General features: G+C 48.8%; 3 protein-coding genes across 5 annotated transcripts; 2 read left to right on the top strand and 1 right to left on the bottom strand.

Moving 5' to 3' along the window:
- Positions 1-25,386: 25,386 nt before the first annotated feature.
- DOK1 (docking protein 1) lies at positions 25,387-490,758 on the top strand. Its single transcript, XM_069632520.1, has 5 exons — positions 25,387-25,856; positions 341,054-341,353; positions 416,297-416,402; positions 417,607-417,779; positions 488,507-490,758. Exons 1-5 carry the CDS (start codon positions 25,800-25,802, stop codon positions 489,788-489,790), a joined length of 1,920 nt encoding a protein of 639 aa, XP_069488621.1. The 5' UTR covers positions 25,387-25,799; the 3' UTR covers positions 489,791-490,758.
- Positions 490,759-514,659: 23,901 nt separating this feature from the next.
- M1AP (meiosis 1 associated protein) lies at positions 514,660-1,082,856 on the bottom strand. 3 transcript variants are annotated; one of them, XM_069632517.1, is made up of 10 exons: positions 1,082,609-1,082,856; positions 971,283-971,584; positions 918,549-918,734; positions 864,681-864,861; positions 649,988-650,155; positions 618,798-618,930; positions 613,695-613,836; positions 574,920-575,126; positions 573,729-573,890; positions 514,660-517,464 (listed from the first exon to the last, which is right to left on the bottom strand). In XM_069632517.1, the coding sequence occupies exons 2-10, from the start codon at positions 971,544-971,546 to the stop codon at positions 517,297-517,299; spliced, it is 1,611 nt and encodes a 536-aa protein (XP_069488618.1). In that variant the 5' UTR covers positions 971,547-971,584; positions 1,082,609-1,082,856; the 3' UTR covers positions 514,660-517,296. The 3 variants fall into 3 exon arrangements, with proteins under 3 accessions (XP_069488618.1, XP_069488620.1, XP_069488619.1); XM_069632519.1 differs by lacking the exon at positions 1,082,609-1,082,856 and adding an exon at positions 1,004,877-1,004,997; XM_069632518.1 differs by lacking the exon at positions 1,082,609-1,082,856 and adding an exon at positions 979,768-979,899.
- Positions 1,062,127-1,063,638, top strand: LOC138515425 (uncharacterized protein DDB_G0290685-like). The gene has a single exon (XM_069630270.1). It carries the CDS (start codon positions 1,062,127-1,062,129, stop codon positions 1,063,636-1,063,638), a length of 1,512 nt encoding a protein of 503 aa, XP_069486371.1.
- Positions 1,082,857-1,153,433: the final 70,577 nt, after the last annotated feature.

Here is a 1,153,433-nt window from a genome sequence, read left to right as displayed (position 1 = left end):
AGGTATACAGGTGTGGCCGTGATCAAACACATGGACAATGGAGAATTCCAAGTACTTGTCAGTGCACGAATACCATCCCACTATTCGGCAGAGGCTCCAGAACTAGTGGCATTGATACTCGCCATTGAGAATCACACGGACCAGGAAGTAACAGTGTACAGTGACTCTGCCTATCTGACGTCAACAGTGCACGCAGGACTGGCACGCTGGAAGAGGGGCTACCTCCGAGCGGACGGCACGCCAGTGCAGCACACAGCCTTGCTGGACAGGCTGATAAAAGCACTACAGCTCCCAGTGGGCATAGCGGTCATAAAATACGCCGCTCATACCAAAGGGACAGATTTTGTGTCACGTGGAAACCATGAAGCGGACACGGAAGCCAAGTGCATGGCATCCAAAACTGAAACAATCATGGACATGGATGTGGCACATACCCATCAATGTATGATGGTGGCGCAAACCACACCAGAAGCCTATAGTGATATAGGGCAGTCTCAGTTAATGGAGCTCCAGGGGGAGGCACCTCAGGAGGAGAACAATCTGTGGAAGCGTTGAGGGTGTTCTTTAAACCCCTCAGACGGATTGTGGAGGCAAGACACCACTGGTAAACCAGTAATGCCTGTCGCCCTTCTAAAAGTAGCGTTAGAACAGCTTCATTACCCCATTCACATGACAAGAGAAAGTCTTCCCGCAACGCTTGCCGAAGACTGGTTTACACCGAATTTAGCAGAGCATGTTGCATTCTTTATGGTAAATTGCCTTGTCTGCCAACAATTCACCTCTGGGCACACATTAAAAGTAGTGAGTGGAGTCATCCCCAGACCAAGTGGACCTTTCCGGCACCTGCATATCGATTATGTCGATATGATTCAGGTGTGTAATGGGTACAGGTATTTAATTGTGGTGGTGTGTCCCTTTTCCAGATGGGTGGAAGCAGGTCCCTATACACACCCTGATGCCGCCTGTGCTGCTAAATTCCTGGCGAGGGAGGTCTTCGCTAGATGGGGGGTGTGTGAGGTTATGAGATCAGAGAATGGACCTCATTTCGTGAACGCAGTGTTCGAACAGATTAGCTTGTTGCTTGGTACAAAGCGCAAGTTCTCATCGGCGTATCATCCAGAGCGAAATGGGATATGTGAGCGAATCACGGCTTGCTTAAGGAGAGGATAGCCAAGTTGAAGCTCACATTAAGAAAGAGATTGATGCACTGCCTACCACTGGCATTGTATGCGCTTCGGAACCAACAAGGCTCTGACCATCATCTCACGCTGCACAAAATAGTGATTGGGAGAAGGATGAGGACTCCCCTTATCCCCCGAAACAGAGCTAGATATGATGCCCAGACAACTAGGGAGGTTCTAGGAGAAGAGATGAAAGCTTATGTGGACTGTCTCACATCCAGTGCCACTATCATTACAGGCCAGCTACAGCGACGGAGGAAAGGGGACAGCACAGCACGAACCACTGCAGATAGTGCTGATGCAGGCGCAGCTCTCAGCCTTGGCGCACCTCTTGTCTTCCCTGGAGACAGAGTTCTGGTAATAAACTTTGCGAGAAAGAAATGGGATGAGCTGAGGTTTAACGGCCCCTTCATCGTAGAGGATTGCACCCCGTCCGCTGTCAAGCTTGTGGGCAGAAGAGCCTGGATCTTCCTGAACGACATAAAACCTTTTATAGGAGAGAGCACTCCTACTCCATCTACTGACGGGAAATCCACAGACAACGGGGAAGGACCACAGCACGTGCAGACAAGGTCTATGGCGAGGAAGAAGGAAGCATGAGCAGAAAACATAAACTAAGGAACTTGCTGTGAAAACTGTGGCTGTACACTGAACTTCTCCTCCAAACACTGAATGAGGTACAAGACCTTCAAAAGAACGCAAAGTTCAGCTGAACTCGCAGGGTAAAGGAAAAAGTTGCATACTCTGAACCTGCAGTGACACTGATAGCTTGATCACGTTGAGCCACAAAGCATTGAACACAAACTCTCAGACTGTGATAAACTGTAAAAACAGGACACTCTTGTAAACTAAAACTGATATCCTGAAGCATCCAGTATCAAGACTCTGTTCACAGACATATGGTTCACCCCAGCAGAAGTCTCAAGTGGGATGTACTCACCTATTTTCAGCTAGTAGTACTGTCCTATCCGTCACTCATAGGGAGAGAAACAAGTGTCACAGAACATCCAGAAAATAAGAAGGTAATCAGGCAACTACTGAGTGTCATCGCAGAGGTCTTCGCCGAGTTTCCCGAGCACAGTGAACAAAAGACTAATGCTTCCGCCTCAAGCAGTTATTGACGAAGTTACCTACATTTTATTCTTTTGAATCATTAAGGAGTGCCCAGAACTTGTCTGGAGAACCACAGATACCCTGACTTTCATCAGAGATCCCCGAAATAATCACATCCTGAATCAAATATGGAGTAAACTGAACAATGTGGTAGCAGACCACGCAGTAGGAAAGTGCAAGACCTGTTCACGACAACAAAAAGACTTGTGATCGGGGCCCAGCAAAACAAAGCAAATGTCCCTGTCCCCTGCAGACACGCAGCTAGCCCACAACGTCCTGATCAGGCTAGTCACAGACTATCCAGAAATGATGGGAAGGCCTGCTGATGTCGATGTTGCTACCTTCCTTAGAGATCCAGTCAATTTCCCACACATGAAGACCCTTCTCCATGGCATTATGCTCCAAGTGGAACTGTCCAACTTCCAGCGAGAATTCCTAAGGAAATTCCTATGAGACTATTCGGCGAGGGACAGATTGAGGAGGCGAAGACTGATCACACTGCATGAAAGGCCGGTGACCTAAGAGCCAAAGAATCAGAGCAAATGTCATTAACACCCGAAGACAGACGGTATGCGTTTCGTGTTTTCTTTCATCTCATTGAACATTTTCCAGGACTAGTGAGCAGACCCAACAACTTTGATGTGCCCGCTTTTCTTAATGATCCAGCAAAAAATGCCCAATTGAATCGGCTCCTGAGGGCTATTGCATCACAACTAAGAAGCAATTATGGACATCCACTGCTAAGAAGAGCCTTAGAAGGGGAGAAGCAAGATAAAACTTTCCATCATCCCCCAGCTGGGGACAGAGCAAGGAAACCAAGACACAGTTCTTCATGCTTCCAACGTAGAACGGACCGAAAGGGCGGAAACAAGAACAACGACATCTTGAACTTCTTTTCCTATTTTTCTTATTTTTCCTATTTTTTGCATCATTGTTCCGTAGTGGAGTAAATGGACGAGAGAGAGACTGTTCACCAACTCGACCTCGAAAGACTAAGTGAAAGGAACAGAGACACGAACTTCACTGCCGTGTTTACCTTTTTCAACCTTTTTCTTATTTTTTCCTACCTTCTCATATGTTCACTTCAATTTTTATTTTTATTTTTTCAAAATTGTATTTTGCGTGATTTGTAGCGAATCCTTCCTTTCATGGTGTCACAGCAAACAAGGCCCTGCATGTCCCCAGAGCCAAGGCGAGTTGGAAGAGTGCCCTGGGAATACGCTGGCCATACAAATACAGTATAATTATGATGTGTTGAAAACAATAGTCTAACCTTTTCCCATAGTCTAGCAAAGGAAGTGTACTCCATACTCAGAGACGATCATCATCATCATCACTCGTAAGAGGGGGGACATTGAACTGCACTTGTCACTTTAGTGTTTAGTGAACTTTTGAACGGCGAAAACAGAATAAGAAGAAAAATAAACTATTGACTGTGGACGTATTTGAAATGGGGGCCCAAAACAGTAACTTAGTTGTGCCACCAGCAGAAGGGCGCCCATGGTTCCCTGGAAGGAGATGCTGCAAGCTGTCTTTCAAGGCCGTCATATGTATATGCATTGTGATTATTGTAGTATTTCTATCGTTAACTATTAGAACTGCATTTTTTATTGGTGCACATAGCGTCCCAATATCTGTGCATCCACCAGGTAATGAACATCTGGGGCCCAAAAAAGCACCCAGACCTTATATTGTCATCCATGTACCAAGAAAAACGGATGATAAAGCAAACGATTTACAGTTGAATGTAATTAGCAGTAATACGTATACACTTGAAGTAATGAATGGTGAGGAAGGCTGGAGACAGGGTCAGCACGGAATGGATGATAACATAGCACTGTCCACGGCACGCACCCATACACTGAGTGCACAGGAACAAGGGCAAGTGTCAATGGCTACAAAACCGCAGGCCAAACCAACTGAAAGAGAGAAATCACCTGTGGAACAAGCAGCTCCAGAAAGCAGGGAGCAACATGAGAAACCGAACCGAAGTGAAATAGCGAAATCACTCAATAGAACAGAGGAAGCAACGAAAGAACTCACTGAGAAAACACATGCGGTAGTTGAGTATGTGTTTCCACTCATACTTAGAGCAAAGAAGCTACACGAGGAGCTGAGCAAGACAACCACCACAACTGTGATAGCGAGCACGCCAGCTCCAACGCCAGAAGTAACTACCGAGCCTACGACTCAGCCACGTGTTGGAAGGATGATAAATCCCATGCGGTGGGAGGAGGTCTACAAAAGAATGCAGGGGGGAAGGAAAAGAAGTGCAAAACCTCCCCCTATTACTGCAGGGCAGGAAATGAAACGTGCCCCTCCAAGGATAACACCCGAGAGTCTGCCTGAACGAAAGAGCAGTACAGACGCATTCAGAGACATAGGGCCTCATTACACGGATGGCGGTAGGGATTTACCGGTACCGGTAAAATACCGGTACCGGTAAATCCCTACCGCCTTACTACGAGGTCCCTTTGCGGGTTGGGGGATTTAACGCCTGCTTTTTGCAGGCACTAAAATCTAACCCGCTAAGTGACCTCGGAGCTAATTACGGCACCGCAAAATTGCGGTGCCGTAATTAGCGCCTTCCGCATTCCCATAGAGCCCTATGGGGCAGAAATGGGAATGTGGAAGGGCAATGGCGGAAGGGGGATTTACCGCCCCTCCAACCTTGGAATGGGGCGGTAAATCCCCTTTCCGCCAAGGCGGTGCCGGTATTTTACCGGCATGAGCCATGGCGCTAATAGCGCCATGGCTCACCGCCTACCGTGTAATGAGGCCCATAGTGATAGCCAACCACAGAAAAACCCTAAGGATCAAGAGAAGTCCACATGAAACCGATAACGAGTTAAACGATTACTTGGAAACAACATATGGTACCAGCACATGAAGGAAGTTGGATGAAGACAATCAGCAGGAGAATGTTTCGTCTGTGCACTCCTGCCGTACAGCATGGGCAAGTCCAAAATCTTTGTGGCTGTAGAAATAGATGTCCCCATACACATTGCCACATGTGACATGCAGTGTGCTAACACAAGAGGACAATTCATGGGGAAAGACGCCTTGTTGATATGGGCCAACGAAAAGGACTACCCTGATGAAGACGGATATGTCCAGGACATCAAGACAAGAAACAGGGCGCACACCAAGAATCATGTGATTAGATATGAGAACCCTGATGTCAAAGGATCAGGAATAAGGTGGGAAATAAACTCAAGACTGAACGTCCAAGGGAAAATGGAAGAAGAAGCGCAAATATGGAAGAACCGAGGCCAAATGCAGATCTGGGGATCAGTTGTTTCCCCCGACGGTTGGGAAGAAGGAGTTGTAATCTGCCGAGCTTGGATGGTCCTTGGAGCCTGCCAAGAAGCCATAGAAAACTCTCAAAGGCTATGTAAACCACTCTGGCCAAAATTGGTAAAGCGGTTAACATGGGTCGAAGACAGAGGAGGCCCCCTGCAAACAGTACCGCTGGAAAACCCAAAACTGTACTTTAGAAGTAATGGCACAAGGAAAATGGGGGAGAATCAAAACTGCGGGCGAATATACGAAGCCCCAGGGATGTCGCAATGGACTGCAATCCTGATGGACCACTATTGGGCATGTGGATCCAAAGCCTACATAAGACTACCGAGGAACTGGGGAGGCATATGCACACTGGTAAACGTCCACGTTCCTGCACGAGTGATCCCAAAAAATGAACTGAATTTGGACAGTTTCCCGAAAGCAGACGCTCACCTGAGGAAAAGGAGGTCTGTGGAACTGATGTCAAGGATGAAGAGAGAGAATTACTTCTCCGCCAAATCAGAGGACACATTTAATGCCATTCCCTACGAACACAGGCTGTTTAGCCTAACTTCATCCGTATTTACAACATTACTTTTGCCGCACATCCAGGTTGGTGCAAATACCAAATGGTTGCAGATAACGAGATGGGAGTTACTGCAGACCATCAATACCACCATAAAAGGGTTCAACGCAATCAAGGAAGAACTGAGGGCAGTCAAACTGATGACCCTCCAGAACATGATCACCGCAATGGATGGAGGTGTTTGCGCAAAAATTGGAGAATCATGTTACACATTTACACCATCACACGACGATGAAAATGGAACCCTCACAGAGGCCATAGACATGTTAACAACCCTAAAAAAACAGATGACCGATGAGACAGATGAAGTGGATGACGACAGCTGGTTTGGGAACCTATTCTCATGGGTCCCACAATGGATGGCAGATATATTCAAGTTTCTGGGAGCTTTGCTAGCAGTGGTGCTGCTAGGAGTCTGTGTTATCATGATAATCATCACACAGTGCCAGAAAACAGCAAAGAAGGCCATTGGGATGAAAATTATGGTCGATGTCGAGCCAGGCTGGAAGCCCAGAGACCTGACAGATGAGGAGATAATGGACTTTGTGAAGGCCAGTGAATTTGCACCAGAAGGAACAAAATTCACTTATCCCAAGAAACGAAGAAGGTACGAAGGCAAATGGATTAACTGCAGTCCAAATGGACAATGCCAGTTGATGACCTGGAACAAAGATGAGCATGTGAGAACAGCAGGAAGCTTGAAAGGGGTGATAAAGATATGGACACCAAAATTGCATACTTTCACGCCTTCTTGTGTAAACCCAAGAGACGATGAGCAAGAATCTGAGGAATCAAAGAAACTGAATATAAAGGAGGAAGTAGGAGTGGTCGATGAACCGACCAGAGGGGGGAGTCTAGAGGAGGTCCCAGATATTACCTGCACACCTGCCCCCCATTGCGAGTTGCCAGTAAGGTACTCGCCGGGGTACGTGACGTATGAGGAGCAAATGAACCAAAAGAGAGCCGCACTGGGACTCTGCCCCTTGTACGTAAGGAGACCAATAACGGTTGAAGCAGCCATAACGCGACAACCCTGGGCAGCACGATACCCTATCAGACAGCCATACCAGCCACTGATACGAAATGAGGAATACCTGCACACGGTCCACGAGGAGACCCCCAAAGCCTTAATGGAAGGCCAATGAAAATAAACCAAGGGCCCGAGCAGCCCCGAGAACAAACAGAATTGGCTACTGAAAGCATGAATGCCAGTCCTAGTAACGGCAAGGATAATGATAATGGATGCAGGGGAGAGACACTGCTAAAATGTAAGAGAACGGTGCTATAAGACAAGATGGAAGCAACCTCCCTGTTGAATGTGTGTAAATAAGCTTGAAATGCAATATGCTAAGAAATCGATACTGCTTGCAATGCTTAGTAGAAGAAGTAGAGCGGCAAGCGCTAACCATATACCTACCTCAATACTGCACAATGTACATGTGCGACTCCATTTTGTGAAAGCAGAAATGTACCCAGGCGGCCAAAGGCCTGACAGGCCGAGTTTAGAAACCCGGCAAAGACCAGAGAAGGAGCGGAATCGAAACTCAACAAAGAGAGGCTTATGCCAGGGAGATCGAGGTCAACCAGAGAAGGGGAGGTGAGCATGAGCTCACGAGGCTCCAACTACATAGAATACCAGCCCGCCCGTGAAGGTCAAGATAAGCGAGGCCCATGCAGGTGGCCAAGCGTACACAGAATTAAATGCACAAAAGGTTGGAAACTGAAGCAGATTCACAGTGGACCAGCACGTGACCAGACCCAGACAGGCGCGAAGATGTACCACTGCCTGATGTCATCCAGAACCAGAGGGTGCCACAACTTTTCCTGATAAGAGACTACAGATCCGAGGCCATACCCAGCCAACTAATTGACACATAGCCCTAAAGCACTGATTGATGGAAGGGTGAATCTTGGGACAGCACTGGAGCAGTGCTGCCACCAGCCTGGGAAAGGCTAGAGTTGAAACACCCTGCAGCACAGGACAGCACAACCCACTTTTCTTCATTATCAACCTGAGCAGATTCGAAATCTGCCGGACACCCCACATTTCGTAGGATGCTGAACTGTGCATCGCTACAGTAAAAATCTGCAAAATCCGCTTTAAAAAGTAGGAATCTCGCCGTGGCCACCATCAGCCTCGAGGAGGCTTTTCCATTTCCAAGATGGCCGAGCACCATCATTCTCCAAGCAACACCAGCCTGTTGAAGATCTAGGGCCGCTCCGATTGGCTCACTGCCCCCTCATCAGCCAATCCAAGTCGCCGGCAGGCGAACACCGGCCCACACCCTAAGGCCACACACCAAGGCTTCCTGTCTGGAGCCTGTTGGGAGCCAAAGGAGCCAGGGGCCAGGAACTCTGCCCACTGCGGATCACTTGTACCTACCATCTGCGCTTCGATTCCAGTTAGGGTAAGTGCCCTCATCACGCCCAACTGATCCCGCAATCCACTCATCACTTGCCGACAATTTTGCTGAACTTGCGCGTGCATTTCATATGTGACTTGCCACGCTGCCGCACCTATTGCATCTGCTGGATTCATCTCCGCTAATTATGTTGTAACTTACATGCGCCGCATTTTGTTCTGCCGTTAAGCGCTTATGCACATTAGCTGCCACATGTTTCTGTGACACTGACCAGTGACACTACTGCACAGTTGCTCTACGATCACTGTACTAGGGTACTACTACTAGGTACTACAGATTGCACAAGTCTCTCATCCCTGGTCGTAGATCATTCGATTTGTGCTCCGCGCCTGCTCAGGCAACGCCACACATCTAAATGTAGGTGCCTGAATCCTCTATACCTTGTACGCCCCTCTGCAGCACCTACCATACTTACGAGTGCACTGTGAGGCACTTTACCACTCCTTGTTGGCCTTCTACACTTTTATACGCTCTGTTTAATATTTTTAGTCACCCCACTAATACTGAATATTGTTCCTTGGTCATCGCAGCCGCAGTATGCATTGCTTGCTTAACTTCACCTTCTATTATGCACTGCCTTCATTTACAATCACTTTGCCAAGTCTGTAATTACTGTGTTGGTCAACGTAGCATCAGTATGTATTGCTAAGTATTCACTGCTACTATACCATATCCGAATGTTGCATATCCCTCGCTGATCACTTTAGCATTTGTATGTACTTGATAGGCATTTCTAGTCACTGTGAGACCTATGATGTTGGGCTCTTAAGGGTTGTGGCAACCACCCGACACCCGCTGCCCCGATACGCCCAAGTAGTCACATGCCCAACACAAACCCTTACCCAGGATCTTACCTTAGTCTGCTAAGTTGCTAGTCATCCATTGTGTCACCCTCCACCCTCGAGCTCCCCACAGAACATTGTTCGACACTAATATTAATTATGCTTTGCTCCTGGTTTTCATACATACTATGCCCACTACCGGACATCATTACCCATAAGCCTGTCTTTCTACACTCGCTTCATCTCGTCCTCTACTTACTGTATACCTTCTTGGCCTCAACCACACTACAACCTGTGCCCACTATGGCCACTCACACTAAACCAGCTACCACAACCACTATAACACTACCGTGCTCACTTCCATCCTGCAACACTGTCAATCTGGAAAAGTGAATACCCTTCATTTGAATGATAGACGCATCTTGATGGCCAAAGGCCAACCGTCTTATGCACAGAATTATAGAAATACAGACTGCTATGCTTGACGAACAAGCGGCCATTTTAAACGTAGCAAGAATCGCCATTTTGCTTGTTAACCATTGCTCATTGCTTTCTGTCTAAAACTGCTTTGCAGCTTGCAATTCTTGCGAATTCTGTTTACTCTGCTCTTCTGTTAACATTGTTGTCCGAATATGAAAGGGCAAGGTCGCGGGACTGAGGAGTTTGTTGAAACTCCTCATGAGTATCCCAGAAAAGAATGCCCACGCTCCCTCTCTGTAGCCTTGAGGAAGAGCTGCAGGGCATTTAATCATTTCACAGCTGCCAGACAGTCTTGTACTGTAGTAGAATATGTTAGAATAAAGCAGCTAAAGGCTTGAATTATGCTCTTCTTACGGACCCCCTAACAAAACTCAAGAAAGCATGTCGGCTCCCAGGACACGAAAAGCACCTCATAGATAGCAAAGCTTGGAATGTGGCTCTTCCCCCGTGTGCAGCTTGCTTCCAAGAACAGAAGCACTGTGTTCTGTTCAACAACTAGAAGATGCCTCCGCACTTTCTAAATTGCACATTGTTACTAGAATAGACATCGAAAGTGTCATAATTGTCATACTCGTCGGAAATGTCCATCATCATCCCGGCTTCAAAGAAACTTAATAAAAGGGGGGTGTTAAACATGTCATAGCTGATTGTATGAAATGCATTTTGTATATATGTAACTGATGTACGTAATTCACTCTCTTGCGTCCCTCGAGGTCTAGAAAATACACGTCGCGTGGCGTGAGACCACAGTTGGCCAATTGGGACTATTTTTGCTTGCAATAAACCCTAGCATTGGGAATTTGAACCTCGTGTCTGGCGCATCCTTTCGTGTATGGTTATTGCCTTGTTTCCATATCGCGAGGGACCCCTATGGGCCCCTTTCAACACAATATTGCATAACCCTTACCTAAATGAGCCAGCCCTGTGGCTACAACACTTTACCACCAAACCTATCCCTAACCAACCATGCCAATAGCGCATCAGGAATGCTAGGCTTTACTCTTGTTTCCATCACCCCTCAAGCACACATATGACTCCACGGAATTGCATCCCCTCTCATGGTTACACCTCATCATGGCCTGACACTGCCATGTCCAAACTCACCAAAGATGAACCTTTACCGCTTCACTCACCTAGTTGCCCATCACCAAGCCGACGGAGTACACCTTGTGCCACTCCAGTCCGGAACCAAAGATTAGCAACCAGATGTCACCACTGGTCCTACCACCTGAACACAGACATCAGGGCCAATTCTGCCAACTTAACCAAGAGCAAGACCTCTACCCCAGTTGCCCCATTATCGGTAGAGGCATCCCCAGCCAACATCCCCAACTTCCAAGCCAAACTTAAAGGGGCGCTCATTAACGCCCGCTCTGTCTCCGCTCACGCGTTAGACATCGCTGACTTCATTGTGACTGAAAATCTTGACTTTCTGGCACTCACAGAAACCTGGTTACATGCGGCGTCAGGCCCTGCCCTCACCCTCGCCATTCCCGATAGCTACTCCATCATTAGGTGCGACAGGGACACCAAACAAACTAAGGGGGGTGGATTAGCATTCATATTCAAGAGCTCTCTTAACCTAAGAGTCGCCAACAACCTTCACCTGCCCTCTGCTGAACTACTCTCGTTTAAACTCCCTATCTCACCGAATCACACCTCCTTAGTGTACCTTATCTATTGGCCACCTGGTCCCATCTCCACATTCGTAGAAGATATCTCTTCCATCCTAGCATCCAGCACCAAGCCTAAATCCCAAATTATCATACTTGGTGATCTTAATCTAGGCTTTCTGGACACGAATGACACTAAAGCCTGTGACCTAGCCAGTGTCCTATCCGACTTTGGTCTTACCCAGTGTTAGGGAGAATTCTCTGTTTAGGCTGAATTTCTTAACCTAGTGAGTCCCCCAGCAGCTTTGCTGGATTTTTGGGGTTTATTTTTTTCTCCTGCCAAGAGTGAGACTTTTACCCTCACTCTTGGACATGATTTGAGTGTGTTCCTTTGACTCTAGATGTGTTTAATAGGCTATGGGGTCTTTTACTCCATAGGGCTTCATGTGTTTTTGTGATGTGTGTTACACAGCACCCTCAGTGCAGTAACACAGGGGTGTCATAGTGACACCCCACCCTGGGACTGACTACTGTCTCCCAGGGCATGTAAAGTCATCATTTACTTTACTAGTCTTGAATTCTGAACAGACCCAGTACAAACCATCATATTGTGGACGTACTGGCCGGGGCAATTCGATTGCCCCGGGGTCTTTTAGTCGAGGGGGCACGTCTCCGTCCCCGCTGATCTAGTTTTGGCTGGTGGCAGTGGATACTACTTTTAATATTCAACCGCTATATTTCGCTATGGGATTTTCCCATTGTTCGAGGCTACTGTCTTTATTTATTTAATTACGATAGCCTCGAACATACCGCCGGTTTATTTAATAATTATTAATTCTCCGGTTGGTATCTTTTGCCAAAACTCGGTTCTAAAATGGCGTTTGTGTTCTCTTCTGTGACTCCAACCCAAGTCGAGCCCTTTGTCCTACTTTTTTGGCGGGCTTCTCCACAGAAGCCCTCCAAAGTGGTGCCACTATGTCTGGGGTACTTAGGAGGGGTGGAGGGGGATTTAGGCACCCTGGAATGAGTTGCCAAGAGAACTCAAGTCGCACTCCGTCCTGATTGGCCCAAGTGGTGAGCCGGACGGCTCACCACTTAGCATGTTTGAGTGACAGGTAGGCTGAGTGAATGGGGGTTTTCTGCATAAAAGCAGGGCTTTGGGGACTGGAACTTCAGAAGTCGCCACAGGACCTAAGAATCCGACGAGGGAGAAACTGAGCCGACCTGCTACAACGACACCACCGGTGGAGCCCTGCTGAACCATCTCACCACTTTTCCCAACGACAGCGGAGATCTCCCGCCGGAGAGTCTTTTTCCTTTCACTGGTGGGGATAACCAGTTTCACTGTCTTTTCGCCTTCCCGACACACCTCGTGGCCGCCTTGCCTGTGCCAAGCACCCCGGCAACCGGAATACCACGTTTTACCACGACCGCGAAATAAAGGGTAGTACCTTTAACCGGAAAACTCTGCGGCTGGTTTCTTCCCTAGCAGTGCAACGACCTTCATCTTTCCTCCAAGTCGAGATCTTCTCTTCCCCTGGACGACGACAAGACTTGCACCCACTGCCAGGAACAACTGCCACCGCTGGAGGATCCTTCCCACTTAAGGTACCGTGTTCCGCCTGGCTTCCCTTGCCACCGACTGTACGGGGTAGATTTAGCCCCCGGCTTTCGAACCTGGGTTAGCCTGGGACACCCTGGCTAAACTTTTCTGAGCCTCTCTAAACTCTTTTCGAACTCTCTGCAAGACTTTCAAAGCCGAGTGTAACTGTGTGATCTTGGGCGCATTTGTGCTCTGCTCTCTCTAAGAGTGGGCCCAGCCTATGGACTTTGACTCACAAGTGACTTTTGCTCTTCTGCCTTGCTAAAAGTGTTCCTAAATCTTAGACTGGTGTGTCTTCACATATTCTGCCTTTTTCCCTCCCTTTTTCATGAACCTATTGGAGTGCCATCTATAGTTAAGCGCTCACCTCTGTCTGGAAATAAGTGGTGTTAACTAAGACTTGTCTGATAAGGAATAAGGGTTGTATATATCATAATAGTAACTGTGTGTAGAGTGTTTTACAATAAGAGTGCTGGAGTGTTTCAAACAGTGTGTTTTTAAATAAATAATTATATACTTTGATACCAAAGCTCTGGTCAGTGTTTGCTTGTGCTATTGTGTCTGAGTGCATATTTTGTATACTTTGCATACTGCCTAACTCTTCTTGAGGGAAGTCTGACTGCTCAGCCACAGCTACCAGGTAAATCTTGGTGGTACAGATTGCTACCAAGTGGGTTTACTGCTAACGCCTGTAGTCCTAAATCTTTTGCAGTGTTCCCAAAGGGAACTGCACAGGTTTCTGCCTAACACCCAGCATGTCAATGTACCTACCCATATCAAGAGACGCACAGTGGACTGGGTTTCAGATATGAATTGCGCATTAAACTTAATCTCAGTGTTACCATGTGCATGGTCTGACCATCACAAAATAACATTCTCCATCAACTCTTGCCCACCCGCGGATAAACCTTGTACTGCGCCACCTACACTCACGCGTAACAAGAAGGATATCACAACTGAGAAACTACTTCCTCTCATCCTCCCACTACTAAACTTGGTCCCCACTACTTGTGCTGACCCTACCGTCCTGGTAGACATCTACAGTCGAGCCATGTTATTGGATTCCATTGCCCCACTTAAACAGCGCAAAGAAAAACCATGCAATCACCTTAATTCCTGGTTCCCCCCTCACCTACGAGAACTTCGTAAAGATAAACGTAAAGCTGATCTCTCTGGAGAAACTCACCTACGACAGCAAATAAAATTAACCTCCTTTCCATCACCCTCTCCTACAAAGAAGCCATACTAGCAGCCAAAAAAGAAGTCTATAACAACAGGATCATACAAGCTCAATCCAATACTAAGGAACTCTTTAAAATTCTCAAGGAATTAGAGTCACCAGCTGCCCCACTTGACACATGCACCCCTGACACTGAATGGTGCACTAACATTCAAAAAGCACTCCTAAACAAAATCACTGCACTCCAAACTAAAATCAACACCAAAATAAATCATCTCCTCGACTCTGCAGGTAGCACCCAACCCTCCAACATCCCAACATCCCATCCCCTAATCATTCGTTCAAACCTTTTAGCTTCTCACCCATCACCATTATGGAAGTGGAAATATCATCAAGAAGTTAAAACCATCCAATTGTCAAGGTGACGCCTGCCCAGCACAAATTGTAAAGGAAGCTGCGCCCGAGCTTGCTCCCTTCATCACTTCCTTCATCAACTCCTCCTTTAAATCCGGCATAGTACCAAATAACCTTAAGGATGCCTGGGTTATCCCCTTAATCAAAAAACCTAACTTAGACCCTAGCAACCCCACCAACTATAGGCCTATCACCACAGTACCATACCTCCTAAAAATCCTGGACCGCGCCGCCTACCTCCAAATTCAAGATTATCTTGATAAAAACAACCTATTGGGAATTAGCTAATCTGGTTTCCGGCCGAGACACGGCACAGAGACAGCCCTAATAGATTGTCAAGATTAGTCAGGCGAGTACAAAGGCAGCGAATATGGCAAGGGGAATGTGCACCCAGGAACTACGACTCAGGTATGCTAGAACCCAGGAGTGCAAATAGAGTGTGACATCAAAACCAATATATGAAAAGGGATGTGGGGTAAGCACCTGACCGCTAGGAAAGTCGGCAAGCGCCTTACCCCCAATTGCTGTTACAGGTACTGACAGCGCTAAACCCACGTGGAGGGCAACCAATGACAGGATCTGTGTACTAACACTCTTGATGGTATTACATAAGGGAACTTAAGAACTGTACTCACGAGGACAAGATAAACCTCTTGAATGTCAGCTAGCCCACAAATCCTGTTGAAGAAACTGGGACCCCGAAAGGCTAGAACAGCAATGGAAGGAAAACTAAATACCTAAGTGGGAATAGTGTTTACAAAATAGTGAGGAAAACATAAGCATTCACACAGGAGCTAGCTACTACCGCACACCACACCTAATAATCAAAGGGAAAATAAATGCAGAAGTGCAGTGGAAAACATGGAATGGATCCTCTAGAAAGTAAGGATCAGGAGCAGGGAAAAACGAAATAACCTATGCAAACTTCTCCCTACCCCTCCAAGGAAAAGACAGGAAACTAAACTAAGAGGAAGGCTAAGGCAAATGGGTAACAGCAGCAAAGGACAGAGTCAAAGAAATATAGAACACAGACAAACTGGGCTGCATCTAAAAGGGGAAAGCACTGAGAATTGCTGCCTGCAAACAGAGGAAGACAAAAAGGGAATCAAGGGAGCAGAAATCAATTAGCGCATGAATCCGAAATTCAGGGCGGAGGAAACAAGAAAACAGGAACAAGGAAGTAGGTACAAAGGCAAGAAACCAGGAACCAGGGACTAGTCAAAAACAGGAACACTGCAAACGATGACCAGCGCTGGACTGAAGTAAGACTGAGGCTTTTAAAGCTGCTTAACGAGCACACGCCTCGGGTGTGCTGATTGCTGCACCTGCCGCCACAGCTGTTACCTATCCTCCACCCAACCTTGTGTTGCAAGGGTGGAGGTGGAGCAGTGGGCCAGGCATTCTGGGAAGCATAGTCATTTGGTTAAAGAAGCATGCTGGCTGCCAAAAACCTGGAATGGATCCGGAAGGGAAGTAGCTGGGAAAATAGGGATTTAGCGCTCCCAAATCATCACAGCACTGTAGCATAAAGTTCGGAGGAAAAGTCCAGTAGGGAATAAACCCCAAATCATGCCCCCAAATGGTGGGAACGGGAGCGAAGGGAGCGAGTCGTGACAGTATACCCCCTCCTACGGCCGGCTTCGGGTGCCCGCCACCCGCACGAGACATCTTCTTTCCATGATGGGAGTGCTTTTTCTTTGGAGGTGGCACTGATGGAAATGGTGGCCTGTGGGCAAAGGCAGATGGACTTCCATGATAGGAGTGCTTTGTCTTTGGAGATGGTACTGTTGGAAACGGTGGCTTCTGGTGAGGAAGAGACTCATGGTTCGAAGAAAGGCATGAAGGAATTGCAGGACCAGAAGCAGAGTTGGAAGGTCCAGGAAGCTCAGTCACTGGGAGTGGACCCTTATAAGTCTTTGAGGAGGGAGGCAGACTGGTGCAACATGCCTTAGGCAATGGTAGAAGCTCTGTTAGCCTTTCTGCCGAGAGTGGACATGCGGGAGGTGAGGAAAATGCTGGCTTCAGGAAAGGTTTATGCTCAGCCATTAGAGAAGGTGGTGGCTGAGGTAGAGGTTCAGATTTCCTTCTGTCATCCATCTGGGAAAAGGCTTGTGGTTGAAAGTGACTAAGGTTTGACTGCACATGTTCTACGCCTTGGAGACCTGAAAGTCCAATGGGTTGTACAAGGCTAGTACTCCTGGTGACAGTCGTGTAGCCACTTTGTTTCACGTGGAATACAACAGCAGGGATGTTTGGCATACTGATAGGAGTGATAGACGCAGTACTTGGTATTTCAGGCAGACTCGCAGAAGGAGCAATAACAGACACATCTTGAACTGCAGCAGTCATTCCCTTCCTTTGGCTACTAGCACCCGACTGGTGCTTCTTGGCGGAATTCTGTTGCACAAGTCCTGTAGGTAATACGCCGGTCTGCACCACCCTTTGTGCACACCCAAGTGAGTGGTTCTGACTCACCACTTGGTCCAGCCTGATGACTCTGAAGCGGGAGCTGGCAAAAGTCTCAAACTCTGATGCTGCATCTTTAGGAGGCTCTGATGCTAAAGTGAAGCAGTTGGGAGAATCGTCTTGTGGAAAAGGCAGGCATTCTGGTGCTCCTCCTGAAGCAAAAGAAAGGCAAGCTAGACGTTCATCGACAGTAAATGGTTGGGATTCAGGAGGAATCGCTGGAGCAGAAGAAAATACAGCAGGATCTGATGGTGTAGACAGGTATACCTCTGATATTGGCAGCGAGGCTAAGCAGGATACAGGCGTCTCATGAACTGAAGGCAAATACTCAGTATACTCCGGGACTGAAGACATGCTCTTTTGATGGACTACCGGAGGCTCTAAAGCTGAAGGATGATCTGCAGGATGAGTCACCGTAGCTGAAGACAGGCAGGTCAGGGGAAACCTTGAGGCTGAAGGCATGCAAGCTGGAGCAATCTCGGTTGCTGGATACAAACATGTCCAGGTCTTTGGGACCTTGGCTTGAGTAAATGGCAGACATGGCAGCGGTTCATTGGTTGAAGACAGGTGTGCCAAAGATGGCTGCAGGGCTGTGGATTGAATCATAGAAGAGTCAATGGTTGTAGGAGGACAGACAGAAGTCTCAGAAGTTGACAGACCCATTGGTGGCTCAGGAATGAAGGGCACCTTTAGGGCAGTAGACTCCTTGGCACCAGTAACCAAAGACTGAGCTGTACCCTTGCAGTCCCTTTCTTTAGTGGGTGACACCGAGTCTTTTTCTTTGTAGAAGTCAAAATCAATCAGTGGAATCACCATAGTAAAGTCTCTGTTAATCAGGATTTTGTCTATTGTCCATTCCTCTGTTTTAGCTTCTGAAAGAGGCAGATTATCAATCAACAGTTCAGGAACCGCCTGACGGTTCTTTGGTTCAGTATACTGTGGAATGAGTCCATCAGAACATGAAATCTGTACAGTCTCTGACTGTTCGTATTGATCAGAAGTGGCAGAAGGAAGAGTGAACCCAGAGGTAACATTGTTTTCCACATCAGCTTTAATATCTACTTCAGTCTCAGCAGCTGTATCAAGAGCAGGGCCTAAGCCTACGGTAGTGACTGAATCTGTGTATGCCACCATTGTGGATTGTGTTTGGAAATCAGAAGCTTGTATGTGTGCTAGCTCAGAATTATGGCAAACTGCTACACAGGGTATTTTTGGTAAAGGAGTGGCTTGTAACTCTTCAGCTAACTGCAATCCCTGATAAACAGCAGAACAATGGTTAGAACCTGTGCCTAGATTAAGCGCTGTGCTAGTCGTAAGACCTTCACTCCCAATAGATCTAACATATCGACAAATACCATGGTTTACCAAAGTCTCTGCACTCAGGGGCTGAACAGTGTTCACTTCCTCCACATCAACAGATAAAGTCTGAGGTGTATTCAGTAAAGAGTGTAAGGTTTTATTTTCCTCTTGTGCAGAAATGAGTTCTTGTCTTAACTCCTCAAGTTTAGCTCTTAGCATGCCCTGCATTAACTGTACATCACTATCAGTAGGCACAGGGAGAAGCATAGTGGCATCAGGGCTGGATCCTGCACTAGCAATCTGGATGTGCATCGATTGTACATTGTCCTCTACTGCTTGCAGGTTCTGTGATTTATAGTTTATCTTTCCAACTTGGTCTGTGTTTCCCTTAAACAAACTATTGACATTAGACCTCTTGGCATTAGGGACTACAGTATGTACCTGTGCAACGGAGTATGCGTTAGACTGAGGGTAGAAAACAGAAGTTATGTAAGAAACCCCTCCATTCTTTATGTTTGTATCATGAAACTGTTCTATCTGAGGTGAAGCACAACTGGAATCATGGGGTTCAACAACAGAGGTACTCTCGTATAATAAGTCTAACAGTGTGTTGTTTTCTGCGGCTAAGGCTTGTGCTGACATAGAATCGGGATCAAAACCAAAGATAGAACTAGGATCAGGCCATGTAGGATGTGCCATCCTATGGGAAAAATACTTTGCACGTAAATGCCCATTCGTGACAAGGAGTTCATTGGAGTCAGGACTAGTGATTTGATTGTCACAGGTAAATGTAGGGGAAGCTTTCTGTACAAACTTGTTAGAGGCTTTGCTGCCTTTCTTTCTTAAACTTGCCATATTCAATGGGAATTTTGGGCTGGTCATACTGTCAAGATTAGTCAGGCGAGTACAAAGGCAGCGAATATGGCAAGGGAAATGTGCACCCAGGAACTACGACTCAGGTATGCTAGAACCCAGGAGTGCAAATAGAGTGTGACATCAAAACCAATATATGAAAAGGGATGTGGGGTAAGCACCTGACCGCGAGGAAAGTCGGCAAGCGCCTTACCCCCAATTGCTGTTACAGGTACTGACAGCGCTAAACCCACGTGGAGGGCAAGCAATGACAGGATCTGTGTACTAACACTCTTGATGGTATTACATAAGGGAACTTAAGAACTGTACTCACGAGGACGAGATAAACCTCTTGAATGTCAGCTAGCCCACGAATCCTGTTGAAGAAACTGGGACCCCGAAAGGCTAGAACAGCAATGGAAGGAATACTAAATACCTAAGTGGGAATAGTGTTTACAAAATAGTGAGGAAAACATAAGCATTCACACAGGAGCTAGCTACTACCGCACACCACACCTAATAATCAAAGGGGAAATAAATGCAGAAGTGCAGTGGAAAACATGGAATGGATCCTCTAGAAAGTAAGGATCAGGAGCAGGGAAAAACGAAATAACCTATGCAAACTTCTCCCTACCCCTCCAAGGAAAAGACAGGAAACTAAACTAAGAGGAAGGCTAAGGCAAATGGGTAACCGCAGCAAAGGACAGAGTCAAAAAAATATAGAACACAGACAAACTGGGCTGCATCTAAAAGGGGAAAGCACTGAGAATTGCTGCCTGCAAACAGAGGAAGACAAAAAGGGAAATCAAGGGAGCAGAAATCAATTAGCGCATGAATCCGAAATTCAGGGCGGAGGAAACAAGAAAACAGGAACAAGGAAGTAGGTACAAAGGCAAGGAACCAGGAACCAGGGACTAGTCAAAAACAGGAACACTGCAAACGATGACCAGCGCTGGACTGAAGTAAGACTGAGGCTTTTAAAGCTGCTTAACGAGCACACGCCTCGGGTGTGCTGATTGCTGCACCTGCCGCCACAGCTGTTACCTATCCTCCACCCAACCTTGTGTTGCAAGGGTGGAGGTGGAGCAGTGGGCCAGGCATTCTGGGAAGCATAGTCATTTGGTTAAAGAAGCATGCTGGCTGCCAAAAACCTGGAATGGATCCGGAAGGGAAGTAGCTGGGAAAATAGGGATTTAGCGCTCCCAAATCATCACAGCACTGTAGCATAAAGTTCGGAGGAAAAGTCCAGTAGGGAATAAACCCCAAATCATGCCCCCAAATGGTGGGAATGGGAGCGAAGGGAGCGAGTCGTGACATAGATCTAGAAATGCAAATTGAGGATCTGAAAGACAAGGGCAAACAAGCGCTCCTACTCCTTTTAGACCTATCCGCTGCCTTCGATCTGGTGGACCATCAAATCCTCTGCCAGTATCTCAAAATGGCCGCCCACTTCTCTGAGGCAGCTACCTCCTGGATCAGCTCATTCCTGGCCAATAGATCCATGAGTCTTCTCACCTCTTGCCGCTGCTGACCCAGCGCACGTCCCCTTTGGAGTCCCACAAGGCTTGTGCGTATCACCCACGCTCTATAACATTTTTACTAAACCACTCTTTGATATTCTTGACCATCTGGGTGTCACCTACACAAATTATGCGGATGACACCCAGATACTCATCCCTATCACTGGTGATTATGTAACTGACGTCAAAGCTCTAAATGCAGTCTACACCGTCATCTAGGCGTGGATGGCCCACCACGGTCTCTGCCTAAACGATGAGAAAACTGAGTTACTCATCCTAGGCTCTCAGTCCAAACTTTCAAAACTTGACAGCAAATATGACTCCTCCAACATTGATGGTAACATCATCAAGGTCACTAATGTCACTAAACCCCTTGGAATTTACCTAGATTCCACCCTCTCACCAGACAAACCAACTCAGTAGTCTCGGCATCAGCGTACACGTGCAAACTAATCACGGCTTGCCATCCCTTCTTAACTATGGACAACTGCCTGATCCTTGCTAGAACCCTCATCCTATCCAGAATTGACTACTGTAATGCCCTCTACATGGGAACGAGTCAAAGAAACATTGACAGACTTCGGTAACTCAGAATAACGCCATCAGGGCTGCTCTCAACATACCCAGGCGCGCACACATTTCATCCACTAGACGCAACATACGTTGGCTTCCCATTTCACAGCGTATCGCTCTCAAAACACTTGTTCTAAGCTACAAAGCGCAGAACAATTCAGCACTGGCCTACTTGTCAGCATGCTTCACTGAACACACAGCCTCCAGACCTCTAAGATCTGCACAAGCACACACACTCATCATCCCTAGCTTCAAGCTACAGACTGCCAGAGGCTCGAGCTTCCCAGTCCTGGCAGCGAAGCTCTGGAATTCCCTACCCAATGATCTCAGGAATGTCCCCTCTCCTCAATCCTTCAAAAACAGAGTAAAACAATGGCTCCATGAGCAAGATGAAGCCTCGGCTACTCTTTGGTAACATCTATTGCATGCTGTGACCCCACAATTACCTCTGTATATACTGAAACTACTGACTACCTTGTAAATGTATGTCTATATCCTTGCTCTATGTATATATATTATGTAATATGTAACTGCCTTCTGTAACTTTTCACTGTAACCTTTCCAAACATGCGCCCCCTGATGCCCGCGGACAGGATGCGCAATATAAATAAATAAATACTAATACTAAATACACTAGGCACCAGGGTGTCTACTCTGCATGCTGCTAATTAAAATGGAGATTTATGTTTAGGGGTGTGACTTGCCCAATCACAAGGGACCATGTAATCTAGGGTCCTATAGACACTGTAACCAATGAGACGTCGTACTTGTAGTGACGTCAATCATGTGTGTTGTAGAGGGAATGGTGTAGACGCCCACCCGATAAGAGTTATCCAATCCACATGCGTTATTTCCATATACAGATATAGCACCTATACTTAAGTTACCTTTCCCAACCAATTGTATTGCATGATGATTTTTTGTAGAATTAGACGTCAATGATGACGGATTTTGTCCATAAAAGAGGCTGTTTGACTAATGTTCGAAGAAGTCGGGGTGAGGCAGGTGTTTGTGATGCTGCTGATTTCCATAAGCTGATGTATGTATCATTAAACGGACTTCCCTTTGCCAATTTACTGAGTCCTGATTATTGAACCTTGCCAGAGTATGTGAATCCTGCACTCTGTCTTCGCATGGTGCAGCTATCATGCATTACTAGTTTTCGAGGGTGAGTACTGACCAATGGGCCAGTCAGTAATTTCCTCTCCTCGTCAACAGCTACACTTGCCTGTGTGCGCTGTGGGGAGAGCACAGCACAGGGTGCGAGCTGTGGAGAGAGTGCTACACTTGCTTGTGTGCGCTGTGGAGAGAGCGCTGCATAGTGTGAGAACTGTGGAGAGAGCTACACTTGCCTGCAACCTGTGGAGAGAGCAGTGCACAGGGTGCGAGATGTGGAGAAAGCGCTACAGTTGCTTGTGTGCGTTGTGGGGAAGAGCGCTGCATAGAGTGAGATCTGCGGAGAGAGCTATATTTGCCTGTGTGCGCCATGGGGAGGGCACTGCACAAGGTGCGAGCTGTGGAGAGAGTGTTGCACTTGCTCATGTGCGCTGTGGGGAGAGCGCTACACAGGGTGAGAGCGCTACGGAGAGAGCACTACACTTGCTTGTGTGCGCTGTGGGGAGAGTGCAGCATAGTGTGAGAGCTGTGGGGTGAGCAGTGCACAGGGTACGAGCTGTGGGGAGAGCGCTACACTTGCCTGTGTGCCCTGTGGAGAGAGCACTGCACAGGGTGCGAGCTGTGGAGAGAGCGCTACCCTTGCTTGTGTGCACTGTGGGGAGAGCACTGCACAGGGTGCGAGCTGTGGAGAGAGCGCTACCCTTGCCTGTGTGCGCGGTGGGGAGAGCACTGCACAGGGTGCGAGCTGTGGACAGAGAGCTACCCTTGCTTGTGTGCGCTGTGGGGAGAGCACTGCACAGGTTGCGAGCTGTGGAGAGAGCGCTACCCTTGTTTGTATGCGCTGTGGGGAGTTCACTGCACAGGGTGCGAGCTGTGGAGAGAGCGCTACCCTTGCTTGTGTGCGCTGTGGGGAAAGCACTGCACAGGGTGCGAGCTCTGGAGAGAGCGTTACCCTTGCTTGTGTGCGCTGTGGGGAGAGCGCTGCACAGGGGGAGAGCTGTGGAGAGAGCGCTGCACTTGCTCGTGTGCGCTGTGGGGAGAGCGCTGCATAGGGTGAGAGCTGTGGAGAGAGCTACACTTGCCTGTGTGCGCTGCGGGGAGAGCACTGCACAGGGTGCGAGCTGTGGAGAGAGCGCTACCCTTGCCTGTGTGCGCTGTGGGGAGAGCACTGCGCAGGGTGCGAGCTGTGGAGAGAGCGCTACCCTTGCCTGTGCGCTGTGGGGAGAGCACTGCACAGGGTGCGAGCTGTGGAGAGAGCGCCACCATTGCCTGTGTGTGCTGTGGGGAGAGCACTGCACAGGGGGAGAGCTGTGGAGAGAGCGCTACCCTTGCCTGTGTGCGCTGTGGGGAGAGCACTGCACAGGGGGAGAGCTGTGGAGAGAGCGCTACCCTTGCTTGTGTGTGCTGTGGGGAGAGCACTGCACAGGGGGAGAGCTGTGGAGAGAGCGCTGCACTTGCTCATGTGCGCTGTGGGGTGAGCACTGCACAGGGTGCGAGCTTTGGAGAGAGCGCTACCCTTGCTCGTGTACGCTGTGAGGAGAGCACTGCACAGGGTGCGAGCTGTGCAGAGAGATCTACCCTTGCTCGTGTGCGCTGTGAGGAGAGCACTGCACAGGGTGCGAGCTGTGGAGAGAGCACTACCCTTGCTCGTGTGCGCTGTGGGGAGAGCACTGCACAGGGTGCGAGCTGTGGAGAGAGCGCTACCCTTGCCTGTGTGCGCTGTGGGGAGAGCACTGCACAGGGTTCGAGCTGTGGAGAGAGCGCTAACCTTGCTTGTGTGCGCTGTGGGGAGAGCACTGCACAGGGTGTGAGCTGTGGAGAGAGCGCTACCCTTGCTTGTGTGCGCTGTGGGGAGAGCACTGCACAGGGTGCGAGCTGTGGAGAGAGCGCTACCCTTGCCTGTGTGCGCTGTGGGGAGAGCACTGCACCGGGTGCGAGCTGTGGAGAGAGCGCTACCCTTGCTTGTGTGCTCTGTGGGGAGAGCACGGCACAGGGTGCGAGCTGTGGAGAGAGCGCTACCCTTGCTTGTGTGCGCTGTGGGGAGAGCACTGCATAGTGTGAGAGCTGTGGAGAGAGCTACAATTGCCTGTGTGCACTGGCGGGAGAGCACTGCACAAGGTGCGAGCTGTGGAGAGAGTGCTACACTTGCTGGTGTGCGCTGTGGGGGAGAACACTGCACAGGGGGAGAGCTGTGGAGAGAGCTGCACTTGCTTGTGTGTGCTGTGGGGAGAGCACTGCACAGGGGGAGAGCTGTGGAGAGAGCGCTGCACTTGCTCATGTGCACTGTGGGGAGAGCACTGCACAAGGTGCGAGCTGTGGAGAGAGTGCTACACTTGCTTGTGTGCGCTGTGGGGAGAACACTGCACAGGGGGAGAGCTGTGGAGAGAGCTGCACTTGCTTGTGTGTGCTGTGGGGAGAGCACTGCACAGGGGGAGAGCTGTGGAGAGAGCGCTGCACTTGCTCGTGTGCGCTGTGGGGAGAGCGCTGCATAGAGTGAGAGCTGTGGAGAGAGCTACACTTGCCTGTGTGCGCTGTGGGGAGAGCACTGCACAGGGTGCGAGCTGTGGAGAGAGAACTACCCTTGCCTGTGTGCGCTGTGGGGAGAGCACTGCACAGGGTGCGAGCTGTGGAGAGAGCGCTACCCTTGCTGTGTGCGCTGTGGGGAGAGCACTGCACAGGGTGCGAGCTGTGGAGAGAGCGCTACCCTTGCTGTGTGCGCTGTGGGGAGAGCACTGCACATGGTGCCAGCTGTGGAGAGAGCGCTACCCTTGCTTGTGTGCGCTGTGGGGAGTACACTGCACAGGGCGAGGGCGCTACACTTTGTGCGTTTGTTCGCGCTGCATTGGTGAGCCTGCAGTGCACGGGGGTGTGATTTTGCATGGGTGTGTGCTCGCGGCTGTGCTGTTCCGGGTCCTGCTCTGCTTTTAGAGGAAGCAGCAGCAGAAGAAGGAAGTGGAGTGAGACGTACACACTCCGCGAGTCGGGGAGCGACTGATCCCGTGGAGAGAGAGCGGCTAGCCTGGGGCAGAGGATCCGAACCCGGTGCCGTGACCGCGAACTCCCGAACACCCGAGTCCCGGGCAGAGGATCCGAGGCCAGGCTGGGATCAGAGCCGGGGGCACATCTCCCAGCTCCAGACGGAGTGGATCCCAAGGGAACCCTGTGGCGGTGATTTAGGGGAGCACCCGAACCCGCGGACCCAGCACCCGAACCTGGGCGGGAGGGCACCAGGCCCAGGCAGAGAGCGCTGCAGGGGCCACCGACTAGCAGGGGCGGCCTGAGCCCACGCCCCCACCCCCCCCATGCGAGCAGCATGGACCGGCCGGTGAGGGAGGGGCAGCTCTACGTGCAGCACCAGAAGTTCGGCAAGGTAAGTGCTGAAAAGGGGGGGCAGCCCCCGTATAGTAACACGGGCAGCTCCTGCAGGCAGGGCCGGTCTTAGACCAGATTGCACCCCAGGCAGGTAGCATGGTTGGCGCCCCCGCCCCCCAAAATGTTGGCAGTGGTGCTAACTTCGGAAATGATGGGGGAGGGGCAAATTTACTTGTGTGGGGGGCATCTAACTTCTTTACACATTCTAATGAGACTATTCTAGTGCGGCTTCAATGTTACAATCAGTTAACTCTCTCCTTCACATCTGAAACCAGAGAAACCACACACTTAAGCACTGCTGTGGGAATGAACAGTCTCATGGCCCCTACCCTTCCAATCACTGCCGAGACATGCAAGTACGAACACCCCTCCTCTTTCATTTGCCTAAACATGTATTCATTCGAATGTATGTGCTACCAATGAAACCTTTTACATTAGTAATCACCAGGCATTAGTTAACTGTGCAGCCGCCAGCAGCATTTATTGTCTGTGTCCTGTTCTGTCCGTGTTCGCCTTATAATACAAGCTGGACGGAAGAGGGGGCGGGGGGGTTCGCTGAAGTCTGAAATGTCTTACTAAGGCAATGGGAGGGGTCATGGTGTTTGATGTGTGTTGCTTAAGATTCCAGGTGTCAGAGCTGTATCACTGAAGCTGATATGGGGTATGTGCCTGGCCTCTGCTTCATTCACTTGGTGGGAAGTTGGGGAGGGGGACATGGGTGGGTGGTCTAACCAGTGCCTGTCCCCCCATTACCCCCTCCCTCTCCTTTGTGTCTGATCTGGTGCTTCTCCAGTGCCTCTGTGCGCCTCAGTGTGTGACTGTGTGCAACACAATGATGGGTGCAGCTTTGTGTCTGTGTGTACCCTGTGCAGTCTTTTATCAAACACCAGCATTATGGGGAAGCCTGGCCTGTGGGCACCTTTGTGGCACATTGCAGAGTGCTTGGGAAGCGAGGACGACCCACAAAATATACAAGCATATGTGGGTGCTGTATCAGTTTTCTGCATGGCCCATTTAGCCTGCAGTCATTCATTTTCAAGTTAATTGCATTGTTTCAGTGGCACCATGGATGGCAAGGCAGGAACGGAAACGGTGGACTTCTGATCTAAAGATTGATGCTTCTGTGGTCAGCAACCCCAACCTTACTTTGTGCTATTACAGTGCAATACTACATTCCGAATGCTCTTTTTTTCTCTATAGTGTTTATATTGGTTGAAGAATATTAATCTTAAAAGGAAGCTATTTTAGGTCACTTGATGTATATCAATTGCTGTGCTTGTGCTACACCCAGAGCACAGCAAAGAAAGAGCTTTTCATGTCTGTGTTAAAGTAGCAACCATCATTTTAAAAGTAGGGTATTTCTTAGTATGTGAGTAAAATGTACATTAAAGGCGGTTATTCATTTAATGAAGGGGCTTTGTAGTGCTCCATTACAGTGACAAATGAACGCCTTTGCATCAATAATCCATACAGCCTATGATATGAGCGACTCTGGCATTACTGTGTTACGCTTGTACTGAATGGTCGTGGCACCACTGCCCCACACCCACCTGCGCAGCACTGGCCTCACAGAGCAACAATAATGCAAATACAGGCACACCACTTCTTTGTTTCCAGAGCGTGTGGCCAACGCTTGCACAAAGAGTTGCATGTACCCGAGATATTAACCACTCAAGCACAACTTCGCAAGTGCCGTCTGTATCCTACCAGACCAATCAATAAGCCCCAGCTCTGTACAGCACGTGCGCTGAGGAGGAGGCACGTGTAATCAACCAAGTTTCGGCCTGGGAACTGATGAGCAACACATGTTGCTTTTAAGGTCCGGCCGCAAGGGCTTGCAAAGACCCCAGAGGGGCCTGGCTGTGTATGCACTGCTGACACAGCAGGAATTGGAGAGTCTGATTTAAAAGGTTTCACTTTGTTTTTTGTGTACTGAATGTACTTTTTTTACAATAATTTAAATGATGACAATGGTGTTGTTGAAGTCAGACTGGCGCCCCCCAGAGCCTGGCACCTCAGGCAGCCCCTTGCACTGCCTGATGCAAAGACCGGCCCTGCCTGCAGGCAGCGCTCCCCGAGTATGCGAGGACCAGTCTATATGCAGTCACGCGCCAACACACCCCCCCTCCGCCCCCTCCACACTGGAGATGGTGGATCGGTTCGGGTTTTAATTGTGCATTTAGGTACTTGTAGTCCTGGGTTTATTATGGGGAAATCCAGGACTACACATCCCAGAATGCAAAATGAATGGGTAATGATGGCATGTGTGCAAGAGGAGAAGCAGTCTTCATAAATTGACACAGGAACACCACCCATGTAGTGACAAAGCAGGCACTCTAAAGAGAAACATATCACTGTCATGCAGGGACACAGCAGGCACCCTATAGAGGAACATATACCACCCATGCAGTGACAAAGCAGGCGCCCTATAGAGGAACATATACCACCCATGCAGAGACAAAGCAGGCGCCCTATAGAGGAACACCACCCCATGCAGTGACAAAGCAGGCACCCTATAGAGGAAAATATAGCCCTCATGCAGGGGCATAGCAGGCGCCCTTTAGAGGCCCATATACCCCTCATGCAGTGACAAAGCAGGCACCCTATAGCGGAACACCACCCCATGCAGTGACAAAGCAGGCACCCTAAAGAGAAACATATCACTGTCATGCAGGGACAAAGCAGGCACCCTATAGAGGAACATATACCACCCATGCAGTGACAAAGCAGGCGCCCTATAGAGGAACATATACCCCCATGCAGTGACAAAGCAGGCACCCTATAGAGGAACATATACCACCCAGGTAGTGACAAAGCAGGCGCCCTAAAGAGGAACATATACCACCCATGCAGTGACAAAGCAGGCGCCCTATAGAGGAACATATACCCCCATGCAGTGACAAAGTAGGCGCCCTATAGAGGAACATATACCCAAATGCAGTGACAAAGCAGGCACCCTATAGAGGAACATATACCACCCATGCCGTGACAAGGCAGGCTCCCTAGTGAAAAACATATAACCCTCATGCAGGGACAAAGCAGGTGCCCTATAGAGGAACACCACCCCATGCAGTGACAAAGCAGGCACCCTATAGAGGAACACCACCCCATGCAGTGACAAAGCAGGCACCCTATAGAGGAACATATACCACCCATGCAGAGACAAAGCAGGTGCCCTATAGCAGAACACCACCCCATGCAGTGACAAAGCAGGTGCCCTATAGAGGAACATATACCACCCATGCAGAGACAAAGCAGGCGCCCTATAGAGGAACACCACCCCATGCAGTGACAAAGCAGGCACCCTATAGAGGAACACCACCCCATGCAGTGACAAAGCAGGCACCCTATAGAGGAACATATACCACCCATGCAGAGACAAAGCAGGCGCCCTATAGAGGAACATATACCCCTCATGTGGTGACAAAGCAGGCACCCTATAGAGGAACACCACCCGATGCAACGACACATAAGTTACAAGAGGCATCCCAGAGGGACCAGTCCCTCAGACAGTGAGTCAGGAGGCGCACCAGACCCCCATGAAGAGACAGGAAGCGTCCTATAAGGGAACCAGATATGCAGTGACACAGGAGGTGCACCAAACCCCCATCAAGTGACACAGGAAACGTCCTACATGGGAACCAGATATGCAGTGACACAGGAGGTGCACTGTACCCCCATGAAGTGACATAGGAGGTGTTTTATACAGGAACCAGGTATGCAGTGACAAAGGAGACACACCAGACCCCCATGAAGAGACACAGGAAGCGTCCTACAGGGGAACCAGATATGCATTGACACAGGAGGCACACCAGACCCCCATGAAGAGACACAGGAAGCGTCCTACAGGGGAACCAGATATGCAGTGACACAGGAGGTGCAGCGGACCCCCACGAAGAGACACAGGAAGCGTCCTACAGGGGAACCAGATATGCAGTGACACAGGAGGCGCACCAGACCCCCATGAAGAGACACAGGAAGCGTCCTATAAGGGAATCAGATATGCAGTGACTCGGGAGGCGCACCACAGACTAGAAACCAACCCCCACACAGTCACTCAGGCTGCACCCCAAAGACCAACCAGCTCCCAGGCAGTGACACAGGAGAAACCAGCCCTCACCATGAAGGTACTCGGGGGCAACTCTCCGTGCAGTGGCATAGGCAGGTGACACATAGTGCTGCTTGGATTGCAGTGACACAGTCCGCCCTATACATTAAGACAACTTCCATGCAGTGTCAGATACAGCCCCATACACAGCAGTCTTTGCTCGCCATGCAGTGACAGATGTGCAAGCAGGGATACTGGCATCTCTCTAACACTGGAACAGCTGCCGAGCAGTGGCATTGGTATGACCCTCAGAGTGAACCGTGCCTGATGCAGTGTACCAGGCTGCCCCGACAAGTGTCTCCACTAATGTGACTTAGAATATTTGTGGTTCCTAGTTCTTAGAAGTAAGTGCAAGAGTCATACTTCATCTAGGAGTTCCTAATACGATGGCCGAACAATGATGTCACTCAAGCGAACAGTAACACCCAGCGGTCTTCAGGGCATGGCACTTCAATAGATCCTAGGTAAAGAGTGATCCATCCTGCACCCTACACATCAGTGATATATCCACCATGTTCAATATCCTGAGATCTCTACAGAGCCGCAAGGCTCTAGTCTTTTTCTGGATTACCACTATTGGGCCAGCCAAGGCACTGGAAATCTGATCCCCCGTAGACGACATATCCCGGAATGATGCTTCCAGAATCCTCCATACTGAAAATTGAACAGAGAATGCATTTTGTGGACAAATGCCAGTACTTCCCTGCTTTTGTAGAGAACTCCAGCACTTTCTTACCATCAGGGAGACAGCGGCATGGAACTTTCCCTAGATTCTGGTCATGCCCTGCCTCTGAGCTCGTTCAGCCTAAGGGGCAACCTACATGTTTTCCACAGTTGCTCTCCTAGGAGGTCATGGGCAGTAACACGCACACCGCCTCTGCACTGCCCACTCTCCATGCCCCACTTTCCCTGTTAAGGGAGGATTTAATTGCACCACATGCTCTTAAGTGAGACTTAAGAACCACATATATTACAGCACTCAAACTGTGCAGTGCTTTGAATGTTCCAGTCAATGGGTGGCCAGTACTGAGCTGGACATTTCGGACATTACAATTCAGGCTGGATCCAGGTGCACCAGGACTTGACAAGAGAAGACCTACATTTGACATCTTTCATGGGGTCAGCACGGCGCTCTGTGAATCTGTTGGTTTGAGGCTGATGGCCAGCACTTCATGGGTGGGAAACTGCATTAGAAATCGCATGCATCTTTGTGGTCTGGGTTCTGTGTCTTACCCTACCTACGCATGCCAACCACATGCATGCACCACTGTGAGCAGCAACTTACCACCAAAAGGGTACTGCCTGGGAGAGTGTTTCCTTTGAGTCAGGGTGGCTGCCAGTCACTTCCCCTGGATGCACACAAACATCTTGTCAGTGGTCTAACCCAGGTTCCTTGCCAGAGTGGGCCTACACATTATCCACGAGGGCATAAGGCAGGGGACCTGCAACTCAAGGATATATGCTTACTTTAGCAAAGTGTTGTCTTTAACGATTGAACTATTGTTGTCTATTGTGAGCTTTTAACTAGTTAAGACACAGGTAGCAGTGATGTATTTAGGCTTTCTGCTGAACGAGGCCCAAATAAGTGCATGTGCCCCCCCAACTTTACTCCATCAATGCCAGACGCTGCGCCTTCACCAGATTCCGTCCCTCAACAAACTCTGTCTGCGTTGTCCAAACGACGCCCCTTCACATTTTACCTCTATAATATTATAAGGACGTTTTTAAGGTGGCAGGGATTAGGAAGTTATTGCTTCCTTTCTGTTAATTGAAGCCTGTCATCTTCTGCATTATGTTACTTGAAAGAGCGTTTTTCAGATCTCTGCTGCCCAAGATTTGGAGAAGGCAGCGTGTCCTACAGTTGCGTGCACTAGAGGTAATTGTTATGTCTAATTGTTTGCTTTTGGGTAAGTCCGCAAAACAATCTTTTAGAGGAAGTGGTAAGAACATAAGCAGAGAAGGTTGCGATGATGAATTCTTATTTCAGTGCTAATATCTGGTCCCTCCCACAAATCGCCTGCTGTCACTGTATGAGAAGCTCCTAGACTGGTTCGTAATATTAATGCAACATACTCAATTTCTACATCTGGCCCTTTCAAATGGTAAAGTTTCCATATGAACTATATGCAAGTGGTACAGGCCCATCTTATAAAAATGTTGAATACAAATAACTCAAACCCCTTCTCATGGTTACAGCTCTGGTGTGAGCAGGGGGTAACATGGAAATAAGGCAAGTTACCTGCTGCAGCCGATGTACCTCCAATCCCTTAGCCTGGAACGCCATTAAAATATGGCAAAATCACAAGGGAAGTTTGGAAACTCTCTCTGGGCATAAACACCTCAGTAGAGTGAAGACACTTAGCGAAGGTTCTTGGAATCTTTGGCTGTGCATACCCACGGTGGAGTAACGGATAAGGGCGTCGCCGTACATTCATGTGTGGGAAGCAACAGCACTCCTCGCAGCTGCACAGTGCATAATGCCGGCACCTTTTATAACAGATGAAGTGGTACAAACTGTTTACATCATTGCTGTTTGTGCCATTGTTCAAAATACCCAACACTCTAAGAGTAAAAGTGAGCAATGGATCGGCCGTTCCAGCACAATATTACCCTTGTGGGTGTAGTTTCGGCTGTGGGTCTTGCCAGCTTGCGTTTAAGGCAATTTAAAATGTTTAACTCCGTAGAGTTCGACTGCACAATGCATAGGAACATTTTGAGACGTGTGGGTACAGATATAGATGTCCTGCTGTCGTTTGAAGTACTGTTTCACTGTAAAGGTCCTACCTGGTATTTAAAGCATAATGAATGTTAAGATGACTTATACGCATCACAGTTCTGCATTGTGTGACATACTTTGCAGTTGGTTCTCCTGGTAGTACTGAGCGGGCAGACACATGATAAACCCAGCAGGGACGCCATTTTCCGGCTGAGCACTGAGCAGCTTCTGTAGAGATGGCTGAATGGATATCTTTATGGGACAGTGTCTACCTTTGGCACAGAGCCTTTCTCCTCCCCCTTCTGTGGCCTTTGACATCCTTTCACAGGTTTCTTGATGCACGTGTGCATTCAGATTTACTCTTCTTCATTTTAAATTCTCTATGATCCAGTGGTCGAAGTGAGCGGGAGCGGTCGGGAGCGGTGCTCCTGTACTTTTTTAAATGACCTTTTACAGCTCCTATACTTTTATTTTAAAAAGAAACCGTTCCGGAATGGTTTCGTTTTAAAATAAAAGTCTAGGAAGAAGTTGAAACTTGCACTTTCAGTGCCCTGCACTGAACATTCCCTTAAGCAGCAGGTGCAAGTGTTTGGGGGGGTGTATTGTGTGTTGGAGGGGCGTGGTGATGGGGTTTGTGGGGAGTGGGTGCAGGCCAGCAGGGAACATAGTTCCACTACTTCTTTTCGTACACTTCGACCACTGCTACGATCTATTTCATGCTCGCCACTTTTGGGTGGCCACAGACCTCTGAAACGTGGGGCCGGGGAGGGAAATGAGTGCTTGCTTCTGAGCATCATTTTAGTGCCACCTGTGGGAACTCCGTGCTTGAAGTAAACATGGGAATGCATTTAATATTGTAAAATGATGCATTATTTTTAACATTTACTTTTCTGAAGGGAAAACCCTCATATTTGCAATGGTTTAAAAAATGCATTTTGTATACTTGAATATAAAAGTGATTGCTTAACACGGTGCATGTGTGTATTTAGCAGAAAGAACTCCAAGATAATGTGAAGTGGCGCCAATAAAAGGAATGGTCATACATGTTTGTGAGAGGTGTATGACTGAATCCCTCAATACCTAAAGCTGGGTTTGGTTCACGGATCCTTTTAAAAAAAATAAAAACAAAAGTCCCCCTGATAATGCAGCTTTTGCAAATACCAAGCATATACAAGTTGCCCATCACAGAGTTAAGCTGTCAGAGTGGAATGACTGCTAACAGCTCAACATTAATTGTAGTGTTGTGGAACAGACAGACTCTGAGAAACAAAATTTGCTTTACATTAAAAAAATCAGAACCAGTAAATTGAAAATAAACTGCAATAACCTGCCGCTGCTCTGGCAATCTGCCGCCATAGGCCCGGGCACAGACGGGCTTGTTGTAAATACGTCTATGCACAGGTCAGCCAGATGTCTTCTTCTATTACAACAGAAGACAAAGAGACGTGAGCCTTAAAATAATTCCTGTCACTAATACTACTATACTTCCGAGAAGCATAACAATTTAAACTGTGTGATAAGGGCATCCGTTTGTAGTCATTGTTTGTGACCGCCCCAAAGTTTGCTGTTGTGTGTGATGTGATGAAAGATTTGAAGTGCTACAAAAATCCAAACCATCTATGTATGTCTAGCATACATGTGAATAAACTCAGCAGTTTAGAAAAGAAATGGGGGCCTCTTTGTGATTCGGTGTCTTGCCTTGGAAGATCCGATTTGGTAACTGTTGAGCTAGAAATACTTTTCTCAGGGAAAGGAATAATCTGCAGCTCCTCACATTTAGTACCAGCACTTTCACAATATGTACAATAATTCACGTGAACACCACATACGTAACTGATGATTATGTTATCAACTGCATAAAGAAAAGCGAAAGAGGCGAACCTGTTAGAATGTCAACATACACATGTATTATCTTCTGGTTCACAACAGAAAAGGGCGCGCAAAGTTACTTCTGAACATGAAAACTGAAAAGCCTGCGAGACCTGGCAATGCAGCAACACAGGAACCACTTTCCTTGCTTAACCTCATTACCTCGTGTACACTCCCTTTTCTGAAATATGCCCAAAGAGTGGTGGTAGATCATGGCCTAGAAGGCCTGGTGTGTGCACCACAAGCCATCTTCTAGTCTTGTCCCTTCAATAAATCTAGGACTACATGTAGTCCTGAGGAAGGATAGCTCAGGGGCTAAGTGTTTGTCTTGGAAGCAAGATAACGCAGCGCAACACAGGTTTGAATCCCGAAACCTGCACTTAGAAATCAAGCGTGTTATAAATGAACAATAAAATAAAATGTACTACAATAAAATATCGTGAGAACCTAAAAACCAGGCCGGTTTATTTCTTGACATGGTGCTTCTTCGACTCTCTGCACTGCAAACTAACCTACATATGACTGTACTTCTTTTTGACTTGCACACAACTCAAATGTGTCTGTGTGATAATCACCTGCTTGTCATCAGTGTTAGAGACAGACATGCAGTTCTAGCACGCCTGCTGAATTATCGAGATCGCAATGTGATCCTTCGCAGCGCCCGGGACCTTGGCAATCTCCAGTAGAAAGAGGTTCGAGTCTCGTTCTATCTGGACTTCACTCCCTCAGTCTCCTTCTCGGTGGCGAAACACTCTCTTTGGGAGCGAGGCCTGCAATACGCCAGGCTTTACCCAGCTAGGCTCAGGGTAGTGCATACTAACACGACTCGCCTCTGTACAGATCCCGCGGCAGTGCAGGATTTTTTGGAGGCCTGGCCGAAGGAATGCTGTGCTGATTTGGGAGAGCATTGCGATTGGCCGAGCCGCACCATTGGTTTGGGGTTCTGCTGGGGTCTGGGCAGTTCTGGGACACACATCCCCGGGTCTGTTTCAGCCTATGCAGCCGCAGACAAGCCTGAGGGGAACTCTGTGGTATAATGGCGGTATGGGCATGCGCTGGGATCTGTGGGCGTTAGCTATCTAATGGTACCGTTCAGCTGCTATAATCCTTTGAGAAGATGGCCTCCCCCTGGCGGATGTTGGCCGGACCAGGTCTGTGTGGCCGTGGAGTCTGGTGCCTCTGGGTGGTTACACTTGTTGGTCTATGGGTACGACGTCCTTTCATCGCCTGCATTTTCATCCCCTGGCATTTTAACATGCACATTCCATCGAAAATGCTCTTTGAATTTTTTAGAGGTGGGTGGGAAAGGGCAGATAAGGGTTTGGGCGGGTAGGCAATAGCCAAGAATAAGTGTGGCAGGGGAAGGCGCTCGGCTTTCACTTAGTGGAGAAAGTTATTGGTCCGAGGGCCAGGTTTGTGATCGTTTCAGGTTCCTTGGCTCATGTCCCTGTTACAATTGTGAATGTCTGTAAACCCAATGTGGACGAGCCTGAGGTTTACGAGACGCTTCTTCATCATTGTACCGCCTGGGTACCTCAGTGTGATTCTGGATGGGTCCAATGACAGGTCTGCGGGGAGTGCTCGTCCCCCCTCGTGTGCCTCACGCACAGTCTGGGAGGCTATGGATGACCTGGGTCCGCTGGATGTGTGGACGACGTTGCACCCTGGAGACACGGAATACACCTTTTACTCGTCGGGCCATGATATGTCATCCTGCATTGACTATATCCTGGCGGACCCGGCGCTGCTGCGTATGATAGTGGAGTGCACTCTTCTTCCAAGGACGCTATCGGACCACTCTCCAGTCTTGTGGTCGATAGATTTGGGTTGAGAGGGCGTACCTCAACCTTATTGGCACTTCAAGTCCTCAGCATTAATATAGGGGGTCATCAGGAGTTGGGTGGTATCCCGACGATAAATGCGCTGGGATACCGCCCACTGCAATTAGCATTACTGCAACTCGGTCCGGCACAATTAGCGCCGAATCCCTAGTAGCGGGGGCCAAGTGAGGCGGGAAGTCCCCTTTTCCATTGGGTCCATTGGACCCAATGGAAGATGCTGGACACAATTATCGGTAATAACACAGCAAAGCAGGAGCTAAAGCTGGGTAACTTTCCGCCCAACGCATAGTTGGACAGAGCAGTAATCCAGTAATTCACCGGTAATAGCATTAATACCGCATTTTTTAACGCTTTTCCGAACTTACGATGAGGCCCATAGTGTCCTGCAGTAAGGTGTTAGACACAACTTCAACGTGTTTCAGGGACAACTTGGGGTCAGTTGCTTCTATGGCCACTACTTGGAAGGTCTTTAAGGTGGTTCTGCGAGGCAGCTGTATAATTTGGGGTGTTGAAGGCCATTAGGCGTCAACTATTGGGGTTGAAATTGGAGGTAAAAGTCCTGGAGCTTCGGCTTGGGGAAGCCAGCAATGTTGACACTTTGACGATGTTCAAAATGGCGTTGGACCGGTTCCGCTATGAAGCAGATGGTGAAGTTAAGTATTTGGTGTGGCCTGTACTGGCTACGAAATATGGGGAGGAGTGGAGGCTGGGGCAGCAATGATGAGGCCGGAGGGGGGTACTACTGATCGAGCGGTGCTACGGGATAAGAATGGGCAAGTGGTGGCTGACTCGAGCCTTATTTTGAAGGCCTTTTCGACTAATTTACAAACGGCCCTAGGTGTCGCGGGTTGGCTAGGGGAGTTTCTTTCCGAAGCCCCTTTGGTAAGCGGTCTACATCTCTCGTTCTGGGAGGAGGGACAAGGTAGGGCTGCCCACTATCACTCCTCCTTTTCACTATAGCAATTTGGGAAATATCACTGCGAGAGGGAGGGGGCTGCTTTCTTTGTACGCTGATGATGCGATTCTATATTTTAAGGCGCCTGCTGTTAACCTGGGCAGCACAACTACACTTTGTAACCTATTGGATGCCAGGATCTGCCCCCTAGCCGCATGTGCCCCTTTTCCCTGTAGGGCACTCTGGTGTCCAGGAAGGACCCCGTAGACCTGTACTATTCACGCTTGAAGCGCGGCTCTCAAGCCGCCCCAGCTTTGGAATATCGAATGTTTGGGGCCAACCTGTGATGATGCGATGGTCTCAGAGTGGGGGGAATCGGGGCTCGGCCATATGCTTGATTTATATCCGGACTGTGTTCTTGTATCCAGAGGCAATTCATGGGTAAGGTGTAATTGCAATTGGTTACTTATAAGACGCTTAATACGCAGAGGTTTCTAAGCCCGGACCCGGGGGTGGAACCTGTGTTGCTTCAAGGTGAGCGCGTAGCCCCTGAGCTATCCTCCCGAGAAGGTGGGGAATCATTTTGGTCTAATACTTTTGGATTCAGGCTGCTTTTAAAGTCTGGCCATCCTCTTTCCCGGCAGAGCCTACCTCGCTGCCTTGGCTTCAATCCCTTCAATGTTCAGCTTGGGCAAGGCACATCGTCTCTGCGAGCCCCCCTGAGGGTGGAATAGGAGGGTGCAGGCTCTACATTCACAGAGAAGCAGTGGGGATGGTATGTGATCGCACACATGTTGGTGCAGTTAGTACCAGATTAAGGCTCATTCAACTGGCAACCCTCCATAGGGTGTATTTGGCATCTCTAACGCCCATGGCTGTCCGATCCCACTAGGGAAGACGGGTGCCCATCTTGCCGGGGGAGGCAAGGGCTTGGTCCAGATATTGTGGTCCTGTCCCAGAGTGCGTGAGTTTAGGGGAAGGAGGTGGTGACGACTTTTACAAAGATGCTGGGCCACGGGATTCCTTGTGAGTTGCTGGGCTGTATGTTTGGGTGGCTTTCGGGTTTACCGAAGGGATATGGGAAATGGCAGCTAGCCGCTGGCATGCAGGTGTATTTTTGTGCGATGGACGAGTTCTACTGCCCCGCTCCTATGTCATGGGTGGGAGCAGAGACGTTGCTAGGGGGTGGGGGCTAAGAGGGCTATAGCCCCTGGTCTTTTGGTTGTAGCCCCGGATAGAAGCTCAGGAGCTACAGCCAAAAGGCTAGCTAGCCCCCAGTCCCGACAGTTCCAACATTAGCCTAGCCCCGGGTCTTTTCCAGACATAGCAACACCCCTGGGTGGGAGATATCATTTGGTTTAGTGCCCTTGATAGGGACGATGGAACACTAGACCTGAAGCTATATGGGGCCCCCTGGTGGCTTACCTTCATCTACTGATGAGGGGAAAGTGGGGGGTTTCCCCCCTCGCCCGGGGACGTGGTGGGTGGCCCGCGGCTGCTCGGAGCTGGCCGTCCTGGTGGGGTGGGTGGATGGATGGATGGGCCCAGAGAGCGCTAAGTATGGTAATGGGTGGCTGAGCTTGTTACTGTCAGACTGAGGAGCCATGGGAACTGTATTAAAATGCCAATGGAGGGTGCGTCGCTGATGGGCTACAATGTTGGGCCGCAGCCTTTGTTAACGTTGGATGCATCTGTGACAGATGTGATACGTCATGAATAAAGTTAAACAAATAAAGAGACGCAGTTGGCCGTTGGTACTATGCGGAATGCGCTACTTGTTAGGCCCCTTACAGTCCCCCAAGATACGACATGGGAGCCTCTGAATCGCCTGTCTTATCTCCTTTCTTCTCCGTAGAGCACTGCCCTTCCCTTCCATACTCCTCCCCTCCCTTCCTCCCAGTACTTGTATTCCTTCCCTCTTAAAGCGACTTCGGTCCATTTCCCACTACGCCAGTACTAGTTTGTAGATCTGTAAATGAGCGTTAAACCCTTTTGAACAGATGACCTGTGAAAACCTTCTGCTTGTATCTGAGCCGGCAGCATCAGGTTTTTGTGTGTGTTTTAGCAGCAAAGGTTCTCTGCAGAGGCTCTCTCAGCTTTTCCTGGGCAATTCCTACGCACACTTGAACACTGCAGAAAAGAACCTTGGGACATTTATAGAAGTCACAGGAATAGGTTCATTCCTTAATCTTTTGTAACACGCTTAACACCAGAGAGTCTCTAAGTGCATGTCTGGGATTTCACCCTGTGCTGCTCAGCGTTGTCTTGCCTCCAAGACAAACGCATTGCCCCTGAGCTATCCACCCGGCACTAGGTAAAATCATTGCATTTATTCTAACAGAGGTAAGTAGACTGCGTACATAGCCCCTGTGCCAATATACCTGGGGTAGTGGAAGCTGTTAGGAACATTATCGCTAGGAGCGACTTTTCCTCCATATTCTGTGGACCCCCAAACATGTTGCTTTTGTTTTTACACCTTGTCCAGACTTTTTGCACAGTACTGAAGCCTTCAGCTCCAATCCACTTGCCTTTTGCTCACTTGTTATGGGGAAACTCACTAGTCCTTTGGACGTCAGTACCGGGAAACTGTGTTTCCCTTTTCTTTTCATATGTTCTCTATTTTTGGGTAACTTTTTCACATTGCACAATGCATCTTCCAATGCAGTGCAGAGGGATACGTTTGTATCACCCTAGACTAACACTCAAGGGATTTTTTGGTTGCTTTTAAATGTGCATAAAGACAAGCTGGTGGCCGCAGTTACCCTTTCACTGTTTTCATTTTATTTTTATTTAGCTCTCTTGCGTATACCGTGTTTGGCTACTAACTGTGGCTAGTGTCTAACATGGCCGTGCAAGAAGGGTTTTTTTTCGCTTGTCCTGTTGATCATTGGCCTTCCTCCTGGCTTGCCAGGTCTGGAATTTTCTTATATGGTCATGCACTTGCACGAGAAAGCCACATTTTTTCGTGGGCTACTGCAGAGGATGTGTGTTACCAGCCAGGAAGTGGGATGGGACTGTCTGGAGTGAATGCATGAGTTTCACAAACAGTGGTCCCTCGTCTGACCACTGCTGGGGTATGTGTGAGGGGCAGATCTTACATTGGTTGGACTGAGTTTCTGTGCTCACTTAGACTTTAGGATAAGAAGAAGAGTCCTGCAGCCATTCCCCAGAGATCTGAAGAGGAGCTAAGTATCCACATAGCTGTGACGACATCGGTAGACCCGTGGACCAATCATGAGAACGCCTGGGGACAAACCTTTTCTGCCGTGCTGGTGGAGCCCTATCCTGCTACTTATCTTAGAAGACGCTTGTTGGTGCTTCGACCATTTATGGTGGTGGTAACAACCATTGTCGACTTCTTCTTGGTGCCCTGCATTCTGGAGTCTCCAGAAGTGTTCCTGAGTCATCCATTATACTGACCGACTCCAATTTCGGCTACCATGGTCAAAGCAATGCCGTTCCACGTTTTGACTGAGAACTTCAGGGGTCTTCAGCTTGTTCTGTAAGTCACCTTCCTGCCAGATTTCGGCATCCCAGCACCAACGCGTCATGAGATACAAGGCTTTCTTTGACCACAAGATTTGTGGTGCCTGCTGTCACCATGTATTGGTGGCAGTTGCTGAAACCTGCTTTCCCGCATGTACTCTAGGTTCCCGGGGAGTCCTGCATTGGTGCCCGCTGCATTGTTCCACAAGAAGAGGTTGAACACAGCTCCTATACCCGACTGCAACTCTTCTTGCAGATGCAGCTCGTGGGCTTCTTCTACTGGAAACAATGGTGGGAAAACCTACTTCAAGTGACCGTCCAACGGCCTGCCAAGTCTGAGAACAAATCGGAGTATGGGTGCTAAGTTATAATGATACTTACCGGTACCCCTATCTCCACCCTTTAAAGTTTATGAAGAACTTTGATTTCTTTTGTAGCCTATTGGCTTTGGTAACACTTGTTCTGAAAGCCCTCCAAAAGTGAGAAAAGCATTTTACTTACTTGTAAACTCCTGGGACAACCTTTTGGGCTTTTCTTCACATCCTCATGAACCATCCACTCTCATTTTCCCCAACTCCTAAATCTCTTTGACAACTTAAGTGTGGACTCCATCCGTTAGGGTTGTAATCTCTGTAGACTGTCAGTGCTATATCTAATTACTTACCTGCCCTTTCAGGGATTGTGGGCGTGAATTGATTATTTTACACTGACTAACTGTGACTGTGTCTATTGTACGGGTGCAGAAGGAGGATACTGACACACTAAATACAAACTAGTATTTAATCAAAATAAAGAGGAAGCCTATCTCACCCTAACTCTAAGAGAGGTTTCCCTGCCTCTACTAAAACACTAATGGCTCTGCCAGAATGTCAGTGTAAATGAACAGCCCACCGTCCTGTATCAAAACCTTACTTCTGTCCCTTACACATAAAACTAAATTAGAGATAAAGTAGATCTTCTCCGTCCAGAAGAATGACTCCCTTCTTCTTGGGATAATAGTTCACTTTCAGGGTTTGGCTTCCTCTTAGGGGAATGACTTCCTTGCCCGGGTCAAAATGTGTCCTCCAACACAAATGACAAAGTTCCAGCACTGCTCTCTGTCAGGTAACTGCTTATCTTTTAACACTCTGTATCAGAACGTCTTTTCAGATTTGGTTACCAGGAGAATGACTCTGTTCTTCTGGTATCTGGATTTTACAGTTCAACACAACCAAGGGGATGCCTCCCTTTCTCTGGCCTTGGATACCTGGGAACTGACTCCCTTCTCCTAGTATCTTGACTTCAGATTTTGTCACAACCAGAGGGAATGACCCCCTTCCCCTGGTCTCTTTTCACTTTGGTTTCATAGTTCAACACCACCAGGGTGGATGACTCCCTTCCCCTGGCCTCTCTTTCACTTGGATTTTCCAGGTCAACACCGCCAGGGGGAATGACTCCCTTCCCCGGGCCTCGCTTTCACTTTGGTTTCACAGATCAACACCGCCAGGCGGAATGACTCCCTTCCCCATGCCTCGCTTTCACGTTGGTTTCACAGTTCAACGCCGCCAGGGGGAATGACTCCCTTCCCCATGCCTCACTTTCACGTTGGTTACCCAGGTCAACACCGCCATGGGGGAATGACTCCCTTCCCTATGCCTCGCTTTCACTTTGGTTTCCCAGGTCAACACCGCCATGGGGGAATGACTCCCTTCGCCATGCCTCACTTTCACTTTGGTTTCCCAGGTCAACACCGCCAGGGGGAATGACTCCCTTCCCCATGCCTCGCTTTCACGTTGGTTTCACAGTTCAACACCGCCAGGGGGAATGACTCCCTTCCCCATGCCTCGCTTTCACTTTGGTTTCACAGTTCAACACTGCCAGGGCCTTTCCCGTTTGGATTATGGGAACGCACTTATGCTAGGAGCCAACAAAAAAAACATCCAAGCGTTCCAGATTATCCAAAATAACGCAGTTAGGATAATCAAATGCAAATCTAAATCAGACCACATCAGTGCATCTAGGAAGGAACTACATTGGCTCAAAGTGGAGAGCAGAACCCACTTCAAGGCTCTCACAATAGCCCACAGATGCATCCACGGGAAGGCACCAGGCTATCTAAAATCGAAAATACGTTCTTATGTTCTAAGCCGCGCCTTGAGATCCTCGGATCAAAATAGGATCGGAGTGATGCCACACAAACTTAGATCTGGACTGGGAAAATCCTTCCCAGTCATTACAGCAGGCATCTGGAATAATCTGCCAGCCCACATAAGGAAAGAATCTAACTACTTACGTTTTCGTAAATTAGTGAAAACATATCTTTTCAACTGACCACGTTCATGACCCACTAAATCATTGATTCCAGGAACTGTCCCGTCCATTTCTGTTGTCTTTGTGTCCACGTTTCTGCGCCCCGAAACTCGGGAGTTAACGGCGCAATACAAATAATTAAAAAAAAAAAAAAAAATGACTCCCTTCCCCTGGCCTCGCTTTCACTTGGGGTGCACAGTTCAACGTCGCCAGGGGGAATGACTCTCTTCCCCCTGCCTCTCTTTCACTTTGGTTTCACAGTTCAACACCGCCAGGGGGAATGACTCCCTTCCCCTGGCCTCTCTTTCACTTGGGTTTCACAGTTCAACACCACCAGGGGGAATGGCTCCCTTCCCCTGGCCTCGCTTTCACTTGGGTTTCACAGTTCAACACCACCAGGGGTAACGACTCCCTTCCCCTGGCCTCTCTTTCACTTGGGTTTCACAGTTCAATACTTTAAGTCTTTCACTTTGAGGGTCCCAGACCCAGGGTTCCCCATCTCCAGACTTGGTTCACTCTCCAGCCAAGTACTGCCACAAGGAAGATGATTTGTACTCCTCTTCGCTTGTGGGTGCGGGTCCCAGACCCATATGTCTCTACTGCTTTGATTTGGCAGAACAGATTCACTCTCCTGCCAGGTACTGCCACGAAGAAGGTGACTTGTAGGGATCTTCGTTCGTGGCTGTGGGTTCCAGACCCACATTTCTCTTCTTCTGCTTTGTATTTGGGTACTTGGAGCCCTTTCCTCCTAAGTACTGCCACAAGGAAGATGACTTGTGTTACTCTCTTGCTCATGGGTCCTTGACCCTTCCCTGGTGGTCAGTGCCTTTACACAACCACCAGCCAGAGGGAGATTCCCTGCAATCTTCATAATTCTCTCTTCAGGATCCCAGCCCCTGTTGGCTCCCTCTCCTGGTTGGTCTATGTAACTTTCACAACTTCTCATTGGTTCCCAGACCCTCCTTGGCCTCTTGACCTTTGCGGTATATGGACTAGGCCTAGCCCAGCCAGTCCGACTGTTACTCCTGTTACCTTTAGTGACTCTTTCGTATGGCGGTGGCTCTTCTGGGAATTAGAGTTTGCCGTCCATTCCTCCTCCGCAGTGGTCAGCTTCTTGGATCTGCTTCGGTGACCAGTGACTGCCGGCAATGCAGGTATGGCTCTTGCACCCCGCGGTCCACCTTCTTACGGAGCCTTTACATTTACCTGGCATCACAGGAAAATATCCAACTGACGTCCAGTCCTGGAGAACTGCCTTCTGCAACCTGCCGGCTTCTTCTGCTCTCCAGTCTCCATCGCCTCTCTGCTCCCCCGGCCTAACAGCTTCCATATCTGCTGTTGCTCAGGGGCTGGCTTGACCTGCAGGCTTGACTCCATAGTAAGTCCTTCTTTCGTTTTTATCGTAAGCTGACATAAAAGTCTAGACTGTTCATGTAAGTTCTCAGTATTGCTCTTTTTTGCTCTGCATGTCCTCCTCGTCCCAGTATTTGTTAAAAAAGTCTCCCTTCGGTAGTCGCTGCTCTACCTTGGGCCTCATTACGACCCTGGCGGAAGACCATGGTGCTATTAGCACCATGGTCCATGCCGGTAAATTACCGACTCCGCCATGGAGAAAAGGGGGAATTACCACCCCATTACAAGGTTGGCGGGGCGGTGATTCCTCCTTCCTCCATGGCCCTTACCCATTCCCATTTTTGCCTCATAAGGCTCAATGGGAATGGGGAAGGCGATAAGTACGGTACCGCAAATTGCGGTACCGTACTTAGCACCAAGGTCCCTTTGCGGGTCCCTACTTTAACGGCTGGTCTACACCAGCCGTTAAGGTCGGGTCCCGCAAAGGGACCTCGTAATTAAGCGCTAATAGGTTAACGGCGCCGCAGCCTTTTACGGCGCCATTAACCCATTAGCTCCTGGGTCGTAATGAGGCCCCTTGTCTCAGTTGTTATTATGTTTTTAGACTTAGAGACATATGGGATCTGGAGTTGGGTATAATGGGATATGAAGGTGTACAAGGTGTGTGTAGAGGGTTGTTATACCGCGTTCTTCCGAGATGTTCGCTTTTGTCCCCCTTCCATAGGGGGAGTCTCTCCCCATGAGATCCTTTCACTAATTACCACTCTCAGAGGGACTATCGGATTGTGGCCTCACCAACCGGGCCTCATGACAAGATGCTCCCCCTTGGGGAGATTTGACATCTCGGAAATTGTCACAATATGTTTTATATTATTAGTATTGTGTGATATTATTACCTGTTCTAAGTCATTTTTATAGTGTGTTCTTTGGCAAATATTGAATATAGGTAATTGTGTACTTACCTATCAAAGTGTAATCCGTGATTGCTCACAGTGTGGACTCCTTGTGGGCCCTGACCCAACTCACCTCTCCTGAGACTAAGCCTTGACCACTCTCCATACTACCTTGATTGGTTTGGCTGAGCTCCCAGAGTTTCCCCAGTTCACTATAATAAAGATTACCCCTGCTAGCTGCGCAGGGAGTATTAATTCTATTAAAGACTAGGAGGCGAGCATTATGCTTCAACTTCTTTAATTTACCATTTTTCAGCAGTTTCAACAAACTCAAAACCATAACAAAACATTGAAAACAGTCTAAACAGACTTTTCTTCTTTTGAACTACAACTCCCACCGTCTCTGTAGTACATCTCACTTCTTGCTCAGCTATGACCACATCCTGTCCCTGAGCTCCTCCTCTCTTTTACTCGCTCTGAAAGTCACATTGAGAACTCCACAGGAAGTCCTGCAACTGGCAACGACTTGAACCACTCCAAGCGAATGTCGAACTTCCTCGATCCAAGCGGCTACCTCTGCTAGCCTCCTCCATCAATTGTTCTTCTGCTCCTCTCCTAGGAATAACAGAAAGTAGAAAATCAGGGTGGTGTCCATGTATTGACAATATTATCATATTATTACCACATACGATGATACAATCTAAAGCTCAATACATCCTTGGGTGGGAATTTAATGCTCGCCTCCTAGTCTTTAATAGAATACTCCCAGTGCAGATAGCAGGGGTAATCTTCATTCTATGACAAGACTGGAGGCAAGCATTATGCTTGTTCAAAGCATCCCAACACTGCGACCGCTAAACTCTCGGTCGGCTTGAAATAAAATTCTTTACAAGTTCGATCATTCGACCCATCTGCTGTCAGCATAATATCTCTAAGGGATACCCCTGTCTTAAAGGCCTTGGACGCCATAGCTCCTCTCACAGAGTGCGCTCCATACTTCTCCACATCTACTCCTGCATCACTTCCTTAACCCATCTGCTATAGTAGCTGTGGATACTCTCTTGAATGGCTTTCTGCGCGCAATCAGCAATTGCTTCGTATTTGCTGCTCTGAACTCCTCTGTTCTGCTCTCGCACTCTTTTACGCAGCTCGCTACGCACCATTTAGGTCTAGCTGGGAAATATGGGTAGTGAACCGAGGATGACCCGTCTTGGTTCTTCCTACGATTGTAAAAGTCACGCCTTCTGGCCCAAATGACTTCCTATCTACCTCCAGGGCTCTGACGTCCGATACGCGTTTACAAGAAACTAGGCACAACAGCATCGCTAGCTTCCCTGATAACTGCTTCAGAGTTACATATCTGTTCCCGGGCCAACTCTCCACTAGTTTAAGGACTGTTAGCACATCCCAGACCGTCTTGTATTGAGGTTCATGGGGCACTTTGAATCTGGCTCCTCTAATAAGCCTCACTACTGCTGGGTGTTCACCTGCTGGCACTCCTTCGATAGGGAGATGCCCCGCGGATATGGCAGACCTGTACACCCCTATGGTACGAAAAGCTTTACCGCCTTGTAGTAGTTGAGTTAGAAAATTCAAAATCATCACTACAGGGGCCGAAACGGGATGAAGACCTCTCCCCTTGCACCAGCTAGTCCACTTGGCCCAAGCCGCGTTGTAGCTCCTTCTTGTGGACGGAGCCCAGGAATCTGCAATGAGCTGCGCAGCTTGCGCCGAACTGCCTGGCAGCGCCCAGCGTCTCCTGATATCCTGCACGCGATGAGCGGGAGAGTCCCCCTCACTCTCAGAGGGTGATATGACCTTGCTGGGTCCGTGAGCAGGTGCTCTCCTTCCGGGAGAAGCCTCGGGTAATCTACCACCAGTACCATGAGTGTCGGGAACCATACTTGTGACTTCCAGCATGGCGCTACTAATAACAGCTCCGCTGTCTCCCTCCGACACTTCGCTAGAACTCTGCTCAGCATCATGAATGGCGGGAACGCGTAATGTGGGCCTCCGTTCGAATCTTGCAGGAACGCGTCTGTTCCTCAAGCTCCCGGATCCAGCCTCCAGCTGAAATACTCTGCTGTCTGGGCGTTCAACGCGTGACGCGAAGAGGTCTATGTGCACTGAACCCCATCTCTCGATCATCCTCTGAAAGACTGCTGGATCCAGCTTCCAGTCGCTGGAATCCGTGAGGTACCGAGAGTTCCAGTCCGCTATGACGTTCAGCGTCCCTGGCAGGTATTTCGCCGTGACGGACGTCTCTGACTGTAGGCAGAAGTGCCAAAAGTCCTTCGCTAGTTCGGCTAGCATCCTGGGTTTGGTGCCACCCAGGTGATTTATGTATCGCACTGCTGATATGTTGTCCATCTTCAGAAGGACACAAGATCTCATCTTCTCCTTCGTGAATGCCCTGATCGCGAAGGACCCTGCTAGGAGTTCTAGGCAATTTATGTGTAAGCGGAGCTCCTCCTCGCTCCATTTCCCTCCTGTCTGCATGTTTCCGCACCTTGCGCCCCAGCCTAGCCCGCTGGCATCGGATTGTATGACTAGATCCGGTCTGTCTCCAAAATGGCACGCCCATTCCAGGCGTCCATATTCTGTAACCACCATTCCAGCTCTGTCTTGGATTTGTGATCCAACGGCACTGTCTGGTGGTAACGCAGGCCTTGCTGCAGATGCCGTATCTTTAACCTCTGAGGGGCTCGATAATGAAGTGGTCCTGGAAAAATGGCCTGAATAGAAGCTGCTAACAGCCCTACTATCCTTGCTAGGGTCCGGAGGGATACTAACTGCTTCTGCAGACATCCTCTGAGTTCCCTCTTGATGTCGCGAATCTTCCGAGCCGGCAGCTCTAGGGTCGCTTTCCTAGTATCCAGGATGAAAACTAGAAAAGCTAGCCTTTGCGCCGGTTCGGTATCTGACTTTTCCTTGTTCACTAGGAGTCCTAGGGAAGATAACAGGTCTAGTACCCACTCTGTCTGGTACCTGAGGGTCTCTCGATCCTCGGCTAGTAGTAGTAGATCGTCTAGATAAATGATCAGTCTTATGCCTTTCTCTCTTATGGCCGCCACTACTGGCTTCATTACCTTGGTAAAGGTCCATGGTGCCGAAGCAAGTCCGAAGGGCATAGTCTTGAACTGCCAGAGCTGTCCTTTCCAGCGAAAAGCTAGGAAAATCCTGAACTCCTCTGCTATTGGAATAGTCAGGTATGCATCTTTCAGATCCAGCCTGGTCAACCAATCTCTCTCTCTGAGCGTGTCTCGGAGCTGGTGGATGCCCTCCATCTTGAAATGTCGGTACACAATCCACCCGTTCAACTCTTTTAGGTTTATGACTGGACGCACTTTATCTTTTCTGTGCACCAGAAACATGTTGCTTATGAAAGCGGGGTCCCTCGAACACTTCTCTATGGCATTCTTCGCCATTAATAGGCGTAACTCCTGGTTTAGCAGGCTCTGCTCTGCGCGCTCTAAACGCTGCTGGTGAGGCCTGCGCACTTGCACTGGGGGCTGAACGAACTCTAGGTATAATCCCACTACTGCTTGCAATACCCAGGCATCGCAGGAAAGCTTGCGCCAACTTCTCAAGAACATGCCTGTTCTCCCCCCTACAGGGGGTAATCTGCTGCTCTCACCTTGAGTGAACCCTTGTCCACGCCCGGAGCCTCTTCCTCTGCGACCTCTCAGGAAGCGTCCTCTGGACGGGAAGAAGGAGTCCTGTTGTCTATTCGCCCAGTACTGGGTCCTGGGATTCTGGGGCCTTCTTCCTCTCTGGTTACGACCAGTCGAGCGACCCCTGTGGCGACTGGCCCCTTCAAAAACTCGGCTGGGGAAAATCTTCCTTATGGAAGCTTGCGCCTTCTCCAGAGATGCGTAGGTGCCTACGAAGCGACCCATTTCCTTGCCAAACGTCTCCCCGAAGAGGAGTCCCTGCGCCGCTTCACCGGCTTCATAGGAGGCCAAATCACTCAGCTTTGAATCTATCTTCAATAAGAGTCCCCTCCGGCATTCAAAAGCTATGGCGCAGTTAGCGTTCCCCAGGAGGCATACTGCTCTCTGCGCCCAGCCCGCCAGGGCGTCGGGGTCTACTTCCTCCCCAGTGTCTCTGGCTCTCTCGGCCAGGTCCATTATCTTTGTCATGATGCCTACCTCCAAGGAGCCAGGTCCGACCCAGCAACCCCAGAGGCAGGCATCATTCCCCCAAGGGAAGTGCCAGCGGGCCCAAGCTGGTGCCCTTTGGACACAGTCCTGGCGCCTTAGGCGCCAGGCTCATGTTGGACCCCTGTCCTGGTGCCTTAGGCGACAGGCTCATAAAGCTAGACATGTGTTCAAGTGTTTTAATGTGCACTTACCTGATGCAGACCATGCTGCCACATCCAGGCCCTCTTGAGGCCTGAATGGAACTACTTTACCTGTGGGACTACTTTCCCCTGGGTGTGATCGGTGGAAGGATACATACCTGGAACTTCTTCCAAAGCTATTTAAACCACGCCCGATCAGCAACTCACGCTTCGCGTTGTTCTGCTCCTCGCAGCTGGACGCTCACCGTGTCAGCTCCTGCCTCTGGACTTCAGCCACGCCTGTCAGCATCCTGGGTCACCTGCTAAGAGAGAATTGGAGAGAAAGAAGACCTTACCTGCTAAAGCTGCATCACGGAGACATCACACTGACGATCCTGAAAGGGAAGACATCATTTTTAAAAGCATTTCGCTACAATCGCTGCAGCGCTGCATTTCACTCACCTTTCCTGGACGCCTCCATCTTCAGCAGCGATCACCCGGATCCGCAGCCACTTCCCTGAGCCTAGAGAGAAAAAGACAAGAACAAGGTGAGAGAAGGAAGGGAATAGGAAAAGCTCAGTTTCCTTCTAAGACTTACCTGTTGGGTCATTCCCATTTCATTTCGGGTCCTGCCGCTTCCTGGCATTCCGGACCCCGGCCCCTAAGGGGAAAAAAGACAAAGACATTGAATGAGCGAATGCAAAGACATCACCCGAACGCTCATCCAGAACTTACCTGTCATTTACTGGAACTGCACGTTTCACTTCGGGTCAGCGCCATATCTCCGGCATTCCGAACCCCGGCCCCTAAGGGGAAAAAGACATAAGAGTTAGTGCTTGCTGCAACAAGACAATGAACATTATTATTAAGCTTGAACTTTTGAACTTGCTACAGAACTCTTACAGCGCCTTACCTGAATAGTCAAGCTTATTTGAACTCCCATCAAACCTCAATCCAGTGAAGTAACTGGGTTTCAACGCGCCCCTGCATCAGAAGCAGGATGGAGAACTCATCTTTCCAGACCCTAAGGTGAGACTTCACGGGGGATCGTGGAAGGGTATCGCGGAGGGTTGGAAGGTAGTGGGAGGCTTGAGCATTATTCCGTCAGTAGGTAATACTCCCTTTTCACGCACAGGGGAATATTCCTGCGAGCCAGAGAGTCCATCTTCAGAGTCCTGCGCTTCACCATTGAAGAAGCATCAGCACTCGAAGCCAGACCTGCGCCTCCGTGGGAATCAGGTGAGCGTGACAGAACGCGAAGCCTACCCACAATTTCCCACCCGGGCGCTATGGAGACTTCCGAGACAGATCAGCTGGCCCAGCTTTTGGGGGAATTACGGGCGGAGGTGCACTCAGCCCGCCAGGAGACTAACGCTCTCAAAAGAGAACTGATCTTATCTAAGGAAAGAACTGATGACCTAGCCAAAAGGTTATTACAGGCCCAGGCAGGGCACACTCCTTTACCTAATTCCGGAGACATTTCCACATCAATGGGTTTGAGTAAACCCGTACAAATCAATCTACTTGGACACATGCCTTTGGCCCCGCCTGAACGTTTTGCGGGGGATCCCAAGAAATATGCCGTCTTTATGAACCAATGTCGTTTACACTTTCTATGCAGACCCGGGGCCTTCCCTAACGACCAGACTAAGGTAGCCTTTATACTATCGTACCTCAGTGGCAGTGCTGCCGATTGGTCTATTCCTTTGGTAAATCAGGATGATCCCATTCTCCAGGATGTTCAGAGCTTCCAGGCCAGCATGGAAAGATTGTTTGCTCGACACTCTCAAGGACAGGCCCTTGATAACAAACTGCTTTCCTTACGACAAGGTAATCAGGATCTTGTGTCCTACATAGCCACCTTTAACAGACTGGTTGTGGAAACTGGATGGCCAGAAAGCAAAAGGATCACATTGTTTCATCGAGGCCTGCGCGGAGAGTTTAAGGATGTTCTAGCTCAGATAGTAGATCCACCCCAGGTCTGCGCAGACTACATAGACTTGGTGGTTCAACTTGATCACAGACTTCAAAATAGAAAAGCAGATCGGTTCAAGTACGAAACCCGAGTACCGATCAAAACCCACGCTAACTCCAAGAGTACCGACGTATCCGAACCTATGCAAATCGGCAGTGTTAAAGGACCATTAACGCAGAAGGAATGAGAGAGAAGGCGGCAATTGCAACTTTGTCTGTATTGCGGGACTTCCGGTCACTTTCTTAGAAATTGTCCGGTTAAACCACCTAAGAAGGTGGTTGGAGCCACTGATAACGATTTATTGACACCTGATTCGGGAAACGACCTAGCCCGACAAGCGTAGGGGTCTGCTTGCCGAGCTTGAAAACAAACTCTTTGACCTCGCATTTTGTCATGCCAATGGTGCTCATGGACCCAAAACAGCCTCAGCTGTTGCATGCTATAAAAGCATACATCGACAGTGGAGCTATTGGAAATTACATAGACCGTGAATTGGCTTCCAGGATTAAGCTCCCTCTCCGCCCTAAAGTAACCCAAGATGTCATTACTACAGTAGATGGAACCGAAATAGCCTCAGGGCCTGTAACGCATTCCACTGTTGAATTGACACTGGTGGGTCAGGATGGACATCGGGAAGCAATCGTGTTTGATGTGATCAAGGCCCCCCAATTTCAAGTAATTCTTGGAATTCCTTGGTTAGAAACACATAATCCCAGAATTGACTGGCGAGCAAAGAAGATAAGTTTTCCTGATTGTGAACCAACTTGTTACCCAAGAAATCCAGTTATGGGTCTAGCCTCAGCAACTTCCACCCCTGTACAACTACCGTCAGAATACCAAGAATTCCAAGACGTTTTTCAGAAAGAACAGGCTAACACGTTACCTCCCCATCGGTCTTATGATTGCCAAATCGATCTGGTACCCAATGCTCAACTACCTTGTAGTAGGATTTATGCTCTTACGGAACCTGAGAACCTACATTTGCGTCAGTATTTAGATCAGTACCTAGCCAATGGTTTTATTCGCCCGTCCAAGTCTCCTGTCTCCTCAGCTCTGTTCTTCGTGCCACACTGCACTTGCACACCAACACATTCAAGCAGACCCGACACACACCCCACCCCCGCATCTCAACATACACTGCACTTGCACACAAACACATTCAGGCAGACCCGACACCCCCCCGCACCCCTGCATCTCAACATACACTGCAGACATACAAATACAAACACACCCGACACACCACCCCACTTCCGCATCTCAACATACATACAAAAACAAAAAACAAAGTCAAGACGGACCCGAGACAGACACACACACACACACACACACACATACAGCACCCCCCACCATGTACTTACCCAGACGTGCTGGAACGCTGGTGAGGCGTCTGGCACTACGGCTGGCGTGGCAAGCAAGGCTGAAATGCCTTCCGGCATCAAGCCTTACTGGCCACGCCAGCCGTAGTGCTGGCACTCCATTGGTGCAGCACACACGCACTACGTGGCTCGTAGGAGCTGCGTGGTTCGTGTGCACTGAACCAATGAGGGCCAGTGTTTTGTCCGGCCCGAAAGACAACAAAGACTTTCCTAATGGAGGGCGGCCGATGCTGCTTGCGGGCCGCCCTCCATTAGGAAAGTCTTTGTGCCTCGCGGGCCGGACAAAACGGCATCGCGGGCCGCAACTGGCCCGCGGGCCGTATGTTGTGCACCCATGCTCATGAGAATAGCCCGGCGGGTGAGTAATACAAGCCTGCGACTAGAAAAGGCGCTATCAGCGGAGTGGGCGATAAGGCAAGGATCAAGGGCAACACAGATTAAACTGTGAAGTCTTGTACTAACACAGCAGTAGCGAAGGTGCACTTGCTCGATCCCACAACAAGCGCCAGTGCCCTCCCTCCTGCAGTGTGCACTTCGTTAGATACCAAGAAACCACAATCACTGGCACAGGTGCAGGGGAGCTTGGGGAGACGGGACCAATCCACAGACGTTTTCTTTAAACATCAGGGAAGACACACAGGGGAACCCACACCCCGTGTCCAGGAGAAGGGAGAAACGGTTCCCTCTCCTCAGTGGGAAAGGGCAAACATCACAGCTTCTCTCTCTCTGCAAAGAGCTGCTATGCGTTATGTACCCGTACAATGGGCGACACCGGAGATAATGGCCCATTGCCCCAATTAACGGCCGAAGCGAAGCGAGGGCCATTAACTTGGGCCCAGGGCCGTTATCCCCCAGTGTTGCCCATGGAGAGGGTACATAACGCCATTAGCACCCCGGGTTGCCAAAGCAGCAACCCAGCGTGCTAAAAATCCTTAACTGTAATGTATAGGAAGTAGGTGGGCAATGCGAGCTGATACTAAAGGGAATTATTAATGGTTACATGTAGATATAAATGTAAGTTACAGGGAGTAATTGCAAGCCCCACCGGACTCCAGCACTGCTCTTCTCCAACCGCTTCTCTCGTCTCGCACTCCACTCGTCACCGCCTTCCACAGCAATCAGCTGGATGCATTACAACACATCTTCCCTTCTTCGCAAAAGCAGAGTCAAACAAAAGTTCATTGCTTTTTCTTCTACTCGAAATCAGCCAAATGTCGAGGTCTGCGACTAATCCTTCCCCATCTTGACTGGCGTAGGCCTCGTGTGGTAATACTAGGCAAGGAAAACACTGAAACATCCTTCTCTTTTTCCACCAAATGTTTCTTCCTCCTCACCCTAATACCATCTGTACGCACTCCATCTGCCACACCATTATCACCTTTCTCCTTCATTGTCTTCACCACAAACACTCTCTCCCTGTTCCATACTCGTCCATCTTCCACTCTTATGGCGTGCCTAAAAACCTCAATAACTCCCATGGGCTTGGACCATTTGCACGGTGCACCTCTACGAGCAGGAGGATGTTTGAGTCTAACTAACTCTCCCACCACAGGAATTGCATTCCTGCTGCTTCCATATCCGGATTTGTCTTGGGCAGCCTTGTTTCTCAACTGGCTGCTCTTTATATTCTCATAAGCATGTTTGAGTTTATTTTCTACATTAGTGTCTTTTCCTAACCAAGAAGGTACCAATTTTGTGTTTGTCTTACGACCTCAGCTAAACTCAAATGGGGACATTCCGGTTCTAAAGTGTGGATTGAACCGGTGTGCAACAATTGTCTCTCTAGCAGCTCTCTCCCAATCTAACCCATTCGACCACACCCAAGAAATTGCTTCCTTAAGTACTTTATTAAAACGCTCCACCACACCATTCGTTTGAGGGTGATAAATGGCACTCCGTTTAAGCTCAGTGGAATTTTTCTTACAATATTCTTCCATCTCCTTGGAGTGAAAATGAGTACCATTATCGGTGATGATGGTTTTGGGAAACCCCTCTCTCTCACATATTTCATCCAGACATTCTATGACTATCTTTGCAGTGATGCAGGATTTAATCACTTCCTCCACCCATTTGGTTAGCAAATCAATCTCAACCAAACAAAGCTGCTATTTCCCATTGCTCCATATCGGGCCTAGTATATCCATGCCCAATTTATCCCATGGTTTTTCGGGAATTTCTGTCAAAACCATGGGATACTTTGTACTCATACACACTTTATCGCTTCTATTGCTAAGGATACAATCACAAGTTCATCTTTCAATTTGAAGGTCGCATCCTGGCCACCAATAATCGTTTCTTATCCTTTGTTTTGTCTTCACTATTCCTAGATGACGCTCAGGGCCAAGGTCAATCAATCTCTGGCGTACACCCACAGGTGGAATGATTTTGTTGCCTCGCATCACCATCTCTCCTTGCACATTTAGCTCATCCATTATTCTCCAATAATCCATTAGATCTGACTCATCAAGCTGCAACTTCCTTAGAGAACACTGATTTTCAATTTTTTGTCGTAGTTTGTTTATTGAGACATCTCGTGCCATTGCTTCCTCCCATTCTTCACATGGTATAGGCACAGTATCTATGCTGAGGACTACTTCCGAGTCCTTTCCATTGCCATTGTCCACCTTGGAAATATTTGTGAGACGGAACAAACAATCTGCAGCAACATTCTTAATCCCTTGTACATACTTTATCGTACAATTGAACTCTTGAAACAAGGTCGCCCATCTTCTGATTCGACTCAAAACTTTATCAAGTCCTTTAGTCATGATTATCTGGATTAATGGTTTATGATCAGTATGAAACTCTACATCCATTCCCCAGATGAAACTCCTAAATGTATCTGCTGCCCATTTAATAGCTAAAGTCTCTTTTTCTATTGCAGCATAAGATTGTTCAGCCCCTTTCAGCAGCCTTGAAGCAAACGCTATGATCATTTCTTTCCCATCAACTTCCTGAGTGACCACGTCCCCAAAGCCTACATTACTGGCATCAGTGGTAATAACAGTCGTCCGATCACTCCTAAATCTTTTCAATGTCGGAGCTCTGTCTAATGCAGCTTTTATGAATTTGAATTCTTCTTCACATTCTCTGCTCCATTCAAAAGCCCCCTTCATTTGATGAGTTCAGGCAAAGGAACAGTGTGGGAAGCAAAATCACGAATAAACTTAGAATAATATTCTGCCATGCCAAAGAACGTTCGAACCGCTTCTCTTGAAACTGGTTTGGCCATACACTTTATGGCATCAGCCAATTGTTTCCTGGGGCGTATGCCTTCTTCCGAAATGATGTAACCCAAATATTCATTTTCCGATTTATTAATTCTGCATTTTTCCCTGCTCAGGGTTATCCCTGCTTCATGTAATTTCTTGCACACATGTTCTAATCTTTCATTATGAAGTTTCAAATGATCTGCGTATATCAATATATCATCTTGGAAACATATGATGCCTTCATCCCCTTCAAATAACTTGTGCATGATTTTCTGAAATATGGAGGAAGCAGAAACAAGTCCGAACACCATTCTCTTGTATTGGCATAAACCCTCAGGTGTAATAAACGCAGTCAGCATTCTAGAGTCTCTGTGCAATTTGACTTGATGATAAGCCGATGCTGAATCAAATGTAGAGAAATATCTTGCGGGGCCGATCCTGGATACGATTTCCTGTATGTTCGGAAGTGGATGTCTATCCGGAACCATGCATTTATTTAGTTCTCTAATACCTACACATATTCTGAGTTTAGCTGTCTTCTTCCTAAGTACAACTAATGGAGAAACCCACTCACTGGCATCAATGCTTTCTATGATTCCTTGATATTCCAGTGCCTTTATTTCTTTCTTTACCTCTTCCCTCATTGACAAAGGAATGCCACGCAACTTCTGTGCTACAGGATGATGACCTGTCTTCATCTTAATCTTGTGAACAAATTCACAGAGACACTCAATCTCCTCTCAGAATACTTCTTTCATTACATTGTGTATCTCATTGACTTTTCTACTGGTATTCTCCACTGAAAACACTGATTCATCAGCGTTGGGGTCCAACTTTACTTTAAGTTTACTTTGATGTGTCCAACTTAATAATGGTGTCCTCCCTGCTTTAGTGACATATCTTTCCATTTGCAGTTCTGTCTTTAAATTCAAGTGTACCCTAGAACCATACAATTATTTCAGTTTTCACTCCACCATATGCTTTGGGGTTGATATCAACCTCATGTAGATATTCGTGTTTATCTTTGTGGTATAAGAGTATATTTGGCCCCGGAATCTATCATCAAACGCATATCTACACCATCTATGCGTACTGTGGCTTTAGGACTCTCTATCTCTTCTTCATTATCATCACCCATAACCATGAAAACACATTCCTCCCCTTCTTCATCACTGGGACCACTCGCTATTCAATTTGTGGACGTATACCTGATTTCACAACATTAAAAAAAAATACCTTTTCCTTTACATTTGTAGCAAATTATCTTCAAAGCTGGGCAGTCAGGGTCATCTGCCCAATGATTGACACTATCACATCTGAAGCACCTGCCTGGACTTCTCCTTCTCGGGCTGTTTCTTATCTGTCCCCTAAAAGATGTTCTGCTTCTCCTATCATCTCTCCAAGATGATCTGCGTATTCTTCCTGACATCCTTCGTCTCGTAGTTGTACCATTTACTTGAGTAATCGAGTCATTCATGTTGGGCACATTCAAAGGTATTGTATTTGTTTTAGTAACTTCTGTTTTAACATCAAGCGCTGTTTTCCAATAATCTTATGCACTTTTCTGTGTGTTCTACCCCTTTTGCTACGCGTAGGCCAGTATCTAATGGTGGGTCATCTTCTGACCATAATCTCTCTCTTACTTTAGCATTATTACATTCCAACATGAACTGATCCCGTTCATCAAGTTGTTCATTAAAATTGCAGCTTCTTGCTAGTTTTCTCAAACTCGTAATATATTGCTCTGCACTTTCCCCCTCTTCTTGCGCCCTCTTTCAAAATGTATACCGTTCTAGGATGGTACTGAGCTTCTTTTCATAATGTTTGTAAATTTTCCTGATTGTCCATTTATACTCATTTAGATCGATGTCCTCATCTGCAGGAAGGTCCGGTAAATCTTCAAATTGTTCTTGTCCCGCTGGACCCAGACAATGTAATAATAGAGACTTCCTCTTTTCAACACTGCAGTTCTGGCCACAAACAACTCCAGCATAATGCTTAAAGGACCTGATCCATCTCTTCCACGGTATAACTGGCTCACCCACTTCAGGCAGGATAAATGCAGGTGGGAGTACACTGCTGAAAGAAATTGCAAAGTGAAGATTATAATTTCTTTATTCCTCCTTTTATTTATCTATGAATGGGGTCATCACACATTCCTGGAATTCAGTTCACTTTATGTGAGTATTTAAAATTCAATAGGATGCTGTGTTTCTCTTATCAATCTACTGTGTACTCTCTTTCTTCGTATAATTGTTATAAGCATATATTGTATTTGTGCTTTACTTTTTTTGTTGAACAATTTGATACACGCCGAGCATTATACTATGAAAGAAATAGAAAATAATGTGCTTTGTATCTTTTGCGCATGCACGCTTCACAAACGTTGGGGAGCCAGTCAGATAGTTATAGATGCGTGCAAATCCCTTGTATTAATGGTTCATGCGCACGCTTGAATCTCCCGTTGCGCATGCGTCATTCCACATTGTCTCGTAGGAAGTCATTCGTGCATATCCTTTTATTAATGTTTCATGCACTTGTGTATAGGCGCGTTACAAATGCCATATCATATCATATCATGCGCATGCGTGAATCTCCCGTTGCGCATGCGTTATCCAATGTTGTTTTGTAGAAATCAGACAATCGGCATTGCGCAGACGTTGATTTGGGAACAAACACAATTCCGCGCAACTGGTGGGTTTCTTCTTTCTACCAGTACAAACGTTTTATGTTGGATCACGTAAAAGCGGTATTACTTTAACGTTCTATTATTCTACTGGCTTCAAAACATACTTGCCTACTGATGCCCGCTGCAACACCTACTCGTATACGGTGGAGCGGCTTCTGTAATGGCTTCTCAGCGCAGTGATCGGCAGGCCGACGTTGCAAAGAGCTTCTCCTCTCGCTGTGGTTGTTCGATGGCTCGTATCGCACAGCAGCAGAGTGGTGGGGCTCACCGCAGGGTAGGATCCTCGTCCCCACTTGTAATGTATAGGAAGTAGGCAGACATGGCGAGCTGATACTGAAGGGAATTATTAATGATTACATGTATATATAAATGTAAGCTACGGGGAGTAATTGTGAGCCCCACCGGACTCCAACTCTGCTCTTCTCCAACCGCTTCGTTCGTCTCGCACTCCACACATCACCGCCTTCCACAGCACACCATCCTTCATGCGGTGAGCTCCAGGAATCAGCTGCATACATTCCTACACCTTAACCAACATGGCCGCCATGGAAAGGGAAGAGGGGCTTGCTACGGAGCCCCTCTTCCCTTTCCATGGTGAGCTCCAGGAATCAGCTGCATACATTCCTACACCTTAACCAACATGGCCGCCATGGAAAGGGAAGAGGGGCTTGCTACGGAGCCCCTCTTCCCTTTCCATGGTGAGCTCCAGGAATCAGCTGCATACACTCCTACACCTTAACCAACATGGCCGCCATGGAAAGGGAAGAGGGGCTTGCTACGGAGCCCCTCTTCCCTTTCCACGGTGAGCTCCAGGAATCAGCTGCATACACTCCTACACCTTAACCAACATGGCCGCCATGGAAAGGGAAGAGGGGCTTGCTACGGAGCTCCTCTTCCCTTTCCATGGCGGCTGTGGGAAGCTGAAAGGAAGGTGCAGCGGTGAGGGCCGCCACAGCTGAAATAAGGTAAGTGGGGGTGCATGGTTAAACAGCCGTCAGGTTGCTCGGAACGGGGGATTGAATCGTGGAGTTCAGCCTGTGATGCAACAAACGGATTAGTTGCTTCCCCCGCCCTGGTTGCTCATAGAACTGACCTGAGAGCTTCAGGGGTAGGAAAATTCCAGAAGCAGACAGGGAGAGAGAGCTACAGACAGCAAGCAAGCTGGAAGGGGCAGACTAGTGAGAACCAAGATGGCCGTCCGCCTCTTAAAACCTCTTTATCCTTGATCCCACACACAGAGGACCTGTGTAATGGAAACAGGAATCACCAGTTAGCCCACACCTGCCACCCAGCTACAGCTTGTTACCTAGAGAGCCAACCCAGTGAAAGGGATTAGGGACTATTAAAACATAGTTCTCAACGCACACGCTTTTGATGGGTGTCACCCACCTCGCAATTAGCTACCTCACCACCAAGCCCCCTATATTCCCATTCACTTCAATGGGCTCTCACGCACCCCCCAAAAAACTGGGTGTTTTCACCCGCCTTGGCGACACAAAGGTTGAGAGCTATAGAGCAATGTAGAAAAGTCTTCTCTGATCAAAATCAGTCTCTCTGTGTTTGGAGAAGCAGGAAGGGGTGTTGGCGGAGAGCTGCAGAACCTGGAGTGGGTCCTCCCCTAACCCTTCTCCTCCTCCCCCCTCCCTCTCCCTCTCAGTTCTACTGCTAAGTTTCCCCTCTTCCCTCCAGTTTAATTGCTCTTCTCACTGTTTTGTTGGACTGATTCATTACTGTATGTTGCTTCCACTGTTATTGTTTTATGTATCATGTTGTTTTGTTGTACAGCGCTTTGGCGTAAGGCGCTATATAAATAAAATACAAATACAAATATGCTCAGTAAATGAGCAGGGCAGTTTACCTCTGTCTTTGAGCAGGGCATCCGATCTCTAGATGCGGCTGGAGAAGAGCTAGGGAAGATCCAGGCAGGAAGCACAGGAGTTGCTGGAGGGTCTTGGAAAAAGGAGTAAGCTGGAAGGTTGCTGGTGGGGTAGGAAGGACAAGGAGAGACTACAGGGCTTCATGGCGGATGGGAGGCACGTCAAGAAAGAGATTGAGAAGCTAAAAGGGGAAGAAGGAGGTGACGGGACAGCAGGTGGAGTTGAATTGGAGAAAGAGCGAGCGGTGGAATGAGGGTGGCTGGAGAGGAGGTAGGAATCAAGGATGTTATTGGACAGAGGGAGGAGGTTTTGGAAAAGGATTGCTAGGGAGTAAAGAATCAGAAGTCGGAAGAGGTATTTGGTGTGGAGGCCGGGACACCTCAGTTTGGAGGGGAGGAGGTATTTGGCGTGGAAGGCGGGATACCTCAGTTTGGAGGGGAGGAGGTATTTGGCGTGGAAGGCAGGATACCTCCATTTGGAGGGAAGGAGATATTTGGCATGGGGGCCGGGACACCTCAGTTTGGAGGGGACGGGGTATTTGGCGTGGAGGTTGGGACACCTCAGTTTGGAGGGAAGGTGGTATTTGTCGTAGAAGCTGGGAGACCTTAGTTTGGAGGGGAGGTGGTTTAAGAATTGTTGGGGGCAGGGAGGAAGGAAGTTAAGACAGCAAGTTGAACCCCAGAGTAAGGAACAAGGAAGTACGAAGGAGGGCATGAAGGAAGAGATCAGGGCGACAGTGCAAGTGAACACGAGCGCGAGAAGGCGGGTGGAAAGGATCAGGAGTGGGGCGAAGTCTGGACACTTTCAATCCGGGGAGGGGGACAGCATGGACACAAGTGTTCGAAAGAACCGTGCACCCTTTACACTGTCTCCAGTGCCACGACAGGTGTTGGTGTGAAATGTGGGAGGGTGCAGCCAGGATACGCATGGGGCAAGGACGCGGGCCAGTAGCACTCCATGCTCTGGCTGTCTCCTTATCGCCCCCTGCAGGCCCAGAGACTTCCTGCAGGGGTGTCATGCTAGTGACACATTCTCCTGCAGCAATGCTTCTTTAATGCCCCTCTGCTAGAGCTTGGTGTAAGTGGCACAGTGAGATGTGGGCTAGTGGAGGGGGCTCAGTCCCCCGCTTCGAATGATGCCCCTAGGGGAATGGCCTGGTCTGTGGCAGTGCCTTCCTTGCCTCCCAACATTGGAGCTATGGGTCAGTAAGAGGACCAGTCCAGCCTGCTCACTTAAATTCATTGGACAAGCTTTGAATCACCCTGCTGCTCATGCGCCCTCATACCCTCGGGTCTGGTGCGCAATACAAATGAATAAACTAAACTAAACTAAACAACAGGCATTGGCAATGCCAACAGGTTGGGTTTTTGTGTAGGTGTGGGACAGGCATTTACCAGGCACTGATCTAATGGTACCGCATGGCCATAAGTATAAAACCTCTGGAAAAGGAAGTGAGTACCAGCGCATGTGATGGCAGCAGCTGGCAAATACCTATGTAAGACCTATACACAAGTCTCAACATTCTGGCATTGTCTGTGCTTGTTTTTGACAGGGCTCCAGTGCAAGGAAGACACATAAATCAAGTGGCTGAAGGCTCAGTTGGTTAATACATTTGTATCACACCTGTAGCCCTTCGCAGCTGCAATTAAGCAATGACCTCTTGGCAGGCTGCTGAGAAACAACGCTGGCAGGCATGAAGCCCGCACAAAGAGTTCCAAGGAGGATGCTTTTTGCCGTTTACCGCGTCTTTGGCACTGATGTGTAATGCATAATACTCACTACATGTACAACTGAAAGGAATCAGCAGTACATGTAGCGAGCATTGTGCTTTACACACCAGTGCCAGAGCCGCGTAAAAGGCAATGCTGCCCCGCGGGCGTTTTTTTTTCTTTTTCTTTTTTTGGCACAACAAAATGAGCCAGGGCTCATCAAGGGGGTCTGGCCTAACTGCAGGGGTCCTGCGGGTCCGTTATGCCACGCCCCCCTGACGAGCCCCGGCTCAATGGGCTACTGGCACCCCTGCCAGGCAACCTTTTGTAGTGATCAACACCCTCTCCCCTTTGGGGAGAGGGTGTTGATCTCTGCATTTATATTCTATAGGCTTGCCTGGCAGGGGACAGGGCCTCGCCTATTCAGCCTTAATGGTGGCGCTGCCCCTTGCCAGCTGGGTTGGGGCAGCGTCACCATTAAGGCTGAAAGGGTGAGGCCGCTGGAAGCTGAGGCCGTTTTCCTGAAGACTGAAACTCCACGAGTTTCAGTCTCCAGGAAAACGCTCTCAGCTTCCAGTGGCCTCGCGTTTTCTCCATAATAGCGGCGCCGGCCCACGGGCTTCTCCTGCTTAAAGGGATGCCTCGCAGGTGCGGCGCCACCATTACGGCTGAAAGGCATTTTTTTCTGGAGCCTGAAACTTTCGCACACGAGCGAGAGCTTCAGGCTTCAGAAAAAAATCCTTTTCGTGTAGTGGCAGGGGAGATTAGTGGGCCTCACATGGCCCCGCCAGGCCCCGTCCCACTTAAAGCCCTGGCCGGCGGTAAAAGGCAATGTTACCGTTGTGTGCGCTTATATTTATCTGATCGGATGGCCACTACCAACCCCGCCCCCTCTAGACCACACCTCCTCTGCCCCCCCCCAACTCCTCCCCCACCCCGGCACTTGTGGGATCCCCCACCACATTTTTTCCATTTCCACCACTGGTGGCGCTGAAGGACTACATAAATAGCCAAAACTAAACTAAACTAGGAGATTGCAGAGCTCTCAACTCGCCCGCTTTTGGCGGGTGTCACCCGCCTTGCAAAGGGCTGACTCACCCGCCAAGCCTCCTGCACGCCCATTCGTTTCAATGGGCGTCTCACCCGCCAAAAACAAAATCGGGTGATTTCACCCGCCCTTGAAACACAAATGGTTCAGAGCTATGGGAGACTGCCCCCCACATAGAGGCGCACTCAACATGTCTCAATGTTTGTCTCAAAGGCACCTCGGTGCCCAGCTTTCTCCAACAGCAACACTGGACTGGATTGTTGCTTTAAGGCCAGTAGGGGGTGTTAGTCAGGCGCCCCGGCCCGGCCTGCACGTGCTCTTGCAATCATGGCTGCAGGCCTTCCAGACCTGACTCTGCTCCCGGAAGTGGCCTGTGTGGTCATGAAAGCTTCCCGCCCAGGATGTAGATTGACCTCTTGATTTCCTACCGGAAAACGCGTAGCCTTCTGCCCACGCAGCTTCCGCTCTGTGTAGGTTCTCTGCATTTCACGTCCCAGTGCTTCGAAGCATACTGCTACAATTTGGCGCTTTATAAAACTTCATCATGAGTACACAGGGTTTTATTTTCCCTTAAGAAGGTTTAACTTGTTTTTTCTCGCACACATGAATCAGAACCTGGCCAGGCTGATCTGCACAAGGGTTCGGAACTAGTGCCAGTCTTTGCGCCCACTGCTTCATACGCCCTCATGCCAGTGCATGCGTGCCCGCATCGGGGTGTGGTGACACTGCTTAAAATAATTTACAACCGAAAAAATAGCAAAATGGCACCTTTTGCTGCAGCAATGTTTGGTTAAAGTCAGTGATCGAAGTGTACGAAGTAGTGGAGCTATGTTCCCTGCTGGCCTGCCCCTGCTGCCCACAAACCCCTCCCACACACAATACACCCCTCCAAACACTCGCACCTGCTGTTTAGGGGAATGTTCAGTGCAGTGCACTGAAAGTGCAAGTTTCACCTTCTTTCTACACTTTTATTTTAAAACAAAACCATTCCGGAACGGTTTCTTTTTAAAATAAAAGTATAGGAGCTGTAAAAGGTCATTTAAAAAAGTATAGGAGCACTGCTCCCGACCGCTCCCTCTCACTTCGACCACTGGTTAAAGTAAGCATACACAGTTCCTAAACTTCACGTGTGACTTTTGCCATAAACATCACTTGCGACTTTTGCCCTAAACTTCACATGCGACTTTTGCCCTAAACTTCACATCTGACTTTTGCCCTAAACCCCACATGTGACTTTTGCCCTAAACCCCACATGTGACTTTTGCCATAAACTTCACATGCGACTTTTGCCCTAAACTTCACATGCGACTTTTGCCCTAAACTTCACATGTGACTTTTGCCCTAACTTCACATGCAACCTTTGCCCTAAACTTCATATGCGACTTTTGCCCTAAACTTCACATGTGACTTTTGCCCTAAACCCCACGTGACTTTTGCCCTAAACCCCACATGTGACTTTTGCCATAAACTAAACGTGTGACTTTTGCCTTAAACTTCACATGTGACTTTTGCCTTAAACTTCACGTGTGACTTTTGCCTTAAACTTCACGTGTGACTTTCGCACTTTTGCCTTAAACTTCACGTGTGACTTTTTCCATAAACTTCACATGCGACTTTTGCCCTAAACTTCAAATGTGACTTTTGCCCTAAACTTCACGTGAGACTTTTGCCCTAAACTTCACGTGTGACTTTTGCCTTAAACTTCACGTGTGACTTTTGCCATAAACTAAACGCGTGACTTTTGCCATAAACTAAAGTGTGACTTTCGCCTTAAACTTCACATTTGACTTTTGCCATAAACTTCACATGCGACTTTTGCCCTAAACCCCACATGTGACTTTTGCCTTAAACTTCACGTGTGACTTTTGCCCTAAACTTCACGTGTGACTTTTGCCTTAAACTTCACATGTGACTTTTGCCATAAACTAAACGTGTGACTTTTGCCTTAAACTTCACGTGTGACTTTCGCCTTAAATTTCACATGTGACTTTTGCCATAAACTACACGTGTGACTTTTGCCTTAAACTTCACGTGTGACTTTTGCCATAAACTTCACGTGTGACTTTTGCCATAAACTTCACATGCAACTTTTACCATAAACTTCACATGTGACTTTTGCCTTAAACTTCACATGTGACTTTGGCCCTAAACTTCACATTTGACTTTCGTCCTAAACTTCACCTTCGACTTTTGTCATAAACTTCACATGTGACTTTTGCCTTAAACTTCACATGCGACTTTTGCCATAAACTTCACATGCGACTTTTGCCATGCTGGTTGAACTCCATTTGCAGCGAGTTGCAGAAGGAATGCCCTGGTGTACCTTGAGGACGCTGGCACAGTGGCTGTTCGAATTCCAAAATGCCCATGTGGTTCTACCTCCCTCCAATGGACACGAGGACAAGATGGGCCCACAACTGAAACAGGCACTTTCAAGCAGTCAGCTGACGTGTTTGCTGCCATTTTAGGATGCGCGTAAAACTGTAAAGGCAAGCTAAGTGCAGGCGGCACTTCAACCCAAGTGCTACTGCTATTGAGAAGATGTGTGGGGTGGAGCAGCCTCTACAGTAGGTTGTAAGGATATTGCAAGCCATCAAGGGGTGTTGAGTTCCTTCATAAGGCCTCTGAACTCTATGGGAACTTGTAATATCCTTTCTATGTATGGGGGGGGGTGTTTTATTCCGTATAATACCTGGCCACACACTGCCATTACCTTTAGTGCCTCATCTCTTGCTTAAAATAATGTAAGATCCTCCATTTTCTGATCCATAGAATCTCTTTGGATTTAAAAAAGCAAAAATGCAGCTCCTAGTGTATTGCAGAAAATAGCTCAAGCAGTTTAATGAAATGTATCAAAAGTATGTTTTATGCTTTGGAATAAGTGATAACATTTAGATTCTTGGTCACATGGTGAACTCTAGCAGTGCTCCAATTAGACATTCTACCATAAACAGCCCCCTGTCAATTATTGGCTGTAAAGAGACACAGAAAACATGTATAAACCTTTTCACAGCTTTAATTAAGTGCTGCAGTGACAGCTGGAATTCTCTCTGCTGGCGCAAGCAGCGGTGTTGTGATGTCACAACTGAGGTGTAATAACTGATTACAGAGCGGGTGTGAGGTTATTTTCCTATTACAGGTCAGCTGTGATGTCACAACTAGCCTGTAATAAGAACCTTATTGTCAGGCTTTTTCATACAGATGTTGCGAGCTGCCATGTATTATATAGGTGTATTCTAATGCCTTGGGCCTCTACCACACAATCCATTGCCAAGATTACAAATGAAAATGAAACCACTTGCTATGGATTCAATAATGGTTCCAGCAAGCACTGGCTTTAAGGTTTGTGGAGATATGGTATATGCATTTGGCGGTAACTACTCTGAAGATACCACCCGACATAAAATGGCAACATCTGGGGAAGGGTGTGATTACCTGGGCATATTATCGCAGGGACTGGCACATGCCGCTCTAATTCCTATACACAAGCCCACATTGTTGGCTTCAGTGCAAAGAACAGCTATAAGTGACTGCGTGCATCCTTGGTTAAGAAAGTTCTATTAAACCAGTAGCACATTTACGACATCAATTAAGCCAAGCCAAAGTTTGATGGTAAGGCTTGATACCGCCAGCTCAAAGAGATCCCAGGAGGATGTGTTTTGGGTGGGGAGGGACAGGAGGTAGGTTAATAACCAAACGCCCACAAACTGTCTCTCCTCATATGTAATCTCTCTCCTAGCTGTACTCCAATGCAATAGTTTCAGCTTATATATAGGGGGCGCTTCAGCACCACCTATTGGCTAAATATGTTTTGCAGCCAGCTCGTTTCTATAGGAATACTTTCAATGATACACGGTATTTAGAACACTTCATTGAACATATAATTCAAAAAACAATGTTTTAAAAACATTTTACGGTCTTGATAACACAGAGCATTTTCTTCCCCTCAAGGTTGTGATGGCATTTATTAATACAAATGCTTTGTACGGCGTGCACGTGTTTCACTCCATAAAGTGTTTCCTCAGGGCATCATGTCGTGTCCCATTGTTAGGCAGAAACCTGTGCAGTTCCCTTAGGGACCACTGCAAAAAGTTTAAGACTACAGGTGTTAGCAGTAAACCCAATTGGTAACAGTCTGTACCACACAGATGTACCTGGTAGCTGTGGCTGAGCTGTCAGACGTCTCTCAAGAAGAGTTAGGCAGTATATAGAGTATACACATTAGGTACAAAAATACAGTAGCACAAGCAAACACTGACCAGAGCTTTGGTATAAAAGTATATAATTATTTATTTAAAAACACACTTGTAAAAATACACTGGCACTAACATGCCAAGCAAGTTCAAACACAGTCACTAGAAATATATACACCTCCCTTATTAATTATTCGACAAGTCTTAGGAAAAGAACACCACTTATTATCAACACAGAGGTGAGCGCTTAACCAAGATGGCACTCCAATAATTATTTAAAAAGGGAGAGAAAAGGCAGAAATAGGAAAACACACAATACCAACACTTTTAAAGAACCAAAGCAAGTCAAGAAAGCAGAGTCTACTGTAGAGCAAGAAAGTTCATAGGCCAGGCCCACTCTTGGAGAGAGCAAGGCGGAATGTGCCCAAGATCACACAGTTGAAGTACACTTTAAAAGTCTTTGCAGATAGTTCAAAGAGGAGTTAGATCAGTTCAGAAAAGTTAGTTAACAGGTCCAAGGTCACCCCAGAATAGAGAGTCAATGATTTACGGGACACCTTGAACAGTCTGTTGCAAGGGAGACCAGGCGGGACTCAGTACCTGAAAGGGTGAGAAAGCTAGAACGGGACAGTTGTTCCTGGCAGCGGGTTGCAAGTCGGTGCTTCATCCAGGGGAAGAGAAGATCTCGACGTGGAGGAAAGCTGGAGGTCGTTGCACTGCCAGGGAAGAAACCAGCCGCGGAGTTTCCCGGTTAAAAGGTACTACCCTTTTATTCGCGGTAGTGGTGAAGCGTGGCTATCCGGCTGCCGGGGTGCTTGGCACGGGCGATTCGACCACGAGACGATCCAGGGAGGCGAAAAGAGGCCAAACTGGTTATCCCCACCAGCTCAAAGGAATAAGACTCTCCAGGATGAAGATCTTCTCTGTCGTCGGAAAGTGGTGAGGCGGTTCAGCAGGGCTCCACCGGTGGTGTTGTCGTTGCTGCAGGTCGGCTCAGCTTCTCCCTCTTCAGATTCTTTAGGTCCTGTGGCAACTTCTGAAGTTCCAGTCCCCAAAGCCCTGCTTTTATGCAGAAAACCCCCATTCATCAGTCCTAGCTGTCACTCAAACATGCTAAGTGGTGAGCTGGGCGGCTCACCACTGGGCCAATCACACAAGAGTGCGACTTGAGTTGCCTAGGCAACTCACTCCAGGGTGCCTATTCCGCCCTCCCACACATCCTGCAGACCCAGACAGAGTGGCACCACTTTTGGAGGCTTCTGTGCAGAAGCCCGCCAAAAGTGGAACAAAGGGCTCGACTTGGGTTGGAGTTACAGAGGCGAACACAAACGCCATTTTAAAACCGAGTCCGGAAAAAAGACCCAACCGGGGAATAAATATTAAATAAATAACCCGGCGGTATCTTTAACATTGCACCAGAAAAGTGGTGCGTTTAAAATGAATGGGAAAATCCCATAGGAAATATTCCGGTGTAATATTTCGCATGGTATCCACTGCCACCAGCCAGAAACTCGACGAGGGGGGACAACACAGTGCCCCCACGAAAAACAGACCCAGGGGCAATCGAATTGCCCCGACCAGTATGTCCACAATATGATGGTTTGTACTGGTTTCTGTTCATAATTTGGGACTAGTAAAGCCAATGGTGACTTTACATACCCTGGGAGACAGTAGTCAGTCCCAGGGTATGGAGTCTATGGTGGGGTGTCACTATGACACCCCTGTGTCACTGCACTGAGGGTGCTGTGTAACACACATAGTAAAAACACATGAGACCCTATGGAGTAAAGGACCCCATAGCCCATGAAACACATTAACAGTCAAAGGAATACCATAAATCATGTCCAAGAGTGGGAGAAAAAGAGTCTCACTCTTGGCAGGAGAAAAAAAAACAAACTCTAGAAATCCAGCAAAGCTGCTGGCGGACTCACTAGGTTGGAAATTAGCCTTAACAGAGAATTCTCCCTAACCCACACTAGGGGAGATAAGAGACATATGGCAGAGAGCAAAAAGTGGGCGCCACTACTCCCTTATAGAGATGCATATTTGGTGCGAAAGTTATGTGTGCAGCAAATGCGTCTCTGTGTTCATGTCATGCATGTCCCTCATGTGGCATGACGTCGATGCCACAATGGAGACAAGGGTGTGATGCCACTAGGGGACGAGCAACACGTGGATCCAGAGCTCTATCAACTGGAGAGCCCGAGACCCGTGCAAGGTGTAGGCATAACTGATGCCAGCATGGCACAGGGAGTGATGCCCTGTCCGTGGCCCCCGGCATACCTGTGATGTTGTGGGTCAATGGAGCACCCCCATAATAAATGTTCTGGGCACCCAGGGCCCAAGGATCATAAAGGCGTTCCGCGCAGAGATAATCCTGTGGGGAGGGCCATCAGCAGAGGCGTAGCCAGGATTGTCTTACACGTGGGGCCTGAAGCTAATGTAGCTGGGCCCACCGCAGTGACATGAACATCTGTAAATGCCCACACAGTGCTGCACTTCTGCAAGCCGCAGACCCTACCACTCACCGCGGGTATCATGGGTGACAAGACTCGGAGATGCACCAGAAGTGTTGTGACTGGACCTGCTGTCACCCAGGCCGGTCAGTCCACAGCTGGGGGCACACTTGGCATTATCATGGCCACATGAACCAGCTTATGGGACGGTGGGGGCACCCACCATACTTAGTTGCAGGGATCACCCTGATGGGCCGTGATCATACAGATCCAGCCGGCATGCTGGGGGTACCCAGCGACATCAGTTGACCGGGGGCACCCTGCCAGCCTGTGAGTACACTGGCTCTTCCATGGCCTGGGGGCACCCATGCCAACACCAAAGATAGCGCCGGCGTTGCCCAGCAGGGGCACCAGCACCCATTTTGTAGGGTTACCCAGCAGGGGCTCTGTGGGGGCACTACGGACATGGGGGAAGACCATCGGGGACAGCGTTGCCCAGCAGGGGCGCTGTCGAGGTGGAGGGTCCTGTAGCAGCAGGCCCTCCGCCTGCTGCGCAGTCCCACCATCGCGTTGATGCATTCACAGAAACAGCAAGAAGGGCTCCATGGTATTAACTGATGAACCGGAACTGGCTCGTCCCTTTTATTATATTGGTCACATGGTCACCATAGCACGAGCCCTGGGAGATACCATGCTCCCAGGAAGGGGCGACACACCATAAGAAGTCAGTGCAGAGAACAGAGCAGTCGGGCAAGGTGGTGTCTCCAGCGGGCAATGTTACATGTTACCGGGGTAGAGCACATGGACACCTGGCAAGCAGTGCAGGCTGCCCAGGGAGCGAGGGAGAGGAGGTGTCCAACTTGCAGCCAGGTAGGGCACTTTGCAAGCGTATGCAGGCAAGTGGCAGGAAGGCTTCAGGTCACTGTAGAGAAATGGTGCTGAGCACTGTCTCAAGGCCCCTGCAGCACTGTGCAAGCTCAGGATGAGCCTGGTGGAGAGGACCAGAAGAGGGCCGTCAGAAATGGAGTGATGGAACCAGTGGAGGCACCTGTGCCCAGCCGTCCAGGCCCCGCAAGTGGTGTCTCGGGGTGGAGCTGAGCCCGAACACCAAAGCAGCCTGTCACAGAAGCATCAGGCACTCTGAAAATAATACGGTGCTGATGTAGTGCGGCATAAAAGCAGAGTAACATAACCTAGCAGCCTCCCGCTGACAAACATATCAGAGCTGAGCACGTGGAGTGCTTCCCACCAGATGAGAGCCCACAGGCCTCTAAGCGCTTGAGGCTGTTGGGGTACTCCATGGCGCGAGCTTGGCATATGCATTCCAGAGGCAAATGCCAGTCCCCAGGAAGAGTAGAACTGGACTCCAATATTTTGAGCAGTGGCTCTGGAATACAGAAAAACTGAAGAACACAACATACCAGGAAACCAGCGTTGGCAGAGCCAATAGATTGGGTTTTTGTGTAGGCTTGAGAAAGACCCTTGCCAGGGACTGGCATAGTGGTATCAGTGATCCAACAAGAGGTGTATGACTAGATAAAGAGTGAACTGGCGACGCACCAGTCCTCAGACCATGTCACAGAAATCTATGGAGACCACTGCATCAGTGGAAGTCGGTGATATGCCCTGTACAGGGAGGCCACACGAGTACCCACACACACACCGCATCCATGACCAAGACGACGGGGTGCTATTGCATGCTGGGCCTGCATGGGGTCCTCATTCCTCCTCTGGACTTCTTGCCAGGTAAGGCAAGTTTGACCGCAGACGCCCCACAAGCCTTCCGTAACCATTTCAGAGCAACACCACCTTTGCACAGGGTAGGGCTAATAGGGAGTACACACAAAGCGTGGCCAGATGACCCGAACCTTGTTGCTAACCTTCTCCGTTGCATATAAGTGGAGGCATCGCTGCCAAGATGGCGCCATCCCTATGGGTCCACACAGGCTCACCTGGCGTACCAAGCACAAAACTGTGAAATGGGAAGTGGAGAGATGGTACTCATTTACTACTCGTCAATATGGCCTGAAAAACATGTGAGACACAACCAGTGTTCGACAAGGAGGGCGTCCCAACCCAGGTAGTGACTGACAAGAGAGTCCTGTTTCTATCCACGGAGGTGCAGAATTACCTACGTGAGTAGAGCATGCAGCACATCAGGGCAGCACTGTACCACCCCAATGGAAATGGGCAGGTGGAAAGGATGAACAGGTGGAAAAAGGGAATCTGCAAATCTGTGGTGCTTGAAGCTGAAAGCGGAGCTTTGGCAGCCATACCGAACCTAGTGCTGCAGGTGACTCCTTTCTTTCTTAGGAGAGGCAGGTGGGCACAAACTGTAGTGGAGCATACATGGGTCATTCAAAGTATGTCATCTGGACTAGCAACGTGCCAGTAGATCGCCGACCGTGTAAAGCCGCAGGAACAGGAAGGAAGGACATTGACGACAAAGGAAGTCTGTGAGACTTTGCTTCTTCAAAAAAAGGCAATTGGCCGAAAGTCAGACTTGGATACAGGGACAAGAAAACACAATTGGATACAGTGCACAAACTCCAATGTGAAACCCATACTAGAACGCAGCGATAACTCAGGATGAAGAACTTGGAGTCTGGTGAGAATAACACTGCATCGGGTACGACTAGCTCAAGAGCCAGAAGAACCAGCCCCAGGAGTGATGGGAGGGGCCCCCTACCAAACTAAGCTGGACTCTGCCGGGGCATTGCCAAGGGATGTGATCCACAGAGAACCAAGACAGTGCTTCACTTGAGAGAACCTGTGGTGAAAGGCAGAGAAGATCACAAAAGTCAAGGAGACTGCATACTGACCAGCCAACATGATTATCCTCTCTTTGGTGCAAAAACAGGATTTATGTAGTCCACATTAAGAACTCTGGCACCGAAGGATGAACAGACTTGACCCGATTTGCCCAGGGTCACACACTTTAGTTAAGTGGTGAAGCCGTAATTTTAGACCAGTCTGCAATTTATTGACTTGATCGCAAACTTTCTCAGGTCTTGTTGATAGAAATATGTGCAAAGTAAGGGAAGTGGTCGACAGAATGCCCAATGTTGCTGGCCTCACCGCACGTGGCTCTGTATAATAAAGGGGTGGGGTTAGTGGAATAGTGGTGAGAGCAGGAATGGAAAACTGTGGTGCTGATGAGCCCAGCGTTATTCCCACCAGAGTTCCAGTTTGGATTCTTCTGCGTTTGGGGTGCGACACTCTGGGCAGATTAGTCATAGGGTTGAAATGGTAGCGATGGATGTATTGGGGTTCGGTGTTTTTAGCACAGGGAGAGGGTAGGAATCAGTATTTATTATACTAGACCTTGTGGCTCAGCTGATGGGTGATGAAAATGGCGTAATGTTAATTTAGAAGGAGGAGTGTGGGTAGTGCTGAGAAAGGTCTTTGGGTGGGCCTGGAAAGTCCTTCATTTCTTTCATAGACGCTGGCCTTATGTTGAATGTTGTAGGAGAGGAGATGGGCATCTGAACTGGGTGCCCCACACGGCTGGCAGCGACCTGCTAACCCGAGCCTAGGCGGGCCCGAGTGAAGTGGGGGCCTCAGTGAAGGCTCATGGCCGCTACTGGACCTGTAAGCCCCCCTAAGTGTGTGCGATTGCAATTTGTACCCCAGGGTTCATCTGGGATGTGCAATTGTTTTTTGTTTGTTACAGAATTTCGGCTCTGCACATATTGCGTGAGCTCAATCTCCTGTAAAAACAAACAAAACAAGATGGCTACCACCATAGTAAACAGAAAAGGGACAGAGACCCTAAATTGCAGACTGGTCTAAAATTACAGCTTCACCACTTGACTAAAGTGTGTGATCCTGGGCAAATCCCTTCATCCTTCTTTCCCTTATCTGCCACAGTTCTTAATGTGAACTACATAAGGTCTATTGTGGCTGCCACAGGCAGAAAGGAGCGCTGTGGTGGGAGCACAAAGCTCTGGTCCAGTAGATAAGTGGGGTGGGGGAAGGGTGAAGGATGTCTTTGGGGGTCGGGCAGCGGGTAGGGGCATGTGGAGGCAACAGGGAGAGGCTCCCTGGCTCCCTGTTGCCTTCCCACAATCAAGATGGCGGCACCGTGGGAAGGGCCTCCGGTCACAGGAGAAATGCCGGCTCTACACTGTGTTCTCGTCCACGTTTCCAGCCACCTGAAGGGCTGAGCGCTCTTCCCCGGTTGTGAGGAGTCTCCGTGTCTTCCCCTGCTGAAGCTAGCAACTAGGACTATGACGGCCTTATTGGACCTTAGTTTTCTGGATGGAATTTCCCTCTGGAGGGAGCTGGGCTCAGTCCACGGTAAGTGCTGTGAGCTATGCAGAGCGTTCGCAGTGCTGGTGTGATGAATTCAAGCTTTTCATTCCGAGGAGTAACTTGGGCTCTGCATTTGACACTATTTGTAGTCTTTGTATGCAGTGCTGGAAATGGAAAAGATACTCTGGGAACCCTCCCATCCTTGGCGCGAGGATTGAGGGGAGGGTTGAGGAGGGGAGTGAAGGGGGTGTCCTCAGGCCAGGTCACGCAGCACATTATCTCTTAATGGAGCTCAAGCCTTGTGATTTGCATAAAAGCAAAGTGTATTTTGGGAGAATAAGAATGCCTACAATTTCAAATGTGAAACATGGCTGATGGTAATTCTGCAAGCGACTCTTTTGAGCGAGTAATGGAAGTTTGACTCTGCTCTTTCCCTTGGCCACAAATACCCAAACCGAAACACGCCTGTAAATTGCAAGACATATATACCAATTTGGACAACTTCTGAACCAGATGTGAGGCTTTTGCTGTTTCTGCATTCAGTCTCGCTACTGAGTTTCGTAAGTGAGGACTGCTTGTGAGTCCATGAGACTCAACTTGGAAACTGATATGGGAGTTTCCTGGGCCAGCCTCCGGGACTCCCGATGGCGCAGAGCTGCAGCAGCGCTCCAGCAAGGCAAACCTTGCCAGAGTTCCGCTCCCCTTGGCACTTGCAAATGTTCGCTCATTTACTTAATCTAAGAGAAATATGTCTGCGTACATTGCTTATCCTTGTTACCTCCCCTTAGGCCCCTCAGTAGCTTCTTGCTGTGGCATCCTTGATCTCTGGCCAGCAGCTATTCGTTGTTCATGCATGAATTTGTATTTCCAGCCTCTGGCAGCTCTGCAGCTCTTGGTCTCTCTTGTTTGAGCTCTTCGCTTAGCATCATTGAGAACCGGTGTCCATCTTTTCAACATGGCCGCTTCACCCGTCTTATGTTGTCTACTGCAGCAGGCTTCTATGTGGCTCATCTACCTTGCATTTCTGCATATATACGTTCACTACTCATTTGGTTACTTATCTTCTTTGTATATATGGTTTCTTCTTACTTGTACATATGTTTACTCTTGTTTCCTCAGTCTTCATTCCTTGAGTATTCTTATACCGTTTCAGTGCGCCATTACATCTTCTCCTTATGACATCACTTTGCACCTATCAGATATTCTTTACAACTCCTTGATATTCAGTGGTGCCTGAAAAACCCCTGCTACCACTTCAGTACGAGGGTACATTTGATGTGGTCGTCTGAGTGCATAACGTCTCTCATACACTCGATGCAGTATTCGGATGATACTTTGTGGGAGAAACAAAGGGAGGACAAAATAACGATCTTTCTAGGCCTTGTGTTCTTCAGATCATACCAGTGTGGGGAAGAGTTTGCAGAGAAGTGCCAGGAGGGAGGGGAAAGGGGAAGTGCAATTTACTCATAAGTGCAGCCAGCGGGTGGCTCATAAGTGCAGAGGGAAGGAACTGTATGGTTGCAGATACAGAACCTAAAGTGCTGGGGAACCCGGAGGCAGTGCAAGGTCAACTGGACATGCAGGAGCATCGGCCTGAGTTCAGAGGGTAACCAGGTGACCAGTACGCAGAGCAGTCGGGTGCATCAGCAGGGGAGTGGAAGAGAGAAATCGGAAGCGAATAGGAAGGTCTTGAATTGCTTCCGGAACCAGAGGTGGTTCTGCTCAAGCAGGGTCAGACTGGGACAAGAAATAGGCCCCGTCACTCCAAAAAAAGTAGCCCACCCCTCGCCTCACGACCCTTGACCTCTGATGACATCACGGGAAGTGATGTCATTTGACCCCACCCCAAAGGGACATCCCAGGAAGCGACGAAACGCGACATTTCACCCATTGACAAAATAGGAAGTGGCATCAAATAGCATTGTTCCTAAGTACATTAAATTACTGTGAATCCAAGCAGACTCCCAAGGCCAAATGATGTTATTGTATAGCACTTGCGCTTAAGCTTTTTTATAGAACAAATATGCATACAATATCACCCAACCTGTGTTGCTACTCATTTATCGACCAAAGAAGAATGAAGGCTTTTTTAAAAGAAAAAAAGAAAATTGAAACAAAAAATATTTATTTTTTTTTCAATTTCTTTTCTCCAAACTGGCCCAGGCATGGCCAGAAACCGGCCCCCACACCCCAGGAACGATTTCGGCCCGGCCACGGCCAAAAGGCCGATCGGCCAATCCAACCCTGTGCTCAAGTTTGAGAGAGGCAGGGAGTCTGTTCCAGAGAGAAGCACCAGCCAAGGACATAGATATGCCCCCCAACTCTCTGCTTGGAGAAGTGGTTGAGTTTTCGTACATGGCATAAACGTGAGTAAAATCTATTTTTAAAGGTTTGCTGAATGTAAGGTAATTGTTTAGCAGTCAAAAAATCGATATTCAAATATCTATATATTTATAAAAGTCAAAATATGTTTGGGGGTTTGTGGCTTGGTGAAGCGTTCCTTATACAAATCCACACCGATTCAAAAATCTGCACCAAATTTTGCATAGTTGCCTGCTAGGTCCCTCCGGACAGTACTGGTTACATGACATCTGAACAGCCCACCCCTTTCCCTGCATTTTGGCACCTTCACACATGAGACGGTTGCCTGAAACCAGCAAAACATCAATGTGGTTGTGGAAGGACCGGTCTCGACATGAGCAACAAAACCACGTTTCAAGGCCCTCGGATGCGCGTTTTCTGAAATATTTGCACCGCAACGCACTGCAATGAACTGCACCACGGCAGGGTGAGGCGACACGTGGGGAGAGAGCACAGAAGGTCCCAGTATACAGCAGCACACCAACTGTCGCCTCCCCCCAACACCTACTCCAGGGTACGTTAGCCAGCCATGCACGCCCATTCTCAGTGCTGTTTACTTCAGAGTGCAAAGCAGGGCATCTTAAGCACTTTTGGGGCCCTGGACATGGACATCTTTGGGGCCCCTCTCCCCCAAACCGAAGAAATTAAGTGATTCAAAATAAGCATGTTTACTCCCTTGAAGTCCCCTTACCCTCTTCATTCTTGCTCTAATCAGAATGATAAACAAGTAGCATTTGAAGGCCAACATTAGCAGTCTACGAAGAGGTTACTTCTGCTCTAGTATAACATCCAGGAAGGTATGCAGCCTGTAGTGTTAATGCAGGACCGTATGTAAAAGGTACATTTAACCCAGAATAGAGAACTCGCATTATCTGCCTCAGAGAATGCCAAAGTGCTGAAGCATGGATAGAGGAGACCAATTGGAGGGAAGGAGAAAGCTACACATACCATGGCATGGATAGTGAATGCCGATTAGAAGCTACCAGGGAGGGGTCTGTATCCAGACAGAATGAGATTAGAAGTGGGACATTGTTTTCAAATAGTGTTGTCATTAGACATCAAAGGAACATATGCCTGTAGTGTGCAATTATCAATGCTCACTATCATAGTGGAAGCAACACTGTAGCCAGTGAAACCCTGAGTGCAGCTTTTTTGAAGATCATATCCTGAAAAGGAAGTCACTCTGCAGGGCTCACAGTTTTGAAAGGTTTAGGGACTGGCAATGTTGAGAGGTAAGGCAATACAAGATTAAATGAGATGCCCAGGATCACACATTGGTTAAGGGGTGAGTGAAGCTGTGATGTGCGCCAACTCTGCAATTTCTGCATTTGAACACTTTCTTTCCCGGTTCTTACCATGAACTAAAAGAATCTAATTTTATTATTATTTTCTTTATTTTTTTATTAAAATGATTTAGATTTTTTTACAGAGAAAAAAAACTTTTCATTTATTCATAAGAACAAATATTCTTTCCTTCATTTACATAGTATAATCTATTTAAGTTAATTCTTCCCTTTATCTGTTCATCTTCATTCTTCATTAATGCAATGTACCTTCCAGCTATAAGATCAGATTGCCCTCTGCCCCCAAAGTTTGTATGGAGACGATATGGTTCCAAAATTGAACGATGGTTGTTGTCAGACTCCTGTTGTTCCCTGGCAGGATGAGGTTCCATCTATCACTGCTATCTAGCTCAGGCCCCTTCGTATATATCATTTCTCGGAACCAATTTCTCTTATCCGTAAGCGCAGGGCAGGTCATAATGATATGATGTAGATTCTCCACCGTCAGTTTGTTCTCACAAAATCTACAGAAAGCTGCTTCTTTAGAAATGTGTCTGTTTTTTGCCATGAGTTCTCGTGTGGGTAATTGATTCAATCGTAATCTTAAAAATTGGTCCCTGATTTTCCTATCCGGAAATTGTTTGAGATAAGAGGGGAGTTCATTCATTGCACGAATATCTATCTCGCATGACAAATTCATCTGGTATTGGGATTTTCCAGCCATAGTACGAATCCAATCATTTTGCTGTATACTTTTTTTTACGCATTGCGGTCGCTTCATTAACATCTCATGAGATATAATCTAATTTTATAAAACTGACTTGGAAAGTACACAAATCACATCACCATACATGACACATTTTTTAAAACTAAATATTATAGAAGAGTGTGAAATGGGAATGATTCTAGCTTCATTCCCTCCATCATCAAGGGAAGTTTATAAGTACCAGCATACCAATTGATGCGATTTAACAGATTTAATCTGGGTCGTCCTTTGTATTCTAAAGCATTAAATACTTCCAAAACACTGATTTGTGAAATTGTAATTTATAAATCTGCATTAAAATCTTTGACTTTTATTAAAAAGCAAACCGTTTTTTGTGTCAAACAAGCAGACCTTACATATGCTTACCTGAGGCCTGCAACATCTGGTCCACTCCCTTCTGTCTACCACCCCTTCCACTCAAATGGCCAACATAAGAAGAAAGATCAACTAATGGCCAGTGGTCAAAGTGAGCAGGAGCAGTTGGGAGCGCTGTTCCTTTACTTTTTAAAAATTAAGAGTTACTGTTCCCATACTTTTATTTTAAAAAGAAACAATTCCAGAATGGAAGTGTAGGAAGAAGTTGGAGCTTGCACTGCAGTGCACTGAACGTTCCCCTAAACAGCAGGTGCATTTTTTGGGGGGTTATATTGAGCGTGGGACGGAGCTTGGTGATGGTGTTTGCGGGGTTTGGGGGCAGGCTAGCAGGGAACATAGTTCCACTATTTCTTTTCATACTCTACGACCACTGTTAATGGGCTAAACCTCACAGAAGACAGCACAGTAATGTAAGAGATATTACATGATTTGACCAGGATCACTGTATCGTCTGCTGGCAAAGCCGGGATACAAGCAGGAACGCTTTGGTACCACAGTCTTGAATATGGAGACTTAATCACCACTTGGTCTAAACGTTTATACTCATCATTGGAGGTGATTGCCTAGGTTTTATAACACCCCATCTGAACAAACCAATTTCTAGACCTTCACCATACGGATGACATGTTTGTTTTTATAGCAACCCCTATCTGGCGCAGGTACATTGCTGACAATAGCACCTGTTGTGCTGCAAGATCAAGTACTTATGCAGGCAGGTTTATACAATTCAGACATTGGAACAGCTCAGCCAGCCTTGCTGGAATTTGCTATTCTAATCTTGCATATGAACACATATCTCTGCAATGAGTGCTTAACACACTGAGCTAACTTCTGAAGCATTACGGCACTCAATATGACCATGCCGGTCAAGTGGCACAGCGAGTAGAACGCTCGCTTTGACATCTGTGCAGAGCCTGTTAACGCAGGTTCGAATCCCGGCAGGGCCAAACTCAGCCTTTTATCCTTCCGAGGTCGATAAATGAGCACCACACACCGTGGGTAAAAATAAGCAGCGCTCAGATATCTGAGGGTTTGTAGCGCTATATAAATGCCTAATTATTATTATTAATATTATTATTATTAATTATTATTAATATGCATTTCAACTTTGGCTATTGCACATGATCAGCATAATTCCCTCGGGAAGGAAGGAAGGAATACTACAGGAGTTGTGCCAAAGGAACACACAAACTACGTATACCGCAGTGAACACAGAAAGCATAACATGATGAATTGATCATGGCAGAAAGTACTTAATAACAACAGACAGGGTTCAGAGCCTCAACAACACCCCATAAAATATCCGACGTGTGCTGTTTAAGTCTGATGAACAATGGAATCGTACTTCTTTAGATCAGGCAGCGTTGTGCCCCCCGCCCCCAAGGTGGGGGCGCTGGGCGAGTGCCCCTTTTGCCCTCCCATAAAACCGTCTCTGGTGCACAGCACACAAGTGATAAGCAAATCAGAACAGCGACCTACAGGATCATTAATTTTCAACAATTGATGAGAGTGTTGCCATGTGTGTCTACACAACCTGTTCAGAGAACGAGGACTTTTTGCTAGTAAAATATAAAAACGAAATTGCATGAAAATAGGCCCGTTCTTTTGAAGGAACTCCATAAATTGTGTGTCTTAAGAGGGCATCCTGATGGCAAAACACCTAGAGACAATGCAGCTGCCCGGGAAGGTGGCAGGCAAGGTATGGTGGACCAGAATCACTTCACATCTACAAATTGGCCAGGAGATGCCAAGTAACAGAACAAAATCCAATAACTTCACTCTCTCCAGCAAGCAAAATAGATTGCCTGCGCTAGTCGCGTCCTCTCCCCTTCCTCCACAGCCGTGCGCCCCTCAGAGACCAGAGAAACATGCGTTCAGGAGAGCAATGCGAGTACTCATGGACGCATGGCTAGCGGGCGAGGAGGAAAGGCTTGTGAAATCAGGCGCTTCCATCGCTCTGGGAAAACAGTCATGTTGCAGCATGACCAGGGCTGGACTGGGCACCCAAAGAGGCTCTGGATCAGGACCAGCACAAAGAGGCCCTGGCAATAATGTTCAGAGGGGCCTCCTATGACACATTTTCAGCAAGCCCGACCCTTTTCCTATGAGAACATTTGGAAATAAAATAAGTTACCACGCAAAAGAGACCCAGGGTGCTGAGGGCTACCGGGAACTCTCCAGAGTTCCCTATAGGCCAGTCCACCGGTGCCCAGTTTGCAGAGGCCTACTGGGAAATCTCCAGAGTTCCCTAAAGGCCAGTCCACCCCTACACAGGGTTCAGCGATCTACCAGGAAATCTCCAGAGTTCCCTATAGGCCAGTCCACCGGTGCCCAGGGTGCAGAGATCTACTGGGAAATCTCCAGAGTTCCCTATAGACCACTCCACTGTATCAGGCCCTCTTGTCCTGGCCTCCCCCCTCATGCCCTCTTTCTATTCTGTAACTTAGTGTTTCTGGTTCGCACTACTGGAATAGTAGGGTAGGCGGCAGTATGGCGTGACACGTGTGTCATGGGTTTGCAGCAAGGTCAGGCTGGCACCCAAGTGGGTGAACTGGTAACAGATGAGCCTGGGTCACATGTCTTTCTCTGCTGGCCCTCAGCTGCGTCACTTATAGGCCACCTTTCGGAGAGAGCAGTGGCTCCAGCCTGGGTCTAAAGACTTTATGTCTTTGACCCTCACGGCTCCGATAGTCCCAGGAGTGGTTACTCTCTGATAATCCATAAAGCAAAGGTTCCGTCCTGGGATCTACCCCCTGAGGCTGGCGGATCTCTTCACTCTGCTGCCGCCTTCAGGGAAGCGCGAGCAGCCATTGGCGGATCTCCACTCTGCTGCCGCCTTCGGGGAAGCGCAAGCAGCCATTGGCGGATCTCTCCTCTCTGCTGCCGCCTTCGGAGAAACGTGAGTAGCCATTGGCAGATTGCTGCCGCCTTCGGGGAAGCGCAAGCAGCCATCAGCGGATTGCTGCCGCTTTCGGGGAAGCGCAAGCAGCCATTTGTGGATTGCTGCCGCCTTCAGGGAAGCGCGAGCAGTCATTGGCGGATCCCTCCACTCTGCTGCCGCCTTCGGGGCAGCGCTAGCAGCCATTGGCGGATCTCTCCTCTCTGCTGCCGCCTTCAGGCCGCCTTCGGGGAAAAGTGAGCAGCCATTGGCAGATTGCTGCCGCTTTCGGGGAAGCGCGAGCAGCCATTGGCGGATTGCTGCCACCTTTGGGGAAGCGTGAGCAGCCATTGGCGGATTGCTGCCGCTTTCGGGGAAGCGCAAGCAGCCATTGGTGGATTGCTGCCGCCTTCAGGGAAGCGCGAGCAGCCAGTGGCGGATTGCTGCCACCTTTGGGGAAGCGTGAGCACTCATTGCCGGATTGCTTCCGCTTTCGGGGAAGCGCGAGCAGCCATTGGCGGATTGCTGCCACCTTCTGGGAAGCGCGAGCAGCCATTGGCGAATTGCTGCCACTTTCGGAAAGCGCGAGCAGCCATTGGCAGATTGCTGCCAACTTCGGGGAAGCGCGAGCAGCCATTGGCGGATTGCTGCCGCTTTCGGGGAAGCGCGAGGAGCCATTGGCGGATTGCTGCCGCCTTCGGGGAAGCGCGAGCACTCCGCCTGCTCGTGCTTCCCTGAAGAAGGCCTGAAGGCGGCAGCAGAGTGGAGACATCCGCCAATGCTTTACATGACGCGACCCAGAGGGGGCGCAGGTGTTCTTATACCACTAGCTTCCTGTGGATTGCACTGCTCCATTCTGCCTCCATGGTATTATTGGTGGTGAAAATACAGATTTAAATCCCCCAACATCAAAAAGTGTTCCTCTACTTTGGATTCCAAGCACCCAGTCTTTAGAGACAGAAGTTACTTTGTTTTCTCAGATTAAACGCATCAGCATTACAGCCTATGGGATAGAGCTGCTGCTATCCACAGGGAATGCTGATAGGATAAGGATTGCTGATAGGATAGAGCTGTTGCTATCCACAAGGAATGCTGATAGGATAGAGCTGCTGGCTATCCACAGGGAATGCTGACAGGATAGCGAATGCTGATAGGATAGAGCTGCTGGCTATCCACAGGGAATGCTGATATGATAGGGAATGCTGATAGTTTAGAGCTGCTGGCTATCCACAGGGAATGCTGATAGGATAGAGCTACTGGCTATCCACAGAGAATGCTGATAGGATAGAGCTGCTGGTTATCTACAGGCAATGCTGACAGGATAGAGCTGCTGGCTATCCTCAGAGAATGCTGATAGGATAGAACTGCTGCCTATCCACAGGGAAGGCTGACAGGATAGAGCTGCTGGCTATCCACAGGGATTTCTGATAGGAAAGAACTGCTGCTATCCACACGGAATGTTGATAGGATAGAGCTTCTGGCTATTCACAGGGAATGCTGATAGGATAGAGCTGCTGGCTATCCACAGGCTATGTTGATAGGATAGAGCTGATGCTATCCACACGGTATGCTGATAGGATAGAGCTGCTGGGTATCCACAAGGAATGCTGATAGGATAGAGCTGCGGGCTATCCACAGGGAATGCTGATAGGATTGAGCTGCTGGCCATCCACATGGAATGCTGATGGGATAGAGCTGCTGGCTATCCACAGGGATTGCTGATAGGATAGAGCTACTGGCTATCCACAGAGAATGCTGATAGGAGAGAGCTGCTGGTTATCTACAGGCAATGCTGACAGGATAGAGCTGCTGGCTATCCACAGGGATTGCTGATCGGATAGAGCTGCTGCTATCCACACGGAATGCTGATAGGATAGAGCTGCTGGCTATCCACAGGGATTGCTGATAGGATAGAGCTACTGGCTATCCACAGAGAATGCTGATAGGATAGAGCTGCTGGTTATCTACAGGCAATGCTGACAGGATAGAGCTGCTGGCTATCCTCAGAGAATGCTGATAGGATAGAGCTGCTGCCTATCCACAGGGAATGCTGATAGGATAGGGAATGCTGATAGTATCGAGCTGCTGGCTATCCACATGGAATGCTGATAGAATAGAGCTGCTGCCTATCCAAAGGGAATGCTGACAGGATAGAGCTGCTGGCTATCAACAGGGATTGCTAATAGGGTTGAGCTGCTGGCAATCCACATGGAATGCTGATGGGATAGAGCTGTTGGCTATCCACAGGGATTGCTGATAGTATAGAGCTACTGGCTATCCACAGAGAATGCTGATAGGAGAGAGCTGCTGGTTATCTACAGGCAATGCTGACAGGATAGAGCTGCTGGCTATCCACAGGGATTGCTGATCGGATAGAGCTGCTGCTATCCACACGGAATGCTGATAGGATAGAGCTGCTGGCTATCCACAGGGGATGCTGATAGGATAGGGAATGCTGATAGTATAGAGCTGCTGGCTATCCACAGGGAATGCTGATAGAATAGAGCTGCTGCCTATCCAAAGGGAATGCTGACAGGATAGAGCTGCTGGCTATCCACAGGGATTGCTGATCGGATAGAGCTGCTGCTATCCACACGGAATGCTGATAGGATAGAGCTGCTGGCTATCCACAGGGGATGCTGATAGGATAGAGCTGCTGGCTATCTACAGGGATTGCTGATAGGATGGAGCTGCTGGCTATCCACAAGGAATGCTGATAGGATGGAGCTGCTGGCTATCCACAAGTAATGCTGATAGTATAGAGCTGCTGGATATCCACAGGGAATGTTGATAGGATAGAGCTGCTGGCTATCCAAATGGAATGCTGATAGGATACAGCTTCTGGCTATCCGTGGGGATTGCTGATAGGATAGAGCTACTAGCTATCCACATGGAATGCTGATAGGATAGAGCTGCTAGCTATCCACAGAGAATGCTGATAGGATAGAGTTGCTGACTATCTACAGGCAATGCTGACAGGATATAGCTTCTGGCTATCCACAGAGAATGCTGATAGGATAGAGCTGCTGGCTTGGCACAGGCAATGCTGATAGGATAGAGCTGCTGGCTATCCACAGGGAATGCTGATAGGATAGGGCTGCTGCCTATCCACAGGGAATGCTGACAGGATAGAGCTGCTGGCTATCCACAGGGAATGCTGACAGGATAGAGCTGCTGGCTATCCACAGGGATTGCTGTTAGGAAAGAACTGCTGCTATCCACACGGAATGTTGATAGGATAGAGCTGCAGCTATCCACACGGAATGTTGATAGGATAGAGCTGCTGGCTATTCACAGGGAATGCTGATAGGATAGAACTGCTGGCTATCCACAGGCTATGATGATAGGATGGAGCTGCTGGCTATCCACAGGCTATGTTGATAAGATGGAGCTGCTGGCTATCACAGGGATTGCTGAAAGGATAGAGCTGCTGCTATCCACACGGAATGCTGATAGGATAGAGCTACTGGCTATCCACAGAGAATGCTGATAGGATGGAGCTGCTGGTTATCTACAGGCAATGCTGACAGGATAGAGCTGCTGGCTATCCTCAGAGAATGCTGATAGGATAGAGCGGCTGCCTATCCACAGGGAATGCTGATAGGATAGGGCATGCTGATAGTATAGAGCTGTTGGCTATCCAGAGGGAATGCTGATAGAATAGAGCTGCTGCCTATCCAAAGGGAATGCTGACAGGATAGAGCTGCTGACTATCCACAGGGATTGCTGATCGGAAAGAGCTGCTGTTATCCACACGGAATGCTGATAGGATAGAGCTGCTGGCTATCCACAGGGAATGCTGATAGGATAGGGAATGCTGATAGTATAGAGCTGCTGGCTATCTACAGGGAAGGCTGACAGGATAGAGCTGCTGGCTATCCACAAGGAATGCTGATAGGATAGAGCTGCCGGCTATCCACAGGCTATGTTGATAGGATGGAGCTGCTAGATATCCACAGGGATTGCTGATAGGATAGAGCTGCCGGCTATCCACAGGCTATGTTGATAGGATGGAGCTGCTAGCTATCCATAGGGATTGCTGATAGGATAGAGCTGCTGCTATCCACAAGGAATGCTGATAGGATAGGGCTGCTGGCTATCCACAAGTAATGCTGATAGGATACAGCTGCTGGCTATCCACATGGAATGCTGATAGGATACAGCTGCTGGCTATCCACAGGGATTGCTGATAGGATAGAGCTACTAGCTATCCACAGGGAATGCTGATAGGATAGAGCTGCTGGCTATCCACAGAGAATGTTGATAGGATAGAGTTGCTGGCTATCTACAGGCAATGCTGACAAGACATAGCTTCTGGCTATCCGCAGAGAATGCTGATAGGATAGAGCTGCTGGCTTGGCACAGGCAATGCTGATAGGATAGAGCTGCTGGCTTGGCACAGGCAATGCTGATAGGATAGAGCTGCTGGCTATCCACAGGGAATGCTGATAGGATAGGGCTGCTGCCTATCCACAGGGAATGCTGACAGGATAGAGCTGCTGGCTATCCACAGGGATTGGTGATAGGATAGAGCTGCTGCTATCCACACGGAATGCTGATAGGATAGGGAAATGCTGATAGAATAGAGCTGCTGGCTATCCACAGGGAATACTGATAGGATAAAGCTGCTGCCTATCTACAGGGAATGCTGACAGGATAGAGCTGCTTGCTATCCACAGGAATTGCTGATAGGATAGAGCTGCTGCTATCCACACGGAATGCTGATAGGATCGAGCTGCTGGCTATCCACAGGGAATGCTGATAGGATATAGATGCTGGCTATCCACAAGGAATGTTGATAGGATAGAGCTGCCAGCTATCCACAGGCTGTGCTGATAGGATAGAGCTGCTGGCTATCCACAGGGATTGCTGATAGGATAGAGCTGCTGCTATCCACACGGAATGCTGATAGGATAGATCTGCTGGCTATCCACAAGGAATGCTGATAGGATAGAGCTGGTGGCTATCCACAGGGAATGCTGATGGGATAGAGCTGCTGGCTATTCACATGGAATGCTGATAGGATAGAGCTGCTGGCTATCCACAGGGATTGCTGATAGGATAGAGCTGCTGGCTATCCACAGGGAATGCTGATAGGATAGAGCTGCTGGCTATCCACAGAGAATGCTGATATGATAGATCTGCTGGCTAGCCACAGGCAATGCTGGCAGGATAGCACTGCTGGATATCCACAGAGAATGCTGATAGGACAGAGCTGCTGGCTAGCCACAGGGAATGCTGATAGGATAGAGCTGCTGGCTATCCACAGGGAAAGCTGATAGGATAGAGCTGCTGCCTATCCACAGGGAATGCTGACAGGATAGAGCTGCTGGCTATCCACAGGGATTGCCGATAGGATAGAGCTGCTGGCTATCCACACGGAATGCTGATAGGATAGAGCTACTGGCTATCCACAGAGAATGCTGATAGGATGGAGCTGCTGGTTATCTACAGGCAATGCTGACAGGATAGAGCTGCTGGCTATCCTCAGAGAATGCTGATAGGATAGAGCGGCTGCCTATCCACAGGGAATGCTGATAGGATAGGGCATGCTGATAGTATAGAGCTGTTGGCTATCCACAGGGAATGCGGATAGAATAGAGCTGCTGCCTATCCAAAGGGAATGCTGACAGGATAGAGCTGCTGGCTATCCACAGGGATTGCTGATCGGAAAGAGCTGCTGTTATCCACACGGAATGCTGATAGGATAGAGCTGCTGGCTATTCACAGGGAATGCTGATAGGATAGGGAATGCTGATAGGATAGAGCTGCTGGCTAGCCACATGGATTGCTGATAGGATAGAACTGCTGCTATCCACACGGAATGCTGATAGGATAGAGCTGCTGACTATCCACAGGGAATGCTGATACGATAGAGCTGCTAGCTATCCACAAGGAATGCTGATAGGATAGAGCTGCTGGCTATCCACAAGGAATGCTGATAGGATAGAGCTGCTGGCTATCCACAGGGATTTCTGATATCATAGAGCTGCTGCTATCCACACAGAATGCTGATAGGATAGAGCTGCTGGCTATCCACAAGGAATGCTGATAGGATAGAGCTGCTCGCGATCCACATGGATTGCTGATAGGATAGAGCTGCTCGCGATCCACATGGAATCCTGATAGGATAGAGCTGCTGGCTATTGTTGGGTGTCCTGACCCACGTTTAAGCTATCATGCCACAACATTTGGTGCTGTGGGCTTAGAAAATTCAAGATGGCAGAAAACCCACATGTGCGCCGAAATCCAGGAAAGCTGCGCAGTTTGTGCGCACACCAAAATGGTTGCCTCACTTGTCACCCACCAGTGCGAGAATGAAAGGCCGGGTTGCCATGAGGGAAATGGGTTGCCAAAGGAAAAACAGTAGCGCCGGTTAGCTTCAAAGCGCCTAAAACCACCATTGGACTACCCGCACAGTAGTCTGAAACCATTGGGAATGGCAATGCTGATTGCCAAATGCAACCTAGAATTGTTGGGAATTCATTTTCTTAAATCCCAAAAATGGGTGCAGTACCAGTACTCACCACTATCCAAAAGCCGGCAGTTTAAAACCACCCTGTGTTTCTCTGAAGGCAGGCTCAAACTGTCTATTTTAAACATTGCAACACATCTAAAAACTCACTGGACACCAGCAGACATTTGGTAGAATGGAGTGTTGTGTGCCTACAAAATCTGGGAAATGAAGAGCCCAGAACAATGCTTATAACAAAACTGGCTGAGCTATGGAGTCAGCAGTTTAAGTTGCACTGGATTTAAAGACACTAAAATCGAAAATGTTTAGATTAAATGAGTGACCTATGTTTGGTGTCACATGCCTTTGTAACTGTTGAAATGCCATAGTTTTGCACTTAGAATCAGCCTTCTAGCTGCATATGTGAAAATGTTTAGTTTATTTGAAGGCAGAAACTGGGGAACAAAAAGTGACATTTTATCTGAAACCCGGCTTAAGGAACTGAATTCTGCCTGGCAACTACCCCCATCAGGAGTGAAACTTGAGTCACAGCTGTGTTCCCAGGCCTAGCTGCCCTTTTGCTGCTCACACTAAGGATATGCCATCTTTCTGATAATTGAATTACCTGTGCTCTGCAGGAGAGTGAACAATGCAACTCTCTTCACCCAGGCAGAGGGTTTATTGAGAGGATCATAAATGGCTTCCTCTTGAACAATGAGCCTCTCCTGACTCAGGCAAAGGTTTTATTACAGCAGTCGTAAAATGTAGCTTCCTCTTGGCAGAAGCTGGGAGGAGCACTGCCTGTGAGAGAAGCTGGCTTGGCAGAACTGGATAAACCAGTATTTCTACCTTGTGCTGAGGGGAAACTACACCCCTTTGGAGCCAGAACATAACTTTAAAAAGATGGATCATTCATAGAGCGGACATGTGAAAATTTTATAAATGATACCATAATTCTTGTGATTTTTCTGCCCACATTTTAAGAGGTTTTTCGACCCGGTGGCATGTTCAGGGGGGGTTTAGCGGAAAGGTGGATATTACTCTAAATGTATGCATGTTAAAAATCTGAAACTTCATCAGTTAATGTCCATACTCCCTGCGCACATGTATGTAAAGTTGGGTCAATGTCAGAAATTGAAAAATCAGTTAAAAAGTCAATTATGTGCCATTTCTGAATGCAAGCTCTTAGAAACAGCAGATTTGGACAGAGACCTGGCTAAATTCAGCCACACCATGTATATGTAATTTCAAGCAACTGTGTAACTGTGAAATATGTCTTTTATTATCAAATATAGAATGTGTGCAATCTGACAGAGGAGTGTCCTATCTGCAAGCCATAAAATGACATCCCTCTGACTCACAGTTCATTCCCCAATCAAATGATAAATGGAAGTTTGACCAATTAGAAGCTGAGAGAGAGGTAGGGTCAGTGATGCTAGAACACACCCACATTCTAAACACATAAAAGCAGACAGACAGGACAGATAGGGACCTTCAATTCCATCTGCAGCGGGACGCTCTGCCGGAAAAATCCATACTTTACCTCCATCAAACCTCCAGAGAGCCAAACTAGAGACTTCAATCTATCCAGAACTAGAGACCCAGACCAGAGAACCAGAGAGAGCTGACCCAGATCACTGTGAAGTGCAGAGACCAGAGGCGAGTTTAAAACCTGACCAGATCCATGGCGAGGCCCATTTCACTCAAGAATATAGTGTGAGTACCTAGAAAACTGTGCAGAACCAATCTCCTAGTTAAAATAATATAATTCAATCTATTTAATCTAAGTAGAACTGCCTCCTAACTGTCACCTGTCATTTGTAAAGCTGTCACTTGTCATTTCCTAGTTGCAAGCTGCACTTGTCTTTTTGAACTTTAAAATTTCAAATCTGAAAAACGACCTTCACAGAATCGCTCATATCTCCGCAACCGTTTGTGCTAGAGACTTGCAATAACTTTCATCTGAAAGGTTAGGATCGTGGCTTTCCTACGAACCTAGAACCGCATTCCTACCCCTTATAGTTTTACCGCAATCGCGGAACACGCATTCGCGAATTTTACCGCGATTTGCAAATTTCTTCACATGTAAAAACTGCTGCTGCTTGCCTTCCATTTGCCAGAAATTCGTTTAACCTGCTAACTATCCCTGCATCATTGCCAGTGTGAGCCTGGACTAATATTAACTAGATACCACTCACCCTGAACCTCTGAAAGGGAATTAAAAGCATTTCCAGCATATTTCTCATCCATTGCTAGCACATATCAAAGCATTTTGCCTGTGTTTTCAAAACTCCTATCTGTTTTCTGTAGTGTAAGCTTGCTGGGGTGAACTGATTACATTGAATTGCATTTCTGAGAATTGTGTGCCTTCCTTCCACTTCCTTGCATTGCATAAAAGGGGGGAGGGGATTGCCAGAGAAAAGTGATTACATTGTTTTGTTGAAATCATATTGAGTATTTTCTGTACTGCATTTCATTCCACATTGCATCCATTTGAAACCATAAAAGTATTGTTGCTACCTTATCCATTTCATGTCAACTCCTTAGTGATTATCAAGAAGCGTGTTAGTGCCAGATTCTCCGTTGTTAATATTTATCATATTAGATTAAGTGTGATATTCAATTATTAATTTATTATAAAGTGTGATCTATATATCTATTGTTAAATTATCAAATAAACCTTTTATCTTGCAAAACAGAACTACTTCTTGGCTCAGTGGGGTCAGGGGGATTCCAAGAGAGGGGTGTTATATAGGGGTAGTCATCCAGAACGCATGAACTGGACCTAAAGATATATCAATAAGGGTTTTCATTCAGTATTCTAGACTAGGCGTTAACTTAGCTGTAGTGCTGAATTGAATCCTCTTACACTATCCACAGGGATTGCTGATAGGATAGAGCTGCTGGCTATCCACAGGGAATGCTGATAGGATAGAGCTGCTGGTTATCCACAGAGAATGCTGATATGATAGATCTGCTGGCTAGCCACAGGCAATGCTGGCAGGATAGAGCTGCTGGCTATCCACAGAGAATGCTGATATGACAGAGCTGCTGGCTATCCACAGGGAAAGCTGATGGGATAGAGCTGCTGCCTATCCCCAAGGAATGCTGACAGGATAGAGCTGCTGGCTATCCACAGGGATTGCTGATAGGATAGAGCTGCTACTATCCACACGGAATGCTGATAGGATAGAGATGCTGGCTATCCAGAGGGAATGCTGATACAATAGAGCTGCTGGCTATCCACAGGGAATGCTGATAGGATAGAGCTGCTTGCTATCCGCGTGGAATGCTGATGGGATAGAGCTGCTGGCTATCCACAAGGAATGCTGATAGGATAGAGCTGCTGGCTATCCACAAGGAATGCTGATAGGATAGAGCTGCTGGCTAGCCACAGGAATTGCTGATAGGATAGAGCTGCTTGCAATCCACAGGGATTGCTGATAGGATAGAGCTGCTGGCTATCCACAGGGATTGCTGATAGGATAGAGCTGCTGGCTATCCACAGGCAATGCTGATAGGATAGAGCTGCTGGCTATTCACATGGAATGCTGATAGGATAGAGCTGCTGGCTATCCACAAGGAATGCTGATAGGATAGAGCTGCTGGCTATCCACAGATAGAGCTGCTGGCTATTCACATGGAATGCTGATAGGATAGAGCTGCTGGCTATCCACAAGGAATGCTGATAGGATAGAGCTGCTGGCTATCCACAAGGAATGCTGATAGGATAGAGCTACTGGCTATCCACAAGGAATGCTGATAGGATAGAGCTGCTGGCTATCCACAAGGAATGCTGATAGGATAGAGCTACTGGCTATCCACAGGGAATGCTGATAGGATAGAGCTGCTGGCTATCCACAAGGAATGCTGATAGGATAGAGCTGCTGGCTAGCCACAGGAATTGCTGATAGGATAGAGCTGCTCGCGATCCACAGGGATTGCTGATAGGATAGAGCTGCTGGCTATCCACAGGCAATGCTGATAGGATAGAGCTGCTGGCTATCCACAGATAGAGCTGCTGGCTATTCACATGGAATGCTGATAGGATAGAGCTGCTGGCTATCCACAAGGAATGCTGATAGGATAGAGCTGCTGGCTATCCACAAGGAATGCTGATAGGATAGAGCTACTGGCTATCCACAGGGAATGCTGATAGGATAGAGCTGCTGGCTAGCCACAGGAATTGCTGATAGGATAGAGCTGCTGGCTATCCACAGGCAATGCTGATAGGATAGAGCTGCTGGCTATCCACAGGGATTGCTGATAGGATAGAGCTGCTGGCTATCCACAGGCAATGCTGATAGGATAGAGCTGCTGGCTATCCACAGGCAATGCTGATAGGATAGAGCTGCTGGCTATCCACAGGCAATGCTGATAGGATAGAGTTTCTGGCTATCCACAGGGATTGCTGATAGCATAGAGCTGCTGGCTATCCACAGGCAATGCTGATAGGATAGAGCTGCTGGCTATCCACAGATAGAGCTGCTGGCTATTCACATGGAATGCTGATAGGATAGAGCTGCTGGCTATCCACAAGGAATGCTGATAGGATAGAGCTGCTGGCTATCCACAAGGAATGCTGATAGGATAGAGCTGCTGGCTATCCACAGGCAATGCTGATAGGATAGAGCTGCTGGCTATCCACAGATAGAGCTGCTGGCTATTCACATGGAATGCTGATAGGATAGAGCTACTGGCTATCCACAGGGAATGCTGATAGGATAGAGCTGCTGGCTAGCCACAGGAATTGCTGATAGGATAGAGCTGCTGGCTATCCACAGGCAATGCTGATAGGATAGAGCTGCTGGCTATCCACAGGGATTGCTGATAGGATAGAGCTGCTGGCTATCCACAGGGAATGCTGATAGGATAGAGCTGCTGGCTATCCACAGGGATTGCTGATAGGATAGAGCTGCTGGCTATCCACAGGGATTGCTGATAGGATAGAGCTGCTGGCTATCCACAGGCAATGCTGATAGGATAGAGCTGCTGGCTATCCACAGATAGATCTGCTGGCTAGCCACAGGGATTGCTGATAGGATAGAGCTGCTCGCGATCCACAGGGATTGCTGATAGGATATAGCTGCTGGCGATCCACAGGGATTGCTGATAGGATATAGCTGCTGGCGATCCACAGGGATTGCTGATAGGATATAGCTGCTGGCGATCCACAGGGAATGCTGATATGATAGATCTGCTGGCTATCCACAGGGAATGCTGATAGGATAGAGCTGCTCGCGATCCACAGGGAATGCTGATAGGATAGAGCTGCTGGCTATCCACAGGGAATGCTGATAGGATAGAGCTGCTCGCGATCCACAGGAAATGCTGATAGGATAGAGCTGCTCGCGATCCACAGGGATTGCTGATAGGATAGAGCTGCTGGCTATCCACAGGGAATGCTGATAGGATAGAGCTGCTGGCTATCCACTGGGAATGCTGATAGGATAGAGCTGCTGGCTATCCACAGGCAATGCTGATAGGATAGAGCTGCTGGCTATCCACAGGGAATGCTGATAGGATAGAGCTGCTGGCTATCCACTGGGAATGCTGATAGGATAGAGCTGCTGGCTATCCACAAGGAATGCTGATAGGATAGAGCTACTGGCTATCCACAGGGAATGCTGATAGGATAGAGCTGCTGGCTATCCACAGGGAATGCTGATAGGATAGAGCTGCTGGCTATCCACAGGGATTGCTGATAGGATAGAGCTGCTGGCTATCCACAGGGAATGCTGATAGGATAGAGCTGCTGGCTATCTACAGGGAAGGCTGACAGGATAGAGCTGCTGGCTATCCACAGGGATTGCTGATAGGATAGAGCTGCTGGCTATCCACAGGGATTGCTGATAGGATAGAGCTGCTGGCTATCCACAAGGAATGCTGATAGGATAGAGCTGCTGGCTATCCACAGGGAATGCTACTGGAATATCAGGTGGCTATGTGGGGTTTGACTCTGTATGTATTTTTTTTAAAACACTTGTGTACGAGCGTGATATAAATAAAATATCATTTCATTTCATTTATTAGTAGTTTTTATACAGCGCAAAAAAATCCAAAGCTTCAGAGCGCTGTACATCAAACACTTATAATAATCACAAAATAGCCCAAACAACAGTAAAATGATGACATGTAAAGCCTAGCCAGCAGAATAAAAGAAGATGGAGCCGAACCCCGAGTTCCAGAGCCATGATATGATATTTAGAACGCGCCTGTACACGAGTGTTTCATGCACTAAGCGCTTCCACATCTCAAGTGCTCAGAAACTCTCCGCATATGAACAGGCGACGCTTCACAGCTGCAGCACAGAGGGGTCTTTAATAAACCCATGGACCCCCATACAAGGGTAATCAGAATTACGAAGCTTGCGAGACCCCCCACCAGAGATCTTCGGCTCACCTGACATGTAGGAAGGGGCTTCCAAATGCACTGAGTTTCAAAATAATCCTCTCCTTGAAAGACAACCAGTGAAGATGAAGTAAAATAGGGTTGAGATGGACGGGCTGCAGCATTAAAACTGGCTTTCAAAGGAGCAGAGAGGAACTAGGAAGTCCTGGCCTAGCAGAATTGCCAAATCAGTGCCAGATAACACAAGAGCTTTGCCAGGTTACACAAATGGGAGCAGAGAGGAACTAGGAAATCCAGGCCTAGCAGAATTGCCAACTCAATGCCAGTTAACACAAGAGCTGTGCCAGGGTACACAAATGGGAGCAGAGAGGAATTGGGAAGTCCTGGCCTACCAGAATTGCCAAATCAGTGCCAGATAACACAAGAGCTTTGCCAGGTTACACAAATGGGAGCAGAGAGGAACTAGGAAATCCAGGCCTAGCAGAATTGCCAACTCAATGCCAGATAACACAAGAGCTGTGCTAGGGTACACAAGTGAGAGCAGAGAGGAATTGGGAAGTCCTGGCCTACCAGAATTGTCAAATCAGTGCCAGATAACACAAGAGCTTTGCCAGGTTACACAAATGGGAGCAGAGAGGAACTAGGAAATCCAGGCCTAGCAGAATTGCCAACTCAATGCCAGATAACACAAGAGCTGTGCTAGGGTACACAAGTGAGAGCAGAGAGGAATTAGGAAGTCCAGCCACATTAGAATTGCCAAATCAATGCCAGATAACACAGGGGCTGTGTTAGGGTAGAAAAGTGAGAAGAAACTAAAGATGTTGCCGCTCTTAGAGAGAGCAGCTGATATTGGACGGCTTTAGCCCAGGCATTAATATGAAGCATTAGGGACAAGCTGGCATCACTTGGAAAGCCTGCCGATTAGAGTGGGGGCGCCCCTGAGGTGCCCGAGAACCGAACATTGTTAAGCCAGTATGGGAAGGAGAGGAACATGTGCCACTGGGGAGGTGGTGCCTTAGTGACCAGCCCTTATAATGCACCCCTGGGGTAGGTCAGTGGAATCCATTAGCAAACTCCAGGTCTCTGGAGAAGTGTTGGGTGATCCTGTCCCAGCGGCTGCGGCTTCCAGCAGAGTAGAGGGATCCGCTCGCACTTCCCTGAAGGTGGCAGCAGAGTGGAGCGATCCGGCAATGACTGCTCGCACTTCTTTGAAGGCAGCAGCAGTGTCGAGCAATCCGGCAATGGCTGCTCACGCTTCCCTGAAGGTGGCAGCAGAGTGTAGAGATCCGCCAATGGCTGCTCACGCTTCACTGAAGGTGGCAGCAGAGTGGAGAGATCCGCCAATGGCTGCTCACGCTTCCCTGAAGGCGGCAGCAGAGTCGAGCGATCCGGCAATGGCTGCTCGCGCTTCCCTGAAGGTGGCAGTAGAGTGGATAGATACGCCAATGGCTGCTCGCGCTTCCCTGAAGGTGACAGCAGAGTGGAGAGATTCACCAATGGCTGCTCACGCTTCCCTGAAGGCGGCAGCATAGTGGAGCGATCCGGCAATGGCTGCTCACGCTTCCCTGAAGGCGGCAGCAGAGTGGAGCGATCCAGCAATGGCTGCTCGTGCTCGCACTTCCCTGAAGGTGGCAACAGATTGGAGAGATCCGCCAATGGCTGCTCATGCTTCCCTGAAGGTGGCAGCAGAGTGGAGAGATCCGCCAATGGCTGCTCACGCTTCCCTGAAGGCGGCAGCAGAGTGGAGCGATCCGCCAATGGCTGCTCACGCTTCCCTGAAGGCGGCAGCAGAGTGGAGCGATCCGGCAATGGCTGCTCGTGCTCGCACTTCCCTAAAGGTGGCAACAGATTGGAGAGATCCGCCAATGGCAGCTCATGCTTCCCTGAAGGTAGCAGCAGAGTGGAGAGATACGCCAATGGCTGCTTGCACTTCCCTGAAGGCGGCAGCAGAGTGGAGAGATCCGCCAATGGCTGCTCACGCTTCCCTGAAGGCGGCAGCAGAGTGGAGAGATCCGGCAATGGCTGCTCGCACTTCCCTGAAGGTGGAAGCAGAGTGGAGCGATCCGGCAATGGCTGCTCGCACTTCTTTGAAGGCGGCAGCGGAGTGGAGAGATCTGCCAATGGCTGCTCACGCTTCCCAGAAGGCGGCAGCAGAGAGGAGCGATCCGGCAATGGCTGCTCGCACTTCTTTGAAGGCGGCAGCAGAGTCGAGCGATCCAACAATGACTGCTTGCGCTTCCCTGAAGGTGGCAGCAGAGTTGAGAGATACGCCAATGGCTGCTCGCGCTTTCCTGAAGGCGGCAGCAGAGTGGAGCGATCCGCCAATGGCTGCTCGCACTTCCCTGAAGGTGGAAGCAAAGTGGAGCGATCCGGCAATGGCTGCTCGCACTTCTTTGAAGGCGGCAGCAGAGTGGAGAGATCTGCCAATGGCTGCTCACGCTTCCCTGAAGGCGGCAGCAGAGAGGAGCGATCCGGCAATGGCTGCTCGCACTTCCCTGAAGGCGGCAGCAGAGTGGAGAGATCTGCCAATGGCTGCTCACGCTTCCCTGAAGGCGGCAGCAGAGAGGAGCGATCCGGCAATGGCTGCTCGCACTTCCCTGAAGGCGGCAGCAGAGTGGAGAGATTCGCCAATGGCTGCTCACGCTTCCCTTAAGGCGGCAGCAGAGTGGAGAGATTCGCCAATGGCTGCTCACGCTTCCCTTAAGGTGGCAGCAGAGTGGAGAGATTCGCCAATGGCTGCTCACGCTTCCCTGAAGGCGGCAGCAGAGTGGAGCGATCTGGCAATGGCTGCTCACGCTTCCCTGAAGGCGGCAGCAGAGTGGAGCGATCCAGCAATGGCTGCTTGCACTTCCCTGAAGGCGGCAGCAGAGTGGAGAGATCCGCCAATGGCTGCTCACGCTTCCCTGAAGGCGGCAGCAGAGCGGAGCGATCCACCAATGGCTGCTTGCACTTCCCTGAAGGCGGCAGCAGAGTGGAGAGATCCGCCAATGGCTGCTCACGCTTCCCTGAAGGCGGCAGCAGAGTGGAGCGATCCAGCAATGGCTGCTTGCACTTCCCTGAAGGCAGCAGCAGAGTGGAGAGATCCGCCAATGGCTGCTCACGCTTCCCTGAAGGCGGCAGCAGAGTGGAGAGATCCACCAATGGCTGCTTGCACTTCCCTGAAGGCGGCAGCAGAGTGGAGAGATCCGCCAATGGCTGCTCACGCTACCCTGAAGGCGGCAGCAGAGTGGAGCGATGCAGCAATGGCTGCTCGCACTTCCCTGAAGGTGGAACCAGAGTGGAGCGATCTGGCAATGGCTGCTCGCACTTCTTTGAAGGCGGCAGCAGAGTGGAGAGATCTGCCTATGGCTGCTCATGCTTCCCTGAAGGCGGCAGCAGAGAGGAGCGATCCGGCAATGGCTGCTCGCACTTCTTTGAAGGCGGCAGCAGAGTCGAGCGATCCAGCAATGGCTGCTCACGCTTCCCTGAAGGTGGCAGCAGAGTGGAGAGATACGCCAATGGCTGCTCGCGCTTTCCTGAAGGCGGCATCAGAGTGGAAAGATTCGCCAATGGCTGCTCACACGTCCCTGAAGGCGGCAGCAATGCTGCTCGTGCAATGGCTGCTCATGCTCCGGCAATGGCTGCTTGTGCTCGCGCTTCCCTAAAGGTGGCAACAGATTGAAGAGATCCGCCAATGGCTGCTCATGCTTCCCTGAAGGTGGCAACAGATTGAAGAGATACGCCAATGGCTGCTCGCACTTCCCTGAAGGCGGCAGCAGAGTGGAGAGATCCGCCAATGGCTGCTCACGCTTCCCTGAAGGCGGCAGCAGAGTGGAGCGATCCGGCAATGGCTGCTCACGCTTCCCTGAAGGTGGAAGCAGAGTGGAGAGATCTGCCAATGGCTGCTCATGCTTCTTTGAAGGCAGCCTGAAGGCGGCAGCAGAGTGGAGAGATACGCCAATTGCTGCTCACACTTACTTGAAGGCGGCAGCAGAGTGGAGAGATCCGCCAATGGCTGCTCATGCTTCCCCCCTGAAGGCGACAGCAGAGTGGAGAGATCCGCCAATGGCTGCTCACGCTTCCCTGAAGGCGGCACCAGAGTGGAGAGATCCGCCAATGGCTGCTCGCTCCTCACTGAAGGCGGCCTCAAGGCGGCAGCAGAGTGGAGATCTGCCAATGGCTGCTTGTGCTTCCCTGAAGGTGGCAGGAGAGTGGATGGATCCGCCAATGGTGCTCACGCTTCCCTGAAGGCAGCAGCAGAGTGGAGAGATCCAGCAATGGCTGCTCACGCTTCCCTGAAGGCGGCAGCAGAGTGGAGCGATCTGGCAATGGCTGCTCACGCTTCCCTGAAGGCGGCAGCAGAGTGGAGCGATCCAGCAATGGCTGCTTGCACTTCCCTGAAGGCGGCAGCAGAGTGGAGAGATCCGCCAATGGCTGCTCACGCTTCCCTGAAGGCGGCAGCAGAGCGGAGCGATCCACCAATGGCTGCTTGCACTTCCCTGAAGGCGGCAGCAGAGTGGAGAGATCCGCCAATGGCTGCTCACGCTTCCCTGAAGGCGGCAGCAGAGTGGAGCGATCCAGCAATGGCTGCTTGCACTTCCCTGAAGGCAGCAGCAGAGTGGAGAGATCCGCCAATGGCTGCTCACGCTTCCCTGAAGGCGGCAGCAGAGTGGAGAGATCCACCAATGGCTGCTTGCACTTCCCTGAAGGCGGCAGCAGAGTGGAGAGATCCGCCAATGGCTGCTCACGCTACCCTGAAGGCGGCAGCAGAGTGGAGCGATGCAGCAATGGCTGCTCGCACTTCCCTGAAGGTGGAACCAGAGTGGAGCGATCTGGCAATGGCTGCTCGCACTTCTTTGAAGGCGGCAGCAGAGTGGAGAGATCTGCCTATGGCTGCTCATGCTTCCCTGAAGGCGGCAGCAGAGAGGAGCGATCCGGCAATGGCTGCTCGCACTTCTTTGAAGGCGGCAGCAGAGTCGAGCGATCCAGCAATGGCTGCTCACGCTTCCCTGAAGGTGGCAGCAGAGTGGAGAGATACGCCAATGGCTGCTCGCGCTTTCCTGAAGGCGGCATCAGAGTGGAAAGATTCGCCAATGGCTGCTCACACGTCCCTGAAGGCGGCAGCAATGCTGCTCGTGCAATGGCTGCTCATGCTCCGGCAATGGCTGCTTGTGCTCGCGCTTCCCTAAAGGTGGCAACAGATTGAAGAGATCCGCCAATGGCTGCTCATGCTTCCCTGAAGGTGGCAACAGATTGAAGAGATACGCCAATGGCTGCTCGCACTTCCCTGAAGGCGGCAGCAGAGTGGAGAGATCCGCCAATGGCTGCTCACGCTTCCCTGAAGGCGGCAGCAGAGTGGAGCGATCCGGCAATGGCTGCTCACGCTTCCCTGAAGGTGGAAGCAGAGTGGAGAGATCTGCCAATGGCTGCTCATGCTTCTTTGAAGGCAGCCTGAAGGCGGCAGCAGAGTGGAGAGATACGCCAATTGCTGCTCACACTTACTTGAAGGCGGCAGCAGAGTGGAGAGATCCGCCAATGGCTGCTCATGCTTCCCCCCTGAAGGCGACAGCAGAGTGGAGAGATCCGCCAATGGCTGCTCACGCTTCCCTGAAGGCGGCAACAGAGTGGAGAGATCCGCCAATGGCAGCTCATGCTTCCCTGAAGGTGGCAACAGATTGAAGAGATACGCCAATGGCTGCTCGCACTTCCCTGAAGGCGGCAGCAGAGTGGAGAGATCCGCCAATGGCTGCTCACGCTTCCCTGAAGGCGGCAGCAGAGTGGAGAGATCCGCCAATGGCTGCTCACGCTTCCCTGAAGGCGGCAGCAGAGTGGAGCGATCCGGCAATGGCTGCTCACGCTTCCCTGAAGGTGGAAGCAGAGTGGAGAGATCTGCCAATGGCTGCTCATGCTTCTTTGAAGGCAGCCTGAAGGCGGCAGCAGAGTGGAGAGATACGCCAATTGCTGCTCACACTTACTTGAAGGCGGCAGCAGAGTGGAGAGATCCGCCAATGGCTGCTCATGCTTCCCCCCTGAAGGCGACAGCAGAGTGGAGAGATCCGCCAATGGCTGCTCACGCTTCCCTGAAGGCGGCACCAGAGTGGAGAGATCCGCCAATGGCTGCTCGCTCCTCACTGAAGGCGGCCTCAAGGCGGCAGCAGAGTGGAGATCTGCCAATGGCTGCTTGTGCTTCCCTGAAGGTGGCAGGAGAGTGGATGGATCCGCCAATGGTGCTCACGCTTCCCTGAAGGCAGCAGCAGAGTGGAGAGATCCAGCAATGGCTGCTCACGCTTCCCTGAAGGCGGCAGCAGAGTGGAGCGATCTGGCAATGGCTGCTCACGCTTCCCTGAAGGCGGCAGCAGAGTGGAGCGATCCAGCAATGGCTGCTTGCACTTCCCTGAAGGCGGCAGCAGAGTGGAGAGATCCGCCAATGGCTGCTCACGCTTCCCTGAAGGCGGCAGCAGAGCGGAGCGATCCACCAATGGCTGCTTGCACTTCCCTGAAGGCGGCAGCAGAGTGGAGAGATCCGCCAATGGCTGCTCACGCTTCCCTGAAGGCGGCAGCAGAGTGGAGCGATCCAGCAATGGCTGCTTGCACTTCCCTGAAGGCAGCAGCAGAGTGGAGAGATCCGCCAATGGCTGCTCACGCTTCCCTGAAGGCGGCAGCAGAGTGGAGAGATCCACCAATGGCTGCTTGCACTTCCCTGAAGGCGGCAGCAGAGTGGAGAGATCCGCCAATGGCTGCTCACGCTACCCTGAAGGCGGCAGCAGAGTGGAGCGATGCAGCAATGGCTGCTCGCACTTCCCTGAAGGTGGAACCAGAGTGGAGCGATCTGGCAATGGCTGCTCGCACTTCTTTGAAGGCGGCAGCAGAGTGGAGAGATCTGCCTATGGCTGCTCATGCTTCCCTGAAGGCGGCAGCAGAGAGGAGCGATCCGGCAATGGCTGCTCGCACTTCTTTGAAGGCGGCAGCAGAGTCGAGCGATCCAGCAATGGCTGCTCACGCTTCCCTGAAGGTGGCAGCAGAGTGGAGAGATACGCCAATGGCTGCTCGCGCTTTCCTGAAGGCGGCATCAGAGTGGAAAGATTCGCCAATGGCTGCTCACACGTCCCTGAAGGCGGCAGCAATGCTGCTCGTGCAATGGCTGCTCATGCTCCGGCAATGGCTGCTTGTGCTCGCGCTTCCCTAAAGGTGGCAACAGATTGAAGAGATCCGCCAATGGCTGCTCATGCTTCCCTGAAGGTGGCAACAGATTGAAGAGATACGCCAATGGCTGCTCGCACTTCCCTGAAGGCGGCAGCAGAGTGGAGAGATCCGCCAATGGCTGCTCACGCTTCCCTGAAGGCGGCAGCAGAGTGGAGCGATCCGGCAATGGCTGCTCACGCTTCCCTGAAGGTGGAAGCAGAGTGGAGAGATCTGCCAATGGCTGCTCATGCTTCTTTGAAGGCAGCCTGAAGGCGGCAGCAGAGTGGAGAGATACGCCAATTGCTGCTCACACTTACTTGAAGGCGGCAGCAGAGTGGAGAGATCCGCCAATGGCTGCTCATGCTTCCCCCCTGAAGGCGACAGCAGAGTGGAGAGATCCGCCAATGGCTGCTCACGCTTCCCTGAAGGCGGCAACAGAGTGGAGAGATCCGCCAATGGCAGCTCATGCTTCCCTGAAGGTGGCAACAGATTGAAGAGATACGCCAATGGCTGCTCGCACTTCCCTGAAGGCGGCAGCAGAGTGGAGAGATCCGCCAATGGCTGCTCACGCTTCCCTGAAGGCGGCAGCAGAGTGGAGAGATCCGCCAATGGCTGCTCACGCTTCCCTGAAGGCGGCAGCAGAGTGGAGCGATCCGGCAATGGCTGCTCACGCTTCCCTGAAGGTGGAAGCAGAGTGGAGAGATCTGCCAATGGCTGCTCATGCTTCTTTGAAGGCAGCCTGAAGGCGGCAGCAGAGTGGAGAGATACGCCAATTGCTGCTCACACTTACTTGAAGGCGGCAGCAGAGTGGAGAGATCCGCCAATGGCTGCTCATGCTTCCCCCCTGAAGGCGACAGCAGAGTGGAGAGATCCGCCAATGGCTGCTCACGCTTCCCTGAAGGCGGCACCAGAGTGGAGAGATCCGCCAATGGCTGCTCGCTCCTCACTGAAGGCGGCCTCAAGGCGGCAGCAGAGTGGAGATCTGCCAATGGCTGCTTGTGCTTCCCTGAAGGTGGCAGGAGAGTGGATGGATCCGCCAATGGTGCTCACGCTTCCCTGAAGGCAGCAGCAGAGTGGAGAGATCCAGCAATGGCTGCTCACGCTTCCCTGAAGGCGGCAGCAGAGTGGAGGGAATAGGCAATGGCTGCTATCGCTTCTCTGAAGGCGGCATCAGAGTAGAGGGATCCGCCAATGGCTGCTCGCGTTTCTCCGAAGGCGGCAGCAGAGTGGAGAGATCCGCCAATGGCTGCTCACGCCTCCCTGAAGGCGGCAGCAGAGTGGGGAGATCCGCCAATGGCTGCTCACGCCTCCCTGAAGGCGGCAGCAGAGTGTAGAGATCCACCAATGGCCGTGCTTCCCTGAAGGCGGCAGCAGAGTGTAGAGATCCACCAATGGCTGCTCACGCCTCCCTGAAGGCGGCAGCAGAGTGGAGAGATCCGCCAATGGCTGCTCACGCCTCCCTGAAGGCGGCAGCAGAGTGGAGAGATACGCCAATGGCTGCTCGCACTTCCCTGAAGGCGGCAGCATAGTGGAGAGATCCGCCAATGGCTGCTCACGCTTCCCTGAAGGCGGCAGCAGAGTGGAGCGATCCGGCAATGGCTGCTCACGCTTCCCAGAAGGTGGAAGCAGAGTGGAGAGATCCGCCAATGGCTGCTCACGCCTCCCTGAAGGCGGCAGCAGAGTGGAGCGATCCAGCAATGGCTGCTTGCACTTCCCTGAAGGCGGCAGCAGAGTGGAGAGATCCGCCAATGGCTGCTCACGCTTCCCTGAAGGCGGCAGCAGAGCGGAGCGATCCACCAATGGCTGCTTGCACTTCCCTGAAGGCGGCAGCAGAGTGGAGAGATCCGCCAATGGCTGCTCACGCTTCCCTGAAGGCGGCAGCAGAGTGGAGCGATCCAGCAATGGCTGCTTGCACTTCCCTGAAGGCAGCAGCAGAGTGGAGAGATCCGCCAATGGCTGCTCACGCTTCCCTGAAGGCGGCAGCAGAGTGGAGAGATCCACCAATGGCTGCTTGCACTTCCCTGAAGGCGGCAGCAGAGTGGAGAGATCCGCCAATGGCTGCTCACGCTACCCTGAAGGCGGCAGCAGAGTGGAGCGATGCAGCAATGGCTGCTCGCACTTCCCTGAAGGTGGAACCAGAGTGGAGCGATCTGGCAATGGCTGCTCGCACTTCTTTGAAGGCGGCAGCAGAGTGGAGAGATCTGCCTATGGCTGCTCATGCTTCCCTGAAGGCGGCAGCAGAGAGGAGCGATCCGGCAATGGCTGCTCGCACTTCTTTGAAGGCGGCAGCAGAGTCGAGCGATCCAGCAATGGCTGCTCACGCTTCCCTGAAGGTGGCAGCAGAGTGGAGAGATACGCCAATGGCTGCTCGCGCTTTCCTGAAGGCGGCATCAGAGTGGAAAGATTCGCCAATGGCTGCTCACACGTCCCTGAAGGCGGCAGCAATGCTGCTCGTGCAATGGCTGCTCATGCTCCGGCAATGGCTGCTTGTGCTCGCGCTTCCCTAAAGGTGGCAACAGATTGAAGAGATCCGCCAATGGCTGCTCATGCTTCCCTGAAGGTGGCAACAGATTGAAGAGATACGCCAATGGCTGCTCGCACTTCCCTGAAGGCGGCAGCAGAGTGGAGAGATCCGCCAATGGCTGCTCACGCTTCCCTGAAGGCGGCAGCAGAGTGGAGCGATCCGGCAATGGCTGCTCACGCTTCCCTGAAGGTGGAAGCAGAGTGGAGAGATCTGCCAATGGCTGCTCATGCTTCTTTGAAGGCAGCCTGAAGGCGGCAGCAGAGTGGAGAGATACGCCAATTGCTGCTCACACTTACTTGAAGGCGGCAGCAGAGTGGAGAGATCCGCCAATGGCTGCTCATGCTTCCCCCCTGAAGGCGACAGCAGAGTGGAGAGATCCGCCAATGGCTGCTCACGCTTCCCTGAAGGCGGCAACAGAGTGGAGAGATCCGCCAATGGCAGCTCATGCTTCCCTGAAGGTGGCAACAGATTGAAGAGATACGCCAATGGCTGCTCGCACTTCCCTGAAGGCGGCAGCAGAGTGGAGAGATCCGCCAATGGCTGCTCACGCTTCCCTGAAGGCGGCAGCAGAGTGGAGAGATCCGCCAATGGCTGCTCACGCTTCCCTGAAGGCGGCAGCAGAGTGGAGCGATCCGGCAATGGCTGCTCACGCTTCCCTGAAGGTGGAAGCAGAGTGGAGAGATCTGCCAATGGCTGCTCATGCTTCTTTGAAGGCAGCCTGAAGGCGGCAGCAGAGTGGAGAGATACGCCAATTGCTGCTCACACTTACTTGAAGGCGGCAGCAGAGTGGAGAGATCCGCCAATGGCTGCTCATGCTTCCCCCCTGAAGGCGACAGCAGAGTGGAGAGATCCGCCAATGGCTGCTCACGCTTCCCTGAAGGCGGCACCAGAGTGGAGAGATCCGCCAATGGCTGCTCGCTCCTCACTGAAGGCGGCCTCAAGGCGGCAGCAGAGTGGAGATCTGCCAATGGCTGCTTGTGCTTCCCTGAAGGTGGCAGGAGAGTGGATGGATCCGCCAATGGTGCTCACGCTTCCCTGAAGGCAGCAGCAGAGTGGAGAGATCCAGCAATGGCTGCTCACGCTTCCCTGAAGGCGGCAGCAGAGTGGAGGGAATAGGCAATGGCTGCTATCGCTTCTCTGAAGGCGGCATCAGAGTAGAGGGATCCGCCAATGGCTGCTCGCGTTTCTCCGAAGGCGGCAGCAGAGTGGAGAGATCCGCCAATGGCTGCTCACGCCTCCCTGAAGGCGGCAGCAGAGTGGGGAGATCCGCCAATGGCTGCTCACGCCTCCCTGAAGGCGGCAGCAGAGTGTAGAGATCCACCAATGGCCGTGCTTCCCTGAAGGCGGCAGCAGAGTGTAGAGATCCACCAATGGCTGCTCACGCCTCCCTGAAGGCGGCAGCAGAGTGGAGAGATCCGCCAATGGCTGCTCACGCCTCCCTGAAGGCGGCAGCAGAGTGGAGAGATACGCCAATGGCTGCTCGCACTTCCCTGAAGGCGGCAGCATAGTGGAGAGATCCGCCAATGGCTGCTCACGCTTCCCTGAAGGCGGCAGCAGAGTGGAGCGATCCGGCAATGGCTGCTCACGCTTCCCAGAAGGTGGAAGCAGAGTGGAGAGATCCGCCAATGGCTGCTCACGCCTCCCTGAAGGCGGCAGCAGAGTGGAAAGATCTGCCAATGGCTGCTCACACTTCCTTGAAGGCGGCAGCAGAGTGGAGAGATCCGCCAATGGCAGCTCATGCTTCCCTGAAGGCGGCACAGGGAATGTTGATAAGATAGAGCTGCTGGCTATCCACAGGGATTGCTGATAGGATAGAGCTGCTGGCTATCCACAGGCAATGCTGATAGGATAGAGCTGCTGGCTATCCACAGATAGAGCTGCTGGCTATTCACAGGGATTGCTGATAGGATAGAGCTGCTGGCTATCCACAGGGATTGCTGATAGGATAGAGCTGCTGGCTATCCACAGGGATTGCTGATAGGATAGAGCTGCTGGCTATCCACAGGGAATGTTGATAGGATAGAGCTGCTGGCTATCCACAGGGAATGTTGATAGGATAGAGCTGCTGGCTATCCACAGGCAATGCTGATAGGATAGAGCTGCTGGCTATCCACAGACAATGCTGATAGGATAGAGCTGCTGGCTATCCACAGATAGAGCTGCTGGCTATTCACATGGAATGCTGATAGGATAGAGCTGCTGGCTATCCACAAGGAATGCTGATAGGATAGAGCTGCTGGCTATCCACAAGGAATGCTGATAGGATAGAGCTACTGGCTATCCACAGGGAATGCTGATAGGATAGAGCTGCTGGCTATCCACAGGGAATGCTGATAGGATAGAGCTGCTGGCTATCCACAAGGAATGCTGATGGGATAGAGCTGCTGGCTATCCACAGGGAATGCTACTGGAATATCAGGTGGCTATGTGGGGTTTGACTCTGTATGTATTTTTTTTTAAAACACTTGTGTACGAGCGTGATATAAATAAAATATCATTTCATTTCATTTATTAGTAGTTTTTATACAGCGCAAAAAAATCCAAAGCTTCAGAGCGCTGTACATCAAACACTTATAATAATCACAAAATAGCCCAAACAACAGTAAAATGATGACATGTAAAGCCTAGCCAGCAGAATAAAAGAAGATGGAGCCGAACCCCGAGTTCCAGAGCCATGATATGATATTTAGAACGCGCCTGTACACGAGTGTTTCATGCACTAAGCGCTTCCACATCTCAAGTGCTCAGAAACTCTCCGCATATGAACAGGCGACGCTTCACAGCTGCAGCACAGAGGGGTCTTTAATAAACCCATGGACCCCCATACAAGGGTAATCAGAATTACGAAGCCTGCGAGACCCCCCACCAGAGATCTTCGGCTCGCCTGACATGTAGGAAGGGGCTTCCAAATGCACTGAGTTTCAAAATAATCCTCTCCTTGAAAGACAACCAGTGAAGATGAAGTAAAACAGGGTTGAGATGGACGGGCTGCAGCATTAAAACTGGCTTTCAAAGGAGCAGAGAGGAACTAGGAAGTCCTGGCCTAGCAGAATTGCCAAATCAGTGCCAGATAACACAAGAGCTTTGCCAGGTTACACAAATGGGAGCAGAGAGGAACTAGGAAATCCAGGCCTAGCAGAATTGCCAACTCAATGCCAGATAACACAAGAGCTGTGCTAGGGTACACAAGTGAGAGCAGAGAGGAATTAGGAAGTCCAGCCACAGTAGAATTGCCAAATCAATGCCAGATAACACAGGGGGCTGTGTTAGGGTAGAAAAGTGAGAAGAAACTAAAGATGTTGCCGCTCTTAGAGAGAGCAGCTGATATTGGACGGCTTTAGCCCAGGCATTAATATGAAGCATTAGGGACAAGCTGGCATCACTTGGAAAGCCTGCCGATTAGACTGAAGGTGGGGGCGCCCCTGAGGTGCCCGAGAACCGAACATTGTTAAGCCAGTATGGGAAGGAGAGGAACATGTGCCACTGGGGAGGTGGTGCCTTAGTGACCAGCCCTTATAATGCACCCCTGGGGTAGGTCAGTGGAATCCATTAGCAAACTCCAGGTCTCTGGAGAAGTGTTGGGTGATCCTGTCCCAGCGGCTGCGGCTTCCAGCAGAGTAGAGGGATCCGCTCGCACTTCCCTGAAGGTGGCAGCAGTGTCGAGCAATCCGGCAATGGCTGCTCACGCTTCCCTGAAGGTGGCAGCAGAGTGTAGAGATCCGCCAATGGCTGCTCACGCTTCCCTGAAGGTGGCAGCAGAGTGGAGAGATCCACCAATGGCTGCTCACGCTTCCCTGAAGGCAGCAGCAGAGTCAAGCGATCCGGCAATGGCTGCTCGCACTTCTTTGAAGGCAGCAGCAGTGTCGAGCAATCCGGCAATGGCTGCTCACGCTTCCCTGAAGGTGGCAGCAGAGTGTAGAGATCCGCCAATGGCTGCTCACGCTTCCCTGAAGGTGGCAGCAGAGTGGAGAGATCCACCAATGGCTGCTCACGCTTCCCTGAAGGCAGCAGCAGAGTCAAGCGATCCGGCAATGGCTGCTCGCGCTTCCCTGAAGGTGGCAGCAGAGTGGAGAGATACGCCAATGGCTGCTCGCGCTTCCCTGAAGGCGGCAGCAGAGTGGAGAGATTCACCAATGGCTGCTCACGCTTCCCTGAAGGCGGCAGCAAAGTGGAGCGATCCGGCAATGGCTGCTCACACTTCCCTGAAGGCGGCAGCAGAGTGGAGCGATCCGGCAATGGCTGCTCGTGCTCGCACTTCCCTAAAGGTGGCAACAGATTGGAGAGATCCGCCAATGGCTGCTCATGCTTCCCTGAAGGTGGCAGCAGAGTGGAGAGATACGCCAATGGCTGCTTGCACTTCCCTGAAGGCGGCAGCAGAGCGGAGAGATCCGCCAATGGCTGCTCACGCTTCCCTGAAGGCGGCAGCAGAGTGGAGCGATCCGCCAATGGCTGCTTGCACTTCCCTGAAGGTGGAAGCAAAGTGGAGCGATCCGGCAATGGCTGCTCGCACTTCTTTGAAGGCGGCAGCAGAGTGGAGAGATCTGCCAATGGCTGCTCACGCTTCCCTGAAGGCGGCAGCAGAGAGGAGCGATCCGGCAATGGCTGCTCGCACTTCCCTGAAGGCGGCAGCAGAGTGGAGAGATCTGCCAATGGCTGCTCACGCTTCCCTGAAGGCGGCAGCAGAGAGGAGCGATCCGGCAATGGCTGCTCGCACTTCCCTGAAGGCGGCAGCAGAGTGGAGAGATTCGCCAATGGCTGCTCACGCTTCCCTTAAGGCTGCAGCAGAGTGGAGAGATTCGCCAATGGCTGCTCACGCTTCCCTTAAGGTGGCAGCAGAGTGGAGAGATTCGCCAATGGCTGCTCACGCTTCCCTGAAGGCGGCAGCAGAGTGGAGCGATCTGGCAATGGCTGCTCACGCTTCCCTGAAGGCGGCAGCAGAGTGGAGCGATCCAGCAATGGCTGCTTGCACTTCCCTGAAGGCGGCAGCAGAGTGGAGAGATCCGCCAATGGCTGCTCACGCTTCCCTGAAGGCGGCAGCAGAGCGGAGCGATCCACCAATGGCTGCTTGCACTTCCCTGAAGGCGGCAGCAGAGTGGAGAGATCCGCCAATGGCTGCTCACGCTTCCCTGAAGGCGGCAGCAGAGTGGAGCGATCCAGCAATGGCTGCTTGCACTTCCCTGAAGGCAGCAGCAGAGTGGAGAGATCCGCCAATGGCTGCTCACGCTTCCCTGAAGGCGGCAGCAGAGTGGAGAGATCCACCAATGGCTGCTTGCACTTCCCTGAAGGCGGCAGCAGAGTGGAGAGATCCGCCAATGGCTGCTCACGCTACCCTGAAGGCGGCAGCAGAGTGGAGCGATGCAGCAATGGCTGCTCGCACTTCCCTGAAGGTGGAACCAGAGTGGAGCGATCTGGCAATGGCTGCTCGCACTTCTTTGAAGGCGGCAGCAGAGTGGAGAGATCTGCCTATGGCTGCTCACGCTTCCCTGAAGGCGGCAGCAGAGAGGAGCGATCCGGCAATGGCTGCTCGCACTTCTTTGAAGGCGGCAGCAGAGTCGAGCGATCCAGCAATGGCTGCTCACGCTTCCCTGAAGGTGGCAACAGATTGAAGAGATACGCCAATGGCTGCTCGCACTTCCCTGAAGGCGGCAACAGAGTGGAGAGATCCGCCAATGGCTGCTCACGCTTCCCTGAAGGCGGCAGCAGAGTGGAGCGATCCGGCAATGGCTGCTCACGCTTCCCTGAAGGTGGAAGCAGAGTGGAGAGATCTGCCAATGGCTGCTCATGCTTCTGTGAAGGCAGCCTGAAGGCGGCAGCAGAGTGGAGAGATACGCCAATTGCTGCTCACACTTACTTGAAGGCGGCAGCAGAGTGGAGAGATCCGCCAATGGCTGCTCATGCTTCCCCCCTGAAGGTGGAAGCAGAGTGGAGAGATCTGCCAATGGCTGCTCATGCTTCTGTGAAGGCAGCCTGAAGGCGGCAGCAGAGTGGAGAGATCCGCCAATGGCTGCTCACGCTTCCCTGAAGGCGGCAACAGAGTGGAGAGATCCGCCAATGGCAGCTCATGCTTCCCTGAAGGCGGCACCAGAGTGGAGAGATCCGCCAATGGCTGCTCGCTCCTCACTGAAGGCGGCCTCAAGGCGGCAGCAGAGTGGAGATCTGCCAATGGCTGCTTGTGCTTCCCTGAAGGTGGCAGGAGAGTGGATGGATCCGCCAATGGTGCTCACGCTTCCCTGAAGGCAGCAGCAGAGTGGAGAGATCCAGCAATGGCTGCTCACGCTTCCCTGAAGGCGGCAGCAGAGTGGAGGGAATAGGCAATGGCTGCTCACGCTTCTCTGAAGGCGGCATCAGAGTAGAGGGATCCGCCAATGGCTGCTCGCGTTTCTCCGAAGGCGGCAGCAGAGTGGAGAGATCCGCCAATGGCTGCTCACGCCTCCCTGAAGGCGGCAGCAGAGTGGGGAGATCCGCCAATGGCTGCTCACGCCTCCCTGAAGGCGGCAGCAGAGTGTAGAGATCCACCAATGGCCGTGCTTCCTTGAAGGCGGCAGCAGAGTGTAGAGATCCACCAATGGCTGCTCACGCCTCCCTGAAGGCGGCAGCAGAGTGGAGAGATCCGCCAATGGCTGCTCACGCCTCCCTGAAGGCGGCAGCAGAGTGGGGAGATCCGCCAATGGCTGCTCACGCCTCCCTGAAGGCGGCAGCAGAGTGGAGAGATCCGCCAATGGCTGCTCACGCCTCCCTGAAGGTGGCAGCGGAGTGGAGAGATCCGCCAATGGCTGCTCACGCTTCCCTGAAGGCAGCAGCGGAGTGGAGGGATCTGCTAATTAAAATAAGTGTATGGTGGAAGAGAGAGGAAGAAGAGAAAACACAAACCACAGGATGCCTGCTGAAAACATTCATTAGAAACATTCATTCATTAGAAACAAGTACACAGTCTTCCTCTGACACGTTTATCAGCCGAATATATTCAGAAACCCCAATCATCAATGCGGAAGGAGTTGGCGGAGTTCCATGGATGTAGGATTGTTCTTCTCGCAAGCATGCAGCCACGCAACGGCCAAATCCTGTTTGCGAAAGACAGGTCTTTCATCGAATGGACATCACCAAGGATCACCAAGGATCAAGAGGGAAGTACTTCTGGGAATGGTACACCCCAACACTGGGCCCTAGTCTAGCTGAACCGGTGGTGCAGCGCCTCCTTCGTCTGTCTACCCAGAAGAGGGGGCGCAGCGTCTCCTTTGCCTGTCTACCCAGAGGAGGGGGCGCAGCGTCTCCTTCGCCTGCCTACCCAGAGGAGGTGGCGCAGTGTCTCCTTCGCCTGCCTACCCAGAGGAGGTGGCTCAGGGTCTCCTTCGCCTGTCTACCCGGAGGAGGTGGCTCAGGGTCTCTTTCGCCTGTCTACCCAGAGGAGGTGACTCAGCGTCTCCTTCGCCTGTCTACCCAGAGGAGGTGGCTCAGCGTCTCCTTCGCCTGTCTACCCAGAGGAGGAGGCTCAGCGTTTCCTTCTCCTGTCTACCCAGAGGAGGAGGCTTAGCGTCTCCTTCTCCTGTCTACCCAGAGGAAGTGGCTCAGCGTCTCCTTCACCTGTCTACCCAGAGGAAGTGGCTCAGCGTCTCCTTTGCCTGTCTACCCAGAGGAGGAGGCTCAGCATCTCCTTCTCCTGTCTACCCAGAGGAGGAGGCTCAGCGTCTCCTTCTCCTGTCTACCCAGAGGAGGTGGCTTAGCGTCTCCTTCGCCTGTCTACAGAGAGGAGGTGGCTCAGCGTCTCTTTCGTCTGTCTACCCAGAGGAGGTAGCTCAGCGTCTCTTTGGCCTGTCTACCCAAAGGAGGAGGCTCAGCGTGTCCTTCTCCTGTCTACCAAGAGGAGGTGGCTCAGCGTCTCTTTCGCCGGTCTACCCAGAGGTGGTGGCGCAGCGTCTCCTTCTCCTGTCTACCCAGAGGAGGAGGCTCAGCGTCTCCTTCTCCTGTCTACCCAGAGGAGGTGGCTTAGCGTCTCCTTCGCCTGTCTACAGAGAGGAGGTGGCTCAGCGTCTCTTTCGTCTGTCTACCCAGAGGAGGTAGCTCAGCGTCTCTTTGGCCTGTCTACCCAAAGGAGGAGGCTCAGCGTGTCCTTCTCCTGTCTACCAAGAGGAGGTGGCTCAGCGTCTCTTTCGCCGGTCTACCCAGAGGTGGTGGCGCAGCGTCTCCTTCTCCTGTCTACCCAGAGGAGGCGGCTCAGCGTCTCTTTCGCATGTCTACCCAGTGGAGGTGGATCAGCGTCTCCTTGGCCTGTCTACCTAGAGGAAGTGGCTCAGCGTCTCTTTGGCCTGTCTACCCAAAGGAGGAGGCTCAGCGTGTCCTTCTCCTGTCTACCAAGAGGAGGTGGCTCAGCGTCTCTTTCGCCGGTCTACCCAGAGGTGGTGGCGCAGCGTCTCCTTCTCCTGTCTACCCAGAGGAGGCGGCTCAGCGTCTCTTTCGCATGTCTACCCAGTGGAGGTGGATCAGCGTCTCCTTGGCCTGTCTACCCAGAGGAGGTGGCTCAGCATTTCCTTTGTTTGTCTACCCAGAGGAGGTGGAGCAGCATCTCCTTCGCCTGTCTAACCAGAGGAGGTGGCGCAGCATCTCCTTCGCATGCCTACTCAGGAGGTGGTGCAGCGTCTCCTTCTCCTGTCTACCCAGAGGAGGTGGCACAGCATCTCCTTTGTTTGTCTACCCAGAGGAGGTGGTGCAGCATCTCCTTAGCCTGTCTAACCAGAGGAGGTGGCTCAGCGTCTCCTCCGCCTGTCTACCCAGAAGAGGTGGCTCAGCGTCTCCTTCGCCAGTCTACATTTCCAACATGGTCCACTCTCTAAAAGGTGTCTTTTAAGCACTTGTTCTGGTGTCCAATATGTCCTGAAGAGTAGTTTAGTATGAGAGGCCCTCAGGCACCAGTCCATGCTTGTCAGGCGAACATTGCTACAACATCCTAGTCAGCAGCCAGGGCCGATTTCCTCATCCAGTTCTCTGGCGCAAATGTTGGCGCATTCTTCGTCCCCTTTGCGAGCGGACACAAGGACATTGCACAAGGCGGTGGCCGGAGGGACGGCGCGTGCACAGAGTTCCAGCAGAGCCCAAGCCGCACTCCGCAGGGGTTCTGGTGGTACGCATCCGAGCCTTGCAGCAGTGGTCTATCGCAGTTGTCTGTATTCCACGTAAGTGCAGTCTCATACGCCACAATCTGTGCTAAAGGTATCCACTCTGCTTTAAATTGGACAGAGCAGATTGAAAGTAGTCGAGAAACACTATCGCTGTATGTTTGAACCACTGGTGAATGTGGCAAGCGCTGCAGTGCGGCGTGCCGGATATGGCAAGCGCTGCAGTGCGGCGTGCCGGATATGGCAAGCGCTGCAGTGTGGCGTGCCGGATATGGCAAGCGCTGCAGTGCGGCGTGCCGGATATGGCAAGCGCTGCAGTGTGGCGTGCCGGATACGGCAAGCGCTGCAGTGTGGCGTGCCGGATATGGCAAGCGCTGCAGTGCGGCGTGCCGGATATGGCAAGCGCTGCAGTGAGGCGTGCCGGATATGGCAAGCGCTGCAGTGAGGCCTGCCAGATATGGCAAGCGCTGCAGTGCGGCGTGCCGGATATGGCAAGCGCTGCAGTGCGGCGTGCCGGATACGGCAAGCGCTGCAGTGTGGCGTGCCGGATATGGCAAGCGCTGCAGTGCACCGTGCCGGATATGGCAAGCGCTGCAGTGAGGCGTGCCGGATATGGCAAGCGCTGCAGTGTGGCGTGCCGGCTGGCGATTCCTCTGTCTGGGAGAAACACACTGGCCCTGGCCTATGTAGTTCCTCCGTTGGTCTGTCTGGCGACTAAGCTTTCATGGGTTGTCGACTTCCTGGGGCAGAAGGTGTGAGACACTCCACAGACAGCTCGGCAGTGGGGGGATGTTGTGGGCTGCAGGGCCGAGCCGATGCCAGGCGATAGGGTTTGTCAAATGTGTGAAGATACGAAAATGTGTCAACTCTGATTTGCATCAGTGGTTTGAGAATTAGCAGCAGGCTGTAGACCCATTGCAGCCTTGTCTAGACAAGTGCTGACGTCACTGCATTCTGTCCATAAGAAAAGATGGTGACATGGTGGTCAATGACACTGGCAATCCATGCAGAAAGGGCTTCTGATTGGCTGTTTGCATCACTGCTCCCTTCCACTTTGACATGTCATTGGCCATCGCATCACAGACATGGGCAGTCAAATCTGGTGTCTGTAATCCCAGACACTGGATAAGGCGAGGACACAGACCCAGGTGCCTGAGTCCTTCCAGTACTGAGTAGGCACGGAGAGTCTCTGTCAATAATGTTGTGTGGCACCGTGCTGGTCCGAGAGCGCATGCTCTCTGGTGAGCGTTGCGATACCTCCGACATTGGATTGGTTGGTTCACTAAGGGGTATCTCGACTGTTGTTGTAAAAAATGTCTTTTAAAGCCCAATCCATTTCCTCGCACAGCGGGCATAGACCTTAGGTACCAAGCCCAATCCATGTCCTGGTATGGAGGGCATGGACCTTCTGTACCAACCCCAATCCATTTCCTGGATCAGCGGGCATAGACCTTCTGTACCAACCCCAATCCATATCCTGGCACAGCGGGCATGGACCTTCTGAACCAAGCCCAATCCATATCCTGGCACAGAGGACATGGACATTCTGAACCAAGCCCAATTCATATCCTGGCTCAGCGGGCATGGACTTTATGAGCCAAGCCCAATCCATATCCTGGCACAGAGGGCATGTACCTTCTGAACCAAGCCCAATCCATAACCTGGCACAGTGGGCATGGACCTTCTGAACCAAGTCCAATCCATATACTGGCACAGCGGGCATGGACCTTCTGAACCAAGCCCAATCCATATCCTGGCACAGCGGGCAGGGACCTTCTGAACCAAGCCCAATCCATATCCTGGCACAGCGAGCAGGGACCTTCTGAACCAAGCCCAATCCGTATCCTGGCACAGCAGGCATGCACCTTCTGAACCAAGCCCAATCCATATCCTGGCAAAGCGGGCATGCACCTTCTGAACCAAGCCCAATCCATATACTGGCACAGCGGGCATAGACCTTCTGAACCAAGCCCAATCCATATCCTGCCACAGCGGGCAGGGACCTTCTGAATCAAGCCCAATCCATATCCTGGCTCAGCAGGCATAGACCTTCTGTACCAATCCATATCCTGGAACAGCAGGCATGGACCTTTTGTACCAAACCCAATCCATATCCTGGCACAGAGGGATGGACATCCTGAACCAAGCCGAATCCATATCCTGGCTCAGCAGGCATGGACTTTATGAGCCAAGCCCAATCCATATCCTGGCACACAGGGTATGGACCTTCTGAACCAAGCCCAATCCATATCCTGGCACAGTGGGCATGCACCATCTGAACCAAGCCCAATCCATATACTGGCACAGCGGCCATGGACCTTCTGAACCATGCCCAATCCATATCCTGGCACTGTGGGCATGGACCGTCTGAACCAAGCCCAATCCATATCCTGGCACAGCAGGCATGGACCTTCTGAACCAAGCCCAATCCATATCCTGGCACAGAGGACATGGACATTCTGAACCAAGCCCAATTCATATCCTGGCTCATCGGGCATGGACTTTATGAGCCAAGCCCAATCCATATCCTGGCACAGAGGGCATGGACCTTCTGAACCAAGCCCAATCCATATCCTGGCACAGTGGGCATGGACCTTCTGAACCAAGTCCAATCCATATACTGGCACAGCGGGCATGGACCTTCTGAACCAAGCCCAATCCATATCCTGGCACAGCGGGCAGGGACCTTCTGAACCAAGCCCAATCCATATCCTGGCACAGCGGGCAGGGACCTTCTGAACCAAGCCCAATCCATATCCTGGCACAGTGGGCATGCACCTTCTGAACAGAGCCCAATCCATATACTGGCACAGTGGCCATGGACCTTCTGAACCAAGCCCAATCCATATCCTGGCACTGTGGGCATGGACCTTCTGAACCAAGCACAATCCATATCCTGGCACAGTGGGCATGGACCTTCTGAACCAAGCCCAATCCATATCCTGGCACAGCAGCCATGGACCTTCTGAACCAAGCCCAATCCACATCCAGGCACAGCGGGCATGGACCTTCTGAACCAAGCCCAATCCATATCCTGGCACAGCGGGCAGGGACCTTCTGAACCAAGCCCAATCCATATCCTGGCACAGCAGGCATGGACCTTCTGAGCCAAGCCCAATCCATATCCTGGCACAGCGAGCATGGGCCTTCTGAACCAAGCCCAATCCATATCCTGGCACAGCGGGCATGGACCTTCTGAACCAAGCCCAATCCATATCCTGGCTCAGCGGGCATAGACCTTCTGTACCAACCCCAATCCATATCCTGGCACAGCGGGCATGGACCTTCTGAACCAAGCCCAATCCATATCCTGGCACAGCGGGCATGGACCTTTTGAACCAATCCATATCCTGCACAGCGGGCATGGACCTTCTAAACCAATCCCAATCCATATCCTGGCACAGCAGCCATGGACCTTCTGAACCAAGCCCAATCCATATCCTGGCACAGCGGGCATGGACCTTCTGATATAAACCCAATCCATATCCTGGCACAGCAGGTACAGACCTTCTGAACGAAGCCCAATCCATATCCTGGCACAGCGCGCATGGACCTTCTGATATAAGCCCAATCCATATCCTGCCACAGCGTGCACGGACCTTCTGAATCAAGCCCAATCCATATCCTGGCACAGCGGGCAGGGACCTTCTGAACCAAGCCCAATCCATATCCTGACACAGCGGGCATGGACCTTCTGAACCAAGCCCAATCCATATCCTGACATAGCGACCATGGACCTTCTGAACCAAGCCCAATCCATATCATGGCACAGCGGGCAGGGACCTTCTGAACCAAGCCCAATCCATATCCTGGCACAGCAGGCATGGACCTGAGCCAAGCCCAATCCATATCCTGGCATAGCGAGCATGGACCTTCTGTACCAAGCCCAACCCATATCCTGGCACAGCGGGCATGGACCTTCTGAACCATGCCCAATCCATATCCTGGCTCAGCGGGCATAGACCTTCTGTACCAACCCCAATCCATATCCTGGCAGAGCGGGCATGGACCTTCTGAACCAAGCCCAATCCATATCCTGGCACAGAGAGCATGGACATTCTGTACCAAGCCCAATCCATATCCTGGCACAGCGGGCATGGACTTTATGAGCCAAGCCCAATCCATATCCTGGCACAGAGGGCATGGACCTTCTGAACCAAGCCCAATCCATATCCTGGCACAGTGGGCATGCACCTTCTGAACCAAGCCCAATCCATACACTCGCACAGCGGGCATGGACCTTCTGAACCAAGCCCAATCCATATCCTGGCACAGCAGGCAGGGACCTTCCCAATCCATACACTCGCACAGCAGGCATGGACCTTCTGAACCAAGCCCAATCCATATCCTGGCACAGCGGGCAGGGACCTTCTGAACCAAGCCCAATCCATATCCTGGCACAGCAGGCATGGACCTTCTGAACCAAGCCCAATCCATATACTGGCACAGCGGGCATGGACCTTCTGAACCAAGCCCAATCCATATCCTGGCACAGCGGGCAGGGACCTTCTGAACCAAGCCCAATCCATATCCTGGCTCAGCAGACATAGACTTTCTGTACCAACCCCAATCCATATCCTGGCACAACAGGCATGGACCTTCTGAACCAAACCCAATCCATATCCTGGCACAGAGGGCATGGACATCCTGAACCAAGCCCAATCCATATCCTGGCTCAGCGGGCATGTACTTTTATGAGCCAAGCCCAATCCATATCCTGGCACACAGGGCATGGACCTTCTGAACCAAGCCCAATCCATATCCTGGCACAGTGGGCATGCACCTTCTGAATCAAGCCCAATCCATATCCTGGCTCAGCAGGCATAGACCTTCTGAACCAAGCCCAATCCAAATCCTGGCACAGCGGGCATGGACCTTCTGAACCAAACCCAATCCATATCCTGGCAGAGAGGGCATGGACATTCTGAACCAAGCCCAATCCATATCCTGGCTCAGCGGTTATGGACCTTCTGAACCAAGCCCAATTCATATCCTGGTATGGAGGGCATGGACCTTCTGTACCAACCCCAATCCATTTCCTGGATCAGCGGGCATAGACCTTCTGTACCAACCCCAATCCATATCCTGGCACAGCGGGCATGGACCTTCTGAACCAAGCCCAATCCATATCCTGGCACAGAGGACATGGACATTCTGAACCAAGCCCAATTCATATCCTGGCTCAGCGGGCATGGACTTTATGAGCCAAGCCCAATCCATATCCTGGCACAGAGGGCATGTACCTTCTGAACCAAGCCCAATCCATATCCTGGCACAGTGGGCATGGACCTTCTGAACCAAGTCCAATCCATATACTGGCACAGCGGGCATGGACCTTCTGAACCAAGCCCAATCCATATCCTGGCACAGCGGGCAGGGACCTTCTGAACCAAGCCCAATCCATATCCTGGCACAGCGAGCAGGGACCTTCTGAACCAAGCCCAATCCGTATCCTGGCACAGCAGGCATGCACCTTCTGAACCAAGCCCAATCCATATCCTGGCAAAGCGGGCATGCACCTTCTGAACCAAGCCCAATCCATATACTGGCACAGCGGGCATAGACCTTCTGAACCAAGCCCAATCCATATCCTGCCACAGCGGGCAGGGACCTTCTGAATCAAGCCCAATCCATATCCTGGCTCAGCAGGCATAGACCTTCTGTACCAATCCATATCCTGGAACAGCAGGCATGGACCTTTTGTACCAAACCCAATCCATATCCTGGCACAGAGGGATGGACATCCTGAACCAAGCCGAATCCATATCCTGGCTCAGCAGGCATGGACTTTATGAGCCAAGCCCAATCCATATCCTGGCACACAGGGTATGGACCTTCTGAACCAAGCCCAATCCATATCCTGGCACAGTGGGCATGCACCATCTGAACCAAGCCCAATCCATATACTGGCACAGCGGCCATGGACCTTCTGAACCATGCCCAATCCATATCCTGGCACTGTGGGCATGGACCGTCTGAACCAAGCCCAATCCATATCCTGGCACAGCAGGCATGGACCTTCTGAACCAAGCCCAATCCATATCCTGGCACAGAGGACATGGACATTCTGAACCAAGCCCAATTCATATCCTGGCTCATCGGGCATGGACTTTATGAGCCAAGCCCAATCCATATCCTGGCACAGAGGGCATGGACCTTCTGAACCAAGCCCAATCCATATCCTGGCACAGTGGGCATGGACCTTCTGAACCAAGTCCAATCCATATACTGGCACAGCGGGCATGGACCTTCTGAACCAAGCCCAATCCATATCCTGGCACAGCGGGCAGGGACCTTCTGAACCAAGCCCAATCCATATCCTGGCACAGCGGGCAGGGACCTTCTGAACCAAGCCCAATCCATATCCTGGCACAGTGGGCATGCACCTTCTGAACAGAGCCCAATCCATATACTGGCACAGTGGCCATGGACCTTCTGAACCAAGCCCAATCCATATCCTGGCACTGTGGGCATGGACCTTCTGAACCAAGCACAATCCATATCCTGGCACAGCGGGCATGGACTTTCTGATCCAAGCCCAATCCATATGCTGGCGCAGAGGGGAAGGACCTTCTGAACCAAGCCCAACCCATATCCTGGCACTGTGGGAATGGACCGTCTGAACAAAGCCCAATCCATATCCTGGCACAGAGGGCATGGACATTCTGAAGCAAGCCCAATCCATATCCTGGCTCAGCGGGCATGGACTTTATGAGCCAAGCCCAATCCATATCCTGGCATAGAGGGCATGGACCTTCTGAACCAAGCCCAATCCATATCCTGGCACAGCGGGCATACGCCTTCTGAACCAAGCCCAATCCATATACTGGCACAGCGGGCATGGACCTTCTGAACCAAGCCCAATCCATATCCTGGCACAGCGGGCAGGGACCTTCTGAACCAAGCCCAATCCATGTCCTGGCACAGCAGGCATGGACCTTCTGAACCAAGCCCAATCCATATCCTGGCACAGAGGGCATGGACATTTTGAACCAAGCCCAATCCATATCCTGGCTCAGCGGGCATGGACTTTATGAGCCAAGCCCAATCCATATCCTGGCACACAGTGCATGGACCTTCTGAACCAAGCCCAATCCATATCCTGGCACAGTGGGCATGCACCTTCTGAACCAAGCCCAATCCATATCCTGGCACAGCAGGCATGGACCTTCTGAACCAAGCCCAATTCATATACTGGCACAGCGGGCATGGACCTTCTGAACCAAGCCCAATCCATATCCTGGCACAGCGGGCAGGTACCTTCTGAACCAAGCCCAATCCATATCCTGGCTCAGCAGGCATAGACCTTCTGTACCAACCCCAATCCATATCCTGGCACAGCAGGCATGGACCTTCTGAACCAAACCCAATCCATATCCTGGCACAGAGGGCATGGATATCCTGAACCAAGCCCAATCCATATCCTGGCTCAGCAGGCATGTACTTAATGAGCCAAGCCCAATCCATATACTGGCACAACGGCTAAGGACCTTCTGAACCAAGCCCAATCCATATCCTGGCTCAGCAGGCATAGACCTTCTGAACCAAGCCTAATCCAAATCCTGGCACAGCGGGCATGGACCTTCTGAACCAAACCCAATCCATATCCTGGCACAGAGGGCATGCACATTCTGTACCAAGCCCAATCCATATCCTGGCTCAGCGGGTATGGACCTTCTGAACCAAGCCCAATCCATATCCTGGCACAGAGGGCATGGACCTTCTGTACCAACCCCAATCCAAATCCTGGTACAGCGGGCATGGACCTTCTGAACCAAACCCAATCCATATCCTGGCACAAAGGACATGGACATTCTGAACCAAGCCAAATTCATATCCTGGCTCAGCGGGCATGGACTTTGAGCCAAGCCCAATCCATATCCTGGCACAGAGGGCATGGACCTTCTGAACCAAGCCCAATCCATAACCTGGCACAGTGGTCATGCACCTTCTGAACCAAGCCCAATCCATATACTGGCACAGCGGGCAGGGACCTTCTGAACCAAGCCCAATCCATATCCTGGCACAGAGGGCAGGGACCTTCTGAACCAAGCCCAATCCATAACCTGGCACAGTGGTCATGCACCTTCTGAACCAACCCCAATACTTAACCTGGCACAGCGGGCAGGGACCTTCTGAACCAAGCCCAATCCATATACTGGCACAGCAGGCATGGACGTTCTGAACCAAGCCCAATCCATATACTGGCACAGCGGGCATGGACCTTCTGAACCAAGCCCAATCCATATCCTGGCACAGCGGGCAGGTACCTTCTGAACCAAGCCCAATCCATATCCTGGCACAGCGTGCAGGGACCTTCTGAACCAAGCCAAATCCGTATCCTGGCACAGCAGGCATGGACTTTATGAGCCAAGCCCAATCCATATCCTGGCACAGAGGGCATGGACCTTCTGAACCAAGCCCAATCCATAGCCTGGCACAGCGGGCATGCACCTTCTGAACCAAGCTCAATCCACATACTGGCACAGCGGGCATGGACCTTCTGAACCAAGCCCAATCCATATCCTGGCACAGCGGGCAGGGACCTTCTGAACCAAGCCCAATCCATATCCTGGCACAGCAGGCATGGACCTTCTGAACCAAGACCAATCCATATACTGGCACAGCGGGCATGGACCTTCTGAACCAAGCCCAATCCATATCCTGGCACAGCGGGCAGGGACCTTCTGAACCAAGCCCAATCCATATCCTGGCTCAGCAGGCATAGACCTTCTGTACCAACCCCAATCCATATCCTGGCACAGCAGGCATGGACCTTCTGTAGCAAACCCAATCCATATCCTAGCACAGAGGGATGGACATCCTGAACCAAGCCGAATCCATATCCTGGCTCAGCGGGCATGGACTTTATGAGCCAAGCCCAATCCATATCCTGGCACACAGAGCATGGACCTTCTGAACCAAGCTCAATCTATATCCTGGCACAGCGGCCATGGACCTTCTGAACCATGCCCAATCCATATCCTGGAACTGTGGGCATGGACCGTCTGAACCAAGCCCAATCCATATCCTGGCACAGCGGGCATGGACTTTCTGAACCAAGCCCAATCCATATCCTGGCACAGCCAGCAGGGACCTTCTGAACCAAGCCCAATCCATATCCTGGCACAGCAGGCATGGACCTTCTGACCCAAGCCCAATCCATATACTGGCACAGCGGGCATGGACCTTCTGAACCAAGCCCAATCCATATCCTGGCACAGCGGGCATGGACCTTCTGAACCAAGCCCAATCCATATCCTGGCACAGAGGGCATGGACATTCTGAACCAAGCCCAATCCATATCCTGGCTCAGCGGGCATGGACTTTATGAGCCAAGCCCAATCCATATCCTGGCACACAGGGAATGGACCTTCTGAACCAAGCCCAATCCATATCCTGGCACAGTGGGCATGCACCTTCTGAACCAAGCCCAATCCATATCCTGGCACAGAGGGCATGGACATTCTGAACCAAGCCCAATCCATATCCTGGCTCAGCGGGCATGGACTTTATGAGCCAAGCCCAATCCATATCCTGGCACACAGGGAATGGACCTTCTGAACCAAGCCCAATCCATATCCTGGCACAGTGGGCATGCACCTTCTGAACCAAGATCAATCCATATACTGGCACAGTGGCCATGGACCTTCTGAACCAAGCCCAATCCATATCCTGGCACTGTGGGCATGAACCTTCTGAACCAAGCCCAATCCATATCCTGGCACAGCGGGCATGGACTTTCCGAACCAAGCCCAATCCATATCCTGGCGCAGAGGGGAAGGACCTTCTGAACCAAGCCCAACCCATATCCTGGCACTGTGGGCATGGACCGTCTGAACCAAGCCCAATCCATATCCTGGCACAGAGGGCATGGACATTCTGAACCAAGCCCAATCCATATCCTGGCTCAGCGGGCATGGACTTTATGAGCCAAGCCCAATCCATATCCTGGCATAGAGGGCATGGACCTTCTGAACCAAGCCCAATCCATATCCTTGCACAGCGGGCATACGCCTTCTGAACCAAGCCCAATCCATATACTGGCACAGCGGGCATGGACCTTCTGAACCAAGCCCAATCCATATCCTGGCACAGCGGGCAGGGACCTTCTGAACCAAGCCCAATCCATTTCCTGGCACAGCAGGCATGGACCTTCTGAACCAAGCCCAATCCATATACTGGCACAGCGGGCATACGCCTTCTGAACCAAGCCCAATCCATATACTGGCACAGCGGGCATGGACCTTCTGAACCAAGCCCAATCCATATCCTGGCACACCGGGCAGGGACCTTCTGAACCAAGCCCAATCCATATCCTGGCTCAGCAGGCATAGACCTTCTGTACCAACCCCAATCCATATCCTGGCTCAGCAGGCATAGACCTTCTGTACCAACCCCAATCCATATCCTGGCACAGCAGGCATGTACCTTCTGAACCAAGCCCAATCCATATACTGGCACAGCGGGCATGGACCTTCTGAACCAAGCCCAATCCATATCCTGGCACAGCGGGATGGACCTTCTGAACCAAACCCAATCCATATCCTGGCACAGAGGGCATGGACATTTTGAACCAAGCCCAATCCATATCCTGGCTGAGCGGGCATGGACTTTGAGCCAAGCCCAATCCATATCCTGGCACAGAGGGCATGGAACTTCTGAACCAAGCCCAATCCATATCCTGGCACAGTGGGCATGCACCTTCTGAACCAAGCCCAATCCATATACTGGCACAGCGGCCATGGACCTTCTGAACCAAGCCCAATTCATATCCTGGCACTGTGGGCATGGACCGTCTGAACCAAGCCCAATCCATATCCTGGCACAGCGGGCATGGACCTTCTGAACCAAGCCCAATCCATATCCTGGCGCAGAGGGGAAGGACATTCTGAACCAAGCCCAACCCATATCCTGGCACTGTGGGCATGGACCATCTGAACCAAGCACAATCCATATCCTGGCACAGAGGGCATGGGCCTTCCGAACCAAGCCAAATCCATATCCTGGCACAGAGGGCATGGACCTTCTGAACCAAGCCCAATCCATATCCTGGCACAGCAGGCATGGACCTTCTGAACCAAGCCCAATCCATATCCTGGCACAGAGGACATGGACATTCTGAACCAAGCCCAATTCATATCCTGGCTCAGCGGGCATGGACTTTATGAGCCAAGCCCAATCCATATACTGGTACAGCGGGCATGGACCTTCTGAACCAAGCCCAATCCATATCCTGGCACAGCGGGCAGGGACCTTCTGAACCAAGCCCAATCCATATCCTGGCACAGCGGGCAGGGACCTTCTGAACCAAGCCCAATCCGTATCCTGGCACAGCAGGCATGGACTTTATGAGCCAAGCCCAATCCATATCCTGGCACAGAGGGCATGGACCTTCTGAACCAAGCCCAATCCATATCCTGGCACAGCGGGCATGCACCTTCTGAACCAAGCCCAATCCATATACTGGCACAGCGGGCATGGACCTTCTGAACCAAGCCCAATCCATATCCTGGCACAGCGGGCAGGGACCTTCTGAACCAAGCCCAATCCATATCCTGGCACATCAGGCAGGGACCTTCTGAACCAAGTCCAATCCATATCCTGGCTCAGCGGGCATAGACCTTCTGTACCAATCCATATCCTGGAACAGCAGGCATGGACCTTCTGTACCAAACCCAATCCATATCCTGGCACAGAGGGATGGACATCCTGAACCAAGCCGAATCCATATCCTTGCACAGCAGGCATGGACTTTATGAGCCAAGCCCAATCCATATCCTGGCACACAGGGTATGGACCTTCTGAACCAAGCCCAATCCATATCCTGGCACAGTGGGCATGCACCTTCTGAACCAAGCCCAATCCATATACTGGCACAGCGGCCATGGACCTTCTGAACCATGCCCAATCCATATCCTGGCACTGTGGGCATGGACCGTCTGAACCAAGCCCAATCCATATCCTGGCACAGCGGGCATGGACTTTCTAAACCAAGCCCAATCCATATCCTGGCACAGCTGGCAGGGACCTTCTGAACCAAGCCCAATCCATATCCTGGCACAGCAGGCATGGACCTTCTGAACCAAGCCCAATCCATATACTGGCACAGCGGGCATGGACCTTCTGAACCAAGCCCAATCCATATCCTGCCACAGCGGGCATGGACCTTCTGAACCAAGCCCAATCCATATCCTGGCACAGAGGGCATGGACATTCTGAACCAAGCCCAATCCATATCCTGGCTCAGCGGGCATGGACTTTCTGATCCAAGCCCAATCCATATGCTGGCGCAGAGGGGAAGGACCTTCTGAACCAAGCCCAACCCATATCCTGGCACTGTGGGCATGGACCGTCTGAACAAAGCCCAATCCATATCCTGGCACAGAGGGCATGGACATTCTGAACCAAGCCCAATCCATATCCTGGCACACAGGGCATGGACCTTCTGAACCAAGCCGAATCCATATCCTGGCACAGTGGGCATGCACCTTCTGAACCAAGCCCAATCCATATACTGGCACAGTGGCCATGGACCTTCTGAACCAAGCCCAATCCATATCCTGGCATAGAGGGCATGGACCTTCTGAACCAAGCCCAATCCATATCCTGGCACAGCGCGCATACGCCTTCTGAACAAAGCCCAATCCATATACTGGCACAGCGTGCATGGACCTTCTGAACCAAGCCCAATCCATATCCTGGCACAGCAGGCATGGACCTTCTGAACCAAGCCCAATCCATATACTGGCACAGCAGGCATGGACCTGCTGAACCAAGCCCAATCCATATCCTGGCTCAGCAGGCATAGACCTTCTGTACCAACCCCAATCCATATCCTGGCACACCAGGCATGGACCTTCTGAACCAAGCCCAATCCATATCCTGGCTCAGCGGGCATGGACTTTATGAGCCAAGCCCAATCCATATCCTGGCACACAGGGCATGGACCTTCTGAACCAAGCCCAATCCATATCCTGGCACAGTGGGCATGCACCTTCTGAACCAAGCCCAATCCATATCCTGGCACAGCAGGCATGGACCTTCTGAACCAAGCCCAATTCATATACTGGGACAGCGGGCATGGACCTTCTGAACCAAGCCCAATCCATATCCTGGCACAGCGGGCAGGGACCTTCTGAACCAAGCCCAATCCATATCCTGGCTCAGCAGGCATAGACCTTCTGTACCAACCCCAATCCATATCCTGGCACAGCAGGCATGGACCTTCTGAACCAAACCCAATCCATATCCTGGCACAGTGGGCATGCACCTTCTGAACCAAGCCCAATCCATATACTGGCACAACGGCCAAGGACCTTCTGAACCAAGCCCAATCCATATCCTGGCTCAGCAGGCATAGACCTTCTGAACCAAGCCTAATCCAAATCCTGGCACAGCGGGCATGGACCTTCTGAACCAAACCCAATCCATATCCTGGCACAGAGGGCATGCACATTCTGTACCAAGCCCAATCCATATCCTGGCTCAGCGGGTATGGACCTTCTGAACCAAGCCCAATCCATATCCTGGCACAGAGGGCATGGACCTTCTGTACCAACCCCAATCCAAATCCTGGCACAGCGGGCATGGACCTTCTGAACCAAACCCAATCCATATCCTGGCACAGAGGACATGGACATTCTGAACCAAGCCCAATTCATATCCTGGCTCAGCGGGCATGGACTTTATGAGCCAAGCCCAATCCATATCCTGGCACAGAGGGCATGGACCTTCTGAACCAAGCCCAATCTGGCACAGTGGTCATGCACCTTCTGAACCAAGCCCAATCCATATACTGGCACAGCGTGCATTGACCTTCTGAACCAAGCCCAATCCTTAACCTGGCACAGCGGGCAGGGACCTTCTGAACCAAGCCCAATCCATATACTGGCACAGCAGACATGGACCTTCTGAACCAAGCCCAATCCATATACTGGCACAGCGGGCATGGACCTTCTGAACCAAGCCCAATCCATATCCTGGCACAGCGGGCAGGTACCTTCTGAACCAAGCCCAATCCATATCCTGGCACAGGGTGCAGGGACCTTCTGAACCAAGCCAAATCTGTATCCTGGCACAGCAGGCATGGACTTTATGAGCCAAGCCCAATCCATATCCTGGCACAGAGGACATGGACCTTCTGAACCAAGCCCAATCCATAGCCTGGCACAGCGGGCATGCACCTTCTGAACCAAGCTCAATCCATATACTGGCACAGCGGGCATGGACCTTCTGAACCAAGCCCAATCCATATCCTGGCACAGCGGGCAGGGACCTTCTGAACCAAGCCCAATCCATATCCTGGCACAGCAGGCATGGACCTTCTGAACCAAGACCAATCCATATACTGGCACAGCGGGCATGGACCTTCTGAACCAAGCCCAATCCATATCCTGGCACAGCGGGCAGGGACCTTCTGAACCAAGCCCAATCCATATCCTGGCTCAGCAGGCATAGACCTTCTGTACCAACCCCAATCCATATCCTGGCACAGCAGGCATGTACCTTCTGAACCAAGCCCAATCCATATACTGGCACAGCGGGCATGGACCTTCTGAACCAAGCCCAATCCATATCCTGGCACAGCGGGATGGACCTTCTGAACCAAACCCAATCCATATCCTGGCACAGAGGGCATGGACATTTTGAACCAAGCCCAATCCATATCCTGGCTGAGCGGGCATGGACTTTGAGCCAAGCCCAATCCATATCCTGGCACAGAGGGCATGGAACTTCTGAACCAAGCCCAATCCATATCCTGGCACAGTGGGCATGCACCTTCTGAACCAAGCCCAATCCATATACTGGCACAGCGGCCATGGACCTTCTGAACCAAGCCCAATTCATATCCTGGCACTGTGGGCATGGACCGTCTGAACCAAGCCCAATCCATATCCTGGCACAGCGGGCATGGACCTTCTGAACCAAGCCCAATCCATATCCTGGCGCAGAGGGGAAGGACATTCTGAACCAAGCCCAACCCATATCCTGGCACTGTGGGCATGGACCATCTGAACCAAGCACAATCCATATCCTGGCACAGAGGGCATGGGCCTTCCGAACCAAGCCAAATCCATATCCTGGCACAGAGGGCATGGACCTTCTGAACCAAGCCCAATCCATATCCTGGCACAGCGGGCATGGACTTTCTGAACCAAGCCCAATCCATATCCTGGCACAGCTGGCAGGGACCTTCTGAACCAAGCCCAATCCATATCCTGGCACAGCAGGCATGGACCTTCTGAACCAAGCCCAATCCATATCCTGGCACAGAGGACATGGACATTCTGAACCAAGCCCAATTCATATCCTGGCTCAGCGGGCATGGACTTTATGAGCCAAGCCCAATCCATATACTGGCACAGCGGGCATGGACCTTCTGAACCAAGCCCAATCCATATCCTGGCACAGCGGGCAGGGACCTTCTGAACCAAGCCCAATCCATATCCTGGCACAGCGGGCAGGGACCTTCTGAACCAAGCCCAATCCGTATCCTGGCACAGCAGGCATGGACTTTATGAGCCAAGCCCAATCCATATCCTGGCACAGAGGGCATGGACCTTCTGAACCAAGCCCAATCCATATCCTGGCACAGCGGGCATGCACCTTCTGAACCAAGCCCAATCCATCTACTGGCACAGCGGGCATGGACCTTCTGAACCAAGCCCAATCCATATCCTGGCACAGCGGGCAGGGACCTTCTGAACCAAGCCCAATCCATATCCTGGCACATCAGGCAGGGACCTTCTGAACCAAGCCCAATCCATATCCTGGCTCAGCGGGCATAGACCTTCTGTACCAATCCATATCCTGGAACAGCAGGCATGGACCTTCTGTACCAAACCCAATCCATATCCTGGCACAGAGGGATGGACATCCTGAACCAAGCCGAATCCATATCCTTGCACAGCAGGCATGGACTTTATGAGCCAAGCCCAATCCATATCCTGGCACACAGGGTATGGACCTTCTGAACCAAGCCCAATCCATATCCTGGCACAATGGGCATGGACCTTCTGAACCAAGCCCAATCCATATACTGGCACAGCGGCCATGGACCTTCTGAACCATGCCCAATCCATATCCTGGCACTGTGGGCATGGACCGTCTGAACCAAGCCCAATCCATATCCTGGCACAGCGGGCATGGACTTTCTGAACCAAGCCCAATCCATATCCTGGCACAGCTGGCAGGGACCTTCTGAACCAAGCCCAATCCATATCTTGGCACAGCAGGCATGGACCTTCTGAACCAAGCCCAATCCATATACTGGCACAGCGGGCATGGACCTTCTGAACCAAGCCCAATCCATATCCTGCCACAGCGGGCATGGACCTTCTGAACCAAGCCCAATCCATATCCTGGCACAGAGGGCATGGACATTCTGAACCAAGCCCAATCCATATCCTGGCTCAGCGGGCATGGACTTTCTGATCCAAGCCCAATCCATATGCTGGCGCAGAGGGGAAGGACCTTCTGAACCAAGCCCAATCCATATCCTGGCACAGTGGGCATGCACCTTCTGAACCAAGCCCAATCCATATCCTGGCACAGCAGGCATGGACCTTCTGAACCAAGCCCAATTCATATACTGGGACAGCGGGCATGGACCTTCTGAACCAAGCCCAATCCATATCCTGGCACAGCGGGCAGGGACCTTCTGAACCAAGCCCAATCCATATCCTGGCTCAGCAGGCATAGACCTTCTGTACCAACCCCAATCCATATCCTGGCACAGCAGGCATGGACCTTCTGAACCAAACCCAATCCATATCCTGGCACAGTGGGCATGCACCTTCTGAACCAAGCCCAATCCATATACTGGCACAACGGCCAAGGACCTTCTGAACCAAGCCCAATCCATATCCTGGCTCAGCAGGCATAGACCTTCTGAACCAAGCCTAATCCAAATCCTGGCACAGCGGGCATGGACCTTCTGAACCAAACCCAATCCATATCCTGGCACAGAGGGCATGCACATTCTGTACCAAGCCCAATCCATATCCTGGCTCAGCGGGTATGGACCTTCTGAACCAAGCCCAATCCATATCCTGGCACAGAGGGCATGGACCTTCTGTACCAACCCCAATCCAAATCCTGGCACAGCGGGCATGGACCTTCTGAACCAAACCCAATCCATATCCTGGCACAGAGGACATGGACATTCTGAACCAAGCCCAATTCATATCCTGGCTCAGCGGGCATGGACTTTATGAGCCAAGCCCAATCCATATCCTGGCACAGAGGGCATGGACCTTCTGAACCAAGCCCAATCTGGCACAGTGGTCATGCACCTTCTGAACCAAGCCCAATCCATATACTGGCACAGCGTGCATTGACCTTCTGAACCAAGCCCAATCCTTAACCTGGCACAGCGGGCAGGGACCTTCTGAACCAAGCCCAATCCAAATACTGGCACAGCAGACATGGACCTTCTGAACCAAGCCCAATCCATATACTGGAACAGCGGGCATGGACCTTCTGAACCAAGCCCAATCCATATCCTGGCACAGCGGGCAGGTACCTTCTGAACCAAGCCCAATCCATATCCTGGCACAGGGTGCAGGGACCTTCTGAACCAAGCCAAATCTGTATCCTGGCACAGCAGGCATGGACTTTATGAGCCAAGCCCAATCCATATCCTGGCACAGAGGACATGGACCTTCTGAACCAAGCCCAATCCATAGCCTGGCACAGCGGGCATGCACCTTCTGAACCAAGCTCAATCCATATACTGGCACAGCGGGCATGGACCTTCTGAACCAAGCCCAATCCATATCCTGGCACAGCGGGCAGGGACCTTCTGAACCAAGCCCAATCCATATCCTGGCACAGCAGGCATGGACCTTCTGAACCAAGACCAATCCATATACTGGCACAGCGGGCATGGACCTTCTGAACCAAGCCCAATCCATATCCTGGCACAGCGGGCAGGGACCTTCTGAACCAAGCCCAATCCATATCCTGGCTCAGCAGGCATAGACCTTCTGTACCAACCCCAATCCATATCCTGGCACAGCAGGCATGTACCTTCTGAACCAAGCCCAATCCATATACTGGCACAGCGGGCATGGACCTTCTGAACCAAGCCCAATCCATATCCTGGCACAGCGGGATGGACCTTCTGAACCAAACCCAATCCATATCCTGGCACAGAGGGCATGGACATTTTGAACCAAGCCCAATCCATATCCTGGCTGAGCGGGCATGGACTTTGAGCCAAGCCCAATCCATATCCTGGCACAGAGGGCATGGAACTTCTGAACCAAGCCCAATCCATATCCTGGCACAGTGGGCATGCACCTTCTGAACCAAGCCCAATCCATATACTGGCACAGCGGCCATGGACCTTCTGAACCAAGCCCAATTCATATCCTGGCACTGTGGGCATGGACCGTCTGAACCAAGCCCAATCCATATCCTGGCACAGCGGGCATGGACCTTCTGAACCAAGCCCAATCCATATCCTGGCGCAGAGGGGAAGGACATTCTGAACCAAGCCCAACCCATATCCTGGCACTGTGGGCATGGACCATCTGAACCAAGCACAATCCATATCCTGGCACAGAGGGCATGGGCCTTCCGAACCAAGCCAAATCCATATCCTGGCACAGAGGGCATGGACCTTCTGAACCAAGCCCAATCCATATCCTGGCACAGCGGGCATGGACTTTCTGAACCAAGCCCAATCCATATCCTGGCACAGCTGGCAGGGACCTTCTGAACCAAGCCCAATCCATATCCTGGCACAGCAGGCATGGACCTTCTGAACCAAGCCCAATCCATATCCTGGCACAGAGGACATGGACATTCTGAACCAAGCCCAATTCATATCCTGGCTCAGCGGGCATGGACTTTATGAGCCAAGCCCAATCCATATACTGGCACAGCGGGCATGGACCTTCTGAACCAAGCCCAATCCATATCCTGGCACAGCGGGCAGGGACCTTCTGAACCAAGCCCAATCCATATCCTGGCACAGCGGGCAGGGACCTTCTGAACCAAGCCCAATCCGTATCCTGGCACAGCAGGCATGGACTTTATGAGCCAAGCCCAATCCATATCCTGGCACAGAGGGCATGGACCTTCTGAACCAAGCCCAATCCATATCCTGGCACAGCGGGCATGCACCTTCTGAACCAAGCCCAATCCATCTACTGGCACAGCGGGCATGGACCTTCTGAACCAAGCCCAATCCATATCCTGGCACAGCGGGCAGGGACCTTCTGAACCAAGCCCAATCCATATCCTGGCACATCAGGCAGGGACCTTCTGAACCAAGCCCAATCCATATCCTGGCTCAGCGGGCATAGACCTTCTGTACCAATCCATATCCTGGAACAGCAGGCATGGACTTTCTGTACCAAACCCAATCCATATCCTGGCACAGAGGGATGGACATCCTGAACCAAGCCGAATCCATATCCTTGCACAGCAGGCATGGACTTTATGAGCCAAGCCCAATCCATATCCTGGCACACAGGGTATGGACCTTCTGAACCAAGCCCAATCCATATCCTGGCACAATGGGCATGGACCTTCTGAACCAAGCCCAATCCATATACTGGCACAGCGGCCATGGACCTTCTGAACCATGCCCAATCCATATCCTGGCACTGTGGGCATGGACCGTCTGAACCAAGCCCAATCCATATCCTGGCACAGCGGGCAGGGACCTTCTGAACCAAGCCCAATCCATATCTTGGCACAGCAGGCATGGACCTTCTGAACCAAGCCCAATCCATATACTGGCACAGCGGGCATGGACCTTCTGAACCAAGCCCAATCCATATCCTGCCACAGCGGGCATGGACCTTCTGAACCAAGCCCAATCCATATCCTGGCACAGAGGGCATGGACATTCTGAACCAAGCCCAATCCATATCCTGGCTCAGCGGGCATGGACTTTCTGATCCAAGCCCAATCCATATGCTGGCGCAGAGGGGAAGGACCTTCTGAACCAAGCCCAACCCATATCCTGGCACTGTGGGCATGGACCGTCTGAACAAAGCCCAATCCATATCCTGGCACAGAGGGCATGGACATTCTGAACCAAGCCCAATCCATATCCTGGCTCAGCGGGCATGGACTTTATGAGCCAAGCCCAATCCATATCCTGGCACACAGGGCATGGACCTTCTGAACCAAGCCGAATCCATATCCTGGCACAGTGGGCATGCACCTTCTGAACCAAGCCCAATCCATATCCTGGCATAGAGGGCATGGACCTTCTGAACCAAGCCCAATCCATATCCTGGCACAGCGCGCATACGCCTTCTGAACCAAGCCCTATCCATATACTGGCACAGCGTGCATGGACCTTCTGAACCAAGCCCAATCCATATCCTGGCACAGCAGGCATGGACCTTCTGAACCAAGCCCAATCCATATACTGGCACAGCAGGCATGGACCTGCTGAACCAAGCCCAATCCATATCCTGGCTCAGCAGGCATAGACCTTCTGTACCAACCCCAATCCATATCCTGGCACACCAGGCATGGACCTTCTGAACCAAGCCCAATCCATATCCTGGCTCAGCGGGCATGGACTTTATGAGCCAAGCCCAATCCATATCCTGGCACACAGGGCATGGACCTTCTGAACCAAGCCCAATCCATATCCTGGCACAGTGGGCATGCACCTTCTGAACCAAGCCCAATCCATATCCTGGCACAGCAGGCATGGACCTTCTGAACCAAGCCCAATTCATATACTGGGACAGCGGGCATGGACCTTCTGAACCAAGCCCAATCCATATCCTGGCACAGCGGGCAGGGACCTTCTGAACCAAGCCCAATCCATATCCTGGCTCAGCAGGCATAGACCTTCTGTACCAACCCCAATCCATATCCTGGCACAGCAGGCATGGACCTTCTGAACCAAACCCAATCCATATCCTGGCACAGAGGGCATGGACATCCTGACCCAAGCCCAATCCATATCCTGGCTCAGCGGGCATGGACCTTCTGAACCAAGCCCAATCCATATCCTGGCACAGAGGGCATGGACCTTCTGTACCAACCCCAATCCAAATCCTGGCACAGCGGGCATGGACCTTCTGAACCAAACCCAATCCATATCCTGGCACAGAGGACATGGACATTCTGAGCCAAGCCCAATTCATATCCTGGCTCAGCGGGCATGGACCTTCTGAACCAAGCCCAATCCATATGCTGGCACAGTGGTCATGCACCTTCTGAACCAAGCCCAATCCATATACTGGCACAGCGTGCATTGACCTTCTGAACCAAGCCCAATCCTTAACCTGGCACAGCGGGCAGGGACCTTCTGAACCAAGCCCAATCCATATACTGGCACAGCAGACATGGACCTTCTGAACCAAGCCCAATCCATATACTGGCACAGCGGGCATGGACCTTCTGAACCAAGCCCAATCCATATCCTGGCACAGCGGGCAGGTACCTTCTGAACCAAGCCCAATCCATATCCTGGCACAGGGTGCAGGGACCTTCTGAACCAAGCCAAATCTATATCCTGGCACAGCAGGCATGGACTTTATGAGCCAAGCCCAATCCATATCCTGGCACAGAGGGCATGGACCTTCTGAACCAAGCCCAATCCATAGCCTGGCACAGCGGGCATGCACCTTCTGAACCAAGCTCAATCCATATACTGGCACAGCGGGCATGGACCTTCTGAACCAAGCCCAATCCATATCCTGGCACAGCGGGCAGGGACCTTCTGAACCAAGCCCAATCCATATCCTGGCACAGCAGGCATGGACCTTCTGAACCAAGACCAATCCATATACTGGCACAGCGGGCATGGACCTTCTGAACCAAGCCCAATCCATATCTTGGCACAGCGGGCAGGGACCTTCTGAACCAAGCCCAATCCATATCCTGGCTCAGCAGGCATAGACCTTCTGTACCAACCCCAATCCATATCCTGGCACAGCAGGCATGGACATTCTGTAGCAAACCCAATCCATATCCTAGCACAGAGGGATGGACATCCTGAACCAAGCCGAATCCATATCCTGGCTCAGCGGGCATGGACTTTATGAGCCAAGCCCAATCCATATCCTGGCACACAGAGCATGGACCTTCTGAACCAAGCCCAATCTATATCCTGGCACAGCGGCCATGGACCTTCTGAACCATGCCCAATCCATATCCTGGCACAGCGGGCATGGACTTTCTGAACCAAGCCCAATCCATATCCTGGCACAGCCAGCAGGGACCTTCTGAACCAAGCCAAATCCATATCCTGGCACAGCAGGCATGGACCTTCTGACCCAAGCCCAATCCATATACTGGCACAGCGGGCATGGACCTTCTGAACCAAGCCCAATCCATATCCTGGCACAGCGGGCATGGACCTTCTGAATCAAGCCCAATCCATATCCTGGCACAGAGGGCATGGACATTCTGAACCAAGCCCAATCCATATCCTGGCTCAGCGGGCTTGGACTTTATGAGCCTAGCCCAATCCATATCCTGGCACACAGGGAATGGACCTTCTGAACCAAGCCCAATCCATATCCTGGCACAGTGGGCATGCACCTTCTGAACCAAGCCCAATCCATATCCTGGCACAGAGGGCATGGACATTCTGAACCAAGCCCAATCCATATCCTGGCTCAGCGGGCATGGACTTTATGAGCCAAGCCCAATCCATATCCTGGCACACAGGGAATGGACCTTCTGAACCAAGCCCAAACCATATCCTGACACAGTGGGCATGCACCTTCTGAACCAAGCCTAATCCATATACTGGCACAGCAGCCATGGACCTTCTGAACCAAGCCCAATCCATATCCTGGCACTGTGGGCATGAACCTTCTGAACCAAGCCCAATCCATATCCTGGCACAGCGGGCATGGACTTTCTGAACCAAGCCCAATCCATATCCTGGTGCAGAGGGGAAGGACCTTCTGAACCAAGCCCAACCCATATCCTGGCACTGTGGGCATGGACCGTCTGAACCAAGCCCAATCCATATCCTGGCACAGAGGGCATGGACATTCTGAACCAAGCCCAATCCATATCCTGGCTCAGCGGGCATGGACCTTCTGAACCAAGCCCAATCCATATCCTGGCACAGCGGGCATACGCCTTCTGAACCAAGCCCAATCCATATACTGGCACAGCAGGCATGGACCTTCTGAACCAAGCCCAATCCATATCCTGGCACAGCGGGCAGGGACCTTCTGAACCAAGCCCAATCCATTTCCTGGCACAGCAGGCATGGAGCTTCTGAACCAAGCCCAATCCATATACTGGCACAGCGGGCATACGCCTTCTGAACCAAGCCCAATCCATATACTGGCACAGCGGGCATGGACCTTCTGAACCAAGCCCAATCCATATCCTGGCACAGCGGGCAGGGACCTTCTGAACCAAGCCCAATCCATATCCTGGCACAGCAGGCATGTACCTTCTGATCCAAGCCCAATCCATATACTGGCACAGCGGGCATGGACCTTCTGAACCAAGCCCAATCCATATCCTGGCACAGCGGGCAGGGACCTTCTGAACCAAGCCCAATCCATATCCTGGCTCAGCAGGCATAGACCTTCTGTACCAACCCCAATCCATATCCTGGCACAGCAGGCATGGACCTTCTGAACCAAGCCCAATCCATATCCTGGCACAGCGGGATGGACCTTCTGAACCAAACCCAATCCATATCCTGGCACAGAGGGCATGGACATTTTGAACCAAGCCCAATCCATATCCTGGCTGAGCGGGCATGGACTTTATGAGCCAAGCCCAATCCATATCCTGGCACACAGGGAATGGACCTTCTGAACCAAGCCCAATCCATATCCTGGCACAGTGGGCATGCACCTTCTGAACCAAGTCCAATCCATATACTGGCACAGCGGCCATGGACCTTCTGAACCAAGCCCAATTCATATCCTGGCACTGTGGGCATGGACCGTCTGAACCAAGCCCAATCCATATCCTGGCACAGCGGGCATGGACCTTCTGAACCAAGCCCAATCCATATCCTGGCGCAGAGGGGAAGGACCTTCTGAACCAAGCCCAACCCATATCCTGGCACTGTGGGCATGGACCGTCTGAACCAAGCCCAATCCATATCCTGGCACAGAGGGCATGGGCCTTCCGAACCAAGCCAAATCCATATCCTGCCACAGAGGGCATGGACCTTCTGAACCAAGCCCAATCCATATCCTGGCTCAGCGGGCATGGACTTTCTGTACCAACCCCAATCCATATCCTGGCACAGAGCGCATGGACCTTCAGAACAAAGCCCAATCCATATCCTGGTACAGCGGGCATGGACCTTCTGAACCAAGCCTAATCCATATCCTGGCACACCGGGCATGGACCTTCTGAATCAAGCCCAATCCATATACCGGCACAGAGGGCATGGACCTTCTGAACCAAGCCCAATCCATATCCTGGCTCAGCGGGCATGGACCTTATGAACAAAGTCCAATCCATATCCTGGCACCGCAGGCATGGACCTTCTGAACCAAGCCCAATCCATATCCTGGCACATTGGGCATGGACCTTCTGAACCAAGCCCAATCCATATCCTAGCACCGCAGCCATGGATCTTATGTACCAAGCCCAATCCATATCCTGGCACAGCGGGCATGGACCTTCTGAACCAAGCTCAATCCATATCCTGGCACAGTGGACATGGACCTAATGAACCAAGCCTAATCCATATCCTGGCAGAGCGGGCATGGACCTTCTGATATAAACCCAATACATATCCTGGCACAGCGGGCATGGACCTTCTGAACCAAGCACAATCCATATCCTGGCACAGAGGGCATGGACCTTCTGAACCAAGCCCAATCCATATCCTGGCTCAGCAGGCATGGACTTTCTGTACCAACCTCAATCCATATCCTGGCACAGCGGGCATGGACCTTCTGAACCAAGTCCAATCCATATCCTGGCACAGCGGGCATGGACCTTCTGAACCAAGCCCAATCCATATCCAGGCACAGAGGACATGGACATTCTGAACCAAGCTCAATCCATATCCTGGCTCAGCGGACATGGACTTTATGAGCCAAGCCCAATCCATATCCTGGCACAGCGGACATTGACTTTCTGAACCAAGCCCAATCCATATCCTGGCACAGAGGGCAGGGACCTTCTGAACCAAGCTCAATCCATATCCTGGCTCAGCGGACATGGACTTTATGAGCAAAACCCAATCCATATCCTGGCACAGAGAACATGGACATTCTGAACCAAGCCCAAGCCATATCCTGGCTCAGCGGGCATGCACCTTCTGAACTAAGCGCAATCCACTAAAGGAATGCCAGGCGGCATTGAAAGCGGCCGTACCGGTGGTTACGCATGTTGCAGTGTGGCTTGACACTTTCCGGCCCACTCCGACGGGTGCTTCCCTCTAAACGGTCTTCGTTGCTCTGTGCTGATCCGCCCTTGCAACCGCGGTCGAAGAATCCGGCCAGAGCTGTAGCTGTGACAGTTGTGGCTGCAGCATCCTGTTGCTTTTGGCTGCTGAAAACTGGTCTGCAAGGTTGGTTTGTGTGGGGCTAAAGTGCTATTTAGAGGAAAACACTGATAAGCAGGAATGCTTCGTCCATAGTAGAGCACCACTCTTTGCTACCGCCGGCTACAGCCGGAGTTTGTCTCCTATAGTAGCCGTGCTCCCAACTTATTAATGCTCGCATCCAGCACCCCTGTGTCACAGCAGTTTTTAAACATCTCATGCAGCGTCTCCCACACTACAACGCTGTTGAAATCCTATGACACATTTTCTAACTCCCCGTTAACTTGGCCTTCCCATAAGTGGGACCGTCTTTCTGAAGTTCTGGCCTTAAGTTCTCATAGGAGGCAGCAGATTAGCGCCAAGAGTACCGAGATGCCCTCAGCTCTCAGTGGCTTCTTTGACAAGGCCACTGTTACCCCAATAAAATGCACAGAGCTGGCAGAACAATCCATGAGCCCCGTAACTAATGCCCAACAAGAAAAACCACCAACCGCCCATAGGGCGGCCATATCTGAAAACCACCCTGAAAGCTGTGGGGATCTGTCAACTCCTACTTCGCTGGTAACTTCTTCTCAGGAGGAAGTTTTTTTTTTTCCTCCCTTATACTCTCTGTCCGGCCTTGAGAGAAACACTATTTCTGAGTCTTGGAGGCGTCCCAAGACTACACTTATCGAAGAGTTAAATAGTTGTGACACCTTGCATGGTTTTGACGCATGGCTGGCGTCCCAAGATATATTTCTTAAGAAACATCACTCTCACAATACTGAAAAAAGTCTTCAAACAGCCACTCATCCCTCATGTTCCACTTATGAGACCCTTGGCCATCAATAAAGGGAAGTGCTCCTCTCAAACAGATTTACTTTCCAAGGAAGTAGATAACCACTCACAGACCACAGGGGTGTTCCAAGCTGCTCTGAACCCTGAGTCCACGCCTCTTCCTCTTCTCGAGGAAACAAGCAACGACAGAACTATAGCTGTGCACCCTCCCCACCCCCTGGCTCCTTGATGGTACTGCTAAATTATGTCCGGATGGCTCCCATGAGTCTACGAAGCCTGCGATTAAGAGAAACTGAGGTGACAAAGCCTAAAGATGAAGCCACTCGAGCACTGCTTTTGGACCACAGGAATCTTATTATTACTAACATTACGAAACCTTCTCTGAGGGAACCAAGAGATGCTCTTGGAAATAAAGTTCTCGCCGAGCTTTGTGCAAGATCTGGGCCTGGGGTAGTCCTGTGCTCTGATCTGAAGTTCCTGCGCAGGATAGAACTTGATGACTGGTGCACCCAGAGGAATAGGGGCTGTATATTGGTGGAGTGGGGAGTCAGTACTTTGCCCCATTTCCGGAGATTGTGTAAAGATCTGCCCACGCGCTGTAGGATTCTCGGTCTTGTAGTTTGACTCTGCTGTGTTTCTTGTAACCTCGAATTTGATTGGAGTTACCATCTTCTGTTTCGTCCCATTGCCCTTTTTTTGTGTATTCTCTGTTATTGTATGTATGTACTATTTGTTGAGTTATGTTTTCTTTGTAGCGCTCTGATGCCTGTGGGCAAATAGCGCTTTATAAGAATGAAATAAATTAATATCCTGGCACATTAGTCATGGACGTTCTGAACCAAGCCCAATCCATATCCTGGCACAGCGGGCATGGACCTTATGTACCAAGCCCAATCCATATCCTGGCACAGAGGGGAAGGACCTTCTGAACCAAGCCCAATCCATATCCTGGCACAGAGGGGAAGGACCTCGTGAACCAAGCCCAATCCATATCTTGGCACAGCGGGCATGGACCTTATGTACCAAGCCCAATCCATATCTTGGCACAGCTGGCATGGATCTTATGTACCAAGCCCAATCCGTTTCCTGGCACAGTGCGCATGGACCTTCTGAACCAAGCCCAATCCATATCCTGGCACAGTGGGCATGGACCTTCTGAACCAAGCCCAGTCCATATCCTGGCACAGTGGGCATGGACCTTCTGAACCAAGCCCAGTCCATATCCTGGCACAGTGGGCATGGACCTTCTGAACCAAGCCCAATCCATATCCTGGCACAGAGGGGAAGGACCTTCTGAACCAAGCCCAATCCATATCCTGGCACAGAGGGGAAGGACCTCGTGAACCAAGCCCAATCCATATCTTGGCACAGCTGGCATGCATCTTATGCACCAAGCCCAATCCGTTTCCTGGCACAGTGCGCATGGACCTTCTGAACCAAGCCCAATCCATATCCTGGCACAGTGGGCATGGACCTTCTGAACCAAGCCCAATCCATATCCTGGCACAGTGGGCATGGACCTTCTGAACCAAGCCCAGTCCATATCCTGGCAAGCTTGTGTACAGTGTAGAAATGCTTGACCATAGCACATAAAGTGGCCATGGATTTCATTGTGCCATGTCTCTATGGCATATTGTTCAGAATGTTTGTTTGCATGTAGGAGGTAGCGAGTGCCCAGAGTATGCGATGCCGTGTGAGTGCACGGCTTTCCCTGTACTACTTTAAATTCTTTATACACAGTTATGAACCCTCTCATTGTTAGGCATTTTGCCAACCTCTGAGGCCTGATAAGAAGATCCATGCAGGCTTGCATGAGGCTAACTTGGCGCCAGACCTGCAGATGAACTGGCCTGCTGTTAAATCTCTGTTACCGGTTTAATGGTATCCACTACAGAGTGTAATTTGCTTTCTGACCTTGGAGAACATTCAGACATGTAAATGCTTATTTTACTATAGCCGGTGAACAGGAAGTCTGGGGTGCTTACAGGAAGTGCGAGTGTGCGTACCGGAAGTCCAGGAGTGCGTACAGGAAGTCCAGGAGTGCGTACAAGAAGTCGGGAGTCCTTACAGGAAGTGCGTGGAGGAAGTGCGGGAGTGCGCACGTGCAGGAAGTGCGGAAGTGCGCGCAGGAAGTGCGGGAGTGCGCGAGTGCGCACAGAAAGTGCGGGAGTGCGTACAGGAAGTGCGGGAGTGCGTACAGGAAGTGCAGTAGTGCGTACAGGAAGTGTGGAAGTGCATACAAGAAGTGTGGAAGTGGGTGCAGTTAGTGCGGGAGTGTGCACAGGGAGTGCGTGCGGAAGTGCATACAGGAAGTGCGGGAGTGCACACAGGAAGTGCAGGAGTGTGCACAGAAAGTGCGGAAGTGTGCACAGAAAGTGCAGAAGTATGTGCAGTAAGTGCGGGAGTGCATACAGGAAGTGCAGAAGTGGGTGCATAAAGTGCAGGAGGGCGTACAGGGAGTGCGTGGAGGAAGTGTGTACAGGGAGTGCGTGGAGGAAGTGCGGGAGTGCGTACAGGCAGTGCGTGGATGAAGTGCACGAGTGCGTACAGGGAGTGCGCACGTACAGGAAATGCAGAAGTGTGTGCAGGAAGTGCGGGAGTGCGCACAGGAAGTGCGGGAGTGCGTACAGGAAGTGCAGAAGAGTGGGAGTGTGCTCAGAAAGTGCGGAAGTGCGTGCAGGAAGTGCGGGAGTGCATGCAGGAAGTGCGGGAGAGTGTACAGGAAGTACAGAAGTGGGTGCAGGAAGTGCAGGAGGGTGTACAGGTAGTGTATGCAGGAAGTGCGTACAGGAAGTGCGGGAGTGCGTGCAGGAAGTGCGGGAGTGCGCGCAGGAAGTCAGGAGTGCGTACAATAAGTTTGGGAGTGAGCACAAGAAATGCGGGAGTGCGTACAGGAAGTGGGTGCAGGAAGTGCGGGAGTGTGCACGGGGAGTGCGTGCGGGAGTGCATACAGGAAGTGCAGGAGTGCGCACAGGAAGTGCCTGTCTGCCGGGCTCAGGGAGAGCTTCTGCCTCCCCGCACCCCCACACCCTGGGTTTTCCTGGTTATCGCAATGCTGCCGGGTTAGTTGCTCTGCAGCCCGGCACTGACTGAGCTGCCGTGATGACTCCTTCATTTCTAGGTTTCGCTTCTGCTTTCCTCGCCAGGCTGCTAATGCCTGACCCTGAAGTCTTGCCAGAAGCCGCTCTCCTATTCTCTTCCCTGTCTGCCCAAAGTCGTAAATGCTACCTGTGCTGTTCCATGTGATTCGTTTTCCTCATATTTTTGGAATCCAAACTCTTTTCAGTGAGACCTTTAACACTGAAAATCATGACCAAAATCGGTGTTGTGATTTAAATAGCTCTCACACGCTGCCTTCCTTCTTCTTGGCGCTCTCGGCCACTGTAAGCAGGCTGACATGCCAATGCAAGGCGGGACAGGCGGTGTGCCAGCGTGGCAACTGTTCGGCAGTGGTTTTCTGGGTTCTCAGGGTCTCCAGCTCCCTAAAGGGAGTGGAACCCAGAGTAATGCATATGGCCCTGAGGTCACAGGGCTGCTCAGGGGCAGAGGGCAACCCAGAGGAATGTATAGGGCCCTGTGGTCACGGGGCTGCTCACGGGCAGGGGGGTTGAACCCAGAGTAATGCACAGGGCCCTGAGGTCACAGGGCTGCTCAGGGACAGGGAGTGGAACCCAGAGTAATGCATAGGGCCCTGAGGTCACAGGGCTGCTCAGGGACAGGGAGTGGAACCCAGAGTAATGCATATGGCCCTGAGGTCACAGGGCTGCTCAGGGACAGGGAGTGGAACCCAGAGGAATGCATAGGGCCCTGAGGTCACAGGGCTGCTCAGGGGCAGGGGGGAACCCAGAGGAATGTATAGGGCCCTGTGGTCACAGGACTGCTCAAGGGAAGGGGGTTGAACCTAGAGTAATGCATATGGCCCTGAGGTCACAGGGCTGCTCAAGGGCAGGGGGTTTAACCCAGAGTAATGCACAGGGCCCTGGGGTCACAGGGCTTCTCGGGGACAGGGAGTGGAACCCAGAGGAATGCATAGGGCCCTGAGGTCACAGGGCTGCTCAAGGGCAGGGGGTTGAACCCAGAGTAATGTACAGGGCCCTGAGGTCATAGGACTGCTCAGGGACAGGGAGTGGAACCCAGAGTAATGCACAGGGCCCTGGGGTCACAGGGCTGCTCAAGGGCAGGGGGTTGAACCCAGAGTAATGTACAGGGCCCTGAGGTCATAGGACTGCTCAGGGACAGGGAGTGGAACCCAGAGTAATGCACAGGGCCCTGGGGTCACAGGGCTGCTCAGGGACAGGGAGTGGAACCCAGAGTAATGTACAGGGTCCTGGGGTCACAGGGCTGCTCAAGGGCAGGGGGGTTGAACCCAGAGTAATGCACAGGGCCCTGAGGTAACAGGGCTACTCAGGAGCTGCGGGTTGAACCCAGAGTAATGCACAGGGTCCTGGGGTCACAGGGCTGCTCAGGGGCAGGGGGTTGAACCCAGAGTTCCTCATAGGGCTCCGAGGTCCTGGGGCTGCTCAGGGGCAGGGATTGAACCCAGAGTAATGCACAGGGCCCTGGGGTCACAGGGCTGCTCAGGGGCAGGGGGTTGAACCCAGAGTAATGCACAGGGTCCTGGGGTCACAGGGCTGCTCAGGGGCAGGGGGTTGAACCCAGAGTTCCTCATAGGGCTCCGAGGTCCCGGGCCTGCTCAGGGGCAGGGATTGAACCCAGAGTAATGCACAGGGCTCTGGGGTCACAGGGCTGCTCAGGGGCAGGGGGTTGAACCCAGAGTAATGCACAGGGTCCTGGGGTCACAGGGCTGCTCAGGGGGTTGAACCCAGAGTTCCTCATAGGGCTCTAGGGTCACAGGGCTGCTCAGGGGCAGGGATTGAACCCAGAGGAATGTATAGGGCCCTGGGGTCACAGGGCTGCTCAGGGGCAGGGGGTTGAACCCAGAGTAATTCATAGGGCCCCGAGGTCCTGGGGCTGCTCTGGGGCAGGGGGTTGAACCCAGAGTAATGCACAGGGCCCTGGGGTCATAGGGCTGCTCAAGGGCAGGGGGTTGAACCCAGAGTAATGCACATGGCCCTGAGGTAACATGGCTGCTCAGGGGCAGGGGGGTTGAACCCAGAGTAATGCATAGGGGCCTGAGGTCACAGTGATGCTAAGGGGCATGTGTTGATCACCCTAGAAACCGTTTTGATAGGTCGGAAGGGAACAGATGGTGAGACATGCTGGCACTGTCCAAAAATTGGCCAGTGCGGGTATTAGACTGGAATTGGGAATGCTCTCTCTGTACCCACTGGCTATGATTGCAGAAGTGACATGTACTTAAGATAGGAACATGTTCTTATCACCCTGTATGGGTTTCAATAGGAAAAGTAGTTATCCTACCGACAATATATGTGGATTAAAACATATATTGAACGAGTCATTTGATTAATAGACATCATTGATTGGACCTTTAGTTACAAGCAACTGATCAGCCAACCAAAAACCAGGGCCAGTAGCTGGGATAATATGTACAATCGCGAAATGGTCCTTTCTAATATGTTGTGGGTAAGAGGCAGCCTTACTTATTAAAATATCCTTGTCCTTTAATCCAGCGCCGGTTGCTGGCATTTCGCTTTGATCAACTTCCATGACTGGCTATGATGAGTCAAAGACTGGGTAAGAGGATAGCATCTGCAGATACTGTGGCTAAGGGGCACAGCAAGAAACCTGCAGACCTCTGGTAGTGCAATGTGTGGTATGGGGGAGGTCTAGGTCTCCCTACTTAGACAGATTTGTGCACTGCCGCCCCTCCTAAACACAGATGGTTTCTGGGTACAATGTCTCTCTGGCCGTCCAGTATCCTTGGCGATAGCCATTATGAAAATCTGGATCATTGTTGAAGCTGCTCTCAACAAGAATGGATGTGCTGTGAGTATTATACAGCGAGGAGGTCTTTAGTTACCTTAGAAAGCAGGTGTTTTGAATAATGTATGAGATAGCTGCCGCTGTATTTTTATCTTGTCATTAGTAATTGGCTATAAAGTAAATTTGTTATAATTGATTCTAGAATTCTAATATTTGTATATTGTTTGCACGTTCTAAATTAGAAACTGTTTTCACACTTTTCTAATAAAGAATATGGGGGAGAGGATAGTGAATGAAGCCGTGGAATGGACCAGAAGCCTCTAGTAACAGAATGGGAAGGTTTAGGAAGATGGGGGCAGACAAGGTGCCGCCAAGCAGAGCGTTATTCAGGATTGGTACTGCTTTGAATTTAATCTTTACAGCAATAGAATGCATGAATAATCTTGTTCTGTGTCTGGACCGATAGAGATTTCGTTTAGTTTATTTGTTTATTTTTTCCTTTGTTATGTGTAAAATGTTTATTATTTAATATAGTTAGAAGAAATTAATGTAGGTGTATATTATATTTGCTTAAATCTAATTTTCCCAAAATAAATACCCCGATTCACCAGCACAGGACGTAGAATATGTCATCAGGGCTCGAGTTCTGCGCTAGCGCAGTGTGCGAGTCTATCTTAGGAAATTGGCCTCATTAGAGACCCTCATAGGAATATTTACCCTCCCATCACAATTGCCCCTCCTTAACACCCTTCTGGGATACAGACCTTTTCTGGGGTCTCTGTGCTAGCATGAGGGGCTGCATCCCTGCTTAATGGTCTTAAACCGTCTTACTACATAGTATTTATAGTGGCCGTGGACCTGGACGTCGGTCCGTGGGCCCCACCGCCTCTTATACACACACACATCTCTTTTTTTTACACCACTGTTTTCAGGGGGAGGGGTGCCAAGGTCTGTTTTTAGTTTTGCCTATGCGTCACCCATGAGCTGAAGCTATTGCACTGGAGTAACGCCAGAAGGGGGTGGTATGTGGTGAGGGACACATAGCTTCTGGGTGTTGTTTGGGTATTTCACCACCAATGTATTGCCAATGGCCATGCTACTCCCTATTGCCACCCCCTTCCACTACCGGCCCCACTCCACCCAAAACACACCCACGTGAGATCACTTCAAGCTCACACTATCAAGCAGTTACACCAAACTTTGGCCTGCCAGTGTTATTTCCAGGCAAACGACTGATAGCTAGTGGCTTAAATTTGCAGTTTTACATGGCTACTGTTGTAATAAAAATGTCTTAACCAGGTGTGCCATGAACCACTTGACTTAACTCTGTTTCCTGCATTGAGGTCCTTTTAAAACAAGCATTAACAAAGCCAACAGTTGCACATACTTATTGAACCAGCAATAACCAGCCAGTACTATCATATTTCCAGTAAATCATGCAATGTTCCTGCTGATGCCACCTTATGGCCAGATAGTACCGTTGTGGCAGTGCCTGGCAAATACCTACGCAGAAGCCAAAACGGCTGGCTTTGCCAATGCTTGAATGTCCTCGTGCCCGCCTAGTACACAGGGTCCTGCAGTTCAACCACTTACCTACGTCCATCAGTTCGAGAGTGGCCGCCACATGGGCGTCATTTTATGACCACGAGCTAAAGGTCCTCATTTTACTGCCTGGCTTTCATTGCCAGAGATGTGTCTGAGGTGTGTGTCCTCAGAGTGGCTGCCTCTCTGTGGCTGTGGCAGTGGGTGCCAATTTCTAATCCGTGGCTGAAGGTCCTACACTCGGTGCTAGGACCTTCAGCCACGGATCCTAGGACCCTTAAAAAGAACATCTGTTCTCGAGGCCTCTGGGGACATCTTCGTCCAATGAGCAGATGTATTAATGGGGCCCTGCAGGGCCTGCTCGTGGCGGACGCAGCTTGTGAGGCCCCTCTTCATGGGGGCTTCTTTTCATGGGGCCTCTGTTCACATAGTTGCCAACATGATCCATTCCAGTCTGCAGGTGCTTATCCAGTTTTTTCTTTGTATTCTGTGGCTTGTAGTCTGAGTTTTGTGATGGGAACTGCAGAACTACAAGTCCCAGAATACAAAGGAAAAAATGACTGTATAAGACCTTACAAATTGGATTGGATCATGTTGGTAACTATGCATTCACGGAGTCACTGGTGGTGGGGCCTCTCTTTGTGGGGCCCTGTTGGTGGGTTCTCTCGTTCTGGGGCGCTGTTGGTGGGGTGCTCTCTTTCTGGGGCTCTGTTGGTGGGTTCTCTCTTTCTGGGGCTCCATGGTGGGGTACACTCTTTGTGGGGCTCTGTTAGTGGGGTTCTCTCTTTCTGGGGCTCAGTTGGTGGGGTTCTCTCTTTTTGGGGTGCTGTTGGTGGATTCTCTCTTTCTGGGGCTCTATTGGTGGGGTTTTCTTTTTGTGGGGCTCCATTGGTGGGGTCCTCTCTTTCTAGGGTGCTGTTGGCTGGTTCTCTCTTTTTGGGGCACTGTTGGTGGGTTCTCTCTTTTTGGGGCTCTGTTGATGGGTTCTCTCTTTCTGGGGCTCTGTTGGTGGGGCCTCTCTTTCTGGCTGGGGCTCTATTGGTGGGTTCTATTTCTGCGGCTCTGTTGGTGGGGTTTCCTCTTTCTGGGGATCTATTGGTGGGTTCTCTCTTTCTGGGGCTCTGTTGGAGGGTTTTCTCTTTCTGGGGCTCTGTTGGTGGGGTTCTCTCTTTTTGGGGCACTGTTGGCGGGTTCTCTCTTTCTGGGGCTCTGTTGGTGGGGTTTCCTCTTTCTGGGGCTCCGTTGGTGGGGTTTCCTCTTTCTGGGGCTCCGTTGGTGGGGTTCTCTCTTTCTGGGTCTCTGTTGGTGGGTTTTCTCTTTCTGGGGCGCTGTTGGTGGGGTTCTCTCTTTTTGGGGCACTGTTGGCGGGTTCTCTCTTTCTGGGGCTCTGTTGGTGGGGTTTCCTCTTTCTGGGGCTCCGTTGGTGGGGTTCTCTCTTTGTGGGGCGCTGTTGGTGGGTTCTCTCTTTCTGGGAATCTGTTGGTGTAGTTCTCTCATTTTGGGGTACTGTTGGTGGGGCCTCTCCTTTGGGCTCTATTGGTGAGTTCTCTCTTTCTGGGGCTCAGTTGGTGGGGTTTCCTATTTCTGGGGCTCTATTGGTGGGTTCTCTCTTTCTGGAGCTCTGTTGGTGGGGTTTTCTCTTTGTGGGGCTCTGTTGGTGGGGCCTCTCTTTTTGGGCTCTATTGGTGGGTTCTCTATTTCTGGGGCTCAGTTGGTGGGGTTTCCTATTTCTGGGGCTCTATTGGTGGGTTCTCTCTTTCTGGAGCTCTGTTGGTGGGGTTTTCTCTTTGTGGGGCTCTGTTGGTGCGGTTCTCTCTTTGTTGGGTGCTGTTGGTGGGTTCTCTCTTTCTGGGGCTCAGTTGGTGGGGTTTCCTATTTCTGGGGGCTCTATTGGTGGGTTCTCTCTTTCTGGAGCTCTGTTGGTGAGGTTTTCTCTTTGTGGGGCTCTGTTGGTGGGGTTCTCTCTTTTTGGGGTGCTGTTGGTGGGTTCTCTCTTTCTGGGGCTCTGTTGGGGTTCTCTCTTTTTGGGGCACTGTTGGTGGGGTACACTCTTTGTGGGGCTCTGTTGCTGGGGCCTCTCTTTCTGGGGCTTTATTGGTGGGGTTTTCTTTTTGTGGGGCTCCGTTGGTAGGGTTCTCTCTTTGTGGGGTGCTGTTGGTGGGACCTCTCTTTTTGGTGTGCTGTTGGTGGGTTCTCTCTTTCTGGGGCTCTGTTGGTGGGGTTCTCTCTTTTTGGGGCACTGTTGGTGGGGCCTCTCTTTCTGGGGTTCTGTTGGTGGGGTTCTCTCTTTTTGGGGTGCTGTTGGCGGGTTCTCTCTTTCTGGGGCTCTGTTGGTGGAGTTCTCTCTTTTTGGGGCGTTGTTGGTGGGGCCTCTTTCTGGGGCTTTGTTGGTGGGGTTCTCTCTTTTTGGGGTGCTGTTGGCGGGTTCTCTCTTTCTGGGGCTCTGTTGGTGGGGTTTCCTCTTTGTGGGACTCTGTTGGTGGGATTCTCTTTTTCTGGGGCCTTTCTTTCTGGAGCTCTGTTGGTGGGGTTTTCTCTTTTTGGACCTCCGTTGGTGGGGTACACTCTTTGTGGGGCTTTGTTGGTGGGACCTCTCTTTCTGGGGCTCTGTTGATGGGGTTTTCTCTTTTTGGGCCGCCGTTGGTGGGTTCTCTCTTTCTGGGGCACTGTTGGTGGGGTTTCCTATTTCTGCGGCTCTGTTGGTGGGTTTTCTCTTTTTGGGGCACTGTTGGCGGGTTCTCTCTTTCTGGGGCTCTGTTGGGGTTTCCTCTTTCTGGGGCTCTATTGGTGGGTTCTCTCTTTCTGGGGCTCTGTTGGTGGGTTTTCTCTTTCTGGGGCTCTGTTGGTGGGGTTCTCTCTTTTTGGGGCACTGTTGGCGGGTTCTCTCTTTCTGGGGCTCTGTTGGTGGGGTTTCCTCTTTCTGGGGCTCCGTTGGTGGGGTTCTCTCTTCCTGGGGCTCTGTTGGTGGGTTTTCTCTTTCTGGGGCTCTGTTGGTGGGGTTCTCTCTTTTTGGGGCACTGTTGGCGGGTTCTCTCTTTCTGGGGCCCTGTTGGTGGGGTTTCCTCTTTCTGGGGCTCTGTTGGTGGGGTTTCCTCTTTCTGGGGCTCCGTTGGTGGGGTTCTCTCTTTGTGGGGCGCTGTTGGTGGGTTCTCTCTTTCTGGGGATCTATTGGTGTAGTTCTCTCTTTTTGGGGCACTGTTGGTGGGGCCTCTCTTTTTGGGCTCTATTGGTGGGTTCTCTCTTTCTGGGGCTCAGTTGGTGTAGTTCTCTCTTTTTGGGGCACTGTTGGTGGGGCCTCTCTTTTGGGCTCTATTGGTGAGTTCTCTCTTTCTGGGGCTCAGTTGGTGGGGTTTCCTATTTCCGGGGCTCCGTTGGTGGGGTACACTCTTTGTGGGGCTCTGTTGGTGGGGCCTCTCTTTTTGGGCTCTATTGGTGGGTTCTCTCTTTCTGGGGCTCAGTTGGTGGGGTTTCCTATTTCTGGGGCTCTATTGGTGGGTTCTTTCTTTCTGGAGCTCTGTTGGTGGGGTTTTCTCTTTGTGGGGCTCTGTTGGTGGGGTTCTCTCTTTTTGGGGTGCTGTTGGTGGGTTCTCTCTTTCTGGGGCTCTGTTGGTGTGGGTTCTCTCTTTTTGGGGCACTGTTGGTGGGGCCTCTATTTTTGGGGTTTCCTCTTTCTGGGGCTCTATTGGTGGGTTCTCTCTTTCTGGGGCTCTGTTGGTGGGGTACACTCTTTGTGGGGCTCTGTTGGTGGGGCCTCTCTTTCTGGGGCTTTATTGGTGGGGTTTTCTTTTTGTGGGGCTCCATTGGTGGGGTTCTCTCTTTGTTGGGTGCTGTTGGTGGGTGCTCTCTTTCTGGGGCTGAGTTGGTGGGGTTTCCTATTTCTGGGGCTCTATTGGTGGGTTCTCTCTTTCTGGAGCTCTGTCGGTGGGGTTTTCTCTTTGTGGGGCTCTGTTGGTGGGGTTCTCTCTTTTTGGGGTGCTGTTGGTGGGTTCTCTCTTTCTGGGGCTCTGTTGGTGGGGTTCTCTCTTTTTGGGGCACTGTTGGTGGGTCCTCTCTTTTTGGGGTTTCCTCTTTCTGGGGCTCTATTGGTGGGTGCTCTCTTTCTGGGGCTCTGTTGGTGGGGTACACTGTTTGTGTGGCTCTGTTGCTGGGGCCTCTCTTTCTGGGGCTTTATTGGTGGGGTTTTCTTTTTGTGGGGCTCCGTTGGTGGGGTTCTCTCTTTGCAGGGTGCTGTTGGTGGGACCTCTCTTTTTGGTGTGCTGTTGGTGGGTTCTCTCTTTCTGGGGCTCTGTTGGTGGGGTTCTCTCTTTTTGGGGCACTATTGGTGGGGCCTCTCTTTCTGGGGTTCTGTTGGTGGGGTTCTCTCTTTTTGGGGTGCTGTTGGTGGGGCCTCTTTCTGGGGCTCTGTTGGTGGGGTTCTCTCTTTTTGGGGTGCTGTCGGCGGGTTCTCTCTTTCTGGGGCTCTGTTGGTGGGGTTTCCTCTTTCTGGGGCACTATTAGTGGGGTTTTCTTTTTGTGGGGCTCCGTTGGTGGGGTTCTCCCTTTTTGGGGTGCTGTTGGGGGGTTCTCTCTTTCTGGGGGTCTGTTGGTGGAGTTCTCTCTTTTTGGGGCGTTGTTGGTGGGGCCTCTTTCTGGGGCTCTGTTGGTGGGGTTCTCTCTTTTTGGGGTGCTGTTGGCGGGTTCTCTCTTTCTGGGGCTCTGTTGGTGGGGTTTCCTCTTTGTGGGACTCTGTTGGTGGGATTCTCTTTTTCTGGGGCCTTTCTTTCTGGAGCTCTGTTGGTGGGGTTTTCTCTTTTTGGACCTCCGTTGGTGGGGTACACTCTTTGTGGGGCTTTGTTGGTGGGGCCTCTCTTTCTGGGGCTCTGTTGATGGGGTTTTCTCTTTTTGGGCCGCCGTTGGTGGGTTCTCTCTTTCTGGGGCACTGTTGGTGGGGTTTCCTATTTATGGGGCTCTGTTGGTGGGGTTCTCTCTTTGTGGGGTGCTGTTGGTGGGACCTCTCTTTGGGGCACTGTTGGTGGGTTCTCTCTTTCTGGGGCTCTGTTGGTGTAGTTCTCTCTTTTTGGGGCACTGTTGGTGGGGCCTCTCTTTTTGGGCTCTATTGGTGAGTTCTCTCTTTCTGGGGCTCAGTTGGTGGGGTTTCCTATTTCTGGGGCTCCGTTGGTGGGGTACACTCTTTGTGGGGCTCTGCTGGTGGGGCCTCTCTTTCTGGGGCTCTATTGGTGGGGTTTTCTTTTTGTGGGGCTCTGTTGGTGGGGTTCTATCTTTTTGGGGCGCTGTTGGTGGGGCCTCTCTGGGGCTCTGTTGGTGGGGTTCTCTCTTTTTGGGGTGCTGTTGGTGGGTTCTCTCTTTCTGGGGCTCTGTTGGTGGGGTTCTCTCTTTTTGGGGTGCTGTTGGCGGGTTCTCTCTTTTTGGGGCTCTGTTGGTGGGGTTTCCTCTTTGTGGGACTCTGTGGGTGGGATTCTCTTTTTCTGGGGCCTTTCTTTCTGGAGCTCTGTTGGTGGGGTTTTCTCTTTTTGGACCTCCGTTGGTGAAGTGTACTCTTTGTGGGGCTCTGTTAGTGGGGTTCTCTCTTTGTGGGGCTCCGTTGGTGGGGTACACTCTTTGTGGGGCTCTGTTGGTGGGGTTCTCTGTTTCTGGGGCACGGTTGGTGGGTTCTCTGTTTCTGGGGCTCTGTTGGTGGGGTTCTCTTTTTGGGGTGCTGTTGGCGGGTTCTCTCTTTTTGGGGCTCTGTTGGTGGGGTTTCCTCTTTGTGGGACTCTGTGGGTGGGATTCTCTTTTTCTGGGGCCTTTCTTTCTGGAGCTCTGTTGGTGGGGTTTTCTCTTTTTGGACCTCCGTTGGTGGAGTGTACTCTTTGTGGGGCTCTGTTAGTGGGGTTCTCTCTTTGTGGGGCTCCGTTGGTGGGGTACACTCTTTGTGGGGCTCTGTTGGTGGAGTTCTCTCTTTCTGGGGCTCTGTTGGTGGGACCTCTGTTTATGGGGCTCAGTTGGTGGGGTTCTCTCTTTCTGGAGCTCAGTTGGTGGGACCTCTGTTTATGGGGCTCAGTTGGTGGGGATCTCTCTTTCTGGGGCTCAGTTGGTGGGATCTCTCTTTCTGGGGCTCAGTTGGTGGGGTTCTCTCTTTCTGGGGCTCTGTTGGTGGGATCTCTCTTTCTGGGGCTCAGTTGGTGGGGATCTCTCTTTCTGGGGCTCAGTTGGTGGGGTTCTCTCTTTCTTGGGCTCAGTTGGTGGGACCTCTGTTTATGGGGCTCAGTTGGTGGGGTTCTCTCTTTCTGGGGCTCTGTTGGTGGGATCTCTCTTTCTGGGGCTCAGTTGGTGGGGATCTCTCTTTCTGGGGCTCAGTTGTTGGGGGTCTCTCTTTCTGGGGCTCAGTTGGTGGGACCTCTGTTTATGGTGCTCAGTTGGTGGGGTTATCTCTTTCTGGGGCTCAGTTGGTGGGGATCTCTCTTTCTGGGGTCAGTTGGTGGGGACCTCTGTTTCTGGGGCTCTGTTGGTGGGGGGCTCTCTTTCTGGGGATCTGTTGGTGGGGTTCTCTATTTCTGGGGCTCTGTTGGTGGGGTTCTCTCTTTGTGGGGCTCTGCTGGTGGGACCTCTGTTTCTGGGGCCCAGTTGGTGGGGCCTCTCTTTCTGGGGCTCAGTTGGTGGGGCCTCTCTTTCTGGGGTCAGTTGGTGGGGATCTCTCTTTCTGGGGCTCAGTTGGTAGGGATCTCTCTTTCTGGGGCTCTGTTGGTGGGGTTTCCTCTTTCTGGGGATCTGTTGGTGGGGTTTTCCATTTCTGGGGCTCTGTTGGTGGGGTTCTCTCTTTGTGGGGCTCTGTTGGTGGGACCTCTGTTTCTGGGGCCCAGTTGGTGGGGCCTCTCTTTCTGGGGCCCAGTTGGTGGGGCCTCTCTTTCTGGGGCCCAGTTGGTGGGGCCTCTCTTTCTGGGGCTCAGTTGGTGGGGATCTCTCTTTCTGGGGCTCTGTTGGTGGGGTGTGTGGCAGCCAAACAGGTAAGCAGCACACCAGCCACGTTTAATCACTCAAGCAACTGCCCTAAAAAAAATAAATAATAATAAATGGTGGTAGAAAATATTCCCACCGCCCCCCCCCCCAAAAAGGTAAACCACTGACACATAAGCTTAAGTAGTAATTGCATATGCACATAACTAAACTTACCTAGAGGAGAGCCCTGCACCTGAGCTCAGTGGATGATTGCAAGCAACTTAAAGGTCAAGATGTGGGACGTGTGTTTCCCAAAACTGCCCAGTGAGTTCAGGGAGCGAAGAGGAGGACGACGATTACTCCAGGGCTCTGGGCCTAGAAAGCGGCCCTTGAGAGCAGTCAGGAGATGTGGGGCGATGGGAGCAGTCAGGAGATGTAGGGGGACACAGTGGCTCTTGGGAGCAGTCAGGAGATGTGGGGTGATGGGAGCAGTCAGGAGATGTGGGCTGACCCAGTGGCTCTTGGGAGCAGTCAGGAGATGTGGGGTGATGGGAGCAGTCAGGAGATGTGGGCTGACCCAGTGGCTCTTGGGAGCAGTCAGGAGATGTGGGGCGATGGGAGCAGTCAGGAGATGTAGGGGGACACAGTGGCTCTTGGGAGCAGTCAGGAGATGTGGGGTGATGGGAGCAGTCAGGAGATGTGGGCTGACACAGTGGCTCTTGGGAACAGTCAGTGGATGTGGGGTGATGGGAGCAGTCAGGAGATGTGGGGCGATGGGAGCAGTCAGGAGATGTAGGGGGACACAGTGGCACTTTGGAGCAGTCGGGAGATGTGGGGTGATGGGAGCAGTCAGGCGATGTAGGGGGACACAGTGGCTCTTGGGAGCAGTCAGGAGATGTGGGGTGATGGGAGCAGTCAGGAGATGTGGGCTGACACAGTGGCTATTGGGAACAGTCAGTGGATGTGGGGTGATGGGAGCAGTCAGGAGATGTGGGGCGATGGGAGCAGTCAGGAGATGTAGGGGGACACAGTGGCTCTTTGGAGCAGTCGGGAGATGTGGGGTGATGGGAGCAGTCAGGCGATGTAGGGGGACACAGTGGCTCTTGGGAGCAGTCAGGAGATGTGGAGTGATGGGAGCAGTCAAGAGATGTGGGGTGATGGGAGCAGTCAGGAGATGTAGGGGGCACATTGGCTCTTGGGAGCAGTCAGGAGATGGGGTGATTGGAGCACTCAGGAGATGTGGGCAGACACAGTGGCTCTTGGGAGCAGTCGGGAGATGTGGGTGATGGGAGCACTCAGGAGATGTGGGGTGATGGGAGCAGTCAGAAGATGTGGGGTGTCGCAGTGAAATGTGGGGTTTCCCGATGGCTCTTGGGAACAGTCAGGACATGTGGGGTGTCACAGCGGCTCTCGGGAGCAGTCAGGAGGTGTGGGGTGATGGGAGCACTCAAGAGATGTGGGACGATGAGAGCAGTCAGGAAATGTGGGGTGATAGGAGCAGTCGGGAGATGTAGGGGGAGACAGTGGCTCATGGGAGCAGTCAAGAGATGGGGTGATGGGAGTACTCAGGAGATGTGGGGTGATGGGAGCAGTCAGGAGATCGTGGGTGATGGGAGCAGTCAGAAGATGTGGGGTGATGGGAGCAGTCAGGAGATGGGGATGATGGGAGCAGTCAGGAGAGGTGGGGTGATGGGAGCAGTCAGGAGATGTAGGGGGACACAGTGGCTCTGGGGAGCAGTCAGGAGATGGGGGTGATGGGAGCAGTCAGGAGATCTGGGGTGATGGGAGCAGTCAGAAGATGTGGGGTTGTTAGAGTGAAATGTGGGGTGTCATGGCGGCCTTTGGGAGCAGTCAGACGATGTGGGGTTGTTACAGTGAAATGTGGGGTGTCACAGCGGCTCCTGTGAGCAGTCAGGAGATGTGGGGTGTCACAGTGAAATGTGGGGTGTCACAGTGGCTCTTGGGAGCAGTCAGGAGTTGTGGAGTGATGGGAGCAGTCAAGGGATGTGGGGTGTCGCAGTGAAATGTGGGGTGTCATGGCGGCTCTTGGGAGCAGTCAGGAGATATGGGCTGATGGGAGCAGTCAGGATATGTGGGGTGTCAAAGTGAAATGTGGGGTGTCACTGCAGCTTTTTGGAGCAGTCAGGAGATGTGGGCTGATGGGAGCAGTCAGGAGATGTGGGGTGATGGGAGCGGTCAGGAGATGTGGGGTGATGGGAGCAGTCAGGAGATGTGGGGTGATGGGAGCAGTCAGGAGATGTAGGGGGACACAGTGTCTCTTGGTAGCAGTCAGGAGATGTGGGGTGATGGAAGCAGTCAGGAGATCTGGGGTGATGGGAGCAGTCAGAAGATGTGGGGTGATGGGAGCAGTCAGGAGATGTCGGGGGAGACTGTGGCTCTTCGGAGCAGTCAGGAGATATGGGCTGATGGGAGCAGTCAGAAGATGTGGAGTTGTTAGAGTGAAATGTGGGGTGTCATGGCGGCCTTTGGGAGCAGTCAGAAGATGTGGGGTTGTTACAGTGAAATGTGGGGTGTCACAGCGGCTCCTGTGAGCATTCAGGAGATGTGGGGTGTCACAGTGAAATGTGGGGTGTCACAGTGGCTCTTGGGAGCAGTCAGGAGTTGTGGAGTGATGGGAGCAGTCAAGGGATGTGGGGTGTCACAGTGAAATGTGGGGTGTCATGGCGGCTCTTGGGAGCAGTCAGGAGATATGGGCTGATGGGAGCAGTCAGGATATGTGGGGTGTCAAAGTGAAATGTGGGGTGTCACTGCAGCTTTTTGGAGCAGTCAGGAGATGTGGGCTGATGGGAGCAGTCAGGAGATGTGGGGTGATGGGAGCGGTCAGGAGATGTGGGGTGATGGGAGCAGTCAGGAGATGTGGGGTGATGGGAGCAGTCAGGAGATGTAGGGGGACACAGTGTCTCTTGGTAGCAGTCAGGAGATGTGGGGTGATGGAAGCAGTCAGGAGATCTGGGGTGATGGGAGCAGTCAGAAGATGTGGGGTGATGGGAGCAGTCAGGAGATGTCGGGGGAGACTGTGGCTCTTCGGAGCAGTCAGGAGATATGGGCTGATGGGAGCAGTCAGGAGATGTGGGGTGTCAAAGTGAAATGTGGGGTGTCACTGCAGCTTTTTGGAGCAGTCAGGAGATGCGGGCTGATGGGAGCAGTCAGGAGATGTGGGGTGATGGGAGCGGTCAGGAGATGTGGGGTGATAGGAGCAGTCAGGAGATGTGGGGTGATGGGAGCAGTCAGGAGATGTAGGGGGACACAGTGGCTCTTGGGAGCAGTCAGGAGTTGTGGGGTGATGGGAGCAGTCAGGAGATGTAGGGGGATACAGTGGCTCTTGGGAGCAGTCAGGAGGTGTGGGGTGATGAGAGCAGTCAAGAGATGTGGGATGATGAGAGCAGTCAGTAGATGTGGGGTGATGGGAGCAGTCCTAAGATGTGGGGTGATGGGAGCAGTCGAGAGATGTGGGGTGATGGGAGCAGTCAGTCGATGTAGGGGGACACAGTGGCTCTTGGGAGCAGTCAGGAGATGTGGGGTAATGGGAGCAGTCAAGAGATGTGGGGTGATGGGAGCAGTCAGGAGATGTAGGGGGCACATTGGCCCTTGGGAGCAGTCAGGAGATGGGGTGATGGGAGCACTCAGGAGATGTGGGCAGACACAGTGGCTCTTGGGAGCAGTCAGGAGATGTGGGTGATGGGAGCACACAGGAGATGTGGGGTGATGGGAGCAGTCAGAAGATGTGGGGTGTCGCAGTGAAATGTGGGGTTTCCCGATGGCTCTTGGGAACAGTCAGGACATGTGCGGTGATACAGTGGCTCTCGGGAGCAGTCAGGAGGTGTGGGGTGATGGGAGCACTCAAGAGATGTGGGACGATGAGAGCAGTCAGGAAATGTGGGGTGATAGGAGCAGTCGGGAGATGTAGGGGGAGACAGTGGCTCATGGGAGCAGTCAAGAGATGGGGTGATGGGAGTACTCAGGAGATGTGGGGTGATGGGAGCAGTCAGGAGATCGTGGGTGATGGGAGCAGTCAGAAGATGTGGGGTGATGGGAGTAGTCAGGAAATGTAGGGGGACACAGTGGCTCTGGGGAGCAGTCAGGAGATGGGGGTGATGGGAGCAGTCAGGAGATGTGGGGTGATGGGAGCAGTCAGGAGATGTGGGGTGATGGGAGCAGTCAGGAAATGTAGGGGGACACAGTGGCTCTGGGGAGCAGTCAGGAGATGGGGGTGATGGGAGCAGTCAGGAGATGTGGGGTGATGGGAGCAGTCAGGAGATGTGGGGTGATGGGAGCAGTCAGGAGATCTGGGGTTGTTACAGTGAAATGTGGGGTGTCATGGCGGCCTTTGGGAGCAGTCAGAAGATGTGGGGTTGTTACAGTGAAATGTGGGGTGTCACAGCGGCTCCTGTGAGCAGTCAGGAGATGTGGGGTGTCACAGTGAAATGTGGGGTGTCACAGCGGCTCTTGGGAGCAGTCAGGAGTTGTGGAGTGATGGGAGCACTCAAGAGATGTGGGACGATGAGAGCAGTCAGGAAATGTGGGGTGATAGGAGCAGTCGAAAGATGTAGGGGGAGACAGTGGCTCATGGGAGCAGTCAAGAGATGGGGTGATGGGAGTACTCAGGAGATGTGGGTGATGGGAGCAGTCAGGAGATCGTGGGTGATGGGAGCAGTCAGAAGATGTGGGGTGATGGGAGCAGTCAGGAGATGTGGGGTGATGGGAGCAGTCAGGAGATGTAGGGGGACACAGTGGCTCTGGGGAGCAGTCAGGAGATGGGGGTGATGGGAGCAGTCAGGAGATGTGGGGTGATGGGAGCAGTCAGGAGATGTGGGGTGATGGGAGCAGTCAGGAGATCTGGGGTGATGGGAGCAGTCAGAAGATGTGGGGTTGTTACAGTGAAATGTGGGGTGTCACAGCGGCTCCTGTGAGCAGTCAGGAGATGTGGGATGTCACAGTGAAATGTGGGGTGTCACAGCGGCTCTTGGGAGCAGTCAGGAGTTGTGGAGTGATGGGAGCAGTCAAGGGATGTGGGGTGTCACAGTGAAATGTGGGGTGTCATGGCGGCTCTTGGGAGCAGTCAGGAGATATGGGCTGATGGGAGCAGTCAGGATATGTGGGGTGATGGAAGCAGTCAGGAGATGTGGGGTGTCACAGTGAAATGTGGGGTGTCACTGCAGCCTTTTGGAGCAGTCAGGAGATGTGGGCTGATGGGAGCAGTCAGGAGATGTGGGCTGATGGGAGCAGTCAGGAGATGTGGACTGATGGGAGCAGTCAGGAGATGTGGGGTGATGGGAGCGGTCAGGAGATGTGGGGTGATAGGAGCAGTCAGGAGATGTGGGGTGATGGGAGCAGTCAGGAGATGTGGGGTGATGGAAGCAGTCAGGAGATGTGGGGTGATGGAAGCAGTCAGGAGATCTGGGGTGATGGGAGCAGTCAGAAGATGTGGGGTGATGGGAGCAGTCAGGAGATGTCGGGGGAGACTGTGGCTCTTCGGAGCAGTAAGGAGATGTGGGGTGATGGGAGCAGTTAGGAGATGTAGGGGGACACAGTGGCTCTTTTGGAGCAGTCAGGAGTTGTGGGGTGATGGGAGCAGTCAGGAGATGTAGGGGGATACAGTGGCTCTTGGGAGCAGTCAGGAGGTGTGGGGTGATGAGAGCAGTCAAGAGATGTGGGATGATGAGAGCAGTCAGAAGATGTGGGGTGATGGAAGCAGTCAGGAGATGTGGGGTGATGGGAGCAGTCAGAAGATGTGGGGTGATGGGAGCAGTCAGGAGATGTGGGCTGATGGGAGCAGTCAGAAGATGTGGGGTGTCGCAGTGAAATGTGGTGTTTCCGGGTGGCTCTTGGGTACAGTCAGGAGAAGTGGGCTGACACAGTGGCTCTTGGGAGCAGTCAGGAGGTGTGGGGTGATGGGAGCAGTCAGGAGATGTAGGGTGACACAGTGGCTCTAGGGAGCAGTCAGGAGAAGTGGGGGGATGGGAGCAGTCAGGAGACGTGTCTAGGGAGAGCGCAGGCAACCAGCAGGCTCGCTTCTTTCTTCTTCTTGCTAACATCCATCAGCAGTGGTTATTGGATACCGATGCTTGAGCCGATTACTCCATCTTCTCGTGTTGAGTATGTAGTCGTGGGTTGGATTTCTTGATGGTCTGTGTGGACTTGTCACAGTAAGGCTGCTTTCACAGGGTCTTCGCCGTGATGGGCCGCGGGTAGCGGTCAACAGGGTTTACAGTGGGGGCAGTGAGTCTTCTGATCAGAGTGTTGGGGTTCTCATCCAGTCCTTGGCAGAAGTTGTTGGTCAGCTGCGCTAGATGTTCGTCCAACATCTCGATGTCCAGTTCTCTCTGAAGGGCAGCTATCCCTGTGAAGAGTGGAGCTCCAGACGATATCCGCAGGGCCTTGTTCTGAAATATCTGAAGACTCTCTTCCGGTGTCGCTCATGGCAGGTCATCCACGCTGGGGAGGCATACATCAGGGTAGGTCTGATGATCACATTGTAGACGTTGATCATTGTCCGGAGGGGCATGAACTTGGTCTTCAGGAGTGGGTACAGCACCACCATCTTTCCTGATGCCTTCTTCTGAGCCTTCTTGATATGGCTTTGCCAGTTGAGTTTGCTGTCCAGGCTCCACCCAGGTAGCGGCTGCTGCTCTCCCACTTGATGGTCTTCCCGTTGAGTCTGATGTGCAGGTGCTCCTTGATCATCTCCAGCAGGTTGACATTGTCGGGTTTTGTGTGGCGATCCCATGCACACATTTGAAGACCAGACACAGGATCTTGAAGGTGAAGTGGACATTCCTGGGTAGCCAATGTAGGCTCTGTCTAGCGGAGGATGTCAGGGAGCCTCTACGAAGCCTTTTAGTGCTGCCAGAAGGCGAAGAAGCAGAGTGAGTCCTGCATAAAGGGCATTTCCTTAGTCCTACCACCCTGTTTTCTGCCTCCACCCACACAAATCAGATGTTGGCTAGAATGCTGGTAATGCAGGAACAACAGGGGTCACCCGTTACCCTCGCTCATCCACCTGGATAGGCGCAGCTAGGCCGGTCATGTTGAAACCTATGGCCCCCAGGTTCCAGTCAGACTCCTGCTGCGGGCACATAATCCCCATGAGCACTCTCTAGTATTTGGCTTCAGAGAGACTATCTGGGCCTGCCTCTGTCCTGTCCACTGATGGTTCCTGGTAGATTTTGGCATGAGAGAGACTATCTGGGCCTGCCCCTGTCCTGTCCGCTGATGGTTCCTGGTAGGCTTTGGCTTGAGAGAGACTATCTGGGCCTGCCTTTGTCCTGTCCGCTGACGGTTCCTGGTAGGTTTTAGCTTGAGAGAGACTATCTGGGCCTGCCTCTGTCCTGTCCGCTGATGGTTCCTGGTAGGCTTTGGCTTGAGAGAGACTATCTGGGCCTGCATCTGTCCTGTCCGCTGATGTTTCCTGGTGGGTTTTGGCATGTGAGAGACTATCTGGGCCTGCCTCTGTCCTGTCCGCTGATGGTTCCTGGTAGGTTTTGGCTTGAGAGAGACTATCTGGGCTTGCTTCTGTCCGCTGATGGTTCCTGGTAGGTTTTGGCATGAGAGAGACTATCTGGGCCTGCCTCTGTCCTGTCCGCTGATGGTTCCTGGTAGGTTTTGGCTTGAGAGAGACTATCTGGGCCTGCCTCTGTCCTGTCCGCTGATGGTTCCTGGTAGGTTTTGGCTTGAGGGAGACTATCTGGGCTTGACTCTGTCCGCTGACGGTTTCTGGTAGGTTTTGGCTTGAGAGAGACTATCTCGGCCTGCTTCTGTCCTGTCCGCTGATGGTTCCTGGTAGGTTTTGGCTTGAGGGAGACTATCTGGGCTTGTCTCTGTCCGCTGATGGCTGATGGTTCCTGGTAGGTTTTGGCATGAGAGAGACTATCTGGGCCTGCCTCTGTCCTGTCCGCTGACGGTTCCTGGTAGGTTTTGGCTTGAGAGAGACTATATGGGCCTGCCTCTGTCCTGTCAGCTGACAGTTCCTGGTAGGTTTTGGCTTGAGAGAGGCTATCTGGGCCTGCATCTGTCCTGTCCGCTGACAGTTCCTGGTAGGTTTTGGCTTGAGAGAGACTATCTGGGCCTGCATCTGTCCTGTCCGCTGACGGTTCCTGGTAGGTTTTGGCTTGAGAGAGACTATCTGGGCCTGCCTCTGTCCTGTCCGCTGATGGTTCCTGGTAGGTTTTGGCATGAGGGAGACTATCTGGGCCTGCCTCAGTCCTGTCCGCTGATGGTTCCTGGTAGGTTTTGGCATGAGAGAGACTATCTGGGCCTGCCTCTGTCCTGTCCGCTGATGGTTCCTGGTAGGTTTTGGCATGAGGGAGACTATCTGGGCCTGCCTCTGTCCTGTCCGCTGATGGTTCCTGGTAGGTTTTGGCATGAGAGAGACTATCTGGGCCTGCCTCTGTCCTGTCCGCTGATGGTTCCTGGTAGGTTTTGGCATGAGAGAGACTATTGGGGGCCTAGCCTCTGTCCTGTCCGCTGATGGTTCCTGGTAGGTTTTGGCATGAGAGAGACTATCTGGGCCTGCCTCTGTCCTGTCCGCTGATGGTTCCTGGTAGGTTTTGGCATGAGAGAGACTATCTGGGCCTGCCTATGTCCTGTCAGGTGACGGTTCCTGGTAGGTTTTGGCTTGAGAGAGACTATCTTGGCCTGCCTCTGTCCTGTCCGCTGATGGTTCCTGGTAGGTTTTGGCTTGGGAGAGACTATCTGGGCCTGCCTCTGTCCTGTCTGCTGATGGTTCCTGGCAGGTTTTGGCTTGAGAGAGACTATCTGGACTTGTCTGTGTCCTGTCCGCTGATGGTTCCTGGTAGGTTTTCGCTTGAGTGACTATTTGGGCCTGCCTCTGTCCTGTCCACTGATGGTTCCTGGTAGGTTTTCGCTTGAGAGAGACTATCTGGGCCTGCTTCTGTCCTGTCCGCTGATGGTTCCTGGTAGGTTTTGGCATGAGGGAGACTATCTGGGCCTGCCTCTGTCCTGCCCGCTGATGGTTCCTGGTAGGCTTTGGCATGAGAGAGACTATCTGGGCCTGCCTCTGTCCTGTCCGCTGATGTTTCCTGGTAGGTTTTCGCTTGAGAGACTATCTGGGCCTGCCTCTGTCCTGTCCGCTGATGGTTCTGGGTAGGTTCTGGCTTGTGGGAGACTATCTGGGACTGCATCTGTCCTGTCCGCTGATGGTTCCTGGTAGGTTTTGGCATGAGAGAGACTATCTTGGCCTGCCTCTGTCCTGTCCGCTGATGGTTCCTGGTAGGTTTTGGCTTGAGAGAGACTATCTGGGCCTGCCTCTGTCCTGTCTGCTGATGGTTCCTGGCATGTTTTAGCTTGAGAGAGACTATCTGGGCTTGTCTGTGTCCTGCCCGCTGATGGTTCCTGGTAGGTTTTCGCTTGAGAGACTATTTGGGCCTGCCTCTGTCCTGTCCACTGATGGTTCCTGGTATGTTTTCGCTTGAGAGAGACTATCTGGGCCTGCCTCTGTCCTGCCCGCTGATGGTTCTTGGTAGGTTTTGGCATGAAAGAGACTATCTGGGCCTGCCTCTGTCCTGTATGCTGACGGTTCCTGGTAGGTTTTGGCTTGAGAGAGACTATCTGGGCCTGCCTCTGTCCTGTCCGCTGAAGGTTCCTGGCAGGTTTTGGCTTGAGAGACTATCTGGGCCTGCCTCTGTCCTGTCCGCTGACTGTTCCTGGTAGGTTTTGGCTTGAGAGAGACTATCTGGGCCTGCCTCTGTCCTGTCCGCTGATGGTTCCTGGTAGGTTTTCGCTTGAGAGACTATCTCGGCCTGCCTCTGTCCTGTCCGCTGATGGTTCCTGGTAGGTTTTGGCTTGAGGGAGACTATCTGGGCTTATCTCTGTCCTGTCCGCTGATGGTTCCTGGTAAATTGTGGCTTGAGAGAGATTATCTGGGGCTGCCTCTGTCCTGTCCGCTGACGGTTCCTGGTAGGTTTTGGCTTGAGGGAGACTATCTGGGCTTGTCTCTGTCCTGTCCGCTGATGGTTCCTAGTAGGTTTTGGCTTGAGAGAGATTATCTGGGGCTGCCTCTGTCCTGTCCGCTGATGGTTCCTGGTAGGTTTTGGCTTGAGGGAGACTATCTGGGCTTGTCTCTGTCCTGTCCGCTGATGGTTCCTGGTAAGTTTTGGCTTGAGAGAGACTATCTGGGCCTGCCTCTGTCCTGTCCGCTGATGGTTCCTGGCAGGTTTTGGCTTGTGGGCGGCCAAGGGTCCTTTACTTTGCACAGAACTTAGGGGTGAACAGTCATTGTTATGTCCCAACTCATTGGTACTCCTTTTATCAACCTCCAAAGGATGGCAGGCTGAGTTGGCGAAACCTCTGATCCGGTCCCCCAGAATGATGAAGCCTTCCTTGAGCAGGAGCAGGAATCTGGGAGCAAAGCATGATCGTGCAGAGCTCACTCCCTGAATGACTTTCACTCCACCGTCCAACAAATTCTGCAGTTGTTTACAAGGGTCCTAAAGGGGACTCTTTCCAAGGAGCTTTCACATTTTAGACCAGCCTACACCCCTCTAGCTCTGCTCTGGAAGAGCGAGGTGGAGTTACTACCTGCACAGGGACAATTCAGTGACTACTCAAACTCCCCGCTTCTGCTGAATCCTAGACGAGATCTTGAACTAATCCATTTGGTCTGACCATAAGGTTACACAACCCTGCACTTCCACATTGCTACAATGGGTGAATTAACCTATGGAGCTATCTCACCGGCGGTATAGAGCCGCTAGCAGGTGGTGTGTTGCAGACCCTAATGTCAACTGTGCCTGTAGGGAACCTGGTGTTAAGATAGGTCCAAATGTACCATAAAGAGAAAAAACTCAATAACGGAGTAACTCCAAGTGTACGAAAAAACCCTGCTTTATTCCAATACAAATGGCCTCTGGGAGAGTGCCCAAAAGACATTTTTAAAATGGCTTTATGAACAAGTTTTAAACAAAGAAATCATCATTGCTGACATAATAGTTAATAATCATCATAAAATCTCACGCACAGAGGATAGAACAAATAGTTATGGATAAGTGAACCTGTTACTATTGGTTCTTTTACAACTAATAACTCCTCCTACATTTTAATCTAACGTGCTATTGGTTGGCACTCTACTACACTAGTCGATAAGAAGGACAGGGTTTGATTGGCCAGTTATATGATCATCTGGCCTCAGCACTTTTATGCAGTGCCAAGTTGCGTGGTCAGGAACGAGAAATGGGCGAACTGCTATGATAAAGTTTAATGAAGCTACTCCCCTCTCTTTCCAGGCGTGAGGCCTTATCTGCCAGTATGTCCGTGGCCATGGGGGCTCGTCTCTGTCTGAATTCACTAAGAAAATAGAAGGTGCACTATTTAATTGGGTCTGGAATAACTGACTAATGTTCGGGTAACGTGGTAGAGGACCACTCAACTTCATCTATTTCTTATTTTTTCTGCTATCCTAGGGTGTGTGTGCTTTTCTTGGGCAGCTGCTCGGGGCGCTGTGTATTCAATCGTTCTGGAATCAATTGGCACGGTAGCGAGTTGCACCTGGCATTCAAGGATATCTCCATTTCTCACTGCTACCAATTGAAACTGATTAACTTTAATAATTGCATGCTGTGTACCCTGGGAAACGTTATCTGGTGCGGTTTCAGCTTCTAAGTAGAACTCCCCTCTGCAGACTCACCTGGGGCTCGTCTGAGCATTGTGAGGCCTGGACGTGTTAAGCAATTGTATGCTAGGCTGCAGTATTTCAGAATGGAGGCCTTTCAGGGTTTAGTCTGAGTAATGGCGGTACTTCTGCTCCTTCTTTGCCATGTTAGTGTTCTTCGTGTCCTGCATGTCACCATTCATCATTCCCTGCTCGTGTATGCTGCAGCCTCTCCCTACCTGTCCATCTCTATACATAACCCTGTCTGGGCATTCTGCAACCTTCCCTGCTTTTGTGAGTGCACACTACTTCTTGCCCTACGTGTGTCGCACAAACTTTTCTACTCTTAATGGCGGCTGCCACAAGTGTTTTATTAACAGTTTACTGACCCTTCCTCAGTTTATACTTTCGTTCATGATTAGGATCAGTCGGGGCTTTGGCCATTACTGGTGCAACTCTGATCTCCATTATTACACTTGGTTTCTGCATAGTGAGTGCAAGGGCGTACTTACTGCAATAAAGCCCTGTGGTGATTCCACAGCGGGCAATATCCGGAACCCCCTGTCACTACAGGCTATGCTAGAAGCCTCGTGGAAAAACAATTTTTCTTATGAAGGTTTAAGGTCATCTTACTTAGCAACTGCAACCCTATATTTAAACCTTCATGAAAAGGTCAAACAACCCATACGGTACATATATACCCCCCTTACCCCGTTACTTAACATTTGGTGGCACACCTTGATGTGTGCCGCTGACGCTCATGAATCCCTGCAACACAGATTCCCTGCACCTATGTGCTTGGGAACCGGCGCTGCAGCGTCCTTTTTTTGTTGTAATTTTATTTCCCCAAGCGGGGGACATCCACAAAACCCCTGTTCCCATTATAGCGAGCAAGATGAGTGGGGGACACCCCTGCAACCCTGTTTCCAGTGTTTGCTATAATTGATTTGAATGGCATATTTGATTGAATTTTTGGTTGTACGAGATTTTCGTACAGCCTAAATTCGGTCAAATATGCCATTTGTGCTTTTACATTCGGTCATTTGGGGGTATTTCCATCTAGGAGCTTGTTACAGAAAGTGCATAGTACATTTGTGAAGTGCACGATCGATATGCAAATGGTTACAGACAAAGTTGGCGTGTGTAAGACTGGCAAAGCCTCACCTCATGCTACGAGGGGCTACATCAGGCATGCCGACACGCATACGAGACAAAATAGGTGCGAGTAAAGAGAAGGGCAAAGCCTCACCTCATGCTACGAGGGGCTACATCAGGCATGCCGACACGCATACGAGACAAAATAGGTGCGAGTAAAGAGAAAGGCAAAGCCTCACCTCATGGTACGGGGGCTACATCAGGCATGCAGACACGCATACGAGACAAAATAGGTGCGAGTAAACAGACTGGCAAAGCCTCACCGCATGGTACAAGGTGCTACATCAGGAATGCCAACAAGCATATGAGACAAAATAGGTGCGAGTAAACAGACAGGCAAACCCTCAACTGATGGTACTGTGGCTACATCAGGCATGCAGACATGCATACGAGACAAAATAGGTACGAGTAAACAGACTGGCAAAGCCTCACCTCATTGGTACGAGGGGCTACATCAGGCATGCAAACACGCATACGAGACAAAATAGGTGTGAGTAAACCGTCTGGCAAAGCCTCACCTCATGGTGCGAGGGGCTACATCAGGGATGCAGCACGCATATGAGACAAAATAGGTGCGCGTAAACAGACTGGCAATGCCTCACCAAATGGTACGAGAGCTACATCAGGCAAGCAGACACGCATACGAGACAAAATAGGTGTGAGTAAACAGACTGGCAAAGCCTCACCTCATGGTACAGGGGGGGCTACATCAGGGATGTAGATACGCATACGAGACAAAATAGGTGCGACGAAACAGACTGGTAAAGCCTCACCTCATTCTACGAGGGGCTACATCAGGCATGCAGCACGCATATGAGACAAAATAGGTGTGAGTAAACAGACTGGCAAAGCCCCGGTTCATGGTACGGGGGTACTTTTAAATCTTGCTTACTTGTTTTCAAAAACAAAGATCAATCTAAGTAGTGTCACCAATAAAGAGAATAATTAACATTTTGTTTACAAACAAGCAACAGCCTTAAATACTGAAAGCCTTGAGGAAGCACACTTGCGCGAAACATGGGCTCACGTGTCGGCTACTATTTCTTGCAAGAATATTTCAAGTGAAAATCTGTTCATATGTGTTGTGATGAATCCTCACAGAGTGTCCCTACCTGAAGTCTCCTCCCAGGTGGCCATGGGATCGCAGCTGCTACCTGATCCGAACCCTGGGGGTGGTATTAGCCGGGTGGATCATCTGGGAGGAGAAGGGCCCCCAAAAGGACAGGAGAAGACTGTGTTAGGAGAGACGCGGTATTTATCTTCTTTAGAGATGGACATTCCTAAGGTGCCCGAATATTTAATGGCTTGTTGCAAGAGTAAGACTTCCCTTTACAAATCTACACACATTGATGGTAGTGAAAACCCTTGTAATCTACAAGGGATCAATATATGTCGAAATCAGAACCTTAATACGCTGACTTCTAATGAATGTAATTCTCCCTCATAAATGGACCAACCATTAACCCCTTTGAAACGCTTCTTGGAAGATCTATTCACTACCCAGAGTAAATCCAATACAGTTGAGGTTTGTATTCATGGAAGAAAAGGTTATCAGAACATTGGGGACTTCAAGTCCCACAATGTGCTAAGTACTGGGACGAGGAAGAGGGACTCAGAGGCACTAGACTGCAAGGTGCAGTCTAGGGGTTCTAAGGACCCACACCTGAACAGGACATTATAAGGTCCCCTCAGGTGCAAGCCATTAGAAATAGTATGAGGTGGAGTAGTTGCCGAGACAGTCAGCTGCAGTTGCAGTGTAAGGAGAAAGGAGGCGACGGAGCCACCACTACCTCTGATGCAGATGTCGGTCCTGAGAGCATCTTCAGGTTTGATGGCCTTATTTGCAGAGGCTGCGCAGCGGGAAGCGGTGTAGTAGCAGTCTAACCGGTTCTCCTTATTGTGCCTGTTGTCCTGGTGACTGATGAGCACTGGAGTGCACTGGCGTGCTGTTTACCGGTGGCTGCCGAGCACTGTAGGCCACTGGGAGCAAGAGAAGCTCTGTTCAAGGTCGACGCAGCAAATCCAAAGTAGACTGTCGTGCAAGAGGCAGCAGCAGAAGCAGAATGAAGAGTGGCAGGGGATCGAGCCAACGCATTTGCAGACATTCGTGAGTTTACCATTTCTTCGTAATCGACCTCTGGCCACTAAATGTTTTGAATACCGAACTAACTTAAAGAAATCCCATTGGCGGCATGAGAACATTATACAGAAAGGTTATAATCATTACCATCAAAGCCCATATTGTTGCCAAGACAAAGAGGGGACAATACTGGAACAAGCTGGCCGTAACCACCATTGGCAAAGTCAAGATGAGGCAATATTCTACAAAGCATATAAATCTTATTGGCCAAATAACAAGAGAATATTGTCACAGAAAGATTATAGCCATTATTGCCAGAGTGAGGAAGAGGCAATGGTTGAACAAGATATCAACAAGCATTGCCAAAGCCAAAAAGGGGCAAGTGTGATAAAGGAACATGGCAGCAGGCTCTTGATGTGAAGATAGAAGGTAGACGATGCCCAGGAGGAGAGGAGCATAACCTGCATTGCCTAGGGCAAATACAACAGTGGCAAAAACAGCACCAATGTGAATCATGTCTTCCCAGAAGAAGTTGTGAATGTTGATGTTAGTTAAAGGGCCTGATCACGGGGTGGGTGGTAGCCCTTAAAAGTGGCAGTAATGCTATATCCACCTCATTTAAGGGTGCACCCAATCACGTGTATGGTCACATTTACCTGCAGTTCAGAGCTGGAGGTAAATGCACAGGCGGAATGGAATATTTTAGCGCTATTAGTGCTCCCAACCCCATTGGGTTGAAATTACCCAATGTGGAATGGGCAATAACCATCACCCCGCTACTCGTGCTCCAGCGCTAATAGAACCAGACTCAGTAGCGGTAACGCTATTTGCCATGGCTGTTGGACAGCAGTATTACTGCCAGAATACAGCCAGATGTGTGATCAGGCTCAAAGTCTTTTCCTACAGAATACATGTAGTAGTGTTAGGAGCATTTAGTTGTGGCAGGCGAGCATACCAGAACAGGGACTTTCTCGTGGTAGTACTGGCATGTTAGTGGACCAGGAAGAAACCATTGTTGATACAGAATTGTGTTTGAAGGTTGTGAAGAAGAAGAAGTGGCAAGAGCACTAAAGAGTTCACTAAATTGTTGTGGAATCATGCTGACAAAATATTGCTGTTGATGCAGAATAATGGTGAAAGTTTTTTGTTTTCCTAAGGAAAAGAAGTTGTGTTTAACGTTTGTCGCTATATGTGAAGAGAAAAATACTTTCTATTTGGCTGAACCTTTGTTAAAGTCAAAGTGAAAGACTTTTGGAGTAAGAAGGACTTAAGAATCAAAATCTGTCTACAACAAAGAACTTTCTTATTTGAACTTTTGATTGAAAATCCTGTTTTGAATCTGGGGAAGGGGATCTGACCCTTGTTAAAAGGATACACAGTTATTAGGTTTATGTTAAACATAACTGTTATTTCTGTTTCATATGAGTTGCCATGTATTACCTTCATGAGTTTGATGTATGTATACGTGTGAGGAACACGGGTCTTTTATTACAGTGTTTTCTTTTAGTTTATTTTCAGGCAGGGAAATCCTCATTAGTTTGGGGACAGTGAGGCGTTTGCCAATCCCCTATGAGTTAATAAAATGGCTTGTTGTGAAAAACCTTTACCGAGTTGTCCGCCTCACATTTCTGTCCCCTCACAGCGTCTAGTAATGATGATGATGTAATATTTATATGTCCCTTTTGCCAAAGTGCTTTACATAGAACATACTTACATACAATATCAACTTGGAAGGATGAAAGGCTGAGTTGGCCTTGCCAGGATTCGAACCTGAGACCTGCAGATCACTCACAGATCACAGCAGCAAGCGCTCAACCCGCTGAGCCATCTTACTGGCTATTATTACTTTTTGTGCAACAGTTGTACATAGTGGGAATATTAATTTTATTCCAAGTGTGATTTATATTTGTGTAACTCAATATTCACGATGCAGAAACAAATACACAAGCACCTGAAACTGATCTGCTGATCATGATCTTCTATAGAAATTGAAGAGGCACCTGAATGGTTGGGCGCAGAGGAAAAGGCTTATTTGCTAACTTTCAGTCCGGTGAGAGGCGCCTTCCTACAGCTTGAGAGAAAGAACGGCCCTGATGATCGCACCTTTGGTGATCAGGCCCTTGGGGGGCATGATCATTGGTGATCGCGCCCTTGGTGATCGCGCCCTTGGGAGGCACGATCATTGGTGATTGCGCCCTTGGTGATTGCGTCCTTGGGGAGGCACGATCATTGGTGATCGTGTCCTTGGTGATTGCACCCTCTGGGGGGCACGATCATTGGTGATCGCACCCTTGGTGATCACGCACTTGGGGGCACGATCATTGGTGTTCATGGCTTTGGTGATCGCGCCCTCGGGGGGACACGATCATTGCTGATCGTGCCCTTGGTGACCGTGTCCTTGGTGATCATGCCCCTAGGGGGGCATGATCATTGGTGATTGCATCCTTGGTGAACACGTCCTTCGGGGGGCACGATCATTGGTGATCATGCCCTTGGTGATAACACACTTGGGGGGCATGATCATTGGTGATCATGGCCTTGGTGATTGCGCCCTTGGGGGGCACGATCATTGGTGATTGCACCCTTGGTGATTGCGTCCTTGGGGAGCATGATCATTGGTGATCGCGCCCTTGGTGATCGCGTCCTTGGGAGGCATGATCATTGGTGATCGTGTCCTTGGTGATCGCGCCCTTGGGAGGCACGATCATTGGTGATTGCGCCCTTGGTGAACACGTCCTTCGGGGGGCACGATCATTGGTGATCATGCCCTTGGTGATAACACACTTGGGGGCATGATCATTGGTGATCATGGCCTTGGTGATTGCGCCCTTGGGGGGCACGATCATTGGTGATTGCACCCTTGGTGATTGCGTCCTTGGGGGGCATGATCATTGGTGATCGCACCCTTGCTGATCACGCCCTCGGGGGGGGCACAATTATTGGTGATCACATCCTTGCTGATCACGCCCTCGGGGGGGGACACGATCATTGGTGATCGTGTCCTTGGTGATCATGCCCCTGGGGGGCATAATCATTGGTGATCATGCCCTTGGTGATCACGCCCTTGGGGGGCACGATCATTGGTGATCGCGCCCTTGGTGATCATGCCCTTGGGGGCACGATCATTGGTGATCGCACCCTTGGTGATCATGCCCTTGGGGGCACGATCATTGGTGATCATGCCCTTGGTGATAACACACTTGGGGGGCATGATCATTGGTGATCATGGCCTTGGTGATTGCGCCCTTGGGAGGCACGATCATTGGTGATTGCGCCCTTGGTGATTGCGTCCTTGGGGAGGCACGATCATTGGTGATTGCACCCTTGGTGAACACGTCCTTGGGGGGGGCACGATCATTGGTGATCATGCCCTTGGTGATAACACACTTGGGGTGCATGATCATTGGTGATCATGGCCTTGGTGATTGCGCCCTTGGGGGGCACGATCATTGTAATTGCGCCCTTGGTGATCACGCCCTTGGGAGGCACGATCATTGGTGATTGCGCCCTTGGTGATTGCGTCCTTGGGGGGCATGATCATTGGTGATCGCACCCTTGCTGATCACGCCCTTGGGGGGGGGGCACAATTATTGGTGATCACATCCTTGCTGATCACGCCCTCGGGGGGGACATGATCATTGGTGATCGTGCCCTTGGGGGGCATGATCATTGGTGATCGTGCCCTTGGTGATCACGCCCTTGGGGGGCACGATCATTGTAATCGCGCCCTTGGTGATCACGCCCTTGGGAGGCACGATCATTGGTTATTGCGTCCTTGGTGATTGCGCCCTTGGGGGGCACGATCATTGGTGATCGTGTCCTTGGTGATCACACCCTTGGGGAGGCACGATCATTGGTGATCGTGTCCTTGGTGATCATGCCCCTGGGGGGCATAATCATTGGTGATCGCGCCCTTGGTTATCATGCCCTTGGGGGCACGATCATTGGTGATCGCACCCTTGGTGATCACATCCTTTGGGGGGGCACGATCATTGGTGATCATCCTCTTGGTGATAACGCACTTGGGGGGCATGATCATTGGTGATCATGGCCTTGGTGATCATGCCCTTGGGGGCACGATCATTGGTGATCGCACCCTTGGTGATCACGCCCTTGGGGGGTACGATCATTGGTGATCGTGCCCTTAGGGGGCATGATCATTGGTGATCGTGCCCTTGGTGATCACGCCCTTGGGGGGCACGATCATTGGTGATCGTGCCCTTGGTGATCATGCCCTTGGGGGCACGATCATTGGTGATCGCACCCTTGGTGATCATGCCCTTGGGGGCACGATCATTGGTGATCATGCCCTTGGTGATAACACACTTGGGGGGCATGATCATTGGTGATCATGGCCTTGGTGATTGCGCCCTTGGGAGGCACGATCATTGGTGATTGCGCCCTTGGTGATTGCGTCCTTGGGGAGGCACGATCATTGGTGATTGCACCCTTGGTGAACACGTCCTTGGGGGGGGCACGATCATTGGTGATCATGCCCTTGGTGATAACACACTTGGGGTGCATGATCATTGGTGATCATGGCCTTGGTGATTGCGCCCTTGGGGGGCACGATCATTGTAATTGCGCCCTTGGTGATCACGCCCTTGGGAGGCACGATCATTGGTGATTGCGCCCTTGGTGATTGCGTCCTTGGGGGGCATGATCATTGGTGATCGCACCCTTGCTGATCACGCCCTTGGGGGGGGGGCACAATTATTGGTGATCACATCCTTGCTGATCACGCCCTCGGGGGGGACATGATCATTGGTGATCGTGCCCTTGGGGGGCATGATCATTGGTGATCGTGCCCTTGGTGATCACGCCCTTGGGGGGCACGATCATTGTAATCGCGCCCTTGGTGATCACGCCCTTGGGAGGCACGATCATTGGTTATTGCGTCCTTGGTGATTGCGCCCTTGGGGGGCACGATCATTGGTGATCGTGTCCTTGGTGATCACACCCTTGGGGAGGCACGATCATTGGTGATCGTGTCCTTGGTGATCATGCCCCTGGGGGGCATAATCATTGGTGATCGCGCCCTTGGTTATCATGCCCTTGGGGGCACGATCATTGGTGATCGCACCCTTGGTGATCACATCCTTTGGGGGGGCACGATCATTGGTGATCATCCTCTTGGTGATAACGCACTTGGGGGGCATGATCATTGGTGATCATGGCCTTGGTGATCATGCCCTTGGGGGCACGATCATTGGTGATCGCACCCTTGGTGATCACGCCCTTGGGGGGTACGATCATTGGTGATCGTGCCCTTAGGGGGCATGATCATTGGTGATCGTGCCCTTGGTGATCACGCCCTCGGGGGGACACGATCATTGCTGATCGTGCCCTTGGGGGGGCATGATCATTGGTGATCGCGCCCTTGGTGATCATGCCCTTGGGGGCACGATCATTGGTGATTGCGCCCTTGGTGATAGCGCCCTTGGGGGGCATGATCATTGGTGATCGCGCCCTTGGTGATCATGCCCGAGGGGGCACGATCATTGGTGATTGCGCCCTTGGTGATAGCTCCCTTGGGGGGCATGATCATTGGTGATCGCGCCCTTGGTGATCATGCCCGAGGGGGCACGATCATTGGTGATTGCGCCCTTGGTGATAGCGCCCTGGTGCATCTGAATCTGCTGTGTTCCATTCTGTGATAAGTTCTTTCCGGAAGCCTGAAGATTCTGAACTTGTTCCGTCTTTGCTCCTGTTCCTGGGTGTGTGTAAGAAGGTTAGGATACAGAGTTCGGGCGGATATCTTGCACTCTGACCATATGTTTTTTTTAAATTTAGTTTCAGAAATTATTATTTTTATAAGTCCATCCCTTTTATCCATAGATTATTTCCAAGTCAATCCAAAAAACCGCTGGCATAATATTTCTCCAAAATGAGTGATTTTATTCTTCGAGCAAACACACAGCCGACACACAGCCAACACACAGCCAACACGTGTTTCGACCTCTGGTCGTTTTCACACATTTTTGACAGTGTGTAAGAAGGTGTTTCTCTTGCAAACAGACTTGTATTTGTTTTTTGTGTGTTTTTAATGAGGCACATTATGTCATCAGTAAGTGTGAAGGATAGTCAATTAGCTTAAGCCCTCCCCTGATATCTGTGCGCAACCTGCGCGCATAGATTGAGGACTCTGCGTGGCCACCTCTGCCTTTTATCCTTCTGACTATGATATATTGAGTCCTGCTGGGTTGGTGAGGTGTAACACCTATTATTCTAGCGCTTTGAAGAGGCAGAAATGAGGGCATGAAGCGATAACTATTGTCATGATGGTTTCTATTTTGATCCCTCTGTAATGTGGCCGAGATCCAACTCCCCGCCCCCCCCCCCCCCCCCCCCGGCCCCCTTGCTAGGCCCTTCTTCCTGCTACTAGCAGGCATCACAAGCACAAAATTGTGCTCTTATGAGTAACTCTGTAACTATTTCCAAAGGCGAAAGAAGGAAGTTTGCTTTTGTCACTTCTTCCTAATTGTGGCCTTGATGCTTGCTTACGTTTCGAGAAGCTGAGCTTGCCAAAAAAAATGAAACTGCCAAACCTTGACCTACCAGTTGTGTAAGGAAGGTATAGACTTCCTCAAAATGGCGGAAGGGCATTCAGTGAGAAGTGGAACTTGGTGCTGAGATGTGCCGTCCTCGCATCCTGTGCCCCTTTATAAGGGGGGCCTCGCTGATCGTACCTAGAATCTTGCTTCTCTGCCGGCATGACAAGCAACTTCTCATTCTCTGCACAGACCCTAATGAAGAGGTCAAAGAGCGCAACACCTCTGTCCCGTGCGCCCCTGGATCCAGAGCACGTCCATACCAGGGAAGAACTACAGCTAACAGTCACTTCCAAACACCAGCCCACGACATTTGCCCTCCCACACTACCACCATCAAGTGACAACACATTTCTGCAAAGTACCAGGTCAACATTGCAGCAAGAACTTGCACTGATAGTCACATCCTAACTCATAGGCGACATCAAATCCACAACCGACCCCTCCTGCTGGAATCCCACCCAACCGTTACTACACCAGGCTACTAAGACACCGCCTCCAGTCTACCCTGCCGGAATCCCACCCAGCCGTTACTACAACAGGCTACTAAGAGGCCGCCTCCAGTCTATCCTGCCGGAATCCCACCCAACCGTTACTACACCAGGCTACTAAGACACCGCCTCCAGTCTACCTTGCCGGAATCCCACCCAACAGTTACTACACCAGGCTACTAAGACACCGCCTCCAGTCTACCCTGCCGGAATCCCACCCAGCCGTTACTACACCAGGCTACTAAGAGGCTGCCTCCAGTCTATCCTGCCGGAATCCCACCCAACCGTTACTACACCAGGCTACTAAGAGGCCGCCTCCAGTATAACCTGCCAGAATCCCACCCAACCGTTACTACACCAGACTACTAAAATACTGCCTCCAGTATAACGTGCCAGAATCCCACCCAACCGTTACTACACCAGACTACTAAGACACTGCCTCCAGTCTACCCTTTCGGAATCCCATCCAACCGTTACCACACCCGGCTACTAAGACACCGCCTCCAGTCCACCCTGCCGGAATCCCACCCAACCGTTACTACACCAGGCTACTAAGACACCGCCTCCAGTCTACCCTGCCGGAATCCCACCCAGCCGTTACTACACCAGGCTACTAAGACACTGCCTCCAGTCTACCCTGCCGGAATCCCACCCAACCGTTACTACACCAGGCTACTAAGACACCGCCTCCAGTCTACCCTGCCGGAATCCCACCCAACCGTTCCTACACCAGGCTACTAAGACACCGCCTCCAGTCTACCCTGCCGAAATCCCACCGAGCCGTTACTACACCAGGCTACTAGGAGGCCGCCTCCAGTCTATCCTTCCAGAATCCCACCCAACCGTTACGACACCAGACTACTAAAATACTGCCTCCAGTATAACGTGCCAGAATCCCACCCAACCGTTACTACACCAGACTACTAAGACACTGCCTCCAGTCTACCCTTTCGGAATCCCATCCAACCGTTACCACACCCGGCTACTAAGACACCGCCTCCAGTCCACCCTGCCGGAATCCCACCCAACCGTTACTACACCAGGCTACTAAGACACCGCCTCCAGTGTACCCTGCCGGAATCCCACCCAGCCGTTACTACACCAGGCTACTAAGACACTGCCTCCAGTCTACCCTGCCGGAATCCCACCCAACCGTTACTACACCAGGCTACTAAGACACCGCCTCCAGTCTACCCTGCCGGAATCCCACCCAACCGTTACTACACCAGGCTACTAAGACGCCGCCTCCAGTCTACCCTGCCGGAATCCCACCCAGCCGTTACTACACCAGGCTACTAAGACATCGCCTCCAGTCTACCCTGCCGGAATCCCACCCAGCCGTTACTACACCAGGCTACTAAGAGTCCGCCTCCAGTCTATCCTGCCGGAATCCCACCCAACCGTTACTACACCAGACTACTAAAATACTGCCTCCAGTATAACCTGCCAGAATCCCACCCAACCGTTACTACGCCAGGCTACTAAGACACTGCGTCCAGTCTACCCTGCCGGAATCCCACCCAGCCGTTTCTACACCAGGCTACTAAGACACTGCCTCCAGTCTACCGTGCCGGAATCCCACCCAGCCGTTACTACACCAGGCTACTAAGAGGCTGCCTCCAGTCTATCCTGCCGGAATCCCACCCAACCGTTACTACACCAGACTACTAAAATACTGCCTCCAGTATAACCTGCCAGAATCCCACCCAACCGTTACTACGCCAGGCTACTAAGACACTGCCTCCAGTCTACCCTGCCGGAATCCCACCCAAACGTTACTACACCAGGCTAAGACACCGCCTCCAGTCTACCCTGCCGGAATCCCACACAACCGTTACTACACCAGGCTACTAAGACACCGCCTCCAGTCTACCCTGCCGGAATCCTACCCAACCGTTGCTACACCAGGCTACTAAGACACTGCCTCCAGTCTACCCTGCCAGAATCCCACCCAACCGTTACTACACCAGGCTACTAAGACACCGCCTCCAGTCTACCCTGCCGGAATCCCACCCAGCCGTTACTACACCAGGCTACTAAGAGGCCGCCTCCAGTCTATCCTGCCGGAATCCCACCCAACCGTTACTACACCAGACTACTAAAATACTGCCTCCAGTATAACCTGCCAGAATCCCACCCAACCGTTACTACGCCAGGCTACTAAGACACTGCCTCCAGTCTACCCTGCCGGAATCCCACCCAACCGTTACTACACCAGGCTACTAAAACACTGCCTCCAGTCTACCCTGCCGGAATCCCACCCAGCTGTTACTACACCAGGTTACTAAGAGGCCGCCTCCAGTCTATCCTGCTGGAATCCCACCCAACCGTTACTACACCAGACTACTAAAATACTGCCTCCAGTATAACCTGCCAGAATCCCACCCAACCGTTACTACGCCAGGCTACTAAGACATCATCTGCAGTCTACCCTGCTGGAATCCCACCCAACCGTTGCTACCCCAGGCTACTAAGACACCGCATCCAGTCCACCCTGCCGGAATCCCACCAAACCGTTACTACACCAGGCTACTAAGACACCGCCTCCAGTCCACCCTGCTGGAATCTCACCCAGCCGTTACTTCACCCGGCTACTAAGACACCGCCTCCAGTCTACCCTGCTGGAATCCCACCCAGCCGTTACTACACCAGGCTACTAAGACACCGCCTCCAGTCTACCCTGCCAGAATCCCACCCAACCGTTACTACACCAGGCTACTAAGACACTGCCTCCAGTCTACCCTGCCAGAATCCCACCCAACCGTTACTACACCAGGCTACTAAGAGGCCGCCTCCAGTCTATCCTGCCAGAATCCCACCCAACCGTTACTACGCCAGGCTACTAAGACATCATCTGCAGTCTACCCTGCTGGAATCCCACCCAACCTTTGCTACCCCAGGCTACTAAGACACTGCCTCCAGTCTAACCTGCCGGAATCCCACCCAACCGTTGCTACCCCAGGCTACTAAGACTCTGCCTCCAGTATATCCTGCCGGAATCCCACCCAACGGTTACTACACCAGACTACTAAAATACTGCCTCCAGTCTAACCTGCCAGAATCCCATCCGACCGTTACTACACCTGGCTACTAAGATGCTGCCTCCAGTCTACCCTGCCAGAATCCCACCCAACCGTTACTACACAAGGCTAATAAGACACTGCCTCGAGTTTATCCTGCCAGAATCCCACCCAACGGTTACTACACCAGGCTACTAAGACATTGCATCGAGTCTACCCTGCTGGGATCCCAACCAACCATTACTACACCAGGCTACTAAGACACTGCCGCCAGTCTATGTTGCCAGAATCCCACCCAACTGTTACAATACCACGCTACTAAGACACCACCTCCAGTCTACCATGATGGAACCCCACCCAATGGTTACTGCACCAGGCTACTAAGACATTGCCTCCAGTCGACCCTTCCGCAATCCAACCCAACCTTTACCACACCCGGCTACTAAGACACTGCCTCCAGTCTACCCTGCCAGAATCTCACCCAACCATTTCTACACCAGCCTATTAAGACTCTGCCTCCAATTTATCCTGCCGGAATTCCACCCAACCGTTATTACACCAGACTACTAAAATACTGCTTCCAGTCTAACCTGCCGGAGTCCCACCCAACTGTTACTACACCTAAGACATCATCTGCAGTCTACCCTGCTGGAATCCCACCCAACTGTTGCTACCCCAGGCTACTAAAACACTGCCTCGAGTCTATCCTGCCAGAATCCCACACAACCATTTCTACATCAGCCTATTAAGACACTGCCTCCAGTCTAACCTGCTGGAATCCCACCCAACCGTTTCTACACCAGCCTATTAAGACTCTGCCTCCAGTCTATCCTGCCGGAATCCCACCCAACCGTTACTACACCAGACTACTAAAATACTGCCTCCAGTATAACCTGCCAGAATCCCACCCAACCGTTACTACGCCAGGCTACTAAGACACTGCCTCCAGTCTACCCTGCCGGAATCCCACCCAAACGTTACTACACCAGGCTACTAAGACACCGCCTCCAGTCTACCCTGCCGGAATCCCACCCAACCGTTACTACACCAGGCTACTAAGACACCGCCTCCAGTCTACCCTGCCGGAATCCTACCCAACCGTTACTACACCAGGCTACTTAGACACCGCCTCCAGTCTACCCTGCCGGAATCCCACCCAACCGTTACTACACCAGGCTACTAAGACACCGCCTCCAGTCTACCCTGCCGGAATCCCACCCAGCCGTTACTACACCAGGCTACTAAGAGGCCGCCTCCAGTCTATCCTGCCGGAATCCCACCCAACCGTTACTACACCAGACTACTAAAATACTGCCTCCAGTATAACCTGCCAGAATCCCACCCAACCGTTACTACGCCAGGCTACTAAGACACTGCCTCCAGTCTACCCTGCCGGAATCCCACCCAACCGTTACTACGCCAGGCTACTAAGACATCATCTGCAGTCTACCCTGCTGGAATCCCACCCAACCGTTGCTACCCCAGGCTACTAAGACACCGCCTCCAGTCCACCCTGCCGGAATCCCACCAAACCGTTACTACACCAGGCTACTAAGACACCGCCTCCAGTCCAACCTGCCGGAATCTCACCCAGCCGTTACTTCACCCGGCTACTAAGACACCGCCTCCAGTCTACCCTGCTGGAATCCCACCCAGCCGTTACTACACCAGGCTACTAAGACACCGCCTCCAGTCTACCCTGCCGGAATCCTACCCAACCGTTACTACACCAGACTACTAAGACACCGCCTCCAATCTACCCTGCCGGAATCCCACCAAACTGTTACTAAACCAGGCTACTAAGACACCGCCTCCAGTCTACCCTGCCGGAATCCCACCCAGCCGTTACTACACCAGGCTACTAAGAGGCCGCCTCCAGTCTATCCTGCCGGAATCCCACCCAACCGTTACTACACCAGCCTACTAAGACACCGCCTCCAGTCTACCCTGCCAGAATCCCACCCAACCGTTACTACACCAGGCTACTAAGACACCGCCTCCAGTCTACCCTGCCAGAATCCCACCCAACCGTTACTACACCAGGCTACTAAGAGGCCGCCTCCAGTCTATCCTGCCAGAATCCCACCCAACCGTTACTATGCCAGGCTACTAAGACATCATCTGCAGTCTACCCTGCTGGAATCCCACCCAACCTTTGCTACCCCAGGCTACTAAGACACTGCCTCCAGTCTAACCTGCCGGAATCCCACCCAACCGTTGCTACCCCAGGCTACTAAGACTCTGCCTCCAGTATATCCTGCCGGAATCCCACCCAACGGTTACTACACCAGACTACTAAAATACTGCCTCCAGTCTAACCTGCCAGAATCCCATCCGACCGTTACTACATCTGGCTACTAAGATGCTGCCTCCAGTCTACCCTGCCAGAATCCCACCCAACCGTTACTACACAAGGCTAATAAGACACTGCCTCGAGTTTATCCTGCCAGAATCCTACCCAACGGTTACTACACCAGGCTACTAAGACATTGCATCGAGTCTACCCTGCTGGGATCCCAACCAACCGTTACTACACCAGGCTACTAAGACACTGCCGCCAGTCTATGTTGCCGGAATCCCACCCAACTGTTACAATACCACGCTACTAAGACACCACCTCCAGTCTACCATGATGGAACCCCACCCAATGGTTACTGCACCAGGCTACTAAGACATTGCCTCCAGTCGACCCTTCCGCAATCCAACCCAACCTTTACCACACCCGGCTACTAAGACTCTGCCTCCAATTTATCCTGCCGGAATTCCACCCAACCGTTACTACACCAGACTACTAAAATACTGCTTCCAGTCTAACCTGCCGGAGTCCCACCCAAATGTTACTACACCTAAGACATCATCTGCAGTCTACCCTGCTGGAATCCCACCCAACTGTTGCTACCCCAGGCTACTAAAACACTGCCTCCAGTCTATCCTGCCAGAATCCCACACAACCATTTCTACATCAGCCTATTAAGACACTGCCTCCAGTCTAACCTGCTGGAATCCCACCCAACCGTTTCTACACCAGCCTATTAAGACTCTGCCTCCAGTCTATCTTGCCGGAATCCCACCCTACCGTTACTACACCAGACTACTAAAATACTGCCTCCAGTCTAACCTGCCGGAATCCCACCCAACCGTTACTACACCAGGCTACTAAGACATCATCTGCAGTCTACCCTGCCGGAATCCTGCCCAACCGTTACTACACTAGGCTACTAAGACACTGCCTCCAGTCTATCCTGCCAGAATCCCACCCAACCATTTCTACACCAGCTTATTAAGACTCTGCCTCCAGTATATCCTGCCGGAATCCCACCCAACCGTTACTACACCAGACTACTAAAATTCTGCCTCCAGTCTAAACTGCCGGAATCCCACCCAAACATTACTACACCTGGCTACTAAGACGCTGCCTACAGTCTACACTGCCAGAATCCCTCCCAACCATTAGTACACCAGGCTATTAAGACATCACCTCGAGTCTACCCTGCCGGAATCCCACCCAACCGTTACTACACCAGGCTACTAAGACACTGCCTTGAATTTACCCTGCCGGAATCCCACCCAACCGTTACTACACCAGGCTACTAAGACACTGCCTTGAATTTACCCTGCCGGAATCCCACCCAACCGTTGCTACCCCAGGCTACTAAGATGCTGCCTCCAGTCTATCCTGCGGAATCCCACCCAACCATTGCTACCCCAGTCTACAAAGATGCTGCCGCCAGTCTATCTTGCCGGAATCCCACCCAGCTGTTGCTACATTAGGCTACTAAGACACTGCCTCAAGTCTATACTGTCAGAATACCAGCCAAATGTTACTACCCCAGGCTACTAAGACACTGCCTCCAGTATAACCTGCCGGAATCCCACCCAACCGTTACTACCCAGGCTACTAAGACACTGCCTCGAGTCTACCTTGCCAGAATACCACCTAACCGTTACTACACCAGGCTACTAAAGCACTGCCTAAAGTCGATCTTGCCGGAATCCCACCCAACTGTTACTGTACCAGGCTACTAAGACACTGCCTCCAGTCTACCCTGCAAAAATACCACCAAACCATTACTATACCAGGCTACTAAAATACTGCCTACAGTCTACTCTACCAGAATCCAACCCAACGGTTACTACACCAGGCTACTAAGACATTGCCTCCAGTCTACCCTGCTGGGATCCCGCCCAACCGTTACTACACCAGGCTACTAAGACACTGCCGCCAGACTACCCTGCCAGAATCCCACCCAACCAATACTACCCCAGGCTACTAAGACATCACCTCCAGTCTACCCTGCCGGAATCCCACCCAACCGTTGCTACTCCAGGCTACTAAGATGCTGCCTCCAGTCTATCCTGCCGGAATCCCACCCAACCGTTGCTACCCAATCTACTAAGATGCTGCCTCCAGTCTATCTTGCCGGAATCCCAGCCAGCTGTTGCTACACCACGCTACTAAGACACTTCATCAAGTCTATACTGCCGGAATCCCACCCAACCATTACTCCACCAGGCTACTAAGACACCGCCTCCAGTCTACACTGCCAGAATCCCACCCAATCATTACTACATCAGTTTACTAAAACGGTGCCTCCAGTCTCTCCTGCGGGAATCCCACCCAAACGTTACTACACCAGGCTACTAAAGCTCTGCCTCCAGTCTATCCTGCCAGAATTCCACCCAACCATTACTACACCAAGCTATTAAGACACCACCTCCAGTCTACCCTGCCAGAATCCCACCTAACTGTTACTCCACCAGGCTACTAAGACACTGTCATAATTCCTCCCAACCATTACTACACCAGGCTATTAAGACATTGCGCTCATAAACACTTGTATCCTCGCGCGATATAAATAAAATATATCCTATATCATATCGCCTCCAGTCTACCTTGCCGGAAACCCACCCAACCGTTACTACACCAGGCTATTAAGACACTGCCTCGAGCCTATCCTGCCGGAATCCCACCCAAACGTTACTACACCAAGCTACTGAGACACTACATCCAGCCCATCCTGTCTGAAACCCACCTGGTCATCATGAAACTAAGGTCAGAAGACACCACACTAACCTCTTCCTGCCTTAAACTCCTCTACACCAGGCTACTAAAACTCATCCAGTCTTCCTACCCGACTCACACTAGACCACTGCCACACCAAGCTTCTGAGAAATCCCCATCCATCCCTCTCTGCCTCACAACCACTCACTACTGCAACAGGCTACGAAGACTCTACACCAAGCCCATCCTGCCTGAAAGCCACCCAACCACTACTACACCTGTCTTCTAAGATATCTCAGTCCCTACCGAGCTGCTTGTGTAGGCCTGACCTTTTGATGTAATCGTCCAACACCTTCATGTCCTTCAGAGCCTTTGTCCGGTCATAGCTACAGAGCCACTAAATTCCCCTATAGCTCTGCTCTGCTGCCGTCAAGTAGCCACGTAGGACCTGCCGACAGCAATCAGGTCCCCGTTTTCCTTTTTTTGAAATGAACGTGTTTGTTATTTTAGGCGTGATTTTGAGGTTCAAGCGAGGACTTTTTTGGTAACCCGTAAGGACTATTCAACAGTGTCGTCATTTCTACCAGGTCCTCAACGTGACACACAAGTGGCAGGTACAAAAGTGACCTCCTTTTCAAGGTCCAGTTGCAGCTCAGGCACCACTGACAATTCATGGAGCATTGACCCACATCGGCCGCTCAGAAAGAGTGGGAATTTGCGGACCTTACTTGGGTGAGGTCTTTTCTATTGACCATGTTCAACCAGCCAGGGTGAGTACTTTTTCACCTGAGCCGAAACCTATGACTAGTGGCCCTCTCTGCCACCCAGAGCTCATCTTCTCTTCATTGTTATTTCACTTCTATATCCGCCCCTTACTAGTCCTAATTCAACGGGTTGGTTCCTTTGTTTTGAACTACGCTGATGATAAGCAAAACCTACGTAAGACTCTCTGGAGAGACGCGAGGATCAGCAAAGCAATGAAGAAAGCACCTAATGTCAACCAAAGCATGGGTCTTTAAAACGCATTGGAAAACAATTCCTGGCAAACACCGAAACCCTAGCCGTCAAGCAATATATAATCCCTGGGATCAGATGTTCTGGCCCAAACATATCATCAAATACTCTGCACTATCGGCAGTGGGGAGAAATCTAGCGATATCGATCTCTCCCTGGACTCGCTCCAAATGTGAAGTCCTGCTTCCTTCATTCAAATCCAATAGAACATCTTATTCAACTTATGGCACTTAAGACCTTCATATTATTAAGTCTGGATTTTGTTAATAGGAATTATTTAATCTTTCTCAACAAATACCTGAGCTATTTGGAGAGAATATAGAATTCAGCTGCCAGCTTGCTGCTTAATCCTCAGAATTGTGTTCCTGCATTGATCACTGGTTAGGAATCTTATTTTGTTCAAGATATTATGTCGGACACATTAAGCCGTCTATGGAAATAATATGACTATTTTCTCTCATCAGCTGAAATGCCCTATAGTGAAAAGACGTCTCCGATCTCAATCAGCCTGTGCTTGAATGATCCCAAGAATTAATACAATCTCTGTTCATGGATGTGCCTTTTCAGTGCTAGCCTCACACAATCTTTCCTTCTCATCCTCTGCTCGTAACCTTGGCCTCTACTTCGACTCATCAGCTGAAATGCCCTATAGTGAAAAGACGTCTCCGATCTCAATCAGCCTGTGCTTGAATGATCCCAAGAATGAATACAATCTCTGTTCATGGATGTGCCTTTTCAGTGCTAGCCTCACACAATCTTTCCTTCTCATCCTCTGCTCGTAACCTTGGCCTCTACTTCGACTCTAACCTCTCATTTACTCTCCACATTTCTCTAACCTCACGAGCCTGCCGCTATCACCTCTTCAATGTTCGTAAAATCTGTTCGAGGGGATTGGGTCCTCTGACGTATTCCATATCTATGACATGTAATCACCACAGCTGTGCTGCTTCGGAAAATCTTCGGTGTCTGCGTCCTGCGTCGATGACGTCGATACGCCGCCCTCGAGGACCTCCTTCGATGGCCGACGTCACTGGATGTTATAAGTAGGACACACGACGCCCGTAGCCTCAGTTCCATTATTTCCGCGAACGTGTTCGCTTTGGAGATCTCGGTGCGCCTCAACTCTTTGGAGTTTCTGTTCTTTCTCAGTTCTTTGAACCTGTTCGTATTGTGAAGTATATTCTTTGTGAAGATGTCTACATCATCTTCCACCCCGCGTCCAGGCTTTAAGAAGTGCGGGGACTGTGGGTCCAGGATATCGTTGACGGACTCGCACAACGCCTGCCTCTGGTGCCTCGGGGAGGCCCATGACACCGGTGACTGTGTCGACTGCCAGTCGCTCACGTCCAGAGCCTTGCGGGAGCGCAATAAGAAGTTGTCGGTAGGTAAGGTGTCCAAGCCACGGAAGTCGAGGTCTGCGGGGCTTTCGACGGACGATTCGAGGGGTGACTCTCAGCATCGTTGTCGGAAGTCCAGTGGGTCTCGGTCCCGGAGTCGGTCCCGCCACTCCTCTGCCTCTTCGAGGCACTCCCAGAAGCGCCGTCATCGGTCGCCTTCCCCGTCCTCATCCGAGGACTCCGCCCGTCGGCTGGTCGCTTATCCCACCAAGCATGCGACGCCGGAGGAATGGGCTTCCTTCGGGAAGAAAATGTTAGCGATTCTCGTATCGCAGGGCACTGTTCCGTTCACGCCTCCGAGTGGGGTCGGTTGTGATCGGTCGAGAGACACTGCTCGCACGCCTTCGGGTTTGGGTGGTCGGCACGATTCACGGGAGAGGTCCCGCTCGGACAAGGGGAATTATTCTCGTGATGCCCGGTCCAGGTCCCGGTCCGCGACACGCTCGAGACCGTGTGCACCTGTGGTGTCTTCGAGGAAGACGTCGACGCCGGTGGTGCCCAGGTCGTCGTCGGACTCTTTCGAGGTCCCGCCTCCAAAGAAGTCGTCAACGCCATCGGCGCCCAGGCTCTCGAAGGACACGCTCGGGGCTCCGGCCTCGAAGCCTGTGTCGACGCCATTGATGCTGTCGGTGCTGCGTTCGGCATCAATGCCGATTCACTCGATGCCTTTCGAGGCTGTTTCAACGGGGGGGTAACCCGGGGCTCGGTGGAACCCCCTAGAAAGGCTCTGGCCAAGGTCAAGCATGGCTTTGTTCCACATTCTGTGCCTTCTTACTGCCATCTTGAGTTTATTTCAGAGGTGAATGAGGGCTCTGATGATGGCATGGTTCCTGATACGGTGCCAGACGAGATTCTCTCGGGCCATAGCCAAATAGAAGACCTGCGGCAGTCCCTGCACGATGCCAGTGGGCTGGACACCTCTCAGGAGGTGGAGTTTTGTAGGCCTGAGCCTGGCACTCATGCCAACTCCTCGTACCGGCGCCTTATGTCTAGGGTCATCGAGTACTGGGATGGTCTGCTCCCCCAGGGGATTTTCTTCAGGATGACCTTATGGATATCCTCGACCAAGGTCCATCAACTGACCCGGTACTGCCGTTCCATATGGCTCTACAGAGGAGGGTGGCGGCGGCTTGGACTGCTCCGGAGAGTCTCCAGGCAGTGGGCAAGTCTTTGCCGTGAAAATACCGCCCAGCCAGTAGTGACCCCTACTACTTGACCAAGCACCCCACTCCGGAGAGTTTGGTGGTGCAGGTGGCTACGGCCCCGGCAAAGCAGGCGTCGTATCCTACCATCCCTCCTGATAGGGATGACAAGCGTTTTGACAGCTGGACGAAGAAAGTGTTTTCTTCAGGGGGTATGGCGCTTCAGGCGGCCAACTTCGTATGTGCCTTGTCACGTTTCACGCAAACTCAGTGGATCTGTGTTTCCTTAGCGGCTGAACATATTCCCGAAGGGGACGAACGGGATGGTTTCCTTGCCATGGTTCAGGATGGCAAGGATGCCATGTGTGAGGCCGTTCAGTCGGGTTTGGACATGGCAGATTGCGTCAGCCGGTCCATGGCGGCGAGCACCGTGATACGCAGGTTTGCGTGGTTGCGGAAGTCGGGGTTTGCTCCTGATGTGCAGGCCCGGCTCCTCAACATGCCCTTTGTCGAGGAACATCATTTTGGCAGCAAGGCTGACGAGAGCCCTGAGAGGTTGCAGACCTCCAAAGCTGTAACGAAGTCATTGGGCGCTGCAGTTCGCCAACCTCTGCTTTTCGTCCTAGGGGACAACAATGGAAGGGAGGTTCCTTTCGTTATTACTCATCCTTTGGTAAAGCGAGAGAAGCTGCCAGTCAAATGGGCCACCGTAGGAGTGCCAGAGGTGGAAAACAAGGTACTGGAGGTGCCAAGGCCGCTCGGGCTGTTGCCTCTTTGCCCTCAGGCAACGCCGCAGCCGCTTCAGCTCAGTCATGAGGCCATGTCCCATGGTTCGCCGGTTGGGGGAAGGCTGGCGCAGCATCTTGCAGAATGGCGTGCCATTACTTCAGATGTGTGGGTTCTGGAGATCATAACCCACGGCTACTGTCTTCCCTTCCGGCAGAGGCCTCAAGACAATCCACCGGGGAATCTCTCTTTGAAGAGTCTGGATCCGCTCCTTGCGCAGGAAATTCAATCCCTGCTGGAGGAAGGCGCCATAGAGCTGGTGCCTGTAGTGGAGAGGAACAACGGTTGGTATTCCCTTTATTTTTCGATTTCCAAGAAAGACGGGCGATTGAGACCCATCATGGACTTGCGCGGTTTGATCAAACTCCTCAGGAAGGACAAGTTCAAGATGGGTACTCTCTCCACAAGCTGGGCTTCTTCCTCAACTTAAAGAAGTCCCATTTGACACCAACTCAGAGGCTCCAGTACATCAGAGCTGTGCTCGACACGTCCCTGGTGCAGTGTTTTCCTCCCCAGGTGAGGGCTCATCACATTCAGCAGATGGTGCACAAGTTTCAGCTTGCCCAGAGTCTCACAGCGTTCGAGTTCTTGAGATTGCTCGGCCTCATGGCATCCTGCATTCTTCTGGTGCCAGAGGCCAGGTTGCGGATGAGATCTTTGCAATGGGCACTCAAGCTCCAGTGGTCTCAGTCCTCCGGCAGGTTGTCGGACCCTGTTCAGGTGCCGTCCTCGGTCGCCCAGGACCTTCTGTGGTGGGCCGTCGAAGACAATCTGATGAAGGGGGCTCCATTTTGGCATCCCCGGCCGGAGGTGACAATCGTGACGGACGCATCCCTCATGGGATGAGGAGCTCATGCCAACGAGTTGACAGTCAGCGGTCGTTGGTCTCCGTCGGAGTCCAGACTCCATATCAATCTGTTGGAGCTGCGGGCCGTCAGCAGGATAGCCCTGAAGGCTTTTCTGCTGACTGTGCGGGGGAAGAATGTCCTGATTCTGACGGACAACACAGTGGCCATGCACTACCTCAACAAAAAGGGGGGGGGCAGGGTCACTTCCTCTGTGCAGGGAGGCGATGCAGCTCTGGTTCCGGGCCATCCAGCAGGAAGTTTCGATCTCGGCAGTTCATCTGGCCGGAGACGAGACAGCGGACGCTCTGAGCAGGCAGAGAACGATCTCTCACGAGTGGGAGCTGGCTCAGGAGATTCTTATGGAGATCTTCGCCCTTTGGGGGACCCCTCAAGTGGATCTCTTCGCCTCCAGTGTCAACCGGAAATGCGAGAGGTTCTGCTCGCAGGAATTTCCTCCAAAAGGAGCCTTAGGAGACGCGTTCATGGTGGAGTGGTCATTCCCACTGCTGTACGCGTTTCCTCCAGTCCCTGTCATCCCGCAAGTACTGGAGAGGTTACAGAGGTTCGGTTTCCGGATGATCCTCATTGCTCCGGCGTGGTCCCAGAGGACGTGGTACCCGGACATTCTCGACTTATCCATCTGCCCTCCACGTCGTCTTCCCTACCAAGACAATCTGCTCTCATGGGAGGGGGGTCAGTTTCTCCATCCAGAGGTCAGATCCCTCAACTTTCACGCTTGGTTTCTGAAAGGTTGAGGTATCAGGATTGGGACCTCCCTGAAGACGTGATGGAGGTGTTGCTCTTAGCTAGACAGCCAGCAACAAAGTCCCTGTACCGTTGCCAGTAGCGTAAGTTCAGCGACTCGTGCAGGGTTAAGAATGTGGATCCTTTTTCATGTGACATTCCTGTAGTTCTGTCGTTTTTGCTTTCTTTGGCCCACAGGGGCCTGCAAGTTGGTACGGTTAAAGGTGACCTGGCATCGCTGTCCATATTTAAGCGCTCGTCTGAAGAGTGTTCCTATTTTACAATTCCTTTAATTTCTCAGTTTCTGAAAGGGCTCACTAATCTGTTCCCTCCGTCACCTTTCCAGGTGTCCAGTTGGGATTTGAACCTTGTTCTCAAGTTTCTGATGGGTGCTCCATTTGAGTCTTTGCATTCATGCCCTTTGAGACTGTTAACTCTGAAAACTGTATTTTTAGTTGCAGTCACTTTCGCTCGCAGAGTGAGTGAGTTACAGGCACTTTCAGTTAAGCCTCCCTTCACTGTGTTTCATAAGGACAGGGTTGTCCTTAGAGTTCGTCCTTCTTTTCTTCCGAAGGTGGTGTCGGAATTTCATTTAGGCCAGAAGGTTGTTCTTCCGGCATTTTATCCTCCTCCACATCCTGGTAAGGAAGAGGAGAGGCTCCATAGGCTTGATCCCAGGAGAGCGTTAAGCTTTTATATTTCACGCATGTCCCGGGTCAGAGTGGACGATCAACTCTTCATTGGTTACGCTGGAAAGCGTTTGGGACAAGCTGTGACGAAACAGACTTTGTCTCGCTGGATTATTCTGGCTATTTCTGAGTGTTACCGCTTGGCGGGTAAGGACCCACCGGTTGGCTTGTGGGCCCTTTCTACCAGGGGTATGGCTGCCTCTACTGCCCTACAGAGGGGTGTTCCTATTCGTAACATCTGTGATGCAGCCACCTGGGCTTCGGTACATACTTTTGTACGTCACTACTCCCTCGATTCCATCCGTGGGCAGGATCTGGCCTTTGGCAAGGCGGTCCTTTACTCTGCAATTTGATTGGGCATTCTAAATTTCTGTTTTGTAAATTCTTTTCCCACTTCCATACGTTGGTACTGCTTTGGGAGTCTGTCATAGATATGGAATACGTCGGAGGACCCAATCCCCTCAAAGAACAAGTTACTCTCTTACCTGGTAACGTTCTTTCGATGGGATGGTCCGACGACGTATTCCATATCGCTCCCTCCCTGCCTTCCCCCCTACAGAATTTCTTATGCGATTGCTGCTTACGTTTCCGCAAGGCTTTGTGTGTCAGACTGGCAGAAGACTGGTGCCACACGTTCTGGGAAAAAACTACAACTGAGTGTCGTGCGTCCTACTTATAACATCCAGTGACGTCGGCCGTCGGAGGAGGTCGGTGGCGTATCAACGTCATCGACGCAGGACGCAGACGCCGAAGATTTTCCGAAGCAGTACCGCTGTGGTGATTACATGTCATAGATATGGAATACGTCGTCGGACCATCCCTATCGAAAGAACGTTACCAGGTAAGAGAGTAACTTGTTCATCTTCCCTCACCTTCCACGCTACCAAACTCTTAATCTCATCCCTCATCTTTTCCCATCTGTTCTACTGTTCTGCTCTCCTCTTCCGCCTCCCTGCCTCTTATCTTGCTCCCCTCAAATCTCTCTATCACTCTGCTATCCGTACTCTTTGCTTTCTCTCCCCTCTTGATTCCATCTCCTCTTTGCTCTCTTCTCTTGGCTGGCTTCCCCTCTCATTCCCAACTTAAATTCAACTTTCTCTGCCTTGTCTTTAAATCTCTTCACAACCTTGCCCCTCCCTACCTCTCCACCCTCCTCTCTTTCTATACTCCCTCTAGTCCTCTCCGTTCTGCTGCCCTATTCCTCCTCTGTTCCTCCACCACCCTGTGCCCCTCTCCGCTTCCGTTCCTTTCAGCTCCTCGCCCCCCTACATTGGAACTCCCTACCTCTCCATATCCGTTCTATCTCCTCCTACACCTCCTTACAATCTCATCTTCTTCATCCTCCTTCCTGACCCTCATTTCACTCCATTCTTACTTTCCTCCATTCCTCTCATTCCTTGTCCTCAGCTAATTGTTGTGCATAATGTTACTGATTGTTTGAATCTAGTTTGATATTCATTCTTCGATTGTAATTTTGTTGTTGTAATGTAAAGTGCTTTGGTGTAAAGCGCTATATAAAAATTAATAAATACAAATACAAATACAAATGTAGGTTTGTGTTCACAGATGAATTCTCTTACATTTAGGAAGAAGAGTTTAGTTTGTGTGCATGTGTTCTACGTTCTCACCACAGCTCTAGTGCCACCAGGATATCAACAGCTGTGTAATAGAAAACTCCCAAAATAAACATACATCAAGCACCCAACATTTCCTGAGCCGCACATGCATTCTGCATTCACCCACATTCTACAGGCACAGGACATAACCGACTCTTTATTTATAAAATAATGTGTTGTGCTCTAAATAACCAAATCATTCTTAAAGAGTTGAATAAAGTTGTATTTCTAAGCTAGAGCCATTGTTCTCTACAGGTACAACCTTCATAAAGGCCAACTGTTGATATCAAGCAAGATCCTGAAGAAAGATATTCCAATACTTTTTGAATCAGGCGAAACATGTGTCAACAGCATGATTGAATGTATAGACATGAAAGAGACCTACAGGACAACAATACACTTTTCATGCTCACCAGCCATTTACATATTTCAATCAGACAATGGGGTGCTCTAGCACCTCTTTTTAAATTTTTTTTACATTAGTTTACACTTTGAAGCTTTTTTTATGTCTGTGTGTCTACTAGTAAATCATTTGTAAATACATGCACGTAACTGTCAATAGACATTTTTGTAACAGGCTGTCAAGACTGGATGATGTCTCTCCCCACTCCTCCTCACCTGTATCTTCAAGAGAACTATTTGGTTCTTCCAACTTCTTCCTTCGTCTGGTAGACTTAGCCGACTTGTCCTTTCTTTCTTTTTTATGATGCAAATAGAGGCGAGCTCCCTCAGCAGCCACCGTGACCTGATAAGGATCCAGGCCACGGGACAGTCAAGGAGCAAGCCCCCTATCAGGAACAAAGCCTTTGGCAGAAAAAACCCTGAATTGAAAGGTGGTGGAACTCGGATCTCCGTTGATGGATCTTGAATTATAACAATGTAGATGAAAAATTCTTCAAAAGAACCATTGGAGTACGTAGACACGTCTGTAAGGGTCAGTATGGGCACAGATGATGACAGGCAGTTGGTACCAGAGTACAGGATCAGCGGAACTCAACCCGTACTAGGATCTGTGGCTATGATACTGCTAGGAAGAGCAAAGTAGCTCAGGGAGCTAATAAGGAGGAAAAGGAACAGAAGAAAAGTAAAAAAGGTAAAGTCGGCACTGGTAGGTATTGATGGCAAGGTCTGACTCAAGAAAGAGTGAGAGTGACCAGCGAAGCAGGAAAAAGGGAAAACAGGAGAGATAGCGCGAGGGCGTACAGAGATGTACAGAAGTGTTGCAGGAAGACGATAAGCAGGAAAGGAAATATGAAAAGGTAGAGGCAGAATCCCCAAAGACGGAGAAAGAAGCCAACTACAGAACGAGAACTGGAAGGATATGAACAGGAAAGATACCGAGTAGAATGCGAAAATAGGAATGAATACCCGAGACGGTGACAGGAAAAATAGACAGAATTCTAAATGTACCTTAACAGCAAGGAATTCCCAGAGTGACTAGAGACAGGAAAAACCACAACAGCTGGAATCAAAGGGAGGTAGAAAGGGGATAGCACTAGAAGCGGGTGACTGGGGTAAACTCAGGAACTGGCAGTGAAGTGAATCAAAGACAATACAGCGCGCTGACTCATTAGAGGAAAAGACCTAAATAAGGTTCGGCGGCCATATTGGGAATGCATAGACCGTCAATGTGTAACATACACAACCACGTTAGGAGAATCTCCACCTACTCCAATACTTCCCAGCCTGATGCATGACACAGGCTTAACTAATTAACCAATGCAATAGTACACCCCAAGAAATCTCATTAAAACTTGTTTTATTAAAACAACTAGTTTTTGATTATTCGTTAAAGAATTTGTTTGCACACAAAAATAATAGACCAGGCTCATATTTTTCTTTTGCATATATTATTTTGTTGTTTGAGGGCGCGGCGGGAGCGCAACGTGCTGTTTTTGATATAATAATGCTCAGCATGCATCCTAACTGTTTGAACACCACCCCATCCGTGCCACCTTGTGACTGTCTTTTTTTAATATAATGGTTTTGTAGCTTTTTTGTAGGTTTTGTTCATTCGAGGTGCAATTTCATGATGTTAATGTGGCACTTCTTAGTTCTTTGACTGTATTTTCTTTAATCTGTCAGGGTAGGCATGATTGTATAGCTTGTGGGTTACATTTGATGGTTTAAGGAAGCGTGGTGTAATTTCCAGGAAAATAGGACATTTCACAAAGTATTGCGTTTTACTGTCCAAATGCCATGATAGATTCCCTGGAGAGACTGTTTCACTAACTGATGGCTCTGTAGCAGCCTTCCAAACATATATTTTCGTTCTGAATCCAAAGCCACAAGAGGAACTATTCTTCAGACCTACATTTTAAAAGAAGGCAAAAAAGAAAGCACAAACTGTGCTTCAGTTTGTCTCTGGTGATTGCCAAGGCTCCCCAGATCTTCTCCCACACCCCAGGAGACACTTCTAAGCACATCTGGAAGCAGGGTTGAACTGTATGAATCATCAAAAGGTGTTGCTTCCATGTTGTTTGAGCTGGACAGTTGATATCCCCAACCAAGCGTCTCACCAAAGCGAGAGAATTGAAATAGATCAGATCCGCTTCAAGTCTAATATAAGATTTTACATTTTTTATTGCAAGGGCTAGTCGGCAGAGCTCTGCAGAAGTCGGTAACCTACAAAAGCACTTGAATTTGTCGACCTCACCGGCTTCTTCTGGAAAATCTATCCAACAGGAATGTGCAGTGGAGAATCGTTACTCAAGTCTTGAGGGCCAGGTGATCTCCAAGCTCAGCTGCTCTTCCTGCTGATCCAGAGCAGATCACGTGGGCTGCTCCCTTCAGCCGTGGGATGGCGCTTCCCATATTTCCTGGACGGATCTACTCAATGGAATCCAATAATCGAGGGAATCTGCGATAGTGCTTCACCCTCTAAGCGCTATTGGGGAAGGTACCCGGGGCTTATTATACTTTTACACTTATGACCTCCCCTTTATGAATCCACTGCAAATTACTAAATATGAAAATACATGTTTACATTTTGCTGAAATTCACTTTTGTCGTCTCAATAAACCCAAATTCAAAACTTGCCAGTACCCCAGTGTGAAATCCCCTACTGAGGAATGGTCCCTACACATCCTCCTAGCATCCACCTGTGTGCAGTGCTATAAGTCATTTCTGCACTTCCATAGTCCTCCTTGTTGTTATTACGATCGCCTTTAAACACAGCCCAACCTGTTTCTTTCTTCTTTGTGAGTAATAGACATTCTTCAGGAGTAATTCCATGTAAAGCCACAAGTACAAAAGAAGCAGCAAGTTTTTGAAAATTCTATGGAACGTGTTGTTGTTTTATTCTTGAATGACCTGTAACGTAAACAATAACCAAAGGTGTTCTGTCATCGTCTTTAAATAAAGCACGAACCAGTATATTGTTCATCACCAAAAGATTGCTTTACTTGGCACACGGGATTATTTCCTCCCTTAACTTTAAACCACCACATTTTCTTCTCACTGCCTTTTTTCCTCCTGATAAGTCCTTATAATGTAAGAGACAAATAAGGAGATTATGCTCGAGATTTCACGCTCAACTTTGCCTTAATTTTGAATGTTGTTGGAACAAAACAGAAAATGTACCTTCAAAATCAAATCGAATTAAGTGTATTTGTGGCAAAGACAATTACACTCCACAATACAAACAAAAACATACATCTAATACAACCGCGGGAATATGAAAACATATGTCCGTTTCATCCTTGGTCAAAGACCAGAATCCTACAAGCAGAACATTTCCATCCACTGGTTACAAGACCCGGTCGATTAAAGAGTGACGGGCATTTAGCCAAATACCAAGTGCCACGTGGCAAGGATGTTCTTCCAAAATGAGTTCCTGCAAACACAAGGTGTCTATGGGTAGAAGACAGCCTCCTTCACACTCCTTACACTCCTTACACCAAGGCTCCTTACACGCGGCCTCAGCGGCACACCCATGCGATTTAACATGAGTAACTAGGAAGTTCACCCCGGAGCTCCTGAGCTTCCATGCCCCAGTAAGCTCAGCCATGGACGGGTCCATCAGCGTAGTTTAAGTTCTCATCAGTAAAGGGCAGAACATCGCCCAAGCCATTGTTTAGACTAGAAGTGGTTTTATATCAAACCTTCTTTCCAGAGGTTTCCATTCCCCACTCTTGTGCCAGGGTGTATCCATCTCATTTTGGCCATTTGCATCTCTAGTGTGTCAAAGGGGCAATCCCCCTGCCCCAACTAAGCTGCTATGAGCTAGAAAAACAAACAAAAAAAGGGAGAAAGGCAAAAGAACTATTGTTTAAATAAAAGTTGAAATGTGTCAAATAGGATTTATAAATCCCATTAGATAAATAGATTTTTCGCGTCTGCCTCTTTTTTAGGTTAACCTCCCGCCGCCCCTGCCGTGACCCTTCCTTCCTTTACCTTCATTTGTTGGTCTTTAATCACCCGGACAAGCCTGTGATCACCAGGGCAGTCCTGTGATCACGGACCATGCTCTGTTGATTATCAGGGCAGTCCTGTGATCACCGGCCATGATCTGTTGATCACCAGGGCAGGCCTGTGATCACCGGCCATGATCTGTTGATCACCAGGGCAGGCCTGTGCTTACCGGCCATGCACTGTTGATCACCAGGGCAGGCCTGTGCTTACCGACCATGCTCTGTTGATCACCAGGGCAGGCCTGTGCTTACCGACCATGCTCTGTTGATCACCAGGGCAGGTCTGTGATCACGGACCATGGTCTGTGATCACAGGCCATGATCACCGGCCATGATCTGTTGATCACCAGGGCAGGCCTGTGCTTACCGGCCATGCACTGTTGATCACCAAGGCAGGCCTGTGATCACCGGCCATGCTCTGTTGATCACCAGGGCAGGCCTGTGCTTACCGACCATGCTCTGTTGATCACCAGGGCAGGTCTGTGATCACGGACCATGCTCTGTTGATCACCAGGGCAGGCCTGTGATCACAGACCATGCTCTGTTGATCACCAGGGCAGGCCTGTGATCACAGACCATGCTCTGTTGATCACCAGGGCAGGCCTGTGATCACGGACCATGCTCTGTTGATTATCAGGGCAGTCCTGTGATCACCGGCCATGATCTGTTGATCACCAGGGCAGGCCTGTGCTTACCGGCCATGCACTGTTGATCACCAGGGCAGGCCTGTGCTTACCGACCATGCTCTGTTGATCACCAGGGCAGGTCTGTGATCACGGACCATGCTCTGTTGATCACCAGGGCAGGCCTGTGATCACCGGCCATGCTCTGTTGATCACCAGGGCAGGCCTGTGCTTACCGACCATGCTCTGTTGATCACCAGGGCAGGCCTGTGATCACAGACCATGCTCTGTTGATCACCAGGGCAGGCCTGTGATTACCGACCATGCTCTGTTGATCACCAGGGCAGGTCTGTGATCACGGACCATGCTCTGTTGATCACCAGGGCAGGCCTGTGATCACGGACCATGCTCTGTTGATCACCAGGGCAGTCCTGTGATCACGGACCATGCTCTGTTGATTATCAGGGCAGTCCTGTGATCACCGGCCATGATCTGTTGATCACCAGGGCAGGCCTGTGCTTACCGGCCATGCACTGTTGATCACCAGGGCAGGCCTGTGATTACCGACCATGCTCTGTTGATCACCAGGGCAGGCCTGTGCTTACCGACCATGCTCTGTTGATCACCAGGGCAGGTCTGTGATCACGGACCATGCTCTGTTGATCACCAGGGCAGGCCTGTGATCACAGACCATGGTCTGTGATCACAGGCCATGATCACCGGCCATGATCTGTTGATCACCAGGGCAGGCCTGTGCTTACCGGCCATGCACTGTTGATCACCAAGGCAGGCCTGTGATCACCGGCCATGCTCTGTTGATCACCAGGGCAGGCCTGTGCTTACCGACCATGCTCTGTTGATCACCAGGGCAGGTCTGTGATCACGGACCATGCTCTGTTGATCACCAGGGCAGGCCTGTGATCACAGACCATGCTCTGTTGATCACCAGGGCAGGCCTGTGATCACGGACCATGCTCTGTTGATTATCAGGGCAGTCCTGTGATCACCGGCCATGATCTGTTGATCACCAGGGCAGGCCTGTGCTTACCGGCCATGCACTGTTGATCACCAAGGCAGGCCTGTGATCACCGGCCATGCTCTGTTGATCACCAGGGCAGGCCTGTGCTTACCGACCATGCTCTGTTGATCACCAGGGCAGGTCTGTGATCACGGACCATGCTCTGTTGATCACCAGGGCAGGCCTGTGATCACCGGCCATGCTCTGTTGATCACCAGGGCAGGCCTGTGCTTACCGACCATGCTCTGTTGATCACCAGGGCAGGCCTGTGATCACAGACCATGCTCTGTTGATCACCAGGGCAGGCCTGTGATTACCGACCATGCTCTGTTGATCACCAGGGCAGGTCTGTGATCACGGACCATGCTCTGTTGATCACCAGGGCAGGCCTGTGCTTACCGGCCATGCACTGTTGATCACCAGGGCAGGCTTGTGATCACCGGCCATGCTCTGTTGATCACCAGGGCAGGCCTGTGATTACCGACCATGCTCTGTTGATCACCAGGGCAGGCCTGTGATCACGGACCATGCTCTGTTGATCACCAGGGCAGGCCTGTGATCACGGACCATGCTCTGTTGATCACCAGGGCAGTCCTGTGATCACGGACCATGCTCTGTTGATTATCAGGGCAGTCCTGTGATCACCGGCCATGATCTGTTGATCACCAGGGCAGTCCTGTGATCACGGACCATGCTCTGTTGATTATCAGGGTTGTGATCACGGACCATGCTCTGTTGATCACCAGGGCAGGCCTGTGATCACGGACCATGCTCTGTTGATCACCAGGGCAGGCCTGTGATCACCGACCATGCTCTGTTGATCACCAGGGCAGGTCTGTGATCACGGACCATGCTCTGTTGATCACCAGGGCAGGCCTGTGCTTACCGGCCATGCACTGTTGATCACCAGGGCAGGCCTGTGATCACCGGCCATGCTCTGTTGATCACCAGGGCAGGCCTGTGATTACCGACCATGCTCTGTTGATCACCAGGGCAGGCCTGTGATCACAGACCATGCTCTGTTGATCACCAGGGCAGGCCTGTGATCACGGACCATGCTCTGTTGATCACCAGGGCAGTCCTGTGATCACGGACCATGCTCTGTTGATCATCAGGGCAGGCCTGTGATCACCGGCCATGCTCTGTTGATCACCAGGGCAGGCCTGTGATTACCGACCATACTCTGTTGATCACCAGGGCAGGCCTGTGATCACCGACCATGCTCTGTTGATCACCAGGGCAGGTCTGTGATCACGGACCATGCTCTGTTGATCACCAGGGCAGGCCTGTGCTTACCGGCCATGCACTGTTGATCACCAGGGCAGGCCTGTGATCACCGGCCATGCTCTGTTGATCACCAGGGCAGGCCTGTGATTACCGACCATACTCTGTTGATCACCAGGGCAGGCCTGTGATCACAGACCATGCTCTGTTGATCACCAGGGCAGGCCTGTGATCACGGACCATGCTCTGTTGATCACCAGGGCAGTCCTGTGATCACGGACCATGCTCTGTTGATCATCAGGGCAGGCCTGTGATCACCGGCCATGCTCTGTTGATCACCAGGGCAGGCCTGTGATTACCGACCATACTCTGTTGATCACCAGGGCAGGCCTGTGATCACAGACCATGCTCTGTTGATCACTAGGGCATGCCTGTGATCACCAGGGCAGGCCTGTGATCACCGGCCATGCTCTGTTGATCACCAGGGCAGGCCTGTGATTACCGACCATGCTCTGTTGATCACCAGGGCAGGTCTGTGATTACCGACCATACTCTGTTGATCACCAGGGCAGGCCTGTGATCACCGGCCATGCTCTGTTGATCACCAGGGCAGGTCTGTGATCACAGACCATGCTCTGTTGATCACCAGGGCAGGCCTGTTATCACGGACCATGCTCTGTTGATTATCAGGGCAGTCCTGTGATCACCGGCCATGATCTGTTGATTATCAGGGCAGTCGTGTGATCACCGGCCATGATCTGTTGATCACCAGGGCAGGCCTGTGCTTACCGGCCATGCACAGTTGATCACCAAGGCAGGCCTGTGATCACCGGCCATGCTCTGTTGATCACCAGGGCAGGCCTGTGATTACCGACCATGCTCTGTTGATCACCAGGGCAGGTCTGTGATCACGGACCATGCTCTGTTGATCACCAGGGCAGGCCTGTGCTTACCGGCCATGCACTGTTGATCACCAGGACAGGCCTGTGATCACCGGCCATGCTCTGTTGATCACCAGGGCAGGCCTGTGATTACCGACCATACTCTGTTGATCACCAGGGCAGGCCTGTGATCACAGACCATGCTCTGTTGATCACCAGGGCAGGCCTGTGCTTACCGGCCATGCACTGTTGATCACCAGGGCAGGCCTGTGATCACCGGCCATGCTCTGTTGATCACCAGGGCAGGCCTGTGATTACCGACCATACTCTGTTGATCACCAGGGCAGGCCTGTGATCACAGACCATGCTCTGTTGATCACCAGGGCAGGCCTGTGATCACGGACCATGCTCTGTTGATCACCAGGGCAGTCCTGTGATCACCGGCCATGGTCTGTTGATCACCAGGGCAGGCCTGTGCTTACCGGCCATGCACTGTTGATCACCAGGGCAGGCCTGTGCTTACCGGCCATGCACTGTTGATCACCAGGGCAGGCCTGTGATCACCGGCCATGCTCTGTTGATCACCAGGGCAGGCCTGTGATCACAGACCATGCTCTGTTGATCACCAGGGCAGGCCTGTGATCACGGACCATGCTCTGTTGATTATCAGGGCAGTCCTGTGATCACCGGCCATGATCTGTTGATTATCAGGGCAGTCGTGTGATCACCGGCCATGATCTGTTGATCACCAGGGCAGGCCTGTGCTTACCGTCCATGCACTGTTGATCACCAAGGCAGGCCTGTGATCACCGGCCATGCTCTGTTGATCACCAGGGCAGGCCTGTGATCACCGGCCATGCTCTGTTGATCACCAGGGCAGGCCTGTGATTGCCAGCCGTGCTTTGATCACCAGGGCAGGCCTTAAAACTTCAATAAAAAAAGGATGACCTCTGCAAGGAAAGGGATCCCACAAAAATGTGGAGGACCGGAAATGGCAGGCAGGCATGCTATTGGTGGGGTTACAGGTTTGAGGTGTTAGCAGGCAGGTGGCATAGATCAGGAGACACAGATTGTAGGGGGGTATGAGAGACACTAGAGAGAAAGCAAGTGGAGTTCAAGGAGGGCTAGGAGGAAACAGAGACCAGAGGGACGGGACAGAAGGAGTAGAATCTACAGCCTTTAACGGTCTTACAAACAAGAGCCCCTCTGGAGCATACTATCACAACAAGAACCCCTCTGGAGCATACTATCACAACAAGAACCCCTCTGGAGCACACGCTATCACAACAAGAGCCCCTCTGGAGCACACGCTATCACAACAAGAGCCCCTCTGGAGCACACGCTATCACAACAAGAGTCCCTCTGCAGCACACGCTATCACAACAAGAGTCCCTCTGGAGCACACGCTATCACAACAAGAGTCCCTCTGGAGCATACTATCACAACAAGAGCCCCTCTGGAGCACACGCTATCACAACAAGAGTCCCTCTGGAGCACACGCTATCACAACAAGAGTCCCTCTGGAGCATACAGTGAGCATACTATCACAGCAAGAGTCCCTCTGGAGCATACAGTGAGCATACTATCACAACAAGAGCCCCTCTGGAGCACACGCTATCACAGCAAGAGCCCCTCTGGAGCACACGCTATCACAACAAGAGTCCCTCTGGAGCACAAGCTATCACAACAAGAGCCCCTCTGGAGCACACGCTATCACAACAAGAGTCCCTCTGGAGCATACAGTGAGCATACTATCACAACAAGAACCCCTCTGGAGCACGCGCTATCACAACAAGAGTCCCTCTGGAGCATACTATCACAACAAGAGCCCCTCTGGAGCATACTATCACAGCAAGAGCCCCTCTGGAGCACACGCTATCACAACAAGAGCCCCTCTGGAGCACACGCTATCACAACAAGAGTCCCTCTGGAGCATACAGTGAGCATACTATCACAGCAAGAGTCCCTCTGGAGCATACTCTATCCTAACAAGAGCCCCTCTGGAGCATACTCTGAGCATATTATCACAACAAGAACCCCTCTGGAGCACACGCTATCACAACAAGAGTCCCTCTGGAGCATACTATCACAACAAGAGTCCCTCTGGAGCATACAGTGAGCATTCTATCACAGCAAGAGTCCCTCTGGAGCATACAGTGAGCATACTATCACAACAAGAACCCCTCTGGAGCATACTATCACAACAAGAGTCCCTCTGGAGCATACAGTGAGCATACTATCACAACAAGAGTCCCTCTGGAGCATACAGTGAGCATACTATCACAACAAGAGTCCCTCTGGAGCATACAGTTAGCATACTATCACAGCAAGAGTCCCTCTGGAGCATACAGTGAGCATACTATGACAACAAGAGCCCCTTTGGAGCAAGAGTCCCTCTGGAGCATACTCTGAGCATACTATCACAACAAAAGTCCCTCTGGAGCATACAGGGAGCATACTATCACAGCAAGAGCCCCTCTGGAGCACATGCTATCACAACAAGAGCCCCTCTGGAGCACACGCTATCACAACAAGAGTCCCTCTGGAGCATACAGTGAGCATACTATCACAGCAAGAGTCCCTCTGGAGAATACTCTATCCTAACAAGAGCCCCTCTGGAGCATACTCTGAGCATACTATCACAACAAGAACCCCTCTGGAGCACACGCTATCACAACAAGAGCCCCTCTGGAGCATACTATCACAACAAGAGTCCCTCTGGAGCATACAGTGAGCATACTATCACAACAAGAGTCCCTCTGGAGCATACAGTGAGCATACTATCACAGCAAAAGTCCCTCTGGAGCATACAGTGAGCATACTATGACAACAAGAGCCCCTTTGGAGCAAGAGTCCCTCTGGAGCATACTATCACAACAAGAGTCCCTCTGGAGCATACAGTGAACATTCTATCACAGCAAGAGTCCCTCTGGAGCATACAGTGAGCATACTATCACAACAAGAACCCCTCTGGAGCATACTATCACAACAAGAGTCCCTCTGGAGCATACAGTGAGCATACTATCACAACATGAGTCCCTCTGGAGCATACAGTGAGCATACTATCACAACAAGAGCCCATCTGGAGCATACTATCACAACAAGAGTCCCTCTGGAGCATACAGTGAGCATACTATCACAGCAAGAGTCCCTCTGGAGCATACAGTGAGCATACTATCACAGCAAGAGTCCCTCTGGAGCATACAGTGAGCATACTATCACAACAAAAGTCCTTCAGGAGCATACAGTGAGCATACTATCACAACAAGAGCCCCTCTGGAGCAAGAGTCCCTCTGGAGCATACAGTGAGCATACTATCACAGCAAGAGTCCCTCTGGAGCATACAGTGAGCATACTATCACAAGAGCCCCTCTGGAGCATACTATCACAACAAGAGTCCCTCTGGAGCATACTATCACAGCAAGAGTCACTCTGGAGCATACTATCACAACAAGAGTCCCTCTGGAGCATACAGTGAGCATACTATCACAACAAAAGTCCCTCAGGAGCATACAGTTAGCATACTCTCACAACAAGAGTCCCTCTGGAGCATACTGTCACAACAAGAGTCCCTCTGGAGCATTCGGTGAGCATACTATCACAACAAAAGTCCCTCAGGAGCATACAGTGAGCATACTATCACAACAAGAGCCCCTCTGGAGCAATAGTCCCTCTGGAGCATACTCTGAGCATACTATCACAACAAAAGTCCCTCAGGAGCATACAGTGAGCATGCACTCACAACAAGAGTCCCTCTGGAGCATACTATCACATGAGTCCCTCTGGAGCATACAGTGAGCATACTATCACAACAAAAGCCCCTCAGGAGCATACAGTGAGCATACTATCACAACAAGAGCCCATCTGGAGCATACAGTGAGCATACTATCACAGCAAGAGTCCCTCTGGAGCATACAGTGAGCAAACTATCACATGAGCCCCTCTGGAGCATACTATCACAACAAGAGTCCCTCTGGAGCATACTATCACAACAAGAGTCCCTCTGGAGCATACTATAACAGCAAGAGTCCCTCTGGAGCATACAGTGAGCATACTATCACAACAAGAGTCCCTCAGGAGCATACAGTGAGCATACTATCACAACATGAGCCCCACTGGAGCATACTATCACAACAAGAGTCCCCCTGGAGCATACAGTGAGCATTCTATCACAGCAAGAGTCCCTCTGGAGCATACAGTGAGCATACTATCACAACAACAACCCCTCTGGAGCATACTATCACAACAAGAGTCCCTCTGGAGCATACAGTGAGCATACTATCACAACAAGAGCCCATCTGGAGCATACTATCACAACAAGAGTCCCTCTGGAGCATACAGTGAGCATACTATCACAACAAGAGTCCCTCTGGAGCATACCGTGAGCATACTATCACAGCAAGAGTCCCTCTGGAGCATACAGTGAGCATACTATCACAACAAGAGCCCCTCTGGAGCATACTATCACAACAAGAGTCCCCCTGGAGCATACAGTGAGCATACTATCACAGCAAGAGTCCCTCTGGAGCATACAGTGAGCATACTATCACAGCAAGAGTCCCTCTGGAGCATACAGTGAGCATACTATCACAACAAAAGTCCTTCAGGAGCATACAGTGAGCATACTATCACAACAAGAGCCCCTCTGGAGCAAGAGTCCCTCTGGAGCATACAGTGAGCATACTATCACAGCAAGAGTCCCTCTGGAGCATACAGTGAGCATACTATCACAACAAGAGCCCCTCTGGAGCATACTATCACAACAAGAGTCCCTCTGGAGCATACTATCACAACAAGAGTCCCTCTGGAGCATACAGTGAGCATACTATCACAACAAAAGTCTCTCAGGAGCATACAGTGAGCATACTATCACAACAAGAGCCCCTCTGGAGCAAGAGTCCCTCTGGAGCACACTCTATCACAACATGAGTCCCTCTGGAGCATACAGTGAGCAGACTATCACAACAAGAGTCCCTCTGGAGCATACAGTGAGCATACTATCACAAGAGCCCCTCTGGAGCATACTATCACAACAAGAGTCCCTCTGGAGCATACTATCACAACAAGAGTCGCTCTGGAGCATACTATCACAACAAGAGTCCCTCTGGAGCATACAGTGAGCATACTATCACAAGAGCCCCTCTGGAGCATACTATCACAACAAGAGTCCCTCTGGAGCATACTATCACAACAAGAGTCGCTCTGGAGCATACTATCACAACAAAAGTCCCTCAGGAGCATACAGTGAGCATGCTCTCACAACAAGAGTCCCTCTGGAGCATACTATCACAAGAGTCCCTCTGGAGCATACAGTGAGCATACTATCACAACAAAAGCCCCTCAGGAGCATACAGTGAGCATACTATCACAACAAGAGCCCCTCTGGAGCAAGGGTCCCTCTGGAGCACACTCTATCACAACAAGAGTCCCTCTGGAGCATACAGTGAGCATGCTATCACAGCAAGAGTCCTTCTGGAGCATACAGTGAGCATACTATCACAAGAGCCCCTCTGGAGCAAGAGTCCCTCTGGAGAATACTCTGAGCATACTATCACAACAAAAGTCCCTCAGGAGCATACAGTGAGCATACTCTCACAACAAGAGCCCCTCTGAAGCAAGAGTCCCTCTGGAGCATACTCTGAGCATACTATCACAACAAGAGTCCCTCTGGAGCATACTCTATAACAACAAGAGTCCCTCTGGAGCATACAGTGAGCATACTATCACAACAAAAGTCCCTCAGGAGCATACAGTGAGCATGCTCTCACAACAAGAGTCCCTCTGGAGCATACTATCACAAGAGTCCCTCTGGAGCATACAGTGAGCATACTATCACAACAAAAGCCCCTCAGGAGCATACAGTGAGCATACTATCACAACAAGAGCCCCTCTGGAGCAAGGGTCCCTCTGGAGCACACTCTATCACAACAAGAGTCCCTCTGGAGCATACAGTGAGCATGCTATCACAGCAAGAGTCCTTCTGGAGCATACAGTGAGCATACTATCACAAGAGCCCCTCTGGAGCATACTATCACAACAAGAGTCCCTCTGGAGCATACTATCACAACAAGAGTCCCTCTGGAGCATACAGTGAGCATACTATCACAACAAAAGTCCCTCAGGAGCATACAGTGAGCATACTATCACAAGAGCCCCTCTGGAGCAAGAGTCCCTCTGGAGAATACTCTGAGCATACTATCACAACAAAAGTCCCTAAGGAGCATACAGTGAGCATACTCTCACAACAAGAGCCCCTCTGAAGCAAGAGTCCCTCTGGAGCATACTCTGAGCATACTATCACAACAAGAGTCCCTCTGGAGCATACTCTATAACAACAAGAGTCCCTCTGGAGCATACGGTGAGCATACTATCACAACAAAAGTCCCTCAGGAGCATACAGTGAGCATACTATCACAACAAGAGCCCCTCAGGAGCATACAGTTAGCATACTCTCACAACAAGAGTCCCTCAGGAGCATACAGTGAGCATACTATCACAAGAGCCCCTCTGGAGCAAGAGTCCCTCTGGAGAATACTCTGAGCATACTATCACAACAAAAGTCCCTAAGGAGCATACAGTGAGCATACTCTCACAACAAGAGCCCCTCTGAAGCAAGAGTCCCTCTGGAGCATACTCTGAGCATACTATCACAACAAGAGTCCCTCTGGAGCATACTCTATAACAACAAGAGTCCCTCTGGAGCATACGGTGAGCATACTATCACAACAAGAGCCCCTCAGGAGCATACAGTGAGCATACTATCACAACAAGAGCCCCTCTGGAGCAAGGGTCCCTCTGGAGCACACTCTATCACAACAAGAGTCCCTCTGGAGCATACAGTGAGCATGCTATCACAGCAAGAGTCCTTCTGGAGCATACAGTGAGCATACTATCACAAGAGCCCCTCTGGAGCATACTATCACAACAAGAGTCCCTCTGGAGCATACTATCACAACAAGAGTCCCTCTGGAGCATACAGTGAGCATACTATCACAACAAAAGTCCCTCAGGAGCATACAGTGAGCATACTATCACAAGAGCCCCTCTGGAGCAAGAGTCCCTCTGGAGAATACTCTGAGCATACTATCACAACAAAAGTCCCTAAGGAGCATACAGTGAGCATACTCTCACAACAAGAGCCCCTCTGAAGCAAGAGTCCCTCTGGAGCATACTCTGAGCATACTATCACAACAAGAGTCCCTCTGGAGCATACTCTATAACAACAAGAGTCCCTCTGGAGCATACGGTGAGCATACTATCACAACAAGAGCCCCTCAGGAGCATACAGTGAGCATACTATCACAACAAGAGCCCCCCTGAAGCAAGAGTCCCTCTGGAGCATACTCTGAGCATACTATCACAACAAGAGTCCCTCTGGAGCATACTCTATAACAACAAGAGTCCCTCTGGAGCATACAGTGAGCATACTATCACAACAAGAGCCCCTCAGGAGCATACAGTGAGCATACTATCACAACAAGAGCCCCTCTGAAGCAAGAGTCCCTCTGGAGCATACTCTGAGCATACTATCACAACAAGAGTCCCTCTGGAGCATACTCTATAACAACAAGAGTCCCTCTGGAGCATACAGTGAGCATACTATCACAACAAGAGTCCCTCGGGAGCATACAGTGAGCATACTATCACAACATGAGCCCCTCTGGAGCATACTATCACAAGAAGTGTCCCTCTGGAGCATACTCTAGAAGGGGGGAAATTAGACCTGTCACCCGGTTTATGGACTTAGCTTGCATCCTCGCTAAACGCTACATTGCCATGTCCTGGAAACAAAGATGGGGTCCACATGACCAACTGTGGTATCATGAACCTGAGACTACTCTCAACACCCCTCTGCCCCCCACTGATCCCCCATTTGCTTTCCTGACTTTGACTCCTTGGTTGCCCTTTCCTATGTGCCCACGCCGCCATCCCACCCCACACAATGCCGATCTCCCCAGGGCACCTTGTATAAGAGCCTAGTTGTTACGCCCAGAGAGTTACATCTGTTGCTTGGTTCTGTTCTGTTCCTGTTTATTTTTTGTTTTGGTTTATCGCACACCTACCAGGTTATTAAGCCATCTTTGCTTTATATGTACATTGCACCGTGTATTTGCTGATGTGACCTACCAATGCTACGTGATTGTTTGCAAAATACCAATAAACATATTTAAAAATAAAACAAGAGTCTCTCAGCCTCTCCTGCGTGCATCAGCCAGCGGCCAGTCTCTTCTCTATTGAAGTACTTGTTGGGAGAAGAGGAGCTGAAGAGTAGCCCGAGCTGGAAATAGCACGGAACGTTACTTTTGGAGCTCTCTTTAGTTTATGGCTGACATCCCAACATATTGTTCTATTTTAGATGTCAGGTCAAGTGTAGGTTTTGGAGACAGATTTTGGAGTTGAATATATTGACAAAGACTTTCCCTAGTTTCTTTAGTTAGGGAAATCCCACCATAGTATAGGGCGAGCTAGACTTGAATTAAGGCATCCAGTTTTCCGTTTTCATTGATTTTTACACATAAACACGGACGGAAATCAGTCTGCTTTCTGTCTGTATTTATTTATACTGGAAGAAAAAAACGGAAAAATAGGTCTTTCTGTCTGTTCTCTATGATTTATTTATTTGGATTTATAAAGCGCCCAGCGGCTCGGAGGCATCGTGGCGTTGTTACAGAATGTTCACTTAACGACATTACAAGGCAGTAATATAGAATCAATGACATTGTTACAAGGCGTTCCGAGGTTACAGAGGAACGGAGTAGGAAACAATATGTTTAAGCGTTCTAGTTGAAATGTTCAGTCTTTAGCATTTTTCTGAACACTTTGAGGGATTTTTTGTTTCTTAAGGTGTGCGGGAGGGCGTTCCAGGCTTTTGGAGCTAGAACTTCATAGCTAGTGCCGCCAGCTTTGGCTCTGTTAAAAGCTGGGACTGTGAGTAGGTGTCAGTTTTGGTCTCGATGTCACTCATACGTCGAAGGCCAATCACGTTGCATATTTACACTCTCCATGCTGCCAAAGTTGTATAAAAACAGCGTTCAAGTTCTTCAAATTGCTGACAGCCTATTTCCTAAGGCAATAGCAGTCACGGGAGCAACCATTTGTTGTTATGGAAAAAAATGAGCTAGCGTTTCTTTCCTATTTGGCTGCATTTTTTTAATTGGAATAAATGCAGAAAAATACTGGTTGCGAATTGTCTTTTTATATGACAAAAAATAAATGTGGATACACACAGGAAAAAAGGCCAAAAAATAAATATGGATAAATACAGGCGTAAGTGGCAGAAAAATAAATACCATAAAACCGGACACCTTAGCCTTAATCCATCCCAACTTCATTAATAAAAGCTTTTTGTTACATTGAATCTGTTGTCTGTCTCCTTCCATGATGCCAACCTCACACTCTGCACTTTCTCCTCCTCGTTCCAGTACTTACTAAGGAAGCTCCTGTCAGGTCATCCCTACTCTTCCTCGTCACAGTAGGTGTGTAGCTCTTAGTCGCACAGGCATACATGGAGGCGTGTAACGTGGAGGTGGGATACAAGGTATATGAGGATGTATGGGAGGTGGGATACAAGGTATATGAGGATGCATGGGAGGTGTGATATAAAGGATATGCTACTCCATACAAATACCACTGTACAGTTACGTCTTGACACTGCGGGCAATTTAACGCCTCCAGTTATACAGCGTAGGGGTGTCAAACAGGGCTGCGTCACTGCACCCCTGCTGTACAATCTCTTCGTCTCAGACATACCCGAATATTTTCGAGGTGTATGGAATTGCCCCCCGAAAGTTGCTAAGACCCGGTGTATGATCTTGGCATACGCCGACGATGCCGTGATATTTGACCATACATTTAGTGGACTTCAGAGGTCAGCTGTCAGGTTGTAGCAGTATGCAAAGGCCAATGAATTGACCATTAATCAGAACAAAACTGAAGTAATCTTGTTTACATCTGGTAGAGTAGCACGTCCTTCTATTTATGTAGGTATTCTTGAAATTAAATCCACACACTCATATAAATATCTAGGAGTAGAGTTTGATAGTAGGGGGAATTATACACTCTGCATCCAGGCACGAAAGGTTAAAGCAGCCCAGGTCACAGCTTTGATATGCAGATTTACCCAGGAGCAGAGTGCTTATTCTATTTGGGGCACAAGACAACTCTACGTGCAGTGCTTTATACCTATGGTCATATACGGTCTTGAAGCATTGGACAACATGAATTTAGATTGGCTTCAGCTACTGGAGGGGAAATTTTGGAGACGTATACTAGGCCTCCCCCAATGTATTCCGATGGCAATATTGCGACTTGAATTGGGGCTTCTATTTCCCTCAACTCTATAGTGCTGCGCAAGAGAGCCGAGTTATTCATCAAGATTAAGAACAACCCTACTAATCCACTCTTGAAATGCGTAAATGAGGCGATGAGGAGCAGTAAGCAATCTAAATTGAAGAAAGATATGCTAATGCTTAGTGAGGTAAGCGGTTGGTCCCCTAGCTGGGACCAAGATAACCAAACAATGTTTTACCATCTCCGGAAGTCTATCCCGCTCTGGGATTGGCAGGAGAACTTCGGGCACTTGGCTACATTAAGTAGCTATAGTTTTGTGACTTATGTCCTTTACACCTTTAAGAAGAGTCAACTGTATCTTAACCTCTGTCCTTGTCCTGCGTTGAGACGTTTCATTCTGTTGATGCGTATTAATGTGGTATTGTATCTAATCTTGAAACCGAAAGACTTGTGCTAACTTAGTGCCCGTTAATGATCCATTATTATTCCAAGTATCTCGGAATCTATGTACATAATATGGATTATATGAGATCTAACGAGTTTTGGTACTATTGTATTAACACACTTAACCCGAAGCTCCATATTGCACTTTTTAACGTTTGGAACATTGCAAGAAAACGAATGAGCAGCAGAGATTAGTAGGAGGTATAATGCCCCTTTTTGAACCTACTGATCTATTTTAGGTGTGGATTGTTAAGATGTGGTATTTTCTTTGTTTTATGTATTCTTAGACAGGGTGATTTGCTGATTAATCTATTTTTTTCCTCACTCACCATTGTATTCATGAAGTATTATATAATTGCACTAGTAAGCTTGCTGAACTGATTATTCGACATCTAACCAATTGATGTGGTAATTATTAAGCAAGAAGTGTAATTAATATCTTGTACCAAGATTAATTGTCAAATGTGTAAAGTTTTAAAACATATTTTTAAACTGTATCACATTACAATAAATAAAATAAAGGATATGAGGATGTATGGCAGGTGGGATATAAGGGATGTGAGGATGTGTGGGAGGTGGGATATAAGGGATATGAGGATGTATGGGAGTGGGATAAAAGGGATATGAGGATGTATGGGGGTGGGATCTAAGGGATATGAGAATGTATGGGAGGTGGGATATAAGGGATGTGAGGATGTTTGGGAGGTGGGATATAAGGGATATGAGGATGTATGGGAGGTGGGATATGAGGATGTATGGGAGGTGGGATGTAAGGGATATAAGTATTTATGGGAGGTGGGATATGAGGATGTATGGCAGGTGGGATATAAGGGATATGCTATGATCAGGAATTTTTGGCTTGTGTCGGAGGCGGCCTTTATGCAACGGTGACCAATACGCGCTGCATTCACAGAGGTGCGGCTTGACACGGCTTAACGGCTGGATGCGCGTATGCACGCCGTAGGGTCCTTTCCTTGACCCTTTCTTCGATCATGGTGTGTCGGCTTGAGCGGCCTGTGAGCCAGCACCAGAATACCGGCGTGCAAGGGAGATCGAGGAAGATCCCTGCAGACGCCGGGTGCGAGAACCTGGTCCCCGCTGGGGGTGTGGGGCACATACACAGCATTTTTGAGGCGGTGGTGTGCTGAAGAGGGCTCAATAAACGGAGCCCAGGTAGAAGGATCGCCTGTGACTTGGCGTCCCCATCTCGCACTCTGGCAAGTAAGGAGCAGGAAAAGTGGAAGGATAAGATCTATACCCTACGAGAGATTAAAGGGCCCGCCATTGGCCTCCCGGGCTTTGTTGCTTGGGTGGGTGATCTGAGTGGCAGCAGGTGCGGAAATAGCCGGTTTCTTCTCCCTCCTCCCGTCTTACCCTGTGTATTTCTTTCTAAACTTTCCTCCCTGGCCTTCCCCCCCCTGCTGTGCCCTCTTTCTCCCCCACCTGCTGACTCCCACCCCGATATCTAGCGATTAGAGGTGGTCATGGAAGCGGTCAGCATAACTAGGAGGGGGCAACAGGTTTGAGACTATACATCTGTGGAACTAGCAGGTATTATAAAAACGTCAGGAGACTGCGGGCTTGTGCCTTTGATCCTGACGTGGAACAATAACGGTGTGTAGTAAAGTGAGCACTGCCGATAGAATCCTGCATATTGAGATTCGTTTGGGAAATTAGATCATCCCACTGCAGGGGTACTTTTAGCAGTCCCCCCAATGCAATTAGGAAAGGACCAGAATCACTCCATATACAATTTAAGGAAAACCAAGTCAATTACCCAGGGCCTTGCTAACAAGAAGGATCTAATGGAAAAATCGAAATCTAAAATAAAAGCAAAGAAAACTTCTCCTGTCAATCAAGGTGCGATCACTACATTTTTTCCTCCTCAGGAAATAAATTCCACCACGATTGAAGAAGACATACCTGATCAACGTGAAAATGCCCTATGAGTGTGTCAAAGTTTGAAGACATTGATAATAACTCACTATTAGACCTATGTTTAAGTATTCAAAGAAGCATGACACCGCAACCTGAAGCAAGGCTGAGTAACAACAGTGGAATACAGGCAGACAGACCGTCGACCACACCTCCAGGGACATCTACGGCGGGAGGAGGTTTGGATAGATTATCTATCTCACCAAACCTAGCAATGGTCTCAATGGAAGACGACCCCGACGTTTAGATAAATCATACACAGGGGCAGCCGAGATTGCTGAGATCCAGTCATCTATAGCTTCGCTACAATTTGCGCTCAAGATCTTGCTTAAAATGTCGGGGTAAATCCTGGCCAACACGGATGTTCTAATTATGGAAAAAAGGGGAGATTGATATCTGCAGAAGACGCAGAAGCAAACCTCTCTGAAGCTATCCATATAGCAAGTGAAACCGAAGAGCAACAAAATTTGGAGATCGATCAGGAGGTGGGCAGTCCTGATCCATTTTTCTCCAAAAAACAGAAGAGACTAGCAAGAAAAGCAAGCAAGGGCAAAAGAGCCAGCACCATACTACCAACAACGTCAGAGCAGAGTGCGACGGGAATGCCCACCAAGAAGAGTAGGAAAAGATTAGCGAGAGCTAAGAAAAGGAAGGCAGCCAGCGATGGCTACCTCACCAGCTGGCTGCTACCTGAACAAGCCGCTGAACACGAACTGGAAGAGGAAGCAGAGATCGTGGAAGTGGAAGAGGTGTGCAACAGTGTCACCGCTGACATGGCTATGGCATTAGGTCAACCTATAGTGCTGGAAGATTCAGCAACTAAAGCAGCGGCCACCACGGTCAATAAAAGCGAGACGAAACGCAGCCGTATATGTCTGATCAAGAATCGATATCAGAGTAAGGACAAGAAATGGCTATCACGCTGATTTTACTCTGTTCCACAACTGCGGGTGCTAAAATCAGATGACTTTCAATTTGTGGAACCCCTGAAAGGCCCTAATCCTAATGTCTCTGCATTACACTGTAAGTCTTTAGCTACTACTGAACTATTAAGAAGCTATAAAGAGGAATTAAAAACAGTGGACGTTGAAGTGGATTCAGACCTAAATGAAATAGATCTAAGTTGCCCGGAGGAAGAGGCAGCTACTCCCCTGGAAACAGCAGCCTGTCCAAATATATCTAAGGACAACCAGATAGAAGCATCTGATGTCCAACAAGTACTGAAATGGTTGGTCGATGCTCTTCCTGAGATTCTGTTGAAACAATGAGATCTATCTATTCTATCTTGGAATTGTCGGGGCTTCTCGCACCTCCTCTCATCCGAGGGCTCCACCAAATTGCTTGATAAATGCAGCTGTTTCTGTTTACAAGAGACATTGGCCATAGACCCCCTAATTTTAGACGGTTACATGTTGTACCACTCGGCTGCGAAAAAAGAGGTGACAAAGGCAGGCCTTTTGGTGGATTGGCTATAGGGGTTACCAATACTTTGGGCTCGGGGCAGATTGACTGCAATCTTGAAAGCAATATGCTTGCCGGTGAAGTGATCCTTGATGTTAAGGACTCCATGGGCTCATTCCTGGTGGTGAGCCTTTATGTTCCACCTGGGACAATGTTAAGTGAACAATTGCAAGACTCGCTTCAGGACTTGCTGGCAAATTGGCTGCCTATAACCACTGATCCAGGGGTAATCGTTGTTGGAGACTTTAACTGCCATATGACAGGGCGGGAGTGTAAAATGTTGAATCCTAAACTGAAAGAAAAGGGAATTATGGTTCACAACAAAAACTCCCTGAGGGAGGTACATGGGAATACCTGTTTGAATCTTGGGAAATGGTAATGCTTAACGGCAGAACTATCAGTGACCATCCTGGGCAACATACATGGTCAAATGGTACCTCTTGTAGTACGCTGGATTATGTATTTGTATGCCCTAGGTTCCAAGAGCAGATTGAAGACATGACAGTTATTCCCAACGAATGGAGTGCCCATGCAGTTCTAAAATGTGTGATGGGTATTCCCAGAAAACAATCTCAATCCAGTAATGTAGGTATGGTAAAAACCAATAAAGCGGGTACCAGGATTTCCTGGTCGGACAAAAAAATATTACTCGCTGCTGAAGCTCTGGGGACAGCAGAATCCAACGAGTTGCCTAATTTTAATGTGATGTCTATCAACTCCATAGAGGATTGGATCTATGCTTTCGTAGGTAAACATGCAGTAGCACCTATGGGGTTGATGTTGGGCCGTGATGGGAAAAAATTGCCATTTGATAAAACGATCAGAGACATGAAACGTAACCACAGAGCTGAGCTACGAAAGGCCAAGAAAATTATGGCCCGTGGAAAAGCATATTTCCAAAAAATCAGGGAGATCAAAAATAGGTACAGGTCGGCCATTAAGGCAAAAAAAAGGGTGGACAAGGTACTTTCCTGGCAAAGATTGGTTAAGACCATGTGCGAAGGAAAGACCCATAATATCTGGTCCCTCTTGGGTGAGGCATGAGGTGTGCAGAGGGGGGCTTTAGTCTACCCCATTGAAGCTAGAGTGTGGGTAAAATTCCTGGAAAATAGAAACACAGAGGACGAGGAAGTAACAATATTGGGTAGACCCCCATTAGAGGCCCCATTTTTCATATCACATGAACTCATTCTGAATAAAATTAAAGAGACAAAATCCTCACGAGCACCGGGACCCAACGGACTGGCCAATATTGTTATGAAATCGTACCCTGAGTTCTGGGCGAATTTGTTGGGCATACTATTTGAGAAAGTTTTAAAATCAGGTTAAATACCATGCTCTTGGCAAACGGCAATATTAATCCCTGTGTTCAAAAAGGGAAACAGACTTGATCCAAGCAACTATAGGTTGCTTTCAATGCTAGACGTCACAGGAAAGATATTTGCCTCATTTCTGCTCAATGAGTTACAATCATGGGCTGAGGGCGCAGGGATACTGTCTAAATTTCAAAGTGGGTTCAGACAGGGTTATTCTATCTCTCTTAATATCATGGTAATGGACATTCTACGAACCAGAGCACTAAGAGGAGGAGTGGCCCCCCTTTACGCCGTATATATAGATTTCTCTGCGGCATTTTATTCCATACCTAGAAGCCGTTTGTGGAGAAAATTACAACTAATGGGATGTCCGGAAGGTTTGATATATTACCTAAGACTTTTACACCTAAATAACTCAGTCAAATTGAAGTTAGATCAGGAAGGTCACACTACTGACAACGTTGCCCAAAATAGGGGAGTCAAACAAGGTTGCGTAACAGCACCTCTAATTTATAATCTGTATGTTTATGACATTCCCGATGCAATAAATGCTGCTAGCAACTGTGCTCCTAAAATCGGTAAAGCCAGTTGTCCAGTATTCGCGTACGCAGACGACCTGTTGATATTTGATTATTCCATCAGTGGGATGCGTAGATCGACGGTTGCATTGTGGGAGCAGGCAGAGGAGAATGGCCTTAGTATCAACCTAGGAAAAACAAAGATCATGAGATACACTAAAAAGAAGGTATCTCGTGTGCAACTTACAGCAGGTTTAGTGAACATCTGCTACGTCCCCCAGTATCGTTATTTGGGCACAGACTTTGAAGTCTCCGGAGATTATGTGGCCTGTAAACAATCACGCTGCATTAGAGCGGTACAATTGACTGCTTTGTTCTATAGGTTTACTGTTAAACAGGGCGGCTTAACTTTGTGGGGTACTCGCCAACTCTATGTCCAAGCTTTTGGCCCGGCCGTAATTTGTGGACTGGAAGCCCTTCTTGAGTCTGATCTAAAGTGGTTACAGGTGATAGAAGGTACATTCTGGCGTCATATTCTTGGCTTACCTCCCTGTGTCCCTATGGCCATTATTAGATTAGAACTTGGCCTGACTTCTTTAAAGGCATTAGTATTGAAGAAGCAGGCTTTGTTATATCTAAGAATGACCCGTGACGCAAGCAATGGATTACTAACAGCGGTCCATCAGGAAATGGATAAGGAACATACAGTATGCTCAACTATTGATCAGATGATCAATCTGTTTCGTGAAATAGGTTGGAAATCCAGAGATGGCTGCTACTCAGAGGAAGTAAATAGAGCGCTGAGCAAACGTATAGACCTCTGGGACTGGTTAGAGAATTTTGAACATCTTAAGAGCCTGAGAAGTTATCAATTTGTGCAATACAGATTGTTTGAGTTCAGGAAACCCCAGAGATACTTGAACATCTGTCCATCAGCCAGACTCAGCGGTTTATCCTATTGCTCAGATTGGCGCAACTACCCACAATCATGATCACGGGGAGAAAAGACAAGATTGCTGTCGAGCTGCGAATATGTTGCCTATGTAAAATTCTGGAGACGGCAAAGCATCTGTTGACCGAATGCTCTGAAATGGCCAGTACATTTCCCCGCCTCCTTGGCAGCTATGTTCATGAAACCACGTATATTGGGAATGCCCTGTTCTGGCACCATTGTTTGAATTCTAACAGTATACGCTTGTTGACAGCACTATGTACCATCTGGCTGAGAGTTGAAGTTAGATTGGGTATAACTCTTTGGGTGATTACTCCAATTTTGTATAGGCAACTGTTAAGCTGATTGTATGAAATGTATGTGTATAGATTTTACATGTTAGTTCTGTTTTTTTTTGCTTTTACTTATTTTGTAGGATATGAATTTTCTGTATTTGTATCTAAATTCGTACTTGGATTATGTATTAACTTTATATGTTATTTTAAAATTTGTGTAAAGTTTATAATCTAAACTATAACACAATAAATATTATTATTATTAAGGGATATGAGGATGTGTGGGAGGTGGGGATATAAGGAATATGAGGATGTATGGGAGGTGGATATAAGGGACATGAGAATGTATGGGTGGGGATATAAGGGATGTGAGGGTGTATGGGAGTTGGGATATAAGGGATCTGAGGATGTATGGAAGGTTGTATATAAGGGATATGAGGATGTATGGGAGGTGATACATAAGGGATATGAGGAAGTATGGGAGTTGGGATATAAGGGCTATGAATGTGTATGGGAGGTGGTATATAAGGGATATGAGGATGTATGGGAGGTGGGATATAAGGGATATGAGGGTGTATGGGAGGTGGGATATGAGGATGTTTGGGAGGTGGGATATAAGGGATATGAGGATGTATGGGAGGTGGGATATGAGGATGTTTGGGAGGTGGGATATAAGGGATATGAGGATGTTTGGGAGGTGGGATATAAGGGATATGAAGATGTATGGGAGGTGGGATATAAGGGATATGAGGATGTATGCGAGGTGGGATATAAGGAATGTGAGGATGTATGGGAGGTGGGATATAAGGGATGTGAGGATGTATGGGATGTGGGATAGAAGGGATATGAGGATGTATGGCAGGTGGAAGATAAGGGATGTGAGGATGTATGGGGGTGAGATATAAAGGATATGATGATGTATGGGAGGTGGGATATAAGGGATATGAGGATGTATGGGAGGTGGGATATAAGGGATATGAGGATGTATTGGAGGTGGGATATAAGGGATGTGAAGACGTATGGGAGGTGCGATATAATGGATATGAGGATGTATGGGAGGTGGGATATACCGGATATGAGGATGTATGGGGGTGGGATATAAGGGATATGAGGATGTATGGGAGGTGGGATATAAGGGATATGAGGATGTATTGGAGGTGGGATATAAGGGATGTGAAGACGTATGGGAGGTGCGATATAAGGGATATGAGGATGTATGGGATGTGAGATATAAGGGATATGAGGATGTATGGGAGGTGGGATATAAGGGATATGAGGATGTATGGGAGGTGGGATATAAGGGATATGAGGATGTATGGGAGGTGGGATATGAGGATGTATGGGAGGTGAGATATAAGGGATATGATGATTGTATGGGTGGCGGGATATAAGGGATGTGAGGATGTATGGGAGGTGGGATATAAGGGATATGATGATTGTATGGGAGGTGGGATATAAGGGATATGAGGATGTATGGGAGGTGGGATATAAGGGATATGAGGATGTATGGGAGGTGGGATATAAGGGATATGAGGAGGTATGGGAGGTGGGATACAAGGGATATGAGGATGTATGGGATGTGAGATATAAGGGATATGATGATTGTATGGGAGGTGGGATATAAGGGATATGAGGATGTATGGGAGGTGGGATATGAGGGATATGAGGATGTATGGGAGGTGGGATATGAGGATGTATGGCAGGTGGGATATAAGGAATATGAGCGTGTATGGGAGGTGGGATATGAGGATGTTTGGGAGGTGGGATATAAGGGGTATGAGGATGTATGGGAGGTGGGATATAAGGGGTATGAGGATGTATGGGAGGTGGGATATAAGGGATGTGAGGGTGTATGGGAGTTGGGATATAAGGGATATGAGGATGTATGGGAGGTGGGATATAAGGGATGTGAAGATGTATGGGAGGTGGGATAAAAGGGATATGAGGATGTAAGGGAGGTGGGATATGAGGATGTATGGGGGTGGGATATAAGAGATGTGGTGATGTATGGGAGTGGTATATAAGTGATATGAGGATGTATGGGAGGTGGGATATAAGGGATGTGAGGATGTATGGGAGGTGGGATATAAGGGATATGAGGATGTATGGGTGGTGGGATATGAGGATGTATGGGAGTTGGGATATCAGGGATGTGAGGATGTATGGGAGGCGGGATAAAAGGGATATGAGGATGTAAGGGAGGTGGGATATGAGGGATATGAGGATGTATGGGGTGTGGGGATATAAGAGATGTGAGGATGTATGGGAGTGGTATACAAGTGATATGAGGATGTATGGGAGTTGGGATATAAGGGATGTGAGGATGTATGGGAGGTGGGATATAAGGGATGTGAGGGTGTATGGGAGTTGGGATATAAGGGATATGAGGGTGTATGGGAGGTGGGATATGAGGATGTATGGGAGTTGGGATATAAGGGATGTGAGGATGTATGGGAGGTGGGATATAAGGGATGTGAGGATGTATGGGAGGTGGGATATAAGGGATATGAGGATGTATGGGTGGTGGGATATAAGGGATATGAGGATGTATGGGAGGTGTGGATATAAGGGATATGAGGGTCTATGGGAGGTGGGATATGAGGATGTATGGGAGTTGGGATATCAGGGATGTGAGGATGTATGGGAGGTGGGATATAAGGGATGTGAGGGTGTATGGGAGGTGGGATATGAGGATGTATGGGAGGTGTGGATATAAGGGATATGAGGGTGTATGGGAGGTGGGATATAAGGGATATGAGGATGTATGGGTGGTGGGATATAAGGGATATGAGGATGTATGGGAGGTGTGGATATAAGGGATATGAGGGTCTATGGGAGGTGGGATATGAGGATGTATGGGAGTTGAGATATAAGGGATGTGAGGATGTATGGGAGGTGGGATATAAGGGATATGAGGATGTATGGGAGGGGGGATATAAGAGACATGAGGATGTATGGGAGGTAGGATATAAGGGATACGAGGATGTATGGGAGTTGGGATATAAGGGATATGAGGATGTATGGGAGTTGGGATATAAGGGATGTGAGGATGTATGGGTGGTGGGATATAAGGGATATGAGGATGTATGGGTGGTGGGATATAAGGGATATGAGGATGTATGGGAGGTGGGGATATAAGGGATATGAGGGTGTGTGGGTGGTGGGATATAAGGGATGTGAGGATGTATGGGAGGTGGGATATAAGGGATATGAGGATGTATGGGTGGTGGGATATAAGGGATATGAGGATGTATGGGAGGTGGGGATATAAGGGATATGAGGGTGTATGGGAGGTGGGATATGAGGATATATGGGGGTTGGGATATAAGGGATGTGAGGATTTATGGGAGGTGGGATATAAGGGATATGAGGATGTATGGGTGGTGCGATATAAGGGATGTGAGGATTTATGGGAGGAGCGATATAAGGAATATGAGGGTGTATGGGAGGTGGGATATGAGGATGTATGGGAGTTGGGATATAAGGGATATGAGGGTGTATGGGTGGTGGGATATAAGGGATGTGAGGATGTATGGGAGGTGTGATATAAGGGATATGAGGATGTATGGGTGGTGGGATATAAGGGATCTGAGGATGTATGGGAGGTGGGGATATAAGGGATATGAGGGTGTATGGGAGTTGGGATATGAGGATGTATGGGAGTTGGGATATAAGGGATGTGAGGGTGTATGGGAGGTGGGATATAAGGGATGTGAGGGTGTATGGGAGATGGGATATAAGGGATATGAGGATGTATGGGTGGTGGGATATAAGGGATATGAGGATGTATGGGAGGTGGGGATATAAGGGATATGAGGGTGTATGGAGTTGGGATATGAGGATGTATGGGAGTTGGGATATAAGGGATGTGAGGATGTATGGGAGGTGGGATATAAGGGATGTGAGGGTTTATGGGAGGTGGGATATAAGGGATGTGAGGGTGTATGGGAGGTGAGATATAAAGGATATGAGGATGTTTGGGAGGTGGGATATAAGGGATATGAGGATGTACGGGAGTTGGGATATCAGGGATATGAGGATGTATGGGAGGGGCGATATAAGGGATATCAGGATGTATGGGAGGGGAGATATAAGGGATATGAGGATGTATGGGAGGGGGGATATAAAGGATATGAGGATGTATTGGAGGTGGGATATATGGGATATGAGGATGTATGGGAGGTGGGATATAAAGGATATGAGGAAGTATGGGAGTTGGGATATAAGGGCTATGAATGTGTATGGGAGGTGGGATATAAGGGATATGAGGATGTATGGGAGGTGGGATATAAGGGCTATGAGGATGTATGGGAGGTGGGATATATTGGATATGAGGGTGTATGGGAGGTGGGATATGAGAATTAACGGGAGGTGGATATAAGGGCCATGAGGATGTATGGGTGGGGATATAAGGGATATGAGGATGTATGGGAGTTGGGATGTAAGGGATATGAGGGTGTATGGGAGTTGGGATGTAAGGGATATGAGTATGTGTGGGAAGTGGGATATAAGGGATGTGAGGATGTATGCAAGGTGGGATATAAGGGATATGTGGATGTATGCAAGGTGGGATATAAGGGATATGAGGATGTATGGGATGTGGTATATAAGGGATATGAGGATGTATGGGAGTTGGGATATAAGGGATATGAGGGTGTATGGGAGTTGGGATGTAAGGGATATGAGTATGTGTGGGAAGTGGGATATAAGGGATGTGAGGATGTATGGGAGGTGTGATATAAGGGATGTGAGGATGTATGGAAGGTGGGATATAAGGGTTATGAGGATTGCATGGGAGGTGGGATATAAGTGATATGAGGATGTATGGCGGGTGGGATATAAGGGGTATGAGGGTGTATGGGGAGGTGGGATATGAGGATATATGGCAGGTGGGATATGAGGATGTATGGCAGGTGGGATATAAGGGATATGAGGGTGTATGGGAGGTGGGATATGAGGATGTTTGGGAGGTGGGATATAAGGGATATGAGGATGTATGAGAGGTGGGATATAAGGGATATGAGGATGTATGGGAGGTGATTGTGGGGTCAGAATACTGCGTTCTCTCGAGATGTTCTCCCTGATTCCCAGAGGGTGAGTCTCTCCCCATGAGTTCCTCCCACTGAGTACCACCTCCAGGAGGACTATCGGGTAGTGGCCTCAACTCCCTGGCCTCATAGGAAGGGACTCCCCTTGGGGAGAAGTGACCACATCTAAGGATTTGTCATAGTATGCTTGGCATAACTCTTATGCGCTGAAGAGAGAGTTGACTTTTACATAGTGCTTGAAAGTATGCTGAGCATAGCTCAAAGGCGCTGCAGAGAAAGTTGACTTTTGCATAGCGCTTGAAGGTATGCTGAGCACAACTCTTAGGCGCTGCAGAGAAAGTTGACTTTTCCATAGCGCTTGAATGTATGCTGAGCATAGTTTTTAGGCGCTGCATAGAAAGTTGACTTTTCCATAGCGCTTGAATGTATGCTGAGCATAGCTCAAAGGCGCTGCAGAGAAAGTTGACTTTTCCATAGCGCTTGAAGGTATGCTGAGCACAACTCTTAGGCGCTGCAGAGAAAGTTGACTTTTCCATAGCGCTTGAATGTATGCTGAGCATAGTTTTTAGGCGCTGCATAGAAAGTTGACTTTTCCATAGCGCTTGAATGTATGCTGAGCATAGTTCTAAGGCGCTGCAGAGAAAGTTGACTTTTCCATAGCGCTTGAAGGTATGCTGAGCACAACTCTTAGGCGCTGCAGAGAAAGTTGACTTTTCCATAGCGCTTGAATGTATGCTGAGCATAGTTTTTAGGCGCTGCATAGAAAGTTGACTTTTCCATAGCGCTTGAATGTATTCTGAGCATAGTTCTAAGGCGCTGCAGAGAAAGTTGACTTTTCCATAGCGCTTGAATGTATGCTGAGCATAGTTCTAAGGCGCTGCAGAGAAAGTTGACTTTTGCATAGCGCTTGAATGTATGTTTAGCATAACTCTTAGACACTGCATGGAAAGCTGATTTTTGCATAGTGCTTCAAGGTATGCTTAGCAGAACTCTTAGGCGCTGCATAGAAAGTTGATTTTTGCGTAGCGCTTGAATATATGCTTAGCATAACTCTTAGACACTGCATGAAAGTTGATGATTTTTCCATAGCGCTTCAAGATTTGCTTAGCAGAACTCTTAGGCGCTGCATAGAAAGATGATTTTTGCACAGAGCGTGCACTGTACACATAATGAATTTGCTGCTAGGGAAAGGGTTCACATTAAGGGCATTGGGGCCTAAGCCTCTACACTAAAGCATCACCCCGCTGCACTGCCTCTCAGTGTGTGTTACACCTGTTCTGGGTAGGGGAAGGGGACTCCAGCGGCCACTAACACTCAGTCATTGGCCACTCTGCTGACACTGCCTATGTCTGTGTTTTTGCAACAAGAGAACAGTACACAGAAGGTAAAATAGAAAACTTTGAGGGGTGGTCTAAGATGCATGAAATATTTGTGGCTTCTGGGGTTGACACTCAAATTGTACCAAGACTCAGTGGGCCTCATCACGAGTTGAGCAGCATACCGGCTGTAATACCGCCCAACTGTAATAGTGTTAGTGCCAACCGGTTTGGCGGTATTACAGATAAGATAAGATCACAGGTTGGGCGTTAATGGTAATTCTCCATTCCCCATGTCCATAATTTTCGGTGCAAATACTGCGTGCTAATACAGCCGGCTGTAATACCGCCGCAAACGGGGCGCTAAGTGAGATTTTCACCTCCAGGAAAAAGCTGCAGGTAAAATAGGCCATTTAGCGTCCAACTCGTGATAGGACCAGGACCAGCCCTTAAATGCGGCGGTAATACCGTTACCGCCGCATTTAAGGGCTACCGCCCAACTCGTGATGAGGCCCAGAGTAACACGAAAATAATTCAAAAGAGAATTGCTTTTAATCTGTCGATAGCGAGACGCTGAGGCGCGACCACTTATTTGTATTCTTTCTTTAGTACACCTCACCTTGTGAGATCGAATTTCCAGCGGCCGTTGTAGCCTGGGTTTGTTCTCATGGCACCCATTTTTGGGTTATAGCACCGATGCCAAGACATGCACTTAAAAGAAATGGGCTCACAAATCTCCCCAACTAATGCAGCTCTGCACTTGCGCCTACAAAATGGCTTCTGCAATAACCGATGCTTCAGTGGCGTGCACTCGCTCCGCCGCACAGAGCAGCTGCTGCCCCGGGTCCCCTCTCCAGTATGTATCTTCGTGAGCTCTGTCAGAGAGCCAGAGCTGTGTCCTGCCAGACATTAGAAGGATGTGTGAAATTCAGAACCTGGTGAGACATCAAATGCTCTGTGTCCTACGAACTCAAGTAAAAGGGATGTGTGCCTGGGTCCAGAATGACCTCTCCTAGCCAGCTGCCTCAGTGAGCCCCTGTAACTCCTGGGTGCACTCCCTTGCACAGCACCCCCTTACTCATCTCAGATCCTCTGCTACCAATGAACCCCTGTAACTCCTGGGTGCACTCCCTTGCACAGCGCCCCCTTACTCATCTCAGATCCTCTGCTACCAATGAACCCCTGTAACTCCTGGGTGCACTCCCTTGCACAGCGCCCCCTTACTCATCTCAGATCCTCACCTACCAATGAACGCCTGTAACTCCTGGGTGCACTCCCTTGCACAGCGCCCCCTTCCTCATCTCAGATCCTCTGCTACCTTTGAACCCCTGTAACTCCTGGGTGCACTCCCTTGCACAGCGCCCCCTTACTCATCTCAGATCCTCTGCTACCAATGAACCCCTGTAACTCCTGGGTGCACTCCCTTGCACAGCGCCCCCTTACTCATCTCAGATCCTCTGCTACCAATGAACCCCTGTAACTCCTGGGTGCACTCCCTTGCACAGCGCCCCCTTACTCATCTCAGATCCTCTGCTATCGCTGAACCCCTGTAACTCCTGGGTGCACCTAACTCCTGGGTGCACTCCCTTGCACAGCGCCCCCTTCCTCATCTCAGATCCTCTGCTACCAATGAACCCCTGTAACTCCTGGGTGCACTCCCTTGCACAGCGCCCCCTTTCTCATCTCAGATCCTCTGCTACCGCTGAACCCCTGTAACTCCTGGGTGCACTCCCTTGCACAGCGCCCCTTAATCATCTCAGATCCTCTGCTACCAATGAACCCCTGTAACTCCTGGGTGCACCTAACTCCTGCGTGCACTCCCTTGCACAGCGCCCCCTTCCTCATCTCAGATCCTCTGCTACCAATGAACCCCTGTAACTCCTGGGTGCATCCCTTGCACAGCGCCCCCTTCCTCATCTCAGATCATCTGCTACCGCTGAACCCCTGTAACTCCTGGGTGCACCCCCTTGCACAGCGCCCCCTTACTCATCTCAGATCCTCTGCTACCGCTGAACCCCTGTAACTCCTTGGTGCACTCCCTTGCACAGCGCCCCCTTACTCATCTCAGATCCTCTGCTACCGCTGAACCCCTGTAACTCCTGGGTGCACTCCCTTGCACAGAGCCCCTTACTCATCTCAGATCCCCTGCTACCGCTGAACCCCTGTAAGTCCTGGGTACACTCCCTTGCACAGCGCCCCCTTCCTCATCTAAGATCCTCTGCTACCGCTGAACCCCTGTAACTCCTGGGTGCTCCCCCTTGCACAGCACCCCCTTACTCATCTCAGATCCTCTGCTACCGCTGAACCCCTGTAACTCCTGGGTGCTCCCCCTTGCACAGCGCCCCCTTACTCATCTCAGATCCTCTGCTACCGCTGAACCCCTGTAACTCGTGGGTGCACCCCCTTGCACAGCGCCCCCTTCCTCATCTCAGATCCTCTGCTACCGCTGAACCCCTGTAACTCCTGGGTGCACCCCCTTGCACAGCACCCCCTTACTCATCTCAGATCCTCTGCTACCAATGAACCCCTGTAACTCCTGGGTGCACCCCCTTGCACAGCGTCCCCTTACTCATCTAAGATCCTCTGCTACCGCTGGACCCCTGTAACTCCTAGGTGCACTCCCTTGCACAGCACCCCCTTACTCATCTCAGATCCTCTGCTACCAATGAACCCCTGTAACTCCTGGGTGCACTCCCTTGCACAGCGCCCCCTTCCTCATCTCAGATCCTCTGCTACTGCTGAACCCCTGTAACTCCTGGGTGCACCTAACTCCTGCGTGCACTCCCTTGCACAGCGCCCCCTTCCTCATCTCAGATCCTCTGCTACCAATGAACCCCTGTAACTCCTGGGTGTACTCCCTTGCACAGCGCCCCCTTAATCATCTCAGATCCTCTGCTACCGCTGAACCCCTGTAACTCCTGGGTGCATCCCTTGCACAGCGCCCCCTTCCTCATCTCAGATCCTCTGCTACCGCTGAACCCCTGTAACTCCTGGGTGCACCCCCTTGCACAGCGCCCCCTTACTCATCTCAGATCCTCTGCTACCGCTGAACCCCTGTAACTCTTGGGTGCTCCCCCTTGCACGGCGCCCCCTTACTCATCTCAGATCCTCTGCTACCGCTGAACCCCTGTAACTCCTGGGTGCACTCCCTTGCACAGCATCCCTTACTCATTTCAGATCCTCTGCTACTGCTGAACCCCTGTAACTCCTGGGTGCACTCCCTTGCACAGCGCCCCCTTCCTCATCTCAGATCCTCTGCTACCAATGAAACCCTGTAACTCCTGAGTGCACCCCCTTGCACAGCGCCCCCTTACTCATCTCAGATCCTCTGCTACCGCTGAACCCCTGTAACTCCTGGGTGCACCTAACTCCTGGGTGCACTACCTTGCACAGCGCCCCTTTCCTCATCTCAGATCCTCTGCTACCGCTGAACCCATGTAACTCCTGGGTGCACTCCCTTGCACAGCGCCCCCTTCCTCATCTCAGATCCTCTGCTACCAATGAACCCCTGTAACTCCCGGGTGCACCCCCTTGCACAGCGCCCCCTTACTCATCTAAGATCCACTGCTACCGCTGAACCCCTGTAACTCCCGGGGGCACCCCCTTGCACAGCGCCCCCTTACTCATCTCAGATCCTCTGCTACCGCTGAACCCCTGTAACTCCTGGGTGCACCCCCTTGCACAGCGCTCCCTTACCCATCTAAGATCCTCTGCTACCGCTGAACCCCTGTAACTCCTGGGTGCACTCCCTTGCACAGCGCCCCCTTACTCATTTCAGATCCTCTGCTACCGCTGAACCCCTGTAACTCCTGGGGGCACCCCCTTGCACAGCGCCCCCTTACTCATCTCAGATCCTCTGCTACCGCTGAACCCCTGTAACTCCTGGGTGCACCCCCTTGCACAGCGCTCCCTTACCCATCTAAGATCCTCTGCTACCGCTGAACCCCTGTAACTCCTGGGTGCACTCCCTTGCACAGCGCCCCCTTACTCATCTCAGATCCTCTGCTACCGCTGAACCCCTGTAACTCCTGGGGGCACTCCCTTGCACAGCGCCCCTTTACTCATCTCAGATCCTCTGCTACCGCTGAACCCCTGTAACTCCTGGGTGCACCTAACTCCTGGGTGCACCCCCTTGCACAGCGCCCCCTTCCTCATCTCAGATCCTCTGCTACCGTTGAACCCCTGTAACTCCTGGGTGCACCCCCTTGCACAGCGCCCCCTTCCTCGTCTCAGATCCTCTGCTACCGCTGAACCCCTGTAACTCCTGGGTGCACCCCCTTGCACAGCGAGCCCTGTTAATTCCCGCGTAGGTTCACGCTTAATTCATGAATATACCCCTATAACGTCCAGGTTCAGTCCTTATATTTGGAATCTATATTTGTCTACCACGTGCTTGAAGGAAGATGGGACTTGAGGCCCAGCAAATCTGATTAAAGGCCCCCAACATGTGTCGCTGGGGGGTTCCCATATGTGACTGTAGTGAGGGCGAGAGCCCGGCACTTCCCCTTGGGCTTCAGTTAGCTCTCGCTTTACTGGAAGGATGAGAATAGTGGAAGCACACAAAGGCCATGGACTGTTGGACAAATTGGCAGGAGTTTCCAGAACTTGTTCCTTTTTGCTGGTTTCATTCCATGCACAACAAGCTACATGCCAGCACCCATGACTAATAAAAGCAGGTGTCTTATCAGCAGGGCCTGGAGCATTCGCTCTACCTCTTGGATAACAGTAGTTTTACGGGTCTCTGACAGTCGATATGGTTTGAGATGTACTACCTGAGCTGCAGGGGTGCGGATATGATGGTATATTCCGTTCACCCTGCCAGGTTCTTCATGAAACACATCTGAGAATTGATCTATCTCCCTAAAATCTTGTTGTTGAGTGTTAGTAATATCAGAGGGAATTAAAATGTTATTATTCACCTCTTCTGGTATTAAACAAGAACCACTGTCGAATGAGGCTCAGAGATGTTTTGCGTCCACGCCTTCTACAAGTTTACATGGTAGACCTGTATCTTCTGGCGGCGGTCTGGTTGGGTGATTTTATAATTACAGGGTCCTGTCTTTTCCAATTCCTCATATGACCATGCCATTTAGAAATAAATGTGTTGTCTGAGGTAGGGAGAAGCACACGGACGATGCAAAATGAACTAAGGGAGACTGTTTTGTCATATGATGCCTTTTGTTGACCAAGGTGGTCCTGAACCAGGGATCGGACAGCTGTCATATGTTCATTTTAACCTGGAGGCGGTCTGTAAGAGTGGTAATAGAGCTTCCTCCCATGTTTCTCGGAGCATACCCAGAACATCTCTGGCTTGTCGCTCATAAGGTACTTCAAAGGGTGAGAAACCAGTGGATGCTTGAGGGGTTTTTCTTAGGGCAAACAAGCCTCACAGAATCATCTGATCCCAGTTGGTTCTGTCCTTATCGACTAGCTTCCTAAGGATGGTTTTAAGGGTTTTGTTAAACCGTGCAACTAATCCAGTCCGTTTGGGATGAGATGTGCTTATACATAAAGGTGGTGCCCTGGTCCGTTAATATTTCTTTAGGAACGCCCACCTGAGAGAAGATGGGAAGCAAATGCTTTAGTATCTGCTAGGTGGTAATATTGCACAGAGGAAATGCCTCTGGGTATCAGGTGGCATAGTCAAGTATTACTAGCACAAATGTATTGCCCAATTTGGATTTTTCAAGATGCCCAACAATATTCATCCCGATCCTCGAAAATGGTACCTCGATGATGGGTAATGGATTTAAAGGGGCTGGAGGTGGTGAGTGCTGGTACGCTGACATATTTCACAGGTCTGAATGAAATTCTTGGTGTCAATATGTATCCCTGGTCAGTAGAATTTGCTGGTTAGATGACCCCGAGTTTTGTCCTGGGCCAGGTATCCTCCTGTAAGGTGTGAGTGGGTGATCTCAAGCGCTATCTGTTTGTGATTTTGGGGTAACACTAGTTGGGTTTTTGGTAACCCCTCTGAAGTAACATCCCCTCTGTACAGGAGTGCCTTCTTTAGAAAGGAAAATGCCCCCCCTCCCCTTCTGACCCCCAAACACAGTTACAACTTGTAGGATGGCTTCAGCTAGCAAAGGATCATTTCGCTGAGCAAAGGTCAAATCAGGGAGTGTGTCAGAATTGTCATCACTGATTGGAGTAGGTCGGGAAGAACTAGGTTGGATATCGGCTTTCCCAAAGCCTGAGGCACCTTTCTCAGTGGTATCTTTCTCAGCCTCTCCTTTGAGGATAGGTAGCATCCTCCCCTCAAGTATCCATTGAGCTATTTGATCTCTTGCGGTTATCAGAAAGGACTCTTCTCTGTGATTATGGAGTAGTACCTTCACATCCCCTCTAAAATCCGGATCAATTGCCCCTGCCAGGACATCGATACCAAACTTTCAGGCGAGTCCTGACTTGGGTGTCAACCAGATGTAAATTCCTGGAGGTGGTATAAGGGCAAGATCAGTAGGGATGAAACGTCTTTCTTTTGGCGGGATGGTTTTTGATTGGCTACTACAAAGGTCAAACCCAACAGAGCCTTTAGTGGCCACTGTGGAGTTGGAGGCACTGCTACTTAGTTTTTCGTATTTCAGGGTTCCCACAGCCTGTTCTGGTTCAGTTGCCATACACGAGGTAGGCATGGATTCAAGAGAGACACGCAGACTCAAAGTTAACAGTTTAAGAACCTTATTTGAAGAACTTGGTTGGGTTGGTGTAATGCCCAACTGGCCCTAGCACTAAGGGGATTGTTTCTTCAACTGATGTTTCTAAGGGCCATTGATGCCTGTAAGTCCAAATTCTGTCTGTGTCACAACCTATGCTTGCCCTCACTTTTAGATAAAATGTGATCGGGGGTCTTCGTAAAGAATAAACAGTGGCTCAAAGGAAAAATGCAAACAAATAATGGTTTCAAGTAGTCTTGGGATCAGGTGCAGTTCTGCCAGTTTTAGCAAGAGTTAAAATTAAAAGGGATGCCCTTGGAATCTCCCACATAGGGCTCTTGCAGTATGTCAATAAAGTTTCCAATGTCTCTGGGTCTCTCGGGAGTTCCTTCCCCAGGCTTAGGCTCCTCTTGTCTCAAATAAAAGTTCACATTGTCAGGATGTACCTTTCAACACATAGTTCTTTCATGGCGCAGTGTTAGAGACTTTCGAAAATGCCAGGCTTTTTGCTCCTCCCCTGCACCACCACTCTGACTTCTGGCCCGTCTCTTTGCACTTTGAATCTCTCTACTGGCATCCTTTTCCTCAGGTGCTTTTTCACTCAGTTCTTGTCTCTCTTCCACATTGCTTTATTTTTGCTTGAGCACCCTTGCACCTTCTTTCACTCTTTCCGCTTTGCTGTGCACACTTGCACCTACTTTTTCCTTCTCTCAGGTCACTCATACCCCCTTTGCTGTTTTGGGTTCCCTGCACACTTTTCTTGCTTTTGGGTGACTCGCACCCTTTTCATTCATTCTTCCCTTCTTTCTTGGCTTTCGCGCCACCAGCGCACTGTTTCTCTGGATCTTCTTTCTTTCTGCTTTCCGATTAACATGCTGCTCGCATCTTTCTTTCACCACCTACCCCTCAGATAACCCTGGGACCGGCGCACATCCCAGGAGAATGAGCACTGGCCTGGAGACGGCCAACAGCCAGCAGCAGGCCTCACTCCGGCTCCCTGGAGAAATGGCTTCCTCGCCACGCTGCAACCCCTCTGACACACCGGGTCAGTGTCTTGGCATCCCGCGCTCCTCCGGCTCTTCTAGGCTTCTCTGGCTGCACTTTTCTGCTCCCTGGCTTCCACCTTCCAACCAGCAACCCCAGCTTGCTCATATTCCTTGGCAGGACCACTCCTTTTATATCTGAATTGAGAGTCAAGTGGATTCAGGGGTGTGTGATTAAGGTGGAGTACCTGACTCCATTAGTGGGCCAGCCTAATGGAAAAGTGTAGTAAGCCTCTTCCTACCTTCCAATGTTATTCCTATGGGTAATCCTCACTACTCTTGGTTGCCTCTTCCTCGTCCCAGTACATGCTGGAAATGGAGAGGGGAATGGGACTGAAAATATCCCATGAAAGCTGAGGGAGAGGGTTTTGAGGTGTATTGGTAAGAGGGGGAATACTGCATCTCATACTATGGAGTTCTCCTCCCAATCCCTCATGACCCTCCACTCAGGTGATCCTCCCTTGCTTTTCCTCCCCTAGGGTCAGGATCCAAAAACGATGGACCTTCCCTGCCCACCTGAATAGAGGATCCCTGGGGAGTGGGGGGGAACACTGTCAGGTTTCTCACAGTACTCTGACCTGGGTATAGTCAGACCTGGTGGAACTCTGAGCTGAGAGTACTCTGACTTAGTGTTACTGGTGGTACTTTGGCGGTACTCTGAGCATGTGGTACTGTGGCCTGGCATACACTGAGGGACAATCTGGATTAGTGCTTTACCCAGCATTTAATCTTCTGATGGCTGTTTGGATCAGTGGTTGAACGCACAAAAAGAATTAGTGCTACCCTCCCTGAAATAAAATAAAAAGGCGGAGGGGGTGAGGGGTGGGGCCTCTTGTATGGGGGCTTTAACAGATGTGTCCGTGCCCGTGTCCATTGATAAAGGAATAACATGGTAACGGTCTCATAACATGTTCACACGTTACATGCCCAACAATGATTTCTGTATCCCGGGGTCCCCACCTTGGCTCCACACCCTCCCCGAGTTCTGTTGGTGAATGTGATCAGGTAAGCTCTACATAGCCAAATTGGCAATGCTATACTAGTGGCATGTATTCCTCTGACAACAATAACGACTATTTCCTGTGCTTTTCAGCTAATTTGCATACCCACAGTGCATTGCTCATGTGGCTCTGCACTGGAGGTTGACTTCTAGTGATGGCTACTGGGATGTGATATTGTGCATGTGACTTAGCTAAAACGGCTTATGTTACATTTCATGTGGGGTTTTTCTTCAGTCCTGTATACACCCACCATAACAATGCTGGTGTGGTATAACAGCAACAGTCAATCACATCTCAACCCAACGACAAATGGAAACCAGCCAGCAATGCATGCCATTCAACCCTCCCCCCATATTATCCCTTCTTCTGGCCCTTTCCAGAGACTTCAACCTCCCAATCCCCTCCAACCTCTCTCTTCCCATGAAGCCCCTGGAGCTTTGCTTATTTACAGCCCAGACACTGGATAGGGCAAGGAACAGGCAGGTATGTGAAGCAGCCAATCATCTAACAGAAGCAATGAGCAGCAGCCAATCATCCAACAGAAGCAATGAGCAGCGGCCAATCATCCAACAGAAGCAATGAGCAGCAGCCACTCATAGCAGCCAATCATCTCATAGAAGCAATGAGCAGCAGCCACTCATAGCAGCCAATCATCTCACAGAAGCAATGAGCAGCAGCCAATCATCTCACAGAAGCAATGAGCAGCAGCCACTCATAGCAGCCAATCATCCAACGGAAGCAATGAGCAGCAGCCACTCATAGCAGCCAATCATCTCACAGAAGCAATGAGCAGCAGCCAATCATCTCACAGAAGCAATGAGCAGAAGTCATCTCCCCTATCTCCATTCTCATGGTGGCCCCCCAGACTTGCCCCAGGGAAGCTCCCTGACGATCCATCCACGAGGATCTATCGTCAGGAGGGCAGAGGACGGGGTGGGGGTGGATAAAGATAGTAGAAACCCACAAGGGGCGAGTGCACGCAAAGCAATAGTAGGATTGTTATGCACCTGCATAACCTATGCCACCGACCGGTTTGATTTCTCTCGTAGGCCAGTTCTAGTATTTGAGGCCCTGTGTAACAAGGTGTGGCCCCCTTAATTTGCATATGTCCCGAGGGCGTTCAACCTACCAGCACTTTGAGATCATACCAATTATATAAGAGCGCTATGTAAATGCCAAATAACATAACATGTATTTACTTCATCGGAAGCGATGGCACAAAAATGTGACATTTCTGGATATTGAAGGCGATCATGGTTGCGATTTGTAAGACAAGAGAAATAAATATGTGTGGCAGTCGCTGTAGGTGATTATAGTACAACACTATATTCTAGTAAACTGCGAATGCAGCTTTTTTACTAGGATACAATGCAAACTGCATGACTTCCAGTGACTCTTGAGAGATAAGGTACAAAAAGATGCAACAATGTGCCCAGGATCACACACTTTAATTAAGTGGTGAAGCCAGGGTTTGATCTCAACTGTATGTTTTGTTATGGGAAAGTGGTCCCCTGGCGCTCTGCCAGATCTGAAAAGCAAGAGGGTAGGATAAGTTAGTAGGACTGAGCGGGAAAATCACAAGAGAGATGTGGTGTGCTGTTGGCGGCTTCAGTTCGGTTTACACCGTTCGCTGAGCGTGGGTGTGATTTTTTCAGTCTGTAGTTGTCATGTGCTGTTGTGCGGGGCTATGTGTGGTTTGTTTTGTTGTTGTTAAGTCTGTGTGGTTTGTTTTTCTGTATAGGTACGGATGCGTTTTGTCTATAGTTTGAGAGATGTAAGCAGAGGGATGTGTTTTTTAGTGGGTTGGTTAGTGGTGGAACTCCATCATACCTCCTCTGCTTAGGCTACCTGTGGTATGCGTCCCTGCCAGTGTTGTGTATTGTGGTGTGCTGGGGGTGGGTCTCCCTCATATATTCTGTGCCACGTTGTAGGTTATCTGTAGGGCTATTTAGTGGTGATGATTTCTCCGCCCCCTGCCCCTGTGTTCAGACTAATAGGTGCCTACACCGCTTTGGCCCCTTGTATATCCTGGTGTGCAGCCGCCATCACCTCCCTGGGGCCCATTGATGGGCATGGGGGAGGACCTCTTGCCTGTGCCCTTGAGCTACCCGTGTCCCGTAGTTTAGCTGTTCTGTCGCCACTCTTTCCCCTTCAACTCTTATGCCCTCTGACTGTGGTTCAACCTAGGATGCTCTCATCTATTACGTTAGCCTCCAGTAGAGCCCTCCCTGGTAATGGGTGCACCCGGGTCTCCATCCCACTTGGTGGTCTCTCCATCTGCCTGCACTTGTCGTGGTACGGTCTAGTCCTCCATCCTGCGATATGTGTGCTCATTCCGAGTGGTGTGGCTGTTGCTCATTCATTTAGGAGTTTTTAGGAGCTTTCTGAATTTGTGGAGGGTCCTTCATGTTTTGTATTTCTCTCGGGAGGGAGTTACACATTTGTGCGGCTAGGCAAGAGAATGCTGATCCACCAAGTGTTTGCCACGTGTATGGTTTAGGTTCCAGGCGGATGTCCTCGCAGGATCTGAGTGTTCAGGCCGGCTGGTGAACCGTGATTTTCTTTTGTAAGAATTCCTCTCCTAGGCCATGAATTGCTCTGTGTGTTATGCACATTGTTTTGAAGGTGATTCGTTGTTATCACTGGAGTGATGTTGTGCCTTTGTGACAGCTTGAGGAGAAGTCTGGCAGTTGCATTCTGTATTCGTTGCAGCTTCCTCAGCAAGTAGTCCGGTATTCTGAGGTATACGCTGTTGGCGTAATCTATCCTGTACATGATGCGGGAGATGACGGCCAGTGCTTTGTGCATGAAGGAGAGGAATGGTAGGATATTTTTGATTGTGTGTAGATGGAAGAAGCATTTCTAGATTTTTGCATTTATTTGCACTTCCGGGGTTAGCTCCTTGCACATTAGGATTCCACGTTTTTTTAACTATTTTTGATGGCGTGGGCGCTGTTCGTAGTTCTGTGGGACATTGGATGTATTGGTTGTTTTCCTGGCTTTTGGATATAATCATGCTTGCGGTCTTGCGCGGGTTGAGGTTGAGGCTGTTTCTGTTCATTCAATCCTGGAGCTCTTTCAGACAGTCATCTAGCGGTGTGTTCTCCTCTTGTACATCTCCTGGTTTATAGATGATTTGGGCGTCATCTGCGTAGTTGTAGCAGGTGAGGCCGTGCCTTTTCATGAGGATGATTTAAGGAGCCAAGTAGATGTTGAAGAGGAGTGGGGATAAGGAAGATCCTTGCAGTACTCTACGGCACGGATTTGAATGGTTTTATCCATACTATTTCTGCTCTTTCAGAGAGGAACGATTTAATCCAGAGCAGCGCTGTGCCGATGATCCCTATTTCTTCCAGTCTCTTGATGAGGATGTTGTGGGTGACTGTGGTTGAGTAGCATCAGTGCCAATTTTGTGTTGGAAACTGCATTGGCCTTTAGGTCGTTCCAGATAGAGAGACGTACCATCTCTGTCCCTCTCATGGGTCTGAAGACGACTTGTGCCTGGTCCAATATTTGGTCGTTTTCTACGTGTTCCAGTGTTTGTATGTAGACATAGGTCTCCAGCAGTTTTGCCGGGTAGGGAATGTTTGCTATCGGTCTGTAGTTAGAGAAGTCTTCCACATCGCCCGTAGTATCCTTGTGGATTGATTTGATGTGTGCAGATATGAAAGCCTGCGGTACTCTCCCCATTGAGAGCGACTGGTGGAAGAGGTTTCTGTGCTATCCAATGGCATTCCCGGTGTAAGGGTTGATGTATACATGTCAGGCGGGCAGGAGACCATTGGGGAGCCTGCTTTGTTTCCATGGCAAGCCCTGTGTAAGGGTTGATGTATACATGTCAGGTGGGCAGGAGACCATTGGGGAGCCTGCTTTGTTTTACCAGCTTGACGAATCTCTCTCCTGATTTTTGGGTGAAGCTTTGCAGCTTGTTCTGTGGTTCCAGGGTTGGGGGGGGGGCATGGTGCACAGTCTGGTTGATTGGTCTGTTTGTATGATCCGATGTATGTCGGTGGTTTTGTTTTGACGTGGTGCCCGTGTGCTGTTGCATGCAGGTGGGTTTCTCATCTCATTTATGATGTTGAATAGTTCTTTTTAGTACTTACTTCGACATTGAAATCTATTGAACAAAAAAAAACATGATTTTAGCTTTGTTGTCCCCATTGTGACTGTCAGCCTACAAGTTCCAGCGTGATCATTAAACTGAGCACAAAAACGCCTTCTCTGAATTTCACAGCTGTACTTTCATGACATAGAGGCAAAGTGAAGGAAAGGGCGGCCACGTGCTCTTGTTCATTGCGTCACACAGGATGCAGTTCGTTATGCGCCGCACTCATTTTAAATCATCCAACATTTGCGCGTCTAAGAGATTTCCCGCAGACAATAGTCACTCCCAATTTCCACTCACTGCCGCCTCTGCAGCCATGCGCCACTATTCACTTCCCATGTTACATGAAGTGCCAATAAACGTGTTAAGAAGCTATTGGACAGGCCATTGCGCGGCCCTGTTTCTGGCTTAAAGGAATTAAGCCAAGGGGCGCGCAGACCCGAATTCCAGCCTCTTGCCAGGGGGTGCCTCCGAGCTCTGGCAGCAGCTGGCCCATCGCCCTCACATCAGTGACTTAGGGCCGGGAAAGAGAACTAAAGATGTGGCAGCAGTGATTAACATTTCCCTCCCACCTCTGGTTCTGAGTTCGGTTCCTGTAGTTTTAGCCTCCAATATCTCCAGAGTCCCTACCGCATGAGGCGTGGCCGGATGATGGGCACAGGGTGGACCCTTATCTGAGTGCACTCTGGCGCACTCACTGTCCCTCACACGGCATAGAGTGAGTGCCAAACCCTAAATCAGCGCAGAGTGCCCGCGGAAACAGTTTACTTTTTATATAGTGCCTCCTGCACCATATAAGCACTTCCTACTACTGTAAATAATGGTACTGTTTTTCCCGACCTCTGAAGGGTGAAAGGCTGAGCATGCTCTTACGATCATCAAACGTGTTGCCTGTAGCACGTGCATTAACCCACTGAGTTATTTCGCTGGCTATTTAAAGGTCCCAGTTCACCTTTGACCTTCGTCGATGAATGGGTCTCGGTGCGCAGTCTCGGCTGGTGTGGCAGCGGGGCCCAGTCTCGGATGGGGTGGCAGCGGGGCCCCGTCTCGGATGGGGTGGCAGCGGGGCCCAGTCTCACTGCTGGCAACACTCTTAGGACACTCTCTGGCACTCTCATGTCTGGGGAGACAGAACACTGACCTGCTGGGCTGTTATGCTTGTCTCCTGCTGCACCCCATGAAATGACAGTCTCCCCAAGCGAGACTGTCTCCCCCACACTCTGTCCCTTCTCAGGTCACTGCCCCACCCCCACTTGCCAGCCACCCTCTCACTTCCTCTTCTGCTCGCCCTCCCTAGATAGGTTCTGCTTTGGCCCCCACCCCCAGCGCGCCCTCCCATGGAAAGTAGCGGCTTATCTTTTCCAACCTAGTCTCTTTTACCCAAATAGGCGGCCCCTCCCCCTCCGCTTCTTGCCCTTCTATGTTACCTGGTAGCAGTGCTTTAAGTGGGGTAAGAAATTGAGAGGGTTGGGGGGGGGGGCGTTTGGGGGCGTGGCTTCCATTGTGGGCGTGGCCTAAAACGTGCACCAATCATAGTAAGGTGTGCAAATATATCAATGTATGTGAGCATTTATATGTTTGTATGCGCACTACTACGGTGTGTGCAGTTTTCAAGCCACCTTTTATAAGCATAGACATTTATAACGGCTTGAAACGTAAACCATCAGATCACAGAGCCCGGGCGCCTTTCAGCCTCTGCGAACCCGCGGCCTGAGGGCTCCCTGATCTAATCTGCATATTAGTTCACGGAGCCCAAGAGGGTCAGTGACCTGGGAGGGGCAAACAAAGGGACAGTAACTTCCTCTGGTGACCCCTCACATGAGGGGTCAGCAGAGGAAGTTACAGTGACTGACAGAAGTGCCTGCCAGTCTCAGCGACGCTGTCAGCTTCTGTCAGTTTGCCGGCCCATTTAAAGCACTGCCTGGTTGGCAGAGGGGGCAGAGCAGATTAGGGCCTTTGCCCAACAACTCAAAATCGGACCCGCGTGCTGGGGCCACGCTTCTGGGGGAGTCTGGACCAATAACAACAAATGTCACTTGTATGCTGCAATTGTCACCAGCTGCTGTCACTATACCAGTGGTAGAAGTGAGCCCAAACCGCTAGTGGAACTGCGACTCCGGCGGGAGACTGGAAATGCGGGTGAGGGACTGGCAGACGGGGAGGGCACTGGCAAGACGGGTGGGGCTCTGGCAAGATGGGTGGGGGCACGGTGCAACAAGTTTCAAGGGTTGGTGGATGGGGCAGGCGACGGCCAAGTCGGCAGAACGGACAAAAGAAGGAGGTCCTCTGTATTATTTTACATTAGTACCCGGCAGGGGACAATCAGATTGTTACAAACAATCTGATTGGCTCTCGCCGGGTCGTTACCTTGCCGGGAAAGACTCACCTGAAGCACTGATTTCAGAGCACCGAGTCCTGCAGCATTTTCCTTTCTTCTCTGGCCGCTATAGAAAGAGAGAAGGGACTACGTGTAGTCCCATCACCCTGTTCCATGGTAGCTATTTTGTTTGTTTACTTTTTTTCTTATTTTTGTAATGGCTGCCATGGAAAGGTCAAAGGGACTACGTGTACTCGCTTCTCCCCAATCCCTGGCAGCCATTTTGTTTTTCTTCATTTTCTCGAGTTGAGAAACGGTTTCAACGCCGTTATTCATCTGGAGAAAAAATGCTATCAGTACCGCTGTCTGACGTACTGGGGTAATAACAGCAATAGAACACTCCGAGGGCGGGCATTACCGGTCTGGAGTACTCAGGGCTACGTTAAAGTCCTTGCTTCGCTCAGGCTTGTAACTATCACCCCGGGTACACTATCAGACCGGTAATGCCCCCCATTCCTTGGGTTCTATTGCTTCATTAATTTCTTTCAGTGGGTCGGTCAGTTGGAACGTCTATATATGGCTTTGTGAAGTCAATCACTTTTATTCGCTGATCTGAAGTCTGCTGGAATCCATCCTTAACACCTACCTGAATATAGCTGCTTCAACGGGGACGTGCCGCTAGAGAACGGAGGGCTGTCACAAATAGAATGTGACCTGCCGCTAGAGAACGGAGGGCTGTCACAAATAGAATGTGGTCATTGATTACAAAGCCTGGACCCCGAGACTGAAAATCGGATAGCTACTCTGGTCTGACAGAGTCCGGGGGTGAATAGTCTGTGCTCCAGAAGTTTCCCACAGGAGGGCTTATAGACGCCCAAGCAGCTATTCACCTAGACTCCTACTATACCTGCCCAGTGACACAAAGGGGCAACCGCATGCAGCCAAACCTGTGCCAACGTCCTAGACCTTCATCAACTGCTCATGGCAAGCATTTAACCGGAGATAACAACTTCACAAGTTTTCCAAAAATCAGGGGCGACGGGGCGTTGCAAGAGATAATTTGCTAGAGTTGGCAGCACCTCTGCCAGATTCCATTAGTCAAGAAGCCAGAGAGAGTTCCTCCAGGCTGAGATGTTCCTCCAGGCTGAGATGTTCCTCCGGGCTGAGATGTTCCTCCGGGCTGAGATCTTCCTCCAGGCTGAGATGTTCCTCCGGGCTGAGATGTTGTCACGCCCTGGGGGAGATGGCGTATTTGGAACCGCTAGAATAGAGGTCGCCATTGACCGTTCCATCACGCTTCCCTTTACGTCGCATGCAGGTCTAGTCATTTTCTGCCTCGCGTCCATCACCGGTAGTTAAATCCAGTTACTTCCAGGATACGGACGCGTTGCAACGTTCCTAGGTTATCTCCTGTTGTTGCTATCGCTTACTGCGTCCTTCTTGCGGTTTCGCCCGCTAGCCTGTTTTACGCTACCCCTGCTGTTTCCTTATTTTTCTCCTACTATTCCCCGTTTTTCTGCTTCCGCTCCCTCTTGCCCGTTCCTCCCACTTCCCTTCCTCCTCTGGTCCTGTTCTGTCCTTTCCCTCCGTTCCTCCCTGCTATTTTGCTTACCTGTGTACCGCATACCCTTGCCTGCCCTCGGACTTCTGTTTTCTCTCGTTTTTGGTGTCAAGTGGTCTGCCCGTGTGTCGTAGGCTGCCCGTCTCCAGCCCTTGGAAGCTTCATTTGGTTTTTTTTGTGCCTCAGGCTTTTTCCCCATATTTGACGACCACAGAGGATTGTCAACAGCCCACCTATACGGTGGCACTGTGGCGTCCTTCCGTGGACGTCCTTATCTACATTAAAAAAAGGAGAGACCCGGAAGTAAGGGGAGAACGAAGCCAGAACCTAAGTGGAAGATTAAAGGTGAGGAGGAAGGGGAGGGAGGTGAGACGGAGTCCTCTTTTGAGGAAGAGGATATTTCTGACCCTTGTGACAGATGTTCCTACAGGCTGAGATGTTCCTTCAGACTGAGATGTTCCTCCAGGCTGAGATGTTCCTCCGGGCTGAGATGTTCCTCCGGGCTGAGATGTTCCTCTGGGCTGAGATGTTCCTCGGGGCTGAGATGTTCCTCGGGGCTGAGATTTTCCTCTGGGCTGAGATGTTCCTCTGGGCTGAGATGTTCCTCGGGGCTGAGATGTTCCTCGGGGCTGAGATGTTCCTCCAGGCTGAGATGTTCTTTCAGACTGAGATGTTCCTTCAGACTGAGATGTTCCTCCGGGCTGAGATGTTCCTTCAGACTGAGATGTTCCCCCGGGCTGAGATGTTCCTCCAGGCTGAGATGTTCCTCCAGGCTGAGATGTCACTCAGGTTTTCTGAATGCAGTAACTTAAAAAAATAAAAGTAGTGGTATTCCATTCCGGACCGTTCCCGCTCACTTCAACCACTGTCATGGAATTCTAGCCTTAGAGTCTAAAATCTGCCTTGAAGCACGGTGCTGCAGGGGTCAGTGAATAGGGTGGCCAACTTTACAAGATAGTTTTGCAGGATACTTAAGATATGGCGGTGCGCCTGAAGCGGCCTGCGGTGCGCGCGGTCCATACAGTGTCATCTGTATTCACCCCAGCGCCATCCACCTTTCTGTAACATTAGTGGTAGACATTTTAACTCCTTCATAGCACCACAAAATAAAACTAGGATTGTTAGGCATACAGGGCACTGGCATGTCGGCGACCTGTCCTGGCCCCTGTAAACACATGCAAACCTCCTAATTTGCATATGCCTCCAAACAAGCAGAAGTCACTTCAAAGACAATGGCTTTGCAAGGGGCCTCACCCGTCTTTGAGACTTGGTGGCGCTATGGACGTGACCTCATCAGAAGTCGCCACGCGTGGTGTGAATTGAAATACACGAATGGACACTATTATCATACATGAAGCATCTCTATATTCAAGTACACAATGCGCGAGGCTATTTTGGGTAATAATAGCTTATGATAACATACGCTGTTAACTGAATCCTTTACTGGCTTATGGTCTCCAGGTAAAACAGCTTGAGATTAAATGATTTGCCCAGGAACACACACTTCGGCTAAGCAGTGACACCGGGATGTGTGAAATTTAAGCACTTGACCACATAGCTTCCCAGGTCAACTTAATTGATGTAAATATTAATGTTTTGTTTTGATGTATTTATAGGAACGCATGGAAAAGAACGCACATTACATGAGAAACTTGCAGGTCATAAGAAATGAACCTTCTACTTTATAAATGGTCATAGAACAGGTGGAGCAAAGGCTTTGCTTCAATTTTCCCCGGCTTGCTTTGAAGGTCACAGAAGCAGCCAAAGCCATCTTATCTGGGCTTTAGAACCGTAGTTGTGTTTTAACGTTTTTTTAATTGATTTAGCTGAATACAATCAACCTTTCAATATGGAAATACAAAAGATACAAATAAATGTTTAAGATGGATTATCAGAAAACAGAAGAAAGTTTTCGACCATAATTTAATCATAAACAAGTTGACACAATTTAAATTAAAACAAATACATTGGGGGTCATTACGACCCAGGCATTAATATTAGCGCCATGGTTGACGCCAGAATCCGCCATGGTGAATGGCGGAATTACCGCCCCCCTCACAAGCTTGGCGGGGCGGTAATTCCACATTCACCATTGGCCCTTTTCCAATCCCATTTTTACTCCATAGGGCTCAATGGGAATGGGGAAGGCGGTAATTACGGTACCGCAAATTGCGGTACCGTAATTGCCTCCAAGGTCCCTTTGCGGGCCCGTTCCTTAACGGCTGGTAACAGCAGCCGTTAAGGTAGGGACCCGCAAAGGGACCTCGTAATTAGGCGGTAAGGGGTTAACGGCACCGCCACCTTTTACGGTGCCATTAACCCCTTACCGCCTGGGTCGTAATGAGGCCAACTGTGACATATAAAAACACTTGGACTACTGCAATGCCCTCTTTATCGGAACCTTGCAAAAAAACCTGGCCAAACTCCAGATTGCCCAAAATAATGCCTTAAGGGCCGCAACAGGCATCTCACGTAGGGAGCACATCTCTGGGGTCAGGAGGCAGGTACACTGGCTTCCCATCAAGTAAAGGGTTGTCTTTAAAACATTGGCCCTAACACATAAATGTCTTGACAGTCAGGAACCTATGTACCTAGCGCAGAGGGTCACCAAACAAACAGCATCCAGACCTTTGAGGTCTGCCTACGCCAACCGTATCACGGTTCCTCACACGCGCAGAGTGCGTGCGGTAGGCGCTAGCTTCCCAACAATTGCAGCAACCTTGTGGAACAACCTCCCAGCACAGATCAGATCTATCGACTCTCACGCAGCCTTCCGCAAGGCCTTAAAAACTAGGCTCTTTGGCTAAAGAGCTTATCCCTATGAGTTCTTTATTGCATATGTAACTATGTATAAGAATCCTGTGAACAACTGTAACCTAACAAACTGTATCTAAGCACTATTCTTGGGCCGCTTATTGTAACCCTCAAGCAAGCCTTCTTAAGTGTCCTTAAAGCGCCTCAATGCCTGTGCGATGTAGAGCGCTCTACAAATTCAAAACTAAATAAATAAATAAATAAAACATCCAGATTTCATCCCTGATTCGGCTCTAGCGCCCTCTTCACAACACCTCCATCCTCTTTCTCCCATTGGTTCAGTTTTAAGGCACAATGTCCGCATTTGCAGAGCCCTGTTTCATTTAAGCAAGTCATTCATTCAGCATTCACGTAGAAAGGGCTAGAAGGCCATGTTATGTTCCTAAACAGTTTTCCTTCCTAAACATTTTCTCAAGGAAAAGGATGTTTTTTCACAGAGCATGAGACATTGAGTAAGTGAGTGAGTGCTGCAAGGACTCAATCTGGTTGACGTTTTTGCAATGTGGACACGTGTTTTCCCTTTTACTAATGTTTTCTCGCGGTAGGCCGCAGATTAGTCCTTATGCCCATGAAGGCTGATCTATGCCAGGGTGAGGGGCATTTTGTTAAATAGGGTTCCATGGTACGATATTTTTTTTTAGTTAAAGGGATTATTCTTGAAATCACTATAAGACTGGCATTGTTTTCGCGTCTTTATCCAATCAAATTGGTATAGTTTCTGCTTCGCGCGAGTTGCGTTGGGCAACAGGACTGGCGAAAGCCAGTATGTTTGTGATGGTAGCGTCCACTTGGTGCTGAATATGTTGCTTGAGGTGAGCATCTACATGGCTAACATGCTTAGTAGCGTGGCTGACTTCGGGGCTGGAATGCATTTTCTAAATGGAACACATAGGGCCTCATTACATGGTAGGCGGTAACCATGGCGCTAGTAGCGTCATGGTTGCCGCCGGTATTTTACCGTGCCCGCCTTGGTGGATGGCGGAATTACCGCCCTACTCCAAGGTTGGCGGGGCGGTAATTCCCCATTCCCATTTTTGCCCCCATAGGGCATCATGGGAATGGGGAAGGCGCTTATTACGGTACCGCAAATTGCGGTACTGTAATTAGCACCAAGGTCCCTTTGCGGCACCCTACTTTAACGGCTGGTAAAAACAGCCGTTAAGGTCGGTTCCCGCAAAGGGACCTCATAGTAAGGCGGTAAGGGTTTACCAGTACCAGTGCCCTTACCGGTACCGGTAAACCCTTATCACCTACCGTGTAATGAGGCCCATAGTTTCCATAAATATATGCTCTGCCTGGGGATCAGCCATGACCCACATCTCATCCTAACCACCCGCAGACCTTGTGGGAGGCCCAGAATGGTCCTTCGATTCTTCGCCAGAAGCTTTCAGGAAAAAAACCCTAGTTTCTGACCCATATAGCATCGCTGGAACAACTTTTTGATTAAAGCCCGTTGTCGCTGGCACACAAGAGAACTTGCCATCCTTGGCAAGTATAAGTCTGGCTGGCGACATAGTTGTGGGCAGTTTGTTCTCCAGGGCAGATAGGTGCGGAGTATCGTGACCTTGGTCATTCATATTTTTGCCCAGGTAAGAGTAGTGATGGACCAAATCGAGTTTCCTGTCATGTAGGGTCCAACTACACGATTATTTTGCTCCTTGTAGTCCTTTTTAAAACCGTAGTACTTATTTCACACCTCTCGATTCCGAACGCCCACAGCCCATAGCCCCCTCCCTCCATTAGTATCTAATTGCTCCCTTTGTAATGCTCTATTAATGCAGAGCAACGTGTGAAGGGCATTCACAGGTCCCTTAGAGGGGAGTGGGTGGAGGTCTAGGGGTTTATAGCTGATGACCCAACTGTGCCAACAGGGCATTCTGAGGTGCTAGAGTCAAAACCTCTGGAGAGGTTTCGGGCAATATGTGTACTGCAAAGAAGGGATTTCCCCATAATGGCCTATTTCCCCGCTTATCATACAATATGATGAAAGGCCAGATGTATGTTTGTCCAATGCAGTCATGCGCAGTAGAGACTGCCCACTTTGCCTGTTTTCACTGCCAGGGGGAGTTGTTGCCTTTAGTATATTTTTTTATATTTATATTTTATATTTTATATTTTTAACATTTATAAAGTTCTCACACAGCCCACAGGCATCGAGGCGCTGTTACAGGAATTGTTTGTTTTTCTTAGTTGCGTTTTTTTTTTTGTCTTAGTTACGTATTTATAACGCGCTTACTTAAATACCCAGAGGTTTCTAAGCATGGACCCGGGGATCGAACCTGTGTTGCTTCGTGTCGTCTTGCTTCCAAGACGCGCACGCTGCCACTGAGCTATCCTCCCGCTATCCTCCCGGGACGAGTAGTAAATAAGCTGTTCCCTTAGGAAATCTATCTGGCCAGAGCTACGTTTGTTGATGCAGTCATGCGCAGTAGAGACTGCCCACTCTGCCTGTTAACACTGCTAGAGGGAGCTGTTGCCTCAGTAAATAAGCTGTTCCCTAAGGACATCTATCAGGCCAGCTGTAAGTTTGTCCACTCCTCACGCACTGTGGCCTGTGTACATAGCTTTTCACACTAGTTCTCAATATATTGCCTTTGTAGCAGATCTGTGTCCTTCTAGCTGTGTGTTCACCTTGTTGTGGGCATGATGTGTGTGTTGTACAGTTGTTCAAGAGCGCAGGCAGGCGGTGTCCAAGGCAAGCAGCATAGCTTTCTCCCAGCACAGACCCCGCTCTACAAACTGTCACCGCCTACCACTGGGTTCTCCCCTCTGGAACCTCAAACCATTCAACTTCAGATGGCAGGTAACCCAACCCTCTGGTTATTCATTTTTTAATGTTGTCGACTCTGCCCATCCAAATCTACTCCAGTGCATGTTGGCACGCCTGATCCTTGGGAAAGGGAGAGTGGGGGTGGAAATGGACCTCTCTATTGGGCTGGACGGGCATCCTTACAGTGACATCATGCTTATTACTTGACCTTTACTAACCCCCATACTAGACACCCCTTCCAGTTTTCACACGGTTCTCACGGTACTGATTTTTCCCCCTCTCCGCAGCCTCTCTACTCCTCCACTACCTTGGATGCTCCTCTATGTCACACCACAAGCTCGTTGCTCCTCCCATAACAGGTAACCCGCTCACCTCGAGGTCCCATCTCTACCCATGCCTTGGCTCACCCATACCCTATTGTTCAACCCCCATAGTTTCCTGCACTTTCTCCAGATTCCTCACCCCCATATCCCCCTGATGTTCTAGTCCAACTTCCTCCTGATGCTTCCTGACACCAACCTGATGTTCTACACCAACCTCTTCATGATGTTACAATCCCTCCTCCTCTGGATATTCTGCACCAGCCTCCTCCTGATGTTTCCCGACACCAACCTGATGTTCTACACCATCCTCTTCATGATGTTACAATCCCTCCTCCTCTGGGTATTCTGCACCAGCCTCCTCCTGAGCCTTCCTGACACCAACCTCTTCATGATGTTACAATCCCTCCTCCTCTGGATATTCTGCACCAGCCTCCTCCTGATGCTTACTGACACCAACCTGATGTTCTACACCATCCTCTTCATGATGTTACAATCCCTCCTCCTCTGGATATTCTGCACCAGCCTCCTCCTGATGCTTCCCGACACCAACCTGATTTTCTACACCACCCTCTTCATGATGTTACAATCCCTCCTCCTCTGGATATTCTGCACCAGCCTCCTCCTGATGCTTACTGACACCAACCTGATGTTCTACACCATCCTCTTCATGATGTTACAATCCCTCCTCCTCTAGATATTCTGCACCAGCCTCCTCCTGATGCTTCCTGACAACAACCTGATGTTCTACACCACCCTCTTCATGATGTTACAATCCCTCCTCCTCTGGATATTCTGCACCAGCCTCCTCCTGATGCTTCCCGACACCAACCTGATGTTCTACACCATCCTCTTCATGATGTTACAATCCCTCCTCCTCTGGATATTCTGCACCAGCCTCCTCCTGATGCTTCCCGACACCAACCTGATGTTCTACACCATCCTCTTCATGATGTTACAATCCCTCCTCCTCTGGATATTCTGCACCAGCCTCCTCCTGATGCTTCCCGACACCAACCTGATGTTCTACACCATCCTCTTCATGATGTTACAATCCCTCCTCCTCTGGATATTCTGCACCAGCCTCCTCCTGATGCTTCCTGACACCAACCTGATGTTCTACACCATCCTCTTCATGATGTTACAATCCCTCATCCTCTTGATATTCTGCACCAGCCTCCTCCTGATGCTTCCCGACACCAACCTGATGTTCTACACCATCCTCTTCATGATGTTACAATCCCTCCTCCTCTGCATATTCTGCACCAGCCTCCTCCTGATGCTTCCTGACACCAACCTGATGTTCTACACCATCCTCTTCATGATGTTACAATCCCTCCTCCTCTGGATATTCTGCACCAACCTCCTCCTGATGCTTCCTGACACCAACCTGATGTTCTACACCATCCTCTTCATGATGTCACAATCCCTCCTCCTCTGGATATTCTGCACCAGCCTCCTCCTGATGCTTCCTGACACCAACCTGATGTTCTACACCATCCTCTTCATGATGTTACAATCCCTCCTCCTCTGGATATTCTGCACCAGCCTCCTCCTGATGCTTCCTGACACCAACCTGATGTTCTACACCACCCTCTTCATGATGTTACAATCCCTCCTCCTCTGGATATTCTGCACCAGCCTCCTCCTGATGCTTCCTCACACCAACCTGATGTTCTACACCATCCTCTTCATGATGTTACAATCCCTCCTCCTCTGGATATTCTGCACCAGCCTCCTCCTGATGCTTCCCGACATCAACCTGATGTTCTACACCATCCTCTTCATGATGTTACAATCCCTCCTCCTCTGGATATTCTGCACCAGCCTCCTCCTGATGCTTCCTGACACCAACCTGATGTTCTACACCACCCTCTTCATGATGTTACAATCCCTCCTCCTCTGGATATTCTGCACCAGCCTCCTCCTGATGCTTCCTGACACCAACCTGATGTTCTACACCATCCTCTTCATGATGTTACAATCCCTCCTCCTCTGGATATTCTGCCTCCTCCTGATGCTTCCTGACATCAACCTGATGTTCTACACCATCCTCTTCATGATGTTACAATCCCCCCTCCTCTGGATATTCTGCACCAGCCTCCTCCTGATGCTTCCTGACACCAACCTGATGTTCTACACCATCCTCTTCATGATGTTACAATCCCTCCTCCTCTGGATATTCTGCACCAGCCTCCTCCTGATGCTTCCTGACACCAACCTGATGTTCTACACCATCCTCTTCATGATGTTACAATCCCTCCTCCTCTGGATATTCTGCACCAGCCTCCTCCTGATGCTTCCTGACACCAACCTGATGTTCTACACCACCCTCTTCATGATGTTACAATCCCTCCTCCTCTGGATATTCTGCACCAGCCTCCTCCTGATGCTTCCTGACACCAACCTGATGTTCTACACCATCCTCTTCATGATGTTACAATCCCTCCTCCTCTGGATATTCTGCACCAGCCTCCTCCTGATGCTTCCTGACACAACCTGATGTTCTACACCATCCTCTTCATGATGTTACAATCCCTCCTCCTCTGGATATTCTGCACCAGCCTCCTCCTGATGCTTCCTGACACCAACCTGATGTTCTACACCATCCTCTTCATGATGTTAAATCCCTCCTCCTCTGGATATTCTGCACCAGCCTCCTCCTGATGCTTCCCGACACCAACCTGATGTTCTACACCATCCTCTTCATGATGTTACAATCCCTCCTCCTCTGGATATTCTGCACCAGCCTCCTCCTGATGCTTCCTGACACCAACCTGATGTTCTACACCATCCTCTTCATGATGTTACAATCCCTCCTCCTCTGGATATTCTTCACCAGCCTCCTCCTGATGCTTCCTGACACCAACCTGATGTTCTACACCACCCTCTTCATGATGTTACAATCCCTCCTCCTCTGGATATTCTGCCTCCTCCTGATGCTTCCAGACATCAACCTGATGTTCTACACCATCCTCTTCATGATGTTACAATCCCTCCTCCTCTGGATATTCTGCACCAGCCTCCTCCTGATGCTTCCTGACACCAACCTGATGTTCTACACCATTCTCTTCATGATGTTACAATCCCTCCTCCTCTGGATATTCTGCACCAGCCTCCTCCTGATGCTTCCCGACATCAACCTGATGTTCTACACCATCCTCTTCATGATGTTATAATCCCTCCTCCTCTGGATATGCTTCCCGACACCAACCTGATGTTCTACACCATCCTCTTCATGATGTTACAATCCCTCCTCCTCTGGATATTCTGCACCAGCTTCCTCCTGATGCTTCCTGACACCAACCTGATGTTCTACACCATCCTCTTCATGATGTTACAATCCCTCCTCCTCTGGATATTCTGCACCAGCCTCCTCCTGATGCTTCCTGACACCAACCTGATGTTCTACACCATCCTCTTCATGATGTTAGAATCCCTCATCCTCTTGATATTCTGCACCAGCCTCCTCCTGATGCTTCCCGACACCATCCTGATGTTCTACACCATCCTCTTCATGATGTTACAATCCCTCCTCCTCTGGATATTCTGCACCAGCCTCCTCCTGATGCTTCCTGACACCAACCTGATGTTCTACACCATCCTCTTCATGATGTTACAATCCCTCCTCCTCTGGATATTCTGCACCAGCCTCCTCCTGATGCTTCCTGACACCAACATGATGTTCTACACCATCCTCTTCATGATGTTACAATCCCTCCTCCTCTGGATATTCTGCACCAGCCTCCTCCTGATGCTTCCTGACACCAACCTGATGTTCTACACCATCCTCTTCATGATGTTACAATCCCTCCTCCTCTGGATATTCTGCACCAGCCTCCTCCTGATGCTTCCCGACATCAACCTGATGTTCTACACCATCCTCTTCATGATGTTACAATCCCTCCTCCTCTGGATATTCTGCACCAGCCTCCTCCTGATGCTTCCCGACACCAACCTGATGTTCTACACCATCCTCTTCATGATGTTACAATCCCTCCTCCTCTGGATATTCTGCACCAGCCTCCTCCTGATGCTTCCCGACACCAACCTGATATTCTACACCATCCTCTTCATGATGTTACAATCCCTCCTCCTCTGGATATTCTGCACCAGCCTCCTCCTGATGCTTCCTGACACCAACCTGATGTTCTACACCATCCTCTTCATGATGTTACAATCCCTCCTCCTCTGGATATTCTGCACCAGCCTCCTCCTGATGCTTCCCTACATCAACCTGATGTTCTACACCATCCTCTTCATGATGTTACAATCCCTCCTCCTCTGGATATTCTGCACCAGCCTCCTCCTGATGCTTCCTGACACCAACCTGATGTTCTACACCATCCTCTTCATGATGTTACAATCCCTCCTCCTCTGGATATTCTGCACCAGCCTCCTCCTGATGCTTCCTGACACCAACCTGATGTTCTACACCATCCTCTTCATGATGTTACAATCCCTCCTCCTCTGGATATTCTGCACCAGCCTCCTCCTGATGCTTCCTGACACCAACCTGATGTTCTACACCATCCTCTTCATGATGTTACAATCCCTCCTCCTCTGGATATTCTGCACCAGCCTCCTCCTGATGCTTCCTGACACCAACCTGATGTTCTACACCATCCTCTTCATGATGTTACAATCCCTCCTCCTCTGGATATTATGCACCAGCCTCCTCCTGATGCTCCCTGACACCAACCTGATGTTCTACACCATCCTCTTCATGATGTTACAATCCCTCCTCCTCTGGATATTCTGCACCAGCCTCCTCCTGATGCTTCCCGACATCAACCTGATGTTCTACACCATCCTCTTCATGATGTTACAATCCCTCCTCCTCTGGATATTCTGCACCAGCCTCCTCCTGATGCTTCCCGACACCAACCTGATGTTCTACACCACCCTCTTCATGATGCTCCAGTCCCTCCTCCTCTTCATATTCTGGAGCAACCACCTCGTGAACCTTCCTGACACCAACCTGATGTTCTACACCATCCTCTTCATGATGTTACAATCCCTCCTCCTCTGGATATTCTGCACCAGCCTCCTCCTGATGCTCCCTGACACCAACCTGATGTTCTACACCATCCTCTTCATGATGTTACAATCCCTCCTCCTCTGGATATTCTGCACCAGCCTCCTCCTGGTGCTTCCCGACATCAACCTGATGTTCTACACCATCCTCTTCATGATGTTACAATCCCTCCTCCTCTGGATATTCTGCACCAGCCTCCTCTTGATGCTTCCCGACATCAACCTGATGTTCTACACCCTCCTCTTCATGATGTTACAATCCCTCCTCCTCTGGATATTCTGCACCAGCCTCCTCCTGATGCTTCCCGACACCAACCTGATGTTCTACACCATCCTCTTCATGATGTTACAATCCCTCCTCCTCTGGATATTCTGCACCAGCCTCCTCCTGATGCTTCCCGACACCAACCTGATGTTCTACACCATCCTCTTCATGATGTAACAATCCCTCCTCCTCTGGATATTCTGCACCAGCCTCCTCCTGATGCTTCCTGACACCAACCTGATGTTCTACACCACCCTCTTCATGATGTTACAATCCCTCCTCCTCTGGATATTCTGCACCAGCCTCCTCCTGATGCTTCCTGACACCAACCTGATGTTCTACACCATCCTCTTCATGATGTTACAATCCCTCCTCCTCTGGATATTCTGCACCAGCCTCCTCCTGATGCTTCCCGACACCAACCTGATGTTCTACACCACCCTCTTCATGATGTTACAATCCCTCCTCCTCTGGATATTCTGCACCAGCCTCCTCCTGATGCTTCCTGACACCAACCTGATGTTCTACACCATCCTCTTCATGATGTCCCAATCCCACCTCTTCATGATGGTCTACATCATCCTCTTCATGCTGGTCTACACCATCCTCCTCTTGATGGTCTGATTCTCTGCAGTAACCTTCGCGTGATGACTCCCAGCCTCATTGTGATGTTCTCCACACACCCCCTCGTTCCTCTCCTTAGCGTCATGTCTCAGATGATTCCTCTCCCCATCTTGTCTTCAGCCTCTTCCTGTCCCTTCCTTGTCTCTCCAAACTCCTTCCACCGCCTCCTTCCTGAACACGCCCACACCTCTCTGTTTTAAACCAGTGTTTTTGTGCTCTGTTGGCCACTACGCATGTGGGCCATCATGTTTTTGCATTGCCTCCTCTGTGCAATATTTATTGGTTCCTGTGATTGGTTCTGCTTGATTTCTGTATCCAGATTGGTAACAGTCCCCTCCTGACCTGGTGCTGGCACAAGATGATGGGGGCCCTTGGGTCTGTGGATGGACCCGTGCCTGCCCTCAGTGGTGGTCCAGCAGAAGGGGCAGCTCTTGCATTCGATGCCTCGCTCAGGTGCAGGAACCCCACATAAACCTGAACTAGGCCGGGAACTCAAGATGCTCTCAGCCAGTCATCACACAAGTCCTCCACTCTCACACACTTAGAGCAGATAGGCTAGGGGAGTCCACCCTGAGGGAAGGTCTAGGGTGTGCCAGCCACAGAGGGGGCCACCCAAAGGGAGGGATTAGCCAGCACATAGTCCCACAGCAGAACTGGAAGCCAACCTCAGGGGTGCGGGCCCATCGGCCAATCCCTACATCAGCAACCTGGAGGGCCACACCTGGGTTCCCTTTCCCCAGAGGGAGGCTGGAAGGCAGAGAAGTGGAGATGTGCCTATCCGAAGGCCCACATCAAGGCTGTGAGCCATCCCTAAAGGCAGAGAGCCCATCCCCACCCCACTTAACATATCGAGTACCCTTATACCACAGAGCCAGTGCAAAGCGGGACAACATCTTTATAAAAGGCAGGGGCAGGGCTAGAAGTCTGAGGGTGGTTTGTGGAAGCGTTCATTCAAAGCTGGCTGGGGAGGGGACCCCAAAGGGTGGAGAAGGAGCTGGAGAGTGGAGGCAAAACCTCTGCAGAACAGGAGGCAGAGGATAGACAGAACCTGGATGTGTGGAATTAACAGATCCAGTGGGTTACATGAAGAAAGACCAATGGAGTTGGATAGAGAAAGATCCAGAAGGATGGGAGAAGAAAGACCCAGCGGCTAGGAAGGAGGACCGTGCCCAAGGGGGTCAAGAGAGTAAGAGAGCTAGTAGAGGATTGGGTGTGTAAGAGCTGGATGAAGGGCGAGACAGGGCAGAGTAGGAGAACAAGGCGGGTGCACGGGAGGTGCCCACAGGGGTGAAGCATTTGAGAATGGACGTTACCAGCTGGAATAAGAGAACGGTGATGAGAGGTGGAAAAGAACGGGGAAGAATAAAAAGGTGGCTGAAGGGTTGCTGAAAGAGGGGGAGGAGTTGAGAAACATTTGGGAAGAGGAGTCTGGGAAGGAAGCAAAGAGAAGTGAAGGGACGTCCAAGAGGTGAAGACGGAGGCGATGGAGAGAAGTGCGGAAAAGGAGCAGAATATTGTTGAGGAGGTGGGAAGACATTCTGCCAAAAGTTAAGCGAGAATATGCAGTGAGGGGGAGAAGCAGATACACAAGAGTACACCTTGCAGGGATGGAGGGGAGAGACTGGAGGCGAGACAATGAGGGAGAGACACAAGAGTACACCTTGCAGGGATGGAGGGAGAGTCTGGAGGCGAGATAATGAGGGAGAGAGATACACAAGAGTACACCTTGCAGGGATGGAGGGGAGAGACTGGAGGCGAGATAATGAGGGAGAGAGATACACAAGAGTACACCTTGCAGGGATGGAGGGGAGAGACTGGAGGCGAGACAACGAGGGAGAGACACAAGAGTACACCTTGCAGGGATGGAGGGGAGAGACTGGAGGCGAGATAATGAGGGAGAGAGATACACAAGAGTACACCTTGCAGGGATGGAGGGGAGAGACTGGAGGCGAGATAATGAGGGAGAGAGATACACAAGAGTACACCTTGCAGGGATGGAGGGGAGAGACTGGAGGCGAGACAACGAGGGAGAGACACAAGAGTACACCTTGCAGGGATGGAGGGGAGAGACTGGAGGCGAGATAATGAGGGAGAGAGATACACAAGAGTACACCTTGCAGGGATGGAGGGGAGAGACTGGAGGCGAGATAATGAGGGAGAGAGATACACAAGAGTACACCTTGCAGGGATGGAGGGGAGAGACTGGAGGCGAGACAATGAGGGAGAGACACAAGAGTACACCTTGCAGGGATGGAGGGGAGAGACTGGAGGCGAGATAATGAGGGAGAGAGATACACAAGAGTACACCTTGCAGGGATGGAGGGGAGAGACTGGAGGCGAGACAATGAGGGAGAGACACAAGAGTACACCTTGCAGGGATGGAGGGGAGAGACTGGAGGCGAGATAATGAGGGAGAGAGATACACAAGAGTACACCTTGCAGGGATGGAGGGGAGAGACTGGAGGCGAGACAACGAGGGAGAGACACAAGAGTACACCTTGCAGGGATGGAGGGGAGAGACTGGAGGCGAGATAATGAGGGAGAGAGATACACAAGAGTACACCTTGCAGGGATGGAGGGGAGAGACTGGAGGCGAGATAATGAGGGAGAGAGATACACAAGAGTACACCTTGCAGGGATGGAGGGGAGAGACTGGAGGCGAGACAATGAGGGAGAGACACAAGAGTACACCTTGCAGGGATGGAGGGGAGAGACTGGAGGCGAGATAATGAGGGAGAGAGATACACAAGAGTACACCTTGCAGGGATGGAGGGGAGAGACTGGAGGCGAGACAACGAGGGAGAGACACAAGAGTACACCTTGCAGGGATGGAGGGAGAGACTGGAGGGGAGACAATGAGGGAGAGACACAAGAGTACACCTTGCAGGGATGGAGGGGAGAGACTGGAGGCGAGACAATGAGGGAGAGACACAAGAGTACATCTTGCAGGGATGGAGGGAGAGTCTGGAGGCGAGACAATGAGGGAGACACAAGAGTACACCTTGCAGGGATGGAGGGGAGAGACTGGAGGCGAGACGCACTGGAGCAAGTGGCTGGAGAGCCAGAGGCATGAGAGGAGAGAGAGATAGTGGGGGGGAGGGATAGTGAGTACCCTGCCAGGAATTTAGGGAAGCTGTCACGACTCGCTCCCTTCGCTCCCGTTCCCACCATTTGGGGGCATGATTTGGGGTTTATTCCCTACTGGACTTTTCCTCCGAACCTTATACTACAGTGCTGTGATGAATTGGGAGCGCTAAATCCCTATTTTCACAGCTACTTCCCTTCCGGATCCATTCCAGGTTTTTGGCAGCCAGCATGCTTCTTTAACCAAATGACTATGCTTCCCAGAATGCCTGGCCCACTGCTCCACCTCCACCCTTGCAACACAAGGTTGGGTGGAGGATAGGTAACAGCTGTGGCGGCAGGTGCAGCAATCAGCACACCCGAGGCGTGTGCTCGTTAAGCAGCTTTAAAAGCCTCAGTCTTACTTCAGTCCAGCGCTGGTCATCGTTTGCAGTGTTCCTGTTATTGACTAGTCCCTGGTTCCTTGCCTTTGTACCTACTTCCTTGTTCCTGTTTTCTTGTTTCCTCCGCCCTGAATTTCGGATTCATGCGCTAATTGATTTCTGCTCCCTTGATTTCCCTTTTTGTCTTTCTCTGTTTGCAGTCAGCAATTCTCAGTGCTTTCCCCTTTTAGATGCAGCCCAGTTTGTCTGTGTTCTATATTTCTTTGACTCTGTCCTTTGCTGCTGTTACCCATTTGCCTTAGCCTTCCTCTTAGTTTAGTTTCCTGTCTTTTCCTTGGAGGGGTAGGGAGGAGTTTGCATAGGTTATTTAGTTTTTCCCTGCTCCTGATCCTTACTTTCTAGAGGATCCATTCCATGTTTTCCACTGCACTTCTGCATTTATTTTCCCTTTGATTATTAGGTGTGGTGCGCGGTTGTAGCTAGCTCCTGTGTGAATGCTTATGTTTTCCTCACTATTTTGTAAACACTATTCCCACTTAGGTATTTAGTTTTCCTTCCATTGCTGTTCTAGCCTTTCGGGGTCCCAGTTTCTTCAACAGGATTCGAGGGCTAGCTGGCATTCAAGAGGTTTATCTCGTCCTCGTGAGTACAGTTCTTAAGTTCCCTTATGTAATACCATCAAGAGTGTTAGTACACAGATCCTGTCATTGCTTGCCCTCCACGTGGGTTTAGCGCTGTCAGTACCTGTAACAGCAATTGGGGGTAAGGCGCTTGCCGACTTTCCTCGCGGTCAGGTGCTTACCCCACATCCCTTTTCATATATTGGTTTTGATGTCATACTCTATTTGCACTCCTGGGTTCTAGCATACCTGAGTCGTAGTTCCTGGGTGCACATTTCCCTTGCCATATTCGCTGCCTTTGTACTCGCCTGACTAATCTTGACAGAAGCGTCTTGTCACCATGTGGCCATGCGGCCCTGCCACTCATGACCCCACCTCTAGAGTCCACCCACACGCTCCAGTCCTGGAGCAGACACTCGGGAGTAGGTTCCATCTAGTGGAGGCTAGGAGGAGGATGCGGGAACCCCTTAATTCCAGGATTGGGAACCAAGCAGAAAAAGGGGTTTGGAACCCCGTATCCCAGGCGCTTGGTGCTCACTGGTTTTTGTGTTCATTTGGATTTAGAGTACTTTTTCTTGCAAACACTCTTACTTCTCTGAGGGTCACTCCCACCTTTGGTATGCTGTCCCAGAACTGCCCACCCCCTGGAGAATAGCCACCCTGATAACTTTAGTTTAATAATTCAGACATCACCAGTTTGTTATTTTGGTCCAATTTGTACAAGATCCCACATAGCATTTTTTGATGAGCAAGCTTATTTGTTTGGCGTCTGTGGCAATCAATGTCCACCTCATGACATTGGATTCGGCGTAGGGCGAACCGTGGCTTTATAAAGCCTGAGCGGTGTCTTGGGTTTCCTAGTCCCACCCGGCCACACTTGCTCAGCGGCATCGCCTGAACGCAGCGGAGCCGTGTCTTCAGCGGGACAACGCACGAGTGTCTAAAGTACTTTGTCGTGATCGTAACAGTTTTGGGGAAAGAGGGGTGTACATTCCGAAACCTGCCACGGCAAGGTTGAACACTTTACCCAGGTCCGTTTGGTATTCGGTCAAAGGGCCTGTTGTATCGTTCTGCGGCCTGTGGCTGGCACCTGCCTAATGACAGGTGCTAATTAGTGGTGCCAAGGGGTTCCTCCCCCTAAAACCTACACAACCACCATCTATTAGCTCGGTGGGTTCTTAGCCCCCTTGGTTAAACCACTAGGTGTCCCCAGAGAAAGGCAGGAGACTTCCCCACAGACCCCACTCTATTTAAGACCAATACGTAGTTACAAAAAATTGATTAAATGATATAAAAAACATATTTAGCCAATTGTCTTCCTACTAGTTCTAATGGCAGTAGGAAAATGTTAAACATGTTACGTGAGTTACGTACAGCACAAGCCATCGCTGCCACTACCATATCCTCTCAACCTTTTGGTGATGAGTTGGCTGAATTCTTTGAGTCTAAGATCTTGAATATTAGGGACCAATTGAAGAAGCCAGCCCCAGCTTGTGACACTTTGATCATGCCTGGTTCAGGTGGTCCAGATCAGGCAAAGATTTTTGATACTTTCGCTGAGCTGACGAGAAATCTGCGCCCCAACTTATGGCTGAACGAAGACCTTCAGTGTCTCCTCTCGAACCCCGTCCCGCTTATCTCCATATAGAATTCTGGGCTGGGCTTTTGTCAGATATTTGTAGTATCATTAATGAATCTTTGTCTTCTGTCTTTATAACCAAGCCATTAAAAAATCTGTAGTGGTTCCTTTAATTAAAAAGCCATACTGGGACACCTCCTGCCCTGAAAACTATCGCCCTATTTCCCAACTGCCCTATATTGCTAAGCTGTTGGAGGCTGAAGTGGTAGCTCAAATCCAGATTGAAGCTCAAGCGAGCTTTCGTCGAACCCATAACACAGACTCGACTCAGTAGACCTAACCGTGCTGGTGGCGGGTTGCCTTGATCTTCCCTGAGTGGGTTACTTCCTCCCTCATACCTCTAACTTTGAGAGCCTGGTTTGCAAGTTGGCGATCTCTCCCTCCTCCTCTCTGACCATTGCCACCATCTACAGTCCCCCTGGCACTATCATCCTGTTTGTCTGTGAATGGGCTGACTTCTGACCCTCACCTGCTGCCTCCAAACTCCTTCTCTTGGGCGACTTCAACATCCACTTGGACTCCTCCATCACAGCATCACCCTCTTCCTTGACCTCTGCACCTCGTTCTCCATTCTCCCTTCTGGTCCAACCCACTTAGGACACACTCTTCATGCCCCCATCCACTGATCACCCCTCTCTCCTGGTCAGATCAGCCTGTCCACTCCTCCTACCTGGGTGCCCTCGGCCTTCTGACTGCACCTTCTCCAGCCCTGCCAACCTCGTTCACGTACATCCGCCCGATTAAATGAGTGTCAGCTGCTGCCTTCACATCCACCTTCATCGCCTCCTCTCCTCCCACCCCAGACTCTACCTCTGTCTTTGCGCTCAGCAACTCCATCTGGCAATTACTAACACTCTGGACATTCTTGCCCTAGTCATGAGGATCCACCTGAAAACCTCCCTCTAAGCGTTATACCTGATACGACTCCAAACTTGTAGCCCTGAAATGCAAGTGCGGAATGTAAGTGATAGACCTCAGGTTCACCCTTCAACAAACTGGCCCACCGCCTGCTCCAAAGACAATACAGACTCTCTATCCGTGCCACGAAAAGGGCCCACATCTAGGCACGGGTATCTGGTGCATTCAACAACACGGATGACCTCTTTAAAATCTGCAGGGAACTCGCCAGCCTGTCTGCAGTCTCTTTCTTCCCTCTTCCTTAACAGGCGTTCTGCAACGCACTGGCCATACACTTCACCATTAAAGCTCTAAACATCCTGAGCACCCTTGCCACCCTATTTCCCCACGCCTCCCCCACTCCCTTGCCTCCTATGTGCTCCCACCCTCCTTCTTCCTCTCTCCTCACCTTCTCCCCTATCACACCTGATGAGGTCACCAGAGTTGTACGTTCTATGAAGATCTCCTCCAAACAGGTTTCCCCCTGCTCCTCCAGAACCATTATTCTCTCTCTTGCCCCTGCACTTGCTGATTTTTGCAACCACTCTTTTGCTACTGGGTCTTTTCCCCTCCTCCCTCAAGATCTCCCTTGTGCACCCCATCCTGAAAAAACCTTCAGCAAACCCTACTTGTCTAGCCAACTACCGCCCTATTTCTTTCACTCCCTTCCTTGGGAAACCCCTGGAGAAGGTGGTCTTCTCCCAACTTACCTCACACACTAAACTTGTAGGCGGTCTCCACGACCATCAATCTGGATGATACCGAGCATCCCCAGACACGGGAACTACTCTTCTGAACACCCGTGAAGGACTGCTTGCATCTCTTGATTTCAACTCTCCAGCTGTCCTCATTCTACTTGATCTCTCGTCTTCATTTGACACAGTCAACTACCCCGTCCTCATAAAACGGCTCCATGATAACCTAGGTATCTCGGAGCGGGCACTGGACTGGCTGACCTCCTTCCTAACTGACCGTCCCTCCCAGGTTATCCTGGGCAACATCTCCTCTCTACCTCTTTCTCCACATGTGGTGTCCCCCAGTGCTCCAACCTGTCCCTCTGGCTCTTTAACACTTAACTTGCTCCGCTGGCACTCCTCATTTCCTCCTTCTCCCCTAAATTCAAGTGCTACGCAGATTACATACAACTCTTCTTCAAACTTCCTGCTGACCCTCTTGCTTCTTCCACCATACCGGACTGCCTATCTGCTAACCAGTCCTGGCGCACCTCCAATGATCTCTGCCTCAATGCCAGCAAGACTGAGATCTTTCCTATTGGGACCTCTGCTCCCTCCTTTCTCCCCTAACTCTGGCCATCCTCTCTGGGCTCTTCCCTTTCTCCTTCTTCTGAAGCCAGAAACCTTGGAGTCATCTTCGACCCCTCTCTTTCCTTCCTCCCTCAGATTCAGGACATTCCCAAGAAGTCCCACTTTCAGCTCTTCCTTCTCAAAGGAATTCTTCCTTTTCTCACTTTCCCCCAGAGGCTCAATGTTACCAGAGTCCTGGATCTCTCTAGGCTTGACTATTGCAATAGCCTTCTCTTGAATCTACCATCCTACTCTGTACGACCCCTCCAGCTAATCCAGAATAGGGCAGCAAGACTTATCCTGGGCTCAAGCCCAGGGACCACATTTTGCCTGCCCTAAAAACTCTTGCCTGACTCCCAGTTGCTGCAAGGATCAAGTTCAAATCCCTCTGCATCATCCATAAGGCTGTCTGGGGCCAAGGACCTTGCTATTTGCAATTTGGTCTCACTAAATGATCTCCCTCTCGACCTCTACGGTCCTCTGATACCAACTCTGTGTGTCAAGCGTTTAGCTAAAGAGAGAGCAGGAGGCCGCTCGCTTTCCTCAGCAGGCTCCCTCCTAAACCCTCCCCCTTCGTCTTGAGCCGGATCTTCTCAAATTCCAGAAGCTCCTCAAGACTTTCCTTTTCACCTTCTCCTTCCCTTCTTCACTCCTCTGCTAACCCTACAGCTGCTGAGATTGGCGACCAGGGCCCGTATGTGTCTTTCCCAGCCCTGGCCTTCCACTCCCAATCGCCTTCACACTTCGCCCACCTACTGCACTTGCCTTGGCCCTCACTGGCCTTGGCCACTGCAAGCCTGCACTTTCCCATTTATTTATTACAGCTTCCCCTCTCCTCTCTCTGCACTTGCACGCTCTGAATGCTGGTAGGTCCGGCTCTATCCTTCATTGTATTAATTGTTTTCAATCCCATGTTCCCTTCCTGTTGCCTTGCGGGTGCTTTGAAAATGACTTGTTGTATAAGCGCCTAACAAATGCACAGTAAATAAATAAATTAATAATGCAGCCCCTGTTGATTTTAAAAGATGGATCGACTCTGGTGGCTCCGAAGTCTTAATTCTGTTGGATCTCTCTGCAGCATTCGACACCGTCGGCCGCGGCCTTCTTCTGGGTCGTCTATATAGAGCGGCCTGAGAGGAACATCTTGGATCTTGGGTTAAATCGTTTCTGACTGTGCAAAGCCATCTCATATCTCAGTCTCCTTTTCAGTCCTCTCTAAAATCTATTATTTGCGATGACCCCCGGGGTTAATCTTTCAGTCCGCATCTTTTTAGTTGTTACATGAAACCTTTGGCAGATCTCATTTTTGCCACAGGACTGCGTTTTTATATGTACACTTATGACACTCAACTTGCTGTATGTTTGGATGGCATTGAGCCAGACCCTATGGAAGGTATTGAACAAGTGGGGTCCTGTATGTCGTTAAGCCGACTGTTACTCAACACACAAAAAGCAGAGGTCCTGCTTTGCCATCATAATCCTATTAGGTCTCTGTGCACGTCTACTTCCACATTTCTGGGAGAAACAGATAGGCTTAGTACCTAGCCCTCTTGGCTGGGTGCCCGCCCTCTACTCCCACAATTCTGGGAGAAACAGATAGGCTTAGTATCTAGCGCTCTTGGCTGGGTGCCCGCCCTCTACTCCCACAATTCTGGGAGAAACAGATAGGCTTAGTATCTAGCGCTCTTGGCTGGGTGCCTGCCCTCTCACAATTCTGGGAGAAACAGATAGGCTTAGTATCTAGCCCTCTTGGCTGGGTGCCCGCCCTCTACTCCCACAATTCTGTGAGAAACAGATAGGCTTAGTACCTACCCCTCTTGGCTGTGTGTCCGCCACCTACTCCCACATTTCTGGGAGAAAGAGAGAGGCTTAGTATCTATCGCTCTTGGCTGGGTGCCCGCCCTCTACTCCCACAATTCTGGGAGAAACAGATAGGCTTAGTATCTAGCGCGCTGGCTGGCTGCCTGCCCCCCCACAATTCTGGGAGAAACAGATAGGCTTAGTACCTAGCCCTCTTGGCTGGGTGTCCGCCACCTACTCCCACATTTCTGGGAGAAACAGATAGGCTTAGTATCTATCGCTCTTGGCTGTGTGCCCGCCCTCTACTCCCACAATTCTGGGAGAAACAGATAGGCTTAGTATCTAGCGCTCTTGGCTGGGTGCCCCCCCTCTACTCCCACAATTCTGGGAGAAACAGCTAGGCTTAGTACCTAGCCCTCATGGCTGGGTGCCCACCCTCCCACAATTCTGGGAGAAACAGATAGGCTTAGTATCTGGTGCTCTTGGCTGGGTGCCCGCCCTCCCACAATTCTGGGAGAAACAGGTAGGATTTTTACCTAGCGCTCTTGAATGGGTGCCCGCCCTCTACTCCCACAATTCTGGGAGAAACAGATAGGCTTAGTACCTAGCCCTCTCGGCTGGGTGCCTGCCACCTTCTCCCACATTTCTGGGCGAAACAGATAGGCTTAGTATCTATCGCTCTTGGCTGGGTGTCCACCCTCTACTCCCACAATTCTGGGAGAAACAGCTAGGCTTAGTACCTAGCCCTTATGGCTGGGTGCCCACCCTCCCACAATTCTGGGAGAAACAGATAGGCTTAGTATCTGGTGCTCTTGGCTGGGTGCCCGCCCTCCCACAATTCTGGGAGAAACAGGTAGGATTTGTACCTAGCGCTCTTGAATGGGTGCCCGCCCTCTACTCCCACAATTCTGGGAGAAACAGATAGGCTTAGTACCTAGCCCTCTCGGCTGGGTGCCTGCCACCTTCTCCCACATTTCTGGGCGAAACAGATAGGCTTAGTATCTAGCGCTCTTGGCTGGGTGCCCGCCCTCCCACAATACTGGGAGAAACAGATAGGCTTAATATCTAGCGCTCTTGGCTGGGTGCCCACCCTCTACTCCCACAATTCTGGGAGAAACAGATAGGCTTAGTATCTAGACCTCTTGGCTGGGTGCCCGCCCTCCCACAATTCTGGGAGAAACAGATAGGCTTAGTACCTTGCCCTCTCGGCTGGGTGCCCACCACCTTCTCCCACATTTCTGGGAGAAACAGATAGGCTTAGTATCTATCGCTCTTGGCTGGGTACCCACCCTCTACTCCCACAATTCTGGGATAAACAGATAGGCTTAGTATCTAGCGCTCTTGGCTGGGTGTCTGCCCTCCCACAATTCTGGGAGAAACAGATAAGCTTTGTATCTAGACCTCTTGGCTGGGTGCCTGTCCTCCCACAATTCTGGGAGAAACAGATAGGCTTAGTATCTAGCGCTCTTGGCTGGGTGTCCACCCTCTACTCCCACAATTCTGTGAGAAACAGATAGGCTTAGTATCTAGACCTCTTGGCTGGGTGCCCGCCCTCCCACAATTCTGGGAGAAACAAATAGGCTTAGTACCTAGCCCTCTCGGCTGGGTGCCCGCCACCTTCTCCCACATTTCTGGGAGAAACAGATAGGCTTAGTATCTAGACCTGTTGGCTGGGTGCCCGCCCTCTACTCCCACAATTCTGGGATAAACAGATAGGCTTAGTATCTAGCGCTCTTGGCTGGGTCTCTGCCCTCCCACAATTCTGGAAGAAACAGATAAGCTAAGTATCTAGACCTCTTGGCTGGGTGCCTGTCCTCCCACAATTCTGGGAGAAACAGATAGGCTTAGTATCTAGCGCTCTTGGCTGGGTGCCCACCCTCTACTCCCACAATTCTGTGAAAAACAGATAGGCTTAGTATCTAGACCTCTTGGCTGGGTGCCCGCCCTCCCACAATTTTGGGAGAAACAGATAGGCTTAGTATCTAGCGCTCTTGGCTGGGTGCCCACCCTCTACTCCCACAATTCTGTGAGAAACAGATAAGCTTAGTATCTAGACCTCTTGGCTGGGTGCCCGCCCTCCCACAATTCTGGGAGCAACAGATAGGCTTAGTATCTAGCGTTCTTGACTGGGTGCCCACCCTCTACTCCCACAATTCTGTGAGAAACAGATAAGCTTAGTATCTAGACCTGTTGGCTGGGTCCCCACCCTCTACTCCCACAATTCTGGGAGAAACAGATATGCTTAGTATCTAGCGTTCTTGACTGGGTGCCCGCCCTCCCACCATTCTGGGAGAAACAAATAGGCTTAGTACCTAGCCCTCTCGGCTGGGTGCCCGCCACCTTCTCCCACATTTCTGGGAGAAACAGATAGGCTTAGTATCTAGACCTGTTGGCTGGGTGCCCGCCCTCTACTCCCACAATTCTGGGATAAACAGATAGGCTTAGTATCTAGCGCTCTTGGCTGGGTCTCTGCCCTCCCACAATTCTGGAAGAAACAGATAAGCTTAGTATCTAGACCTCTTGGCTGGGTGCCTGTCCTCCCACAATTCTGGGAGAAACAGATAGGCTTAGTATCTAGCGCTCTTGGCTGGGTGCCCACCCTCTACTCCCACAATTCTGTGAGAAACAGATAGGCTTAGTATCTAGACCTCTTGGCTGGGTGCCCGCCCTCCCACAATTTTGGGAGAAACAGATAGGCTTAGTATCTAGCGCTCTTGGCTGGGTGCCCACCCTCTACTCCCACAATTCTGTGAGAAACAGATAAGCTTAGTATCTAGAGCTCTTGGCTGGGTGCCCGCCCTCCCACAATTCTGGGAGCAACAGATAGGCTTAGTATCTAGCGTTCTTGACTGGGTGCCCACCCTCTACTCCCACAATTCTGTGAGAAACAGATAAGCTTAGTATCTAGACCTGTTGGCTGGGTCCCCACCCTCTACTCCCACAATTCTGGGAGAAACAGATATGCTTAGTATCTAGCGTTCTTGACTGGGTGCCCGCCCTCCCACCATTCTGGGAGAAACAGATAGGCTTAGTATCTAGACCTGTTGGCTGGGTGCCCGCCCCCCCACAATTCTGGGAGAAACAGATAGGCTTAGTACCTAGCCCTCTTGGCTGGGTGTCCGCCACCTACTCCCACATTTCTGGGAGAAACAGATAGGCTTAGTATCTATCGCTCTTGGCTGTGTGCCCGCCCTCTACTCCCACAATTCTGGGAGAAACAGATAGGCTTAGTATCTAGCGCTCTTGGCTGGGTGCCCACCCTCTACTCCCACAATTCTGGGAGAAACAGCTAGGCTTAGTACCTAGCCCTCTTGGCTGGGTGCCCACCCTCCCACAATTCTGGGAGAAACAGATAGGCTTAGTATCTAGCGCTCTTGGCTGGCTGCCTGCCCCCCCACAATTCTGGGAGAAACAGATAGGCTTAGTACCTAGCCCTCTTGGCTGGGTGTCCGCCACCTACTCCCACATTTCTGGGAGAAACAGATAGGCTTAGTATCTATCGCTCTTGGCTGGGTGCCCACCCTCTACTCCCACAATTCTTGGAGAAACAGATAGGCTTAGTATCTAGACCTGTTGGCTGGGTGCCCGCCCTCTACTCCCACAATTCTGGGATAAACAGGCTTAGTATCTAGCGCTCTTGGCTGGGTACCTGCCCTCCCACAATTCTGGGAGAAACAGATAGGCTTAGTATCTATCGCTCTTGGCTGGGTGCCCGCCCTCTACTCCCACAATTTTGGGAGAAACAGATAGGCTTAATATCTAGCGCTCTTGGCTGGGTGCCCACCCTCTACTCCCATAATTCTGGGAGAAACAGATAGGCTTAGTATCTAGACCTCTTGGCTGGGTGCCCGCCCTCCCACAATTCTGGGAGAAACAGATAGGCTTAGTACCTTGCCCTCTCGGCTGGGTGCCCACCACCTTCTCCCACATTTCTGGGAGAAACAGATAGGCTTAGTATCTATCGCTCTTGGCTGGGTACCCGCCCCCTACTCCCACAATTCTGGGATAAACAGATAGGCTCAGTATCTAGCGCTCTTGGCTGGGTGTCTGCCCTCCCACAATTCTGGGAGAAACAGATAAGCTTTGTATCTAGACCTCTTGGCTGGGTGCCTGTCCTCCCACAATTCTGGGAGAAACAGATAGGCTTAGTATCTAGCGCTCTTGGCTGGGTGTCCACCCTCTACTCCCACAATTCTGTGAGAAACAGATAGGCTTAGTATCTAGACCTCTTGGCTGGGTGCCCGCCCTCCCACAATTCTGGGAGAAACAGATAGGCTTAGTATCTAGACCTCTTGGCTGCGTGCCCGCCCTCCCACAATTCTGGGAGAAACAAATAGGCTTAGTACCTAGCCCTCTCGGCTGGGTGCCCGCCACCTTCTCCCACATTTCTGGGAGAAACAGATAGGCTTAGTATCTAGACCTGTTGGCTGGGTGCCCGCCCTCTACTCCCACAATTCTGGGATAAACAGATAGGCTTAGTATCTAGCGCTCTTGGCTGGGTGTCTGCCCTCCCACAATACTGGGAGAAACAGATAAGCTTAGTATCTAGACCTCTTGGCTTGGTACCTGTCCTCCCACAATTCTGGGAGAAACAGATAGGCTTAGTATCTAGCGCTCTTGGCTGGGTGCCCACCCTCTACTCCCACAATTCTGTGAGAAACAGATAGGCTTAGTATCTAGACCTCTTGGCTGGGTGCCCGCCCTCCCACAATTCTGGGAGAAACAGATAGGCTTAGTATCTAGCGCTCTTGGCTGGGTGCCCACCCTCTACTCCCACAATTCTGTGAGAAACAGATAGGCTTAGTATCTAGACCTCTTGGCTGGGTGCCCGCCCTCCCACAATTCTGGGAGAAACAAATAGGCTTAGTACCTAGCCCTCTCGGCTGTGTGCCCGCCACCTTCTCCCACATTTCTGGGAGAAACAGATAGGCTTAGTATCTAGACCTGTTGGCTGGGTGCCCGCCCTCTACTCCCACAATTCTGGGATAAACAGATAGGCTTAGTATCTAGCGCTCTTGGCTGGGTGTCTGCCCTCCCACAATTCTGGGAGAAACAGATAAGCTTAGTATCTAGACCTCTTGGCTTGGTGCCTGTCCTCCCACAATTCTGGGAGAAACAGATAGGCTTAGTATCTAGCGCTCTTGGCTGGGTGCCCACCCTCTACTCCCACAATTCTGTGAGAAACAGATAGGCTTAGTATCTAGACCTCTTGGCTGGGTGCCCACCCTCCCACAATTCTGGGAGAAACAGATAGGCTTAGTATCTAGCGCTCTTGGCTGGGTGCCCACCCTCTACTCCCACAATTCTGTGAGAAACAGATAGGCTTAGTATCTAGACCTCTTGGCTGGGTGCCCGCCCTCCCACAACTCTGGGAGAAACAGATAGGCTTAGTATCTAGACCTGTTGGCTGGGTCCCCGCCCTCTACTCCCACAATTCTGGGAGAAACAGATATGCTTAGTATCTAGCGTTCTTGACTGGGTGCCTGCCCTCCCACCATTCTGGGAGAAACAGATAGGCTTAGTATCTAGACCTGTTGGCTGGGTGCCCGCCCTCTACTCCCATAATTCTGGAATAAACAGATAGGCTTAGTACCTAGCACTCTTGGCTGGGTGCCCGCCCTCTACTCCCACAATTCTGGGAGAAACAGATAGGCTTAGTATCTAGCGCTCTTGGCTGGGTGCCCACCCTCTACTCCCAAAATTCTGGGAGAAACAGATAGGCTTAGTACCTAGCCCTCTCAATTGGGTGCCCGCCCTGCCCCAGTTTCATCCGTGTCTGGTTTGATTATGATCTTTCTTTTTCAACCTAGATTAATAGTTACCAGTAGCTGCTTTTTCCAGCTAAAATCCTTCATTACCTTCAGCTTTCCAGCGCGGATCCAACTTTTATTATTATTATTATTGTTTTTTCATAACGCGCTTAATACCAAAGAGGCTTCTAAGCGCTGACCCGGTTTTCGAACCCATGTTGCTCTGCGTCGTCTTGCTTCCAAGACGAGCGCATTGCCACTGAGCTATACTACCCGTGTCACTGATGAACACTTTCAGCTCAAGCCGCCTCGGTTAGTGTAACACTGTATACCTTGGCCTTCCTAAGAAACAAATCTCAACAGCTCATTCAGAACGCTGCTGCGTGTCTTCTTTTCCATCTAAACAGATGAACCCATATCTCTTAAGTCCTTCAAGATTTGCACTGGCAACCAATGGGCAGTAGGATTGAATTGAAGATGCAGTTTATGGTTTGCAAAGCTCTCTACCACTGCAGACCAGCTTTTATTCATGATCACCCGATCCGTTATATCCCAGGCAGACAGTTACGATCATCCCTGGCAAATTTGCTAGGAGTGCCGAAGATCAAATATCAGCAGTGTGAAGTACATCTTTTCGCTCCCTCGCTCCCAAATTATGGAACCAGCCTCGGCCCCCTCACCCCCAGTCCTATGGAATGTTGTCGTAAACTGAAGACCCTGCTGTTCCCGAGATAGGTGCCCGATAGTTGGTGTTGTCCCCCGATGTATTAGCACCCTGATGCCTCCTCCAAAAACAACTCTACAGATTTTAATAGTTGGAGCAAGTGAGACCGGGCCAGCTAAAGATCCAAACAAAGGCCGATCAGGATTTCCAAACAAAGGCCGATCAGGATTTCCAAACAAAGGCCGGCCAGGATTTCCAAACAAAGGCCGGTCAGGATTTCCAAACAAAGGCCGATCAGGATTTTCAAACAAAGGCCGGCCAGGATTTCCAAACCAAACAAAGGCCGATCAGGATTTCCAAACAAAGGCCGGCCAGGATTTCCAAACAAAGGCCGGCCAGGATTTCCAAACAAAGGCCGGCCAGGCTTTCCAAACCAAACAAAGGCCGATCAGGATTTCCAAACAAAGGCCGATCAGGATTTCCAAACCAAACAAAGGCCGGCCAGGATTTCCAAACAAAGGCCGGCCAGGATTTGCAAACAAAGGCCGGCCAGGATTTCCAAACAAAGACCGGCCAGGATTTCCAAACCAAACAAAGGCCGATCAGGATTTCCAAACAAAGGCCGGCCAGGATTTCCAAACAAAGGCCGGCCAGGATTTCCAAACAAAGGCCGGCCAGGCTTTCCAAACCAAACAAAGGCCGATCAGGATTTCCAAACAAAGGCCGATCAGGATTTCCAAACCAAACAAAGGCCGGCCAGGATTTCCAAACAAAGGCCGGCCAGGATTTGCAAACAAAGGCCGATCAGGATTTCCAAACAAAGGCCGGCCAGGCTTTCCAAACAAAGGCCGGCCAGGATTTCCAAACAAAGGCCGGCCAGGCTTTCCAAACCAAACAAAGGCCGATCAGGATTTCCAAACCAAACAAAGGCCGATCAGGATTTCTTGAAGAAGGATTGGAGAGACCTAAAATACGTATAATATTAGTAGTAAAAGAAGAGGAGGGTCGCTGCTGCACTCCTTGGGATCTGTCGAGCAATAAAACATTTTATGAATCATAAGGGATATTGAAAATATTTCTCCATTGAATTTAATGTTCTTTTCCCGTGGGTGAAAATGAGAAGAATGGGTAAACATTCATAAGAGCACATATGTATGATGCCATGTACAAAATGCAAGAGTATTATATTTACTAAAGATATTCGTTATTAGGAACCATTCCTTTACATTAAAGTAAAATATTGAGTAGAGGAGAGAGATATATGGAGTGGTGTTTTATTCCTGGAAGAAAGGGTTAACTCCCAGTAGGAGTGTGTCAGGGGATACCAAGGAGGGCGCGTGGGGGATAGTTCTATACTGCCCCCCCCCCCGCACCCTCCCCATGGCCTCAGCAGCTATCTGCACGCCTCTACCTGCAGCGTTACCTTACACTGCGACAGCTGATAAGGAGTGGCCAGAGGCACTGTCTGCATGAACACTTTAAGGAATGTGGCAGCTGCTCACACATTCCTGAGAAGCAGGAATAGCTCGTTTTAGAAAAATAATCCTGGTAAGGGTTTGAGGACGCCTCGATTTTCCTAGAGAAGTCAAGTGTCTATAAGAGCCAAGGCCAAGCACAAAGGCCCTCCAGCCCTGCCTGGCCAGGCTTAGTCACCATGGCAATACAGCATCTTCCTCCTACAATCTGCCTACAGGCGACCTACCATGCCATTTACCAGGTAAGCCTCGTTGGGCTGTTGGTTCCGATTTCAGAACGTTATGTGTAGCTGGCTGATGTGAATATGGTAACCCTGAGGAGCTTCTACAACGAAACCTAGAGCTGCTCAAGAATTTCAACATGGCCACTGCCATGAGGACTGCAGGCCGTCATCAGAGTGGGCTGCCTTCAGGCCCTCCTACGACCCTCGCTGACTGGCCCATGACCGCCAAACTGCCCAATGCAGAGAGGAGCCGGCAGGCGATGCCGGCCCCTCACCAAGGCCCCAAACTAAGGCCCTCCACCCCTGTCTGGCCCTGTCCCTCCCTACAGCTATTTCCAGCCTCACAAGTCCAAATCCAATGACAACAGAAAGTGCCTCATTTACGCTGCTCATTTCGAGTGGTTAGAAAGTCCATTGCCTTCTATCTCCATTTACCCACCTCCTCCTTGCCATTACTTTCCCCGCCATATGCTCACCTCCTCCTGCCTGGCATGGGGGCGGATAGCTACACTAGCTCTACCACTGGTGCGCGCATTTGCCTCCCGGCACTCGCCGCGTACATCGCCTCGCTCACAGATTGAGGCGGTCATATATGCGACTCCGCAAACTATCACAGTCACCATCTCAGTCTAAGCTGCGCCCCTGAGGAGGCGCATACCGGAAGTGGCCCCCTCTGTTCCAGGCGTGGCTTTACCAGTAGGTGGAGTCTCAACTGTCTACAGTCATGACTCTTTTCACTACTAATACCAGAGTGCCTACTGTTGTGCACTGGTTCTCCAAGCTTGCAGCTGGATCCTTCTCTGTATGATATGGTATGATATGATTGTTTATTTATATAGCGCCTATAAACAATGTGTTTCAAAGCGCTTCAAGGCAAGGGACGGGAACAAGGGAAAATACAATGACATTCCTACAGGCCATGAACAACAAGAATGTGAAATTAACTATCGTACTCGGCCTGACGACATTTCAGATAGTGCAAGAGCTAAGACATAGATAACGAAGGGAGGGGGAGAGTGGAAAGGAAATGGAGGTGTGGCTCTACCAGATTGCAAACTGACTCTATTTTATTCTATTGCGTGTCTCTACACCTGATGTAGCCCCTCGTGCCATGAGGTGTGGCTTTACCAGACTGCACACCTACTCTACATTATTCTATTGCGTGTCTGTACACCTGATGTAGCCCCCCGCAACATGACGTGTGATTTTACCAGACTGCACACCTACTCTATTTTATCCTATTGCGTGTCTGCACACCTGATGTAGCCCCCCACAACATGATGTGCGGCTTTGCCAGACTGCACACCAACTCTATTCTATTGCATATCTGTACACCTGAAGTAGCCCCCCGCAACACGAGGTGCGTCTCTACCAGACTGCACAGTGACTCTATTTTATTCTATTGCGTGTCTGTACACCTGATGTAGCCCCCCACAGCACGAGGTGTGGCTCTACCAGAATGCACACTGACTATTTTATTCTATTGCGTGTCTGTACACCTGATGTAGCCCCCCACAGCACGAGGTGTGGCTCTACCAGACTGCACACTGACTCTATTTGATTCTATCGCGTGTCTGTACACCTGATGTAGCCCTCCACAGCACGAGGTGTGGCTCCACCAGACTGCACACTGACTCTATTTGATTCTATCGCGTGTCCGTACACCTGATGTAGCCCCCCACAGCATGAGGTGTGGCTCTACCAGACTGCATACTGACTCTATTTGATTCTATTGCGTGTCTGTACACCTGATGTAGCCCCCCACAGCACGAGGTGTGGCTCTACCAGACTGCACAGTGACTCTATTTTATTCTATTGCGTGTCTGTACACCTGATGTAGCCCCCCACAGCACGAGGTGTGGCTCTACCAGACTGCACACTGACTCTATTTGATTCTATCGCGTGTCTGTACACCTGATGTAGCCCCCCACAGCACGAGGTGTGGCTCTACCAGACTGCACACTGACTCTATTTGATTCTATCGCGTGTCTGTACACCTGATGTAGCCCTCCACAGCACGAGGTGTGGCTCCACCAGACTGCACACTGACTCTATTTGATTCTATCGCGTGTCTGTACACCTGATGTAGCCCCCCACAGCATGAGGTGTGGCTCTACCAGACTGCATACTGACTCTATTTGATTCTATTGCGTGTCTGTACACCTGATGTAGCCCCCCACAGCACGAGGTGTGGCTCTACCAGACTGCACAGTGACTCTATTTTATTCTATTGCGTGTCTCTACACCTGATGTAGCCCCCCACAGCACGAGGTGTGGCTCTACCAGACTGCACACTGACTATTTTATTCTATTGCGTGTATGTACACCTGATGTAGCCCCCCACAGCACGAGGTGTGGCTCTACCAGAATGCACACTGACTCTATTTGGTTCTATCGCGTGTCTGTACACCTGATGTAGCCCCGCCTGCCATGACGTACCTCTGCCAGATTATGCTTTCATGATCCACCCGTATGTTGTAACCCTTATTCGTGGTCTTGCGCTGTGCAGAATGTCACATAGCACTTACTGTAACGCTGCGCCTCGATGCCCGAGGGCTTTGTGCGCTGCTATACGTGCAAACATTTATAAATAAATACGAACAGTGCTTTTAAAAAAAACAATACTGAAACATTGGGCCCACGGACCGAATTAGGTCCTGACGCGTCTTCATTCGTCCCTCAACACATAACATAGTAACGTGCTCTGACAGGAGAGCACATAACACAGTAACGAGCTCTGACAGGAGAGCACATAACACAGTAACGAGCTCTGACAGGAGAGCACATTGCATAGTAACGAGCTCTGACAAGAGAGCACATAACATAGTAACGTGCTCTGACAGGAGAGCACATAGCGCATAACATAGTAACGTGCTCTGACAGGAGAGCACATAGCATAGTAACGTGCTCTGACAGGAGAGCGCATAACATAGTAACGTGCTGTGACAGGAGAGCACATAACATAGTAACGTGAGCACATGACATAGTAACGTGCTCTGACAGGAGAGCACATTGCATAGTAACGAGCTCTGACAAGAGAGCACATAACATAGTAACGTGCTCTGACAGGAGAGCACATAGCGCATAACATAGTAACGTGCTCTGACAGGAGAGCACATAGCATAGTAACGTGCTCTGACAGGAGAGCGCATAACATAGTAACGTGCTGTGACAGGAGAGCACATAACATAGTAACGTGAGCACATGACATAGTAACGTGCTCTGACAGGAGAGCACATTACATAGTAACGTGCTCTGACAGGAGAGCGCATGACATAGTAACGTGCTCTGACAGGAGAGCACATAACATAGTAACGTGCTCTGACAGGAGAGCGCATAACACAGTAACGAGCTCTGACAAGAGAGCGCATAACATAGTAACGTGCTCTGACAGGAGAGCACATAGCGCATAACATAGTAACGTACTCTGACAGGAGAGCGCATAACATAGTAACGTGCTGTGACAGGAGAGCGCATAACATAGTAACGTGCTCTGACAGGAGAGCGCATAACACAGTAACGAGCTCTGACAAGAGAGCGCATAACATAGTAACGTGCTCTGACAGGAGAGCGCATAACATAGTAACGTGCTCTGACAGGAGAGCACATAGCGCATAACATAGTAACGTGCTCTGACAGGAGAGCGCATAACATAGTAACGTGCTGTGACAGGAGAGCGCATAACACAGTAACGAGCTCTGACAAGAGAGCGCATAACATAGTAACGTGCTCTGACAGGAGAGCGCATAACATAGTAACGTGCTCTGACAGGAGAGCACATTACATAGTAACGTGCTCTGACAGGAGAGCGCATGACATAGTAACGTGCTCTGACAGGAGAGCACATAGCGCATAACATAGTAACGTGCTGTGACAGGAGAGCGCATAACATAGTAACGTGCTCTGACAGGAGAGCGCATAATATAGTAACGGACTCTGACAGGAGAGCACATAGTAACGTGCTCTGACAGGAGAGCACATAACATAGTAACATGCTCTGACAGGAGAGCGCATTACATAGTAACGTGCTCTAACAGGAGAGCACTTTACATAGTAACGTGCTCTGACAGGAGAGCGCATAATATAGTAACGTGCTCTGACAGGAGAGCACATAGTAACGTGCTCTGACAGGAGAGCACATAACATAGTAACGTGCTCTGACAGGAGAGCACATAACACAGTAACGTGCTCTGACAGGAGAGCGCATAACATAGTAACGTGCTCTGATAGGAGAGCGCATAACATAGTAACGTGCTCTGACAGGAGAGCGCATTACATAGTAACGTGCTCTGACAGGAGAGCGCATAACATAGTAACGTGCTCTGACAGGAGAGCGCATAACATAGTAACGTGCTCTGACAAGAGAGCGCATAACATAGTAACGTGCTCTGACAGGAGAGCACATTACATAGTAACGTGCTCTGACAGGAGAGCGCATAACATAGTAACGTGCTCTGACAGGAGAGCGCATAACATAGTAACGTGCTCTGAAAGGAGAGCACATAACATAGTAACGTGAGCACATGACATAGTAACGTGCTCTGACAGGAGAGCACATTACATAGTAACGTGCTCTGACAGGAGAGCACATAACATAGTAACGTGCTCTGAAAGGAGAGCACATAACATAGTAACGTGAGCACATGACATAGTAACGTGCTCTGACAGGAGAGCACATTACATAGTAACGTGCTCTGACAGGAGAGCACATAACATAGTAACGTGCTCTGACAGGAGAGCGCATAACATAGTAACGTGCTCTGACAGGAGAGCACATTACATAGTAACGTGCTCTGACAGGAGAGCGCATGACAGTAACGTGCTCTGACAGGAGAGCACATAGCGCATAACATAGTAACGTGCTCTGACAGGAGAGCGCATAACATAGTAACGTGCTCTGACAGGAGAGCACATTACATAGTAACGTGCTCTGACAGGAGAGCGCATGACATAGTAACGTGCTCTGACAGGAGAGCACATAGCGCATAACATAGTAACGTGCTCTGACAGGAGAGCGCATAACATAGTAACGTGCTCTGACAGGAGAGCGCATAACATAGTAACGTGCTCTGACAGGAGAGCGCATTACATAGTAACGTGCTCTGACAGGAGAGCGCATAACATAGTAACGTGCTCTGACAAGAGAGCGCATAACATAGTAACGTGCTCTGACAGGAGAGCACATTACATAGTAACGTGCTCTGACAGGAGAGCGCATAACATAGTAACGTGCTCTGACAGGAGAGCGCATAACATAGTAACGTGCTCTGAAAGGAGAGCACATAACATAGTAACGTGCTCTGACAGGAGAGCGCATAACACAGTAACGAGCTCTGACAGGAGAGCACATTACATAGTAACGTGCTCTGACAGGAGAGCACATAGCGCATAACATAGTAACGTGCTCTGACAAGAGAGCACATAACATAGTAACGTGTTCTGACAGGAGAGCGCATAACACAGTAACGAGTTCTGACAGGAGAGCACATTACATAGTAACGTGCTCTGACAGGAGAGCACATAGCGCATAACATAGTAACGTGCTCTGACAGGAGAGCGCATAACATAGTAACGTGCTGTGACAGGAGAGCGCATAACATAGTAACGGGCTCTGACAAGAGAGCGCATAACATAGTAACGTGCTCTGACAGGAGAGCGCATAACATAGTAACGTGCTGTGACAGCAGAGCGCATAACATAGTAACGTGCTCTGACAGGAGAGCGCATAACATAGTAACGTGCTCTGACAGGAGAGCGCCTAATATAGTAACGTGCTCTGACAGGAGAGCACATAGTAACGTGCTCTGACAGGAGAGCACATAACATAGTAACATGCTCTGACAGGAGAGCGCATTACATAGTAACGTGCTCTAACAGGAGAGCACTTTACATAGTAACGTGCTCTGACAGGAGAGCGCATAATATAGTAACGTGCTCTGACAGGAGAGCACATAACATAGTAACGTGCTCTGACAGGAGAGCACATAACACAGTAACGTGCTCTGACAGGAGAGCACATAGTAACGTGCTCTGATAGGAGAGCACATAACATAGTAATGCGCTCTGACAGGAGAGCGCATTACATAGTAACGTGCTCTGACAGGAGAGCGCATAACATAGTAACGTGCTCTGACAGGAGAGCGCATTACATAGTAACGTGCTCTGACAGGAGAGCGCATAACATAGTAACGTGCTCTGACAAGAGAGCGCATAACATAGTAACGTGCTCTGAAAGGAGAGCACATAACATAGTAACGTGAGCACATGACATAGTAACGTGCTCTGACAGGAGAGCACATTACATAGTAACGTGCTCTGACAGGAGAGCGCATGACATAGTAACGTGCTCTGACAGGAGAGCACATAACATAGTAACGTGCTCTGACAGGAGAGCGCATAACATAGTAACGTGCTCTGACAGGAGAGCACATTACATAGTAACGTGCTCTGACAGGAGAGCGCATGACATAGTAACGTGCTCTGACAGGAGAGCACATAGCGCATAACATAGTAACGTGCTCTGACACGAGAGCGCATAACATAGTAACGTGCTCTGACAGGAGAGCACATTACATAGTAACGTGCTCTGACAGGAGAGCGCATGACATAGTAACGTGCTCTGACAGGAGAGCACATAGCGCATAACATAGTAACGTGCTCTGACAGGAGAGCGCATAACATAGTAACGTGCTCTGACAGGAGAGCGCATAACATAGTAATGTGCTCTGACAGGAGAGCACATAACATAGTAACGTGCTCTGGCAGGAGAGCACATAACATAGCAACGTGCTCTGACAGGAGAGCACATAACATAGTAACGTGCTCTGACAGGAGAACACATAACATAGTAACGTGCTCTGACAGGAGAGCACATAACATAGTAACATGCTCTGACAGGAGAACACATAACATAGTAACGTGATCTGACAGGAGAGCACATAGTAACATGCTCTGACAGGAGAGCACATTACATAGTAACGTGCTCTGACAGGAGAACACATAACATAGTAACGTGCTCTGACAGGAGAGCACATAGTAACGTGCTCTGACAGGAGAGCACATTACATAGTAACGTGCTCTGACAGGAGAGCACATAACATAGTAACTCTGGTCTCGTTGCCTTTCTTCTTGTGTCAAACTGCCATCTTGGAACTGCTGTTTCCTCATGTACTTTTCCTCGCTCAGAGTGTGCTTTCATGTTCCGCTTTTATCCATGTGGGGAAGTGTGATGGGAGTCAGGTGTGTGTAATGATCAGTAATTTCCTGACCTTGCCTGACCATGGTGTTGGGACATGTCAGGGATACGGCTCTGGTGTTAGTCCATTGTCGCTCACAATGAACTGTCTGTAAGAAAGTGTTTGTGTCGGGAAAGGGGGCTTGGGGTTGAGCAACTAGGTATACTACCTGGTAGGATGGGGAAACGGTGTTACAGGGAAGGGGATACCGTGTCTCACCCTTCGTTGTCCCACTTCCACTCCCCAAAGACCCCTCATCCAGGTGATCCTCCCACACTGGTCCACCCCCAGGAACTGGATTCAATAGCGATGGCCATGTCCTGGCCACCTGGATGACAGATCTCCGGGGACTAGCGGGTGAGACACCTCCAGGTTTCTCACAGTTGGCATCAGGGGTCTTCCTCTCCCGGCTACAATTGGCTTTTCACGTTTTGCCATTTCAACCTGCAAACACTGCTGTTGCCTCTTTCTGCTACCCTCTTTCGGGGTTCCTTTGAACTCTTTGTGTTTACAGATGCAGTTCGGTTTTTGGGGGTTTCCCCCTCATCTGATCGGCTCATCTCATGCCCTACTCTCCTCCTTATTCGATAAGATTATCCTCGGCTCACCTCCTTACCACCGCTTGAGCCCACTGTGCTCCCTCTCATTTCTGCTCTCTCCATCTCTTCGCTCCACTACTCTGGAATGCTCTCCCTCTCCTTACTACTCCAACTCTACCACTATTTAAAGAGACCTCAACGCTCTCCTTTTTTCTGAAGAACATCTTTCCTAGTGCTCTACATTTCTGTGTCACCCTGTTTTCCCACGTCCTCTGCTCTGTTATCAATGGTAAATGCTGGAAGTGTTTTTGTGCCAAAAATGTATTGCATTTTCTGTGATTTTTATAAACACATTAAAAAAAATCTGTGGTTTTTCCTCTGACCCACAGGTGCGGAGGAATAGGTTTGTTGTTGTTGGTCCAGTACGTGCCCCAGAGGTCCTCTATCTTTTAGGTTTTCATTTTATGTAGCTGGGTAAGGGGCGGGCGGGTAGCTCAGTCAGGTAAGGCCGGCCCGTCCTACTCAAAGAACAGCTGCCTAACAACCATAAGAGCAGCAGAAGAGGGGGTCTTGAGCATTCTTCTGAACTTGAGGAAGTCAGGTTCGAAGAAGAGAGGTAACAAAAGAGACATTTCAAGCTTAAGTGCCGGCCTTGGAAGCCTGCCCTGTCTGCTCCTTCCTGTGAGATCGGCACAGTGACCCCCTACAAATGGATATAGTGTTCACAGAGAACGGGCTTAATGACCACTGTGAATGGGAACGCTGAACCCTGAAAATAGACACAGCTACTCCAGAGAGTGGGCACTCCGAGACTCCTGGGAACATCAATACAGTAATGATATAATGCACTCAATCCAGCATTGCCAAAGCTGTATTAAATTAGTTTTATCATGTATTTGGTGAATATCTTTCAAGTAACCTGGGTTACAGTCTGATTGTATATTACTTTGTTGCTGTATTTGACTAAAGTCTCAGTATCCGCTTATTGTTAGGTTGTGCGTGGTGTTGGATTTTCTGTTTACCTTTTACATTTGGGAACTGTGGGGTCTTCACAAGGTGTTCAAAATAGTGCCTTCTTGTGTCTCTGCATTTGGTGCAATGAAAGGGAAGTGGGTTTGGTCTTCGATGGCTTCCGCGTGGCCCCGGTCACAGATCCGGTCTTCGGCAGGCTTGCAGGTGCCTCTGTCCATATCCAGTCTGTGGTCCCTCGCCCGGTATATGCTCATTCATTATGTGTCTGTGTATGAGGTTTTGAACTGTTAATAAGTATTTCTGAGACCATTCTTTTTCTGCTATGCCCCTATCTGGTTTGCCAGTGGATTCTGTAGTGTTTTTTAGCCGTAGGTTCCAGAAGTTCTTTTTTCGGGTATTTGCATTATTTGCTTTAAATTGATCGGATCTGACATCGCTATTTTGAGCTGTGTCCAGAATTGAATGGATTATTTTTAATGTCTAGTAGTAGGGGTACGTAACCTCCCCAATTATGATCCCCGTGCATTGTAGGGTGGGTTTCTGTGAATCTTAAGTCTTCCATTGGCCCTCGAAGATTGCTTCCATACGGGAGAATTGGTTAATGGCAGAATCAAATAATGTTATACAGGGCCTTATGGGTGGGTTCAATGTAAGCAGTGTGGGTTTTATGGCATAATACAATTTCTGAGGCTTGTGGATTCTGCTTAGATCACATGCTGTGCATAGGCCGACATCTAGTGGAAGCTGCGGAGTATTACAGTTTGTTTTTCGAAACTCGAAAATGGGCGTCGACACAGGGCGTGCCAGTAATACTATCCCTAGTGTGACGTCCACTGTACCCATGATCCCTCACGCGTCTAGGACCCTCAGATTGTTTTTTTCCGCCATGCTGGTCGGAAGCATCCCGCGGAGTTCCCTGGCCTTAGCCATAATTTTGCAAAATATCTTAATATTTCCCCATTTTCTCCATCCCAACGTCGAGTCACCGAACTTCGACACTCGACGCCGACCCAGAGAAGAAAACAACCGTTGAGAGCTGCACGACGGACTTGGGCCTCGGAAGGCCTCTGGCCTCGGCCCGGGCCTTGGAAGGCCTCTGGCCTCAGCCCTGCAAGTAGGGAGAGTGGGGGGTGGTACATACTCTACACTATATATATATATATATATATATATATATATATATATATATATATATATATATATATATATATATATAGGTACATTTTCTTATATATTCCTACACACACTAGCCCGTTGCCACAGGGTGCTTATGGAGGGTACCCCTTTCCAATTTTGCCCCAAGTGCAACTGCAAGTACCCTTGGGTTGACAGACACGCCACGTGTAACCTCTGCTTGCCGAGGGACCACCCCGAGGTGAACTGAAGAGCGTGTAGTCGGTTTAAACCGAAGACCCTAAAGGACTGTTCTATCAAATGTTGGGCCCACCACGCCAGGCGACAAGAGGCCATGGCAGCGGAGGGCGCCTTCAGTAATGGCAGCAACGGCGTGCTTTCGGACGGCGAGGGCAATGTGGCGTCGAGAGACAGCCAAGCGCAAGTCCCCAACCTCGGAAGGTTGTTCGGCAGGGCAGCTATGGGGAAAACCCCCCAGTGACACAAGCGCTACCCACAGCACTTCCACTAAACACGCGAAGTCCAACCGAGACTCGACGCGCACGTCGAGTTCTCGGAAAGAGGCACACAGAGAACGGTCCAACGAATCGGTGTCCTCTGGGCGTTCTCGATCAAGATCACTGCATGACACCAGGCAACCATCCACTGTTGCCAAAAGTGCCTCGCTCACTAAGGTAACGGAGGTTCGATCGTCGGAAGACGAAGCCGACCTCTATCCTCAGGCCGCACTCCAGGAGTCGGCATCAGCAGACCACGTGATGGCTGCTCCCGAGTCCCGACCTCCACACTCTAGAGATAGGGACACTACCCCTGAATCTCGACGCCAGACGTCGAAAAGCTCAGAAAGAGTGAAAACACCGGGGAAACACTCTTCCACTCACGGGGAGGGGGGAAAACAGCAGAAGAAGCACTCTCAACCTTCTTCTACACCACAGAAACAGACAGACAAGTCACAGTCTTCTGTCAATTTACCCAAGACCCCTGCACGAGGCCATAGGTCCAGTCAGGATAGAACAGGGAAACTCTCCCAGGAAAGAGTAATCCCCAGCTCTAAGGAAGGGTCTAGTGATGATATAGACAGAGTTATGTCTAGGATGTCATCCCTGGCAGACTTCTCTGCCAAGAATCCTGAGCACTTCCTCTCCTATACCCCTGACGGGGCTACACCCTCAGGGTCTAGGGACCCGCAACCCCCAAGTAAGAAATCCCAGGTTGAGGAACCAACACAAGGCCGGTCTTCGGACCCCTTCTGTATACAGCCATACTCTCAATATAATGAGGATCCACTTTTGATTGAGGATCCAGATTTGGCCACGTTGGGAGACCAAACTGGGATGGGCTACCATGGGGATGACAAGGACCAAGAGGAAGATGAGGAAGATCCAGAAACCTACAGAGTAGACTCCCCAGTAGACAAAGAACCTCCGGTTACTGACTTCCCTGTCGACAACCAACCTCGCCTGAAGGAGGTGTTGTCCAGAGCGGCAGAACACTTCCGCATAGATACCCAGGGAGCACAGGAAGAGAGGGATTTTGCCGAGGAACTAGTTGGAGTAAGGAGACCTGTTGCCCAGGCCATCCCTATTCTCAAATCTATACAAAGGAGAATAGACCCTTCCCTTCTAAATCCCAACCTCACCAGGGCAGTAAACCCCAGGATCGAAAAACTATTCAGGGCATCCCAGTCAGACCCGCTGTACATAAGGGGGCAACTGAAACCGCACTCCCTGGTAGTGACAAACACTAGAAAGAGGGCGGGAACGCCCCTATCATCGTCTGAAGCTCACCCCTACAAGGAGAGCAAAATTATCTATGGTTTGGATAGAAAGGTAGCCTCCACTTCCGCCTACCAGGCAAGGATTGCCAACTCCACCACCCTACTGGCGAGTTACAACTGCCACCAGTGGGAACAGGTCGCGGCACTCATCGACTCCGCCCCGGAACCTTTAAAAGGTCAGTTGGCACAGGTTGCGTCGGAGGGAAGAGCCGTATTCGGTTGCATCCTTAAAGCAAACTTTGATGCCGCGGATAACGCCGGCAGACTGATAGCAGAGAGCACTGTTATCAAAAGACATGCTTGGTTAAGGCAATCTGGGTTCAAACCCGAGACCCAAGCATCTTTAATAGACAAACCGGTGGAGCCTGATCTACTGTTTGGCAAGGCGGTAGAGGACGTGCTAAAAAATGCCAAGGATGAGTACGAGACTCTCAAATCCCTGGGCCAGTTAACCAACAAACCCCCGAATCAAAGAGGGAATGGCAATTTTCGTTGCCCACGCGGTCAAAATTCCCAAAGAGGCTCCAACTATTCCCAAGGGCAGGGTACACCATGGAACAACAACAACCAGCAGTCTACCCAGGGTTATGGCAGGGGTAACAAGAGAGGACGTGGTAAGGGTAGAGGCAGCCCCAGTAGAGGCGGTGGCACGCCTTCCCCCAATACAGTGAGATTCCGTTCAGAGTCCCTTCTCACGCATCCCCAGTAGGGGGACACATTTCCAACTTCACCCAAGCTTGGGAAGGGATCACATCAGACAGATGGGTGCTGTCTACAGTGTCCGCAGGATACTGCATAGAACTGTTAGAGCGTCCCCGAAACCACCCTCCACGACAAAAAATACACTCATTAGACCACCAGAAGATCCTCCTCGAAGAGATCGCCAATCTTCTAGCAAAGGACGCGATAGAACTCGTCCTGGGACACCAGGTAAACAATGGTATTTATTCAACTTACTTCCTTGTGCCAAAAAAAGATTTGACAATGCGCCCAGTATTGGACTTACGGCCTGCAAACAAGTATGTCAAGCCCCAAACATTTTGCATGACTACTCTCCAAGAGGTAATCCCCCTCCTAAAAAAGGGGGATTACATGGCAACATTGGACATGAAAGATGCCTATTTTCATATTTCCATGTTCCCAGCGCACAGAAGATACTTGTGCTTCAAGGTGGACAGTCAGCACTACCAGTTCAAGGTGCTGCCCTTCGGAATAGCCTCGGCTCCCAGGGTATTCACCAAGGTACTGGCGGTGGCGGCGGCACACCTACGCAGGGAGGCAATCCCAGTGTATCCTTACCTGGACGACTGGCTCATCACGGGGGAGACCCCAGTAATTTGCAGAACAAACATTCAAAGAACGATCGACCTCCTCTTCGAATTAGGTTTCTCCATAGTTGAGAAAAAGTCAAGTCTGGTGCCAAGCACCTCCAAACAGTTCCTAGGAGCTGTCCTAAACACACAAGAGGGGTTGGCCTTTCCATCAGAGGAAAGAATTCGGTACATATTGCTGCAAATTCCGCAATATCAGGCCGGTCGCCAGATAACGGTACGCAAAGCAATGCGTTTGCTGGGCATGATGGCGTCATGTATTTACCTGGTCCCCCAGGCGCGCCATGCGTCCCATGCAAGAATGGTTGGTGAAACAGTGGTCTCAGGCAAGTGGTCAGTGGGACAATCTAGTGGTGGTTTCGCCAAAACACTTGTACAAAGCCTTCACTGTTGGACAAGAGAAAATCTGTCCAAGGGGAAACCCTTTTACGATCCCGAGAGACAGGCAGTAGTCACAACGGACGCATGCCTGTCAGGGTGGGGAGCACACCATCTCCACCACACAGCTCAGGGTCTCTGGTCTCACTCAGTGGCCAAGAATCATATCAATCTGCTAGAGCTTCTGGCAGTATTCAGAGCACTTCAAGCGTTGGAGCCCTACCTGTTAAACCTGTCAGTGCAGATCCTGACGGACAGCACAACAACCATGTTTTACTTGAACAAGCAAGGAGGGACTCATTCGCCAAATCTGTCCAAGCTTGCTCAGAAAATGTGGATATGGGCACTCAGACAGAACATCTTCCTGTCATCTCAACATGTTCCAGGGGATCTCAATTCTCTGGCGGACGCTCTGAGCAGAGATCCCCTCCCAGAGGAACACGAATGGTGTCTACACAGAGAAGTCATGGAAGATCTCTTCTCTCAGTGGGGTTTCCCCACTATAGACCTATTCGCCACAAGCGAAAACAGACAGTGCCCAGGATTCGCATCCAGGGTTCCCCAGCCAGACTCCCAGGAGAACGCCCTGTGGATGAACTTGTCAGGGATGTTTGCGTATGCTTTTCCACCAACACCTCTCATCAGGAAGGTGGTGAACAAGATGAACAGAGAATCGATGACGCTCGTCCTAGTTGCTCCCATGTGGGCGAGACAACGCCCACTTACGCAGACTAGTGGTGTGCAAACCCGTCAAACTCCCAGGCTGGTACAACCTACTGTCCCAGCACCAAGGTCAGAAAGTGCATCCTCAACCCACCTCAATGAACCTGGCAGCAATGCTCCTGAGGTCATAGAGTTTGGACATCTCAATTTACCGCAGAGATGTATGGACATCTTAAGAGAATCTAGGAAGCCAAACACAAGGCACTGCTACTTTGACAAATGGAAAAGATTTGTTATCTGGTGCCAGAATAAATAAATCAACCCGGTTGATTGCACTCCTTCCACAATTGTCACATACATGCTCCACCTGCTGGATGCAGGGTTGGTTTTTAATTCACTGAAGGTACACCTGGCAGCGCTGTCAGCATACACCACATCCATAACAAGGTGTTGTGGTGGAAAGTACCAGTAGTTGAAGCCTTCATGGAAGTAGTAAAGAGACTTCACCCTCCAATTTCAAACCCACCACCAGGATGGGACCTTAATGTGGTGATATCTAAAATCATGGGCCCCCCATTCAAGCCCATGCATAAAAGCAGTCTCAAACACCTGACTTATAAGACAGCCTTCTTAGTAGCAATTACATATATAAGAAAGGTCAGTGAAATTCAGGCTCTATCAGTGCAGGATCCTTTCTTTACGGTTCATAAAGATAAACTGGTTTTACGTACACACCCTAGGTTCTCACCTAAGTTTATTTCTAAATTCCACGTGAACCAGTCCATCGAGATTCCGGCTTTCTTCGAAGACCCACAAAGCTCGGCCGAGGTGAAACTACACACTCTAGATGTGCATAGGGCGGTCCTATACTATGTAAACAAAACCAGCCCGCTAAGGAAAACAGACCAACTGTTTGTCTCCGTAGCTACAGGCAAAGAGGGAGCTCGCGTCTCTAAAGGTGCCATCTCTAAGTGGATTGTTAACTGTATCCAGCTGTGTTATTCCCTTTCTGAAAAAACTCTTCCTTTCACGCGAAGAGCCCACTCTACTAGAGGCATTGGGGCCACTCTGGCTTTCATTGCAAATGTACCCCCTGACACCATTTGCAAAGCAGCTACTTGGAGCTCTATTCACACTTTTACTCAGCACTACTGCATTGACACCCATTCCAAGACAGATACTCAAGTGGGACCAGCGGTTCTAAGACATTTATTTGCTCATGACCCTTCTCACATCCCACCTCCTTCTTCTAACACTGCTCGCTAATCTATGCACAGCATGTGATCTAAGCAGATTCCACAAGCCTCAGAAGGGATACATTACTCACCGTAATCTTATTTCTGATGCTTGTATCTGCTTAGATTAACATGCGACCCACCCTTCCTCCCCTCTGAGAGAAGGCGCATGGATGCTTGTAGTCTTATCTATCTATCTCTCTGCCTGGATTATCTGTACTCATGATACTCCTCATGCTACCTCATGTCAGAAAAAATACAATCTGAGGGTCCTAGACGCATGAGGGATCATGGGTACAGTGGACGTCACACTAGGGATAGTATTACTGGCACACCCTGTGTCGATGCCCATTTTGGAGTTTCGAAAAACAAACTGTAATACTCCGCAGCTTCCACTAGATGTCGGCCTATGCACAGCATATGAATCTAAGCAGATACAAGCATCAGAAATATGATTATGGTGAGTAATGTATCCCATACTACTTGTATGAGTAGGATACCCGAACACTCTTGTTTTTTTAATCTTAAATCATTTTTATTCTGCAGTCATTAAATAAATTCAGAACATCTATGAACTGGTCTCTAGCTCTATATTTCATATAATAATAATTATTATATTATGATGATACCCAGGTCGTGACACTTCAAAGCAAAATTTCTAGCAAAAAAGCTGCCCTAAAAGACACGCTCCCATCCAAAAGTCCGGATAAGTGCACAACCACAGATCCTACCCGCTTCAAGTTCTCTAAAGTCAATACTCTGACGTGGAAAACATTATCCTGTCTTTGAAACCCTCCAATTGCCAGGGAGACCTGTGCCCAGCACAGCTCATTAAAGATGCCGCCCGCGACCTTTCACCCTTCATCACTAAACTGATCAATGCTTCCTTTACCACTGGCTCCATCCCCACCAATCTAAAACAATCCTGGGTACTTCCATTACTAAAAAATCCTACTCTTGACCCAGCCATACCCACAAATTACCGACCCATAACGACTGTTCCCTTCCTACTAAAAATTCTGGACAAGGTCGCCTATGTACAAATACAGAAGCAATTGGAAGAACACCACCTCTTAGGATCCAGACAATCCGGGTTCCGTCCTCAACATGGGACTGAAACTGCACTCATCGACTTGAAAGCTCAGAGTGATACACTCAGGGACAAAGGGCAAGTTGCCCTGCTCCTCCTCCTTGACCTATCTGCAGCTTTTGACTTGGATGACTACTCTGTCCTATGCTCACACCTCCACACAGCAGCACACTTCTCTCCCGAGGCCATTACATGGATCACCTCATTCCTTAACGGAAGAACTCTGAGGGTCTTCTCTCCCACTGCTGCAGCAGACCCTATACCCATCACCTGTGGTGTCCCACAGGGCTCCTGTGTCTCCCCTACACTGTACAACATATTTACCAAGCCCCTTTTCGATGATCTGGACCATCTCGGTATCACCTACACTATCTACGCAGATGATACCCAGATCCCCCTTCGGCTTTCTGGGGATTATGAAAAGGATTTGGCCTTGGTGAACAGAGTGTACATCATCATCCAGGCATGGATGGCCACACATGGTCTATGCCTGAATGATGAGAAAACGGAGCTTATCATCCTGGTTACTATGTCCAGTTTAAAGAAACTTAGCCCAGCCTACAATTCCTTCACGATCAATGGGAACAATATCAAAGTTGGATAGGAGGTCAAAACACTAGGATTTTACTTGGATTCCAACCTTTCCTTCAAAAGACAACTGTGTTCCCTGGCATCCTCATCTGCATACACGTGCAAATTAATCCGCGCAGCCAAACCATTTCTGTCAGACACCAGCTGCCTCACACTCGCTAGAGCCCTTATACTATCCCGCCTTGACTACTGTAACGCCCTCTACCTGGGAACCTCCAAGGCTACCACCAGCAAGTTACAAACCCTCCAGAACAACGCCCTGAGAGCAGCCCTAGGCATCCCCAGAAGAGAGCATATCTCAGGACTCAGCCAACAGAATAACTGTCTCTCTACTAGAGACAAAATTCTCCTAAAAACGCCATCACTTACCTACAAATCTCTTAACAATGCCGCCCCGATCTACTTGATTAACAGATTCCATAGACAAGCCTCCGCGAGAACCCTCAGAACTGCATACAAAGACTGCCTCTCTGTCCCAAACGTCAAACTTGCTACTATTGGAGGTAACAGCTTCCCGGTAAAAGCAGCCAAACTATGGAATTCCTTGCCTCCCAACCTGAGAGTAGACATGCCCTACCTGAACTTCCGTTCCAAGGTAGTTTCATGGCTGAAATTGAAGGACCACCAAGATAGCTAAGTGCCAAGGCTACCATCATGCTATCCGCACACTGTAACCACGTGTGCCATACTGTATATATATTTTGCCTGTTCTCCTTACTATGCTTTGTATATACTCCCTTTTGCCAATATGTACATTCTATATTTCGCAACTAAGCTTCGCATATTCTTGTAAATGCTGCGCCCTGATACCCCTGGGTATATTTGCGCATTATAAATAATAAAACAAACAAACAAACAATAATTTAGCATTTATATAGCACTACGAACCATCAGGTATCTAAGCGCTGCTTATATTAGCCACGGTGTGTGGTGCTCATTTATCGACATCGGAAAGGATGAATGGCTGAGTTTGGCCCTGCTGGGATTCGAACCTGCATCAGCAGGCTCTGCACAGATGTCAAAGCGAGCGCTCTACTCACTGTGCTATCAGACCGGCATGATATATAACCACTTTCTAAAACAAGGAAGAATGATATGGAAATTAACACAAATCTATTGCCATTCCCTTATTTCCACGACATTGGGCCTCATTAACTGGACGGCGGTAAGGGTTAACGGTCACCGTTAATGGTATCGGTGACCGTTAACCCTTACCGCCTTACTACGAGGTCCCTTTGCGGGTTGGAGACTTTAACACCTGCTTTTTACAGATGTTAAAAACCAACCCGCAAAGGGACCAGGGAGCTAATTACGGTACCGTAATTTGCGGTGCCGTAATTAGCACCTTCCCCTTTCCCATTATGCCCTAATGGGCAAAAATGGGTATGGGGAAGGGCAATGGGGGAAGGGGGAATTACCGCCCCACCAACCTTGGAATAGGGCGGTAATTCCCCTTTCCTCCAAGGTGGTGCCGGTATTTTACCAGCATGGACCAAGGTGCTTTTAGCACCTTGGTCCACCGCCGTCCGTGTAATGAGGCCCATTATATCATATGTTGAGTTCTATAATCCTCAGATAAACACAGGAGAGAAAGAGAACAAAAGCACTACCCTACCACCAAAGTGAAATGCATAGGATCGGTGATGACAACATACTAAATATGCATCCTAAAACATACATATATTTTCTAAAAATTGTAATAGGTGACACTGTTCATATATCTTATCATAAATCCAACATGTTTCTGTCTCAATCTTCATGGTGTGGACATTCTTCTGGGCACATCACTTAATTCTTTGGAATATGTAATTTTCTATCCCAGTTGACATTTTAATTTACAATCCAAATGCTCATATGAATTTATACAGATATATTATATTGCTCCTTCATTTCACAAACAATCTGGAGATATAATGTGATCATCAACCCCATAATAGTTTATCTAAAAGGAATCAACTAAAGTCCTAATTAATTTCACTTCTAAAAAGGCTGGTGCCGTGATTCTGTAATGCATGGCCAAGAAAAGTACAAATACCATATCATTGTGGAGTGGGGCCAGCAGCGTAAGTGTGGTTGATCTCTGCAATTTAAGTTGCCATTCTTCCAGTCTACCTGTCAATTCAAAAGGTGCAGATTCACCTTTCTATCTTGAAACAATCAAATATCTGTTATATATGATTTTCCATTGTATTGTTAAGGTTTAGGGGGATTCTGACTTCGAGGCGTTCAGTCATAATCCCCCAGATGGTGACTACGCCCCATTGGCTTCTCAGCCAAACACATATGCTATATACCTGAGCCTGCGGTTCCTCTCGTACTGAGCAAGATTACTATTGTAAGAATACATCAACAGTAGGATAAAATACCCTGTCTCGCAATACTCTAAACATAATATAATATATTAATGAATGACCAGTGTCTTTCAATACGAGGTAGGTGGGACCATCAATGAGTCACATAAGGAGACTCCAAGAAAGTACCGAGCACACACAGAAAGGATTCCCGAAAACCGCATGACAGGCCCTGCACTCTGCTGAAAAGACAATCAACTATGACTCATGTGTACCTATCGCACTTCATCTAAATGGAAGATGGCTGTGTCAGCCCAAGGCACGCCCCCCCACCCACACTCCTCTGCAACCATCTGCTGATGATCTCGTATCGCACATCACCTCTGACACTAGAATGCAGCAACACTCTGCGACAAAAAGTCAGTCTCCTGGACACATAATCAGTCTCCTTGACTTGTATACTCCCCTGTCAGCCTTCACAGCAGCCATCCACTAGTCAGTTCTACATGGGTCACTAGCAGGGACCTAGCCATCCCTACTTACCTTTCTACTGGCTAAAATGCACACATGCATTCTAAACTCCTCTGGACAATTTCTCATACCTCGGACTTCTGTCCTCCAAAGGCATTCACCTACAGTGCTTTCAAGCCATACAAATGGCAGTAGGGCACTATATAAATGGCAGGTTTCGGTAGGATAGCTTAGGGGCAACGCGCTCGCCTTGGAAACAAGACGACACGGAGCAACATAGGTTCGATCCCCGGGTCGGCTCTTATAAACCTCTGGGTATTAAGCGCATTATAAATAACCAATTATAATTATAATTACATTACATTTCTACACAGGATGTTTTAGGAATTAGAGAAATGTTATACCTTCTCATCAAACTTTATTACATTGGATTACTATATTAACAAATAATAAAAATAAAAAATTAAACAAACATGACACAAGGGAAAAATGGCATGAAAAACACGACAAAGCTACACAGATTTAAAACTGAACACAGGGCAATAGATGTAGCTAAATTGGCAAACTTTCCTTAAGAGTGGAAATGTTTAAAACTGGACAGAGTGCCAGACATGCGACCGTCTCAAGAGAGCCTCCTTCTCAAATTCATATAAACTATACATAACGTTTATGTTATTACAATTCATAATAAAAAATAGCGCATCTGATAAAACCTAATGTCAAATCTCCTAAAATAAGGGTTTAAACATTTTCTGAATAGGTCTGAAAGGTTCCATGTCATTTAATCGCCGGAATTTTCAAAGCTTGGCATTTCAACGTGGAAATGTACATCAAATTTATTTTGGGGGGGCCCAAACACCCCCCCTGCCAACTATTTTACCTATTCCCTAACCCCCCAAATCCTTATCTGCCCATTCCCACCCCCTAATAAATTAGATGAACATTAGTGCACGTTGAAGTGGTAGGCTTTGAAAAATCCAGCGATAAAAGGACGTCCTACCGCAGAGGTGTTGCAAGGGGGGAGGCCTGAGGAGGCTATAGCCCCAGATCTTTTTGTTGTAGCCATGGATAGAAGCTCAGGGGTTACAACCAAAAAGGCTAGCTAGCCCCCAGTCCCAGCAGCCCCAATATTGGCATAGCCCCGGATCTTTTCCAGACCTAGCAACACCCCTGTCGTACAGTCTGAACATGTTGCTGAGCAATAGAACATGGCAGACGTTCTCACCAGCTCCAGTGATGCTATTCTAGGAATCACCAAATCGAAGCAGATCGCACAGCTGGGGGCACTTTGCGGGTGGCTTAGCAGTTTTTTAAAATAGTTTTATCTTGAGTCACAAGTCGCAAGCAGTTGGAGAACCCCTAAATCTCGCTCCCCTAAAGAAAGGTGGTGCCTAACTTGGCCCTGTAGACACTGAGGCATTTGTCAATCATGCAGGCACCACACATATGAAAAGACTCGCTAAGCCAGCCGTGGCTTCCATAGCAGCCATTTTAATGTCCCTTAACCATTTCCCATCTTTGGGAAAGAGGACAACCGGATAGGAATAACACTCAACCTCCTCGATGTTCAACCCCTTTAAAAACCATGAGACATGATTTCTCTGTTTTCCAAACACCACCACTTTGGATTTAGCCATGTTCAGCTTTAGGCCGTGGGCACTGTTATGTAGTCATGTGACAATGCAGCAGCAGCGCCGTCGCACGTTAAACAATAAAAGGGGCTTTCCCGCGCACAGAGTCGGTGCACGCCTGGAGGCCAACGGCAATAGACCCGTGTCCGAGTGGTTCTTCTCCAAGGGGGAAAGACCTACATCCCGGAGCTGCACATGCCGACGCAATACCCTTAACGCGTGCTAAAATATTCTTCTGTATAAATGAGGCCTTGCTGTAATCCCCCAGTGGTAAGGTCTAGTAGAGCAGTGTCAACAGTGTATAAAAGTGCCCCAAAACTAGTGAAACCTTTATTTGACATTTACTGTAAACAAACCGTGTTCGCAGTAAGCAGCAATTAAGTTTCACTCACTGTGCGTGGCTGGCTTCTGGGTTGCAGCCTCGAGCCAAATCTGTAGTGCACTTATGCTGACATGCACCATTTTACAGAACGCATTGGTACATTTTTGTCACCAGTCACCATGGTGCAAGTCCATTTCTCTAGAAGAATGCAAACTAAGGAACTGACCATGCAGGTGTAGTGTGATGTGTGAGAATGTGTGAGGCATGCAGTCATTACACCACTATTGCACACTACCTTTAAGTCACAAAGTGTAACATATGTGTCTACCAATTGCTGAGAACATTTTACTTTCTCTCCAAATCAATTCGCTATTCATGAGCTGTTTCTTCACACTAAGGAACATGAGCTGTTTCTTCATACTAGGGAACATGAGCTGTTTCTCCACACTAAGGTACATGAGCTGATTGTTCGCACTAGGGAACATGAGCTGTTTCTTCACACTAAGGAACATGAGCTGTTCCTTCACACTAGGGAACATGAGCTGTTTCTCCACACTAGGGAACATGAGCTGTTTCTCCACACTAGGGAACATGAGCTGTTTCTCCACACTAAGGAACATGAGTGGTTGTTTCTCCACACTAAGGGACATGAGCTGTTTCTCCAAACTAAGGAACATGAGCTGTTTCTTCACACTAAGGAACATGAGCTGTTTTTCCACACTAGGGAACATGAGCTGCTTCTCCACACTAAGGAACATGAGCTGTTTCTCCACACTAAGGAACATGAGCTGTTTCTTCACACTAAGGAGCATGGCTTCTTTTCTTTCCTTGTTGGATCAGAAACGTGTGGTTGGTTCCTTAATCAATGGCAGGCTGGTCTGCTGCAATACCCTTCATCCAGGCCTTCCCCAGTCTGCTAGCACAACACCCCACATAGTACAAAGCGCCCCCACCCATCTCCTCCGGGCCTTGGACCAGTGGATCATGTCTCATCAGCTGTCAGACCTTGGCTCCACTGCCACAGCTTGGCATTTGCATGTATTTGCCTTCAGGCGTGCATGCAAGTCAAAGAGCTCCTGAGCGCCAAATAAGGTACTGGATGCAGTCCTTCCTTCCCATTGAGTTCCAGGGTAGTCCAAGTATTTCCATCCAGGCAGAGAAACCTGGAATTCTCCACCCTTTGCAATGCCCTCTATGGAGTCACCGCAATTGCTCAGGTTTCAAACTACCTATGCAACGTGGCAGGTCAAGTCTAGCGCCGAGAGACCTTTGGGTATTAGTGCGCTGTAGAAAGGTACTAAATCAGTCAATCCTATATGATTAAACGCCAAGGCACTCAGACCCATGTCAGGTTTTGACACTGAAGATCCCAAAACCCCGTTACCGGCCGGGTATTGTGAGGCGGGGGTGGGGGGCAGGTGAAGCATTGCTTAGCAGCAGCAGCAACGCACCCCCACAACTTGCACTGGAAGGGCACTCCCTGCGCTCACTCCTGCCTTGCGGAGCATTACATTGCAATGCCCTACTTTGCATGCGGAATGATACACTGAGTCTTGCCAAGCTCCTCTGCCCCGCACCCTGCATATGGCATCTGTTGCCAGCTGCCGGCTGGGCTACCACTCAGCCAAGGCTACAGTACACCAGTGATAGTTTGATTAGTTTAAAGTGTTCGAATTAGAAGCTGGATATCAGTGGTGCACTTCCCTATGGGGCTGCCTTTGGCACATTTCAGGGCTAATACCGCAAGTGTCCATGGGAATTATGCAAAGTCCCAAGAGTGAATGGATGAATGATTTGAGCCCTGCTTTAAGGTGCTCGAGGGAATATGCTGTGTCTGTTGGTTGTGACATCGGTACACGCAGACCAGTGTTTGGTGGGGGGCAGGAAAGGAAGTGGGTGATGGGAAGTTACTTGTATCTAGGAGAGCAAGAAGTAAAGACGTGTTTCCTCTTGCTCCATGTACGCGTCTTTATTAATTAAAGCGCTGTGAGAGGTGACCAGGTATTTGCCTAGGGGCAGACCCCCCCTACTCCGAGACACAACATCACCCATGGTAATTCTCTGCTGCTCCGGGTAGTACACAGATTAAAGTCTACACAGGCATTGACCTCTAGACTTTGTTGGGAACGAGAGAGGGCCTTCCCACCCCTATAAGCGATTCTGAATGAGAAACAAACTGTAAATGGCACATCGTGGGAGCAGGACGAAGGGTGGTGTACACACAGGACAGTGTATGATTGCATAGTGCATGCATTAGGAGCTATATAGTAGAGGCGAGTGTAAACGCCATCTTGGTTACTGGCAGCCATTTCTGTACGTAGGCCCAAGCACGGCGAAAAGCACCAAACATGTTAGTAGAAGATTTAGACGGCCTACACAGACAGAAACCCCACCACGAGTAAGCTTTGGCGAGTTACACGCCATTCATTGTTTCAGAGGCTGTAGGCCTTCGCGCCACGGAATGAATGTGCTCTGCATGGCCACGAGAAGGTGGCAGTGCACCTCTGGGCAGTTACTCTTTCCACGATCCCTCAGCACCAAAACCCCAGACACCAGAGTTACAGCCCTCCTGTGCTTTGATTGCAAGAACCCTTGCTGTAACACCCCTGTAACACCCCTGAGCGATCAGAAAGCAAGGATATCTTGCCTTCACATTTGGGTCGTGTGATTTGTGCTGCGAGGTGCCAGTGAGGGATGAAATTGTAGCTCAAAGCGAGGGTGAGGGCCCTTGGAGGCTGCTGGCGCATCTGGGAGCGAGTGAAGTATGCAAGTTGGTATGACCTTGGCTCTCCCCTGGGCCCATCTCTGTGCCTGCCAGGTGCATCATTGATAGAGTAGTGAAGTAAGGAATTGCTTGTTAGTTTTATTGCGGATGAGGGGCTTAGCAGCACCCGCGTGGACTGAGATGGACAAGAAGGCTGGGGCCAATAGCCTAGTATCACCAATGGAGTGGGCCGCCCATGTATAGGGTCACTCCAACCAGCTTTGCAGGTTTTTAGTGTATGTAATAACGAGAGTGATGACGCCTGGCTTCCTTTTAACTTACTGCACATCCCCAATTTGGCAGAACGTTCGGCAGCAGCAGAGTGCTTTGCTGAAGCATTTAAATGTTGTAGAAATAAATACTTGTTATCCTTGCAAGCAGTGACATGCGTTCTTTTTCCCTCGTGGGTTGTATTTTTTGGTTTGAGCATGCAGGGGCACGCGAGGCGTGCAGGGCGGTGCCTTCAACTGTTGTAATCATTGCTTTGTCGCTCCACTATAAAGACTGAGTGCTCGGCTAAGGGAGCTCCCATGTTGGGTTTCCATTACTGCAGTACTGTTTCTTGCCTCCTAGAAACCCTGCCACTCGCCTGTGTGAGTCCGCAGTCTCCATTCCCCCCGTTCTGAGCTAATACCTTACTGAGTTCCTGTCATTTTGTAGGTTCCGGCTTCGTGTCCCTTCAGTCACCTCCCACCCGTCAGCGCTCACACTCCAGGACATAATACAGGAAACACAAGCCCTTCCTTCTCAAAATCCTATTTCGAAACCACTGGCACGTGCCAGCCTTGAGGGAGGGTAAGGAAATCCAGGTGGCAAGGGGAGGTCACGCATGAAGCATGTGGGTGAAGTGGGAGTGGCATTGAGGGGGCACAGACAAGGACTCTGAAGCCAAGGCCCGGAACTGATGTGTCATTTCACCAAAATCACAGACATTGGGCCTCATTACGAGTACGGCGGTAGGGGGTTAACGGCACCGATAAGGATGCCGGTGCCGTAATCCCCTACCGCCGCATTCCGAGGTCCCTTAGCAGGTCCCGCTAAGGGCGGCTGGTTTTAACAGCCGCCCTTAGTGGGAGCCGTTAAGGGACCAAGGAGCTAATAACAGGCCCGCTATTTGTGGGCCCGATATTAGCTCCTTCCCCATTCCACTGAGCCCTATGGGGGCTCAAATGGGAATGGGGAATGGTATTCAGAATGGGGACTTACCGGGTCCGCCAAGGTCGGAATGTCCCGGTAAATCCCCATTCCGACACCACGGACCCGGACATGGGTTTGGAGGAAGCCATGGTGCTATTAGCACCATGGCTACCTCCAAACTCGTAATGACCCCAATTGTCAAGAGTCTTCCAGTAATTTACCAATGCCACAGTGTGGGTCATCCGTGTGGGAGTGATGCCCCCTCCCACCAGCAGGGAAATTCATGAACAAAATAGTGCCAAACGGTGCATTTTAAAGCACATATATAATTTCTAAAAAAGGCAAACATTTTAGAGTAAAAGCAGTCAAGGTAGGTAATTGCTGATAAAACTCTCCCCCTCCCTTCTTTATCTCTGTCTTAGCTCTTGCTATCCGTCCTTTCGGGTTGAAATGTCGTCAGGCCGAGTACGATAGTTAATTTCACATCCTTTCTGTTCATGGCCTGTAAGAAGGTCATTGGGCCTCATTACGACCCAGGCGGTAAGTTACCGCCTGGGCCGTGACTTTACCACCATGGCGTAAACTATGTTTACGCCATGGTGGTAGGCGGACTTACCGCCCCATTCCGAGGTCGGCGGGGCGGTAAGTCCCCAATCCCCATTTACCCTTCCCCATTCCCATTTTTGCCCCATAGGGCATAATGGGAGTGGGGAAGGCGTTAATAACGCCACCGTAAATTACGGTGGCGTAATTAACTCCATGGTCCCTTAGCGCCATGGATTTTAGGTGTTAAAACCTCCATGGCGCTAAGGGACCTCGTACTCAGGCGGTAAGGGTCGGCGCTGTTTACGCCGCCGTAAACCCCTTACCGCCTGAGTCGTAATGAGGCCCATTATATTTTCCTTTATTCCCGTCCCTTGCCTTGAAGCGCTTTGAAACACATTGTGTATAGGTGCTATATAAATAAACATATCATATCATATATCAAAGACCCAGGGACTCGGCAAGTGTTCAGTTTTGAAGGTCAGACAATGATATCCTCTACAGGACCACAGCTGTGGATCCACCAGCGCATTAAAGAATGCTGCATCCACATTTCCCGCCCTAATCTGTACCGCTTTGTACCCACTCGCTCCGTGTCCTCAAAGTATACCCAAAATGGTCGATTCTTCTCAGAGCTATACAACATGCAGCACTCCAGCTATTTTGCACTACAAAGCCTATGATCCCTCTCTGTTGACAATGCTTCTCTGGGGGTGATGAGTTTTACTCCAAAACATCTGGAGAGCCAAATTGTCCTACATGCGTCCATATTTTTGGACCGTCGCTGTTGGGATGCTCCCCTAATGCGGGGCTGTTTTCAATAGGAGGGGCCTCCCTCTATCTTAGTGATGACACTGACACGGGCATACGTCTATTCAATCTACTCTATTCTCCAGACGGAGGAGCCCGCCTCCTCCTGCGTCGATTCCCCATCCGGCATCCCGCCCACATCCCCGCCTCTAACCTCTCCCAATCCACTCCATTCCTACCTTTTCCTCATTCTGCACCTCCCTCAAATCTCTCCTTCTCCATTCTCTGCCTTGATACCCCTCCCCTTATCACTCCCCCTCTCCCACCCTCTCCCTCCTCCCCTTAATTACCTCCCTCCTCACCGCCTTTGCCCCTCCCGTTCCCCTTCTCCTCCCCCTCCCCATCCCTCCCCCTCCCAGATCTACTCCTCAACTCGCCCCTCCCCCCTCTCTAATTGCTCTACATACTGTTTTGCTAGTCTGATTCCAAATTGCTATTTGCTTCCACTGTTACTGTTAATTTGTTATCGTTAAATATGTACCCTGTTGTTAAAATGTACAGCGCTTTGGTGTAAAGCGCTATATAAACATAATAAATACTAAATACTAAACATAATGGGCCGACAGGGTGGCTGCCGACATGACATCCCCTCCCCCCCCTTTCTTAGCTATTGACTTCTTACTAACCCACCTCTTCAATTAGTCTTATGGGTTTTATCTTTGCTCTGACTGGCTGCTGTTCTCTCTGCCATTCTGGGCTTCTTTGAGGTGCGGTGTGCACTGGCTCCTAACACTCTTGTTCTGATGCTTCACTACCTTCTTGATATGAGTCTTCTGACTCCCACTCACACCTGCTTCTTCGTGAATGTCTCCATGACCCATTGTTCCTCCTTCTACACTCTTTGAAGTGTGATACATTTCAGGTAATTGTCCTTCCTTCCTCATCTCCTGCCATAACCATGGTGCCCTTTCTCTGGCTGACCGTTAACACTTCTGGCATGAAAGTGGAGTCTTCTGTTTTGTTTGTTTGACCACCACTTGGTCACCTACTTCAATGGATCCCTCACAGGCCCTTCTCTTGGCGTCTACAGTTCCTTTCATCCTTCTCTTTTCTTGCATGCCATTTTCCCAGATCTGCTGGTCCTGGTCACTCCTACCCTCTGGTCCCTGACCTTGTGGAAGTCTGGTACGCGTTTGTCTTCCAAACATTAGCTCCACTGAACACATCCCAGTGGTGCTATGGGGAGTGTGACGGTAGTCCCTTAGAAGCTTGTAGAGCACTTGTTCAAACGGCTTACCCAGGAATCTTGCCACTTCTAGAGTCTACTTGCTGTTCCCCATGAACCGTTCCACTGTGCCGTTGGCCAGACAGGTGTGATTTTCCGATGTTTAAATACCATGTATTGGGTAAAATGAGCAAAGTCCTGACTCGTAAACGGCAGACCATTGTCTGATTTGATCATCTTTGGAACGCCATTTGCCTTGAGGATGCAGTTGGAATAACTGATGCAGCTGCCGTGGAAGGCCCTATCTGAACTCAGAGAATCTAGAGTATTATTCTACGACGACTAATACATATGACCCATCCCTCACTGGGCCAAAAAAGTTAATTGTCAGCTCTTCCCATCCCACTCCAGCAGGGGTGACATTTTTAATGGAGGAGGTCACGGAGCCAGAGCCTCAACTGCGCATGTAGCGTACTTCTCCAATGTCTCGTCAACTCTGCTGGCCAATTTGGGAACCTATATTTTGTGTCTCAGTGGCCTCTTAGTGGACGCTATCCCGCGATGTCAAACACAGCACGGTCTCATTCTCAGGAAGGGGGGCGGGGTATGCAGCTGCTCCTGTACATTCCCCCCTCTGCTTAAGTCCTTGACCACCTCCACTACAGGATGCTATCTCTTGATGTCCATCAAGTGCCAGGTCTATTAATTGCTGTCATAGTAACATGGGCGACACAATCTTATACCCTTTCATGATTATGTTGTCTTTCGTAACTGTGAGTTTTTCTTGAACCAGGACCATGTCCTTTACGTCTTCCTTTGCGTCTTGATCGTGGGTTTACACCATGTCCTTTGCATGTTTGATCTTTCCTTGTCTGATGCACATTTTGATGATGATAAATGTCTGGCCTACCTTTTATTCTTGTTGAACCTTTGCCCATGCAATTGAAAATGGCTTCATTTGGTGCGCTACGTAGATCATGTGCGCATCCGCAATATAGTGTTCTGGTCTAGCAGATCCTGTGGGGTGACTGGACGAGTAGTCTGCTGGATTTTTGTCTTTTCCTGGACTGTGACAAATCGTAAATGTATCATCTTGAAGCCGCAACACCCACATCGCAATTCTCGGTGGAATACGTGCTTTCGGGTTGCCATGGATCGTGAGAAGGGCCTGATGATCCATGAAGACGGTGAATTCCTTCCCATAGAGAAACAGGTGGCAATGTTCTAGGCTCAGACCACCGGCAAGCTCTCTTTCTCCGCATGTGAGTACGTCTGCTCCGTTGTTGATAGGCTGCGTCTCCCAAATGGCACTATCAGTTTGTTATGTGGAGTCTTTTTGTCATATTCAGACAAGATGGTGCCCAGGACTACTGGGCTATCGTTAACCGTCACTTCCGTTTCTCTCGAGGAATTAAAATAAGAAAAGTCTTCTCCTGATGTGATGTTGGTTCAAATGGTTTCAAACCTTTTCTGATATTCAGGCGTCCACTGAAATATCTGAAGTTCCCTGGTGAGTTCTTACAGTGGGGCACTCACTGTGGCATAGTGTTCTAGGCAGCATAAACAAGAGCTTGCCAGACCTAGGAATGATCGTAGGTCCATAACGTTGTTTGGTCTTGGAGTTCCGCTGAGCGTCGCCACCCTATATGGACCTGGTGTCATGCCTTGCTCTGAAAATATGTTCCCAAGAAATGTGAGGGTCCGTTTCCGGAAATTCACATTAGCTTTGTTTCGTGTCAATCTTGCTTCTTCCAGTGCTATGCAGACACGATGTAATGTGTCATCATGATCTTCCATTGATTTGCCAAACGCCAGTATATCCCGGCTATAATCTAAGCAGTTTGGTGCTTGTTTGATGACTTGATGAATCTCTCCTTGAAGGATTTCCACCCCAGAGTATATCCCAAAACAGAGGCATTTAAACTGTGAAATCCCATGTGAGTTACACATATGGTGAAATACCGTGGTTCAGTGGCCAGTTCCAGTTGGTGGTAACCCTTGTTAAGGTCTAGCTTTGAGAAAACAGTTGCCCCATTTAGTAGATGGGTCATGACCGTTATCCTGGGTGCTTGCTGTTTTCCCTTCGTATAGCTATGTTTGGCCTGCACATGTCCACGCACAATCTTATGGACCCATCCGCTGATTTCTTTGGGACAGGTACTATAGGAGAAACCCAGGATGTTGAGATCTAAAAGGCGTCATATTTCCTCCTCCTACTTGTTTCTGAATGCTGATCGGTCTCCCCCTGTAATGTTGGGCCACAGGTTTGACTGACTGATCTATGTGCAGATGTACTTTGCATTTCCGCAGTTTACCCAGGCCTTTGAATTATCTTGGGAATACCTTTTCTACATCGCCATCACGCGCAATATATTTATGCGCCACGATGTTCTATAGAATGTGCACTAACCCCATGTCAACCGCCATCTTGAACAAGCTTAAAATGAACCCGCTGTTCACCTGAGTGAAGAGCACGTGCAGCTGGATACGTGCCGAGTGTGATTTCGGTGTGCACACCGGTGAAGGCATTCCTTTGCTGGGTCGTGGGGTGCTTGACCCATAAGGAAACATATAGACATTGGACGGTTACAGTATGCCTCTTCACTTAGCACATTTACCGTCGCGCCTGTGTCAATCAAGAATTTGGTGGCCGTATGCATTATCAACATAGGACTATGCGCTTTGGCGGCTTCGTTGACCAGTGCACACCCCTAGTGAGATCGTACCTCTAGTATCTAAGATTTTTTCTCATTCGATGGGAACTCTTCCTCTCTGGGGAATGGTGTCCTCTCATTGACTGGTATCTGCTGCTCTCACTAACTGACAGTCAGTATTTCCGGTGTTCCGGTGTTCTCGGCTCGGCCTGCGGTCCTCTGGTCTCTGTTTAATGTATCGTCATCTGCCTCTGGCTGATCTGATTTGTGGAATTATCACAGGAGCATTCCTACACACTTCTCTGAAGTGATCGTCCCCCCACATGCCGCACATTTTTGACCCATCGATGGGCATGTTCCTTCGTGTGGAAATTCATAGCCACATCTAAAACAGTGCTTGTCTATCTGTCTGATGACGTCCACTGGCACTGGCGTTCGTTTTTAAGTGTGTCCTGTTCTTTCTTCCCAGGTGTCAGTTTGGCTTTGTTCGTGTTTATATCACCTGCTGCACAATAGCTGATTCCGTTCTTGCCTTTGCCAAGATGTCTTCTAGGGACCTTTGTTCCTGTAAAAGATTCTTTCTGAAGTCACAGGACTCACATCTTGATATGACTTGCGACCATGTCTCACGTTATCCTGTGTGGTTGTATGTAACACGTGTCTTTCATAATCTCCATTCGTGTGGGGGGCAATGTATGTGGCTAGTGCTTTCTGTATCTCATTAACATTACCTTTTCTTCATCCACCAGCTCGTATAAAATGTCCTGCACCGCGGTGCTTACTGCTAGTGTTAGCCTATTCTTTATCCTGTCGTCATCTAATAACCCCATTGCCCCCACATATACCTTGAAGTGCTTGATCCAGCAATGCCTCCGCCCTGTACCATTTGAAACGCCCTGATGAGCACCCAAACACCGTCGCTGGGATGTCCTCTTCCGACATCTTGATGTATTTGTTTTCTCTATTGGGAAGTGGGTATTGTTTCACTGCCTTCTTAGCTGTCTCCCAATATGGCCTGAACCACTGGTGCAGCTTCCGCGGCCCTTGGCTTCATTGTTCCTTATTCAGGCCACGTGCACGCCCTTCCTGTTGGGCCTTGTCATGCTCCGTTGAACCAAAACATACCCTTTATTCCAGGGCTGCTCTACTGTTCCTTCAGGAGCACGGGCACTTGCCTTGCTGCTCCGGTCCGCTCCCGGCTTAACGTGGGCCGCTGCCTATTCTGCGTGCCAGAATACTCACACCGCCGCAGGCCGCCTGGGTTTGTGATCTGTGCGCCACCGGATTGTGTTTCGCAGCAGTAATCACTGCGCTGCGAAGGTGTGGATATTTCCCATTCTTGCCATTGTGATGTTCTCCACACGCGGGGCCGTCAGCAATATGAGGCGGGCCTCCCTCTATCTTAAGGATGACGGGCATACGTCTATTCAATCTACTTGATTCTCCAGACTGAGGAGCTCCCCTCCTCCTGCGTCACTTCCCCTTCCGGGATCCCGCCCACATTCCGCCTAAAACATAATGTGGCTGACAGGCTGGCTGGCTGCCGGCATGGCAGTTGTATCCCTTTGTTTCTCAGCGCTCTGCGGCTCACAGCTATATGGATGCTATATAAAACCTTGGCATTTACACAAATAGCACAGAGCTCAAGGTCTGGCAGGCAGCGCATAAATAGGTAACCATGGGCGCTATTTGTTTCGAACTGTACACAGCGGTATCCGGATGGTGCTACGGTAGAAATGGCACCCACTGCACTGTGCCGGCTTGGTTGTCTAGGCTGAGGCCCAGCTTTGGCCACTATGTGAGGCGTAACACTGGTCAGGGTAGGCGGAATATTCAAGAAAGGGAAGGTAAAGGCCCATGTCTGTATAAACCCACTCTGCGATGTGAGTAATATGTGGGGGAAAAGTACAGTCAACAATATTACAAATAAGAATGAATTTCCATTTCCAATGTAATTATTGTCTCAATAATGGGCACTCTCTGAAGACGTCCAATGCTTCTGCTGTAGTATATTTTTCCAGCACATGTTCCTCGCAATGGAAAGCTGTAGCCAGAGGCAATAGCTCCATCCGGGGAGTTGCTAGGTCTGAAAAAGACCCGGGGCTATGCTAATGTTGGAACTGTCGGGTCTGGGGGCTAGCTAGCCTTTTGGCTGTAGCTCCTGAGATTCTATCCGGGGCTACAACCAAAAGGCCAGGGGCTATAGCCCCCTTAGCCCCCCCCCCCCAGCAACGCTTCTGAGCTCCATCCAGTTGGTGAAAACAGCGCTCGGAGGCCGTTTCCAAATGCTCCAGAGAAAGAGTGGAAGCAGGGTGTGAAAGCAAGAGATTCAGACAGTGGGAAAAAAGGGGGCCATTCCCAGGTATATTAAGTATGGTTATGTCACGTTATATTGAGACCACCCTTAACCTGGGCAGTTCCTTCCCAACCCCCAATCAAGGAGCCCTTCAATACTCGCTTACGTTTTTTAGCGCTGGCCTTGCTGAAGACTCATATCGAGTCACACAAATCTCTCTCCCTGTGCCCCCAGTGAGCCAAGAACCAGACCGGGTATAGGAAATAAATGTGTATTTATTTTAATTATAGGTAATCAAAATCACACTAAACTACACAAGCCACCTTCTTTGTGGCTCACAATTAACTTCTTGTTACACAAATGAATCACACCAATGGGTTAGGAAAAACACAAACTAGAATACTTTTCTTTCTACAAATTTCAAATTAAATGATCATCAACACCGGTCCATGCATAAAATCACTTTACATTTGCAAAGCTGTACAATTTCGATTTTCCTGTGCGTTTAAAAGGCTAGCAGTTGGGTTACAGATTTGTACCAACCTTTGCTCAAAATAAGCACAGGGGGATTTAGCAGTGCGTTTTTCAGACCCAACCTAGACCCAGCCTGTGTTGAGGAAGCTGCACAGGAATAATTAGGATCATTTCAGAATTTGGGATTTAAGACCCACCTCCAATTAAAAGCCTGTATTTGGGAAGCTGGCAGTGTAGGGATTTTGTTTTGTTTAGGGACAAAGGCACCCCTCTTCCTAAAGAAGTCGGGGTCCAATGGACAAGCAGAATAACCCAATTAAATTACAGTCTATAGTTTTCCGTGCACTGTGTTAATTTTGAATTTTAACAAAAATCACATTGTGGTTTTCCGCCAAGGGAAGTTAACTAAATTAATATTTAGTTAATCAGACTATGGCTCGCACAGTTTTGCCCCCACCGCTACCCACTATAAAGGGAAAGGATTTACGGCAAACAGACCCCCACCACCTTTTGGTTTACCAGGGCTCAGTTCGATTTACATAGAAAGCCTCTGCTTAAAGTTCAGGAAAGCTAGCTGCATTTCAGGACACTCTTGGAGGAAAGGGCATGGGTCGGTCAATCCACTCTCAAGGAGGGCCCCCAGCAGACCACCATACGACCCAGCCTTTAGACCTTCCCAGAAAAAAACAGCTCCACCCAGACGCAATTCTCCCTCATGGTGCATTCCACTTTATATAGTAGCAATGACACCATCAAGTTTACAATCTTGGGGAGTAGCTTGCAAGACATCTCGCAAATAGGATCGGGCAGTTACCCTTCTCTCTCCTCCCAACTCCAGCCCATCTCTATGGATTGGTTTAGTGGTCTGGACCAGACATATGGTAATTCCCATTTGTAATCGCCATTTGTTCTCATATCAAACTTTTGGCAAAAACTAGTTATGTATCAAAAATGTTGTGATTTACTAGCAACTGTCATAAGATTACATCTTCCAAAGGCAGACAGGAAGGAAGCTTTGTGGATCAGCCCCCCATCCCTTGACCACCTCCACACCCTGCAGGAGCAGCGCAACCACTACCACCGGCAATTTAACCCCTAATGGCTTTTTGATATCAATATGCGCAAAAATTGAAATCCATGAAACGAGAGCTCCACTCCAACAGTACTTATTGAAATCAGCCCCTTTAATCTGAGCAGTGGAAGCACACATGTGAGGCAGTATTCTTGAAGGAGTTTCACTTTGATTCAGCCAGTTTGGCTATCTCTTTATTTCCGAAAATCACTCCAAGATGCCTGCTGCAGAGGAGTTGATGCATCACCAGGCAGGCCCCCTCTGTGATTGGCCATCACCATCATAAATACACCAATCCTGAGCGCCGGCAGGCGAAAGCCAGCCCTTGCAGCAAAGCCCTGCAGTAAGGATCCTGTCTTAGCCTGTCCGGGCCGTGGGAGGGTGCAGCAGGCCCCCACTCTTTCCTGCATCTCTGCATCACCTCTTGGCATAACCACCAGGCATGCATCCTGTCACCCCACGAACTTGGTCCTTGGAACTCTGTGCACCTCTCAAGATCAGCTGTGAGTCATGGCTGGACATTGTTACCACATTTTGTTTTCACTAACCTAATCAAATGTTGAACCAAGGTGCGCCTATGCCCGCCTATGCCTTTCCGCTGTCCTTGCCTTACTTAATCCTTTCTTTTCAATGCATTCTGTGCCTCCTGTGTAAATTCAAATCTTGGTGTGTTTCTTTAACATCTCTGTCCCTTTCTTTACATTGCATTCGGTGCCTCCTGTGTAAACTCAAATTTCTGTGTTTTTCATTTAACATTTCTGCACAAGTGTGCACATTGCATCTGTTTTTCTTGCTTCACTTGGCTACTAGACTGCCAGTGAATTTGTGCTCCTACTGTGCTGTGCACCCCCTCCTCTATCTTCCTCCTATCCTCCATCTCTCCTATCTTTTCTAACTGCTATACTATCACCTATCCTCCCTCTCCTCACAAAGTCTGGAAGGGAAAAAACTCAAAAAAGACATCCAGACCACTAACCCTGGCCTACCTATCACAGACACCTATGTCAGCGCAACTTCCAGACAGATTTCCACTGATATCCGCTTTTCTGTCCCCTCCACTGATCTATGGACTCCTCACATCTTATCTCGAATCACTCTCCTCACACATCTTCACCCATTAATGGTGGCACTAGATGGGAAGTTCTCTTGGCGGGTTTCTCATCATTCAGGTGTGTATTAATGTCTATCACACTGGCACTATCTTGGTTCAGGGTCCTCTACCCAACCTCCTCCTCTTCGACCAGTGATTCCCGTCCCTCATTAAACTCCTTCCCACACCTGCTACTCCTTCCTCCACTCTCTCTGTACCCCTCCTCAGAAAACCTTCAAAGGCAGTGACCTCTTGTATCTAGCTGCGCTTAACGCGCGTTCTGCTATCAAACACTCTGGTGATATCTGTCTCCTCCTTGAAGACCTTGATCTCGATATCCTCGCTCTTTCTGAGACGTGGTTCAATGCCAGTTCTGTTACTGCTTTTGACTCCCTTCTCCCTGAGGGCTATAATATCAGCTCCAAGCCTCAACGTAACCGTGCTGGCAGTGGGGTTGCCCTGATCTTCCCTGAATGGGTCCCTTCTTTCATCACAGCCTTGCTCTTCCTTTGAGAACCTGGTTTGCAAGCTGGTCACGTCTCCCAATTCCTCCCTGACCATTGCCACTATCTACATGCCACCTGGCTCTACCACCATGTTCCTCTCTGAATGGGCTGATTTCTCTCTCTACCTCCTCACAACCACCTCTAAAGTCCTTCTCCTGGGTGACTTCTACATCCACACCGATGCCTCAATCACAGCATCCTCTCTCTTCCGTGACCTATGCACCTCGCTCTCCCTCTTCATTCTCCCCTCTGGCCCTACTCACTCAGCTGGACACACTCTCGAGGCCTTCATCTACACTGATCTTTTGCTCTCCCCCCCACTCATCACCCCACTTTCCTGGTCAGACCATTCTCTCCTCTCACCTTGGCCCTCTCTGCCATCTGATCGCACCCCCCCAGCCCTGCCAATTCCGTTCACGAACATCCATCCATAAAACAAGTGTCTACTGCTGCCTTCGCATCTACCTTCACCCCCTGCCTCTCCCCACTACAGACTCTACCTTTGAGTGGGTTCTCACCAACCTCTATCTTGCCATCACTAATACTCTTGTCCCAGTCATGAGGATCCACCTGAAACCTGCCTCCAAGCGTAACACCTGGTATGACTATGAACTTGCAGCCCTGAATCGCAAGTGCAGAGCTGCGGAATGGCAGTGGTAGATCACATGATCACCCTCTGACAAACGGGCCTGTCGCCTGCTCCAAAGGCAATACCAACACTCCATTCGCACCAAAAAAAGGGCCCACATCCAGGCTAGTCTCTATGGTGCATCCAAAACAACAAAACAACAAAACAACTGAACTCTTAAAATCTGCAAGGAACTAGCCAACCCTTCTGCAGTCTCCACCTGACCTCTTCCCTCCCAGGCCCTCTGCAATGCACTGGCCACACACTTCACTGCTCAAACTCAGGACATCCTGATCACTCTCGCTTCCCTTTTCCCCTCAACTTCCCCCACACCCCTGATTCCTATGGCCTCCCATCCCTCCTCTGCCTTTCTCTCCTCCTTCTCTCCTATCACACCTGATGAGGTCACCAGAGTTGTTCCGCTCCCTCAAGGTCTCCTCCAAACAGGTCTCCCCATGTTCCTCCAGAATGATTAAGGACAATATTGGCTCTCCGGCCCCTACACTTGCCGATTTCTGCAATCGCTCTTTTGCTACAGGATCTTTCCCCTCCTCCCTCAAGCACCCCCTTGTGCGCCACCTCCTGAAAATACCTTCTGCAGACATGTCTTGTCTGGCTAACTACCGCCCCATCTCTATCACCCCCTCCCCTGGGAAACTCTTGGAGAATCTAGTCTTGCCCCAACTGACCCAGCACACTGAACTTGTTAGTTGCATACATGACCATCAACCTGGATTCCGAAAATTCAGAAGCACGGAAACTGCTCTTCTGAACACATGTGAGGAACTGCTCGCATCTCTTGATTCCTACTCTCCAGCTGTACTCATTCTACTTGGTCCCTCCTCCGCATTTGACACAGTCAACCACTTCATCCTCATAAAACGGCTCCACAATACCGTAGGTATCGCGGAGTGGGCACTGGACTGGCTGACCTCCTTCCTCAATGACCGTCCATCCCAGGTCTTTCTGGGCTCGTTACCTCCCCCATCTCTATCTCTACCTGCAGCGTCCCCCAAGGCTTCAACCTTTCTCCCTGGCTCTTTAACATCTATCTTGCTCTGCTTGCACACCTAATTTCCACCATTTCTCCTAACTACCAGTGTTATGCAGATGACACACAACTCTTCTTCAAACTTCCCTCTGATCCTCTCCTTACTTTCTCCTTCATTCCTGTCAGCCATCCAGTCCTGGTGTGCATCAAATGACTTCTTCCTCAATGGCAGCAAAATTGAGATCCTTCCCATTGGTACCCCTGCTCCCTCTTTCTTCCCTTCACTCTGGCCACCCTCTATGGGCTCTCCCACTTCTACTTTTTCTGAAGCTAGAAACCTTGGAGTCATCTTCAACTCCTCTCTTTCCTTCCTCCCTCACATTCAGGACCTTGCCAAGAAGGCCCACTTTCAACTCCACCTCCTCAAAGGAATACTTCCTTTCTGCGCTTTCCCCCAGAAGCTCAATGTCTCTAGAGCTCTGGTTCTCTCTAAGCTAGACTACTGCAATAGCCTCTTGCTTAATCTACCCTCTTCTTCTCTACGACTCCTCCAGCTAATCCTAAACAGAGCTGCAAGAATTATCCTTGGCCTCAAGCCCATGGACCGCATCTCTCCAGCCCTAAAATCTCTCCTCTGGCTCCCGGTTGTGGCAAGTATCAAATTCAAATCCCTCTGCATCACCCATAAGGCTGTCTGGGGCCGGGGCCATGCTATCTACAACTGACTCACTGAATACTTTCCCTCCAGATCTTTACGTTCCTCCGACACCAATTCTCTGTGTGTCAAGTGCTTCGCTAAACATCAAGCTGGGGGCCAATCTCTCCCTCCTATGGGACAGCCTGCCCCTTCCTCTACATCTTGAGCCGGATCTCCTCAAATTCCTGAAACTCCTCAAGACCTTCCTTTTCACCTCCTCCTTCCCTCCCTCCCTCTCTACTCTGCTAAATCCCACAGTTGCTGAGATTGGCGACCAGGGTCCTACTTAGTCTACCTGAGTCCTGGCCCCACGCACCCAACCGCCTTAAGCCTCCGCCCGCTCCCAGCACTTGCCTTGGCACCCACTGAACTGTCCTAGCTCAGGCCTGCACTTATTTATTGGCAGCTGACCCCTCTCACCAAGTCACTTAACAGCTGCTTACCCCCTAGTACTAACCCCAGAGGTATTCCCAGCACTTACCCCCCATTTACCCTTGTAGTATCCCAGCACTTACACCCTCCTCCCCACCCCTTCTCCTCTCCCTCTGCACTTGAATGTTCTGAATGCTCACAAGGCCTAGTAGGAACACCTTTATCTTTAATTGTTATATTTGCATTTCATTCCCATGCTCCCACCATGTTCCATGTGTGCGCTTTGAAACACAATTTACTTGCTCTATAAGCACCTCCCAAATGCACAATAAATAAAATAAATCAGGAGGAATTTAATAAAACAACAGCCAGGCCTGCACCATGTTGAATGGCTGTTTAGCAATTTTCGGCCGTTTTACGAAAAGCATAGTCGTTAAGAACATGTAATTTATTATCCATATTCCTAATTTTACATTTCAACCGTTCACCAACTCTCAAATTTGAAACATTTTCAGATCAGCTAGAAATCCATCTTAGATGGCCATTGCAGTTCCCCGAGTCGCTGGTGGATGTATTTTATATCACCAAAATCACCCGGAAATTATCTAAAAAAAGAACATAAATGTAGTCAGTACATTTTATGGTTGCTGAGAAAAATGCCTAAGTTATAATAATCCTTTTAAATTAATTGCAAACCTTCATGTTGAGCAAATGGTAGCTCTCCTGCCTCCAGGCCATTTGTCTCTTTGGGACAGTCTGCAATCAGAGTTTGTACTAGCCTCTTTGTGTTTGAAGTTTTGCTGTTTGAAGTTGGTGGCTACAGATTGGAAATGGGGGATGTATTTGCTATGCAGAGTTCCACCAGTGTAGATAATGAGCCAGGCCAGCCCTGTGATTTCACGAGGCATGTGGCTTATCCGAAGGGGCCACCATTTCGATCTGAAAGGCATCCATTTCTTGCATTTTGTTCAAAGTTCCGCTGCTCTTAATTGCAGCCCCTGTTTTTCACACCTCACCTCTACATTCCAGACAAGCACCAGCCAGGGCCATTTGTCTCTGCACAGAGCCCAGCCGTCAGGGACAGGCCACGTTTTATTGCAGTTGTAAACAACTGGGATGCAGGCCAGGCTTTCAGTGGGGGAAGTCCTTTGTGAAGGTTGCCCATTGTCCCACCATGTGTACTTGGCTGAAAGGAAGTTACAGATTGCAATTTCTAAACTCAGCCTTTATTCTTTGACATATGGTGTGTTTTACTGATCAGGGTTCACTCTGCTTTTGCGCTGAAAGTTCAGGGCTATTTCTTTCAGTCATTAATAAAATACACTTTTTATTATCTGCTGTTTGTTTTTCCGCTGATAAGTGGGTCTGAATTGTCACAGTGCCCCACTTTTTGATGGATAGCAGTTTCAGTGGAAATGCTGCATTTATTCCTCAACCAGTAATGTGATTAGCTTTTGCAATCTGCTCTTTGATTACATTTTTGTAATCCATTTTTGTTGTGCTCTGTGACTAGTACAGCGCTCCGTTGCTGTCCAGATTTTATTATAAAGCAGTAGGCGAGACTTCCATTTGAAGTTGTGCCGCACTATAGAGAGTTTGAGTACTGAGAACCAAGAGGGCGGAGAAAACTAGTGTTTGAGGAGAGATGCTGAGTACCCTGGGGCCCAGACAAATCCCCCCCCACCAGACCTTCCGAACCAAATAAAGGAAAGGATCCAAGAATCTCGGGTCACTCCCAACCTTTATCTCAGTCCCAACACATCAAAATAAGCCTGTGAGCTTCTGGTAACACCCAGTGGCCCCTTCATCTGTGCTGCAATCAGAATAATGTTAATGTTAAAGGTATTTGTACCGCGCACCGTCACCAACGGAATTGGTCCCCAGGCACTCTGGCGGATCTGCAAACAAGAAGGTGGAGTGGGTTAGTCGGGTGAAGAGGGAATAGGAGAGTGAGAAGGTGGAGAAGGTGGTGTGCTGTTGGCAGCTTCAGTTCGGTTTTCACTGTGCGCTGAGCTTTGGTGTGAATATCGGACCGATGCGAGACCTTGTGTGCTGTTGGTGTGGTTTATGTGTTGTTTGTTTGTTGTTGCGGTGTGGTCAAGAGCGTGCGGTTTGCTGCGCTAGGTGGTATTTCAAGGGCAGCATTAACCGCTCACAGTGTGGGTACTGGTTTGCCATTTAAGGTGCTGGACACATGCTAATAGGCGCAGGTACGGTATCGTGCTGTAGTAACCACGCAGCGCACAGATCAGTAGCTGGGTAAAACAGGCAAGCCATGGTGTTTCATTGGTGTTGTTCTAAATAAGCAAAGACATGAATAGCTTTGTGGGGTGCAATATTTCAGTGAGCACTAGTGTTGTACATGAAGGACCACTAAAGCTTGGATAAACAACGAGTGGGGCTTTTTTGAAGAGGCTATCCTGCGAACTAAATCACTCTTATGGTCTGACAACCTTGACATATTACAACACTGGCAGTTTTGACAGGTTGATAAACTATGAGATTACATTAATTGCCGAGGATCACACACTACGGTTAAGTGGTGAAGCTGGGCTTTGAATGTGGTCTACAATGTTTTCATTTCTCAAGATTGTTTACTAGGTCTTGTCATGCAGCAAGGTGCAATTGTTTGTGAACGTTTGACTTTCATTATCTAAATGAGCACCCTATTTGGCGATGTTTCTTCGAAAGTGCACAAATCACAAGATAACAAGATGCTTTATAGCAATCCCTATAGACGCAGGTTATGTAAACGGAGCATAATTGCAGCATTACTTTATCATAAAGAAAAGGACCCGGACAGTAATTATTGATGTGAGCTTAACACAATCTCATCTGGCTTTAGTACTATGGTTTAAAGCTTTAAATACTTTCAGCAAAAGAAGCTGTGTGATGAATTCACGTGCTTGCTGTCATTGCTTTTGTGTCAAATAGGTTTGGGAATAAGCTGACCAGCTGTGTCAGTCTAGAAATACAGATACCTCTACTTTGAAACCGCAAACGCATTTTGGTGGCCGTGGGTCAACCGTCTCATGCACGATATGACAAAATATAGGTTTTCGAGTTTGCCAATGAACGGCCATTTTGATGTAACAAGAATCACCATTTTGTTTTCTAACCATTGCTCAGTGCTTTCTGTTCCTATTGCTTCGCAGTATATTTTCCGCTTACACTGCTCGACTGTGAAACAGTGTTGTCTGTATGTGAAAAGGACAAGGTCGCAGGGCCGTGAGGATAACAAGAGTTCGCTGAAACACAAACGTAGGCAGCGCCAGGAAGAATGCCCGGCTCCCTCCGGAATGTAGCCTTGAAGCAGAGCTGCAGGGCATTTAATCATTTCACAGCTGCCAGTCAGTCTCGTTATATGGTAGAATATGTTAGAATAATACCGCTAAAGGCTTGAATTATGCTTTTCTTACGGCCCCCCTTTGCTGAGCCCGCTAGAGCATGTCGGCTCCCAGGACACGAATAGCACCTGATAGATAGCAAGGTCCAGAATGCAACTCCCCCCGTATGTAGTTCGCTTCCAAGAACAGAAGCGCCGTGTTCTATTCAATAACCGAAAGATGCCTTTGCACTCACAAATTGCAAATTGTTACTAGAATAGATGTTTGAAGGTGTCATAGTGGTCGGAGATGTCTATCATCACACCAAGTTGAAAGAAACCCAATAAAGGGGGGTGTTAAACATGTCATAGCTGATACGCATTTTGTATATATGTAACTGATGTACGTAATTCACTCTCCTGCGTCCCTCGAGGTCTAGAGATACACGTCTCGGGGCGTGAGACCGACTTGGCCAACTGAGACTTTTGCTTTGCAATAAAACCCTAGCTTTGGGAATACAACCTCGTGTCTGGCGTCTCTATCGTGTGTGGTGACTCGCCTTGTTTCCATAGATGTCAGGGTCCCCTAGGGATCCTTTCAGCTGCCTGGGGTGTGTGATAGTTTCCTTCTTGCCTAGGACCCTTTAGTCAGAAGGCCTCCATGGAAAGAGCGAGTAGACAACGTGCCCCCAGCACTTGAGAAGGGGCGCCTTTTCACAGAAGACATCCATCATAAAATGGTTTCCCATAAGCCTTCAATGGACCGGGAGCCGAGCCAGTTCCGAGTCCCAACACTTTAGTTCCACAGCCCTGTAGGCGGCTCCCTAATCGCCTCTCCATCCAGGGAGCCTGTCCAGTTTTCACTACTCTCATTTGGAGCTCTAGAATTTCACCACAATGAGGCCATGTTCAGTTCTATGCCTCATGCTTTCTGGTGCGGCTATGCTGTTTTGTAGAGAAGGAAAGAACGGACACTGAATTCTGGGAACTGTAGTACCAAAGGTGGCCCATGAAGATGTTGTGAGAAAGAAAGAGTCCAGCGATGATTCGCTGTGAGCAGGTGAAAGGAGAGACACAGTATTGATTAATCTTTCCCAATGGCTGTGAAAGAAACATACAAAATAAGACAGAGAGTAATCCTCGTGCTTCCAGTGGTGAAATAAAAAAAAATATTGTCTGGTCTGGGGTGGGAGCGAAGTTTATACAAAATGCAGGTTTAAATGACATTTAATAAAAGTCACAAACTGCGCTAAAAATGTAAGATGTTGATGAAATACCAATGGCCACTCGGCCACCTGTGGAATGCAATTAGACATTCTGCATTGCTTAGTAAAAACTGGAGGAATGAAGAATTGGGATTTGTTAAACAAATGGGATTTTCTGAAGTGAATGTACCTGAGAGCTGGCAGTGAATACAGCAAGGCAAGACCGATGAGAAAGCAGGAGGGTGTGCGCAGCTGGGAGAGCCAGCGACTGAAGCGCGCCGGAGAGACATAACCACTATTATTAATAGTGATGATGATCAGGAGTAAGAGGGAATTGTACGCACTGGAACAGCGTGGCAGCCCTTATCTGCTCAACATACTGTTTATAGTTTGGTTTCTTGCGCTTTTTCTGGGTTCCCCCTGTCATACTGGATGCAGAGATTGGCCTATCAGGACCTTGTAGAGAGGCAGATGCATACGTCATTAGACCCCACCCCCTCACCTCTGTCATATTGGAAGAACAACAAGAAGACACTGTGCCTAATACTGGGTATCATCCCAATACCACATCGAAGATATGAGAGACGTTATGCACTCAGTACTCCAGAAATGACGCGGTAGAACGAAGCCTGCATACACCACTGGACATAGAAGAAAGCCTGACAGGTGTAAAGTAACATCATAAAGAGAAGACACGAGGACACACTGAAGCGATATACGAATACTTAAAGAATGAAGATGTGACTGAAGTGCCAAAGTGAACATATATGCGGATACGAAGAAATCCCATACACTGAGAAGATAAGTGAGAAGCGATGCAGTACATGCACATACGCAGAAACACAAGGTAGATGAGAAATATAGAAGCTTGCTAAACGTAGGACATATGACACGGGTAAAGCAGCCATGTTGAGAAGATGGACGTCGGCTTCGTATAATAGTGAGAAGCCTGAAGGAGAGAGACCAAGGCTTCAGAGCTCACAGGCGCTGGAATACAAATTAGTTCAAGAACAAAGACTGTTTGGCTCAGGATCAAGGATGCTGCAACAAGACGCAACTGCAAGGCACGAAGGGACTCGAAGAGGATAAGCCATATACGTAGGACATTTTTCTCTTAGATTAAGCAAAGGAGCGAATAATTGTGAGTGCCAAGTATTGCAGAAAGCACATGCAAGACAGAGCAACCAAGTCTCCAGAGGCCGAGGAGAGTAATAGCTTCCAATATAATTGAATCAAATAACATTTAATAGAAGGACAGAATGGACAAAATAATGATCTCCTCACACGTCGTGCAAGACCAGAAAACAAGGCCTATTCAGGAAGCTCCAGACAAAGATAGCAATGTACCTTCACTCCCTTTAAAGTTCTGAGGAAGAGAACAGCCAGCAAGGTCCACTACAAAGAAGAAGCTTTGGTTTACGGCCTACCTGATGAAAGATGGTAGGCTAATTAGCCAATTTGGCAGTTGTGTGACGTTGCTCCCCACACCTAAGTTTCGCTTTGTTTACGTACTGTTAACGAGCCGAATGTCCATGGTTTGACGAGACTGCCAACAAATCATGAGGGCCTATGCAATGGTAGATATGCACTGTTGCAGAAGCCAATCTGCTGCGTTTATCTGTATTATACGTAGTTAGAGGTTGTTCCAGGTGTGCCTACCAGATAAGGAGTAGCCAATGATGTTACTAACACCTGAACAATCTATAGGTATATATGTTCCCTTAACCAATCCTTCCGCCCGGTTTTTACTGTTCTCCATGTAGGATGACGTCATAGCTGACGTACATCGAGGTATGAAGCCCGTTGTGCAATGGAAATGCGAGGAGAGAGAGTGAACTGCGCCAGGTTTCCCTACTTTATTGAGCTGATAATAAAGTATTATTTTGTCATATTCTTTCAGTCTGTCCAGTTATTTGGGCCTGAGATGAGTTACTGTGATAATCCCATCCAGCACATGGAACGCTCCAGGTCCTACTGCACAGCCTCTTTCCCTGTCACCCTGGCTGAAAAGCCCAGCCTATCAGGGCCTCTCCCTTTCACCATGGATGCAGAGCTTGGCCTATCAGGAACTCCCCCTTACACCCTGGCTGCAGAACATGGCCTATCTCCTGGTCACTCTGGCTGCAAAGCCCAGCCTATTGGGGCCTCTCCCTTTCACCATGGATGCAGAGCTTAGCCTATCAGGGCCTCCTCCTTACGCCTTGGCTGCAGACCTTGGCCTATCACGGCCTCTCTCCCTATCACACTTACTGCAAGGCCTATCCTATCGGGGCCTCTCCTTTTCACCATGGATGCAGAGATTGGCCTATCTCCCGGTCACTCTGGCTGCAAAGCCCAGCCTATCAGGACCTCTCCCTTTCACCATGGATGCAGAGCTTGGTCTATCAGGAACTTCCCCACCCTGGCTGCACAGCATGGCCTATCTCCCGATCACTCTGGCTGCAAAGCCCAGCCTATCGGGCCTCCCCCTTTCACCATGGATGCAGAGCTTGGCCTATCAGGGCCTCCCCCTTACACCCTGAATGCAGAACTTGGCCTATCTCCTGGTCACTCTGGTTGCAAAGCCTATCCTATCGGGGCCTCTCCTTTTCACCATGGCTGTAGAGATTGGCCTATCAGGGCCTCTCCTTTCACCCTCGATGCAGATTTGGCCTATCTCCCGGTCACTCTGGCTGCAAAGCCTATCCTATCGGGGCCTCTCCTTTTCATCCTGGATGCTGAGCTTGGCCTATTGGCATCACTCCCGTTGACCCTGGCTGCAGAGCTTAGCCTATTGGGGCCTCTCCTTTTCACCCTGGCTGCAGAGCTTGGCCTATCTCCCAGTCACTCTGGCTGCAAAGCCTATCCTACCGGGGCCTCTCCTTTTCACCCTGGATGCAGAGCTTGGCCTATCTCCCAGTCACTCTGGCTGCAAAGCCTATCCTACCGGGGCCTCTCCATTTCACCCTGGATGCAGAGCTTGGACTATTGGCATCACTCCAGCTCACCCGGGCTGCAGAACTTAGCCTATCGAGGCCTCTCCTTTTCACCCTGGCTGCAGAGCTTGGCCTATCTCCCGGTCACTCTGGCTGCAAAGCCCAGACTATCGGGGCCTCTCCTTTTCACCCTGGCTGCAGAGCATGGCCTATCTCTCGGTCACTCTGGCTGCAGAGCTTAGCCTATTGGGGCCTCTCCTTTTCACCCCAGCTGCAGAGCTTAGCCTATCGGGGCCTCTTCTTTTCACCCTGGATACAGAGCTTGGCCTATTGGCATCACTCCCGCTCACCCCGTCTGCAGAGTTTAGCCTATCAGGGCCTCTCTTTTTCACCCTGGCTGCAGAGCTTAGCCTATCTCCCGGTCATCCTGGTTACAGAGCCTAGCCTTTCCCTACTCTGTCAGACTGACTGGAGAGCCTGCTTTTGTTGGAACGATCCGTCACACTGACTGCAGAGTCGGTCCTTCTGGACCAATCCACATCACACTGGCTGCAGAGCCGGTCCTTCTGGACCTCTCTATGGACCTCTCCACGTCACACTGGCTGCAGAGCTGGTCCTTCTGGACCTCTCCACGTCACACTGGCTGCAGAGCCAGTCCTTCTGGACTTCTCACACTGGCTGCAGAGCCAGCCCTTCTGGACCTCTCCATGTCACACTGGCTGCAGAGCCAATCCTTCTGGACCTCTCCACATCACACTGGCTGTAGAGCCGGTCCTTCTGAACCTCTCTATGGACCTCTCCAATGGCTGCAGAGCCGGTCCTTCAGGACCTCTCCACGTCACACTGGCTGCAGAGCTGGTCCTTCTGGACCTCTCCACGTCACACTGGCTGCAGAGCCGGTCCTTCTGGACCTCTCTATGGACCTCTCCACGTCACACTGGCTGCAGATCTGGTCCTTCTGGACCTCTCCACGTCACACTGGCTGCAGAGCCAGTCCTTCTGGACCTCTCACACTGGCTGCAGAGCCAGCCCTTCTAGACCTCTCCACGTCAGCCCTTCTGGACCTCTCCACGTTACACTGGCTGCAGAGCCAATCCTTCTGGACCTCTCCACGTCACACTGGCTGTAGAGCCGGTCCTTCTGAACCTCTCTATGGACCTCTCCAATGGCTGCAGAGCCGGTCCTTCTGGACCTCTCCACGTCACACTGGCTGCAGAGCCGGTCCTTCTGGACCTCTCCACGTCACACTGGCTGCAGAGCTGGTCCTTCTGGACCTCTCCACGTCACACTGGCTGCAGAGCCAGTCCTTCTGGACCTCTCTACTGCAGAGCCGGTCCTTCTGGACCTCTCCACATCACACTGCTGCAGAACCGGTCCTTCTGGACATCTCATACTGGCTGCAGAGCCGCTCCTTCTGGACCTCTCCACGTCACGCTGGCTGCAGAGCCGGTCCTTTTGGATCTCTCTATGGACCTCTCCAAGTCACACTGCCTGCAGAGCTGGTCCTTCTGGAGATCTCTACTGCAGAGCCGGTCCTTCTGGATCTCTCCACATCACACTGGCTGCAGAGCCGGTCCTTCTGGACCCCTCCTCGTCACGCTGGCTGCAGAGCCGGTCCTTCTGGACCTCTCTAGGGACCTCTCCACAACACACTGGCCGCAGAGCCGGCCCTTCTGGACCTCTCTACTGCAGAGCCGGTCCTTCTGGACCTCTCCACATCAGACTGGCTGCAGAGCCGGTCCCTCTGGACCTCTCCATGTCAGACTGGCTGCAGAGCCGGTCCTTCTGGACCTCTCCAGGTCACACTGGCTGCAGAGCCAGTCCTTCTGGACCTCTCCAGGTCACACTGGCTGCAGAGCCCGTCTTTCAGGACCTCCCTATGTACCTCTCCACGTCACACTGGCTGCAGAGCAGGTCCTTCTGGACCTCTCACACTGGCTGCAGAACTGGCCCTTCTGGACCTCTCCATGTCAGCCCTTCTGGATTTCTCCACATCACACTGGCTGCAGAGCTGGTCCTTCTGGACCTCTCCACATCACACTGACTGCAGAACCGGTCCTTCTGGACCTCTCTTCTGCAGAGCCGGTCCTTCTGGACCTCTCCACATCACGCTGGCTGCAGAACCGGTCCTTCTGGACCTCTCCACATCACATTTGCTGCAGAACTGGTCCTTCTGGACTTCTCATACTGGCTGCAGAGCCGCCCTTCTGGACCTCTCTACTGCAGAGCCGGTCCTTCTGGACCTCTCCACATCAGACTGGCTGCAGAGCCGGTCCCTCTGGACCTCTCCATGTCAGACTGGCTGCAGAGCCGGTCCTTCTGGACCTCTCCAGGTCACCCTGGATACAGAGCTTGGCCTATTGGCATCACTCCCGCTCACCCCGTCTGCAGAGTTTAGCCTATCAGGGCCTCTCTTTTTCACCCTGGCTGCAGAGCTTAGCCTATCTCCCGGTCATCCTGGTTACAGAGCCTAGCCTTTCCCTACTCTGTCAGACTGACTGGAGAGCCTGCTTTTGTTGGAACGATCCGTCACACTGACTGCAGAGTCGGTCCTTCTGGACCAATCCACATCACACTGGCTGCAGAGCCGGTCCTTCTGGACCTCTCTATGGACCTCTCCACGTCACACTGGCTGCAGAGCTGGTCCTTCTGGACCTCTCCACGTCACACTGGCTGCAGAGCCAGTCCTTCTGGACTTCTCACACTGGCTGCAGAGCCAGCCCTTCTGGACCTCTCCATGTCACACTGGCTGCAGAGCCAATCCTTCTGGACCTCTCCACATCACACTGGCTGTAGAGCCGGTCCTTCTGAACCTCTCTATGGACCTCTCCAATGGCTGCAGAGCCGGTCCTTCAGGACCTCTCCACGTCACACTGGCTGCAGAGCTGGTCCTTCTGGACCTCTCCACGTCACACTGGCTGCAGAGCCGGTCCTTCTGGACCTCTCTATGGACCTCTCCACGTCACACTGGCTGCAGATCTGGTCCTTCTGGACCTCTCCACGTCACACTGGCTGCAGAGCCAGTCCTTCTGGACCTCTCACACTGGCTGCAGAGCCAGCCCTTCTAGACCTCTCCACGTCAGCCCTTCTGGACCTCTCCACGTTACACTGGCTGCAGAGCCAATCCTTCTGGACCTCTCCACGTCACACTGGCTGTAGAGCCGGTCCTTCTGAACCTCTCTATGGACCTCTCCAATGGCTGCAGAGCCGGTCCTTCTGGACCTCTCCACGTCACACTGGCTGCAGAGCCGGTCCTTCTGGACCTCTCCACGTCACACTGGCTGCAGAGCTGGTCCTTCTGGACCTCTCCACGTCACACTGGCTGCAGAGCCAGTCCTTCTGGACCTCTCTACTGCAGAGCCGGTCCTTCTGGACCTCTCCACATCACACTGCTGCAGAACCGGTCCTTCTGGACATCTCATACTGGCTGCAGAGCCGCTCCTTCTGGACCTCTCCACGTCACGCTGGCTGCAGAGCCGGTCCTTTTGGATCTCTCTATGGACCTCTCCAAGTCACACTGCCTGCAGAGCTGGTCCTTCTGGAGATCTCTACTGCAGAGCCGGTCCTTCTGGATCTCTCCACATCACACTGGCTGCAGAGCCGGTCCTTCTGGACCCCTCCTCGTCACGCTGGCTGCAGAGCCGGTCCTTCTGGACCTCTCTAGGGACCTCTCCACAACACACTGGCCGCAGAGCCGGCCCTTCTGGACCTCTCTACTGCAGAGCCGGTCCTTCTGGACCTCTCCACATCAGACTGGCTGCAGAGCCGGTCCCTCTGGACCTCTCCATGTCAGACTGGCTGCAGAGCCGGTCCTTCTGGACCTCTCCAGGTCACACTGGCTGCAGAGCCAGTCCTTCTGGACCTCTCCAGGTCACACTGGCTGCAGAGCCCGTCTTTCAGGACCTCCCTATGTACCTCTCCACGTCACACTGGCTGCAGAGCAGGTCCTTCTGGACCTCTCACACTGGCTGCAGAACTGGCCCTTCTGGACCTCTCCATGTCAGCCCTTCTGGATTTCTCCACATCACACTGGCTGCAGAGCTGGTCCTTCTGGACCTCTCCACATCACACTGACTGCAGAACCGGTCCTTCTGGACCTCTCTTCTGCAGAGCCGGTCCTTCTGGACCTCTCCACATCACGCTGGCTGCAGAGCCGGTCCTTCTGGACCTCTCCACATCACATTTGCTGCAGAACTGGTCCTTCTGGACTTCTCATACTGGCTGCAGAGCCGCTCCTTCTGGACCTCTCCACATCACGCTGGCTGCAGAGCCGTCCCTTCTGGACCTCTCTACTGCAGAGCCGGTCCTTCTGGACCTCTCCACATCACACTGACAGCAGAACCGGTCATTATGGACCTCTCTATGGACCTCTCCATGTCACACTGGCTGCAGAGCCGGCCATTCCGGACCTCTCTACTGCAGAGCCGGTCTTTCTGGACCTCTCCACATCACACTGGCTGCAGAGCCGGTCCTTCTGGACCTCTCCATGTCACACTGGCTGCAGAGCCGGCCATTCCGGACCTCTCTACTGCAGAGCCGGTCTTTCTGGACCTCTCCACATCACACTGGCTGCAGAGCCGGTCCTTCTGGACCTCTCCACGTCATACTGGCTGCAGAGCCAGTCCTTATGGACCTCTCTACTGCAGAGCCGGTCCTTCTGGACCTCTCTACAGCAGAGCCGGCCCTTCTGGACCTCTCCAGGTCACGCTGGCTGCAGAGCCAGTCCTTATGGACCTCTCTACTGCAGAGCCTGTCCTTCTGGACCTCTCCACGTCACACTGGCTACAGAACCGGTCCTTCTGGACCTCTCGCACTGGCTGCAGAGCCGGTCCTTTTCGACCTCTCTATGGACCTCTCCACGTCACGCTGGCTGCAGAGCAGGTCCTTCTGGACCTCTCCACGTCACACTGGCTGCAGAGCCGGTCCTTCTGGACCTCTCCACGTCACGCTGGCTGCAGAGCCGGTCCTTCTGGACCTCTCTATGGACCTCTCCATGTCACATTGGCCGCAGAGCCGGCCCTTCTGGACCTCTACTGCAGAGCCAGTCCTTCTGGACCTCTCCACGTCACACTGGCTGCAGAGCTGGTCCCTCTGGACCTCTCCACATCACACTGGCTGCAGAGCCGGTCCTTCTGGACCTCTCTGTGTCACACTGGCTGCAGAGCGGGTCCTTCTGGACCTCTCACACTTGCTGCAGAGCCGGTCCTTCTGGACCTCTCTATGGACCTCTCCACGTCACACTGGCCGCAGAGCCGGCCCTTCTGGACCTCTCTACTGCAGAGCCGGTCCTTCTGGACCTCTCTATGGACCTCTCCAGGTCACACTTGCCTCAGAGCCGGTCCTTCAGGGCCTCTCCAGGATACGCAGTCTGCAGAGCCGGTCCTTCAGGACCTCTCCAAGTCACATTGGCTGCAGAGCCGGTCCCTCTGGACCTCTCCACTTCATACTGGCTGCAGAGTTTAGCCTATCAGGGCCTCTCTTTTTCACCCTGGCTGCAGAGCTTAGCCTATCTCCCGGTCATCCTGGTTACAGAGCCTAGCCTTTCCCTACTCTGTCAGACTGACTGGAGAGCCTGCTTTTGTTGGAACGATCCGTCACACTGACTGCAGAGTCGGTCCTTCTGGACCAATCCACATCACACTGGCTGCAGAGCCGGTCCTTCTGGACCTCTCTATGGACCTCTCCACGTCACACTGGCTGCAGAGCTGGTCCTTCTGGACCTCTCCACGTCACACTGGCTGCAGAGCCAGTCCTTCTGGACTTCTCACACTGGCTGCAGAGCCAGCCCTTCTGGACCTCTCCATGTCACACTGGCTGCAGAGCCAATCCTTCTGGACCTCTCCACATCACACTGGCTGTAGAGCCGGTCCTTCTGGACCTCTCTATGGACCTCTCCACGTCACACTGGCTGCAGATCTGGTCCTTCTGGACCTCTCCACGTCACACTGGCTGCAGAGCCAGTCCTTCTGGACCTCTCACACTGGCTGCAGAGCCAGCCCTTCTAGACCTCTCCACGTCAGCCCTTCTGGACCTCTCCACGTTACACTGGCTGCAGAGCCAATCCTTCTGGACCTCTCCACGTCACACTGGCTGTAGAGCCGGTCCTTCTGAACCTCTCTATGGACCTCTCCAATGGCTGCAGAGCCGGTCCTTCTGGACCTCTCCACGTCACACTGGCTGCAGAGCCGGTCCTTCTGGACCTCTCCACGTCACACTGGCTGCAGAGCTGGTCCTTCTGGACCTCTCCACGTCACACTGGCTGCAGAGCCAGTCCTTCTGGACCTCTCTACTGCAGAGCCGGTCCTTCTGGACCTCTCCACATCACACTGCTGCAGAACCGGTCCTTCTGGACATCTCATACTGGCTGCAGAGCCGCTCCTTCTGGACCTCTCCACGTCACGCTGGCTGCAGAGCCGGTCCTTTTGGATCTCTCTATGGACCTCTCCAAGTCACACTGCCTGCAGAGCTGGTCCTTCTGGAGATCTCTACTGCAGAGCCGGTCCTTCTGGATCTCTCCACATCACACTGGCTGCAGAGCCGGTCCTTCTGGACCCCTCCTCGTCACGCTGGCTGCAGAGCCGGTCCTTCTGGACCTCTCTAGGGACCTCTCCACAACACACTGGCCGCAGAGCCGGCCCTTCTGGACCTCTCTACTGCAGAGCCGGTCCTTCTGGACCTCTCCACATCAGACTGGCTGCAGAGCCGGTCCCTCTGGACCTCTCCATGTCAGACTGGCTGCAGAGCCGGTCCTTCTGGACCTCTCCAGGTCACACTGGCTGCAGAGCCAGTCCTTCTGGACCTCTCCAGGTCACACTGGCTGCAGAGCCCGTCTTTCAGGACCTCCCTATGTACCTCTCCACGTCACACTGGCTGCAGAGCAGGTCCTTCTGGACCTCTCACACTGGCTGCAGAACTGGCCCTTCTGGACCTCTCCATGTCAGCCCTTCTGGATTTCTCCACATCACACTGGCTGCAGAGCTGGTCCTTCTGGACCTCTCCACATCACACTGACTGCAGAACCGGTCCTTCTGGACCTCTCTTCTGCAGAGCCGGTCCTTCTGGACCTCTCCACATCACGCTGGCTGCAGAGCCGGTCCTTCTGGACCTCTCCACATCACATTTGCTGCAGAACTGGTCCTTCTGGACTTCTCATACTGGCTGCAGAGCCGCTCCTTCTGGACCTCTCCACATCACGCTGGCTGCAGAGCCGTCCCTTCTGGACCTCTCTACTGCAGAGCCGGTCCTTCTGGACCTCTCCACATCACACTGACAGCAGAACCGGTCATTATGGACCTCTCTATGGACCTCTCCATGTCACACTGGCTGCAGAGCCGGCCATTCCGGACCTCTCTACTGCAGAGCCGGTCTTTCTGGACCTCTCCACATCACACTGGCTGCAGAGCCGGTCCTTCTGGACCTCTCCATGTCACACTGGCTGCAGAGCCGGCCATTCCGGACCTCTCTACTGCAGAGCCGGTCTTTCTGGACCTCTCCACATCACACTGGCTGCAGAGCCGGTCCTTCTGGACCTCTCCACGTCATACTGGCTGCAGAGCCAGTCCTTATGGACCTCTCTACTGCAGAGCCGGTCCTTCTGGACCTCTCTACTGCAGAGCCGGCCCTTCTGGACCTCTCCAGGTCACGCTGGCTGCAGAGCCAGTCCTTATGGACCTCTCTACTGCAGAGCCTGTCCTTCTGGACCTCTCCACGTCACACTGGCTACAGAACCGGTCCTTCTGGACCTCTCGCACTGGCTGCAGAGCCGGTCCTTTTCGACCTCTCTATGGACCTCTCCACGTCACGCTGGCTGCAGAGCAGGTCCTTCTGGACCTCTCCACGTCACACTGGCTGCAGAGCCGGTCCTTCTGGACCTCTCCACGTCACGCTGGCTGCAGAGCCGGTCCTTCTGGACCTCTCTATGGACCTCTCCATGTCACATTGGCCGCAGAGCCGGCCCTTCTGGACCTCTACTGCAGAGCCAGTCCTTCTGGACCTCTCCACGTCACACTGGCTGCAGAGCTGGTCCCTCTGGACCTCTCCACATCACACTGGCTGCAGAGCCGGTCCTTCTGGACCTCTCTGTGTCACACTGGCTGCAGAGCGGGTCCTTCTGGACCTCTCACACTTGCTGCAGAGCCGGTCCTTCTGGACCTCTCTATGGACCTCTCCACGTCACACTGGCCGCAGAGCCGGCCCTTCTGGACCTCTCTACTGCAGAGCCGGTCCTTCTGGACCTCTCTATGGACCTCTCCAGGTCACACTTGCCTCAGAGCCGGTCCTTCAGGGCCTCTCCAGGATACGCAGTCTGCAGAGCCGGTCCTTCAGGACCTCTCCAAGTCACATTGGCTGCAGAGCCGGTCCCTCTGGACCTCTCCACTTCATACTGGCTGCAGAGCCAGTCCTTCTGGACCTCTCTACGTCACACTGGCTGCAGAGCCACACCTTCTGGACCTCTCCACGTCGCACTGGCTGCAGAGCCGGTCCTTCTGGACCTCTCTGCGTCACACTGGCTGCAGAGCGGGTCCTGAAGGACCTCTCACACTGGCTGCAGAGCCGACCCTTCTGGACCTCTCTATGGACCTCTCCAGGTCACACTGGCTGCAGAGCCGGTCCTTCTCCACGTCACACTGGTTGAAGAGCCGGTCCTTCTCCACGTCACGCTGGCTGAAGAGCCACTGGTTTGCGCCTGGAATGTAACTGTAGCCTGTCACTGGGGAATTGAGAGACAGCTGTCTGGCATTCAGGAGATGTCCATTTTCTCTGGAAAGCTGCTGTATGCAAACCTGGCACCACAACATGATTTGCATTACCAATCACAGTGCAGTCTGTAGCGCCCTGGGGGTAAAGGCCCAGGCGGGATCCCCTTACCTTTATGCTCCCTAAGGACCAACAGTCACGTCCAAAAGGTGAAAGGTCAACGCAAAGTCAAATTGCAGATTCGGCTCCCATGTATGTTTAAAAGGACAACAGTGGGTCAGGTTAAAGATCCCAGTCAGGAGACTGCCTCGGTCCTCTCTGCTCGCTTCTGGTGACCTCTCCTTTCCTCTCCCTACTCCTCCTTTCTTCCTTTGCTCCTTGTTTCTCTAGACTCCTTCCTCTGCTCTCTCCCCATCCTGGCCTCCTTGTTGCACCAGCAAGTTCTCTCTTCTCATTCTTCTTCTTTGTGTCACCTTCTCGCCATCACAATGCACTCTTCTTTCTCCCGCTCCTCTCTTTTCTAACCTTCTCTGTCGGGCCCTGTTGATATCTGTTCCACTTGGTGGCATCTGGGACGGGCTAATGGACATGGTACCAGAGTACAGGACGTGGGCCCTGTTGGCACCTGGAACTACATCCGTTCCGCGTGGTCGCATCTGTGGGGGGTTCTTGGACATGGCAGAGGAGTGGGCGTGGGCCCTGTTGGCACCTGGAACTACATCCGTTCCGCGTGGTCGCATCTGTGGGGGGTTCTTGGCATGGCAGAGGAGTGGGCGTGGGCCCTGTTGGCACCTGGCACTACATCCGTTCCGCGTGGTCGCATCTGTGGGGGGTTCTTGGACATGGCAGAGGAGTGGGCGTGGGCCCTGTTGGCACCTGGAACTACATCCGTTCCGCGTGGTCGCATCTGTGGGGGGTTCTTGGACATGGCAGAGGGGTGGGCGTGGGCCCTGTTGGCACCTGGCACTACATCCGTTCCGCGTGGTCGCATCTGTGGGGGGTTCTTGGACATGGCAGAGGAGTGGGCGTGGGCCCTGTTGGCACCTGGAACTACATCCGTTCCGCGTGGTCGCATCTGTGGGGGGTTCTTGGACATGGCAGAGGAGTGGGCGTGGGCCCTGTTGGCACCTGGCACTACATCCGTTCCGCGTGGTCGCATCTGTGGGGGGTTCTTGGACATGGCAGAGGAGTGGGCGTGGGCCCTGTTGGCACCTGGCACTACATCCGTTCCGCGTGGTCGCATCTGTGGGGGGTTCTTGGACATGGCAGAGGAGTGGGCGTGGGCCCTGTTGCCACCTGGCACTACATCCGTTCCGCGTGGTCGCATCTGTGGGGGGTTCTTGGACATGGCAGAGGAGTGGGCGTGGGCCCTGTTGGCACCTGGCACTACATCCGTTCCGCGTGGTCGCATCTGTGGGGGGTTCTTGGACATGGCAGAGGAGTGGGCGTGGGCCCTGTTGCCACCTGGCACTACATCCGTTCCGCGTGGTCGCATCTGTGGGGGGTTCTTGGACATGGCAGAGGAGTGGGCGTGGGCCCTGTTGGCACCTGGAACTACATCCGTTCCGCGTGGTCGCATCTGTGGGGGGTTCTTGGACATGGCAGAGGAGTGGGCGTGGGCCCTGTTGGCACCTGGCACTACATCCGTTCCGCGTGGTCGCATCTGTGGGGGGTTCTTGGACATGGCAGAGGAGTGGGCGTGGGCCCTGTTGGCACCTGGAACTACATCCGTTCCGCGTGGTCGCATCTGTGGGGGGTTCTTGGACATGGCAGAGGAGTGGGCGTGGGCCCTGTTGGCACCTGGAACTACATCCGTTCCGCGTGGTCGCATCTGTGGGGGGTTCTTGGACATGGCAGAGGAGTGGGCGTGGGCCCTGTTGGCACCTGGCACTACATCCGTTCCGCGTGGTCGCATCTGTGGGGGGTACTTGGACATGGCAGAGGAGTGGGCGTGGGCCCTGTTGGCACCTGGAACTACATCGCATCTGTGGGGGGTTCTTGGACATGGCAGAGGAGTGGGCGTGGGCCCTGTTGGCACCTGGAACTACATCCGTTCCGCGTGGTCGCATCTGTGGGGGGTTCTTGGACATGGCAGAGGAGTGGGCGTGGGCCCTGTTGGCACCTGGCACTACATCCGTTCCGCGTGGTCGCATCTGTGGGGGGTTCTTGGACATGGCAGAGGAGTGGGCGTGGGCCCTGTTGGCACCTGGAACTACATCCGTTCCGCGTGGTCGCATCTGTGGGGGGTTCTTGGACATGGCAGAGGAGTGGGCGTGGGCCCTGTTGGCACCTGGAACTACATCCGTTCCGCGTGGTCGCATCTGTGGGGGGTTCTTGGACATGGCAGAGGAGTGGGCGTGGGCCCTGTTGGCACCTGGCACTACATCCGTTCCGCGTGGTCGCATCTGTGGGGGGTACTTGGACATGGCAGAGGAGTGGGCGTGGGCCCTGTTGGCACCTGGAACTACATCGCATCTGTGGGGGGTTCTTGGACATGGCAGAGGAGTGGGCGTGGGCCCTGTTGGCACCTGGCACTACATCCGTTCCGCGTGGTCGCATCTGTGGGGGGTTCTTGGACATGGCAGAGGAGTGGGCGTGGGCCCTGTTGGCACCTGGAACTACATCCGTTCCGCGTGGTCGCATCTGTGGGGGGTTCTTGGACATGGCAGAGGAGTGGGCGTGGGCCCTGTTGGCACCTGGAACTACATCCGTTCCGCGTGGTCGCATCTGTGGGGGGTTCTTGGACATGGCAGAGGAGTGGGCGTGGGCCCTGTTGGCACCTGGCACTACATCCGTTCCGCGTGGTCGCATCTGTGGGGGGTACTTGGACATGGCAGAGGAGTGGGCGTGGGCCCTGTTGGCACCTGGAACTACATCGCATCTGTGGGGGGTTCTTGGACATGGCAGAGGAGTGGGCGTGGGCCCTGTTGGCACCTGGCACTACATCCGTTCCGCGTGGTCGCATCTGTGGGGGGTTCTTGTACATGGCAGAGGAGTGGGCGTGGGCCCTGTTGGCACCTGGAACTACATCCGTTCCGCGTGGTCGCATCTGTGGGGGGTTCTTGGACATGGCAGAGGAGTGGGCGTGGGCCCTGTTGGCACCTGGAACTACATCCGTTCCGCGTGGTCGCATCTGTGGGGGGTTCTTGGACATGGCAGAGGAGTGGGCGTGGGCCCTGTTGGCACCTGGCACTACATCCGTTCCGCGTGGTCGCATCTGTGGGGGGTACTTGGACATGGCAGAGGAGTGGGCGTGGGCCCTGTTGGCACCTGGAACTACATCGCATCTGTGGGGGGTTCTTGGACATGGCAGAGGAGTGGGCGTGGGCCCTGTTGGCACCTGGCACTACATCCGTTCCGCGTGGTCGCATCTGTGGGGGGTTCTTGGACATGGCAGAGGAGTGGGCGTGGGCCCTGTTGGCACCTGGAACTACATCCGTTCCGCGTGGTCGCATCTGTGGGGGGTTCTTGGACATGGCAGAGGAGTGGGCGTGGGCCCTGTTGGCACCTGGAACTACATCCGTTCCGCGTGGTCGCATCTGTGGGGGGTTCTTGGACATGGCAGAGGAGTGGGCGTGGGCCCTGTTGGCACCTGGCACTACATCCGTTCCGCGTGGTCGCATCTGTGGGGGGTACTTGGACATGGCAGAGGAGTGGGCGTGGGCCCTGTTGGCACCTGGAACTACATCGCATCTGTGGGGGGTTCTTGGACATGGCAGAGGAGTGGGCGTGGGCCCTGTTGGCACCTGGCACTACATCCGTTCCGCGTGGTCGCATCTGTGGGGGGTTCTTGGACATGGCAGAGGAGTGGGCGTGGGCCCTGTTGGCACCTGGCACTACATCCGTTCCGCGTGGTCGCATCTGTGGGGGGTTCTTGGACATGGCAGAGGAGTGGGCGTGGGCCCTGTTGGCACCTGGCACTACATCCGTTCCGCGTGGTCGCATCTGTGGGGGGTTCTTGGACATGGCAGAGGAGTGGGCGTGGGCCCTGTTGGCACCTGGCACTACATCCGTTCCGCGTGGTCGCATCTGTGGGGGGTTCTTGTACATGGCAGAGGAGTGGGCGTGGGCCCTGTTGGCACCTGGAACTACATCGCATCTGTGGGGGGTTCTTGGACATGGCAGAGGAGTGGGCGTGGGCCCTGTTGGCACCTGGCACTACATCCGTTCCGCGTGGTCGCATCTGTGGGGGGTTCTTGGACATGGCAGAGGAGTGGGCGTGGGCCCTGTTGGCACCTGGCACTACATCCGTTCCGCGTGGTCGCATCTGTGGGGGGTTCTTGGACATGGCAGAGGAGTGGGCGTGGGCCCTGTTGGCACCTGGCACTACATCCGTTCCGCGTGGTCGCATCTGTGGGGGGTTCTTGGACATGGCAGAGGAGTGGGCGTGGGCCCTGTTGGCACCTGGCACTACATCCGTTCCGCGTGGTCGCATCTGTGGGGGGTTCTTGGACATGGCAGAGGAGTGGGCGTGGGCCCTGTTGGCACCTGGCACTACATCCGTTCCGCGTGGTCGCATCTGTGGGGGGTTCTTGGACATGGCAGAGGAGTGGGCGTGGGCCCTGTTGGCACCTGGCACTACATCCGTTCCGCGTGGTCGCATCTGTGGGGGGTTCTTGGACATGGCAGAGGAGTGGGCGTGGGCCCTGTTGGCACCTGGCACTACATCCGTTCCGCGTGGTCGCATCTGTGGGGGGTTCTTGGACACAGCGCAGGAGTGCACGATGCAGGCTCTGTCAGATTTCCCCAGTGCACAGCACAGAGTTATGTGTGGGGGAGGGGATGTCACAGGTGGGGGGTGCTAGAGTGAAGATGGTGGTGGTGAACCATTAACCCCCAAAAGTGGACCTTATGCAATAGGAGTTCAAAAGACAAATCCTGGACCCGTCCTTCAGGGTGCACCATTGCTCTGCCTAGGATTCTGGACTCACACTTCACGTGGCTTTATTTATCTATTTATTTGCATTTATAAAGCGAACAAGCGGCCCTGAGGCATCGTGGCGCTGTTACAGAGTGCTTAACTTAACAAATGAAACAATTAAACGGTGACAAAGCTTGGAATAAAACAGATCCAGAAGGAGACATGTATTTTTGCTGTTGGTGGGTTACAGAGAAGCAGCAAGTCTATTCAGGCAGATACATACGCAGTAGATACACTTAGCAGAACAGGAGGGTTTTTAGTGTTTTGCGGAAGGTGGAGTAGGATCGTTCATTTCTTAGTGGGGTGGGCAGGGCATTCCAGTTTTTGGGGGCAAGGTGCTGAAAACTGGACCCCCCCTGCTTTTATTCTTTTGAGCGTGGGAACATAAATCTGATTGGAAAGGTGGGTTCTGGTAGGTCTGTTAGAGGAGTTGAGTGAGATTCTTTCAGATAGGTAGGGTGGGGCGTCTGATGAGAGGCATCTGTGAGGGATGGCCAAGGATTTGAATAGTATGCAATCCTTAACCGGTAGCCAGTGGGCATCTTTCCTAGCTTGTGAGATATATTCCCTTTCGGGAATGCTCAGTGCTGCCCTGAGGGCATTGTTTGGAGTAATTTGAAGTTTGTTCAAGTTTTTTGCAGAGGTGCCCAGGAGTATGGCATTACAGTAGTCCAGCTTTGTACCTACTGTGGCTCTGGCGATGGTGAGGCAGTTTTTGGTGGAAAGAAAAGAATTAACTGCATTGATCATTTTAGTGGTGAGTACGGCTGAGGAGGCTATGGCGTTGACCTGGATAGCAAGGAGTCAAGATGGACACCTAAAGTTTTAACAGTCGAGGAGACTGTGATGGTGGTGTTGTCAGTTTTGAAGGTTTTGTATTGAGGGGGGAGCTTGTTGAGAGTTTTGCTGGTACCTACTAGGAGGATCTTAGTTGTATCCCCGTTTAGACAAAGGCCGTTTGCGGCCATCCAGGTCTGGATGGCTGAGTAGATTTTCGTTAGTGCTGCTGCGTCTTCTACATAGATCCCAGTAAGTGGGAGTAGTACCTGTGCTTCATCAGCGTAGTAGGTGTACGCTATGTTGCGACAGTCGTGATCTTTTAATAGCGGGAGGGTGAATATGTTGTAGAGTGTAGGGGCGGTGCAAGAGCCCTGAGGGACGCCACAGTGTATGGTGGTGGGGGTGGCAGATGCAGTGTCCGAGAAGACTTTCATAAGTTTACCATTTAGGAAGGAGGCCACCCAGGCGATGGCTTCAGGTGAGAAATGTGCTTCATTTTTTAGGCCCATGCCTAGGATATAATGGTTGACAAGGTCAAAGGCAGCTGACAAGTCCAGAAGGAGGAGAAGTGCTGGTTTGCCTTTGTCCATTATATCGCTAAGTTGAATTTTAAGATCACGTAGGGCCGACTCAGTCCCATGTCCTGGTTGGAAGCCTGACTGTCTTTTGCCCAGGATGTGGTTTGCCTCAAGATATTGCTGTATTTGCGTGTAGGCAACTTCATCCAGGATCTTGAGCAAGAATGGCACGGTGGTGATGGGCCTATAGTTGATGGCGCTTCCTGGGTCCAGAGGTTTTTTTTTTAGAAGGGGCGCACCCAGGCTTCTTTTAGACTCTCTGGAACAGTGTTGGATTTGAAGGATGCGTTGATGAAGGATTTGAGGAAAGGGGCAAGAGCTTCTGTGCCGTCTTTAATTCGTTTTGCTGGCAGGCACCTCCTTTGCAGTTGGATGGTTTGATTTTGTTCATTATCTCAATTACTTCAAGTTCATTTATTTTCCTAAATTTGAACAGAGTTATGGGGTCTTTAGTGGTAGGAGGTGCTACGCTGGGGGCTGGACTTGTGCTTGGAGCTGGTGGTTGATTCAGTATGCTGTGATAGGTTTTTGTGGTGCTCTTTGAGTTTTTCTTGCAACAGTAGGATTTTGTTAAGTAGGGCAGATTGCATTGAGTTGCACCAGGACTGGTCTTTAATGACATCTTGGGATTTGGTGGCTGGGGTGGTGAGTTCTTTGAAAATGGCAAAGAGCTCTTTAGATTCAGAAGTAGCATTTGTGATTCTGTCATTGAATGAAGCTGATTTGGCTGTGATTATGGCTTTTTTTGTATTGAGAGGTGACTTTTTTATAGGAGGGTGGCTTCAGATGGTGTTCTCTGCCAGGTGTTCAGCGCTTTGCGCTTCAGAGTGCGGAGTTCTTTTAGTTCTGAAGTGAGCCAGCGGTTAGAATGTTTCATCATTTTAGCTTTTTTCTTTTGTAGTGGGGCGATAGTGTCTATAGCATCGCTGATGGTGTGTTTGTAGATATCTGCTAGCACGGATGGGTCAGTGGTTGCAAGATCAGTGGTGAGGGTGTTGAGATGAGATATGATCTTTTCTTTAGTAAGATTTTTTTTGCGCTTCTTGCCAGTGCTGGGGGGATAGGGTTAGGTTTGTGCAACTTGGTGGTGATAGTGGGGATGAAGCAGTGAATGAGGTGATGGTCGGACCAAGGTGTGGGGGTGACGGAACTGATGTCAATACCACAGTTGTGGTCGGATATCCAGTCAAGGATACGTCCTTTGTTGTGCATGGGCGTGTTTATTTTTTGGTCGAAGCCTAGTTCTTGTAAGGCTAGTCAGAGGGTTTAGGCTGGTTTGTCCTTTTTATCGTTGTAGCCGAGGTTGAGGTCACCTAGAAGGATGCTTTTGTAAGTGGTTTTAAGGTTTTCTGCGAGTAGGTGAGTGAGGTTGTCCTGGAAGTCCATTAGTGGGCCAGGGGGGGCGATAGACCAGGTTGATGGTGATGGTAGTGTTGGGGGAGAGTGAGACTTTTATGGCAAGGGAGTCAGAATTTCCACCCAGGTTGGATGGGATTTGTCTGGACTCGAGATGATCTTTCATGATAAATGCTACGCCACCGCCTATGGTAGTGAGCCGGTCTTGCCTGATGATGGAGTAGCCTTGTGGTGACAGCATGCCCTGAGGCACTTTGTAACCAGGTCTCGGTAACAGCGAGGATATCGAGGTCAAGATTGGTTATAAGTTTATTGATTTCAATGGTGTGTGCAGGAATGGATCTGGCATTGATCAGGGCACATTGCAGGTGGTTGGATGTATGGGTTAGAGCGAGGAAGGTGGTGTCGGGTGGTAAGGCAGGGTTCGGGGTGTTGTGTCTGGTGTGCGTGCTGCTTGCCCAGATGTATCAGTAGGTGGAGCTGTTATCCTGGGTAGGTCAGGAGGTGCATAAACTGGGATGCTGGTATGTCAAACTTTGTATGTTGTGAGTACCCCTTTTGTAATAGTCAATGGAGCCCTAATGAGAAAGAATTGCACTGGAGGCACCGGAGAAAATGCAGTCGTAGTTTATTTTTCTCTCAATGCATAAAAGTGTAGGGGGTCAGGATGGATCTCCCCTTCACTCCAGCATTCACCCAGTGTGCCATGCATTGGAACACTCATGACATCACACTCTCATCACTCTCCCATTATTATTATTATTATTATTATTATTATTATTTAATAGATGTATTGTGCAACACGCCCGAAGGCCTAAGTGCACAGGAAGACAAAACCTGGTCAGAGAGAAAAAGAGGTCAGAACCAAGGGATAAACGGACAGAAAGAGGGGAGTAATCATTAGTATTAAAAATATATGTTTTTAGGGCTCTCTTAAAACTAGGGAGACTCTAAAGTTTCTCTAAGTCGGGGGGGAATGGAGCTCCATGACTGCAGGGCATATTCCTGAACACAGGTGCCACCAAAGTTCTTCAAATTGTGTCTTGGTACAAAAAGTTTATTGGCCCTACTGGAACGACGAATGGGGCCCGTAGTCGCCTTACACAGCCGATTCTTACACAGCCGATTCTTGAGGTACACTGGAGCCTTGTCAATCGTGCATTTGTATGTTAGAGTGAGCATTTTGTGACAGATGCGTTGACTAGCTGGAAGCCAATGCAGCTCTCTCCTTGAGTCTGAGCCATGGTCCCGTGGGCCGAGATTACGTACAGCTCGTACAAGCAACGTGTTAACATAAGCACAGGGTGTTTCACGACATGGTTCACGTGCTGCATCATTGTCAGTGCCGAGTCCAGAATAACCCCTAATGTTTTCACATCTAATGTTTTCATATCTGGAAGGACACATCCAGATATTGTGAAGTGGCTGTATCTCGGATCTAGCTTTTTTAGCCTTTCACTGGAACCAACAATCACAGCCTCTGTTTTTTCTTTGCTCAATGCCTATGAGTTGACTGACATCCAGTCCTTCATCAAGTTAAAGTGTCATTAATAAGAATGGAATCCATCTCGAAGTCACCGGAAGACCAGCTGGGTATCGTCGGCATAGTTGGTATATTTGATGGCGATGCTGCCCAGCTAGTCAGAGAGGGTGCATATACACATTAAACAACAGTGGCGACAAACAGGCGCTCTGTGGTACGCCGCAGTGTAATAGCTCTGGATGATCCTGAAAACCACTCACTGCCGCTCTTGCTGATCTGGGGCCTAGGAATGAAGCAAACCATTCGATGGTTGGCTCCGAGCGGTTAACGATCTTACACAGCCTCTCTAGAAATAAAGCATGGTCCTCCATGTCGAATGCGGCGGAATGGTCAAGCAGCATAAGGGGTGCAACCCTACCATTGTCAACCATTTCTGTCAAATTCGCCCACAGTTCCAACATTGCTGTCTCCGTCCCATGCATCGCACGGTATCCCGGCTGACATGTTCCAAGCAAATCGTTCTTTTCCATATGCTCTTGAAGCTGTAAGCAACTATGGACTGTTGTTAGCTTATGACTGGCGATGGTGGATTGGTGGATCTTTAGCTTGGTGCAAAATCTGTCTTGAATTTCCTGACACCAAGAATTACTGAGAGGGACTTTGCCGGTATTGCTTTTTTTCCATCCAATTCACGCAGAATGGATAACAATTCATTTTTGGCCGATTTGACTTTGCTGATTTTCTTTGTAGAGTTTTCCTTTTTTGCAAGCAGAAACGCCTTTTCAGCAGCTGCCAATCGGTCAGAAGCAAGAGATTCAGGGGTTGGATCCTTCCTCCGTTGTTTTTAAGCTGTTTTTTTTGTTTTCTGTGCTTAATAACATCGATAGAAAACCATGAGCTCCCTGCAGTTTTAGTTTTTATTTTCTTGACGATGATGGGTGCTAATTTCCAAGCAGTGTCAGTAGTTGGTCTTCAAATAAATGCAGTGTTATTGTCAATTAAAACTTTGACAACCAGATGTTTGCATCTATCAAGATTACTAGTGATGTGATCTTTTAAAATAAGTGCAACGCCACCACCTGGGCCCTTTTCACGGTCAGACCTACCTCATCCTCGTGCAGCCTGCTGCTGCTGGTGGTGCGAAGCGTGCAGCACGGTCGCTTGCGGCACTTGGCCAGGTTTCGGTGAGGCAGATAAGATCAGGGTTGTGTACAGTCAGTAGCTTGACAGTACTGGGGCGGGCGCTACCTAAACATCTGAGAGGCAGATCTGGCGGGAGGGATATCAGCCCTATCTGACACAGTAATGGTCGTGTCTACTCATATCATGACTTCCCTGTGGGACTACATGACACGTGACATGACAGGACCTGAGCTGGCCTGCAAGAAGAGGGGAGGGGGGTTGTTGTATTTTTAGGAATGCTGCTCTCTTCTAGAGCTCCTTGGCCTCATCTTGACTATATTTCCATTTAAGGCAGGAGTAGCACGGGGCATGTGCCCTACATGTCCGGGCCAGCGTGTCTGCAAAACGCCACGTGACTCTGTTATGCGGGCCAGGCGGAGCGTTGAATGGGTGTCGCTGCAGCTATGGCTCGAGCATGTAGAGGGCGCATTTATTTAAGAAGTAGATAAGGTACCCGCACACTCTGCAGCACCAACTGCCCTTACACACACACACACACACACGCAAGTACACATTTCTTGCTTTGCTACTTGTGTGTATCATAAACATTGGCAATTAAAGGGTTAAACGGCCCCCCTTTTGGGCTCTCGCACATTAGACTGGGCCTTGGTGCATGCCACCTGCATGCCTGTCTGTCTCTCACACACACACACACACACACACACACCCACACTGCACCTCCACCTCTCCCTCAGAATGTGCACATTTCCATGGCCACTGTTCCCTGGGCAGTGACTGGGCAGGGCCCTGGGAGCAGCCCCGGCCTCCTTTGCTGCCAGAGGTCTCGGTTACCTGCCTCTTCTCCGGTTCCCGGCGCTCCTTTGTCACTGGCATTTCATGGTCTCTGCCCACAATGGCCACTAAAGCTCCAGGGAGTTCTTGTCGCAGGGAAGAGCCTCATTGGCTGGCTGTGCTGTTAGTGGTGTCACGTGCCTGGGCTGTGTGTTCCAGACCCTACCCACAGAGAGCAGGATGTCCATGTATTAAATATCCTGCAGCTATCTCGGTGCTAAGCCTTGGATATACAACGTGACTCCTCCCCTAAAATGGACAGCTATATTCGGGACTTAAAATGTCTCCATCTGCGCCACTTACATACATTAAGTGAATGTCTGCAAGTTATGATAGCCAGTGCGTACTTGCCAACATGAACCATTCGGCAGCCGCTAGACCAGGCCTTTTTAACTTTGCATTTTGGGACTTGTAGTCCGGGATGTCCACATTATAGACACAGGACTACAAGTACCAGAATGCAAACTCAACACTAGGAATTGACTGATGTCTCCCGAATGGAATGAATGATATTTTCCATATATGCTAATGTCCCTGTGGGCCAGACTTTGATTGTTGTACTGTGGCCAGGGCTTTAAGTGTGCCGGGGCTTACCAGGGTGGAGCCCTGGCAGTCCCAGAAAAACAGTATTTCTGAGGCGAGGCGCTGCTGGGGTTCTCTAAAGTACTGGGGTAACCCCAGCCAATCAGGCCACTAGAAGCCAAGGCCTGTTTTTCTAAAGCTTGAAGCTCTCAAATAAAAAGGCTTTGGCTTCTAGCTGCCTCGCCTAGGCTTCCTTAATTGTTGGGCAGCCCTTTGCCAGGCATCCCTTTAACTAAAAGATGCATCAATCATCACCCTCTCACCCAAGAACGGCTGAAGATATGTGGGTCCCCATTTCAACATGATGGTTTGGGGCGCCCTGCTTAGGCTGAGGCACCTCTGGGATGCATTCGTTGCAATGGTGACAAATGAAAGGTTAATAGCCGCCTGTTATCACGAGATGAACAACAAGCAAGGAGCTTAAACATTACATGCCCACTGAAGAGCTCTAAACCCTTCTTTGTCAGCAAGTGGCTGATGTGGAGGAACCAGTGCTAGAATCAATGAGGTGATAACACTTCTGTATATCCTGTGTGAAGAGAAAACGCAGCTTGTAATGCGAGTGCTGCAAAGCGCACATTTTAATTCCCAGAATGAAAATGGAGAAAGGAATATATTGCCATGTTACAAGATTGCTGACTGGCAGCATGGGGGCAGATGCTGTGGTCTTCCTCCCCCACCCCCGAGGATCGAGGCCCCTTTCATTTGAAAAGGTTGAAAAGCCCTGACGCACAAAGGTGTTATTTTAACACTGTTTTATGGGCAGTTTAAGCACTTTTGCTTCGCACATGTTAATGAAGACGACCATTCATGTGATAGGCCATTGAAAGTGGTCGACACACACAGTCTGTGAACAGCTGTTCAATGATATAGGCCAGGCTGCCTTTTGGTGGAGAGAACATGTGCTCTCCTTTCATTGTGTCTTCACGTGTGACTGTGCACTCAATCTAATATCTGATGGGTAGCACATTCGTTTTTTCAATACTGTGGTATGGCCCAGGGGGAATAAAATGGATGAATAATCAGTCCTGGAACATTCACACATGTGGTCATCCCACTTGTTTTTAAAGGAACAGAGCTTTGTTTGTCGTATGGCCCTGATTTCAAGGCCAAGACAGGTATAGATTATAACACCTTGAATGTGTGACCTTGCACTATATGGACCAGGACGAGGTAACAGCTCTCTGTTACTCTACTGACAACAACGTTTTTTCTCTCCTCTTATTCACGGTCAACCATGCCATTCTGCTCAACCGTCTCCGTGATAACCTGGGTATCACCGATCAGGCCCTGGCTTGGCTGACTTCCTTCCTCTCTGACCGACCCTCCCAGGTCCAACTTGTGGTCCTTCCTCTCCTCTATCTCTCTCTCTGCACCTGTGGTGTTCCCCAGGGGTCTAACCTCTTTCCCTGGCTGTTCAACCAATACCTGGCAACCCTTGCCCACCACATTGCCGCTCTCTGCTCCATCTTTCAGTGCTATGCGGATGACACTCAACTCATTTTCAGGCTCCCTTCTGCCGCCTCTTCTCCTTCTCTCATCCTGGATAGTCTGTCTGCAATCCAGGAGTGGTGTGCTGCCAATGATCTCTGCCTGAATGCCAGTAAGACAGAGATCCTCCTCATCGGCACACCTGCACCTTTCTTTCCTGCCACTCTCTTACCTGCCTCCCTTGGCCCTCTTACTGCTCCCACCTGTGAGGCTAAGAATCTCAGGGTCATCTTCCACTCCACACTTTCCGTCTCTCCTCACATCTCTGACGTCTTCAAGAAGTCAAACTACCAACTGCACCTCCTCAGAGGTATTCTTCCTTTCCTCTCCATCTCCCAGAGGCTCTCTATCTCCAGAGCTCTCGTTCTCTCTAGGCTGGACTACTGCAACAGCCTCTTTTTAAATCTTCCTGCCTCTACTCTCCGTCCTCTGCAACTCATCCAGAACAGGACTGCAAGACTTGTCCTTGGCCTCAAGCCCAAGGATAGTATCTCTCCAGCCCTGAAATCTCTCCATTGGCTCCAAGTGGCTTCAAGGATCAAGTTCAAGACCCTCTGCATCGTCCACAAGGCTCTGGCCTGGGACCACAATAACTCCAACTCTCTGTTCAGAAGTATCTTCCTACTCGAGCTCTTCGCTCTTCCATCTCCAACTCCCTCAGGATCAGTCGCTTTTACAAGCAACGGGTTGGGGGCAAATCCCTCTCTTTGGCTGGCACCACCCTCTGGAACAGCCTCCCTACCTCTCTCAAACTTGAGCAGAACCATCTCCGGTTCCGGAAGTGTCTCAAGACTTTCCTCTTTGATTCTGCCATCTCTCTTCCCTGCTGATCTCCTGTCTGATACTGAACTGGTCACCTGACTACCCTCTGAACCACGGACCCAGGTTCCTGCCCCCCAAATTGCACACCGGCACTGCTTCCTGCCAACCTTGCACTTGGGTCTGTATCTTCATCCCTACAGTCATCCCTACCCGCACTTATCAGACACTTGTCTGCACCTAACCTTGCACTGCCACCTGCTGGCCGCACTACGAGTTCTTTGATGTTTGATCTTGTGTCTTGTACTTACGCCTCCTCCCCTGGCACTTTTCCCCTTCCCTCTCCCCTGCATTTGCCCAATCTCAATGACACCTGGCCTAGTCAGATCAGTGTCTTGTCCTCCCTTTGTTTCCCCTCTCTTGCCTCGTCGCGCCTTGAAACACTTCTATAGGCGCGTTATAAATACCATATCATACCGTATTCTATGGTTTCGTAGATAAGTGGCGCCCCACCGGCTCCTAGGATTAGGGGTGGGGTGCAGGGACAGATAGAGGTGTGTTCTGGCCCTTTTTGTTGCACCCGCAAATTGGGATTGGCAGTCCTGGTCCAGTGTAGGAGTTATGAATGCACTTTGTGTGACTATTGTATAGTGTATAGTGTGTAGATTTGTCTGTCCCCGTTGGTTGTTATACAATGAAAGGGGGGTCCCAGGAGGTCAAATTGGTGCACTGACCAGGGGCATGCGGGGTCAGGCAAAAGCAGAGGTGAGCGCGATGTGGGGTTGAGCCCCGAAGTCTCCAAAGACACACAGAGCAGGGCGCTTTGGGTGGTTTAGTTCGAGACCTTACTCTTTCATGGCAGCAACTGGCACTGAACTGCCGGGCTTTCTTACTGTTAGGCGGGGCCTCTGGAAATCTGGAGTAGAGCCAGTCACAGGCCGCGTCCCTTTCCCTTCAGGGTTTCACTTCCGGTTCCTCTCAGAAGTGACGCAGCTGTTTATTTGGTTGGTTTGGGGTCTGGCTCCACCCTTTTGCTGCCCTTAAATCACTTTGCCTGTGCAAAAACACCCTCCAGTCCATTTGGCAGTGATCCTTTCCTTTTCGACTTCTCTCCCGGCCGCCCTCTGCGCATCGGATTGGTAAAGGGTATGTGAGGTTTGTTTGTAACCTCATCCATTGCAAAGAAAACCACATGAATCTGCGAGGTCCTCTCCCAGAAAACGAACACCATTAGTGAAATGGAAAACTCACTGACATTTGAAAAGAAAAAGTTTAAAAGATGAAAATTAACATGTTTAACCATACAGGGAAATGCAGCCTAACGAAAATAGGAAAACTAGGATTTTAAAAACAATCAACAGCCCCTTTAAAAGAGTGAAGTGGCGGTGATAGGGGCAGCCAGTCCTGTAATGCAGGCAGAGGGTGCTGAGGTCCTATGCTTATAGGGTTAAGCAGGGGGGAATATAAACTTGTAAGCTAGTTCAGCAAGTGGTTGCAGCTGAAATGGCCCAACTGCATGCACCTGGCAGTGCAGTGTGATGTCATCCATCTGTGGGCGTGTTCTCAGAAAGGCTGGGCGTGCAGCTCTGGCATGGGGAGAGCTGTCTCTGGGTGACATGCAGGGAGCTCACACATGTGGCTACTAGTGCTTGGATCCAAGGTGAAGAGGAACTCCAAGTCAGATGCTCACTCTGCTCTCTTTCTCTTCTAGAAATGGAAGAAAAATTGGGTCGTCCTCTACCCTGCCAGCCAGTTTGGGGTGGCGCGCCTCGAGTTCTTCGACACCAAGGAATCCAGTGCCCAGATGGAGCGGCCGAACACCAAGCGCCTGGACCGGAAGATCGTGCGCCTGGCAGAGTGTCTCAGCATCTTGCCTCTGCCCACTGAGACATGCCCCAAGATCAACATGGCCGCCTTCTACGTAGAGACCAACGACAAGAGCTACATCTTTGCTGCAGAAAAGCAGGACAGCACTGAGTGGATCTCGAAGCTCTGCGAGATCGCCTTCCCGGTAAGAAGTTGGCATCACCATGCTCTACACTTGGTGAAGGAGAGAGAGAGATCTTCCTTTTAATTGTGAAATGAGTAGTTTTGATGTGTAGAATGTCAAATGGTCTTGTATAGCGCAACAGCTGCCATTTTGGCAGCTTCTTGTAGTTTAGCTGGCTCAACAATATGTAGAGGCGTTAACAGTCCTTCAAAGCGAATGGATAACTGCAGTGGCAATACTGTTATTTTATGTTACTTGTTCTTGTACCCCGCACTGCTGCCACTTATGTGGTCTCTTAGCGCCCTGGTGGATCTGAAATGGAAGGAGGGCTGGAGGGGTGGGGGACTTCGTTAGTGGGAATGAGAGGGGACAGCACAAGAGCTGTGATGTGCTGTTGATAGCTTCAGTTCAGATAAAACTGTCATTCTGTGCTGTTTTGTGATATTTGTTGACTGTTGTGTTGTGCTTGATGTGTGGGAGTGTGTGTAGTTTGTGTGGTTGGCTTAGTTTCTTGTTTGGTGTTGTGTGGGGTGTGTAGTTCGCTGTAGTTTGTGATGGTCTTATGTTTTGTTGCGGTAGAGGTATGTCATATATTGCTCTGTGTTTCAGGGTGAGTAGGCAAAATATTTGAGAGCCGTTAGTGGGTTTGTGGACAGTTGTATCACGTTCTTCTAAATTAAATACATTGGTTAACAATCACAATTCTTCCAAGTGGAATACATTGGCTAACCTTCACGATTATTCCAAGTGCAAGACATTGCCTAACCTTCACAATTCTTCTACGAGTAAGACATTGGCTATCCTTCATGAATGTTCTAAGTGCGAGACATTAGCTAACCCTTACAATTCTTTTAAGTGCAAAACATTGGCCAACTCTCACAGTTCGTCTGAGTGCAATACATTGGCTAACCTTCACAATTCTTCTAAGAGCAAGACATTCGCTAACCTTCACAATTCGTCTAAGAGCAAGACATTACCCTTACAATTTTTCCAAGTGCAAGACATTGGGCCTCATTACGACCCTGACGTTAAGGGTTTAGCGGCGCTGTAAAAGGTGTCGGCGCCGTTAAACCCTTAACGCCTCATTACGAGTTCCCTTTGCGGGACCCGACCTTAACGCCTGCTTTTAGCAGGCGTTAAAGTAGGGTGCCGCAAAGGGACCTTGGTGCTAAGTACGGTACCGCAATTTGCGGCACCGTACTTAGCGCCTTCCCCATTCCCATTGAGCCCTATGGGGCAAAAATGGGAATGGGGAAGGGCCCATGGTGAATGGTGAATTACCGCCCCGCCAACCTTGGAATGGGGCGGTAATTCTGCCATTCACCATGGCGGACCCCGGCATGGACCATGGTGCTAATAGCACCATGGTTTAGCGCCGGGGTCGTAATGAGGCCCATTGACTAGCCCTCACAATTCCTTTAAGAGCAAGACGTTGGCTAACCTTCACAGTTTTTCTACGAGCAAGACATTGGCTATCCTTCATGAATGTTCTAAGTGCAAGACATTAGCTAACCCTCACAATTCTTTTAAGTGCAAAACATTGGCCAACTCTCACAGTTCGTCTGAGTGCAATACTTTGGCTAACCTTCACAATTCTTCTAAGAGCAAGACATTTGTTCACCTTCACAATTCTTCTAAGAGCAAGACATTACCCTTCCAATTTTTCCAAGTACAAGACATTGGCTAGCCCTCACAATTCCTCTAAGAGCAAGACGTTGGATAACCTTCACAGTTCTTCTGAGTGTAAGACGTTCGAGGAACCGTCTTAGTAAAATAACCCCCTCACCACTTGAAATCACAGTCCTGGGGTCAAAAACAGAAGCAACTCTTCATTGAGGAAGTTGTTGCACCGGCCAAGATTGAGGAAGTACCCTGCACACACAGCATCTCTGTAACTCGGGGTGACCACTTGAGCTCCATGTCCAAGGCTAAAGGCAAAACAGCGTCAGGAAGCCTGAAATCCCTTCTGAAGCGCCCAGAGGGCTGTTTGGCAAAATTGAGGGCCTGCGGCTCAGACGTAAGAAGTCCTGGGCGAGGTTGACACCCAGAGAAAGAGGGAAGAAAACTTAGGGGAATCTAATATGTCGGTCCATAAAGAAAATATGCAACATTAGTCCGAAGAGTTCCAGGACCAATTTATGTCCTCTTTTCAAACCCAATTTACCCAATTGAAGGCAGAGATGAAGCAGTCCATTCAGGAATTAAAGGCTGATGTAGTTAAACTTGAAGAGAGAGTGGACACAACTGAGCGAGCCCAACAGGAACTGTCGGAATATGCGAAAAAGTCAGAAGTTCTAGAACAGGTCGCTAGATTAACTTCACAACTTAGAACTGCAGTGCGAGGACTTGGAGAACAGGTCCAGGCGATCAAACATTTGGATTAAGAACCTGGCGGAATCAGTGAAAGATAAGGATTTAAAATCTAGGCTGCACCAGGTTTTTACTGACCTTGTGACAAGTGGGTGAGACGGCTTAATTAACTTTGATCACATACATAGAGTGGGCCCATGACGCGAGGACCCCGGGGCGAGGCCGAGAGACATACTGGTGGCAGTGACTTCCTACGCACAAAAAGGGAAGATACTTATGGCAGCACGAGCCTCAGGCCCTATAACGATCAATGGCCAGGAAATGCAGTTATTTCAAGGTTTGGTGCAAAGTACCTTACAAAAGAGGAGGGTGATGGGCTCAGTGGTCAGATTCATGGCGCAGAACAAGTAAGGTATAAGTGGCCATTTTCATTTGGTCTACTCTTCACATAGGATGACCGACAGCATAGGATAACAAGGTGCGACGAGGAAATGCAAATATTGAACCATATGGAGGAGACTGAGGATTATGGCGACAAGAGCAAAATGATGGCCAGGCCTATTCGCAAGCTGTAGGGATGGAAAACGGTGTTTCCCAATTGGTAGGGCTCCGAAGAAGGTATACGGTTACAGGGGGTCAAGGGGATGGGAACTGAGACTTGGAGAGTGCTGCAGGTTGATAGGAGGAGCGGCGGATGGGTGGCGCAGTGGGAAGTCATCTTTGGAATCCTTAGTGGGGTGTAGGACTCCCTGAAAGATGTCCTGGGTTAGGTTGAGGGCCAAGAGCAACGGGCACTACACCCTAGCACCCTTAGGGTCTTGTGTATTGGCACGTTATAAATGCCATATCTTATCATGTCATATCATTTGTCTCTTCTCAGGGAAGGGGAGGAATTGAGGGGAGGGAAGGAGGAGGAATATGGGAATCAGATAGATAGGAACTCTTCAGGTACATGATACTCAGGTAGACCGAGAAGGGAGATTTCTCTCTTTAAATGCGTGCATGGATGCTTGCCCCTGCACATTAGCTACAATGTGTGCTCCAAATATGGGTCAAGATGGTTTCTTGAGGAATATGCTATTACATCTGGAAGGTTTGCAAAGGGGGAAGTAGTATTTACAGGGGATTTTAATATAGCCTAGGCGCCCCAGGACGATAGAAGCTTGCAAGCGACCCACCATATACAAGCTCCCTCGAAAGTGCTTAAGCTATGAATCACAACTTTGGTGTTACCTGACACATGGAGAGTAATAAAGGGCCAAAAGAGAGGATTCACATATTATTCACATGTTCATTCCTCACTGTCGAGGATAGACTACATGTGGGTCTCCACGCGGCTACTAGGGAGAATAAGAGCTTGAGCTGGGGACCATTGCATTATCAGATCACACGCCACTGAAGGTAGCTGTTGAAGTGGAAGGAAAGCAGGTGGGCTTTGGAAATGGAGATTTTCAACAGAATTTCTGCAGGACTCCCCGGTGGTGAACTCGATAAAGGAGAATATGGCAATGGCATCAATCTGGAACACCTTTAAAACAGTGATACAGGGGCATCTTATAGCGATGAAGGCAGGGAGGGATAAGCAAAAAGGCCAGTTGAGAAGGGAACTTGAGACCCAGGTGTCGGCCATCTTGCAGGAACTAGAGAAGGGTTCAAATAGGAGGGTTCAGAGATCCCTGAGACAAGCCCAGGGCCAGCTGGACTTGTTACATACTAAAAGCATGGGAAGAGTTCTACTGTTTACAAAAAAAAAAGATTTGATATGTGTGCAAAGAATGTGGATGGGCTGTTGGCTAGATAGTTGATGAATAAGACTCTGTCCCGTACTATTCTGAAATTGAAGGATAAGGAAGGGGGCTCTATCACGACTACGGAGTCGATTGTGGCAGTATTAGAAGATTCCTTTGCCAATCCTTATGCCTCAGAGGGACCGAGCAGGACAGGCAAAGAGCTTAACTAGATACAGTTCCATTTACAAAAGTGTCACCCTTAGAGAGGGATGGGCTTGTGGGGGAAATTCAGGAAAGCAAAGTGTTAGCAGTGATTAAAGGTCGTACTGCTAACAAAGCTCCAGGCCCGGATGGTTACACGGCGAAACTTTTATAAAACCTTTCAGGGCACGCTGGTGTCGCGGCTTCCTAAGCTTTATAATTCCTTTGAAGAAACACGTAACCTCACGGTTCTATGAACGAGGCTAAGGTGGTGGTACTTCCTAAGGAGGGTAAAGATCTGACCCTCATGCGCTCCTACAGACCTATTGCACTGATCAATTCAGATGATAAGGTTTACACGAAAGTTCTGGCGAATAGGCTCCTCTATCATCTGCCCAAATCTAATAGGACCTGACCAGTCCGGTTTTAGACCGTTAAGACAAACGCACAATAATGTATGTACAGTTTGTCATTTAATTGAAAAACAGAAATAAAACAACGGCCAGCACTCCACATTGCCTTGGGTGCAGAGAAGGCCTTCGACAGGGTCGAATTGGCCTTCCTGTTTCATACTTTGAAAAAAATGGGGTTTGGGTCAAAACTATTTGAGAGTATGAGCTAATTATCAGACCCCCTCGATTCAGCTGGCGATAAATGGCTGTTTATCTAGTGGAATTAACATACAACAAGTTACCAAACAGGGTTGTCCGCTCTCCCCATTACTGTATGCCATATACTTAGAGCCCTTGTTGCTTGGACTTCGTTCTCTGGAGGGTATTCAAGGCATTGAGATGGCAGGGAAAATCCTAAGGTGATAACTTTTGCCGATGACATGTTAGCAGTGTCAGACCCGGAGAGGTTGAACCCAGCGCTAATGGTGAGTTGGAAGAATTTGGGGTGGTAGCAGGATTAAAAATTAACACACAAAAGTCAGAAATCTTAAACCTAACTGCCCACTCTGACATCATAGACCGGGTCAAGGGATCCACTCAGCTAAGGGAAGCAAATTCAGGAATCACTTCTCAAGAGGTTGTATTAACTAAGACTATAGGGGCACGTACGAGGCTAACTACCCCCCCTCTTTGGCGGAAAATACAATCAGATCTACAAAGGTATAGCCCCTTATCGATCTCGTGGTTGGGGAGGATCACAGGCGTAAAAACTGTGGTTTTGCCAAAGGTTTTATATTATTTTCAAGCTCTCCCCATCCCAGTCCCAAAGTCCTTTTTTAGGTCTCTTCACAAAATGGTCTCCTCTTATATATGGCAGAAAAAAACCTCCCTGGGTGGCCATGAATATTTTGACGGCGTCCAGAAATAGAGGTGGTTTTGGGCTTCCCCATTTACAGACGTGTTATGAAGCCACGCAGCTTAAAGTAACGAGGGATTGGTTCTTGGCGATATGCAGAAAACGTGGGTGAGACAGGATAGGGCTGTAGCCGGTTCTCTCCTGTCGGGTCTACTGTGGATGAAGAAGCAGCACAGGCCACGGAATCAAGGCAGAAGTGTGATAGTGGGTCTGGCAGTGAAGGTATGGAATAGTCCTGTCACTAGAGGCATGCTTTCAACCTCCTCCTCCCCATTTATGCAGCTGTTCCAGAATTCTGGAAGTATCAATGGCACTACACCCCGGCCAGACTTCATACAATGTACCCCTCGACTCAACCAACCTGCTGGAGGGCCTGTCATTCTAAGGGAGATTGAAGGCATATTTGGTGGTGGTGTCCGGTCCTCCAGTTGTTTTTGGGAAGGTGTAAAATAGCACTTGAATGGTATGTTTCGAGGGGTGGACATCTCGGACGGGAAGGTGGGGCTGTGTGGCGTCTCGGACCAAAGATGCGAAAGGCTAAATAAGAGTAATTTGAGGGGCTTTATGATGCTCCTGGAAGCTGTGTGCTTGACGATAGCGCAGGATTGGAAAAAAAAGTCAGCCTCCTTCGAATTTAGACTGGCTGCGGAAAGTATGGCATTCTGTGGCATTGGAGTGGGCAACCTATACAGCCCAAGGGGATCAGGAGTTTATCAGACAAAATTGGGGCAATGTTATGCCGTTTTTTCAAGGGGAATATACGCAGCAGTGGTGTCTGCATAACTTGAGACTTTTGGACCTATTTTGAAGGCTTTGTTAGAAAATCAATAAAAACAAAACTAAAACATTGTTAAAGTGCATTTCAGCGAAAGTTGTACGTTCTAAAGGTTCTTGTGCCACTTCCTGTCAAATTTATGCCGGAACAGAGACCCTTCTCTCAGGAACCCGGGCTCCCTACAGATGACAGAGACTCTTTTCCCGCTTGTTACACCATGTGAGCTCTCACAGTCATTCCTTGGTAGTTTGGAAGGGGACTTGAACCCGTTCCTAGCTACTAGCCTTTTTCCTCTTAATCAGACATCAGGATTAAAGGGCAGCCACGAACCTGTCAGGACAACAATTGTTTCCCAGACCCGGAACCAAAATCATTGGCTGAACGAACAACGCCAGGCAATGCGTAAGCAACACAGCTTGATGGGGGCTACAACGGGGGCAATCAGCAGAGCTTGGATATCTTGACCAGCAGAGTCAAGCCAATAAAGATTGCCCACGCTTACAGCTCAGGAAGTCTTCATTCTATTAAAGACAAGGAGGCGAGCATTATGCTATACTTTCTTTATTACTGCCATATCAGCATTTCAATAAAACTTTAAAACTGCAACATTTGCACTTTTTTTCTCTGTGGTTATGAAAAATTCCAAATATGAGAGGTTTAAAGTTTCCAAAATCCATGTATCCTCTTAGACTACGACCCCCATGATCCTCTGGGGTGTGGTAGTCTTGACCTCTCATCTTCCACCTATCCGAGTCCAGTCCACAGTATAAGAACCCCTTAGACTAGGTCCATTCCTCTTTCTTCTTCCCATGACCTTGCCATGAACTCCAATTGTCCTTTGACTGATCAACAATAACCATGAACAAACTGGAACTGTGCATGTAATTTGCAACTGCTTAGGTCCTGTTGGACAACTTTGGAGCGCTCCTTGGCCTCATTCATCCTCTTTCATAATCAAGTCGCCTTCTGATAGTCTCCCACGAGAGAAGGATACAATTCATGAGGGTGGGCAAATATAATCTGAACATTAAATACATTACATATAGGTTCAGAATTTGACATTTTAAAAGCAACTGAGTGACTCCTCGCGGTCTGAGCTGTGCTCTGATATTCTCGTAATCCATAATACATTGAGTGACACACAACTTCTTATTTTCTGCAAAGTACGGGTATGAGATAACCCGAGAATCTGTTTTCGTTTGTTTAGCTATATTGAAGGCTACTCCTTCTGGGTAAAAGATATTTCTATCAATCTCCAGTGCTTTCACGTCGGATACTCTCCGGTATGCTGTAAGGCCCAATAACATTGCTAGCTTGCCTGATAATTGAGAGCGCGAAAGATTCTCGTTCGCTGGCCATCTAAGAAAAAGTTCAAAGACTTCTCTAACATCCCACAATACTGCGTATTTCGGTTTTGGAGGCTTCCTTAACTTTATGCCTCTCAGTAGGCGCAGAACAGCGGGGTGTTTGCCTACTGTGCCTCCTTCTACCTTGTCATGACCTGCCGAGATTGCCGATCTGTACACTCCTATAGTTCTAAAAGTGGAGCCTTCTTGGAACTTAACCACTAGGAAGCTAAGAACTTGTACTAAAGGGGCTGAAATGTGATCCACACTCTGCTCTGAGCACCACTGGGCCTAGGCTCTCTATGCGCCACTATAGCTCCTAATGGTGGAAGGGGCCCAGGAGTCCTTGATGCAGTCTGCAGTGAATCGCAAAAAATCCCTGGCAACTCACACTTTCTCCTGAAATCCTGCAGACCATCAACTGCAGCTTGCCTGCTGTTATCAGCAGGTGTATCTGCCCAGCTGGTCCCAGCAGAAGGTCTGGCTGGTGAGGAACTATCCTCGGAAAATCCATAGAAAGTTCTATCGCTACTGGAAACCAGGGCTGTGATTTCCAGACGGGTAGCACCATCACGAGATCGGCTCGCTCCCTGCGAGCTTTCACTAGCGCTCTCGTGATCATAATAATTGGCGGGAACGCATAACGGAGCTTCCCGTCCCAGCGTTCTGTGTCTGAGCGTTCAGTCTGGATGCAAATAGATCTATGTGCACTGGGCCCCAGCACTGGAATCTACAAGATACCGCGAGTTCCAGTCCGCTACATCGTTGAGGGTCCCCGGTAGATAATCTGCTGCTACTGCAATCTGATTCTGAAGGCAATAATGCCAGAAATCTTTTGCCAATTCCGCTAGTAATCTGTATTTCGTTCCCCCCTAGCTTGTTTATATACCGTACTGCAGAGATATAGTCCATTTTGAGCAGTACACCGCATTTTACCTTGTCTTGCGTGAAGGCCCGCACTGCAAAGGAACCTGCCAGAAGTTTTAGACAGTTGATGTGCAGTCCCAATTCTTGATCTGACCATTTCCCTTCTGTCTCTATTTGCTCGCATCTGGCTCCCCAGCCTGACCTGCTAGCATCCGACTCTATGGGACGTCCCCAAATATTGCTTGGCCATTCCAAGCCTCCATATTTTGAAGCCACCAGTGCAGTTCTGTGATCGCCTCGCAATCTAAGTTCACGAGTTGATGGTATCCTACACCCCCTTGCAGGTGTCTGATTTTGTGGCGCTGGAGGGCTCTGTAGTGGAGCGGCACCAGGAAATATCACAAGGCTGCTAGCAGACCCACTACTCTGGCCAGATTCCGAAGCGAAATAACTCCTTTTGCTATCACTGCTCTGAGCTCCTTCTTTATTGCTCTCACCTTGTGCTGTGGGAGCTCGAGCGTTGCCCTGACCGTATCTATTGAAAACCCTAGAAATTCCAGCTTCTGAACTGGCGCCAGTTGGGACTTGTCCAAATTCACTAAGAATCCGAGCGAGGACAAGAGCGTGAAGACCCATTGAACGTTCTCGGTGGGCGTCTTCTTGTCTGGGGCTAGCACGAGGATATCGTCTAGATATATAATGATACGTATCCCTCTTTCTCTCATGGCGGCTGCCACTGGCTTCATCACTTTGGTGAAAGCCCAAGGAGCCGGAGGCTAGGCCGAATGGCAGACATGTGACACGCCATGTCTCCCCGTTCCACTGAAAGCGTAGAAACCTCTGAAATTCCTGCGCTGTCGGAATCGTGAGGTAAGCGTCCTTGAGATCTAGACGCGCCAACCAGGCCGTACCTTGTCTCCCCTGTGAATTTAAACATGTTGCTGAGGAAACCTGGTCCTCCTTGGACATCTTGCTCTACTGCGTTCTTGTTTACCAGATTGAGGAGCTCGCTGTGCAATAACGCGGCCTCCTCGCCAGCCATGTGTATAGGGCGAGGTTCTATGTCTTGGACGGGGTTCCCCACAAACTCTAATCGCAGCCCCGCCACTGCCTACAGCACCCATGCATCGCATGACAAAGCTTGCCATTTGCTTAAAAATTGGAGGGTTCTTCCTCCTACCTTCGTGCTTAATGTACTCACCACCAGTTGGCATTGGGTTGACGGTATGGTCCTTTCCCACTACGACCTCTGGGAAACCTGGACCTGGTTGGGAAGAAGGTATCCTGTTGTTTGCCTTCCCAATATTGGGCATGCGGTCCCTGGGGTTCTCGGTGGTAGTTGAATCGACCGGACGCGTGACCCCTGTATCGCCCGGTCCCGGAAAAAACATGACCTGGAAAGATCTTTTTTATTGAGCTCTGGGCCTTCTCTAGTGCTGAGTACGTGCCCACGAACTGAGACATTTCGTTCGCGAACGCCTCGCCGAACAACAGGCCTTTGGCACTCTCTTGCGTCTTAAGAGGCTCGATCACTTAACTTTCCGTCAATCTTTAACAAGACGCCTCTTCTTCTCTCTGAAGAGAGCGCGCAGTTCGCGTTGCCCAGGAGGCACACTGCTCTCTGAGCCCAGTTCCCCAGAGCAAGGGCGTCCACCGGGTTACCGGTGACCTTCGCTTTCTCTGCCAGGTCCATTATTTTCCATAATGGACCTGCTATGTCCAGAAGCTTGTCCTGGCATCCCCTCCAGGCACAGTCCACTCCCTTCCTGATGTCCCGTGTGGACTTTGTCACAAATGTGACCATCTTGGGGTCGAGATCAGGTGTCCCTTCCAACTTCCCCGGCAAATCTGGTCTTGGGCATTCCAAGTTCATGCGCGACCACACTCTGTCCAGCGGCTTTCTTATGTGCTGAGACATGTACACCCCTACCCTTCATCCTGATCCCCTGCATTGTTCACCCCTGGGGTGGGGGTCTGTCCCTGCAATCTTTTTTCTTGTCTAGGAAGGCTCAATTTAGCCTAGCGACAGGGTTGCTTTGATCTTGGGGAGCAGTATCCTCCCTTCCACTTGTGCTAGGGGGGGTCAAGGAGTGCTTGCTCTTCCGAGCTGCCTTACGCCCCTTGGTGTCAACCCCTTCTGTGGGGTGTTTGGCTGACGGCAAGTCAGGCTCCAATTGGGAGGGATCCTCCTCCCACTCCTCTGCGCTCCATTCTGGAGATGTTGAAGGAGTTCCCACAGGGCTTGTGTATTGAGCCATCCTTTTTATGTTGGCAGTGCCAACTTCTAGGCTGTCAGCACTGAGGGGTGAGGTAGCCTGTATTAGGTACTCAATGGGCCTCATTACGAGTCACCCGGTCTGGAAATAACAGTGGCGGTAAACCCGCCGCCACTGTTGTTTCCGGACCGGGTGATCTCGAGTTCTGCAGGTGGGAGGTGTCATTCCCGCCAGGTCTGACCTGGTGGGTTTAACACCACCCGCCTGCAGGCGGACGTGGAAACACCGGCACCATCACGAGAATTCCTGGGTCACCGGGGTCGTAATGCCCTGGTAATTCCGGGAATCACGGAGGCGGAATGGTAATACGAGTCCGGCGGTAAACTGCTGGAATTTCAGGCACGGTTACCGCCAGACTCGTAATGCGGCCCAATGTCTCTTGCCTGCAGGCTTTTTGTTCAAGGCTCCTCTTCACAGGAAAGGATAATCCTGTTTCCCCTTCTAATAACAAAAAATTTTTTTTTTAATACTAAATATGTAACTGGAGGCCCTCCGTTACTCTCCGCTCCGCGCTGTTAAACAATGCACGCGAGCGTCAGAGTGTCTCCCAGGGGACGACGAGAAGGCTAACGCCTCCCGCTCTCCTGGGTCCTACTGCGCGCCGTGTTCTGCGGCGTGGCTATTACGAGTAGTCCGGCCGGCTGCCTAAGGCGAGCGCGTTCGCTCGTGGCTCCGCCCTCCGCTCCTCCCACTTAATCAGAATTCAAAAAAGGTTTACTCACCCCGTGCAACCCGCCGGCATTCACGCCAAACTATCTGCTTCCTACGTGGCCGCTCGCCTGACTAACGCTGCAACTGAGGTAATTACCTCATCTCTACATACTCATTATTTTCTACAAACAGCCATTAACTTGCTCATTTAGTACGCGCGTCTACGTTTTAGCGCTCTTTAGGCTGAACTATGTACACAATAATGTGCTAAAGTCATAAATATCAGGTACTTAACTCATGTAAGGCAGCAAAAAAAAGAGGAATGGACCTAGTCTAAGGGGTTCTAATACTGTGGACTGGACTCCGATAGGTGGAAGATGAGAGGTCAAGACCACCACACCCCAGAGGATCATGGGGGTCGTAGTCTAAGAGGATATATGGATTTTGGAAACTTTAAACCGCTCAGATTTGGGATTTTTTCATAACCACGGAGAAAAAAAGCGCAAATGTTGCAGTTTTAAAGTTTTGTTGAAATGCTGATATGGCAATAATAAAGAAAGTATAGCATAATGAGAACCTCCTGCCTTGTCATAGAATTGCGGATCACTGAAGTACTTTATGCTTGTAACCGAGGGACTCTTTGTTTACACAAGGGTTGCCTTGTTCCCACTGTTCATGCAGACAGGCACAGCTCTGGTCTGTGTGCCAGTGGAATCTTGTGATGCTGGAAATGCATCGGAGGGGCAGGGCCTCCATATCCTTGTCCTTTACTGCCTTTTTATTGTGTGTTCTGTCATATTTTCCGCACAGGAGTTCATTTGGGACTCCTGGCGGTGCAGCTCTCTCTCTTTTGGTTTGGTGAACACACCCGTGGGATACTCTTACGGCACCCAGGGGTGGGGGTACAACCCTGTGCCCCTAGTGTATGTTTTTGGGCCCCTGTGGGTGGCAGAGCAGGGTATGGGCTGGTGGCCGCTCAATGCTGAATTTACCAGGTGCTCTGGGTGTCCTCCATTTTGGGATACCCAGGCCCTGCCATTGGAATCAGTTGATTCCTGATAGGAAACAAGATGGCCCATGTGGCCTCTTGCTTTCTTTTGCCTGTTACCTTGTTTTTCCAAAGTCCCAAAGTCCTGGGAAGCCCTGACTCTGTCCCTTCCCCCTGACTGGCTGTTGGGCGGATGTGCCATATATGGTGTTCTTGTGAAGGCCCGGCCAGACTAGCTGGAGCCTTCCCAGTGACTGTATGTTGTGGGTACCTCCTGTGGGTGGGACCTGGGTGAATGGAGTGTGTGACCAATATGCACTTCTTGTTGTGGTTGTCTGGTTTCTGGCATGAGAGACAAAGACTGAGACAGCCCTGCCCGAAACTGGCCTGAATGGAGTGTGTAGTGTTGAATGGCTGGGTACTTGTCCCAATCCAAATTCCTTGTTATGAGTGTCTGAAAGGGAGGAGGATGGCCTGAATGCACTGTGTGCCTGATTGGCCGACTGACTGCATGAATGCCCTTCTGTATGATTGGCTGTTGAGAGTGACCCAGCAGTGTGGATGAGAGACAGAATAGTATATCTGGGGACCTCTCACCACTGGAAATTGTTCAGAAGTGTTCAGAAGCTGTGTCTACACGTTAAGAGTAACTGGAACTGCTGATCCTTGATGCCCAGCTGGAAGAAGAAGACTTGCTGTTGCATTTGCTTCGACCGATCTGAAAGCTGCCGAATCCGTCGAAGACTGATCCGAGAGAGGACCTGGTAAGGCGCCCTCTTCCTGTGCTCCGAGGGACCAACGAGCACTGCTAAAACCTTCGCCGAAACTCCTTAGAAGTCAGATTCTCGAAAGGCTGCCGACCCGAGATGGGACCGCCGAGGAGAGCGAAGTGAAGCACCCGGACTTCGCCGCCGTCGAAGTCCATTGCCGTCGACCAGGGTTCGCAGGTTTGTGTAACTACTGGAGGCCCGTCGAAGTTGTGTTGCCCAGCCGTGGGGACCGCTTGACGCCGTGCCGCCAACAACCGGAGCCGCCCGCTCCTTTGCCTAAGAACATTCGAATCGAAGGACTCCCTTGTCCGCACCGTCGACCACTTTATCCCACCGGAGAAAGTCGAGGACGACCAAAGTGCCGAGGAGAATCCGCCGGTGGGTTTGCCGCCACCTCACGACCACAAAGACTTCGACGACTCGACGCCCTTGCTGGGCCACAGTTCTTTACACTCTTTGCGCTCCAGAACTATCGTCACTGAGGTGCCCCGCACGCCTCTTCCTTGCAGGACGCCAACGCTCTGTCGTCGACGAGCACCGCTCGGATCGAAGCTGCCGCCTCATCGACGGCGTTCTACCCTGTTCACCGTCGGACGTTCGACAACCCGTGACTCCTGCTTTAAAATGAGGGCACTCAAGAACGGTCGTCGATTCCCCGACGCCGAACGCCAAGTTCGCCTTCCTCGACGCCTCTCGACGATCCGTGACTCCTGCTTTAAAGGGGGTCACTCAAGAAGGATCTGTCGACGCCTCTTCGAAGAACTCTACTCCACCAGGTACATTGGGGGGGTAAAACATTATAGGAGGGAAGAAGACTATTGAACAATATATGGACTGGGCTTGTGCTATATATCTTTGTTTTACAGGTTGCCCAGGTGGGCGGATCTCCACACAGAACTGTGCCTAGTGGTAGGGGCCAGTATTCTGCCTATTTTTTCAACCATCTTGCGTTCTTTCCTATCTCTATTGCTGGTGTCCTTGTTATTGATCTGTGTGACATTTTAACCGTACAGTTGATGCACTTTAATGAGATTTGATAACATTGGTGGTACCACTTTAGAATTGTATATATTTATCATTGTTGATTTCTGAGTACAAAGTGCGTTATTGTGATTGTGTACCTACCTTTGAATATTAATTATATAAAGACTGTGTTTTCAGTAATACAGTGTGTGGACATTCCTTTGTGGGGGTTCGGGGACTACACTGTACTTAAGAACCAGCCTGCATCACCTCCTGAGAAGCGAGGCCTTGATTGCTCGTCCATTGCTACCGTAATAGAGAATCTTGGCTGGGGTCCTCTGTGCCTCTCCTCTACCATATAGAGAGCAGAAGTACAGACACCCCCCTCCAGTCTTTCCACTGGTGGCAGCGGTGGGAAGCTTATGGTTTTAAGAATCAGTGTATAACAGTGCCACTTACAAAATATCTGCACTTTATTAAATTAAGGTTTGGTTGTGTACAAAATAACTGCATTACAAGCAAAGGAGTCTATTGCAAATGGTAAATTGACTAGGATGAGCTTAGAGGCTCTCCAGAGTGCTTGTGAAGCCAGGTAGTTAGACTTTGTGGATATGTCCAGGGCTGAGCTGATAGCTGCCCTGATGGACTACCAGACTGATGGTGAAACTCTTGATGAGGGGGAGAATGCAACCAATGAGGACTCTGCCCCTGGGGGTTCTACTGAATCTGTTTCTGGGAATGCCACCATTCCTGCTGCCTCTGTTCCGAACCCCAGCAATTCCTTGGAGCTTGAGTTATTAAGGATGAAATTGGCCTTTGAATATCGCAAGTCGGAAATAGATGCTGAGCTTAAGAAGGAGGAGTTGGCTCAACAAGTGGAGCTCAAGAATAGGGATCTTGAACTCAAAAATAAGGACCTTGAACTCAAGAACCAGGACACTGAATGTCAGAGAATCCAGCTAGCGAAAGCTCGAGTGGAGACTGCAACGAAACCCAGTGAGTGTGTCAGGTCCCCAGCAACTAAATTTATGAAAGATTTGGTTGGTGTGTTTGTGGAGGGTTCAGATATCCTCCAATGGATTGAAGCGTTTGAAATGGCTTGTGCAATTCATGATGTTGACAAAAGAGATTGGGCTAAGTGTTTGTTAAGCAGAGTGCCTCAGACTGGGTATGACTGTATTCTGAAGCTGAGTGTGGAAGAAAGGGGTCAGTATGAGTGTATGAAATCTGCTTTGATTGCCAAGTTTGGAAGACACCTACCCAATACCTTAAAAGGTTCAGGGATTTTAAGAAAAGAGAGAATGTGTCTTGGGTTGACTGGGTGAGTGCTGCGCACATGAACATGATGAGGTGGATTGATGGTTACAAGGTGAAAACTTTTGTTGAATTGTCCCACCTGTTGTTTTTTGAGCATTTGTCTGAAGCCTGTTCACCGGAGCTGCGTGAATATGTTGCTGACCAGAACATTTTGGATCCCTTTAAGCTGGCTAGGCTGGCTGACAAGTGGGTCTCACACCGGATGTCCCCTAAGGAGTCCTGTGGGAAGGACAAGGACAAAGAAAAGGGGGCCTCTCAGAAAGCTGAGGAGTCCCAACAGCAGTCATAGTCAGGTAAACCTAAACCTTCCTCTCCTAAAACCCTAAGACCTAGTGGGGATAAGTCATCTGTGGGTGGGAATAAGACTAGTAGTCCACCTGCTGCAAAGCAGGTTCCCAGTGGTTCCAGTACCGTACCCCGCACTCCCGGCACTTGTTGGGATTGTGGGGCCCTGGATCACAAGAGGGGTGACTCCAAGTGTAAAGGTAAGGCACTTGGAGTACAGGCTGTCAGCCTGACCTACCCTTACCCCATGCCTGAGGTGGAGGCCACTGTCTTCCCCTCCTCTACAAGGATCACATTTGGTGCTCCTGTAGAGATTTCCTTAGTGTCTCTTGGGGCCTGGGACCAGTACGCGGAAGTACTGGCGACTATCCCACAGAACACCCGTAGATTTTTGAGAAGTGTCCTCCTGAATGGCCGGCCTTCTACTGGTTTGAGAGACACTGGGGCAAGCATGACAGTGGTGGACAGGACCCTGCTCAAGCCAGAGGACTATGTAGGTGCTCCTCTGAGACCCACCAGGTTAGCTGGTAGGCCTCCCAAATTATCGCCTGTAGCCTTAGTCACACTCGTAATTGGAGACAAGACAGCAAAGCTTCCTGTCCTGGTTCAGGACAATGTCCCTGCTAACATTCTGTTAGGTAATGATCTAGTAGAGTTGGGATTGATCTCGGATGGTCTTCCCATGACTGCTGCTGCGGTCACTAGGTCACAGGTGACCCCGGGTCTGGCTGTGAGTCAGGTACCCGAGCCAAAGGCGCAGTCTAAGGCAAGACAAAGGGAGAACAAGAAGGCCACCTCTGTGGAGGGAGCTCCTTCTCTTCCTGCTGTTCCTACAGCACCCATTGGGATCCATGCTCCGGACGGGCTGGGTCCAGTGGTGAACCCCGTCTCAACTCCTGTGGGAGAAGAGCCAGAAGACTCTCCTGTGGGAGAGGTTCTCAACCCAGAGGATCATCCGGATCTTCAATGCGTGTTAGCTGAAGGGGGACCCTCCCGGGCAGACTTCTGTAAAGGACAGAGAGAGTGCCACTCTCTTGAGGGTCTGAGGAAACAGGCCCTGTCCCAGGCACAAGGAGAAGTGCCTAGGACATTCCGGATATATTGGGAGTGTGAGCTCCTTGTTAGTGAGCCCACTAAGCCTGAACCTGGTGCCCTCAAGAGGTTGGTGGTACCCCAGGTTTACAGGCCCTTCCTACTGCAGTTGGCGCATGAGGTGCCCTTGGCTGGTCATCTTGGTACGAAGAAGACTAAGCAGAGGCTCTCTGCCCATTTCTACTGGCCCCGGATGGGAGTAGAAGTGGAGTCCCACTGCAGGACCTGCCCAACTTGTCAGTTGTCTGGCAAGACTGGAGGCAGTGGCATTGCCCCACTACAGCCATTGCCAGTGGTTGGCACACCATTTGAAAGGGTGGGCATCGACATTGTCGGCCCCTGGACCCTCCCACTTCAGGTGGACATCGGTTCATCCTGGTTTTGGTAGATCATGTCACCAGGTACCCTGAGGCTATACCCCTTCGGACTGTAACTGCCAAGGTGGTTGCCAGGGCTCGCCTGGGCATTTTCACCCATGTTGGATTCCCCAAGCACGTTGTCTCTGACAGAGAATCCAACTTCATGTCTAGTTACATGAAAACCATGTGGAAAGAGTGCGGGGTAACCTACAAGTTCTCCACCTCTTACCACCCCCATACCAATGGTTTGGTTGAGATATTTAATAAAACTCTCAAGGGCATGCTAGGTGCTTTGGAAGAGCCCCTAAGGAGGAAATGGGATCTCCTCCTGCCATGCCTGCTGTTTGCTTACAGAGAGGTACCTCAAGAACTGTGCCTAGTGGTAGGGGCCAGTATTCTGCCTATTGTTTCAACCATCTTGCGTTCTTTCCTATCTCTATTGCTGGTGTCCTTGTTATTGATCTGTGTGACATTTTAACCGTACAGTTGATGCACTTTAATGAGATTTGATAACATTGGTGGTACCACTTTAGAATTGTATATATTTATCATTGTTGATTTCCGAGTACACAGTGTGTTATTGTGATCGTGTACATACCTTTGAATATTAATTATATAAAGACTGTGTTTTCAGTAATACAGTGTGTGGACATTCCTTTGTGGGGGTTCAGGGACTACACTGTACTTAAGAACCAGCCTGCATCACCTCCTGAGAAGCTAGGCCTTGATTGCTCGTCCATTGCTACCGTAATGGAGAATTTTGGCTGGGGTCCTCTGTTCCTCTCCTCTACCAGAGCAGAAGTACAGACACCCCCCTCCAGTCTTTACACATCCCATTGCCACTCTAGTCATTTTCAAAGCAAGTGCCCGTTTATACAGACTCCCAGTTGGGTCACCTGACAGCCGATCCCAATTGCTGGGGTGCTCATGAGGCATAACTGTACAGCTGGGGTGATCTCACTGGGGACCAGATGCTTCTCTGTATGACTGTGGTACCCCAACTGGGGACCAAATGCACCTCTTCAAGGCTGGGGAATCTCATTGGTGACCAAATGCTTCTCTATATGGCTGCGGCCCTCCATCTGGGACCAGATGCATTCTCTCCAGCTGGGGCAACCCACTGGGGACCTGAGGCGACCCTCTATGGCCCGGCTACCCACTGGGTCGGGATTTGTCTCTCTGTGGCTAGGTTCCCCTTCATGAGGACCAGATGCATTCGCTCCAGCTGGGGTAACCCACTGGGAACCAGAGGCGACTCTCTATGGCTGGTGTACACACTGGGGTCTAGATTTGTCTCTCTGTGGCTAGGTTTCCCTTCCTGAGGACCAGATGATCTCTCTCCAGCTGGGATAGCCCATTGGGGACCAGAGGCGACTCTTTGGACGAGGTACCCACTGGAGTCTAGATTTGTCTCTCTGTGGCTAGGTTTCCCTTCCTAAGGACCCTGAGAACCAGATCTTGCTCCAGCTGGGGCAGCCCACTGGGGACCAGAGGCCACCCTCTGTAGCCGGGGTACCCAGTGGGGTCTAGATTTGTCTCTCTGTGGCTAGGGTTCCCTTCCTGAGGACCAGATGATCTCTCTCCAGGTGGGGCAACCCACTGGGGACCAGAGTCGACTCTCTATAGCCAGGGTACCCACTGGGGACTAGATTTGTCTCTCTGTGGCTAGGTTTCTTTACCTGAGGACCAGATGTATTCTCTCCAGCTGGTGCAACCCACTGGGGACCGGAGGCGACTCTCTATGGCTGGGGTACCCACTGGCATCTAGATGTGTCTCTCTGTGGCAAGGTTTCCCTTCCTGAGGACCAGATGATCTCCCTCCAGCTGGGGCAACCCACTGGGGACCAGAGGCAACTCTGTATGGCTATGGCCGGGGTACCCACTGGGGTCTATATTTGTCTCTCTGTGGCTAGGTGTCCCTTCCTGAAGACTAGGTGCATTGTCTCCAGCTGGGGCAATGCACTGGGGAGCAGAGGCGATCCTCTGTGGCCAGGGTACTCACTGGGGTCTAGATTTGTCTCTCTGTGGCTCGGTTTCCCTTCCTGAAGACCAGATGATCTCTCTCCAGCTGGGGCAACCCACTGGGGACCAGAGGTATGATGCTGTATGGCCAGGGTACCCACTGGGGTCTAGATTTGTTTCTCTGTGGCTAGGTTTCCCTTCCTGAGGACTAGATGCATTTGCTCCATCTGGGGCAACCCACTGGGGACCAGAGGCGACCCTCTATGGCCCGGCTACCCACTGTGTCTAGATTTGTCTCTCTGTGACTAGGTTTCCCTTCCTGAGGACCAGATGCATTCTCTCCAGCTGGGGTAACCCACTGGGAATCAGAGGCCACTCTCTATGGCTGGGGTTCCCACTGGGGTCTAGATTTCTCGCTGTGGCTAGGTTTCCCTTCCTGAGGACGAGATGCATTCTCTCCAGCTGGGGCAACCCACTGGGGACCAGAGGCGACTCTCTATGGCCAGGGTAACCACTGGGGTCTAGATTTGTCTCGCTGTGCCTAGGTTTCCCTTCCTGAGGACCAGATGATCTCTCTAAAGCTGGGATAACCCTCCGGGGACTAGAGGCAACTCTCTTTGGACGGGGTACCCACTGGAGTCTAGATTTGTCTCTCTGTGGCTAAGTTTCCCTTCCTGAGGGCCAGATGCATTCTCTCCTGCTGCGGTAACTCACTGGGTACCAGAGGCGACTCTCTATGGCCGGTTTTCCTGCTGGGGTCTAGATTTGTCTCTCTGTGGCTAGGATTCCATTCCTAAGTACCCTGAGGATCAGATGATCTCTCTCCAGCTGGGGTAACCCCCTGGGGACCGGAGGTGACTCTCTATTGCCAGGGTACCCACTGGGGACTAGCTATGTCTCTCTGTGGCTAGGTTTCCCTTCTTGAGGACCCGAACATCTCTCTCCAGCTGGGGAAACCGATTGGGCATCAGAGTCGACCCTCTATGGCCGGGGTACTCACTGGGATTTAGATGTGTCCCTCTGTGGCTCGGTTTCCCTTCCTGAGGACCAGATGATCTCTCTCCAGCTGGGGCAACCCGCTGGGGACCAGAGACGACTCTCTCTGGCCGGGGTACCTGCTGGGGTCTAGATTTGTCTCTCTGTGGCTAGGTTTCCCTTCCTGAGGACCAGATGATCTCTCTCCAGCTGGGGCAACCCACTGGGACCAGAGGTGACTCTCTATGGCCGGGGTACCCACTGGGGTCTAGATGTGTCTCTCTGTGGCAAGGTTTCCCTTCCTAAGGACCAGATGATCTTTCTCCAGCTGGGACAACCCACTGGGGACCAGAGGCAACTCTGTATGGCTATGGCCGGGGTACCCACTGGGGTCTAGATTTGTCTCTCTGTGGCTAGGTGTCCCTTCCTGAAGACCAGATGCATTCTCTCCAGCTGGGGCAATGCACTGGGGAGCAGAAGCAACCCCCTGTGGCCGGGGTACACATTGGGGACTAGATTTGTCTCTCTGTGGCTAAGTTTCCCTTCCTGAGGACCAGATGATCTCTCTACAGCTGGGATAACCCATTGGGGACCAGAGTGGACTCTCTATGGCTGGGGTACACACTGGGGTCTAGATGTGTCTCTCTGTGGCTAGGTTTCCCTTCATGAGGACAAGATGATCTCTCTCCAGCTGGGATAGCCCATTGGGGACCAGAGGCGACTCTTTGGACGAGGTACCCACTGGAGTCTAGATTTGTCTCTTTGTGGCTAGGTTTCCCTTCCTAAGGACCCTGAGGACCAGATGATCTTTCTCCAGCTGGGGCAACCCACTGGGACCAGAGGCCACCCTCTGTAGCCGGAGTCTCCACTGGGGTCTAGATTTGTCTCTCTGTGGCTTGGGTTCCCTTCCTGAGGACCAGATAATCTCTCTCCAGCTGGGGCAACCCAATGGGGACCAGAGTCGACTCTCTATAGCCGGGTTAACCACTGGGGACTAGATATGTCTCTCTCTGGCTAGGTTTCTCTACCTGAGGACCACATGTATTCTCTCCAGCTGGTGCAACCCACTGGGGACCGGAGGCGACTCTCTTTGGCCGGGCTACCCACTGGGGCCTAGATGTGTCTCTCTGTGGCAAGGTTTCCCTTTCTAAGGACCAGATGATCTCTCTCCAGCTGGGACAACCAACTGGGGACCAGAGGTGACTCTGTATGGCTATGGCCGGGGTACCCACTGGGGTCTAGATTTGTCTCTCTGTGGCTAGGTGTCCCTTCCTGAAGACCAGATGCATTCTCTCCAGCTGTGGCAATGCACTGGGGAGCAGAAGCAACCCTCTGTGGCCAGGGTACTCACTGGGGTCTAGATTTGTCTCTCTGTGGTTAGGTTTCCCTTCCTGAGGACCAGGTGCATTCTCTCCAGCTGGGGTAACACACTGGGAACCAGAGGCGACTCTCTATGGCTGGGGTACACACTGGGGTCGAGATTTGTCTCTCTGTGGCTAGGTTTCCCTTCCTAAGGACCAGATGATCTCTCTCCAGCTGGGATAGCCCATTGGGGACCAGAGGCGACTCTCTTTGGACGAGGTACCCACTGGAGTCTATATTTGTCTCTCTGTGGCTAGGTTTCCCTTCCTAAGTACCCTGCGGACCAGATGATCTTTCTCCAGTTGGGGCAACCCACTGGGACCAGAGGCCACCCTCTGTAGCCGGAGTCTCCACTGGGGTCTAGATTTGTCTCTCTGTGGCTTGGGTTCCCTTCCTGAGGACCAGATAATCTCTCTCCAGCTGGGGCAACCCAATGGGGACCAGAGTCGACTCTCTATGGCCGGGGTAACTACTGTGGTCTAGATTTGTCTCTCAGTGGCTAGGTTTCCCTTCTGTGGACCAGATGATCTCTCTCCAGCTGGAGCAACCCACTGGGGACTAGAGGTCACTCTCTATGCCCGGGGTACCCACTGGGGTCTTGATTTGTCTCGCTGTGGCTAGGTTTCCCTTCCTCAGGACCAGATGAACTCTCTCCCGCTGGGGTAACCCACTGGAGACCAGAGGCGACTCTTTTTTTTAATGCTATGGCCGGGGTACCCACTGGGGTCTAGATTTGTCTCTATGTGGCTAGTTTTCCCTTTATGAGGCCAGATGAACTCTCTCCAGCTGGGGCCCCCCACGGGGCATCAGAGGCAACCCTCTATGGCCGGGGTAACTACTGGAGTCTAAATTTGTCTCACTGTGGCTCGGTTTCCCTTCCGTGGACCAAATGATCTCTCTCCAGCTGCGGCAACCCACTGGGGACCAGAGGTGACTCTCTATGGCCGTGGTGCCCACTGGGTTCTAGATTTGTCTCGCTGTGGCTAGGTTTCCGTTCCCGAAGACCAGATGATCTCTCGCCAACTGGGGCAAATCACTAGGGACAAGAGGCGATTCTCTATGGCCGGGTTACCCACTGAGGTCTAGATTTGTCTCTCTGTGGCTAAGTCTCCCTTCCTAAGGACCCTGAGGACCAGATGATCTTTCTCCAGCTGGGGCAACCCACTGGGGACCAGAGGCCACCCTCTGTAGCCGAGGTACCCACTGGGGTCTAGATTTGTCTCTCTGTGGCTAGGGTTCCCTTCCTGAGGGCCAGATGATCTCTCTCCAGCTGGGGCATCCCACTAGGGACCAGAGTCGACTCTCTATAGCCGGGGTACCCATTGGGGACTAGATATGTCTCTCTGTGGCTAGGTTTCTCTACCTGAGGACCAGACGTATTCTCTCCAGCAGGGGCAACCCACTGGGGACCAGAGGCAACTCTGTATGGCTATGGCCGGGGTACCCACTGGGGTCTATATTTGTCTCTCTGTGGTTAGATGTCCCCTCCTGAAGACCAGATGCATTCTCTCCAGCTGGGGCAATGCACTGGGGAGCAGAGGCGACCCTCTGTGCCCGGGGTACTCATTGGGGTCTAGATTTGTCTCTCTGTGGCTCAGTTTCCCTTCCTGAGATCCAGATGATCTCTCTCCAGCTGGGGCAACCCACTGGGGACCAGAGGCGATGCTCTATGGCCAGGGTACCCACTGGGGTCTAGATTTGTCTCTCTGTGGCTACGTTTCCCTTCCTGTGGACCAGGTGCATTCTCTCCAGCTGGGGCAACCCACTGGGGATCAGAGGCGACCCTCTATGGCCAAAGTACCCACTGGGGTCTAGATTTGTCTGTCTGTGGCTAGGTTTCCCTTCCTGAAAACCAGATGCATTCTCTTCAGCTGGGGCAACCCACTGGGGACCAGAGGCGAGGCTGTATGGCCAGGGTACCCACTGGGGTCTAGATTTGTCTCTCTGTGGCTAGGTTTCCCTTCATGAGGACCAGATGCATTCTCTCCAGCTTGGGCAACCCACTGGGGACCAGAGTCGACTCTCTATAGCCGGGATACCCACTGGGTCTAGATTTGTCTCTCTCTGTGGCTAGGTTTCCCTTCCTGATGGTCAGATGATCTCTATCCAGCTGGGATAACCCATTGGGGACCAGATGCAACTCTCCATGGCCAGGGTACCCACTGGGGTCTGGATTTGTCCCTCTGTGGCTAGGTTTCCCCTCCTGATGACCCGATGATCTCTCTCCAGCTGGGGCAACCCTCTGGAGACAAGAGGCGACTCTCTATGGCCAGGGTACCCACTGGGGTCTAGATTTGTCTCTCTGTGGCTAGGTTTCCCTCCCTGAGGACCAGATGATCTCTCTCCAGCTGGGGCAACCCTCTGGGATCAGAGGCGACTCTCTAAGGCCAGGGTACCCACTGGGGTCTAGATTTGTCTCTCTGTGGCTAGGTTTCCCTTCCTGAGGGCCAAATGCTCTTTCTCCAGCTGGGGTAGACATGTTGATGTTTTGGGGAACTGACTCTTGGACTAGAAATTATTCAATCCCTTGAACCCCAATGGAAGTGAGTCCTGGTTTGTCCCTGCAACACAACCTCATAGAATGCAGTGAGGCAGAACACTGACTTTATTGAAGAAGGGCCCAGGTCTAAGGGAGGTCTCCAAATAGACCTCAATTCAGATTAGATCTCCTCTAGAGACACTTATGTGCTTAAGGGGGGGAGTGAGAAAATGCAGCCTTCTTCTTATTTATTTATTTATTTATTTATTTGTTTACTTATTTATTTCATTTGTTACACGCCCAGACCCTGGGGTATGACGACGTGGTTACAGAGAGCTTAGAAAGTAGTCATACAATAGTCAAGTGTGCATAAAACATTATTACAACAAACAGAAGATTATACAAGACAATCATGGACATTATTTACAGAGAGGTCACGTGTGCTTCGTGCTAATATTGGTTGAATAACCAAGTTTTCAGCAGTTTTTTTAAGCTGGGGAACGAAGTCTCTTTTTTGATAATGATGGGGAGGGAGTTCCAGTGTTTGGGTTCTAGGACCTGGAAGCTGCTACCCCCCCGCTCTGGTATTTTTATACCGGGGAGTCACTAAGAGTCAATTATCGTTAGACCTTAGAATTCTAGTCGATTCTTTTTTCTGAAGGGCATTGTTGAGGTAGATCGGGGCTTTTTTGGCAAGGCCTTTGTGGGTGATGCAGTGAGTTTTAAAAATAATTCTGGCTTTGATTGGTAACCAGTGGGCCTCCTTCCTTATCTTGATAATGTGCTCAAACATGTTTATCCCCAAGGCTGCTCTTAAGGCTTTGTTTTGAATCAATTGCAGTTTGCTGAGATTGGTGTTAGAGGTCCCTAGTAATAACACATTGCAGTAATCCAACTCGGATAGTACCAACGCCCCGGCCAGGGTGAGGCAGTTGGTCGGAGTCAGAAATTGTCTACTTAATGCTATGAGTTTGGATGTGTACGCTGAAGTGGAGGAGAGCATACTAATATGTTTAGACGTGGTGAGGTTGGCACCTAGGTATACACCTAATGTTTTTACTTGCTTGAGTACTGGGATTAGAGTGCCATCGATACTGATCGAAGAATAGTCTCGGTGGAGGGCATCTATTTTGGAAGGGGAGCCCACGATAAAAACTTCAGTCTTTTCATCGTTAAGGCAAAGACTATTTAGCGCCATCCAGTTTTGAATAATGGAGTACATTTTGTTAATGGTCGATGTATCTTGGTCATAGTTTCCTGAGATGGGTATGAGGATCTGGGTGTCATCCGCGAAGTTAGTGTAGATGACACCCATATCGTCTAATGCCGAGAAGAGGAGTTTAGTATAGGCATTATAAAGGGTGGGAGAAAGACATGATCCTTGTGGTACTCCAAGGGGGACTGGGATGGGATCTGCAGCTACTTTGTCTATGGCAACTCTAGAGGTGCTTTCGGCAAGAAAGGATTTCACCCAAATGGTGGCATCGTTAGAGAAGTGGAAATCCTTGGCTAATGAGATGCACAGTTTGTCATGGTCCACAAGGTCAAATGCGGCAGACAGGTCTAACAGCAGGAGGATGCAAAGTTTCCCTGAATCTCTGATGGTGTCCATTTGGATTTTGAGATCCAGGAGGGCCCCTTCCGTACTATTGTTGGGCCTGAAACCTGATTGTCTGATTCCGAGTAGATGGTTCTGTTCCAGATGGGCTTGTACTTGTGTGTACGCTATTTTATCTATACGTCTGAGTAGAAATGGGACTGCTGTTATTGGGCGATAATTGGTGGGAACTGTGGGATCCAGGGATCTTTGTTTTAGAAGTGGGGTGACCCTCGCTTCTTTGATGCTGGTTGGAACTGTATTGGTAATGAAGGAGGAATTGACAAAATTAGTGATGGTGGGGGTGAAGGAGGAAGCACATGCTTTGACTAATTTAGCTGGGACGTTATCCTCTTTACAATTGGATGCTTTTAGCTTGGAAATAGTTTCAAACACTAGTTCTTGAGAGACCGGTGTGAAATGGAATAGCGAATTGGTATTATCATTGGCAGTAGGGGCCGGGGGGTTAGTGTCTAGAACATTTCTGTCTGCTAAAAAGGTTTTTTGGTACTTATTTTATTTTGTAACACGACAATTTTGGAGGCAAGTGCATCTTGAATAGTGGTGCACCACTCTTTGCTGGAGTTGGTGTGGACCGCGGTTGAGATAGGATTTTCTAATTCTCTAAGGATTGAAAACAGTTCTTTGGAATCTGATGCAGCATTGCTGATGTGTGTGTTGTAGGAGTTGGCTTTATGGGAGATGATGGCTGTTTTAAAGCTTCTGCTGGCGTCCTTGAAAGCTTGGGAAGACTCGGGTGTGGGGTGTTTGTTGTGGGCATGTTCAAGAGCGCGTTTGGTTCTTCTTAGGGCGGCTAGTTCATCATCAAACCAGAAATGGGACTTTTTGTTAGCACGTCGCGTTTTAGTTGTGATGGGTGCTACTTCATCGATGGTGAGGGTGAGGCATCTGTGGTAGTAGTCAGCAATGGTCCTAGGGTTGTTACTGGTGACTAAGTTAGATGCTAGGGTTTTGTTAAGGGTAGGGACAAAGTTCTCTATGGTGAGCTTTCTGGGGTTTCTTGCTTCAAAAGTTCCATAGCTGTTGTCTTGGGAGGACAGGGTTTGTCTCGCATGAGGGTGAAGTTAATGCAGAAAGGGTCTGACCAACTAAGTGGGGTAACGGTATCAATAGTTAGGCTGATATTAAGTGACACTAAGTGAGACTCTGGCCTATTGACATTTCCTTTTTGGAGGAGCTGATGGAAGATGTTTGTTTTCCAGCAATTCTCTGTTTCTCGGTCTTATCCAGAGGTTCAAGACTTCTCCCAATCTGACATGATCCTAATTTGCATTCACTAGTTCAAGCCACCATTTTATACCCTGAATTGTCCATGCTTCTCTTGTTCCTTTGTGTTCATTCTGATGCCAGATCATTAGGCAGGAAATACCTTCAGAATGGGGAGTCAGCGGGTCTGGCAGTTAAGCAGTCCTAAAGTGGAATATTTTAAATAGGGGTCCAGCAGCTTTAGGGACATCCCGTACAGGTCATAGAGAAGTAGCCTGGGTACCAGTGGAGCAAGTGAGATCGCAATGCATTATTGTTTGGTGTCCATGTCATGGTGCCCTGTGGAGGGCCATGTGAAATCAAGTCTTCAGTTTTCTTTGGTGCAAATCCATTTGCATAGGATTGCAGCCAATCACATTTGACCTCCTGGAAGATCATTCTGTAAAGTAGAACCCAGTGTCTGTCCCTTCTTCCCAAGCGGGAGCCAACCCCCTTGGCACTAGGGAGGTATGCCCGCTACCTAATACCCTTCCTGGGGGATAGGGCACATGGGATCCCACTGGGACGCGGAATGCCCAAGTAGGGATTCTATCCCACTTCCCCTCACGTCAACAATACCTCCCCACCCCCCATGTTTTTGGGTTATATGGGAGTTGAAGAAGGCAAACACGTACAGGGCCTCTTTAAAGTGCATGGTTTGGTTTCTGACTTGGATTTGTCTCTGCCTCTCTATGCAAAGCGGGGCCAATGGAGTCCCCGTTCCATTCCAGAGAGGCACTCCAATGCAGTGGTACATCAAGCCAGAAGGAGAGAACCTTCCGGAGAGCAGGAGGCTCTGGTCTGCGAGGACCTGCAAAATAAGGAGCGGCTCGCCTTCACGAGGAGCTGACAACCATGCCACCCCAGGCTGACAACCAACCAAGCCACTCCAGGCTGACAACCATGCCACTCCAGGGCAATGAAGACTACCAGAAAGCAGAGAGCCGAGTGAAACGAGATGTCTGAAATCCAGAAATGGAAGCGGTACAGCGGAACAGCAGACCTTCTGGAAGAACACCGGCCAGCAGGAGCCATAATGGCTGCCTCCCACTCAGAGGCCTTGCTACTGGGGGCTGAGGGGACTATAGACCTGGGTCTTTTGGTTGTCGCCCCGATAATAGCTCAGGGGCTACAAACAAAAGGCTAGCTAGCCCCGAGTACTGACAGTCCTGACATTAGCATAGTCCCGAATCTTTTCCAGACCTAGCAACACCCCTGCTCCAGCTCAGAGCAGTGCCACCGGCTCACTGCATGTAGCGGTACCCAGGAGCAGCTCGAGGGCGGTGAGGCCGTACCGAAGCCCACACAGGCCCACCAATCCCAATACCATAGGATGGAACCAGCAGGGCGCCGCTGATACTGTTCAAACATGTCCTCCTGTCCGCCTCCTATATCTCGCCACCGCAGGCGTGAACCTCTGCACGGGTTACATGGCAGACTGCATCTGGTTGCAATAGAGCACATTTCACCTCCCTGGAGGTGGAGCTGCTGGCCACGGCTGCATCTGTTGTACCTCTTTAGCCGTGCAGTGTGTCCTTTTCCACAGGAGTCGCCTCTTTCGCAAGGCAGCCGGTAAACCACAGGTTGCGGTTGAGTAATGGAAAGGCAGGAAATGGCATGAGCCGCTTTGGCACATGACTTAGCTTCCTTCCCTGCTGCACCGGAAATACTCTTGGCCTGTGTCTGTGCAGCATCTCCCCCATCAGATCCGCCGCTTTGATGTTGGACTCAGTCTGCATGCAAAACATGAGGCACTGTCAGACCTCCAATGGCGCATAACGATGGCAGTGTCAGACCTCCGATGGTGCATAGCGATGGCACTGTCAGACCTCCAATGACGCATAGCGATGGCAGTGTCAGACCTCCAATGGAGCATAGCGATGACAGTGTCAAACCTTCAATGGCGCATAGAGATGGCAGTGTCAGACCTCCAATGCGCATAGCAATGGCAATGTCAGACCACCAATGGCGCATAACGATGGCAGTGTCAGACCTTCAATGGCGCAATAGAGATGGCAGTGTCAGACCTCCAATGGCGCATAGCAATGGCAGTGTCAGACCTCTGATGTTGCATAGCAATGGCAGTGTCAGACCTCCAATAACGCATAGCGATGGCAGTGTCAGACCTCCAATGGCGCATAGCGATGGCAGTGTCAGACCTTCAATGGCGCATAGAGATGGCAGTGTCAGACCTCCAATGGCGCATAGCAATGGCAGTGTCAGACCTCCGGGCAGTGTCAAACCTCCATTGGTACATAGCGATGGCAGTGTCAGACCTCCAATGGCACATAGCGATGGCAGTGTCAGACCTCCAGGCAGTGTCAAACCTCCATTGGTACTTAGCTATGGCAGTGGCAGACCTCCAATGGCGCATAGTGATCGCATTGTCAGGTCTCCAACTATACATAGCGATGGCAGTAATAGACCTCCAATGGTACATAGCAATGGCAGTGTCAAACCTCCAATGGCGCATAGTGATGGCAGTGTCAGACCTCCAATGACGCATAGCGATGGCAGTGTCAGACCTCCGATGACGCATAGCGATGGCAGTGTCAGACCTCCGATGGCGCATAGCAATGGCAGTGTCAGCGTTGGCAGTGTCAGACCTCCGATGACGCATAGCGATGGCAGTGTCAGACCTCCAATAGTACATAGCAATGGCAGTGTCAAGACCTCCAATGGCGCATAGCGATGGCAGTGTCAGACCTCCAATGGTGCATAGCAATGGCAGTGTGAGACCTCCAATGGCGCATAGCAATTGCAGTGTCAGACCGCCAATGACGCATAGCGATGGCAATGTCAGACCTCCGATGGCGCATAGCGATGGCAGTGTCAGACCTCCAATGGCGCATAGCGATGGCAGTGTCAGACCTCCAATGACGCATAGCGATGGCAGTGTCAGACCTCCGATGGCGCATAGCGATGGCAGTGTCAGACCTCCAATGGTACATAGCAATGGCAGTGTCAGACCCCCAATGGCACATAGCGATGGCAGTGTCAGACCTCCAGGCATTGTGAATCCTCCATTGGTACTTAGCGATGGCAGTGTCAAGACCTCCAATGGCGCATAGCGATGGCAGTGTCAGACCTCCAATGGTGCATAGCGATGTCAGTGTCAGACCTCCAATGACACATAGCAATGGCAGTGTCAGACCTCCAATGGCACATAGCGATGGCAGTGTCAGACCTCCAGGCAGTGTGAATCCTCCATTGGTACTTAGCGATGGTGGTGTCAGACCTCCAATGGTATATAGCCATGGCAGTGTCAGACCTCCAGGCAGTGTGAATCCTCCATTGGTACTTAGCGATGGCAGTGTCAAGACCTCCAATGGCGCATAGCGATGGCAGTGTCAGACCTCCAATGGCGCATAGCGATGGCAGTGGCAGACCTCCAATGGCGCATAGCGATGGCAGTGTCAGACCTCCAATGGCACATGTCAATGGCAGTGTCAGACCTCCAATGGCGCATAGCGATCGCAGTGTCAGACCTCCAACTGTACATAGCGATGGCAGTAATATTTATTTATTTTTTATTTATTTTCACTTATAAAGCGCGCAGAACTGCCCTGAGGCATCGTGGCGCTGTTACAGAAGACTTGAGAGTGACCATAGCATAGGATGTAGCAGTGGTAGAGCTTGCTAGGGTTACAGCGCAAGCATAACTTTGCATATTTATTCTGTGACTTTAACGGAATAGGAGGGTTTTTAGTTTTTTTTTAAAGGTTGTGTATGATGTTTCATTCCTAATTGAGGTAGGCAGTGCATTCCAATTTTTGGGTGCGAGGTGTTGGAAGCTGGACCCCCTGCTCTAGTTCTTTTGAACGTAGGAACATACATCAGGATGGCATGGTGTGCGCTGGTAGGTCTGTTTGAGGTGCTGAGAGGTAGGGGGGGCATCTGAAGTGTTGCATCTGTGTGTTATGGCCATGGCTTTGAAGAGTATGCGTTCCTTTACTGGTAGCCAATGGGCGTTTTTTCTGGCTTCCGAGATGTGTTCCCTTTTGGGAATGGTCAGCGCAGCCCGGAGTGCGTTGTTTTGCATGATTTGACGTTTTTTTAAGTTGTTGGTGGAGGTGCCTAGAAGAAGGGCGTTACAGTAGTTCAGTTTGGTACCTTATTGTGGCCCTGACAATGGATAGGCAGTTTTTAGTGGAGAGGAAGGGCTTGACTGCGTTGATCACCTTGGTGGTGAGGCATGAGGCGAATGCTATGGCGTTGACTTGGCGGGACATGGATAGAGAGGCGTATAGGTGCACACCTAGGGTTTTGACAGTCTTGGAGACTGTGATGATGGAGTTATCGATGTTAAAGGATTTGTATTGAGGGGGGAACTTGTTGAGAATTTCGCTAGTCCCAACTCGAGGATCTCAGTTTTATCCCCGTTTAGGCAGAGGCCATTAGCAGCCATCCATGATTGGATGGCTGTGTAGATTTTGGTTAAGGCTGTCACATCTTCCTCATAGATCCCAGTTAGTGGGAGTAGTACCTGTGTGTCATCAGCGTAATTAGTGTACGCTATATTGCGACAGTCGAGGACACTGAAAAGTGGAAGGGTGAATATGTTGTAAAGAGTCAGGGCGGTGCAGGAGCCCTGGGGGACGCCGCATTGGATGATGGTGGGGGTGGCTGAAGCAGTGTCTGAGAAGACCTTCATGAGTCTGCCATTTAGAAAAGAGGCGACCCACGCTTCATTTTTTAAGTGCATGCCTAGAATATCATGGTTGACAAGGTCGAAGGCGGCGGACAGTTCCAGTAGGAGAAGGAGTGCCGGTTTGCCTTTGTCCATGACGTCCCCAAGTTGTATTTTTAGGTCGAGTAGGGCCGATTCCGTCCCGTGACCTGGTCGGAAGCCTGACTGTCTTTTGCCTAGGATATTGTTAGTTTCAAGGTATTCCTGGATTTGCGTGTAGGCAACTTTATCCAGGATCTTGAGCAAGAAAGGCACGGTAGTGATGGCCCTGTAGTTATTGGCAATTTCTGGGTCGTGCGTGTTTTTTTTTAGAAGTGGGCACACCCAAGCTTCTTTTAAACTATCTGGGACTGTGTTGGCGTTGAAGGAAGCGTTGATGAATGTTAGGCAGAAACCTGTGCAGTTCCCTTAGGGACCACTGCAAAAAGTTTAAGACTACAGGTGTTGGCAGTAAATCCAATTGGTAGCAGTCTGTACCACCCTGATTTACCTGGTAGCTGTGGCTGAGCAGCCAGACTTCTCTCAAGAAGAGTTAGGCAGTATATAGAGTATACACATTAGGTACAAAAATAAAGTAGCACAAGCAAACACTGACCAGAGCTTGGGTATAATAGTATATAATTATTTATTTAAAAACACACTTATAAAAATACACTGGCACTAATATGTCAAGCAAGTTCAAACACAGTCACTAGAAATATATACACCTCCCTGATTAATTATTCGACAAGTCTTAGGAAAAGAACACCACTTATTATCAATACAGGGGTGAGCGCTTAACCAAGATGGCACTCCAATAATTATTTAAAAAGGGAGGGAAAAGGCAGAGTTAGGAAAGCACACAATACCAACACTTTTAAAAGAACCACAGCAAGTCAAGAAAGGCAGAGTCTACTGTAGAGCAAGAAAGTTCATAGGCCAGGCCCACTCTTGGAGTGAGCAAGGCGGAATTCGTCCAAGATCACACAGTTGAATTATACTTTCAGGAGTCTTTGCAGATAGTTCAAAAGGAGTTGGATCAGTTCAGAAAAGTTAGTTAACAGGTCCCAGGTCACCCCAGGATAGAGTCAAGGATTTACGGGACACCTTGAACAGTCTGTTGCAAGGGAGACCAGGCGGGACACAGTACCTGAAATGGTAAGAAAGCTCCAGCGGGGGCAGTTGTTCCTGGCAGAGGTTGCAAGTTAGTGCTTCGTCCAGGGGAAGAGAAGGTCTCGACGTGGAGGAAAGCTGGAGGTCGTTGCACTGCCAGTGAAGAAATCAGCCGCAGGGTTTCTCGGTTAAAAGGTACTACCCTTTTATTCGCGGTAGTGGTGAAGCGTGGCTATCCGGCCGCCGGGGTGCTTGGCACGGGTGATTCGACCACGAGACGATCCAGGAAGGCAAAAAGAGGGCAAACTTGTTAACCCCACCAGTTCAAAGGAAGAAGACTCTCCAGCATGAAGATTTTCTCTGTCGTTGGGAAGTGGTGAGGCGGTTCAGCAGGGCTCCACCGGTGGTGTCGTCGTTGCAGGTCGGCTCAGCTTCTCCCTCTTCGGATTCTTTAGGTCCTGTGGTGACTTCTGAAGTTCCAGTCCCCAAAGCCCTGCTTTTATGCAGAAAACCCCCATTCACCAGTCCTAGCTGTCACTCAAACATGCTAAGTGACCACTGGGCCAATCACACAAGAGTGTGACTTGAGTTGCCGAGGCAACTCAGTCCAGGGTGCCTATTCCCCCCTCCCATACATCGTGTAGACCCAGACAGAGTGGCACCACTTTTGGAGGCTTCTGTGCAGAAGCCCACCAAAAGTGGAACAAAGGGCTCGACTTGGGTTGGAGTTACAGAGGCGAACACAAACGCCATTTTAAAACCGAGTCCTGGCAAAAAGACCCAACCGGGGAATAAATTTTAAATAAATAACCCGGCGGTATCTTTAACATTGCACCAAAAAGTGGTGCATTTAAAATGAATGGGGAAATCCCATAGAAAATATTCCGGTGGAATATTTCGCGTGGTAACCACTGCCACCAGCCAGAAACTCGATGAGGGGGGACTGCACAGAGCCCCCTTGAAAAACAGACCCAGGGGCAATCTAATTACCCCTACCAGTACTTCCACAATATGATGGTTAGTACTGGTTCTGTACACAATTTAAGACTAGTAAAGTCAATTGTGACTTTACATGCCCTGGGTGACAGTAGTCCGTCCCAGGGTATGGAGTCTATGTTTGGGGGTCACTATGACAACCCTGTGTTACTGCACTGAGGGTGCTGTGTAACACACATCCCAAAAACACATGAAGCCCTATGGAGTAAAAGACCCCATAGCCCATAAAACACATTACAAAGTCAAAGGACTTTCTCAAATCATGCCTAAGAGTGGGAGAACAAGAGTCTCACTCTTAGCAGGAGAAAAAAATAAACCCCAATAATCCAGCAAAGCTGCTGGGGGACTCACTAGGTTTGGGAAATTAGCCTATACAGAGAATTCTCCCTAACAATGAAGGATTTGAGAAAGGGGGCGAGTGTTTCAGTGCAATTTATAATAAGGCTGGCTGGACAGGGGTCTCCTTTGCAGTTGGAAGGTTTGATCTTGTTCATTGTCTCAATGATTTCCTGTTCTGTTACTTCCCTGAATTTGAAAGGGGCTATGGGGGCTTTGACTGGGAGGGGCACTGGACTAGGGTGGTGCTGGTGGTCAGATGTGGAGGTAGGATCGGGATACTGTGACAGGTTTTTGTGGTGCTCCTTGATTTTAATTTGTAGGAGTTTGATTTTGTTCAATAGTGCAGATTGTATGGAGTTGCACCATGTTTGGTCTTTGACTATGTCCTGTGACTTGGTAACTGGTGTAGAGAGCTCTTTGAATATGGCAAAGAGTTCTTTGGATTTGGAGCTTGCGTTAGCAATCCTGTCGTTGTAGGGGGCAGATTTAGCTATGATTATGGCATTCTTGTATTGAGAGGTTATATTTTTGTAGGAAGATAGGGTAGTTGGGGAGGGTGTTTTCTGCCAGGTATTCAGTGCTTTCCTTTTTTGAGTGCAGAGTTCTTTGAGTTCAGATGAGAACCAGGTGTTTGCGTGTTTCACTGTTTTGGCTTTTTTATCCTGTAATGGGGCAATATTGTCTATGGCAGTGCTTATGGTGTTCTTATAGATTTCTGCTGGCACTGACGGGTCGGAGGAGTTGAGGTCCGTTCTGAGTGCGCTAAGGTGTGGAATAATTTTATCTTTGGTGAGATTGTCTGCGCATCTGGCACGGGCAGGGGGATTGGGTTAGGCTTGTTGGTCTTGGATGCGGCAGGGATGAAGAAGTGGATGAGGTGGTGGTCAGACCAGGCGGTCGGGGTGATAGAGCTAATGTCGATGTGGCAGTTGTGGTCGGCTACACAATCAAGGGTGCGGCCTTTGTTGTGTGTGGGAGTAGTTATCTTTTGGTCAAAGCCTAGTTCTTTTAGGGCTAGTGCGAGAGATTTTGCTGGCTTATCTTTTGTATCATTGTAACCTAGGTTAAGGTCACCCAAGAGGATGCTTTTGGAGGTGGGTTTTAGGTTTTCTGATAAACGATGTAGGGGGTTCTCGTGGAACTCCAGTAGTGGGCCAAGTGGGCGGTAGACTAGGTTGATGGTTATGGTGGAATTGGGAGAAAGGGCGAGTTTGACGGTAAGGGAGTCTATACTTTCACCTAAGTTGGAAGTGGTTTGTCTGGCCTCTAGGTGATATTTCAAGATTAGTGCTACCCCACCTCCTATTGAGGAGAGGCGGTCTTGCCTGATGATGGAGTATCCCTGTGGGATGGCAAGGTTGAGGGCCGGACCTGAGGCGCTGTGGTGCCATGTTTCCGTGACAGGTAGAATGTCGAGGTCTAGATTGATAAGGAGTTCATAAATTTCGGTGGCATGGGCCGGAATTGATCTAGCGTTGATGAGAGCACACTGAAGAGTTTGGGATGAGGGGGTGGGGTTGTGTGGGGCTGGAGAGACGGGGGTTGTGTGGGGCAGGAGAGGTGGGGTTGTGTGGGGCTGGAGACGCGGGGTTGGAGAGTGCCACAACTGATGTGGGTGTGGATAGTTTGGTCATGGGGGTGGATGCTTCTTTGGTAGTGGGTAGGTTGGGTGGTGTCTGGTGTGTAGTGCTGGGGCGTCTGGAGCAGAGTCCTAGTAGTTGGTTCCTGATGTTGGTAGGTCTGGGGTATGAAGTTTTATTAGGTGGGGTAGCAGTGACGTTGCTTTTAGTGAAGAAGGAGGGTAGGAAGTAAGTGGGGGGAATGTTGGAGGGGAAGGTGGGTCGGGGCGCATGCGGGCTGGTTGCTGACGAGTGAGCTGGTTGCGTGTGGGTGACTCCTAGAGAGCAGGGTTAGTGGGCACTGGGGTAGGAGTGCAGAGTGGCAGACCGTAATATGCAGCAATGTAAGTAGCCTAGATACGAGAGACACAGGTAGGTTCAGATATGCATTGGCTAACAAGGCAGTGGAGGTAACCTAAATACGAGAGACACAGGTAGGTTCAGATATGCATTGGCTAACAAGGCAGTGGAGGTAACCTAAATACGAGAGACACAGGTAGGTTCAGATATGCATTGGCTAACAAAGCAGTGGAGGTAACCTAAATACGAGAGACACAGGTAGGTTCAGATATGCATTGGCTAACAAGGCAGTGGAGGTAACCTAGATACGAGAGACACAGGTAGGTTCAGATATGCATAAGTCTAGTATGGCAGACACAGGCATGTCTAAAGTGCATTTTGGCTAATAGGGCAGTAGAGCTCTCTTAAAATCGCGAGACACAAGTAGGCGCAGGAATGCTGTAGGTTCGTTATATATTGGGGGTTCACCTGAACTATTGGTGACTAGAGAGGTATGTGTGGGCGGTCTGGGCCCAGCTGTATTTGTTGTTCATGAGCGAGGGGCAGTGGTGCCAGAGTTAGCAATGGCGCATAGCGATGGCAGTGTCAGACCTCGAATTGTACATAGCGACGGCAGTGTCAGACCGCCAATGGTACATAGCGATGGCAGTTTCAGACCTCCAATTGTACATAGCGATGGCAGTGTCAGACCGTCAATGGCGCATAGCGATGGCAGTGTCAGACCTCCAATTGTACATAGCGATGGCAATGTCAGACCTCCAATGGTACATAGCAATGGCAGTGTCAGACCTCCAATTCTACATAGCGATGGCAGTGTCAGACCTCCAATGGTACATAGCAATGGCAGTGTCAGACCTTCGATGGCGCAGAGCGGAGGCGGTGTCAGACCTCCAATGACGCATAGTAATGGTAGTGTCAGACTGCCAATGGCACATAGCAATGGCAGTGTCAGACCTCTAATGGCGCATAGCGATGGTAGTGTCAGACCGCCAATGGCACATAGCGATGGCAGTGGTAGACCGCCAATGGCACATAGCGATGGTAGTGTCAGACCGCCAATGGCACATAGCGATGATAGTGTCAGACCGCCAATGGCACATAGCGATGGCAGTGGTAGACCGCCAATGGCACATAGCGATGGCAGTGGTAGACCGCCAATGGCACATAGCGATGGTAGTGTCAGACCTCCAACTGTACATATTGATGGCAGTAATAGACCTCCAACGGTACATAGTGATGGCAGTGTCAGACCTCCGATGGTACATAGCGATGGAAGGGTCAGCCCTCCAATGACTCATAGCGATGGCAGTGTCAGACCTCCAATGGCACATAGCAATGGCAGTGTCAGACCTCCAATGGCGCATAGCGATGGCAGTGTCAGACCTCCAATGGGCATAGCGATGGAAGTGTCAGACCTCCAATTGTACATAGCAATGGCAGTTTCAGACCTCCAATGGTACATAGCGATGGCACTGTCAGACATCCAATGGCGCATCACGATGGCAGTGTCAGACCTCGAATTGTACATAGCGACGGCAGTGTCAGACCTCCAATGGTACATAGCGATGGCAGTTTCAGACCTCCAATTGTACATAGCTATGGCAGTGTCAGACCTCCAATGGCGCATAGCGATGGCAGTGTCAGACCTCCAATGGCGCATAGCGTTGGCAGTGTCAGACCTCCAATGGTGCATAGCGTTGGCAGTGTCAGACCTCCAATTGTACATAGCAATGGCAATGTCAGACCTCCAATGGTACGTAGCGATGGCAGTGTCAGACCTCCTATTCTACATAGCGATGGCAGTTTCAGACCTCCAATGGTACATAGCAATGGCAGTGTCAGACCTTCGATGGTGCAGAGCGAAGGCGGTGTCAGACCTCATATGACGCATAGCAATGGCAGTGTCAGACCTCTAATGGCGCATAGCGATGGTAGTATCAGACCTCCAATGGCGCATAGCGATGGAAGAGAACGTTACCTCTGAGCAAATGGTGAAAATAAACAAGGGGAAAAGAACATTACCCTTGAGCAAATGGTGAAAATAAACAAGGGGAAAAGACCATTAACCTTCAGCAAATGGTGAAAATAAACAAGGTGAAGAGAACGTTACCCTTGAGCAAATAGTGAAAAGAAACAAGGGGAAGAGAATATTGACCTTCATCAAATGGTGAAAAGAAGAAATGGGAAGAGAATGTTGGCTCAGAGCAAATGGTGAAAAGAAGCATAGGGAAGAGAACGTTACCCTTGAGCAAATGGTGAAAAGAAGCAAGGGGAAGAGAACGTTACCTCTGAGCAAATGGTGAGAAGAAACAAAGGGAAGAGAATGTTACCCTTGAGCAAATGGTGAAAAGAAACAAGGGGAAGAGAACGTTACCATTGAGAAAATGCTGAAAAGAAACAAGGTGAAGAGAACTTTACCCTTGAGCAAATAGTGAAAAGAAAGAAGGGGAAGAGAACGTTGCCCTTGAGAAAATGCTGAAAAGAAACAAGGTGAAGAGAACGTTACCCATGAGCAAATGGTGAAAAGAAACAAAGGGAAAAGAACATTACCCTTGAGCAAATGGTGAAAATAAACAAGGGGAAAAGAACATTACCCTTGAGCAAAAGGTGAAAATAAACAAGATGAATAGAATGTTACCATTGAGCAAATGGTGAAAATAAACAAGGGGAAGAGAACGTTACCATTGAGCAAATGGTGAAAAGAAACAAGGGGAAAATAAAGTCAACCTTGATCAAATGGTGAAAAGAAGAAATGGGAAGAGAATGTTGGCTCAGAGCAAATGGTGAGAAGAAACGAGGGGAAGAGATTGTTACCCTTGAGCAATTGGTGAAAAGAAGCAAGGTGAAGAGAACATTACCCTTGAGCAAATGGTGAAAAGAAGAAAGGGGAAGAGAACGTTACCTCTGAGCAAATGGTGAAAAGAAACAAAGGGAAGAGAATGTTACCCTTGAGCAAATGGTGAAAAGAAACAAGGGGAAGAGAACGTTACCCTTGAGAAAATGCTGGAAAGAAACAAGGTGAAGAGAACGTTACCCTTGAGCAAATGGTGAAAAGAAGAAATGGGAAGAGAATGTTGGCTCAGAGCAAATGGTGAGAAGAAACAAGGGGAAGAGAATGTTACCCTTGAGCAATTGGTGAAAAGAAGCAAGGTGAAGAGAACATTACCCTTGAGCAAATGGTGAAAAGAAGCAAGGGGAAGAGAACGTTACCTCTGAGCAAATGGTGAGAAGAAACAAGGGGAAGAGAACATTACCCCTGAGGAAATGGTGAAAAGAATCAATGGGAAGGGAACTTTAAGTTTGAGCAAATGGTGAGAAGAAGCAAGGGGAAGAGACCTCTGAGCAAATGGTGAAAAGAAACAAGGGGTAGTGAATGTTATCCTTGAGCAAATGGTGAAAAGAAGCAAGTGGAAGAGAACGTTACCCTTGAGAAAATGCTGAAAAGAAACAAGGTGAAGAGAACGTTACCCTTGAGCAAATGATGAAAAGAAACAAGGGGAAGCAACGTTACTTTTGAGCAAATGATGAAAAGAAACAAGGTGAAGAGAACAGTACCCTTGAGCAAATGGTGAGAAGACACAAGGGAAAGAGAACGTTACCCTTGAGCAAATGGTGAGAAGAAACAAGGCGAATAGAATGTCACCCTTGAGCAAACGGTGAAAAGAAGAAAGGGGACGAGAACGTTACCGCTGAGCAAATGGTGAGAAGAAACAAGGGAAAGAAAATGTTATCCTTGAGCAAATGGTGAAAATAAACAAAGTGAAGAGAACGTTACCCTTGAGCAAATGGTGAAAAGAAACAAGGGGAAGAGAATATTACCCTTGAGCAAATGGTGAAAATAAACAAGGTGAAGAGAACGTTACCCTTGAGCAAATGGTGAAAAGAAACAAGGGGAAGAGAACATTACCCTTGAGCAAATGGTGAGAAGACACAAGGTGAAGAGAACGTTACCCGTGAGCAAATGGTGAAAAGAAACAAGGGGAAGAGAACATTACCCTTGAGAAAATGGTTAAAATAAAAAAGGTGAAGAGAACGTTACCCTTGAGCAAATGGTGAAAAGAAACAAGGGGAAGATAACATTACCCTTGAGCAAATGGTGAAAATAAACAAGGTGAAGAGAACATTACCCTTGAGCAAATGGTGAAAATAAACAAGGGGAAGAGATCGTTACCTCTGAGCAAATGGTGAAAAGAAGCAAGGGGAAGAGAACGTTAGCTCTGAGCAAATGGTGAAAAGAAACAAGGGGAAGAGAACATTACCCCTGAAAAAATGGTGAAAAGAAGCAAGTGGAAAAGCTGGTTAGCATTGAGCAAATTGTGAAAAGAAGCAAGGGGAAGAGAACGCTACCCTTGAGCAAATGGTGAAAAGACACAAGGTGAAGAGAACACTAACCTTGAGCAAATGGTGAAAAGAAGCAAGCTGAAGAGAAATTAACCTTGAGCAAATGGTGAGAAGACACAAGGGGAAGAGAGCGTTACCTCTGTGAAAATGGTGAAAAGAAGAAAGAGAACGTTGCCTCTGAGTAAATGGTGAAAAGGAGCAAGGGGTAGAGAACATTACCCCTGAGCAAATGGTGAAAAGAAGCAAGTGGAAAAGAACGTTATCCTTGTGCAAATGGTGAGAAGAAGCAAGTGGAAAAGAATGTTACCTTTGTGCAAATGGTGAGAAGAAGCAAGGGAAAAAGAATGTTACCCTTGAGGAAATGGTGAGACGGAGCAAGGGAAAGCGAACATTACCCTTGAGCAAATGGTGAGAAGAAGCAAGTGGAAGAGAACTTTACACATGTCATGCATGCTGGACGCTACGCTCGTAGGACAGCGAGACCGTTCTACTCCAAATGGAGGCTATTCGATACGTTACCGGGAAAACGACGTTTACACTCTTCACGTCGCTAACTTCACGTGACTTTGCTTCGTCACGTGAACTACGGTATTACGTATTTAAGCAGCGTAGAAACTTCACTCGCTGCTTCTGATCGTCTCTATTGGCGTTGTGTAGCTGAACCTCTGATCTACATCCTGGCATAATCCTACAGCTACTTTTGGGCCTTCGATAGCGTGTGTTCCGCCACACGCTGATTCCTGGAACTATCCCTTGCGTGATAACGCACACGCGTTCTCTGTCTTCAATTGCGGCTGGCCAAGGCTGCGTGAATCCGGCCCGCGTGTAAAATCCACACGCGCTCTTTGTCTTCACACGCGGCTGGCCAAGGCTGCGTGAATCCTGCTCGCGTGTAAAATCCACACGCGCTCTTCGTCTTCAAGTGCGGCTGGCCAAGGCTGCGCGAATCCTGCCCGCGTGTAAATCCACACGCGCACGTTGTCTTCACACGCGGCTGGCCCAGGCTGCGCGAATCCTGCCCGCGTGTAAAATCCACACGCGCTCTTCGTCTTCAAGTGCGGCTGGCCAAGGCTGCGCGAATCCTGCCCGCGTGTAAATCCACACGCGCACGTTGTCTTCACACGCGGCTGGCCCAGGCTGCGCGAATCCTGCCCGCGTGTAAAATCCACACGCGCTCTTCGTCTTCAAGTGCGGCTGGCCAAGGCTGCGCGAATCCTGCCCGCGTGTAAATCCACACGCGCACGTTGTCTTCACACGCGGCTGGCCCAGGCTGCGCGAATCCTGCCCGCGTGTAAAATCCACACGCGCTCTTCATCTTCAAGTGCGGCTGACCAAGGCTGCGCGAATCCTGCCCGCGTGTAGAATCCACACGCGCTCTTCATCTTCAAGTGCGGCTGGCCAAGGCTGCGCGAATCCTGCCCGCGTGTAGAATCCACACGCGCTCTTCGTCTTCAAGTGCGGCTGGCCAAGGCTGCGCGAATCCTGCCCGCGTGTAAATCCACACGCTCACGTTGTCTTCAAACGCTATTTTCTTCTAACTCCTGCATCTGTGGAATTAACAGAAGGATTGATCCCTAAAGTGGGAAGGAAGCCTTTCAAGGATCATTGGAAGTGACTTTGAACTGAACTTTGGACGCTATCCTGTGGTGAATTCAACCCGTATCTAGCGTGAGCCTCGTTCCGTTCGGGATAAGTCTCCCTTACTAATTTTCCCTTCCCTGTCGTTTTGTTCTTCATTTCAAATCCATCAAGAGACTTCTGGATTGTTCTACCCAGAGATACAGGTCAGTGTGATCATTCCTGTCATTATCTAATTCATCATACTCAGATTGGAGCAGTTATTCATGACACTTTAATTTGTCCTAGGCTGGATTACTATACCTTACCCACGCCCTTTCCAGTGATCCATCGCTCTGCCTGTTTTATCAGCCAGAGGGTTGTATCATTTGGAAGGTCTTTGTTGACTTCACGACTATCAAGTCGGGTGAACAGGGATCCGGAAGACCCTACCTCCTGTATCCTTTTGAGTATTGTATCCTTTTCAGTTGATACTTTGGTACATTTCTGACAGAATCAGAAGCCATGGAGGGTACGGATCCTTTAACTGTTTTGACACAGTTGATCAACGATTTGAGAAACGAAATGGTTACTGCACAGGACATGTTACGGCACCGTATGGACGTTATGCAAGACGCCCTACATGGTAGTCCTCAGGGAGCACAGGCGCCAATGGCTACCGCATCTGGGACTACGGCACCCCCACAGGAAACTATTAATGTGGTTATGCCCACTCAGTTTCCCTTGGCCCCTCCGGAAAGGTTCATGGGTGATCCCAAAACCTACAGAACCTTTGTAAATCAGTGCCGACTCCATTTTCTTTGCCGTCCTACATCTTTTCCTGATCTAACCACAAAAGCAGCCTTCGTGCTTTCCCATTTAGGGGGCACAGCCGCTGCTTGGGCTAACCCTTTGTTGGAAACTAATAGCCCTTTGTTGTACGATTGTGACGATCTCTTGACTGCTATGAGTAAAGTCTTTGACATGCGTTACTCTACTCAAGCCACAGATCTAGAGTTGCTTAACCTACAACAGGGCAGCCAACCCCTTATGTCTTACGTTGCCCGGTTCAATCAACTGACGGCGGAAACCCAATGGCCTGACAGCAAGAAAACGGCTGTTTTTTACAAGGGTCTTTCTGAAGAACTGAAAGACGCCTTATCTACTGTTCCTGTGGTTCCTACGGGTTTCCCAGAGCTGCTCGATTTGGTTCTACAAATCGACGCCCGAAGGAATGCTCGAAAGGGAGAGAAAAAGCCCTTCATGCCAGTCTCGGGGCGGTCAGAGACACCAGCAGTCGTCTCTAACGACCCTGAACCCATGCAAATAGGCGCCGTGAGAGGCCGATTGTCCAATGCAGAACGGGAGAACCGAAGAAAAAACCACTTATGTATGTACTGTGGTTCTTCCGAGCATTTATTGGCAACATGTCCTAAAAAACCCGTCAAGCGTGCGGGAAACGCCAAAACTCGACATTAGCAGGAGTCCCTATGTCGAGTGTTTCATCGGACTCCAGTACCATTCCTAAACATGCACCTGTAATAGTTCAGGTGACGTTACATTGTGATGAGCGAGAAGTGGCTTCCAAGGCCATGGTTGATTCTGGAGCCACCAGCAATTATATAGACATCACCTATGCCAAGAACCATTCCTTACCCCTTGTAAACAAAAAAAGACCTGAAACGGTGAACACCGTGGACGGATCTGTTTTAGTTTCTGGTATGGTAACCCAGGAGACGGTACCGGTTCAGATGACGTTATCTAATAACCATTCAGAAGAAATCATCTTCGATGTTATTGCTGCTCCGCAGTACGAGATCATACTTGGTCTTGCATGGTTAACCCTTCACAATCCTGCTGTTGACTGGGTTTCGGGATCGCTCCAATATCCTTCGACTCATTGCAATGAACATTGCTTTACCAGTCAGGAGGTGTCAAATAAACAACACATATTGGCCTCTATGGTGGAGGATTCTACTATCAGCGTTGTACGTCGATGCGACAATATAATACCATGCGAATACGCTGATTATGCTGATGTCTTTGATAAAGGCCAGGCAGAACGACTACCTCCTCATCGACAGTACGACTGTCCTATCGAATTGATTCCTGGTGCCAAAATTCCTACAGGCCGTGTTTATTCTTTAACACCTAAAGAAGATGTCGTGTTAAAAGAATACATTGACAAAGCGCTAGCAACGGGCTTTATACGGCCCTCACAATCTCCTGCTGCATCTCCTCTGTTCTTTGTTCCTAAGAAAGAGGGAGACCTCAGACCATGCATTGATTACAGGGCACTTAATGATATCACCATCAAAAACCAATACCCCTTACCACTAATAAACGTTCTGTTGGATCAGTTAGGCACTTCCAGTTACTTCACCAAATTGGACTTGCGAGGTGCATACAATTTGGTTCGCATTCGTGAAGGCGACGAATGGAAGACCGCTTTTAAGACACGGTATGGTCTTTACGAATATCTGGTGATGCCTTTTGGTCTGTGCAACGCTCCCGCCACATTTCAATTCTTCATGAATGACATATTCAGAGACATAATGGACCGATTTGTGGTTGTCTATCTGGACGACATTTTGATCTACTCATCATCTTTATCGGAACACGTCAGACATGTTTCTACAGTCCTACAAAGACTTAGGGAGAACCATCTTTATGTGAAAGCCGAAAAATGTGTCTTTCATTCACAAGAAGTGGAATTCCTGGGTTACGACATTACCAATCTAGGTGCTCGAATGAGTCGTTCCAAGGTAAAGGCCGTCTTGAACTGGCCAATTCCACATAACGTCAAGTCACTACAGTCTTTCTTGGGCTTTGCGAATTTCTATCGCAGATTTATCCATTCCTTTTCCAAAACAGTAGCTCCTTTGACGGCTTTAACTAGTTCCAAAGTACCTTTCTGTTGGAACCAACATGCCCAAGCAGCATTCGAAAAGCTGAAGGAAGCATTTACCACTGCACCCGTGCTTCAACATCCGGATCCTGATCGCCAGTTTGTCGTTGAAGCGGATGCATCCAGTGTCGCTATTGGCGCAGTGCTCTCACAGGTTTGCACGGAAACCAAGGAGGAACACCCAGTAGCTTTCTTCTCTCGTAAACTCACCTCATATGAACGGAACTACACCGTTACTGAGCGGTAACTACTGGCTATCAAAGATGCCTTCCGAGAATGGCGTCATCATCTTCTTGGGGCCAAACAACAGGTGTTGGTGTACTCTGACCATAGAAATCTCCAAGCATTCAAATCCATGAAATGCCTTACGGCCCGTCAGGCCAGATGGCATGTCTTTTTTGCCCAATACGATTTCCAGGTCACCTATCGTCCTGCCCGAGAACATGTTAAGTCAGACGCTTTGTCCCGTATGAGTAAAGAGGCGCAGGAAGAAAAACAAGTACAGACCCAGCTGTTGGCAGATCATGTGATTTGTAGTTGTTCGGTTCAACCATCCTTAAAAACCGAAATACAAGAGTGGGTAGAAAATAATCCACTAGTAGTCCAGGATATGAATCTGGACGTGCAGAACGGTTTACCATTCACACAAGGAGTGCTTTATCTACCAACTCCTTCAATGCGGAATAAAGCCCTCAAATGGAATCATGATTCCTTGATTGCAGCCCATCCTGGACGGAAGAAAACACTGGACCTGCTCAAAAGGTGGTGCTGGTGGCCATCCATGGCAAAAGACGTTATAAACTACGTGTCTTCTTGTTCTGTATGTATCCAATGTAAAAATACACCTGGTAAACCAGTGGGCTTACTCCAATCCCTGCCTGTCCCTACCAAACCATGGGACATGATATCTATGGACTTTGTGGTGGAACTCCCCCCAAATCAGGGATATGATACCCTATGGGTCGTAGTGGATTATTTCACTAAATTGGCCCTATTTATTCCTTGTATTGGTTTACCGACTGCTACTGTTCTGGCTGAACTGTTCATCCAACATATATTTCGTTTCTTTGGTCTACCGTCAGTAATCATTACTGACAGGGGCTCGCAGTTTGCGTCACGCTTTTGGAGAGCTTTAACATCTGCATTGCTAATTGATGATAGAATGTCCAGCGCTTATCATCCTCAAACCGACGGACAGACTGAAAGGGTCAATTGTACTATGGAACAATATCTGCGGTGTCTGTGTTTGCAATACCAATCGGATTGGCTCACGGTACTGCCGGCGGCTGAATTTGCCTATAACAACTCTTATCATAGTGCCATAGGCACTTCACCGTTCTATGCTCTCTACGGACAACACCCCCGATCAATACCTCTGGATTCCGGTCTATCCCTGGACACGCCTGCCGCAGGCCGTACTCTTCGTGATCTGAAGAGATTACAAAGAAAGGTGAAGCAGCAATTGGAGCAGGCTAAACGACGTGACAAGTTCTATGCCGATGCTCATAGGGTATCCGCACCTGTCTATAAGGCTGGGATGAAAGTCTGGCTATCCACTAAGAACTTAAGGATTCCAGGCAAAAAGAAATTGTTGCCTAGATACATCGGTCCGTATGAAGTGCTCCATGTTCTTAATCCTGCTGCTGTACGTCTGGCTTTGCCACAACGATGGCGGGTGCATCCTGTATTCCACGTCTCGCTCATTAAGCCGTTCTCTGACACTACTAGACTGCCTGTACGGCCTGTTGCTATTTCTGTGCGGGGGTCTGATGAATACGAGGTACAGGACATACTGGATATGAAACTCCGTTCTGGTAGACCATATTATCTGGTGGACTGGAAGGGCTATGGTCCCGAAGATAGGTCCTGGGAACCTCTTTCCAACATACATGCTCCTGCTTTATTGAAGCGCTTTCACACAAGAAGGGGAGAGGTTGTCCCTTTGGGGGATGGCACTGTCATGCATGCTGGACGCTACGCTCGTAGGACAGCGAGACCGTTCTACTCCAAATGGAGGCTATTCGATACGTTACCGGGAAAACGACGTTTACACTCTTCACGTCGCTAACTTCACGTGACTTTGCTTCGTCACGTGAACTACGGTATTACGTATTTAAGCAGCGTAGAAACTTCACTCGCTGCTTCTGATCGTCTCTATTGGCGTTGTGTAGCTGAACCTCTGATCTACATCCTGGCATAATCCTACAGCTACTTTTGGGCCTTCGATAGCGTGTGTTCCGCCACACGCTGATTCCTGGAACTATCCCTTGCGTGATAACGCACACGCGTTCTCTGTCTTCAATTGCGGCTGGCCAAGGCTGCGTGAATCCGGCCCGCGTGTAAAATCCACACGCGCTCTTTGTCTTCACACGCGGCTGGCCAAGGCTGCGTGAATCCTGCTCGCGTGTAAAATCCACACGCGCTCTTCGTCTTCAAGTGCGGCTGGCCAAGGCTGCGCGAATCCTGCCCGCGTGTAAATCCACACGCGCACGTTGTCTTCACACGCGGCTGGCCCAGGCTGCGCGAATCCTGCCCGCGTGTAAAATCCACACGCGCTCTTCGTCTTCAAGTGCGGCTGGCCAAGGCTGCGCGAATCCTGCCCGCGTGTAAATCCACACGCGCACGTTGTCTTCACACGCGGCTGGCCCAGGCTGCGCGAATCCTGCCCGCGTGTAAAATCCACACGCGCTCTTCGTCTTCAAGTGCGGCTGGCCAAGGCTGCGCGAATCCTGCCCGCGTGTAAATCCACACGCGCACGTTGTCTTCACACGCGGCTGGCCCAGGCTGCGCGAATCCTGCCCGCGTGTAAAATCCACACGCGCTCTTCATCTTCAAGTGCGGCTGACCAAGGCTGCGCGAATCCTGCCCGCGTGTAGAATCCACACGCGCTCTTCGTCTTCAAGTGCGGCTGGCCAAGGCTGCGCGAATCCTGCCCGCGTGTAGAATCCACACGCGCTCTTCGTCTTCAAGTGCGGCTGGCCAAGGCTGCGCGAATCCTGCCCGCGTGTAAATCCACACGCGCACGTTGTCTTCACACGCGGCTGGCCCAGGCTGCGCGAATCCTGCCCGCGTGTAAATCCACACGCTCACGTTGTCTTCAAACGCTATTTTCTTCTAACTCCTGCATCTGTGGAATTAACAGAAGGATTGATCCCTAAAGTGGGAAGGAAGCCTTTCAAGGATCATTGGAAGTGACTTTGAACTGAACTTTGGACGCTATCCTGTGGTGAATTCAACCCGTATCTAGCGTGAGCCTCGTTCCGTTCGGGATAAGTCTCCCTTACTAATTTTCCCTTCCCTGTCGTTTTGTTCTTCATTTCAAATCCATCAAGAGACTTCTGGATTGTTCTACCCAGAGATACAGGTCAGTGTGATCATTCCTGTCATTATCTAATTCATCATACTCAGATTGGAGCAGTTATTCATGACACTTTAATTTGTCCTAGGCTGGATTACTATACCTTACCCACGCCCTTTCCAGTGATCCATCGCTCTGCCTGTTTTATCAGCCAGAGGGTTGTATCATTTGGAAGGTCTTTGTTGACTTCACGACTATCAAGTCGGGTGAACAGGGATCCGGAAGACCCTACCTCCTGTATCCTTTTGAGTATTGTATCCTTTTCAGTTGATACTTTGGTACATTTCTGACAACACATGAGCAAATGGTGAGAAGAAACAAGGGGAAGAGAACGTTACCATTGAGAAAATGCTGAAAAGAAACAAGGTGAAGAGAACTTTACCCTTGAGCAAATAGTGAAAAGAAAGAAGGGGAAGAGAACGTTGCCCTTGAGAAAATGCTGAAAAGAAACAAGGTGAAGAGAACGTTACCCATGAGCAAATGGTGAAAAGAAACAAAGGGAAAAGAACATTACCCTTGAGCAAATGGTGAAAATAAACAAGGGGAAAATAACATTACCCTTGAGCAAAAGGTGAAAATAAACAAGATGAATAGAATGTTACCATTGAGCAAATGGTGAAAATAAACAAGGGGAAGAGAACGTTACCATTGAGCAAATGGTGAAAAGAAACAAGGGGAAAATAAAGTCAACCTTGATCAAATGGTGAAAAGAAGAAATGGGAAGAGAATGTTGGCTCAGAGCAAATGGTGAGAAGAAACGAGGGGAAGAGATTGTTACCCTTGAGCAATTGGTGAAAAGAAGCAAGGTGAAGAGAACATTACCCTTGAGCAATTGGTGAAAAGAAGCAAGGTGAAGAGAACATTACCCTTGAGCAAATGGTGAAAAGAAGAAAGGGGAAGAGAACGTTACCTCTGAGCAAATGGTGAAAAGAAACAAAGGGAAGAGAATGTTACCCTTGAGCAAATGGTGAAAAGAAACAAGGGGAAGAGAACGTTACCCTTGAGAAAATGCTGGAAAGAAACAAGGTGAAGAGAACGTTACCCTTGAGCAAATGGTGAAAAGAAGAAATGGGAAGAGAATGTTGGCTCAGAGCAAATGGTGAGAAGAAACAAGGGGAAGAGAATGTTACCCTTGAGCAATTGGTGAAAAGAAGCAAGGGGAAGAGAACGTTACCTCTGAGCAAATGGTGAGAAGAAACAAGGGGAAGAGAACATTACCCCTGAGGAAATGGTGAAAAGAATCAATTTGAAGGGAACTTTAAGTTTGAGCAAATGGTGAGAAGAAGCAAGGGGAAGAGACCTCTGAGCAAATGGTGAAAAGAAACAAGGGGTAGTGAATGTTATCCTTGAGCAAATGGTGAAAAGAAGCAAGTGGAAGAGAACGTTACCCTTGAGAAAATGCTGAAAAGAAACAAGGTGAAGAGAACGTTACCCTTGAGCAAATGATGAAAAGAAACAAGGGGAAGCAACGTTACTTTTGAGCAAATGATGAAAAGAAACAAGGTGAAGAGAACAGTACCCTTGAGCAAATGGTGAGAAGACACAAGGGAAAGAGAACGTTACCCTTGAGCAAATGGTGAGAAGAAACAAGGCGAATAGAAATTCACCCTTGAGCAAACGGTGAAAAGAAGAAAGGGGACGAGAACGTTACCGCTGAGCAAATGGTGAGAAGAAACAAGGGAAAGAAAATGTTATCCTTGAGCAAATGGTGAAAATAAACAAAGTGAAGAGAACGTTACCCTTGAGCAAATGGTGAAAAGAAACAAGGGGAAGAGAATATTACCCTTGAGCAAATGGTGAAAATAAACAAGGTGAAGAGAACGTTACCCTTGAGCAAATGGTGAAAAGAAACAAGGGGAAGAGAACATTACCCTTGAGCAAATGGTGAGAAGACACAAGGTGAAGAGAACGTTACCCGTGAGCAAATGGTGAAAAGAAACAAGGGGAAGAGAACATTACCCTTGAGAAAATGGTTAAAATAAAAAAGGTGAAGAGAACGTTACCCTTGAGCAAATGGTGAAAAGAAACAAGGGGAAGATAACATTACCCTTGAGCAAATGGTGAAAATAAACAAGGTGAAGAGAACATTACCCTTGAGCAAATGGTGAAAATAAACAAGGGGAAGAGATCGTTACCTCTGAGCAAATGGTGAAAAGAAGCAAGGGGAAGAGAACGTTAGCTCTGAGCAAATGGTGAAAAGAAACAAGGGGAAGAGAACATTACCCCTGAAAAAATGGTGAAAAGAAGCAAGTGGAAAAGCTGGTTAGCATTGAGCAAATTGTGAAAAGAAGCAAGGGGAAGAGAACGCTACCCTTGAGCAAATGGTGAAAAGACACAAGGTGAAGAGAACACTAACCTTGAGCAAATGGTGAAAAGAAGCAAGCTGAAGAGAAATTAACCTTGAGCAAATGGTGAGAAGACACAAGGGGAAGAGAGCGTTACCTCTGTGAAAATGGTGAAAAGAAGAAAGAGAACGTTGCCTCTGAGTAAATGGTGAAAAGGAGCAAGGGGTAAAGAACGTTACCCCTGAGCAAATGGTGAAAAGAAGCAAGTGGAAAAGAACGTTATCCTTGTGCAAATGGTGAGAAGAAGCAAGTGGAAAAGAATGTTACCTTTGTGCAAATGGTGAGAAGAAGCAAGGGAAAAAGAATGTTACCCTTGAGGAAATGGTGAGACGGAGCAAGGGAAAGCGAACATTACCCTTGAGCAAATGGTGAGAAGAAGCAAGTGGAAGAGAACTTTACACATGAGCAAATGGTGAGAAGAAAAAAGGCGAAGAGAGCGTTAACCTTGAGCAAATGGTGAAAAAAAGCAAGGGGAACGGAACATTACCCTTGAGAAAATGCTGAAATGAAACAAGGTGAAGAGAACGTTACCCTTGAGCAAATAGTGAAAAGAAACAAGGGGAAGAGAACGTTGCCCTTGAGAAAATGCTGAAAAGAAACAAGGTGAAGAGAACGTTACCCTTGAGCAAATGGTGAAAAGAAACAAGGGGAAAAGAACATTACCCTTGAGGAAATGGTGAAAATAAACAAGGGGAAAAGAACATTACCCTTGAGCAAAAGGTGAAAATAAACAAGGTGAATAGAATGTTACCATTGAGCAAATGGTGAAAATAAACAAGGGGAAGAGAACGTTACCATTGAGCAAATGGTAAAAAGAAGCAAGGGGAAAAGAAAGTCAACCTTGATCAAATGGTGAAAAGAAGAAAGGGGACGAGAACGTTACCGCCGAGCAAATGGTGAGAAGAAACAAGGGAAAGAAAATGTTATCCTTGAGCAAATGGTGAAAATAAACAAAGTGAAGAGAACGTTACCCTTGAGCAAATGGTGAAAAGAAACAAGGGGAAGAGAATATTACCCTTGAGCAAATGGTGAAAATAAACAAGGTGAAGAGAACGTTACCCTTGAGCAAATGGTGAAAAGAAACAAGGGGAAGAGAACATTACCCTTGAGCAAATGGTGAGAAGACACAAGGTGAAGAGAACATTACCCTTGAGCAAATGGTTAAAATAAACAAGGTGAAGAGAACGTTACCCTTGAGCAAATGGTGAAAAGAAACAAGGGGAAGATAACATTACCCTTGAGCAAATGGTGAAAATAAACAAGGTGAAGAGAACATTACCCTTGAGCAAATGGTGAAAATAAACAAGGGGAAGAGATTGTTACCTCTGATCAAATGGTGAAAAGAAGCAAGGGGAAGAGAACGTTAGCTCTGAGCAAATGGTGAAAAGAAACGAGGGGAAGAGAACATTACCCCTGAAAAAATGGTGAAAAGAAGCAAGTGGAAAAGCTGGTTAGCATTGAGCAAATTGTGAAAAGAAGCAAGGGGAAGAGAACGCTACCCTTGAGCAAATGGTGAAAAGACACAAGGTGAAGAGAACTCTAACCTTGAGCAAATGGTGAAAAGAAGCAAGCTGAAGAGAAATTAACCTTGAGCAAATGGTGAGAAGACACAAGGGGAAGAGAGCGTTACCTCTGTGCAAATGGTGAAAAGAAGAAAGAGAACGTTGCCTCTGAGTAAATGGTGAAAAGGAGCAAGGGGTAGAGAATGTTACCCCTGAGCAAATGGTGAAAAGAAGCAAGTGGAAAAGAACGTTATCCTTGTGCAAATGGTGAGAAGAAGCAAGTGGAAAAGAATGTTACCTTTGTGCAAATGGTGAGAAGAAGCAAGGGAAAAAGAATGTTCCCCTTGAGGAAATGGTGAGACGGAGCAAGTGGAAGAGAACTTTACACATGAGCAAATGGTGAGAAGAAAAAAGGCGAAGAGAGCGTTAACCTTGAGCAAATGGTGAAAAGAAGCAAGGGGAACGGAATGTTAAGCTTGAGCAAATGGTGAAAAAAAGCAAGGGGAACGGAACATTACCCTTGAGAAAATGCTGAAAAGAAACAAGGTGAAGAGAACGTTACCCTTGAGCAAATAGTGAAAAGAAACAAGGGGAAGAGAATGTTGCCCTTGAGAAAATGCTGAAAAGAAACAAGGTGAAGAGAACGTTACCCTTGAGCAAATGGTGAAAAGAAACAAGGGGAAAAGAACATTACCCTTGAGCAAATGGTGAAAATAAACAAGGGGAAAAGAACATTACCCTTGAGCAAAAGGTGAAAATAAACAAGGTGAATAGAATGTTACCATTGAGCAAATGGTGAAAATAAACAAGGGGAAGAGAATGTTACCATTGAGCAAATGGGAAAAAGAAGCAAGGGGAAAAGAAAGTCAACCTTGATCAAATGGTGAAAAGAAGAAATGGGAAGAGAATGTTGGCTCAGAGCAAATGGTGAGAAGAAACAAGGTGAAGAGAACATTACCCTTGAGCAATTGGTGAAAAGAAGCAAGGTGAAGAGAACATTACCCTTGAGCAAATGGTGAAAATAAGAAAGGGGAAGAGAACGTTACCTCTGAGCAAATGGTGAAAAGAAACAAAGGGAAGAGAATGTTACCCTTGAGCAAATGGTGAAAAGAAACAAGGGGAAGAGAACGTTACCCTTGAGAAAATGCTGGAAAGAAACAAGGTGAAGAGAACGTTACCCTTGAGCAAATGGTGAAAAGAAGAAATGGGAAGAGAATGTTGGCTCAGAGCAAATGGTGAGAAGAAACAAGGGGAAGAGAATGTTACCCTTGAGCAATTGGTGAAAAGAAGCAAGGTGAAGAGAACATTACCCTTGAGCAAATGGTGAAAAGAAGCAAGGGGAAGAGAACGTTACCTCTGAGCAAATGGTGAGAAGAAACAAGGGGAAGAGAACATTACCCCTGAGGAAATGGTGAAAAGAATCAATGGGAAGGGAACTTTAAGTTTGAGCAAATGGTGAGAAGAAGCAAGGGGAAGAGACCTCTGAGCAAATGGTGAAAAGAAACAAGGGGTAGTGAATGTTATCCTTGAGCAAATGGTGAAAAGAAGCAAGTGGAAGAGAACGTTACCCTTGAGAAAATGCTGAAAAGAAACAAGGTGAAGAGAACGTTACTTTTGAGCAAATGATGAAAAGAGACAAGGTAAAGAGAACAGTACCCTTGAGCAAATGGTGAGAAGACACAAGGGAAAGAGAACGTTACCCTTGAGCAAATGGTGAGAAGAAACAAGGCGAATAGAATGTCACCCTTGAGCAAACGGTGAAAAGAAGAAAGGGGACGAGAACGTTACCGCTGAGCAAATGGTGAGAAGAAACAAGGGAAAGAAAATGTTATCCTTGAGCAAATGGTGAAAATAAACAAAGTGAAGAGAACGTTACCCTTGAGAAAATGGTGAAAAGAAACAAGGGGAAGAGAATATTACCCTTGAGCAAATGGTGAAAATAAACAAGGTGAAGAGAACGTTACCCTTGAGCAAATGGTGAAAAGAAACAAGGGGAAGAGAACATTACCCTTGAGCAAATGGTTAAAATAAACAAGGTGAAGAGAACGTTACCCTTGAGCAAATGGTGAAAAGAAACAAGGGGAAGATAACATTACCCTTGAGCAAATGGTGAAAATAAACAAGGTGAAGAGAACATTACCCTTGAGCAAATGGTGAAAATAAACAAGGGGAACAGCTGGTTAGCATTGAGCAAATTGTGAAAAGAAGCAAGGGGAAGAGAATGTTACCCTTGAGCAAATGATGAAAAGACACAAGGTGAAGAGAACACTAACCTTGAGCAAATGGTGAAAAGAAGCAAGCTGAAGAGAACATTAACCTTGAGCAAATGGTGAGAAGACACAAGGAGAAGAGAGCGTTACCTCTGTGCAAATGGTGAAAAGAAGAAAGAGAACGTTGCCTCTGAGTAAATGCTGAAAAGGAGCAAGGGGTAGAGAACGTTACCCCTGAGCAAATGGTGAAAAGAAGCAAGTGGAAAAGAACGTTTTCCTTGTGCAAATGGTGAGAAGAAGCAAGTGGAAAAGAATGTTACCTTTGTGCAAATGGTGAGAAGAAGCAAGGGAAAAAGAACGTTACCCTTGAGGAAAAGGTGAGACGGAGCAAGGGAAAGAGAACATTACCCTTGAGCAAATGGTGAGAAGAAGCAAGTGGAAGAGAACTTTACACATGAGCAAATGGTGAGAAGAAAAAAGGCGAAGAGAGCGTTAACCTTGAGCAAATGGTGAAAAGAAGCAAGGGGAACGGAATGTTAAGCTTGAGCAAATGGTGAAAAAAAGCAAGGGGAACGGAACTTTAAGCTTGAGCAAATGGTGAGAAGAAGCAAGGGGAAGAGAACGTTACACTTGAGCAAATGGTGAAAAGAAGAAAGGGGAAGAGAATGCTACCATTGAGCAAATGGTGAAGAGAATGTTACCCTTGAGAAAATGGTGAAAAGAAGCAAGTGGAAGAGAACGTTACCATTGAGCAAATAGTGAAAAGAAGCAATGGGAAGAGAACATTACCCTTGAGCAAATGGTGAAAATAAACAAGGTGAAGAGAACGTTACCCTTGAGCAAATGGTGAAAAGAAACAAGGGGAACAGAGCATTACCCTTGAGCAAATGGTGAAAATAAACAAGGTGAAGAGAACATTACCCTTGAGCAAATGGTGAAAATAAACAAGGTGAAGAGAACGTTACCCTTGAGCAAATGGTGAAAAGAAACAAGGGGAAGAGAACATTACCCTTGAGCAAATGGTGAAAATAAACAAGGGGAAGAGAATGTTACCTCTGAGCAAATGGTGAAGAGAAGCAAGGGGAAGAGAACGTTACCTCTGAGCAAATGGTGAAAAGAAACAAGGGGAAGAGAACGTTACCCTTGAACAATTGGTGAAAAGAAGAAAGTGGAAAAGCTGGTTACCATTGAGCAAATTGCGAAAAGAAGCAAGGGGAAGAGAACGTTACCCTTGAGCAAATGGTGAAAAGAAACAAGGGGAAGAGAACATTACCCTTGAGCAAATGGTGAAAAGACACAAGGTGAAGAGAACACTAACCTTGAGCAAATGATGAAAAGAAACAAGGTGAAGAGAACATTAACCTTGAGCAAATGGTGAGAAGACACAAGGGGAAGAGAACGTTACCTCTGTGCAAATGGTGAAAAGAAGAAAGAGAACGTTGCCTCTGAGTAAAGGGTGAAAAGGAGCAAGGGGTAGAGAACGTTATCCCTGAGCAAATGGTGAAAAGAAGCAAGTGGAAAAGAACGTTACCCTTGTGCAAATGGTGAGAAGAAGCAAGGGAAAGAGAACGTTAACCTTGAGGAAATGGTGAGACGAAGCAAGGGAAAGAGAACGTTACCCTTGAGCAAATGGTGAGAAGAAAAAAGGGGAAGAAAGCGTTAACCTTGAGCAAATGGTGAAAAGAAGCAAGGGGAACGGAATGTTAAGCTTGAGCAAATGGTGAAAAGAAGCAAGGGGAAGGGAACGTTAAGCTTGAGCAAATGTTGAGAAGAAGCAAGGGGAAGAGAACGTTACACTTGAGCAAATGGTGAAAAGAAGAAAGGGGAAGAGAATGTTACCATTGAGCAAATGGTGAAGAGAATGTTACCCTTGAGAAAATGGTGAAAAGAAGCAAGTGGGAGAGAACGTTACCATTGAGCAAATAGTGAAAAGAAACAAAGGGAAAAGAACATTACCCTTGAGCAAATGGTGAAAGAAACAGTTCAAATTTATCTTCTGGATTCTTTCCTTCCCCTCTTACATATCTGGGAACTGCAAGTAAGTGCAGGCGTTTCTTTTTAACCAATGCTGCAATGGGAGCTAATTTAGCAACATCTGATGGTAGCAATACAGGCTTTATTGCTATTAGAAACAGAGATACAAGACCCCCAACCTACTCTCAAGGCTGCCCTCTCCAACAGTCTCACCAGCAGCTAAACATTCCCTTGCAGAGCCTTGACACCATTCTAACCCCAAGGATCCATTTCTATTTATCCCAAAACCCCAAGTACCACACAACACCCCCCCTCCCTTACCAAACAAAGCAACCCCAAAACTTCACTATGTAACAATAAAAGCAGAACACTAAAACATGAACACTAATAATAAAACAGAAAAGAAAAACACAATCATAGCATGTAGAACAAAATTCATAGCAAATATACATAGCAATTTGCAATAATCAAAAAGAACATTTAAAAGCATGCTCTCCTCTCATCACCTAACCAAATACCCTCCTGCCATTGTATAACATTCAGCTTGCATTCTCTCTTTATCCTAACCACTCTCTACTCACTTGCCACACAAACACGCACACTCACACCACAGTCTCCTTCCAATCAATAAACCATTTCCACACCTTCTCCAATAATATCTTCCACGCTCTACTGCTTTCTCCTCCCTCCAGCTGGTTTCTAGGTGGGTCTCTTTCTCCTCCTATGATCTCACTCGAACAACTCCTTTTCCTGCTCGCTAGCCCCTGTATAAATACCTCACCCCTGGAAGGAATGGTTACCTTTCCCTGGCCAATCTGACCCGGTCTTCCCCACCTGGGGGTGTGTATGTGCGAGGGAAAATTCTGAAAAGGGTGCTAAGTCCTGTCCACTTACTCTACGTGAAGCTGTTGTGGAGTATCGGTTGTGGCCCACGATGCCACTGGTTCCAGTTCAGATTAGAGGGCCTGATACATGGGTTCCCTGAGGCACGTTCATTGGGGTTAGGATCAGTGTCCCTTCCTTTTGGTTCCCGGTGGTCTAGGGGCTGGAGTGGCAACAGCAATGTATGCCTGCTGCTACTGGGGTGCCATGTGTAGCTGAGCTGGCCGGTGTGTAATGAGTGCTCAGCCGGTATGCTCTCCCTACCTCTCTCTTTCCTTCGCCATGTCGCGGTGCCCTGGTTGGTTGCTGTTGCTTTTTCGTATACGGTTCTCACACTGGTTCAGTAATGTGGATGATGCTGGAGGCTTCAGTATTGATCTGACTGCGCTCGCTCTGCAACAGAAAAAGTCTGGTCAGCATTTTGGTAAAGAGGCGTGGTGTGAAACAAAGATGTACTGTACCACATTACTCTTGCATAATCGGATGGGGTGGGAATGGAAGCCTTTTCTAGTGCCACCGACCTTAGGGCTATGACTGGTTGATGTCGTAGCTGTAGTCCTCTGACCACTTTTTGAGAGGGCTTCTTGCTCCCCACCGATGAGGCCAGATCACTGGTCTGATCACATCTGGCAAATGCATAAGAATAGTTGCTGATGCTCCTTGCCAAAGCCGGTCAGGATATCTGTCCATCCTTGTGTCTCTGCCCTGTGTCTCTGTCTGTTGTCCTCAGAATTCCTGTCCATCCCTGTGTCTCTGCCTGCTGTCCTCAGGATTCCTCTCCATCCTGGTGTCTCTGTCTGTTGTCCTCAGGATTCCTGTCCATCCTTGTGTCACTGCCTGTTGTCCTCAAGATTCCTGTCCATCCTTGTGTCTCCGCCTGTTGTCCTCAGGATTCCTGTCCATCCCTCTGTATCTGCCTGTTGTCCTCAGGATTCCTATCTACCCCGTGTCTCTGCCTGTTGTCCTCAGGATTCCTGTCCATCCTTGTGTCACTGCCTGTTGTCCTCAGGATTCCTGTCCATCCTTGTGGCCCTGCCTGTTGTCCTCGGGATTCCTGTCCATCCTTGTGGCTCTGCCTGTTGTCCTCGGGATTCCTGTCCATCCTTGTGGCTCTGCCTGTTGTCCTCAGGATTCCTGTCCATCCATGTGTCTCAGCCTGTTGTCCTCAGGATTCCTGTCCATCCCTCTGTATCTGCCTGTTGTCCTCAGGATTCCTGTCTACCCCCGTGTCTCTGCCTGTTGTCCTCAGGATTCCTGTCCATCCTTGTGTCGCTGCCTGTTGTCCTCAGGATTCCTGTCCATCCTTGTGTCACTGCCTGTTGTCCTCAGGATTCCTGTCTACCCCCGTATCTCTGCCTGTTGTCCTCAGGATTCCTGTCCATCCTTGTGTCACTGCCTGTTGTCCTCAGGATTCCTGTCCATCCTTGTGTCACTGCCTGTTGTCCTCAGGATTCCTGTCCATCCTTGTGTCTCCGCCTGTTGTCCTCAGGATTCCTGTCCATCCCTCTGTATCTGCCTGTTGTCCTCAGGATTCCTGTCCATCCTTGTGTCACTGCCTGTTGTCCTCAGGATTCCTGTCCATCCTTGTGTCGCTGCCTGTTGTCTCTACTGCTGCGCATATGTTCTGCTCACCATATCACTCTGCATAACTGCTCCTATTTGTCGCATTCATCTATTTAGTAAAGTCAAGCCTATCTGAGCCCCATCCATGTCCTAGCAGCCAATACTGAGGCAGGGCATCTGTAGTTTAATGTTAATTCTGAACCTGCTAATCACAGTCCATGTCATCTGGGTCTCTTACCCAAAACTGTAATCTTGGTCTCCCCCAAAACACTTCAAAGCTCAGGCTGCCCACAATCAAAAACTGAAAATAGCAAGCGGGTCATTTTCTTATAGACTTTGCATTGATTTTAAACATTAAACTGCACATGGTCAATCTTGGTGATGCCATCTAGATATAATATAATTTCCTGCCTTATAGACTCCCACAACACCCATAGCCAATTCGCTCCTGCCTCGTAGGAAAAGCGTAGCAAGTAGACCTTTGCAAATGGCTGAAAATCAAATTGAAGTTAATGCATCTTAGAGAGGGAGCATTTTAACTGACTTCATAATTGATTAAAAACTGAAGCTCATCGGTATGCAGTACAATTCTTCCCATTACAAACATTTAATATTGCATCGAATTGTTGATTTGCTTTGTGAATGAGTCAGCTAACAGTTACAGCGGAGCACATTTGCAAAATGATGTGCCTGTCTGACTAACAATTCAAGTGAATAGACAATGGAACTGGGAGTGAAAATGGTGGCGTCTTGCATGTGAAACAAGGACCCAGTTTAGATTGGACTCTTTTGAGAACGTACCCAGGCAAAGACGCAGAAGCAGGGACGGCTGCTCACATTGTATATTGTAACCGTAGTGCACCGTGTCAAGAACACGCTCAAATCAGTGTAAGCTTATTGTCAAATAAATACATTTCTAACTAAATAGAGTTTTCAATAGCGACACACAAAGGTTTGTGTTTGTGGATGTAACATGTTTAACCCAGTAGTAAGAACATTGCAACAGCTCATAGCAATAGTTTGCCTTGGCTTGTAAGGCGTTCAGAGTTGGCTTATATATGCGACAAAGCTGTGAGGGGTACTAGCAGGAAAGTACATCAAAGCATTGCCCTATCTATCCAGCAGCTGAGGGCACTCTATCACTGCGCCACAGAACTCAGCGTTCACCTCAAGAGCCACACCTTCTCCATCACAGCACGACCCGAGGAACGTGTAACTTGAAATGTTCGGATCGTAAAAGAATAACCCATGGTTATACATACACAGGCGGAAGTCCAGGCTCAACATGGCACATGCACAGAAATCATAGGCCATCATAAGTGGTATGCCAGAGACCCCTGATGTGTTAATTGGGTGTGAGTGGTATGTTCATACTAGTGAACCCCAATAATAAATTCCATCATCTATTTGGGAATCAAAACAAGCAAGAGGGACAGGCCATAGGTTCTATGGGCCTCATTACACGGATGGCGGTAAGGGTTTACCGGCCCCGGTAAGGGCACCGGTGCCGATAATCCCTTACCGCCCTACTACGAGGCCCCTTTGCTGGTCCCTACCTTAACGGCTGGTTTTACCAGCCGTTAAGGACGGGACCCGCAAAGGAACCTTGGAGGCAATTACGGTACCGCAATTTGCAGTACCGTAATTGCCGCCTTCCCCATTCCCATTGAGCCCTATGGTGGCTCAAATGGGAATGGGGAAGGGCCAATGGTGAATGGGGAATTACCTCCCCGCAAACCTTGGAATGGGGCGGTAATTCCGCCATTCACCATGGCAGGATCAGTAAATTACCGGCGGCAACCATGGCGCTAATAGCGCCATGGTTACCGCCTTCCGTGTAATGAGGCCCTATGTCTTTATAACGCTGGAAAAATACCTTTCTAATGAAATGTTATGCTATGTCATATGGCATTTGTATAGCACCTAATGCCATTGGTAAGGCCTCAAAGTGCTGTGGGTGAAAGCCCTAGGAGGGCCGAAGGTATGATAATTTATAAGAGGATTCTAGAATGTGTGTGTGCATTTTAGTCAGTACAATAGTACGTAGTGGGTGGCTAGGTCCCTGCTAGCGGCCCATGGATACCTGGCTAGTGGATGGGTGCTGTGATAGACTGTTGGGAGAGTATCTAGCATGAAGGTAGGTAGGGGCGGCTAAGTCCCTGCTAGTGACCCATGGATATCTGGCTGGTTGATGGGTGCTGTAATAGACTATTGGGAGAGTATGCGAGTCAAGGAGCCAGGTAGGGGCAGCTAAATCCCTGCTAGCGACCCATGGATATCTGGCTAGTGGATGGGTGCTGTGATAGACTGTACGGAGAGTATCAGGCATGAAGGTAGGTAAGGGTGGGTAAGTCCCTGCTAGTGACCCATGGATATCTGCCTAGTGGATGGGTGCTGTGATAGACGGTCAGGAGAGTATCTAGCATGAAGGTAGGTAGGGGCGGCTAAGTCCCTGCTAGCGACCCATGGATATCTGGCTAGTGGATGGGTGCTGTGATAGACGGTCAGGAGTGTATCTAGCATGAAGGTAGGTATGGGTGGCTAAGTCCCTGCTAGCGACCCATGGATAGCTGGCTTGTGGATGGGTGCTGTGACAGACGGTCAAGAGAGTATAGGGCCGGCTAAGTCTCTGCTAGTGATCCATGGATATCTGGATAGTGGATGGGTGCTGTGATAGACTGTCAGGAGAGTATAGGGCCGGCTAAGTCACTTCTCGCGACCCATGGATATCTGGCTAGTGGATGGGTGCTGTGATAGACGGTCAGGAGAGTATCTAGCATGAAGGTAGGTAGGGGCGGGTAAGTCCCTGCTAGCGACCCATGGATATCTGGCTAGTGTATGGGTGCTGTGATAGACTGTCAGGAGAGTATAGGGCCGGCTAAGTCACTTCTCGCGACCCATGGATATCTGGCTGGTGGATGGGGGCTGTGATAGACGGTAAGGAGAGTATCTAGCATGAAGGTAGGTAGGGGTGGCTAAGTCCCTGCTAGCGACCCATGGATGTCTGGCTAGTGGATGGGTGCTGTGATAGACGGTCAGTAGAGTATCTAGCATGAAGGTAGGTAGGGGTGGCTAAGTCCCTGCTAGCGACCCATGGATATCTGGCTAGTGGATGGGTGCTCTGATAGACTGTTGGGAGAGTATCTAGCATGAAGGTAGGTAGGGGCGGCTAAGTCCCTTCTAGCGACCCATGGATATCTGGCTGGTGGATGGGTGGTGTGATAGACTGTCAGAAGAGTATAGGGCCGGCTAAGTCACTTCTCGCGACCCATGGATATCTGGCTAGTGGATGGGTGCTGTGATAGACGGTCAGGAGAGTATCTAGCATGAAGGTAGGTAGGGGTGGCTAAGTCCCTGCTAGCGACCCATGGATATCTGGCTAGTGGATGGGTGCTGTGATAGACGGTCAGGAGTGTATCTAGCATATGGTAGGTAGGGGCGGCTAAGTCTCTGCTAGCGACCCATGGATATCTGGCTAGTGGATGGGTGCTGTGATAGACGGTCAGGAGAGTATCTAGCATGAAGGTAGGTAGGGGTGGCTAAGTCCCTGCTAGCGACCCATGGATATCTGGCTAGTGGATGGGTGCTGTGATAGACGGTCAGTAGAGTATCTAGCATGAAGGTAGGTAGGGGTGGCCAAGTCCCTGCTAGCGACCCATGGATATCTGGCTAGTGGATGGGTGCTGTGATAGACGGTCAGGAGAGTATCTAGCATGAAGGTAGGTAGGGGTGGCTACGTCCCTGCTAGCGACCCATGGATATCTGGCTAGTGGATGGGTGCTGTGATAGACTGTCAGGAGAGTATCTAGCATGAAGGTAGGTAGGGGAGGCTAAGTCTCTGCTAGTGACCCATGGATATCTGGCTAGTGGATGGGTGCTGTGATAGACTGTCAGGAGAGTATCTAGCATGAAGGTAGGTAGGGGAGGCTAAGTCTCTGCTAGTGACCCATGGATATCTGGCTAGTGGATGGGTGCTGTGATAGACGGTCAGGAGAGTATGCAAGTCATCAAGACTGATTATGTGCCCTGGCTGGACCGAATTTTACTGTGGGACTCAGCTGCATTCTAATGGCAGAGGTGATGTGCGTTATGAGTTACAGTAGTGAATTATTGCAGATGGATGCGAGTTGGTGGCTGTGCTGAGAGAGGGATATGGTTATGTTCCAATGAGATGGAGTGCTCTATGTACTAGAGAGTCATGGCTGATATCTAGTTCTGATGAGGGTATGATATGGATAAGCTGGATTCTTTCCTGTGCATGCTAGGTATTGACTGCCTTCCAGAAGGCGAGGTGATCTTCTATGCGGTGGATGCTAAAAGGGATTGTATTCCAGATGGTGGGAGCTTGGACGGAGAAGGAGGGTCCCCCTATTCTGGTTCATTTAGTGGCTGCTATGAGAAGGAGGAGAGATGTGCCTGATCTCAGGTTTCTGATGGGCATCTAGGGTGTGAGCTTGTGATCTCAGGTATCTGGTGGGCCTATAGGGTGTGAGCTTGAGATCTCAGGTTTTTGAAGGGCCTGTAGGGTGTGAGCTTGTGATCTCATGTTTCTGCTGGGGCCGGAAGGGTGTGAGCATGTTATCTCAGGTTTCTGGGGGGCCTGTGGGGTGTGAACTTGTGATCTCAGGTTTCTGGTGGGCCTGCAGGGTGTGAGCCTGTGATCTCAGGTTTCTGGTGGGCCTGCAGCATGTGAGTTTGTGATCTCAGGTTTCTGGTGGGCCTGCAGCATGTGAGCTTGTGATCTCAGGTTTCTGGTGGGCCTGTAGGGTGTGAGCATGTGATCTCAGGTTTCTGGTGGGCCTGTAGGGTTTGAGCTTGTGATCTCAGGTTTCTGGTGGGCCTGTAGGGTGTGAGCTTGAGATCTAAGGTTTCTGGTGGGCCTGTAGGGTGTGAGCTTGTGATCTCAGGTTTCTGGTGGGCCTGTAGGATGTCAGGTTTCTGGTGGGCCTATAGGATGTGGGCTTGTGTTGTAGATATTCTGGGCATGTGTTGGGCAGAGCATGGTTGGTGATGCACATTGCCTTGAAGGTGGATTGTCGCCTGATCGGAAGCCAGTGAAGGGCACGTCTGCCGGGTGTGACGTGTTCAACGGGGGCTAGGGCAAGAAGGAGCCTTGCTGCAGGGTTCTGAACCCGTTGGAGTTTTCAAAGATGTGATGCAGGGGTTCCCAGGTAGGGTGTTGGCATAGTCTAGGCGAGAGAGGACGATGGCTGTGATCGCGGCGGCACTGGGAGGGAAGGTCCGGTAGGGGAAGATTTGTTGGAGAATGCGTAGGTCTAGATGTGATCTGATAGTGTCAGATCTGAGTCCATGGTGCATCCAAGGTTCTTTACTGTGTTTGAGGTAGAGGGGGGTGGGCCTCGAGAGGATGACCAAGGGGAGGGTTGGGGGAAGAGGGCAGTCTCGCGACAGATCATGATTTCAGATTTTCCGGGATTGAGAAGGAGGTGGTTAGTAGTCCTCCAGTGGCCCATTTCTGAGAGGCAAGAAGCGACGTCGGGGGAGGTGTTGGAGGGGTCCCTTGGGATCTTGAAGATGATAGCAGGGTGGGGGCTCAGGCAGAGGTTAAAGAGCAGGGGTGAGTAAGAGGTGCCCTGTGGTACTCTGTGTAACTGGGCGGGGAGTCGAGGAGAAGGAAAGCAAGTGTGTTATTTGGGTTATAGGTGATAGGATCTAAAACAAACGGATCGAATGCCTTTTTTTTCGACACCAAAAGGACTGAAAAAAGGGTTGAATTTATATATTTATTTTTATGGGGGGGCTCCCCCCGAACCCCCTGTTTTCTTTTTATTTTTTTTTTTTTTTACATACTAAACTAAAAAATATATAAATATATAAAAAAGCATTCAACCCTTTTTTTTCCGGTCCTTTTGGTTTCGAAAAAAAGGGCATTCGATCCTTTTTTTTAATCCTTTGGCTGGACACCTGTTATTTGGGATCTGTTGGAGAGGAAGGAGGAGATCCAGTTCAACGCTGCATCCCTGATGCTGAGGGAGTGGAGCCTGTCCGGGAGGGTGCTCTGGTCAATGTTATGAACGGCGGCTGAGAGGTCGAGAAGAATTAGTGTGGCACAACCTTCCTAGTCTGAGGTTCTTTTGAGATCATCGCAGATGGAGACTAGGCACGGTTCAGATCCACATAGTGGTCTGAAGCCGGACTGGGCGGGGTCGAGGAAGAGGGCGGTTTCTGTGAAAAGGCATATTCTGGTGTAGGCTGTTCCGTCATTTAGTTTGGCTATGAAATGGTTGTTTGAGATAGGTCTGTAGTTGGCTGGAAGAAGGGGGGCAGGGGTGGGTTTGTTGAGCCGGGGTTTGACGCACAAGGGGCCTCATTACGACCCGGCGGTAAGGGATTACCGGTACCGGTAAGGGTACTGGTGCCGGTAATCCCTTACCGCCCAATTCCGAGGTCCCTTTACGGGTCCTCCCTTAACTGCTGGTTTTACCAGCCGTGTAGTACGGGACCCGCAAAGGGACCTCGGAGGTAATTACAGTACCACAATTTGCGGTACCGTAATTACCGCCTTCCCCATTTCCATTGAGCCCTATGAGGGCAAAAATGGGAATGGGGAAGGGCCAATGGTGACTGGGGATTTACCGCCCGCCAACCTTGGAATGGGGCGGTAATTCTGCCATTCACCATGGCGGAATCGGTAAGGTACCAGCGTCAACCAAGGCGCTGAAAGGATAACAAAAAAGTAACCACCAATTACTATAATGAGTCAACATTTTCATCGATCTTAATACCGGCTTTTGAAAGGTATTTTGCAGCACTATAAACACATAGACCCACTGCCACCCTCTCAATTGCTTGTAGTTCATTTTCGTTCTGGTTGTGTCGCTGACGACGAAAAGACGACCCCAAAACAAAATGGAGGAGGCAGCATTGTAACCGCTGCGGGGTCATGTCACCTACAACCTCTGACCCTCCCCCTGGGAAAGGGAGGGCAGGGGGCGGAACGGCGCCAGGGCGCCAAAACAACACAAAAAGCCTGCAAAGGGCTAACAAAGGAAAGGGGCGGGGCGAGCGCCTTATAAGCTGCAGGGCCAGGCGGCAGAGACATCTCGCTCCTGCAGTGGGACCCCGCTGACTCACCGGATCAGAAGGATTTAGTTTTCCACCCACCCACCCACGAAAGGGCAGGGAAGGAGGGTGATAGCTGGACGTCGCTGTCGCAGGACGGTCAGGACTATTGGGGACAGTGTTGGCGGTGTTTGGGCAACCAAGCACAAATGATAGACTCCGGACGAGCCAGAAGGAAACGGAATGGGTCTTCGCTCTTCCGGACCAGCGCCTCTTGGGGGCCTAAACGGCGGGGGCGTCTGGTGGTAACGAACAAGGATCAGCTTCCCCCAAAACAAACGGCGCTCTCCCCACCCACGGACACCTGCACGGCCAGGACAGGCTCAGGTACAAAGGGTCGGGGAGTTGGGGGCCTACTATACAAAAGTATAGGGGGAAGCAAGGGAAAGCCGGAAAGCAAGCGCCACACTTGCAGACTGAAGGTCACAAATGTGTACAATAATTCTGTTGTTATGCAAATAAAACTGCGGCCAAGTTTGCCATTTGAAATACTGTGTCATGCCAATTGATTGTGTGGAAAGTAGCACAGCGCAGCGGGGTGCATGGGCAAAGGAATAATTGGCAGAAAAGGCAAATGGACAAATGCAGGGGTTATAAACAATATCTGGTTTCCCGGTCATTCTTTGCCATCTAGTGGACGTTTGTGGAATAACATCACAGTTAAACAATATGTTTTCTGAGATTTCCCATGAATGTAATAGCATATATTTCAAAAATGTTGTCTCTTCGGGAAACATCTCTGTGCCCCCCTTACACCAAACCCCCACCATACACGTATACTTTAAAAGCGTAACCTGTCATATATTCGTTATTCTTATACACTACACTACATCCACTCCGCTGCTAAATTCGCCATTGGTAGCCACGAGGCGAAAGCCATTTCAACATGGCTGCCTACTATCTTGCATCACCTTCATTGTTGTGAAGCACCCACCTGGCCACACCGCCCCCTGCCATCGGCCCACAAACCTGTATTAATAGCCAATCATGAGCCGGCCCTCACGAAGGCACCCACTACGGCACAAACCTGTCGAGAGCTCGTCTGGAGCCTATAGCCTTGGGCCCCCGCACGCTGACGCCCCTCTGGCAAGACACCAGCTACTTTCTGCACTACGCGCGACCTTAGAACTTGTACATCTGATTCCTGCAAGCTTTGAAGCAACGCCCCCGTCCAATACTAACTTTAGGAAACTACAAGGCATTATACTAAAATGTCTCTACCTTTCCCGTACGCATAGTACAAGCCTACGGAGTCTATCTAACAATGCCTGCCCCTGTATGCGGGGCACTCCTCCCACGCACTGCGCCAATTTCTGTTATCAAACTCTCCAACACGGCCGGCATCAGACCTTCATGAACCCTCGGTGTCCGCTCCTACATTGTATGTCATATATGCTCTGCCCACCCTACTATTGTATAGGTTTTGCTTATAGCTATGCTACGACCTTACTGATACCATAACCATTGCGCCAGCACTGCTAGGTTTACCCTGAATCTAGATATTTGGGTTTACACTGTCCTTAGCTTGCCTAGACCATGTTGAAAGTTCTATGCCTAGACATATGTGATCACCCTGTAACCATATACTTGTGTTGACTAGATATTTGTGAGCCTCTGCACCCACTTTGTTCCTAAACTTGCAAAAGTATCATTTGCACCTAATTCGAATCTAGATACCTGTGCACACCTCATTCTCAGCTTACTGTGCCTACATTATTCAGAGCCTGTGACCACTGTGAATGGACTATATTTTGATATGGGTAATATCTTGTAACTAGATACTTTTGGTGACTAGATATTTGTGAGCCCCTGCACCCACTCTGTCTCAGCCTAGTGAAAGTACTATCTGTGCCTATATCGAATTTAGATACCTGTGCATACCTCGTTCCTAGCCCTATGCTACACTGTTCATAGCCTGTGACCCGCGCCCACTGTGAAAGTACTACATCTAGACACCTGGACACAGCCATCTACGTACTAACTATGTATATGCCCACTATTTACACTGTCCTGCTAAGGACCATCCTATACATAGCACAATAGCCATCACCATGCTACTCATCCTGCCCTTATCACTATACGCGACTCTCCCCAGCAAACTCCCTAGTCATAATGACCCCACTACAAGACCTTGTAGCTTCCTCCAAAGAAACCTTAAACTTCGTGCTAGACTACCCAAAATCTATGAACCGCTGGCCAAAACCTTATACCTCTCAAATGACATCATCATAAACCCAAGAGGCCTTCAATCTAACTCCAAAACCCACCTGCACAAAACCACCAACACTCAGCACCCACTCCAGCTTAACAGCCGACTCACTCGAGACCACAATACCCACCCAAGACACCACCATAGCACCCAGGCACTACCTATGGAGTCGAAACAGACCGGCATAAAAGGAGCTCTTATAAATGCCGTTCTATGGTTGCCCACGCCACAGAAATAGCTGACCTTCTCCTAACAATAAAAATGGACTTCCTTGCCATTACTGAATCACTCAGCAGCTGGCCCAGCAATCATGTTAACCATCCCCGAGGACTACACCCTTCTAAGAATAGATCGCACCACCTCCCGAGGCGGAGGCCTTGCCATCATTGCAAAATCCAGTCTAGCACTGAGACTCACCCCTCCACTAAATGTAGACTCTTGCGAATCCCTCACTGCCAAGCTGACCATCTCAGACACCCAGACCTTATCCATTCACCTTATTTACAGACCCCCGGGCCCTCTTGGCTCTTTCCAAGAAGATGTGACCAATTTCCTCTCTGATAACCTTAAAAACTCCTCACTATGCCTCCTCTTAGGAGACTTTAACCTCAGATTCAAAGACCCATGAGATCCTAACGCTACACAGGTCAATGATTCCGTCGAGGAATTATGGTTTACCAAAAAGGTAACAGGTGCGACCCATACCAAAGGCATAACCCTTGACTGGATAGCAGAGTACAATTGTCAGACTTCCATCACGTCCATAACACCGCTGCCCTGGTCTGACCACCGCCTAATCTCCTTCTCCTTAGAAGCTACAGCTCCTTCACACGCCGATAACATAGCTCCTGCCATCCACACTAGAAACAAAAAGAACATTACTGCTGATAAACTCATTCCTCTGATACTTCCCACTCTGAACTCTCCTTCTTCCTTTACTAACCCATTTACCCTGGCAGAAGAACATAACAAAGTAATGCTCTCCGCGCTAGATGCCATAGCACCATCGAAAATCAGAAAGAGCAAACCAAAAAAACATGTTAATACATGGTTCTCTCCTCACCTAAAAGTAATCAGACTAGAGAAACGCAAAAGTGAACAAATCTGGAGTCTAGAGCCGTCTGACACTAATAAAAACAACCTCAACAAGCTAGCCTCCCTCTACAAAAAAGAAATCATCCTTGCCAAACAAGAGTCATATAACTTGCGCATCTCCCACGGCAATTCTAACACCAAAGAATTGTTCACAATCCTCAGAGAAAGAGAAACGCCCATCCAAGCCCCTGACACCTGCCTCAAGGACAAAAACTGGTGCACAAGCATACAAAGCACCCTATCTAATAAGATAACGACCCTCCAGACTAAGATCAACAATAAAAAGAAACACTCCTCCTCTCCCATTCCCCTACTAAAATCTTTGCCCATATGATATATGATATGATATGATATGGCATTTGTAACGCGCCTATACACAAGTGTTTCAAGGCGCGACGAGGCAGGGAGGGGGGACAAGGGGAAGATAGACAACGATCCTACTAGGCCAGGTGTCATTCAGATCGCACAAGTGAATGGGTGGAGGGAAGGGAAAAGTGCAAGGGGAAAGGGGGGGAGTGCAGTACAGGGTAAGTAGAGCAACAAATAAATACTAGGGCCAGCTGGTGGCAAGTGAAAGTTAAGTGCAGACAAGTGCTGGGAAGGGGTGCTGTAGGGATACAGAGACAGTCCCGCAGTGCAGGGGGTGCCTGGGAGGCAGTGCAGGGGAAAGTGGCTGGACCAAGGACCGAGATTGGTGAGTGGCCCAGTTGCTGATTCAGTACAGTTTCAGTGATTTAGCAGGGGAGAGGGAGAGAGAAAGCAGAAGCAAAGAGGAAGGTTTTGAGGTGCTTCCGGAACCGGAGATGGTTCTCCTCAAGTTTCAGGGAGGCAGGAAGGCTGTTCCATAGGGAGTCCCCTGCCGCGGAGAGAGATCTACCCCCAACTCGTTGCTTGGAGAAGCGGCTGACACTGAGGGAGTTGGAGGCGGATGAGGGAAGAGCTCGAGAAGGAACATATTTAGGAAGAGAGAGTTGAAGGTATTTTGGCCCCAGGCCCCTAGAAGGTCTTGTGGACAATGCAGAGGGTTTTGAACTTAATCCTCGCAACCACTGGGAGCCAGTGTAGACATTTCAGTCCTGGAGAGATACGGTCTCTGGGCATGAGGCCAAGGACAAGTCTCGCAGTCCTGTTCTGGATAAGTTGCAGAGGGCGGAGAGTAGAGGCAGGCAGATTAAGATAGAGGCTGTTACAGTAGTCCAGCTTTGAAAGAACCAGGGCTCGGGAGACAGTGAGCTTCTGGGGGAAGGAGAGGAAAGGAAGAATACCTCTCAGGAGGTGCAACTGGTAGTGTGACTTCTTGGAGACGTCAGATATGTGAGGAGAGAAGGAGAGTGTGGAGTCGAAGATGACCCTGAGGTTTTTTGCCTTGCAGGTAGGAGCAGGAAGAGGGCCAAGAGAGGCCGGCCAGAGAACTGCAGGGAAGGAGTGAGTGGGTGTGCCGATGAGTAGAATCTCAGTCTTACTGGAATTAAGGCAGAGGTCATTGGTGGCACACCATCCCTGGATAGCAGACAGACAGTCAGAGATGAGGGAAGGAGAGGAGGAGGCAGATGGTAGCCTGAAAATGAGAAGGGTATCATTCGCATAGCACTGAAAGTTGGGGCAGAGAGCGGAGATGTGGTGGGCAAGGAGTGCCAGATACTGGTTGAACAGCCATGGAGAGAGGTTAGATCCCTGGGGGACACCACAGGTAGAGAAAAAGATGTCAGAGAGGAAGGACCCCAGTTGGACCTGGGAGGGTTGATTGGAGAGGAAAGAGATCAGCCATGCCAGAGCCTGATCAGTGATACCCAGGTTATCACGGAGACGATTGAGCAGAATGGCATGGTTGACAGTGTCAAAGGCAGAAGAAAGATCGAGCAAAATGAGAACACACGGAGTGTTGGAGTCAAAGATCTAGAGCAGGTCCTCATGGATGTTCAGGAGAGCAGTTTCCGTGCTTCTGGCAGCTCTGAAGCCAGACTGATGGTCATGAAGACTACCGCATGGACAGTATTCAGCATGGAGATTGAGCTGGGAGATGGCCAGTTTCTCCAGGAGCTTGCCAGGAAGGGAGTGATGGAGATTGGGTGATAGTTAGCCGGGCAGGAAGGGTCGGAGGAGGGTTTCTTAAGAAGAGGGTGCACAAGGGAGTGCTTAAGGGGGGATGGAAAGACTCCAGAGGTGAAGGAGTGGTTTCAAAAGTCAGCCAGGGCAGGAGCCAGGGAGTCGATGTGGTCCTTGATAGTTTTGGAGGAACAGGGGTGAACCTGTTTTGACGAGACTTTCATAGATCGGGCTTGTCTGGAAACCTAGTCAGCGGAGAAAAGGGGAAAGGCAGAGAAGGAGGGAGGAGGGGTGGCTGCAGAAGGGCCAGAGAAAGAGCAGGGAATAGAGGGAGGGAGGTGATGGGAGGAGAGTGAGGACAGGATGTCCTGAGTTTTAGAGATGAAGTGAGAGGCCAGTGCCGTGCAGAGGGCCTGGGAGGTGACAGGAGAGGTAGAAATCGCAGCAGGGTTGGCCAGCTCCTTGCAGATTTGAAAGAGTTCGGCCGAATCGTTAGATGCCACAGAGATGCGGGCTTGGATAAGGGCTCTCTTCTTGGTGAGAACGACAGTCGGTATTGCCTTTGGGGCAGGCGGCAGGCCAGTTTGTCAGAGGATGAACATGAAGCACGGCATTTCCTCTCTACCACCCTACACTTGCATTTTAGGGTGACGAGATCCGAGTCATACCAGGAGTTACATTTGGCTTTGTACTTCAGGTGGACTCTCATGACAGGGGCAAGGATATCCAGAGTATCAGATATAGCAGAGTGGAGCATGGAGAGGGCTGTGTCAGGGTGGGAGTCAGCCGAAGAAGGGGCGAGAAGATGGCAGCGAAGGAGGGTGGCAGTGATGAGGGTGGCTTTGCCTGTGGGGTAGGGAAGGTGAGGTGGGAGGATAGGAGAAAGTGATCACTCCAGGAGAGAGGAGTGGAGAGAGGGACGGAGAGGGGAGATCAGAGCATCAATGGTGTGCCCTGCCGAATGAGTCGGCCCAGACGGGAGAATAGAGTGAGAGAGAGTCACAGAGGTCGCAAAAGAGTCCAGAGGCGGCACAGGAGGCATCCAGGTGGATGTTGAAGTCTCCAAGAAAGAGGAGTTGAGTGGTAGAGGACAGGAGTGAGGAGGAGAGGTCCGCCCACTCGGAGAGGAAGAAAGAAATTTGACCAGGTGGCCGATAGATAGTAGCCATGGTAAGGGAATGGCTAGGAGAGAGAGAGAGAGTCGACAGACAAGGCATTCAAAAGAGGAGTAGGTCTGCATGGGAGTAACAGTGGCAGGAATCCACTCAGGGAAGATAAGGGCCACACCCCCCAGCACGGTTGGGCCTGGGCACGGAGAGGATCTTGTAACCGTCAGGTAGGAGTGTGTCAAAGCTGGTGACAGAGCTGGCGGTGAACCATACTCCAAATAAAATCCTTGCTCCCTCTCGTCTGACCACCCTGCCTCCTACTCCCTTTACTACACCTACTCCCATCTTAAACTTTAAGAAAGTATCTACCTTAGAAGTTGAAAAAGTAATCTTAACCCTCAAACCGTCCAACTGCCACGGCGACCCTTAACCAGCAAAAATTATAAAGGATGCTGCACGTGACCTCTCCCCTTTCATTGCTAAACTCATAAATGCCTCCTTCTCCACAGGCACCATTCCCAACAACCTGACACAGTCGTGGGTCCTCCCACTTCTTAAAAACAAACTCTTGACCCGTCTATACCTACTAATTACCACCCCATTACCACTGTTTCTTTCCTGTTAAAAAATCTTAGATAAGATGGCATACCTCCAAATCCAGCAATTTCAGGAATGCAACCACCTTTTAGGAGTATGTCAGTCAGGTTTCAGACCTCTACACGGTACAGAAATTGCGCTTATCGACCTTAAAGCACAAATAGATACCCTGAGAGACAATGGTAAGACAGCTCTACTACTGCTACTTGATCTCTCAGCGGCGTTCGACTTGGTCGACCACAAGATTCTCTGCAACCACTTGGACTCTGCTGCCCACTTCTCACAAGAAGCCATAGGTTGGAGCCAATCCTTCCTGGACAGCAGAACAATGCAGGTCTTCTCACCTCCAGCAGCTGCTGACTCCATACCCATCACCTGCGGTGTGCCCCAGGGCTCCTGCGTCTCTCACACCTTGTACAATATCTTTACAAAGCCCCTTTTTGATGATTTCGCTGGCCTGGGTATCACCTACACTAACTACGCAGATGATACTCAGATCCTCATCCCGCTGACGGGAGATTATAACAAGGATTTGGCCTTGGTGAACAGAGTGTACCTCATCATCCAGGCGTGGGTGGCATCTCATGGTCTATGCATGAATGATGACAAAACGGAACTCCTCATCCCTGGCACCCCTGCTAACCTTAACAAATTAGGCAACCTCTACTCGAACTTAAAATTGACAATATCATCACAGTAGCCAAGGAAGTCAAAACTCTTGGTTTCTACTTAGACTCCACTCTAACCTTCAAAAAACAAGTCAACTCCATGGCCTCAGCCACTGCTTACACTTGCAAGCTAATTAGGGCAGCCAAACAATTCCTCTCATCCAATAACTGCATCACCCTAGCAAGGGCACTTGTTTTATCCAAACTAGATCAATGCAATGCCTTATATGTAGGGAGTAACAAATACATCACTAATAAGATCCAGATTCTGCAAAATAACGCCCTGAGAGCAGCCCTTAGTATTCCCAAGAAAGCCCATATATGCAACCTCAGGAGATCCTATAACTGGCTCTCTACTAAAGACAAAATTCTCCATAACTGCCTCCCTGACACACAAATGCCTACACCTTAAGGGAAGACTTACCTTATCCACGTTTCAGATCCAACCTCATTCATTGGATCAAGGAACATGACATCTGACTCTCTACCACACTTTCACCACATCATCTGCCCTGTTTGCACATATTGTATATAACTGTCTCTCATCGTACACACTGTATATAACTGTCTCTCAATGCTTTTTGCTATAATGTGTACACAATGTATGTTATTTTACTGTAACGTAACCAAAGCTGAACAACCCTCTTCATGCCTTTAGTGCCCTGATACCCTTGGGTCTGGTGTGCACTATAAATAAATAAATAAACAAACAAACAAACAAACTACAATTCGATTTAAAAAAAAAAATCGGAGTGGATACCGAGAACACCCCCCCTTGTTATTACGCACCACCCAAGCCTCCCAGAATGCAGACAATGCTCAGACCCAAAAACCAGTCCCCAAAGATCTGCATTTCTGTATTTGCCTACAGTCACCAAACAGGGCACAGAAGATAATGAGCAGTTAGCTCCACGAGCAACCACACCTCTCATATAATGAACGTTCTGTCCACGAGCGAAATATGTGTGGGAAGCCTAAACGGCATATTAGCACACAGGTGGGGGTAGCAGCCAGTCGGGTTCCGTGGATGGCAGCCTGAAACCACTAATCTCAGCCCATGTTCCATGGAACCTGCAAGGCGCTTCCTGTTCCCCGCCATCTTCTCCCCACCCTACCTTCTTTTTTTGTGTGTATATCCCCATCCCTCCTCCCCAGCTTTACTTACCTGATCATTGTGGCGGCGATGCCTGCTGCCACTTCTCTCCATCTTCCTTTGCCGGCCACCATGGAAATAGAAGAGGGGCTCCAGTCACAGAAAAGACCCCACTGTCAACACCCTGTATTACTGGATTGGCAACCCAGGGTGCTAATGACGTTACCGGGGAGTAACGTCCCAGTGCCCTTGTTAAATGCCCTTGCTTCTCACTGCCTTTAACTTGGGCAGCCATGCCGTTACCCCCCAGTATAGCCCGTGGAATGGGTTACTAACGCCATATTACAGACCCGGACACTCTAGTGTTTTGCACACACCATTTTGGGGCCATGCACGCTAAAGCATCGCTGGGATTAGACTTTCACAGAAACCTGGATCTCTGATGTTACCAGATTGGCATCACACTTTTCTGTTCTCTCCTGAGTCTTTGTCGTCTTCTTATTTTGCAGAACACCCCCGGCGATCCGAACAAGCCTTCAGAGTCTGAGAGCAGCAGTAAGGATGTGAACTACATGCAAATGGCAGTGAACAGCATCTACTTTTCACGGGATGAAGGTAGGGTAATTCCTCCTTTTCTTGAGAGATTTGACCCGCTACAAAGTCTTAATAGTTCGCATTCCATCAGCACAGGCATCTGAAACAATGAAGTCTTCATAAACAAGAACGCTTTAGGGGTGTGACTGTGGGGATGGCAACTCTGGCTGGAGCTAGTTTAGAAGACACCCAAATGGTTGTTCATATCCAATTCGTCAGCAAATAATTCACCTCAAAAAGCACATCCTGTGCAAGATATGGCTGTCTGCCCCAAGAATTTCCAAAAATTGGGCATGGATGGCTCACTGTGTCTTCATAAAGAAGCCGCAACCTTCCTAGGGCCGGATTCTAAAATGGCCACTGACCGCTTGATTTGTATCCCTCTCTGCGGCATCTTTCGAACGGTGAGATGTATGTCAAGTGCATCAAAGAAATCACCGCCAAAAGTCACTGCCGTGCCCGGGTTACAATCCCGACTCGTCGCCACTGTTGGCACTTTCCATGTGGCCCGTGAGCCCCCCATCTCCGTACACACACACAGACACGGTGTTGGTTGTGCGGGCTCCCCAGTAGCTCAGAGATGGCCGGGAACGCCCTGTTTATTTAATACCCATGCGATGGATTGACACGTCACTCCGTCTCATGCGCGCGCCCTTAAAGGGGCAGCGCCACATGGAGGATCTTGCTGGAAAGCTCAAGCTTGTGGGGCCGGTGGCAAGTGGTGCTTCAGGCCCAGCTCTCGGCAAAGCAGCCCTTTGTCAGCCCAAAGAGCTACTCTGCACCCCTTTGCTCCGTTTCTGCACAGGCCGTGTTGGGACACTTCTGGAAACTCATTAGCTGGCACTAGATCGCATACAGAAACCTTTATAGTGTTAGGATCTGGGTACCAGCACTTGTTCCTTTGAGGGTCTGACACTCCCTTCATGTTTCCTCAGCCATGCGGCCTTCTCCTGTTCCTGTTGAAATGCACAACCGCTTGAGGCGGGGCAGCGGCAATGTGTTTGCCACCTTACAAAGCGGTGTCTTGTCCTACCACTTCATCCACTTGTGTGTTCAAATCAGCTGCTGCTAGGGGTCATGTCTGTCACCATTATCTGCGGGACCTGTCCTTGATGAATAGCTGATATCTTCACAGCAGGTCCTATGTCCCCAGGGCCGACCATTGGCTCGCTCTCTGCAGGTCTCCACCCTCTAACCTGCTGTTGTATGTGTTTCTTCCCATCAGTGAACGAGTTCTGGGTGACGGTACAGAAGACCGAGGCGGCGGAGAGGTGCGGCCTGCATGGACCCTATGCCTTGAAGGCGGGCCAGGATGGCCTGATTCTGAAGGACGCACGGACGAAGCAGGCCCTCTTCAACTGGCCCTACAAACTGCTGCGACGCTATGGCCGAGACAAGGTAAGAGAAGCTGGGTGCAATCACTGAGTGCATGGGTGCCCACAGGAGTGCACCTCTCATCGCTGAAGCGCCCACATAGAGTGCACACGCACTGCCCAAACATTGCGCTGGATTGCAACACATCTGGACAGGTCCTAGGACTTGTGATGCCCTGACCTGCCTAAGACCAATGTGGCCCCTAATTTGCATTTGTATTGACCTCACTGGAAAGGACTATACAGAAAATGACGTCACCTAGAGTGACTACAAGAATTGAATAACAAGAGGGAAATAACCTTGATCCCTTTGTGATGTGCGTGTGAAGGTCACTGTCAATATAAAGTGGGTAATAAGCGCACACCATCATCGGCATCACCCCCAGGGTACAGTAAGTAATAACTGTTGGCTCAAGATCACATCCTTCAACTAAGTGGAGAAGCTAGGATGTCAGACCAGTTTGCAGTTTAGGCCCTTAACTGACTACATATCTCCTCAGCTTTGGTTCGTAAAAATATATGTCAATCTGTAAAATATACAACAAAGGAACTTGGGGCTAATGCTCCATCGCGCAAAGGGCTATTATTATAGAGAGGCCCCACCTAATTCTATTGGCTGGTGTGTCAGCAAGCAATGGCCATAGACAGTGACACTGGCCCAAGGTCACCAAAAAGGAAAAACATATGCTCTTGCTATGAAACCAAAGCGCTACACCCTTCATAAACTGTATTCTTACATTCACGATTAACAATGACTCAACAGCTTCAAGTACAATTGTTGTGTTTAATCAGTAGCCGACACGTGTTTCGACCTGTAAACCGCAGGTCCTCTTCAGGACACGTGTTGGCTACTGATTAAACACAACAATTCATCTTGAAGTTGTTGAGTCATTCATTATTAATAGTGAATGGAACAATAGAGTTTATGAAGGGTGTAGAGGTCTGGTTTCATAGCATAGCATATGTTTTTCCTGTAAAATATATACATTCCCGTAGAAATACATTAAGAAAAAGGAGTATAATTGTAACTTTTGAGGAGATTGGTGCCTCTGACGTATTCCAGATCTATGACAGGTAATCACCACAGCTGTGCTGCTTCGGAAAATGTTCGGCGTCTGCGTCCTGCATCGATGACGTCGATACGCTGTCCTCGAGGGCCTCCGTTGAGCCGAGATCACCGGATGTTATAAGTAGGACACACGACGCCCGTAGCCTCAGTTCCGTTCTTTCTGCGAACATGTTCGCTTCGGAGATCTCGGCGCGCCTCGGTTCTTCTGATTCTTTCGGTTCTTCGAACTTGGTGTTTTGTGAAGATATCATGTCTTCGTCTTCTTCTACACCGCGGTCGGGATTCAAGAAGTGTCGGGACTGCGGTTCCAAGATGTCACTTACAGACCCGCACAACGTCTGCCTCTGGTGCCTCGGTGAGGACCACGCCACTGATGACTGTGACGATTGCCAGTCATTAACATTGAAGGCTTTGCAGGAGCGGAAGAAGAAGCTTACTGTAGGTAGGGTTTCCAAACCCCCGAAAGTCGAAATCCGCGGGGCTTTCGACCGACGATTCGAGGGGCGACTCTCTGCGTCGTCGGCGTAAGTCCAAGGGGTCTCAGTCCCAGAGTGGTTCCCGCCATTCCTCTGCCTCCTCGAGGCACTCGCGGAAGTGCCGTCACTGGTCGCCTTCCCCATCCTCGTCCGAGGGCTCCACCAGACGCCGGGTTGCTTGTCCAAACAAGCATTCCTCTCTTGCAGAATGGGATGCATTTCGTGCGGAGATGATGGCGATTTTCCAATCGCAAGGCTCCGTTCCGTCCGTGCCTTCGAAAGAAGCTGGCAGGGAGCGTGCTAGGGCCAACGCTCGCACGCCTTCGGGCTCGGGTGGTCGGCGCGATCATCGGGAGCCTTCTAGGTCCCGATCGGACAAGGTGGACCTCTCTAGCCATGCTCGCTCCAGGTCCCGGTCCTCGACGCCCTCGAGACCGGTGGAACCTGTGAGGTGGTCTAAGAAGACGTCGACGCCATCAGCGCCATGTCCGTCGAGGGACTCTCTTGAGGCTCTGCCTCCGAGGAAGTCATCGGCGCCGAGGCCCTCGAAGCACACCTTTGGGGCACCACCCTCGAGGCCTGTGTCGAAGCCATCAGTGCCACGGTCGACGTCAACGCCGACGCCCTCAACGCCTTTAATGGAGGCTGTACCAGAGGTTCCCCGTGCATCGGTGGAGACTCCGAGGAAGGCCCTGAAGAAGTCAGTGAGGCCTGTATTTGAAAATGTTCTGTGCCCTCACCCAGTGATTTCTTCCAGCATCTGGATTATATCTCTGAGGTGAATGAAGGGTCTGAGGAAGGTTTGGTACCTGATGAGGTTCCTGACGACCTGGTACCTGGTCATAGCTAGTTGGAAGACCTGTGTCAGTCTTTGCACGATGCCAGTGGTCTTGATACTTCCCCAGAGGTCGAGATTAGCAGGCCTGAGCCTGGTACGCATGCTGAATCTTCGTACAGGTGCCTCATGTCAAGGGTGACGGAGTACTTGGGGTGGTCTGCGCCATCAGTGGATTTTCTGCAGGATGACCTGACAGATATCTTTGACCAAGGTCCACCCACTGACCCGTTGCTGCCATTTCATATGGCTTTACAGAGAAGGGTGGCAGCGGCTTGGACTGCTCCGGAGAGTCTCCCGGCAGTGAGCAAGTCGTTGCCTAAAAAATGCCATCCAGCAAGTAGCAACCCCTGCTACTTGACTATGCACCACACTCCGGAAAGTTTGTTGGTGCAGGCGGCTACGGCCCCGGCAAAGCAGGCATCGTAGCCTACCATCCTTCCTGATAAGGACGACAAAAGTTTTGATGGCTGGGCGAAAAAGTGTTTTCTTCAGGGGGTATGGCTTTACAGGCAGCCATCTCTGTGTGTGCCTTAGCACGTTTCACTCACACTCTGTGGAATTGTGTGTCTTTGGCGGCTGAACATATTCCCGAAGGGGAGGAATGGGATGGTTTTCTTGCCCTCGTTCAGGATGGCAAGGATGCCATATGTGAATCTGTTCAGTAGGGTCTGGACATGGCAGACTGTGTCAGCCGGTCCATGGCGGCGAGCACCGTGATGCGCAGATTTGCGTGGTTGCGGAAGTCGGGGTTTGCTCCTGACGTACAAGCCCGGCTTCTCAACATGCCCTTTGATGGTGTACATCTTTTTGGCAGCAAGGATGACTAGAGCCTTAAGAGGTTGCAGACCTCAAAGGCTGCAGCGAAGTCGTTGAGCGCTGCAGTCCGCCAACCTCCACCTTTTCGTCCTAGGGACAGCGATGGAGGGGAGGTTCCTTTCGATACTACTCGTCTTTGGGTAGCTTGAGGGGAGCTGCAAGTCAAAGGGGCCACCATAGGAGTACCAGAGGTGGAAAAAAAGGTACTGGAGGTGCCAAGGCCACTCAGGAAGTTGCCTCTTTGCCCTCAGGCACTGCCGCAGCCGCTTCCGCTCAGTCATGAGGCCATGTCCCATGGTTCGCCGGTTGGGGGAAGGCTGGAGCAGCATCTTGTAGAATGGCGTGCCATTACTTCAGATGTGTGGGTTCTGGAGATCATAGCCCACGGCTACTGTCTTCCTTTCCGGCAGAGGCCTCACAACAATCCACCAGGGAATCTCTCTCTGAAGAGTCCGGATCCGCTCCGTGTGCAGGAAATCAAATCCCTGCTGGAGAAAGGCGCCATAGAACTGGTGCCTGTAGCAGAGAGGAAAAAGGGATGGTATTCCCCATATTTTTTTATCCTGAAAAAAGACAGGGGATTGAGACCCATCATGGACTTCCGTGGTTTGAACAAGCTCCTCAGGAAGGACAAGTTCAAGATGGTTACTCTTTCTCAAATCCTCCAGGCCCTTCAACTTCAGGATTGGTTGGTGTCTCTCGACCTCAAGAACACTTACTTTCATGTGCCGATTCATCCCAAGCACAAGAAGTACCTGAGTTTCGGGTCCTGCCGTTCGGATTGACCTCCGCCCCAAGGGTTTTCACCAAGCTGATGGTGGTGGTGGCAGCGTATCTCAGGAAAGGGGGGATTCACGTCTACCCCTACCTGGACGATTGGTTGATCAGGGCGCGCTCTCCCCAGCAAGTCCTGGATCATCTGTCATCTGCCACTCCCTTCACAGGCTGGGCTTCTCCCTCGACTTAAAGAAGTCCCACTTGACACCTACCCAGCGGCTCCTGTACATCAGAGCAGTGCTCGACACATCCCTGGGGCTGTGTTTCCCTCCCCAGGTGAGGGCATCTTACATTCTGCAGATGGTGAACAAGTTTCCACATGCCCAGAGTCTCCCGGCGTTCGAGTTCTTGAGGTTGCTTTTCCTCATGGCATCCTGCATTCTCCTGGTGCCAGTGGCCAGGCTGCGGATGAGATCTCTGCAGTGGGCTCTCAAGATGCAGTGGTCACAGTCCTCCGGCAGGATGTCGGATCCCGTTCAGGTGCCGCCCTCGGTCGCCCAGGATCTTCTGTGGTGGGCCGTTGAAGGCAATCTGCTGAAGGGGGCTCCATTTTGTCTACCTTGGCCGAAGTTGACGATCGTGACGGACGCATCTCTCGCGGGATGGGGAGCTCATGCCAACAAGTTGACAGTCGATGGTCGTTGGTCTCCGTCGGAGTCCAGACTCAATATCAATCTGTTGGAGCTGAGGGCCGTCAGGCTTGCCCTGAAGGCTTTTCTGCCGACTGTGCGAGGAAAGAATGTCCTGATTCTGACGGACAACACGGTGGCCATGCACTACCTCAACAAAAAGGGGGGGGCAGGGTCACTTCCTCTGTGCAGAGAGGCATTGCAGCTCTGGTTCTGGGCCATCTAGCAGGAGATTTCGATCTCAGCTTTTCATCTGGCCGGAGATGAGACGGCGGACGCTCTGAGCAGGCAGAGAACGATCTCTCACGAGTGGGAGCTGGCTCAGGAGATTCTCCTGGAGATCTTCGCCCTTTGGGGGACCCCACAAGTAGATCTCTTCGCCACCAGTGTCAACCGGAGGTGCGAAAGATTCTGCTTGTGGGAATTTCCTCCAAGAGGAGCCTTAGGGGACGTGTTCGTAGTAGAGTGGTCCTTCCCACTGCTGTACGCGTTTCCTCCAGTCTCTGTCATTCCGCAAGTGCTGCAAAGTTTATGGAGGTTCGGTTCCCGAATGATCCTCATTGCTCCAGCATGGGCCAGGAGAACGTGGTAGCCGGACCTTCTCGACATGTGCATCTGCCCTCCACGACATCTTCCCTACCGAGACAATCTGCTCTCACGGAAGAGGGTTCGGGTTCTCCATCCAGAGGTCAAGTCCCTCAACCTTCATGCTTGGCTTCTCAAAGGTTGAGGTATAAGGATTGGGACCTCCCTGAAGACGTGATGGAGGTGTGCTTTTGGCCAGAAGGCCTGCAACAAAGTCCCTGTACTGTTGCCGTTGGAGAAAGTTCTGCGACTGGTGCATGGTTAAGAATGTGGATCCTTTTTCATGTGCCATTCCTGTGGTTCTGTCTTTTTTGCTTTTGTTAGCTCATAAGGGCCTGCAAGTGGGTACCATTAAAGGTTACCTGGTGGCGCTGTCCATATTTAAGCGCTCATCTGAGGAGTGTTCTTATTTTAAAAATTCCTTTGATTTCTCAGTTTCTGAAAGGGCTCACTAATGTGTTCCCATCGTCACCTTTCCAGGTGCCCGGTTGGGATTTTAACCTGGTTCTAAAATTCCTAATAGGAGCTCCGTTTGAGCCTTTACATTTTTGTCCTTTGAGACTGTTGACCTTGAAAACTGTATTTTTAGTTGCGGTCACTTCTGCTCGCAGAGTGAGTGAGTTGCAGGCACTTTCCGTTAAGCCACCCTTCACAATGTTCCATAAGGACAGGGTTGTCTTTTGGGTTCGTCCTTCTTTTCTTCTGAAAGTTGTGTCAGAATTTCATTTAAGCCAGAAGGCCATTCTTCCGGGGTTCTATCCTCCTCCGCATCCTGATAAGGAAGAGGAGAGGCTCCATAGGTTGGATCCTAGGAGAGCTTTAAGTTTCTACATCTCACGGATGTCCCGGGTCAGAGTGGATGATCAGCTCTTTGTAGGATATGCTGGAAGGCGTTTGGGACAAGATGTTACTAAAAAGACTTTGTCTAGATGGATTATCTTGACAATTACTGAATGTTACCGCTTGGCGGGTAAGGACCCTCCGGTAGGCTTATGGGCCCATTCTACTAGGGGTGTGGCTGCCTCTAATGCCCTGCAGAGCGGTGTTCCCATTCATAACATTTGTGAAGCAGCCACATGGGCCTCTGTCCATACTTTTGTCAAACACTACTCCTTGGATTCTATCCATGGGCAGGATTTGGCCTTTGGCAAGGCGGTCCTCTATCCAGCAATTTAATTGGGCATTCTAAAAGTCTAAATTCTTTTCCCACCTCCATACGTTGATACTGCTTTGGGAGTCTGTCATAGATGTGGAATACGTCGGAGGAACCAATCCCCTCGAAGACCAAGATACTTTCTTACCTGGAAACGTTCTTTCGATGGGATGTTCCGACGACGTATTGCACATCGTACCCTCCCAGCCTGCCCCCCTACAGAATTTCTTATGCGATTGCAGCTTCCGTTTCTGCAAGGCTTTCTGTAGTCATACTGGCAGAAGATTGGTGCCACACATTCTGGGAAAAAACTACAACTGAGGCTACGAGCGTCGTGCGTCCTCCTTATAACATCCGGTGACGTTGGCTCTACGGAGGCCCTCGAGGACAGCGTATCGACGTCATTGACGCAGGACGCAGATGCCGAAAATTTTCCAAAGCAGCACAGCTGTGGTGATTACCTGTCATAGATGTGGAATACGTCGTCGGAATATCCCATCGAAAGAACGTTACCAGGTAAGAAAGTAACTTTTTCTTATACTCCCCATTCTGGATGGAAGTATATAAGAAAATAGAATTACAAGTAATGTAAGACTTAATCTGTTCCACCCACTTTGGCTACCGTGAAAGGCTTGTAATGGCTGCCACCCTGAGCCTTGGTAGGCCCAAGCAAAGCAAGGGCCTCGGCGAAGGATCCAGGCCGTTACTGACCTTGAATGCCCCATGCCCTCCCAAAAAGGGGTTGTTGGCTATTCCACAACATAGCACGAATAGCTAGAATGGTTTTTTTTTGGGCCAGGAGATGGGCTGAGTGTGTATTCTGCAAGCCCAATCTTCCATTAAAAAATAGGAAATGGTTGCCGTCATAGTTACTAGAAAAGCAACTAAGTCCCTTTTCTATTTCTGTTAGCCAGACAGGGAAGGGGCATGGTAGCTGAAGCTCGGAGCCCCTGGCCAGCCGGTACATTGGGTGTGGACATTAGGGGAATGTTATGTGGGCCAGGGGGAGGCGAGAACAAGGTTCTGGGAAGCCACACAAAAAAACTGGGTTGGATGGCGGCAGTGGGCGGGACACTGGCAGTTTGTGCCCGCATTTCCAGCAGCTGGAATGTCTGAAAGCTCTTCCCAGAGTGTGAATAATCATTCGCCAACTTAATCTGAATCCTTAAAGAAACGCGACCTGCAGCTTGTAATCCTGCACAATTTAAAGAAAATGTGTACTCCCCAAAAAAATAGAAAACGTTTTTTGTCCATGACATGGAAATAAATTCGTCTGTTTAGTGAGGAGGCAATGGGTCATTTTCTGACTCTATTCAAGTGTCTTGAGAGAACATGCCAATTTCGCTAGTCAACTGGCAGGGCTGTATGTGAGCTTCCAGATGCAAAAGCATCATCAGCTCTGACCGCCCAATCGCCAAAGCTGCTAGCAAAGAGTGTGTGCCCTTTCAAATGCACAGAAATGTTAAGGAATTGGTATGGCCCTCATGCCAGGTTTGAGAAAGTGGCATTAGGTACACAGCAGTCTTCGATGTATGGTTTTGCTGCGAGCGAGGCCTGCAGGTCCTCCAGTAGAGCGGGAACCCTGGCAGTCCGTGCCTTCCGTCGGCCCTGCCCCTATCCATGCCCCTTCTGAGCCATTTGTACTCTTGAAGGATTCATGGATCTAAAATGTTCTTGGAATCCAGCAATGAGTATTGGGTAAGAAGGGGAATGGAGGCCAGTGTATTAGGTTTTCTGAACAGAAAGGTACACAAGTCACGGCCATGCACAGAAAAACAACTCGCCCTAGGCTCCCGAGCTACCCTCCACGCACCTGCCCTACGCCTCTCTGCAATGCTGCCTTAACCCTCATCACATCCTGGTCCGTACCCGCAACCTCCCACCACCACCCATATTTCTCCCTTCCCCACCCCAGCCAGCCTCCCCGATGAACTCCCCTCCGTTCGCCTCTAGCCATGTATCCCAGATGTGGGTCTGTTTCTGGGGACAGCCCCCAGCTGGAATCCCTACCCTCACGCCAGGCTGCAATCCTTGTGGCTACCGCCCACCCCATTCCATCGCCACCCCCCTTAAGGCCACCATTAGTGCTGTTTATACCAGACACTGCTCCCTGCGGCACCAGCTTCCCCAATATCCTGGACACTTGGTCTCTGACCGCCCCCCTGAAGGGTTTGATCCTGGGGCAATCCCAGATAGTGTGAAGGAATGCACCCTCCGCCGTCCCACATCTCAAACAGTTCGCGTCCAGCACTCGCCAGTTTCCATGCTGCTCGGCTGTGCGTCTTGCTATAGAGCTGCTTCGCTTCCCGCTGTGGTCGCCGGATGCCAGTGGCTCTGGCCTTCACCAAGCAGAGGCTGTGTCCGCCTCACGATAGTTTTGCTGGAGTGGAGCTAGAGGAGAAGACGTCTACCTCATCGCACCGCACAACAGCCCCCCTCCCCATGGAGGCCAGTTTTGGGTGAATTTGAAATACATACAGACAGAGAAGCTTTAATATGTGGAGGAGTTTTGTGTGTCATTTGGAATGCAGAGTAGCCTTTTAAGAAACAGAAAGTAGGGCAGTTTAGGCCATGATTGAAAATGCAGAGTCTTAGCTGAGACATTGAATGCAGAGTGGTCTGGGTGACTCAGCGAGTGGTTTTGGGCAAGACACAGGGCCTCATTCCGGGGTTGGTGGTAAGGGGTTAACGGCGCCGGTAAAGGTGCCGATGCTGTTAACCCCTAGCCGCTGCATTACGAGGTCCTTTAACGGGTCCCGCTAAGGGCGGCTGGTTTTACCAGGCGCCCTTAGTGGGAGCCGCTGAAGGACCAGGGAGCTAATAACGGGCCTGTTATTAATGGACCCGTTGTTAGCATGGTCCCCATTCCCATTGAGCCCTATGAGGGCTTGAATGGGAATGGGGATGGGTTTCCTGAATGGGGAAATACTGGGTCCTCCAAGGTTGGTATGGCCCAGTATTTCCCCATTCAGGGAACCCGGATCCGGTATGTGGTATGGGGGTAGCCATGCCGCTAACAGCACCATGGCTACCGGCATTCTCGTAATGACCCCCACTGTATTCAGGGCATTCCTGAATTGTTGCAAATTGCTGAATGGTCTTGGGTGGCACACAGGATGCAAATTGGGTGATGCCTAGAATACAGGGCAGTCGGGGTGAGCCATGGATTGCATGGAGAATGTTGGTCAGTTTTGGGCGGAGGTCACATGCATAGGTTTTTCGTGCAAGATGGACAACGCTTAATGGCCTTGGAGGAGATGTAGCCTGCAGAGCAGGCTTGGGGGCCTGTAGAATACTGCATGGAATTTGATGGATAAAGCTGGGTAGGTTTATATATAGCATGTACATAGAATGTTGGGGCAGTTTTAGCGATAGCGTGAATGCACAAGGCTGGGATGAGACACAGAAAGAAGAGCGCTTGCAGTGAGATGTGGGAGAATTAGGGAATAGAGTCGCCCAGTTTCATAGATGGGCGAGAGACAGGCTGGAGGGCGGGGCAGGACTGGGACCCCGAAGCAGATGTGGACAGGTTTTCTGTGCCTGCAGCGTACTGTACCGTGGGAGCAGGAGCAGAGAAGGAACCAAACTATTCCAAGTAGAGTTTGCAGTGGGTTACCTCTGCTACTCTTCAGAAAGCTTGAGCCCAGTGGTGGTCTTTCCAGCGCCCTTCTCAGGACCCATGGATGTCTGCCGCAGTAAATGCATTGAGGAGAACCATCTCTGGTTCCAGAAGCACCTCAAAAACTTTCTCTTTGCTTCGGCTTTTTCTCCTCCTCTCCCCTGCTGACTTCCTGGCTGAATCTGGAACTGCACTGGTTACCTGGCCACCCTCTGATCTCGGGCCCAGATCCCTCCCCCGCCAGTTACACACACCTGCAGTGCCTGCCTGGCAACCCCCGCACTTGGAGACTGTTTATGTATCCCTACAGTCCCACTACCAGCACTTGACACCTGATGTCTGCACTTACCTTTGCACTTGCCACCTACTGGCCGTTACTTTTACTTATTGTTATTATTCTATTCCCATGTAATGCACTGTCCCTTCACCCTCCCCCCGCACATTCCCTCTTCCCCCATCCCCTGCACTTGCGTGATCTGAATGACACCTGGCCTAGTAGGATCGTTGTCTGTCCTCCCTTTGTTCCCCCCTCCCTGCCTCGTCGCGCCTTGAAACACTTGTGTATAGGCGCGTTATAAGTGTCATATATTATATCATAGCATTCATGCGCCCACCTGCAGATCGTGTGGCCAGTAGACAAGTGTTGGCATCAGAAGAGAAATCCTGCCTCATGAGTATTATGTCCTTCTGGGAAAAGTGACCTGGCAAATCCTTGGCAATCAGAAATATCACAAAATGGGCACGATTCCAAGACCACTTTATACGGGATAAGCGCTCCCCCAAGAAGCAGCAGGCAGTGGATTTTACAACACATTTACCCAATATTTGAACTTTGTAGAATATACATTAAAGCGTGTAGAGGTGTGTGGTTAAAGCACTGAAGGATTTACATACTGTGCCTACATCTTTCTGGGATCATGCTGCCTGAGGTGCCAACAACAACAACATCACCAGAGTGAGCACGCTTTGATGGAGGGTAAGCCCTACATTTCTGGCATGCACATCGCGCCGTATGTGACTTTGACAATCTTCACTTTAAAAAATTGAATCGTATGGATGGCGTGCTGCTGATAGCTTGAAAAGCTATCAATTTCACTTTCACACCCTAACAGAGAGTTTTCTGCATTTTCTGCCCTTGTCTTGACTCTGTTCCACTGTTTGTCGACCCTTCCAAGTTCATTTTTCGTGATGGGTCTATGCTTCTTCCTGGCCTGCACTCCCTCCCCACATTGGTTGGCTGGGCCCTGATAGCCCAATCAGCACAACCAGGAGGTGGGAGCCGGCACACCAAATAAGGCCCACAACGAAGGCCCTGTCTGCTCATTGTCCGCTTCGGGGTCACTTCCCACCTCCCTCAGGTCCCCCGTGATGGTCACTGTGTACCCCCCCTCCGGTCCCCCGCGATTGTGTCTGTGTACCACCAGCCCCCTCCGGTCCCCCGTGATGGTCTCTGTGTACCCCCTCAAGTCCCCCATGATGGTCTCTGTGTACACCCACCCCCTCCGGTCCCCTGTATGGTCTCTTTGTACCCCCTCTCTGGACCCCCGTGATGGTCTCTGTGTACCCCCACCCCGCAAGGGTCACCTGTGATGGTCTCTGTGTACTCCCACCCCCCTCTGGTCACCTGTGATGGTCTCTGTGCACCCCCTCCCCCAGTCTGTTTCCCCTTGATGGTTTCCTTGTGCCCCCACACCCCTCTGGTCCCCGTGTTGGTCTCCTTGTGCTCCCACACCCTTCTGTGTACCCCCACCCCTCTCTGGTCCCCCCGTGATGGTCTCTGTGTACACCCAGCCCCCCCTCTCGTCCCCCGTGATGATCTCTGGTACCCCCTCCCCCTCTCTAGTCACCCGCAATGTTGCTGCGTGCCCCCCTTTCATTGCTGGAGTTGTCTTGATTCACTGAGGGTTCACCATCAATGACTTTTGCCAACGCTTGGATTGACTTTCTGGACACATTGACTCTTGGGGCTTCACCCCCTCAACTCTCATGCTGGACCCTCCCTGGTTCTCCCACTCAGGTTGGCCCTGACTCATGCTGTGCCCATTGTGATTGTGAATCCTTGCCTACATTTGTATGTTCCCTTGCAGCATTATGTGTCTCACTGACCTCTGTAACTGTTCTTTGGTCTCCCCTTTGCTTCTTTTCACTGTTTATTCTGTTCTCTTCTCCTCTCCCTTCCCCCTCTCTATCCTCCCCCTCTTACTCTTTTCTATGCACCTAATCTATCTGAATGGTCTCTGGACCTAGTATGGTAGTAATTTTGTTTGTCTCCTCCCCCCTCCTTACTTGTAATTCCCCACCTCCCCCTCCAGCACTATCTGAAATGTTGTCAGGCCTAGTAGGATAGTCGCTTGTTCTTTTTCTCTCCCCCCTTCTATTCCCCTCTCCCTCACTTCTTGTAATTCTCTGGCTCTACCAGAAATGGCATCAGGCCTAGTACGGTAGTCGCCTGTCTCTTTCCCATTTCCTTCCTATCTCTATTTTAGCACTTGCACTATCTGAGAGTTAATTTCACATTCTTCTTGTTCATGGCCTGTAGGAATGTCATTGTAATTTCCCTGGTTCCCTCCCTTGCCTTGAGGTGCTTTGAAACACATTGTGTATAGGCACTATATAAATAAACTATCATATCATAAAACTAGAGGTAATTATTTATGACCCCATCAGGCAGTCTTGGCAATAAGTAGCATTATAATTGACGCATTTCATGACTGCAGCGTTAGTGTCCAATAGAGTGGTCCCTCGCTCTATTCAGTGACCCTTAACCCCCACCCACATGGCTCTGGCTCACATCCTGTGAGGCCGGCACCCATGTCACAGCAGCGTTCACCACCAATCGGTCTCTTGGTGCTCTACTGGGTGTGAAGAGCAGGCGAGTGTAGTGGCTGCTGCTGGAAGACCCTGGTCTTCAGGCTTCCGAGGAAGGGAGGGTCGAGGCTGGAAAAGCCTGATCCCAGAGTGGGGAGGTGTAGTTCCAGAGCTGAGATGTGAGGCTGCAGAAGGTGCGCCACCTCGCCCGAGGTTTGGTGAAGTGGGGGTTAAAGGGAAGGTGGTGTGAGAAAGAGTAGTAGTTACTGGATGGGAAGTGATGTCAGTGTTTGGAGGTGATCAATAGTGAGTCTACGTGGTTGTACGCTCATTCTGCAAAGAAACGAACCTTGCACTTCAGTGGGAGGGGGCAACGGCTGTGTGCTGTGTTCACATTGCCTGAAACCAGGAAGGAGATGGCAGCAGACTTCTGAAGACATTGCTGCCTGCTTACAGGGTAGGAAGAAGGCAAGCAAAGTTATATACACTGTTCCCAAAATCTAATCTGCTGGGGATGAGGGCATTTTCAATAGTCAATTTGTACTAGAACATAAAACAGTTGAGGATATTTTTGAGGGTGCAAATGGAGAAGAATGAGCAGACTTCAGCACTGGCAAGAGAAATATCAGTTTGAGGGTATTGTTGTATTGTACTTAATGCATGCAGGTGATGCCTGCCTGCATCCGATGGCCTCGAATGTCATTGTTGGAATGGTCGGTGGGGTTTGTGGTTGGAATGGGGAGTTGAGCAGAGTGTCAGTTGGAAGAGTGATTTCGCGGAGGGCGGCAGATGCAGGTGGTGCGCCGGGCTATCACTTAAAAAAGCAATCTAAAACTTACCTTTGACTCTCACACAACAAAGCCAGACCAATACTGTTTGCCTTGGTGGACAAAGTGGAACAGGAACTAAACAAACTTGAAGTGGAGGGCGTGATCGAAAAAATTGAGTCATCATTGTGGGTGAGCCCCATCGTTGTTGCAGTGAAGAAAAATGGCAAATTGAGAATTTGTGTACACCTAAGAGACGTGAACAAAACCATTGTGGTGGATATGTACCCATTACCTGTTCTTTCAGAAATGTTAAACTGTGTTGAAGGGGCGGACACGTTCACTACTTTGGATCTATCCAGCGCATATCACCAGATAAGTTTGACAGAGGATTGCAGAGATTTCCCTGCCTTTATCACGCCTTTCAGTCTGTACCGTTACAGAAGGATGCCTTTCGGTCTAGCCTCTGCGGCGACCGTATTTCAGAGGGTCATGGCCCACGTGCTAAAGGGACTGGAAGGAACTTTAGTCTATCTGTTTGACATTATTGTTTTTGGGAAGGGTGAAAGTGAGCATGATGGACGGTTGCGAGAGGTGTTGTCCAGACTGAGTGAGAAGGGACTGAAAGTGGAGCGAGGCAAATGTAAATTTAAGATGGCGGAAGTTGAATATTTGGGTCATGTTGTTAAAGGTTATAAACCGAAATTAGAGGCCATGTGAGCCATTAAGGATTCACCTGACCCCAAAACCAATGAAGAATTTAGGTCATTCCTAGGACTTTGCGAATACTTTTAACAAGTTTGTGGGAAATGTTGCCAGTATGACTGAGCCTTTGAGGAGGTTGTTGAAAAAGGATGTCAAGTTCTTGTGGGATGATGAGTGCAAGAGTTTTGTGGAGTATATTAGGAAGAGTATTTGTGAATCGGTAGAATTAGGTAGTTTTGTGTTTGGTAGACAAACCAGGTTAACTGTGGATGCCAGTGGCTTTGGATTGAGGGCGGTTTTGGCACAATTGTCTGAAAATGGTCATGAGAAAATAATATGCATGCATCTAGGACGGTTACAGACATCGAGAGCAGGTACTCCATGATAGAGAGACGTTGGCTTGTGTTTGGGCGGTAAATTATTTTAGAAAGTATCTGTGGGGGAGTAAGTTCATGGTGTACATGGATCACAAACCTTTGGTGGAGGTACCTTCTTACGTGAAATGTGCAGGGCATCCCCCAGGATAGATCGGTTAAGTCTGAAGCTCCATGATTACCATTTTGAAGTAAAGTATGTTCCAGGCAAGAAAAATCAAGTTGCAGATTTCTTGTCACGTTTGCCTTTGGATGTGTCAGATGTGAGTCAAGTTAATTCTGTAATTGAGGTGACGTCGAGAGAGGAGTGGTTACAGGAGCTCAAGGAGGATCATACGTTAGTTAAAATCATAGAATACACTAGGAGTGGGTGGCCTGATGGAAGGGTAGTTGAAGAGAATTTTTTGCAATTCTGGGAAGTGAAGGATGAATGTTCTCTGGAGGATGGGTTGTTGTTGAGAGGGGATAAGCTAATACCGCCCCAAAGCCTGCAGAAGGTCTAGTAGAAAAGGCTCATCAGGGGCACCCTGGTGCTTCAGGTACTAAGAGAAACGTGCATGCAAAGTATTGCTGCCCTGGGGTTGATATCATGGTGGAAAGGTTTTTAAGGCATTGTTGGCCCTGCCAGAACTCTGACAAAAGTTGTAGGTTTTTAAAAATTCACCTATAAGGATACGTAGGCCTGAACAACCATGGGAGCAGGTCAGCATTGACATTGTGGGTCCGTATGAAAATTTAGCAAATGAGAGGAAGTTTGGAGTTGGCATGGTGGATTATTGCTCCAAATGGCTGGAGATCAAGTTAGTAAACAAAGTAAACACACGTGAGGTCATCAATTTCATGCTGCAGGTTTTCAGGAGAGTGGGTTACCCTAGGGTGATGGTCAGTGACAATGGTGCACAATTCAAGAGCAAGGAGATGAGCAAGGTTGTCAAGCTGTTAGGCAGAATCCTGTGCAGTGCCCTTAGGGACCACTACACACAATTAAGACTACAGGTGGCAATACAAGTTTTACCTTTGGTACAAGCCTGTACTACTTTGTTAAAGTGGTAGCAGTAGCGGAGCAGCCAGGCTTCTCTCAAGAGTATATGAGCAGTAGCAGAGATTACACAAAGGGACCACAATTACTGTGACTCAAGCAAACACTGACTCAAGGTTTCAGGTAAAAAATATAAGTACATTTATTTTTAAACCATTCGTTATAAACACAACACTTCTATTAATTCAAAACCACACATAAAATACACTACAACCAACCAATTCACTTTGGTACTCTCTAACTCAAGGTAAGTACCCTATGTTTTAACAGACCGGTGTTGCGAAACAAAAGATGTTACCGGGAATACACTTGCGATCACTTTTTGACAGTAATGACAGCTCGGTCTTACTAAAGAAACGCATATCCGCGGCAAGATATGTTACCTGGGCAAAAACACACTTAGCACCTGATTTAACCAGAGGGAGTTGGGGGCAGAAAGCATAGGCAATACCTTTTACAAGGCAGACAGAATCAGAGAACACTCATAGACAAAAATTCAAGAGTCAATAGGCGAGAGCCAGTGTCAAGTGGAACCGGGTTCCTGTTGTCGAGGATCACACAGTCGGATAGTTCAAGATTCAATGTTGCCAGGAGTACTTAGATATTGTCAACAGAGGAAGCAAAAGTTATAAGAAGGAGGGAAAACAAGGGCAAGCCTTGGAGGCGAGGAAAAGGGGTTCACCCTACTTCTTCAAGCAGAACACAGTACCTTATTCAAGGAAGAAGCTGGTGCCACAGCAGTTGTTCCTGGTAGTTTCCTGCAGACCCACGGTTCCTGGAGCTTCGATGTGAAGGAGGACGTCTGGAGGGGTCTGCACCACACAGGGATGAGGCCGGCAGCAGCGACGGCGAATGAAAGGGTGCTCTTTAAAAACAGGAGAGGCTCTACAGATGGCTATCCGGACCACTACAGCAGTGTGCAGCCATTTCGAATAAGAAGAGGATCCTCTGGCTGTGGAAGATGAGCTGGTTATCCGCACCAGGCTCAAGGGAAGAAGACTCCGGACTGGATGTACTCTGGTCGTCGAAGGGTAGATAGCTCAGGACTGCAGCATGGCTTGTCGGGGACGGGGTAGTTGCAGCAGCCGGCTTCTTCTCCGCTTCTCTTCGGTTCCTTGTAGTTCCAGTGGCAACTCGCTGACTTCTAGCCCAAGAGACCTGCCTTTTATGCGAAAATCCCCCATTCACACAGCCTGGCTGTCCTTCACGCAGCAGGGAGGTTGTCCAGCCCGGACAACCACCTCAGCCAATCATGGCAAAGTGCGACTTGGGTTTCCTAGGATACCCTGTGCAGGGGGTGACTACACCCCTCTCTCACATTCAGCCCACCTAGACATCCAGGTGCCTAGAGGAGGGCTTCTTGGCAGAAGCCCGCCAAAAGACAGTGAACAAAGGAGGCAAACCTGGTTTGCCACGCAAAGTAAAACACAAGAAGGACTTTAACAAAAAGAAATGGCGAATAAACCCGACCAGAGCCAAAAGAAAAAGTATTTGGTCAAGCGGGTTTAAGTTCGAGGCTAATATAATAGCCTAAAACAATACCACGTTTATATAGTATAATCACAGTCGAAAAGTTAGGGTAGATACCACTGCCACCAGCCAAGTCTAAATGTTAAACAAGTGAAACAATGCTCTAGGAGGTACAGATAAAAAGGGATATGGAGTAACCCTTTCCAGTACTCCATGTAAGATGGGGTGTACTGGATCTGTGGGAAAATGACAACTTTACCCTTTCCTGGGGGACAGTAGTCCACCTCAGAAATGGAGTTGGTGGGAAGTCTAAAAGACAACCCTGTGTCACTGCACTGAAGGTGCTGTGTAACACACAAAAGAAGGGGGTTACTGAAGTGGTGTACTTCAGAGTCCACAATCACAAAAACAGATGAAATGCACATGGCAAAACATGGGTAGGAGTGAGGGAAAAGCTCACACTCTTACCAAGTGAAAAAAATAACTCAGAAATCCAGCAAAGCTGCTGGGGGACTCACTAGGTGAAGGAAATTAGCCATAAAATGAGAATTCTCCCTAACACTGCCCCCTAGCCCCCAGACTAAGGGACAGGAGGATTTAATCCACTCCTGGAGGGATCTCATACCTCTAGTCGGTTAAAAACATCCTAGCGAGACCATCAGCATTTTGGTGGTGACTTCCTGCTCTGTGCTCAATGGAAAAATCAAATAATCGTAGGCAGATTGACCATCTGAGTAACTTTGGGTTTTCCCCTTTCATTTGCATCAGCCATCTCATGGGTTGGTGGTCAGTCTGAATGGTGAAAGTAGATCCATACAAGTATGGTCTAAATATCTTCAGTGACCACAAAATAGCAAAACATTCTCGTTCTATTGTTGCCCACCTTGTCTCAGGATCCTTTAACTTCCTGCTGATGAAACAAATGGGGTGTTCCCTACCTTTCTCATCCAGTTGACTAAGGACTGCACCTATACCTACATTAGAAGCATCAGTGTGTACAACGAAGGGTTGGTGATAGTCAGGAGCTCTTAGGACTGGAGCTTGTCAAAGGGCTTTCTTCAGACCTTCAAAGGCTTGATTGCACTCCTCATTCCACCTGACCTTTTTAGGAAATTTGGGAGAGAAGATGACATTCAAGGGAGAAGCTATGGTCCCATAGTTCTCTATGAAGTTCCTGTAATACCCAGTGAGGCCTAAGAAGGCTATCATTTGGGTTTGAGTAGTAGTGGTGGACCAGTTTTGTACAGCTTGTACTTTGCTAGGCAATGGCCTTATTTTACCTCCTCCTACCTAATGTCCAAGGTAGACCACTGTACTCTGACCAATTTGACATTTGCTTGCCTTTATGGTCAGATGGGCCTGTTTCAGAGCCTGCAATACATATCCTAGGTGGTCAACATGTTGTTTCCATGTAGGGCTGAACACTGCAATGTCATCCAAGTCCTCCATCCCATTCAGAACTTGATTGACCATCCTCTGAAAAGTAGCAGGTGCATTCTTTAGTCCAAAAGGCATTACCTTGAATTGGTAGAGGCCAGCTGGGGTTGAGAATGCAGTTTTCTCCTTGGCATGGTCTGTCAGGGCTATTTGCCAATAGCCTGGCGTTAGGTCAAATGTGCTGAGATACTTGGCTGCACCAAGTTTGTCCACCAGCACATCTGTCCTAGGTAAAGGATGGGCATCAGGTTTTGTGACTGCATTTAGAGAGAGCTCCATAGTCTACACAGAATCTCAATTCCTTGGATCCTGCCTTTGGTACAAGCACAACTGGGCTAGACCATGGGCTAGTAGAGGGCTCTATAACCCCGAGATAAAGGATCTTGTTGACCTCATTCCTTATATGGGATCTTACATTGTCTGACATTCTGTACCCCCTGCTTTTGACAGGCAAACAGTCACTAGTGAGTATGTCATGCTGTGCCCAAGGGATGAAGCCTGGTGAAAGTGAGAACAGGGAGGCAAACTGATTCAACAGTAACTTGCACTCATCCTGCTGGTCGGATGTGAGACTGGAATAGAGATTGACTCCTTCCACTTGCTCATCTAAATGTAAGCCTCTGAGGAGGTCAGGCAGAGGTTCACTCTCCTCCTCCTCTTGAGCTGAAGCTAGAAGCAGAGCTCCTATGTCCGGTCTAGAGACATAAGCCTTTAAACTGTTGGTGTGAAAGACTCTGGGAGCCTCCTTACGATTGCCTAAGTCCATCAGTTCACCTCTCCAAGTGTACCCACAACTTTGAAGGGTCCTATCCATTTTTCCTGTAAGGCCCTCTGCCTTGTGGGGACCATAACAAGAACAGGCTGGTCTTGAGAGAACGCAACCATGTTAGCCTTCTGGTCATGCCAATGTTTGACCAGAGTCTGACCAGCCCTCAAGTTATCACTTGCCTCTGCCATCATGTGTGACAGTCTCCTCCGAGACCTATCACATAATCAGTCACTCTGACTGGCTTGGGGGAAGGAGCACTCTCCAACCCCTCCTTAATCAGGGCCAATGGACCTCTGACTGGATGGCCATAGAGAAGTTCAAAGGGACTGAATCCTACTCCCTCCTGAGGGCCTTCTCTATATGCAAAGAGAAGGCATGGCAGTAGAAGCTCCCACTGGAAAGTATCATAGAAGAGGCAAATGATACTTATAGACATGATCACACAATAATAAAAGGGGATTTCAATGCAATATGCCCAGAGATTGGAAACCAACAAGTGCATTTGTCAAATACATCCCCAATATTGGAAAGAGGAAAGAAGTTGGAGAACATGTTTACGGCCAGAGACTTTCATAACTTTCATTGGCTACGCACAGAAACAAATGGAATGATTCCATCATGGCAAAGGGAATCTCAAACGGGGACAATTAACCATACATATGTGTTGAAAGAACTGTTAGGTCTAATTGTAAGATTTGCAGTAGTAAAGACTACTAATAGTGACCACAACTTACTTTCTACAAGGTAGACAACATTTCAGAAGCAGCATTTTGGCCCCGAACTCGAGCTAGAAGTAAATCCAGGGGGAACTCGCCTAAAACTTTCAGAAAAGGCACTTAAACAAACCTCTGAAAGTTATACAGTACCTTCGGCAAATAATATTAGGTCACAAGAAGACAACATTGAAGGAGTGGACTACACTCCCCTGCTAAAAAACTACACAAAATCAGTACAGACATTTAAACAGTCATCTGTCAATTACCAACACACATAAAATGTCGAAGTAGCCACTAAGCGACGCCTAGTAAATAAACTAAAAAGGATGGCAAGGCGTCGGGATTACCGGTTTATGTAGAACGCTGGAAAACAGCCCAGCAGGAATACAGAAGATGGATTCTGCAAAAGAGGCATCAATTATATCAGACAGACGCTGAATTGATGTTGAAAATAATATGTGGAAAGAAAACTAGTGAATTCTGGTCTTTGATAAGAGGAACTGCATTGGCAAATAACAACGCTCTCCAAAATAACGTATGAGAAGAGGCCTGGCTGGAGCATTTCTCTACTCTATACAAAACAGTGGCCAACGAGACGGGAGTTCAGACTGCGCTGACATACTGTAACATTGGAAATGGGCAGACATGGAAGATGCCATGGGACAAAGACTTTCTGCAGGATAAGATCTCAAAACTGAGCTTGTCCAGGGTTCCAGGGCCCGATGGAATCACCGACAAAGACTCGAAACAGCAGCCATTTCTATGGGCGAGGTTTATCAGCAAAATATTCCAAAACTGCAACCAGGAACAAACCATCCCGCCAACATGGCGCACAGCCACAATGGTCCCAATTTTCAAAAGAGGGGATAGAGCAAATCCAAATCACTATCGGCCAATTTCACTCCTGGACGTGATTGGGAACATTTTTGCAGGATTTGCCCTCAAAGCTTTCCAGGAATGGCTGGCCTCATCTGAACATAGTGATCCTTTTCAGACGGGCTTTGTTAAGAACTCAGGAACTGCAGTTAATATCATAACGTTGGGTACAATAAAAGCCAAGACATTCAAAGAAGGCCAATCGACTTATATGGCTTTTATTGACCTGGTCCAGGCCTTTGATCTGGTCAATAGGGTCCTTTTATGGCAAAAGCTGGATCACATGGGATGCCCAGAGACCATCGTAGCCCCAATACAAGAACTCTATCGGGAAACTTCAATGACTGTAAGATTGAGTCAACAAGGCCTTTTGTCGAAGGCAATCACCACCGAGAGAGGCGTAAAACAGGGGTGCCCACTAGCACCAGCACTGATTACGCAGACACAGAATCCACAGTCAGAATGTTCCCCCCAAAACTAGGTGGAACGGAAAATTCCCGTCTCTTATATGCGGATGACATTATTCTTTTTGCTAGGACTCCTGTAGGGCTCCAGAGGCAGCTGACGAATTTGAGTGAGTATCTTAAGGCAAACAACTTACAACTGAACTCCTCAAAAACAAAAGTAATGGCATGGGAACCCCCTGGCAGCAAGAAATATCCACAGGCAAATTGGTTTGCTGAAGGTCGGAAATTGGAAAAAGTAAGCTCCTTTAAATATCTAGGAGTTTTGATAAGCCAATCCATGAAAGGAACAGAAATGCAAGATCTGCTGTGGTCTAAACTAAAGATCTTGGCAAACCAAGCTAAAGTAGTGGATCGAAAATATGGAAGATTTTCAGTAGTGGCCGTTCTTAACTTCTATAAAGTGAAGGCAGTCCCAGCTGTGTTATATGGGTCCAACGCTTCCAGAGAAATTGTGGACTGACTTGGAGAGCTTTTTCTGGAGAAAGGTACTGAGCTTGGCACAATAATCTCCAATATCGCTCATTAGACGGGAACTATGCCTGATCTCACTGAAGGCGATCCAAGAGAGAAACACACTGAAGTTGTATCGAAAACTCCACTTGGGCACTAAACCAAAAGCATTAGGGCTGGTTAGTAAAGAGATGGAAAGAGGGAATATTCCTGCTTTAGAACTTTGGAAAAACCGAAACATCAAAATTCTAGAATCCATAAATGCATCAGCCGAACTTCTGCTAACAAATCCAGACAAAGTGATGAAAAAACATTTTGAGGCTGATTGGATACGTACAGGAGAAATGGCAAATGAATATAAGCTGACAAAAACTTTTCCAACTACCGAGACGAAAATAAATGATGTAAGAAACTACTTGAAAGAATTTCCGAACAAAAGTTTAAGCAGAATCTTCATGTGCTTTCGTCTGAACCAACGGAAAACAAATGAGATACTGTTTATACGAAATCGTTCATTGACGAACAAGTGCAGATATTGCAACTTGGAGAATATGATAGAAACAAGCAGACATCTTCTCCTTGGATGCAAAGGGACGAACAGTGAGAGGGTAGCTGCTCTGGGAAAACTACTGAATTCCTTTACCACATTAACAGAAGACGAATGGTGGTCAATCCTGACAAGTGGCGATGACACTCGCTGTGTGATTGGAGTAATCACATTCTTTAGATACATTGATCTGGAGCATCGTGGACGTGATGCACTAGAAGGAACGGTGAGGGAGGGGACAAGCACAAACTAAGAGTAATACATGCTGGATGATGCTAAAAAGAACTCCCTATGGCTATTGTTATGAAATGGACTCTTTGAGTGAACTTTCTAAGTGATTGACATTTTGTAAAAATAGTTTTTCAATTTAAATCAATAAAAAAAGAAGGTCACACTTTCTTCTAAGGGGTTCTTCTAAAGCACCTATCATGCTCTTCATAGTTCTGTTAAACCTCTCTACCAATTAATTGGTTTGGGGATGGTAGGCAGTTGAGAACTTGTAGGTGACTCCACAGGTTTTCCACATGGCTTGTATGTAGTGGGACATAACATTTGATCCCCTGTCAGATATCACCTCCTTAGGAAAACCTACTCTGGTAATAAATACAAAGTAGGGCATTACCCACAGCCGGAGCCGTAACAGTCCTTATAGGTATGGCTTCAGGAAATCTAGTGGTATAATCCACTACAACCAGGATAAACATGTTGCCTGAAGATGTGGGAGGGTCAAGAGGACCAACAATGTCAATCCCAACCCTCTCAAAAGGAACTCCCACCACTGGGAGAGGCACCAAGGGTGCCACATTCTTGGCTCCACTTTTGCCAGAGGTTTGACAAGTGTGGCAGCTTCTGCAGAATTTATCTACTTCTGAACCCATTTTAAGCCAGTAGAAGTAAAGAGAGCCTTTCCTTGGTCTTCTTAAAACTTAAGTGACCAGCCAAAGGTACCTCATGGGCTAACTGCAGAAACTGGAGTCGGTTCACTAGAGGTACTACAAGCTTCTTGCAGTCTCCAGGGCTTGACTCAGTTGGTTCACTTTAGAAGAGGCCATCTTCCAAGTGCAACCTATACTTCCCAGGCTCAGTCCCATTGAGCTGAGACGCTGCTTGTAGGCGAAAACCTTCCAGGGTAGGATACTCTCTTTGTCCTTTGCTGAAATCTGCCCTGTTGGGTCTACCTTCTGCCAGTAAAGACTGCAGCTCAGGATAGTCAACAGGGTCAAGATCTCCTACCAGCGTAAGATCTTCTTCTAGATCTGATTCCTCAGTTTCTAGCTGAACCATACAGGGTTGAACCTCACACTCAGCCTCAGCTGGTGGAGGAGTCACAGATGTGACTTTGGACAGTCTTGGAGACATCCTTCTGTGCACAGGAGTGCTTTCTGGTTTCCTGCTGGTAGACTTAATTTTCCCCTTTGTCTCTTTCTGTCCTGCAATAGCAGTAAGTAAGTCCTGTGGACTTGGGGCGATAGTTTCTTCTATCATGTCCCCAGGAGAGCCTCTCAAGGTTTTCTCCCTTGCAGACCTTGTGAGCTCCTGCTTCCTTCTGTGGGAGTTTTAAGGTCATTACCCAACAGAACCCTCCCAGGTACGTCACTTTGTACACTTACAGGTATTCTGACAGTCATGTCATTGCACTGGATGAGAGCTGGTAACTAGGGAACCATTTGCACAGGGCCTCCAGCTAACTTGGTCAGATGTTTGGGTGCCTTAGCAACATCCTCCACCTTGAAAAAACATTCATCAACCACAGTTATGCTGGCTCCAGTGTCTCTGATGGCAGGGTCTCCTGACCATTCACAAGAACACTATCTTTGTAATACTCTTTAGTATTATATGGGATGGAGTTATAGACATCTAAGTTCTGTTGTTCCCAAAGACCCAAGGACACTAAAGAAACTCTACCTGAGACTCTCATGGGCTCATCAGCTAGTAACTTAAAGTTTCCACTGGCTAGAGGTACTTCATCCACCTGGGAGAAGGCTAAGGAGACAGTGTGGACCCCTGAAGGTTTACACTTACATCTGGGATCTCCTTTCACATGGTCAGTTAACCCACAAACAAAGCATTTCCCAAATGCTCTCTGGAATGGGGGCTTGTTCTGACCTCAATCTGGTTTGGGACCAGATGGTACACTAGCCTGATTCGGTTTCTTTTGTGGCTTACCCTGGTTATGTTTGGGGCCCTCTTTTGATTGGAATTATTGAAATTCTCTTTGTTGTCTTTCTTGTGCTGCTTCCACTCATCCTTTTTCTGGGTAGCCCCAGAATCCTTGTGAGTAGCCGTGTTGGCACCCCAGAAGTCAGCAGCCGTAGCTAACTTCTTAGGATCTATCTCCTTTGAATCAGCCAAGTGCTGTCTAAGCTCAGGAGAGCAGACATCAAAAATAGACTCCAACATCACAAGATTCCTCAAACCTTCATAAGTGTTCACTTTGTAACCCTTAACCCAACCATCTAGGTTTTTCAAACATTCACACACCCAGGTAGCCCAAGGGGTACCATCATGCTTTTTGAGGGTTCTAAACCTCTTAAGATACTGGGAAGGGGTCTTTCCAAACCTAGCTATTAATGCTAGTTTCACACACTCATAATCCTGCTTATCCTCCTCCCCCAACTCCATTACAGCATCACTTGCAACCGGGGGAAGCCTACAGAAAAGCCAAGGAATCAACTGATTCCCTGAGATACCGTGAATCCCATGATTGTACTCAAACAGTGCTAACCAATCCAAAACATCAAGTTTAGTCTCATACATACCAATCATTTCCTTTGGCATAGAGGGTCTCTTAGGGCTGGAAGACCTAGAAGACTCTGGGAGAGAAGCATTTTCTAAAGACAATTTCTTCATTTTTAGTTCATGATTAGCTCCATTTCTCTGAGCCTTAACTCTTGATGTTTCATGGCAGTTTTTGCATCAATGCGTTTCACTTTCAATTCACGTCTCATTTTCTCAAGGGCAATAAACTCAGGAGTAAGTGCAGGACCTGTGGGGGTCCCTGTGGACAGAGGTTGTGCTTTCTGCGCCGGCAAAGGAGTGGTAGGGTTTCCTAACAAGGAATCATTTACTTCTTCTAAATTAACACTCTCAGAATCAGAAACATCAGTATCCACATTTGCTGGAGGGGTAGGCCCTTCTGACCCACTCTCCAGACTTTGTTTTCCTATTATCTTTGCAATCAATTTGGATTTCTTTCCTTTACCAGAGAGACTCCTCTCCCTACACATGGTTCTCAAGCAGTGTAGTTTAAAAGACTCTCTTCAGTGTAGCTTTCCATATTTGACATGATTTCTCAGTTAAATAGAATTAGTGGTGTTAACCTTGTGGTTAGTTGAACCCAAGCAATAGCAGTACTCTAAGTGTAATCACTCTACTTCCAAATCCTCACAGCTGTACACTAGTGTTAGGCAGAATCCTGTGCAGTGCCCTTAGGGACCACTACACACAATTAAGACTACAGGTGGCAATACAAGGTTTACCTTTGGTACAAGCCTGTACTACTATGTTAAAGTGGTAGCAGTGGCGGAGCAGCCAGGCTTCTCTCAAGAGTATATGAACAGTAGCAGAGATTACACAAAGGGACCACAATTACTGTGACTCAAGCAAACACTGACTCAAGGTTTCAGGTAAATAATATAAGTACACTTATTTTTAAACCATTTGTTATAAACACAACACTTCTATTAATTCAAAACCACACATAAAATACACTACAACCAACCAATTCACTTTGGTACACTCTAACTCAAGGTAAGTACCCTATGTTTTAACAGACCGGTGTTGCGAAACAAAAGACGTTACTGGGAATACACTTGCGATCACTTTTTGACAGTAATGACAGTTCGGTCTTACTAAAGAAACGCGTATCCGCGGCAAGATATGTTACCGGGCAAAAACACACTTAGCACCTGAGTTAAACAGAGAGAGTTGGGGGCAGAAATCATAGGCAATACTTTTGTCAAGGCAGACAGAATCAGAGAACACTCATAGACAGAAATTCAAGAGTCAATAGGCCGAAGCCAGTGTCAAGTGGAACCGGGTTACTGTTGTCGAGGATCACCCAGTCAGATAGTTCAAGATTCAATGTTGCCAGGAGTACTTAGATACTGTCAACAGAGGAAGCAAAAGTTATAAGAAGGAGGGAAAACAAGGGTAAGCCTTGGAGGCGAAGAAAAGGGGTTCACCCTACTTCTTCAAGCAGAATACAGTACCTTATTCAAGGAAGAAGCTGGTGCCACGGCAGTTGTTCCTGGTAGTTTCCTGCAGACCCCACGGTTCCTGGAGCTTCGATGTGAAGGAGGATGTCTGGAGGGGTCTGCACCACACAGGGATGAGGCCGGCAGCAGCGACGGTGAATAAAAGGTGCTCTCCTTAAAAACAGGAGAGACTCTTCAGATGGCTATCCGGACCACTACAGCAGTGTGCAGCAATTTTGACCAAGAAGAGGATCCTCTGGCTGTGGAAGATGAGCTGGTTATCCCCACCAGGCTCAAGGGAGGAAGACTCCGGACTGGATCTTCTCTGGTCGTCGAAGGGTAGATAGCTCAGGACTGCAGCAGGGCTTAGTCGGGACGGGGTAGTTGCAACAGCCGTCTTCTTCTTCGGTTCCTTGTAGTTCCAGTGGCGACTCTCTGACTTCTAGCCCAAGAGACCTGCCTTTTATACGAAAATCCCCCATTCACACAGCCTGGCTGTCCATCACGCAGCAGGGAGGTTGTCCAGCCCGGACAACCACCTCAGCCAATCATGGCAAAGTGCGACTTGGGTTTCCTAGGATGCCCCGTGCAGGGGGGGGACTACACCCCTCCCTCACATTCAGCTCACCTAGACACCCAGGAGCCTAGAGGAGGGCTTCTTGGCAGACGCCCACCAAAAGACAGTGAACAAAGGAGGCAAACCTGGTTTGCCGCGCAAAGTAAAACACAAGAAGGACTTTAACAAAAAGAAATGGCGAATAAACCCGACCGGAGCCAAAAGAAAAAGTATTTGGTCAAGCGGGTTTAAGTTCGAGGCTAATATAATAGCCTAAAACAATACCACGTTTATATAATATAATCGTGGTCGAAAAGTTAGGGTAGATACCACTGCCACCAGCCAAGTCTACATGTTAAAAGAGCGAAACAATGCTCTAGGAGGTACAGATAAAAAGGGATAGGGAGTAATCTGTGGTAAAATGACTAAGTAAAGTTAATGGCAACTTTACCCTTTTCCTGGGGGACAGTAGTCAGCCTCAGAAATGGAGTCGGTGGGAAGTCTAAAAGACAACCCTGTGTCACTGCACTGAAGGTGCTGTGTAACACACAAAAGAAGGGGGTTACTGAAGTGGTGTACTTCAGAGTCCACAATCACAAAAACAGATGAAATGCACATGGCAAAACATGGGTAAGAGTGGGGGAAAAGCTCACACTCTTACCAAGTGAAAAATAATAATTCCAGAAATCCAGCAAAGCTGCTGGGGGGCTCACTGGGTGAGGGAAAATAGCCATAACATGAGAATTCTCCCTAACACAAGCAAATGGGGATTGAGTGGAGATGCTCTGATTATTATCACCCCCAAACAAATGGCCTGGTGGAAAGATGCAACAGAGTGATTGTGTAGACCATAGAACACGTGTTAAGGAATAATATGCATGTCGAGGAAGCTTTTCGAGAAAAATGATGGAGTAGTAGGATCGCGGTCAGTGTTGACACTGACAAGTCACGTTTTGTGATGATGAGGGGCAGAGAGCCTAACACGGTGTTGAATCCAGAGTGGGTCAATCATAGGAGGGCGAAAGTGAATATTAAAGATTGTGCAGTCTATGATGGAGTCGTTAGATTGAGAATTTTCCCTGGTGATTTTGTCAGGATAAAGAAGGAGAGTTTTGTGAGGTAAGGGGAATCCAAATATTCAGAGCCTGTGAAGGTAGTGGAGGTGTTCAAACGTGCAGTGAGAGTCCAAGATGGATCTATCTGGAACTTGGATCGCGTTAGTAAGTGGAGATGGCAAGGGGATACATCGGAGTTGTGTGCAAGAGGAAAAGGTCTGGCCAGGAATAGGAGAAGAAATGCTGTTGAGTTGTTTGAGGAGGAGGTATGCATGGGTGGAAGTTTGGAGTGGGCTAGGTAGAATGAGAGCTGCTATGAATGTGGTTGGTGTGGATAGTGGTGGTGTCGAGCCAAGGAATAGGACCAGGAAACGTCCAGTATGGTCCAGGGATTATATTATGGATTAGGTTATTGTGTTTTTACAACCAAACCGTGGGTACTCTTGTGGTGTTTTCTTTGCGTTGTTGTTGTTGTGTTTCTTATCCTTAGTTTCCTTTGTTAACCATTCATTGTTCAAGGGGGAGGGATTGTGTTGTATTGTACTTGATGCATGCTAGTGACGCCTGTCTGCATCCGCCGGCCTCGGTTATGGTTGGAATGGCGAGTTGAGCGGAGTGCCAGTTGGAAGAGTGTCTTGGCGAGGGCGGCAGATGCAGGTGGTGCGCTCGGCTATCGCTTAATAAAGCAACCTGAAACGTACCTTTGACTCTCCTCGCGTCGTCCCTTTGAGATACTACAGGTATACTCGGGTTTTTGTCTGATTTACAGAGATGTTGGGTTTTCCGGGAGAGGGAGGTCAAGCCAGGCTGGCCTGTAATGAGGATCTTCTGCGAGAACCCTCGTAGGGGAAAATACCACCGTAATGAGGCTTCTGTCACATAATTACCAGCGCCTGTTTACCCCAGCCAACACATAATTGCCCGTTTCTATAATGTGGCATAGGCATCGGATTGGCACATTCTATCATGGCTCTGAGCGCATTTGCCAGGTTCCATTATTCCCGGCAATCCCTTGACACCGCATGGCCAGTCACAGTAGATCCAGTTTGCAAACCACAGCCATTTTCATTAAACCCAGTTGAAAACAAAGCCAGTTTCCGTGATCCCTGTTAACTCATTATTGGTAGATTATATTTCCCTCAAACCCAGTCAGTACATTATTACCAGTTACTATTAATACCCCGCCCCCTTCCCAGGAGCTCTTATCTTGCTTAATCTGGTTGCTTAAAACAATAAAGCAACAACACATTCACAATAATAAAAACAATGCATTGAAGTACAATTCCTAGACATACTCTCGGTGCAAATGCATGTTCCTAACCAGCGCATGCATTCATGATCGGCAACATGCTACTGTGATTGTGTATGTGCTATTTATTAGTAAAACGATGAACATGAAAGAAAACAGGCTCCAGATTCCCGCAGGTGCCCTAGAACCTCGAGCTTCTAAGCATCGTTACTCTGGTAGCACTCTGGTACGCGAAGTTCTGTGCTGCCATTTTTAGGGCTCGCTCTTCACACCTGCTCTGACTGTATCCTGCACAGAGAGTGTGCAGAAGCAAGCGAGGGGCCTCCCTGGTCTGCTTCTGACTCTGACGCGGGTTGGAGCTGCTTTCCAGACTCTAGGTGAAGCCAGGGACGTCATTTCACCAAAATGCCAGGCGTAGCGGAAGTGACATCACATGACCCTTGATCTCTGATGAGACATCACAGGAAGTGATGCCATTTCACCCCACCCCGAAGTGACATCACGGGAAGTGATGGAACACAACCTTTCAGCCCTTGACAAAACAGCATTGCTCCTAAGTACACTAAGAAAAATAGGATTACAGTATCACTGTGATGCGATATACAGTTCATACAAGAATGGATCGCCATATGTACCGTTAATATCAGCGCGTATAGGCCCATATCGCCAAATTACTGTGAATGCAAGCAGACGTCCAAGGCCACATGATAATGATGTGTTATTATATAGCACTTACGCTTAAGCGCTTTATATACAACAAATATACATACAATATCACCCAACCTGTGTTGGTACTCACTTATCAACCTCAGAAGAATGAAAGGCTGAGTTGCCATTGCTCAGATTCCAACCTCCAACCTGCAGATCACACTAACGAGCCCTGACCCCACTGAGCTATCTTACCGGCTATAACTATCTTACAGGCTATATTAAAATGAGCAATTACATATCTGAATGCTCTCAAAGTCAGAAAGCAAATTACACTCTTTAGTGGATACCATTAAACTGGTAACAGATGTAACAGCAGGCCAGTCCATCTGCAGGTCTGGTGCCAAGATGGCCACATGTCAAGCCTGCGTGGATCTACTTTTCAGGCTTCAGGGGTTCACTCACTCGGCATTCCGTACTCTGGGCACTCTTTACCTCATGCATGTAAGCAAACATCCTGAACAGCATGCCAGGGAGATAGGAAAGATGGACACACTACAACAAAGCATTCATTGTGGCACCATGAAATCAAGGGCCACTTTATGTGCTATGGTCAAACGTGTCCACAATCTTCACAAGCTTTTAGGCAAAAGGATGTTGTCAAGTGACCGAGGACACCAGGATGGAATGTCTTGTGAGGATCGTAGCAGAGACAAGGGCAGAAAAAATACATGCTATATCTGCAACTTGCGAAAAGCAAAATACATAGTCTGAAATGGATGCTTATCCGATTCTAAATGCATTTTGGAAGTTTTTGTCTGCATTGTGAATTTGAGGTGTTTAAGAACAGACTAAATTAGTGACTTGGCCCCTGAAGTGTGCCTGAAATAAACAATGAGTCTAGCAATTATTGTATAGAATTCAAGAAAGACATTATTGGTTTTTCCTATTCTTATTTAGGGTCACTGATCAAAGTTTTTACACTTGCAGAACTCCCACTTTTTTTAAGGGGCCTGAACAAGAAAGCCAGTCACTCCAGAAACAGAGCCACATGGTGCTGGCCGCCACAGCCCAGGAGATTCCATTAAAAAATCTTTTTTTAAGGGTAGCAATGGAGGCCTCAGGGGTAGCAGTGGAGGCCTCCGGGGTAGCAAGGGAGGCCTCAGGGGTAGCAGTGGAGGCCTCCGGGGTAGCAAGGGAGGCCTAGGGGATAGCAAGGGATACCTCAGGGATAGCAAGGGAGGCGTAAAGCAAATGACATACCTGGGTGTAGCCTGTGGGCAGAGCCTGTATATAATCCAGCTGAGGCCATCCATGCTAGCAAAGAAGGGGGTCAGCGGGACAGTTGAGGGAAGAGACCCGAGGCTTAGGTGCTGTATGTGGGGCCTGGAAACCTCACACTCAGCTTGGAGGCGGAGGCAGTAGAAGGGAGTTGCAGAGCAGGGGAGCTTTGGATACTGAAACATTTGTTGCTGGACTGGCGGATGGCCAACCGGCTGGACTTGTCTGCAGTATCCAGATGGCTGGGCTGGTTGAGGCCAGCCGGCCACACTTCTCTGCGGTATCCGGATGGCTGGACTGGCAGATGGCCAACCGGCCGCACTTCTCTGCAGTATCCAGATGGTTGGGCTGGTCGAGGCCAGCCGTCCATACTTCTCTACAGTATCCGGATGGCTGGGCTGGCGGATGCTCAACTGGCCGCACTTCTCTACAGTATCCGGATGGCTGGACTGGTCGAGGCCAGCCGGCCACACTTCTCTACAGTATCCGGATGGCTGGGCTGATCGAGGCCAGCCGGCCGCTCTTCTCTACAGTATCCAGATGGCTGGGCTGGCAAATGGCAAGCCGGCTGCACTTCTCTATGGCTGGTCTGGTCAATGCCAGCCAGCCGCACTTCTCTACAGTATCTGGATGGCAGGTCTGGTCGAAGCCAACCAGCTGTACTTCTCTCCAATATCCAGATGGCTGGGCTGGTCGAGGCCAACCGGCTGCACTTCTCTACAGTATCCAGATGGCTGGTCTGGTCGAGGCCAGCCGGCCACACTTTTCTACTGTTTCCGGATGGCTGGTCTGCTCGAGGCCAGCCGGCCGCACTTCTCTACAGTATCCGGATGGCTGGGCTGGTCGAGGCCAGCCGGCCGCACTTCTCTACACTCCGCCTGTTATCACAGAAAGCAGGCGGATTGCAGACAGTGCATTCCTCTGACACCCACTTCAGAATAGGCGTACCTGGGCGTTGTGCTGTTTAGCATGCTCACTGCACCAAGATAAGAATCGGGCCCTCAGTCTTGCATGCCAGCTGAGTCTTTTAAGCTGTTCATCGTGAGGGCTCAGGTTGGGAATAACCCTGGGAGTTTCCTGGGCTGGTTTCAGGGCTCGGGATAAAGCAGAGTTCCAGCAGCGCTCCGGCAAGACAAACTTTGCTGGATCGCCACTCCATCTTATTCCAGCCCATTTATTATGCTGGCCGTAACCCCAAAGAGCAGGTCACAGATGCAGGGTGGAAAGAAAAAGCTTTTAATAGAGAAAAACACCTGCGCCGCTCACAATATTTATGTTCCTTCCCATGGATTTAGGGTCTGGCAGGCGCAGGTGGCCCACCCACGCATGCCCCAGAACCTACCCCGGCCCCGTCATCATAGAGGACTGTTGCCTATAAGTATGAATGGCAGGGGAAGGGACTCAGGAGTACCTGCTTAGTAAACCTCCTTGCAAGGCTCTTAAGGGCAAGGCCCCAGCCCTGTTGCCTATAAGTATGAAGCACAGGGGACAGGGCTCAAGAGTACTTGCTTAGTAAACCTCCCTGCAAGGCTCTTTAGGGTAAGGCACTGGCCCTGTTGTCTATAAGTATGAAGGACAGGGGAAGGGACTCAGCAGTACTTGCTTAGTAAACCTCCTTGCAAGGCTCTTTAGGGCAAGGCCCCAGCCCTGTTGCCTATAAGTATGAAGCACAGGGGACAGGGCTCAAGAGTACTTGCTTAGTAAACCTCCCTGCAAGGGTCTTTGGGGCAAGGTACCGGCCCTGTTGCCTATAAGTATGAAGGACAGGGGACGGGCTCAGGAGTACTTGCTTAGTAAACCTCCTTGCAAGGCTCTTTAGGGCAAGGCCCTGGCCCTGTTGCCTATAAGTATAAGGACAGGGGAAAGGACTCATGAGTACTTGCTTAGTAAACCTCCCTGCAAGGCTCTTTAGGGCAAGGCCCCGTTGACTATAAGTATGAAGGACAGGGGAAGGGACTCAGGAGTACTTGCTTAGTAAACCTCCTTGCAAGGCTCTTTAGGGCAAGGCCCCGGCCCTGTTGCCTATAAGTATGAAGGACAGGGGACAGGGCTCAGGAGTACTTGCTTAGTAAACCTCCTTGCAAGGCTCTTTAGACCAAGGCCCCGGCCCTGTTGCCTATAAGTATGAAGGACAGTGGACAGGGCTCAGGAGTACTTGCTTAGTAAACCTCCTTGCAAGGCTCTTTAGGGCAAGGCCCCGGCCCTGTTGCCTATAAGTATGAAGGACAGGGGACAGGGCTCAGGAGTACTTGCTTAGTAAACCTCCTTGCAAGGCTCTTTAGGGCAAGGCCCCGGCCCTGTTGCCTATAAGTATAAGGACAGGGGAAGGGACTCATGAGTACTTGCTTAGTAAACCTCCCTGCAAGGCTCTTTAGGGCAAGGCCCCAGCCCTGTTGCCTATAAGTATGAAGGACAGGGGAAGGGACTCATGAGTACTTGCTCAGTAAACCTCCCTGCAGGGCTCTTTAGGGCAAGGCCCTGGCCCTGTTGTCTATAAGTATGAAGGACAGGGGAAGGGACTCAGCAGTACCTGCTTAGTAAACTTCCCTGAAAAGCTCTTTAGGGCAAGGCCCCGGCCCTGTTGCCTATTAGTATGAAGGACAGGGGACAGGAGACAGGCTTCAGGAGTACTTGCTTAGTAAACCTCCCTGCAAGGCTCCTTAGGGCAAGGCCCCGGCGCCTATAAGTATGAAGGACAGGGGAAGGGACTCAGCAGTACTTGCTTAGTAAACCTCCCTGCAAGGCTCTTAGGGGAAAGGTACCGGCCATGTTGCTTATAAGTTTGAAGGACAGGGGACAGGGCTCAGGAGTACTTGCTTAGTAAACCTCCCTGCAGGGCTCTTTAGGGCAAGGCCCTGGCCCTGTTGCCTATAAGTATGAAGGACAGGGGACGGGGCTCAGGAGTACTTGCTTAGTAAACCTCCCTGCAAGACTCTTTAGGGCAAGGCCCCGGACCTGTTGTCTATAAGCATGAAGAACAGGGGACAGGGCTCAGGAGTACTTGCTTAGTAAACCTCCCTGCAAGGCTCTTTGGGGCAAGGTACCGGCCATGTTGCCTATAAGTTTGAAGGACAAGGGTCGGGACAGGGCTCAGGAGTACTTGCTTAGTAAACCTCCCTGCAAGCAAGCCTCTTTGGGGCAAGACTCCAGAGTCCTGGCGGATCTCTTCAAATGATAACTTCCTTAAGGACTTAACATTCTCTGCTGCAAAGAGCTGCTGCCAACTTCTGCCAGGAAGAAGCGCCTAGGAAACGGAAGCGCCGGACTTCCATCACGAAAACAGACTCCCGACCTTTAGGAAACATCCTCCTCAGGTGCTAAGGGCGAGGATGCTCTCCCTGAAGTGTCCTTTAATCTGATCAGAATGTTTAAAGATCCAGTCAGACCCTTACTTCCCCCTTTTTGGAGCGCCACAAAGTAACTTTTTTTGAAGCTGACGCTATTTCTTTTTTCAATGTTTTATGGCTTGAAATTCAAAGCTTTCACAATCCATCATTCAAACCATATAACATTGATATACATGATTCTAAGTTACATCAATGTGTCTCATTTAAAATATCATATCATTATTAAGACGCTGGGAACACGGCCCAGAAAATCTTATGAATTACAAAAAAAATAGCAATTTATTTACTTTCTTTTTTTTTCAAACTCTTTTGATTAGTGGCAACATAGGGATACATGGCACTCTACCGCCTACACCAGACATTTTCAAAACAAATTATAGGCATCATGGTTATGACAGTTACATAGAATTATACAGATTCGTCATCATCAGAGGACAGGTTACATAAATAAGTCCTGAAAGGGCCCCATATATCTTTAGGTCTGCAGGCTGTGGGTCGGGTCATTACATACTGTTCTTCTGATTCATTTACATACGTCACTTCACAAAGAAATTGGTTCATATTGGGTGGGTTCGCATTCTTCCACTTCAATAGGATACACTTTTTTGCAATTGCACATGTAACATTAAACAATCTTCTAGTTTTCTCGGAGCATAAGCCTATGTCCCCAAATACATATTTTTGGGGCTTCAGGTCTGGGGGGGAACCGGGAGATTTCTTCAAGCATTTCAGCAACTTCTTTCCAAAAGTTCATCACCACCCGACACTCCCAATACATATGAAAGTCTCCTGCCTGTGGCATATTACATTTGGGGCATGTATCCGACGCGCTGGGGGTGAATTTCTCTATTTTAATCGGGGTGTAATGTAGCCTGTTCAGTGTCTTGAATTGGATTAACCGCAGGCCAGCATTTAGGGAGACCTTCTTAGTCAACGAACAATATCTATGCCATTTCTCGTCCTCAATGGGTACCTGTAAGTCTCTTTCCCATTTTTTTTACCTGGTTTATAGTGGGGGTTTGGGCTTGCACCTCTGCGTACAGTCTAGATATTCCCAAGCCTCCCGCAGCAGTCACCATCTGTAAACATGGGTGTGGCTGGGGTTCGTCCGGAATTAGCGGCCATTTTTTTTTAAATGCAGACCGCAAGCAGTAATATTGAAGTGTCCTGAGTGGCCCACCTCCAAACGCTCTTAATATTTCCCCCAGGGTCGCAAATTTGCCATTTATGAACATGTCTCCAATTTTCATTTCCATATTGGGGTCCCAGGATTCTTGTATTGCGCTGTCATGCGTGGGGGGTATACCTGGGTAGTTCCAAAGAGGTATCTGTGGATTATATGGTGTTTCTATCTGCAATCTTTTATATATGGCTTCCCACGCTTTAACCGTACAGCTAACTGGGTTGTATTCACACGTGTCCTTGTATTGTGTATCAAATATGACTGACTGAATATTCGTGGGGTGTGTGGTATATTCCTCTATTAGTGCATGGGGTGTCTCCTGCACGGTATCATACCAATGCTTTGCAAATTGAGCTTGAGCCACATGGTAATATAGCTCAAAGTCAGGAGCCGCTATACCGCCCGTGGAGTATGACTCAGTCATCTTTTCCCAACTAATCCTAGCAGGTTTCCCATTCCAAAGGAACGTCACTGCCATGGAACGGAGCTTGGCGAAGAAGGTTCTACCCGGCCATATGGGAATATTAACAAACAGATAGAGCAGCTTGGGCAGGATTATCATTTTAAGGACCGCCACTCTGCCATGTAGAGGTATCGGCAAGCGCTCCCATAACTGGAGCTTCGTGGTGATGGTCTGCAGAGTAGCCTCATGATTGTCCAGGTATAGTGTGTTCCTATCCCTAGACACCAGGATCCCCAGATACCTGATGTGTTGATCTGACCATTTAAGGCCGTGCAGCTCTTCAGGGCACTCAGTAGATGGCGTGAGTGGAAATATTTCAAACTTGGCTCTGTTAACCGTGTACCCCGAGTAGGCATCAAAATTTTGTATTTCCGCCATTATGGGAGCTATATTTGTCTTAGGTTCATGAATATATAGTAAGGTGTCATCGGCGTATAGTGAAATCAATTGGACAGACCCCTTTATATTTATGCCTTTGTCAGCGTGTCTCAGTCTCACCGCAGCTGCCATAGGCTCTATAGTTAATGCAAACAGTAGGGGCGAAAATGGACAGCCCTGCCTGGTGCCTCTGCCCAATAAGAAGAGTTCAGAGATGGACCTATTGGTCAGAACTCGAGCCCCCCAGTTCAGTATATAGTAGCTTAACATACCTAATGAAGCTAGGCCCCATCCCAAATTCCTCTAGTACCTTATGGAGATAGCCCCAGAAAACCGAATCGAAGGTTTTCTCAGCATTTAATGATATAGCGGCTGCGCTTCTCTTGGGGTCTATCTGCGCCATTAGCCCGAAGAGCCTGCGGAGATTCAGGGCTGTGGACTTGGCGGGAATAAACCCATTTTGATCGGGGTGGACCAGCCCGGGGACCGCCGGTAAAAGTCTATTGGCCATCACTTTTACGAATATTTTAGCATCCGTGTTTATGAGTGATAGGGGCCTGTAGGAAGACACATCTTGTGGTGGTCATCTTGGCTTGGGGAGCACTGTGATCACTGCCTCCCTCATAGTTGTAGGTAGTATATTGCATTCGAGAGATTCCTCCCACAACTGGAGGAGTACCGGGACAAGTTCTTCCCGGAATTCTTTATAAAATTCCGCCCCTATCCCATCAGACCCTGGTGCCTTACCCAATGATAATCTTTTGATAGCTTCTATAACCTCTTCTGCCGATATCGGCTGACCCAGCGCTAAACGATCAGCCTCTGAGAGTTGGGGAAGGTTGAGGGCTGCAAGATCATTTTAAATGTCTGCGGGCAATTTTTTATCTTGGTTCGAGTATAGCTTGGTATAAAATTTGACAATTTGTTTATCGCCTCTTCCCTTAGGAGTACCTCCCCCTGTGTTGTTTGTATACTAGTTATTTGGTGTGGTTTTTTATCATATTTGATAAGATTAGAGAGTGTCCTGCCAGCCTTGTTACCCTCTCCGTACCTACGTGCGCGCATGGGGGCAGCCATGTAATGCACACTTCTCTAGCGGCCAACTTATCAAATTCCTGTAAGTGTGTATGTATATCCGCTAGTAGTTCCCTATTCTGTGTTCGAGTATATCTTCCCTCTAATACCTCCAGTTTACTTTCAATGTCTGTCAGTTCAGTGCATACGTTCTTTAACATGCCAACTGACTTGGACAGCAGTACCCCCTGATCCAAACTTTAAATGATTCCCACATGGTAGAGTGTTTGCTTACCGTTCCCACATAGTTGGTGAAGAATTCTGCTATCTCAACATGTAGTGTTTCCACCACCGCAGGGTCACCCAACATTCCACTCGGCATTCTCCATCTTTTAGCGGGACAAGGGGTGTCCTGAATCTTCACTTGTATCATCACTGGGGAGTGGTCAGAGAACGTACGGGGCACAATTTCACAATTCTGCAGCGCAGAGGACATGATTGATGCAACAAACCAGTAATCAATCCTGGACTGAGTCATGAACCGAGGAATAATAGGTATATCTCCTGTCCCTAGGGTGTATCATACGCCAGGCGTCTGCCATTGACAACTGTGAAAGAATGCTACTCAGGGTGGAGGCAGTTTTACTAGGGGCTCTAGTAACCTTGGAGGACCTATCCAACACAGGGTCAAGCGCCACGTTGAAGTTGCCACCCCATATCACAATTGACAAACCATAGGCAGTGATCAACTGGTATACATTCACATAGAACGAAGGGTCGTCTATATTAGGCCCATATGTATTAACCAGAAGCATTTGTTGTCCAGCGATTCTGCCCCATACGACCACATATCTTCCCTGTTGATCCGCCTTATGCCCCTCCAGTCCGAACCCCAAGCTTGGGTGGATAAGAGTAATTACCCCACTGGCCTGCGTAGAATAGTCTGTGTAGAAACGATGAGTTCCCCATGTGGGCATTATGTGTAGGTTACTGCTTCCCATTGTGTGCGTCTCTTGCAGCATTAGTACCAGAGGGCCATGTCTAGTAACATAATTAGCAATTTTCTTGACTTTCAGCTGGTTATTCAGTCCGCTTACATTCCAAGTAAGCGGTTTTATTCTCATCCCATCACCAGTATTATGAAATAACAAATCTTTCCAAATCCATGACCATTAAAGTTGTGCCGTATGTACCAGTCGATCAGCGCCACTCCCAATGCAGCCACTTTTTCAACATAAAACAAACTGTTAACCATAGTCAAACTATAACCTGGGCCACTTTTCTCCAGGTGACCAGAACTTCTCCCTTCAGCGAAATCTTTTCCACCAAAGATCGACCAACGCCCCTTACCTTCCCTTGCCCACCCACCTGCATCATCAACCCCAACTCAACGATGTACCCAACAAAACTCTTGGATTATTCCAGGGGTAGCCATGTTGCGTCACATGACCGCCCAATCGTTTCCACAACTCCGTCAACCATAAGGAGTGGAGCCGCCATGTTCGAGGAACCGCTAGGACTGTATCCCCGAGGGTGTAGCAGCGTAGACAGCGTTTTGACTAAAAAATGTACTTTAATCTTCTGGCCTGGGTCTGTTGTTTTGAGCCGGTCTACCTCCCCTGGGTGGGAGGGGTATAGAAGCCTCAATGTATTGCGTGGCCTCAGCTGGGGACTCGAAAAAATGTGCCCTGCCCGCATGCTGAATCCTCATCTTGGTGGGGAACATTAGAGCGTATGGTATTTGCCGTTCTCTTAGGAGTCTTTTGACCGGTTCGTAGGATCTTCTACTTGCTTGAACACCGGCCGAAAAGTCCGGGTATATGTGTATCCGGTTTCCTTCATGTTGTAGTGTTCCAGCCTCTCTAGCAATACGCAGGATTAAGTCTCTGTCTCTATAATTAAGGAGCCTTGCAATTATTGTACGTGGCGTTGCCCCTGGTTTGGGGACCGGGGCCAGCGTGTGATGCGCCCTCTCAATCAAGAAATGTTCGGAAAATCCTTCCTGGCCGAATATCGTTTTAAGAAGCAGTTCAAGTTGTTTTTCCATTTGGCTTTTTCCGAATGTTTCCGAAACGCCTACCACTCGGATGTTGTTGCGTCTTGATCTGGATTCGAGGTCTTCACATTTATTTTGCATTTTAGACATAGCCTCTTTGAGTTGGGTGATATCATGACTATGGTGTGCAATCGTATCTTCGTTGGTACTTATTCAATGTTCTGCTTCAGTTACACGTGCACTCTCTTTGTCAACCCTGGCCTTTAGGGAGTCAATGGTGGAAACTATGTCATCCAACTTCATATTGACAGCCCGAAATCCATCTTGCACTTCTGAGTTTAGTATAAAGTTCCACCGTGTCACCTGGCTCCTGGTGTATCAACTCTGGTGGACTGTGTCCTCCCACATATTACTTCATAAACCTGGTTAAGCGGGAGCACCAACCTCCTTCCTTCCTTCCCACCATCTACAACACAAACCTGGTCGCGGGCCAAGTTTTATATGTTGGCTCAGCACCAGCTCAGACTCTGCCGTAGTGTGCACATGTAGTTGATATTCCGGGCCGCAGAATTGTCAGCAGGGTCCCGTGTGGTTGCGGATGTCTGTCTCTGCATGTGTCGCCTCCCCTACGTCCCGGGAAACCAAGGGTGGCGACAGGCACGATCCGCCAGCGTCTCGGGGCAGGCGAGGGCCACACCCCCCAGCAGGATCGCTGCAAGCGTTATCCCGCAGCAGTTCGGGTGATTTTGTATTGTCGAGCGGCAAACTGATGGGTCTCCTTACCCGCAGCCGCCGTCGTAGTTCTCCTTTCTTAGGTGAGCAGCGGGCCGTGTCCCCGCTCCGCACGGTCCCAGTGCCCTCCGCAGGATCGCTGTTCCACCGCTCCCCAACGGAGTGTCGCAGGGCGTGTATGATCTCTGGGGCTCCACAACAGCAGCGCCGTGATGGTGTCCACGCCGTCTCTTCCTTACAGCCGGGGCGCCTTTCGGAACTCTTTATCCAGCCACAGGGAGCGAACCGCATCCACGGGCCCCGCCCCCTCCCAGCCTGCGTTGGGCTGCGACCGCGGCCTCCAGCTACTTCCTCACGGAGCCCTTAGGCGGATTGCGCCCGTGTCAGGAGCCGGCGAAACTTCTAGTCCCCGAAACTCCAGCGTTTCTCGCCGCAGCACTCCAGAATTTGCAGGGACCAAGGACGGGTCTTTAATGCATCTGTACCTCGATTCTTGAGTCTTCTGGTGGCTCCAAAGAGGATTAGTAATTGCAGGATTTTGAGACGGAGTGGGAGCGCACAAATCAGGCAGCCATCTTTACAGTGCGCAACAGCGCCCCCAATTTATTTATTTTCTTTAACTCTACTGCACAAGATTTCCACATTTAGCTGCTTGAATTACACAACAATTTATGAAAGAAAGCAGCTCTCAAAAGGCACAGGGCACTGGGACGCTATTGAAGTCAACAATATGTAAACTGCGGCGGAGAGGGCGGCAAATCTAATAATGGACAGCTTGAGAAGTGAGAAAAGGAGCTTGAACTAGAAGAAAGGCCTGAAAGAGGGCCCTTTAGACAGACTTTTAAAAAACCACGGGCTGCGAGACCCCCCAGTGCCTTGCAGGCTGTCTCACAAGCACGGCTGGAAACAACTTGTTGCTGGAGGTGCCCTGCAAATCTTACATTCATTTCAAAAATTGAAATCAAGAAGGGGGCCTGTGCTTCTATGGCAACACTGCCATCTTGCGGACTCTTAGGAATACGACATGATACACATGGCGTATGTAAGAGCGCTGGAGCCCCCGTTATTGTAAGGCTCTTATCGGGGTTCACAGTAATGGACGTTTTCATAGAGAGAAAGGAAATGAAGTCTAGGAAGATTTGGCCAAGATCACACAATGTGCCCAAGTTGTAAACACGGGATTGGAATGGTGGTCTCCTGTAAAATATGAAACTAAGCCACTGGACTAGACACATCTCCTAGCCCACAAAACACTTACTAGACCACATTTCTCCCACTAGGCAGTCACTCCTCCACCAAACCACATCTCCTGCGCTAGAACCTTTCACACTTGCAAATCAGGGAGGCTCGCCCTGCTCTTCTTTCTCGCAGTCCTTGCTTATTGCGTGTCAGGACACATGTATCCACCTTCTCCCTTCGAACAGATTGTTCAGCCTCTCCTTTTCATGTTCGATACACCCGCTCCCTCACGACTCCTTTTATTTATTTATTTATTTATTTATTTATTTTATTTCGTTTATTTGTAAAGCGCATAAACACTGGCCTGGAGGCATGATGGCACTGAGACAAGACAAACAACAGGTAACAAAAAAAGAAGCAGCAAATCAGGGTTTCACAGAAACGAAGTAACCAGGAACTCAGACAAACAAAACAGTTTCCAGCCTTCGCTTAAAGGACATGATCTCATATCAAGAGCATTCCAGATCCGCGGAGCTGCGGGAGAGCATTCCAGATCCGTGGAGCTGCGGGAGAGCATTCCAGATCAGTGGAGCTGCCGGAGAGCTTTCCAGATCCGCAGAGCTGCGGGAGAGCATTCCAGATCCGTGGAGCTGCGGGAGAGCATTCCAGATCAGTGGAGCTGCGGCAGAGCATTCCAGATCCGTGGAGCTGCGGGAGAGCATTCCAGATCAGTGGAGCTGCGGGAGAGCATTCCAGATCCGCAGAGCTGCGGGAGAGCTTTCCAGATCCGCAGAGCTGCGGGAGAGCATTCCAGATCCGTGGAGCTGCGGGAGAGCATCCCAGGTCCGTGGAGCTGCGGGAGAGCATTCCAGATCAGTGGAGCTGCGGGAGAGCATTCCAGATCCACGGAGCTGTGGGAGAGCATTCCAGATCCACGGAGCTGTGGGAGAGCATTCCAGATTGTGGAGCCGCGGGAGAGCATTCCAGATCAGTGGAGCTGCGGGACAGCATTCTAGATCCATGGAGCTGCGTGTGGAAAGGATCTCTGGGCCACACAAGAGTGTCTGCTTCTAGGTACCTCGAGAAGGCAGGTACTGCTGGATCTCGATGTTCTGCGAACTGGTGTGGCGAAATGTACAAGTAGATACGTGCGTGATTATCACACGGGCAGCGCTACATTCCTGAAAGATAGGTAAGCGCAGAGCAAACATGGGCAGTCTATTCAACATTGACCGTAATTGTTCTCGTCAGGATAATATTCTGAAAAACCCATAACTTGATATTTTTCAGAACACAGTAATTAGTGATTAATCACACGCGACCAACAGGACAAGGTCTCAACTCAATAGGTGAGTGTCATTATGGCATAGAATGCTACTAATATTCCAAATTAGTTCTTAAAGAATTAAACACTAATTCTATATATTTTTATATAGATGCAACTCATTAAATATATAAGACAACTACGTTGCGAATATAGAGCCAGTCTCAATGTATTAAATACTTGGTGAGTGATCCATTATTCTAGGAGGAAGAGCTCCAGGGGGAACATTACTGGGGCCCATAATATGGGAATGATACAATTAAGATAGAGGCTCACAAGGACGATTAAAACCAACTGCATGTTCTCTGGATTTGTGGGGACTGCCCCTGTGGTGATGCATTTGGTCACTTAGAGGTACCATAACATTATATTATGATTCAATTTCAAAGCATGCCTTGTTTGACAATGTTATTATACGAGGTATTAACAACTTACGCTGCCTGACCTCTCTCTGTTTTTTGTTCTTCGTGCCTTGTCTACTTTTATAACATGCTTTATGATTATGAATTCTTCATGTTATTAATCTGGGTTTTGTAATTTTAATTAACTGCCTTGAATAGTGAGATAGTCTTGATGAAGACCGATGCGTCGAAACACGTGTTGACTACATCTTCCAAGGGCAGAAGAGTAGAATTTGTATCGAATGACTGCTTAAAGTACATGATGCTCTCTAAAATGTGTTAAGACTACAACAAGGTGTACTCAATACTGTCAATAATCAGATTTAGATCAAGCGCAATGAAGTGTGTTGTTGATTTAAAGTTCCTAGATAAATACTTGGGTGCCTGCCCAAAAAGCATTTAAGCTTAATGCTAACACGCAAAAGGTGATTCTGCTACAAACAGGAAGCCAGTGTAAAGTGTTCCTGGCCAAGGAAACATGGTCTGTTCTATGTAAACCTGCAGCAATGCGTACTGTGTTGTTTTGAACAACCTGTAGGCGAGTGAGATCGTGTTTGGAGATTCCGAGCAATAGACTGGAGCAATAGTCTAGTTTAGCTCCTATAATTGCCCGCGCAACAGTAGCACAATTCGTGATGGAAAGGAAGGGGCGCTGGTGAGCAAGCAGTTTCAAGTGATAGCAGGTGCTAGACATGAGACTGTTAACTTATCCATTCATGGTCAGTTCTTGTTCTAGTGTGACCCCAACTGTCTTGACTTTGGACAGGGTGAAGATGCTACAATCTGCAATTTTGAACAATTTGTACTCTGAGCTAAGTTTACGCAACTGTGTCGCGATGCCCAGGGCCAATAAGTTCTGTTTTTGTACTATTGAGAGCAAGCTTATTAGCTTGTCTTGAAGTGTTCATAGGTGGAGCTCACAGTAGTGGAGTCATTGTTCTAGTCCCGAGAGAAGGGAAGAAGGCATTGCGTGTCATCAGCGTAATTCAAATATATAATGCCTACCCTATCTAGTTGCTCAAACAACGGGAGAGTAAAGATGCTAAAAAGAGTTGGTGATACGCACGAGCCCTGCGGGACTCCACAGGTGACAGTGAACTCCTCAGTCAAGGCATCTTTAAAGAAAACCCTAGCCCTACGTTCAGCCAAAAAAGATTTAACCCATTCCGCTGCTGCTGTGGAGAAATACGCTGTGCTACATAGTCTCTCGGCCAAAATGGTGTGATCCACCAGATCGAATGCAGCCGAGAGATCCAGCAGCACAAGCAAGGCAGTATGTCCAACTTCCATGGAGCATGTCTGAATCCAGATTGTGTGTGGCCCAGAATGTCACGTTAGGAGAAGAAGGCCTCAATCTGCAGACGTGCCTCTCTGTCCAGTATTTGAAGCAAATAGGGGACATTAGTAATGGGCCAGTAGTTGCCTGGAAAGCTGGGATCCAGGGAGGTCTTTTTTATTTGGCAATGGAGAAATCCATGCCTGTTTGATGTCTCTAGGGTCGTGGTTTTCCCTGAATGATGCATTCACAAATTTAGTGATGAGGGGAACCAGAAGCGGGGAACAAGACTTCACCGCAATGGCCGGACAGATGTCCCCTTTACAATCTGTTGGCTTTAGCTTACTGAGAATATCAGTGATATCCTGTTCAGATATTAAGTGAAAGTGAAATCCCAGGTAGAAATGTTAATATCGGAAGCTGCCCAATTATTGTGTTCTTTGTGGCCTCAGACATTTTCGCTAACAATATGAGCCTGGATGTTCTTTAATTTGTCCAAAAAAGCTTTTGAATAGCATTGTACCACTGGGGTGTCTTTCTTAACGTGTGATGGAGGTGGACACGGGTCCTTAAGCTCTTTAAGAACTCTAAACAGCTCTTTAGCGCTGGAGGCAGCCCCAAGAATATGTTGGTCGTAATAGTTTTCTTTTGCCAGGGAGATGGCTGTCTTATGCTCCGTAAGTACCTGCAAATAAGTCGATTTATCCTCGTTAGACATGGTTCTTTCCCATTGTCTTAGAGCGTTATTGTTTATCTTTCTTGAGAATCTGCATGTCTGGCAGGTACCACTTTTTGTCGGGTAGCTTTTTCATTGGTTGTGATTTAACAGAATGTAACTTGGCCAAGTTATCGCTAGCAGGGTGATGGGTGAAGGGTGCCATGTTAGCAGTTGTGATTGATTTTTCAATGGTTTCTGTGAGACCCAACACTTTAATTTCATGTTTGAATCCCTTAAGAGCTATTCCTGTCTTCTTTGAAGACTAATGGAAATGGCCCTATCATGTCTGTAGCCAACGTCGGCAATCCTATCAGCATCACTCGCTCAATCACACAATACCTCAGTGTCATTGTAAAAGCGGCTTGATGTCACAAGCTGAGAATAAGTGGGTGCTTCTTGGTAACTTTGTATGCTCCGTGCCATGATTTTGATGCCCTGTCACGAGTATGCTCCCGGTGCCACATTCGTGAATTCAAGTCTCCTTACCAAGATACGGTTCCATAAGTACAATTGAACATGAGTCTTCCATTAGGTCCAGCTTGACCCCTTTCATGATGACGATGAGCAAGACTGATTATTACAGATATGCACCTTTAAAGCACGTCTCCATTACGGCCTCACAGGAACTCCTACACTGAGTCTGTGTCATCTGTGTCTTGCCTTTCTACCATTGCCTACTAAATGAACAAAGAGCAAGACCTAAAGTAACAAACAGAGCGTACTATACTCCAGTTATAGTCATACACCTCCATTCATGAAAATAAAGTATTTTGTTTTTCTTTTTTTCAAATGGTTTACAATATAAAAGACATTGCAAAAATGAAGACACCTCACTTCACTCAACAGAATACATGCATACCATACTAATTATATGCAACCATTCCTTACCATAGAACAAACAACAATCACATCTAATACAAGGCCCTTTCTGTGTACCAGGGCTAAAGACTAACAGCGTCTATTGCTCATTTTGGTACACCGATTGCTAGTTTCACAGTGTGTCTATTTCTTAACAAGTATATAGTCGACACGTGTTTCAGCCAAAATTCGTGAACCTGTGGGTAGTACTCTATGGTACTCCGGCCTTCATCAGGACGAGAATGGATTGCAAAATGTGCACCACCCCTTACAACATATTGTATCCATGGGTGTTTGCAATAAAAACGTTATTTCTGACATTAGAATTTGTGCTCAGTCTTTACTTTTCTATCACTATTGATTGAATCATCACACATAATTTAAAATCAATTAATTCAAAAACAAATGATGCATACCTATAATTGTTATGCTATGAGCATTCGTATCCTCTCTATCAGTCCTTGACTAAGACCAACCTTTTAAAAAGCACCACATAATGAATAAGAAACAAGGGGAAGAGCTATCACTCCTTCTTATCTTCAGTGTCGGCTACAAACATAAGAAAGACCTTCTAAAGTGACTTACCCGCAGCCTACATTGTTATTTCTTCAATTAGACTCCTAATGCTTGGTAGGAATGACGTGTTGATGTAACTGTCACCTCAGCCCCTACTGTGTTTAGTACGGCCAGTTTCAAAAGAAAGTATCTGAAACCCAAACCACAACACCTACTCAATATCCCTGATCAACAAAGACTGTCTACATCTATTAGTATGCTCTTCTCTAACTACGCTCCCAGCCGGAGTTTCCCGATGCAGTACAATACTAGTACTAGTAGATATGGAGCACCAAATCACTGCAGGATTTGATTTTAACATTAGGGGGCTACATGGGATTGGCCCCTTTATGCCACTGAAGTGTGCATTGATAGCAGGAGCCGAAGTGACTAGTCACTTGGACTACTATATTGAACTCCTGTGGGATCAGGACCACAGATTATCCATTGCCCGAACTCTGTCAGACCAGAGGGGATAAACATTTTCAGGCTAGGGATCCAGGCTCTGTAAAGAATAATCGAATTCTAATGATGACAGCATAGTTGCTGGGTTCCAGCAGAGTTATAAACAGTGAGTAGAGGCGATTGATTTCATAGGTCATATGCAAATGTTACAACTGACCGACCAACTGAGAGAAATTGATGAAAAACAATACAGAAGACCTCCTGCTTTTGCCTCTTCCGACCACTTGGCCATCAGCCTGGTCCATCCACAACCCTGTGAAACATGTGTTGCACCTCTCTCCCTCCCATCTATGCAATTCCCCACCAGAGTCACAGGACCACTCCTTTTTTTTGGCACACTTCTACCACTGTCATTAGGCTAAATCTTTACACCCACTCAAGAACCATCAGTATAATTGGGTGGGATCTAAGAGTCTCTTCATCAGAGGCCCAGAATTATGGAATAAAGTCACACATGCCCTCTGCCTGACCACCTCAAATTTCGCAAGCCACTGAAAACACTTATTTTCTGTCAGCCATTCTTGATCTGAAGACCTATCAGACCAGACCTGTTTGTTTTTGTTACTGACTTCGAAAGAACAAATTACTTCTGTATTGTACTTTCTTGTCGACTATGATATTCCTCCCACAGATTCCTCATCTTCTGAAATACACCCCAGAGGTAGTCTGATCTGGCGATAAGTGGCTTTGAACTAGTCCTATAAGTATTCTCTGCTGCGGTCTTGTGTCGGAAGTGGCATCGCCCATGCATATATTTTAAGCACCCGGTGAGAATGCCTTCAGTTCCACCTTTTTATCTTGGGGGGAATGCAAGGAAGAGAGGAACTAACATGTTTGGAATGAGAATTTCAAAAATTCGAATCAATGAACATTCAAGTAACCAGTTTTGATGGATAGGAGGTTGGTCGACGGGGAACCTGTGGGAGCCCCAAGGCCATGACAATAATGTGCAATTAACACATGAAGTTCTGAGGGACTGACCTGCGTATTTCCGCATCTTCACCAGACAGGGCTAGAAGATGTTACTGCTTCGTGAAGGTCTGCAACGAAGCCAAAGTGGCTGTGTCCAAATCTAGGCTCCCCTCAAATCTGGGATTCCCTCAATTCTGGGATCCCCTCAAATCTGGGATTCCCTTTTGCAAGGCAAAGAGGTTGGTCTGATCTCTCGTGGAACGGCTCTCTATCCTTCACGGACCTGCTCGTGACACTTACAGGAAACAATAGGATCCTTCTGGCATGATAGGTGAACGCAGAATCTTTATTTCACAGCGCTGCGGGAGACAGACTCAGAACCATGTACACAAGAGATTAAGTCCCACCCTCAAAATTTATTTAACCAACCGTTATAACTTCTTGAGATCATGCAGTATTCAACTAAGTAAGTTGAACACTTAGGATGGAAGGTGGCAGGAGAAGTACCTACTGGCAACAATAGCCAGTCCTTGCAAAACTATTGAAGCGTTTCCATCAGTTTCGTTAAGCGTGGACCAGCCAGGTGGCGCTGTGGAGCAGCCCAAGATGGCTGCTTTGCTCTTGAGCTCCGTGTGGCTCAGGCGAAAATCCGTCTTCAACTGCGGCTGGCTCCATCCTGAACAGTCCTCGCTGGTCTGATCTGCTCCCTCTACATTTTTGGCTACATCCTGAAAAATTTCCGCCCGAATCGGACCCTGGAAGCCCGTTAACGGCCTCTCTATAGGGGCGCCCTTTGGCCAGCTGGGGCCTTGGCGCGCGCCCGGCTCCCTCCCCCCCGCTCCAGCTCCTGGTGCCTGCAACTGGTGTGGAGGCCCGGGACGGAACGCCCAATTGCTATGTCCCCGCCCCTCCTCCGAGGGCCCTCACTGTGCCGGCCGTGTCTTGCCCGGGGGGCTTGCTCAGTGCACTCGGCCGCGGCGGCCCTCGCCCTGGAGTGCATAGTTGCGCGAACGAGTCCACCGCGGGGACCTGCGCCGGAGCGCATCCCGGCCCCTTCCTGGATGTCGACTACCAGATCCTGCAACATCGAGCTGTGTGGAGCGGCCGAGCCGGGGCCTAGCTGTCGCGCGGGGCTGAGGCTTGCGTCAATCAGGCGAGGAGCAGGCGGGGGCCTACATTGGGGGAACCGCGGCCCCTCCTGGATTATCCATCGGCCCGCTGCCCGGTTGTGCATTGGGCCCGCGGGACCTCTCGTCCTTCTCAACATTGGCCCATAAGACTCCCCCTGCCCAAACTGGAGGGCGCGCCCAGGGGATCTCGTGCTGCTGGCGACTGCCACCCCTCCGCCTCCTATCACTGGGGCCCTGGGCTGCGGCATACCCCACTGGCTGCTGAAAACTCTCAGATTGGAGGCCCCCCCGGGCAGACTGCACTCGGCACCCATTTAATCTCAAATTTACGGTGCCTGGGCTCCTGGGCAGGTGTTCTCTAACGGGCTGATCTCATACAATGCCTCCCAACCATATGAAAAAGAGAATCCTCACGCCATATCTACTACCTGCAACTGTTGGTTGGTGACTTCTCCTACTTGGATTCACGGGTGGCCCAGCGCTCGCTATCCAGCTGCGCCCCCCTACCGCTACCAGAGACTGTCCTTCCGGCTACCACGGGTGTTTTGCCCGCAGTTCTCCGTCATCTTAGGCATTTGGCAGCTCATCCTTCTCCACTGACTGCTCTGGTGGGCCTCCACCACCTCCTGGACTGTGCTGGTAATGCCAAATAGATCTAAAGGGGCCTCTGGGAGGGGAGCCAGGGATAAATTTGCCAAGTCTGTACCGAGGGCGGAGGCGGGGCACACATCATCCGTACAGGAGGATCCTGAAACTGATCCTCACTCTGGTGTGACGACCCCCATCTGACTACACTCCTGGAGTCTATGGCTAAGAATTTTGCCTCCTTCCACGAGAAATTAGACAACATTAATGCTAATGACGCCTCCCTAAAAACCCGAGTGGATCAGGCAGGCACCAGAATTACTGAAGCTGAAAGCAGGATATCAACAAATGAAGATGAGATCCATGTGCTACAGAACACTGTTGCATCCTTGTTGCGCGACATTAAGAGTGTGAGAGCCAAGTGTGACGACCTCGAATGGCGCTCTAGTAGAAACAACCTGCGCATTATTGGGGTCCCTGAGAATGCTCTTAAGGGGCGCATGGAGGACGCCGTCGAGGCCTTACACAAAGATCTGCTGGGCAATCCGGCTCTCTCACCGTACTTTACTGTTGAACGCGCACACAGAGCTTTATCACTGTGCCCCAAGCCGGGGGATATCCCAAGGCCCATCATCGCCAGGATTCTCAGTTACCGGGATAGAGACCTTATCCTCCGACTGTCGCGTGAGAAGGGAGACCTACGCCTCGAGTCCCACACCATCAGGATTTTCCCAGACTTTTCAATAGTGGTGCAACAGGAAAGACGCCAATTCCTTGGGGTTAAGAAACTGCTTACAGAACGCAATTTCCCATACGCCATTCTGTTCCCGGCATGTCTCAAAATGACTCACAACGGCAAACTGTACTTCTTTACTGTCCCGGATGAAGCAGTGAAATTTATCGAGGAACACATACCACTTCACAATCTGGCAGGTGACCGCGCTAACGATGATTAACCGAATACGACTCAGCCCGATGTGGCTCATCTTGTCTAGGAATCCTTCATTCTGTATGTGATGATGGCAATAATCCACTGTTAACCATGCGAGCTGGGACTCCGCTACATGCATCCGGGCTATGGCCCAGCTCTGACACTGTGGACATTGATCTCCTTCTCCCTCCGAGGGAGTGGAGCTGGACTCTGGCCTTGGATACTTCTTCAGTGTCACCTTGCTTCCGATAAATTACTGGCTTTGGGGCCCAACACAGGCTCCGTCTTCCGCAGAAACCAGTCTCTTTGACAGCCCATGCTGTCTTACATGACGTTCAAGTAGCCGTCCACACGGCAACAGCGCACCTCACTGCAATTGCAATGCTTATGTTTTGTTGGATGTTACTGCTTGATGGCCCCAGTTGGGCCTTGGAAGGGGCATATCCCCGTTGGATTTTGCCCTCCGACCTCTACTTCTCAGTGAGTGTCGGTTTATTTGGCGGCACCTGCATCCAGGGTGGGGGGATTTCAACTGTAAGTTGTGGGAGGGCAGTGAGGGTGGGGGGTGGTATTGCTGGGGATCGGGGTAACGGTATTGTAAAAGACGGGGGCAGACTGGCAGAACACACAACATCGGGGCACCCCCACTGGGGCTTGCTTCACTCTGCATGTAAGTTTCAAACACAGTGGTGGGATGTACCCTAGTCGTTTGAAATGCCTACAACATTGATGTCCTGGAATGTCCGGGGTTTAAGTAACTACACCAAGGCCCGCAAAATCATGGCCCACGTCAGTAGGCATGGATGCAAGATATTACTCTTGCAGGAAACGCACTCTACGGGCCCTCTAACCAGGTGCATGGCGCCATCATGGGGTCCCCACGGATATTCCACCTCTTGCTCGACTCGTGCTAGAGGGGTATTGACAATGATCCATAGGTCACTTAAGTTTGTACTCCATAAGAGCTATATAGACCCAGAGGGGAGATATGTTATTCTACACTGCGCAATAGCTAACAGGGAATACTTGCTAGTAGTGAATACTTATGGCCCTAATGTGGACTCTCCCGACTTTGTCGACCAGGTGGTATCCATATTGCTGGGCTATGTGGGGGTGCAGATCATCTGGAGGGGACATGAATTTTATATTAGACAGCACACTGGACAGAACAGGCACAGCCCCCAGACCGCTGTCCAGCGCGGTGCGCAGTTTCCTAGTACACAGCACAACACTTGACATTCGAGACGCATGGCGAGCAACTCCTCTGTGCATGATAGCTCCTCCAAAATTGACATGTTCCTTCTGTCCAGTGCACTGATGGGAAGGGTGGTGGAAACTCAGATACTGGCACGCACCCTATCAGACCATTCGCCGATCCAGATATCCCTAGAATTGGGGGTGCCTGCCCCTACCATTAACTCATGGCGTTTCAAGTCCTTAGCCCTAGAGGATATAGTATTTAAGGGTAGTGTTCTTTCCGACATCCAGCACTATCTTGAGCTTAATAAACCACAGTCCACTTCCTCGGGGGTCCGTTGGGAGGCTTTCAAAGTTTTTATCAGGGGAATGTCCATATCAAGGGAGGCGGGAGTTCTCAAGGCCATAAGAGCGGCCCTTACCCGCTCTGAAGCCAAATTACACAAATTAGAAAGTGCTCATCCTTCATCCGTTGATCCTGTCACCCTCTCCCAGATCAGCAAAGAACTCCAACTCTTTAATGAACAGGCTACCAGGGAAGTTCAATACTTCAGCCGTCCACAGGCGGCCCGGAAATATGGAGAGGGGGATAGACCTGGCAGGACTCTGGCTGCATTGGCTAGGGGTGAGTGGGGCCAAACTCAGATTACTTGCATCAAGGACAACCTGAGGTCGGAATGGTTGTCCGACCAGCAAGTCTTGGAAGTCTTCACGGACTTCTACTCAGAACTGTATTCTCAACCCCCCGAGCACAGTGAGTCCTATATGCGTGATCTCCTCGAGCAGATCTCCACAACTCTCGTCTCCCCCTCAACCAGAGACCAACTGGACTCCCCCATCCTGTTAGATGAAATAGTCAAGGCTATATCCAAATTCCCCAAAGGAAAAGCACTTGGTCCCGACGGGCTGACAGCAGAGTTCTATCAGGAGCACGTGGCCATTCTGGCCCCCAAGCTACTTGAAGTTTGGAACGAGTCACTCCGGCTAGGCACCCATCCCCCAACACTGCGTGAGGCCGTTATTGCGGTCTTACTCAAACCCAGTAAACCCACTGATGAGTGCGGATCATACAGGCCCCTCTCGCTAACGAATTTGGACACCAAAATATTCGCCAAAGTAATTGCCAACCTCTTCCTCCCGGTCATGTCATACATGGTCCACGACGACCAGTCAGGCTTTGTACCTGGGAGATCTATGTCCCACAACATTAGAAGGTTGCTAAATGTAATGTCCCGCATTGACCAAGGCGCGAGCGCAGTCGCGGTCACACTAGATGCCCAGAAGGCGTTCAATATGGTGTCCTGGAAGTATTTGTGGTTGGTGTTGGAAACTATGGGTATAGGGCCTAATATGATCGCATATATTAAGTTGCTGTACACTTCCCCAGTGGCCAGGGTTCGAGTTAACTCCCAGACGCCCGGTCTGTTCCCTCTCTTTAGAGGCACCCGACAGGGATGCCCATTTTCCGCGATCCTGTTCGCCCTGGCAATAGAGCAATGGCTGTCTACGTCAGGGGGCAGCACGCACACAAGGGGGATACGGTTGAAAGACTCCCCTGAGATTATCTCGCTCTACGCGGATGTGTTACTCTTCATAAGAGACCCGGCTGTTCATCTAGACCCAATCTTACGCGATATCACTCGTATAGGCACATACTCTGGGTTCACCATAAACGATACTAAATCTGAGATCTTCCCCCTCACCAGCTCCATGCTGCAACCTGCCACTGAGTACCCGCTCCGCTGGTGCCTGGATGGGATCAGGTACCTGGGAGTCCAGGTGTCCCTGACCAAAGACACACTACTAGCAAGCAACTACCGGGCCATGGCAGAGCAGGCCGAGGCCAAGATTGCGCGCTGGCGCACCCTTCCACTATCACTAGCCGGAAGACTCTCGCTGATTATTTTACTGATGATTTTACTCCCCAAGTTGTTATACATATTTAGTGATGTCCCTGTCTGGTTGGGTAAGAGATACTTCACGAACCTGCATAAGTTGTTCGCTCAATTCTTATGGCACTCCGGCACGGTGCGTAAGAAGTGGTCAGACATGTCACTACCCTATGATAGAGGGGGCTTTACCGCCCCAGACATGCTACGATATTGGACTGCATCACAGGCGCAGTTCGCATCGTACTGGTACCCCGGGCCCCTACCTCGTCCTCACGTCAATCTGGAGGCTCTGCCTGCGGCAGGCACCAACATAATGTCCTTAATTCTAAACCGGCAGTACGAACCAGATTCGCCCATTGACCCTGTCCAAACCACGGTGCAAGCCTGGGGTCTGATGTTCAAAACTTGTGCTGAACAATACCCATACTACAAGTGACTCCCTGCCTGGAGCTTTCCCGGGTTGCAACCCACACATGATACCGCCCTGGCCCGACACTGGGAGGCCCGGGGATACCGCGCCCTCACTGATTTCTATCCAGGGGGGCAGTTTATAACACCGCAGACGTGGAGGCCAGGTCACTCGGGTTCCGTTCTGGAACTTCTGCAGTTCTACAGACTCCACGCTGCTTTCCGGAATGCATGGCCTGACTTCCCCAATGAACCCCTGGACTCCCCTGGGATTGCCTACATCGCCAACTCGGGTGGCGCTCGTGGGGTGGTTTCTTCACTATACAAACTCTTACTGACCACTGCCTCTCCCCAGCCATCCAAGGCCCGGGACGACTGGGCATCCGAGTTGGAGTTGGAACTCACTGATCAACAGTGGGAGAGGATGTGCTCTCATACCAACAGGGTTTCCCTAAACTTCCGCTACCGCACCATACAATATAAACTGCTAAACAGGCTGTATTACACTCCGCGCAGAGTCTACAGGTTTACGCGTTCTGACCCTCGGCTCTGCTCTTGCTGTGGCGCAGAGGATGCGGGTCATTTACACAATTCGCGCCTTGAAACACTTGTGTATAGGCGCGTTACAAATACCATATCATATCATATCATATCATATCATATCATATATCATATCATATGTTCTGGGATTGCCCGGAACTAGCCTCATTCTGGAGTAAGATCATAGAAACGTTGTCTGTAATTACTGATTCTGTTGCTGATCCCAACCCGATGGGGATTCTGTTTGGGTGTGGCAGCCTGGGGGGGCTAAAGATATACTTAAGTTCCTGAATGTGAGTTGTGTAGTGGCTAAGAAATGTGTCTTGCAGAACTGGAAGATCCCCTCCCCCCCCTTCATTTCAGAAATGGTTAAATGTACTCATGTGGTCCCGAAATTGCAAGGAAGAGTTCCTGGGTATGCTCCCAGTCCACTCCCGCCCCCAAAATATATGGTCCGCCTTCAACAGCTACTTGAATAGCTTAAATGACACCTCCTCGGTGGACGAGTCCCCACAGCCCTCTCCATTAACTGTTTGAGAACTTGATTCCCTGTGATTTTTTTGTTACTCAACTACTGTTGTCCTACTGTTGTTTATATGCCCTTGCATTTATCTATACATGTACCAAATCTGTTTTGACTGCTCTGATGTGTGTGTATGCTATATGCCTCTGTCAACAAAAATAAAAGTTAAAAAAAAAAAAGCGTGTACCAGCCAACATGGCTCCCATTTCCGCTCATTCATTTCTATCAGGTATTTGTGTTTCGCACAGGTCCCGGTAAATGAAACTGTATTATACCTTGTAGTACTGATTTTACCTCACACTAGTAACACTCTGTTTAAAGATGGTCTGCTTATCTATCACCTGGCCTTTCTTAGGCCCTGTCAACCACACAAAAAGCCGGTCACCCAGAAAGTATTCATTTCATCCTGAAGAGGTACATTTGATATGCTATTCTTGGATCGAATCTTTGGAACCTTAATTCTGTTTAAGAAGGATGACGGGGTTGGAAAACATCCGGAAGGTGGATTTTCTGTTCGAGATGACATTCGGATACCACTTTGGGTAGACTGAAGGCTTAGATCTTGATGTGACCTTTTCAATCAACAACTCCAGATATCGGGTAGAAACAGAACATTCAAGTGTGATAGCCACCAGAAATGTGACTTTAAAAGACAGGAGACACAAGGGGCATGCATAGTTGGACTCAAATGGAGCCATCATGAAAGATTCCAGGACAGAATGAAGATGGATATAGCACTTTTAGAAACTATAAGACCATGCAAACCAAGAAATAAGAACCATGGTCAGGTGTCCACTTGGAAATGGAGAGGGTGGCCAGGTACCCTTTGACCGTGACAATATTATGACCTGATGTGGCCAAAGATAACAAAATGCCAAAACCATGCCCGTGGATCATGCCATTTCATGAACATGTGCCAACAGCATCCAAAGATGGACATGGTTGATTGCCGCTTCGGGGAGAGCATCATACCAGCAGCCTCTTCAGAAGGATCCCAATCCTTGTACCCCATCTCAACCTCTCATTGGCCACTGATTTAGCCTCAGCATCCAGACATCAGGGGTAAAGCACAGTCTGGAGCAATCAAGATTCTTGTTGTACCCCTCTGCTTCAGCTTCCTCAGCAGCAAAGGAATCTGCAGGAATTGAGGGATCATGTAAACTAAGTTGAACTCCCAAGGAATCGTCAGTGAATCGCTGACAGAGTTCCCACCTGGGAATTCCTTGGAGCAGAAGATCTTGTACTTCCTGTTCAATTGTTTATGAAATGGTCATTCTGGGGAAGCCCGCACATGGACAGGAGTCTGCACCACAATATCCCGGGTCATCTCGTGCACAATGACCATGGGCCAACTCAGCATGTCCGCCGGAGTGTTCAGACTGCTGGTAAAGAGTGCCTCTGTCACTTCGTTCTCATCACCCAAAACCACAGGAGCATGTCCTACCTGCAGAGCATGGGCAACCTCCATACCACGGATCCTGTGGATGTGGTACACAGCAGTGGTGTTGTCCATGAGGTACTGATGATGGCAAGATGTCATGCCTGTGCCACTGGCGCACACATTGGCAACCATCATGGACTATTTGGAACTCATTTATCTTCATAATACTCTTTGAACAACCCCTATTCACACTTTGGTCCTTAATTTCCATTTGCACAACTTTGGTACTTTCTTATTTAATTCAGCTAACTACATGTACCATAATGCACATTGCTACAGTTATCAATTCCTGGCTATTCCCATTCATCAGTATTGGAACCACAATCCCCAGAAGCCCTAGCGAACAGTGCTGCTTCCACCTTCTCAGGACCAGAGAGGGAGGAGGCAAATTACCTTCAGGGTTGCTGCTCCAGGTGCTGCCAATTAGCCTGCCTAAGTACGGGGCAGGGCTGTATTTAAGCAGCTGCCTGCAGGAGCTTAGTCTCTTGCATTTAGAGTTCTCCCAGCAGTTTTTTGCCTTAAGCCACGAATTGTATGCTGTTCCTGTTGCATTATCCTGCTTCTGATCCAGTGTCTCGCTGCCCTGCTCCTCTGGGCTCCCTGCCTTGCAGCCTGCTACACGCCTCTGCCTGCAGCCCTGGTCCTCTGGGCTTCCTGCCTCGCTGCCCTGCTCCTCTGGGCACCCTGCCTTGTAGCCTGCCACACTCCTCTGCCTGCAGCCCTGGTCCTCTGGGCTTCCTGCCTTGCTGCCCTGCTCCGCTGGCCTCCCTGCCTTGCAGCCTGTGCCTGCAGCCCTGGTCCGCTGAGCTCCCTGCCTTGCTGCCCTGCTCCTCTGGGCTCCCTGCCTTGCAGCCTGCTACACTCCTCTGCCTGCGGCCCTGGTCCTCTGGGCTCCCTGCCTCGCTGCCCTGCTCCTCTGGGCTCGCTCCTTGCTGCCCTGCTCCTCTGGGCTCTCTGTCTGCAGCCTACTACAGCTCTCTGTCCTGCTCTTCTGGGCTCCCTGCCTCGCTGCCCTGCTCCTCTGGGCTCGCTCCTTGCTGCCCTGCTCCTCTGGGCTCTCTGTCTGCAGCCTACTACAGCTCTCTGTCCTGCTCTTCTGGGCTCCCTGCCTCGCTGTCCTGCTCCTCTGGACTCCCTGCCTTGCAGCCTACTACAGTCCTCTGCAGTCCTCAACAGTGTGCCTGCACCTTGTGCCATCCGTTACTCCAGCCCTGCTTCCTTGTTTGCAGCCCCCCTGTTTCCTGGTTACTGCACCCTTGCTCTCTTCCTTGTTTGCAATCCCTGTTCTTGATCCCTGTCCTTCCCTTCCTTGAGTCTTCTGTCCTCCCCTTAGGTTATCCATTTCAGTTATACTGTTTCTGTACAGACACCCACAGCTGTTGTTCCCTGCCATGAGCAGACAAAGTCGGCTCCTGTAATAGCAATCTATGCAGAAGGCTGGAGTTTCCAAAGGTCCGTGGAACACTCTTTCCCATTTCTGCATACACCCCAAGAGGGAATCCAGTTTGTTTGTACCTTCCCTGCCCCTTTTTTGTTCACAGCTACTGTTACCTATTCTTCTTTCTTGTTGAGCTTCCTGCTGTGGGTGCTTATCTGTCACCTTCCATCAGCACAGCCACCCAAAACCTACCTGGGTGCCCGGTGCCACTCTTAACACGAGACAAGCTGCCCTGGGTTTCAATAAGTTGATGTTGAGGGACCTCTCTAGAACTTTCCACGAGACAATCACCAAAAGATCTGTAGATGAGCTGCCGGTCCTTGACCACATGCATCCATGACCATGGTGGCTGTCGGCCACGCCTGTCAGTAATGGCTCCCCTGAACCTTGGTCATGGATTGCCACCAAAACAGGTCCTTGCTGGCTTGTGGGAGGACTGGGATAATGTCCCTTTATGTCCTTGTTCACACTGGAAAACTGGATCCACAGGGGCCTCCTTGTTCAGTACATCTGCAGTCTAATCTCTGGGACTATGATGATGCAGGACACCATGAACCCTAACCTCCTCAGAAACGCCCAGCCGTTCGGTTGGATGAGAGCTACTGTAGTCTGGATTCTAGCCACTTTCTAGGGGAGGAAAAGCCCAGCCGTTCGGTTGGATGAGAGCTACTGTAGTCTGGATTCTAGCCACTCTCTAGGGGAGGAAAAGCCCAGCCGTTCGGTTGGATGAGAGCTACTGTCGTCTGTATTCTAGCCACTCTCTAGGGGAGGAAAAGCCCAGCCGTTCGGTTGGATGAGAGCTACTGTCGTCTGGATTCTAGCCACTCACTGGGGGAGGAAAAGCCCAGCCGTTCGGTTGGATGAGAGCTACTGTAGTCTGGATTCGAGCCACTCTCTAGGGGAGGAAAAGCCCAGCCGTTCGGTTGGATGAGAGCTACTGTCGTCTGGATTCTAGCCACTCTCTGGGGGAGGAAAAGCCATGCCGTTCGGTTGGATGAGAGCTACTGTCGTCTGTATTCTAGCCACTCTCTGGGGGAGGAAAAGCCATGCCGTTCGGTTGGATGAGAGCTACTGTCGTCTGGATTCTAGCCACTCTCTGGGGGAGGAAAAGCCCAGCCGTTCGGTTGGATGAGAGCTACTGTAGTCTGGATTCTAGCCACTCTCTGGGGGAGGAAAAGCCCAGCCGTTCGGTTGGATGAGAGCTACTGTAGTCTGGATTCTAGCCACTCTCTGGGGGAGGAAAAGCCCAGCCGTTCGGTTGGATGAGAGCTACTGTAGTCTGGATTCTAGCCACTCTCTAGGGGAGGAAAAGCCCAGCCGTTCGGTTGGATGAGAGCTACTGTCGTCTGGATTCTAGCCACTCTCTGGGGGAGGAAAAGCCCAGCCGTTCGGTTGGATGAGAGCTACTGTCGTCTGGATTCTAGCCACTCTCTGGGGGAGGAAAAGCCCAGCCGTTCGGTTGGATGAGAGCTACTGTCGTCTGGATTCGAGCCACTCTCTAGGGGAGGAAAAGCCCAGCCGTTCGGTTGGATGAGAGCTACTGTCGTCTGGATTCTAGCCACTCTCTAGGGGAGGAAAAGCCATGCCGTTCGGTTGGATGAGAGCTACTGTCTTCTGTATTCTAGCCACTCTCTGGGGGAGGAAAAGCCATGCCGTTCGGTTGGATGAGAGCTACTGTCGTCTGGATTCTAGCCACTCTCTGGGGGAGGAAAAGCCCAGCCGTTCGGTTGGATGAGAGCTACTGTAGTCTGGATTCTAGCCACTCTCTGGGGGAGGAAAAGCCCAGCCGTTCGGTTGGATGAGAGCTACTGTAGTCTGGATTCTAGCCACTCTCTGGGGGAGGAAAAGCCCAGCCGTTCGGTTGGATGAGAGCTACTGTCGTCTGGATTCTAGCCACTCTCTAGGGGAGGAAAAGCCCAGCCGTTCGGTTGGATGAGAGCTACTGTCGTCTGTATTCTAGCCACTCTCTGGGGGAGGAAAAGCCCAGCCGTTCGGTTGGATGAGAGCTACTGTCGTCTGGATTCTAGCCACTCTCTGGGGGAGGAAAAGCCCAGCCGTTCGGTTGGATGAGAGCTACTGTAGTCTGATTCTAGCCACTCTCTGGGGGAGGAAAAGCCCAGCCGTTCGGTTGGATGAGAGCTACTGTAGTCTGGATTCTAGCCACTCTCTAGGGGAGGAAAAGCCCAGCCGTTCGGTTGGATGAGAGCTACTGTAGTCTGGATTCTAGCCACTCTCTAGGGGAGGAAAAGCCCAGCCGTTCGGTTGGATGAGAGCTACTGTCGTCTGTATTCTAGCCACTCTCTAGGGGAGGAAAAGCCCAGCCGTTCGGTTGGATGAGAGCTACTGTCGTCTGGATTCTAGCCACTCTCTGGGGGAGGAAAAGCCCAGCCGTTCGGTTGGATGAGAGCTACTGTAGTCTGATTCTAGCCACTCTCTGGGGGAGGAAAAGCCATGCCGTACTCCGTATCCAGCCTTTGCTCTATAAAATGCAGGTATTTGCAAAAGTTCTGAAATAACGCCTTTAGGTCGGTGGAGAAACATAAGAAAGAGGTTGCATGCCATCTCAGTGTCCTCTAGGGAGCGATGCCTCTTCTGACCTGACCAAAAGAAGCAGTCCTTAGGGTAGGAATAAACAGGCACACTCCTGCACTAATATCAGTGCTCTAGTGTGTTTGTCATGATTCCTGCAGAAGGAGCGACTAGCCCTAGGATGACAATTGCCCACCTTATCACAGCGGGCAAAGAGCCAATGACCGGAGCCATTGTTTGTAGTAAAGCTTCTTCTGAGTTTGGTCAAATTGAAGCTGCGCTGGGAGCTCAGACTCTCTTTAGGAGGAACCCTTGCGGAACCAGAGTGGCCCTGCCGCACCCTTATTATCCATGTCGAAAATGTAAGAAAACCTTTAAATGTGTCTGGCTGTCCTAGCTTAAGTACCTCGAGCCATCATCCTCATCAGGCATGAATTCTAATACATGTTTTTGATACGGCTCGATAGCGCAGAAGCTGGGGGAGATGGCATCCAGAAAGCATGCGCCAATGACTGAGGCGCTGATGTCTCGGGACTAGTGGCATCAACATCCCCTTAGAAGGACAGCACACCTCCAGTTCCAATGACAACGGTCTTTGAATCAGTATGTTGTTAAAACTCTGTGTTTCTCCCAAGAGGAACAAAAGTGTATCTGATAAAACCACGGATCACTTCTAGAGTGTCTGTCTTTCCTTTTCTTCCTTTCATCCCTCTGCTTCTCCAGGGATCGGTGCTTCATTTAAATTTATCCAGAATTGGCTGCCCAGGGCTGGTGCATCCGGGCCATGCTAGAATGCAGTAACTATTTGCCCATGCACTAGCGCACTGTCTTGGCATGCACTGCCGGACAGAACACGCACTCCTTTGTTTCTTGGTCTTTTTTTAATTTTTATTATGTATGGCTCTAAAAAACCTTTACAATACATTTAATCCAAATTTACAAAATGACACCATAAAAGACAGGTCAGAGAAACGATAAAACTACCTTCTCAATCCCTACATTTAAAGGACATGTACATTTCATCCGAGAAAAACAAGAGGATTTCATATTAACATTATTTTAAGATATCTACTAAAAAAAAGTTTCCCCGAGTCCAGATTCTAGGGGAGTTTGAAAGAAAAAATATAATTTAAAAATATAGGGCCTCATTACAAGGTTGGAGGTAGCCTTACCGGTAAATGGGCAATTACCAGGGTATTCCGGCCCCGCCAGAGCCGGTAATTGCCCTTTCGCGGGTGCCGGAGCCGGTACATCCCCATTCCCATTGCAGCCCCATAGGGCTAAATGGGAATGGGGATGCCTGTAGCACCGGCACGGTTCATTACCGTGCCGGTGCTACAGACATGCTGCGCTCGCGGGTGCCTTTCATTCCGCCAGGTCAGACCAGGCGGAATGAAAGGCACCCGCGAGCACGGTCCGGATACAACGGGTAAGCTTACCGGTACTGTTGTATCCGGACCGGCAACCTTGTAATGAGGCCCATAGTCTTCTAAAATGGAATTAAATAGTGCTTAAGTGCAAAGAGCTTATAAAAACAGCCACATCAAGGCTTTTCCATAAATGATCTTTGCCATATCAGTCATTGCAAAAGACCAATTTCTTAAAATAAGTCGATATTTGTGCGTCCAGGGCTCGACACTCCAATGCCAAGTGCCTTGTGGTTTCCATTATATCCTCGGCCTCACAACACCAACATACTGCCGCCTCCCTGGAAATCCCCTTCCTCATCCCTCCTCCCTGGGAGTCCCCCTTCCTCAGCCTCACTTCCTTTGTTAATACTAAGTTCCAGCGAAATCCCTTAAAAATAGTTCTATAAAAACGGCTGGGGATCAAATCCAAATAGGGAGCATGGACTCCTCGCCTCTTATGCTCATGTAGCAAAGGTTTCAGGGATGGGTAGGCACAGTCTTTTAAACGGCATGAGGTGGGCGACCTGTCATTAAGCAGCGACACTAAGGATGCACTTTGAAAAGTCATTTGGTTTTTGATGTCCGTGAGAAAAAGGAACAGAGAGGAATGGCGCCTGGTATATGGGTGACCCCGTGACTTAGGAGTCATTTTGAGACAGACTCTGAGCCACATGGCACCACATGGTGGCTACTGGAAAACATTCCGGAGCAAACTGTTACTATCCACCCAAAAGGATCTTACTGAAAGTGAGTCATTTGTACTTTTCCAGTCACTAACAAAAGACAGCAGGTTTGTCGGTTCCATGTAATAATGTCCCCGGCAAAAATGTTGCCTAGCAAAAAAGTAACTAAAAAATGGCTATTCTTTGCAGGGACATTATTACAAGCGGGGGTCGCCCCCACAACACCCGCTCCCCTTGACCCCATATATATGCTCACCATATATAATGTCGCCACGACCTTTTGCCAGCGACCATATGTATGGGGACAATATTACCGGATACAGGTTTGTCCTGCTAGATCTTCAGGTACAGAGCGATTGTGCAAAAGAACATTTTTCAGTAGCTTCCAAATTTGAGGTTCAAGTCCAAAGGCCATGTGCTCAAAGCATCTGGTGCCGTCTGCACATGCACAGTCCTAGCTACTCAAACTATCGATTCATGTACCTCTCACTGTCTGCCGATGCACACTGCCTCCTCACACTGCCTAACCATGTGCACACAATTCCACACATTAGCTATCAGCATAAAGCTCCTCATGCTCTCTTCCCATGTGTCAAAATGATTCCATGCTTCCTCACAATGCCTACACACGTGATCTGCCCATTCGCAGCTCAAACTCTTCATACTGCCTGCCACATTCACAAATCACCTCCTGTCTGTCCAACCACAACCCACGCTTTTCACAATGCTTGTCTTTTTATCTCAAGCGCCTCAGGCTGCCTTGTCATGCACACCCCAAGCTCGTAAGATAATTTTCCCATGTTCTCAAAGCTCTCCATCGCCTCCCTGCATGCACTGCCCAAGCTCCTAATATAGTTTCTCCATGTTCTCGAAGCTCCCCATACCGTCCCTACAAGCACACCCCAAGCTCCTAAAATATTTTGCCCATGTTCTCATAGCTCTCCATACCATCCCTGCATGCACACCCAAGCTCCTAAGATAGTTTTCCCATGTTGTCAAAGCTCTCTATACCGTCCGGGCATGCACACCTCAAGCTCCTAGGATCGTTTGCCCATGTTTTCAAAGCTCGCCATATCATCCCTGTAGGCATGCCCCAAGCTCCTAAGATAGTTTGCCCATGTTCTCAAAGCTCGCCATATCATCCCTGCATGCACACCCCAAACTCCTAAAATAGCTTGCCCACGTTCTCAGAGCTCTCCATACCATCCCTGCATGCACACAAGCTCCTCAGATACTTTGCCCATGTTCTCAAAGCTCGCCATATCATCCCTGCATGCACACCCCAAACTCCTAAAATAGCTTGCCCATGTTCTCAGAGCTCACCATACCATCCCTGCATGCACACAAGCTCCTAAGATAGTTTGCCCATGTTCTCAAGTCTCTCCATACCATCCCTGCATGCACACCCCATGCTCCTAAGATAGTTTGCCCATGTTCTCAAAGCTCTCCATACCATGCCTGCATGCACACCACAAGCTCCTAAGATAGTTTACCCATGTTCTCAAGTGTCTCCATACCATCCCTGCATGCACACGCAAAACTCCTAAAATAGTTTGCCCATGTTCTCAAGGCTCTCCATACCGTCCCTGCATTCACACCACAAGCTTCTAAGATAGTTTGCCCATGTTCGCAAAGCTCGCCAGACCATCCCTGCATGCACACCACAAGCTCCTAAGATAGTTTGCCCATGTTCTCAAAGCTCTCCATACCATCCCAGCAAGCACACCACAAGCTCCTAAGAGAGTTTGCCCATGTTCTCAAAGCTCTCCATACCGTCCCGGCATTCACACCCCAAGCGCCTAAGATAGTTTGCCCATGTTCTCAAGTCTCTCCATACCATCCCTGCATGCACATCACAAGCTCCTAAGATAGTTTGCCCATGTTCTCAAAGCTTGGCATACCATCCCTGGATGCCCACCCCAAGCTCCTAAGGTAGTTTGCCCAGATTCTCAAGGCTCTCCATACCATCCCTGCATGGACATGCACACCCCAAGCTCCGAAGATAATTTACCCATGTTCTCAAATCTCTCCATACCGTCCCTGCAAGTACACCCCAAGCTCCTAAGAGAGTTTGCCCATGTTCTCATAGCTCTCTATACCATCCATGCATGCACACCACAAGCTCCTACGATAGTTTGCTCATGTTCTCAAAGCTCTCCATACCATCCCTGCATGCACACCCCAAGCTCCTAAAATAGTTTGCCCATGTTCTCCAAGCTCTCCTTGTTGTCCCTGCATGCACACCCCAAACTCCTAAAATAGTTTACCCGTGATCTCAAAGCTTGCCATATCATCCCTGCATGCACACCCCAAGCTTCTACGATAGTTTGTCTATGTTCTCAAACCTCTCCATAGCATCCCTGCATGCACACCCCAAGCTCCTAAGATAGTTTGCCCATGTTCTCAAAGCTCGCCAAATCATCCCTGCATGCACACCACAAGCTCCTAAGATAGTTTGCCCATGTTCTCAAGTCTCTCCATACCGTCCCTGCATACACTCTCTCAGCTCCTGACATAGTTTGCCCATATTCTCAAAGCTCTCCATACCGTCCCTGCATGCACACCCCAAGCTCATAAGATAGTTGGCCACATTCTCAAAGCTCGCCATACCGTCCCTGCATGCCCACCCCAAGCTCCTATAATAGTTTGCCCATGTTCTCAAAGCTCGCCATACCGTCCCTGCATGCACACCCCAAGCTCCTAAAATAGTTTGCCTGTGTTCTCAAAGCCCTCCATACCATCCCAGCATGCACATGCACACCACAAGCTCCTAAAATAGTTTGCCCATGTTCTCAAAGCTCTCCATCCCCTCCCTGCATGCACACCCCAAGCTCCTAATATAGTTTTCCCATGTTCTCGAAGCTCCCCATACCATCCCTGCATGCACACCCCAAGCTCCTAACATAGTTTTCCCATCTTCTCGAAGCTCCCCATACCGTCCCTGCATGCACACCCCAAGCTCCTAAAATAGTTTTCCCAGGTTGTCAAAGCTCTCTGTACCGTCCCTGCCTGCACACCTAAGCTCCTAGGATCGTTTGCCCATGTTTTCAAAGCTCGCCATATCATCCCTGCATGCACGCCCCAAGCTCCTAAAATAGTTTGCCCATGTTCTCAAAGCTTGGCATATCATCCCTGCATGCACACAAGCTCCTCAGATACTTTGCCCATGTTCTCAAAGCTTGCCATATCATCCCTGCATGCACACACCAAGCTCCTAAAATAGCTTGCCCATGTTCTCAGAGCTCACCATACCATCCCAGCATGCACACAAGCTCCTAAGATAGTTTGCCCATGTTCTCAAGTCTCTCCATACCATCCCTGCATGCACACCCCATGCTCCTAAGATAGTTTTCCCATGTTCTCAAAGCTCTCCATACCATGCCTGCATGCACACCCCAAGATCCTAAGATAGTTTACCTATGTTCTCAAGTCTCTCCATACCATCCCTGCATGCACATGCACACCACAAGCTCCTAAGATAGTTTACCCATGTTCTCAAAGCTCTCCATACCGTCCCTGCATGCACACCACAAGCTCCTAAGATAGTTTATGCATGTTCTCAAAGCTCTCTATACCATGCCTGCATGCACACACCAAACTCCTAAAATAGTTTGCCCATGTTCTCAAGGCTCTCCATACCGTCCCTGCATGCACACCACAAGCTTCTAAGATAGTTTGCCCATGTTCTCAAAGCTCTCCATACTGTCCCGGCATGCACACCACAAGCTCGTAAGATGGTTTGCCCATGTTATCAAGTCTCTCCATACCGTACCTGCATGCACACCACAAGCTTCGAAGATAGTTTGCCCATGTTCTGAAAGCTCTCCATACCATCCCGGCAAACACACCACAAGCTCCTAAGAGAGTTTGCCCATGTTCGCAAAGCTCGCCAGACCATCCCTGCATGCACACCACAAGCTCCTAAGGTAGTTTGCCCATGTTCTCAAAGCTCTCCATACCGTCCCTGCAAGCACACCCCAAGCTCCTAAGAGAGTTTGCCCATGTTCTCAAAGCTCTCTATACCATCCCTGCATGCACACCCCAAGCTCCTAAAATAGTTTTCCCATGTTCTCAAAGCTTGGCATACCATTCCTGCATGCACACCCCAAGCTCCTAAAATAGTTTGCCCATGTTCTCAAACCTCTCCATACGATCCCTGCATGCACACCCCAAGCTCCTAAGGGAGTTTGCCCATGTTCTCAAAGCTTGGCATACCATCCCTGCAACACACCCCAAGCTTCTAAGATGGTTTGCCCATGTTCTCAAGTCTCTCCATACCGTCCCTGCATGCACATGCACACCACAAGCTCCTAAGATAGTTTGCCCATGTTCTCAAAGTTCTCCATACCATCCCTCCATGTACTCCACAAGCTCCTAAGATAGTTTGCCCATGTTCTCTCCAAGCTCTCCTTGTTGTCCCTGCATGCACACCCCAAACTCCTACGATAGTTTGCCCATGTTCTCCAAGCTCTCCATAGCATCCCTGCATGCACACCCCAAACTCCTAAGATAGTTTACTCATGTTCTCAAAGCTCGCCATATCATCCCTGCATGCACACCCCAAGCTCCAAAGATAGTTTACTCATGTTCTCAAAGCTCTCCATACGTCCCTGCATACACTCTCTCAGCTCCTGACATAGTTTGCCCATATTCTCAAAGCTCTCCATACCGTCCCCGCATGCACACCCCAAGATCATAAGATAGTTTTCCACTTTCTCAAAGCTCTCCATACCGTCCCTGCATGCACACCCCAAGCTCGTAAGATAGTTTGCCACGTTCTCGAAGCTCTCCATACCATCCCTGCATGCACACCCCAAGCTCCTAAAATAGTTTGCCTGTGTTCTCAAAGCCCTCCATACCATCCCAGCATGCACAATCAAAGCTCCTAAAATAGTTTGCGTGTGTTCTCAAAGCTCTCCATACCATCCATGCATGCACACCCCAAGCTCCTAAGATAGTTTAACAATGTTCTCAAAGCTCACAATACCATCCCTGCATGCACACAAGCTTCTAAGATAGTTTGCCCATGTTCTTAAAGCTCTCCTTTTCATCCCTTCATGGAAACCCCAAGCTCCTAAAATAGTTTGCCCATTTTCAAAAAGCGCTCCATACTGTCCCTGCATGCACACCCCAAGCTCGTAAGATAGTTTGCTCATGTTCTCAAAGCTCACCATACCATCCCTGCAAGCACACCACAAGCTACTAAGATAGTTTGCCCATGTTCTCATAGCTCTCCATACCATCCCTGCATGCACACTCCAAGCTCCTAAAATAGTTTTCCCATGTTCTCAAAGCTTGGCATACCATCCCTGCATGCACACCCCAAGCTCCTAAAATAGTTTGCCCATGTTCTCAAACCTCTCCATACGGTCTCTGCATGCACACCCCAACCTCCTAAGGGAGTTTGCCCATGTTCTCAAAGCTTGGCATACCATCCCTGCACACACACCACAAGCTCCTATGATAGTTTGCCCATTTTCTCAAAGCTCTCCATATCATCCCTGCATGTACATGCACACCCCAAGCTCCTAGAATAGCCTTTTGTGCCAGACTTCTCACATTTCCTTACATGATCACCCCAGACTCCTTACACTGTCTCTATATACCTAAGCAAGCAGTTATATGCCCTCCACCAGTTACACTGTGGTGGTCTTCCGACACTGAGGTTTGGGCCCACGCTGGGGGTAACCAGACCTAGACCTGTGGTGGTTAAGAGGTAACTGTGTAAAGCCCACTATACTGTTTTTCCATATGCAAGCCTCCTCACAGTCTGCCCTTTGTCACAGATGATCTTAATAATCTCATGTGCCCAACAGATGGTCCAAGGGCCTTTATTGTCAATACTTTGAATTTCCTGAGACTGTAGGTGGATTTGAAGGGGTGTTTCTGGCTGGCCCTGAACCTCCAGTGTTCTGCCTCCAGCCAAACCTCCAAGGATAGTGTTGATTCTATAGCTCGGTAACCCCTACTGTCTAAACTAGCCTCAATGCTTCTGCAGGGCCTAAAGGCCAAGCCCTTATCTAAATGATAAGGTCCATGGCTTTCCAAGGGAAACCTATTTTGTGTGTACCAACATAAATGATGTGGTAGGGTTTTGAGTGGTGCCTGTATTTTCTCAGATACTGACTATTATGATATGGCATTTATAACGCGCCTGTACACCAGTGTTTCTCCTCTTACTCCCTTTCGCTCCTTTCCTTGAACTTGCATCCCTACTCACGACTCCCCTCTCCATTCCTGCTCCCTCCCGCTCCTCTCCTCCTTCTCTCTAACCGTGCCCATCATCTCTCTCCTCCTATTCTACTCCCATTCCTCTGTCTCTCATCCCTCTTCTCTCATTCTCTCCTCCCACCTCTTTCCTTGTCTATCCCTCTGGCCTTCTTGTACTCCTCTCCAATTGATCTTTTTCATCTCCCTCCTCCACCGACTACTTCCTTTTACCTCTAAACTCCCCCTCTACAGTTCCTTTCCTCTCACCCCCTCACACTGTCTCTCTCCCACTATTTCTGTCTAATTAACCCTCTCACTTTACACTCACACTAACCCTCTACACCCTTCCTTGCTACGACTCACTCTCACAATCACAGTAACAATCTATCTACCATTCTCTCTCACACAATACATCACCTTCACCTTCCTCCAAATTCTCTACAGACTCTTTGGCACTCCTCTCCACTCCCGTCCTTCTCTTGTTCTCATAATCCACCTCACACCTTCTGACCTTCCCCAAACACTTTCCACTCTCTCTCAACCCTCTGTGTCTTTTATGCCCGCAATTCCCTTCTTCAGGCATTCCTCCCCCTTCCTTTGGTTGTGCGTTTCAGATGACAATATGCACAAATCAGTGTCTGCTATTTTCCTATGGGGTGAACTTTTGCAAGGGAAGCATTGAAAACCTCTCTTTGGCCCACCTTCTTTACGCGCACAGCATTTGAATCAATCATTGTTTGCCAATGTTGGTGTTCCCTGGTCGAAGTTCTTCCCTAGTGTGTCGGTAAGATATGTCTGTTTGTTCTTTGCTGGATCACGGCCAGCGCAGGAGAGTCAGTGCCAGTTTCAAATTTTGATAGATTATTTCCAAAAAGCATTTAATGCATTAACTGCTTTTTTGAAATAATCGAAATTTTCCCTGGAACCTAGCACACACTTCTAACACACATACCTCTGTCCATTTCTCGACAGAGCAAACAAGACCTTCCCACTACAAATTCTGTTCTCGTCCTGATGAAGGCCTACCAATTCGCAGCTACACAGTGTAGCTAGAAATGGCCGAAACACAGTCTTGTCGACTACTTTTCCCAGTGTCGAACACACACACACACTGTAAAAGCTGTGTAATTAACTACACCTTGTTGAATCTTTCATTTGTCTCAATGTTATCCCTCACTGATTGAAGGGTATATATATATATATATATATGTCTTGATCCAAGCTAATTATTTTGGGTGAACACCAATGTATCATGCGTAGATACTATTTTTTGAATTGATGAATGTCCTGTAAATATGTTTTAACTCAAATTTTTGTCATTTATTAAACCGTTGAAAAAAGGAAGACAATTTAGTTCATGCTTACGTTCTGATAATGTTGACCATTGTGTGAAAAATCATTATAGGAGTGTGCACCGGGTTCAGTGACGCTGCTCATTTGTTTGTTTTCATTATGTGGGTAATGAAAGAAGGTGGGGCATTGGTGTACTTATGAAGTATTACCACAATAAGATGTGCCATGTTTTGGCGTCTGTTAATGTGAAGGGCCAAAGCAACTTCTTGTGTCCGATGCTGTTAAGATAAACGGGCTCCTCTAGGGTAGGAGGGCTATTGGGAGGCTATATATGTTTCTAACAGTCTGTTTTCTGTCACTATTCCCACAGGTCATGTTCTCCTTTGAAGCCGGCAGGCGCTGTGATTCGGGCCCGGGGAACTTCACCTTTGAGACCAAGCAAGGGAATGATATCTTCCTGATCGTTGAATCTTCCATCAAGGAGCAGAAGGCGCAGGTAGATGAAAACCGCCAGAGCTGCCCGTCCCTGGAATCTGACTGCCCTGCGCTTATGCAGATTCGGAATGATATTGCAGACTCCCTTTCTCTAGGCAGTGTTCCCTTGCCAGCAGCTGAACTACCCGTGGACCCATCCAGTGTTGATACGACTGCCCCCGAAGATGCTGCCACTAGAACCCGTCCACCCAATAAAATGGGCTCCACCGAGGCCTTATTTGTGCGGAAGGAGGGCAAGTTGAAGAGCCTTGAGGAGCGGGATGCTGCAAAGATGCTCAAGTTGCGGGTTCTTCCAGATCCCCCAGTACCGCCAGCCAAGCCGGTGTCCATGGGCACTCCACCTCGGTCTCCCATTCACAAGGCGCCCAAGTGTCTGCTGGGGAGCTTGGAGGACCCGACCTCTGTTTATTCAGAGCCCAAGGACTCTATGAGTTTCTTTAAGACGAATTCGGAAAACCTGTACTCGGACCCTGTAGATAGCGTGGCTGGCAGTGCCATTAAAGGTGCCGGTCTGCTAAGGCCTAATCCTGTGTCTGCAGAAGCGATGCCAGGCCCATTATATGCAGATCTCTATGAACAGGTTGACTTTGATATGCTGAACCCACCAGTCATCTGCAAAGGAAGGCTCCCAAAGCCAGACCATATTTATGACGAGCCAGAGGGCAGAAGTCGGCCTCCAGCCCCCACTCCTACAGCCCCACTGGGCATCTACGATGAGGCCAGCCTGTCACAAGAAGCCTGGAAGACACAGGCAATCAATGACAAGATTGGCTACGAGTACCCCTATCACCCTAAAACCGATGATTACTCTGTACCCATGACCCAACCACTGAACAATAAGCCTAAGAGCAAGCCCAGGGGTCCAAAACCAGTACCTGCCCCAAAGCCCCAACTGGCCAAGCTGGCAGAACGGCCCAGAGAGCTTGGCATGCCGCCACGAGATGGCTTAGCTGGCAAATCTGTACTGGGTTTGTATAACTTCAACAATAGCAATAACAGCAGTACCACCTGCGATGCCATCTACAGCCGCGTGATCAAGGCTGGTAGAGGTGTGATGGCGTCATCACCTCCCTACGACAATGCTCGAGAAATGAGTCCAGAACCCTCTGTGCCAGAGCAAAGGATCACTAGTATATATGAGGACCTTGGGGATCTATAGCTCGCAGACAAGCACCCCCTGTTAGGAATATAAAGATGTCTACAGAGAACATATATACAAGGGAATTGGGGAGGCAAAACCCACAGGCAAGCACAGGAAATGTACAGATGTCTATAGGGGGTAATCGCTGAGGGTAAACAAATAAAACATGGGCACCGAGTGTCCGAGAAACTACACTCAAGGACATGAGATATCCAATGGCGTACCCATCTATCCAACCAGCACTCCTTATGACTACCCTCCTCCAGAAATCTCCTCTGCCTTTGTTAATCTCCCTGTGCTCCCATTGCCATTCCCCTCATGGCTGCAGGGGAGGCCTGCACTGTGTATTTAGAGGAGAGGGGGAACAGGCTGGATCCAACATGCCACTGCCTCGGTCGGCTGAATTGCTTCTTCTCGCTCAACTCGGTTGCCAACAGCCAGTGGGTCAGATGGATACTCTGGGCATCTACAGGCTGGCCTGTTGTACTGTGTCTTCTGCCTATTACAAAACCTACAATTGTTTTAATAGTCATAGAAGGACTGCTCCAATACTCTCTGATACTAGGGCAATGATTGCAATCGTACCTCTGGTCAGCATGGCTCATAGGATATGATGTGTTAGCTGTTGTATAGCTCATATGGCTGTCACCAGGCGCTGTAAACCCGCAAGGAATGTGCTTGGTGTGTGGCTGTGCTCCCACCTAGAGTAAAACGCCGCCTACTGCAGCCAGATGACACACGTGTGGAAGGAGAGGAGCACGCCTCCTGGAAAGCCCCATTCTGTTTAGAGGCCCATGGCGATGTGATGGCTATGAGACTTCACCTGTGTGCTGCCAGCAACTGGGAACTGGTTCTGGTGCCCCTTCTAAATGTGATGTCCAGTGCCTTAGTGCCTTAGCTGCAACCCAGTACTGATTGTTACTGCTGTGGTTCTGCGCCCTTTATCTACTAAAAACTTTTTAACAATACATATTTTTTAAACAATAGCTAATGTGTCTATTTATTTCACATGGTAAAAGTACATGTTTGTAACAGGATGAGCCAGACTCTGGCCTCTCAAGAAGACATGAGGGACAGACACTTCACCTCCCAATGGAAAATGTCAGGCAGCTATCAAGCACAGCACAGAAATAACCAGATATCACGCACAGCACATAAATAACCAGCTATCACGCACAGCACAGAAACGACCAGCTCTCACATCCAAAGGATATCCGTGACAAACCTCTCTAAAACTCCAAGAGATCACAGACACACTTCTCATACACCACCGAGAAATGAAAGCGTAACCTATAGTCTTCCACAGAGAAAATACCCTCATGGGGAAATTGGAGACAAACCTCCCTCAAACGGTTCTATGTCATTTTACCAACAGGAATTTCTTCGAAATAATTCCTTCACATAAAACTCATTACATGTTTTTACTTTTTGAATTTGGGGTTGGAGTTCCCCCCCCCAAACCCTCCCCTTTCCCTATACTAGTATTCTTCCTCAAAGCACCTGCCCACCCTTTTTAATCCCTCACTCCCACCCTGATACAATTCGATTCGTTTTTTTGAAGGAATTACTTCGAAGTAAATTCCTTTGAAATAATTTACAAAGAGATCACGGACACACTTCTTCTCCACCACAGAGAAATGCAACTTTCACCTATGGTCTTCCACAGAGAAGTCATGGAAAGACCTATCTACCACAGAGGGAAAAACGATAGTCCTCTTACCCCAGAGGCAAATCGGGGTAGACCGCTCAAACCCCAAGAAGAAATCAGCAACAGACCACTCACCTCCAGAGAGAAATCAGGGACATGCCTCTCCCCTTCAAGAATGAAAACCAAGCCCAATGTCATCCACAAGAGAATGATCAGAGATAGGGTTCGCCCTACTGTATAGAAACCAGAGCTAGAGGTCACTCGTACCATAGAGAAATCAGGGCTAGACATTGCTTGTACCATAGAGAAACCAGGGCAAGACCTTACACAAATATTAGACAACTTAGAAATCATACCTCTCACATCTAGGACAGATATCTCACCTCCCAGACAGAAATTAGGAACAGATCGCTCGCCTCCCAGAGGGAAATCAGGAATCTCTCACCGCCCAGAGGTGTATGAAGAACAGTTTTTTTTATAAATCACAGAGAAATAATGAAGGAATCTCAAGTCCACCATAAAGAAGAATACACTTAATGGACATTTTGAATGACATTTATTTAAATAATAAGGATAAGGCCTACCTTTCCCTATTGCTAGAGTTATCCCTGCCTGTGGAAATAACTAAAGGTGCTCATCAGCCATCAGGAAGTACCAAAGGAATATGTCCACGGTCCAAAGCTAGTTCCAACTGACCCCACCACAAATTTGACTAACGTAAATTACACTAGGAGAATGTCTCCTCTCTCATAATTTGTTTGACGAAAATGTCTCTTCTTTATTCCAAAATTCTCTTTAATCTGAAATCTTTAAATAATTTCTTGCCACCGCCTGAAACAGTTCTTGTAACTCTTTAACAATGTTTTGTGTTTTATTTCACCTTTTCTGGTAGCTTTTTGACAAGCCTTTAAATGACTCTTTCCTACACTTTGCCCCAGGTGGGTATGTCTTCCCGTGTCTTGTAACCCAGGCTTCCTCAGATGGGTTACACTTTCTTGTGGTTTGAGTCTCCCCCCCTCTGGGGTTGTTCTACTTGATAAACTTTTTCCTTATCTGGCTCACTTGCATTCAGCTCACAATCCGATTCAAGGAATACTTTCTCTACTTTGTTCCACTCTGTATCTCTTAATCTATGGGGTCCTTTCCACTTTTCCCATGGTAAAAGGGCCCAAATCTTAATACCTTGTCGTTCAAGCTTATTCGTTACCCTCTTTATCGCCGTAGCACAGTTCCACTTACATTAATTTATGTTTAGTAAATCGTCAATTCAACTGGGACAAGTTTCTCCCACTTCATAACGATGTCCCTGCAGCTTGCCGGTACTGCTGTTCTCCCCATTACCTCAGGGTCGGCAGGGGAATGCTCTCAGGCTTGCCACTCGCTCGGGTTGGTTTCATGACGGTACCAGTGAGCCGCCCTCGGTCTACACCCTCGTTGCGACTGGGTAAGGCTATGGGTACCAGGGAATCTCATCGACTCCCCAGCTGGGTGGTTTTGGTGTTGTTCGATGGCCTCTCGGCCCACCACAGAGCTGTTGTGGTCACACCACCACAGAGATTAGCATTCCCCCTCTTCTGCTTCTCTCGGCCAGTAAACGCCAGGTCTCCACGTTTCCCTCTGGCGTTTAAGGGTTTTCTCAAAGTTGTGGGCTCCGCGGCTTTCAGATGTTACATTGTCAGGGGGCTTCCCCGCTTATGTAGGCCTCCCCCTCGCTCTGCACTTCGCCTCTCCTCTGTGTTCTCTTCTCTCTCTGTCTCCTCGTCTGAGTTATTTTTATGTCTCTTCTTATAGAGCCAGATCCTTTCCCTTGTCCATCAAGGTACATTTTAGTTTTGCCTACAGACACGTCTCTGGGTGCTATAATGTTCTTCTCATCTGGTTGTCCCATATATGCCCTGGAGGATTATGAGAGTTTCTCACAGGAACGGGGGTCCTTGTCCCCAAACGGGAAGTTGCCCCCAGTGAGTTTCCACTTGCCCAGACCCCTAGGGAAGGTCTAGCAGAGCGGGCTCACCTCCCTAGGCTCAAAGGGGGATGCTGCCCATTGAGGAGAAGGGATAATTACACTTGATTTGTCAAAACACATAGCTATGATATGATAGGGTATTTGTAACACACTTAATACCCAGAGGTTTCTAAGCGCAGACCCGGGGATCAAACCCGTTTTGCTCTGTGTCGTCTTGCTTCCAAGGCGAGCGCATTGCGCCTGAGCTATCCTCCCGAGAGGATATCCTCCCGAGACGAGCTGCTCTAAGAGAGAAATCAGTGAGCGACTTCTCACAGGGACACCCGAGGCAGGCCTCTCACCTTGTGGGCGGACCTTATTCCCTCAAAGAGAAAGCAGGGACAGATCTTCCACTCCCCGAGAGTAGAAACCTGGGTCATTTCTCTTATTTAGGATAGAAAACCTAGAGAACTGCGTCAAGGCCTAGAGGTTGAAAGGCATCTCAAGACATCTCAAGACTTGCATTTAAAGTATAAACAGGTTTATTTTGCAACATCAACTGGTCCAGGGTAAGGAATGGAGTAAATGAGTGAGAGGTTTTCAAAGCAATGAAAGGGTGCATATTCCAGCTTAGCTCACTTCCCATGAGTCCCACATTCCAGTGGTCAAGTGAATCTCATGCTAAGTCTGTGGGGCTTCTCTTCTTTAGTGGTTTAGCCAATGTTTTCCTTGCATTGATTTGGCTGTATGAGGAGTTTATAGATGGTCCTTTCCACCGGCTGATCCTGAGAGGTCTGGGGTTGCTTGAAGCAATGCCATGGAAGGTTATGGCTTTGCCAACTCTCACTGGGTCCACATATCTTCTTGGGTGAACCTCGGGTGGCTGGCCATTGACTCTGCCACCGTAGGTGCCAGGAATGGGTGGTGGGGAGCGCTTGGTGTTCCTGTCTACTATCTTTCACCTCCTCTATTTTCCTGTATTCTCCCCTCTTGGTTTGTTTCTTCTCTCATGCCTCTTGCTCTTTCAGGGCCTATTGGGCTCCCAGCTGAACCACGACCCTCGCACCGTCACCATGGCAACAAATAAAATCAGCTGCATTCCCGCGTGAGCATGCGATTCTGTGGCTCACACGGCTTCTGCAAGAGCTTTGAACGGACATGCAGTAAGAGACAACAATCCAAGGAGATCCTCTCATAGACTTGTGCCCAAATTATAGACACGCGCTAAAGGTCTGTCTTTTATCCATGCAGGGGCATTTTATATGTTTGAATTCGCTTCACTAGTGAGAGATAAAACATACAAACAGGTAGGACCCTGATATTAATACACCTTGGCAAGCAAAACTGAACAATTTTCTATTACATTTTTCTATTGCAAGTTAACTAAAACTTGTCTATGTTTCTGTTTATTTTATGTCTCTTTTTCAACATGGGGCGCACTTACTGTGTCTACTTATTATGTTATGTGTTACTTTATTGGGCAAACATTTTTCGATGATGTTTGTCATTTTCGACATTGATGATGTATTGTGCAATGTGTATACAGAGAGAGCCTTATTGAACTATATATTGCCTATATACAGCCCTAAAGATTGTTAATCCGAAATGCATTGGCAATTGTATATTATTGGCAGCCTGATAGGATTACTCAACCAATTAAATTGAGAAATAGTGCTACTTTAAAGAAAATAACAGGAATGTGAATAAACAATTCCAGTTGAAAAAACTAATTTTTTCCAATCTAATTACTGGCTCAGAAACACTTTATAGTGAAATTTTGGTTTGCAGCACCCCAGATTGGGGGCCAACTGTGAAGCGCCAGTTCTAATAAGGTGTAGTCATCTTATTTTCATTTTCCAAGCTTTGCCTCCCTCACCTTCATCCCTTTTCTTCTTAAATGTCCCCACTGTTGACCTCCTCCACATGTTGTCATACTGCAGGCCTTGCAACTTTGCGTTGTGTGCCCCTCTCTTCACGCATATCCTCTTCCTCCGCTTTCTCCTTCCCTCCATGGCTCCTTCCACTGTTCTCTCTCGGTGTGATGCTTGTGAGGGCCGGGCCTAGGCGTGTGACACACTTCGCCTAGCTAAAGAAAACACAGACACTTGCATGAGAGTGTCCGAGCGGGAACTGCCTTTCGGCGGGCTCCTGCTCGCTTTTATTAACTTGTCCACGTGACCGCAGTCACGTGGACATCACATCTCTCATCAACTTTTGATAGCCGTTCAAACACAGAAAAAAGATCATTGGTATTTAAATCAAGAAACTTTCAGCAAACTGTTCAAACATGAAAATCACTTGTATTCAAGTAGGCATTCAAACACGAGAAGCATAGTCTTTCATCCTCATGAGTCCTCTATGGCTTCTCCTTCAATCGCCCTCTCCACCACATGGGGATATTCACAACTACCCCAACCGGGCTGCCATGGACGCAGCCTTCCACGTCATCTATCGGAGCTGCTTCCCAGTCTTTCACCTTGACCGAACATAGACACTGTTGAGGACATAGCCCTTCAGTCTTGTCGGTGGCATTGGCTGCTTTCTGAGCATGCACCGCTCTCTCCTTTCTCAGGGGGGGTGTGGGGGGGGGTGTCCCAGTTTCCTTCTTCTTTTCCCAAGCAGGCCTGGAGGCTCTGGACTTGTCTCTTCCCTTCGGCCTTCTTGAGGGTTGTTTGTCTGTGCTGGTTGGTCTTCTCTGGAACTGCTTTCTCTTTCGGGACTTTTTGGAGGTGCAAGGCATTTCTTGGCACTGACTCACGCTCTGGCGTGGCTGACACGAGGCCATGTTCTCGTCGAAATACTGTCCATGGTTCCGACTCATATGGCAATGACATCATTCCCTTCTGGTTCCCAGTTTTCACTAGTACAGTGTCGCCAACCTGTAGGTCACTGGTCACTGCTCTTCTGGCTAAGTCTTCTCTAGCATTGTGTAACCGCCTCCTTGTCTCAACGTCTTCCCAGTCAGCTGGGGTTGGTTTCCAGGAGTGGTGCAGGGGCAAACCCCCTTGGATGGGGACTTGAAACATCAGGTCTGCTGGGCTGATGTGCGTTGAGGAGTGTGGCGTGAGACGGTACGTGCTTAAGAATCTGTACAGCTCGGGGAGCCACCTGCGGCCTTTGTCCTTTGCAATTCGGATGGTTTTGTTGATAGACGCCATAAATAGTTTAACATCTCCATTCGCTTGTGGCCAATATGGCATGATGTGATGATGGCGTACTCCTAGTTCTTCCATGAAGCGGCGGAACTCTTTGCTTGTGAACGGCGGGCCGTTGTCACTTTGGATTGCAGACGGAATGCCATGCGTTGCAAACATTTTCTCCAGGGCGGTAGTAACCACCTCCGCTTCTGTGGAGTGGACCGGTTCTACTTCAGGATACCTTGTGTGCTCATCAATCGCCACTAGCAGGTAGCTCTCATTGGAAAAAGTGCAAAAATCGATGCTGATGGATTCCCACCTGCGGGTGCTTCGTGGTAGGTATTCCATGGGCTCTGGTGGTCCGGGACGACGTGAAGACCGCGAGGCACTGCAGGTTTCTACAAGAGCTAGTACTTTCTGTTGCATGTGGGGCAACCAGATGCGTGATTTGAGGTATGCCAATGTTTTGACGACACCCTGGTGTCCCTCATGTTCCAGTTGGATCGCTCTCTCATGCAGGGATAGCGGCAGTATAATCCTGTGTCCTTTTAGGATCAGCCCTTCCACCGATAAGGACAACTCATGACGTATTCCAAACAGCGCGTGTAAGAGTTCTTGCGCTGATTGTGTTCTCTTAGTGACTGCTGACAGGAATGTCTTCCATTCCCGTCAGAATAGCCGTCTTTGCAAGCTGTAGGCATGGGTCACTTTCTGTTTCCAACCGAATCTCCTCTAGCGTCATGGTTTTCGGTCTGGCAAGCTCAATGATTTGGCAGACATGTTCTTCTGCAATTTTTGCTGCTTCCTGTTCGGATGCTGTGGCTGCTCGTGGGTGGCGTGACAAGTAATCTGCGGGTTTGTCAGTTCCCGCACGGTATTGAACATTTAGGTAAAACTGTTGCACTTGCAGTAGCCACCGCTCAATTCTTGTAGGCGGGTGTGGTGCTGAGCCTCTAAAAATAGGGATGAGTGGTTTGTGGTCAGAGCACTTTTATCGGGTGCTTTAGAATATACACATGAAAATGCTTGCACCCCAGATAATAGCTAACGCCTCCTTTTCAATGTGAGCATAGTTTTTTTCTGCTGACGTAAGCACTCTGCTTGCAAATGCAATAGTGTAAACCATTCCATTCTTGTCTCTCTGCGTCAGCACCGCCCCTAGCCCAACTGTGCTGGCGTCCACAAGTAGTTCCGTGGATCGATTGTTGTCGAAAAATGCCATGGCATCACTAGAGAGGGAGTCTTTTATCTTCTGGAACGCTAGTTCCTCCTTGATACCCCACTGCCACAAGGCATTGGCTTTCGTGAGCTCTCGTAGCGGAGCAGCAACCTTGGCGAGGTCTTGGATGAAGCGGCCACAGTACGTGGCCATCCCTAAAAAGATTCTAACTTCTGATGCAGTCACTTGTGCTTTCGCATTTTTGATGTCACTAACTTTACCAGGGTCTGGGGAGACACATAGCCGAAAAAACTGAGTGATCTTTTTGCGAACTCACATTTTTCACCATGGAGTGCAAGTCCTGATTCCTCTAGCCTTTGCAGTGTCGCTGCTAGATGAGCTGTGTGTTCTGCTTCTGTTCTTCCACAGACCAAGATGTCATCACTGACATTGGTGACACCAGGTAGATCCTGGAGCACTCGAGGAATTTCATTCTGGATGACCTCCGCTGCCGAGGAGATTCCAAATTTGAGGAGACTGTGTCGCTGGGGTCCTAAATGTGATGAGAATGTGGTAATGTAGCGGGATTCTTTGGCCAGTCGGATCTGATGGTAACCGGATCGAAGATCGAGCTTGCTGAAAACAGTTGCGCCAGTGAGGTCTACAATTAGTTTGTCAATCGTCGGCGTGATGTGTCTTTCCCTGTCGATAGCTGCATTTGGAAGACGCATGTCAATACAGATGCGCACAGCGTTGGGTTGTTTGGGTTTTGCCGTGACTACCATTGGGGAAACCCACGCGGTGTCTCCCGATGTCTTTTCAATGATCTTCTGATCTTCAAGTTTCTTGAGTTCAGCTTATACGGCGGCCCTCATGTGAAAAGGGACCCTCCTGTGTCTCACTGCTCGGGGTTCAATTGTCGGGTCTATGTGGAGCTTCACTGATCTACCCTTGAGACACCCAATGCCATTAAAGAGTTTCTGATGTTTTTTAAGAAGGATTTCAATGTTCTCAGGCTGGACTGCAAGATTAAACTGAATAACTTCAAGGCGTTCAGCCGTGGTGCAGCTGAGCAGGGTTTCAATACCGGCATCCACAACATGGATCCGGGTTTTGCAGCTGATGCCACGATGTGAGAGTGTCGTTTAGAAGTATCCTGTTACTGGGAGAGGCTTTTTGCACCCATAAGCACAGAGCAAGACTGAGCACCGTCGGAATGTGTTGGCTGGGGTTTAAGCTTGTCGAAACTGGAGACTGGCATAACATTCACAGTTACCCCAGTATCTATCATCATGGTGACTGGGATGTCCCCTACTAGCACTATGCATCGTCGGGACTTAGCTCCACTGTGGTCGTCGCTGTCTCCTGGCTTCACAGCTAAGATCATGTGTGCCTTCTCCCTTCACTGACTATGGGTCCATCTGGTGTTACTAGGGGATGTCTCCCTGCTGGACGGGCTTTCTTTGCTGATACTCACTCTGTCGGACTCTTCACCCCCAATGGCGCGAGCGCGCCCACTTCTGCTGTTCCAGGGTTTCTCCATTGGTCTTCTCTGATGGGGCGGCTGTCTCTCTCGACACTTGGTGGATCCCCTGATTGTCACGTCATCTCTGTGTCGTGGCGTATTCTCTCTGCGAGTAGTGTCCTTTGGCGGCCTGGAGCTCAGGCACACAGATGCGTAATGATTCTCTTTTCCGCACTTATGGCACGTGGTGCCAAACGCAGGGCATGGTTCGTTCCTGCTTCTGTCCTCCACACCATATGCAGTCTTTCGACTTCTTGCTAGTTGGCCCTCCTCGTGGTCTCTGGTGTCTCAGGGCATTGACTGTTGGAGTATTGTTCTTTGACAGGTCAGTGTCCAATGGTAGGTGACTTATAATCTGCTCCATCTCTGCTGCATACTCATCTGTCCTTTCACGTAAGCGTCCCATGGCCAGGATAGTGTCAAGCGGGAGGCCTTCTTCAGCTAGAACTGCACGCCTTAGCTTCTCTGAGGACAGCCCATGTATGACTTGGTGCGTGACTGCGAACTCCTCATCCGGGAAGTCACACGACAGCGCCATCTCTCTCAACCGACTGTGGAAGTCATCTATGTTCTCCTGTGGGCGTTGTCTGGCTTGGTTCATCTTAAATTGCTCAAAGTCATGGCTAGCTTTTGGCTTGAATTTCTTCGTAAGGACTTCTCTAGCAGTCGCATAGTCATCATCTGTACCTCGGTTTGGCAGGGCATTGAAAATGCGAATGGCCATTGTGCCTAGATTAAGCATGGGAAATGCCCTCTTCATCTCCTCATCCTCAATATTGCGGTTGTGGAGGGAAAGTTCAAACTGTTGCAGCCATAGTTCCCACCGGAGGCCGGTGCGGGCAGCAAATTGAAATGGTTGCATGAATGTGCCTTTTGTGGTATCTAGCCACCTGCTGGTGTCTGGGTTCCGGCTCTGGTTTTGCAACCTTTGCGGCGTTGTAATGTTGTCTGCCATGTTTACACTTATGTCTTGCTGCTTCCTCCTAACAGGTGTGGCTTGACTGTAGATGAGTCCGCCGTGTCAGCACGTGAGTGGGGTCCTAGCGTGCTTTCTGCATGAGCTGGGGGTCCTCCTAGTGTCGTGTTTGTGCTTCAGCTCTACAACACTACAGGATTCATGTGGACCTACTGAGTGCTCCACTCAGTGCTAGCACGTGCTGTATTGCTGCTTCTGGCACTGCTGTTGGGCCTTTCCTTGTGTTGATGAGTGTACCTTGGGTGGGGAAAATGGCTTTGCAGCCTTTGTTATGCCTCTTATACTGTGTACCCACTCCTTCAAGCAGAGCTTCTTTATTTCCTCCCTGAATACTTTTGAGGTGTTTTTTTTTTTTCCAGCACCTAGCCTTATATAGGCATGTGAGGGCACAACTATGGCTCCTCCCCCCCCCTTTTTTTTTCTCTCTCTCTGGCCGTATAAGTCAGTGAAAAAAAATAAATAGGCGTTAACTATTGTGCAGGGAAGCGCAGCACTTACTGTACAAGTCTGCGACGGCAGGCTTGTGTTTTGTTTTTTTTCCTCGCTCCCCGGCTTTCTGCCTGGTGCGAGTAGCTCAGCAGGCCTGGGCTGCCGGGGCAGTGAACGTCTGCGATCTCTTCTGTGGGCGGGTCCGCAAGGGATCCCCGCCTCGTCGCCAATGTGATGCGTGTGAGGGCCGGGCCTAGGCGTGTGACGCACTTCGCCTAGCTAAAGAAAACACAGACACTTGCGTGAGGGTGTCCGAGCGGGAACTGCCTTTCGGCGGGCTTCCGCTCGCTTTTATTAACTTGTCCACATGACCGCAGTCACGTGGACATCACACTCGGTTCCACCTCCTCCACTTTCCGCTCCTCTCTCACTTGTCCCGCTCCACCACCTCCTTTCCCTCTTTGTCTTTCTCTTCTCCTTCTCAACTACCACCATACTTGACAGAAATAAATCTGTCACCAAAAGATTTCAAAGTGGACTTCCTGAAGTGACCCTCTCCCCACAGACAACCAGTGTCATAAGGACTAGAAGCCCATGAAACGAATTCCCAGATCCACGCAGGGGGGGAAAGTCTTGCAAATTAGCTGTCTGTGCGATCAGTGATGCTAAGACCAGCCTTCAGCTTGAAAAGAGTTTGTGTACTTGGCATAGTCTCATAAACTGCCATCTCTGCAGCCATGCTGAAATACCCCAGGAGTGGAAGTGGGGGCACACTGTTGCTAGTAATAGAGTCCCAGCATACCTGGGTGATACACATGAAGTAAGGATTTACAGAAAGCATAATTGTCAAAGAGACGTGACGTGGAATGTGTTTTCACTCCCAAATGTTTCATTTTAGAATTTTCAGCAGCAACATGCGGGCGCCGGAACGAGATGTGTAGAGCAGTGGACCTGCACATCTTTATGAATTCCTAACCTTTCACAGAATATCTAACCACATAGGTCTCTCAAGCAAGCTTTTCTGGCGAGTGTCTAAACATTGTCTTGCGGTGGTCGCTTTGCAAACCTCTGCAATATGGAACAGGTGCCACTTCCTCCTGGTGGAATGAGCTCTGGGACTTCTTATCAGAGAAACATACACGATACAATCACCCAGCGATACATTGCTTAACTTACAAACCACCCTGTAGATGTTCTAATGTCTTTAGCTGTATCCAGACAATAGCATTAGACTCTCTCGACAGGGAAAGTACGTAAATACCTCTGTAGGAGATGAAAGATTGCGCTAGAAGGAGGGCAAGAAGTGCCAATGGGGGTTCCATGTTATTTGCCCAAAAAAGTACTTCGAGGTAATTTACTTTGAAGTGCTTACTTCGAAATGTTACTTTGATTTTAATTTGGGGTGGATCCCCCCGCGTCCCCTGTCCTTCTCTACTATCCTTACCCCTAACTCCTCCCCACCCCGTTTTTACTCCTTAACCCACAACTATATATTTTGAAGTAATCCCTTTGAAGTAAATTACTTGAAGTCATTTTCAGCATTGAAACCACGGGATACCTGATGAATTGCCAGAAGCAAACAAGGTAAGTGGTTGAATTTAGGATTTATTTAATTCCATGAGAGCAACAGGCACCCAGCACGGCCCTTCTCCAACCACCAATATGTTCCAGAGCTTGCAGAGTTCTGGGACTCATTTAGAACATATGCAAGAACAGAAGCAAAGATATACAAGAACAGAAGCAAAGATAAAACACAACATATCTCCCCCCTTATCATAAACAAGATAATAACACTCAGTCACAAATATAATCTTTAAATCTGACAGGAACTTTCCTGATCCTTCCCCTGGCTTGTCCACCAACATTCAACTCACCATCGCCAACACTCTTGACCCCCACGGTTGTCCTACCATCATTCAACTCAACTTTCTTCCCCGGTTCTTGCTCCTCACACATCAGTGCATTGCTCAACGCCAGCCTTCCTTTTGACCAAACCTCACCCCCCTCGACAATTACCACGCTCCATCTTACAGCCGTAATACTTTTTGGATCGCAAAAATTTGCTTTCTAGACACTTGAGTCCATACCTGGGATTTTTAATCAGTACCTCATCACCAACTGCCCATTCTTGTTCTTTAACTTCAGCCACTTCATCAAAGATACTTTTGTACTGGCATTGAGCTTCTTCTATCAACTTCATTATCTCCTTGCGATTCACATTTACACTGCCAGCTAACCCCACCCAACCTGGACACAACTTGGTGCCCGGTTAACGCCCCTTCAGTGACACAAACGGGGAAACTTTGGTAACCGAATGGGGCGTGGTACAATAACTCCAATAACCCCTTGAGTACTTCAGTCCAAGACAATCCTGCACTCATGGCCAATTGAATGCCACCTTTCAAGAACCTATTCGCTCGCTCCACCATTCCATTCGCCGTGGGATGGTACAGAGCAAACTATCATGTTTTCGGAACAGAATTGTACGCCATTATCCATTATAATTTCTGAAGGGGAACCTACCCTAAATAACACATCCTCAAAAAATGCCAGCAATTCCACTGTGGTAGTTTCTCTCAAACCCTTCCACTCTATCCAATTCGAGTGGTAATCCATCAACACTACAATGAATTTAAAACCATCACCCAACTCTTGAATGGGGCCCATCATATCCACTGCCACTTACTGCCAAGGCTCGCCTGGTACACGCACAGGAAGAAGCAGCGTCTCTCTTATTACCTTGTTTTTGTCACACCACACATACCCTACATTCCCTTACCTTCCTGTCCTCTCCACAGTCCATTGCTGGCCACCAATAACTCTGCCTCAAAAACCTCTTAATCACACTCATTCCACAGTGCCCTTGATGGGCAATATCAATGAGCTTCTCTCTGACTCTTTCAGAAGGAACCCCCTTAGCGCCTCTCCTAAGTCTTCCTACGGCTTTTGTCAAGTACAACTCATCCTTAACCTCGTAAAAATTGTCAAATTTCCTATTGATTTCCTTTTTACCAGGCCAACCTACCACCGTCCATTCCTTCACTTTACTAATTACAACATCCTACTTCTCTGCCACCATCCACTCTCGCTTCTCCAATGCCCCAAGTGCAATGCTGGCAAAAATCATGTAATCCTCTTGCAACATTTCTCCAGCCTCCCCATGTTCCTCCATGGGAAGCCGCGACAAACAGTCTGAAACCACATTTTCTCTACCAGGTACATAACACATGTGAAAATTGTACACTTGCAGCCCTAACATCCACCTCGGAATTCTGGGAGATCCTTTTGCCCAGCCTTCACCAGCCATCATGTGTACCAAAGGCCTATGGTCGGTTTTAATCATGAATCTCTGACCCCACAAGAAAAACTTAAAATGCAACACCACCAAAAACACAGCCAAAGCCTCCCTCTCTACATCCGAGTAGTTCTTTTCAGCACCCCTCAAAGGTCTGGATGCAAACGCAATTACATGTTCCTCTTTCTCACTCTCCACTTGTGAAATGGATGCTCCCAAACCTAATGAAATAGCATCCACCGTCAGCACCGTTTTCCTGCCACTCACAAACCCTCCCAATGAGGGAGCACTAGCAATCCTCTCCTTAATCTTCTGAAATGCATCCTGACACACATCTGACCATAGAAACCCAACACCCTTCTTAAGCAACTCTCTCAAAGGAGTTTAAATGGCAGCAAAGTTATTCACAAATGTGTGTTAAAACTCGGCCCTCCCCATAAATGACCTTAGCTGATCTTTGTCCCGTGGGGCAGGAGCTTTACCAATGCTTTCTACAAGACTAAGCTTGTGAGCAATCCCTTGGGCCAATATTTTGTGCCCTAAATATTCTACCTCACGCACACCTATTCTGTGTTTGCTTCTCTGCACAGTCAAACCAGCTTCTATTTCTCCAAAACACACCGCAAAATGTTGTCATGTTGCACCATACTCTCAGCAAACACCAGAATATCATCCTGAAATACAATCACATTCGAAACTCCTTCTAGCACTTTCTCCATCACTCGTTGAAACACTGCTGCAGCCGAGCCAACCCAAATGGCATCCTTAAGTATTTTAAAGTCCCTTTTGATGTAATAAACACTGTAAGATCTTGCCACTCCTTGGACAAGGGCACTTGATGGTAAGCTGCTGATAGATCAATAACTGTGAACCAACTGGAGTCACCTAAAACAGATAAAGCCTCTGCAATGATCGGTAAAGGATGTCTTTTCACCAGAATGTTCTTGTTGAGTTCTCCTGAGTCGATGCAAAGCTGCATCTTTCCATTGCTTTTCACCACCAAAACCACCGGGGATAGCCATTCTGTGCCTTGTATCTGCTCTATTACTCCGCGTTGCAAAAGACTATTTAACTCTTCATGTAGCTGATGTTTCATGTTATGCGGGACTGGTCATACATTGTGTACCATAGGACAAGAGTTAGGTCTCATCTTAATTCAATGTTCGAAATTATTTTCCCAGTTTTTCCGAAAACACTTCTGGAAACTCTGCAGCCCATTTGTCATTCACTTCAGCTATCGAAATTGATGTAGGAGCACTTGCTTGAATTCGAACTCCCAGACTTCTTTTTTCTTCCCATCCTAGTAAGGATGCACCTTTCTTTGCCACTAGTATATTTGCCACACATTCTCTGCCTTTCGAGTTTACTAGTCCTTGAAATGTCCCTAGAAGATCTATCTCACTCTCTCCATACCTAAACGGCTGCAGGTGGGACAGCGACATATCTTGCACATCTCTAAACAGGGTATGCTTGAAAGTGTCCTCTGACACAATTGTCCATGGAGAAGCCAAATCCACCTTCATCGATAATTGAAGCCCATCAATCCGGAACTCGTTCACTGGAACATTGACCCTCTCAGATAACGCAGAAATTTCAACTATATGTCGAGGCTTGCCTTCAACACTAGGAACAGATGAAGGAATCTCCTGTTCGTTATGACCCTGCTTCTGTTGCACCACATTGATGGGCGACTCTTTGCACATGCGTGCAAAATGTCCTCTTTGTTTGCACTTGATACAATCCACATTCTTCGCAGGACAGAATACACTGTTGCCTGCATGTCTGAAATGTCCCCATCTAAAACATGTATGCCGCCATCATTCCTTTTCACGCATGGGTGGTCTCCTTTGCTCCATAGCACAAACATCTTGCCCCCACGTGTCTTTCCACTTTCATTTCCTTCATATACTGAGTTGTTTGTTCAATACCTCTGGTGACCTCCACTGCCTGCTCCAATGTCATATCCGTTGCTAATAACTTCTCCTGCACTCTGGGGTTGGTAGGGCACCTTACTAATTGATCTCTGATCAGCGAGTTTGTTAAAGCACCAAATTCGCATGCGTAGCTCAATGTCCTTAAGGCAGCCACATAGCCTTCCACCGACTTTGAAGATTCTTGACTCCTCTGGAAATAATTGTCTTTCGAACGTAACATTCTTCTTTGGCTCAAAATGTTCTTCAGTTTTCTTAATAGCTACAGAGAACGCATCCAGATCCCCTGCTCCAACCTCCAGTAGTTCAGGAAGGCCATCGAACACACTGGAACCAAATTATGGAGTAAGAGTGCTTGTTTCTCCACACATGGCGTCCAGGTAGGTTTCAAACATTTTCCTCCACCTTTCCCAACTAAATGGTGGATTGCCAGGTTCTGCCAAGAACGGAGGTGGAGGTGGAATAGCCGCTGCCATAACCAGTCCAGTTAATGGTTCTCCCTTACTGTTTTTTTTCTCTTCTCTTTTTATTTATTTGCTTTGGGTTTTGACTTAGTCCCCTTTTTAAGGACATTTCTTGTCAAGGGTGGTCTGTAAACGCTTCTCAAAGCTGAGAGAATGTAAAGTCACTGTTAGCTGCTTTGCTTCCTCTATCACGATTGGATGAAATTCCTTAAACACAACTTCCTCCTGAAATGGAAGCATTTCGTCTTATAATGAGCTTCATTTACGCTCTGCTGCTGGCAACCTGCTGATAGCCGAGACGCGTTGCATAGGCAAGCAACGCACCACAATGATTTGTTTAGCTGCGCAGGGCCTGTGCATGCGCGTGGTCTCGTTCCAGAGTAATGAGGGTTTTGTGAATGCGCTAGTGCCCGGGGCCTTAATTTAGGATTTGTTTCAATGGCGCACCTCTATGCCATCCGTCCCTCTTCCTTTTTCGGGGACATGCCATGCCTTGAGCCCTCCTCACCTGGGAGTGCCGGCTGCAGTGCATATTCTCTTCTGCCTTGCCAGCGGCGTGTCTTGCCTGCTGCGATCCGCTGGCTCCGTTCCCCCACTTCACCTCAATCTTCGGATATGGGCCATCCTCGTCGCCACTGATGAATTGCCATACGCAAGCAAGATAAGTGGTTGAATTTAGAATTTATTTAGATTCTGTGAGAGCAACAGGCACCCAGCCCGGCCCTTTTCCACCCACCAATATGTTCCAGAGCTCGCCCGAGTTCTGGAACTCATTTAGAACATATACAAGAACAGAAGCAAAGATATAGAAGAACAGAGGCAAAGATAAAACACATCAATATCCTATGGGGGATCTGAGTATCTGACGCCACCTTTAGAATAAAGGATGGGTGAGCAATGAAAGATGGGCGTGTCTTTAAGCCACTTTTTCCTTTTTTTACAGTATGTTATGTTAATTACACTTATAAGGCGCCAAAGCCCGCAGGCATCCAGGCGCCGAAAGACAGAAGTAGTTGCAGACAGAGCTGGAGTTATTCTATTCAAACAATATAGTATGAAGCTTGTCGGAGAACAGAGCCTGGATTTGATGATCTACCCTTGCAGACGTTATGGACACGGAAATGCCCAAAAAGACTGTATCCAGAAGTGACAAAGCCTCCAGATTCTTCACACATTTCTAATTGTTGAACAATACCCGACAAAGGGACTAATCGTGATAGAAACTGAGACCGCAACTCACAGTACTGCGCTACTGTTAAAAGACTGCAGCCCAAACCCTGCCTACCCAAACACTGTACAGCGCTCTGCTTCTTGAACTATATCCGCGCTTTAAACAATAAAGCAAAAGATGGAAAAACGACACTCTACTGAAAGACACACATTTGCGTTTTTTATGTCCAGAGTGAATTTTCTGCATTGGGTGAGGCCTTTACTTCCTTTCTTTCACGTGTAGTTGGGACAGAGCGTCCGCTGTCATCTGAAAATCCTGGGATGTTTTTTCTGCTGAATTGGGTTTGTTCAGCCAGTCGCCCTCATCTGGGCACCGCTACAGTCATGCATTTGGAGTGATTGTTCACTAAACCTGAAGACTGGACAGTGATGGGTAGGCATTGGAGCGGGAGGAAGACATCCTGCAGGCCCATGGCACACATCCAGTTCCTCTCCGAAGGGCAAAGAGGCATCAGGTGGAGGGACAGCACTCTTTCTTTGTGTCCCATTTTGCTCTCAATACCAGTACGAGTCTCATCGACTAGAAGCGTTGCCACTTTTTCTGTGGCTCCATTTTGAAGAAGCAGTTTTGTTTCTTTCGGTGGCGCTATTGCTGTAGCTGATTCGCTGATTCTCCAGGGGAATGGGCACGGGTGGTAAATTGTAGAAGATAAGCAATCTGTACAATATGGAGCACTCAATCTTTTTTGGGAATTTTTGGCAAAATGGGAAACGGCTTTCTAAAGTCCCTCACACCTGATCATTGTTAGCAGGGAAATGAAGATTTGCAATAGAACATTGTTATTAGGAAAAAATACACATCTAACACACACAAGGTCAGTGAAAATGAATACCGTTACAGTTTAAAAAAAATATAATATGCCATTCGGAGTTCTGCCCACAACCTTTAGAAATGATCACCCATCTGTCCACCCCAACACTCACGAGCGCCACACAAACAATTCAGGCTTTCGAGAGGCCAGATTGTTTCATGTGCTCCCATTGATGAGAATACGGGGCATTTTAAGCCAATCGGAGCACGCAAAAGTGATTCACCAACATTATCATGTGCCAGACATGCCTGCTCTGATTGGATGAAATCCACCAGTCAGAAAAGGGGCACCCCTTCTGCTGCCCTTTCTGTATTATGGAACCGGACGGTGGATTGTCTGTGCATTTGCCCATCTGCTTCCACAGTACTAAGGGGGAAGATATGTGCCCAGCACTAATTGCGACAAGCCCCCAGGATTGGATGCAATCATTACAGTTCCAGGTTTCCTGAAGATTTCATTCATAAATGCTACCATTCAGTGGGAGCCAATGGGAGTTGAGTTAGTCTCTTGTGAGCCATGGCTCTCAACCATTTGTCTCGCAAAGGCGGGTGAAATCACCCGATTTTGTTTCTGGCGGGTGAGACGCCCATTGGAATGAATGGGCGTGCAGGAGACTTGGCGGGTGAGTCAGCCCTTTGCAAGGCGGGTGACACCCGCCAAAAGCGTGTGAGTTGAGAGCTATGTGTGAGCCGCTGCCCGGCTCTACTCCTCAATAGGGTGGTGGTGAAGACCCGGCATGTGCTACAAAGTTTGTTGGGCTCTGCTTTGCCCATTGACCATGTGAACAGAATACGTTGATTCAATCACGTTGTTACCAAAATGGCCTCATGTACCTTGGCTTCAATATATGACCCATTTCTGAATTACCACCATCATTGTATCTGAGTTGGTCTCAATCGAAGGTCAATAAAGCTTACATACAATGATGCACACAAAGAAGTAACCCGTGAATGGGTCATACAAGGACACGCTCCCTGTGGCAACGAAGGGGCTGAATCACAATCCTGAATTATTTCCTGCTGTAAACCCACTAGATTTCCAGGTACGCGTCTCGGATTGTATCCATGGCACATCATCTGCCTGATCCCTGGAAAAGGGATTCCCAGAGAAAGGAAGCCAGCAACCGTGTAGTGGGGGTCATCGGTCTAGCCCATGAAACCCCTCTCATTGATGAGTCGTGGTGGCATACATTGGTGGCTAGGTCTGCCACCTCCTGGGCAACTGGGTAGCCTTCTTTCTTGCCCATATCACGTTTTGGTAAGGGGCCTACCATAATCTACACTGTTTCCCAAAGTAAATCCTCATTTTGTCCTACAAGCTAAACAACTTGCTGCTCTGATCGTTGTTGCATAAGTGTTACACACCATCTTTCCAATGGAATCCATCCTGCGACACTGATTGTGCGGAGGCAGGGTGGTTGATGAAGAGTGTGGGCTAGCCCTGTGGAGGGTCCTTACTTGAAAATAAAGGGCCAGACGCAGGCCTGGTATTTTGTACCCCATCTGGGTAACCTTTGCTGAGAGAGCATCATTGAAGCAACAAAGTCTTCAGTGGAGGAGACTCCCCTGGAATGAATGCTAACAAATCAGCCTGTATCTGTGTTGTCACCACATAGAGGTGTGCCATGAAGTGGAGGATAAAGGCATCTGTGATATGGGCCATGGGGATGTTCTAGGCCATGTCCCATTAGGTAAGGTCTTCTTGGGATCCTCTGTGCAGAATAGAAGACAGCGCCTTTCCTCTCATCATGGGTGACTGAATTAACCCTCTACACTCTGATTCTCATCGGTGATAGGTGAGAGGAATCCTGCAGATTCATCACAGATTCCCCGGTGAGGATCTCCTCCCACATGGCCAGCGGATCGCAGCCGTTACCCGATCCTGACCCTGGGGGTCGTATTATGAGGAAGGATCATGTGGGAGGGGACGACTATCAGGAAGACATTATGACTCCACTAGAAGAGAAACAGTATGCCCCACCCTTCTGAAACTCTAACCTCTAAAATACTGATGGCATACTGTCAATCTGATCCTTCTATCAGACATAATGCTCACTTAACATCTGTTTCTAATGGTTTTCAATTAAACAGATCCAAAGCAATACAACTTCAGCACAATCCTATGGACTCCAACTCCCATAAAACCTCAAGTACTGAGATGAGAAAGAGGAAGAAGGAGTTGATGTGGATTCAAAGAAATATGAAGCTAAACATGCACAATATTTATTATGATGGAAACCCACTGTGCCGTATATACAAAAATGGTGTGCCTCTTTCAGTCAGGAGAGAAGATGGGCAAGAGAGATGCAGAACAGGCAAAGCGGGAGGCAGAACCGAAGGTAGACACCCGAGAGCAGACTATGCTGAAGGAGGAAGGTGCTTCCTATTGGAAAGACGAGAGACCGGTAGAATTACAGCGGTTATCGCAGGAGGACCGCTTGGCAGCCGGCAGCAGTGCAGAAGCTGTCGGGGACGCAGCTGCATTGAATAGCAGCAGTTCAACCGGCGGGTGAATAAGAAGCTGGCGGGAGAACTACACAAGGGTCTGCACAGTGGGAAATGCTTTCCTGAAGCAAGGACTTTGCTGCAGTCATACGCCAGGAGTCCGAAACACCAACAAACACTGGTGAGTCTGCCCAGAAGCATTGCACGTCCCGGAGCTGTACAAATCTTCATATATGGAATATCAATATGAGGAAGATTGGAACACGTATTGCCACACGCTAATGAATACTAACTACATAGTTAACAAACAGAACTTGAACAAGTCTCCATATATGATATGTCAATATGGGGGAAGTTGGAAAAAGTAAGACCTGTAGCCAACAAAGTATAAATATATCTGAAAAGGACACAGCCTACCCCTCCCTTCTACACCTGTAGGTATGTGTTCTGCACACACCACTACTACAGATACCTTGATTAGTCTGTATTTTTCATAAAGCAGATCATCACTGCTTGTTAACAATAAAAACAATTTTATTAGTCATCATACACTATAAAAAAACCTGTATTCAGGCTTAGCACTATAACACAGAACACATTTGTTATATTCGTTGAGTTTTTTTGATCTGAGCCTCTGCAGAACAGCATATTAACATTCATATGGTGCTTTACATGGTGCTCTTTGACCATGCAGTAAAAATGTGAGGGGTTAGTAAACAGTGACTTTGTGTTGTTCTTCCAATACACATTACAAGTGAAAATACAGACTAATCAAGTCTCTTCAGGATAGGGAGCGAACGGCCTTGATTCAAACCCTTTTATTTGAATAAAATGTCTAATGTTGAAAACATTACAACTTGGAGTCTGCCTCTCATTTCTGACCCCTCACATAGGCCAGATACCAAAGGAATGCCAGACCTGCTTGATGTCAGTATCTCACCATCGCGCCATCCCTCCATGTTGAACGCTCACAATGTTGATGATGCTGAAGGACCCGGCAAGAACAGCCATGAGACCTGGTCTAACACCATTGGGGATTTCAGAGGTTATTAGCCTCTTAGAGGAAGACAGTGAAGGGGCTTTAGCGCATCCTAAGGATAAGTACATTTTAGCTCTGAGCCTAATGCCCCTCCTGTCTTTGAGTCTCATATAGGACGTCATTCAATGTATAGCACACTCCTCAACATTGTTAGTCAGGGAGGCAGCCAATCAAAATGCATGGTTATCCTTTCTAGAAGTCTTATCTCCACAGGAAGCACACTTCCCGAAATAAGACCTAGTTATCCGAGGAGAACAGAAAAATTACTCATTGGGAGAAAAGAATTTAAAGTGAATAAAACTCAACTTTGACCAAAGACTTTTCACACTTGCAAGGAGCGGGGCAGAGATGCTGAATAAAGCGAAAGACTGCTTCAAATTGTCAAATACAGAAAGTAATTACTCTTGAAAAGCATGAGTTTGTGTGCAAGAACCCTAAGCTGTTTCTTAGACTTTTAAAGCAGCATTTTGGGTGATGATACCTATTTAGTTGGTTAGTGGTGAAAACATTTTTCTGCTTGCTTGGACACATCGCTAGACTGTTACCCAGTGAAGCAGAGGTATTACATGCCTTGTTGGAGAAAGACTGGTCGTGCACCTTCTCGGTCCCCAGAAAAATGGCATCTAGGTACAAATGTCCAGCCAACTGTGAATATTGAAACTACACCACGTCCGATTCCTTTTGAGGCTTTGAGTGAAAACTTGGGTTACAATCCACTGATAACAAATGGCATTACAAATTGCTATGCATTGTGACAAATCATTAGACGTCGTCATTTCTTCCAAGCAGGGAGCCCCTTCTAATGAGGCCAAGGAGGTGAGGCCTCTACCCAATAGTACCCCTCGGGGTGCTATAATGAGGAAGGATCTCTTAGGGAGGGACTCCCACCTTAGCGAGAATGATGACTACCTAGGGCATAGCCCTTACAGGAACATCACACTCCAGCCTCTCCTCTACTATTTGTTTTGCAGAGACTAGACCTATATGCTGTTGTAAAGTAGACTACCTCAAGGTCCTGGAAAGTGCTGCAACGAAGAAAAACATCAGGAGCATAGCTAATCTAAGAACTGGGATGAGGTGGGACACAGGAGCAATGAAGAACAATACTAAGAAGGGACTGCAGCGGTATAGACTTTTGTGGAGGCGTGCTTCCTCTTTTGCGATAATGACGGGCTGCATGATAGAGAGACGCAGCCAACCAGAACTATAGACCGTGAAGCCTGAGAAGCACAAAGGAGACGCAGAGACGGCCAGGTAGTAGCCGAGAGCAGCACACTCTCGGAGTGAAGAGGAAAACGAGCCTCCTTTACCTGTAGGCTTCCAGGCGGTAACAGGAGGCTGGCAGATGGTGACGCGAACGCAAGAAGCAGTGCCCATACGGTCACTACAAGGGTCGGGCAAAAGATCTGCAATGAGAAGGAACTGAAACACGGAGAAGCCTGTGCAGCATCCAAGCAGGATACAGACCCCAGGAGGAACCGGCCACACATCCCAGGTGCAGACAAGGTAATGGGAGAGGCGCAGGGACCGGTAGGGGACGAAAGGTGCGGGAGGCACAAACCCTGTACTGCGATTATGAGCAGGACTACCTTGCTTTGTCAGTACTTGGCAAACGAGGCAGTCAAGGGGACATAAAGAGAAGGGAAGAGAAACCACGGTCAAGGACCCAACCCAAGAGAGTGGTACAAGTCATCTTCCGCATGGCAGAACTTGGCAGGGAGGTAAAGCAAGTGGGCCAAACCAAAGAAGAAGAGAAACAAGGATCGAGGATCCAAATCAAGAGCGCAATACGAGTCATCTTCCTTCTGGCAGTTCTTGGCAGGGGAGTGGACCAAGTGGGCCAAATTAAAGAAGAAGAGAGAAACCAGGGTCACGGACCCTCACAGCACTCACAGTTGGATGTTATAAGTGTGAAACCGAATGATGAGAAGACATTGGGAAGGGAGTCATTCTCCGTGGTTGTAGGAGACTGTGTCATAACTGGTTTATAGTCATAATGCCGAATTTAGAAATCCCGAAAAAAAAATCTCGAATAAAAAAGGGTGAATAAAAAAAATATCGAATTTTTTTTTATGACGTTTTTTGTTCGAAATGGGGGGGGAGGGTTTACTTATTTTAATTATATAACTAGTGCCAAAAAAAATATATGAAAATTCGATATTTTATTTTCGGCCTTTTATATTCGAGATTTTTTTTTTCGGGATTATGACTAACCACCGTCATAACTACCAGGAGAAGGGAGCCATTCTCCTGGTAACGTGGACCGGGAGGAAGGTCCAACAAACCTGGGCAAGGGAGTCATTCCCCTAGGCTAATTTGAGACTGAGGCTTATGAAGTAACCGTTATTTAGGAACTTTATGACCTGGAGAAAGTAGTCATTCCGCCGGGTTATTTGAAACTGAATGCCAGGAGAAGAGGGGCATTATCCTGTCCCAACAAGAAAACATTGAGCCTCATTACAAGTTTGCCAGTCCGGTAACTACGGGACCGGTAAGCTTGCCGGTACCATAGTTACTGGTCTGGCAAACTACGAGTTCTGCTGAATGGTGCCGTTGCATCCGGCCTCCCCATTCCCATTGAGGGGAGTAAAAGTTTCCGGCCCCTGGCAATGGGGAAATACGGGGTCCGTCAGGGTTGTAATGGCCTTGTATTTCCCCATTGCCAGGGGCCAGAAAAATTTGCAAGTTTGCCGGCAGCCTGCCGGTTTTACCGGCAAGGCTACCGCCAAACTTATAATGAGGCCCATTGTGTTTTATTTGGAACTTTGTGATCTGGGGAAGGGAATCTTCCTGGCAGGCCTGTTATTTGGAACTTTATTTGGAACCTTGTGACCTGGAGAAGAGTCGTTCCGCCAAGTGGTTTGAGAATGAACGCCAGGAGACGGGAGGCATTCTCATGGGATCAGCACAGTGCTGCTTTTTTGTTATTAGTTCAAAGTGTAAGGGCCAGAAGTAGGGATTTCTTGACACAGGACGGTGGACACTTTTACTTTAACAGACATCCTGACGGTCACCTTAGATCTTTAGTTGAGACAGGGAAGACCTCTTAGGAATAGGGAAAGATAGGCTTTCTCTTGCTTTATTTTACCAATAAAGGTCTATAGACCCAAATATGCCACCTTTGTGTCAGAGTCCTTCTGGTGCACCCTTACAACATACAAATTGTAACATTGAGCATCAGCAAACATACAAAAACATTTCACGAGATGGAAGCAGCAGACCAAGGAAGTGGTCACAAAATGATTGAAATGTCATAACAACATTTCTTTCAATGCCATATCCTTCATTGCAACTTCAACAATTGTTTACACAACTAATAACATTGTGTATGTTTTTAAAAATATTTAAATAACTTTCTTAAAACGTTTAAATCTATTTATTAAAATTCTTTACAAATAATTTGAGATTCTTCTTCAGACCTCTGAAAACAGTCACACAATTCTAGGGTACACTCTTAGTGAAACATTCTCGGCCACCTTCAGCGAAACGTAAGTGTGCCATACCAACGTTTAGCGCTCTTACCAAGAGCGCAGTCAAAGTCTTCCACAGTACTTCAAAATGTCATAGGCTTCGACGGATCTATGCAAGAACTTTGCATAGTCTTTGAAAGATCTTCCACAAGACATTTTCGGAAAAAAAGACCCTTGCAAAGTCCTCTCAAGATATTTGCAAGACCTTTGAGAAATATTTGAGAGGTTTTCACTGGACCTATGCAACATCTTTGCCAGATATTCTTCTTTTTTTAAGCCTTTGTTATGTTTTGTTTAGAACTTTGAAGCAACATTTTGGGTCAAACATTGTTTTACTATATTTGTAAAACCTTCACCTACTGCAATACAATGTTGGAAGTTATACACGGCCAGTGTAAAACTAATTTAAAAGCTGTATAGCTAGTAATGTTGGAGTAGAAATGTCGAAAGAAGCACTGAAAACCCTCCTGCAAAGTTAGCCGAGAAGCAATGAACCTTGCATACTCTGCTTCTCCGATGTTGACGGGCCCTGTGTAGATATTGCTAAATAGAGAAGTTTAGGCACAGATGAACAAATTCCAAGCAACTTCTGTATGTGTTTGTTTTGATTTAGTTAGGAGGACCTCACATTCCTCTACATATTGTAATAGGTCATGTATCCATTAGCACACTGTGACCTCTGCCTACAGTCACTTGCACTTAAGGCAACAAGCATTGGCAGTATTTTTTCACCCAAGTAGAATATGCCGAAGGACCCTGGATGCATGTGGTTTGGCCAGCAGATGCTACTGGTTAGGCCTTCTTTTAATAACTTAGGGGGGATGTAGGGTGGTACAACCTAAATTGCTTCCATTCTCCCAAAGAAGCCTACGAGGTAGGCATAAAGTCTAGAAACTGTTCTTCAGACAAACAAAGTCATGGGTCTAACCTAAGAGAAGGGAAATACAACACGTGTAATAGAAACAGTTAATAACGCCTAAACTGAAGAAGAGAATTTAGTTCCATGCGGTACAATGGTAAGTTAGGAACAAACTGAAATGAGTGCTGGTAATGGGGTGCCATCCCCCTATCTTTGTGAACGAGCTGGTTCAGCCTCTTTTCACTTAGTCAACTTTGAAACCTTTCTGTAGCAGGTAAAGTTGGTCATGCTCTGCTAGCCCCTATCTGAATTAGTGAGTACAAAATAACATAAGCAAGAACACCTTTATCTAAGCCTGCAGGGTACTAGAGAACTCCATGCAGCCATGACTCCCACCCTTACTTATCTGAGAGCAGCCCACGGTGCAGGCGATGGTACATTCATCAAAGGGCTACTCCTAATGTAGGAGCTTTGGCTCTCAAGATCTCTCAGAGAGCACACTCTGAGATACAGGCTTTGTGGCCCTTTGGGTGCTATCAGAGAGCAGTTGTTGAGCTACAGACACACACACACACACACACACACTATATCACTCTATGAGCACAATCAAAGAGCAGCGCACTAGCCTCTACGATGCGATTGCAACAGTAACCAAGATCAGCAAGGATGCAGTAACCAATGTAGCAGGGTCAGACCAAACAGACCAGTGTTTCGCAGCCGAGTCGTCTACAGATCTCAACCTATACCTCACAATGAGGAGTTACACATAGGAACGCTAAGAGTTACTCATCCAAGGGTATAACTGCTCCTAACAAGCCCTGGTGTGGTGAAACCATAGGACCGCCAGCGCTTGCTTGGATTAGTTGAACAATGGGCTGCTGAGCTCCATGTGATTGTACAGTGAAATGGAAAGGATTTAAAGCGATCTGTTCTCTTGTCTACACAATACCGCTAGAATGATATGCTTGGGTTCCATTGTTTCTAGATCGGCCATCGTCTGTGTATAGCTTTCATGCTGTGCCTGACCAAACTTCATCAGGAACCTCCCCCAAAACATGGCGCACGAGAACCAATGGTGGAAAGCAGGAAACATGGAGCAGAGAGGACAGGGACAGACATGTGCTGTCTACTGTGTTTCTAGCCTATATAAAAATAGGCGACCTAGAGTCCATCAAGAAACTCGTCATCATCTGAAAACAAGCTGAGATCACCGCTTTCCTTGGCAAAGGCATCTGGCTTGAAGCCGGTGGTGGGAAGGCGCGGAGGGGCATGGATCATCGGCAGCGGGGCTACTGTGGCTCTTGCTTTGACGGGGTTCTGTCGAAACAGCTGTTAGAAGAAAGTGAGAGAAAAACAAAAATGGAATAACAGAAGAAATCACAAGTAGCCCCACTTTGGATAAATGGCTTTTTTAAGTTAATTAGTATATAGGGGAGTAGATGGCAACCAGCAAGAGTGAGAGGAAGGAAATTAGAAGAGAAGAAAAACACAGTAAGCTGGAAGTAAGTGAGGGAAGTGGAGAGCTTGGGGAAGGATGTGTTGGGCACATTAGTCTGGCTGTTCCTGAGTGAGGTTCATATGCCCATGCACACATGATATACAATGAATATGCAAATGACTAATTAGATCACCTTGTAGGAGGCTACGTGGCACAATATCTGGGTATGATTGCTCAGTGAGAGTATGCAGCATTGTAAGTTAGGCAATAGGCTGCGTCCCCCTCCCTGCCATGGGGGGAAGCTGTCAGTTAGACGGCAAGCTCAGATGGGTAGTTCCTTGTGGCTGCGGTCAGATGTGCTGCCTTTCATGTGCGCTGCTGCAGGGTTACTCGGTATCCCACCAATCGAGGCTTCTACATACATTTGAGGGGATGTGCTATCTTGAAATATGGTGGTGGAATAGGTTGGCTGCCCCAGCCTCTAGGGGGAGACCACTTGCTGAATCTACCAGAGGCCAGCCATAAGCTTGCAAGAGCACCTCTGATGTGTATAACAGAACTGTCTCTGTCCAGGCAAAGTGCACCCATTTCCAAAATAAATGCAGTTATATTTGTATTAATGAACCCCCTGCAATAATGAGTTCCAGCAAGTTACTGACAGTCTGTTTTCTAGTGAGAGCTTAATAAGTGTGTAGTCTGTCAGAATTGGCAAAGCTGCTGGGCCTAGACTGGAGATACTTGCATGCTTCCTCGCGAACTTGGCAGGGCTTCTAGGCTAGCTCTTCAAGGCTATAATTATTGCAAGATCCATACCCAAATCCTGCATTTTAGCCTTGTAGTTTTTTGGTTTAAGAAAGTCTACACAATAGACTTGCATTGTTGTCAACCTATTTCACACCTCTATGTGGCAGGAAAGATATTCACCAAATACCCACTCTAATGGTTAGAAGACTGATCTAAATCTAATAGCATTGACCCAGCAAAGCAAGCCAGTTTCTGTGAAGGCTTTCGCACAATAGATCATTATCTTTAGCACTATTATCAATATCTATACTGAAATAAGAAATGGACAGGTGCATGTGGACTTCCTGGACCTTCCAATACCTTTGCTTCTGTGCTTTAGCACCTTGAAACATCTCTTGTGCTAGATGGAATTACCAATAAAGATCTCAGGCAAAATAACCAGACAGACTCAAATAATATGGAAAAGTACTACTTTATTCTCAATTTAATAAAGCAGGGTCAACTGGCAGACATCAGACGGATGCTTGCACACTCACACACAAACTTAGTTATACAGAATCTTATACCACAATATGTATGCATCATCTATGATGCCATCCTACATGGTAAACCATAAAATGTATTAGCGGAAGGGATTGATTAGGGGAACATATCTACTTATAAAATGTATACGTGTTAGTACTTTATTGGCTGTCTCATATCTGTAAGACGCACCTCAAATTACCTCTAAATACGTATAATACTAAATATAGCAAACAAAATGCCAGCGGATTGGTCTATGCAACAATGTATAGCAGGTTGCCCCGTAGACGCACTGATTGGTTGGCATCCTCACCCAACCTTGCACTTTCGGCACGGCTAGCAGCACGTAAGGAAACCGAAACCCAGGTGCTTGAATCACGTCAGTTTTCTCCCTACTTTCCCAATTAGTACATCATCTCTCATCATTCCGTTTATGAGTCAGAGTGTCCCGTCTGTAGTTGACCTTGTAGCCTGCTCTTTGTTATAGGACATTCAAGGGAGCGAAAGCACATCACTATCTTAATCCGAGGCTTAATGAATAGCCCTTGTTTTCGACTTCTGAGTCACGTGTGAAGAGACCATGAATTTGTCCATTTCAGCCTCTTATTTACAATTTGATTTAATTATACTGAGTGTCATTGCTCCTCTTGGCACCTAGAGAGTTGCTCACTCTACCTTGTATAGACTTTATACACTTTTATTGTCCAATACTTGGCTCTTGCAGATGTTTTCTTCTTCTTTAACCTAAGAGAAATATGTCTCGTCCATGACATATCCATCTGCCTCCCTTCATATTTTGCAGCTATTCCTTAAAATAGCATCCTTGGTCCCAACCCAATATATACTCCTCGTCTTTTTTCACAGAAAGCTGTTCTTCCAGCGTCTCCTGACTCTGCAACCCTGATCTGTTTCTGAGGCAGCTTAATTGAATATTAACACGAGCCGGCGCCCATTTCCCAACTATGTCCGTCTTAGCCAAGTTATATATTCCTCATTAGCAAGCTTCTATGTATCTTTTCTACCTTGCGTTACTGCGCATTTACACTTATTGGTCATCAAGTTACTTTGTCTTCTTTTGCATTCATGATATGATATGGAATTTATAACACGCCTGTACACAAATGTTTCTAGGCGCGACAGGACAATGAGGGGGGGACATAGGGAGGACAAAACAAAAACGGTACTAGGCCCATTGTCATTCAGATGGTGCAAGAGCAGGGGAGAGGAAAGGTAGAAGAGCTGAGGGAGGTGGGGGCGGGGTTGAAGGGAGAAGTGCAGGTAACTAGAAAAGTGCAGCCAGCATGTAGCTCAGTGGAGGTTAAATCGAGAAGTGTAGCCATCTGGTGGCTCATGATTGCAGAGAGAAGGGACTGTAGGGTTGCAGAAACAGACCACAAGTGCTGGGAGGCAGTGCGAGGTGCAACTGGACATGCAGGAGCCTGGGCCCAAGTTCAGAGGGTAGCCAGGTGGCCAGTGCGTGGAGCAGTCAAGAATCAGCAGGGGAGAGGAAGAGAGAAAGCGGAAGCGAAGAGGAAGGTCTTGAGTTACTTCCGGAGAAGGTTCTGCTCAAGTTAGAGAGGCAGGGAGGCTGTTCCAGAGGGAGGCACCGGCCAAGGATAGAGATCTGCCCCCAACTATCTGCTTGGAAAAGCAACTGACCCTCAGAGTTGGAAGTGGATGAGTGGAGAGATCGAGAGGGGAGATGTTTAGGAAGAGAGAGTTGGAGGTAGTGCGGTCCCAGGCCCCAGAATGCCTTGTGGATGATGCAGAGGGTCTTGAACGTGATCCTTCCCACCACTGGGAGCAAATGAAGAGATTTCAGAGCTGGAGAGATATGATCCCTGGGCTTGAGGCCAAGGACAAGCCTTGCGGTCCTGTTCAGGATAAGTTGAAGAGGTTGGAGAGTCGAGGCAGGAAGCATTAGAAAGAGGCTGTTGCAATAGCCCATCCTAGAGAGGACTAGAGCTCTGGAGACCGCGATCTTCTTGGGAAAAGTGAGGAAAGGAAGAATACCTCAGAGGAGGTGAAGTTGATAGTTTGGCTTCTTAGAGATGTCAGAGATGTGAGGAGAGAATGAGAGGGTGGAGTCAAAGGTGACCCCAAGGTTCTTAGCCTCACAGGTAGGAGTAGGAAGGGGGACCAGAGTCGGCGGCCTGAGAGAGAGGGTATTCATGATTACTTTATAATTTCATACATATTTCTCTTATCGCTTCAGTTATATCGTCACTCTTAAGTATTTTCATATCGTTTCAGTGCAGTTCTTATATCTAATTTATGACTTCACTCTGCCCTCATCTGATTTCACTCAGCACTTCATGGTGTCCAATGGTGCATGCTTCCATGCTTCCATATGGCATCCTTCCTCACATTCAGTGCGAGGGTGCATTTGATACAGTTGTCCGAGGGCATGTCGTCTGTTTCAGTATGACGGCGGTGAGGTGGCAGGAGTTGGTGAAAATGCATCCAACTGCTCCTCTAGATTCCCCCTCTGGTCGAGTCCTCAACCATATTCCTTTCTTCATTCTCCTTTATTATCTCTTCATACTATTGTTTCTTTGGGACCCATATCTTTGTCACCCCCCTCAGGCTGACCTGCATTCTTTATATGTTCATCCACACTACAGGTTATGTGGCAGCAATCACCTGATGGTGGACAGAATATCCATCATCCTGCACATTTGTTATGCTCCTTAGGGTAGTAGAACTTAGTTCCTGGAGGTGCAAGGGTACATTTCTTTATATTTTCATGGGTACTTTCCTCATTTTGCATCTGCTCCCCAGTTCCAGCGTCTATATCAATCATGATCTTCATTCAAGTAGATTTCTTGGCTGTCTTCTGGCATTGTCCCAAGATAATCCTTATGAGACAAAATCCTAGCAATACCAACTCTAGTACTGTTCCAAGTAATTTGAAGGCATTTGCCAACCAAGTTAGTATCCATGAGAACAGAGGTGAAAACCAGCCATCATCTTCGGTCTTGGCTACTTCTTCCACCATGTCTATGTGCGGGGTTGACTAAAATAGTTATTGCTACTGTCAAAGTCCCATTGTCCGCATCATGGGCAGAGTAAATGTACAACAAAGAGGCCCGATCTTGGCGCACACGCCTCCTACCATTGCTATAATTAAGTCCAGGATATACCTGTTCTGGAGGGCCATAAGCCTGACTGCCCTCAACTCTTCTCTGATCGCATTAAATCCTTGCTCACTCTACCTTGTATAGACTTTATACATTTTTAATTGTCCAATATTTGTCTCTTGCAGATGTGGTGTTCTTCTTTAATCTAAGTGAAATATGTCTCGTCCATGGTTTATTCGCCTGCCTCCCTTCTTGCTTTGCAGCTATTCCTTAAAAATAGTATCCTTGATCCCACGCAAGCATAGACTCCTCTTTGTTCTGAACACAAAGCCGTTCTTCCTGTGTTTTCTAACTCTGCAAGCCTGATCTGTTTCTGAGGTAGCTTAATTGAATATTAACACGAGCTGGCGTCCATTTTCCAACTGTGGCTGCCCTAGCCACGTTATATATTCCTCTATAGCAAGCTTCTATGTAACCTTTCTACCTTGAGCTACTGCATATTTACACTTATTGGTCAGCAAGTTACTTTGTCTTCTTCTGTATTCATGATTACTTTATCATTTCATACATGTTTTCTTATCGCTTCAGTTACATCGTCCCTCTTAAGTATTTTCACATCGTTTCAGTACGGCTTCGTATATCTTCTTTATGATATCACTCTGTCCTTATACGATTTCACTCAGCACTCCATGATGGCAATGGTTCGTACTGACAATCTTCCATACGCCACCCTTCCACAATTTCAGTGTGAGGGTACATTCAATACGGTTGTCTGAGTGCATATCGTCTCTCATGCACTCAATGTGGTATAGGCATAACACATGGAGCCTCACATAGGACCCTTCTCCTGCTGTTCCAGTACGACGACTGTGAGGAGGTGGGGGTTAGGAAAAATGTGTCCAACTGCTCCTCTCCACTTCTATCAACAGGAAACCTTTATGAGCTATGATGGATGAAGTCGGGGTGCCTAGAAGGCTACTGCAGTTGAACCAAATGACTTTTGCTGAGATGACAGCTACAATGTGATGCACACAGAATGACAGGCACATGCACCAATGTTCTGCTATTTTTAAGTGATTTGGATCCCAAACCACCTTCTAAAAATATACATCTACCAACTATTAATGGAAGCTCATACAGCTCACTACTCTGTGCAGACAGCAGCCTCCAGTTATCCCTTGATTGCTCTTAGTGGGCTCAGTGCATGTTGACATGTGAGGGTTTGTCATTTCTTCCATTAGCTTCCATGAGCAGACCCACATCCTTATAAACAAGCAGGCACAACCATTCTGCAGGGTTAATCCTATTGAAAGTAATGTGAGGAAAAGGGGTCCAGAAGGCAAGAGAAAGAAAAAGTGGCTTACAGAAATACTGGAAACAACAGAGAGGAAAGGAGAAACAACCAATAAAAGAGTGAAGATGAAAATAAAAAAGGACATCAGAGAGAAAGCAACAATGCTTCATCTTAGCATTGGCACACTGGCTCAAGGCACAGTGCAAAACCCCGTGGGCACAAGTGTGTCTGACTGAGGAAAGCCACACCACTTTAATGGCTGTTGAAAAATACCTGCTTAGAAAGTGACTGATGGAAGAAAGACAAACTCTTTAAAATACAATCATGAATTGGTTCCACCAGTAAGGTCTACCGCAAACAGTGAGCAGGATTCAAAAGGTAGGCAGGGCTGACACTAAGTTTCGCAGTACAAGTGCAGTTTTTTCAATCAAACAGGAATCTATTAAACAGGATAGCTTTAGCGGGGCAGCAAACATTTTGTGTCTTTCTTTCACGATCTTGCTGTCTCTTTTCTTTTACATAACACTGCACTAAAAGGTACAAATGACACCTGAAAAGGAGAAATGCAAGCACCTGTGTCAGGATTTACATCTAGCTACATTGGTCTTCATAATGCTGTGACAGCTGTTTCTAAGGGTCCCTGATTTAGAAAAAAGACAGGTATGCGAAAACAGCCAATTTTACTAAGGTAAAATGCCATGATTTGACACCACGCCTTCCACCACTTCATAGATACATGGTAATAAAGCCTCAGCACATCGTAATTGCTCCATTCCTTACTGTCTTATCATGTGCCTCCTTGGATTTAATCTTTCCTCTCTTCCCACCTTTCAGCACATAGGATTCAGCAGGAAACACTATCTAATAGCCTAATATTATCAATATTCCTATTACAGCCAGAACTGTTGTTTCTCTGGTATAAGCTCACTCCTTAAACATCCCTTTGTGTTTCATTTGTGATCTTAGGTGTATTTTGACCCATATGTATCTTATGTTCAATCTGGAACTCGCGGCTGTGAAGCGAGTCCAACCAGTCTTGTGTGCTGATATGTGTAAAGGTTAATGTTGTACCCTCCTGGAAAGAATTGAGAAGCAAAGAAAAATAAGGAATGAAGAAACACAAGAAAGGAAAATAATGGTGGGAGAAAGGAAGTGAAAAATAAAAAATAAAATGGGATGATGGAATTAAAAGGGCCTTAAAGGAAAAGCCAGAAGAGACAATACCGAGACAGGAAAGAAGACCATGGAAAAAATTATTAGAAAGTAGGAAATGCAGGAAGATATAGGAAATCAGAAGAAATAAGAGGAAGAAAAGAGCCAAGAAACTAAATTTGGGAGTAATGAAATGAAATGGACTGAAGGGAATAAGATGATTTAGGAAATCAAAGGAAAGAGAGAGAAGAACCACTTGAATGCAATATTATCCAAAGTGACTGCACATAGTGATGGCCACACAGAAGAGTGAGGAAGATTGCAATGCATGACTGAGTGAACATTAAATGCAATAAGAAGTGGATGAAAGAGACTGAAAAGAATACAAAGTGAGTAGGGTAGCTAAAAAGCAGTCACATGCAGCGTGTTTATACTGAGAACACATAGGGATACAGAGACAATTGATATAGCTATGGGGTGATTACTATTCATAAACCTTGAATAGAATAGCTAGCGTAGGCCCTCCACCTCTGCAGGAGGGAGGACCAAGGGCAAGAGAAGGAAGTGAAAAAAAGATGAAGTATTGAGGGGGTTAACACAGAGCTTACCCACAAATATTTCTAAGGACACATGACCTGCTTCAGCCTTAGCTTCCAAACCCTACTAATAGTGGGCTAGAAAGGTGTCCGCTGTTTTGCAAGTACCGGCTTAGCAAATCTCAGCAATGGGAACATTTCACCTAAGAGTGGCCGTAGCTGCTTTCTACCCAGGGGAATGGGCTCTTGGCCTTCCTGGAAGAGGCTTTGAGGCCTTGCAATAACACACAGAGATACACAATTCTATTGCTAAAGCTACAGTGTGCTTAGAGGCCGCGAACCCAGACCACACTATGCCCTAATTGACAAATAACTATTTGGACTTTCAGGAGTCCTTTGTCCTTTCCGCATTTTTAAACCCCGCCCCCCCCCCCAAGACCCCCGCCACCTAGCTGAGCCATACTGTGAACTTCAGGGATGGAAAATTGTTTCAAAACACAATGTTAGTGATTCAGGACAGGGGATCAGGTTCTGCTCAGCATTTTCTGACCAGTGAAGAAAAACTGGGAAACAGATATGTCGAGGCAAGCCGGAGCAATCAAGATCATAGCAGTGGATTCTTTGAAATTCAGGATTCTGGATCCCCTGTTAGAAGGAGGGGCATCAGTGGAAAGGCGTAGAGAAATGTGTTGGACCAGTTAATCAAAAGGGCATTCCTCTTTGAATCATGCGGCTAGTACCTGGATGCAAAGTTTCGGTATTTGGCATTTGTGATGCTGAAAAATGTTCGCTTTTTAGTCGCAGCATGAGGAGAAGTAGCCGCCATGTACTTTGTCTTGGAAGGACCCATTTGTGATCTTCCAAAAAGGATCTGTTCAGGAAATTGGGTTGGATATTCAGGAATACGGGCAGATGAGCGTTCATCAATAATGGGTCGCTGGCTATAAGCCAATGTGATATTGCCTGAACTTCACTCAAGAGGATTCTGGATTTGGTCCCACCTTGTTTGTTAACTTAATATATGGTGGTCACATTGTCCATTTGAATCGGTTGCTGTAATGGAAGGACGGCCTTCTGAGCAAGGTGTACTGCCCTGAGCTCCCACATGATTATGTGGTAGATTGTTTCCTTATCTGAGCAAGTGCCTTGTGCGTAAGGCGATTCAGGTGAGCTCCTCCTTTGCTGTATCCATGACAAGATTCTGTTGAGCCGGAGACTCCTGGTACAGGATCCCTTGGAGCGGATTGCTTTCCTGATACCACCATGAAATTGAACCTTATGCTTTCTCAGTGAGGATCAACGTGCATTCCGAGTAAACTGACAATTTAGACCATTGCCCTTCTGCACACTCCTGGAGAAGCAAACTATATGGCATGGCAGGAGGAACGATGAAGACACCGGAGGTCCTCAACCACAGAAGAAATGACATCTGTGTCGCTGATGATCTGCCTTTGCTTCTGAGGAGAAGGCAAATCCTTTCAATACAAAATTCTGTTTTCTCGATCAGTGCCCCACTTAGCTCGAAGAAAGTGACTCCTCTGGGACAGAATCTGATTTGATTTCTTTAAGTTCACCTGGTGCCCTAGACTTAATAAAATGTGTGCGCTCTAAGTCCTTAAGCCTTTGCTGGTAGGAGGATGGCACGATTAACGAGTTGTCCAACTACAGGTAGATGAAAAGTGTCATCAATCTTCAGAGGTAAGTAGCCTCTACTGCCCTGAACTTGAAGAAGGCTCTTGCCTCAGATGGGAGAACCTTGAATTGAAAGGGTATCTTGTTCACTGTGTCCATGAGGTACGTCCTGTCTTTTCTGTTGGTCGGCATATCTAAACATGCCCTCTGATGGTCTATGGAGCACATCCAGTCTCCTCTCCAAAGGTTGGGAAAGATCTAGAGAAGAGATCGCATCTTGTCTTCGAACCATCTGTTTGCTGACGTCAAGTCCAGAATGGGCGTGTACGCGCTGGATACTTTTTGCAAATGAGGAAGTATGTGAGTAAATAATTTGTGCCCTTCTGTGTGTTGGCACATGCTCATATACTGCTTCTTGCAAGAGGGTCTGAGCCTTTAGGAGCAGCTGGTCATGAATAAGACAATACATCCCTGGTCTGAGAGGGATGCTTGGAGAAGAGGAGTCAGAGCTAAGAGGGTATCCATTCTGCACAACATTGAGAGCCCAGGTGATTGTGTATACCTCGCCGTGCTGAAAGTTTGGCTGATCTGCTTCCCCTCACCTGCGTGTGCTATCGTAGAGAGAGAGTAAGAAATCAGCTGTTTCTGAGGGGCAGGGGCTTCTTGCTGCTACTGAACATTGTTTCCTGACTCTACCTCTCTGCTGCTGGTAATCGTCATGTTGCTGCTGGTATGACATATGATGGAAACATTGGCTTAATAAAGATTGCTCCTGGGAATATCATTTCATCCCTGGCATGCGAAAGGAAGGCCAGAATAATGTACCCAGTAGCTGGAGCGTCTTGGTTTCATTCTGGCCAGGTCGTCATCAGCATGCGAACCAAAAAGAGCATTTCCAGATAAAGGGAAACACATCTTTTTTGGTGTTTGTTGCGTTTCAAAGATGTTAATCTAACCCAGGCACATCTATTCCCCAGATCATGGAATAATTATTTGCAGACACATCTGCAACCTACTTTGAAATGCAGATAATGTTGTCTGGGACTATTCCTTCATTGCCAATTTCCAAAAGGTATTCCTTCTCCTTTTGATATGATATATTTTATTTATAGCACGCCCTTACACAAGTGTTTAAAGGCGCAATGAGGCAGGGGAGGGGAACAGGTGGTACAAGAGCGATCTTACTAGGCCCAGTGTCATTGAGATTGCGCAAGTGCGGGGGAGAGGGAAGGGGAGCAGTGCCAGGGGAAGAGGAGCAAGTGCGCGACATGGGATCAAACATTGAAAAACAAGAAGTGCGGCCAGCAGGTGGCACTGCAGGGTTAAGTGCAGAAAACAAGTGTTAGATAAGTGCAGGCAGGGGGCTTGTAGGGCTGCAGATACAGCACCCAAGTGCAGAGTTGCCAGGAGGCAGTGCAGGTGTGCAACTAGGAGGGCAGGGACCTGGCCCCGTGGTTCAGAGGGTCGGCAGGTAACCAGTGCAGTGTCAGACAGGAGATCAGCAAAGTAGCGGAAGAGAGAAGGCAGAAGCAAAGAGGAAAGTCTTGAGCTGCTTCTAGAAACCGGAGATGGTTCTGCTCAATTTTCAGAGAGGCAGGGAGGCTGTTCCAGAGGGAGGCGCCAGCCGAAGAGAGAGATCTACCCCCAACTCGTTGCTTGGAAAAGCAACAGACCCTCAAGGAGTTGGAGGTGGAGGAGTGAAGAGCTCGATTAGGAAGATAGATATAGTGAGATTATGGGGGGAGTAGAGGAAAGGAAGAATACCTCTGAGAAGGTGCAATTGGTAGTTTGACTTAGCTTGACTTCTTAGAGACATCGGTAATATGAGGCGAGAAGGATAGTGAGAAGTCAAAGATAACTCGGAGGTTCTTAGCCTCACAGGTGGGAGCAGGAGGAGGGCCAAGGGAGGCCAGCCAGAGAGTGGCGGGAAAGAGGGGGCAGGTGTGCCGATGAGGACAATCTCCGTCTTGCTGGCAATCAGTCAGAGATCATGGGTGGCACACAACTCCTGTATTGCCGACAGACAATCTGGGATGAGAGCAGGAGAAGAGGCGGCAGAAGGGAGCCTGAAAGCAAGCTATGTGTCATCAGCATAGCACTGGAAGTTGGAGCAGAGAGCAGCAATGCGGTGGGAAAGAGGTGCCAGGTATTGTTGAACAACCAGGGAGAAAGGTTAGACCCCTGGGGAACACCGCAGTGGGAGAGAGAGAGCTAGAGGAGAGGAAGGACCCAAGTTGGACCTGGGAGAGACGGTCATGAAAGGAAACAAATCAGCCAGGCCAGAGCCTGATACCCAGTTTTGTTTTGTTTATATTTGTAAGCGCTCACACAGCCTGGGGGCATTGAGGCGCTGTTACAGATTTCTTTTTTTTTGTTTTTTTTTTGTTGTCTTAGTTGCATATTTATAACTCGCTTAAATATCCAGAGGTAGCGTGGACCCAGGGATCGAACCAGTGTTGCTTCGTGTCGTCTTGCTTCCAAGGCGAGCAGGTTCCCACTGAGCTAACCTCCCCGAGGTTATCACAGAGACCGTTAAGCAGGATGGCATGGTTGCCCGTGTCAAAGACAGAAGAGAGTTTCAGTAGGATGTGTACAGAGGGTAACCAATCAGTGACCATCTGGACTGTGCCACAACGATCTGACGAGAATGGAAATTGATCAAATTGCCCTCAATACAGAAGTTGATGTATTACACATGCATTTGACTTCATTCTCCTCCTCTCCCTGTGTGCTGGGGCATTAGAGGATGAGTATGGAAACCTCTCCCTGACTGATGAGACTATTAAGAACTCTGCTGGAGTCTCCTTACGGACAAAGGGATGACATTACCCAAGAGCCTAATATTTCCCATCTGGTTTTATGAGATGCCAGTGTTGGAGCCCAAACAGTGTCTAAAAGAGTTTCCAAAATACCAAAGACCAAAAGGGTCAAAGGGAAAGACAAAACTGCTCCGGTGGGTGGTGAGTCTTGAAATTCAGTATTGCTTGCATACAAGTACGCGTCATACCCAGCTTCGTAGCAGACCATTCTGAGACCTCTGAGAAGGTTATCAGAGGTGTAATCTACGGAGGAATGACCTGGGAGAAAAGGTGCTCCAATCCGTATCAGTGTCTGATTTTGGAGGCATGTCTCTTAAATGGGGCACCTGAGATGTTGGTGCTGGTGCTTTTGGTGGAGGTGAAGGCATCTTCAGAGAATCCTCAGTCCTCGGAAGGCTGGTCATCCGCCATAGGCTGTAGGCCACCTGGAGGATTTTCTGTAGGTTGAGTCATTGAAAGAACTGACCTCGATATGGAGTGCCTTGCCATAGAGCGTACTGACGTCAAAGTCATCGATGAGCCAGTCCTCAATGTCGAACAGGTTGCCAGGGAAGGCTTCGTAGTCAAGGTTCTCGAGGTTGACTGATGGCCACACTGCTAATACCAGGCATGACATGCATGGCCCGGGTGAGGATGAAGGGGATGGAGATGGAGGTGAAGAAGCCCCCCTGCCAGTAGTTGATGCACGGGACGGCCATGCTGTACGCCAAGCACTAATTGACGAATACTTTTAAGACACAGGGACCATGAATGCATTTTGTCAGTCAGACACTGGGCCAATGTGAACATGCACAAAGGGAATGTTGTAGTTTGGACACTGAACACCGTAACACTTTAAATGGATGCACACCAAAAATTACAATGTCCAGCCAGGGATTGTTCTCCAGAAAACTTGTGGATTACATGAAAGTGCAAAACTGTGCCCACTCCCCCCTCCCACAATCTCAAAACAAACTCCCTCACCAACCCTCAGATCCCAAATGTCCCCATGTGCGCAACAAACAGTGTTGCCTTCACCAATGTTACTCCTCACATTTTTTCCAATTTTCAGAAAGTCACTTTTTGGCGAATTTAGGGTCTGGGGGTTCCATGGCCATGCGCCGTGCGCTCCTGCGCATTAAGCGCACAGGGCTAGATTGAACAGAGGTGGAAGGTGTTGACGTGGTGGATGTGTCAATTGTCAATCCCCTTGCAGACCCATAGTGTGGCTTCTGCACTTGCCTGATGTTGGCTAGTAGGGCCTCGGTCAGTGACCCCATGCACTGCCTGAATGCAGACGTGGACGCCTCCACGGCAGCTGTATTTGCAGCAATGGCCGTGGCTTTGGCCTTCATGGCCTCATTAACGGCAACGACCTGTTGCCGCATGATCTGCAGCATCTCATCTTGGCTGGCCTCCACCCTTGCAAGACGGACCTCAAAGGTGGTTTCTGTCGCAGGTGTACCGGTGGCTGGTGGGGTGGTGGAAGGCAGGGTGGTGGAAGGCAGGGTGATGGAAGGCTGGGTGGTGGCAGGCACCTGCATGGGGCCCTCGTCCTGGGCACTGTCGTCCGCGAAAATGCCGATGTCCGAATCTCCTAGGTCAGAGTCATGGAGACATGGGTCATCCAGGCTCTCTGTCTCCACAGGGGGGGAGTGGGTGCCAATGGGTGTTGGGCTGGGCAATCCCAAAGATTCTTCGGCCTCTTCGACCACCTCTGTGGACACGACATCCGTGGTGGCCGGTGGTACAGCTGGCACTATCGCAGCAGGTGCACCCTGCAGAGATGATGCCTTGTGTGGCACACTGGGAGTGGTCGCAGGCACATTTTCAGAGGAGGGGGTTGCGGTGGCCCTGGTCCCCTTGCGTGCACTGGATGTGCTTGACCCCCTGTCCTGGGTTCCACCTTCCTCATCGGTGCCAGGGGGATAGAAGAGATGCAGGTCATCAGTGAGATTGCCAAATGGCAGCTGTGATTTGTTGCAGTGTAATATTTGATACATTCAGGCATGATTTCATTTCTGTTGTGTGGCATTTCGTGTACTGAGGGGACATGTTGGCAATGCTTGCATGGCTGGTGGCAATGGATTGTCTAGGTGGGGGGAGGGACATGGGCATGGATGGGTCATGTTGCACCTCTGTTGGGTTTACATATTTCACGCAGCATGCATGTGGTGCAGGGGGTGACAATCAGTATTCTGTTGGTGAGTTGATGTTGCCTTGGGTAAAGGAATTGCCTTGCCTAATCGGACTCCCACCTCACTTGTGTCACATCATGTTTTGTTATTGGTGGATGTGATGGTTCACTCACCTTCCTCTGTTGTGGTAGCTGCCCCGAACTCCTGCTCTCCGATCCCCTCTATGGATTCTGGATCGATGAATCCACTTGCAATCTCCTCCCATGTGGTGAGCTTAACAGGGGAGTGTGTGCCACCGCCTGTCGCCATTGCAGCCCTCTGGTTCTCCGCAAGGATCTTCCGGACACGGAGGCGGAGGTCGTCCCAGCGCTTTCTGCAATCCCGGACACTCCTTGGGGTGCACCCCACTGCTGTTACCCTCTGCGCAACCTCCTGCCACACCTGTTTTTTACGCGTTTGGGCCGCATGCTTCAGGTCCGTGCTTCGGATTATGTCAGCATGCTGTTGTAGGGTGTCTGCTAGCATTGTCAATTCTGCATCTGAAAAGCGCTGCTTCCTCTTCCTTTGTGAGCTTTTTCCAGTGGCCTTTGACATCCTGGTTGTGGTTTGGCACTCAACAACACGGGTGTAGTGGTAGTAATGGAGGATGGCAATGGATTGTGTTTTTAAAGATGGCCGCCGGCCCATTTCCCGTTCCTGCGCGGTGACGTAATTTCTGGGTTCGTTTTTTGCGAACACGGTAATAACATGACGGTATTACCGTGCCGGTATTTACGGGTTAGTGTGAGGCGGTAGCGCAATGGGCGGGCCCCGCGATGCCGGTATAGGGGGCTTGGAGGCCCTTTACCGGCATGGCGGTATTGCCACTACCGGCATGGGGGAACGCGCGTGCTCGCGCACTCGTGATGACCCGCAATTAGCGGGTTCATACGTGCACGGACACGCTCATTCCGGCATGCCGGTAATGAACCCGGTTTTACCGGGCAACTCGTAATGAGGCCCAATATCTATATTGCATTTCATCAGGAAACACACTTGGTACACAATATGATATATGATAAGGCATTTATAACACGCCTATACACAAGTGTTTCAAGACACAATGAGGCAAGGGGGGAAACAGCGAGAAGACAGAGACATCGATCTTACTAGGCCAGATGACATTGAGATCACACAAGTGCAGGGCAGGGGAGAAGGGGAAAAGTGCAGGGGATTGAGAGGGCATTGCAGTCCATAGGACATCAGTACATAAATAAGACAAGAGTAATAAATAAATAAAAGTGCGGTCAGCTGGTGGCAAGTGCAATGATAAGTTCTGAAATCAGGTGCCAAGTGCTAGTAGGTGCTGTAGGGATACAGAAACAGTCCCAGAGTGCAGGGATTGCCAGGGGGGAAGTGCAGGTGTGAAGCTGGCGGGGAGGAACCTGGGCCCGAGATCAGAGGGTAGCCAGGTGACCAGTGCAGTTTCAGAATCATCCAGGAGATCAACAGGGGAGATGAGGAGAGAAAGCAGAAGCGAAGAGTAAGGTCTTGAGGTGCTTCCGAGGGAGGCCCCGGCAGAACAAAGAGATCTACCACCAACTTGCTGCTTGGAGAAGCGACTAACCCTGAGGGAGTTGGATGCGGATGAGCGAAGAGCCAGAGAAGGAAGATATTTAGGAAGAGAGAATTGAAGGTATTGAGGCCCCAGGCCCCAGAAGGCCTTTTGGACAATGCAGAGGATTTTTAACTTAATCCTCACTACCACTGGGAGCCAGTGCAGAGATTTCAGTCCTGAAGAGATACGAACCCTGGGCTTGAGGCCAAGGAAAAGTCTCACAGTCCTTTTTTGGATGAGTTGCAGAGGGCGGAGATTAGAGACAGGCATTTTTAGAAAGAGGCTGTTGCAGGAGTCTAACCTAGAGAGAACCAGAGCTCTTCTGACAGTGAGCTTCTGGGGGAAGGAGAGGAAGGGAAGAATACCTCTGAGGAGGTTCAGCTGGTAGTGTGACTTCTTAGATACGTCAGAGATGTGAGGAGAGAAGGAAAGTGTGGAGTCGAAAATGATCCTAAGGTTTTTAGCCTCAAATATGGGAACAGGGAGAGGGCCAAGAGAGGTCGGCCAGAGAGTGACGGGAAAGGAGGGGGCGGGTGTGCCAATGAGGAAAATCTCGGTCTTACTGGCATTAAAGCATAGATCATTGGCGGAACACCACTCCTGGATGGCGGACAGACCGTCAGAGATGAGAGAAGGAGAAGAGGTGGCAGACGGGATCCTGAAAATGAGTTGGGTGTCATCCACATAGAACCGAAAGTTGGGGCAGAGAGCGGCAATGCAGTGGGCAAGAAATGCCAGGTATTGGTTGAATAGCCAGGAAGAGAGGTTAGACCCTTGGGGAACACCAAAGGTAGAGCTAGAGATAGTGTTGTAAATCTCCCCCGTCTCACCTGGGATCGCTTCTTGCTCTGTTCCGCGGGAGGATTCCTCTTGTGGACGGATCGGGTCATGTATAGGCTCGCTCGAGTCTCTTCCGGCTCCAGAGCGCGTTCAGAGTTCCAGGAAGGTCGCAGTTCCAGGATGTCCAGGAAGAAAAGTAGCGGTTGTTAGGGTTGAGGATTCCGGGAGCAGATTTAGAGGGAAAAGGTGGAAGGATGGAAGGAGGGACCAGGAAACTAGGAATAGTGGATTCGCCGAACAGCACACACACTTCTAGTCACTACCTAATGATAGCGTTGAGACGCGTGGGGCCGCAGGGGCGTGGCCAATTTACAGAACGTGCCGTGTCTGACGTGAAGGCTGGTGCGAGGCAAGTCACTTGGCACGGCCATGTTGGGAGTAACAAGGAATACAAGCCCCGTCGCGATAAGGACCAGGAAGTCCAGAAAGAGCAAGTTCTATGGGTCATGACAGCATGCCTCCTCCGAAGACCTGTTCCACTAGGTTTGCCAGGGTTATGAGATGGAATCTTCTAAGCAATCGAGGGGTATTTAGGTTAGAAACTGGTTCCCAGGTTCTCTCGCTAGGAGGATATCCTTTCCATTCAACCAGGTATTGAAGTCGACCCCGTTTATACCTGGAATCGCATATTCTGGACACTTCATATTCCAGTTGGTTGCCCACAATCACAGGACTGGGTCTGCAGGTTTTCCGGGTGGATCGGATGTAGGGTTTCAATATAGAGAAGTGTGAAAGACTGGGTGTATATTCTTCCAGGAGTCTGGTAGCTTGAGCCGGAATGAGACAGGATTGACGATTTCCTTTATGGAAAATGGTCCATAGTACAGAGGGGCTAATTTGTTTGGCCGTAAATGTCGTGGTAATAGTTTCGAGGACAACCAGACTGGATCACCAACAGAATAAGAAGGCGCCGGTCTTCTTTTGGAGTCCACATAACGCTTAGTGCGTGTCTGGGCCTCTTCCAATTGTTCCTTGGCTTCCTTGTGTATGTTGATGAGAGTCTCAATCCATGAGTCGAGAGTAGGTACTGGTGTGGGATGTGGAAGAACAGAAGGTAAAACGGACAGGTGAAAACCTTGACTGCAATAAAAAGGGCTGACCTTGAGTGCTGAGTGATCGGAATTGTTGTAGGCAAACTTGGCCAAGGGCATAAGGAGAGACAAGTCATCCTGAACCTTGGTGGCAAAACAACGAAGATATTGCTCCAGAGTCTGATTTACACGTTCCGTGGCTCTGTTGGTTTGTGGGTGATAACCTGATGAGAGAGCGCTTTGGATCCCTACAATACGACACAGATGTTTCCAGAATTGTGAGACGTATTGAGGTCCTCGGTCCGATATGATCTTGGAAGGAAGTCCATGAAGACGGAAAATGTGTTCCAGGAAGATTTCAGCAAGTTCTGAGGAGCATGGTAGTTTATACAGAGGCGTAAAATGAGCCATATGAGTGAACAAGTCTATGGTTACCATGATGGTCGTGTATCCTCGGGAAGGTGGTAATTCCACAATGAAGTCTGTAGCAATGAATTCCCATGGTCTTGTTGGCAGCGATGGTTGCAGTAGAAGACCCGCCGGTCTCTTGTTATCATGTTTGTTTTGACCGCAGACAGCACAAGCTTTGATGTACTGTTGTACGTCGGTCTTCATTCCAGACCACCAAAACTGTCTTTGTATAAGACGGAGGGTGTTAGTTATACCACGATGTCCGGAGTGAAGGGTATCATGGCAGAGGTTTATTATTCTTTGTTGTAATTTCTGTGTAGGAATGACCAGTGCATTGTCCTTGAATAAATATCCTTCCTTAACTCTTAGGTTCCATGGATTCTTCCTTGAAATATCCCTCCAGAGGTCAGAGGACTGGGTTTGCACTCGGATTTCTTCCAGGAGGTTGACTGCTTGAGCTACAAAGATAGTGTGGGGAAACATCTTACGATAGGCCTTGTCTTCAGTGGTTACATAGTCAGGACGTCGAGATAAGGCGTCAGCAATCATGTTTTGTGATCCGGGAACATGAGTGATTTGGGTTTTGGTACTGGGCAAAGAAGTAGGCCCAACGCGCCTGATGACTGTTCCTGCACTCCAACGACTGTAGAATTTGGAGATTCCGATGGTCCATGCGGACCTGAACTGGATATCTAGCACCCAGAAGTAGATGTCGCCATTCAGTGAAGGCTTGGCGGATGGCTAACGGTTCCTTTTCCAGGAAGGAATAGTGTGTCTCACTGGGAGTCAGGGTTTGTGAGAGGTAAGCAATGGGGTGTTCCAGTTTATCCTCAAGTACCTGTTTCAAGACCGATCCTATGGCGTAGTTAGAGCCATCCGTTTCCACTAGGAATGGGCGATTTATGTCGGGTTGGGCCAGGATGGGGGCTTGCGTGAACTCTGTCTTCAATCGTTGGAATGCTTTATCTTGCGGTGTAGACCAGATAAAGGGGGTGTCTTTCTTCAAGAGAGTAACGATCGGTTGATCGATCTCGGAAAAGATAGAAATGATCTTACGGTAGAAGTTGGCAAGCCCCAGGAAAGATTGAACTTGTTTCACAGATGTGGGAGCGGGCCAAGCCAGTATGGCTTTTACCTTTGAAGGGTCCATACCAATTCCTTCTGGGCTAAGGATGAATCCTAGGTAGTGAACAGAAGTAACGTGAAACAAGCATTTTTCGGGTTTGGCTAAAAGTTTGTGTTCACGGAGTCGTTGTAATACTGCCTTTAAATGTTCTTCATGCTTTAGAGGATCTTTGGAAAAAATCAATATGTCATCCAGATAGACAATCACGAAGAGGAATAACATGTCAGAGAACACCCTATCCATAAAACGTTGAAAGACTGCAGGAGCATTAGCTAGTCCAAAGGGCATGACTAGATATTCATAGTGACCAAAGGGTGTTCTAAAGGCTGTTTTCCATTCGTCTCCTTCCCGGACACGGATTAAATGGTAGGCACCCTGGAGATCCAGCTTCGTGAATATTACGGCGCCTCTCACAGCTTCCAGGATATCCGAGATCAGGGGCAGTGGGTACCGATCTTTGAGGGTGCATTGATTTAAGCCTCGATAGTCGAGGCAAGGTCTGAGTTCCTTGGTGTCCTTCTTGGAAACGAAGAACAACAAAGCACCCGCTGGAGATTTTGAGGGTTTTATGGTGCCGTTTTCAAGATTGGTGTCCAGGTATTCTCGGAGGGACTTTTTCTCAGGTTCGGAAAGAATGAACATTCTGCCGAAGGGAATCACTGCTGAGGGATCTGTATCTATGGCACAGTCTTCAGGCCTGTGAGGGGGTAAGGCCTGGACTATGGCAGATGAAAATACATCAGCATATCCCTGATAGGCCTCTGGACCTTGTATGATATTGGAAACCATGAGTGGTGTTTTTTGGTCTCTTAGTGGTTCTTTAAGAGGTGTCGAGGAGGGATCCAGGGATAGACAGTGGGACATACAGAACTCTGAGCCCAGGAATAGTGATCCTGCTGTTCAATTGTTATACGGATTGTGCTTTTGTAACCCGGGCATACCCAATACCATGGGGTAATGGGCTGACTTAATGATGTCGAATGTAATCCGCTCTTTGTGATGGTTTATGGAAAGTTGGATCTCTTTAGTGTGCAGGTTTATGGGTCATGAAGAGAGGGGTCTTCCGTCAATTGCTTCCACCGGCTGCATGGTGTTTCGTGTCTCTTACGGAATATGATGACTAACAACCCAGTCTTGATCAATGAAAATTCCCATAGCTCCGCAGTCCACCAAGGCCAGAATGGGATAGGTCTTATTCTTGGAGGGCGACAGGAAGGCCTGTAGTATCACCAAATTGTTTTGTCCAGGAGAGTTCAAGGATGGAATTGATGTGGAGCAAACATCTCTCTCCCGACATCTCGCTCCATCTAGGATCGGGAGCTGGCGTTTCCCGAACGCCGTGGAGGGGCTAGAGGACATTCTCTAACAAGGTGTTTATCCGAGGCACAATACATGCACAGGCCTGTGTGGATCCTTCTCATCCTTTCTTGTGGTGAAATAGGTCCACGGAAGGCTCCTATTTGCATGGGTTCCGGATCTATGCCAGGGGTTGGGGCACGATCGGTTTTTACAGAAGTCTCAAGGGAGTTCTTTTGAAAGGGTATCTTGGTCTTTCTTCTTTCAGCCTTTCTTTCCTGGATTCGGAAGTCTATTTGCATGGCTATATCCATAAGAGCCTGGAATGAGCTAGGACGAGCCACCCTGGCTAATTCGTCCTTTATGTCGTCATTTAGACCCCTGCAAAATAGAGTGAAACTTGCTTCTGAGGACCAATCTGCTTCCTTGGCCAGTTGTTTGAATCTAGTAACATACGTTAGCATATCCTGGGATCCCTGTCGGAAATCAAGTAAGTGTTCCTGAGCACTAAAAACCTGTTCTGGGCGGTCGAACATAGTTTTGAGTGCCTGAATAAATCCATCATAATCATCCAGGAGGGCATCTCCTGAGTTGACTAAGGGAGTGGCCCAGGTCAAGGCGTTCCCTGTGAGGTGCGAGATTATGAAGCCCACCTTCGCCCTGGAAGTTAAAAAATAGTAGGGCTTAAAAGTAAAATGCACCAAGCAGGAATCCAGGAATCCACGTAAGGACTTTGCCGAGCCATCATATTTGTCTACCACGCCACCCAGTAACACACTTTCCTTGTTAGCGGAGTCCCGAGACAAAACAAGTTGCTTTAACGCAGCATTCTCCGCTTTTAAGTTCTGTACTTCAGTTGTGAGTTCTTGCATGCCACGCATGAGGTTCTGGACTGCTTTCTCCATAGCAGTATCAGTGATGGTCGTTTGGCGTCTCAAACTGTCGTAAATCTCCCCCCGTCTCACCTGGGATCACTTCTTGCTCTGTTCCGCGGGAGGATTCCTCTTGTGGACGGATCGGATCTTGTATAGGCTCGCTCGAGTCTCGTCCGGCTCCGGAGCGCGTTCAGAGTTCCAGGAAGGTCGCAGTTCCAGGATGTCCAGGAAGAAAAGTAGCGGTCGCTAGGGTTGAGGATTCCGGGAGCAGATTTAGAGGGAAAAGGTGGAAGGAAGGAAGAAGGGACCAGGAAACTAGGAATAGTGGATTTGCCGAACAGCACACACACGTCTAGTCACTACCTAATTATAGCGTTGAGACGCCGGGGCCGCGGGGGCGTGGCCAATTTATAGAACGTGCCGTGTCCGACGTGAAGGCTGGTGCGAGGCAAGTCACTTGGCACGGCCATGTTGGGAGTAACAAGGAATACAAGCCCCGTCGCGATAAGGACCAGGAAGTCCAGAAAGGGCAAGTTCTATGGGTCATGACAGATAGAGGAGAGGAAGGACCCAAGTTGGACCTGGGAGGGTCGGTCAGAAAGAAAGGAGGTCAGCCAATCGAGGGCCTGATCAGTGATACCAAGGTTAACACGGAGACGGTTGAGCAGGTTGGCATGGTTGACCGTGTCAAAGGTAGAAGAGAGGGATCAAGTAGGATGAGGACACAGGGGTTGTTAGAATCAAGGTTGGAGAGCAGGTCTTCACAGATGTTCAGGAGAGCAGTTTCCATGCTTCTGGCAGCCATGAAGCTAGACTGTTGGTCATGGAGACAACCAACAAATTCAGAGTGAAGATTAAGCTGGGAGATGGCCATCTTTTCAAGGAGTTTGCTGAGGAAAGGAGTGATGGAGATAGGACGATAGTTGGCCGGGCAGGAAGGGTCGGCAGAGAGTTTCTTAAGAAGGGGGAGCACAAGAGAGTACTTCAGAGGGGAGGGGAAGACTTCTACGGCGAAGGAGTGGTTGCAGAAATCAGCCAGAGCAGGAGGCAGGGTGTCTATGTGGTCCTTGATTGTTTTGGAGGAACAGGGGTGAACCTGTTTTGACAAGACTTTCATAGATCGGACTTGTCTAGAAACCTTGAGAAAAGGGGAAAGGCAAAGAAGGAGGGAGGAGAGGTGGCCGAAGAAGGGCCAGAGGAAGATCAGGGAGTAGAGGGAGGAGGGGGAGAGGAAGTGAGAGAGGACAGGATGTCCTGAGTTTTGGAGATAAATTTAGAAGCCAGGGCCGTGCAAAGAGCCTGGGAGGGGACAGGAGAGTTAGAGACTGCAGCAGGATTGGCCAGCTCCTTGTAGATTTTAAAGAGTTCGGACAAGTTGTTAAATGCCACGGAGACGCAGGCTTGGATGTGGGCTTTCTTCTTGGTGCCACGGAGAGCCAGTATTGCCTTTTGAGCAGGCGGCAGGCCAGTTTGTCAGAGGATGCACCGGAAGCACACCATTTCCTTTCAACCACCCTGCATTTGCATTTAAGGGTGGCAAGCTCTGAGTCGTACCAATAGTTGTACTTGGCTTTGGGCTTCAAGCGGATCCTCATGACAGTGGCAAGAACATCGAGACCATCAGATATAGCAGGGTGGAGCATGGAAAGGGCTGTGTCAGTGTGTGAGTCAGCCAGGTGGGCGGGGGGGCTCAGAAAGTGGCGGCGAAAGCCTCATCTGACACGCGCTTCATGGGTCGGATAACCGAGAAGGTAGGTGGCAGTGCTGGAGTTGACTTGGCCTGAGGGGTAGAGACAGTGAGATGGGAGGAAATTAGAAAGTGATCACTCCAGGAGAGAGGAGTAGTGAGACACATAGAAAGGGGACGGTCTGAAGAGATCAGAACATCCTTAGCGTGCCCTGCAGAGAGAGTCACAGAAGTCAAGAAAGAGTCCAGTGGAAGGACAGGAAGCATGCAGGTGGATGTTGACGTCTCTAAGAAGGAAGAGTTGGGTGGTTGAGACCAGTAGGGAAGAGGAGGGGTCCACCCACTCAGAGAGGAAGGAGGAGATCTGACCAGGTGGTCGATAGACCGTAGCCACAGTAAGAGAATGGCTAGGAGAGAGAGAGCATGCAGACAAGGCATTCCCAAGAGGAATAGGCCTGCGTAAGAATGAGAGAGGCAGGAATCCACTCGAGGAAGATCAGAGCTACACCCCCCCAGAGCGGTTGGATCTGGGTGCGGAGATTATCTTGTAGCCATCAGGGAGGAGATTGTTAGAGCTCGTGACAGAGCTGGCAGTGAACCATGTCTCAGTGAGACAGAGGACATCGAGATCAACTTCCTCCAGGAAGCAGAAAATGTCAGAGGAGTGTTTGGCAGCTGAGCGAGAGTTACTTAGTCCAATTTTGCACGCCAGTGATGGTGACACAGACACTGTTACTCCAGCTCGTCATATGTACGAGCAGTTACAATCCTGATCCAAAGTTCCCTCAGAGTTCAGCTTCACAAAGTAAACAGAGACACAGATGGGAGGTTTCTGATGGTTAGTGGATTTATAGAAGAGCCAATTAGGCTGTGTATGTGCTATAATCCCAACTCAGATACCGCCCGAAATGTAATAACTGAGTGATGGATGCCATCACTGAGGCCAGCAAATCAATGGCAATATTGGGGAAATACTTCAACACTGATGGTGGATAGATCCAACATTAATGCATGGTTGGAAACCAGGTTGGCTATTAAGATGAAGCAAATATGTGAATTGTATGATTTGGTGGATATATGGAGACAGCAACATTTTCAGGCTAGGGATTATACGTTCCATTCATGGGTGGATAACACAGCCTGGCATATTAACTATGTGTTGATCTCCAAGACCATGGCGCATCTTATTAAAGATTGTGAGATACTCCCCTGCATGCTGTCGGATCACTCACTGGTGGTACTGGAAATGGCGAAGTCGGGAGGGTCTCAAATGTGATAGTGGTGGTTTAAATCCACGGTTGAATCCCATGGCACGATATGGGAGGCATTTAAGTGCTATATAAGCAGCATCTGCATTTCCACTGAGGCCGGTATTCTATGTACGATAATATCTGAACTCAAGGTGAACAAACAAAAACTTAAAAGGCTAGAGAAGGAATATAATGACGAGGTTAATAGAGAAAGTCTGGCAGAGATATTGGCATTGGCTAATCTCCCACCAGCTTAGAGCGAGGCCCTAGTCCTCCGCTCGCCTACATCGCGAGTGCCAATTTGCCAATCCAGGCGCTGAGGTAAGGCACCCAGTACCAGCTTCCCCCTCCATTTGTGTTTGCCGCATTTAATCTGTTTTGTGTGTCTTTTTGTTATGCTCACCTGGTCTCTACGGAGGCGTTGGGGCACGGTTGCAGCCCTCCCAGGAGTTAGATCACCCCTGTCCGGTCTTTCCCTCTGCGGATAAGCTGTGAGCGACGGCAATTGGTGACACTGCTCCTGTTAATTATTGATGGTAAGCTCTCAGTCCTGCTACTTCTGGCAGGGGCGCTTGTCGATGGGATCTAGTTCCTTCACTGATCCCTGGTAAGTAATAGTCCAGTCCAGCTGCGACTATGCTTCTCCTCTTGTCTCTTTCCCTTTCCGTTTCCTCTTTGCCTCTTCTCGTTTTCTGTCTTGGTATTATTGCTCTCAATATTGCTGTTAATTCCTGAATAACATTTTCTCTTCTGTTTTCTTCCCATTCGATGGAAATGCGGTTCAAAAGCAGCTGTGGGGACGCGGATTGTGGCCAGGAAGAAGATGGTTGAAACCGCAATGTCTGACAACAGGTGAGTGATGGTTCAAGGCAAAGTGCGAGGTTCGGTGGTAGCGCAACCTTAAACTGAATGTCTTTTAAGTGTCTAACCTTGCCTTTCGTTTTTACTTGCAGGTGCTGCTGTCACTGACGAAGCATGTCGTGTTGCGGTCCCAAGATGAAAATGTCAGCGTCCCAGAAGATTTGAAGATGAGCTGCGGCGTCAGGATGAAGATGTCAGCGTTCCGGAAGGCTTGAAGATGAAATGTGGTGTCAAGATGAAGATTTCAGCGTTCCGGAAGATTTGGAGAAGAATGTCAGGATCAGCGAAAACGCGCACAGGTGAGCACAGATACCCCAGTTGGTAAGTATGAAAGCAGGAAGCATGATTTCCAAAGGTAAGTTTAATCCCAGGCGGCGGGGAGCGTTACGCTGCATAGAAGTGCAGAATAACGCAAAGTGTCTGCCTCAGATATCAGAGCAGTTTATATAGCTGCGATCGTGGGCACGCCCACAAGGCCTGGCTTGCCTGCCACACCCTTCCACTCCTAGAATCAGCACGTACAAGGCAACCCAATAGCAGCAGCAGCCACACTCCAGAGCACACGTGGGACTGCTTTAGTGCTGGAAGTTCCCATGTTAAATGCACCTTGCACCCAAAATGAGGTGTTATGTCCAAAATAAAAACATTCTTGTCCCAAATAAATGTTCTTGCTTATTGTATTTCATGAGACTGTGTCCATCCGGGGCCCCTGTGTATGTGGCCCTTTAATGTCTGCGTTATTGGCCCGATGACCATGACACTTTTTTGTGAGCGCTGTGCACTTGGTTCTTTCTACCTGCATTTCCCATTCCATTTTGTTTCCTGCCCTCCTCTTGTTCCAACCCCCCATTGGGATTGGCCTATTTTGGAGTCACCCTTAGGGCAGCCCCTCCGCACTTTGCAGCCCCCTGTGGTGAAGGGCACCACAGGCAAAGGGCAGTTCCTGAAGCAGCTCCAGATGATGTTGGCTGGTGTCCGCCAGGAAAGCTTGGAGCCTGCAGCCGTCAACCTGCTGCGACGAATCAGGAAAGTTGAATCTGGGTGTTTTTCTATTGCTGTTGTGTCTAAAAAACAAGGCCTTTTTTCCTTTGTAGGGAAGTGGAATCTGGATGTTTTTATATTGCTGCTGTGTCTAAAAAACTAGGCCTTTTCTCCCCTTTTCACGCGAAGGTTGCTTTTGTACTGATGTACTTTTTGTCAATCACCTGTTTTCTCCTCCTGTGTCTTCCCCTCTAAGTTGTGACCCCGTCGCCCCCGCCCCCTCTGCACATCCTGTGTTGGTGCACTGGGCTGTGCATCTCTCTCTCTCTTCTTTAGCCCCCCACTCCTGCAACCTTCCTCCTTAGCACCATCTTTGGTGCTCTTTGTTTCTCCTATGTTCTCTGATATGCTATCTCCTATCCAATCCCTCTCACTAAGTCTGGAAGGAAGAAGTTCAAAAGGGACAGCCTGGTCTCCAACCCAGGCCTCCCTATTGCTGATACCTATATCAGTGCTCCTCCAGACAGACTATCACCGACATCCACTTTGTCGTTCCTTCACCAGACCTATGGACCATTCATATGGTCTCAGCTCTCTCTCCTATCTCTTCCTCTCCCATCAATGGTGGCAGTCGGTGGGAGGACCTTTTGGCCTCCTCCCACTCCTCCAAGGTCATCATTAATGTGAGTCTGAATGGCATCGTCTTGGTCCAGGGCCCTTAACCCAATCTCGTGTTTGATAGGCGTCTTCCGCGTCTTATCAACTTCCTACTCCAGCTACACCTACTAGCACCTCGCTGGCTCCTCTGCCACCTCTCACCTCCACCCACTCTCAGGTCCCTCTTCCAATGGGTGCACCTCAAGCCTGTACCCCGCTCCCCCTAGTAGTCCTTCAAATGTGGCAACCTGCTCCACTTCGCTACTCTTGACTCTTGCTCTGCTGTCAATGTCAAACACTCCTCTGACATCTGTCTCCTCCTCGAAGAACTTGACCAGGATGTTCTCGCTCTTACCAAGACATGGTTCAGGCAAGCGCTATCACAGGTTTTAACACTTTTTTTTATTTTTTTAAAGATTTTTATTTCATTCAAACCAAACAACAATACAACAAAACATAATTAAACACATTGAACAACGTAAACACTGCACTCCCTGCCCCCCCCCTTATGAGCCTGTTTGTTCTTCACATTCAGTATCTGTTGCGTGTGTCAGGGTATCGCTGCCCTCAGATTCAGCTGGAGCCGACACTGCTCCAAACATTTCAGCTATCAATAATTTCCATGCCATGAGGGAACCCATTTCTTCATCCCCCCCGTATTACTAGCCTCTTGCCACACCACTGTTTCAGCCTCCGCCCATTTTTGTAGGTCCTTCCACCAGACCTCCACTCGCGGCTTATGACACTCCTTCCATCCCATGGCAATCCTTCGTTTCGCGAGCACATATGCCAAATCTTTCAATTTCCCCACATGTTTGAGTTTTCACGCTCTGGGATACCCTCCCAGCAAGCAGGGCCAGGCCGAGTCTATTATGAGCGTGACCCCCTTCCCCGCTAGTTTCTGTGCCACTTCACCCCAGTAGCATTCAATTACCGGGCACGCCCAGAACATGTGCATCATGTCGGCATTCTCCTCGTCACACTTAGGGCACGCCTGGCGCCCAACATTTCGGAACTTTGATATTCTCAGAGGGGTCATGTATGCCCTATGCGTTATATATAACTGTATTTGTTTGAACCTGGCATTTCTCGACACCTTCTTATGATATCCCAAAGCACGTTCCCACATCCCATCTTCCATCGGGGCTCCCATCTCTGTTTCCCATTCTAATCTCAAGTGCACCAGGTCCTTCCCAACCTTAGTCATCAACATCTCATACAATCTAGAAACCTCATGCCCACCCTCCGATGTATCATACATTACCCCAACAGTAGCATCCGGTTCCCCCGCCAAAATAGTTTCAGGCCACCTACTTCGAATCTTCTGCACTACCCTATGATAAGTGACATATTGGCCTACGTGCAATCCCGTCGCTTCCCCAAGTTCCCCCAACTCCATAATAGTCCTGTCTTGCCAAATGTCTCCCAAAGTGACTAGTCCCACTTATTCCCAATAGGTCCTAATAATTACCCTCAGCTGCCTGTCTCCCTTTGCCAGTGCGACCAACGGTATCTGCGGAACACACGGGAAAGGGTCCCCCATCATCCGGCAGGCTCGGCGCCACATGTTCCACCCCAATAACAGCATTCTAGGGCGCTCCCTCATGTCTGAGCTAGCCACCCAGATCATTTCCCGCAAGTAAAAAGGGGTACAGTGCATCCCGAACAACCTGTGTTCATGGGTCTCTTCATCAGAGAGCCACTTAGCCACATATTGCAGTTGCGCCGCCACATAGTAGGCCTCAAAATTAGGCAGTTTAATACCGCCTTTCTCATAAAAGTTCTGCAGCTTCCATAATGCAACTCTGTTCCGGGTACCATGCCACAAAAATATGCCACAAAAATTCCCTGCACATACTGTGCAGCTTAACAAAAAACTTCTTGGGTATCATGTATGTGATATTGTTGAAATAATGCAAAAGCCTAGGTAAGACCACCATTTTAAGCATAGCACATCGGCCCATCATCGCTAAGGGCAACCTCTCCCAGAACCTCATGCATTTCCCGATTTTTCCCAGTGGCTATTTCAGTATTACGCCTATGTTCTTCCTCCGTCGTGTGATACACATCTATTCCAAGGTAGCGGAAAGAGCTCGCTAGCCACGGAATCTGCAACACCGGCAACCTCACTACAGGAATTCCCACATAGCTACCCAGCGGGAATAGGCCAGATTTTTGGGGGTTCACTGCTATACCGGACAGCCTGGCATACCTCCCCATCACCTCCAAAACATACCGAAGATTTTCTTCCGGGTATTTCAGATATAGTAACAAATCATCTGCATACAGGGATATAAGGTGACGCTCCCCTCCCACCTCAATACCGATCGGGTCATATTGTTGCCTGAGGTATATTGCTAAGGGCTCCAGGGCCAATATGTACAGCATCGGGGACCAGGGGCACCCCTGCCTAGTGCCTCTGCCCAGCTGCCATCTTTCACTGCACCCGTACGAACCCTGGCCAGCGGTTCACTATACAACATCTCAGCCCATTTAATGTAACCTGGTCCCACTCCATACCCTCCCAGGGCCGCCAACAACCACGGCCACTTAACAGAGTCGAACCCTTTAACTGCGTCCAGTGCCACAATCGCCATTTCGCCATCATTACTGCACCCCCATTCGACCACTCGATGGAGTCGTCTATGATTGTGAGTGATATTCCTGCTCGGGACATAGCCCGTTTGGTCTGGGTGAATTAACTTGCCGATTACTCTCCGCATTCTGTTGGCCAGGACAGCTGTCAGTATCTTACTGTCCTGGTTCAGCATCGACAAGGGCCTGTAGGAGCCGCAACTGTGTCCCGGTTTATTGGGCTTGGGGAGCGGTATTATGATCGCCTCCCTGAGTGACTCCGGTAACCGTCTCACCTCAAACGCCTCGTTAAGCATTTCTAGCATGGGTGGGAGCACCACCTCCCCATACACTTTATAAAATTCAATAGGGAACCCGTCTGCACCTGGAGCCTTGCTGGTAGGTAACTGCCTTACAATCTCTTTCAGTTCCTCCAAAGTGATCGGTGCATCCAGCTCCTCCCTCTCCTCATCACTGACCTTGGGCAGGCCTTTATCTTCTAGTACCTCATCTATCTCCTCCTGGATGCTCCCCTCATCATCCTCATATAATGCCTTATAGTATTCCGCAAATGCCCTATTTACACCTTCCTGGGTGTCCACCGTCTCGCCCTCTTCATTGGTTACAATTCGAATTGGGGATCTAGGGGTTTCGCTCTTGTACAACCACGCTAGAAGCCGGCCTGTTTTATCTCTTCCCGCATGCTGCCTCTCTATATACTTTTTATAATTTAAGTTACAGAGCCTGTCCCAGTATTCCGCGCACTTCTGCTGTAATTTGAATACTACCTCCGTATCAGCCCCGCCCCCTTCCAACTCTCCTTCCAGCTCGATCTCAGCCCTATGTAGATCAGCTAGAACTCCACCCAGCAATCCCTTCGACTTCACAATGGCGATCCCCCGCATCACAACCTTAAAAGCCTCCCATAAAGTACCCGCCGACTTTACACTACCAGTATTCACCTCGAAGTAAGCAATAATCTCATCCCTTATGTCCTCTCTGAAAACTGGATCTTTGAGCGCCTCCGCCCGGAGGCACCACATCGGTATGCGTGCCCTTGGGAGGCAATACTGCCACCCGAGGACCAGGGGTGAGTGATCCGAGCGAACTCTTGCTTTGTAATCTATATGGTTACTCTCAGCAACTACGTCCAGAGTGGCAAAAATATAATCAAGCCTTGTATGTAGTTGATGCGGAGCCGAATAGTGCGAGTATTGCCTCTCATCAGGGTGTTTCGCTCTCCACACATCTACCAAGCCAAAGTCCGCCAGCAGCGTCTGCAATACTTTAGCCGCTGGGTTGGGCCTGGCCGTCTTATCATCCGACCTGTCTACCCTAGGATTGAATACACAATTAAAATCCCCACCCCAGATCGTCGCACCCCCCACACACGCACTGAGCTTGGTACACAGCGTCCTAAAGTATGCCGCCGTGTTTTGGTTAGGGGCGTATGTATTTACAATGCATACTTCTTTGTTCTCTATCAGCCCCCTCACTATAACCAACCTCCCATCCGCCTCCACAACTTCTTCAGTCAACTTAAATGGGACATGTGGCGCCACCCAGACAAGTACTCCTCTTGCATAGGCAGAGTACGATGAACCCACCGCTATCCCTTTCCATTTCCTCCCCACCAACTCCATTTTCTCTCGCGTCAGAACCATCTCCTGTAGCAAGGCGACGTCTATCTTCTGTCGCTTCAAATACAGCTTAACCTTATTCTGCTTCAAATAACTGTTGAGCCCTCTAACATTCCACGTTAATATCCTAAGGTCCCCCATGGTTCATCAATAGTTCCCCTTCCCCCTTCCAAGCAGCCCTCCCCCCCACACCAAACAGATTCCTGATTTTAGTTCTTCCACAAAGGCTCATGTTTAAACTTGAACACCGCAAAACCCCAACCCAACCAACTGCCCAGCTCCATCCCTGGATCTCAGGCATCCCCGCGTTTGGTTCTCCCTTGGAAGCCCAAATTGAGAACCCGGCAGGGTGTCACCTCACTATCAGTGACCAAACCAAACTCTAAATGGGAATATAAAGATCGGCCCCAAGAGGCTCCTTCCCCACGCAACAGTCTCCGTGCTCACAGATCATGTTTCCTACCAACCAGAGCGTACCTGCTCTCAAGCTGCATCAATGACTATAATCAAGTCCCACAGTCCGCAGTCCCATCAGGCCCGCAGCCTTGCTTATCTCGTCCTGCTCCGTCTTCTTTCTGAATGTCTGGCTCTTGAGGGCAGCTCTGCATATCCAGCCACCCCATGGCATCTTCGGGAGTGTCGAAGAACAACGTCTTGTTCTTATAAAAAACCTTTAGCTTGGCCGGGTAGAGCAGCATGTATTTGTACCCAGCTTCCCGCAATCTCCTCTTGACCGATCCAAAGTTCATATGGCTTCGCTGTACCTGCAGGGTATAATCCGGGTAGGCAGTTATGCTTGCCGCTCCTCGTTGTATTGTTCCCCCTTTGCGGAAGTGTTCAAGGATTCTTTCCCGGTAGTTGAGGATCTTGGCGGTCATTGGCCTGGGCGGATTTCCCGGCGGCGGCTTCCTTGTTAGGGCCCTGTGCGCTCTTTCCACTGCAAATCCCTGAGACAGGGTTCCCCCAGTGATCTCCTGCAGCAACATATTTTCCACGAACTCCGTAGGGTTGTGACCCTCGGCTCCTTCTGGCAGTCCAACAATGCAAATGTTATTCCTCCAGGCACGTCCTTCCTCCTCCTCCGCCCTACCCTCCAAATTGCCCACACGTTGCACTAGGGCATGGAGCTCTCGTTTGTGCGCAGCGCAGTCTGCCGCGGTAGGGCCCATCTCTTTCTCCAGAGTCTCCGTGCGCTCCGCCAGAGTCCTAACATCCTGCCTGAGGAGGTTCACGTCCTCCTGCACCGCCCCAACCTGGAGTTCCATTGCCGTCTTCAATTCCTTCACTGCCAATTGGAGCTTGGTCTCCCAGGCCACCTTCAGATCCGCGATCGCCGCAAGGACCTCCTGATTCGTGCCCACAGCGGCCATTGCCCCTGCCGGGGGTTTGTCTTTACTCCTGGCTCCGTCCGGGCCAGTCGGTGTCCTGGCGTATTCGTCCAGCGTGGGCTGTTTACCCTTCGCTCTCAGGGCCTTATTAGACATTTCTCCCGTCAGGGACAGCCTCCTGTCCATGCTTGGATTTGCAGCGAGGTGTCCCAGTGCACTTCTTTGCTTTCCCTTTGCTACTGTAGCATTTCTGTCACGAAGCAACAAACTCCTTTTTTCTCTGGCCCCGCCGGCCATTTTATCTTCTTTCTCCGATAATGGGTGGAACTACGCTTCTCCTTCTTCCGAGGGCTTGAAAAGTTCAGAGGGCACTCCCAGCACCTTCATAAGTGCCCATGTATGCTTACAGCAGCCGCTGGGATCTTTAACTGCACTTTATAAACAGGATCATGGGCGGGTCACATGAGCTCCTCCGGAACACACCTCCCTACATGGCCCTCATGGTCCCGCCCCGATGGGCACAGTTCACCACAGCTTGTGGGCTGCACTCGCCTGCCAGCAGTTCCACAATCCAGTATTATATTGCAGGCTCTCACCTCCTGTCAAGCCCTGCCTTCACCTCATTCAGCCCCAGCTGTACGCCTATTGAAAGCCCAGGCGCTTGGGCTACAATATATCAGGGGCCTCACTCTGTGTTCGGAGCGCTTGCTACATTTGTAGCCTTCCAGGAAGAGCTCCGTGTTAATCTCAGGGCTCAATGCCCCAGCCGTCCACTGGCCGCACTGATGCTCACGATCAGAGCCTTGTGTCAGTTACAAGGCGTACGATCGCAGCCGATCCTCCGTAACACGAGATACAACGTATCTCCAACCAGGCCCGGCTTCCCATCCGTTTCCTACCGTTCGTCGCAGTAATGATTCGGGCCTTGAAGCCGCAGCCCCCGGAGCCGCTCGTTCGTACAGGCTGCACACCTCCCGATCCTGATGCTCCTGCACCAGGCTGCTTCAGTGACCTCCGGGTCTCGGAGCCGCGTCGCACGGAGCCGCTTCTTTATGTAGGCTGCACAACTCGCGGGCCTCGGACTGTGTGTCGGGTGCACTTAATGTTTGCAGCACACCTGATCCATGCTCCGTCGGTGCCGCGCACCTCCGCTGCAAACGCGCGGACAGTCAAGTAGCCAGGCGCCCAGGCCAGCCACTCCTTTGTTCTTTTCAGCGGCGGCCATCTTATTCTTCGTTATGATCTCACCCAGAAATGTTCCCCCAGCTCTGGCAGCGCTCTTACGGTAAGGGTCCGTGCCACAATATATCTACACGTGCACCCAAGCTTCGTATGCACGATCCCCCTTGTCACAGCCTAATTGCATCAGTCCTTGCACGGTTTTCAGTCGGATAATGTGCGGATCTGCAGGAGCCCCGGTATGGACACGTCTTCTTACATGGCTTCCTAGCCACGCCCCCTCCAGGTTTTAACACTCTCCTCTCTGATGGCTACATGATCCTCTCTGACCCCAGAACCAACTGACCTGGAGGTGGAGTAGCTTGGATCTTTCTGGAGTGGCTCCCTGCTTCTGCCATTCCTACGCAGGCCTACTCCTCCTTTGAATGCCTGGTCTGCAGGCTCTCTCTCTCTCTCTCCTGACCTCTCTCTGACTGTGGCCACTATCTACAGGCCACCTGGCCAGGTTGCCCTCTTCCTCGCAGAGTGGGCTGACCTCCCCTCTTCTCTCCTTGCCTCTTCCTCTCAACTTCTCCTCCTCAGAGAACTCAACATCCACATGGATGCTTCTAATCTCTCCACTGGGCTTTTCCACAACCTCTGCGACACGCTCTCTTTCTCTCCATTCTGCCCTCTGGTCCGACACACTCTGCCGGACATACTTTGGATGTTCTCATCCCTTCAGACACTCTAATCCTCTCACTTCTCCTCTCTCTTGCACTGACCACATTCTACTTTCCTCTCATCTGAAACTCTCTATCCCTCAGGAAAAGCCCACCCAAGCACGGTCACCTACCTTCGCAGTCATCCGGCCCATGAAGTGTGTGTCTGTGGATACCTTTGTTTCTACTTTCTCTGCTCCTCCTACTCCTGCAGCGGACTCACACTCTGACACAGCCCTCTCCAATCTGCATCTCTCTATCTCCAACACTCTGGGTATAGTTGCCCCTGTTATTAGAATCTGGCTGAAGCCTACCTCCAAGTGCAACTCTTGGTATGACTCTGACCGCGCCCGTCCTGAAACGCAAGTGGAGGGCTTCGGCTCATTGTCTGACAAACTGGCCTGCCGCCTGCTCTAAAGGCAATACAGACTCTCTGTCATGTCCAAGAAGAGAGCCTTCATTCAAGCCCATGTCTCTGCGGCCTCTAACAACACGTCCATACTCATTAAACTCTGCAAGGAACTGGCCAGTCCTGCTGCAGTCTCTTCCTCTCCTGTTCCCTCCCAGGCCCTCTGCACGGCTTTGGCCTCTCACTTCACTACTAAAACTCAGGACATCCTGTCTTTTATCTCCTCTTCTTCTCCCTCTGCCTCTTGCGCTCTCGGCCACCATGAGGCCAACTCTCCCTCTGCTCCTTCTTTCTCCTCGTTCTCTCTGACAAAACCTGACGAGGTTTCTAGACAAGTTCGATCTAAGTGTCGTCCAAACAGGTGCCCCTCTGCTCCTCCCAAACCATCAAGGACCATATTGACACCCTTGCTCCTGCCTTGGCCGATTTCTGTAATCACTCTTTTGCCACTGCAACTTTACCCTCTCTTTTCAAGCACTCCCTTGTGCAGCCCCTCCTCGAGAAGCCATCTGCCGAACCTACCTGTCTGGAAAACTATCGCCCAATCTCTATCACCCCTTTCCTGGGAAAACTCCTGGAAAAGCTGGCCGTCTCCCAGCTTAATCTCCACACTGAATCTGTTGGTTGTCTCCATTACCATCAGTCTGGCTTCAGAGCTGGTAGAGTAACGTAAATTGCTCTCCTGAACACCCTTGAAGATCTGCTCTCTAACTTTGATTCCAGCATTCCTTCTGTCCTCATCCTCTTTGATCTTTCCTCTGCCTTTCACATGGTCAACCACGCCATCCCGATCAATCGACTTTGCGAGAACCTGGGCATTATGGATCGGGCCCTGGAGTGGCTGACCTCCTTTCTCTTGGACCGCCCCTCCGATGTCCAACTTGTTCTTTTCTCTCTACCACCTCTCTCTCCACCTGTGGTGTTCCCCAGGGCTCTATCCTCTCACCCTGGTTTTTCAACCTCTACTTGGCCCTTTTGGCCTACCTGATCGCTACCTTCTCCTTTCAGTGTTATGCAGAGGACACTCAGCTCTCGCGATGCTCCCCTCAGCCTCCTCTCCTCTCTCGCTCATTCCCGACTGTCTATATATGATTCAGGATTACTGCGCCTCCAACAATCTCTATCTTAATGCCAATAAGACAGAGATCCTTCACATTAGGACTCCTGCACCTGCTTTCCCTCTCTCACTATGACCGCCCTCTTGGGCCCTCTTTGACCCCTTCCTGTGCGGCTAAATACCTTGCTGTCATCTTCAACTCCACTCTCTCTTTCTCTCCTCACATCTTGAATGTCGCCAAGAAGTCCCACTACCAGCTGCACCTCTTTAAAGGTACTCTTCCCTTTCTCACCTTTCCCCAGAAGCTCACTGTCTACAGAGCCCTGGTTCTCTCTAGGTTTGACTACTGCAACAACCTCTTTCTCAAGCTGCCTTCCGCTACTCTCTGCCCTCTGCAACTAATCCAGAACAGGCAGTGCTTTAAGTGGGGTAAGAAATTGAGGGGGGGCCCTCGTTTGGGGGCGTGGCTTTCATTGTCGGCGTGGCCTAAAAGTGCACAAATCATAGTAAGGTGCGCAAACAAATATATAAATGTATGTGAGCATTTATATGTTTGTATGCGTACTACTATGGTGTGTGTAGTTTTCAAGCCATATTTTATAAACATAGCAATGTTACATATTTCTATGTTTATAAAAGGTGGCTTGAAAAGTGCACAAACCATAGTAAGTTACACACACTTGTGTGCTTACCTTACTATGGTTTGTGTACTTTTCAAGCCATCTTTTATAAGGGATACATTACTCACCGTAATCGTATTTCTGATGCTTGTATCTGCTTAGATTCACATGCTGTGCATAGGCCGACATCTAGTGGAAGCTGCGGTGTATTACAGTTTGTTTTTCGAAACTCGAAAATGGGCGTCGACACAGGGCGTGCCAGTAATACTATCCCTAGTGTGACGTCCACTGTACCCAAGATCCCTCACGCGTCTAGGATCCTCAGATTGTATTTTTTCTGACATGAGGTAGCATGAGGAGTAGCGTGAGTACAGATAATCCAAGCAGATAGACAGAAAGGTAAGACTACAAGCAATCATGCGCCTTCTCTCAGAGGGGAGGAAGGGTGGGTTGCATGTGAATCTAAGCAGATACAAGCATCAGAAATACGATTACGGTGAGTAATGTATCCCTTCTGAGGCTTGTGGAATCTGCTTAGATCACATGCTGTGCATAGATTAGCGAGCAGTACCTGAAGAAGGAGGTGGGATGTGAGAAGGGTCATGAGCAAATAAGTGTCTTAGAACCGCTTGTACGACTTGTGTATCTGCCTTGGAATGGGTGTCAATGCAGTAATGCTGAGTAAAAGTGTGAATAGAGCTCCAAGTAGCTGCTTTGCAAATGGTGTCAAGGGGTACATTTGCAATGAAAGCCAGAGTGGCCCCAATGCCTCTAGTAGAGTGGGATCTTGGCGTGAAAGGCAGAGTTCTTTCAGAGAGTGAGTAACACAGCTGGATACAGTTAATAATCCACTTCGAGGTGGCACCTTTAGAGACGCGATCCCCCTCTCTGCCTGTAGCTACGGAGACAAACAGTTGATCTGTTTTTCTTAGCGGCCTGGTTTTATTTACATAGTAGAGGCCCGCCCTACGCACATCTAGGGTGTGTAGTTTCACCTCAGCCGAGCTTTGCGGGTCCTGGAAGAAAGCCGGAAGCTCGATGGACTGGTTTACATGGAATTGTGATATAAATTTAGGTGAGCACCTAAGGTGTGTGCGTAAAACCAGTTTGTCTTTATGGACAGTAAAGAAGGGATCCTGCACTGACAGAGCCTGAATTTCACTGACCCTTCTTATAGAAGTAATAGCTACTAAGAAGGCCGTTTTATAAGTCAGGTGTGTGAGACTGCTTTTATGCATGGGTTCGAAAGGGGGGCCCATGAGCTTGGCTAGCACCACATTAAGGTCCCACCCTGGTGGTGGGTTTGAAATAGGAGGGTGAAGTCTCTTTACTCCTTCCATGAAGGCTTTAACTACTGGTACTTTCCACCACGAAACCTTGCTATGGGAAGTGGTGTAAGCCGACAGGGCTGCCAGGTGTACTTTCAGTGAGTTAAAAACCAAACCTGCATCCAGCAGGTGGAGCATGTATGTAACAATAGTTGAAGGAGTGCAATCAACCGGGTTGATTGATCTACTCTGGCACCATATAACGAACCTCTTCCACTTGTCAAAGTAACAGTGCCTTGTGTTTGGTTTCCTAGATTCCTTTAGGATGTCCATACACCTCTGTGGCAAATTGAGATGTCCAAACTCTATGACCTCAGGAGCCATGCCGCCAGGTTCATTGAGTTGGGTTGCTGGTGCACTGTTTGACCTTGGTGCTAGGACAGTAGGTTGTACCAGGCTGGAAGTCTTATGGGCTCGCACACCGCCATCCTGCGTAGGTGTGGGAACCACGGTTGTCTTGCCCACATGGGAGCAACTAGGACGAGCGTCATCGACTCTCTGTTCATCTTGTTCACCACTTTCCTGATGAGAGGAGTTGGTGGAAAAGCGTACGCAAACATCCCTGACCAGTTCATCCACAGGGCGTTCCCCTGGGAGTCTTGTTGGGGGAACCTGGATGCAAATCCTGGGCATTGTCTGTTTTCGCTTGTGGCGAATAAGTCTATAATGGAGAAACCCCACTGAGAGAAGATATCTTCTACGACCTCTCTGTGTAGAACCCATTCGTGTTCCTCTTGGAGGGAGTCTCTGCTCAGAGCATCCGCTAGGGAATTGAGCTCCCCTGGAACATGTTGTGATGACAGGAAGATGTTCCGTCTGAGTGCCCATATCCAGATTTTCTGGGCAAGCTTGGACAGATTTGGCGAGCGAGTCCCTCCTTGCTTGTTCAGGTAGAACATGGCTGTTGTGCTGTCCGTCCTGATTTGCACTGACAGGTTTAGTAGGTGGGGCTCGAACGCCTGAAGCGCTCTGAATACTGCCAGAAGCTCTAGCAGGTTGATGTGGTTCTTGGCCACTGAGTGAGACCAGAGACCCTGAGCTGTGTGGTGGAGATGGTGAGCTCCCCACCCCGTCAGGCATGCATCTGTAGTGACTATTGCCTGTACTTCGGGATCGTAAAAGGGTTTCCCCTGCGCGAGATTCTCTCTTTTCCACCAGTGAAGGCTTTGTACCAGTGTTGGTGAAACGACCACTAGATCGTCCCACTTACCACTTGCCTGAGACCACTGTTTCGCCAACCATTCCTGCATGGGACGCATGCGCAGGCGCGCATGGGGGACCAGGTAAATACATGACGCCATCATGCCCAGTAAACGCATAGCTTTGCGTACCGTTATTTGTTGACCGGACTGATAATGCAGAATTTGCAGTAGTATATTCCGAATTCTTTCTTCTGAAGGAAAGGTAAACCCCTCTTGGCTATCTAGGATTGCTCCTAGGAATTGTTTTGAGGTGCTTGGCACTAGGCTTGACTTTTTCTCGTTGATTGAGAAGCCTAACTCGTGAAGGAGGTCGATAGTCCTTTGAATGTTTGTCCTGCAAATTCCTGGGGTTTCCCCCGTTATGAGCCAGTCGTCCAGATAAGGGTACACTGGGATTGCCTCCCTGCGTAGGTGTGCAGCCGCCACCGCCAGTACCTTGGTGAATACCCTTGGTGCTGAAGCTATCCCGAAGGGCAGTACCTTGAATTGGTAGTGTCGACTGTCCACCTTGAAACGCAAATACTTTCTGTGCGCTGGGAACATGGAAATATGAAAATAAGCATCTTTCATATCCAAGGTTGCCATGTAATCCCCCTTTTTTAGGAGGGGGATTACCTCTTGTAGCGTGGTCATACGAAATTTTTGGGGCTTGACATACTTGTTGGCAGGCCGTAAATCCAATACTGGGCGCATTGTCAAATCTTTCTTTGGCACAAGGAAGTAAGTTGAATAAATACCCTTGTTTACCTGGTGTCCCGGGACGAGTTCTATCGCGTCCTTTTCTAGCAGAATGGCAATCTCCTCGAGGAGAATCTTCTGATGTTCTAAAGAGTGTACTCTTTGTCGTGGAGAATGGTTCCGGGGACGCTGCAGTAGTTCTATACAATATCCTGTGGATACTGTTGACAGCGCCCATCTGTCTGATGTGATCCTTTCCCAAGCCTGGGTGAAGTTGGAAATGCGTCCCCCTACTGGGGTTGCGTGAGAAGGGACCCTGAACTGAGCGTCACTGCTTTGGTGGAGGCGTGCCGCCTCTCTTGTTGGGGCTGCCTCTGCCTTTACCACGACCTCTCCTATTACCCCTGCCGTAACCCTGGGTAGACTGTTGGTTGTTGTTCCACTGTGTACCCTGCCCCTGGGAATAGGTAGATCCTCTCTGGGAATTTTGGCCGCGTGGGTGACGAAAATTACTATTCCCTCTATGGTTAGGGGGTTTATTGGTTAACTGGCCAAGGGACTTGAGTGCTTCGTATTCGTCCTTGGCATTCTTCAGTGCGTCTTCGACCGCCTTACCAAACAACAGATCGGTTTCCACCGGTTTGTCCAACAATGATGCCTGGGTTTCTGCCTTAAAACCAGACTGCCGTAACCACGCATGTCTTTTGGTAACAGTGCCTTCCGCTATCAATCTGCCTGCGTTGTCCGCGGCGTCGAAGGTTGCTTTCAAAATGCAACCAGACACGGCTCTACCCTCTGCGGAAATCCGAGCTAACTGGCCCTTTAAAGGTTCAGGAGCAGAGGCTATGAGTGCCGCGACTTCTTCCCACTGATGGTAGTTGTAGCTGGCCAACAGGGTGGTGGAGTTTGCAATCCTTGCTTGATAGGCAGACGTTGAGGCTACTTTCCTGCCGAAACCGTATAGTCTTTTGCTCTCCTTGTCGGGAGGAGCTTCGGACGATGACAAGGGTGTTCCAGCCCTCTTACGAGTGTTGGTAACAACTAGGGAGTCTGGTTTCAGATGTCCTCTTATATAGAGAGGGTCAGACTGGGCCGCCCTGAAAAGTTTTTCAACCCTGGGATTGACTGCTCTGGTGAGGTTCGGGTTCACCAGGCACGGGTCTATTCTCCGCTGAATGGACTTAAGGATAGGGATGGTCTGGGCAACAGGCCTCCTTTCTCCCACTAACTCTTCTGCGAAGTCCCTCTCCTCCTGGACACCGTGGGTGTCAATGTGGAAATGTTCTGCTGCGCGTGCGAGAACCTCGTTTAGGAGGGGTTGGTTATCGACCGGGGAGTCGGTAACCGGGGCTTCGGTCTCTACCGGGGAATCTACTCTGTATGTTTCCAAGTCCTCCTCCTCCTGGTCCTCATCATCCCCATAGTAGCCCGTCCCGGTTTGCTCTTCTACCATACCAAATTCTTGGTCCTCACCAAAGGAAGCCTCTCCTTGATACAGTGAGTATGGTCTTGCGTATGGTTGTACCTCGAAAGGTTCTGACCTCATCGGAGTTTCAAACCGGGGCTTTTTACTCGGGGGGGATAGGATCAGTAGAGCCTGAAGAGTCGCCCCTTGTGGATCATACGAGGGGAAATTTTCTGGATTTTTATCATAAAAATCAGCCAAAGAAGACATTCTTGACATGACCCTATCTATGTCTTCACTGGACCATTTTTTGGAACTGGGAATGACTCTCTCAGCAAGTCTGTGGGATTTATCTTGAGTAGCTTTGCTGGTTTTAGACATATCAGCAGACCTGGTTTTGTCTGTCTGTTTAGGGGGAGTGGTGTGTTTCACAGGTGTGGAAGAGTGCAAAGGTTGTTTCTTCTGCTGTTTTCCCCCCTCCCCGTGCGTGGAAAAATGTTTTCCCTGTCCTTTAGTGGCTCCGGAGGTTTTCGACACCTGGCGTCGTGGATCGGGGTGGTGTCCCTGTCCTTCGAGCGTGGGGCCTCGCTGGCTTTAACTGCGGGCTCCGACTCCTGGAGCGCGGCCTGGGGGTGGAAGTCGTCTTCGTCTTCCGACGATCGAACTTCTGTTAGCCTAGGGAGCGAGGCACTCTTGGCAAGAGTGGATGATTGCCTGGAGTCATGTGGCGATCTTGATCGAGAGCGCCCAGAGGACACCGAATCGGACCGTTCTGTTTGTGCCTCTTTCCGAGAACTCGACGTCGTCGAGTCTCGTTTGGACTTAGCGTGTTTAGTGTGTGTAGTATGTGAAGCACTTGTGTCGCCGGGGGTCTTCCCCATAGCCGCCCTGCCGGATGACGTTCCGAGGTCGGGGACCTGCGCTCGGCTGTCTTTCGACGCTGTAATGCCCTTGCCGTCCGAAAGTACGGCGTCGCTGCCGTTGCTGAAGGCGCCCTCCGCTGCCATGGCCGCCTGCCTGGCGTGGTGGGCCCAACGCTTTGTGGAACGGTCCTTAAGTGTCTTAGGTTTAAACCTACTACACGCTCTGCAGTTCGCTTCGGGGTGGTCCCTCGGCAAGCAGAGATTGCACGTGGCGTGCCTGTCGACCCAAGGGTATTTGCGATTGCACTTGGGGCAGAATTGAAAAGGGGTACCCTCCATACGCACCTTGAGGCAGCGGGCTGTTAAGTGTAGGAAATGTATAAGGTGTACCTATATACCAAGAGTGTAGAGTATGTACCACCCCCCACTCTCCCTACTTGCAGGGCCGAGGCCAGAGGCCTTCCAAGGCCCGGGCCGAGGCCAGCGGCCTTCCGAGGCCCAAGTCCTTCGTGCAGCAGCCGACGGTCGATTTCTTCTCCAGCCGGCGTCGAGTGTCGAAGTTCGACGTTGGGGTGGGGAAGGATGTCAATAGATTATTATTTTAAATTTTTAGCAAAAGTATGGCTAAGGCCAGGGGACTCCGCAAAATGCTTCCGACCAGACCAGACCCCCCCTTGGAGGAGTAGCAAGGCCATCAGCCCCAAAAAACAAATTTTGCAAGTGACCAGACTCTGGGAGGAGTAGCAAGGCCATCAACCCCAAAAATCTAATCCTGCCAGTGACCAGACCCCCCCGGGAGGAGTAGCAAGGCCATCAGCCCCAAAAAACGAATCTTGTAAGTTACCAGACTCTGGGAGGAGTAGCAAGGCCTTCAGCCCTAAAGATCAAACCATGCCAGTGACAGGACTCTGGGAGGAGTAGCAAGGCCATCAGCCCTAAAAATCAAATCTTGCAAGTGACCAGACTCTGGGAGGAGTAGCAAGGCCATCAGTCCTACAAAACTAATCTTGCAAGTGACCAGACCCCCCCCCCCCCCGGGAGCAGTAGCAAGGCCTTCAGCCCTAAAAATCAAATCATGCCAGTGAAAGGACTCTGGGAGGAGTAGCAAGGCCATCAGCCCTAAAAATCAACTCTTGCAAGTGACCAGACTCTGGGAGAAATAGCAAGGCCATCAGCCCCAAAAATCAAATCTTGCAAGTGACCAGACTCTGGGAGGAGTAACAGGGCCATCAGCCCCAAAAATCAAATCTTGCAAGTGACCAGACTGGGAGGAGTAGCAAAGCCATCAGCCCCAAAAATAAAATCTTGCAAGTGACCTGACTCTGGGAGGAGAAGCAAGGCCATCAGCCCCAAAAGTTAAATCTTGCCAGTGACCAAACGCCCCGGGAGGAGTAACAAGGCCATCAGCCCCAAAAATCAAATCGTGCTAGTGACCAGACTCTGGGAGGAGTAGCAAGGCCATCAGCCCCAAAAGTTAAATCTTGCCAGTGATCAGACTCTGGGAGGAAGAGCAAGGCCGTCAGCCCCAAAAGATCAACTCTTGCAAGTGACCAGTCTCTGGGAGGAGTAGCAAGGCCATCAGCCCCAGAAATCAAATCTTGCTAGTGACCAAACGCCCTGGGAGGAGTAACAAGGCCATCAGCCCCAGAAATCAAATCTTGCTAGTGACCAGACTCTGGGACGAGTAGCAAGGCCATCAGCCCCAAAATCAAATCTTGCCAGTGACCAAACCCCCCCAGGAGGAGTAGCAAGGCCATCAGCCCCAAAAAACAAATTTTGCAAGTGACCAAACGCCCTGGGAGGAGTAACAAGGCCATCAGCCCTAAAAATCAAATCTTGCCAGTGACCAGACTCTGGGAGAAGTAGCAAGGACCCCCCGGGAGGAGTAGCAAGGCCATCAGCCCCAAAAATCAAACCTTGCCAGTGACCAGACCCGCCGGGAGGAGTAGCAAGGCCTTCAGCCCTTAAAATCAAATCATGCCAGTGACAGGACTCTGGGAGGAGTAGCAAGGCCATCAGCCCGAAAATCAAATCTTGCAAGTGACCAAACGCCCTGGGAGGAGTAACAAGGCCATCAGCCCCAAAAATCAAATCTTGCAAGTGACCAGACTCTGGGAAGAGTAGCAAGGCCATCAGCCCCAAAAATCTAATCTTGCCAGTGACCAGACCCCCCCGAGAGGAGTGGCAAGGCCATTAGCCCCAAAAAATTAATCTTGTAAGTGACCAGACTCTGGGAGGAGTAGCAAGGCCATCAGCCCCCAAAAACCAAATCTTGCCAGTGACCAGACTCTGGGAGGAGTAGCAAGGTCATATACCCTAAAAATCAAATCTTGCAAGTGACCAGACTCTGGGAGGAGTAGCAAGGCCATCAGCCCCAAAAATCAAATCATGCCAGTGACGAGACTCTGGGAGGAGTAGCAAGGTCATATACCCTAAAAATCAAATCTTGCAAGTGACCAGACTCTGGGAGGAGTAGCAAGGCCATCAGCCACAAAAATCAAATCTTGCCAGTGACCAGACCCCCCCCCCCCCGGGAGGAGTAGCAAGGCCATCAGCCCCAAAAATCAAATCTTGCAAGTGACCAAAGACCCTGGGAGGAGTAACAAGGCCATCAGCCCCAAAAATCAAATCTTGCCAGTGACTAGACTCTGGGAGGAGTAGCAAGGCCATCAGCCCCGAAAATCAAATCTTGCCACTGACCGGACTCTGGGAGGAGTAGCAAGGCCTTCAGCCCCAAAAATCAAATTTTGCCAGTGACCGGACTCTGGGAGGAGTAGCAAGGCCATCAGCCCCCAAAAAAATTTTTGCAAGTGACCAGTCTCTGGGAGGAGTAGCAAGGCCATCAGCCCCAAAAATCAAATCTTGCCAGTGACCAGACCCCCCCGGGAGGAGTAGCAAGGCCATCAGCCCCAAAAACAAATTTTGCAAGTGACCAGTCTCTGGGAGGCGTAACAAGGCCATCAGCCCCGAAAATCAAATCTTGCCACTGACCGGACTCTGGGAGGAGTAACAAGGCCAATAGCTCCAAAAATCAAATCTTGCCAGTGACCAGACCCCCCCCCGGGAGGAATAGCAAGGCCATCAGCCCCATAAGTGACCAGACTCTGGGAGGAGTAGCAAGGCCATCAGCCCCCAAAAAACAAATCTTGCTAGTGACCAGACCCGCCGGGTGGAGTGGCAAGGCCTTCAGCCCCAAAAATCAAATCTTGCAAGTGACCAGACTCTGGGAGGAGTAGCAAGGACCCCCCGGGAGGAGTAGCAAGGCCGTCAGCCCCAAAATATCAACCCTTGCAAGTGACCAGACTCTGGGAGGAGTAGCAAGGCCATAAGCCGCAAAAGATAACTCTTGCCAGTGACCAAATGCCCTGGGAGGAGTAACAAGGCCATCAACCCCAAAAATCAAATCTTGCTAGTGACCAGACTCTTGGACGAGTAGCAAGGCCATCAGCCCCGAAAATCAAATCTTGCCACTGACCAGACTCTGGGAGGAGTAGCAAGGCCTTCAGCCCCAAAAATCAAATCTTGCCAGTGACCAGACTCCCCTCCCCCGGGAGGCGTAACAAGGCCAATAGCTCCAAAAATCAAATCTTGCCAGTGACCAGACTCCCCCGGGAGGAATAGCAAGGCCATCACCCCCAAAAACTAATCTTGTAAGTGACCAGACTCTGGGAGGAGTAGCAAGGCCTTCAGCCCTTAAAATCGAATCATGCCAGTGACAGGTCTCTGGGAGGAGTAGCAAGGCCATCAGCCCTAAAATCAAATCTTGCAAGTGACCAAATGCCCTGGGAGGAGTAACAAGGCCATCAGCCCCAAAAATCAAATCTTGCCAGTGACCAGAACCCCCCGAGAGGAGTGGCAAGGCCATTAGACCCAAAAAATTAATCTTGTAAGTGACCAGACTCTGGGAGGAGTGGCAAGGCCATCAGCCCTAAAAATCAAATCTTGCCAGTGTCAGACTCTGGGAGGAGTAGCAAGGCCATCAGCCCCAAAAATCAAATCTTGCCAGTGACCAGACTCTGGGAGGATTAGCAAGGCCATCAGTCCCCAAAAAACAAATCTTGCAAGTGACCAGACTCTGGGAGGAGTAGCAAGGCCATCAGCCCCAAAAGTTAAATATTGCCAGTGACCAGACCCCCACCGGGAGGAGTAGCAAGGTCATCAGCCCCAAAAGTTAAATATTGCTAGTGACCAGACTCTTGGACGAGTAGCAAGGCCATCAGCCCCGAAAATCAAATCTTGCCACTGACCAGACTCTGGGAGGAGTAGCAAGGCCTTCAGCCCCAAAAATCAAATCTTGCCAGGGACCAGACTCCCCTCCCCCGGGAGGCGTAACAAGGCCAATAGCTCCAAAAATCAAATCTTGCCAGTGACCAGACCCCCCCGGGAGGAATAGCAAGGCCATCACCCCCAAAAACTAATCTTGTAAGTGACCAGACTCTGGGAGGAGTAGCAAGGCCATCAGCCCCCAAAAATCTAATCTTGCAAGTGACCAGACTCTGGGAGGAGTAGCAAGGACCCCCGGGGAGGAGTTGCAAGGCCATCAGCCCTAAAATCAAATCTTGCAAGTGACCAAATGCCCTGGGAGGAGTAACAAGGCCATCAGCCCCAAAAATCAAATCTTGCCAGTGACCAGAACCCCCCGAGAGGAGTGGCAAGGCCATTAGACCCAAAAAATTAATCTTGTAAGTGACCAGACTCTGGGAGGAGTAGCAAGGCCATCAGCCCCCAAAAACCAAATCTTGCAAGTGACTAGACTCTGGGAGGAGTAGCAAGGCCATCAGCCCCAAAAACAAATCTTGCTAGTGAACAGACTATGGGAGGAGTAGCAAGGACCCCCCGGGAGGAGTAGCAAGGCCATCAGCCACAAAAATCAAATCTTGCCAGTGACCAGACCCCCCCGGGAGGAGTAGCAAGGCCATCAGCCCCAAAAACAAATTTTGCAAGTGACCAGACCCCCCCGGGAGGAGTAGCAAGGAACCCCCGGGAGGAGTAGGAAGGCCATCAGCCCCGAAAATCAAATCTTGCCACTGACCGGACTCTGGGAGGAGTAACAAGGCCAATAGCTCCAAAAATCAAATCTTGCCAGTGACCAGACTCTGGGAGGAGTAACAAGGACCCCCCGGGAGGAATAGCAAGGCCATCAGCCCCCAAAAATCAAATCTTGCAAGTGACCAGACTCTGGGAGGAGTAGCAAGGCCATCAACCCCAAAAAACAAATCTTGCCAGTGACAAGACCCCCCAGGAGGAGTAGCAAGGCCATCAACCCCAACAATCAAATCTTGCCAGCGACCAAACACCCCGGGAGGATTAGCAAGAACATCAGCCCCAAAAAACTAATCTTGTAAGTGACCAGACTCTGGTAGGAGTAGCAAGGCCATCAGCCCCAAAAGTTAAATCTTGCAAGTGACCAGACTCTGGGAGGAGTAGCAAGGCCATCAGCCCCAAAAATCGCATCTGGCAAGTGACCAGACTCTGGGAGGAATAGCAAGGCCATCAGCCCCCCAAAACAAATCTTGCCAGTGACAAGACCCCCCGGGAGAAGTAGCAAGGCCATCAACCCCAAAAAACAAATCTTGCCAGTGACAAGACCCCCCGGGAGGAGTAGCAAGGCCATCAACCCCAAAAATCAAATCTTGCCAGCGACCAAACACCCCGGGAGGATTAGCAAGGACATCAGCCCCAAAAATCAAATCTTGCAAGTGACCAGACTCTGGTAGGAGTAGCAAGGCCATCAGCCCCAAAAATCAAATCTTGCAAGTGACCAGACTCTGGGAGGAGTAGCAAGGCCATCAGCCACAAAAGATCAACTCTTGCAAGTGACCAGACTCTGGGAGGAGTAGCAAGGCCATCAGCTCCCAAAAACCAAATCTTGAGAGTGACCAGACTCTGGGAGGAGTAGCAAGGCCATCAGCCCCAAAAATCAAATCTTGCCACTGACCAGACTCTGGGAGGAGTAACAAGGACCCCCCGGGAGGAGTAGCAAGGCCATCAACCCCAAATATTGCCAGTGACCAGACTCTGGGAGGAGTAGCAAGGCCATCAGACCCAGAAAACAAATCTTGCCAGTGACCAGACTCTGGGAGGAGTAGCAAGGCCATCAGACCCAGAAAACAAATCTTGCCAGTGATCAGACTCTGGGAGGAATAGCAAGGCCATCAGCTCCCAAAAACCAAATCTTGAGAGTGACCAGACTCTGGGAGGAGTAGCAAGGCCATCAGCCCCAAAAATCAAATCTTGCCACTGACCAGACTCTGGGAGGAGTAACAAGGACCCCCCGGGAGGAGTAGCAAGGCCATCAACCCCAAATATTGCCAGTGACCAGACTCTGGGAGGAGTAGCAAGGCCATCAGACCCAGAAAACAAATCTTGCCAGTGACCAGACTCTGGGAGGAGTAGCAAGGCCATCAGACCCAGAAAACAAATCTTGCCAGTGATCAGACTCTGGGAGGAATAGCAAGGCCATTAGCTCAAATAAAAAAATGCTGCTGACTTTCAAACCCCAGGTAGGGAGCGTAAATGTCTGCACTTGGTGCGGGAAGAATACCTGCCAGCCTTTTGTTGTCAAGATACCTTTAGGCCCAATAAAGCAAATGCTTAGCCTATGCAGTTTTGTGAGGATGTTTCCTCATCCTTCCAGGGCCAAGATACCAAGCCAGACCATGCTGAACGTCAGTACTCAACGAAGACAAAGATTAGAGCCAGGACAAAGATCCCAACCACAATGAAGACCCCATCAACGTACAAGTGAGCACTGACACGCTAAGCCTTGACACTTGAATTGCTGAATATTGTCTTGAACTGTCACCAGGGAACATCTGTTTAGTATTCGACAAGGTGTTAAGGCGATTTATGTACCACCCTCTGTTGAGGGAACTGCAACCCCTAATCTTAATTGGGGGGTATGGTGGGGGCTAACATTTGACAAGAAAGGGAATCAAACCTCTCTTAAGGATAGAGTGAAAGGCTCAACTCTCAGGTGTGTGAAGAAGGCTGACACAAAGGTACAATTAGTCCACACATGTATCTAGAAAGTACAGATATACTGAACAAATACATACTTCATTAAGACACACATAAAAATCTCTGGTGTCAAATAAGTACTTAAGGTATAATAAACAGTATTAAAAAGATACGAAAAAAACAGTACGTTTCTAAAAAGGACTCTCTTTACCCCACTACCTAGATCTTGGTCCACTACCAGAGGTAGTCTCCAAACAAGAAGAACAAGTGAACCGCAAAGCCGAGTCCCCAAACATATATGAACAGGGTGTGTGGAGAAAAAGTGAAAAAACAACAAAGTTGTGAGAGAGGTAGAGTATAGGCAGTAATGGCCTGGGCCTACTTGAATCATGCCAACAGTATATGTTTAGGCTTCCACAAGCATAACTTTTGAAGGTCCATAACTGCACAGCATACCTGCTTGGAGGACGCTTTGAGCATATCTCGCCTGTGCTGCACTCATTGTATTGTTTTTCAATAGAACCGATAATAGACTTTAAAGCCATCTGTAGGGGCCTCAGGGACGTAGGTCCCAGCTTCTTGCAGTCAAATTGAACCTATAGAAAATATGCTGGTCTCCATCTTCATATTCAACAAAGCTACGTTGAAAGGTTGCTAATTCGCTCTGCTGGACTCAAATCTGGGCAATCTTTTATTTTTTTTAAATTTAATTTATGTAGCGCAAAAGATGAGAGCCTGTGGGCATAGGAGCGCTAAACAATAATATACGTACATAGATCAGAGAAGGAAGAAACAGGAGAGGAGATTGTTAGGTTGTTATATCAGGGTTATTTTGCAAAAAAATACTGTCTTCGAACCCTTCTTGAAGACAGAAAAAGATGAGCATGCCCTCAGGTTGAGTGGAAGCTCATTCCAGAGACTCAGGGCTGCATGAGGGAACGATCATTGTTAGAACATTGCGTCATAAAAAGGGCGGTATTGGTGGAACGCAATTTCCTGTGTGCAGGTAGCCAGTGGAGATGTTGGGCCAGATACTCTGGTCCCAGGCCATAAAGGCACCAGTGAGTTATGCAGAATGTGGATGTTCACTGGCAACCAGTGCAGGACCCTTCTGGCTGAGAAGTCATGACAGCACGCACAGCGTTATTTGGAACCACCTGAAGTCGAAACAGTTCTTCTTTGGTTACCCCAGTAGAAGGCTAGCACAGAAGTAAAGCTTGCCCTTATGATGGCACCCGCAATCATAGCACAGTTTGTGATGCCCAAGAAGGGGTAAAGCTGGGCCAGCAATTTGAGATAGTAGGAGGAGCAGGAGACTAAACCGTTCATATGTGACTTCATAGATAGATTTTGGTCAAGAATGACTCCAAGGGTCTTGACCTTGGGTTGGGTTTTAATCAAACATCCGGCTATATTAACCTGTCAATATTTTTGAACAATTTTTTGTAGTTGCAGGGCTGTGACCACAATCATCAGTTCGGTTGTTGAGTCGTTTAAGGCAAGACCATTCGCCTGCATCCAGGCTTGCATTTTTTCCTACTTACAATTTAGGGCAGTGGAGTCAGTGGTCTAGTCCCCAGATAGTGGCATGAGGCACTGAGTACCATCGGCGTAATTTGCGTAGATGGTCTCTGTAGCATCCAGTTGTTGGAACAGGCGGAGCATAAAGATGTTAAATAGTGTAGGAGATATACAGGAGCCCTGTGGTACGCCGCAGGAGACCTGGAATTCCTTTGGCAGTGAATCCTGGAATATACAGGAGCCCTGTGGTACGCCGCAGGAGACCTGGAATTCCTTTGGCAGTGAATCCTGGAATATACAGGAGCCCTGTGGTACGCCGCAGGAGACCTGGAATTCCTTTGGCAGTGAATCCTGGAAGATACAGGAGCCCTGTGGTACGCCGCAGGAGACCTGGAATTCCTTTGGCAGTGAATCCTGGAATATACAGGAGCCCTGTGGTACGCCGCAGGAGACCTGGAATTCCTTTGGCAGTGAATCCTGGAATATACAGGAGCCCTGTGGTACGCCGCAGGAGACCTGGAATTCCTTTGGCAGTGAATCCTGGAATATACAGGAGCCCTGTGGTACGCCGCAGGAGACCTGGAATTCCTTTGGCAGTGAATCCTGGAATATACAGGAGCCCTGTGGTACGCCGCAGGAGACCTGGAATTCCTTTGGCAGTGAATCCTGGAATATACAGGAGCCCTGTGGTACGCCGCAGGAGACCTGGAATTCCTTTGGCAGTGAATCCTGGAATATACAGGAGCCCTGTGGTACGCCGCAGGAGACCTGGAATTCCTTTGGCAGTGAATCCTGGAATATACAGGAGCCCTGTGGTACGCCGCAGGAGACCTGGAATTCCTTTGGCAGTGAATCCTGGAATATACAGGAGCCCTGTGGTACGCCGCAGGAGACCTGGAATTCCTTTGGCAGTGAATCCTGGAATATACAGGAGCCCTGTGGTACGCCGCAGGAGACCTGGAATTCCTTTGGCAGTGAATCCTGGAATATACAGCAGCCCTGTGGTACGCCGCAGGAGACCTGGAATTCCTTTGGCAGTGAATCCTGGAATATACAGCAGCCCTGTGGTACGCCGCAGGAGACCTGGAATTCCTTTGGCAGTGAATCCTGGAATATACAGGAGCCCTGTGGTACGCCGCAGGAGACCTGGAATTCCTTTGGCAGTGAATCCTGGAATATACAGGAGCCCTGTGGTACGCCGCAGGAGACCTGGAATTCCTTTGGCAGTGAATCCTGGAATATACAGGAGCCCTGTGGTACGCCGCAGGAGACCTGGAATTCCTTTGGCAGTGAATCCTGGAATATACAGGAGCCCTGTGGTACGCCGCAGGAGACCTGGAATTCCTTTGGCAGTGAATCCTGGAAGATACAGGAGCCCTGTGGTACGCCGCAGGAGACCTGGAATTCCTTTGGCAGTGAATCCTGGAATATACAGGAGCCCTGTGGTACGCCGCAGGAGACCTGGAATTCCTTTGGCAGTGAATCCTGGAATATACAGGAGCCCTGTGGTACGCCGCAGGAGACCTGGAATTCCTTTGGCAGTGAATCCTGGAATATACAGGAGCCCTGTGGTACGCCGCAGGAGACCTGGAATTCCTTTGGCAGTGAATCCTGGAATATACAGGAGCCCTGTGGTACGCCGCAGGAGACCTGGAATTCCTTTGGCAGTGAATCCTGGAATATACAGGAGCCCTGTGGTACGCCGCAGGAGACCTGGAATTCCTTTGGCAGTGAATCCTGGAATATACAGCAGCCCTGTGGTACGCCGCAGGAGACCTGGAATTCCTTTGGCAGTGAATCCTGGAATATACAGGAGCCCTGTGGTACGCCGCAGGAGACCTGGAATTCCTTTGGCAGTGAATCCTGGAATATACAGCAGCCCTGTGGTACGCCGCAGGAGACCTGGAATTCCTTTGGCAGTGAATCCTGGAATATACAGGAGCCCTGTGGTACGCCGCAGGAGACCTGGAATTCCTTTGGCAGTGAATCCTGGAATATACAGCAGCCCTGTGGTACGCCGCAGGAGACCTGGAATTCCTTTGGCAGTGAATCCTGGAATATACAGCAGCCCTGTGGTACGCCGCAGGAGACCTGGAATTCCTTTGGCAGTGAATCCTGGAATATACAGCAGCCCTGTGGTACGCCGCAGGAGACCTGGAATTCCTTTGGCAGTGAATCCTGGAATATACAGGAGCCCTGTGGTACGCCGCAGGAGACCTGGAATTCCTTTGGCAGTGAATCCTGGAATATACAGGAGCCCTGTGGTACGCCGCAGGAGACCTGGAATTCCTTTGGCAGTGAATCCTGGAATATACAGGAGCCCTGTGGTACGCCGCAGGAGACCTGGAATTCCTTTGGCAGTGAATCCTGGAATATACAGCAGCCCTGTGGTACGCCGCAGGAGACCTGGAATTCCTTTGGCAGTGAATCCTGGAATATACAGCAGCCCTGTGGTACGCCGCAGGAGACCTGGAATTCCTTTGGCAGTGAATCCTGGAATATACAGGAGCCCTGTGGTACGCCGCAGGAGACCTGGAATTCCTTTGGCAGTGAATCCTGGAATATACAGGAGCCCTGTGGTACGCCGCAGGAGACCTGGAATTCCTTTGGCAGTGAATCCTGGAATATACAGGAGCCCTGTGGTACGCCGCAGGAGACCTGGAATTCCTTTGGCAGTGAATCCTGGAATATACAGGAGCCCTGTGGTACGCCGCAGGAGACCTGGAATTCCTTTGGCAGTGAATCCTGGAATATACAGGAGCCCTGTGGTACGCCGCAGGAGACCTGGAATTCCTTTGGCAGTGAATCCTGGAATATACAGGAGCCCTGTGGTACGCCGCAGGAGACCTGGAATTCCTTTGGCAGTGAATCCTGGAATATACAGGAGCCCTGTGGTACGCCGCAGGAGACCTGGAATTCCTTTGGCAGTGAATCCTGGAATATACAGGAGCCCTGTGGTACGCCGCAGGAGACCTGGAATTCCTTTGGCAGTGAATCCTGGAATATACAGGAGCCCTGTGGTACACCGCAGGAGACCTGGAATTCCTTTGGCAGTGAATCCTGGAATATACAGGAGCCCTGTGGTACGCCGCAGGAGACCTGGAATTCCTTTGGCAGTGAATCCTGGAATATACAGGAGCCCTGTGGTACGCCGCAGGAGACCTGGAATTCCTTTGGCAGTGAATCCTGGAATATACAGGAGCCCTGTGGTACGCCGCAGGAGACCTGGAATTCCTTTGGCAGTGAATCCTGGAATATACAGGAGCCCTGTGGTACGCCGCAGGAGACCTGGAATTCCTTTGGCAGTGAATCCTGGAATATACAGGAGCCCTGTGGTACGCCGCAGGAGACCTGGAATTCCTTTGGCAGTGAATCCTGGAATATACAGCAGCCCTGTGGTACGCCGCAGGAGACCTGGAATTCCTTTGGCAGTGAATCCTGGAATATACAGCAGCCCTGTGGTACGCCGCAGGAGACCTGGAATTCCTTTGGCAGTGAATCCTGGAAGATACAGGAGCCCTGTGGTACGCCGCAGGAGACCTGGAATTCCTTTGGCAGTGAATCCTGGAATATACAGGAGCCCTGTGGTACGCCGCAGGAGACCTGGAATTCCTTTGGCAGTGAATCCTGGAAGATACAGGAGCCCTGTGGTATGCCGCAGGAGACCTGGAATTCCTTTGGCAGTGAATCCTGGAAGATACAGGAGCCCTGTGGTACGCCGCAGGAGACCTGGAATTCCTTTGGCAGTGAATCCTGGAAGATACAGGAGCCCTGTGGTACGCCGCAGGAGACCTGGAATTCCTTTGGCAGTGAATCCTGGAAGAAAACTCTTGTGGTCTGGTTAGATAGAAATGACTGACCCAATTAGCTGCTTTGATAGAAAAATGTGCTGTGTCACATAGTCTGTCCGCGAGAATGGTATGATCCGAAAAATCAAATGCTGCGGACAGATCTAGTAGCACCAGCAGAGCTGAGTTCCCTTTGTCGACTATCTTGAACCTATTGGACCTCAGGTCGAGAAGAGTCGACTCAGTGCTATGGCCTCATCGAAAGCCTGATTGTTTTGGCAACAGAATTTTATATTTAGACAAGAACTCCTCAATCTGCAGCTGTGCCACTTTGTCCAGAATCTTTAATAAGTACAGCACGCTCGTAATTGGCCGATAGGTACTCGGCACATTCTGGTTAAGAGTTGGCTTCATTTTAGAGAGGAGAGGTCTAGGCTTTTTTTATACTGATAGGGACAACACTCTCTTTAAAAGAAATATTTATAAATTTGGTAATGAGAGGGGCAAGTTGGTTACCACATTCTTTGATTATTGAGTTAGGACAGATATCCCCCTCACAGTTTGTTGGTTTAAGATGGCTAAGTACTTTTTGCAAGTGTTGCTCGGAGATGTGCTGAAACTCAAATTTAGCTGTGTCTTCACTGGGGCATACTGATGGGAGGATCACATTATCTTTGGAACTCAAGTCGATTTTGGTTTCTAGATGTTTCTGTATATTCTCTATTTTATTTCTCATGGCTTGTTGGATGGATGTACATCAACTAGATACCTTCACTACCTGCACGGGAACTTGACAGGGATCTTTCAGTTCCTTGAGAATCCTAAATAGTTCACCTGAGCCTGAGGTTGCTCCAGTGATTCTATTTTTATAGTAGTCTCTCTTTGCATTCAACACGCCTTTTTGTATGTTTTTGTGGTATTAGCAATGATGATTTTATCGTATGCTAGATGAGTTTTTTCCCATTGTTTCAGTGCCTTAAGTTTAGCTGCGCGTAGCAGCTGGATGTCAGGGGAGAACCATTTTTATTTGGCCTGTCTTTAACAAGGTGCGTTTTCAATGGAGCGAGGTGATTAACGGCCCTTAAGAGAGTAGCTCTTCAGTAGAATTCAGAGAGTCTAGGTTCTTGATAGTGGCCGCTATAAAGGGGCCTTTGCGTCTGGAGTCAATTTGCGCAGGTTCCTGCACGTTACCCAGCACTTGTAGGGTTTAGTCCAGGATTCTTCCCTTAACATGGATAGATGTCTTGACATGGTGCATACAACCCAGAACATAAAGTGCTTTGCTGACTAATGTAGATTAAGAATCTGTTATATTATCATAGCCCAAATTGAAATCACCCATAATCAATATTTTAGATTTAGGTTTACGGCTGACTGTGATTAGGTCACTGAGATTAGGTAAAAGGTCTGGCATATTCTGAGGTGGTCTGTATATGAGAACAATGTTTATTGTCTCATTAGGGTTCAGAACTAACTTGGCCATTAATAGTCCACAGTCAGCTAAGCCGATATGGTCAATATTTCTAATTTGGAATGTGTTCTGATGCAATAGGGCTACCCCTCCACCCTTCACTTTGGTACGATCATCTCTCAGGATGTTAAAATCTGGGGGCAATGATCTGCCATACAAGCTTTGAATATTGGAATGGCACCTACCGTTTAGGGAGATGTTGAAAACCTGCCTGGTTCGATGATGGGGTATGCAATCCACACCTGACAGTATCGCTTTGTTGAAAGTGGAATCACGCAGGCTAACGATGTGGCAGCCGTCGCTCTGGATCACTGTAGCGTGTTCCTTTACTTAATAGTTTACATCAAGAACTTCGTAAGTGTGTGAGGACAGAACACCCACCGAGCCAACCATCTAGGGCATGCATTAGGGGCAACCACGCCTCATGGAACATGCATCCAGAGATCCACACCACATTTTAGATAACACACACACACACTCGGAACACACACACTACATCATTCAGTCAACACGCAAATTCAGGATCCAAGAGGAATACTATTTTTCAGCACCAACAGCCCACCTCTGTGGTAAAGGTGTGTCTTATTAGTTAACATAACAGATCTGCATGCGTCACTTAGTAAGTGGTTCAGGCTCCTTGACTAAAATGGACCCACCCTCCCCCCTTACCTAGGTGAGGTGTGCAATCCCCCTTAGTGATACTAGATCCCACAATATAAAATAGGATGATACACATGTGAGCAAAGCCACTGCGCAGTGTTCTGGTTCAGGTCGGAAGGAGGCAGTCACTTGTATGGGACCCGATCACAGCCTTTCTCCATCACTGTTAGCTGTGTCACAGGGATGAATGAGAGGCATTCAGAGTGCGCAGAAGAAAGGAAATCACAGACGATGAAGCACCTGAGAGAAGGTGAGGGCTATACCTGTCTTGGTTGGGAGCGTTGCTCGCGCTGGATAGCTTGTGGTGGTGCCTGTGGACGGGTCGGCGGGGCTCTGGCTAGCAGACCTCGGAGATGTTTGTACAGGTTATTTTGCAGGTGCAGGGGATTGTACGTTGTCTCAACCTCCAGGTTGTTCAGCACGCTCTGCTTGAAGATAAGGAAACAGACTGATGACATGTCAAGGTAGCTCCTCCAGCAGAAGATTAAGAAACATCCTTATGTTATCAGCTGGGACATATTGGTGTTGTGTGCTGTGTACCAACTATTAGGTGGTTTTATCTATCTGTTGTGTCCCATAAGTAGGCATTCTCTCTCTATCCAGATATCTCACATCTCAATGTTTTTCATGTTTTCCATTTACTGTTGTGCCTCCAATTTAGGAGTTCACCCTCTGGCCAGGTGAAGTTTAGCCATGCGGCACACTTCGATTAAAATGTGCAGATTAGCCATGTGTTACACTTAGGATAGAATTGCGAAGATTAGCCAATGCGTCACACTTAGGGGGTCATTACAAGTGAGGCGGTAAGGGGTTAACGGCGCCGGTAAAGGTGTCGGAGCCGTCAACCCCTTACCACCTCATTACGAGTTCTGCTCGCGGGACCCGCTAAGGCCGCCTGGTAAAAACAGGTGTCCTTAGCGGGTCCCGAGAGCAGACCAGGGTGCTAACAACAGGCCCGTTGTTAGCACCCTCCCCATTCCCATTGAGCCCTATGGGGGCTCAAATGGGAATGGGGATGGGTTTCTTGAATGAGGAATTACCGTGCCCTTCAAGGTCGGAATGGCCCGGTAATTCCTCATTCAAGGAACCCGGACCCGGTATCCGGTATGGGTGTAGCCATGGCGATAAAGACCCCCTAAGAGTGAAATGTGAAGTTTAACCATGCGTCACACTAACAGTGAAATGTGAAGTCTAGGCTTGCAGTAAACTTAGAGTGAAATGTGAAGAGTAACCATGCCTCACACAGAGTGAAATGTGAAGAGTAACAATGAGTCACACGTAGAATTATGAACTTTAGCCATGCACCACACTTAGAGTGAAATGTGAAGATTAGCCATGCGGCACACTTAGATTGTTGTTTGTTTCTTCTGAATTTAAGGAACACAAGCACAATTCCCGAGAACATCTCTCATTCATCTACTCACACTGAGTTTATTAAGCATCTGGCCACTTACCTGCATCTTGCTGACTGCTGCCTCCGGAAGGTCTTCAGCCATGGCTGGAAAGTCACAGGGCAGTAGCAGCTCCCTCGTTACCACTGGTTTGGCCATGAGGGTGAATGACGGGGAAGGAGCAATGACGTAATAGCCATGGATAGTGACGCTCCATGTGGGGCCCATAGTTTGGGGTTCATTCTTTGCCAAGAGCACCAAATCTTTCTTCTGAAACAAGAAGATTTTTACAAATATAGGTTATCTGTCCCAATGGCTGTGCTTTCAAAGCCGCTGCTTTACACTGGGAATCTCTCAAGGAGTATCATGTTGGGAAAAGAGCAGCGAGATGTGTATGACGAAAGAGCGGGGACTACAGCCCACGGCTTGTACACACTTTCAACCTACAAACCCCAATTACTTTGCAAAACTCTTGAACAGATCATATCCTGTGGCTGACTCGAAATAAACAAAATCCAAATATGTCCAGAATGTCAATCTTTGTGTTTGACAGGGCTAGGGTGTGCTTCTGAATAGGGACAGTTTCTGTGTGCTGTTGACAGCAAAGTGGAGTGATTCACTACCATAGATATATACTCCTCTGCCCGTTCTTTTGTCTTAGAATACGTTGGCCCTAACGGGAGGAATGCAACATTAGTTAACAAGATTTTTAGCTTCGCCCGTGGTGTTACTTTGCAGCTAAAGGAATGACAGCGATGACCCCCTTCCACAGCTTAGAGTGCTCCTTTAGCTAGCAGCCCTGGAGAGACAGTGATGTCCCCCCTCCACAGCTTAGAGTGCTCCTTTAGCAGCTAGCAGTCCTGGAGAGACAGCAACGTCCCCCCTCCACAGCTTAGAGTGCTCCTTTAGCTAGCAGTCCTGGAGAGACAGCGATGTCCCCCCTCCACAGCTTAGAGTGCTCCTTTAGCTAGCAGTCCTGGGGAGACAGCGATGTCCCCCCTCCACAGCTTAGAGTGCTCCTTTAGCTAGCAGTCCTGGAGAGACAGTGATGTCCCCCCTACACATCTTAGAGTGCTCCTTTGGCTAGCAGTCCTTGAGAGACAGTGATGTCCCCCCTCCACAGCTTAGAGTGCTCCTTTGGCTAGCAGTCCTGGAGAGACAGCGAGGACCCCCCCTCCACAGCTTAGAGTGCTCCTTTAGCAGCTAGCAGTCCTGGAGAGACAGCGATGACCCCCCTCCACAGCTTGGAGCGCTCCATTAGCTAGCAGCCCTGGAGAGACAGCGATGTCCCCCCTCCACAGCTTAGAGTGCTCCTGTAGCTAGCAGTCCTGGAGAGACAGCGATGTCCCCCCTCCACAGCTTAGAGTGCTCCTTTAGCTAGCAGTCCTGGAGAGACAGTGATGTCCCCCCTCCACAGCTTAGAGTGCTCCTTTAGCAGCTAGCAGTCCTGGAGAGACAGCGATGTCCTCCCTCCACAGCTTAGAGTGCTCCTTTAGCAGCTAGCAGTCCTGGAGAGACAGCAATGTCCCCCCTCCACAGCTTAGAGTGCTCCTTTAGCTAGCAGTCCTGGAGAGACAGCGATGTCCCCCCTCCACAGCTTAGAGTGCTCCTTTAGCAGCTAGCAGTCCTGGAGAGACAGCAAAGTCCCCCCTCCACAGCTTAGAGTGCTCCTTTAGCTAGCAGTCCTGGAGAGACAGCGATGTCCCCCCTCCACAGCTTAGAGTGCTCCTATAGCTAGCAGTCCTTGAGAGACAGCGATGTCCCCCCTCCACAGCTTAGAGTGCTCCTTTGGCTAGCAGTCCTGGAGAGACAGTGATGTCCTCCCTCCACAGCTTATGCTCCTTTAGCAGCTAGCAGTCCTGGAGAGACAGCGATGACCCCCCTCCACAGCTTAGAGCGCTCCTTTAGCTAGCAGTCCTGGAGAGACAGCGATGTCCCCCCTCCACAGCTTAGAGTGCTCCTGTAGCTAGCAGTCCTGAGAGACAGCGATGTCAACCCCTCCACAGCTTAGAGTGCTCCTTTAGCTAGCAGTCCTGGAGAGACAGTGATGTCCCCCCTCCACAGCTTAGATTGTTCCTGTAGCTAGCAGTCCTGGAGAGACAGCGATGTCCCCCCCTCCACAGCTTAGAGTGCTCCTTTAGCAGCTAGCAGTCCTGGAGAGACAGCGATGTCCTCCCTCCACAGCTTAGAGTGCTCCTTTAGCAGCTAGCAATCCTGGAGAGACAGCAATGTCCCCCCTCCACAGCTTAGAGTGCTCCTTTAGCTAGCAGTCCTGGAGAGACAGCGATGTCCCCCCCTCCACAGCTTAGAGTGCTCCTTTAGCTAACAGTCCTGGAGAGACAGCGATGTCCCCCCTCCACAGCTTAGAGTGCTCCTTTAGCTAGCAGTTCTGGAGAGACAGCGATGTCCCCCCTCCACAGCTTAGAGTGCTCCTTTAGCAGCTAGCAGTCCTGGAGAGACAGCAATGTCCTCCTTCCACAGCTTAGAGTGCTCCTTTAGCAGCTAGCAGTCCTGGAGAGACAGCGATGTCCCCCCTCCACAGCTTAGAGTGCTCCTTTAGCTAGCAGTCCTGGAGAGACAGCGATGTCCCCCTACACAGCTTAGAGTGCTCCTTTAGCTAGCAGTCCTTGAGAGACAGTGATGTCCCCCCTCCACAGCTTAGAGTGCTCCTTTGGCTAGAAGTCCTGGAGAGACAGCGATGTCCCCCCTCCACAGCTTAGAGTGCTCCTTTAGCAGCTAGCAGTCCTGGAGAGACAGCAACGTCCCACCTCCACAGCTTAGAGTGCTCCTTTAGCTAGCAGTCCTGGAGAGACAGCGATGTCCCCCCCTCCACAGCTTAGAGTGCTCCTTTAGCTAGCAGTCCTTGAGAGACAGCGATGTCCCCCCTCCACAGCTTAGAGTGCTCCTTTGGCTAGCAGTCCTGGAGAGACAGGTGATGTCCTCCCTCCACAGCTTAGAATGCTCCTTTAGCAGCTAGAAGTCCTGGAGAGACAGCGATGTCCCCCCTCCACAGCTTAGAATGCTCCTTTAGCTAGCAGTCCTGCAGAGACAGTGATGTCCCCCCTCCACAGCTTAGAGTGCTCCTTTGGCTAGCAGTCCTGGAGAGACAGCAATGTCCTCCCTCCACAGCTTAGAGTGCTCCTTTAGCTAGCAGTTCTGGAGAGACAGCGATGTCCTCCCTCCACAGCTTAGAGTGCTCCTTTAGCAGCTAGCAGTCCTGGAGAGACAGCGATGTCCCCCCTCCACAGCTTAGAGTGCTCCATTAGCTAGCAGTCCTGGAGAGACAGCAATGTCCCCCTACACAGCTTAGAGTGCTCCTTTAGCTAGCAGTCCTTGAGAGACAGCGATGTCCCCCCTCCACAGCTTAGAGTGCTCCTTTGGCTAGCAGTCCTGGAGAGACAGCGAGGTCCCCCCTCCACAGCTTAGAGTGCTCCTTTAGCAGCTAGCAGTCCTGGAGAGACAGCAACGTCCCCCCTCCACAGCTTAGAGTGCTCCTTTAGCTAGCAGTCCTGGAGAGACAGCGATGTCCCCCCTCCACATCTTAGAGTGCTCCTTTAGCTAGCAGTCCTTGAGAGACAGCGATGTCCCCCCTCCACAGCTTAGAGTGCTCCTTTGGCAGCTATCAGTCCTGGAGAGACAGCAACGTCCCCCCTCCACAGCTTAGAGTGCTCCTTTAGCTAGCAGTCCTGGAGACACAGCGATGTCCCCCCTCCACAGCTTAGAGTGCTCCTTTGGCTAGCAGTCCTGGAGAGACAGTGATGTCCTCCCTCCACAGCTTAGAGTGCTCCTTTAGCTAGCAGTCCTGGAGAGACAGTGATGTCCCCCCTACACAGCTTAGAGTGCTCCTTTGGCTAGCAGTCCTTGAGAGACAGCGATGTCCCCCCTCCACAGCTTAGAGTGATCCTTTGGCTAGCAGTCCTTGAGAGACAGCGATGTCCCCCCTCCACAGCTTAGAGTGCCCCTTTGGCTAGCAGTCCTGGAGAGACAGTGATGACCCCCCCCTCCACAGCTTAGAGTGCTCTGAAGTGGTCGAATTAGGCGAGGAGACAGCTAGGGTAAGGTAGATTTATATTTATTTCTACTGCAGGTTTAGTATATGCGATCAGGCCCCACAGCTGAGGCAGTAACGGACAAACTAGTTTGAAGCTCGCATTCTCCGCTGCCGTCATTGCATTCCATTCACCCTTTCATCACGAGAGGCTCGCGAGGAGTCCCGTGATGAAAGGATGACATGATATTACACATCTCCCCTCCTTAACCTATTGTCATTCAAAAGTCTAATGAGTTTCTTCAGTATCTTCCATGCCCTTAAATAAAGTCTTCCAAATGATCCGGTTTGCGGATTATCCTTCCTGTTCTTGACACTCGTGAAAGATCTGATTTTATTCTTGGCAAGGAAAATTTCGACAATGCATTCCTGTTCAATGTAGTCCTCACCCGTTCCCCCATGCAATCCAACATAGGTCTCACATGCCTATCATTCTCCTCCACATTCTCATTCCCCTTACAACTTGCTTGTCCTTCGTGTATCGGCTCATTTGTTATCACATTTTTGCATGGTTTGATCACACATACCCTCTCCATATTCCAGACTCTTCCATCTTGTACTCTCACTGCATGTTTGTAAACTTCAATCACACTCACTGGCTTGGACCATTTGCAAGGTCCATCTCTCATCACTGGGGGTAGTTTAATTCTCACCAGACTTCCTACTTTGGGATCTTCATTACCTTTGTCCTTTTTCACATGACTGTCATGAGCTGTTTTGTTCCTTATCTGTCTGTTCCTAATATTCTCCACTACCTCTCCAAAGTCTTTCCTAACAACCATCTCCCTCCCCAACCAGGATGGAGACAATTTGGTGTTTGCTCTACGTCCTCTACTCAACTCAAAAGGTGATAACCCAGTAGTACTATGAGGCGTGAAGCGATGAGCAATTATTTTTCCTTTTACCACTTCTTCCCAGTTGAGATTATTAGCCCAGGCCCAACGAATGGCGTCCTTGAGTATTTTGTTGAATCTCTCAACTACTCCATTCGTTTGCGGGTGGTATATTGCACTCCTTTTATGCACAATAGAGTTTTCAGTACAGAACTTTTCCATTTCTTTTGATCTAAATTGGACACCATTGTCCGTTAATATGCTTCTCGGGAAACCTTCTCTAGCACATATTTCTGACATGAAATCTATAATCATCCTTGCATTCATGTTAGGTTTAATTGAAACTTCTACCCATCTGGTCAACGGATCAATGACCACTAAACAAAATTTCTGCTTACCATCACAATAAATAGGCCCTAGTATATCCATGCCTACTTCATCCCAGACTTTTCCTGGAATAATCGTTATTACCATTGGGTATTTTGCACCCACACACACTCTGTCACTCTCATTACAAAGGATACAATCTCTGATGGTTCTCTCGATCTGCAAATCGCATCCTGGCCACCAATAATCATCACGTATTCTCTGTTTGGTCTTCACTATTCCTTGATGTCCTTCGTGACCCAATTCAATGATCTTTTGTCGTAGAGTCACAGGTGGAATTATTCGATCTCCTCTCATAACTCTGTCATTCATCACATTGAGTTCATCTGCAACTCTCCAATATTCCATGAGATTACATTCTTCGAACTTAGTCTTCCTAAGGTTCTCACTGCTTTGAATAATTTGTCTCAATCGACCCATATCTTCATCTTTATTTTCTGCTTCCTCCCATTCTGTTTTAGATATGGATAGCGTTTCTATATTCAAGATAAGTTCTGAATTCACTTCACTTCCATCGTCTGTCTCAGAGTTGTTAGTGAGACGTGACAGACAGTCTGCAGCACGATTTTTCACTCCTGGTACATATCGTACATTACAGTTATATTCTTGTAAAAGTATGACCCATCTCTTGATTCTGTTTGACACATTATCCAATCCTTTATTCATAATAACATGTATTAACGGTTTATGGTCAGTGCGAATTTCCACCTCCACTCCCCAGATAAAATTCCTGAATTTCTCTGTTGCCCATTTGATTGCCAAAATTTCCTTCTCTATTGCAGCGTATGACTTTTCTGCACCTTTTAACAACCTTGATGCAAAAGCAATTAAGACTTCTTTCCCGTCAACGTCCTGGGTCACGACAGCGCCTAAACCCAAGTTGCTAGCATCTGTTGTAATTATAGTCTTAATACCACTCTTGAAATTCTTTAACGATGGTGCCTTGTTCAATTCCGACTTGATATTTTCAAATTCTTCTTCACATTCTACATCCCATTCAAATGTTTTCTTTTTTAACAGTTCACGAAGTGGAACTGTATGCACAGCAAAACCCTTTATAAACTTCGAATAGTACTCTGCCATCCCAATGAATGTACGTACTTCTTCCTTTGTTTTGGGTGTCTAGGCATGTTCACTATGGCATCAGCTAGTTGTTTCTTTGGTCTTATGCCTCCAGCAGAAATGGTATGTCCCAGATTTTCAATCTTACTGCGATTGATGTTACATTTGTCTCTACTGAGAGTCATTCCAGCTTCATATAATTTCTTATAAACACGGTGTAACCTTTCATTATGTACTTTTTGATCAATGCCATGCACTAAAATGTCATCTTGGAAACACACAATTCCTTCCTCATTTTCAAACAGATTGTGCATAATCCTTTGAAAAACTGAAGCAGCTGACACTAGCCCAAAAGGCATTCTTCTGTATTGGTATAATCCATCTGGTGTCATGAATGTTGTCATTTTTTTTTATTCTTTATGCAATTTAACTTGATGGTAAGCCGATGTTAGATCAAGAGTAGAAAAATATTTCGAAGGCCCGATGGTGGACACGATCTCTTGTATATTAGGGAGTGGATGTCTGTCTGGAATTACACTTTTATTTAATTCTCTCATGTCCACACATATTCTCAGTTTTCCAGATTTTTTTCTTAACACTACCAAAGGTGAAACCCATTCACTGGCGTCTATTCTTTCAATGATCTTCTGATCCTCCAATAATTTGATCTCCTTTCTTACCTCTTCTCTCATAGAAAGTGGAATGTTGCGCATCTTCTGCGCCACAGGAGTATGTCCTGGCTTCATGTTGATCTTATGGACAAATCCATGTAGACATCCAATCTCTTTTCTGAAAACTTCCTTTATCATGTCACCATTACTAGTGATCTCTTTGATTTCTTGGATTCTCCCAAAATCACTTTCAACTGAGTATACTGACTCATCAGATGCAGCATCTAATTTCACCTTGAGTTTGCTCTGGTGAGTCCAGCTCAACAAAGGTGTTCTTCCCCCTTTGGTTATGTATATTTTTCCATTGGCCTTCCTTTCCTTGAATTTGAGTGCTCCCCAGAACCATCCAATGACATCTATCTTAACACCTCCATATGCTCTGGGTTTTATGTCTGGTACATGCAAGTATTCGTGTTTCTTCTTGTCCCACAGACTCTGTGGTATTAGGGTATACTTGGCCCCTGAATCAATCATCATTTGCATGTCGGTTCCATCAACACACACTGTAGCTTTGGGGCTTTCCATTTCTTGCTCATTTTCTTCATCTGTTATAACAAACACGCATTCTTCTCCATCTTCATCACTACACCCATCATCTCCTATCCAATTAGTAGAGGTGTTCTGCATCCTGCAACATCTGGCATAATGTCCCTTACCCTTACATTTACCACATATGATCTTTAGAGCGGGACATTCTGGGTTGTCCGCCCAATGGTCTGTGCTATCACATCTGAAACATCTCCCGGTATTCTTCCTTCTGGAGTCATCTCCTCGTCTGCGTGGACTCTTCCTTTTTACATCACCATTATTGACTCTAAGGCTTGATTTTTTTCTTTTATCATCATTGTAAGGTAATCTGCTATTCCTTTCTGACTTGTTTCTCCTATTGACATTTTCTGTCACCAGAGCTATACACTCATTGTTCTTGGATGAAGTGGGCATATTGCCTTTATCTCTCGAAGTTTCATGTTTAATTTCAACAGTTTGCATTCTGCTCTCTAATTCCTTGACACATTTCTCAGTGTGCTCTACTTCCTTGGCTACTCGCAAAACTGTGTCTAAATTGGGATTATCTTCAGCCCATAATCTCTCTCTTACTTTACTACTCCTACATTCCAACATGAATTGGTCTCTTAATCTCTCATCTAGTTGGGTATTGAAATTGCATGTTTTAACTAATTTCCTCAAATTGGTAATATATTGTTCTACACTTTCACTTTCTCCTTGAGTCCTTTTGCCAAATTTATACCGTTCCAAAATGGTACTCAATTTTTTTTCATAGTGTTTTCCCATTTTCTTCAATGAACGTTCATACTCATTGAGGTCAATATCTTCATCAGAAGGCAGATCTGGCAGATCTTCAAATTTCTCCTGCCCTGCTGGGCCCAGACAGTGCATCAACAGAGATTTCCTTTTTTCCACGCTACAATTTTGACCACATACAACACCGGCATAATGTTCGAATGATTTTATCCACCTTTTCCATGGAATGACTGGGTCACCAACATCTGACAAAAAAAACATCGGTGGTGGCACACTGTTGAAGGACATGGTGATAGTGGAGAAAAGCTACAGAGGTGTAGTAGATGACTAAAATTAACAGTAGGACGTATCCTCTTATTTTTCACACGATATTATTGTCCATATAACACAGGCCACCAAGATATATGTCCAGCCTGGTGTTTTGTACTGCCCCAATTGTATTTAATTTTTTTTTCTTTTGACTTAATGCAGTGCAAATATGAATATTGTATTTTCTGCTTGTTCCTGTGTATATTTCTGCACTTGTATAACATGTAATACGGTAAAATCAGATGCAGGAAATGGGTTTCCACACGGAAGGAAAACAACACGCAACAAGTGCAGGGGACACAGACAGAGTCAGCACGGCACTCACTTGATAATTAACGCTCCGGCGTTGCGGATTGCAGCGGCAGGATCAGTTGGAGCGGAGCGGCCACAGCTTATGATACAGCTTCGTGGCCTGCTACACGCTCATGTAGCAGCTGATCATTGGAGCAGAGCGGCCCAACCACGGCTTCCGAAGCGGGTGGCCTGCTACACGCTCATGTAGCAGCTGATCGTTGGAGCGGAGCGGCCCAGCCACGGCTTCCGAAGCGGCTGCGAGGCCTGCTCTACGCTCGTAAAGATATGTAGGAGTCCCGCAGGGAATTGCAGATTATGCAGCTGCTAGCAGCAGCGCTGTCGTGAAATGGGGCGGTGGGGCCTGAATTAATCCTCGTCGCCACTTGAAGTGGTCGAATTAGGCGAGGAGACAGCTAGGGTAAGGTAGATTTATATTTATTTCTACTGCAGGTTTAGTATATGCGATCAGGCCCCACAGCTGAGGCAGTAACGGACAAACTAGTTTGAAGCTCGCATTCTCCGCCGCCGTCATTGCATTCCATTCACCCTTTCATCAGAGGCTCGCGAGGAGTCCCGTGATGAAAGGATGACATGATATTACACGCTCCTTTAGCAGTTAGCAGTCCTGGAGAGACAGCGATGTCCCCCCTACACAGCTTAGAGTGCTCCTCTAGCAGCTAGCAGTCCTGGAGAGACATTTGCATCCAACAAACATTTGTATTTATTTGAAGAACAAGGATGTCAATTTCAATCCGAAATGATGTGCAATAGCACATTTGCCGATGTTGGAGGTGTTTCAAGGAAACGTGTCTGTACAATTACACAACATTGAGAACTGAGCCAGTTCATGAGGGTGTGAAGAAAGCGGGACATAGAATAGGAACGAAAATCGGTGTCAAAGTAGAAGTCTGCTAAAACAAAACGATCAGAACTTTACAGAGGATCGCCCAGCCACCAATAATATTTCAGTCGTATCAGACCTAAGGTGGATTTCTATTTTGTTGTTGTTGTACTTTCTTTATTAAAACTGTTGGCATTATACAATGTGTGTGGTGATACAGGTGCTTCATGACATGCTGAGCAGTAGATACAGACTCATTTGTCAAATACCTGGTTGCGCCCACTCATCACAATCATAACACACATCTTGATATGCTGCCTCGCAGTGATCAATATAAGCATGGGTACTCCCTTGAAGTGCCCTTACCCTCTTCATTCTTGCTCTAGTCAGAATGTTGAACTAGTAGCATTTCAAGGTCCACATTAGCAGTCTACGACATGTGTTCTCGCAGAGGTGGAGGAAACTCTTCATCCGTAGCAACCACAAGGAAAGCATAACGGCCATAGTATAAATGCAGGACACAGTATGCATGAAAAGCTGCACATGATTCAGAATAGACAGAGGACTAGGATCAGCTGTCTCGCTGAATGCAAAAATGCTCAAGCACGGATACTGGAGACTAATTGGAAGCAAGGAGAAATAAAGCTACAAATACCAGAGCAAAATACACAACTCACATAACCAAATATGTTTAAATACAAACTATTACAAGCATATCATGCAAAATGTGAATGATTCTAGCTTCACTGTCTCCATCAGCAAGGGAAAAGTACCAGCATACTAATTGATGTGATTTAGGTTGAGGTTTTCACACAGACTTCTGCCCCACTTGGTATTCAAGAAAATGTCAATGCCAATAATAGGTGAAAGATTGTTCGCAGATTTAATAAATATTCATAAAGAGTATGCCCTTTCTGAGACACATGTTTCGGCATCACTTGTGCCTTTTTCAAATTGGGGCTTAGGTACACAACAGTGAAGAATTACACATTAATCAATAGTTAAAAAATAAAGGTCCCAAATTAATTGTGCCGTTATATGTATAAAAACCACAAGAGATGAGGGAGTGGGTGTCATGGGGGATGAGATGGGGAGAAAATAAAGATAAGAACAAGAAGAAATAAAAAATATTGTGAGTACATATCTTAAAAAGTCAACCTCATTATCAATTCATTCTTCAAATAGTCCTTGCAATGTGTCCAATATTTGATTCAAATCTTTGTTTGGATGCTTAATTCCGTTCTCCAGTATTATTCGCTACACTGACACTTGACAACTCACATTCAAGAAATTGATAATTTAGCAGATAGATATACAAGCAAAAAAGCTCAGAAAAGACCAAAGCAAACCATATCCTCTTAAATACAGTTGAAGTGTCCAAGTAACTTTCATTTATAATTATTTCTTAGATAGCATTAACCTTTAATTATTTTTTAATTTGTCTAAAAACAAACATTAGGGGTGGGCAGCCACCTCTTACCGTTACTTCACGTCATGGGTTAAATCCCTCCTACAACATGAGACTAATGTAAAATGTGTTGAGCTTAAATGTTCCTGTAAATACACAAACAATCCCCTTAATATATTCCGATATGTTGCCTCCTTTATGTCTCACGGATAGAAATGGGACCATATTTTAGATCAGTTCCTTAATGTAACGGATGTATGATTCCGTTTGGCTTCAACCGCATGAATAACTATGTTCCAAAAATATCGTGTGTCACCTTTTTTCCCTATGTGCCAAATGCGCGAATTCCTTGATACAATAGTACATGATTCTGGTTGGCTTAAAACACGTGCATGATTGTGTTACAAGAGAGTCAAGTGCCGTGTGCCTTCATGCTTGTCTTTAAGTGGCGAGCGTGTGGCTTCTGTATATACTTGGACTGCTTAAATGCACAAGTCTCCTTGCATGGGTCTATTCTAACATTCCGTAATCAGGTTGGACCCCATGGTTACCCGAACATTCACATGTTCCTTTTCATTCGTCTCGCGTCGGCTTACTGACGGCTACGCTAGTTGTCGGTATCTATGTTAGCCCGCATCGTTATGGTGACCTAAGGGTCCTTTCTCAATATGCATTCCCCGGCCCAAAATGACGGCCATATTTTGTGTTCCCACACCGTGCTAGTCTATTTAGGCAGTGTGTGCTAGACCATATTTGCAAGGTTTCATTATGAACTCAGTTATTCAACTCATGATATATTTAGTGTTAGATCTCATATCTCAAGAAATAACCTGTTGAATAATAATTACCCATTTTTTAATTATTCAATTTGCGTATTATGACAATTTATATACTTTAATTGCCTATATTAGTTGTCCTTTGTCTAATATCAGTTCGGGACTGTTGGGTGTCCTGACCCAAGTTTGGATTATTATGCTGCAACATTTGGTGCTGTGGGTTTAGGAAATCCAAGAGGGCGGAAAAGCCCACATTTGCGCCAGAATCCTAGAGAACCGTGCAGTTTTGCGCACAGCAAAGTGGTCCCCTGACCTGCCACCCACCAGTGCAAGCATGATGGGCCAGGAGTGCCATGAGTGAAATGTGTGCCAAAGGAAAAACAGCAGTGCCGGTTGGCTAAAAAAGCGCTTTAAAATCACCTTTGTTTCCCTGAATGCAAGTTCAAAATGCCTATTTTAAATATAACACGATATTCAAAAATCTCAATGAACACCAGCAAACATTTGGCAGAATGTATTCTTGTGTGCATACAGAATCTGGAAAGATGAAGAGCCCAAAACAATGTTTATAACAAAACTGGCTGAATGTATTCTTGTGTGCATACAGAATCTGGAAAGATGAAGAGCCCAAAACAATGTTTATAACAAAACTGGCTGAGCTGTGGATGTCAGCAGCTTAAGTTAAATGGACAGAAAGCCACTAAAATCGAAATGTTTAAAATAAATGAGTGACCTACTTTTGAGTGTAACATAGGTTGCAACTGTTAAATGTCATAGTTTTGAACTTAGAATCAGCAGGCTTAGCTAGGCCCAGGCACACACTCATTTTCAAAACACATAAAAGGAACATTGAAACCCAGGTAGAGACATTCACTTTCCACTTTCTTGCGGGACGCTTTGCCGGGAGACTCCAGACTTCAAATCCAGAACCCCAGGGATCCAGAACTTTACTTCAGAACTTGTAGCAGAGAGGCTAACCCACAAGCTGAGTTCTCTTCAGCAGGCCTCAAAAATCATTTGCAAACTATTCAACCACCGGGCTGTGCGGTTTGCTGCTTGCTAAGAAGCCTCTTGATCCAGACCCGCAGAACCAGAGACCGCTGTATCCGGAACCGCTAGCAGAACCGATAACAGAACCGGAGACCCAGAGACCAGATCGCTGTGAAGAACCGCTAGCAGAAATCCAGCCAATCCTGACCCGATCGGTGACGAAGTCGCATTCCTGTCCAAAATCTAGTGTGAGTACCCAGCTAGCACTGTGCCAAAACCAATCTCTTAGTTTAAAATAATCTAATCCAAACTATTTTAGCCTATTAGAACTGCCTCCTAGAATCGTGTCATTCTGTCATCTTTAAAACTGAAAACTGTCATCTGTCATTCTGAGCTTTAAAATTTCAAATCCGAAAAACTACCTTTACTAAATCGGCCGTATCTCCGGAACCGTTTGTGCTATGAACGAGATTTCATCTTAAAGCTAAGATTCTAGGCTTTCCAACGAACCTAGAACCGACTTCCTACTCCTTATAGTGCCTCTGTAATTGCGCTCGACGCACGCGACTAAAATGCTGCGATTTGACATTTTGCTTCATTTTAGCCACGGGTAAAATTATTTGTTTTTGCTTCCATCCCTGAAATCTGTTTTCAACCTAATAACCATCCCTGAATCATTGATAGGGCTGGCCTGAACTGATACAAAGTATCTATCACCTACCCTGAACCTCCTATAGGGAATTAAAAGCATTTTTCACATATTTTTCACTTCTTTGCATACCACATCAAAGTATATTGCCTGTGTTTAAAACTCCTACCTGTTTTCCTCTAAGCTTGCTAGGGGGGAACTGAATTATATTTGATTGCATTCCTGAGAACTGTGTGCTTTTCTTCCATCTCTTTACATTGCATAAAGGGGGGGGGGGGTGAATTGCTACCAGGGGGAAAAGTGATTACATTGTTTTGGTTGAAATCATATCAAGTTTATTTTCTGTACTGCATTTCATTCATCATTGCATTGTCTTTGAAGCCATAAAAGCATTCTCAGCTACTTTATCCTCTCTATCTCACTTCTAAGCCATCAAAAAGAGTGTACCACTGTAACAATATCCATTGTTGATCACTATCATCTTCACAAGTGTGCTATCAAATATTAATTTATTATAAAAGTGTGATATATATATATATATATATATATTGTTTAATTTTCAAATAAACCTTTTAAATTTGCAAAACAAACCTACTTCTTGGCTCAGTGGGGTCAGGGGGATTCTGAGAGAGGGGTGTTATATAAGGGTTGTCATTGTTCTACGTTGATAGTCGTGAAGATATAAGAGACCTCCGTCCCCAAGTGCCGCACAGGGAGAATCACTAATCACTCCCTGTGCAACCTTTGAGGCCGCAGGTGGAGAGATCCGAGGCCGGAACCGAAGTACTAGGAGCCCCAAGGCAGCTGTAAAAAATACAATGATTAAATACCAAGCAAGCAGGGTACTATATGCATAAAACAAAGAATGGCCAGTTTCTTACCAGATGTCTGATGAAAGGGAAGATGGACCTGAGAGATGGTTCCGGGACTCACGTAGGCAAGGAATCCACCCTAAATCATAGGTCAGGATATTTTTCAGCCAATCTCCACCTGAAGAGTGTTGTGGTCCCTCGATAGTTGGGTGACAACTACCACTTGGGAAGTATGATTTATTGTACAAGGATGCGGCCTGGGAAATCCAAAAGGTGTCCGTTGAGCAAAAACAAGGTATGAAGCCAGGAAAGGCGGTCCGAATCCAGTGGAGGAACAAAGAGCAAGATCCAGAAGAAGTCCGTGATTCAATCCGAGGTCAGAAGCCGTGAGAAACAGAAGAGCCGAAGTCGCCGTAGCCGAACGTGATCCACAAGAAGTCCAAAAACAAGAACCAGATTCAAGGAAGCCAGGTAAGCGGGTTTATTCAGCCAAAACAGGGTCTCCGAGGAAAACAGCTGTGAAGCGCGGTATACCAGCACTGCCCGGCTTAAATACAGTTACTTCCTGGTCATGTGACACGGAATGGAATCACGTGACCGTGAGCCTGGGGCACATGACCGCATAACGTCACGTGATCGGGTCGCAACGGAACGAGCACTTGTCTTCCTGCTCGAGCGGCCTCCTAATCTCCATGGCAACTGCCAATGGAGAAACGGCCGCAAGCGCGACTGCAGGGTGTATGGCGATTGCTTCGCCAGCGCGCGAGCCAAACCGGAATGCCTGCGTGAGCCCCTGGAAACAGGTGACTGGGAGAAGGTGGTTATCTGAGTGGTTGGCGGGACATGGCCGAAGGAATGATCTGAGGACATGACAGTCATCCAGAGTAAACAAACTGGACCTAAAAATATATCAATAAGGGTTTCCCTCAGCATCCCAGACTAGGCATTGACTCATCTGTAGTGTTGAATTGAATCCGCTTACAGGAGTAGTGCCATTACTATTTTGCACCCCCTTTGATGGACCCATTTATAATGTTCTCATGTTTTGCCATTTAACCTGATTTCAATATTGGGTATGAGCACAAATATTAGGTATAATCGTGTCTGGAGTTTGTACTTAAATCCATAGGAGTATTCTTATTCGAAGGCTGTTTCCCATCGAGTGTGTGTTCAGGGTGCATCTTGCATATGCATGTAAACATTTGTACCTTTCTGTGTACTAGGGAGTTGAAAATGTGCAATACGTTGTCCCTACACTCGGCAGTAGGTGGAACCTCATCTTCCTTTGTATATGGGTCAAAGGGCCTCATGGAGTATTGGAGCTGCTCTGTCCCCATGTATTCGAGGTGCAGGTTGGGCTGGTTCCAATTGACTGTAAAATCTGCTGCCTCCCGCAGTAGGTGTTGAGTAGATGCCCTCAATTTCCGTGCTTGGCGCTGTTGAGGGTTGCTGGTGTGTGGACCTGCAGCCCTTCTTTGTTCTTCGGGCCTGGTGGTTGCTGAGATGCAGATCACTGTGTGTGGCGTGGCTTGTCCGGGAAACCGGCATCAGGAAACTTCAGCAGCTGGTTGCGGGCCTTTTCACAGCCACGTCGTCAGTCTTGTGATTTGCGCGCTGGGGCGGGAGGGCGTGCAATACTCATGGGAGCCCGGCGAGAAAAGAGAGGACATGTCAGTCATGTTCTAGTGCTGGCGCGGGACTGCCGGGAAGTACCGACGCCCGCCTCTTTATTTCCGCCATGTCGTCCGTTGCGCGGTGATGTGGAGTTTATACAACAATTACTTCCTAGTCCCATCTGTTTCTCAGCAAGTGTTCTATGTGTTTTTACTGGTTGTTGTTCACCACTGTATTTTATGCCCATTTCCTTTTTTTGTGGTTGAAATGTGCGGGGGGAGGTTGAGGCCACCGCAGCCCTTCTCGCCATCACCTACCCGCCCCACACCCTCAAGCCATACCACCCAAACACATCCTCTGCATTTTCATGGCAAACATTCTGCAAAAAGTATTGCAGTAATAGAATGTTGGTAAAAAGATGGCTATCCTCATGAAGTGCACCAAAAAATACAAGTGGGTTCAAGTCAATAGAAAACAGAACACCAGATGCTCCCCCTCCCAAAGAACTTTCATCATGAAGTGTGTGCACTCTGTCCTGGCAGATGGAAGCAATAATGGTGGCTAGTTTAGCTGCACTCTTGGCTTCACCGCGGAGGGAGACATTCCTTGGGTCGAGCTCCCCTGTATTAAGGGGAAGGGGCTAGGGGCTAGGAAGATCATCCAGGGAGTAGGCCAGTGAAATAGTGTCATGACTGATGGTTAGTGTTGATGCCTTCAGACCTCTACCCAAGTCACCAAGGTCACTGTTCAAATCCGTTCTATCCAAGTAAGCGAGAACTATCTCCCTCACCTTCAATGAAATATTCTGCAGAGGGGGAAAGGATGAAGATCTCCTGATGCCCATGGGAGGGGGACACCACCTTGGGTCTAAAGGAAAGATCGCAAAACAGGGCCCTAGGGGAGACCACCAACTAGGCACGAGAAAAGAGGAGAGTGCAGTGCTCACTTAGTGTTCTAATCAAGAAGCAAGAAATGTCATTACATTAGAAGCCATGGGCTCAAAAGGCCCTTAAGAGCGTGCAAAACGAGGAAACATTCCAAGCTAGGCCAGGAACTTGCCCATGGGTGGGCACCAGCAAAGGGAGATGGGACACACCCCTTCTGCTGCCTTCATCCATCTACACGTGTCACTCACGGCCTGGCAGTCCCGCACTGTGCCTGCAGGGAAGAAGGGGAGTTCAGAGGAAGGACCTGGCGCCTACACCAAAATACCCTCATATGCACGGAGTCAAAGACCGGGAAGAAGGAGAGTTCAGAGGAAGGACCTGGCGCTTACACCAAAATACCCCCATATGCACTGAGTCAAAGACCAGGAAGAAGGGGAGTTCAGAGGAAGGACCTGGCGCCTACACCAAAATACCCCCATATGCACGGAGTCAAAGACCGGGAAGAAGGGGAGTTCAGAGGAAGGACCTGGCGCCTACTCCAAAATACCCCCATATGCAAGGAGTCAAAGACCGGGAAGAACGGGAGTTCAGAGGAAGGACCTGGCGCCTACACCAAAATACCCCCATATGCACGGAGTCAAAGACCGGGAAGAAGGGGAGTTCAGAGGAAGGACCTGGCGCCTACACCAAAATACCCCCGTATGCACGGAGTCAAAGACCGGGAAGAAGGGGAGTTCAGAGGAAGGACCTGGCACCTACACCAAAATACCCCCATATGCACAGAGTCAAAGACCTCACAATCAACTCCTGCTCACGGTCGAAAGCAAGGTTGCATAACTGCATGTGTTATTCCGGCGAGTGGGCTTGGGGAGGGGGCGGCTGCTGAAGAAGACTCAGAGGAGGAGTGAAGGCTAATCCTACCAAATGTGGAAAACAAGCTCTCCAGGTCCAGAGGAAAGAGGCTCGGATCACCCTACAGGAGCTGTACCTGATCTTCTGAATAGTGCAGGGAATCAAGGGAACTGGGGAAAAGCCTTATATTAAATCTCTTAGTCAAAGGACATGAAGGATGTCCGTCCCCAAAGACCCGTTCTCCCTAAGCCGCAAATAGAAGAGGGGAAGCCGGGAGAACCTGTCGATCCTGGGCCTGCCCAAGAGTGGTGATGAAGAGAAAGGCCTTTGGGGACCGTTTCTAATCTGCCAAAGTTGAGAAGGAGCTAGTGAGCTGGTCTGCAAGGGAATTCCCCCATCTCCCGCAGATGGACCACCCCAGAGAGAGAAGACTGGATTTCCCCAGAGACCCAACTTCCGGGCAATCTTTTCTAGCCTCCTGGACCTTGGGTAACCCTGCCAGTTCACAAAGGCACTACCAAGTTGTTGCCTGATCGAGCCATGCCTGCCTGTCCTGGAGATCCAATCTGAAGATGCAAAGGGCCTGGAAGATAGTCTACAGTTCTTTGCATATGGATGACATTCCGGGTCTCCTAATGCCACTTTCCTTACTCAGTTGGCCTAGGCAAGTAGGGTGCATTCCCACTTGGAGACACTGGAATCTGTGGTCAGGGCAAGAGGAGCAGAGGGATTCCACATGAACACACATCAGAGATTTCCTGGTTCCAACACCCAATGGAGAAGAGCCCTGAAGTTGTCAGAGATGGGATTCAAATGAAGTTCTAAGAGCGTGGCTTTCAATGCCTATGGCGATGGGATAGCAGGGGGGCACAGGTGAAGCCGAGCCCATGGAGCATGACAAACCGGGGACGTCATCATCCCTTGGACTCTCAAGCATGCCCTAGCATGACCATAGGGAGAATGGCAGATATTCTGCAGCTCTCGCTTCAGCCTAGGGGCTATTCCTTCCAGTAAATGAAGCAGTCCCTTTTGTGACAGCGACTATAAATTGCAGTGCCTGTGTGAGAGTCAGCTGAGATTAAGAGTGGTTGATCAGCAAGCTGTGGGCGTGAAGAAAGTTGCATGTACAACTGAAACTTCTCAACACCTCCCCACGACATGAGAGCTGCACTAGCAAGTCTCAAAGTTTCAAAGTCCTAGCCCCGTCACATTGGAATACATTACAATCAGTATTAAAAACGAGGACACCCTACCAGGATTCAAAAAGCGCTGAAAACTTGGCTATTCAATAAATACTAACCCATTTGTATGCCCATATGTATTGCCCATATGTAGGTCCAGTGGGCACTACTAGGCCAGCATTTATTGATAGATTCTATCTGCGATCACATTGCCTGACTGCTTGTAACTTACGTATAAGAAATGTTTTTATATGACTATAACCGCAACATTTTATATAAAATGTGTTAATATACTTGTAATTTGCCGTGATACCTTCGGGTCTGGGCGAGTAATAAATGTAATGAATAAATCCCACCCATGGTTCAGGAACTTTCCTAAATACACAAAGATCTGACCTGAGCCGCAGAATGGCCAACGTGTCAGGCCCACTGCAAAGCAGATGAACCGACGGTGGGAGAGGTGCAGCGGAGCAGGGAGGTAAGCGTTCATCATGTTCGGGGCAGATGAACCGACGGTGGGAGAGGTGCAGCGGAGCATGGAGGTAAGCGTCCATCATGTTCGGGCAGATGAACCGATGGTGGGAGAGGTGCAGCGGAGCAGGGAGGTAAGCGTCCATCATGTTCGGGGCAGATGAACCGACGGTGGGAGAGGTGCAGCGGAGCATGGAGGTAAGCGTCCATCATGTTCGGGGCAGATGAACCGACAGTGGGAGAGGTGCAGCGGAGCATGGAGGTAAGCGTCCATCATGTTCGGGGCAGATGAACCGACGGTGGGAGAGGTGCAGCGGAGCGGGGAGGTAAGCGTCCATCATGTTCGGGGCAGATGAACCGACGGTGAGAGAGGTGCAGCGGAGCATGGAGATAAGCGTCCATCATGTTCGGGGCAGATGAACCGACAGTGGGAGAGATGCAGCGGAGCATGGAGGTAAGTGTCCATCATGTTTGGGGCAGATGAACCGACGGTGGGAGAGGTGCAGCGGAGCAGGGAGGTAAGCGTCCATCATGTTCGGGGCAGATGAACCGACGGTGGGAGAGGTGCAGCGGAGCATGGAGGTAAGCGTCCATCATGTTCGGGGCAGATGAACCGACGGTGGGAGAGGTGCAGCGGAGCATGGAGGTAAGCGTCCATCATGTTCGGGGCAGATGAACCGACGGTGGGAGAGGTGCAGCGGAGCATGGAGGTAAGCGTCCATCATGTTCGGGGCACATGAACCGACGGTGGGAGAGGTGCAGCGGAGCATGGAGGTAAGCGTCCATCATGTTCGGGGCAGATGAACCGACGGTGGGAGAGGTGCAGTGGAGCATGGAGGTAAGCGTCCATCATGTTCGGGGCAGATGAACCGACGGTGGGAGAGGTGCAGCGGAGCATGGAGGTAAGCGTCCATCATGTTCGGGGCAGATGAACCGACGGTGGGAGAGGTGCAGCAGAGCATGGAGGTAAGCGTCCATCATGTTCGGGGCAGATGAACCGACGGTGGGAGAGATGCAGCGGAGCAGGGAGGTAAGCGTCCATCATGTGCGGGGCAGATGAACCGACGGTGGGAGAGGTGCAGCGGAGCATGGAGGTAAGCGTCCATCATGTTTGGGGCAGATGAACCGACGGTGGGAGAGGTGCAGTGGAGCATGGAGCTGCCCGACGGTGGGAGAGGTGCAGCGGAGCATGGAGGTAAGCGTCCATCATGTTCGGGGCAGATGAACCGACGGTGGGAGAGGTGCAGCGGAGCATGGAGGTAAGCGTCCATCATGTTCAGGGCAGATGAACCGACGGTGGGAGAGGTGCAGCGGAGCAGGGAGGTAAGCGTCCATCATGTTCGGGGCAGATGAACCAACGGTGGGAGAGGTGCAGCGGAGCATGGAGCTGCCCGACGGTGGGAGAGGTGGAGCGGAGCATGGAGGTAAGTGTCCATCATGTTCGGGGCAAATGAACCGACGGTGGGAGAGGTGCAGCGGAGCATGGAGGTAAGCGTCCATCATATTCGGGGCAGATGAACCGACGGTGGGAGAGACGCAGCGGAGCATGGAGGTAAGCGTCCATCATGTTCGGGGCAGATGAACCGACGGTGGGAGAGGTGCAGCGGAGTATGTAGGTAAGCGTCCATCATGTTCGGGGCAGATGAACCGACGGTGGGAGAGGTGCAGCGGAGCATGGAAGTAAGCGTCCATCATGTTCGGGGCAGATGAACCGACGGTGGGAGAGGTGCAGCGGAGCATGGAGGTAAGCGTCCATCATGTTCGGGGCAGATGAACCGACGGTGGGAGAGGTGCAGCGGAGCAGGGAGGTAAGCGTCCATCATGTTCGGGGCAGATGAACCGACGGTGGGAGAGGTGCAGCGGAGCATGGAGGTAAGCGTCCATCATGTTCGGGGCAGATGAACCGACGGTGGGAGAGATGCAGCGGAGCAGGGAGGTAAGCGTCCATCATGTGCGGGGCAGATGAACCGACGGTGGGAGAGATGCGGCGGAGCATGGAGGTAAGCGTCCATCATGTTTGGGGCAGATGAACCGACGGTGGGAGAGGTGCAGTGGAGCATGGAGCTGCCCGACGGTGGGAGAGGTGCAGCGGAGCATGGAGGTAAGCGTCCATCATGTTCGGGGCAGATGAACCGACGGTGGGAGAGGTGCAGCGGAGCATGGAGGTAAGCGTCCATCATGTTCGGGGCAGATGAACCGACGGTGGGAGAGGTGCAGCGGAGCATGGAGGTAAGCGTCCATCATGTTCAGGGCAGATGAACCGACGGTGGGAGAGGTGCAGCGGAGCAGGGAGGTAAGCGTCCATCATGTTCGGGGCAGATGAACCGACGGTGGGAGAGGTGCAGCGGAGCATGGAGCTGCCCGACGGTGGGAGGTGCAGCGGAGCATGGAGGTAAGCGTCCATCATGTTCGGGGCAGATGAACCGACGGTGGGAGAGGTGCAGCGGAGCATGGAGGTAAGCATCCATCATGTTCGGGGCAGATGAACCGACGGTGGGAGAGGTGCAGCGGAGTATGGAGGTAAGCGTCCATCATGTTCGGGGCAGATGAACCGACGGTGGGAGAGGTGCAGCGGAGCATGGAGGTAAGCGTCCATCATGTTCGGGGCAGATGAACCGACGGTGGGAGAGGTGCAGCGGAGCATGGAGGTAAGCGTCCATCATGTTCGGGGCAGATGAACCGACGGTGGGAGAGGTGCAGCGGAGCATGGAGGTAAGCGCCCATCATGTTCGGGGCAGATGAACCGACGGTGGGAGAGGTGCAGCGGAGCAGGGAGGTAAGCGTCCATCATGTTCGGGGCAGATGAACCGACGGTGGGAGAGGTGCAGCGGAGCAGGGAGGTAAGCGTCCATCATGTTCGGGGCAGATGAACCGACGGTGGGAGAGGTGCAGCGGAGCATGGAGGTAAGCGTCCATCATGTTCGGGGCAGATGAACCGACGGTGGGAGAGGTGCAGTGGAGCATGGAGGTAAGCGTCCATCATGTTCGGGGCAGATGAACCGACGGTGGGAGAGGTGCAGCGGAGCATGGAGGTAAGCGTCCATCATGTTCGGGGCAGATGAACCGACGGTGGGAGAGGTGCAGCGGAGCAGGGAGGTAAGCGTCCATCATGTTCGGGGCAGATGAACCGACGGTGGGAGAGGTGCAGCGGAGCATGGAGGTAAGCGCCCATCATGTTCGGGGCAGATGAACCGACGGTGGGAGAGGTGCAGCGGAGCAGGGAGGTAAGCGTCCATCATGTTCGGGGCAGATGAACCGACGGTGGGAGAGGTGCAGCGGAGCAGGGAGGTAAGCGTCCATCATGTTCGGGGCAGATGAACCGACGGTGGGAGAGGTGCAGCGGAGCATGGAGGTAAGCGTCCATCATGTTCGGGGCAGATGAACCGACGGTGGGAGAGGTGCAGCGGAGCATGGAGGTAAGCGTCCATCATGTTCGGGGCAGATGAACCGACGGTGGGAGAGGTGCAGCGGAGCATGGAGGTAAGCGTCCATCATGTTCGGGGCAGATGAACCGACGGTGGGAGAGGTGCAGCGGAGCATGGAGGTAAGTGTCCATCATGTTCGGGGCAGATGAACCGACGGTGGGAGAGGTGCAGCGGAGCATGGAGGTAAGCTTCCATCATGTTCGGCGGTGCCAGCCATCTGCCTTGCTGATGAGTGGGATCATTATCTTAATCGCCTCCATCTTGAAGGTGGTTTTTACAGGCAGAGCAGTTGATGCCATCCAGGCTGGTCACCAACCTAAGACCTCCCGCCTTCTTGAAAATGTAAATATGCTCGAGTAGCTCCCAAGCTCCATTTCCTACCGAGGAACACCCTGGATGGTGAATTGAAGAAGGGACTTCAATTCTGGTTGGAGGGCTGTTTCTTCCATTCCTATTTGCATTTTATAAAGCGTTTAACACCCAACAGGAGAATGCCTGAAATAGAGGAGCACGCCAAATTATCTTCCAACAGGAAAAGTCACTTAACCCGCAGAGGATTGAAGAGGAGAGATTCAATCGTCTTCCGAAAAAGACAGGAGACCTGCCGGAAATAAGTTAAAATATAGTTTTCTGAAAATCGATAAAAAAAAGATTTAGAAAGAGCGCTCTATGACAGCAGTGCGGTGTTTCTAAATCAAACTGTCATGCCCCTGCCGCACACAGTGCACGCAGGGGCTGACAGGCTCGCCAGGACCTGAAAGCGCAGTCGTAGGAGAAATGGGGTTTGTGTGCGTGTGTTTATGTGTGTGTTACGGGTTTGTGTGTTTTTGGGTTAGGGGAATTATTGGGTGGGGAGGGAGGCGTTAGGGGCTCAGCAAGGGGGATTTGAGGAGTAAAACACCCGATTTCGAACACATACCGCCTGAGAGGGTGAGGGGCAAAGCAATGAGATCAGTGGTCAAAGTGGGTGGGAGCGGTCGGGGCGGTGCTCCTCTACTTCTTTTAAAGTTTCACAGCTCCTATACTTTTATTTTAAAAAGAAACCATTCAGGAATGGTTTCGCTTTAAAATAAAAGTGTAGGAAGAAGTTGAAACGTTCACTTTCAGTGCCCTGCATTGAGCGTCGCTGCGTTCCCCTAAACAGCAGGTGCATCCGTTTGGGGGTTTGTATTGAGAGTGGGCGGGTGCATGGCGATGGAGTTTGTGAGGAGCAGTCTAGCAGGGAACATAGTTCCACTACTTTCTTTCGTACACTTCAACTGAATGAGATGTTTTTGCCTTTTGCAGGCTGTCTAAAATCCGCCAGGAAAAAACTGTCTTTTTGCTCAGCGACCTACAAGAAGTGAAAATATGACATAGATGCGATCTGCCATCTGCCTTAGTTCTTCCAGAAGGGCATTCCACTGCATTTGCCAATCGCTTTGGCGCATGAGTATTGAGGGATCATCAGAGTGGTGTTTTGGTGTCAACCAGAAGAGCATCATAGAAGATGGATTTTCAAGTCCCTAGTGGCCACACTATAACAAGCTTTAGGAGCTGCCCACAGGCAGCTAATGCAGGTGCCTGAGAACCAGAGTTTTCGGGCTCCATTTAGGAGTATAAGCGACAATCATTGCCGCTAAGATCGGCAAGGGCCGTCTTAAAGGCATGGTCTAGTAAAATTTTTTATTGTCCCTACGGGTCGGCCATGTTTTTTTAAGCCTAAGTGTCTCGATTTTAGAAAGCTTTCCTATGGACCTTACCCGAGTTTTCGTCCATTAAACGCACGCGAAAACAAGCACCATGGAGCCGCCATTTTCTGATAATCCTATCTTTTCCCCGATCGCCCTGGCTGACCTGCTTTTGCGGCACTAAATCAATTCCCCCGCCCCTGAGCCTGCCATCAGCAGACTCGTACCGCCCATTTCCCAACGCCAAAGCACGTCTCGTGTCAACATTCGCTGCGCTTCCTCAATAAGTATAAACAGACCGTTTCACAACACACAGCAGCCGATTTTCGATTCCATTCCTCTCTCTGTGTTACTTTGAGTATTCTGTGACTCGTTTCAGTGCTCTGGTCAGCTACCTTCGCCGCTTGTAGCCCGTGTGAACAGATACCAGTACCACCGCTATAAATTATTTTAGTTTGTTTAACACACAATGGCTACAATAATGCCCTACATGTTCGAGCCCGAGTATACCGAGGAGGAACTACTGGAAAGGGAAGCACGCGAAAACGATGGGGATTCGGACGGCAGTTGGCAGGACGACTCAACAGATGAAGAGCCTGGGCCTAGTCGAATGGACGGCGTCTCCACCTGGTGCACATGCAATCGGTGCGAGCTAATGCCATCTGAGGACGAGAACTGCTGCTGCAGAGAAAACTCGGGATGCCTGGCCTACATTTCGGAAGGCGAGCCACGACCGCAATGCATCACCGAGCTGCCAGACTTCAGGGCAGCCTGCCTCACACGGGCCGTGTTGAGAATAATGATGGTGCTTATGCACGAACTTCGAGCAACTGTTCGTCCTCGTAATCCGAGTAACGAGTAAGTATATTCTGCTTGTCATGCCACTCCTATTTCATGGTCTTCTACTATATCCAAAATTACATCTACATATCATTGTAACGCATGTAAGTCGTTGAATAGTGTGCATTGTCTAGATAGCATTTGTCCGTGTAAAATGCCATTAGTTACAAGAATTGTCATTGACAACAAACGTTTATTAAACTTATCTTGGTAATTTAAAAACAGTTTTTTTCATTCCTTTTCACAGGTGGTACAGGCTGGTGGCCTATCGTTCCTTTACATGGTGGCTTCACGGGAGGCTTGGACACCGCGTTCGAAGAGTGATACCCGCCTGTGCCGTTCGTGCCATTAGAGAAACGTTCCTGAGTGACAGCGGTCAGTACAGGGGATTTTCTCTCGCTGTGCTGCAACCTGACCTGTATAATCTTTAAAGTCTTGTATTTTTGTGTCATGAAAATAAGATACAAAATAAAACACCACATATATTTTAACAACGGTTGCCTCGATTTTTTAAATGAATCAAGTGTGTCTCCATTCAAGGATGGACGTCAGACATCTGTGCTCCGAATGGGTGAAGGTCTGGTTGCTGTGAAGCAGGGTGGTCACTATCTATCTAAGCTAACATAACATATTCTCGATAATGCATGCACTAAAACACACTTGTTCAAAGTCTTTCAGTAGGTTATGTCTCTATAAAAGTCACACAAATATCTATACTAACATTTACCATTGGATTATACAGTCTTGACCACTATAATACGCCGGTTGAAGTGTGGGTCTGTGCTCACAAGAATCTCCGGTATGTGGCATTTGTTATTGATAAGCAACGATATACTATCATTGATATAAAGGCGATATACTGTATATTGATATAAAGGCGGTTCGCGCCGGTGGATGCGCGCTGGCATGGGGGGCTGTCAGGGGCGCGAAAGGCAAAGGTGCCAAACTACATGTACACTTCAAAAGGTGTCCCACGCCAAGGGGCCATTGTTCACATGGTCTCCTCAGACCCCGTGTCTCCAGGCAGGCCTCCGCTGAGGCAGGCCGCCCCCTGCAATACACATAAGTGTGTCTCCATTCAGCAGTCTTCCTGTGCCTTATCTGCACGCCCCAGGCCCATCCATCCCACCCCCCTCTATCAAAGGCGGTTCACACCCGGGGATGAGCGCTGGCATGGGGGGCTGTCAGGGGCGCGAAAGGCCAAGGTGCCAAACTGCATGTACACTTCAAAAGGTGTCCCACGCCAAGGGGCCATCGGTCACATGGCCTCCTCAGACCCCGTGTCTCCAGGCAGGCCTCCCCTTCAAGCAGGCCGCCCCCCTAATACCACGACATACATACGTCATTCATTCACAAACACACCCCAGTTTCTAATACTTTAAAAACCACTCGATATGTCTCATGAGAACATCTTTGTGCTTTGCAAGTCAACTCCTGAACGTGCTACCTGGGAACCACTGAGATCTATGCTAATCTGCTCGTCGTCGTGCTATCCGTGAACTTCTGTGACCGCTTCGAGCATACCCATCAGTGCGCTACCTGTGGCCATCCACCTATTCTCCCGCAACATACTGCTCTGCTTGCTGAATCCAACTGTTTGTTGGTCAAGGTAAGGCCATGTATCCTGGTCATATTTCGCAGATTTTTAAATTTCTATCTATTTTCGAGTAGAGTACACAATAGTGCTATGTTCATTGGTCTCATTGGTATTGACTTGAGTTTCCATTGCTATGCTATCAATAGATCTATTTATTTTCATCTGTGTCTATTGTCATTGAATTGCATCCTTCGGGGGTCCAGTCTATAATGTAAGCATGTTTCCTTCTCGTGCAAGACAGAACATCCAAGGGACGAGTCACATGTTCAGATTTCAGTCACATCAATTATACATTTCTGTAACTTATGCAACTACTAAGCAGCACATAATGAACTGGTATAGTTCCTGCGACCAAAACAAACCTTGCATTGATCATTGTATGATTCATTTACTTTTGTATCAAATCTTTACTCTTGAAGATTGTATAATAATGTCGATATTTACTTTTCAGATTTATCAACAATGCCTGCCTGTTCGATTAGCGGTTGCCCTTCGAAGACCCATGCGAAATCTGAAGGAACTACAATGCATGTATTCCCGAAAACTGTTGATCGAATAAGAGAATGGGTCAGACATTGCGGATATCCACTGGATGAGCTGGAAAGTAGAGTCCAACAAGTCTTAGAGGACAAGAGGGGTGATCGATACCGCATCTGCAGCCGGCACTTTTCCTTGGACATGTACACAACGTCTTGGGTAACAAAGAAGAATAAACGGCGAACGACACGGAAATTGCGCGAAAAGCTATTCCCACTCTATTAGTCCACATTCCGCCACCGGTGAGTCAAGTGTCAGGATTTGGATTTTGGCCTTGCGGTAGTGTGTAGCCGAATGGATTAATTGATATTGTAGGTGTTCTATCCCTTGTAATAATTTCGATATTGATATGAGTGTATAGTTTTTTGAATAATGACATTTATCAATATATTCTTTTTCGATTTCATAACCCACAAACGCAATGTATATATATATATATGGGGACAGGGAACTGTGCTGTATTGAGCATTTTTCAAGTATTCTGTCGGCTTACATGGCTATTTTTAATATTGGCATTTCATTATCAATCATTAATTGACCTTTACAACTTCTTGACTATCCCTTGAATCTGAAGCAAGTACATTCTACATCCTTGACGTGGTCGCAGTTATCAACCACTTCTAGCGCGTATCAGGTAACCTTACTAGGCTAATCCGCTACATACTTGTTTTATGCATGTCAAGTAATAGTTTTATTCTATCGTGTAATTATTTTACTGAATGTTTGGTTACTGCTTTCCACTTGATATACACCTTAGTTATCGTCCACTGGTGCTTGTTTTCAGTTATAATTAGTGTTATCCATACTAATGCAAGTACTGTCTTTCAGGGAGATGCTGAAGCGTCCGCCACATCTACAACATTTCTAGATGTTTTTCAACATCAGGAGGCATGGAAACTGACAGCTCCATCGAGCATCATCATCAGAGCTGGAATTCTTGTCGTTTGATTTTTATACACAATGTTTCATTCGTGGTTAGCCGTTGATATGTACCTGTGCTGTCGACCCCAGGTGTGTGTTATGTTTTCACAATTGTAATCCTCACTAATGCAAGTACTATGTTTCAGGCAGTTGATGGAGCGTCAACCCCTGCACTTGATGCAGAGCCTGACATTCAAGTATACGAATCGCCGCAACAGCTTTCGGAAGTACGCACTACATTTGCAACATCCATAGATATTCTTCAGCAGCAAGAGGTATGGATAATGACAGCTCCATCATGCGTGATCATATAACGTGATTCCATTTGCTATACTTTCTTTCCTATTAACGCAAGTGCTGTGTTTCAGGGAGACGACGAAGCTTCCACCACAAACACAACATCACATTTAGATGATGCAGATGTAAAGGAATCGTTGAAATAAGTCGATGAAATGTGATCATATTTGGATTTTCCTTGATTCTTTTGGACAATGCATCTTTCGCGGTTATCTCTTTATATGTACCTGTGCGTTCGACCCCAAGTGTGTGTTATGTTTCCAATATTGAAAACCATACTAATCCAAGTATTGTGTTTCAGGGAGACGACAGAGCTTCCACCACAATCACAACATCTCATTTAGATGATGCAGATGTAAAGGAATCGTTGAAATAAGTCGATGAAATGTGATCATATTTGGATTTTCCTTGATTCTTTTGAACAATGCATCATTTGCGGTTATCTCTTTATATGTACCTGTGCCGTCGACCCCAAGTGTGTGTTGTGTTTCCAATATTGAAAAGCATACTAATGCAAGTACTGTGTTTCAGGGAGATGCGGATGCCTCCTCTCCAATACAACCATTCATGGCAGTCCATGCAGAGCCAGAGGTATGGATACTGACAGTTCCATCGAAATAGATCATCACTGGTCGAATACTTGTCGTTTGATTGTTGCACACAATGTTTAAATCGTATTTGGCTATTTAGATGTACCTGTGTGTTCGTCCTCACGTGTGTTTTATGCTAACAATATTTTGATACATAGTAATGAAAGTACTATGTTTCAGGGAGACGATGGAGCCTCATTCCGTGCTGTCTATGCGGATACAGAAAATATAGTCGTTGCAGCGCAAGAGGAAGGGAGGACATGCGGAAACGAATCGGAGCTACAGCGTGCAGATGGTGAAGGTCGAGTCAAAAAATTTGCAAAGAAAAAAAAACAAAAAAAGGTTGGTTACAAACCGTTCATAACTTTAAAAAAATGTTTGTGCTGGGGACTATTTTATGTTTTTTTCCAGTTAATTCTACTACACTCCATCTTGTGTTTAAACTGAACATCCCTTTTCCAATCTCTCTTCCAGTTACCCGTGGGTGTCAGAACTATACACACACAGACAGTGAAGCGAATGAGAGATGTGGCTTGCCCAGACCGTGTACACTATGGAGGAACTATTAATTGAGGCGAGGCGTGTTCAGGCTCGAGATGCTCATGTCCAATGGCCAGAACATAAATTAATTGTGTTTGGAGACTACAGCAAAGTTGCATTGGACCATAGCTACAGTGCGACCGCACCACCACAAGAAGATGTTATTGAATGTATTGAAGATAGCTCTGAAGTAGTTGCAGATCAATTTACACAATCTACACCCGCCAAATATTTGCCACCAAAAAACCTGTCGACATTGTTGTGTTCTCCCATCAATGTTGAAGTAATAGATGTTGAAATGACAGAGAATGAACCAGCCGCAGCATCCATAGACGCATCAGAACTTGATATCAGCGATATTACTTTCCAATGTGTTGAAATCTCCACAACGTCAAAGGCCGAAACAACGTTGACGCAGGATGACAGTCTAATGAAAGAGAGCAAATACATTGTATTCGACAGTTGTTTGATGGAAATTATAAGTATGCTGAAATGTGTGCATTCCATTAGAGGGAAAGTTTGTGGGAAGCCATTGATTAATGTGACTCGTCAAATAAAAGGCAGTAACGTCAAAATAAATGCCGCCTGTAGATTAAATCATAGGTTCTCATGGTCTGCACAACCGATGCTGGGGAAACTGCCAGCAGGCAATCTACTGTGTGCAGCTGCATCACTTTTTAGTGGCTCCAGTTTTAGAAAGTTAGAGGCTTTCTTTCAGTTTGTGGGACTCCATTTCATTTCTAAAGCGCTGTACTACACATACCAACGTGATTATCTGTTTCCGGCCATTAGTGATGCTTGGAAAATTGAACAATTGTCTCTAGCAAGTACATTCGAAGGCAAACGATTCAGGCTAGCCGGCGATGGACAGTGCGACAGCCCTGGATTTTCTGCCAAGTACTGCACCTACCACTTTCAGGACATGGATAGTAAGAAAATTGTGAGTTCGGTGGTCGTGCAGGTAACACAATGTACATCCTCAGTGGCCATGGAGAAACTAGGTTTTATAAAATCAGTGGAATATCTACAATCGAGGGGAATGCACATCGACCTCATAGCCACAGATAGACACGTTTCAATTGCCAAGACAATGAGAGAGCAGTTCCCACATATTAAACATCAATTTGACGTATGGCATCTTGCTAAATCAATCAATAAGAAAATATCGGCTGCAGGGAAAAAAAAAGGTTTTGAAAGTATTTTGCAGTGGTCACATTCTATCACCAACCATCTTTGGTGGAGCTCAAAAACTTGTGAGGGGTCAGTGGAAATACTACTTGAAAAATGGCGGTCACTGATGCACCACTGTACCAACGTTCACCGCTGGACAGCAAATGAACATTTCCACCAATGTGAACATGGCCCTTTGTCCCCAGAGGAGGCACGGAAGAAGAAGTGGTTGATTCCATCTTCACCGACACACAAAGCCATTGAGAAGATTGTTTTCGACAAAACTCTATCAAGAGATTTGAGAGGACTGACAGAATTCTGTCACACAGGAGATTTGGAGGTGTTCCACAATATGTGCCTAAAGTACAGGCCAAAGCGCTTGCATTTTAGCTTTCGGGGCATGAAACATCGCACTCTACTAGCGGTTTTGGACCATAACAGCAATGTCGGACGTGAAAAATCTAGGACTAGGGGTAAAGTAAGGATGCCTCGCTACACTAAGGTGTTTTCAAAACGAAGTAAGCAATGGGTGATCAAACCAGTCTATGATGAAATGCAGTTCGACTTTGTGAAAGGCCTTATTATTGCTGTGTTCGAGAAGCACAGATATGGAATTTTGGACGTTTCTGTGCAGAGCAGTGATCCATTGCCACCGAACATTGCGACTGTGCCATGCCCACCCGAAGCACAGCTGATTGTGAAGTACAAATCCCGGTTTAAATAATTGCAATACGATTTGTCTTTTTGTAAATAAATGTTATTGTACAGTGTACCTGTAAACCTAACCATCATGGGTGGTGAACAAGCTGGGTGTCATCTTTGAATTCTCTCTATTCACCTCACATATGTGTATGTATATATTTTTCTCATGTCTCATCTCATGTAAATGTAAATGCTGCGCACTGTTAACGGAGGGGAGGCTTGCGTATTGCAAATAATAAAACAAACAAACAAACAATAAATCTCACTTTTAACTCAACTCCTGTGGTACTTTATACTTTCCCTGACCTTCCGCCAAAAATTAAATGTCTCAATTTGGGCTTCAAAGCTCGCAGACAACGGGGACAAAATTGGGGCACTTAGAACGCGCCAGCCAAGCGGGCCGTGGCATTTGGGAGAGAAGCCAGTTCGCATTTGCACATTGAGGCGCACTACATAGACGGATTCTAAACTTCAAGTTCTCACAGATGCCTATACTACGTGATGTTGCAAATAAAGAATGCGAAGGACAGCGCCCAGATGAGGCCCACAAGTCGCACTGGAAGTATAAGGGTCTATTGTTTTTTGACCTTGAGACAGGGACCATGCCGAAAGAACTACATTTGAAGGGAGTGCGCAATACCGTAAGAGATGATAAGGCAGAAAATTCAGAAACTAGACCGAGTTTCAGTTTTAGGTCAGTATACGAAAAATCATTGTCAAGAGCACGGTCCATTTTACAGACTGCATTACGAAGAGACACAATGGAAATTTCAAATATAATGTAAGTAAATCTTTACACGCTTTTATACCGGAATGAAGATTTAATGAATGGATGCATGAATAAATGAATGAATGAAGAGCTAGGAAAAGCAAGTAAAACTGTTCGTAGTGGGCACATGGGCATGCAGGTCCACTGGTCTCACCGATCTCGGTCCTTGGCCCAGCCACTTTTCCCTGCACCACGGGACTGTCTCTGTATCCTTCAGCCCCTTCTCCCGGCATTTACCTTGCACTTGCCACCAGCTGGCCCTATTATTTAATTTGTATTCAACTAACCATGTACAGCCCTTCCCCATGCGCGATCAGAAAGACACCTGGCCTAGTAGGATCGTTGTCTGTCTGCCCTTGTTCCCCACCTGCCTCGTCACGCCTAGAAACACTTGAGTATAGGCGCGTTACAAATGCCATATCATATATCATATCATTCCTCATGCATGTAGACTGTCGTTTATCATTGTGTGTTGGCCTCGATTTATCTCGTTACTTTTTGCATTGATTTTAGAGACGAACATACTCCATTGAACTATCCTTGCAAGCAAATAGTTTCTGATCGGCCGTAATAAATAAAATGAGTAATATCAATGAAGTTCGGCTAGCGAGACTAATTATCATTTTTTTGTTTTCATAACGGGTATTTGATCCCTTTCTGCCACTGCCATCTGTTTGAGACACCGGCGGATGGATTCTTCAGCAGACACCTGCAGCTTCGTGTCAACAACTGGAGCACGATCACCATATTATGGGACGATCGCCAAGGGCCCACATGCCCTTACGCTGTACTAGTGGCTAGAAGCACCATACCAACCTTTAGGCTGGACTAGTGCCTAGTTGATGGAACAGCCTTGCGGTTCATCGTGCTTCCAAAGTGATTCTTTTTACGAAAATGAACACCCTGTGTACCATAAAGGAACAGCGCATGACTCAAGATGAAACGGAACAGTTATTGCGGATACAGATAAAAGAAAATAAATGGCTTCCGGAGTTCATATGTCAATTGCTGAATATTCTCTAAACATTTAATGTCAAATAAATGTACTTTACCAAATGTACCGTGTTGCTGTTTCATTTTAAAGTACAGTTTCATATTCTGAATTGTGGCGCGCTGTGTTGTGAGTTGATCTGTGTTGGTTTCCGGGTTCTGTGTGGAGTCGCGCAGAAGACGACTGGGCGCGTTTGCCTACGCAGCACAGTAACGTCACGGGGAGAGGCGGGGAATATGAATGTTTTGATAATGTCAGGCTCAGGGGCGGGGGAATTGATTTAGTGCCGCAAAAGCAGGTCAGCCAGGGCGATCGGGGAAAAGATAGGATTATCAGAAAATGGCGGCTCCCTGGTGCTTGTTTTCGCGTGCGTTTAATGGACGAAAACTCGGGTAAGGTCCATAGGAAAGTTTTCTAAAATCGAGCCACTTAGGCTTAAAAAAACATGGCCGAACCGTAGGGACAATAAAATTTTTTACTAGACCATGCCTTTAAGATCCTCAAGCTGATCTTTGTAATCGGGATGACATGAGGGCCCGCGTCTACCAAGGGTTCCCTGAATTCTATCTGGTGCCCCTGCTGGATGACTGGCAACATGCAAGGATCCAACACATCCTTATCCCACTGGGTGTGCAACAGCAACAGTCTGGCCCCCAACCATGTTATCTCAGCCCAGTCAGCAACACTAAGATTTTATGGGTGCAGAATCAAGCTTGGGTTGGAGCGGAGCCCTGCACTCCCCTTTCAAGACTGTTTAGCCTTGACGAGCTGAAGACCTTTATCGGGTCTTGATTGACTGATCGGACTGAGGTTGGTCCCGGACTTGTGCCTGAGAGTACCAGCATGGCCTGTACTGTTTGGGGACCGTATCCACTTTGTATTGCAATTCATCCCGATAGAGTTTGGATACCTAGAAGGTGAAGATGCAGGACCAATGACTTCTGGGTGTTACCCGTTTTCACGTCACACACATGGATCTGGTGCTTGGGTGCAATGGAAGTGCCCATGCTGAGGGCTGCAGCTCGGACCCCATCAAAGGCAAGCTCTGAAAGGAAATTGGCTTGTAGATGCATGTCGTCAATCAAACTTGAACTCCCCCCTCCTCCATCTTGTAGTATAGCCGCTAGAAGTACTCCAGCAGCGATGCAGCTGTTCAGGAGGTGAAGGTACAGCTTTGCCTATGCAGGTATGAACCTGAAAGGTTTCTTTGGCAAGAGCCATCCACTCTGCAGTTGGACGTGTCTTGAATGGCTGCCTCCTCTGGTGCCAAAGTGCATCCTGCTGAGGCTAGAGGAAATTGATTTACACCTCCACAGAGATCGGAAGCGTATCCTATTCAACCCCAAGAGGTTGTAGCGTATTACTCTGTTCCCACATCTGTTCTCTGCTGCTTAACACATCAGTGTTATCTTGCTATGCCCTTCTCTAGACCTTGGTGTTAGGATACTCCATGCTTTAGCAATGCGTAAGAATTCAGCACAGAAGACCTGGGGACCTCATATCCTTGTACTTCCTCTGGGCTGTGATAGTATCTGTCTGTTTGGTTAGCCTTGTACCCAAGCCTCGGTATAGCCGCAATTGGCCCTACATCAGTACATTGATGATCAGTTCCTGTGCCTTTCAACATCATTAAACCTTCAGTCTTGAGTAGCCATCTGGGTGGAGGGTGGCATTGGAGGCTCAGATGCTAAGAGGCTTTGATCCTTTCTTTAAGACAGATTTAGAGAGCTGAGCTTTGTCCCTGTCATGTTGATTTATAAAAGGTAATCCCGGGTCAAAAAGGTACTATAGTTTGAGTGGGCAGCAGGAAGAAATCTAAAGCCCACCCAGCAGCCAAACGCTATGTTGTATTAGCTTCCTATTGGCACTCTAGACTATTTCACACAGACAATAACCTCATTGCAGGTCGATCCCTCTCAGAGAGTGATATATCTCCAAGGTTAAGGTCTACACTTTAGGCTGAATTCAGACCATGCTTTCAGTCGCACAATGCCATGGTATCAACCAACACAATTGGAACTAAACGGTCCAGGACACTCTGTAAAAATAATTAGCCTTTGCCACCTAGCTCTTTAAGAGCAGTCAATGCCTCTAAACAGTGTGATAGGTCAGAAGAAGGAGACAGACCAAGCTTTGGCATTTTTAAAGGTGTTTTATTGACATAATAAGTAAAAAAGCCTCACTATCCCTAATCTGTGGATTTCCCTGCCTAACAAAATTACCTAGGGGGCTCATCCCCTGCCTCAGGTCAGAATGCCCAGGAGAATGGATTCTCAGAGAATTGATTCCATACTCCTGGATAGGCTTCACCAGCCTCGGTATAGAATGTCCAGGAGAATGAACTCCCTTCTCCTGGATAGGCTTGCAAGCCTCGGTATAGAATGTCCAGGAGAATGGATTCCCTTCCCCTGGATAGACTTCTCCAGCCTTGTTATAGAATGTCCAGGAAAATTGATTCCCTTCTCCTGGATAGGCTTTCCCAGCCTCAGTACAGAATGCCCAGGAGAATGGATTCCCTTCTCCTGTATAGGCTTCCCCAGCCTCGGTATAGAATGTCGAGGAGAAGGAACTCCCTTCTCCTGGATAGGCTTTCCCTGCCTTGGTACAGAATGCCCAGGATAGGCTTCCCCAGCCTCCATATAGAATGTCCAGGAGAATGGATTCCCTTCTTCTGGATAGGGTCCCCCTGACTCAGTACAGAATGCCCAGGAGAATGGATTCTTGGAGAATGGATTCCCTTCTCCTGGATAGGCTTTCCCAGCCTCGGTACAGAATCCCCAGGATAGGCTTCCCTAGCCTCGGTATAGAATGTCCAGAAGAATTGATTCCCTTCCCCTGGATAGGGTTCCCCTGACTCAGTACAGAATACCCAGGAGAATGGATTCCCAGAGAATGGATTCCCTTCTCGTGTATAGGCTTTCCCAGCCTCAGTATAGAATGTCCAGGACAATGGGTTCCCTTCTCCTGGATAGGCTTTCCCAGCCTCCGTATAGAATGTCCAGGAGAATGACTCCCTTCTCCTGGATAGGCTTTCCCAGCCTCCGTATAGAATGTCCAGGAGAATGACTCCCTTCTCCTGCATAGGCTTCCCAGTCTTAGTATATAATTCTTGGATTGTTTTTGGCTAGATCTTGGATTAGCTTGTTCTATTGGTCTAGGGGACTTTTCACAGGCTTTGATTCTCCTTTCTCTTGACTTTGTAAACTTTTCCTCTGCGTTCTTGGTCTTTCAATTTCTCTTATTATATTTTACTGAAGTGTCTCTGAAAGTCTCTCTTGCTCCGATATCTTTGGGGAAGTAGAATCCCTCTTTATTTTTTTTCTGTTCTCTGTATTCCTAAGGTTCTGTAGCACCTCATGAGTAAGATAGCTGATATCAGGATTCTCCTTCTCGAAGTTACTGATCTTCTCTTTGGGGCAAGTATATTAGACCCAATAGTTATTCTTATTTCTCGATCACTTTGTATGTTACTGAAATTAGTAAGATGAGTCTTGTAGTGATTCTCACACTCTTGGTTCTCTATCAAGTCACTGGGACGATTTGGATTAGTCTTGTGATGGGTTTCCCTCTTCTTAGGATTTAGCCATTCACTGGGACGAGTAGGCTGAACCCCTGAGTAATTCTCACTCTTCTTAGTATTTGACTATTAACTGGGACGAATAGGCTGAGTCCCTGAATGCTTCTCACTATTCTTCCCTCACAGGACTCCCGCTGTGCCCGTTACCTTTCTTTCTACGAGTAGGTGTCATCGGGCCTGCAAGCAGGATAGGGATTTTGTTTCCCTTATTACAGACAGCTCCTGCGTTCTGGCTAACTCTCTCTGTTTCTCATCCGCGGCTCAGTGGGGCCAGCGTCACAGCGGTCTAGGCAGCGTTGCCAAACTACACAGTCCACTACTCACGGGTCACGCCACCACTCACAAATGACTCTCTCTCTTGGGGGTTTCTTCCCCTGCTCTCCTAATCGTGATAGTACCTCTTTTTTTATGATAGCTTGATGGTTCCTCCCCAGTGGAGGATTATTAGTCCTTTTTTTCTTTTAGCAGAGCACTTGCCATGACTTTTTTCATTCCTCCTCATCACAGTATTACTGGTTTCTAACCACTGAGCGATCGGTATCACTTTCTCATTCATCTTCTTCTTCACAGTTAGTTTTACCAGCTATTTCTTTAGGTTGAACTTGGATCGTATGGCACAATAGCAAACAGTGGCTTGGTCTGCTGTTTTTTCTGAAGCCCTGATGCTACTGGTGGTCTAAGAGAAAGGACTGTAGGGAGTTTTTCTACAGAATAGGAACCTTCTGCCGTCCCTGTAAGGTCCCGCTTACTGCCAACCCTAAGGGGAATATTGCGTTGAGGATGCCCCTCCATAACCTCACAAGTTAAGGCTCACCTCTGGAAAAGAGAAACTCTTTTGATTTGAACTTTGGAGGTCAATTCCTATTGGCATAGGTGCAGAGAAGATATATTTACCATTCTAAGCAAACAAGTTATTGGAGGACTGTCAACTTTCCCAACAAACTGGTTGAGAAACTCACTATAACCTAGGCACCCAGGAATCAGTGGAAGGTTAAAGAAAGAGATCAGGTCCAACAACCTTGCCCGGACGGTTTATAGAGGAGGGACCTCCTAGTTATAGCACTGTTCCAATTTCTGTTGCTAGCAATAAGAGAAATCAAAGAGTACAAAAACTATTCTGGATTAGTCTTGTCCGTTGATCAATGTCCTGTATGTGAAACATCTCAAACTCTTAACACCTGTGCCTATCCAACACTCTTAATCTGAATAATATCGAAACTCTAAACCCATGATCTTATTCCCAATACTCAGCCCTTGAGCATATCCCAAATTCTTGAATCCTATGTTTAACCCAAGTTCTCAAACCTTGGGCTCAGCCCACATTTTCCACCCACAGGCTTCTCCAAAGGGGTCAGCCACTGAGTTTATCCAAAATGTTTAACCCCTGAGCGCATCCTAAGCTATCAACCTTTAAGCGCATCCTAAACTCTCAACTCCTGAGCTTATCACACACTCACTCACAGCACATGAGATCATACCAAACACTCTGAGCTCACGCGAAATTCTTAAACCCTTGACGTCATCCTAAATACTCAAGACCGAAGCTTAATATAAAATCATAAACCCTGAAACCCAGACCGTCAGCCCTCAAACTGATTTAAAAAGCTTAGACCATAAAATAATGACAAACCTAAGTGTCTCTCCCCTCGCAACAGTCAACTCACCTCAAACAACTTTTCACACATCCATAATCGCCGGCTCATCCAAAACTCACAGTGCCTGAACATGATACTCAAAACATCTAAATTCATTAAAAACTCTACGTTCCGTACAAATTCTTCTTAAACACCTAAAATTGGCCCCCTATCATGTATTCCCCAATCACACAAAATGCCCTCAGACAGGAAGCTATAGTATAACCCACCAGAAGGCAATGACAGAGAGCCTGGAAGCTTTGCTGATTTGCCTCAAGATCATCCCAGTCCAGTTTCCAGCAGCAGGTGGGCCTGAGGATTAAAGGCAGTCCATAAAGCACAGATTCACATACACCTTCTGCTTTTAGAGCCCTGCCAGAAAAAAAGAGGCAAATTGTTATTATAGTTTGTTTAGGTGTTTGATATTTCAGCAATAATTCGAGGACCCAAGTTACAGGCTGAGTTTATGAAAAGACTTGCACCAGTGTCTCGGTGCCCTTATGTTTATTGGTAAATGGTTATTTATAACAAGCTTAATACCCAGAGGTTTTTAAGCGCAGACCCAGGGATCGAACCTGTGTTGCTCCGCTTTGTCATGCTTCCAAGACAAGCGATTTGCCCCTGAGCTATCCTCCCGTTAACTGCTGGTAAAACAGCCACTGAGGGGTTTATGGCAATTAGCACAACGAGGAGCAGGGTGACTTGGGGCTGAAGCTGAAGCCCAGGGAGTGATGATGGCAGTTTCCCACTGCTGCTTAAAGGGATCAGAAAGCAGTCAATACCATGTGATAATGCCTGCCATTCACGCTCCCAGATTGGCTCGGAAGCCAGATGACATCACCTCCCGGGTACTAATATATGAATATGCCACCTCTGAGCACTGAGAAACTGCTTGCAGAAAAGCCAAAACAAAGAAAAGTTTAGACATTCACAGTGAAAAGAAGGAGAATCAGTGCAATAAAGGATCTGAGTGGGGATACCAGCCTCTGGCTTCACATGAACTCCCTGGTCTATCGGTGGGTTAGCCCCTGTTACGCCCCCCTCTCTGCAGCTCGAATGACTTTTCAGCTACATTTTTGGATGCCTCTGATATTGTGGCAATTCAGACTCACTTAAACTGATAATGGGCCCACACTTATGACTGGCCAATGGGGCAAGTGTGGTGGCTGCTAGTTGTCTTGTGCATGGTGTTCCAGGGCATCTTTTTTCAGAGTGGATCGCTGGTGTCAGCATGGTGACAAAAAAGGGCAGGATCTACCGTGTGGAGGAGTATCCACAGAACAAGGAATGGGCAGGATCTGGCCTATAGAGAAGTATCCATTATGCAAGGAATGGGCAGGATCTGGCTGTAGAATAGTATCCATGTGGCAAGGAATGGCCAGGATCTGGCTGTAGAGGAGTATCCAGAGGGCAAGGAATGGGCAGGATCTGGCTGTAGAGTAGTATCCAGAGCGCAACGAATGGGCAGGATCTGGCCTGTAGAGAAGTATTCATATGGCAAGGAATGGGCAGGATCTGGCCTTTAAAGGAGTATCCATATGGAAAGGAATGGGCAGGATGCAGCCTGTAGAGGAGTATACATAAGGCAGGAAAAGGGCAGGATCTGCCATGTGGAGGAGTATCAACAGGGCAAGGAATGGGCAGAATCTGGCCTATAGAGGAGTATCCATGGAGCAAGGAATGGGCAGGATCTGGCCTGTAGAGGAGTATCCATAGGGCAAGGAATGGGCAGGCTCTGGCCTGGCGCGTAGTATCAAGAGGGCAGGGAATGGGCAGGATCTGGCCTATAGAGGAGTATCCATAGAACAAGGAATGGGCAGAATCTGGCCTATAGAGGAGTATCCATTTTGCAAGGAATGGGTGGGAACTGGCCTGTAGATGAGTATCAATAGGGCAAAGAATTGGCATGATCTGGCCGTAGAGGAGTATCCAGAGGGCAAGGAATGGGCAGGATCAGGCTGTAGAGTAGCACGCAGAGCGCACACAATGGGCAGGATCTGGCCTGTAAAGGAGTATCCATATGGTAAGGAATGGGTAAGATCTGGCCTGTGGAGTAGTATCAACAAGGCAAGGAATGGGCAGGAGCTGGCCTATCGAGGAGTATCCATAGGGCGAGGAATGGGCATGAACTGGCCCGTAGAGGAGTATACATACGAAAAGGAATGGGCGGCATCTGCCTTGTGGAGGAGCATCAACAAGACAAGGAATGGTCAGGATCTGGCCTTTAAAGGAGTATCCATAGGGCAAGGAGTGGGCAGGATCTTGCCTCTAGTGGAGTATCCCTAGGGCAAGGAATGGGCAGGATCTTGCCTGTAGAGAAGTATACATAGGGCAAGGAATGGGCAGTATCTGGCATGTGGATGAGTATCCATGGGGCAAGGAATGTGCAGGATCTAGCTGTAGAGGGGTACACATGCGGCAAGGAATAGGCAGGATCTGGCATATAGAGGCGAATCCATTGGGCAACGAATGAGTAGGATCTGGCCTGTAGAGGTGTATCAACAGGGCAAGGAATGGGCAGGATCTAGCCTATACAGCAGTATCCATTATGCAAGGAATGGGCAGGATCTGCCGTGTGGAGGTGTATCAACAGGGCAAGACCCAGGCAGGATCTAGCCTATAGAGGAGTATCCATTATGCAAGGAATGGGCAGGATCTGGCCTGTGGAGGAGTATCAAAAGGGCCAAGAAGTGGCAGGATCTGGCCTGTAGAAGAGTATCTGGATGTAGAGGAGTATACATAGGACAAGGAATGAGCACGATCTAGATGTAGAGTAGTATCCATGGTTCAAGGAATGGGTAGGGACTAGCCTGTAGTGGAGTATCAACAGGGGACAGAATTGGCAGGATCTGGCCTGTAGAAGAGTATCAAAAGGGCAAGGAATGGGCAGGATCTAGATGTAGAGGAGTATCCATAGGGCAAGGAATGGGCAGGATCTGTCCTGTGGAAGAGTATCAATAGGGCAATGAATGGGCAGTAGGTGGATTTAGAGGAGTATACATACGGCAAGGAATTGGCAGGATCTGGCTGTAGAGGAGTATTCAGAGGGCAAGGAATGTGCACGGTCTAGATGTAGAGGAGTATTCATTGTGCAAGGAATGGGTAGGGACTAGCCTGTAGAGGAGTATCAACAGGGAAAAGAATTGGCAGGATCTGGCTGTAGGTGAGTATCCAGAGGGCAAGGAATGGGCAATATCTGGCCTGTAGAGGAGTATACATATGGTAAGGAATGGGTAGGATCTGGCCTGTGGAGCAGTATCAACGGGGCAACGAATGGGCAGGATCTGGCCTTAAGAGGAGTATCCATAGGGCGAGGAATGGGCAGGATCCAGCCTCTAGAGGAGTATACATAAGGCAAGAAAAGGGCAGGATCTGCCGTGTGGAGGAGTAACAGGGCAAGGAATGGACAGGATCTGGCTGTAGAGGAGTATCTATAGGGCAAAGTATGGGCAGGATCTGGCCAGTAGAGGTGTATCAACAGGGCAAAGAAAGGCAGGATCTGGCTGTAGGTGAGTATCCAGAGGGCAAGGAATGGGCAGTATCTGCTCTGTAGTGGAGTATCCATCTTGTAAGGAATGGGCAGGGTCTGGTTGTAGAGGTGTATCTATCGGGCCGTAGAGAGGTATCCACATGGCAAGGAATGGGTAGGATATGGCCTGTGGAGTAATATCACCAGGGCAAGGAATGGGCAGGATCTGGCCTATAGAGGAGTATCCATGGAGCAAGGAATGGGTAGGAACTGGCCTGTAGAGGAGTATCCATGTGGCAAGGAATGGGCAGGGTCTGGCTGTAAAGGAGTATTCATAGGCCAAGGAATTGGCAGGATCTGCCTGTAGAGGAGTATCCATTATGCAAGGAATGGGCAGGATCTTGCCTGTAGAGGGGTATCCACAGGGCAAGGAATGGGCAGGATCTGGCTGTAGAGGAGTATCCATGTGGCAGGGAATGGGCAGGATCTGCCTGTAGAGGAGTATCCACAGGGCAAGGAATGGGCAGGATCTGGCTGTAGAGGAGTATCCATGTGGCAAGGAATGGGCAGGATCTGGCTGTAGAGGAGTATCCATGTGGCAAGGAATGGGCAGGATCTGCATGTAGAGGAGTATCCACAGGGCAAGGAATGGGCAGGATCTGGCTGTAGAGGAGTATCCATGTGGCAAGGAATGGGCAGGATCTGCCTGTAGAGGAGAGGAGTATCCATGTGGCAAGGAATGGGCAGGATCTGCCTGTGGAGGAGTATCCACAGGGCAAGGAATGGGCAGGATCTGGCTGTAGAGGAGTATCCATGTGGCAAGGAATGGGCAGGATCTGCCTGTAGAGGAGTATCCATTATGCAAGGAATGGGCAGGATCTGCCTGTAGAGGAGTATCCACAGGGCAAGGAATGGGCAGGACTGCTGCATTGGGAGACCACTTATTAAGCGTTCATTTGGGAGAGAGCTCACAAGAATCTAGCCTCTAGTTGAGCACTCTACTGTAAACGAACAGGCAGAGTAGTATTTGAAGACTGGACAAACTCAAGCCTGTAGAGAATTGCTTTACTGAGAATGGTAAGTAGAAGAATTTTGGATCAGGAGAGCCGAGGGCGCAATCTGACCTGCAGGAGAGGGCTCTAATGGGAAAGGCCAGGCAGTGTCTGGCTTGTAGGGGGAATGCTCTGTTGGCTAAGGAATGGGCAGCGTAGGGCTTGTAGAGAAGTACTCCCTGGGGAGGGCGCAGGGCAAGGTCTACAGCCCACAGAGCACATGTACTACGGGAATCATCGGTATTCCCTCAATGCATAGCCAATTCTTGGCTCCGAGACACTCTGTTAAAGCTATCTGGAACTCTTCAGTACATCTCAAGTCCATCACGCACCCATAACCAGTCTTACAAAATATCCTCACCACACTTTCATGAACCACCCAAGGAGGAGGTTGTTTTCTTTCTCCTGATTGACCCTGTCTTTTCTAACAAACAGCAATATATTTTTTACATGCATCCGAGCTCCCGAGTTCATTCTACTGAGTGTTATTTTACCCTTCTGTTTGTTACCGAACTTTGTTCCATTTTGTTCACCCATCCCCTCCCCTCCCATCATCTCCTTTCCTTCCTTCCTTCGTTTCCCGTTCCTCTCCTCCCACTGACTCACCCAAGGGCAAAGACTCAGCCCTTTAAGACCACGCTGGTGGTGGCTGGCACAGTATAAAAGCCAAACAACATAGCATAACATATTAATGAGAAGTGTCCTTTCCCAGCCCTTGGCTCCAGGCCTCTCCGACATTTTGCATTTAAAGATGGGAGCTGGGGGGTGGGCGCGTGATTAGAGATTGTGGGGCGCATGCTTGAGCTACTCACTTAATGACTCTGAACTTCCACAGGGACATGGCCTGCCCAGTCGCCATCTTACACGGGGCGTTCGCATCCCTTCCAGTGGAGGGGAGAAGGTCAGGATCCAGCAGCCTTTCCTGCACATCACATTTCACACACGCTGCAGATAAAAGACACTGATGTCACTTAATGGTACAGAGATTAGCAGTGTGGAGCCACAATGGAAAAGAGGTAGCGTGGGGCAGAAGGACAGAATGGCAGTAGGAGGTGGTGGCAAGGAGGTTCAGTGGTGGTGAGCCTGATGCTTGTAAACAGTCGCAGGACGTGCAAGAAGGCATGGTTGCGGTGGGGAGGAAGTCCCTCCTACCCTCTGGCCGCCCTATATGGGTCTCCTTCCCTCACCCACTTGTGAGGCAAAAAACCTTGGTGTAATCTTTGACTACTCTCTCCTTCTCCCCTCACAGTACGCATCTCTCCAGCCCTAACATCTCTCCACTGGCCCTGGGTTGCTGCTACGAATCAAAGTCAAGACCCTCTGCATCATCCAGAAGGCTTTCTGCAGCCTGGAACCCTGCTACATCCAAATCTCTCTCCCTAAATACCTCTTTGCTAGAGCCCTTTGTTCTTCTTCCTCGTTGGACCCTCTGGGCCCCGGCAACTTTCAGCCTATCCATCTCCTTCATTTTACTATGAAGCTCTGGCAATCTTTGGTCTCTCCTTTGCTCACCACTTTTCTTGAAGATTCTTCTTTTTTTTCACTCTTCACAGTCTGGGTTTCCCCCAGGCCGTGGACGATCTGGCACACTGGTGCGGGGGCAACAAGCCGGTCTGTGCCGGTCAGTGACGCTCAAGAGGCACACGCTGCCACGCAAGAGCTTTTTATCTGGATCACAGGAAGTGTAGTCGTGTTTACACGTGCAGCATCATAGATGCTAACGTTAATAGCTTTGAGTTAGTAGCATAAAGACTCCCCTACAAGAGGCGGTAACCATAGAGGAGACCTCTGTGGATCCAAACCATATACAGCCTGGGCTAGCTGAGGTGTACATTAATGCAATCAAACAGAGGCTGTGGGGGTTAACAGTATAGTAATACTACAAATATGGAGAAACCTAACATGCTCGGGGGCGAACAGCATGCCTCCCAAACAAAGCAATTACCAAAGAAAGATAGTAATAACGGTAACTGTGGGAATTTGAAAGATCTGTGCAAAGTGAAAATAGTATTATTGAACACCAGATTTCTTATTAAACATGCACTAGATGTGGCCACATTCATCACGAATCAAGGCATGGGGCCTCATTACAAGTATGCCAGTATGCCACTGGCGCTGGTAATTCCAGCCCCTCTCCCCTCCCCCCAACATGCCAACACTGGCACCCTCAGCGCCGCCGACTCCAAATCCGGCATCACGCTCCCCGGTTCACCAGCACAGGTAACAACGTTGCCACAATTACAGTGACCGGAAATACAGTGATCACAGGAACAGGAAATCGACCAGTGGCAATTAATAAAACACAATCTATTGCAACAGGGCACACACCTCAATCCTGAGCACAGATTTTGAAAAAGCAAGAAAAAGCAAGATGACATCAAGAGTCTGTGAAACCCGGAGGTGCAAGCAGCGCTTCAGCGAGGCAGAGCTAAACATGTTGGCAGACACCATTGTCCAACATGCAGAACAACTGTTCTCCACCGACCAATGCAGGCAGGCACAGCTCAGAAAGAAGACCATCTGGGAGGAAGTTGCCCAAAAAAGTGATAGCAGTCGGCACAACCCTGCACACTGTGCGTGACTGCCACAAAAAGTGGGATGACCTGCGCTTGAGGGTGCGCAACCTCATGTTGGCCGAGCGCAGACAGGGCATTACCACAGGTGGCGGCAGCGCATCCCCCTTCCACCTGTAGCCCTTGGAGAAAACTGCAGCAGTGTGCTCCACCTCAAGTCCATAGAAGGTGTCGGTGGTGAGGAGGCCGGAGCCGCCATGACATCCAAGGAGGCTGGTGAGTACATGTAACCCCAATGTCACATCAACCTTCCTGTCCACCCTCCACACACTACAGATTCAAAATATGTCAAGTGCGTTGTGCAGAACACCAATACAGCCCTGCCGGCACCCCCACGCCCCCAACCTGCAACCTGGTTGCACACAATGAGATACATCTTCACCCCAAACCTCACTCATACCCCATTCACACATATAACATAGCACAGGCACCCTGTATCGCCAACATAACATTCTCCTGCTGCCACTCAGACACACATCCCCCTTCCACAGCAAAATTGGTGTGTTTCCGCCGTACTAGCCCAGGCACAAGGTCACGTCAGTGCCAAGCACCTACAACACTCACAAATGACCAGCATCACACACCAAGGAAACATGCAACTCCCTCGTCTCCGCCAGGCCGGCCCATGAGCACACATTTCCACCGATCCCTGTAAATGCTACAGGCAGCAGGCATATGGTTGAGCCCATCCATGGCACAACCTGCCCCAACACGACATGTTATGTTATGTTACTTGGCATTTATATAGAGCCTTATGTATTATTGGTATGACCTCAAAGCACTGGTAGGTTGAACACCCTCGGGAACCGCAGTTCAAGTCAGTAGAGAGAGAAAGTGTTGTCAAACAGCATGTGTGCCACACCCCTAACACCCTACCCAGAAATTGCCAGTACACCCGAACAGTATCTCTGGCACACACACACCATGTATGTACATCATACATCCACCCACACAGTATCCATGACCCAAGCATGTGTGCACCATGCCATGTCCCCCGCAATGTCCCTGACACAGCGCTGTGCTCAAAAAGCAAAAGCATTAATGTGTGCCTCATGAATCCACACTCATCATTGACGCCCTGCCTTTCTGACTCCCTCAGGCACATCATCTGGCAATGTCGAGGCCCATCCCAGCACCTCAAGGGGCACCAGGCATCAACGCTGAAGGACCACCACCACATCACCCCAGGACACCACAGCCTCAACAGGCAGACGTGCAACTGCAACCCCAGCTGCATCCGTCGACCAACCTCAGGCCTCGTGGTTCCTCCCGCACTGCCAGCGCAGGCCCCCGTGGTTCCTTCAGCACTGCCACCACAGGCACCACAAGCTGCACCCACCCCAGCAGCCCCAGAAGCAGCAGTGCCACCACCGCTGCCACAAGGCCATGCACATGCGTGCTTTGGGGACAACACAGAGGACAAGGGTGGTCTGGAAACTGGAAACAAGCCAGACCAGAGCATTGAGGAGCCCCTGCTCTTCAGCCCCATGGGCCCAATTAGCCCCCAACACCCCCCTTCCTAAGTGTGAGGGATATTAAAGGCCGCCTCACCAGGATGGAGCAACAGCAGGATGCACTCACATATCTGGAGCAGCAGCAACTTCAGGAGGCCCAGCTGATGTTTGAGAGCGTGCAGGCCAGTGGAAGACGTAATGCATGTGCACTTGGTCGCTGCACACGTGCCATTGTCCAGATGTCACAGAGGGTAAGGGAGGATAACAGTGTGATGCCTCCGATCGCTGAAACAATGGCCATGTTGCTCCAGGCTTTCCTGGACCGACGGCCCATGGCACTACCCTCCGCACTATCAACAAGCACTACACCTGGTAGTTCTGTGCAGAGCAGCCCAAGACGGCATTCCATGCGGCTGTCTCGCTCTGCACACAGCCGCACAGTGGAGCCAAAAAGGGGGCGCGAATAGGCCATGGACGCATACGTGCCCTTTCTGTGACTCGTGCTAATGTACATTGCAAAACATAACAGAGTTGGCTAGAGACAGTTGGGGAGGGGTCTGGGAAGGTATAGTTGGGGAGAGGGAGTGGGGGGATAGTTAGATATTTGGGATGTATAGTATTGGGAGTTAAGACATTTCACATTTGTATATATTTTACTATCACAAAATATAGTTGGTGTTGCAAAAAAAATATGACTGGACATTGATTCTTTAGTATGAGTGATTTTATTTATGTGCGGTGCCGAGTGCCCAGTGCGCTAGCTGGCCTGTGCCGCGTGTGTGACAGGTGATTAGAAGTAGTGGTGTATAAGTTCACCTCGTGCGACACGTCCATCCATGCCATCATGGCACTGTGCAATTGCCTGATCACTGTCGTCCTCAGTCTCTGGTGGGTGCATGTCCATGTCGGGGGGCAGTGGGATGTTGCGCCTGATACACATGTTGTGCAACATGGCACAGGCAAGCAGTAACTTTCCCCCCTTTTCAGGGTTGTACATTAGTGCTCCCCCAGACCTGCTCAGGCACCGGAACCTCTCCTTTAACAGGCCAAATGTCTGATCAATGGTGCACCAAGTACGTACATGGGCACAGTTGTATGCAAGCTTGTGGATGTTGTGTGGTTGCCTCACTGGGGTCCTCAACCATGGCATCAGGGGATAACCAGCATCACCTGCACAGGAGCAACAGAAAGTGTACAATGTCATACTTCTGCCCATATCATGTTGGCACAGGCTGTATAGTGTTCATTTCAGAAGACAAAACATGCACAAGCAAAATGCAGTTTAGCTAACATATGTCCTATTTCGGGTACCAGAAATGCACATTGTGAGAATGTGTGTTGGTTGTGTGGTGTGCAGTGGCATTTATGTGGCCCATTCACAGACAACATGCACTCCAAAGCACCAATGAAGTTTGGCATGCTTGCAAGGGCATGGAAGGCTATTTTTGTGCCATTAACCTGGTCAGCAGTCCTGAGTAGGCTGATGTGGTCTCTAACGTGACGCAGGAGTGCATCAGTGACCTGGAACAGGACACACGAAAAACAGAGCTGCACAGTGTGCTGTTATGTGCCTGTGGCTAGGAAGTGTAGCACAGACACTACCTTGAGCAAGGGGGGATGGCTGTGCGGATATTCATGAGGCTGACCAGGTCGGCATGGATCAGGTCCACTATTGAAGTGATGGTGTCCCTGTCTAGCCGGTACAGGGTGTGGATCTGGCTTTGGCTCAAGTTGAAAGGTGTGGGCATTAAGCATGGAATTGGTGGCTGTCTGCAGGGCCATGATAGCACTCCTTCTCAAGCGCCTCCACTGCATCCTCTGCCTCTTCAAGTAGTAGGCCTGCAGGCATGGCCTCCAGCTCCAGTACTGCTACTGCTAGCATGTTGGTGTTAGGAAAGATTTCGTAATTGTAGGTAATTTTCCTTCCATGTGGCAACCCCTAAACTTTTTGCTGTTGTTTTTCACCTTGTTCTCGACTTTGCCAGAGAAGTGCAGCCTTCTACCGCACTCCTCTGGGCTTTCGCTCCATTCTTACGGAAAAACTGACATGCCCTTAAGACAGTCAGTACCGGGAAACAGTGTTTTCCGTAGTTTGTTTTATCATGTTGCGGCTTTCGTGCTACATGACACAAGAGGGCACTGTAAGATAAGTTACTGCTCTCTTGGGTATCTAGCCTTCTACAGTCCCTAGATACTCTTTTTGGATTGTAACTGATCGGTGCAAGTGATTCACGGATGGGAATGGTGGCAGCGATTGTTTCTTGTGTTTTGAGCTCCTTTTGGCGTTTTAAGCGTGTTTCTCGCGCTTAGCCCAAAATGGTGGCCTGGCTCCCAAAATGGCCAGACCACGAGGCTCCTTTGTCCTGTCCGCTGACCGTCTTGCTCCCTTCACCTTCCCTAGGTCGAGCCGACCCTGGGCCTTCCTTATTTGGGCATGTACTTTCCCGCGAAACACGGATGCTTTCGCGGGCTTCTACAGGCCTTGTGTGTGCCTCCAGGATGTGGACTGGGATGTCTGGTCCCAATACACATCCTGGGTGCCAGAGAGTCTAGGGTGGTGTGAATGCCTGGGACCACCGTGGTCCGTGATAGGTCCACGTATGGTGTGAGTGTTGATGAGCGGATCTCCCATTGGGTCCCCTCTGTTTTGGCACGAAGGGAACCGTGGATAAGAGGGGGCTGGAAACACCACTACCATGTCGATCTCCTGAGTTCTCACGAACAAAGGAATACAGGAGCCAAGTATCCTGCAACCAAGAGGCTGAACCGAGGAATCGCTGGTGACCCGCTGAAGGACTGCTCCTCTGCACTGCTGTCGCCTTGTGAAACCCTTTTTACCTCTGATTGAACCAGAAGGCCTGTACTGGTACTTCGATCCTTGGAATAGCGGGGACAGCTATTCTCGGCATCTTCATCATCTCCTGCTCGTAAGCCTTCGGAAGTGTCTCTGGGCCATCCAGCAGACTGACCAGCCTACACAGGAGTCTTGCTCTGTAACCGCCGGCAGGTTGTGTAGTATTTCGAGTCCTTGTCACTCTCACACGATTCGTACACTTGGCGTTCCCAGGTCTGAAGTGAGTAGTGTACATTTGGCTCAGATACACACGGCCGCTCCGTTGCCCTGCTGTGGTAACAAACTGTGCGGGTTCACTTCATTTGGGACATCTTTAACTCAACTCTGCTGCTGCAGACTCTACACGACGACGAGACGTCCCCTGCTCTCCTGAACCTGCCAGCGACTGAAACTGACGCGGAGAAGCCTGGGTCTGCTTGCATCGGGGACCGGTGAGTAGCATAGCTAGGAACTGGTCGCCCTCCTGCAGGAGCCCATAGCTTTTCCCCGCTATGTCAAAACAGCACGCCTTTCCGTACTCGCGCTCTGCTTCTGGCCACATTGGCGGCTGCGCTTGAGTCGCTGAACTCTGTTCTTCTTCATTTGTGCACTAAACTGAACTGCCTGATTCCCTCGAAGAGACTCCCCCTTTTGCCCGTTGGCACCGGCGTGTGCAGGTACTTTTGAGCATAAGGCTTCACTCTACGTAGGGCTCGGACTTCCTTTTAGTTAGGTGCCTCTGAAGGCGGACTGGGTCTAAGCATTATTTCGCACTGCCTGTTTTCCTTCCCTTTTAGGTGGACTACACATTTCGTGCATCTAACGCTTGAGACTTGTTTGTATTTGTATATATATTGTATTGGTATGGTATGTGTTGGTTTACTAGAGTTGTATTGTGATTTCTTGCTACGGTCATTGTTTTAAAGGCCTTGGAATAAATGTGTATATATTTTTAATATAACACCTGTTTGGAGTAGTTTGTAAGTGTCCTTGCTTTGTGTGCTCATTGCGGGCTTTCAGTCACCCTCACCCCTCTTGAGACCTAGTCTTGACCGCCGCGATCGCTACCCTGATTGGTCTGGCTTGTCCAGAGGTTACCCTGTTCCAAGTAATTAGGTTGGCCTTCTGAACTTCTGCGCCGCCAGGACAGAGTTCAGAAATCCGTCTTAACAAATTGGTGTACAGCGGTGGGATACGACTGAAGGTATCCATTGTTGCGCACGAACTAAGGCATTTCAAGTTATTCCTACCAGGACACGTAGTGAATTGTTGTAGTATAACTTTAAAAAGGCCATAGTCCTATCTAACAGTATGGAAACAAATACCTTGTTAACTTTAAATGCTTCCAAATCAGAAACATTGAAAAAGATGTGTGCGGAGAGAGGTGTTTCCTCTCAAGGCACGAAATTGGATATGATCCAAAGAATCGTGGCATGGCAAGAAGCGCAGCTTGACGCTATAACTTCTGAGGACAGTGCGGAAGGAGGTGGGGCTGCTCTCACTGGTAGAACCGACGGTTCTGCCGCTGCACTGATCCACCGCGACCACAAGGACAGGGAGGATGAGATGTCTAATGTTTCCTCTGCCAGTGGGGATGGGGAGGCTATGCTTGAATTCAAGAAGCAAGAGCTGCGGTTTAGGCAGAAGGAGCTTGAATTCAGCATAGCCAAACTAAAAATCGAACAGGCAGAAAAACAGAAAGACAGGGATCGCCAGTTGGAACTGGCCAAGCTTCAGGTTGCAAATGGGTCCAAGGGTCCTGGACATGGGTCTGGGGCCTCCTCTCATCCACGGTTTCCGAAGGATCTGCTCAGTGTGTATGAGGAAAGGAATGACATTATGGACTGGCTGAATGCGTTTCAGTATGCATGCGAAGTTCAACAAGTTGACAATGCTGATAAGATTGCCTGGTTACTCAGCAGACTGCCCCATTCTGGCTGTAGTGCCATTGTGGAAATGTCGAAGGCTGAGCGAGCTGATTTCGCAATGTTAAAGCAAACTCTCATTTTAAAGTTTGGAAAGACTCCGGCCCAATATTTGAAACGATTCAGAGAGTATAAGAAAAAAGAAGGTGGTACTTGGGTATCTTATGTAACTGAATCCTTAAAAAACTTAACTGGCTGGGTCGAAGGTTATAAGGTTTCTACCTTTGAAGGCATGATAAATCTTGTCATGCTGGAACACATTTTTGCATCTTCTTCCCCGGAGCTTAAGCAGCATTTGGCCGATTCGAAGGAGATAGATCCTAAGAAGCTGGCCATTGCAGCAGACTTATGGGTGTCACATCGAGTGTCCCATAAGGACAAAACTCATCCCGGTAAGCAGGAGGAAGGGAAAAAGTCCAAAGATAAGGAGGGTGGAGAATCTGATAAATCTTCTTCTCAAAAGGGCCACAAAAAGAAAAATAAGGGTAAGACACAAGAGAACTCACAGGGTAGTGGAGGTCAGCCTCCGAAACAGAACTCTGGTTACAATAAGCCTCCCCATGTAAACAGATCCAATGGATCTTGTTTTGCTTGTGGAGCAACTGACCACGTGAAGGGGGATCCCCGGTGTAAGGTTAGACCTTTGGGGGTCCACTCCGCTGATCTGGCCTTCTCCTCCTACGAGGAAGAAGAGATTACAGGAGCATCCTTCTCCTCAGACTCATTTCCCAGCGGGATAGAAGCTGAGATAGTTTTAGTTTCCCTGGGTTCCTGGGAGCCTAAAGTCGCAGAGGCTTATGCTAGGATTCCAGATAATACCAAGCATTACTTTAAAGACAGTGTGCTGATCAATGGAGTAGATACTCCAGCACTTAGGGATAGTGGGTGCAGTCGAACTGTAGTGGATTCTACCTTGGTAGACTCAGAGGAAGTTGCCAGAGCTACTCTGATGCCCACTAAGTTGGCTGACGGCCCACTCCGTATGTTCCCAGTAATACCTGTAAATCTTACTTTAAATGGTACAGCAGTCAGGATTCCAGTGAGCATTCAGAGAAACATCCCAGGCAAGGTCTTGTTAGGTAATGATCTCAGAGCTTTAGGGCTCGTAGGAGACACTGCCGAAAGACCCTACACATGGTCTCAAGCACGGGCAGCATTGGCCAAGACCAATATGCCGCCCCAGCCAAAGGGGAAACCCAAGGCAAAAGGAGTAAACAAGTCAAGACGAGGGAAAGAGAATATTCCCCCGAGCTCGCCTACCACTGCGGTGGAGGAAGTTGGTCAATCGCCCGGGCCTGACGAGGAGGTGGCGATGCCTGAAGTATTTGACCCCAACGACCAACCTGAACTAAAAGACTTGTTAGTAGAAGGTGGTCCTGATAGGGACGAATTCAGTAAAGGCCAACGTGAGTGCCCATCTCTGGAAGGCCTAAGGAGACAGGCCTGCTCCCAGCTTGAGGGTGAACCTCCTGGGACGCATCAGATTTATTGGGAAGGTGGACTCATGTATAGTGAGCCCACAGAGTCTACAGAAGGAGACCATAGGAGGTTGGTGGTTCCCCTTGCTGTTAGGCCCTTCCTCCTGCAGTTGGCACATGAAGTGCCCCTTGCTGGTCACCTTGGTATTAAGAGGACCAAGCAAAGGTTATCCATGCACTTCTACTGGCCCAAGATGGGGGTGCAAGTAGAAAGTCACTGCAGGAGTTGTGCCTCCTGCCAGTTATCTGGTAAGGTTGGCTCGACAATCCAAGCTCCATTGGTACCACTCCCAGTTGTGGGAATACCATTCGAAAGGGTAGGGATCGACATCGTTGGTCCCCTTGACCCGCAAACATCCTCTGGCAATAGGTTTATCTTGGTGCTGGTCGACCATGCAACCAGATATCCTGAGGCCATCCCATTGAAAACTGTAACTGCCAAGTCAGTTGCAAAAGCGTTACTTGGCATATTTACTAGGATTGGCTTCCCTAAAGAAGTTGTGTCGGATCGTGGCAGCAACTTTATGTCGAAGTATATGCAGGCTATGTGGAAAGAATGTGGGGTCACCTACAAGTTCTCTTCTGCATACCATCCCCAGACCAATGGTCTGGTGGAACGTTTCAACAGAACGTTAAAGAGCATGATTGGGGCTCTGGAAGAACCTCAGAGAAGAAAATGGGATCTTCTTTTACCATGCTTACTGTTTGCCTACCGAGAGGTACCACAGGAGGGTGTTGGCTTCAGCCCCTTCGAACTTCTGTTCGGTCATCCTGTACGGGGACCCTTAGCCATAGTCAAAGAGGGATGCCCACTCCCCCTGTTACTACCAACGTAGTAGATTATGTGCTGGGGCTCAGAAAACGGATGGTACTCCTGATGGGCTTGGCTAGTGATAAATTGAAGGCAGGACAAGCGCTGGTGAAACATTGGTACGACCAGAAAGCTTCCCTCATCAACTTTACACCTGGTCAGCAAGTCCTGATCATGAATCCCATAAGGCCTCGAGCTTTACAGGACAAATGGTCAGGCCCTTACACAGTGGTGGAGCCCCTGGGTGAGGTTAACTATTTAGTGGACCTTGGAAGGCCTGGACAGGCTCCAAAAGTGTTTCACGTAAATAGGCTGAAGGCTTTCGTCCCAAGAGTCAAAATCGCAGCACTGCTACTGGCTTCAGATGTTGAGGAAGAGGAGTCTGAACCTCTCCCCGACCTGTTCCAAAGCGGTCCTTCAGATAGCTCCTTTGAGGGTGTCCGAGTGGCCCCTCACCTGACTTCTGATCAGCAGGCTGAGGTGAAAAGTTTGCTTAGGCAGTTTTCCCCCCTGTTTTCACAGTCGCCTGGTTTGACACCTTGGTGCAAACATAACATAGACACAGGAGACAGTGTACCTACCAAAAGTAGGGGATACAGGATGTCAGACAAAGTACGGTCTTATATTAAGACCGAGGTCAACAAGATGTTAAACCTTCGGGTGATTGAAACCTCTAGTAGTCCTTGGTCCAGCCCTGTGGTTTTGGTTCCAAAGGCAGGCACTTCTGAATTGAGGTTCTGCGTGGAATACAGGGCTCTGAATGCTGTCACCAAGACAGATGCACACCCCTTGCCTCGAACAGATGAGCTGGTGGATAATTTGGGTGCCTCCAAGTACCTCAGCACGTTTGACCTCACTGCTGGATATTGGCAAATAGCTTTAGCAGAACATGCCAAGGAGAAGACAGCATTTTCTACTCCAGACGGCCTTTACCAATTCCGGGTAATGCCGTTCGGGTTGAAGAATGCACCTGTCACTAACCAGAGGCTTGTGAATCATGTTTTGAATGGGTTGGACGAATTCTGTCTTGCATATCTGGACGATATAGCAGTTTTCAGTGCCACCTGGGAAGACCATGTGAAACACCTCGGGATTGTGCTCCAGGCTCTTCAGAAAGCACACCTGACCGTAAAGGCTAGTAAATGCCAGATTGGACAAGGCTCAGTGGTTTACCTTGGACATGAAGTAGGTGGAGGGAGGATACAGCCTCTTCCCAGTAAAGTACAAGCAGTACAAGACTGGCCTACCCCCACTACACAGACCCAAGTGTGAGCCTTCTTAGGACTCACGGGGTATTACCGCACCTTCGTGGCAGACTATGGCACCATAGCTGCTCCTCTGACTGCCCTCACCACTCCGAAGAAACCCAAGAAGGTAACTTGGACAGACGAGTGTGAGAAGGACTTCAACGGCTTAAAAGACTCCTTGTGCCAGGCCCCTGTCCTCAGGGCCCCTGATTATCAAAGACCTTTTATCGTGCAGACGGACGCCTCTGACACTGGGATAGGAGCTGTACTATCGCAAGTAGATGAGAAGGGTAAGGAACACCCTATTGGTTTTATTAGTTGCCAGCTTAAGGACAGAGAGCTCAGATGGTCCACAGTGGAGAAAGAATGTTTCTCTGTTGTGTGGGCCCTACAGAAGCTGAGGCCCTACCTCTATGGGACCCACTTCACTGTGCAAACTGACCATAAGTCCTTAAAGTGGCTAATGAACATGAAGGGGAGAATCCAAAGTTGCTTAGGTGGTCCATAAGTCTACAAGGCTTCGACTTCACTATTGAGCATAGGCCCAACATAGCAATGCTGATGGGTTGTCCAGAATGTTTAACCGACCTGAACAAGAGACTCATCCAGGGGTGGATTAGTTCCCCCTGTCCATAGTCTGGAAGGGGCGAGTGTTAGGAAAGATTTCGTAATTGTAGGTAATTTTCCTTCCATGTGGCAACCCCTAAACTTTTTGCTGTTGTTTTTCACCTTGTTCTCGACTTTGCCAGAGAAGTACAGCCTTCTACCGCACTCCTCTGGGCTTTCGCTCCATTCTTACGGGGAAACTGACATGCCCTTAAGACAGTCAGTACCGGGAAACGCTGTTTTCCGTAGTTTCTTTTATCATGTTGCGGCTTTCGTGCAACATGACACAGGAGGGCACTGTAAGCTAAATTACTGCTCTCTTGGGTCTCTAGCCTTCTACAGGCCCTAGATACTCTTTTTGGATTGTAACTGATCGGTGCAAGTGATTCACGGACGGGAATGGTGGCAGCGATCGTTTCTTGTGTTTTGAGCTCCTTTTGGCGTTTTAAGCGTGTTTTTCGCGCTTAGCCCAAAATGGTGGCCTGGCTCAGAAAATGGCCAGACCACGAGGCTCCTTTGTCCTGTCCGCTGACCGTCTTGCTCCCTTCACCTTCCCCAGGTCGAGCCGACCCAGGGCCTTCCTTATTTGGGCATGTACTTTCCCGCGAAACACGGATGCTTTCGCGGGCTTCTACAGGCCTTGTGTGTGCCTCCAGGATGTGGGCTGGGATGTCTGGTCCCAATACACATCCTGGGTGCCAGAGAGTCTAGGGTGGTGTGAATGCCTGGGACCACCGTGGTCCGTGATAGGTCCACGTATGGTGTGAGTGTTGATGAGCGGATCTCCCATTGGGTCCCCTCTGTTTTGGCGCGAAGGGAACCGTGGATAAGAGGGGGCTGGAAACACCACTACCATGTCGATCTCCTGAGTTCTCACGAACGAAGGAATACAGGAGCCAAGTATCCTGCATCCAAGAGGCTGAACCGAGGAATCGATGGTGACCCGCTGAAGGGCTGCTCCTCTGCACTGCTGTCGCCTTGTGAAACCCTTTTTACCTCTGATCGAACCAGAAGGCCTGTACTGGTACTTCGACCCTTGGAATAGCGGGGACAGCTATTCTCGGCATCTTCATCATCTCCTGCTCGTAAGCCTTCGGAAGTGTCTCTGGGCCATCCAGCAGACTGACCAGCCTACACAGGAGTCTTGCTCTGTAACCGCCGGCAGGTTGTGTAGTATTTCGAGTCCTTGTCACTCTCACACGATTCGTACACTTGGCGTTCCCAGGTCTGAAGTGAGTAGTGTACATTTGGCTCAGATACACACGGCCGCTCCGTTGCCCTGCTGTGGTAACAAACTGTGCGGGTTCACTTCGTTTGGGACATCTTTAACTCAACTCTGCTGCTGCAGACTCTACACGACGACGAGACGTCCCCTGCTCTCCTGAACCTGCCAGCGACTGAAACTGACGCGGAGAAGCCTGGGTCTGCTTGCATCGGGGACCGGTGAGTAGCATAGCTAGGAACTGGTCGCCCTCCTGCAGGAGCCCATAGCTTTTCCCCGCTGTGTCAAAACAGCACGCCTTTCCATACTCGCGCTCTGCTTCTGGCCACATTGGAGGCTGCGCTTGAGTCGCTGAACTCTGTTCTTCTTCATTTGTGCACTAAACTGAACTGCCTGATTCCCTCGAAGAGACTCCCCCTTTTGCCCGTTGGCACCGGCGTGTGCAGGTACTTTTGAGCATAAGGCTTCACTCTTCGTAGGGCTCGGACTTCCTTTTAGTTAGGTGCCTCTGAAGGCGGACTGGGTCTAAGCATTATTTCGCACTGCCTGTTTTCCTTCCCTTTTAGGTGGACTACACATTTCGTGCATCTAACGCTTGAGACTTGTTTGTATTTGTATATATATTGTATTGGTATGGTATGTGTTGGTTTACTAGAGTTGTATTGTGATTTCTTGCTACGGTCATTGTTTTAAAGGCCTTGGAATAAATGTGTATATATTTTTAATATAACACCTGTTTGGAGTAGTTTGTAAGTGTCCTTGCTTTGTGTGCTCATTGCGGGCTTTCAGTCACCCTCACCCCTCTTGAGACCTAGTCTTGACCGCAGCGATCGCTACCCTTATTGGTCTGGCTTGTCCAGAGGTTACCCTGTTCCAAGTAATTAGGTTGGCCTTCTGAACTTCTGCGCCGCCAGGACAGAGTTCAGAAATCCGTCTTAACAGTTGGTATTGTAAGGGGTGTGGGAGTGGACCTTTTGTGCTGTAGCACTGCTCATTGGGACCAACTGTGATGATTTTTGGCACCTGTGGAATGTGTCTACATTCTACTTAACGCCTGATCTGCAATGCCGGGATTTCCGGCACTGTTTTCACATTGCTACCGGCATGTCCATGCCGATAATTGCGTGTCCGTGCAGCTCGGAATGTGCACTTACTGATCCCATGCCGGTATCTCAGGCACGGCTGCCGCCTCTCGCCCCAGTTTCCTGCAACAGAGTTGCCAGATGCGGTGGGTCACTTGCTGTGCCGGTGTTACCGGCATCGCAACTCAGACTAAGCCGGTCTGGTAAAGATCTATCTTCCTACTGCATATTTCCTGTATATATTATGTTATATGTTTATATTATGCACAATGTATACTCTCCCTATTGTCCTGCATTATGTAATTTCTACTATGTATAACCACCATTTGTAAGCATGCGTAATCTGTAAAGTTTAAAGTATCCTTGAACAACGCGCCCGGTTACCCTCGGGTTTGGTGCGCGCTATAAATAATAAACAAACAAACAAACAAACAATGCTATTTCCAGACCGGCATACTTGTAATCAGGCCCATTGATATTTGTGTTATTACTAAAACTTGGTGTTATGAGGCAGCAGGACCGATGCTGGCGCTGGCAATCCGGCCTGGCTACAGCCTCCAACGTCAGGATAGACAGGACTGGCACTGGCAATCCCACCTGGCTACAGCCTCCAATGTCAGGATAGACAGGACTGGCACTGGCAATCCCGCCTGGCTACAGCCTCCAACGTGTGGATAGACAGGACTGGCGCTGGCAATCCCGCCTGGCTACAGCCTCCAACGTCAGGATAGACAGGACTGGCACTGGCAATCCCGCCTGGCTACAGCATCCAACGTGTGGATAGACAGGACTGGCACTGGCAATCCCGCCTGGCTACAGCCTCCAACGTGTGGATAGACAGCACTGGCACTGGCAATCTCGCCTGGCTACAGCCTCCAATGTCAGGATAGACAGGACTGGCACTGGCAATCCCGCCTGGCTACAGCCTCCAACGTCAGGATAGACAGGACTGGCACTGGCAATCCCGCCTGGCTACAGCCTCCAACGTGTGGATAGACAGGAATGGCACTGGCAATCCCGCCTGGCTACAGCCTCCAATGTCAGGATAGACAGGACTGGCACTGGCAATCCCGCCTGGCTACAGCCTCCAACGTGTGGATAGACAGGACTGGAGCTGGCAATCCCGCCTGGCTACAGCATCCAACGTGTGGATAGACAGGACTGGCACTGGCAATCCCGCCTGGCTACAGCCTCCAACGTCAGGATAGACAGGACTGGCACTGGCAATCCCGCCTGGCTACAGCCTCCAACGTCAGGATAGACAGGACTGGCGCTGGCAATCCCGCCTGGCTACAGCCTCCAATGTCAGGATAGACAGGACTGGTGCTGGCAATCCCGCCTGGCTACAGCCTCCAACGTGTGGATAGACAAGATTGACGCTGGCAATCTCGCCTGGCTACAGCCTCCAACGTCAGGATAGACAGGACTGGCACTGGCAATCCCGCCTGGCTACAGCATCCAACGTGTGGCTACAGCCTCCAACGTGTGGATAGACAGGACTGGCACTGGCAACCCCGCCTGGCTACAGCATCCAACGTGTGGATAGACAGGACTGGCACTGGCAATCCCGCCTGGCTACAGACTCCAACGTCAGGATAGACAGGACTGGCACTGGCAATCCCACCTGGCTACAGCCTCCAACGTGTGGATAGACAGGACTGGCACTGGCAACCCCGCCTGGGTACAGCCTCCAACGTCATCATAGACAGGACTGGCAATGCCGCCTGGCTACAGCCTGCAACGTGTGGATAGACAGGACTGGCACTGGCAATCCCGCCTGGCTACAGCCTCCAACGTGTGGATAGACAGGAATGGCACTGTCAATCCCGCCTGGCTACAGCCTCCAACATGTGGATAGACAGGACTGCCACTGGCAATCTCGCCTGGCTACAGCTTCCAACGTCAGGATAGACAGCACTGGCAACCCCGCCTGGCTACAGCATCCAACGTCAGGATAGACAGGAGGGGAAAGGACGGGGGTGTTGCCTTCATTTTTTAAATTCACCTTGATATGTGGCAAATGGAAACACAGGGTGTGGAAGGATGTGAAACCACAATAATAAAATCAGGACTGATGCAGAAACCACTTATAATCTGGTGCTAATTTATAGACCCCCCCATCGGGCATTGCAGAGTTTGCCAACCAACTTAGTAATATCCTGCTACCTCTTCTGAAACCTAACAGCAGAGTGTTTGTATTAGGTCACTTTAACTACTGGTTAGGTAAAGGAAATGACCCTCAGGCGAAAGTGCTTGAGGCCTCACTAGCAAATGTGGACTTTATCATTAGTGCCCCTGCCCAGAACAAGGGGACTCCACTAGACTGGGTGGCCATGCACAATTCTACCACAACCAATGTTGTGGTCTAGCCTTGTACATGATCGGACCATGCTTTTGTTCACTTCGCCATAGTCAGTGAAAAATAATTTTAAACAATTAAAGTGACCAAAGTGTGTGACTCGCATCCAGGAACGGAAATAAACGAACCCAAAAGGCTCTGGAACCGTGGCTTGTCACACTGGTGGAGCAAGTAAAAAGTATGACACAAGCAGATGATATTATGGAAGCTTATCAAAACACGACTGAAAACGCAACCAATAGTTTAGCCCCTCTGAAAAGGAAGTGGGTTGTGGAAAGACCAAAGAACTCATGGTTCTCGTCTGAATTACAAAAACTCAAATCATCGAAAACCAAGAGCTTTTATCCTTGGAGAGCCAGACAGCTTAATGAAGATAGATAGAGAGGTTTATAAGAGAGCGGCTAAAATATACAAAGCAGCAGGGAGAGCCACGGAAAATGCTTTGTTTAATGCCAGGATTGATAAAGGATAGAGTGCAATCCCCATCCAGAGATGTATTGAAGATCTTGAAGGAGCTAGAACAGATACCAGCGTGAAAGATGCAGCCCGCAGTACCGCCATTCAGGACGCCATGCTAGGGAAACTGAAGGGCATCAAACATAACATTCAAACTAGTCAGATGACCGCCAAAGCAGATACTATGATCTCGGATGCAGATGTCTGTATGCCCAAGGGAACACCTAACCAATTCAACTTCAGATTTCAGAAACAGAGCTTACTGCAATCATTGCAAAACTTAAACCAACCAGTTGCAAGAGAGACGTGTCCTATGATTATTAAGGCATGCCCTGCCACGCTGATTGTTGTCCTCTGCAAGTTTGTTAATACCTCTCTAGGGAGAACTGTGTTCCAAATAAATTTTAAAAACCATGGATCACCCCATTGTTAAAAAAGGTAGGCCTATGTCAAACGGTACTAATTACCGACCAATAACAATTACCTTGTTTTTATTGAAGACCCTAGATTGGTTTGCCTATGAGCAGGTCCCGATGCATCTGAAGGACCATGGGATCGTTAATAACTGGCAGTCGGATTTCAGGCAAGGGCATGGGATGGAAACGGCCCTCCTTGACCTGAAGTTCACATTACTTCAAATCATGGATGGAGTGCAAACTCGGATGCTCATGCTCCTTCAATTATCTGGGGCTTTTGACCTGGTGACCTCACGTTGCTGGAGGCTTCACTTTTAGTACCACTCTGTCTTTATAAAAGACAGTATGAGGAGGCCTGCAGGATAAAGCCTGTAGCTCACTCACCCTTCGGGCTGATGTAATTGCCACTAAAAAGATGGTTTTTAGAGTTAGAAGTCTTAAGGGACAAGAGTTTAAAGGCTCGAAAGGAGCTCCCATCAAAATGTTTAACACCAAATTGAGACCCCACAGTGGAACTTGAAATGGTATAGGAGGGAAATCATTAGCAAGTCCCTTTAAGAATTGTACTATTAGAGGAATCTTAAAGTATGAGACTTCCTCTGAAGTGCGCTTAAAAATAGAAAGCGCTGCCAGCTATACCTTGATGGTACCAATCCGGTGCCCCCGATTTGCCAGATGGTTACCGGTCATTTGGTCGAAAAAAAAAGGTCGACAGGACAAATGGTTGACACAATTTGGTCAAAAGACAAATGGTCGAATTTTATTTATTTAGTATTTTCACTTTATTTATTTTTTTGGGGGGGGTCGCCCCAACCCCCTTTTTTTTGCTTAAAAACCCTTTTTTTCTAAACGAAAACCTGAAAAATATATATAAAAATAAAAATAAAAATTCGACCATTTGTCTTTCGACCAAATTGCGTCGACCATTTGTCTGTCGACCAATTTTCTGTCGACCAAATGACCGGACAGCTTGCAAGATGTAATAGAAAGGATAACACCATCAGTGTATTACATGAAAAAGGGTCAACATTCTTATCTCTACACCAGCTGCAGAACCTATTCCAGTGGCAGTGGTATAAAGGTTTGGTTGCTGACCTTCTGGCCAAAAGCAAAATCTCCATTATGTTGTCCGGGAAGTCCAAATCCTTGTATCTCAGTCTCTCCGAAACCATGCGTAAAGGCTGAGCGTCCTGATATCCGAATGGAGAACCCGACCCACCTCTCGCGAGAGAAGGTCCTCTCTTTTTGGAAGACATATCAGAAGGCAGATGGACCTGTCCAGAAGGTGCGGATACCACGTCCTCCTAGGCCAGTCTGGGGCCACTAGGATCATGGATTTCCTGAACTTTCTCAACCTCCTGATTACATGTGGAATAACGGGGACTGGAGGAAACGTGTATAGAAGTGGAAACTCCCAGTCCGCCACAAACTTGTCTTCTAGAGCTCCTCTTGGGGGAAATTCCCCTGAGCAGTACAGCCCGCACTTTCGGTTCGCACTGGTCGCAAACAGATCCACTTGAGGGTTTCCCCAAAGGGTGAAGATCTCTTGAAGGACTTCCTGAGCTAGTTTCCACTCGTGGGAGAATGTGCTCCTCCTGCTCAGAGTGACCACCGTCATGTTCTTCTCTCTGGCTAGGTGAACGGCGATAGAGAGATTACTTCTTGTATTGCCCAGAAACAGAGCTGCATTGCCTCTCTTCACAGTGGTAGTGACCCTACACCTCCTCTTTTGTTTAGGCAGTACATGGCCACTGTGTTGTCCGTCATTATCAGGACATTCTTTCCCTGTACAGATGGCAGGAAGGCTTTCAACGCTAATCTGATTGCCCTCAGCTTTCGAAAGGTTGATATGTAGTTTGGACTCTGATGGAGACCAACGACCGCTGATGTTCAAACCGTTGGTATGGGCTCTCCACCCCGTGAGTGAGGCGTCCGTCACTACTGTTATCTCTGGCCATGGTTGCCAAAACGGTTCTCCTTTCAAGATGTTCTCCCGATAGACCCACCACTGGAGATCCAGAGACACTCTGTTTGGGATTTGTAGGAGATCTGACATCCTTCCTGAGAATTGCGACCACTGGGTCCTGAGAGCGCACTGGAGAGAACTCATTCTCAGGCAAGCCTCTGGCACCAGAAAAATGCAGAATGCCATGAGGCCGAGCAACCTCAGAAAATCTATGCTGGCAGATTACTGGGCATTCTGGAATTTGGTCACCATCTGCAGAATGTCTTGAGCCCTCACCTCTGGTGGCGAGGCTTTTCCCAAGGATGCATCCAGGAATGCTCTGATGAATTGGATTCTTTACGATGGTATCATGTGGGATATCTTGAAGTTGGGGGAGAAGTCCAGCCTGTGAAGGTAGTGCCAGGTGGAGATGAGTTCTTACAGGGCCTGTTCTGGGGAACTGGTCCTAATCAGCCAATCGACTAGGTAGGGGTAGACGTGAATCCCCCCTTTCCTGAGACTCGCTGCCACAACCACCATCAGCTTGGTGAAAACCCTCTGGTGAGGTCAGCCCAAATGGCAGAACCAGAAACTGATAATGAGAACCGCCAACGGCAAACCTCAGGTACTGCCTGTGCTTGTGATGGATCGGCACATGAAAGTAAGCATCCTGGAGGTCTAATGATACCATCCATTCCCAAAGCTGGAGGGCCTGGAGGATCTGAGAAAGCGCTACCATCTTGAACTTGTCCTTCCTGAGGAAGTTGTTCAAGTCTCATAAATCCAAGATGGGTCTCAATCCTCCGTCCTGCTGTCCCCGAAAGCGGACATCCAGTCCCCAAGGAAGGACCCAGCAACCTCATATAGGGGCCCTTTGGACAGTGTCCTGGCGCCTATGGTGCCAGGCTCCTAAAAGACATCAGTCCTGGTGCCATAGGCGCCAGGCTCATTATGGAAGTGCTTGGGTGCACTTAACTGATGCAGACCATGCTGCAGGATCCCGGCCTCCTTGAGGCCTGAAAGGAACTACTTTACCTGTGGGACTAATTTACCATCCGGGCGTGGTCGGGGAAGGATACATACCTGATTGGAGGAAGGATACATATCTGGAACTTCTTCCAAGGCTATTTAAACCCCACCCGAACAGCCACACGTGCTTCGCGTTGTTCTGCATCTAGCAGCTGGACGCTCACCGTATCTGCTCCTGCATCCTGACTTCTGCCACGCCTGCCAGCATCCTGGATCACCTGCAAAGGAAGAGAAGAAGAGAACAGAAGAAGGAAAAAGTCCTTACCTGCTAAATCCGCATCCCGGAGACATCTCGCCGACAATCCTGAAAAGGAAGACTTTTATTTAAAAGCTCATTGCGTCGATCGCTGCAGCGCCGCATTCCACTCACCTTTACAGGGCGCCTCCATGTTCAGCAGCGATCATCCGGATTCGCAGTCACGCCCCAGCGCCTAGGGAGAAAAAGACCAGAACAAAAGGTGAGAATGAGAAGGGAATAAGGAAAGCTAAATCTCCATGTTAAGACTTACCTGTTGATTCATTCCCTCTTCATTTCGGGTCCGCGCCGCATCCTGGCATTTCCGGACCCCGGCCCCTAGGGGGAAAAAGAGAATTCAGCGTTAATGAGCGAATGAAAAGACATTACCAAAAAAACGCTCATTAAAGATTTACCTGATTTCTACAAGCATTTCACCTTTCATCTCGGGTCGGTGCCTGTTCCCCGGCATTCCGTACCCCGGCCCCTATGGGGAAAAAGACACTAGCATTAGTACATTAATGCATGGACACAAGGGGAACCTCTTATCAAAAAACTTACCTGGAAGCCAAGCAAGTTTGGTTCTCACCAATCCGAAAATCCAGTGAAGTAACTGGATACCAACGCGCCCCTGCATCAGAAGCAGGATGGAGAGCTCGTCTTTCCAGACCCTAAGGCTCTACGAGGAATCAAAGAAGGGTTTCGAGGAGGGTGAGAGGGGAAAGTGGGAGGCTGATTGCATTACCCCGCAGACAGTTAATCCCCTATTTTCGCCTACAGAAGGATACTTCTGCGAGCCAGACAAGCCAGATTTGGGGGCCCGGTCCAGTCCGTCTTCCGAACCCTGCGCATCACCTTAGAAGAGGTCACAGCAGCGCGAACCAGGCCAGCGCCTCCGTGGGAGTCAGGTGAGCGTTACACCTGCTTGGGGATTAGAAAGTAAGGGGAATACCACCCCTTGTTACTCTCCATTTCAGGTACTGGTTCTTTATCACCTTTCTCTAACAGGATTAAAATCTCCTGCATAACAAACAGAGCTGGAACTTTGAAAGGGTTGTTCCCCGGTGGATGACTCTGCATTTTGTTTTGTAGAAAAGGGAGGCAGTAACCTTGGGCAACTGTTTCCAATGCCCATGCATCTGAAGTAATAGCATGGCATTCTGTCAGATGCTGTGACATTCTTCCTCCTACTGCAGTCTTGTGCATCAAGTCCTCAGAGAGGTTTTGGAGCAGCTGACGCAGTGGCTGAAGTGAAGGCTGCCACTGCTGTTGCGGTCTTAGTACTTGTTCCCCGTCCACCACGGGGAAATCGTATTTGTCCTCTTTGAGCTGGCTGTCTTCTGCCCCTTCCAAATGTGGAGTACTGACAAAAGGACCTACCCCTCCTGGGCGTACCTGTGGGGCGGTTTGGAGTTTGTCTTACTGCAGCTCCAAGGGATTTGGCTGCTGCCTTGTAAGTTAGCAGCTTTTCCAAACTCTCCCCAGCTTTGTTTCCAAATAAATGAGTGCTGTCGAAGGGCATGTTGAGAAGCCTGGATGGTACGCCTGGGGCAAATCCTGACTTTCTCAACTAAGCAAACCTGCGCATCACTGTACTAGCGAGCATAGCTCTGCTGATACTGTGAGCAGACTCCAGACCAGTCTGGAGGGATTCGCACATTGCATCTTTCCCATCCTTGACAATATTAAGGAATCCATCTCGCTACTCCCCTTCCAGATATGGTCAGCCCCCATAGAAATACACTCCCAAAGGGTGTGTGTGAACCGCTCCAGCGTGCACTTAGCAGTGGCCGACTTAAAGGCCATACTCCCAGCCGAAAAAACCTTTTCGGCCATGGCATCATAACATTTGTCCTTTCTATCCTGAGGTATTGTAGGATAGGCATTTTGCCTGCTCGTGGAGGTGGCTGTCTGAACTACCAGGCTTTCTGGTGTTGGGTGCTTGGAGAGGTAAAAAGGGTCAGAGCTAGAAACTCTGTAATTATCTGTGAGCCCTCTCTCTAATATATCAGTGAGATCATCTTGTTCAAAGACAGCTGTAGGTCTTGACCCCCGCCCCATATACTCCATAACCCTTGACATTAGCTGCCTGTATGTCATCTCAGAGTGGTCACCAGGGTCTGCTCTTCCAAATTCAACCACTGGAGAGGTGTCTATTCCACTAGCCTCATGAAGGCATTCTTGCAAGTTTTTCATGCGTGAATCCTCTGATATCAATGCCTCAGGCACTGATGGTGTTCCATAATGTAACCCAAAGGGTCTCCCTTCATCAGAGGATTCCTCTGCATTTTCATAAATAGAAAAGAGGGATTTGAAGAAATCAGAGCGTGGCAAAGGAATATACGTTTTCTCAACCGAAGTTGACATTATATTTGTTGTCACAGGAGCTGAAAATTTCGAAATTGTTGACGCTTATGGCTTCGACAGTTGTGTCGATGGCTTCAACGGTTGCGCCTATGGTTTCAACGGTTGCGTTGATGATTTCGACACATGTGGCGTCAAGGAGGTCGACACTCGAGGCGTTGATGGCTTCTCCACAGTTATTGTCGCTGATGGCATCGATGACGCACTTTTCAGTCCTGTCGGAGTCAAGTACTTCTGCGTCGATGACGTCAATGGTTTAGTCATAGAGGGAACTGTTTCTGGACTCGAGGGATGGGATCGCTCTCGAGGAGACTTGGCCGCTGGGTCCGGGGACGCATGGCTCTTGTGCTTCCGAGGTCTTTCGACTGGAGCATCCCTTTTAGGTGTAGTCGAGGGGGGCAAGGCCGCGTTCTCGATAACCCTTAACATTCAGAGTCTAAACTCTACCCACTGGGCTGGTGAACTAGATTTAGTGGGACAAATAACCTGTACCTGTGAACTAGAAGACGAGGAAAATGGCGATCTATGGCGCTGTTTCTTTCCATGTCTCGAAGTCGAAGAATGGTGTGAAGCACTTAGTAAACGGGAATGTTTGGACTTCTTTCGTTAGGAGAAACTGTCCTCGACTCGTCTGAGGTCTTTTGTTTTGATGGAGTCGAGGGTGATTTTTGGGCCTTACCTGCCGCAAGCTTTCCTCTATGCTCTCTCAGGGCTTTGGCCATCATAGATAGGCAGTCTTCGGACTCCGAAGACGGATGAGTCGACCCCAGGCATCACAGACAACTTTGTGAGGGTCCGTCACAGACAACTTTGCACCGCAGTCACTGCATTTTTTGAAGCTTGACCGAGGAGTGGACACCGCCAAAGACGAAGCCAGTTTGCATTGGAACTCGAGATAGTAAATACATTCTTGTCAGAAACGAGGCACACCGCATCCAAAGCTGTAAGCGCAGAAAAACAGAACTGAGGCCAACGGGCGCTGCCAGGTCCCCTCCCTGCCAGTTTCACACCTGCACTGCCCCCCTGGCCACCCTTGCGCTCTGGGGCTGTTTTTGTATCCCAACAGCTCCCTACCAGCACTTGACACCTGATGTCAGCACTTACCCTTGCACCTGCCACCAGCGGGCCGCACTTCTTATTGTTCCTATTTATTGTTTCTATTCATTTATGAACTATCCTATGTACTGCACTTCCCTCCTCACCTTCGCCCTTGCACTTTTCCGCTTCATCCCCTGCCCTGCACTTGCAGGATCTCAATTTCATAAATGCCATATCATATCATATCATGCTGCATATACCTGCAGTAACGTTGACGTCGAGACAGAGGCCTCCAAGGGACATCGACTCTACAGGCATCGACTCACAGTGCCCCCTGCTGACATATATATTTTTTAAACTTTATTTTATAGAGAGTCACATCAGAACAGAGCCGGTACGGATTCAACAGAGCATCACAGCAAATACTACATGTAGTTTCGAATATCGTATTACATAGCATATGACAGATCAAGGCGTTGACGAGGGTGTAAAATAATTTTCCGAAAGCATCCCTGCTGACATTTTGTTTGCCGAAGCAGCAAAGCTGGGTATTGGAAATATCAAAGATGAGGAATATGTGGGAGGACACAATCCATTCCAAGGGTCTTTTTGTACTTGCAGCCCCGAGAGCTTGGAATGCTATTCCGCCTAAACTTAGGGCAATTAACATTACTGCATTGTTCAGGAAGAAACTTAAGACCTGGCTGTTTAGATGAAGTGATCAGGAGTTCTCTCCCCTAGCACAGCGATGTTACTCTTTCTGCTTATGGTATCCCTTTCTGATGTTTTTCTATTATGTGTTGTATAAGCCTGTAAGCCTCTGGGTCATTTGGTGTGCTATATAAGTATTGTATGGTGGTCTCGCGGAGGCCTCTCGGGCACCGTCTTGGCCTGGTATATTTAATTTCACACAGACTGCTGCCAAACTCTTTCTCATCCTTCATTTTCTTCTGTGGCGATGGGCCTCACTGGTGGTGTTACCCAAGTGTCTGCAATCTCGCCGGTCTTATTTAATGTCTACGTTCAACCTCTGGCCAGATTGATCTTCACCCACGGCTTCTTCTGCTACTCCTATGCAGATGACATCCAGATCCTGGTCCACCTTGACCTGTCTATTCCGGAGTCGGCAGCCAGGTTCTGTGCGTGTCTGCAGGCCGTGGGGGAATGGATGCAGAACAACTGGTTCAAATTGAACAGAGAAAAGACTGAGGTGTTGGTGGAGGGCTCTCACTTCCTTGTGGACCACGGGTTTCTGGCCTCTCTCTTGGCCTTTTTTCTGAAACCTGTCTACACTGTTAAAGACCTTGGGGACAAGCTTTCTGCTTCTCTTTTTTATGGAACCCTGGGTCAGTGCTGTCTGTCAGTTGAGCCATTTTCAACTCAAGCTTCTTCGCTGGGTTCTTCCTTTTAATACCAGCTCATCTTCATGCCCTGGTGGTCTCTGCACTTGTCTCCTCATTTATTGACTATTGTAATTCTCTTTTCTTGGTCCAACCTGCCTATGTGCCGCAGCGTTTGCAAGTCCTTCAGAACTCAGCTGCACGGCTAGCATTCCCTACTCCATGCTGCTTTCACATCTCTCCTGTTCTGGTCAAATTACATTGACTCCTGGTGCGTACGCGTATTTATTTGAAATCTCTTTGCCTGGTTCATCAGGCCTTATATGGATTAGGTGCAGAGTATTTACAGGCTAACTTTCAGCCGTATATCCCAGGTCATGCTCTGCGTTTGGCCAATGCCTGTCTATTATGTATCCATGAAGTTAAATTGTCGTATCGGGGGCTGCTCTTTCTCTGTGACTGCGGAAGGCCTTTGGAATGCCCTTCTTCGTTCTCTCAGGTCTACCATTGATCATCTGGCCTTCTGCAAGGCCCTGAATACTTTTATTTTTTAATAAAACAACTATATGTTCCCACTAGCAGAACCAAGATGCCTTCGGGCGAATGTTGCGCTCTATAAATGTTATTCAAATCAAATCAAATTCTCTGCAGATCAGACGCTTCTCTAAGCAGAGAGTGGGGGTAGATCTCTCTCCTCTGCAGGAGCCTCCCTCTGGAATGGTCTCCCTGCCCCTCTCAGAGTTGAATCGAATCTCCTTAAGTTCCAGAACCTCCTAAAGACCCTCCTTTTCTCTTCTTCCTTCCCTCTCCGCCTCACCTGCTAACACCCCTGTCGGTCACAGTGACTAGCTGCCTGCTTCCCTTCTACAGGGCTCCAGCCCCCCCCCACCCACTCAGTCCAACCCCTCCCTCCATCCACTTAACATGTGGACCTTCACCCCCTGTAACCCGTGCAATTCCCTGGAACTTGACGTCCTGGCCTCCCCTTAGCATTTGCCTAACCCCTGTTGCCCTCTTCCCCCCTCCTCCACCCTCCCTTTAACTTGCACCCCCGCCTCTCTGCCCGTCACTTCCCTTCCCACCATAATGCTTCGCATTTGTGCAGACTATCACTTCCACCTCCCCCCATCTCTCGCACTTCTAGTAACTGCACTTGCATAATCCGAATGTCACATGGCCTAGTAGGACCATTATTGTTATCTTTCTCCCATGTTGCCCCCGACCCTTTTTTGTCTTGTGGCGCTTTGAAACACCATTTGTTGTATACGCGCCTTAGAAATATCCAGTAAAATAAATGGGAGGGCGACTCCCATGGTCTAGAGCTGGGGTGCAATGTCTGGCAGCTGCAGCACCATCTTTGTGTGCTTCAGGGCCCTATCTGCCATGTGCCCAGAGCTGGGCACCAAGTACACACAGATCTACAGCTCTCCTCAATGGCCAGCAATGGCAGGAAGAACCCTGAAAACTGAGCATCCATGTTGAATCTTTTTTAAGATGTTTGACTTTCTTTCAGTACATTTCCTTTTTCAGATTAAAAGTATATCTTATGGAATCACATAAAACACCCACATCCAAAATGTCTTCTTTCTTAAGAGTGTACCTCCAAATAAACCACTTCCAGAAAATGCTGTCAACCAGAGCACATAAGGAACATATGTCAAGTGTTGCATATTTCATCGGAGGCTTCATAGCTCATGGTTCATCCAAACATTGCACTCATAGTACATGATTGCCTATACCCTGGCGGGGTAACAAATTCTCAACATCTTCAAGAAACCTTCTCCGATCTTACCAGCATATTCTCTGAACTACTGTGACAGGGCCAGGGTCATGTCCCTGTCAGGGGGAACAGGGATCCCTTCCAGCCTGGGCCGGTGACTACCAGGGCATATGCCAGATTCAGTCCCGGCCTAGAGGTGGGGTGAGGGAGATCACTGCTAGTAATACTGACTCTTTAGCAATGCCTGGCAGCAACTCTTCAGGCTACAGTTCTATTTTGTCTTTTTCAGAACCACAACTCCCAAAATGCATCTAGGCGCAACAAAGAAAACCCAGACTGGAGCTACACAAATAAAATGGTGACCCAATATGGAATGGGCTTGTGATTTTCCTGCCCGACAGAAAGGAGACCCTCAACACATCACCTACCAAGCCCAGACGGACAATAGGGGTGGAGCACCAGAAAACTGAGATTGAGAAGGGACTGCAGGGGAGCAGTGGAGAAGCAGACATCTTTCCCAAACACAATTGGAAATTAAAATCACCAGCGTGGCAAAAACATGGCTGTCACCCTGCAAATGGAGAACACAAAGGGGGCAGGATAACCCATTTTCAAGTCTTTCAGATGAAGTCCCATAAGGGGGAACATGTGACCAGGGAGAGCAATGGGAGCTGGGAGGCGTGTTGGAAATGGGTACGCTGGGCAGGGGAGGAGTTGTACGATTTTGGAGGGAGGAGGGCTGAGACAGATACAGAGGGAGAAATCGAGGTGGAATGAGAGATGGCGTGTGAGAGGGAGAGACTGGTAGAGAAAACCCAGTGAAATCCGTCTGCTGACCAAAGTGAGAGGATCATTTAGAAATTCCCTGAAGCAGATAGACAGAGAAGGCCCCAGCCCTTAGGTTTCATTCCCAGACAGAGAGGGCCACAATCCTTAGGTTTTCCGCCAAGAAAATGAAGGCTACGGCCCCAAGGTTTCATTCCCAGACGGAGAAGGCCATGGCCCTTAAGCTTCATTCCCAGACAGAGAAGGTTACAGCCCCAAGGTTTCATTCCCAGACAGAGAATGCCACGGCCCTAAAGCTTCATTCCCAGACAGAGAAGGCAACAGCCCCAAGGTTTCATTCCCAGACAGAGAAGGCCATGGCCCTTAGGTATCCCTCACAGACAGAGAAGGCCACGGCCCCACTGTTTCATTCCCAGACAGAGAAGGCTTCGGCCCTTAAGCTTCATTCCCAGAGAAGGCCGCGGCCCTTAAGCTTCATTCCCAGACAGAGAAGGCCATGGCCCTTAAGCCTCATTCCCAGACACAGAAGGCTACAGCCTCAAGGTTTCATTTCCAGGCAGAGAAGGCCACGGCCCTTAAGCTCCATTCAAAGACAGCGAAGGCCACAGCCCTTAGGCTTTCCTCCCAGACAGAGAAGGCCACAGTCCCACAGTTTCATTCAAAGACAGAAAAGGCCATGGCTCTTAAACTTCATTCACAGACAGAGAAGGCCACGGCCCTTAGGTATCCCTCCCAGACAGAGAAGGCCAGAGCCTCAAGGTTTCATTCCCAGCCAGAGAAGGCCACAGCCCTTAAGCTTCATTCCCAGACAGAGAAGGCCACAGCCCTTAGGTTTCACCTCCAAGACAGAGAAGGTAATGACCACAAGGTTTCATTCACAGACACGGGTCTTAAACTTCATTCCCAGAGAGGGAAGGCCATGGCCCTTAGGTATCCCTCACAGACAGAGAAGTCCATAGCCCTTAGGTATCCCTCCCAGACAGAGAAGGCGATGACCCTTAGGTGTTATTCCCAGACAGAGAAGGCCATGGCATCTAGGTTTCACTCCCAGACAGAGAAGGACACGGCCCTTGGGTTTACTTCCCAGACAGAGAAGGCAAGGTTTAATTCCCAGATAGGGAATGCCACAGCCCTTAAGCTTCATTCCCCGACAGAGAAGTCCATGGCCCTTAGATTTTATTCCCAGACAGAGAAGGCCACGGCCCTAAGGTTTCATTCGTAGATAGGGAATGCCACGGCCCTTAAGCTTCATTCCCAGACAGAGAAGGACACAGCCCTTGGGTTTCCCTCCCAGAGAAGGCCACAGCCCTTAAGCTCCATTCCGAGACAGAGAAGGCCAAGGCCCTTAAGCTTCATTCCTAGACAAAAAAGGCCACTGCCCCACCGTTTCATTCCCAAATAGAGAAGGCTTTGGCCCTTAAGCTTCATACCCAGACAGAGAAGGCCATGGCCCTAGGGTTTCATTCCCAGACAGAGAAGGCCCCAACCCTTAGGTTTAATTCCCAGGCAGAGTAGGCCACGGCCCTTAAGCTGCATTCAGAGACAGAGAAGGCCACGGCCCTTAGGTTTTCCTCCCAGACAGACAAGGCCACAGCCCCACAGTTTAATTCCCAGACAGAAAAGACTGTGGCTCTTAAGCTTCATTTCCAGACAGAGAAGGCCACAGCCCTTCGGTTTCCCCTCCCAGACAGAGAAGGCCATGTCCTCAAGGTTTCATTCACAGACAGAGAAGGCCATGGCTCCTAAGCATCATTTCCAGACAGAGAAGGCCACAGCCCTTCGGTTTCCCCTCCCATACCGAGAAGGCCACGACCACAGGGTTTCATCCACAGACAGAGAAGGCCACGGCTCTTAAGCTTCATTTCCAGACAGAGAAGGCCACGGCCCTTAGGTATCCCTCCCAGACAGAGAAGGCCACAGCCCTTAGGTTGCATTCCCTGACAGAGAAGGCCACAACCCTTAGGTGTTATTCCCAGACAGAGAAGGCCACATCACCTAGGTTTCATTCCCAGACAGAGAAGGCCACAGCCCTTGGGTTTCCCTCCCAGACAGAAAAGGCCACGCCCCTAGGGTTTCATTCTCAGATAGAGAAGGCCACAGCCCTTAGGTTTCATTCCCAGACAGAAAAGGACACATAGGTTTAATTCCCAGAGACGATCACAGCCCTTAGGTTTCATTCACAGGCAGAGAAGGTCATGGCCCTTAAGCTTCATTCCCAGGCAGAGAAGGCCATGGCCCTTAGGTTTCAATCCCAAACGAGAAGGCCACAGTCCTTAATAATAATTCCAAGACAGAGAAGGCCACGGCCCTTAGGTTTTATTCCCTGACCGCAAAGGCCACGGGCCCTTAGGTTCCCGTCCCAGACAGAGAAGGCCACAGCCCCAAGGTTTCGTTCCCAGACAGAGAAAGCCACGGCTCTTAAGCTTCATTCCCAGAGAAAGCAATGGCCCTTAGGTTTCATTCCCAGACAGAGAAGGCCACAGAGCATAGGTTTCCCTCCCAGACAGAGAAGGCCTCAGCCCCAAGGTTTTTCTCCCAGACAGAGAAGGCCATGGCCCTAAATCTTCATTCCCAGACAGAAAAGGCCACGGCCCATAGGTTTCACTCCCAAATTACAGAAGACCTAGACAGTAGGGGCCCCGTTGTGCTAGAATATGTTGGGCACATTCTGGGGGATAGGGATGTTTGGGTTAGGGTGGAGGGGGCCCACAGGGAGGTCAAGAAAACCATAGGGAAGCCCTGAGCTTCAACGCTCTTAGTCTTCCTAGACCAGTTGCATCAAATTTTAATAAAGCACTGTTAAACTACTCTGTCTGTGGATTTGTGACGCCATCTGTGTCACCACCTAGCAAGGATTCCCAGTGTACACCCCGGCTGCTCAGCTTTAGGAGCTCTCCTCATCTAATATTCAAGCCAAGATCTGAGAAAAGTCAAATCTTCCACTGTGCTTGGACACTGTTGTTTACGCTTGGCTGCTTCGGGAGGGCAATCTAGAGCTATGCACCTGTGAGAGAAGACGGCACCCAGCGAACCGAAAAAGAAGCCTCCCACTGAGTGTCCCAAGGTGAGGGTGAGGGTATTACTCAGGTTGTTCCTCTGGAGTGCTGGCAGCTCGCCCCCGGGCAGGAGAAGATGCAGATGTTCCCTGTCTGTGCCATGGTCCAGCAGCCAAGCTTTGAAGAAAGTCTCAATGCTGACAACGTCGTTCCCAATCGTCTGAAGATCAATGTCCGCTCCAAGAATCGAGGTCCCTAAGGGAGAAACAGAAACCGGTTACTGGGGATGCAGGTTCCTGATCAACCACCGGTCTAATGGCGGGAGATTGCATTCCAAATCCCTCTCCACTTTTCCAGGCCTGGCATTCATTTTGCAAATGTACACTGATCTTTACCGGCAACATGCTGTACTATTCCACAGCTGGCATACACTTTCCCAGTGCACACTGATCCTCACAGGCATAATTATCTGCTATTCCAAGACTGGCATACACTCTGCAAAGACAGATTTATGCTCACTGTCAGGATGCTCGGCTGTTCCAAGACTGGCATACACTCTGCCAATTCACACTGATCCACACTGGCAGAGTGCTCTGCTATTCTAAGTCTGGAATACACTCTGCAAATGCTCACTGATCCTCACCGAAAGCCTTCTCTGCTATTCTAAGACTGGGATACACTCTGCAAATGCACATGTATGCTCACCTTCAGGATGCTCTGCTATTCCTAGACTGGCATAGACAGTGCCAGTGCACACCAAACCTCGCCAGCAGCATAATCTGCTAATTTATATCTACCATACACCATAGCACCCTCCACTATTCCAGGACTGGCATTCACTCTGTCCATAGCACCCTCCACTATTCCAGGACTGGCATTCACTCTGTACATAGCACCCTCCACTATTTCAGGACTGGCATTCACTCTGTCCATAGCACCTTCCACTATTCCAGGACTGGCATACACACTGCCCATAGCACCCTCCACTATTCCAGGACTGACATACACTATGCACATAGCACCCTCCACTATTCCAGGACTGGCATTCACTCTGTCCATAGCACCCTCCACTATTCCAGGACTGGCATTCACTCTGTCCATAGCACCTTCCACTATTCCAGGACTGGCATACACACTGCCCATAGCACCCTCCACTATTCCAGGACTGACATACACTCTGTCCATAGCACCTTCCACTATTCCAGGACTGGCATACACACTGTCCATAGCACCCTCCACTATTCCAGGACTGGCATTCACTCTGTCCATAGCACCTTCCACTATTCCAGGACTGGCATTCACTCTGTCCATGGCACCCTCCACTATTCCAGGACTGGCATTCACTCTGTCCATAGCACCCTCCACTATTCCAGGACTGACATACACTATGCACATAGCACCCTCCACTATTCCAGGACTGGCATTCACTCTGTCCATGGCACCCTCCACTATTCCAGGACTGGCATTCACTCTGTCCATAGCACCCTCCACTATTCCAGGACTGACATACACTATGCACATAGCACCTTCCACTATTCCAGGACTGGCATACACACTGCCCATAGCACCCTCCACTATTCCAGGACTGACATACACTATGCACATAGCACCCTCCACTATTCCAGGACTGGCATTCACTCTGTCAATAGCACCCTCCACTATTCCAGGACTGGCATTCACTCTGTCCATAGCACCTTCCACTATTCCAGGACTGGCATACACACTGCCCATAGCACCCTCCACTATTCCAGGACTGACATACACTATGCACATAGCACCGTCCACTATTCCAGGACTGGCATTCACTCTGCCCATAGCACCCTCCACTATTCCAGGACTGACATACACTCTGCCCATAGCACCCTCCACTATTCCAGGACTGACATACACTCTGCCCATAGCACCCTCCACTATTCCAGGACTGACATACACTATGCACATAGCACCCTCCACTATTCCAGGACTGACATTCACTCTGTCCATAGCACCCTCCACTATTCCAGGACTGGCATTCACTCTGTCCATGGCACCCTCCACTATTCCAGGACTGGCATTCATTCTGTCCATAGAACCCTTCACTATTCTAGGACTGACATACACTATGCCCATAGCACCCTCCACTATTCCAGGACTGGCATTCACTCTGTCCATAGCACCCTCCACTATTCCAGGACTGGCATTCACTCTGTCCATAGCACCTTCCACTATTCCAGGACTGGCATACGCACTGCCCATAGCACCCTCCACTATTCCAGGACTGGCATACACACTGCCCATAGCACCTTCCACTATTCCAAGACTTGCATACACTCTGCCCATAGCACCCTCCACTATTCCAGGACTGACATTCACTCTGTCCATAGCACGCTCCACTATTCCAGGACTGGCATTCACTCTGTCCATGGCACCCTCCACTATTCCAGGACTGGCATTTACTCTGTCCATAGCACCCTCCACTATTCCAGGACTGACATACACTATGCACATAGCACCCTCCACTATTCCAGGACTGACATACACTCTGCCCATAGCACCCTCCACTATTCCAGGACTGGCATTCACTCTGTCCATAGCACCTTACACTATTCCAGGACTGGCATGCACACTGCCCATAGCACCCTCCACTATTCCAGGACTGACATTCACTCTGTCCATAGCACCTTCCACTATTCCAGGACTGGCATTCACTCTGTCCATAGCACCTTCCACTATTCCAGGACTGGCATTCACTCTGTCCATGGCACCCTCCACTATTCCAGGACTGGCATTCACTCTGTCCATAGCACCCTCCACTATTCCAGGACTGGCATTCACTCTGTCCATAGCACCTTCCACTATTCCAGGACTGGCATTCACTCTGTCCATGGCACCCTCCACTATTCCAGGACTGGCATTCACTCTGTCCATAGCACCCTCCACTATTCCAGGATTGACATACACTATGCACATAGCACCCTCCACTATTCCAGGACTGGCATTCACTCTGTTCATGGCACCCTCCACTATTCCAGGACTGGCATTCACTCTGTCCATAGCACTCTCCACTATTCCAGGACTGGCATTCCCTCTGTCCATAGCACCTTCCACTATTCCAGGACTGACATACACTCTGTCCATGGCACCCTCCACTATTCCAGGACTGGCATTCACTCTGTCCATGGCACCCTCCACTATTCCAGGACTGGCATTCACTCTGTCCATAGCACCCTCCACTATTCCAGGACTGACATACACTATGCACATAGCACCCTCCACTATTCCAGGACTGACATACACTATGCACATAGCGCCCTCCACTATTCCAGGACTGGCATTCACTCTGTCCATGGCACCCTCCACTATTCCAGGACTGGCATTCACTCTGTCCATAGCACCCTCCACTATTCCAGGACTGGCATTCACTCTGTCCATAGCACCCTCCACTATTCCAGGACTGGCATTCACTCTGTCCATAGCACCCTACACTATTCCAGGACTGGCATTCACTCTGTCCATAGCACCTTCCACTATTCCAGGACTGGGATACACACTGCCCATAGCACCCTCCACTATTCCATGACTGGCATTCACTCTGCCCATAGCACCCTCCACTATTCCAGGACTGGCATTCACTCTGTCCATAGCACCCTCCACTTTTCCAGGACTGGCATTCACTCTGCCCATAGCACCCTCCACTATTCCAGGATTGGCATTCACACTGCCCATAGCACCTTCCACTATTCCAGGACTGGCATTCACACTGCCCATAGCACCCCCCACTATTCCAGGACTGGCATACACACTGCCCATAGCACCCTCCACTATTCCAGGACTGGCATACACACTGCCCATAGCACCCTCCACTATTCCAAGACTTGCATACACTCTGCCCATAGCACCTTCCACTATTCCAGGACTGACATACACACTTCCCATAGCACCCTCCACTATTCCAGGACTGGCATTCACTCTGTCCATAGCACCCTCCACTATTCCAGGACTGGCATTCACTCTGTCCATAGCACCTTCCACTATTCCAGGACTGGCATTCACTCTGTCCATAGCACCCTCCACTATTCCAGGACTGGCATTCACTCTGCCCATAGCACCTTCCACTATTCCAGGACTGACATACACACTTCCCATAGCACCCTCCACTATTCCAGGACTGGCATTCACTCTGTCCATAGCACCCTCCACTATTCCAGGACTGGCATTCACTCTGTCCATAGCACCCTCCACTATTCCAGGACTGGCATTCACTCTGTCCATAGCACCTTCCACTATTCCAGGACTGACATACACTCTGCCCATAGCACCCTCCACTATTCCAGGAATGACATACACTATGCCCATAGCACCTTCCACTATTCCAGGACTGACATACACACTTCCCATAGCACCCTCCACTATTCCAGGACTGACATACACTATGCCCATAGCACCCTCCAGTATTCCAGGGCTGGCATTCACTCTGTCCATAGCACCCTCCACTATTCCAGGACTGGCACTCACTCTGTCCATAGCACCTTCCACTATTCCAGGACTGGCATTCACTCTGTCCATAGCACCTTCCACTATTCCAGGACTGGCATTCACTCTGTCCATAGCACCCTCCACTATTCCAGGACTGGCATACACTCTGCCCATAGCACCCTCCACTATTCCAGGACTGACATACACTATGCCCATAGCACCCTCCACTATTCCAGGACTGGCATTCACTCTGTCCATAGCACCCTCCACTATTCCAGGACTGGCATACACTCTGCCCATAGCACCCTCCACTATTCCAGGACTGACATACACTATGCCCATAGCACCTTCCACTATTCCAGGACTGACATACACTATGCCCATAGCACCCTCCGCTATTCCAGGACTGGCATTCACTCTGTCCATAGCACCCTCCACTATTCCAGGACTGGCATACACTCTGTCCATAGCACCCTCCACTATTCCAGGACTGGCATACACTCTGTCCATAGCACCTTATACTATTCCAGGACTGACATACACTCTGTCCATGGCACCCTCCACTATTCCAGGACTGGCATTCACTCTGTCCATGGCACCCTCCACTATTCCAGGACTGGCATTCACTCTGTCCGTAGCACCCTCCACTATTCCAGGACTGACATACACTATGCACATAGCACCCTCCACTATTCCAGGACTGACATACACTATGCACATAGCGCCCTCCACTATTCCAGGACTGGCATTCACTCTGTCCATGGCACCCTCCACTATTCCAGGACTGGCATTCACTCTGTCCATAGCACCCTCCACTATTCCAGGACTGGCATTCACTCTGTCCATAGCACCCTCCACTATTCCAGGACTGGCATTCACTCTGTCCATAGCACCCTCCACTATTCCAGGACTGGCATTCACTCTGTCCATAGCACCTTCCACTATTCCAGGACTGGGATACACACTGCCCATAGCACCCTCCACTATTCCATGACTGGCATTCACTCTGCCCATAGCACCCTCCACTATTCCAGGACTGGCATTCACTCTGTCCATAGCACCCTCCACTATTCCAGGACTGGCATTCACTCTGCCCATAGCACCCTCCACTATTCCAGGATTGGCATTCACACTGCCCATAGCACCTTCCACTATTCCAGGACTGGCATACACACTGCCCATAGCACCCCCCCACTATTCCAGGACTGGCATACACACTGCCCTTAGCACCCTCCACTATTCCATGACTGGCATACACACTGCCCATAGCACCCTCCACTATTCCAAGACTTGCATACACTCTGCCCATAGCACCTTCCACTATTCCAGGACTGACATACACACTTCCCATAGCACCCTCCACTATTCCAGGACTGGCATTCACTCTGTCCATAGCACCCTCCACTATTCCAGGACTGGCATTCACTCTGTCCATAGCACCTTCCACTATTCCAGGACTGGCATTCACTCTGTCCATAGCACCCTCCACTATTCCAGGACTGGCATTCACTCTGCCCATAGCACCTTCCACTATTCCAGGACTGACATACACACTTCCCATAGCACCCTCCACTATTCCAGGACTGGCATTCACTCTGCCCATAGCACCTTCCACTATTCCAGGACTGACATACACACTTCCCATAGCACCCTCCACTATTCCAGGACTGGCATTCACTCTGTCCATAGCACCCTCCACTATTCCAGGACTGGCATTCACTCTGTCCATAGCACCCTCCACTATTCCAGGACTGGCATTCACTCTGTCCATAGCACCTTCCACTATTCCAGGACGGGCATTCACTCTGTCCATAGCACCCTCCACTATTCCAGGACTGACATACACTCTGCCCATAGCACCCTCCACTATTCCAGGACTGACATACACTATGCCCATAGCACCTTCCACTATTCCAGGACTGACATACACTATGCCCATAGCACCCTCCACTATTCCAGGACTGACATACACTATGCCCATAGCACCCTCCAGTATTCCAGGACTGGCATTCACTCTGTCCATAGCACCCTCCACTATTCCAGGACTGGCACTCACCCTGTCCATAGCACCTTCCACTATTCCAGGACTGGCATTCACTCTGTCCATAGCACCTTCCACTATTCCAGGACTGGCATTCACTCTGTCCATAGCACCCTCCACTATTCCAGGACTGGCATACACTCTGCCCATAGCACCCTCCACTATTCCAGGACTGACATACACTATGCCCATAGCACCTTCCACTATTCCAGGACTGGCATACACTATGCCCATAGCACCCTCCACTATTCCAGGACTGGCATTCACTCTGTCCATAGCACCCTCCACTATTCCAGGACTGGCATACACTCTGCCCATAGCACCCTCCACTATTCCAGGACTGACATACACTATGCCCATAGCACCTTCCACTATTCCAGGACTGACATACACTATGCCCATAGCACCCTCCGCTATTCCAGGACTGGCATTCACTCTGTGAATAGCACCCTCCACTATTCCTGGACTGGCATACACTCTGTCCATAGCACCCTCCACTATTCCAGGACTGGCATACACTCTGCCCATAGCACCCTCCACTATTCCAGGACTGGCATTCACTCTGTCCATAGCACCTTCCACTATTCCAGGACTGGCATACACTCTGCCCATAGCACCCTCCACTATTCCAGGACTGGCATTCACTCTGTCCATAGCACCTTCCACTATTCCAGGACTGGCATTCACTCTGTCCATAGCACCTTCCACTATTCCAGGACTGGCATACACTCTGCCCATAGCACCCTCCACTATTCCAGGACTGGCATTCACTCTGTCCATAGCACCCTCCACTATTCCAGGACTGGCATTCACTCTGCCCATAGCACCTTCCATTATTCCAGGACTGCCATTCACTCTGTCCATAGCACCTTCCACTATTCCAGGACTGGCATTCAGTCTGTCCATAGCACCTTCCACTATTCCAGGACTGGCATACACTCTGCCCATAGCACCCTCCACTATTCCAGGACTGGCATTCACTCTGTCCATAGCACCCTCCACTATTCCAGGACTGGCATTCACTCTGTCCATAGCACCTTCCACTATTCCAGGACTGACATACACTCTGCCCATAGCACCCTCTACTATTCCAGGACTGGCATTCACTCTGTCCATAGCACCTTCCACTATTCCAGGACTGGCATTCACTCTGTCCATAGCACCCTGCACTATTCCAGGACTGGCATTCACTCTGCCTATAGCACCCTCCACTATTCCAGGACGGGCATTCACTCTGTCCATAGCACCCTCCACTATTCCAGGACTGGCATTCACTCTGTCCATAGCACCTTCCACTATTCCAGGACTGACATACACTCTGCCCATAGCACCCTCTACTATTCCAGGACTGGCATTCACTCTGTCCATAGCACCTTCCACTATTCCAGGACTGGCATTCACTCTGTCCATAGCACCCTGCACTATTCCAGGACTGGCATTCACTCTGCCCATAGCACCCTCCACTATTCCAGGACTGGCATTCACTCTGTCCATAGCACCTTCCACTATTCCAGGACTGACATACACTCTGCCCATAGCACCCTCTACTATTCCAGGACTGGCATTCACTCTGTCCATAGCACCTTCCACTATTCCAGGACTGGCATTCACTCTGTCCATAGCACCCTCCACTATTCCAGGACTGGCATTCACTCTGTCCATAGCACCCTCCACTATTCCAGGACTGGCATACACTCTGCATATCTTATTTCAGAACGGGCCCATACACTCTGCCAAAGCACCTCAATCCTGACATGCAAAACTCCATGCTATTCCACAACTGTCACACTTGCTCAGCCAATGCAGCTCAGATTGATCAGAGCATATTCACATTAGTCATGGCCTGCCTTTCCAGGACTGTCACCCTCGCTCACCCAATGCAGCTCAAGATTGATCGGAGCATAGTCACATTAGTCACGGCCTGCCCTCCCAGGACTAGGGATGTAACGGTATAACGGTATACCGTTAAAGATACCGTGAACCACTTAATTGAACAATAATAACCGTCACACTGTTTATACCGGTATACCGTTTATACCGTTAACTGTGCTTTACAATCTGGTTTGGAAAGGCTGCAGTAAGCAATTGCTGCGCAGTCTTGGTCTTGCACTGTTGGATGTGCCATCTGCCAAGTAGTTTCAGTTGGAGCAGTTTTTAATGCCATTCCATAAACCACACGTGTCTGACCAGACACAAAATCAGTATGTTAGCAATAGGAAGAATAAATACAGTGCCAAGAAGGAAAAAGGGCTTACTTTGGGTTGGTGGCTTTGGGCTTTATATATTTATAATGGATAATGTTTGCTAAACATATGACAATGGGGGATTTCCCTGGTTCCATCATTGAATTTACATATAATAAGTCACACTGCGAAATTCACTCATCTCTGCGGTTATTCCCTGCTGCCATACCAAAGGGTAAGATGGCCGTAATTACTGAACACCTTTTGGCCCGCAAGTAAACTAAAGGCTGTAACGTAAAGAGTGTGCGTGTGTATGCACACAAGCGTATACTACCATCAGCACCCATTGATCTGTGGCATGCAGGTTATAAAGATGGCAACATGTTCATCTTCACTAGTAGCCAGTGGGGAGCTAAAAGCCTAAATGACCACTTAAGAAAAGCTATCCAGTTTGCATTACCAGTCGCAGCAGGCCCCCCCTCCTCCTCTCCACACGTGTGTTTGGTGGAAGCAAGAGGTGGCATTTCAGTGGAAAGTATGTTGAAAAGCCCACTTCTGTCCCTGGGTGCCTGGTTTTGTTTGTGATGATAAACCTGACAATATATGACCTTTTAGAAAATATTTGCTAAGATTGGTTAACTCCACCTGCTATACCGCGATAACCATGATATACCGTCATTTGGCAAGAAGGTTATCGTACCGCCATAAAACTAATACCGTGACACCCCTACCCAGGACTGCACCCCAGCTCAGCAAATGCAGCTCAAGATTGATCGGAGCATAGTCACATTAGTCATGGCTTGCCTTTCCAGGACTGTCACCCCCACTCAGCAAATGCAGTCCAGATTGATTGGAGCATAGTCACATTAGTCATGGCTTGCCTTTCCAGGACTGTCACCCCCACTCAGCAAATGCAGTCCAGATTGATTGGAGCATAGTCAAATTAGTCAGGGCCTGCCTTTATACAGCTTTATGAGCCGGCGATGTCCAAGCCAACACAATGATTTGTTAGTTACTGAACTATTTTGGGCTCCAACTGTTCATAATAGTGTAAGTCTATGTTCATGTACCAATCTTCTAGCTCTGTGCCTAACCTCCATATAACTCTGAATGCAGGCCGGTATACCGAATTTCAATGCCTGTTAGTCCTACATTTTATCCACTTGAATTTAAGGGCCAGGTTGTCTCATTGATTCTGGTTGTTATTAGTATAGAAGGTTCTAAATCCTAGCAAGGATTCATGTCGCTGGGCCACAGCCCGGGTGAGTGGGGAGTAACGCAGACAATAAGTCTGCTTGGTCCCCGTCTGTCCCATGCTGTAGCAACCATGCGGCACGACACTGCGTCTCTCCACTGTGGCCTCTAAAGAGGTTACATCGTTCACTGTACAGATCCTGCTCTTGCATGGCTATAAGACTTGCTAACTCTTGTGTGGTATCGTGCTCTGATCTGATAAGTGTCTCTCCTGTCTCGCTCTTTGCTATGCGCTACCTACTAAAGCCGTGTATTGCTGTTTGTACATTACACATTGGTCTTAGCATATTCACATTAGTCAGGGCCTGCCTTTCCAGGGCTGCACCCCAGCTCAGCAAATGCAGCTCAAGATTGATTGGAGCATAGTCACATTAGTAATGGCCTGCCTTTCCAGTGCTGCGCCCCAGCTCAGCAAATGCAGCTCAAGATTGATCGGAGCATAGTCACATTAGTCATGGCCTGCCTTTCCAGGACTGTCACCACCACTCAAAAAATGCAGCTCAGATTGATCGGAGCATAGTCACATTAGTCATGGCCTGCCTTTCCAGGACTGTCACCACCACTCAAAAAATGCAGCTCAGATTGATCGGAGCATAGTCACATTAGTCATGGCCTCCCTTTCCAGGACTGTCACCCCTGCTCAGCAAATACACCTCAAGATTGATCGAGCATAGTCACATTAGTCACGGCCTGCCTTTCCAGGACTGCACCCCAGCTCAGCAAATGCAGCTCAAGATTGATCGGATCATAGTCACATTAGTCACGGCCTGCCTTTCCAGGACTGCACCCCAGCTCAGCAAATGCAGCTCAAGATTGATCGGATCATAGTCACATTAGTCACGGCCTGCCTTTCCAGGACTGCACCCCAACTCAGCACATGCAGCTCAAGATTGATCGGATCATAGTCACATTAGTCACGGCCTGCCTTTCCAGGACTGCACCCCAGCTCAGCAAATGCAGCTCAAGATTGATCGGAGCACAGTCACATTAGTCACAGCCTGCCTTTCCAGGACTGTCACCCCCACTCAAAAAATGCAGCTCAAGATTGATCGGATCATAGTTACATTAGTTAGGACCTGCCTTTCCAGGACTGTCAGCCGCGCTCAGCAAAAGCAGCTCTAGATTGATCGGAGCATTGCCACATTAGTCAGGGCCTGCATTTCCAGAATTGTGAGGCTGGCCTGGAGGCCGTAGAGTGGATGTTACTTCAATCGGACACATGCCTGGGAAATATGCTTTTGTCCTTACACTTCTGAAGCTGGTCCTTACAAAAGAAATGTCAAGTTCAAGGATACATTTTATTTACAAATCTCGGGCACAAGCATGGGTACAGCAATGGCACTAAATTATGGCAATACATTCATGCTGTATCTTGACACTCAGTATGTCCTTAATACTCCCCGTTGGCTACAAAATGTATCCGTGTTGGTCCGCTATACCGACAACGTCTTTGGTATCTGGACAGTCCGACGGATCAATGGACAGAATCCTTCCACATGATGAACAACATGAACTCACAAATAACATTTACACCTCAAACCAGTGACACCACCATCAACTTCCTGGATGTACAAGTTTATTGGGAAATGGAACGCCTGAACCCCAGAATCTATACCAAATCCACGGACAGGAACAGCCTGTTACTTGCAACCAGTTTTCATTCTCAGCGTACTCTGGGTAGTGTACCACTTAGCCAGTTCCTTAGATATAGGAGAAATGTCTTGGATACTGAAGATACTGAAGAATACAGACGCCAATCCAAGACACTGGAGGATACATTCCTGGAGAGAGGTTATAAACGCTACAACAGAGAAACCTTATTAGAGCCTAAACCTAAAACACTTGAGGGACAACTGATATATGTCACTACAGACTCACTGCAAAGTAGTAAAATCAAAATGATCATAAAGACAAATTGGTCAATGCTGCAACTGGACCCACAACTACACAATCTCTTCCCACAGACTCCCATTTTTTCCTCTAAAAACAGTAAGGCACTACGTAGTAGTTTGATAAAAGCTGAAATATCAGAAGATCAGAGGAGTAAAACTAAATACTGAGGCACACTACCGTGCCACAACTGCCAACATGATGGTAACATCATCACAGGAACAAGCATTACCAACCCCTATTCAGGAAAGAACATTGAGTTACAACATTCATGTCTTTGTGATGCCATCAATGTGGTGTATGCCTTAAAATGGCCATGCGGGCTGTACTATGTAGGGATCACCACTCGCAAAGCAAAGCTCAGATGGACTGAGCACAAATCAAACATTAGGACACAGAATATGAAGTCACCAGCGGCTGCAGACTTCAACACCTGCCAAAACCTCCACCAGAGACTGGTGACCACCACCTGTACCCAACTTCCCTTTCCCACCGTCATTCTTGCCATTCTTCTTCCCACCTTTCCCCCCTGCATTACTAAGGGACCCCTTGTCAGATGCACCACCACCAACCCCTGTACATTCATGGGTCCCCTTACCGCCCAATGTATCACTCTTGCCAGACGCAGGACATATGCCATCTTGCACCCCCACACCACCGCTCGCAGCCGCTGTCTCCGGAGTATTCCCTTGCCCACTCATACCGGCGGGCAGGAACATCCACCACGCACGTACCAACCACCAACTAGCGTATCACTTTCACCCTCCCCAACACCAAACACACATATCCCCTCTAGCAACAAAGCATGCTGCTTTTGCAAACATGTGCCTCACCCTTCTTCCTTGAAGTGCTCCCTCCTCCCCCTGTGCACAATTGTCCTCCTTCCTCTGCAGACTCGGGCCTCCTCGCTTCCTGCATTCCCAGTTCCAGTGGAATCAGGCTCGCAGAGTGACTAGCCTGGACCCAGGCTTAGCCTGCCTGTGCAGAGGGATGTAGCCACGTCACTGCACCTCTGTGGAATCAGCCTGCCACTCTTTAGAAGCTCACAAGCAGGGAGCCATGTCTGAAATGTCTGCAACGCTTCTCCATAGCAACAAGAGCATCGGCGAACGAAGCACAGCTCCTTTTCCCCACGCGCCGTCCTATGATGAAGGGAGTAGTTTCTTACCTGTAACTCCATTTCTCCAGCATTGGTATCTTTCATGGATTCACATGCTTAGAATATTCCCCGTCGTCAGGCTGGGAATCCCCGGTACATTATATAGACCCTTTCCCGTAGGAAAACTTTTTCGACGCTATGCGTCCTATCCACCTCGTTTTGTATCATGCGTGCCCACGCCGTCAGGACGCCATGATATAAATACAGGACCCGCCCCCGCGCTCCCTCAGATTTCGGCCCCCAAAGTAGTGGGGGAACCAGTTTGCATGCTCAGGGGAGGCAGGCGGGCGCATGTGAATCCATGAAAGATACCAATGCTGGAGAAATGGAGTTACAGGTAAGAAACTACTCCCTTCTCCAGTATTGGATCTTTCATGGATTCACATGCTTAGAATAGATTACATAGCAGTACCATCCCGAAAAGAGGAGGCGTGCATGCAAACTCACATACTTTCCTCACAATGTCCGTTCCCTATGGTCGTGTACCCATCAGCAATAGTTAACATAGAAAATGAACAATATTCAATCATAATTGCAACAAGATCTAACCCCTCAACCGGGGCGTACCTTATTGGAATAGGTGTCGAAGCACCGCCTGTCCCATCCGAGTATCTTCGGCATGTTGTTGTGGCAGGCAGTAATGGCGGGTAAAAGTGTGTGTAGCCGCCCAGGTAGCCGCCATGCAGATGTCCCCCAGAGGGACTCCAGACCACAGCGCCGTCGACGATGCCGCCGCTCTAGTTGAATGAGCTCTTGGGCGTCGCAGAAGAGGCTTACCAGCCTTGGAATGGCAGTACGAAATGGTAGACGATACCCATCTTGACAGTCCTTGCTTTGAAATAGCGTTGCCTTTAGCACCCAAACCATAGGCCACGAACAATTGCCTCGTTTTCCTGAAAGGTTGCGTGCGATGCAGATAAAACTTGAGAGCCCTTTTCACGTCTAATGTGTGTAACGTGTGCGCTCCGCTCCCGAGCATGGCTCTGGAAAAAACGTAGGTAAGACAATAGAGGAATGTTTATGGAACACTGAAGGAGCTTTCGGTATGAACTGTGGGTTAGTGGCAAGGACCACCTTGTTCTTGAAAAATCTTAAGTATGGTGGGTCTACCATTAGAGCTTGGATTTCCGAAATACGTCGGGCTGAAGTGATGGCCACCAGGAAGGCCAATTTCCACGACAAAAACTTTAGAGACGATGATGACATTGGTTCAAAAGGAGGTTTCATAAGAGACGCTAACACCAGATTGAGGCTCCACACCGGAGGAAATCTCTTCTCGGGAGGGAAACTCCTAAACAGACCCTTAAGGAAGTGCTTAATCAGGCGGTCGCTGAATAATGGTGCGGAATGTCGTTGACGTGTAAACCTGGAGATGGCGGCCAGGTGTACTTTTATCGACGACACCGATAAGCCCTTTTGAGCTAAGAACAGCAAGTATGGAAGGAGCTGTTCCGGCGTAATCGACTGCGGAACCAGACCTGGGTGATCCCCACACCACTGACAGAAACTCCTCCATTTGTACGAGTATGAAGTGTTTGTGGAAGGTGCTCTTGCCGCTTGCAGAATACGACGACACTCCTCCGGAATCGTTAGCTGACCAAATTCGGCGAAGTCAGGAGCCAGGCCGTCAACTTGAGGCTGTCCGGGTCGTGATGCCAAACAATACCCTCCTGTCGAGACAGAAGGTTGGGGATCTTCCTGAACCTCATTGGCTCCGCCGCCGCCATGTGCAGCAGGTCTGAAAACCACACCTGTCTGGCCCAATACGGGGCCACCAGAATCACCCGACATGGGTACTTGAGGATCCATTGCAACGTCCTCCGGATAAGAGGAAATGGAGGGAATGCGTACAGGAATTTGTTCGTCCATGGGAAGGAGAACGCATCCCCCAGTGAGCCCTGCTGAGGCCATCTGCTTGCATACTGCGGGCATTTCCTGTTGTCCTTCGTCGCGAACAGATCGATGGAAGGATGTCCCCACTTCTTGAATACATGTTGTAGTTGCTGGTCGTTCAGCACCCATTCGTGAACTTCGTTCATTTCCCTGCTGAGGGCATCGGCCTCCACATTTCTCACACCTGGCAGGTGGAACGCCAAGATTAGCATGTTGTGTTGCAGGGCCCAATGCCAGATTTTCTGTGCCTCCATCGACAGGGACCTGGAACGTGTTCCTCCTTGTTTCCGTAGGTAAAACATTGTAGTCGTGTTGTCCGTCATGACACGCACCACGGAGTCTCTCAATTGAGGAAGAAAAGATTTTAGAGCCCACCGCACTGCTCTCAGTTCTAGCAGGTTGATATGCAGGGAGGACTCTTGTAACGACCACCGGCCTTGTACCTGTAACGTATCCAGATGAGCTCCCCATCCGCACAGCGATGCATCCGTCACCACCGTCTTCTGGAACTCCGGTTCCACCAGAGGCATTCCTTTCGTTAAATGAGTAGAAGCTCTCCACCAACAGAGTGCTTGTACCAGTTGTTCGTCGATGATCAGTCTGTCGGACCAGCGACCTTGGCTCTGCGCCCAACGGTCCGCTAGAAATTCCTGGCAAGGCCTCATAAACAGACGGCAGTTGTTTATCAACGGAATGCAGGATGACATGGTCCCTAGCAGGGACATGTATTTGCGCACCGACACCCTGGTACCGCATCTCCATTCCGACGCCTTGCTTTGTAGCTTCTGTATCCTTTCGCTGGATGGTCTTACAAGGCTTGTGTGCGTATGAAACTCCGCTCCTAGAAAGACCAAGGTCCTCGAAGGCTCTACGGAGGACTTGCTGAAGTTTATCGCGAAGCCCAGTTCCTGTAAGAGGGACATCGTGGCCCCCAGACTGTTTCGTGTTTGTTCCATGGACGAACCTCTGACCAGCCAGTCGTCTAGATAGGGATAGACATGGTGACCGTCCTTCCTTAAATGGGCCGCTATAGGGGCCAAACACTTGGTGAACGTCCTGGGGGAGGACTTGAGACCGAACGGGAGGACCTTGAACTGAAAATGCTTTCGCCCGACGACGAATCTTAAATATCTCCTGTGTCGTGGACGTATTGGGATATGAAAATATGCGTCCTGAAGGTCTAGCGACGACAGATAATCCATGGGTTGCACTGACCTGATAACCTCCTGGAGCTTTAGCATTTTGAATTTTGAGCTCTTTAGCCATTTGTTGAGTACCCTCAGGTCGAGAATGGGCCTCCATTTTCCATTTGGCTTCTTGACAACGAAGAACCGGGAATAAACCCCTTGTCCTTCCTGTGCCACAGGAACCCGTTCTACCGCTCCTTTTTGCAGCATAAGCGCCACCTCTTGTCTTAGAACTCGAAGGTGGGGCTGGGCCGAAAACACTGGCGGAAGACTTGGAGGCTTGTTTTTGAATTGCAGCGCATGACCCATGCGAATCGTTTCCAGAACCCATCGATCTGTGGTGATGCATTTCCATTGGTCGATATGATGAGAGACTCGACCCCCCAGGACGTTCCGAAGGCCGTCATTGGTTGCTGGTTTGCTTGTCCTTCGTCGACGAGGGACCCGAGCCGCGTTGTCTGGAGGCTTGATAATCTCTGCCTCTACGTGCCGACTGGGATGCACGTCTGTAACCTTGTGAGGAGTATGAGGGCCTGTTAAATCCACGGTCCCTAGAGGCTCCAAAGCGGGAGTTTCCGGAAGCACCCCTGAAGGGGCGAAAAGAGCAAAAACTTCTACCTGTCTGGAGGGCGCCGAGAGACCTAACGGTATCCGTGTCTTCTTTCATCCCCTTCAAGGCTTCATCTACCTTGTCTCCAAACAGATGTTCTCCTTCGCATGGCATGTCTAGGACTTTGTACTGGACTTCAGGTCTGAAAGTAGTACATTTGAGCCACGCTTGTCGACGCAGTACTACGCCATGATTGATTTGTTTGAAACCAGCCTCTGCTAGGTCCACCGCAATATTAATAGCGTGGTTCGAGGCCTCCTCACCATCTCGTACTAGCAACATGGCTGCTTTTCGATGTTCTTCCGGCAAATGTTCTAGGATAGGGGCTATTTTATGCCACATCTCCCTGTCGTATCGTGATACAATCGCCAAGGAGTTGGCTGCTCTTACCGTCGTGGCGCCGACTGAGAGCACCTTTTTTCCAAAGGCGTCCTGCCTCCTGGCCTCGCTTTCTGGTGGGGTTGAACATTTTTGCTGTACTCTGGCCTTCCTAGCCGCTGCCGCCGATACCACAGAGTCTGACAGAGGCTGTGATGTCAGACATTTTGGAGTGGACTCCGGAGCTTTAAACTTTTTCTCAGTACGCCCCTTAATAGCCGGTTCCGAGAACGGATGACGCATCGTCTTGAGGCCTTCTTGCCACACGTGGTCCAGGATTGGGATGGCAAATACCGATTTCCTCCTTTGACCCATGTGATCAAAAAGAAAACAGTCTTTCTTTTGCTCCTCAGGAATTAGGCCGAACTCGGAACACGCCTTTCCCATCATTGCATGGAAGGCTCCCACATCATCCGGAGGAGATGGTTGTGCCTGGCTCCTCGTAGACTCTACCTCTACATCCGAATTCCATGTTGGGTCTCTCGACGGTGACAGGGAAATGTCCGACCCTGAGTCACCTCGTATAGAATCGGACGCCGATAGCTCACCCTCCTCCTGCGCTCGAGGACGATCCTTCACCGCCTGGGAGGCCGACGGGCTTCTGGTCGTCGAGCGAGCTGCTTGAGCTTGTTCGTCGACGGAAGGTGCAGAAAATATCAACGATGAAGTGCCAGGCTGAGGGATCTGCGTATCCAGACGCTGCAGTAGCTTCTGAAGTGTATTAAGCACATCCAGAGACAAAACCGTCTGGGGGGTCAGCAACGTCGAGGATAGAGGGGCCACACCCCCGCTCGCACTCATCGTCGACGTATTGGAAGGCCGTAAGCCCAAGTCCGACGGCTGCATAACCATGCATTCTCCGTCCACCGACGACACCGACAAGGCCGTGTCTGGCTGCAGTAGGACCTCAGGGGGGGCCGGGTCACAGACCTCTGGCTGCCAGGCCATAGATTGAGTCACCGTCGACGAAGGAATCCCCACCGCTGCTGCCTGAATAGTAATAGGCATCGTCAGCGACACCGGGGTCGACGAGCAAGTAGCCGGCACCGAGCCTTTAGACTTCGTAGCTGATTTCGTTGCCGACTTCCCTGCTGAAGAGTCTCGACTCACGGAAGACCTAGGACGGTCCCCTGAGGAGGATTTTGATGCTGCTTGCCTCTCCGTCTTAGAGGATGAGGAGGAGGAGGACTTTTTGTGTGATGAGGAAGACCCAGCATGCTTCTCCGTCTGCTTGTCCGCAGGGCGTTTTTCGACAGGCCGCACCTTCTTCGAGGGAGGTTCCGACTTGCTCCTGGAGGCCGTGGAGCCAACTTCTGATGCCGGATAGGCACCCGCTCCGTCGTTAAGCCAGTCGACCAACCTCCTTTTTCGGTCTTTAAGGGTTTTTTGGGAGAAACCCTGGCATATCTCACATGTATCCGCCGTGTGGTGCGGGTGGAGACAGTAGATACAATCCATGTGGGCATCACCTTCATAGACTTTTTTGAGTCCACATGTCGCACAAGGACGAAATAAAGCTTTTCCGGACATATTTTTTCCAGAATGTAACGTCGCCGAAGCGAAAATACAACCTAATTTCGACTAGCAGTAACCACGAGGATCCCACTACTTTGAAAGACGGTTGAAATCTGAGGGAGCGCGGGGGCGGGTCCTGTATTTATATCATGCCGTCCTGACGGCGCGGGCACGCATGATACAAAACGAGGTGGATAGGACGCATAGCGTCGAAAAAGTTTTCCTACAGGAAAGGGTCTATATAATGTACCGGGGATTCCCAGCCTGACGACGGGGAATATTCTAAGCATGTGAATCCATGAAAGATCCAATGCTGGAGAAGTGTATGATCTATAGGAGGAGTTTGGAGCGGCCATCTTGGAATAGACGACCCACAGGAGTGTTTGGTAAGAACAGTCCGATGGAACCGCCATGTTGGTGGGGGGGGGTATCTGGGATTATCGATGTATTTTCCACCTTTTCCATAGGGAATACCTATGTATGACACATATCAATATTTGCAGAGGTAATCTCCTGCATCATTCTAGCTTGCCACGTTTCATGCTTCTGTTCTACCCATTCACCCTTAATAAACAATTTGGATAGAAGGTGCTTCCTGGCCATATTGATTTCTATGCTGTTCATTTTATTTTTATTGTATATGGTTTAAATTAAACCTTTGTAAATGCATTAGATAGAAAAAACAACAGAGAATAAAAGCATAATCACCATAAAAGACAATAAAAGAGAAATAATACATATATAAACTTCAAATCAAGAAATAAGTCAAAAGTAACCATTTTCCGAGCCATATTGCAAATCACTTAAACACTAAATTTCCTAGTAATTGGCAACAGAATATGCATACATAGAGGACGTTTCTAGCTTCCCATTTGTTAGAACGATAAGAGTATTATCCAGAAGCAGATAAGGAGGAGAGCAGTCATAGAAGCTTAAAGTGGGAAAGCAGCTAGAACACACTGTGACTGAAACTAATAATTAGCAGTTCACCCTTTTCCTCAGGTTTTCAATAGGTTAAGTCCTTTAATAAAGCCTGATAGGGCCAGGCCATCAGGTAAATTCTGAATGCTAAAACAGTGCTTCCAGAGTAGGTCCTCACTGTAGGCCAAATGATGCTGTTGCCAGGCCGCCCAATATTTAGATCTTAACCCCACAAGGGTTTTACTGTCACATTCCAGGACAAGATGTTTCATTGACTCAGATTTGACATGGCAGAATCTGCATCCCATTTCATCAATTGAGATGTGTTTCCTCCTGAACATGATGTCCTTGGTTGGTAGGAGGTTCCACATTGACCTAAGTAGAACTCCGTGATAATAGCGGTTAGGAAATTGGAGCCGGATACAGAAGATGGATCCTCTGCATTTATGTTCATGAGCAAGATGGCTCATCGATGCATATGAATGCAAGGCATTGGTAGTTACTATCCAATCAAAGTCCAGCATGGACTTTTTAGTTCACAAGGGGTTATTGATCAAGGGCTCAAGGTTCAAACCAATATTAAATAGGATCGATTCACATCTTCACTTGAGATCAGTCAAGTCTGTTGACAAATTTATGTCATCTCCCAAAAGATGATACAGGGAGTTCGGGATAGGGGCCACAATCTTGGCATATAATGTTAGTAAACGCCATTGTAATTGTACCCTAGCCAACAGAGAGGACGCCCCAAGTTCATACCTGATGGCTGAAATTGGCACTGCATTTGGAATGCCAAGTATCCGTCTCCAAATCCTGCCCTCAATTTTATCCAAGATTTTCACTGTGCCCACAGAAGACAACTTGAGGTCATAGATCGATTTCAAAGAACATAATCGCCGGCTTCAGTGAAAACCGTCCAAACTTACGGTCCAATAGTGGTGGATGGTCCTAGGTTTTGCTCTTGTGAAAGCCAAGATTTTAGTTTTAGCAGGATTTATAATAAGGCCATTATCTTTAGCATACCCAGCAAATATATTCAGGAGCTGCTGCAGACCGACCCTAGTTAGTTCGAAGATCAAAAAAGCCATATCGATGATTCAAGATGTCCGCCGGCAGCGATTAGACGTGCCGACAGCGGCTCCCGCACCTCGAGACTTCCACCGGGGATCCACCACCCCCTGAGGACATTTAGCACCAGTGGAGGAAGTGTGTGGCGCTGGGAGCCCGGGCGGCCAGGCGAGGCTGATCCTCGGGTACCGCGGACCCGGGGTTTCGCTTGCGGCAGAGGAGGCCTGCTCAGGCAGGCGGCTGGCGGGTGTATCGGCCCGCGGAGCGGAGAGCGAGTGGAGGACTTTGGCCCCGCGAGGGTAGACGGGCCCGGCGGCGGCCGCTTGCGGGGGGGCGGCCTGACGCCCTGAGGAGGAGAGCCGGGGCTCCGAGCGGAGGACGCGGAGGCTACGGCCTGACTTGCTGGAGCCGGGTCCCCGGTTCGTCTGCAGCGGGAGCCACCGGTGGACTGGTCGTGCGGCAGCTCCCTGAGGAGCGGGAGGGGGGCCCCCCCCAGCACATGACAAGGAGGTGAGGAGCGGGCAGGGGGCTGAGGAAGGGGGGGCGGCCCCCCCAGGCGTGACTGGACCCGCGGGGCGGAGGCCCGGTCCCGGTGTTGGCGTTGAAGGGCCCCGGGGGGGGGGCTGTTGGTTGACCGGGCCTTTGCACCCCCCCATCCCAAGGGGGTGAAAGCAGTATCAGGGGAGGTGGGACCTCCCTGGCTCCACGGTTTGTGGTTGTCCCTCTCCGTGGGGTCGGTGGCTACGCCCGGTTGGGGAGTGGTGGGCGTGCTGGGGGCGCTGTCCTGCTCTCCCCGATTCCTGGGTCTTTCGGGCCCCCAAGTGAGACCTAATGCCCTCGAGATCCAGGGGTAGGGCCCCGCGCACTGGACAGGGAGAGGGAGACCCTCTGGGCACCCTTCCCGCCTTGTGGTCTGCAGCAATGGAAGTCAAAGGCAGCAGCAGTGAAGATACTGAGCGCCGCGCGGCATCTAGGGCACCCGGAGAGGCTGAAGATCGGGAGCCCCTGACAAGGGGGGACCTCAAGGGTGAGATGCATGCCCTAGGAGAAACTCTGGCGAAGGCCTTCCAGGACCAGTTTCAGTTGCTGAGGTCGGACTTAAATATGGCCCTCGGGGAGCTGAAACAGGAGGTTGCCCAATTAGGCGAGAGAACTGACATACTGGAAAGGGGCCTGCAGGAATTGGAAAGAGGTGGCACGGCCAATGGAGAAGCGATCGATCGTCTGGACCTAGCGACCCGCAACTTGGAAACCCAACTGGAGGACTTGGAAAACAGGTCGAGACGGGTCAATATTAGAGTGAAACTCCTTCCTGAGTCTGTAACGGACAGGGACTTGAAGGGAGTAGTGCAGAGAATCTTTATGGACCTGCTGGGAGGAGAAGACCCCGAGGCTATAGAGCTTGACAGGGTACATAGGGTGGGCCGGCTTCTCCGTGGCCCTGGTTCCAAGCCACTGGACGTTTTGGCTGCGTTCACACGGTACGGCCAAAAAGAGGCAGTTCTGCGGGCGGCAAGGCTTCGCGAACCATTACAATACAAGGGCCAGGAGATCTCGCTGTTTCAAGATTTGGCTAACAGTACATTGGTCAAAAGGAGGGCAATGCGCCCGGTTCTTAGAGCTCTTTCGAGGAAGAGTGTCAAATATAAGTGGACCTTCCCGTTTGGGTTGGTGTTTGAATGGGAGGGCGCCCAAAGAAGGGCCACCAGTGTACAGGAGGCGGCGAACATTATCCACCTGGACCTTGGGGACTTGGAGGGGGAAACTGGAAGTGTCCGGTCTGCTCCAGGAGACGGAGCCAGACCGTGGGTATGGTCTACGGTGGGCTCTGACGCAAAGAAGAAGACGCCGCAGAAGCGTCCACAGGAGGGGAGAGAGAGGCCCGCCCAGGGAGGAGATGGGGATCGGTCCTCGGACTGGGGGGGTTCCTGCTGATACGGTTTGCTTTGTATCTTAAAAAGGGGGTGGTGGGACAATGGGCTATCAACGGATTCGGGGAGGGGGCGGGGTTGCACTTCTTGGATCACGCAAGGACGGAAAGAGTCCGGAGAATGGGGGGGGGATGTGGGATGCCTTCCAAGTTGGGGTTCGGAGGGCAGGGGAGCGGGCAGGTGAGGGGGGGTCTGGTGTGGGATAGGGGAGGGGGGATGGAACAGGGGGGAGTGAGGGGGGTGTGGCCCTCGCCTTTGGAAGGGGTACGGATTTTCAGCTTCTGGAGGTCCTGCGGGATACCAATGGGAGATACGTGGTGGTAAGGGGGACCATAATGGGCTCGAGCTACACTATTGGGTCAATATATGCGCCGAATGTGGGCCAAGACCAGTTCTTGTGGGAAGTCCTAAACATCATCGAGAATTTTGCTAGGGGCCAAGTGGTTCTGATGGGGGACTTTAATCTTGCCTGGGATAGGCTGGGAGACCGCTCCAGAGGGGGTGGGGGGGGGAGGTTCAGTGGCTTCTCCACAGCTGAGGGAGAGATGGGCAGGGGCTGGCCTCCGCGATGTCTGGCGGTCTCTGCGGGGGAGCGAGGAGGGTTTCACATTCCTCTCCTATGTCCACCGGACACAATCACGGATTGACTACATCTGGGTATCTGCCAGTCTGGTGGGAGCGGTGGAAGCGGTGGAGGTGGGCCCCCTAGGTGTGGCTGATCACAGAGTTGTGGAAATGGTCCTGAGGCTGGGGAGACGTAGACCAGGAGTGTAGGGTTGGAGATTCCCGGGAGAGCTTTTGAGGGACCCCGTGATATGTAGGGAGCTGGAAGACAGGATCCAGGGATTTTTTGGGAATAATGCGTCCTCCGACATGAGTCTGGGCACTAGATGGGACGCCTTTAAGGCGACCCTTAGGAGGGACCTCATCGCCCTTAAGGCGGAGAGAAATAGGCGGTTGAGAGGTCTGGAGGCCCAGCTCGAGGGAGAGGTGGAGGCCGCCAGAGTCCAACTCTGTAATACCCCCACGAGGAGGGCCTTCAGGGCGTATAGGTTGGCAGAGGGCCAACTGGGGATTTTGAGAAACAAGAGGGCCGAAGAAGCTCTGCTCAAAATGAGGCAAACCTTTTATGCCAAGGCCAACAAAGCAGGCTCCATGCTAGCTCGTCTTCTGCGAGGGCAAAGGGAGAGCAGGGTAATTACCGCACTTAAAGACCAGGGTGGTAGGCGTCTGACCCGGGCTGGCGAAATAAGGGAAAGATTCGTGGAATTCTATGAGGCCCTGTATTCCTCTGAGAGCCCCTCCCTTTAATTACAGGAAGATTTCTTGGAGAATTTACGAATCCCGCACGTCTCTAGGGAAGTGGCAGAGGAATTGGGCCGCCCCATTCTGGAGGACGAGGTGAGAGCAATTATTGCTGCTCTGCCCGTAATAAGGCGCCGGGCCCCGATGGCTATCCGGCCTCCTTCTATAAGGCGTTCTCCCACCTTTTGGTCCCACAGTTGACCCAGCTTTTTAATTCATTTAACTCAGAGGGCGGAATTTCCCGGTCGATGGAGGAGGCTAAGATCACCCTTATCCATAAGGCGGGGAAAGACCCGGAGGATTGTACTTCTTATCGCCCTTTAGCCCTCATCAACACCGAAGCCAAGGTCTTTACTAAGATTCTGGCTCGGCGTCTGGAAAAATATCTTCCACCTCTGATCCACTAGGATCAATCGGGTTTTGTTTTGGGTCGACAAACAGCGGATAACATCAGGTGGGTGGCTCACCTGGTTGAAAAATCCCGTAAGACGAAAACCCCGGCGATCCTCTTGGCGCTGGATGCCGAGAAGGCGTTTGACCGGGTTGAGTGGTCCTTCTTATTCCGGGTTATGGAGAAGATGGGGCTCGGGGAGGGCTTTATTGGTTTGGTTGCCGCTAATTATAAAAATCCCACATCACGCATTTTGATCAACAGAGAGGTGTCCAGACCTTTTGGGCTCCAGAGGGGGACGAAACAGGGATGTCCCCTCTCCCCTTTGCTATTTGCCATATATCTGGAACCCCTCCTGTTGGCTATCCGTCAGTCAACGGAGATCAAAGGAATCCCATTTGGTGGAGTGCAACACAGTGTTGCGGCCTTTGCCGATGATATGCTGCTCACACTTACAAATCCGAGGGAGTCCCTTCCAGCCTGCATAGCTTTGTTAACTTCTTTTGGCGGGATATCGGGCCTGCGGGTTAACTTCCAGAAATCGGAATTGATGAATCTCTCCTTGGGGGAAGTGGAGGCGAGGGTGGTCAGGGACCTGTCCCCTTTCAAGTGGAGCCCCTCTGGGCTGCGGTATATGGGGGTAAGGATCACCCCCTCATTAGCGGGTTGGTATGGAGCAAACTATGAACCGATTCTCCCAGCCATCCAGAAAGATTTACGGAGGTGGGGGGCCCTTCCGGTCTCCTGGCTGGGCAGGGGGGCGGTACTCAGGATGGTGATACTACCTCGGGTGCTCTACCTTTTTCAGGCCATTCCCTTGAGAGTCCCGGAGAACTTCTTCAGGAGATTGGATAGAATGGTCAGAGACTTTGTCTGGGGGGGGGGGGGAGATTTCGTGTGTCTAGGCAGCTACTCACTGCCTCTAGAGATAGAGGAGGCTTGGCCTTCCCCGACTTCCGTCGCTATCACGATGCGGCTCAGCTCAGAATACTTAGAGAATGGTTCTCGGATGAGTACAGGAAACATTGGGTGAGGATGGACAGGGCGGTGGCTGGGCACCACTTGGGGGAGGTCCTCTGGCTCCCGGGACGGTTACGACCCGCCCATATTTATCTAACCGACATCACGAAAAGTGTAGCTGAATCCTGGGATCGGTCGGTGTTAAGATGGGGGATTACAACGTTTCCCTCGCCATTTACCCCTATCTTCCGAAACGGGGACTTTACTCCTGGGATGGAGAGGGGAGCTTTCTTGGCTTGGGAGGAGGGGGGGTGTAGGACCCTGATGGATATGTTTATTGGGAAGAGGGTGAAAACATTTGTGGAATGTAAAGAAGAGTTTGGTTTGGGAGAAAGTGAGCGACATCAGTATTTTCAAATTAGGCATTGGGTTATGTCTCTGACTATGAGGCAAGCGGCGATTAGAGATCTAACCCACTTTGAAAGATTCCTAACAACCCATGAGGGTACTAAGGGGCTGATCTCCGATCTTTACAAACAACTCGAGAGAGGTAAACCGGGTACCAACTGGGCATACATGGCAAATTGGGAAAAGGTCGCAGGGGTACGCATGGGGCAAGCTGATTGGGAGAGATTATGGGCGCGGATCCCTAAGCTTACGAAGGCCATTCAGGTTCGGGAGGTGTGGTACAAATGCTTGGTGGGATGGCATTATACTCCGGCCCGTCTTCATGCTATGAACCCTGCTGTTTCGGGGGAATGCTGGAGAGGGTGTGGGGAGGATGGCACGGCCTCACAAATTTGGTGGGATTGCCCCGTTATTCAGCCATTCTGGGACGATCTTATGAAGGCGTCTGCTCAGGTTTTGGGAGGAGGAGTCCTCCGAAACCCGCGAGAGATATTGCTGGGGAGGAGCGGGCTAGGGGACGGGGTGGGGGCAGATGAGGCAGGACGCGGCTGCAGCAAAGCATCAGCGATATTCATCTTGGCGGCCTTGTCCCTCATCGCACAAAAGTGGAAGGGGCCCGTGGTCCCGGCTGAACAGGAGTGGCTCAGAAAGCTCTGGGATATAGTATCGCTGGAGTGGGCCTCCTCTGCGGCGGAAAACAAACTGGGGTCTTTCTATGTGGACTGGGGGGAGACTCTGGAATTCCTAAGAGGAGACTTTAGAGCACAATGGTGTCCGCAGAGACTTAAACTATTGGACTTGTGCTGTTAAGGAAGGTTCAGGGGGAGAGGGGAATGGGATGAGGCATTTTAGGTGCTGTACCACTGGGGGGGTGGGTTTAGGGAGGGAGGGTTTAGTTCTATAATTGTTGTGTTAATGTCACGTTTTGTGTTCATATATGCCTGCTGATTTTCCTTTTTTCTTCCTGAAAACGAATAAAAAAGAAATTAAAATAAAAAAAAAAAAGCCATATCATTTTAGTATTACCTACTTTAGGGGCTATCAACCCTTCATTAGCTAGACAGATCGCCACACATCCGACATATATTGATTAAACAGCCAGTGGGCTAAGACACATCCCTGTCCAACCCCCCGGTAGCAGCAAATTCGTTCTGATAAGTCCCCTTTTTGGCTTAAGCGTACTAGAATCCCCCTATTCTCGCATACCCCGTGGATAAGCCTGATCAAACCTGCCGGCATTCCCCAGGCTGCCAATTTAGCCCAGAGTTTGCTGCGAACTATGCAGCCAAACGCAGCCGAAAGATCAATTGAGGCCATAAATGTGCATCCATTAGGCCTTCTCCACACGTCCCCTTGTAAACATTGGAGGAACAGCCCGTTAATGTTGGTCTCATGGCCCTTACGGAAACCCGTCTGCAATCTATCAAGAGAATGGGCCAGTTTAGCCCACTCTTCTAGGTGTGAGAGTAGAAATGCTGAAAAGATCTTGCAATCGGCATCTATTAATTAGACAGGCCGACAGTTCCTAGGATCGGTTCTACCCCCACATTTGAAGATGGGCATGACATGGGCCATACTCCAAGACAATGGGATGATCCCTGTACTAAGAATATCTTTGAATTCAAGGTACAGCAAATTTGTCCAAAGATTTCGGTCCGCATTGAAGGTTGCATTAGTTAGACCATTTGGTCCAGGGGCCTGTGATTTTTTACACTTAATTAGTAGAGAAAGTATAAAACTAATCTCCAAAAGGGGCTCCCACTTGATGTTATCCAAATTATCAAAAATGTCCTTCTCCTCAAATTGATTCTTCATGGGGGTCCCAAACCTTCTTTCAAAGAACTCAACCCAAACCAATTTGTGGATAGATTTTAACTGGGTAACAGGATAGTTGGGATCTTGGCCATTAACCAGAGACCGAAAGGCACTGACCTGAGTGTTAATCAGTACCCGTAGCATGGTTTCAGCATCCCACTGTAAGAGGGCATGTTTTACTGATTTTCAGTAGTTCTTGTATTTCTGCCTTGTTTTGCTAATAAGATTGAACTGAGTAAGCCCATCCACACTTGATCCCCGAATACCTCTCAATTCCCTCCTCATTGTTGTTTTCACTGAGGCCAACTCCCCATTATAACAGTGGACATGTCCATCTAACTGCATTCCCAGCAATATTAGCTACCACCTGCGGCTGAGATCTAAACTCTCTAATGTTTATTAACATATCAAAGGTATCCGTCAAAATGCAGTGGTCACTCCAGGTGTTCTTAGACACTGAAAATGGCACACATCGGATTATCAGAAAACTATCTTGATAGATATAGTCAAGAAGAGATGAACTATTCCCCCGATGCCAGGTGTGCCATGTCGACTCATTTGTTTTAGGACATATTTTCCCCAGACCCAGATACCAAATTTTCCCTATCTGCTTTTTCAAAGAAGTTCCAGCAGGATCCAAATGTGTACCACATAGATCCCAAGGAGTTGCATGGAAACCACAGTCAGAATGAAAGTCACCCACAACAATGATTCTACCATTCTGATGTAAGATGGTCCATTCATCCATTAAATGGCACACTTTCTCAACAAACTCCTCCACAATCGAGATGCCTTTATGCCAATAGTTGTTAACAATCAGAATTTTCAGTGAGCCATCCCGCGAATGAGATCCACCCTCAGGACTCCAAAAGGAAGCCCTTCAAGAATTGAGCCACTCAAGCCCAGGGTATTTTCCACGCAATAAGCAAACCACCCGAGGACCTCCACCCACACTGCCTTCTGCCCGTTGGATGAATATTATATAACCATCCAGGATTGGAGCATCAAGCAACCAAGTCACCTGCAGGCAATGCAATTGGCCTCTCTTAAATTGATCAGGCAGCTAGGGTTGGTAAAGCACCTAATATGCTCTCTATCCATGGGCAAAATCTCAACCCTGTTACTGTTTAGTTCGTACTTACAATGACAATCAATGAATACTTTTATCTACACGCCGCCCTGGGAACCGGGGTACAGGTCTGAATGGCGCCTTCACAATGCAACACAACTTTCCATCCACTGAAATGCAATTACATCTAAATGAATAGTCTGCTGCTAATGTATTGTCACGAGTGAAAACTCTCTACCAATCCCAGTTTTGTTGCGGTTTATTAAACAGTCAAACTCAACTCAGGCGGCATCATGGTCGGTGCCACATACATTTACCCGCCATTGGTATCTTTCATGGATTCGCATGCGCCCGCCAGCCTCCCCTGTATGCAAGATATTTATATTTATACCGCTACGTCCTATTGGGGCACACGTAAGCAGCCCAAAACGACGTAGCTAGGACACAGAAGTGTCAGAATTTTTCCTATGGAAAACGGCTTTATAAATGTACCGAGGGTTCCCAGCCTGACGACGGGGAATATTCTAAGCATGTGAATCCATGAAAGATCCAATGCTGGAGAAAGCACTTTTTGTTTCGTTAAGGTTCAATTTGGTATGGCTGCCAACCCGTCGCACACCCAACCCCAGCAAGTACCCGGTGCCACAATGGACTAAGAACCAGGCCGGTGTGTAGTCAGAATATATATATTTATTAATTTATTTAAACCACATTTGACAACAGGCTAACATCAGCCACCCATGCTGTGGCAACACAAGAAAATGACTTCCGTAATGGCACCAACACAGAAATATGCAGTCACAATTATTTCCTTTTAAATCACCCACCAATACAGAAAAAGAACCAATGCAAGACACACAGTAATTGCTAATTTGGTTATGATACTTTTCTCCGAGCAACCCTCACCCTCCAAACATCAATTAGACTTCACCCCTCTGAATTTAAGGCCAGTGGCAGGGAGTGGGAACACAATGGGAAAATCGGTTTTGGGATTCTAATCACAGATGCAGTAGGAGGGACAGAAACGCAACAGAAAATTTGTTTTGCCACACCTAAAAAGAACAGACAGGACTTTGTGGTTTTGGTCAGAGCACAATGGGGATAAGGGCAAAATATTGTTTTGCACACTGCACATGCAAAGGCACTACCAGGTTTCACACGTCTAATTTAAAATGAAGGGGATCAGTGGGAATTTAATTTTGCACCCTGCGCACACACGTGGAAACAGGGTTTTGGGATTAATTCTTTTGTGCAAATCTTTATATCTATACCGACTCAAAACACACTGGGAAGAGCTTGTTGGTTTCGAAAGCCAACAAACACTACCCGTGATTTCTATAGGGGAACTCATTTCTTTGCTTTAATTAAATAGCTAGGGATCTACACCAACAGGGTATTTTTCTATAGGGAAATAACTAGAACAATACTTGAAAAATGCAGGGCCTACACAATCCATGACTTTGGTGATAGTCTTACTTACAGGAGAGGCCTTGAAATGGGCATCAGGGAACAGCAGGGCCCCGCTGGGGCAGCAAGGGGATCAGCCAAGGATCTCCTCTGAATCCTCCAAGGGGTCCCAGTCAGCTTCTATGTCTACTGGTTCCTGTCTCCAATGCAAGCTTTGGGCCTCTCTGCTGGGATGTTCCTCGGCAGATATCAGCAGCAGGTTGCCTCCCGGAATAAGTGGAAAAGGTCAGTTCTAATGTAAACTGACCCAATGATAGGCCAAATAACATCACTAACTTGTCATGAATGATTCTCACAAAAGGGATTGGCTGGTTTTCTGTACCCACCTCCCATCTGTGTGCTAACAGGACAATGAGATGGGGGGAATGGGTCAGGACATCTGTGGGAGGAGAAAGCTTCATCATCCCACTTTGACAGGTGGGCTCGGCATGTTTTAAGACTCAAAAATCTCTCAACATGGCAAGTACCCTAAATTTTCAAATCTTTTCATGTATGAATATATATTTTTGAGAACTACATTTTAAGGCGAATCAGATGAGGCTAGTCTGAATTTGGCACACCCTTCCTATGCAGAGATACAGTTTTTCTTCACTCAGGAGCGGTATCAGTGAAAAATATGCCACTTAATATTTTTCATGTTAATTATTACCTGCATGCTCATACCAACTTTCAAATCTCTCGTAATAAAGGGAAGGCCTAAATCAAATTTACATTCATAATTTTAGTTCTGTTTATCACACCAAAATCATTTTTAAATGGTTCAAAGAGGGTGACTGTCAACTTTAATAAAAGTGTAGAATGACTGGGGTGGCATCTATGTTGCCTTTTTATGCATTAATATGTATTTTCCTATTAATTAAATTGCAGCTTTCACAGGTCTCGCTCACTCTTGCCCCCACCCTTGTTCCTCGTAGTTTCATTTATCCTTACACATGTGACTAGCCAGAGCCTGGCTCATTTTTACGTTCGCTTCCCCCTTCAAGCCATGTGAGGCCCTGACAGCAACTCTTAATGGATATTTTTATGGGAATTGTGACCTCAAGGTCACTTCTGTCTTTACCGTGGTTTACATCTAAGCAGTGTATTTCTCTATATTTTTAAGCAATGGCCCTGATTGATGATGACACCCAAGCCTGTGTGTTCAGGGCAGCAGAGCAAAGGTCCCGGAGGTTAAGAAATGACCGGCCTATGTACCCTGCAAGCAAATGGCTTTTAAGCTCACACTATTGCAATTCTTACACAGCATCTTATAAGGCACACAGTTTCAAAATAGATGAGTATCACTTCTGGATTGTCCATAGGTATAGGGCAGTTATATTAGAAAACCATGTTCAAACTTTGAAAGTATAGTGAGCATTTTCTCTGCATACTGTCATTTGGATGAGGTAAAAACAAACAGGAACATCTTTTATTAAATGTATGCACTGCTGTCTCCTTTTAAGTAATAGCAGCTCTCCATGGATTGAGTGAAATGTCAAATGTCTTTCTTTTCCTTGCTGAAATGCATTGCGCATATATTCGCACTTTTGAACTTCCAGCCCACTTTCTTTCCTTGGTGATTTAGGTTCAATAGGCCTTATGGCTGACATCACCATTTATGTGCTGGCCTTATACTTCTGTGGGCTTTTACAAATGACTCTGGCCTCTTGATTTCTAGCATTCAGGGGCTATATTTCACCCCACAGTTTCAAGCTGGTTTTAGGCAAGGCTCGGGGGTGGCACACAATCTGAGGTTGGTTGATAGAATGATACAGTGAGCAAACCTAAGGGGAAATCCGGGCCTTTATGCTGTCATGGTGACTTTCGAGTGGATTTTGATACTGTCGGTAGAGGGAAACTAGGATCAAAGCTAGAATTATTAGGTTGTCCTGATAATTTGATAAAAGCGATTTGGATGCTGCATGAGGAAACTAGTGTACAAGTCAGACTGGACAGTAGGGGGGGGCATAACACAATTGATCAGCACCAACAGGGGAGTCTGACAGGGATGTGTATTGGCTCCCATGTTCTTCAATAGATATTTAGCTGACCTACCAGAGGCTTTAGGTAAAGCCTCAAATTGCCCACATCAGCAAATGGAACAAAAATAGTTTGCCTGTCATATGCAGACGACTTGATCGTCTTTGACTCCACTTTCTCTGGAATAAGAATATCTATTACAGAACTTTTTAAGTACCCTGATAAGAATGGGTTGGTCATTAACCTGGAGAAAACCAAGATGATGCACAGCAATTGTAGAAAAGTAAATTGACTCAGACTTGACATTGAGGGGAACAGCATTGGATATGTGAGTAGCTACAAATACTTAGGAGTCGAAATAACATCGAAGGGAGATTATGGTGAACTAATAACGACTAAACCTAGAAAAGCTACGATAATTACTGCTATGATAGCGAAGTTTGCAGAAGAGACATCTGGATTTGCCCTTGCAGGACTATTACTTTTGTACCAACAATGTTTTTGTCCAGTAATGATGCAGTCTTATTTATTTTTATTTATTGTTTACATTTATAGAGCGCGCTGCAGCCCAAAGGCATCAAGGCTCTAAACATGAAAGTGTACGAAGGCAATATAGTGGATACATAGATAACATGAGGTACTTAGTTGCAGAATCAGAACGTGGTTACATGTGCCGTTGGCATGCTGACAGAAGTCAAAGCAGGTGTGTCAGACAAACAGCCTGGTTTTGATGGCTTTGCGGAAGGCCAGGTGAGAGTCAATCGCCCTGAGATGCGTAGGCAGGGCATTCCAGTGTGAGGCTGCTAAAGCTGGGAAGCTGGTGCCGCCCGCACAAACTCTGCAGGTCTTAGGGATGGAGATCGGGTTGGTGTATGCAGTTCTGGGAGGCCTGGAGGAGGTCGGCCGGGATATTCTTTTTGCGAGGTAAGGGGGAGCAAGGTCATGGAAACATTTATGAGTGAGGGAGAGGATTTTAAAAATGATTCTCTGCCTAATTGGCAGCTAGTGGGCCTTCCTTCTAAGATCAGAAATGTGGTCCTTCTTGGATAGACCTGTGGCGGCCCTAAGGGCGTTGTTTTGGGCGAGTTGGAGCTTGGCAATATTTTTACTGGAAGTCCCACCAAGGAGAGCATTACAATAATCCAACCTGGATCCTATCAAGGCCCTGGCAATGGTGAGGCCATTCGGAGGTGATAGGAAGGGTCTTGCTGCATTGATCAGTTTTGAGTAGTATGCCGAGGACGAGGCTATGGCACTTGCCTGTCCATGGTGAGATTAGAGTCGAGGTAGACTCCTAGAGTCTTGACTGTTTGGGACACAGCAATGGGTATGTTGTCGATAGTGAAGGAGCAATATTTTTTGTCGAGGTTACTCAGAATGGTTGCAGGCCCAATAAGTAAGAGCTCGGTCTTGCCACTATTAAGGCATAACCAGTCGTCTGCCATCCAGGCTGGATGGTGGAGTAGGTTGAGTTGAGGGTGTTCTTGTCCAAGTCATAATCACCTGTGAGCGGGATGAGCACTTGGGTGTCATCGGCATAACTGGTGTATGAGATGCCCAAGGCGTCAAGGAGATTGAAAAGAGGCCGGCTGAACAGGTTATAGAGGGTGGGCACTATGCAAGAACCCTGGGGCACTCTGCATTTTATGTGACTGGGTGAGGCACATGCTGAGTCAGAGAAGACTTCCATGGCCCTTTCCTGTAGGAAAGAGGTGATCCAGGCACATGCCTTGGGGGAATAATTGGCTGCTATCGAGAGATGGTGGCAGAGAGTGTTATGATCCAAGCGGTCGAATGCAGCTGATAGATGATCGAGGAGCAGCAGGAGCTCTGGTTTACCAGCGTCTCGGATGTCGTCCATTTGATTTTTCAGGTCGAGGAGAGCCGTTTCCGTCCCGTGTCGAGGTCTGAATCCAGAATGCCGAAGGCCCAAAAGGCGGTGGTCCTCGAGGAATTTTTGGACTTGCTGATAAGCCGATTTGTCCAATATTTTCAGTAGAAAGGGGACAGTGGTGATAGGCCTATAGTTCCCTGGTACCGATGGGTCAAGGGAGGGTTTTTTGAGGTGCGGACGAACCCAGGCTTCCTTCAGATCAGTTGGAACATGTCCAGCCTGAAATGAAGCATTTATGATAGCCGGCAGGAAGGGTGCAAAGGTAGAGCCACAGTCTTTGAATAGTTGAGGGTTTGATGTTTTTTAGGAGCGTGATGACCTCGGATTCAGTAATGTCCTTGAAGTCGAAAAGCGGGGAGGAGTTGATTTTTGTCTCTTTGGCTGTGTTATTATTCTGGTCGGCAATTAGGAGGCTTAGGGCTTTTTGGTGTGCCTGGATTTTGGTTTGCAGGGTGTTTAATTTATTAAGCATGGCGGATTGGATGTCGTTGCACCATTCTTTATCTTTCACTATGGTGCAAGGTGGGGCGGATGGAGTTTCAAGTTCCCTGAAAATGGTGAAAATTTCTTTAGTTCTGGATTTGGCATTGGCAATCCTGTTGTTGAATGAGTTGGCTTTGGCAAGGATAATGGCTGATTTGTAGCCTTTAGAGATGGTCTTAAAGGCAAATTTAGTATTGTCATTAGGTTTGTTTTTCCAGGCTGAGAGGGCAGCTCGCTTCTTAGCCCGAAGCTTGAGAAGCTCTTGGGAGAACCATGCGTTAGTATGCTTGGCTTTCTTTGCTTTTCTGAGAGTGTGACAGGCGATGGCATCAACTGCTTGAGTGATAGCCAATTTAAACGCCGTTTACAAGAGAGTCAGGGTCCGTTGAGAAAGGGGCCTGGAGAGCTGGCACCTCAAGGAGGGGCATGATCCTTTCTACGGTTAGATGACAGGAGCTTCTAGCGAGAGCTGCAAGAAGAGGGAAGGTGGGCTACGGGGGCCCTCTGGAGGTGTTTAGATCAAATTGTATGAAGTGGGGGTCTGTCCAGGGGACGGGTGAATTTTCGGTAATTAGCACTGGGCAGTTGTGATGGGAGACCCAATCTAGGGAGCGTCCTTTAATGTGGGTGGGACCAGAGATGGTTTGCGCGAACCCAAATGTGGCGAGGGCTTTATTCAGCATGGCAGCGTGAGCGTCGTTAGGATCGTTGAGGCCTAGGGTAAGGTCACCTGAAAGTAGGACTTTGGATTTTTTTAAGATTCGCTGAGAGTGCTTGAATGAGGGATTCCTGGAATTCAGTGATTGGGCCCGGGGGTCGATAGACAATGTGGAGGGCCAGGGTTAGGTTCGGTAAGAGATGAATTTTAAGGGGAAGGTAATAAGTCTGTAGGCCTTGTACATGCAAGATTTGACCTGGTTGAAGATACTTGAAGGCACATTTTGGAGGAAGATATTGGGAGTAGGCCCCTCAGAGTCAATTGAAATACTGAGAATGGAGCTGGGGCTAATCTCGTTTCCTGCCTTGGCTATCCGAAGAAGAAGCTTACTATATATTAAATCTAGAATGAAACCAGCTTGCCCACTGCTAGAAGCCTCTGGGTCTACCATCCAAAGAGGTTGATAGACACAGAGCATTAACAGTGACATCCTTTGGCGAAATGCAATGCAAGATAGATTTGCTGAAAGAGTACCACGTGTTGCATAAATCCTTGGTTGGGATTGGGCAAACAATTACGCTCATATCGCAAAATTGAGGGGATTGTCTGTCAATTTAAAAGCCTCCAGAGATATTGAATGCTGTCACTTGCAAAGTCTATAATGAGATTTGCGTTGCTGTTGCATATAAATAGATAGGCTGTATTGACCGCTGTTGGGCCAGAGTTGGGTGTAGTGGAAGGTACCAGGTATTGCAACATGTGTAAGGTGACTAATGGGAGAGAAACTATAAGGCACGTTACGCCAGAACGCTAAGCACAAGGACCAGTTTATATGTGTTCGGGGGTATATTTGTGTGCCAATACGTCAATATATTGGAGCCTGCCGTTTGGCAGTATTGTTTAAACTCACAAAATAGAAGTCCGCACATTGCATTTCATCATGTTTGGCAAAGGATATCCGACTCGAAGAAAATATTGGCAAAGTAGCTCACCGAAAATTCTAATCAAATAGCAAAAAATAACTTGATTAATTTTATATTTAGAAGTATTAGCTATCTTATGGAATTAATTTTTACAATTGATATGAATAAGGATTTTTTGTGTAATTGTAGTAAAAGATGGTAAAGATTTGAGATCAAGGTTTTATGTAAATGTTTGTGAAGTATATGTTATACGACATTTTATGTGGTTTTGATATGTTTCTTGGTAATTAAGTATGGGTTTGTGGATTATCTGTAAAATTCTTTGTGAACTAACCAAATAAACAATAAATAATTAAATAATATTACACTGGCCACTCCTCTTTTAATGCTTTACTCGCTATTTGGGATTTGAAATTAAATGATATGAAATGATATTTTATTTACATTGTGCCCGTACAGAAGTGTTTCAGAGCGCGAGGCTGTGCAAGATTCTTTTTAGGTCCCACCCTCAAATATTGCCTCATGGCGCACTACTACACTAGAGCCCCTCGATTTATTTTCCCACGGATGACAATTCCAGCAGGGCTTTAAGAGGCTACTGAATCATTCAGACTGTCTCTCAAATTCAGCTGCGTGTGGTACTATACTCAAGTGGTCTGTTGGGCATGGGCCGTTCCCATTGTACAGGGCCCAAATCTAGCCGTCTTCGCACCATGCAGGATTCCCGAAACCTAGGCAACTAGCCATACTGCGAAGATTAGATGCCAACATATAACCCACTAACCAAAAACTCAAACTTTCTGCATACTTAACTCACTCAAAATCACACAACCATCTCTCGCACCACAAGCCGTATGCACCTCACCACACTGCAACAACACATAAACTACCCCTAAAGCACACGAGGACTGACATCGCCCCGACACTCGCACCAAAGCTCATTGCATGGTGTATACCGAGATGAAGCTGCCAACAGAATACCACCACTCCCACTCCCCTAACATTTAACATCTAACATTTCCCACACTTGGATGGAATTGTGGACACTGGGCGGAGTCGCGCCTGGGTGGCATTGTGGGGGCTGGCGGGTGCCGCACTTGGATGGAGTGTGGGGGCTGGCATGTGCCGCACTTGGACGGATTTGTGAATGTTAGCATGTTAAATGTCCTATAAGCCCCTAACCAAAAAACTCAAAATCTCTGCATACTTATCTCACTAAAAAAACTCACGCAACCATCTCTCGCACAACAACCCGCATGCACTTCACGACACCGCAACAACACCAGCTGCACCAAGAGCACAAGAGGACTAACATCATCCGATACTTGCACCAAAGCTCACCATCCGGTGTATACCGAGTTGAAGCTGCCAACACAACACCACTCCTCTGCCCCAGGCCCCGGACCCTATGAAATACGGGACGATAGAGGGCCTGAGAGTTTAGGCGCAGGGTGGGGGGGGACGGAGCGGAAACAGGAGGGAGGGGCGTCCAAATGGCACCCCTCAACACAAAAGGAGCAGGAAAGGCAGGAAATGGCACCTGGGAAAGGTGCGAGAAGTAATCAGCAGGGGGCCACGGTAAGCCCGACCCCCAAGGGCAGAACAAAAGGGCTCAGGGGTATAAGTAACCCCAGGAAAGGAGAAACAGAACAAACCAGGTAAGGAGCTCACCTCTCTCGGGCAAGCTCCTAGGACCTGGATAAGGGGAAAGAAGGAACATTTACCACCCAACCCACCCTACAAAGATAAGGGACGAAGGAGGAAACAGGCAGGAGCCAGAACGCCGAGTACTTTCTTCCGGTACACGGTCCGAGTAAGTCGTAGGCGGCATGTGCCCAGGAACGGAGGCCCAAGGGTAACAAAGGCTCGGGAGGAGCCTTGGGCAACTCCAAAACTGGACACAAGGTGCCCAAAAGCTAATGATGGTGTTGCTGTTTTTTGGTTATGTATTTTCTGTAAGAAAATAAAAAATGCCTACGGCCTATAATTTTTCCACAACAAAACTGGTCTGCGATGTTATTACTTAGGTTAGGGTCAGGTAGAGGGAGCAAAGGGAGCCCACACTACTCAGCCTATCACTATCCTACTCCCTTTTCACCTTACTAACCCATCCCACCTTCTCGTTTACAGATCCTCCAGAGCGCCCGGGGACCAACTCTGTTGGTGATAGTGCCGGAACAAATACCTTTAACATTTAACATTCGCTTAAAGCCCAATATCTGCTCCTTCTGAGAGTGAGGTGCCGCCGTGGTGCAGCAGGTGGCAGCAGAGGGCTATTCATGCCCCATTCTCACAGAAAGCGATGAAAGGGAACATCAAAGAGTCTAAAGCAACAGCGAACGAACCACAGACCAAAGCAAACACACGGAACGAAACCAGTATGAACCTCAAGAGGAAAGGAACTGATTACTGAAGAGCAATGCGCGAGGCACTGGGAGCATCAGACAGGAAAAGCGAGCAAGACGGAATGCTACCAACTATGAACCCGAGAATACAGCCTCCCCCACAATCTACTGACCCAGACAGCAGCAAATGACCGACTACAGCATGAGCTCCCGCAGGCGAGAGAACTGAGCAGACCTGGGCAAGGGAACGCGGCGGGAAATGCAAAGGATGCGACTGGAGACGTGCCCTCATCCGCGCACCACCAGGAGCCGCTGCAGAAACCGTGCCAACACGCATGGGTGAGAACTGTAACACCTGGCAGCCTGCCACAAGGGGGCGTGCAACAAGATTGGAGACGTGCCCTCATCCGCGCACCACCAGGAGCCGCTGCAGAAACCGTGCCAACACGCATGGGTGAGAACTGTAACACCTGGCAGCCTGCCACAAGGGGGCGTGCAACAAGATTGGAGACGTGCCCTCATCCGCGCACCACCAGGAGCCGCTGCAGAAACCGTGCCAACACGCATGGGTGAGAACTGTAACACCTGGCAGCCTGCCACAAGGGGGCGTGCAACAAGATTGGAGACGTGCCCTCATCCGCGCACCACCACGAGCCGCTGCGGAAACCGTGCCAACACGCATGGGTGAGAACTGTAACACCTGGCAGCCTGCCACAAGGGGGCGTGCAACAAGATTGGAGACGTGCCCTCATCCGCTGCACCATCAGGAGCCGCTGCGGAAACCGTGCCAACACGCACGGGTGAGAACTGTAACACCTGGCAGCCTGCCACAAGGGGGCGTGCAACAAGATTGGAGACGTGCCCGCATCCGCTGCACCATCAGGAGCCGCTGCGGAAACCGTGCCAACACGCATGGGTGAGAACTGTAACACCTGGCAGCCTGCCACAAGGGGGCGTGCAACAAGAGTGGAGACGTGCCCTCATCCGCTGCACCATCAGGAGCCGCTGCGGAAACCGTGCCAACACGCATGGGTGAGAACTGTAACACCTGGCAGCCTGCCACAATGGGGCATGCAACAAGATTGGAGACGTGCCCTCATCCGCTGCACCATCAGGAGCCGCTGCAGAAACCGTGCCAACACGCACGGGTGAGAACTGTAACACCTGGCAGCCTGCCACAAGGGGGCGTGCAACAAGATTGGAGACGTGCCCTCATCCGCTGCAACATCAGGAGCCGCTGCAGAAACCGTGCCAACATGCATGGGTGAGAAATGTAACACCTGGCAGCCTGCCACAGTGGGGCATGCAACAAGATTGGAGACGTGCCCTCATCCGCTGCACCATCAGGAGCCGCTGCGGAAACCGTGCCAACACGCACGGCTGAGAACTGTAACACCTGGCAGCCTGCCACAAGGGGGCGTGCAACAAGATTGGAGACAAACCCTCATCCGCTGCACCATCAGGAGCTGCTGCGGAAATCGTGCCAACACGCACGGCTGAGAACTGTAACACCTAGCAGCCTGCCACAAGGGGGCGTGCAACAAGATTGGAGACGTGCCCTCATCCGCTGCACCATCAGGAGCCGTTGTGGAAACAGTGCCAACACGCACGGCTGAGAACTGTAACACCTGGCAGCCTGCCACAAGGGGGCGTGCAACAAGATTGGAGACGTGCCCTCATCCGCTGCACCATCAGGAGCCGCTGTGGAAACCGTGCCAACACGCATGGGTGAGAACTGTAACACCTGGCAGACTGCCACAATGGGGCATGCAACAAGATTGGAGACGTGCCCTCATCCGTTGCACCATCAGGAGCCGCTGCAGAAACCGTGCCAACACGCATGGGTGAGAACTGTAACACCTGGCAGCCTGCCACAATGGGGCATGCAACAAGATTGGAGACGTGCCCTCATCCGCTGCACCATCAGGAGCCGCTGCAGAAACCGTGCCAACACGCATGGGTGAGAACTGTAACACCTGGCAGACTGCCACAAGGGGGAATGCAACAAGATTGGAGACGTGCCCTCATCCGCGCACCATCAGGAGCCGCTGCAGAAACCGTGCCAACACGCATGGGTGAGAACTGTAACACCTGGCAGGCTGCCACAAGGGGGCATGCAACAAGATTGGAGACGTGCCCTCATCCGCTGCACCATCAGGAGCCGCTGCGGAAACCGTGCCAACATGCATGGGTGAGAACTGTAACACCTGGCAGCCTGCCACAAGGGGGCGTGCAACAAGATTGGAGACGTGCCCGCATCCGCTGCACCATCAGGAGCCGCTGCGGAAACCGTGCCAACACGCATGGGTGAGAACTGTAACACCTGGCACCTGCCACAAGGGGGCGTGCAACAAGATTGGAGACGTGCCCTCATCCGCTGCACCATCAGGAGCCGCTGCGGAAACCGTGCCAACACGCATGGGTGAGAACTGTAACACCTGGCAGCCTGCCACAAGGGGGCATGCAACAAAATTGGAGACGTGCCCTCATCCGCTGCACCATCAGGAGCCGCTGCAGAAACCGTGGCAACACGCATGGGTGAGAATGGTAACACCTGGCAGCCTGCCACAAGGGGGCATGCAACAAAATTGGAGACGTGCCCTCATCCGCTGCACCATCAGGAGCCGCTGCAGAAACCGTGGCAACACGCATGGGTGAGAACGGTAACACCTGGCAGCCTGCCACAAGGGGGCATGCAACAAAATTGGAGACGTGCCCTCATCCACGCACCATCAGGAGCCGCTGCGGAAACCGTGGCAACACGCATGGGTGAGAACTGTAACACCTGGCAGACTGCCACAATGGGGCATGCAACAAGATTGGAGACGTGCCCTCATCCGCTGCACCATCAGGAGCCGCTGCGGAAACCGTGCCAACATGCATGGGTGAGAAATGTAACACCTGGCAGCCTGCCACAAGGGGGCGTGCAACAAGATTAAAGGCATACAATCAAAATGAACGGTGTAGGCCATGTACTATATACACCCCTATGTACCAGTATGCCGAGGTGGGCAGGAGCCAAAAGAGGCCCTGGAAATACCCGTTTAAAATGGACCCAATTGACACATTTTAAGCAAGCCCATCCCTTGGAAATAACAGGTTAGCACACAAGATGCACAGGGCGCAGAGGCCTGCCGGGAGACCTATAGACTTGCACCTATGGCAAGCAATATACAGGCTATATATGCATGCATAGCCCAGCTTTGGGCCGGCCTGCCCCCTTGCCCCTTGGGCATCCCGATAAAGCATTATTGCATTGTATCATATGGCTTGCTTAGGTGTTACAGATCAAAGCTGCCCTGTGCCGCCACCGGGTCCGGGTGCTGCTGGGCATGGAGAGACGGGGACGGGGGGAGGGGGAAGGAGGGGGAGGGCAGCTAGGCGCGGGCCCTTCACACCCCATCTTCCATAGCAATGCTCACCTGTGTACTCCCTGACACGTACTACTGCTTCTGCCTAGATCAATCGAGTGTTTTAAGTGGGGTCACAACGGTGGGCATGGAGCTGTGATAAAGTCAGCCACGGCCTTGATGGGGGGGGGGGGGCTTAGGCCCGCACACCTTACTGGGGAAGCTGCAGGCAGAACCCCGGAGCGCAGATGGGAAAAGAGCCTGGCAAATCTGCCAGCAGCAATGCGTGTACAGTGGCAGAGGGCAGAAGCGTGCCCTGCCACAGCAATGGGCGCCCGCAGCTAGGCCTCAGCCCCTGTCCCTGCTGGTCTGTTCTCTCATATACATTGGGCCTCATTACGACCCTGGCGGAAATCGAAAAACGATGGCGGAAATGCAATACCGCCATCGAATAGCGCTCGGTGCGATCATGACCCGTCACCGCAAAGTACGATGCCATTAGCGACACCGTAGTGAACGCCAACGCTAACTGCACCAAGTACGCGCGCGCGCGCCATGCCAAACCGTAATTACCACCATGGCGCAACGGTACGCGAATTCCGACCGTAGCGGACATGCACCTAACGCCATCAAGCACGGCGAAAAGTACCATTCCGCCATGGTGAGAAGTACGGCATCGCGAACCAACCGTAAACGGCCCTACTGAGTGCTTGTACACCGCTCCCTGGCCACATTGTACAACCCCCCGTAGGTGCAATGAAGTCACACAATGCAACCAGTGAAATGTACTAGTCATCCATGCCTGCCAACGAACAAATGAATCTCAAGAGGGCCCAATGGGAGCTGCAGGGCACAGATGGCACGAATACAGAAGCTATACAAATGGACATGACCTCAGTCTCCCACCAAGAAACGCACGCAAACACAGGCACCTGTGACCAGCAATATTGCGATAATCACATCATTCCACCAATCCAACTGGCTGACCGGCATCTGTTACACAAAAGCTAATCCCCCGCCCCTGAGCATGACATCATCAAAACAGTCATAATGGCAGCCCTTATCCCTGACCTCACTGGGCTTCGTAGGCAAACGCGCCCAGCACAGTACCACGCAACTATACTCCGAAGCTGGAACCCAATGCAGATCTCCTCACAATACATCGCTCCCCAAATAGGAATATGCCACATCACTCGCAAAGAAGAACGCTACACGGTTCATATCAGAACAGAAATTTAATGCACAACAAATTCACCAAGCCCATACAGCCATTAGGCCATGAACTCCAAAATAGATTTCACCATTGTGGGCTGCATCCGCAATAAATGACCAGCTACTCCTTGTGTGACGCCCTGTTCCTTCATGGTACACAGGGGCTACATTCCCGTACGAAAAGGCAACATGGAAGCGCCTAGAACCGCAGGGCCGTCCCAATAGGGAGGCACTAGTCCAGCTGAAAGGCCGAAATGTTGCTCCTAGCCACTAGTACTCCGTAAGGGCATGTGGCCCATTGGCGATCGTCCCACAAGATCGTAATGCTGCTCCACTGATTAACACGAAGCAGCAGGTGTCGGGAGTAAAATCCATCTGCAGGAGTGGCATACAGATGGCAGTGGCAAAAGGGGAGGAGATACCTGTCAACCAAATGAAATGAAAAAGAATAGTATGGCCATCAGAACTACATTTGAATTACTCACTTCAATGATCACACCAAATCCACAGCCATATGCATGCTAGCCCACTCCAAAGGATCATCACCACCCAAAAACCACTTGCGAATCATAACTATCTATATCGAGGTGAAAACACTATCACAAACGAGTGTACCTGTGCATGCGTCTGTTAAAACAGAATCCATCTGATGGGATTGGTAACGTGCATAGACACAAGTGTCTGAAGGCGCGTCGAGACAGGGAGGGCTCAACAAGGCCAGATAGACGATGGTCCCACTATGGCAGCCCTGCATCACATAGCGCAGGGGAGGTGGATAGATTCCAAGAAGCCCTGTACATGGCAAACTCTGTATCAAATCATCTGTCCATGCATCCATACATCATTCCCTCATCCCGTAATGAAAACGCCTGTTTCCATACTCACATAACATGTGAAATTTCCATTGAGTCTGTGCGTTATGCAGCCTGCAAAATCCACTGTGCCCCAGCCCGTAATTCCAGTGTTGTGAAGTAACATGTATTTGGGAACGTCCGGCCTCATCGCCCACGTCGCTATTGCGCATCCCAAACTATTCATATCAATCATTGCATCCTCGCCATGGCCCCTGTCCCAAGGACATTGAACAATAGAACGTTATATTTGCAGTCAGACCTGTGGGCATCTCCTCGCCGCTAGCTGAAAACCGAAAGCGCCGCCCTTCGAATTCCTCATTTGCAACATCACGTCGAAAAGGCATCTGTGGCCGCTTGAAACCACAAATTAATACATCTAGTGCGGCTGTGTGTGAAAATGGCAACTGCCTTCACTCACAAATGGAACGCCCCGCCCGTCGGTGAAGCTCGGTACAGTGTTGCATGAGGGTCCACCGTTACTCGAGTACTACGTTCCACTGACCCTTCACAAGTCTGTTCGCGACTGCAAAGATTGTATGTGAAACAATGGGACCATAGCCGAATGTACATATCAACCAATGTTACACTGCCATCGGGTACAAATACATGATTGCAATAGCAAGATGCCATTCGTCGAATTGCAGCGTTGTGTGCGGGACGTGCTCGCCCAAAGGGGAGTGCAGCTTGCACAGGTGGAATGAATCACCACAGGTGGAGGCCATTCCGCCTGAAAACACATAAATTGCACACCCAGTCTCCTCCCACAACCACACCCACTCCGAAATGCTACCGGCAGGACTAGCCATGTTGGCCCTGGGGGACCTGATAGCACTGCAAGTACTCCAACTTCAAGAAGAAGACGAACACCAACTACAACCGGCCGCACGGCGGAGACGCAGGAGGAGGAGGCTAAGGCAGGGCCAGCAAGGGCCGCCAGCACAGCCACTACCACCACGTAGGCAGCCCGCAATCCCACGCCTCCGAGCACATCCGTTCAACCTCACTGATGAGCAGATCCACACCCTCTACCGTTTGGACCGGGACACCATAACCGCCATTGTGGACATGACACAGGCTGACCTTGTCAGCATGATAGATAGCCCAACCGCCATCCCACCCCTACTGAAGGTGGTGTCTGTACTCCACTTCCTGGCCACAGGCACCTACCAGCACACAGTCGGACAGTTGCATGGCATATCACAGCCACTGTTCTCACGGACACTATTGCAAGTGCTTGATGCCCTCCTGAAGCACGCAGACGACTACATCTCTCTACCACGCTCGGAGCAGGAAATTACGAACACAAAAGTGGGATTCCATGCACTTGCCGGCATACCGGGTTGCATTGGTGCCATCGACTGCACCCATGTGGAATTGGTCGTCCCACATGCCATGGAGGCCCAGTACCGCAACCGAAAACAATTTCATTCCCTGAATGTACAAATGGTGTGTGACTCCAACAGGATCATTACACATTGTTGTGCCAGATTCCCTGGGTCAACCCGTGATTCAATGGTCTTGAGGAACTCTACTATACCACGCTACATGGAGCGACACGCAGGGAACAGATCCTGGCTACTCGGTGAGTCTCATTTCATGCATGATGATGTGGGGTATGTGATGCGGCAATGACCTGGCAGGAAGGGGGGGGGGTGCGTACGTACGTAGCAATGGCATTCCTCAAAATTCCTTTCTTATCCACATACAGGTGATGCCGGGTATCCACTGAAGAGATGGCTCCTCACACCAGTCCGGAACCCACGGGACCAGCATGAGGAGGACTACAACCATGCCCACTCACGTACCCGTGTAGTCATAGAACAGGCATTCGGCCTACTGAAGACTCGTTTCCGCTGCCTCAGCAGGTCTGGCGGGGCACTCCTGTACCGCCATGTGAAGGTTGCAAAGATGGTCATGGCATGTGTCATGCTCCACAACATGTGCGTACGTAGAAATGTGCCCATGCCCCCTGACGCAGAACTGCAAGCACCTGATGATGGTCATGATGAGGGTGGGGATGTGGCAGCACCTCAAGGAGTCTGCGAGGCACCGGAGGGCCGTGACATTCGTCAGCATCTCATAGATGCATGCTTCTAGCACTCACGCCTGGTGGCTGATACATGGACACGGGACTCGTGGCACTGTGTGTGTCTGGAACATGCACAATATGGACTGTACGCCTATAATGGCCTCGTACACAAAGATCAATGTCCACACATCTCATTGCATGATCGTGCATTGTTTATGGCATATGTGATATCATGTTAAACACCCTATCGACCCGCCACCCAAGTGAGCCCAACACACCCCCTCCACCCTCCTACCTCCCCCCCGAACACCAGTGTCCAAAGATGCTCATTGTCAGTGGGCTGTCGCTATTGCAAGCCCCCTCTGCGGGTATCAGGGGCACTCCTGCCTGTGGAGCGCAGGTTCCTCCCAGATCTACGTTGGGGGCTGCCCTGGACGGAACTTGCAACGGATGATGTCTCTGCCTGCTCACGTCCATGCATGTCCCTAAGGGTTTGTGAGAGCTCAGTGAGCACACGGCGCACTGCGGCAAGTTCGGCACATACGTCTTTGGACGTCGCATGCAGTTCCCCCCTCAGGCTCTCGGTGCTTCTCTCCATTTGTACTCTCAGGCTCTCGGTGCTTCTCTCCATTTCTACTCTCAGGCTCTCGGTGCTACTCTCCATTTGTGCCCTTAGTGTCTCTGTACTTCTCTCCATTTCTGCCCTAAGTGTCTCAGTTGATGTTTCTATGGCTGCCTTAGTGCTCCCACATTCATCGGCATGGTCCTTGAGGAGCGTGGCCAGTTGCTGCTGTTGCACGATTACCTGGTCGAGGGACTGTTGCCTCTGCTGGGCCATGGCCATTTGCGGTGGTGTCACAGAGGGGCTGATCACCTCATGTTGCCTTGCCACAGGGCTTGTGGGGGATGGCCAGTCGTCGTCTTGTGGGTGCCCCTGCGTGGTATCCTCATGGTGTACGGGATGGAACAGACAGGGGGATTGAGACAGGTCATGGATGGATCTAACTTCGACATCCCCGTTTTCTGTGTCGGAGCATGCTGCCATTAATGCAGTATCACCTATGGTGCTGCTGCCACCAGAAGCAGTGCCTACTGTGGCATCCATTGGGGGGACCTGTGGTGGTGGTGTTGTGGGCATGCTGGCTGCTGGGGTGCCTGTTGGAGTTCCCTCCTGTGTGCTGCCACTTGATTTGTGCTGCTGCCGTGTCTTGATGCGTGCAGCTGAGGTGGAGGGTCTTTGGCCGTTGGTCTTGGCCCTCTTTGCAGGTGTGCTGGTAGGGGTGTCCTGGAGCTCGTCGTTTGGATCGGACCCTGTGGTGGAGTAAAGGAGGGCGAGCGTTATTTATGGGTCTGTGGGAATTGGAATGGCAATGTATCACATGCATTGGGGTGGTACCTGAGGGTGATTTGGGTCGGGGCCTTGGAGGTGGTTTCATTTGTGTGTGGAGTGAGGGTGCAGTTGTTTGGCAGCCTGCAGTTAGGGTGTGCCTGCTGCACGTGTAGAGGGTGTTTTTAGGATTTTTAATTATTTATGTATTTGATGTGAGTTTTAATGTGTGCTATCAGGCCTATGTATGTGGCCGTTCTCCTGGACATGTGTTCCTGTTGCACTATGTGGGCACGTGGTACTTCACATGATTGGACATTGTGGTTTTGGCATTGTTTTATTTGGGACACCTACCTGAATCTTCGGATGTCTGCACTCCTTTCTCCATCCCTCCGACTCCCTCTATGCTCTCCATTCCAATGGTGGAGGCACAGATTTCTTCCCAGGGGGTCAACTTGATGGGTGATTCCGATCCTCCCCCGGTAGCTGTGGCAATGTTGCGGTTGGCAGAAAGTATGCTACGGACGCGTATCCGCAGGTCGTCCCATCGCTTTCTGCATTGCTGTGGGTTGCGGGGTGCGGTCCCCACCGCACTTACCCGCTGTGCCACCAGGGCCCATATGGCCTTCTTGTTCGCAAGTGCCGTCCTGGTCATTTGCGTGGAGAAGACGACGGCAGCATTCTCCTGGAGGGTCTCCGTGAGCACCGTGAGTTCCTCACGGGAGAAGTGGACCTGCCGCTTGCGGTCGCACGCTTTCGTCGCTACTTTTCCCATTTTTCTTGGTTTCACTGGGGTGGATGACGGGTTGGGATGTGTCTCAGGGTAGTATTTTTTATGGTTGTGTGGAATTTGTGGTTTTATAGGTGTACGGCGGGATGTTTCCCGTTCCGGGACCATGCTTTTACTTCCGTTTCCGTATATTTACGGTCACCGTACTTTCCGGTTGGTGCTCACTGCGGTGTCCGCTGAGATGGGTGGCGGTATTGCACCTAGGGCGCCTTACGGCGGCGGTGTGGGCCGTTTTGGGGTCAATTCCGCTATCGCGGACTTTGCACTTCCGCCATGGCGTGGTGCTCGTGCCCGATGGGTCGGAATGAGCCGCACTTTGCTCCATCGTGCAATGGCGGAAACGCTATTTACGCTATGGCGGTCCGGTCGGTTGATTTCCGCAAGGGTCGTAATGAGGGCCATTGTGTTTGTTTGATTAGTCAAGGGTGTATGTCCTGATTGTGTCCCCCCGCATAAAGTGGGGGGCTGCTTGTTCTCCTCTTTATGCCATCCTACAGGTGCCATGTTATTGTGAGTCTTTTCTGGGTCCTGTTCCTCAAATCAATGCAAATGCACTGGGACCAGCTGTGCCCTCATCCCCTCCAGGCAGTGTCCTCTGTGATGCCCTGCACAGGGACCTTACAACACTGACCCCGATGCGCCACGCACTGCCCTCAGGTCAGTTGGGAGGCGAGAGGCATCTTAAGCGTGCTGAGGGTTACTGGAGAGAGTGCACAAAACAAAGGCACACGTGATAGTGGGCAGCCGGGCACTTGAAGTGGCATTGGGTGAGCATGCATAGCCCCACGTGCAGCCTGCCCTCCAGCTCCCCCACATGTGTGAGGTGTGGAGTCAATAAAGCAGGAATAATCGGGCAAGGAGTGACGGGGCCGTGCCATAGTCAAGCTTCGTGATAGGAGCATCCGCCACGTGTTGAGAGACTGGATCCCATCCCCAAGCACATCTGATATCTGCAGACTCTGCATGCGAGCCGCAGCAAAACATGCTTGGAGGAGAAAGATCCTGCTTTCATATGTGCATACAGTGGTTCGTTCTTACAGGGGCACAATGCTGCCAGACTAGGTGCACGGAGGCACCGAGGATCACACATCGCTGCTGATGTGGGGGAAGCTGGGATTGGAAGCCAGCGCGTTTGGCTCTAAATTTCACATGTCGGTAGGAGCAAACTTTGGCCAGGGATCATTGCATGCCTTTGCGGTCATCGTTTTGCTTTACAAGACTGGCATCTTATAGGAGATGGATGACTGTGCAGAGGGGGGACACAGAGTAGCACAAAGTGCAACAGAAGCTTAAGCCAAGTCCAAATATGGCAGTGGCCTGAACGTCATATTCACCATTAAGAGCTCAACAGTGCTCCCCAGGTTGGTATCACGAACAGCTGGGGCACACATTACCATGGGCCCAGAAAGGAAGCAGAGCAGGCAATGCACGTTAGTGGAGAGGCGAGCTCTGGGCCTACACTACTGGGGCACATCAAGGTGAAACTAGGGGCTTTCTTTACAGCTATCCCGGATCTGGAACCTGGGCGGACCCAGCCCACTTACAAGCTTTTAGGAAGGTTTGCAGCATAATCCCTAGGAAGGCTGCCACCCTCATGGACACTCTTCTGCCCCTGTGCCGTCAGAACTGAAGCGAGTGCGTCTCCCTGGACCTCCACACCACCGCGAGGGGCCTGGAGTGACACACGCTGTGAAACGTGCAGATGGTGACACACCACCTTCTAGTTGTATTATTAGTTGTTGAGTGTCATTGTGCCTCTGTACCTTTTAGCAAACACACGCAGCGCACGCCGGCCGGTCAGGGCACTCGCTGTCCATTAGAGCCCCCTGCGCAGCACCCAGCACCCACCCATCGCCTAGCGCGCTGCTATTCTTTGGGGCCTGGCGGTGGGAACGGGGTAGATGATAGCACTTGGTTGCAATATGGCGTGTGCATGAAGCAGGTGCTGGACTCGTGCTCCGAGAGGCGGCTCCAAGAAACCTTTTCTCGCCATGAGTCACAGTCTGCTCTTAGCAGATAACGTGCCCACGTGCCAGGGATCACAGGACTCACTGCAGTGGCGCCACGGCCATTGGGCAAACTGATCGTTAGCCAGTCCCGCTCCCCAGAAATGTTGGGCTATGTTGACGTGACCTGACTGGCCTACAGAGCCGTGGCAGGACATGACACAGACAATAAATAGTGTCTGAGGCTGCTGCACAGTTCACAAAGGCATAACTAATGTACAACCTTTCATTCGCAGCACCTGCGTTCTTATACATATCTTTTTAGGTAATTGAAATCGTGATGGGAGGGGGGGGGGTGGTTAGTGTTGCATGTCAGGGGCGTGATTGCAAGGGCGTGGGGGAGCGGTTTGGGTGGCCGGGAGACAGGCCATTCTCACAGAGGTCCTTAAGTGTGGTTTCGGACATGAAGGAGAGAGTTAACTGCTTGTAACATTGAAGCGGCACCAGAAAAGTCTCACTAGAATGTGTAAAGAAGTTAGAAGGCCCCACTTAAGTACGTTTGCCCCTCACCCACAGTCTCTGATGTTAGCGCCTCTCCCAATATTTGAAGGGTTAGTCCCCCCCCAGCCACCCGCCCCCCAACGCCACCAGCATGTTATTCTAGGGGCACCCCGGACTCACTGGGGCACAGTTAATCATTAAAGCATGGGAATGGATCCTTAGGTCTTGAAGAGGAATTTGCCAAAGGGAAAAAGAAAAGATGGGCGGCGGCACACCAAAAAAGTGCCGGGCATACGGAACCCAACCGGCGGCACTAGAATAAAATATGCTATGAGAGGAGGGGCTAAATTACAGGGGAAGAAGCCAGGTAACAGTAGCCGGGTGAGCTTTGGGAAGCTGATAATCCTGTTGAAAGTATTACGAGAGGCAAGTAGCAGCACGGGGGAAGCCGCGCGGTTCAGGGCAGCACCTTGCGCTGGCATATTACGGGGCTTTCAGGGTAGGGGAGCCGGGGGCCAGTAATACGGTGGTAAGAGACGGCCTGGCAAGGAGGGTTGTTAGTATGGGTGACAAGGGGATGTATAGAATGCTAGGTCAAAACAAATAGGGGCAAACTGATGCGCAACATGTGCAAGTCCCTTATGGCCATAGCACACTGCTGGTGGAAAAACCAAAATTTTTATTTCTGAGATAATTACCCGCAGACTCTGGTACGGGGCACACGGGAGGCATGCCATTGAAACTGCAAAGAAAAAGCTCAACAAGGCAGTAGAAAGGTACTGTAGGAGTATGGGGCTCCAGTTTATAAAGCATGGCTTGTCGCAGAACAACCCAGAGATGTTCCACCAGGATGGGGTACACCATCCGCAAAGGGATGGGAGTTTGTTCGGATAATATTGGTAGAGCCTTAGCAGAGCGAGGATGCAGATAGGGGCGCTTTTTGGGGGGACCTGAGCGGCCGAGGCGACACCCACTCAGGTGTGGCGGCACATGTCCAGGAATGGATGCCCCAGTGTAACGAAGTCTAGCCGAGGAGAAGGCTGGGCATCCACTACCCCTGGACACGATGTGCCCAAAAGCGAGTTGGTGTCATTTGTTGGTTATTATAATAATTTTTTAGTGTTATTTTCTGTAGAAAATAAACAAGCCTACGGCCTATAATTTTTCCACGAACAGAAAACTGTCTGTCATGTTATTTCACTTCTTTCCAGGGTGTTAGGATTTAGGGCAAAGGGGGAGCCCACACTACTCAGCCTATTAATGCACGTGGATCCCAGAGTCAGGAATGCTTGGCAGCTTTACTGAGCAATGGGATGGGTGGGATATCCAATGGAAAGTCGCTGGCGACTGAGGCGGGCTGTGGCTTGAATACACACCATCTGTATACATGGTAGCATGGGCAGTCGGTACCGCTAGCTCCGCCCCCCAGACGGGGAACTACCTACCACTTGTTGCATCTCACACTGCCTGAATAACCGAGGCCAGAACAACTTCTCCATTTGTAGCATAACAAGGCCGCAGTTTTATTATCTCACATCTCACACTGTCACGGCAAACCAGAGAATAGCATCTTCAATACTTTATTACAATCCCGAAAATCGGCAGCACCTTTCCGTTCACACCTTCCTTGGCACCCCCCTTTTCACCTTTCTCTGTGCCTTCATTTATTTCCCGTCAGCTCTCTTTTACTTATCCATTCCTCTCCGCCATACTTAGGTCACCACTCCCGAGCCTCCTAGAGCCTCCCGAGCCTCCCAGAGCCTTGGTCTGGGCGTAACACACACTGGCCGGCGCCGCTGATGGGCTGCAGGAACTGCGTTATGCTTTTCTTTTCCACGATCCCCAGCTGGTAGCTGACGACCATGGAGGGTTCCCCTCCTCTTTATACCGTACAGCCCCCCCCCCCCTGCCCCCGCCATGTTAGGTTACCGGGGAGGAGGTTTGTTTAGGCACTGCTCGATTGCCTGAGTTACTGCCACAGCAAAAAGGGTTGCCGCCCCTTTGCCGCGCCCCATCCCTGCCGAAACTGGTCTCCTATTCACACCCTTGCCCTCTAAGGGCCTCCTCCAAGTTCAGAAAAAAAAGGTACCAGCCCATATCTGACAGTTGCACTCCATCCTCTTGATAATACGTGGGCACTCCTACATTAATGAGCCCTTGCCTGATTGTTAAAAAGCCAGCCCCTTCCAAAATGTTGCCATAGCGACATTCAGCTTTTTCCTGGACTTTTCAACCGCTGCAATTGACTTGGCCTCACTCCATATAAACGCAAGAATCATTTCAGACCACATCAGTTTGCACGCTCCTTAAGGTCTTTCGCAATGCCCACATGGTGCAGCACATTTAACGCACCAGGACGCCTCTCCCCAACCGGGCCAGGTCATTTCCCCGTAGATGGATAACCAATATATGTCAGGAGGGCACCTCTCCTCCAGTAATGCTGCCACTGTTTCCTCCAGCTCTTCCCATCTCCCATCTTCCCATCCCTTCCCAGCGCTTCATGTCCGTGTTGTTCAGGGCCCTGTCTCTTCCATGCCTCCTGGTGTCTCCGACCACTCCGCTGCTCTCGTTATGAACGAGTGGCCAATCACCCATACTACCTCTACCTTTCTGTCTTGCGTGGCATACCCTAGCATGGTATAAGAGACATATATACATACTGTCAAAGGCTAGCTCTACATTCTATCAGCTCTGATATACATTTTGTATGCCCCTGATTTCCAGCGCCAAATCTCTTTAATCCCCTGAATGCTGGCCCCTGTCCCCGCTGCTGTGGACGCCGCTCCTATTCTGAACAAGTGGGTGCCATTCGGCTTTGGGTCCCTGCCCACTCTCTTCAATACCATGCCCAACACTGCCGTGAACTGAAAGACTGTCAGTGGCAGACCGTCCGTGTGAACTAACAGATGTGCTGCGCCCAGACATACCGGGCAGCAGATGACCTCGCTTATGCAGCGCATCTGGACCCATTGCCCTTTCCCAGCCTGGTCTGTCTTTGACCTCCTCGGCAGCATAGCCACTTCTTGCTCCTACAGAACCACATCCGCCTCGTGAGGCTTCCCTGGCCGACCCCTGGTTTGTTAGCCGCCACCAGCTTGCTAACCCTATAAGCCCCAAAGCTGCTCTAAAGAGGCTGGTCTCATAAGCTCCTGAGCATATGGCCGTGGCCTCGTTCATAATGGCTGCCAGATCTCGGAAGGTTATGGGCCACCTGTGGTCCGGCTCCCATCCATCCTCACCCAGCCCTTCATTGCTGCCTTTATGACCTCGCTTTTAGTGGGGTCGTACTCCCCTCTGGTTCTGCTAAAGAAAGCCACTGCCACTAGTGTGGTGGCCGCCCACGCCCTGCTTCTGCTGGCCATGCGGGCCCTTTTTATGAACCTCAGCATCTCCTGCTCCCCAATTTAGTCACTGGGCACGGCTATATACAGAAAGCTCTTCCAATGTGCCTTGTACCATGGCAACGTACCTGGGGCCACCAAATTGTCCAAAAGTGTCCTCAGAACCTCCTCGCTATCCCCCAGGGCCACTCCGGTGCCAATGCCATCTCCACTTCCGCACCCGGCGCGAGCTGCCTGAATTTCTGATACTGAAAACGAGACAAAGCATCAGCTATGCTGTTATGCATGCCCGGGATATGCCTCACCCTCACCTCTGTGTTCAGCCTCAACCATGTCAGTGTTAAAAACCTTAGCTGCGCCACTATTCACTACCTGCACCACTGCCAGGTTGTCGCACCACAACGTGATCATCTTATTGACCAAGCTCTCCTGTCATATGTGGAAGCTGACTGTGATGGGGAACAGTTCCAGCAATGCTATTTTCCCAATCCATACCCCTGCCATGCTCTCGCGCACCAGCTGCCTGTCTGCCAGATATGCTCCAAACCCCATGCCACCGGAGGCGGCTGTGAACAGCTCAATCCCTTGGCTGGACCGCTATGGCTTCCTCCATACTGACACCCCGTTGTACGATTCGAGGAAGCTTCCCACACTTGGAGGTCTCTCTTCACCCCCGCCCCCACCCACATGCAGTGATGTTCCTGTGCCAGCCAAGTGTCTGGTCACAGGTTGAAAACAGCAACTGACCAACACAAGTCCAACCAGAAGACAGTCAGAAGCTGTACCACTTCATGCTTTTACACTTGGACAATATGGGCAGGAATGTTCTTGTCAATAGTTCACTTTGAAACACTGCACAGCTACCCACTTCCACCAGTCACCCAGAGCCTGAATATCCCCCAACAATTTTCCACATGGGCACCCCACCATCTGCTGCGAGTCATTAAGTGCCCTCCGTCAACAGCTTTAAATTTCTGGCTCCCACTCCCGCCCTACAACACCATACACTTCCAATGCCTTTCTCCAACCCCTACATGTTGACACCGCGCCACCATCCAGCATCTTAAGTTTCCAGCATTCTCCAACACCATCAACCTCAAGCAAACTAGCAACTTAAGTCTCCAGTACCCACCTTCAACACCCCAACAGTGTGAGTCTCAATTACCCTCCTCAATCATCTTATATATGCATCAATGCATTTCAACTCTCTTACAACACATTACATCTAAAACACTCTCTCCCAACATCTCTACATCACTAGCACAACATCTTAAGTCTCCAGTACCAGCCTCCGTAACATTGAGCTTCAAGCAAATACCTCAAACTCAGAGCTGTGCCAGTGGTTGTGAATAATGTGAAACCTTCCAGCCATCACCTTTCTGTTTTGCTTATTTGGTAAGTAACCCACAGTTTATTTGTTTAGATGGGAGATAGAGGGGAATGATGTCTTGCAGGTCACAGTAATTGCAGGTTTTCTTTTAATTTTAAAATGTAAACAGCAGCAGCTGCTCCATGACATCACCTCTAGAAAAGGCCCACTTCATTCTTTTTGTTTGTCCTTTACATGTTGCTTAATGCCAGCCTCCCCCCACTTCTAAGCACTGGAACAGGAACCGAACCCATGTTGCACTGCATCCTCTTGTTCCCAAAGCAAGTGCATTGCACCTGAGCTATCCTTTCAAATATATAGTGTTTTTCGCTTGAGAAATCAACAGATGGTTTACTTCATAGGGGGAAGGGCAACTTCATGTAAATGAATGATCTCACCTTGCGTCTATCTACAGTGTGCCCGTGATGCAGGTCTGCCTGGGCAGATCTGGGTCAGGTCACACAGTGCCCGGGCAGGGCAGGTGCCAGAAGCCACTGAGCCACACCCCTCTCATCACAGGCCCTGTGGCTCACGGGATGTGCAAAGCAGACAAAGAGAAACACTGATGAGATGTGTATTCATTCTTTGCTGTCACTGAGTACCGCGGGCTGCTCTACCCTTCCTGTTGATGCAGTACTGGGTATGAGCTGCACAGACAGCCCTGCCTCTGAAACCAACCGTTCAGGCATTCCTCTCTAATTGACTGCCAACCTGATGGCGGCTTCATGGTTTGTCCTGCATCCCTGTTATTTCTCCAGCTAACAAGATCGAGATTCCAGGTAAAAGAAACAGTGGCACATTTAGCTGCATTTACAACCACCTTTTTAAGGTACGACACAGATATCTGCTCTTTGCACTGCCTGTTTGTCCAGTTGCCTAGGGGTCATAAGGACAGGTCTAGGGGTAGCAGAGGGGGAGCAACCCCCAAATGATGACCCTGCTCTCTCCTAAACACAATACTTTACCTGCACTCTCTCAGAACACTGCTGCAGTATCCTCAGCACTTCACTGACTGCCCTCCGCCTGGTCTCTTAATCCACCACTGCGGAACCTGATCTCACCCAAACTCCTTTCCAATCCCCTCAGCGCTGGCTGGGCTTTTATAGGCCAGCTGTCCTCCCAACCACACTTCTCCCTGGTCCCATTGGTCCCCTGGTCCTACTGGTCACATGCCCCCCTTGGCCAATCTCTGTCTAAGCCAGAGGTCTTCAAACTGTGGGGCGCGCCACCTAGGGGGGTGCGGCCGCATCCCAGAGGGGGGGCGCCAGAGCCCAGCATGAAATGTGTAAAAAATAAAAATACATTAAAAAAAAACTTTTTTTTAAAAATTTTTTTTTTAGATTGGAGGCAATGGGAAGGGGCAGCTCACATGGTCAGACTGGACCATAAAACGGTCTTAGGCAACAATGAAAAAATGGCCAGCAATTGCAAATGAATATTCAGTCCTTTAGTCACAGACTGTTTGAATAGTACCCAAGGGGTTGTTTTTTGTTCAAATGTAAACAAATTGTGATATTTAAAGAATATTTATTCAGCAAAAATGGTCAAAACTACTAGCTGCATAGTGAAGTAACTCCTCAAACTGGACCACATTGGCCAAAAAAGTGGCCCATTTTGACTGGCCTATTCTAGCATTTTGCATTTTTGGTACGGTCATCTCCCTATTGCCCTATAGGCCAGTCCAAGCCTGCCGGCTCATCCATAATGGGTGAGGGGGCGGTCACCCACTGGCCACCTCACCCATTATGGAGGAGCCAAGGAGCCAGCCCAGTGAAACACTGAGCACTCCCTCAGCTGCTTTTTCCAGGAAACACTGTTTGCCTTTGACAGTTCATTTCCCCAGTCGCACATGATCACTGAGCCATGCAACGCTGGGGGTGTTTTGCTTCGCCAGCCTTGCATAGCTCATTGGAAATGCTGGCTGGGGCACTGCATGTATGTATGTGCGAGGGGTGCTCATGCGCCTCCTCGCACATACGGGCAGAGCAACCTGGAGCGGGGCATTTTAGCAACCATGTGCAGGCCCTTCCAGAAGGTACGTTTATGGCGATTTATTTTTTATTTAAATGTGTATGGATGCGTGTATGCTTGTGTTATGGGACTGTGGTGGGAGCAGGATGGGCGGCAGCACTGGGATAGTGGTGGGAGTAGGGTGGGGAGAGTCCAGGGTCGGTACTGGGAGTAGGGTGCGGTGCCGGCACGCAAAAGTTCACAGCGATTTCTACATGCTGTCCATCTGGCACTTTTGGGGGGGGGCGGCCTGCCCAAACTTTGCTCAGGGGGGCCCAGGCCAAAAAACGTTGAAGACCACTGGTCTAAGCTATCCCTGGGAGGCTTTTAGCCCTGCCCCCTTTCCAATCCCTGTTTACAGGGTCATTTGGGCTCAGCGTGCTCGTTGTGGCTTTCTTCATGTGCCAGTGCATGACACTTTCAATTTCGGTTTGGGGAGGATTTCTGTGTCTCTCCTGCTCCCCTGCAGTCCATTCTCACTCTCAGTTTGCTTTCTGTAATTCGGGCGTCTGCCTTGCGTCTGTATGGGGTTGGTAGGTCAGATGTTTGGTGTCTCACTTCTGTTTAGCAAGAAAAATCCAATTCTATTTCTATTCTCAATTTCATTCCCTGTGTGCCGGTCTGGGTTTTCTTGCTTGGGCCCACACGCTTTCTGGGAGTGCCTGTTGTTAACAAGATAAATGAGAACTCTGACCAGAACAGAGGCTGACAGGCATTGTGGAAGGGACAGCGGACATATACAATGCACACTCTGGGAGAGGAGGGGTGCAAGTTCCACAACCTGCGTCTGGGGTAAGATCGTCTCTAGCAAAGACTCAGGTTAAGCACCCCGTACCAGGAGAACCCCCAAAGTAAAATATTATATTGTTACATATTTATACAACCAGGAGATGCTACAAAGATTTAAGGACTATGTTGTCACTGGTCTATGTTTTTTTTGTTGAGTTTTTTATAATCTTACACAATCTCATGCTTTGGCCTAGAATGGAAGGGGCAGGAGTATATCGGATAACCTTAGAAGGCTGCATCACATCATAAAACAAACAGAAGATGACCCACAGGAGGTCGCCATAATCTCATTGGATGCGGTGAAGGCTTTTGACTCAGTCAAGTGGCCTTGGTTGATGGCGGCCTTAAAGGAGCATGGGTTTGGGCCCACGTACTTGAGATGGGGACAGCTGCTATATAGTACGCCCCTGGCCCGCGTTAGGGTGGGAGCGACGATCTCAAATCGATGGCAACTTATTAGGGGTACCAGACAAGGATGCCCGTGGTCCCTGATGCTGTTTATTTTAGCATTAGAACCACTGGCAATATACCTGAGGCAGCAATATGGAGAGGTGGGGATCAGCACGAAAGGAGGGCAACACTTGATATCAATGTGCTGCTGTATCTTAGATACCCTGAAGAAAACCTGCAGTATATTCTGGAAGTGATGGAGAGATAAGCAGTGCTGTCAGGCATAACAGTAAATCCTAAGAAATCCTGTATATTCCACTTGGGCAAATATAGAGGGATACCACAGGAGGAACTGCCGGGTATTTCAAATACAATGGGAGACCAGGACCTTTAGGTACCTGGAGATTGAAGTATATCATATGGTCGAGGCTGAATACAAACCTAACACCGAGAAGGCAGTGGCTAATGTTGAAAACAGTATGAGGTTCTGGGCCAAGCTCCCCTTGACCATGATGGGGAGAGTGGCATTACTGAAAATGGTCATGCTGCCCAGGTTGTTGCATTTCTTGGTGAACATACCATATATGATACCGAAGCGATTCTTTGTCAGGCTTGAAAGTATATGTAGAGGGTTTGTATGGCACAACACTAGGAGCAGGATAGCATTATGGAAGCTGCAAAACACGTATGATCAAGGGGGCATTAAATTGCCCAACTTTGAGATTTACTATCTGGCCAGCCAGCTACAATATGTAGCTCGATGGTTATCGGAAGACTCAACATCAGAGTCCAGATTGTTGAAGGCTGAGTGTATCCCATTTTTCTTAAAATAATCGATATGGGTGCCGAAGCCGCAGCGAGATAGGGGAACGAGAATGCTAGACTTGGGATGGAAGATTTGGCAAAGAGCCTTTTGAGCTATTGGGAACCCGACCCTGTGTGCCCCACAGATGCCGCTAGTGGCATTGAAAAGAGTAGGCGTACAATTAAGGAAGATAATCTGGAAGCATTGGCAACTGATTGGAATAGCTATGTTGGGAGACATCTGGCAAGAAGGGGAGGCAGTGGGCTTCGACACACTGGTGGCAGATACTGGGCTACACCGAGGACAATATATTACTTACACTAGGCTGGAGCAGAGGATAAAAGATACATGGTTAGAAATAGTACTGGAGGGCCCACCCGATACGGCTATTGAAACATTCTATAATATATCAGAAGGCGCCCATGAGGTTTCCAAAATCTATGAACTACTGATGTCAAGGGTGGGGAAGGAGTTGCTCCATTTGAGACAGGAATGGGAAGAGGAAGCTGGGGAATCTATGAGGGACGGGTTGTGGAAGAGGGTTCAGAGATACCACAAAAAAGTGTCTAGGAATGCGAGGTTGCAGCAAATCTAGTTATATATTACTCATAGGGCGTATCTGACCCCTCAGAGGATTGCAAGGTTAAAAAATTATGGAATGCACACAGGTCCCAAATGTGGGTGGTGGATGCAGGAATAATACATATGTTCTGGGCATGTCCTGAAATAAGGAAATTCTGGCGGGAGGTGGCCCATCACTTGATGGAGAAAGGGATTAAACAAGAGGTAGAATCCCTGTGGGCATGCATGGTGGAAGGGTTCTCTGGGCTGTCTAAGCTGGCACACGTGAGCAAACCTAAGGACTTGGTCTATATAATGGCCAAGCGTAGAATTGCCATGGGCTGGAAAGCACCTAATAGACCAAGGGTTGAAGTGTGGTAGCATGACCTTCTGAAATGGGTGGACGTGGAAACAGTGGTATGGAGTGAAGCGGCCAATAGAGGGGGAGAAGAGGAAGCTGAGACATTGAGGCCCAGAGGCACTTGATGGCTACTTTATCTGAGGCGACCCTGATCGACCTCGATGACGTGGCTACTTCAGAGGGTGAGGGGAGAGAGGCACCTCAAGATGAGACTGCCGAAGGTTGTGTTGGGGAATAAGCTCGGGATGGGGGGAGGGTAACGGAACACAGGTGGATATAACATGTTACAGTATATGACACTTAAATGTTATGACTGATATTCACTGTTTGGTTTTGTTTTGGTAGTTGTGTTTGTTGTTAAAATCAATAAAAATTGTTTAAAAAAAAATTATATATATATATATATATATATATACTGAAAGGTCCCGGTGTGCTTTTGGGTACATCAGGGTCAGGAAGAGGGATGCCATTTCTCAAAAGCGTTTCTCATGAAACCCATTTCTACTCCCAGGCCTGTCATCCTTATATTCTCAGGTCCGTAAAAGTGGTACTGGTCATGCCTATTTGTGTCTGGCGCTGTGTCTTATGGGTAGAGGGTAGCCTTCAGCCTGACCCGTGCAGCCGGACCTGAGTGGGTCCAGGGACTCTCAGGTTCCCCCGAAAAGTACCTGCATCCTCTATCTACTAACGCCCTGAAAATACCTGCCGAAAATAACTCCATGCCTTTCACTGATAAATGTACTCCATCTTTATGAAACAGCTCAGGTTTCCTAACGCTCTTCCCCCATGTCTGATAAAAGTTGGACTCGTGCTACTGCAGAACCTTGCCACTATTTTTCAGTTTTCTCCTTGCTATATCTCTTGCTTTGTTGGAAAGGGCCTGTGCCATTGTTTTCTGGGCAGTATCTCGGACATACAAATCTCTGTTTTCCTTCCAGGCGTGTAATATGCCCTTTAATGATGTGCAGATATCATAAACCAACTGTTTTCTCCCCAGCCTAACCAAATCATTACCCCCCAAATGTATAACTAAGCATTCTGGGCGTTCCCTAAAACCCACCACGTCAGCTAATTTGTCATGGTTATCTTCCCAGAGCATGGCTGGTGTTCCCCACCAGGTCATGATTGTCTTCTGAAATATAATCCTTGTTGTGTGTCCTCAAACCATCTTCCTGTCCGTGCCCCAAAGGGGCGCCCAAGGATCCAAGCTGACCTAAAAGAGATGCCGTCACCTGTCAAGAAAAAATGCTATATTAGGTCAGGTCTTGCCTTATGTATCGTTTATTTTATTTATTTATTTGTATTTGTAAAGCGCACTAGCAGACCAAAGGCATCGGGCGCTGTTGCATGAAATTGTCTTAGTTACAAGAGGATTACTTAGCTCATGGTTACAGTGATCAATGATACTGTATCGAGGAGCATACATAGCATACATAAGTGGTTACAGTTTTGGTCTGTCATGCAGTTATAATGAGAGTTACATTATGGAACGTACAGTCTACATAGGGCAATGGTACCAGAGATGCTTATTTAAATGAACAACATCGTTTTGAATGCTTTCCTGAAGGCTAAGTGCAACTCAATACTTCTGATGTGAGGTGGTAATGTCTTCCAATGGGCCGCTGCCATGACTGGGAAACTGGACCCTCCTGCGCGAATTCTCTGGGTCTTAGGAATGGAGATCCTATTGGTGTAAGCAATGCGTGTGGGTCTTGCTGATGTAGGCTTGATTATACTTTGGGAAAGGTAAAGTGGTGCCAAATTATGGATGCATTTATGTGTCAAGGCAAGAGTTTTAAATACTATTTGCTCTTTAATGGAGAGCCAGTGAGCCTCCTTCCTGGTTTCAGAAATATGTTCCCTCTTGGAAATACCAGTGGTGGCCCTAAGGACATTATTCTGGAAAGTTAGGAGTTTGGAGATGTTTTTAGCAGAAGTCCCTACAAAGAGGGCATTGCAGTAATCCCGCCGAGAACCAATTATTGCTCTCTCAATAGTGAGACAGTACTGTTCTGAAAGAAAGGGTCTGGCTGCATTAAGCAATTTAGAATGGTAGGCAGAGGTAGATGCAATGGCATTGACCTGCCTGTTCATAGAGAGGTCAGAATCCAGGTAGACCCCCAGGGTCTTAACAGCTTGCGATACAGGGGTAGGAATGTTGTCAATTGTGAAAGAGCTGTATTGTTTATCCAGATTTCTGAGGGTGGCAGGTGATCCAATTAGCAGAGGGTCGGTTTTCTCCCCTTAAGAGATAACCAGTTTTATGCCGTCCAGGTTTGATGGTGGAATATATGGACTTAAGGGTTGCCATGTCAGACTCACCATCACCGTATTAGTATACGTGATGCCTAACGCATCCAAGATGTGGAACAGTGGCCTCATAAACAGGTTATAGAGGGTAAGTGAGATGCAGGGGCCCTGTGGGACCCCGCATTTTATGTTGCTTGGGTGGGCACAGGCTGAGTTTGAGAAGACTTTCATGACCCTTTCCTGGAGAAACGAGTTGATCCAAGCAATGGCCTTAGGGCAGAAGTTTGCAGCAGAGGGGAGATGGTGGCAAAGAGCATTATGACCCACCAGGTCAAAAGCTGCGGACAAATCTAGGAGCAAAAGGAGAGCGGGTTTGCCAGCATCTCTGAAATCGTCCATTTGATTTTTTAAGTCTAAAAGTGCAGTTTCGGTACCGTGACCAGGACGGAATCCCGACAGCCGGAGGCCGAGCAGGTTATTTGCCTCGAGAAATTTTTGGACTTGCAGATAAGCTGCTTTGTCGAGTATTTTTAATAGAAATGAGTCAGTGGTAATGGGTCTTTAATTCCCTGGGACGATTGGGTCAAGAGCTGGTTTCTTGAGGAGAGGTCGTACCAATGCTTCCTTGAGTCTGGTAGGGACATGGCTTGACTGGAAGGATGCATTAATAAAGGCTGTAAGGAACGGGGCAAGGGTGAGGGCACAATCTTTAATCAGTTGAGCCTAGTAAGCGCCCCCTTTGCAAAAGGAAGGTTTGATAGTTTTAAGGAGGGCGACGACTTCTTGTTCACTCATTTCCTTAAAGGCAAAAGGAGGAGAGTCACCAGAAGTACTACTTTGAAGATTAGAAATTTGGTGGCTGAGTGCCTGTTGATGGGCAAGGATTTTATTTTGAAGAGTGTTAAGTTTGTCAAGCATGGCAGTTTGGATATTATTACACCAGTCCTCATCTTTATGGCGGGTCGGTGTGGGGGTGGTTGTTTCCAAGTGCCTGAAGATAGCAAACTCAGATGTCCGTCCCCCAACCTGCTTCATCACCGTGGGCCAAAGCCCCCTATCCAAGCTGATGTAGAAGGAGTGGGTGCCATACTATGATGGCTCCCACTATAAAGTGATAAACCTTCCTTTCCCCTTCTGATCTGTTTTAGACTTCCTCAACATTATTGCCACGCATTTCTTACCTAAGCAGACATCTACGATGGCCAAACCGCTTTCAGCTGTTGTGCTTCTGGCTATAAGCTCACTTACTCTGAATGCCTCAAAGTATGCCAACGCAAGCACTGCTTTAAAGAACTTTGTCTCACAGTGCAGGTGCATATACCCTCCAGCATACCCAGTCATATCCAAAGTTTCTTAATGGGCATCTCATATCTCTTTTGTCACCTTCCAACCTAGCCCACCCTATCAAAGCATATTTTACCAATGCACTGTGTGTCGGGTCCATGCCCCCTGTTAATTTCACAAAATATGCTACTGCTGAAAGGTGTGATACCGCCCAAGATTTATTTTTATTGGCGGTGAATGCCCATTGCACACTTTTCCGTGATCTCCTTGGTGTTTCCACCTTTGTTACTTCTTTGAATCTAATAAGGCACTTACTGTTTTGCACCTGCTGCATCAGTCAATAACAATCTCATGTCTTCTTGATTTAATGTCATGCGCCATATGAACGCCCCATTCAAGTTCTTGACATTCTTACCTAGCCGCATAGAAAGATGTTCCTTTGCCGCCCCTTTGTCTTTAGTTTAGGACTTCTTCAGAAAGTTCATGCTTGAGGCACTACCCTGGCAGTGAGTGCAGCTTTCACTGCTGCCCTCTCCTTTCCTGTCAATGCAGACATTGCTGCCAGTAAGTCTTTTACCTTTTCTTCAAAGATGCAGCGTTCTCCTTTTATTGAGTCAATTTCTGTACCCACGAAATTATGTGTGATGGGCCGGCGGTTTTCTCATGTGCCAAAGGGATGCCCCATTCTTCCGTTAGTCGCTTCCATTTCTCAAATGTCTTTCTAGACATAGCAGACCCTTCTGGGCCTATGAACAAAGAATCATCCAAGTAATGGACGACCCCTGCCTCTGGCATGGATTTCTGAAAGATGTGCATGATATGGCACAGCCCATGGGAAGGCATTTGTCAAAATACAATTTGTTTTTAAATTGAAAACAAGGCCAGGGCTGTGAACTTCTGTGCAGCGGCAGTAGCCTGAGGGCAGAATGTATGTCTGCGTTGGCTACTAAAGCCCCCCTCCCCGCCTTCTTGACTACTTCAATAGCTTCTTGGAAGCTGGTGTAAGACCTGGGATGCCATTGTTTACTGATTTTCCTTGTGGGCAGAGGGGGAATAAATGATGAATCGTCCTGTTTTCCCCCTTCTCTTTGTGGGCAGCAGGCCTAGTGGTGAGCAGATGTACCTGGAGAATGGTAACTCCTCCCATGGCCACTCACCCTATCTAAAAGGATTTCCTTTTGTATTTTTTCCCTCACTCTGTCCGGATTATCCCTTACCGATTTAAGGTTGCTGAGGATGGGCTGTGAGCTGCTGCCTTTAAAGGGTATGATAAAACCATGTGTAAAAACTTGTGTAAGAAAATTGCTGATCTGTTTGTCTGGAGATACATGCAGCCATTTTAAGATTTCCTGCAATTTGATTGGTGGGTTGCTCAGTGCCATTTCAAACTCAGGCATGTGCGGCTTCCATTGCTTTAGATATGTTCACTGTGCATGTGCTGCTGCTGTGCTCGCCCCCAGGTTTGCCTCACTGATGTCTGTACTTGCACTCCTTTCCCAAAGAGCCATAGCCTTTCCACTCTGCAGGCCTCCCTGGGCTGCGGGTGAGAACTGTGGTGTGTTGGAAATATATATGTTTTTGACCCCCACGATGGTCTCATACGAAAGGGATGCCCCCCTTTGCATTTTTGATCATACTTGTCATTGGAGCTATGAGTGTTTTGATATGATATGATATAAGTCATTTATAACGCGCCTGTACACAAGTGTTTCTAGGCGCAACAAGCCCTCATTCCAACCCAGGTGGTAAGTTCCCTACTTTACCACCATGGTGTAAACTCCGTTTACACCATGGTGGATGGCGGATTTACCGCCCCATTCCAAGGTGAGTGGGGCGGTAAATCCCCAATCCCCATTTACCCTTCCCCATTCCCATTTTTGCCCCATAGGGCATAATGGGAGTGGGGAAGGCGCTAATTACGGCACCGTAAATTACGGTGCCGTAATTAGCGCCAAGGACGCTTAGCGCCTTGGTACTTAACGCCTGCTAAAAGCAGGCATTAAGGTGGAAATCAGGCGTTAAGGGTTAACGGCGCCGATGTCGCCGTTAAACCCTTAACGCCTGGGTTGGAATGAGGGCCAAGACAGAAGGAGGACAAAACAAACGATCTTACTAGGCCTTGTGTCATTCAGATCGTGCAAGTGTGAGGGGGAGGGAGGAAAAGTGCCCGGGGACGGGGGAGTGGCGGGTGAGATGTAAACACGGTAAGTGCTGCCAGTGAGGTGCTTCATTAAGTACAAGGAGTTCGGGGACTATAGGGTTGCAGATACAGTCCCTAAGTAAGTGTTTGGGTTGCCCAGAGGCAGTGCAAGGGGCAACTGGTCGTGCAGGAATCTGGTCCCGCAGGTTCAGTGGGTGATCAGGTAACCAGTTAGCGCAGCAGACAGGAGCATCAGAAGAGGAGAGGGAGAGAGAAATCGAAAGCGAAAAGGAAGGTCTTGAGTTGCTTGCAGAACCTTACGTGGCCCTGCTCAAGTTTGAGAGAGGCAGGGAGTTCCAGAGGGAGGCCCCAGCCGAGGACAGAGCTCTACCCCCCACTCTCTGCCTGGAGAAGCGGCTGACCCTCAGAGAGTTAGAGGTGGATGAGCGGGGGGCCTGAGAAGGAAGATGCTTAGGACGAGAGAGTTGAATGTAGTGTGGTCACCGACCCCAGAATGCCTTGTGGACGATGCAGAGGATCTTGAACTTGATCCTTGCAGCCACAGGGAGCCAGTGGAGAGATTTCAGAGCTGGAGAGATATGATCCCTGGGCTTGAGGCCAAGGAAAAGTCTCGCAGTCCTGTTCTGGATTAGTTGCAACAGGCGAAGAGAAGAGGCAGGTAGATTTAGTAGTAAGCTGTTGAAGTAGTCCAGCCTAGAGAGAACCAGGGCTCTGGAAACAGTGAGCCTCTGGGGGAAAGTGAGAAAGGGAAGAATACCTCTGAGGAGGTGCAGCTGATGGTGTGACTTCCTAGAGACGTCAGAGATGTGAGAAGAGAAGGTGAGGGTGGAGTCGAAGATGACACCAATGTTCTTTGCCTCACAGGAAGGTGCAGGTAGAGGGCCAAGGGAGGGCTGCCAGAGTGAAAGAGGGAACGTGGGAGCAGGTATCCCAATGAGAAGGATGTCAGTTGTACTGGCATTAAGGCAAAGATCGTTGAGGGCACCCCATTCCTGAATTGTGGGCAGACAGTCAGGTATGAGCGAGAGAGCAGAAGAGGCTGAGGGGAGCCTGAAGGATAGCTGAGTGTCATCTGCATAACATTGAAAGTGGGCCAGAGGTGCCAGGTAGTGGTTAAAGAGCCAGGGAGGGAGATTAGACCCCTGTAGAACACCACATGTAGAGAGAGAGAGGGGTGATAGAGAGCAAGGACCCAAGTTGGAACTTGGAGGGTCAATCAGAGAGAAAGGAGGTCAACCAGGCTACGACCTGACCAGTGATGCCCAGGTTGTCATGAGACAATTGGGTAGGATGGCATGGTTACCGTGTCAGCAGAGCATAGATCAATGAGAATGAGGACAGAAGGAAGGTTAGAGTCGAGATTAGAGAACAAGTCTTCACAGGTGTTCAGCAGAGCAGTTTCTGTGCTTCTGGCTCCTCTGAAGCCAAACTGGTGGTCGTGGAGACAACCAACAGATTCAGTATGAAGATTAAGCTGGGAGATGGCCAGCTTTTCCTGGAGGGTGCCCAGGAAAGGAGTGATGTTGTGAAAGTAGGGTTTCCCTGCTTGTCGCCACGACTTTTGTGTAGGTGCCTGTGTCGATTTCCCTTTTAAAACATAAAAAATATACACATTTGCTTCTTCCTCATCCCTGCCTAGATCTGGGTAACTGTCCACAGACATTCTAAATTCACTATTGTAGTTGAGCCACGTGTCTCCTCCAAATGTACTGTAAACGTTAAGCAATGTGTTTTGGTAAGCTATCAATGTAAACCCCTCCTCAGGGAATTTTTCTAGAATTATGGTTGCCAAAATGTGGAATGCTGGTAACCAATTTTGGAAGGTACCTTCTTTATCATGCTTTTCTCAGCCTCCTTTTTGTCTTCTTTGGAAATATGAAAACCTCTCTTCTGAAACTCTAGTGAGGAAAAGATCTCTATGAATCGTTTCGTCCAAATTGTCCGAACGTTTTTCTCAATATGCCATGCCAGAGTTCTTTTCAATCTTCTCTGTGGCTCTCTTGCTGCTGTGTCTCCCATACTTTGTTATGAAAACTCCATTAAGCTTTTAATTATTTTTTAACCCACTTTTGTTCTTTGTTGTACTCTTATTCTTAGCCCATGGTTTTAGGTGTTCTCTCTCTTCGGCACTGCTGCTGTCAGTATCACCTGTGTCAATACATTTCCCTTTCTTCATCTTCTTTTCCCTACTTTATACTTCATGCTTTCAATATTTCTCAAAATCTGTTCATCTTGTACTGGCTTCTGGGCACTCACTACTTTCTTAGTAGCTTTTACAGATTTCCCTCCACCACTACCTGGATTCTTTCCCTTCTCCCTGTGTTTTGTCCCAACAGCGACACTTTCTGCTATCCCTGGGGACCGCCCTAACACTTCTCCACTGATGCGTGCTTTCTTTCTTGGTGGGGCTTCCTTCACAATGTCACCATCACTGAAATCCTCATTGTTGAATTCTTCGAATTGGATGTGTGGCACACTTCCATCTAGCAGGCCAACGTTGTCACTTCTATGATTTATGTTATGCGCCCTGATGCCTGCAGGATTTCAGCGCTCTATAAGCATACAAATAAAATAACGTTGTGACTTAAATTACTTCTGACCCACTCCTACCCAAATCTATGCGCCGCCGCTGTTGCCCATTCCAGGAGCTTGTTTTTTTCACTGCTCGTGTGACTCATCCCACGTATTCCTCATCTTTGATATTCAACATCCTGCTCCAGCTGCTTCGTAAAAAAAAAGAATTTCGGCATTGGGCGCTGTGCGTAGATGCAGTCGACTTGATGCCTCCGTCTCGAGGATGATGTCACTATAGGTATATATAGCACGCACAGCGCCTGTTGGCTTCAGTTCTGTTTTTTCGTGTCATTCTCAAGTAGAACTACCCGCATCAACACGGGTTTGACCGTACTAGGCTTTGAAAGTGTGAAAGCTGTAATAGAATGGGAAATTCTAATGAGAGGTAGGCTGGGAGGGCGATGAGGAAAACTTAGGAGGAACATCTAGTCGAAAGAAAGTTAACCGGGGTAAGTAACTTTTTTTTTTAAACAATTTTTATTTTATTTTTTATACCACAACACCTTACAGAAATTACATCGTAATATACATCATATCACATTACAACTCTTGTCTGTTTATTACCCTGGTCCCTCCAACTCCCCCCACCCCTCCCCTGGCCTACTTGACGTCACATAATTCACCCATCTACTGTTTACTCCAGGTCCTTCACTCTACCATCTACCCTTCCTGTACTAGGCTGGGTTCCGCTTCTCTGGCTTCCAGCGTGGAATTGACCAAAACCATAATCCACTGTTTCCAAGCTTCTATCCCTGGTCTGAGTTCCTGCTTATGGCTTTCTGCCAAACCACAGTATCTGAGTTTGCCTATTTTAGCAGGTCCTTCCACCAAACTTGCACCAGAGGTCTTGTCTTTGCTTTTCATTCCAGCGCTATTCAGCGTTTTGCTAATATATATGCCAGATCTCTCATTTTACTCACATGTTTAGCTCTCTTAGGTCTTGTGAAATGTCCCAGAAAACAGGTCAGTGGGGCTCCAATGTGCAGTGTGATATCTGCTTTTGCTAATGTTTGGGCCACCTCTTGCCAGAATCTACCTATCTGTACGCAGGCCCAGAACTATGTACCAGATCTGCATTCACCTCTCCACAGTTCGGGCATGCTTGTCTCCCTGCTTGGCTAAATCTTGCTGTTCTGTTTGGGGTTAAATATGCTCTATGGGTGATATATAGTAGAATATGTTGGAGCCTTGTGTTCCTGGATACTTTCTTGTGGTACACTATGGCCCTCTTCCACACCACATCTGACATTGGTTCTTCCAGGTCTGCCTCCCATTGCTGTCTCATCTGCCTTAACTCCTTCCCCACTTTAGACATTAGTAGCTCACATATCCACAAGACTTCGTGCCCTCCTTCTGACATATCATAGAATGTCTCTATCGTATCGTCTACCTGCAGAGGAGCTGTGGTCTCCGCCCATCAGCGTCTTACCTGCCTCAGTAGACTGGTGTGTGTAAGGTGTTGCCCTGGATGCACTCCACTTTCTTCTATCACCTCCACAAACTCTTTAGGTACCATGTCCTTCATTAGATCTCCTACTGTTGCCACCCCTTTTGGCTCCTAGTATTTTCTCGCACTTAACCATATCTGGTCACTTACCCTTTCTAATGCAACAAAAGGAATCTGCAGGGAATACAGTGTAATATTTCCCATCAATTGACAGGCCCTACGCTACATTACACAACCCAGCTTCAACAACCTGGGCGAGCAGGTTGTGCGAGAGTCCGTTATCCATATAATTTCTTTAGAAAGAATTTGGTACTTGTCGTTTGCAACAACCGTGACTCATGTGTTTGATCGTCCGATAGCCATTTAGCTACAAACTGCAATTGGCTAGCCACGAAGTACACTTCAAAGTTAATACCCCTAGCTCATACGTTTTCTGGAGCTTCCATAGTGCCACCTTGCACCATGAGTTATGCCATAAAAGGTTCCTGCACATACTATGCAGTTTAATGAAGAACGACCTCAGTATCGCAAAAGGAACATTTGTAAAAAAGTGGAGAAATCTCAGGAGTACCACCATTTTCAGCAGCGCTGCCCGTCCCATCATGGATAATGGCAATCAGGCCCAGAAAGAAATTGAATTTTCGATGCTGTTCATTGCCCTCACTGTATTCCGTGTGTGGCGATCAAGACAGATGTTCACCCCTAGGTATCGGATTGTGTCTAATTCCCATTTTATCGGCAGCACTGGCAGCAAACGCACAGGCTTGCCCATATATCCACCTAATGGAAACAGACTCGATTTTTGTGGGTTCATTGTTATTGCTGAGAAACGGCTTAGCGTTCCATAACATCTAGTATACATTGTAAGTTTGTCTCGGGGTGCAGTAAGTAAAGAAGCATAACATCTGCATACAATGAGATCAAATGCCTACCTCCTGGCATTTTTATCCCAGCGCCTCATATTCATCCTGCAGATAAACCGCCAGCGGCTCCAATGCCAGGATAAAGAGCATCGGAGACCACGGGCTCCCTTGTCTTGTACCTTTATTTAGCTGCCATTGTTCTGAGATGATTGTGTCAATTTTGACTCCGGCTACTGGTTTGATATATAACAGGCGTACCCATTTAATATATGTGGGTCCCATACCAAACCTTTCCAACACCGACAGCAGGCATGGCCATCTGACCGAATCAAATGCCTTGGCTGCATCCAGCGATCTCACCACATATTGTTGTGCATCGCCTTGAGTACAATCTCTCACGCGGTGCAATCTGCGCAGATTAATGGTAATATTCCTATGCGGGACATATCCTATCTGGTCCGAGTGTATAAGTTTAGCTATAATCAGTCTGAGTCTAAGCGCCATCACTGCTGTGAGTATCTTCCCAAATCTGATTCAACAACGACAGGGGTCTGTATCTGGTTTATTCGGTTTCAGGAGGGGGACTATTAACGACTCTCTTAAGGATCCGGGTAAGCTGCCTGTTTCCAATGATTCATTCAGCAATCCCCTGGCATATGCCGAGTATGTAGCACCCAAAGTCACCCCTCCCCATTTCCGTGCCAAGGTGTCCTGCCTATCTTTGGTCAGGTTAATTTCTTGCAATAGGGCTATATCAACATTTTGGCATTTCAAGTATGCCAATACTCTATTCCATTTGTTGTAACTGTTCAAACCCCTAACATTCCAGGTTACTATCTTAAGTTCACCCATTTTCTACAAGCATCACTACCATCACCCTCCAGTTGTCCTCTCCACCATTCTCCTGTTGTGCGTGTTTGTAGGCCACCTTCGCTCTAACTACCTCAACTTTCCCTCCCTCCCCGTCGCCAACCATTCCAAACTTTTGCCCAGCTCCAGATCCGAAGCTCAGGCATCCCTGCACCTCTCTCCGAATCCGTCTACCTGCCGGTGTTCGGAGTGCAGCAGGAGGATACTGAACTACTAGTATCCCACTTAATCTAACCTACTGGGGTGATAGTGTGTTCCTGGTGCCGTCTTGAACTAAGCGGCACCGGTGTATCCTGCATTTAGCTAACCGTACTTTAATATGTAATTATTTAATTCAAATGCTTATGTCTAATCATTACGCAATAACCACTGAGCAATTCTAGTATACAATATAGGAACAATGCTGGGTCACTTATCACTCCCGCTTCTCGACTGATCGTCTGTATCCAACGGAAAGTTCAGTGTATCCATCCATTTATTCACACCCTCCGGAGTCTCGAAAAAACCAGCACGGTCCTTGTGTAAGACCATCTGTTACACGGGAAATCATATTGTGCTTCCTTTCTTGTATATATTGGCCTAAGCCCATTCGCTCTGCGAAGAAAACCGCGTAGCAAGGTTCCGATTTTAGATCGACTTCGCCGCCATTTTGGGATCATCCGCCATTTTGATTTCTGTTCAAATATAACTCTGTGTTCTAAAATGGAGGACTGTGTTTCCTGCTTGTAACCGAGCTGTCCCGAACCTTGCACCATAGTTAATGTTTCGACTGTCCGTTGCCCGAATGTTTAGGCTGGGTAAAGAGACCTTGTCCCATGCCTGACTTGTGGTTTTAGGGCTGTCTGCACCAATAAGCCTCATCCGCGAACATACATCGAAACAATGTAGAGTAAATGTTGAACGTGGACACTTGCTGAACTGCATTGTGAAGGGAATATGCAAAGGCTTACTGCTAAATCTGGGAATACACTGTTGCCATTGTAACTTGTTTGTATGTAAACTGAAGATAATCTGCGGGCATATTGTTGTATAAGCCATAAGTGAACTCGGCACAAACTCTAGACCATGGATTATTAACTTGCAGGGGGGCTGGACATATTACTAAAATTGTATAAATAACCGAATGTCTAGATGTCCAGTACCTCTCACTTCTCACACTGAAGGGCTGGTATTCGCTGTGATGTACTGAGGGCCAGATAGCTATCTGATTTGTTTCTTTGAAACTGCGCAGTAATAGAATAAAGATCTGTGAATCTTTATAAGCCAGTGTTTGGTGTATTTCCTTTTGTGGTACTCAGCCTCGATATTTCCTTGCTTTTACACATGTTTTCCGGGTACAGAAGCATGTATTTAAGATTGGCTGCCAGTAATCTCCTCTTAACCGATGTTGGGGGAGAGGTGGTATATTCCGCCCCCTGTACCATTCCCACACCTGGTAAATGATGTGTGAGTTAAGGAGGGAGCTATCTTTGCCCCTCACATGCATATCCACATCTCATATTTGTTGCTATAAGTGTGTAAACATGTGCAAACTCTCATAATTTTGACTCCATTTCATGTCTTCCCAAACGCCATCTTTTGCTAGGTCCTCTGCCCCTCTGCTAGGTCCTCAGCCACTCTGCCGAAATGCCAGATCTCCCTCTCTCAGTGCCGCGCATAGCCAGCCCCTGCCACCTCCGCCCCCTGTCAGCCCAGCGCGATTTCTGTTCTCACGGAAACACAGCCTTTCATTGTTGCAACTAACAAGTATCAAGCCCTGACAAGGTGCGCTCATCCTCGAATGTGAGACCAAGGCCTGCCCCAGCCCCAGTGCCCCATCTATCTCTGCTGACCGACTCACACCCTCTCCACCCCCTCCGTACCAGACCTCGGTCCCTTGAACCCATGCCCCCTATTCCCTTTGAATGCATCTAGCCACCAGTCCCTTCCCCCGGACCACCTTCAAATCACCCACCATATACCTAATCTAGAGGAGTCATATATTCTGGTAACACTAACAATTATTTCCAATGTTTTTGAAATAGTGAGGCCCCCGGGACCACAAATCAAGGATCGCCCCTTCTGATAAGGCACCTGAAGGAACAACCCCTTCATGGTCATGAAGTCAGGGGCACAGGCATGCAGGGGTTGCATGCACAGGAGACCTGGGTGGACACTGTCCTGGTGCCTTTGGCACCAAGCTCATGAACAAAAGTAAACAAGAAAATCCATTTAACACCAAAAAGCTTTTATTATGGACATAGCGCTTCAGATGCATTAACCTTGAACATTCCATCCATTAAGCAGGATGCATTAACCTTGAACATTCCATCCATTAAGAAGCCCCAAGTGTATTCTTGGGTGTGGCTGCTAATGGATTGCCTTCGCACGTGCTCAATCTCTAGGAGTGGCAGGGTGTGGCTGGTAAGCTGGCCCTAAAGGGCGGGCCCACGATCTCAGATATATAATCTGCCCCGATCCTCAAGAAAGACGCTTCGCGTTATTCTGCACTTGCAAGCAGCGTAACGCTCACCGTCGCCTGAGGTCAGACTTACCTTTGAAGATCCTGGACATCCTGCTTCCTGCCAGCATACTTACCGACTAGGGGAAGCTGTTCTTACCTGTACATCTCTTCGGCGAACCAAGTATTCATCTTTACACTTTCCGGAACGCCGAAATCTTCATCTTGGCACCGCAGCACAACACACTCCATCGACGACAGCAGCGCCTGCAAGGAAAAACAAAAGACAAGGTTAGACATCGAAAAAACAGTCAGTTTAAGGTTGCGCTTCGCCATACTTCGCGCTTTCCTTTAACCATCACTTACCTGCTGTCGAACATTGCGCTAGCATCCATCTTCCATTAGGCCGCGTCTCGCGTCTCACAGCTGCATTGAGGCCGCTTTTCCATCTAAGGGAAGAAAACAGAAGAGAGACATTATTGCGTGCATAAATAGGAGCAACATATAAAGACATTAAACTGAACGAACAGCATGACAAGAGCTCAAGAAAGACTTACCAATCATAAGAAGAAGCATAGTCGCAGCTGGACTGGACTAATCCTTATCAGGGATCACTGAAGGAACTAGATCCCATTCGACACGCCCCTGCCAGAAGTAGCAGGACGGAGAGCTTATCTTCCATAATTCACAGGTGAGCTTTATGGGCCGGCGTATGCTCACAGAAACCGTACTTTGGGGTGAAGGGTTCGAGAGGTACAACAATCACAGATTGGCGCACTCACACACTCTTATCTCCACGCAGGAGCAGTATCACCACATACCACCGTTCACAGCTTTTCTACTGAGGGAGAGGCCTGAAGGGGGTGATTCAAGTTCATGGAGGGCTGCAACCATGCCCCAACGCCTCCACAGAGACCAGGTGAGCATAACACCCATGCCCCCGTAAACATACAGGTTGGAATGTACCTATTTCACACCAACCTCCCAATGACAGCTGCACAATATTGGAATGCATTGCCACTGACCCTCAGAGTTGACCAATCTTATTATAGCTTCAGACGCCACACCTTAAACTGGCTGTGAACCAACGATATATGAGCCACTGTACACCATGAAAGGCTAACTATGTAACTATCTACAACACTTGTAATCTACTGAATTACCCTACATGAATGTATGTAACCCCTGTATCACCCTTCACTGCAATTTATTTGTATTTATCTTGTGTGCACTGTATTGATCACTATGTTGTAACTAAGCCTAAAGTTTTCCTATCTGTTGTGCCCAATTACCCACGTTTCGGTGCGCTATAAAAAAATAAACAAACAAACAAAACAGTTCCTTTTTGTAGTGGCAATGTATGCCAGTGATTAGTTCATGCATGCCAAGTCTTGTTATTTAGCTTAGTTAGACAAATGCTACATCATCTCTGCGAAACTCGCCAGACCTTCACCCTGCAAGGTTGAGCCCAGCTGACCACGTGTACTGTGAATGATGGAAAGACACCAACCAATGCGACCCAGGCATCCCCTATGGCACTGGGGTTAGTATACAGGCATAGTCAATCATGTTTTCTAAAAAGTCTCTTATGTGTGACCTCACTTATGACGCTTGGTGCCCTTATAATATGCTGCCCATGTATCTGTTAGCAGAGTGCTCTCGGGCAGCAGAGTTCTTTGCTCCATTTATTTGCTTATATCAATTTTGGTTTCCTTGCACATACTCTCCTGGTCGATGGGGGGCGCTGTTGCACACACGGCGAGATGGCTGCTCCCGTGTGAGCTCCCGAGATACTCTGGACCGTATTACATTTAACTTTGTCCCAACGTTCCGATTCTGTTCATAAACTGGAGCTGACTTACAGCATGAGTGTAAGAACACTATCTGGAAGTTTGAGCGAAATCCGTTGTGCTGAACAGGAGCTACACCGAGTGCACCGCGCACGGGGGCGATGCAGACACCTGGCCCATCCAGGCCGCGGAGCGGGAGGAGGAGCCCGGCTGCGATGTACCCGAGAGTGGGGCGTGCTGGGCGGAGGAACCTGCCACCGGCACCCAAAACGATTGCGGGCACTCCGAATAGCGTTGAGCGCCTGCTGATCCAACGAATTGCCCAGCAGTGAGGCAACAAGGTCCGCCACGACTGCCCAGGGTGGGATCAACGAGAAGGCGGTATGGATGGGAAGCGGCGCGTGGCAAGTGTTTTCCTTTGGCCCATCCCAGCCCTGATCAGTCCACGTCCCGTGGTGCGCCGCGCGCCTCCCCTCCTCCCCCAGCATGTCAAGAGCGAAAGACAACAGAGGCCGGAAGGCACAGAGCTGGGACACTTCCACAACACTCACTGGGCTACGAGCGGCCGAGATGGAGGGCCGTGACACGTGTGCAGGGTACGAAGCACACTCGGCAAAAACTTATTTGGATATCCATAACACCCACACCCGGGCCGGTACAAACACTCCCGACTCTAGGGGGGACAAAGAGTGGCTAACAGGACACAAGCAAACCACGCGTGTACTCAGTATCATCGCCGTGAGCACAGAAGGGCTGGGTCCCGGGCTAAACCTGAGCCCGTCAGTCTTCACTACCAGCACAGGAGAGGCCTAAAACACCCCGACTACCCACACCATCTAGAAAGTAAAAAAGCCTCGGATAACGAAGACACCGAGACCCCCCACATATAACCGAGAGTCTCCTGAACAGGACATACCATAAGGACTGCCTGCGCACTGAATTACAGGGGACAATCCCCACAGTACTGATCCAACTAACAGGGCCTAATTAAGCATACTCATCCCAGTGGATCGGGGCTACCTGAGGCACCCGCTCCCCCGGCACCTGTAGGTGACATTTTTACGGCGGATCACAGATAAAGGGGGTGCGTACAACACCAAGGGACATCTAATTACATTCCAGCACCTTCTGGCCCAGCTACAACCGTGCCACCACCAGGGCCGACAGCGGCCAGTTCGCAAGTCTGGTGTGTGGGACGTTCCGTGTGTCCGGTGTGTGGGACGTTCCGTGTGTGGCCAAAACCTATGGATCCTGGGTAACAATCCACAATACATCATAGGTGCTTGCTGTATGCCGGAACACATTAACGGATGACAAAAAAAGGAAGGTAATCTAAGAGCGACTACGGGTACGTTTGCCACAGAAACACATTGCTTGGACAAGACCAACATCCCCAACTCAACGCCGATACCACAGCACAATTAAAACGCAGTGGGTAACGAGGTAATCAACGAGACCACAGTGTTGTGTAACGGAACACTGCAGAGTAAAACAATTGCAACGACAAGCCTGGAACTATCAAAAAGATGATGCCCAAGGGCCTACGGCCAAAGAAAGGGAAAGGAGCTATAGACAAATACACAACGGCGACAAAAAAGGGAGCTGAACCCACTATGTCTACAGAATCAACACTGCAGACACAACCAGCCAAAGCTATATCCGCGATGGACCCGCAGGCAGTCTTTGTGGCTATGCAGCAGGGCTTCACCTCTATCAATGAGAAATTGGACGGGATAACAGCTAATGTTGCGTCTATGCGTCTATTAAGACACAACTGGACAAGACCACAAACCGCATCACGGAGGCCGAAACCCGAATCAGCACCATGGAGGACACATTGGAAGCGCTAAAAAACACTGTGACAACAATGGCAAAAGAACTGGGAACGGTTAAAATAAAGTGTGAAGATTTGGAAGCCAGGTCCAGGCGGAATAACATTCGCAAAATTGGTATGCCAGAGGAAGCTCTGAAGGGACCCATGGAAGTAGCAGTAGAGAAACTACTACGAGACCTGCTGGGTGACCCCGGCTGGTCTCTCCCATGTTCATTGTGGAGCGTCCACACATATCAATGGCCCCACGGCCCACACCCAGAGCATACCCGAGGCCGATCATAGCGCGCATGATGAACTATAGAGACAGAGACTTGGTACTGAAGGCAGCTAGGGAAAAACAAGAACTGAGATGGCAGGCTAATACTATCCACATATTCCCTGACTACACGCTGGCAGTACAGCAGGAACAACGCTCCTTCACTGGGGTCAAGAACTACTGCGTGAACGCCAAATCCCATACGCAATGTTGTAACCGGCCAGGTTAATGTTACAATTGTATGGGAGGATTGGTCCAAGAGACCCCCCTCCCCTGCATCCTCTCCCCCCAGTGAAGTCCATGGCTCGTCAGGGGTTCCCCCTGCCACCAGGGCCCAGGTGGTGGGTGGGCCACTGGCTGAAGACATTGACCAAACATGTTGTATTTAGCTAGGCCTTGGAAACCATTTAGTGAAATAAAGATGGTTTGAGACCGGTGCACCACAGCGCGGCCCCCACCCTTGGAGAGTTTCACTTATCCCTGTGGCCGCAGCTCTCTGGCAGATCCGCTGAGAGCCCGCTCCCACGAACAGACGGACATGAGCTAGTGTTAGATGCCAACACTGTAACATTTCACCTTCTGCAGTGTATTGCTGCTCCCAGTATGACCTGGCCAGCAGGGCCGGGGTGGAAAAGAACTGTAAAATGGTCTCCTGACAAAAGCAGAGTCCCCAAATACTAATGAGCAAACTACCTGTGATGAAACTTGTCTCTCCATGACCTTTCTGACTAAAAACCTGTAACCTCCATGAAGGTGGCAGAATGTGTGCTTATATGACATTCGGGACGAAGTACCCACATCCCCGTAGCTATGCGCAAATGGTAAAAGTGTCCCGGGGGTTTTCATGTTATATGTTTCGCCGAGAAGACCGCACCCCAAGGTCCTATGCCATAACTGAACTAATGCTGCTAGAGTGCAAAGGAAGACAAATTAAACCACATTGAGAGCCCATGTAAATTGTGCACGAAAATGCCCACTATATATATGTATATTTATATATATATTCGAATGTCCAAGCTCACCATGTGTCACTGCCATCAGTCCCATTGGCCAGTTGTTCCTGCGTACTCCACCAACCTTACTACTACCTCGCTTACCGTGCATGCATAGAAATGTAACAAAATGTTGTGGCGCTCAAATACTTAACATATAGTTATCAATTGCAAAATGGGTATAGGTAATGCATTTGAAATGGCCATGTAAAAGGCACTAACAATGTAGACAACATAAGCTTTGGAAAGACTCAATGAATATTGTATATTATATGAATGTTTATGTCTCTTCCACTTAACCTGCAACACACGAGGAAAACACCATTGTGGGCATATCCAAGGTCATTCCCCCCTTCCTCTCCATTGAAGCCTGCCAGACGGAAAGCAGAGGCCTGTGCCGCTCTGCTTTACCTCCCCCAATTCGGCTGGAGCCGCTTCAAACATTCACGTTCTCCCGCAGCTCCCAGGGCCGCGGCCTGCCACCTGAATTATTTACAACCCAGCAGTAAACCCTGGCCATAAACGCAGGCCCGAAGACGCCCTTTCCTGAGCTCCACGACCCACCGGTTCACCTTAGGTTAATGGCCCCTGTAAAATTAGGACACCCAATATTATAGCAACACTACAGGAACACATTCATAATGACTTCTAACGAGACATGATAACTCGGACAGCCCGTCCCATGCCCTGAGACTCAACCCCGCGACCTATGATACCCGGTCAACAGGACGAAGGTAACCATGTATTGATGTATCACCAAAAGACCCTACTCTAGGTGCATTCCTCCTTTGTTGCATTAACCTGTAGAATAACCTATTGAAAGATTTACCGGGTAGATAATATTGCAATGTTGAATGACTGCGGTGTGCGTGGCCTTAGGGCGGAAAGCCAGGAAAGACGTTCATCACTGACACTGGTCACGGCTGGCACAACAACACCATCCAGATGAGCCCAGCTGACCTGCCCGGCCCACCCCAGCCCACGAGGGTAACCAGTGACGTCCACCAACCACGGCAAACCACCTTGCAGCGGCACCTATAGTTAGTCGTCGCCACCCAATCCCCACAAACTTGTGCCCCCTATAGTATGTAGGTTCTTATGATGTTTTTTGTAAATATATACGCCTGTCTTTACGATCGTCAGACAGAGCACTCTCGGAGTTTGCAGAGTCCTTTGCATGCCCTATTCTGATTGATAAACTCCCATTTAAGCTCACCCGCACTTTGTCCTAGCCTTATTCCCATCTTGGGAGAGTCCATTATTGTCTCTCATTGTGGGGAGAATCGTGCTATCTGGGGGACGCTCGCCTTCACAATATCAAAATAAGACCTATTTCTGTACATTCCCCGAAGAGGCAGCAAGTTTCGTTGAGGCCAACATCCCACTACCGGCTCAACAACCAACTAACGAAGAAGACTCCTGATACGACAAGCGCTCACGACTCAAAAGCAAGATGAGAAAACCTTGATGAGGGGGCAAGGGTTCCCCCACGTGGGTGCTCATTAAGTGTTAGCTTTAAAGAGTTGAATCATAGATACTAGCAATTAGTACACTTCCAGTATTCAATATGGGCTCAAGCAACAACTAAGCAAAACTGGTCGGGACCGAATAGAATGTTGAAAGCGACGGCCCGGAGTGTCGCAGCAGTACCCCCAGTTGTAGGTGCATTTAAGTAATGGGTGGGAAAGGGGATGGACTTGGGGACATAGTTAAAGTTTGGGTAACTATGAGGGAGGGGGAGGGAAGTGGGACAAGTTTATTGGGGTATTTCTTTGGGGAAGAGGGAGTTAAAGTAAAAAGCACACAGGCACCGGGTTTTGACACAGGCATATCAATAGCGAAACCAGAACATGTACGGCAACATCATATGAGGAAACGAGACGATGGCTAAAACGGGTGAGGAGGGTATAAAAATGTTAAACTGGAACGTCCAAGGGCTGGTATCCCAGATAAAGAGAAGGAAAATTATGGCATATGTCACAAGGCTAGGCTCTAAGATAGTTTTTTTTTACAGGAAACTCACTACAACAATAGGCTAAAAAGCTTGCCCCTAATTGGGGACCACATCCGTACTACACATCATACTCTTGCTGCGCTAGGGGATTGGCAACCTTAATACATAAATCCATACCCTTTATGTGCCTCGAAACGGAATGTGACCCTGAGGGCAGGTATGTCATGGTACATGGCGCCCTTCAAGACAAAGAGGTGTTACTGCTTAATATATATTTAATATATATGGCCCAAATGTGGATGACCCCGTCTTTTACTCCACGGTGTTCGGGAAACTAGCAAAATTTCCCACGACCCATCTGATATGCGGAGGTGACATAAACACTATTCTCGATACACACCTAGACCGCACAGCGGATCAGCCAAGGGCACTGACCAAAGCAGCCCAAATGGTAATCACCCACATGGCTGACCTGAAAGGGATGCATGGCGCTTCTTAAATGGTAACAAACGGGCATACACGTTTTACTCTTCGGTGCATGATATGCACTCCAGAATAGATGTATGGCTGTTATCAAATGAGGTATTGGGCTGGATTGCCAATACTCATATTCACCCCAGGACATATTCGGACCATTCAACTATCCAGATAACGCTACAGATCCCAGAGATTAAAATACACAGACCCCCTTGGAGGTTTAGAGCTGCGGCATTACAAGACCAAGTCTAGAAGTAATCGCTGGCCCAACACATTCAGGAATACTTTGAAGTTAATGAGGGTTCAGTGACTAGTCAAGCGGTATTAGGGCAGGCATTCAAAGTGTGCATTAGCGGGACTGAGATGTCGGATGAATTTGGTGTCCTGAAAGAGATCCGTAGAAACCTAGCGCGACGTGAAACAGATATTGCCCTAAAACCGAACAGTATACGCAAATTCCATGCTCACAACTGGGGCTAGACATTAAGACCAAATTGGACGAATTTAAAGAGGCAGGCGAGCGCGGGGTCTGCTATTTTGACAGACCTGCAGCTGCTAGGCGATATGGGGAGCAAGAGCGCCCGGGCAGACTTCTGGCTAGGATGGTACGAGGGGAACGGGGCCCAACGAGTATTCCATGCATAACAAGGGACGACGGAATCGTGACCACGGATAGACAAGAGGTCAGGAGGGCATTTTATGACTTTTATAAGAACTTATATTCCCCACAGAGTAGTGCCACGGAAGCAGAAATAGATCAATACCTATCCCAAATACCAACGACACTATTATCAGATGTCACTAAAGAAGATTTGCTGAGGCCGAGATAGCCTAAGACATTAAAGCAATACTCAATGGAAAAGCACCAGGTACCGATGGCCTTAGTGCAGAGTTCTATAAAGAATTCACCCAGCTTCTCGTGCCCAAGCTATATGCAGTGTGGATAGAAGCCTTAGAAAAAGGGGAGCTACCAGAAACCACTAGAGAAGCGGTCATTACGTTGCTGCTTAAACCAAGGAAACCCCCGAAGACTGCGGTTCATACAGACCGCTATCTTTAATCAATACTGATGCCAAAATCTTCGCGAAGATCCTGGCCGCGCGACTCACCCCACTAATGCCCTATATGGTCCATGAGGACAAAGCGGGATTCATAATGGGTAGGTCCACTGCAACGAATATCAGGCGCTGCCACAAGATTCGGACGGAGATACCAGAAGAAACACAAGGGGTGGCAGTCTCATTAGATATTCAAAAGGCATTTGAAGCAGTATACTGGCCATTTCTATTAATGGTCCTGCACAATTATTGGTTTGGCCCTAACTTCATTAAATGGGTCAAAATTCTCTACACACGTCCCAATGCTAGGATAAGCATCAACAGCACATTAACCGAACTACCGAAGCTATTAGGGGGCACTCGACAGGGCTACCCATTGTCCCCACTCCTATTTGCACTGGTGATAGAGATATACTCAGGGCTAGATACGGCACACATGGATTATGGCTGGAGGGCAAATTTGATATTATCACGCTATACGCAGACAACATTTTACTCGATCTAACAAACCCTGAACGTGCACTCGGCTGGGTTTTGTCAGTGTTCAAGTCTTTTGGCGAATACTACGGCCAAAAAATCCGAAATCTTCCCACTCACAGGGGCAACGGTTAAGCCAACTGACCTTCACTATCTTGTGTGGAGTCAGGTACATATTAAATACCTGGGGGTGAATGTGGCTAGGACGTCACAGCTTTCCCGTGCACTGAATTATGATGCCTTCGCTGATGCCCTATGCGCCAAAATGGCACAGTGGCGTGCCTTACCAATATAATGATGGGGAGAATTGCCCTCTTAAAAATGATAATCCTCCCTAAACTATTTTATGTATTTAGCACTATTCCGGTTTGGCTGGGCAGGGCACTATTTGAAAAAATAGGGAGCGCATGCACCATATTCACGTGGGGCGGATGCTCTAGACTAAGATGGAGGATACTTACCGACCAATACCCACAGGGATGCCTAGCGGCGCCAGACTTTGAACTTTACTACCTGGCAGCACAAGCACACTATGCCGCTCAGTGGGCGACAGACTTTCTCAACCAAATGAAACTCCTATACCAAAATCAACCACCTTAGTCCATTGCCTGACGACAACACGCCCTAAACGATACAATACCACCAACCCCACTCTGGTCACAACCATAGCATGGGTCAAGATTGCTGATATATATGGCACAGATACGCTAAACCATCCAATCATGCCAATATGGAGCGGCCATTACATACCTCCTACCCTAGATAAAGAGTTAGCCACACAATGGGGCGCTAAGGGAATTGTGCAATGGTGCCAATTATTTCAAGATAAACACTTTGTGACATGGGAATTCCTTAAAGATATAGTGGGAGACAACCCAAAACATAAGATGCAATACATACGTATGAGGTCTGCTATAGATAAGAAATGGCCGGAATTTCCAGCAGAACCTGCGATAAACCTGGGTCTGGGCTATATGTTCACTGCGGGAAAGGGAAAGATATCAGCATCTACACTATATAGGACTATTACTCAAACCCGCCCACCAGTGATACACAGCACCATGGTCAAGTGGGAACAGGATTTGTGTCACACAATCAGTGATAACCAATGGACACAGATATGTTCCCTTACTAAACACATATTGTGTAATGCAGGATATAAACTGATTCATTACAAAATTGTTCACAGGACACATTACACCCCAGCCAAATTGAAACACATATACCCCACAGCTGAAAGTGTATGCCCCAGATCTGGTTGTGAGGAGGCTGACACTCTTCATATGTTCTGGTCGTGTATACAATTGAAAGATTACTGGGCCGAAATTTGCAACGCATTAGAAGACATGGCTGAACACCCTATCGAATGGTCCCCGATGCTGTGTGTACTGGTGGCCACAGGGAAGATGAACCAAACATTGCGGAAATTATTGAATGTAAGCCTACTACTAGCCAAAAGGGCGATACTGCTGAAATGGAAGAGTAACCCCCCCCCCCCACAAAGGGGTATTGGGACAGAGACATGGTATGGAAAAATGACAATGAAGAAACATACATAGACTCACTGCAAGCAACTACTAGACCCAGAAATATATGGGCCAGATACAAGCAATATCTGGCTGATACGGCTGTAGACGAAGACATGTAATGATATGCTCTGTCACCCGAAAACAATGTACAAGCTATGTAAATGATATATACTGTATGCCCTATGAACCTGTGTGCAACAATAAATAAAGTGTAAGAAAAAAAATGTCAACTGCACACATAAAAGATCTATTAATCATTATAGACTCGATACATGTAAGCTCAAACTCAAGGTAAAAATATTCAACTGAGAGACTTTGAGGCATTCGAAACAGTTTCCTTAGCATCCTAGCCTCGAATATTCTTAACTCTTTATTTAGAGGTTGTCCCCAGATCTTGTTACCATATAACAACACTGGTACAATTTTCATTGTGTATAGTAACAAAACAGTTTTGACTGAGTATCCACTGTTTCTTCAAATAAAGGCGCTCACAATGCCAAAAAAAAGAAAGAAAAAATAATAATACTCTCCTGGTCTCATTCCCTAGCGGGGTGTGTACTTTATTCGGTCTATTGGACACGTGCATGCTAAGGTGCCACCCTTCATTTGATGACCCCTTATGCGTGATAGTTCAGGAGATACTTCCGTACCTGCAGCGAGATCCAGGGCTACCCATGGAGGGCCATTACTACCTACGGTTGGCAGACGTTCTACAAAAGCATACGCTCCTGAGCTGGGCCTCTGGGTCCCTGCTTTGCAAATACCCAACTGCTCGCCAGAGCTGGGCAGGGCCTGCCACGGGTAAGGCCCCTCGGGATACACCACGAACGGAGGCTCTTGAAAGAACACCGGCACATGAGTACTAATTGGAAGGGAAGAACAAATAAGGGGATAAGGCTGGGAGGTTGAATGATAAGGGAGGAGGAACATGCATGGTTGGAGTGAGAGTGAGTGAGAAGAGTATTTGAGAATTTGTATTTTCCTTATATGGCCATTTCTTTTTTATATATAGAGAAATAAGTTGAAGAAAAGAGGAGATACAGGAAACTAGCTCTGAAAAGAGATAGAAGCCAGCGCCGGTTTACACTGTCCCGACCAGTGTAGAGATTAAAAGAGAAGAAGACAACAAAGTAGGAGCCTCATATACGGAGTAGGCTCGATAGTAAACAATAGTGGTTGTTTTAGGTCTTATCTTTTTTCTAGTGTTTGGTGTTGTGGAGGTTGGTCCAGGAGGGCCACAGGTGGTGTGCATGGAGAACGTGTGAAAGCGGAGTGAAGGAGGTTTGGGTAAGGGTAAAAAGGGTGAGCTTTGTGTTTAATGTACTGTATTGTTTAAATATTTGTTGGTCATTTTTTGTTAAAACATCTTACGGTTCATTGTGTTTATGTGCAAACAAAATAGTCAGTACTTGAGGGGGGTGAAGTGACAAGATATATACTCCTATATCACCCCTACCCCCGGAGTAGAAAAGGTTGACCGGGGAAAGAGGAAAGGAAGAAAGTAGTGTGACCAAACATGGGGCTAGACACCCCATTGTCCCACATTTTTTAAAAACCTCCCCGTATATCAAGAGAAATTCAAGAAGTGTCATAACGAAAGGGTGCCGGAACGGAAGGGGCGACCTGTGTCTGGCCAGAAGAGGGGTCCTTTGATAAGAGAGTTTGGGCCTCATTACGAGTTTGGCCGTAAGAATCTGTCATTACCAGCATGCCTGTATGAACGTGACCGTGTTGCACTGCGCCCGTAATGAACGGGAGATCACGAGTCCGCATGCACGCGTGTACCGCCATGCCGGTAACGGATTCACTGCCTTGCCAGTAAAGTCCCCCACCTCACTCCGATAGTGGCATTGAGGAATGCAGTGAAACCTCCCCTGCCACCGTTGGCACCCTAAATAACGGTACCGTCATTACCGGTACCGTCATTACCGCCACTAGAAGTAACGTCATTGTGCCGGAACGGGAAACGCACCGGCGGCCATCTTAAAAAACACAATCCAATGCAATCCTCCGCAGACAGGACCTGAGCACCCAACTTCCCATTCCCTACTGGTGGACAATGTCGAAAGTCACCAAGAAAGGTGCAGCACTTTTGCGAAAACCGTGTTTCAGCGATGATGTGCTGAATATGCTCGCTGATATGCTAGTGGAGCAGGCGGATGTAGTTTTTTCTGCAGACCTGCGCCGTCCAGCAGAGCTACAGAAAAAAGAAAATATGGGAGGAGGTTGCCAGAAAGGTGAGTGCGGTTGGAACCACCTCACACTCCCTAAAGGACTGCAGGAAGCGGTGGGATGTCTGTAACATTTTATCGGCCAACCGCAGCCAGGGGCAGGCAACAGGCATCGGTCCAAACTCCCCCATAAAACTATTGAGGTGGGAGGAAACCTGTAGCTCCATCATCCACATGGAGGTCATTGAAGGAGTTGGTGGAGCAGAGCATGGAGTCCCATCATCGGCTGATGCAGGCGAGTGACCCTTTGCGCACTACACAAGTCCCCAAAAACACCTGACATCCAAAGTACAATGTAGGCCAACAAATGTGATTTTGATGAGAGCAAATACATGGCCCATAATACACACATACACACATCCGTGTCGAGATGCTGGACCCACCACTGTCACATCAAAATGCATGCTGCATGCGGCTCCTATGCCCAATACACACCTGATACACAAACAAAAATCACATGTCACACAGCAGGCAAGCCATAACCCACCTGTTGGCCTCACAGCAGTCACCACGGACAACATGCCTACACCTGAGGGATGCCAATACTACCCTGTTAGGCAGAATCCTGTGCATTGCCCTTAGGGACCAATAGACACAATTAAGACCACGGGTGGCAATACAAATTTTACCTTTGGTACAAGCCTGTACTACTTTGTCAGAGTGGTAGTAGTGGTGGAGCAGCCAGGTTTATCTCAAGAGTATATGAGCAGTAGCAGAGATTACACAAAGGGACCACAATTACTGTGACTCAAGCAAACTCTGACTCAAGGTTTCAGGTAGAAAAATATAAGTACATTTATTTTTAAACCATTCGTTATAAACACAACACTTCTATTAAACTCAAACACAAACCACACGTCAAATATACTACAACTAACCAATTCACTTTGTACAGTATGTCTCAAGGTCAGTACCTTGTGTTTGAATGAACCGATGTTATGAACAAAACACGTTACTGTGAATACGATTGCGATCACTTTTTGACAGTTCGGTCTACTAAATAAACGCGTATCCGTGACATGAAATGCTACCGGGGAAAAAACACACTTAGCACCTGAGATACCTAGAGGGAGTTGGAAGCAAAAATCGCAGACAATATTTTGGTTAGGCAGACAAAATCGAGAAACACTCAGAGACAAGAGTTCAAAAGTCAATGGACCGGAGCCAGGGTCAAGTGACACCGGGGGCCTGTTGCCGAAGATCACACAGTCAGAAAGTTCACTATTCAACGTAGCCAAGAGAACTTCGATATTGTCAATGTTCGGAAGCAAAAGTTATAAGAAGGAGGGAAGACAAGGGCAAGCCTTGGAAATGAAGAAAAGGGGTTCACCCAGTTTCCTCAAGCAGAACACAGTACCTTGTTCCAATGGTGCAGCTGGTGCCCTGGCAGTTGTTCCTGTTGGTTTCCCGCTGACTCACAATTCCTGGAGCTTCACTGTGAAGGAGGACGTCTGAAAGGGGTCTGCACCACACAGAGATGAAGCCGGCAGCAGCGACAACGAATAAAAGGTGCGCTCCTTAAAAATAGGAGAGGCTCTTCAAATGGCTATCCGGACCACTACAGCCGTGTGCAGCGATTTCGACCAAGGAAGAGGATCCTCTGGCTGTGGAAGATGAGCTGGTTATCCCCACCAGGCTCAAGGGAAGAAGACTCCGGACTGGATCTTCTCTTAGTCGTTGAAGGGTAGATAGCTCAGGACTGCAGCAGGGCTTCACCGGGATGAGATAGTTGCAGCAGCCGTCGTTCTCTCCACTTCTCTTCGGTTCCTTGTAGTTCCAGTGGCGACTCTCTGACTTCTAGCCCAAGAGACCTGCCTTTTATGCACAAAACCCCCATTCACACAGCCTGGCTGTCAATCACCCAGCAGGGGGGTTGTCCAGCCTGGACAACCACCTCAGCCAATCATGGCAAAGTGTGACTTGGGTTTACTAGGATACCCTGTGCAGAGGGTGAGGGCGCTTCTGAGCAGAAGCCCGCCAAAAGAAGGTGAACAAAGAAGGCAAACCTAGTTTTCCGCACAAAGTAAAACACAAGAAGGACTTTAACAAAAAGAAATGGCGAATAAACCCAACCGGAGCCAAAAGAAAGATGATTTGGTCCAGCGGGTTTATGTTCGAGGCTAATATAATAGCCAACAACAATACCACGTTTATCTAATATAATCGTGGTAGGAAAGTTAGGGTAGATACCACTGCCACCAGCCAACTCTAAATGTTAAAAGAGTGAAACAATGCTCTAGCAGGTACAGATAAAAAGGGATACAAATTAACCCTTTCCAGTACTCCATGGAAGATGGGGGCTACTGGATCTGTGGTAGATCGACTAAGTAAAGTTAATGGCAACTTTACCCTTTTCTGGGGGACTGTAGTCAGCCTCAGAAATGGAGTCAGGGGAAGTCTCAAAGACAACCCTGTGCCACGGCACTGAAGGTGCTGGGTGACACACAAAATGAAAGGGTCTACTGAAGGGGTGTACTTCAGAGTCCACACTCATTAAAACAGAGAAATACACAATGCAAAATATAGGTAAGAGTGGGGGAAAAGATCACACTCTTACCAAGTGGAAAAAAATAAACTCCAGAAGTCCAGCAAAGCTGCTGGGGGGCTCACTAGGTGAGGGATATTAGCCATAAATGAGAATTCTCCCTAACATACCCCCCCAATCTCGCAAGCACCCTGTCCTCCACGCCAACAAGCATGCAACGAACCACATGGCCCAAACTGCACAAACACTAATGCATGATGCAAGTACTCCCAGCCTCTCTGTCCCCTTTTAGGCACGGGTGCAGACAGCGACGAGGGTGATGCAGCGGCACAGCCCAGGACACCTGCCAAGAGGTCCAGGGGTCAGGTCGATGGCACTAAGCCATCCACGTCCAGGGTCACAAGGGTGAGCCAAAGGGCTCACATGGCACACACCAACCAGCTGCACAGCCCCGAAAACAGGTCCATCAAACACCTGCCCCTGCCACCCTGGAGACACACATTTCACAGGACTTGCCCACTTCTGTGGCAAGCGGCAATGACGGCACGCAGTTGGCAGCCGCACGTTTAGTTGGGGAGGTTGCTGTATCCGCCCAACATAGTGTCGATGAGGACGAGTGGAATGTGAAGGACACCTATGAAGGAGGCAGCATGTTGGGGGATGGTGTACAAACGCTCAGTCCGCAGGGCACACCACATGGCACACCTCAGCATGAGCCTGAAGGCCAGGGCAGCCAGGGGGAGTGGTCTCCACCAGAGGACAGCCCCGTCTTGCGCACGTCCACACCAGCCATGCCAACATCCACTTCCACCGCAATGCGGGACCTCGAGGGACGTTTGTCGAGGATGGAGGGCCGCAACACGCGGGCGATGAGAGAGAACACTGTGGCCCAGATACTGGAGAGAATGGCCAACACCATGGAGCAGCATCGTCCTGTGGCATCTGAGCCACATCCATCCACTTCCTCGACTACCACGCCTGCCAGCTGAACACAGACACGCCCTGTGCACAGGTCCCTGCGCAGCATGCGGCGCACAGACATGCAACCCCCTCCATCGAAAATGGGGGAGCAGTAGCACGTGTTGACTGTCAGTGCATCTGGACACGTTGTGCACTTGATGTGTTGGGGTGTAATGGGGTGTAGGGGGGTGTAGGGTAGAGAGTGGGGGGAGGGGCTGTGTGGGGCTGTTGGGGGTGGAGTGTGGGGGAGGGGCTGTGTGGGGCTGTTGGGGGTGGAGTGTGGGGGAGGGGCTATGTGGGGGTTTTGGGGGTGGAGAATGGGGGAGGGGCTGTGTGGGGGGTGTTGGAGGGGGGAGGGGCTGTGTGGGGATTTCGGGTGGTGGGGGAGGTGGGTGGGGCTGTGTGGGGGTGTTGGGGGGGGTGGTGGGGGGGTGGTGGGAGGGGGGAGGGGCTGTGTGGGGGGTAGAGAGTTCATTCATGTTGAAAATACTATCTGTTCAATACACCCTTTGTGTAAAGAAAATTCACATGACTGGACATTGCTTCTTCAACGTGTGTCAATTTATTGCATGACAGTATACAGTGCCCATATTTTCCCCAAACCCAGTGCCCATTTTCCCCCAATCACAGTGCCCAGGTTCCCACATCTATAGCACCCTCTGCATCCCAGTGCATCAGAAAGAATGGTCTATGACTGATGGGCGCACAGCACGTCCCTCATGTGTATCGCGACCTGGCCGATGTGCAACATCTTCTCCTTCCTCATCTTCATCTTCAACTGGTGGCGGCTGGTCCATGTCAGGTGGCAGACGTACGTTCCGCCGGATGCACATGTTGTGCAGCATGGCACATACCATGATGATCTTGCCCACCTTCTTAGGCCCGTAAATGAGTGCGCCACGCGACCTGCTGAGGCAGCGAAAGGTCTGCTCTATGACCACACGAGTGTGTGTATGGGCACGATTGAGGCCCTCTTTGTACCTGTTCTGCGGATTCCTGACAGGGGTGAAAAGCCACGGCTTCAGGGGATAGCCAGCATCACCTGCATGGGAGCACAATAAGGTATGTGTAAGGGTATTACTTCAATTCTATTTGTGCTCAGTCTGCACATTGTTCATGCTCGTATGCAGTATATTGTGAATTGCAGCTATTGACTTCACATCTGCGCAACTATCTGCCCTGTACACAACTTGGCAATCCATGGTGCTGGTCTAGGGTGACATACACGACTTAGGGGCCTTGACATTGGAATCACCAACCACCCAGATGGCGTGACAAGGTCCATGATGTACTCACATGTGAGGGTTGTGTGGCAGCGATGAGACCAAATGCATGTTGAGCAATATTTGATGCATTAGGCTGATGCCCAACATGATACAGCTTGTTTAGACTATCATGCTTTTGGATAATTGTTGACGCCATACACGTGTCCCTCGACGTCTTCACACTAGTCACAATGGCACAATGTGATTGTTGGTAGGGTCTACCAGTGTAGGGATGTGTTCCTTGGATGATGCAGGGTATCGACTTGCATGCTGGTACTCGTGCTGTGGGTGGTTCCCGCACCATTCGCACCCATGTAGGTGTTGCCCACTACTTGATGGGTCCAATTTGACGCATCCTTGTCACATGTGTTTTCCCATTTGTATTCATCTGCACATGTTGCCATGGTGTAATGCAGTGTTACTGTCGGGGAGGGGCAGTGAAAGGGGATTTCCCCGAGTGGGAATTCATACTGCGCACTCATGGATGCATGACCTGCGAGGTGCTTTGCTGCGGTCATGTGTATTCAGCTTTGTGGCTGCATGATGGGGTATTGTGGTGCTGTGGGTACGGTCAGGTGAAGTCCAGTGGACAAGTTCAGGGGTGTGCGCTGATTGTGAGTCTGACATTTACACATTGGTGTGCAGCCAGAGTATGTCGGCCTCCATTGTCTGTGTCATGCTTATTATTTGAATGATTATGGGCACAGTGTTTTCCAGCATGGACAGTGTCCATACACCCTATTGAGGACACTCCCATGGCCCAGAGAGCAGACAGGTTGCATATGCATGTACCCCCCTAATCCCCCCATAATCCACTCCCATGGCCCAGAGAGCAGACAGGTTGCATATGCATGTACCCCTCCCCCCCCGACAATCCACTCCCATGGCCCAGAGAGCAGACAGGTTGCATATGCAAGTACACCCCCCTCCCCCTCACAATCCACTCCCTGGCCCAGAGAGCAGACAGGTTGCATATGTATGTACCCCCCTCCATCCACTCCCATGGCCCAGAGAGCAGACAGGTTGGATATGCATGTACCCCCCCCCCCAAAATCCACTCCCATGGCCCAGAGAGCAGACTCACCCAGCAGCCAGGCGCGTCGGGCAGAATCTTGTTCCATATAGCGGGGTAGCGAGGAGTTCTGCAGCACCATTGCATCATGCATGGATCCTGGGAATCTGGCACAGAAATGTGTTATCATCTTGCTGGCATCACACACCATCTGCACATTGATGGAGTGGTATAGCTTCCGATTGCGGTACACCACCTCCACGGCATGCGGGACTATCAACTCCACGTGGGTGCAGTCTAGTGCTCCAATGACATTGGGCATGCCTGCCAGTGCAGGAAATGCTATTTTGGTGTCATTCACCTCCTGTACTGTCCGTGGTAGGGATATGTAGGCCCTTACATGCTTTAGCAGTGCATCCAGCACTTGGTTTAGCACACCGGAGAAACATGGTTGCGAGATGCCATGCAGCTGGCCCATTGTGTGCTGGTAGGTGCCTGTGACCAGGAAGTGGAGCACAGACGCCACCTTCAGCAGAGGGGGGAAGGCGGTGCAATGTTGATCAGGCTGACCAAGTCTTCATGTATTAGATCCACTATGGTGGTGATGGTGTCCCTGTCCAGGCGGTACATGGTGTGGATCTGTGCTGGGGTTAAGTTGAATGGGCTGGCCCTTATGCGAGGGATTGGTGGCTGCCTGCGTGGAACCACTGCCTACACTGGTGGAATTTGCTGGGCCAGTCTCACCCTCCTTCTCCTCCTGCATCTCCTCTGTAATGCCTGGTGTACTGCCTGCTCAAGGAGTAGCAGTGCAGGCATGTCCTCCAGCACCAGTATCGCAATTGCAAGTGGAATCATTTTGGTCTTGGAAGGGGTGTGGCGAGTGGGTGTGCTCCTATTGTGCAGGGCCAGGCTCTATTGCCTCCACCTGTGCTGATTGTGTGCACCTGTGGCAGTTGGGAACACAGCAGTTTACTATTAACAGGTGATCTGCGATGCCGGTATTGCCGGCATCATGGTGGCCCTTCTTAAAGGCATCTGGATGGCGGTATGTGCATGTCCATGCGACTCGTAATGTCCTCTTCCTTGCGGCATTCCGGTGTTACTGGCACGGCGCTCGTGCGCATGCCGGTACAGTGGTGCACGGCCGCAGCGGGTCCCTGTCGATGCTGGTAGGACCACCATTGCAGGTTGTGATGGCCCGGACCGGTAAGCGATGCCGGTAATGCCTTACCGGTATCGTTATTACGGGACCGCCAACCTTGTAATGAGGCCCTATTAGATCATGTTGCCACCCACTTAATAACAAAATATAAAGGAAAGAAACTCCAAAATAGAAGAGAGGTTTTAGACCTCTGGAAGATGTTCGAGGAAACACCCGTCGTACAAGGCAGAGGCAAAGATGGCAGTGCAACTGGGGAGGGGGACTGTAAGGGAGAAGGGGAACAAGAGCGTAAGGAGCCTAAGAAATTGTACCATGACCCGCAGAGGGGTATGCATACCCAATATATGTGCCTAGAGGTAACATGCTGCGACCCAACCCCCTCTTTATGCCCAAATAACAATACCTTCTGCCCCCATAGGCCCGACAAATAGAGATCTAGAGAGGGTACTAAATCGACTAAAGCTGAATTGGCCCGACTGCAAGCATTATGTGAAACACCTTTAGATGGGCCAGGGGAAGCGCAACCTCCAGAACCACCACTGGGAGAAAGCCCACCCCTGTTAACAGAAGATAAGTGGGAATCTGTGGATTTCCTCCTCAGGATAGATAGTAAACCAATCAAAGCAGTGCGGGTAGAAAGAGAAGGGGATACCGACAGTGTGAGTTACGATACAGTGGCTTCAGAGAGGGATGAAGAATGTTGGAGCGATTTGAATGAGGACGAAGGAGGGACCGCGGGTTGGATGCCACTACTGCAAATACACTGAGCTACACCACGGGTAACTGAAGAGGCAGCATGGGAAGGAAGATTAAGGAATAAGCTAGGGAGGATGGCATTGTCTAAAAAGAGAGCACTAAAGGTAAGCAAAGAGAGAGTACGGAAAAATTACAAATGCCACTCATCCATAAGGGAGTGGGAAGGCCCCATCTGATAATAATTGTGCTACCACTTAGAACTGTGTATATTTCCCATTGTAAATTAACTGAGCACAAAGTGAGTTATTGTGATATTGTATGTAACCTTGAACCAAAGACTGTGTTTTCACTAATACAGTGTGCAGACATTCCTTAGTGGGTGCTTGGGGACTACACCGTACTTAAGAACCAGCCCGCATCAACTCCTTAGAAGCTAGTCCTTGATTGCGCGTCCATTGCTACCAACAATAGAGAATCTTGGCTGGGGTCCTCTGTGCCTCTCCTCTACCATATAGAGAGCAGGAGTACAGACACCTCCCTCCAGTCTTTACACTGGTGGCAGCGGTGGGATGCTTATGGTTTTAAGAATCAGTGTATAACCGTGCCAGTTACAAAATATCTGCACTTTGTTAAATTGAGGTTTAGTTGTGCGCTAGATAACTGCATCACAAGCAATGGAATCTATTGCGAATGGTAAATTGACTAGGATGTGCTTAGAGGCTCTCCAAGGTGCTTGTGAAGCCAGGGAGTTAGACTTTGAGTATAAGTCGAGGGCTGAACTGATAGCTGCCCTGGTGGACTACCAGACTGAATGTGAAGCTCTTGAGGGGGAGGATGTAACCATTGAGGCCCCTGCCCCTGGGGTTGCCATTGAATCTGTTTCTGGGAATACCACCGTTCCTGCTGCCTCTGTTCTGACCTCCAGCAATGTTTCTTCAGTGAATGCCTTGGAACTTGAGTTATTAAGGATGAAATTGGCCTTTGAATACCACAAGTTGGAAATAGAAGCTGAGCTTAAGAAAGAGGAGTTGGCAAACACGTGTAGCTCAAGAATAGGGATCTTGAACTCAAATATGAGGACCATGAACTTAAGAACAACGACACCAGAGAAAGCTATAGTGGAGACTTCAGTGAAACCAGTTGAGAGTGTCAGGTCCCCAGCCACCAGGTTTATGAAAGATGTGGTTTTTGTGTATGTGGAGTGTTCTGATATCCTTCAATGTAATGAAGCGTTGGAAATGGCGTGTGCAATTCATGATGTTGATAAGAGAGATTGGGCTGTTTGGTAAGCAGACTGGGTATGACTGTATTCTGAAGTGTGGAAGAAAGAGGTCAGTATGAGTGCATGAAGTCTGCTTTGATTGCCAAGTTTGGCAAGACACATACCCAATACCTTAAAAGGTTCAGGGATTTTAAGAAAAGAGAGAATGTGTCTTGGGTTGACTGGGTGAGTGCTGCACATATGAACATGATGGGGTGGATTGATGGAAACAAGGTGAAAACATTTGTTGAATTGTCCCACCTTTTGTTTTTTTAGCATTTTTCTGAAGCCTGTTCACCAGAGCTGCGTCAGTATATTACTGACCAGAACCTTTTGGATCCCTTTAAGCTGGCCATGCTAGCTGACAAGGGGTCTCCCACCGGGTGTCCCTAAGGACTCCAGTGGGAAGGACAAAGACAAAGAAAAGGAGACCTCTCAGAAAGCTGAGGAGTCTCAAAAGCAATGACAGTCGCGTAAACCAAAACCTTCCTCTCCTAAGACCCAAAAATCTAGTCGGGATAAGTCGGATGTGGGTGGGAATAAGAGTAGTGGTCCACCTGCTGCAAAGCAGGCTCCCAGTGGTTCCAGTACCGTACCGCGCACTCCTGGCACTTGTTGGGACTGTGGGGATCTGGATCACAAGTGTAAAGGTAAGGCACTTGGAGTCCAGGCTGTCAGCCTGAGCTACCCGTACCACATGCCTGAGGTGGAGGCCATTGTCCTCCCCTCCTCAACAGGGATCACATTCGCTGCTCCTGTAGGGATGTCCCTAGTGTCCCTTGGGGCCTGGGACCAGTACGCAGAAGTACTGGCGACAATCCCATAGAATACCCGTAGGTTTTTGAGAAGTGCCCTCTTGAATGGCCAGCCTTCTACTGGTCTGAGAGACACTGGGGCAAGCATGACAGTGGTGGACAGGACCCTGCTCAAGCCAGAGGACTATGTAGGTGCTCCTCTGAGAACTACCAGGTTAGTTGGTGGGCCTCCCAAATTATCGCCTGTAGCCTTAGTCACACTCATGATTGGAGACAAGACAGCAAAGCTTCCTGTCCTGGTTCAGGACAATGTCCCTGCTAACATTCTGTTAGGAAATGATCTAGTAGAGTTGGGGTTGATCCCGGATGGTCTACTCATGACTGCTGCTAGGGCAGTCACTAGGTCACAGGTGACACAGTGTCTGGCTGTGAGTCAGGTACCCGAGCCAAAGGCGAGGCCTAAGGCATGAAGACGGAAGAACAAGAAGGCCACCTCTGCGAGGGGGGCTCCTACTCGTCCGGCTGTTCCTACAGCACCCATTGGGATCCATGCTGCAGACAGGCTGGGTCCAGTGGAAAACCCAAACTCAACTCCTAAGGGAGAAGAGGCAGAAGACCCTCCTGCGAGCGAGGTGCTCAACCCGGAGGACCACCCGGACCTTCAATGCATGTTGGCTGAAGGGGGACCCTCCCGGCCGGACTTCTGTAAGGGTCAGGGAGAGTGTCACTCTCTCAAGGGTCTGAGGAAACAGGCACTGTCCCAGGCACAAGGAGAAGTGCCTAGGACATTCCGGATCTATTGGGAGGGTGACCTCCTTGGTGTACAGTCAAAATGTTGAAAAAAAGGTCGAAAGACAAAAATGTCGAAAAAAAAGGTAGAAAAAAAAAAAGTCGAAGTCCCTTTTTTTAAATTATATATGTATTTTGGGGTCCGGGAATTAAAAAAAATGGGTAAAAAAAAATAAAAGGGGGGGTTGGGGTAGGAACCCCCACCCCCATTTAGAATAAAAAACGTATTAAAAAAAAATACAACTTTTTTTCCGACATTTTGACTTTCAACCTTTTTGTTTTCGATTTTTTCACTATGAACCGACCTCCTTGTTAATGAGCCCACTAAGCCTGAACCTGGTGCCATCAAGAGGTTGGTGATACCACAGGTTTACAGGCCCTTCCGGAACCAGTTGGCACATGAGGTGCCCTTAGCTGGGCATCTTGGAGAGGCTCTCTGCCCATTTCTACTGGCCCCGGATGGGAGTAGAAGTGGAGTCCCACTGCAGTACCTTCCCAACTTGTCAGTTGTCTGGCAAGACTGGAGGCAGTGTCATTGCCCCACTGCAGCTGTTGCCAGTGGTTGGCACACCATTTGAGAGGGTGGGCATCAACATTGTCCGTACCCTTGACCCTCCCACTTCAGGTGGATACCGGTTCATCCTGGTCTTGGTTGATCATGCCACCAGGTACCCCGAGGCTATACTCCTTCGGACTGTTACTGCCAAGGTGGTTGCCAGGGCTCTTATGGGAATTTTCACCCGTGTTGGATTCCCTAAGGAGGTTGTCTCTGACAGAGGATCCAACTTCATTTCTAGTTACATGAAAACCATGTGGAAAGAGTGCGGGGTAACTTACAAGTTCTCCACCTCTTACCATCCCCAGACCAATGGCCTGGACGAGAGATTTAATAAAACTCTCAAGGGCATGCTAGGCGCTTTGGAAGAGCCCCTAAGGAGGAAATGGGATCTCCTCCTGCCATGCCTGCTGTTCGCTTACAGAGAGGTACCTCAAGAGGGTGTTGTTTCAGCCCTTTTGAGTTACTCTTTGAACATCCCATGAGGGAGCCCCTTGCCTTGATCAGAGAAGGTTTGGAAGCCACCCCTCCAGGTCCCGCCAAGCAAGTGGGGGCCTATGTGTTAGGCCTCAGACAGAGAATGACACAGATGATGGATCAGGCGACAGCGAATCTCAAGGCCAGCGAGGAATTGAACAAATACTGGCATGACCTTAAAGCCTCGCAAGTGGATTGGACTCCAGGTCAGGAGATCCTTGTGATGGAGCCTACCACGAATCGAGCTTTGGCAGACAAATGGACTGGACCCTTCAGGATAATCTCCAAGATGGGCAAAGTCAATTATCTGGTTGACATGGAAGTCTCTGGGGTAGCCCCTCAAGTATTCCACATTAACAGGCTCAAGCCTTTCCACAGGCGAGCAGAAGTCTCATGTCTCTTGCTAGCTTCAGAGCAAGAAGAGGATGAGAGCGAGCCCCTTCCTGATTTGCTGCATAGCAACCCTCAGTGGAGGGAGTACATCTCTCTCCAGATCTGACGAGAGAGTAGTAGAAGGCCTGCAGGGCTTTGCTCCGGCAGTATGCCTCACCATTCTCACTGACACCAGGCCTTACACCATGGTGTAGGCACGACATTGACACTGGTGACAGTGTGCCTGTCAAAAGCAGGTGCTACTGTTTGTCAGATATCGTTAAGAACCAAATGCAGGCTGAGGTCGCCAAGATGTTGGATCTGGGTGTTATTGAACCCTCAACCAGTCCCTGGTCCAGTCCAGTGGTCCTTGTCCCTTAGGCAAGTTCCCAGGCAGGCTCAAGGATTGGAGGTTCTGTGTGGACTACCAAGGAGTCAATGCTGTCACCGAACCTGATGCGCACCCATTGCCCAGGGCTGATGAGCTTGTGGACACAATAGGTGCTGCCAAATTTGTGAGCACCTTTGACCTTACCTCAGGCTACTGGTAAATAGCCCTGACGGACCATGCTAAGGAAAAGACAGCGTTCTCAACACCTGAGGGACCCTACCAATTTACGGTCATGACTTTTGGGTTGAAGAATGCCCCTGCCACCTTCCAGAGATTGGTCAATAACGTGCTCAGTGGGCTGGAGGCCTTTTCTGTGGCCTACTTAGACAACATTGCCGTCTACAGTTCCACCTCGGAAGAGCATTTGACACATCTGGATAAGGTGTTGCAGGCCTTGAAAAGGGCTAACCTCACTATCAAGGCCACCAAGTGCCAGATAGCTCAGGGGAAAGTCACGTATCTTGGTCATGAGGTAGGAGGGGGTCAAATCCAACCTCTCCCAAGTACAGTACAGGATGTACATGACTGGGAGACTCCCACTACTCAAACAAAGGTGAGAGCCTTTTTGGGCCTCACTGGGTATTATCGCAATTTCATGGAAGACTATGGAACCATAGCTGCACCTCTGACAGCTCTGACTTCACCCAAACAACCTAGGAAGGTTAATTGGACTGAAGACAGTCAGAGGGCCTTTGATGGCTTGAAAGAAAGTCTGTGTAGGGCACCTGTGTTGTGTGCGCCTGACTACATTAGACCCTTTATTGTCCAAACGGATGCCTGCGACACCGGAATTGGAGCTGTCTTGTCCCAGTTAGATGACAAAGGGAGGGAACATCCGATCATATTCATCAGTAGACAACTCAAGTAGAGAACTTAGGTGGGCTACTGTTGAAAAGGAATGTTTTAGCATAGTTTGGAGCCTTAGGCATTTTAAGCCCTACTTTACGGGGTCTACCTTCAAGGTCCAAACAGATCATAAGCCCCTGATGTGGCTTATGCAGATGAAGGGTGAGAACCCAAAACTGCACAGGTGTTCCATTAGCCTGCAAGGGCTAGACTTCACCATAGAGCATAGACCAGGGAAGAGTTACGATAATGCATATGGCCTTTCCAGAAGGTATGCTGACCGTCTGGATGAGGTTGTCTATCTCGTGGGAGATTAGGCACCCTAACCTCAGTCTGGGGGGGGGGGGGTGACTGTGATGCTGGAAATACATCGGAGGGACAGGGCCTCCGTATCCTTGTCTTTTACTGTTTTTTATGGTGTGTCCTGTTGTGATTTCCACGCAGGGGTTCATGTGGGACTCCTGGCGGTGCAGCTCTCTCTTTTGGTTTGGTGTACAGACCCATGAGATACCCTTATGGCACCCCTGGGTGGGGGTACACACCTGTGCCCCTAGTGCATGTTTTTGGGCACCTGGGTGTGGCCCAAAGAGCAGGGCATGGGCTGGTGGCAGCTCCATGCTGGATTTGACAGATGCTCTGAGTATCCTCCATTTTGGGATGCCCAGGCTCTGTCATTGGAATCAGTTGATTCCTGATGGAAACAAGATGGCCCCCATGGCCTCTTGCCTTCCATCTCCTGTTACCTTGGTTTTCCCGAAGTCCCGGGAAGCCCTGACTCTGTCCCTTCCCCCTGACTGGCTGTTGGGTGGAAGTTCCATATATGGTAGTGTGAGGAAGTGCCGACCAGACTGGCTGGAGCCTTTCCAATGACCGTATATTGTAGGTACACCTGTGGGTGGGACCTGGGTGAATGGAGTGTGTGACGAATACGCATTCTGTGTTGTGGATGTCTAGTATCTGGTGTATGACACAATGACGGAGACAGCCCTGCCCGAAAGTGTTATAAATGCAGTGTATAGCGTTGAATGGCGTGGTACTTGTCCGAATCCAAATTCTGTGTTGTGAGTGTCTGGATGGAGAAGAATGGCCTGAATACACTGCGCGCCTGATTGGCTGCCTGACTGCCTGAATGCCTTTCTGAGTGATTGGTTGCCTGAGTGTGACCCAGCAGAATGAATGGGAGATCAACAGTATATCTGGGAGCCTCTCACTGCTAGAAATCGTTCAGAAGCTGGAGTTGAAACTGACATTGAAACTGAAGCTTAACCTTGAAGCCCTGCTGGAAGAGAAGTCTTGCTGCTGCTCTACTTCGTAGATCTGAAAGCTGCTGCATCTTCAAGAACTGATCCAGAGAGGACCTAGCGAGGTGCCCTCTTCCTGAGCTACGAGGGACCATTGTGCACTGCTAACCTTTGCCGAAGCGCCCTGGAAGTCAGCCTACGAAAGACTGTCAGCCGGAGATGGGGACCGCCGATGAGAAACGAAGAGAAGTACCAGACAGCCGTCCACTGTCGTCGACCAGGGTTTGCAGGTCTGCTATAACCACTGAAGGCCCGTCAAAGTTAGTTGCCCAGAAGCGGGGACTGCTTGAAACTGTGCCGTCGACGTCAGAAGCCGCAACGCTCCATTATTAAGACATTTGATTCCTGGACGCACTCGTCCGCAACGCCGACCGCCTTATCCCGCCGGAGAAGGCCAGGCTGTCAACGCACCGAGGAGTATCCGCCGGTGGGTTTCCCGTCACCCAAAGACCGTAGAGACGCCAGACAACTTGGCGCCCTTGCTGGGCCACAGCTCTTCACAAACTCTTTGCGGTCCGGAACTATTAACATCGAGCTGCCCCGCACGCCTCATCCTTGCAGGACGTCTTTGACTCGTCGTCAACAAACACCGTCAGGACCAAAGCTGCTGCCTCGACGCCAAGTTCACCTTCTTCGAGGCCCATCGACGATCCGTGGCTCCTGCTTTAAAGGGAGTCACTCAAGAAGGATCCATCGACGCCTCCTCGAGGAACTCTGCTATTCCAGGTACATTGGGGTGGTAGAAACACTTTAGAAGGAAATAAGACTAATTAAACAATATATGGACTGTGCTTGTGGTATATCTTTATTTAACAGGTTGCCCAGGTGGGGGGATCTCCACAGAGAACTGTGTCTAGGTAACGGGGCCAGTATTCTGCCAATTGTTCTAACCAACTGCTTTCCTCCTATGTCTATTGCTGGTTACCTTTATTAATTGATTTGTGCAACATTTGACCAGAGTACAGTTGATGCACTTTAATGACATCTGATAATAATTGTGGTACCACTTAGAACTGTATATATTTGCCATTGTAGATTAACTAAGGTGCCACAGCTGAAATGCCATGCCTAGATAGACATGTGAATGTTAGCATGTGCCACACTTAGATGGATTCTTAGACACTAGGCTCGCATCTAGGTAGAAATATGAATGTTAGCATGTGCCAAACTTAGATAGAAATGTGAATGCTAGCTATGCCAATTAACCAACCCACTAACAAGTTCAGCACTCTGCATACACCTCTCTAACCAAGCACTACCACAAGCCTATAAACACAACAGTCTGCACAAACTTCACTACACTGCAACAACAAAATAAACCACACATAGACTCACACAACAGTACACGACGGCTACTGACCAGAAAACACAAGTCCAGCCAACGGAGTTAACCGGGTTGAGACTGCCAACAGCACATCACTGCTCTGTTGCACATTTCCAGCTCATTCCCACTAACTCCCCCCCCCTTTTCAGAGCCGCCACCACTGTGGTGGTGATAGCGCGCGGTACAAATATCCTTTAACATTTACATTATTATTGCACACCTCAATCCTGATTTGATGCTTCCTTGCTATTCCAGAACTGGGTGCCACTCATCCTGTGCACCTTAATCCTGATCTGATGCTCCCTTGCTATGCTAGTAGTGGGTCCCACTCATCCTGTGCACTTCAATCCTGATCGATTGCTCCCTTTCTATGCTAGTAGTGGGTCCCACTCATCCTGTGCACCTCAATCCTGATCGGATGCTCCCTTGCTATGCTAGTACTGGGTCCCACTCATCCTGTGCATCTCAATCCTGATTGGATGCTCCCTTGCTATGCTAGTAGTGGGTCCCACTAATCCTGTGCACCGCAATCCTGATCGGATGCTCCCTTGCTATGCTAGTAGTGGGTCCCACTCATCCTGTGCACCTCAATCCTGATCGGATGCTCCCTTGCTATGCTAGTAGTGGGTCCCACTCATTCTGTGCACCTTAATCCTGATCGGATGCTCCCTTGCTATGCTAGTACTGGGTCCCACTCATCCTGTGCACCTTAATCCTGATCGGATGCTCCCTTGCTATGCTAGTAGTGGGTCCCACTCATCCTGTGCACCTTAATCCTGATCTGATGCTCCCTTGCTATGCTAGTAGTGTGTCCCACTCATCCTGTGCACCTCAATCCTGATCGGATGCTCCCTTGGTATGCTAGTAGTGGGCCCCAATCATTCTGTGCACCTCAATTTGATGCTTCCTTGCTAATCCAGAACTGGGTGCCACTCATCCTGTGCCCCTCAATCCTGATCTGATACTCCCTTGCTATGCTAGTACTGGGTCCCACTCATTGTGTGCCCCTCAATCCTGATCGGATGCTCCCTTGCTATGCTAGTACTGGGTCCCACTCATCCTGTGCACCTTAATCCTGATCGGATGCTCCCTTGCTATGCTAGTAGTGGGTCCCACTCATCCTGTGCACCTCAATCCTGATCTGATGCTCCCTTGCTATGCTAGTAGTGGGTCCCACTCATCCTGTGCACCTTAATCCTGATCTGATGCTCCCTTGCTATGCTAGTAGTGGGTCCCACTCATCCTGTGCACCTCAATCCTGATCGGATGCTCCCTTGGTATGCTAGTACTGGGCCCCACTCATTGTGTGCCCCTCAATCCTGATCTGATACTCCCTTGCTATGCTAGTACTGGGTCCCACTCGTCCTGTGCACCTCAATCCTGATCGGATGCTCCCTTGCTATGCTAGTTGCTATGCTAGTACTGGGTCCCACTCGTCCTGTGCACCTCAATCCTGATCGGATGCTCCCTTGCTATGCTAGTACTGGGTCCCACTCATCCTGTGCACCTTAATCCTGATCGGATGCTCCCTTGCTATGCTAGTAGTGGGTCCCACTCATCCTGTGCACCTTAATCCTGATCTGATGCTCCGTTGCTATGCTAGTAGTGGGTCCCACTCATCCTGTGCACCTTAATCCTGATCTGATGCTCCCTTGCTATGCTAGTAGTGGGTCCCACTCATCCTGTGCACCTCAATCCTGATCTGATACTCCCTTGCTATGCTGGTAGTGGGTCCCACTCATTCTGTGCACCTTAATCCTGATCGGATGCTCCCTTGCTATGCTAGTACTGGGTCCCACTCATCCTGTGCACCTTAATCCTGATCTGATGCTCCCTTGGTATGCTAGTAGTGGGTCCCACTCATCCTGTGCACCTCAATCCTGATTGGATGCTCCCTTGGTATGCTAGTAGTGGGCCCCAATCATCCTGTGCACCTCAATTTGCTGCTCCCAAGCTATTCTAGTACTGGGTCCCACTCATCATGTGCACCTTAATCCTGATCGGATGCTCCCTTGCTATGCTAGTAGTGGGTCCCACTCATCCTGTGCACCTCAATCCTGATCTGATACTCCCTTGCTATTCTAGTACTGGGTCCCACTCATTGTGTGCCCCTCAATCCTGAGCTGATGCTCCCTTGCTATTCTAGTACTGGGTCCCACTCATCATGTGCATCTTAATCCTGATTGGATGCTCCCTAGCTATGCTAGTAGTGGGTCCCACTCATCCTGTGCACCTTAATCCTGATCTGATGCTCCCTTGCTATGCTAGTAGTGGGTCCCACTCATTGTGTGCCCCTCAATCCTGATCTGATACTCCCTTGCTATGCTAGTACTGGGTCCCACTCGTCCTGTGCACCTTAATCCTGATCAGATGCTCCCTTGCTATGCTAGTACTGGGTCCCACTCATTGTGTGCCCCTCAATCCTGATCTGATACTCCCTTGCGATGCTAGTACTGGGTCCCACTCATCCTGTGCACCTTAATCCTGATCAGATGCTCCCTTGCTATGCTAGTAGTGGGTCCCACTCATCCTGTGCACCTCAATCCTGATCTGATACTCCCTTGCTATTCTAGTACTGGGTCCCACTCATTGTGTGCCCCTCAATCCTGATCTGATGCTCCCTTGCTATTCTAGTACTGGGTCCCACTCATCATGTGCACCTTAATCCTGATCAGATGCTCCCTTGCTATGCTAGTAGTGGGTCCCACTCATCCTGTGCACCTCAATCCTGATCTGATACTCCCTTGCTATTCTAGTACTGGGTCCCACTCATCGTGTGCCCCTCAATCCTGATCTGATACTCCCTTGCTATGCTAGTACTGGGTCCCACTCATTGTGTGCCCTCAATCCTGATCTGATACTCCCTTGCTATGCTAGTACTGGGTCCCACTCGTCCTGTGCACCTCAATCCTGATCGGATGCTCCCTTGCTATGCTAGTACTGGGTCCCACTAATCCTGTGCACCTTAATCCTGATCGGATGCTCCCTTGCTATGCTAGTAGTGGGTCCCACTCATCCTGTGCACCTTAATACTGATCTGATGCTCCCTTGCTATGCTAGTAGTGGGTCCCACTCATCCTGTGCACCTTAATCCTGATCTGATGCTCCCTTGCTATGCTAGTAGTGGGTCCCACTCATCCTGTGCACCTCAATCCTGATCTGATACTCCCTTGCTATGCTAGTAGTGGGTCCCACTCATTCTGTGCACCTTAATCCTGATCGGATGCTCCCTTGCTATGCTAGTACTGGGTCCCACTCATCCTGTGCACCTTAATCCTGATCTGATGCTCCCTTGGTATGCTAGTAGTGGGCCCCAATCATCCTGTGCACCTCAATTTGATGCTTCCTTGCTATTCCAGAACTGGGTGCCACTCCACTCATCCTGTGCACCTCAATCCTGATCTGATGCTCCCTTGCTATGCTAGTACTGGGTCCCACTCATCATGTGCACCTTAATCCTGATCGGATGCTCCCTTGCTATGCTATTAGTGGGTCCCACTCATCCTGTACACCTTAATCCTGATCTGATACTCCCTTGCTATTCTAGTACTGGGTCCCACTCATTGTGTGACCCCTCAATCCTGATCTGATACTCCCTTGCTATGCTAGTACTGGGTCCCACTCATTCTGTGCACCTCAATCCTGATCTGATACTCCCTTGCTATGCTAGTACTGGGTCCCACTCATTGTGTGCCCCTCAATCCTGACCTGATACTCCCTTGCTATTCTAGTACTGGGTCCCACTCATCCTGTGCACCTTAATCCTGATCGGATGCTCCCTTGCTATGCTAGTAGTGGGTCCCACTCATCCTGTGCACCTCAATCCTGATCTGATACTCCCTTGCTATTCTAGTACTGGGTCCCACTCATTGTGTGCCCCTCAATCCTGATCTGATACTCCCTTGCTATGCTAGTACTGGGTCCCACTCGTCCTGTGCACCTCAATCCTGATCGGATACTCCCTTGCTATGCTAGTAGGGGGTCCCACTCATTCTCTGCACCTTAATCCTGATCGGATGCTCCCTTGCTATGCTAGTACTGGGTCCCACTCATCCTGTGCACCTTAATCTTGATCGGATGCTCCCTTGCTATGCTAGTAGTGGGTCCCACTCATTCTGTGCACCTTAATCCTAATCTGATGCTCCCTTGCTATGCTAGTAGTGGGTCCCACTCATCCTGTGCACCTTAATCCTAATCTGATGCTCCCTTGGTATGCTAGTAGTGGGCCCCAATCATCCTGTGCACCTCAATTTGATGCTTCCTTGCTATTCCAGAACTGGGTGCCACTCATCCTGTGCACCTCAATCCTGATCTGATGCTCCCTTGCTATGCTAGTACTGGGTCCCACTCATCCTGTGCACCTTAATCCTGATTGGATGCTCCCTTGCTATGCTAGTAGTGGGTCCCACTCATCCTGTGCACCTTAATCCTGATCTGATACTCCCTTGCTATTCTAGTACTGGGTCCCACTCATTGTGTGACCCCTCAATCCTGATCTGATACTCCCTTGCTATGCTAGTACTGGGTTCCACTCATTCTGTGCACCTCAATCCTGATCTGATACTCCCTTGCTATGCTAGTACTGGGTTCCACTCATTGTGTGCCCCTCAATCCTGATCTGATACTCCCTTGCTATTCTAGTACTGGGTCCCACTCATCCTGTGCACCTTAATCCTGATCGGATGCTCCCTTGCTATGCTAGTACTGGGTCCCACTCATCCTGTGCACCTTAATCCTGATCTGATGCTCCCTTGCTATGCTAGTAGTGGGTCCCACTCATCCTGTGCACCTCAATCCTGATCTGATACTCGCTTGCTATTGTAGTACTGGGTCCGACTCATCGTGTGACCCCTCAATCCTGATCTGATACTCCCTTGCTATGCTAGTACTGGGTTCCACTCATTCTGTGCACCTCAATCCTGATCTGATACTCCCTTGCTATGCTAGTACTGGGTCCCACTCATTGTGTGCCCATCAATCCTGATCTGATGCTCCCTTGCTATGCTAGTACTGGGTCCCACTCATCCTGTGCACTTCAATCCTGATCTGACACTCCCTTGCTATGCTAGTACTGGGTCCCACTCATTGTATGCCCCTCAATCCTGATCGGATGCTCCCTTGCTATGCTAGTAGTGGGCCCCAATCATCATGTGCACATTAATCCTGATCTGATACTCCCTTGCTATGCTAGTAGTGGGTCCCACTCATCCTGTGCACCTTAATCCTGATCGGATGCTCCCTTGCTATGCTAGTACTGGGTCCCACTCATCCTGTGCACCTTAATCCTGATCGGATGCTCCCTTGCTATGCTAGTAGTGGGTCCCACTCATCCTGTGAACCTTAATCCTGATCTGACACTCCCTTGCTATGCTAGTACTGGGTCCCACTCATTGTGTGCCCCTCAATCCTGATCTGATGCTCCCTTGCTATGCTAGTACTGGGTCCCACTCATCCTGTGCACTTCAATCCTGATCTGACACTCCCTTGCTATGCTAGTACTGGGTCCCACTCATTGTTTTCCCCTCAATCCTGATCTGATGCTCCCTTGCTATGCTAGTAGTGGGTCCCACTCATCCTGTGCACCTTAATCCTGATCGGATGCTCCCTTGCTATGCTAGTACTGGGTCCCACTCATCCTGTGCACCTTAATCCTGATCGGATGCTCCCTTGCTATGCTAGTACTGGGTCCCACTCATCCTGTGAACCTTAATCCTGATCTGACACTCCCTTGCTATGCTAGTACTGGGTCCCACTCATTGTGTGCCCCTCAATCCTGATCTGATGCTCCCTTGCTATGCTAGTACTGGGTCCCACTCATCCTGTGCACTTCAATCCTGATCTGACACTCCCTTGCTATGCTAGTACTGGGTCCCACTATTGTTTGCCCCTCAATCCTGATCTGATGCTCCCTTGCTATGCTAGTACTGGGTCCCACTCATCCTGTGCACTTCAATCCTGATCTGATACTCCCTTGCTATGCTAGTACTGGGTCCCACTCATTGTGTGCCCCTCAATCCTGATCTGACGCTCCCTTGCTATGCTAGTACTGGGTCCCACTCATCCTGTGCACTTCAATCCTGATCTGATGTTCCCTTGCTATGCTAGTACTGGGTCCCACTCATCCTGTGCACTTCAATCCTGATCTGATACTCCCTTGCTATGCTAGTACTGGGTCCCACTCATTGTGTGCCCCTCAATCCTGATCTGACGCTCCCTTGCTATGCTAGTACTGGGTCCCACTCATCCTGTGCACTTCAATCCTGATCTGACACTCCCTTGCTATTCTAGTACTGGGTCCCACTCATTGTGTGCCCCTCAATCCTGATCTGATATTCCCTTGCTATTCTAGTACTGGGTCCCACTCATCCTCTGCACCCCAATCCGGATCTGATGTGGAAATCCACCCTGTTCTGCTGCACCGGCTTCAATTCGTGCACTGTGACCTACGCACACCTCTCGCAGTGCACCTCCATCCAAATCTACTGAACCCATGGGCATGGCTATGTAAGTACTGGGCCCAAACAGCCCTGGTAATGCAATGCACCTCCAACTAGGCCTGAATCTCCGGCTGCAGTGCCACTATTCTAGTGAGACCCGCCCCCGGCTCTGCCAATGCCCCGTTATATATTTAAGGCTGCAGATCGCCTCGGCCATCCCAAGGGTTCTGGGCCACGCTGCACCCGCAGTGCCCTCTCCGTGAAGGGTGTTCCTCTGCAGCTGTCATCGGGCGATGCTGCTGTGCGAGCAGAGTGACAGCCGGTGTCAGGAGCACACGAGGAGACAAAGGCAGGAAGCCGGGGCTGCCGGGGCTGCCAGCGTCAGCATCTCAGCCCTGAATGTCACCCAGAGGTGCACGGAAATCTGGGAGACGGCATCCGGACCCCACCTCTGCGTGGAGGCTGGAGAGCAGACTCCCCCCCATCCCTCGCCTGGGGCCCATGCGAGAGCCCCCACCTCCCAGAGACACACCCATGGGGGGGGGGGCATCCGGACCAGACCTCTGCGTGGAGGCTGGAGAGCAGGTCCCCCATCCCCTCCCCTGGGGCCCATACGAGGCACACCCCCAGAGACACACCCATGGGAGGAATACACCGGACCTGACCTCTGCGTGGAGGTCAGAGAGCAGATCCCCCCGCCCCCAGACATCCACGTGGGAGGCAGCAACCGGACCAGACCTGAGTCTGCTGGGCATGAAGACTGGAGAGTAAATTGCCACTAATCAACTTCCGGGGCACCAGTGGTCCAGGGATGAATATCGCTTTCTAAACTAGCAATCAGCCCCGCACCTCTAGTACACCAGAAGGAATCCCAACAGATTTGAAAGTCAAGTCAATTTTAAACCTCCTTGTCCAATTTTGGTAACGCGAGCGGAACAGCAGGCTTATCTCCGCAAGGTCGTGGATCTTTGGTAAGTTGCAACACAGCGAAAATCCAATTATTACCCAATGATAAAAGAGACTGCCCAGTCAAGGTTGTATACAAATATCTACTTTACTATTATCACAACAGTTCTAGCAACACTACGAAATACAACCCACCCTGTAAAGGAATGCAGAGGACAGACTGTTTCAAAGAAGGAAAAGGGATTTAGTCTGGATACTGACAGGGAGGTAGTCAGTAAAGTAATTAATCGCAATAGTTCAACACCAAGGAAGCAATGCGTCGTAAAATGTCACTCAGAGCCTTTGGAGAAGGGTAAGAGGGACAGAACCACAATGTATCTTGTGCTGTAGATGTTCTTGGTGCTAGACAGGGTCGAGTCGGTTTCAGGGCGCTTTACAGCTTCTGTGACAGAGTTCAAGACGGGAGGGAGCTGCGGGTATCAGGCTGCAGGCAGTTCGGCGAGCGAGGCTGGATGGACAGCTGCATGCTGGCTTACACTGCGGCTCACGGTCAGGAATCATTGTCTCAGGAATCGTTGTCTCAGTTCTGGTCGGCAATTCTGAAGCACTGGTCGGCAGTTCTGAAGCACTCATAGGCTGAGTAGTGTGGGTTCACTTTGCTTTTCTTACCAGATCCCTACCTATGTAATAAATCACCGACAACTTATGTGTATGGAAAAGTTGTAGACCGTAGGAATTTTATTTTCTTACAGAAAATACAACACAGCAAAATAATTACACTGCCATATGCTTTTGGGCACATTGTGTCCAGTCCCGAAGTTGCCCAAGGCTCCTCCTGAGTCGTCCTTGTTATCCCTGGGCCTTCGTTCCTGGGCACATGCTGCCTACGACATGTTTTGGACCGTGTACCGAAAGAGTACTAGGCGTTCCTTCTTCTGCCTGCTCCTTCTTTTCTTGGACCGTGTACCGAAAGAGTACTCGGCGTTCCTACTTCTGCTTGCTCCATCTTTCTCAGACCGTGTACCGAGAGAGTACTCTGCATACCTGCTCCTGCCTGCACCCTTCTTCTTCCGTTATTATTGTAGGGTGGGTTGGGTGGCAAACGTTTTTCCTTCCCCTTCTCCAGGTACCAAGAGCCTACCCGAGAGAGGTGAGCTCTTACCTGGTTTGTGCCGCCTCTCCTTTTCCAGGCTTACTTATACCCCCCCCGGCCTTTTGTTCCTTCCTGGGGGCGGCCGGGTTACCCCCTCGGACCCCTTCCTGTTACAATTCGCACCTACCCAGGTGCTCTCCTTTTCCAGGCTTACTTATACCCCCCCCCGGCCTTTTGTTCCTTCCTGGGGGCGGCCGGGTTACCCGCCCCTGACCCTTTGCTGTTACAATTCGCACCTACCCAGGTGCTGTTTCCTGCCCTTCCTGGGCTTTTGTTTCCTGTGGCGCCATTCGGACGCCCCTCCCTACGCTTTCGCGCCGTTTTCCCCCACCCTGCGCGTAAACTCCCAGACCCTCTATCGTCCCGCATTTCATGCGGCCCGGGCCTGGGTCATAGGCTGAGTAGTGTGGGTTCACTTTGCTTCTCTTACCAGATCCCTTCCTAAGTAATAAATCACAGACAACTTATGTGTATGGAAAAGTTGTAGGCCGTAGGTATTTTATTTGGTTTATAGTCATAATGTCGAAACAAAAATGTCGACAAACAAAAATGTCGAAAAAAAAATGTCGACAAACAAAAATGTCGACATCCTATACTTATAATGTAAAAAGTCATTTTTTCGAAAAAAAAGTCGACAAAAAAATGTCACTTAAAACTATCAACACCTCACCCAACACCCCCCTGCCACCCCCCCCCCACACCCCCCACCACCACCCTCCCACCCCTCATACTCAACACATTCTAATTATATATTTATTTATTTATTTATTTTTTCAATAAATAAATAACCAAAAAGAGTACCATTTACTAATGAGGGGGGGTCCCCCCAACCCCCTCTCACCCAACACCCCCCTGCCACCCCCCCCACACCCTCCCCAACCACCCTCCCACCCCTCATACTCAACACATCTTAATTATATATATATTTATTTATTCTTACAATAAATACAAAATTTCGAAAAAATATCGAAAAAATGTCGACATTTTTGTTTGTCGACATTATTGTTTTTCGACATTTATTTGTCGACATTTTGACTGTCGACATTTTGACTGTCGACATTATGACTGCCCACCATTTTATTTTCTTACAGAAAATACAACACAACAAAATAATTACACTGCCATATGCTTTTGGGCACATTGTGTCCAGTCCCGAAGTTGCCCAAGGCTCCTCCTGAGTCGTCCTTGTTATCCCTGGGCCTTCGTTCCTGGGCACATGCCGCCACACCTGAGCAGGTGTTCCTTACGCCCGCTCAGGTCCCCCCCAAAAGCCCCTTGCCTACAACCCCGTTCTTGGAGTGCCCTAAAATTGTTGTTCGCAAACCCCCATCCCTTTCCTTGATAGGTGCATCCCCTCCTGGTGAAACATGTCCGGATTGTTCCGGTGTAGGCCATGTCTTATGAAATGGAGCCCTGTGCTCCTGCAGTACTTTTCTACTAATTTATTTAGTTTCTTTCTGGCTATTTCAATTGTGTGCCTCCTCTGTGCCCCATACCAGACCCTTCTTGGTATTATTTCTGACCTAAAGATCTCGGTTTTACGCCAGCTGCGGGCTATGCTATGCCGCGGCTCGCAAATGTTCCTCTGTAATTTCCCCCCTATTTGTGCTCTCCAGGTCGTTCCCTCCGAGGTGTCTAACCAGAACTCGGGGGAGGGAGGGGGCCCTGAAAACTATCCGGACCAACAGCCAGTCGTGAATGTCCTCCCAGTGCATCCACGGGAGGCCTCACCAGGATGTAATCGCTGTCGTCCCTATGCATTAATAGCTGCCCGTCGACCTCTGGTTGGGGGTCTAGGAATTCTTGTGTGATGCGTCTGGGACAGTGGTCCTTCTCTCTCCTGTAATTTTAGTCGTTGCACTCCCCCGTTTGGTATGCTTTAGCTTTCTCTAGCATTATAGACATCTCCTTGTCACCCATACTAACATCCCTCCTTGCCAGGCCATCTCATACCACTGTATTACTGGCCCCTGGCTCTCTTACCCTGAAAGCCCCGTAATATGCCAGCGCAATGTGCTGCCCTGAACCCCGCGGCTTCGCCCGTGCTGCTTCTTGCCTCCCGTAATACTTTTGACCGACTTATCAGCTTCCCAAAGCTCACCCGTCTACTGTTACCTGGCTTCTTCCCCTCTAATTTAGCCCCTCCTCTCACAGCATGTTTTATTCTAGTGCTGCCGGTTGGGTTCCGTCTGCCCGACATTTTTGTGGTGCGCCGCCGCCCATTTTTTCTTTTTCCCTTTGGCAAATTCCTCTTCAAGAATTACCCACATTTCTTCAATTGCGATTTTACTTCTTTTACCTTGTTTCCACCAACCAGCTTTTCCTTTTCTCTTTTGGTAAATGCCCCTTTGAGACATTCCCACCTTTATCAATAAAATTGTTTCCACCTCTTTTACAACACATCTTTTTACCACTTTTCTTTTTCCCTTTGGCAAATGCCCCTCTGAGAAATTCACACCTTGCTTTCAAATAGCAATTTTTTCCACCTCTTAACGCCTGTTTCCGCCAACACCTCTTTTACCACTTTACTTTTTTCCTTTTGGCCAATGCCCCTTTGAGAAATTCACACTTTTTCTCCACTTGCAATTTTTTCCACCTCTTTTACACCTGTTTCCACCAACACATCTTTTGCATGCTCTTCATACTTCTTACCCGTCTTTCACGTTAGGGCGTTCCTGGTCAGCTTGCCGCTGACCCTTTCTTTTCTCCGTTCTTCTCCCACTTCTTTTGAGTCGACCTTGTGGCCAACCGTGCTTTCCTTTCTATTGCCTCCACTGGGACCCATGCCTTCCGTGGCGTGGGCTTTCTTTCCTTTGCCGACCTTGTGGCCAACCGTGCTTTCCTTTCCATTGCCTCCACCGGGACCCATGCCTTCCGTGGCGTGGGCGTTCTTTCCTTACCGGCGTCTGGTCTTGTCTCCCTGAATTTTTCCCACGGCAAGCGTGAGATTGCATCAGCCACCACATTTGTTTCCCCAGCGATATGCCTCACCTTTATGCATCTAATCATTCTTAGGCTTTCCAGCGTGATTGCCCTCATTATTTCCAACACCCTTGTGCCTGGCGCACTTCCTTTATTCAACACGTGCACCACCGCCATGTTATCTGAACATACTGTTAACTCCCTGTTCCCTAGCTCTTCCTCCCATGCGCATAACGCGACCCATATCGGGGAGGGCTCTACCGTGTTATATTATTTGTCCTTTCCGCCACCTGCCATGTTTTTTGGCCACTCGCCTGCACGCCATTGTTTCCCCAGTATTGCGCCAAACCCAAGGCCACCTGCTGCATGGTGAACAATACCCTTTTACTTCCTCGTTCATCGGTGTTTGCCCAATCGCCGACCCATTGAAGATTTCAGCAGTTCTTCCCACACTTCCAGCTCTTTCTTGATTCCTCCACTTAACCTGACTCTGTGGTGCCCCCATTGTAGCACCTCTCGCTTTCAGCTCAATACTTCTCTGGAACGCCCTCCCCTGTGGTATGCTTCTCCCTGCGGTGTTCCGCTTTCCTGCCAGCGCTTGCAATTCTCTCGCTGTCGCTAGCAGATCCGTCCTCTTGTCACCGGGATCCGACACCTTCCGTTGTTTGAGTCAATTTCTCTCCCTAGGAATTGGATAATCTGCGTTGGGCCCCCCGTTTTCCCCTCCACCGGAGGAAAACCCCACTTGCTTGCTATTTCTACAATAGAATATGCGCCTGAGATGGCGCACCCCATCGGGAGGCAGTTGTCGACGAAGTATTCCCCCTCCCAATGCCTATATAACCTTCTTCGCGATCTGATGTTGACTGGCAATGGGCGGAATGCCATCCATGCCCCTTTTCCCGCTTTCCTGACCAGTTCTACTGTCTCCTCGAAGTCTGAATATGCCACTGTTGCATCGCTCTAGGTCGTTTCTTGGTCTGTGTATTTCTGGCTCCACCTTTCCCTCTCTCGATTTTGTCCCGGTGTGACCCCCTTCCCGCCCCAGTTCCTATTTCCGCGTCTCATCGCTTCTGCCGCTCGGAGCTGTGGCCCTTGTGCACTTGGAGCTGCTGTGGTCACCCTTGCATCTCTCGCACTGTTGGCTGAACTTGCACTTCCATCCCCAGCTACATGGTACCCCCTTTTCAAAACTCCTACATTGTCCTGCTCGCGTCATCTCCGTGCTCCCACTGCCCCCCCCCTGCGTTGTCGGGGACAGGCTGCTCTGCCACCCTCTCTGTGACCCATAATTTCTGCTCCGCAAACTCTGGTCTCTATTTCCGTCATAACTGGATTCGTACTTACTGCTGTTGTATCTATAATCCGCTTTGTAATCCTTCTGCCAATACTGCCTTCCCTGCTGCCCCCTTGCGCTCCGCTTCTTGGAATCCCATTTCTCCTTTAGCATATTAAATATGTAGGGATTAAAGTTTTCTTCATCCCAACCCATATCCGGAAAGCAGTCCATCTCCTTTCTGAACTCGTGATCGTACTCCAGCCATGGGTCATCTCCAAACGCTGTGTGTACCGTCAGCACCCTCTGTTGATACGCAACTAATGCTACCCCGTCTTCCAGGAATTTTTGTAATATAATTGTAGACATTATGGTGAAGGCCGACAACCAGTTGTCAAAACTCCTTCCTACTGGCCTCTTTTTAAGTAAACTTTTCTCGTCCTCCTTCATGTCCTCTAGGGCCACATTCATCCCCCTCTTTTGACAATCTAACAATGTAAAGATATCGATCAATTCCTTCCTCCATATTTTTTCCTTTACTTTGTCATTTATGTACCAAGCCATCGCTTTTATTGACCTGCCCTGTGCATCTTTACCCATGGTTGGCCTGCCATATTCGTCATGAGTGGCCCCCCATTTTCTGCCGCTACCACCGTCTGTGTTGCCCCCGGCGGTGTGTCCCCCGCCCCTACGTTAGGCCCTGTCGGTGCACCTTGTGGTGCCGGGATTATTGGTGCCCCTTGCGGCACCGGGACTACTGGTTCCCCTTGTGGTGCCGTGGCCGGGGTTTCCCTGGGTTCTACTGGTGCCCTTGTGGTGCCGGGACCGGGGTTTCCCTGGGTTCTGCCCCAGCCCCCCCTCCCCTCTCTGTTTTTCCCTGCTCACCATTCCCCTCCATTTTACCCAAGCCCTTAGATGATCCCTTTCTTCGTCATCACTGCTTGCTTCAGTTGAGGAACTCCCCTGCTGCTCCTCCCTGGATCCCTTCCCCCGTCTGCTCTTCTTGTCATTGGTTCTGGGCGACTTACCCGAAACTGTGACGCAATTTTTTAACATTTTACGATTTTATTCCCCACATTATTATTCACAGTACCTTTCTTTTTATTTTTCTTGGTCGGTGCGTCTGTCTGTTCATCTGATCTCTCCGACTCCGCTCTTCCCCTTGCGGTACCTCGTCTTCTCCTTCGCTGCTGCTGGGCTCTATGCACAGCAGAGGTGACGTTGTCCTCGCCCTTTCTTCTTTCTGCATTCTATCCAGCACCCATTGTGTCCTGTATTCCTTCTCTGCTTTTCTCGCCCATTCTGCGAATTCTTGGGCCCTTTTTGCTCTTCCTTCCGCCATCCTTCTCGTCTGAATTCTGTCAGCCACGCTTCCCGTTTGACCACGGCGAAAGTCCTTTGTTCATTTTCGCAGTTGGTACTTCTGGGTCGCTCCTGCTCCGGCACTGTTGGGCGACTCGTAGCCACTGCGTTTAGCCGAATTCCGAGAGGTAGGAAAATGCGTGAGCCCGCAAGAGCAAACGTTTTTCCTTCCCCTTCTCCAGGTACCAAGAGCCTACCCGAGAGAGGTGAGCTGTTACCTGGTTTGTGCCGCCTCTCCTTTTCCAGGCTTACTTATTTCCCCCCGGCCTTTTGTTCCTTCCTGGGGGCGGCCAGGTTACCGCCCCGGCCCCTTGCTGTTACAATTCGCACCTACCCAGGTGCTCTCCTTTTCCAGGCTTACTTATACCCCCCCCCCCGGCCTTTTGTTCCTTCCTGGGGGCGGCCGGGTTACCCCCCCCCTAACCCCTTGCTGTTACAATTCGCACCTACCCAGGGACTGTTTCCTGCCCTTCCTGGGCTTTTGTTTCCTGTGGCGCCATTCGGACGCCCCTCCCTACGCTTTCGCGCCGTTTTCCCCCACCCTGCGCCTAAACTCCCAGACCCTCTATCGTCCCGCATTTCATGCGGCCCGGGGCCTGGGTCACTGGTCGAAGTGTCCTGGATGGTGTTAGTGGTGGAGTCGATTGCAGCACGAGGGGCTCTACTGGCTTGAAAATGTCCTCTAAGAAGGGCGTTGGTAGATGCTTGTCAATGAACGCCTCGTAGCTTCTTTAATGGGCTTGAGTCATTCTTTAAGGCGGACGGCCCAAAGCAGTGAAAAGTGTTGCAGCACAACCACCTGTGGAAAAGCTGTGGAAAGTGTTGCAGCACAACCACCTGTGGACAAGCTGTGGAAAGTGTTGCAGGCGAGCACACAACCACCGTGCTAATGGTCGAAGTTCTGACACAGATTACCGCTCCTCTGGGCTGATACGAGGAACACATCCAGACACATCCACATGGGAGGCAGCATCTGGACCTAACCTCTGCATGGAGGCTGCAGAGAAAATCTTCTCCCCTCCCCTCTGGCCGATACGAAGCACAGCCACACAGACACCACCATGCAAGGCTGCATCTGGACCTGACCTCTGCGTGGAGGCTGGAGAGCAGGTCTCCCACCCCTCCCCCAGTGCTTATATGAGACACAGCCCCAGAGACACCCCCATGGAAGGCAGCAACTGGACCAACCTTTGCATGGAGGCTAGAGAGCAGATCCCCCCACCACTCCCCAGAGCCACACACCCAAAGACATCCACATGGGAAACAGCATCAGGACCCAAGCTCTGCTGGGGAGCAGATCTTCCCACCCCCAAGGTCTCATACGAGGAACACCCCACACACATCCACATGGGAAGCAGCATCTGGACCTGACCTCTGCGTGGAGGCTGGAGAGCAGGTCTCCCACCACTCCCCCAGCGCTCATACGAGGCACAGCCCCAGAGACACCCCCATGGAAGGCAGCAATCGGACCAACATCTTCATGGAGGCTGGAGAGCAGATCCCCCCACCACCACCACTCCCCAGAGCCACACCCCCAAAGACATCCACATGGGAAACAGCATCAGGACACAACCTCTGCATGAAGGCTGGAGAGCATATTCCCCTGCCATCACTCCCCTGGGCCAATACGAGGCACTCCCTCAGACACCCCCATGGGAGGCAGCAACCGGACTTCACCTCTGCAGGGAGGCTGGAGAGCAGATCTTCCCACCCCATCCCCGGGCCTACCCCGGACACTCCCCCAGAGACAGGGATCAGAACAGATTGGAAACACAAGTAAATTATAAACCTCCTTGTCCAATTTTGGTAACGTGGACGGAACGGCAGACTTATCTCCAGAAGCTCAAAGGGCCTAAACCCTACTCCGGTCTGTGGCACCTCCCTGTAGGTGAACAGAAGGCATGGCAGGGGAATATCCCATTTGACCTGCCCTGCCATGCAAAACCTCAGAAAAGTATATCTTTACCCGCTATTCTAAGACTGTGACTTTTGTGACGAAGACCTGTGGTGGACGCGCCTCCTCTCTGGCGATAACAATTGATGGACCATCGCCGCAGCTAAAACATTGAAATTGATAATGGACAAAATGTTGAACCTCCAAATCCCGAAAGACACCATTTTATGAGAGGCCTGTAATTTACCCAGGTTTTCGTCTCGACTTTGAATTTCGTCTGTAATCAACTTTAGCCCTTGTAAAAGCCTAACTTTGGCTATAAACAAGTAATAATAAAATAAAAAAAATCCCATTTTCTCCTCAGGTGCTCTTCCAATCCACCTATCAAGCCTTTCATGGTTGTGTTGAACCGCTCAACTTGCCCATTTGTTTGTGGATAGAAGGATGTGAAGAACCTATAGGTGACTCCACACTCTTCCTACATGGCCATCATATACACTGATATGAGGTTTGATGCCCTGTGAGAAACAACTTCCTTAGGGAATCCAACATGGGAGATTAGCCCAATCAGAGCCTTCGCAGCCACGGGGGCTTTGATGTTCGTCAGAGGGACATCCTCAGGGGCGTGGTCTACCGCCACCAAGATATATCGGTTCCCTGAGCTGGTTTGAGGATCCAAAGCACCCACAATATCCATGCCTATTCTCTTGAAAGGCCGCCCAACCACAAGTAGAGGAATTAAGGGGGCCTTTGTGGCACCACCTGACTTGCCAGAAGCGTGACAAGTGTGGCAGGACCAGACTAATTCCTTAACCTTTATGCCGAACTGCGGCCAGTAAAAATGAATAGACAACCAGTCTGATGTCTTAATCACTCCCAAGTGACCCGCTAAAGGAATTTGGTGAGCCAAATCCAAAAGGAATTTTCTGTAGCACTGGGGAATCGCCAACCTCCTGGTGCCCTTGCCCTCAGAGTCTTTTGGCACACTGTACAGGAGTCCATCCTCCAAGTCCACTTTCAACAGGCCAGGGGCCTCGCCCCTAGCCTGCTCCTCCACCTGCTTCTGCAGACCCGCCAGAGTTGGACACTCTTTCTGGGCTGTGAAGAAGTCAGCCTGACCTGGGCGCCCAGCTGATACGTACTCATCCAGCTTGGGCAGGCCCTTCAGATCTGCGCCCTCCTGGTCCTCCACCTCGGGTTCCAGCGCTGCGCCAGGCAACCCTGAAGTCACTGAGCCCCCTGCTACCAAAGTAGGGTCCTCAGTGGCTGCTAGCCCCTCTCCCGCAGGAGTAAGCGACTCAGTAGTCTGTGGAACTGGACTAGGGTCTACGGCCACACCGGTCCTTCCAACAAGCCCTCTGGAAGCACTCCAGGCCCTATGGCTCTGCTCTCAAAGTGTTCAATCTGGCGCTCTCTTTGGCCCTCAATCGGGTAGCCGATACGACTATTTCGGGATCAGGAAGATCATTACCCAACAGACATAGGACAGGGATGGAGTCCTTTCACCGCTACACAGTGCTGGGTCGTTTCACCTCGCCAGCTGAACTCTACTATCGCCAAAGGGCACTTGCTCTTTCCGTCAAACCCACTGATCAGGCTCATCAATATACTGGCCTGGATGTACCCACTGCCGGGTGACAGTAGTGATGCTAGCCGCAGTGTCTCGGACCGCAAGAGGTTTGTGTCCATTGATATACACATAGAGTTGAGTATTATTGGGAACTGGGGTCTCTTCTGGAGACCCGGTACCGTTCGCACTCAGTGTAACCAATCCACATTCGGCCAATCCCTGGCCTAGTGGGAAGTTCTCCTCTAAGAACCCCACACTAATTATGGCCTCTTCCACGAGTTCAACATTCACTATGACTTGCCTGGGTAAGCCCTTGCAAGCAGGATCCCCTTTCCTATGGCCCAGCTCCTTACACATGAAACAACCTTTGGGTGGTGAGAACGCGGGTGTCCCAGTGGCACAGTTGGGGGTGTTTTGGGATTTCCCCTCGTTCTTTGTCCTTCCCAGCCGTGTTTACTTATTTGTCTGCCTATTTCTCTTCCAGTTTGGGTGTGCTCACCAAAGCCTTTTTCTGGGCGTGAATACTCACAAACCTGTTGGCAGCCTTTGCAAGCTCCCTAGGGTCTGTGATAGTCTTGTCCACAAGATGCTGGTGTAGGTCAACCTCACAATTTTTCAATACATGCTCACAAGCAATCAAATTGTACGCCATCACTCACAGATGCCTCTCTCACACCACCACCCCCCTCCCACCTAGCAGAACGAATTCACCAGGTGCCCGGAAACAGACCCAAACGGTCGATATACTCACACCAACTATCACTACCAACCTTTAAAAGAGCCAAAGCCGGTGGCGCAGTTTCCCGGTACTAGCACCAAGAAACTGGAACACACTACCACTAAACCTTAGAAAAGAAACCTCCTTCACCTTGTTCAGAAAAGCATTGAAAACTAAGTTGTTCAACTACACTATAAATAATGTAGTTCCTCTGTAACCATGGAACACACTTACCTGTATTACTGCATTGGACCTTGTAATGTTACGTGTAATCTCCTTTCAAGCTCATTTTCTGTAACAGCACCACGATGCTTGAGGGCCACTGTGCGCTTTATAAATTCAAATAAATAAATCTCTTTAAATGTGTCAACTTTGTTACCAGTCATCCACCCGCTCAGATATTTCAATAAGTGTGTGAACACTTCAAATGTCTGCCCACTTTTCTTTCCAAGCTCTCTGAAGCTCTTGAGATACTGTTCTGAGCTTTAACAGAACTTCCCGAGGAGGACTGCCTTCATGCTCTCATAAGCAGGCCTTTCCTCAGGAGTGAACTGAAGAATTACATCAGTCCTTGGTGTCTGTAAGCGACTCATCAGGGCTGCACCCACAGTACCTCATCCACCTCCTGCAGCTGAAAAGCAAGCTCGAGGACTTCAAACCAGTCAAAAATATCCTTCCCCACTTTGTAAACCTGCATTAAGTCTTTGGGCATGTGCTGCCGGGGATTATCGCGGTCACTCTGGTTTGAGCCGCTACTGCTGCTTTCGCAAGAGGTGGATCTGTTGGCCTCCTTCTCTTCAAGCGCCAGCTTGCGCAGCTCTATGACGGCCCTGTCCCGCTGATCGTGAACCTGTCCTGCTGTTTCTGTTCCTCTAGGGTTAGTCTCCTCTCTTCGAGCAGGAGCTTTCTAGTCGCTAACTTATTAACAGCAGGAACAATTACTGGGCCACTTAGAGACTGTGCTGAGGCCTGGGACCTGCGGGACGCTACACTAGTCCCTGTGTTCACAGACACTTTCGAGTGTTGAGAAACCACACTTGCCCGGGATGATTGGGGAGAAACAGCTCATGCCGTCGTCCTTTTCTTTTCCCCCTCCGGAAGGTCTTATCCATTCGGGTACACAGGGCCTAGTCCGTCCCCTGAGGTCTTCTCCCAAACCGCCCTCGCTTCTACCCAAGCTTGGAGGCTGGTCAGCAACTAAGGTTTATTAACCTTAGTGCTGTGGGGAAGTCCCCTCTCTTGACATACGATGCGCATGACATCCTTGGTCCTGCCTTTTACAGTCTCCATGTCAAGATCCATGACTATTACCAATACCTAGCAGTGACTAAACGTTGCCTGCAACAGTACTTTTATCGTTGGGCAACCAAGCTGTGCACAAGGCTCCAACTGATCCGACCGCTTGCCACCAATGTGACGAATCAACTTCCAGGGCATCAATGGTGCAGGGATGACTATCGGTTTCTAAACCATCAATCAACCCCACACCTCTAGTACACCAAAGGCTATCCAAACAGATTGAAAACACAAGTAAATTATAAACCTTGTTGTCCAATTTTGATAATGTGGACGGAATGGCCGGCTTATCTCCGCAAGGTTGTGGATCGTTGGTTAGTTGCAACACAGCAAAACTACAATTATTACCCAATGATAAAAGGGACTGTCCAGTCAAGGTTGTATAGAAATATCTACTGTATTATTATTACAACAGACAGTTCTAGCACATTACAAAATACAGCCCACTCTGTAAAGGAAGACAGAGAACACACAGTTTCACGAAGGAAAGGAAACTACTCTGGATACTGACAGGAGGGTAGTTGGTAAAGCAATCAGTTTTAACTGTTCAAGGTTGTTTGGTTTCAGCACCAAAGGAGCAAGGGGTCTTAAATGTCACTAGGCACCTTCGGAGAATGACCAGGGGAACAGAACCACAATGCACTTGGTGCTTGAGATGATCTTGATGATCGACAGCATCAAGAGTTCAAGACGGGAGACAGCTGCGGGTATCAGGCGGTAGGCAGTTTGACGGGCGGCTGCAGGCTGGCCTACATGGCGTCTTAGGGTCAAGAATCGCTGTCTCTGTGCTGGTTGGCGGATCTGGAACACTGGTCGAGGTGTCTCAGATGGCTGCAGCGTGACAACAGTCAGTAGTGCAGCCGGTCACGGTTCGAGGGCTCGACTGCCTCATAAATGTCCTTAAAAGATGGATGCTGGTTGATGATTGTAATGGCACTTCTCCTAGCTTCTTCACTGGGCTTGTGTCTTTTAAAGTGGACGGCCCCAAAGCTAAGGAGAGTGTTTGCAGGCAACGGCCTTGTCCTTTGTTCAGACACTCTCTGGCACTTCCAACCTAGAAAGCTTGCTGGCAGAACCTAGCACGGCACGCTGTGTGCTGGCTGGGTGCCGCTTCTGAAGCTGCTGGATGGGAAAATCCCCCTGTGAACTTTACTCCCCTCCGCCTGACTATGACAGGACTCGGAGAGAAGCAAAACCCCCAGGGAAACCCTCTGGGGGAAAAGACCCTGTGCCGAATTTTGAGAGCGTAGGTAGTGGTGGCTCTTCTGTCTTCGGAATCATGTACTGGAGATATACTGGACTGGATTCTCCCAAGGAGTCGAGATGATGCTTCCGTCGGTCAGAAAGAATGAAAGGGTAAGTAGGGATGTGGAAAGGAGAAGGATTAGAATGTGAAGAGCAGAACTGGATTGCACCTGGGACTTAGTTCATGCAAGTCTGTAATCAGTATATAGCAGAGGCGTGGAAGATCTGGGACTTCTTTCCAATGGATGGTGAGATCTCTAGAAACAGAGAAGAATGAGAAAGAGGGAAGAGTCCTGATTCTGGACTGAAGCCTCCCCTTCCCTGCTCTACTTACGGGTCTACGTGTGTAACCGAAGCTTAGTGCTTCTCTGCCGGCTACGTGGTTGTCGGCGGAAAGGGCAAAACTCCTGCCGCGGATTACCTGCAGGAAGAAAAGGGTTAGCTCTTCGGTCAAGGCTACGAAAGATGTAATCCTTGTAAAAATCCCTACCAAGTCCTTACGTCTTGGTGAGTGACCCAAGACGGAAAGCGGAAGTAGCACTTCTGTGTTGGAGAAGCAGACCGGCGGAGTGGTGACAGACCAGTGAGAGATACGGGAACCCGGAGCGGACGTAACCTCAGTGTCGAGATCTGTAACAAGAAAGACAGGTATGCATGCAAAGGCAGAAGGGATAGGAAGGTAGGTTTTCCTAGGTAGCAAACTTACAGAGCATCTAATATAAGAGTAGCGACGCGCCAGTACTCTGGAACCAGCGGAATATAATGCATCACATGATCCCATGCAGGCAGAGTTCTCCCAAAGGCAGGAGCGGAAACACTTGCTGCACAGAACTGGCAAATTCCGGCGGCCATGTTGGAATTCCACAGTGCACCAGCATATCGAATAGGGCCACAGCGCCACCATGACCAGCGGCCGTAATGAGACATAACAATTCTATGCTTGAGTGAACCGCCTTGTCCCGTGCTGAAAATGTGGTGAAAGAAGGCCAACGGCCTGAACATCCTGATATATCATTTTTGTGAACACTTCTTTCTTTTTCATGAACACTACCACACACTATTTGTATATAGAGGTAATGTCATGATCCCTGCTTCCGAGGGGTCAGGACTTGCCCCACGACCTTGGAAGCAGGCCCATGACTCTGATCCCAGGAACCAGCCAGTCCCTATAGGGACCCTCTGTACCTTGTCCTGGCGCCAGTGGCGCCAGGCTCATGATGGTGACTGGTCCCGGCACAGGAAGCGCCGGGCTCATATTAGATAAGAGTGTTTGGTGGACCTACCTGTAGCAGACCATGCTGCTTACTTACCAGCTAACTGGTCTCCTGATCCTTCTCTGCCTGGAACTACTTTTCTGTCTGGGTGGAGCAGGAGCCACTCCCTGGAAGCCGAACACAGGAACTCTTCTAGAAATCTGGAACTCTTTTCTTACCTGGGTGGGGCCGTGGAAGGAGACGCCTAAGCACTACAGAAGGCTATTTAAACCACACGCGATTGGTTTCACGTGCTTCGCGTTATTCTGCATCTGCAGCAGGACGCTCACCGTGTCAGCTCCAGGAAACCTCCAGCTCCAGATCCTGTGAACACGAAATAACCTGCTGGAATCCAATCTTCAGTCTTCTTCAGTCTTCTGCAGCTCCTGCAAAACAAAGGCACAGGTTAGGCTAAAGTAAAGGCAGCGAATCTACTTACCTAATCCAACGGCAGCATCCAAGGCGCCTTTTTCTGCCTTTCTCTTCCGGCATCCGACATCTGCAAAGAGAGAGAACATCGGTCAGTAATATTCAACTACAAGTTCTGCTTACCTGTGTTACGCCCGTTCCAACTCAGCTCGCGCTGCATTCCGGCACCTGCAAGGCAAGATACATCGGTTAGTAACGCTTAGTTACAAGACTGCTTACCCGTCGCTTTCAATCTGTTCGCGCTGCACCTCAGCACCTGCAAAGACAAAAGAGACATTACGGAGCATTCTCCAGCGCTAGTGCAGTCTTTCTACTTACGTGCCATTAGAAGGATAATCTTCATCGTCACAGCATCTGAAAAGGGAAAGACATAGACTTTACAGACTTAAGACTTTTGAAAGAGAAGAGAACAATGCAAAAGGAACTTTAATACTTACAAGGCACGCTCGTGCATTAAACGGCGTCTTCGCTCTCAGCAAATCCTCTGCTATCAAGAGGCAGAGCTCGCATCCAGTGAAGCAACTGGATCCAGCGCCCCTGCACACGACGCAGGATGGAGAGCCCGGCATTTACCTATATAAGGTAAGCGCAATATCAACCCAGTTCCACGGGGAAAGAAAGGGCGAGAGGGGCTAGGAACTTTCCGAACCTTCCAAACACTAATACCTTGGTTTACCCTTGCAGACATCTCACTCTTCAGCTTAAACTGTCGGTGGGAAGGGGGCCCAGTCCGGGAGCAAAACGAACCCTGCGCCTAACACTGAAGACAGTATCCTCGCCAGATCAAGACCTGCGCCTCCGGGGGAACCAGGTGAGCGTTACAGGTAAGGATTGGCAATATTTCTTTTTTTAGTATAGGTCCTTTTATTTTGGCGAGACACCACTATGACTGTATTATTACTATTTGATGGTCGTTGCTTTTTCCCATCTGTAGATTAGGATTAGATAGGCGTTCATCACACCCTTGTTGAAGTACAATAAACACCCTTGAACTGTGGTCACTTGTGTCTATCTTACTGTTGATACCATGCCTTCCTTACAGTAGTCAGTAAAGCATTAATGTTGAAGGTTATTTGGTTTCAGCACCAAGGGTGTAAAGTGTTGTAAATGTCGTTCGCGGCCTTCGGAGAAGGACCAGGGGGACAGAACCACAATGTACCTGGTGCTTGAGGTGATGTTGATGCTCGACAGCGTCAAGTCGGTTCCCGGAAGCTTTGCAGTTCCTGCGACAGAGTTCAAGGCGGGAGACAGCTGCGGGTATCAGGCGGCAGGCAGTTTGGCAAGCAAGGCTGGACGGGCGGCTGCAGGCTGGCCTACACGGCAGCTTAGGGTCAAGAATCACTGTCTCTGTGCTGGTTGGCGGATCTGGAACACTGGTCGAGGTGTCTCGGATGGCTTTAGGGACTGCAGCGTGACAACAGTCAGTAGTGTAGCATGTCACCGTTCGAGGGCTCGACTGCCTCATAAATGTCCTTAAAAGATGGATGCTGGTTGATGCTTGTAATGGCACTTCTAGCTTCTTCGCTGGGCTCGTGTCCTTTAAGGTGGATGGCCCCAAAGCTAAGGAGAGTGTTTACAGGCAACGGCCTTGTCCTTTGTTCAGACACTCTCTGGCACTTCCCACCTAGAAAGCTTGCTGGCAGAACCTAGCAGGGCACGCTGTGTGCTGGCTGGGTGCCGGTTTTGAAGCTGCTGGATGGGTCAGCTGAGTCCGGTATCTCCCTCTGTTCCCAGGGAGATGTTTAGGTGAGGGATCTTGCTTCCCTCTTGGAATTCCTGTCGTTCACTGGTGGAAGCTGTAAGGCAGACTGCACTTTCAGCCATGGTCCAAATGAGTCCTTCTTATTACTCCCTTCCAAGTCCTTGGATGATCTGCCAAAAGAGAATTCAACCCTCTTTTAAGGCCAAATTGGCACCAGTGATTGGTGCATGCTAATACTACCTTAATGAACCAATCCTGGGTCCCCACCAACAATCTTCTGTTATGCTTGAGGTCATAACCAGAGTGCTTTGCAACAGGAAAGGTAAGGGGTGAAAGCATCTACTACTAAGTCCCACCCACCTTGCTGTCTGTTGTGAATGAAAGTGGGTCTGGTTAATTGAGCTCTCTGTGACTACTGATCAAAGCGCAGATCTCCCTTGAAGTTTGTGGTGAGAACAGACTTTCTGTCTCCATCAAATCACATACTTCTCCCCTATGAAAGGGGGTTCCCTGCATGGGTTGCCTACTGTAAACAGTTGTCCCAGACATGACATGCACTGCCCTCCATACAGAGGGATGGGAGCTAGATTCAAGGTAACACAATCTAGGTTGTTAGGGAGAATTCTCATTTATGGCTAATTTCTCTCACCTAGTGAGTCCCCCAGCAGCTTTGCTGGACTTCTGGAGTTTCTTTTTTTCCACTTGGTAAGAGTGAGAGCTTTTCCCCCACTCCTACCTGTGTTTTGTTATGTGTTTCTATCTGTTTTTGTGATTGTGGACTTCAGTAGTCCCCTTCTTTTTGTGTGTCACACAGCACCTTGAGTGCCGTGGCACAGGGTTGTCTTTGAGACTTCCCTCGACTCCATTTCTGTGGCGACTACTGTCCCCCGAAAAGGGTAAAGTTACCATTAACTTTACTTAGTCAATCTACCACAGATCCAGTACACCCCATCTCCATGGAGTACTGGAAAGGGTTAATTCGTATCCCTTTTTATCTGTACCTCCTAGAGCATTGTTTCGCTCTTTTAACATTTCAGAATTGGCTGGTGGATGTGGTATCTACCGTAACTTTTCTACCGCCATTATATTAGATAAACGTGGTACTGTTCTTGGCTATTATATTAGCCTCGAACATAAACCCGCTTGACCAAATCATCTTTCTTTTGGCTCCAGTTGGGTTTAGTCGCCATTTCTTTTTGTTAAAGTCCTTCTTGTGTTTTACTTTGCGCAGCAAACTAGGTTTGCCTTCTTTGTTCACTGTCTTTTGACGGGCTTCTGCCTGGGTGTCTAGGTGGGCTGAATGTGAGGGAGGTGTGTAGTCACCCCCTGCACAGGGTATCCTAGGAAACCCAAGTCGCACTTTGTCATGATTGGCCAGGGTAGTTGTCCGGGCTGGACAAGCCCCCTGCTGGGTGATTAACAGCCAGGCTGTGTGAATGGGGGTTTTTCGCATAAAAGGCAGGTCACTTGGGCTAGAAGTCAGAGAGTCGCCACTGGCACTACAAGGAACCAAAGAGAAGCGGAGAGAATGACAGCTGCTGCAACTGCCCCGTCCCGGTGAAGCCCTGCTGCAGTCCTGAGCTATCGTCGCTTCAGCGACTAAGAAGATCCAGTCCGGAGTCTTCTTCCCTTGAGCTTGGTGGGGATAACCAGCTCATCTTCTACAGCCAGAGGATCTTCTTCCGTGGTCGAAATCGCTGCGCGCTGCTTTAGTGGTCCGGATAGCCACCTGAAGAGCCTCTCCTGTTTTTAAGGAGTGCACCTTTTATTCCTCGTCGCTGTTGCCGGCTTCATCCCTGTGTGATGCAGACCCCCTTCAGATTTCCTCCTTCACAACGAAGCTCCAGGAATTGTGGGTCTGCGGAAAACCAACAGGAACAACTGCCAGGGCTTCCAGCTGCACCATTGGAACAAGGTACTGTGTTCTGCTTGAGGAAACTGGGTGAATCCCTTTTCTTCATTTCCAAGGCTTGCCCTTGTCTTCCCTCCTTCTTATAACTTTTGCTTCCGAACATTGACAATATCGAAGTACTTTTGGCTACGTGGAATCGTGAACTGTCTGACTGTGTGACCTTCGGCAACAGGCCCCGGTGTCTTTTGACCCCGGCTCCGGCCCTTTGACTTTTGCACTCCTGTTTCTGAGTGTTTCTTGATTCTGCCTGCCTAACCAAAATATTGGCTGTGATTTTTACCTCCAACTACCTCTGGGTATCTCAGGTGCTAAGTGTGTTTTTGCCCCGGTAGCATTTTATGTCACGGATACGCATTTATTTAGTAGACCGAACTGTCAAAAAGTGATCGCAATCGTATTCACGGTACGTGTTTTGTTCGTAACACTGGTTCATTCAAACACAGGGTACTTACCTTGAGACTTACTGTACAAAGTGAATTGGTTAGTTGTAGTATATTTAACGTGTGGTTTTTATTTGAGTTTAATAGAAGTGTTGTGCTTATAATTAATGGTTTAAAAGAACAAGTTACTTACCAACTGGTAATGTTCTTTCGATTGGATGTTCCTCCAACGTATTCCTCATCTTTGATGTATTCCATCCAGCTCAGCTGCTTCGGAAAAAAAATTTCGGCATAGGGCGCCGTGCGTCGAGTCGATGGTCCCTCGAAGGCCTCCGTCGAGGGTGACGTCATGGGTGTATAAGTAGCACGCGCGGCGCCCGTTTGCCTCAGTTCTGTTTTTCCTCCTCTTTTGTTATTGATTTACACTATGCAGACTGTGTCGGTAGACAGGTACTTTGCCTTGCGAAAGTTGGAGTGGCAATAGCCCGGGAAAAATCTACAGAGGGGTAGGTTGGGAGGGCGATGAGGAATACGTTGGAGGAACATCCAATCGAAAGAACGTTACCAGTTGGTAAGTAACTTGTTCTTCGAGTGGATTGTGTCCTCCAACATATTCCTCATCTTTGATAAGACTCCCAAAGCAGTAAGGACAATCCTTATGGAGGAGGGATTAGGTTTTTTATTTTTTTATTTTTTTTTAGATGGCCGAGTATAGAACTGCTCTGCCAAAATTTAACTCCTTAGATTGGGAAGCATCTAGGTTGTAGAATTTTGAAAAAGTATGCAGCGATGACCAAGTCGCTGCTTCACAAATGGACTTTATAGGAACACCTCTTTGCAGGGCTGTAGACGAAGCGATGCCCCTGGTGGAATGAGCCCTTAAACCTTCTGGTGGGTCTTTCCCCGCCAGTCTGTAGCATTCTGAAATGCAAAGGACAATCCAACGTGATATTGTCTGTTTTGTTATTGATTGACCCAATCTTTTTCCCGTGTAGCCAATAAACAGTTGGCTATCCAATTTAAGCCTAGATAGCCTAGAGATATAAAAGCTTAAAGCTCTTTTGGGATCCAACCTGTGGAGTCTTTCCTCCTCCTTACTAGGATGGGGTGGAGGTTAGAAAGTCTGTGACACAATTCTTTGATTTAAGTGAAACTCAGATACCACTTTTGGTAAAAAAGAAGGTTTGACTTTCAAAACAACTCTGTCCTTATGGAACACAGTATATGGTGGCCCAGAAGCTAGTGCCTGCAATTCGCTCACTCTTCTTGCAGATGTTAAGGCAACTAGAAAAGCAGTTTTCCATGTTAGCAATCTCAATGGGCATGTGTGCAGCAGTTCAAAAGGAGCACACATTAAGAATTTTAAGGCCAAATTGAGATCCCAAATCGGTACTTGAAATGGGTGAGGAGGAAACACATTAGTGAGTCCTTTTAAGAATTGTATTATCAAAGGAATTTTAAAGTAGGAGCATTCTTCCGACGAGCGCTTGAAGATGGAAAGCGCCGCAAGGTAACCTTTTATTGTTCCAATATTCAGACCTCTATACGCTAGGGTCAGAAGGAAATATAGTACTTCCGGGATAGAACATAGAAAAGGATCGACATTCTTTTCTCTGCACCAGTTGCAAAACTTTTTCCAGCGGCAACGGTATAGAGACTTTGTCGCTGGCCTTCTTGCCGAAAGCAACACCTCCATAACGTCACCTGGAAGGTTCCAATCCCTGTATCTCAGCCTTTCAGATACCAAGCATGAAGGTTGAGCGTTTTGACCTCTGGGTGGAGAACCTGACCTTCCATTTGAGAGAGAAGGTTCTCTCTCTGAGGAAGACGTACTGGAGGACAGATGGACATGTCTAGAAGGTCCGGGTATCACGTTCTCCTGGCCCAATCCGGGGCAATTAGGATCATGCGGCTCCCGAACCGTCTCAACCTCCTGATGACCTGAGCAATGACGGGAATCGGAGGGAACGCATACAGTAGTGGGAAATTCCACTCCACCACAAACGCGTCCCCTAGGGCTCCTCTCGAGGGAAATTCCCTTGAGCAATACTTTTTGCACTTTCGGTTGGTACCGGTCGCAAATAAGTCTACCTGAGGGGTTCCCCAAAGGGCGAAGATCTCTAGAATGACTTCCTGAGCCAGTTCCCATTCGTGGGACACCGTGCTCTGCCTGCTCAGAGCATCTGCTGTCATATTCTCTTCCCCGGCTAGGTGAACTGCCGTTAAAGAGATTCCTTCTTGAATTGCCCAATACCAGAATTGCATTGCCTCTCTGCACAGAGGTAGTGACCCCACACCTCCTCTTATGTTGAGATAATGCATGGCCACTGTGTTGTCTGTCATTATCAGGACATTCTTCCCTCTGACAGATGGCAGGAAAGCCTTCAGCGCTAGTCTGATTGCTCTCAGCTCCAGAAGGTTGATGTGTAGTTTGGACTCCGATGGAGACCAACGACCGCTGATTGTCAGATCGTTGGCGTGAGCTCCCCACCCCTTGAGTGAGGCATCCGTCATTACTGTGATCTCTGGCCATGGTTGCCAAAAAGGTTCCCCTTTTAGGATGTTCTCTGTACAAGTCCACCATAGAAGGTCCTGTCGAACCTTGTTCGGAATCTGGAGAAGATCCGTCATTTGACCTGAGAACTGGGACCATTGAGTCTTTAACGCCCACTGAAGGGATCTCATCCTCAAGCGTGCCTCTGGCACCAGGAAGATGCAGGATGCCATGAGGCCGAGCAACCTTAAAAAGTCGTAAGCCTGGAGATTTTGGACATTTTGGAATTTGTAAACCATCTGAAGAATGTCTTGAGCCCTCCACTTGGGAGGCGAGCTCTTTCCCAAGGATGTGTCTAATACAGCTCCTATGTACTGAAGCTGTTAATTGAGGGAGAAGCCCAGTCTGTGGAGGAAGTGGCAGGTGACTTTCAGATGATCCAGGGCTTGTTCAGCAGAATGCGCCCTGATCAACCAATCGTCCAGGTAGGGGTAGAAGTGAATCCCCCCCTCCCCTGAGGTGCGCTGCCACCACTACCATTAACTTGGTGAAGACCCTCGGGCAGAGTTCAACCCGAATGTCAGGACTCGAAACTGATAGTCTGAGTCGCCAACCACGAACCTCAGGTATTTTCTGCGCTTGAGATGAATCGACACATGAAAATAAGCATCCTGGAAGTCCAATGACACCAACCAGTCCTGGAGTTGAAGGGCCTGAAGGATCTGAGAAAGGGTAACCATCTTGAACTTGTATTTCCTGAGGAACTTGTTCAAGTTTCTTAAGTCCAAGATGGGTCTCAATCCTCCGTCCTTTTTGGGGATAAAAAATACGGGGAGTACCATCCCTTGTTCCTTTCCGCTGCAGGTACTGGTTCTATAGCACCTTTCTCCAGCAGGGTTAGAACTTCCTGCTGTAGGAGCGGATTCGAAGACTTCAACGGGTGTCTCCCTGGTGGATTTCTTTGAGGTTGCGTTAGAAAAGGAAGGCAGTAACCTTGGGCTATTATTTCTAAGGCCCAAACATCTGAAGTAATGGCTCGCCATTCTTGCAGATGTTGTGACAGCCTGCCTCCTACAGGTGTCCTGTGATGCAAGTCCTCAAAGTGGTTTTGTGGCGGTTGCTGCAGCTGCTGATGGCAAAGAGGCTGGAGCTGGCTTCGCACGTCTTGCTCGTCCACCGCGAGTGGCCTTTCTTTGGCCCCTTTGACTGGCCATTCCTCTCGTTCTTCCATATGAGGTGTAGTAACAATAGGATCGTCCCCTCCAAGATTGATTTGTCGCACGAATGGGCTGAGGTTGCCTGATAGCAGCTCCCAACGATTTGGCAGCGGCCTTTGAGGTCTGCAACCTCTCAAGGCTCTCGTCAGCCTTGCTGCCAAAAAAGTGAGACCCGTCAAAGGACATGTTCAGAAGACGGTTCTGCACGTCTGGTGCAAACCCTGACTTCCTTAACCATGCAAATCTACGCATTACCGTGCTAGTGGCCATGGACCTGCTCACACTATCAACAGTGTCCAAACCAGATTCAAGGGATTCCTGCATAGCTTCCTTTAACAATGGCTAGGAATCCTTCCCTTTCTTCCCCTTCTGGTATGTGCTCTGCCGCCATTGCAATACATTCCCAAAGAGTGTACGAAAACTTTGCCAAGGCACAGGTGGAGTTGGCTGATGTTAATGCCATGCTCCCGGCTGAAAATACCTTCCTTGCCCAGCCATCCACACGATTATCGTCCCTGTCTGGAGGGATAGACGGGTACGCAAGTTTGTTTGAAGCTGTGGCTGCCTGTATAACTAAACTTTCTGGAGAGGGATGCTTAGACAGATAGCTGGGGTCGCTACTGGCAGGGCGGTATTTTGAGGTAAGGGATTTATTCACTGGAGGAATAGAATCTGGCGTCTCCCAATCTTTAGCCACCCTATTTTGTAAGGCCACATGGAAAGGTAGAATTGGGTCTTCAGTAGGACCATGGTCCAATATGTCTGTAAGATCATCTTGGACAAATTGGGCTGTAGGACTGGCCCAGCCCAAATAATCCACAACCTTAGTCATTAATTGACGATATGATGGATTAGCATGTTCACCTGGCTCTGGTCTACCAAATTCGTTCTCTGGGGATGTATCAATACCACTTGCATTGTGTAAGGATTCCACCAAATCCTTCATCCTGCTTTCCTCTGAAATCAGGCATTCAGGAACATTTGGAGTACCAAACTCAAGGCCAAAGGGAACATTTTCTTCATCAGATTTTTCTTGTTCCTCAAAAATGGAGGTCAAGGATTTGAAGATCTCCTTCCTAGGTAAAGGCTTAAAAACCTTCTCTGGGGGTGGTATAGGAGGAGTGCTACTGGGTCCTGAATGCAACTCAGGTGCTTTTGCCTTTTCTTTCTCTCTTCCTAGCTGATCTTGTCGAGCTGGAAGTTTCGGCGTCGAGGGCTTCAGCGTCGATGTCGACAAAGGCGTCGACAACTTCGACGTATTATCCGACTTCGAGGGTGTGGAGGCACCCTTTGAATATTTTCCCTTCGAGGTGTGTTCGGTCTCGGACGGCGTCGGTGACCTCGATCGGTCGACTCGACTCGAGCAGCTTTTTTCGCTCGACGTCCTAGAAGGTTCTCTAGCCTTCCTCTTTCGATCACCCGGGCTCGAGGACGCGCGAGTGTCGGAGCAATGGCGTCCCGGCCGGCTTCCGAGGAAGGCGCGGACCAAGGCTTCGCTTTGTCAAAAACCTCCAACATTTTCATCCTAAAAGCTTCCCATTCTTCAGATGATGAATGTTTTGTGGGACATTTCATCATTTTTGTGGATTCGTCCGAAGACGAAGTGGAGGGGGATCTATGGTGTTGTTTCTTCGATTTTTTTGTCGAAGACGATGAGCGATGGGAATCGCTTCGGGACCCCGACCGATGCCTTTCGCGTCGAGGAGATTTCTCCTCACGGGACCTCGACTCAACGCTAGAGGCTTTTCGGTCGGATTTACAACCTACCTGCAGTTTTCCCCTCCTCTCTCGTAAGGCTTTCCCCGTCATCTATTGACACTTTATGCAGGCTTCCATGTCGTGGCCCTCTCCAAGGCACCATAAACACTCTCGGTGCGGATCGGTAATCGACATTTTTGAGCTGCACGATTTACATTTCTTGAAACCCGATTTCGGGGTCGTGGTCGGCGTCGATGACGAAGACATATTTAGTTATTTATCTTTTCTTCACAGAATTCGAGGCGTGCCGATTCTCCGAAGCAACGTACACTGCAGAAAAACAGAACTGAGGCAAACGGGCGCCACGCGTGCTACTTATACACCCGATGATGTCACCCTCGACGGAGGCCTTCGAGGGACCATCGACTCGACGACATCGACGCACGACGCCCTCTGCCAAAAAAAAAATTCCGAAGCAGCTGAGCTGGATGGAATACATCAAAGATGAGGAATACGTGGAGGACACAATCCACTCAAAATAAATGTACTTATATTTTTCTACCTGAAACCTTGAGTCAGTGTTTGCTTGAGTCACAGTAATTGTGGTCCCTTTGTGTAATCTCTGCTACTCCTCATATACTCTTGAGATAGGCCTGGCTGCTCCGCCACTGCTACCACTCTGACATAGTAGTACAGGCTTGTACCAAAGGTAAAAACTTGTATTGCCACCTGTAGTCTTAATTGTGCGTAGTGGTCCCTAAGGGCATTGCACAGGATTCTGCCTAACAGAGGTGTTGGTGTTTCTTGTCCCTTGTGGTAGTTCTGTGACCAGGCCATTTTACAGGCCTGTTTTTATTTAAATCTCATCAGTATGCGCTGCCACTACACAGTACTTTGACAAAAGTACAGGGCGGATCCATGGAACCTTTGATTTTTTAATTAGGCTGCCCATTACCGGAGGAAGGTGTTGCCTGCCGCCTTTAGAGGTGCTATGATGTACCTGTGGCTGTCACATTCCAGCTAAATGTGACAGGGAGGAAGGCGCCTGTAGGCTATGTCCACCCAGAATACACATGAGTGTTTGTTGTGCAGTGAGCAGAGGAAAATGTGTGTGGATTAGCCCCACACATTTTCTACGGTTGATCTACCATCATGCATTTTAATTACAAAACTTTAAAAAAGCCCATGCAAATGCACACTCCCTGTGTGTGCGGGTGGTCGAATTCCTCACAGTGTGTGTAGGCGAGGTGTGTAGGTGCCTGTGCATGTCTGTAGAGTGGGGGGGAGGGGTGTGTGTGTGTGTGTGTGTGCGCGCGCAGGGTCGGTGTGTAAGTGCATGTGTGTGTTGTTAGGGTAGTTTGTAGGTGCCTGCATGTATTTGTCTGTAGAGTGATGTAGGTGCTTGTGCACATGTGTGTGTGTGTGCGTGTGTAGGGGAAGTGTGTAGGTGCATGTGTGTGGGTAGGGGCTTTTAGGTGCCTGTGCGCACGCGTGTGTGTGCAGGGGTGCATGTGAAGGTGTCTGTGTGTGTGTGTCTTCTGCTGGGGTGGATTGCCATTGAACTGTGGGATGACACCCGGGTGCCCTGCAGCATGGAAGCTCCAGGGCTGGCCTGCTAATTTAAGACTGCCTCCATGCATGAAATCACTGCCTTCCTCCCTTCCTCAACTAGCCAACGGTTGCCTTCAGGGAGACAACGTAATACTATTATTTGAAGTCTCTGTTTCTTTGCAGTGTCAGGTCATCCTGAAAGGTCTGAGGTTAAGGAGTGTCTTGTTGGTAAGAATTCTACCGCTTTATCAACTGTCTTAGAGTTTTCCCCCAGGAAATGCGCATTTTCGATTCACCTTTTAGTTTGGGGAATTTTGTGATTATCATCTGAAGGTCTCCAAAACAGCACCTTCTTGTGTCTTCGTATTTGGTCCATTTAAGGAGATAGTGGATTTCTTCTTTGGTTTTCTATATGTTCCATGTTGCTCTGGCTGCAGATCCTGTCTCCGGCAGGCATGCCTGCATCTGCCTGTTTCCATCTCCTGCATGTGCTTGCTTGCAGTAGATCCGGTTATGATGTGTCTGTGTTTGATATTTGGAAACTGTTGGTAGATGTTCTGCATGCTTGTATCCTCGCTTCATTATTTGTTCGGTGCCTCATACGGCTTCTATAGGTTACATGTTGCTCTGTCTGCAGCTCCCGTCTCCGGCAGGCTTGTACCTGCATCTTCCTGTTTCTACTCATGCCTGTGCTCGCTTATAATACAAATCGGCCATAATGGGTCTGTGGTTGCTATTTGTAATTGTTAGTAGATGTTCTGCAAGCTTGTATCCTCGCTCCAGTGGTTGTTCTTTGTGTCTCTCGCATTCTATATGTTCATGTTGCTGTCTGCAGATCCTGTCTCCGGCAGGCGTACCTGTGTCAGCCTGTTTCCATATCCTGCCTGTGCTTGCTTGTACTAGATCCGTTCATGTTGTACCTGTGTTTGTCATCTGGAACGGTTAGTAGATGTTCTGTGAGCTTGTATCCTCGCTCCAGTGGTTGCTCAGTGTCTCTCATGTCTTCTATAGGTCCCATGTTGCTCTGGCTACAAATCCTGTCTCCGGCAGGCATGCCTGCGTCTCCCTGTTTCCATCTCCTGCCTGTGCTCGCTTGCTCTAGATCCGGTCATGATGTGCCTGTGTTTGGTATTTGGAACTGCTGGTAGATATTCTGCAAGCGTGTATCCTTGCTGCAGTAGTTGTTCTGTGTCTCTCTCGTCTTCTATCGGTTCCATGTTGCTCTGGCTGCAGATCCTGTCTCTGGCAGGCATGCCTATGTCTTCCTGTTTCTATCTCCTGCCTGTGCTCGCTTGCTCTAGATCCGGTCATGATGTGCCTGTGTTTGGTATTTGGAACTGCTGGTAGATATTCTGCAAGCGTGTATCCTTGCTGCAGTAGTTGTTCTGTGTCTCTCACGTCTTCTATAAGTTCCATGTTGCTCTGGCTGTAGGTCCTGTCTCTGGCAGGCATGCCTAAGTCTGCCTGTTTCCATCGCCTGCCTGTGCTCGCTTGCTCTAGATCCGGTCATGATGTGCCTGTGTTTGGTATTTGGAACTGCTGGTAGATATTCTGCAAGCTTGTATCCTCGCTGCAGTAGTTGTTCTGTGTCTCTCTCGTCTTCTATAGGTTCCATGCTGCTCTGGCTGCAGATCCTGTCTCTGGCAGGCATGCCTGCGTCTGCCTGTTTCCATCGCCTGCCTGTGCTCGCTTGCTCTAGATCCGGTCATGATGTGCCTGTGTTTGGTATTTGGAACTGCTGGTAGATATTCTGCAAGCGTGTATCCTTGCTGCAGTAGTTGTTCTGTGTCTCTCACGTCTTCTATAAGTTCCATGTTGCTCTGGCTGTAGGTCCTGTCTCTGGCAGGCATGCCTAAGTCTGCCTGTTTCCATCGCCTGCCTGTGCTCGCTTGCTCTAGATCCGGTCATGATGTGCCTGTGTTTGGTATTTGGAACTACTGGTAGATATTCCGCAAGCTTGTATCCTCGCTGCAGTAGTTGTTCTGTGTCTCTCTCGTCTTCTATAGGTTCCATGTTGCTCTGGCTGCAGATCCTGTCTCTGGCAGGCATGCCTGCGTCTGCCTGTTTCCATCGCCTGCCTGTGCTCGCTTGCTCTAGATCCGGTCATGAAGTGCCTGTGTTTGGTATTTGGAACTGTTGTTAGATATTCCGCAAGCTTGTATCCTCGCTGCAGTAGTAGTTCTGTGTCTCTCACGTCTTCTATAGGTTCCATGTTGCTCTGGCTGCAGATCCTGTCTCCGGCAGGCATGCCTATGTCTGCCTGTTTCCATCGCCTGCCTGTGCTCGCTCGTGTTAGAAACTGTCTTGACGTGTCTGTGTTTGGCTTGTGGAACTGCTGGTAAAAGGGGGACTATGACATAAGCAATAGGAAGTGACATGACAGGAAGTGAATGTATCCTAAAGTGAAATATGCACATTTCCTTCAGTTTGTCTTTTCCAGCTGAAGAAAGTGCACATTGCATATAAAGAGTCGCCAAAAGAAAGGAATATCCTGTATTGTTCCTGGCTAAGTATAAAAGGTGAGTAAGAATATGTGACAAATCAAGCCCTAAAGAGCAGATTACAATAGAAGATATTTGACAGCTGTGTGATAGCAATTGTCTGGGCTTGTGGCTAAGTGTCTAGTCTAATTCTATTCCGTTTTGCAAACTGAAGTCTATATTTGCCTTTCTGAGTTCGAATAGCAAGAAACTATTCTGCCGGAGCCGAATAGCTTTTTTTCAGCCAGAATTCGGCCGAATACTTACTTGAAGCCGAAGTTCGGTACACCCCTAGTTTGTATGTCTAGTAGTAGCAGATACCTCCCCAGCGCTGCTCTGCCTGCTGCTGTGGCCGTCTTCAGCGTATGTTAGTGGAAAAGCAGGAGCTTGCCTTTGCCCCACTTGACAGGGCCTTTGTAGGGAGTTGGTGCCCAGGGTGTGTTTGCATACAGGAGAATGATGTTATGCACACTCTTAAAGATGGGCCCAGTAGAAGCACTTACATACGCTGGCAATCCTTTCTAGTCTAGTGCTTTCGTGGCTTGTGAGAAATGTCCCGAGGCACTAGGTATGATTCCCAGATACACATGTGCCATTGCATGTTCTACTGTTTGCTTATGCTTCTAGCTTTCCGTATGTAAGATACTTTCTTCGGTTTTGATTCTGATCATTTGGTAGCAGCATCTGTCCGGGATATCGATGCTTTTATGTGATCCCCGACACGTCATCACTTCCTGTTGCGTCACTCGCGTATCTTCATGAATCAGACGTGTGTCCTGCTGGCATGTGTGTGTGCGCCTCTGTACGTTTGCTGTCGTGGTTCACGTGTGGCTGAGGGCTCTTGTTTGCTGGGGTGAGGGTCCCGTTCTTAGCAATAGTAACCGCCTCCCGACTGTAACGCTTCTCGGTGTTCAGCAGGGCTGGGTTTTCTTTTGAAGAAGGGCGGCCAATTGCACATGATCTATCTGAGTGAGTGGTGCCTGGGTGCTTTTAATAAGAGGGTGGGGGTTATGAGGGCGGAAATGTGCGTATGACGCTTCCGTCACTGGCCCCGAGCGCCACTTCCTGCCAGTAACTGATCACTGACGTCACAGTTGCAGGGAGATGATGTAATCAAACACTTCTGTTGTCACAACCTAAGTATTGCAAAAGGATTAACGCCAAAACAGCATGAAGGCGTTACATTTTCATGAGGTTTACATTGCCCATCGTTTGTGCCTTTTGTCGAGGGTGCTGCACTCAAAGGATTCCATATTAATATTCGTGTTATCAGCACTGCAGGTATAAATGGTGCAGCACGAGATTTAACAAGTGATGTCTGCCTGCACACACAGACACGCCTTTGTAATGGTGTCTGCTGCCAACACTCAACTCGCTGAGCTTCCTTGCTGATAGCCCAGCTGGGCAATCATGAAATTGGTTTTATGGGGTTGGTACCAATTGCATTGCTTCATGTTCAGAAGGAACCGAAGCTCTGCCTGTCTTCTTGCCAGCGCCGCAAGGGTACCAGGCGGGGGCAGGTAACCTGTGCCCCATGGCTGACGGGTCGGGGAGAGGGCGGGTGCAGCCCGAGCACAAGAACACCGCACGGGGCTGCTCCCCATCCCCCAGTCACTCTTTCATGGCCCCCTGGGGGCAGACCAGACCGAGGCGGAAGAATGAAGGGCAAGGTGGAAGCAACACCTGGCCCCTCTTCCCTGAGTCAGGGGAGGCAGGGAATGGCCAGGGACCAACAGGGAAAGCACCGCAGGGTGCTGGCAACACAGCCCCCACACCGGCACAACGAAGACCCAGGGGCAGCCCCTGGGTCCAATATAAGGAGCTGCTTTAGCAGCAGAAAGGCAGGAACCACGGGGAGCCAAGCAAAAGAGTACTTTGCACACGCAGAGTCTCTCTCTTCTTCCCCCAGACCTATCCCACCATAGAAAACGGAGAGCAGGAAGAGAAAGAAGACAGGACACCGTACAGCGGCCACACTGTCGTGGGACGAAGAGGGTGGCACGGGCCAGAGGGGGCAAACCGAGGACCCTGTGCCTAAAAGTACAGCATATTATGGTTACTGTAATTATGATTAGGTTTGTTATGCCATAACGTGTGCAATACAATGCCACCCAATGTCTTCGTGTACTACCTGGGGGGAAAAGATCTACGGTTTACCCTGGTTTGTCTTTTCTCCTGTCTGCATCTGGGTCCACTGGTTATGAGACCGTTGGCGATGTTCACTGGGCTAGCCAGGCCTCGGTAGCTACCTTCACCCCACCCGAGAAGTCCTGCTAGAGTAGCTAGCGCCTTGAGAATACCCTCAGGGTCGGGCAGAGCCGAACGAACTACACTGGAAATGTTGTCTAGAAGCGAAATATTGCCACGCCAAATCTGCATGCTCTATTGGAACGCATGCGCCCAAGAGTTCCCAAACCATTCTACTCCGGAAGTCAGGGGCATGATCTGTTGGAGGTTTGCCGTTTTGTACGTGGTGGGTTTCACTGGCCTGTTGTAAAAAAAACATGGCCCATTGACCTGTTCTTTGGGAAGGTACCCACTCGAGACTCCGCAGCCACACTTTAGCTCACTGTACCTTGTTGGAAAATAACCATTTGCATATCAGTCTTTGTCGCACCGACATGGGCAGTCCAGCACCGAAATACTATGGCAATGCCTCTCTGAACAAGAGTACCATCAGCAACCCCATACACGTGTTTCAGCCATGTTGGGCCTCATCAGTGAGGTGAAGCTGTGCCTCTCTGAGCAAAGTTAGCCTGTTATCTTCGAATACTCTGTTAGCCCTCAAACCCACTACCTGCAAAGACGATATCCTACCCCATCCATTGTAAAGGTCCTCAGAAATAAGGACCCGCAACACTTCCCAGAGTCATCAACACATCCCTCATTCAAGACACCTACCCAGAGGCACTGAAGACCAGGCAGGTCCTGGCCCTGCATAAGAAACCCACGCCACCTACCTCTCCATCCAGATGGGTCCCAACAGATCCCAGCACCACCTGGTAATCTACAGCGTTCCACAGGGCATCTCCCCAGATGCACTGAAAACCAGTCAGCTCCCGCCCCTGCATAAGAAACCCACGCCTCCTACCCTCCAGTAGAGACCCACTCATCCAGATGGGTCCCAACAGATCCCCGAGCCACCTAGTAATCTGCTGCGTTCCACAGGGCACCTTCCCATGTCTGTCTTCTTCATTAATTGTCTACACGGATCCCCTGCAGGAACTCCTCGCCAATACTGACATCAAGATACACTAATAGGCAGCTGACGCGCATTGTATCAGTGCCATCCATTGACTGAAGCGCTGTTTGTCCCTCGTGCAAGCCTGTATGTCAAGCTCCTACCCAAAGCTCAACCCAGCAAAAAGCAAATTCATTCTCCTTTGAAACCCCACAATGCCTGGCTTAACTCTCACCAAGTGCAAGGCCTCTCGGCTTTATCATCAACCGTGACCTCCCATTCAAAACACAACGCCAAGAAGATCCAAGCAGCATGGGATCAGCGTGCTGTCCTCCACGAAGTCAAGCCTTACAGCCCTGCCAGCGGTTCAGAATTCCAAGTGGCCACCTAGGCCCCTCTGAAAGCCATCCAGTATGCCACAGCATGTCGAATCACAGGGCTAAGAAAATGCAACCACATCACCCCTGCCGTCAAGGAGCTATAATGGCTACTCATTCAAGCATTCATCCTGTTCAAAACAGGCTGCATTGCCACAAATCAGCCCCAACCTAAACCAGTCACAAATAAAACGCCACTCTACCTGGCAGAGAAACGCACCATCTCTGGAGGCCCGGGCACTCCCAGAAGCCAGAACATCGTGAGACTGGAAACAAAAGACGGAAGATGGAGAAATGGGGAACACCAATGGGCAGTTCATAACACTAGAGCAGTGCCTAGCAAGTGCCTTCCCCATCCCTACACACAAACCCAAACTGCTGGCATTGCCAATACCTGTTGCTTTAGTGTGCTGGCATGGGATGGGTATTTGCCAGCAGTCATAATGCAGCTACCTGGCCATAAGATGGCACCAGCTGCAAATAGTGCAAGTACTTAAGCAAATGAAGGCTGTGCCTGGCAAACTCCTCTCAAATAAATACCTGTACACAAGTAAAATCTTATGGCTTTGCCAATGTGTGCTGTAAACAGGAATTTAGTGCAAAGAACAGATGTGAGGAGGCTAAAGGCGCACTTGGTGAAGACCATTTTGTCCAAAACAAGAAGATATAATGGGAGTCTTGACTTCTGGAAGGGAGGGGCCGGTGTGGGATAAAAACGAATAGACGTTTGGGAGTAGACTCCTGTCGGAAGGATTAAGTACTGGGCGAGGAAGAGAGGCGTGTGGATAACGTGCACAGAAGGCGAGTGGCTTCCATTACCAGTGCGCAGCCGCTCCCCTCTTCTGTGACCGAGTTTCGGGGCCTGCCTGTGGTTATCGATCGCCGGTAACAGCTCAGCGCAGATAGCTTTCACGGAAGCTTTTACCAGGAGCGCTCCCCCGTGCACCCACTGTGCATAGCGGATCGGATGAGATGTCTGAGCACTGCTCTTACGTGTGTGTGATTGGCACGGAGGAGACCAGGAGCGGAGTGTACGACTCTCCGGGGAGCCGCCACTGCCAGCAACATCCGATCGCATTTCCTGGAAATGCTGGAGCCGCTTATGCAGGGGCCTGCTGGAGCCAGTCACGACGAGCCCCCATATCTCATTCAGGAAACCACATGCTGACACCGGTGATCGGGGCAGGACGACACAGACCCCAGACCCCTGCCAAAGTCCCGCCAAAATCCTGCGGCATGAACACAGGCCATCCTTCACGTTCTCAACCAGGGCCATGCACCGAAAGCACTGGCAGACCCACGGGGGAGGGCTCCCTAGAGTGGGGTCCTGCGAGAAGCATGCATGGCCACTTCGCCACAGTCCTGCTAGTGCTCACCACATGAGTGTCCCGCCTTGAGACTGCTAAACGAATGAAAACATCTCTCTGTATTCCTGCCCCCTCCTCCTCTAAGAAGGGGCATAAGGATGACCCCAATGGCCCAGAGCCATCTGTTTTCAGATGTGGCTACTGGGTGGGGTGCATAGTGCCCCCATACTGCTTCATTCAAGTAAGGCTTGAAGGGAAGCCATGTCAGGTCGTGAGTGCACCCCACGTGCGGGTGTTCGGTGCTCAGTGCACTCTGGGAGCCCCCACACCTCGTTCATTCCGGGGTAGGGGTGTGCCAGTGATAGGGATGGTGGGTGTGTGGGGGGGGGGCTAGGGGGCAGAGTCCCAGCCCCTCTCCAGCTGATCCTCTAAACTAAGGAATGATTCAAGTGCAGCTGTGGGTCCTGTGACTTGCATGAAAGCAGAGGCGTTTTGGGAACATAAGAATGGCCACATATTTTAGATTTAAAATATGTCTGAACTAGTGCATAAAAAAAAAATCTTCTAGGTAATGCTCACTGACTGAGCTCTCTACACACCAGAACAGAAGAGGTCTGCACACTCTGCGACATGTATAGTGCTTTGCAGAGGCTTGATGGTGCCTTCACAGGCCAAGATCGTTTCGTATAGAGCTCATAACCCTCCCTGAATGTGCAGCTTATCGGCACAGGAGCAGATCTTAGAGAATGCCAACCAGCCCAGGGGTTTGGGCCCCCTGAGTCCATAGAACAGCGCTCCTCCGGCAAGACAACATTTGCCAGACTGCAGATCCGTCTGGTTCCTGTCCAATTCCTCCCTTGGACTGCCCATGGCCATGCTAATCCATATTCATATTCCCCGTGCCACCCAAAACACATCCTCCTGGGACCTCTCGGAGGTAGCTCTATCAACATCACACTCTGGTCTTCCAGTGTTATTTCTAAGCAGTCTGCTGTGAGTTAATGGCTGAATTGTAGCAGTAAATGTGCTACTGATATAATAAAAATGTCTTAACCAAGTGTGCCTTCAGACACTCGATTAGTTTTGTTGACTTGTGTATAGGTAATAGAAAGTCATTAGCCAGACACTGCTATCCTATGCCCAGGTAATCACATCATTTTCCAGCTCTTGCTGTTTCATGGCCATGTGCCAGTGCCTGGAAAACACCAACTCGATACCTACACATAACCTACAATTGTTGGCTTTGCCAATGCCTGTTTTATTCTGTATGCAGGACAGGTAATGTAAGTTCTTATTGATGGTCTGTTTATCATTCCTTCCTTTTCTTAAATATAAATGAGGCTCCATAGTAGCCCACCTAGAGCCAGTACCGCCATACCTCAGCAGAGTTCCTCTTGCTGCTCAGCACAGTGCTCTGCTTGCGCGGTACAGCTTCAGCCAGCTCACCGCGGCTATGTAGTCTACTCCTTGCACCATATTAATGACATTGTAGAGACAGAATTTCCAGTTGTTCCGAACCCTGTGACAATACTTCGAAACATCCCTAAAGGGGCAACCCACTTTACTGTCGTGGATCTTAAGAACGCCTTCTTTTCTGTCACTTTGCACCCCGACTCACAATACCTCACCATGTTTACGCATGGGTGGATGCGCTTTCAACACACAAGACTGTCTCAAGGCTGCTGTGATTCCCCAGCATTTTCAACAGGATATTACATGCTGATTTAGGCAATATCCAGGTGCCTAGTACAATTATTCAGTATGTTGATGATTTACTAGTGTGCAGTGTCAGCGAGCACCAGTGCAGGAAGCATTCCATAACACTCCTACAGCATTTGGCCCGCAAGGGATACAAGTTGATAAGGCTAAATAATAGTATTGCCTCCCGAAGGTACTCTACTTGGGTCAATTGATCTCTGTAAATGGCAAAACAATCATTCCTGATCGAGCCTCCTCTGTGCGCGCCACCCCGCAGTCCAAGACAGTGAAGGAAATGAAAACATTCTTGGAACTATGCAATTACTGTAGGACATGCATCTTGATTTTGCAGGGTACACAACACTACTTTTACAAAGCCTCAAGGAAGCACAGAAAAATGTCAACAAAATAGTATGCTCAGAAATGTCAATAACCTTAAGGAGGTCATTTCCACAGCACCAGTGCTAGCAACCCCAGACTACATGGACGCGTTCTATTTATTCTTCCATTCCAACGGGCAACTGATGACTGCGTTGCTGACACAAAAGAGTGCCATGGGCCACAAGTCATTGGCCTATTATAGCGTTATGCTAGATTCAGTAATGCAGGACCAATTTGCATGTGAACAGGCACTTGCTGCTGTAGAGTTTGCCATTGGAAAACGTTCCACCATCGTTATGGGATTCTCCGTAACGATTAAAATTGATGTTAAAAAATAAAATCAGTTTGAGAACATGCAGTTTTAGTCATTTTAGAGTGTTCAAAATCTACTCTGACCACGCAGCGAGCATCTGCGTACTAGGTTATCCTATCAAGCATAAAATTCACATTGTGCTATGCAAAACAGTCAACCCTGCCACCTTCTGACAGAAATGTGCTCTGTAGAAGACTTAGCAAGCCACAACTGTTTAACTTTTTAGGGGGAGGAAGATGATGTTCCAAAAGCACATGATAGACTGCTCGAAGAGGGGGGGGTCCTCTTCGTTGACGGGTCAGCCACAATTGACAGGGAGACAGGCTTGTAACACACTTGGTTCGCTTGGTGGATGGAAAATATGAAATACTAGTGCAGAAATGATTACCAATGCATTTTTCGGCCCAATCATCAGAGCTCATAGCACTTATTGAAGCACTACTAGCATCCCATGAAGTGCCACGTGACCATTTATGCCAAATCAGCATATGTCACCACCACAGTGCATGAGGCCTCACACGGTGGAAGAGAAGGGGGTTCAGGAGAGCTGATGGATCTCCCGTTCAACACGCTGCATTGTTGGATAAACTAATTCACGCATTGTCCCAACCATCTGTAGTGGCAGTCGTAAAAAATGCACTTCCCACACAAATAATGTAGACGAGATCTCACTCGGTAACAATGCCGTGGACGCGTGGGGCAAAGGCGGCATCATATCTTCCAGTGCCACAGGTTTCAGAGTATCCTGTGTTAACATCCAACACGGTACAGTTGCCAACACCATATAATGCCTTACTAATTGCACAGCTGATTGAGTTACAGGGTCGAGCACCACAAGAGGAGAAAGAGCTTTGGGTGAAAAGAGATATATGGCAAAGCGGTTATGCCGAATGAGTTATTACTGGTCGCATTCAACCAGTTAAACCATCCATCACACGTTTCCAGACAGCACATTGCAGCAGACATACAGGAGGACTGGTTTGTCCCCAACCTACAGGAGGACTTGACTAACATGGCCATACATTGCGCTACGTGTCAGAGTTACAATACAGGGCTTACATTGAGAATTATCAGAGGCACCTTGCCCCGCCCATCTCGGCCCGTTCCGTGAACTGCATATTGATTATGCAGACATGGGTGAAAGGTGCAATGGATCTTATTACCTCATTGTGTCCGTGTATCCCTTCTCACGATGAGTGGAGTCGGGACCTTGTGCACATCCAGACGCTAAATGTTATGCCAAAGCTTTAGTGCAGGAGGTTTTATTAAGATCAGATAACGGCACGCATTTCTTTAATGAACTCTTTAAAGAAGTTTCAGCATTACTGGGCATTAAGCATCAAATGTGTACCATTTGCCACCACCAGGCCAATGGGGTCGTAGAACGAATGAACAGCCTATTAAAGAGCAAGATGTCAAAACTGTGCACCACATTAAAGAACTATTGGGTGCACTGTTTACAACTTGCGTTAGTCAGTTTGCGCACACAGCCCTGCAAAGACCACCATTTATCCCCCATGAGGTGGTAACAGGGCGCCGCATGCTAACACCACTCTCTCCTGTTAGACAAGCGTCAGACGCTTACAGGGCAGCGTCCATTTTGGGGGAGAAATCCTCCCTAACAAAGGCCATAAAATGTGCCTCCCAACAGATCGCACCCCTCCGAACTGAGGAAGCAGCCGGCGCCACACCAGACACGCCAGCAACACCTCCCCCCTTTGCATTTGTTCCCTAGCGATTTGTTATACATAAAAAATGTTGTCTGCCGGTGGAGCGCACCCAGATAGAACGTTCCTTTCCAAGCAATATACCCACTGTCCTCACTGTAAAAGTACAGGAACTACGTAACTGGGTACATCTCTCTGATGTCCACAAAGCACCCCAGCCCGAGCATAAACTAAACCAGTAAAGTGCCCCATGTCCACAGAACCCAAACCTCACCTTTGACCACAACCATGTGCCCCTTCTGCAAGAATAAAGGAAATTTCCCCATACAAACCCCACACAAAGCTGCTATGCATTACATTTGCACTGGGAGCATGCTCTCACACTCTCCAATACTCTTTTCTATCCTCCATCTGTCTCACCTTCTCTCTTTTTTGTTTTAAACGCATTCCTTTTTAGGTACCTTTTGCCATGGACCCAGCTGGATCTGATAATTCTATTCATATTAACTAAAGTAACGTGTATGGTACCTTATCAAAGTTTTCTTATTCGTATTTATGTGCTATGCATTATATTTCTGGGTTGTTTACCATATGTAGGTTTGGATTACGTATCTATCTGTGATGCACTTTTATATGGGGTCATATAGAGGGGAGAGTACACAGACGAAAGCTGCTATTAATAGTTCTATTCATTATGTAAATATTACCAAGAGTACCAACCTGAGTGTGTCCCCATGTTTTCTAACACAAAACACCATGGCCACGGACTCCGAGTTCAAGGACCAAGTACAGAGTATTAACAATGTCAAGAGTAGTGATGAATATGATGCTTTTAGTAATATATGTTTTAATATTATCAGCAGGTTTAGTAAAGTATATAACAAAGTTACAGCACGTAAAAAGAGTCAAGTTAGAAGGTCCAAGTATGACGAATGCTGTGGGCTTGGTTTACATGCAATACAAGAAATGCACCATGCAGAACTTTCAAATAGTTGGCACGCAGACATGAGCTCGGTGGGGAGGAGGAGGGTGAATGGTAGCTGTTATGTGTGTTCATTGATACCACACGTGTCGGGATCACCCAAGGTATTGTTACCACGAGAAATACCCATTTTAGAGGCTCAATGCCTGATTCATCTGGCAATGTGTAGGCTGCGAGACACTTTCCAGGGGCAGAGTGTGCGACTAGAAATTATGAACCGTGATCAGTTGCAACGCACTCAAATTCTTGCAGGGGCCATACCTGAAATTGCAAAGAATTAAATACATGGCGAGCAAGTGGCAAGAAACATGAATGAGCTGCATGGCAGGAGAGCTACTGTGGTTTGGAGACGAAGTGTTGGCATGAGTGAATACTGCCTGTGTGCCATTCTGGAACGAACATATTGCAAAGTTGACGTGGATCGAGGCAAGGGAAAAGCCAGTGAAAGTACAAAAGTAAGAGACTTGTCAACTATGTTTTTATAATGAAGGAACTGTTTTCGTAGGGACGAACCAACGATGCAATAAAAATCTGCTCATTCCAGATCTCAAAAAATGCACTGCTGCAGTAATGGACTACTACTGTGTGTTTGGACAGCAGGAATTCTTGCACCTCCTGCCATCGTGTAGCGGCTAATGCTTACTGGCTACATTGCACTCAGTACTTCTCGTGATCCCTAAAGATCTCCTTACAGTGTAATCAAAGACCTTACTTGCCCCAACCCCGGATCCTACAATAGGGGGGCTAACCAGAAGCATGTTGCAGCACCCCACCTTCTGTATCTTCCTGGGGTTCAAACAGTCGCAAATGCCAAGTGGCTCCAAATTGTGTGGTGGGAGGTCATACAGCTGGCAAATGACACAGAACAAGGTCTCAACGCAATCGAGGTTGAGATGTGTGCCATAAGATTGATGACCCTCCAGAACAGATATGCGCTTGACCTGCTCACGGCGATAGAAGGAGGGTTTGGCTGAAAAATTGCCAATTCTTGCTCCACATTTGTGCCTCCAAACGACGCAGATAATAGGAGCACTGCACACCCTCGCACATGCAAACTGAAGCTGGCATACAAAGGGATGAATGGATTGATGACCTTTTCGCTTGGACACCATCCTGGATGGGGGTGATCGTGAAAATGCTGGTGCGTGACTGTGTTCATATTGGTCCTTTTCTGAACCTGCCAACTGGGACTCCGGTGTTGTGCCAAAACAGTACCTAATAGTGCCATAATGATGGTTTCAATTAGAGTATCTAATGCACCTTGCGGTACAAAAGACAGTGCTGTCTGAACAGATGACCCAAATAAGCAATACATGGTGGTGATAGAGCAGCGCTTACGCCCTCCTGGCACTATCGCTACACCCCCACCTGACCCTGCGCATTACACAGTGCGCTGGGTTGATTAAGAAGGCGATGGGGGATGTATATATATGACTTGCACCCCTGAGGAGTATGCCCAATCTGGGAATACTCAATGAGCCAAATACAATGTGTCCTCTTTTTTATTAGGGGCTCGTTGGGAGAGGACTGTGAAACATTTACAAAGAAGGGTTCCGCAACGAGCTACCTGTTGGTGTAGCACTGAAGGGTTTTAGACAGCGCCACGCTGAGGGTGGGTCTAGATGGACATCTTTTTCAGCAAAAAGATGGGGGGGTCGGAATTATAGAGAAATATATCATATTTCATTAAGTAACATCTCATAAAAGTTTTCACACATAAGTCACATCTGCAAATCATAACAACATAAAACACAGTTTATCAGAAAACACAATGGTATGCCAGTAATTTCTTTTTTACTAAGCACATATAACAAAAGTATGTCTACAAAACAACTAAGGTGGTGTTAGTAGCCTATGGGTGACATTTAGTCAATGCAATTCATGTTTAACTTTGAAAAAGTCCCCATAATTATTGTGTCGCCCAATCTGGCCAGAGTTTGCGCCATATATGTAGAGCATGGGTTCCAAAGGAGGGAACACCACATTACTTAGAGGCTGGAAGGTTGGAAGAGGAATGCTGCTGAGGGACAAACAAAGATGGGCTCTTTGGGGAGTTTGTTAATATAGAATTAATGAAAGAACAAATTACTTACCAACTGGTAACATTCTTTCGACTGGATGTTTCTCCAACGTATTCCACATCTTTGACATGTAATGCCCACAGCTGTGAGCCTTCGCACATTTTTCGGCAGTGGGCTTCCTGCGTCGATGGCGTCGGGTCGATGTCCTTCAAAGGCCTCCGTCAAGGGTGACATCATCGGATGCTATATGTAGGACGCATGGCGCCCGTAGCCTCAGTTCATGTTTTTTCCCTCCACAACCTGTGCCATAACCGCAGAGGGGCAGGCTAAGAAGGGCGATGTGGAATACGTTGGAGGAACTTCCAGTCGAAAGAACGTTACCAGTTGGTAAGTAACTTGTTCTTCTAATGGATGGGGTCCTCCAACGTATTCCACATCTTTGACATACTCCCAAAGCAGTATCAGTAAACGGAGGAGGGAGAAGAATTTGGATATACCCAATCAGATGGCAGAATAGATCACTGCTTTACCAAAGGCCATATCTTGACCATGGAAAGTATCCAGGGAGTAATGCTTGACAAAGATGTGGATGGAAGACCACGTTGCAGCATCACAAATGTTTTAACAGGAACTCCCTGTTGTAGGTCTGTGGATGTAGCCACGCCCCTGGTGGAGTGAGCTCGCAAACCCTCAGGAGGTTCCTTGCCAGCCTGTAACATTCAGCAATGGTGAGGATAATCCACCTGGACAAGGTCTGTTTGGTATGGTAACAGCCTGGCCCAATCAGTGTCCAGTGTATCCCACAAAAAGTTGGTCGTCCACTCTGACCCTGGACATCCTGTCGATGTCCCTCGAAGGCCTCCATCGAGGGTGACGTCAACAGATGTTATGAGTAGGATGCATGGCGCCCGTAGCCTCAGTTCTGTTTTTTCCGAAAATGTGTTTGCTTCGAGAACTCGGCGCGACTCGTGTTATCTACTTCGATAATGTCTTCTTCTACCCCACCGACCCTGCAATCGGGCTCTAAAAAGTGCAGGGACTGTAAGTCCAAGATGTCCATCACTGACCCGCACAGTATCGGCTTGTGGTGTCTGGGCGAAAGCCACGACACGGACAACTGCTCGAAGTGCCAGTCATTGACTGTCAATGCCTTGCGGGAGCGTAAGGGGAAGTTGCAGGTAGGTCGGGTATCCAAACCCCGTAAATCCAAAAAGACTACTGGAAGGGTGACTCTCCCCATCGGAGGGAGTCCAGGGGATCTTGGTCCCGGAGTGTTTCTCGCCACTTGTCCTCCTCGTCGAGGCAAAAATTAGCCAGGAGGAGGATAGAAAGCAGGAAGTACCACCTTCTGGATCAAATGAAACTCAGACACTACCTTAGGTAGGAAGGAAGGAAGTACCCTCAGTACAACCCTATCCCTGTGGAACGCAGTAAAGGGTGAATTAGACGAAAGTGCCTGCAACTCGCTCACTCTGCGAGCAGATATAACTGCAATCAAGAAAACTGTCTTGAAGGTCAACAGTCTCAAAGTACAAGAGTGCAAAGGTTCAAACGGAGCACCCATCAAGAATTTCAAGACTAGATTCAGATCCCAAACCGGCACCTGAAAAGGGGACGGCGGGAACACATTTGTGAGCCCTTTTAGAAACTGGGTAATCAAATGAATCTTAAAATAAGAACATTCTTCAGACTAGCGCTTAAAGATAGACAGCGCCGCCAGGTAACCTTTAATGGTACCCACTTGAAGACCATTGTGGGCCAAAGGAAGCAAAAAAGAAAAACCATCGTAATGGAACACTGAAATGGATCCACATTGTATCCTATGCACCAGTCGCAAAACCTACGCCAACGGCAACGGTAGAGGGATTTGGTTGCCGGACGCCTGGCCGACTCCTCCAGCCCGTCATCCGGGAGGTCCCAATCCTTATATCTCAACCTTTCAGAAACCATGTGTGAAGGTTGAGAGTCTTGACCTCTGGATGGAGAACCCGACCCCCCCTCGCGCGAGAGAGAGAGGATCCTCTCTGTGGGGAAGACGGCATGGAGGACAGATGGACATTTCTAGAAGGTCCGGGTACCACGCTCTCTTGGCCCAATCCGGAAAAATTACGATCATTTGGGACCCCAATCTCCACAACCTACTTAGAACCTGAGGAATGACGGGGACCAGAGGAAACGCATACAGAAGTAGGAATGACCAATCCACGACAAACGCGTCCCCTAAAGCTCCTCTCGGAGGAAATTCCCTTGAGCCATATCTCTCGCACTTCCGGTTGGCAAGGTCTCAAACAGATCCACTTAAGGGGTTCCCCAAAGGGCAAAGATCTCCTGAAGGACTTCCTGAGCTAACTCCCACTCGTGGAAGACTGCGCTCTGCCTGCTCAGAGCGTCCGCCACCGCATTCTCCTCTCCGGCCAGATGAACTGCCGAGAGTGGGATTCCTTGCTGTATTGCCCAGAACCAGAGCTGCATCGCCTCTCTGCACAGCGAGAGCGACCCTACACCCCCCTTTTTGTTGAGGTAATGCATGGCACAGTGTCATGATCAGGACACTCTTTCCACATACAAACGGCAGAAAAACCTTCAGGGCTAGCCTGATGGCCCTCAGCTCCAAAAGATTTATGTGAAGTCTGGACTCCGACAGAGACCAACGACCGCTGGTGGTCAGCTCGTTGGTGTGAGCGCCCCATCCTGTGAGGGAACCATCCATCACCAAAGTCACCACCAGCCACGGTTGCCAAAACGGCTCTCCCTTCATCAGATTCCCTTCGCTGGCCCACCACAGAAGATCCTGTGAGACAGTGAGAGGAATCTGAAGGAGATCCGACATCTTGCCTGAGAATTGGGACCACTGCGTCCTGAGAGCCCATTGAAGGGATTTCATCCGCAGTCTGGCCTCTGAAACCAGAAAAATGCAGGATGCCATGAGGCCGAGCAACCTTAAGGATTCGAAAGCCGGGAGACTCAGGGTACGTTGAAATTTGTCGACCATCTGGACAATGTGATGAGCCCTCACCTTGCGTGACGAGCACTTCCCCAAGGATTTGTCCAACACAGCCCCGATGTTTGGGAGCTGTTGGGAAGGTGTCATATGCGACTTCTTGAAATTGAGGGAGAAGCCCAGCTTGTGAAGGGAGTGGCAGGTGAGGCTGAGATGATCTAAGGCTTGTTCGGGAGAACGCGCTCGGATCAGCCAGTCATCCAGGTAGGGGTAGACGTGAAACCCCCCTCTCCTGAGATACCTGCCATCACCACGAGCTTGGTGAAGACCCTCGTGCGGAGGTCAACCCAAATGGCAGGACCTGAAACTGAAAGTGCGAGCTGCCAACGGCGAACCTCAGGTATTTTCTATGCTTTGGATGGATTGGCACATAAAAATAAGCATCCTGTAGATCCAATGACACCAACCAATCCTGAAGTCGAAGGGCCTGAAGAAACTGAGAAAGAGTGACCATTTTGAAATTGTCCTTCCTGAAGAACTTGTTCAAGCGCTGCAAGTCCAAGATCGGTCTCAGTCCTCTGTCTTTCTTGGGAATCAAAAAATATGGGTAATACCAGCTCTTGTTCCTCTCTGCCACAGGCACTAGTTCTATAGCGCCTTTCGCCAGCAGGGTCATAATTTCCTGCACAAGGAGCGGATCCAGAATCTTCAAAGAGAGTTTCCCCGGTGGATTGTCATGAGGCCGATTTAGGAAGGGTAGGCATTAGCCGTGGGCTATTGTTTCCAGAACCCACACATCTGAAGTAATGGCTCGCCACTCTTCCAGATGCTGAGACAGTCTGCCCCCAACCGGCGAACAATGAGACCTAGCCTCATAGCTGTTTCGGAGCGGCTGCTGCAGCGCCTGAAGGCAAAGAGGCAGCTGCTTGAGCGGCTTTGGCACCTCGTCCCCGTCCACCGCGAGGACCCTTACGCTGGCCCCTTTGACTGGCCGCTCCTCTCGATCTACCAAAAGAGGAGTGGTAACAAAAGGTACCCCTCCACTGCTGTCCCTTAGGACGAAAAGGCGGAGGTTGATGCACAGGTGTGCCCAAAGATTTAGCAGCTGCTTTGGAGGTCTGCAACCTCTCAAGGCTCTCGTCAGCCTTGCTGCCAAACAAATGAGAGCCATCAAAGGGCATGTTGAGAAGACGGGCCTGCACATCCGGTGCAAAGCCCGACTTCCGCAACCACGCAAACCTGCGTATCACGGTGCTGGCAACCATGGACCGGCTGACACTATCTGCCGTGTCCAACCCAGACTGAAGGGATTCACACAAGGCATCCTGCACAATAGCAACAAACGCATCCCTTTCTTCCCCTTCGGGAATATGCTCGGCCGCCAGTGAGACACAATTCCACAGAGTGTGTAAAAATCTGGCTGAGGCACAGGTGAAGTTGCCCGATTTAAGGGCCATACTCCCAGCTGAAAATACCTTGCGTGCCCATCCATCGAAGCGCTTGTCGTCTCTATCAGGAGGGATGGTAGGGTACGGCGCCTGCCTCGAGGTGGCCCTGGCCGCCTGAACCACCAAACCCTCAGGAGTGGGGTGTGTGGATAGGTAGCTGGGGTCGCTACTGGATGGGCAGTATTTCTTAGTCAACGACTTGTTGACTGCTGGAAGAGACTCTGGGTTGTTCCAAGCAGCAGCCACCCTTTTCTGTAACGCCATGTTAAAAGGCAACACTGGTTCAGTGGACGGACCCTGATCTAAAATGTCAGTCAGGTCATCCTGATTGAATTCAACCGGAGGGCCGGACCACCCCAGGAACTCCGCATCCCTCGACATCAACCTCCTGTAGGAGGATTCAGCATGAGCCCCAGGCTCTGGCCTGCCAAACATTATCTCAGGAGATTTGTCCAGGCCACTGGCATCATGTAAACATTGACGCAGATCCTCCAGCTGTCTGTCCTCAGAAAATACCATGTTAAGAGCTTCAGGAGTGTCACCCGGAGCATCAAAAGGTCCAACTCCACATCAGACCTCTCCTCATCCTCATAGATATTCTGTAGAGAATGAAAGAACTCCCTCCTAGGTACAGGAGCAGACCTGGAGTCAAGAGGAGGTCTCACAGTCTTAGACAGAGCCTTTCTCGGAGGGTCCACAGCTCTAGGGGCCTCCGCTGGCAAATTCAGGCCTGAAGGCCCCGATGGCATTGAAAGCTCTGAGGTTCCCGAGGGCAAGTCCCGGACAGCTGCACTCGATGGACATGGCACCAATGGTGTTCACACATTCACAGACTTCGACCTGGATCTGGCACGTTCCCCGCTGGCTTCAGTGGAAGGCGCGGATGGGATAGTGCCCTCAAATTGAAACATCTCCAGCATTTTCTCCCTGAATGCCTTCCACTCCTCCAGAGAAGAGGATTTAGTGGGGCAAGGCACATTCCACGCTGAGCCATCATCCGACGAGGACGCGGAAGACGACCGGTGACGCCGCTTCCGGGAGTGCCTCGATGAGCAGGACAAGTGGCGAGAACCACTCCCGGACCAAGAGCCCCTGGACTCCCTCCGACGGGGAGAGTCACCCTTCCAGTAGTCTTTTTGGTTTTACAGGGTTTGGATACCCAACCTACCTGCAACTTCCCCTTACGCTGCCGCAAGGCTTTAACAGTGAACGACTCGCACTTCGAGCAGTTGTCCGTGTCATGGCTCTCGCCCAGACACCACAAGCAGATATTGTGCGGGTCCGTGATGGACATCTTGGGCTAACAGTACCTGCACTTTTTAGAGCCCGACTGCAGGGTCGGTGGGGTAGAACAAGAAGACATTATCGAAGCAGATAACACGAGGCGCGCCGAGTTCTCGAAGCAAACACGTTTGCGGAAAAAACAGAACTGAGGCTTCGGGCGCCATGCGTCCTACTTATAACATCTGTTGACATCACCCTCAACGGAGGCCTTCGAGGGACATCGACAGGATGTCCAGGGTCAGAGTGGACGACCAACTTTTTGTGGAATACACTGGACACCGATTGAGCCAGGCTGTGACCAAACAGACCTTGTCCAGGTGGATTATCCTCACCATTGCTGAATGTTACAGACTGGCTGGCAAGGACCCTCCTGAGGGTTTGCAAGCTCAATCCACCAGGGGCGTGGCTACATCCACAGCCCTACAACAGGGAGATCCTGTGAAAAACATTTGTGATGCTGCAACGTGGACTTCCATCCACATCTTTGTCAAGCATTACTCCATGGATACTTTCCATGGTCAAGATATGGCCTTTGGTAAAGCAGTGCTCTATTCTGCCATCTGATTGGGTATATCCAAATTATTCTCCCTCCTCCGTTCACAGATACTGCTTTGGGAGTCTGTCAAAGATGTGGAATACGTTGGAGGACACAATCCATTCGAAGAACAAGTTACTTACCAATTGGTAACATTCTTTCGACTGGATGCTCCTCCAACGTATTCCACATCGCCCTCCCAGCCTGCCCCTCTGAAGAATTTCCTATGCTATTGCAGCTTGCGTTCCCACAAGGCTATGTGCAGTCCTGGAGGCTTGTGGTGCGGTTATGGCAAACGTTGTGGAGGGAAAAAACATCAACTGAGGCTACGGGCACCATGCGTCCTACTTATAACATCCGATGACGTCACCCTCGAGACGGAGGCCTTCGAGGGACATCGACCCGACGCCATCGACGCAGGACACCCTCTGCCAAAAAAATTCCCAAGCAGCACAACTGTGGGCATTACATGTCAAAGATGTGGAATACGTTGGAGGACACAATCCATTCGAAGGGGGAATTGTGGGAAGGAGGGATGATCTTCCAGTACCTCAAGCGGTTTAGAATAAAGCAAAGACCACAAGATATAATATAAGAGACAAGGGGGTAGGAGGTAGGCCTTTAAATGTTTCTACACAATCACATTATTGCATGCTTTATAGATGTAGTGCACATGCGGGAACAAACGTCATCTTACATATTAGCAGCCATATTGAAACATAAGGCCTGAATGCAGCACAGCAGCCAGCATCCCAGATGTAGGTTGCAAACAGGAGGAAAGGAATAGGTAGTATCCCAGGCACTGCTGAGAAAGCCTCGAGCTACATAAACCCTTAATTGTCTAAAGTTGCCAGCCTTCGCGCCCTGGGTGGAATGTGCCCTGCAAGGCCATGGGAGGAAGGCTGAGTATCTTCGTACGATACGATCCCACGAGAAGGAGGGCACGGGCCTGCGACCCCCACCAGTCCCAATTCTAAATGAAAGCACCCAAGCTTTAGGACCTCTGAATAACAAGGTACCAGCCAGCCGCAGACCACTGACCATAAACCTGTTAGACCCCTGATCGATCAAAAAGCTCAGAAAGCAAGGCTTTCCTGCCTTTAAATCTAGATCACGTGATTTGTGCTGCGAGGTGCAGAGAGGTATGAAATTATAGCCTAGAATGAGGGTGGAAGACATTGGGGAGGTACCGGCCTGTCTTGGAGTGAGTGAAGTGTGTGAGTTAGTATGTCCCCGGCTTTCCCCCCGGGCCTCTGTCTGCTCGTATCAGGTGCACTGCTACATAGGTAAAGATGTGTTGTTTTGTTTGCAAAGATTTGCCAATTATCCGGCCGATGACAAATGCAACCTCACCCATGGTGAAGAAGATGGATGGACAAGGCTGGGACCAATGGCCTGGCATCTCCTGTGGAGCAGGTGACCTATGTATAGGGTTTCAACAACAAGCTGTGCGGGTTTCTACTGTATGTGATGATGTCACTAATGATGCTGTGAACCTTCTTAATGTGCTGCTCATGCAGATTCTGCCAGAACGTTCTGCAGTAACAGAATTCTCTGTTGGCAATTTTCACTTTTGTGTGGAAAAAACCTTGTTATCCTTGCAAGAGGTGTTTTGGGTCTTTCTTCATAGCGGGTTGTAATTTTTCTGGGCTGAGCGTCTAGGGGCTTTACTATACCCCTAGGTGGGAGTCTCTCCTGGTGAGGTTGCCTCTACCCCTAGGTACCTCTACTGCAGAGTGGGCTCACTTCCCTAGCCTCACAGAAGGCGCTCCCCCGAGGAGAGAAGGGACACATTCCCTTGATTCATCACAAGACCAACCACAGGACAGGGAGCGGGTTAAAAAAGACTCCAGCAAACAGGAAGGTGGGGGTTGTTCTGCTGAGTTTAGAGGAGGAGGTGGCAGAACAAAAGACCTGCAGCAGGAAGGACCGTGAGTGGAATGTAAAGACGATTTATGGAGCAGGCGGGCATTTCTTAGTGAGTGTACATGGTACTGCCTTGTAAGTGTGCATGATAGACTGGAGAGTGCAGGGAGTGAATTTGAAGTGCCTATGTGAGGGAATGGAAGGTGTTTCAGTAGAAGGTGGGTGGTGCAGTATTGATGTGGAGGAGGAAGTAGTAGTGCAGAGGAGAGAGTAGTAGTGTGGAGGGAGTAGTGGTGTGGAAGAGTGAGTAGTGTGGAGGAGTAGTAGTGTGGAGGAGAGTAGTAGCATGGAGGAGAGAGTAGTAGCGCTGAGGAGGTAGTAGTAGTGTGGAGGAGAGTAGTAGTAGTGCAGTGGAGAGAGTAGTAGTGTGGAGGAAGTAGTGGTGTGGAAGAGTGAGTAGTGTGGAGGAGAGTAGTAGTGTGGAGGAGAGTAGTAGCATGAAGGATAGAGTAGTAGCGCTGAGGAGGTAGTAGTGTGGAGGAGAGTAGTAGTGCAGAGGAGAGAGTAGTAGTGTGGAGGGAGTAGTGGTGTGGAGGGAGTAGTGGTGTGGAAGAGTGAGTAGTGTGGAGGAGAGTAGTATTGTGGAGGAGAGTAGTAGCATGGAGGAGAGAGTAGTAGCGCTGAGGAGGTAATAGTAGTGTGGAGGAGAGTAGTAGTAGTGCAGAGGAGAGAGTAGTAGTGTGGAGGGAGTAGTGGTGTGGAAGGGTGAGTAGTGTGGAGGAGAGTATTAGTGTGGAGGAGAGTAGTAGCATGGAGGAGAGAGTAGTAGCGCTGAGGAGGTAGTAGTAGTGTGGAAGAGAGTAGTGTCATGATGCCTACCACCCGGGACCCAGACCAAGTCCAGCAACCCCGGAAGCAGTCATCAAGTTATACTAAGCAAACCCAACAAACCCTGCCAGGCTCATAGGGAGAGTCAGTCCTGGCGCCTATGGCACCAGGCTCATAGATTAAAACTTACCTGATGCAAACTCACCTGATGCAGACCATGCTGCAAGAGCTCCAAGCCAAAGGAGGCTTGGAAGGAACTACTTTACCTAAGGGACTATTTTTTTACTCGGGTGGGGCTGGGGAGGAATACTTACCTGGGACTACTTTGGAGGCTATTTAAACCACGCCCGAAGAGCAGCACACGCTTCACGTTATTCTGCATCCAGCAGCGTAACGCTCACCGTGCCTGCAAGTCTGCATCAAGTCTTCTGAAACGCCCGCCTCGAGTCCGGAGCTCCTAGAAAAAGGGGAGAGAAGGAGAAAAGATTAGAACAAGAGCAATACCATTGATCCTTACCTGAATTCCCGATCCATCGCGCCTTCGAGCTGGAAGAAAGAAGTTATTTTATGCGCGTCGCCTCGCCTGCAGCAGCGCCGCGCTGAACTCACCGGCCTTCGCAGCATCTTCACATTCCACCACATCCTTCTGCATGCTCCCGCCGCACTCCGGCACCGAAGGGGAAGACAAGAACAGCAGGGTGAGCCAAGGAAATACACAGAGGCAATATTAGTTACCCCCATAGACTTACCTGATTTTACCACCGGGGGTACTATTCCTCTTCACGGGTCGGCGCAGCTTCCACTGCATCCTCGCCGAACCCCGGCCCCTAAGGGGAAACAAAAGGACAGAAAGGTGAAACAAAGGAACAAACAAGGGGAAACCTCCTCACCATAATAGACTTACCTGATTTTACCGCCGGAGGCATTATTCCCCGAGACTTCATATTTTCTCTCAGCGCCTGAATAAGGGAGAATGCAACAGGTTAAATATTGACATTATTTTATCGAACCGTGTTGGATAATACAAATCCTTACCTGAATATTACCGGTTGCCACGGGGAACTCTTCGCTAGGGTCAAGCTGCCACCTGCAAAGAATCGGACAAGAGTGAAAGTCAGGCATTTGAACTCTTACGAACTACATACTTAAGGCGTCTTGCCGGGGATCTCAGAGTCAATATTGTTCTGGAACTCACCAATTCCTTTGAGCCAGTGAAGCAACTGGTTATCAACGCGCCCCTGTGCTCAATGCAGGATGGAGAGCTCATCTTTCCAAACCATCAGGTGAGACTATAAGAGGGGACATCAAAGGTGATCAGTGGGGAGAACAGCGGGAGTGGTGGAGGGTTAACGCTCAACTCCACGGGTGGTTCATTCCCTAATATTCCTACGGGCCAAGCAAACGAAGCTAGGTGGGCCAGTCCAGTCCGTCATCTCGGCACTGTCAGGATTCCATGGGTTCCCAGATTTCCAATGAGACATTACAGTAGAAAAACCTCATTAAGAAGATTTAAGTAAACATTTGTTTTTAGTCTTTCTCATCTTATCTATAAGTAGGAGAATTGTTGGAGTGATGTTTGGGTTTAAGTGCAGAATTTTAATATGCCAATTTCTAAATAAGTTTCCTTAATGATATATATATACAGGAAGTGCCAATTTCCCCAAACCAAGATGGAGGTTCTGTTCAACACTAATGATTGGAGGAGAAGTATTGTGAGGTAGTTTGGAACATTTTCCAACATTCTAAACCGCATTTCATTCCAGTTTCCTTAGAGGAAGGTTGCAGTTTTTGTAGCTCAGATAATATTCAGTATATATATATAGTTTAGTATTCTTTTTAAAGAAAATCTAGAGTGAAGAGATAACAGAAAAGTCTTCAAAGAAGAAGTCATCATTTTAACAAGGACTCTTACATTTTTACAGATGAAGCAAGCTAAGTGTTGGAAGTGAAATGTTCATAATTTTAAATTAATTCAAGAAGAAGTAATTTTTTCTAAGAACAATTTAAGAAAAAACTGTTTATCCGCATTTATAAGAAACGTTAATCTGTGCTCTACTGTCCACGTAATTTTATAATCTATACGAGCGTTACGTTTCATTTTTTATTTTGTCGTGACTGCATGTTCAATTCACTATTGAAATAGAGTTAGTTTAGTTTCTGTTGGTAGTTCTTGATAATTGTGAGTGCGGTATTAGCATTTATTTAGTTTTATTATTTTTTGAAAGTTTTACTCATTAATTTGCTTCGTAGTGAAGTTATTGTTTCTTTTGCTCGTGCTATTGCGCAGTTGAACTTGAAGCTAGAGTAAAGGACCCGCTGGCGTGAGTTGCGTGCATTCAGTTTTCTGAATCCTTTATTTCATGGTTGCGCAATGCGTATTAGTTTACTTAACAGTTAGGTTATTGGCTCAGTTTTATTGATATGTGCACAGTTCATGAAAGTTGCGGCTTGTCGTGACTTGTAGTTTGTTTCGTTTAGTATTCGCGGTTCCATTTAATTCCAAAAGGATTTGCGGGCTTCAGTTCTTCTTCGTCCTGTATGCGCGTAGCGTCGCGTGCATCATATCTGCAGCAACTCATTTTCCAGAGTACAGAGTCAGTTATTTTTCTGCAGAGCATCGAACAGGAAAGTGAAAAGACACTCAAGACTTGAAAATTATTAATTATACTTCTTACTCAGTAAACCTTAGAAACTTTGATCCTCAAGCAATTCAATTCAGTGTTCAGCAAGTATAAGAGCCAAGAGAAAACTCAAGAAATTCAATACAAAGGAAAATAAAGAATACTATATAAAATATATATCAAGAAGAAATTTAGAAGAGCATATATATCAATATTGATGCTATTTATGCCTATCAGCAATCAAGCATAGGCAGCAGGTATTCTTCTTAAGTTAAAATCTTAGCATTAGTAAGAGAAGACTACACTTTAGAATAGAGTAAGTTTTAAACCGTGTGTTCTTGTGTTTAGATTTCCACAGGCACCACATCACACTGATGAATCATCAATCAATCCAGCTCCAGTGAAGTAATCATCTAGCAGTGTCAAACTTCTTGGGAGTCAGTGTCTGAAAACCAGTGAAGATCTGCAGTTGTTATTTTCTCCTCCATTCCCCTTTCCCCTTGGGTTTGCCAGCTTAGTAGTTTTATCAATTAAGAGATTATTGAGCAGGCATACTTTGGGGGTCTGGTGGGTCAGCATCACTCCTGCAGGAAGATTCAAGACTGGACCTTGACACGGCACTACGCGTCACATTGGTGGAGGCCGCAGCTGTCCAGTTCAGATCGACGCCCCTGGGAGAGCCAGGTGAGCATAACAAGTAGTAGTAGTGCAGAGGAGAGAGTAGTGTTTTGGAGGGATTAGTGATGTGGAGGAGTGAATATTAACGTGGAGGAGAGTAGTAGCAAGGAGGAGGTAGTAGTAGTGTGGAGGAGAGTAGTAGCGTGGAGGTGGAGGAGTAGCACAGTGAAGGGAGTAGTATTGTGTAGGAGCGTGGCAGAGAGAGTAGGAGCATGGAGGAGGGAGTAGTAGTGTGGAGGAGAGAGTAGTTATGAGCAGGAGATAATAGAGTGGAGGATAATGTAGTAGCGCAGAGGTGGGTAGTAGCGTGGAGGGGGGCGTAGCAACAGGGAGGATATTAGTATGGAAGAGCTAGTAATAGTATGGCGAAGGTCATAGAAGTGTTGTGGATAGATGGTATAAACATCAAAGGGTGAAGGAGGCTTCGAAGGAGTGAAAGACATTGGAGGGACTGAATAATACATAGCATGTAGTATAAGAGGCGATGGTTGGAGTTGAAGAGAGGAGAGTAGTAAGAGGAGAACCTCAGGAAGTGAGAGGGAGAGAAGTATATGGGCATGATAGGAAGGAGACCGAATCGAGCAAGGCGTCTGAAAGGTACAATCCAATACGCCCTTTTTAGATCACTAACCACTGGATATGTAGGGTCAAGTCTTGGAAGTCGCTGAGGGAGGTCAGACAGATACAGTGTTCTACCTTTAGAACACTGTAACTAACTTCTAGTACAAGTTAGAACCTCGACAGTAGGGGTCAATACTCATTGTATATACTAACCTGGGAAATAGGAATACCTGGGCTGGGGAGAATTGGTGCTTTCTAGACAAGAAAGGGACGTCCATAAAGCACTGAGAAATCAAAGAAAAATGTTTGAAGGGTGCCTGAGATTCAGATTAAATCCCGAGCCATCTGTGACATAACCCCATAATGCAGGGCAAAGGGATGTTGTAAGGAGAAGCACATGGTCAGCCCTGCAAAGACTTGGGACTCGTTACATGTGCACCACATTAACCGCAGTCTCTTTATTGAAGACTAAACAGAAGATTGTTGTATGTGTAGGGAGGATGAGAGATATGCGTGGACTTTATTGCAGGCCCCACATTTCGAAAACACTACGCTTTTTGATAATGTAGACTTACTGTATGGCGGAATGAGCAGTAACAACGCTCATGGGTACAGAGTAGAGAGGGAGAGAGATCCACAATAGGCTGCTGCAGGAGAGGATAAGTCTCCATAACATTTCTATCGATTGATTACCTCAAAATATCTACCAATCATATTTTAATGCTTATACAGAAAATGGATTAGAGGTCCCGTATTACCAAATTATGCAAGATTTGAAAATCATGCCATGTGTTCTTATGGCACAAATCAAAGCATTTTCCAACCTACCTTAGGACAACATTATTGATACGTTTTACAGGGTACCACCTTTGGATACAGAGAAAGGTTTTGATGCCACAATGAGAATAAACAGAACAAACACCTATCATCTAACAAGAGATGAAAAAGTAGCATTAGAAGGACCCCTAAAGGACCCCTAAATGACAAAATTCTTATAAAGGAAGCCGACAAGGGTGGAAATAAAGTCATACTGAACAAAGAAGATTACATCAAACAAGGAAACTTACATCTTCAAATTCCGGGTTGCTACAACTATTCCACCAATCGAATAATGTACAATGTGCAAGGACCGATTGAGGACTGCCCAGCGAGGAAGAAACATTTCTGATTAATGAGCACCTAACAATGCCTAGAATATACTTTCTATCAAAAATCCACAAACAGCTTGATACCCAACCCGATGTTAGACCGATCATGGATGGGATTGGTTGGGTTACTGAAAACATGTTGAAATATATATATTTATTAAGTCTGATATTTACAACCTCAAGTCATATGTCAGAGATTCAATGCACGTACTTCAAAAACCTTAAGTAACTGTATGGGAACAGAACTATAATTTAGTAACTATTTATGTAAAAGCCATATACACCTCTAGCGACCATGAACTATCACTTAAAGCTCTTGATTATTTTGTTAGGAATATAGTGACATCCTACCTATGAAATGGGAACTTCTCAAGTTTACACTGGATAACAGCATTTCTAATTCAATGGGGATTATTTCAAACAAATAAAAGGTATAGCTATAATGCACCCATACACATTTCTTTATGGGGCAGTATCAAATCTCTTTATGAGGCAACATGGCTAAATAATTCCAACACAGAATTATCCAATAACAGAATTATCTGGTGTTGTTACACAGATGACATTCTTATGATTTGGAAAGGCAGGGGTGTGGAACTAAAGAATTATATAGATAATATTTGTAAAACCTTTTTTACAGAAGAGTTATGGTTAAACTAACAAAAACGTAAAGTCTGCAAACAAAAGAAATCATAACATTAAGATAACAAAAAAATATTCCTCAATACATTAAAAAAATATTATATATCTTCTTGTCCTTTTTTACAGTTACATTTCCAATATGTTTTCTTTTAGTACTTTGGTTTTTAGTTGTACTAACTGCAGTGTAACTGGGAATTTTTAATGAAGATTTTTCAGTTGTTTTATTTTTATAAAAAAATGTAAAATATTTTTACTCACATTTATTTGCATGTGTTAACATTGCTGAATTTCCTAAATGATCATTTGAGGGTATACCTTATTCATTTTGCTTTGCAGATGGTGCAAATTAATTGAGTGACATTTCACACATCATCTGGTTCAGGAGTTTCAAATTAGTCCCAAATCCAAGATCTTAATTTACCAAATGGAATTCTTCCAGAGGTAGTTATATTTTGTTTCATGTTGTTTTTGGTGTGGCTAGTAACCGCGTGTGAAATGCTTTTCCGACTGTCGCCGTGGCAAAGGAGGGTCCCTTCTATTACAAGGGATTCATGTTGCGTACACCATATTGATGACAGGGGGGTGGCAGCAAACTAGGGCAATGTTGCAAATCCTTATGTATCAAGTGGAGTCAATCATGGATGGGATATGTTACTTTTAGTGTTACAATTGTTTAATAATGTATACATGTTAGACCTTCACGCACATAAAAAGATATAATATTAAAACTGCAATGCAACACAAACACAATCCACACAATGAGGTGCTTTGCTCTACAGTTAAGCTGTTCCACATGCATTCTAATAGCAGGGAAATTCTTGATGAACAAGAGAATTTATTTCTTTATTTATTGTTCACTTGTAAGGTGCCTATACAGCAAGTAAATAACATTTCAAAGCGGCCCACAGGGCAAAGGGAGGGGAACAAGAGAGTGAAACACATGAATACAAAAAAAACACAAAATATTAAAAACAGTGGGGGAAAAAGGACAAACCTACTATGGGCCTCATTTGGAGTATAAGGCAACAACAGAGCCGGTAGTGCTACCGGCGCCGCCGTTACCTCGCCGCAACATTCCAAGTATGCTCGCGGGTGCCGCTGTGGAATGCCTGGTCAGACCAGACGTGCAGAGCGGCACCCACAAGCATTACCGGATGGCAACAACAGCCCTGTTATCAACGGGCCCGTTGTTGCCATCCTCCCCATTCCCAAATGGGGTACGGGTACAGGTCCCATGAAAAGGATTTACTGGCTACCTCCAAACTCGTAATGAGGGATTTTGTCTTTTGAGTATTCAGAATGTGCAAGTACAATGAGTCACATAATAAAGCAGCGTAATGAGCAGGGCAAGGTTTATAGTCCTAGCGATAGAACAGATGTTATCTTGCCCTTTGTATTAGAATCTTTAGAGGGGGTTAGTAATTTGTTTAGGTAGTAAAACATGAAGGCCGAGGCCAGGGTCCAGCGGTTAAGTGTTTTTCCAGGCCATCAGAGGCTGTTGTATGTGGCCACATAAATTAGAAGGTCTTGTAGAGGCGCCAGGAGTCTGTGGAACGGAGATCGCAACCTGTAGTTCAAAGAAAACCCTGTTTATGCAGACCTTCCTCTATTTCTTAAAATACGTCAGCAGGACCATGTGCAATCATACTTAAAGTTAAAGGTTTTAGGCCAGTTATTGCTAGCAATTAATTATGTTTTCAATACCAATGTTTAACCATGTACTGACGTCAGGACCTACTTAAACGAATCCCATGAAGAGGTATGTTGTGAATATGATCTGAAGATGATAATGAAGATAAGTCTGACCAACGAAAATGGAAGAATTGGTGAACGGTGGGATTTCTTTGAAGAGGTTTTGTCCAACCATATTTGCGGAGTGGATGGTAATAAAGTCCCTAGGAATGTATTACAATTGTTGCAAAAGGTATATAAGCTGCCAAATGATGTTGAATTGTTGAGACTTGGGTTAGTTGGTCCTGCAACATCATCCTACCGCTCCCCGCAGGTTTTGTACAATTAACTTTATTAACAACAGTGTACTTTCTTATTAAGTGATAGGCCTGTTTTGAGATAAGGCGATTAAATGTCCACCCCTACAATTTGGCGAACCTGGTAGGAGCCCAGGCCTTCCAAGATGTTGGGGGGGGGGTTTCTGTCCACACCTACGGCATCTCACGACGGGGACCAGTCTTCTGTGCACAGTGAAAAAGAGGTCTGTAGATGCCATATTGGTTAAAGGTCCGTCTGCTTCCCAGACACATGGATTTCACAAAGCACCACATCGGAGCACCTCGGGATCACGAGAGTACACATTTGGGGTGGTAAAGCAAGGGTGAAATAGGGCAAAAAAAGGGTTGTTTCTTTGATTTAACAGGTTTGTTTTTTTCTTTTTCTGGACGTAAGGGTACATTTGGAGTGTGGGTGTGAAATTAGTTGAGGTTACTGGGTTTGAAAAAGTGGATGTTTTTGAATAGTGGCTGAACTGTTCTGTGTTTTAAGTCCTTTGAATATATTTTGTACCAAGTTATTTTAGAGGTGTGAGGGAGTAACTTACCCGGCACGCCCAATTTGAAGCTTGTCCTGATACCCTTTTGTTTGCTTGTCTAGTTGGTTGGAGCCCTCACCTGAAGGTCGGGTAGCATTTTAGGGTAAGTCCAACGGTAGATACCTTTCTGAAGAAGGCCTTGACATGCTTTTGTATTTATCGTGCGGGCAGAACCATTCACCTCAATTTTCTTGGTTAGTCGAAGTAATGAAGGGAAACTTCCTGTAGTCAGGAAAAGGTGGTTTTGTAATAGAGAAGGCCGTACAAGTGATAAAGAGAGCAAGAGCAGCAGTGCTATAGTGGAAAGCATTGCGCCCCTCCTATGCTCGAGTGGTGGGGATATCTCTGAGATATTGGCCCGTGAGTTATTTGATAAGATGCTGTCTTCTGTGTATGAGTGAGAAGGAGAATAGCAGTAAATAGTGAGGTAATTGTGGTATAGGCAAGTATGGTAAATGAGTGTGAAGGGCAACTAAGGAATTGGGTAAGGTTAAAAAGGGAGTTCTTGGGTGAAAATAATTTCATGCCGCAGGTTCAGCTCGGTATTTGATTTTTGTGATAATTTGGGTTGGAGTATGGAGATTCCGTTGAATCATTTGCGCCATGTGTTGCCTGGCTATAAGGCGAACATTTTAAAATATCATAGGGAATGGTTGCAGGAGAATTCTTGGCCTATTGAGGGATTCTATGATACAGGGATATTGGAGAACCTGCATACCTTTTTAACTACAAAGCACACGAGCTCGAAGCTAGAAAAGCGGTTAAACAACTTGGAATTATTGAGGATGTATGAAAAAAGCATCAAAGGCCATAATGTTGAAATTGTTGGGGGAGGGCCGAACAAAGGAGGGTGCATGAAATTCTTCTGCACCACCCCCATAGGGATACTATCCTGTATCGCCCGCAGAGGGGTACACAGACCCTGAGTTTGTGCCACCATTTTACCGAGCAGCTACTTCAGTGGTTGCCAGACAGCAGACAGACACAGGTAACTCCTGCATCAGTTACGAAATAAAAAAATTGGGATTTTGAGGGCAGTGGAAGGGTAACTCCTTCAATGGGTAGGGCTGCAGAGAGGTTGAAAACAAGTGGAAAGGGGATAACTCCCCCAACTGCTATGTTAGCAGATAGATTAAGGGTGGAGGAGCGAGAAAGAGTAAGACTAATAGTTAGAAGAGTAGAGGAAGGATTGGAAATGTGCAACAAAGAGGATAATCCTCTTCCTATGAGGCTAGAGGATAGATTGCGAAGAGTGGTAGATGCGCAAGAACGGGAAAAGATGAAGGAAGCACTGCGGATAGTGGAGGAAGAGATAATGCTGTTACAATGGCAGAGAGATGAAGACCGGGAGGAAGTGAGAAGACAGCTTAAGGACGTAGAAGGAGGAAGGTGGTTCTTGTTAGATGGGATAACTTGGTTATCAGAACGTTTGATGTGGAGATGGAGATCAGCGCTGCTGCCATGAGTACAGAGGCTGAGCGGGGAGGACGGGATATGGCACCTTATGATAGTGCTGATCATGCTTCCATGCTGGTAGAAGGGGTAGGGTATATAGCAGCCGGAGTAGACGAAGATGAGAGGAATCGGATGTGAAGCAAGGAGAGCAGGGTGTAGGCACCCTACCTCCCGCTCCAGTTGCAGTGATAGAAAGCACACCATGGAACCAAAGGACAGGGCCAGGGTATTCGCATGGCTGTAGAAAGTGATAGGGGAGAGATTGGGGAAGCCCCAGTAAAATCAGGTATGACTCAGTTTCCGTTGCTCCAGAAGGGTCTGGCAAGGGCGTATTATGTCATGTGATCACACATGGATGGGAATGGTTTGATGAAGACACTTCCTTCGCTGTTGGGAAGTGGATTTATGCATTGGAGAAGTATACTGCTCGTGTCCTGTAATGTGAGAAACCTGAAGGTATTCTCCCGGGCTGACCTCGAGAATCCCTTATTCAGATGGCCAGGGAATGGCTGGCACTCTCAGAACCCAACCCTAGGAGCGGACGAGTGATGGAGGATCACCTGGGTAGGAGAGCCCGTGATTATACTCAGGAAAATTCCCAAAGGGAGACGCAGTATTATACCGGGGAAGAAGGAGAGGGGGACAAGATCCCTGAAAGCTTTGTAGGCTGTACCACATCTACATCCCTTCCTCCTCACAATGAATCTCTCTTGCCCAAACCTTGCGACCACTCCATATCTGGTAACATGGGCGTAACTTTAGGGGGGGACGGGGGTGTTGATAACTGCTCTGGTCTATATAGTAAGGCTCTTCTGGGTCTCACCTATGGGGCTTTGGGTGTAGACCTTACTTCTAGCAGTGGAGAATTGAAAGTGCTAATCATTAACATCTATTGGCATAGAGGTGTCGGTGAAGTCAAATTGTTTGTATTCACTATCTCTCAGACTAACCTAGAGTTTTGTTGCTTGCTAACGACTCAGGACATGTACTATTAGTTGCGGATTTAAACTGTGATTGGTTATTTAACTATTCATCATGGGAAATATGTGAGATGAATACCTTTAACCCTTATTACACGAGGAAGAAACAAGATGGCTACATCTGGTATATGGAGCTGGGCAACTTAGGTCTACAACCCTTGCTCGGCTACTCTCAATTCCCTGAAAACCCCATTAAATATACCTGGCGTCGGGGGCTTTCCACCTCTATGCTTGATTACATCTTTGTGGACGAATATCTGTGCATAAAATGCTCGAAGTTGGAAATCCTCATGAATATCTGGAGTGACCATGGTATACTAACGGCAACATTTCAAATCTGCCACCCAAAGGGTCGGTACCGCACTCAATTTATGGTCACTCCTAATTCAACGGGTACTGCGGTTCGGTGGTCTTTGAAAAATATTAACACCCTGAATCTCAATTTGAGGGCTATGCTGAACCAGACTACTTTTGACTGGAAAATTATAACCTTTTACACTTCAACGGTTACATCATTGGTACAAGTAGCGGTAGATGATTTGTGCAACCACTCTGCATGCCAAATTCCAGCTAGTAGGCCTACCCACATTTACAACTCTGATTTGGCAGTAGCAAAAACTAACAAGAAAAAGAAGATTAGGAAACTCCGATTAGCAAACCTCAATATGTCCATCCGCTTAGGTCTCATTAAGAAGGTCAAACAAGCCTATAAAAACTACTGCAAAACAATCAAACATCAGTTATTACAACAGGACTCTGAATCAATGCTCCGGGTTATTATGAAGGCGAATATGGGTGCCTTCTGGCATATTGTCAATAGACAAGATAGTAACCCGGCCATTGCTTTATTGAATCCAATTGCGGAACAAGGCTGCTTGGACTTTTATTCCAACAGATTTTCCCCTATTCCCTTGGAGGGATCCAACCGCTTTATGAATTGTGACATATCAGTCCCTCTGTTTAAATGGGCTCCCCCAATTGCGATTGACACAGTGCTGGATCTAATCCGAAAGTGTAAAAGATCTAGAGCCCTTGGCCCGAATGGGCTAACAACCAACACCTTCAAAACGGACCCTAATCTCTGGGCCAATCTTCTATGCATTGAGTTCCGAGACATCCTCCAATCTGGGGTATGCCCAACCTCTTGGTCCACTGCACATGTGATCCCAATTTTCAAATGCGGCAGTAGGTCTGACCCTAAAAATGACCGGCCTATTGCTCTGATCGATGCGGATTGCAAAATCTTTTCTGCCTTTCTCTTATCGCATTTGAAGGTTGGGAAAAAACCAGTCATTCCCTGAGTCCTTTCCAAACGGGCTTCCGTAAATCCCATTCTACCAATATCAATGGGCTTGTGGTCAAGTGCATTCAGGATGCTGCCTGGAGCTCAACTAGGGGCCCTGCTTTTATGGCCTCAGTGGATCTCTCTGCAGCCTTTGGCTGCATTGATCGAAATAGGCTATGGTGTAGACTTTCTGCTTGGGGACTTCCAAGGGGCTTAATCGCCTTTTTAGAGGGGGTTTATAACAATTCGAGTGTACGAATTCGGTTAAATAAAAAGGGAGATATGTCTGCTGAGGTCCATACATATTGTGGGGTAAAACATGGTTATTTGGTATTTAACCAAATGGTATTTAACCAATATGTCTCTGATGCAGCATAGTATCTGCTGAAGAAGGATCTTTTAGCGCCAAAAATTGGCTTTGTGAGGCTTATTTGGATGGCCTACGCAGACGACTTCTTATTATTTGACCTAACTAAGGTGGGGTTACAGCGTTGGCTGGATGTATTCGCCAACTATGCTAAGTTAAATGAGCTGAATATCAACCCCACGAAAACCAAAATCCTAGCTTTTTCCAAAGGGCCGGTTAGGAAGAAATCTAACCTCTGGAATCTGGGGGGCGTAAGAATACCTTCCTCCACCTGCTTTACTTATCTGGGCTATTATGTCGGAGCTAGTAGAGACGCGAAAGGGCAGACTCATCTCCTAAACAAAGCTAAGGTACTGGCCCGGCAGGTCCTTAAATTCGATCGCAAATATGGCCGATTTTCTATTAGATCTGCCCTCCTATTCTTGAGGGTAAAATAGCCCCAAAACTGATATATGGTCTAGAGTTCTGTATGGGGTTAATCATCTTCAAACTTTATGGGATTGAAGGTGACATCTGGAGATGGGTCTTTCTTCTACCTAATGCGGTCCCTTTGGCCGCAATTCGATTCGAGTTAGGCTACATCTCCTTAAAATCCCGAGTTGATTGGAGGATGCTTATGCTCTATGCTAAATTTAAGGGACCAATATCCAACACTCTATATGAACTTGTTGGGAACAACATTAATCAATCTGGTTTCTTAATTAAATTTGCTAAATTGTGCGAACTGCAACAATTAAACCACCCGAAGGTCTTCCTCCCAGATTGTGTTGAGCAGGCTGATCAAAAATGTGATAACCATCTAAACATGGGGTCGAGGTCATCCAGGTCTCAGACATCAGCATCTCTCAGCAGCTGTAGGCAGTCCAAGTTTGTAAATAGGTGCTGATTGCCGCTAGAGTTCCAAGCTTTAAGGCAGAGGTCCGAAGAAGAGTCTAAGCCTAAGCTTGGAGATGTCGGCTTAGGGCACGAGTTATTGCCACAGGGTGGAGATAATGGAGACCCAAATCGATGTCCTTATCCTGCTGTTTAAGTGGAGTTCTTTGATTAGGCAAGGTTACAGGGCCGCCCGGGTTGGCCCCCGATGGTTTAGCTGAAGATTGTGTCAGAGAAGGCCCATGCAGCGACGTTTCCAACGATGCAGCGGCTTCAAATTTAAATCCCAATTCCTGCAGAGAATCTGTTTGGGTAAGGATCAATTCCCTGACTAATGGAGAGGCAAGGAAGATCATACTCATATCCAAAAGGTTTCGATCCGTAAAAGCCACTCTAGTGATGTCTTGGAGGAAATTAGAGAGAGTGCTGGGATTGCAGAGAAAATATATAAAACATTACATCTGTTCAGACAAATTGGAGCTTCCAACTCCAGTAGGCTCTGAATTTTTACCAAGTGCAACGATTTCAACTTAGGAGCGTTAGTACCTTCTTGGCGATTTAAAAAGCCCGCCGGTAGGTTTAGAAGTACCTTTGAGTTGATGTCTTGCCTTTTGTCAGCATCAGGGAATTAAAGCCTCGGAGTTGGTTTGTGCAGGCGATCCACCAGGTTTCGAATACCAGCTGAGATTGTTGGGTGTGTAGAAGCTGGCGGAATATTATCGCCCTGAAGCTGCCCCCACTCCGCTCCTAAGTCCAAAGGTGGAACAGGGATCAAACACTAATTGGGATATTTATTCATAGGTTGTTGAATTTGGATAGGCCCCCATATTGTAGAAATTTGATCGGTCCTTGTGTCCGAGAATCCCTGTAGCTTAGTTGGATTTATGGCCTGAGACACAACAGGTAACATAGGAACTTCTTCACAGGTCCTGAATTTGCCAGTGCCACATCCCTGATGTAAAGCCGATGTGGAGCACAGCTTTGCAATTGATGAAGCAATTGGGGTTTCTCGTGCAATCAATTTCAAAGGGGCCAAGCAGTACTGCGAAGGGCTTCCCTCCAACATAGCAGAAGCCTGAATAGTTGGTAGATTGCAACTATTGGTTTGGCCTGTAGAATCAACCAGTTTGGCTGTGGGTAGATCAAAAGCACATAAGTGCTTCCCCACAAAGGTAGACCCTAGGTTCAGATTTGGTAGACCATGAATTTTGACAAATAGTAGATTGGTTTGTTTTGTGGCCTATTTCTGCTTAATAAGGCGTGATTTGTGTGGTGCAATCGTTTTTTTTCTGGACAGAGCGCTTAGAAGCGCTTACCTGTATAACTGGCATCACAGCAGATGGAGGCTGGCTTATGTTGGAGGTAGGGTTGGATTAGTTATGCCAGGTAAGGCATCAGCAGTATAACAGTGGGCAGCCGGTAGTACCGACTTAGCTTGTTCATGAGCAATGTCATTATTAGGAGCACTTTCCTGTGTAGCTAAAGTCAGAATAGATGCAGGCTGACTTAGATTGGGAATCAAATTGGTAAGGCTCTGTATAGGATTGATTATACCAGCTGCGGGAGCAACAGAAAAACCGAGGCCAGAAGATGGTACTTGCACGACTTGGTCTTGAGGAATGGCATTGTTGGTAGGTTTGAATATAGAGATGGTGTCAGATATCTCTATAATGTGTGTTGTGACTGTAGGTGTTTGCATAGGTACTGAGGCAGAGCTTTCACCCTGTGGAGCCAATAAGGGTAGTTGCACTGCCAGCTTCTTAGATAATTCGGTACCAATCCAGTCCACTTTATTATTTAAGTATACCAGAATATCGGTAACTATGCAATCGATTTTCAAGTTGAGTTCCATCATTGATCTTTGGACAGTTTTAAGCTCAGACCAAACATTATCGTACAGCTCAACAAAAGAGCTGAGGGCCATGTTTAGGGCTGAGACTGTTGGATGGGTCAATCGAATCCGATCATCCAAGTCTTTCAACGTGTGGTGTAGATGTGGTGAATTTGCATAGTTCGAATTGGAATCCCAGGAGCTTGCTTCCACTACAAGTTCACCTTTATTCGAATCAATACCTACAATAATATTAGTTAAGGCGGTAGGTGTGTTATCAACCCAGCCCATTTGGGACAAAGAAATGGAGTTTCCGGGATTCCAACAGTAGAGGGCAAGTTCATCACTTTATCCACACATTCAATTATACTAATATCTGTGATATTGTTGTTTCCACCAAAGAAAGCCTGTGTAGTCATTGCTGAGTGGTCTAACATTGCATTACCTCTAAAAGCTTTGGGCAATTTAATTTCAGTGCTAGTAGAGGTTGCTTTCAGAATGTATTTGTCCATAAATGTCTGTCCTGGTACTTTTTGAATTAGTTTAAATTTTCCAGGAGTTTTATGATGCGATTTGTCATGGACAGTAGGAAGATTAAAAGTAGCATCAGTGGCCTCAGAATTATGGATCAAAACTTAATGAGTAGCTGCTGCAATGGTGGAATCCGTATAATTAGAAATGGTAGGCTTCACTGACAAGAGGCTACAAGACATCTCATTTTTTAGAGGGAGGGTAGATTGCACCAAAACTGGTGCAACAGAAAATGACTTAGAGGTAGTTAGTTGTACATTAGTAAGTGGGCAGCACTTGGAGAATGTGCAAAGTGGTTCAGTGTGGTGAGCAGGGTACACTAAAATAGCATCTGGTAACATAGAAGAACCTTTTTGGCTGCATAGACCGGATCTCATAATTGACCCTGGGATAAAAAAATATGTAGAACCACGAGCCTTAGGATAAAGAAGATGGTTAATATTTCAAGACCAGCTAAAAGCAAAGAAATAGAGAAATGCAAATCCGTACTTGGCGCAGGTCAGCTAGATCTGAGTGAGCGTGTGTCCAGATCAAAGAGATTGCAGTGAAGAATATTAAACTGTAGCTCCGCAGTCTCTGGCAACACACCACAAATAAAATAGCTAAATCAGCAGCTTAAAGAAATGCGCTGGGCCGAATGAGAGAGCCAGGTGCGTAGTCAGTCACAGTTCAATGTTCACAATAAATTAAGAATGCTCACTAGCATATGGCATCCGGCAGCCATCCAAGCCGAACAGCCAAACAGCACCAGCCCTTCTGCCACCAGGGCTTACGATGCGAGGGTGACAGTGCTTTTGAAGTTGCCGGCAATGTCACGTGACCTCAGCGGCTCCGCCTCCCTCAATGCAGCAAGAACCAAACGCTTGCAATGCTGCAGGAGGGGGGAGCTAGCAGGCAGATAAAAGCACTATTCAAGTAGGGTAAAACACTTCTGCTGCTCCGTCCAAATTCACACCAAAGTTCAGCTTTCAACGCCACTCGGGCCGCAGTACGGTGCTTTTGAAGTTGCTGGTAATGTCACGTGACCTCAGCGGCTCCGCCTCCCTCAATGCAGCAAGAGCCGAATGCTCGCAATGCTGCTGGAGGGGGGAGCTAGCAGGCAGATAAAAGCACTATTCAAGTAGGGTAAAACACTCCTGCTGCTCCGTCCGAATTCACACCAAAGTTCAGCTTTCAAGGTCACTCGGGCAGCAGTACGGTGCTTTTGAAGTTGCTGGTAATGTCACCTGACCTCAGCGGCTCCGCCTCCCTCAATGCAGCAAGAGCCGAATGCTCGCAATGCTGCTGGAGGGGGGAGCTAGCAGGCAGATAAAAGCACTATTCAAGTAGGGTAAAACACTCCTGCTGCCCGTCCGAATTCACACCAAAGTTCAGCTTTCAACAGACAGATTCAAAATGCAGGCCTACAGCACTATCTCTGTGGAAAGAGATGCAGATCAGTGGTACAAATCAACGGCAAGATTCAAAATGGAGGCCTACAGCACTATCCATGTAGACAAAGATGCAGAGCAGTGGCACAAAACAACAGCAAGATTCAGAATGCAGGCCTACAGCACTATCCCTGTGGAAAAAGATGCAGAGTAGTGGCACATATCAAAAGCAAGACCCAAAATGCAGGCCTCCAGCACTATGCCTGTGAAAAAAGATGCAGAGTAGTGGCACAAAAGAACAGACAGATTCAAAATGCAGGCCTAAAGCACTATCCATGCAGACACAGATGCGGAGCAGTGGCACAACAACAGCAAGATTCGGAATGCAGGTCGACAGCACTATCCCTGTGGGAAAAGATACAGAGTAGTGGCACATAACAGCAAGATTCAGAATACAGCACTATCCCTGTGAAAAAAGATGCAGAGTAGTAGCACAAAGCAAATGCAGGATTCACAATGCAGGCCTACAGCATTATCCCTGTGGAAAAAAGATACAGAGTATTGGCACAAAGACGCAGCAGGATTCACAATGCAGGCCTACAGCACTATTCCTGAGGAAGATGATGCAGAGAAGTGACACAAAACAACAGCAAGATGAGGAATTGAGGACTTCAGCCCTATCCGTGTAGAAAATGATACAGAGCAGTGGCACAAAACAGCAAGATTCAAAATGCAGGCCTGGAGCACTATCCCTGTGTAAATAGATGCAGAGCAGTGGCACAAATCAACAACTTGATTCAGAATACAGGCCTACAGCACTATCTCTGTGAAAAGTGATGTAGAGCAGTGTCACAGAACAACAGCAAGATGAAAAATGTAGGACTTCAGCACTATCCCTGTGGAAAAAGATGCAGAGCAGTGGCACAAAACAACAGAAAGATTCAAAATGCAGGCCTACAGCACTATCCCTGTGGAAAAAGATGCAGAGTAGTGGCACATATCAAAAGCAAGATTCAGAATGCAGGCCTACAGAACTATCCCTGTGGAAAAAGATACAGAGTAGTGGAACATAACAGCAGCAAGATTCAGGATGCAGGCTTACAGCACTATCCCTGTGAAAAAAGATGCAGAGTGGTGGAACAAAACAACAGCAAGATTCAAAATGCAGGCCTACAGCACTATCCCTGTGGAAAGAGATGCAGAGCAGTGGCACAAAGCAACAGCAGGATTCACAATGAAGGCCTACAGCACTATCCTTGTGGAAAAAAGATTCCGGGAAGTGGCACAAAGCAACAGCAAGATTCAGAATGCAGGCCTACAACACTACTAAAATACAGAAACATTGTCTTCTATCCGATTGTTGCAGCAGGCGGGTTTGAGGCTTAGCATGGGCAGGGTCGTCCAGGGCAACCTCGACCATCCAAACATGAGACAGGCAACACGGAAGCATTGGGAAAGCACTGGGTGGGAGGTGAGGGAAAGCGTCCCTCAAACTTACTGGATGATGAGGCCTGAAGATGGCTTCCCTGCTGTGGGGCTGCAGTGAGGGGGGCCAGGAGATGCTTCCTAGCCATTGAAGATGCGGCGGAGAAAGGGATTTCCTCTGTGGTAACCGAGAGGTTGTGGAGCTGGGTCAGGTGACCCGCTCGACCAGCAATCATGAGGCAGGGGGGTGGGCAGAGAGAGTGAGCAGGGTGGCCCAAGGGGATGCGGGGCTCGGTAGGCAACGTGGAAGTGTTGGGAAGCCCAGGGTGGGAGGTGGGGGAAAACGTCCCTGGGACTCACCAGATGATGAGGCCTGAAGATGGCTTCCTTGCCGTGGGGCTACAGCAAGGAGGGCCAGGAGATGCTTCCTAGCCATGGAAGCTGCGGCAGAGAAAGCGGATTTTGCAAAAATAACTTTACTAACCTGGCTCCGTGGAAGGCTCTAGAGGAGTGGTTGTGGTCGGCTTTTTGAAATTTGATGCAATACATTTTTAATACATCATTTATTTTAAAGTGTGAATTTTGAAAATTACAAGTTTAACATTATTTATCAAACTAATGGTTACTTTTGTGAAAAATGTATATATGTTTGTAAAAGGTACTGTTACGCTCACCTGGCTCCCACAGGGGCATCGGTCGGACCCAGACTGCTGCGGCCTCCACCAACGTGATGCGTAGTGCAGAGATGACAGACTGGACTGGCCCTCCTAATCTCGTCAGCTTGACCCGTAGAAGGATTCTCCTGCAAGTGGAGAGAGGAATTTAGCCACCCGTGGATTCTAGTGATGGCATCTCCCTGCTCTCCCCACTAATCACCTCCGAAATCCCCTTCCAGTACTCACACCTTATATTCTTGAAAGATGAGCTCTCCATCCTGCATGGATTGCAGGGGTGCGTAGACACCAGTTGCTTCACTGGTTAAAAGGCGTTGGGGAGTTCCGGACGAGAGTTGACTCTGAGGTTCCTGGCGAAGACCAGTAAGTATAGAGTTCATAGAGTTCAAAATGTCAGATGTTCACTCTTGTCCCATTCCTTTCTTATCTTGCAGTGGAGTTCGAGAAAAGATGGTCTTGTGGCGGTAGATGGCGTTCAGGTAAGAGTCTGTATTACCCAATGCTGTCAGGTAAATGATGCATGTATTTAACGTGTTGTTTTCTCTCCGTTTTCAGATGCGGCGTTTGAGGATGTGAAGAGTTAAAGAATAATGCCTCCGGTGGTAAATCAGGTAAGTCTATGGTGGTAAGAGAGATTGTATTTTTTGGCTCTCTCGGCTCACCTGGTTATTTCTTTTGTCCCCAGATGCCGGAGCCCGGCGAAGAAATGATGGAGGCAGCGCCGGATCGAAAGGTGCTGGTGAGTATGGTGCAGCGCTGCAGCTGGCGATGCGACGCGTGTAGAAAGAATGTCCTTTCCAGGTGCTGAGACGTGATGGTTCCGGAATCAGGTGAGAAACTGGAATAAAGTTTGTTTTCTAACCTTGCCTCTACTTTCCTTCCTCTCTAGAAGCTCTGGATTCAGGACGGGCGTGGCAGAGGTCTGGAAGCTGACTTGCAGGCACGCTGAGCGTTACGCTGCTGGATGCAGAATAACGTGAAGCGTGTGTTGCTGGTCGGGCGTGGTTTAAATAGCCTCAAAAGTAGTCCCAGGTAAGAAGTCCCTAGAACCACACCCGAGTAAAAAATAGTCCCTGTAGTAAAATAGTCCCTATCAGGCTTCATGTTGGATTGGAGTCATTTGTAGCATGGTCTGCCTGAGGTAAGTAATGACTATGGAGCCTGACGCCTTAAGCGCCAGGACTGATTTCTACTATGAGCCTGGCGCCTAAGGCGCAAGGACTGAACCCAGATAGCCCCTAGCCGGGGCTGCTGAGGTTTTACTAAATGTCTAGATGCCTGCTCCCAGGGATGATGGGCTTGGTCCGGATGCCTGGGGGTAGGCATCATGACAGCACTCCCCCCAAGGCCCCTCCTAAAGTTGTTCTTCCCCTGCGCCCTGGTTTGTCTGGGAAGTTCCGATGGAATCTTTTCACCAACCGAGGTGCATGAACGTGGTCACTGGGCTCCCATGACCTTTCTTGTGGTCCGTAACCTTTCCACTCGATTAAATTAACAAGTTTTGATTTAACCATCTTAGAGTCCAGGATATTTTTTACCTCGAATACAGGTTCTCCATCTATCAGGATGGGGTCCGGTGGTTTGGTTAATCTTGTTCCGGGTTGAACTGGTTTTAGAAGTGAAACATGAAAGACAGGATGGATCCGCATATTAGAGGGTAGTTCTAATTTGACGGCCACCGGGTTGATAATGGCCTTAATGGTGTAAGGTCCCAAATATCTAGGATTAAAAGTTTGAGTTCCTCTTAGAGGTATGTGCTTCGTAGCCAGCCAAACTTGATCACCAATCTGGTATTGGGGAGTGTCACTTCTATGTTGATCAGCATTTTTCTTGTATTTCTCTTTTGCTTGTTTCAAATGTTCAGTTGCCTCCTTAAAGGCCTGTGTAATAGTAAAGTGCAGATGGGTCACTGCCGGCATTTCCAAGTGCTGGGGCGAATCGAGTTCTGAGGTTCGAGGATGATGTCCATACATGGTATAAAAGGGGCTTTGTCCGGTTCCTGAATGTACTGAGTTATTGTATGCAGATTCAGCAATCCATAAAATGTCCTTCCAATTGTTTTCGGTCTGGTGTAGCATGCATTGTAGGGTTTGTTCAAGAGTCTGGTTGGTCCTCTCCGTTTGACCATCGGTCTGGGGATGGTGACTGGTTGATAACCTCACGTCGATTTGCGCCAATTGGCAACATTTCTTCCAAAATTGCGAAATGAATTGACTACCTCAGTCACAGACCAATACGGAAGGAAATCCATATATTCAAACTATGTTTTCAAGAAATTCTTTGGCCAAAATTGAATCGGAAGGTAATCCCTTTAAAGGAATGAAGTGGGCCATCTTGGAAAAAAGATCAACAATAACCAGAATGATATTAAACCCATTACACGGAGGTAGATCTGTAATAAAGTCTAAAGACAAAGTGTGACAGGGTGCGGGTGGAATATCCAAAGGTTGTAAAAGACCGGCTGTTTTTTTCTGTTGACTTTTGTTTTGGGCGCGGATACCACAAATGAATTTATGTCTTTTCTCCAGGTGGGCCACCAGAATTGTCTTTTAATTTTAGCTTCAGTCTTTGCAATACCTGGGTGTCCTTCCATCAGAGCATCATGGTAATTGGAGATGACTAATTCTTGTAGTTCCTTGAGTGGTAGAAAAAGACGCCCTTGATAGTAAGGTAAGTCATTGATGACTGAATAATCATGGCCCTTTTTCACCCAATCTTGCAGGCCTGCTGAATCGAAAAGTTGTTGGATTTTTAAATTAATATCTTCTAGAGTCTGTAGAGTAGTTATACCAAGACTTCTTTGTTCTGGAATTATAGGCACCGGTTCTGGGTTTGAATATGCTTCTCCCATCCCTATTTGGGACAAGGCATCTGCCTTACCATTCTTGCATCCTTGTCGATAAGTGATCACGAAATCGAATTCGGCAAGGAATAATGCCCATCGAAGTTGACGCGATGATTGGGCCGTGGCTGTCTTTAAATACTGCAGGTTCCTGTGATCAGTGATTACAGTAATGGTGTGCCTTGCACCGAGAAGATAATGCCGCCAAGCCTTGAAGGTGGATTTGATGGCTAACAACTCTTTATCGGTAACCGCATAGTTTAACTCGGGGGCTGAAAACCTCCTGGACCAAAATGCTACTGGATGAAGTTGACAGGTTTCAGGATCCTTCTGGGACAGGACAGCTCCCATGGCTAAACTGGATGCATCGGTTTCGACTACATATGGGAGCTCGGGCGTGGATGCTTCAAGACAGGTGCCGACGTGAATTTCAATTTCAGCTCTTGGAAGGCCTTTTCAGCCTCCTCGGTCCACAAGAAGCGTTTATTTTTTTTCGCAGAAGTGCTGTGATGGGGTGTACAACATGTGAGAAGTCAGGAATTAATCTGCGGTAGAAATGAGCAAATCCAAGCATGATTTGTACCCCTTTAATTGAACTGGTTGATGGCCATTTGAGAATTGCATCCACCTTTCGAGAGTTCATTCGGACTCCTTTTGGAGTCAGGGTAAATTCAAGGAATTCAACTTCTGTAGCATGAAAAACACATTTTTCCAATTTTGCATATAACTTGTGCAGACGTAGTTTCTCGAGGACTGCACGAACGTGCTTAACATGGTCTGATTCCGAGGAGGAGTATACTAGAATGTCGTCGATGTCTATGACAACACAGACGTCAATGAGTTCACGAAGGACATCGTTCATAAAATACTGGAAGGCTGCTGGTGCATTGCACAACCCGAAGGGCATCACCTGATATTCGAATAATCCGTACTTGGTACGAAAGGCAGTCTTCCATTTGTCCCCCTTTTTTACACGTACCAGATGATATGCCCCTCGGAGATCTAATTTAGTGTAGATGCAAGCATCCTTTACTTGGTCTAGTAATTCGGGGATCAGAGGCAATGGGTATTGGTTCTTCACCGTAATCTGATTTAATGCGCGGTAGTCTATACACGTTCTGAGGTCACCTTCCTTTTTAGGTACGAAGAATAAAGCTGAGGATGCAGGGGACTTGGATGGACGAATGAAGCCGTTAGCGAGGTATTGATCCAAGTATTGTCGTAGGTGTAGGTTTTCGGGTTCCGTAAGGGCGTAGATCCTACTGCATGGAGGTTGCGCACCGGGTATGAGGTCGATTTGACAATCGTATGATCTGTGAGGCGGTAAGGTGTTTGCCTGTTCTTTTTGGAAAACGTCCTGGAATTCTAGGTATTCCTGAGGTAACTGCACAACTGGATTAGTGACTGTGGCCAGGCCTGTGTTCAAGGTTTTTTCCGGGTAACAGGTGTGCGCACAATCCGGGAAGGTTATTCTCTTCTCTCGCCAATCAATACAAGGATTATGTGTTTCCAACCAAGGTATCCCCAGTATTATTTGGAACTGCGGGGCTTTGATTAAATCAAACACAATAGTCTCTCAATGACCATCTTGACCCAGCAAAGTCATCTCTGTAGTGGAATGAGTTACAGGCCCAGAAGCAATTTCAGTTCCGTCGACTGTGATGATGACATCCAAAGTGGTCTTTTTGCTGAGAGGTAGATTCAACCTAGAAGCCAATTTGTGGTCCATATAGTTTCCTACGGCCCCGCTATCGCAGCGTGTATATGTGATAGCTGCCTTGGATCAATAAGGACCATTGGTATAATTAGGTGCCAGGTCTGAGTGTCCTTCTTCAAGCTCGGCAAGCGGACCTCTACGCTTGTCGGGCGTGGTCGTTTCCCGAGTCAGGCTCAGTTTGATTTTTAACAGCAACTCCAACTACTTTCTTGGATGGTTTTATAGGGCAATCCCGTAGAAAATGTCCTGAGGCCCCACAGTACAGACACAATTGCATCTGCCCTCTCCTTTCTCTTTCCTTTTGAGTTAGAGGTCCCTTAACCCCCCCGATATGCATGGGTTCTGATGCATCTATTCCTTTGGGGTTAACATTAGGTTTAACCAATACCCGATTCTCGAACTTAGCTCGATCAGCCTTTCTATTCTGAAGTCGGTGGTCTAACTGGACCACTAAGTCTATATATTCTGCGCAATCCTGGGGTGGGTTCACAACTTGGGCCGAAACATCTTTGAGTTCACCCCGAAGTCCACGATGAAATAATGTGACTCGTTTTTCTTCTGGCCACCCGGTTTCCACCACTAGCCTATTGAAGGTTGTGATATAGGTTAGCAGATCTTGATTACCTTGTCGTAGGGATAAAAGTTTGTTATCCAGGGCCTGTCCTTGTGAATGTCTGGCGAATAGTTTTTCCATGCTCAATTGACAATTGAAAACCCTGAAAATCCCAAAGAAGAGGTTCATCCTGGTTGACTAGTGGAATTGACCTCTCCATCCTGCGTGGATTGCAGGGGTGCGTAGACACCAGTTGCTTCACTGGTTAAAAGGCGTTAGGGAGTTCCGGACGAGAGTTGACTCTGAGGTTCCTGGCGAAGACCAGTAAGTATAGAGTTCATAGAGTTCAAAATGTCTGATGTTCACTCTTGTCCCATTCCTTTCTTATCTTGCAGTGGAGTTCGAGAAAAGATGGTCTTGTGGCGGTAGATGGCGTCCAGGTAAGAGTCTGTATTACCCGATGCTGTCCGGTAAATGATGCATGTATTTAACATGTTTTTTTCTCTCCGTTTTCAGATGCGGCGTTTGAGGATGTAAAGCGTTAAAGAATAATGCCTCCGGTGGTAAATCAGGTAAGTCTATGGTGGTAAGAGCGATTGTATTTGTTGACTCTCTGGGCTCACCTGGTTATTTCTTTTGTCCCCAGATGCCAGAGCCCCGCGAAGAAATGATGGAGACAGCGCCGGATCGAAAGGTGCTGTGAGGACTGGTGAGGATGGCGCGGCGCTGCAGCTGGCGATGCGACGCGTGTAGAAAGAATGTCCTTTCCAGGTGCTAGGAGCTCCGGATTCAGGACGGGCGTGGCAGAGGTCTGGAAGCTGACTTGCAGGGACGGTGAGCGTTACGCTGCTGGATGCAGAATAACGCGAAGCGTGTGTTGCTGGTCGGGCGTGGTTTAAATAGCCTCAAAAGTAGTCCCAGGTAAGAAGTCCCTAGAACCACACCCGAATAGAAAATAGTCCCTGTAGTAAAATAGTCCCTTTCAGGCTTCATGTTGGATTGGAGTCATTTGCAGCATGGTCTGCCTGAGGTAAGTAATGACTATGAGCCTGACGCCTTAGGCGCCAGGACTGATTTCTACTATGAGCCTGGCGCCTAAGGCGCCAGGACTGAACCCAGATAGCCCCTAGCTGGGGCTGCTGAGGTTTTACTAAATATCTAGATGCCTGCTCCCGGGGCTAATGGGCTTGGTCCGGATGCTTGGGGGTAGGCATCATGACAGCTACATACTGTTCATCCGCACTAGTTGTTGTCTTCAATTGAACTGTTTAATCTTGTTAATAGGCTAGAAAAGTTCCACGTTTGGGCGTGGTGTAAAGCACAAATGGAACACACGTTTTTTGTAAAATAAGTGCTGCGGGTGTTTCTGTATTGAGATTGATTAGTGTATATTACGGTCCAGTAGATGCTTCCATGCTGTGGAAGCTGCAGCGGTGAAAGGAGGGATTCCCTCTGTGGAAACCGAGAAGTTGTGGAGCTGAGCCAGCTGATCCGCTCGACCAACCAATCATGAGGCAGAGCTGCGGACAGAGGGAGGGATCGGGGAGCACAAAGGGGAGGGGAGGAAGGTCGCGGCAGGCAACGCTAAAGAATTTGGAAGCTCAGAGTCAGAGGTGGGTCAATAGCGTAGCTGGGACTCACTGGATGATGCCTGTAGATGGATATCCTGCCATGGGGCCGCAACGAGAACTAGGAGATGTTTCCTAGCCGTGGAAGCTACGGTACATAGAGTTAAGATGGTCATGACTTCCTGCATCTGCTGAATTTCAATGGTTTTGTTGCGTTAAATCAGATCACCTTAACTGCACCTTAACTAATGTTTTCAGTGACTTTGAAGGGTTTTGTTATAACATTGTTTTTTTACGGCCCGTTAGCCATGGCCTTTGGCCGTGTACAATGTACATGTTCGACCAATCAGTTTCTTTTGGGCCCACTAGTGGCTACAGCCTTTGGCCATGGCCAATGTACATGTTCCACCTCTAGATTTCCTTTGAGCCCACTGGTCATGGCCTTTGCTCATGCCCACTGTATCTTTTGAAACACTACCTTTCTTTCCTGCTTACTAGCTATGGCCTTTGGTCCTGAGCACTCGCAACAGCCTTCGGCTGTGTCCACTTTACATGTTTCAACAATAGGTTTCTTTTGGGCCCACCAGTGGCCACAGCCTTTGGCCGTGGCCGCTGTGCATGTTATAGATTTTGGGCCTACCGGCCAGGGTCTTTGCCATGCCTGCTGTTTCTTTTAAAATACTACCTATCTTTCCCACTCACTAGCCATGGTCTTTGGCCCTGACCATTCGCGAAAGCCTTCGGGCGTGGTCACTGTGCATGTTCCACCAAGAAGCTTCTTTGGGTCCCGCTAGCCATGGCCTTTGGCCGTGGCCACTGTCCATGTTGCACTTATAGATTTCCTTCTGGTCCACAAGCCACAGCCTTTGGCCCTGGCCAGTGAGCATGCCCTATGGCCAAACCAACTATATATTTTAAAACACTACCTTTCTTTGAAGTCTTCCTTTATTTTTTTTACTCATTTTGCATTCCCACGATTATTCTGCAGATATCAAGCAGCAATAAACGCGATTAGGCTTGAAAAAACAAAAAGTCCTCTCCGTCCTCACAGGCTTTCCCCACTTGCGTCCTTCCCATTCCCAAGGTCCTCCCACCTCCCTCCAGCCATTTTATAGCTCCCCCTATCCCGTCTTTTAATCCCTTTCTGTCTTTGCTTCATGTGACTCATTTTCATTTCCGAGTGCGTCTTCCGTTGTAACCGCCGTTATCTCGCAAGATGACTGTGGTATTCTGTAAATCTTTTTTCTGTAACTTGGTCCTAAAACCGGCCAACTCTCCAACTTCACATGGTGTTCTCCCCTCGATCCCCACCTCTAGCGCAAGGCTTTTAAAAAATAATCCTTTCCCCCCTCCAAATAGCTTTTTCAGTGCTTTTCATTTTCGGCAAACCCTGATATAACCGTGGTTATCTCCTGCATCAAGTCGGAAAAAGAAACAGCAGATTTTAATTTCCGAAAAGCCTCTCTGCTGCAATGCACCATGGGAGATATAGCTATCATTTTGGGAGAAGGGGGCACCTGCTACCCTGGCAAATATTTTTCAAACTACTTGACGGAATCAACGCTTCGTGCCCAGGTAGTTTCCCCCTGAAATGTACATTTTATACAGAAAACAGAAAGACAGGAGGAGACTCTTGTCGTAAGGAGCCATGCCACAGATGAAGACATCCTGATTTTGCTTTTTTCTTTAAATGTTTTATTTTCACTGACCCCTTTAAGCCAGTGCATTAAGGAACCATGAATAAACCTTACTACATCATAATAACCAACTGTGCGAGACACCATGCAGTAACCCTTCAGTGACTGGGCTACAACTCCCACTGAGTGTAGGTAACATCTTTAGTAGGGAGCAGAATGGACTGGGGAAGTTGCCCATTCCCAGAGTCTTGAACAAGTCTGTCCCCTAAAGGATTTCAGGACGAATTTCAGGAAACTCTTAAAATCAACATGAAACATCCATCCTCCTTGTCCTACAGGTTGGTGGCCATGGAGAATGCAGAACATTTATTTTTTATATTACTGTTTTATTTCAAACCTTATGCAAAACATATTAAAAAGAGAATTTTCCACATACATTTTTATATAACTTTCAGAATTAGTACCTTCAAAATGTAGGATTCAAATCTTGTCATAAAACTTCCATTCATGCAAAGCTTAATATTGATAAAACAGAAAGAAAAAAATCCTTCCTTTAAAATGCCATTTTCAATACAGTTTTTTGATCAGTTTCAGCTTAATTAAGAAGGCAGCCACTTTGATTAGTAGCGCAACAGGCTGACCGGAAAGAAGGTGTCCCCAAAACATTGTTGCCTTCAAATCCCGGAGGTTACAACAATCTATAAGGATGTGTTTTGAGGACTCAATTGCCATTTCACAATATCTACATAACGGATTAGCTGCTTGTCCTGTTGGAAAGAAAGTGGAGGGGACACGGGGACACAGAAAAGCTAATCAAACACTTAGGGCAGCCACCCAGGCTCTGTTCAAGGACTTTCTGACCCTGGTCCCTCTGGTGGAGGCTGTTGAAGATTACGCTGATATGCTGGCGATCCTGGAGAAGAATATTTTGAACTCTGATACCGCTTTTATCATTATCAGGGCCATTGCGCTAGACAATGATGCTGCGGTAATGGCTATGTGACATTTTGGTTAAGAGTCTGTAAGGGTGAGGATTCCCAAACAGTCACTCACTGCATGCTCCCTTTCCTTGGGCAGAAGCTGTTTAGCATCAAGATTGTGGCATTGGTTAAACAAGTAAGAGGACAACCAACACTTGGCTCCCATAAATTCCAAGACACCACCCCAGAAAACGGGGGCTATTGAAACATGTCCCGCCCTTCATACCTGCCCTAGGCTCCCACAGTCTAGCACACTTACGGACTACGGGATTCCCATAAGCACTTTGCCTCAAGCACCTTAGACCACACACGTTTTGGAAGTCCCCCCTCAGAGTTGACAGAACATGGCAGATAGAGATGCCTGGTAATGGGACATAGACGGCAGGGGTCACCGCATCAAATTCCTTTCAACTAACCCCCACCGCCCCCCACCCCCGAGACTCAGGTCAGTTTGCCACCCCCGTTGGGCCAGCAAACCACTAAAGAAGACAGTTCTGGTAAAGAGATTCAGAACCTCATGGCAAAAGGCACCACTCTACTAGTCCCACAGTGGGAATGGAGAAAACTGGTCTCCTCCATAATCGTCCTCATGGTGAGGATATCTGGGCAATGTATGATGATCCTTGACATTTGGAAATGAATAGGAATGAGGTCCATATCCTGTTCGAGATACAAACATGACATTTGTTCAAGGTGGAGCATGTGGGTTTACAGTGAGGGCGTTCCGTACCAATTTAGTGTCTTCCATTCTGGACTAAAATCTACATTGCAAGTCTCCTTGAAGGTTGTTGACCCCATAGTAAGGTTTCTCCTTTGCAAAGATGTCTCAGTCTACCATTGTTTGAACGACTGGTTAATCCATGCATCTCACCAACCCACATCGTCCCACCCTGAATCACTACGCTTGGCTTCTAAATAAGGGAAAGCCATCTCTATACCCGTCACAGGGCCTAATATTCTCAGGGGTGTTGTTCAATAAGAGGGAGGGAACGGTCACCCTCCCACCCCACAGAGGCCTCCTGGCTGTCTACGGGAGTGGGAATGGAAAGAGGTAAATTATGAGTTAACACAAGAATGCTGTGAGCATCACTTTTACCTACAGTATTCTGTATTCCTACTGAACCTATTGAAAAAGTATGGAAATGAGATGCACAACTTTGTAAGGTGCAGCAAAGATCCCACACACGTACATAACTGTACCACACTCCTAGATCACAAACTGGAAGGTGCATACTTCCTATGACTAAACAGTGATAAATCTAAGACCCCTTATGGCTCAGCTAGACAACAGAGCACGTTTCCTTTCGGAGTACACTGGTGCTCTTAGACACAGATCTGTATCCTGTTCCTAACTTGAGTGTCCTATCACAAAACAGCCAAGCCAGCATTTACTTCAGAGAATGGTAACCATCACTGTATGCGACTGGTATTGTGCGCGTGCCCTATATACGTATATGGCTGCTGTCCTAGTGCACACCAACTGAGACCAGATGGAGTTTTCAGAAACTTTCTAATAGTCGAATGGTAGGCAGGTGATCATTGGAAATCCCCATTCAGTGGAGTCCCATAGGACTCTACAGAGGGAATTGCCGGTATTTCCGGCACCGGTTATACCTCTGCCGGAAATACTGGCTGTTTTTTCTGGTGGGATATGATTTACCTCCACCTGCTTGCTGGAGGTAATTCAGTGAACCCTGTGGGAAACCTGAGGGAATTCTCCCAAGTAGACCTCGAGAATCCCTTATTCAGGTGGCCAGGGAAGGGCTGGCACTCTCAGATCCCAACTTTGGGGTTGGACGAGCGAGGGAGGATCACCTGGGTAGGGGGGCCCAGTGTTATGCTCTGGGGAATGCCCCGGGTGAGATGCGGTATTATACAGTGGAAGAAGGAGAGGAGGACGAAGTGTCTGAGGCTTTTGTAGGCCCAATTACATCTACCTCCCTTCCACCCAAATAATCCCCTTTATCCAACATCCCCTCCCTTTCTGATACATCCCCTAGAAGCCCAAACCCTGTTGCATTCGGAAACCACATCTCTTAGAATCCCTGTTTTCCACCCAAATACTCCCAATCTTTCTTATCCTCGCACAATCAACTTTTATACACCACTACCGTTCCCACAATCCCTCTTATTCATCTCGCCAACCCTACCATCCTCACCTTTCCAACCACCACTTTCCTTATGACACCTTATCCCCATCATACCCTGTAGGATATCTAGAAAATTTACCCCCCCTCTTTTTCCAAAACAAACACTTTCTTATACTGTGACAAACAACAGACTAATACTAAAACTGTTTACCTTACATGTTCCAACCCACGGGTCAGGCAGAGTCAGGCAGTTGACAATAATCACGCCCACCTGACGGCCCTTTACTTTCCCCACAGGGATAAAAGGCGGAACATGAGAGCACACTACGAGCAAGGCCAACCGCACGAGGAAGCAGCTAACCTAGGACGGCAGTTTAAACAGAGACGAAAGGTGGAGAGACCTGAAAGGACAACAAGGCGGGAGATGCCCTTGCACTTTTCAACCCAGACCCGCAGAGACTCCGAAAGAGAAAATATAAGACCGGGATGTAAAGCTGACATGTGAAGTAACAGATGTCAACGGTGCACGGGGGCCTCCCGCTTTGATACCGCTGGCTACCGTGATACCGTCCTTGACTTCAGAGGCAAAGATAAGCCAACGGGTTCCGCACAGCCGGTGAGTCAGAAAGAGCTGATAGTGAACCAAACTGTGCTGAACCCAAGGATGCAAGTAGCAACATTGTGAATGCGAGGAACTCATGAACAAAGAATTTGTTTGTTTGTGAACTTGAAGAGAAAGCCCCATTAAGGTCCAGATGCAGAGGGGTCTGGCGCCACCTGGGCGCTCATGCGAAAGGCTCTGACCGGGACCTGTTTGGAAACTGCAAATACCAGAGGGCCCTAGGAGAGTGTGGCGTGAGGCATCAGAGTGGTCCTATAAGGATCACGTTGAATACCTTTTACAATCGAAAGTCTCTGACCCATTTCAGACAGAAAGCTAGGGGAAGGGAACCCCCTCGATTTCTTTACTTACCCCAGGTAACATTCGTTTGATTGGATGCTCGCCCCACGTATTCCTCATCTTGTGATATCATATCTCGCCAGCTTTGCTGCTTTGGAAAAAATGAATTCTCGGCAGAGGGCGCTGTATGAGCTCCCGTCGCATCAATGGCCCTCGAGGGCCTCCGTCGAGTGTCGTCAGTATAAATAGCGCATGCAGCGTCCGTTGGCTTCAGTTCTGTTTTTCTGTTCCCCTTTTTTTGTTTGTTTTTTTATATAGCGCACCAAACCCGGCGTTATCTGGGCGCGTTACAAGTGAATATTTGATTTACAAGTTACATATGGTCAGGTACAAAATAGTTACTGGGTATTGTTACCTTATTAACAAGAAAAAGGGAGTATGATGTTTGTTTGTACGTTTATTGATTTGTAGGGTGCACCTAACCCTTAGGTAACTGAGTGCAGCGAAAATACATAAAGCTTGGGTTACATGGTACAGCTCCATAGTTTATCCTTGGGCACATTATCTGTGGGCTGAATAGGGGATTCCATTTCTCGTAGGATCATAAATAGTTCTTTGGTATTGGAACTAGCATTGTTGATTCTTTCATTATAGAGGTTTTTTTGTGCAAATTATTTTCTTTTTGTAGTTATTGTCAAAGTCAGTCCGGTTATGCTTATTTTCTTCTGAAAAGGTGTGACGCCATAAGGTTTCTAGTTTTCTTTTTTGCAGTCTAAGATTTTTGAGTTGTGGTGTGAACCAGGCATTGAGGTGTGCACACTGTTTGCCTTTACGCATTTTAAGTGGTGCAATAATGTCTAAGGCCTTAGACATGGTATTATTATAAGCTTCGACCAAGAGGTTAGGGTCAGAGGTACTTGAGAGTATGTTAAGCGACGGAGGGATATGTGGTAGTAGTCTATCCTGAGTGATGTTTTTTTTTACTTCTCGTGGGAAGGGGAGGTGCCATGACTTTATCTTTAGCCTGTTGTCTAGAAGTTGCTAGGGTGAAGGCAATCAGGTAGTGGTCGGACCACAATTGTGGGGTTACTGTGGTGATGGAAGTGTCGCAGTTCTGGTCAGCCACCCAGTCTAAGGTCCTTCCTTTGTCATGAGTAGGTTAGAAAACTCTTTGAGTTAGACCTTGTTCTAAGAGAATATTGGCTACTGCCTGGGTGTTTTTGTCCGTAGAATCATTAAATCCAAGGTTAAAGTCACCCATTAGTAGTATTTGAGAGGTTTCTTTGGTGTTATTAGCCAGGATACTAGATTAGTCCTCCTCAAATATCCCGATAGAGCCAGGAGGTCTATATAACACGTAAATGGTTACAGTGCGGTTGTTGGAAATAGGGAGCTTGGCACAGAGCAATTTGCAGGATTTGATAGGGGGAGATGGCATGAGCCTTATGGCAAGGTCAGCTTTAGCTATGAGGGCTAATCCGCCTCCTTTGGCATTATTTCTATCTGCTCTGAATATTTGGTAATTATCTGGTATAGCTAAGGTAAGGGCTGGGCCAGCTGCGTCATGCAGCCATGACTCTGTGACAGCTAAAATGTTGAGGTCCTCCGTAGAGATCAGGTCTGCTATTTCGGTGGCATGTGCCACTAGCGATCTAGCGTTAATCAGGGCTCCAGAGATCGAGGCATGTTTTTGGGATGCTGTGATCTAGTGGGACGATCCTGTGATCTAGTGGGGTGATCTTGTGATCTAGTGGGGTGAGGATTGAGAGGAGTGGTTATGGTTTTAGTCTTGTGGGTAGGGTGTGATGCATAGTGTAAAGTCCTAGACAAAGTCTCAGTAACTAGGCTGAGTGCAGATTCAAGCCCACGGGTATTTTTGTTGTGGTTAAGTTAGGTTGACAGATTCTTACTACTTATGATACATAAGATATATACATGAGTGCGATTTACATGGAAAGCAAGCAAATTTTGATGAGGCAGGTCCAATAAAAGGGCAGGTTTGCGTTGATTTTGAGTCTTTTGTAATCAGCCAGCTTTTGGTACTTTTTCTAAAGCTGAAGAAAGACTGATTCGCTCTCCGGGTTGTAGGTAGGGAGTTCCATAACTGGGCAACAGAACGGGAAAACAGCTACCCCCTGCTTTTTAAAGTGTATATCTTGTTGACATTTAGGCAGAAGGAGTTGACAGTCCTCTTAGGGCATGTTGAAGAGTTTTTTTATAATTTTTTCCTTTAGGTATTTAGGCACTGAATTGTTTAGACATTTGTTGGTAAGGGAGACCGTTTTGAAGTAAATTCTATCCTTGACTGAGAGCCAATTGATCTTCTGTCTGGCCTCAGAGATATGTTCAAAGCAAAAACAAAGAGGTGATGGCTGGAAGGTTTAGAATGAATCTTAACCACTGGCATTGCTTTGGGCAACCCTCCAGACCACCGTTCCTCGCCTGCCAAGCCATTACAGAAGGGAAAAGACCATATGCAAGATGTTGCCATGCCCCTTGCGGAATGAGCCCTTAGCCCTTCCGGTGGGTCCTTTCACACAAGTCTTTAACATTCTCCAATGGCCAGTATGATCCACCTGGATATAGTTTGTTTGGTGACTGCCATGCCCAATTTGGGGCCAGTATACCCAATAAAAAGTTGATCATCATGGCGAAATGTAGCCATTCGTGTACTGTAAAAGCTTAGAGCCCTTTTGGGGTCTAGCCTATGCAGTCTCTCTTCCTCTTTGTCTGAATGAGGAGAATAGAAAGTTGGTAGCGTTACCTTCTGCGACAGATAGAAGTCGGAGACTACCTTCGGTAGGAATGATGGTTTTACCCTTAGGATAACTTTATCTTTATAGAAAGTATTATGAGGAGGCTTGCAAGAAAGAGCCTTCAACTCACTTACCCTGTGGGCTGATGTTATTGCGATAAGTAGGACCGTTTTCAATGTTAGGAGCCTTAACAGCCTGGCTTGAATGGGATACATGTCAGGAATTTTAATACACGGTTTAGGTCCCAAACAGGTACATTAAATGGGACTGGAGGGTATACACTAGTAAGTCCCTTTAGAAATTGTACAATCACAGGGATTTTGAAATAGGAATCCTCTTCTGAAAAGCGCATAAAAATGGAAAGCACTGGTAGGTATCCTTTTATGGTTCCAATCTGATTATCCTTGCACCAGTTACTGAATTTACTCCAACGACACCGGTACAATGATTTGGTTGCTGGCCTTCTGGCCGAAAGAAAAATCTCAATTACGTCACCCAGGAGGTCCCAATCATTGTATCTCAGCCTCTCAGAACCCATGAGTGAAGGGTGAGTGTTTAGACCTGGGGATGGAGAACGCGACCTTCCTCTTGCGAGAGAAGATCCTCTCTTTGTGGAAGACGTATTGGAGGGCAGATGGACATGTCCAGAAGGTCTGGGTACCCCGTCCTCCTGGCCCAATCTGGAGCAATTAGGATCATGATTTCCCAAACTTTCTCAACCTCCTGATTACGTGAGGATCGACGTTGACTAGAGGAAACGATTACAGGAGTGGACATTCCCAGTCCACTACAAACGTGTCTCCTAGAGCTCCTCTTGGGAAAAATTCCCTGGAGCAATACAGTTCGCACTTCTGGTTGGTACCGGTCGCAAACAGATCCACTTGAGGGGTTCCCCAAAGGGTACAGATCTCTTGAGGGACTTCCTGAGCTAATTCCCACTCATGGGAGACTGTGCTCTCCATGCTCCTAGTGTCCGCTGCCATGTTCTGCTCTTCGGCTAGGTGAACTGCCTATAGAGATATTCCTCTTGTATTGCCCAGAACCAGAGCTGCATTGCCTCGCTGCACAGTGGTAGTGACCCTACACCTCCTCCCATGTTGAGGTAGTACATGGCCTCTGTGTTGTCCGTCATTATCAGGACGTTCTTTCCCCATACAGATGGCAGACAGGCCTTCAGGGCTAGCCCTCAGCTCAAACAGGTTGATTTGTAGTTTGGACTCGATGGAGACCAACGAGCACTGATTGTCAGTTTGTTGGTGTGGGCTCCCCACCCCATGAGTGAGGCGTCCGTCACTACCGTTATCTCCGGCCACGGTTGCCAAAAAGATTCTCCCTTGAGAATGTTGTCTTTGCAATCCCACCATAGAAGGTTCTGAGCAATTCTGCAAGGAACTTGCAGTTGGTCTGACATATTCCCTGGGACCACTGAGTCCTGAGAGCCCACTAAAGGGATCTCATTCTCAACTGGGCCTCTGGCACCAGAAAAATGCAGGATTCCACGAGACCGAGCAACCTCAGAAAATCGAAGGCTGGAAGATGCTGGGCATTCTGTAATTTTCTTACCATCTGCTGAATGTGTTGAGCTCTCACCTCGGGTGGCGAGGCTTTCCCGAGGAAGTATCCTGGACTGCTCCGAAGAATTGGAGTCTTTGGAATGGTATCATATGGGACTTCTTGTAATAGAGGGAGAAGACCAGTCTGTGAAGGGAGTGGCAGGTGATACTGAGATGTTTCTGGGCTTGTTTGGGTAAACAAGCCCTGATCAGCCAATTGTCCAGGTAGGGGTAGACGTGAATCCCCAGTCTCCTGAGACTTGCTGCCACTACCACCATCAACTTGGTGAAAACTCTCGGGCGGAGGCCAGCCCGAATGGCAGAACTCAAAACTGATCATGACAACCACCAACCGGTACTTTCTGTGCTTGAGATGGATTGGCACATGAAAGTAAGCATCCTGAAGGTCCAATGATACCAACCAGTCTTGGAGTTGGAGAGCCTGAAGGATCTGAGATAGGGTAACCATCTTGAACTTGTCCTTCCTGAGGAACTTGTTCAAGTTTCTTAAGTCCAAGATGGGTCGCAATCCTCCGTCCTTCTTGGCAATAAGAAAGTAGGGGGAATACCAACCCTTGTTTCTCTCCGCTACATGTACATGGTCTATTGCACCTTTCTCTAGAAGGATTAAAATTTCCTGCATAAGGAGCGGATCTGGAATTTTGACAGAGCTGGTTCCCGGTGGATGACCTTGAGGCCTTTTCTGAAAAGGCAGTAACCTTGGGCTACTGTTTCCGGTTCCCAAGCATCTGAAGTAATTCCCCACCATTCGTTCAGATGCTGAGAAATTCTGCCTCCCACCGGCGTCTTGTGGGTCAAGGCCTCAGAGAGGCTTAGAGACGGCTGCAGTAGCGGCTGAGGGTAAAGTTGCTGCTGCTGGGGCTGATTTAGCACCCCTTCCTCGTCCACCACGAGGGAATCTTCTTTGTCCCCTTTGTCCGGCTTGTCCTCTTCCTCTACCATTTGAGGAATTGTTACGCTCACCTGGTATCCACGGGGACGCCACCCAGCCCTGGTTGGGTGATTTGTAGTCTCGAAGCCTCTCCCGGTTCCTTTGTAAGGCCTCTGGTTAAAGATGGGTCTGCAATATAGGAGAGCTGGATTCAATACCAGATTGTCTTAATGTTTTCCCACCTGCCTTGGTCTCAACTCCTTCCTCCCACTTGGGCCTTCTCCTTACCATAATATTGTAAAAGGTGGATTCTCTGTCCTGCTCCTCATGGCAGGGGCGCGTAGATGTGGGGGGCAAGCAGCGACCAAGTTACTTCACTGGTGCAAGCTCCTCTGTGGGAATCCAGGCCTGTTGCGACTCCGTAGGTTTGCTGCTTTACAGTCTTTATATGCAGTTCTTATGTTCCTCTTAATTCGAATAAAAATGTCTTGCTTCTTTCCTTTTAGGTATGGAAAGGTATTTTGGATTGTCATGCAGTTTGAAGATGAGCATGGGCCGGTAGGCGAAAGCGCGGTGTGCGCGATGCTGTCCGGTGAGTAATGCGTGATGCGCGGCGCTGTTTCGCCTTTTATATTGCTAACCTGTGTCTTTTCTCTCCTTGCAGGTTGCGATGTTCCTCGCCGAGCACTGTAATGTTCCAGCAATGATACTGACCAGGAGATGACTACCCAGGTAAGAATTGTGTGGCTTTCTTCATTCGGGAGGAAACGCGAGTACATGCTTACTAATGCTGTCTTTCTTTCTCCTCTTTTCAGGTTATGGTATTCCAGGATGCATGCAGTGCCGGATGATGGGGTTCGTACCTTCAGGTGAGTGGAACTGAAGTTAGCGATGGATTGAAGACAGGTAAGTTTCGTAGTGTTCCTTCTCTCTCTGCAGGTCCTTGGTTTCAGGTAAGCTGGCATAAAGAACTGGACACGGTGAGCGTTACGCTGCCCACAGCAGAATAAAGCAAAGTATGTTCTGCTCTTTGGGTGTGGTTTAAATAGTCTCAGGTAAAATAGTCCCAGACCTGCCACACCCAAAGTAGTCCAAGTAAAGTATTCCCAGGCCTGCCACACCCAAAAGACTAGACCGCATAGCTCAGTTCCTTTTAACTGAGCTATGTGTGTGCCTTCATGTTGGCTGAACCACCCCAAGTTAAATAGTCCCAAGTAAATAGTCCCATTCTAATGTTGGTCTTCGTGATGATTATGAGCCTGGCGCCAGGACTGACTCCAAGAGAGTCTTGGATGAGGTTTTAAGGCCTTTGACCTGGCCTTAACTGGAAGGCTGACTTGCCAGTGAGGGCCAGGGGCAACGATCATGAAAGGAATAGAAACTAAAAGAACAACCCCACCAGGAAGATGGGCTGAATAGGGTTGTTGAGTCGAATGGAGGCGCTAAGAGATGGAGGTCTGGAGGTCTGCAGCTACTCCAGACTATCATCCGTCTTGCTGCCGAACAACCTCGAGCCGTCAAAGGGCATGTTGAGCAGTCTGGCCTGCACGTCTGGTGCAAACAGTGACTTTCCCAACCACGCAAACCTGCGTAGTACAGTGCTAGCAGCCATGGATCTGTCAGCAGTATCCAATCCTGACTGGAGACATTCTCCCATTGGCTCCTTTCCATCCTTAACTATAGCCAGGAAGCTGTCCATTTTTCGCCTTCTGGGATGTGATCAGCCGCCATAGCAACACAGTCCCACAGGGTATAAAAAATCTTGAAAGAGTACAGGTGACATTGGTAGATTTCAAGGCCATGCTGCCTGACATGATGTGGCAGCCTGCACTACCAAGCTCTCAGGTGTGGGGTGCTTGGTCAGGCATTCTGGATCGCTGTTGGAAGGCACGTACTTCCTTGCGCAGTTTCTGTTAACTTTGCAGTAACCTTCCTCTGAAGGGCTTTGTGGAAAGGCAAAATTGGGTCCTTCTGAGGGCCTTAGTCTAGGTTATCAGTCATATCATCCAGTTCATACGTAGGGGAAGCTCTGCTCCAACCCATATATTCCGGAGTTGGCACTCTCGACGACATGTCGTCGGGTCGAGCACTCTCTAGACGTATTGCCGGCTTCATCCACGGCTTCGAAGTAGTAGTCTTTGACTTCCCTAAGTAGTCCGAAGGAGCGACTAGGGCATGGCTTTTGCACGATTCTTTCTAGGGGGTCGAGGCCGCATTCTTGAAAATCTGCATCATTTAAGATCTAAAAGCATCCAATTTTCTCAGGGAATCTGATTTTGTTGGGCATCTGATAACCTCAGTAGAGGAATCGGATGATGAAGAGAGAGACCTATGGCGTCTCTTTTTTGAAGAAAAAGAGAAAGACTGCCTCAGACTACTCCTCGACGGGGACCTCTTCGATTTTTTACACCAGACTTTTTTTCTTTCTTTGAAGAAGACTTCAAAGTCACCCTCCCCACCGCCAGTTTACCTCTGCGTTCTCTGAGAGCTTTCTCCGCCATGGCCTGACAGGACCTGTAGTCGTCGGTATGGTGCCAGGAAGCCAGACAACACAAGCAGACGCAGTGAGGATCCGCAATAGACATTTTCAACCTGTAGTCGTAGCATTTTTTAAAGCCAGACTTTGGGGTCGAAGTAGTAGATGATGAAGACATTTTCTATGAAGAAAATTGAAGCGCCCCGTTAATAACTAGAAGCGAAAGCTTTCTGAAAAATTGAACTGAAGCCAACCGACGCTGCACGGACGATGACGCTCGACGGAGACCCTCGAGGGAGATCGACGCGACGGCATCGTATACAGCGCCCTCTGCCAAGAATTTCGTTTTATGAAGCAGCAAAGCTAGCGAAATTTAATATCACAAGATGAGGAATACGTGGGAGGACACAATCCATTCGAAAGGTTGCTGGACTGTGAAATAAGGCAAGTGTGAACCCGACAGAGGGATGCCGAAGGAAAGCTAAGAGAAGGAAAGCCAACGCTTTCTGATGAAATTGAGGAAATCATGAACTGTTTTAGAAATTCATGAACTATGTGAAAGATGGCTTTGTAAACACGACGGAGGGATGCCAAGGGGAAAGCTACGGAGAGTGAATCTGCAATGAGATAAAGCAAATTAAAGTGTATAGTTGGCAAACGTGAACCCGACAGAGGGATGCCTACAAATTGGGGTGCAAAGTGATACACCCGGGAACATTGTGTCGATGAGAGTAAACACGGTTGAGGGATATCCACAATGGTGTTTGTTTAAAATGACATTGTGCTGCTGAATGTTACAAGCTGTGTTTGAAAGGCCATAGTTAAGCAAACGGAGGAAAGCCCACATTGCAAGGAGGATCCGGGCCCGGCGGAGGGAGATCCTACGGGTGAAGAGCAATCAGACAAGGTGCAAAATCACCGAAGGAACTTTTGTTTATTTGGTTGTTGTTTTGAACCAGCAGGCCTTCTAAAACAAGAGCCTTTGAGGAAGGAGACTTAGCCCCTGAAGGTGCAGGTATTGTTGAACTGGAACTGGAAACTTGCGCTATCGAGGACCAGGAGTGTGCAGTGCTCAGAAGTCCTGCCTTGTCCAGTGCCTAAAATGTGGGGAAGGGAGACCCAGCCATATGATCCTGACTTATCATTTTGTGAACACTCCTTTCTTTTCTAGTGAACATTATGCCACACTCTTTTTGTAATTTAGCGGTAAGGACTGGCAATAGGTTTTTTAGTATAGGCCTTTTTCATTTGACAAGACGCCACTAGTACTGGCTTATTATTATTTGATGGTCGTAGCTTGCTCCCATCTTAGATTTAGGTTTAAATTAGGCGTTTATCTCACCCACTATAAAATTCAAGCAACACCCTTGAACTGTGATAACTTGTGTCTGTCTTTACTGTTGCCATCATTAGTTCTTTACAATCCCAACTGGAAAACATGTAGTTTGCCGGTCCCGGAAAATTGCTGATCACAGAATTACTGGCAATTTTCCTAGCAATTCTCCCGGACCGGCTAACTTGTAATGAGGGCCCTAGGAGTCACTAGATGAACCAGTGTTACCATGAAGGAAACGTTATCTTAAACCTTTTAGCGTGGGAGCTAAGATTTAAATGGTATTCTCATTTCCAAACTGGGTTACTCTGTTTCAGATTATGCAGAAAATATTCATCTTTGCCTGCAGGTGCCCTCTACGTAAGTTGCAACTTAATGTTTGCAAATTAAGAATTTTTAGTAGACACTTATCACTTATTAACAAAAAATATGAGATACGCTGACCTACTACAAGCTATATGTTTTGTTGCTCGGCAACCATCATCTGATAAATAAGTCGATAGGACTTTGAGAGCGAATGCTTTAACCATTTCAGCACCCAATAAACGGTATCAAAACTTTGGAATGATAATCAAAAGCAAAATATTTACTATTAGAGTAATACTGGTCATGTCGTTAGGTTTGTTCTTCTACTTGAAAGTCACTTAGTATTAAAATATTTTAATTGGACTTATAAGCATCAAAAAACAAAACTAGATTTGTTAGAAAAAGCATTGCACATGCACATTTCTACAAAGTCATACATGACAATATTTACACAAATCAATAGAAGAAAAAAGAACCACGAATAAAAAGAACTAGAATATCAAGAATTCTGAGAGAATTCTGAGATGTTTTTTTACAAAGTGAAGAAAATGTGTTTTTAGTTTTTAAATGGATGAGTTTTCTTCTAGATGGAAATAATTCATTAGATATGGTCCCTTATTACAAGTATGCTGGTGTGAAAATATCAGTGCTGGTCACACCGTATCAGCACCTTTTCCCGATCGCCATACTCTGAGTCATGATAACGCAAACACCGTCACCGCAAGTGACTAACTGTATCCGGCAACACCGTGACCGGAATCTGCAGCAAGATGCGTTGGCCGTGCCTGAGACACCAGCATGGCGTTAGTAAGTGCACATTCCAAGCTCCACGCACACAAACACTGGCTTGGACATGCTGGTAGCACCGCTCCGCAAACACCGGCATCACAGACCAAGCGTTAACTAGGGTCCGGTGTGCACAAATCGCCCATGGGTGACCAAATTCAGCCCAGGTGGCCCCAATGAGCACAGCAAAAGCACAACAGGACCGCTCCCACACCCCACGCCCCTACCCACACCACCATGCTAGCAGTAGCAGTACTGGAGCTGGAGGCCCTGCATGCAGGCCTACTACTTGAGGGGGCAGGGAGGCAGAGGATGCAGCGGAGGTGCTTGAGGAGGATGGCCAACATGGTCCAGCAAAACAACGATGGCCAGCAGGTTGCAGCCCGCAGGCAGCCCCCAATACCATGCACAAGGGCCACACCCTGTACCGGCCAGACAGAGACCATCACTTCCATAGTTGACCTAATCCATGATGACTTATCAGCCTCATACAGCTCTGTACAGCCACCCCCCTCATGCTCAAGGTAGTGTCTGCACTACACTTGAACCAAAGCCAGAGGCACACCCTGTACCGGCCAGACAGAGACCATCACTTCCATAGTTGACCTAATCCATGATGACTTATCAGCCTCATACAGCTCCGTACAGCCATCCCCCTCATGCTCAAGGTAGTGTCTGCACTACACTTCCTAGCCACGGGCACCTACCAACACACTGTGGGTGAACTGCATGGGCTATCGCAACCCTGTTTCTCGCGTGTTCGGTTTCAGGTCATCGATGGACTGGACTGGACTGTGTCAAGTTGGGGATCACACCAGTCTACCCAGGACAGCTGACCAGGGCAATGTCACTAAAATCGCCTTTCATGCCCTTGCAGGCAATGCCAGTGTGATAGGTGCATTGAACTACACACACACATGTGGAGATGGTGGCCAGGCATGCCGTTGAGGCAGCGTACCGGAACAGAAAGCTCAACCACTCACTCAATGTGCAGATGGTGTGTGATGCCCGCCACTTCATCACCCACTGCTGTGCCAGATTCCCCGGTTCAACCCATGACCCAATGGTGCGCCGGAACTCCACAAAGCCAGGTCACATGGCGCGTCACAGTGGAGAATGTACCTGGCTGTTGGGTGAGTGTAACCACCAGAGAATGTGCACTGATGAATCAGGTATGTAGAACAGCTAACAGCAGTGGATGTGTGCAGTGCAATGCAATGTGCAACACAGTAATAGCATGCCTGAGTGCAAGGCCTTGACAGGCGTGTCTCAATTGACCAAACTGATCATGTGCATGCATAACAACATCAGATCCGTACAGCAACATCAAAAGCACTGCATGTACCAGAATGCATCACACCAATGTACCAAAATCAGCACAAACACAATCAGCAGAACCCACACCACCTGATGCACAGACTGATAATACTTATTCATAAGAACACCCCTCCTACATACAACTACTGAACTGCACACTGAGTAGCCATGTCCCCTGTCTGTTTGAAGTACACATACCCATATGCACCTTCGCGTAAGGCGCTTAATAGATCAATAAATAATAATAAATAATAATATGACCTGAATTTGAAATTATTACCCACACATATCTATGATTGTGAAACATGCCCATCAAACCAATATTGCATATGAACACAATAACAACACACACCAGTCTCACTTGTGTGTGTTGTAGTTAACGGATCAGAGGTCATGGTGGCTGTGAATGGGCCATGTCAAAACAACGGCACACCACACACCCACCACGCATATTGACGAGGCGTATTTGCTTCATGTCAATCATTAGGCTGTCATCGCCTTCTCCATCCATTCAATTCCTTGAATGGTATCTCTCTGTGAATATGTCAACATCCATCATTTTGCAATAATCAGTGAAGCTGTTCAACCACTCCCATGCAGAACGTCATGTACCTCAGAATGCAAGTACGCCGTCAGGCATGTACAGATTTCAAATAAATTTAGAAGCACAGATCAAAGCAGATTAATGTCCTTACCCATGTGCGGCATGCCTACTAGGTCTGCAGCACCAGGCAGGGTCTGCTCTGTCGGGCACACTGGGTTTGTCAGGTTGAAGACTATTTTTCTGCCTGTTAAACAATGCCACCTGGTGATGGCACCCGCACACTTACACCTGGACAAGACACAATTGCATTAAACACTGATCCTACTCAAAATGGCCCATACAATGCATGGACCTCCCATCACTCTGACAATGCGCATTCCAACTAGACAAAATTAGACATATGCTACGTAACCAGCAATTAGCATGTATAGCATGTATAATTTAATATGTATAATTTTGTATTGTTTAGTGAACACTATACAGACTGTACCAACATGATACGGGCACAAGTATGACAATCTACACTTTCTGTTGAGCCTGTGCAGGTGATGCTGGTTATCCCCAGATGCCATGGCTGATGACCCCCGTGAGGCAACCACACAACTACCACGAGCAGGTATACAACCATGCTCATGTCCGTACTTGTACAATAGAACAGACATTTGGCCTGTTAAAGGCAAGGTTCCGCTGCCTGAGCAGATCGGGGGCGCACTTATGTACATCCCTGTGAAGGTGGGAAAGATAGTCCTTGCCTGTGCCATGTTGCATAACATGTGTATCAGGTGCAACATTCCACTGCCCCGACATGGACATGCACCCACCAGAGGCGGAGGAGGATGAGAGTGAGGATGAACTGGCAATTGCACATTGCTGTGATGGCATGGATGGCCGTGTTGCACGACAGGAACTTATTCACCACTATTTCTGATCACTGATCACTTAACACACACGTGGCACAGGCCAGCTAGTGCACTGGGCACTGCACAGTAAATAAATCACTCACTTACACTGAATAAGCAATGTCCAGTCATGATTTCTATGCAGCACCAACTGTCATTTGTGCAATGATAATATTTACAAATGTGGAACAAAATAATTGGCAATACTATCCCTCCCCACTCCCCATCCCCAACTATCCCTCCACACTGCCCCTCCCCAACTGTCTCTACGCAACTCCTGTCATGTTCTGCACAGATGACTTGCACAAGTCACAGACAGGGCATTTGTGTCCATGGCCTATTTTCGTCCCCTTTTCGGGTCAGGCGTGCAGCTGTGTGCCGAGCGTGCAAGTCGCATTAAACGCTGCCTTGGGATGCTCTGCACCGAACTAGTAGGCATTGTACTTGGGGATGGTGTGTGGGGGTGTGCCGTGGGCCGTCGGTCTGGGAAGGCCTGGAGGATTATAGCCATTGTCTCAGCTATAGATGTTATTACATTGTTTATCTTCCGTAACCCTCCTGGACATCTGTACTATAGCACGTGTACAGCGGCCAAGTGCATGGTCATTACGGCGTCCATTAGCCTGGACGCTCTCACGCATCAGCTGCGCTTCCTGGAGGTGCTGCTGCACCAGGGCTGTCAAGTCATCCTGGCGTTGTTCCATGCAGCTGAGTCTGCCATCAATTTGCCTCACACTGGGCAACGGTGGGCGTTGTGGGCTAATTGGGCCCATGGGGCTGAATAGCAAGGGCTCATCAGTGCTGTTATCGGTGGTCCCCCCCGTGTCCACTGCACCATCGTCAGTTATATCCTCTACAATGCATGCATATGCAGATGCTTGTGGCTGCTGCAGCTGGGGCTGCCGGGGTGGGTGCAGCTTGTGGGACCGGAGGTGGGTGAATGGGTTGAGCCTGTGGGACCAGAGGTGGCTGAATGGGTTGAGCCGGTGGCACCCAGGTGGCTGAATGGCTTGAGCCAGTGGGACTGAAGGTGGCTGAATGGAGCCGGTGGGACCGGTGGTGTCTCAATGGGTTGAGCCGGTGGGACCGGTGGTGGCTGAATGGGTTGAGCCTGTGGGACTGGTAGTGGCTCGACGGGTGCAGCTGGGGTCGCAGTGGCAGTTGTGCCTGTTGAGGCTGTGGAGTCCTTGGTGCAGGTGGTGGTGGTCCGTTGGGTCCAGCAGCGTTGACGGCTGGTGCCCTTGAGGTGCTTGGCTGTGCCTCTTCATTGTCAGATGATGTGTCTGAGGGAGTCTGAAAGGCAGGTTGTCAGTGAAGAGTGTGGATTGATGAGGCAGAGGTTCATGCATTATCTTGTTTGTGCCTGTGCTGTGTCAGGGACATGGCAGGGGACATGGCATGGTGCACACATTCTTGTGTTATGCGTACTGTGCGGGTGGATGTGTGATGTCCGTACATGGTAGGGTGGTGTGCCGGAGATATTGTTGTGGTGTACTGACAATTGCTGGGTAGGGTTCTAGGGGTGTGGTCTATACGCTGTGTCATGTTGGGTTGGGGGGGGGGGTGTCATGGATGGGGTCTTAATCAAATGGAGGAACCCCGGGTATACACTCTTATAACATATGTGTCAGTGAGGCCTCTATCAGTCCCGAGGCATGAGTCTATTATACAGAACATAGAACAGAGGCAAAATTTGACTGGTGGGTCTCGAAAGTTTGGATAACTGTCAGTTGTTAAATAACAATTTTAATCATTAACAAAAACAAGTTCACAAGGATAAACAATTCTTAAAACATTACATAAAAGAACCGTACTGTAAGTAAAACATAAAGATGGTGGTCATTTGCACTTGTCAGTACGCATTGCTGTATATTTGGCTAGGGTAGAGTTACAAATATTAGTTTTGAAACCACATTCACAACTGGTTCAATATTACTTTAATTTGACCAGATTGTTGTGCACCATCTTCTACTCTTTGGTGCATAGATGTTAATCACTGTATTGGTGTTAAACAGAGAAAAGTCTCAATGTCATGTGCAGAGTTTTGGCTGAGCAGCAGCCGCGGACAACAATCAAGAAGGGAGATCGTTCCGGTGGCAAGTTTCGGTCCAGTAACCCTTGTGGAATAAATGGAAGTTGCCATGGAAATTAACAACAAAGGCATTCTTTCTGAGCCACATGAGAACCCGACGCACGCCACATTGGCCTGTTCACATTCGGTCTCCACCCTTTCAGGAAGTTAAATAGGTTTTCCTGCCTGTGCTCCAGTGCTTCTAATTGAAGTTGTCTCCCATTCGACTTTTGCTTTTACGAACTACTTTTCATCCTTGCCTAATACATTTGTGGATATCCGGTCTTCGACTTCTGCTTCGCACTTTGACCTGCTCCTGCCTCCCGATTTTGGTAAAGTTTTGTCTTTCTGGTAACGAACCTCGGACTGCCTTGACCTGCTCTCTCTTACCGTTTTCATTACAACGCTTACCTGCGTGGGACTCCTTTCCTTCTGCAACTCGCCTCCTTTCAAATTCTACTTTTCGACCTTCCGCCGTAGACGACTGGAGAACAGCATCGCCTGGTTGACATCTTCGGCGCTTCTCTGTACAGACGCTGGTTCTCCATGCTGCGGTAAGCCCTTTGAGTTATTCCTGGGGACAAAGTGTTATGTTGAAATCACTCACCAGGCTTCCTCATGCCAGTGCTCCCGAACTACATATACCATAATTCCGCATACTTTGGATTAGCTTTCCTGAACACTATTGGTTACTGCCCATTTTATGAACTTCTTCCATAAAGAACGGCACAACCCTTGAAATATCCAGTGCACTTAGAACGCTCTGCTGATTCAGTGCACAAACCCGTCACCAGTGCGTCCCTCCCGGGGTAGTTTCCCATACTAATCTTCCTGTTTGTTATTTTCTCCCACCGTTGTTTCTTTGTTGCTCAACCTGGTTCTTCACATTAGTTGGTAAGAATTGAATCCTGACTGGGAAGGGGGGTGGCATTAGAGACTCTTCTGTCTATCAAGTACTCATATCCCTATTTCTTTAGGTTTGGGATTCCTGTCCTTAGCAAGATAAGCACAAGGTACTTACTCCTCTCTCTAGTGAGATTATATTTGACTAGTGGTGTTCGGGCCATTAACACTTGTTATTTATTTTTCAGCATTGGTGTAAGCAGTGAGTGTGTTCCCCGCTCTTTTGTGGGATCAACTCCTCTGTCTGTCTCATTACAACAGCAGAGGCGTGTATCGTAAAAAAGAGTACCCTAGAGTGGAGGAGGCTTGTATTCTGGGAGGTCGATTCGAATCAAGCTCGTTGTTGATCTCGGCTTTGTGGCTTCGCCTACCTCCGAGACGACATCGCCCCTGGCAGTATAGACTTGGTAAGTAACACTCAACATGTTTCAGTTCTTTTTTGGATTCAATCCAGAACCTTCGTCAGGGGCAATACCCTAATGTTTGCACAAGCGTCTAGCTTTGCTAGGATTCTAGCACAAGTTTTTCAATGAATTTCAATGGCGTGGCATCTTTCCCCTATCAGACAAAGACAAAACATAAAAACTGGGATGAGTTTCTGATTCTCTCTTAACTAGTAGAGACTCCAAAAGTGAGTTTAACTCCAATAAAAGGTATCGTTAATTACCTGTATCGGAGTTATAGAGGGCGACCTTGTTTGATGTCACAAGTGTTGGAGCTCGTGGCTTTCTTCCTCTTTCCTAATAGATGACAAGCATATATAATGTATGCTTAAGTCGCAAGAAAATCCCCAAAGGGGGTTTTAACCAGTAACGTTCACCGCATAACCGTTCAATTCAGATAAGTCACATAAATTCTCACCTCTAGTCGTGTAGTAGTACTGAGGCTGGGTATGACGTGGGCAGACTGTTATTACAAAACCCTGTGGGTCAATAGTGCTGTTTTGACTGTACGGACCAGTAACTGATAGCGCACCATCTACAACGAAGGCAGAGCTGCGCATTAGCTAGACAGTTAATGTAGAGTTTAGTTAAGACTTCACACAAGATGCAAATACCTGAGTGTTCGAAAAAGGTTTCCCCGTATGGTGGTGGAGCCTTTGTTTTTTAATGGAGGTAAGCACTCTTGCTCGTGTATTTCGTGCCTCCGGACTTCCGTGTATTTCGGATGGCCGCGTGGTTCTAAATAAAAAAATATTAAGGACTTTTAAACTAAGGGCTATCTCCTCTTAGAATTCGCAAACGCAGAATGGATCCTGGCATTTAGACCTACTTGTATCTCTTGGTAAGCTCCATAAACTCTCTGTGCTGATTCCGACTGTCGTGGTCGTGTGGTCCTCGTGTCAGTGCCGTCATCATGGTGATGGGGGACGCGTCCTCTTATGGACTACGTTTCTAATGTTAACGCAGCGATCTGCAGCGCACTTGGAGAGGGCCACCTACCATTTCTAAAGTAAATGTAATTAATATATGTATGGATCTAATCAAGAATCTGAATGCGCTATCTCCTCAGTGGTGCTGGCCGCTTGTACAAACCTTTGGGCTGGATCTTTTTCATACATTTACTACCCCCTTTACCATCAATCCTCTATCACGTCTAACCCGACTTCGGATGTAATAGCTCTAGGCATTCCATTAGAGTTGGATCCCGCAGTCAAATATACTTAGCAGTCAGGAACAAAAAATCAATGTTCATTACAGGCATTTTTAATTTTCAAATGATTATTGCCTACATTTCATGGTGACCTCACTCGGTTGTTTGCCCACTCTCCATTTTCTGGGATTTATTCTCTCACGGGTTACAATGTTCTTTTAAGTAGTCCTACAGATTTCTCAGGTTAACCTGGAAGTGGGTAGTTATTGGGGGTGAGGAGTGTATAGTTATCAGCCATTAATCTAATTCCTAAGGGTCACGCCCTACTGGTATGGATTTATTGTTTAGGACTACACGCGTGATTGTGTGGGTACATGGGAATCATTATGATGATAGCTATCTAATCTTATGCCATTCAATGGCCTCATTGAGCCCTCCCACACCACCACTGAAAATGAGCCCCCCAGTGTAAAATCTGTGGTTTGCAATTTTTCTACCCCCATTTTGAATGCTACTGTGCCGAATGTGTTACCACTTGTGTCCACCCCCACTGAAAATGAGCCCCCCAGTGTAAAATCTGTGGTTTGCAATTCCTCCAACTCCCATAGCGCACCCGTGCACACCACCCCACTTACTCTCCCCATGAAACCCCCTCCAGCCACTACCGAACCCCATCTTAAATGCGCTATGATTAACGCTAGGTCCATCAATGCCCACGCGCTAGACATCCACGACCTCCTAACCACCCATGATCTCGATCTGATCATGATCTCAGAAACATGGCACACGAGGCCTCCGGCCCGGCGCTCGCACTACCCCCTGGATACTCCATCACTAGAAAAGATCGTCTATCCAAAGGTGGAGGCGTAGCAATCATTGCCAAAGACTGCTTTTCTATCAGGAAGGTAGAGAAATCCTTGCACAACAACAGTGGCTACCTCCAAGTCAAAATCAACCCCTCTCCCCAATGTACCATTGCTGGCCACATTGTCTACCGCCCCCCAGGCCCAACAGGTGACTTCCAAGCCTCTCTCATCCACCTCCTCTCTGACTACCTCAAAAAACAATCTAAAGCCATTCTCCTTGGGGACGTTAACCTAGGTCTCCTGGACAGTAAGGACCCAGCAGCCAAATTCCTTGACTACAATAATACCATCTTTAGCCCAACCCACACCCAGGGCAGAACTCTCAACTGGATCGCACAACATAACTGCCCACTCATCATCACTGGGAACACTCCCACCCCATGGTCAGACCACCACATCATCACCTTCAGCATCCTCACCACCTGCTCCATCACCCCCCACCCCAACCACTGCCACCCTGCCTCACCAGAAGCTCCCGCCAGCTCACTAAGGAAAGGCTACTGCCCTTCCTCCAAGGCCCAGCCTTCAGACCCCCTTTCTCCACTGACCCAGAAACACTCGCTACAGCCTACGAAGTTGCCATCAAAGCAGCTATTAACTCCATTGCCCCCCTTAAACTCTGTAAGTCTAAACCCACCACCCATTCCAACTCATGGTTCACCCCGGACCTCCTCACAATCCGCAACGAAAAAAAGGCTGCTCTTACTCAGTTGCAAATGTCCCACTCTGATAAAGACAAAATGACCTTTAAATCCTGCTCCACCAAATATAAAAAAGCAATCACCCAAGCAAAGGCCAAATCCTTTGAATCCAGAATCTCGGAAGCCCAATCCAGTACCAAAGAAATATTTGCCATTTTTAGGGAGCTAGAGACACCTACCCCTGCCCCCCAGAACTTCACCAAAGACAAAGCCTGGTGTGATGATATACAAATAGCCATGAAAAATAAATTGAGCCTGCTCCAAAACAAAATATTAGCCACCAAGCAAGCCCTACCCAACACGCACACCCCTATCCCACCACCAGCCCCGGACCCCCCAACCTTTTTCATTCAAACCCATTCTAGAAAAAGACATCATCAACATAATGAGGAAGATCAAACCTTCCAACTGAAAAGGTGATGCCTGCCCAGCCACCATTAGCAAAGACTGCACTGAAGCACTTGCTCCCTTCCTTACAGCCTTTGTAAACGCCTCATTTGCCACAGGGAAAGTCCCCGCCTCCCTAGAGGAAGCCTGGGTCAGCCCTCTCTTAAAAAAACCAACTCTCGACCCCACATCCCCCAACAACTATAGACCTATCACCACTGTCCCTTTCCTCCTCAAAATACTGGACAAAGCAGCCTACCTGCAGGTTCAACACTTCATTGAAGAGAACAAACTCCTTGGTCTCCGCCAATCTGGCTTCCGCCCCAGACACGGGACTGAAACTGCCTTACTTGAACTGAAAATCCAGATGGACGATGCCAGAGACATGGGCAAACCTGAACTTCTCTTACTTCTCGACCTATCCGTGGCTTTCGACCTCGTTGACCATGACGTCCTATGCCACCACCTCTCCTCTACTGCCAAATTCTCCCCTGAAGCCATAGCATGGATCACCTCCTTCCTACAAGACAGAACCATGCAAGTATTCTCTGTCCTAGCATCCGCATCACCAACTATCATTCTCTGCGGTGTGCCCCAAGGCTCCTGCCTCTCACCCACCCTCTACAACATTTTCACACGACCCCTTTTCCTCATCCTCGACGCCATGGGCATTTCATATACTAACTACGCCAACGACACACAGATTTTCCGCACCCTCACTGGCGACTATGACACTGACTCCATGACCCTCAACAACCTCTACAACACCATCCAAGCCTGGATGGCAGACAATGGACTATGCCTCAACTCTGACAAGACTGAACTCCTCCTGGTAGGCTCACCTGACACGCTGAAAAACCTAGACTCCCAATTCAGCCATTACACCATAGAATCCATCAAAATACCTGTCTCAGAATCAGTCAAAACCCTTGGAGTCTACTTGTATTCCAACCTATCCATGGATAGACAAGTCAACGCTATAGCCTTTGTGGCTGGATATCATGCCAAACTAAACAACGCAGTCAGGCCCTTTCGCTCCAAAGAAAACTGCACAAACATAGCCAGAGCCATCACTGGATCAGGCTTGACTACTGTAATGTACTCTTCCTAGGTACCTCCAACAAAAACCTAGAGAGGTTACAAATCATACAGAACAGTGCTCTCCGGGCAGGCCAAGGCATTGCCAAAAGAGAACACATATCAGAGGCCAGAAAACTAGCCCATTGGCTCCCAATAAAACAAAGGATCATCTTCAAGACTCTGACACTGACCCACAAGTGCATTCACCTTACTGCCCCTGACTACCTCTCTCAAATGATCCACCCCGTCTCCTCTACTAGGCCAACCAGATCACCATATACAAACATGCTGTCTGTGCCATTAGTAAAAAAAAGCTAGAGCGGGCGGATCCAGCTTCCCATATCTCGCACCCACCGGCTGGAACGCCCTACCTCCCACAATGCGAGGTGAGACCTCCCTCAGTGCCTTCCGCAAAACCATGAAAACCATCTTACTCACATAAGTTGTGCCGCACCAGTGGTATCCATATCATATTCACATGTTCCTACTGCATAAACTGTATTGCAATGACTAACTGTACCGACCAAAATATCAGTTTTATGCCTTGTAGAATTCATAATGTACCACTGAATGCCACATTGCCTTTAACTAAGCTCTTGCAAGTAACAGCGCCTCAATGCCCATGGGCTGCTAGCGCGCTATATACATTTAAATAAATAAATACATATATCCGGTAGATCATCTCCTGTTCTTTCCTGAAGAGCAAATTCTTGATCTGGGCTGTATTACCACCTTTAAAGGTCTGTAGCACAGGCCACGTGAAATCATTGTGTGCATGGTTTTTCTCTTGGAAATGTTATACCATTGGAGCTTTTTCTGTTCTATTTTTCAGACAGCTACGGTGTTCAATTATTCGAATTTTGATTTTACGATTGGTTTTTCCCCACATACAAAAGGCCACCTGGACATCTTATCATGTAGATGACGTGGGTGGTGTTACAATTAGAAAAACCACGTTGTGTCCAGTTCTTACTGGTTCCAATGTCCACTTCCGAGCTTTTCTTCGTCATCTTACACACTCCACGTGTGCCGCATGGGTGGTCTCCTCGTGGGTTCCCGGCCTCCCACTGGGTCGAGTTTCCACTTTCTGGTTTTGTCTGTAGTTTACTTCTGCTGATCTTATTACCAATAGTGCTACTTTTTTTGTATGCAAAAATCGGGCATTTCAGTTTAGTTTTCGAGGTGTTACATACTTTCCAGTGTTTCTGGATCACACTTTTGATTTTCAGGCTTAGATTTGAGAAAGTGCTTACACAGACCAATCTTTCTTCTGGTTTCTGTTGTGGTTTAGTATCCAGTAAGGCTTCCCTATTGTTGTTTCCAGCTCTCTTTGTTGCTCTCCGGACCATTTTTTTTAGGATATCCCTGTTTCTGTAGTTTTTGACTTAAGCTTTTACATTCCTCATCATATGTACTGTTGTTTGAGCTGTTTCTCTTAAGTCTGAGGAATTGTCCGAATGGGAGATTGTCCCAAAGGTGCTTCACGTGATGGCTCGAGTAGTCCAGCAGGGAGTTTTTATCAGTTGGTTTATGAAATGGCTTGACCAGCAGATGTCCGTTGTGATGGAATATCGTGAGGTCCAGAAAATTCGTATTGGTATTACTTATGGTCATTGTGAATTTTAAATGAGGATTTAGGGTGTTAATCCACTCATAGAAATGTTCAACCTCTTCTCGTGTTCCTTTCCAGATTATCAGAATGTCATCAATATATCTTGTCCATTTACAGATCTTGTTCTTAAATGGATTGGACTCGGGGTAGATGTATTTCTTTTTTAAAAAATTCAACAAACAAATTTGCTAGGATAGCGGCCATAGTTGCCCCCATTGCGGTACCGTCTATCTGTTGATAGTAGGTGCCATTGAATTCGAAGAAGTTGTTGGTAAGTGCATTCTCAATGCACCATAAAATGAACGAGGATGGTACTGGGTCAGCATCTCTTCTGGTGAGAAGGATTTCTTCTACCACAGCAATTGTGGCTTGTTGGGGAATATTTGTATACAGTGATACAATATCCATGCCTACCAGCAGATGGGTGTCGGTGTCGAAGTCCTGATTTTCAAAAAGTTTAATGGTGGATTTAGTGTCTTTCAAATATGGCTGCATTTGGGTCACATAACCCTTTAAATAGTGATCCGTATATTTAGACAAAGGTTCCAGGACCGAGTTTATGCCTGATACGATTGGCCTACCAGGAGGTTTTTCCTGAGTTTTATGGACTTTGGGCAGGCAGTAGAATGTAGGTGTTTTCGGTTTTGTATTGGTTAGGAAGTCTGCTTCTTGTTATGAGATCCATTCCCTTTCGTGTGCCTTAGTTGTTTTTTCTGTGATCATTTTTAAGAGTTTCTTTGGTGGATCTTCTTGTAATTTATTGTAATAAGCAGTGTTGTTAAGTTGACTCATGCATTCCTCAATGTAATCAGTCCGGTTCATCATCACTATTCCTCCGCCTTTATCAGCCTTTTTAATTATAATGAGCGGGTTACGTGCCACGGATTCAACTGCTTCTTTCTCAATTTTTGAAAGGTTCTGAAAGGGTGTGGTTTTCCTTCTTTCAAGTTTTTCGATATCTACCAGTACTTTGTTTTGAAAGACCAGTGATTCTGGACAGTGGCTAAAGGTGGGGGCACAGAAGGATGGGGTCGCAAATATGCCTGCTGCCTGTAGCACTTACAGGGATAGGTGGCAATTTCTGCTCATGGGTCGGGCTGGCTGGGACGAGGGAGTCACATGTTTCCTTTGTGTGTGACACTGGTCATTTGTGGGTGGTGAAGGGGCTTAGCACTGATGTGACTTAGTGCCAGGGGAAGCATGACGGGCACACACAAATTTAGCTGTGGCATGGGGATGTGTGTCTGAGTGGCAGCAGAAGCATGTTCTGTTGGCAGTACAAGGTGTCTTTGCTGTTCTAGGTATATTAATGGTATGAGTGATGTTTTGGGGGAGGATGTATGTCGGTGTGTGCACCCAGGTTGCAGGTCTCTTGGGGGTGGAGGGGACAGGCATGGCTTTATTGGTGTTGTGCACAATGCACTTGACATTCATGTCATATGTTTCTGCAGTAGTGGGTGCAGGGTGGACAGGGAGGATGATGTTACATTGGAGTTACGTGTACTCACCAGCCTCTTCAGGTATCCTGGCTCCGGCCTCTGCAGCACTGACCCCTTCCATCACCTCAAGGTGCAGCACACTGCTGCACGTCTCCTCACATGGCAGCAGGTGTATTGGGGATGCACTCCTGCCACCTGTGGCCATGCCCTGTCTGCGCTGGGCCGAGAGGAGGTTGCGCACACCCTCAAACGCCAGTCGTCCCATCTCTTGCGGCAGTCTCGCACAGTACAGGGGTTGTACCAACTGCTGAGACTTTCTGGGCAACCTCCTCCCAGATGGTCTTCTTCCGCAGCTGTGCCTGCCTGCGCTGGTCATTTGCAAAAAGCTCACCAGCAGGCTGGATTATGGTGTCCAACAACATGTTAAAGGTCTGCCTCACTGAACCGTGGCTTGCGCCTCCGGGTCTCATAGACTCTTGATGCCATGTTAAGGGTGGAGTTTCTGTGGTCAAGAGTGGGGTATGTCTGTGCTTTCCGGATTACAATGGACTGTGTTTTAGTAATGGCCGCCGGATGATTTGCTATTCCGGCGAAAACAGTATTTCCGGTAACGGTATTTGCAGCACCGCTGTTACCGGTGTCTCTGGAACTGTGTTGCCGGATTCGGAGTCACAGGCACCGAGGACGATGGTGTTGTCATTTTGTGAGGGTTTTGTTGGTATTTCCGGCATGCCGGGGTCGCGGTTTCCGGCATCACGGATTGCCAGACACGGTGGCACCGGCATGCCGAAAAATCAAATTTCTTACCCGTAATGAGGCCCATGGTCTAAAGAGTTTCCAATAGTTGATGGTTGTACAATCCTGTCGGCTATATCAGCCAAAGTTCAAATGAAGAAAGCTGCAGGGAGGGACGTTATTTATTGGCAGATGTGGGTGAAATTAGTATTAAAATGGTAGAAAATTCTCTTGAGCAGAACTATGAGGCTCACCCCAGATCTTGTTTTACCAATATACATGACAATGCACTGAGTGGGCCCAATGTACTCACCCACGAGGCTCAGCGAAGTGGCCCAGCGCACCCCAACAGCTCTCTCCTTCTGTCACTACGAGCGTTTTAGGACCGTTGTGCATTCTGAGCCTTCAGCTTCACTCATCCTCAGAGTTCTTATTGCACGAACCTCATATCTATCTGCTTGATATTGAAATGCAGAAATCTCCACACACTCACTCCAGGGTTCACATCTATGATCTCGTTCTATCATTCAGTCCCACAACTTACCTCCTCTCACCCTGAGCGCCTCAAGCAGTGTTAATGCCCTGTACCTCGCTTACCCTCAGGGCTGGCTTCCTCGGACGAATGTGACATCCACTCCATCTCCACGGACTCCAGCAGTTCTCCCTTTGAGAGATGAATAACCTGTAAGCGCCTCAGGCTCACCAGATCAGTGTCCTTCAACCCGGCCTCCAGATCTCTCACCACCTGTCTTCCCGGCTGGCTGGTCAGAACTGTGATCTGAAACAAAACAGCGACTTAAAGGATTCCCATATCATCTATATTTGGTGTAAAGATGAAAGAATGACTCTACTTCTTTCATATATCAACATGTTTTGCATGCTGCTGCACCACTAGACCAAGAAACCTCCTTACAACTAAGTGCCAGAGCAGTAACAATGAACAGACATATGTGCATAAACTGATCAAAGGTGGATATAAAGGAGCCAAACACAGTTTACCAGAAAGCTGCAATCGTAGAAAATATAGATGCAAGGGGAAAACTGGAACTACCAAGTGGCTGCAAGAGGGTCCCCTGCTGCTCACACTAACCCATAAAAGGAAAAGGATGGTTTAAGGTTAAAACAGATAAAAATACGTAATACATAGATCCTATTCAGAGTGCATGCACCCAATTGCAATCCTTATTTTCTGGACAATTAGGGTGAGAGGCTTACACTCTGTCCAGTGGAGCCACTTTCAGATGGGTATCAAAGCAGTTTTGGTGTATGCAAGTATGTACAGCATAACACTGAGATGAGGCTTTAGCACCACCTTAACCCTGAAGACTTTGGCATATGGTTGACTGATTAACAGTCTTTGAAGACCCTCTACTTTCCTGACTGAAGGAGTTGCAATGATGAAGTCTGCGGTCTACGCCACCAATTTCATATCGACTCCCGACACCTGAAAGTGGTACTCACGTGACAAATTATAGTGTCACTTTTCCCTCAGGACTGATATTGCCCATTTTGGGCTGTGCGAGTCTTTATTTCATTCAGGGTACCATCCACCACTTTGCTGAAACGTTCTGTGACATAGAATTGCTTCTCAACAATACTAGACTGGTGTGTATGGCCTTCATCCAGGCTTGGCAAAAAAGGACAACTCCACGGTCCGGATGGAGGAAGCCTTCAACGTGGCCATCAACTGCAGAGTCAACATCCAAGTCCAATTCCAATGGTCCAGTATCTGCCCCGATTGTTGCTAGGTGGATGTTCGACAAGCGACAGAATGTTTCTCTTATGGGTCTGTTTTCCTAATCATAGTTCTCAAATTCTACCTCCTCCACTCAGTGCAACAGAAGAGGTGTGAGAGCTAGTGTAACAGGATAGCATAGCAGCAGAAGAGTTAGAAGATCTCCAGCCAGTGAGATGAGTTGGAAACCATGAGAAAAGATCAGGCAATCCAGAATGTAAAATGCATAGAAACGACCTGTACTATTTACTCAAAGAGGTCCTTAGGTCCTCATCAAAGTTCTTCTAGGTGCTTGAGGAACACCGGGTTCAAGATGTAGAGGGTTTCACCTGCATGCTAGCCGTCTGGTGTTTTGCTTCTTAAATTTCTCCAAGATGAGCTGGAGGGACTGCAGCAAGGGCGGCTGGAAAAGGTTGATATCCTCCTCTGTGAGAGTTGGCAGAAAGTCGTCTTGTGGCAGGCAGGGTGAGTGTAGGTACCTCAGGAATATATTTTTATTAAGAAAATTAAATTCATGGATTGACTTCCAGGAACATCTCTAGCCAATCAGAAAATTCCTCAATAATTGCTAGCAAGGCAGACATGTCTACAGATGCCTGTCGAAAAAACGTTGACAGCCTTTCTGCATACAGTAACTATTCCCTTGTCTATAAGACAGTTGTAATGCATGCATGTAACCCTGCATGCTGAGTACTGATCATCACAGGTTTCACTGGTTGTGTAAACGTAACCACATCTGCTGTTTATTAATATATGTTTTATTCACTACATGATGGTATTAGAATATATACATACTTTTGGGTATTGTAAAATGTTCTGCTGTGATGCATTAGCATTCCAGCATAGAATTGGAATCATGCTGGGACCAAAAGAATATTAGGTTTTGAAAACAAACTGATGAGCTTGTTGTAGATTTTGGGGCTAAGTTGTCCAGAGACTCGCCAGCTCCTGTGTGGTCTACGCAGCATAATACTGGTGACGAGGATCATAAGAGAAGTGCCTGCCAGAAGCCCCAGCCTGGCGCTCAGAGTGTGAGCGTCCATCCGAGGTTCGAAGAATGCCCCTACCCCCAACGCAACAGAGATCTGAAGGCAGCGCCAACTACTGCAACGCTGCTCAGGTTGGTGATTTAATTTGAGGCCTGGCGTGGGGATCACAGACGCTGCGGTCACTCCCTGCAGCTTAATAGGAGGCGAGCGTAGTCTTACGGGATTTGGCGCCGGCCATCTTGAGGACAGGCAAAGAATACATTCCTATGTTTGAAGCCTGAAAAAAGGAAATAAATGTGTGCAACGTGATGCCTGAACACTTTTAAATGACTGAATGCACTAATGTACTGACAACCAGCATTTGGAAGCGCTCAATCAAAAGTACATATGATATGGCATTTATAACGCGCCTATACACAAGTGTTTCACGGCGCAAGAGGCCAGTTATTTTTTGCGGAAGATAAAAGAAAGTGAATATTTCGGGGCCAACGTTGTTTTTAGTGCATCCAGGTGAGCCAGCAGTAAAGTGGGCAGACTGGAAAGAGGGCTTTATGCACTTAATGCATTACCTGCATGGGGTTTATGGGAGCAATTTTGCATTTTATCGAAAGGACTCCCTTTAGTATCATTGTCTGGGCCAAGAAGGGCATGCAGTTTTCAAGAAATTGGTGAACTTGCAAGCTCAAGAAATAGAAGGTTTATCTACCTTCGAACAAAGTCTGTTGAAGCTGGACAGACATTTCATCGTGAAGGAAAAGAAATTCTTGGCCAGAAATCACTCTCAGAGATCAACAAGCTTGGGAATCAGTTGAAGAATATGTTACTATTCTTCGTGGGTTGGCTATCAAGTGCGACTATAGCCACTGTAGGGATGAACATATCAAGGATCAGCTGATGATAACATGTGTGGAACACAAGATCAGGGATGCCCTGTGGAGAAAGAGAGCCAGTGGAGCAGATTTTTCTCTGGAGAGGGCAATTGAAATAGCTAAAATGGTAGAACAAACAGAGAAGCGCATTAAGAAGTTGGACACAGAGTCTGATACAACTGTTCCGGGAAATGCCGATGCTGTCGACCAAGTAAAATAGATGTGGGAGTCCAGATCATCTTGCAGGGTTTTGGACATCTTGCCACATGCAGTGACTGTGGCAGGTAGGGCCATTGGTCTCGCTGTTGCAAGCACTGGAATAAACAAGGAAGTGTCAAAATGGTGCAGGATAGCATGACACATTGACAAAATGAGGGGAGTGATGGGGAGGAAGTATGTGTAGTAAATGCAGTGGACGCTTTCCCCAAACGTATAAAAACCACATGCAGAAATAATGGTGAATGCCGTACCAGTGAAGCTATTAATTGATAGTGGGGTAAATTATAACCTAGTGAACATGGAAACCTGGAGAGAGAAATTGAATTCTTACGATTTGTTGGAAGCGAGTGTGTGTGCACATGCCTATGACGACGTTCCTATCAATATTGTGGGTGAGTTTTCAGCCCATTTCAGTTATCATGGAAGCAATGCCCAAGGCATGGTGAGGGTGACTTCGAAGGGTGGCAATTTACTGTCCTGGGATGCACAAGCTGACCTTGGTTTGAGGCTCGACCCCGATCATCCCTCACAAGTACTAGTTATGCAGAAGGCTTCTGGGAATGTGGAGGTTGTCCATGTAAGAGAGACTGACATGCGGAAGTTGCTTTCAAGTGTCTTCACTGAGTAGATGGGATGTCTGAAGGGGTTTATTAATTTGATTAGGATGAAACCGGGAGCAGTGTCTGTGAGGGCAAGGAGCACCATACCGCTGGTTCTAAAGGCGGATGTGGAAAGAGAACTCAACCGCATGCTGGATGAAGGGATAATAGAGAAGGCAGATGCGGCTCAATGGATAAATCCGATAGTAGCCGTCCAAAAGCCAAATGGCACTCTGAGATTGTGCATTGATCTCAGGAGGGGTCTAAACGGTAGTGTGATGCCAGATAGATTCCCGCTCCCCAAGATTGATGACTTGTTGGTGAAAATTGGTGGGGAAGCAATATTTTAAACCCTCGATTAAAGGCAGCATATCATTAGGTCAAGCTTCACACAAGTTCCATGGACCGGAATGCTTTTTTTATTTATTATTTTGTTGTGTTTAGTTCGTTTAACAAACTTTTACAACAATATATTTTACATTTACCAATTTTGCAATATTTCTTACAATTTCATATGTATAGTCAAAAAAATGAGAATCATATTTACAATTATTACAAATAAGCATCTCTTAGCATATTCCTACTATTTCACAGAAATAATGAATACTGTTGCATTGCCAAATTCAATTAATCACTATGCCAATGCAGTATGTTACAAACAATATCCACTGTGTACCCCGGGATAACCCGCAAATATAGAAATTCAGTTAAAATGTACGCTAAATTTCTTTTTTAAGTAATAACCAAAACCCAACATCCTCCTCTCCTCTATTTATTAGCATGAATGTGCTATACGCAAATGAAGTCTGCATGAATATCTGTAAGCCTCATCTAATGTTAATGTTAATGTTAAAGGACATTTGTACCGCGCACTATCTCCACCGGAGTGGTCCCTTGGCGCTCTGGCGGCTCTGAAACAGGAGGGGAGGTTGAGTTAGTGTGAGGAAGCAGGAAAAGTGCATGAGAGCAGTGATGTGCTGTTGGCGGCCTCAGCCCGGTGGGTCCGTTGGCTGGGCCTGGGGTGTTTGCGGCCGGTAGTCGTCGTGTACTGTTGTGCAAGGCTATGTGAGTTTTGTTTTGTTGTTGTAGTGTAGTGAAGTTTGTGCGGTTTGTTGTGCTGTAGGTTTTGGTTGTGTTTGGTTTGGAGTTTGAGAGTTGTATGCAGAAAGGGAAATTGTTAGTAGGGGTTGGTTAGTTTGCGTCTCTATCCTGATTTGAAGCGCTCGGCTTGCGTATTCTCCCCTGTTGCGGCTATGTCCTGACCTGGGTCTAACTGGCATACAGGTTCCTTACTCCTCTAGCCCCCGCCTCTAACATGCTCTCTCATAGCTCCCCTTATCTTCCATTCATACTCCTGTGGCCATTGCACCTGCCAAGGACAACCTCTCAGGTAGTGGGGTGATTGCCAATATCTTGATAATTCCACACCCAATGAGGTTTTTGCTCAAACACATGCGGCCGAACATACCCTATTCACTTATATGACGCAAGTTTCTCCCCCTTTTCTACTTACAAGGAGTATCAGGCATGCAGATTACAGAACTTTTCCACAGCGGTCAGCTAAACCCAGATAACTTTTGCTGTAATTCTACATCAATAATGTACAATAGACGTACCAAGGCTAGAACCAGCATAACATTTATCCCCACATGCAGCGGATCCACAGCCATTCCCTCCCACACAAGGTGGAGCTAATATTCGCCTCCCCAAAAGTAGTGCTTCGATATGTATCAAAGTAACCGCAGTACACTATAATAACTAATGATTCTTTCTTTGTAGAATTTGCACAAAACCGACATGCACCAAAGTTCGCCTCTCTGGGTTCTTTACACCAAAATTGCATTTTTTCATTAGTGGGAAACTGGTTTAGTTTGAAGCGTAAATACGTATCACAGGCCATTTTGCCTGGAAATGGAACCAGATATCTCGATCTTGGTGTACGTTTGGTAAGAAAATGTGCAATTTCCGTGTACAGTTTATACTTTGGAATGATCTCAATAGTAGCTATCCAATCACATTTGAAAAGCTTTTTTTTACATAAGTGGGGTGCAACTGGAGGTCACCAATCATCACGTTGATGCTGTCCAATAGAGTTAACATTTCCTCGTGATATCTTTTAATGGAGTTTGGATGATTTTCTGCCATCATGTTGGAAATGTTCTCGTACAAGGAATTCTGCGGTGGGTCCAACATTTTGGAAAAATTGTTGAGACACCTCCATTTGAGGCGGGCTGCGAGCTGTGCCTGCAGTTGATGCGCAGAGTGAGCGTACATTAGGTGCTTAGAAGCATATCCAATGCAACATGCATTAAAGTCTCCTCCAATGTTAATATGATTTTGAGAATGACAGGAGTAAATATCCTCCGGAATTAAATTCAGCTGATTTAACATTGCATCCAAAGGCATCCTGAATGCTTTTATAACTCCATTTGGCTTATATCGATGTAAGAGGATGCCATTTGAGTTGGTGTCTGTGTCTAGTGTGTTGGAGAGGGTCATAAACAAGCTTCTCAAGAGTCTTGCATGAACGGGCTGTTATCAGTATGGCATATTGGTGTGGGGCAAGGATGTGAAGGAACATGAAGAGCGAAGCAGGCGTTAAGTAGAATAGCAGAAGCAGGACTGACCATATCTTTGGACAAGTGTAAATTTGGTTTGGAGAAGGTGCAATATTTGGGGCATGAGCTGTCTGCAGAGGGTGTGAAACCAAAATATGCAACCCATGGAAGCGATAAGGAATAGAATGCTCCAAAAGACAAAAAACCACGAGGATGCTCGTTAAGAAAGGTGTGAGATTCAACTGGTGTGAGAGGTGCAACAGAGAGTTTGAAGACATCAGGGACTGTTTAGTAGGTGCCCCCATTTAAAATTGATTTGAAGATGATTGGGAGGTACAGTTGTACAGTTATGCGAGCGAGGGTGGCCTTGGGTGTGTGCTAATGCAGAGGAAAGGAAACGCATTGCACAGTGGCATTTCTGTCACGTGTGTTGAAGGAAGCTGAGAAGCGATACTCAGTTGTCAAGGGAAGCCTTAGCCTGTGTGTGGGGAATTGAGAAATTCCGCCAATTTGTGTGGGGAAGGACATTTGTTGAGGTGACGGACCACAAGTCATTGGTCGGCATCTTTAACAGAAAGGGGCTAGACATGGAGGTGAGGAATGTAAAAGGAGAGCTAAATGTGATAGTGGACGCGTTGTCTCGCAACCCCATAGAGGGGATAACAGTGAGTGATCTGAGGAGGAGGGTGACGTTTTTGCTAACTGTAAAGTTGCCAAGGAAGGTGACTGGACAGTGCAATGTGAAAAGGATTTGTCATATACTGCGGTGAGAACATTTGTCCAAGAAGGATGGCCGAAAGATGCACTAGATGAAGATTTGAAGAGATACAGGAAGGTGAGGTGGGAATTGAGTGTGGAGAGGGGGTTGCTGTTTCGAGCAGAACAGATGGTGGTGGCAGAGGGCATGAGAAGAACAAGTTACTTACCCCTGGTAACAGTCTTTCGACTGGATGTTCCTCCCACGTATTCCTCATCTTTGATATATTTGATGACCAGCTTCAGCTGATTCAGAAAAAAAGAAATATCGGCAGAGGGTGCTGTGCGTCGATGCAGTCGACTCGATATACCTTGAGTGCCTCTGTCTCGAGGGTGATGTCATCGAAGGAATATATAGCACGTGCAGTGCCTGTTGGCTTCAGTTCTGTTTTTTCTTTTTGGTAGAAACTACTCGCATAACCGAAGCTTTGAAGGCTGTAATAGCATGGGAAATTCTACTGTGGGGTAGGGTGGGGCAGGATGAGGAATACGTGGGAAGAACATCCAGTCAAAAGAACGTTACCTGAGCTAAGTAACTTGTTCTTCGAATGGATTGTGTCCTCCCACGTATTCCTCATCTTTGTAAGACTCCCAAAGCAGTGTTTGTTTTGGTGGAGGGAGTAATAATGTTCTCAATGGTTTCCATGAACCAAATGGAGGACAGCTTTTCCAAAGCTTCCATCCTAACCGAGGGAAGAATCAAGGCAGTAATGCATTGTGAACGTGTATAGTAGAACACGTAGCCACCTCACAAATGTTTTTGATTGGGACACCCCTTTGCAGAGCTGTAGAGGTAGCAATGCTCCAGATGGAATGGGTCCTTAAGCCTTCGGAAGGATATTTGCCCGCCAGCCTGTAGCATTCTGAAATTGCTAGAATGATCCATCTGGATAAGGTCTGCTTTGTCTGACCCAGTTTGTGACCTATATAACCTATAAACAGCTGATCATGTATACAAAGTTTGGATAATCCAGAGAAGTAGAAGCTTAGAGCTCTACGTGGATCCAATCTGTGTAACCTCTCCTCCCTGCCAGGTTGGGAAGGAGGTTAACAGGTGGGAAATACAATTTTCTGTCCTACATGAAAATCTGAAATTATTTTAGGTAAATGAAGGCTAAACATTCAGGACAACTGTTTCCTTGTGGACAATAGTAAAAGGGTGGTTTGATGATAGTGCCTACAATTCACTCACTCTACAGGTTGAAGTTAGTGCTACCAATAAAATGGTTTTAAACATTAGCAAACTTAGTGGACATGAATATAAAGTTTCAAATGGTGCACACACAAGACATTTTAACACCAGATTAAGGTCCCAAACTGGAACCTGTAAAGGAGAGGGGGGGTGGACACATTGGTGAGTCCCTTCTGAAATTGTGTTACCAGTGAGGTCTTAAAATATGAAGATTCCGCAGACGAGCGGTTATAGATGGATAGCGCCGCCAAATAGCCTTTAATTGTTCCAACCTGGAGCCCCAGATTGGCTAGGTATAGTAGAAAAGATAACACTTCTCGTGTCTTGCATAGTAAAGGGTCTACATTCCTGTCCTTGCACCATCTGCAGAATTTGTTGCAACGGCACAAAGACTTTGTTGCTGGACGAAAGCAAAATCTCCATTACGCCATCCGAGAGGTCCCAATCCTTGTATCTCAGCCTCTCAGAAACCATGCATGAAGGCTGAGAGTCTTGACCTCTGGATGGAGAACCCGACCCTCCTTTCGCAAGAGAAGGTCCTATCTTTGTGGAAGACGAATTGGAGGGAGATGGGCATGTCCAGAAGGTCTGGGTACCACGTCATCCTAGCCCAATCCGGGGCCACTAGGATCATGGGATTCCCAAACTTTTTCAAACTCCTATGGGGAATGACGGGGACTGGAGGAAACGCGTAAAGGAGTGGAATCTCTCAGTCCACCACAAACACGTCTCCTAGAGCTCCTCTTGTGGGAAATTCCCTGGAGCAGTATAGTTCGCACTTCGGTTGACACTGGTCACGAACAGATCCACTTGAGGGGTTCCCTAAAGGGTGAAGATCTCTTGAAAAACTTCCTGAGCTAGTTCCCACTCGTGGGAGACTGTGCTCTGCCTGCTCAGAGGGTCCATCACTGTGTTTTCCTCCCTGGCTAGGTGAACTGCTGATATGAAGATTCCTTCTTGAATTGCCCAGTACTAGAGCTGCATTGCCTCTCTGCACAGTGGTAGTGACCCTACACCTCCTCTCTTGTTGAGGTACTACATGGCTACTGTGTTGTTCCTCATTATGAAGAAATGTTTTCCCCGTACAGAGGGCAGAAAGGCATTCTGCACAAGTCTGATTGCCCTCGGCTCCAAAAGATTGATGTATAGTTTGGACTCTGATGGAGACCAACGAACGCTGATTGTCAGATCGTTGGCGCGGTTTTGCCACCCTGTGATTGAGGCGTCCGTCACTACTGTTATCTCCGGCTATGGTTGCCAAACAGGTTCTCCCATCAGAATGTTGTCCTCGCGGTACAATGGCCTTTCATCGACAGTCATTATTTAGATGGTTTTTTTAATGAGTATTTTTTAACCAAAAAACTCCTTGATATATATATATAGGGGGTAGGAAAGGGTGTATAAGGGGCGGGGGGTGGCGAGTAGTTGAAAAACATTAGGGGATGTGGGGCTTGAGGGGACCCCACGCATATAAAAAATAAATCAATTTCGTTGAGTTTTTTCATTAAAAAATACTTGTTAAAAAAACCATTGAAATTATGACCGTCGATGAAATGACATAGAACCGTCCTCGCAGGCCCACCACAGGAGATCCTGTGTGACCCTGCTTGGAACCTGAAGTAGATCTGGCATGTTGCCCGAGAATTGAGACCATTGTGGTCTTAGAGCCCATTGAAGGGTTCTCATCCTCAGGCGAGTCTCTGGCACCAGATAAATGCAGGATGCCATGAGATCTGAAATGTTTAGACCCACTGCAGAATGTCTTGAGCCCTCACCTTGGGCGGCGAGCTCTGTCCCAAGGATGTATCCAGCACCGCCCAATGAATTGGATCTTTCTTTTGAGATGGTGTCATATGGGACTTCTTGTAATTGAGGGAGAAGCCTAGTCTTTGAAGAGAGTGAGTGGCAGGTGACGTTGAGATGATCCAGTGCTTGCCGGGGAGAATGCGCCCTTATCAGCCAATTGTCCAGATAAGGGTAGACATGAATCCCCCATCTCCTGAGACTTGCTGCCACCACCGCCATCAGCTTGGTAATGACCCTCAGGGGGAGGTCAGCACGAAAGGCAGAACTCGAAACTGATAGTGAGAACCGTGAATGGAGAAAGTCAGGTACTTTCTGTGCTTGAGATGGACTGGCATCCTGAAGGTCCAATGACACCATCCAATACTGGAGTTGGAGGCCTGAAGGTTCTGAGACAGTGTGATCTTCTTCAACTTGTCCTTCCTGAGGAACTTGTTCAAGTATCTCAAGTCCAATATAGGTCTCAGTCCTCCGTCCTTCTTGGGTATTAGGAAATATAGAGAGTACCATCCTTTGATCTTCTTCGCTACAGGCACTGGTTCTATAGCGCCTTTCTCTAGGAGAGTGAATATTGTCCTGAGGAATGGCTCCCTTGTGGATGGTTCTGAGGTCTCTGAATGTAGGGAAGGCAGTAACATTGGGCTATGGTTTCTAATGCCCAAGCATCCAAAGTAATATCTCCCCATCCTTTCAGATGCTGAGACAACCTGCTTCCCACTGGTGTTTCGTGACTCAAGACCTCAGAGAGGTTTTGAGGCGGCTGAAGCAGTGGATGTTGGTAATGATGCCCCTGCTTGAGCGGGAGTTGCACCTCTCCCTCGTCCACCATGAGGGAATATTCATTGACCAGCCATTCCTCTCGCTCTTCCACCAGAAGAGTAGTAGCGAAAAGATCTATCCCTCCAAGGTTGTCCACTGGGTCAAAAGGGCTGAGGCTTCCCAATAACGGCACCCAAGGATTTGGCTGCTGACTTCGAGGCCTGCAACTTCTCAAGGCTTGTGTCAGCCTTGCTGCCAAAAAGTTGAGACCTGTCAAAAGGCATGTTAAGGAGTCTGGATTGCACATTCGGCGCAAATCCTGACTTCCTCAAGCACGCAAATCTGCATAGTACAGTGCTTGTTGCCATGGCTTTGCTGATGCTGTCAGCAGAATCCAGACCCGACTGAAGAGACTCCCACATGGCTTCTTTGCCGACTCTAACAATAGCCAAGAATCTGTCTCTTTCCTCCCCATTGGGAATATGCACAGCCGACATGGAAATACAGTCCCATAGAGTGTATGAGAACTTTGCTAAGGCACATGGGGAGTTTGCAGATTTAAGTGCCATGCTCCCTGGAGAAAATACTTTCCTTGCCCATGCATCTACTTCCAGATTCTGGAGCACAGCACACGTTCAAGCTTTCCCAGCACGAGCCAACAGTTCCGCTCTCAGTAAGCAGGGCCTTCGGTGGGTAAGTCTTTTTTTTTTTTTTTTTATTTTGATATAGCTGAAGACATCAGCTTTTCAAAAATAATTGGCGTATAAAAAGAATCATTACAATATAAATTGTTAACACAGTATAAACATACATACAATATCAACAAGCAGCAAAGTGGAGAAGAATGACCAAAAGAAGCAAGGTTAGAATTAGGCCTATGACCTAGAATTTGAGTTCAATGTGAAAATACACTTAGGTCTATGGAGAGTAGAAGCCATATTAGTAACAGTAGTTGTAACGATACTAATTCACGTGTATGGGGGTAAATACTCGCAAAAAGGCTATTTTAGATCGATATCTCGTCAGGTAAAACTGCCTCTAAAAAGTGAGTTATGGCCTTCATTACTGAAAATCTAACATCCTTAAATAAAATACTCCATATCTCATTGTCATTCTTCTCCATGTACATAAATAATAACTTACTACAATGTCTATCACGAGTGGCTATTAAATTTGGGCATGACACAATTATGTGTTGCAGAGTTTCTTTTACATTTTGTTTCTCACAAAAACGGCAAAAGTGGAGGTCCGCTGGGATAGATTTGCGTCTAACCAGGATTTCTCTCGTCGGCCACAAATTTAGCCTTATCCGCAAAAATTTGTTGCGTATATGTGCAGATGGGCATTTCATAAGATAGCCTGCCGCTTGGCTTCGACATTTAGTACCAAAGAGGTTAGGATCAAAATCTCTATATTTTACGCAAAGATCGTAATTTGTAATCCAGTCCCAGTTAAGGAACTTCCTTTTTGCTCGTGCCGGATGATCAATAAGAAATTGTAAAGAGATATTTGCTCCAACTAAGGTGTCCAAGACAGTATTTCTCCATTTTAGCGAAAAACCAGATGTAGACCCAGATAGGTGGCGAGCGACCGTACTCAAGATGTTATTATTGGTCAAGCCGAGGAGGCTTTTGCGAAAAAAGGCACACATTCTCCATTTAGCTCTACTATGAAGAGAGTTCAAGCCCAATTCAAAACGTAGTATTGGAAGCGGTACGCAATTTGGAAGCCGCAAGACCTTTTTCCAAAAGGTGGCCTCCAGTCCATTCCACATACTATCCCTGACATACAGTCTGGATTCAACACCATAGAGTAAAATGGGGACAACCTTTTGTTCGTAATACATCAAGATGTGTTTTAACGTAAATTTCCCAAACTTATAAAGTAAAATTTTCGCTTGGGATGTCAGACTTAACAATTTCGAGTCTAGCATATGTAGCAGTTTCCCATCACTAACTGTGTTTTGTATAAAGACACCGAGATATTTATACTCCAGAACAATGTCCATAGTTTGTTGTTGAAAAGACCAAAATCCCTTATAGGATTTGCATCTAGTGGTGGGACTGCAGACCATAATCTGGGATTTGGTTAGATTTACTATTAGGTCATTTACCTCCACATAGGTTGCCAATGCAGCTAAAAGATTTTGTAGACCTATCGGGGTCTGGGAAATCAGTACCAAGTCGTCTGCATAGAGCAGCCAAGAGATACGTTGGCCCCCTAACTCCGGAGCATACACTGTGATTCCACGAAATGATAAACCTAAATCCAAAATAAAAAGATTGAACAATGAGGCCGCCGATGTGCAGCCTTGCTTTAAGCCAGTATAGGTAGGGAAGGAGGCGGACAGGAGTCCTTGCATTGAGAGTCGTACTCTCATGGAAGTATCTGTATGTAGATGAATAATTAAAGACAAAAGCGAGGCTGGGCAGCCAAGATCTTTTAGTTTGATAAAAAGGAGATTTCGGTTTATGGAATCAAAAGCAGAACTAAAATCGATAAACGCAAAATATAAAGTTTGATTCCTAGATGCATATTGGGACTTCAACATATTAATAGTGATAATATTCGGGATCATCCCCAGGCCACTAACAAAGCCAGATTGGTACGGATCCCTTTTGAAGTTCCTCTTTGTCCAATTGTTAAGATCTCGCAATATGAGACGGGTGTAGATCTTGCCCGAGACATCGAGTAATGAGATGGGTCTATAGCTAGACGGATTGGCACGATCACCCTTCTTATATATTGGGATAACAACAGATCGTCTCCATGATATCGGAATTTTTTTTGACGTGTTAATTGATTCAAACATGGTAAACAATATATCTGACCATATGTTGGGGAATTGTTTAAGATGTGCATTTGATAGGCCATCAGGGCCAGGTGCTCGGGAGTAACTTGCATGGTTGATGTAATGCAAGATATCATCTTTATCAAAGTGTAAATAAAACGGGTGATTAAACTTTAGTTCCAGAGCAAAGGTATGAGATCGCGGAGTTGCAAATAGATCCGAATAATAGCGTACCCACGCATCCTCTGTTACATCATTTGTTTGACAGGCAACCTGATGGCCTGATGTAGATTGGTTTATAATATACCACGACTGAGCAGAATTTTTGGCTGCTAGAGATACTAGCATATTTTTCCCATCTGTTTGGTAAAGTTTGGCTTTTATTCCCCTTACCCAATTTCTATAACCAGTTTGTATACGTAGCAAAGCATCCCCACGGAGATCTGGTGGTAATTTTAACGCTTGCCTTTTTTCCGCACGAACCCTGGATTTTCTAAGTCTTATTTCATGGTTGGGAGTATGCAAATGCGAGGTTTGTTTATGATTATAAGTGATAGAGCTTGTTTGAAAGAGCTGCATAAGGTCATGGAAAACCGTGTCTGCCGTCAGATGGTTTAGGTCATTATTATTTAGTTCGCCATGATATCTTGTCGAAAAGGCCTTCAGAGACTGCTCCGACCACTTTAGTCGGTTTCTAGCAGGGTTTATTTCATACGTTCCCTTAAGAGAGGCAGAGTGTGGTTTGGAGATAAGCATATTCGAACTGAAGGTGGTACACAGGATATTATGATCGCTCATCTCTGATTCTGTTATTTGGAAAGATGTGACCATGTTTGACATATACATGTTAACATACGTAAAGTCAATAATCCCATGACTACATGCTCGATGCCACGTAGCTCTAGGTGGTATGTCTTGTGAATGTGCGCCGTTCAACATGTAAAGATTCCGTGATTTAGTAAATAATTGCCACTTGTCCAAGCGTTTTTGTTCAGATTTAAGAGAGGGGCCCAAACAATGTAAGTTCAAATCACCCGCTAAGTAGATCATATCTACGGCTCCATCCATCGTAATTATATCAAAAGCCTTAGATATAGCTTCCATAAAGGAATCATCTGAAATGCCAAGAGGGTTCCAGTAAACGTTAATAATGGCACATATGTGGCTTTCACATACAATTCTGGTCATTTGTATGAAGTTATTTGGGCAGAACCATGGAAAGATTTTTAGGCCGGACGACTGTTTAACAGCCGTTAACAGGCCAGAGGTTGGGCGACCCATTTGGTGCTTTGTAGCAGGTAATATACATACATCATAATTGTTCCAAGACGGTGATGTAACCAACCATGTTTCTTGCAACAATATAACATCATACTTCAGCAGATGGGAAGAGTAATTATTCAGTAAATGCCGATTCCCTCTAGAGTTCCAACTAGCAAAAACTAGCTCTGATGTAAGGAAAGGTGAGTGCTAAGATTGCTTGCTCTGATTTTGACAACTACAGGATTTTCCGGGGCGAGCTTGAGGGTTATTGGGGAGTTTGTTTTGAGGGGCATCCATACACCTAGGAGCTCTATCTGGAACATCAGGGGTGAGAAACACCATGAAACCAAGCTCATCAATTTGTGATTTCACGGTCCATATGGTGTTAAGAACCACCCTTGAGTTAATCCATAGGTTTACAACAGACTGATTAGAAGAGTCTGGAAATTCCACAAGATCTATATCTATGGAACTAATGTCATCAAGGTCTGGAATCTCACGGAATATCGAGAGAACAGAAGCCCTATTTAAATTATACTGCTTAGCCGGCAATGGCTGGCAACTAAGAGTCAGGCAATGAATTGCCGGTCGCTTTAAATGTGTAGTTGTTGGTTTTTGTTTAACTGGTGCCAGTAGCTCCTTAGAGTTTGTACAGGGACTAATCCCTGTTTTAGATTGTTGAGCTAATTGAGGGGCGAAAGAGGTTTCCAGAAACTTGGCGAAGGTGGATTGTAGAATTCGTTCTATGTCACCAAGTGGTTCTGTTTTAGCGTTGCCAGTTCCACCCGAACATATAGGCACACAATTACCAGTGGCTGTATCCACAAAGACAGGGGGGCTGGATTTTTTCAGGATTTGTCACGCCGCCCGTCCTGAGGTCCCCTTACCCGCTACGGCGCTCCCCGTCCTGGAGGCTGTATCCTCGTTTTCGGCTCCGAGGTCCGGGGGTGTCCTGGGTCCCTGGCGCTTCCGGGTCTCCTACGCGCACTGCTTCGCGCATGCGCGGGCGCCCGCTCTCCGCGCTCCGCGCCTGCGCAGTGCGCAGGATGCTCGGTTCGGGAGGGCGTGCGGCTCAAGCCTCGTTGTGGGGTGTCCGTTGCCGGGGAGACGGCACGGCTTGCGTTACAGGCCTCCCAGGTGCTGGCGGGCCTATTTAAGGAGCCCTGATCCTTTTCCAAACCGCGTCTCAACGCGGTTTGTTCGGATCGTGTCTTTGCTGCCTTGCTTATTTCCCTTATTCTGCCTGGGGAACCTCTGCCTTCCACTTCCCCTTGTTCGGCCTGGGGGACTCCTGCCCTCCTCCTTCCCTTGTTCTGCCTGGGGAACCCCTGCCCTCCACTTCCCTTGTTCTGCCTGGGGAACCCCTGCCCTTCGCCTTGTCCTTCCTCATTCCTTCTTCCCCTTCCTTCAGCTCCAGAAGTCCCGCTCGCCCTCCTTGGTTCTAGTCTCTGCCCAGTCCTTCCAGTTCCTATCCGCTCTGAGCTTCCCCTCTTGTTCCGTACTTCCTCCTGACCGGCCTGCTCTTCTTGCTTCCTTGTCTTCGTCCCTGGAGGGACCGTTCAGCTTCCAGTCCCCGGACCTGCCTACCATCGGAATCCCACCAAGGACCCCGGACCATCAACTCAGAGGCTCCCCCTGCCAGTGCTTGCACTGTCCTGACGCCACTCAATCAGGGGTGAGCCAACCCGTGGCGTTGGGAGCCGGTTCACCTCCAATCCGGTTCCATTCGGGCTGGTGTTGGGCTGGTTCCCCGCGCCATCCATCACATCTCTCCGGGTCATCCGACAGCCTGGCCTCATCATCAAGGAATCCAACCGGACGAACAGGTACGCAGCGTTCTCGTGACGCTATTTACAACAGGATTGGAGTTACCACTGGCAATGATTCACTTGCCGAGCTGAATGGCGCAAAAGTCACATGTTTAGGGGTTATTTTGGAGGATAGATATTCGTCAACTGCTCTTCGTATCTCTTTCCCCATATACTCATGATCTGATTTCTGTGCCACAGGAGTTTTACCCATGAGACTATTTGTGATTAGGTTAGATACACTATCCTCTTCGCCACTAAAGTTGCCCATCCTTGGTTTAGTGAGGGCTTTATGTGACAACTGCTCAGCCACACTGATCAATTGGCTTAAAGGACTGTGTGCCAAGGAAGGAACAATGGGAGTTGGCTGTAACTTAGCTTTTTTTTGCAAATTGTTGTGAATATTTTCTTGTAATGGCTTTAGATGCCAAAACGGAAGAGGATGCTGGGGATGAGAGTTTGTTAATGAAGGCTTTGGTTTGAGAGGTAGGAGGTGATGCAGATTTAATGTTTTTCGTTTTTTTTCCCTGTTTTAGCGCACAAGGCTTTTTAGGTAGTGGATTCTGGGGATTCTGAGGATCAGGCACAATGGGTTTAGTCCCAAAAAGGGAATACATAGGTCTCTTCTGCCAATCAGTTTTAGACGCGACTGCCTTTTCCATCGTGTCAACTATGGGTTCAGGTATAAATGGTATAGGTTGATAGACTTGATCCATGGGTTCAGCCAAGTAAGAGGTCTGTGAAAATACAGACCTCTTACCATTTGTAGCAATGTCAGGCTGACCCAGGCTCCCAAGTCTATTAAAAAGTACAAATTGATTATCAAGTAACAGATCAAGCTGGTTTGATTGTGTTTCTGCCTTTACAACTAGCACTTCAAACAGTTTAGCAAGGGCTAAGATAGCATTATTCATAGATGTGAGTGCTATGCTAGTACTGACAGTCTGAGAATCAAGGCCGCCAGTAGTAGCAGGTTTTTTTTCAGCCATTTTTCTGGGAGTCGGAGCTATAAAGGACAGATTTGTAACTGAATTTGAGGCACTAACATTTGTAAATAGCACAGGAGATTTTGACAGATTAACCGATGAAACTTGAGATGACTCAATAGAAGCAATAGTATCTAGATGAAACTTGAGATGACTCAATAGAAGCAATAGTATCTAGATTAATTACAGGTATAGGTATATCCTGAACAGCTGAATCCAACAGTGGATTAGCAATCGATGAACCACTTACAGTGGGAACAAGAGTATCACATACATCCGGATGCAAAACTGCGACACCAGTTAGAACATTTGTTAGAATGGCACTATCAGTAAGAGAAACATTTTCTTTCGCAAAAGTAACAGATTGGCCAGACATTGTACCAGATTTTAGAGTCTCACCAATTCTGGCATCTATCTCAGTAGCTGGAGACTCCTTTTGACCAATTAAACACTTTGCAGACGTGCCAGATTCCAGCTCCAACCCATGCGTAGTATCTTTTTGACTCAGAGAGGCCATTATTGGCTGGTATGAAGTAGTTTCTACAGCATTTTCAATAGGGCGTGAGCTAGTTTCAGTGCCACTGGGATTTCTACAGAAGGGACGGATATCCATTCCTAGGAGCATCTCAGATCGGCTCTTAATAGTGCCCATAGCGCAAGACCTCGGCGTAGAGCTAAGTCGTGGTTTTTTTATAGGTACAGAGTGGGGAATCTGGGAACGGCTTGAGCCATTGACCCTATGCAGCTCAGTAACCGGTGGCATGCCAGTTGTTAGAGATTTCATGTTGCGTTTCATAGTCAACGGTAATGGGATTACCTACTGAGTTGGGGCTGGATAAGGAGTAGATAAGCTGCTAGATAGACTAATATGCCGCGGCGTAAGGGGACTTACTTGGATTGCAAAATAGGAATCAATAATGGGGTGTCCTCGCCACCATCCGCTTAACAGCCGCACAACAGCACAGCTAGCGGCCTTGTCCCCACCGGGCTTATCGCGGCAAGGGTGGCGGCCTCTGCCTTATCACGGCGAGGGAGAGTCACGTGATAAGGCACGTGACCTGAGAAGCTCCGCCTCCTCCAGGAAGCGAAATGAATCCGGCAAGAGCCCAAGAATGCTCGCAGTGCCGGCAAGATGATTGCAAGTACGTTCGCTTTGTAGATCAAAGTCCTTTCCCGGGTAAAACACTCCACTCGGGCGGCGGCCTCTGCCTTATCACGGCGAGGGAGAGTCACGTGATAAGGCACGTGACCTGAGAAGCTCCGCCTCCTCCAGGAAGCGGAATGAATCCGGCAAGAGCCCAAGAATGCTCGCAGTGCCGGCAAGATGATTGCAAGTACGTTCGCTTTGTAGATCAAAGTCCTTTCCCGGGTAAAACACTCCACTCGGGCGGCGGCCTCTGCCTTATCACGGCGAGGGAGAGTCACGTGATAAGGCACGTGACCTGAGAAGCTCCGCCTCCTCCAGGAAGCGGAATGAATCCGGCAAGAGCCCAAGAATGCTCGCAGTGCCGGCAAGATGATTGCAAGTACGTTCGCTTTGTAGATCAAAGTCCTTTCCCGGGTAAAACACTCCACTCGGGCGGCGGCCTCTGCCTTATCACGGCGAGGGAGAGTCACGTGATAAGGCACGTGACCTGAGAAGCTCCGCCTCCTCCAGGAAGCGGAATGAATCCGGCAAGAGCCCAAGAATGCTCGCAGTGCCGGCAAGATGATTGCAAGTACGTTCGCTTTGTAGATCAAAGTCCTTTCCCGGGTAAAACACTCCACTCGGGCGGCGGCCTCTGCCTTATCACGGCGAGGGAGAGTCACGTGATAAGGCACGTGACCTGAGAAGCTCCGCCTCCTCCAGGAAGCGGAATGAATCCGGCAAGAGCCCAAGAATGCTCGCAGTGCCGGCAAGATGATTGCAAGTACGTTCGCTTTGTAGATCAAAGTCCTTTCCCGGGTAAAACACTCCACTCGGGCGTCGGCCTCTGCCTTATCACGGCGAGGGAGAGTCACGTGATAAGGCACGTGACCTGAGAAGCTCCGCCTCCTCCAGGAAGCGGAATGAATCCGGCAAGAGCCCAAGAATGCTCGCAGTGCCGGCAAGATGATTGCAAGTACGTTCGCTTTGTAGATCAAAGTCCTTTCCCGGGTAAAACACTCCACTCGGGCGGCGGCCTCTGCCTTATCACGGCGAGGGAGAGTCACGTGATAAGGCACGTGACCTGAGAAGCTCCGCCTCCTCCAGGAAGCGGAATGAATCCGGCAAGAGCCCAAGAATGCTCGCAGTGCCGGCAAGATGATTGCAAGTACGTTCGCTTTGTAGATCAAAGTCCTTTCCCGGGTAAAACACTCCACTCGGGCGGCGGCCTCTGCCTTATCACGGCGAGGGAGAGTCACGTGATAAGGCACATGACCTGAGAAGCTCCGCCTCCTCCAGGAAGCGGAATGAATCCGGCAAGAGCCCAAGAATGCTCGCAGTGCCGGCAAGATGATTGCAAGTACGTTCGCTTTGTAGATCAAAGTCCTTTCCCGGGTAAAACACTCCACTCGGGCGGCGGCCTCTGCCTTATCACGGCGAGGGAGAGTCACGTGATAAGGCACGTGACCTGAGAAGCTCCGCCTCCTCCAGGAAGCGGAATGAATCCGGCAAGAGCCCAAGAATGCTCGCAGTGCCGGCAAGATGATTGCAAGTACGTTCGCTTTGTAGATCAAAGTCCTTTCCCGGGTAAAACACTCCACTCGGGCGGCGGCCTCTGCCTTATCACGGCGAGGGAGAGTCACGTGATAAGGCACCTGACCTGAGAAGCTCCGCCTCCTCCAGGAAGCGGAATGAATCCGGCAAGAGCCCAAGAATGCTTGCAGTGCCGGCAAGATGATTGCAAGTACGTTCGCTTTGTAGATCAAAGTCCTTTCCCGGGTAAAACACTCCACTCGGGCGGCGGCCTCTGCCTTATCACGGCAAGGGAGAGTCACGTGATAAGGCACGTGACCTGAGAAGCTCCGCCTCCTCCAGGAAGCGGAATGAATCCGGCAAGAGCCCAAGAATGCTCGCAGTGCCGGCAAGATGATTGCAAGTACGTTCGCTTTGTAGATCAAAGTCCTTTCCCGGGTAAAACACTCCACTCGGGCGGCGGCCTCTGCCTTATCACGGCGAGGGAGAGTCACGTGATAAGGCACGTGACCTGAGAAGCTCCGCCTCCTCCAGGAAGCGGAATGAATCCGGCAAGAGCCCAAGAATGCTCGCAGTGCCGGCAAGATGATTGCAAGTACGTTCGCTTTGTAGATCAAAGTCCTTTCCCGGGTAAAACACTCCACTCGGGCGGCGGCCTCTACCTTATCACGGCGAGGGAGAGTCACGTGATTAGGCACGTGACCTGAGAAGCTCCGCCTCCTCCAGGAAGCGGAATGAATCCGGCAAGAGCCCAAGAATGCTCGCAGTGCCGGCAAGATGATTGCAAGTACGTTCGCTTTGTAGATCAAAGTCCTTTCCCGGGTAAAACACTCCACTCGGGCGGCGGCCTCTGCCTTATCACGGCGAGGGAGAGTCACGTGATAAGGCACGTGACCTGAGAAGCTCCGCCTCCTCCAGGAAGCGGAATGAATCCGGCAAGAGCCCAAGAATGCTTGCAGTGCCGGCAAGATGATTGCAAGTACGTTCGCTTTGTAGATCAAAGTCCTTTCCCGGGTAAAACACTCCACTCGGGCGGCGGCCTCTGCCTTATCACGGCGAGGGAGAGTCACGTGATAAGGCACGTGACCTGAGAAGCTCCGCCTCCTCCAGGAAGCGGAATGAATCCGGCAAGAGCCCAAGAATGCTCGCAGTGCCGGCAAGATGATTGCAAGTACGTTCGCTTTGTAGATCAAAGTCCTTTCCCGGGTAAAACACTCCACTCGGGCGGCGGCCTCTGCCTTATCACGGCGAGGGAGAGTCACGTGATAAGGCACATGACCTGAGAAGCTCCGCCTCCTCCAGGAAGCGGAATGAATCCGGCAAGAGCCCAAGAATGCTCGCAGTGCCGGCAAGATGATTGCAAGTACGTTCGCTTTGTAGATCAAAGTCCTTTCCCGGGTAAAACACTCCACTCGGGCGGCGGCCTCTGCCTTATCACGGCGAGGGAGAGTCACGTGATAAGGCACGTGACCTGAGAAGCTCCGCCTCCTCCAGGAAGCGGAATGAATCCGGCAAGAGCCCAAGAATGCTCGCAGTGCCGGCAAGATGATTGCAAGTACGTTCGCTTTGTAGATCAAAGTCCTTTCCCGGGTAAAACACTCCACTCGGGCGGCGGCCTCTGCCTTATCACGGCGAGGGAGAGTCACGTGATAAGGCACGTGACCTGAGAAGCTCCGCCTCCTCCAGGAAGCGGAATGAATCCGGCAAGAGCCCAAGAATGCTCGCAGTGCCGGCAAGATGATTGCAAGTACGTTCGCTTTGTAGATCAAAGTCCTTTCCCGGGTAAAACACTCCACTCGGGCGGCGGCCTCTGCCTTATCACGGCGAGGGAGAGTCACGTGATAAGGCACATGACCTGAGAAGCTCCGCCTCCTCCAGGAAGCGGAATGAATCCGGCAAGAGCCCAAGAATGCTCGCAGTGCCGGCAAGATGATTGCAAGTACGTTCGCTTTGTAGATCAAAGTCCTTTCCCGGGTAAAACACTCCACTCGGGCGGCGGCCTCTGCCTTATCACGGCGAGGGAGAGTCACGTGATAAGGCACGTGACCTGAGAAGCTCCGCCTCCTCCAGGAAGCGGAATGAATCCGGCAAGAGCCCAAGAATGCTCGCAGTGCCGGCAAGATGATTGCAAGTACGTTCGCTTTGTAGATCAAAGTCCTTTCCCGGGTAAAACACGGTGGGTAAGTCTCTTTTGTACAAAAAGTCTCTTGCCTGCGAGGACCTGGTGGGTTTCAAAATAATAAACAAAAAGTTCCTTTCTGCTTGTACAATGGGTGATGCCTTTTCACCCTGGGTCGCCCTCTTCCATGCTCAGACCTCTCTCGAATGTTAGCTTCCCTCTGTCGGGTTCACTACTGCTTTCAACACAATTTCATCTGTGACATTCACAAATCTTAATGTCATTTTAAACAGTTCACTGTGGACATCCCTCTGCTGGCTTCACTCTTGTCAACACACTGTATATCGAGGCTGTAGAGTTCACCCGTTACTGGCATCCCATCATCGGGTTCCCTCTTGCCAAACACAATTTCACACAATTCTTTGAACAGTTCTTCGATGCGGGATTCACTTCCCTTAGCTTTACAATCATCTGCCGGTCAAATACTTTCGACTGTACAGAGGATTTTACTGGACCCCTGTATGACCACTTTGACCCCTTTCTCGCCATTCCCAAGGCATTCTGATAATGATAGTTTCAACAATCGGTTAATCGCCCAGATTTTCCTGAGTGGGTACCTGTGTGGTGCCTGACTCCTCTGTCGCTGGTTTCCACCCTTTTTAGTATCAATAGTTCTTCATAACTTTTCACAGTTTAAATAGGCGTTTGCTACTTTACGTTCAACACAGTTCGGTTTCTTATCGGCTCTCCCCGAAAGTTCAAACACTCACGCACCGGGTTTCTCATTCATCAGAAACTCACAGGTCGCTTTAATAGTTCTTGCTGCAGCATGGTTCACGCAGCCTCCTGCTTTCGAGGTCAGGGTTCCACCTCCTGCCCCTAAAACACTCCTGTGTTGGCCTTTCAACACAGGGGAACGAGCATCACAAGCATAAGAGGAAGGGACTACCTTCCCATGCATCTTTCTTCACCTCGTTCTGTCCGCTCCAGGGTGCCCTATCTCCCAGGTCACGCTTCCACGGACCGCCTCTCTCTGCAGTCCAGAGCGTCTCGGGTTCCTACTCCATTAAGGTTCACTTGCCTCCTTGCTGCCTTTCTTGTCACTCTTCCTGTCACTCCCTGCCCTGCTGGGCTGGTCTCCTTTTATACACCTACAGCCCATTCACAGGCTGCAGGTGCAATTGTCCAATTAGCCCTGCCTGACCAGAATCAAAGGGACATGCCTGACCCTTACAGCTCTTAGCAGGCATCTTCCTCGTCCCAGTACCAGAGTGGTAAAAGAGCATAGTCTTCAATGCTCTTAGTTGCCTCTTCTTCGTCCTAATACTGTCAAGTGTCATATGTGCAGAAACAGGGGGAGCGGACTTACAATAACCTATGAAGGTTGGGGAAAGGTTGGGTTGGTCATCAATAGGGAAAGGGGGATACCATGTCTTGCCCAAAGGCACCCCACTCCCATTCCCCAAGGACCCTCCACCCAGGTGATCCTTCCTCGCTTTTCCGCCCCTAGGGTTGGGATCCACGAGCAATGGCCTTTCCCTGACCACCTGTGCAGAGGCTTGGAAGTTTCATCGACAGTTTTGCCAAAAGGTCTTCCCAGTCAAAGGGACGACCTTTGCCTGTACATTAGTTCTATAATTTGTGGCTTTAAGCCAACCTTGCCATCACAGGACTGCGCCGTAGTCCATTTGGCGGAATCATGTGTCGGCAATATCAACAGCCACTGAGATGCCATGGTCAGAGGCAGATTCGCCCTTGAAAGAAGCACAAAAGCTTCCTGTTTCTTGTTGTCAGAAAGGAACTTCAGGATGGGACAGATTTTGACTCGCATTTCTTCGTCATCTCACCAAGATGGTGAGCGAGTTAGCAACCTTGATCATGGTTGCCGCAGTGGAAATGATTCTCTTGCTGAAAGCATCAAGCCGCCTCCCTTCTTTGTCCAGATAGACTGCAAATGAGATGAGGGGTTAGCTGAACTCTTCCTATCAGCTGCAGAGACAATGGATATGGATTTAGGCTAAATGTGCGGGAATTTAGGGGCATTATCAGAAGCCCTATAGTTTTTTATAACATTGGTCCTTCTTAGGCAGAGCCATGAAAGGATTCTTCTTGGCAACAAGTCCATCTTCCTAGATGTCCTCCAGGAATTGAATGGATACCACTGTTTTCTGTGACTTTTCCCTCAGTGGTGAAGGAAACCTTCTTTCCTTTCCTCAGTCGGGATAAGACACTGATCTCATCCGGATGTAAATCTCTTGGCGAAGCTCTTCCAGCTCACCATTAGCGGGACCAGGCATATCAAACTTGTCCGTACAGGAGGAGTAAGTAGAGGTTGTATCCAGATTTATATTCTCATGTGAATCATTGTCTGAGGAGACATCTTGAGGCGCTGGAGGCTAAAGTTCCTCTGATGGAGGCAGGCTCTCTGCCGGCTCCCGGTGAATGCAAGGATCAAATTAAAGACCCTCTGCATCATTCACAAGGCTTTCTGGGGCCTGGGACTTTGCTACATTCAACTTTCTCTCACTAAATACCACCCTACCAGAGTCCTTCAGCCCTCCAGCTTTAACTCTCTGCAGGTCAGTAGTTTCTACAAGCAGAGACTAGGGGGCAGATCTCTTTCTTCGGCAGGAGCCTTTCTCTGGAATGCCCTCCCTGCTCCTCTCAGACTTGAGTCGGATCTCCTTAAGTTCCGGCAGCTTCTCAAGCCCTTCCTTTTCTCATCCGGATTCCCCCCCCCCTGTTTTGCTAATGCCCTCTCATGCTGATACAACTGGCCGTCTGGTCCTGAGTCATACAGGGGCCAGCCCCTCCACCCCCTCAACCAGTCTGCCTCAGCACCTTGCACTTGCCTTCGGGCTCCCTTCACTGATCGACAGCTGAGTCTGGTCTAGCCCCCCCTCCTCCTTGAACTACCTGATCCTTCCCCTCCCCGCACAGCACTTGCCCTCAAGGCCACACCTAGCACTTGCCCCCCCTTCCCACCCCTAGCACTTACCCAGCCACTTGCCCCTTCCCTCCTGCTTCTCCCTGCCCGCCCTAACAAGCCCCTTGCCCTTCCCTCCACCCCCTTGTACTTCCTCTTGCACGATACGATTGTCACAAGGCCTAGTAGGACCGTTTATCATTGTTTTATCCTCCTCTGTTCCCTCCCGCCTTAGTCTTGTAGTGCCTGGAACCACTTTCTGCTGTATGGGTGCTATATAAATGCTCAATAAATAAATAAACAAATAAATAAATATGTGGAAGCATGGAGGTCAAGGCTGTGATGGCAAAGAAAGGGTTGGGTCCAGTGGAGGAGGAATGGCGGGGATACTTTTTGGCGCTCTGACACTGGAGTTTATACCATGGATAAAATGTCCATAGACAGGTAATACCCCACCAATCGTGGTTGTGAGGGGCTGGCAGGTCAATGGGAAATGGTGTTGTTGTTGGAAGTGCTTGTGGCGGGAGGGTCTGTGCCAGGAACAATCCAGATAACTCCTGTCCATACTTGGATAACCCCACTTCTGGGCCCCCAAAGTCAGTATCACCATTTTAGGTACCTACATAGTGGGCGGTATAAAAGGCTGCAGGTCCAGTCTGGGCCTTTTAGTTGACCTGAGTAGCGCAGGAAAAGTGAGAGTGAGTTTGTGAACAGAGCAGGCTTAGAAGGTTTTGTACTGGTAGTCCTTCACAAGGAAGGCGCTGACAGTTTGAGATTGTGGACAAAGGTGTCTTTGTCATTGACTAAGCCATTGATGCTTTTGGAGTGTAGTTGCTCGAAAACATGCCTGTCGTTGAGGATTTGATAGACAGAGTCACCGTCGAGGATATTGCCAGAGGTGGACAGTTGGTGTTACGATCTGCCAATAAGTTTGGTCAAAGTTTTCACCAAAACACTGGTTAATATCAATGGATGAACACTAACCTGGTCAAACTTGCCGGTCGCAAAGCAGCAACAGCAGAATGTGAGAACCGCCCTGAGTATCCTGCTCCCTCCTTCCACCCGGGACTCCACGACCAGCGGGTAAGGAGCACGGCCCCAGGGAAACCCTCTGGGGAATAAAACCCTGGGATGCGAAGAAGAATGGCTCCTCTGGTGTATGGGCTCCTTAACGCGTGGAATCTCGAAGGGACTGAGGCTTGGATTCTACAGAGTAAAGAAATGACAGGTAAGTTAGTAGAATAAAGGTAAGTCGGGAGATAGTAGAAGTAAAGAAAGATAAGTTCTTACGGAAAGTTCCAAGATGGGTTTAGGTCGATGCAGTCAGGAGTTTGAAAGCTAACTCCGAATCCTCCAGGATTTCCTAGAATATTTGAAGGAGTAAATAACGGAACAAGGAAAGGAAACTAAGAAACAAGAAAGAGAGGGCAACTCACTGTCTCTAGAAATGCTGGGGTCCCACTATATTCCGAGCGTGTGCTCGTGGAAAACGGATCGGGGACTGTATCCGGACCCGGAAGTAAAGACGGAATTGGACGAGTCCCTGAAAGAATACACTGCAATGGAATTCTGAAGTGAAAGGAAAGAAAGGGTTAGTACAGCCAAGGATCAACAATGCAGAAGTAAGAGGTATGTCTAGGATACAAACTTACGGAGCGTCATTCAAAGCAGTAGCGACGCATCGCAGAGACAGTCTTCGGTCCTTAAATGTGATCATGTGACTCGCCGCTGGCGTCTGTTGGAAGCGTGATGGAATCACGTGACTCGTAGCAGGCGTCAATTGGAAGCGTGAAACAACTAGACTGCAGATACTTGTATAACCTAGGTCTCCTACCCTTGGAAATGCATAAGATCGTATCGTTCCACATAATCTCTTCCGATGTAACCAGGACCAACGTCTGAAAGGTGTAACAGTTGGTGTGATGAGGATGCTTTGTCAAGCATGGCAGGCTTAGCAGGGCTTGTTCGAGCATGGGTAGAATCACCTTTGTACACCCTTTTCCTACAGGAGAACAGGAAGAGGGAACACGCTTTGGGTGTCTGCTGGGACACAGTGAAGGACAGCTCCTCACTAACACAGAGTCCGAAGCCACAGTGCCTTCCTCTAGCAAAGCCAGTCACCTGTGCCTATCTGTAAGCATTTTATTAGAAAATACTGGCAAATGGAGCAGGAATCCATATTATGATCTAGTCACAGACGATGGAGACATTCCCAATGTCTATCCTCCACAGATATGTTAAGTGTACAGGTAGAACAAGTCTTGAAAAAGCCCTTTTTCGGCCTTAGAGTCAGCCATGGTGCGCGGAAGAAGAGGCACGTCACTGGGCACAACCCTAGAGGAACATACATTAACTTATGTACCCTGTAAGGGAACACCAAATGAGTGATGGTACTTCTAAAATGCACAATAGTGAAGTACTTACCGGTAGTTTTCAAATGATGTGAAAAGTGGGGGGCGCTGCTGCACAGCCAGAAAATGGCTGTGAATACCAGGGCACGGGGTGTACAGCAGGATTGCTCCTGCCGTGGATGGACTGTGTAGTAAGCCAGGGATGGAAGAATTGGCTACAGGAGCCTCAGCGTTCTGAAAATGTGAGGCCTGCGGGGCATGGCTGTCATCACAGGATGTTGACACTGGGTACCTGCTGTTCTGCCGTGGCAGAAGCACATTGTGGATAGGTGCACTAACGAGCTAGCCTTGGGCACAGGTGGACGCAGAGATCCTGCTGCTGTGTGCTGGAATAGCACATTGAGTATTGTCGCATGGTGGTGCTGGGCAATGCCCCCCACCCACCCCTTTTTTTTTATCTCCTTCCTGCCCCACTTGGTGTTCCATAGATCAGGGACCGTAACACAGTCATCAATCTAGACTGGGTGCACCGTGGAACTGATTGGTAGCCTGTGTGAAGTGCTGTGGTGAGGGGCGTGCGAGCGGATACGCTGCACAGTGAACATGCCCAAAGGAGGGAGTGGCATCAAAAGCCAAAGCAACATGAATGCCTTTACCCGTCAAATGAGTAAACTCAAATCGGATCATGAGGCAGAGCAGGCAATATTGTCTGGATCATATAAGCAAGATGGGCCAAACCTTCGACAAATCCTGCAGAATATGCAGATTGGATTTACTGCAGTTAATGGAGAATTAGATGGCATTACTCGAATGTCTCCACTCTGAATGCCAAAATGGAACGGGTGAATACCAGAGTAACTGAAGATGAAACTCGGATCAGCTCTGCCGAAGATAGTATACAGGTGCTCAAGTCACAGGTGTCCACAATGTCTAAAGACCTGAAGAGGGCACTAGTAAAGTCTGATGACCCTGAATTCTGTTCCAGACGGAACAATATCCGTATAGTTGGACTACCAGAGAACTTTGGCAGAGGCCACATGGAGACGGCCATAGTGTCCCTGCTTATCTGGATTTTTCCACAGTGGGGCAGCAGGAGCGAAGATCCATTTTATGTGTCAAAAGGTTACAAAGGAGAGATCAGTCCAATATGTTTCCTGCAAGGCCGAGGATAAAACAAGGAGGAAAAAGCCAATTTGTTCACATTGACAGAGGAGACCACTGCATTTATCGAAGCGCCTATTCCAATTCCCCAGTAGCCACCGTCTGGATCCTCAGGGGGGTGGGGACAGCGGTGTGAGGTGTGGTACAATGGGTACTGTTATGTTATCAGAACTTAAATAGCACAACATCCACCCAAAGACATCTTGGCGCTAAACCATAGGTAACGGACAAAAAAAAGCAGAGCCACAACGTTAGATCAGAAGAGTCTACAGGGCGCTACAAAAAAAACAGGCTTTATGCACAATGCATAGGGATTTAAACAGTACACACTTCTGAACAGGAAGCCCGTGTAACTGACATAGGATAGAGGTCATGTGAGAACCAAAAGGAAAGTACAGCACTGCTCTTGCAGCCATATTCTGCAAGAGCTGAAGACGATGAACTAGATGGGCAGGTTGGGCCAAATAAAGCACGTTGCATAGTCAGTTGCGCTCATCGCCAAAGAAGACACAGCAGGGGCATGAAGTTCGAAGGAATGTAAGATAGGAGCTAATGAAGGGACCTTCATTTAAAATGGCCAGCTTGGCAGATGGATGCCACCTGATTAGACAATGATAATGACGCCAAGAATTTGATACCCAATACCCACATCTTTCACTAGAGTAGCTGGTGAAGGGAAAGGTCCAAGGCTATTGGGACAAAAGTTCAGAGTACAAAAAGATAAAGTGTGAGCAGAACCTACAACCAGTACCTCTGTCTTTTCCCCGTTCAACTTAAGCCAGTTCTTGGTCATCTGTCCACTCACGGCTTCCAGACAATCCCCATGCCGAGCAGCCATATCAGGCCGAGATAGATCAAGCTGCAGAATAATCTGTGTATCATGGGCGTAGGAATAGCACAGAAAGTCGCGGGAATGAAGAAGACCAAGAAGTGGCTGGATGTAAATGTTAAACAGAATAGGTGACAGAGCGGAGCCTGGAGGGACTCCGCAAGACAGAGGCACTAGTTTATAGAAGAAAGGAGAGAGGAAGATGGACTGTGTACGACCTGACAGAAAAGAAGAAAACCAGGTAAGCACCTGGCCAGATAGACCTTCAGAGTCAATGGTGTCATGGTCTATGGTGTCGAATGCCGCTGATAGATCTAATAAAATCAGTGCCCATACGCCACCATGGTCCACCAGAAGTGCAAGGTCATCAACCACCGAGACAAGAACTGATTCTGTGCCCCTGCCAGGGTGAAACCCAGATTGAAAGGGATAAAAAAAAAAGGGAAGATGCCAGAAAAGAGCCACAAAAAGGCTAGACCAAGGATTCCAGAAACTTCATGGGAAACGAAAGAGGTGAAATAGGACGAAGATTAGAAAGAACCATAGAGTCCATTGAATGCTTTTTTAGTAAAGGAATGACAAGTGTATGCTTCAGGTCATTAGGAATGTGACCTGAAGAAAAAGAGTCATTAACTGCTAAATTGATCCAGGAGATGATTTCAGCCGAAATATCTTTAAGAATAGAGAGAGGAATAGGATCAAGAGGAAATGCAGATTTTAGCCTGCAAATGGCAGACAGTGGGCCTCATTATAACATAGGCGCTCCCGTAATGAAGGGTGCCGGTACGGGACCGGCACCCTTCATTAGGGGACGCCCTATTACGAGGTTCCCTTTGCAGGACCCGGTAAGGACGCCTGGTGAAACCAGGCGTCCTTAACGGGTCGCGCGTCGGGGAACAGGGAGCTAATAACGGGCTGTTATTAACTGGCCCGTTATTAGCTCCCTCCCCATTCCCATTGAGCCCTATGGGGGCTCAAATGGGAATGGGGAGGGGTTCCTTCAAGGATGAATTACTGGGTCCTCTAAAGTCGGAATGACCCGGTTATTCCTCATTGAAGGAAGCCGGTACCGGGACCCGGTATGGAGGCCCAATATGTCTTGGAATTAGAAAGTCGGGAAAGCAGGGCAGACCGCACCAGACCTAGTGTCAGGAGGAGGTGGACTAGATGTAGTGGGATGAGAACAAGAGCTAGTGAGTTTGCTCCGGATAGTGACAATTTCTTCATCAAAAAATGTAGACAGAGATCAGAGATCCTGTGAAGGAGTGAAGCTAGAATGTGCCTTAGCTGACAGGGACTGAACTACGTCAAATAGTGCTTTAGGTTGATTGATAGCACTCTCAACTTTCTCACTAAAGAAAAGTTGCTTAGCAGAAAGAATGGCCTTCTGATATTTGACTGTGGCTCGACGAAGAACCTTATCAGCTGACCTGTGGCAGCTCTCCATTTCCACTCCAACTGCCTATGTGAAAGCCTAAGAGATTTCAATTTGTCTGTGAACCGAAGTTCAGACGGACGGCTTTTAGATAAGCAGCGCTTGAGAGGAGCCATGGAATGGCTGCATCACTAATTGCATGAGGTAAAGTAGTTAAAGTACAGGAATCAGTCGTAGCACAGTAAGTGGCAATATGGGTTCCTAAATCCTGATGAGAAGCAGAAAGCCAACTTCGTTTCCCGGGTAGCCTGTCTAGATCTAGATAGGCAAGGGGCCTCAGAATGGATTGGGAATGGTACAATGTAATGGTCGGACCAGATAACAGGAAGTACCGAAAAATAGAGATAAGAGCCGCTGGGGCTAAAAATAAAATCAATAATGTTACCCAGCTGTTGTGTCGGGTAGACAGCCTGTTGAGACAAGCTTAAATCCAGCATAGATGCTAGAAAGTGAGATACCAGATGCTCACTGAACCTGTTAGCCGGGAGATTGAAATCACAGACAATAAGCAGAAGAGGACATTTCTGCTGAAGTTATGATATGATATGATATATGATATGATATGATGATATGATATGATATGGTATTTGTAACGCGCCTATACACAGGTGTTTCAAGGCGCGACGAGGCAGGGAGGGGAGGAACAAGGGGAGACAGACAACGATCCTACTAGGCCAGGTGCCATTCAGATCGCGCAAGTGCAGGGGTGGGGGAGGGGGAAAAGGGGAAGGGGAGGGGGGGAAGTGCAGTACAAGGTAAGTGGCGTAAAGTAATAAATAAATAGGGCCAGCTGGTGGCAAGTGCAAGGTAAGTGCAGAACAAGTGCTGGGGAAGGGGGGGGCTGTAGGGATACAGAGACAGTCCCGCAGTGCAGAGGGGTTCCAGGGCATCAGTGCAAGTGGAGAGTGGCTGGGCCCAGGGCCGAGGCCGTTTAGAGAGGTCCAGTTGCAGGATCAGTGCAGTTTCAGTGAAGAATATTAGCTGTTCAACAGGGGAGAGGGAGAGAGAAAGCAGAAGCAAAGAGGAAGGTTTTGAGGTGCTTCCGGAACCGGAGATGGTTCTCCTCGAGTTTCAGGGAGGCAGGAAGGCTGTTCCAGAGGGAGGCCCCTGCCGCGGAGAGAGATCTACCCCCAGCTCGTTGCTTCGAGAAGCGGCTGACCCTGAGGGAGTTGGAGGCGGATGAGCGAAGGGCTCGGGAAGGAAGATATTTGGGAAGAGAGAGTTGAAGGTATTTCGGACCCAGGCCCCAGAAGGCCTTGTGGACAATGCAGAGGGTTTTGAACTTTATCCTCGCAGCCACTGGGAGCCAGTGTAGAGATTTCAGTCCTGGAGAGATACGATCCCTGGGCTTGAGGCCAAGGACAAGTCTCGCAGTTCTGTTCTGGATGAGTTGCAGAGGGCGGAGAGTGGAGGCAGGCAGATTAAGATAGAGGCTGTTACAGTAATCCAGCTTCGAGAGAACCAGGGCTCGGGAGACAGTGAGCTTCTGGGGGAAGGAGAGGAAGGGAAGAATACCTCTGAGGAGGTGCAGCTGGTAGTGTGACCTCTTGGCGACGTCAGAAATATGAGGAGAGAAGGAGAGTGTGGAGTCGAAGATGACCCCAAGGTTTTTTGCCTTGCAGGTAGGAGCAGGGAGGGGGCCAAGGGAGGCAGGCCAGAGAGCTGCAGGGAAGGAGGGAGTGGGAGTACCGATGAGTAGAATCTCAGTCTTACTAGCATTAAGGCAGAGGTCATTGGCGGCACACCATTCTTGGATAGCAGACAGACAGTCAGAGATGAGGGAAGGAGAGGGGGAGGCTGAGGGTAGCCTGAAAATGAGCTGGGTATCGTCCGCATAGCACTGGAAATTAGGGCAGAGAGCGGCGATGCGGTGGGCAAGGAGTGCCAGATACTGGTTGAACAGCCAGGGAGAGAGATTAGATCCCTGGGGGACACCACAGGTGGAGAAAAAGATGTCGGAGAGGAAGGACCCCAGTTGGACCTGGGAGGGTCGATTTGAAAGGAAAGAGGTCAGCCACGCCAGAGCCTGACCAGTGATACCCAGGTTTTCCCGGAGACGGTTGAGCAGGATGGCATGGTTGACAGTGTCAAAGGCAGAGGAGAGATCGAGCAAAATGAGAACACACGGAGTGTTGGAGTCGAGGTTCAAGAGCAGGTCTTCACGGATGTTCAGGAGAGCAGTTTCCGTGCTTCTGGCAGTTCTGAAGCCAGATTGATGGTCATGAAGACTACCAACAGATTCAGCATGGAGGTTAAGCTGGGAGATGGCCAGTTTCTCCAGGAGCTTGCCCAGGAAGGGAGTGATGGAGATAGTTAGCCGGGCAGACACAAGTTAAGACACAAATACTGGAAAATCATAGCAGAACTAACAATCATACCCAGGAGGGCTTTAGACCAGTAGAACAACCATGGTAGTAGTAGCAGAGACTGGAATGCAAACTAATAGGCTTTCCATTTTAATGTTATTAGTCTATATAGAGGTAATTTTAAGAGAAGTTATAAAAATCGGTGCAATACCGCCCACACGCCCTGGTGGGTAGATATGCGGTCACGGCATAGAATATTATAATCAGGGGGGCAGGGCTTGAATTACAGAGGGGTCCGAGTGTTCACAGAGCCAAATTTCAGAGCTGCAGAGTATGTCAGGTTTGCAATCATCTATAAGATTATATAACAATCCCAGGCATGGGATACCAGGGAACGTGCATTAAAAGTAAGAAACAAACCAGAGCAGTGTTCCCATCTCCTTGCGTTTGTGTCGTACTCAGCAATGCAGTACTGAACCTCGAAGGCAGAATAGTATTGTTGGGAGCCATGCTCAACCAATTAGCCCAGGATATGTAACCAGATATAAGAGAAGAGACATCAGCTGGAGAGGGGCCCCGAGGCCCGTTCTGCACACGGATGAGCACAGACGGGTTAGACTTTGGCACGACTTTCAGCGCGCAAGGCCCTCCCCGCTGCACCTCCGGACAGAGCCTCCATTTTGAATACACATACTATCGCAGTAGCCAGACCCCGTCCACTCATGGGAGTTAAAAGCAAGAACAGATGCAAAGCGTGTCTGAAGCAGAGAGCCAGACGCCTTCCAGCCAAGAAGCGGCATGTACAAGGAACATACAAAGTAAATTAAAACAAACCTAATAAAAATAAACAAAGCAGCGTCCAGTCAACTGCTGTGCAGCAGCGTCCAGTCAACTGCTGTGCATGCGAGGTGTGCTAAAAGGAAATTAAATGAAGTACAAATCATGAACTAGCTCAGCCGACCATACCTGATGGGAGGGTAAAGTGAACCCCTGTTTCTTGCTGAGGAAACTGGATGCACACTCTATGCGTATATGGCTGGCCTGCTGGGACGTATAAACAATTTCGCAGGTGAGACCACGTGGGACGGTTACACTATGGCAGTGTCTTCATAATGTTTCAATGGTCCTTCACATTGGTGGTTGGAGTTAGTAAAGGAGGTTAACGAAGCAGGTGACAACACACCCCCATGCAAGGTTGCTGGTTACAGCTTGGTTTTTTGGTTCGGTCTTGTGTTGATGGAGGGAGTTTAGCTAGTGTACATCCCCCTGGTTGGGAGGGAGCTGCAGGTGTGATCGTGGAGAGGGCGGGGAAGGTTATAGTAAACATGGGAAAGGTTTTCTTGGTACAGAAACACAATGGCTTTATGAACGTTACAGTATTGTTCAGGATGCACGAAGTGCAGTGCTTATTGTTACTAGTATTGTATACGAAATGAGGGAATGTCGCAAATTAAGTTGTTGAGCTGGAGCGTGCGTGGACTGGAGAACCACTCTTAATTTAGAAATTTGGCTGCATACCTCAGTAGACACACACCTACAATCCTCTTTCTCTAGGAGACACACGCAAGGCATGGGGCGAACCTAGGCTTTGCTAGGACATAGGGCTCCAATCGCTTCTACACAAACTACTCTTCACAGGCCAGGGAGATACTCATGATTGTACATAATAACCTGTTGTTTCAACTACTGCACTCGCATTTAGCTCTGGAGGGCATATATGTGATAATACACTGCTACCTGATGAACACGGAACTAATTCTTGCAAACACATATGGCCCCAACATTGATGACTGTGTTTACTATGATGCCATAGCAGATATCCTGGGGGCATACCCCTTGATCCTTATCATATGGGGTGAGGGGTATGAATACCATACCTGATCAACACCATAATAGGACAGGAACTGCACCTAGACCGCCCACTAGAGAAACCCGTAACACTGCGCGCCTGTTGGCTAGACTGAATTTTTGTGATGTTTTGAGGCAGCTGCATTCGCATGCAAGGGCTTACACTTATTACTCGATGGTGCATCACATGCCGTCCAGAATCGATATCTTCCTACTTTCCTGTTGTTTGTTAGGTAAAGTGACTATGACCGATATATTGCTGCACGTATTTTCAGAACACTCGCCATAATCCTCCAGCTCCACTGGGCTGTGAGAGCACAGGATCGTTCCACGTGGGGCTTCAAATCGGAGGCGCTACGGGATTTGGTGTTTAGGACAGATATAGAGGAGGATATTCACAGTTTTTTCTTGATCAATGATAATAACACAGTATCACAGAGAATGTTATGGCAGACTATTAAAGTGTACATCAGAGGAATGGCCATGCCCAGGGAATTTGGAGTGCTCAAGACCATTAGGAGTGACCTGCAATGCAGTGAATGCATATTACGGGAACCTGAGACCAAATATCTTACAGACCTGTGTAAAACAACGCTGGCAGACATACACTCTGCCCTACAACAGTTTAAGATACATGCACAGAGAGTTGAGATACTTTGCTAAACCGGCAGCTGCAAGAAAATACGGGTAGGGGAACGCCCGGCCGGAACACTAGCGAGACTGATACAAGCAGAGAGGGGGCCCCAACAGATGCCTTCCATACTAGACGACCAGGGTGTGCCCAATATATGGACCATGAGATTAATAGGGCATATAATGCCTTCTATTTGGCCCTGTATAGCGCAGGGGCGCCCATTGATGAAGCAGACATTCACGCTGCACTGGATGGAATTCAGACAGTCAGCTAGCGCCAGGGCACAGGCTGATGCCCCATTCACAGGAGATTAAATGATGAAGGTCCTTAAGGAGCTCCCAAGAAACAAAGCAGCAGGGCCTGATGGCCTCACGAATGAGTTCTACGTGGAGTTTGGTACGCTGCTAGCCCCCTACCTGCTGAAGGTCTTGGAAGAAGCTTTGGAGACGGGACAGCTCCCGGAATCACAGAGGGAAGCCTTCATTATTGTGTTACTTAAACTCGGCAAACCGGATGATGTGTGCGGATCGTACCGCCCATTATCTCTAATGAATGTTGTGAGAAAACTGAAGGTGTCTCATCCGGTTATTCCCGGAGATCTGTCATCCAGGCGGCCAGGACACGCCATGGCTATTGGATCTAGTTCCTGCGAGTGGACCAGTGGGGGCGGATCACCTGGATGAGGAGTGTTCGGGGAGTGGAAGTGGGACGCCAAAGGTTGAGACGCGGTACCCCCTTCCTTGTAACACCTTTTCCCCATCCTAAACCGTAAGATATTTAGAAGCGGACTCAGGGAGTAACTGATTAAATATATCCGGCTCCTATACACTAACCCAACCGCTCGAGTGAATTCGGTCACTTCAGAGCTGCTGACTTTGGGCAGGGGAACACACCAACTAAACCACATGTCACCTTTCTATTTGCATTGGCAATCAAGCCCATGGCGGATTTAATCAGGGAACGCCAGAGAGGGTGGGTTATTCTGATTTAGGGCCCCAGGGGTTCATCGCTGCTATGCTGATGACGTCCTTTTATACATAAGAGATCCTGGTGTAAACCTGGTCCCAGTAATGGATGATATCAAGCAGTTTGGGAAACTCCAGATTTACAGTGAATTATTCCAAATCTGAAATCTTCCTTCTGACTGACCACACTGCTAGGCGAGTATCCATTGCAATGGTTGCCCTGGGGTTTTAAATATTTGGGGGTGATGATCTCTAGAGGACAGAAATCCCTATTGTCTGATGACTTCCCCAACAATAACTACAGATGAAAGGCAGACTGAATAAATGCCAAGCTCCCTTTTGTTGCTGGCAGGCAGCTTGCCTTGGTCAAAATGGTGCTATTTCCCAAGCTGTTATATGTCTTTGGGAAAATCCCTCTCTGGCCGGGGAAAGCGTACTGTGACCATCTGCACAAAATGTTGTCCCAATTCTTAAGGCATGCCGGTGCAGTTAGGAAGAAATGGGAAGATATGGCCTTACCGTATGCTAAAGGGGGATTTGCCTGTCCACACTTTGAAGCGTATTGGATGGCAGCCCAGGCACAATACGTGACTTACTGGTACTGGGGCGCAGATGCCCCTCCTCATGTTATGCTGGAACGCTTGGCTGCTGGAACTACTGATATGAGGACCCTCATATTACACTCATATGTGGACGATTGCACGTAAGACCCAGTGAAAAACACACTGCGCGCATGGCGATCCATAATCCAGAGAACAACTGCATATCATGCATACTATAAATGGCTACCGCTATTGAGGTTCCTGCATATTCAGCTGACATGGGTTCCTGCAATTAGTGTACATTGGAGGAAGATGGGATACAACACACAGGAGGATTTATTCCCGGAGGATCAACCTATATCATTCAATACATGGAGTGCAGAACACAAAGGTACACCCCTAAAAATACCTGAACGTGATCTTGTGGCTTATTTATGCAACTCTTACGGATGCCACAGGATACTTGCCACTTTATACAGCAAGATCATAGAGGGAACCCCTACAACTGAATCCAAATGCATTAGTAAATGGGCTAGGGAGCTAAAAATGGCTGATTCAGTAAAATGTTTTACACATGCTGCATCATACCCCATGAGCACTCAAGAAAATGTACCCTGATTTAGAGGATCGATGCCAACGCTGTAGATTAGAGGATACACGTTATTTTCACATGCTGTGGGACTGTCCCGAATTGCAGGCATTTTGGGAACGTGTATAAAATACTATGTCTGAGGTTTTAAAGGTACGGCTGGAAAGGACGCCATTAAGTGCCTCATTTGGAATTTGGACTTGGTCACGGACAGGCGTAAATGCTCCTTTCTAAACATGGGCTGTATGGCAGCTAAAAGATGAATGGCGGAGGGGCCTAACATGGTCTAATGAAGGTGAGGAAGCCTTTATACTAATGCAGCCAATGTCATCCAGGCCTCGTGACCGGTTGTGCGAGTTCTGCCTGTACCTGGCACACCCCCATGCTGGCGCGGATAGCTATATTGTAATGTTTACGCCTGACGCCCCTAAGTATGCGCACATATCCTGGATGTGAAGGTTGTCATACTGAATGTTCATAATTGTACAATTGTTGACATTGTTTCTGTGTCTACCAAGCCTAAATAAAGTTGTTAAAAATAAAAATGATGTGAAAAGTAAGGTTGGGTGATGAAGATTCCTGGAGAAAATGTCAAATAAAGTGAGAACTTTGGAGAGAACTCCCACCTCTACATGTGCGGTAAAGAATCTGAAGATGGTCTCCATGGGTGGATCCAGGAGAATCACTGCCTACTGGATGAGGATAAATGACCAAAACAACAACAAAGAGAACACTAAAATGAATGTACTTTATTTTCTATGACACTACTTTATGGTACCCAGGATTCCCACCTGAGGACAGAGAATATTCAAACCGCATGTGAAGCTATGAAGATCCGATGCCGGGGAAATTAGATTTTTTTAATCTTAAATTCTCAAATAATTAAGATATTGATTTGCTTGGGTGCTGATGAAGATGAAGACAATAAATCCCTCACTAGCCAAGAGAGGAATGTCATTGTAACATAATAATAATTATACAACACGTTTTACCGGCTTTGACAAAAACTAAAACGTTTGGAATATACCTTTGTAGAGTAAAGTAAATCCCTCAATGAAAACAGAGAAAACGGATCGGATTTGCTCAGAGCTATTTATCTCCTTCTCGTAGCCTCCATTCATACATACCTAAATAGACATACATAGCATAGAATATCTGGTAGCTTGACAAGAAAATCTACCAGGAGCTTCACATGACTCTTCATGTCACCTGTGCTATACAACATATGTATGTGACATTAAATCTGTGTGATTGTGACTGGGTATAAAGGAGCATTTGGGCACATCTGGAATACACTTAAGGCACAATGTGTCATATATAGTGGACAAAAGAGTACAATGTGCATCACAGATGGAAGTTACATTTGCAACTCCTTATTACCCATGTCTAGGAGTATATGGCAGGAGTAGCTGATATTATCTCCTGTTTATCAAATCTTTTGTTCCATCCCTAGAGCAGTTCATTAAACATAAAAATACATGAACACAACAAAATCCGTAAAAATATACATTATGGGAGCTACTAGCAGATTACATTCCTGATAAGAAGGCATTAAGATATTCTACTTTAACTTTAAGATGCATTATTTTTTCTTTATTATGTCAGCAGTAAATATCCCATATTTCATTTTGTTTTTGTGTCTCATAAGACAGAATTGGAGGCAATAGTAACTCATTTCGAGTACCCCAATATAGAAGTTGCTTTGTGTATTTAATGTGAGGTTTTGTAGCACAGTTAGCCCTCAAGGTACCAGGCAAGACGTGGTTAAAGAAGAACAGTAAATTAAAGGAAGGCCTGGATGAGCTAAGTGCCAAGAGCCAAGTCTTCAGATTGCAAGGGAAATGAGTTCGGACTCGAATACATTGGGGAAGAGAGTGCCAAACAGAAGCTTCCCAGAAGACCACTCTTCCGTCAGCCACCGAAGTGGACTTGAAGGTAAATGGGTCAGAAAGCTCTTGATGAAGAAATAGAGAGATCAGGGCAGGTTTGGGAGAATATCTCAGATTGGCTCGGATATCTGGAAAAATGACGAAGTGATTTGTGTACCAACACCGGGACCTTAAAGACACTAAATCGGCATTGTTCGCTCACTAGTCATCAGTGAAGTGATTAAAGGGGTGGGAGAATGTGATCTTGCCGCATGACATTACTAATGAAACTGACAGCCGGATTCTGGAGAATTTGCAATTTGTTAATGAAAGAGGAATTCAAGCCTTTAAGAATAGGGTTGCAGTGGTATATCTAATGAGTGATGAGCGTGTGAGTTATAGAAGCATAATGAGGGGGTTAGAGGAATAGTGTTAAGTTACACAGAAATGTCAAGCTGTAGTAGCCAGTAGAGAAAATTTTAATGATGTGTGCCTGGGTGCAAGTGATGCAGTGTCACTAAAGTGTGTGCTTTCGTAGCTTCCAAGATGTAGGGGTTACAGATGATAGGGGTTTAGATAAGTGGAGGATATATGTTAAACATAGCTTTGGGGAAAAGGGTGAAAGATTTAGTTTTAGCAACATTTGAGGATAACATATTATCTTTCATCCGGGCTTGGATGTGGCTCAAGACTGGTCATGTGGCCAATGTAAGACTGACCGTTAACAGAGATTCCAATGTAAAATTGTGTGCTGTTGGCATACATGTGGTATCTGAGCACAGGGTGATAGCGAGGGGGGCACGTGTAGATGCTGAAGTGCTTGAGGGAAAGGTTAGAACCTTGGGGCACGCTGCAAGTAAATAGAACAGAAGGAGTAGTAAAAGAACCTTGGCATGCATTTGTGAATGTATTGGAAATAATGGATTTGAACCAGATTCAGAGAGAAGATGCAATACGGGCGACAGATATTAGATGGCTAAGAAGAATTGGTGGTCAAGTAATGAATGTCATGGTCATTGCCATGGTTAAATAATGCCAATCTGAGGTGGGAACATACCGTTGGTCAAACATGGGAGATTCTATGTTTGCAGTATCTGTCAGATGCCCTATTGTTCCTAGGAATATTCATATAAGTAACATTTCTAGCAGTAGGGTTTACGGACAATGGTCTGAAAGGGCAGCCCTAATTGAAGTGTCTTGTGAAGGAAGGGGTTATTGCGGTTAGAAGGATCGCGGTTTATCAATGTTGCTGGAGACAATGGATTTTGAATGACCTTGAAGCAGGCACCCTTGCATTGAAAGGCCCTATGTGCTCTGACAGCGATCCTGATGTATAGCACCTCCCCTATGAACACTATCACCCTCCACTTCATCTCCCCAAAAAGCGGCGAAAGAAGCTTGAGCAGAATCACAATAGAAAATGCTCTGATTCCAGTTTCTGTGAGGCCCGTTACCTGAAATTCAATATTGGCAATCAGCAATTGATGGTCTCTTTGCAACCGCAGTGGATATTGATCAACTTGACTCCGTTGAATAGCGAAGAGTCAAAGGTTGATTAATTTACTGATTCACGACTGCTGGGTTTGTGTATACGTTGTGCTTTTGCTTTGGGTTTGTAGATTAATTTGGGTGGATGTGCCCCAAGTTAATATTGGATACATGAGATGAACAAGTTACTTACCCCTGGTAACGTTCTTTCGACTGGATGTTCCTCTCACATATTCCTTATCTTTGATATTTCCAATATCCCACTTTCCTGCTTTTGCTTCGCAATTTATTTTTCAGCATGGGCCGCTGTGCGTTGACACCTGTCGAGTCGATTTCCCTCAGAGGCCTGCGCCTCAAAGTCAACGTCAGTTTTTATTGCACGCGCAGCGCCCATTAGCCTCAGTTCCGTTTTTACGAATGGAGCATTACCTTGTGTTCGACGGTAACTCCCACTCCCCCTGAGAGAGTGTAGGTTGCAACAGCAAGGGAAATTCTACTACGGGGTAGGTTGGGAGAGGCAATAAGGAATAGGTGGGAGGAAGATCCAGTCGAAAGAACGTTACCATGGGTAAGAACCTTGTTCTTCGAATGGATTGTGTCCTCCCACGTATTCCTTATCTTTGTTACACTCCCAAAGCAGGTTACGTAATTTGGAGGTGGGAGTAGAAATTAGTATGGCATGAGAATGTATGGGTGTGTATGCACTGAATGCAACACTGCTTTCCCAAAAGCGGAATCTTGGCCGGAGAAAGAGTCTAAACTTTAATGTTTAGTAAAGGTGTGCACAGACGACCATGTGGCAGCTGCACATATATCCTTTATCGGAACCTCCCTATGCAAGGCAGACGCAATGCCCCTGGTCGAATGAGCTCTTAGGTGTTCTGGTGGATCTTTACCTGCCAGCTTGTAGCATTCCGATATAGTTAGTATTATCCACCTGGATATAGTTTGCTTGGTAATGAATAGTCCTAGCTTGTGACCTGAATAGCCCACAAACAACTGGTCAACCTGTCCTAAATTTGCCAATCTGGAGATGTAAAAGCTCAGTGCACGTCTAGGGATAAGCCTGTGAAGTCTTTCCTCTTCCTTCCCAGGATGTGGAGGAGGATAAAAAGATGGTAACGTTATCTTCTGAGTAATATGAAACGCAGACAATTTTGGGGAGGAAAGTAGGATTCACCCTCAGTACCACTCTGTTTTTTTAAAAGACAATATGACGAGGCTTGCAGGATAAAGCCTGTAGCTCACTCACCCTTCGGGGTTATGTAATTGCCACAAGAAAGACGTTTTTCAGTGTTAGCAGTCTTAAGGGACAAGAGTGTAAAGGCTTGAAAGGAGCTCCCATCAAAATGTTTAACACCAAGTTGAGATCCCACAGTGGGACTTGAAACGGGATTGTCAGGAAACCATTAGTCAGCCCCTTTAAGAATTGTACTATTAGAGGAATCTTAAAATAGGAGACCTCCTCTGAAGTGCGCTTAAAAATAGAAAGCGCTGCCAGATATCCTTTGATGGTATCAATCTGGAGCCCTAGATTTGCCTGGTGTGATAGAAAGGATAACACCATCGGTGTATTACATGAAAAAGGGTCAGCATTCTTATCTCTACACCAGCATCAGAACTTATTCCAGTGGCAGCGGTACAAAGATTTGGTTGCTGGCCTTCTGGCCGAAAGCAAAATCTACATTACGTCGTCCGGGAGATCCCAATCTTTGTATCTCAGCCTCTCAGAAACCATGCGTGAAGGCTGAAAGTCCTGATATCCAGATGGAGAACCCGACCTTCCTCTCTCCCTCTCCCTCTCTCTCTCTCTTGGAGAGAGAGAGAGAGGGAGAGGGAGAGAGAGAGAGAGAGAGAGAGAGTCCTCTCTTTGTGGAGGACATATCAGAGGGCAGATGGACATGTCCAGAAGGTCCAAGTACCACGTCATCCTGGCCCAATCCTGGGCCACTAGGATCATGGATTTCCTAAACTTTCTTAACCTCCTGATCACGTGAGGAATGACGGGGATTGGAGGAAACGCATACAGGAGTGGAAATTGACAGTCCACCACAAACGCGTCTCCTAGCAGTACAGCTCGCACTTCCGGTTGGCACCGGTCGCGAACAGATCCACTTGAGGAGTTCCACAAAGGGTAAAGATCTCTTGAAGGACTTCCTGAGCTAGTTCCCACTCGTGGGAGACTGTGCTCTGCCTGCTCAGAGCATCCACAGTCGTGTTGTTCTCTCCGGCTAGGTGAAGTGCCTACAGAGACAGAGCTGCATTGCCACTCTACACAGTGGTAGTGACCAGACACCTCCTCTCTTGTTGAGGTAGTACATGGCCACTGTGTTGTCCGTCATTATCAGGACATTCTTTCCCCATACAGAGGGCAGAAAGGCCTTTAGCGCTAGTCAGATCTAAAAGGTTTATTATGTAGTTTGGTTAAATCGTGAGTGAGGCGTTTGTCACTACTGTAATCTCAGGCCATGGTTGCCAAAAAGGTTATCCTTTCAAGATGTTCTCCTGACAGGCACACCACTGAAGATCCAGTGAGACTCTGTTTGGGATTTGTAGGAGATCTGACATCCTTCCTGAGAATTGTGACCATTGGGTCCTGGGAGCCCACTGGAGAGATCTCATTCTCAGGCAACGCTCTGGCACCAGAAAAATGCAGGATGCATGAGGACAAGCAACCTTAGAAAATCGAAGGCCTGTGGATGTTGGGCATTCTGGAATTTGGTCACCATCTGCAGAATGTCTTGAGCCCTCACCTCTGGTGGCGAGGCTTTTCCCAGAGATGCTCGATGAAGTGGAGTCTTTGCAATGGTATCATGTGGGACTTCTTGAAGTTGAGTGAAAATCCCAGTCTGTGAAGGGAGTGCCAGGTGGAGCTAAGATGTTCCAGGGCCTGTTCTGGGGAACTGGCCCTGATCGGCCAATCATCCAGGTAGGGGTAGACGTGAATCCCCCCTCTACTGAGACTCGCTGCCACAACCACCATTAGTTTGGTGAAAACCCTTGGGGATAGAGGTTAGCCCAAATGGCAGAATCCGAAACTGATCATGAGAACCGCCAACGGCGAACCTCAGGTACTGTCTGTGCTTGTGATGGATCAGCACATGAAAGTAAGCACCCTGAAGGTCCAATTACCAGCCAATCCTGAAGCTACAGGGCCTGAAGAAGGATCAGAGAAAGGGTTACCATCTTTAACTTGTCCTTCCTGAGGAACTTGTTCAAGTCTCTTAAGTCCAAGATGGGTCTCAATCCTCCGTCTTTCTTGGGGATTAGAAAATATGGGGAGTACCAACCCTTGTTCCTCTACGCTACAGGTACTAGTTCTATAGCACCATTGTATAGCAGGGTTAAAATAACCTGCATAAGGAGTGGATCTGGAACCTTTAAAGAGTTGTTCCCCGGTGGATGACTCTGAGGTTTTTGCAGTAAAGGTAGGCAGTAACCTTGGGCAACTGTTTCCAACGCTGTACACCCGAGCGCACCACGCGCTGATTGGCCCTGTAGGCCTACTTCCACCCGCAAGCAGTACCGGAAGGCAAGAGCCGGCCCGCCCACTCAAGACCCAACACGTAAGGCTGGAGCCTGTCTCTGCCCTCACTCTCTTCCTCGGCAGCGACAACACCGGGAGGGCTGGAGCCATGTCCTTCACCATCCGATATACAGCTACACCTGGGAGAAGCATGCAGCTGGACGCTCTTACTACGAAGGTATTTAATTCTTCTGGTGGCCGTGAGCACCTCTCCTTCTCCCTGCCTGCCCATCATGCCAAGGTGGTGTTTCGGCAACATTAGCACAGCGAAACTGAAATAATCACAGCGCAAGGAAACAAGCGTGGCGAGCGCTTCGAAGATGGCCACCGCTTTATTTTGTTTCATTGGTTGCTAGGGAACCCTAACAGCTGACCCCTGAGCGCTGTACGCGCTGATTGGCCCTGTAGGCCTACTTCCACCCGCCAGCAGTACCGGAAGGCGAGAGCCGGCCCGCCCACTCAAGGCCCAACACGTAAGGCTGGAGACTGTCTCTGCCTGTCTCACCGCGTCTGAACCACGAGGCGCAAACCTATGCCCATCAGTGCAACCACCAGTAAACCGACTTGCCAATATATTGTATGCAGCCCAATTGCCTCCTCGCTGTCTGAGCTTAACTTCTTTTGTCCACAATTGCCTACAAGACTCACCCACACCCCTATTTGTCATCGATCATTGGCATTGTTTGGACCCTAATTCACATGCGCGCCCACCTTCAGCCCTGCCAGCTTAAGTCACCCAACACCATCTCCATCGCACACGCTGACGCTCAATTGCCCAGTGTTCTTCCCCCCGTACCTGGATGCAGTCATCTCCACACCCATTCGAAAGTATATTTACTGTAAGTTTAATGTGCCTTGCTGAGATTATCTGATTATACTGTTGATTGCCTACCCCTATTGATGCTCAAATTGCTTAGCCATGACCGCAGACATGTCTCCACTTGCCTAAATTATATGCTATGCTTTAACGCTGTTTATACTGTCTGGTATTGCGATATTGCCCAGGGAGACTCTTACGACCTGTTCTGCAGCCCATGCACTGTCTGTTCTGATTCCTGCCTACAGTACCATACTTGTATCTTACTGGCTCGCATCACACCAAACCAATGCACTCTATGCATGCCTGGCTGTCTAGAACTGTACTTTACTATACTCTATGTGCCCTCCTGATTTGAACAGTGCCCCATTGTACTCTATATATGCTCTAGCGTCTTTGAACTGCACCCACTGCACTTTATGGGAGGTTCTACTGATTAGAACTGCGCTCTCCCAGAACCCCCATTATCGCAAACAGCCTCCTGCCACTGCTCACCACTGCTCATTGGACTAGCTCACACTGCCTGTGAACTCTTTACCTAGCCCACCTATGCATTGTGCCCTATAGGACTAGCCTACCTCTGATTGTACAAACTTGTACAACCTTGCCTTAAACATGGTCAAACACCACCCTGCTCAGACTATTCCTCCTACCCCGTTCCTGCTGGGCTTCAGCATAAATGAGCGTTATAATTCCCGCTCCAGAGCCACACCACCCAAATCCCTAATAACGCCACATCAAGCCCACAACAATAGCTCAAACCTCTCATTCACAGCACCCGTGCACTTAAGAAACTTAAGACTAGGAGCTTGCACATCCAAAGCACCCACCAAGAATCACAAACACACTACTATAACACACCTCACACCAGCACACACAAATATTCATACTACAAAGACCCAGGAACCTATCACCATACATCCCACCAACATTGCCAAACCTAAACCTAGCATAAATAAGACCACCCAAATCCAACTTGCACTCATTAATGCTAGATCAATGCAAGCCCATGCCATGGAAATCCACGACTTAATCTCTGACTTGGAGTTAGACGCACTAGCAATCACAGAAAAATGGTTACATCAAGCCTCTGGACCAGCCATATGCCAGTCCCTACCCCCCGGGTACATCATCCTCCGCCAGGATACACCCACACACAAAGGTGGAGGGGTTGCCCTTATGGTCAAAGAAACACTTAAGGCTACACAAATTAAATCTGCCAGATCAGATAACTTTGACGCCCTATCTGTAAAGATCTCCTTCTCGCCTAACAACACTATGACAATGCACCTCATCTACCGTCCCCTAGGCCCTCTCCTGGACTTCCAAGCCAACCTTCTGCACCTCATAGGTAATGAATGACCTTAAACCTAGCAGTAGAGCCATACTCTTAGGAGATTTTAATCTCGGCTTCAAGGATACAAAAGACAAACACAGTAAAGCCTTTGCTAAAGTCTCCTGGATTTAGAATTAATTTAAAAAGTCGACTGCCACTCACACCAAAGGACACATACTAGATTGGCTAGTCGACCACAATTGCAGGGTAGACATCAGCTCCATTACCCCACAACCATGGACGGACCACCATCTCATCCATTTCTACATCCCAACAAGTGTTGCATCCTTACAAAACCTTCCCACGCTAGCTGCCCTAGCCAGATTTAAAAAACTGCTCACGAAAGAAAGGATCCTGCCTCTCCTAGAAATCTCAGCACTAGCATCACCACTCTCGAGCAACCCTACTGAATTGGTCGATCTTTACAACACCACTATTAAAGAGGTGAATGACACAATTGCCCCACTAGAGAAAAAAAAAGCAAAAAGACTCTTTCATGTTAACTCATGGTACAACCAAGAGCTACTTGACCTAAAAGTACTCAAAAGACTCGTCCTCAACAAATGGCAATCCTGATCCTCAGCCTTCACTCGTGACTCCTCCCTATCTATCGCTAAGCAATATAAAAATGGCATAGCCACAGCTAAAGCCGCAGCCTACAACACCAGAATCGCAATGCTAAATCCCACTCGAAAGAACTATTCGCCATCTTCAATGAGCTAGTCGTACCTCCCACGTCCAAACATCAAACTGTTAAGGACGAAAAATGGTGTAATGACATCCAGAAGGCTAAGCTGGACAAAATCGACTTACTTAAAAAAAGAAAATCACAGCAGACTTTGGCAAACCTACCAAAGGCCACCCGCACAACACTCGCTGCATCTAATTCTAAGCCCCCTAACCCTCCTGACAGCAACCCACCACCACCATTTACCTTTAGAAACGTGACTATTCCTGAAGTCCTACTCATCCTGAAGCAAATAAAACCCTCACTATGCAAAGGGGACATCTGTCCAGCAAACATAATCAAAGACTGCTCTGAATCACTAGCACCTTTCATTACAACTTTTATTAACGCTTCATTGGTCTCTGGCTCAGTACCCTCTTCTCTTAAAGAAGCATGGGTTCGGCCACTGCTAAAAAAGCCCACCCTAGACCCTGACTCTACAAACAACTATAGGCCAATTACAACTGTGCCATTCCTGCTGAAAATTCTGGACAAGGCTGCATATCTACAGATACAAGCCTACCTAGAATTACACGTCTTAGGAAAGAGACAATCTGGTTTTAGTCCGCGGCATGCCACTGAATCAGCTTTGCTTGACTTAAAAAACCAACTCCTAAGAAATATGGACAAGGGTAAATCTGCAATCGTCTTACTTCTCGATCTGTCGGCTGCGTTCGATTTGGTGGACCACAAAGTCCTAAAGACACACCTCACAGACACGGCTCACTGAGGCCACTACCTGGATTACATCCTTCCTGGAGGGCAGAGCCATGGGGGTATTCTCAGACCAAGCATCAGCCACTCCATCCCCTGTTTGTTGTGGAGTACCTCAAGGTTCCTGCACCTCCCCGATGCTCTACAATCTATTTACCCTACCACTCTTTAACGACCTAGAAGAATTCAGCATAACCTTCACCAATTATGCCGATGATACACAAATTCTTCTCCCACTATCTGGTAATTACGAGCAAGAGCTAAAAACCTTACAAGACACCTATGCTATCACCCAGGCCTGGATGGCAGCCAATGGCCTCTGTCTCAATGGGGACAAGACAGAGATCCTACTGGTGGGCCCTAAAGAAATCCTCAGAAAACTAGACAGCAAATACTACAATTTCAAAATTGTGAACACTGTAATTACAATCTCCTCTTCTGTAAAAACTCTGGGAGTGTACCTAGACTCAACCTTGTCCATGGATAGACATGTAAGCTATATCTCCTCAGCAGCAGAACTCGCAAACTAAAATAATCAATGCTGTAAAACCCCACTTATCCACTGAAAACTGCCTCACCTTGCCAGGGCCACTATAGGTGCAAAACTGGACTACTGCAACGTCCTCCTACTGGGCACTTCTGCCAAAAACATGAACAGATTACAAATTACACAGAACAATGCATTGAGATCAGCCCTCAGTATCCCCAGGAGGGAGCACATCTCCCAAGCGGGACAAAAAGCCCACTGGCTCCCAGTCAAAGAGCGCATCTTGTTCAAGACTCTCACTATAACCCATAGATGCCTATCCCAATCTGCTCCCAGTTATCTAACTGAACGAATACACCAAGTGCAGACACTCAGACCTAAACGGTACAAGTACACACACCAACTCTCAATACCTACATTCAACAGAACCAAAGCCGGCGGGTCGAGTTTTGAAGTTCTAGCACCAAAACCCTGGAACTCACTGCCACCTAAATTGAGATCGAAAACATCCCTCATGGCCTTCAGAAAGGCACTGAAAACCACTTTATTCAAGTAAACATGTACCTGTCCCACTGTTCCCAGGTAACCTTGAAGACGAGCAATGTCTGTAACCAATCCTTCACTGTGTCCTCAATATTGTACCTATGTCACTGTTCCAATGTAACCTTGGAACACTAGCAATGTCTGTAACCAATCTTCTACTGTGTCCTCATATTGTATCTATGTCAAGTGAGCTTTCTGTAACAACGCCACGATGCCCGAGGACAGTCGTGCGCTTTAAAAATGCAAAATATATAAATAAATAAATAAAAATAAATGCCCAAGCATCTAAAGTAATAGCCTGCCATTATGTCAGATGCTGTGACAACCTCCCTCCTACTGCAGTCTTGTGAACAAAGACCTCCGAGAGGTTTTGGAGCCGCTGATGCAGAGGCTGAAGGTAAGGTAGGGGCTGCTGTTGCGATCTTAGTACTTCTTCCCTGTCCACCGCGGGGGATTCATCTTTGTCCTCTTTGAGCCGGCTGTCCTCGGCCTCTTCCAAATGTGGAGTAATGGCGAAAGGACCTACCCCTCCAGGGTGTACCAGTGGGGCGGTTTACAGTTTGTCTTATGGCAGCTCCAAGGGATTTGGCCGCCACCTTGGAAGTTTGCAGATTCTCCAAACTTTCACCAGCTTTGTTCCCAAATAAATGTGTGCTGTCAAAGGGCATGTTGAGATGCCTGGATTGTACGCCTGGGGCAAATACTGATTTACACAACCAGGCAAATCTACACATACCTGTACTAGCTGCCATAGCTCTGCTGATACTGTCAACAGAGTCGAGACCAGTCTGGGAGGGAATCGCACATTGCGTCTTTCCCATCCTTGATAATGTTAAGTCATTTCGCTCCTCCCCCTCGGGGATATGGTCAGCCGCCATAGAAATACACTCCCAAAGGGTCTGTGTGAAGCTTGCTAGCGTGCATGTAGCATTGGCCGACTTCAAGGCCATACTGCCGGCTGAAAAAACCTTTTTGGCCATGGCATCATAACGTTTGTCGTCTCTATCCTGAGGTATTGTAGGATAGGCCTTTTGCCTACTCGTGGAGGTGGCTGCCGGAGCTACCAGGCTTTCTGGTGTTGGGTGCTGGGAGAGGTAAAAGGGGTCAGAACAAGAAACTCTGTACTTAGCCATCGGTTTCTTATTTACAGCTGGAATAACCTCTGGTGCCTTCCAGTTAGAAGCCACTCACCTTTGTAAGGCTTGATGAAAAGGGAACCTCCTGTGGATCAACCTGTTCAAAAACAGGTGTATGCCTGGACCACCACATGTATTCCATGACCCTTGACATAAACTGCCTATATGTTACCTCAGCATGGTAACCAGGGTCTACTCTTACAAATTCAACCTCGGGAGAGGTGTCAATTCCACTAACCTCATGAAGGCATTCTTGCAAATTCTTCATTCGTGAGTGCTCTGATATCAGTGCCTCAGGTACTGATGGTGTTCCATTATTGTAACCCAAAAGGTCTTTCATCAGAGGAGTCCTCTGCATCTTCTTAAATAGAAGACAGGGATTTGAAAAATTCTGAATGTGGTAAAGGAGTATAAGGCTTCTCAACCGCAGTTGACATTATATTTGTTGTCACAGGTGTGGAAATTGTCGACGTGGATGTTGATGGCTTCGACAATTGTGTTGATGGCTTTGGCGGTTCCGTCGATGGCATCAACGATAGCGTTGATGGCTTCGACACATGTGGCGTCGAGGAGGACGCCACTCGAGATGTCAATGTCTTCTCTACAGTTATCGGCGCTGATGGTGTCAACGCACTTTTCGGTCCTGTCTCAATCAAGTCCCTAGGCGTCGATGACGTTGCCGGTTTAGTCTTCAAGGTGACTTTTTCTCGACTCGAGGGATGGGATCGCTCTCGAGGAGTTTTGGCCGCTTGGTCTGAGGACGCACGGCTCTTGTGCTTCCAAGGTCTTTTGACCGGAGCATTGCTTTTAGGTGTATTCGAGGGGGGCAAGGCTGCGTTCTCAAAAACCTTTAACATTCTGAATCTAAACTCCTTCCACAGGGCTGGTGAAATGGATTTAGTGGGGCATGCGACCTGTTCCGGTGAACTATAAGACGTGGACGATGGCGATCTATGGCTGCGGTTCTTTCCATGTCTCGAAGTAGACGAATGGTGTGAACCACTTAGTGAACGAGAACGTTTGGATTTTTTTCGATGAGGAGAAACTGTCCTCAACTCATCTGAGGTTTTTTGTTTTGATGACGTAGAAGGGGATTTTTGGGCCTTACCTGCTGCGATCTTCCCCCTACACTCTCTCAGGGCTTTGGCCGTCATAGATAAGCAGTCCTCGCACTCCGAAGACGGATGAGTCTACCCCAGACACAACAAGCATATCCTGTGAGGGTCTGTCACGGACATCTTTGCTCTGCAGTCACAGCATTTTTTGAAGCCGGATCGAGGTGTGGACGACGCCAAAGACGAAGCCGTTTCCCGCCGGAATTCGAGATGAAGAAGACATTTCGAAGAAGATTCCAAGATATTCCTGTGAGGAACGAGGTGTACCGCATCTGAAGCTGTAAGCGCAGGAAGACGGAGCTGAGGCCAACGGGCGCTATGTGTGCTCCATATACTTGCAGTGACGTCGACATTGAGATGGAGGCCTACGAGGGACATCGACTCGACAGGTGTGGGATATTGAAAATATCAGAGATAAGGAATACGTGGGAGGACACAATCCATTTGAAATTGTATTTTTTGTTAGTGGTCTGACAAGAGCTAAAAGAGGACTGGATGCTTAGTCTAAGCAGATAAGATCAATGTTTCAGCTTAGGTTGGTTGGGCTGCTCTCCTGTATTGTAGTCAAACCTACTTCTTGCACTTCTGGTCTTCTGATGTCAAATGGAGGGTGACAGGTCTAGTACAGCCAAGCCTTACAGTAATTTCAGAAGTGTGGTGGGGGATTATAATACCAGTACATTTGTATGAAAGGATTTAATATCACTTTGCTGATAGAGTAGGGCGGTATTAGACATAGCACAACCTAGCTCCAAAATGCTGGAGAATGTTTGAAAGAGAAAATAAATTGTAGGAGAAGCACTTTAAACCCAAGGAGCACAGTACAGTTGAGATTACATTAAAGAATAAAATATTATGTTGCGAGAGCTATGAACATGTTATTGGGACGATAAAAGACGCCATACTGTGCAGTTCGGTTTTACTAGTTTGCAAAGCGCATGCTTACAATTTTTGGCACAGTAATACAAAGTGATTTGCCCAGTTTCCCATACATGTTTTGGTCTAGGTCACAAAGCCGAGGTTAGATTCCAGCAAACCTCCAGTTCCAAAGAACCAAATCTGAGTCATGATCTTAAGTGATTTGCGGCTTCGTCATATGAGGAATGGGCAGAACAAGAGCAGCATATTGCACTTTCTTCAGATCTGAGTGAGCCGACCTTCCTTTAAGACTCCCTTAAGAAAACCAGCATGTCTGGTTGCCACCTCTTGCGCAGCACACACAAAGATGTCTGCTGTCTCAAAGGAAACTATTACTCCGATTCTGTGTCTTCTGCCCAAGTCATAATGCAATGATGACTAGAAGGGGTTTCAGAATCCCTCTATCCGATTCTGTGTCTTCTGCCCAAGTCATAATGCAATGATGACTAGAAGGGGTTTCAGAATCCCTCTACCCGCCCGCCCCCGATGACCAAGATGTACTGCTCCTAAAGCAAACTGCTGTTTCATTGATTTCACTAAAAGGCTGTTGTCATTAATGCAGCACAAAATCTACAGTAGGTGCCCCAAATAGATGTCCAATTCGGACTGAACAGGTACATATTTTTAATAAATAGTTTCCCTGATGACTCTGGTATAGCCTTAAACGATGGCATACATATTATCCACTGAAAGATTCTAGGAGCCTTTCTCATATCAAAAGGTATGAGAGTCAAAGGAAAGAATGCTGTTGAGCATCAAATCTTGTACCATGGGCAAGCTATACTAGATAGCTCCTAGTGGATCGATCTGCTCATCAGTTCTAATGACGTTGCTGCCATCAGAGCAATGACTACATGACTATCCAATGGGCCCAAGCATGGGATGGTGCAGCTTCAGCATGCCCTAAAGGGCCATCTTCAAGCGACCAGCATTTACACTGGTGACTGAGATCTCACTCACTCAAATACACCTGGAAAGGGCGTGGCAGTGACGACAGGGATGGATAAGCTGAAATCACCAAAATCTAAAAACAATGGCTCCTTGAAAGTGTAGCTGTTAACACATGACTCAATCTCTTGACCGCTCAGGAGCAGCTCACCTCCACGGAGCAACTACTGATGCCTCCTCCAGTCCCCAGGAGTCGGAAATGCTGCTTGAACTGCTGAAGCCCATCCTGCACTGCTCGCTTCAGGCACTCCGACTTCGGGTTGAAGGAGCCCTCCCTAGGCACAGCCCGCAGCTCAGAGATACAAGTATGCAGTCGCTGGAAGCTCCCCTTCAGTTGCTGAAATATGAAAAGAATTATCTTGGTTGTTGGTCAGTGTTAGGTAGATTTTTCTCAGGCTTGATTTCTCAGGACTAGACAAATACATCTACTTGGTTTACAAGGTGTTTAGTTATCCTGACTCTCCAAGCAGTAGAATGGGATGAGCATTCAAGGCAACCCTTTGTGCCTAGTTTAAAGTCTCAGTAAACACATTTGATTATCACACAATAAAGGTAGGTCCTCACAATGCACCTGTACACAAATGTTCTTGATACAATAAAGTTGTGCAAAAGAGTTAACAGCAAAATATTTAGGTGAGTACTATAGGGGTGCAGACGGACGAGACTGGTACACAGGTGGCATGGTTGTTGGCACACACTTTTATTATATCAAAATCTAAGAGAAAACCTATGTCTCCCTATTCTAAGAGGGGGTTCCCTTCCTGAACTAAAACACTAAGGAATCAGTCAGGATGTCCATGAAAATCAATAGTCCATCATCCTGTGTCAAAACCCTTATTCTGTCCCTTACACAGTAACTAAACTAAAGAGGTAGTGGATCTTCTTGGTCCCGAAGAATGGCTCCCTTATTCTGTTCAATGACTCCCAGTTCCACTGGTTAGGTAGGATATTTACCTGAGGGAATGACTCCATTCCCCAGGTCTCAATCCTTTTTCAAGTCACCAAACAAGGTACCAGGTTTAAATATAAAACAACAGCAATGTTCTCAGTTCAGATTCAAAATGTAAATTTCCAGTTCAAACATCAACATTCCTTTTTGCCCATAGTTACTTCTTTACTTGTGGGTCCCTGGAGAATGCCTCTCTTCTCCCAAATTCTTCTCTTAGGCTTTCTTTGCAGTCCACAACAACAGGGTGAATGTCTCCCTTCCCCTAGCCTTTACTCAAGGTTACTTTGATAGGGTCCCTGAAGAATGCCTCCCTTCTCCAGGTATCTTGCTCTCAGTGTTTACACAATGCAGGGGGATAACTCCCCTCCCCTGGCCTTTTCTCAGGCTTGTTTGCAATCCACAACACCAGGGGGCATGTCTCCCTTCCTCTGTCCTCTTCTAAGAATAGCGGAGGGGAGGGGTGTCTCCTTTCCCCTGGTCTCTTTATAGTTCTGGCACAGGCCACAATACCAGGGGGAACGACTCCCTTTCCAGGGAATTACTTTTCTTTCTCAGCCTTTGTTTCACAGTTCATATAGCCAGGGGGAATGACTCCCTTTCCCTGGCCTGGACCAACTTGGTTCACTAACCTGCCAAGTATGGTCAGCTTTCTCTAGCTCTGATCTTCTCTTCAGCCTTCCAATAAGACTGTGATGAGGAAGATGTCCTCCACCTTCCCCTTGGTTTCTATCAATTTGGGTAGGGGATCTTAGTCAACCCTTTCTAGTTCTCTTTGGTCTGGACTCTCCCACTAGTCACAGACTGATGTTGCAGGCTCTCTTCGGCCCCTATGTACTTGCCACAACCCTCACAGGTCCCCAATGCCTTTCAGGCAATCCGTGTACAGACACGAAGAAGGCGCCAAGTGTGATCTTGGGACTCACCAGGGACGGTCCAGCACAAGAGTTTCACTAACCAAACACCAGGGCGGGAGTTTGGATTGATGAAACGTTGAGGCCATCAGCAGGGAAGGAAGAGGTTTGGTGTGTTGATGGGCTAGCTCAGCAGGGCAGCCATACAGCTTAGAACAAACAGAACATTCACAGGTCAGTCAAAGGAGAGCCTGATGCAGAAAAGCACTTGTAGTTTCAGTGAAGAGCCTGCAAGGTGAAGGCCTTGGAGCAGCACAAAAGACTAAACAGGCCTGGATGCATAGCTGGGGCCATATGGAGCTCAGGAAAAGTGAAGACAGTGGAACAGCAACTTAGCGACAGCAGATCGGAGATTAAGCAATCATGACAATTTAGCTCAAAGGTAATGGTCGTGGTTAAGAAGGACAGCAGGAAATTCTACTATAATCAAGTAAAGGGGAACAGCGGAAGCCATGCCAGAGTGGCCGCAGGATGTGATGGATGGTTGCAGGGGTCAAGCAGTTTAGGAGAGTCTGATGGAAGGACCCAGTCATCCCCACTGGATTAGAGGAAAAGAGCACCAAAGATGGTTCCTTATGGACAAGAGAGAGGCAGAGGTTTGCAGTCCCAAAAGATGCAGATGCAGAACTTCACACCCAGACAGCCATGAACACATCACTTTGTGGTTGTTTGACTTGAGCACACATCATGGACATAACTGGTCTCAATGTAAGGGCAACAAAGCACAGTTTTCTGGTAAGTGGATTTCACAACACTCAAGGCACCATTTGGAAGCCTCCTGGAGAAAAGTGTTTCATGCAAGACACAGTGGCTTCAACTTATGCAGCCACTTTTAAAACAGAACCAGAACAATTATCTGGGTCGGGGTACTCACCCAGAAAGTCTGAGGGGCATCTTGGCAATACACCCAACCTATGTGGTTCATAAGGGTTTGCAATAGGACACATACATGGGTCACATCCCCAGTGAGACCGGGAAAGGTTGCACTGTGGAAAAGTAGTCAGGACAACATTAAAGACAACCAAAATGTAGAAGGGAATTTCAAATCTGAAGAAACAAAGAGGACAGGAGATAAGAGCATCGGGGAGGACGACGATAGCCCACGACAACAGGTGCAGAGGTCAAGGGACTAAGACTATAGGGAGGAATACAGACGGTAAGAGCCCATAAGAGGAGGATCTACGAAACAGGATAACTTACCAAACAATAACACATCAAATAAATACGAGAGAGAGAGAGCGAGAAAGAGGTGTGCGGGGGGAGAGAGAGAGAGACAAAGATTTTGGACTCCAAATAGAAGGACAAAAGTTAAAGTCGCCTGGCCACAAGGAAAAAAAGATTGTTGAGTGCAATTGAGAAGATTATAGGGGCTATGGGGAGGACATACGATAAGAGAATTTGGGAGGAGATGGCTGAAATGTACTCCTTAACTGAGGGCAGTGAACAGGACTCCAGAGAAGGCAGCTGGTGTGCGCATCTGGGAAAGCAAGACAACAGTCCAGACGTATTAAGACTTGGGGCTCGAGAAAGTGTACTTTTGAGAGCCTGCAGGTTTCTCTTGTTAGCTGGCCACCTAATGCTTTGCCTTGGGTCTTACATCTACAGTGACCTCCTTGTAACATGTCTCCTCCCGGTGCCGGCCGACCCATTCCCTCTCTGCCTCTGTGCAGAGTACTTTGGGCCCTCTCTCTCCATCCTTGTTGCATTCGAGAACTGGCCATAGGTCTCTAGATACCTTCACTGCATTTGTTTTAATGTCCTGGGCATCAGAATGGCGACCCATAGTAAAGTGACCCAGTCCCATGCGGCGACTCCGAAAAGCATTGTTTCTATAAAGTTCAAAAGAATGTTTACATGTTGCCTAGTGGTAATTATGCCACATGGCTCTATGCATAAGTGGATGTGAGGGACATTGGCCTTGCACTGTAAAGACATTGGTAATGGGTGCGCAGTGCCAATCAAGATCATCAACTTAATTGTGTAGACACATCATTACAAGATCCTACTATAGAATGAATGGTAAGCGTACTAGCTTATATTTGTTTGGGACTGTTCCCATTATCAATCAAATTATCTTTGAGTAAGTGCTTCTGATTGCACGGTTCAGCTTGCAACAATAACAAAACAATAAAAAGCAATGCATCAACAGTGAACTGGTCCCAACCTCACGACCAACTAATGTAAGTTTGTGGTTAGGGGCTAAAGGGGGTCAATCAATTCAAGGGTATCTGATGGGTATGCCGAATAGGGAAAGGCATAGATAGAAGGAGGAAAAGACAAAAAAAGAGGTGACTTCTCTCCTCTGGCTGATACACAGAGTTATGCATAAGTGGTAGCATTCTATAGATGCAAATGTTCTCACATCTATGCTTTGTAAAAAGAAATGTTTTTGGAAGGAGGCAAGTGCATTCATGTTAGACAACCACTCCTATACCTTCAGCTTTCACTTAATCTGCCCATTAGCAAGGCCACACTGCAAACCCTCTAGCAGACCCCCTGCAGCATGCCTGAGAATCCATGCTCACTCGCTCTTAACATTAAAAAGCAAGTGTCGGGGGAGGAGGGGGGTTTCACCAGGGAGCGCATGGCGAGCAGCAGTTAGCCTCATCAGCTCCCAAGCCCGGTGACACGAAGGGAGACTGAGCCCGCCCTCTCCCTCCTCGCCCTCCTCCCGACCCCAGCAGGAGAGACATGCTAGGGGCGTACCCACCCCAAGTGTGGTCCGGATTGAACGTCGGGGGCCGAGATAGCCGTGCCGACAGCTGTGGCCCTCACAGAGGTGGCAAGGAGGAGCTGCGGACGGTGGGAGGTCTGCAGAGGCCCCGCGTGAAGCAGGCCTGGAAAGAGGGACAGCGGGCGGGCCGCATGTCAGTGGAGAGTGAACCAAGGAGCGGGTCTGGAGGCTGCCTGGACACCGCACCAGTGAATGAAAAAGCCCTGTGAGGAGGCCCCCGCAGGGGAACGCTGTGCCAGGCCTTGCGCAGGGAGCGCAGGGCAGGACTTAATTGAGGGCCCTCGGCACCCTGCAGCAGTGGGGGCAGAGGCCACAGCGCCGATGGGAAGACCCTCAGGCGAGCGAGGAGGAGGGACAGAGCCGGAGACACCCCGGCAGTGAGCTGTCAAGAGGCCCAAGTATAGAAGGAGGAGCAGGGTGCGAGGGATCCCCCGGTGGAGACCCGGAGGACCCCACTGGTGAGGTGACCAAGAGGGGTTCCACATGGACAGGAGCTGAAGGGGCACCCCGGACCCGGGGATCAGGGGCGAGCTTCCCCCAGTGAGAGCCCAAGTACAGAGTCGACTGGAGGGGGAGGAGGCACTACAACCTGCCCAGAGGAGACAGGGACAAGATGGGTTGGGAGAGGAGTGGGTGCAGCGACCCGGGGGCCCCAGGAAACAGCTCCTGGACCCTATGAAGAGAAAGGCAGCGGAAAAGGGCAGGATGCCACTCTGGTAGGCCGGAAGTACAGGAGAGGGCACCTGTGAGACCAGGAGCGAGGTAGGACTGGAGGACCCCCAAGGCACTGCTCCCTAGGAGATAGAAGACCGGTGAGCAGGGGAAGAGGATGAGAAGAGGTGAGGGGCCATTGCTCAGCATAGCGAAAAGGGCCCAGGGGAGTTCAAGACCTGGGGAAGTCAACGAGGCCCCAATGAACTATGGAAAATTGGGAGCAGTCCGGCCCAGCGCTCCACTAAAAGGAAAGACGAAGTCTGGGATAGGTGGGATCAGCACAAGACACAGATGGCGAGGTGACGGCCCCCTCAGTTGAAAGAGGGGCGTGTGCCTGCCTCGCCAAAACCCATCCATTGTCTGCCATAGGAGCAGACCATATGAGAAGGAGGGGAGAACGGCTGAGTTACTGGAGGCAAGGGAGAGAAGTAGCCACAACGAGGACCCCTGAGGGAGAATCACAGAACCTCTGGGACACAGAAGAGAGGGGCTGACTACAGAAGGAAGAGAGAGGTCCAAACCTATCCCCCCTAGACCTAGCCCGCCCGCCCACCCAAACAGAGTGTAGTGTGCGTGGGCCAAGAGGAGAACCATGCAGCACCAAAACTGAACAACGGATCGGGAAAGAGTGGAACGGGCAGGCCATTGAGGAGGCTGCAGAGACCACTGGGAGACGGCAGATAAATGCGCTAGAGAATCGCCATATCTGGTGCACCCCAGACCTTGCCCACCCAGGCCAGTGCAACGGAGGAGGACTCAGTGTCTACCAAGAAGGACATAACCGCACTGATGGAGGAAATCAGGGGAATGCGCTCAGCACTGGGTTAGATAAAATGGACGAGAGAGTTCAAAGCCTGGAGAACAATCAAACTTCACTTGATAATTTGAAAACACAGATGGACATGAAGCTCTCGGAACTGGAAAGTAGAGAGACCGAAGTGAAATAAATAATGGATAACTTTGAAAACAGGGAACGAAAGAACAACTTCTGTTTCTTCAGGTTCCCAGAAAGAGAGGAAGAAACCAAGGGAGATATAAAGAGGTCGATCATGGAGGTACTGAGAATCCTGTTCGGCTTAGATGCGATCGATGAGCCCACAATAGACTGAGCACACCGAGCAGGGGTTGGAGCGGGGGGGACTGAGAACATTGTTGGCGAGGTTCCACTATTTCCCTGAAAAGGTGAAGATACTTGAGAAGGCGAGGAAGGTGGGGTCAGTGACCTATGGGCCCGCAAAGATAGCTATCTACCAGGATCTGTTGGCCTTTATGTTGGCTAGAAGGAAGCAATGTCGTCCCCTGACGAAATCGCTCACTGACAAGGGAGTGAGGTATCGATGGGGCTTCCCCTTCTCAATAACCTTTGAGCACTAGGGCTACCCTTACAGACTGATAACGGAAGATGACATTCAAAGGGCAATCTTACAAACTCATGGGGGACTCCCGGTCCCTCCCAAGTGGCCCTGGCGAAGCGTTGGAAGGAGCATTCAGCAGCGGCCAACTGAAGGATAGATAGAAAATCCCTAAGTCATGGAAGTTCAGCAAACTCAACACTCCCACAGGAGGAAGTGGAAACCGATGAGTACTTTGGGGAAGGGTTTCTCTGGGGTTGTTGTTATGTAAGGAGCGAGTAGTGGGGCCCTTGGCGTAGGACGTCAGCGGGGGAAGAGAGGAGGAGTGACGAGTGTGGGGGGGGGTGACTGGAGGTATTTGGAGATGGGGCTCAGGGAAACGTGCTTTATTAAAAAAAGCTGGTGCTGGGCTCGGGAGGACCACTGGTGATTTGATCCCATCTAAGGTAACAAATCTGGGCGGGGTTGGATGCCGAGGGGGGCAGAGGGGCGTGAAGGGGAAGGAGGAGTTGGGATTGTTATGCAAAGTTCAGTGTGCAAGGTTTCAAGGTTTTTTTAAAGGTTTCATGGGTTCCGGAGAAGGAGGCCCATCGAGGGAAATGTCTCAGGGGAGGGGAGAGTCATGTGGTGGTCCGACGGCGGAGTAATGTCTGGATTAGGTGAGATAAGCATTGGCTCCCTCAACACGCGAGGCCTCAACTCGCCAAATAAGAGATCGATGGTGCTCCATGAATTCAAGCGGGTAAAATTAGATTTGCTGTGCCTCCAGTAAACGCATAGGCCTAAGGGCAAAGAGTCCCAACTGCGATCCCGGAAGGTGGGAGAAGAGTTCATGGCCTCTGATGTGGGGAAACAGCGTGGGGTGGGTTTTCTGATCTTTGCCCGTTTGGGATTTGTTGTGGAATCGGTTCTTGCTGATAACACTCAGAGATATGTGTTCGTATGGCACAACACTGTTACGCTCACCTGGCTCCCATAGGGGATGTTGATCGGAACTGGACAGCTGCGGTCTCCACCAACGTGACGCGTAGTGCAGAGATGACAGATTGGACTGGCCCGCCTAATTTCGTCTGCTTGATCCGTAGAAGTATTTTCCTGAAAGTGGAGAAAGGGAATCAGCCACACGTGGATTTGAGTGATAACACCCCACTGTTCCTCCCACTATTCACCTCCGATATCTCCTTTCATAGTCTCACCTTATGTTTATAAAAGATGAGCTCTCCATCCTGCGTGGAATGCAGGGGCACGTAGATAACCAGTTACTTCACTGGTCCGAAGGAGTTGGGAGAGTTCCAGACCAATATTGACTCTGAGGTCCCTGGCGAGGAACCGTAAGTATACAGTTCGTAAGAGTTCAAAATGTCTGATATTCACTCTTGTCCGATTCATTTTATCTTGCAGCTTGACCCAAGAGAAGATTGCCTCGTGGCAGCTGGTCGCGTTCAGGTAAGAGCCTGTATTACCCAACACTGTCCGGTAAATGATACCTGTGTTTGATCTGTTGCTTTCCCTCCTTTCACAGGTGGCGGCGTGAGAAAATATGACGTCCTGATGAATAATACCTCCGGCGGTAAAATCAGGAAAGTCTATGGTGGTAAACAGAAATTTTTTGTTGTCTTTGTTTATTTTCTCGGCTCACCTTGGTGTTCTTTTGTTCCCCTTAGGTGCCGGAGTTCGGTAAAGATGAGATGGAGACTGCGCCAGACCGTGGAGATGAAAAATGCCTCTGGCGGTAAAATCAGGTAAGTCTATGGTGGTAACAGAGATTGCCTTTGTTTATTCTCTCGGCTCACCTTGCTGTTCTTTTGTCCCTCTTAGGTGTCGGAGTTCGGCGAAGATGTGATGGAGACTGCAGCGGATCGTGGAGGTGCTGCGAAGGCTGGTGAGAATAGCGCGGCACTACAGCGGGCGATGCGACGCGTATCGAATTAACGTCTCTTTCCTTGTTTGAAGACGCGATGGATCCGGAATCAGGTGAGGAATAGAAGTAATGTTCTAGTTCTAATCTTTCCTCCTTCTTCCCCTTTTTTCTAGGAGCTCCAGACTCGAGGCAGGCGTGGCAGAAGGCTGGATGCTGACTTGCAGGCACGGTGAGCGTTACGCTGCTGGATGCAGAATAACGCGAAGCGTGTGCTGCTCTTCGGGCGTGGTTTAAATAGCCTTCAAAGTAGTCCCAGGTAGGAAGTTCCCCCAAGACCACACCTGAGTAAAAAAATAGTCCCTGAAGTAAAGTAGTTCCCTTCAGGCTTCACGTTGGCTTGGATTCTTAGCAGCATGGTCTGCATGAGGTAAGTGTAAGCATATGAGCCTGGCGCCTAAGGCGCCAGGACTGACCCCTTCTATGAGCCTGGTGCCTACTGTGCCAGGACTGTACCCAGATAGCCCCTAGCCGGGGCTGCTGGGCATTTTCTAAGCATATGGATGCCTGCTCCCGGGACTGATGGGTCTGGCCCGGATGCCCGGGGGTAGGCATCATGACAAACACTCGCCTCACACTGGGCTCGGTTGATGCTCCAAATGTAGCTCAAGGTGACTTCTGGGAGGCGGTCTGGGACAAACTGATTGAGTTTGCGGAAGGTCGGTCGATGGTTGGAGGGGACTTCAATATGCTGCTAGACCCGGAGAAGGATCGCAGGAGGATGGGGGAGGGACCAGCGGTGAGAGCAAGGGCGGGGGAGTCGGAAAGCTTTAGACAAAGAAATGAGGTTTTGGGCCTGGTTGATTCCCTCTCACCACCCCAGGAAGGGGTAGGACGTACACCTTTTACTTGGCGGTCCACAATTCATTCACATGCATTGACCTGATCCTGGTGGATGCAACCCTGAAAGCGCAGGTTCTGGAATCTCTGGTCGCCCCAATTCCATCATCTGATCACTCTATGGTTAGAGTCTCGCGTGACATGGGTTGGGGAGCTGGAGATGTAACGATTTCCTGCTAAAAGATAGGGAGGTTCAACAGAAGCTGGTCGCGGGAATTAAGGAGAATTTTTCCCTTAATGATACAGGGGGGTGTGGATACAATCTGTGTGGGAGGGCATCAAGGCAACGATCTGCGGGGTGCTGATCCGGATAGGCTGCAAAAAGAAAAAAAGAGAGGGAAAAGAAGGAAAGCATTCTATTGCACAAGATATTGTGGATACAGCCACAGCCAGGGGGGAGGACCCAGGGAAACTATATCTCTCCACCAGAAGCAAAGGAGATGCGGCGGTATATAAACACAGTTGAAGGCCATTATGACCCAAGACACAGAAAATAAGCTTCTGTTCCTGATACAGAAGTACCATGAAAGGGTGGATAAAGCTAACATGATTCTGGCATGGAGATTGAGGGAAGAGAGGAAGCAGAGAACAATTCAGGTTATAAGGGCTGAGAGGGTGGGTTGATCTTCGACCCCAAGGGCATTAGAAATGAATTCACAAAGTACTATAGCAACCTCTATGCATGGAATGGAAGGGGGAGGAGTCACAAATAGATGCTTTCCTGAGGGGAATACCTATTCCGGAGCTTCTCCAGGATGGAATGGAGTACCTTGAGTGCCCTATAAGTGTGGAGGAAGTCTTGATGGCCATTAAGGGCATGAAGGCAGGTACAGCCCCGGGCGAAGATGGTTCACCATTAGGTTTTACAAGCTGTTCAGGTCACTGTTGGCTCCATGCTTAGTGAATGGGTACAACGCATGCCTGCAGGTGGAGGCACTGCCTTAGACGATGTTGGTGGCAACGATAGTAGCAATTCCGAAAGAGGGGAAGGACCCAAGTATGTGCTCCTCCAATAGACCCATCTCCCTCTTTAACAGTGACGTAAAGATCCTGGCGAAAGTCCTGGGAACAAGACTAGAGAGGAAAATACTGAAATTGGTACATGGAGACCGGGTGGGTATCATCAGAGGAAGACAGGACTCCGACAACATACAAAAGACTATAAATTTGATCCATGGTGCACAAGAGGACGACCAGGACGCTTGTTTGGTATTGCTAGACTCTGAGAAGGCCTTCGAAAGATAGGGTTCCGAAGATGGGGTTCCATCTGAACTTCCTGAGATGGGTAGCAGAGCTCTATAATAAGCCCAGAGCTAGAGTCAGTGTAAATGGGGGACTCGCTGAGGTTTTCACGCTGACCAGAGGAACAATACAGGGGTGCCTTCTCTCCCTGCTATTTTATGCCTTAACAGTGGAGCCGCTGGCAATTGTTATCCATTCTAATGGGCAGATCAAGGACATAGGCAGTGGGGAGATCGAGTGCAAGCTATCGCTTTTCGCGGACGACTTACTGGGATACCTCACCGATATCCAGCATTCACTCCCAGCGCTCATGTCACAGATCACGGAATATGGCAGCTTCTCGGGGCTAATAATTAATGTAGGGAAATCATGCATTATGCCGATACTTAAGCACAGTCCCCTTCTCGATACCAAGAAACAATACCAGGGCATGAGAGTTGCCGACAAGGGCACAGGGTACCTGGGTATTCAAGTGACTAGGGACCTAGAGGAGATGGTGTCATCTATAACCCATTCCTTACCCGGCTGACAGCAGATCTGAAAAGGTGGCACCCCATTATACTGACTTGGTACGGACGGATAACATGAATGTACTCCCCCGAATGCTATACTTATTTACAGCCTTTCCGAGACAGCTCCCAGAGAGGTTCTTTCTAGGAGTCATAGGAGAACTCTGTAGATTTATCTGGGGAAATAAGACACTGACAGTGAAAATGGAGTCTCAGACGCTTCCGAGGGATAGAGGAGGATTTGGGTTCCACGATGTGCGACTGTACTACAAGGCGGCAGATTTCATTTCCAGTTCTTACACCATGTTATTTCTTGATTGGGCATATGAGTTCCCTTTAATAGCCCACTGATATGTGTGCACAAACTGGACATTTTCAGTTTAAACTGCAAGGTTAATACTCACAAATGGTTTGGGGAACCAAACTAACACAGGGCTTCTTGTAAAAGACCCCAGCTTTCTGAATCTAAGGCATATTCAAAATGAGTGTCTAAATCTGTTTGTGCGAGTCCACAATGTCAGCGGGGCTCTTAGGCCTGCTAAATTGTTTGGCCTGTTTACAAATGCTAGTTGGTCGGGATGAATCAATCTACGAACAATGTTTGCAAATCTATCTGCTAAAATTCCTGTCAGACTTTTCTCATCGACATACAGCAATGCGATCGGCCCACAGCTGACCTATGAGCAGTCGACAGGAATGTAGATTCATCCTCTTTTGGGTCAGGATCTCCATCCACCCAAAAGGCCACTTTTTTCATATCCTGTCCTAAGCTGCCAGATGAGCAATCCAGCGAGGTTCAAGGGCAACAACGGAATTCCTTAAACAAAACATTATGGTGATGGTACAGGAGGCAAGAGTTGGCAAGCAATTTCTAATCACACACACAACCTTCTTTCTCTTTTTAGAGGAGTGTAATCCCTTTACATTCCATGACACAACACGCACCACATTATATTTTATTGTCAGTATTGTATAGTTAACAAGAAAAGCAAACTTTCTAAACCATACAGAAATGAAAAAAAATAGTTCTTCAACAAAACATGATAAAAACTAAGAAAATGCAATCTTATCCAAAACGAGTATAAATGGTCAACATCACACAAACACATGTAATTGAACCAAAATATCAATGATAATTACAATTCTTTTCCATAAGATGGCAAAGTGAATGATACAAGCTCCATGACAGCCGTTCATAAATAGGTCCCAAAGTACCTCGGCAGGCAAGTTCTTCTCCAGGCCTGCAGCTCTAAGGGCCTTCAGCCTGAGCAGCCTTAATGATGGACAAACAGTCAATACATATATAACCAACTCTAATAGAATATCGCCACATAAGCAGCAACATCTATCATTTCTCTTAATGTTAAACCAGGCACTTGTTCTCTCAAGAGTCTTCAGAGTATAACATTTCAGTCTGATGTACTCCGAAACCAAAGAATTACCCAAGAAATGATGGATGTAACTTGGGAAAACTTCCCGATCCTGGATATAGTCAACAAATACAGTGGCATTGGATTTCATGGCCAGGTTGACGATTAATTGCTCCTTGGTCTGCTGGCCTTTATTGTTTTTTTTAATTGGCTGGGCGGCATTGACAATGCATTTTCTGGGGCTAACTCAAGCCACCTGTCAGCAATCAACCTTATTTTTCCTATAAAACTAGCAGACATCTATCAGGCTTGCTCTGGACTTTAACACCCCAAGTGTCAACTCGCTCAAAGAGTTTTCTGGGGCATTAACCAGCTTCCAGTACAACATCAGACAGCATAGGTGAAATTTGGCATACATTGGTAAGATGTTGAATTCAAAGTATATCATTTCAATTGAGGTGTAAAAAGGCAGTCTCAAAAGTCTCTTTCCAGTGGCAGTCTCAATATTAATCAGCCCCATCAAGTTCCCAAAAACCCAAATCTCGGCCCAATACAAAAGGATAGGTTTTAGTTTGTTATAACTTGATCAAAGCACCAAGTGAGTAACCCCCACCACTGTTAGGACACCCACCAATAGTGCTAACTATCTGTGAGGCTGTGATGTTAACTTGTTGAAGTGGGTATCTCCCCGCAGTTTAGAATCCAGGTTAACTCCCAAATAATTATAAGCTTGGACAACTTCGATTGCCTCCCCAGCCATATGCCAAGTCAACCTTTTAATCTTCCTATGCATGGGACTCAGGATCATAATTTTTGTTTTAGTGCTGTTCACTTTGAGAGAATTTAGGTCAGCATAACTTTTCAGTAGACTCAATTTCAGGGGAGTGCAAGATGGATTAGCAATGACTATGCCTACATCAGATAGTTATAGATTGAACAGTATAGGGAGAGGCATGCACCCTTGCTTAAGCTCATTCAAGGTGGGTATCCAACCAATCAGTCCGCCTTGTTTGTGTAGGCAGACCTTGATCCTAGTGTGTTTGTGCAAATAGATTATTATTTTAACAGGCCTAGAGGGATATTGCAACTGTGAAGCTTCCTCCACAGTTTACCTCTATCAACTGTGAAGAAAGCCGCTCTAAAGCCAATAAAAACCGTGTACATGGGGATGTTACAAATCATCCATGCCTGTTGAGCAATATTAACCGTGGCAAGTCCATTAGTCGTGGTATTGAATCCCTTCCTAAAACTAGTTTGGTTATTTGGAATGATATTATTGGACTCTACCCAATCACCCAGTTCTTCCAATATGACTTTGGCAAAGATTTAAGCGGGTGCGTCCAACATCACCGGCAATCGGTAGTTACCCAGATCAGTGTGATTGCCCTTTTATAGCACTGATACAATTATACTATCCCTCCAAGATGACGGTATGGTCTAAATCACGATGATCCAGTGGAACAGCCATTATAGTGCCTTGGCTCAGAGTTCCGGATCTCTCTTAATTACTAGATTATAGATACCGTTAGGACCCGGAGCCAGAGATGATTTACTGCCATAATTAAGGTGTAAATATCCATAGGGTTTAAAAAAAAAAAACAGTTGGTCGAAATAAGAGCAGCCAAGAAGTTCTCCACTCCACCCCCTTTAAAGATCTGCTCCATATAGATAACTCAGTCCTGCTATGAGATGCCAGTGATAGCTCTAACCAAGGGTTTCTTTCGATTAATAATCATCCAGAACATGGTTGTATTATGAGTTAAGAACGAATAGACCAGAGTCTGCCACTGTGAACACTCAACCTGAAACCTTTCACATTTTAACCACTTCTGATTATTATTTTTTATACACTTGACCCAGAAAATGTCGTTTACAGGGTCGCACTCCAAGTGAGCGAGACCTCGAAGGTCTTTGCAAACTTCCCTTTTCCTATACTTGATATGTATATCGAAAGCATGTTTATGCAATTTATTAGGAACTATGCCCATTCTAGAGCAAGTGTCTGCATTAACAAAAGTGCCACACTTGATGTCCTCTATGCAAGTTACATATTTAGTAATGGCTAATAGGGCAGCCTCTGTTGACAAGACAGACACAATGGACAGGCTATCCATAGTGTTCTCACTAGGGGCACCCTGAGCCAAAGGGGAGGCTATCTCAATCTTGCCATCAGTCCAAGAAATACGATGTAATGCTGAGTTAACTTGTAATGGTCTACAAGAGATGGAACTCAAATGGTGATACGGCAGGTAAAGACTAGCAACAAGTGGGTAGTGGTCACTTTCCTGACGTTGGAAAACACACATATCAGTAATTAGGGAAGGGGCATTTGCAACAAAGATATAGGGCCTCATTAAGAGGCGGGCGGAATGGGTTTAACGGCGCTGGTAAAGGTGCCGACGCCGTTAAACCCATTCCGCCCTATTATGAGGTTCCCTTGTGGGATCCGCTCTGGACGTCTGGTTTTACCAGATGTCCATAGCGGGTCCCGCGAGGGGACCAGGGAGCTAACAATGGGCCCGTTATTAACGGGCCCGTTGTTAGCTCCCTCCCCATTCCTATTGAGCCCTATGGGGGCTTGAATGGGAATGGGGAAGGTCCGGGTCCGCTGAAAGGGGAAATACTGGGCCCTCCAAGGTCAGAATGGACTGGTATTTCCCTATTCAGGGAACCCGGACCCGAGTTTGGAGGCAGCCATGCCCTTATTAAGGGCATGTCTGCCTCCAAACTCGTAATGAGGCCCATAATCTGAAAATGTTGCAGCTGTTATACCCAATCCTAGTAAACTGAGGCAGGAGTCAAAAGGATATGCACCATTAACCATGCTAAACCCTGCCATATAGAACAGGTTTGCCCAGTTGTTCCCAGTCTCCCTCAAGTTAACACCACGCAGGATCTTAGAATTAAAATCCTCACAAATAAGGACAAGTGCCGGGCCAACGAAGCCGCCTAGCAATGCTTTCACATCCCTAATATCTACAGCATGGCAAGCTGTGCATGGGGGATCATAGATGTTAATGACAATTATTTCTTTAAGTCCCGCCCTGACAGAATTTTGAGGAAGTGGAATTCTGCCAACTAGGATATTCCTCAAAAGACTGGTGATTTCAACCAAGGCTAGAGGTTTCTTCATTCCCAAAGCCAGGTCGTCTTTAGGGTGACTTATGGGGCCCTCTATACCCAGCGCTGATAAGGTGGTCCAGCCATCAATCTTAAGTGGTTAGTTTAACCAGGTCTCCTGGAGTGCAATCAAGTTAAAGTTATCGACATGTTCCAGAAGACCATCATCCCCAAAAAGGTGCAAGTGTCCATGTGTATTCCTATGATTGTATGTATGTGATTTTGATGTGTATGTCTATGATTTTCCACCATATTTGCCAGCCGCTCCCAGTGACACTCCTCCACCTTGCCCATTCACCACTCCACCTAGATTATGAAGGTCACCACCACCTAGATGAGGGTCTAAGCTGAGCATTTGAGTGTAGGTGTCCGGTGAGCAAGATATCCCAGGTCTGTTGGATCTACACAATTTAAGCCGGTTCTGAGCTGCACCATGATATGATAAAATATTTTATTTGTATCGCGCTCATACACAAGTGTTTCAGAGCGCGACGAGGCAAGGGAAGGGAAGGGAACAAGGGAGGACAAAACAACAATCCTATTAGGCCCTTTGACAGTGAGAATGCGCAAGTGCAGGGGAGCGGGACAGGGGAAGTGCAAGGGGAAGGGGAGGAGTGGACAGTGCTGAGCAAGGGACAAAAGAACAACTGGTAATGCAGCCAGCATGGTGGCAAGTGCAAAGTTAAAGCGCAGACAAGGGGTGTCTAATAAGTGCAGGTAAGGGGACTGTAGGGTTACAGATACAGACCTAAGCACAAGGGTTGGCAGGAGGCAGTGCGGGTGTGTGGCTGGAAGGGTAGGGATCTGGGCCCGAAAATCAGAGGGTAACCAGGTGCCCGGTGCCGAAGCAGACAGATCAGCAGGGGAAAGGAAGTGTTAGATCATATATGGAATAAAGGCACAATAACCATATACTAAATGACACGCCAGTCGTGAGGTTCGAATTCCAAACAAGTCTGGTTTATTCATAAAGTATCTCAGTCGGCCGACCGGGTCTCAACGCCTCTCAACGTGTGTTCCCAGACACCGTGAGATGAGAGAGAGCAAGCAGCGCTAAAGCAGTTATATATATACATAATACATTATCCTTTACAATACCATTCGGCCTGCCCTTATACATGACGAACAACCTAGGGTTCAGTAATTGACAATTATAACAAGTCTTCATTCAGTCTAAACATTAGTATTCTAGCAGAGGCTGAAAGACAGTTTTCTGTTATGGGGAACACAGGGCACTGGCGCAGGGGAGGATATCATGTTCTAGCAGGGAGACATTCCAACCAACGTTATCTGTTCGCTGTGGCTCATGAGCTAAGGGTCCGACAGTTCTGAGGCAGAGAAAATACCATCCTCCGTGAAGGAGCTCCGTTAGTTGCACATAATTCACATTTAACTGCCTTCTACAACAGCGCTTACAAAACAAACCGGCACTTGGGCTACTGATTAGGCGTGGCTCTTGCACAGCTTCAAGGCCTCAGTGAGAGGAAAATAATGTATTTCTGTACGGCTCTACATTCCTGTCTACGTTAGCATTTCAGAGTTCAAGCTGTGGCCACGTACCGTGTGTGGATTTGAAGCATAGAATATATTTGCAAAGCGTTACAAAAACAAAAATGGCCGGCATGTACAAAATGGACTCCCAATGGTCACATTCAGGTTTCACGGTTTGCAATGTTTGTCACATGATGAGACTTGCTTCTAGCCAACATATTATTCATATCATTCGGGCTATGCGATTTCATTTACGGTATAACAAACCCTCCTTTTGGCCTTAAGCCAATAGCATCATAATCCAAACATTGCGTCTTCATCAGACCACGTGTCACTTTCCGAATTACCCATGTCACTATCACCAGGCTCATCAGAAATATTGATTGCCATAAATTCTTTGATTATTTAATTTTCATGTTTGAGACCACCATTTATCATATGAGGTGTGGGCTTCACCATTTTTGTACTAATTGTCTGTACACATTCACTTGTAATTGTGGAGCAAATGGCGGGCAAATATTGTATGCAGCAACAGCAGAATATGAGGATACTGAATATCATAACAAGAATTGCAATTAGTTTCCATCCCCAGGATCGTAACAGTTCCCGGAACCATGAACTAAAATTTAGATTCCAGCCACCTGTGGGAACATGAACTTCAGAACTTAGGACGTGTAATTTCTTAATTGCATTAAATAGTGTAATGGAGGAGTCACTTACAAAAACGCAGTACGCTGATCCCACTAATTTGCATACACCTCCACGGTCAGCCAAAATATTGTCAAGAACCATTCTATTTTGAAGTGCAACTAGCCTGATTGCTTTTTGTGCCAGTGTCATGTTGTAAAGTATGTCAGTGGTTCCATTAATAGTTTTTTCTAACACCCGGGACAGTTTTCTAATATTCCATGAATTTATTGCCTGTCCCCAAAAGGGTATAAAGGATTTTGCTATATCTCAAAACTTTGCCCAGCAGTATCATCTCGTTGTGGCCGAGATCTAGATATTTTTGCTATTTTAGAAGTTTTGGCGAGGTATATACCAGGTAATAATATCCCCAAGTAACAGGTACCTTTCCAATTTCTAGGTAACCATGGATAAGCTTGATCTCCACACACAAAATAGACATAGCCTCCTATATATATATATATAATGGTTTCTCTTCGTGCTCAAGTACAGCAGTATTCATGCATCTGGTAAATGTTCCCACCAGGTGGGAACCTTTTTTCCATAAGCAAAATGGAACAGAATGTGGACTCTGATTAATAGTATAGGAGGCGGGCATGGCATCTTTGTTACCAACTGGAGCCATTTGGAAAGTTAACTAGGGACTAGTAAGGCCTAGAGAGTCTATCAATGGGACTGGTCGATACAATGTTCATTTTGCTCTTATTTGTAAACATGGAACAACCCAGTGGTGCTAATACCAATCTTTCAAATTCATTTATGTTCGTTCAGTCAAAGTTTCCAGTGACACTATCATTCCATCTTCCACAAAATATAGCTCTTAATGATGCATAACATGCAGTAATAAGGGGTAGAGGATGTATATACCAACCCATTCCTCTTTCCCTGTGCTGATTTAACGGTGCCGACGCCGTTAAACCCATTCCGCCCTATTATGAGGTTCCCTTGTGGGATCCGCTCTGGACGTCTGGTTTTACCAGATGTCCATAGCGGGTCCCGCGAGGGGACCAGGGAGCTAACAATGGGCCCGTTATTAACGGGCCCGTTGTTAGCTCCCTCCCCATTCCTATTGAGCCCTATGGGGGCTTGAATGGGAATGGGGAAGGTCCGGGTCCGCTGAAAGGGGAAATACTGGGCCCTCCAAGGTCAGAATGGACTGGTATTTCCCTATTCAGGGAACCCGGACCCGAGTTTGGAGGCAGCCATGCCCTTATTAAGGGCATGTCTGCCTCCAAACTCGTAATGAGGCCCATAATCTGAAAATGTTGCAGCTGTTATACCCAATCCTAGTAAACTGAGGCAGGAGTCAAAAGGATATGCACCATTAACCATGCTAAACCCTGCCATATAGAACAGGTTTGCCCAGTTGTTCCCAGTCTCCCTCAAGTTAACACCACGCAGGATCTTAGAATTAAAATCCTCACAAATAAGGACAAGTGCCGGGCCAACGAAGCCGCCTAGCAATGCTTTCACATCCCTAATATCTACAGCATGGCAAGCTGTGCATGGGGGATCATAGATGTTAATGACAATTATTTCTTTAAGTCCCGCCCTGACAGAATTTTGAGGAAGTGGAATTCTGCCAACTAGGATATTCCTCAAAAGACTGGTGATTTCAACCAAGGCTAGAGGTTTCTTCATTCCCAAAGCCAGGTCGTCTTTAGGGTGACTTATGGGGCCCTCTATACCCAGCGCTGATAAGGTGGTCCAGCCATCAATCTTAAGTGGTTAGTTTAACCAGGTCTCCTGGAGTGCAATCAAGTTAAAGTTATCGACATGTTCCAGAAGACCATCATCCCCAAAAAGGTGCAAGTGTCCATGTGTATTCCTATGATTGTATGTATGTGATTTTGATGTGTATGTCTATGATTTTCCACCATATTTGCCAGCCGCTCCCAGTGACACTCCTCCACCTTGCCCATTCACCACTCCACCTAGATTATGAAGGTCACCACCACCTAGATGAGGGTCTAAGCTGAGCATTTGAGTGTAGGTGTCCGGTGAGCAAGATATCCCAGGTCTGTTGGATCTACACAATTTAAGCCGGTTCTGAGCTGCACCATGATATGATAAAATATTTTATTTGTATCGCGCTCATACACAAGTGTTTCAGAGCGCGACGAGGCAAGGGAAGGGAAGGGAACAAGGGAGGACAAAACAACAATCCTATTAGGCCCTTTGACAGTGAGAATGCGCAAGTGCAGGGGAGCGGGACAGGGGAAGTGCAAGGGGAAGGGGAGGAGTGGACAGTGCTGAGCAAGGGACAAAAGAACAACTGGTAATGCAGCCAGCATGGTGGCAAGTGCAAAGTTAAAGCGCAGACAAGGGGTGTCTAATAAGTGCAGGTAAGGGGACTGTAGGGTTACAGATACAGACCTAAGCACAAGGGTTGGCAGGAGGCAGTGCGGGTGTGTGGCTGGAAGGGTAGGGATCTGGGCCCGAAAATCAGAGGGTAACCAGGTGCCCGGTGCCGAAGCAGACAGATCAGCAGGGGAAAGGAAGTGTTAGATCATATATGGAATAAAGGCACAATAACCATATACTAAATGACACGCCAGTCGTGAGGTTCGAATTCCAAACAAGTCTGGTTTATTCATAAAGTATCTCAGTCGGCCGACCGGGTCTCAACGCCTCTCAACGTGTGTTCCCAGACACCGTGAGATGAGAGAGAGCAAGCAGCGCTAAAGCAGTTATATATATACATAATACATTATCCTTTACAATACCATTCGGCCTGCCCTTATACATGACGAACAACCTAGGGTTCAGTAATTGACAATTATAACAAGTCTTCATTCAGTCTAAACATTAGTATTCTAGCAGAGGCTGAAAGACAGTTTTCTGTTATGGGGAACACAGGGCACTGGCGCAGGGGAGGATATCATGTTCTAGCAGGGAGACATTCCAACCAACGTTATCTGTTCGCTGTGGCTCATGAGCTAAGGGTCCGACAGTTCTGAGGCAGAGAAAATACCATCCTCCGTGAAGGAGCTCCGTTAGTTGCACATAATTCACATTTAACTGCCTTCTACAACAGCGCTTACAAAACAAACCGGCACTTGGGCTACTGATTAGGCGTGGCTCTTGCACAGCTTCAAGGCCTCAGTGAGAGGAAAATAATGTATTTCTGTACGGCTCTACATTCCTGTCTACGTTAGCATTTCAGAGTTCAAGCTGTGGCCACGTACCGTGTGTGGATTTGAAGCATAGAATATATTTGCAAAGCGTTACAAAAACAAAAATGGCCGGCATGTACAAAATGGACTCCCAATGGTCACATTCAGGTTTCACGGTTTGCAATGTTTGTCACATGATGAGACTTGCTTCTAGCCAACATATTATTCATATCATTCGGGCTATGCGATTTCATTTACGGTATAACAAACCCTCCTTTTGGCCTTAAGCCAATAGCATCATAATCCAAACATTGCGTCTTCATCAGACCACGTGTCACTTTCCGAATTACCCATGTCACTATCACCAGGCTCATCAGAAATATTGATTGCCATAAATTCTTTGATTATTTAATTTTCATGTTTGAGACCACCATTTATCATATGAGGTGTGGGCTTCACCATTTTTGTACTAATTGTCTGTACACATTCACTTGTAATTGTGGAGCAAATGGCGGGCAAATATTGTATGCAGCAACAGCAGAATATGAGGATACTGAATATCATAACAAGAATTGCAATTAGTTTCCATCCCCAGGATCGTAACAGTTCCCGGAACCATGAACTAAAATTTAGATTCCAGCCACCTGTGGGAACATGAACTTCAGAACTTAGGACGTGTAATTTCTTAATTGCATTAAATAGTGTAATGGAGGAGTCACTTACAAAAACGCAGTACGCTGATCCCACTAATTTGCATACACCTCCACGGTCAGCCAAAATATTGTCAAGAACCATTCTATTTTGAAGTGCAACTAGCCTGATTGCTTTTTGTGCCAGTGTCATGTTGTAAAGTATGTCAGTGGTTCCATTAATAGTTTTTTCTAACACCCGGGACAGTTTTCTAATATTCCATGAATTTATTGCCTGTCCCCAAAAGGGTATAAAGGATTTTGCTATATCTCAAAACTTTGCCCAGCAGTATCATCTCGTTGTGGCCGAGATCTAGATATTTTTGCTATTTTAGAAGTTTTGGCGAGGTATATACCAGGTAATAATATCCCCAAGTAACAGGTACCTTTCCAATTTCTAGGTAACCATGGATAAGCTTGATCTCCACACACAAAATAGACATAGCCTCCTATATATATATATATAATGGTTTCTCTTCGTGCTCAAGTACAGCAGTATTCATGCATCTGGTAAATGTTCCCACCAGGTGGGAACCTTTTTTCCATAAGCAAAATGGAACAGAATGTGGACTCTGATTAATAGTATAGGAGGCGGGCATGGCATCTTTGTTACCAACTGGAGCCATTTGGAAAGTTAACTAGGGACTAGTAAGGCCTAGAGAGTCTATCAATGGGACTGGTCGATACAATGTTCATTTTGCTCTTATTTGTAAACATGGAACAACCCAGTGGTGCTAATACCAATCTTTCAAATTCATTTATGTTCGTTCAGTCAAAGTTTCCAGTGACACTATCATTCCATCTTCCACAAAATATAGCTCTTAATGATGCATAACATGCAGTAATAAGGGGTAGAGGATGTATATACCAACCCATTCCTCTTTCCCTGTGCTGGGGTAAATGCGAGCACACCCAGCAATTGGATCTATTAAAGATAGCATGGGTCATATTCTTAATCAATAATAATGTATTGTTATCATAACCTTTTCTGTGTTTCACATCTCGTGACGGAAGAGGGTAAGAAAGCACATAGGCTGGGGTATTCATAGTGGGAGCATTGTCAGTTGGCAATATGGGGTTCATGGGATGCATAGTTTTCAAGTACCAACATTGGGATTAGTGCAGATGCGATACAAATAGATATAACGATCAGGGGCATGCTAGCCTTTGTAGACCAAGTCTTTCTTGGAGCAGATCCAAAATTAGTGTCTATTGTTCTATCAATTGCAGCATCAATATAAAGCATATTTCAAGAAAAGTTTCTCAGCGTCTATCGGAAAGGTTCTCCAGGGCAACACACGTTTAGTCAGCAAAAGTTCAAACAAGTTTAGTTCAGCCTGCTTAAGATGGCAGCAAGCTGGTGTTTACCTCAACAGCTCCAAAAAGGCAGGAGCAAGTATCAATTTCAATTTTTCATAGTGTCGGTACCTTTTGCCCCCGCTTGTTCACGCTAGGTTACAAAGCCCTTCACTTTTAAAGATAGCAGCGGGAAATCGCGTGTCAGAGCTCTCATCCGATACAGCTCATACGCTCCCTTTCCCTAGGCCTCCGTTTCCAGCTTTGTCCATGAGCTAGAAACAAAGGCTGCTGATTACTTCCGATTTCGTGGACGCAGATTGTACCTTAAAGCTCCAGGTACAGGGTGATCGATGAACAATGCACTGTTGTTTCCAGCAGATGCAGAAACAGTGCCAACCGGCGATGCAATCAGTGATGAAGATTCAGTGGATGAGCAAAGTTGAGGTAAACCTGATGTTTCAATCTTTGTTGCAATATCCCCAGACCCCTTCTTGGGTTTAGGAAGCTTAGGAAGTAGTTCCAGCTGAATTTCGGCAATGTCTTTGTGATCGGTCAGGGTTGGTTTTCTCTGCACGTCAGTATTATCGGTCTCTTTCTCATGTGGCAAAGGAAACAGGATTCTTTTCATGTGCGTTGCGTGGATCCAGTGCTTTCGACCGTTCACTCGGACTGCAGTCTGCGTGGCCAGAAGCACCTGGTACGGTCCCTTCCAACGCGGTGCAAGCAAAGATTTTCTTTCAAAGTTTTTCACGAGGGCCCAATCTCTAGGTTTCAGACAATGTCCTGGGCCCGTATATCTGACAGGAAGAACCTCCTGCACCGGCTGATGAATCAAACGCAGGTTTTGAGTCAACTGTCTACAATAGTCAGTGAGTAACGGATATTCAACATCCTTCAATTTTCTCGGACGTGGCACATTCCAGACATTGGCTGGTCTCCCCATAACTATTTCGTATGGTGAGAGACCAGTCCTTGCCTGCACAGACCTGCGCATACACAACAAATCCAGTGGTAATGCATCGGGCCATTTCAAATTGCTTTCGGCACATATCTTGGCCAACTTATTTTTCAAGATACCGTTTTGGCGTTCTACCAGACCGGCACTCATCGGGTGCCTAGCTGAATGGAATCATTTATCGATTCGGAGACCTGCACACATATGTAATATCACGGCCGCTATAAAATGTGGGCTATTATCTGACCATATGACACGGGGCAACCCGAACCTGGAAAATACTCCTTTAACATGGATTTCGCTGTTGACACAGCTGAACAATCTTTCACGGGGTAGGCCTCCACCCATTTCCTAAACGCACAGACCACTACAAGGACATATATTTCTAGTTGTGGCAATTTTCCCTTTCTATGAAGTTAAAATGAATGACCTCAAGTGGCATAGAGGAAGGACCAAAACTTCCTACTGGTGTCACTGTCCCTTTTCCAATGTGATACTGAACCAATCTCTCTGCAGTTTTCTTAATGTTGCTGTTGTACCATACAGAATCAAGGTGCTGAGACATCTTTCTCGCACATATATGTGTTGGACTATGGGCCATGGTAACCATTGCCATAAAATATGCATTTGGCAACATCCATCTATTATTTTCTTTGTCCACCCAACAACCCTTGGGATCTAATTCTGCTGGACCATCGGACCATTGTTTTATTTCCTCAGAAGTGGCTTCTGCTTGTATCTCTTTAACTGTCTCAATTCCAACCTCTATCATGCAGGTCACTCTCTCTGTTGTTTCAACATACACTTTTGTGTGCAAATCAGTGGCAGTTTGTTTTGCGATTCGGTCTGCAAATGCGTTTCTCTTTCCTACATTACACGTTATTCTTTTATGTGCGTCGCATTTCATTATTGCTAACCGCTTGGGAAGCGCAAGTACTGACAACAGTCTCACTATCAAAGTGCCATGTTGAATCTTAGTTCCATGTGACGTCAGAAAGCCCCTTTCAGCCCATAATCGACCAAAATTGTGGACCACCCCAAAAGCATATTGGCTATCAGTGTATATGTTCACACTAAGGTTTTCAGAAATTTCACATGCTCTGGTTAATGCCATTATTTCCGCAGCTTGTGTTGAGTTATATGGGATGTGTTTGCTCTCTACAATCGTTTTTAGTGTGGTAATGGCGTAAGCAGCAGTTGATGTGCCATTCGGCAACTTAAAACAAGAGCCATCACTAAACAGTTCTCCATCAGGCTCTTTCAGGGGTGTATCGGTTAAATCAATTCTTCTATTTGTCCTTGCTCAGTAATAATTAAGCAATCATGTGATAATTGTTTCTCACTCCCTTTTTCACAGGGAGGGGGCAATAACTCAGTCGGATTTAAAGCGCAACATCTCTTAATTTGAATATGCAGTACAAATAGGATTATTTCATACCTAGTTAGTCGTGCAGATGTAAAATGTTGCATCTGCGTTCTATGCAGAAAAACATCTACTGAATAGTTAAAGAGTGACCTAAAACCATCCCCTCAGTTTGCTTTACTGATGCGACAGCTGCAGCAACAGTTCGCAAGCAACGTGGCAAAGCACATGCAACAGGATCCAGCGTGGAAGAGAAATAACCGCATGGTCTATTTCTGTTCCTGAGTCAAAACAGCCAAAGCGCATCCATCATTTTCATGTACAAATAACATAAAACACTTCTCATAATTTGGCGTGCCCAAAACTGGAGCTGAGCATAACAAAGCTCTGAGCAGATCAAAAGCTTCTTGACACTCCATGTTCCATGGCAAAGGTAAAGTAACATCCTTCTTTGTCAATGCCACTATGGGTTTCCCAATCATAGAAAAACTTGCAATCCACTGCCTACACTATGAAGCCATGCCAATTAAGGCCCTGACTTCCTTTTGCGTGTTCGGAATAGGCATATCAGAGATGCTTTCTACACATTCTGGTGTCAATCTTCTTCCCTCCTTCGATAGAAGGTAGCCCAAATCGGCCACCTGCTTTCGACAATACTGGAATTTCTTCAATGATGCCTTGTGACCGCATGCCACCAAATGTGTCAATAATAAGACAGTGCTTTCTTTGCAAATATCCTCTGAATCTGCTGCTATAAGCAGATCGTCAATATACCATAACAATATGCACCCTGTCGGTAATTCAAGTATATCTAGCTGTTCCTTCAATGCTCTACTGTAAATACTTGGACTTTCAGTGTACAATTTGTGAAAACCCAGGTATAAACTGATGGTAAAAGTTGGCGAATTCGAGCACGCTTTGCACTCCTTTCGTGGATGTTGGTGAGCGCCATTGGAGGATTGCATCCACCTTTCGTGTATCCATATGTTTATTTATTTTGTTTTAATGTGATAGTTTTATATACAACTTTACACATAAGCAAAATACATATAACTTTTTTCAATTTAGAATTCAATATCCAATACTTAAGCTTAATCATAAAATCACAATCTAATTCAAATACCATTAGAAATAATAAAGGAGAAGAGAAAAATAGACAATAAACAATGAATAAACAATAATTAATGATTCAATATTAAGATGCTAAAACACAAAAGATAAGAAAAAGAAATAAATAATGTAACAAGCATAATAAATAAATGAACGTTAGGAGAAAAAAAAGAGACAATGATAAAACAAACACCTTAGGGGGATCATCAGTATGATAGCTTGGACACTACCTATCAGGTGGCAGTCTCGACAATTAGTCGGCCCAGTAAATGTTATTTCAATTGCAAGTGCAAACATTGACATCACTTATTTACGGGGTTATTATTGATTATCATTTATTAACCATTATTATTATTTTTATTATTATTTCTTCGGCCAAGTGTTAACTTCGAATTCATGATTTTATCAGCGTCGTTACAGACTCTGAGGAGTGACGTTTGTAGCTTACCGCCAAGAGTGTTGACAAACTGGTGCTAAAAATCTATTTCCTTAATATGGTCAATATTATGGACATGTGTCCCGTAATTCCTTATGTAACTAGTGATCAGAGTAGAACAGCATGTGAGTATATGCCTGGCTGTTTCTGGTATAGATCGTTGATTGCACAGTCTGCAATACCTAATCACTTTAGGTATAGATCTTTCAGATCCTAGAGTCGTCAGAGTAGGGAGGTGATTCATTTGTAATAACAAAATAAATCGCCTAAGATGTTCCGATGAGGTTCAGATATTTTTGGGCTTTTTTATAGGTGTACCGAACATAGGACACAAACTGGTAGCTTTTTAGACTAGCTAAGTCAGCAAAATTCTTCTGCCAATCCGAGAGTTTTAATCGTTTGTGCATATGATGTTTTATATACTCAGAATCCTCATGGTGTCCAGCTCATTGCCTCAAAAAGGCTTTCCATTTCAGTTACTAGCCTAGATTGTATTCCACCCATCAAAGCCTCCTTTAGGGATTTGAGTAGGGTAGTTTTAGGGCAACCATGTATTTTAAGGTATAATTCTGCCCTTTTCCCCAGGACAATCTCTTTCATCAACGGGATGCCCAATTCAAGCCTGAAGATGGTCATGGGGATACATTGCGGTAGACCCAGCTGCCGAGCTGCTTCCTCCAGAAATTCCCTTCTATGATCTGGAGCAACTCAAGATTAATAGTAATAAGTGATTCCAGACGATATGTTATCATAGGTATAAGACATTGCACATATAGATGTCGAGCACCCCAGATGGAAAAACCACTCTGGTTTTGTGTGAACTTATAAATCATAGCAGTTAGTTGTGCTGCTTTTATCTTACGATATTGCTCGTAATTGCCCCTGCTTTAGAACTCAACTCCCATGTATTTATAGGAGTGCGAATATCTGATTTCTACTGTTTCCAGAAGAATGCGTGGACGAGCAACCCTCCAAGCAGTGAATAGTATGAGTTCAGTTTTATTGTGATTTATGACCAGTTCATTTGCTTCAGCGTATTTCCAAAGTTGTGTTGCCGACCTTAATAGGCCGCTAAATGCATGGTAAAGTAGCACAATATCATCTGCATATGCCATGACGACACACTTTGAGGTGCCGACACTAGGTGGACAATTGTGAGTGCCCGATATGTATTCTGGGATGTCCGAGACGAAAAGGTTGTAGAGCAGGGGAGCAGTAGTACATCCCTGCTTTACACCACACTTTTGTCTAATCGGATTAGTCCTAGGGCCTCATTACGAGGTTGGAGGTAGCCATGGCGCTATTGGCGCCATGGCTGCCTCCAAAACCCTTCCGACTCCGGTCTGATGGATGGAGCAATTACCGGTCCATTCCGAGGTCGGCGGGACCGGTAATTCCCCATTCACCAGAGCCATTACCCATTCCCATTATGGCAAGGGGGAAGGCGGCAATAATGGTACCGCAAATTGTGGTACCGTTATTGACCCTGGTATCCCTTTGCGGGTCCCGTCCTTAACGCTTGGTAAAGCCAGGCGTTAAGGAAGGACCCGCAAAGGGAACTCGTAGTAGGGCGGTAAGGGATTATCGGCACCAGTGCCCTTACTGGTGCCGGTAATCCCTTACCGCCCACCTCGTAATGAGGCCCTTAGTCCCCTTATAGTCAAGTTTAAGTTGGACAGAGGTATTAGTATGGAGGAGTCTCAGGTAATATATTAATTCCTTAGGGCAGTTCATGGCGCGCAATTTGTGCCATAGTTTTTCCCTGTTTACTAGATCAAAATCTGATCTGAAATCAATATGTAATGCAAATAATGGGGGACTGCTAGGTTTCAGGGCATTGTTCCTTAGGAAGTCCATTATTATCAAATTATGGGACGTGGCGTACCCCGTTCTGAAGCCACTCTGGTAGCAGTCCAGGATCCCGGCACTGTCTCCCCATGCTTGAAGCTCTTTTAGTAAAAAGGAGGCAAACATTGTCCCTGTACAGTCAAGCATGGAGAGTAATCGATAATTTCCTGGATCAGATTTATTTCTCTTTTTGTGGATAGGGACTAATATAGCTGTTTGCCATGTTGCTGGAATTCTGCCATCTCTTAATACTTTGTCAATTAAGATCCTAATCAGGCTTGCCCAGAATTTGGGGTTGCCTTTCATAACCATGTTAGACAGCCCGTTAGGCCCCGGGGCTCTTGAAGATTTCAGCATACTGATCTTAATTAAAAGATCATCAAAAGAGACTGTGAACAGTCGAATAGGTCGAGCTCCCTTCGTGGTTTCTCCCTTCTGAACGGTCTGTGGTGGTTTTTGGTGCATCATAATCAGAGACAATGTTTCACCCTTATTTCACGAATTCCCCTTCTCAGCTTACGCTTAGCATCTCTGATTTCCCTATGGTAAATCTCATCCTTAGTCTGATCCTTTATGACTAAAGGGACGCGGGTAGTAGCGTGTTGGCACACAAACCCAATAATCCATCCTTCAATTTCTTCAAGTGTCATTGAGTTAAATATCTCTGCATTACTCTCATCCCAATCGCTAGTTGCATTCAAAGCTTTACTGATGTTCCTGTCTGACCATGGTATCTAGTTAGCTGCCTGGTTCGACAATAGCACACCTGAATTAATAATCCTAGGGAATTGATTGATTAAACCAAGATTCATAATCAGTGGATCATGGTCGCTATGGGGATTTTTAGATATACTCATATCTCTGATCCTAGTGGAGACAGTATCACTTATGAATATATAATCAAGTGTACTCCAGGAAGAGCCATTGCTCCAGGTGCTCTTACCAGGCCTATCGCTTAGAGTCCGGCCATTGATAATCTCAATTTCCCACCCATCAAAAAAGCTCTGCCAACAGTCACCCTCCCTGTCATCAATGTAATGTTCCATAATACAGTGAGGGTGTAGAAGCGGATTGTTAGCCGTGCCACTGTTTCCTTTAATGTGACAATTGAAGTCCCCAGCCACAATGACAGATAGTTTTTTGTATCCTGCAGCCATTCTCCTAAAAGGTTATGTAACGAAGCCTGTATCTGTTCTCTATACCTGGCCCCGCTGGGGTTATAGATGTTCACCAGTAGTAAATTATCATCTTCCACATCACCCGGGAGCTTAATCTCTACAACACTCACAAAGTCTTCAGAGGTAGTTCTGAGCTTCCGACTAACCAGTGAATTAACAACACCAGTTATTAGGCCAACAAAGGGGCGACGCTGCGTCCCCTTACTTGCAGGCGAGTGGTAGCGGGTAAACCCATCAATTACAATGGGTAAAGTTAATCAGGTCTCCTGGAGTAATATAAAAGGTATGATTCACAATGGCAGGCAACGATCCATTGTTGGTTAGTAAGCGCTTGAAGCCCTGAGTGTTCCACGATATTAGCGAACAATCTCAGGGCTTCTGTCACACCATGGAAGAGAATCAGCCGACCATTTTAGGGTTTCCTGGATGTCACTAATTTGTACCTTTTTCCCTCCAGGTAGCATAGGTTTACTATTATTTTTAAGTTGATTGATGACTCCCTGAGGTACTTCTTTAAAAAGTGGGGGAAATCAGGTATAATAATAGGGGAGCAAACCTGACCTGTGCATAATTAGAACAACAAAGCTCCCACACCTAAATTAGGTTTATGGCATGTAGTTCACTGGATGAATTAGGGATCCACACATTAGTGAACGACAATTCAAACAAAGACAAGTAGAAATTCAAGGAAAATACAACCTGACTTCATAGAACAATATTATAATAACATAAACAATTTTTAATAAATAGAGTTGTTAAAATCATCACATAAAACAAAGTGTCCAGTGCTCTAAAGTGCATAGCGATGTTCGTCACATCAATACTAATGTGCAAAATGTGCTTCAATTGTACAAAAAACGCAATTTCACAGTATCTCTCCTTTAGAGATCTCAATTCAAATGTGCATAAAAATATGAACAGCTTTCAGTTATTCAAGTCTCCATTTTTACCATAGGATTGAACCACTTGATATTACAACAGGTGATACTGTGTTGTTGACAATGAGTAACTCCTGTCTAGATGTCTGGGTTAGTCAATACCTGAGTTTCACCTATTCGAGATTAGCTTTTATTGATGCTTTATATTAGTATCTCAAGTTTCCCAACATGTTTCGTTCCTCTAGTGGTTAGAATTACTATAAGGAACTTCTTCAGGGGTATAGATACACCGGGGCGTAACAACGCCTTAAACCGGTCTTGCAGTGGTCTCTAAGGAAGAACTTGACAAGTTGATGTTGTCGTAGCAGTGCGGATGGTGGTTTGTTGATTCCCAAATTGCAATTCTAATGCGTAATTATCTTCACCCTGATGGTTTCAATCCCAAAGGCAATATCCAGGCCAAACCTTAAAGAAACACAGACCACACCTTATTAATACATGTGGTCTCTAAAATACATCAATAATATTAACAATATTGTGATGTATTAGGAGATGCTTACCGTATTTTAGTGTCAGTAAGACCACTCCTCAAAGGCTGTTTGAATGTTCAATGTCAGCGCCTTATGAAGCCCTGTAGATAAACAAAATACAGGACAAATAGTCCCATCGTCTCTCGTCGCAAAATATAGGCTGGCTCTCTAATAGTGTCAAAGTAAAGTTTACTGGGAGCGTAAATGGGAGAAAATGACAAAAAAGTGTGGCCGGCAGCTCACAAGTCCAAAATACTAAGTCATAGTCAGTTAGTGCTCTTCTTAATCACAAGTCACAAAGGTATGGCTGGTAGATGAGTCCTAAAACAACAGACTTTAATTAGCACTGTGTTGGAATACAACAGGGCTCAAGAAAAAGTCCCAAGCAAAAGAAGGCTGTTTGCTCAAAACATGTAAAGATTAAGAACAGTCTGAATTCAATATTGCTGCACGGGATATGTCCCAACGGAGAATATGTGGGCTACATCCATTATTATTCAGCTAAATTATTCAAAGGCACACGATCTGGAGGGGCAAAATGCGAGGTATTAGTCTCGGCGGAACCGTCTGGTGGATGTAGTAACACTAACAATGCAAGCTGTAAAGAGCGTATCATAAACGTTCAAATAGTGCACTAACGGACATATGTTCATTGTTGCGCCTAGGTTAACCAGATAACTGCGTAGGCGTTATGACAATACTTGGCATAATCTTACCTAATTCGGGCAAGCTTTGCAGACGCTGGGTTCGTCTGACTGCTAGAGCTGTCAGTTGGACGCCGTGTGAGCAACCGTTGCTACAGTAACTCAAATCGTATTGAGCACGACAGCGAGCGTTACTACGCATGCGTGGAGGATGGTACACTCGTCATCAGATAGAATGTTGACGAGCACCATGTACGTGTTACCCTCTTAAAAATATTGAAATTTATGATGAGTAATCCTATTCTAAAAAAGAGGGATTTTTTTGTGCGTAAGGAAAGTAGAAACGAAGTAAAAAATGGCTTCTGATAACTGGAACTGCATTCGCACTAGGGCTCCGTTTGTAGCCTATTTTCCTCATTACTTCATATTGTCGATGTCGTCCCTACGCATGCGGAGGTCACACTAGTCACCATTTTGATCAGGGAAAGGAGCAAAGTGCACTTGAAGACACGTCTAGTTGTACCCCTATCCTGTTAAGGAATAAAGTTTTCGAACTGTAAGATGCGTGGAGGAGTATTATTAAAAAGACATGTACCGGCTCAATTGGGATCAAATCGAGCTATAAATAAAATAAATTCATTAATGTCTTCGCGAATTCCTTTCTAAATTAGATGCAACCAAATTCTAAAAGTAGAGACTATCTGATATCATACTCAATGGTTACACTAGATCTTTGATGGAGTATTAGGAATATGTTGTGCATTAGCATATACTATTGGTTAACAAGGGAAATGGCTCCATACTGATACCTGTAGAGAAGTTACTTGTATTAGTTGATAAATACACTCCAGTCGATATTTTCATTTAATCCTAAGGGGTAACTTTTGGTCATAAAAATCATTTTTTGCTCTTGTATACTCAGAGTACGCTTATCAATATTAGAGTCATGGGTTTCGGCAATTTTCATCACGACTGTCCATCTCAATTCTTCTGGTTTGTGTCCAAGGCTTGTAAAATGACCCACCAGGGGTGCATTAAGGATATTATTCCGTATGCAACTCTTGTGTTCTCCTATCCTGATTTTGACCTTCCTTTCTGTTTTGCCAATATAGAGTCGATCACAGGGGCACCAAATAGCATACACCACCATCTTGGTGTTGCAGTTTGTAAGGACTCGCTGTTCCCATCTTTTGTTTAGGCCCAGGTCAATTTCTTTTGTCCGTCTGGTTTGTGCACAACAACTACACTGGCCACATGGACTATGGCCAGTAGTTTTTGGGAGCCCCCATTGCTCTGTAATGGTAGTTTGTGTGGTGGGTTTTCTAAATACATCATTCCTAGTAGTAAGTTCCTTTAAGTTCTTGCTTCTTCGGAAAGCGCATTTTGGTGCTCCTAGGGGACACTCACCCTTTTCTAGCACATGCCAATTGTGTCTTATAATCTTCGTGATTTCATTTGATAGTGTACTGTATGTACTACCAAACACAATCTTCTCATCATTTCCTTTCTTGTCTTTGTATTCTAATAGTGTCTCTCTGTTGTTATTGGAAGCTCTCTTGTATGCTGTTTTAATAACTTTTTTGGGGTAACCCCTGTCGGCCAGATTACATTTCAGGTTCTCGGCTTCTTGCACAAAATCTTTTTAGTGCTACTAAAGGGCAAGTTTTGTCTGGTATGTTTCGGATGGAAACTCGAATAGAGTAATAAAGAATTTTTATCAGTCTCTTTGTGGAATGGCTTAACATATAGAGCTGATTCATCTTTGTTCACAAGAATTGTCAAATCAAGGAAATTGATTTCATCATTGCTTATGGTTTTAGTAAATTTCAAAAAAGGATTTTGTGCATTCAACCATAGTACAAATAAATCAAAAGTCAATAAATCACTTGTCCAGATCAATAGGATGTCATCTATGAATCTTTTCCATAATTTGATGTGTTTCCTATAAGGGTTACAGTCGGTCATGATGACATTTACTTCAATAGTTTCTACATACAGGTTAGCTAGAGTAGGTACCACCGCTGACCCCATCGCAGTATCATGAATTTGTTTAAAAAATGGTCCATTAAAAACAAAATAGTTTTCACAAAGTGACATTTCGATGCACCAAAGGATAAACGAGTTAGGGGTTATCCCTGTGGTCCTAGATGTTAACAATTTCTCTTCTACCATGTTGAGTGTGGCTTGTTGAGGAATTTTAGTGTATAAAGAGACTACATCTAAAGTTGCCAGCATATCCGTTTTATCAATCTGCATACCTTCCACTAGTCTAATTACCTCAGTGGTATCTTGTATGTAGGATGCCATTTCTTTGACATATGGACTTAGGAAATGGTCAGCAAATTTAGATAAAGGTTCCAGAAGGGAATTACAACCTGATACAATCGGTCTACCTGGCGGGTTCACAAGAGTTTTGTGTATTTTGGGTAAGGTGTAGAACCTTGGCACACTGGGATGTCGAGGCATAAGATAATCAGCTTCCTGTTTGGAAATGCAGCCTCTTTCTGCCGCTTTGGTGATTTTACAATTAATTAAGGTCTGGAGCCTCTGTGTGGGATCAGTGGTAAGCGGTTCATAAAATGATATGTCGCTTAATTGGCGTTCACATTCATTAATGTAGTCTTGTCTGTTGAAGATCACTATAGCACCTCCTTTGTCTGCTTTTCTTATCACAATATCCGGATTAGATTTCAATGTACGGATAGCTTCTCTCTCTTTATTACTGACATTTTGAAATTTGCGTGGTTCGAAATCCCAGTTCATTTGGTCCTGGTCTAAAAAAGCAGAATTGGGTCTCATGTTGCCTTTCCCTCTCCCTCTTTGTGGTCTCTGTGATTGACCTCGTCTCATCCCGCTAGCTCTTCTGCCTCTTGGAATCCCTCTATTGTTAAAGTAGTAGTCATCGCCATCATCCAGGTTTTCATCACTGGAGCCGTGTGAGCTGTATGATGTATTACCAAATCTAACTCTTCGTCCTCTTGTACGCGGTTTTCCTGGGTGTATGTGAATGCTTTCTCATGAGAGAAATTGATCAGATCTTTTCTCATCCTTCTAACCCTATCTCGAGTGGTGTAATCTTTGAACTCATCTATTTCTTTATTGAGTTCTTCAAGTCTTTTTTTATATATATCTATAGATACTAGCTTCTTAATTTCGTCTTCTAGTATTAGTAGCTCAGCTGCAAGTTTATCAGTCATTTCTTTGGCCGTGTCGATGATTAGAATAATCCAGTCTCGGCCACATTTATTTGCAATGTAACTCCACTGCTGTATGAACTGTTTGCTATCTAAAAATAATCTTGGTTCATTTCTTACCACCAATCCTTGGGGTAAAGTACCGTTCGTAAGGTATTCAATCATGATTACTCCGTGCAATTCCGTTCCAATGAACCTTTTCTTCAATTGGGCTAACTCATCCCAATTGCTGACATTATTTATTGTAGAGTTCCCATTATCAGGATCTAAAGATGTGGCTCGTGCTAGTAGTTCCAGTACATATTTGTCATCATAACTTTTCACTTTGTCAGCAGCCATATTAACTTAGTGACGAGGGACGGTTCTGACTATAGCCTGGTATACTGTGTATCTGTATAATTCAACAGGGTATAAATGCAAATTCCCACGACCAATAGCCGTGCTAAAACCTATTTCAAAAGTGGGGGAAATCAGGTATAATAATAGGCTAAGGGGGAGCAAACCTGACCTGTATATAATTAGAACAACAAAGCTCCCACACCTAAGTTAGGTTTATGGCATGTAGTTCACTGGATGAATTAGGGATTCACACATTAGTGAACGACAATTCAAACAAAGACAAGTAGAAGTTCAAGGAAAATACAACCTGACTTCATAGAACAATATTATAATAACAAACAGTTTTTAATAAATAGAGTTGTTAAAATCATCACATAAAACATAACGGGGAGGCCACCAGGGGGCGCGGGCAGGATGGACGCCTGAACGTCGAGCTCCGCACCCAGCCCCGGGTGAACTGCGATTTACTGGCGGAACGAGGGTCCCATGCGCTACGCGACCCCCACCAAAAGACGTTGGAGCCTGTAGCCCCCACCTGGACCCAGCTCTGGTCCCGATCCGACGCTCCTGTGCGGAGTTACACGGACCGAGGCGGCATCAGCTGCCCCTCCCCCACGACCTGGCACGGAGCAACGCAGGAAGCAGCGCGAGCCGCGCCGCCCACGAATAGGCCCGAGAAGAAGGGCCCACGGCGCTTCCTCCCCTGGACATCTTCCACGGCCCACCGCTTGACCCAGGGCCCCGACCCGAGGAAAGTCGTCCGCCCGCCCAGGGAGCACACGCCGGGGCGGCCCTCTGTGCCCAGGCGCTCCGCGCCCGGCGCTTCTGATACCCGAAGCCCGGCCCGACCTGGAGAGGACCATCCGTCGGTCTTGGGAGCTACGGTGCAGCAGGGGGGCCGACGCGGGAGCACGCCCCCCACCACCACAACACTCGCTGAGACGGCCCGCGGTGCTCAGGGGCCCCACGCCTAACGAGACAGGGAGGCCCAAGTCCACCAGCCCCCTCCACGGCCTCAGAACTCGATCTGTTGAGGGCCACCCACTCACCCGTGGAGCAACGACGGGGCCGGAATAAGGGCACCAAGGACTGCGTGGAACACACCGACAGCGTTGTAAGACCTTGGGGACCCCCCAGTTGACTTGCCGGGAACCCGCCACTAAAGGACCAACTCAACCACCCCTTCCCGGCTCCCCAGCCGAAAAGGCGGCGCCCGCTGATAAGTGGCCGGCACGAACCCTCCATGCACTGGAAAGAAAACCTGCAGAAATACCAGTTCGTTGCCAAAGAAAGGGCCATGGCCACCGGTAGCTCCACTCCCCCACCCCCGGACCTGGGGGCTATCCAGAACAACATCCAAACGATTCTGGAGGAGATACGAGGGATGAGGACAGACATGGGGGCCAAACTGGCCGACCTCACCACCAAAGTCACCACCCTAGAAGACCGCGTGGAGGGTGTCGAAAATAATCAACTCTCAGTAACACTCCTCGAGACCCAAATGGACATGAGACTCCGAGACATGGAAAGGCGTGAAGAAGAGCTTCGGCTTAAGGTTGATGACATGGAGAACAGGGAGAGGAGGAACAACCTTCGAATCTTTGGCCTGGTGGAATCTGAGGGCGAGTCCACACAAGGTCTCGAAGGCAAAGTGGACGACATCGTGAGGATCGCCCTGGGAACAGAGGGCGTGGGGACGATCAACTTCGACAGGGTGCACCGAGCAGGGGGGGGAGGCAGAGGCCCACGCTCGGTCCTGGTTCGGCTGCACTACTACAGGGACAAGGTCAGAATCCTGGAGAAGGCGAGACATCTTGGCATCATACAGTACGGCGGCTCGAAGGTATCCATCTTTCAAGATCTATCGGCCCTAACCCTGTCAATGAGGAGGAAATGTGGCACACTTACAAGATGGTTGCAGGGAAAAGGGGTTCGATATCGGTGGGGGCACCCCTTCTACCTGGAGTTTGAGTGGCTAGATGAGAAACACCACCTGGTGTCGGAGGAAGACATACGGAGAGCCACGGAGGATCTGGTGAGCGACCAGGCGGGCCACTCGGGCGCCCAGGAGGGAGGACCACGGGACCCCCGCAGGGGCCCCGACAGACTAGGAAATCACAGCGGGAAATCTAAGGTCAAGGGGGCCCGAAAGTTTCGGAAAACCAGACACCCGTCGACGAACCTGGAAGACCACCCAAATTCATGATAATGACGTTCGATTGGAGGTGGAGAAAACCACGAGGTGAGAGATGATTCGGGGTGCGGGCGATGGAGGCCCTGGGCCCACGAACTGCCTTGAATGGGCGCCACGGCGGCGCTGTGTTTAGCCCGCTGGACTATGGGACGGCAGAGCGTTTTGGTTAAAAAGTTAACTGTTTATTTGTGTTGCAACATGTCTGAGGTTCGGGTTATGGGTTGGTGGCCGGGGGGGAGGCTCCGGGTCCCAGAATTCTATCTCGGCCATGTCTACCGAAGGCCTGAAGGGGCCGACCTGAATCAAGTTTACGATCTGGTACTCTCCAAACACACGAAAACCCCGGGGCTGGGGTTAGAGTCCTTGGTGGTTCGTTGACCAACCCCAACATATGTTGGGGAAAGTGGACGGACGCCTTATGTTTCAAGGGAGGGGCGGGGGGAGGGAGGGCACAGGGAGGGGGGTTTGGAATAAGGGGGAAGGGGGTAGGAGGGACAACGGGGCAGTTAGAGGGGTTCAGGGGGAAATTCAGTTCAAACCACAGGAATACGCTTGGCAATGGGCTCTAAAATTCAATCACCACGAGGGGTTTAAAATGCACGCCCGGAATGATGACAATGATTGAAGGGAAGGTGGGCACGTTGAATGTCAAGGGTCTAAACTCTCAAAATAAAAGGTCCCTCACGGGTAATATGTTCCGTAAACAACACCTGACGGTCCTATTCCTAAAGGAAACACATTACAAGCGTGGGAGAGAGTCCAGAATCAAGGGGAAAGATATCGGCAGCAATTACTGGGCTTCACATCCGACCTCCAAGAAGGAGGGGGTGGGCATTCTCCTGGGAAGGGCTCTCCAACTCACGGGGGTGGAAACCAAGAGAGGATTTGGGGGTCGATTCCTAGGCGTTAAGGGGCTTTGCGAGGGGCAACGAGTCACTTTTGCCACTGTATACGCACCCAACTCGGGTCAAGTAGAGTTCCTCACACGGATCTTTAGCGTCATGGACGAATGGGCTGAGGGGGCCATGATTCTCGGTGGGGATTTTAATCTCATAGCCGACCCCCAACTGGATTGGTGGTCCGCTAGAGGTGGGACACCCAAGGGGATCACTAAGGACAACCTGGCTTTGCAAAACCTCCTGAGGGATCACTACTGGGTAGACGTTTGGCGCAAGGCGTACCCGGCCCAGGGTGGTTACACATTCTTTTCTCCCCCACACTGCACCTACACCAGAATCGACCTTCTGCTGGCCTCAGAGGAGGGGGATGGGGCGGTAACCCAACCAAAGGTCGAGACCATAACGTGGTCGGACCACGAACTACTTGTAGCTAACTGGTCCCTGCCCATCGCCCCGAGATCGGCTCGATGGCGGTGTAACGACACGCTCCTTAGGGATCCAGTATTCCGTGATTTCATGAAACAAGAAATGCTGGCCTACTTCGAGATAAACGACACCGGGGAGACGGACATGTCCACGGTGTGGGAAGCGGGGAAGGCCACCTTCAGAGGTCTCCTCATAGCGGAGGGCTCGAGGCGTAAAAGGGAAAGGGGCCTGATCGAGAGCAGACTCCGAGCGGAGCTACAGATCCTGCGGGCCAGACTGGGCGTCCCGGGGGTGGACCGGAGGGCACTATTGGACGAGATGCAGGGCAAAAGACAGGAGCTCCACACGGTTCTCATAGGTGAGGTGGTTAAGAGGATGCGATATACCAGACAGAGATACTATGAACAGGGCGACAGGGTAGGCACTCTACTGGCACAGAGGTCGAGGGGGTGTAGAGCGGAGAGAGGGATTACCCAGCTAGCCGACGAGGAAGGCAGAATTCATGGGAACCGGCAGGAAGTGACGGAATGTTTTGCTGAGTACTACAGCAAACTCTATTCCAGGCAAGTGGGTGAATCACAGGAGGATATTGCCTCCTACCTGGCAGAACATCCCCTCCCCAAACTGACCGACCAAGACTTAGAGGCCCTCGAGGGGGAAATCCTAGAGGAGGAGGTGGAGGGAGCCATTAAGAGACTGAAGGCCGGAAAGGCTCCAGGCCTTGACGGCTACACAGCGGATTTTTATAAACAGACCCAATCCACCCTAGTGAAGCCCCTGACTAAATTGTTTAATCAAATTAGGGGCAACGACACAATCCCACCGACTTTCTTACAGGCCCTCATCACTGTCATACCCAAACCTGGTAAGGACCGGGCGGTCTGTGGGTCCTACAGACCCATCTCACTTCTCAACGTAGACGCCAAGATTTTTGCTAGGATCCTGGCCTCCAGACTGGAAAATTCCCTCCCACGCCTGATACATCCAGACCAGGCGGGATTCGTCCTTAATAGACAGGGTTCCGATAATCTAAGGAAAACACTTCATATACTAGCCACAACCGAGGCCAGAAACGAAGGCACACTCCTACTGGCTCTCGACACGGAGAAGGCCTTTGACAGGGTCAGTTGGGCTTTCATGAGGGAGGTTCTCATGTCGGTGGGGATGGGGCCAAGGTGGTTGGGATGGATATCCGCGCTCTACTCCTCCCCTTCGGCCAGAGTAGTGGCAAATGGGATCGAATCTAGAGAATTCCCCCTTGAACGTGGTACGAGGCAGGGATGCCCCCTGTCCCCGTTAATCTACGCATTGGTGATGGAACCGTGGGCAATCTCGATTCGCAACGACATGGTCATCAGTGGTGTGCAGATGGGGGATATGCACTGCAAAATTTGCCTCTTTGCGGACGACGCCCTGCTCTACGTTACCAGACCGTCCCATACAATCCCTCGGCTACTGCAGGGCCTCACAAGGTATGGAGAACTATCGGGGTACAAAGTCAACCTGGACAAATCGGTGGCATTTATGGGTGGGAACCTGCCGGACACAGAGGTGGCCTTTGTGGAGGGCCTCCCCTTCAGGCGGAACGATGAGGGGTTCCGTTACTTGGGAGTCCAAATCACACGTAACCTTGAAAACCTGTATGGGGCCAACTTCCCCCCCCTCTGGTCAGCAATCAGGAGAGACATAGAAAGGTGGGCGGGAACGGGTCTCTCATGGATGGCACGCCTTAATCTCATAAAAATGGTGATTCTCCCAAAATTCCTGTTTCTCTTCCAAATGCTCCCGGTGCAGGTCCCTAAGGCCTTTTTTGACGAAACAAAACGAATCCTCCTTAGATTCCTCTGGCAGGGCAAAAAACACAGGATTTCGTATGAGGTATTGACTAGGACCAAGGAGGATGGGGGGGTGGGCTACCCCGACCTCGAGACGTACTATAGGGCATCCCAGTTGAGGATCCTGGTTGATCACTTCACACCGGGAACGAAAAAACAGTGGGTAGCCATGGATAATAGGCCCCTGGCGCCCGTCACACTAGAGGAATGGCTCTGGGTCCCAAGGAGTACGATCCCCAGAACCGTCTTGAACCACCCGATCCTGAAAGTATTGTGGTCTCTATGGAGAGAGGGAGGTTACTACAGATGGCTCACGACATGGCCCTCCCCCTTGAGCTGTATATGGGCCCCCCTTTCCTGGCCAAAATAGCGGAACCAGCAGTTTACCAGATGTGGTTCGAGGCGGGCCTTAGTAGGACCAGCCAATTGAGGGTGGGGGGCTCCTTCCTCCCCCTGAAGGACCTCGAGGAAGCCCTGGGAATAGGTACGCTTTCCCCGTTTCGTTATCTTCAGCTCAAGGGTGTCCTCACCGAGCCATCTTGGGGCGATACCCTCAGGAGGGAACTCACAGACTTTGAAAAGCTCCTTTTGACCGCAAAGGGTTCCAAGGGGATAATCTCTCGCCAATACAAGCTCTTTCAGTTCTCTATCCCCCGAGACCCACCACCGGCACGCACGCAATGGGGTAGGGACCTAGGCGAGGAAATCGATGACGAGAGATGGACAGAGATGTGTAGACGGGCTAATCGGTCCACATCCTCCATCCAATATCGCCATCAGGCCCTCAAGATACTACACAGATGGCACTACCCCCCGCAAAGGATAGCTAGAATGCGGCCAGGATATGACCCACACTGTTGGAAATGCAAGACAGAAAGAGGTGACTATATCCACATGTGGTGGGGATGCCCAGTGGTCCAGAAATACTGGGACAAGGTGCGGGCCTGGATTAAAGGGGTGGATGGGATCGAACGGGCCTCCTGCCCTTGGCTCCTCCTTTTTGGGATTAGCAACGGGGAGGACCGGGATAGCACTCAAGACCACATGCTCCAGGTGATGCTGATAGCAGCTAGATGCTGCCTGGCACAGAAATGGAAACACCCGAAAATGCCAGGGGAAAAAACCTGGGTGACCAAAGTAAGAGCCATCTACGACATGGAGTTCCTCACACACCTGCTTGATGAGTCCAAGTCCAACATCGAGGAAATCTGGCTCCCCTTTTTTGACAAATACGGCCGAGTGGTCTAGGACCTGGTGGTTGAGCTGAGGGATCCCCCTCCTCCCCAAGGACACGGGACCATGGCCCAAGGACCCGGTTGTGAACCGAACCCGTTTGATCAGCAGGACTTTGACGTGCCACACGCACAATGCACTGACGCCTCTATCACTAAGAGAGCCCGTTGCGCAAGTAACTACTTATGCTATGAACGCTCGAACTGAAGGGGGGTGGGGGGAGGGAAAAGGAGGGAGGGGTAAGGGGTGTGTTGCGTTTTGGTTTTTTCTATATGTTAACTTACATTAATAAATGCAATGTAATAATGTAATCACGTAATGCACAAAGGAAACCTAATAAAATCGATTTTCAAAAAAAACATAACGAAGTGTCCAGTGCTCTAAAGTGCATAGCGATGTTCGTCACATCAATACTAATATGCAAAATGTGCTTCAATTGTCCAAAAAACGCAATTTCACAGTATCTCTCCTTTAGAGATCTCAATTCAAATGTGCATAAAAATATGAACAGCTTTCAGTTATTCAAGTCTCCATTTTTACAAAAGGATTGAACCACTTGATATTACAACAGGTGATGCTGTGTTGTTGACAATGAGTACCTCCTGTCTAGATGTCTGGGTTAGTCAATACCTGAGTTTCACCTATTTGAGATTCTTAAGCTTTTATTGATGCTTTATATTAGTATCTCAAGTTTCCCAACATGTTTCGTTCCTCTAGTGGTTAGAATTACTATAAGGAACTCTTGAGGACTCTCTGAGGTAAGCTGCTATAGTCTGCTTCTTGGTCCACGTCCACTTCCAAATCAACTTGTAGGAGACTATTTTTATAGTCCCGTATCAGTTGCGCTGTGGCCAGGACTCTGCAATGTAGTGCTGTTACGTTGGGATTTCGACCTCTGAGTGGCTCCACAAATAGAAAGTCTTCGGACAAGATCACTTGCAACTGTGGTATAAGATGTAACTGTGATAAGACCTCTGATCTTGTTAACCATGTATCCCTCTTCTTTTGCTTCATATTTTTTATAATGCATATTGCACTTTCTTGAGTTTTGGTTTTCTTCCCTGAAATAGGCTTATCTACATCTGGTGGCACAACCACCTAAACCCTTGGTGTATTCCTTCTACGAGGGTTGGAATACTTTTCACCCTCACTGTCTTCATACCTAGAGTTGAGTGTTGAGTCTGTACCATTACTGTTTGTTGCTGACGTCTCACTCAGTTTCTCTGATAGGATCCAGCTGGTCAGGGTCCCAGGGCCGTTTGCCTGACGTTTCTTTGTTTTGCGGGCTCTTTTCCTTGCTTTTTTTGATTTAGTCAAAAGAGGGGCAACCATAGCTTGTGGAATTATATCAGCACTCCCTACCTTAGCTGCTGCTCTTTTTGCTTTACGTCTCTGTTTTTTTTTTAGGAGTATTACAGAATTTATTTCTGGGTCCAGGTTAATTTCCTCCTGTGCAGTGATCTCCTCTTGCTCTTTAGCAGGTGCTGGTTCACCGGGAATATAGGTAGTCCTAGGATCCAGGAGTCCCAGCTGCAGAACCGTGTTTACATAGATTCTTCCACATAGTTTCAGCAGTATTTTCAGGGCAAACTGCATAGAGGCCATAGAGGACTGTAGTTCTGCGATTGCTCCTATGTTAGAACATTGTGTCTCATTCGACCTGGGTTCTTCAATTGGCCTTGAATCTTCTAGGTCAATTAGCAAATTAGGAGACTCAGATAGTCGCCCAATAGTTGGTACCAGTGGTCCATTATTAATGGGGGACAAGTGATGGTCACCCGGTTTGGTTGTGAAAGAGCTGTTAATGGGGTTTGTTGGCGTGGTATTTGGATGATTTGCTGTTTTCAGTACCTGTGCTTCCACCACTATACGATCTTTGTTGCCATTTAACTCCTCTCTCACTGGAGCTGCCATTGAATGTTGGATAGAAAGACATAAGTCTAATAAAGAATTATTGTCAATGTCCTCGTAGTTCGTAGTTTCCAGTGGGATGTTGTTATTTTGATTGGGCAGTGTGGTATCAATTGGGTGAACAATTACTTCAATCACAGATGTTTCATCCTGTGCTTTTTTGCTCTTCCTAAGGTTATAGCTGGACTTGCTGATTTTACCCTTAGGTGGCATAGTCGCCCTCAATTTGAGGATTCAGTAAAGATCTCACCCACTCTGATAAGTAGGTAATAGTTTGTATTGTATTATAGTGTTATGGTTTTCTGATTGTGGCAGTGATAAATCGTAGTGTTATTTGCTGAAGTTGGGGCCAACGTGCGTTGGGATCAAAGAGGTTTAGCCTCCGCAGTCTACCTCGCAATTGCCACTACACTCCGACCGTTATCACTGTTTTGGTCCCAAACGGATCCTATTGGTACACACGTAGGGGCCGTTACGTGCGGTACTTATTTGCTGAAACTGCACGTTCTAGGTGGAACTTAGATGAACTTGGAACTTAAATGGTGCTCTGCTCGCAGCGCTTACCATGTTTCCCACCATGCCCAAATGTTTGCCGCTTTAATGATTACAGTCTCAATGCGGGAACAGCGAAAGCTCAAGCAAGTGACAAGTAATATGACACTTCTACAAGAGGTAGCGCTGTGCTCGTTGTTACAGCGGCGGTGTCCTCCCGAAGTTCCCCTCAGTTCTTATTACCGGGACTGCCAGAGCACGGTAACACGAGAACACACTCTCTCGCACTCACTCCGCTACTCGCTCCTGTGGCATTGTTTTGAATATTTTGGTGACTGGTAGCTCCTCCTCCACAGCAGGATAGGCACTGTAGACAGACTCCAGCTTGGTTTCCACATGAGAACACACACTCTAGCACTCGCTCCGCTACTCGCTCCTGTGGCACTGTTTTGAATGTTATGGTGACTGGTAGCTCCTCCTCCACAGCAGGATAGGCACCGTAGACAGACTCCAGCAGGGTTTCCACACGAGAACACACTCTCTCGCACTTGTTCCGCTACTTGCTCCTGTGGCACTGTTTTGAATGTTTTGGTGACTGGTATCTCCTCCTCCACAGCAGGATAGACACCGTAGACAGACTCCAGCAGGGTTTCCACACGAGAACACACTCTCTTGCACTCGCCATGTATCCATATGTACGCCTTGTGGTGTGAGCATGAAACCAAGAAACTCGACCTCGGTTACATGGAAAAAACATTTTTCCAACTTGGCATACAATTGGTGTTGTCGAAGCTTCTCTAAGACTGCCCGGATATGGCCTACATGTTCTTCCATGGAATTTGAGTAGATAAGAATGGTGTCAATGTAAACAAGAGCGCAAACGTCCAGTAGTTCACAGAGTACATCATTCATAAAGAATTAGAACGCTGCAGGGGCACTGCATAGCCTGAAGGGCATGACCTGGTATTCAAAGAGACCGTACTTCGTGCGGAAGGCTGTTTTCCACTTGTCTCCCTCTTTTACTCTTACAAGATGATATGCTCCTCTTAAATCCAGTTTTGTGTAGATTTAAGCATGTTTCACTTGACCAGGAACTCTGGTATAAGTGGTAAAGGATATCAAATTTTTACTGTGATCTGATTGATGGCTCTATAGTCGATGCAAGTTCTTAAATCCCCCTCCTTTTTAGGCACGAAGAATAAGGGCGAGGAGGCAGGTGACTTGGACGGGCGAATGAAACCGTTCACCAGGTACTGATCCAGGTAAATTCTATGATGCTGATTTTCCTGTTCTGTCAGAGCGTAAATTCGGCTGCAAGGGATCTGGGCTCCGTGTACAAGATCTATTTGACAATCGTAGGGTCTGTGCGGTGGCAGAACGTTGGCTTGCTCTTTTTTGAAGACATCCTGGTAATCTTGGTATTCAAGCGGTAAGGAGCTGATGAGGCCCAACACGATTCCTTTCTTCGGTTTCAGATTGGTGTCACCTTTTTTGTAACATGTGTCAGCACAATCATGAGGCAATGTCAGAACTCGTTTTTGCCAGTCGATCCTAGGATCTCCAGCCAGGGCATTCCCAATATCATCTGGAACTGAGGAGCACCGATGAGATCGAAGTAATGTCCTCCTGATGCCCGTCCTGACACAGAAGCTTGACTTTCTCGGTGTATTGTGTCACCGGACCAGATGATAGCTGAGAACCACCCACAGCAGTGACGTTTTCCGATTTCTGCTTCTGTCGGAGAGGAAGGCCTATTTGAGAGCCAAATCTTGGTCAATGTAGTTCCCCACAGCTCCACAATCAATATACCCCTCTAAGGCATGTCTTTTTGATGGTTGCTTGTGATTCACCAAAAGCACTGGAAGGACTAGATGTGAGGTCTGTACGGATTCCTTTTTCATGCTCGACAAGCGGACCCCTACACCTGCCGGGCATTGGCGTTTCCCCGAGTTCTGTTCTTCTTCTTCATCGGTTTTGTCTGTTGCCCCAACCGTTTTCTCGGGTGGTTTTACCGGGCAGTCACGGAGGAAGTGACCTGCTTGTCCACAATATAAGTAAAGCTGTTGTTGTCTTCTTTTTTCCCTTTCTGCTTTGGTAAGGGGACTTCGTAATCCCCCAATTTGCATTCGCTCAGACTGTTCATGTGGTTTAGTCTGATTCTCACGAGGTCGTACGTAAACTGACCGTCCCTATGATCTAGCTCGACCCATTTTCCGATTCTGCAACCTATGATCGAGTTTCACCGTCAAGTCTACGTAGTCTGCACACCTATCAGGGGGATTCACCACTTGCGCCAACACATCCTTAAGTTCTCCACGTAACCCTCGGTAAAAGAGTGTAGTCCTCTTCTCTTCTGGCCAGTTGGTCTGGGCTATGAGACGATTGAAGGTTGCAATATAGGTCAATAGATCTTGACTCCGTCTTCTGAGTGACAACTCGTTGTCCAGAGCTAGTCCTTGAGTATGACGCCAAACAATTTCTCCATCTCATGTTGGAAATTCCCAAAGTTCCGGAGTAAAGGGTCATCTTGATATACCAAAGGTATAGACCAGTCCGCCGCACTACCTCCTAAATACGAAAGTACAAATGCCACTTTGGCTTGGTCATTAGGAAAGGCTCCTGGTCTGCACAAGAAATGAAGGCGACATTGGTTCATAAATACAGCAAACTTGTTTGGGTCGCCGATGAAGCGTTCAGGGGGGGCTAGAGGCACTGCTCCTGGAAGAACCACCTGAACCGGTGTTGATTGTTGTGGTGTGGAAGAATGGGTCACTCCAGGCAGTGGAACCTGTCCTGCTTGTGCTTGTAGCATTTGTCTTGACAATTCGTCAGTTCTTTCTCGAGTTACAATAAGACCCCTCAGTAATGCAGTGGTTTCCTGTCTTGAAGCATGTACTTCAGCCCGCAATTCCCCTAGTAAGAGAGCTAACTGATCTGTTTCTGAAGTTTCCATAACGCCTAGGCAGAGAGTATTAGAGGCTTTGCGTTCTGTTACACAGACCTGATCTCTGCGGAGGCGTTGGGGAACGGTTGTAGCCCTCCCTGAACTTGAATCACCCCCTTCAGGCCTCTCCCTCAGTAGAAAAGCTGTGAGCGGCGGTACGTGGTGATACTGCTTCTGCTTGGAGATAAGAGTGTGTGTGTGCCAATCTGTGATTGTTGTACCTCTCGAACCCTTCACCCCAAAGTACGGTTTCTGTGAGCATACGCCTGACCATAAAGCTCACCTGTGAATTAGGAAGATAAGCTCTTCGTCCTGCTACTTCTGGGAGGGGCGCGTCGAATGGGATCTAGTTTCTTCACTGATCCCTGATAAGGATTAGTCCAGTCCAGCTGCGACTATGCTTCTCCTTATGATTGGTAAGTCTTTCTTGAGCTCTTTTGATGCTGTTCGTTCTGTTTAATGTCTTTGTATGTTGCTCCTATTTGTGCCTGCAATAATGTCTCTGTTCTGTTTTCTTCCCTTTGATGGAAATGGGGCCTCAATGCAGCTGTGGGACGTGAGACGCGGCCGGATGGAAGATGGATGCTACCGCAATGTTCAACAGCAGTTAAGTGATGGTTTAAGGAAAGCGCGAAGTATGGCAAAGCGCAACCTTAAACTGACTGTTTTTTCGATGTCTAACCTTGTCTTCTGTTTTTCCTTGCAGGCGCTGCTGTCGAAAAGATGAAGATTTCGGCGTTCCGGAAAGTGTAAAGATGAATACTTGGTGCGCAGAAAAGATGTACAGGTAAGAACAGCTACCCCCAGTTAGTAAGTATGCTGGCAGGAAGCAGGATGTCCAGGAAGCAGGATCTTCAAAGGTAAGTCTTACCTCAGGTGACGGTGAGCGTTACGCTGCTTGCAAGTGCAGGATAACGCGAAGCGGCTGCCTTGAGGATCGGGGCAGTTTATATAGCTGAGATCGTGGGCACGCCGATTAGGTCCGGCTTACCAGCCACATCCTGCCACTCCTAGAGAGTGAGCACGTGAGAAGGCGATCCATTAGCAGCCACACCGAAGAATACACTTGGGGCTGCTTAGTGGATGGAATGTTCAAGGTTAATGCATCCTGCTTAATGGATGGAATGTTCAAGGTTAATGCATCTGAAGTGCTATGTCCATAATAAAAGCTTTTTGGTGTTAAATGGATGTTCTTGTTTACTTTTGTTCATGAGCCTGGTGCCTAAAGGCGCCAGGACAGTGTCCACCCAGGTCTCCTGTGCATGCGACCCCTGCATGCCTGTGCACCTGACTTCATGACCATGACACAACCCAAAGGTAACGCGCTAGTTCCTTGATCTTCAACTCTTCTGTTTTAGTGTGTAACACAGAAAGAGAAAGGAGCAAGGAAACATGGATTCCTGTCCCGTTTTCCTTTAAAAGATGAGGAAGCCAGCAGCAATAGAGGAAGGGTATGTGACAAATCCTTAGATGTGGTCACTTCTCCCCGAGGGGGAGCCCATTTCCAAGAGGGCAGGGGGGTGGGTGGGGCTGCTACCCGATAGTCGCCCTGGGGATGGTGCTCAGAGGGAGAATCTCATAGGAAGAGGCTCCCCCTGTAGGGACAAGGATGAATATATAAGGGAAACTTGGTATAATACCCCTCATCACACACCCTACACTTGTCCACACTTTGAAAATCCCAGACACACACCTACCCAACCCATGTATCTGTATTGGGCCATAGACCTGACTTTTTACTGAGACGACGGAGAGCATGGAGTACCCAAGGGAGATTGATGATAGAAGTACTGCGACAATGAGAATACGCAGAGGAATACGGATTGAAAGACCAAAGACATTGAAGAAGGACTTAAAACCTTTGATAATGCCAACCATTGATAACCAACTGCTAAAGAAACAGACAAATGACTGCAAGAAATGAGACAGCCAACCAGCGGGAGAAGAAATCCATCCCAGAAAGTTCAAGGAGAGGATGCCAAGGAATCTGCGAGCAACCCGCTCTCCAAGTCCAGAGTTTGGAGAAGGGAATCCGTTACCCCGGTAGCGTGGGAGAAGTCAGAGGCAGAGCTGGAAGCTGAAGGGCGGTGGCGGGTGGACCGGTCAGAGAACCACGCTGTGGCGGCCAGCAACAACCTGCAGCAGAACCATGCAGGAGCGCATCAAGAAGAAGGAAATAGTGAGAGCCAAGACCCGCAGCTCCATCAAGAACCGGCGAAGAGCTCCCAAGAAGCAGGTAACGGGTAAGAGAGAAGGTCTGGATGGGGACCGGGTGTGACAGAAGTAGTTAATCATATAAGAGGGAGCCTGTGCAGTCAGTTTGCTCAAGGCAGTGCCTGGCAGGAGAGTGAACCCGGTCTGCCAAAACTCAGCCACAGAAAGGTACAGGTCTGGGACCCGCACCCACAAGAAAAGTAGACCACAAACAATCTTCTGTGTTACACTACTTGGCAGGAGAGTCCACCAAGTACTCCTAAGGGAAGAAGAGAACACTGGGTCTGAGACCCTCATCACATTTGGGTCATTGCTTTGTGAGAAAGGCCAAGGGAAGGGAGACAACCCCCCTGGTGCTGTGAACTGCAAAGGAAAGTCTGAGAAAGGTCAAGGGAAGTGAGACTTTCCCCTACTGTTGTGGACTGTGAATGAAAGCCTACGAAAGGCGAGGGGAAGAGATTCATTCCTCCCAAGTGTTATGAACTGTGAGAGCAAAGCTTGAGAAGGCCAGGAGAAGGGAGTCATTCTCCTGGCAATTTAACCTGTATGAAAAATCAAGTCCATATTCCAGGGGAAGGGAGTCATACAAAATATTATACTATCTGACACAGAGAATCAAAAGATCTGCAATACTTGTTGTTTGTAATGAAATACTAAAACCAGAGGAAGGGAGGCATTCCCCCTAAGAAGGAACTGAAAACCAGCACTATGCAAACTAGTACAGGAGAAGGGAGTCATTCTCCTGGACCACGAATGTTTGTTGCAACTTATTAGTTTAGTTATAAGTGTAAGGAACAGAGATTGGGACATTTTGACACAGGACAGTTGACTCTTTAAGTTTCTAAGACATCCTGACAGACCCATAAGCACTTTAATTTAGGCAGGGAAACCCCTCATAGATGCAGGGTAAGATAGGTTTTCTCTTTATTTTTACATTTAATAAAAGTCTATAACAACCATTATGCCACCTGTGTGTCAGGCTCCTCCGTCCGCACCCTTACACAGGACAAAAGTTAAAAGCAATAGAAGGCCCAAGCAATGGTTTTGTTAATGTTAGATCAATAGTAGCATATTTTCAGAGAGAAGCAAAAATACCAACAGGAAAGGTAAAGATTACAAATAATGGTTACATATGAAACTAGAGATAGACAGACAGTTGGGATGAGAACTGACGAGAGAGGATCAGCGTTCGGATGAGCACACTCAAGGAATGCAGTTGTATCTGACTTTGATAATAAGGAAAAGGAAGATAGGGCATAAAGTAAAAAGACATGGTGATTGCCAGAAGAGACGGAGAAGGAAACAAAGGGGAAGAGCAACAAAGCAATTAAATATTAGATTTGAAGCATTAAGTAAACACAACAGCAGAAAGGGTAGAAGCAGAGGAAGGGTTAGGAGGAGACAATAAATGATTAACAATATGAAACAACCAACGTTGAGGATGCAATAGGGTCAAGATGCGATTTGCACAGTATTGTGCAGTTGGTTAGGGAAGCATATAGGGGAAGAGGTGTAGAACGCACTCTGAAGGTATAGAAATATTCTGAGGTACAGCACCGTGTTAAGTGAATTCACTTTTATTGCTATTGATCCACTAGGAGTCGTGGTGAGACAGGATTCAACTTATTGATTAGGAGGTTCATGGAGTGTTACCCATCAAAATTGATGATCGATAATGGAGTGGAAATGTGGTCGGAAATGTGGTCAGAAATGTGTAAACATTTGAAATGGAAATCTAACAAGTCTTGTAGAATTCTATTAAAACATTCAAACATTAATGGGCAACTCATAAATACAATGTGCAGTTAATGCTCATGAATGGACAAGAAACTGGTAAAGCACATTAATACAACGTTTCTCAGTCAACTTCTTAAGTGGCAAGAGGTCAGTTGTCTTTGACCTTTGATGAAGGGAAGAGATTCTGGTTGTAATCGGTCTCTAGCAAGAATGAGCTAGACAGTACACGTAAATGTGCTTATGTCGGAGTGCTGGTGGCAATTAGTAGGTGGCAGAAGTAGTACCAAAATACTATAATCAATAAGGGTGTCACAGACACTGAAGTGAAGTTTAGTTCTATGGTGAGAACATGTAATAGACATAATATGTTTACGGGTGGTTTATCAAAATGTCTTCTATCTAAAACGTTAAGAAGGCAGCAGGGAATAAGGTGGTGTTGGAGGATGGTAAGAAATTGAATAAGGATTTAATTGTAAAATGTAGAGAAAACACGTTGACACTCCTGCCAGGCCTTCCTCACCTGCAGGGAATCCCAGGCTAACCCTCTGTTCCAAGCATTGGAGAGGTTCCTGCAGGCCTGTTAAAACCTTGTACCTACCTGAATGTACTTGAATAAACATCAATGAAGATTGTGTCCTGCATCATTACTTGCAAGCATTGTATGTGGGGCATATAACAACCCACAGGTTGCATCTATTCATTTAGATTTTGATAAATGTGGATAGGGAACATATGAGACTAAGGGCCTCATCACGAGTTGGGCAGTAACGCTGGCGGTATTAGCGTCAGCGGTATTAGCCCTACCGCCAAACCCCCCGGCACTATTAGCACCGGATCACGGGTTTGGTGGTAATGGAATTCCCCATTCCCCACTGAGCCCATTCGGGAATGCCACATTCCCCATTGGGCTCAATGGGGAATTTTCACGCTTATCGCCGGCGGATTTACCGCCGGCGGTAATAGCGTGAATTTTCGGCCGATTTCCCCCCAGCTCAGAGCTGGGGAGAAATCCGCCGAAGCCCTGATTTGGCGGACCCTTAAATCCGGCAGTAATAGCGCGACCGCCGGATTTAAGGGTTACCGCCAAACTCGTGATGAGGCCCTAAGTGTGGCTAATGGCTGTGATGACGTTTGTAGGCATAGAAGTGAATGTGTTGGTGAATCAGGTGAGAAAAGAGATGAAGGTGGGTGACACTTTGTGAGAGTGAGTAGCACCAAGTTATCCTAGAAATTCATCAGGAATTTGTTGTTTGTATAATTAGACACTTTTTGTTATTATTTGGTAAGAAGATGTGTTATAATAATGTATACAATATTGCAGAACAAAGAGTGATGATAAAGGTGTAGCACCAAGGGGACACAATGATGAAATTTAGAAGTGGCAGATGAACTGTATGAGGTCAATTGGATGATTTGGCTGTGTTGAGAGCTTTCACCGAAGTTACTCTAATCCTCTATTCCATTCATGGTTTAGGGTAGGAAACAGAATAAGTTACATTTCCCAATAATATTCAGAGGCTTACTATGGTGTTCCCCAATGGTAGAGAATGAATGAGGGTGAGACAGAACTAAGTTCACACTCACCATGAAAGGAAGCAGGCACTCATGCTGAGTCTGCGCTGCATACACGCTCAGCAAGGGGATACGGCAGGGACCACCCAGGCTGCACGCCACTGAGAAGAAGTTCTCCAGAGCTTCACAAATGCTGTTGCAAGTGCTGGACCAGAAGGGCGGCAACACGTCCACAATGAGAATGCGTGGGGGCTGGCGTCCGTGCGTCATACCAGGCAATGGTCTACCGGTGTAGCCTCCAGCACAAAGCTCCGAAAGCAACCTGGATGAATTCATGGCCCATGAAGAGATGCAATGGTGTCCACTGGAGAAATCTAGGAGACAAAATAATGGATGTTACTGGTCTTGGGACTAAGTATTTCCTGTGCAAGGACCCAAGAGCTCACATATTTACTGGTGCCCCTATAGCCAATACTTTATCTCCTGCAAGCCAATAACTATTATTAATTGCACCTTTTTTAATTCACCCGTAAGAGCGCCCTCAAGTAACCAATTCCATGCAAGCGTGAGTCATCCAGTCCTTTTTTGCTCTGAATTCTAGGATTTGTAGTCCTAAATTTAAAATGCAAAAAAGTAAAAACGAAAAACCCCAGAATTGTAAGAAAGATAACAGGACTGGAAGATTCTCTTACATGGAATTTGAAAACTTGAGAGCTCTACCTCTAAACACTATAAAAAGGGTCTACTCCTGCTCACTCCCCACTGATTTCTTTGGCTAAAATTCGACAGGTATGCTTATCTTGGCAAGTCCCAGGTGCTACCTATTACGAGGTTGGGCCACAGTGGAAGGTCATCTGTAAAGCTGGTCATGATTCAGCCCCAAATCAAAGTGTGGAAATGCCTCAGCAGTAGCAACATTATGGTCAACAGACTTCCAAATATAATGTACCATCAGAAACCATCTGTCGGATAGACCACCCACTCTCACTAGGAATAATCCTATATTCTATTACTTAATAATGTTTCAAATCTTTAATACATTGATTACTCTGAAAACCTAATTACATTATCATCTCGAAGTATGATTTTATCTTCAATAATCTCTCCCAAAAACAGCAAAACAAAACTAAAAATTTAATTAAATTAAAGGTATCTTACAATTGTTCCTATATGTTGTATTGCATTCATAAATAAGGTGTATAATCCTGACTTTATCAATATAAATAGAATATATGATCTGTTTTCACAAACAAAACGTTGAATAATATTTGATTGAAGTCCCTGTTAATGACGATTCACTAGGTGTAATGGTCTCTGTGTTTTGAAATATAATATTTCTTCCTCAGGAGCTGAATTTCATTAACTTTATATCATAATCTGTTCTGCAATTATGTGGAATATTAGTACCAATCTTTGCAGCGTGTGATATTAAAAAACTATTCTCTATCTCACTATCATAAAAACCATTCACCTGTTCCTGTCCATGTTTTATGAACTGTATCCTCCAAAGGGGAAATGGTGACTTCTTCTCGTGTCCCTTCCAATAATGTAAAAATCACCATTTCCTCCATGTCAGTGCTTGATGGCTTGCTCCACGTCATGGTGCATCAGTAATGTTGCCTCAACCGCCTCTGTGTGAGGCTCTTTCCCAGGTGACCTTCATGAGCTAGTCTAGTTAGTTTTGCTCTAGCTAAGTCACCCATTTGTTATTTTTATAGCAGCTTCTCGTGGTCAGTCCTAATTTCTGCATTAGGGCAGCTCCCATCCCATAACCACTGACATCCACAGATGCTATTGTTTGAAATTTGAATTAAAAGTGTTGGCACGTTACTACCACTTTGGCTTCTTTGACATATCAAAAAGCCTCTTCGTACTCCTCTGACTATTCACAGCAAGCCCATTTTCAAAGGCATGCTCTCATTTATGTGGTGGTTGTAGAAAGGTCCTTAAAAAAAAACTTTGCATAGTACAGCGACATACCCATTAATGACTACATCTGGTCTCAATCTTTTGGCTGTGGAGCATCTGGAATTTTTTTTACTAGTTTGTCCTTTGGGTAACCCTGTCCTTGGAGTAACCTAGTTATTAGTCTAGTTGACACTGTAAGAATGAAAATGTTTCTATTAAGTGTCGCAGACCATATTTCTATAGATACAACAGTACTTTTTCCAATGTTTATGTTCGTCCGTTGTTTTTCCATAGACTAGTATGTCATCTTGGAAACATTTTACTCACTTTATGCTTTCCATTGTGATTGTTAACAATCTCTGTAAGAGGACCGCTACAGAGAACAAGCCAAATGGTATCATTATGTATTTGTAGACCCCCAAATAGTGCTATGACTGCTGCAAGATGGACATATAGTCTTATTTCCTTGTAGGCGCTCCTCATATCCAGCTTTGAAGAGACTGTGTTGCCATTCAAGGACAGTATTAGCTCCGATATGATCACAAGTGAGAAGTTGTTACAGATCCCTTTTCTGTTGAGACTATTCAAGTTGATGCATAGCCTTATTTTCTGAGTGTTTGTTTTACAGGTGACTATGATCAGACTGAGCCATCCATTGGCTTCATCCAGTTCTACTACTCCTTCTTTGAGTAGGTCCGCAAGCACTGCTTCATGTTCTGCTTTGGAGGTCACCAGTATGGTCGTGACATTGTGTTTCACTGGCACCTCATTATTTTTCAGTCAAATCTCATGTTTGTAGTTCTTAAGTGTGGCTACAGCAGGACTGAATACTAACTTGTGTGTATACAAGATGTCTTCCAGCTCTGATCCATTTATCAGTTAGATATGCTCACTTGCATTCGGGTTGATGATGCAGAGTCTGGCCGAGTGGTACAAGCCCAGTACTGTCTGTCGTGATTAGCCTAGTACACTCTGCATCCATCTGCTCTTAAAATTTGACATCACACTTTACATAGCTCACCAAAGTGAAGTCTGGACCAGCATAATTGAAGGGCTGTTTCCTAGTTGGATGGATTGTCCGATCTTTTCGTGGCCATAGGTTAGTGCATGTTCCCTGTGATAAAATGGTAGAATATGAGCTGGTTCAGCAAGCATCCTAACGTTTGCCTGCCCAAGCTGTATTTCACACATGAGTTTTGGTGCTTTCCATTTTCGTATAGTTTCTTTAAAGTACAGGATGGCTCCTCTGTTTTGCACCTCAGGTGATGTTGATCTACAGTTGCAACATTTAGAGAAGTGTCCATATCCCAAACATTTGGTTCATTTTGCATCTTTTGCAGGACAGCATTCGTCATTGGCAAACGTGTTGCTTATTTCGCCAACGGTAGCACTCCCTGTTTTGCTGCTTCCTCCCTTGGCCTTTTGCCACCTGCACTTTCGGTCTTCCTTTCTGGTGATTTGGCATCTCATTACATTACTTCTCTTGATTCTGTTTCCTGCGTTATGGTCTTCACGGTCTTTGTATGGTGTGCTGAATCTTCCACACTGTTTGTGTTGATCATGGTCTCCTCCACTAACTTGTCCTGGATGCAAGAGTTCCTGCAACCGAGAAACACCATGCCTATAAGAATCACAATGAGGTAGGCACCTGAACTACAGGAGCATGCCTCTTCGCACAGATTTGTTATGTATTCATCTATGGTTACAGCAATGCCCTACTTCATATTGTAGAATTCTTGTTATGTTATTTTATCTTATACCGCGCCAAAGCCCGTAGGCATCCAGGCGCCGAGAGACAGACCATGCAGGCTACCTATGGGAAGAAAAGGGTACTAATGAAAGAGATAGGTCTTCAGCTGTTTCCTAAAGGAGAGTAAATACTCAGTCTTACGCAGTGTAGCTGGTAACGCATTCCAGGCCTTAGCGCCTTGGATGTGAAACGCTCTGCCTAGCCCACGGGACCGTTTCACATGGTGTTGGACTAGCAAGAGATCTTCCGCTGATCTGAGCCTTCTTGAGGGTTCATAAACACTTACCACATCCTTCAAATAAATTGGTGCAGTCCCAAAGACGCATTTATGACAGATGGTGAGAAGCTTAAACCGAATTCGGGCCTCAACAGGAAGCCAATGTAGTTTTTCCCTAGCAGCAGTGGTGGGTTCAGAATATTTCATTTGATAGATGATGCGAATAGCTTTATTTTGGACTTTTTGGAGTTCAAGGATATTGGCCTTGCTTGCCCCACATAGGAGAGCATTACAATAATCTATGCGTGGTAGAATAACAGCTCTCACCAGTTTAGTACGGTTTTCGATGGAAACAAGTGGGGCAACCTGTCTGAGCACTTTAAGATGGTAGTTAGTGTTCTTTGATACAGCAGCAACGTGAGCTTCGCAGTCTAAGCTACTCTCCATGAAGGTGCCTAACATTTTAACCTTCTGTACAACTTTTATATCACTGCCATCAATCTTGAACCCTGAATATGCCTGGTCCATTTTGGTTAGCACCTGACGGGGTCAGGATAGCATGAGCTCAGTCTTCGAGGCATTAAGGCAAAGCCAGTTTGTAGACATCCATTTTTTTATCAGTTGATATACCATATCCACCAGATTTTGGTCTGTGTCATGGTTACCTGTGATGTCAAGGATCAATTGGAAATCATCCGCATAATTGCAAAAGAAAATGTGAAAGAATTCCAAATCATTACAAAGGGGGAGTTTATAGATATTAAATAATAAAGGGGAAAGACAGGCCCCCTGTGGAACTCCACAGGTTAGCAGTTGAGATTCTGAGGCGCAATCCCCCCAGTATATCTGTGATCGACGACCCTCTAGGAATGATCTTAGCCATTCTATAGCATTTACAGAGAGGCCATCAACTGACTGCATTCTCTCAAGAAGTATGTTATGATCGAGCAGGTCGAAAGCTGCCGATAAGTCCAACAACATCAGCAGCCCTGACCTGCTTTCTTCCAACTTAGAAAGCATGTGAGTCTGCAAGTCCAGGAGGGCGGTCTCAGTGCCATGATGGCTTCTAAAACCTTACTGTTTAGTATGGAGTATATCAGCCATCAATACATAGTTCTGCAATTGGATGGTTGCAACTTTGTCAATCAGTTTGAGTAGAAACAGAGTTTTAGTAATTGGCCTTAGGTTGGCAGCGTCAGTGGGGTCCAGTGCAGCTTTTTTTAGTAAAGGTGAGACTGCAACATTTTTTAGTGGCTGGGGGATTTTGCCTGACCGAAACGAGGCATTAGTAAATCTGCATAAGAAAGGCGCAAATTGCTCTTTGTGCTGCAAGATGATTTTGGATGGGAGAAGTTCACCTGGGCAGTTAGTAGGCCGCATAGATTTCATGATGTTAATCATTTCTACTATAGAGGTTTCCTTAAAGGAAAAGCCATTTGCAGATTCGGTTTTGGTGACAGTATTGGGCATAGAATTTTGTTCAATAACCTTAGATTTAACATCAGGTTGTGGTACCTGCCTAGACAGAGATATAGTCTTAACTGTGGACGATGGGAGAGTCAGGGTTTCCTGCTTAATTTTGTCTTGGGCTTTGCGTAGTTTATCTGCAAAAGCTTTCTGCACACGGTTGCAATCCTCAGTGGTGGGTTTAATAATGGAGCCACAAGCGGCGAGTTTTTCCCAGGATCTAAAGAGGCGAAAAAGTTCTTTGGTCTGATCACCTGCAGAATTGATTTGATCGTTATAATAAGTTTTCTTGGCCTCGAGAATAGCTGATTTGTACTGCATCTCTTTTAGCTTCCAGTCCGACAAGTTGGCCATAGAACCATCTTTACGCCAGATATGTTCAGCCTGCCTTTTACTTGCTCTAAGGTCAGCCAGGGAGGGGGAGAACCATTTCTGGCGATTTGGTAAATCCCTGACCAGCTTATCTTTCATAGGAGCGAATTTATCTAGCATATCAGTGATCAGGGTATTGCATTTATCTATTAATAACTCAGGATCGTCAGTATCCTTGGTTATAGTCATCAAGGAGTGTAGGTAATCAGTTAGGACAGGTGAAGTTATGTTTTTTAAATTTCACACTCTATCTGGATGCATGGGAACATGTACTCTGCGTGCAAGGGCAGGAAGCCGCAAGGCACAGGTAACGAAGAAATGATCTGACCAAATACATGGTGTGGTCGAGATATCTTCGATAGATAAGTTACTGCTGCCAACCCAGTCCAGAATGTGGCCCTTAATGTGTGTTGGGTCAACATTATGGATTGTGATATGGTGGTTAGCCAGCATTTTTTCTAACAAAGCTTCCTTGTCTCTCCTGTCACCTTTCCAGCGGTTAAAATCACCCAAGATAACGAGGCCAGTATTTGAGGTTAGCATAGGCGAGATGAGGTTAACTAAGTCTTCATTAAAACTAGCAGAAACCTCCGGAGGTCTACAAAGAAGAATCAGATTTAAGGTAAAATTAGGATTTGACGTCATGTTGATGTGTATCATGTCAGTCCCACAACATTCAATTTGAACTTCATAGAATCCTAAGTGTTTGTTACATATAATGGCCACTCCACCTCCCACTGCTCCTTCTCTATGTTTCCCGAAAAAAGCATAGTCAGGGGGGGTCACCTGCTCTATGGTAGGTCCGTGGGAGTCAGTAAGCCAAGTCTCAGTGAGACACATAATATCCACGTTATGTTCCATTATATAGTCATATATGTCCAAGGAATGTTTAGCTACAGACCGGGTATTAAGTAGGGCGACCTTGAGAGGGGACTCAGACCCTTGCTTAGGGGGATGGCCTGGGGTATGACTTACAGGGTTGTGTTCTGGTGTGGTACACACGCCCTTACCTGAAGGTGCCATGAGTACAGGGCAACAGAGAGGTAAGTGATGTTTGCACGTCAGCGCGTGTAAGCGCGCCCGGGGACGGAATAAGAAGACTACAGGGCTGCTGGGTGATGTAGTCTTTTAGTGGCGGCCGCACGTGTGTGGAAATAAACACACAGTCGGCGTTTCAGGCAACCAAGTATTCAAAGGTTTTCAAAGGTTCACACACAGAATTTCGAGCAGCTTCAATTACATTCACATAAAATCATACGATTATTACTAGCACAACTTCAATTTTAGATCCCTAATGATTAAAAGAATGTTTGCTAAAATCAAAAAAACGATCTTCTTCAAAATAAAATCCTATTAGTGGAACCAGTCAGGTAGCTCTTCAATTAAATGCTAAAATGAGTGAATAAATGCTAAAATAACATACAGGCACACCTAGAATCTATCTCAGTGTATGCTTCGTAGTATTTTCCTTTGTTTGGAAATACTTTGTTGCACTGGCCAATATCTCATCATACTGTTCAGTCATATGTGATCCGTTTGGTCCAATACACTCGGGGAGTAGTGTATTGAACACTCTCTGACCCTTTTTCCCTAGGGCATTTGTCAGCAGAGCTGCTCTTCTGCCTGCTGGTGCATGATTGGCGCATAGCCTTCCAATGTAAGTTTTACACTTTTTTCCCCTTTTGGCTCATGGTATCTTCCACACTGTTCCTGGTGGTCGTTATCTCCTCCACTAACATATCTTGGATGCAAGAGTTCCTGCAACCAACCAACACCATGCCTATGCGTGTCTCAATGGGGTAGGCACCTGAACTACAGGAGTGCGCCTCTTTGCACAGGTTTGATATGTATTCATCTCTCTTTACAGCAGTTTACAATACTTCATATTGTAGGATTCTCAGTGTATGCTTCGTAGTATTTTCCTTTATTTGGAAACGCTTTGTTGCACTTGCCAACATTTCATCATACTGTTCAGTGATATGTTATCCGTTTGGTCCAATACACTCTGGGAGCAGTGTATTGAACACTGACTCTTTTTTCCTAGGGCATTTTTCATCAAAGGCTGCAGAAGCTTCCTTGAAGTTGAGATAAGGTGAAATGAAAAGCTTTCATTTTCCCCTTGCAACATAGTCGAGGACTGATACTCTTGTTCATGCGTTGAGAACTGCAGGTACACAAAAGCTCAAAAATAAGAAGTGCGGGCACATTTAAAGCACTGCCTATAAAGATCTATGAATCCGGTGACCTCTAGAGAGGCTCCAAGGATTCAAGGTGTTGCCGGGGGTGCGTGGACAATGGCACAGGCCAACATCGGATAGCTTCAGCTGGAACAGACGTTGTGCTGCTCACGAAGTGGTAACCACACCTGGGGACTGGTGGCCTTTGAGCCACCCTGAGATTTTCCATGGAATGAGTGCAGGTCGCTGTTTAGGAGGGGTTCACCTAATAAACATTCACCCACCACTAAATGTGTACAATGTATAAGTTAAAGCAAGCAGCTATGAGGACACATATCCCAGCGCGTTCACGGAGATTAGGAAGAACAAGGCAAAGGAGAGATACAGTGGGGGTCGCATGTATGGTTTAGAGGAAACACGAGAAGGACGTGCAAAATGCCAGAGGGGCCGGGGCTTGTCCTGGGGCCCCTGAGGCTCAGGGCCACAGCCTGCTCATGCAGGGGTAAGAGACAGAGAGGGGCCACCCAGCATAGCCAGGCCTGCTCGGGCGCTGCGCGTCTGCCAGTTTAGGAGAAGGGCTGCTTGCTTTCCTCGGCCCCGGCCGCTTGACGCGCAGAAGGCAGCCATGGCGGGGTGACGCAATGCAAGAAGCACGTGCACTAGAACCTGGAGGGCGGCAGTGCAGGCGGGCACGCGGGCGCTCGTGTCCTGGACTCCTGGGGGCTCCTGGCACCGCGGGTAGTTCGGTCGCAGGCCTCAGAGCACTGCCACCCGCCACCACCCTGATGGCGCCCCCGCCGCGCCGCCGCTCCTCTTCCGGTGACGTCACGTCCGCACACACGGGCACCTTGCCGTCCCTCTTCACTGTCTACTCAGTGCATTTGCCAGGCATGGCAGGGCATACGGCAAAGGTACTTAGTCCTATGTCGCTGTCGATTGAGAACTGGCCAAACAGCAAAGAGAAGCCTGCCATTTTCCACAGAAGGCCACCCAGTTCGGTTTTTTCAGGTTTGATTCTGGGACAGGGCGTTAGCAAAACAAAGTCCCAGAATTTCATGAAAAAAACGCAGACTGTATTGCATACATGCCAACATTCTCAGGCACCTTGGAAGGAGATTTCATGAGAGAATTAGGGAGAAATTAATTTCCCTATAGGCATGCATTGGGGCTAGAATAATTTTTGGTGGGAGAACGTGAAAAATAGCATTGTTTTGCAATACTTTTCAGTTTAAAATCGGGAGACACCTGCCTAGAGGGTTGGCATGTCTGGTATTGGCATCTCGCATGGGCACAGGTAACTTGAGACCTCAGCTCTCCTGGTGCTTTCATCATGTCAGACCTTACTGACACGAAACACAGCTGCACCATACACAACACCATTATCAATTTGTGAGATGCTGGTTCAGTCCTGGGTTTACCATTGCATTCTGGGACGTGTAGTCTCGGATTTATGATGGGGGAAATCAAGGACTAACCGTCGCAGAATGCAAAGCTATGATATGATATGATATTTTATTTGTTCATGAAAGCTGACACCAGGACCAGACTAGCATCTCCCTAATTGGAAAGGATAATGTTGGCATATATGCTGTGCTGATGGAGCACGCCTCATACCCTGCTATACTAACACTATGCCATACATGACCCATTACAGCCTGGAGATGCTGGCCACGTCCCAGTTTTAGCTTTGCATTGTGAGACTTGTAATCCTGGGTTTATATTGTGGAGGACTACAGGTTCCTGAATACAATACAAAGTTAAAACTAGAACCTCAGTAGCCGTAGTATTCACCACCATCTCCCTACAGTAGCTTTCTTTCCTTCCTGGAGCGCCCCTAAAGAGCCACCTTCACACATTCTGAGATGCATTTGGACAGAAAAGCTTGTTGGATGGTCAAGGCGGTCTATCTTTCTTCACTCCCTTTGTGAACCACTCATACCATGGGCCCAGTGGCAATTACAATTCCAACATATCTGGAAGCCATCAATGCACTAAGGTTTTCACCATACCACCTAACACCTTTACTCCGCAATACCCTGAGCTCAGAAAGGTAGAAACTCCTGCCCTCAGGGGCCTGCAACCACTGGCTCTCCAGATGTTTTGGACTACAATTCCCATCAGACCCAGTCATCTTATGCAATGGGGAGGGATCATGGGAGTTTTAATCCAAAACGTCTGGAGAGCCGCATGTTGCAGACCCCTGCCCTAAATGCTCCTACTAAAAAGCCTGATGGCACTCAGTTCACAAATTCTATCCTACAACCCCTTTCAAGGCAGGCTGCCCGATTTGCAAATGTTAAAAATATCATCCGAGAGAGGCAGAAGTTTTTCCACCATGCCAAGGTCCATCAGCGCCTGTTGATGATTTGTGGGAACATGGCTGACCAGTTGATACGTGATCAATTTACAGGGTTCTGCTATGATAAGAAAAGACACAAGAAACCTTGTGGTTGAGTCATGATCCTACCCTAGTACAGGCACTCACCATAGTGACAAATGTTGAACAATCCATTTGATTCATGAAGGATGGAAATCTTTGGCACTGTCCTAAATTGGTTTACCTCCTGCCTCTCAGGCAGTAACCCATCCGTCTGAATGAACACTTTGATTTTTAACCACCTCCCAGTCTCCGGCAAAGTGCATCAAGGCTCCATCCTCTCACTGATTCTTTTGAACCTTTACATAGATGCTCTGGGACACTCCTCAAAGAACGTGATATAGCCACCCACCAATTCTGGGGTGATACTCAGTCCATGCATGCCAATGTTCTGGAGCACCTGAGAGGGAGATTTTGCCACATAAAGTGGGAGAATTGGTTTCTCCCATTGGATTGCATTGGGCAAGTCCACCACCTAAATCGGGAGGGTTGGCATGTATGCTAAGTCGTACATGAGAATCAAAAGCCCACAGGACATCAGTCATCTCTGCAATTACCTAGCCATCATCCACTCCTAGATGTCGACTGCCTAGCTCAAATTTAATCCAGCCAAGGCAAGATTTTGACTCATTGGTCCCCCCGCAAAACAACTTATCCAACAATGACTTAATCATATGCGCCAAGAACAAGGGTGCACAACATGCCATCCGCGGGCCAATTGCTGCCCGCCATGTTGCTTTTCCCGATCTGCCAGGATGAGAGACTTTCCTAATGGATAGCGGCCCGCAAGCAGCAACGGCCGCCTTCCATTAGGAAAGTCTGTTTTCGACTTGCCGGGCCAGGAAAATACTGACCCTCTATTGGTGGACTACCATACATGCCAACATTTCAGCCCACCTCTGCAGGAGATTACGTCCGAAAAATCGGGAGACAAAGATTTTGCCATTGGAATTCATTGGACAAAGATTTATTTTAGGCGGGAGAACGTGAAAAATTGCAATATTTTTCACGCAAAAATCGGCCGTCTCCTGCCTAAATCGGGAGTGTTGGCATGTATGGACTACATTTACTACATGGCTCTTACGAGGCACGTAGAGCATGTGCTCCACCAATAGAGTGCCAGCACTGCGGCTGGCGTGGCTTGTTTGCCGGAAGGCATTTCAGCCTTGCCACACCAGCTGCAGCACGTTGAGCAGGCACCAGCGCCTCTTCCAGTACTTGTGACAGCATCCCCAGCGCTGGTAAGTGGGGGCACCCCATATTGTTTTTTGATTTGTGTGTGCTTGGGGCTTGAGGGCTGTCTAGGGGAGTATCCCACATTGTAAGAGTGGGTTGTGGCGAGGTGCAAAAAAAGTCCTGCTACTCCCACCCCCGCAATACATTGTGCGCAATTCCATTCATACGGCCTCTTTTGCGTGTGACCCCCCTCCACCGTCAACTTCTCTTGGTAACATTAGTGACAGATGGTATTTTAACTCCTACACATGTCATCGGATTGCACCAACAGGAGAGCCTTCACAGAAAAGGACGGTGCAAAAGCATCATCCGTTTTTGGTACTTGAAGGTACAATGATGTGACTTTAGAATAGGTCAAAGTAAGCCAAGTGGCAAATAACTTTCTTGTGAAAAATACCTAAATTGCACCATTATAACATATGCAGCAACTCTATAGTCATTAGGATTTATTTTTATGAAAGCATGATATGTTAACATAAGCTATGAAGTGAATCACTTGCAGAGTTGCAGATAAGGCACAGTGCGATTAAATGATTTCCCCAGGATCACACACTTTAGTTAGTAGTGAAACCGGGATGCAGACAATTTAATTTGTTCATGCCAATGCCATTTAGCCCTCTGTTTTTGTGAAAAGGCTCTTGCGCTGATGCAGTCCACTGGTCACTCTGTTTAGGCGTGAGCGGGAATAGTGTTTGGTTGGGGGTGATGGCCATGGGGCATAGTGTTGGGCTGGGGGTGGGGGCCATGGGGCATAGTGTTTGGTTGGGGGTGACGGCCATGGGGCATAGTGTGGGGGTGTGGGCTATGGGACATAGTGTCTGGATGGGGCGGTGGCCATGGGGCATAGTGTTTGGTTTGGGGTGGTGGCGATGGGGCATAGTGTGGGAGTGTGTGCTATGGGGCAGAGTGTCTGGTTTGGGGTGGTGGCCATGGACCATAGTGTTTGGTTGGGGCATAGTGGCCACGGGGCATAGTGTTTGGTTGGGGCATAGTGGCCACGGGGCATAGTGTTTGGTTTGGGGTGGTGGCGATGGGGCATAGTGTGGGAGTGTGTGCTATGGGGCACAGTGTCTGGTTTGGGGTGGTGGCCATGGACCATAGTGTTTGGTTGGGGCATAGTGGCCACGGGGCATAGTGTTTGGTTGGGGCATAGTGGCCACGGGGCATAGTGTTTGGTTTGGGGTGGTGGCCATGGGACATAGTGTGGGAGTGTGGGCTATGGGGTACAGTGTCTGGTTAGGGTTGGTAGTCATGGGACATAGTGTTTGGTCTTTTTCCAGGTGTTCAATATAAATGTAGGGTTGAAAAACCCTCCTGTCACGTCCCCACCCTGCCTACTGCCCCTCACCCCAGCTACCGCTCCTCCCACATTTAGTTTTCGGCCCACCATGGGCAGCATGTAGTGTACATTCGGCCCGCTGACAAAATCAGTTGTGCACCCCTGGCCTAGAAGGATTTAATCAGCAACTTTCAGATTCATCAAAATCCTCAGGCTTGACCATCGACTGCAGCCTGTCCTTCCAGAAGCACATAGCAAAGAAGGCCCACACAGCTTGCCTCCAAATTACCACCCATCACACCATCAAATCCTTCATCCCGCTGCAGGACTTCCAGGCAGTAGTGCAAGCCCTTGTGGTCTCGCACACCGATGGGGAAAGGCTCTCCTGACAGCCAAGATATTTGACTGTTCATGGACCTACTGAATCTGAACAGTACGATCATCACAGATTCCAATCCCCTTCCAAACATCACAAAAACCAATGAGCTTTAAAGAAAGCCAAGTTTTGCTCCAGGTTTGACCTCAAAAGTGCGAACCAGATTGGTCTACCCCCTGACTCGAAGGCATATGCAGCTTTCCCCACGTAGAAGGGGCTCAATATTCCAGAGTGTCTTTCAGTCTATCGCCAGCAGCCTCTGTTTTTTAGAGACTAATCACAAATGTACTGCACAACATACCAAATTTTGGGTTGTTCCAGAATGACTTCCTAAATTATGGCTGTGACAATGATTCTCACTTTGAGACCCTAGCGTTAGTACTACAGAAAACAGAAGACAGCATATTTTCGCAACTACATTAGTGGCGAACATTTTGACTTAGAACGGATCATAAACCACTGGTGCGTATTCTCACTCCAGGTGGGACAACTGGCTCGTTTACTCGCTGCCATCTAGGCTCCAGATAGAACATGTGCCTAGATGACCGAATAAGTAAGCAGATTGTCTCTCAGACTTACCACTACAGCACATGTGGAACCTGAAATGGAACAGAAATGGCAGTGTGGGAGCCACAGTTCAAGATGCAGCTCAAGAAAACTAACGTGCCTTTCTATACAGGAGTGAAAGTACAGCATGCATGCCGATTCCACTCTGCAGCTCAACGAAAGGATGGCCCTTCCGGGAAGAGCCCTCGCCGAGGATTACAACCATTCAGCAAAGTTGCTTGGCCATCACAATAGAAAAGAAAAGCCAGGGCGCACAGTAGAGGTTCACATCTGTTCCACGCTCACCACCTTGAGACCGTGAGACTTCCATGTCCGGAATGCACTTGCACTTTAATTTGTTGGTATCGTTGCCGTCTATGACCTGTTCCCACTGTACCCCAGGACACCAATTCATGATGGTAGCACTTTCTGCCTGACACCTATGGTCCACCTTAGAGATATGTACTCGGGGTGAGAGCAGGCTGTTGTTTATGTTCATAAATTGGTTTTAACAATGATGTAATTATTGTGAATTTGGTTTTATTTTTTTCTATTGTAATCCAAGAATAGGGGACTCATGAGTCTATGTTTCCCTCTTCTTTTAGAATGTAATCTTTATCTCCTGATGAAGATGTCACTTTAATAACGTATACATGTCGAGACCGTTAGAGAGAAATGTGTGATGAGGTTGGAGACTTCTGGGACCCATCTCAACTTTTTGACCACTTATATTATCTATTGTGGCCAAGCATATTGATTACACATTCTTTCTATAAACAATCTAATTGATGAATTATATGTCATGATTTGTATAGATTTTATCTTATACCCCTTGGTGTTTGGCATGAGTGCATTGATGTTTGATGGATGTATGTGGATGAATGTTTGAACGACTGAATAGTATGAATTTTATCAAATAGATGTGTTCTTAATTTTCCTGCTATGTAAATTGTTGCCGTAAATGCAGATTAAATCATGATTTGACTCATATATTTAAAATGTATCAGGTCTAATAAAATCTTTTGATACTGAACTATTAAATTGTACCCTCTGGACCTTTTTTTCCGAGATCAATTGTTTATGCTGATGATAAGGAGATTGTGTGCCCCCTCACTAAAAGGTTGAACAAGAAAGGGATGAGGTATCATCAGGGCTTCCCATTCTCAATCTCCTTTGAGCATGAAGGGCACAAGTACAAATTGGTGTTGGTAGATGACATACAGGGGGCTGTAGGAGAACTCATGGAGGCTCCATGACATCGGGCAGTCCAGCCCGAACGTTTGGGGTGGGACCACGCCTGATTTGCATATGGTCTTTCCCCTTCTATAATGGCTTGGCAGGCGAAGAACGATGGTCTGGAGGGTTACACAGAGCAATACCAGAGGTTAAGATTCATTCTAAACCTTCCAGCCATCACCTCTTTGTTTTTGCTTTGTCACCCCGAGTGTGGCGAGGATGCCCAGACGTGGGTCCCGTGCCTGCTGGGCCTAGAGACACAAGCTATTCCTCACTGATGAGGCCCAACAAGGCTGAAACATGTTTGGAGATGCTTGTGGTCTCGTGCAGAAGGGATGTGACCAGGGCTTTAAGTGGGGCGGGGCCTGCCAGGGCCCACTGATCTCTCCTGGCAGCCCCGGCCACTACACAAAAAGGCATTGTTTTCTACAGCCTGAAGCTCTCGCTCGTGTGCGAGAGCTCCAGGCTTCAGAAAAAATTCCTTTCAGCCATAATGGAGGCGCTGCACCTGCGAGGCATCCCTTTAATCAAGTGATGCACGTGGGCCGGCGCCACCATTATGGAGAAAATGTGAGGCCGCTGGAAGCAGAGGCCTTGCTTTCTAAATACTGGAGCTCCCGCGGATTCGCGGGAGTTTCAGTCTTTAGGAAAAAGGCCTATGCTTCCAGTGGCCTCACCCTTTCAGCCTTAATGGTGACGCTGCCCCTCCCCAGCTGGCGAGGGGCAGCACCATCATTAAGGCTGAGTAGGCGAGGCGCTGTCCCCTGCCAGGCAAGCCTATGCAAAATAAATGCAGAGATCAGCACCCTCTCCCCAATGGGGGAGAGGGTGCTAATCTCTACAAAACGCTGCCTGGCAGGGGTGTCAGTAGCCCATTGAGCCGGGGCTCGTCAAGGGGGCGTGGCCTAACGGGCCATCAAGACCCCCGCTGTTAGGCCACCCCCCTCGATGAGCCCCGGCTCTATTTGTAGTGCCAGTTAAGGCACTGGATGTGACCTGGTAGTTCGGGCAGGACTGCCCCTTTTGGGGTGGGACCAAGCTGATTTGCATATGGTTTTTCCCCTTCTGTAATGGCTTGGCAGGCGAAGAAAGATGGTCTGGAGGGTTGCCCAGAGCAATGCCAGTGATTAAGATTAATTCTAAACCTTCCAGCCATCACCTCTTTGTTTTTGCAATAATAGATGTCAGATAGCACTCAACTGATGCACATGCATTCTGTTGTTCCCTGCCCCTGCTGTCCAATTACAGAGGTCAGACAGCACTAAACTGATGCACATGTATCCTGTTGTTCCCTGCCCCTGCTGTCCAATTACAGAGGTCAGACAGCACTAAACTGATGCACATGTATCCTGTTGTTCCCTGCCCCTGCTGTCCAATTACAGAGGTCAGACAGCACTAAACTGATGCACATGTATCCTGTTGTTCCCTACCCCCTGCTGTCCAATTACAGAGGTCAGACAGCACTAAACTGATGCACATGTATCCTGTTGTTCCCTGTCCCTGCTGTCCAATTACAGAGGTCAGACAGCACTAAACTGATGCACATGTATCCTGTTGTTCCCTACCCCCTGCTGTCCAATTACAGAGGTCAGACAGCACTAAACTGATGCACATGTATCCTGTTGTTCCCTGCCCCTGCTGTCCAATTACAGAGGTCAGACAGCACTAAACTGATGCACATGTATCCTGTTGTTCCCTGCCCCTGCTGTCCAATTACAGAGGTCAGACAGCACTAAACTGATGCACATGTATCCTGTTGTTCCCTACCCCCTGCTGTCCAATTACAGAGGTCAGACAGCACTAAACTGATGCACATGTATCCTGTTGTTCCCTGCCCCTGCTGTCCAATTACAGAGGTCAGACAGCACTAAACTGATGCACATGTATCCTGTTGTTCCCTACCCCCTGCTGTCCAATTACAGAGGTCAGACAGCACTCAACTGATGCACAAGTATCCTGTCATGCCCTGCCCATGCTGTCCAATTACATGGGTCAGACAGCACTCAACTAATGCACATGTATCCCATCGTTCCTTGCTCCCACTCCCAGACAGCACTCAACTGATGTGCTTGTATACCATCGCTCCCTGACCTGGCTGTCCAACTACAACGGTCAGACAGCACTCAACTGATGCACATGTATCCCATTGTTCCCTGCCCCAGCTGACCAATTACAGAAGTCAGACAGCACCCAGCTGATGCACACGTATCCCTTTGTTCCCTGCCCCTGCTGTCCAATTACAGAGGTCAGACAGCACTCAACTAATGCACATCTATCCTGTCGATTCCTACCGACCTCCTGTCCAATTACAGAGGTCAGACAGCACTCAACTGATACGCATGTATCCCATCGTTCCTTGCCTCCACTCCCAGGCAGCACTCAACTGATGCACATGTATCCTGTTGTGCCCTGCCCCTGCTGTCCAACTACAGCGGTCAGACACACTCAACTGATGCACATGTATCCCGTCGTTCCCTACCCTCTGCTGTCCAATTACTGAGGTCAGACAGCACTCGACTGATGCACATGTATCCCATCGTTCCTTGCCCCCGCTCCCAGACAGCACTCAACTGATGCACATGTATCCCGTCATTCCTTGCCCCCGCTCCCTGACAGCACTCGACTGATGCACATGTATCCCATCGTTCCTTGCCCCCGCTCCCAGACAGCACTCAACTGATGCACATGTATCCCGTCATTCCTTGCCCCCGCTCCCTGACAGCACGCAACTGATGCACATGTATCCCATCGTTCCCTGCCCCTGCTATCCAACTATACCAGTCAGACAGAACTCATCTGTGTTAGGAAAGATTTCATAATTGTAGGGAATTTTCCTTCCATGTGGCAACCCCTAAACATTTTGCTGTTGTTTCTCACCTTGTTCTTGACTTTGCCAGAGAAGTGCAGCCTTCTGCCGCACTCCTCTGGGCTTTCGCTCCTTTCTTACGGGGAAACTGACATGCCCTTAAGACAGTCAGTACCGGGGAACGCTGTTTCCCGTAGTTTCTTTTATCATGTTGCGGCTTTAGTGCAACATGACACAAGAGGGCACTGTAAGCTAAGTTACAGCTCTCTTGGGTCTCTAGCCTTCTACAGACCCTAGATACTCTTTTAGGATGGTATTTGATCGGTGCAAGTCATTCAGGGACTCGAATGGTGGCAGCGATCGTTTTGTTTATTTTGAGCTCCTTTTGGCATTCTGAGCACGTTTTTCGCACTGAACCCAAAATGGTGGCCTGGCTCCCAAAATGGCCAGACCACGAGGCTCCTTTGTCTTGTCCACTGACCGTCTTGCTCCCTTCACCTTCCCCAGGTCGAGCGACCCGGGGCCTTCCTTATTTGGGCATGTAGTTTCCCGCGAAACGTGGTTGCTTTCGCGGGCTTCTACATGTCGTTTGTGTGCCTCCAGGGTGTGGGCTGGGATGTCTGGTCCCAATACACATCCTGGGTGCCAGAGAGTCTAGGGTGGTGTGAATGCCTGGGACCACCGTGGTCCGTGATTGGTCCACGTATGGTATGTGTGTTGATGAGCGGATCTCCCATTGGCTCCCCTCCGTTTTGGCGCGAAGGGAACCGTGGATAAGAGGGGGCTGGAAACACCATTACCATGTCGATCTCCTGAGTTCTCACGAACGAAGGAATACAGGAGCCAAGTATCCTGCAACCAAGAGGCTGGACCGAGGAATCGCTGGTGACCCGCTGAAGGAATCCTCCTTGGCACTGCTGTCGTCCTGTGAAACCCTTTCCTCCTTGGATCGAACCAGAAGGCCTGTACTGGTGCTTCGACCTTTGGAATAGCAGGAACAGCTATTCCCGGCGACTTCATCATCTCCTGCCAAGTAAGCCTTCGGAAGTGTCTCTGGGCCATCCAGTTGACTGACCAGCTTACAAGGGAGTCCTGCTCTGTAACCGCCGCCAGGTTGTGTTGTATTTGAGTCCTTGTCACTCCCCCACGCTTCGTACGCTTGGCGTCCCCAGGTCTGAAGGGAGGAGTGTACATTTGGCTTGAATACACACGGCCGCTCCGTTGTCCTGCTGCGGCAACAAACTGTGCTGGTTTCGTCGATTGGGACGTCTTTTTGCTCTACACGACTACGAGGCGTTCCCTGCTCTTCTGAACCTGCCAGCTGCTGAAACTAACGTGGAGAAGCCTGGGTCTGCTTGCTTCGGGGACCGGTGAGTAGTTTAGCTAGGATCTGGTCGCCCTCCTGCAGTATCCCATTGCTTTTCCCTGCTGTGTAAAAACAGCACCCTTTTGGCCGTACTCGCGCTCTGCTTCTGCCCACTGTGGAGGCTGCGCTTGAGTTGCGGAACCTGTTCTCCTTCTGCTGTGCACTAACCCGAACTGCCTGACTTCCTCCGAAGAGCTTCCCCTTTTGCCCATTGGCACCGGCGTGGCAGGTACTTTGAGCACAAGGCTCCACTCTTCGCAGGGCTCGGACTTCCATCTAGTTAGGTGCCTCTAAAGGCGAACTGAGTCTAAAGCGTTATCGCACTGCCTGTTTTCCTTTCCTTTCAGGTGGACTACATATTTCGTGCTTTAAACGCTTGCGACTGTGTATTTGTATATATATTGTGTTGATATGGTATGTGTTGGCTTAGTATTGTGATATTGTGATTTTCTCGCTACGGTCATTATTTTAAAGGCCTTAAAATAAATGTGTATCTATTTTTGATATAACAACTGTTTGGAGTAGTTTGTCAGCGCTCTTGCTTTGTGTGCTCACTGCGGGCTTTCAGTCACCCTCACCCCTCTTGAGACCTAGTCTTGACCGCCGCGATCGCTACCTTGATTGGTCTGGCTTGTCCAGAGGTTACCCTGTTCCAAGTAATTAGGTTGGCCTTCTGAACTTCTGCGCCACCAGGACAGAGTTCAGAAATCCGTCTTAACAATCTGACGCACATGCCTCCCAGACGAATAATACTTTTGAATGTCCTCCCACGTATTCCTCATTTTATGATTATTTTTTGACACAGGGCGCTGTGTGCAGGGTCGTCGAATCGATGTCCCTCGAAGGCCTCTGTTCGACGGTCCACGTCATCAATAGTATAAGTAGCGCATGCAGGGCCCGTTATGATATGATATGATATGATGTGGCATTTATAATGCACCTATACACAAGTGTTTCAAAGCGCGACGAGGCAAGGGAGGGGGAACTGAGGGAAGACAGACCACGATCTTACTAGGCCAAGTGTCATTCAGATCGCACAAGTGCAAAGGAAGGGGGAGGGGGGAAAGTGCCGTGCATGGGATAATAGAACAACAAGATAAATAAACGGCCAGCAGGTGGCAAGTGCAGGGTGAGTGCAGAAAATAAGTGCTAGTAGGGGGACTGTCGGGATATAGAAAACAGTCCACAGGTGCAAGGGTTGCCAGAGTGGCAGTGCAGGCGTGCAACTGGCAAGGCTAGGGCCCAAGATAAGATGGGTGGCCAGGTAACCAGTGCAGTTTCAGTAACATCCAGGACATTAGCAGGGGAGAGGGGGAGAGAAAGCAGAAGCAAAGAGGAGGGTTTTCAGGTGCTTCCGGAACCGCAGGTGGTTCTCCTCAAGTTTCAGGGAGGCAGGGAGGCTGTTCCAGAGGGAGGCCCCAGCCGAAGAGAGAGATCTGCCACCAACTCGTTGCTTGGAGAAGCGACTGACCCTGAGGGAGTTGGAGGCGGATTAGCAAAGAGCTCGGGAGGGAAGGTATCTAGGAAGAGAGAGTTGAAGGTATTGAGGCCCCAGACCCCAGAAGGCCTTGTGGACGATGCAGAGGGTTTTGAACTTAATCCTCGCAGCCACCGGGAGCCAGTGCAGAGATTTCAGTCCTGGAGAGATACGATCCCTGGGCTTGAGGCCAAGGACAAGTCTTGCAGTCCTGTTCTGGATGAGTTGCAGAGGGCCTAGAGTGGAAGCGGGCAGATCTAGAAGGAGGCTGTTGCAATAGTCCAGCTTAGAGAGAACCAGTGCTCTAGAGTCAGTGATCTTCTGGGGGAAGGAGAGGAAAGGAAGAATACCTCTGAGGAGGTGCAGCTGGTAGTGTGACTTCTTAGAGACGTCAGAGTTGTGAGGCGAGAAAGAGAGTGTGGAGTCAAAGATGACCCCAAGGTTTTTAGCCTTGCAGGTGGGAGCGGAGAGTGGGCCAAGAGAGGCCGTTGGCTTCAGTTCAGTTTTTCAGAGCTAACGCTTCGAGAGAATTAAAGCACGCTTCGGTTTTTCTTTGAAAACAGTGAATTACGTATTGAATATATCTTTTTCATTGGCACCATTGACGCCCAAGTCTGGCTTCAGAAAGTGCCAAGACTGTGGATCGAAGATGCCAATCACCAACCCCCACCACATGTATCTGTGGTGTCTTGGTTCCGGGCATGTACCGTCGATGGCGTCTCCCGTCAGGTGATGACCGAGAAGGCTCTCAGGGAGCGTAAAGGTAGACAGCAGGTGCGGAGGTTGCCTTCGAAGTCTCCTTCGAAGAGTTCAAAGAAGACCGATGGGTCGAGGGATTCTTCTCGATGTAACAAATCCAAACGTTCTTGATCGAGAAGTCGATCATACCTTCTTCGTCTTCTTCGAAGAAGGCCAAGAAAAGGCATCAGAGGCCAGAAGGCCAGTAACAAAATCTTTGTACCGCTACTGTTGCAACAAGTTCAGCAGCTGGTGCAGGGATACGAATGAGGCTCCCTTTCTATGTGACACACCTATGGTGCTTTCCTTTTTATTACAATTGGCAAATCTGGGTCTCCAGATTAGAACAATTAAGGGTTACCTATCAGCGCTTTCCTTTTTCAAGCGCTCTTCAGAGGAGGATTCATATTTTAAGATCCCTGTTCAATTCCTGAAAGGCCTTACTAATGTATATCCACCAGTTTCATTCAAAGTCCCTGTATGGGATCTCAGTCTAGTGTTAAGGTTATTAACATGCATTCCTTTTGAGCCTTTACGCGCATGTCTATTAAGACCCTTGACATTAAAAACAGTCTTGCTTATTGCAATGTCAGCCCGCAGGATAAGTGAGTTGCAGACCCTTTCCTGTAAACCTCCACATACAGTTTTCCATAAAGACAAGGTCATTCTCAAGGTAAAGCCTTCTTTTTTACCGAAGGTAGTCTCCGACTTCCACTTGTCGCAAAAATGACCTTACAACTTTCTATCCACCTCCTCATCCAGGAAAGGAGGAGAAGAGGTTGCATAGACTGGACCCAAAAAGCACTCTGAGTTTTTATATATCCAGAATGGCTAAATTTCGCCACAATGCCAATTATTCATCGCCTATACTGGCCCCAAATTGTGTCTTGTGGTTAGTAAACAAACCATACCCAGATGGATCACCCTGGCTATTGGTAAATGCTACAGATTAGCGGGCAAGGACCCGCGGAAGACCTAAGAGCACATTCCATAAGGGGCATGGCAACCTCTGCTGCTCTATAAAAAGGTGTCCCAATCAAAGACATTTGTTCAGCGGCCGCTTGCTCATCTATTCATGCCTTTGTGAGACATTACTGTCTGGATTCATCTTCCAGTCAGGGAGGACAATTTGCAAAAGCGGCCCTTCATTCAGTCCATGATTAAAATGTAATTGGTACTCCCACCTCCAAATTATTACTGCTTTGGGAGTCTATCATAAGATGAGGAATACATGGGAGGAAACAATCCATTCGAAGAACAAGTTACTTACCCCTGGTAATGTTCTTTCGATTGGATGTTCCTCCCACATATTCCTCCTCGCCCCTCCCAGCCTACCCTGCCGTACAATTTACGTGTTCTTCTCTTTACGCTTTCTGTGAGCCTACGGTCTATGGTTCGCCTGGTAATTCCTCTTCAGGAGGGGGAAAACAGAACTAAAGCAGTCGGGCTCTGCGTGCGCTACTAATACTATTGATGACGTTGACCGTCGAACGGAGGCCTTCGAGGGACATCTTTACTTTACTTTACTTTATGTTACTATATTTGTAATGCACATCTATAAACCTGTGGCCATGAGGGTGCAGACAAGACAAACTAAACAAAAAGACAAATAGGTGCAAGGCTAATCAGGGAATCAGTGTCACAGCTGAACCAGCGGAAGAAGGCCTCTTTACCGAAACAAGTAGGTCTTGAGCTCTCTCTTAAACAAGGGCAATGATGAATGACCTCTCAGCGACCTCTGTCAAAAAAACATTCCGAAGCAGGTGAAGCTGGAGAGATAATTTTCATAAGATGGGAATACTTGGGAGGAACATCTTATCGAAAGAACGTTACCAGGGGTAAGTAACTTGTTCTTCGAATGGATTGTGTCCTCCCACATATTCCTCTATTTTATGATAAGTATCTCTCCAGCTTCAGCTGCTTTGGAAAAATGTTTGGACAAGGGCGCTGTGCAGTGTTGTGGAGTCGATGTTCCTCAACGGTCAACATCATCAATAGCATAAATAGCGCACACAGTGCTGGTTGGCTACAGTTCCATTTTTTCGAGCTAACGCTTCGAGAGAATTACGGCGCGCTTCGGTTCTTCTGTAAAAACAGTGAATTAAGTATCAAATATGTCTTCTTCGTCAGCACACTCGACGCCCAAGTCGGGCTTCAAAAAGTGCCAATATTGTGGATCGAAGATGTCGATCACCGACCCCCACTGCATATGTCTGTGGTGTCTTGGTTCCTCCCACCGTACCCTTGACTGCGGCTCCTATAAGGCGATGACCGAGAAACCTTTCATGGAGCATAAAGGTAAATTGGCGGTGGAGAGTATGCCTTTGAAGACTCCTTCGAAGAGTTCAAAAAATACTGATGAGCTGAGCGATTCTTCTCGACATAAAAAATCCAAACGGTCTCGATCGAGAAGTCGATTGCGCCATTCTTCGTCATCTTCTTTGAAGGAGTCAAAGAAAAGGCATTATAGGTCACCTTCGACCTCCAGTGATTCCTCGGATGAGGTAATCAAATGTCCTACGAAATCGGACTCCCCTGCAAAGTGGGACACATTTCATATTGAGATACTTCAAATCTTCAAACATGCAGCCTCAACCCCCTTGAAGGACAAGCAGAACGCCCATGCCCCTGTGGTTTTATTTTATTGTGGCGTGACGTATGCAGGTCTGAAGGTATGCAGAATGTTTCCTTATTCTATGGATGAATTAAGGTGTGATTGGAAGAGGAAGGAGAGTCGTGGTTATTGTTACGGTCTTTTAAGATGTTGGGATGTTGGGTGGGCAGGATCTCTGGGGGATCCCGCTTTGGAGGTTGTTGGGAGTAGGCAGTTCTGCCCGTCTTGAAGTCATTTTTTCTCCAGATTTCCTGCTTCTATCTGTTTTCTTTCTTGTGATTGTTGAGGTTGATGGTGCACTATTTAGCCACATGTTTTTTGGGGGGAGCATTTGAGTGGTGTGAGGGGTTAGAAATTAAAGCCGGACACAAAGTTGTCATGTTTTTGGTTAAGACTTATTAACAAAAAACGGTTGGGAAAATGCCTCTATGACCCTACTCTAAGAGGAATTTCCCTGCCTGAAAAAAACCAAAAACTCAGGAACTATCTTCGTCAGAATGTCCGAAATCAAAATCCGTCCTTGTATCCAAACATTCTATGCTGACCCTCACACTACAAACTAAATAATAAGGTGAAACGGGAAATGTCTTTAACCTGGTATTCGCCAAAAAGTTTTAATAAATAAAAGTATAATAGCTCCTACAAATATGTTCTCCAAGGTGAAAAAACCTTGGCTCCAGAGGCTGGCTTCCTTCCCCTGGATTCTTCAGTCAGATGGCAATGTCTCTTAGACTAACAGTTATGTGTGTCTTTTCCTGGCCGACAACAATCCTGTTAGGTGAAAGGCAGTTCAGCTTTGTGGTTTCCTTCTTTATTCAATCAACACTGCCCTTTCTTTGGACTTTTCTGTAGGTTTTCAGTTTGCCTGGTATACTCTCCTGACAGGACTTTGCATATGCTTGCAATCTGCCTGATTTACTCGCCTGCCAGGACTTCTTATTTCCTCATATGTATGACAGTGTTTCTTTACATTGATAATTGTATACCTCTTCTTCGTTTTGGTATTTCTAAAGCTTTTAATGTTCACTTTCAGTTTTCCTCATATCGGCATTCCATGCACTCATATTTTCGTAGGGGTTGCATTTGTATTCTGCCTTTTTGACCCACAATCTTCTTTTCGTTTCGGTCTCTGTGACCTTACAAAGTTCCTATGGCTTTACAAAAATAATTTACTAGCAGATTCAGTATCTTCTACAGCAAAGTGACTTTCCTCCCAATCTGTTCCTACTATATAACAAATCTCCATGGGGTCTTCTTTCTTATTAGACGGGCACTGTCAGGCCATTGACTTTCTTTCTCCATTTGTTAGGTTTCTCACCATGGGTTTATAAGAACTGTCTGGGTTTCTGTCTTTGTTGGGAAAAGGGAGATGAGAAAATCCTCTTGGTTCCTTTCTGGGTTCTTCACCTCTATGAAGTGTTTTAAAATGCATGATTCTGTGTTGTTTCTATAGCCAACTGAAACAGTGTTCAGTCGTATAGGCGCCTGTAATCGTATAGGCACCTTATAAATATCCAATAAATAAATAAATATTAGACTGAGCATTATCACGAAGAAGGAATCCACTGGGTCCTCTTTCCATTCCTTTAAAAGGTTTACATGGTATATCTGAGTCTTACGTTTTCTATCAAGGTCGAAGATACGATAGTTACAAGGGACAGTCTGTTCCAACACCTCATATGGTCCGGGCCAGATAGTCAGGAGTACTAAGACTTTCCATCCAATAGAAAAATAAGGTGACAGATCCTTTGTCATATTGGGCCTTTTGGTGTTATTGGGCTTTGGTTAAGTGGCTATGGACTATCTCCCGGACCACAATGATGTATTCTTTAACCTGTTGTGCAGTTTGGAACAAAGGTAAGATAGCCTACTCCCTCTCTTCCCAAGGCTTCCTTAACATGTCTATGACATCTGTGGGATCCCGCGCATGAAGGCGTACAAAGGATGAAAAACAGAGGGAAGCTTGGGGAGCCTTCCTGATGGCAAATAAGGCCCAAAGGACCATCATATCACAATTCTTTCCATCAGCTTCTACTAGTTTCCTAAGAAGGCTCTTGACTGTTTTATTAAAGCGTTCAACCACACCGTCTATCTGAGGATGATATACGGAGGGCCTCAAAGTTTTAAAACCTCTGCCATGATTTTACTCATAAAGGTTTGTTCCCTAATCTTTCAGTATTTCTTTTGGGAAACCTACCCGTGACAAAAAGGGAATACGATGTTGAAGAATTTGTTGCAAGGTGTTACTTTGCATCAGCAGGCCACAGGGTAATGTGTAGCAAAATCTAGTATCACTAGGATATACTTCTTCATAGAGTTTTGAATGTGGTAATGGTCCTACAATATCCATCTCTAGTTGGGAGAAGGGGACGTCTATGATTGGTAAAGGTTGGAAAGGGGTGGGAGGAGGGCTATGTGGGCAGTCTTTTGGCACAAGGAACAAGTCCTAACAATAGTTCATAACATAAACATAAGAATATATCCCTGGCCAATAGAAACAGCTCACAACCTGTCCCTGGGCTTTAGCTGTTCCCAAATGTCCTGACGTGAGGGGGGCATGGACGATCTCCAACACAACCCTACAATGGTGTCTGGGGACTACTATTTGGAACCAAGGGGTCCCATTGGTGCTGGTGTCACCCCTATACAATAGACCCTGTCTCAAAAATAAGAATGGACCATCCTTCTTTCTGTCCTCCTCCTCAGGGATAACTCTGAGGAAGGCTTCAGCCAACACAGTGTTATTGCGTTGGGCAAACGCTAAATCTGGGATTATCTCGGCTTCCCCTCCTCAATACTTGATTTAGGTATCTCCTGGCTTGGCTCTCGATCTTTGTCAGCTTCTCCAAATCCTTTAGCCCCTCTCTCAGTGGAGTCTAAGTCTGGTACCTCTAAGAGTTTGGGAATTAGTGCCTTCTCGAGACTTCCTTGAGTGATCTTCACCTTGATTTTTACATGATAAGCATGGTTGCCATTATTCTGGAGTAAGATCTTAACGTCTCCTCTATAGTCTGGGTCTACCACTCTGGCCATTACATCCAGCCCAGGCTTTCAAGTGAGCCCCAATTTGGAGACCAATCAGATGTAAGTACCCTTGGGGTCTGCCAAGACTAGGTCAGTGGGAATGACCTAGTCCCACTGAACTCTCTCCAGGTTCTATGGTTATATCACGACTGCTGGAGAGATCGAACCCTATAGATTCTGCAGTGGGAATGGATGGGTTAGAGTCTCGGACACTTAACATAGTAAATCTCAGGGTTCCCGGGTTTGTGTCAACTAGGCCAGATCCCACCACTGATACCATATATAAGGGTGCAGAAGGAGGAGACTGACACACAGGTGGCATGCGTGTTGGCATACACCTTTATTTCTTATATAAAATTAAAAGAACATCTATCTAAAGTTCTGGTGGGTCTGTCAGAATGCCCAAGGAAATCAAATAAAGTGTTCACCGCCTTGTGTCAAAATGCCCACTTCTATTCCTTATACATATAACTAATACTAAAGTGGATCTTCTTGGTCTAAAACAATGACTCCCTTCTTCTAGACAACAGGTTATACTATCAATTGCCAGGTAGGAACTTTTCCTGAGAGAATGACTGCCTTCCCCAAGTTTTTCAAAATACAAAACAAAGTTCCAGGTGTTGTAAAGTTCTCGGTTCAAACTCAAAAGATAAACGTTCCTGCTCAAACATCAACATTCCTTACTGCCCATAGTTTCTCTCACTATGGGGTTCCTGGACAATGTCTACCCTCTCCAGGTATCCTGATTCTAGCATTTTCAACGGTGCCTGGGGAAAAACTCCCTCCTTTCTGGACTTTGCTGTATACAATACCAGGATTTATGGCTTCCTTTCCCTGATCGCCCTTGTCTTGTAATGTCACTGTAGTAGGGGGAATGTCTTCCGTTTCCCAGGTCTTTCTCAGTCCCTTGTTATCACAGCTCGCACAAATAGGGTATCATTGCGATACTCCCTTCGCCAGTCTTGGAACAACTTGGTTCACTAACGTGCCAAGTATGGTGTTATTCTCACGATGTTCACAATTCCAGGGGGAAAGACTCTCTTCCCCTGTCCTTTCTCAGGCTTTTCACAATGTCCACAAAGCCAGTGCAAATTACTCCCTTCCCCTGGTCCTTCTGATTATGTAGCAGACCTGGTTCACTATCCTGCCAGGTACTGCTATTGTCCATGTAACTTTTATACTTGCATTTCTGTAACTGAAGGGTCCCACCGCCTTACTTCAGATACAATTATTCATTCAAAGTCTCTTTCCAAAGCTCTCCTCTCAGCCGTATTCTCTACGGTACATCCAACCTTCTTTATAGGACTGTAGACCCTTCCTCTGTCCCCAATAGCTAGCCCTGGCAAGCCCCTACCTCCAGGAGCTTCTGTTTGGACTCTGGTCAGTTCCAGGACACAATCTCTTCCAGTCCACGCTCTCAGCATGGTCCGCTCCAGGAACATCATCCCTGTAGTTGCTGCTCCCCACTAGCTTGCCTTTCCGACAAGGACCGCATTGTCCCTTCCCTTCTGTCGGTGCCAGCAGCCTGCTTCTAGTCGGGAGAAGGGTCCTTTCTTTTCCGACCCTTTTCGGGGGCTTCAGCTTCTCCCCTCAGGTCTCGGTTCCTGGGTTTCCCTTCGCTGCACTGCCGATCTGCTTGCGATTCCTCAAGGGAGGGCTGAAAGCCTCTTTCAATTCTTCTTCCCTTTTTATGTTCCACTTGCTCCCGTATTGTTCATATTGACTAAACTGTTGTTTTTGTTTCCGTGGAGTGCTCTTCATTACTTTGCACCTGTTCCTCGCCACGGTACTGATGTTATCATCCTCAGCTGGGTTACTTGGGTTCTTCTTCGTTACAGTCTTTCTACATGACTCACATAGGTAGTCCCTACTCTTCCTCGTCTCAGTACTTTTTAAGGAGGTTGGATTATCTCCCTTACACAAGTACATGGAAGTGTGGGGCATCATGGTACCCGGTATAGGGTAGGAGGATGAGGGAGGTGGTGGTATGGTCTGGACATACTGCGTTCTCTCCAGATAGTTGTCCCTAGTCCCATAGGGGGATCCCTCCCCATACGATCCACCCGCTGAGTACCACCCCCAGTGGGACTGTCGGGTAGCAGCCTCACCTCCCTGGCCTCAGGGGGAGGGGCTCGTCCATGAGTAGGAATGACATTGAAGGATTCATCACAGTACTCTCTTAAAGAGAAATGACTTGAAATAGTACACACATAATGATACACCGCTTAGATAAAAATATAAACTGTTAGTGAATTCAGTTAAGAAATAAAAGATAACTGTAGTATTATTTTCCCCCATCTTGAATGAAAAACTAAAAATACCAGAATGCAATTCAGCATAAGGCAGAGAGAAAACCTGTGGGTTTGTAAAAGTACTTTCAAGATCTAAAGAACCACAAAATGTGGTGTGGAAAGGAAGTCTGGTTGTTTACAAAGTCAGTATGCGTCTTATATGATGCAAGGAAAATGTAACAATATTCTGCCAAAAAAAACACTTTTTGGTTTCAAATTAGCATACATAAAAAAAGGGGGCTTGTTTAAAAATTAGTTTTTGTGTGACATGGGGTTGGGAGGTTACAGCTCGGCCTCCTCAATGACCTCCCTTCATTATTTCTGCTAGGCATCAGAGATAAGGCCCTATCTTGGTTTGCTTCATACCTTGCCCCTAGAGACTTTCAGGTGTCCTGGAACATTGTTATGTTGACACTCATCCCCCTTACTGTTGAGCACCCCAAAGGTCTGTCCTGGGTCCACTTCTCTTCACTCTCTATACTTCAGCTTTTGGCACCCTGATCTCCTCCTGTGGCTTCTCCTATCAACTCTTTGTTTCCGACACTCAGATCTTTTTCTCCTTTCCCTCCTTATCCAATGTGCAGTTGTCAAAATTGTCAAACTGTCTGTCCGCCATCAAATATTGGATGGTGTCTCACTCGCTCATGCTAAACTCCACTAAGACTGAAGTTCAAACAGGCTATCTCTTCCTCTCCCCCTCTTCTATACTTCTGACCTGACTGTAAAGACTAGAGGTGGGTGTCTGTACTTCTGCTCTCTATATGGTAGAGGGAAGGCACAGAGGACCCCAGCCAAGATTCTCTATTACGGTAGCAATGGACGAGCAATAGAGCCCTAGCTTCTCAGAAGGTGATGCGGGGCCGGTTCTAAAGTACAGTGTAGTCCCGAAGCACCCACAAAGGAATGTCCGCATATTGTATTAGTGAAAACACAGTCTTGATATAATTAAGGTTCAAGGTTATGTACACAATCACAATAACTCACTTTGTGCTCAGTTAATCTACAATTGCAAATATATACAGTTCTAAGTAGTACCACATTTATTATCAGATTTCATTAAAATGCATCAACTGTACTCTGGTCAAATGTCAAACAAATCAATTAATAAAGGTAACCAACAATAGACATAGGAGGAAAGCAGTTGGTTAGAACAATTGGCAGTATACTATACTGGCCCCTACCACTAGACACAGTTCTGTGTGGAGATCCCCCCACCTGGGCAACCTGTAAAATAAAGATATACCACAAGCCCAGTCCATATATTGTTCAATGCGTCTTATTTCTTTCTAAAGTGTTTCTACCACCCCAATGTACCTGGAATAGCAGAGTTCCTCGAGGAGGTGTTGATGGATCCTTCTTGAGTGACACCCTTTAAAGCAGGAGCCATGGATCATCGATGGGCCTCGAAAAAGGTGAACTTGGCGACAAGGCAGCAGCTTTGGCCCTGACGGTGCTCGTCGACGATGAGTTGAAGACGTCCTGTAAGGATGAGGCGTGCGGGGCACCTCGATGTTCAGGACTGCACAGAGTTTGTGAAGAATTGTGGCCCAGCCAGGGCGTCGAGTCGTCCGGCGTCTCTATGGTCTTTGGGTGGCGGGAAACCCACCGGTAGATGCTCCTCAGTGTGTCGACGGCCTGGCCTTCTCTGGCGGGATAAAGCGGTCGGCAGTGCGGACGAGTGCATCCGGGAAGCAAATGACTTAGGCAAAGGAGCATTGCAGCGTCAAGCAGTCCCCGCTTCTGGACAACTAACTTTGACGGGACTCCAGCGGTTATAGCAAACCTGCGAACCCTGGTCGACGACGGTGGACGGCTGTCCGGTGCTTCTCTTCGTTTCTCGTCGGCGGTCCCTGTCTCCGGCTGACAGTCTTTTGTAGGCTGACTTCCAGGGCGCTTCGGCGAAGGTTAGCAGGCACGATATGTCCCTCATAGCTCGGGAAGAGGGCGGGATGTGGAGCAACAGCAATACTTCTCTTCCAGCAGGGCTTCAAGGTTAAGCTTATTATTGATTTATTTATTCCAATTTGTAGAGTGCACAACAGCCCGGGGGCATCAAAGCTTCAGTTTCAATGTCAGTGAGAGGCCCCCAAATATACTGTTTATCTCCCATTCATTCTGCTAGGTCACACTCAGGCAACCAATCACTCGGAAGGGCATTCAGGCAGTCAGTCAGCCAATCAGGCACACAGTGCATTCAGGCCATTCTTCTCCATCCAGACACTTACAACACAGAATATGGATTCGGACAAGTACCACACCATTAAACACTACACACTGCATTCATACCAGTTTCAGGCAGGGCTGTCTCAGTCATTGTGTCAAACACCAGATACTAGACATCCACAACACAGAATGCGTTCGTCACATACTCCATTCACCCAGGTCCCACCCACAGACGTACCCACAACATACGGCGGTTGGGAAGGCTCCAGCCAGTCTGGTCAGCACTTTCCCACACTACCATATATGGAACTTCCACCCAAAAGCCAGTCAGGGGGAAGGGACAGAGTCAGGGCTTCCCGGGACTTTGGGAAAACCAAGGAAACAGGCGATGGAAGGCAAGAGGCCACGGGGACCATCTTGTTTCCATCAGGAATCAACTGATTCCAATGACAGGGCCTGGGCATCCCAAAATGGAGGACACTCAAGGCACTTGTCAATCCAGCACGGAGCTGCCACCAGCTCGTACCCTGCTCTGTGGACCACAACAGGTGCCCAAAAACATACACTAGGGGCACAGGGTTAACCACCACCCATGGGAGCCACAAGGGTATCCCATGGGTCTGTACATCAAACCAAAAGAGAGAGCTGCACCGCCAGGAGTCCCACATTAACACCTGCGCGGAAAACACGACAGAACACACAATAAAAAACCAGTAAAGTACAAGGATACGTAGGCCCTGTCTCTCTGATGCATTTCCAGCAACACAATGACTACCTTTCCTACTCTGCATCCGCTCGTAACCTTGGTGTTGTCTTTGACCCATCTCACAACTTCTTGTGCTTCAAATCGGCAACACTGCAGCCAGACTCAACCTCTTTAATACCAGAACATCTGCCATCTTCTTGCTTTCAATACTGCTAAACAGATATTCTATCTACTTTCTAGATCTGACTACTGTACCAGTCTCCTCTATGGCCTTCCCAACCATGCTTTTTCACCTGTGGACAAAGTCCACAACTTAATGGTCTGCACACTTTACAACCTTTCTCGGTTTACCTCTATCTCCTCTGTCCATCACCCGATTAGCTGAATATATATAAAACAAAGTGCTGAGTATAAACTTCTTCTCAACATCGTCAAAACTATCCATGGGATTGCTCATCTAACTACTCTCTCCTCAGCTCACCTCCTTGCCACCGCTTGAACCCCCTTCCGTTACCGCTCTCTCCATCTCCCTGCGCCAGCTGCTCCTAATGCTCTCCCTCCCCCTCTCTGTACTTCTCTGACTCTACCACTATTTAAATCCAACCTCAAAGCCCTCCTCCTTTTGGAAAAGAACCTGTTTCCTTGCAATGTACGTTACTCCTTTACCCTGCTTCCCTCTGTCCCTACCCTCACAGACAACCCTATAGCACTTTTCCATCACCCCTCCCCCTCCTTAATTTAGCACTTTCTCCATCATCCCATTCCTATGTCATTCTGTCCTGACCGTGTCCCTTGTTTGTGTTTCCATGGTCCCCTGCAACATCTGGTCTTCAAGTCACATTCTCTCTTCCCATTGGAAATGAGCCATGTCCTCCTCTCTGTTATCAATGTTATATTTTGTAAGCATTTTGTGCCAAAAATGCATTGCTTATTGTGATTTATATGAATAAATAATTTAAGGTCGTGAATTGCTGCGATTCACAGAGGGCAACATTTTTGAGGGCCTATTTCCTGTCCCTGTCCGACCCTGGTATCAGAGGAACAGCAAGGGGTAGCCAGGAGATTGCCAGTTGTAGCAGCTGCAACCTCTGGCAACCCCCAAATGACACCTGTCGCACAAACAACTTAATTGTTGAAATGTTTTATGTTAGTGTGTGACAATTTTGGCCCAACTGTGGAGCCCTGATTATGTGTTTGGCAGTATCAGGTAAAATGCAAATATATGCATTAAGAAAGTGAATGAGAAAGTTAATTGAAAACGAATGTACTGCAATGAAGAAGAGTATGGTGGTTTGAGATGAACAAGGCTTCAATGGACACAGTAGGGGTCACATTAGCTGAGAAGGAGGATCCATTTTGAATGCTGTGTCTTCAACAAGAATGGAAAAAGACGTCTTTGCAATCAACTATGTACTACTCACACACTTGAAACTGCTGCACCACCAAATATTTAAAGTAGCGTTTTTATTGCCAAAGTTGTATCAGGTGCACTGATAAGCTTGCCTTTAGAAGACTACTCTCATGTAGACTCGATACTCACCTTAAGTGTCAGATCAGCCTTAACTTCATAGAGTCTGTCATTGTGTTAATTGGGGAAGATGAAAGCCCTCCTTGGTGAAGTCAGAGAATTTTCCACACTCTGTATTGAGACGAATGGGCTGAAGAAGATATAAAAAGAGATTTTGATTAAAGGGGAAGTTCTCTCAGGAATTTTACTGTTGCAATGAATAGGGCATGATTTTTTATCGATTGACCCTTAAAAAAGAAATGCCAATGCGTCTTACCTTAGATTTGGTCACATTTACATGCAAAACACCCATGTTGGAAACCGCCATCGCCCTAAATTCAAGTGCCCCCGCGGCACAGAGTTGGCAATTGACTTGTGGTATTTAGAGTGCTGAGGTGATACAGTGATTGTATTTGTGAAGCTAAGCAGGATCGGCCTGGGATGGTTTGGGGATGGGAGACCGCCACAAACTACCAAGCTTGGCGATTGCTGCACATGGATTGTGGATGTAATTTTAAAAAAAATATATGTTGTTATTGCAAATATCATAAGGGATCAGCATAAAAGAACTTATCGCTGCAAGGAACTCATGGTGGCAACAGTAAAGACAGACACAAGTGATCCCGATTCAAGGGTGTTTATTTAAACACTATGTAAGTTGGAAAACACCTAATCTAAACCTACATTTAAGACGGGAGAAAGCTTTGACCATCAAATGAAAAATAAGGCAGTCCGTGTGGCATCTTGTCAAAATAAAGGGCCTATACTATAAAAAAAATATTGCCAAGCCTTACAACTAAATATAGAAAGAGCGTGGGATAAGGGTATCAATAAAGAAAAATGTGTTTACAAATAATAAGTCAGGATGTGATTGCCAGGGGTCTCCCTTCCCCATGTTTTGAGCACTGGAAAAGGGGGGTCTCCTGAGCACAGCACACACTTGAGCTCTCCTAGCACGAGCCGACCGTTCCACTCCAGCGATCAGGTTCTTCGATGGTTATCTTTTCAATAAAAGTCCTGATGCTTTCCAACTAACAGAATAAATGTTTGTTTCCTTGTAGCAGTTAGGGTGATGATTTCTCACCCCTATGTCCCCCTCTTCCGGGCACCGATCCCTCTCGAATCTCAGCCTCCCTCTGCTGGTTTGACTACGGCTTTCCTAGCACTCACGAATCTTAATGTCTTTTTAAACAGTTCTCTGTGGACATCCCTTTGCCGGGTTCACTTTTGTCAACACGCTGTTTCTTGGGACTTTAGACTTCGGCCCTCTTTATTGGCATCCCTACGCCGGGTTCACTCTTGCCACTTTACAATTCCTTTACCTTTATCTTGATGTGGGATTCACTTCCCTTGCGCTTCAATGGTTTGTCGGTCAAAGACTTTCGACTGTACGGGGATTTGGCTCGACCTCTGTATGACCACTTTGACTTATCTTGGCGGCTCTCCTACGGCCTTCTGGTATTTGCAGTTTCAAGCAACATGGGATCAGCCAAAGTCTCTTGAGAGAGCAACCACGTGGTGCCCCTCCCCTCTGCAGCTGGTCTTCCCTCAACAATTCACAGTTCCTTGAACTTTGCCACTTTCATTCAACACACTTTGGTTTCTTTATCGGTTCTACCCTCGACTCACCGGCTGTGATGAACCACTTGGCCTTCTTCGTATCTGGAGTCAAGGCCGGTACCACAGTAGCACAGTAGGACACTCCCTGTACCGTTGACATCTGCTGCAACACACTTGAGCTATTTTCCGCGGTCTTACGATTCCTTCTCCTAGGTCTCACAGGGCTGGCTTGGAAAGGGCAAAGTCGCTTCTGTCTTCATCACCCTCTCGGTTTGCGCTGTCTTTTTTCCTCCTCTTGAACTGTTGTGCCTCGATAGCTGTCTCCTTGTGCGGGTCTGCCATGCTCGTACTGTGCTCTCGTGCTCCACCTTTTATCCCTGTGGGGAACGGAAAGGGACGTCAGGTGTGTGTAGTTCTGGTCAATTGCCTGACTTTTCCTGACCCTTGTATTGGGACATGTCAGGTAAACGGCTCTGGTGTTAGTCCGTTGTCTTTCGTGTTGTGCGAAGGTGTTCGTGTAGGATAAAGGGGGGGGGGGCAATGGTTTTGAATGTCCTACGTGGTAGGATGGGGAAAAGGTGTTGAAAGAAGGGGGTTTACCGCATCTCACCCGTCGGTGTCCCACTCCCCGAGGACCCCCCATCCAGGTGATCCTCCCTCACTGGTCCACCCCCAGGAACTGGATCCAATTGCGATGGCCATGTCCTGGCCACCTGGATGACAGATCCCCGGGGACTAGCTAGGAAGACACCTTCAGGTTTTTCACAGCACTTAGGGCCTCATTACACGGATGGCGGTAAGGGTTTACCGGTACCGGTAAGGGTACCAGTGCCGGTATACCCTTACCGCCTTACTACGAGGTCCCTTTGTGGGACCCTACCTTAACGGCTGGTTTTACCAGCCGTTAAGGACGGGACCTGCAAAGGGACCTTGGAGGTAATTATGGTACCGCAATTTGCGGTACCCTAATTACCGCCTTCCCCCTTCCCATTGAGCCCTATGGGGGCAAAAATGGGAATGGGGAAGTGCCATGGTGAATGGGGAATTACCGCCCCCACACACCTTGGAATAGGGCGGTAATTCCGCCATTCACCATGGCGGACTCGGTAAAATACCGGCGGCAACCATGGCGCAAATAGCGCCATGGTTACCGCCGTCCATGTAATGAGGCCCTTAGTGTCAAATCATCAATGAAAAAAACAGTAAGTTAACATTACAGAAAAAGCAGCACAGTTGCTCAACCCCACCATCCACCTGGACTATAATCAAAAAGACAGAAAAAAACAGTGTACTGTAAACACTGCGACAGCAATGTCACTCACTATGTTGTCCGCCAAACCGACGGCCGGAAATGAAAACCTAGCCCTCTCCCATTTGCACGGTGAAAGAACAGTCATGTAATTTGTGGCATTGTAATTGGTTATTTAGAACGTACTAAATACCCAGAGGTTTCTAAGCGCGGACCCGGGGATTGAACCTGTGTTGCTACACGCCGTCTTGCTTCCAAGGTAAGCACGTTGCCCCTGAGCTATCCTCCCAAGACTCCGCTGTCCATATAGTTCTTCAAGGGCGGGCGAAATGGAGAATCATGTCAGATGTTCTGTGGGGGCCTCATGACAGGGCCCACTTCATATCATGTATGTCCTAATCATGCTTGAAAGGTGAGCTATTTTGGGGTCCCACTACAGCCTTATGTGCAGTGTGATATTCGAGAAAGGGAAGACAGAGCATGTCAATGTGTGTTTTCGTCTCCAATAGTCGCACCGTCAGACTTTCCATGTCATGTCATTTGTGTGCTTTACTTGCCCGTTCTCCTTGTGCGGTGTAAGGAAAGGCTCGGTATCATCAATGAAGACTGACACATGAGACACAGTTCAAGGGTATTTATTGAATTTTAAAGGGTTGGTTAAACACCTCATCTAAACCTAAATCTAAGGACGGGAGCAAGCTGCAACCATCAAATAATAATAACGCAGTCCTAGTCAAGTCGGTCAACATAAAAGGGACTATGCTAATAAACCTATTGCCAAACCTATACAGTAGTGTATGCAAAAAAGGAAAAGTGTTCAAGAAACAATATGTCAGGAGAGTTGAGCAGTTGGCCTCCCTTCCCCACGCTTTCAGCATGGGACAATGCAGCACGCTCGAGCCTCGTGCACACTCAGGCTTCCTCGGCATGAGGACACATTTCACTGGTTCAGCTGGTCTCACACCACTCTGGCAAAGTCTTTAAGAAACAAAAAAAGGATTTTCAAAAAGAAACGTCTCTTGTCAAAATACATGCTCCCTCCACCTTGAAACAACGTTCACTTTGCTTGTCAATCACAGACTTCTTTTGTCAGAATACAAGCTTCCTCCGCCTTGAAACAGAAGTTCACTTTACTTGTCAAAACACACAGTATTACCTTCTTTCCCAGTGACTGCTGGTACTTGTAGTTCCTTTTGTTACTAGCACAGTTCAATATCTCAGTATCAGGACCTTCTGTGCCAAAGTCTCTTTGCCATTCAATTTCTCTTACTGCAGAGGGTCTGATGTAGCAAACAAAACACAAAGGTTCCTTTGCCTTGTCAAGATTCTGACATTCATAAGTTCACTATTGATCTCCCTCCTTCTGGCTCAGACCGCAGGTCCCTCTCGTCCAGCTCAGACCACTTTTCACACAATGTTCACAATTCACAACTTGGTCTCCCTCATCTGGGCCCGGACCATGGATCCCCCTCGTCTGGGCTCAAAATCCCTTTTGACACCAGAATTGATGACTTTCGACTACGCGCAGGATTTTGCTTGACCCTTTGCAGGACCACTTTGATTTACAATTCTTTACAACTTCTTAACTTTCATTTCTGCCACTTCTCAGCTGGATACCTTACAGAGACGGGAAGACTGGGTTTGCTCTCACACTGCGCACACAATATCAAATAGAAAGCACAATTTGCTGATTATATTGAGTGATTTTAATTAACAACGTTGCAGCCTGACACGTGTTTCGAGCTTCATGCTCTTCTACTGAGGCTTAATCTTGGTCAATCTGCAAATCTCGTGCAGGTATTGAACCTTAAATAGAAATGAAAAGTAATACGTGGGCTCCCAATAACTTGCAGTTGCACGGAGAACGTTTTAGAGAGTCTGCTGCTAAATGAAATGAGTGGAGCACGGCTGGGCAACAAGTCCCAGAATGCACATTTAAGGTTTTGTTCCCACTTCGCCAGTTACAAGGACTTTTGGAATTTACACAAAGTTCTTGACACAACAGGTTTTCCTGCCTTTGCTTCCCTCGAGTCACAAAGTCTCCATCCTTTACCCTCAGTCATGAGGTGTTAGTGGGACCTCAATGGGGATTCACTTTAGGTCAGGGTCCCATCACCTGCACCTCAACTACCTGGGTTTCTGGAATTCACCCAGGGAGCAAGTGCTGATTTAATCTGTACCAGAAAAGTGTACCTGGAGTTTTGATTCCCTAGGGGCACAGCTCCCCTACCACACTGTAGCCCCCTTTGTACTCACAGGGTTTAGTGTTTTGGCAGTCCGTACCCCTTCTGTCAGGTTCTCCCAGCTGCTGACTTCTCCTTCTGGTTGTCACGGTTCATTCAGCATCCCCTGCTCACTCCAAATGCTGTTTCTGGCTGCTGCTTTTATACTCCCAGCTAGCGTTAATTGAAGTCAGGTGTGAGTAGTTGTCCCCCACTGCCTGACTCTGCCTGACCTCATTATCGGGACAGCATGGAAACTGCCCATAGGAATCCATTGCCATTCGATTCCTATGGGTAATCCTCATGACTTCCATCTGCCTCCTCTTCCTCCGAGTAGTTGGACTTCTAGAATGGAAGTAGGGATTGTGCGAGTTGAAGGTTTTTCCGGAGATCATGGAAAACCCATGTAGGTTTTTGTCAGGATGAAGGGGTAAATGTAATGTAGTGGGTGAATGGATTTTCTATTGGGTTCTTGTGATTTTATGGATGGTTTTAATTTCCCTGTTCGTTCTCTCCTTTTTCTTACAGAAAGGTACTGGGTTATCATGGGACTCTACTGACAATATCCCAGGTTAATTGAGGGGTTGTCGGTTAGTGGTGTATCGGAACTGGAGGAATACCATGTCTCGCCCAAAGGCATGTCTACCATAGTTTTTTTATTTTTATTATTATTTATATTCCTCACCAGACCCAAGGGTATTAGGGCGCAAAGGCATCAAGAGGGTTGTTAAGCTTATGTTACATTGTACACAGGGTTAAAGTAGAGCTATGGTTACAATGCTGTATACATGATCAACAGGCTGAACGAAAGTTATACATGGGTAGGTATGCACTGCTGTAGGACAAATATATACAATAAATGCAGTGAGGTACTGTAAGACAAATATATACAATAAATGCAGTGAGTGCTAGGAGCTTGTATGTAATATAGAGTCAGGTATCGTGTTCCTTAAGCCAGTGGATAAGATTAGACCTGAATTGTAGATAGGGTAAATCTTCCCTTAAGGCAGGCGGTAGGGAGTTCCAGTATTGTGCCACTTTGACGGGGAAGCTGCTCCCACCGGCCTTAGTGAGTTTAAATCTAGGTACCAACAGAAGGTTGGAGTTAACATTTCTAAGAGGGTGGGTGGCAACTTGTCTATTAAATCTGGCTGTGAGGTAGTGTGGGGCCGACTGATGGAGGCATTTGTGTGTCAAGGATGCAATTCTGAGGAGAATCTTGTCTTTCGTGGAAAGCCAATTGACAGATCTCCTGAGATCAGATATGTGAGCATTCTTTGGGAGGCTTAGGGCAGCTCTTAAGACATTGTTTTGAAGGGTCCGAATCTTAGTCGTAATGTATTTATTGCTGCCTACGTAGAGGGCATACACAATAGTCCAATTTGGACAGGCTCTTGCTAAAGTAATACAATTATTAGGTGAGAGGAAGGGCTTGGCTCCTCTGATTAGCTTGCAGGTGTAGGAGGAGGCCGAGGCCATAGCATTTACTTGTTTTTCGAAGGTTAGTGTAGAGTCTATGTAGACGCCAAGGGCTTTAACTACCTTAGCCACAATAATCTTGTTGTTGTCAATTTTGAAGGAAGAGTAGTTTATGAATGTTGGATGGGGTACCTAGAATGAGAAATTCCGTTTTGTCATCATTCAGGCATAGACCGTGAGAGGCCATCCATGCCTGGATGATGAGGTATACTCTGTTCACAAAGGCCAAATTCTTGTTATAATAGTCCCCAAGGACCCCCCTGCACAGGTGATCCTCCCTTGCTCGTACACTCCCAGAGTTGGGATCCAAGGGTGATGGCCCTCCCCTGGCAGCCTGAACAAAGGATCCTCGGGTATAGCCTTGGAGAAATGCTGCATGTTTCCCACAGTGGGTAGAAGGGCCCTCTTCTAATAGAGAGTTATGCATACTCTAGCCGCTAAAAACAGGTTCCTTTGCATGTGAGGTAACGCAGCAAAGTCATCACTCTGCCTCTCAAATCCAAACAGAAACCATCAGCAGGGCCAGGTCCCTTTCGATCCTGTCTATGTCCCTAACCCAACACTTTCAAAATATCCTCCCTGTAGGATACCCCTACCACATATGCCAATAGGTACAGGGGAACCCACAGTTCCTCCAACAAAGAGGGCTAACATTAGGGTACATGTTAGAGCGTCTAGATGGGGTCGAGTGCCACCTGAACAATAACCTGGCATTATGCATTTTATATTGGGTGTCTATGGAGGATGACCATATAAAATGATCCTCCAGGCATGTAGGTCCTCTGTGAGTTGGAAGTCAGCGGACCATTACTTCTGGATTTGTGGTGCATCCACCTGCCTCCTCATCAGCAGTGAATGGCACATTAGTGAGTTAAGCCTCCTCGGGTTCGCCTGCGTGTTGAGAATTGTCTCGAATTGGGTGAGGGAAAGTTTCAAGTTCAAACCCCAACATGAGTCCGTCAGCACCAGATGGTAGTCAAGCCCAATGCAGCCTCCACGTCGGGTGTAGAGAGGAATTGGCTCTCTTCCCTCAGCTGACTGGCTCCAATCAGACCGGCTTCATGGCATGCTTGGAACCTAAGCGGGCCCTCACCATGGTAGCTTCCATGAATCTCCAGTCTATACTCTGTCCTCTGCCTTTTCAGTGTCTACTGACAACAAAAATGCATCTGCCCCTCCCCTATCTGCACCCACTTGAAAGTTCAAGATTTTTTTAAATGTTGTCCGCCCCCTCACTGTCCCTGATAAGGCCTACCTGGTCATTGTGAATCAGCCGGGGGAAAACCAGATTCAACCTACGCGCTAGTACACTGGCATACATTTTGCAGTCTGTGTTAATCAGGGATATGGGTCTATAGAACCCACACACCGATGCATCCTCACCTTCCTTTGGGATCACTATTATACAGGCCTGTATAAACAAGCTTGGGGCGGCTCCCTCATCCAAGATCCAACTGAAGAGTTTGGTCAGAAACTGGATCAGCAGGGGGGCATGCCTCTTGTGAAAGGACGGTGTATAGCCATCCTTCCCCAGTGCCGGCTCTGCCTTCAATTTTGAGATGGCCGATTGTATTTCCTCTCCTGTGATGGGTGCCTCTAGAGCTTCCGGCTCTTCCGGTCCCAACCCCTTGAGTGGTAGTACATTCAAATAGAGACTAGTCGTTCCCTCCTGCCCGTGACCCTCCCTAGTGTGAAGCCGGGAGTAAAACTCTCAGAATCTGGCTGCGATTCCTTCAGGGTCAGTAACCATTTTACTCCCGTCATCTGTGATTTGAACACTGCCATTTCTGCCCTTTGATGACTCAAATGCAACGACAGTGAAGTGTGGGCCTTGTCTCACTTTTAAAAAAAAGGTTAGTTTAAGAAAGCGTAGCTGGGCTATTGCCTTGCCCTTCCAGATGTCACCTAATTCCTGTCTCAAACTCCTTATCGTCTGCATAAGGTCTTCCGAATGGCCCCCTGCGAATCTCAACTCCTCCTCTTTCCCTTGGATCTGCTGTTTTAATTCAGACTCTGTAGCGTTCTTTCCCTCTTTTTGGCGGCTCCTTTGGCGATAAGGAGGCCACAGAATGTAGCCTTTGCTGCTTCTCATACAATATGTAGCGGCATCTCTCCTGTATCATTGCGCTGGAAAAAGCCTGTCAACTCCTTCCAAAAGGATTCTCTGAGACCACATCCCTAAACAGGGTATCATTAAATACCCAACATCTATCTATTGGAGCTCTAGGTCCTACGTCCAGAGTGATTGGCTCATATCATGGTCAGACCATGCCACTATATCCGCCCCCGTCATAAGGTGTTCTCGTGCCGCCTTTAAGAGTATGTAGTCTATTCTGGTTAACATGTTATGCAGAGGGGGAAAAACCTGTGTAGGCCCGTGAATGAGGTGGGCCGTGCTCCATGAGTCTATGAGGAAATTCTCCTGTCTTCTGTAACAGTGCCGATAAAGCCACGCCTTCCGGGGGATGGCAGCGCCACTTCTCACTGATGACCAATCTTTGGCGGGATCCCTAATTTGATTCAGACCCCCCACATAGTCCCCCAGGAGTGTAGCAAGGCCAAGGCTTCCGTGCAGATGGCCAGCTGGCGCTGATTAGGAGCATAGAGGGAGCACAGAGTAACAGCCCTTTGTCTCAACTGGGCATTCACCACAAACAACTGTCCATCCATCTTCCTCTTCACTTGCGTCACCTCAACCCCAAGGGTGATCCGGGTCAAAATTCCCACTCCTGCTTTTTTAGTCGGGCCCGATGACAACCATGAAGTCCCCAAACTCTCTTCCCCTCAGTGTGTATGCCTCCTCTTTCTTAAATGTGGTCTCTTGCAAAAAGAGTATGTCCAGGTTAGACTGTCTGAACTCACGGACTACTGTAGAAAGTTTCTGCAGTGAATTTAGACCCTATACTATTAATAAACCCACCTTAATCTCATTACGGTGCTTATGCTGTGTCATCATTTGTATTGCCTGTGTAACTCCAACATAGTGAAGCCTGTTTTTGTGTCTGTGAACTTTGCCATCCCATTTACCTGTCTTTTCCCTTATGCACCCCCCAGAGGACATCAAGATAAACCCAGGCTTCCTTAGTGAATTATCCCACCCCACCCTCACACCCCAAAAAGTTAAAATCCTTTGTGGTCAGAAACATCCCAGTATATGGGGACCTCCTATGAGAAACCCCTTGCCCCCGAGCACCAAGGGCCATCCTAACAAGTAACTTTTTAACAATAATCACCACATTTAGTAAAGAAAAGGTGCCCAGAAGCTGCGATGGCTAGGCACTCATATCAGCTGATGCCACAAACTTTAGAACCGAGAGAACACCAAAACGGCCATCAGTTAGAGCCATGACATGTTAAAGCTCCTGAATTTCCTCGAGACTGCTGCTCTGCCTCTCCTCGGACAGGCCGTCGAGTTCTCCTTTTGTGATCCAGAGGTACTGTAGGATCTCCTGCGGCTGGGCTACGATCTTCCGTCATTACTTGTTTTAGGACACCTACTGCCTCCTCTCGCAAGGTAACCCTGTATTCCTCTGTGCTGTATTCAAGGGAAAGTGCAAATGGGAACCCTCGCCTATCGCATATGTCGTTCTCCCGCAGCCACTGTGTCAGTGGATGGCATTTTCGTTTCTTGTTCAGGGTCATGGCTGATAGGTCTTGGAAAATGTTTATTGGAGCTCCCTCAAACATGATGGAACTTTGTCAAACAGGCAGTTTATTAATGACTGTCCCCAGCGTTCCAGTGAGAGGGTGGACCCCCCTTGCAGTTCCGGCAGACTCAGAATTTGGAGGTCCGAGCATCTCTCCCTGTTCTCCAGGTTATCGACTTTCAGCTCCAGGTCTCGCGTTCTGTTCAAAATCGTTCATCCATCCATCCATCCATCTTCATTTCTGTCAGGCCTACTGACAATTGGTTGTTTTCTAGAGACTCCAACTTGTCTTCCACTTTCTACACCCTGCCCTTAAGGGCCGAGATAGCGACTGAGAGGCTGCTCTTGATTGACCCGATTTCTTCTAGGAGCTATCTGAGGTCCACTTTTTGTGGAACCTGCTTGGTCAGGGCCCATGGTCGCGGGAGCCTCTTCCATTGCCATTTCCTTCTCAGGTATCCTTAGAAAGCTGCGTAATATTGCCGCAGTGCTGGGGTCCGGCATGTGGCAACTCAAACCGGTTGGGGGATACTAGGGTCAGCGCCTATGGCAGATGCGCCGTGCTTCCCCTGACCTCCTGGGTCCCCGCCGGTCATGCTTACTTAAGTACCCCCTTAGGCCTAGCACACCTGGGGGCCAGTTCTGGAGGGGCCTTCTCACAAACACTGTTCCAGGCCTCTGGGATCCACAGTGATCAGGCGCTTCTTTAGCATGGGCTTGTTTAATCACTGCTGCAGCAGCGGTGTAACTAGGGTTGCCAATCTGATCTTTGTTGTTCTGCTTCCTTTTATTATTTAAGTAAGGTACGCTGTGGCCTCCTCCTCAAGGCTCCGGACGCCTCATCTCGTGCCACAGTTGGTAAGGCTCTCTAGAAGCCAGATCCGCCGTGAGGAGACTTCCAGTCCTGTCCCCGCCAAAGCCCCTCTCTGCAGTGCATTCGTGTGGTGCGAATCCCTTTCTCAACCTCCACCAGTGTCAACACAAAGCGGTCACGCTATACTGATTATAACCCCCTGGCTGGGCCTGGGTACTCGACCTGTAGTCCCGCCCGCTTGTCGATGCGCTCTCAGTAACACTCTGTACCTTGCTGCTGGAGCAGGAGGACACGTGTCTGTGACCGCCTAGTGTTCACTGCGCTCTCAGTAACACTCTGTAGCTTGCTGCTGGAGCGGGAGGGCCCGTGCCTGTGACCGCCTAGTGTTCACTGCACTCTCAGTAACACTCTGTAGCTTGCTGCTGGAGCGGGAGGACCCGTGCCTGTGACCCCCTAGTGTTCACTGGCTCTCAGTAACACTCTGTATCTTGCTGCTGGAGCAGGAGGGCCCGTGCCTGTGGCCGCCTAATGTTCACTGCGCTCTCAGTAACACTCTGTAGCTTGCTGCTGGAGCGCGAGGGCCCGTGCCTGTGACCGCCTAGTGTTCACTGCGCTCTCAGTAACACTCTGTAGCTTGCTGCTGGAGCGGGAGGACCCGTGCCTGTGGCCCCTAGTGTTCACTGGCTCTCAGTAACACTCTGTATCTTGCTGCTGGAGCGGGAGGACCCGTGCCTGTGGCCGCCTAGTGTTCACTGCGCTCTCAGTAACACTCTGTAGCTTGCTGCTGGAGCGGGACGGCCCGTGCCTGTGACCGCCTAGTGTTCACTGCGCTCTCAGTAACACTCTGTAGCTTGCTGCTGGAGCGGGATGGCCCGTGCCTGTGACCGCCTAGTGTTCACTGCGCTCTCAGTAACACTCTGCAGCTTGCTGCTGGAGCGGGAGGACCCGTGCCTGTGACCCCCTAGCGTTCACTGGCTCTCAGTAACACTCTGTATCTTGCTGCTGGAGCGGGAGGGCCCGTGCCTGTGGCCGCCTAGTGTTCACTGCGCTCGCTGAGTCACTCTCAGTCCATGTGCTGCCTGGCTCTCCTCTGGAAGAATCAACAGTCGTCCAGGGCTGATTAAAGCGCACACCAACCGCCTGTCACCCGAACCTGCCGCAGGAGCACCACACCAGCCTGAGGCTGCACTCCAGGGTCTCCGTGCAGGTTCACTGTGGCTTCTCGTCTCATTGCCTGTAGGGTCCACTGACAGCAGTTCGCCGGCATGTTGGCACCGTAACCAACGTGGCACCCACTGTAGTCTTCACCCTGGCTGGGCTGCAACCTCCAACTCAAAATAGCTGAGCCGTCTGAAGCCGGTTCAAGCTCAGACTCGGCCGGGGGGTCTCATGAGGTATTCTGATGGCTGTGGTATCAATTTCATTGGTAGTTACTCCATACCACTGCACGATTTTGCCTTTTGTGTCCCGGGCGAGGGCAATAGCACGTCTTTATGCAGTCGGTGCCCCCGGGCGGTCTCCTGTTCATAAGCTTTAATTTAATTTTATCACGGCTAGCTCGAGAGGCCCACTAGCTGAGTGATCGGAGCCAGGGTGTTAACCAGGATCAGGGTGCAGGTGTCAGTACACTTATTGACTCGCCACGGTTTCATCTGTGGGGAAGTTCACTCAAGAATTTTACGATTCCAAAATGTTGCCCATCCATGTGCAGCAATCACTAAGCTTGCTATTTCCCTGGCAAACCAACCAAAGGCAATCCTGCTTAGCTTCATAGGCGGCAGGCAGGGTTGGCAAAGGATTAGTGGCATTCAGGGTGCTGGGATGAAGCACTGATTGTATTCAGCTTTACAGCCTGGATGGGCGTGGCCCTGCCACCCTGAAGCGAAGCAGGATCGACGTTGGTTGGTTTGCGGATTGGGCACTGGTGTATGCTTCTAATGATGTCAGTTTGAGGGGCGGGTCTTATGATTTACTGCTGCAGCGGTTTCCAACGCGTGAGTTTTGCATGTGTAAATGTGATCAAATCTAAGGTAAGATTGTTGGGATATTATTTTAGTATCAATCAATATTTGCTAATAAATACATGCCCTATTCGATTCCGGAGAGAACTCCCACTTTAAGGAGGGGGGGGGGAGACAGTTTGTGATTGAATATGGTCTGCATGTGCATCTTGTCTGTGTTCATTTACTGTCTTGCTAGTAAATATTTGATGAACTAACCTCAATAGTTGTGGTAAAATATCCTGTTATTTGTAATAACAAATGTATTACCACACCACCAAATTCTAGGATTCAGAAGTAAAATTCATCTCTGGTGTCTGATTTTCCCCAACAGAGCGCAAAAGGAGGAGAGAGCTGGAAATGGGCCAACTGTACTTAAAGGCTGAAAGCAAAGGAAGACGTTTTCATTGGAAGTTGCGGTTCTGCCACTCTGCAAGGCAAAGCTTGCAGTGTCTAGTGGCTTCATATTAGCTAGAAAATAAAATATTGGACTGCAATGCTTAAATTCAAATAACTTCATAGAAGTAAATCAGTGTATAAGCAAATATTGGTGTATTGTGTATTAGGTCATCAGCGTGGGAACCTATTAAGCCAGAACGCTTTGTGTGTCATAACATTAAAGTAAATTTAACTACGTAGTATTCTCACAGGGAACATATAGAGTCTTGCTTTGAATATTACATCTTTATTTGCTTCAGTCAGAAAACAGAATTTTTCTCCTCTTAGCCCCCAAACCTCTGCCTTAGTTCATTCACTTCTAATGTTCTTTTTACTCGTTTAAAGATATAGAAAAAGCCCTTGTTGCAGCTCCAGGAAGTAGCACCATGTATTCTGGGTGCGGAGGAGTCTGGGTGGGGCAGCCGCTACTAGTAAACTAATTACTAGGCTGGAGGGTATTTATCATCATCTATTAACCTGGCACTGTTCCTCGGCACTGCTCTGGCATTAACAGCTGGACAAGCCTCACCCAGCTGTGATCATACTACTTCAAGGCATTCCAGTTTCCTACAAGGTGATTGCTTCATCAACTGGAATTAAATTGCTCTCTCTTGATGAATATGCATACGGAAAAGGCTGTTGTGCTCCGCTGGATAAGGTCTCTGCTGAAATAAAACCATATAACTCTCACCACTTCAAGCTGGATTATCTAGATCCATCAACAGTAGCTGGTATTACCACCCATCCTAGTGGCATTATTCATTATACTGACAATCCTGAAAAGGACTAAAGGCTTGGCCCATCCCCCTAATCTATTTACCACTCTTCGATTTTTGTTTTACCTTTTAGCTTTCCTCACCACCAACGTGACGCCATCACTCGCCCCCCCCCTCCCCCACCCCCCTCCTGCACCTCCCTTCATGGCCTCACGTTTTCTGCACTGTTTCCCTACAATGTAGTCTTCTTTGCACAGTTTATAATGAGAACGTTTAAAAGAAAATGTGCGGGTGCCAAGAGGTTCTGTGAAGAATATTAATTGCCAATAAATTCACATACAATTATATAATTTGAAAAAAAAAGGTATAATCAGGAAGAAATCACCTCTTCCCAGCAACACCAGGGACACTATCAGAGAGACCAACCACTGCTGGATAAGGTGATCATGTGATGAGAGCATGTGTCATCTCTTCTGAACTCCTGTAAAGGTAAAGTACCCCAAAGTAATCAAAAGTAATCAAAAATAGAGTGCACAATGTGTGGGGTCAGAAATGTGCGGCACAACAAGTATATAGAGTTTTCTCACAAGAAGCCATCTTTATTTAAATAATAAGGGTGAGAAATACGCCTCACTTTCCCTAACCTAACAAGGATGTCCCTACCTATTAAACTCAGACTAAAGGAAAACACTCTAAAAGGGAGTTTGTCCCTCACACTTATACACACAACAAATCATGCAGGTATTAGAAGGTGGTTCAAACTCAACAATATAATAATTATTTGTAAACACAGTTTTATAACCATGGTTCCTTGTAATCTGGATCAATTCCTAATTCCCCAGTATTAATGCAGGATTCTTAGATCAAGGTTCCAGTCAAGAAAGTTCTTTTCAACATCCAAAGTATGTTTGATAGTGCAACAGAAAGTCTTCTTCACTCCACAAGCTTTCCAATTGGCACTTGGATCAAATGCAACAAAATGTTCTCTTCCAAGGTAACTCATCAATGTTTTCACAATTTTCTGCTTTAACAAAACCAAAAGACTTTCTATCTTCCCCTTCTTTGATTGTTCAATATCTTTCTCTTCATGTACAAAACGATTTTGTCAGGATGGGTTTTTGTCACAGTTGAAATCATCACATTGCATTGGCCTTGCCACTTTCCACCACAACCTTCAACCACAATGCAGTCGTTCAATGTCTTCTTCCTGGTTCACTAACCTGCCAGGACTGACCACTAAAATGTCCCTTTCCTGGTATTCTCGCCTGCCAGGTTAACACTCCTACTACTACTACCAGTACTCAGTGGTCAGGTTTACTTCAAACTTTATAAAGGATAAAGGTCTTCAACCTTTAACAACATTGAGATTAATAATGTCCTTCAAAAGGACATAATACACATGGATGCCCTTTGTTCCTCTGACTTGTTAGCCACATGCAATGCAGGTTCATTTCCTCTCCCCCTTGATAATGATTACAAGGAGGGCTTATTTCCTGCCACCTTTGGTTGCTTCTGCTCCAACAATTATGTGAAGAATTCTGCAGATCCCTCACTGAAACCCTGCCTAAAATCTTCCCCCAGGTAGCCAGGGGAACGCAGACCCTTCCTGATCCCAACCATGCAGGTTGGGATTCATGGTCTGAATTCAGACCTCTAAACACAGTACAATATTTACAGATGAGTCTCGCTTCTAACTGGCGTAATTTGAGCGCGAGATTGCCCCCTCTAGGCGGCAATGACACTTCGCAAAGGCCCACAACTCGAATGTCATCCTTGCTATCTAATTGATGCAGTTTTTGCCAGTGATTGGCCAGTGGGTATTTTGATTCCTGGCTGCCAATTGTGGCAAGATGTTCCCGAATACGAGTCTTAAGGGGCCTGATGGTGCTGCCTATATATTGCAATCCGCATGTACAAATAATACAGTAAACCACAAACTTTGAATTGCAATTGAGGAATGTTTTAATAATGTGGTCTCCTCTATCTCCAAAGGAGACCTTTGAAGTTTCCAGAGTGTACTTGCACATGCTGCAGAATCCACATTTGTGAAAACCAGCAGCACGGGCAGAGTCTAACCACGTAGATTTAGGAGTGAGTGGACACATAAATGAAGGGCAGAGTTTATTTTTAAGAGATTTCCCTTTGCTAAATGTTATATTAACAGAGGGATCAAGCCAGCTGGCAATGTCAGAATCTAAATGGAGCAGGTACCAATGTTTCTCCAGAATTCTGTGGATCTTGTGACTATCTGAATTGTATCTAGTAATAAACCTGATTTTTTGAGGCAGAGGCGATTTCTCGCGAGTTTTAGGAGTTAGCAGATCCGCTCTTTTCAGCTGACGTACTGACATGAGTGCCTTGTCGAGGCAGCTATGTTGATATCACCTCTCCAAGAACTGGGATTTGATAGCGATACTTTCTTGATCAAAGTACAAGGGTTCAGAACAGTTTCTCTTAGCACAAATATACTCTCCTTTAGGAATATTCCCTATGACATGATTTTAGTGACAGCTGTCCGCATGTAATATTGAATTGACAGAAGTGGATTTGCAAAATGTTTTTGTCACCACCCATTTGGAGTAACATCAATTGAAAGGTCCAAAAAATCTATGTGAGTCTGACTGTAGGTCAAAGTAAATTGTATACCCCAATCATTATTGTTTAGATATGCCACAAATTCAAGCAAGAGTTCTTGTGTACCAGTCCAAATTAACAAAACATCATCAATATAACGTTTCCACAGTTTCATGTAAGGTAAAAAAGCTTCATTCCCAAATACAAATTTTTGTTCAAATGAATGCATGAATGCGTTGGCCAAAGCTGGTGCGAAGCTAGCACCCATGGCCACTCCAATTAGTTGCTTAAAGTACATGTTATTGAAAACGAAAACATTATTCTGTAAAGTAAACAGCAAAAATTCTTTAACCATCAAAATGTGTTCCAAAAATGATGCAGAAAATTCACGGAAAAGAAAGTCCACACTTGCTAATGCTTTGTGATGATCAATAGAGGTATATAATGCTTTTACAAGCCAGCTGTTATTTTGAAAATCTAAACTGTCAAGAATTTGTAAAGTGTGCATGGTATCTCTAATGTATGTAGGAGTGTTAAGCACCACTGGTAACAGGAATTCATTGATATAGACACAGGATAGGTTCCGATGTACCACCGCTCCCACTCACTATTGGTCTCCCTTCTGGTATATTGATGAATTGTTTATGAATTTTTGGGAGGAAATAAATGGTGGGCATAATAGGTCCGTCTACGGTGAGAAAGTGCCTTTCCACATCCGTAAGAAGGCCTATTTTATGCCATTTGGTAATCAGATTATTGGCTGTCGCATGAATAGTCTTCAAATAATTATTAGAAAGAATCAAATAACATCCTGCGGAATTAAAGTGCTGCATGCCCATAGTTATATAATCAGCACGATCCATGACAACAACGTTCCCGTCCTTGTCGACCTCCTTAATAATCAATTCAGAATTGCCAGACAGATGTACCATTGCTTGAAACTCATCTTTATTACGATTGTGCTTATAACATGGTTTGCAAATTGCACCAAAATCTTCCAATGAATGGATATCCTTAATGACTGCCTGATAGAAAGTATCTATGACGTTATCAGAAGGGAATGTAGGAGTAAACTTAGATTTCCTGGTTAATTCCTTGATGGAAACATTGTGTTGAACAACATCTAATTCTTTAAGAACTTCTGAAATGCTGGTTTGTGTTTGTGGTGCAACATCATCTAGGGTTATAAGGACATGAGTAGTAAGGAGTGTTTGCATAGAGATGTGAGACGGAATAGGAGTGGGAGGTAAAGGTTTATAATTGCGAACTTGAAACATTTTTTAACCTTGAGTTTACGTGTAAACTTAAAAAGATCAATGTGGATGTCCACAAAGTTGTTGGTAGATGATGGCACAAACTAAAGACCCTTGTTGAGAACAGCCGTTTCGGCCGAGGAGAGCGGATGTGAGCTTAAGTTAGTAATTACATTTATTGGTTCAGATTGATTGACTGTTGTAGGGACTGAGACATTGCTCGGGTCTGTCTTCTGTTGGGTGGAGCGTTTCCGCTGCCTTGGCCTACCACCCCTTGTGCCCCTGGTAGTATGCCTGGGGCCAATATATTTGAAGCTAATGGCGTTTGAAAACACACCTTCTTTGCTGCTGCAATCCGATTGCCTTTCTTGAAGCGTCTGAGCTGCTCCAAAAAAGGCGAAGGGCCTGATGGAACCGAAGAATTGGGTTCAGAGTCTAATAACTCGTCTTGTACTATGTCATGTGTTAAAGAATCAGAATGTATGGCATTGCCCAAATTAGATGTTGACGGGGTCTGAGGCTCTGAGTCACTATCCACTTCTGAACTAGCTGGGGTGGATGCCAGGCTGCTAAAACGGGATCTGGAGACCTCGTCATATTTGGCCTGGTATGTATGGATGCGATTATCTCTGTAGTCACGATCATCACGAGGACATTCTCTTGATTTGCGCATTTTTACCTCATCTTGGTGTTTGCGCAGGATTTCATATAGTGTTTTGAAATTTGTATCAATGGTAGCACTCGGTGCATCAAAAAGATTCATTTGTTCTTTAATTTGATCAATTTCAACTATTGTACGTGAATATTCACGTGTAGCGTGCTCAACCAGAAGTTCCAACATTTTATTGGAGCTTGTGGTGAGATTGGTTTCCCAATCGGACAAAAGATCTGTGTCTAACAGATCCTCAAAATCTGGAAGAATGAGAATTCTTAAACCTCGAGGTATCTTGTTCTCCAGTAGATAGTGTTTCAGTGTCGTCATTTCCCAAAATGTATTAATTTCTTTGATACTACATTTTTCAAGCTTAAAGAACAAGGATCTTAAATCTGTTTTGGCACTGTTGTGTCTTTTGAAGGGGTTCAATGTAGAATCTCGCGGAATAGTTGTGCAGTACTATTTTTGTTCACCATTATGTTGTGCATTATGTTTAGCCTCAGATGAAGAGTCGGTGATGACTCAAAGCACGTGTCAGGCTACTTCGTTATTAAACTCATTGGACTCATGAGAAATCCCTCCTTCTTTGAATTACTTGGAACACCTGTCACTATTGCACTGTTCAGCACAGTGAGACTGAGAACTGTCTGTGTTCATTTAGGTTCTTAACTGTGGGTGGCATCTGGCAGTGCTCCCACACCCCTCAGCCACCTGCAGCTTTAGTGCTTCCCTAATTTCTTCAGTGTACAAGCGCTGTGGACTTTGACTTGTTCTGCCAAACCTGTGTGTTTCCTTTCTCATTACACGGTAGGCGGTAAGATCCCACCTTTACCGGCATGGCGCTAACAACGTGTCCGCGTAGGCGAGAGGCCGCTAAATGCATGCAATTACGAGTACGCGGGCACGAGCATAGCGCCATGCCGGTATTGACCCTATCCCCATGCCGGTAAAGACCCCGTAAAGACCCTTAGCGGCACCTATGAAAGCGCTGATAGCACTTCCGACCTCCTGCAACACGGCATTAGCGGTTACCGCTATTAGCGGTCACCGTAAATAAGCGGAACCGGAAGAAGCGTCATCGCACAGGAACGGGAAAGAGTACGGCGGCCATCTTTAAAAACACAATCCATTGCCATCCTCTGCCCCCAGGACCTGCATCCACACCAGTGCCATACGAAATCAACCAAGACGCCCTGACAATGCCCAAGGCAATCAGAAAAGGAGCGGAGTGGCTGCGGAAGGAGCGATTCACCAATGAGGAGCTCATCATGCTTACTGAGACGCTTGCCGCCAACGCGGAGGTGGTGTTCACAAATGACATGCGGCGTTTCACCCTAATAAAGAAAAAGGCAATCTGGGCAGAGGTGGCCCACATAGTTAGTGCGGTGGGTACCACCACCCGCACCGTGAAAGATTGTAGGAAGCGGTGGGACGATCTCCGCCTCCATGTACGCAGCATCCTGGCTGCCAATCGGAACCTGGCCATGGCCACAGGAGGCGGTGGAGGATCCCCTATCAAATTGATGGAGTGGGAGGAGACCGGGGCGACCACCATAGGTGTGGAAACTATAGAGGGAGTCGGCGAAATGGAGCGTGGTGCGTCCACATAGTCAGATGGAGGTGAGTGTCCACATAAAACACTGCACTGTGAAAGATGAGGTATCCCCCCAAATCTGAGCCCTAAATCAGCGCATGAATGTGGCCACAAACATAGATGCACACAACCCTGCCCATGTGAGGGTCACATCCCAACACACACACATGCACGCATCACCACAGACACGTGCCACCCAGACCCATGCATGAATGACCCACCCAACAGTCCTACGACCTGTATGCCCACAAATGAAGTCCAAATGCATAGAATAGCATGATGAACAACATCTGCATGAAGCACGTTGACCTATAACCAATGCCATCCCCCTCTTTGTCCCCCACATGCTCACAGACTGACAGCGATGAGCAGGACACTGCGACACAGGCTCCACCCGCCAAGAAACAACCCAGGGGAAAGGAGGCAGGCAACATCGCGAGCACATCGAGGGGCACAGGGATGAGTGCACTCACGCAGAGGGCCAAACACAGCAAACCACCCAAGTCACCAAGCCGTGAACCCACGGCAGAAACAATTGCAGCACCCACTCCAGTGATCCCCCCAACGCACAAACCAACCACGTAAGGGCCACTGTCTGCTGCCAACAGTTCCATTGGCGAGGCAGCAGCCACAGCACCGCTGTCCGATGTGGAGGACACTTGTGACTTGGCCATGCAGGAGCACACCCCCAGCTCCCAGCAATCAAAGGAACCAAGCCCACGCCCCACATCACAATCCAGCAGCCATGCCCAGTCTGGCGAGGAAATGGTGGCAGGATACTGGAGTCCACTGGTGTCCTCACCTGATGCTGGACCCACAGAACAAAGTGCGGCACCCACCCCACGCGCAACACACAGTGGCCATGACATGGCCATCATCAGACAGCGGCAGGAGGAGATAACAGCGCTGGTTGGCCAGCATGTTGATGAGGCAGCACGTTTGAGGGAGGAGTGCAGGGAGAATGCAAGGGAGATCAGACAGGGCATGAAGCCTGCACCAACAGGCTCTGCGAGGAAATGGCACTAGTGAGGCAGTTCCTCACACGCATAGCTGACGCTATGGACAGACAGAACCCCCCACAGCCACAACAACAACCATGCACCTCCTCCTCTGCCAGCAAAAGGCAGACGAGCCCCCGGCGCCCGTTCTTGCGATCTATGCGGCGCACACCCTTCCAACCCCCTAATGGTGGGAGTGGGGATGGGAAATAGAGCCAGCCCGATGTAGCTGTCACATGTACAGCAAGACAGCAACGTTGTACCAGCCATACATGGGAGTGTTGTGGGGGGAGGGGGGAAAGGGTGTTTTGGGAGCGTTGTGGTAGGCGGTGGGAAAGGGTGTTTTGGGAGTGTTGTGGGGGGAGGGGGGAAAGGGTGTTTTGGGAGTGTTGTGGGGGGAGGGGGGAAAGGATGTTTGAGTAGTTGGGTCCATGCACTTCTTTACCTCATAATATATTAAACACACTGGTGACAAGTCAAAACACATGCTTGGACCTTATCATTGTGTATGTGAGCTTTATTGGGGGACAGGGCCCAGTGTGCCCTTCACCACAAAACCCAGTGGACAAATGCCCACATCCATTCAACAGAGTAGGACCATGTGAATCAGAATATTTGGTTGATCAGATGCTGAAGCACAGCGCGTCCCTCTTGGGCATCGCGCCTCCTTCATGATCTGCAGCCCCATCTCCTCCCTCCTCATCCCCATCATCATCCTCATCAGGTGGTTGCATTTCAATGTCAGGGGGCATTGGCACATTCCGTCTGATACACATATTGTGCAGCATGACACATGCCATGGTGATCTTGGCCACCTTCTCATGGCCGTACAGGAGTGCCCCACCCGACCTGCTGAGGCAACCGAACCGTGTCTTCAAAAGGCCAAATGTCTGCTCAATTACGACGCGGGTACGGCTATGTGCACGATTGTATTCCTCTTCGTGCCTGTTCTGTGGGTTCCGTACAGGGGTAAGGAGCCACCTCTTCAGGGGATAGCCAGCATCACCTGCATGGGTGCAAGAATGGGGATGTGTTACTGTTTACATCAAGTGGAACCTGTACATATGACCCAAATTAACTTTGCATTGTGATTTGTAGTCCTTGCAAGTGGACATGCACCATGCATGCCTCCGGCAGTTATTGCCATGTACTGGGTGAGGACAGGTCATTAGTGTTTCTGGGCCCTGGCAAGGTTTGTACCACGCTGCTAGTGTACTGCCATTCTGAAATCGATGTCCCCATGCTGTGAAGCAGCACTTCAGTAGTGGTGTACTGGTGTGGTTCAGTACAATGGCTACAGGTGATCCCTTAGTATGCACTCAAGGGCGCATATCTGTTGTGATGTTGTTCAGCGCACATTTCCATTTTGCATATTGGCTGCATGTTGCTGCTTTGTGTCATATAGGGTTTGGTATGATGTGCAATGTGCATGTGGATAGATATGGCATGTTTGGCGTATTGGATTGATTCCTTTGTTGTGCAGCTTCCAACTTGCATGTGGTTTTGTGTCTGGTCCATTGTGGGCTGCCTTGGTGGACATTGGCGTACATCTGTATGTCCATTTATTCTACAGACGACAGTCCACAACCAGTAGGAGTATGCATCTCTCCCCCATCACACCCAGTAGGAGTATGCATCTCTACCCCCCAATCACACCCAGTAGGAGTATGCATCTCTCCCCCCCAATCACACCCAGTAGGAGTATGCATCCCCCCCCAATCACACCCAGTAGGAGTATGCATCTCTCCCCCCCAATCACACCCAGTAGGAGTATGCATCTCTCCCCCCAATCACACCCAGAGGAGTATGCATCTCCCCCCCCCCAATCACACCCATTAGGAGTATGCATCTCCCCCCCCAATCACACCCAGTAGGAGTATGCATCTCTCCCCCCCAATCACACCCAGTTGGAGTATGCATCTCCCCCCCCCAATCACACCCAGTAGGAGTATGCATCTCTCCCCCCCAATCACACCCAGTAGGAGTATGCATCCCCCCCACCCCAATCACACCCAGTAGGAGTATGCACCCCCCAATCACACCCAGTAGGAGTTTGCATCTCTCCCCCCCTAATCACACCCAGTAGGAGTATGCATCTCTTCCCCCCAATGACTATCCACACCACACTGCCATGCGCTTGCCCAGCTACTCACCAAGTAGCCACGCACGTCGTCTAGCATGTCGCTCCATGTAGCGTGGTATTGTTGAGTTCCGCAGGACCATTGAATCATGGGTTGATCCGGGATATCGGGCACAGCAATGTGTGATTATCTTGTTTGAGTCACATACCATATGGACATTGATGGAGTGGTATTGCTTTCTGTTTCGGTACACTGCCTCATTGTCATGTGGGACCACCAATTCCACATGGGTACAGTTGATGGCCCCGATGCAACTTGGGATGCCTGCTAGTGAATGGAAGCCAACTTTGGTGTTGGAGATCTCCTGGGCAGTCCGTGGCAGGGATATATGTTCACTTGTGTGCTTCAGGAGGGCATCGAGCACCTGGTTCAGCATGCGTGAAAATACTGGTTGTGATATGCCATGCATCTGCCCTAACGTATGCTGGTAGGTGCATGTGGCCAGGAAGTGGAGCACAGTTACCACCTTCAGTAGAGGGGGGATGGCAGTACGGATGTCTATGAGGCTCATGATGTCGTTGTGTATCATGTCCACAATGTTGGTGATGGTATCCCGGTCCAGACGGTACAGGGTGTGTATCTGCTCAGGGGTTAGGTTGAATGGACTGGCTCTGATCCTGGGGATTGGTGGCTGCCTCTGAGGTATGACTAGTTGCACTGGTGGGGCTTGCTGGGCCTGTCTCGCCCTCCTCCTCCTGTGTCTCCTCTGTGCTGCCTGTTGTTGTTGGTGTTGCAATGCAATCATGTCCTCCAGCCCATGTAATGCTGCTATTATTGGAACCATCTTAGTGTGGGAAGGGGTGTGGGAATGGGTGTGGTGTGCTCCTTTTGTGCTGCCCCAGTCTCCATTGCCTCCACCTGTGCTGATTGTGGCCACCTGTGGCAGGTGGGAACACTGCTCATGTCTCTTAACGGTCGGTCCGCGATGCCAGTATTTCCTCCATGCCGGTATGGCCTTTTTTGGCCTAATGCATGCCGTTATAAGCAGGTCCGCATGGCTTGTAATGGTCTGCTATTAGCGCCATGCCGCTATTTGCGACATGAGTGGTTGCGCGTCCGCGGACTGCCCGCTATTAGAGGCACCGTTCTTAGCGGTGCCGCTATTAGTGGTTATCCGGGTCGTGATTAGCAAGGGAATTTAGCGATACCGGTAATCCCTTACCGGCATCGTTATTCCCTTACTGCCATCCGTGTAATGAGGCCCATTGTGTTTAAATGTATATTAGATGTGTTCTAATTCTTCTTTATTGACATTCTCAAATACTCAAATTTAATGGCACTGTTTGGAAGGCACCAGTTGGCCCTAGTAGCCAAAAGTAGCTTGTAGGAGCTGTTAGATGCAAGCTAACCAGGATCTACTATGCTAGAAGCGGGAGCTAAATAGCTCCCAGCCATGAGGTGGTGTACTGCGGGAGGATCACCCCGGTGGGGACAAGGCCCAGGGTAGTGAGGAGACTCTGTGGGATGAGTCACAGTTTTATCGTCTTATAGAGGGATTCTGACCACTGTACCAAAAGATGTTATGGCTTATTGTCATTTTCATGTATCTGTTCCTCCTAGTACATCTAAGGTTGTAAACCCTAAGGTTGTACCATCAATGCACACTATACCAAAAGCAAGACTCTTATTGGTATCTAAAATTAAATACCCTCGTCAACTCCAAGGGTGCACTACAGAGGATGTGGAAATATTATCTTCTCTAAACCATCTTCCTCTGTAAAGGTTAAAACCCAGAGCCTTTCTGTTAGAAATATTAAGGTAATGAAATCTATTCTTATACCTAATCAAGAAATTGAAAAATCTAACTTTGTTACAACAAACTGCATGTCTCAGAATCCTAGAGGAACTGAGACGAGGAAGAGGGATGAAGACACATGTACATGTAGTGGTCAGGCAATTAAGCCTAGTAGCTATTGCAGGAGTCAGACAATTTAAACTAATTTTAATGTATCTGTTCGTCCTAGTACATCTAAGGTTGTGAACCCTAAGGTTGTACCATCAATGCACACTATACCAAAAGCAAGACTCTTTTTGGTATCTAAAATTAAATACCCTCGTCAACTCCAAGGGTGCACTACAGAGGATGTGGAAATATTATCTTCTCTAAACCATCTTCCTCTGTAAAGGTTAAAACCCAGAGCCTTTCTGTTAGAAATATTAAGGTAATGAAATCTATTCTTATACCTAATCAAGAAGTTGAAAAATCTAACTTTGTTACAACAAACTACATGTCTCAGAATCCTAGAGGAACTGAGACGAGGAAGAGGGATGAAGACACATGTAGATGTAGTGGTCAGGCAATTAAGCCTAGTAGCCATTGCAGGAGTCAGACAATTGAAACTAATGGCTCTCACCTGAAGCCAATTGTCAAACCTGTGAGGCATAAAAGGTCCCAGCAGGAAAGCAAGAGGGGGAGGAGAAGTTGGAATGCTAGCAGTAGTAGGAGCAGAGGGGAAGCACGAGGCTGGCAATTCACAAGGAAGTGGGAGCACAGAAGAGACGCTGGAACGTGAAGACAGCCGATTTCACTTGCTCTGAGAGAGTCCTGTGTTCACAAAACCTGTATTGCAGAGGCAGCGCAGAGGGAGTGGAAGTGAAGTTTGTGAAGTTTTCCCCATGTGAGCTGAGTTGCTGTGATTGCAGAGCCGTGACCATGCAGCAACCCAAGGCCAGAGGCAAAAGGCAAGCAGAGGGTCTCAGGAGTAAAATAAAACTCCCAATTAAGGTGGCCGGACCGGAGACACCAGTGCTGGAGAAGAGTGTGGGTTCCAAGTGAGCCTGAAGTAGTATCAGTGTTTGAGGAAGTCGGGGAAGCAGAGCAAGCCACAAACGCATTGTCCCTGAAGCCGGTGAGCGAATCACAGCGTTCAGATTCACTTCACCAGCCTTGCCATTAAATGTAACCAGCTCAGAAGTAACTCGTGTAAAAGTTATGCAGCATCTTTAAACTGTTGGCAAACAATGGAAATGTAGTACTTGCGCATATTCCAAAACTGTGTTATTCGCATGAGAAGTAAAATGCTATCCTATCCATGGTTGAACTCCTTATGAATTACCAGAGTGGTTGCGTGTCCTTAATTGTGCAGAAGGAACACGTATTGAATCCATTCCGAAAACCTAACACTAACGTCTTACAAGAGTTATAAGTGATAACAAGTGAAAGCTGCGTCAAAGAAAGGTTGATGTGGCCAATTGTGTTTCCCGAAAGAAGTCAGAAGTTGCCTCTTTGATATTACACTTGAATACAATTACATTCAACACTTTAAGTTTAAAAATCTACCTTAATGAGTGGTTGCGTGTGCCTAATTATGTGTTCACTTTGAAGACGTAACCTTGTATTATCCAGCATTTACGTTCTTTATTATTTCAAGAAGCTATTATACTGAAGAGAAGAACAAGCATTACCCAAGCCAAGAGTCGAACAGCTTTCATAGTGAAACCGTCTTGTTTAAACCCAGCCACATAATCTGTAAAGTTGTCAACTGTCCTGTGGCCTCAGATGTAAGTGTTGCATTGTTACCTGAAGCTGAAAGAGTGGCACTACGGCTTCTGGGTAATTACTTGTGCAGAAAATGTGTGAGTAAAGGGGTATTGGGTGCTTTTAAAGAATATTCAGAAGTTAACCTGAAATGCTGAAGACTGCTGAAGCTGAAAAGAAGTCAGTCTTGTGGGCAAAGGCACGTTATTCTTGTGTCAGTTCGACAGACGAAAGAGGCAAAGAGCTTGCACCTTTTTAGGAATTCATTAAAAGGAAGAGTGCTGAGTGACCACCTGGTGGCACAGAAGAGATGGCTGCTTGATCTGTCTCCTCCCTTGCCTGCCGTGGAGAAATGGCGTGCAGCGAGTGACAATCCGAACATTTGCAAACCAGGTGCAACATGGGCGAAAGGTGTCAGTGCCCCGAGGGGCGACTAGTGACCTCGTTCAGTCTGTGTTTGTCAAGGCAATTGGGCGTAAGTAAACAAGGTCTGCGATCAGATGACCCGTCTGGGTGGCACCAGCGCATGAGCGCAGTTCTGGCAGGAGGCATGCTGGCCACCTGACACATACCAGCGAGTCCGAAACTGCTCATTCCCACAGACATTGCAGGCACCAGTGAGTCGCCTGACGCCTGGGAGGAGGCTCTCAGTGCCTGTACTGAGGCCCCCGGTGAGAGTAGACCGTGATCCCGGCAGACCACAGGAAGGAACCAGCAAGTGGGTGCGGGCCGTGCCGTGAACCTCGCGGCCCTACAGGTACGGGCCCCTTCCATGGCAGTCCCGCGCTGAGGCAACTGTGACTTGTTCTGGCTTCCCGCCACAATGGGCAGGCTTTGGGCGGCGTGGCATATCTCGAATAGTGCATTTTGTTCCTGTGGTGATTCCAGAGAGTTAGCAGTGACTCAGAGGCCAAAGATATCTTTAAAAAAGCAGTGAAGTTGAGTTAATCCCTACAAGATAAACCCTGCGGGCATGAAGAGTAGCGGCGTATTAAAAGGGACTTGATCCACTTCAATCTAATTTTATCAACAACCTTGGAGGCAAGACGGGGGGGTTACAGCTCCTCCCCTAGCGTTTGAGCTCATATTTAAGGCACGTTCTCTCTTCTTTGCTTTTTTTTGCTTAGGGCACATCATTTTGCGGCAGAATTGGCGGCCCACTCTGATCAGAGTGTCTTCATAGCAGATGCTTCACCCCAATACAGCCACAAAGCTGCACAGCTTTCAGCGAGCCCCTGACATGGCTGAGTCGCAGGCCTCAGAAACTATGCTGCCCCACTAGGGGACGACCATGAGGCATCCATTAATCAGACATCAGAATGATCCTCGAAGAAATTAGATCAGTGAAGAGCGGCCTGACTGGGCCTGTTACGGAACTCAAAGGAAGAATGGACAAGGTCGAGAATAAGGTTGAGTCGCTGGAGATCAACCAACTCTCCGCCAACCTAATGGAAATGAGAGTGGATGCTCGTTTGATGGACCTAGAACAGAGAGCTGGACCTGGCACTGAAAGTGGATGATTTGGACGACCGGGAGCGTTGGTCAAATATTCACATACTAGGCCTGCACCAAGGGGCCAACAATATTTGCAAAACTATTGACTTGATGGTGGGCCTGGAGGGAGTGGTTCAGGACCCCATTCTACTATCAATAGATGCTGAAAAAGTGTTTGATCGGGTGGAGTAGCCATTCATGGAGGGAGTATTGAAAGACCTGGCCTGCGGGCGGGATGGTGTGTGGGGGCTATGGCACTATATTGGAATGTCAGGGCCAATGGGATAGCATCCAAAGAATTCTGGATAACTTGTGACACGCAACAAGGATGCCCCCTATCCCTGCTAATTTTTGCCCTGACCTTGGAGCCCTAGCGAATGGCATCGGATCCAACAACCCTATTTAACGTCTGATAACAAAAAACAACGATTAAAAACTTATACGCCGAACACGTTCTGGTGTATATGAAGAACCCAACACAGTCAATAACGGCCCTTGTCACACACATTACTGATTTTGGCCGGCTTTTTGGTTTTAAGATTCATTTATCTAAAACAATGGCCCTTCCACTGACGGGTAGATCATCCCAGGCGACAGCGTGCCTGCAGACTTATGCCATTCAGGTGAAACCAGATGGAATTAAATTCCTTGGGGTAGGTCTTACCAAAAACATTGATGAGTTCTCTCGAGCCAATTTCCCCCACTATGGGGTCGGATCCAAAAAGATATCCACTCCTGGTCCGGGCTTCTGCTCTCCTGGGCTGCCCGGTTGATGGTAAAAAAATTTACTTTCTGCCACAACTCTTATTCTTATTCCAGACACTAGCAGTGGTGGTGCTCCCACCCTGCCTCTTTGTGGAGAGGAAGAAGGCTTGTTTAGTAGTTCTATGGGCCGATAAGAGATCTCTTATAGCATACCCCACACTTATTCTGCCTAAACATAAAGTGTGGGGGGGGGGATTTCCAGTCTTTTAGCCCAATTCCAAGTACTAATGGATCATTTGTAGTAAAACACTGAGAAACAGTCGGTGACCTTGGAAAAAAAACTATTTACCCACATTACACTGGGTGAGTGGCTATGGGTTCCTAAAGGTTCAATGACACATCCGGTTCTAAGAGTTCTCTGGCACTTACTGATGAGAGCTCAGGATATGCCGGGGATAAAGACCCGGTCTACTCTGCGTAGCTGCTTATGGGCCCCGCCTATTAGGGATATGATTGAAGAGCCCTTACAGTTTCAGAAATGCTACGAGGCATGGATATCCAGAGTGGGACAATTGTGGAGAGGTGGACGTTTTTTTTTACTAAAGTCAGAACTGGAGAAAGCCATGGGTATAGGCTCGGTTCCCCCTTTTACATATTTACAATTAAAAAGCTCTCTCATGGATCAGCGTTGGACAGAAAACCGTAAGCATCCCCTGATGCAATTTGAACAGATCCTGAGTATGCACACTTTTTCCTGGGGTCTTATGTCAAAGCTATATATTGCACTTATAACCAGGGGTCACTTACCGTCACCAAACTCACAAATGACATGGCCTAGGGATCTAGGTATAGATGTTGATTCAGACCTATGGCGATTAATTTATAGGGCAGTTTGGTCCTCAACTATTGCAACACAGTACACAATGCATAATTGTAGGCTACTGCTTAAGTGGTATTTAACACTCAAAAGGCTTGCAAAAATGTACCCAGGAGTGAGTCTTATATGCTAGAGGGATTGCGGCATGATTGCAAACTATTGGCACATTTGGTGGGAATGCCCCCAAGTGCAGTGCTACTGGAAAGAGGTGCTAGCGTGGATTAAGGCCATAGACAGGATCAAAAGAACACTGTCCCCGGTGCTGGTGCTTTTTGGTCTTTTGGATTAGGGTGACTGCCAGGTTCAATTGCCCCACATGCCATGGAACCTACTGCTGGCTGCCTCACAGTTCAAAGGAAGCGGAACCACCTGCCAACAAAAACGGAATGGGCCCGCAAAGCCTATGAACTTTATGACTTGGAAAGTTTAACATCAATCCTAATTGAATCACGGTAAAGAATTGACATGAAGTAGTTACCCTTCCTTGAATTTTACAGGTCACATGGAGGAAGTGACCCTACAGCCTGATTGTACTATGGGCCAACCTAATACAGCACCGTCGGCCAGCCCCACACAAAATAGAACGATGGCCTTCCGCCGATGGTTGGCTCCCAGTCTTTTTGTTCACTTGGAGCTCCCTCTGTGTCGTACCCATTGTGTTATGCCTATTGCTTATTCGCTGGTTCCTTTGGTTTTCTTTTTCCCCTTATATTGTGTGCTCGGGGGCAGGGGAGGGAGGATACAGGAGTGCACATGTTCGATGAAACAGGGATTGTATAGAGTATGGCTGATAGTAACTGCGAGAAGTCCACAAGGTTGTTGTCGTGATATTGATGTCTGTTTCTTTCTTGATGATTGGACATGATGTACCCCTGCATAATGCTAATAAAGATTTGTTTTTTTAAAGGAAGATTGCCGTGCCTACCTGAAGAGGTCGAAGTGTCTTGTCAATACATGCCTACTGATTTTGAAGTACTGAATAGCTGTAATCATATTCTTTTTGACTTTGCCTGATAATTAAGAAATACAAAGCAGTGGTAGAAGTACCTGAACTCTGGTGGTATACAACGTTGTCAGCGGATGTCACATTGGAGTGGTTTGAAGTAGTGGTATACTGTGGGACAAAGGTGGTTGTTCTCATATTAATCACAGTAGCAGACTGGCTGTAAAAAGGAAGCAGCAACCCAAAGAGACTCACCCTGACAAACATACCAAATGTACTGCAGACGTTCTAACCCATTGTAAAGTTGTAGCTGGGGAAATCCTAAAAGTAACTATTCTTTTGAACTGTGACAAGTAACCATGAAGAAGCAGGTAACCAGCATTACCATTGGTGCGATTTTCTTTGCTGGAGTTGGAAGAGGATCCTTTCAACCAGAACTAGAGAATTGTTACCAGTGGATTTTTGTTTGATGAACTTGTGTTTTGACTTGTAAATGATAATAACTGGCTCAAAACTTTTCTTTTCCTTTAAACATGTCAAAGCTGACTTGAAACCCTGGGGAGATGGTATTACCCAGGGCAGGTGAAGGTCATTCTAATATTGTTTAGCATTGTTTCTTATCTTCTGTTGCTTTATCATTTTCTTTGAATGTTTGTTGTTTAGAGTGAGGGCCAGTTTACCCATGCTAGAGATTGTTCCCTTAGCCTTTAGACTAGGTAGGGAATTCCTCGGTAGAGAATGGCAAGCAAGGCTTTATTTGAAAATATTTACTTTAGTAAAATGTCGTAAGTTTGAGAAAACTACAAGCAGTTGTCTGCCTCGCAATACTGACCCCTCACAATTAACTGCTGATAATATCTCTGATTTAGTTTTCTTTCTCTAGGAAAACATGTTTTGCTATCATTCCGGATTGCCTTTCTTTGGCTTTGGCAATGCAGGTTCGCTTGATCAAGTATTGCCCTCTGTTTACTTTGGCAACAATCAATATAATGTTTCGGTTTCACATTTCTCTTAATATAAGAATTATTCCAAAAGTACTCAAATTCATTAGTTTGCTATTCCAAAGGTTTATTTCCGGACAGCGGTCGGTCACGGAGCACCCCAGGGTCACCTCAGATAGGCAAACTCCCCAGTCTTCTTCTTAGCTTCCTTCCAACTCGCTGCTGGTTCATCTTCTGTTTCCCGTGGCAGGATTTAATTGCCTGACCGTTCCTGTCACATCTCCAATGTTTGCATGTTCTGTGCAGGGAGTCCGCTTCACTCCTCGTGTACTCCGGTGCTCGCCAGCCACCGAAGCACTGCACATAACTGGGAAAGCTCCTCTCTGCTGCGGGACAGTCAGCCGCCACTCCGCTTCCCGCTGCACAATCTCTGCACCTCAAGGTCACACCTTTGCAACCCTCTAAGGGCTGGTATGCTCTGGAAATGTAGTGGTGGTTCTGGCGTCTTCTCTCTGCTTCTGCTGCTCACACGGGTGATGAGGTCTCTTGTGCTGCACCTGACAGTTCTTAAGTAATCAAAGATCCCACTGCAGACAGGACCATCAGAGCTATTAGACAGTGTATCAGAGTTCTCTAAGCTCTTCTTCCTCGTTCCAGTACTTAAAAGTATTATGGGACTTGAAGTCCCTTATGTTCTTAGTTATTTCATCCTTATTCAATTTGTTTTGTTTAAGGGTTTCATTAAAGGTATCACTCAGAGAGAAAGTTAAGCGACTTCTGTTTGGTTCTTGGTTCAATATCTTATATCCAAAGGTGAACCATAACCATCAGAAATATTGAATCGCTGATTGCTATACTGTAAGGAAGGCATGGTATCAACAGTAAGACAGCCACAAGTGACCACAGTTCAAGGGTGTTTATTGAACTTCGAAAAGGGTTTGACAAATGCCTATCTACTCCTAAATGTATAGATGGGAGCAAGCTATGACCATCAAATAATAACAAATTAGTCCTCGTAGTGTCTTGTCAAAAGAGAAGGGCCTATACTAATTAACCTATTGCCAATCCCTCCCTCTAAATATGAATAGTGTGGGAAAAAATGTTACGAAAAAGAAAAAGTGTTCACAAATGATATGTCAGGATTTACAGGCCGTTGGCCTCTTCCCCACGTTTTCAGCACGGGACAAGGCAGCGAATTCGAGCTTAGTACAGTCTCTGGTTTCTTCTAGCACGAGGATACAGTTCAAGCATTAGCATCAGGGCCTTCCGTGCCCAAGTTTCCTTGCCTTTCAAAGTCTCTTAATTCAGAGGGCCTTATGCGACAAACAAACTATACATTCTTTTCCGTATCATTCAGATTATCACAAGTACTCAACTTCTCAGGCGATCCATCATTCACCTTGGATCACGCTCAACCGGGATCAGATCCTTTCACCACAATGTTCGTACTTTATTTATGCATTTGATTTCTTGTAAAGTTTTGTTGCTCACGTAACTCACAGTTCACCCCCGAATCCCCTTCAGTCAGGCTCAGATCTTGGATCCCCCTCGGTCAGGCTCAGATTCCTTTTAATACAATGTTCATAACTTTACACAAACTTGCTTTAACCAAAAGCTTTTAGCTGATCTCCCTCTGCCGGGTTCGAACCAACTTCCTACACAATTTCATCAATTATCAACGACTTTCGAATGTGCATGGGGTTTTTCCTTAACCCATTGTAGGACCACTTTGATTCAACAATTCTTTGTCACATTTGCCACCTTTCAGCTTGATACCTAACAGATACTTTCGAATGAGCACCCACGTGGCGCTGGACCACTCTGTCTATGGGATCATATCTTGGCTTCAAAGTTCAATCACTCATCTGCTGATTTAATTGTGCTTGCGGCACTTGCCACATACTCTTTAAAAACTGTTCTCTTCAGTTTTCACTGTGCTGACATCACCAGCGCTGCTTTGTTGTAGGAGCCAAGGACAATACCACGGCATCAAACGTTGCTCCTCGCCTTGACTATTGATGCAGGAGAGCCCCGGATACTTCCGACACACAATGCAGGATTCCTCAGCCTCGATTCCTGGTCTTACGTTTCTTATCCTCAAAGGTTGTTGAAAGTAAGTCTTTCAGTTAAAAGGGCAATGGCAGTTCCCTCTCTACGTCTTTCGCGTTGTATTAAACTTCCATCTTGGAACTGCTGCTTCCTCGTGTGCTTTGCCTTGCTCAGAGTGTGCTTTGGTGCTCTGACCTTTTATACATGTGGGGAAACGTGATGGAAGTCAGGTGTGTGTAATGATCAGTAATTAACTGACTCTGCCTGACCATTATATTGGGAATTGCCAGAGATACGGCTAGCGTGTTAGTCCCTTTTCACCCGCAGTGAGCTGTCCGTGAGAAAGTGTTCATGTTGGGAAAGAGGGGGGGTTGAGTTTCTAAGTACCCTGCCAGGTAGGATGGGGTAAAGGTGTTACAGGAACTGGGATACCGCGTCTCGCCATCCGGTGTCACACTTTCACTCCCCAAGCACCACTCAACCAGGTGATCCTCCCGCACTGGTCCACCCCCAAGAACTGGATCCTAAAGCGATGGCCGTGTCCTGGTCACCTGAATGACAGATCCCCGGGGACTAGCGGGTGAGAAACCTTCAGGTTTCTCACAATACCTATTATTCTAATGCTGACCATAAGGGTCTTCCTCGCTAATACCTCGGGTGCTTCTGGGAAGGGGAGTATTATTACTTTATTTCAGTTTACACCATTTACAAACAAAATTTAAATACAATCCTAAAATACATGGCTAAAACACAGTTAATTATAATGGGCCTCATTACGAGTTTGCCGGTCCGGATACAACGCTACCGGTAAGCTTGCCGATACCGTTGTTTCCGGACCGGCAAACTTTGAGTTGTGCTCGCGGGTGCCTTTCATTCCGCCAGGTCTGACCTGGCGTAATGAAAGGCACCCGCGAGCACAGCATGCCTGGCAATGGGAATGGGGATCACCCGATTCCGGCACCCAGGAAAGGGCAATTACCGGGTCAGGCGGGGCCGGAATACCCTGTAATTGCCCATTCGCGGGTGCCGGATTTTTCTGCAAGTTTGGAGGTAGCCTGCCTGTATTACAGGCAGGCTACCTCCAAACTTGTAATGAGGCCCATGTGTTAAAATATACAATATGCTCCTATAACCAATCTTACAAATAAAGACGGAGTTAAAAATTCCGTTCCAAACTCTTAAAGGAGATGATAATATACTCACATAAGTCACTTGCAAAATGTACATCAACTAAGGACAAAACAAACACCATTGCCTCCTAAACAGATCTAATGTTATTGTAGATGAAATGTCTTCTCAGCCACTGTCATCTTAGATCTAATAGTTTTGTGCAAATAAGCAAAAAATGTGGTAGATCCTCTGTAGCACCGCTACCACAGGAACAGTACTTAGGGCCTCATCACGCGTTTGGCGGTAACCCTTAAATGCAGCGGTAGTGCTATTACCGCCGCATTTAAGGGTCTGCCAAATCACGGCTTCGGCTGATTTTCCCCAGCTTTTAGCTGGGGGGAAAATCCACTGAAATTTCACGCTCTTACCACTGGCGGAAATCCGCCGGCGGTAAGAGCACAAAGTTTCCCCATTGAGCCCAATGGGGAATGGGGCATTCCTGAATGGGCTCAGTAGGGAATGGGGATTTCCTGTTCCGCCAAACCCGTGATCCGGCGCTAATAGCACCGGTGGGTTTGGCGGTAGGGCTAATAACGCTGGCGCTAATAGCACCGCCGTTAACGCCCAACTTGTGATGAGGCCCTTAGTCTTTAATTGCCATGACATCCGGCCCCTTAATGGTAAAACATTGTATCTGATCATGGCCAAAATACGTCTTTGGATCGGTGACCGGATGGCGTTCATTGAGAAATTCTTATAGTGGGTGCAGTGTGCCGCCATCAAATGTTGCAATGATCGTAGATTCTTCATGCTGCTTACGGCTTGATCGAATTGTATCTTACACGCTATCATTTTCAACTGTTGCTTAGTAATCAAGCTCCCCCTAAATTGCTTAATATCTATGCTCCACTTTCGCTTCTCCAAGCAACAGGTTGGTGGTAGATCTCTCACTTCGGCTGGGGCCTCCCTCTGGAACAGCCTCCCTGCCTCACTGAAATTTGAGGAGAACCATCTCCGGTTCCGGAAGCACCTCAAGACCTTCCTCTTTGCTTCTGCTTTTTCTTCTCTTCTCACATGCTGAGCCCCCTGGTTGAAACTGCACTGGTTGCCTGGCCACCCTCTGATCTCGGGCCCCTCCCCTCTGATCTCCGGTCCCCTCCACCGCCAGGCGCACTTCTGTACTGCCTTCCTGGCAACCCCGCACTTGGGACTCTCTCTGTATCCCTGCAGTCCCACTACCAGCACTTGACACCGGATGTCTGCACTTACCCTTGAACTTGCCGCCAGCTGGCCGTACTTTACTTATTGTTATTATTCTATTATCCCATGTACTGCACTTTCCCCTCCCCCTCTCCCTTGCACTTTCCCCTTCCCCCTTCCCATGTGCTTGCACGATCTGAATGACACCTGGCCTAGTAGGATCGTTGTCTGTCTTCTCTCTTTTCCCCCTCGCTTCCCTCGTCGCGCCTTGAAACACTTGTGTATAGGTGCCATATCATATCTACATAATAGAGTATTTCTGGTGCTAGGTATATATATCACAAGAGGCAGCTTTTGCTAACTCTGCCATCACAGTCCTAATATTCAAATTCTCCAAAGAGCTTGAATGCATTCTAGGAATCTAAATTCAGTCCACACCCCAATGTTTAAAACCCCAGCATTAAGCCTGGGGTACTTGGGCCCAGGCCTAGAAGCTTACTTACATAAATGTGAAAAATAGAATCCAGGACAGAACCGCTCGCACTGCCCCAGATTTCACTGCTATACAAACCAGACGTGTACACCCTTGCTTAAAGTACCTGGATGCATTTATCAAAACAATAGAATCTCTTCAGGCCGCCCAAGCATGTCCGGAAACGATTTTCCAGCAATTCCAAGTGTGCAGATCACGTACAGTTGCTCATAAATAGCCCCACTAAGTAGCGATATGAGTCAGCAACATTAATGTACAGTTGCTTGTAAATAGCACCGCTAGCGATATGAGTCAGCAACATTAATGTACAGTTGCTTGTAAATAACACCGCTAGGTAGCAATATGAGTCAGCAACATTAATGAACAGTTTCTTGAAAATAGCACCGCTAGCGATATGAGTCAGCAACATTAATGTACAGTTGCTTGTAAATAGCACCGCTAGGTAGCGAAATGAGTCGGCAACATTAATGTACAGTTGCTTGTAAATAGCACCGCTAGGTAGCGATATGAGTCGGCAACATTAATGTACAGTTGCTTGTAAATAGCACCGCTAGGTAGCGATATGAGTCAGCAACATTAATGTACAGTTGCTTGTAAATAGCACCGCTAGGTAGCGATATGAGTCAGCAACATTAATGTACAGTTGCTCGTAAATAGCACCGCTAGGACCGCAATATGAGTCAATGTACAGTTGCTCGTAAATAGCACCATTAGGTAGCAATATGAGTCAGCAACATTAATGTACAGTTGCTCGTAAATAACACCGCTAGGACCGCTAGGTAGCAATGTGAGTCAATGTACAGTTGCTCGTAAATAGCACCGCTAGGTAGCAATATGAGTCAGCAACATTAATATTGACATTATTTATAGATCAGGTATGTTTCCTTTTGTTGGTGCCAAAAGCCACTATCTTTGCTTTAGTCAAACTTAAACCATTGGCTTCAAAATAAGCAGCTACATAATTCAGACTACTACCTAGACCCTTTGGAGTTAAACCAAGCAAAACAGCATTGTCTGCAGACAAGCGAGTTGAGTACATAACCCCATTCGGAAATTACGGATTTAAGCCTAGCTGCAACGGACCCACCATACAATCTGAGAGGGAAAATAATAACCCATAAAGGGGCCATTGGCCAGCCCTGGCGAACACCTTTATTATTCGCAAACTCCTCAGTGGCCCCTAATCTGGCATGGCCATTCACAGAGGCCGAGTAATTAGAATACAGACAGTTAATTAGCAGCAAAAAGGGGGACCGACACACCCAGTTCTTTAAGTTTGTTCCACAGAAGAGAGCGATCCAGAGAATCAAAACCTTTGGTAGATCTAAAAATCCTGCATACACTACAAACCCTCTTAGCCTTACATTTGTGTCTATAATGGATGAAAGGACAAATACATGATCAAATGCTGTAAAGCCTTTTCTTTACTTTAAGTTATTTATATAGCGCAACCATGGACCCTTAAGCATTAGGGCGCGGACAAAACACAAAAACACATAAGGACAACGGCCAAAGTCTGAAAAGCAGTCCTGGTCTAAGTTCGAAGGTCAAAGCTGCCTTGGGGATTTAACAGAACAACCAAGTTTTCAGTTTAAAAAAAAAAGATTCAAAGAATCTAGGCCACGTAACTCCGGAGGGAGCAGATTCCAGTCCTTATGGGCTGCAGACAAAAAGGCTCAATTTTCAACCTTCTTAGTTCTGCATCTGGGAGAGACCAAGTCATTTTGATAATTTGACCTAAGGGTTCTGCTGTTAACCTTATTAAAAATAAGGTCTTGCAAGTACAAAGGCACAACTAACAAAAAACTCAGCTTTTCTGCAGACTTATCTCACTCAAAAATCTCACACAACCATCTCTCGCACAACAACCCGCACGCACTTCACAACACCGCAACAACACATAAGCAACACCAACAACGGAACGGACGAGGACTGACATCAATCCGATACTCGCACCAAAGCTCAGCACCCGGTGTATACCGAGTTGAAGCTGCCAACAGAACACCACTCCTCTCACTATCCTACTCCCGCTTCACTTTACTAACCCAGATCCGCAAGAGCGCCTGGGGACGAACTCCGTTGGTGACGGTGCGCGGTACAAATACCTTTAACATTTAACATAAGGCCCAGTCTACATTTAAAGGTGATAATCAAGAGTGGGAATCGGGCTCCCGCTTCCGGGAGCCAGTGCAGGGAGGGGGTAGTATATCATTGGGGGGCCATAATGGGGTAGTAGATAATTTTACACTGCCCACAGCTCAAGCCTGGCTGCTAAGCAGCTAGAAAAGATCTTTGACGCACTGCCAAATAGCGATATTGAGCCGATATGCTCCGAGGTGGCGTGCCCACCCTGTGGGTAACAGCCCGCCGCTATAGGTAAGGTCCTGAGCCAAGCAAAGGTCCCTTAACGAGGGTGGTGGGCTGTTACCCACAAGATGGGCCCAGCCACCGAGGTGCATACTGCCATTGGAACCCGTGTAGATCACTGTACATGATGCTAATGGTTTTCTTTTATTTTTAAATAATGAAAGAAAAAAGTACCCTTTCCTCGCGGCCAACGCTGCGCTGCCTTAATTTAAACCAGGAAGTCTGTCTTCAATGTTAATGTCATCAACATTGAAAAGGATACGGCCTGACTGAATTATTTTTATTATTTTGAAAGAAAAGAAAACCATTAGCACCCGTGCAGTGATCTACATGAGTGCTAATGGGAACGGGAAGCAGGGAAGGGAAGTGCCTGACACTAATCAAAGTGCTCAGAACTCGGGCTTAGCTTTGTGAATATAGCCCACTTTCGGAGCATTTTCCTTCAACAAATCAAAGCTCAAGGGGATTATTTATTCATGTGGTTTACTGCACTGAAAATAGCTTATCTTATTTGTGAACCAGATTTTATGCTACCCATGCCTGCCACTTAGGCTGTGCCCATGCATTTTTTATAGAACAAAAATTGGCAATAAGGGCACATTGCTAGTGAGTCACATTGCAAAAGAAAACATTGCAAAAGAAAAAGAAAAAAAAAGTTTATTTGCCAGTTGGCATTTTAAAATGCTCATTTGCAACAGTTAAATACACCGCAAACCACTTGTGACAATTAGAATTTTCAGGAATATTGAAAAGTTAGGCAGTGACAAAGGCAGTATTCTAATGCCATAGTGGGATGTTATAGCCCAGGGCCAAGGCCTTATCTGGTGTATTGGCCCACAGTCAAGTAACAAGGGTAGGATTTGTCAACACCCGATTGAAGCCCCTCTCCCATTTTGTTATGAAATTAGAATACAGCAAAGTCCCAACCATGAGTCAAAAACGAAAGGTGCTTTGTACATTGGAATGGATTGCACATTGGAATGGATATTGTGAAAGTGGAATGTCGGCTCATGGACATACAGTAATTAGCACCAGGAATAAAGATCAGGGTGTTAAGGGCCAGCATTGTGTGAAACAAATCCGGTATCAAATCTGGTATGGCATGCCAAATGCAGTAATTAGCACCAGGAATAAAAATCAGGGGAACATAAATGAAAGAAAATGATCATCAAGGATCAGGAGAATGCTTCATATTTGTGCTAGGCAAAGTAAAACTACCCAACATAATGCCCATGTTGCTTCACACAACCAAGATAGTCCAGAGGACCAAAGACAACTGAATATCAGGGCGCACCAGGCTGGTTCACAGAGCCACCATGAGGATACTGCTGACTTCGGTGCAACAAATGGTGCAATGGGAAAATAAATGGAAGAAAATGCATATGATCCCATACTTGCCAACCCTACAGATTTGGGCAGTAGGCTACTGCCTTTTAAGCAGTCCTAGCGCCTACAGATTTCAGTGACAGATCCTACTGCTTTTTACAGTGGCGGCATGTAATTTTTGTGACTCTAAGTCAGGCTTCAGGACAAAGCATGCAACACATTAGTCTGTCTATACAGTGGACTGGTAGGTGATTACTTTAATTGGGCTCAGACCAATCCACTGAACTGACCGCTACTTGACTCTGTCCAGCACTCTTGCCAGGACAACTCTTAGGTGAACCACCAGTGAAAGCAAGTGGCAGAGTGTAACACCATCACACAGCATCTGCTGACAATTTGGTGTTAAGTTACCATTCACAATTATTCAATTTTTACATTTCAACATCTTTCCATGTTGTGCTGTTTGCATGTTTTGTATTTCCCTGTGATGTCATTGTTATGGGAATTATTATTTTTGAAACTTGAAAAATCCTACACATCTTTTTGGTCACATAATGTTGGCAAGTATGCGATCCTCCTCGCATGCGAGGGAACAAACAGCAGAATGTTTGGAAGAAGGAAAATAAATGAACGAAAATGCGTGCGAGCCTCGCACGCATTTTCTTTCATTTATTTTCTCCGTTCCAAACTTTCTGCTGTTTGTTCCCTAAACAGCAGAATGTTTGGAACAAGGAAAATAAATGAAAGAAAATGCGTGCGAGGCTCCCACGCATTTTCATTCATTTGTTTTCCTTCCCGGGACTCTAACTTCCTCTGGTAACCCTCCCGAGGGGTTCCCAGAGGAAGTTAGTTTCCAAGGTGCTCTTCCGGCAGCACTGCAGCAGGCAGCTATGACTGGCAGAAGTGTCAGCCAGTCACAGCGTCGCTCAAGCTGTGACTGGCTGGCAAGTCTGTCAGTCACAGGCTTGCCTGACTCTGGCATGCCTGACCTCTTGATGGGCGGCCGGCGGGCTCATCTCCCGTCGCGTCTGTGGCGGGAGATGCACCCGCCGTGGCTTGGTGCGATCGGGGGGCCCCGGCAGGGCCCCGGCTCAGTCTCACTTTTTGGACACTGCCGGGGCCCGGCCCCGGCAGGCCCCGGCCCACTTTAAGCACTGGTGGTATGCTCTGCCACTTGCTTTCACTGGTGGCTCATCTAAGGTCTGTCCCGGCAAGAGTGCAAAGCAGAGTCATGTAGCTGTCAGATCAGTGGTTTGATCTGAGCCCATCACTCACATTTATCACTTTCCCGTCCACCACACAGACAGATTAATTGTCTTAGAGTCACCTAAATTACCTACCACTGTAAAAAGCAGTAGGATTTGTCCCTCAAATCTGTAGGTGGTAGGACTGCTTTAAAAGCAGTAGCCTACTGCCTAAATCAGTAGGGTTGGCAAGTATGCACTCAGATGGTAATATTGAGCTAACAGCGTACTATACGACTTCATGGAATCCACACGCAACAAGGTTCCAAAAACCTTTGACATTTCTATCCCTTATAGTCTTTTCCAGCCGCTCCCACTGCAACTCAATAATGTTTTCTTTGCCTTCAAAAGTTTTTTGTATTCATGCTTAAGATTGTGCATATGTCCCGCTGTCGTAGATTTAATCCTAGCAGCCATCGATGGATTAAATTTAGCTCGCTGACATTCGCCGTCAAAGCATGGAGCGTCATTATGATATGATATGTCATTTATAAGGCACCTGTACACAGATGTATCTAGGCGTGACAAGGGAGGGAAGACAGAGGGATGACAAAACAAACGATCTTATTAGGCCTTGCGTCTTTCAAACCGTGCAAGTACGAGACGCAAAGTGCAAGGCAACGCAGCTCTGGCTAAGTGCAAGGGGGCACTTCCAGGTTTCAGATACAGCCCCTAATTGTGCCGTAGGCCTGGAGGCAGTGCAGGGGCTACTGGTCTGGGGGGCCAGGTACCCATGAGACACTGAGGGTAGCTTGGCTGCCAGTCAGCACAGCATACATGTGGGTCAGCAGGGGAGAGAGAGAGGGCGAGCAGAAGAGAAGAGGAAAGTCTTGAGCTGCTTCTAGAACTTTGGGTGGTTCAGCTCAGGTTTGAGAGGGGCAGGGAGGCCATTCCAGAGGGGAGGCACCTGCATAGGAGAGAGAGATCTATCCCCCACTCTCGGCCTGGAGAAGCTTATGACCCTCAGAGAGTTTGAGGTAGCTGAGCAAAGGCATCGAGAAGGAAGGTGATTAGGAAGAGAGAGTTGGATGTAGTGCAGCCCCCGGCCACAGACAGCCTTGTGGACGATGCAGAGGGTCTTGAACTTGATCCTTGCTGCCACCGGGAGCCAGTTGAGAGATTTCAGGGCCGGAGAGATACGGTCCCTGGCCTTGAGGTCAAGGACAAGACTCGCAGTCCTGTTCTGGATTAGTTGCAGAGGGCGGAGAGGAGAGGAAGGCAGATTGAGAAAGAGGCTTTTGCAGTATTCCAGCCTAGAGAGAACCAGAGCTCTGGAGACAGTGAGCTTCTGGGGGAAAGTGAGGAAAGGAAGAATACCTCTGAGGAGGTGCAGCTGGTAGTGGGATGTGACGTCTTGGCAAGGTCCGTGATGTGAGGAGAGAAGGAGAGAGTGGAGTCAAAGATGACACCAAGGTTTTTAGCCTCACAGGAAGGCAAAGGAAGAGGGCCCAAGGTGGTCAACCAGAGTGAGAGAGGGAAAGCGAGAGCAGGGGTCCCAATGAGAAGGATCTCAGTCTTACTGGTATTTAGGCAGAGGTCGTCGGAGACACACCAATCCTGAGACAGTCAGGAATGAGCAAGAGAGGAGAGGACGCTGAGGGTAGCCTGAAGGAGAGCTCAGTTTCATCCGCATAATAATGAAAGTTAGAGGAGAAGGTATACATAAGGTGGGCTAAATGGACCAGGTAGACAATGAAGAGCCAGGTTGAGAGATTAGAGCCCTGGGGAAAACCACAAGTGGAGAGAGAGGTGGTGGAGAGAAAGGACCCAAGTTGGACCTGGGAGGGTCGGTCCAGGAGGAAGGAGGTCAACCAAACCAGGGCCTGATCCGTGATGCCCAGGTTCTCACCGAGATGATTGATCAAGATGGCATGATTGACAGTGCCGAAAGCAGAGGAAAGATCCAGGAGGATGAGGACAGAGGAATGCTAGAATCGAGATTAGTGAGCAGATCTGCAAAGGTGTTCAGGAGAGCAGCCTCTGAAGCCAGACTGATGGTCACAGAGACAACCCACAGATTGAGTGTGGAGAGTAAGCTGGGAGATGGCCAGCTTTTCCAGGAGTTTGCCCAAGAAAGGAGTGATAGAGATCGGGCAGTAGTTTGCCGGACAGGAAGGATCGGCAGAAGGCTTTTTCAGTAATAAACAGTTTTGAACTGTGTACAGTAGTAATACATTTTGAATGAATAACCAACATATCAAAGGTTTTTCTTCATACACTGGGGGTGCACAAGGGAGTGCTTGAGGGCAAAGTTCCAGTAGCAAAAGAGTGATTGCAGATATCGGCCAAGGCTGGAGCGAGCAGTCAACGTGGTCCTTAATGGTTCTGGAGCAGGGGTGCACCTGCTTAGATGACACTTTCATAGATCAGACTTGTCTAGAAACCTCATCAGGAGTGGTCGGGGAAAAAGAGGAGAAAGGAGGAGGAGAGGGAGAGGTAGCCAGAGGGAGGCCAAGAGAGGTAAAGGGAGAGGAAGAGGGGAGAGGACAGGATGTCCTGAGTTTTAGTGGTGAAGCAAAAAACCAAAAGCCATACAGAGGGCCTGGGAGGGAACAGGAGAGGTGGAGACTGGAGAAGGATTGGCCATCTTGCAGAATTCAGCCGTGTTATTAGAGCAGCTTTTTAAAACCCAAAAGGGTTTCATCATTTTTGATGGTGAGGGGAAGAGAATTCCAGTGTTTAGGGGCTAGGTGTTGGAAGCTAGTGCCGCCTGCTCTAGTCATATTAAAGCGTGGTTATACCAATAGTGACTGGTTATTAGATCTTAAGGGTCTGGTATTTGTTTTTCTGGAAATTACCTAATTTAGGTAGATGGGAGCATTTTCATGGGGGCATTTGGAGGTGATGCACAATGTTTTGAAGATGATTCTGGCTTTGATGGGTAGCCGATGCTGCTCTCTTCTGGTTTTGGATATATGATTCGATTTTCTTATTCCGAGGGCAGCACTCAAAACTTTATTTTGTATCAGCTGCAATGTATTGAGGTTGGTAGTAGAGGTGCCTAGAAGTAGCACTGTCCGTATGACAATATGTGTCAATGAGCCAATTATATTCAAACATGTGTCCATCTATGTGGCCTCTTTTGCTCTTAGATCAAAAAGCGTGCGCAAAGAGTTGCTCATCTCCGAGTAGGCATAAGTTAAATGATTAACACAGTCACCCAAAAAGCTTGAATTACCCAGGACCCTCTCAGGTCCAGATCGGTTCATGCAGAGATCTTCAAACTGTGAGGTGCCTTCCCCCCCAGCAAAAATGTAAAAAGCAATAAAAGAAATTATATATATATATATATATATATATATATATTTTTTTTTTTTTTTATTATTTTTCTTTTTTTTTTCCAGATTGGAGGAAATGGGCGGGGTGGCTCACAGGGTCAGACTGGACCATAAAACTGTCTCAGGCACCAATGAAAAAGTGGCCCGCAGTTGCAAATGGATATTCATTTCTTTAGTCACACACTGTTTGAATAGAACCCAAGGTGTTTTTTGGTCAAATGTAAGCAAATTGTGATATTTAAAGAATATTTATTCAGCACCAATTACCAAAACAACTAGCTGCATAGTGAAGTAACTCACCAAACAGGCCCACATTGGCCAAAAAAGTCGCCCATTTTGACTGGCCTACACTAGCATTTTGCATTTTTGATACGGGCATCGCCCTATTGCCCTATAGGCCAGTCCGAGCCTGGCAGCTCATCCATAATGGGTAAGTGGGCGTCCACCCAGTGGCCCCCTCACCCATTATGGAGGAGCCAGCCCAGTGAAACACTGAGCACTCGCTCAGCTGCTTTTTCCAGCCGAGGGAGTGTTCCTGGGCTGGCTGAACTGTCAAAGCGAAACAGTGTTTCCCTTTGACAGTTAAAGTCCCCAGCCGCACATGCTCATTGATCCATGCAACGCTGGTTGTGTTTTGCTTCGCCAGCCTTGCATAGCTAATTGGAAATGCTGGCTGGGGCACTGCATGTCTGTGTGTGCAATGGGGAGCTCCTGCGCCTCCTCGCACACACAGACAGAGCAACCTTCAGCAGAGCATTTCAGCACCCACGTGCAGGCCCCTGCAGAAGGTACGTTTATGTTCATTTATTTTTTATTTAAATATGTGTATGGATGCATGTATGCTTGTGTTATGAGTGAGTATATGGTGATGGGTGCTCGTATGAATGATAGAGTGATTGCTGTGTGAATGTGTATGTGTATTTGTTTTGGTCCGTTGAGCTGATTTTGGCGAGCGGGGGATGGAGGGGAGAGGGAGGGTTGTGCAACAAAGGCATTTTAAAAATGGCTTTGTTGCACAATACCCCTACCCACCTGCCAAACTAAGCTCTCCTTCTGAGGCTCTGTGGAGCCCAGGGGACAGGGATGGTATATTTCTTACTGGATATCTATCTTTTTGTTTTGTTTGTTTGTTTATTTGTAGCGCGCACCAGACCCAGGGGTATCAGGGCGCGAGGACACGGACATTTTCAGCTTACATAGTTGCGAGATACAGAGAAAATATAACATAATTTACAGCATTGCAGAAATAGTACACAAATATACAAAGATAATATTGTACAAATATACATGGATGAGACACATTATACAATAGACTTTACATTGCGAGGAGAGTTAGAGCAGGTGTGGCACGTTTGGGCTTAGATATCATTGGTTTTGAACCAGTTGATAATGTTTCGTCTGAAGTGTGGGTACGTTTGGTCCGCCCTAAGGAAAGGTGGAAGGGAATTCCAGAGTTGGGCAGCTTTGACAGGGAAGCTATTACCACCAATAGTCACTAGTTTGAAGGAGAGGACTGTCAGACAGTTGGTATAGGCTGCTCTGGTAGGTCGGAGTGTTAATCTTCTATTGAACCTCTCTGTCAAGTAACGAGGTGCTGCATTATTGAGGCACTTGAAATTTAGTGAGGCAGTTTTGAGTCTAATTTTATTGATGGTGGAAAGCCAATTATATTGTTTCCTTGCTGTAGATATAATGGTCTCTTTTGGTCATTTCTAACGCTGCTCTCAAGGCATTGTTTTGGAGTATTGGAATGTTCTTAGTGATTTGTTTGCTGGATTCGATATATAAGGCGTTGCAGTAGTCACATTTAGACAACACAAGTGCTCTAGCCAATGTGGTGTAACTACTTGTTGAGAGGAAGGGTTTAGCAGACCTGATCAGTTTACATGTATAGGCTGCTGATGATGCCATTGCATTCACTTGTTTAGTCAGAGAAAGGCTGGCATCAAGGTTTTTACCTCCTTAGCAACATTGATCGTATTGCCATCTATATCAAATGAAGTATGGTATTGGCCGAGTTTGTTAATGTTGGGTGTGGTCCCGAGGATGATGAGCTCCGTTTTGTCATCATTCAGGCATAGACCATGGAGTGCCATCCATGCCTGGATGATGAGGTATTTCCTATCCACCAAGGCCAAATCTTGATTGTAATCCCCTGTAAGTGGGATGAGAATCTGGGTTTTATCTGCATAGTTAGTGTAGGTGACACCGAGACAATCCAGATCATCAAAGAGGGGCTTGGTAAAAATATTATACATAGTGGGGGAGACGCACGATCCCTGGGGAACACTGCATGTGATAGGAATGGGATCAGCTGCTTCTGATGTGGAGAACACTCCCTTAGATCTTTCACTTAAGAAAGACTGAATCCAAGCTATAGCTTGTTGCGAGAAGTGCGCTGCTGACTCTAGGTGGTTGCAGAGGACATTATGGTCCACCAGGTTAAACGCTGCTGAGAGATCTAGGAGAAGCAGTACGGCACATTTCCCCCGATCTCTCAGCTCGTCAACCTGGGCCTTAAGGTCTATGAGTGCAGTTTCGGTCCCATGCTGTGGTCTGGAACCAGATTGCCGGGTGCCGAGGAATTGGTTTTTCTCCAGGAAGTTCTGAATCTGAAGGTATGCCACCCTGTCTAGTATCTTTAGGAGGAATGGCACCGTTGTAATTGGCCTATAGTTTGTGGGTATAGCAGGGTCCAGTGTTTCTTTCTTCAGGAGGGGCAGAACCCATGATTGTTTAAAATTACTTGGGAGGGTACCTGTTGTGAATGACGCGTTGATGAGATCAGAGATGAACAGTGATAGGTTCCTCGCCGTGTCTTTTATAATTCGTCTATGTCCAGTTAAAAATACCACGCTTTCCCCCATTGGCCCCCCAGCGCCACTTGCAGACTAATTAGCTTTTTACCCATTTTTATTTTAAAGTATGCTCTAAAATGCAATATTTTAACCCATTATTTTAAAAGAATTTGCGAGCGGAAAACCCCCCACCTACCCCTACTCTCTATAATGACACCTGAAGTACTAACAGTATCTGATAATGCGAGTGTAATCAGCTGACCACTGACTACAATCCCATGCCTACAAAAAAGTACTCCCCCATCGATGTCCCTAAAACTACCACATTCTGAGACCATTACTCCTATGAATTTCCTGCCCTGGTTCCACCTAGAGGCACCTAAACACAATTGCACCAGACCAACCACCTGTGACAGCAACACTTGCCCACTCACACCACTCCAATGGATACAGCTATATGCCACCAGACCAACTCCAAACCAACCCTGCCCGACAACAATTAGGAACATGAGGTTAGGATCTAGGCTTAAAAAAACCTGCCCTACGCTACTTAACCGAAAAAACAAAGATAATAACACATTGTTGTACTCAAGGTTACAAACAGCCTATCCAGTGAAGAGCAGAGTTAACAATGCCTCTTCCCTACCTACAAGATACACACCTAGGAAGAGTAATCCAGAGAGCAGCACTGCCTTTATCAAGGGAGCCCTTATTAATGCTAGATCCTTGACTGCACATGCGCTTGACATTGCCGACCTCATAACATCAAATGAGCTTGACTTCCTAGCCATGACTGAGACATGGCTCCACGCTGCGGCAGTCAGCACTCTCACTAGCCATTCCTAACAATTACACCATTATAAGACTAAACAGGGATTCATCTAGAGGCAGTGGCGGTGCCTTTATAGCCAAGACACAACTTGGTATAAGAGCCTTACCCAACCTACTTTTCTCCTCAGGAGAACTATTGACTGTCAAATTACCCCTCATGGCATCTCGCACGCTGACCACCCTCCTCATTTATAGACCACCTAGACCTATATCCACATTTGAGGAAGATATCTCACTACTCCTTACGGCTACCTCCAAACCAGGATCTCAAATCATGCTACTAGGAGACTTCAATGTAGGCCTCCTTGACCCTAATGACGACAACGCCACAGCCCTTGCCAATACTATCTCAGAATTAGGTTTCACACATCGCATTACTGAGCCGGCCCATAATAAAGGGAGACTTCTAGACTGGATCACAGACATGAATTGCATCACTAACATTCTTACCAACGCCCCTTGTGCTTGGTCTGACCACCACTTCATATCTTTCACTATACAAATCAATAAACGTCCTAACCACTGCAACTCACGGGAACCACCAGCACTCACCAGAAACAATCGAAACATAACAGTGGAGAATCTACGCCCTCTAATACATCCCATCACCAAACACTCAAACCTTAACACGGACCCAGCAGCCCTAGTTGAGCTCTACAACAGTACCCTACTTCAAGCCATCAATTCCGTAGCGCCTCTGAAAATGCACAAAGCAAAGCCACATGCTCATTTAAACTCTTGGTTCACCCCTCACCTTTGAACCTTATGCAATAACAAAAGAAGTGCAGAGACTTCCTGGAAGAATCACCCCTGAGCTCCCAACAAAGAAGAATTTCAAAGAGCCTCTAAGAGTTATAAATCAGCCATTCACCTAATCAAAAGTGACATCTATAATGACAGAACACTCAAAGCTAAATCAAATATGAAAGAACTTTTTAGTATTCTTAGAGAGATATAATCACCTTCTCCACCTTCAGTCTCATGCACCAAGATACTCATTGGTGTACCAACATACAAAAAGCATTGCTAGACAAAATAGCGCTCCTTCAAACTAAAATCGAATCTAAAAAACACAGCCTCAGTTCTGACGCTCACTTACTTAAGCCTCAGACAACTCTGAAATCATGTAACCTCTTCACATTCTCCCCTCTCTCTCTATTAAAGAAGCAGAGGGCATAATCACGAGCCTCAACCCGTCAAGGTGCCAGTGGGACATCTGTCCCGCAACTATCGTCAAAGAGGTAGTGAAGGACTTTGCACCCTTTATAACAACACTAATAAACTCATCATCCGAAAATAGCACGGTCCCAACCAACCTGAAGGAGGTGTGGGTACTCCCACTTTAAAAACAAAGCCCAGTGTAGACCCTAACATCCCAACCAATTACAGACCATTACTACAGTACTGTTCCTTTCTAAAAAAAATCTAGACAGGGCAGCCTACCTCCAGATACAGGAACATCTTGAAATAAACAAAATTCTCGGCCTATGACAATCTGGCTTCAGACCTAGACATGGCACTGAAACGGCCCTAATAGCTCTAAAAAACACAGATGGATAACATAAGAGATAAAGGTGACTTAGCCCTCCTTCTGCTTCTAGACATCTCAGCCACCTTTGATTTAGTCAATCACGATATCCTATGCAAGCACCTCTCATCAACAGCTTACTTTTCAGATGAAGGTACAAAGTGGATACAATCATTCCTAGACGCCAGAACAATGAGAGTGTTCGCTGCAATTGCTTCGGCCGAGCCTGGACCAGTTACATGCGGCGTACCTCAGGGCTCCTGCGTCTCTCCTACGCGTTACAACATTTTCATGAAGCCCCTCTTGGATGATCTAGACCATTTGGGTGTCACCTACACTAATTATGCAGACGACACCCAAATCCTCATCCCTATCCCTGGCGATTACGATACTGACTCTAAACTTCTTAATTCCTTCTACCTAATCCTTCGGGCATGGATGGCCACACATGGCCTCTGCCTGAATGATGATAAAACAGAGTTACTACTCATCGGATCTAAAACCAAACTTAACAAATTAGACAGACAATTCAACACCTATAACATAGATGGTAATAACATGTATCCAATGATGTGAAAATACTTAGTATCTACCTTGAATCCTCACTGACTTTGAAGAAACAAGTCAATGTAACAGCTTCTGCCACAGCCTATACTTGTAAACTAATCAATGCCTGAAGACCCTTCCTGGGTCCTACAATTAGACTATTGTAATGCCTTGTACCTAGGAACCAATCAACGTAACCTAAAAAAATGCGAATACTCCAAAACAATGGGCTTAAAGCTGCGATGAATAGCCCCAAAACCCACCACATTTCCACAGTGAGATGTAATGCACACTGGCTATCAATCAATAACAGAATCACCTACAAAACCTTGGCACTCACGCACAAATGTCTCTACAGCTCAGCTCCTAAATACCTGGCCAAAAAATTCTTTAGAAATATCTCAGACCGACCAACTAGGTCCACACACCTTCACCGCCTCAAGATCCCTAGGTTCAAGTTACAGAAAGTGGAGGCAGGGTAGAAGTTTCTCTGTGCTAGCTGCTAAATCATGGAACACCCTGCCTACAGACCTAAGATCAGAACCATCATACTTCTGCTTCAGCAAAAAAGTAAAATCTTGACTCTTCTCTCAGGAGACACCATAAGACATTATACCCTCCCGACTGCCTTGCACATACCTGGCCTTGCCAGAGAAGCACTTTAGCTGCCCTACAAGTACCCGCAGAATTGCTCCCTTGATACATATGGTCCCTTCCCTTCTCCTAACAAATGAATGCTTTGCCTATTGGAAATCTAGAGCTCTGTTCTCATTGCATTGCACTTCCTAGTATGCCTATATATTCTGCATTTATCTTTTGTATTTATCGTCACTGTAGTGTATTCTTTATATACCTTCTGTGCATGTCATTGCTTCTGCTGCTTTTGAATTAATCTTCTATGAAGATCTGGATTAACTACTACAAAATGCATCTGTATTGTGTAACTTGTAACTTTCCATATAACCTGCATCTGTATTGTGTAACTTGTAACTTTCCATGTAACCTGCATCTGTATTGTGTAACTTGTAACTTACCGTGTAACCTCAAGAATGCGCCTGGATGCCCTTGGGCTTGGTGCGCTATATAAATATACAAAATACAAATACAAAATGACTGTATCCAATAATATCGGTGTGATAGAAATGAAAGGAATACCTTGCTACATGTTTGTTTTACTGTGCAACAACCAATCTGAAAACTCTCTGAAGTGTGGCGAAACTACATCTACCCTAAACATAATGTCAGACCACAAAACTATGTCACAGCCATGTCACTGCCAGGGGCGCAACACCTTGCTAAAAGAGTTTTCTCAATTTATACTTGTGCACACATTTTGGGGTGTTGTAATTGCATATTTACACTCCCTAAGGGCGTCCAGACAGGGGCGTCCCAGTTTAGAGCAGAACAGTGCAGGGTGAAGACCAGCTCTTGACCAGCCTCTTTGCCTATGAGCTTTGATTTGCTGCGTCCTGCTACATTTCTGTAAGTACCCATTAATTGCTTCTTCTCAGCTTTACCCTCGCCATGGGCTTCTCATGCTACATCTTCCTTTCTCTTCTACTTCTCTCTTCACCCTCCTCTGCTCAGAACCATCTCAACTCTCCCCCCATACCTTCATCTTTTCGGTAGACGTCAGCCACTGGTGGAGGAACTGTTTCCCAGCTGCTGCTCACACTCTGGAAGGAGACGTGAGCAGCCTCTTCCACATGGTAGGCTTGGAGGTGGTAGCCAGCAGCCAGGAAGACCCTGGTAAGTACATGAGTGAATCATGGGCCCACTGATCAACAACACCAATAGAATGTCAACATACATAATTTCAGTTACCAAGCCCATATTTATCCAGACAATACACAAGCAATGAATATAACACCTCAGGACTGCACATTAGGAGGCATGGTAGATGTGAACTACCTAAAAGACTCAACATGGAGAAAGAGGAGGCCCTCATGTAGAACATATTCAATTACCATGGAACAGCAAGTATCATGGACAGTCACCCAATCACCTGACACATTGCAATCACGCAGAACACCCACGTAAGAACACCCACGCAAGAACACCTCTTCCAAATAGCTGACACGCGCTTACCGCATGGCACAAATGCTCCGCTGTAGATGTCCAGGTCACACTGACAACAAGTGCAACATATCAGTAGATGGAAGGTCTCCATGAAGAGTGTGTCCCACCTGATATCGCACTCACACCAACATTTCTAGCAGGGATCCCTTCAGCTGACAGGTACAGGATACACAAGCAACAGTGGGCCAGCCCTACATAGGCACCCATTACCTTTCACAACTGTGAAGCACATGGCATCACAGTCCAGGCATCGCACACATTCCCGACAGTTTACATTCACACCCAAACATCAAGCCAATAATCAATCATATTATGTACCTCATGAGGCAGGCCCCCATGGGGCCGTAGCACCCTTGGACCCCATAGTACACTTCATGAGAGCACATCCCACAACATTCCAACAAGGCTAATAGTGCAGTCTCCTGTCTCCCAACAGAAACAGACGTCACCCAGGACCCCATGATGGCACCTAGGATGGCAATTGCCCAGAAAGAGACCTCCAGGACCTTGCTGTCAAAGAGCGCTGCTGCTGGCACCTCTGGGAGCACAGGCACACCTGCCATGGTTGTGGACCCAACTCCAGACATGTCGTAACCTGCAGGACCACCAAGCCACATTCCAATACTGCTGGTGAGTGTGGGGTGCAACCCACCCACCCAAATGCAGACACCATACAGGCACCTCACCATCTGCCCCTGTGAGGCAGATGTCCCAAGAATTCTCCTGCCAGCATCTCGCCCACGCACTCTACACCCTCAACCTTTGTCAGCTGGCTGTGCCCTCTATTAGCATCATCCACAGGAAACAACAATCCTTACCTGAGGATGATAAGGTGCATGCAGTCCACGCATCTGGCATCAAGAGAAAGCACCTCCATCGGTCTCCCAGGTCAGTGCGACATCACACCTTCGATTCCATCTGGAATAGGCTTTCCCATATTGTGCTTCGCCAGGAGGCAATGCAGAGGATTGCTCAAAAGCAAATAGGCCACTGACAGGCTATGCAGGATGCGGTGCAGGGTGGACGGACACTGCCCTCGACCATCTGTGTCGCTGTGCTGCTGACCACATCAAGCAACACCCTCATGAGCCAACGGTTGCTGGATTTGGCATCGCATATGTATGCCACCAAATGAGTCCTTGTTCAGAGCCATTACCCACACCATGCAGCATCTCCGGGGCGGTGAACCGGGCTGTTCTGTGTCGGTTACCCCAACTGAGGGATTGGTGCCGAGCACACCAGCAAGGCGCTCACAGCGCCACGCCAGTCATACTACCACACCAACAAGGAAAGGTGACAAGAGGAGAAGGTTCCATGCTGATTTTGGTGAAGCATCATTGACCATATATGAGTGTGCTTCTGATTTTGGTGGAGCATCTCTAACCGCATGCAAGTTCTATGGTGATTTTGGTGGAGCATATGTGACCACATGCAAGTTTGCTGCTGATTTTGGTGAAGGATCGCTGACCGCATGCGTGTTCGATGCTGATTTTGCTGCACCATCTCTGACCACATGCGAGTTTTCTGCCTACTTTGCTGCTGCATCAATGACTGCATACAAGTTTGATGCTGATTGTGGTGGAACATCTCTACCCCATGCGAGTTTGCTGCTAATTTTGCTGCAGCATCTCTGACCAGATGCGATTTTGCTGCTGATTGGAGGTACATTTCTGACTGCATGCAAGTTTGCTGCTGATTTTGGTAAAGCCTCTCTGACCACATGCATGTTTGATGTTGATTTTTCTGCAGCATCTCTGACCACATTCGAGTATGATGCTGATTTTGGAGGTGCATTTCTGACCACATGCGAGTTTGATGCTGATTTTGGTGGAGCATCTCCGACCACATTCGAGTTTGATGCTGATTTTGGAGGTGCATTTCTGACCATGCAAGTTTGCTGCTGATTTTGGTGAAGCTTCTCTGACCGCATTCTAGTTTGATGCTGATTTTGGAGATGCATTTCTGGCTGCATGCGAGTTTGAAGCTGATTATAGTGCAGCATCTCTGACCGCTTGTGAGTTCGATGCTGGCATAGGTGCTATGGAGTCTTATGGAGTCAGCCTGCTTTTTAGCACCAGAACAAAGCAGGCAGCTTCTATAGGACTCACACGTGGCGGAGGTAGTCACAATAGGACTGATGCGTGGTGGAGGTATTCACAATCCGGATTAATAACGGTTTTGTTCTAACCCGGGAACACTTGATGTTCGAATGAGACAATCTGAATGTGTATGAGTCCCCAGTCCAAGTATTAACGGGGATAAGCAAAATCACCGCCCAAAGTGTTTAAACTATGAGAACATGCCTATTTTTTCAAGTGAAATATATATTTTAATTAGGAAAAAATGCACCACTCAGAAATGTGAACTACATTTGTACAAAACTTTCCAAAATGGGACGTAACCTCCTCTTACCTAAAGTTTTTATGGAGCCCTGGCTGCAAGTACAGGGCCACCAGAGTTGAGAAGATGCCCCTGCAGGCCAGGAAGCAACCACAAATGCTGAATTCTGGGCGTGGGGGCGGGTAAGGATTTAGAAACAAAGGCCGATTCTCTGGGCTCCGCTGAGATATGGCAATATAGCCACAGGACTCCCACCACTAATTATAGACTAAGGTTTCCACCACCGAGGCCACATCCTAACGCCTGGCATGCTCTGACTTCAACGCTGGGAGCCTCTCGCCTCCCTCCTCATGCAAATAAAGTGCTCCCTCCTCCCCCGTGCAGCAGTGCACGCCCATTGCCTCTGGCCGTTGCCAGTGTAAGTTGACCCTTGTGAAAGAGCTATGTGCCTGCTGCCGTGTACTGCCATTGCCTCTGGCCGTTGCCAGTGTATGTTGACCCTTGTGACAGAGCTCTGTGCCTGCTGCCATGCACTGCCATTGCCTGTGGTCGAAGCCAGTGTAAGTTGACCCTTGCGACAGAGCTCTGTGCCTGCTGCCATGCACTGTCATTGCCTCAGGGTGATGCCTGTGTAAGTTGGCCCTTGTGACAGCTCTGTGCCTGCTGCCGTGCACTGCCATTGCCTCTGGCTATTGCCAGTGTAAGTTGACCCTTGTGACAGAGCTCTGTGCCTGCTGCTATGCACTATCATTGCCTCTGGGCGTTGCCAGTGTAAGTTGGTCCTTGTGACAGAGCTCTGTGCCTGCTGCTGTGCACTGTCATTGCCTCTGGGCGTTGCCAGTGTAAGTTGGCCCTTGTGACAGAGCTCTGTGCCTGCTGCTATGCACTGTCATTGCCTCTGGGCGTTGCCAGTGTAAATTGGCCCTTGTGACAGAGCTCTGTGCCTGCTGCTATGCACTGTCATTGCCTCTGGGCGTTGCCAGTGTAAGTTGACCCTTGTGACAGAGCTCTGTGCCTGCTGCTATGCACTGTCATTGCCTCTGGGCATTGGCAGTGTAAGTTGACCCTTGTGACAGAGCTCTGTGCCTGCTGCTATGCACTGTCATTGCCTCTGGGCGTTGCCAGTGTAAGTTGTCCCTTGTGACAGAGCTCTGTGCCTGCTGCTATACACTGTCATTGCCTCCGTTGCCAGTGTAAGTTGGGCCTTGTGACAGAGCTCTGTGCCTGCTGCTATGCACTGTCATTGCCTCTCGCCGTTGCCAGTGTAAGTTGGCTCTTGTGACAGAGCTCTGTGCCTGCTGATATGCACTGTCATTGCCTCTGGGCGTTGCCATTGTAAGTTGGGCCTTGTGACAGAGCTCTGTGCCTGCTGATATGCACTGTCATTGCCTCTGGGCGTTGCCATTGTAAGTTGGGCCTTGTGCCGGAGCGGCAAAGTCACACTTTTTTCTAGGGCACTGTACCTGCCACCATACGCTAACAATCTCTGTGGGTGTCATCCATGTGGTTTAAACCGTCTACTAGCTCACTGTGCCAGCCGTCATTCTGCTAGTGCCCCTGGGTGCCACCATGGTATGGGAAAAATACTGAGTGGGCACTGTCCCTGCCGCCGTACTCTGCCAGTGTGTCTCTGGTGCCACCATTGCAGGTGGGCCTTTCTAATAGAGCACAGACGGCGCTGCAGTACTGTGTTGCATCCGCCAGTGCCCTGTTGGGAAGGTCTCTGGTACCACCTCTGCAGCTAAAACTTCCGATTGGGCCCTCGTTACCCACCTCCACACTCTGACAAAGGTGGGTAGGTAGCCACTCTGTCTGAGGCACACCAACCACCTGCTCGCGAGTTGCTCTCGAGTTGAGGTGGCACTGGCACCAGTCAAGTCCAATGAAACTTCCGAGTGGGGATCAGCAGAGACTCGCTGTGGCTCCGAGAGTGTGTGCATGGCGGAGTGCCCCCACCATTCGCTTCGCCACGTGATGTGGGGACCGGACCTCTGCCACCCACGGCTGGATAGAGGCCCAGCCCACGAGGCTGAACGTGCAGGCGAGGACACTTAGAATCGGCTTGACTGCCACAGGCGCAATTCATGGCGGGCATTTATCAATTGCCAATCACAGGGGCAGGAGGTAGAGCAGTGGCCAGCCCGGGGAGGAGGGAGGCTGCAGGGAAAGCCACGGTGAGTGCGAGTGCGGGGGTTTGGGACGGCGGAGTGAGTGGCAAGGCAAGAAGGCGCGCAGGTGGAAAGGGAGAGGAAGTACCTAAAGAGCTGAGGCAGCAAGAGGAGAGAGGACACCACGAAGGCAGGAGACACGAGGGTGATGGGAGAAGAGATCAAGCAGGACAACACGTTGCAGGACATGAACATCAACAAAATCAGGAGTATGCAGAGAAAGTTAAGAACAGGGAATATGTTGGGGAGTGGAAGGACGGAGAGAGAGAAGAAGGTAAAAAGGCCGCTAGAAAAGAAGGTAAAAAGGGGCGGGAGAAACGGAAGAGACAAAGTCACCGTGGGTATAGACGTGGTGGACAGTCCGGATGACAGTACAGAGGATCAGACAGAAGGCGGTGACGAGGTAGACAGTCCAGGTGAGAGTACAGAGGATCTGACAGAAGGCGGTGACGAGATGGACAGTCCAGGTGAGAGTACAGAGGATGAGACAGAAGGCGGTGACGAGATGGACAGTCCAGGTGAGAGTACAGAGGATCCGACAAAAGGCGGTGACGAGATGGACAGTCCAGGTGAGAGTACAGAGGATCCGACAGAAGGCGGTGACGAGATGGACAGTCCAGGTGAAAGTACAGAGGATCCGACAGAAGGCGGTGACGAGATGCACAGTCCAGGTGAGAGTACAGAGGATCAGGCAGAAGGCGGCGACGAGGTAGAAAGTCCAGGTGAGAGTAAAGAGGATCAGACAGAAGGCGGCGACGAGATAGACAGTCCAGGTGAGAGTACAGAGGATCAGGCAGAAGGCGGCGACGAGGTAGACAGTCCAGGTGAGAGTAAAGAGGATCAGACAGAAGGCGGCAACGAGGTAGACAGTCCAGGTGAGAGTAAAGAGGATCAGACAGAAGGCGGCGACGAGATGGACAGTCCAGGTGAGAGTACAGAGGAAAAGACAGAAGGCGGCGACGAGATGGACAGTCCAGGTGAGAGTATAGAGGATCAGGCAGAAGGCGGTGACGTGATGGACAGTCCAGGTGAGAGCACAGTGGATCAGACAGAAGGCAGTGACGAGATGGACAGTCCAGGTGAGGGTAAAGAGGATCAGACAGAAGGCGGTGACGAGATGGACAGTCCAGGTGAGAGGACAGAGGATCAGATAGAAGGCGGTGACGAGATGGACAGTCCAGGTGAAAGTACAGAGGATCCGACAGAAGGCGGTGACGAGATGGACAGACCAGGTAAAAGTAATGAGGATCAGACAGAAGACGGAGACGAGATGGACAGTCCAGGTGAGAGTACAGAGGATCAGACAGAAGGCGGTGACGAGATGGAAAGTCTAGGTGAGAGTACAGAGGATCAGACAGAAGGCGGTGACGAGATGTACAGTCCAGGTGAGAGGACAGAGGATCAGACAGAAGGCGGTGACGAGATGTACAGTCCAGGTGAGAGGACAGAGGATCAGACAGAAGGCGGTGACGAGGTGGACAGTCCAGGTGACAGTACAGAGGATCAGACAGAAGGCGGTGACGAGGTGGCCAGTCCAGGTGAAAGTTCAAAGGATCCGACAGAAGGCGGTGACGAGATGGACAGTCCAGGTGAGAGTAATGAGGATCAGACAGAAGGTGGTGACGAGATGGACAGTCCAGGTGAGAGTACAGAGGATTAGACAGAAGGTTGTGACGAGGTGGACAGTCCAGGTGACAGTACAGAGGATCAGACAGAAGGCGGTGACGAGATGGACAGTCCAGGTGAGAGTACAGAGGATCAGGCTGAAGGCGGTGACGAGATGGACAGTCCAGGTGAAAGTACAGAGGATCCGACAGAAGGTGGTGACGAGATGGACAGTCCAGGTGAGAGCACAGTGGATCAGACAGAAGACGGTGACGAGATGGACAGTCCGGGTGAGAGTACAGAGGATCAGACAGAAGGCAGTGACGAGATGGACAGTCCAGGTGAGAGTACAGAGGATCAGACAGAAGGCAGTCAGAGGTTTCCTAGTATTACATAGGCACTAGCAGCCAGATACCAGAAGAGCGTCTGACTGCCAGTTGCTTGAGGGCAGAGGGAGTGGGAAAAACCTTGGGAAGGAATGGAGAGAAGGTTAGGCGAGAGATAGCTCAGGTGTTCCAGCTGAGACCTAAAGACAGGTGCCCTGGTGCAAGTGAGCACTGGAGTCTTATTGGGAAGTCCCAAAGACCTAAATTCTAAAACGTGACCTTACTGGTGCCGTGTGGCTGTGGGTTCCCCCATGTCTTTTTGGGGAATTCAGGAGGTAAATTACCAATACGATTGACATTAACAGTAATTTAGCCTGGCAGTTTTAACATTGTTAATGCCAACAGGGCCCATTGTCCCTGGATAGCCCCATTGGAGGTGGCACAGTGTGGAACGAGCTTCCTCCCTCTAGTTTCATGTCTCCTTCACTGTCTCATCTCGCCATTCATGTCCATCTTGTGGCCAGAGTATGCCCTTTCCCGCCCTACCTAGAGTAAGGCGTCCTCGAGGCAGAGCCTTCTGCTCTAGGAATGGCAAAGACACAAAAGGCCAGCTGCGCCGCTCTTGTGCACACAGACTGTGTGCTGGGACAGCCCTGGGACCACAGAAAGAGCTTGTATTCTCTGCTCACCATGAGACAAGAGGCAGTGCTTTGTCAGATGGCCGCCTATGCGTGCCATTGTGCATAGACTACGCTAGCCCAACAGGCCAATTCAGGATAGAGATGCCAACTACCCAATTCCACAAACAATTTCCCCCTCTGCATACACCTCTCAAACTCCTAACCAAACACAACCACAAACCTACAGTACAACAAACCGCACAAACTTCACTACACTGCACAACAGTACACAACGACTACCAGCCGCAAACACCCCAGGCCCAGCCAATGGACCCACCGGGCTGAGGCCGCCAAGAGCACATCACTGCTCTCTTGCACTTTTCCAGCTTCCTCCCACTAACTCGCCCTCCCTTCCTCTTTCAGAGCCGCCAGAGCGCCAGGGGACCACTTTGGTGGTGATAGTGGGCGGTATAAATATCCTTTAACATTAACATAGATGTATGTTCTACACCTGTATATGAGTGGTCACATTTCTGCCTGTCTCTAAACCACTTTTCATGCGTGTGAATGTGGGCCAGTGTGTTTAACTGCTGAACTTTAATCAAGTCTATGCAAAAAGGGGTTAATACACCTTAACTCGGACAGGGTTTGAACTCTTTGAGGCTACTAGGGTGTGAGCTGGCACACTAGAAATCCTTACAATAATGACAATAATGATAACGTTTAGAAATTTTGCCATGCCATGAGACACTGGATGTTTCTTTCCCTGTGCCATCCTTCCCATGTGTGGGACCCCTCCATGCCTGTGTGGGTCCTGAAGATGGGGGAAATGCTTTACCCTGGGGCGCGGTGGACTGAGAAGGCCAGCCCAGAGCTACTCAGCATGGTGTCTTTTCTGCCCCAGTACAGAAGGGCGCAGTGGGGTAATGATTACCTTCTGTTGGCATGGGGAATGAGGTTGCATGAGTATGATGTATGCCATGCTTGATGTTATGAGGTAATTGGAAGGTGTGAGGGTGTAGGTGTAAGGGAGGGACACAAGGGTGGCATGTTGATTGGCAAAGACTTTTATTAACAACAACAACGCAGTGTAGTTGGAGGAAATCCTAACAGACTCTACCTTTAAGAGGGGTATCCCTTTCTCCACAAACCCAGCTAATGATACTATATGTGTTAGAATGTCCAAAGTAAAGTTTGCCATCCTGTGTCCAAATCCTAGCCTATTAATCACAAACTAAACTTAACAAAAGCTGAAGAGGGAAATGTCTCTTGGCTGCCGACCTGTGGCCCAGTTTCGTAGTTCAAAACAAAAGTTCAGAAAAGCTGCAGTAAAGCAGAGAAAAGATCCACTAGACTCAAGTGGTTGATTCCCTTGCCCCAGTCTTTCCAGCTTCATCCAATGTTGTCTTCTGTGAGCAGACCCGCCTCCTAGGTACTACAACAAGGTAAAATAGCCTTATTTTCTCTCCCAAGGAAAGACTGTTCCTTTCACTTGCTGCAGGTCCCAGGCCCTGTTCCCAGTAACCCTTCTCTTGGCCCACTCTCCTGCCAAGTGGGGTACACACGTTCTTCAGGTCCCAGTTAAGTCTCTGTTTTCATTTGCGCTCACAGCCTTGGTTTACCCTCCTGCCAAGGTCTCAGAGTGTCACTCGTACATACAACTTTGTATTCCTCTCGAATGTAGTTCAGGGAGCACTTTCCCCAACATGGGATCCAGACCCCGTTCACGTGTTCGCTCACAGTGTACTTTTTTATTTAATCTCACTCTGCTCCACAGCCCTGCTTTACTCACCTGCCAAGGTCTGTGAATATCAATTATAGCTGCAAAGTTTGTATACGCCTTTATGACTGGTTGGGCTATGCATTTCTGATATGGGTCCCAGACCCCCTTCCCATGGTTAGTCACAGGATTTTCTTGTTTTGATTTTTCTTGAGTTCACGGCCTTCGTTTACTCTCCTGCCAAGACCTGTGAGTACCCCTTACATTTATAAGGTTTGTGTTCCTCCTTTTTACTGGTCGGAGTATGCCATGCTGATATAGGTCCCAAATCCCCTTCACTAGATCACTTTGTCCGGGAAGGTGTTCTCTCTTTACTTCCCTTTGTGCCCCATGAAGTCTTCCGCGAGCCTGCTTTTCTCCTGGACACTCTCTCTGATGTGGGTCTGCATGCCCCTTGGCAAGGTCTTGGTCCGCACCACGCTGAGAATGAAGCCACCATTGTTCTCTTCCCACTCTGCCTTTGAATGACAATTGACCAATCACATTGTTTCAAAGACTAGAGTGTATACCTTAGCTCTTGTCAGTGATCTTCAATACTCATGGCTCTTCCTCGTCCCAGTGTTTTCTGTCTGAGATATCTTGCAAAAACAGATGGGAGCATTATGTATTGGGGAATGGAAGAGGTTCTGAGGGAAGGTGAGAGGGTTGCAGGGATACTGCATTCTCCCGAGATCACCACTACTCTCAATGCAGTCCTCCTTCCCCATGAGATCCTCATGCTGAATAGCACCCCCAGGAGGACTATCGGGTAGAGGCATCACCTCCCTGGCCACATGGTAAGGGGCTCCCCCTAGGGAAGAAGGGACAACATCTGAAGATTTGTCACAGAGGGCAATGGGATTGCAGCTCTTATGTAAGAGTAATGGTAAATTCAGACGCCTCCACTTTTGTGTGGGTGTGACCTTGGTGTGACCTTGGTGGCAAAATACCTGCATGCCTAGCCAACCTCCTGACCAGGAATGCCTGTGGCTTTGAGGTCTATCTTTTGTTCTCAGTTCTGGACACCCTTTTATGGAACGCCCTAGTGTGGGGTGATAGAATGAGTGCTACATAGGAATGAACTAAGCAGGGACATCAATTCACCAAAATGCTAGGGCTAGGGGAAGTGACACTGCACAGCCAATGATACCACATGAAATTATGTCATGTGACATTTTACCCTGATGACATCCTAGGATGTAACCACATCACCGTTGACTTCATGGTGTAGCCCGTGGCAACAAATGGGACGGCTGGGAAGGCTATATGCTTGTCCGCTGATGGGAAAATAGAATTAAAAAACAATAGACACCACAGTTCGTGTTTAGTGTTTATGCATTATGTTGTGTTTACTTGGGGAACCTTCCTGGACCGAACCATCGAGCGCACCTTGGGGATGGATGGAATGTTGAATGAATAAAGGGAAAAAGCCTGAGGCGAAAGGGCGAGACATTGCTGTTTGACTGTGGCGAGTTGATGTGAACATGCCTGGAACATCACAAACAACTGGGTCGCTGTACCCGGTTATATCTGCACTGTTTGTGGTTTTTTGACACTGGAGAACTTGCATTACAACACAGAGTTCTACTGCGCTTCTAAGGCGCATTGGTACCTTTAATTGGGAGTCACTGCCGGAAAGTTCAGTGAAGCAAAGAGTCAGCTGTGCTTATAAGCACGCCCACAACGCCCTTGCGGCGGAAGCCTGAGGCGAAAGGGTGAGACGGTGCTGTTTGGCCAGTTGGGGAGCCGCAGGTTATATTTACTGACTGTATTTCGAGTGCTTGGCCACATCGGTGCACGAGGCAATAACAGAAGCGTGCCTTTAAAATGCAGATACTCATTCTTCAATCAAGGTAAGTCCAGAGGTTATCCACCCTGAGATCGGAGTGAGGGTCAAGTGTTTTGGGTGTTTGGCGGGGCTTGGAGGTGCCACGCCGGGAAGTGGACCCAGGACAAGTAGCGCATGAGCAACAAGCCCCACCTCAATCTGAAGAATCCAGCCCATAGCAGCTTGGTGCGGTAAGTCTGTGAGCAGGCGATTTGGGACTGGGGCTGGGCCCGCTGTCCTCCCTGCCCGCACTCCACAGAGGACAAGAAAGGCAGGGCCTGGAGGGGACGCTTTGAGCTCTCGAGCGGCGAGCCAGTGACTGAGTGAGTGCTCGTAGGATCGTGATATGGTCTGGCAGCGGAAAACTGTGGCAGCCTTCGCCAGTCATCCCCAAGTGAAGTATTTGTGGTGAACGGAGAGGAGGGGGGGGGGGGTTTAGAAAGCCCAGCAAGCTCAGTGTGAAACACAAGCAGAGCATAGCCGGGGATTACTGGGAGCCGCCTTATGAGCGCTGGGCCCCATAATTAGAGCTCAGGAAGCAAAAGGGGCACCGCGCGTACGACCAACAAAGGAAACAATCCACTGGGTGGGTAGCTGCCCTACCTCTCTCTAGAAGGGAAACATCCAAGATTGTGTGGAAAACAGTGGGATAAAAACATCCCCAGCAGAGGATATCAAAGGAGAAGGAAGTTTGTTCCATTGGATCCAAGAGGCGGTGGCAAATACCCCCTGACTGGTAAACAGAGGGGAGGTGTAATCAAACAAGATCAACCCCAGTGACTCGAAAATGAAGCTACGAAGCACAGCCCAATTGGACCTAACAAAGGTGCCAGAGTGGGATGGTTCATACCTGGAACCAGTGGCACACTCTACCACAACGGGAACACCTCTGTCGGGCGGTACATTAGAAAATCCCACTAAAAATGTATTGACAAACATGGCACAAATACATGGTGGAAGGCAGCAGCTTGAAGAAGAGAACAAAGGGAAGGAAAGTCGAGATGAGCAGGTAAACCACTGGAAAAGAGTCTTGGAATATATGGTTACCACCAGGAATATGCAAAGTGAAATTAAGGAATATTTTGGGAAGAGACGAAGTAGAAGTATGGATGAACTGGCTGAACTCCCAAACCTGAATTGGGGCCATCCTGCAGAAAGCAGCATATGGAGCGAAATCCCACTGGAAGATCTGCGGAAAGAGGCAGCACCAGAGGATGAACCTGAGGAACAGGGGAACAGAATGGCTGGAAATGAAGATGATGAAAGGGAATTATGCATCGAAAAAGACACTTATAACAAAGACCCCTCTGTAGAAAGGGGGAGAGATATAGCTGAAGCCTCAACCCCAAATGGTAAACCCTAAGCACTCTGAATTATGTTCTAAACTCCCTGGTCTCTGTGTTTGAACTGTTAAGAGGGGAGGTTCAATCCCAAGTAGGGACACTGTTGGAACTAACACATGAAATGGTGAAATGTGATGCAGTCATGGTTGGTCTCAGTAACGTGATTAATGTTACAACAGCTCCATCAGTAACGGAGGTCAAAAAAGAAGTAATAAAACAAAGCAATGATGTAGATCTCCTTCGAGCCCTGCTGATTGAAAATGGAAATGTGGAAGAGAGCAGGAGAAACCAGTTGCTAGAGGCCATGCGACTCTGGCGAGATAAGCCAAAACTGAGGGAAAGTGAGAGTCATACTGGTGAGGTAAACCCCAAAACATTCGACGATACACCTCTGTCGGAATCGACAATAGAAGAACTAATGAAGACGGCCCAAGCATTAGACATTCAAGCTGAGATCACAAAAGAAAATCAGCAAACTTTGGGAGAAGAGGCGGCAGAAGCCCTAAATGGTTGAGCTTCAAACTGGACAGAGGCAAGCAATCAAAACTACAGGAGGAGAAGAAAGACAAAGAAAAGACGGAAGGGCAAGAAAACTGAAATGGATGCTCGTCCCCATACAGCAAAAAAACAATAAAAAACCCTAAAAAAAAAAAAACAACTAAAAATAAAAATATTTACAAAGATAACGAATACTGTGCTATGGAAAACGAATGAAAATTAAAAGTAAAAAAATCACAGGGGAAGGAGCTGGAGAACTGTTTAGAAGCAGAGGACAGTAGTCCAGAGAGCCTTGCGCATGATCAGATAGGGGCAGTAAATGCCTTAGAAGCTGATGAAAATAACCATACTAAAGTGGTACGTGTGAGTGTGGGCCTCCAAACAGATGCACAATTAATAACAGACGAAACGACAGAGCCCCAGATTCATGGAATTATTTGCGTGTAAAACGCAGATTTGCACGCCATTCTGCCTGGAAATCCCCATACGAAAACAGGGTTTTTCGGGCAAAATGGCATGCAAATCTGTGTTTTACACGCAAATAATTCCATGAATCAGGGGCAGAGGGTCAAGGGAAAAAATGTGTGAAAATTGCCCCAATATTTCTGCAGAAAAAGCGACATGCGGCAGGAGCAATCACACCTACTAGGAGTGGAAATATCAGCACTGGGGGATTAAGCATAAAAATGGCACGATATATACATGAGAGTAAAAAAGAAAGATCTGAAGCTGCAAGAGAGCGGCCATAAAGAGATCTCCCGACCAATGATCACGAGCCTGGGGGAAGGAAAATATCCAACCATTCCAGGAATAGGAACGGGCTTGGGGAAGTCAAACAGGATGGGACCTGAGGAGCCCAAAAATAGTGAGCTCCGGGGGGACCAGAGAAGTGAATCGGTTATTCTATCTGAGATTACAACCGGTTTTGAAATCCCAAAACTTTGGCTGAAGATCAAAACGAAAACAACTATACCCAAATTTCTATGCAGAACTGTGATCTTGACTATATTTAAAAAAGTCAAATGTCTTTTCCTGTTCTCTACTGATGACATTGAGTATGTTAAATTCCCAGATAGGAACAACTCTTTTATGGTGGAGATAGGGCTGAGCTCAAAAAAAGCACAGTCTGTGATTCTAAAGGCTACTAGAGATCTTGAACATGAAGGATTAGTAGTGCTCAACAGCCTGCCCGTCATTTGCCCCGTTGGCCTATCCCAAGCCAATAGCAGACAAGGGGAGTCTCTGCAACGAGACGGAAGAGGTCCACAGGGTCCCAGCGGAAATGGAGAATCGGGGATTGCCCCAGGGGCTCTGGACCAGGATAAAGCCTTGGCGGCCCTACCAGATATTCTATCACAAGAAGCATGGGTCTAGGTACTCAGGGGCTTTAGTCATAAGGGGCTTCATATGGCGAGCTGGAACACGCGGGGCCCCAGCACATTTAGGGCAAAGGACACAAGAGACTATCTTTTTGGGAAGATGGACATATTGCTATTCCAAGAAACATGGCTTGTAAACCCAATAGAGATCGAAGGGTTTGTAACTGTTGTGCGCTTACTTCTTTCAGGGCTGCCCGCACGCCTCCCGTCATGCTCCAGCACGGGGGTACGCTCGCACTATGGGCGTACCCCGGGAGGTCCTGGTTGGCAGCTCTGGCCGCATCACCATTGGCAATTAAAGTGTCGGCGGCAGGCCCCCATGGTCTCCATTGCGGGTAGAGGACAGTCACGTGTATGGGGCGGAGCCTTTCCCTTTCCGTGTCACGCGATTCCTCTGCTTACAATCTCCGCCGTACAAGGCTGTCACGTGATCCTACTCACGCGTTATTCATGCGCTCACGTGACAATTAGCAGGAAGTACAAAAGGATGCCAAGCACGCCACTGAACGCTTCTCAGCTGTTGTTTCTGCAGCGTTTGGCGTTTGTTTCGCTTCTGGTTTGTTTCCCTGGATTTTGGACTTGGCTTTGTTCTCTTGAATTTGTTACGTCTTTTTGTCCCTTGGATTTGGCACCTACATTTGGATTGATTCAGTGAACTGCCTTGACCTTGGATTTTGGACTTGGACTTGCATCTTGGATTTTGGTACCTGGACATTTACCCTGCTCTGGCCCAACCTCTGAACTACCCCACTCTCCCTTCAGGATACTCTCCATTCCCCTCTACCCTATGGTGGCGTCCCATGGCTGTCTAGTTTAAGTAACAACCTTGTTACTTCTGTTTTGTCTTCATCCCGACATCTATTAGACACCAGGAGGGAGAAACTGACACCTATTGGTAGGTGCCTCTATGATTCCTATTTTTGGGGTTCTGTAACAGTTATATTGTTTGTTTAATCTTACTTTGCCTGTTTTATCCTTGCAGTCACCCAGGACCTGGAGCTTGCTGTTCCTGCCACCTGTGGCCTCAATAACCGGTCAGCAAGTCTGTTGTTTTCTCTCTAACTGGTGTTTGGGGACGGGGGTATTCTAATCTACGTGGATCTAAGTTCCTGACAGAAACATATTGTCTGCCAGCGAGCCAAAAGACAAAGGGCGTCTTGCGGGTGGCCTGTTTATGGCCTTCAGAAGCGACTCTATCAAACATGTTATGCCAATCCTTAAAGATGAAATAGGCATATTAGCATGTAAAGCGCAACTGTTCTCCAGTTTAGGTAATCCTGTAGTAATTGTGATAAATGTATTCTGGAACCCTGCGTCTGCCAAACTCCAAATTTTCCTGGGAAAACTAGCATATCTATTGGGGAAGTTTACGGAAGAATGGCAAGGAGCGAGTATCCTGTTGGCTGGTGATTTTCATGCAGAGTGTGCAACTCAATGGAAGGGGCCGGGGTGGAGGGCCACAGAAGGTGTCCAAAAAGGGGAAGGCCTGGCTTGATTTCGCAAATACATGGGACCTGAAAACGCTAAATGAGGCCTCCCACGGAGGTACAGAGCTCTGTAAAACATGGCACAGAGGAAACTCATCCTCTGTTTTGGATTATATCTTTGTCAGTGAGGGATTATTTGCTTGTAACTCTGTGTTAAAGGTGATACAGGGAGGGGGAAGTGACGAATTTAGAGTGGAGCTCCCATTCACAGACTTATCTGCATCCACAAAGCTAGTGCACAATCAAAGCATATCTGGGTCAAAAGGGAAATTACGATTGGTAAAATATGGCCAAGGTGGGAGGAAATTAAACGAAAAACTGCAAAACATCCCAGTGCAAATAGCTCAAGAACTTTGTCAACCCGAAATGTTTGTGAATATCATCTGGTCACTGGTTCCACCAAAACCGCCTTTAAACAATACACAGTACAATTATGCACATAGCTTTGATGAGGAAACCTGGAGAAGAAAACGGATCCTGAGAAAAAGTATCTGCAATCTAAAGGCCCTAAAATTAGATCAAGGGGACTATAACATAGTAGCAAAGGTCATCAGGAACCATTATAAAGCCTGGATAAAAAATCAAAAAGGCCTCCACCATCAACGAGATGGGGAACAGATGCTGAAGCTGGTGACAGATTCAAACTCGAGACGTTTTTGGTCAGTAATGAGTGAGTTGGATTCCCAATCCAATAGCTCACTTTGTAACCTGGTTCCCGACAGGGAATATAGAGCACCTCACAGGTATATTCACAAAACCGCAAAAGGAGCCAGAATGTTTGCCGTTGGATCATGGGTGGGAGTTACATTTGGAGGAAGAGGAGATTGAGGACATAATAAACAAGGTCTCAACATCAAGAGCCGCAGGTCCCAATGGTCTTACATACCAGGTTCTCAAAAAAGATCCATCATTTTGGGAAAGACTGTTGAAACTATTTGGTGAGATTCTATGGAAAAAGCAGTTCCCCCCTTCATGGAAAACGGCACTTGTAATACCATTCTTCAAGGAGGGAGATAGGACAAATCCAACTATCGCCCTATCGCCCTCCTTGACATAGAGAGTAAGGTGTTTATGAGGGTGCTGCTAGATGAGCTATAGGTTTGGATGGAGCATGAAAAGGTTATATCCTGTTGTCAGACAGGATTCAGAAAAGGTATCGTATTAAACCTGCTCAGTGAAAACCAGCGCATCTAAGGGAGGGACACCATCATACAGAGCCTGGATTGACCTCTCTAAGGCCTTCGATCAGACTGATAGGTCAAAGCTGTGGTGTAAGCCGAGAGGGAAAGGGATCCTGGAAACATTACTGTCAATGCTAATGGAGCTCCACAGGGGAATGTCAGTAAGGGTGCGATTAGACAACAAGGGCCACCTGTCAGAGTCAGTGCCAGTAGACAGCGGGGTAAGGCCTGGATGCCCAGGAGCTCCCACATTTTTCAACCTATTACTATTGGACGCAGGGGAACATCTGAGGTCGTCGGCTCTAGCCTGCCCAGTACTAAATGAGAGAAAGATCTTCTGGCTAGCTTATGCCGACGACATCGTCCTGCTAGATAGAACTGGCATTGATCTGCAGCGGTTGCTGAACGGGCTGAGCGACTATGCCGCCAAAATCGGGCTAATAATAAACCCGGAGAAATCAAAGATCCTGGTTTTTAAACATCCCAAGAAAAAGATCAGCTTCAAACAATGGGTATTAGATTTTCAAATAATCCCACAAGTTGAAGAACTAGTATATCTGGGATATAAGGTTTATGCAAGTCCAGCAATATATAGAGTAGAACAGGATATACTGACCAAATCGCCCTCACTGATTCCTCACTTGTAATTTCATCGTCCCAATGATAAAATACTATTCTGCAAAAATAGTCCCAATACTATTGTATGGCCTAGAAGCCAAACCACAACTATGGGACCCGAACTGGTCCGTGCTGGAAGGCAGAATTTGAAAAGGGGCTCTAAATTTAACCTGGAGTATCCCTGGGTGGCACCTGCGCTATGAACTGGGGCTAAAATCCCTAGGTTGCTTAGCAGAATGGAAACTGCTATCCCTCTTAAGAGAGATTGTAAACCCTAAACCCGACTCTCTGTATGTGGATTTCAAGGTACATCATGACCAACTAAAATCTAGCAGCCTACAGAGACTAGAAGCTAGGGTGGAAGCTATGCTAACTAAAACAGGATTAAATCTTGAAACCTTGGTCAGCAAACCCTTGAAGGTGAAACAGGATTTGGAAACATCAGATTGGATAGAAACTATCACGAAAGTAAGGTCATCATTCCCCTAAAATGCATTTCTGGTTGTTGACAAAAAGCTAGGTTTCCTCTCGCAATAGCTGGAAAAATTCCCAGATGTTAAAATCAGGAACAACTTTCTTAGAGCAAGGCTCAACATACTGCCAACTGCGGAGATATTAGAAAACCTTAAACAAGGGGATAATGCTGTGAAATACTGTGAGGGCTGTGCGGTTCCAGCAAACCAGTCCCTGCGGCACCTGCTAATGGAGTGTGGAGGAACATGGGCCCCGAGGGTAAAAAAACTGGGCAAATTTGTGGAAAGGACTGAATGGTTAACATCAGAAGATATGTGGCACAGAATGATATCAGGGCACCAAGTACTGTTGACAGCAGCAATGGTTGATCTATTGAGGTCCCTAAACCTCCTAAACTAAGATAAAGACAACATTAAAGGAGGGGGAGTTGGTGGACATTAGAAATTATGTTGAAAAGTAACCCTGTTTCAGAAAACTGAGATCTGAGGGACATGAATGAACTTTTAGGGAACCAGAGCCAAAAGAGGTTGGGGAAAAGTTTGGGGGGAGAAGTGCAAGTCTAGCTGAGAAGGAGGGGGCCCCTGCCTGTAGTGTGAGGTACGGGTCCCTCCCATTGCTCATGCTTCTCCTTCCCAAACTATGGCGATTGGGTTGGTTTTCTGGTATTTTATTGGAAAGATGAACCATGAAGATCTATGTTTTGTACTAAATTGTAAAGGTTTGCTCTATTGTATTTAGACTACAAACCAAACACAATAAAAATAAAAAAATAAAGGGAAAACAACAAAAGAAAGACCTTCTCTACCCACGAGTTGGCAGGGCCAGAAGGGTAAAAGACCATTTGAAGAGAGAGGTACAGCAAAAAGAAGAAGAAAGACCTTACAGCTCTCTTGGGGCCTCCCAGGGCTGAATAACTGTTGACAAACAGGCTACACGGGGGGAGCAACCCAGTATTAACCGTGGGAAAGGGTTGCATGCCCAGAACTGCCCCAGTACCCATGAGGCCATGTATACTGTCATACAAATGAGCCCAAGCAGAAAACCCATGGGCTACATGCGTGGGGCGGTCCGGGGGAGAAGGAAGTACCACCCAGCCTAGTCCGCCTTGGGTGGGATGCCTGAACCGGGTGACGCAGCTGTACCCCGTGATAGCCTAAGCCGGGACCAGTCGGGGCATGCCTTGGGCCGCATATGCTAGGTGGGGCCCAGGAGTTGAGTGGAAGGAGGCAGAATACCATCCCGCCATTGGCAGGCATGGCAAAGTGAGGTCCTGGGCTATTCTGCTGTGTGTCTCGGGTGAAGCGACGTCCCGGCTAACATGTCCTGACAGCCGGGGTGAAGCTGGGCAGGCTGCCCCTGTGCCACTCAGGCATAATGACGGGAAGGGACGAGCCCGTAAGATCTCACATTGTACTGGTGGTCTGTTGGTCGTTGGCTGTTGCGTTCTCAAGGCAATGGGGACACTGTCTGAAGAAAAAGTTTACTGCAGTGTACGGTGGTGATCTCAGGGGCCCCCCCAGGGCATTGAGTCATCCAAGAAGATTAAACCCAGTTGCAGGTTGCAGCGGAGATGTGTGTGGCTCCCCAGTGTAAGAGGCCAACTGAGAAGATGTGAAAAGGTTGCAGTGATTGTGGCAGTTCCCCGACCACGGGGCTTCCACACAAAAGATCAAAAAGACAGCAGAGCGCGGCGGTGAATGTAGTGGGGTCCCAGTAAGCAGCAAAATGGGGCGTTTGCACCTGCATATCGAGTGACCACATGTGGTGAACATGGCCAACCAAGAAGAATAGACGGGGGACAACACAGCTCCTGGTCTCATCATGGAGCAGACGACTCCCACCATCAAGAGACAGCACGCACAGCTACTGAGAAGAGTTGGCTGACAGCAGCAGTCACCCCATGCAACATTAAATGTGTTATATGTTGTTTGTTGAACATGTGAATGTATATTTATGTGTTTGTATAATAGTTACAGGAATGTATAGTAATAGTTATTATTCAAAGAGTATTTTAATAGTTGAATAGGGGAATATGTATATGGTATTGGGTGGGAAGAAAAGGACATGGTGTTGTGTTTACCCAGGTGAGTGGCAGTTCAAGGAAGTGGTGGCTGCCAAAGGCTACCTAGGTAGTGGGCCCACCCATTGAGGCCATCTACTGCTTCTTCCACAGCCTAGAGAGTGGGTGAGGCCAGGTATAGGTCAGGGGTCTGTCCCCCCAATGGGTCCCCCACTGACCCTGCTAGGTAATGGTGGCCTGATGGGGCAGATCTTTCAGAAAGGACTCACGCCGGGGAAATGAAAAGGGGGTTAGCATTAGGAAGGAATGTTTAAGGAAGTTATTACCAAATGGTGTTTCATAAAAACAAAGATCGCCGTTTGGATCCCTGAAAAATCCACCTTGGTGTCTGTGTCCCATTGTAGAGAAGTAAAGTAAGGACTCTAGCGTAGTCCATCTCCTGTTTAACAGTGATTTTTTGGTTGCATGGCCACCTTCCATCTCTGTTGGTCAGGTGAGTGGGGGTGGTTTGTTCCTCTGGGCACTGGCCCTGGTCTTGGTTGAGGGAAGTGCATACCCTTGCCTCCAGACCGGGGCCGGAAAACAGGCGCTATACTTGCTGTTGCATGAAGTGATCTTACAGATGCAAAAAATAGAACTGAAATACCATTTAGATTAATAAAATAACAAATAGTTATTAAAGCAGACAAGACTATTGAAGTGTGCAGCCATATTTTAAAGAGAAGGTTATCTTTATTGCAGATAAGTGTGGGTGGCATCTAGGCTTTAGGAATCTTGGGGGGCACTACATCCACGTACGACGCACTTGTGAAGAAATGACTCCTGCTCTGCAGAAGTGCAGGGTTGAGTCAGGTATAAACCGCCTACCCAGATACACACTACTATTAAAACATATTGATCAAACAGGCACTGCCATATAGGTATAGCTCCTTCACTTCTAAGGGTAGCGAAGGCTGAGGGAAGGCTATACTTCTCAGGTGGGGTGTGTGGTGATTACAGTAGCAACCCAGTGTTAGTACAATGGTTCCAAAATAAAAGAATGCCCAGCCAAGGTTCAATGAAAATATAGTCTTTAATTAGACTAAAAATAGACACAACTAATTAAAGCACTAATGAAACACCCCTCGGAGGGCAAATGCAGAGAATGCAGACTTAGGGATAATGGTGGCATTTTGGGTTTGAATACAGTTTGCACAGGCAATGTTTTCAGCAGCAATATCAAAGCTACTGAAGCGGTCTTTCAAAAAGTTAGAGAGAACAGCCTTCTCTAAGAGTCACTAACACCCTTAAAGGTGGGCCGGGGGCAGACCCACTTCAAACACCTTTAAATGCTCATTCTTGGGCTCAATAGCATGGAGCCAGGCTTCTAGGTGCTGTAAATGGGTTAAGATTACATGGAGACGTTTTGAGTCAGTGATTCCCACTGGATTGCGGGCATCGAGACAGTCAAGTCAGCTTGAGATTGTCCAACAATCCATTACAGTGCTATAGCAGTGATCTGATAGAATCTGATGAAGAATTCAGGCAGGGGTGATTGGAGTCAGAGTAGCGAATCAGTCGAGCCGGCCCGAAAAAAGGTGCCATAATGAAATGAGGTTCTTCAATGTTTATCGGCTCGAAAACACTAGAGGGAAGGCTCAGATGGCTCGAGTCAGCAGCTCGACAGCGAACGAAAAAAGTTCAGTGATTGACAAAGGCAGCTCCCTGTGACTGCAGCGACTCGAAAAGCATCTTGAGCCGGTTGAGACGTCTCGGAATTGGATCATAGCTGGAAAGCAGGGTCCACAGCTGGTGCTAGACTTCTGGGTACTGAGTGGACCCCATCAAATGTCTACAGAGACAAGGTAAGTCCTTTCTTCTGCACTTGCCAACCAGGAAGGTATGTGGAGTACTTGCAAGTCTCTGCCGCCTCCAGTCACCAGGTTCCTGGGTACCAGTGGTTTTGTCCATCTAGCTGGTCAACCCAAATATTCCAAAGACAGTGTTAGGGGGAAGAGGGTGCATACTCCTTGGAACTCCTGGTCTTTACCTCTTTGATAGAGGACATTGGAGTACTGTACTACCAACCAGGTTCTGGACCACTTCAAGTGCCCAAAGAGAATTAACTAATGGGAGGTTTTCCCCTCGTATATAGGCAAAAGCTCACAGGAGATTGGTTTTGTTCTAGCTTTGTGCAATAGTCCCAATCCACGCTGCTGTTTCAGCATCTTCTGCCTGGTGATGACATATGCGGATTGCTTTGTCTGCAGGAAGTGGCAAGGGGGTTGCAGCCAGTTTGGGAACCCTGAGAGAATCTGAGATGGTGGGACTTGTCCGTGGACTGATGCCTCTCTCATGGCTACTCTAACTCCACCCTGTCCCCTGTCTATCTACATCCAAGAGTCTATGGGCCTAATTATAACTCCGGCGGTAGCGGTGCCGGTAAAAACGGCAGGTTGCCTCCGGAGTTGTGCTTTTTCCGGCACCTGGCCATGGGGAATCATGGGGGCATTACAGCCCTGGCAGTCCCTGGAGCCAGGCGCCGGAATAAGTAACTCCCCATTCCCATTCGAGTCCCATAGGACTCGAATGGGGAGGATGCTTGCATCGGCACTGTGTGCAACAGTGCCAGTGCATCCGTCAAAATCTGCGGGCGGGTGCCGTACCGCCCACCAGGTCAGACCTGGCGGGCGGGTGGACGTCCCGGACGCAAACTTGTGCTTTGCCGGTCCAGTTACAACAGTGCCATTAAGGATACTGGCAATGTTATAATGAGGCCCTATGCTAATTTCCACCCTGGCGTGAGATCCTTTGGCCTAGCAGGGCCTGACCTTGATACTGGCAATGTTATAATGAGGCCCTATGTTAATTTCCACCCTGGCGTGAGATCCTTTGGCCTAGCAGGGCCTGGCCTTGATACTGGCAATGTTATAATGAGGCCCTGTTAATTTCCACCCTGGCGTGAGATCCTTTGGCCTAGCAGGGCCTGGCCTTGATACTGGCAAAGTTGTAATGAGGCCCTATGTTAATTTCGACCCTGGCGTGAGATCCTTTGGCCTAGCAGGGCCTGGCCTTGATACTGGCAATGTTATAATGAGGCCCTATGCTAATTTCCACCCTGGCGTGAGATCCTTTGGCCTAGCAGGGCCTGGGCTTGATACTGGCAATGTTATAATGAGGCCCTATGTTAATTTCCACCCTGGCGTGAGATCCTTTGGCCTAGCAGGGCCTGGCCTTGATACTGGCAATGTCATAATGAGGCCCTATGTTAATTTCCACCCTGGCGTGAGATCCTTTGGCCTAGCAGGGCCTGGCCTTGATACTGGCAATGTCATAATGAGGCCCTATGTTAATTTCCACCCTGGCGTGAGATCCTTTGGCCTAGCAGGGCCTGGCCTTGATACTGGCAATGTCATAATGAGGCCCTATGTTAATTTCCACCCTGGCGTGAGATCCTTTGGCCTAGCAGGGCCTGGCCTTGATACTGGCAATGTTATAATGAGGCCCTATGTTAATTTCCACCCTGGCGTGAGATCCTTTGGCCTAGCAGGGCCTGGCCTTGATACTGGCAATGTTATAATGAGGCCCTATGTTAATTTCCACCCTGGCGTGAGATCCTTTGGCCTAGCAGGGCCTGGCCTTGATACTGGCAATGTTATAATGAGGCCCTATGCTAATTTCCACCCTGGCGTGAGATCCTTTGGCCTAGCAGGGCCTGGGCTTCATACTGGCAATGTTATAATGAGGCCCTATGTTAATTTCCACCCTGGCGTGAGATCCTTTGGCCTAGCAGGGCCTGGCCTTGATACTGGCAATGTCATAATGAGGCCCTATGTTAATTTCCACCCTGGCGTGAGATCCTTTGGCCTAGCAGGGCCTGGCCTTGATACTGGCAATGTCATAATGAGGCCCTATGTTAATTTCCACCCTGGCGTGAGATCCTTTGGCCTAGCAGGGCCTGGCCTTGATACTGGCAATCTCATAATGAGGCCCTATGTTAATTTCCACCCTGGCGTGAGATCCTTTGGCCTCGCAGGGCCTGGCCTTGATACTGGCAATGTCATAATGAGGCCCTATGTTAATTTCCACCCTGGCGTGAGATCCTTTGGCCTAGCAGGGCCTGGCCTTGATACTGGCAATGTCATAATGAGGCCCTATGTTAATTTCCACCCTGGCGTGAGATCCTTTGGCCTAGCAGGGCCTAGCCTTGATACTGGCAATGTTATAATGAGGCCCTATGTTAATTTCCTCCCTGGCGTGAGATCCTTTGGCCTAGCAGGGCCTGGCCTTGATACTATGTTAATTTCCACCCTGGCGTGAGATACTTTGGCCTAGCAGGGCCTGGCCTTGATACTGGCAATGTTATAATGAGGCCCTATGCTAATTTCCACCCTGGCGTGAGATCCTTTGGCCTAGCAGGGCCTGGCCTTTGAGGCACTGAACGTACTCCTATCCCTTGAAGAAGTTACTGTCTTCTTTGATGGTGACAAATTCTCAGGAAAAAAGGCTGGAACCAAACAAAATAGTTTGTTCTGGGTGACAGTCATTCCTAGACAGCAAATACACAGGAGGTCCTGACCGGAGGGCGGCCACTAGAAACCAAGCTAATTTTAAAATAACACCAAACGGTTTTGACCAATATATTTGTGTAGTGCTAGAGATCACCATACCATAACCAGACATGGCTTACAATTAGCTTTGTAATCTGCCACCAGGTCTTGTGGCTCACAATTATATATATTCCTTTTGATGCAGGACTGCTCAGTTAAATGGAGGTCCTGGCTGCTGGACCTTCGGTGCCAACAGTTGGTGGCACAAATGCACTTGTCACCGTGTTCAGCCATGTGGCCAAACTACAAGAGAGGTGCAGAGGGGTCAGTAAACATGCCTAAGTGAGGTATTTATTGTGCGTATTTTATTCATAGTGATTTACGCCAAAGTGACATGCTGCCACTTTGCTTTTCATCATGAAGCATTTATGAAAAGGGAGCTCTGCCTGTATTATTTTTTGCTAAATAATCAGTCTGTTTCGCCCTCACAAATAGCATACTGTCACAGCAGTATATCATCCACATAGGGCCTGCGGCTCACTGCCTGAATAATACCAGATGTGTCTTCCAGATACAGCAGCAGCAGCTGGAACTACTACCCATACATGCCAACATTCCGGGAGACCTCTTTTTTCCATAGAAATGCATTGGGGCTACAGTTATTTCAGGTGGGAGACTGTGGAAAATGGCAATATTTCTCACAGAAAAATCGGCAGTGTTGGCATGTATGCCTGTAGCACTCGTGACTTGACTGAGAGGTCGAGTTCCTCAGCGCTGCTGAGATGCACGTTCTGGGCTCTGTATTGTTTAATATTTTCTTGGCAGCCAGGGAAGAGTGTGACCAGTCGGTGCCCACTGGCGCTCTCTCGGTCACCAGCGCCCCTCCCTCCCTCGCCTGGATGTATGCCATCATGGCGTGTTTGTCTCTGGCGCACCTCTGCGCACTTCCTGTCAGTCACTCACCTGCGCACTTCCTGTCACGCACCTGCGCGCGGTGGCCCGGCAGGCCATTGCTCCTTCCTGGTCACAGCCGCCACTGAAATAGAAAAGGGGCAGCCGAGTGCCTCGCTCGCATGTTCTTCTGCGTTATCTAAGTGTAGTGGCGGTCTGCCTGGAATGCTGTAGTGCGCGCGTGATGTGCGACACCTGACAGGTGCGCGAGAGAGCGCGAGATCATGGCGCGCCAGAGCACGCGCTCAGCCCTGTCACCCTCTCGCCGCATTTTGGCGGTTGGCCGCGCATGCGCGCCGGGTATCCCTACGCACTGAGGAAACGTTGCTAGCGCGCCCCCCCCCCACTGGCATTATCATAGTTATTGTTGTTGGTCGCAGTTAGTAAGGAGAGCGGCAACATCCCACACCTCCACACCAGTGACCACCCCCCCCACCCCCAGAGTGCTGTGTCCTTGAAGAGGTGCAGAGGCCGCCATTGGCCCCAGCGACTCTGATTATACAGGTGCAAAAGGAAAAGGGAGTAATAATCAATAAAGGCAGTGCCAGACAGTAGAAAGCTCTGCTCACTGACAGACTGGCACTTAGGGCCCAAGCAAATGTATACAGTACTGTCTTGCCTCTTGCAGCAAGCTCAGACGGGTTTAGGGGCCCAACAGCAATCCCTATCGCCACATATAAAACATTTAATTTTAATTTTAAAGGGCTGACATGACGCCAGAGTCCGATTTGTCAGACATGAAAGGTACATCCACGAAGAACCAGATGGCACTGACCATACAAAAGTCTCTTATCAGCCAGTCCAGGATCTCTTAGCACAGGTAGAGTCGCTGCTGACAAGCCCCAAAGGAGGGCTTAGAATTGAAAAAGCCCAGTGGGACATGCAAAAGAAGTTCCAGTAAGTCGCCTCAGGAGGTCCTGAAGCAGGAACGAAGAGAAAGGGCGATGAAGGCTTGTGGTCCAGCTTTCAAGGAGGAGTTCAAGTCTAAAAAGCAGAAGACCAAACATGCGCATGCCCGCAGACAAGAGCAAGAGGTAACAGACACCTCGACAGAGACAGACTCCGACATTGGGGACTGTGATCCTGATCAGACAGAACCGGAGACCGAGAGGAAGGAGATATCATTCCAGGGGACCTTTTCAATGCCAGGTCTGCCAGCTGGGAGCCGACACTGAAAGTGGCAAAGTACTTTTGCAAGAGCATCGGAAAGCTGCTGGATAAAGAATCCAGACTAAAGCCCAGGGCGGAATGCCCAAGGTCATCCCTGGGGAGCAAGCTGGCCGCAACTCCGTCCCTCGTTTTGAAGATTGTTAACTTTATGGGTAAATTGTGAAAAGATCCTAAACAGGGATAGATATATCATGGTGAACCTGCCAAGATAAAGTATTGTATTTTGTATGGCCATTGGCAAAAATAATGGAGATGGCCCATGCGGCAAGGGACAACGGAGAGTCTATGGATCCTGATGTCCCATTGGGATGGGTACAGATAGCAGTCTGTAGGCTCGGCAACACCAACTGCACCTTGTCCAACTAGCCGCGCAGGAGCATCCCCATCAAGATAAATCCCAGGCTGGCAGAGGGCGCCAACACCGAGACCAGCGACAAGGCGAAGACCTCCTCTTCGGCGACTCCTTTGTTGGGAACCTACACAGCCCTAGAAAAGGCACACACATCCACGAAAAGAGTATTTAGTGCTAAGGCTTTTGACAGGGCTGGGCGAAGCCGAAGCCGCTCATCCAGCTGAGGCTTTCAACAGCAAAGGTCTCAAGGTGGACGCAGAGTCTACTATGCCACAGGTGATACTTTCTTCCTGTCACAAGGAAGACGCGCCAGAGGGCGTCGATGTAGAGGAGCCTAGAGGCAGCCACTAGCCCCCACAGGTGAGAGACACAGATGGGCAATCGCTGTTAGGGGGGGCGGATAGCACAGTGAGTACCTGCTGGTTCGACATCATGAGCGATGCGTAGGTGCAGGGGTTTCAGATCGAATTTTTCGCAGAGCCCTTTCAAACGCACTTGACTCACCTGATAGCGTTTTCCAAGGAGGGCGCACGAGTGCTGAGCGAGGAGGTGCGTCTTCTGGCACGCAGGCTTTTACAGCAACCTATTTCTAGTGCAAAGGAAGGACAAAGTCAGGCCGGTTATAAATCTCTAGAGCCTGAATAAGTTCCTGCTCTACATGCACTTCAAAAGGGAGGGGATACATCACCTCAGAGACCTGCTCCAAGCCAGAAATTGGCTAGTCAGGCTGGGCCTCAAGGATGGATACCTTTCAGTTCCTGTTTGCCCCTAACACAGGACGACTACAGAGACCACCGCAGCGGAGGCTGGTCATACACTTCTACGGCCCATTGTAAGCCTCCCCCATCGGGCGAGCGGGTTGAACATGGCAGCATCAATTACAGCAGTTAGGCCTTGGCGGGCTACAAAGATCGTGGGGGCTCTCCAATTTGCCTACAAAGTGCGCTTTATGTGCAAACAGCAACAATTCTCCAGAATGATTTCTTCAGTCGTGAGGGCGCTGTGGAATCAGTGTCTGCTTTCTTATCTGGCCCATACTATCGTGCTAGCTGCACCCTCTTCAAAATGGCTGCACTGATATCAATGCATCAGACTTGGGCCTGCTGCAGCCTGATGCTGCTCTGATTGGCTTGTGTTCCACACTAGAACAGCCAATCCGGAAGCTGGCAGTGAAACGCCAGCTCCCCCTCTAAAGGCCCCAATCCTAAGGTGCCTTTCTGTGCTTGGGAGGGCCCCCACCCTTTCACCCCACCCACCACAAACTATGCTGAAGCCTGCTGTGTACATCTGCTCTACCATGAACTTGGGTCTCAGCAACCCTATGAACATTTGAACCTCCTTTGAATGATGGCTGAACTTTTCATTTTCCTCCTCCACTAGCATCTTGACCTATATCTGTGCCTACCTCACTTTGCTGATCCTCATCACCCTCTCTCCTGTCTCTCTGATTCGTGTTCATTGCACAAAAACAATTTCAGCTGTGTGTATTTAATTTTTTTTATTTATTGTACATTATCACCAACGTTATTGATAACAAAATTTGAAGTATAAGTCCAAAGGACAAAGAAAAGCTTACATGCACATAAGTACGGAAAAGCAGAGTAAGAAATTGTCCAACTTCTTTTTTTTTTTGATAACATATTTTATTGGTGTTTTAAGACAAATAAACAGATAAACAATCAATACATGCACACTGCTGGTATGGGTTACTGGCTGTCTCCGATTGATGTACACATAATGTTGCAGATTGGGTCAACTTTTTATCCGAACCCGGGAGCAACACCCAGCTGCTTTATCCTGCGGGCGCCGTGGGCATCAGGGGGGCGCTTTTTGACATATCCCAGTGGCCAATTCTCCTGTGTTAGCCCTCATTCGGCTTCTTCCCATTTCTGCCACACTTTCGGGGCTTTAGCCGGGCATCCTCTGGCTGAGTATACCCTGTATTCCATTGCGACACAAATATCCACATCTGTCCTCCATTGTTCATAGCTCGGTGTTTGGTCCGAGCCCCATTTCTGAGCAATGTTCCTTTTCAAAAGTGCAGTAGTGGTGAACAGAAGCAATTTTTCATATCTAGATAGGTCAATTTCATCATCTATTCCCAACAGTAATAGCATAGGGTTTCTGGGAATTGTTTTCCCCATAACTCTGGAGAGTTCCACACAACATGCCTCCCAAAGTGGTTGGATGTGTGTGCAATCCCACAGGATGTGGAAGAAGGTGCCTTCTTCTGTTTTGCATCCCAGGCAATTCGAGTCATTTATCCTTCCCCATCTATATAGGGCTACCCTAGGATAGTATACTCTATGTAGTATCTTTAACTGGATCAGTCTAAGCCTTGATGATATTGCTAACTCCCTAGGGAACATCAATGCTATGACCCATTCCTCCGGCAGTATGGCCCCCACATCCGACTCCCATTTGGTCCGCAGCGACAGCAGATCTGGTGTGCCAAAGGAATTTATGGCACTGTACAGAACCGATGTCACTTTATGGGTGATTTGTTCCGGGAATAAGTTTCTTTCAATGGGGGTAAAGTCCGGCAGAGAGATCACTTCAGGGAGAATGTTCTGTAATGCGTGTTGTAGTTGGGCATAGTGGTAGTGCTCAGTTTGGGGAAGTCCAAATCGGAGAGCCAACTCCGCAAAAGGAACCATAGTGTCATCCTTCACAACGTCTCCCAGTGTGAGCGATCCATGCCGAGACCAATTCGGCCATCTGGGGTGCGTGTATACACCGGGAAGGTTCCTATTATTCCACAGAGGTTGCGCCTGCGATAGTTTGTCGCCCCATCCCACAAATTTATGTGCATCTATCCAGATTTGTGTTATCTGTGCTCGCATGTTGGGAGTGGCCGCGCGGTCTCTTTTCTTGTAGAGATATTGCATAATGGATTTCCCGGGAGTGTCGAGTTCTAAAGATCTGTTATGTGGCGCACCTGTGTCGCCGTGTAGTTGGTCGTTCACTTTCATCAATTGACTGGCCCAATAATACGTTTGCATTCGGGGTAGTCCTATTCCGCCCTCCCATATGGATCTTTGGAGCGTGGCGAGAGCTATACATGGGTGGCCGTCATTCCATAGCAGTTTACGAAGTGTCTGATCTATTTTCCTGAATATGTTTGAAGGAATATATAAGGGGGCGTTCTGTAGTATGTACAGGAGTCGGGGCAAGGCCATCATTTTAAAGAGCGCAGCTCTACCCAGTAATGTCAGAGGAAGGGATGACCAGTGACGGGTGTCCTCTGCAAATCTTGCCATGACTGGGTACAGATTTCTGGGAACATAATCATTCAGATTATTTGTTATTAATATACCTAGATATTTGAATTGTTCCCTTTCTACCTGGTAGGGACATTGGGGCGGGATCGATTCTTCCTCTTGTCTAAGCGGGAACAGAGTAGATTTGGCCCAGTTTACTCTCAGGCCGCTGAAAGAGCCGTATTTCTGGAGTAAATCAGTCACTATGGGGCAGGATCTAACCGGGTCTTGTAAGTATACCAGCAAGTCGTCTGCATATAGGGGCACTTTGTCCTCCCAGGCTTCAGACCATCGGAATCCCTTCCATGTTTCGTTAGTTCTTAACAGTATTGCGAGTGGTTCGATTGCTATTGCGAATATCATAGCTGAGAGTGGGCATCCTTGCCTAGTCCCTGTGCCAATTTCAAAGGGGTCTGATACGTGACCATTCACTTTCGTGACGGCTAACGGAGATTTATACAGTAATTTAACCCAACTCATAAATTGGGGCCCAAATCCCATTCTATGCATTATTTCCCAGATCGCATCCCACCTAATAGAATCAAAGGCCTTCTCGAAGTCCACTGCCAACAGGGCTAGAGGGCCTCGGATAGTGGTCGCATTTTCCATTGGCGTGAATAATCGATGTATATTCATCCGCGTGGATCTTTGCAGCATAAAACCACACTGATCCGGGTGGATCAAGGAGGGTATGACTTGCTGGAGTCTATTGGCTAATGTTTTCGCTAGGATTTTGGTTTCAGTGTTCATGAGGGAAATATGTCTATACGAGCTGCAGCAATCTGGGGGTTTGTCCGCCTTGGGTATGACCACTATGGTGGCCTGTCTCAGGTCCTGTGGGAGGGACCCTTTGCTGCGGGAGGTTTCATACATTTTCAGTAAGTGTGGTGTAATTAAGCTTGTGCCTATTTTCTTCCACACCTCAACGGGAAAACCGTTGGGTCCCGGGGTTTTCCCGGGTTGGAGGTCCGCTATGGCTGCAGACAGTTCATCCTCTGTTATGTTAGTTTCTAGCAGGGCTCTTTGTTCAGGCGTCAAGGAGGGAAGGGTGATTTCCGAGTTGGCCATGGTGTTAATAGGGGAGGTTGGCGCTCCATAAAGTTCCTTATAATAGGCTGCGAACCCTTCCGCTATGTCGCGGTCTGCTGTTATTAGTATATTCCCCTGTGATCTAATTGCTCTAACATGTCGGAGCCCCTCGTCTCGCTTCTCCAGCCATGCCAACATTTTGCCTGCCTTGTCCCCGGTTTCGTATACTCTGGCACGCATCGCTGCGTGTGCCTGTTGGGCATTGTCCAGGGCGACGTTTTGGAACTGTTTTTGTGCTAATTGTAACTCGCGATGAGATTCTGGGAGGTCCTGGGATAGATGAGCTACCTCTGCTTCTTGCACTCGCGCTTCAGCCGCCCGGATCGCTGCGACCTGTTTCCTCTTATGAGCTGTGATCTGGGATATGAGTTCCCCCCTCAGTACTGGTTTATAAGCCTCCCACAGTGTTACAGGGCTATCCACGGAGGTTGTGTTCAATTCAAAGTATGATTCTGTCGCATTTTTAACATGCTCCACTAAATCGGGGAAGCCCAGATAGTAATTATTTAACCTCCATGTGGGTGGGGGGACCGGTCTGTGGGTATTAAGCTCTAACATGAGCGGTGAATGGTCTGATATACCTCTGGGTAGGAGGTGTGCATCAGTTGCTAGATGTAATTCGGACGTCGGGAGAAAAAAATAATCAAGCCTGGATAGTGAGGCGTGTGCTCCGGAGAGAAACGAGTATTCTCTTGTGCCGGGGTGTAAGTGTCTCCACACATCTTTCAGCCCTATTGCGTCAACGAATGTGGCCAATTTGGAATGCGCAGCTGGATTTCTCGAACGGATATGCGTACGGTCAAGTTCCAAATTCATGACTTCGTTAAAATCTCCCCCCACCACTACCAAGTTCGAGGAATCTGCCGCTAAAATAGGCGTTATATCGTTAAGTAATGCGGTGAGTAAGGTTGGTGGTGCGTATACGGCTAGCATGGATATGGACCGCTCCCAGAGAGTCGCGGTTATGTAAACAAATCTACCTCCCGTATCCTGTGTGACAGATAGGAGATACAATGGTAGTCGCTTGTGTACCAGGATCAGTACTCCCCTGGCTCCCATGGAGAAACCTGAGTGTAACGCAATGCGGTAATTGGTTCGCTTAAAGAGGTTACAGTTCGTACCTGCCAGGTGCGTTTCGGTTAGAAAGGCCACATTGGGCGCATATCGGTTCAGATATTGTAGTACAAGGCGCCTCTTGATACTGCTGCCCAGCCCGTTCACATTCCAAGACATTATCTTAATGGACTTGGTCTTGCTTTCAATGGCGTGTTCTGTCATGGTGGTCGGGAATTGGGTGTGCCGGGTAATGCTGTGTGTGTCCCCGGATGGTGACCCCTGTCCGCCCAACGGGAGCCAGACCCCAAACCATAGCGCGCATCAATCCTAAAACAGTAAACTAGGCAAACAAACTCTGTCATGAAAACAAACTCCCCTGCCCCCTCCCCATACTCCACCCCAACTTGAAGTACCTGTCGCCCGAACATTAGGCCGAGCTTGACTAGGGTCTGCTCAGACTGAACAATTAGTCAATACATTTGGTATAACTTGTTTGTGTTTCTCTCGCTGTTACTTGACGCTAGTCCTATCACTTTTGTCAGGGGGGGCGCAATTGAGCCGCCATTTCTTTATTCTGCGGGGGAAGTCTGACGGTGCGTTGCCAGCGGGCATCTCAACTTAAAGTTCATTGCAGATGTCGGAGGTTATGTTGGTGTCAACATATGCCTGCCCGCCTCAGTCGGCTTCTCTTGGCGGTAGTTCATCCTGGTCTTGCAGTAGCTGTGCATTCGGGAGTCTGTCCGGGCGCGGTCTATTCCGTTCACGTTCCCTTCTGTTTGTTGGGCCCCAATCTCCCTCCAGGTTATTTTCTGCCCAGTTCCACGCATCTTTTGGATCATTAAAGTGCACTGTTGTGCCATTATGGTAAATTTTCAGCTGTGCCGGGAACAGGAGGCCATATTTGACGTTTTGGATCTGTAGCCTTTTCTTGAGCTGGTCAAAGGATTGGCGTGCTCTTTGCACTTCCCTGGTGAAGTCCGGGAAGAAGGCAATTTTAGAACCGTTATAGGTCATGGAACCTTTGGATCTAGCCATTTGCAGTACCGTCTCGGTCCCTGTAATTTAGGATTTTGGCAATCACTGTGCGGGGTGGGGCCCCAGGCGTTGGTCTGCCTGTTGGGACTCGATTCGGACGTTCAATAGAGAAGAGTTTTGAAAACTTCTTTGGGGCATATAGATCCATGAGCAGTTGTTCAAGGAATAGTTCCATGGAGGGGCCTTCACTTTTCTCAGGTAGTCCCAGAATTCGTATATTATTTCGCCTAGAGCGTCCCTCCCCCTTCTTCCATTCGTTCTTCTAGAGTTTTAACACGTTGCAGTACTCTGGTCATCTGTTAACTCATGTTTCGGAGGCCATCTTCCGTGTTGGATATGCGGGTTTCCGCCTCTCCCGTGCGAGACGTGAGTTTCTGCAAATCATGGCGTAGGAGGGACACTTCTGTGCTGATGCCATCCATTTTAATCTCCATAGCGGTTCTGGAATTAGCTATGGCATTCATAATGTCTTTGAGAGAGGGTTCGGGTTCCTCATCTTCAGTAGCTGCCATTTTCTCCTGTGTCGGCTCCATGGCCAGTGTGGGCACTGCGTATTGCTCCATTTTACTTTGTGTCGTGCCTCTTCTGCCCTTGTCTTTACCCATATCCACTTCTATCACTGATCCGGCACTCGGTAAGGATCCGTCTGCCACTTTCAGGGGCTGCCTGATTTTAAACGTGTTGTATGTGAGCCGGGACACAGATTTGACTCCTCTGGGCTGTTGCTCAAGGAAAGGGGATATTTGCATTCGGGGTGTTTACGGCACACTTAAGTTATTGAGGGGGGGGTGGTTCTCCTTCCCTGTCCCCCACCTTCCTCTCCCCTCCATGGGGTCGTCCACTTGCACTCCGGGTTTCCCGCGCCCCCCTGTATGCAGGAGTAATGTGCTTGTGCCCAACAGAGTAATGCTAGTCCCTTCAGCTTGAGTCTTGTTTCTGTGTATCTGGATGGTTTCCCAAAACTTTATTGCTGTGTGAGATTACCTCTATGTTTTGCCACACTCCCAGCGAGGGTCTTAATGCTGCAGTACTGCGTGGTTTCCCTCCTTAGAGGCGAGGGCTATTGATTGCTTTGCCAATTTCAGGCATCAAGGATCTTTATTGCATCCTCCTGCACCATGGGGGCAATGTTTGTCCTGCCCCTCCCAAGCGCTGCCGTGTGTTTATGGCGCTTTAAATGTCCTTCTCAGGCGAAATGTCGGTCCTTTGATGGCGCGTAGGAGAGACCCAGCAGTGGTTCCTTGTGCACCGCGATGATCGGGGGGCACGTCCCCTCAGGGGGGATCACAGGCGAGCAGTGTCACGGGGGTTTGCTGGGAGCGGGCAAGCGGGAAAGCGGGAAGGGACTGCTCGCAACCACCGCCTCCCGCCCGCCCCTCTCCTTACCGTTTCGCGTGCCTAGTTACGCGCTTCTCCGTACTTTCCGCCGCTGCCTGTTACTCTGGAGTGGCAGGCGCTCAACACGGATTGGAACGCCTGCGGCCGGTCGGCACGCCTGGGGTCGGGGACGGTGCTGGCGGTCTTGTGAGGAGAGTCGTCAGGGGGGAGGGGAAGACCGCGCTTTAGTGGGCCGCGGCGTCGGGGGCCGCCCGCTCAGTGCCGGCGTCTTCAGGTGTTTGCACCTCCCGTGGGCCGCTGTTCTTCGCTCTGGAAGTGATCGGCGAGTTATTCCAAGTCGCCGTCGGCCATCTTGGATCGTGTTCGGCGGCAGCCGCGCTCTCTCACCTTCCGCCGCAGCTATCTCCGCTTTCGATCTCCGTTTTGGTTTCGGAGTAGCTGCGATGCGTTGTGCTGTCTTTCTGCCAACTTTTCGTAGTTTTGCAGGGGTGCTGCAAGTCAGATTCCCCCAGGATTTATCAGGATGTTTTGGCAGCACCAGGAGCTCAGCGGGCTCACGTCTACATCGACTGCTCGCTGGCCACGCCCCCCTTCCAACATCTTTAAATGCATTGGTGACATTTGTTTTACATTTTTGGTAAACCGTAAACCATACCCACCCCTCCAAACAATGTTCAACCTAAACAAGCATGGCATGACATCAGATCTACGGTCCCTTCACTTCCACCACTTAATCCCTACTGTTGCATGTGGCTTTGCCCCTCTTCAAAATATGGTGAAGCTTTTCAAAAGCTGGGTTTGTAGAATTGTTGCTCCCTTCCCTTGACATACTCAGCGAAGGGGACCCAGACCTTAAGAGATTTCTGGTAATTCCCAGTGGCCAGATCCCCAACCTTCTCCATAACTAGTACTCCGTAAACCTTTACCCACAACCACGCCACCATCGGACCCTCCTCCTTTTTCCAGGCTTGAGTTAGGGCCATTCGGGCAGCAATCAAGAGGCGTGTGAGAGGTTTTGCCGTGGCTCCAGTAACAGCGTATAAATCCTCTGCCACCGCACCCAACAAAATCACTTCCGGGGAATAGGGTAACGCTCCCTTTGTTATGTCTTTAATATGCCCCAATATCTCTTTCCAAAATAACCTGGCTTTGGGACAGGTCCACCACATATGACCAAGATCCCCTACGATGCCACATTTCCTCCAACACAATAGTGATAGGTTTGGGTTCATTCTGTGTAAGCATTGTGGTGTTAAATACCACCGATAGCAGATTTTGTATTCTTTTTTTTTTTAAACAACTTTTTATTAAGGTCTCAACAGTTACAGTGGCAACCAATCAACACATCCCATGGTCTTACATACAACAATGTCTTCACCAAATGTTCGATAATTTACAGTCTACATAGCTGTTTCGCTATCCGAGGACAAGTCACACAAATACGCCCTGAAGTGGCTCCAGATGTCCTTCGGTCGACTCATGCTCGGTTGGGTTAGCACATAGGGCCTCATTACGACCCTGGCGGAAATCGAAAAACGATGGCGGAAATGCAATACCGCCATCGAATAGCGCTCGGTGCGATTATGACCCGTCACCGCAAAGTACGATGCCATTAGCGACACCGTAGTGAACGCCAACGCTAACTGCACCAAGTACGCGCGCGCGCCATGCCAAACCGTAATTAGCACCATGGCGCAACGGTACGCGAATTCCGACCCTAGCGGACATGCACCTAACGCCATCAAGCACGGCGGAAAGTACCATTCCGCCATGGTGAGAAGTACGGCATCGCGAACCAACCGTAAACGGCCCTACTGAGTGCTTGTACACCGCTCCCTGGCCACATTGTACAACCCCCCGTAGGTGCAATGAAGTCACACAATGCAACCAGTGAAATGTACTAGTCATCCATGCCTGCCAACGAACAAATGAATCTCAAGAGGGCCCAATGGGAGCTGCAGGGCACAGATGGCACGAATACAGAAGCCATACAAATGGACATGACCTCAGTCTCCCACCAAGAAACGCACGCAAACACAGGCACCTGTGACCAGCAATATTCCGATAATCACATCATTCCACCTATCCAACTGGCTGACCGGCATCTGTTACACAAAAGCTAATCCCCCGCCCCTGAGCATGACATCATCAAAACAGTCATAATGGCAGCCCTCATCCCTGACCTCACTGGGCTTCGTAGGCAAACGCGCCCAGCACAGTACCACGCAACTATACCCCGAAGCTGGAACCCAATGCAGATCTCCTCACAATACATCGCTCCCCAAATAGTAATATGCCACATCACTTGCAAAGAAGAACGCTACACGGTTCATATCAGAATAGAAATTTAATGCACAACAAATTCTCCAAGCCCATACAGCCATTAGGCCATGAACTCCAAAATATATTTCATTATTGTGGGCTGCATCCGCAATAAATGACCAGCTACTTCTTGTGTGACGCCCTGTTCCTTCATGGTACACAGGGGCTACATTCCCGTATGAAAAGGCAACATGGAAGCGCCTAGAACCGCAGGGCCGTCCCAATAGGGAGGCACTAGTCCAGCTGAAAGGCCGAAATGTTGCTCCTAGCCACTAGTACTGCGTAAGGGCATGTGGCCCATTGGCGATCGTCCCATAAGATCGTAATGCTGCTCCACTGATTAACACGAAGCAGCAGGTGTCGGGAGTAAAATCCATCTGCAGGAGTGGCATACAGATGGCAGTGGCAAAAGGGGAGGAGATACCTGTCAACCAAATGAAATGAAAAAGAATAGTATGGCCATCAGAACTACATTTGAATCACTCACTTCAATGATCACACCAAATCCACAGCCATATGCATGCTAGCCCACTCCAAAGGATCATCACCACCCAAAAACCACTTGCGAATCATAACTATCTATATCGAGGTGAAAACACTATCACAAACGAGTGTACCTGTGCATGCGTCTGTTAAAACAGAATCCATCTGATGGGATTGGTAACGTGCATAGACACAAGTGTCTGAAGGCGCGTCGAGACAGGGAGGGCTCAACAAGGCCAGATAGACGATGGTCCCACTATGGCAGCCCTGCATCACATAGCGCAGGGGAGGCGGATAGATTCCAAGAAGCCCTGTACATGGCAAACTCTGTATCAAATCATCTGTCCATGCATCCATACATCATTCCCTCATCCCGTAATGAAAACGCCTGTCTCCATACTCACATAACATGTGAAATGTCCATTGAGTCTGTGCGTTATGCAGCCTGCAAAATCCACTGTGCCCCAGCCCGTAATTCCAGTGTTGTGAAGTAACATGTATTTGGGAACGTCCGGCCTCATCGCCCACGTCGCTATTGCGCATCCCAAACTATTCATATCAATCATTGCATCCTCGCCATGGCCCCTGTCCCAAGGACATTGAACAATAGAACGTTATATTTGCAGTCAGACCTGTGGGCATCTCCTCGCCGCTAGCTGAAAACCGAAAGCGCCGCCCTTCGAATTCCTCATTTGCAACATCACGTCGAAAAGGCAACTGTGGCCGCTTGAAATCACAAATTAATCCATCTAGTGCGGCTGTGTGTGAAACCGCAACTGCCTTCACTCACAAATGGGACGCCCCGCCCGTCGGTGAAGCTCGGTACAGTGTTGCATGAGGGTCCACCGTTACTCGAGTTCTACGTTCCACTGACCCTTCACAAGTCTGTTCGCGACTGCAAAGATAGTATGTGAAACAATGGGACCATAGCCGAATGAACATATCAACCAATGTTACACTGCCATCGGGTACAAATACATGATTGCAATAGCAAGATGCCATTCGTCGAATTGCAGCGTTGTGTGCGGGACATGCTCGCCCAAAGGGGAGTGCAGCTTGCACAGGTGGAATGAATCACCACAGGTGGAGGCCATACAGCCTGAAAACACATAAATTGCACACCCAGCCTCCTCCCACAACCACACCCACTCCGAAATGCTACCGGCAGGACTAGCTATGTTGGCCCTGGGGGACCTGATAGCACTGCAAGTACTCCAACTTCAAGAAGAAGACGAACACCAACTACAACCGGCCGCACGGCGGAGACGCAGGAGGAGGAGGAGGGCAAGGCAGGGCCAGCAAGGGCCGCCAGCACAGCCACTACCACCACGCAGGCAGCCCGCAATCCCACGCCTCCGAGCACATCCGTTCAACCTCACTGATGAGCAGATCCACACCCTCTACCGTTTGGACCGGGACACCATAACCGCCATTGTGGACATGACACAGGCTGACCTTGTCAGCATGATAGATAGCCCAACCGCCATCCCACCCCTACTGAAGGTGGTGTCTGTACTCCACTTCCTGGCCACAGGCACCTACCAGCACACAGTCGGACAGTTGCATGGCATATCACAGCCACTGTTCTCACGGACACTATTGCAAGTGCTCGATGCCCTCCTGAAGCACGCAGACGACTACATCTCCCTACCACGCTCGGAGCAGGAAATTACCAACACAAAAGTGGGATTCCATGCACTTGCCGGCATACCGGGTTGCATTGGTGCCATCGACTGCACCCATGTGGAATTGGTCGTCCCACATGCCATGGAGGCCCAGTACCGCAACCGAAAACAATTTCATTCTCTGAATGTACAAATGGTGTGTGACTCCAACAGGATCATTACACATTGTTGTGCCCGATTTCCTGGATCAACCCATGATTCTATGGACTTGAGGAACTCTACTATACCACGCTACATGGAGCGACACGCAGGGAACAGATCCTGGCTACTCGGTGAGTCTCATTTCATGCATGATGATGTGGGGTATGTGATGCGGCAATGACCTGGCAGGAAGGGGGGGGTGCGTACGTAGCAATGGCATTCCTCAAAATTCCTTACTTGTCCACATATAGGTGATGCCGGGTATCCACTGAAGAGATGGCTCCTCACACCAGTCCGGAACCCACGGGACCAGCATGAGGAGGACTACAACCATGCCCACTCACGTACCCGTGTAGTCATAGAACAGGCATTCGGCCTACTGAAGACTCGTTTCCGCTGCCTCAGCAGGTCTGGCGGGGCACTCCTGTACCGCCATGTGAAGGTTGCAAAGATGGTCATGGCATGTGTCATGCTACACAACATGTGCGTACGTAGAAATGTGCCCATGCCCCCTGACGCAGAACTGCAAGCACCTGAAGATGGTCATGATGAGGGTGGGGATGTGGCAGCACCTCAAGGAGTCTGCGAGGCACAGGAGGGCCGTGACATTCGTCAGCATCTCATAGATGCATGCTTCTAGCACTCACGCCTGGTGGCTGTTACATGGACACGGGACTCGTGGCACTGTGTGTGTCTGGAACATGCACAATATGGACTGTACGCCTATAATGGCCTCGTACACAAAGATCAATGTCCACACATCTCATTGCATGATCGTGCATTGTTTATGGCATATGTGATATCATGTTAAACACCCTATCGACCCGCCACCCAAGTGAGCCCAACACACCCCCTCCACCCTCCTACCTCCCCCCCGAACACCAGTGTCCATAGATGCTCATTGTCAGTGGGCAGACGCTATTGCAAGCCCCCTCTGCGGGTATCAGGGGCACCCCTGCCTGTGGAGCGCAGGTTCCTCCCAGATCTACGTTGGGGGCTGCCCTGGACGGAACTTGCAACGGATGATGTCTCTGCCTGCTCACGTCCATGCATGTCCCTAAGGGTTTGTGAGAGCTCAGTGAGCACACGGCGCACTGCGGCTAGTTCGGCACATACGTCTTTGGACGTCGCATGCAGTTCCCCCCTCAGGCTCTCGGTGCTTCTCTCCATTTGTACTCTCAGGCTCTCGGTGCTTCTCTCCATTTGTACTCTCAGGCTCTCGGTGCTACTCTCCATTTGTGCCCTTAGTGTCTCTGTACTTCTCTCCATTTCTGCCCTAAGTGTCTCAGTTGATGTTTCTATGTCTGCCTTAGTGCCCCCACATTCATCGGCATGGTCCTTGAGGAGCGTGGCCAGTTGCTGCTGTTGCACGATTACCTGGTCGAGGGACTGTTGCCTCTGCTGGGCCATGGCCATTTGCGGTGGTGTCACAGAGGGGCTGGTCACCTCATGTTGCCTTGCCACAGGGCTTGTGGGGGATGGCCAGTCGTCGTCTTGTGGGTGCCCCTGTGTGGTATCCTCATGGTGTACGGGATGGAACAGACAGGGGGATTGAGACAGGTCATGGATGGATCTAACTTCGACATCCCCGTTTTCTGTGTCGGAGCATGCTGCCATTAATGCAGTATCACCTATGGTGCTGCTGCCACCAGAAGCAGTGCCTACTGTGGCATCCATTGGGGGGACCTGTGGTGGTTGTGTTGTGGGCATGCTGGCTGCTGGGGTGCCTGTTGAAGTCCCCTCCTGTGTGCTGCCACTTGATTTGTGCTGCTGCCGTGTCTTGATCCGTGCAGCTGAGGTGGAGGGTCTTTGGCCGTTGGTCTTGGCCCTCTTTGCAGGTGTGCTGGTAGGGGTGTCCTGGTGCTCGTCGTTTGGATCGGACCCTGTGGTGGAGTAAAGGAGGGCGGAGCGTTATTAATGGGTCTGTGGGAATTGGAATGGCAATGTATCACTTGCATTGGGGTGGTACCTGAGGGTGATTTGGGTCGGGGCCTTGGAGGTGGTTTCATTTGTGTGTGGAGTGTGGGTGCAGTTGTTTGGCAGCCTGCAGTTAGGGTGTGCCTGCTGCACGTGTAGAGGGTGTTTTTAGGATTTTTAATTATTTATGTATTTGATGTGAGTTTTAAAGTGTGCTATCAGGCCTATGTATGTGGACGTTCTCCTGGACATGTGTTCCTGTTGCACTATGTGGGCACGTGGTACTTCACATGATTGGACGTTGTGGTTTTGGCATTGTTTTATTTGGGCCACCTACCTGAATCTTCGGATGTCTGCACTCCTTTCTCCATCCCTCCGACTCCCTCTATGCTCTCCATTCCAATGGTGGAGGCACATATTTCTTCCCAGGGGGTCAACTTGATGGGTGATTCCGATTCTCCCCCGGTAGCTGTGGCAATGTTGCGGTTGGCAGAAAGTATGCTACGGACGCGTATCCGCAGGTCGTCCCATCGCTTTCTGCATTGCTGTGGGTTGCGGGGTGCGGTCCCCACCGCACTTACCCGCTGTGCCACCAGGGCCCATATGGCCTTCTTGTTCGCAAGTGCCGTCTTGGTCATTTGCGTGGAGAAGACGGCGGCAGAATTCTCCTGGAGGGTCTCCGTGAGCACGGTGAGTTCCTCACGGGAGAAGTGGACCTGCCGCTTGCGGTCGCACGCTTTCTTCGCTACTTTTCCCATTTTTCTTGGTTTCACTAGGGTGGATGACGGGTTGGGATGTGTCTCAGGGTAGTATTTTTTATGGTTGTGTGGAATTTGTGGTTTTATAGGTGTACGGCGGGATGTTTCCCGTTCCGGGACCATGCTTTTACTTCTGTTTCCGTATATTTACGGTCACCGTACTTTCCGGTTGGCGCTCACTGCGGTGTCCGCTGAGATGGGTGGCGGTATTGCACCTAGGGCGCCGTACGGCGGCGGTGTGGGCCGTTTTGGGGTCATTTCCGCCATCGCGGACTTTGCACTTCCGCCATGGCGTGGTGCTCGTGCCCGATGGGTCGGAATGAGCCGCACTTTGCTCCATCGTGCAATGGCGGAAACGCTATTTACGCTATGGCGGTCCGGTCGGTTGATTTCCGCAAGGGTCGTAATGAGGGCCATAGTGTTCCTCGCATTCATTTGCATAAGTTAATTCGCGTAGAAAGGTATTCATGGTAGGGGAGTTCGGGCTTTTCCATGATTGCAATATACATTTTTTGGCAATAGCACATGACACATTAAACAGCCTTCTGATTTTTTCAGAACATTTCCCAATATCCCTGAACAAGTATTTTTGGGGGGACAAATACGGGGGGATTTGTGTAAATTCTGGCAGCGTAGCTGCAACCCTCTCCCAGAATCGCACCACAACCGGGCACTCCCAGTACATTTGATAGGATCCCGCTTGCGGGGACTTACATTTGGGGCAGTCACCTGTATCACCCGGAGTGAATTTAGCAATTCTGGCCGGGGTATAGTGCAGTCTGTTAAGGATTTTAAACTGTATTTGGCGCAATCCCGCATTGAGGGACACCCTTCTTGTAAGCGTACAGTATCTTACCCATTTATCTTCAGGAATTAGCATTTTCATATCTGCTTCCCATTTCTCTTTCACTCGGTTGGTCGTAGGAGTGTGGGTCTGTATTGTCATATACAATTTGGAGATTCCCAGCCCACCTTGTGTTGTAACCAGTTGTATGCACGGGTGGGAGGGGGGTTCATCAGGGAAGGATGGCCAGCGTGCTTGAAATGCAGACCTCATCCGATAGTACTGTAATGTTTGGAAGGGCCCTCCTCCCATACCCTTCAAGAATACTGCAAGGGTCACAAACTTCCCGTCTATGTACGTATCTCCCACCTTCATCTCTGTACCGGGGTCCCAGGCTTCCTGAATGCTGATGTTGAATGTGGGGGGAATATATGGGTATTTCCATAATGGGGCCTCGGGGTTATAGGGGATCTCAATGTCCAGTTTCTTATATATGGCCCCCCAGGCTCTCACTGTGCAGCTAACAGGGTCAAATTCACATGAGTCCTTGTGTCTTCTATCAAAGATAACTGACCTAACGTCTGTGGGTGTAGTAGTATACTCTTCTATCCACGTGTGGGGTGAATTATCCCCCTCGTCATACCAATGTTTTGCGAACTGCGCCTGCGCCGCCATGTAATAGAGCTCAAAATCTGGTGCTGCTATTCCCCCTTTTTCATATGGTTCTGTCATCTTTTCCCACCCGATCCTAGCCACCTTTCCGTTCCAAAGGAATGACACTGCCATGGATCGAAGTTTGGAGAAAAATTCCTTACCCGGCCATATAGGTATGTTTACAAATAGGTATAGCAGTTTTGGAAGTACGATCATTTTAAGAATGGCAATTCTACCGTGTAGTGAGATTGGGAGGTGTCTCCAGGCCTGTAGTTTGGTATGGAGTGTTTGTAGCACCTGGTTATGTTTGTCAGTGTACAGGGTCTGTCTATTAATGGAAACCAGGACTCCCAGGTATCTGATGTGTCGCTCCGACCACTTAAGGCCGCACATCCGAGCTGGGCGTTTTGTGGATGGGGTGAGCAGGAACATTTCTGATTCACCGTGTATCCAGAGTACTCTGCGAATTCGTTGATGTCTGCCATGATAGCAAAAATGTTTTTGGATGGTTCGCGGACGTACAACAAGGTATCGTCCGCATATAGGGATATTATTTGAGTGGCACCTTTCAGCGGTACACCCTTGTTATTATGTCTCAAACGAACCACAGCCGCCATGGGCTCTATTGTCAAAGCAAAGAGGATAGATGAGAAGGGGCATCCCTGTCTGGTGCCACGTCCCAGCTCAAACAGCTCGGATATAGTTCTATTCGTGCACACCCTCGCACCTGGGGCTGTGTACAGCAGCTTGACGTACTTGATGTAGTTGGGGCCCACCCCAAAAGCCTCAAGCACCAAAAAGAGGTACTCCCAGGAGACCAAGTCAAACGCCTTCTCGGCGTCAAGGGACACCGCTACTGCTTGCTTGCTCGGGTTGATTTGCGACATTATGCCGAATAGCCTACGCAAATTTAGGGCAGTGGACCTATGGGGAATAAACCCGCTTTGATCTGCATGAACCAGCATAGGTGTTATAGGTAACATTCGATTCGCCAGCACCTTCGTGAAAATTTTGGCGTCTACATTTATCAGGGACAGGGGCCTATAGGATGACATATCTTGTGGTGGGCGTCTGGGTTTGGCCAACACTGTAATGATGGCCTCACGCATTGTCGGGGGCAGCATTTGTTTCCCCAGAGCCTCTCCCCACATCTCTAATAGCACAGGTATCAATTCTTCCCATTATTCTTTATAGAATTCAGCACCCAGCCCATCCGAGCCGGGTGCCTTGCCAGACGTGAGCCCCTTTATCGCCTCAGTAAGCTCCTCGGCTGTGATAGGTTGTTCGAGTGCTAGTTTGCTTTCTTCTGGGAGTGTAGGGAGATCTAGCATAGCAAGATAGCTTTTAATCTCATCAGGGGATTTTCCATCTCTATTCTTACACACATTTTTGTAAAAGTGAACAAACTCATCATGTATTCCCTGTTCACTTGTTATTATCTCGTTTTGTGCCGTTTGGATCGCTGCAATCGGGGTCATATGTTTTTCGTGCTTAACCAAGTTGGCCAACATTCTCCCTGCTTTATTTCCTTCTCGGTATCTGCGAGCCCTGGTAGGGGCTGCTATATATTGTAAAACAAAGGGGGGTCTGGGAATCTCTCTACCAGCACGAACACAGCCCAATGACCTGTTCTTGGGTGAATAACCCCTGGGAGAGACTCGACCAAGTCTTTAGCTCACTGTCCCTTTCACAGAGAAGAAATTTCCCCGCATATCAGCCTTTGTCCTGCCCAGGGGCAGTCCAGCGCCGAAATGCTAGGCAATTCTCCTCTGAACAAGAGTACCATCAGTAACCCCATACACGTGTTTCAGCCTTGTTGGGCATCATCAGTGAGGTGAAACTGGTGCCTCTCTAAGAACAGCGAGCAAGGGGTCCACGTCTGGATCGCCCTGTTAACTTAGGGTGAAACCCAAAGTTAATTAATGCAAAACAAAGGGGGGTCTGGGAATCTCTCTACCAGCACGAACACAGCCCAATGACCTGTTCTTGGGTGAATAACCCCTGGGAGAGACTCGACCAAGTCTTTAGCTCACTGTCCCTTTCACAGAGAAGAAATTTCCCCGCATATCAGCCTTTGTCCTGCCCAGGGGCAGTCCAGCGCCGAAATGCTAGGCAATTCTCCTCTGAACAAGAGTACCATCAGTAACCCCATACACGTGTTTCAGCCTTGTTGGGCATCATCAGTGAGGTGAAACTGGTGCCTCTCTAAGAACAGCGAGCAAGGGGTCCACGTCTGGATCGCCCTGTTAACTTAGGGTGATACACAAAGTTAATTAATGCAAAACAAAGGGGGGTCTGGGAATCTCTCTACCAGCACGAACACAGCCCAATGACCTGTTCTTGGGTGAATAACCCCTGGGAGAGACTCAACCAAGTCTTTAGCTCACTGTCCCTTTCACAGAGAAGAAATTTCCCCGCATATCAGCCTTTGTCCTGCCCAGGGGCAGTCCAGCGCCGAAATGCTAGGCAATTCTCCTCTGAACAAGAGTACCATCAGTAACCCCATATACGTGTTTCAGCCTTGTTGGGCATCAGCAGTGAGGTGAAACTAGTGCCTCTCTAAGAACAGCGAGCAAGGGGTCCACGTCTGGATCGCCCTGTTAACTTAGGGTGAAACCCAAAGTTAATTAATGCAAAACAAAGGGGGGTCTGGGAATCTCTCTACCAGCACGAACACAGCCCAATGACCTGTTCTTGGGTGAATAACCCCTGGGAGAGACTCGACCAAGTCTTTAGCTCACTGTCCCTTTCAAAGAGAAGAAATTTCCCCGCATATCAGCCTTTGTCCTGCCCAGGGGCAGTCCAGCGCCGAAATGCTAGGCAATTCTCCTCTGAACAAGAGTACCATCAGTAACCCCATACACGTTCGTGCTGGTAGAGAGATTCCCAGACCCCCCTTTGTTTTGCATAAATTAACTTTGGGTTTCACCCTAAGTTAACAGGGCGATCCAGACGTGGACCCCTTGCTCACTGTTCTTAGAGAGGCACCAGTTTCACCTCACTGATGATGCCCAACAAGGCTGAAACACGTGTATGGGGTTACTGATGGTACTCTTGTTCAGAGGAGAATTGCCTAGCATTTCGGCGCTGGACTGCCCCTGGGCAGGACAAAGGCTGATATGCGGGGAAATTTCTTCTCTGTGAAAGGGACAGTGAGCTAAAGACTTGGTAGAGTCTCTCCCAGGGGTTATTCACCCAAGAACAGGTCATTGGGCTGTGTTCGTGCTGGTAGAGAGATTCCCAGACCCCCCTTTGTTTTGCTATATATTGTACTTCCCTTATTGCCAGTCGATCAAATTCCCTAAGTAACTAATGTATTGCAGCCAGGGTGTCTCCACCATGCGTGCAGCTGTACATTTCTTCTAGTGCGTTCAATTCCTTCTCCACCCCTTCCAGCTCACGGCGAACTTCCCTCAAGAGACCAGTGGTCTTGGATATTAGGGCCCCCCCTCGCTCAGACTTTAAAAGCTTCCCATACTGACGATATGTGCTCTACAGAACCAATGTTATCTGTGAAAAAGTTGGCAATTTCAATATGTAGGGTTTCAACAACATTCAGGTCTTTTAGTATGTCTCTTGGCATTCTCCACCTCCTAGCTGGTCTGGGGGCATCTTTCAAAACGATCTCCAACATCACCGGGGAGTGGTCAGATAGTGTACGAGGAAGAATTTCACAATTCTGTAGGGTGTGCGCTATGTTTTTGGATACAAACCAATAATCTATACGTGACTCACTATCATGGACAGAAGAATAGAACGTGTACCGTTTGCTGGTTGGGTAGAGCACTCTCCAGGCGTCCACTAGAGACAGAGACAGTTGTGGGATAATTTGGTTAAGAACTAGTGCCGCCTTGGTGGGTGCCCTGGTTACCTTGGCAGATCTATCCAGGGTCTGGTCTAATACCACATTAAAGTCCCCTCCCCATAATACCGTGGTCGCATCATGTTTGGCAAGGCTCTCGAGCACGTGTAGGTAAAAATCGGGATCGTCTAGATTGGGACCATAGGTGTTCAACAAGGTTATTTGTTTCCCTGCTATTTCCCCCAAACCAGAACATATCTACCCATTGGGTCCGCCAAGTGTCCTTTGGCAACAAAGCTCAGAGAATTATGTATGAGGGTGCAGACCCCTCTGGACTGCGATGAATAGTTTGTGTAATAGCGCAATTTGCCCCATTTTGCCAGTATTTTCTCGTTAACCGAGCCCTGTGCATGCGTTTCCTGCAACATTAAAATGTGAGGCCCGTGTCTAGTGACATAATTGCCAACCTTTCTGGCCTTCATTGGATTGTTCAGGCCCCGGACATTCCATGACATTAATCTTATCTTCAGCCCGTCACCCATTTTTTGCGTTTTTACATTGTACCATGCAGTAATGACCATCAGTGACCAACATTTGAGTAGCACCCGTGCCTGCGAGACCATATTTTAATGAACCCACAACTTCCAACAGTGCACGGTCCCTCCCCAGGCTCCAACGCATCCAGGCAGTTGCAATTACACAAAACATCCCCATTTTCCCTACCCCCCCCTCCACCCACATCATCTGCTCCAACTTGACGATGAACCCTGATAACAGTAAGGAACATTCCTGAGGGTGCTTCGTTGTCGTCCCGAGCCGTCACATGTTCGCCCACGTAGGAGGCTCTACGGCCCGGTGAACAACGGATCTCGGTCCAGATCAGCTGTGTTGACTTTTAAATATACTTATTGTTGCTGCAGGGAAGGTATAGCGTTATCCGTCTACCTGGTCCCCTCTTCCCTCGTCAGGGTTAGGTCTCGCATTCTGGTCTCTCATGCGGTCCCTGGGAGGCATTGGGATGGAGGCTTCCACGTATGCCATGGCTTCGGCAGGGTTTTCAAAGAAGTGGGCTCTTCCTCCGTGTTGGATTCTCATTTTCGCGGGGAAAATTAGGGCATAGGGAACATTACGAAGCCACAGTTGTTTCTTGACCATCTCATAGGACCTGCGTTGCGTTTGAATGGTAGCTGAAAAATCCGGATATATATGAATTCTATTTTCTTCAAAGTGCAATGTCCCTTTTTCTCTGGATAGTCGGAGTATCGTATCCCTGTCTCTATAGTTTAAAAGGCGTGCAATGATGGTACGGGGCGGGGCGCCTGGGTTTGGGGCCGGCGAAAGGGTACGATGAGCTCTTTCGACAAGGAAGTGGTTTGAAAGGGATTCTGTCCCTAGGACTGATTTCAGCAGGTCTTCCACCTGTCTTTCCATGGAGCCTTTGCCAAACTTCTCCGACACCCCGACGATACGAATGTTATTTCTACGGGACCTAGATTCAAGGTCTTTGCACTTGCTCTGGGTCTTGCGTAGTTCGGTCTGGAGTAGGGCTATGTCCCGGCCAGGCTGCGAAATCGCATCTTCATTGGAGCTTATCCTGTTTTCTGCTTCCGAAATGCACGCGCTCTCCTTTTCCACTCGTGCCTTCAGGGAGCCAATTGTCGCCACTATTTCATCCAACTTAACGTTGACCGCCAGGAACCCATTTTGCACAATTGTTGCCAGGCGATCTAAAGGGTCTGTGGCTCGATTCTCGGATGTGTGCGCCGCTCCTCCCGGCGCCTCCTGTGGCTGGGAGCTAGCGAAGGAGTCCATTGGGCCGTTCTTTCTTCCCCCTGCTGCCTTCTTCTCAGTGCGGCCCATTAGACACGGTTACCAGTTCCAGAATGGATTGTGCTCTCCCTCGTATATATGATTGTTACACCGGCAACCAGTATCGGCTCGCAATAGTTTTTTTTTTTTTTAAACGGTTTTTATTAATTTTTAAAACAAACAAACAAACAATACAAACCAAACTGGCAGCGCTTTTTGCAACAATCACATGAACATCAATTAGTCAAGACCACTGCTCCCCCAATCCCTCCCCCCTCAAGAGCTTGTTTGTCCTTCACTTTCCGTATCTGCTACGTGTGGCAGGGTATCACCTCCTTCTGAGTCTGCAGAATCCGTTATTGTTCCAAACAGTCCTGCTATTAATACTCTCCATGCCATCAGGGTACCCACTTCTTCTTCCTCACACATGCTACATGCCTCCTGCCATACCACCGTTTCAGCCTCCGCCCATTTCTGCATTTCCCGCCACCATACCTCCACCCGTGGTTTATGACACTGCTTCCATCCCATGGCAATCCTTCGTTTTGCGAGCACATATGCCAAGTCCTTCAATTTCCCAACATGTTTAAGTTTCCGTGGTCTGGGAAACCCTCCCAACAGGCAGGCCCAGGCCGTATCTATAATGAGCGTGACCCCTTTGTCTGCTAGTTTTTGCGCCACTTCTCCCCAGAAACTCTCAATCACTGGGCAAGACTAAAACATGTGTGTCATATCAGCATTTTTCTTATCGCATTTTGGGCACGCTTGTCGTCCCGCATTTACAAACTTCGATATTCTCATCGGGGTCATGTAAGCTCTGTGCGTTATATACAGCTGTATTTGTTGTAATCTAGCATTTCTTGACACCTTCTTGTGGTATCCCATAGCACGCTCCCACATCCCATACTCCATCTGTGCTCCCACCTCTGTTTCCCAATCCAACCTCAAATGCGTCAACTCCTTCCCAACCCGGGTCATCACCATCTCATACAATCTAGAGATGTCGTGCCCCCCTTCTGATATGTCATATATTGTCCCCATAGTAGCGTCTGGTTCCTCCGCCAATACAGTCTCAGGCCAGATTTTACGAATATTCTGCACCAGCCTTAGGTACGTGACATACTGGCCACTATGCAAGCCCGCCTCTTCCCCTAGTCCTTCAAAATCCCTAATGGTCCCCTCTTGCCAAACATCCCCCAATGTAACCAGCCCGACCGACTCCCAGTAGGTCCTGATTATCATCCTTAGTTGCTTGTCTTCTCCTGCCAAAGCAACCAACGGCACCTGCGGGGAACACGGGTACGGGTCCTCCATCATTCGACATACTCTACGCCACATCTTCCACCGTAGCAACATCATTCCCGGGCGCTCCTTCATTTCTGACCTAGGCAACCAAATAATTTCCTTCAGATAAAACAGAGTGCAGTCCTGTCCAAACAGCCTAAATTCGGGAGTTACCTCATCAGAGAGCCATTTGACCACATATTGCAACTGACCAGCTACATAATAGGCCTCAAAATTAGGCAGCTTAATCCCCCCCTCTCATAGAAATTCTGCAACTTCCATAGCGCCACTCTATTCCGGGTGCCATGCCATAGGAAGTCTCTGCACATACTATTCAGCTTGGCAAAAACTTCTTAGGTATCATATACGGAATATTGCTGAAAAAATGTAAGAGCCTAGGCAGGACCACCATTTTAAGCGTCGCCCACCGTCCCATCATCGCCAACGGCAACTTCTCCCAAAACTTCATGCTTATACGGATTTTTCCCACAGCCACCTCTGTGTTATGCAAATGTTCCTCCTCTACCGTGTGATACACATCTATTCCGAGGTAGCGGAAGGAACCAACCGCCCATGGTATCGGCAACACTGGCAACCGCTCCGGAAGGGTTCCTCTGTAGCTACCCAATGGGAATATGCTCGATTTTTGGGGGTTCACCGCTATGCCAGACAGTTCTGCATACCTTTCCATTACCTCCAGAATATATTGAAGATTTTCCTCCGGATATTTCAAATATAATAGCAAATCGTCAGCATACAGGGATATTAGGTGTTTCTCTCCCCCTACCTCAATGCCTATCATGTCATATTGTTGCCGAAGGTACACTGCCAGGGGCTCCAGGGCCAGAAAATATAACATCCGGGACCAGGGGCACCCTTGTCTGGTGCCTCTGCTAAGTTGCCACCTCTCGGATATCACCGCTCCTGTACGTACCCTAGCTAGCGGCTCACTGTACAGCAACTTCGCCCACCTAATGTAGCCCGGCCCCATCACGTATTCCCTCAGGGCCTCCAGCAACCATGACCACCTGACTGAATCGAAAGCTTTGACTGCATCTAAGGACACAACCGCCATTTCACCCTCGCTCTTGCTCCCCCATTCAACCACCCGGTGGAGTCGCCTATGGTTGTGGGTTATATTCCTGTTGGGGACATAACCTGTTTGGTCCGGATGTATCAATTTACTAATAACTCTCCGCAATCTATTAGCCAGGGCCGCCGTCAATATCTTGCCGTCCTGGTTCAGCATTGATAAGGGTCTGTAGGATCCACAGCTATGCCCTGGTTTGTTGGGTTTAGGGAGCGGTATTATAATCGCTTCTCTAAGCGATTCCGGCAACCGGCCCACCTCAAATGATTCATTAAGCATTTCTAGCATGGGGGGGAGTACCTCCTCTCTATATGCTTTATAAAATTCGCTAGGAAGTCCGTCCGCTCCCGGGGTCTTACTGGTGGGCAGCTGCCTCACCACCTCCTCCAATTCCTCCAAAGTAATCGGTGCATCCAGCACTTCTCTTTCTTCAGCACTAATCTTAGGTAATCCCATATCTCTTAAAGTTTCCCTTATCTCCTCTCGGCTGCCTCCCTCTTTGTCCTTCTATAGTGCCCTGTAATAATCCAAGAATGCCTCATTGACTCCTTATTAGGTGTTCGCTACCTCTCCATCCTCTCTGGTTATCGTCCTAATCGGGGGCCTATGGGTTTCACTCTTGTATAGCCATGCCAAGAGTCAGCCCGTTTTATCCCCACCTGCATGCTGCCTCTCAACATACTTGTTATAGTTAAGGTTGCAGAGCCTTTCCCAAAGTTCCACACACCACTGCTGTAGTTTAAGTACTAGCTCCGCATCCCCCCTCCACTATTGAGTTCCCTTTCCAGTTCATCCTCAGCTCCCCCTAACTCTGTCAGGACCCCACCCTGCAGGCCCTTTGATTTAGCAATGGCAGCACCCCGCAACACCACCTTAAAGGCTTCCCAGAGCGTGCCCGCCAAATCCACACTGCCAGTGTTCTCTTCGAAATAATGTATAATCTCGTCTCTGATATCCTCTCTGAAGACCGGATCCTTGAGCGCCTCAGCCCAGAGGCGCCACGTTGGTATCCGCGCTCTGGGGCGGCAGTACTGCCACCCCAGGATCAGAGGCGAGTGGTCCGACAGGACCCTCGCTTTGTATTCTATTTGGGTGGTCTCTACCACCACATCTGGCGTGGCAAAAAAATAATCAAGTCTCGTATGCAGTTGTGGCGGGGCTGAGTAATGCAAATACTGCTCCCCGTTAGGATGTTTCAGCCTCCAAACATCTGCCAGCCTGAAGTCGTCTAGCAGTGTCTGCAATGCCCTGGCTGCTGAGGTGGGCCTATCAATCTTATCATCAGATCTGTCTACCCTGGGGTTCAGCACACAATTAAAATCCCCTCCCCAAATAACCGCCCCACCCACACACGTACCCAGGTTGGTACACAAAGTCCTAAAATATGCCGCCGTGTTATGAGGGCATACGTATTTACAATGCACACCTCTTTATTCTCCACCAGTGCCTTCAATATAACCATCCTCCCCTCTGTATCCACCACCTCTTGTGTAAGTTGGAGCGGAACGTGCGGTGCCACCCAGACCAACACTCCCCTAGCGTAGGCAGAATACGGAGAACCCACTACAATACCTCTCCTCTTCTTCCCCACCAGTTCCAACTTTTCCCGAGTCAGATGCGTCTCCTGCAACAGTGCAATATCAATCTTCTGTCTTTTCAAATACATCATGACCTTGTTCCTCTTTAGGTAACTATTGAGTCCCCTGACATTCCACGTTACGATCTTAAGATTCCCCACAGCTCATAAGTATCCTCCCTCCTTCCGTGCAGCCAATCCCACCTGCCCATGCGATACAAATACAGCCCTCTAGCTTTTTCCTGTAGCCTCATGTACAAACTCGAACTCCCCATAACTATGTACACCCCAAACTCCCCACTTCCCTCCCCACCCTCTACCCATCCCTTCCCCGACACCACACTCACCAACTGCTGCCCAGATCCAGCCATGGAACTCAGGCACCCCCACATCTAGCCCTGCAAGCACCAACCAATGCCCAGAGCTCAGTAGGGTGAAGTCGCCTTAATGGCCACTTAACTAAGGTTACTAAGTGGGGTTAAGGGATCCACTCTGCAAGGCTCCCCTAAAAACAGCAATAGTCACAGTGCTCATAATATATTGTTTAACAGTCTGACCTTCTCTGCCTAAGGCCGCTCAAATGACTATAATCAAGTCCCAGAGTCCTATTCCGCGCCATCTTGTAGCGCCCTCCTCGTGCACTACTTATCTCCTCCATCTCCTCTTCCCGTCCGAACGTCAGGCTCCTGGGGGCATCCCTGCGCGTCGAGCCATCCCATGGCATCCTCCGGAGTCTCAAAAAACAAAGTCCTGTGTTTGTGAAAAACATTCAATTTCGCCGGATACAGCAACATGTATTTATGGCCCGCTTCTCTCAATCTCCGTTTTACCGTCCCAAAGTTCATACGGCTACGCTGCACAGTCAGGGTATAGTCCGGGTAGGCTGTTATGTTTGCCGCCCCTCGTGTAATCGTTCCACCCTTGCGGAAGTGTTCTAGTATCCTCTCCCGGTCCCGGTAATTAAGGATTTTGGCAATTACTGGCCTAGGTGGGTTTCCCAGGGGCGGCTTCCTTGTCAGAGCTCTATGCGCACGTTCCACCGCGAATCCCTGAGATAAAGCTCCTCCGGATATCTCCTGCAACAGCATAGATTCGATGAACTCCATGGGATCGTGGCCCTCTGATCCTTCTGGCAGGCCCACGATGCGAATGTTATTCCGTCGGGCGCGTCCTTCTGCCTCCTCCGCCCTGTTCTCCAAGTTGCCCACTCTCTGCACTAGGGCATGCAATTCGACCTTATGGGAGGCACAATCCGCGGTGTTCGGGCTCACCTCTTTCTCGAGGGTCTCTGTGCGCTCCGCCAGAGACCTGACGTCCTGTCGAAGTAAATTCACCTCTTCCTGCACCTCACCGACCTTAAGGTCCAATGCCGTTTTCAGCTCAGTAACGGCCAGTTCAAGTTTAGCCTCCCAGGCCGCCTTCAGGTCCGCAATCGCAGCCAGGACCTCTTGGTTAGTGGCCGTCACAAGCATGCCGCCTGCAGGCGACTTATCCTTGCTCTTGGAACTTTCCGGACCAGGGGACGTCTTGGCGAAGTCGTCCAACGTGGGCTGCTTCGCCTTCGGTCTCACGATTCTATTAAACATGATTCTGCAGCCATACAGGCCGATTCGCGTTAGTATCTCAACATAGGGGACCTGCGTTCCACGCAAGTTACAAATGCACACACAGTCCGCTCCTATCGCTCGACCACCGTGCGGCCTGTTCCTTCCTTTGTTCCGGGCGTTGATCGGCCATTTTGTTTCGTCTTCCGTCTCCGGCGCTCCTTATCTTTTTCGCACAAAACTCCACCACCATTCCTCCCACGCCTTCCAAAAGTTCACCAAGCGCAGTCAGACCGTTCACACACCAACATGTGTGTTTTCAGCAGTCATAGGCACGTTGTTATGCACTATTTCGCCAGGATCATTTCAGGATCTCGGGAGCTCCTCCAGATCGCGTCCTTCTACATGGCCCTCGTAGCCATGCCCCCCATCGGCTCGCAATAGTTATATTATAGGGTAATGGCGTGGCCTCTGTTCAGTGACCCCGCTCGGGGTGCGCTTCAGTGTAGGTGGAGGATTGGGACCTGTCTCGCCCCTGATGTACACTTTTCCCACAGAGGCGTAGTTATCGCCCCCTCGCAGTACCAACGTGAGCACTGCCCGCGGCCTAAGGGTATGCTGCCAGAGTGTAGTCCACAAAATTCCTTTCTGCCCTTCTATGTTGTGGCGGCTACCCGGTTCTCAAGGCCTTTTGTCGCGTCTCTCCACCCTCTACCGGCAGTCCTGCGCCTACTCCATTGCCAGCCCGCTCGCCCTTTCCTCGTGACACTTATGCCTTCAAGCCCCCCGCCTCTTATATATCCGATGCTCAGGTGACCAGTTGAGGTTTCTGGCCGATATGTGGACAAATATAGAATGGCTCTTATGCCCTTTCCTCTCCTTAATCAGGGCGCACTGCAGTACGAATAAGTGCAGGGTACTTCAAGTCTACTTCCCTTCACTGGGATTCCGGCCACTCGCTCCCATCTGCTCATCCGTGGGGAATGGGTGAGCTAAGCAGGGGCACACCGTGTCTCCAGACCAGCCCTCAGAGGTCCAGTCAGCGCCCCTCCTGCAGCGCACCTCCCACCGTCTACAGCGCTGTGGCGGCAAGCCATTTAGCCTCCGGGGCCCCTCCTGCAGTGTTGCCGTGTTAAGCTCACTTTGCGAGGGTCTTCGCGAGGACCAAAGGGCGGCAGTCCCCTGCCGTGCTCCTTCTCGGGTCCTGGCCGGTCAAAACGGCAGGGCTCCCTACACACACCCCCCTTACCCCCTCGGCGGTCCACTTACTTCACCAGCGTTGCCACCGCTGGATTTCCGCCTCGGGGGGATCAGGGCCAGGGGGCGCGTGGCCTTTTCCCTCCTCTCGGACCCGGTGTGTAGATGTCAGATCACAGATCAGGCGGCGGGATGGGGAATGGAGCGCCACAGTCCTCAGGCAGCCTCTGCGTTGGCGGGCGCCCCTCCCCCTCCCGGCCTGCCCGACGTTGCCAGGTCCGGGCTCGCGCAGCGACTGCGTGGAGCCCTCGAGCAGCCTCGTCGCAGCTCGCCAGTCGCTGCAATTTCACAGACGAATTTCTCTGTTGTTTCTCTGTTGTTCTGGAGCCGGCGAGTCCCGTTCTTACAGGGCCCCTTCTCCGGACCTTCCCCAACGGTATTCCGAAATAGATTTTCAAACAGCTGAGGCCTGGAAGGATATTTTATGCACAAGGATTTCAACCGAGCCGGAGCTCTCCACCTAGGCGTCCATTTTCAGACGTGCGCAACAGCGCCCCCCCCCCCCCCAGATTTTGTATTCTGATTCCTTAATGGCCGTGCATTTGGAACCTTTGTGGGCCCTTCTCCAAATCTGCCGCCATCCGTCTCCTGAAATAGTAACTCCTAGGTCTCTGTGACAGCAATCCATATAGGATAGTCTATCCTCCGGCATTGAACTGTCTAGTAGGCGATACAACCTTGAGAAACCTTTCTCTACTATACCCTCCCGAACACCCGCTCCACCCCTGTTATGATATGATATGGCATTTATAACGCGCCTATACACAAGTGTTTTGAGGCGTGACGAGGCAAGGGAGGGGGAACAGAGGGAAGACAGACAACGATCTTACTAGGCCAGGTGTCATTCAGTGTCACGATGCCCGCTCCCGGGGAGCCGGCTCAGGCCCTGCGTCCCCGAAAGCGGACATCAAGTCCCCGGGGAAGGTCCCAGCAACCCCTTATAGGGGCCCTTTGGACAGCGTCCTGGCGCCTATGGCGCCAGGCTCATAGAAAACGTCAGTCCTGGCACCATAGGCGCCAGGCTCATTATGAAAGTGTTTGGGTGCACTTACCTGATGCAGACCATGCTGCAGAACCCCAGCCTCCTTGAGGCCTGAAAGGAACTACTTTACCTGTGGGACTCATTTACCACCTGGGCGTGGTCGGGGAAGGATACATACCTGATTGGAGGAAGGACACATTCTAGGAACTTCTTCCAAGGCTATTTAAACCACACCCGATCAGCCACACGTGCTTCGCGTTGTTCTGCATCTAGCAGCTGGACGCTCACCGTGTCTGCTCCTGCATCTTGCATTCTGCCACACCTGCCCGCATCCTGAATCACCTGCAAAGGAAGGGAACAAGAGAACAGAAGAAGGAAAAGGCCTCACCCGCTAAATCTGCATCCCAGAGACATTTCGCCGACAATCCTGAAAGGGAAGACATTTATTTTTAAAAGCACATTGCATCGATCGCTGCAGCGCCGCATTCTACTCACCTTTACAGGGCGCCTCCATGTTCAGCAGCGATTATCCGGATTCGCAGTCGCGCCCCCGCGCCTAGGGAGAAAAAGTCAAGAACAAAGGTGAGAGAAAGAAGGGAAAAGGGAAGCTAAAACTCCATGGCCCTCATTACGACCCTGGCGGAGAACCATGGTGCTATTTGCACCATGGTCCATGGCGCTAAGCTGCCAACTCCGCCATGGTGGTTGGCGGACTTACCGCCCCATTCCGACCTTGGCGGGGCGGTAAGTCCCCAATCCCCATTTACCCTTCCCCATTCCCATTTTTGCCTCATAGGGTATAATGGGAGTGTGGAAGGCGTTAATTACGCCACCGTAAATTACAGTGGCGTAATTAACAACAAGTCCCGTAGCGCCATGGATTTTTCCGCCTGCAAAAAGCAGGCGTAAAAATCACCATGGCGCTACGGGAACTCGTACTCAGGCGGAAAGGGGCGCCATGGTTTACGCCGGCGTAAACCCCTTTCCGCCAGGGTCGTAATGAGGGCCCATGTCAAGACTTACCTGTTGGGTCATTCCCTTTTCATTTCGGGTCTGCGCCGCATCCAAGCATTTTCGGACCCCGGCCCCTAGGGGGAAAAAGACATCAGCGTTAATGAGTGAATGAAAAGACATTACCAAAACACTCATTAAAGACTTACCTGATTTCCACAAGGATTTCACCGCTCACCTCGGGTCGGTGCCTGTTCCCCGGCATTCCGTACCCCGGCCCCTATGGGGAAAAAGACATTAGCATTAGAACATTAATGCATGGACACAAGGGGAACCACTTATAGAAAAACTTACATGGAAGCCAAACAAGTTTGGTTCTCACCCATCCGAAAATCCAGTGACGTAACTGGATACCAACGCGCCCCTGCATCAGAAGCAGGATGGAGAGCTCGTCCTTCCAGACCCTAAGGTGAGACGCTACGGGGAAGCACAGAAGGGTTTTGAGGAGGGTGAGAGGGGTAAGTGGGAGGCCGATTGCATTACCCCGCAGACAGTTAACCCCCTATTCTCACCTACAGAAGGATACTTCTGCGAGTCAGACAAGCCAGATCTGGGGCCCGGTCCAGTCCGTCTTCCGAACCCTGCGCATCACCTTAGACGAGGTCACAGCAGCGCGAACCAGGCCAGCGCCCCCGTGGGAGTCAGGTGAGCGTTACAGAACGCAAAGCCTTGCTACAAATTCCCACCCAGGCGCTATGGAAACTTCTGAGACTGATCAGTTGGCCCAATTACTGGGGGCATTACGGGCCGAAGTACATGCCGCTCGTCAAGAGACTAATGCCCTCAAGAGGGAATTAATAATATCAAAGGAAATAACTGATGACCTGGCCAGACAGCTTTTGCAAGGTCAAGCTGGACAAACTCCTCTACCCTGTTCCGGAGGGAACCCCGCTCCTGTGGTTCCCAGTAACCCTGTGCAGATTAATCTACCTGGAAACATGCCGCTGGCCCCACCTGAACGCTTTGCTGGGGACCCCAAACGATTCGCCGTATTCATGAATCAGTGTTGTTTGCACTTCCTATGCAGACCTGGGGCCTTCCCTAATGATCAGACCAAAGTAGCCTTTGTATTGTCATATCTCAGCGGCTGCGCTGCCGATTGGTCAGTTCCACTGGTTACTCAAGATGACCCGATTCTCCGTGATTTTCAAGGATTTCAAGCAAGCATGGAAAGGTTATTTGCTCGACACTCTCAGGGGCAGGCTCTGGATGACGAACTTCTATCCCTGCGACAGGGCAATCAGGACCTCCTATCCTATATTGCAACCTTTAATAGACTAATTATGGAAACGGGATGGCCAGAGGATAAAAGAGTCACGTTATTTTATCGAGGTCTACGCGGAGAACTTAAAGATGTCTTGGCCCAAGTTGTAAATCCGCCCCAAGAATGCACAGAATATATAGACTTAGTGGTCCAATTGGATCACAGACTTCAAAACAGAAAAACAGATCGGTCCAGGTTTGAGACCCGGGTGTTGGTCAAGACCCACGCTAACCCCAAGGGAGTTGATGTCTCTGAGCCTATGCAAATTGGAGGGGTTAAAGAACCCTTAACTCAAAAGGAACATGAAAGGAGGCGGCAGTTAAAATGATGTCTTTATTGTGGGAACTCTGGACACTTCCTACAAGATTGCCCGGCAAAACCGCCCCGAAAAGCGGTAGGAGCCGCTGATAAAAACCATGAAGACTCTGTTTCGGGAAACGACTCAGCCCGACAAGCATAGGGGTCCGCTTGCCGAGCTTGAAAACTAACTCTCAGACCTTGCATTTCATTGTGCCAATGGTTCTCGTAGATCCAGAAAAGCCTAAGCGGTTGCATGCAATAAAGGCATACATCGATAGTGGGGCTATTGGAAACTCTGTGGATCGTGAATTGGCCTCTAGGATTAACCTCCCTCTCCGTCCTAAAACCAGCAAAGATGTCGTCACCACAGTCGATGGAACTGAAATTGCCTCTGGACCGGTAACACATTCCACTACTGGGGTGACTCTTATTGGTCCTGACGGCCATCGGGAGGCAGTTGTGTTTGATGTAATCAAGGCTCCACAGTTTCAGGTTATTCTTGGAATTTCTTGGTTAGAGACACATAATCCTCGAATTGATTGGCGAGCTAAGAGAATAACCTTCCCGGATTGTGCACAAACATGCTACCCAGAAAACCTGAAGATTAATCTAGCATCTGTAACCTCTGCCTCCATGCAATTACCTCCGGAATACCAGGACTTTCAGGACGTCTTCCAAAAGGAACAGGCCAACACGTTACCTCCTCACCGATCGTACGATTGCCAAATCGATCTGGTGCCCGGTGCACAACCCCCTTGTAGCAGGATTTATGCCCTTACCGAACCTGAGAACCTGCATTTGAGACAATATTTGGATCAATACCTCGCCAATGGTTTTATTCGCCCGTCAAAGTCCCCGGCATCCTCGGCTTTGTTCTTCGTGCCTAAAAAAGAAGGCGACCTTAGAACTTGTATCGATTACCGCGCATTGAACCAGATAACGGTTAAAAACCGTTATCCTCTGCCTCTGATTCCTGAACTCCTTGACCAGGTGAAGGACGCTTGCATATACACCAAGTTAGACCTCCGGGGGGCATATCATCTGGTGCGAGTAAAAGAAGCCGACGAATGGAAAACAGCCTTCCGTACAAAATATGGATTATTCGAATACCAGGTAATGCCTTTCGGTTTGTGCAATGCGCCTGCTGCCTTCCAATTCTTCATGAATGATGTCCTTCGGGAACTCATCGATGTTTGTGTTGTCGTCTATATCGATGACATTCTAGTGTACTCCTCTTCGGAATCTGATCACAGAAAACACGTTAGGGCAGTTCTGGAAAAACTGCGCCAACACAAACTATTTGCTAAACAGGAGAAATGTGTTTTCCATACCACAGAAGTTGAGTTTCTCGGTTTCATCCTGACACCCAAAGGAGTCCGAATGGACTCAAGAAAAGTGGATGCCATCCTCAAATGGCCATCACCTAGCTCTGTAAAAGGGGTTCAAAGCATGCTCGGCTTTGCCAATTTCTATCGCAGGTTTATCCCGGAATTTCCACGCATAGTACAACCCATTACTGCACTCTTGAGGAAAAATAAACGTTTTGAAGAAGCCGAGCAGGCCTTCCAGGATTTAAAAGCTAAGTTTAACTCTGCACCTATATTGAGACACCCACGTTCAGATCTCCCGTATGTCATCGAAACTGACGCATCCAGCCTAGCCATGGGAGCAGTTCTGTCCTGAAACCAACCAACTGCATCCCGTAGCATTTTGGTCCAGAAAATTCTCAGCACCAGAGCTTAATTACGCAATCACTGACAAAGAACTGTTAGCCATAAAGTCCGCTTTTAAAGCCTGGCGGCATTACCTGCTTGGCGCTCGACATAACATCACGGTGATCACTGATCACCGGAATTTACAGTATTTGAAAACCGCCAAGGCTCAGTCATCATGGCAGCTCCGATGGGCTTTGTTTTTCGCTGAATTTGATTTCGTGATTACCTATCGACCTGGCTGCAAGAACAGCAAAGCAGACGCCTTATCCCGAATTGGAATGGGAGAATCTGATACAAACTCAGAGCCAGTACCAATAATTCCCGCACAGAGAATTCTAGGCATGACTTTGTTACAGACGCTTGAAGACATTCAAGTCAGAGTGAAACAACTCCTGGACCCTACAGTCCTACAGGATTGGATACAAAAGGGATCAGACTTTACCATAGATAATGGTTTACCTTATTACCAAGGACGCTTATTCCTGCCGCACAAGGATTTACACGAACTAGTTATTTCAGGTTATCATGATACATTAATAGAGGGACACCCCGGTATTGCCAAGACAATGGAAAAGGTGAAACGACAATTCTGGTGGCCCTCTTGGCGAAAAGATGTTAAATCTTTTGTGATGTCCTGTGGTGTTTGCGCCCAAAATAAAGGTCAAAAGAAAAGACCAGCCGTCTCCTTCAACCTCTAGACATACCGCCAGCACCCTGGCACACCCTATCAATGGATTTTATTACGGACTTGCCTCCTTGTTCGGGATACAATACCATTCTGGTAATTGTGGATTTGTTTTCCAAAATGGCCCACTTCATTCCTTTGAAAGGTTTACCTTCAGCTTCTGTCCTAGCCAAAGAATTCCTCGAAAATATTGTTCGGCTACATGGATTCCCGTCTATACTAATCTCTGACCGGGGAAGCCAATTCATTTCCCACTTCTGGCGCAAATGTTGTCAAATGGCACAAATCGACGTAAGATCGACGTAAGATTATCGACTAGTCACCACCCTCAGACCGATGGTAAGACCGAGAGGACAAATCAGACCCTTGAGCAGTACTTACGGTGTATGTTACAGCAATCTGAAAGCAATTGGAAAGACACTCTTTGGATAGCCAAATGCGCATATAATAATTCGTACACTCTGGAACTGGCCATAGTCCTTTTTATACCTTGTTTGGACATCACCCTCGAACCTCAAACCTCGACTCACCTCAGAACCTCGGAGTGCCCACAGTAGAACATCTGCATTCTACCATTACCCGAGCCTTCAAAGAGGCAACCACGCATTTACAACAAGCCAAGAGAAAATACAAGGAGAATGCTGACCTACATCGGAGTGAAGCACCTCCGTATCAGATTGGGGATCAAGTGTGGTTAGCTACCAGACATTTACCGCTCAAAGGGCCTCGAACTTTTAACCCAAAATATCTGGGACCTTATTCTATTACGGCAATAATTAACCCAGTAGCGGTTAAACTTGATTTACCAGCTAATATGCGAATTCACCCTGTTATTCATGTGTCACTTCTGAAACCAGTGGTACCCGGAACCCGACTACTCAAACCTCCAGAACCTATTCAAATAGATGGGGAACCCGAATTCGAAGTGAAGAACATTTTAGATTCAAAAATGTTTAGGTCAAAGCTTTTCTACCTAATTGATTGGAAGGGGTACGGACCTCAGGAGAGGTTGTGGGAACCCAGTGACCATGTGCATGCACCTCGATTAGTCAGGAAATTCCACCGACTCTTCCCAAACAAACCAAAACCCCCGGAGGGGACAACCTTGGGAGGGGCCTTGGGGGGGAGTGCTGTCACGATGCCCACTCCCGGGGAGCCGGCTCAGGCCCTGCGTCCCCGAAAGCGGACATCAAGTCCCTGGGGAAGGTCCCAGCAACCCCTTATAGGGGCCCTTTGAACAGCGTCCTGGCGCCTATGGCGCCAGGCTCATAGAAAACGTCAGTCCTGGCGCCATAGGCGCCAGGCTCATTATGAAAGTGTTTGGGTGCACTTACCTGATGCAGACCATGCTGCAGAACCCCAGCCTCCTTGAGGCCTGAAAGGAACTACTTTACCTGTGGGACTCATTTACCACCCGGGCGTGGTCGGGGAAGGATACATACCTGATTGGAGGAAGGACACATTCTAGGAACTTCTTCCAAGGCTATTTAAACCACACCCGATCAGCCACACGTGCTTCGCGTTGTTCTGCATCTAGCAGCTGGACGCTCACCGTGTCTGCTCCTGCATCTTGACTTCTGCCACACCTGCCAGCATCCTGAATCACCTGCAAAGGAAGGGAACAAGAGAACAGAAGAAGGAAAAGGCCTCTCCCGCTAAATCTGCATCCCAGAGACATTTTGTCGACAATCCTGGAAGGGAAGACATTTATTTTTAAAAGCACATCGCACCGATCACTGCAGCGCCGCATTCTACTCACCTTTACAGGGCGCCTCCATGTTCAACAGCGACCATCCGGATTCGCAGTCGCGCCCCCGCGCCTAGGGAGAAAAAGACAAGAACAAAGGTGAGAGAAAGAAGGGAAAAGGGAAGCTAAAACTCCATGTCAAGACTTACCTGTTGGGTCATTCCCTTTTCATTTCGGGTCCGCGCCGCATCCAGGCATTTTCGGACCCCGGCCCCTAAGGGGAAAAAGACATCAGCGTTAATGAGTGAATGAAAAGACATTACCAAAACACTCATTAAAGACTTACCTGATTTCCATAAGGATTTCACCGCTCACCTCGGGTCGGTGCCTGTTCCCCGGCATTCCGTACCCCGGCCCCTATGGGGAAAAATACATTAGCATTAGAACATTAATGCATGGACACAAGGGGAACCACTTATAGAAAAACTTACCTGGAAGCCAAGCAAGTTTGGTTCTCACCCATCCGAAAATCCAGTGACGTAACTGGATACCAACGCGCCCCTGCATCAGAAGCAGGATGGAGAGCTCGTCCTTCCAGACCCTAAGGTGAGATGCTACGGGGAAGCACAGAAGGGTTTTGAGGAGGATGAGAGGGGTAAGTGGGAGGCCGATTGCATTACCCCGCAGACAGTTAACCCCCTATTCTCACCTACAGAAGGATACTTCTGCGAGTCAGACAAGCCAGATATGGGGCCCGGTCCAGTCCGTCTTCCGAACCCTGCGCCTCACCTTAGACGAGGTCACAGCAGCGTGAACCAGGCCAGCGCCCCCGTGGGAGTCAGGTGAGCGTTACATTCAGATCGTGCAAGTGCATGGGAAGGGGGAAAGGGAATAGTGCAAGGGGGAAGGGAGAGGGGAAAGTGCAATACATGGGAGAGGGGAAAGTGCAATACATGGGATAGTAGAATAAATCAGATAAATAAACGGCCGGATGCTGGCAAGTGCAAGGTAAGAGCAGACATAAGTGCTGGTGGGGGACTGTAGGGATACAGAATACAGTCCCCAGGTGCAGGGGTTGCCAGGGAGGCAGTGCAGGTGTGCAAATGGCAGGGCCTGGGCCCAAGGTCCCAAAGGGTGGCCAGGTAGCCAGTGCAGTTTCAGCCAGGAATTCAGCAGGGGAGAGGGGGAGAGAAAGCAGAAGCAAAGAGGAAGGTTTTGAGGTGCTTCTGGAACCGGAGATGGTTCTCCTCAAGTTTCAGAGAGGCCGGAAAGCTATTCCAGAGGGGACCCCCTGCCGAAGAGAGATATCTACCACCAACTCATTGCTTGCAGAAGCGACGGATCCTGAGGGAGTTGGAGGCGGATGAGCGAAGGGCTCGGGGTGGAAGATATTTAGGAAGAGAGAGTTGGAGGTATTGAGGTCCCAGGCCCCAGAAGGCCTAGTGGACAATTCAGAGGGTTTTGAACTTAATCCTCGCAGCCACTGGGAGCCAGTGCAGAGATTTCAGTCCTGGAGAGATACGATCCCTGGGCTTGAGGCCAAGGACAAGTCTCACAGTCCTGTTCTGGATAAGTTGCAGAGGGCGAAGTGTAGAGGCAGGCAGATTTGGATAGAGGCTGTTACAGTAGTCCAGTTTAGAGAGAACCAGGGCTCGGGAGACAGTGAGCTTCTGGGGGAAGGAGAGGAAAGGAAGAATACCTCTGAGGAGGTGCAGCTGGTAGTGTGACTTCTTAGAGACATCAGAGATGTGAGGAGAGAAGGAGAGTGTGAAGTCGAAGATGACCCAGAGGTTTTTAGCTTTGCAGGTGGGAGCAGGAAGAGGGCCAAGAGAGGCCGTCCAGAGAGCTGCAGGGAAGGAGGGAGTGGGTGTGCCAATGAGTAAAATCTCAGTCTTACTGGTATTAAGGCAGAGGTCATTGGCGGCACACCACTCGTGGATAGCAGACAGACAGTCAGAGATGAGGGAAGGAGAGGAGGAGGCCGAGGGTAGCCTGTTTACCACTTCCTTCACCCCACTCCCGGAATTCCAGTGTCTAATTTGTATATATTTGTAGCATTCCTTTTTCCCCATATTAAATAACTCTTTACAATCCTCAAAGAGAAGTGGTTTACCGTTACGATAGAAGTCTATCAGCCGTAAAGCATCACGACCACCCCACCCCTCCCAGAATGTGTTATTCCAGCCTGGAGAGAATGCCTTGTTATATCCCATCGGGCTATAGGGCCCAAGACCCAGAGGCACGTTCTTCCAGTTAAGGGCTTAATCCCAATCCCGTACAGTATTTTTGGTCGCCTCCAAAGTGGGTCGTCCCGCTCCTCTAGCCTCGTGCTTGACATATGGTAACATAACCAGGCCATTCTAGTGAACCCCAGCCCTTCTCCCTGCCCGCCACGGACCAGTGCAACATTGGGGCCAGTTGTGCTGCAAGCACATCGCGTTTTACCTCAGGTACAGCCAACTCACCCATCAATGGGGTTCTGAATAGAATCGCCCTTGAGACTCTTGGTCTTTTTTTACGTCATATAAAAGGAAAAATTGCGGCTTACAGAGTCTTAACCATATGGAGCGGAATACCAATGGGTGTGATCCCACTGCATAGAGCAGTCGGAGAAGCAGAGTCATCTTAACTGCCACGATTCAGGCGAACTAGGACCACTCTTGCAAGTCCCATCTATGGAGGTCTTCCTACAATCTTTTCCATAGGGCAGGTATATTCACCCCATATAGCTCCTTATAATCACTAGTCAAGGTTATGCCAAGAAAGTCTATCTCTGTATCTTCCAAATGCAGCGTGAACCTACAGCCAAGTTTTGCAATGACCTTAGGGTTATCAGTGATGTTAAGAGCTTTTGACTTAGAGTAGTTAACCGTGAAACTGGACACCCATGCAAATTCCTGCCATCTCACCGTCCCCCCCCCAGCTAGTGTCTGCTTAGTGTCTTTCATAAATAGTAAAATATCATCCACATAAAGCTCGATCTTATGTGTCTCATTTTTGTAAACCACTGGTCATGTCTAATCAGAGCAGCTAGTGGTTCCATCGCCATAGCACAAATTAAGGGGGACAGCGGACATCCCTGGCGTGTGCCCCGTCTAATGTCTAAGGGTGTTGTAAGCTGACCATTGACCCTGAACTTCGTAGAGGGAATTTGGAAGTTGGCTAGCACCATTCGCACAAATTCCAGACCACATCCAAAGGCAACCAGTGTATGCCTCATGCAGCGCCAGTCCATGCTATCGAATGCCCCCCTCGCATCTAAGGCTGCTATGGAGAATTGCTGTCCCATTCTGGCCCACAAGTCAATAACGTCTATGGAGCGCCATATATTATCCTCTGCCGGCCTGTCAAAAATGAACCTGGACTGGTCACCGTGAATTATTGTCGGCAAGACCATTGCCAAACGCCTGGCCAACACCATGGCGTATAATTTGGCATCAGCGTTGAGCAATTAGATGGGTCTATAGTTCTCCCAATCCGTCAGGTCTTTCCCTGGCTTTGGGATCAATGATGTAATGGATAAACCCATGTCTACCCCAGTTTCATTAATTCTTTTGAAAAACCGCGTTAGCGGTTGTATTAGCTGGGTCCTGAACATTTTATAATATCCGTTTCCTAAATCATCCAGACCTGGCATTTTGTTGGTTGGCAGCAAGCTTATTGCCCCCCGTAATGGGCCCCTCCAGTCTTGCGCTATCTTCATCTGTGGTAAATCTATCCCCTCTATACATGCCCTGGAGGGCGGGATCTATGTCTTCCCCTTCCCCTTCCAACAGTCCCTTACGAAATGTTACTCAAGCCATATATGGCAACCGTGTTCGAGACAAAAAGAGAGTTTCTGCATAAAGAGATTATGTAGGCAGGGAATCAATCAAGAGCAGTGTTCGAGGTGATATCTAGATTCAGAGTACCAGTCTGCATCGAAAATACAATACCAGCCTCCCAGGAACAAGCAAATCAATTTAATGACTTTTTTAAAAGAAAAGATAGTGCTGATTCAGGAGAATATTGCTAAGAGGAGGACCATGAAGCTGAGGGGGTGGGGGAGGGGGGCTCTGTGAATAATATAGGTACAGTAGGGTAGGCAATGGAAAAGAGTTTCCATTTTCAATCAGTAGATGAGGAGACTATCCACTCACTATTGCTCCAATTGAAACCTACAAATGATTTGTCTTGTGCGATGCCAGCCTGCACAGCTAAACGCTTGGCTGCTAATTTAACACCATTTATGACACTTTTTATAAATAAATCTTTACAGGAGGGTCAGGTCCCGAAAGCCCTGAAAAAGGCGCTAGTAAGACAGTTGTTAAAAAAGTCCAATTTGGACCCAAAAACACTTAAAAATTATCGCCCAGTTGCTAATTTAATCTGGCCAACTAAGATATTGGAAAATGTAGTCTGCACACAGTTCCAAACGTTTGTGGATAAAGAAAAATTGTTAGATAAACTTCAATCCGGATTCCGCCCCAATCATGAGACGGAGTCTGCACTCTTGGCAGTGCACAATGATCTGTTGAAGGCCGCGGACAAGGAAGCATCTACGGTTTTATCAATGCTGGACCTGTCCGCAGCCTTTGACAAGGTGGATCATAACATTATGACACAACGGATTATGAAGATAGGAAAGTCATCGATCCTAGTGAAAGAATGGTTTGCTTCATTTTTCTATATTTTCGTCTGGTGTTTGAGATATTTCAGAAGTATGGTATTCGATTCCACTCTTACGCCGATGACACGCAGGTCTACATCGAGATAAAAAATATGGAGGAAGCTTTTGAGAAGATTAACCTCTGTATGAAGGAGCTTAGCGAGTGGATGGCAGATAATCAGCTCCAGCTCAATGCTGCCAGGACTGAGCTGATACTGTTTAGTCCAAAAGGGAAAATGCTAACAGAGAGACATAAATTACCCCCGTTGATCCTGGGAGAACAATTGTAATATACCACCAAGGTCAAGAACATTGGATGTGTGTCGCAATCGAACCTCAGCAGTGAGGCCCCGGTGGGGACGAAAGTTAAAGCAGTTTTCTACGCAATTCGGGTGCTGCGTAACATACTCCCTTTCATCCCAGTCCAAGACCATACAGTAGTGGTGGGTGCTATGACTAGCCCCCACCTGGACTACTGCAATAGTCTGTTGGCAGGCGTTCCAGCCAAGCAGCTAGCCAGACTACAGAGAAGCCCAAAATGCAGCAGTTAGGTTAGTCAGACAGCTGAATAGAAGGGATCATGTATCTGCTTTCCGGAGATCCCTACACCGGCTTAAGGTAGAGGACAGAATCTAATTTAAAATGGCATTCTTTGTATATAAATATTTGAATGGACTTGCCTCGGGATACCGTGCCAATAAGATCATTTGCCACTGTCCCATTAGAGATCTCCAGTCTAGAGATCAGCTCTTGATGTCAGTGCCAAGGTCTAAACTGATCTCTGGGGAGACAGAAGATTCAGTGTGTTTGGTCCAAAATTGTGCAACCAACTACCATTAGAGATTAGACCCTCTGAATCCCTAATATTTTTTAGGAAGAGCCTGAAAACTTTTCTTTTCAGATAGGCTGCTTTCATTATACAAAGTGCATATTGAACTGATCCTCTGAAAATCCACCCATTAGTTTACATCAGCGCCCGTATATAGTTGATTCTGTTTGGTGCGCATTAGAAATTTTCGAATCAAATCAAATCACTCAGCAGATGACGGAATAGACCTTAAACATATCCCTTCAGTTCGCTATCCGGGACCGACCCCGGAATCACCCGCAGTCTGAGGTTGTTCCTTCTAGATCTATTTTTGGTGTCTTCTTGCTTATTGACTACCCACTCCAATTGCCGCTCCAAAGAGTCCATTCTCTTTGCCGATTCCGCTGCTCGTAGCTTTGTTCACAGAGCGTTGTCTCAGCCTATTCCACCCTATTCTCCACAGCCAGTACCTGCTTCAAGTCCGTTATTGACCTGGTCAGGTTGAGGACACAGGCTTTGAGCTCCTTCTTAATCTCCACCAACATCTCCTGAAGGTCAGAGCATCTTGTGTGAGGATCCTCCGTGTCGAATTGTTCCATGGTGATGTCCGTGGAATGGAGCTTGTTGTTGGTGCTTGGAAGTTTCTTGCCCCTGCAGCAATGTTTTAATGTCCCCAGAGTGTAGGCCTTTCTTCCTGCTTTGTTGCTTGGACATGTTCCCACTCCCAACCCTTATTGGGATGGTCAGGGCCACAGTTCCAAACTCTAGTACCCCTTGCTGTGCTTTCTATCACTTCGCGTGTGTCAGGCTTATCTTCAATCAGGATGTTGTCCCCGGAAGCTGCTGAACCCCCGCAGTCCCCTTTGGATGCTAACCTCTTAACTGGTAACAGACAGTTCAGTTGAGAGCATCCCCAAGGGAAAGGGGGAAAATGGGACAAAATAATAAACTTCAGGTTTTGCTCAGCTTCTTTATCTTTTAACCTGTAGATAAAATAACAACAAATACACTTTAGTCACTAACCTTTCTTTTCCTAGGCTCTGACTTCTCTTTATCAAATTGAGTAAATAAACACGCCACCATACCTGAATATCCTCTATGGATAACCTAGAGGAAGTGTGTGATTTCTACTGAAGAAAAAATAGAGTCTTTGATGCTCTTACTAACTTCTTCAATTCAGTATTGGAAAACTGCTATCTTTAGCTCACTCTCTCAGTTTCATGAGTTAATCTTCTAGCAGTTCAAATTTCCAAAACACACACACGCCCATCTGGAAATGCTAGATCCGTCTTTTGTATGAATCTCTAGCTTTAACACAAATTCCAAAAATGACACTCTGGCTCATTCCATTTAAAATTGTTTGTTCATGTGGATAGATAGGAGTGTTCACAAATTGGATCTTTTGCTTCACAGAAGCGTTCACTTGACTAGAGTTATGCGCATGCGTGAAGATATTCTTTTTCCTTCTAAAATGGTGTACGCATATGAACAGAGAATAGAGTTCAAAAATTGCATATGCACATGCGTAGTTGATTAGTATTTCTCTCTCCTTAATTTTATTTGTTCAAATAGGAAAGAGGAAATTACTTAGTTCCGGATACTAATCCTTGAAGAGGCAGCTTAATGAGGTACGCGCGCCAGGTTAGAATGTTAGTAAATAAAACATAACGTTTCTGGATCGCGTATCTATAACACTGTCACTTGCGCAGACAGAGTAAGATTTCTAACGCTAGCCCGACGTTAAAAGAAAGCACTGTTACCGTTAGAAGGAACAATGCTCAATAATTTTTCATACGGCCGAAAAAACACACGACGCTGAAACGATGAACAGACCTCCAACACACCAACTTGCCACGCGCAAAATATGTGACGCAGTTCATTAAATAAGAGTACTGTTCAAGAAATCCAAAAATAAAGTCTTAAAAGAACAAAACGAACTACTCTTTAAACAAAGAATAAGAAAACAGGATCCAGTTAATAAATTGTATAGAAATGTAACTCCTTCTTGAATTTCACAAAGTTCCGTAAAAAGATAATAATACATAACTTGCTTCTTTCTGTTACCGGAACGTTTCTGAGTTTCTTCTTAAATTCTCCAACATTTTCCTGATCCAAATAACAAATCCTAGGCGCAAGGGCCTAGCTAAAGTTTCTAAATCTTAAGAGCTTCAAACATAAGACCTTCCAGCTGGGCTTCTGACAATGAAAGGCGGTTTAGAATGTTCCAACAATGCCTTTCTTTTACTTCTGACCAATCACTGATCCTTTTGGAAGTCTCCATTTTGGCTTGGGAAGCTCTCCACACTCTGCACTAAAAGTTAAGGCCCAAACCATACTTTATGTTAATCATACACTCATTCCACCACATTCAACCAAACCACATGAAACCTGACAGCGTGATTGGGTGTGAGGGGAAAACTACCCTTCAGAGGCATTGCTGCACCCTGATCAATATGATGGGCCACCAATGGTAGGACAGTGTTGCAGAGTTCCAAAAAAGAATCTCTTTGGGGGAACTACACCCGACCCAGGCTACTCCCTCGCCGTCTGCTACCTACATTTGCTGTGCAGTCCCTATCGAAGATCTTCACCCTATCGGTTTGGTCCGGGTCCCACTTTCTGCTTCATGTGCTGGTGCTGCACTCCCCGCGGGGATCCAAAGAGCACCTCCGAGCCTCCTCTCCCGGGTCTGAGTTGACTGCCGTGCTGGTTGCTGTATGCTGTCCCAATCCCAGCACTCGTAGCCAGGGCCTGTTCTCTGGTTTTCAGAAGAAAACGACCATCCTCGCTCTCCCTTGCCACCTTATCCCACCTCGTAGACTGCAACTGAGGGGGGAATGTCCAAGCCACGGGGTGCCCCTCTCACACACTCCCAGTTCAGCTGCGCGCCGGACACTCGAGGGCGGATTCGCAGCAGATTACGCATCCCGATCCTTGGGACACTACTTCTTCAGGAGCGGGGCACCTCTGGAAGCCCCCACCAAAGCGTTCCTGAAAGCGTGGGCTCCCGCCAAGCTCTGCAGGGCTGGGGCAGCAGTGCTCCGTTGTCGCCTGACAGTAGTGTGGGGGTTGGGTACAGTCAGTCCCTGCCAAACTCCTGCTTCCCTCTCAGGGATCAGTTGCCATCTTTGTGTCAAATCCCGACCTCTGTCGGGCCGCCGCGCTAAGGTCCTTCAGCGAGCCGTGGGTTTAGGCCCGCACCAGAGGGTCCCGATTCCTTCCAACAGGCATCACGCTGACATTCGGCACGATTATACAAAGCCTCAGGGGTAATTAGGGCATTAAGGCAGCCGTGGGCACGGAGCTCACGGAGGCAACATGCGTCTCCGTCCTCAGCTAGCCACGCCCCTGCTAGCTGTGTGTATTTTACATCCTGCATCCTAATCTCATTGCATGTGTGCTTTTTATCCTTGAAAACGATTTAGCTGTGTGTATTTTACACCCTGCATCTTAATCTCACTGCATTGTGCCTTTTTCATCCTATGCCCAAATTTACTTTGCTTTTTGTTCTCCCTTTGTTACTACTAGGCCAGAACTGTGCAGTGCAGTCACCCTTCTCCTTTAAACTTCCCTCTGCCACCCTAAGGGCAATCACCATCTCTCCTATCTTCTCTAATTGCTACTCCATCTCCTAACCCCCCTCTCACTGAGTCTGGAATGAAAAAGCCAAAAATCCCTGGTCTTCCCATTGCAGACACCTATGTCAGCGCAACCTCCAGAGAGGTCGTCAAGTATATCCTTTTCTCTGTCCCCTCTCCAGATCTATGGTCTCCTCATTTCATCTCTACTCTCTCCCCTTTCACTTCCTCTCCCATTAACGATGGCACCAAGTGGGAAGTCCTCTAGGCTGGCTTCTCACCTTCACGTTGCATCGTTAATGTCTACCACACTGGCACAATCCTGGTTCAGGGTCCTCAAACCAACCTCCTTCTCTTTGACCGGATCCTGCCTTCCCTCATTAAGGTCTATCCTTCTGCCTCTCCACCCACCACTCTGACTGTCCCTCCCCCTCTGACTGGAGAACCACGCCCCTGTACTCCTTCTCAGAAAGCCTTCAAGGGCAGAGACCTCCTCCACCTGGCGACTCTTAACGCCCGCTCAGACAAAAAAAACCACTGACATCTGCCTCCTTCTTGAAGACACTGACCTTAACATTCTCGCTCTCAATGAGACTTGGTTCAATGCCAGCCCAGCTCAGTCATTGCTTTTGACTCCCTCCTCCTTGAAGGCTTCAAGATCATTTCCAAGCCTCATCCTTACTGTGCTGGTGGTGGGGTCGCCTTCCTGAGTGGGTTCCTTCTTCCATCGTACCTACCCAACTCTACTCTTCCTTTGAGAGCCTGGTTTGCAAGTTGATCATCTCTCCCTCCTCTACCCTGACCATTGCTACCATTTATCGGCCTCCAGGTGCTACCACCCTGTTCCTCTCTGAATGGGCTGATTTCTACTCCTCCTTACTTTCAACCACCTCCAACCTCCTCCTCTTGGGTGACTTCAACATCCAATTGGACTCCCCTGTCTCAGCATCCACTCTTTTCATTGACCTCTGCGGCTCTTTTTCCTCTCCATTCGCCCTTCCGATCCAACCAAAGGCAGAGAGGCAAAGTATTATCACACCCGCGCAACAAGGAAAACAATCGACTAGCGCGTTGGAATGCTAGTCTATGCTTGAGGTCTTGATTGATAGCAGACTGAAAATACATTCGACAATGTCTAAGTTTAACAGTTGCTATGTAATGACGAGCTGCATGGCCCGCCCGTATTGGCAGATGGTTCTTTTGCGCTTTAGTTTCAGTTGCGGATTCGAAGACAAAAGTGGGAAAGGTGGAAGGGGAGAGCGTGCAGCTCGTGGAATTCCTTTTGGTCTGAAGTTCGTGGACAAAAGGACAGGAGCTTTGCACCAAAGAAGAGGAAGTTGATGCAGGGGAAGTGACACTTATACCCTGGCCAGGGCATGATTGGTTAAGGACTGTCACGTGTGTTTGGGACTGAACTACCCTTTTCCCCTGGAATTTTGGGAAATGCAGTTTAGTTGTGATTTGTTGTCCATGGTTTTTACAGTTACTTTGAAGATGCTGTTCTCTGACATTAAAGTAAGAGAAGCATAATACTTCCCCCCTGTGTCTTTAATAGTATCATGACTTTCCAGATCGTTAGTATGGAAAATGTGATTTTTCTTTTTTTTTTTAAACTCAACTGTGTTTACCATCTAGGATAGAGACGTGGCATGCTAGCAGCATTAACCCTGTGCAAATAGGGCCAGTCTAGCAATACCTGCACTTAGTCCTCAGAAACCTGGTTGAAGGCCATAGATTTGCTCTGTCCTTTATTTATTCTCTGGCCCTTCAGAGGCTGGTATGGCCCATCTTGCCCGCCATTATGGCTATAAAATCTCCAAGAGAGCCCGTTAGGGCCACACAAACCATGACATTGATGCTATTATAAGGCGGTATGTAAGTGATTTGTGCCACTGTCCTGAAGAATGCCAGTGTCCAACATGTACGAAGTCTTTGGAGGGGTCACCCAAACCCCTGCACAGTGGTATTTAAATCCCGGGAGCATGTGGTGAGCAATGCCGGTGGGCCGGTGTGTTCAGCCCCCATTTGCCAACCCTGTTTGGCATACGTGCTGGGCTATTATCCATGTCTATGCACAGAGTCGTCTTCGGCACTGTAGAGGTTAATGACCTGCAACATGCCTCTTCCTCTTATCCAGCACTCCCGTTATGTGACACTGATGGGCTCATTACCTTAGAAGGGATTCCCTGATGTCTGACATGTAAAAAAAAAAGGGTTGCTTTATATGAACAGACAAATGCTCCTAACATCTTGCACACCAGCCTGCTGGGAGTAACCTTTATCCAAGTAGTGCTCTAAAACACACTTCTTTTCCAGGCTTGTAATGTTTTGCATTCTAGTTTTCCATTCAGGAGGTGGAAATGAAAGCAACAGTATTATTTTGCTTTAACATGTGTCTGTAAGGATTCACTTATTGTAATGTTGCTACCAGATATGTGTATTTTATAAGGAAACTATGCGAGCTCTGAAGTTGCTCGGGGCCACGTGTGGGAAGGCCGTGAAGTTCCTGTTTTTTCCATTTGGATTGTGGGATCTTTAGGTGTTTCTACCCCGTCTGAAATTCGGGAAAATGTGAAGTCCCAGAATGCCAGGGAAAATGAGAACTGGGTGGCATTCGCATGCATAGCCATTATTGTAGGCCTTGAAATCCAAACTTTAAATATGTTTGTCAAGTGGAGCTTGAAAGGAATGTGTTTAAGTGGTTTAACTGTGAATGAGCTAAAACCCACCTTCACTGTTTAAGTGTGTGATCCTGGCCTGTGCAGATCCATCATGAACTTGTCTCTCCTTTTGCTGCCAGTCACCAAAGTGGCATGGGCCATCCTGAGTACCGCCCAACAGAGAATGAGTGAAACGTTTTTGCTGTGCCCTGTGTTATTGAATCTTGCAGAGCATATGGTCTACCATAAAAAGGCAAGTGCCTGTGTGTGTTGGGTAAAGGGGCAGGTAAATGAAAAGAAAGTACCTTTTTACCCAATGTGCCATAATTAATATGCATGCATAAATTATAGCCGTTGGGTTAATGTGCCTACTGATGAGATCTATGTTTAAACTGCTGACCACGAGTTCCGGTTGGAGTGATGCCACTTCCTGTTATGTCACTTCCTGTGATATATGCAAATGAAGGGGCCCACAATTATTTTGCTGCACTTGGCCCCACAATTCCTAGGGACGGCCTTGCTTAGCCATCTCACCTCATGAAGAAAAATGAAAAAAAACACAAGTGATTTGAGCATTATGTACATCAAGGTCCTCGAGTTATTGGTAGGACCCAAGTCCAGGCGATTGAGCGTGCTTTATTACAAAGAATTAGATAATGATGATTCAGTGCCAAGAAAGTCAATAATATTAAACACAATAGCTCAGCCCACATAGCGTTGCCCAAGATCACACGGCACTGTAATGCAACTCCACCAGTGCCTAGTGCGGAGGGCTTTCTTCCACCTCCGATAAGCACCTCCACACAGGACTGCAATGCAATCCCACCAGTGCCTAGTGCGGAAAGCTTTCTTCCACCTCCAATAAGCACCTCCACACAGCACTGCAATGCAATCCCACCAGTGCCTAGTGCGGAGAGCTTTCTTCCACCTCCGATTAGCACCTCCACATGGCACTGCAATGCAATGCCACCAGTGCCTAGTGCGGATAGCCAGTCTCATCAGCCAGGTGGCAAGGGCAGGAGCCCCAACCCTCTCCAGCCCAGGATCAGCCCATCGGAGCTGCGGCGTCCCAGAAAGGCCCCCTGACATCACGAGCACCCACCCTGGTGTTGCCCACCCCTCCAAGAGCGCCAATCTGTTGCCCTGCTGCCCACCCCTCACCCCCGAAGCGGCCCGGGTCGCGCGCCTGCATCCGCGTCGACATCATGCTAAGCAACCATGCTGAATAGCACCCAACATCCGCCGGCAGGCGGAAAAGCCGGCCAGTATCAAAGGCCATTCTAAGGCCCTGTTTGCCCCTCTGCATTCAGTCTCATCAGCCAGGTGGCGAGGGCAGGAGCCCCCACCCTCTCCGGCCCAAGATCAGCTCATCGGAGCTTCTGCAGCGTGCCACGAGGCACAAAGAGGATCACCTCCCAGAAAGGCCCCTGACATCACGAGCACCCACCCTGGTGTTGCCCACCCCTCCAAGAGTGCCAATCTGTTGCCCTGCTGCCTACCCCTCACCCGGAAGCGGCCCGGGTCGCGCACCTGCATCCGCGCCGACATCATCCAAGAAACAAAATGTCGGGCGCAATGCGGTGCCAGAGCGAGGCTCAGCGTCGTGGTTGCTAAGCAACCGTGCTTAATAGCATCCAACATCCGCCGGCAGGCGGAAGAGCCGGCCAGTATCAAAGGCCATTCTAAAGCCCTGTTTGCCCCTGTTCGCCGTGTTCAGCGCGTATCGAGTTGCCCAGGCTGACTATAACGAACTTTGCTTCATGAAGGACCGAAACCGCTGTGAGTACCATTATGCCCGTTTGCGGTGCACTGCATTAGCTACTCGCTCCCCATTGCATATATATGCACATTCAAATGTACGCGGCACTTTAGCATGACCCTCGTACCTGTACAACCGATTGTCTCAGCGCAGGCACCCCTTCTTATCCTTTGCCCAGGCCTCCTTTTACCTGATTGCCACACTGTGCCTTAAACTGTTAGTTAACTGCTGCATTGTGCCCAAACTCCTTTTACCTGATTGCCACACTGTGCCTTAAACTGTTAGTTAACTGCTGCATTGTGCCCAAACTCCTTTTACCTGATTGCCACACTGTGCCTTAAACTGTTAGTTAACTGCTGCATTGTGCCCAAACTCCTTTTACCTGATTGCCACACTGTGCCTTATACTGTTAGTTAACTGCTGCATTGTGCCCAAACTCCTTTTACCTGATTGCCACACTGTGCCTTAAACTGTTAGTTAACTGCTGCATTGTGCCCAAACTCCTTTTACCTGATTGCCACACTGTGCCTTAAACTGTTAGTTAACTGCTGCATTGTGCCCAAACTCCTTTTACCTGATTGCCACACTGTGCCTTATACTGTTAGTTAACTGCTGCATTGTGCCCAAACTCCTTTTACCTGATTGCCACACTGTGCCTTATACTGTTAGTTAACTGCTGCATTGTGCCCAAACTCCTTTTACCTGATTGACTGTGCCTTAAACTGACTGTACCTATAGATGACTGCTATCCTGTGCTCATCCATCATGGCCAACATCACACCCCCACCATCCGCACTCATCCCCCCTACGCCGTTCCTCCCATCATTTTTCACCAAACCCACAGAACACAAACCCAATCCACTCTCAACGCGCCCCAGAACCACGAACTCCAGAAATCAAAATATTAGGCCTCTGCTCTAGACACTCACCGCCAACCCCTCTAAGCAAAATTGAAAACAAAATAACCTCGGAACACAAGAAACTGACCACTTCCAAGAAGGTAGCTAAATGGCCCAATACCATTCCAACACCTCGCCCAGACCTACAGTGTGCATTAATCAATGCCAGATCCCAACCCGCCCACGCCACTGAAATCCATGACCTTCTCACCAACCTTGACCTCGACATTCTCGCCATCACCGAAACCTGGCTACACAATGCCGCCGGCCCAGCCATCTCACTAGCTATCCCACCGGGATACTCCATCCTCAGACAGGACAGAACACTGTCCACAGGTGGAGGAGTGGCACTCATAGTCAAAGACCAACTTGAATTAAGACAAACTCCCTCCAAACTAGGGGATAACGTTGACTCTCTATCTGCCAAGATCGCACTATCTCCCAACACCACCATCACTTTTAATCTAGTATATCGCCCACCAGGCCCGATACTGGACTTCCAGGACAACCTCGCACACCTACTAGGTGACAACCTTAAAACTACAACCAAGACCATTCTCCTAGGAGACCTTAACTTGGGGCTCCACGACCAGAAAGATACACCTTCCACCACGCTAGCAGAAGCTCTCCAAGAAATGGGCTTTGTACAAAAAGTACTCCATCCTACCCACAGTAAAGGGCGTACTCTTGACTGGGGAGCTGACCACAACTGCGGCATCGACATCAGCTCCATTACGCCTACCCCATGGTCCGACCACTTTCTCATTCACTTCCTCATCCCTTTACCTAATAACTCGGCAAAAAAACTCAAGCCCGCACCACCAGCTATGGTCAGGAGCGCCAAGAACCTCACCAAAGAAAGCATCTCACCCTACCTAGTCCCCCTCACGAACAACCTCCCTGCCACATCTGACCCAGCTGCTCTGGCAGATATCTACAAAACTACCATCAGCACTGCCATAGGCATCATCGCCCCCCTACAAAAGAAAAAATCCAAAAACTCCAAACACTCCAATACCTGGTTCTCAGCAGAACTAAAAGAACTACGAACCAAAAAACGCAAAGCCCTAAACTTATGGCAAAAAGCACCCAATGCCTCCTCACTATCGTCCTACAAATCTCTGGCCACCCAATACAAAAGAAGCATTATAGCAGCTAAATCTGCATCATATAATGATAGAATCTCCAACGCCACCTCCGAATCCAAAGAGCTCTTCGCCATCTTCAAGGAAAACTCCACACCGGCCACTAAGTCCCAAGAGATTATCAAAGACCAAGCCTGGTGTAACACCATACAATCAGCCCTTCTAAACAAATCGAACTCCTCCAAGCTAAAATCCTAAACCATCACAAAAATCTCACTCAGGAAATCTTAGCTGCATCCCATAAGGAAACAGTGACTGAGAACAAAAAGATAAGTCACATTACACCCTTTAAATTTAGAGAAGTCTCAGATAAAGAGGTAATCGATATCGTCAACAGAATCAAACCCTCCAATTGTAAAGGCAACGCCTGCCCCGCCAAACTAGTCAAAGACTGCGTTGAAACATTAGCACCATTTCTCAAATCCTTCATCAATGCATCCTTCAACACAAACTCAGTCCCAACCAGCCTAAAAGAAGCTTGGGTGTGCCCTCTTCTCAAGAAACCCACTCTAGATCCAGAAAACACCAACAACTACAGACCCATCACAACTGTTCCCTTCCTGCTCAAGATCCTCGACAAAGTTGCCTATTCACAAATACAGCACTACCTCGAAGAAAATCGCATCTTAGGCAAAAGGCAATCGGGCTTCCGCCCGGGACATGGGACTGAATCGGCCCTACTAGATCTTAAAATCCAACTCAATGACATCATGGACAATGGCAAACCAGCACTCCTGCTACTATTAGACCTATCTGCTGCCTTTGACCTGGTCAACCATGACATTCTAGGCACGCAACTCAAAAATGAAGCTCACTTCTTGCCTGAAGCCGTCTCCTGGGTCAAATCCTTCCTCGAGGGTCGACTTATGAAAGTCTTTTCTGAATCTGCGAGTGCTACCCCCACCACTATCCACTGTGGCGTCCCACAAGGGTCCTGCACTGCACCCACCCTATACAACATCTTCACCCTCCCACTGTTCAATGATTTGGACCATCGTCACATAGCCTACACCAACTATGCTGACGACACACAAGTCCTTCTCCCCCTTACTGGGGTATATGAACAAGACGCCGCAGCACTAACCAACAAATACACAGCCATCCAAACCTGGATGGCAGCCAACGGCCTCTGCCTAAACGGGGACATAACAGAGATCCTACTAGTTGGCACCAAAGAAACACTAAACAAACTCCTGCCGCAATACAAATCCTTTAACGTTGACAACTCCACCATCACAGTCTCCACTACAGTAAAAACGCTAGGAGTATATCTTGACTCCACTCTCTCTATGACACGGCAAGTCAATACCGTAGCCTCTTCTGCTGCACTTACCACTAAGATAATTAATGCCGTTAAACCCTTCCTATCCTCGAAAAAACTGCCTGAACGTAGTCAGAGCCACAGTAGGTACCAAACTGGACAACTGCAATGCCCTCTTCCTGGGCATGTCTGCACAAACATTTCAAAAATGCAAGTCACTCAAAACAATGCTCTAAGAGCAGCCCTAAGCATACCAAAAAGGGAGCACATCTCACAAGCCAGAAAAGAAGCCCATTGGTTACCTATAAAAGAGTGCATACTATTCAAATCCATGGCCATCACCCACAGATGCCTCTCTGCAAATGCCCCACCCTATCTTTCTGAAAGAATCACCCTCAATACATCCACTAGACCCACCAGGTCACACCTGACTAACCAGACCTATGTGCCCACATTCAAAAGAAGTAAAGCCGGAGGGTCCAGCTTTCAACACCTGGCACCCAAAAACTGGAACGCACTCCCCACCGCCTTAAGGAATGAAAAATCATACCATGCCTTCCGTAGACTACTCAAAACCACGCTGTTTAACTAACCCCTCCTTACCTGTCCTAATGTATTTTCACCACTGTATGTAAATAACCTCAAATGTATGAAAATATATATGAATCTATGCTCTGCTTTGTCTCTGTATATTCACCATTTATGCCTGTAACAAGTAAGACTGCTTTCAGCGCCACGATGACCCCGGGCAGATGTGCGCTTTACAAATCCAAATAAATAAATAAATAGCTTTCTTCCACCTCCAATAAGCACCTCCACACGGCACTGCAATGCAATCCACCAGTGCCTAGTGCGGATAGCTTTCTTCCACCTCCGATAAGCACCTCCACACGGCACTGCAATGCAATGCCACCAGTGCATAGTGCGGATAGCTTTCTTCCAGCTCCGATAAGCACCTCCACATGGCACTGCAATGCAATTCCACAAGTGCCAAGTGCGGAAAGCTTTCTTCCACCTCCGGTAAGCACCTCCACACGGCACTGCAATGCAATCCCACCCGTGCCTAGTGCGGAGAGCTTTCTTCCACCTCCGATAATCACCTCCACACGGGACTGCAATGAAATACCACCAGTGCCTAATGTGGAGAGCTTTCTTCCACCTCCGATAATCACCTCCACACAGGACTGCAATGCAATCCCACCCGTGCCTAGTGCGGAGAGCTTTCTTCCACCTCCGATAATCACCTCCACACGGGACTGCAATGAAATCCCACCAGTGCCTAGTGTGGAGAGCTTTCTTCCACCTCCGATAATCACCTCCACACAGGACTGCAATGCAATCCCACCAGTGCCTAGTGCGGAGAGGTTTCTTTCACCTCCGATAATCACCTCCACACGGGACTCCAATGCAATCCCACCAGTGCCTAGTGCGGATAGTTTTCTTCCACCTCCAATAAGCACCTCCACACAGCACTGCAATGCAATCCACCAGTGCCTAGTGCGGATAGCTTTCTTCCACCACCGATAAGCACCTCCACACGGGACTGCAATGAAATCCCACCAGTGCGGATAGCTTTCTTCCACCTCCAATAAGCACCTCTACCCGGGACTGCAATGTAATCCACCAGTGCCTAGTGCGGATAGCTTTCTTCCACCTCCGGTAAGCACCTCCACACAGCACTGCAATGCAATCCCACCCGTGCCTAGTGCGGATAGCTTTCTTCCACCTCCGATAAGCACCTCCACACAGCACTCCATTGCAATCCACCAGTCCCTAGTGCGGATAGCTTTCTTCCACCTCCGGTAAGCACCTCCACATGGCACTGAAATGCAATCCCACCCGTGCCTAGTGCGGATAGCTTTCTTCCACCTCTGGTAAGCACCTCCACACGGCACTGCAATGCAATCCCACCAGTGCCTAGGGCAGTTAGCTTTCTTCCACCTCCGATACGCACCTCCACACGGGACTGCAATGCAATCCCACCAGTGCCTAGTGCGGATAGCTTTCTTCCACCTCCACTAAGCACCTCCACCCGGCACTGCAATGTAATCCACCAGTGCCTAGTGCGGATAGCTTTCTTCCACCTCCGATACGCACCTCCACACAGCACTGCAATGCAATCCCACCAGTGCCTAGTGCGGATAGCTTTCTTCCACCTCCAGTAAGCACCTCCACCCGGCACTGCAATGTAATCCACCAGTGCCTAGTGCGGATAGCTTTCTTCCACCTCCGGTAAGCACCTCCACACAGCACTGCAATGCAATCCCACCCGTGCCTAGTGCAGATAGCTTTCTTCCACCTCCGATAAGCACCTCCACACAGCACTGCAATGCAATCCACCAGTGCCTAGTACAGATAGCTTTCTTCCACCTCCGGTAAACACCTCCACACGGCACTGCAATGCAATCCACCAGTGCCTAGTACAGATAGCTTTCTTCCACCTCCGGTAAACACCTCCACACGGCACTGCAATACAATCCCACCAGTGCCTAGTGCGGATAGCTTTCTTCCACCTCCGATAAGCACCTCCACAGGGGACTGCAATGCAATCCCACCAGTGCCTTGTGTGGATAGCTTTCTTCCACCTCCGGTAAGCACCTCCACACGGCACTGCAATGCAATCTACCAGTGCCTAGTGTGGATAGCTTTCTTCCACCTCCGGTAAGCACCTCCACATGGCACTGCAATGCAATCCCACCAGTGCCTAGTGCGGATAGCTTTCTTCCACCTCCGGTAAGCACCGCCACACAGCACTGCAATGTCAGAAATCAGAAAAACTACAAGGTTAATTAAAAATACAGTGCAATGAACAGTGTGAAAATAAAAGGTGCAAATAAGGGTTAACCAAGGATCTTCCAGCTGCACTTGGGCAAACAAATTGAAGTGCACAATCACAGGGTATTAGCAAAATGCTGGTGTGGACACCTTTAATTAAAATAACTTGAAATGTGATGCAGAGTTGAAACAATGTGCTTAGCTTATTCCGTGTGTGGGTGTGTGTGTACTGCAGCCGCTGCGACATATTGTCCTGTGTATTATTGTATGTTCGAGCGCCACACGCAGCACGGAGGCGGCTTCAGGGCACTGGGTTGCGAGCCAACGCTTGACGCCCTTCCTGGTGTTTTTGGGACCAGAGGTGTGTTCCATGCTGCGTGTGTGTGGTAGGCTGAGGCCCCCGACCCCACCCCACTGCTCCAGGCAGTGCTGCACACAAGTGCCCCATCAGGCCTGCGGGTTTCGGCCTCTGCTCTCCTATTGTCCCGGGACTCTGCACTCAGTGTGTTTACAGTGCCAGGCACTTGGCGTCTGACCTTTACTGATACCCTCCCCTGAGCCCCTCTATCGAGCCTGGGGAGGGTCTCGGAATGGATCCTGCCTGCTGCCTGCTGGGAGGCGGGCTTGAGGGCTGCATGAGCCCCTCCCTCTGGTGCTCCTGTGTTGGAGGCCTAGTTCTTTGTTTTATGCCCTTACGCCCATTGATAGGCAGTTCCTGAAATGAAAGAGGTTACAGGTTCTTGACCCCTCTCCACCCCCAACATCATACTCGGGTCTCTGCGGGGAGTGCGTTACCCGGGGAGCTGCCACACCAGTTTTACTGGTTTCCAGTTGATCATCACACCCAAAAGGAGATTGCCTTTCTCCCAACAGTGCCAAATATGGCCAGGCCCTGCAGGCGTGGCCTTTCACTTTGCATTCTGGTGCTTGTAGGCCCTCCAATTTGTTGTAACATTGTGATGTTCGGCTAAACATGCGAGCATGCAATGGATGGCCTATAGGCGCTTGGCAGGGGTCCACCCGAGGCACCCGAGAGTGCCACACCAGTGCCCGGATCAGAAGTAGGGCAAAGGGCCCATAGAGCAGGGTACCCCTCAAACCCTCAAAGGAATGGTTCAGTCAACATTTTTTATTGCCCCTACGGGTCGGCAATGTGTTTTTAAGCCTAAGTCGCTCGATTTTAGAAAAATTTCTTATGGACCTTACCCGAGTTTTCGTCTATTAAACACACGCGAAAACAAGCACCAGGGAGCCGCCATTTTCTGATAATCCTATCTTTTCCCCCATCGCCTGGCTGACCTGCTTTTGTGGCACTAAATCATATCCCCCACCCCTGAGCCTGTCATCAGCAGACGCGTACCGCCCATTTCACAACGCCAAAGCACATCTCGTGTCAACATTCGCTGCGCTTCAGCTAATGACGTGTCGCCATGGAAATGGCAGGACGCCTCTTTCCTCAATAAGTATAAACAGACCGTTTCACAACACACAGCAGCAGATTTTTGATTCCATTCCTCTATCTGTGTTACTTTGTGTATTCTGTGACTCGTTTCTGTGCTCTGGTCAGCTACCTTCATTGCTTGTAGCCCGTGTGAACAGATACCAGTACCACCGCTATCAATTATTTTAGTTTGTTTAACACACAATGGCTACAATAATGCCCTACATGTACGAGCCCGAGTATACCGAGGAGGAACTACTGGAAAGGGAAACACGCGAAAACGATGGATCTTCGGACGGCAGTTGGGAGGACGATTCAACAGCTGAAGAGCCTAGACCTAGTCACATGGACGGTGTTTCCACCTGGTGCACATGCAATCGGTGCGAGCTAATGCCAACCGAGGAGGAGAACTGCTGCTGCTGTGAAAACTTGGGATGCGTGGCCTACATTTCGGAAGGCGAACCACGGCCGCAATGCATCACCGAGCTGCCAGACTTCAGGGCAGCCTGCCTCACACGATCCGTGTTGAGGATAATGATGGTGCTTATGCACGAACTTCGCGCAACTGTTCGTCCTCGTAATCCGAGTAACGAGTAAGTATACTCTGCTTGTCAAGCCACTCCCATTTCATGGTCTTCTACTATATCCAAAATTACATATACATATCATTGTAACGCATGAAAGTCGTTCAATAGTGAGCAGTGTCTAGATAGCATTTGTCCGAGCAGAATGCCATTAGTTACAAGAATTGTCATTAACAACAAACGTTTAATAAACTTATCTTGGTCATTTAAAAACAGTTTGGACCATTCTTTTTCACAGGTGATACAGGCTGGTGGCCTATCGTTCCTTTACATGGTGGCTTCACGGGAGGCTTGGACACCGCGTTCGAAGAGTGATACCCGCCTGTGCCATTCGTGCCATAAGAGAAACGTTCCCGAGTGACAGCGGTCAGTACAGGGGATTTTCTCTCGCTGTGCTGCAACCTGAACTGTACAATGTGTAAAGTTTTGTATTTTTGTGTCATCAAAATAAGATACAAAATAAAACACCACATATATCTTAACAACGGTTGTTTCGATTTTTTAAATGAATCAAGTGTGTTTCCATTCAAGGATGGACGTCAGACATCTGTGCTCGGAATGGGTGAAGTTCAGGTCGCTGTGAAGCGGGGTGGTCACTATCTAAGTTAACATAATATATTATCAATAATGCATGCACTAAATAACACTTGTTCAAAGTCTTTCAATCGGTTATGTCTCTATAAAAGTCACACATATATCTATAATATCAATTAACATTGGATTATACAGGCCTTAGGTCAAGGGTCTTGACCACTATAATACACTGTTTGAAGTGTGGGTCTGTGCTCACAAGAATCTCCGGTATGTGGCATTTGTTATTGATAGGCAACGATATACTGCAGTAGGGGTCTAATGTTAGTTGGGGATCTGCTAGGTGGGCATCATGGCGTGGTCAGTGGTCTGGCACATGAAGAGAATACCTTGCAGGGACACAGGGCCAGAATGGTAGTAAGTTTCCACTGGCGAGGGTGCGTGGGCAAGGACACGTTTGTGGAGATGAACGAGCCATGTGCTTGGTTCAGGCCGGTTCACATGCAGGACCGTGATCTCAGAGAGTGATGTGTTGCATTTATTAGCTGTTGCAAATACCTCTGGAGTTTTCCAGTCAGAGTGGGAACGAGGGTGTGGGCCATGTGCTCTGTGCGCTGTACTATCGCAGTGAGGCCTGGTCACCAAGATGGAGTGGAAAGGGGGTACAAAAATGGATGCCCCGTGTCCTGCTCAGTGTTCGCATCTACGCGAATGTCATCCAAAGTTAACATCACATAAGGGCAAGGGGCGAACCCACTACTGGAGGCACTTGGTACGAGTTTCTACCGAGAAGTAAAGGATGAGAGGGGCCTGATGGCCCCTCACTCCCACACACTTGCCTGCACGGCAAAAGGCGTTTCGCACCCGGGGATGAGCGCTGGCATGGGGGGCTGTCACGGGCGCAAACGGCCAAGGTGCCAAACAGCATGTACACTTCAAAAGGTATCCCACGCCCAGGGGCCATCGCTCACATGGTCTCCTCAGACCCCGTGTCTCCAGACAGGCCTCCCCCGAGGCAGGCCGCCCCCCTGCAATCCACATAAATGTGTCTCCATTCAGCAGTCTTCGTCAGTGTGCTACCTGTGGCCATCTACCTGTTCTCCTGCAACATACTGCTCGGCCTGCTGAATCCAACTGTTTGTTGGTCAAGGTAAGGCCTTGTATCCTAGTCATATTTCGGTCATTTTTACATTTTAATCTATTTGCTATTACAGTACCCAATAGAGCTGTGGTCATTGGTCTCATTGCTATTGACTTGAGTTTCAATTGTTATGCTATCAATAGATCTATTTATTTTCATCTGTGTCAATTGTCATCGAATGGCATCCTTCGGGTGTCCAGTCTATAATGTAAGCATGTTTCCTTTTCGTGCAAGACAGAACATCCAAGGGACGAGTCACATGTTCAGAGTTTAGTCACATAATTTAAAACATTTCTGTAACTTATGCAAATACTAAGCCGCACATGATGAACTGGTATGGTTCCGGCGACCAAAACAAACCTTGCATTGAGCATGGTATGGTTCATTTACTTTTTTATGACATTTTTATTCATCAAGGTTTTATAATAATCTTGATATTTACTTTTCAGAATTTTCAACAATGCCTGCCTGTTCGATTAGCGGTTGCCCTTCGAAGACCCATGCTAAATCTGAAGGCACTACAATGCATGTATTCCCGAGAACTGTTGATCGAATAAGAGAATGGGTCAGGCATTGCGGATATCCACTGGATGAGCTTGAAAGTAGAGTCCAACAAGTCTTTGAGGACAAGAGGGGTGATCGATACCACATCTGCAGCCGGCACTTTCCCTCGAACATGTACACCACATCTTGGGTAACAAAGAAGAATAAACAGCGATCGACACGAAAATTGCTCGCAAACGCTATTCCCACTCTATTCGTCCACAATCCGCCACTGGTGAGTCAAGTGTCCGTTTTTAGCTTTAGGCCTTGCGGTAGTGTGTAGGTAGCCGAATGGATTCATTGATATTTTAGGTGTTGTTTCCAATTTGTAATACTTTTGACATTGATATGAATGTATAGCTTTTTGAATAATGACATTTATCAATATATTATTTTTAGATTTCATAACACACAAACGAAATTTACTGTGCTATATTGCGCATTACTCAAGTATTCTGTCTCCTTACATGGCAATTTTAAATATTGGCATTTCATTATCAAACAATAATTTACCTTTACAACTTCGTGACTATCCCTTGAATCTGAAGCAAGAACATTCTACTTCCGTCCCGTGCTCGCAATTATCAACCACTTCTAGCGCGTATCAGGTAATCATACTTGGCTATTCCGCTACAGACTTGTTTTATGCATGTCAAGTAATATTTTTACGTCCAGTGCCATTCCCACTGCTCTCAGAGCATGACCATAGAGGTATACCCTCCCACCTGTCGGTGCTATCATTCCCACTGCTCTCAGAGCAAGACCATAGATGTATACCCTCCCCCCCATCCAGTGCCATTCCCACTGCTCTCAGAGCATGGCCATAGATGTATACTCCCCACCTGTCCAGTGCCATTCCCACGGCACTTAGAGCAGGGCGATAGAGGTATACCCTCCAGTACATCCAGTGCCATTCCCACTGCTCTCAGAGCATGGCCATAGATGTATACCCCTCCCCGCCCAGTGCCATTCCCACTGCTCTCAGAGCATGGCCATAGAGGTGTACCTTCCCATCCATCCAGTGCCATTCCCACTGATCTCAGAGCATGGCCATAGAGGTATACCCTCCCACCCGTCCATCCAGTGCCATTCCCACTGCTCTCACAGCATTGCCATAGAGGTATACCCTCCCACCCGTCCGCCCAGTGCCATTCCCCCTGCTCTCACAGCATGGCCATAGAGGTATACCATCTCGTCAGTCCAGTGCCATTCCCGCGGCTCTCAGAGCAGGGCCATAGAGGTATACCCTCCCGCCCATACAGTGCCATTCCCGCTGCTCTCAGAGCACGGTCATAGAGGTATTCCCTCCCACCCATCTAGTGCCATCATTCCCACTGCTCTCAGAGCATGGCCATAGAGATATACCCTCCCGCCCGTCCAGTGCCATTCCCACTGCTCTCAGAGCAATGTCATAGGGGTATACCCTCCCACCCGTCCAGTACCATTCCCACTGCTCTCAGAGCATGGAAATAGATGTATTCCCTCCCCCCGCCCAGTGCCATTTGCACTGCTCTCAGAGCATGGCCATAGAGGTGTACCTTCCCATCTATCCAGTGCCATTCCCACTGCTCTCAGAGCATGGCAATAGAGTTATACCCTCCCACCCGTCCGTCCAGTGCCATTCTTACTGCTCTCACAGCATGGCCATAGAGGTATACCATCCCGTCCGTCCAGTGCCATTCCCACGGCTCTCAGAGCAGGGCCATAGAGGTATACCCTCCCGCCCATCCAGTGCCATTCCCACTGCTCTCAGAGCACGGTCGTAGAGGTATTCCCTCCCACCCATCTAGTGCCATCATTCCCACTGCTCTCAGAGCATGGCCATAGAGATATACCCTCCCGCCCTTCCAGTGCCATTCCCACTGCTCAAAGTGCACTGCCATAGAGGTATACCCTCCCACACGTCCAGTGCCATTCCCACTCACCCGTCCAGTGCCATTCCAACTCACCCGTCCAGTGTCATTCGGATTGCTCTCAGAGCATTGCCATAGACGTATACCCTCCCCACCCATCCAGTGGCATCCCCACAGCTCTCAGAGGACGGCTATAGAGGTATAGCCTCCCGCCCGTCCAGTGCCATCATTCCTACTGCTCTCAGAGCATGGCTATAGAGGTATACCCTCCCACCCGTCCAGTGCCATTCCCACTGCTCTCAGAGCATGGCCATAGATGTATACTCTCCCCAGACTTCCAGTGCCATTCGCACAGCTCTCAGACCATGGCCATCGACGTATAGTTTCCCGCCCGTCCAGTGCCATCATTCCCACTGCTCTCACAGCATGACCATAGAGGTATACCTTCCCACCCGTCCAGTGACATTCCCACTGCTCTCAGAGCATGGCCATAGATGTATACCCTCCCCACTCTTCCAGTGCCATTCCTGGAGCTCTCAGAGCATGGCCATAGATGTATACCCTTCCCACTCTTCCAGTGCCATTCCCACAGCTCTCAGAGCACGGCCATAGAGGTATAGCCTCCCACTCGTCCAGTGCCATCATTCCCACTGCTCTCAGAGCATGGCCATAGGGGTATACCCTACCCACCTGTCGAGTGCCATTGCCACTGCTCTCAGAGCACAGCCATAGATGTATACCCTCCCCACTCTTCCAGTGAAATTCCCACAGCACTCAGAGCACGGCCATAGAGGTATACCCTCCCTGCCCTTCCAGTGCCATTCCCACTGCTCTCAGAGCATGGCCATAGAGGTATACCCCCCTGCCCCTCCAGTGCCATTCCCACTGCTATCAGAGCATGCCATAGAGGTATACTCCCCACCCGTCCAGTGCCATTCCCACGGCACTTAGAGCAGGGCGATAGAGGTATACCCTCCCGTACATCCAGTGCCATTCCCACTGCTCTCAGAGCACAGTCATAGGGGTATACCCTCCCACCCGTCCAGTACCATTCCCACTGTTCTCAGAGCATGGCCATAGAGGTATAGCCTTCCCACCCATCCAGTGCCATCATTACCACTGCTCTCAGAGCATGGCCATAGAGATATACCCTCCCGCCCATCCAGTGCCATTCCCACTGCTCCCAGAGCACAGCCATAGGGGTATACCCTCCCACCCATCCAGTGCCATTCCCACTGCTCTCAGAGCATGGTCATAGATGTATACCCTCCCACCTGTCCAGTGCCATCATTCCCACTGCTTTCAGAGCATTGCCATAGAGGTATACCCTCCTGCCCTTCCAGTGCCATTCCCACTGCTCTCAAAGCATGGCCATAGAGGTATACCCTCCCACCCGTCCGGTGCCATTCCCACTACTCTCAAAGCATGGCCATAGAGGTATACCCTCCCACCCATCCAGTGCCATACCCACTGCTCTCAGAGCATGGCCATAGAGGTATACCCTCCCACCCGTCCAGTGCCATCATTCCCACTGCTCTCAGAGCATGGCCATAGAGGTATACCCTCCCACCCGTCCAGTGCCATTCCCACTACTCTCAGAGCATGGCCATAGAGGTATACCCTTCCACCTGCCCAGTGCCATTCCCACTGCTCTCAGAGCATGCCCATAGAGGTATACCCTCCCACCCGTTCAGTGCATTCCCACTGCTCTCAGAGCATGGCCATAGATGTATACCCTCCCCCGTCCAGTGCCATTCCCAATGCTCTCAGAGCATGGCCATAGAGGTGTACCTTCCCATCCATCCAGTGCCATTCCCACTGCTCTCTGAGCATGGCCATAGAGGTATACCCTCCCACCCGTCCAGTGCCATCATTCCCACTGCTCTCAGAGCACGGCCATAGAGGTATAACCTCCCACCCTTCCAGTGCCATTCCCACAGCTCTCAGAGCATGGCCATAGAGGTATACCCTCCCGCCCTTCCTCTCAGAGCAGGGTCATAGAGGTATACACTCCCGCCTGTCCAGGACCATTCCCACTGCTCTGAGAGCACGGCCATAGAGATATACCCCCGCCCATCCAGTGCCATTCCCACTGCTCTCCGAGCAATGCCATAGAGGTATACCCTACCGCCCGTCCAGTGCCTTTCCCACTGCTCTCAGAGCACGGCCATAGAGGTGTACTCTTCTGCCTGTCCAGTGCCATTCCCACTGCTCTCAGAGAACGGCCATAGAGGTATACCCCCCGCCCATCCAGTGCCATTCCCACTGCTCTCAGAGCAGAGCCCTAGAGGTATACCCCCCGTCTGTCCAGCGCCATTCCCACTGCTCTCAGAGCCCGGCCATGGGGGTATACCCTCCCACCCGTCCAGTGCCATCATTCCCACTGCTCTCAGAGCACGGCTATAGAAGTATAACCTCCCACCCTTCCAGTGCCATTCCCACTGCTCTCAGAGCATGGCCATAGAGGTATACCCTCCCACCCGTCCAGTGCCATCATAGCCACTGCTCTTAGAGCATGGCCATAGAGATATCCCCTCCCTCCTGTCCAGTGCAATTCTCACTGATCTCAGAGCACGGCCATAGAGGTATACCCTCCCCCCGTCCAGTGCCATTCCCACTGCTCTCAGAGCTCGCCATCGAGGTATACTCCCCGCCCGTCCAGTGCCATTCCCACAGCTCTCAAAGCAGGGCCATAGAGGTATACCCTCCCGCCCTTCCAGTGCCATTCCCACTGCTCTCAGAGCATGGCCATAGAGGTATACCCTTCCACCCGTCCAGTGCCATCATTCCCACTGCTCTCAGAGCATGGCCATAGAGGTATACCCTCCCACCCGTCCAGTGCCATTCCCACTACTCTCAGAGCATGGCCATAGAGGTATACCCTTCCACCTGCCCAGTGCCATTCCCACTGCTCTCAGAGCATGCCCATAGAGGTATACCCTCCCACCCGTTCAGTGCATTCCCACTGCTCTCAGAGCATGGCCATAGATGTATACCCTCCCCCGTCCAGTGCCATTCCCAATGCTCTCAGAGCATGGCCATAGAGGTGTACCTTCCCATCCATCCAGTGCCATTCCCACTGCTCTCTGAGCATGGCCATAGAGGTATACCCTCCCACCCCTCCAGTGCCATCATTCCCACTGCTCTCAGAGCACGGCCATAGAGGTATAACCTCCCACCCTTCCAGTGCCATTCCCACAGCTCTCAGAGCATGGCCATAGAGGTATACCCTCCCGCCCTTCCTCTCAGAGCAGGGTCATAGAGGTATACACTCCCGCCTGTCCAGGACCATTCCCACTGCTCTGAGAGCACGGCCATAGAGATATACCCCCGCCCATCCAGTGCCATTCCCACTGCTCTCCGAGCAATGCCATAGAGGTATACCCTACCGCCCGTCCAGGGCCTTTCCCACTGCTCTCAGAGCACGGCCATAGAGGTGTACTCTTCTGCCTGTCCAGTGCCATTCCCACTGCTCTCAGAGCACGGCCATAGAGGTATACCCCCCGCCCATCCAGTGCCATTCCCACTGCTCTCAGAGCAGAGCCCTAGAGGTATACCCCCCGTCTGTCCAGCGCCATTCCCACTGCTCTCAGAGCCCGGCCATGGGGGTATACCCTCCCACCCGTCCAGTGCCATCATTCCCACTGCTCTCAGAGCACGGCTATAGAAGTATAACCTCCCACCCTTCCAGTGCCATTCCCACTGCTCTCAGAGCATGGCCATAGAGGTATACCCTCCCACCCGTCCAGTGCCATCATAGCCACTGCTCTTAGAGCATGGCCATAGAGATATCCCCTCCCTCCTGTCCAGTGCAATTCTCACTGATCTCAGAGCACGGCCATAGAGGTATACCCTCCCCCCGTCCAGTGCCATTCCCACTGCTCTCAGAGCTCGCCATCGAGGTATACTCCCCGCCCGTCCAGTGCCATTCCCACAGCTCTCAAAGCAGGGCCATAGAGGTATACCCTCCCGCCCTTCCAGTGCCATTCCCACTGCTCTCAGAGCATGGCCATAGAGGTATACCCTTCCACCTGCCCAGTGCCATTCCCACTGCTCTCAGAGCATGCCCATAGAGGTATACCCTCCCACCCGTTCAGTGCATTCCCACTGCTCTCAGAGCATGGCCATAGATGTATACCCTCCCCCGTCCAGTGCCATTCCCAATGCTCTCAGAGCATGGCCATAGAGGTGTACCTTCCCATCCATCCAGTGCTATTCCCACTGCTCTCTGAGCATGGCCATAGAGGTATACCCTCCCACCAGTCCAGTGCCATCTCCACTGCTCTCACAGCATGGCCGTAGAGGTATACCCTCCTGCCCATCCAGTGCCATTCCCACTGCTCTCAGAGCATGACCATATAGGTATACCCTCCCACCCGTCCAGTGCCATCATTCCCACTGCTCTCAGAGCATGACCATAGAGGTATACCCTCCAGCCCTTCCAGTTCCATTCTCACTGCTCTCAGAGCATGTCCATAGAGATATACCCTCCCAGCCGTCCAGTGCCATTTCTACTGCTCTCAAAACATGGCCATAGAGGTGTACCCTCCCACCCATCCAGTGCCATCATTCCCACTGCTCTCAGAGCATGGCCATAGAGATATACCCTCCCGCCCGTCCAGTGCCATTCCCTCTGCTCCCAGAGCACGGCCATAGAGGTATACCCTCCCACCCATCCAGTGCCATTCCCACTGCTCTCAGAGCATGGCCATAGATGTATACCCTCCCACCAGTCCAGTGCCATCATAGCCACTGCTCTTAGAGCATGGCCATAGAGATATCCCCTCCCTCCTGTCCAGTGCCATTCTCACTGCTCTCAGAGCACGGCCATAGAGGTATACCCTCCCCCCGTCCAGTGCCATTCCCACTGCTCTCAGAGCTCGCCATCGAGGTATACTCCCCGCCCGTCCAGTGCCATTCCCACAGCTCTCAGAGCAGGGCCATAGAGGTATACCCTCCCGCCCTTCCAGTGCCATTCCCACTGCTCTCAGAGCATGCCCATAGAGGTATACCCTTCCACCTGCCCATTGCCATTCCCACTGCTCTCAGAGCATGCCCATAGAGGTATACCCTCCCACCCGTTCAGTGCATTCCCACTGCTCTCAGAGCATGGCCATAGATGTATACCCTCCCCCGTCCAGTGCCATTCCCAATGCTCTCAGAGCATGGCCATAGAGGTGTACCTTCCCATCCATCCAGTGCCATTCCCACTGCTCTCAGAGCATGGCCATAGAGGTATACCCTCCCACTCGTCCAGTGCCATCCCCACTGCTCTCACAGCATGGCCGTAGAGGTATACCCTCCCGCCCATCCAGTGCCATTCCCACAGCTCTCAGAGTATGACCATATAAGTATACCCTCCTACCCGTCCAGTGCCATCATTCCCACTGCTCTCAGAGCATGACCATAGAGGTATACCCTCCAGCCCTTCCAGTTCCATTCTCACTGCTCTCAGAGCATGGCCATAGAGATATACCCTCCCAGCCGTCCAGTGCCATTTCTACTGCTCTCAAAACATGGCCATAGAGGTGTACCCTCCCACCCGTTCAGTGCATTCCCACTGCTCTCAGAGCATGGCCATAGAGGTATACACTCCCGCCTGTCCAGTGCCTTTCCCACTGCTCTCACAGCCCGGCCATGGGGGTATACCCTCCCACCCCTCCAGTGCCATCATTCCCACTGCTCTCAGAGCACGGCCATTGAGGTATACCTTCCCCCCTGTCCAGTGCCATTCCCACTGCTCTCAGAGCATGGCCATAGAGGTATACCCTCCCGGCTGTCCTGTGTCATTCCCACTGCTCTCAGAGCCTGGCCATGGGGGTATACACTCCCACCCGTCCAGTCCCATCATTCCCACTGCTCCCAGAGCACGGCCATAGAGGTATAACCTCCCACCCTTCTAGTGTCATTCCAACTACTCTCAGAGCATGGCCATAGAGGTATACCCTCCAACATGTCCAGTGCCATCATTGCCACTGCTCTCAGAGCATGGCCATAGAGATATCCCCTCCAGCCTGTCCAGTGTCATTCTCACTGCTCTCAGAGCACAGCCATAGAGGTATACCCCCCGTCCAGTGCCATTCCCACTGCTCTCAGAGCATGACCATAGAGGTATACCCTCCCACCTGTCCAGTGCCATCATTCCCACTGCTCTCAGGGCATGGCCATAGAGATATAGCCACCCGCCCATCCAGCGCCATTCCCACTGCTCTCAGAGCATGGCCATAGATGTATACCCTCCCCCGTCCAGTGCCATTCCCACTTCTCTCAGAGCATGGCCATAGAGATATCCCCTCCCGCCTGTCCAGTGCCATTCTCACTGCTCTCAGAGCACGGCCATAGAGGTATACCCTCCCCGTCCAGTGCCATTCCCACTGCTCTCAGAGCTCGGCCATCGAGGTATACTCCCCGCCCGTCCAGTGCCATTCCCACAGCTCTCAGAGCATGGCCATAGAGGTATACCTTCCCGCCCTTCCTCTCAGAGCACAGCCATAGAGATATAGCCCCCGCCCATCCAGTGCCATTCCCACTGCTCTCCGAGCAGTGTCATAGAGGTATACCCTACCGCCCGTCCAGTGCCTTTCCCACTGCTCTCAGAGCGCGGCCATAGAGGTGTACTCTTCCGCCTGTCCAGTGCCAATCCCACTGCTCTCAGAGCACGGCCATAGATGTATACCCCCCCGCCCTTCCAGTGCCATTCCACAGCTCTCAGAGCAGGGCCATAGAGCTATACCCTCCCGCCCTTCCAGTGCCATTCCCACTGCTCTCAGAGCATGGCCATAGAGGTATACCCTTCCACCTGCCCAGTGCCATTCCCACTGCTCTCAGAGCATGCCCATAGAGGTATACCCTCCCACCCGTTCAGTGCATTCCCACTGCTCTCAGAGCATGGCCATAGATGTATACCCTCCCCCGTCCAGTGCCATTTCCAATGCTCTCAGAGCATGGCCATAGAGGTGTACCTTCCCATCCATCCATTGCCATTCCCACTGCTCTCAGAGCATGGCCATAGAGGTATACCCTCCGACCCATCCAGTGCCATCCCCACTGCTCTCAGAGCATGACCATAGAGGTATACCCTCCAGCCCTTCCAGTTCCATTTTCACTGCTCTCAGAGCATGGCCATAGAGATATACCCTCCCACCCGTCCAGTGCCATTTC

The sequence above is a fragment of the Ambystoma mexicanum genome, chromosome 6q, assembly GCF_040938575.1.
Source record: "Ambystoma mexicanum isolate Mex_15411 chromosome 6q, UKY_AmexF1_1, whole genome shotgun sequence".
In the NCBI taxonomy this organism is placed as follows: Eukaryota; Metazoa; Chordata; class Amphibia; order Caudata; family Ambystomatidae; genus Ambystoma; species Ambystoma mexicanum.
Note: the sequence above shows the minus strand (reverse complement) of the source record. Positions and strands in the feature narration are given on the sequence as shown.

Bases quoted from the DNA above. Each gene is read 5' to 3' on its own strand.
- DOK1 (XM_069632520.1), top strand. From the start codon at position 25,800: ATGGACCGGCCGGTGAGGGAGGGGCAGCTCTACGTGCAGCACCAGAAG. The intron at 341,354-416,296 runs GTAAGAAGTTGG...CTTATTTTGCAG, and splicing joins TCTGCGAGATCGCCTTCCCG to AACACCCCCGGCGATCCGAA. The intron at 417,780-488,506 runs GTAAGAGAAGCT...CTATTCCCACAG, and splicing joins GACGCTATGGCCGAGACAAG to GTCATGTTCTCCTTTGAAGC.
- M1AP (XM_069632517.1), bottom strand. From the start codon at position 971,546: ATGAATTCATCCAGGTTGCTTTCGGAGCTTTGTGCTGGAGGCTACACC. The intron at 613,837-618,797 runs GTGAGTAGCTCA...TTTTTCTGGCAG, and splicing joins TGGAAGTTCAGAGTCATTAA to GGCTCTAAAAGCAGAAGGTG. The intron at 573,891-574,919 runs GTAAGTGGCCAG...ATCTTCAAGCAG, and splicing joins CAGCAGTCAGCAAGATGCAG to AGCGTGCTGAACAACCTGGA.
- LOC138515425 (XM_069630270.1), top strand. From the start codon at position 1,062,127: ATGGGAGAAGAGATCAAGCAGGACAACACGTTGCAGGACATGAACATC.